The sequence below is a fragment of the Homo sapiens genome, chromosome 8 (genome assembly GCF_000001405.40).
Source record: "Homo sapiens chromosome 8, GRCh38.p14 Primary Assembly".
In the NCBI taxonomy this organism is placed as follows: domain Eukaryota; kingdom Metazoa; phylum Chordata; class Mammalia; order Primates; family Hominidae; genus Homo; species Homo sapiens.
The window spans coordinates 12,714,593-13,868,025 of NC_000008.11; the positions used below are offsets into that span (position 1 = coordinate 12,714,593).

At 38.9% G+C, this 1,153,433-nt stretch overlaps 4 protein-coding genes, 8 long non-coding RNA genes, 3 other non-coding genes and 7 pseudogenes across 53 annotated transcripts, besides 39 other annotated features; 13 read left to right on the forward strand and 9 right to left on the reverse strand.

Moving 5' to 3' along the window:
• Nucleotides 1–4,539: 4,539 nt before the first annotated feature.
• On the forward strand, nucleotides 4,540–4,598 carry MIR5692A2 (microRNA 5692a-2). Its single transcript, NR_049876.1, has one exon. It is a non-coding gene; the product is annotated as a microRNA 5692a-2 (primary transcript).
• A 2,715-nt stretch (nucleotides 4,599–7,313) lies between these two features.
• LONRF1 (LON peptidase N-terminal domain and ring finger 1) lies at nucleotides 7,314–40,934 on the reverse strand. Of its 7 annotated transcripts, none has more exons than NM_001329976.2 (12): nucleotides 40,108–40,934; nucleotides 28,572–28,690; nucleotides 26,282–26,404; nucleotides 23,403–23,552; nucleotides 22,308–22,548; nucleotides 22,109–22,172; nucleotides 20,694–20,808; nucleotides 17,144–17,265; nucleotides 14,582–14,740; nucleotides 14,309–14,471; nucleotides 11,135–11,287; nucleotides 7,314–8,662 (listed from the first exon to the last, which is right to left on the reverse strand). In NM_001329976.2, the coding sequence occupies exons 1-12, from the start codon at nucleotides 40,826–40,828 to the stop codon at nucleotides 8,504–8,506; spliced, it is 2,289 nt and encodes a 762-aa protein (NP_001316905.1). In that variant the 5' UTR covers nucleotides 40,829–40,934; the 3' UTR covers nucleotides 7,314–8,503. The 7 variants fall into 7 exon arrangements, 5 of the variants coding, with proteins under 5 accessions (NP_001316905.1, NP_689484.3, XP_047278370.1 ...); NM_152271.5 differs by having other exon boundaries at nucleotides 22,109–22,205; XM_047422414.1 differs by lacking the exon at nucleotides 40,108–40,934 and adding an exon at nucleotides 39,321–39,856.
• Nucleotides 12,210–12,259: an enhancer, noted in NCBI's record as "active region_27042". NCBI's record gives its function as "activates an Ori minimal core promoter by ATAC-STARR-seq in GM12878 lymphoblastoid cells {active_cell/tissue: GM12878}" and the evidence as "EXISTENCE:reporter gene assay evidence [ECO:0000049][PMID:35858748]".
• On the reverse strand, nucleotides 12,640–12,712 carry MIR3926-1 (microRNA 3926-1). The gene has a single exon (NR_037492.1). It is a non-coding gene; the product is annotated as a microRNA 3926-1 (primary transcript).
• Nucleotides 12,645–12,707, forward strand: MIR3926-2 (microRNA 3926-2). The gene has a single exon (NR_037495.1). It is a non-coding gene; the product is annotated as a microRNA 3926-2 (primary transcript).
• Nucleotides 39,333–39,572: a silencer, noted in NCBI's record as "silent region_18950". NCBI's record gives its function as "represses an Ori minimal core promoter by ATAC-STARR-seq in GM12878 lymphoblastoid cells {active_cell/tissue: GM12878}" and the evidence as "EXISTENCE:reporter gene assay evidence [ECO:0000049][PMID:35858748]".
• Nucleotides 39,583–39,662: a silencer, noted in NCBI's record as "silent region_18951". NCBI's record gives its function as "represses an Ori minimal core promoter by ATAC-STARR-seq in GM12878 lymphoblastoid cells {active_cell/tissue: GM12878}" and the evidence as "EXISTENCE:reporter gene assay evidence [ECO:0000049][PMID:35858748]".
• Nucleotides 39,713–40,252: a silencer, noted in NCBI's record as "silent region_18952". NCBI's record gives its function as "represses an Ori minimal core promoter by ATAC-STARR-seq in GM12878 lymphoblastoid cells {active_cell/tissue: GM12878}" and the evidence as "EXISTENCE:reporter gene assay evidence [ECO:0000049][PMID:35858748]".
• Nucleotides 39,713–40,339: a biological region, named in NCBI's record as "ReSE screen-validated silencer GRCh37_chr8:12612250-12612440".
• Nucleotides 40,149–40,339: a silencer, noted in NCBI's record as "fragment chr8:12612250-12612440 (GRCh37/hg19 assembly coordinates)". NCBI's record gives its function as "represses an EF-1alpha promoter that drives an FKBP-Casp9 reporter gene in an ReSE screen in K562 erythroleukemia cells {active_cell/tissue: K562}" and the evidence as "EXISTENCE:reporter gene assay evidence [ECO:0000049][PMID:32094911]".
• Nucleotides 40,343–40,682: a silencer, noted in NCBI's record as "silent region_18953". NCBI's record gives its function as "represses an Ori minimal core promoter by ATAC-STARR-seq in GM12878 lymphoblastoid cells {active_cell/tissue: GM12878}" and the evidence as "EXISTENCE:reporter gene assay evidence [ECO:0000049][PMID:35858748]".
• Nucleotides 40,343–41,432: a biological region, named in NCBI's record as "H3K27ac hESC enhancer GRCh37_chr8:12612509-12613328".
• Nucleotides 40,408–41,227: an enhancer, noted in NCBI's record as "H3K27ac hESC enhancer chr8:12612509-12613328 (GRCh37/hg19 assembly coordinates)". NCBI's record gives its function as "activates a minimal SCP1, AML or CMV promoter by ChIP-STARR-seq in naive H9 embryonic stem cells {active_cell/tissue: H9 hESC(naive)}" and the evidence as "EXISTENCE:reporter gene assay evidence [ECO:0000049][PMID:30033119]".
• Nucleotides 40,763–41,432: a silencer, noted in NCBI's record as "silent region_18954". NCBI's record gives its function as "represses an Ori minimal core promoter by ATAC-STARR-seq in GM12878 lymphoblastoid cells {active_cell/tissue: GM12878}" and the evidence as "EXISTENCE:reporter gene assay evidence [ECO:0000049][PMID:35858748]".
• Nucleotides 42,881–42,940: an enhancer, noted in NCBI's record as "active region_27043". NCBI's record gives its function as "activates an Ori minimal core promoter by ATAC-STARR-seq in GM12878 lymphoblastoid cells {active_cell/tissue: GM12878}" and the evidence as "EXISTENCE:reporter gene assay evidence [ECO:0000049][PMID:35858748]".
• Nucleotides 50,908–51,077: an enhancer, noted in NCBI's record as "active region_27044". NCBI's record gives its function as "activates an Ori minimal core promoter by ATAC-STARR-seq in GM12878 lymphoblastoid cells {active_cell/tissue: GM12878}" and the evidence as "EXISTENCE:reporter gene assay evidence [ECO:0000049][PMID:35858748]".
• Nucleotides 51,257–96,886, reverse strand: LINC03019 (long intergenic non-protein coding RNA 3019). Of its 2 annotated transcripts, NR_152742.1 has the most exons (5): nucleotides 96,788–96,886; nucleotides 73,740–73,852; nucleotides 63,662–63,764; nucleotides 53,138–53,322; nucleotides 51,257–52,003 (listed from the first exon to the last, which is right to left on the reverse strand). It is a non-coding gene; the product is annotated as a long intergenic non-protein coding RNA 3019 (long non-coding RNA). The 2 variants fall into 2 exon arrangements; NR_015383.2 differs by lacking the exon at nucleotides 53,138–53,322.
• Nucleotides 52,338–52,547: an enhancer, noted in NCBI's record as "active region_27045". NCBI's record gives its function as "activates an Ori minimal core promoter by ATAC-STARR-seq in GM12878 lymphoblastoid cells {active_cell/tissue: GM12878}" and the evidence as "EXISTENCE:reporter gene assay evidence [ECO:0000049][PMID:35858748]".
• Nucleotides 79,415–79,932: an enhancer, noted in NCBI's record as "NANOG hESC enhancer chr8:12651516-12652033 (GRCh37/hg19 assembly coordinates)". NCBI's record gives its function as "activates a minimal SCP1, AML or CMV promoter by ChIP-STARR-seq in naive H9 embryonic stem cells {active_cell/tissue: H9 hESC(naive)}" and the evidence as "EXISTENCE:reporter gene assay evidence [ECO:0000049][PMID:30033119]".
• LINC00681 (long intergenic non-protein coding RNA 681) lies at nucleotides 79,648–103,699 on the forward strand. The gene is made up of 2 exons (NR_102423.2): nucleotides 79,648–79,825; nucleotides 103,371–103,699. It is a non-coding gene; the product is annotated as a long intergenic non-protein coding RNA 681 (long non-coding RNA).
• A 47,174-nt stretch (nucleotides 103,700–150,873) lies between these two features.
• On the forward strand, nucleotides 150,874–176,144 carry LOC105379289 (uncharacterized). The gene is made up of 3 exons (XR_949509.3): nucleotides 150,874–151,404; nucleotides 157,286–157,406; nucleotides 176,107–176,144. It is a non-coding gene; the product is annotated as an uncharacterized LOC105379289 (long non-coding RNA).
• Nucleotides 154,337–154,978: an enhancer, noted in NCBI's record as "NANOG hESC enhancer chr8:12726438-12727079 (GRCh37/hg19 assembly coordinates)". NCBI's record gives its function as "activates a minimal SCP1, AML or CMV promoter by ChIP-STARR-seq in naive H9 embryonic stem cells {active_cell/tissue: H9 hESC(naive)}" and the evidence as "EXISTENCE:reporter gene assay evidence [ECO:0000049][PMID:30033119]".
• Nucleotides 186,135–186,636: an enhancer, noted in NCBI's record as "NANOG hESC enhancer chr8:12758236-12758737 (GRCh37/hg19 assembly coordinates)". NCBI's record gives its function as "activates a minimal SCP1, AML or CMV promoter by ChIP-STARR-seq in primed H9 embryonic stem cells {active_cell/tissue: H9 hESC(primed)}" and the evidence as "EXISTENCE:reporter gene assay evidence [ECO:0000049][PMID:30033119]".
• Nucleotides 227,298–227,837: an enhancer, noted in NCBI's record as "NANOG hESC enhancer chr8:12799399-12799938 (GRCh37/hg19 assembly coordinates)". NCBI's record gives its function as "activates a minimal SCP1, AML or CMV promoter by ChIP-STARR-seq in primed H9 embryonic stem cells {active_cell/tissue: H9 hESC(primed)}" and the evidence as "EXISTENCE:reporter gene assay evidence [ECO:0000049][PMID:30033119]".
• Nucleotides 231,081–315,185, forward strand: TRMT9B (tRNA methyltransferase 9B (putative)). Of its 2 annotated transcripts, NM_020844.3 has the most exons (5): nucleotides 231,081–231,374; nucleotides 276,242–276,439; nucleotides 291,610–291,764; nucleotides 298,092–298,265; nucleotides 306,416–315,185. In NM_020844.3, the coding sequence occupies exons 3-5, from the start codon at nucleotides 291,611–291,613 to the stop codon at nucleotides 307,450–307,452; spliced, it is 1,365 nt and encodes a 454-aa protein (NP_065895.2). In that variant the 5' UTR covers nucleotides 231,081–231,374; nucleotides 276,242–276,439; nucleotide 291,610; the 3' UTR covers nucleotides 307,453–315,185. The 2 variants fall into 2 exon arrangements, with proteins under 2 accessions (NP_065895.2, NP_001093147.1); NM_001099677.1 differs by lacking the exons at nucleotides 231,081–231,374; nucleotides 276,242–276,439; nucleotides 291,610–291,764 and having other exon boundaries at nucleotides 297,672–298,201.
• Nucleotides 236,275–236,775: an enhancer, noted in NCBI's record as "H3K4me1 hESC enhancer chr8:12808376-12808876 (GRCh37/hg19 assembly coordinates)". NCBI's record gives its function as "activates a minimal SCP1, AML or CMV promoter by ChIP-STARR-seq in naive H9 embryonic stem cells {active_cell/tissue: H9 hESC(naive)}" and the evidence as "EXISTENCE:reporter gene assay evidence [ECO:0000049][PMID:30033119]".
• Nucleotides 236,947–237,096: a silencer, noted in NCBI's record as "silent region_18955". NCBI's record gives its function as "represses an Ori minimal core promoter by ATAC-STARR-seq in GM12878 lymphoblastoid cells {active_cell/tissue: GM12878}" and the evidence as "EXISTENCE:reporter gene assay evidence [ECO:0000049][PMID:35858748]".
• Nucleotides 243,815–247,614, forward strand: LOC100422204 (regulator of solute carriers 1 pseudogene; annotated as a pseudogene).
• Nucleotides 257,714–258,233: an enhancer, noted in NCBI's record as "H3K4me1 hESC enhancer chr8:12829815-12830334 (GRCh37/hg19 assembly coordinates)". NCBI's record gives its function as "activates a minimal SCP1, AML or CMV promoter by ChIP-STARR-seq in naive H9 embryonic stem cells {active_cell/tissue: H9 hESC(naive)}" and the evidence as "EXISTENCE:reporter gene assay evidence [ECO:0000049][PMID:30033119]".
• Nucleotides 261,990–262,577: an enhancer, noted in NCBI's record as "OCT4-NANOG-H3K27ac hESC enhancer chr8:12834091-12834678 (GRCh37/hg19 assembly coordinates)". NCBI's record gives its function as "activates a minimal SCP1, AML or CMV promoter by ChIP-STARR-seq in naive H9 embryonic stem cells {active_cell/tissue: H9 hESC(naive)}" and the evidence as "EXISTENCE:reporter gene assay evidence [ECO:0000049][PMID:30033119]".
• LOC124901889 (uncharacterized) lies at nucleotides 270,651–322,404 on the reverse strand. Of its 5 annotated transcripts, none has more exons than XR_007060825.1 (6): nucleotides 322,139–322,404; nucleotides 318,538–318,584; nucleotides 315,432–315,486; nucleotides 299,748–299,870; nucleotides 273,215–273,337; nucleotides 270,651–270,787 (listed from the first exon to the last, which is right to left on the reverse strand). It is a non-coding gene; the product is annotated as an uncharacterized LOC124901889 (long non-coding RNA). The 5 variants fall into 5 exon arrangements; XR_007060829.1 differs by having other exon boundaries at nucleotides 273,165–273,337; XR_007060826.1 differs by having other exon boundaries at nucleotides 315,432–315,489.
• Nucleotides 291,508–291,802: a silencer, noted in NCBI's record as "tiled region #1393; HepG2 Repressive non-DNase unmatched - State 21:Repr". NCBI's record gives its function as "represses a minimal TATA promoter and a strong SV40 promoter by Sharpr-MPRA in HepG2 cells {active_cell/tissue: HepG2}" and the evidence as "EXISTENCE:reporter gene assay evidence [ECO:0000049][PMID:27701403]".
• Nucleotides 326,617–326,825: a silencer, noted in NCBI's record as "fragment chr8:12898718-12898926 (GRCh37/hg19 assembly coordinates)". NCBI's record gives its function as "represses an EF-1alpha promoter that drives an FKBP-Casp9 reporter gene in an ReSE screen in K562 erythroleukemia cells {active_cell/tissue: K562}" and the evidence as "EXISTENCE:reporter gene assay evidence [ECO:0000049][PMID:32094911]".
• RNU6-842P (RNA, U6 small nuclear 842, pseudogene) lies at nucleotides 329,758–329,863 on the forward strand (annotated as a pseudogene).
• LOC124902103 (uncharacterized) lies at nucleotides 331,988–332,061 on the reverse strand (annotated as a pseudogene).
• Nucleotides 343,836–344,336: an enhancer, noted in NCBI's record as "H3K4me1 hESC enhancer chr8:12915937-12916437 (GRCh37/hg19 assembly coordinates)". NCBI's record gives its function as "activates a minimal SCP1, AML or CMV promoter by ChIP-STARR-seq in primed H9 embryonic stem cells {active_cell/tissue: H9 hESC(primed)}" and the evidence as "EXISTENCE:reporter gene assay evidence [ECO:0000049][PMID:30033119]".
• On the reverse strand, nucleotides 368,769–890,028 carry DLC1 (DLC1 Rho GTPase activating protein). 26 transcript variants are annotated; one of them, NM_001348081.2, is made up of 18 exons: nucleotides 889,945–890,028; nucleotides 784,457–785,604; nucleotides 686,878–687,027; nucleotides 678,961–679,101; nucleotides 590,677–590,710; nucleotides 400,994–401,065; nucleotides 396,150–396,231; nucleotides 388,198–388,261; nucleotides 384,755–386,178; nucleotides 383,807–383,983; nucleotides 380,494–380,653; nucleotides 380,167–380,365; nucleotides 378,020–378,233; nucleotides 376,726–376,840; nucleotides 375,660–375,878; nucleotides 373,895–374,112; nucleotides 371,698–371,871; nucleotides 368,769–371,339 (listed from the first exon to the last, which is right to left on the reverse strand). In NM_001348081.2, exons 2-18 carry the CDS (start codon nucleotides 785,477–785,479, stop codon nucleotides 371,219–371,221), a joined length of 4,587 nt encoding a protein of 1,528 aa, NP_001335010.1. In that variant the 5' UTR covers nucleotides 785,480–785,604; nucleotides 889,945–890,028; the 3' UTR covers nucleotides 368,769–371,218. The 26 variants fall into 26 exon arrangements, with proteins under 26 accessions (NP_001335010.1, NP_001400053.1, NP_872584.2 ...); NM_001413124.1 differs by lacking the exon at nucleotides 889,945–890,028 and adding an exon at nucleotides 800,867–801,059; NM_182643.3 differs by lacking the exon at nucleotides 889,945–890,028 and adding an exon at nucleotides 800,010–800,259.
• Nucleotides 375,274–376,473: an enhancer, noted in NCBI's record as "MED14-independent group 3 enhancer chr8:12947375-12948574 (GRCh37/hg19 assembly coordinates)". NCBI's record gives its function as "activates an origin of replication core promoter dependent on BRD2, BRD4, P300/CBP and CDK7 cofactors, and independent of MED14, by STARR-seq in HCT116 cells {active_cell/tissue: HCT116}" and the evidence as "EXISTENCE:reporter gene assay evidence [ECO:0000049][PMID:35650434]".
• Nucleotides 385,543–385,922: a silencer, noted in NCBI's record as "fragment chr8:12957644-12958023 (GRCh37/hg19 assembly coordinates)". NCBI's record gives its function as "represses an EF-1alpha promoter that drives an FKBP-Casp9 reporter gene in an ReSE screen in phorbol 12-myristate 13-acetate-treated (for megakaryocytic differentiation) K562 erythroleukemia cells {active_cell/tissue: K562(+PMA)}" and the evidence as "EXISTENCE:reporter gene assay evidence [ECO:0000049][PMID:32094911]".
• Nucleotides 390,565–391,211: an enhancer, noted in NCBI's record as "H3K4me1 hESC enhancer chr8:12962666-12963312 (GRCh37/hg19 assembly coordinates)". NCBI's record gives its function as "activates a minimal SCP1, AML or CMV promoter by ChIP-STARR-seq in naive H9 embryonic stem cells {active_cell/tissue: H9 hESC(naive)}" and the evidence as "EXISTENCE:reporter gene assay evidence [ECO:0000049][PMID:30033119]".
• Nucleotides 393,280–393,779: an enhancer, noted in NCBI's record as "H3K27ac hESC enhancer chr8:12965381-12965880 (GRCh37/hg19 assembly coordinates)". NCBI's record gives its function as "activates a minimal SCP1, AML or CMV promoter by ChIP-STARR-seq in naive H9 embryonic stem cells {active_cell/tissue: H9 hESC(naive)}" and the evidence as "EXISTENCE:reporter gene assay evidence [ECO:0000049][PMID:30033119]".
• Nucleotides 408,075–408,707: an enhancer, noted in NCBI's record as "OCT4-NANOG-H3K27ac-H3K4me1 hESC enhancer chr8:12980176-12980808 (GRCh37/hg19 assembly coordinates)". NCBI's record gives its function as "activates a minimal SCP1, AML or CMV promoter by ChIP-STARR-seq in primed H9 embryonic stem cells {active_cell/tissue: H9 hESC(primed)}" and the evidence as "EXISTENCE:reporter gene assay evidence [ECO:0000049][PMID:30033119]".
• Nucleotides 408,708–409,340: an enhancer, noted in NCBI's record as "H3K27ac-H3K4me1 hESC enhancer chr8:12980809-12981441 (GRCh37/hg19 assembly coordinates)". NCBI's record gives its function as "activates a minimal SCP1, AML or CMV promoter by ChIP-STARR-seq in primed H9 embryonic stem cells {active_cell/tissue: H9 hESC(primed)}" and the evidence as "EXISTENCE:reporter gene assay evidence [ECO:0000049][PMID:30033119]".
• Nucleotides 410,069–410,569: an enhancer, noted in NCBI's record as "H3K4me1 hESC enhancer chr8:12982170-12982670 (GRCh37/hg19 assembly coordinates)". NCBI's record gives its function as "activates a minimal SCP1, AML or CMV promoter by ChIP-STARR-seq in naive H9 embryonic stem cells {active_cell/tissue: H9 hESC(naive)}" and the evidence as "EXISTENCE:reporter gene assay evidence [ECO:0000049][PMID:30033119]".
• Nucleotides 410,570–411,070: an enhancer, noted in NCBI's record as "H3K4me1 hESC enhancer chr8:12982671-12983171 (GRCh37/hg19 assembly coordinates)". NCBI's record gives its function as "activates a minimal SCP1, AML or CMV promoter by ChIP-STARR-seq in naive H9 embryonic stem cells {active_cell/tissue: H9 hESC(naive)}" and the evidence as "EXISTENCE:reporter gene assay evidence [ECO:0000049][PMID:30033119]".
• Nucleotides 418,597–418,826: a silencer, noted in NCBI's record as "silent region_18956". NCBI's record gives its function as "represses an Ori minimal core promoter by ATAC-STARR-seq in GM12878 lymphoblastoid cells {active_cell/tissue: GM12878}" and the evidence as "EXISTENCE:reporter gene assay evidence [ECO:0000049][PMID:35858748]".
• Nucleotides 418,857–418,926: a silencer, noted in NCBI's record as "silent region_18957". NCBI's record gives its function as "represses an Ori minimal core promoter by ATAC-STARR-seq in GM12878 lymphoblastoid cells {active_cell/tissue: GM12878}" and the evidence as "EXISTENCE:reporter gene assay evidence [ECO:0000049][PMID:35858748]".
• LOC101930149 (uncharacterized) lies at nucleotides 623,746–642,893 on the forward strand. Its single transcript, XR_007060830.1, has 4 exons — nucleotides 623,746–624,161; nucleotides 624,855–624,898; nucleotides 641,896–641,950; nucleotides 642,751–642,893. It is a non-coding gene; the product is annotated as an uncharacterized LOC101930149 (long non-coding RNA).
• MTND4P7 (MT-ND4 pseudogene 7) lies at nucleotides 638,805–639,016 on the reverse strand (annotated as a pseudogene).
• Nucleotides 651,743–652,942: an enhancer, noted in NCBI's record as "BRD4-independent group 4 enhancer chr8:13223844-13225043 (GRCh37/hg19 assembly coordinates)". NCBI's record gives its function as "activates an origin of replication core promoter dependent on BRD2, P300/CBP, MED14 and CDK7 cofactors, and independent of BRD4, by STARR-seq in HCT116 cells {active_cell/tissue: HCT116}" and the evidence as "EXISTENCE:reporter gene assay evidence [ECO:0000049][PMID:35650434]".
• LOC124901890 (uncharacterized) lies at nucleotides 748,047–763,983 on the forward strand. The gene is made up of 3 exons (XR_007060831.1): nucleotides 748,047–748,222; nucleotides 762,256–762,331; nucleotides 762,663–763,983. It is a non-coding gene; the product is annotated as an uncharacterized LOC124901890 (long non-coding RNA).
• On the forward strand, nucleotides 821,437–821,543 carry RNA5SP255 (RNA, 5S ribosomal pseudogene 255; annotated as a pseudogene).
• Nucleotides 844,078–844,247: an enhancer, noted in NCBI's record as "experimental_101206 CRE fragment used in MPRA reporter constructs". NCBI's record gives its function as "activates a minimal promoter by MPRAs in K562 erythroleukemia cells, with activity observed for the non-introgressed 8:13416264 or rs62492131 variant allele {active_cell/tissue: K562}" and the evidence as "EXISTENCE:reporter gene assay evidence [ECO:0000049][PMID:34662402]".
• Nucleotide 844,163: a transcriptional cis regulatory region, noted in NCBI's record as "Neanderthal adaptively introgressed variant 8:13416264 (GRCh37/hg19 assembly coordinates) or rs62492131 in the experimental_101206 CRE". NCBI's record gives its function as "modulates activity of the experimental_101206 enhancer by MPRAs in K562 erythroleukemia cells {active_cell/tissue: K562}" and the evidence as "EXISTENCE:reporter gene assay evidence [ECO:0000049][PMID:34662402]".
• On the forward strand, nucleotides 852,277–853,696 carry C8orf48 (chromosome 8 open reading frame 48). The gene has a single exon (NM_001007090.3). The coding sequence runs from the start codon at nucleotides 852,400–852,402 to the stop codon at nucleotides 853,357–853,359; it is 960 nt and encodes a 319-aa protein (NP_001007091.2). The 5' UTR covers nucleotides 852,277–852,399; the 3' UTR covers nucleotides 853,360–853,696.
• LOC100421023 (nuclear transcription factor Y subunit gamma pseudogene) lies at nucleotides 869,252–869,944 on the reverse strand (annotated as a pseudogene).
• Nucleotides 915,098–917,984, forward strand: LOC102725080 (uncharacterized). Its single transcript, NR_134450.1, has 2 exons — nucleotides 915,098–915,160; nucleotides 917,100–917,984. It is a non-coding gene; the product is annotated as an uncharacterized LOC102725080 (long non-coding RNA).
• LOC100419761 (zinc finger protein 654 pseudogene) lies at nucleotides 1,027,218–1,028,386 on the forward strand (annotated as a pseudogene).
• Nucleotides 1,028,387–1,118,421: 90,035 nt separating this feature from the next.
• LOC105379292 (uncharacterized) lies at nucleotides 1,118,422–1,134,466 on the reverse strand. 2 transcript variants are annotated; one of them, NR_188128.1, is made up of 3 exons: nucleotides 1,134,303–1,134,466; nucleotides 1,119,730–1,119,872; nucleotides 1,118,422–1,118,634 (listed from the first exon to the last, which is right to left on the reverse strand). It is a non-coding gene; the product is annotated as an uncharacterized LOC105379292 (long non-coding RNA). The 2 variants fall into 2 exon arrangements; NR_188129.1 differs by lacking the exons at nucleotides 1,118,422–1,118,634; nucleotides 1,119,730–1,119,872 and adding an exon at nucleotides 1,129,509–1,129,882.
• Nucleotides 1,137,328–1,138,000: an enhancer, noted in NCBI's record as "OCT4-NANOG hESC enhancer chr8:13709429-13710101 (GRCh37/hg19 assembly coordinates)". NCBI's record gives its function as "activates a minimal SCP1, AML or CMV promoter by ChIP-STARR-seq in naive H9 embryonic stem cells {active_cell/tissue: H9 hESC(naive)}" and the evidence as "EXISTENCE:reporter gene assay evidence [ECO:0000049][PMID:30033119]".
• Nucleotides 1,153,401–1,153,433: part of an enhancer, noted in NCBI's record as "experimental_101305 CRE fragment used in MPRA reporter constructs", that runs on past the window's edge. NCBI's record gives its function as "activates a minimal promoter by MPRAs in K562 erythroleukemia cells, with activity observed for the introgressed 8:13725587 variant allele {active_cell/tissue: K562}" and the evidence as "EXISTENCE:reporter gene assay evidence [ECO:0000049][PMID:34662402]".

Sequence of the window (1,153,433 nt, forward strand, 5' to 3'; positions counted from 1 at the left end):
TCTATAATATCCATTTTAATATCAATATTACTTATCGCTATTAATAATATCAATTATTAATTGATACTAATAATTATCAATATTAATAACTGATAATATAATTTTAAAAATCATACCAATAATAATGATAATTAATATTAAATAGTTATACAAATGATAATAAATGATTCATATTAATGATTAATAACGCCTGATATTAATAACTGATATTGATCTTATTCATTAGAAAACAGTAATATTAGCTCCTAATAATTAATATTAATATTAATAACCTGAACACTTTATTAGCAATTATTTATTAATATTAATATTGGTAATTCATATTCATGTGAATAATAAATGAGGAAAGATGAATACGAATCTTACACCTAATATCTCAGTGGGTGTACACCCACCTGTGATATTGTTCCTAATGTCCAGGGAGGGAGAGAGCATGATATTCCGTTCAATATCGCACTAGGTGTACACCCACCCGGTGATATTGATCCGAATATAATCTCCAGGGGGTGGAGTATGACGTTACTTCCAATATAGCACTGGGTGTGCATCCACCCGGTGATTTTGCTCCTAATATTCACGGAAGAAGAGAATGCTATTACTCCCAGTATGGCAGGAAGTGTACACCCCTTCTGTGACATTGTTCCTAATATCCGGAGGGGGAGAGGGTGATATTACTCGCAATATCGCAGGCTGTGTACACCCACCCTCTAATGTTGTTCCTAGTAGCCCGGAAGCGAGAGGACGATATGACTCCCCACACAGCAGGAGGTGTACACCCATCCGGGGATATTATTCCTAATATCCATGGAGAGGAGAGGCTGATATTACTCCCAATATCGCAGGGGGTGTACATCCAGTCTTGATACTGTTCTTAATATTCAAAGGCGGAGAAGTTGATATTACTCCCAATATCACAGAAAGTGTACAAACCCGTGTGATATTGTTTCTACTATCCAGAAGAAGAGAAGATGATATCACCCCCCCCCCCCCATCACAGGAGGTGTACACCCACTCTGTGATATTTTTTCCAATGTGCAGGGCAGGGGAGGATAATATTCTTCTTAATAGCACTGGGTGTGTACAGCCCCACTGTGATATGGTCCTTAATATTCCAAGGCGGAGAGGATGATCTTACTCCCAATACTGCAGAAAGTGTACACCACCCCAGTGATATGGTTCCCATGATCCAGGAGAGAAGAGGATGATATTACTTTCAATATCGCACGGGGTGGACACACCCCCAGTGATATTGTTCCTAATTTCATCGTGGGAGAGGATGATACTACACGGAATGCCCCTAGGGGTAAAAACACTCCTGTGATATTGTTCTTAATATCAAGGGGAAAGAGAATGCTATTACTCCAAAGAGTGCAGAGGATGTGCACCCGTCGGTGACATAGTTGGTAATTTCCAGAGGCGGAGAAGATATTACTGACAATAACGTGAACACGCTGTGTGACCACCGAGGATCCTCATATTCACGGGGGGAGAGGGGGTTGATAGGACTCCCCCCTTTTTCCTGGGATCTTTTGTCTACTGCCCCCCTTGGTTCACACCCTGGAACATTGTTTTCCATATTCTAGCAAGATGCCACTACTAAAGTCACAGGGGATATACACCCTGCGATATTATTCGTCATATTGTAGGGGAATGTTAATCCTGTTGTAACAGGACTCTACACACTGTGATGTTATTCCCAATATCCTATCGGGTCATTAATAATAATGTCACAATGTGTGTACACCTTTTGATGTTATTCTTGTTCTCCTAAGCGGAGGTTACTTTTATTGTCACACGGGATATATTCCCTTTGATAGTATTCACAACATCCTAGAGGGATGTCACTGCTTATGTCACAGGGTTTGTACACCTTGTCAAATTACTCGTATTATCCTTATAAGGTGTCACTCCTCATATCAGAGAGGTGAGATTCTAGGGAATTCTAGGGGATTCTAGAGGTCGTATTCTAGGGAAATGTTACTTTTCATGTCACGGAGGGTGTACACCTTGTGAAACTTTTCGTTATAATTTTGTGGGATGTTACCCCTGATGTCACACGGTGTGTACACAGAGTGATGTTACGTGCGATATTCTATAGAAATGTTACTCGTAATTCACAGGTCCTGTACACTCTTTCACAGTCCTCGTAATAGTCTAGGAAAACATGACTGCTAATGTCACAGGGCAAGTAGACCCTGTCAGAAAATTCATAATATCCTAGCGGGAGTTCACTTCTAATTTCACAATGCGTGTACACCCTTTGGTATTATTCGTGTTTCCTGAAGAGATGTTACTACTGATGTCCCAATGCAGGTACGTTCTCTGATATTATTCGCTATATCCTTGGGGGATGTTACTTCTAATGTCACATGGGGTGTACTCCCTGTGTTCTATTTCGTAATATCCTGGGGCAATTTTACTTTTAATGACACAGGGGATGTACACATTGTGATATTATTCGTGATATTCTAGAAATACGTTATTCCTAATGTCACAGGGGTGTACACCCTTTGATAGTATTCATAATTTCCCAGGGGTCTATACTCCTATTGGCACAGAGGATAACACCCTGTGACATTCTTCATCATGTTCTAGCGAGATGATTCCCCTAATGTCACAGGGGGTGTACCCCCTGTGATATTATTCTTACTATTCTAGGGGGATGTTACTCTTAATGTCACAGGTGTGCTCCTTCTGTGATATTATTGAAAATATGCTAGCAGGATATTATGACTAATGTCACAATGCCTGTACACCTTGTGATATTATTAGTAATATTCAGGGGGGATGTTACTCCTAACGTTACAGGGGTGTACACCGTGTGATATTGTTCCAAGTATTGTAGGGGGATGTTACTCCTAGTGTCACAGGGGGTGTACACCCTTCGATGTTATTTGTAGTCTTATAGAGAGATATTACTTTAAATATCACAGTGGGTGTACACACATGGGGTACACCCACTGGCATATTATTTGTAATATCTTCGAGAGATATCACTCCTAATATCACAGTGGGTGTACCCCATGTGTGTACACCCTGTGATATTATTTGTAATATCCATGGTAAACATTACTTCTAGTAATCCACAGAGGGTACACCCTGTGATAGTTTTCATAATATCATAGGGAGATATTGCTGCTAATAACACAGTGGGTGTACACCATGTGTGTACACTCTGTGACATGAGATAGCTTATATCCTAGGGAGACAGTCCTTCTAATATCAAAGTGAGTTGACACCCTGTGATATCATTCGTAATCTCCTAGAAAGATGTTGCTGCTAATATCACAGAGGGTGTGCCCCCAGTGACATTATTCTTAATATCCCAGGGAGATGTTACTCCTAATGTCACAGGTGGTGTTCACACTGTGATAATATTCGTAATATCCTAAATGGATGTTACTGCTGATGTCACCACACGTGTACATCCTCTGTATTTGTTCGTTATATCCTCGGGCGAGGTTACTCCTACTGTCACATGAGGTGTACTCCCTGTGATATTATTCCTAATATCCTAGGTGGATGTTACTCCTTGTGCCACAGGGGCTGTGCGTTTAGTGATATTATTCACAATATCCTAGAAAGACGTTACTCCTCAGGTCACAGGGGATGCACACCCTGGGATATTATTCGTACTACCCTAGGGGACATTACTCCAAATGTCACAGAAGGTGTACACTCTGTGATATTTCTCATAATGTGTCAGGGAAATGCACTCCTAACGTCACAGGGCATGTGCACCATGTGTGCACAGCCCTTATGATGTTATTTGTAATGATCTCAAGGGATGTTAATCCTAATATTCCATATGCTATTAACCATGTGTGAACACCTTTGTGATATTCTTCCTAACATACTAGAAGGATGTAACTCCTAACATCATATGGGGTATATGCCATATGAGTACACATTCTGTGATATTACTCATAACATCGTAGGGAGATGCTACTCCTAATTTCACAAGGTGCGTACATGATGTGTGTACTCCCCCTCTGATGTTATTCGTAATATTCTAGGGGAATGTTGCTGCTAATGTCACAGGGAGGGTACACCATGTGTATGCAACGCTGGTAATATTATTTCTAACAGCTTGAGGAGATGTTCCTCCTAATGTCACCTGGAGTGTACACAATGTGTGTACACCTTCTGTGATATTATTCGGAAATCACAGAAAAAGATTATGCCTAATGCAACAGGATGTGTACACCGTGTGCGTCAACTGCCTTTGATATTATTCGTAATATACCAGGGGGTGTGACTTTTCATGTCACAAAGGGTGTACAAAATGTCACAGGGTGGGTATGGCTTATGATATCATTCCCAATATCCAGAAGGATGTTACTCCTGCGGTCACAGGGGGTGTACACCCTTCGATAATATTTGTAGTCTTATAGGGAGATATTACTGTAAATCTCACAGTGGGTGTACACTATGTACACTGTGTTTACACTCACTGTGATATTATTTGTAATATCTCAGAGATATTACAGAGTTATAACTCTCTCTGTTATATTAGAGAGTTATATCTCTCTAAGACAGTACAAATAATACCACAGTGGGTGTACCTCATGTGTGTACACCCTGTGATATTATTTGTAATATCCATGGTAAACATGACATCTAATAGCACAGAGTGTGTACTCCCTTTGGTATTTCTCATACTTTCATAGGGAGATATTGCTTCTAATATCACAGTAGGTGTACACCATGCACGTACATTCTGTGATATGATACCTTCTATCCTAGGGAGATATCTCTCCGAATATCACAGTGTGTGTACACCTTGTGATATTATCCATAATGTCCTAGAAGGATGTCACTCCTAATATGACAGAGGGCGTACACCCAGTGGTATTCTTCGTAATATCCTAGGGAGATGTTACTCCTAATGTCACACGGGGTGTACACCCATGATATTCTTCGTAATATTCTAGGGGGATGTTACTTAAAAAGTCACAGGGGGTATACACCCTGTGATGTTGTTTGTAACATCCTAAGATGTTACCCTTAATGTCACATGGGGTGTACACCCTGTGATATTACTCGGAATATCTTATGGGGATGCTACTCCTAATGTCACAGGCTGTGTACACCCTGTGATATTATTCGGAATATCCACAGAGACGTTACTTTTGATGCCACGACTGGGTCCACGCTTTGATATTTTTTGTCATATCTTAGGGAGGTATTACTTCGAATATCAGAGTGGTTGTACACCCACTGTGATGTTATTCGCAATACCCTAGGGAGATATAACTTTTAATATCACCGTAGGTTTACACACTACTACACAGTGGATCCAATAGGGGAGGGAACAGGTGGGAGCCCCACCCCCTACTGAGTTGGCAGGGCAGGAGCCCCACACTCATGGATGCAGTTGCAGCCACCCAGCTATGGCTCCAGACCTGGGCATGCCTGCACTCCTGGAAGCCCCCCCTGGCCCCACAGGCTCAGAAGTGCCTGCTCCTGCTTCTCCCCTCTCCTGACACCTGCTCCAATTCTGGAGCAAAGTTGAGGCTGAACCCGGGTGCTATCTCAACCTGGCTGGATGTGTGCGTGCTAGGGGTGGTGCTGACACACCAGTCCCACCACCTTGACCCCCTTTGAATTTTGGGCACCAACAAGCAGGGGCGGGAGGCCAAGGGGGCCCTGAGGGCGGTTTGGCACAAGCCTGCCGGTGCCTCTTGGTAGGAACAGCCTGGTTGCTGTGGATGGCATGTTGATGGTGGCAGGATGGAAAAGGGTGGGTCCTGGTGAAACCTCACCTTCAAGCCAGGGATGGCCTGAAGCCTGGGGCCTGAGCTGCCAGTTCCAGCTGGAGTCCACTGCCTGGAGTGAGTACATATGGAGCTTTTTCCCCAGCCCACCCATGGCCGCCCATGGACCGATCAGCACACACTTCCCCTCCTGAGCCCATAAAAACCCTAGAGTCAGTAAGACTCAAACAGACCCTCAGGACTACCAGCTGCAGGAAGGAGCTACCCATTGTGAGTCTCCTTGACTCTTCTGGATGACCTGCTTGTGGAAAACAGCTACCCACTTCAGGTCTCTTCTCTGCTGAGAACTGGACACTCTATGGGATGACCTGCCTGTGGAAAAGAGCTACCCACTGAGGGTCTTCTCTCCACTGAAAGCTGGACACTCAAATCAGGAAGACCTGCCTGCAGAAAGGAGCTACCCACTTTGGGTCTCCTGAGAGCTGTTCTATCACTCAGTGAAGCTCCTCTCTGCCTTGCTCACCTTCCAGTTGTCTGTCCACCTCATTCTTCCTGGATGCAGGGAAAGAACTCAGGACTTGCTAAATGGTGAAACTGAAAGAACTATAACACAAACAGGGCTGAAACACATACCCCCCTTGCACCCCAACTCACCACATTGTGGGTGACAAGAAGAGCTACAGCTATTTGGGGAGTCCAGACCTAAAGGGTGCCTAAGCCAGGGCTGTGACACCCTCTTTGGAGCTCTGTGGTTCCTGGCATCTCCAAGCTTCTGGGTGCCACAGTGTTCCCCTTGTCCAGATGTGGGTGCCTGCAGTGGAAGCCACGTGGTGCATCTGGTCCAGCTGCAACCTCGCATGAAGGTGCCCACCCCAACACAGCAGCTGGTGTGCCTGGCTGTGTGCAGTGTCTGGACCCTGCATGCACTTGCCCACACACCCCTCGCTGCTCCGTGCCTGGTTCGCTCTTGGCAGGTGGGGGATCTGGGCTGGTAGCAAAAGCCAAGCACGGCCTGCCAGGCTGAGTGGCCAGAACAAGCCCAGTGGGCATGAGCATTACTCAGGCAGAAGGCACCACCGGCCACAGACATTTCTGGCTGGCAAAGTGCCACCCCAAGGATCCTGTGACAGGAAAATCACTTGAGCCCAGGAGTTTGAGGCTGCAGCAAGTTATGATTGTGCTACTGCATTCCAGCCTTGGCCATAGAGCAAGATCCTGTCTCTAAAAAAAAAAAGATGATTGACTGACATTTGCAAAATCCTAGCTGAGGAACTGGGGGCAGAAACAGTCCAGTCTGTGTAACCAAGAGAAGTCTCAAATGGTGAGGCATCAAAGAAAGAATTTTAGCCTTACCCTAAAGGGACATGGATTTTTAAAAGGTTGAAAAATAGTGCTTTAGGGATGGTTCCGAGGCCTAAACCCTCAATAAATTGCTTTTTTTTTCTCAAAAAATAAAAATGGCCAAAGTTTTTGGAAACCATAGCATATATCTAATGCCACCAAACCATAAGCAAAACTCATCTGTTCTTTAACATATGCAGTTTGGTTCTTCTACTGACTTGTTTTTATAACACTGACCTACAATTTAAGAAAAAGTATTAGGAATTTAGCTTTTATTCAAAATTAAATAAGCAAAAGCAAAAATTTTAAGAAACTTTTACAAATTACTTACATAAAAGAAAGTTAATAAGGACAGTCACAAATTTGCAACAAATAATTACAAAAGTTTCTAGGGCAGCATGAATATAAACCATGTTGCAGCATGGTGATCTAACTGTGATATGAATAAGGCATAACTAACATTTGCACCGAGACCAGAATTAAAAACAAAAACAAACTTTAAAAGCTTAGTTCTATATTAAACTTCTTCTCTTTTCCCAGATCCTTAATGGGTTTATACTATGCATTTTTTTTTAAAACAAACACATCATGTCAAACTATAAATTACACAAATGGGCAGTTAATGTGAAAAGCCCCCTAAAATGTACAAACTAACTGGTACTGAATTGAGTTCTCCCTTTACCTTTATGTACAATTAAATGTAAACCATATTTTCACAGTTTTGAGTGTTTTATGAATAGATGCACAGTACCATGTCAGGTTTACAATTGTTCCTGAAAACTGGCTCTAGGTTCTGCATCCAATGCCTGTCGGCCACTGTGATGCAAGTATTTACATAAATAAGAAACTGTGTCATAGTCAATGGTCAAGACAGTTCAGCAAGAGCAGTGTTTCCAACAAAGAATGATCCTCAACACGATATTTTACATACTTGTGCAAATATAAGCATTAGGACAGATATATCTGAGGCAAATTCAATTTGCAAAAACTTGTATCGCTACTCTTGTAAACTTGGGCAATAAATGACCCTCGGCAAGTTCTGCTCTCTATGGCTTTTTTGTTTGTTTGTTTTAAAATTTTAAAGCCAGAGAAAATACACACACACTACCCAACCCCCACAAGCACACACGCACGCACACACACACACACACTCTCTCACAGACATAAAGAGTTCTTATTTCATTTTAGAGTATGGTACATAGTGCAACTTCACAATGTAGAGGTTCGACACACATTCAATGCGTGTTTTTCTGTGCAAGTTCTTAGTGGTCTAAATCCTAGTTGAAGGTATTCATTTGCAGAACCACATGATTCAGGAGGTCGAAGGAAAAAGAAAAGTTTCATTAAATTTCTGAAACCAGCACTAGATGTGCAAAGGCAGCAGACAATCTGGCCATCAATGCAGCCAGATTAGGGTCACTTTAAAGGGAGATCCAAAGAGTTAGTTACTTAGATTGGTCTCTAGAAAAATAGGTCAGTATATGCTGTATCTTGGTCAACCGTTCTTTCAAAGACTTCATTGACAAAACCGACAGCTGGTATCGTGGGTCTACAGGGAGAACTGCAAGAAGCCACCAACACCATGCAGGTCCATTAGGGGCTGCCTAAAAACAATGGACAGTTTATAGCATTAATAAAACAAGGATTTATGTAACAACAGTAGCAAACCACCAAAAAATTACTATTTATTGAGCACTTGTACTATGTGCCAGGTGCTATCTCCAATGTCCTTAACAATTATGCAAAGTATAAAATGGGAGAAACTGAAGCTCAGCAATGTAATGCAAATTGTCCAAGATCTCTTGGCTCTTATGTGGCAGAGCCGAGATTCAAATCTAGACCTGACTCCCCACAGTCAACACACGCTCTTTCCTCCTATTACACTAGCAAGGCTTCTCGACCTCAGGCTACTGACACTTTGAGCCAGATAATTCTTTGTTGCATGTGGCTGTCCTATGCACTAGAGCACATTCAGCAGCACCTCTGATCTCTATCCACCAGATGCCAGTAGCACCTTCCCATCCAGCTGTGACAGCCAAAAATGTCTCCAGGTAATGCCAAATATCCTGTGGGGGCAACATGCCCCTAGTTGACAGCCACTTTCTTGAGCTATAGATTTAAAGCATTAAGAAATGTTAATTGAGATTTAAAATTTCCTCAAAGTATTATGGAACCCTTGGAAAGACAGAAGAAAAAGGCCCCAGCTTCCAATGTTGTTCAAAAAAGAAACATATCTCCAGTGAAAAGGTCCTGGTAATGCTGTGAGGGCTGACTATTGGCTATTGAAACAACTAGAAATTTCCATAAAAGGACTTGTAAGCCACCTTCACTGAACCTTAAATTGCTATTTATCGGACTTAAAATATAAAGCTTCAGAATGACAAAAGGAGCTACGACATCAGTGCTGATCTCAGTAGGCCCCTCTAGAATCAGATTCGGTTTCTATATTTGTGTATTGTCCGCTGTCAACTAAGCATTGCTACCTCTTCATCTGCATTCCACAGACATTACAAACTGTCTTCTAAAATCCCCTCTGCCATAGGGTTCCAGGTTAGAGTTGGCCGATGAAAGGCACTCTTGTTGGGTGTGGAAGCTGGAAGAGAAGCCATTATCCTCTGAAGATTGTTGCAAAGTGTGGGCAGGAACTTTCCAGAGAGCTCCTGGAAACCCCTTTCTCCACTGCTGTAGACTGAGACAGTGGTGCAGACTTGCTGGGATTCCTAAGAATTATAGCCACTTCCCCACTAGTTCTTCAGAAGCACGCTGTTGGCTGTTTCTGATGCAGGATCTCTGGTGGCAGATTCCCTGACTTCTGTAGGTGACATCCCTGACCTTCACTCCCACAGCTCTCCCAACTACTATACAAAGTCTACATCCTACGTCAAACCCTTCATTCTGGGAAAATGACGGGTGGTTGCTTTTGCTTTCCTGCCCAAATCCTAACTCACACAACACTGCTAACAGAAAGCAGTGATACAGGACAGGATAATAAAAGGCAAGGGTGGTGAAGGTGATGGAAAAGTTATGCTGAATTTTTCTATAAGCTGTTTTGTTATTTAAAATTTCTTATTCAATATTGTTCTTATCAAAGCCCATTTCTGTGATGTTTAATCAGATTCAAGTAATCAGTTAAAACAAATAGATGGCAACTGATAATATGCTAAACAGAATGAATACTAAATTTGGAGATGGCCTAATGTTGGTGTTTCAAGTTCAGGTGAAGGATTCAATTGGGATTCAGACAAATGTAGACCAACCCTTGAAAACGGGAATGAGGCAGTGTGCATTACAATGAGATCTATTATCTCTCCATCTTCACATATTTACTGACAGCCATTCCTTTGTAAAATCTATCACCTTCTGATCAAAAACATTTAGTTCAATTCAAAATGCTACGATGCCTAAAACGTAGTGCTTTAGTAAGTCTATGATCAGATTTTCCAGGAGCCAGACCCTTCTTTTATGCCTCCTGCAGTTTTGCTTGCACAGAAAGTGCCAGATACACATTCATTAGACTAAGCTTAAGTGTAAACCCTAAGTACCTGCAAGACTAAAAGAATAATAGTTTCATGAGAAGCGAGGTATTAAACATGAAGAGACAAAAATGAATTGAAGTGGTTGGGTCAAATGTTGGGAGATACAAAGAAAGGTGAGAAAAGATGTTTCAAATGTATAGAAAATGGTAAGTCTCTCTGCTGTCAAAGAATAACAGCAACAGGCGATGGGCTCAAAGGCATGGTTAGTTGTCCCACAGTCACAGTTTCTAGATAGTAACATCCCGTTTTTAATTCCTTACCCACTCCTAAAAATCCTCTTAAGGACTTGCTCCCTTTCTGGCACTCTCTCCTACAGGCATCTCAGCTGACACGTATTTCCAGCCTCTATCTGTACGGAATGTAGTGGAGACCACTGCTCTAGAGAACTCATGATTGCAAAGATGAGGTGGGGCTGGTGCGGGGGAGGGGACAGTCAAAGAAAAAGTAGTGCAGAAAGGACAATGAGAAAACAAATGTAGAAGTGTGCAAATTTGGGTTTATAAAAAAGTGACTTTTGGAAGAACAGAAAAGCCACCATACCTGAAGGTTTTCCTCCCTCTCGGGCATTGATCCGAAATGCTGAAGAATTTGGCTTCGAAATCTGTCTCTTAAATTCTGAAACCAGCTGCAGGCTTGAGAGTAAACCAAATCATGAAGCTCTCTGAGATTCTTAATCTCATCTTCATTCTCAACCTAGAAATACAATAGTCAGTAAGACTTCTGTGTCTAATCCCCCGTCCATATGCCATATGCCAACCGACACAAATGGAAAAAGGGATCAGAAGAACAGGGCAATACCTGTTTCAGTGCTGACGTCCCAGAGAGTATTATTCCTATGCTTTAATACACATTTCTGTCTCATATAGGGCTGACCAGACTAAAGAAAGACAACAAGGCCTGACCTATGCCTAACCTTGCTGACTTAGCAGTGCAATATTGCAGAACCCTACAACAGCCCTCAAGTGGGAAGAGTAAGATTGAGAGTGAGTTCTGGTTCAGAGGTCTAATTTGGAATTCCATTTGTCTTTATGGATCAATGGTTTTTGAAAGCAGTGGAACAAAAAAGTGGATGATAGTTGCTACAAAAAAAGAAAAGATAAGTAGTTAGGGTGTAGATGACATGACAGAAAGTAGTAACAGGAGGAGTCCAGGCACAGTTACATCTTTTACTAGGGAACTGGGTCAAAACACAAAAACAAACAAAAAGCTACAACAAATAAGTTAGCATATAAAGCCAGTATGTCAGAGAGTCAATTACACAATGATGAGCTTCTGCTGGCAAGGCCCAAGGCTATGGCTACCTCTGGAACCCCTCAGTGTATTCTTTAGACTACTGGGTCACCAAACTGCAAATGTAAAATTAATTGCATCAGGCTTCCAGCCTGAGATAGAAGAGTAGTCTCAGAGAACACAGGTGGGAAGATCTAAGTTTAACTCATCCATCTTATACTGATTTCTTTAATGCACACTTACATCCCACTTGCTACTTGCCAGGTCGTGCTCTGTCTCATATGCACAAACTCATCTGAAAAAATACCAGGCCTGACTCAGCCTTTCATACTTCAAGGATGACTCATTTAAAAACAACAAAGGGACTCTGAAAACATTTCGAAATATAAAAATAAGACTACAGCACACCAGAGACAAAAAAGCAAACTTTTTACTTTTGAAAGATTTGAAATGAAAACTAAAGTTTAAAGAGCATCTGTTTTTTGCATAACAATGTGAATGTACTTAATGCCACTGTGTGCACTCAAAGATGGTTAAAATGGTAAATTCTATGTATATTTTACCACAATAAAAATAAACTTTTAAAAAAGGTAGAGGAGCCACACAATTGAAGAATTTTGGTCCTGAAATGACTATACATGATTCAGGCCCCTGCTAACATACATTGATAGGAGCAAGAAACAAACTTATGCCTTGTTAAATCTTTTTTTTTTTTTTTTTTAAAGCATCTGCTCTGCACCCTCACAAAATTCAAGAAAACAAATGACAGGCTCTGGTAAACAAGGAATGATAACAATTATAAGCGTCAGTGATGAAAAACGGAGCTGGCCAAAAAGCAGGCAGAGACGCTTTTAAAGTCTCTGCCTGCTTTTTGGCCAGCTCCATTTTAAAAGCAAGCTTTTAAAGTCAAGGAACTTTACTGTGATAATTTTAACAGAACTTAAAATTTCATTAGAAGTCACAGAAAACAGAATTATTATAAGAAGAGGAAAATTTGCCATATAAAACAAATTTGAGAAGGTTTTCCAGAATGGACAAGAAAATCATTATATAGATGAAGACATGATGAGAAAAGATTACTAGACATTCCGAGGACCAAAGAGGACTCGTTTATAAATATCATATCTGTAATACTTTTAGAATGTGATTCTATTGCCTACATGTTTGTAAGTATTAATACATATAGTCATGTAATTTAGCCATATACTCAAGTGATTTTGTCATCAAATCCAATAAGTGAAGACATAAATTTACACAAAACTGAAATATGGTTATTAACTTTACAAAGAAGAACCTTTAGCAAGTGATTCCATTAACCAAGTATGCCTAAGGCACAGATTCTATCAATCAACTCAAAATTTCAACTCACACAATACTTTCGGCCAACTGCACAAGACAAAGTACCCCCATAGCATTTTTATAATAAGATAGGACTGCCAACGTCAGACTAATCAGGTTTATCAACAGAGAGCCAAATGGCATAGTGATAAAGCTCAAAGTCTGAGTCAGACAGTTTGCTTTAATCATTTTTGTTACATTATCTATAGGCTCTCAGGCAAATTAATTAACACCTCTGAATTGTACTTTCCTCATCTACTATTTCATAGAGTTGTGAAAATTCTATGAGTTAATGTTTGTGAAAATACCTAATGCCAATATCCAATAAATGCTGACGAAATGAAGGGCCTAAACAGATCAATGAATAAGAGAAGGGATAAGATCTATGTTTTTATAATGCCTTTCCAAAAGAAATTGCCTTCAATTTGGTATTTGTAGCATCATAAGTCACTTTTCCGGTTCCTAAACTAACTGCAGTAGGTAAACTGGGTATTGCAAACATCAAAAGGGCCACATTAACCCTATTCTAGAAAGACATCACAAAAACCCTACCCTGTTAAGATATCACCAACATGTACACTGGCAGTGCTTTCTATGTCTGCCCCAGGGTCTTCACACAGCATTCAACTCTATTTTATCATTAAGGTTATCTTAGGCACAAGAACAATCTTAATATATAAAACAATTCTTATAAGATTTGATGTGTTTACATTTACATCAAATTTCAATCTACTAATTCCATCGGCTTCAACTACTAATACATTCAATAAAACAGGGCAGAAATGTAAACCTTTCAAAACTTAGATGGGTTGGAAGTTCAACTTATTCAACCACTATTGTTAAGTACCTATCACGTGTATACACACATGCACATGTGTACATATACACATACATTCTAGGCACTGGGCTGGTTGTTAAGCCTGCAGAAATAAAGAGAATCTATGTTCTAGTCTTCCAAGTTCTCTTAGAATGTGCAACAGTTTCAGAGCAAGATACGAAAAAGGTAACTTGGAGCACATTCTCATCACAGTGGTAAGGCTGTCTGATAAGAACTGGTTCATGCACCTAGAAAATAGCCTGCATGCCTGTACCAATCCCTGGAACAGGATATACGAAAGTATGCTGGCAAAGCACATTTTAAAATACCTTAACATCTTCCAGATATTCAATGTCGGCAGTGCAATATCCATCTTTCATTCCTCTTTTTAAAACCCTAAACCGCTTTCCTCCAACTGTATCAACCACAGACCTTCCGTCCGGTAAGAAATGCACGTTTCTAATTTGTAACATACAACCATAATCTGCAAAACTAAAAGAAAACCTTGATTAGTAACAAAGTTGAAACATAAACATGCAAGTTCTCATCCATATTGAGAGGTCTAACATAAATACAAATATTTAGGTTCACAAAAAGCATACCTATTTTGTGTATCACTGACACACATGCCAAACTGTTTGGTTCCAGTCTGTATACTTCTTCGAATCATCAATCTGTATCTTGGCTCAAATACATGGAGAGGGCAAGGCACAGTGGGGTAGGCCATAGTGCAAACAAATATTGGAACATTCTTGGTCAAGCTAAGGGAAAAACAGTTTAATTATTAGAATTCATACAAGAAAAATATTACCGAACACATACAAAAAATGAGTGAGGTTTATAACAGTAATGAACTAATGTAAAGCAAAAAAAGAATTAGTTCTAAATAAGGTGGTTTTTATTCTTGGCAAGAACAAGAATCAGCACCCCGTTCACTAAGCTCACACTGATGAAATATTAATACTGAAAATCTGCTGTGATCCTCTTATTTATAAGAGTAAACTGAATTTTAAGACACCAGATTATCTTACAGAGCTAAGTATGTTTATGAATCAAGAGAATTTATTATAAGTAATATTTTATATTAAAATCTGTTTTAAATATTTATAACATGACAATAAATACCTTTTATCCCAAACACTCATAGTTACTCTTAGATAACAAGAAAAAGTGAACTCCCACAACAAAGAGCAAATACTTAAAAATTCTCAGCCATTATTTTCAAACGCAAGGATAAGAAAACATATTTTGATGAGATAACATTTTTTCCAAGTAATTAAAATGATATAACATTTTTCATTGCCAGATTGGTAGAAAGAAAGAGAAGGATAAAGGCAATGCCCAGTTCTGTCTGAGGTATGGGAAAAATGGCAGCATGGGGGCACTCTGAAACAGCACAGGCACGCTAAAGAACATGGCTACAGACAGCAGAAACCTTACGTTGTTGGCAGGAAATGTTCATGTTCTTGGAACCAACCAGCTTATTTTCAGACATAAGCAGGCAAGTGCTATATGAATGTTCACTGTAGCAATGTGGATAGTAACCAAATTGTAGAATCATAAAGAGGAGACTAGTAAGATCAATTATGGTACATCCATAAAACGGAATACTATGTTTCCATTAAAAGATGATGTGTATGAACTGAATTAGAAGAAATGCTTATATTAATGAGAGGAGCAGGTTTTAGATACTGATCATGAATAACATGATCCCATCTTTGTTTAAAGCCTATTTATACATACTACATTCAAGTTTGGAAATATGTATGCCAAAATGCCAATAGTTGATTCCCTTTGAGTTGCAGATTATGGCTTTTTTTAAAAGCTCATTTGTATTTTTGAGTTTTTTTCAAAATGACCATCAATTACTTATATAAACATAAGGTGAAACATGTTTAAAATATGTGTTTTAAGAAACAGCCCCATTAGTAAGCAGCTGGACACCCTGTCGCTTCTCTTCTCTCCAATGCGCAGCTCTCTGTGTGTCTCCCTCCTCTGTCCTTTGAGTCTACCACTCTTCCGTGGGCTGGCTGGTTGTGTCACCATGTTTAAATTTTCAAAAGCAGAAATGCAGTTTTCTTAAATCTAGATGCTTCAGCACTGATCAGAAAGGTTCATAATTGTCATATCATTTTATAAACCACACAATAAAATATCAATTCTGTGAGAAGACAAATCAATATCTATTTCTATAAAGAGTGGAAATCTTTCTTCTGTGGAAGGCACCTGGCTCACTGAAGACATCTGATGGGCACATGTTGATAAAGGAGTCTACAAGCACAGCTTTTCTTAGAAAGTGACATACAAAATGTTCAATTTATATTTTGAAAATCAATGGAAACAAAAAGTTGTTAAATAAAACAGCATATACAAATTATAATTTTGTTTTTTAGTGTGTTCAATTAAAAGAGAGTAAAAGAAATAAAGAAATTAAAAACCCGTTAATAAAATTTAAAGAGACCCAAGTGACTGCACAAGAGGGAAAGACATTTAGGGAAAAGAAAGGGAGAAAAACGGGAAAGAAAAACAGAAAAGGGACAACAAGCAATGCCTGGCCCTGCCTACCCAGCTCCATCAGCTGCTGTGTTCTTTGCAGAGTGGCCTGCCTTACCGAATCCCAAAGTTGCCTCCGAGATTTTCACCCTCCCGACACCAACTCAGTTGTGCTCCCAGTCAGTATCTTCATTAATTGAGGATTTGGCCCTGAACACCCCTCTTCCAATTTCAATCTCAGATCTCAAAGTTTGGAAAGCCCCCTTCCGGGCCTCCATGTGACAGAAAATCCCCTGCTAATCTAGGCTACTGACCCTCAACCTTCCTCTTGCCCTACCACGACACATGAGAGCCGCCATCACCACCAATGTCACTGTCACCAGCGCCCCCTCTCTATTTCCCATTCCACTGCCTGATGGCACTGTAGGAAATTCCTCCCCCGCCCAAAATACTGCTTCAGCCCACAGAGCTGAGTCAATAACTCCCTATAAAACATCCGGATGTTACCAAGTGAACTTTTATAAGATTCTGTCTGTTGAGGACCACGGAAACAGACCAATACTTCTTGACTAGACTGAGATGAACTAAAGACAGGATCCAGCTTGCGGTGAGGTTTTTCCTTACTATTAAAGGGTAGTAGTTCATAATTTTTTTTATGAGAAGAAACTTACTGTGAGAGTTCAGCAGTTTCTTCATCATATATTTTTTTTCTCTCAGACAGTTCATCAGGCAGATACTTCACTATTAATTCTTCCAACAGCTGTGTGACACAGTACCTCCTATCTGCTAGATACTAAAAGACAATATTATTTTACATTCCAGCAGTGGTTTTCCTACAGTATAAAACAGGCAACACAGTTAACTGATATATTAAAGCCTTTATTACATACTTATACCATCAATTCTGGATTAATTAGTGAGGGGAACATTACAATGGATGATGCTAAGCAAAAAAACCTGTCTGAGGCTTTGCACAAGAGCAGTAAAGATAGTTGGCTGCAACCTGAACCAAGCCCTGTACAGAAGAACTGCTTCCTGCTGTGACCACAGCTTCTCTATTAGCCGCAGAGGGCCCTGCCCTGCCGTCTTCCACAACAGAGGCCCTTTTCCACCTGACAGCTCATGGGCACTAAACTATCATTTTAACTGAGATACAAAAACGGGATAAGGAATAAATAAAATAACACATTTGCCTTATTTAAGAAAAGCAAAACATCTGTTTTGTTCCCAATTTCAGACACAGTCTCTAGATAAATTTTCTTTCAGATTTTTCTTCCATTGTCACCCACTATTGAGTAGAGGAGCAGACCTCAACTCTGTCCTTGAGTGACCCAAGGAAGGTGCGTTTCTTGGGACACTATCACTCAGACCCTTATCAAGATATTGCTTTTCCTGTATGATCCATCTACCCCAGCTCTATATAAAATCTTACATTTGCGCTGACCCCTAAATACTCTGAAAAAGTACTATCCTCATGCATTTTTGTGTTATTCTCTATTCCAACTTACAAAAGCCATCTCTCTCACTCCTGCTTATGCAAAACATGTCTATCCTTCAAGGTCTGACTCCAATTTTACCTTTTTCACAAACTCTTCCTTAATTATTTTTTTCTCTCCCAAGAACCCATATTTTACTGTTTTTACCACATAGTAGGCATTGTAGCGTGTAGTATATGTACACAGATATATTACATCTCTGTAGTTAAACTAAAAATTGCTTAGGGTAGGGCCAGGGACATGGTCAGGGTGTATGCACAGAACTTTGTACAAAGAAAATGCCCAATACATATTTATTTCATAAAATTAGTGAGGAAAACCTCCTGGGAAACTATCACAAGATGAAGCCATCCTTGAATCTGCAGTCAGTAAAAGCAAGGGTTTTGTCATTATCCAATGAAGAGTAGATGGGGAAATGCGAGAGGTTGGGAAACTGGTGGTGGTTTTCAAAGTTTAGCATGAATCGCGGCTTGTTAAAATACAGACTACTGAGCCCCACGCCAGAGTCTCTGAGCATCTGGGGTAGGGTCCAAGAATCTATGTTTCTAACAAGTTGTCAGGTGACAGATGCTGCTGGTCAGGGGAGCATGGGGAGAGGTGGCCTTGGGCAGGTAGTATATACACAGATAATAAGTGTTTATCACAAAATTAATCAAATTAGCTGTCATAAAAGCAATTCCATTATCATTTTCTATTAAGTTAATAAAGATGTTTAAACATCTAGGGAAATACAGCCACTCTTACATTACTGATAAAAATCTCAATAAATGTAACATTTCTGGGGATGAGGCAATCCAACAATTGGTTTTAAGGGCTTCATAAATATATGGCTTTTGATCCAATAATTCACCTCCCAAAAATTTAACCTAAGGAAATGGTTATTGCCTTATTTAAGAAAAGCAAAACATCTGTTTTGTTCCCAATTTCAGACACAGTCTGTAGATAATTTTTCTTTCAAGTTTTTCTTCCATTGTCACCCACTACTGAGTAGAGGAGCAGACCTCAACTCTGTCCTTCAGTGACAGATATATAATATCTGTCATAATATCTTCGATTACATAAAGATGCATAAAATCATTCATTTTAAATGATGTTGGCAAAAGCATAGTATATAAAAAAGAGAACAAGAAACCTTATATATCCAACAACAAAGAAATGTTAAATCACTGGACTATTATGCTGCTATAAAAACAATGTATCTAAAATAGATGGAAATGGAAAAATGAGCAAAATAAAATGACAAGTAGGAAAAATGTAAAACTGAACAGCATACCAATCTTTTTTAAAGTATATGTATTTTGAATTTACAAATTATATTACGCAGGGTATCTTCAAAGTTGGAAACAGGATATTGCTAAATAGTATGTTAGTTATACTTTCAAAAAATATGCTTAGTATATATTTTTCAATCTCCAGACATTTTTTAAAGAGGGAATATCCCTAATCAAAGCAATAGATCTAATATTATGCCAAAAACCACAATTACTTTTGCACCAACCTAACAGTTAATCTGGAAAAACAAGCATCATAGTTATCCTGGGGGGGTATTTAAATGAAGTCTGGAAAAATAGCATGTTTACAGTACTTCATCTAAAAACATTGAGCATATTAGCTAAAAATGTAACTAACAAACTCTTTTAAGAATAAATGTATCTGATGTTTCCTGACTTTGAGAAAATTCTAAATATGCTTTTGTTTTACATATCAGCTTGTTATATATGTAAGACACATATCAAATGTAATAACAGACATGCTATTATGACATCCGTACTGAGTTGTTTTCTATACAGGAAATACTGTATGTATATTCATAATGGTTTTATGAATTTTTCAATTCATATTTGGAAGATACTTTTTTTTAAGCAATCCTGTCAATCACCAGAGACAGAATCACTTTCCCCAATCAACGCTACAAACTGCAATTGCCTCTCAGAATCACAGGCTTTAGCCTGACAGTAGGTGATCTGCAGTCACTCAAGCATGATTAAGAGGGTGCTCTCTTCTCATCAATTAGAGAAGACATCCACTGAGATCTAGCTACTTTCCTATCACAGGTTATTAGCACTGATCACTGACTCTACAAGAAGGGGAATAGGAAGCTGTACCTCCCTCTCTTCTTTCCAATCTACCACTTTTCTAGAGCTGCATTGCCCAATGTCGCAGCCATTAGTCACATGTGCCTACTTAAATTTAAGTTAATAAAATGTAAATATAGTTCCTCAGTGACACTAACCATATTTAAAAGCTTAACAGGCAAACATGGCTAATGGCTAATATATCTGACAGCAAAGATATGGAACATTTCCATCAATGCAGAAAATTCTATTGAACAAAGTTGTTCTAGATGTTGAGGAAGCTGAAACAGTCCTCACATCTGGCTTATTATTGAGGGTTGGAGGCAGGGCAATAGGGTTTCCCCAGTATAGTCATCACCAAAATTGAACTTATCCCTGACCAGATAACTAACCATACCCACTTTTGTTTAAAAAAAAAAAATTAAGTACAAGGGGGTTGGTCTTCAGCATCTGTCTTCTTTCTCCCCATCCTCTTCAACCTCACTTTTCTCCAACATTAGCATATGGGTAATAAAACATTATCCTTGTTAGTCACTCAGAATATAGAATGTAATTCTGAACGTGATCATCACTATTTCTATGGCTGAACAGAAATTAAACCATGCTGCCAAACTTAAGACCAACAAACAGACACATATACAAATATTTACCTCTTTTAAGCTTTCTTTGCAAAGAGGACAATATGGTGCATGATCTAAACAACGCTCAAGACAATTCTTACAGAACGAATGTCCGCAAGGGGTTGTTACTGGCTCAAAAAACAACCTGAAATCAACCAAGATACATGTTAGTTTTCACATTAAACTATCCACTGAAAAGCTTGTACTACTTTAGAACCATAACACTAATCTCTATTTAAAGGAGGAAGAAGGAGGGCCCAGCAGGCAGGAGAGGAGAGAAAGGGCAGTGATAAGTGTAACCATACCCTCCAGAATGTTTTAAAATTCTCCATCAACAAAGGCCTCCTGCCAAAGGCCTAGAGCCAAGGGCCTAGAGCTGTCCTGACTAACGCAACAGCCCCTGGACACTATGGCTACTAATCACTTGAAATGTGGCTAGTACAAGCTGATATGTGCACTGAATGTAAAATACATACCAGATTTCAAAGACTTTCTGCAAAATAAATAATGTAAAATACATCATTAAAAATCATTAGTTAGCTTTTGTATAGCCTTTAGATTCCCATTTTAATATCAACTTAAAAATGATTCCTTAATAGGTTTATAAGACCCTTATGATATAAAACTCATAAAAAGAATGACCTAATAAATAATGCAGTTGAATCCTAATGTTAGACTTAATACTAAATGTATTATTCAAACATTACAGAACAACTAGTTTTACTTATTTTCTGAAACATGATAGTTTTGAATTTGCTAGAAATAGATTTAGAGGTACTTTAGGGACTGTTTAGTATAATCCCCTCACTTCACAGATGAAGAAACCAAGGCTCAGAATTAAGACTTGCTCAGGAATGTAACTGCTACCAGCCTAGTGTGACCAGCACTAGGCCTCCTGACCCCGTATGAATCTTTTGATCCTACACAATTCATGTAAATGAGAAATGTTATTTCAAAACATTTAGTCTTTTAGAATTATAGCATTCTGAATAATGGAAATCCTTATCCTTATGTTACTTTAAAAAGACTTTATGGTTAATATACATTAATAAGATAGGATCATATACATAAAATACTAATTAGAATTCATACCCAAATTTAAAACCATGGAGATAGGTAAGTTTCAAAAATAATATCATCTATAACTTTCTTAGTACTTTACAATTTCCCAGATTCCTTTTATACTGAAGCCATGTGATTCTCACAACAATGAGATGTAGGCCATGCAAAGCTTGATCCCACTTTCTAAATTAGGAAACCTGAGGTTCAGAGATTCAGTTATTTGCCCAAGGCATGAAAGGTAAACCCAGGACTAAAATTCATGTCTTTTGATTTTTATTCCAGCATTGTGTTACTTTACATTGTCTATTATTACCTTTATCTACACGGTATTTTATGTATACTAACATAAAATATTCATCTTCTATAAAGTTTTATATGCTTACCTCATGCAGAGAGAACACTCGAAATCTGAGACATCGATTAATTCTTCTGGAATATCACCATAAGCTAAGGAAAACATACAGACTTCATTGGGAGTTTCTATTAAAACAAAGACATGGGGTTTTCTTCCTTAGGAAAAACTTTAAAGACTATTCTGACTAAATAAATTTATTTTATATAAGTGTAGAGCAAAATTTTTACCTCCTTGTTTTTTCAGCTTATTTCTTCCATCTTCATTTACAATCACATCCTGTTCTAAAAGAGACAACTTTCTTTTCAGCAGAACACCTTTTTCTTGAACTGACAGAACAGGTTCTGAGGACACTCTTTTTAAACAGTCCTCTCTGGCAGGCATTTCTGTTGAATTTATAGACTGTGCTGACTGAGCACGGTTTAAGCTTCCTTTGACAGGCTCTGAAGTGACCTCTGGTATTTCTTCACTCTACAAAAATACAATAAACAAAGGTAACTGTATTTCTTTACTATCCTTTATTCCTCTCACCAAGAATCAAACTGAAATGAAATTTCAATGCCTTATAATGCTCATTTTAATGTTCATTTAATAGCACTAACTTGATTCCAACACTGTGACAAGTAAATGATTTTTGCCAGCACAGTTGGCCCTCCGTATCCACAGGCTCTGCATCCGTGGGTTCATCCAACTGGGGATAGAAAATATTCTAAAAAAAAGCCTGAACATATATCGACTTTTTTCTTGTCATTATTCCCTAGACAATACAGTATAACAACTATTTACATAGTATTTACATTGTATTAGGTATTATAAGTAACCTAGAGATGATTTAAGTATACAGGAGGATGTGCATAAGTTATATGCAAATACTGTGCCATTTTATTAATATATCAGGGACTTGAGCATCCTTGGATTTGCTATCTGTGAGAGGTCCTGGAACCAATCTCCCACAGATACAAGGGATGACTGTACTTACACAGCCCTAGAAATCAAGGTGACTTATGTTATAATGAGGTTTAAAAGTAGTTATGCTATAACACAGCTGTTACTACCCTGAGGAAACATAAATGCAATGTTCTATACATATTTTTAAAGAACTAAAAGTTTTCTTTCACGGGACCTAAAATTGTGATTCATTAGCAAATATTTTACATAAAAGATTTTAGTGTAAAGTAAAGGCTATGGAAAAAATTCTACTATGATAACTAACCAGGTTAAAAGTACTTAAGTAGGTGCTAGTACTTGAAACTAGGAAAGTGAAGCTCTTAACTCGTAAAGAAATGGATACGCTAAACTCATGATAACCTTGTCTCACCCCGTACCTGCTTTGGGCTAGGTTCATTGAGAGACTGAGACTCTTCCATCACTGAATGAAAATCAAAAGGTCTGTTTTTAGTACATGGTAATGAACTCCAGGAAGATTCCTTCAGGCCTTCTTTTAAGTTTTCAGGTAATAATAAATCACATAAAATCTGTAAGAGAAATATTAAAAGTAGTAGAAAATATAAAATATTTGGTTAAGGATAATTTTGTATAAATTTACCTAATAAAGAATATGTAGAAAGTTTGTAGCAGACATTTTTTTAATGAGCAGGAGGGGAACAAGGTAAGCAACACTGTAAGTTCAAAAGTCTTGCAAAATTAGGTGTGCCTCATGGGGTCAAATCACCCGCAAACAAATGATTCAAAACTTTGAAAGGAAAGCATGGGAGTAGTAAGACTCAGGATAAAGGCTGATCTTTCAACACAAAGACTATAAAAAGATCTTAAAAGACATATTAAATATTTATCTCTGAATCTTAGTGAGCCCTATGCTATCAAAATAGTTCATGGTTCACCTCAATGTATATTTACGAAGTTGGCCTTGGGGCACTTATGTGAACTACACTTGGACTTCTAACTACAAAACTACAAAATTCCCTGTACTTACACTCAATTTAATTTCTCACTGAATAACTAACCTGTGTGGGCAGTTACTGCTGCCCAATACTTGGTTAGAAGCACCCCATGGCAGCTTCCCTATAATAGCGAGGAAATAAGCTGGGAGACAGCTGGAGAATCAAATTTCTGGGTGCTTACCTCAGGAATATGCCTAAAACTCCAACAGAAACAGGTTAAGATAGGGGAAGAACATGGCTAGAATGAAATGAAAGGGATTCTGATATTTTTGGTGGTCAAACAATCTGTATTTATAGGTATAGCACATATTAAAGTCTAAATTGGAGGTTCGGTTTTTCAGCTGTTATCTTTCAAATACACAAAAATCAAAATAAATCACAAATCATTTATGGAAATATAAACAATGTAGATAAAAGCACGTATCTTTGGTAGGTGCTCAAATACTCCATTTAATAAGCAAACATTTAAAAATCTGTATATACACATTTACATTTCCTCTGTTTTAAAAAATAAATTAAACACACATCCACCCTAGAACCCAGCAATTCCACTGCTAAGTTTTTGCCAAAGGGATGTAAAAACATATGTCCACAAAATGACTTGTACAAGAATACTCATAGCAGCTTAGTTTATATCAGGAAAAAATACTGGAAACAATCCAAATGAAAATCACTACTAACTGAAAACCACAAATTCCATTATGTTCATATAATGGAATACTTTAAAAAACAATAAAAAATGACTAGATGTATCTAAAAAATATGTTCAGCAAAAAAAAAAAAAAAAAACAAACCCAGACACAAAACAGTATATATTGTATGATTCCATTCCAATGAAGTTCTAGAATAAGTAACACTACTCTACAGTGACAAAAATCTGAACAGTAGTTGCCTCTAGGAGCAGGGGATGGAGGATTTACTGGAAAGGAGATGAAGGTACTTTCTAGGGTGATGGAAATATTCTCTGTTTTGATTGGGATGCTGTTACACAGGTACATACATTTTTCAAAACTCACTGACGTGTAAAATCCATGCATTTTATTATATGTAAATTATACCACAACTTAGAAAAAGTATATTGGAGAAAAACAAAATATTCTAAAGCATTATTTGTTTTGCATCTACCTGATCCTATTAACCAGCAAACAAATAGTTACAGAAATAGAAGGATGTCTGGCAGCATGCAAAATGCAGAAACACATGCTCTTAAAATTAAAGTTTGCAGTCTTACCAAGAAGATAACACTAACGAACATGGAACAGTCAGAAAACAGACAATAGTAAACATTTTCTTCTTAAATCAGTGGGCTAGAATGTATATACAAACAAACCTCATAGAGGCTATACCAATGCCAGCTGGATTCTTAAGGCGGCTGAGATCTGAGAACAATCTCAAAGTTCTCATGCTTCAGGGTACAAAAACATCTCCTGGGATGCTTCTTAAATGACTGCTCCAATTTTAGAGATTCTGAATCAAAGACTTGTAGTTGGTGGGCCCAGGACTCTTTAGGTTTAACATGATCCCCACATGATTCTGACAAAAAGCCACACTCTAAGAAACACTGATAAATAACGTGGCATGTTTTGAGTATGTGCAGGAAAGCATCATGACTGGGACCCTGAATTTGTATTAGCATAGATTTTCTCAAAGAATTTTTCGAAGATATTCTGTGAATAAGTCTTGCAAGAGCTGAGTGCTATTTTATTTCATGCTGGCATATCAAAAGCTATGAAACGTTCTGGAGAAACCTAATTAACTTGGCTTAACCCAATGCTTCCCAAAGTCACTTCATCAGACAGCTCCCTTCCTTCCCCCATCTCCTATCTTTAAAAATTAATTACTAACACACCACAAATAGAACAAAGTATGGAAAGTGACATATGGAGTATTGAAAAAACTAAGGCAAAACAAGTGGACTGAGCAATACTATTGGCAATCCTGCGGAGTAAGCAAAGGTTAGACCTGAAGTAAAAGGCAAAAGGCAGGTCAGTAAGGCTTCTGAGCAGGAACATCGTGATAGTAATGCTTAATTAAGGACCATCAGTCTGGCTCAGATTGAACAAACTATTAGAATACTAACCAAAAAAATGCATTGAAATATCTGTGAATGAAATGTTTCGATTTCACTAAGAACTCAATATAATACGTACATGAACCTGAAAACCACTCAAATTATCACATTTGTTCCTAAGTTAGATTTATTTACTACTTATGTTCTTATTCCAACTTTTATTAGCTTTTTTTTTTAAACCTGTCTGCCTCTTAGCCCTACCATGAACTGTAATTGTTGGTAAACTGATTACCTTTTGTACTTGCAGCTTTGCAGGTGCAAAATCTTCATCAAGGGCTAAGCACTGAAGAAAGAGTTGTAAGGCATCACCTAAAAAACCAGCATCGCAGAGTACTTTTCCTTTCCTGAAGTAGACCTTTAATAAAAGCAGATATATAAAACCTTTGTGTTAAGAATTGCTTTTTAAAAAATCATTATCAAGTAAAGAAAAACAATAGTCTGCTCAGCAGTGCCGATTCTGGGCCGGGTGCAGTAGCTCACGCCTGTAATCCCAGCACTTTGGGAGGCTGACAAAGGTGGATCACTTGAGTTCAGGAGTTCGAGACCAGTCTGGTCAACATGGTGAAACCCTGCCTCTACTACAAATGCAAACATTAGCCAGGCACGGGGGCATGCACCTGTAATCCCAGCTAACTGGGAGGCTAAGGCATGAAAATCACTTGAATATGGGAGGTGGAGGTTGCAGTGAGCTGAGATCACACCAATGCACTCCAGCCTGGGTGACGGAGTAAGACTCTGTCTCAAACAAACAAAAAAAGGAAATGCAGATTTTGAAATTCTGAATAATTGAGGCCAAAGCATTTTAAAGGCATACCTACACACCACCCTGGAGAAGCACTAACAGGGGAACTGAGGCCCAGACAATGACTTTTTCACCAAAGTTCCACACCAAGTCAGAGCTGGGCAGGATCAGAAATACCATGTCCCCACAATTTAAGGAAATTACTGATTTAAATATTATTGATTTAATTTGAGGGAAAAGGAAATTATACGTAAAATTATACTGACTAAGAATCCATCAAAATTAAAGAAATATTAAAATGTGAAAAAAATTTTGTCTTAGATTTAGGGCAGTATGGTAAATTTCTTCCAAGTTATTAGGAATGTATAATTGCCCATGAAATTTTTTAAGGAAGTACTTATAGACATGACACTTTTCATAAATCCCTTATTTTGTCTTTCACTTTTCTCCTTCATAATGTGAGTTCAGCAAACTCTATGACAAAAATTAGAGTCCTACTAATTATCACTGATAAACCCAAAATTCAGTCCTGTGGGTTGGTCCACCAACAAAGTATCAACTGGTAAGCTTTAAATGTTCCTTGCTTATGTGATTAGAATGAAACAGATTCTTAGTATTAAATAATATCAGAGGAGCCTAAAGAACGTTCTAGCCAAACAGTTTTTTAGCTACCACTTTAATGGCTGAAGAAAACCTTTCTGATTACATCACTTCTGTGGCAAATCCAAAAGATTCCTTTTCAATAGTTTTAAAGCCATGCACACTGACCACTGCCCTCTTATTCTGAATACATTTACTTTGTACTAACCAGTCATGCCATCATGAGATTTCGTATCATTTCTCTAATTAATTTATACTTTTTAGAGCAGCCTTACTACACTGTCCTCAAAGACACAGTTTTGAATGGAGGGAAAAGGTCACTTAAAAGAGTAACTTATATCTTAAAGAACACATTTGGACTAATTTGCCTTGACAATTTGATAAAAAGGAGAATCTGTAAACTGACTGTATGTTATACACATTCCTAAGTCTTTTTAAAAGCCACATGGGCAAGGCAACTTCCTTTGTCCCTATCTTCTGAATTAAATCACTGCCTAATCATCTAGTTACCATATAATACCTCAAAAAGTTTCCAACTTTAAGAACCTATTCTCTTTCCATTAATAAATCTCATTCAATGAAGTCCAGTTTGTATCCATCTTCACAATATGGCAAGTTGTATTTCTTTGCAGACATTTTGTATAATAAAGTCTTTTTTTTTCCTGTACCATGAATTGTTTGTTCCTTATTTATGAAAGAAAAGTCTCTTATAATTTAAAAAATTGTGAGATGATACTCCTCCACTCAAAATATTGAACCTAGATTTTTTTTGAGACAGGGTCTGACACCAAGGCTGGAATGCAGTGGCACTTCAGTGGCACAACCTCAATCTCCAGGGCTCCAGTGACCTTCCCACTTCAGCCTCTCGAGTAGTTGGGACTACAGGCACAAACAACCATGCCAGGCTCATTTTTGTGTTTTTTGTAGAGATGGGGTTTCAACATGTTGCCCAAGCTGGTCTCAAACTCCTGGGCTCAAGCAATCCGTCCAACTCAGCGTCCCAAATTGCTAGGATTATGGAAATGAGCCATTGCACCTAGGTGAACCTATATTTCTAGAGCACTAGATATTTTATTTGGAGTCAACCATCTACTTTGTTAAAATTCCTAACTGTGAATGAATGCATGTCCCTTATAGTTAAAATTTTACAATTTATGCAAACATAAAACAGTAATTTTACCTCAGGCCAATCTGGAAGTTGAAAAAGAACTGCATTTAAATCTTCTATGGCTGCTTTAAACTCTTGGAGACCAGCATATGATTCCGCTCTGTAAATTTTTACAATCAAGTCACTGGGTTCTGAAATAAATATTTTATAAGGATATGATTATTTTTAAAAGATTATTACATAATCTACAAAATATGATCATACCAGATTAAGAAATGACTTAGTGATTCCAGGGTTAATAATCACCAAACTAAAGTCTATAAGCCAAAGGCAGTATAGGCACAACCCATTTTACGTGTTGAATCTTATCTAGAAGTTGTATCAAATCATTGTAAGTAGATCATTTTAGTGGAGGAAACTGTTTTCCAGAATACTGTAAATACTTTTATAATATGAATAATCACTCCTAAGAAAACTTTTTTTTTAACAAAGGGTAGTCTATAAAGATTTTAAAGACATATTTCTTAGATGTTTAGATTTGCCTTTTTATAGTAAATCTTATATTTTTACCCTACTTTCTAAATCTTCATTTATAAAAATAGCCATACGTGTAACTATTACATATGGAATTCCCACGGTGACAAGGGACTGATAAAGGCTCAATCTTATGAGCATACACAGTAGTCTTGATTCTGGAGGAAATGGGTTAATAAGAGTCAGCTTTTAAGAGATCGAATTTTAATTCCTGCCATTAGCAAAAACAGTATTGGCCCAATTCAAAATATATTTAATTTAAAATACTCCTGAGAAAAAACGCTTTGTGATTCATTTCACTATCATCCACATCTGTACTTAAGAAGCCAAATTATTATCCTATGGCATTCAGAATTTCAGACACTTAGCTGGTTCACTGATATTACTGCAATCAATTACTACAGGTACACAGATTCTAAAACTGATGTCCAAGCAAGACATTAATTTATAATATAGCAACAAATGACATTAACTTGACTCTTATTTTAAAGCTATCTTTGAGATCTTTAAAAGCATAAAGTATTCATTGTAAGATGGGCATAAAGACCTTAATGCCTCTAAATAAAATTTAATAAAATTTATCAATAGCTGCCGGGTTTACTCTAGTTTTTAGATGATTGCTTTTCTATTCAAAACTCTCACTTGAGCAATTAATTTAGGAAGGCCTCTTTCAGTTGCTGGTGCCTGAGAACTGGGATTACAATGTTCTCAGAATTTTATATCAACGAAAACATTTAAAGAATAAAATTAATATTTTATAAAAATGTTTTACTTGTTAAAAAAAGACATGTCTAGAATATTGTGTCTTGTGCTTCTTAAAGCAATGAAAAATTATCTCTGAACAAAATGCATAAGAATTAAAAGTTCAATATGATTAATCAATCAAGAATTAAGAGTTCCTAGCACAAACCTAGACCCTGTAGGTATTCAAAAATGTTTTACATTATTCCTGTTTTTGAGGAGCTTATAATCTAGCTAGAAAATTTTACTGTCAAACAGCATCATGCAATACTGACTTGTCAAGTACAACTGGAGGTGAGAAAACAGAGCAGCGTATGGCAAAATAGTCTAAGAACAAGTAGTAAAAGCATCAGCATCAAAAACTCCAGGCTATAAAAGACTAGGCTCAGAAAGTGCAGTTTTCCACCCACAGCTGGGGTGCTTCCAATAGCATCCTTGAGACAGACTCCGCTCTAGTACCTCCAGCGAGGAGTTCACTACTGCAACAAGCAGCCCATTCTTGGATTTTTATTTTTTTTAACTTCCATTTTTTCTTATACATCAAGTTCTCACTCCTTTATATTTGATGACATGCACGTTCAGAACTGCTGAATATTTCCCCTTTTATCCATGCCTTCACTGCTCAATCACCTTTATACAGTTTCTTTACGGCAGCAGTGAAAGAAGTGACTCAGAAGACCCGTCTTTGAAAAAACAAACTATAAAATGTATCCACTCTGACCAAAGCAAAAAAAGACATATTCCTTCCCCTCTCCACACAGAAAAATTCGGGATATTGAGATCTCCCTAAAGGAGGTCCTAAAAAGTCAGTATATGTTGGGGTAAGAAGAGAAGATGCACGCCCTAAGTAGAGATAAAAAGAGCCAGATTTTAAAACTCTTTGTTCCCTAACTCCTTGTATGTAATGCTCTTATTGAAAATGTTAACCGATTATTTTGAATGATTATTTTTTTGGAAAAAAAAAAAAAAAAAAAAAAAACCAACCCCATCAGGTGAGTTCAAACTTCCAATACTTTTAAAAAAAGATTAGGACCATCACACTGATCTCAAATTCTTAAGCGCCAAGTGCGCTAAATGAGCCCCTTTGAAAAGCATACACAAGGTCTGCCTTCCACGTAAACTTTCAAGAAAGACAACAAAATGGCTATCAGTCCTGACTGTATCATTAACTTAAGTTTGAAAGAGTCAACAAGTATTTACTGTATGCTCTCTACGTGACCTTGAGGACACTACAGACGAGTCACCTCACTGCACACGCCATCAGGGAAGATGCTGGTGCTCACTCCATTACTGCAGGTATCTGTATTGCCCAGCAAGTGCCTGGCATATTATGTATTTTCCATTTTTGAAATCGACAAAATTTCAAAAGTTGTCAAAATTTTGACAACATTGACAAAATCCAAAGACAACATGGTTTGGGTTAATTGTATTGAATATGACTGTGGTACTTAACTCTGTGACCTTATTCTAAATCACTTAATATCTCTGGTCTTGTACCCATATCTACCAGAAGCAGGGACAGATGTGCTAGTTGTCATGATTTAACTCCCTGATCTTTATCTTTAGTCCTGATTTTTCACCCTAACTTCAGATTCATCAAATTTCCAACTGCCTGCCATAATTTTTCTAAACTCAGCATTCTTCACCAAAAAAGCATTTTTCATTGTATTCTCTATTATTGACACCACTAACTTCCCAAATCAGAATCAACTTTGTAAATGTCACCTCCTATGATATTCCTCAAATCTCCCCTTTTCCAATCCTATCTCTAGTAATCCTGGGTTAGGCTCCCCAAATCTCTAATACTATTGCAATAGCTTGCTCACTGATCTCCCTGCCTTCAGTTCTACTCTACCTATATCCTTACCATTCACAAGGTAAAACAGGTATTATTTAGTACAAGTTCCTCCATGCCTGGCTCCTGCCCATCTCTCCAGCCTTAATTATCATTATGAACCTTCCCACTCACTCAAAGTCCCAACCATACCTAACTACCCACACTGCCCCATGTACACCATTCTATTTCATGCCTCATTCCTGTGCTGAGCTCCTCCCTTACCATACCATTCTTTATCTTGATAAGTTTTTATCATCCAGCAAGACAGCTCACCAGTCTCCTCCCAAGATGCTTTGCTTTGGGTCTTCCTCCACAATTTATGATAACCACTAAGAGCATGATCTGGCTCTTCCACCCACTCACTGTGACTTGGGGTAAATTACAAGTAATCTCTGTACTTTAATTTCCTTAGCTTTAATATTCCGGGGCTTTTAAAACATTATTAACACCACTATGTGCTGTTCTAAATGATTTACAATCTTCAGCACAATTCTACATGGATCTAGGATTGTCCACATTTTTATAGAAAACAGTGAAGAGTATATGCAGCTTGCCCATGATCATACAGCTAGTAATTGGTGGATTCGAGATTCTAACTCAGGAAGCCAGCTCCAGAGTTCTAGCTGTTTACCTCCATGCTATTAATATGTTGGTAACAGTCTCTACCCCAAGGCTTACTCTAGAGAGTAAGTTAATCGGTGCATAGTACTTAGAACAGGGCTTGGTACATTGAAAGCATGGCGTGTTTGCTATTATGATTCTGTGCCTTCATCGTATATATACATTATTTATTAAAGTAATTTAATTCAAAGATGTTTGAACTCCCTCCGTTATTTCCTGCCTTTTATCCTCAGATCCTGGCTTTGATAAATGTTTCCTGAATTAGAAAAAATTCATTAAAATTTGATTCCTTAAGCTCAATTCATGTTCCCATTTTCTCCTTTTATACCCAGTATTATTTGTAAGTCATTCAGCAAGGAAAAAGATTTAAATAAGACTCTGCTCCACCATCTGAGGAATCTAGTCTTCGGCTGTCCAAAGCATTTATTTCATGGGTTGAAGAGAGAGTTTTCTATTCTAGAGTCATGGTTTTCTATCTTTGTTCCAATCATTAGAGATCCATGGTTAGTAACAGGTCTTAAAGTTGTTTCTTTAGTTCACCTTCAAGAAAGTTTTTTTCAAATCACAAAAGCTTAAAAAATGTTTACTCATACAATTTGAAAAATATAGAAATAAGAGGTAAAAACTATCTTTTACCCATCACAAAGAAATAGCCAGTGTTGGTGTTAACAAAAGAAAAAATTAGCACAAATTTAAGGTTCGAATTGACTTTTATTTGTGATTCTAGGAATGGGCAACAGCTCATTCTATAAAATGGGTCTTCTAATGAGCTAAGCAGAGGAGGTTAGCCTTCTAGGCAGAAAAGGTTTAAAGAAAGCAGAAATAAGGGACAAAAAGTAGATTGGTTGTTTTAAAGTTGAAAACTTTCTTTACAGGTTAAAACAGAGAGGGCTGTCTTATTTCACTAACTCAGGTTGACTGAAATCTCTCTCTTTTTTTTTTTTTTTTTTAGAAAACTGGCTCATTTCAGTTCAAATTCAAAGTTCAGTTTGATTATGTGGCACTCAGCACAAGGGCCTCCATTCTAATTCTGTCTGGTCTGCTGGTGCCTAGTGCAGGTCAGTCTAAAACAAACGGCCTCCCATACATTTTTGTTCTTTATGTGTAAAGTACATTTTTAACATGTAGTTTTATAAAATATACTATATATGCTGTTTATAATCTGCTTTTTTTCCCATGTAATACTAGTCCACATGATTTTTAATAGTTGCAAAATATCCTACTATATATACAACCTATTTAAAAATTTCCTACTCTGCAATTAAGTTACTTCCAACTTTTGGCAGTATAAAAAGTATAACAAACGTCTATCTTTATGTACCTGCTTGCCTTTTTAGTTATTTGCTATACAGTATGTAGAAAGTTATTTATTGCTTGTACTTTATTTATTTGAGAAAAGATCTAAGATCTCACTCTGTAGCCCAGGCTGGAGTGCAGTGGCATTAACATGGCTCACCGCAGCCTCGACCTCCTATGCTCAATAGATACTCCAGCCTCAGTAGCTGGGACTCCAGGTGCATGCCTCCACACCTGGCTAATTTTTAAATTTTTTTGTACAGATACGGTACCACTATGTTGCCCAGGCTGGTCTCAAACTCTTGGGCTCAAGTGGTCCTCCCTCCTTGGCCTCCCAAAGTTTTGGCATTATATGCATGAGCCACCATGCTGGGCCTAGAAAGTTATAAAGATATACAACATTTCCAACACATTCTGCCAACCCTTCTTTTATAAAGACTTTATTTTATACTCCCACAAGCTGTGTTTCTTCTCTTTGCTAGAAATACATAAATTAAAAATAGCATCGTAATTTTAACAACCTCCATTTCTTCATTAAGTTTGACCTTTAAAACTTTGTGTTTATTCAGTATTTGGGCTGTGTATAAAGTTCTCTATTCATATTCCTTTTCTCATTTTTCTGAGTGTCTTTTTCTGAGATTTATATATCAAGCTATCGAAATTTTCAAAGGCTAACCAGAATATCAATTTTTTTTTTTTGCTTCTATTGCTTCATTATGTTCAGTATAGTATGACTTGGTTACCAGGGTTGAGCTCAAAGCTGCCAAGTGATAAGCTGTTGATCATTGATTAAGAATGTTCAGGAGTAGGAGTTTGGGATAGTAAGATCATTAACACTAGATTCAGAAATTGGGTTCAGATCCCCTTTTGGTAGTTTAACTCTTTGAACTCTCCTGACCTATAATATGCTTACCTCTAAAACACCTACATTTTATAACTGCTGTGAGGATTGAATAAGATAATGCATGTTAAACAGTTAACACCAAACCTAAGACATACATGCTCCATCTATAATAATTGTTGATAACATTCCAAAATATCTCAAAACAAAGTGATGAAGATATTAGATTAACCCTTGATACAAGATACAGAAGAGTATTTTCTACCTTGTCTTTTACCCACATAAATGGTAGCCTAGATAAGAAACATCTTTAGGGATCAGGAGAGCAGACTGGACAACAGACAGCACAAAGGTGGGTCAAGGGGATGGGAAGCAAAAGACCTTACCAAAGGGAAAGAAAAAACCAAACAGAAGCTTCCATCTTGCATTTTAGAGTTCCCTGAAGTCATTCAACTTCAATAATAAAACAATTCCAATTTTGAGAAATACCTTTGGAAAGAGGCAGAACACTATACAAATTCATTTAAAATTTTACTCGAGATTTTCCAAGGCTCTTAGAAATATTCCAACAAACAGAAAAATGATTCTGAATAAACAAAAAGTTAATATATAAATAACTAGAAATCTAAGATAATTCAGTTTTGGTAAATTCTGCATTTGATGAATGAAAAACAGTTAAAAAACAAATTATTCATTTGAAATGGGACACTTGAATCAGTTTTTTTATCATTTATATCAAAAGCCATTACAGTTGATCTTTTTAGTAACCCTGAGGCACTAAGAAAAAAAATCCTTAAAGTACCTTATGAATCAAAGAAAATAATTAGAGATATAGTCTCGGTTAAGTAGAAGCCAATTAAGCAGTAAACCCCATTTTCTAGGGATTTTCAATTTGCTGCAATTACAAAAGAAACAAAAAATACAAACTCTACAAGGACAGGGACTTTATTTTACTCCTTTTTTATATTTCTAGCACCTAAAACAATGCCTGGTATATAGTAGCTACTCAATAAAAATTTGCTGAATAGTAAGAATATTTTAGATTTATGTTTTGCGTGCTAATTTTTAAATCAACTTTGTGTTTTGAATCAATATGCACATATTTGGGTTCTGCTTTCAGTTTTAACTTGGTCACTTACTTCCCTTAAGAAAGTCACCCAAAATTCTTGCAACTTTTCTTACATCTGTGAATTAGGGATATTAATACTTGCCCTCCTATCTCACATGAGTTTGTGTATGGATCAATTACGATAATAGAAATGAAAATAATTGTGAACTATAATCACCATACAGACATCAGTGTTTACTGTTTCAAGTCCTCTGCACAATAAGTAAGGACATAAATAAGTTAGCAAGAGCCTCCCTTTACCCAAGGGGGATACGTTCCAAGACTCCCACGGATGCCTGCAACTTCAGATAGTACCAAGCCCTATATATACTATCATACCTGTGATAAACTTTAATTTATAAATTAGGTGTAGTAAGACATTAGCAACAATAACTGATGATAAAATAGAACAATATAACAATATGCTGTGATAAAACGTACATGAAAGTGGTCTCTCAAAATATTTTATCATACTGTACCATGTGGGTAACTGAAACCACAAATAAGGGGAAACTACTGTATTGTTTAAATTCAAATTTCTTCATTTTAACCTAGTTGAGTTACTAAAGATAATAAAAACCCTCTACATTTTCTTTAAATGTATTCAGTATTTACCTATAATTTGACTGATCTTCTGATAGCTAAAGCTTTTAAGTATCTATAGTTTATTGATGAATGCTAAACTGCTAGTTAACATGTGTAAACTAAAATCGGGATGTAATTGTTACTCTCTACCAAGTGATAGAACAGAACAGGATGTAAAATTGCAAGGTTTAGATTCCACTTTCAGCAAAATCCCCTTCTAGCCGTAACACACTTCTACATTTTAAAAATATTGAATTAATATTTACTGGGCATTTACTCTGTGTCAGGCACTATTTAAAGCACTTAGCATGTTTTGACTCATTTGATTCTCACAACACCCTATGAGGTAGAGACTATTCTCATTTTTCAGATAAGGAAACCAAAACACAGATAGGTTAGGCAACGTGCACAAGGTCGGAGAGAGGCGAGGGCTGCGTCAGGATTGGAACCCAGGTGTCAGCTTCCAGCATGCAGAGCTTTAATCACTAAGCCACACTGCATGTCTATCCATAGATGCCTCAGTTTCCCTCTGAGGATAATATTACAGTACTCCATAGAATTCTCTGTGAAGATCAAATGATATTAATATAAATAATGTAAAAATACTGGGTAACAGTCAAGGATTATATTTTTATTTTTATGTTTTTTTTTTTTTTTTTTTTTTTTGAGACTGAGTCTTGCTCTGTTGCCCAGGCTGGATGGAGTGCAGTGGTGTGGTCTCAGCTAACTGCAACCTCCACTTTCCGGGTTCAAGCAATTCTGCCTCAGCCTCTGGAGTAGCGGGAACTACAGGCATGCACCACCACGCCTGGGTAATTTTTTGTATCTCTAGTAGATACGGGGTTTCACCATGTTGGCCAGGCTGGTCTCGAACTCCTGGCCTCATGCGATCCGCCCGCCTCGGTCTCCCAAAGTGCTGGGATTACAGGTTTGAGCCACCATGCCTGGTCAAGCATTACAGAATTAATATTAAAGACAAAATTTTCCTTACCCAAATATTTTAAAACAAAATATCACCCCCCCACCTTACAACCTTTTTTTTTTTTTTTAACCTGTACAAACTGTAAATTATACTGTTCTGTTGTCTTCCTCTGGGGGAGAGGTGAACACACGAAGGAGATAAGTCAGTGTAAAAAAACATTAAACACAAAAGGCAGGCAGCATGGCTTAGGGGGATCATTTCAGTAGGCTCAAGCACAGAGATTCAGTGCAGGAAAAACTTTACATAATATCCCTGAATACTAAAAAGACAGAAAGTTATGAAACATCTGAGAGTTAATACCAAAAGATCAATGGTTTAAATGTTATCTAAATATATTTCAATTCAACAGAAACTTATGTAATCTAAATGGGAAACTTCTGATTTTGGCAAAGGTTTTCAAGCTTTCTTTTGCTGCTGGCAGAGATAAGTTTGGATGTGTGTGGGCTAACTGCAGACTAGATTTTTTCTAGTTAATAGTATTTACTTGTTTCATTATAAGAATTATACGAAGAAATTATAGTGAAGATCTTTTTTCATTATCAACAATAATGACAAGATCATTAATAACTACAACCGTACAGTTATATAAATACATGTCAAATGCCTAGCTTGCCAATTCCAAAGAAGTTAAAGCCTAAGGATTGTACAAACAGCTTATGACTGTACTAGTTAACATTTTGATTTACACCCATAAATTGTGAGACACTTATAAATCGGCCCTTTACCAACTCTAATTTGTTAGCTCTGAGATTTTTTTCCTGTTAGTTCACATTAAGAATTCAAAAGATTAAAAAACTTATCCTCATTAGTGCCATTCAGACATTTTCAAGCATGGAATTAATGATTCTTGAAAGAACTAAAAATGAGGAAAAAATAAGCTAATGCAGTGAAAGTCAGAAGACTTGGGTTCTATTCCTGCAAAAGTAGAATGAAGTTGCTAAGTGGGCAAAATCCTCATGTGCAATCTATGCAACTTGAAAAAAAGAGAGATTACATCTTTCAGAGCCTTTTCCTGTTAAACATAATATCCTCGATCCAAGAACCAGAATCTCTGTTAACTAAAATATTATTGGTCACAGAATGTTAAGCTAGACCTCAATTATCAAAAGTGCTCACTGTTCTTCCATGGACCAGGACCTGGATTCTTGTGAAACCCCTAATTCAAGGTCAGATCACTAAATCAGCAGTACTGTCCATAAGGTTCAGCCTCAGTGACCAAAAAAACTTCCTTGGATATGTATACTAAACATGTGCTATAAGGCAGGATGAACCCTAGACCAACGTTTAGGAGAAGCGGAAGATACAGCACTGCCTCTCTACCAGTTAACAGTGTGACGGTGTGCAAGTCTTCACTGCCTGGCATCTGCTTCCTCGCTTTAAAAATCACACCATGGTCAGTTACTAGGTGGTCTGTACAACTGAGTCCAGTTTCTCTTCTCTTTATTCACCCAGAGAAGCAGAGTCATGTGTATCAGAATTCTGTATTCCAAATACTTTTTTTTTGTTCTGAGCCTACCTTTCTATTTTATACCTGCCTACTCCTCACGAAGGCACTGAAAGAATACAAAAATCTCCGGGGTTTGTGCTTCGAACTCTAAAGATACTAAACAACACAAGATCTTGACATTAGTTCAATATGACTAAGCACTTGGGACAAAAGATGACCCGAAAGATGATCCTTTCAGTTACACAGTCTATAAATTTACCTGTAATACCTAAAGTCAGTTGCTATTCTAGATGTCTGTTTTCTTGGGGATTATTCCCCTATCATTTCATGCCAATGGATAGACACTAAGATCTTGAAATACGCGTAACACAAGGTTTATCAACAGTGGCACTTGGGGCCTGATAATTCTTTGTTGTGGGAATCCTGCTGTGCCTAGTAGGATGTCTGAGCAGCACCCCAGCCTCTCCCACTAGATGTCGGTACCAGCACCACCCCCACAAGAGGTGGCAACCAAAAATCTCTCCAGATATTGTTCTAAATAATGCCCCCTGAGAGAGGGGAGATAAAATCCCCCTGGTAGAGAACTACTGATTTATATAGAACAACTCTTCCTTTTACGTAAGAGAAGCTTGAAACTGCCCCCTTTCAGCGCCTAAAACCACCTTAAGAAGAAAGTGCTAACCTAGGTTAGGAGGCCGAGGCTGCTTCTTGGAGACTAAGAAATGCACTCAAGACCTATAAGGCCTTTCCCCACAGCCTGATCCTAAGTGGAAAGGCCAGGAGAAGCGTGGCAGAGAACTATGGATCAGGCAGCCCCTCTCATCTTTACCATAAGCTAGGTGCACTGCAAAGTACATAGGAAATAAGCAGGATCTGAAACAGGCCAGCTGAAACTTTCAAGAGGAACCAGTTCAGGCATTTCCAGGTAGCAAGGGACCACCCTGGGCAGCTCCGCCCCAAGCCCCAAGCCCGGCGGCCTGCAGGGCCTCCCGGGGCCGGGCGCCCGCGCGGAGCTCCCGCCACGCCCACCGGACGTCACCCGTTACACAACGCCCCCCGCCCCCAGCTTATGCAATTCTGCCCTCCCGCGGTTCCCAATTGTCCCGGTGACTTTTGTGGGTGAGGAAGGGAGACGCCGCCTGCCCGGCCTAGTTGCCCTCGCGGGGGATTCTCTCCCCGCCCCGGCAGTCGTTTCCCCGCGGCGGGCCCGGCCCGAGAGCCAATTCCCGGAAAGCGCGCGGCAGGAAGCGAGCGGCCGCTCGGGATAGCCCAGCTACCACCCATCCCGCGCCGGGGCGGCCTCGGTCCAGGTCACCCACTCCGCGCCGGGAGCGCGCGCCCGACAGCCAGGCCGCGGCCGAGGGAACCCCGCGCCGAGCGCCCCTCCCCGCGCCGCGTCACAGTCGGCTCCCAGGGCGATCCCCATTATGACCGAAGCACCCCGGGGCGCCGCCCCCTCCCACACCCCCCAGCACCCCGAGACCCGACACGCCAGCGGCCCAGCGGCCCCGGGGAAGCAGAGGAGACTCTCGGGGCGCAGACAAGCTCCGGGTCCCCGGCCCTCGGGGCCAGGAGGGTGCGGTCGGCCCGGCCCCGCCGCATCCCCGCGCGGTCACCTGCTCGCAGCGCCTCGCAGGCGGCGGCCAGGGCCTCCCGGTAGCGCCCCTGGTGCAGTAGCTCCCCGAGCCTGCCGGCCGCCCGGGCCCGCTCGCGCTGGCCCGGAAACCACTTCTCGGCCAGGTGGTTGAGGACGACGCTGGTTCTGAAGTCTGAAGCGGCGATGGCGGCGGCCAGAGGCGGCGGCCGCGGGGCGGTCCCTTCAGCATCAGTGGCACTGGCGGTGGCGGGCGGCAGCCGGTCCCGGCAGAGGCGGCAGCGGGCGCGGAGTTCCCTCCGCAGGCAGCGGCGGCAGTAGCTGTGGCCACAGGGCACGGTCACCGGCTCGCTCAGGAAGCCCCGGCAGCCCAGGCATCTGAGGAGCCCGCCGGCGCCGCCGTCAGCGCCTGCAACCGGGGCCGCGCTCCAGCCCAGCCCGTGGCGGAGCCGGTAGTTGAACACCAGGCAGTCCACCAGGGCGCCCAGGCACTCGGGCCTGGCCGGGGCCCCGCGGCGCAGCGCCGCCGCGAACGCCTCCAGCGCGCCCTTCAGGTGGCCGCCCAGCGCCAGCAGCTCCCCGCGGCGGAGCAGCAGCTCCCAGCGCTCCGACTCCGCGGCCGCGCGCTCCAGCCGATGGCCGCTGCCGCCGCCCACTTCCCAGAACCGGCCTCGGCCCTGCGGCGCTGGGGCCATCTCCCGACTCCCTCCTGGGGAGGTCCTCGCCACCGCCGGAGAGGACATGGCCCGCGGAGGGCTGCGCCGCCGCCGCCCGCCGCCACGGTCCCGGAGCCTCCCGGGCGCGCGGCTCCGCACGCGGCCCGCGAGCAGGGGGGCGTGGCGCGCGGACACGGCGGGGCTGCGCGCGCCCGGGAAGCCCCGAGGGCGGGGCCTGGCGAGGGCGGGGCCGGGCTCGGCGACGGCGCCCGGGACTCCCCCACGCCGCCCGCGGCCGCGCTCCCGAGGAGCCAAGCGCTGGGCCCCGCCCCTTCCGAGCCCCCTCCGGGTGGGGGACGCAGGTCGGATGATTCCTCCGTCGGAGATCTAATTGGCTTCTCCGGAAAGGAGGGCTCGGCTCGTGACGGAACAAAGCCGGAAGGACCCCGGAGCTTCAGTCCCCGCTTGCCTGTCTGCCAACGCCGCCACCTGCGGTGGCCCTCGCCCCTGCCGGGGGTTGGGGGACGCTCCCCTGCCGCGCGGGACTCCGGGTCACCACCCCTCCCCCGACGCCCCCGCCCAGGCCGGACCTGCCCCAACTCCTGGCGGGCGGGGGTCTCCCCGCGTGGCCTCGCGCTTGTGCGGGTCTGCATTTTCATAGCTCTACGCCCATGTTCCAGGTGGGCGCGCCCAAGCAGGGGGCCTGGGAGCGCACCTTCGGCAGATGACTGGGACTCTTCGGTTCTAGAGGACTCAACTTTAAATATGAACAAAAAACCCACGTTCCTGGGGCGACTCCCTCCAGAGGGCAAGGAGTTTTTCCTGGTGCCAGGTGACTGCTTGCCCGTCTTGCTTAAAACTCATCGTGGGCCCACCTCGAGGGAGAAAGCCCACAGCTTCCTCAGGTGTCTCCACACCTCAAGCACTGCCTTACAGCTGGTTAAGGTCTATATTTGGCAGTTTTAAAAGAAAACACCAAGAAACATGTTTCACATGGCGGTCACCGTATTACTACAACCCAAGCTGGCTCTGCAGTTTTGCTGACAGAAGAAAATGATCGGGTTGATATATAATGGGTGCTATTTCCCTTAAACTTCACAGCAGCAAGTTTAAAGCTCTCAGCTGAAAATACAGATTTGATGATAGGGTATTAGATCGCTAATGTTGGAAGTCACTTAGGACTTTTAGTCCTTTTTCAAATGATTGGAAACACAGGGAAAGTTATTTGTCAAAAATCACACAGCTAATACAGATTTTAAGATCACGTCTATTCCACTACTACTACGTTAGACTAATATGTAATATTTAATAAAATATGTAATATTTCATAGAAATATATGAGATTTTCAAAGTAAAAGAAGTTGCTAATTGGAAAGTTCACCTGAGCATGCTATGTATGAAATTGGTAAACGTTTAATATTTCTCTTTATAAGGAACAGGCAATTAAGGCTAAAAAATGTTTTGAGTTCATGTGTTTTCACTACACAATCAACAAGTCGTGTAACGTCAGAAAAGACAGAGTTATATTACCCTAAAGGGAATGAATAAAAAAGAGGTGCCTGAGAAAAAGCCAAGCCTCCTGTTCCAACAGGATGCAGACAGAAACAAGTTCATTTATCACTCACATTGCACCTGAAGCAAATTGCAGCTAGATCCAAGGAGCACCTCCTAAGCATTTGGCATGGGAAGCATTGGGATTAAGTCATGAGCATAACCTTAAATCCAATCCTAACCCCTAAATTACTACCTTAACAAGCAGAACAGTGACTTTCAGCTGATGTCCACATACTCCCTTGAGACTTGAAATCACAAACAAATATCCATGTGTACACGCACATTCATTTTTGTAACGCATCCTTGTTCTTAATGGCATGTTGCAAAATTTACAACAGTAAATATGTAATCAATGTGTTCATGTTTATTACAAGGAGCATAGTAAATTAATAAACACTCATAAACTTCTTTTCAAATATAAAGTCAGGTTCTATTATGGGATTTCTGCCAAAAGTACAATATGTGGTTCAGAAAATAATGTGAAGTATTATTTGTCCTTTGGAGTTCCTTTTCCTAATAAATATGACAACCACATCTGATTCTGATGTGAAATAAAATGGCACAATTATGATAATGTGCGGGAGAAAAAAATGGGACCGTAGGAGGAATCTTACCGTGTTCTCCTTGGCATTTGTGAATGGTTATAATTCATGTTTGCTGGTTTATGCATTTACATAACTTGTTCTCATTTATGTAACTTATTTATGTAAGAGGCTGTACTGCCGCTGTGGCCTTTGTGTGCTGCATAACTTCCCTTTGAATCAGGAAGTCTAGGCAAAGCAGTCACTGGCACTGTCACAGGTCACCCTTCCATCATTCTCTGCCATCCAAAAGTTGCACAATAATGTGACTGCTTGTTTAAATTCAAAGGCGAGAAAAATTAGTGTCCTTCTTCGTTCATTTCCTAAAATTTAGACAGGTCTCTGAGTCACCCAGCAGGCTGTGATGGAGAAGAGGGAATCCTGCTAAGCTGCCCCTGGCTAGGAGAAGTATAATGGAGTGAAGAGCTCTCCTTTTCCTTCCGCATTACTTGCTCGTGTCATTCTTTGCTAACAAAGTAGTAAAATCATGAGATTTGTATTCTGTTTCGGTTTTTGAGTGTTGTCTTCTAAAATAGATCAGTTATGTAAGAGAGTCAGAAGAAAAGCGTATCTGTTTCCTAATTTGGAAAATGCTTATCACCATCATTGCCTGCTTATCCCTGCCTCCCACTGCCACACCATAAGACTTTTCCTGATATAGTTTGGTAAACTCCTATTTAAGAGTAACATAACACAGTGCTTTTCTTATATACAACTCAGCTGAAGATGTGTATTTGAACCTCTTTTTTTTTTTTTTTTTTTTTTTTTTTTGCTGTGGGTGAATTTACCATTTGTTTCTTTACATTCTTATTAAAAAAGAAACTGAATTTGTCAGTCCAAGCAAAATATGTCCCATTCCTGATTCATTTCAGTTGATAATGTTCTATTCAAAGAGAGTAAACTATAACGTTTTATATAAACAGTACCTAGCCAATAGATTTTTTTTTTTTGACACAATCTAACTTTGTCACCCAGGCTGCAGTGCATAGTGAGTATATAGCTCACTGCAGCCTTGACCTCCTGGGCTCAAGCAATCTCCCACCTCAGCCTCTCCGAGTAGCTGGGACTACAGACGCATGCCTCTCTGCTCAGCAATTTTTTTTTTTTTTAACTTGTTGTAGAGGCGGGCCCCATTATGTTGCCCAGGCTGGTCTCAAACTCCGGGCCTCAAGCAATTCCCCTGCCTCAACCTCCTAATGGGCTGGGATTAGAGGCATAAACCACCACGCCTGGTCCCCAATAGCATTTTTGTACAGAATACACAGATGGAGGGGTCTCTAGAGACCACCTTTTCATACCCCTCTCTCTCTCTCTCTCTCTCTCTCTCTCTCTCTCTCTATATATATATATATATATATATATATATATATATATAAGAAAATTGGGATCTGAGAAGCTGCTAGTTTCATAGAAGTCATACCAGCGAGGGAATCCAGACACCTGGTGCTGACTCTATTTATGCCTCTATGCCAGGGAAGAAGTCACCTGGGTTCCCTAGGCCTCATTTGCTATCTGTAGAAAGAGGGAACTGCAACTACCTCTAAGGTGCCTTCTGCCTCTGGAGCCAAGCCCCAGGGCTTGGTTTGAACACAGTAAGAGGAGGCAGAGCATCTCCCAGACTGAGGAACACAGCAATGTGATACCTGCTGAAAATGTAACAGCAGATGAGGGCTGAGAATAGAAGAGAAGGGTATCAAGAACACATTTTGTTGGTACATACTCATCCCTGTTTAGAGAGGGGGAACCAGTTTCTGAGACCTGAACACCTGCAGTCACTGTACAGGGATCCCCTATTGCACTCACACCTCCTTGCCCCTACTGTAAAACTGTGGGAAGCTGAAAGAAAGCCGGGGGTGGGGGGGCCGAGGGAGAGCTGATTATATAACTTGGGCATTTGTGCGAAAGTTTATATAAGATGCTAAAAATACCATATATGATTGCTATAATAGCGTTCCAAATGAAAAGCCCTAATGAGGACAACCTGAGTAGGTTAAATAGAGCTGATACGAAGTGTAAGTCTAAAGCCAATTGCCTGCAAGGACTACCATCTAACCAAGTACCATTTACTGCTCATTCTTTGTTATCCCTACAGGGTGCACAAAGTGCGCAAGGGCCACTACCCTTACAAAGGGTGCTATGCTTCATTCTTCATTTCTAATACTCTGAAGAATCTAGAAATACTAAGTGTGTGACCCATGGCCTATTTTGCTGGTAGTCAAATTGATTAAATGAATACATTTTCCTGTATCAAGCTGTTTAAAAAGTAGACATAGGAATAAACCCCATATATTATTTAACAAATTCTAAGAATTTAATACATATGAATCCCCCTGGTACTTTCCATCCTCCTTCCTTGCTGCCCCCCCACCGCACACCCCCCCACCTTTAGTACTTATCATCTGACGTATTACATACATATTACTTGTCTCCACCCTCCAGAATGTAAGCTCCTTGAGATTTGGGATTTCTGTACATCTTGTTCACTGTCATGTCTCTAGCACCTAGGCACCAAGAAGACACTAGAAAATCATTCTTAAATGAGTCCACCCACAAAGATATCATGTACTATTTTTCATTCTTGTTAGTGATAAAAATCTGGTGGGGCACGGTGGCTTGTGTCTGTAATCCCAGCACTTTAAGAGGCCAAGGTGGGTGGATCACCTGAGGTCAGGAGTTGGAGACCAGCCTGGCCAACATGGTGAAACCCCATCTCTACTAAAAATACACAAAAATTAGCTGGGTGTGATGGCACACTCCTGTAGTCTCAGCTACTCTAGAGGATGAAGCATGAGAGTCACTTGAACCTGGGAGGCAGAGATTGCAGTGAGCCAAAACTGTGCCATTGCACTCCAGCCTGGGTGACAGAGAGTCTGTCTCAAAAACAACAACAAAAATCCACTTACCATTAATACCTTGGGGCAATTTATTTTCTTTATTTCTCCTCTGTTATGGATTGAAGGTTTTTGTCCTCACAAAAATTCATATGTTGAAACCTGATCCCCCGAGTGATGATATTAGAAGGTGGAGCCTGGTTGGAAGTAATCAGGTCATTAAGGTGGAGCCCTCGTGAATGTGATTAGTGCCCTTATAAGAAGAGGCCAGACAGCTAGCTCAGTCTCTTTCCATCAAGTGAGGATACAACAAGAAGTAAGCAGTCTGCAACCCAGAAGAGAGCCCTCGCCAGAATCTTACCATGCTGGCACCCTGATCTCAGATTTCTACCCTTCAGAACTTTGAGGAATACATTTGTTGTTTGTAAGCCACCCAGTCCATGGTATTAGGTTGGTGCAGAAGTAATTGCAGTTTTTGCCATTACTTTTAATCACAACTGCATCAACCTAATACTTTGTCACAGCAGCCCAAGCTGACTAAGACGTCCTGTCTTTCTCTGATACTTCCCATTCGGTGTGTCAGACAGTCCTCTTGACCACTCTTACCCCTTCTCCCCCACCACCACCCTGGCCCAAGACAGCAGTATCTCTTGTTTTATTTATTTATTTTTATTATTATTATTTTTTGAGACAGAGTCTTGCTCTGTCAGCTGGAGTGCAGTGGCACAATCTCAGCTCACTGCAACCTCTGCTTCCTGGGTCCATGCAACTCTCTTGCCTCAGCCTCCCAAGTAGCTGGAATTATAGGTGCCTGCCACCACACCTGGCTAATTTTTGTATTTTTAGTAGAGACGGGGTTTTGCCATGTTGGCCAGGCTGGTCTCGAACTCTTGACTTCAAGTGATCTGCCTGCCTTGGCCTCCCATGTGCTAGGATGACAGGTGTGAGCCACTGTGCCCAGCCCACATCTCTCGTTTTAAAATTAAGACAAGTTTGGGTATTCTTTAGGTTTGACCTGGAAGTCGGCAGTTAAATGTGCCCTCACCCTGCAACCTCACCTCTGGCTGAAAGCCCCAGTCTTCACTAGTGTCCAGGCACGCTGGCCTCTCCTGGGCCTTTGTCTTTTCTGTTCTCCTTGCCTGAAACGCTCTTCTGATACACAGCCCCAAGCCTCCTTCCTTCCTTTAGACTTTTGTGCAATGCCACCCACTCTATGGCGACTTGCCTGGTCTCCCTATCTCCTTTCCTGTCTTTTCATCTTTAGCCTCTATCCCTAATATACTGTATATTTAATTTATACTATATATTTGGTTTTGTACATTTTGTATATTTGATATTATTTATTATTTGTCTTCTCCAAATAATATAAATTTCACAAGGGATTTTAACTTCTTTGTTCACTGCTGAATATTTGATGCTTGGGACACATAATTGATCCTCCATTTAAAAAACGGTTGTATGAACAAATGAGAAAAGGGCTGTGGTGCTACACACAGAAACGTGTTTGTTTTGATGCTCAGCACCTGACTGTAATGGTTGTGGTCACTTGTGCCACAACTAGAAGGGAGAGTGAAGCCCGTGGAATTAAGGATGTGGTCTGGAAGCTCTAACATGGTTTCCTAGGACAGGATCTAACAAAATGTTAATTATTTGTAAGAGAGATAGGTAGAAATAAAGTGGTAATATCCAGCTTCTTGAAAAAAAAATCACTAGCTCTAGTGACCAACACTAAGTGACTTTACTGCTTTGGAAAGTTCCTGAAGATAGTGGCAATCAGGTAAATCCCCCATGCCCGTCAAATATAGAGGAGCCCCTGCCACTGTTCTCCTCCCATGTGGTTTTGTTTTAGACAGTCCTAGGATTATACAGAGGGTTGGGCTGTCACCTAGTTTAGAGGGCGAAGGCATGCAGTGCAACTTTACCTGGTACATTTTCAGCTCCTGTGTTATTTTTAAAACTCTGAGTTATGCCGAGCACAGTGGCTCACACCTATAATCCCAGCACTTTGGGAGGCCATGGTGGGTGGATCACAAGGTCAGGAGTTCGAGATCAGCCTGACCAACACGGTGAAACCCTGTCTCTACTAAAAATACAAAACATAGCCGGGCATGGTGGCATGCGCCTGTAATCCCAGCTACTCAGGAGGCTGAGGCAGGAGAACTGTTTGAACCCGGGAGGCAGAGGTTGCAGGGAGCTGAAATTGTGCCACTGCACTTCCAGCCTGGACGAAAGAGTGAGACTCCGTCTCAAAAAAAAAAAAAAAAAAAAATCTGAGTTGTTAGGTAAATTGTAAAAGGATTCAGGATTGCAGTTCATAAACTAATGAGTGACATGGATAAGATAAATACATCTATCATTTTGTTTAAAAGACTGGAGTAAGTTAATTGGGTGGGGAGGATGTTTGGTGAAGGAAGTCAAGCATGTTAAGTAGAAAAACACCTGTGACTAGGTTAGACTAGATGATCTGTATTCCAATATGGCCTACAAGTTCAGTGCCAAACAAGGAGACATGATGACTTCAGATGATGGAAGAGTTCATGACCAGGGGATGAAATTGTATAGATCACAGTCAAGACCAGGAAGAAATGGCAGAACAACCAACCAGGTTAGCAGCTTATAAAGTCAAGAGAAAAAAAAGGAAAAGCAAGATGTAAAATACATCAAGTCAATGTGCATTACAGATGAGTTTTAGTCAGTGTCTAGTACATGTTTTAGGACAGGTCTTAACTGTCCTAAAACAGTTAAGGCACAGGTCTTGGACTAGAGAAGGACCTTGGATGAAAGAGAAGGACACACATCTCTTTTTCCGATTCTGAAGTAGCTAGAGGAGGGGACGTTATTTTCAAACTTAAGTGAAATTAATTAGGTAGAAAACATGAAGGACTCTTTTCTCTAGCATGGAACACTAATGTCTCTATTTGGATGGCTATGACAAAAATACCCTAGACTGGGTAATTTATAAACAACCAAAATTTATGGCTCACATTTCTGGAGGCTGGGAAGTCCAAGATCAAGTCACCAGTAGATTCTATGTGTGGTGAGGGCCTATTTCCTGTTTATAGAGGGTGCCTGGTTGCTGTATCCCCACATGGAAGAAGGGAATGGGAGGCTCCTTCACATCTCTATAAAAGAGGCATTAATCCCATTCAAGAGGGCTCCACCCTCATGACCTAATCACCTCCCACACCACTACTCTTAATACTGTCACATATGTAGGTGCCAACATATGGGGGACGCCAACATTCAGATCACAGCAAATAAATATCACAAAAGTTAACAAGATATAAAAGGGTTCCAAGGAATAATGGAAACATTAAAATACTACTAAGGGGACGGGTGCGATGGCCACACCTGTAATCACAGAACTTTGGGAATGGGAGGTGGGAGGATCACTTGAGTCCAGGAGTTTGAGGCCAGCCTGGGCAGCATAGTGAGACCCCGTCTCAACACAAAATTAAACAATTAGCTGGGCATGGTGGCTCATGCCCATAATCCCAGCTGCTTGCAAGGCTGAGGCAGGAGGATCAACTGAGCCCGGGGAGTTGAGGCTACAGTGAGCTATGATCACACCACTTCACTCCAGCCTGGGCAACAGAGGAAGACCTTGTCTCAAAAAAACAAAAATCTACTGCTAAGGGAAGTCACGCTCTACTGAAATTCAGGTTAGTCAAGAAAAGCAATGATGTTTTTTCATGATCTATCCTTTGATATTTCTGTCAATAAAAAAATGCCAGGCTGGATGGTCCAGAGGGCTAACACAGTAGGATGGTTCCCACATTCTTGTTTTTAAATAAGTATTTAAAAATTGCATTAGCTTTGGGGGTACAAGTAGTTTTTGGTTACGTGGATGAACTAGAGGGGTGAAGTCTGAGACTTTAGTGCACCTGTCACTGGAGTAGTGTACATTGCAGCCAATATGTAGTTTTTAATCTCTCAACCCCCAATATTCTTCTGTCTCTACCTAGTTAATGCCATCAACTCCCTTATGAAAGCAAATCACAAACATGTGACAACTTGGAAAAAAACGCCTTGCAATCGGAAATATCTTGACCAGACAAGTCTAAGTAAAATGTGGAGCGTAGAAAGATGTTCCAGCACATGTCAGCATATGGTGACTTTTTCCACACCCAGCTGCTATTCATATGAGCCTTCAGAATTCTGATCACCAGTTTAATCTGATGCTGACCCTGGTCTTTGTGAAAATTCCAAACAACTCTTCTAATCCAGCGTGGGGAGAACCAAAGTTCCCCATGGACATGTTATTCCCAGAGTAACCTTGCTACAAGTGCTTTCGGCTTTAGAGGATTTATGAATCCAGTTGCCACCATATCATTGTCCGCAATGACATCAACTCAGGCCTAAAAAAATTCAGGTCTCTCCCATGTAAAGTGGCTTTCCTACATTTAGATCAAACCTTTCTGAGCAGCATGGGGCCATTCTGAAACACCTACTTTTTTTGTTTTCCCTAAATTTGATGATTCTAAATATGAGTAGATAGCTCTAATACAGCCAGCAGTTACTGAGTGTACTCAACTTTCATTTGTATCAACTTACATGAACAGCTTGCTTAAAAGAATGCTTTGGAATTGCTTATATGATAAATCAAGCTTGTTTTGTGTTTTTATGGAAACAAAATAGATCCCCATATGTGCACAGGAAAATTGGCAACTGCCAAGATGGTATTGTTACCTGGAATCCTGCCTTGAGATGGATCCTTTAACCAAGGAGATCCAACAAAGCCGGACCTCTGGACCAGCAGTCTTGGTTCTCGTGATAGTGAGCAAAGAATTGCGAACTAACCCCGAAATGCAAGCTCAAAACAAGGCTTTCTGAAGCACAGTAATGCACTCTCAGAGGGAGAGTGGGGTAACCTCTGCGAAGTGAAATCAGCCCCTCTTTATAGAGCTCAGGGTGCGTTTATGCAGTTTGTGGGGAGGAGTTGAGGCTTGGGCTGTGTTTGAGTGACAGGATTGTGTCATTTGATTAGCAGTTTATGCTTATATCACTGAACTTAAACTGCACGTCTTTACTTACACTTTGTTAAGGAAAGCCCACTCAGAGGGGCAAAACCACATGTAAATTTTATTATAATGACTGTATAATGAGGATGAGGTTACCCGGGTTTATGGCCTAGATGGACTGGGCATGCGCCACGTAAGGGGATTTTTTATCTGTGCCCAGTTCTTCTTTCTCCAGGATGTGCTGGCCACAGACTTTACCACAAGCTGCATCTATCAGGGTGGAGTTAGGGTGGTCTTGGGGGCTGAACTTAGGTGGGCCAGGGCCTGTCTTAGTGATAGCCCTTCTGCCCTCCTCTCTCGCCCCCTCCCAGCTGCTAATGTCTAACTACCTAACATTATGGCTGGGACACTATGTTCCTGCAGTAATGCCAAAAACTGTAGTACCAAAGGGTAAGCCTCCCTGATTCTGCCCAGCCATGGGTGAAATTTCTCCAACTCTATGTAGGAGGAGAGTGTTGTAATAGACCGTTTCTAAAGTCCCTTCCAGTTCAGGGAGACTACAATCTCTGAACAAACACATTCCTGTCATCCAGTGGAAAAGAGGCCTTCAGGGCCCACAGGCGATAACTTTTATTTTGCAACTTAAAAAACCCACCCCTCAGTCGGCCCTCGGAGGAGTGCGCCAGCCCTGCGGAGGCAGTGTCTACACAGGCCTCGCAGCTTCCGCCTAGCACTCCGCAAGGTTTCCGTTGCATTGTGGGGCAGGGACCACCGCGTTGTGGGTGTGGGGAAGGAGATGTGTGGACAAAGGGCGGAGTGATGGGTCACAATGTGCAGAAGGATGGTTTAGGTGGAGACGTCGGAGGAAGGCGAGCAGTGGCGGATTAGGCTCAGGCTGCTGTGAATGGGTGTCAGCCTGGGAGGCCCGGTCCAGTGCGCCCCCACATCTGCCCGCTCTCGATGGGATGCGCACAGTCTCGATCCTGGCACCAGTATCGACCTCAGCTGGCACCAAAGGCCTGAACAGAGGGTAATCGGTGTCCCCATTCCAGCCCAAGCCCCGCCTTCCTGGGTGTTCTGGAGCAAAATGGGGGCCTGCGCAGGAGCCCCGGGTTCCAGGGAGACCTGGCTCAGCAGGGCAGCCTGTGAGATGTGGTGAGAAAGGTGTGGAGCGGCCATCAAGAACTGTCTTAATGAAACATTGCCATGAGCCGTGAATCTATGTAACCATATTACTTTGTGGAAAACAGCCAGCGGAGGGCAAGTTTAACAGCTCCACGGGGAAGCTCCAGGGACAGCTGTGCAAGAGTGTACTGTTTTCAAGTACACATCGTTCTGTTGAAAGAAAAAAAACTTTAGACAAATTAAATTGAACAGAGTTTAATTGTGCAAAGAATGATTCATGAATCAGGCAACACCCAGAACAAGTGGAAGTTCAGAGAGCTCCCTGGGCAGGGATTATTTATAGACAGAAAACTGGAAGTACCCTACAGAAATAGCTTGATTGGTTACAACTCCGGCATCTGCCTTTTTTGGACATGGTCTGATCAGTGGGTAGCCTGTGATTAGCGGAAGTTCGGTTGCTATGACTGGCTGTGACACAGCTATTTGTTACAAAAATATGCTCCTAAATTAGGCTTTCGGTTTGTTTACCTACTGAGTTAGGTTGTGGCTCCTGACACAGAAACTCAAGGTATGGAGGCAGCCTCAGGCCAAAAATAAGTTAATTTAACAGATTTTTGAAAGAGACTTTTTCCAGATAGCAAAAGAAGAGCGATGATCCATCTATACACCACGGGAATGGTGGCTGTGGACCTTGTATCCACCAGCACCAGCCGGGAAATACCTGACGCCATGCTGCTGGGCTGACCAGAAGTAGCTGAGAGGCTGGGCATGGTGGCTCACACCTGTAATACAGGCACTTTGGGAGGCTGAGGCAGGTGGATCACCTGAGGTCAGGAGTCCGAGACCAGCCTGGCCAACATGGTGAAACCCCGTCTCTACTAAAAATACACACACACACAAAAACTAGCTGAGCATGGCAGCAGACACCTGTAATAGCAGCTACTTAGGAGGCTGAGGCAGGAGAATCACTTGAATCCAGGAGGTAGAGGTTGCAGTGAGCCGAGATTACACCACTGCACTCCAGCCTGGGTGACAGAGCGAGACTCCGTCTCAAAAAAAAAAATTAAAAAAAAAAAGTGGCTGGGCTGAGACATCCAGGGTAGAGGCTGTAGGCCTGTAAAGACCTTCGAGGCAACAGGGCTGCCTCCTTGAGGTTTGTAAAGACAGTCATCCACAGTCATGACAACAGTTCCACCTGAAGCTTGCCAATGGCCACTCATTTCACCTGCAGCCGTGCCCCTGCAGATGCAAAAGATCTGGAAAAACCTTGTTTATCCCCTAAGACCACCAATGGAGGCTTAAATCTGTACCCAGGCCATCCCACTGAGGACACAATGGGAATACCTGTGTGGAAGGCAGAGCCCAGCGGCCATGGTGCTCCGTGGAGAAGAGAATCTGCATCAGGCCGGCATTAGGAACTTCCCATGGTCTCTAAGGTGCTTGGGGTCACCTCCTCTGATTATGCTGAGGGGGAAGAAATTCAACACGTCTCCAGCACATGTGTTCATGGAAGGGCACTCTTCTTCATTCTAATTGCAATGCAACCAGTGCTCAATGAAGGGGCAACAGTAGCGGTAACAACAGGCACCAAAGCAAGTGCTATGGACACACAGGCCACCCAGTCTGCAGACTCAGAGCACATTAAAACAGCACCAGCAAGAGCAGCCTTTGTGGATCCAGTAGGACATGGAACCAGCACATCAAGGCAGGTGTGCTCAGAGGATCTTTAGGTAGTTGGAGCAACTGCTTACAAGCACTTCCCTGCGCTCAGAGGCTACGTCCTGCATGCCAGGAGGAGCTTCTGGTCTCTCCCCAGAGAGCAGCCCAAGTGTGGTGGCTGAAGGAGCGGAAATGACTGGCAAGCCTGCTGCAGAAACAGTTAAAGGCCTAATGGCAGGACCCCTCGTCTGGGCCTTGCTGATGAAGGATACGCGAGTGAATGGATGAGATGGAAGCCAGAAAGTCTCCCATCCCAAGACTGAAGCCCAGAGAGAGAGAGAAAGGTAAAGGACAGAACTCCCACAAGACGCCATTGCCATCACCAAAGGACTGGGGCACACAAGTCAACCCTATGAGCATTCATCTTCTGGTCCTGAGCAGAAGATGATCCCTGCAAGGGACCAATAGGGATGAAAAAATGAAAAGGCTAGAGCAGTTCGGGAGGCTGAGGACGTGGCTTCTCCTCTCTATGAAAATGCCAGTCCCGTTCTCCCCACAAAGGAGTCTAGGTTATCTCAAAAACTGCTGGGGAGCACACACCTATACTGGCAGCTACTCAGGAGACTGAGGCGGGAGGATCCCTTGAGCCCAGGAATCCAACACCAGCCTGGGCGACATAACAGTACCTGTCTCAAATAATAATAAGAAGAAGAAGAAGAAGAAGGGAGAGTCAAACTATGACAAGTTTAGGGTCTTAAGCAAAAATAACTCTTTGCGAAGTTCAGAACCTGCTTTACTCACCTGGAAGAGAGTAGAGAGGTGGAATCAAGTTTGAGACAGCAGAAAAGGGCAGCATGGAACACTACACAGTCAGGCAGAGTGTGGCAGGGGCTGGGGATCACTGGGACCATAGCCGAGATGAGGGGGACAGTAACTTTAAAGCCCATCAAAAAAGGAATCAGAGCATGGAGACCAAGGGGTTTCTGATTTAGGTGGCCTTGATTTAAGTAAATAAGTACAAACAAAATACATTCTTAGAATGAAAAAAAAAAAAAACCTGTTAGCTATCATCCAAAGGCACACGTCATTTCATCATGAAACTCACGTATATGCATTGGGAAGAAGCATTGTTTGAGGTAGGAACGGAAGAGTCGCACACCTGAGTGAAAGGGTGACCATGGCTTGTGCTGGTCAGCAGGAGTTTCTTACCTTCCTTCTTTTTCTCCAAAAGGCATACATTTCACTATTGAGCTTTGTGATTCCTAAATTGTAGTGGGTCTAAGAATCATCTGGGGTGCTTTTCTGAAATGCAGATTCATGGCCCTGGACAAACTGAACCAGGATCTCATAGAGTGGGACTATCTTACATGATCCTCATGAGATGATCCAAGGTGTGGACTCAAGGCTAACATTGGTACATGGTCCAATGTAAGAAGTGGCCTTGAGAGTTAACAAGTAGGTTTTCGTGTAAATGTGCCCATCCTTTTGGACTATGCATTGGTTCATTTCAATCACAGCTACTGTCAACATTTATTCATTAGTTAACCAATATTGGAATAAGAGTTTACTATGTGCCAGACACTGTTTTAGCTGCTTTATTAGTTGAACCTTACATTTTTTGAAGGTCTGGTTTTTAGAATGCTACATGCAGATTTGCCTGGTGCTCTTTAGCTGGTGGCTGGCATGTCATTGTATGAGTGAGTGCTATATGACCGACCGTTCCTCCTAAGGGAAAGGGCATGGGAAAGAGAAAAGGGACAATGGCCCTCTTTATCCTTTTCCTTCTGACAATAACCTTTGCAAAGTATAGAACATTCACGGACTTTCCAAGGCTTTATAATGTTTTATTTATTTAGAAATATAAATAAATACACTGTGAAATATGTGATGGGGGAGGTTGTGAAGCAACCTTCACATAATACATAAGAAATTATAAATCTTTCTATTTTGAGACAGTGTCTGCATTGAGAAACAGATAAATCTATCTACCCCTCCTTTTAATCAGTAATCTTATCTCCAATAACACTGGAATGCACTTGCAGTAACACTTGCTAGGCTGGAGAATAGGTTAATGAGTAGAACAGCATACATATTTCAGGAAAAGAAATAGAATGCTTTATTGCCTCGCGATACCAAATAATTGCTTCTTTCTCAGCATTGTCTTGTCTCAGCCTTGTGTAGTATGTAGGAGAAAGAAAAAGTCTTTCATCGAACGATAGTCACCTTTAGAACATCGTTCTGCTCTGGTTTTATAAACCGAGAGAATGAGAGGTCTGCCATCTTGACATGTGTGGTCTAAGGTCTAAAATTAAGGCCGAGTGTTACGTGCTGCCTTGACATCTGTTGAAACTGGGAGGCCTTGAATGTTCTCACTGCAATTTCCCCTCCTTGCTCTGCTCTTGTGGATAAGGTCCCTTGGCTGAACAACTTTCCTTTCAAAGGTAGCAGAGGCAGTTCCTGCTTATCCTGGAGTATCCTGGGGTTTCAACTTCCTGCTACTTTTCCGAATTGTTCAAACAAGCCAATCACTTCCTCCTATGAACCAACAGACACCTCACCCTCTTGATATTACAAAGCCTGCCTCCCGCAGCCCCTGGTTGTCCACTCTGTTCCTGAATACAACCCTACTTGGTCTACGGTGTCGCCCCCACTCCCCGGGCAGTGAGTATATCTGACTAATAAATTGCTGTTAATCTAACCTTTCCGTTGTTGGTAGTAGCATCTTCAGCCATCCTTATAACCCTAGGACAGGAATCCCTCCCTCACCAACTGAATGAATAGGAGGTGATTAAAACATGTTTTATCCACTGAAATAGGATCTTTCTTAAAATAAAATATATATGTGTAATTTTAGAAAGCATTAAAAATTAAGTATTTTTTTCACCAATACTAAGATAACCAGCAAAAGGGCTACTTGGATATTTTCTTTTTACTGTAGCTTGTCCTCTTAATAGTCTGGAAGCAAAAATATGAAAGGCAGGCCAATTGCACGGTGTCTTAAAGGACCACAGGTTATCACAGTCACTAGTGAGCCCAGAAATTAGCCAATACTGGATGAAGGAGGAAATTCTCAGGAAGCTAACTAGGCAAATACAAGAAACAAGGCCTCCCACAAGTTTATTTATATCTGGATTAGGAGTATGATAACACCTATGGGTTGACTCAATAAAAATAAGAGCTCACGTCACAAGGCTCACATAGGACAGCAGGCATCATGGCTCTAGAAGAAAGGTTTGATGGGAAAGAAGGGAAGAGAGTCCCAGGAGGTATTACCATCCAATCACTTCTCTGACTCTACTGTACATGCCAAGCAGGGGCAGAGCAGCCCTTCTTGATTTCTACCCAGGCATGATTTTCATGCCCTAGTGCCAGGTAGCAAGGCCGTGAAGGCCCACGCAGGCTCAGTAAGGATTACGTTTTGTAAAGGATAACCTAGGAGTTGAAGCCAGCAACAGGGAAGAGGGCTTTGACCTACTGAAGGCAGCACTTGGTTTGGTGGTTGCCTTCGCTTGTGTTTGTGACTGCCTTCGGAGTGCAGTGCTGAAGTGAATCATACAAGTTATCTGCACAACATCAAATGCAGCTGGCTTTTCTAGTAACAAAGTTGCTACCATTTATTAGCAACTACATGGGTGCTAATCACACACTGGTTTATTATCTTCTTTAATCCACTTAATTTTTCAAGTTAAGTACTCTTATCTACCTACATCTTGCAAATGAGGAAACGGCATTAAGCAACTTATTCAAAGTTGCATAGCTCTACAAGGAGTAGAGCCTGGACTCAAAGCTAGACCCAGGGTTCAATCTTTTTTTAAAATCAATTTCATTGTATATATTTGAGGTTTACAACATGATGTCATAGGATACATATAGATAGTAAAATGGTTACTATAGTGAAACACATGAACATATCATTTCACAGAGTTACTGCTTTGTGATGAGCAGTGAAAATCTACTTATTTAACAAACATCCTTAATACAATTTTATTAACTATAGTTCCCATGCTGTACATTAGATCTTCAGACTTTTTCATCCTACGTATCTGCTACTTTGACCTACATCTCCCCATCCCACCCCGCTGCCTCTTGACCTTTTTGTTGTTGTTTAGATTCCACATAAAAGTGAGATCATGAAATATTTTTCTTTATATGTCTGGCTTATTTCACTTAATATAATGAAAGTTGTGTGTGCGTATACACGTATATATGTATGTATGTATTATATATAATGTATATATAATGAAATATTATTCAGCCTCAAATTAGAACGAGATTCTGCCATTTGTCACAGCATGAATGGACCTGCAGGATTCATTCTTAATAGCACCCAGGGTGTGTCTGAGAATTTCTGGGGAGAAGGGACTAGAAAAAGAAGGTTACCTAGGACTATCAACTCCAAGTACAATGCTACTAAGAAAATAGGCCATGTCTTTAATACAAGTATAGGCAAGTTTGTTTTTGACAGAAGAAAAAAAAAATCAACCAGGTGTCCCACAAGCATATACCATTAGGACCCATTCACTGTAGACTAAATTATAATAGACTAGTCATATAGAGCTGAATCCTTTAATAGAAAGTGACGTTATAATTAAATAACATGAAACAAACACATATTTACATTGTGTGTTTTCCTGTCACTTCCAAATAGTTTGCAACTTATTGTACAAATTTATTGAAGCAGTATTTTCTGTTCTACAGAAAGCATAATCCAAAACATGGGTGCTCTGAAGGGCACCGTTCTGCACTGGTTATGTGTTTCTCTCTCTTTTCCTTATGTAAGCGTGTTTATATTATATAACATCAATACCCATAGTAGTAGCCAAATGATGTTATGCTAACTGATGGGAACAGAAAAGTACTGCAGAGCTCAGCACCTCACAACAGCCCTTCCTTCTGATGGTATCTGGTAATTAGAAGCTACTCACCTTGAGAACACACCCCTTGTAGATCTGTAATTAGTTCAGTTAGTTTTACTGCTTCTTTGACATTGATCATAGTCTCCTTTGAAGTACCAAAAAAAAAGAAGAATAGGAAAAACTGACCCGGTTCATACCTGGTGACTTTTATCAATGTCTCTTGTATGAATCTATTGTTATGAGGTATTTTAGACATACTGATTTATAATGGCATTTACAGAGCTTAATGTTAGGTCTGAAAGATTCACTTGTAAATTACATAACTTCAGTACATTCATGCTAATTGTGTTGGTTCAGAAAAAATGTTTAAATTGACTTCAAATCACTATGTTTTGGAGACACTGCCTTTCATTAAACCTGCTCATGGTAAAACCAGACTACTTTAGTATCCTTCACTACTTCAGTAGTTATTGTAATTAGTATTTATGTGCACTATTTAAATATATAATTATCTGCACACATATGCTCTATCACCTCTAATTTGCTTTGACTCCATTGTTGGTGCTGTCGTTGTTGTTGTTGTTGAGACAGGATATCTCTCTGTTGCCCGGGCCTGGAATGCACTCAAGTGCAGTGGTGCAATTACAATTAACTGCAGCCTTGACCTCCTGGGCTCAAGCAGTAATTCCTTTTTAGCCTCCCAAGTAGCTAGGACTATAGGCATATACCACCACACCCTGACTCTTCCTTAATACACTGCAAGTTTTATGTTAGGATGGATATATGTCTTCTGCCTCCACAGGCTTCAAAACTCCAAGCAGAATTATCTGAATATTGTGAACACACACACACATACACACACAACAGGATGTTGTTGGACAATAAGAGTTTCAAGTCAATTTCAAGTCAATTAACAATATTGTAGCTTTGTAAGTATCTCACAGGAATCAAACCTAAATGACTTTTCCCAAATACAAGCCCTCTCTTGGGTAGTTTTTATCTTAGAGTAAAACACTTTCAAATTACTTGTTTGTAGTTTATATAATCAAATGGCCGAATGCTTTGCTCCTCTGAGAGCCAACATTAAAAGGAAATTCAACATCTAAGTATTCATTTACAAACCATCTTACTGTATCTAAAGACTAAAGATAGTTTAAATGTATATCCTATTTCTAGGTTATGCCGATTTATCTACTTACCTTTTTCCCAGCTTTTTCATTCAGATCCCATCGGTAATATTTTATTTTCCCAGCCCATATATGCAAGTATTTCTAGATCCATCAGTTACCTTATAGGTGTTCCTTATTTAATAAAGTCATATATATATATGTCCAAACTTCCCCAGTGGTTAAATTGGGAGACATATAATTTTACATTACAAATAATTTTTCACTTTATAAAAAGGAGCTCTCATCCCTTTTTTCTATAAATATCATTGATTATATTTGTAAATGAAGAGTTCTGTGGTTGGATGGTGGTGATGATAGCACAAAAATGTGAATGTATTTAATGCCCCTGAACGGTACACATAAAAATGGTAAAGATGGCAAATTTTATATTATGTGCATTTTATCACAATTATATATACATAATTATTACAATTATATATATATATAATCACAATGATATATATGCATATATATGTGTGTATATTTGTGTGTGTGTATATATGTGTGTGTGTGTGTGTGTGTGTGTGTGTGTGTGTGTATATATATATATATATATAAATAATTGAGGCATCTCTGTGGGCCTGCACCGTGCTGGGTGCTGGGGCCAGGACACTGAGTGAGGCAGAGATCATCACTACCCACACGGAGCCTGCAGTCTAGTGGGACAAACATCTAGTCCACTGACCATGTAATCCAGCAAATGTGGCCTAGTGCTATCAAGGCAGGAGATCAGCAGGACTTGTTTTTGGAACACTGGTCATGACCCCAATCAATCACGACCCCGCTGATTGGAGCAGGATCTGGTCAAAACAGGGTGCAGTGAAGAAGCTGGCCAAAACCAGTAGATGGTGATGAAAGCAACCTCTAGTTCCCCTCACTGTTCATTAGCATAAAGACACTCCCACCAGTGCCATGACAATTTACAAATGCCATGGCAATGAACCACGGCAATGGCCCATAAACAGTTACCTCTTATGGTTGCAGAACATCCCTGCCTCATTTCCAGAAAGTTCTGAATAACCTGCCTCTTAATTAGCATATCATTGAAAGTGGGTATAAACACAGCTGCCAACAGCCCATACATTGCTACTCTGGGCACATTGCCTATGGGTTAGCCCTGCTCTGCAAGGAGCAGTCCTTTGCTCCTGATGTACAATGCTGCTTCAACAAAAGCTGCTGTCTAACACCAGCAGCTCACCCTCCAATTCTTTCCTGGATGAAGCCAAGAACCCACCCCTCTCAGGGAGGTCATGTGAGAGATAGCCTAAGCGTTGTCATCTTACCTAAAAATTTCCAGCCCTTTCTCCAATGTCTCTACATGCCTGCCCAGATTCAGCAATTCTTAGAAAATAACTGAGAAGTAAAGTGTAGACGAAGGAAAGTGTATATTGGTAAAAGCATATTAACTTTTGAAACAAACGAATCCCACCACTGCAGTTAACACAGCACACGTTTTTTTCTGCCTCAGTCATCCAAATGAGAATGTGGTGCTGCCTGCTCCTCAGAGTCATTCAAGAATCCAGGTTGCCATAGCCCTGCCCTCTTAAGTAGTTGGCTTCCAAAATTGTGCTAACCATCAACATCCAGCAAGCAGTTGTTGGAAAGGAATAGATTACATGTGAGAGCTTTCGCTTGCTCAGACCTAGACAAAGTGTCTATCACTTTCACTCACATTCCTCTGGATAGAATTCCACCTGCAAGGGAACTTAGAGATGCAGCCTGGCTGTGTGTCCAGGAAGAAGAGGAAACAAGTTTGATGATCACTTAGCCATCTCAGTCTCATCAAAGACGCTGTGGTTCTCATATACAAAGAGTTATAAAAGTAGGAATGGAGGACAGATGTTGGAAACTGTATTTTATTTACTCCTTTGCTTATAGTTACAGGGATCAGAAATTAGGAGTCAAAAAACAATAATTTATTGTTTTATAATAGAAGAATATGTATCAGAAATTTGGAATAGTTATTAACTTCCCTCAACTAAAGATCTGGAAAAGGAACTTGGTTACAACCTACATTCAGGAAGGGGCTCAATAGTGATTCATATATAATATATGTTGGCAAACATTAAATTAGTCTCTACTTACTACAAGTAAAGATAAGAAATAAATGGAGCCTATAAAAATTTGCTCAGATGAAATGAAATATCATATGGAGACAAATTAAAAATGCACCCCTGAATGTGACTTATTACAGAAATCAGAAGAAAAGCACCCTCAGTAGACTGTAAGACTGCAAAGCCTCCAGGAAATAAAAGGTGTAAGTACAAGCAATGAAAAATCAAGATGAAAGAATGGTCATGTAGAGAAAAGGAAAGGAGAGGGTTATTTATGACATTGGACAGGATCAAAAGGACACTAAAAATACAATGGAATAATTCACTGTTGAAGATGTGTAAGGCACAATTGGAGTGGATGAAAATGAGTTAGGGATATGGAAACAAAGTTGAGTTCTTACAGAATGAAAATAGAGTGGATGGATGTGAAAAGATGAAAGAAGGAAGGTAGCTATGATCAGAGAACTCAGAGCATCGTACGGGTAACTTAGGTTCTAGACAAAAGGTCAGAGAAATACTCTGCAAAAGTGATCATATATACATACACATATATATGTGCATGTATATATATATAGAGAGCGAGAGAGAAAGAGAGAGAGAGAGAGAGAGAGAAGAGTTTAAGAATCATTTAATTCCAGGCAAAAATCAAGTACAAAGAGATACAAAGAGCTACATCCTGGCACTCATTTTGAATTATAAGGATAAAAAATTTAAATCCTATCCAGGCTACAAGACAAGGTACTTAGAAAAAAAGGATAAATGGACTTTGAGATCAGCTGGGTTCTATCTAATACTAAGACAAAATTATTTCAGATCCAGCTCTTCATAGGCAGCCAAATTGTCCTTCAGGTGAAATAAAGATGTGTATATAAATGCCATAGCTTAGAGAAAGTATCATCCATGTACAATTTTTGAAAAACTATTACTTGATTATATGATCACGTTGACTACGAATGAAGCAAAATTATGAGCTCAGGAATAGGGAAATAGTGGCACAAGAGTACTTGGAGTGAGCACCAAAAGCATTTGTATGTAGGTTTAAATCTAATCCATGTGCAAAAGTAAATGATCTGAACTATTTCTTGAAAGAGAAAATATATAATGTAAGATAATAATTTTAAAACAGTAATATTAACCTATATTCTCAAGTTATACTAATAAAAACTGAAAAATCAAAGGGATTGTGATTGTATTTATTTCCTTAGCTTAGCTAGAAGATGACCCAAAGGATTTATTTTGGTTCAGATTATTAGGGAAATAAAAATCGAAGAAGGCTTTTGAATCTTAAAGCAAACCATAAATAGTTTAACATAGAGCTTGTATATCCCAAATCAGTAGAAAAGATAAAAATAAAACCATGTCTGCATTTTTAGCAGTGAGAAACAAAATGGAGTCGCTGTAAAAAAAAAAAAAAAGGCACAAAACAAGATGACATAAGTGAGACCACATGATAAGGCATAAGGAAAGATGTCAGAAAATATGTCAGAAGTTAGACTAACCTTATTAGTTATAACAATAGATGGAAATGTACAAAAAATAAAAGTAACAAAAGCAACATCGAATGGTCAAAATTCCCAATTTAACCTCTACAGATCATTCACGACTTAAGATAGCTGGACTTACGATGTTTTTGACTTTATCATGGGGCAAAAGCAATATGCATTTAGTAAAAGCCGTACTTTGAATTTTAATTTTTTCCCAACTGTAGGTTAATGTCAGTATTCTGAGCACCTTTAAGGCAGGATGGGATAAGGTATGATGTCTGGTAGGCTAGGTGTATTAAATGCATTTTCGACTTACGAGATTTTCAACTTATGAAGGGTTTATGGAGATGATAAGTTTATCACTTATGCAAATGAAGAAGTTTAAAAGAAACGTAAAACAAAACTATGAAAAACAAAATTATAGAATTCATAAAGATAAAAGCAGAAATTCAATAACAGAAATACATTACATCTTAAACATTCTCATAAACCTTATAGATATAACACAAGAAGTTCTTAGATACAAGTTATCTCAGGGAAACAATATTTACCTAACGCCATATAAACCAATGTTATGTTCACTTGTAATGTGTCAATATTTGCTAACAATGACGGATTATGACATTTTCTTGTCAAAATGGCTTACCATCACCTATGTAGGTCTGGAGTGGCTTTTAAAATTCAGATATTCACTAGTGCAGATGTGTGAAAAGACTCACCTATGAGGATACTTCTCATGATTTTTTTCACTGTGAAAAATTGGAAAACATAAAAGGCGGATTTTAATTTAATAAATTATTCTACCCATATGGACTAACACTGTGCAATCAATAAAATGGTACTACAGAAAAATATCAAACAACATTGAAATGCTCCCAATACATTAAGATTCCAAAAAGCAACTCGTAAAATGTAATGCAATCTCGTTTGTTTAAATACACACACGCACAGAGCAGAGAGAAAGGGAACACTAGATACTGTAGATAAAAATTACAGTGGGGAGGGGAGGGAACTTAGAAGACTGGTCAATAGGTGCAGCAAACCACCGTGGCACATGTATACCTACGTAACAAACCTGCATTTTCTACACATGTATCCCAGAACTCAAAGTAAAATAAAATAAAATAAATCTTAAAAAAATTACAGTGGGGTTGCTAGTGATCTCTTTTTCTTTGTGTTTCTCTGAATCTTTCCATTTCTAACATGAATTTATTTTATACTCAGAAAAACAAATCATAAATGTTATATTTTTAAAAATATTAGTGCCTTCCATAATATTTTATGAGAAATTCAAGTAAAGTAATACCAAAATTAGTCTTTTTTTTAACTTAGCACGTATTTATAGAGTGTGTACTAACTGGTAGGCACTGTTTATACACTGGAGATACAACAGTGAACAAAACCAAGTCCCCGCCCTCCTCTCACTATAGACAGAGGGAAAGATAGAAGATAAACAAATATAAGTATATGTAATAACATTTGGTAACAATGTCATGAAGGAAATTATAGCAGCATAAAAAATAAGGAGTAATGAAAGACAGATGTGTTATTTTATAGTATAGTATTGGCTTTGTTTATTTTTTCCTTTTTTGTTTTTGTTTTTGAGATGGAGTCCTGCTCTGTTGCCCAGGTTGGAGAGCAGTGGCTCGATCTCATGTCACTGCAACCTCCACCTCCCAGGTTTAAGTGATTCTCCTGCCTCAGCCTCCTGAGTAGCTGGAATTACAGGCGCCTGCTACCATGCCTGGCTAATTTTTGTATTTTTAGTAGAGATGGGGTTTCGTCATGTTGGCCAGGCTGGTCTCAAACTTCTGACCTCAGGTGATCCACTCGCCTTGATCTCCCAAAGTGCTGGGATTACAGGCGTGAGCCTCTGTGCCTGGCCTATTTTTTCCTTTGATTTTCAGTTGACACACAATTGTACATATTTATGGAATACAGAGTGATATTTTGATACATGTATACAATGTGTAATGATGAAATGTATAAAGATAAAAATAACAAACGCCTCCAACGTTCATCATTTGTTTGTGTTATGGACATTTAAAATCCTGTCTTCTAGCTTTTTGAAAATATGAACTAAATTATTGTTAACCATATTTGCCCAACAGTGCTACAAAATACTAGAACTTTTTTCTCCTATCTAGCAGTACAATGTAACTTTGTATTCATTAACCTCTTTCCCTATCCTCTCCCTCCTCCTATCATTCCCAGCTTCTAATGACTACAATTCTTCTTTCCACTTTTATAAGCTCAGTATTTCTTGGCTCTCGTATATGAGTGAGAACATGTGGTGTTTATTTTTCTGTGCCTGACTTATTTCACTTAACATGATATCCTCCAGGCTCATCCATGTTACTGCGAATAACAAAATTTCATTGTTTTTTACGGCTGAATAGTATTTCATTGTGTATATATTCCACATTTATCCTTTCATCTTTTGACGGACATTTAGGTTGATTCTATATCCTGGCTATAGTGAAGAGCGCTGCAAAAAAACATGGGAATAAAGTTTTCCCTTCGATATAGAGGTTTCCTTTCCTTTAGATTAATTCCCAGCAGTGAGAACACTGGATTCTATGGTCTTCCTATTTTCAGTTTCTTGAAAAACCTCCATACTGTTTTCCATAATGGCTATACTAATTTACATTCCCACCAACAGTGTATGAATTCCCTTTTCTCTGCATCCTTGCCAGTATTTGTTATTTTTTGTCTTTTTGATTATAGCCATTCTAACTGGGGTAAGATGATATATGGGTATGATTTTGATTTGCATTTCCCTGATGATTGGTGTTGTTGAGCATTTTTTTTCACATATTTGTTGGCTGTTTGTATGTCTTCTTTTGAAAAATATTTCGTGCCTACAATCCCAGATACTCCGGAGGCTGAGGCAGTAGAATCGCTTGAACCCAGGAAGCGAAGTTGTGGTAAGTGGAGATTGTACCATTGCACTCCAGCCTGGGCGACAGAGCAAGACTCCATCTCAAAATATATATATATACGTATATATGTATACGTATATATACACATATATATGTATATATATATATATTCATATATTCAGCTCCTTTACCCATTTTTAAATTGGATTATTTGTTTTCTGTGGGGTTTTTTACCTTTTTTTTTTAACTTTTCTTGTACATTCTGGATATTAGTCCCTCGTTAGATGACTAGTTTCTGAATATTTTCTCCCATTCTGTAGGTTGTCTCTTCACTCTACTGATTGTTTCCTCTGCTGTGCAGAAGCTTTTGGGTTTTATATAGTCTCATTTGTCTTCTTTTGTTTGTTTTTGATGCCTGTTTGTTTTAAGTCTTACCCGTAAAATCTTGCAATGTCCTGAAGCATTTCCTTTATGTTTTCTTCTAGTGGTCTTACAGGTTTGGGTCTTCTGCACTAGTCGTTAATCCATTTTGAGTTGATTTTTGTATGTCGTGAGATATAGGGGTCTAGTTTTATTCTTCTGCATATAGATATTCATTTTTTCCAGCACTATGTATTGACAGGGTGTCCTTCATCCAATGTAAGTTCTTGCCACCTTTGATGAAAATGTGTTGGCTGTAACTGCATAGATTTATGTTTATGTTCTCTATTCTATTCCATTGGTCTATGTGTCTGTTTTTTTATACCAATACCATGCTGTTTTGGTTACTATAGTTTTGTATGTATTTTGAAGTCAGACAGTATGATGCCTTCAGCTTTGTTCTTTTTGCAAAGGATTGCTTTGGCTATTTAGGGTTTGTGTGTGTGTGTGTGCACGTGCGTGTGTGTGTGTGATTCCATACAAATTTTAGGATTTTTTTCTATTTTGGTGAAAAATGTCATTAGTGTTTTGATTGGGATTCCATTGAATCTGTAGATTGCTTTGCATAGTATGGTCATTTTAACAGTACTAACTCTTCCAATCCATGATTATGCTATGTCTTTCCATTTTTGTGTATGTATCCTCTTCAATTTCTTTATCAGTGTCTCTAAGTTTTCATTGTAGATGTATTTCACATTTATTCCTAGGTATTTTACTTTTCTCGTCATAAATGAGATTGCTTTCTTAATTTACTTTTCAGCCAGTTCATTCTTAGTGTGTAGAATTGTTGCTATTCTTTGCATGCTGACTTTGCAGCCTGCATCTTTACTAGATTTTTCTAACAGTTCTAAGAGTTTTTTGGTGGTGTCTTAGGTTTTCCTACATATAAGATCATGTTGTCTGCAAAGAAGGACAATTTTACTTCCTCTTTTTCAATCTGGATGCCCTTTATGTACTTTTTTTTTTTTTTTGCCTAAGTGCCGTGGCTAGGACTTACAGTACCATGTTGAATAACAGTAGTGAAAGGCAATTTTGTCTTGCCCTAGTTCTTAGAGGAAAGGCTTTCAGCCTTTCTGTATTGAGTATAGTAGCTGTGAGTTTGTCATATACGGCCTTTATTTTATTGAAGTATGTTCCTTCTATACATAACGTTTGTAGAGTTTTTATCATGAAAGATGTTGAATTTTATCAAATTATTTTTCTGCATTTATTGAGATTATCATACATTTTTTGTCCTTTATTCTGTTGAAGTGTAGAATTACAAGTACTGATTTGCATTTGTTGAACCATCTTCGCATCACTGGGATAAATCCTACTGGGTCATGATGTATAATCTCATTGTGTTGTTAGGTTCAGATTGTCAGTATTTTGTTGAGGATTTTTGCATCTATGTTTTCTTTATTTGTTGTGTCCTGGTCTGGTTTTGTTATCAGGGTAGTGGTGGCCTCATAAAATGAGTTAGGAAGAATTCCCTCTTCTTCAATTTTTTGAAATAGTTTGAAAAGAATTGTTGCTCATTCTTCTTTAAATGTTTGGTAGAATTTAGCAGTAAAGCCATCTGGTCCTGGGCTTTTCTTTGTTAGGAGGCATTTTACTACTGATTCAACCTTGTTACTTTGGTCTGTTATTGGTGTGTTCAGGTTTTCTGTTTCTTCCTAGTTCTATCTTGGTAGGTTATGTCTGTCCAGGAATTTATCAATTTTTTTCTGAAATTTCCTAAATTTGATAGGATTTCTATTTTTTATATTTGTTGAGATTTGTTTTGTGGCATAAAATATGATCTATCCTAGAGAATGTTTCATGTGCTGATGAGAAGAATGCATATTCTATAACTGTTGGATACAATGTTCTGTAGATGTCTGTTTGGTCATTTAGTCTATAGTGCAGCTTAATTCTATGTTTCTTGATCGATTTTCTGCTTACATGACCTGTCCAATGATGAAAGTGGGATATTAAAGTCCCCAACTATTATTGTATTGGTAAGTATCTCTCTTTATCTCTAATAATGTTTGCTTTTAATATGTAGGTGATCCTGTGTTGGGTGCATATTCATTTACAATTGTTATATCCTCTTGCTGAATTGATCCCTTTATCATAACGTAATGATTTTCTTTGTCTCTTTCTATTTATTTTTTTGACTTATAGTCTATTTAGTCTGATATAAGTTTAGGTGCTCCCACACACTTTTGGTTTCCGTTTGTGTGGAATACCTTTTTCTAACCCTTTACTTTCAGTCTGTGTGTGTCTTTACAGGTGAAGTGCATTTCTTGTATATAGGTGGGTCTTCCGTTTTTAAATCCATTCAGTGAGTCTGTATCTCTTAAATAGGAGATTTAAATGGTCTACATTCATGATTGTTATTGATAGGTGAGGACTTACTCCTGTTATTTGGTTAGTTGATTTCTCATTGTCTCATATATCCTTTGTGGCCTTTTTCCTCACTTGTTTATCTTTGCAACTTGGTGGTTTTCTGTAGTGATAACCTTTTATTCCTTTCTCCTTCTCACTTGTGTATCTGTTCTACCAGTGAGTTTTATGCTTTCATGTTTTTTTTTTTTTTTTTTTTTTTTTTGATGGTAGATACCATCTTTTAGCTTCTGTTTGTAGGACTTCCTTAAGCATCTGTTATAGGGCTAGTCTAGTGGTGATAAATTCCCTCACATTTTGCTTCTCTGGCAAAGACTTCATTTGTAGCTTTATTCCTGAATTATGGCTTTGCTCAGTTTGGTGTTCTTGACTAGCAGTTTTCTTCTTTCAGCACTTTGAGTCTATCATCCCATTTTCTCTGGCCTGTAAGGTTTCTGCTGAGAAATCTGATATTAGTCTGATGGGGATTCCCTTATGTGTGACTTGATGCTTTTTTACTTGCTATTTTTAGAATTCTCTCTCTACTTTTTGACGTTTGACAATTTGACAATAATGTGCCTTGGAGATGACATTTTTGGGTTAAATCTATTTGGGAATGTTTAAACTTCCTCTATCTGCATTTCTATAACTCTTCCAAGACTTCAGAAGTTTTCTGCTATTTTTTAATTAAATAGGCTTTTTATGCCTTTTCTCATCTTTTCTACTTCTGGAGCGCTCATAATTTGAATATTTGTTCCCTTGATGTTGTCCTATATGTCACATAGGCTTTCTTTATTCCTTTTTATTCTTTTTGTTTATTTGTTTGACTGGGTTATTTTAAAAGACCTGTCTTCAAGTACAGAAATTCTTTCTTCTGCTTGATCTAGTTTAATACTGAAGCATTCAATTATATTTTTTATTTTATCATCAAATTCTTCAGTTCTAGGATTTCTGTTTGGTTCTTTTTAATAATATCTATCTGATATGGTCTGGATCTGTGTCCTTACCCAAATCTCATGTCAAATTGTAATCCCCCATGCTAGAGGTAGGCCTGGTGGGAGGTGATTGGATCATGGGGACAGTTTCTCATGGTTTAACACCATCCCCTTTGGTACTGTCATGATGAGAGTGGGTTATCACAAGATCTGGTTGTTTAAAAGTGTGTAGTATCTCCCCCTTTCTTCCTCCTGCTCCAGACATGCGAAGTGCTTGCTCCCCCTTTGCCTTCTGCCATATTTGTAAGTTTCCTGAGGCCTCCCCAAAGGCCAAGCAGATGCCACCATTATGTATCCTATACAGCCTGTGGAGCTGTGAGCCAATTAAATTTCTTTTCTTTATCAATTACCCAGTCTCAGGTATTTCTTTGTAGCAGCACAAGAATGGACTAATACACTATCTCTTTGAATTTTTCCATTCCCATTATGAATTCTTTTTTAAAATGTCTTTGTTTTGTTTGTATTCTTATGCCTCACTGTTTCCTTAAGAAAATAATATTTTAATCATTAATATTATCTATCAATTCATTAATAATTATATTTTCATTAACATCAATACTATTTTATTATTAATACAACTATATTAATAATATTTTGAAATCCTTTTTAAGAATTTTATGTTTTTTTTCTTTAGGATCTGTCACTGGATAAGTACTATGTTCCTTTGGTGGTGTCATGTTCCTGGCTTGTTCATGTTTTTTGTGTACATACACTGATATCTACACATCTGGTGTAACAGTCACTTCTTCCAGTTTTATGCAGTAGTTTTCACAGTGAAAGACTTTTTCCTGCAGACATATCTATACTGTCAGTTGGGTAGAGCACATTAGGTTTGGTTGCAGTGGGTGTCATAGTGTAGTTCCTATATGATTTCTTTGACTGTATCATTGTCAGTGGTGTCTGTGAGTTTCTTAGTAGCTTAGGTTACAGTTGTTTATGAAGGCTGTGGTGAGACTTTTCTGGAGCCTGGGGTGCTAGATGGGCTGGTTCTCAGGACCCTGGATTGTGCACATGAGCACAGACTATGGCATCAGTGAGCCCTGGTAAGGATCATTTCCAGGGTCCATTAGCAGCACGTGCAGGTGCCAGTGGTGGATTGGCTTTTGAGTCTCTCGGAGGCACACTCGGGTCTGTGGCAGCCCTGCTGCTGGAGGGGGCAAGGTAATTGGTGGTGGTGGCAGCCCCTGGCAGGTGATTCTCAGGCTTTGGGGAGTACAAGCTTCAGCTCCATAAATCCTAGGGGCAGCCTCCCTAATATGCAAGACCACCTGTTTCCCAGAGTGTAGGGCACTGTGGGGGCTTGGGTCTCTGGCATGCAGTCACACTGCTGGGTCCAGCTGGTGTCATGATGCTGCAGCCCTCTAAGTGGATATGAGGGGAATGTTGGCTGGGCCTCAGGGATGTGGAAATGTAGGAGTTCTTGGACCCCAGGGCAGGATGTAGCCTGGTGTTTGTTCCATTCTTAAAATGGTGTCATGTGGCAGCAGCCTGTGTTCTGTAGGGTGAGTGGAACCCAGTGTGAATTCCCTCTTCAGGACAATGTAATCACATGGACTCAAAGCAGCTCCCTTTACTAAGCACTGGGCTTTTGAGGCCCGAGTGGCTTTCCTGTCACTACGATTGCAGGTGTGTGTTATGGGAATGTGGACTGTTGGAGATCTCTTGCAAAGGGAATCCTCACAATGGGGAACCCCTCCTGGCTCTGGCCAGCTGCTCTGCTGCCCTCTCTAGGCTATCATCTTGAGTTTCCCTCCTCAGAGGGTCCTTGTCACTTCCCTGCTGAATTCTAGTGTTCTCCCTTACATACTCTATTCAGCATACTCTACTCACCATTTTGGTCCTTCTTTGAAGAGGAGATTAGTGCCGGACACCTCTAGTCAACTGTCTTAATCACATAGGGTGGTATTGTTCTGCCTTTTATATTCTTGCAGAAAGTGGTATATGATGCTGGGCTCAGTGGGTCACACCTGTAATCCTAGCAATTTGGGGGGGCCAAGGTGGGAGGATTGCTTGAGCACAGGAGTTCAAGGGCAGCCTGGGCAACATGGTGAAACCCTGTCTCTACAAAAAATACAAAAATTAGCCAGGTATAGGTGGCATGCCCCTGTAGCCCAGCTACTTGGGAGACTAAGGTGGGAGGACGGCTTGAGCCCAGGAGGTAGAGGTTGCAGTGAGTTGAAATTGTGACACTGCACTCCAGCCTGGGCAACAGAGCAAGGCTCTGTCTCAAAAAAAAAAAAGTGGTATAGGGAAGAGAACTATTTGCACCTCTATTAGGCATTCATAGTCTTTTGATTCTTAATAGGAATTGACCATATGACAGAACCTACAAACTCAAAATTAGTTATTGATGCTTATATGGCACCTGTATTTTAATTTTAATACCATGGCTAAAACGAAAGTGAGCAGGAGGGATCCCCAGGTGTAGAAGATAAATCTTGAGTATTTAGAAAAAAATTCTTTTGGGCTTCTTTTGTAGTGATTTTAAACCATTTTTATTTATGTTGGTGCCAAGTCTTACTACCTAGTAAAAAGCAAATTGCCCCACCCAGGCCTATTGAATCAGAACCCTTGTTTCAACAAGGCCTCCAGGTGATTCTGATAAATACTAACATTTGGAAACAATTGCCATAAAGACTAGCACAATAAGTATCCTCAGAGCACTGGTATTATCTTTGGATTCTCACAACAGTGGTCGATTCTGACATTTAAGTATCTTCTGATCAAATAGTTTTAACATTAAGTGTGCCAATATTAAAAAAAAAATCATATCTCTGAAAACAATTTTCTAAATTCAATCAGTTCAAACATAGAAAAAACTTCACAGAACAGACTAAATCATTACATTGTTCTTTAAAGAAAACATGCAAAACGCCAACACAAGAAATGTATGAAAGTGAAGGGTTCTGGTTGAGTGATGGTGGGAGACCTTAAGTCTTACATCTTGACAAACTCTACTCCTGGACCTAAATTTGGACCCTTCTTTGTCTCTGTGACAGCCTCTGGGATGCCTCTCTGGAGGTTCCACAAGATGCACTTTGAAAATCATTAACTCTTGGATTAGTCACCTGACCCTTAATTATATACTGCCTTGGCCTTGTATCTTCTTATAGTTTCGTTCTGTGTTGTTTTATTATTGCCTTTGATTACTTACTTTTTGCATGCTTGTGGTCTGAGCCCCTTCATGTAGGAGACAGGAAAAAAAGCCACAAAGCCCTGAATGTCTTATGAATTGTAAACAGGTACAGATAGCAGTCATATAATCAACCAATATAGCCAGCAAGCTAGACAGGAACTACAGGCAGGGGCTCTGTGTGCAGTACATTTCCTGTATTTTCCATAGTTTCTCAACTATATGGAAGAAGGAATACAACTGGCATTAAGAAGACATACCCCAGAAAGATGATAGAGTTAACAGCTATTTATCTGGTTCTTGACTTCAATAAAAAATCAGTTAGGACCACTATTTTTCTCTTATGGACCCCATATTTAGGAAGATTTTCTCCATGAGAATAACTATAGTATGCTAAGTAATACATTAGTTTTCCCCATTTTACTTAATAGATCATGTATTCTCAGTGGAAGCAAAAATTGGTTCTTCTGGTATGAGTGAATACATCTTACTCTTTTTTTTTTTTCGAGAGTGAGTTTCACTCTTGTTGCCCAGGCTGGACTGCAAAGGCGCGATCTCGGCTCACTGCAATCTTCGCCTCCCGGGTTCAAGCCATTCTCCTGCCTCAGCCTCCCTAGTAGCTGGAATTACAGGTGCCCAACACCAGTCCCAGCTGATTTCTTGGATTTTTAGTAGAGATGGGGTTTCCTTATGTTGGCCAGGCTGGTCTCGAACTCCTGACCTCAGGCGATCCACCTGCCTCGACCTCCCAAAGTGCTGGGATTACATGCGTGAGCCACTGCGCTGGGCCCACCTTACTCTTTTATACATAAAGCACAGTGCATCTATTGTACTAAAATTTCAAGGCAGTCATTAAAAAAAAGTCTAAAAGAATTCTTAGGGGAAAAAGGTAATGATACACTCATATAAATGACTTCCAATTAGAACTTTTGATTTATATGAACTTACCAGTATTCTCACAGTGAGTTGGAATTTCAGTCAAAACAAAATAACATCATATTTCAGTCTGTGGGTAAATGTAATTGTTCATTCATCAGTGAACACTTTGCTTGCCAGTAGTGCTGAAAGCATGGAAGAAAAAAGAACAATTGAAAAACTACTGCAATAGTCCAAGTAAGAAATGGTGGAGACTGGACTAGGATGTTCAGATTTGAGATGTATTTTAAAATATGCCTTCTGAAAAAAATTCAAAACAGCTCAATGCCCTCATAATAAAGGATTCTACGTTGGGAAATACTGTATGATGCCAAAGTTCTAGGCCTTATTTCAGGGGGATCTTTGCCTGTTTGTACACATGTTCCAAAAAAATTCTTCCTGGCATCATCATTCTTTAGGCTGGCAGAGAAAAACAAATCAGCAAATCTCACATTTTCCTTTATGGGAAAATTTTGTTTGTAGTTGGACCTAATTTCTATTCGGGTAAGGAGTGGCTCTTATTCAAAGACAAGCTTTGTATATTTTGTTACACAAATGACCTTTATTTTTGAAGCTGTCAACAACATTTTCATAATTGCAAATGGTCTAGGTTGATTAACCTGCTATATTTTGCAGATTTTACAGTGCATTTGTATTTGCACTGCTAAAAAATTACATAATGAGCATCAATAAGTCTTCCCATGCAATTTTTAGCTCACTCCTGGCATTGATCAACTGTTATGCTTAGTGTGGTGTAAATTTCTTCCTGATAAACCCAACTTCGGCCCTGGGCTCTATTTTTCCAACGGCTATTAATCAACTTTGCCAGCTGCTTTAGATTCTTTTTGGAGATAGGATGTCATAAATAAGTAAAAGTAATCATTGTTTCATCCAGGAAGTAAAGAAGTGCAAGCTAGAATACGTGCAAGACAGCATGGTTGGGTCATATGTGTGCAGATGAGAAAAGACCAATTCTCCTCTGTGGTTACATGGGTCATATTGCCTGTATATCACTCTCTTCTGCAGTCTACCAAGCGTTATAAACAGCATGTGATCCATGGGTCTGCTATCAAAACAAATACATTTCACGAGATGTGAAGCGTCATTTAACTTGAGCAATGACTTGAGATTATTACTTAGGGTTTAGATGGAATGTTTTCTTAATGGGCCAACGTCTTTTGCAAAAAATAGGACTCACAGAGGAACACATAGCAAGACATTTTATTTATTTTTTTGAGATAGGGTGTCTGTTGCCCAGGCTGGAGTGCAGTGGCATGATCACAGGTCACTGCAGCCTCAACCTCCTGAGCTCAAGTGATCCTCCTACCTCAGCCCCCTGAGTAATCCCAGCCTCCTGAGCTGCATTGCCCTATGTTCTCCCCATGTTGCCCAGGCTGGTCTCGAACTCCTAAACTCAAGTGATCCTCCCCGCTCTGCCACTCAAAGTGCTAGGATTACAGGCGTGAACCATCGCACTGGCCCAACAAGTCTTTTTAAACAGAGACTTAAACTGGTTTCCTCATTCCTGAAGTCCAAATAAATTATATTGCTAAGTAATATGTATATAATATATGTTGAGGAAGTATTTGTACTCTATGTTAAAGATATCGTTTGCTATGTCTTTGTGTGAATTCAAATATATTTTAAAATATTTATAAAGGAAGAATAATTTGGCTCATCTTACACCTCAGATAGAAAAATTATCTGGCAGTCCTGAGACTGGGAATGGTTATAAAATGTTTAACAACCTACAGACCAGAAGATAAAAAGCTAAGAGGCAACTTACATTAAAAGTACTGCAGCGAGCACATCATAGGAAAAGAGCCGTGTCTCTCCCATTCTCCCTGGGAGTGTAAGGGACTGGAGATTTAGGGGACGAATTATGCATGTAAGGGTAAACTCACTTGAGCTCATGGTGCTCAAGAGAAAGTCTCCTGAACAGAAGCCAGCAGGGCAGTTTCTTCTTGCACGTAAAGAATTGTGGTGGATGCGATTATGTTTATGATCTTTGGGTAAGGACATGGAGTAAAGAAAGGTACAAGGGAAGATGGGATACTCCAAGATTTTGGTATACTCTTTGTATTAGTCTGTTCTCATGCTGCTGATCAAGACATACCCAAAACTGGGCAATTTACAAAGGAAAGAGTTTGGCTGGGTGAGGTGGCTCACACCTGTAATCCCAGCACTTTGGGAGGCCGAGGCGGGTGGATCACGAGGTCAGGAAATCGAGACCATCCTGGCTAACACGGTGAAACTCTGTTTCTACTAAAAATACAAAAAAATTAGGGCGTGGTGGCGGGTGCCTGTAGTCCCAGCTACTCGGGAGACTGAGGCAGGAAAATGGCGTGAACCCAGGAGGCGGAGCATGCAGTGAGCCGAGATCGCGCCACTGCACTCCAGCCTGGGTGACAGAGCGAGATTCTGCCTCAAAAAAAAAAAAGAGTTTTACTGGACTTACGGTTCCACATGACTGGGGAGGCCTCACAATCATGGCAGAAGGCAAGGAGGAGCAAGTCACATCTTAGGGGGATGGCAGCAGGCAAAGAGAGAGAGCTTGTGCAGAGAAACTCCTGTTTATAAAACCTTCAGATCTCCTGAGACCCATTCACTATCACGAGAACAGTACAGGAAATACCCAACCCCGTGATTCAATCATCTCCCACTGGGTCCCTTCCACAACAAGTGGAAATTATGGGAGCTACAAGATGAGATTTGGGTTGGGACACAGAGCCAAACCATATTACTCCTGTTATGGCAACTAAAAACAGAAGGCAAAATGCTTTCTGGCCACAAAAAGAACAAATCCCTAAATCTTAAGTTTTAACTGCATGTCTAGTACTTAAAATCATGTGAGGGGTTTTACATGGGATAGCCCTAGAATGTGTGGCGTGTAACTATTTTATTTACAAACGAAGTATTTGAATTAGGAAGCAATCACCATAATATTTCACAATAATGTAATATATGCATGGGTTGTAATTTAAGAATTTCAAAAGATATGTTAATAAGTAATCAAACCACCTCATAGTTCAAATTTTAAAATACAGTTTTCAAAAACTAAATAAAATAACCTTTTCTAAAGCAGCATGTGTTGGTAAAAAACAAAATAAAATTGTCATTAAGGTCAAAGGATAAAACAAGCCCAATATTCAGATTTTTTTTTAGACCTCAGAGAGCTAAAGACTTTTTTTGAAGACTTCCAACATCCAGACTTCCAGTGTTTGCAAATCAGCTATTCTGTGCACAGTCCAAGATGTGGCGCCATTTATGATAGCTGAAAACTTAATGTAAGTATTAATTAAACTTGAAGCTCTAAAAATAAAAAAAGTACACTAAAAGCTGTTTTAAAGTCAGCAAGGCCGAGTATTTGCTTAGAGGTCTTCTTTTTTAACTCTTGCTCTTAAGTAAATCTTGATAACTATTTGTGGTTCTCCACATCTTTACATGGAAAAATGCATTTTGCTGGAGAAAAACAAAAATAATGGTCTAGATTTATGACTGATTTCTCTCAACTATCTTCCTCAGTAACACCTTAATCTAAGAATATTTGGTGAAATAATATCCCAGTTCTAGAGAAAGTTGCTAGAATTACAAACATGTCATAGGAAACAGATATTTCAGTTTTAGCATGCATATTGTAACATTTCAGGCTGCCTTCTTTCCATCAAGATCTGAGCACTAAGTTTCTTTCTGAGTGAAGAATCAGATGAAGCAGATGGGAGGTGATGATAATATTATACTATTTATTATCAGATTTGGTGGCTGTTTTATGGTTATATAAAAGAATACTTTGGTTTGGGGAAAGGCTGAAGTATTTGGAGTTAATAAGGTTTCATAACTACAATTTACTCAAATGGTTCAAGGGAAAAAAAGCAACAAAGAAAGAGAGAATGACAAATCAAATGTCATAAAATGTTAACCACTGGGTGAGGAAATGAGGAGTCTTGTATTATATTCACAACATTGCTGTGAGTTTGAAATTTTTTCAAAATAAAAGTAGAACAAATTAAAAAGGACACAGTGAGTTTGAAGGGCCTCCAACTGGCCAAATTTACGACTATTCAAAACAATAATGACTGTAATTGATTGTAATCCAATGAATAAGTAAGAATTCATGAGTCCACATGATACTATAAAAACAAGAAAGAAAAAGAATAGTAGCCAGAGGCTACTATTATGCCAACAACTTACTCTGAAATGTTTTAGTGAAAAAATTAAGCACTTATCCTGTCTTTTTGAGAATAATTATAGTCATTCCCAGTTGTATATTAGTCTGTTCTCACACTGCTATAAAGAAATACCTGAGACTGGGTAATTTATAAAGAAGGGAGGTTTAATTGGCTCATGGTTCTGCAAGCTGTATAGAAAGCATGGTGGTGTCAGCTTCTGGAGTGACCTCAGGAAAGTTACAATCATGATGAAGGTGAAGAAGAAGCAGGCACTTCACATAGCCAGAGCAGGAGGAAGAGAGAGAGATAGGGGAAGGGCTACACACTTTTAAACAACCAGATCTCACAATAACTCACTATCATGAGAAGAGCACCGAGGGGATGGTGCTAATCCATTCAGGAAGGACCCAACCCCATGATCCAGTCACCTCCCACCAGGCCCAACTCCAACATTGGGGATTACATTTCAACATGAGATTTGGGTGGGAACACAGATTCAAACCATATTATTCTGCCTCTGGCCCCTCCCAAATCTCATGTCCTTCTCACATTTCAAAATACAATCATGCCTTTCAAACAGTTGCCTAAAGTCTTAACTCATGCCAGCATTCCCTCAAAAATCCCCTTCAAAGTCTCATCTGAAACAAAGAACATCCCTTCTGCCTATGAGCCTGTAAAATCAAAAACAAGTTAGTTACTTCCAAGACACAATGGGGGTGTTGGCATTGGGTGAACATTCTCATTCCAAAAGGGAGAAATGGGCCAAAAGAAAGGGGCTATAAGCCCCAGGCAAGTCGGAAACCCAGCAGAGCATTCATTAAATCTTAAAGTTCCAAAATAATCTCCTTTGATTCCATGTCCCACATCTGGGGCACACTGGTACAAGGGGTGGGCTCCCAAAACCTTGGGCAGCTTCACCCCTGTGGCTTTCCTGAGTTCATCCCCAGCAGCTGCTCTCACAGACTGGTGTTGAGTCCCTGCGCCTTTTTCAGGCTGAGGGTGCAAGCTGCTGGGGGTCTACCATTCTGGGGTCTAGAGGACGGTGGCCCTCTTCTCACAGCTCCACTATTCAGTGCCCCAATGGGGACTCTGTATGGGGGCTCCAGTCCCACATTTTCCATCTGCACTGCCCTAGTAGAGGTTCTCTAGGCTGAAGGCTCCACCCCCATAGCAGGCTTCTGCCTGAACATCCAGGCTTTTCCATACATCTTCCAAAATCTAGGCAGAGGCTCCTATGCCTCATCTCCTGCATTCTGTGCACCTACAGGCTTAACACCACATGGAAGCCACTAAGGCTTCCAGCTTGCAGCCTCTGAAACAGCTGTCCAAGCTGTACCTGGGCCCCTTGTAGCCATGGCTGGAGCTGGAGTAGGTGGAATGCAGGTAGCAGTGTTCCAAGGCTGCACAGCGTGAGGCTCTGGGCCTGGCACATGAAACCATTTTTTTCTTCCTGGGCCTTCAGGCCTGTAATGGAAGGCGCTACCATGAAGGTCACTGAAATGCCTTTGAGGCCTTTTCCCCATTGTCTTCATTATACAATCATTATAATAAACTTTACATGTGGTTTTGCCCCCCCCCGAGTGGGCTTTCCTTAATGAATTACGAATTATGGGTAAAAACACGCACAGTTTAATTTCAATGATATAACTATAAATGCCAATCAAATAACATCAACTTGTCACTCAAACACAGCCTAAGCTCAACTCCTCCCAACAAACCCCATGAAAGCACTGAGCTCTGTAAAGAAGAGCCAATTTCACTTCACAGAGATCAGCCCGCCCTCCCTCTGAGAGTGTATAACTGTGCTTCAACAAGCTTTGTTTCAAGCTTGCATTTTGGTGTTAGTTTGCATTTCTTTGCTCACTATCACAAGAACCGAGACTGCTGATCTAGAGCTCCAGCTCTGTTGATCTCCTTGGCTGAAGGGTCCATCCCAACTCAAGATCCCAGGTAACAATAATACCTGCTTCTTGATATAAGGATTCAACAATTTTTTAAAGCGCTGAGACCATGCCTGTTACATAGTAGGCACTTAACACACGCTGATTATTTACATCTAAATCTTCACAACCACCCTAAGAAGTACATGTTATTATTCCCATCTTACAATAGAGAAAATAAGCTCAGATTAATTAATTTTCTTGGGTCTTACAGCAAGTAAGTGATGGTACTGGTATCTGTACTTATATTGAATGGTTTGACTGTAAAATTCTTCTTTTCTCTATATCAAATAGTCCCACGAGGAATGTGTGTGTGTGTGTGTGTGTGTGTGTGTGTGTGTGTGTGTATTTTAAATGAGAACCAAGCAAAAGCTTATGGTAGAGACCAGGCTATCTGAGTCATGTATGATCGTCATTACTATTTTGGTCAAAATATCTGGAAATTAGATTTGACAAAAATCACTTTCAGCATATAATGATGAAGATGATGAATTGTGCTCTAAATATTGAGAAGCTATTTTATAAGATGTGGGAAAATCTGTAACACCTATGTGTGGAATGTCGCCTTGGAGTTTAAAGTTTTATCACAAACTGACAACTCGTTACTGTCTCGGTATGAACAAATTTAAATCTCTACCTAATTTCTAAATTACCTACTGCCTATACCATAGTTTTGTTCTTTTAGTTTACATCTACCTATGTGTAGCAAACACTAGAAAACTTAAACTTTTTTTAAAAAAAAAGAAGCAGAGATGCTTTACTTCTCTAAGCAACGAAGCTGTTGAAATGGAAAGAACTGAGCAAGTATCAACAATGTAACATACTTTGCTTTTTTCCCCATGCTGTAGAAAACTGGAATAGTTCAGGCACCACATCTAAGCTCTTACATAAGTCTTACGCAAGAGTTGTGAGCCAGTTTTTTCCTGAATCAGTGTCAGAGCTAATTCAGATATTTAAGGACCTTTGCTTCCTAATATTCTTGGTAAGCATGGCATGCACTTACTTAGTTCACTTCCGTTATTTTTAAATTACTTGGGTAAACACACACACATTTACATTTATAAACATCCTTGCCAACACAATGAAAGCTCACATTGTGTTCCTCCTAGTATGCTTAGCCTGGGTAGTGTAGGGGAAAGGGAGGGAGAGTTTCTCTATCGTGAACGCTATTTTCTGAATCTTTCCTAAAAACATATACATGCACTGGATACACTTTTAAAGCAAGCTATTATTCACCAGGCCTTTTGCAGAGCATAACTCCAGCATAGAAGGCTAACACATCTATTAACTGGCTCAGTGATTTGATTTTTCTTTTTTTTAATGAGGGAATTGAGGCAGCTAAAAGTTAAGCCACTATGCTTCAGGACAAAGAGAAAATTCGAAACAGAGGTTAGGTCTCAAAGATCCTGTTTGGACCACAAACGTGAAGAGTAGCAAAGAGGAAACATAAAAAAAATCAAAAGATACAATTGAAGGAAACTCCTAACCCCTTCATTCTAAGCACAGCCTTCCAGGACAGCCCTCTTATTCTTTGTCTTAGCAGTTTATCTCCACCTTAATGCAGAATTATAAGTGATTATTTTGCTCTCCAGATGGAGATATTGGCTCCTTTTTGCCAGTCTTCTTAGAATATAAATTAGCTCAACACTGACTCGGGCAGCTACTGTACTAAAGGCAGGAGATAGAGCATTAAACAACCTGTCTGGGTTCACGCCTTTATGGAACTTACCAGAATGATATTGAGAGGTGATAGCATGCTGGCAGTCCTCACAGCCCTCGCTCGCTCTCGGACCCTCCTCTGCCTGGGCCCACCGCTGCACTGTGGGAGCCCCTTTCTGGGCTAGCCAAGGCCGGAGCGGGCTCCCTCAGCTTGCAGGGAGGTGTGGAGGGAGAGGCGCGAGCGGGAACCCGGGCTTTGCGCGGCGCTTGCGGGCCAGCTGGAGTTCCGGGTGGGCGTGGGCTTGGTAGGACCCGCACTCGCAGCAGCTGGCCGGCCCTGCCGGCCCCGGGCAATGAGGGGCCTAGCACCTGGGCCAGCGGCTGCGGAGGGTGTACTGGGTCCCCGAGCAGTGCCAGCCTTAGCTGCCTTCCCGCGGGGCAGGGCTTGGGACCTGCAGCCCGCCATGCCTGTGCCTCCCACCTCCTCCGTGGGCTCCTGTGCGGCCCCAGCCTCCCGGAAGGGCGCCGCCCCCTGCTCCACGGCGCCCAGTCCCATCGACCACCCAAGGGCTGAGGAGCGCAGGCACACGGTGCAGGACTGGCAGGCAGCTCCACCTGCAGCCCCGGTGCAGGATCCACTGGGTGAAGACAGCTGGGCTCCTGAGTCTGGTGGGGACGTGGAGAACCTTTAGGTCTAGCTCAGGGATTGTAAATACACCAATCAGCACCCTGTCTCTAGCTCAGGGTTTGTGAATGCACCAATCCACACTCTGTATCTAGCTACTCTGGTGGGGACTTGGAGAACCTTTGTGTGGACACTCTGTATCTAGCTAATCTAGTGGGGAGGTGCAGAACCTTTGTGTCAAGCTCAGGGATTGTAAACGCACCAACCAGCACCCTGTCAAAACAAACCACTGGACTCTAGTCATCTGCAGGATGTGGGTGGGGCCAGATAACAGAATAAAAGCAGGCTGCCCAAGCCAGCAGTGGCAACCCCTCCGGTCCCCTTCCACGCTGTGGAAGCTTTGTTCTTTCGCTCTTTGCAATAAATCTTGCTACTGCTCTCTTTGGATCCACACTGCTTTTATGAGCTGTAACACTCACCACGAAGGTCTGCAGCTTCACTCCTGAAGCCAGCGAGACCATGAGACCACTGGGAGGAAGGAACAACTCCAGACGCGCCGCCTTAAGAGCTGTAACACTCACCGCCAAGGTCTGCAGCTTCACTCCTGAGCCAGCGAGACCACGAGCCCACCAGAAGGAAAAGACTCAGAACACATCCGAACATCAGAAGGAACAAACTCTAGACATGCCACCTTAAGAGCTGTAACACTCACCACGAGGGTCCGCGGCTTCATTCTTGAAGTCAGCGAGACCAAGAACCCACCAATTGCGGACACAATATGGTTTAGCACAGTGATTCTCAACTCTGGCTGCAATTAAAATCAACTGGAAGCTTTTATAAATCTTATATCTGGGTCCCACTCTCCCAGGGATCCTTATTCACTTGGTCTGGGGAAGAGGCAGGGTGCAGCTGTGGTCAAGAACTATTGGTCAGAGAGATACTACTGTGGGGCAGACAGCTGCTATGCAAGGTGTTAGGTGATCATATTCTTTATTTCTTTATTCCAGCTGTTTACCCAGTGTATATTCACATGGGAGTTGAGTTTAAGTAGTTCAAAGATGAACACTTTCTATCCATATAGTTAATATGTTTTATGTGCACTTAAAAATACATAACGGGAATGTCAAACTTATGAATGCACAGATAATTTGCTCAGTACTGAAGGAGAGGCAAAATTGTACTTCTGCCTTCAGGGTTTTTGGCTGGGCTTGAGGATTAAATTGACCAAAGACAGATTAACTGGAGAAATGCATACACATTTATTTAAAATAAGTTTTACATGACACAGAAGCCTTCATAAGACCCAAACAGGCAGTTGGGGTAGAGCACATATATAGAATTGGACAAAGAGGAGTAAATTATGAAAGTGTGACAAATGGAGGGGGCTTGGGCTGAGTCAGTTATGGTGGAAAAGTAACTAGGAAGATAAGGATTAGTTTAACAAGGTTTCTACAGATTGGTCTCAATTCTGACTCCCCGTTTCTAGTGATAAGAATGTTATTTTCTTTGCGGTATATGAAGGACATCTTCCATATGGGGATTTATTTTCTTCCTTTAGGAGGAAAGAGGGAAGATCAGAGGGTCCTTGTCATACCTACTATTTTTTCAAGTGCCTTCAGCTCAAAATAATCCTCATGTCACACTGGCATACTTTGGATTGGCATAGTCTGGCAGTTTTCAGTACAACAGTATGAAAGTTCCCTTTAAAATAATGAATGAAAAATTACGGGTGTGTCAGATTCAAGAAAAATATTAAATACATAATAGTATAGGTTCTATGAGGATATTGCAAAAACCATGAAGTTGGTGTGAGATTGACACTTAGGAAACAGGGTATGGGGAAATCAATGTGCTTGTATGAACAAGTCATGGGTGATCTGTATTATTCTTGGTGATGGCCCATACATCACTTTGAAAATGAGAAAGAAGTGAAACTGACTGTATTCGATTCCCTAAGTCATCATTTAACTAATGGCCATCTCACTGGATCACCCATTTGCTAAAAGCCAGTTCATTGAATAATTGGCTAACCAATCAACCCAAAGAATACTGATAGACAGATATCTTAAACCAGATCTTTTAGTGTTTTGCTTAGAGAAGTGGAAGCAAATGCATGGGAAATAACTGGGATAGGACATAAACTCTCAAAAATAAAGAAGAGAGTAAGTTGCAGTGAAGTTGGGCTCATCCTGTCCCACTGTTACAGGATCCTTGGGGTGTCACTTTGCCAGCTGGAAACCTCTGTGGCCAGTGGTGCCTTTGCCTGAGTTTTGCTTGGGGCCATCTGGGCTCATTCCACCGCTTGGCCTGACAGGCTGCACTCAGCTCATGGTACCAGCCTGGATCCCCCAGGCCTGCCAAGGGTGAGCCAGGTGTGGAGTGGCAAGGGGTGTGTGAGCAAGCATGGGGTCTGGCCACTGCACATAGCCAGGCACACCAGCTGCAGCAGGGCAGGCAGCTCCAGTTGCTAACATGGGCACTGGCTCCCTCTGAGGCTGTGGCTGGACCAGGTGTACCACAAGCAGCTTCCACAGCTGGCACTGGGGAACATGGTGGCACCCAGAAGCTTGGAGACACCAGGAACTGCAGAGCCCCAAAAGGGGTGTCACGGCCCTGGTGTGGGGAGCTCTTAGGTCTGGACTCCCTGAAGGGCCACAGCTCTTCTCTCCTTCTCTCTTCTCTCTTTGTCACCTGCAATGAGCAAGGGGCATGTTTTAGCCCTGTTTGTGTTACAGCTCTTTTAGCCTTGCCATTTGCAGGGTTCCAAGGTCTCGTCCTGCATCCAGGAAGAATGAGGTACGTGAACAAGTGGAGGGTGAGAAAGGTGATGAAGAGCTTTATTGAGTGACAGAACAACTCAAGGAGACCAACACTGGGTAGCTCCTCTCTGCGGCTGGTTGTCCCATCATCTTCCCAAGTCTGGCTGAGTCTGGGGTTTTTATGGTCTTTAGAGGGGAGGAAGTGCGTGCTGATTGGTCTATGGGCAGCCACAGGTGGGCCCGGAAAAAGCACCACAAGTTCCCACTCTGGTCCCTGGGACCAGCAGCCTGGCCCCCAGGCTTCAGGTCTTCCCCAGCTTGAAGGTGGGGCTTCACTGGGGACCCACCTCCTTCTGCCCGGAAGCCTCTCTGCCTCCTGCTACCATTCATGATGCCCAGGCTGTTCATGTCAAGGGGCACCTGCAGGCCAGCCCCAAGCTGCCCTCAGCCCCCCTTAGCCTCCCTCCTGTGCTCGTTGGTGCCCAAAGTCCAGAGGGGGCCGAGGTGGCAGGGGGCTGGCATGTCAGTGCTGCCCTTGGTGTGCACACACCTGGTCAGGCTGCAACAGCAACCAAGCCCGGCCCCAACCTTGCTTCAAAATCAGAGTGGGTGCCAGGAGCAGGGAGAGGCCAGGCAGCGTGAGCAGACACCCCTGAGACTACAGGGCTTGGGGGGCATTCCCAGGCAGAGATGCCCAGGTTTACAGCCAGAGCTTGGGCAGCTGCAGCTGTGCCCAGAAGGCTCCTGCTGGCTCCCTGAAGTGTGCAGCCCTGCCCTGGCAGTGCCTCCCCACTACAGTCAGTGTCATGGCAGTGGCCTCTCTAGATGGGCTGCTACTCCCATCACCATTGTACCTTAAGAGAAGTTTTTTCTAGTGTCTGAAATTTAAAAGCCAACTGAACCACTTGAAATTCACATCCAACTAAGCCGAGTTGAGAAATTCATGATAAGATGACTCTGTGATGCTGAGGAGAAACTAAAACAAAAAGAAAAACCCTCAGTAATGTAACAGTGGATCACAGTGAATTGATTTTTGCTGAAATGGCTTTTTGTGAATTAGCTGCTTAACAAACTAGCTTTCCACAAAATAGATTTGCTTTAGAATAGCAGCTACTGTACTTATAGAAAACTGGAATACTTTTATTTTAGGCAAGTCTTTCTATATAAGTCCCCTTCTCTAGACTGCTAACTTCTGGAAGTGTATCACATCTCTATTCTCCCCAACAGCTTATTCAATGTATTTGCTGGTGAAACAGCAACAAGCCCTATTAAGATATATTTGGGCCGGGCGCGGCGGCTCACGCCTGTAATTCTAGCACTTTGGGAGGCTGAGGCGGGCGGATCATGAGGTCAGGAGATCGAGACCATCCTGGCTAATACGGTAAAACCCCGTCTCTACTAAAAATACAAAAAATTAGCCGGGCGAGGTGTTGGGTGCCTGTAGTCCCACCTACTTGGAAGTCTGAGGCAGGAGAATGGCGTGAACCCGGGAGGCAAAGTTTGCAGTGAGCCAAAATCATGCCCCTGCACTCCAGCCTGCATGACAGAGCAAGACTCTGTCTCAAAAAAAAAAAAAAAAAAAAAAAAAGATATATTTGGTACAATTTGGTACAGTGCCCATTTCCATTACAATTTAGGGCACACAATATCAAATCCAAGTATCAATTCAGTCTAGCCAATCCAAATATCTATCTATAACTAGAAATGATGAATAGGAGATCTATTTATCTCTGAATATGAGATAACTGTTAACTAGAATTTAAAGAAACAAATAATTAATTGAAAAAGACTAATTCACACTGTAGATCATGAGCTATATACATTTAATCATAAAATTCAATTAACAATTTCGTTCGGCCATCTTTAATATACAGTAAGAATTCTGATATTGTTAGGTGGTTAGATATTGTTAGGTGCAGCTGGGAAGGGGTGAGAGAGGATAGCAGAAGGGCTGTCACTAACCCAGGCCCTGACCCACCTATGTTCAGCCCCCACGACCACCCTAACTCTACCTTAATGGATGGAGTTTCTGGTAAAGTCTGTGGCCAGCACATCTTGGAGGAAGAAGAACTGGGCACAGATAAAAATCCCCTACAGTCATGAATGCCCAGTCCATCTAGGCTGTAACCCCAGGTAACTTCGTCCTCACTACACAGTCATTACAATAAAATTTACATGTGTGTTTGCCCCCTTGAGTGAGCTTTCCTAAATGAATTATGGGTAAAAAAAATTATGTGCAGTTTAACGTCAGAGATATAACCTTAAACTGCCAATTAAATAATATCATCCTGTCACTAAAACACAGCCCAAGCCTCGACTCCTCCCCATAAAACCCGTAAAAGCACGCTGAGCTCTGTGAAAAGGGGCTGATTTCACTTCACAGAGATCAGCCCACTGTCCCTCTGAGAGCGCATTACTATGCTTCAATAAACTTTGCTTTGAGCTTGCATTTTGGTGTTAGTTTGCAATTCTTTGCTCACTATCACAAGAACTGAGTTTGCTGATCTAGAGCTCCGGCTCTCTTGACCTCCTTGGTTGAAGGGTCCATCCCAATGCAGTATCACTGGCAACATCACCAATATATAATCCTTCCTTTCCAGTGAATGATGACTTGTTAACTTTCTCCCTTCGGTGTGACAAATAGAATTGTTTCTGTTCTAGTCTGATCAGAACTCTCATATCCAAGTTCTATTGATCTTTTTTATGTGTCTTCTGTGCAATTCTGGTCTCAGGCTGTTTTATACCGAGATTGTCACTCTTATGTATTAAGTGCAGAAAACAGTCTCTTGTGTTATAAATGTTCAAGGTGCTGGTTTTAGATACAGTCTTTGCCAGGGGTATTTATAGGGGTTGATTTCCTCAAAGGATCCCTCTGAAATGCATGCCACACAATGGGAAAATTTCTTCTATTAGGTGACCTTGGATTTCTCTCTCTGACTCAAATGTTTGCCCTATTATGGCAGTAGAAGCATTTAAACTTAGCAACTTCAGTCAGAAAGAGTAATTTCCTGATTAGATCTGAGGAGATTATGACCCTTTACTTCTGTAAGTCAATTAACACTTGATGTTTGACTGACACTCAAGTCAAACATCATTAAATGCTTTGCCAAGCAGCAGAACCTCAAGGTTTTATTGTTTAACCATTCACTACTAGTATATGGACTGAACTAGCATTGTACATGCTGAATAAATAAACAAAAACTCCCCAAACAATATACTACTTTAATATAACTGCCATGTTTGTCTATCTCCAAAAATATGATCCTTCTAAGAAATATTTTGTTTTAACCTAGCCAGTTGCAGTGAGCTGAGATCGCGCCATTGCACTCCAGCCTGGGTGACAGAGGGAGACTCCATCTCAAAAACAAAACAAAACAAAACAAACAAAAACAAAAACAAAACAAAACAAAAAACCCCACAGAACACCTTAGACTGGGTCATTTATAAACAACAGAATTTTACTGCTCATGGGTCTGGAGACTGGGAAGTCCAAGGTCAAGGCACCAGTATATTCACTGTGCAGTGAGGGCCCATTCCACTTGGTTGGTGCCTTCTGTGTGTCCTCACATGGCAGAGGGGGCAGAAAAGCTCCCTCAGGCTTCTTTTATAAGGGCACTAACCCCATTCATGAGGGCAGAGCCCTCATGACTGAATCACCCCCAAAGGGTCTACCTCTTAATACTATCACCTTGGAGTTTAGGTTTCAACATATGAATTTTAGAAGGACACAATCAGTGTGTAGCAATCCTCACCCCCAGTTTTCCCCCTGAAATCCTATAAGGAGAGGCATCTCAGTCATTACTTTGAATTTGAAACTCGGTTATTCCCATAAAAGGTTTTATATTATGCTCACAAAGGCTACCTCAACTGGGCTTAGTGAACAGATACCTTGAAACAAGACAGGTTACTGGCAGATGGCTTAAGAATGGAAAATTTGCCTTGGTGATTTGTAAAATGAGGTAAAGGGGCAGGGACTGGGAAGACAATTGACTTGGTGGGGAAAGGGACCCAGAAATAGGCATGTCTTATTCCCAGCACCCAGAAGGGCTGCCTGATCCTAGACATTTTATGACCTTTATGACATTATTAATAAAGCCTATAAAGAATCTCCAGGTCTAGACCTGCACTGCCCAGCAGAATGATCTGCAATGATGGAAATGACTTCCATCCACTCTATCCAATATGGTAACCACTGGCCACATGTGGCTATTGAGCATATAAACTGTGGCTAGTACAAGTGAGGAAGTGAGTTTTTAATGTAAATGTGTAAATATAAATAACCCCAGGTGGCTAGTGCCCACTGTCAGAGAGTACAGGTCGGGACCATGTTCCCTATGACAGTTTTGCCTATATGTTGCCAAAACCAAACGAAACTCAATTTTTTTTTTTTTTTTTTTTTTTTTTTTTTTTTAGTGACAAGGGTCTCCCTTTGTTGTCCAGGCTGGTCTTGAACTCCTGGGCTCAGGGCTTAAGTAATCCACCCACTTTGGCCTCCCAAAGTGCTGGGATTACAGGTATGAGTCACTGCGCCCGGCCTTATTACTTTTAATTCTAACAACAGACCTTCAAGATAAATATTAATTTTTTTTACACAATGAAGTTGAAGTTCAGAGAGGTCATGAAGATAGTACAGGACAGAGCTGGAATTTAAACCTAGACCTGTCTGACTTTGAAGTCTATATTTTTTCCAATACATCACACCAAAGCTACCAAACATATAAAAATACTTAAAATTTTTTATCTATGTCTGCTTTTGTAGATCAAGCCATACATTTATTATATTTTATTAGCATAAAGAATACAATTTTTTTCTCCATCATTCTCTGTACCTATTTCTCTTTATGTGATACAACAGAAGAGAGTGACTGTTGTCTACAGCAGAGGTAGTTATCTTAGGAAACACAGATAGAATAATAAAAGGTAAGGACTAACTTATGACTAATAGAGGCATCAATTGCTACTAGCATTCTGAGATATAATTATTTTTAAAGTATATTAGGAAGAACAGTTGCATCTTCTCACTGCCTGTTATTTGAGGTAACTATTCACAGCTGAACACTGATATGGATTAATCCCGGTATGACTCAGTTCAAATCCTATGTTCTTATGATAGGCCATTAGCAAATTAAAGAATAAGAATCCTACATAGAGCTCAGTTGTAAGCTAACAACTTATTAGTTCAAGGAAGGTCTCAAGCTTTATCTGCCGGTGTCATTATGAAAAAAAATACCAACTGCTTGAAAATGTAAGACTTATGAAAATCAAACATAAACAAATGTTTATGTATTTGAATAAATTCATGAGAAGCAATGCTAATTTGAGAGAAAGCAGAAGAGTATGATACACTTGATAACACAGTTGTAGACAGAACCCCAATTAATCAGTTTTAAGTGCTCTTTGCAGTTATTGGATTTAGTCTTCTTGAACAAGACTTTAGAGGCTGTAAAACGAGCCAAAGTGAAAAAAGAAAAGACTAAGTATCCAAATAGACCCACAGCATTACGGAAGGCTATGCTTCTGAACAAGCAAGTAGGGTCAAGGGCCAGCTATTTTAGGAACAAATGGTACCCAGAGATATCAGCTTAAAGGGAGCGCTTAGAAACGAAGAGTTAGCCCTCAGAAGAAAACCAGACAATATACAAAGTAAAAGTTCATGGTATCTGGCAAACTAAAAGCGGGCCAGACATTCATAAAGAGCGCTTATGGGTGGGCAGTTGGGCATTGACAGGATAGGAGTCACTGCAAGGAAAGAGGTCAAAAACAGAACAATCCAGCCACGAAGGAGGCTGCAGTGTAGAACAAGAAACACTCTAGGAGAATAGTATAGGAGCCAGGCCACTGAAGAGCTAGGGCGTCAAGAAGGAAGCCAAGGATGGGCTGAGGATGCAGCCGCGAGTGACCTCAATGCATGACCGACTCATCGCTGAGCAAGAGAGCAGCTCCCTCAGAGTCCTTAGAGTTCCCTTAGGAACAATGAGGTGCCAGCTGGTAGGCATGAGGACTCGGACCAAGAAAAAGCTCAGTTCAGCCTTTAAAGAGGGTGAGACCACTTGATGTGCAATCTTAGTAGAAAGAGTGGCCCTTTGGGAATCATCATGAATCATATCTCTCCCTGGGGGCTGCTGAAAAAGATCAGGATGCCAGAGCCCTTACTTGCCATGGATAGATATGGACTTGGGCCATGGTACCTTGGAAGGTAGCAAGGACAGTAACCTAATTCTCTCAAGCTTCTGTTTCTCTACCTAAAGGCATAATCAGAGTTAATCCGAGATTTTCATCACCCCAAATGGCACAGACACACTCTCTGAACCACAGGTGTTCTCTGATAGCAGTGGAAGATGTTCCCCTTTTCCATTTAATATTTTTTATTATTTTCACTCTATTCATTTTTATTTATTTATTTTTTAGAGACAGAGTCTCGCTCTGTCACCCAGGCTAAAGTACAGTGATGCAATCATAGCTCACTGTAATCCCAAACTCCTGGGCTCAAGCAATCCTCCTACAACTAGGACTACAGTCATATACCACCATGCCCAGCTTTTTTTTTTTTTTTTTTTTGAGATGGTGTCTCAGTATGTCACTGAGGCTGGAGTGCAGTGGTGCTCTCTCAGCTCACTGCAACCTCCACTTCCCACGTTCAAGCAATTCTCCTGCCTCAGCCTCCTGAGTAGCTGGGACTACAGGTGTGTGCCACCACGCCTGGCTAATTTTTTTATTTTTAGTAGAGACGGAGTTTCGACATGTCGCCCAGCGTGGCCTCAAACTCCTGGCCTCAAGTAATCTGCCCACCTCGGCCTCTCAAAGTGCTGGGATTACAGGCATGAGCCACTGTGTGCACTCCCAGCTAGTTTTTTGAGAAATTTTTTTGCAGAGATGGGGTCTCACTATGTTGCCCAGGCTGGTGTCAAACACCTGGCCTCAAGTGGTCCGTCTCAGCTTCCCAAACTGCTGGGAGAGCAAGCGTGAGCCACCATGCCAGGCCCTCTTTTCCACTTTAGTGTTTTCTTTCACCCCTGTAAGAACCAGACCCTACTATGTCTTTAGTGCCATCATTTGCACCCAGGAAAACTGCAAGAGTCCCTCTGTATTTGCTCCTCTGATGGGGGGGATTGTAAGTACAAAAGGCCGTACTTTTCCTGCAGCACAGGGTACAATGTCACTGATTATCTCCACCATGCAAACCGGTAAAGGCATGCTTTGGAAAAACTCACATGTCTCGATGCTCTCCCACTAGAATCCATTTACTCCCTTTCTGTATTTACTGTGTTTCCCCACACAGTGTGCAAAAGTCGTGGCAGTTGCACTTCAGTGTTTAGCTTGTTTTCTTTATTTGCTAGGAGATTTGGCTTCTGAGAGGAGTAAAAAAATGGGGAAAAAACGTGTGAACGGGTGTATCTTGAAGTCTACTGTCAAAAACTTTGCAGTATGCCAGCTGTGGTGGCTCATGCCTGTAATCCCAGGAATTTGGTAGGCCAAGGTGGGAGGATTGCTTGAGCCCAGGAGTTTGAGACCACCCCAGGTAACATGGCAAAAACCCACCTCTACTAAAAATACAAAAAATTAGCTGGGCGTGGTGGCGGACGCCTGTAGTCCCAGCTACTCGGGAGGCTGAGGCAGGAGAATGGCATGCACCCGGGAGGCGGAGCTTGCAGTGAGCCGAGATCGTGCCACTGCACTCCAGCCTGGGCGACAGAGCGAGACGAGACTCTGTCTCAAACAAACAAACAAACAAACAAACAAACAAACAAAAAAAACATTAGCCGGGCATGGTGGTGCACTCCTGTGGACCCAGCTACTCGGGAAGCTGAGGTGGGAGGATTGCCTGAGCCCAGGAGGCTGAGGCTGCAGTGAGCCGTGATTGTGCCACTGCACTCCAGCCTGGGTGACAGGAGTGAGACTCTGTCTGAAAACAAAACAAAACAAAAACAAAAAACCAAACTCAGCAGTGAAATCTACAAATCTGCCTTTGCCTTCCCCAAACTTTATTTTCCATAGTCTCGCATATGTGTGACTCTCTCTCAGTTATCCTATCAAAATTCTTTGGTTTTAGTTTCTTCTTGAAACAATTAATTTGGGCTAGAGTCAACAGAACACCAGAGCTACTTGGAAAACAACAAATTAATCTCATAATTACCATAGAAAACATTAAAACCAGAAAAAATATATTAAGAATATGCCTATAGAAGTTTATTTTTTATTATTATTATTATTATTATTATACTTTAAGTTTTAGGGTACATGTGCACAATGTGCAGGTTAGTTACATATGTATACATGTGCCATGCTGGTGTGCTGCACCCATTAACTCGTTATTTAGCATTAGGTATATCTCCTAATGCTATGACAAACCCACAGCCAATATCATACTGAATGGGCAAAAACTGGAAGCATTCCCTTTGAAAACTGGCACAAGACAGGGATGCCCTCTCTCACCACTCCTATTCAACATAGTGTTGGAAGTTCTGGCCAGGGCAATTAGGCAGGAGAAGGAAATAAAGGGTATTCAATTAGGAAAAGAGGAAGTCAAATTGTCCCTGTTTGCAGACGACATGATTGTATATCTAGAAAACCCCATTGTCTCAGCCCAAAATCTCCTTAAGCTGATAAGCAACTTCAGCAAAGTCTCAGGATACAAAATCAATGTACAAAAATCACAAGCATTCTTATACACCAATAACAGACAAACAGAGAACCAAATCATGAGTGAACTCCCATTCACAATTGCTTCAAAGAGAATAAAATACTTAGGAATCCAACTTACAAGGGACGTGAAGGACCTCTTCAAGGAGAACTGCAAACCACTGCTCAATGAAATAAAAGAGGATACGAACAAATGGAAGAACATTCCATGCTCATGGCTAGGAAGAATCAATATCGTGAAAATGGCCATACTGCCCAAGGTAATTTATAGATTCAATGCCATCCCCATCAAGCTACCAATGACTTTCTTCACAGAATTGGAAAAAACTACTTTAAAGTTCATATGGAACCGAAAAAGAGCCCGCATGGCCAAGTCAATCCTAAGCCAAAAGAACAAAGCTGGAGGCATCACGCTACCTGACTTCAAACTACACTACAAGGCTACAGTAACCAAAACAGCATGGTACTGGTACCAAAACAGAGATATAGATCAATGGAACAGAACAGAGCCCTCAGAAATAACACCGCATGTCTACAACTATCTGATCTCTGACAAACCTGAGAAAAACAAGCAATGGGGAAAGGATTCCCTATTTAATAAATGGTGCTGGGAAAACTAGCTAGCCATAAGTAGAAAGCTGAAACTGGATCCCTTCCTTACACCTTATACAAAAATTAATTCAAGATGGATTAAAGACTTAAACGTTAGACCTAAAACCATAAAAACCCTAGAAGAAAACCTAGGCATTACCATTCAGGACATAGGCATGGGCAAGGGCTTCATGTCTAAAACACCAAAAGCAATGGCAACAAAAGCCAAAATTGACAAATGGGACCTAATTAAACTAAAGAGCTTCTGCACAGCAAAAGAAACTACCATCAGAGTGAACAGGCAACCTACACAATGGGAGAAAATTTTTGCAACCTACTCATCTGACAAAGGGCTAATATCCAGAATCTACAATGAACTCAAACAAATTTACAAGAAAAAACAAACAACCCCACCAAAAAGTGGGCAAAGGATATGAACAGACACTTCTCAAAAGAAGACATTTATGCAGCCAAAAGACACATGAAAAAATGCTCACCATCACTGGCCATCAGAGAAATGCAAATCAAAACCACAATGAGATACCATCTCACACCAGTTAGAATGGCGATCATTAAAAAGTAAGGAAACAACAGGTGCTGGAGAGGATGTGGAGAAATAGGAACACTTTTACACTGTTGGTGGGACTGTAAACTAGTTCAACCATTGTGGAACTCAGTGTGGCGATTCCTCAGGGATCTAGAACTAGAAATACCATTTGACCCAGCCATCCCATTACTGGGTATATACCCAAAGGACTATAAATCATGCTGCTATAAAGACACATGCTCACGTATGTTTATTGCGGCACTATTCACAATAGCAAAGACTTGGAACCAAGCCAAATGTCCAACAATGATAGACTGGATTAAGAAAATGTGGCACATATACACCATGGAATACTATGCAGCCATAAACAATGGTGAGTTCATGTCCTTTATAGGGACATGGATGAAATTGGAAATCGTTCTCAGTAAACTATCGCAAGGACAAAAAACCAAACACCAGATGTTCTCACTCATAGATGAGAATTGAACTATGAGAACACATGGGCACAGGAAGGGGAACATCACACTCTGGGGACTGTTGTGGGGTGGGGGGAGGGGGGAGGGATATGCCTGTAGAAGTTTAGAAATATTTTCTGTAATAAAAAGAATGACGTTTATATCCTACGGCATAGTATACCCAGAAGGAGGCAAAAACGCTATTGAACAGTGAGAAAGAACATTGCATATTCTCATTTTCAGCGGGAAAGAAAAGCTTTATCAGAGGCAGGCTGTTTTAAGGATTAATGTTCCCAGATGGAGATAAATCTTAACTATTGAAATAGTGTTTTCTCAGATCTAGTTTAAAAAGTGTTCGCTTCTGGAAATCTCTTACTTGTTCCTTTGTTTATAATTATTTTGAACATTTGCTTTCTGTTATCTGTGAAGAGATTTGAAAAGAGCAGGTCTTTTGGATGGTTGCTTTAGGAGTGACCTCCCTTGGCTTAAACAGGCATTTGTTGGATAACATCTCTGCATGATTTTTAAAAGTTAGCAGAAGTGAGAAGGGTAATTGAAGTTTCCAGAATCAAGAAAAACTACAAAAGAAGCTCATTTTTATAAATGCTATTGTCTTATATAACCCCCTGGAAGACACCCAGTTCTCACTTCTAAGAGCTCTCATGAGTCAGTTTGTCATTTGATATTTTGTAGAGTTTGCAGTAAATTAGAAGACGTGAATTCTTCTGCTTAACTTCAATGACAAACTATTTTGTACTTTAGTTCCTTAAGAAACTAAATAGAGGGAACCTTTTTTATCTCTTTCCTATCTATGTCCAACCTACTCCCAACTTCTAGAACAGTTTCTTGCATGTAGTGAGTGCCCCATAATTGTAGAATTAAATCGAATTTGGGCAATTTTTCCTTCTTTTGAAAATGAAACTAAAAAAATATGAAGCCAGGAAGTTTTACCAGTCTTCCCCACAACCACCCACAGACATCAGGCTCTCAAGCATCTGCCTTTCCTGGGCTGGGGAATGAGTATCCTGTCTTCCCTCCCCTTCCTTCTTCTCCCTTTGCTCTTCCTGCTCCTACCTCCTCCTCTTTCTCCCCTACCCGCTCCTGTTCCTTCCCTTTCTCCTCTTCCATAACCTAGAAGTTTCTAACCAAGAAATCTATACACACAAAGAACAACTGCCAATGGGAAAACAAAATATCACTTCATTAAGAGCTAGGCAAGGACTCAATCATCCCAATGCAACGCTCTCTAGCAAGAGGAATTTGGATAATAAAGTTGAAGTAAGGAAGCCTAAGTCCCTGTGCCTGACTCTAAGATTATCAGGAAGCCCACTTATGCTCCAAAACACATCAAAAACGATATAAGAAGGCCGGGCATGGTGGCTCATGCCTGTAACCCCAGTACTTTGGGAGGCTGAGGTAGGCAGATCACTTGAGATCAGGAGTTTTAGACTAGCCTGGCCAATACAGTGAAACACTGTCTCTACTAAAAATACAAAAATTAGCCGGGCGTGGTGGTGCATGCCTGTAATCCCAGCTACTCAGGAGACTGAGGCATGAGAATTGCTTGACCCCAGAAGGTGGAGGTTGCAGTGATTGTGTCAAGATTGTGCCACTGCAGACTGGCCTGGACAAGACAGTGAGAATCTGCCTCAAAACAAACAAACAAACAAAAAAAAAACATGTAAGAAGATCTTACAGCAAGTCAGCAGGGTCCACCAAGGTCTTTGGCCAGAAGCTGAGAGTTTACCATGTGGACACAGGAAACAGCAGTAGAGTGACTCGGGTGGGTTTGTCCTTAACCACTCAGGAATTTCAGCAATTCCGACCATGGGTAAAACCCAGTGCAGTGACACTCTCATGTTCTCACCGACCAGGAAACCACTTACTCTGCTTTGGGGAGGAGTTAGTGCAGGACTGGGCGTGGGCAGAAGAATGGACACATTTTGCTTCCCTCATGGACCGAGGTGGGAAGTGGGAAGGGGAGACTAAATGTTCCTGGACAGGAAAGCATAAATCCAGAGTTGGAACGTGAGTTTATGATCTTACTCTATTTCTATTTTACAGAGGAAACCAGTCGACAGAGCTGTGATTTGCCCTGTGATTTGCCCTGGGCCTTCCCACAATTCTAGAAACCCATGACTTGACATCATTGCGCGGCCACCTGACTCCCAGCTGGCTTCAGCCTCTCCGTTTCATCTCCCTCTACTCTCACTCTGCTGCTACCAAGTCAGACTTCTTTTCAGGTCCTTAAACAATCTCTGTACTTTTCCATCTCCGTGTCTTTGATGACTTGATTCCCTTTCCTCACTCCATCATTAACATACGTACCCCTCAAGACCCAGCTCAGATGCCACTTCTATGAGACACTCTGTTTCTGTGCCAGAAACAGTTAAGCCTTTATTTGCGTGTCCAAAGTGTGCCCCAGAGCAAGGATCTGGCAATCGGCATTTGAAACCTGGCTCCTTGGCTTCTTAGCTCTGACCTTGAGCAAATTACTTATTTTTTTGTTGTTGTTACTCAGTTTCCTAAAATATCATATAGGGACTTGTCATGTCATGTTAATGGACATAATATAAATTAAATAGTATAATGGCAAGTATCCATCGGTCACCAAAAAGGGAGCCTACTATTACTGCCTGTAGCTATATTTTAGCATTGATGACAAAATATGGTAAATTATATCTATTTGTAGACCTAAGTTATCCCTTCCCATTGATTATTCACTTGCTGAGACTGCAACAATAGCTGCCCATTTTTTTATCTCTTCCATCCCCACCCAGCTGTCTTGCACAATATACAAAGTCAATACATGTCTGATCAACGGAATGGACTTAATCTGCCAAAACAGACCTGACTCTCTATCAGTGATACAGGAGCTAAAAAGAAATTATTTAGGCAGAGAGTGAGAGTAAGGGAGTCCTTGGCAAGGCTTCCCTTTTAACAAAAAGCAGCCCCCAGATAATTTCTTTTCTAACAAAAAGCAGCCTGTAAAATCAAGCTGCAGACATAGATAACCAAGCTGGAAGCTTGCACAGGTGAATGACGGCGGCTGTGCATTGCAATAGGGGAAGCCTACCTGGGGGCCAGGTAGGTTCAACATGGAGGCTCCATCTTCGCTTTTCTTTGTCACCATGTGTACAGTAAAGAAACAGGCAACATGGCGCTGGCCAGGTAGAGAACCAACTGCATAATTAAAGATTAGGGTGGGGTGGCCAGCTATGCAAATGGCACACCTGGTCTCACCAATCTCTCATGCCCTATATAAATCAGACACCGCCTCCTCAAGCTCATCTATAAAATCTTATGCACTTGGCTGTGAACCGGAACACCTGCTGGGGTGCCCCTCTCTCTCTCTGCAGGAGAGAGAACTCTTCCTTTTCTTTCGCCAATTAAACCTCCACTCTTAACCTCACTGTTTGTGTGTCTGCGTCCTTGATTCCCTTGGCGCAAGGCAACAAACGTTGGGTATTACAGACCAATGATGCCGCTTCACCAGCTCATATATGGCAAAAACTGCAATAAGTTTTGCACCAACCCTAATGCTAAATTATTAATTACTACTTACCTAAAAAAGAGAACCATATAAATTAATTAGTATTGTACAACACTACATGTATTTAGTCAAAATACCAGATAACCTAACTTTATATTTATGTATACATCACATGTATTTTTAAAATTAATTCTTCACTTTAGTGAAGTATTATAAACTGTTAATCATTCATCCTAACTTTTGCTTAGCCTTTGAAGTTCAGACCTCTCCAAAATTTTTTCCTCCACCTGGTTAAGAACTATTTTCTTTGGACTTAATCTGGTTTTTCTATTGTAGATCACATCTAATCAAGGTAGTTGAATAGACTCAACAAACCAGTAAGAGGTTGTTGAAGTATCATTCATAACAAAAGGTAACAACAGTTCCTTATAGGCCATATCTCATGCCTTCTGTTTTACTGGTGCAAGTTTGTGCCCCAGGAGGGTTAGGAATGGCATCTAACACCCCCGTGGAGCAGACAGACCCCTTTTGTAAGTGTGTATTTGTTTCAACCACATGCCTTAAGCTCAGTTTAAAAAAATAAAATTAAAAAAAATTTATGTGAGTACAGAAAGTTTGCATCACATTCACTCTACAACATCTTTAAAGGCAGCGATTATTCCAGAACACAGAGGAGACAAACAAGGCCCCTTTGTTCCAGGAGTGCACTCCTTAAAGAGCAGTTCCAAGCCCATCAGTCTGAAGGGCCAGGCAGTTGGCCCCGGGGGAGCCTGCCAAACACCCAGAGATGCTTCCCGGGAATCTTCTGCTGCTGCTGAAGTGTTGACAGGCTCTTGAGCTGAGAGCTCAGGCTGTTGATAGGAATATATAGCTCAGATAGTCAGAAATCAACCTACTCAAATTTCTCAGACCATTCTCTCCTTCGTTTCTGTCTTTTTAACAATCCAAGTACAGATTTTCTTTTAAAAACCTTCTTCCAAAAAAATGTCTACGTTCCTGCTTCCTCCTGGGGGTAACGAAATAAAAGGCTTAAGGTGCTTTAAGGAAAATGGAGTCAGTTCCCCTCCCTTCAGCCCTCAAGTTCTGCTGATTCCAAGGGGTGGGTGGCGAGGGCCAGCAGTTGGCGGCACCCACTCCCTGTCTCCTCTCACTTGGTATCTCCCTGGCCTCACGCTCAATCAGGTCTTCCGTGACCACACAGGGAAATGAAGAATACTGTTCGCTTACGAAGAATCTGGGAATCCCTGCAGTCCATGATTTTCTTTTTTCTATTTTACTTTCTTCTCAAAAGCCTTTTATTTTCTAAAAGCACATACAGTATAAGCCCATTCTGATGATTTTAGGAGCATCCATTCCTCAATGCAAAGATATTAATGCTAGATAATAAAGCTCTGAGTTCATACATTTAAAAGTCGAGAGAGTGAGGAGTGAGGGGAGAGAGAGGGAGCAGAAAACGCTAGCTGCCTTAATACTCATTTTCCTCTTCTACAAACCCTTGATATTTAGCTAATGTACCCTACCTTTCTCAAGGTCCCCAGCAGCTAAGGAAGGCCATGTGACTAATTCTGGCCAATGGGATGTAAGAAATTCAAAGTGCATTTCACAGAGCATGTTAGGAACACGCCCATTCTTCCAGCCCTTCCTCAACCCTGGTGTTCGTACCAGGGACTTGGTGTCAAAGGCAACGTCCCAGAAGAAACCTCATGCAATGCAGTGACAATATCAGTCCTGGAAACCCTATCTCTGGACTCTGGGATAAAAGAGCAATACATTTCTATATTGTTTATACCACCGTTAATTTGAGTTTTAATTTTATTTCATGAACCCAGTCATATTTTAAGCCAAGGTGGATTTCCCACAAAGCTAATGGAGCAGAAGCTTTAGAAACCCTCACTTGCGTCAGGCGTGGTGGCTCACGCCTGTAATCCCAGCACTTTGGGAGGCCGAGGCAGGTGGATCACCGGAGGTCAGGAGTTCAAGATCAGCCTGGCCAACATGGTGAAACCCCGCCTCTACAAAAATACAAAAATTGGGTTGGGCATGTTGGTGTGTGCCTGTAATCCTAGCTACTCGGGAGGCTGAGGCAGGAGAATTGCTTGAACCTGGGAGGCGGAGGTTGCAGTGAGACAAGACCACGCCATTGCACTCCATCCTGGGCAAAAAGAGCGAAACTCTGCCTTAAAAAAAAACAAAAAACAAACAAAAAAAACAAAACCCTCACTTGCCAGGATGACTCCAAAGCCTGAGGAGGAACCCCGACATTGGGGTCACATGGTCATCTTATATTCTTTTCTTTAAAAGGTTCCTCAACTGCATAAGCCTCACACCTCATCCATGATAAGCCAGTGAGTCTTTCCACGTGTGCCTCTTGAGTGGGGCAGCGCCATTCTGGTCAGCCCACCTTACATGTAGCACAGTAAATAGTTCACAGTTTCTCCTGCATCAGATCATCTACTTGGTGAAATTTAGGAATAGCACAGCCCATTGTTTCCCAAAGTACATTCCTAGATATTAATAATTGTTATAAGAGAAAAGAGTAACAGAAAAGTATAATATTAGCTAAGATGTTTTTGTCTATGTTTTTAACTACAATATTTCTCAGAGGAAGCAATGTGGGAATGTGCATAGTGAATATCCCAGCACAAGAGAAGGCTGTATTTCCTAAACGTATTGGACCACCAAACCCCCTTTTTAAGTAGTTGGTGGGTTATATTTTTGTGAAGCATGATTTGAAAGCACTCTCCTGGTCTCAGTAGCAAATATTTGTTGACTATCTCTTTGGGGAAGTTAAGTGTTTTATTTTTGTAGCATTAGTGGAAGAAGGTAATTTTTCTTCCTGATTTTATTGTTTATAATTGCTCCCTGTCTGGAGTTTGCTAATCAGTAAGCATTGATTTCAACAATATTGTCATTTCTGCATTGACACTGATGCATCTCTCAGGTCTCCAACAAAAGCTAAGAGTGACATGTACAAAATGTTAGATCACCTGTGGAGGAAAGGGTGTGAGTTCAAGGGAGTCGGAGTCACACTGAGGTTTCATCTCCTGTGAGGAAGATCTTTGATGGGGGGATACAGAAAGCTACAACCACGATGGAGACGTAGTTCTGCAGAAAGGACCCATTTCTGTGCTTATGTCAGTGCTTGGAGAAATCTCCAGGCTCATTTATGTGAGCCACATTTTCATTACAGGAAAATAATTGACACCATGCTTCTTGGCTTTAACTGAAATTTAAGCATTTACACCTGTATTCATCTTCTAGGGTTTCTACAAAAAAGTATCATAAACTGCATGGCTGCATGTACCCTACCTTTCTCAAGTTCCCCAGCAGCTAAGGAAGGCCATGTGACTGATTTTGGCAGAAATTTATTTTTTCACAGTGCTGGAGACTGGAAGTTCAAAGCCAAGGTGTCAGCAGTCCTTGCCTCCTCCTACCTTCTGGTGGTGGCCATTGATTCTTGGCATTTCTTGGCTTGCAACTGCACCACTTGAGTCTCTGCCTCTTTCCTCACATGGCATTTTCCTCTTACAGGGGTTAGGAATTCAACATACTTTTTGGAGGGGGCACAATTCAATCCATAGTAACACCAAAGACTCCTTAATTTTCTGTAGGGCAACATAATGTCATGATGGACAGAGCTCTGAGTTAGGAGTCCGAAGGCCTTAGTGGGCACTTAGCAAATCTCTAGGCTACATTTCTATATATATAAACAAGGATAACAATACACTCCTTGACTTCCCTGTAAGGGTTGTAACAAAGATATAGAAAAGTGCTCTGTAGCCTTTCAATGATGATAGAAGTGTTATTGTCTTCAAAGAGAAACATGGCTAATGTGGGTAATTGAAATTTGGCATATGATCTCACACCTTACTTTAGACAATGATTTTGACCTCTACCTCCTTCTTCTCTCTACTAGACAAAGACATAATTTTGTTTATATTGCTGCCCTTGCACTCTCTACTAAGTGATGTTAGATGATGAGGAAAGTCCTTGTCAGTGCAGCCAATTCTCAAATTGAATCTGAAGCATCCGGTAATGGGAAAATGTCCATATTGCTTCAATAATCATTCTTTAATAGAGTTTCAACTTGGAGAAAAAGACTGAAAAATGCCAGCAGAAGACTTTTTCTAAAAAAAAAGACCAACTACATATTAATTAATCTAAAATTACTCAGCTTCAGTTGTATGTGCCTTTAACATGATAATAAGGGAATAGTAGGGCCATGGTTTATAAACCAGTGACTTCATCTTTAGAAGAACTGGTGATAGTAATGGGAATTTGCAGGCTAGTTCAGTTTTGCAGAAGTTCCCCATATCATATTTTCATTTACTTAGTGCAGGGTAACTCAAATGTTCATCCTTTTCCTGAGGATAGAATTTACTACATTGTTTATCAATAGTAATACTGGTTATGTCATGTTGGGTAAATGTTCTCTTTGGCAATCATGTATCAATCCAAATAAATAAAAATAAGTTACTTATAACATGCAATTTTTTGATATGCAAAATCTTATAAAGCATGGGGTTAAAGGGAGATTGAGATTTTAAATAGGGATTCTTGATAGTTAAAATATTGAGAAGAGTGGAGTTGAGGATGAATACTGATGATATGATTCCCCTTTAATGAACACTGGAAAAACAAGGCAGGCTTCCAAATACTGTGTTCTATTTGTACTTCAACTAATCACTTGACTTAAATGCCTTTTAACTCTGACCTTCTGGAATTTCCTGTGCAATCTTCCACTATTTAAAATGAAGTCGGCTGATTGATTTCTTTACCATTTCAGAATGTCCTGTATCATTTTAATGACTGGAGTGTGACTTTGTTCTCAGCACAATGAGTAACAAAGCCAAAACACTGGAGAATACGTTTACGTATTCAAGAAAACCTCAGACAAGGAAGAATGCTTTCATAATACAGTACATTAAAATCAGACGAAGCCTCGAAGGGCAGAATCACCGACCCTGAAAAATCAGAGTGTACTACAGAAGAAGACGACAGCGTTTGAGCACATTTGTTGAAGCAGCCTCCTCTCCCTTATGGTACGATAATCCCACACCGTTTTACCATGCTCTCTGGCCTTCCCAGAACATCAATAAAAACTGCATCCCCTGACTTTTCTTGGTGGTTTCTGTTATCTTCCCTAAACTTTAATTTAATGTGATCTTACTTAGGCATTTCTCTTAGAGAGTAGGTCATTATAACGAAGCATTTTTCACCCTCTGGGAAAGAGGTTTCCACATAAGGGCCAGGCCACGTTTTCCCTTTCATCCAGGGATTCTACCATAAGCAGCCTCTCATCTTCACTTTTCCCAAAAATTTTCTTAAAATCAGTGTATTTTTTTGCAGGACCGGATATCACATTACATTCTCTAGTTGGGGGTGGGGGGCGGGATGGGAAGTGAGAACAAAGAACGATAACTCCCGAAGTGATTTTTTAAAATGTAAACTTTCTTATGAAGCATAACATAGACACGTGCCAACATTAAGCGTACAGCTCCATGAAATTTTATGCAGACACTCACTCATGAAACCACAACTAGAACAGGAAATAGGATTTTGCCAGCACTCCTATAAGGCACCTTGCAGTCGCTCCCCTCCCCTACCCCACTCCAGAACATAACAAGCTCATTTTCTGACTTCTATCACTGTAGATTAATTTGCCGCTTTTCCAAACTTCCGTAAATGGAATCGGACAGTACATACTCTTTGGTACCTGGCTCAATATTCTGTTCCTTGAGTGTGCTGAAGCAGTCATTTGTTCAATTTTATTGCTGACTCATATTCTGTGCTATGAAAATGTAACAATTTATTTTTCCATTCTACCACTAATGGGCCTCTAGAGTCTTTCTACTATTTGACCATAATGGAAAATGCTGCAATAAAAATTGTTGTGCACGTCTTTTGAGAGCACATGTACCTATTTCTGTGGATATATACCTAGACGTGTAATATCTGGGTCATAAATAGTCGTGTGCCTATGCAGGCTTGCAGTGCCTCATGAGAGCCTAGTTTTTGCAGTCTAATTGTTAAAAATAGCCATAACTGAAAATTAAGTTATGTAAACTTACCATTAAATAAAATAATTTTTAAACAATAATAAATACTCAAAACTGATTGTTTCCTATTTTACTACATTTGACTAACATCTGTTTGATTAATGAACATTTTATTATTGCTGCTTAATTTATGATTCTACCTAAGATATTTTATTTTTATTTACTTTTTTTTTTTTGAGACAGAGTTTCACTCTGCTTGCCCAGGCTGGAGTGCAGTGGCTCAGTCTAGCCTCACTGCAGCCTCGACCTCCCAGGCTCAGGTGACTCTCCCACTTCAGCCTCCCAAGCAACTGGGACTACAGGCATGTGCTACCATACCCAGCTAACATTTTTGTATTTTTAGTAGAGATGGGGTTTCACCATGTTGCCCAGGCTGGCCTTGAACTCCTGGACTCAAGCAATCTGCCAACCTCGGCATCCTAGAGTGTTGGGATTATAGGCATGAGCCACAACACGCAGCCTGATACTTTAGGATTCCGGCAAATAGAAGATATTAATACAAAACAAAAACAACAAAAGCATTTAATCTAACTTATGGTAGAGACTTCCAATCTCAAGAGTCAGTGCCTCCCTTATTTTAACCAGTCACCATAGAAAACCTGAAAAACAGAGCCTGTAAGAGGCATCTGAGAGGTCTTCAAGAGACTGAAAATACTAACCAGGCCTCGGGAGGACTGAGAAGATCTGCTGTGCTGACCCTCCAGTTTTGACCAACATGTACAAATGGAGTCATGCTTTCATCTCATACCCACAATTCTGCTCGGGACGTAATGTCTTAGTCTGTTTGGGTTGCTATAGCAAAATACCTGAGGTTGGGTAATTTATAAAGAGTAGAGATTTATTCTCTTACAGTTCTGGAATCTGGGAAGTCCAAAATCAAGGTGCCAGTAGATTCCATGTCTGATGAGGGTGCGGTCTCTGCTTCAAAGATGGCAGCTTGATGCTGCATCCTCCCGAGGGAGAAATGCTGGGTCTTCACATGGCAGGAGGAACAGGAGGGCAAAAGGGGGTCAAGTTTTTCCCTCCATCAAGCTTTTTTTTTTTAATGGCATTAATCTGTTCATGAGGATGGAGCTCTTACGATCTAAACACCTCCCAAAACCCCCCACCTCCCAGAACTCTTGCATTGGGGATTAAATTTCCAACACATGAATTTTAGGGGACATGTTGAGCCCATAGCACTTGGTAAGAGAGAGGAAAACAAAAAGCAGTGGGCAGAGGCACAGATGAGATGAGATGATCAGGACCTGTCTGAAAGTTGCATGCTTCCCCACCCCCATTTACTGTGAATCTTTCCTCACTTCCTTCTTTGTCTGGATCATAGAATGATATACGTGCTGCCGAAGCGAGTGGTGGATCGCAGAATGATAAGGGAGAATTTGGTAAATGGGAAGGGTGGTTTTTGTGTCTCCAATGGCCTGATCAGTATAATGATGTGGCTTGAAAAAATAATCCCTTAGGTTACAATCAGTTCAAATTATTGAGTCGGCATTTAATCATTGCAGCACGTATTAGAATCGTGTTCATGACACTTTGAGGTGCATTGATCTTTAATAAGGTAAGAAGAGAATATTGGCTTAATTTTACATATGAAGAAAGTGAACCTTAGAGGGAAAAAGTGACCTTCTTATGAGCCCAAGTGAGTTAGTAGAAGAGTTAACTGGATCTAGAAACTCAAATTCCTAACTCCCAGGCACGTCCTCTTTATCACTCCTGGTGGCTTTTTTTATTATTATTAGTGATACTAGTGATACTGGATCCCAGAAGACACTACAGTGAAGTTCGGAGTTTCCCTTATTCTGCTGTTTATTCTGTTGACTGCAATGCAACCAATGGGCCTTAACACTTGGACCCATAATTAATTTTAGATTACAAGAGAGAATTCAACTCACACTAGATTGAGTAGGGGGAGACAAGGAGCGAAATTTATTGGATGGAGTTGAAACGGGAAAAGTTACCTTGTCCCCCTCACAGGGCATGAGACATGGGGAGTGACTCGCTTCTTCAGTGCCCTGCTGCTCACACCTCTTGGGAAGCATACAGACAGGCAGGCTGTGGGGCTCTGACTCCCTCCCGCACTCTGTAGGGGTGAATGTTTGCAGCTTCTGAAGCCCCAGTGGGCATGTGTTACAGGGTGCTCTGAGTTTGCATGTATAGGCGGCTTTTGTTAACCAGCTCAATTAGACGCTCTACCTCCTTGCAAGGACAGAGGGCTTTTTGTATTCCCGGTTCTTGCCTTGGTCTACTGAAGAACTGGATCACTAGCGGGCTTGGAGAATGAGTGCAAAGTTTTGAGTGGAAATAGCTGTCTGCCAATGGGGAACTATGAGGGAGATGGTTTTCCCTTGGAGTTGGGCCACTGGGCACCCCAGCTCTCTGACTGCCCTGGCCAAACTCTGCCTCGTCCCACCAGCCAGTGGCCTGCGGGCATGCCGCAGTCAGTTGGTGTGCTCTTCTGCCTGCCTGCCGCTTGCCTTGTCTTCTGCTGATGTGCTTCTCTCCATGTCTGGCCACCTGCGTCTCTGCCTTGCTAGGGTCTGGAGTTTTCATAGGCCCAGGGTGGGGGCGTGGCAGGCCAGGGTCGTCTTGGGAAATGCAACATTTGGGCAGGAAGGCAGGAGTGCCTGTCCTCACCTAGGTCCGTGGGGGTGGAGCCCTAGCCAGGGACCACGCCCTCCTCTACCCAGCACTTCCCTTTCCCCTTTCCATATTATTCAAAGGGACCATGCTCTTCCCTTCTCAGCACTTCCGTATCAGAGTGCAGGTGGCCTTGGTAATGATTAGCACAGGGGACTCAAATGTCGTCCACTTTCCTCTTCATTTACTGCCTCTGCTTTGCTCAGCATGATAGCTTGTCTCTTACTTCACCTCTCCTTTCTCCAAGCTGCAGCAGACACAACGGGTGACAGCTCATCAACTCTGAGAGGAAAGGGATCCCCTTTCATGCTCTTTTCTAAAAACAATCTGTAAGGGAAATTTTGATTGTCATGACCTTGGATATAAGTCCACTTCCCTGCAAAAATCAAAACGGCTGGGAAGATACGATATTATGACAGGCCATGTTGAGAAAGGTCTCTGCAGGTAAACAAATAATTGAGGCCAGAAAGGTAAGGTAGCTGTTTTATAAACCACATCAGCAATGGAATGGGGGTGGTAAGGAATAATTCTCTTAAAAACAGGTGGGTACCATGGTCGAGGTGGATACCACTGGGGTTGTGAGAAGCCAGGAAGCCACATCATCTTTTACCAAGAGGATGGCCTCAATATCACACTATTTATTATTTGAGTTACAAGGTTGTAGAGGGAAGCAAATGTCAACTGAACAAAAGCCCTCACGAATGAACTGTCTGTCCACTTAGGGAGATTGTCACTGATTTTCTTTTTAGATTTTGGAAATAAAATTGTTATCACAATGCCGCATAATGGAAAACAATTGACAAGTGAAATCAGCAATCATGCAAAAGTTGACTTGAAAAAACAGATTTCGGGAAACTGCTCAAATCATACACATATCTGTTGATAATGAGGACCTGACAAAGTAACAGCAGTTTACAACTGAGGAAAAGAGAGCCAATGATTGCATGATGTGATTTCAGTATCAGAGAATTAAGAATGGCCCCTGGGAAACAGGTCAAATCCTAGAATGTTTTAGTGAAATAATCCTCTTTACCATCACACTGCATCAATGAGGCACATAAAGGAAAGGTGTGTAAAAGGGCCAACCTACATTTTTAGAAAGACAATGCACCCCAAAACTTTATACATAAACATTTCCTTTATTGTTTGTTCATTTTAAAGAATTAATATATACATGCAATGAAAACCAATATTTTATTAAATATAAGATAAAATAAGCTTATATTTACAATTCCCCTGGTTACTTTTCAAGATTAAATCTTTTTTTTAACTATTTACTATGAAATGTTAGTATTCCTGTAAGGTGATTCTCCACAATTGATGTTTTCTGGTTAGCAATATTCCAAAGTAATCTATCTATAAGTTGCTGTTTCAAAGAGCTCCTCTTACTAAGCTAAATGATTTTGAAATGTGGTTTAGGGCACCTAAAATTGTTTGTTTATTTCTCTCCTTCCTCTAAGTAGTTGTGCCATTTCAGCTTATCCTACAATGGCTTCTTGGAGAGTTCCAGCTGACATATAATCTTTGTACATATCTAGTTGAATGAATTCAATATTATTAATTGCAGTTCAATTTGATTATGATACACTGAATTGCTTCAAAGTGGACAGATATCTTGTATTTGAGCATTGTAGTTTTGGTGATATATTTTTAACTGGTTATTTGACCTCTGGGAAAGGTCAATCTGAAGCTCAATGGCAAGACTAACAACTATTCAGGACAATTGCTTAATATTAAATGATGCAATATACATGATTTCTTGTATATGGAGACAATCAGTGCTAGTTGATATTGACTTTGTTTTCCTATTTACTTATAAGGATGATGCTTACGTTGCAGCTAAAACTGCTCAAGAAGCTTTGGCAGACTCAGGTCTCATAGCCATAAATAGTATTAAATGTAAGACAAAAAACTGTGGTGTCTCTCCGAATAACTGACAACACACTACAACATAATGCAAAACAATTGCCAAGTGAAATCACAAATTGTGAAAAATGCCCCGAAAAAAAAGCATTTGGGAGAACTGCTCAAACAATACATAAGTCCATTACTAACATTTTCAACACTTGTTAGGCCAGAATAAAATATGCCATAATTATTGTTTTAGTGGAAGGATCATGGGAGTCAGATCACAAGAATGTATGCCAACGTGCTCTGAAAACCCTTGTCATTACACTGCACCAGCACATTCCAACCTATCATGAGCTTTATTTCCATGAATCCATTTTCCCAGGACCTAATAGTGTCTTGTTAATCATACTTAAAATTTTGAGCTGACAAAACAAATAGAGCAGAAAGAGCTAAAAGCTACCCTAAGTCTTTCTAAGCCAGCCAATTTGATAATAATACTATTCATGCCCTCTCTTTTTAAGTCATTTTTTGAGATAAAATTCACATAACTTATTTTAAGCATTTTAAAGTGCACAGTTCAATGGTTTTAGTATTATATACTCATAATGTTATGCAAGTATCATCACAATCTGATTCCAGACTATTTCCCCTGCCCTCCAAAAGAAACTCTTCTCTTGAACATACTTCTGGAGGGGCAACACAAAGTCCAGCACTAATATTTATACATTTTCAATTTTTTTAATTCCCAAGGGTAATATAAACTTGAATGCACTAGGGAAAAGAGGTTACTTGAAACAGGAATTCAGAGTTTTAAAGCAAATATTAACAGTTCATTACCTGGAGGGGTAGCTGTGGTAGCCTGCCTTTAAGATGGCTTGCAGTGATCTCTGCCTCCTGTCTGTCACTCTCCGGATAATACCCTCCCAGACGATATCAGGATTGGTCTGGATGATCAGTGGAACACTGCAGAAGTGATGCCATGTGACTCCTTAGGTTAGATTATAAAAGATATTGTGGTTCAGCCTTGCTTTCTCCCTCAGTTCACTCCCTCTGTGGGAAGCCAGCTATCATATCATGAAGACACTCAAACAACCTATAGAGTGCCTAATGGAGCAAGGAACTGAGGCTTTCTGCCACCTGTCAGCAAGGAGCTAAAGCTTTCTTCCAACAGCCATGTGAGTGTGCCATCTTGAAAGCAGAACCTACATACCCAGTCAAGTCATCAGATGAGACTGCAGCCGTGGATTATACCTTGATGACAGCCTCATGAGAGTCCTTGAGCCAGAGCCACTCAGTTAAGCTACACCAGGGTTCCTGACCCTTTGAAACTATGTGTAATAAAGGTCTGTGGTTTTCTACTGCTAAATTTTGAGGTAATTTTTTTACAGAGTAATAGACAACATACAGTGGTATTAGGTTAATAATTCAGCAAACATGGGAATATGAGAAGAGGAAGTATCTCTGCCATTTTGGGCAAAGCACTGAGGCTCATAGATACACAGTCAATGTACAATCCCTTTAACTGTCACTAACTTTGAGCAGATCAGATCAGATTGCAGCTTCCACATATAGTCTTTTCCCTGCCACCAGAATGCACTATTGCAACTTCTTTTTTCAATTAATACAGTCCTTGTTCAAATTAAGTCTATATCATACACAAATCAGTAGAGAGACTTACATAGTATAATTTTTGATGGTCCTGTTCTTGGCTAGATGGAAGACTTTAATCCCCTGAAACTTCACTGGGATGGGCTGAGAGAAGGTTGAAATAAGTACTTTCCAGAAGCGCCTTCCAATTTTTCTCTATGTTTATTTGTACTGGATTTTACTGAAAAAGGTAGAACAAACAAACATAAATTTAAATCAAATGCAAACAAAATGGCAAACCAATTTAAAATAAGTAAAGGATCAAGGAAGAGAGAGTTTGAAAATGTTAAACCAGGTATTAAACCCTTCCCCAACCCTACCCTTCAGGAGAGGCACTAGGTTCTCCTTTCCTGGAGAACCGTCTATTCTTTGAGGTGCTCACACCACTCTACAATGTTTTCTTTTGGCACCAAAATATGTTTATACAATTCAAACCTCCAGTCTGTTCAGATCTTGTTAAAACTTGTTGTGCTTTGCTAACTCCTAATATAAAGTCAGTGCATTTTTGTAGTTTAGGCCATAGACTTAAGCTGCATTTCACTAAATGTTTTCCTGATACCATCAATTTCTGTCACTTAGTCAAGTGACGGGAGGTGCAGTAGATTTTCTTTTTGAAGGAATGTGCACCAAAAATTTGCTTAATAATTCTGGGCATCAGGTTCTTGGACTTGCAGTAGCTCTAAGATGGCAATGGTGAGAATAAGCCAGATGCCATCCACTTACAAACATCAACAGTTGGGAGCCAGGGGAACTCATCTCCTGTTTCATCAAATGAAAACATCACACAGATGCATTTTGTAAATTGGGCATGAGGAACAGACAAAAATCCATGAGTTCATTTGTTTTAAAAATAGGCCCCAAAATAATCAGGATGCTTCTCTGGGACTCTTAGAATCAGGTATAAATACAGAGTGATGATGTCTTCAAGACTGGCTCCTCCCTGTTTTCTCCTCCTCTTCTGTTTCCTCCTCCTCTTCTGTTTCCATAAGTGGGTTTTTGTTGCTGCTTGTGGTGGGTTTTTTGTTTTTGTTTTTGAGACAAAGTGGCCCTCTGTTGCCCAGACTGGAGTGCAGTGGCGCCATCTCGGTTCACTGCAACCTCCACCTCTTGGGTTCACGCAATTCTCATGCCTCAGCCTCTGGAGTAACTGGGATTACAGGCATGTGCCACCACGCCTGGCTATTTTTTTGTATTTTTCGCAGGGTTTTGCTGTGTTGGCCAGGCTGGTCAACACTTTCACAACTTAAAAAAATTAACAACAGAAATTTATTTCTCATAGTTCTGGAGCCTGGAAAGTCCAAGATCACACCACCAGCAGATTTGATTTCTGGTGACAGCCCACTTTCTGATTCACAGAAAGTGCCCTCTAGTTGTGTCATCTCATTATGCTTTCAAGATTTATCTATTTTTGATGCATATAGATTATTCTTTTTTCTTAGTAACATATTCCATTATATTATAATATCATAGTTTTATATTTTCTAAACAATACTGGAGTGAACACACTTGTACTTATCTTGGGACAATTCAAACCTCCAGTTTCACTTCTACGATATGTAGAAGTGAAATTGCTCTCTAAAATGGCTGTATCAATTTTTATTCCCACTTCCAGTGTATGAAAATTCTCATTATCTTAACATTTGGGGACCATTAGATTGTTTAATTTTTGTCAATTTGATGAGTATGAAATTGTAACTCGTTTAAATTTGTATTCTCCTAAATTCTAGTAAAGCTAAGCACCATTTCATAGATTTTGGCTCATTCTGCCTCCTTCTTTGATGAATTGCCTGTTCATTTCCTTTGCCCATTTCCCTATAGGGTAGTTATTATTTTCCTCATTAACTTGTAGGACATGTTTATATATTCTGATTATCAATCTTTCATCAGTTATATGCACCACAAATATCTTAATCCAGTCAGCTCCCCTTAAAACATATGTATTTATGGTGAAGCTTGGTTTTCTCAATTGCAAAATGTGAATTATACCATCTCACTCACAGATAAATCAGATAATATGCATGAAAGTTCCTGCTGCAGTGCCATGCAGAGATTAGGTGTTTGGTAAATGTGAGTTCCCTCCCTTTTCCTTTAAAGAACTTCAGGATCTAGCAATATAGCAGTGGCTGAGATAATAGGCTCTAGAGTTGGACTGGGGACTTACTGAATCCCAGCATATGGTGGCTCTGTGGACTTGGACACTGCTTTAAGCTCTCTGAGCCTCAGTTTGTGCATCTGTAAAACAGATATCGTAATATTTGCTTGACAGAGTTACTGTGAGGAATAAAGCACCAGCTAGGTAGTGCTGGCCCAATAGTAAGCCCTCAAAACAGTGGTAGATGCTATCATTGTTGTTATTATTATTAGAGAAAATAAGAGTTGCATTTGAATAACAAATGTGAACTATGTGAAATATGATCATCTGTCTATAAGAGAAGTACTAGCTAACTGCTATGAGAATGCAAAAGGAAAGAAGAGATTATGTCTAGCCAGGAGTTGACAGAGATCCAGGGAAGACTTCACAGAGGAAATGCCATTTAAATGCTGCTTGGAGGAAGGGTGCATGAGACATAAATAATCAGAATTAGAGGAGAAGCAGATTTTTGCAAATGAAACAAATTATGTGGAAGCATTAAGCAAACACACAAACAAGAAAAAAAAATACGCCCTAGTATTCCAGCTGTGTAACAGTGTGGGATGATGGGAGAGGGAGTTGTAGAAAAGCTGGAAAGAGATGATAAGACCAGATCATAAGCGCTCTTAAACGTCTTCAGACTTTCAAATCAGTGATAAAACAGCATTTAATCTTTGAAGATATCAAAGTACATTTTGCATGAAATGGTATCCCATGCCCTAAAAAGAACCCGCTCTAACTATGGAGTGCTTTTGACCATGGAGTAACATTTGTGACACAGAAGTCAGTGATTGAGTTACCCACAGATGGGAGTGGGAAGGCCTGGGGACTCTGCATATGACTGATGTAATGGAGTCCAGGAGGTGTTTTAGGGTAAACACCAGGGGCTATGTCACTGGCACTACGGAATCCAGCTCGAAGCTGCTTAATTATCTGGTTAATCGAGGGATTATCCTGTACCAGCTAGATGGTTTTTTTCCCCCTTCAGAAGGAATGATATATGATCCTAAATATGATACAGAAAAGGCAAGGGAGTCCACAGGGTTCTCTCGTAGGCATTTTTTAATGGATCCATAAAATTAGATAATAGCTTCAGCCGCACTTTAAAAACTTCAATGAAATATATTCCCTTCAAAAAGTTTTGTTTTGGACAGAATGTGCCTCATTTATTTTCCACCTAAAGCATAGCTACTCCTCTTTGTAGCAGGTAATTTGGCTATGCCAAAATTATTCCATTTGTCTTTATTTCTTGTGTTTTATCTGGGCTTTTTTCTTTGCAGTGTGCTATCACATGATCATTAATTTAAAAGACGCTTTCATCCTGTCTTACAATTTTTTTGTCAACAAAACTTTCCAAATCCTATTTATTTACTCATAAGAGAACTGAATTTCAAAACATAACTGGATATGATTACAGGATCTATGCTTTGAAATTATGAGTCTGAGGTTAGAACTATTCCTCTTTTCCAAGCATGCTCTAGGCTTCAGAATGATAAAATGCTTTTTCTCAAACAGAAAAGGATGAGCAATTCTGTTAGCAAAACCAGAAATGAATCATGTCACAAGAGAGTTTTATCTCCTAACCTCCATTTTGTCCCACTTATTAAAAAAAAAAAAAAAAAGACATTTCTGAAGGAAAAAATGGAAAGCTTTCACTGTAAAGTTACCATATTGCTGTCCTTGGTCCAAAAGGATTCTGCTGGTGTTTACTTGCCAGTGGGCCCAGATAAAGCTGAAATGACCTTTGTGAGACCAGCACTTTTCCCTCATTTTCCATCAGGTGTTTTGTAGCACTTGGCAAGAAGTAAGTAAATAGCAGGTGTGTTCACCGTTGTTTATTATTTCTGAGAACGAAGTCTTAAGTTTTTCAGTCTTTCTGCTTATCTTAATCTAATTGGTAGAGAGCATGAGAAGCTTTTTGAAACAAGGTTGTCATAATATAATTTTCTTTATCTGGGACTTTAAAAACAAAGTAAGTAATTCATCAGAATATTCCTTCTTTGTTTAACCCAGAAAATAAAGAAAAATATGTATGAGATTTGTGAGTTGATAGCTATTTTTTAAGACAATTTGTTGGGGGCAGTTTTAGGCTTATAGCAAAACAGAGGGAAAGGTACAGAGATAAACTGTAGACTCCCAGCCCTAGGACCCACATAACCTCTCCTTGCATTGGCATCCCCCACAAGAGTAGTACAATTGTTACAACTGATGAATCTACATTGACCCAGCATTATCACCTGAAGTCCATAGTTTACATTATGGTTCACCGTTGGTAGTGTTCATTCTATGGATTGTGACATGTATCTGTCATTATAGTATCCTACAGAGTAGTTTTACTGTCCTAAAAATGTGCTCAGCCTGTTCATCCCTCCCTCCCGCCTTGCCCTGGTAACCACACCGCTGATCTTTTTCCTGTCTCTAGTTTTGCCTTGTCCAGAATGTCATGTAGTCGGAATTATACAGTACACAGCCTTTACAGATTGGTTGCTTTTACTTAGTAATAGGCATGCAAGTTTCCTCCATCTCTTTTCATGGCTTGATCACTCATTTCTTTTTAGCACTGAATAATATTCAATTGTCTGGATGTATCACAGTTTACGTATCCATTCACCCACTGAAGGACATTTTGCCTGCTTCCTCATTTTGGTAATTAGGAATAAAGCTGCTATAAATATCTGTGTGCAGGTTTTGTGTGAACACAACTTTTCAACTCCTTAGGGTAAATACCAAGGTGCATAATTGCGGGATCATATGATGAGTATGTTTAGTTTTGTAAGAAGTCTCCAAATTGTCTTCCAAAGGGTCTGAACCATGTTGCATTCTCACCAGCAAAGAGACTTCTTGGTGCTCCACTTCCTCACCAGCATTTGGTGTTGTCAGCGTTCCCGATTTGGGCCATTCTAATAGGTTGTGTGTGTTTTAAATGGGTCTTGGAGAAGTTACTTGACTTTTTTTTGACAAAGTCTTGCTCTTGTCGCCCAGGCTGGAGTGCAATGGCGCAATCTGGGCTCACCACAACCTCTGCCTCCTGGGTTCAAGCAATTGTTCTGCCTCAGCCTCCCAAGTAGCTGGAATTACAGGTATGCACCACCACATCCAGCTAATTTTTGTATTTTTAGTAGAGACAGGGTTTCACTATGTTGGCCCAGCTGGTCTCGAACTCCTTACCTCAGGTGATCCACCTCCCAAAGTGCTGGGATTACAGGCGTGAGCCAAGACTCCCGGCCCTTGAGTTTTAATAGTACATATATGGTGGTGATTCTAATGAGAGACACAAGTCTTGTGGGACTTTAAAACCTATATTTGTCATCTGTCAAATCATGATTCACAAATTACACTTAAAATGCTATTTTTCCTCAAGAGAGCTTTTATTTTTGTTAGTTGAGGCAATTTTTTAATATTTCTATCAATTTATTGTAATTTCCCCTAAGTAACTACTCCAGATGGCACGTTAGAGACTACAACACAGGGTATTAAATGTTTTAGGATCTACTGCCATCTCTAATAATACTTTCTTCAAGATAACGTGGCCAACCTTTTTCTTCTTAATACCATCTAATTAACCAACATGAGAGCTGCCAGTCAGAAAATTCCCATTGTCTCTTCCGAATTAGGAATCTTTTTATACAGACTTTGGCACATGCAAAGCTTGGGCAGACACACAGCTCACACTAGTGAGTCATTTGGCCTTGTTGGTAAATAAAATATAGATATACTTCTAATCAGTTTCATTTAAAATTAAACACAAATTATGTTCCAAGCACATTGAAAACACTGTTTTGGCAGGGCAGCTTCCCAGGCTGAATCACTGATGTTTTATGATACAGTTCCAGGTGGTGCACTTTCCTCTCCTGTTTTGCCTTGTGATTTGTTTTCTTCCTTTAATCCAAGTCTTTAAAATTCACTTGAGCTCAAGGCTCTTTTAAAAATGTAAGTCTAGACCGGGCGCAGTGGCTCACACCTGTAATCCCCATAATTCAGGAGGCCGAGGCCGGTGGATTGCTTGAGTCCAGGAGTTTGAGACCAGCCTGGCCACGTGGTGAAACCCCATCTCTATAAAAAATTTTTTTTAAATAAGCTGGGTATGGTGGCATGTGCTGGCAGTCCCAGATACTCAGGAGGCTAGGGTGGGAGGATCGTTTGAGCCTGGGAGGCGGAGGTTGTAATGAGCCAGACTCTACCACTTCACTCCAGCCTGGGAGACAGAATAAGACCCTCCCCAAAAAATAAATAAATAAAATAAAAATAAATGCATAAACAAAAAAGAATAAAAACCTAAGTCTCTACTCAGATGTGGTATATAGGCTTTTCCCTGTTGTCATCTTCTGGGACACATGGGAATGAGAAATGGCTGATATCGCTGTCCTACCATGGCCAGAGTAGCAGAAAGTCTTAGATTAGCACATGCAAAACTTCCCTAATACTTTCTCTTGTTTTCATGAAATTCAAGGCTCTTAACATCAGGTCCTTAAAAATGGAAAAGAGGTGAATTCACTGGGTATGATCAATAAAGAAGTAAATGGAAGTCACTGGCCCTCCCTGGTCTCCTATCCTTGGCCACTAGTGGCATTCTCACAGTTGGCTGAGAGATCCAGGGACAGATGGGATGTTAATAACCATTCCTGGAACATGACTTGGCTGTGTTCAGGCCCTGTTTTCAGTTTCTTGGCTGTTTATTCTGGTGGAAGTCATTGGGTCTGAGTTGCACCTAAAAGTGTCGTGGGAACAAGTCAGGTACGAACAGCTTTAGTCTTCATAGACTGTGAGACCTTTCTTAGATGTACCTTTCCCCCACTCTCTGGGGGATGAAGCAAAACTTAAATCTTTATTGTGGTTTAAACAGCCCAACCTAAGAAAATCTAATAATACTTTTGGATTTAAAAAATTTAATTTAGATAAAAATTGTAAGAGAACGAAGAAATAAGCTAAGAGCAAAGGGGTCTCTCCAAACACCCCCTCTCTCCCTGCCTGCTCTCAAAGATAGTGCAGTTGGCATAGAAATCGCTGAGAGGAGACCACACAGCCTTTTGGGTTTGGGGTAAAGAGGGACCCTGATCTCGTGCTGGATTTGGGGTGTGATCTGGCAACATCTGCTGGCCGCCAGGTTGATGTTCCTTGATCGACGGCTTCCTACCCTGCTGTTTTGGGCTCATGAAAGCATGAGCCATTTTTCTGGGCAACGCTCTGGGCTGCGCCAGCCACCTCCACAAGCTGACCAGGAGTCTCCTCCTGTCTCACTGCCTGTTGACTCCTGAACTTGCCTTCTCTTCCATGTGGTCACCTGGCCAGATGATGTATCCTCAGCCTTTGCTGTGGATCACTTTGCCTTATCTGAGCAGCCCTGCAGGCCCTGGACTCGGTGTCCTTACCTTGTAGAAAGGAAGAGGAGCTGAGGAGCTCAACTCCAGGCACTTCTCTGCCTGACCATGATGGACGATGTTCTGTTTGGTATGGGGCTGCTTGGGAGGTATCCTCCTTCCTGGGACCTCAATAAGCAACAAGACAAGAGTGCATGAACTCAGCATGTACAATACACTTTGCAGGGAAGAATTGGGCTTGGCTCTCCTTCCATCTAATTCTCCCTTCTCACCCTCTATTCCTTTACATTTTTGTTTCAGGACTGGAAAAGGGCAAGTTGCTTTCCTCTTCTTTCTGCTGTTCGTGCCTTACATAAAACTCTACAGTTTAACCTACAATGCTAACGAAAAAAAAAAAATGAATTCAGCTAATCTTTTTTGAGGGCAGAAGCCTCGCCCAATAGGCTTTTGTTTTGCTCCATTTAAAAGTACACTTCTTATGTTTTTAAACTTCTAAATGTTTTGCCTTTTTCAACTAAACCATAGGGGTTTAATTTTTTTTAATTTTTCAATTGTTATTTAAGATTCATGGGGTACATGTGCAGGTTTGTTACCTGGGTATATTGTATGATGCTGAGGTTTGGGGTGAGATTCATCCTGTCACTCAGGTACTGAGTATAGTACCCAACTGGTAGTTTTTTAACCCTGCCTCCTTTAATCATCCCCAGTGTGTATTGTTGCCATCTTTATGTCCATAAGGACCCAACGCTTAGCTTGCACTTACTTTATTTATTTATTTTTTGAGACCGAGTATCACTCTGTTGCCTGTTGCCAGGAGGGAGTGCAGTGGTGTGATCTCTGCTCACTGCAACCTCCACCTCCTGGGTTCAAGTGATTCTCATGTCTCAGCCTCCTGAGTAGCTGGGACTACAGGCATGTGCCACCACACCTGGCTAATTTGTTTTTTGTACTTTTAGAAGAGACGGGGTTTCACCATGTTGGCCAGGCTGGTCTCGAACTCCTGACCTCAGGTGATCTGCCCACCTCAGCCTCCCAAAGTGCTGGGATTACAAGCGTGAGCTCCCACTTATAAGTGAGAACATGCAGTATTTGGTTTTCTGTGTTGATTCATTCCCTTAGGATAATGGCTTCCACCTGCATCCATGCTGGTGCAAAGGACATGATTTCATTCCTTTTAAGGCTGCATAGTATTCCACGGTGTATATGTACCACATTTTCTTTGTCCAGTCCACCGTTGATGGACACCTGGGTTGATTCCATATCTTTGCTATTGTGAATAGTGCTGTGATGAACATGGTAGTGCCTGTATCTTTTTGATAGAACACAAATCATAGTTTCAATGACAGAAATTGAATATTAGCTGTTGCACTGTTGTTTCTTAATTTTGTTTTGCGTTCCTTTTATAGAAATCATCCCCCTTTCTCAGGCTGATGTGTGCCTTGAATGTACTAGAATCAAGGCCATGTACTTGGAAAGCGGGAAGTAAAAAAGAAAAAAAGCACATACAAAATGGTCAAATTATGTTCCCCATTATATTGATGTTGTCCCAAATCCTCACAGAAATTTAGCAAAATGCGTATAAATTTTGACAGTATTCTACAGATAAGTTAACGAAGCTTCACTTCAACAGATTTCGAACTATATCTGACTGCCTCCAAAACCCACCTTCTTTCCTGCATACAATGCTGCCTCTGGTGAAAAGCTGAAAGTTGAGATGGGGATCAAGGGCTGAGAGTGGAGGCCAGAAAGGCACCATGTCAATGGCATCCTCCACACCATTTAAATTGCCTACAGATTCTTGAAAGTCAGAGAAAAGAGGAGAGACAAATGCAGCGTGCCATCATCATCGTGCCAGGGTGACCCAAATCATTCAAGAAAATACTGGGCAGAGAACTGCTCAATACAGGAGCCATTCAGTGATAAGAGAAGATATGGCACATCTGAAGGCTTGTTTAAGAACAAAAACAAAATCGGCAGATGACTTTGCTAAAATGGAGGAGGCTTTGAGGCACATTCTATGAATTCTTGATATTATCTGGGATGCTGATAAATCATTCCACAATCTTGGGAAGGGAGGAAGAGCAGGTTCTGTCTTTTTGGCTTCAGAATCCCATGCTGTCTACCAAGCCTCCAATACTTCAACAAATGTCATAGGATTGGAGCTCAGAGAATTGAAAGCTTCATGGGTTATCATATTGATAACTCAGTAAGTCAAGCCTGCTGCATTGAAACTTGTAAATACCTTGACGTGTTTTCAGTTGCAGTATTCCCTCCATGTAAATTTCACTTTCCCTGTTATTTTCATCTGATTTTATAACGGTGACAAATAGACAAGCCTTCTGGAAGATGAATGAACTCTCACTCTTGGGCATTGGGAGGAGGAAGTGCATGCATGGATAATGTCCCGAATGGTGTTAGAACTTCAGGAGAGTGGGAAGAATGTCTCCAGAGACAGGTGGCCTGATGTGGGAGTGCTGGAGCCCAGGATGGGGGAGAAGGCATCTGTGCAGGAGGTTAGCCACCTGGGGAGTCAGAGCTCTAAGAAACTCCAGGGGAGTCCATGGAGGGAGGCAGAGATGGCAGCCACATCCTGGAGTATGGGAGCCCAAGTGTGACGAGGAACGACACATTCTTATGGGGGAGTGGGTGGTGGCAGGAATCACAGTGTTGACACACCAGGGAATTGATAAAACAAGTAAATAGACTGAGGGTAACAAGAGACAGATTTCTTACTGTTAGGGAGGGGGAGAAAAGTAAATGAACCCAGTGCTCGTGGATTGGAATGAGCAGTATAAGTGTGAACACTTGGAAAATTTTTTTTTTTTTAGGTGGAGTTTCGCTCTTTCACCCAGGCTGGAGTGCAGTGGCATGATCTTGGCTTATTGCAACCTCCGTCTTCCAGTTTCAAGCGATTCTCCTGCCTCAGCCTCCCGAGTAGCTGGGATTACAGGCGCCCGCCACCACGCCTGGCTAATTTTTGTATTTTTAGTAGAGATGGGGTTACACCATGTTGGTCAGGCTGGTCTCAAACTCCTGACCTCGTGATCTGCCCACCTTGGTCTTCCAAAGTGCTGGGATTACAGGCGTGAGCCACACGTGGATTTTTAATATACACAGAGGTAGATAAAGACATATAAATAGATCTACATATATTCCTGGCTCTGACCACTGCCAGGGTCTGGGTGAAGTGATGCTCCAAAAATAGTGAACAAGACTCCTAGTGAAGCGGCCTCATTGTCTGGGGTGATGCCCAGAGTTCTTGGTCTTACAGCCAAGGAAATCAAGGACAGGGACAGGCCAAGGGTGAGGCTTAGAGCAGAAATTTAATAGGAGAAATAAAGAGAGCAGCCCTCCACTACAGAGAGGGGTCCCGGAAAAAGGGCTGCCGTGCTGAAGTGAAATGCAGGGGTGTTTATAGATGACTTGGTGGGGAGGTGGTATCTGATCTAAATAGGGCACAGAAACCTGTTAGAACCAGGTGTGCCATCTGCATAGGGCATGAATCTCTGACAGCCTTCATCCTAACCTTTTATTATGCAGGCGGGTACTCAGCCTGAGCTACTCCATGTTGCCTGTTTCTTTCTTACTGTGCACGTGCTAAAAAAAGGAGAAGCCCCCATGGTGGACGTGCCTGGCCCCAGGTAGCCCTTTCTATCTGTGCAGCTGCTGGCATCCTCCCAGTGCAAGTTTCCAGCTTCCTTATTTATGTTTGCAGCCTGATCTTCCAGGCTGCTCTTTGTCAGAAAATAAGTGATTTCTTAGGCTGCCTTTTGTTAAAAGGAAGTTCTGCCAAAGACTCTTTCCCCTCACTATCTGCCTAAATAGCTTCCTTCCCCCTTCTGTATCACTAGCACCCAGATCTGGTCATCTCAATACCATTGTCCACCAAAAAAGAACGAGTTTCCTGATAAAACTGGTTTATTTCAGGGTTTGGATAGAGAAAGTGTAAGATGAGACAGAAACTTCTTGTGTCAGAAACTAAAAAGTGCTCAGAGATGCCGGGCGTGGTGGCTCATGTCTATAATCCCAGCTTTTTGGGAGGCAGAGGTGGGTGGATTACCTAAGGTCAGGAGCTCGAGATCAGCCTGGCCAACATGGTGAAACCATCTCTACTAAAAATACAAAAATTAGCCAGGAGTAGTGGGGGAGGTCCCTGTAATCCCAGCTACTCAGGAGGCTGAGGCAGGAGAATCGCTTGAATTCGGGAGGTAGAGGTTGCAGTGAGCTGAGATCACACCACTGCACTCCAGCCTGGGCAACAGTGAGACTCCATCTCAGAAAACAAAATACAGCAAAGAAAGGAAAGTGCTCAGGGAATGATGAGGACATGTCAAAGGGACTGAGGACCAACTTGAGGGGGCTCCTACTGGCCAAATCTGGGACAATTTGCATTTCAAAATAAATAATAATATTAGTGAATTATAACCTACTAAATAAAATAGAAAACTATGAATCCATACTGCTATTAATAATTTGTAAATGTGATAAGCAAGGGGATATTTATTCTCAAAGTACCCCTCCACAAAACGCTTATTATAAAAGAATAACTTTATCTTGGGAAGTCTGGCAGACACTAGATTTAGTCAAATGACCAGAGCAAATATTCCCAGTAAGAGCACATGTTAAAATAGTGTCCTACCAATAGTGGATGATAAGAAGACCACAGCTTCACTTCTGTAACGATCCTGCCAAAGACACTAGCCTAAATCCAATCATGAGGAAACCACAGACAATCTCACATTGAGGCACACTATACCAACTAAACTTCTTGTTATCTTCTCAAGTGCCAAGGTCATAAAAGTCAAGAAAGTCAAAGAGACAGTTCTAGAGTGAAGTAGGACGAGCAGACCTACAATTAAATTCATCTTATGGTTCTAAAGTGGATCCATTAGCTATAAAGGACATTATTGGGACAACTCGTGAGACAGGGTCTGAGGATTAGATAGCAATTATGTATCCACGTTAATTCTCTGATTTTTGTTGGTTGAATTGTGGTTTTGTAGGAAATGTGCACTAAAGTATTCTGCGGTTCTGAGGTAGGATGCATGACTCAACTTCAAAGGTGGGGCTCAGACACCAGACCAGATTGAGGACTAGGTAAAACAGGATTTGGGCGGGCGGGGAGAAGCTTTCCAATCAGACACACCCACCAGTGTGCCATGTCAATTTACCATTGCCATGGCAACACCCCAGCGCTACCACTCCTTTCCATGGCAATGGCCCAATGGCCCAAAAGTTATTACTCTTTCCCTAAAAATTTCTGCATAAACCATAATTTCTGCATAATCCCTTAATCGGCATGCAATTACAAGTGAGTATAAATATGACTGCAAAACTGCCCTGAGCTGCTACTCTCTCCTAGGGGGTTGCCCTGCTCTGCAGGAGCAGTCACGGAGCTGTAACACCACCAGAGGGGGAACACTGACGCTTCAATTAAGCTGTTTCTTCTACTTCCGGTTTGCCTGTGAATTCTTTCCTGGGCAAAGCCAAGAACCCTTGTGGGCTGAGCCTCACTGTGGGGCTCACCTGCCTTGCATCAGTTCTGGGATATCAAAGTTGGTAACTTACATTCCATGATTCAACAAAAGAAGTTCTTCATGCTGTACTGATAATTTTTCTGTGAAAACAATATTTAATAATGTATTAAATAAATATGCAAATCAATTAAAATGAAAGATATTTAACGTAAACTCTGTACACAGACACTGGCATGCTTATGTCTATAGGTATCACAGATGATAAGACAAAGGTGTCCAACCACAGGAGACTCATTTGAAGCAGAAAAATGTAGCTAGTGTGAAGCTCTTGGTCAAGTGGCTCTGAATTATTACCACTATTATTATCCTTATTACTTTTAAATTAAAGTACCTATAAATGCCTCCAAGCTAAGAGTTTTATAGATGCATTAGAAATATGCAATTGGTAATTAATGTGAGACTCACACTATGTATATGATGGTTTATAAGTCATATAAATATATATGCTATATATATTTATGGAATAAATATAAATATATTTATTCTATATAAATATATGGAAAAGCAATGAATATATGGAAAAGTCATAAGAATAGTTCAAAGAACTTCCACATACCTCGAAACTTCACCTAGATTCAACATTCATTAACATTTTCTGTTTGATTTTTCACCCTATCCCTCTCTGTATACCTTTTTTCTGAAACTATTTGATATTAAGTTGCAGACATCATGCCCCTTTCCATTTAAATACTTCTACCGCTGTCTCCTAAGAATAAGAATATTCTTTTCTACGACCACAGTACAAGGATCAAATTCAGGAAATGCAACATTGATATAATACTTTATCTGATATATAGTCCATATTTAAATTTTCTCAATTATCACAATAATTTTTATAGCAATTTTTTCACACTTCAGGATCCAATCCAGGGTCGTACCTCACATTTCCTTGCCATGTCTCCTTAACCTGGTACTGCAACTGTTCCTCAGACTTTCTTTGTCTTTCGTGATATTGACAGTTGTTTTACAAAATGTCCTTCCACTTGAGGATCATGTTTTCCCTAATTATTTTCTTTCATCTTTTCCCCTTTTATTGCCAGTTTTCCTTTATGTTATAGACACCTCTTCTTTTTCTACCTTCTTGAGTTCAACTAAATTCCAGAAACAGACACCTGTTTTGATGGATGGATTGTTTATAAGTTTCTTCTAAATATTTTTTTGTTTTTATTTACTTTGATGGATGCCCTATGGATCAATAGCTAAATAATTTCAATAATGTGGAATTATATAAAGATAACAAGTCAACTTATTGAGAAGAACGAATTCACAGTTTGAAATTAACTATTATTGACAAATCTATGCATCAAAAGACAAATCACAGACATATAAACCGTCATATACATAGTGTGAGTCTCACATTAATTACCAATTGCATCTTTCTAAAGCATCTATAAAACTCTTAGCTTGGAGGCATGGGGGTGTTGTCTCTGTTCTAAGTGGGTCTTCTTTCACTGCGTTGGTTCAAAGTTGAGCTTTCTCACTGATTCCTTCCCTAATAATAGAGCACTGTGGTGTTATAATGAGACTTGTGAGTACATGAAGTGAGAAAGTAGAGAACTAATTGTGAGAGAAAGATGTAACAACCTGAAAGCAAGGGGTTATTAAGAGCACTTAGTGTCAGGGAAGGTGGGGTGAGATGGCAGAGAAACATGGGCTATGCTAAACATAGAAAGAAATCTAAATGAAACACATAGGAACATAAAGTGCTTATTATGTAACAAAACATTCACCTCATGGAACAATAATCTAACCTCAAAATTTTCGGTTACATTATTTTTGTCCCTGCCCATATGGGTAACTGTTAGCTTATAAACTGTGAACATGGTAATGTATGATTTTTCTTTTCCTTCCTTCCTTCCTTCTTTCCCTCTTGCTTTTTTTTTTTTTTTTTGAGGCAGAGTCTCGATCTGTCACCCAGGCTGGAGTTCAGTGGCATGATCTGGGCTCACTGCAACCTCTGCCTCCCAAATTCAAGTATTCTCTTGCTTCAGCCTCCCAGGTAGCTGAGACTACAGGCATACACCACCACGCCCGGCTAACTTTTGTATTTTTAGTAGAGATGGGGTTTCCTCATGTTGGCCAGGCTGGTCTCGAACTCCTGACCTCAGGTGATACACCCGCCTTGGCCTCCCAAAATGTTAGGATTACAGGCGTAAGCCATCGCGCCCAGCCGGTAGTTTAATAATGTTAGAAATATGTGTCCAGTTGGAAGACTGTTGCCCAACTCATATGCATATTTTTGCACTATTTTAATAAATCATGTTATGTAAAAGCTAAGCAATATTAATACACTTAACCTTCTACCAAAACAAACCAAAAAAAAGAAATTTTGTGCTTAGACAAGCATTTAGTGAATTAACATTACTTCTAAATTTTTAAAAGTACTGGCCTAAGGAAATGATGTTTTGTTTTAATATGTTTCAGATGCAAAATATTAATTGACACTAGCTAGGCCTGCTTCACTTTTGTTGCTGGGCACGTGCTGCCCCCTGGTGTTCTCTGAGTGCCTTCCTCTTTCAGGCAAATGAGTTTGGTATTTCCTGCTGCCTGTTGGACATTGCATTGGAAAGTATCTCAGAACTGCAACCTCTTTAAGTCTGACTGCAGACTCCCTATCTTCTCATCCCTAACTTTTCTATTCCTGCTACTATTGCAAGCACTTGGCACAACACCTGACATACACAGTCTCTGACTTATCAATAACAATCAGTTGGTTGAATGAAGAATGCTTGCTACCCAAACAAGAAGGCCTGAAGTCATTTTTAATATTCTTTACACCTCACCAAATAGCCACAGTTCTTTACTTCCTCATTATGAATCTTTATCTCGTCCTGTCTTGACTAGTTTTCATTTAAGTGTATTTCCTCCCAGCTGAAATCTTTCCTCTGCACCCTTTCAGTATCTTCCCTTTCTTGAATGCCTATAGCCCTTGCTTTCTGTCCCAGAGATAAATAGGGTGGTCAAGTGGATAAGGCTTTAGAGTCAGTATATATGGGTCTGGATTCCAGCTTTGTCATTTACCAACTAGATGAATTTGGTACACTAATTTTTTTAAGAGGGGAGAGGAGACAGGAGAGTATAACACCCACCTCCCATGTTTAACCCTTCATGCACATACTCAGAAAGCTCCCCAAATACTGTGGGACATGTTGGCCTTTGCATGTCATGAGGAATAGAGGCTCATGATATTTTATGTCAATATTAAAGGAAACAGACCTACAGCAAGCTGAAGGACTTGGACACACCTGGGTTACATTAGAAAAGCGCTTCAGGCCAGAGGCGGTGGCTCATGCCTGTAATCCCAGCACTTTGAGAGGCCGAGGCAGGTGGATCACCTGAGGTCAGGAGTTCAAGACCAGCCTGGCCAACATGATGAAACCCAGTATCTACTAAAAATACAAAAGTTAGCCGAGTGTGGTGATGTGTACCTGTAATCTCAGCTACTCAGGAGGCTGAGGCAGGACAATCGCTTGAATCCAGGAGGCGGAGTTTGCAGTGAGTTGAGACCATGCCATTGTACTCCAGCCTGGGCAACAGAGTGAGACTCTATCTTCAAAAGGAAAAAAGAAAGAAAGAAAGAAAAGCACTTCATATGATGCCTAGGACAAAGTAAGCACTGAAGAGTCATCAAAATAATAACCAGGTCACTATCAAGCTATTACCACTGCCAGTTAGTCAAGAGTGGATCACGTATGTAGATGTTCTGTGATATCTCTTAAAGTGTTGAAATAGATTTCTGATTCTCTCTAGTGCATGCTACTGGTATTTTACCTTCACATGTATTTCTGTCTAATACAGAGTAAACTCTGTGAGATCAGGGGCCACAGCTAGTTCTTCTGTATATGTCTCAAAGCTCCTAGTATGGTATCTTATACATCGTAAACTCTTAAAACAGTTTTTGATTGAGCTGTGCTGCTATGTGGTGCTGACTCTTCATTTATTCTTTTAGTTGATGAACAGGGATAACTGGATGATTTAGCCTTTAGACATTCTCCAGCTCTCAACCTCCTCCTCTCACCAAACTTTTAAAGGGGTGTTTCCCTCTTTAAAGAGAAAGAGATGATTTTAGATTAAATTCCTTGTCATTCTTTAAAATGCAGACTGTGCCTGGGATTTTAAATGATCTCTCTTATGACTGCCTCCCTGAAGACACAGTAGGCCCAAAGTGAAAACTTTAGTCCAACAGGGCTCTAGGTTGGAGCCCATCCAATGAAGACTGAGCAAAAGGACCTCATCCTACAAGTGGCTCAAGGCAGGGCAGCGATCCTGTAACCTGGGCTCCAGGCTGTCCTGCTAGTGTTAGGCCTTTTGCACTTATTTCTGTGGATGTGGCTGAAATGGCCTCTATTCAATGACTTCTTTTTTGAAATCTGTGCTCAGTGAGAAGATGATTCTTTTAAAAACTAATAATAATTTTTTAAAGAATTTTTTTGAGATGGGGTTTTCACTATGTTGCCGAGACTGATCTCCAATTCCTGGACTCAAGAGAGTCTCCTGCCTCAGCCTCCCTAGTAGTTAGGATTAGAAAATGGTTCTTTGATTTACAGATGGAATCATCACGTGTGACACTGCTTATTTATTTGCCAGCCCTCTCCAAACTTTTGTTGCCAAAGAATGATCACTCGGGGGCCAGAAGCTAGGGAAGGGATGGAGCAAGAAGGTCAGGGTATCTTACCTCTCACCTCTGGAATATCCAAGGGTCACTATTCAACAAAACCTTTCAAGCTACATTTATTTTCTTATAATTGAACAAAAAATTTCATTAAAAAGAGTAATGCTATAAATAAGACTGTGGGAGAACAATTTACCTTATTCAAGTACAGAGAAATATAAGAAAAAATAAAAGAAAAAAACAAGGTTTGTTTTTTGTTACATACATACACGATAAAAGTAAAAAAGAAAAATACATGGAAATGATACGCTCCAACATCAGTAGCATGGTTACCTCTGGGAGGGATGGAATGGAAAAACATGGATTGTTCTCTGACTCTATTTGTCATGTTTTATTTCTCAAAAACAAAATGAATCTGGATAAAACATGAGGCCTTGTTTCCATAACGTTAGTGAAACCAAGAGGGCCTGTTGAGAAGGACAGGTGTCTATGCCCAATTGTATTCGATCATGGGCCAAGTTGTTGTGAGAATTGCCTATGGCATTGTTTTGGCTTATAAATTTATAAAAATTATGTTTGTACATATCCATTAGCAATTTGTCTTTTCTCCTTCCTATCTTACCTTGAGGTGTATCATGTTGATACTTGATTTGTAATTTGTTCAAGTGAATCTTGCATGACACTCCACCTTAAGAATTATGTCTGTTTCTGTTTTATTATTATTATGACAAATAGTGCTGTGATGAACATTTTTGATCATGCTTCTGGGGGAAGATTTCTCAACCTCAGCACTATTGACATTTTGGACTAATTTTTTTTTTTCTTTCAGAAACGATCTCACTCTGCTGCCCAGGCTGGAATGCAGTGGCGTGATCACAACTCACTGCAGCCTCAATCTCCTGGGCTCAGCTCATCCTCCCACCTTGGCCTCCCACGTAGCTGGGACTACAGGTATGTGCCATGATGCCTGGCTAATTTTTTTGTAGATTTGGGGTTTCACCATGTTTTCCAGGCTGGTATTGAACTCCTGGCCTCAAGTGATCCTTCTGCCTTGGCCTCCCAAAGCACTGGGATTACAGGCATGAGCCACTGAGCCTGGCCTGGACTAGATAATTCTCTCTTGTGGGTCTGTCTTGTGCATAGTAGGGTGTTTGGCAACATCCTTGGCCTCTGCCCACTAGATGTGAGTAACATCCTCCACCCCCACAGAGTGATAGTTAAAAACGTCACCATACATTGCCAAATGTTTTCTAGGGGGTAAAATTCACCCCTCTGAGAACCACTGCTCTAGAGTATACACTCAGGAGTGAAATTACTGAAATTCCCAGTGTGTAATCTTCAGTTTATCAGATACTGCCAAGCTATCCCCCAAAGTGGTACCAGTTCAAACTTCTAACGAGTACTAAGGGTTCCTATTCCTAAACATCATTGGCATGACATGTGAACCTACGCGTTACTTTTGGTGACTCTAATTTCCTTACTTACTAGTTTAATTGCTGATTTCTAGTGAAGTTGAATATTTCACGTTTACTAACTATTTGGGTTTCCTTCTCTGAATTTCTACTTATATATTTCGTCCGTGTTTATGTTGTTATTTGACTTTTTCTTACTTATTAGTAGGACTTTAAAAAAACTGCTGAATACAAACATAAATACATATTTTTGTTTAAAAACATATGTGTTGAGAATGTACATGGTCCTGAAACAATTGTAGGGGGCCAGGAATAGAGCAGTAAACCAAACAGACAAATATCTCTACCCTCATGGAGTTCATGTTCTGGTAGGGAGAAAGAAACAATAAATAAAAAAGTAAACTGTATAGCATAGGAAAAAAATAATGCAAGAGGCTGGGTGTGGTGGCTCATGCCTGTAATCCCAGCACTTTGGGAGGCCAAACCGGGCAGATCACAAGGTCAAGAGATCGAGACCATCCAGGCCAACATGGTGAAACTCCCTCTCTACTAAAAATACAAAAATTAGCTGGGCAAGGTGACACAAGTCTGTAGTCCCAGCTACTCAGGAGGCTGAGGCAGGAGAATCACTTGAACTCCGGGAGGTGGAGGTTGCAGTGAACTGAGATCACACCACTGCACTTCAGCCTGGCGACAGGGCGAGACTTCGTCTCAAAATAAATAAATAAATAAATAAATAAATAAATAAACAAACCCAATAATAATAATAATAATAATAATAATGCAAGGAAGGGAGCTAGGAAATAGCAAAGTGAGAAGGTTACAGTTTTAAACAGGGTGGTCAGTTAAGACTTCACTGAGAAGATGGCATTTTAACAAAGCTAAGTAAGGTGATTTACAACCTCTATAATCTATTGTTAGTCATTAGATTGCACAAAGCTTCTCCAAGTTCATGCTTTGACTTTTCACTTTTGAACATCTTTTGTCACCAGAAGTTTAAATTTAAATCTTTTCTTTTATGCTTGGGCTTTTGAGGTCCTTTTTCTTTTTTTCTTTAAACAGGCTTAATTCGCCTTATTTTTTTGGTATGAAAACCCTGTGTGGTAGCCACAGCTGGAGCCTGGGTCCTCTGCACAGAAACTCTGGTGATATTGAGGTCTTAAGGAATCTTTCTACACTCTGATGTCATAAAGTTGTTCTATGTTTTTTGCTGAAAGTTTCACAGTTTTGTTTTTCACGATGATTTTTCAATCTATCTTTGTTTTGTTGATTGGGATACAGTAAGGATCTAATTTAGCTTTCTCCATTTGGCTAGCATCATTTATTCAACGCTGCATCCTTTCCTGGTTGATTCATATAGTATATCCTGTGTCATTACAGACACTTGCAAAGGAGCATTAGAGTTCTGTTTCTCTGCTCTCTTTCAACAGTCTACATGTTCATTCCCATGACAATATCACATGGCTCTAATAAACAAAAACCTTATTTGTTAATCCAGATGTCTGGTAGTGTGAATTTTCTATTCTTCTTACTTTTCTTTAATGTCTTGCTTTTTTATTTTTTATGTGAATTTTTGGATCAGCTCATCAAATTCTACAAAATAAACAAATAAAAGCAATACTGTTCAGATGATGATGGAAACTTCACTGAATTTATTGAGTGTCACTGGGGTTCGTGTAAGGACAGTTGTGATCTATATAATAATAAATCTTCAATTTCATTTATTTTGAGTGTATTTTATGGCATTTAAAAATCTTTATAATTTTCTTTTTTAAAAACATATTTTGTTACATTTATTCTACACTTTAATTTTTGTTCCTATTACAAATTGTAACTCTGTTTTGAGTTATATTTTATAATTGCAAGCTGTTGGTATTTTAGAATGCTATTAATTATTTGTGCATTTATCTTGTTTCTGTCATCACTGATAAACTCATAAATTCCAATACCTTTCAGCATAGTCACTTGGAATTTCTAAGCAGCCAAACATATGCATTTGATAATAATTTTGTTTTTTTCTTTGTGTTTATCCTTTTATTTTTTTCCTTGTCTTATCATGCTAACAAACCAAAATAAAATGTTAACTAAAAACAGAGATGAAGCATCTTGTTTCCTTTAAAGCAAATATTTTAAAAATTTCAGCATTAATTTGGATGTTTGTTGTAGGTTTTTTTTTTTTTAATAGATATGCTTTAGCAAGTTAAGGCAGATTTCTCTATTCTTGGTGTGCTACAGATTGTATCAAAATGGGTGTTGAAGTTCGGCAGAATAATTATTTTGAATCTATTTTTTCTCCAAATTCATTAATACGATGAATTTTATTTCCCTAAAGTTGTTCATAGTGTTTTCTTATGTCTTTTAAAGATAAAGATATATTATGTTGCTTTCCTTAGAAGACATCTACTTGGTTCTGATGGGTTTTAAAATATATATCTACAACAGTTCTATTCTTAGGTTTGTGACATATTTTATTTGTATCTATGTATAAGAGGGAGATTGATTAATAACTTTTCTTTCTTAATGTGCTTGCCTAGTTTGGTATTAAGGTTATTTTGCCTCATAAAAATAGTAGAAAACAAGATCTGATTTTCTATCTGATGTGTAACAGTTTGTAAAATACTGGGATTATAATATTCCTTAAACTTTTTATTAAAGAATTATAATATTCCTTAAGACATTTAAATAAAACATACCTGCGAAGCTGGACTGAGGCTTACTATTTTTTTCTAGAGTTATTTTTGTAAGTCACATCTTTCTAGGAAATAATCCATTTTGTCTACTTTTTAAAATTTATTTTCCCTAAAGTTGTTCATAGTGTTTTCTTATGTCTTTTAAAGATAAAAACTTGCTACAGGATTTAGTTATGCTTCCTTTTTCATTTGGAGTGCTTTTTTTCTGTGTCTTTTTTTTTTTCTTTTTTTTGTGTGTGTGTGTGCTTAATGTTCTTCCTGAAGTGTTTCCTTTAGTGATTTCATCTGGGAAGATGTGGCTGGTAGTTCTCTCTGTGTTTATTTATTTATTTTTTAAAAATTGTGATGGTCAGATCACAAGGTCAGGAGATAGAGACCATTCTGGCTAACATGGTGAAACCCCGTCTTCACTAAAAATACAAAAAATTAGCCAAGCGTGGTGGCACGCACCTGTAGTCCCATCTACTCAGGTGGCTGAGGGAGGAGAATCGCTTGAACCCGGGAGGTGGAGGCTGCAGTGAGCCAAGATCGAGCCACTGCACTCCAGCCTGGGCAACAGAGCAAGACTCTGTCTCAATTAAAAAAAAAAAAAAAAAAAAAGGCCGGGCATGGTGGCTCACACCTGTAATCCCAGGACTTTGGGAGGCCGAGATGGGCGGATCACAAGGTCAGGAGAGCGAGACCATCCTGGCTAACACGGTGAAATCCCATCTCTACTAAAAATACAAAAATTAGCTGGGCATGGTGGCGGGTGCCTGTAGTCTCAGCCACTTGGGTGGCTGAGGGAGGAAAGTCTCGCTTGAACCTGGGAGGCAGAAGATGCAGTGAGCCGAGATCACGCCACTGCACTCCAGCCTGGGCGGCAGAGCGAGACTCCGTCAAAAAAAAAAAAAAAAAAATTGTGACCTCAATGTTGAGTGAGAATTAGGATGGACCCATATCAACCATGGAAGCCTTGTCTTCTGGCTTCCATGGTTGTTACTGAGAAGTCTGTCATTCTGATTTTCATTCCTTTGTAGATGATATTCTTCACTTCCTGCATAAGAATACTATGCATCCATAAAAAAGAACAAGACCGTGTCCCTTACAGGAACATGGATGGAGCTAGAGATTTTGATCCTTAGCAAACTAATGCAGAAACGGAAAACCAAATACCACATGTTCTCACTTAAGAAGTGAGAGCTAAATAATGACAACACATGGACACATAGAGGGGAACAACACACACTGGGGTCTACTTGAGGATGGAGGGTGGTTGGAGAAAGAGGATCAGGAAAAATAACTAGTGGATACTAGGCTTAGTATGTGAGTGACAAAATAATGTATACAACAAACTCCCATGACACAAGTTTGTTTACAGTTTATATAATAAACGTGAACATGTACCCCTGAACTTAAAAGTTAAAAAAAAAAATGTACTCTTTGTCTATGATGAGAATAATTAGTCTTTGTTGCAACACTGTTGTCTAAGCAGAAATTCATTTATTTCTTTGGTCTGAAGAGTCACATGTTTCTTAAATTCTGGAAAGAACCCAGTCATCTTCTTGCATGTTATTTCCTAATTCTCTCTATTATTTCTTCTTAAAATTTATTTGTGTCTCTAATTTTCATTCTCTTAACTGCCATATCTCTTAACCTCTCATATTTCCATGTATTTTTCTCTTTCTGCTGCATTATAGATACTTTCCTCATACTAATCTTCCAGTTCTCTAATTCTTTCATTGCTTATGCCTCATCCCATTTTCCATGTTTTTTTTTTTTTTTGTTTTTCTTTTTTTTTTAACCTTAAATGTCTGTCTTTATTTCTGGGACTTCCGATTGGTTGATTTTACAAATCTGCCTGCCTTGCATCACAGGGTCCTGTTCATTCTTTAAGGGCTTTGTTTGCTTCTCATGTCTTTAATTTTTTATTTTTATTTTTTATTTTATTTTATTTTTTTTTGAGAACACCAAACATACTTTATTAGCACAAAAAAAGCAGCCATAACAAGGCACAGCAAGCAGAAACATACATTAGCAGTCAAAGGGTTAGTGTTGCATACAAATATAGCTTTTCTTTTTTGTAGCCTTGGCAATAGCCATAGGGATGTAAAATAACATTCTGTGGCAGCAGGTAAGGAAACCATGGAGCACTCACCAGTGGTACAAAGCACATTAACAAAAACACACAAGAATGGATTCGGCTACTTTAGTGCAAAATGTCTAGGACAGAACTGTAAATTCAGTTCAGTTACTAAGAAGCAAACACTAGCAGTTGATATAACTTCCAAAAGAGCTCACTCAAGTAGTAGTACATATTATTCTAAGTGACAAAATATCAATCTGAGAACTACTCCTTTAAAAAATTAAAGACATGATTTGTCTTTAATTTTTTAAAGGAGTAGTTCTCAGATTGACATTCCATTAAACTTAGTTATGGGAGCTGTACATTTACTCTTTGTTTCTGTTTACTCTCACTTATTTTGTCATGTCATGTGAGTTACATTGTATAGATATAATGAGCTCATCTTTGTCAGGATTGGTTTTTTGTGAGAATCTTCTATGGTGTGGGTGGTAGGAACATAATTTTAGGGCAGTGTTACATTTGCTACTACTAAAGTTTCTGAATGTTTTTCCAGAAGACTTGGCTGTAGCAATTTCAATTCACAAATTCAGGTGAGGTTCTGCTCTGTGGCTTTGAATCCATAGAGCTGAATTTTTCCTCTACACTGAGATATATAAGCTTCCTTGTTGTCTTTCTGGACAAGTGTGCGAATTTTTTTCTGGTCCAATTTAAGGGGCATGACTCTACAGAGGAGTCTCAGTTACAAATCTCTCCTTGCATGGGCTCAGGGTTTTCTCTCCTACCCAAACCCAATCATTAAAATCAACTCCCCATACTACTGAGCCCGACATTCCAGCAAAGCAATGGTATTAGCTTAATATTTTGTCTTAATGTCTAGACCTGATTCTAGCTCAGCTGTGCATTTTTTTTAAGAGACAAAGTCTCACTCTATTGCCCAGGCTGGATTGCAGTGGTGCAAGCACAGCTCTATGCAGCCTTGAACTCCTGCACTCAAGTGATCCTGCCACCTCAGCCACCTGAGTAGCTGGAACCACAGGTGTACACTACGATACCCTGCTAATTTTTAAAAAAATTTTTGTACAGACCTGATCTTTCTATGTTGCCCAGCCTATGCATTTTTAAAGGTATTTATTTTGATATACACCCACTTGAACCAATACATCATGAGGCCAAGGATTTTATTTGTTCACTGTCATATCCCAAAGCCTAGATAAGTGCCTGGCACAGGGTAAATATTTGCCAAATGAAATAAAAATGTGTGAATGAATCCACCCCCTGCCATATACATGTGTGTATATGTGTATTGGAAGAAAGGCATTTCTACATATTTACAGTGGGACTCTTTTCAGATTGTCTAGTCAGCATTACAGGCACACTATCTGAAAAATGGTGGTGCATTCTATCCCTTTGTTAAATTAAGTTTAACCTAAAGCTGCCTCCTTACATATTTTAAGTTTGGCCTAAAGATTTCTCCATACATACTGAACTGTAACCTAACTGGATGTGTATACAGACTGCAACCTACTCTTGTGCCAGTCACAGGGTTTTGTGCAATCAAAGGCGGCCAAGTGTTCACACCATGCTCAAATAAGGCAAACGTGGGGATGTAACCCATCCGGCTGCTTCTGCACCTCATCTCTGTTTTCTGTTCATCACTTTTCCTTCTCTGTCCATAAGTCCTCTCTGACCACACAGCAGCAGCAAAGTATCCCTGAACCTATTCTGCTTCAGGGAGCTGCCAGATTCATGCATTGTTCTTTATTCAATTAAAGTCTGTTAAATTTAATTTGTCTGAAGTTTTTCTTTTAACACCCTCATCCCTTGGATGGCATACAGTAACATTCTAATCCTATTAGCCCCCAATCCAATGATCCAAATCCAGCCTCCGTCTTTTCCCCCAGCCTGAGCGTCCCGTTTCTAGGCCACTCTTCCTAGCTATAGTCCCTTCCCCCAGCTCCTGCTGGACCCATAACTAGACTCTCATATGCTTCATTCTCCAAATCTACCGACCAGCCACAGACCTTGTCCCCTACTTTCAAACAGAATATTCTACCGAGACTCCACTTGAATCCAAGTATCATCAGGCCAGCAACTTTGTTTTCTCACTGCTCTTTCCCAAAGCCTGGAGGAGTGTCTGGGACAGAATTTATTTCAGTAAATATGTCTTGAATAAAATAAAGGATGAATGAATTTAGCCACTATCCACACTGAAATACCGTATGGTATAAATACACAACAAGCAATTAAAAGCTTCAGCTTTAAAGTAAAACAAAATTAGCAGAAATATGCAGTCTGAAGCCTGTCTCTATAATTTTAAAGTGGCTTTTTAAAAAAAGTTTTCCAATATGTGCTACTGCTTCAAGTTTCCTTGCACAGTTTCCAATATAAAACAAAGTAACAGGCAAAAGCTAAGAAAACTAAAACCCTCTGTTATAAAGAAGAATGAAATTAGAAGCAAAAGATTCTGCTGTAAAATGTAGACATGACTTTAAAAAAGTCATGTTTAAAGCCTCAGCCTCAGTTTCCAGTTATAAAAAACTAACTAACTAAAGTCCAAAAGCAACACATTTTTCTTTACAAAAACCTTCCTCCAAGTTTCTGGGCTTGAAGTAGCGAGTAAAACAAAGGAGGGTCTTTTCAGAAATGTCATTTGTTTAAGGTCCTCTAGTCTCCGTTTTTAAACAATGTTTTCAAATAAAATAAGCCACAAAAATAGCAAGCCAGGCTGGGTTCGGTGGCTCATGCCTGAAATCCCAGCACTTTAGGGAGGTCAAGGTGGGAAAATCACTTAAGGTCAGGAGTTCGAGACCAGCCTGAACAACATAGCAAGACACCATCTCTTAAAAACAGAAAAACAAAACAAAATCCTATGAAGCTCATGCCTGTAATCCTAGCACTTTTGGAGGCCGAGGCGGGCAGATCACTTGAGTTTAGGAGTTTGAGACAGCCTGGCCAACATGATGAAACCCCATCTCTACACAAATACAAAAATTAGCCAGTTGTGGTGGCAGGTGCCTGTAATCCCAGCTACTTGGGAGGCTGAGGCAGGAGAGTCGCTTGAACCTGGGAGGTAGAGGCTGCATTGAGCCGAGATCACACCCATTGCACTCCAGCCAGGGTGACAGAGTGAGACTCTGTCTCATAAAAAAAAAAAAGTTTTCTAACTTGGCTAGGGTGTGCAAGTCAGTCCATTTTACTGTTCTATAGGCTTCTCCAGCAAGAAATGCTCCCAGGAAAAAGAATCTGCGAAACCCACTCCTGGCTCCTAAAACACAGTGAGATATTTTGATTAACTCTATGAGTTTAAGGTTGTGAGAAAAGTAAACTTACAGAAAACCAGGCCTATGTCTAAGTTTGGTGAGGCTTTCTCAATTTCCTGAATTGCATTCCCTGCAATTTTCTGGTGACATTTCAGAGAAGACGGGTGATGGAGTGGCTATGGACACCCACGGAGATCTTTCTGAAATTTTTTCACCAAAAATTTTTGGTTATGTCTGAAAACACACCTGAAGTCTGGCTGAAGGGCCAATAAATAAAAAATAAATAAATAAATAAATGAACAAACACTCTTCAGAGCCTATGTACGTTTCAGCAAAGTGAAGTGCCCTCCGTTTTCACTTTAGTTTTTTTAAAGCACCTGTATGGAACCTTGAAAACATTATGCTAAGTGAAAGAAGTCAGATAAAAGTTCACATATTGTATGATTCCACTTACATGAAAAATTCAGAATAGGTAAATCCATCAAGACAAAAAGCAGATTCGTGGTTGCCATGGCCAAGAAGGGGAATGGCGAGTGACTGGTTCATGGGTATGGGGTCTCTTGTGCCTCAGCCTCCCGAATAGCTGATTTTGAGGGTGATTAGAATGTTTTGGAACTACATGGAGCTGCTGCTTGTACGTTGTCAATGTACTAGGTGTCAATGAATAGTACGCTTTAAAATAGTTCATTTTATGTTATGTGAATTTCACCTTAATACAAATTTAAAGCTTGTATATGAATGTGCACATACATGTACTTGCAAATTTTTCCAAAAATTATTTAAAGAAATGTGCCTTAACATGTTGCTTTTTTCTGTCTGGAATAGGTTCAATTGCCTCAAGACCAATGCCATACAGTGAACGGTTTCAATGCTTCTCGAAAGCCTAAGTTCCTCATATCATTTCAGGGTTATTTGGGAATGGCTACAGGGAGCTGTTCTAGTTTTGATGCATTAGTGGACCAAAAATCACCAGTGCAATGGCTGATTAAATGGCGGCTCATCCCACTCCTGCTTAGCATCAGTGATGGTCATCATGAGAATTTAAAAAATCCATTGAATCTTCCCAAGATTATTCTGTGTACTGACAGTAGTTACATAAGATGAACACAAAATAGGATTGTACCCTGAATCTGCCTTTTGGCTTTGACTTGGATTTGGCTTTTGGAAAACCAAATAGTAGAATGTCTGCTTCAACATCACATTTGGTATCCCTGAACTCCGGTGTTGATCACAGACCCATGATCTGCCAATCATGTAGGTTATCATCCTATCCAAACAGTGTAACACGAGTAATTCAAGCAAGTCATTCTTATCTTCAAACATAGGCAAATATTCTAGATATAACTCGGAGTTTGATATGCATTAGACAGTTGGTGCATAAAGGTGTATTTATCTTGACAAGAGTAAGATGTGGTGAAAGTTAATGAGGAATGTGAAAACTAATATTTTATTCACTAAATTTATTTATGAAAGAACAAATATTTAAAATGTTAAATTGTTAAATAAGGCTATAGATGGACAGCTATTATAAATAGGCAGGGAGAGTGCATTAGCTAGGTACATTTACAAAGAACATTATGTCCTTTTTAAACCAAAAATGCTTTATAAAAATGTAAATGTTAGTACAAAACATAATAATAAGGTTTAGATTACACCATAATTTTAACCTTTGTAGAACTGTTTGGTAATATTAAATACAGTCACCTCTAAGGACTGTATCTAATTTTCTGACTATTTAGACCATAACAATTTTTTCAAGGAATAATCCTATTTACGAATTATTTTGACTTTTTTTTAAAATTCTGGTTTATTGAGGTATAATTCACATACAATGAAACAAACCATCTTATTTACAATTATATAACCACCACAATCAACACATAGAACATTCTGATAATATCTTTTTTTATCAAAAGCCTCAATTTTTCTACCATTGTACAATCTCCAAAAGTCCTATAGATGAAGTTGTTGCACATTTTTTAGGGGTTTGGAATGCATATATTGAAAATAGGTGACATGTAAGAATATCCAAATGAGAGAAGAGAGTTGTAAAAGAGAATGGGCAAATAATATCAAGGAAATATTTATCAATACAGATGTGGTTGCGTCCGGAATTTATTCCTTCCGGTGGGTTCTTGGTCTCACTGACTTCAAGAATGAAGCCACGGACCCTTGCAATGAGTGTTACAGCTCTTAAAGATGGTGTGTCCAGAGTTCTTTCCTTTAGACGTTCAGATGTGTCCAGAGTTTCTTCCTCCCGGTTAAAGAACAAAGCAGTGAGTGTTACAGCTCTTAAAGGTGGTGCATCCGGAGTTGTCCTCCTGGTGGATTTGTGGTCTCCCTGACTTCAAGATTGAAAACGCAGATCTTCACAGTGAGTGTTACAGCTCTTAAAGGTAGTGTGGACCGAGAATAAGCAGCAGCAAGATTTATTGTAAAGAGTGAAAAAACAAAGCTTCCACAGCACAGATGAGGACCTGAGCAGGTCGCCCTGCTGGCTGGTGGCGGGGGGTGGGTGGCTAGCTTTTATTCCCTTATTTGGCCCTGCCCACGTCCTGCTGATTGGTCCATTTTACAGAGTGCTGATTGGTGTGTTTTTACAGAGTGCTGACTGGTGCATTTACAATCCTTTAGCTAGACACAGAGCACTGATTGGTGTATTTTTACAGAGTGCTGATTGGTTCATTTACAATCCTTTAGCTAGACCCAGAGTTCTGATTGGTGCACTTTTACAGAGTGCTGATTGGTGCATTTACAATCCTTTAACTAGACACAGAGCAGTGATTGGTGCATTTACAATCCTCTAACTAGACAGAAAAGCTCTCCAAGTCCCCACTTGACCCAGGATGTCCAGCTGGCTTCACCTCTCATGGTGACAGGTTTCAGAGCCAGTTAAGCAGCTGAAAGATTGTGATAGAAATGTAAAATGTATGGCATGATTAACTCAATCCTCCACACCCAAAGTTCACATAAAATAAATAAATAGAGAAGTTAACCTTTGCTTACAATTAGAGCTTGCATTTTTCTGAAATGTTAAGTTTATTTATTTACTTAAGATGGAGTCTTGCTCTGTCACCCAGGCTGGAGTGCAGTGGTGGGATCTCGGCTCACTGCAACCTCCGCCTTCTGGATTCAAGCGATTCTCCTGTCTCAGCCTCTCAAGTAGCTGGGACTACAGGCATGCGCCACCACACCCAGCTAATTTTTGTATTTTTAGTAGAGACAGGGTTTCACCATGATGGCCAGGTTGGTCTCGAACTCCTGACCTCATGTGATCCACCCCCCCCCACTGCCTTGGCCTTTCAGAGTGCTGGAATTACAGGCGGGAGCCACCATGCCCAGCTGAAATTGTAAGTTTAGATAATACCATATCTCACTTTTTATTAATGGATTTGCTGGAGAAACAGTGGCTGGACAATCCCTTTTATTTACCCTGAGGCAGCCCAAATATCATCTGACCTACCAGGACTCAAGGGATGGTTTCCTGAGGACAGAACATGGAATACTGATCACTGTCTTTTAGACTGGGGCTTAACAGTATGGGTGGCAAAACCCTGGGTTAGATAGGTTAGATTCTTATCCACAAATGACCCATCCTCTGGTCATGATGTCACATTTTTAAGCTGTTTCAACTTACTCAGGGACAAGTTTTGGGGCTCATTAGCTTTCTACAGTGTCAGTTCCCACAGAACAAGACTTCTTGGCTGACAGGATCCCACATGGATAATTGCTAGGGTCCCAGTTAAGTAGCTCAGGCTCAGTCCTCATGAAGAAGAGGTTTCTTCCTCCTTATGCTGCCCTTTCCATGTATATGTGAGATTCCCTGAAGCAAAATCACATAATTCTTTATCATCTCAACATCTTTGAAGTCCAAATGGTGAAAGGCAACTGTCATGCTTGCATCTGATTGCTGAGTCATGGTTGTGATGGTGTTCTATTCAGCAAATTAGGGATGTTCTTCATAGGACTTCCAACAGCCTCTCTGTTTACTTCATTAACAACTGATCAAAAGTCTAATGACTGGAGAAATTGTTTTTCTAAAAAAGGCTCCAGACATTCTTTTTCTGTTTTTTTTTAAACAGAGTTTCACTCCGTCGCCCAGGCTGGAGTGCAGTGGCTTGATCTCAGCTCACTGCAACCTCCGCCTCTCGGGTTCAAGCAATTTTCTGCCTCAGCCCCCTGAGTAGCTGGGATTACAGGCACCCACTTCCACACCCAGATAATTTTTTGTATTTTTAGTAGAGATGGAGTTTCACTAACTTGGCCAGGCTGATCTTGAACTCCTGACCTCATGATCCACCCGCCTCTGCGTCCCAAAGTGCTGTGATTACAGGCATGAGCCACGATGCCTGGCCAACACTCTCTTGGATATCTTAAGGATGACCTTTTCGACACAATGACTCCTATCTCCCTGTGCCTTCTCTTCAATATGGAGATCCATCATTAGGGAGACAGCAGGGTATCACCTTCATTGTGTTGAGAGTGATCTTAGCTATTGCATAAACAAAATCATCAGAAGCACCACACAGGGCGGTTTCCCTTTGTTGGAGATGATTGCAAAGCATTTAGTTTGTTCTGCATGAGCTCACACATGACTGTAGTGTTAGAGGTGTTTTGGCCAATGGGGTCAGCCACAACGTTAGCTTTCTTAGAACTTTCCATAGTTTTCTAAGAACAGAAAAGACCTCTCTGGTATGAAATGAGCAGTTTTTAGGTGGGTTTGGTTAGGTATGGCGGAATTCACATCTACTCACAGGTATTAGGAATGACGTCCCCGCCTGTACAGCCATCTTAGATGGTTTAACTTCCTCTCTGAGCAGTAGTAAAACAAGTTTGTTTATACTCTCAAAACTGAGCTTTTCCCTTTCTCCGGCACCATCTTGTCATCTGTGGTTTTACGGGTGTGTGATTTGGGACAAATATATGCAGTCTTTGAAAAAGGCCCCCCAGGTGGCAGTTTGCTTGTGAATTCTCCTTGGTATTACCAAAAGAAGAAACAAGGTTCCTCTCTTTGTTGCTGCAAACTAGAGTCAATATTAGGTTGATGATCTCTTTATAGTATCTTTAAAGTTCCAAGGGGTCACTGCAGTGACAAAGCTGGTATGAAGGTGCTACGTGTCTTTCTTAGCATTTGAAAGTGTACCTTTAGCATACAGCTTCTATATCGCTGTCCATGAAGTCACAGTACAAACTTCTTGGGAAGGTAAAAGACACAAACAGCTCTGCCTATTCCTCATCAGTGTAGTGCTGGTAACATTGCAAAATTATGCAAATGTACTGTGTAATGAACTCAAAACAGACTTGACCATCTGCTTCCTGGCAGGGTGCAGGCAATTGCACAGGAGTATATTCTGTTGACAGAACTCAATACATTGGGCCTCCTGATTCAGTGTCTTGCCCCAAGTTGGGAGTCTTAGGCTCCTGTCTGTGTTGTAGTTACGGTCTGATACAAAACTTTATAAACTGCTATTTGTCATGTCTTGGCAATCCTTTGCTTTCCATCTGGGGTCCCTGTTAAGGCTGGATTCATATTGTTGCATCTATCATAGGGAGAGTCCACTGATGCTTTCCGCATAGGACCCACCAGAGAAAGGACCTCAACTTACTGTCAAACCCGAATGGCAGGATGGAAAAAACATCCCCCTTGTTTTATACAGCTTTCTTTATTCCATCCAGAAACAGGTTTAAATATAACCAAATCCATTATAAATAATCTCCCAATAGCTGATGAGACAGAGCTTATTCTTGTTAACAGGTACAAGCTTGTGTAGTCATAGAAGTGCTATTTTTTCCCAGGCTGAGACACCTTCAGCAGATATAGCATTTGAACAACTGCCAAAAAGGACATCTCTGGGGGTTACAAGAGTTGGCAGGTCTTTTATTCCCAGAAAGCCTAGAGCTGAGAGTAGCATGAGCTGCCTTTTCCATTCCTCTTCCCAGATAACTTGTACCTCTGGAGACAGTGTCATTGGATCTTGGTTTTATTGCAAAGCTGCTCACAAGTCCCTGACTCAGGTTTTGGCTCCTTCTCATAGTAGCTCATGGGGTAACTGAGGAAAAATTAAAATAAACTCACAGGTGACCTTCATACTGTCAATCATAGCAAGGTTAGTCCCCAAATAGGGGCCCATAGCCTCTCCTCAGTTGGCAGGGTATTGTTCAGACAACCCTTCTTGGCCAGCTATATTGCTCAACCATTGGAAGGGAGGGATGGCATGAGGCCACTGGCAATGACGAAAAATGAACCGGCAGACTCTACGATAAAGACTTGAACCTAGGCCAGGTGTGGTGGCTCATGCCTGTAATCCCAGCATTTTGGGAGGCTGAGGTAGGAGGATCATTTGAGCCCAGGGGCTCAAGACCAGCCTGGGCAACATAGTGAGACCCCCATCTCTATAAAAATTAAAAAAAAAAAAAAAAGCCAGGCATGGTGGCACGCACTTGTAGTCCCAGCTACTCAGGAGGCTGAGGTGGGAGGATTGCTTGAACCTAGGAGTTTAGTTTGTAGTGATCTATGACCACACTATTGCATTCCAGCCAGGGCAAAAGAGAAAAACCTTGTTAAAAAAAAAAAAAGAAGAAGAAGAAAGAAAAGATAAGAGAAAAAGAAAGAAAGAGAAAGAAGATTCAAACTTAGGTATAGCCAGTAGATGGAAACCAGTGTACTGTGTACTGTGCAGGTATGGTTCAATGTTTGACCCACTAACATGATATGGTCACCCTCTTCTTTGAAAACAACCTTTGAGATCATTGTCAAAATCTCTGAGCGGTACAAGTACAACCCGACTTCAAGACATGCTTGACCTGCTTAGAGAAAGGCTGGGACTCTCCCTGGAGATCAAAGTCATTCCGTGTCTCCTCCTTGTACCTTTTGGCTAAGTTACTCCTCTTGCCACGCATCAGGTGATCAGGGCCCTAGTATTCAGATGCAGCACGGGCCTCATGGAATTCTTATCCTGTGCGGTTTGCTTAAATATAAGAAGTATGCTGTTGTTGACTGAATTCTGTCGTCTCCACAAAAAATTCCTGTTTGAAGTCCTTAGAAAGTGACTGTATGTGGAGAGAGGAGCTTTGAAGAGGTAATTAAGGTTAAATGAGGTCCTATGGATGGGTCCTAATCCAATCCAATCTGACTGATGTCTATAAAAAGAGGGGATTGGAACATTGAGAGAGTCACCAGGGGCACATGTGCATATCAGGACCACCAGGTGAAGAGGCAGCAAGAGAAGAGTCATTTGCAAGCACAGGAGAGAGGCCTCAGAAGAACTCAACTCTGCCAGTACCCTGATCTTGGACTTTTAGCCTCCAGAACCAGGAGAAAATCAATTTCTATTTTTGAAGTCACCTAGTCTGGGCACTTTGCTATGGCAGCCTTGGCAAACTAATACGTGCAGCTTACTCTCAGAAAACTCCTGTTGCATTTAAAGGAAACTTAAAGAGGGCACACAGTAGAATTTAAAATTTGGGTACCTATATAAAATAATCAATGTGACAAGAAACAGTAGTCTCACAATGAAATAACTGTCACAACATTTTAAATTATAGGCAATGCACAAGAAGTTCACGATGCAGTGGCTGTGAGAATCCAGATACACTGAAACACATTCTGCGTCATCTAATTCTACCTCAAGACCATTTTGATTAATGATACAGCATCAGTGAAATTTGTGGTATAGAACCTTTTCTTGCATACATTTAAAGTCCTAGACTATTTATTTCTCTGTGGGTCACAATCTATGGGGTCCAGAAATGTCCACCATCTTTCAGGATTCATTCTCAACCTGCCAGAGCACAAATCACCCCATCTGGGTCTTTGAGAGGAGAAATACTTAACAAGTATAATTCTGTTTCCTTCCATGATTTCTAACTTGCCCTTAACTGCCTAGGCTTTGTCGTGAGCAATCGTTTCGTTGACTCACAAACAGTTTTACAACAGGGACATTTGCAAACTGGTAATTTTCAGTTAAAGAAAAAAATATACACAGCCATGTTCCACCACGCCCTTAAATAGCATGATGGTTTTCATACATGTAATTTATACTCCTAAACTCCTTGCATTTCTGTCACTTTGTAATAACATGAAAACAATTTGGGAGTCACATTCATCCACTAGCAGTAAAACTTCCTGTTCCCTTCATGATCTGACTTTATAGTCATCCCCATCAGTTCTCTAAAAACACAACATCTCTCAGTTAAATCTATGCATAAAATCTTAAGAACTCATATTGAAGCTGAGCTCGAGGATATAATAATGTTGCATCAAAACATAGATTCATTTCCTCAAAGTGAAGTTCAGGAGGCGTCACCCAGGAATAAGTTAGATTGTAAACACATGTAACTCACCCTCCAATTTTTTTCTCATTGTTTCTCTTAAACAGTTACTGTAACTCTTCTGAAATGAGAGCTAGGGACTAATCTTCCTTATGTTCACCAATAACGTAGCCTGCTATTTTTAACAGTTCGAAAAATTCTGATGCATATATTCCTACCACTAACCATAGTTGTACGAGATCAGGAGCTATTTTACTTGAATTTCTTCCATGAAATGTTGAATGGCAACTCTCTGGTTCCCAGGATGTGGAGAAAGGAACTCCTTCTGTCGATTTATAAACTGGAATTCAGTATCACCAACAGAGTCTGCAGCCCTGTGAATGGCCTAAGTCCTTCCTAGCTCTTTAGCATACTGAGAAGTTCCCAATTCACGGACAGAAACACCTATAACAGGTTGTCTATATTTTTAGTGTATTCCCATTTTCAAAGGTCCTAGCTGGTGAGTTTTGGGAAATACTGGGCCTTCAAACCCCCAGTGGGTCTTGATGATTTCCATCTTGTCGGACAGATGGACCACTAGTTACCATGGAAGATATAAGAGAAATCACCCATGGCTCAGGAGAATGGAGCTGATATTCCTTGAATTAGCTGTTCATTCACATATTCAGAACGATTTAGCTGTTTTGAATCAAGCTACAAGATGTTTGGTAGATTTATTTTAAACCATTCTCTTCTGGATATAATTTGCCAGGCCTTAACAGCTGCAATTTTTTCTATTTGGTGAACATTTTATTTAGCTTTCTCTTTTAAGGATGAAAATGCTAAATTTAAGCAGTGCTTACTTCTAGCATGAACAAGAAAAGTAGTAGTTGTATTAGTCTGTTTTCACACTGCTGATAAAGACATACCCAAGACTGGGCAATTTATAAGGAAAAAGAGCTTTAATGGACTCACAGTTCCACATGGCTAGGGAGGCCCCACAATCATGGTGGAGGGCAAAAGGCACATCTTACATGGCAGGCAAGAGAGAGAGATATGAGAGCCGAGTGAAAAGGGAAGCCTCCTATAAAACCATCAGCTCTCGTCAGACTTATTCACTACCATGAGAACAGTATGGGGAAACCGCCCCCATGATTTAATTAGCTCCCATCAGGTTCCTTCCATAACACATGGGAAATATGGAAGCTACAATTCGAAATGAGATTTGGGTGGGGACACAGCAAAACTGTATCAGTAGTGTATTTAATAATTGATTATTGAATGTTTCTCCCATCGGTTGCTGTCTCTGTTAGTTACCATATTCTCTCATAGGACCAACCTCAACTTCTGAATTACCCAACAGGGTACAGATAGTGTTCACTAAATCTTCAATAGCCACAATTTCTCAAAGTAGCTAATGGTTTTGACCACTCTCAGAAGCGTCTTTGAAACTCAAGTTGTTTATCACATCTATGTGACATTCACACTTTAATATCATTAAAGAGAATACTGGTCCCAATTTGAGCTAGTACCACCTAGGTGAGTTGTAACGTGCAAATAATCTTTACTCTTGGTATAAATCCATCTTGGGTGTCCCATGATGGACTATTGTAAGTGTGCAGAGGGTTACTTTTATAGCCTGATAAAGATTTCTCCTCATCTCTGATATATTGCATTTTGGTTGCCTCGAATTTGTCTGATGCATGGTGTGAAATTAAAATGTTAGTTGACAGTGTCGTTTTACACATGCACAGATCCTCCATTCCTATTCATTTCTCAGCACAGGTCAGGATTTTCACCTCTTTTGTGAAGGAAAGCTTTTACCTCATGTTTTATAAAGTTATAAATGCTCTGAACATAAATTCTCACACAACCCCTGTGGTTTCCGAGGCAAATCACAAACTTACAGAACAACATTGCTCTGCTTGATCTTGAATAGTAAAATATTTTATAGGAAACATAGAGCTAACTAGGGGAAGTAGTCATTTCTGCTGTAAAGACATGGCTTTATGGTCACAAAGGGATGAATTTTGGAGAGGGTGGTGGCCCTTTCTCACCCCAAGTTGGCATCTGCTTCTCAAAGAGAGGGGGCTGAGGTTATAACCTGAGCAGACAGGAATACTCACTTTGAGCAACTGTCTAGAGCTTTCAGAGCCAGCCATACAAACAGTCAAAATCTGATGCAGAAAGAGTACAAAACCCACAATGTAAAATAATGAGTAATATTTTTTAATACTGTGGTATCTGTTTCTGATTTAGGGTCAATCTTAGTTTACAAACTGAAGCGAGAAGACACGCAGGCTAGGAAACCATGGCACAGAAGATTAAGCGGTTTAACTCTGGTCAAGAAACTAGTAGCTGCTTAAGTAATTATTGTATCCAGTCTCCTTCCTTCTTCACACTGCACACTTGAATAACTGAGCTGCCGCAAGCAACCTGACCTTCAGAAGTAGATGGGTCTGCCTCTATCAAGATTGCATGCATTCAGAGCCAAAGAAAATACAAAACTGTCCAACACTTCAAGAAGGGAGAAGAAACATTAGGAGAAATATCTAATGTAGATAATATGTTGATCGGTGCAGCAAACCACCATGGCACGTGTATACCTATGTAACAAACCTGCACATTCTGCATATGTATCCCAGAACTTAAAGTATTAAAAAAACTATAATTTCTACCTTTTTGACTGTACCATCCCATCATTTTCATCAGCTTAATAAATGTCAAAACAAATTTGATTGTTTTCAAATTTTTAGCCAAACTGGAGGAAAATATTGACTAGTCCCCACCTCGGAACAGAATTATGGACTCTCACTATTTTCTCTTTTATCATCTCTACCAACAATGTAAGCTTATCTAGACCCATGTGCATGATTGAAAGAAGAAGGTACATTTTTATTGTGGTAAAACATACATTAACATGAAATTTACCATGTAAATCATTTTGAAGTGTACAATTCATTGGCATTAACTACATTCACGTTGTTACGCAATCATTATCACCACCCATTTCTAGAACTTTTTCATCATCCCAAACAGAAACTGTACTCATTAAATAATAACTCCTGATTAATCTCTCCCCCCAACCACTGGTAACTTCTATTTTCCATCTCTGTGAATGTATCTATTCTAGGTACCTCATATAGGTGGAATCACACATTATTTGTCCTTTTGTGACCTACTTATTTCACATAATGTAGCACAATGTCTTCAATACTCACCTCTGTTGTAGCATGTGTAGCAGTGCACAAAGCTTCCAAGGTCTCCACATTCTCACCAACATTTATTTTCCATTTTTCGATACTAGCCTTCCTAATGAGTGTGAGAAGAAGGTATTTTATTTATTTATTTATTTATTTTGAGACAGAATTTGACTCTTGTCACCCAGGCTGGAGTGCAATGGCACGATCTCGGCTCACTGCAACCTCCGCCTCCCAGGTTCAAGTGATTCTCCTGTCTCAGCCTCCTGAGTAGCTGGGATTACAGGCACCTGCCACCATGCCTGACTAATTTTTTTTGTATTTAGGAGAGACGGGGTTTCACCATGTTAGTCCGGCTGGTCTCAAACTCCCGACCTCAGGTGATCCACCCGCCTCATCCTCCCAAAGTGCTGGGATTACAGGCATGCACCACCACGCCCTGCCAGAAGAACCCATCTTTTAACCCATTTTTGAGGTGGCCCCAGTGCTGCAAATATATTAATAGCTTAATACATTTTTTGGAGAGCCAAACAAATATGACTTGATGAGAAGTTTGCCATCTCTATCTCTTCATTAAGCCAGAGTAGCCACCCATAAAGTATATTTTGACAGAGGTTCTGGAATAAAGCCATGCCAGGGACAAGGGGTGAGAGGAAGCATCTGGCGGAAAGTCTCGCAAGTCCAAAATCTGTACAGCAAACCATCAGGCTGGAAATTCAGCAAGAGTTGAAGTTGAAGACCTGAATCCAAAATCTGCAGGCTGGACACCCAGGCAGTGTTTCTATATTGAAATCTTGAGGCAGAGTTTCTTCCTCTTTGGGATGCTTCAGTCTTTTCTCCTAAGACCTGATTGAATGAGGCCTACCCATATTATGAAGGGTAGTCTATTTTACTGAAAGTCTACTGATTTAAATGTTAAGTTTATTCTAAAAATACCTTCACAGCTACATCCAGTTTAGTGTTTGACCAAACATCTGGGTACCATAACCTAGTCAATTTGACATATTACATTGACCACAATAGAAGCTTCTACAATAGGAGATTTTACCCTAAGTTTACACTAAAAATGTAAAGAAGCTGAGCACAGTGGCTCACATCTGTTATCCCAGCACTTTGAGAGGCCTAAGTGGAGGTTACTTGAGTCCAGGAGTTCAAGGCCAACCTGGGCAACATAATCAGACCCCATCTCTAAAAAAAAAGAAAAAGAAAAACTAGTTAAGACTTTACATCAAGGACTCAACAGTAAAGACTAAGAACTTTATACTAATGTAAGACTTTATACTAAAAAAAAGCTTGTTTGTTTGTAATGGGGTTTTTAGATGTTACTTTTGTTCTCAATTACTGAAACTTTCAGGCATAAATTTGGGTTTTATAAATATTAGCAATTACCATGGGAGGGTCTTAACAAAATCATTTTTAAATGAATCCTTTACAAATCATTTAAAAACTTTTCTGCGAGGATTCTTGATGCTTCTATTCTTCTTCTTCAAATCAAAAAAACATCTACTGTCACAGACTTCGAACCATGCAGTATTTGCTTTGTGGATTGTTAGATCATAGAGAGTGTTTTCTAGTTTGATCAGAGGGTAGGGGGATTGGATATGCCTGGGGAAACTGAAGTTGAAAATGTGAGCCAGGTTGGGAGTTGAGTAGCAGGGCAAGAGTTTGGACTGGTTTGAAATGGGACGTTTAACTGATAGAACTGGAGATTGTTTGGCCTATAGGATTGGAGGGATAAACTTATTTGACAGCTATCGGCTTGTGGAGGACAGAATTTGAAAATCCTTCCACTAAAAGCACCTAGAAATACTGGCTAAAATATAATATATTTTTATTATCTAATGTAGACACAGTTCAGAAATGAACCTGGAACTAAAACCACAGTGAGAAGCTTTGAGCAGTGATGCTCTGGCTTCCAGAGGACAGGTTGTTAGTCTCAGCAATCTAGGAATCTGCTGATCTTCAGTTACCTGGGGCATCTCTGTTAATACGAAAAAGAAGAGGGGAGATGAATGAAGCCTTGAGTCTTTCTCAAATGGGAAGTTGGAACCAAGGGGCCTACATAAAGTCAGCACTTTCAAAGTACTGCTCCCTATTAAGAGCAAAGACTAGAAACAAATCCACTCCAACAGAAAGACAACAAAGAGACAGGTAAGTCTTGTTCCTTCTGCCATTAGGTCAGAACCAGAGTTCCCAAAGCAATGTGTTCTCTATTATTTGACAATGAATTTCCTTCTCTTGCTTCCTATGCAGAAAACCAAAATCGAGACACAATATTTATCTGATATTAGTGCTCCACATTCCTCCAATATGTATCTCTCATTATGACCAGAATGACTTCCTCATAGCCAGTTAAGCAGACTGCTCTTCCTAGATATAAACTCTCTGGGATTAGAGGACAAGAGTTTGCTCAGTGTGCTAGCCCCCATTTCAGCATCTTTGTGCCTGAACATCTTGTCCTCTGGTGGCTTTGGATAGTCAGCTCACCACTTATTAGAAATATACATTCTGCTGAGGTGATTTATATACATTATCCTTTCTAATTTTTCAATAACCTTGAAAGGTAGGTATTATCAGCTCATTTTAAAGACATTAACACTTAGATTCAAAAAACACATTGCTAAAAGCTAGAAAGCAGTGGAGCTGGATTTAAATGTGGATCTATCAAACTTTTAAGCACATGGTTTTTCTACTATGAGCTATTAGCGCTTACATATTCTTTGCAGAATATAAAATCCAGCTCAAACCTTCTCATCTTCAATCAGAGGTATGCTGGAGCCAGCTTGTGGCAGCAAATGAGCATCTTTCCCAACTCCACTTTCAGTGACTTCACGTTGGTAACTTGTAATGAGCCACTGTAGAATTATTTACACCAGAAAAGTTGGCAAATGCTACAAATCAGGCTTTTCAGAGAGCCCGGTTGTTAAACACTTACCAGCACACCACTTGCTGCCTTTAAACTATACTGATCTCTCGTCTCTCTTAGTTCTTGGTTTGCGCATATTAGAATTAATTATATGATATTCTAAATTTTATATCAATAGATCTTAGTCATTCAGATAATATAGCATAGCAGTTAGCAAATACTTTAATCTCTTAGGTCCAAGACTCTATAAAATAGAATTGGGTTTTAAAAGGCTCTGAGAATTGGAGGCAATAAAGGTGCTAAATGTACCAGCAGGGGGAGCCCAATTTCCAAACATAAGCACTTTGCCTTCTTTTTTTGGAATACAGCAGAGATCAAAATGAAAAATATAGGATAACGTTTGTCAGAAACCCACACATTAGAAATAAATAGAAATGAATAGAATGCTTCAATAAAGTTATACTGGCAGAGCAAATATTACCTGATTCTGCATTGACCATGATACTGGAAATAAGGAAACACCCCGTTTTTTAAAAATTCTAGTAAACCAAAATCTCACAAATCACCACTAAAGAACTTATTCATGTAACCAAACATCCTCTATTCCCCAAAAGTCTATTAAAGTAAAATAAAAATAAATAAAAACTAAATAAATAAATCAGGATGTGTTTCACCAGGGCTAGAAGAAAGAAAAAAATTTGGTAGAAACATAAAATGAAGAACCCAGAACTCTGAAAGATCATACCACTCTTTCTAAAAAGCAAATCAGAAGCAAGTACTGTGCATTTGGTATTCTCTTACAGAGGCCTTTTAAAATATATAAGCTATGCAATTTTCAGAAAGCTGATTCAACATTCAAGATTCCTAAAATTCCCCCAAATAATATATAAATGAAATGCAACTGTAATCTAAAACTCAGTGGGAATTTTTAAAAGCTTGATGAGATTACTCTAAGTTTTATCTGAAAGAGTAAAGGAGCAGGAAGCCATTTAAACACTGAAAAATAAGAATAACTTCTACAAGAGGAAACTTGAACTTTCAGATTTTGCATCACATTACATACCATAATAATTAACACAATATGACATGTGCTAAAATATAACATCAAATAAATTGAATAGATTGTACAGATCTGTGAGTATTTAGAATTTGATTAACACGACATATCAAATTGGTGAAATAATTGTGAATTAGTTAGTAAATGGTGCTGGGATAATTACTCGGGGAGAAAAAGCTAATATTTCTCACCATGCTCTAAAATAAAGTGCAGATGGTCTAAAGATTTAAATGCAATATTGATATTTATATATGTGAAATATATTAAATGCAATATATTTATATGTGCTTGTGTGTGTGTAGTTTTCAGTGTTTTGTTCTATGCATAGAAATATACATTTATTTACAAAAACAAATACACATTTTATGCAAAGGGATTATATGTGATCAGCTTCATTTGTATAATTAAACCACCCCTATGTATCCACCATCCTGTTTCAACACGGACAATCTTGTTTCATCGACCCACACTCTCTTGAATTATTTTTGTTATTTTGATTCAAATATGAGATTTCAAATCATTTTATTCATAAATATTCCAGTATGAACATATAAAGGACAAGGACAATATTATTGGTGAACCCAAAATATTCATTGCAATTGCCTAATGTCATTAAACATCCAGTCAGCATTTCAGTTTCCCCAATTATATTATAAATGCTTTGTTACTATTTATTTGAAGCAGACTCAATTAAGTTCAAGGATATAGTCCCTTTGGCTTGCTCTTACTTATGTGCTCATGCTTGTACAAATCACAGCAACCCATGGGCACCACATACTGTGATTGGCCACACTTGGGTCATGTGCCCACTCCCATCATCATCAGATGGAGCGAATTTTTGTTACAGGAGAAATGGAGTGCTGGGTAAACACAAGCAATGGGCAACATGACCAACACATCCAACCCTACATCGTTATGCAGTGTTGCATTTTCTAATGGACTTCTCAGCCTGCCACTGTAACATAGAGTTAAGCATCTTACGTTGTCTCAAATTGACTGATTGCTAGAAATCAGCCGCCCTCAAAGATTCTCCCAGCTCTTTCTAGAGTTTTCAGGAGCTCTTCTCCTGTGTGTTCCAGAATGAGTTTCTCTGGTTCTCACTCCCCAGCCTCCTAATCTTGACCCCGGTGTTATTGCCTCTTGTGCGGTACCCTCACCTTATACCTATGAAGGTACCACACTATATGTATCTCTGAGAGCAGTCCTCATGGGTGACCACCTTTACCCTCCCACTGCCCTTGGAAACAGACATTGCTCTTTGAAACCGACCAGGCCCTCCCACTGCTAGGAGAAGTAGTGAGTCTTCTAGTCTTGGGTCTACTGCTTACTAGCTGGTGTGTCTGTGTTTCCACACATACTGCGTCATGGTCAACCCACCAGATGTATTTAGTTAATCCCTACTGGTCCCTCCAGTGCGGCCACCATGAATCGAGCTTTCTCTGAATGGGTCTTCTGTCACTGTAATCTCTCTTTCAACCTGTGAGAGCTGTTAAAATAGACCCCCTGCTGAGGGATGAAACGAACTCCCTGTGGCTAAAACAAGGCACTTCAGAGATGAAATCAAGTGGCCGTAGCAGAGAGGGGTTGGCCACAAAACCCTGTATTCCTGTCATAAGGTCTTGTTTCCTATAATTGAGCAGAAGCTAGCCCTTGCCTGCAAAACGCCTCTATGCCCTACAGTTCACCTTTTGATGGTAAAGAGCCCAATTCTGCCTCATTTTAATGTTAAAATTCTACCCTAAAATGAACAGAGAATGTATGTTACATGCATGCACACCCACTGCACATGCATTTGGGGTCTCCCTCATAAATATTTATAGATTTTCTCCAAATCTGCTAAATATGCGCCTAAGGCAGACCCCAAAGAACACAAACACCAGCTTTCCCTTTCCGCTCTTTGGTGTTTTCAGTTTCTCTGGAGGCTACGTTCTTTGATCTGCAGATCTGGTCTCTCAAAGTTTTCTTCTTTCCTTTCTCCATAGATGTCATGGTCCTTTGTTAACAAAGCGGTCTTCTTAGTCTACCTCATTTTACCAAGTGTTTCTATTTCTTCTCGTTTGCTTTCAACAGTCTCTATTGTAACGCAGCCTCAACTCCAGATTGACTTTATTTATGGAATGCTTCCTTTAATATTAATAGATGTAACAATTCACTCATTAAAGAGTCAGTGTTTCCTGAAAATATGGAAAAACTAGCAGGTATAAAATACTGAGTTATTTCATATAGAGTGAAAAAGAAGCTCAACAGCAAATTTCAGCGTTCATTTTAAGAATAAATTGTAATTTAGAATCTGATCAGAACCTAATGCAAACCTGAAAGCCTGCTTTGATTTCGATTTGGCTGCCTGTGTTAGCTGCTTAATAAAAGTCTGTAAATTTATCTTAAAGTTTACATTTCTAACACATTTATCTCTAGAAGAATCTAGTGAGATTTATAATATTCTGAATATTTGTTTCAATTTAACAGTATTTGAAGAGCTCATCATGAACTCTGATTCTCACAAAGGGATTCTGCCTCCTGCATTTTAGTTATTTGGTAAAATTGTTCAGCCTAGCTTTGTAGGGAAGAGAAAAATGTGTCTCTTGGGCCTCATAGCAGATGGCAGGCCACATGAGAAGGCAGATTCATTATTTCATTGGTGAAAAATCTGCCAAGAAAATTCCTTTTATCTCATGAAAGGCTCAACCTTCAGAACTGAGAGCATGCATTTGGAAGGTGTTATAAATACTTTATGTTACTTTGTTTTTGCTGTCAGTACATTTTGAATGCTGCCCTGGGCTCTAGAGTCAAACACTGGCCTAAAGTCTCAGCACCACTTAAAACTGCATGTGCATTAGAGCTCCTTAACATATCAACCTCATATATAAAATAGGACTCCTGATATAAGGGCTGATTGTTCTATTAATTGAGTTCAGTCATGCCAATTAAATAGCACATAGAATCTGGAAGGTGCTCAACAATACTAATTCCCTTCCTATAATCTCCAAGGAGTAGTTAAATCAGCATTCCCCAAAGCATGCTCGCTACCAGTTTTTAATAGTTACGGCAAAGAAACGTTTCTGTGATTAAATATATTTGGGCAAAACTGGCTTATACAAAGATAAATCGATCATAGACTTCCCTTGTGCTTTTGTTACCTACACAAGGGGTGGGCTCAGTCACTTGGTGGATACCAACCCAATGGCCACAACCAAAGAGGCTTTTGCAAAGGGAATGTATTACTTGTAACAAGCAAAGAGAACACCTTGAGGTAGTTTCCAAAGCAGTGTCTTCCTGAGCTGGGGGCTGGGTCACTTCTTATAAGCATAGGGTAATGAGGCATGATCTGACTGGATTTTGCAACAAGATGATTTTGGGAGGCATGATCTGACTGGATCCTGCCATGGGGTGATGCCAGAACTCAATCTGATTGGATCCTGTACCTTGCTATACCGTGTTCCTCCACTTCTTAATTCAGTCCCCTTAATTCAGAGCACTTAGGTTCACCCGGTTGGTGCAGGCTTGGCTCTTCCAGGCATGCTCAGCTTATGTGGCCTAAGGGTCCATGGCAACTGAAAAACAACTCCCAACTTTGTTACATAAAGGCTGAACAAGATTGGCTTGGAGCAGTTACATTTTCCTTTTCCTTTTTTAACTGCAGGGCATCTAGGAAACTTTTATGTGGATTTCTAAAGCACCATTACCCAGTCTTATTTGAATATGGAGTCCTTTCTTCCCGCAAAAGTAACAATCTGCAGGGCACATTTAGGGAAATAGTGGGTTACCCTCCATCGGAGCAATAAATCCTTCAACCATGGCTGCTTTTCTTGTATCTATACCCCACAGTTTTGTGATGGGACTGGTTCTCATATGTTTTAAAGAATTTTAAATGATTTTTAAAAGAAATGTTAATATATTTGAAGGAAAAAGACAATGGTTTGTTATAAACAATAGATATGTTTCTTCTGTTATTAAAACAGAGCCTAGATTTGGTACATAAGTATGTGATGTACTGACACATTTTCAGAGTTTCTAAAAATGTTAAAAACGGAATAATACTAAAAGGCTATTTCGCTTAATCCTTAGCAGGGCACAGCTACTTTCATTAAAATGTTTTCTGGCTCTTTTAGGCTAACAATCTGTGCACTTAGTACTCAGCAAAGTGGTTTACTTTCACCACCAAATCCGCAAAGCTTTCCTTTTTCTCTGACCTTGAAGACATGAGAACTTGGAGAAGAATCTGCTACACAGGTAAGGCATTCACCACTTTCACACTCTTCCAAATGAGCAGGAAAGAAGAAAACTTCAGCCTGTATGAGGAAAAGAGAGGGGAGGGAGACGGGAGAGTAGGGAGCCCGCCTCCATGGGCTGGGACTTGGGCAATTACTCCAAAGGACCTTGGCTTGATTTACGGTTTTGCTGTCACTTATTGAAATTCTGTTTTTTTGTTTGTTTGCTTTGTTTTGTTTTGTTTTTTGTTTTTGACAGAGTCTTGCTCTTTCGCCGAGGCTGGAGTGCAGTGGTGCCGTCTCGGCTCACTGCAACCTCCTCCCAGGTTCAAATGATTTTCCTGCCTCAGCCTCCCGAGTAGCTGGGACTACAGGTGCGTGCCACCACACCCAACTAATTTTTTTTTTAATAGTAGAGATGGGGTTTCGCCTTGTTGGCCAGGCTGGTCTCAAAAACTCCTGACTCAGGTGATCCACCTGCATCAGCCTCCCAAAGTGCTGGGATTACACGTGTGAGTCACCGCACCCAGCCTTGAAATTCTAAATAATTTTTCAACAAATGGTTCCATATTTTTATTTTGCACTGGGCTCCTCAAATTATGTAGCCGGTCCTATAAGGAGGGGGGAAACTTTGAAGAGAGGGCATGGCCTTTTCAGTGTTTGGCAGGTGTGAGTTGACAGCATTTAGCACTGACTGAGGAAGTAAGTGTCTGATCAGAGATCTCAGCCCTAATGCCACAGACAGGAAAAAAAAAATGATAGTGCTAAACTGGCATGGCAGGCGGAGAACAAATTGAAGTGATAAATACATATTTTGTGGCTGAGCCTTTCCAAACTGATAAAATATTTGATTTACTATCCCTCTTCTGAAATCCTAAGTAACTTACAGCATCCAAAAGAACAGCCTGGGGGTGGTTATGCTCCTAACAGAAACCCTCTATTTACACAGCCATCAATTTCCCCTAGGGAGGGTTGCCATGGTGAGGTCTGTCACACCCGACAATCACTTCTACACACCATTCATTTAGAAAGTAAGCAATTAAATTCTACCCTAAAAGGACATACAAAAGAGGGATCATTATAGCCATTTTGGATGACTCATTCATTGGGATTAAAAGGTTGAAAGCCTCTTCAGGTCAAAATCATAGCTCCACCACTTATTTCTCATTAAGAATCTTTTTGGGTACTGCATAATTTAAAACCTTAGGGCCACTGTTGCTACAGAGAAAAATTGCAGAACCTAAAAATATTCATGAATTTGACTTTTTAAAACTAGACTTTACAGGATGGACCCAAGAGAAGGGTATTTGTTTTCCAGTCAGTTTCATAAGAGTGGTGAATAAAAGGGAAGCGCTTTCAGATTGTGTCAAGGCAGAAGGCTGGATGAAGGGGATTGGAAAGCTGCTTCTGGGGAAGTGTGAAGAAAATCAAGAGAAGATCTGGTCATAGTGTTCAAAATAGGAGTGCTTCCCAGATGGAGAGGTCAGCAGTGACAAATGCATCACCTCCCAGCAATGTGGGGCATTGCACATACAGAACATTCCAGGTAGGCAAAGTGCAAAACTCCCAGAGTGAAATAGGGAGACCACAAAATGTTACAGGAAGTTCAAGTCAAGCACTGGAACACTGCAGGGATGGTGTTCCCTGGAGTTGTTCTGCAGTGGCCCTTAAATCAGAGAAATGAGAACTATCCCAGGAGAACGCACAGTGCAAGAAGAACATAGAGCTACTGACTCCGGGGAACAGATACCTTTAAGACAGTAAGAAAGATCTTTGAAGAAAGTCGAGGGATTGCTGGAGAGGTAGGAAAGGCAACCAGGAAAGGGTCTTGCTTAAAGGCCTGTGACTGTATTTAAAGAAGTGCTCAACTCTACTAAATGCTGCAGAACGGTCAAGTCAGAAAACAGCTGAAAGATACCTACCAGATGCACCAATTTAAAAACCGACACTGATGACGTTGGAAAACAAAATTTCAATGGAAGGGCTGGATTATTATAGTGGGTTAAGAAGTGACTGGAAGGTAAAGAAAAGGGGAAAGTGAATGTGGCCCAGCATTTCAAAAATCTGAGTTCTGAATGGGAGAAAAGAAAAAAGACATCATCTCCTAACCCACAGGGGCTGACTGAGCATCCTTAATAGGAGGGAATAGTCCTGAAGATCACAGAAGATGGGAACCCCGACTGCCTTATTCACTGTTACTTCCCCACTGGCGGGTCAGTACCTAGCACAGAAGCACTCACTGGATATTGTGTGAATGGATGACGCTGAGAATGTTTAGATTTTGATACTTTCAGAATGGAGTCTGCATAGAGTTGGCCTTATTACAAGTGGGGAGAAGGGATAGAGAGGGGGAGAAGAGATAAGGGTGGGGAGAGAAAGAGCCCCAGTGTAAACTGCAGTATTCAGCACAATTTGGCCAATACGTATGTGTTCCAAGCTGCTGGATAAGCCAGGGAATCCAGGCTGTTGAGGGAGGGTCAAGAAGTGTCTCAAACAGCAGCAGCACTAGTGGTCATGTGGGCATTAGCAGCACAGCTCTGAAAAGTCATTGGTAGGAACCAAGACAGAATAAAACTCCCGAAGGAATGGGGGATGCAAGATCTCAGCAGGTGACAGGCCACTAACACACTGCTTGAGAAGTAACACAGGACTCTTCTTCCCCGGAGGGTCATTTGGAGACATATGGAAGTTTAAAGTGGGATCCCACATTTAATGGAGCCCTGAGGATATCGTGGCAGGACTAAGCCTGTAGGATCAAAGTCTTTGTGCCTACAGCTGGGGAGCCTGGAGTAGAAACAATCGGTGGTTAGTCCTAGTTAGCTCAATTTAACAAACATTAATTGAATAGTTCCTATGTTACCAGGAGCCATGGAATCTACTGGACATATTAATGTATATAAAATACCATGTCTGTTCTCCAGACACTCAATATCTAGCATAGGAGACAGACTTATATGCAAATAAACACAACAGAAAGAAGTGATACATACAAAATAGAACCATGTTTAAGATAGCTAGAATAGAAGGATGTGAATTCTGACTGGGGGGATTGGAGGAGGCATCAGAGAGAGGGGCTCTTGAGCAGAATTTTTAATAAAAAGAAGTTAAGTTTTCCAGGCAGACAAAGGAGGAGATGTTCAAAGCACAGATGTCGTTATCTTGTGCAAAGGTATGGGAGCTTTGATTGTAATATATTCTACTGGACAAAAGTTGGATAATTAACGTGCTTTCCCAAAGCATATGACACAAAAACAGATCAGATCACTTTTAGCCTTTCAAGCTACCAATTATAAAGCCTTCTTTAGCACTACCTGTTCTGTAGTAGAAAGAAGACGTGGCTAGGGTAAGTGGGATGTCCTTGAACAGCACAGCGAGCTTGTAGCTCTAACAAATCCCTGGATCTCCTTTCTTCACCTATAAATAATAGGTAGGCTAGCTTATTCCTATTTAGTCCTAAATGTTCATATTTCTTCTTCCCCCTTTAAAACATTGTTAAGGACTTTTTAGAAAGGTCATCTCTCTGCTGTGTTCTCACAACTAGACATCCCAATCACTGCATCACTGTTACCAAGCAGCAAGGCCTCTTTCCAGCGATGTTAGCCAGGGGAGGTTCGGCTGATCACCCAGGTCCAGGGCAGCACATTCGTTCCCTACTCTTTTTTTTTTTTTTAATTAGTCCCTGTTTCACTGGTGTCTTCCAGACTTCCTTTTCTCTCCCATTTGCTCGGTTCAGCTTTGTTGTTTCAAATAAATCTCCATGGAAGGAAAAATACAGTGATCCTTTAAATCCACGGACTCTTCTAAGCTGAAAGCCCTCCAGATGGCTCATTCTTGCCTCTCTGCTTAATTTCCCCCATCCATCTGAGAAGATGTCTCTTAATCATTCCTACTGCATCTTGATGTCTCTTTTAATCAATGGCTTTTTAAAAGATAAATTACTTTTCAATAATTGTTACTAGGCACTTTGCAAGTTCCTTCACATTTACAAATTACTTTTCAATAATTGTTAATAGACACTTTGCAAGTTCCTTCACATCTTTAGCTTGGGAGAGAAATTTTCTTAGTGGAGCATTTGGACTAGAACAGCCAAACAAATATAATTTTAACTGGTTTTATGACACGACCCTAGAATAATAAAGGTCACTAAGCTATTAGTGAATTTTCATTTACTTTTTGAATATTGTATTGTTCCTGACAGCCAAAAATTTGCTTTGTATCTGCTATTGATTATATTTTGCTTCCTGAACATGTTATGCATAAGGTTACTTTATTTCTAAGTGTGTATCCTTTTTCTCTACTTACTCATTTAATTTTAACTTAACTTCTTATTTCTGTTCTTAAATACATTCCATTGGTAGACATTATCGTTTGAAAACTCCTTTTGGCAATCTCTTTCAAATGGGAGTCTTTGATATGGTCAGTGCTCTGGCTTTTCAGGGAGGGCTCTGTGAAATGAACCTGCACATCTTTGCAACTTCTGAGATTTTCCCCTCCACTCACTAGCTGATGTTCTGAGCCCTTTCCTGGTTTGGTTGGACTGAAAGGTTCCCATGTGTGGCTTTCAGCCATTCCCTAATGCTATTTGATGTTGGTGAATAGTCCAGGTTATAAAGTATTTTGCAAGCTCTCCTTGCGTGGGCACCCTCCTCCCATTTAATTAGCCAGTGGGAAGAAGAGAGGAAAGTATCTCTGGAGAGCAGTCTCCAGATGCCGAGAGCTAATAAATCACTTTCTGCAACACCACGTTTTCTTCTTTACTCAGAATTATTCTTCAATATGTGATTCCAAGCAAGATTTGATTCCTATTTTGCTTTTGTTCTGTAATGCAACTATAGCTGCTTGTCTTTTAGATTTTTCAGTTGCCTGCCTTTCCTGAATTGTCTTCTTCACATGATACAACCTATGCAATCCAATTTTACTGAAACTATGTAAAATGATTGTGCCTTGAAGAAAAAACTGCATTTCTACTAGAGCATAGCCATCAGGACTTCAGGTTCTGAGACTCACTTAAATGCCTCTCAAGGATACAGGAGTGAGATGCACCAAGAGGCAATTTGCTCCATCCCTCTTAGGTAGGTTTGGTTAGAAAGGGTGAGCAAATTCCGTGGCTGCTTTACTAATCTTGGAAAGACAGTGTTGTAATAGAGGAACATGTCTCAGAGAGACATGTGTATCCATTACCTTTCAGAGCCATGGCAAAATCAACTCAATTTGGAGATAGTGTCTTTTGTGTCCATTTAAAACAATTTTGAAATTCAATTCATTTTAAATTTATGGACCACAATGGAGTTTTTTACTATATCTGTTAAAATATGGAAACTTTAGCTCATTTCGATAGCATATGCTATATATACACAAATGGAATTTAAGAATGCATTTCATTTTGGGGGGGATACATGAGAACTTAAAAGGCAATGCCATTTAAATTGTGCCCCATTTTTCTCTCAAGCATGGGAGTACTGGGCTGTGAAGTTACCTCCCCATATATGGATAGTAAGACGTTTTTCGACAACCTACAGGATGGGAGAAAATTTTTGCAATCTAGCCATCTGACAAAGGTCTAATATTCAGAATCTACAAGGAATTTAAACAAATTTACAAGAAAAATCAAACAACCTCATTCAAAAATGGGGAAAGGACATGCACAGATGCTTCTCAAGACATTCGTGCAGCCAACACACATATGAAAAAAGCTCAGTATCACTGTTCATTAGAGAAATGCAAATCAAAACCACAATGAGATGCCATCTCACACCAATTAGATTGGCTATTACTACAAAGTAAAAAAAACAAAAACAAAAACAAAAAAACCAACACATGCTGGTGAGGTTATGGAGAAAAAAGAAATGTTTTTACAATGTTGCTGGGAGTATAAATTAGTTCAACCATTGTGGAAGACAGTGTGGTGATTTCTTGAAGACCTAGAGGCAGAAATGCCATTTGACCCAGCAATCCCATAACTGAGTATACACCCAAAGGAATAGAAATCATTCTATTATAAAGATACGTGTACACATATGTTCAGTGCAGTACTGTTTACAATAGCAAAATCATGGAATCAACCTAAACGCCTATCAGTGATAGACTGGATAAAGAAAATGTGGTGCATATACACAATGGGTTACTATGCAGGCATAAAAAGGAACAAGACTGGCCGGGAGCAGTGGCTCACACCTGTAATCCCAGCACTTTGGGAGGCCGAGGCGGGTGGATCACTTGAGGTCAGGAGTTCGAGACCAACCTGGTTAACATGGTGAAACCCCGTCTCTACTAAAAATACACAAATTAGCCGGGCATGGTGTTGGGTGCCTGTAATCCCAGCTAGTTGGGAGGCTGAGGCAGGAGAATCGCTTGAACCTGGGAGGCGGGGGTTACAGTGAGCCGAGATTGTGCCACTGCACTCCAGCCTGGGCGACAAGCGTGAGACTCTGTCTCAAAAAATAATAATAATAAATAAATAACAAGGAACAAGATCATGTTCTTTGCAGGAACATGGATGGAGCTGGAAGCCATTATCCTCAGCAAGCTAACACAGGAAAAGAAAACCAAACACTGTATGTTCTCACTTATAAGTGGGAGCTGATTGATGAGAACACATGGACACGTAGAGGTGAACAACACACACTGGACAGCTGTGCAGAGCGTTAGGGGAGGGAGAGAATCAGGAGGAATCGCTAATGGATGCTGGGCTTAATATCTAGGTGATGGGATGATCTGTGCAGTAAACCACCAAGGCACACATTAACCTATGTAACAAACCTGCATATCCTGCACAAGTACCCCTGAACTTAAAATAAAAGTTGAAAAACAGAAAAAAAAAAAACCAAAAGAATGACTGTCTTTCTTTGAGAAGCAGTGTGATGTTGTATAGAGAGCCCAGGCTTTGGGAGTCAGACAGAACTGTCATTGAATCCTGGCTCCAGGCTGGCTGTGTAATCCTGAGCACATTGCTTAGGCTCTCTGAATCTGTTTCTTCATAGTCACATTCCTCATGGTCAGTGTGAGAACTGGTAAAGTTAGTATCTATAAAATGCTGAGCATAGAGCCTGGAGGAGAGAGAACCCTTGGTCCTAATCATGCCATACATCAGACAGAGGGGAGCTTTTAAAACGACACCTCTTCATGTCCCGGGAGTGGAGAGTCTCTGAGAAGTAAAAACCACTCTCTTTCAGATTAATGGGGAGTAATCCACCAAATTAGTGAAAATAGAAATAATCAGTTCATCTTAATTTTATAATTTTCAATTACAGAAACTAATTAGGAAGTATTATCCACCTTTTATTGTGTCTCCATTGACAATTTGTTTGTAGACCTTTTTAGCTTTCACTTCTGTGCATTTCCTCTGTCAGGGGCCCTAACACTAGAACACAGTATTCCTTCTCCAAGGTCTTGAACCAGATGACTTCTGAGCATGGTGAGTGAACCTCTCCGATCTGTATCCTAGCCTTCCAGGGACACTCGGTTGTAAGTCTCACAAAATCAAGAAAGGGCCTGGGGCTCAAGGTAAAAATCTGGAAACACTGGAGGCAAATGAAGCCAGAAAGATGGTGAAGTTTTCCGAAGAGATCATAAAAAGAAAGAAAGAGAACTTGGACATAAACCTGAAAAATGTCAGGCTTTAAGAGGAAAAAAGAATAATAGGAGTCCATAAAGAAGACTGAGATGAAACAGAAAGGTAGGAGGAAGTCGCAATCCCAGAAGTCAAGATAAAAGGAAGCCTCTTTTTTAAAGAAAATTAAAATTGAATGTATATTTCTGCTGAGATGATTATGGCATTTCTGTAAATATATTATGAGGAGAGGGTAATCTTTAAAGTTTTTAATCAGGGTAATAATTAAGATCCAGCAATAATGACTGACGTTTGCAAAATATCAAAAACATGTGCATTTTTGTATATAGTATCTGCTACTCAGAGTAAAAAAGCAATAGACATTTTCACATTTCCTCCAGTTAATATCTTTGAAAACCTGTGAAAGTTTTCTCAAAATGTCAGCAGCCTATGAGTTTCACAATCAACATAACAGAGAGCATTTATTCCAAGATTCTTGTTTCCTTCCAGCACTTTGGCAAAATCAGGAACAATGTATTCCCCATAAAATTGATATCTATCACTTATTCCATCCAATTTGAGACCAGCCTGGCCAACATGATGAAACCCCGTCTCTACTAAAAATACAAAAAATTAGCCGGGTGTGGTGGCGGGTGCCTGTAGTCCCAGCTACTTGGGAGGCTGAGGCAAGAGAATCGCTTGAACCTGGGAGGCGGAAGTTGCAGTGAGCCGAGATTGCGCCACTGAACTCCAGCCTGGGAGACAAAAGCGAAACTCTGTCTCAAAAACACCACCAACAATAAAAAAAGCAAAAATGAAAAGAAACAACTATAGTTGTGCATGTCAGGAAGGCTCTACTGTCTATCAATTGAAGTTTTTTTGCATTTACTGAAGTTAAAATAAACGAGGAGTTTTTAACAAAATACTCAGTGGTATGAGAAGGAAAAGAGCAAAAAGTCAGTTCTCTTTTCTTCCTGCCCTACTTTCTATCAGTCACTCAGTAACTGTTTAACGGTGCTAGGCTGGGAGCAGTGGCTCATGCCTGTAATCCCAGCACCTTGGGAGGCCAAGGTGGGAGGATCACTTGAGGCCAGGAGTAAAGACCAGCCTGGGCAACATAGTGAGATTCCATCTCTATAAAAAATGTTTTAAAATATATTAGCTGGGCATGGTGGCACATGCCTATAATCCCAGCTACTGGGGAGGCTGAGGTGGGAGGATCACTTGAGCCCAGGATTTCCAGGCTGCAGTGACCTATGATTGCACCACTGCACTCCAGCCTGAGGAACAGAGCAAGACTTTGTCCTCAAAAATAGAAAAGAAAATAAAAAGAATGTCCCTTCGTGTCACTCACTGAGCTGGAGATATAAATGAATAAGGTAAGGTATGACTTTCAAGAAGAAGAAGACACGAAGAGAGAAAACCTCCATTTACTGAGGATGTCATGTGTGCCAGGTACCCTCCTAGGCCCTTTACATGCCATAGCAGATCCAGGATTTGGGGAATCAAAAACGTACACAATTTGGGGATCTTCTTTAAGAGAAAGAATATAAAATTTTAAAAAGAAAATTAGGTGCAGGGTCTTAGACAAGCCCTGAATCAGACCACTCTTTTGTGTATAAAACTCGGAAAATCTTCCTTTCACACTTTAAAATCCAAACTCTCTCCCTTGGCTTTGAAAATTCTACATGATTTGGCCTCTTGTAGAAGTCTCTTTGGAGACTCCATATTAAATAAAAGAGTGTATGTTCACCCATTGGAAGTGTCAACCAAATTGATGTTTAACTGACACAGATAGGGAGGCAATCACTAGATCAATGGTTCCCCAAATTCCATTTACCAAAGACTCTTTGGAGTACTCCTTCATCAAAGGAAATCCCAGAACCAGCACCCGTCTCCAGTTACGCTGAATCCAAGCGGCTGTGGGTGTGGCCTCATGAATCTGCATTTTAACTGGGAGCACTGCATGAAAACCTGATGCAGAGAGATAAAGTTTATGATTACAACTCTAAGTCCAGATACAAGATTCAGTGATTTCAAAATCACTAACAGTAGAACTTGGTTTATATTAATTATAAATGGAAAGATGAAACAGTAGACATGGGCCCTAAGACCCTTACCAACTTCAGTCCCAGATTCAGAGGTAACTAAGCTGGGTGTCATTTTTTAAAGTGTCTCAGGTGACACCCAATATACTTCAAGAAGTTTGTGTAGGAAAGAATCCTAACATAAGAACAAGGTCCTCACTATTACCCAGAGTATTATACTGCAGCATCAGTCTCTCAGCAATGAGGCTTGGAGGGTTTTTTGTTTGTTTGTTTTTGGGGGGATGTTTTTTTTTGAGCCGGAGTCTTGCTCTGTCACCCAGGCTGGAGTGCAGTGGCGCGATCTTGGCTCACTGCAACCTCCACCTCCCAGGTTCAAGCAATTCTCCTGCCTCAGTGTCCCGAGTAGCTGGGATTACAGGCACGTGCCACCATGCCCTGCTAATTTTTGTATTTTTAGTGGAGACAGGGTTTCATCATGTTGGCCAGGATGGCCTCAATCTCCTGACCTCGTGATCCACCTGTCTCGGCTTCCCAAATGCTGGGATTACAGGCGTGAGACACCGCTCCAGGCATGGGGGGATTTTTTTGAGACAGAGTCTCACTCTGTTGCCCAGGCTGGAGTGCAGTGGCATGATCATGGCTCACTGCATCCTCAATCTCCCAGGCTCAAGTGATGTTCCCACCTCAGCCTCCTGAGTAACTGGGGCCACAGGCACACACCACCACACCTGGCTATTGCTTGTATTTTTTGTAGAGACAAGGTCTTGCTATGTCACCCGGGCTGGTCTCAAACTCTTGGGCTCAAGTGATCCTCCCAAAGTGCTGGGAATACAGGTGTGAGCCATTGTGAGAAGTCAGGTTTTTGTTTTTCTTATTTCTGCTTTTATTTTAGATTCAGAGAGCATATGTGCAGGATTTTTACCTGAGTATATTACATTAATGCTGAGATTTGGGCTTCTACTGATCCCATCACCCAGATAGTAAACATAGTACCCAACAGGAAGATTTTCAGCCCTTGCTTCCTTCCCTTCTTTTAGAGTCCCCTGTGTTCATTGTTCTCATCTTTATGTGTATGTGTACTTAAGATTTAGCTCCTAATTACAAGTGAGAACATGCTGTATTTGGTTTTCTGTTTCTGTGTTAATTCATTTAGGATAATGGCCTGCAGCTGCATCTGTGTTGCTGCAAGGAACATCATTTCATTCTTTTTTATGGCTGCATAGTATTCCATGGTGTATATGTACCACATTTTCTTTATCCAGTCCACCATTGATGGGCACCTGGGTTGATTCCATGTCTTTGCTATTGTGAATAGCACTGTCATGAACATACAAGTGCATGTGTCATTTTGGTAGGGCTATTTATTTTCCTTTGGGTACCCAGTAATGGGATTTCTGGGTCGAGTGGTAGTTCTATTTTCAGTTCTTTTGCGAAATCTCCAAACTGCTTTTCACAGTGGCTGAACTAATTTACATTCCCACCAACACTGTATAAGTGTTCCTTTTTCTTAGCACCCTCGCCAACATTTGTTAGTTTTTGACTTTTTAATAATAGACTTGGAAGCTTTTAAGTTTCCACTGGACACTGGAAAAGGGTAAGGCAGAGAAACATCTCACTAGAAAGAAGTGGTGAAAAAGAAGTGAAGACAGTATTTTTATTTAGGAGGGGGAGTCTTGTTTCATGCCAACAATTAGACTTTACTCACGTATTCTGTCTGCGCTTCCCACATACACTCAAATGCATCTCAACAAACCCTTCTCTTCAGTAAGTAGAATATTTTTCTCTTATTGAGAATGGCAAGTTCCACTTAAACCAAAACAGACGGCATAAAGAACACCAACACCAAGACAGATGGTTATAAAAAACAATGAAAATATTGGAACAAATATTATCAATTTTTTTAGGTACAGATAAGAGCTTGATGAATCCCACATATATTTATCAGCACCAACAACCACTGTCCAAAGGAAAAGTCTTTTCAGCTCTCCCAACACTCACTCCTGTTACACAGAAGCAAATATAAATATGAGAAAAAACAACTACAATCATCAAACATTTTGGAAAAATCAGTATCATGAAAGAATGGCACCAAACTCAGAAGAGCTGACAACTGTGGAAATAAAGATCATACAGGAAACAGAACCATTAACAAACTCAGCCTTTCAAGAAACTATTATAACCACAGGACAACAATGTCAGCCCCAACAAGGAAAACAATTCAAACCAATACAGAAAATGTTTAAAAGTAGGGAAATGTTTGAGCTTTAAATTTATGAATTAGGTGGTTTTCTACTTCACCTATGTGTGGGTAAAGATGTCTTATCTCTTGTGTTCTATAACAGTTTTAGAGACCTAGTGAATCAGAACAAATGTCAGGAGTTGTACACTAAAATATTAATAAGTATAAGCTCAGTTAAACGTGAGTCTTACCTTTTCCACTCACACTGGGCACCTGAATCTTGACAATTTATCTGTGGAAACATCACAATATCTGCTGGTGAGCTGAGCACAGTGCCTTACACCTGTAATCCCAGCAACTTGGGAGGCTAAGGAAGGAAGATTGGTTGAGGCCAGAAATTCGAGGCCAGCCTGGGCAACCCTGTTTCTACAGAAATTTTTTAAAAAATAAGCTAGGTGTGGTCGTACATGCCTCTATTCCTAGCTACTTGGGAGGCTGAGGCAGGAGGATCACTTAAGCCCAGGAGTTCGAGGTTACAGTGAGTTATGATTGTGCCACCACACTCTAGCCTGGTTGACAGCACAAGACCCTGTCTCTTAAAAGAAAAGAGAAGAAAAAAGATATCTGCTGGTAACAATGTCTACAGAACTGGGATTTTAATTTGGGGGTCTTAAAAGACAACATCAGAAGTTAGGGCAATAGACTTATAGTTGGTAAAGACACGTTTTGAACAAAGTAATTAGAACAAAATTATACAGTTTCCACTTGATCCTGTATGTCTCACGTGGAATCAGGGATTTCAGGCACCAGTATTTATAATAGCTTACTACCCCAGATCTAGGCAGTATTAGACCATAAGAAGATTTGCACTGTTTCAATTCACAATGGAGAAAGGATTGTAATTTCCTTGCAAATGTCTCTTTCTTCCCCCTGTACCATACCCCTGTATCTCTTAAGACAACACACACACACACACACACACACACACACACATTCTCTCCCTCTCTCACTCCCTACTTTTTTCCTTCCCACTGAGAGATTCAAACCTTCAAAAAGTCCCAAATTCCTTCCCATTTAATAAAAATGTCCTCCAAATTTAAAATTACTGAGATATAATCTTGAAATATTTTTTGCTCCAGTGCAACAAATAAATAAGTGTAACATTTTGGGAAAGAATTAAAAAAACAAAAATAAGCTGGGAGGATTGACAAGTCTAGCACATTATGATTGAAAGAATTAGGAGGTTTTTGTCAAATGCATAAGGCACAATTTCTTTGGCTCAGATTGTTCTGTCTATATTTCTTCATTTTTCTTATGTAAATACATATAAATTAGTTTTCAGAATTGCTCTGGTGAGGATGGTGTTCAAGTATTAGTTGTAAAGTTTCAGGAAAAGCAGGAAAAAAAAACCTAGTGGAAACCTAGACCTCCTTGGAATCCAACCCAGCATACACACGCACTTTTTGTGAGCTGAGGGAGAGCAGCTCACCAGCACTCCATTTCATATCCATCCTAATTATTGCACAAAATCTCCTAAGGAGATCTAATTGTTAAAAATATAGCATTAGAATGCTTCTTGCTATTTGAACTTTGGTTCTGCTCCAACTAGAACAGAATGAAATGTACTGAAGAACAGGAGGGAACATTGCAACACAGAATGGATCACTGCAAATCCAACCTTTATTAGAATGCTAAAGCTAAAGCACAGATGATTAAATTTTCTGTACCTTTGCCACCTAAGTCAGGCTTCTAGAGCTTTCCCACAGCTATAAGGTATCTTTCTGGTCTGAGGTCTTCTTGTAAGCATACACCCTCAGCAGTCTCTTAGCTACTTTATTATTCATCAGTGGTCTGTTGACATTGAGCCCAGGGCAGACATGAATTTTGCAAAGCAGACACTAAAGGAAACTGATATGGTTTGGCTGTGTCCCTACCCAAATCTCATCTTGAATTGTAGCTCCCATAATCTCCACCTGTCATAGGTGGGACCTGGTGGGAGGTAATTGAATCATGAGGGTGGATTTTTCTTGTGCTTTTCTCAAGATAGTCAATAAGTCTCATGAGATCTGATGGTTTTATAAAGGGGAGTTCTCCTGCACACGCGCACTTGCCTGCTGCCATGTCAGACATGCCTTTGCTCCTCTTTCATCTTCCACCATGACTGTGAGGCATCCCCAACCATGTGGAACTGTGAGTCCGTTAAACTTCTTTTTCTTTATAAATTACCCAGTCTCAGGTATTTCTTCATGGCAGTATGAAAATGGACTAATACAGAGTCTTCCAGATCACTGCCTTCCACCTCCATATTCTCACAGCTGTGAGAGTATTCCTGTAGAGTTACTCTCTGCTGACTGGTTGGATTGTGCTAGTGATAAGATAGCTAAGAAAACATTTTTGGAAAACAGAACAACAGTGATGAGAACAGGAAAAGAACACAGAGGAAGAGCAGACATGAAGGAGAAGCACTGAGGCTGGTCCTCTTTCGGAAGTGGCTGTATGGCTAGGGAAAGCTTCTGGAGTCACTCTCCATCCTAAGTGGAACGGACCTTCTCAATCTGCAGCTCACTGCTTTCTTTAGCCCCTTCTAGCAAAGCACCTGTAATCCTTTGCTTGCATGTATTGTTCACATGTGAACAAAAATTTTCATAAATAAGGCATTAGAAAATGAATTAACAAGAAGAAAAATGTACTTAATATTCTTGCCCTGAGGGTTTTTCCATAATAATCATGGGAAACTGGAAAAGGTCCACACTCAGAAAATACATATTCTTGGTATTGTGAATTCTCATCACTGGATGTCGAAGGAAGATTCTCAGCTCTAAGATTTTAAATAGAATGTCAACTATTTCACCGATTTTCTCTGACTCTAATGAGGCACATTAACCTTTAGTGTGTTTCTATTTGTAGTTAGAACTTCATTGGAGAGAGAAGTCTTTTGTATGTAATTACAGAGTAAATTCCCATTTATACATAGAAGCCATGTAGAAAGACTAATTTGAATTTTGGGGTGCTACTGAATAAGGGCATGCTACTACCTAAGACCCCAATGTTTATGAACTTTTTAGAGCCTTAAAAATTAGAAAAGTTAGGTTCAGTAATTATGTTTTTTGTTTGTGGGTTTTTTTTTTTTTTTTTTTCTGAGATGGAGTCTCACTCTGTTGCCCAGGCTGGAGTGCAGTGGCATGATCTTGGCTCACTGCAACTTCTGCCTCCCAGGTTTAAGTGATTCTCCCACCTCAGTCTCCCAAGTAGCTGGGATTACAGACACATGCCACCATGCCTAGCTAATGTTTGTATTTTTAGTAGAGACAGGGTTTTGCCATGTTGGCCAGGCTGCTCTCAAACTCCTGACCTCAAGCGATCCGCCTGCCTCAGCGTCCCAAAGTGCTGGGATTACAGGTGTGAGCCACTGCACCTGGCCTAGTAATTATGTTTTAATATGCCTAATCAGTTGAAATCTCATATATATATATATATGTATAGATATGTAATTGTATGATAATCTGATTAATGAGAATGGGAAAATGCAAGCACATTCCTTTGTTTGGAATAATGATTCTCCATGTATTTTTTTATTTTAAAAAATGGGCACGTAATTAATCATTAAAGACAAATTCAACAATAGTTCAGTCATTATAAGCCATCTATTGTGTTTGTGGTCTGTCCAATTAGAGCAAGTTTCAAATGCTCTAACTGAAATATTTCAGTTGTGTGTGTTCTTCCCTTGGGACCAATGCCTTTGTGTGTGTATGTGTGTGTGTGACAGTGTGAGTGTGTTGTGTGGTGATAAAAAGTGGGTCAAGGGGAGAGATCAGTGGTCTCAACTGGGCATCGAGGCAGAGGGAGGAGCAGGGATTTGCTCCAAAGCTTTTAAGTGAATTGATTCCTTATCTTACACTCCTTTGTTTAGAATTTTTTAATATTACTGAACCTTTGAAACACAGTAGAGCATAAACATTTATTTAATATATACTTAACAATATATACATTATATTTATTTAATATACAATTTCTGAGTACTCCTCTAAAGTTAAAACTCCTTGTCAATTGAGTTTAAAATTCAGTACTCCCATGTAGGTATTTTGGTGTTTTGTGGGGAGGAAAGCTATTTATTTACAAGCTATTTATTTACAGATGTTCTATAACAATGTAGTACAGCAATGGCTCTCAAAGTGGGAATTTTTATTTATTTACTTATTTTTTTGACACGTATTCTTCCTCTGTCACCCAGGCTGGAGTGCAGTGGTACAATCTTGGCTCACTGCAACCTCCGCCTCCCAGGTTCTACTGCCTCAGCCTCCTGAGTAGCTGGGGCTACAGGTGTGTGCCACCATGCCCAGTTAATTTTTGTATTTTTAGTAGAGACGACGTTTTATCACGTTGGCCAGGCTGGTCTCAAACTCCTGACCTCAAGTGATCACCTTCCTCGGCCTCCCAGTGTGCTAGGATTACAGTCAAAGTGGGAATTTACATATGTATTTGTGGAAGATTGAAGGTTATATGAGAAATGTTAAAACTTTTGTTTCCATTTCATGATGGTTTTTTGTTTGGGGAGGCAAAAGATTATTTAACAGGACATGGAATGTACTATCTATACAAGAAACTATTGATAAATCTAAACTTCATGAAGGTTAAGAACTTATTTTTAACGACGAAAAGACACCATTCAAAGAGTAAAAAGAGATACTGAAGACTAGGAGAAGATAGTCACAGCATATATACCTGTTAAAAAAACTCATGTTTGGGATAGAAATCCGATAGTTTAATAAGAAAAAGCCAATCCAGGCTGGGCATGGTGGCTCACGCCTGTAATCCCAGCACTTTGGGAGGCCGAGGCAGGTGGATCCCTTGAGGTCAGGAGTTTGAGGCCAGCCTGACCAACATGAAGAAACCCCATCTCTACTAAAAATACAAAAAAAATTAACCGGGCATGGTGGTGCGTGCCGGTAATTCCAGCGACTTGGGAGGCTGAGACTCGAGAATTGCTTGAACCCAGGATGGGGAGGTTGCAGTGAGCTGAGATCATGCCACTGTACTCCAGGCTGGGTGACAGAGTGAGACTGTCAAAAAAAAGAGAAAGAAAGGAAAGAAAGGAAAGAGAGAAAGAGAGAAAGAGACAGAGGGGAAGGGAGGGAGGGAAGGAAGGAAGGAAGGAAGGAAGGAAGGAAGGAAGGAAGGAAGGAAGGAAGGAAGGAAGGAAGGGAGGGACACAATGCAACTTTCAAAAACGGGCAAAAGACTTAAACAGGCCTTAGGCACTTCACTAGAAGATATCCAAATGACCAACAAGCATATGAAAAGAATCTCAACAAAATTAATCATCAGGGAAATGCAAATTTAACCACAATATATTATACACTCTCCAGAATGGCTAAAATGTTCGAAAAGCTGACAATACCCAGTCTCTCATACCTTGCTGGCATGAATTTAAATGGTTACAGTTCAGAAAGCTATTTAGCAAAATATCTATTAAGGTTCCATATAGGCCTATCCTATGCCCCAGCAGTTCCACTCCTATTTATTCTAGAGAAATGAGTGCGTATGTCTACCCAATTAATATGTAAGACTTATTCATAATAGTCTAACACTGGAAATCTGTCCATCCCTAGAAATAAATAAGTTTTGGTATATTCATAAATAGCATCTAATAACACATCTATGAAAAAGAACAAACCATATGCAACATGGTTCCATCTCAGAGACATGGTATTGAGGGAAGACAGCCAGGCCCAAAAGAGTATAACTTATATCATTCCACTTACATAGAGTTCAAAAATAGGCAAAATGAACTGACAGCAATAGAAATCAAAACAGCAGTAACCTCTGCAGGGTTGAGTATGAATTGGGAGAGGGTATGGCGGGTGACTTCTAAGGTTCTACAAATGTATTATATTTTGATCTGAATGTTAGTTATGTCAATATATACATTTGTAAAAACTAATCGAGTAGTGCATTTAAGATTTGTGCAGGTGTGTACATTAAAACTAAATAAAATTGCTTTTTAAAGCAAAGATAGAAAATAAAAGCATCAATTAAATTTGAGAAATTGTTCTATAACAAATACTCTGTCAAAAAAAGAAAGAAAGAAGAAGAAAGAAAGAAAGGAGAGAGAAGGAAGGAAGGAAGGAAAGAAGGAAGGAAGGAAGGACAAAAGAGGACAATCTAACTTTCAAAAATGGGCAAAAGATTTAAACTTAAAGTTAAGTTTGAGAAACTGTAACAAATATGAGACCTATACACTCATGCATAAGAGAAGAAAAGCACTAATATTGAAGATAAAATTATTTCAAAAGAAGAACTAGAAATGCATAACATTAAATATACATCATCTTAAATAGAAAATTAGTTGGTATTATAAATATTCACTATCTGGTAGAATATATTTAACATATTTAAATAACATTCCTTTCTTAGAAGGATAAATTCTCTTACAATTATCAATGCAGTCAGTTGTATTTGCATAACTTGACTTTAGCGCAGAGCCCAATTCCATCACGCTATTTTTACATAAATCTGCATCTCTTCCTGCATCATTTTCACTTAATTAATTAACATCTAATTTATAAGCATCTCAACATTTGAAGCATTCTTATAAATAGGGCAAACTAAAATAGATACAAATGTATTTAAACATCTTGCCCATACTTCTCTGAATAAATGGCCCTTTTCTGTTCTATTTAATAATTTCAAAATCTCTTCCCCTGTGAAGCCTTCTTGAGCTGCTTAATTACAAGTAATCCTTCCATTCTTCATGTTCTTATAACATTTTGTTCTAACATCTACGCTATCACCTGTGTCTCTATAAATAATAATTTCTAAGCTGTGAGTTATTTGGGGACAGAAAACAAATTTTATTGATCTTTGAACACTTTTTGCCTTGTACAGGGTAGGCATTCAGCAGATATTTGTTGAATGACTGAATGCATTAATAGACAATTCTCTTTAGAAACTCTACCCGGGAGGCAGAGGCTGCAGTGAGCCGAGATCATGCCACCGCACTCCAGTCTGGGCGACAGAGCAAGACCAAGAAAGAAAAAAAGAAAGGAAAGAAAGAAAGCAAAGAAAGAAAGAGAGAGAGAGAGAAGAAAGAAAGACAGAGAGAGGAACGAAGGAAGGAAGGAAGGAAGGAAGGAAGGAAGGAAGGAAGGAAGGAAGGAAGGAAGGAAAAAGAGAAACTCTACATCAGAATCTTGGGATGTATTTACCAATTTTGGAATTAATGATTGCACAACCTAGTCATTAGTTCACTAAACTCCATACCCTTGCTCACACTGTCCCTTCTGCCTGGAATGTCTTTATTCTACACATCCCTCCCCACCGACCTTCTTGTGAATAACGTCTCTTCATTCCTTATAATTGAGCACAGGAGTTGAAGCCTTTGATCCCACACCTCATGCTGGATTAGGTATTCCCGGTATGTGCTTCCATAAAACCATGCATCCAACTTTAACCCTGCTCTTACCACACTGAATAGTTTTCTGCTTTAAGCCTCTGTCTCCCCTGTGTGCTGCACCAGACCTCAAAACTTCAGTCCAGGTTTCAGGGCCAGCAAAAGACATAGGATGTTCAGAATAAAGGTACAATTGAGTAAGCAGATGCAGCTCCGTGGTACCTTATTTATTACATGCAAGGTGCACCTGGAATGACACAGACCCTGCACCTCCCAGAGTTGAGAAGCCCTGCAAGCCATAGAGCTCAGAACCACAGGCTTAGTCTAGGTGAGTACTCAAGAGGTTGGGTGCCTCATACCAGGCAAGGCACATGCACCACCACTGTCCCCTCCGTCCTCAGTTTTGGGACCAGAGAGCAAGCCTCTCAGCTATCCTATCATTGGCCAACCACCTCCAGGGGACAACTGCAGGTCCAGTCCTCCTTAGCACAGGCTCATTTTGCAAAGGAGCTTCCCACACCTGCTTCCAGGGAAGAGGGACACACTCTCCTTAGCATCGGATCCTTCTGTTGCTTAGTTGGATGCAGCCTAGATTACATCACCAGGGCCACCTTTGTGCCTGTTGCACTAGCAATAGGCTCAGGCCTCTTTCCAAAGCCAGGGCTCAGTTTGTGACTAACATGCTAAGCACCCCTGCTGTCATGGAAGGCTTTGCATGAGTCTGGGAGCATGTCCTAGGCTCTAGTGCTAGTGGGCAATTCTCACCAGCACTGCATTAGCTGCTGGGTGCCTGCCTAGAAGTACTGCTAGTTCTTGGAGAGGGACGGTCATAACTGTGGGGGTCCCTACCTCGAACATACCCATGGAATGAGGTGGTGGTGAGAGGACCCCTGGGATTTCAGAGAATGGTTGTGACAATGTTCAGGCAGGGGCTGGGTCACTGTTACCACTAGCACCTGGGCTCAGGCTTCTGTCCCCCATGGGACATGAGCCATATTCTCCCCTTTCCAAACTTGCTCCAAATGTATCTGTGTTTTGGTTCTGTTGGGCGCTGGCCTAGTTAGTGCCAGTCTCAGAAAGGAACCTGGTTGTGGCAATAGGTGCACCTCAGATCTCTCCCAAAATATCCATGTGCATTGGGGCACAGAGCCCAGTTGTCACTGATGACCGTGGCACAGCAGGCCTTCACAGTGGCTGAGAGAGCTCACATGCTGTCCACTCTTCCCACTCTCCACCAGGGCACAAGTCATTGTGCCAACCTTCTGACTCCAAATCAACTGCAGCAGGCAATAAACAGCTGGTTCAGCATCATAGACAGGAAAGAATGACAACTAGGATTTAGATTGCTTTTATTGTTGTTTACCTTCAAACCAGTAACGAGGCTGTGCAACAGATATGGTTGTACATAACCATCAATTAAGTGGCTTCACCCCCACTGGCTTGCCAGGTGCTCACAGGAGTGCCCCAATTAGGAGTCTTGGGTGAGCACAAGACGTCACTAGGCATGAACTTCATGGGCGGTTCATGAACTTGCCTTTGAAACGTTAACCGGGCACTCCAGGCTCTACCTACAACCAGAGGAGGCAATTTTGAGTTGTGCTCATCAGACCTACAGAAAGGTTGGCCCTGGCCAGACACGCCTCTCTATCCTTTGAGTTTCTTGGAGGAAGGAGAACCATGTCTTGTGTATCTACATCTGCAGTGCCTGACACTGAAGCAAGCCTATAGGAGGCCCCAGGAAATATCTCTTGATCAATTGGATAGACTGACTGACTTTCAGCTCCACACGCTAGGGTGAGTGAACATTTCTCAGAGACGAAATGTTTGGTCGGATAGTCTGGAGGGGTTTCTTCTTTATTCTAACACTGCCAGTTCTCAGCAATGTAGGGATGGAAGTCTGAGCTTTCTCACAGCTCCAGCAGGGCTGCAGAGAACTGGGAAAGGAACATCTGTGTCCTGAACTGGGGCTACTGCCAGGGCAACAGAGCCAAATAGCAGGAGAGGGACAGCGACAGATGGGCGAGGGGGCTGCAGAAGCCTCATGTAGACTACATGAGAGATAATGAATGCACCAAACTTTGTCCTTCTTTTCACATAACACTGAAATATCAACCAACTAAGTGAGGCCATAAGTCTACGGTATTGGTATAAGATTCACAGAAAATAATAAAAATAAGGATAATGTGACTTTTTTCACCAAGTTAATTATATCCTTTTAAACAAATTACTTAATGTAGGGATATGTATTTTTTAATTTTATCTATTTGGGGGGTATTTTTTATGACATTATGGTGATAGTGGATTTTTCTTCCTTTTTAATGTCTTTAGTTAACAGAAGTTTGCAACTTTTAACCAATTTCTCAATTGTTTGTCTGTTTTAATTTTACTCATCTGCGATTTCTGAAAGTTTGGGAACCACTGACACAACCTTTTTTGTAGATGTTGTTTTAAAATCCCTGTCTTTGTCTTTTGTGTTGCTCTAACAGAATGGCTGAGACTTGATAATTTATGAAGAAATGAGATTTATTTAGCTCATGGTTCTGCAGGCTGGGAAGTTCAACAAGCATGGCATTGGCATCTGCTCGGCTTCTGCTGAGAGCTATTGTTGCTGGGTCAATACATGGCGGGAGGCCAAAGGGGAAGCAAATACATGTGAAGAGGTAACATCTGAGGGGTGCCCTGGCTTTATAACAACCTACTCTTGTAGGAGCATTCCCACAAGAGCTCATCCAGTCTCTTGAAAGTGTGAACTCACTCCCTATTGTGAGAAGGGCATCAAGCCATTCATGAGAAATACTCCCAAGACCCAAACACCTCCCACTGGACCCCACCACCCACCACCACCACAATGGGAGTCCAATTCAACATTAGTTTTGGTAGGGACAAACTGAAACCACAGCAATCCCTAACAATATTTGAAGTTCTTTTGTGAACTTCCGACAAGGTTTTCATCACCAGCTTCAAGGCCTAGTAAGTGCTGAGTATATTTTAACCATATTTCAAGCCCATAAGTTACCTCTGAGCTCATACATGTATGTCTAACTATCTTTCTGACATCCTCAGAGGCACCTCACAATTATAATGTTCCAAACTGAACTCATGACCCCCAGTGCCCCACCGCTTTCTCCCCCAGATTCCATGTATTTGTAAATGAAAATATTGTCACTTGGTTGCACAAGCTGGAAACCTTGGAGTCTTCATTGCTCTGCACATCCAACTCATTGCCAAAATAGATAATTTATATTTTATATAAAATTCTAATTCATATTCTTTATAATTTTAAAATCTAATACTCAATTTTTAGAAAAACACAACAATAATGGCCATATACCAGGGAAAAAAGGGGACATATGGGGACCTCCTCTTTTGGCTTTGGAGTCCCCCTCACTCTGTCTCTGTATGGGGGAGATTTTCCTTCTGTCTTCTCCCTTCCTTCTTGCCTATTATACTCTCCGTTCCTTAAAACAAAACAGAAAAAAAAGGGGGGGACATAACTTTTTAAAATCTTGGCTTTTGATAGGAATAATGATCTCCACTTTTTTGAGTGTGTGTGCTCTTAGGTTAGAAAATCCTGGGGTGTAAAATAAGAAAGCCAGCAAATAACCTTGTTTCAATATTTTTCTCACTACCTAGACTGGAAGAGGCAGAGTACTTCTCCTAAGTTCAAACATCAGGTTAGTGGGGGCCAGTGCTAGAAGCCAGATCTCTGGTTCCCAATCACACCTCTTTTTCAAGCTCCATATTGTATTTCAAATTTGTTATTTATGTAAGATGATTTGCGGTGGGATGAATGAGGTCATAAGAGATTTTAGAGCCCCCTTTCAATACTTGTTTTTCCTTAATAACATGCTTTCCAAAATTCAGCAACTGACATCAATTGACATTCTCTACTCATTCCAATATTTTAAGGTTGGAAATTGGTTTTGCTGTGTCATAACACTTTGAATTTGCTGTGCTGTGCTATCTGCCCTTACTTCACTGAGCTGGATAAAAACACTTCCTGTAGCCTACCAGAAAGCTGAAAGCAATGTCTATGCTTGATATCTCTGACATTCTATTCTTTCCTATAAACAAATGTGTTTTGAAGTTTATAACTAAAAAGCTTCTGGGTGCTGAGAAATTACCAGGAAAAAAATGTTGCAGAACATGTCATTGCTTTCTATACTAAAGACTTTGTTGCAAAAAACTGACAGAAGGAGAAGCAAACATACCTGTCTACCCAAAAGACTAATCAACTAATATGATGATTAATTTAACTGAATCAAATTTATCCAGTAACAAGCAGGGTGCCGGTGACTCACGCCTGTAATCTGAGCACTTTGGTAGGCCGAGGCAGGCAGATCACTTGAGGTCAGGAGTTCAAGACCAACCTGGCCAGCATGGTGAAATCTCATCTCTATTAAAAATACAAAACTTAGCCCTGTGTGGTGGTGCATGCCCTTAGTCCCAGCTACTCAGGAGGCTAAGGCAGAAGAATCGTCTGAACCAAGGAGGCAGAGGTTGCAGCTAGCCAAGATCATGCCACTGTACTCCAGCCTGGGCGACAGAATGAGACTCTGTCTCAAAATAAATAAATAAATAAATAAATAACTAATCCAGTAACAATGTATTGAGTAACCAGTATGTACTACATGCTGAGGAGAAAAAGGAATAAAAGCTGAAATGGGAGAAAAAGGAATGAATGCCAACCCTGCCACTCACTTGCTGGTTATAGACCTTGGGAAAGGCCCCGTCTTTTGGTCCTTAGCTTCCTCATAGTCATCGAACTATAATTTAAAAACTCAGGCTGAGCACAGTGGTTCATGCTTATGGTGCCAGCGCTTTGGGAGGCTGAGGCAAGAGGATCACTTGAGCCCAGGAGTTTGAGGATGCAGTAAGCCGTGATCATGCCACTTCACCCCAGCCTGGGTAACAGAGAGAGACCCTGTCTCAATAAAACAAAACAAAAAAACAAAAATCAATTCTGTCCTAAATAAGATTAAAAATAATCATCAGTAAACACTAACGAACAAAAACTCATTTGCTCCTTTATCCGAAATGACCATCACAAAGACATTGGCAGTGTCACGAGCTCAGGGAAGCCCCCCCTATGTATAGGAAACGAAGAAGGAATGAAGCCTGGCTTTGCCTGGTGGCTCTTGTAGGGCATGGGTTCAGGTGAACCCTGGAGCTCTCTGTGCTGATCTCAAAAGCTACTCTGAACAGTGATGAGTCTGCAGTGCCAGAGCAAAGGGGCTTTATGGGCAGCTCAGTTTCAGGTACACAGTAGTTTCTGGGATTTTAGAAACAAGACATCCGATACCAACCACCAGGCAAGAGGAAGCTTTTTTCTGCTTTCCTCCTCTCAAGCTGACCTGAGAGTGGGATGCATCTGTGACCTGTGAGTCAGAGAACCAGGCTCATTATTTCTGCTCTATAAAAAACCTCCAGAATTCTGATTATTTTCACTGTGCTTTTATACAGTTGACCATAAAATGCCTAAAGAGAACTAAACCCACGCTAATTCTCAGTACTAAGTGGATGTACTTGATGTCTAAAAAGGAGCATTTTTCTGTGCTCCAGGGTATAATGAGCAGTTCAACATCAAGGTGAAGGATCAGTGATTAAAGAATCCCGAAATATGTACATTTAATTAGCATTAACTGCAAACTCACCATATCCTACGTAGCACTGATATTAGACCACAAACCGCAAACAACAGAATAAATAAATCACGAGCAAAGCAACCTGACAACCAACGAACCAATCAACAAAACAGAAAACAAGAAAGGATCAAAACAAAGTTTTAGCAGATTATATTTAGAGCAAATGTACTGTGACTTAATAACATGGTTACAAAATGAAGCTATTTGAAAAATAAAATCGCTGCCTGTAAAAATATTTTTAATATTACAGTTAGGGCTGCCATGGTTACAAATTTAACTAATCTTACAGAAAGTAACATTAGAGTTGCCAAATGAAAGTCAATATGCTTTTGTAATTCTCCTGGGAATTACTTTCTGAGGCTTCTTAGTGTTACCAATGCTGAAGTCTTGCTTAATTGATAATTTCCTAGACAGACCTCAGAGTAACTGATAGATGAATGTGATTTTGTACAGTTGATTTGCTCATTTCTCATATTTTTAAAGAGGGCTCACTAGGCATGAAGCCCTCGGAACCAGAGTCTCAGGCCTGAATTCTGGATCTACTTCCACTAATTTTGATTTTGAGCTAGTCACATCACCTTTCTGAATGTAAATTCCTTCATTTTTTAAGTTATAGAATGATGTTAGAGCATCTTTAGGTAACTTATATTCTCAGATTACCTGATTCCATGCCACACAGAGGTAATTCAATGATTCTCTATAATAGATTGGGCACTACAGAAACTCCATTAACTCTTTCTGGCCACAAGACAACCTTGTTGTAAACTGCAACTACCAAATACAGTTAATTGTGCATGTGAGATTCCCATATCAACACTCAATGATAGAAATTATTTTGTTGAAATGTAGAAACACAACTTATTTGTGAAAAGTAATAATAATAACCCTGGCTATAAAGCTTGTGGTCCTCTTCATTAACATTAAAAATGTAATACAGGGCCCAGCACAGTGGCTCATGCCTGTAATCCCAGCACTTTGGGAGGCCAAGGCGGGCAGATCACTTGAGGCCAGGAGTTCAAGACCAGCTTGGGCAACATGGCGAAACCCCATCTCTACCAAAAATACAAAAATTAGCCAAGCATGGTGGCGCTTGCCTGTAGTGCCAGCTACCTGGGAGGCTGAGGCATGAGAATCGCTTGAATCAGGGAGGTGGAGGTTGCAGTGAGCCGAGATCATGCCACTGCACTCCAGCCTGGACCACAGAGTGAGACCTTGTCTCAAAACAAACAAACAAACAAACAAAAAAAAAACAGTAGCATTATAGAAATATCAGCAAGTTTTCTGTCTAATGAAGTAATAATGGCCTACATGATAGCTGTCAGCTCATTCCAAACTAATTTTTTATGACTCCTAGGTTAAAGATTAATTTTGCTATTCATTGTATGCTCAATGTCTACTCATTGTAAAGTAAAAATCCACCAAATTAGTTTACAAATAGATAATAAAGTCAATTAATATTCTGTCACCTGGTTACTTGTCAGGCTTATCAATAACATAGGTTTGAGAAATTATTTGCGATAGTATGAAAGTAAGTCTCTCTTTACCCTAACTTTTTAAATGTAATAATAAATATTACTCTTACAAATAATATAATATAATTTTATTTTACCTGACAGTGGCTAACTTCTCTTCAGAAAAATTTAGCAAAGGTTTGATAGGTGAGGCGTTTGGCTCCCACCTGTAATCCAAGTACTTTGGGAGGTCGAGGTGGGTGGACTTCTTGAGCCCAGGAGTTCAAGACCAGCCCGGGCAACTGGGCAAAACTCCATCTCTACAAAAAATAAACAAAACTTAGCTAGGTATGGTGGCACACACTTACATGGGAGGATTGCTTGAGCCCAGAAGGTCGAGGCTGCAGTGAGCCAAGATCGTGCCACTGCACTCCAGCCTGGGTGACAGAGTGACCCTGTCTCAAAAAAATCAAAGCAAAGTATTCTAATACCCTATCTAGGAATAATCCCAGAGAAAATCTGCCCATTGATAGGTTCGTGTTCTGTCCAGAAATGACAGGCATTAGCAAGTTGGATGTCATGTCACCCTCTAGACAAAAATCTCAACTTATTTTTAGACAAAAGGACAATAGCTGAGGTTTAGGCATATTTAATATATATTTATATTTCTTTTTTTTTTTTTTTTTTTTTTGAGACGGAGTCTTGCTCTGTTGCCCAGGCTGGAGTGCAGTGGTGCGATCTCGGCTCACTGCAAGCTCCGCCTCCCAGGTTCACACCGTTCTCCTGCCTCAACCTCCCGAGTAGCTGGGGCTACAGGCACCCACCACCACGCCTGGCTAACTTTTTTGTATTTTTTTTTTTAGTAGAGACAGGGTTTCACCGTGTTAGGCAGGATGGTCTCCAACTCCTGACCTTGTGATCTGCCTGCCTCGGCCTCCCAAAGTGCTGGGATTACACGTGTGAGCCACCATGCCCAGCCATTTATATTTCTTTACCTTCGTGTATGTAATAACTTCTGTTGCAGGTTATAATAGAAGGTTATCACAGATTCCATTCTGTGACAGACTTTGTAGCTCTTAGTTAATCACATCCTTCAAATTTTATTTACACACATGATGCCTAAGAACAAAGGACAAAGAGCTAATCTATACCACCTGTATTTATGATAAATTATGAGGAAAAATGTTTATCTGATACTATGCACCAGACACCTCCTAATTCCTTGCTAATTGAACTCTTGCTATCTGAATATGTGTTACATGCTAAAAAGCCTATCAAAATGAAGCAGAAATCCTGCTATAATGAATCCAGGTGCGCATGTCAGTGGAAACATTGAAATTATGTGCAAGATACATGCAGGTACACACATACACATGCACAAACATATATCTGTATGACTGTATATACATACATCAATATCCTGGCTTGGTCTGCTGAGACAGCCTAGAATCAATGAGATCTCAGTAGCAATGAGCTTACACCTAGCACCCAGAAGGTGATTTCTTTTTTTTTTTTTTTTTTTTTTTTTTTTTTCCGAGACGGAGTTTCGCTCTTGTTGCCCAGGCTGGAGTGCAATGGCGCGATCTCAGCACCGCAACCTCCGCCTCCCGGGTTCAAGCGATTCTCCTGCCTCAGCCTCCCGAGTAGCTGGGATTACAGGCATGCGCCACCACGCCCGGCTAATTTTGTGTTTTTAGTAGAGATGGGGTTTCTCCATGTCAGTCAGGCTGGTCTCCAACTCCCGACCTCAGGTGATCAGCCCACCTAGGCCTCCCCAAGCGCTGGGATTACAGGCATGAGCCACCGCACCTGGCTCGGAAGGTGATTTCTTAAAAGCACTGCCTACCCTTTTTTTCTCAAACATCAGGATAAAGACCTGAAATGTATGATTCCATTTCCCCTTTGCTCCGCAGGTAGACAAAGAATAAATGGAGGCTAAGAAATGCAACGAGGATAACGAGCTCGTAAACAGCAGATGTTTGAATGCAGCTCTATCTGACTCCAAAGCTCAGCCTGTTCCACACTAGGCCATGATAACCTCTCATGAGTGGAGCTTCTGTCTTGCTTCAAATCAGCATGGATGAACTAATGTTGCTACATGTGTTCATTATTTGCTTCACAATCAGCGATTCCTCCCAATATTCATGGGCAATCGCATTATCCTAATGATTATAAAGAATGAGAGGAAGCTAGTATAGCAAAAGCTTGTATTTAGAAGTAATTTATATGAGATCTGGCATTTTATTCAGCTTCCAAGATCGCTGAAGCTATTGGATTAAATATGAATCACAAGAAAGAAATTATGAACTTGGGATAAAGCAGGCTCTTTTCAGAAATCCAACACAGTGAGTAGGATTCAAAATCTTCCTTACTTCTTTTTGAAGCAAGCCATAAGTCTCACTTAACCTTTCATGGATTTCACGTGAACAAGAAATAGACTTCTGTTAAGTAACCAGGATTTGGGGGTTATGTGTTGCAGCAGTTATCCCTCCATAATTAATAGAGAAATTTGTGCCTATAAGTGGAGTGCTGCTTTAACAAAAACCTAAAAGCTTGTCTTAGAGTTCAGGCAGTGGGAGGTGAGGACATTGCCATATGAGGATGGAGACCAACAAACTGGAGATCTGTGCTGTGCAGGGCAGAACATTTAATCACTACCTGTGATAACCCAGAAGGCAGCCTGCTAGCCCGCTGAGGCAAAGAGGTTGGAAAATAAGAATGTTAGTGGTGAGCGTTGGTCATTACAGGCTGTGATTAGCATAACAGTAGAGGAAAGAGGTAAATTGGCCAATTTTAAAGCAGAAATAAGAGGGAATACAATTGTGGGTTCCACGTCAGAGGATTCAACCAATGATAGATCAGAAATATTCTTTAAAACCCTCCAAAATAAAAAATAACAGTGTAACAATAAAAAGGGATACAAATAAAAAATGATACAGTATAACAACTACTTACATGGCATTTACATTGTATTAGGTATTATAGGTAATATAGGGATGATATAGAGATTATTTAAAGTATAAAGGAGGATAGGCATAGGTTATATGAAAATACTATACCATTTTATATCAGGGACTTGAGCAACTGAGAATTTTAGTATCCTAGGGGGTCCTGGAACTAATCCCCTCACAGATGGACGACTATAGTCTAGAAATGTAGAGCCTTGCAGAGTTGGAAAAGTTGACTATTTCTAGACCACAAACAGTAACAAGTAAAACTCGAAGGAAAGATTTTGAATGACAAAGGCTCAGTAATTCCAAGTCTCAACCAGCCTTTATATTAGTATTAACATAGAAAATATAGAGAGGTGAATTTCCAAGTAAAAAGTTGTTATTTAGGCATAATATATAAGAAGAAGGATTGAAATCCAGGACATAAATATGGATGGTGGTGGCTTCTAGTATGTCCAGAGAACAAAAGATAAGGTTAAGTTTTTCTTGGGGAAATAGGAGGTGTGTAAATTGTTTGGAAAGAAAGCTTATTGGCATTGGCAAAGTCTTACAAGGGCTGGCGAGTTTTGATTGGCAAATGTTGGAAGTTGCTGGTAGGACCCGTTATCTTATTTAGTTATGGCCTGATAGTCAAATAAATTAGGAATATGCCCTTGAAGTTTTGGATTGGGTTTGTGAGACAGTGTGCCAGGCAAATGTTCTTGTATATGTGCCTAGCTGTGCTCATGTGACTCATGTAGTAAGCTGTGGTTTAGAAAAATTTCCTGTGGCCAGGCCTGGTGGCTCACGCCTGTAATCCCAGCATTTTGGAAGGCCAAGGCGGGCGGATCACTTTAGGTCAGGAGTTCAAGACTAGCTGGGCCAACATGGTGAAAACTCACCTCTACTGAAAATACAAAAATTAGCAGGGTGTGATGGTGCACGCCTGTAATCCCAGCTACTCAGGAGGCTGAGGCACACGAATCGCTTGAACCCAGGAGGCAGAGGCTGCAGTAAGCTGAGATTGTGCCACTGCTTTCCAGCCTGGATAACAGAGCCAGACTCTGTCTTAAAAAAAAAAAAAAAAAAAAAAAAAAAAAAAAAGGTCAGGCGTAGTGGCTCACGCCTGTAATCCCAGCACTTTGGGAGGCTGAGGCAGGTGGATCACGAGGTCAGGAGATCAAGACCATCCTGGCTAACATGGTGAAACCCCGTCTCTACTAAAAAATACGAAAAATTAGCCGGGCGTGGTGGCAGCCGCCTGTAGTCCCAGCTACTTGGGAGGCTGAGGCAGGATAATGGCGTGAACCCGGGAGGCGGAGCTTGCAATGAGCCGAGATCGTGCCACTGCACTCCAGCCTGGGAGACAGAGCGAGACTCTGTCCCCAAAAAAAAAAAAAAAAACCTCCAGCCTGGGGCACAGAGTGAGACTCCATCTTAAAAAAAAAAAAAAAAAAAAGAAAAAAGAAAAAACAAACAAACAAAAACAACAGAAAAACTTCCTGTGATAGTTTCTGTTATCAGGCAAATCATGCATGAGAGTCCTCTCTTGATGGCCTTCTGTAGCTCCAGTTTGAATCTTACAACTTCTGCATTAGAAAAAATAAACTTTTCTTTTGCTAGGCTACCAAGGTTCTCAAGTTTTCTTCTATCAGTAGTTAATGGACCCTTAACTGGTACACATTTATCATATTTAATCTATGGAGCACCCATGCTTCTCAACCAGGAGATGTGTGTCTATAGATATGTTTGAGCGATTCATAGGTAAGCTCTATAAGAATTGTATCTTAGCTGAATACAATCATTTGAATTTTAGTAGTGTTCTTGCTGTTGTGAGTCTTTGTATTAGTAACACTCAGTGGTTAATACTGGAATTGTTTTGATCCCTGATTTTAATATCCAAAATCTTCTGTTCTCTCAATTGCTAAACCTGCTTGCTTTCTCACCAATGACTAAAAAAGTTTAGCTGCTTAGCAATTTAGTATATTCTGTTTTGGTTTAGAAAAAGAAAGAAAAGACATTTCGGTTGACAAAAATCAGAATCTGCTTATAACCATTTTTTTAAGTACAAATTATTTTTTAATGGAGTATAGCATCCTTGTATTTGAAAGTAGAATCTTAATGATTAAAAACAGGTAATAGGACAAGTTCTTTCACCTATTCACAGCTATTCCCAGTTCATTCCATCCAATCCCTGACACAGAGTAGGTGCTTTATAAATAGCAGTTGATGGATAAAGAATTACTGAGAATGTGATAATAAATGTAAGGAAATCTGAAAGCTAGATTTTCTAAAATATGCCCTCCTCTGCTTTTTCTTTTCTGAGCTAGAACTTATTTAATCCCAAAAATCATGTGAAACACCTTGTTCCCTTAGGCATCCAATTTTTTTTTTTTATTATTGTACTTTAAGTTCTGTGGTACATGTGTAGAACATGCGGGTTTGTTACATAGATATACATGTGCCATGGTGGTTTGCTGCACCTATCAAGCTGTCATCCAGGTTTTAAGCCCCGCATGCATTAGGTATTTGTCCTAATGCTCTCCCTCCCCTTGCCCCCAACCCCCGACAGGCCCCAGTGTGTGATGTTCCCCTCCCTGTGTCCATGTGTTCTCATTGTTCAACTCCCACCTATGAGCGAGAACATGCGGTGTTTGGTTTTCTTTTCCATGTTAGTTTGCTGAGAATGATTGCTTCCAGCTTCATTCATGTCCCTGCAAAAGACATGAATTCATTATTTTTTATGTCTGCATAGCATTCCATGGTGTATATGTGCCACATTTTCTTTTTCCAGTCTATCATTAATGAGCATTTGGGTTGGTTCCAAGTGTTTGCTAATGTAAATAGTGCTGCAATAAACATACATGAGCATGTGTCTTTATAGTAGAATGATTTATAATCCTTTGGGTATATACCCAGTAATGAGATTGCTGGTCAAATGGTATTTCTGGTTCTAGATCTTTGAGGAACTGCCACACTATCTTCCACAATGGTTGAACGAATTTACACTCCCACCAACAGTGTAAAAGTGTCCCTATTTCTCCACAGGCTCACCAGCATCTATTGTTTCCTGACTTTTTAATAATTGCCATTCTAACTGGCATAAGATGTGGCTTTGATTTGCATTTCTCTAATGACCAGTGATGAGTGTTTGTTTGTTTGTTTGCTGACTGCATAAATGTTTCCTTTTGAGAAGTGTCTGCTCATATCCTTCACCCACTTTTTGATGGGGTTGGTTTTTTCTTGTAAATTTGTTTAAGTTCCTTGGAGATTCTGGATATTAGACCTTTGTCAGATAGGTAGCTTGCAAAAACTTTCCCCCATTCTGTAGGTTGCCTGTTCACTCTGATGATAGTTTCTTTTGCTGTGCAGAAGCTCTTTAGTTTGATTAGATCCCATTTGTCAATTTTGGCTTTTGTTGCGATTGCTTTTGGTGTTTTAGTCTGAAGTCTTTGCCCATGCCTATTCCTGAATGGTATTGCCTAGGTTTTCTTCTAGGGTTTTTATGTTTTTGGGTTTTACATGTAAGTCTTTAATCCACCTTGAGTTAATTTTTGTATAAGTTGTAAGGAAGGGGTCCAGGTTCTGTTTTCTGGATATGGCTAGCCAGTTTTCCCAGCACCATTTATTAAATAGGGAATCCTTTCCCCATTGCTTCTTTTTGTCAGGTTTGTCAAAAATCAGATGGTTGTAGATAAGTGGTGTTATTTCTGAGGTCTCTGTTCTGTTCCATTGGTCTATATGTCTGTTTTGGTACCAGTACCATGCTGTTTTTGTTACTATACCCTTGTAGTATAGTTTGAGGTCAGGTAGTGTGATACCTCCAGCTTTGTTCTTTGTGCTTAGGATTGTCTTGGCTATATGCACTATTTTTTAGTTCCATATGAAATTTACATTTTTCTAATTCTGCAAAGAAAGTCATTGGTAGCTTAATAGAAATAGCACTGAATCTATAAATTGCTTTGGGCAGTTTGGCCATTTCCACGATATTGATTCTTCTTATCCATGAGCATGGAATGTTTTTACATTTGTTTGTGTCCTCTCTTATTTCCTTGAGCAGTGGTTTGAAGTTCACTTTGAAGAGGTCCTTCATGTCCCTTGTAAGTTGTATTCCTAGGTATTTTATTCTCTTTGTAGTAATTGTGAATGGGAGTTCACTCATGATTTGGCTATCTGCTTGTCTACTGTTGGTGTATAGGAACGCTTGTGGATTTTGCACATTGATTGTGTATCCTGAGAATTTGCTGAAGTTGCTTATCAGTTTAAGGCGTTTTTGGGCTGAGACCATGGGGTTTTGCAAATACACAGTTATGTCATCTGCAAACAGAGACAATTTGACTTCCTCTCTTCCTATTTGAATAGCCCTTATTTCTTTCTCTTGCCTGATTGCCCTGGCCAGAACTTCCAGTACTATGTTGAATAGGAGTGGTGAGAGAGGGCATCCTTGTCTTGTGCCAGTTTTCAAAGGGAATGCTTCCAGCTTTTGCCTATTCAGTATGACATTGGCTATGGGTTTGTCATAAATAGCTCTTATTATTTTGAGATATGTTCCATCAATACCTAGTTTATTGAGAGTTTTTAAGCATGAGGGGATGTTGAATTTTATTGAAGGCTTTTCTGCATCTATTGAGAAAATCATATGGTTTTTGTCAAACACTTGTAAACTATTAGGTTGGTGCAAAAGTAATTGTGGTTTTTCCTGTTACTTTAAATTACTTTTAATGCAAAAGCCACAATTACTTTTGCACCAACCTAATAGATTGGGTAGGCCAGAGGCAAATATGTTAGAAAATAAAATGATAAGAGAACTACAGAATTGAAAAACCATAATTTTTCATTGTAAATTTCATGATTTTGTGGCTCTGGCGTTGTTGATGAGTAAATATTTTAAAGTAAAACATTTCTATAACAGTCGTTTTGTTCTTCAAATAAATAATAAAAAAGGATCTTCACCTTTCTAACTATGGTGGTTTCTAAATAGTATGAGATGGCCAAAGTAGGAGGATTGCTTGAGGCCAGGAGTTTGAGACCAGCCTGGGTGGCAGAGCAAGACCCCGTCTCTACAAAAAAAATATTTTTCTTCTTTTTGAGACATGGTTTCACTCTGTCACCCAGGCTGGAATGCAGTGGTGTGATCATGACTCATTGTAGCCTTGACCTCCTGGGCTCAAGCAGTCCTCCCACCTCAGCCTCCCCATAGCTGGGACTATAGGCATATGTCACCACACCTGGCTAATTTTTGTATTTTTTTAGAGACAAAGTCTTGCCATGTTGCCCAGTCTGGTCTCTCACTCCTGGGCTCAAATTATTCACCCCTCCTTGGCCTCTCAAAGTGCTCAGTGTGGTGGCATGTGTCTCTAGTCCCAGCTATTGGAGTGGCTGAAGCAGGAGGATCACTTGATTCTTCTGCAGTGAGCTATGATCACACTACTTCACTCCAGCCTGGGCGACAGAGCAAGATCCTGTCTCTAAATAAATACATAAGCAAATAAATAGTATGAAATGAAGAAAAAAGTTGACAAATATATGGTGAATATGATCAATATGAATAGTCAAACTGTCCAAAAAATCAATTATGAAGTCTAGGTTGTTCCAGAGTATTTTTTAGATATAGACTATGTCTTCACGTTAATAGGTACATAACTAATTCAGACGCATGAATACAAAAAAATAATAATTTCTGAAATAAAAACTGGTCTTCCTTAGGACAACTGCATTATCAGAATAGTATCAGTTTTTCAGAAGAGCAGGTGGAGGCCAAGGCAGGTGGATCACTTGAGGTCAGGAGTTCAAGACCAGCCTGGACAACATGGCAAAACCCCGTCTCTACTAAAAATACAAAAATTAGCTCAGCATGTTGGCACACACCTGTAATCCCAGCTACTCTGGAGGCTGAAGCAGGAGAATCACTTTAACCTAGGAGGTGGAGGTTGCAGTGAATGGAGATTGTGCCACTGCATTCCAGCCTGGGCGACAGAGCGAGACTCCGTCTCAAAAATAAATAAATAAATAAATAAATAAATAAATAAATAAATAAATAAATAAATATAAATATAAATAAAAAAATTTCAGAAGAGCAAATTCTTACTAAAAACAAGTTGTAAGTAATTTTTTTTTGTTACATTTAGCTTTCAAGATGAGTTTCTTTAACAGTTGTGCAGAACTGACGTATTCTGTCTGGTCTCAATTTTTTAATGTTGAAGCAGGAGGGCAACCATGGGCCTTAGTGATCCTTGCAGGATCTGAGCACTCCCGCACCAGCCTGCGGTTTTGTATTGCTCTGAGCCACCTCATCTCTCCCCTGGAGAATGTCAGCCGCTCGTCAGTTGGTCACCTGGATTCTGTCCTTGCCTTCTATATACTGCAGTCTCCAGAGTGATCCTTTCTGAAAGGAAAGTCAAAAACTTAAAAATAGAACTACTGGCCAAGTCCAGTGGCTCATGCTTAGAATCCCAGCACTTTAGGAGGCCAAGGCAGGAGGACTGCTTGAGGCCAGGAGTTCAAGTCCAGACTGGACAACATAGCAAGACCCCATCTCTAAAAGAAGAATTAACCAGGCATGGCAGCATGTGCCTGTAATCCCAGGAGGCTGAGGCAGGAGGATTACTTAGGCCCAGGAGTTTGAGGCTGCAGTGAGCTGTGATTTTGTCACCACACTCCATCTTCAGCAACATAACAAGACCCTGTCTCAAAAAAAAAAAAAAAAAAAAAAAAGACTACCATATGACCTAGTAATCCTGCTTCTGGGTGATATATCCAAACGAAATAAAATCAACACCTCAAAGAGATCTGTGCTCCCATGTTTACTACAGCATGGGTCAAGATAATGGGAACAACCTAAGGGTCTGTTGATGGATGAATGAAGAAAGAAAATGTAAAAGATCTATGTATGTACCACACATATGTATATACCATACATGTGTATATACCATATTATACAGTATATATATTCTGTACAATGGAATATTATTCAGCCTTAAAAATGGAGAGCTTGCCATTTGCAACAACATAGATGAAGCTGGAAGACATTATGCTGAGACAAGCCAGACACAGAAAGAAAAACACTGCATGAGCTCACTTACATGTGGAATTTTTAAAAGATGAATACATGGAAGAGGAGAGTAGAATGGTGGTTTCCAGGGTCTGGGGAATGGGGGAAATGGGGAGGTGTTGGTCAGAGGGTAGAAATTGCATTTACGTAAGATGAATACATCTAGACAGTTGATGAACAGTGTAATGGCCACAGTTAATAATTCTGAACTGCATACTGGAAATTTGCAAAGAGAATGGATTTCAAACTCTCTCACTACATGCACACAAATGATAGCTATGTAAGGAGATGCTTATGTTAATTTGCTTGACTATAGTAATCATTTCAATATGTATATGTGTATCAAAACCTGTTGTACATCTTAAGTATATATAATGTTTTAAAGTCAGATCACATCATTCGTCTGCTCAAACCCCTTGAAGGTCTCCGAATTTCCCTTGGAGAAAGCCAAAGACACTCCGGGATATGGACTGCACTTCATTGCCGCTCAGATCTTTTCTCCTCTGCCTTCAGTGCTTGCTTTTCCTTTCACTGGGATTACTCCCCCAGGTACCCGCGAGGCTGGCATTTGCCTTCAAATCTTAGCTCCAGTATCGGCTCTGCTGCTTCTGCTGGCTACTGCATTTAAATGCAGCCTAAGCCAGGTGTGGTGGTGCAGGCCTGGAGTCCCAGCTATTTGGGAGGCTGAGAAGGGAGGAGAGCTTGAGCCCAGGAGTTCAAGTCCAGCTTGCGCAACATAGCAAGACCCCATCTCTAGTAAATAAATAAATAAATAAATAAATAAATAAATAAAATGCAATTAGCCCTCACTTCCCACCGCTTCCCCCTTCCGATCTCTTCCAGTCTGCTCTTCTTCTTCCAAAGCGTCTATCACCTTTGGACATCCTATATAACTTATTTATTATTGTTTATTGTGTCTGCCACCCACCACCCTCTACAACATACAGGCCATGAGAGCTGTGATTATTTGTTTTGTTCACTAATGTTCTCCAAGTTTCTAAAAGTGCCTGGCCCGATTGGGCACAGTGGCTCACGCCTATAATCCCAACACTTTGGGAGGCCAAGGGGAGCAGATGGCTTGAGCCCAGGAGTTTGAGATCAGCCTGAACAACATGGTGAAAGCCTGTCTCTACTACAAAAAAAAAGACATAAAAATTAGCTGGACCCAGTGGCACATGCCTGTAGTCCCAGGAACTCAAGAGGCTGAAGTGGAGAATCAATTCAACCCAAGGGATTGAGGGGATGGCGGCCCCAACTCCTGTAGGAGCAGATTGCTGTCCCCTGCCTTGCCAGGGTCAGGGTCTGGGCTGGGAGCCTGACTTGGGTGGGGAGGGCCAGGGCCTTGGGCAGGACAGGGCAGGGTGGCTTGTCACCTGTGTGAAGATGAAGGAGCCCTTATCTGCCTGCACTCTCATCCAGTTTTTTAGGATTAAAGAGTTTGGGACTCTTGTGGGGGAGTGGGTAGCAGGTGGGGGTGGGCTGCTGCAGTGAATCTCTGCCTCTCCAAGGCTGTTCCCCTCCTCCAGGGCCTCCTGGGGGGATCTTTGTACTTTGAGTCAATTAAAAATATGAACTAAAAAGAAAATTTGGGAAGTGATTTCAGAATTAGGAAACTTCTGTTTCCCTGTGCTTTGAATTTTGAGGGGTTTCGTGCAAAGCTGAGACAGAAAGGCTGCTAGTAATGGTTGCTGTCTGGATATGAAATGCAATTTGTACATGAAAATGCAGTTTTATTCAGCTGTGGAAGAAATGCATTACTGAGCTATGATCACGACACTGCACTTCAACCTGGGTGACAGAGCAAGACCCTGTCTCAAAAATTAAAAATAAAAATAAAAAATATTGCCTAGCCCATTGGAGGTACTCAAAATTGTTTGATGAAGGGATGAATAATTAATAAGCAATTTCACTTTTAAAATTAAAATAACGATTTATACAATAAGTGCTTTTCTATGGGAAAGCACCTTTTCCATAGAAGACACTGTTTTTTTTTTCTTTTTCTTTCCTTTTTTTATAATAGGAATATGTTTATTATTGCAAATATTTTTCTCCGTGTCCTCAGTTTTTAAATATACATTATTGGTCATTTCCAAACTCAAGGTCAGCAGATACTGATTTTCCATATACTTGGGTTAATGCAAATATGTGAACTTCGTGTAAGTCACGTTGATAATTTCACCTTTGATTTGATTTCACTCTATCTTCAATTTCTTCACTCTATGATGGCTACTAAGTGTTTATAATAAAATGTTCCTTAAGACTTGAAAAGTTGTTTCTGCCATGCTGGTAAAATAGCCATTTTGAAAATAAATATTCTCACAATGTTAAAGAACTGTATTATAAATAATGTTATTGTTATTGTTTTTGTTTTGTTTTATTAACCTTTGTTTCCCAGGTTTCCCTCTAGTAATTGGTTCTCGTGAAATTTGATGGATTTTAGGACTAAAGTTTACTAAAGTATGAATAATATTCTAGCATTGGTTTCACAGAAAGATTTGGTGTTCATTTGCATTTATTCTCCAGAAGCTAGGTTTTATGTCACGTTCACGCATATTGTTACTTAGCTAAGAAACAAAAACCATGCAACTTAATTTCTTCTGCAAAACAGCATTATTTGGAAATGCAAGGAAGTTGTATTCGGTACGGCTTGACAACATGTTCCACTTTTGCAGGAGGTTTTTGTGTTTTGCAATCAGTGCTAAGAAAAAGAGTAAGGTCCAAAGCAGGTCTGTTATCGTTTTCAACTACCTGTAAAGATTTCTCAAACTGAGGTCTCACAATAGTGAGAAATGTGTAGATAATTAGAAAATATTTATCTTCAATTTATTTTTTCCAATGGGTTTTCCTTCCTGGTTGTGATTGTTACTGACTATTTTCCAAAAAAAAAGATATGTTTACTGGGCTTACACTGATTCAAGGGGAAGTGATTGCAGAATTAGGAAACTTCCATTTCTCTGGGCTTTGAATTTCGAGGGGTTCATGCCAAATTGAGACAGAAAGACTGCTAGTAATGGTTGCTGTCTGGATATGAAATGCAATCTGTACCAGCTTACCAGTCAGAGTGCTTACTGTGTGTTTAGGACACTTCCAGCTGTCTTCTTTACTAAACTTTATGTTCTAGGTTGCATTTACCATAGATTAGCTTCTATGTTCATTTTAATCTAACTCACATAAAATGGCTAGATTCGGAAGAGGAGGTTTTCTATTTTCTCTAAGCATAGATGTGTCCTGGGTAGATAAAAGAGCCTTGCATTAAGAACCAAAAGAACCTAGCAGGTCCTGTTCATAGCAGCACTATTCACAATGGCCAAAATGTGGAGACAGCAGAAATGTTCATCGGCAGACAAGAGATAAACAAATTGTAGTATACACAGAAAATGCAATATTATTCATCTATGGAAAAAATGCAGTACTGATATATGCTACAATGTGAATGAACATCCAAAACATTATACTAAGTGAAAGAAGCTAGACACAAAATACCACGTACTGTGTGATTTCATTTATATGGAAGGTCCAAAATAGATAAATCCATACAGAGACAACACAGATGGGTGGTTGCCAGGGGAAAGGGGGAGAAACTGCTTAGTAGGCAAGAGTTTGACTTTGGAGAGACAAAAATGGTTTTTTTTTTTTTTTTTTTTGAGACGGAGTCTCGCTCTGTCGCCCAGGCTGGAGTGCAGTGGCGGGATCTCGGCTCACTGCAAGCTCCGCCTCCCGGGTTCACGCCATTCTCGACAAAAATGTTTTGAAACTAGACATAGGTGGCGCTTCACAACATTTTGAATGCACTAAATATCAATGAATTGCTCACTAAAAATGATTAATTTTGTTATGTGAATTTTACCTTAATAAATTATTTTTAAATGATACACGTGAAAGAGAAATGGACATTTAAAAATTATTCAACGTATTTAATCAATATCAATGCAAAGGCCAACAATCAGATGCAAATTCTACTTAAAATTTGTTCATATGTTCCAAAATGCCTTTTTCCATCAGCCAGAAGAATTGTGCCAAGAGGAAATGAATTATTTCATTTCAACTGAGCTCTCTTAACACCAGACACTTAAAAAAAAAGGACGTCAACTTATTGGGTTAAGTGGCCAGAGGAGAAAAAGAAGGAAGGTTGGAGAATGAGAGACTTATGCATTCTCCACATATTTTCCTGCTCCCTTCCTGAAGCATGTTATGCTCATGGTCTCAGCAATGTTTCTTCATGGGAATACATGTGCTGAAAATGATTGGGATATCAGGGATCCTTCTTGGATGATAGCGTGACTATAACAAGACTCCATTTTAAGTTGCTTGGTCAACAGAGAAATGCATAGCAGCTGGATCATTTGAACTCACATGAAGCAAATAAACTACATTCTGCTATTGTGGTTAATTTTATGTGTCTACTTGGTTAGAATATGGTGCCCAGTTGTTTGGTCAAACATTAGCCTAGATGTCGCTGTAAAAGTATTTTTTAGACGTGATTAACAATTATCATTAGCTGACTTTAAGTAAAGCAGATTACCCTATACAATGTGAGTGGGTCTCATCCAATTAGTTGAAAGCCTTAAGAACAAAGACTGAGGTTTCTAAGAAAGAAACAGGGAGTTCTCCCTCTAGTCTGCAACATAGAAATTCTGCTCAAATTTCCAGCCTTTGGATTCAAGACTACAATATTGACACTTGCCTCAAATTCTAGGCTGCTAGGCTGACCTACAGATTTTAGACTCACCAGCTCCTCAATCATATGAGCAGGTTGTTTAAAACAAAACTCACAATAGATAGATAGATAGATAGATAGATAGATAGATAGATATCCTATTGGATTCTCTTTCTCTGGAGAGCCCTGGCTGATAACAACAGATTCAAGGCAGGGGAGCACTCAAATTAGAACTTAGCCTTAGGAAGGTTGTTGACTTCTCCCAAGAAAGAATTCAAGGGCAAGCTGGTGGTGACAGAAAGCATCTATTATTGAACCAATGCTGTTCTTCGTAAAGCAGAGTTAACCCATAGGCAGTGCGCGCAGAGTCAGCACCAGTGGGCTGTAGCTTGCTGTATTTATACCTACTTTTGATTACATGCGAATTAAGGGGGGATACTCAGAAATCTCTAGAAAAGGGGTGATAACTTCTGAGTCATTGTCATGGCATTTGTATACTGTCATGTTGCTAGTGGGAGTGTAGCTCATTATGCTAATGAGCAGGGAGGACAACTAGAGGTCACTTTTGTAGCCATCTGCCTTTTTCATTGCACCATGTTTCAACCACAACCTGTTCTGGTCAGCAGGGTCACTGCTGGAAAACAAATCCTGCCGGTCTCCTGCCTCACAACCACTTAAGCATCCTCCACCCACAACCCACCACCTTAAACGGATCTCGGGCACTATTCCTGACTATTAAAAGAGGGCTGCTACCACCTGGTTAATATCCCCCCTAAGTCCACTATATCAGAAACTAAGGGATTAGCCCTCACAGGTTTATTTGCCATTAGACTCACTCCGAGAAACCAGGGCTTAATTTTACTGTTCCCTGATTCATACTCTGTAATGAGACAAGGTTTAACAATTCCAAGAATCACAGACCGCTGGTGTCATCAGGTCTCAAAGATAGAACAAAATTATGGCATGCTGTAAACCAAACTATAGTCAATAGCAAAACAGATTCAATGTAATGTTAATTCCTCAAAGAAAATAAATTACAATAGTCAGAAGGAAGAAACCGATAGCTGTTGTCTTTTCATTATCTTCCAAGATGGGAAAATAACAAACAGAATTTTTGAAATATCCTGTACACAGCCTGGATCAAATGAATTTGGAAATAGCCAGTTTTATTTCATCTTATTCCAGGAAGACGGAATCTATATAACACAGGCATGTCAGGCAAAAGCAAGCATCTGCACTTACGTGTGCTGTGCAGTAACACATGCAGCTTCCTCAAGGCAAATAAACTTCATTTTTCTCTCGGCCTCTTATAAATAATAAATAAAGAGAAAAAATATGGTTCTTGGCCAGGCATAGCAGCTCACACCTGTAATCCCAACACTTTGGGAGGCCGAGGCAGGTGGATCACCAGAGGCCAGGAGTTCAATACCAGCCTGGCCAACATGTGAAACCCCATCTCGACTAAAAATACAAAAATTAGGCTGGTGTGATGGCACGCACCTGTAGTCTCAGCTACTCGGGAGTCTGAGGCAGGAGAATCACTTGAACCCAGGAGATGGAGGTTACAGTGAGCTGAGATCACACCACTGCACTCCAGCCTGGGCAACAGAGTGAGACTCCTTCTAAAAAAAAATAAAAAAGAAAAGAAAAATATGGTTCTCATAGGTCTTATAAGCTATAATTAAGGAGAAAAGTTTTTTTGTTTTTTTTGTTTTGTTTGTTTTTGTTTTATTTATTTTTTTGCCTGAGATGCTCAGTGTTATTAGTAGTTGGGAAAACGTAAATTAGAAAAATTATAAATGATCATGCATCAGATTTGTAAACATTAAAACATTATAACAACCAGTGATAACCAGGATATGGTAAAACTAATAAAATTGACACTTTCAGAACCAGGCATGGTGGCTCCTGCCTATAATCCCAGCACTTTGGGAGGCCAAGGTGGGTAGATCACTTGAAACCAGGAGTTCAACACCAGCCTGAACAATACAGTGAGACCCTGTCTCTAAAAAAAAATTTATTTAATTAGCTGGGCATGATGGCACGTGCCTTTAGTCCCAGCTACTTCAGAGGCCGAAGCAGGAGGATCCTTTGAGCCCATAAGTTGGAGCCTGCAGTGAGCCATGATTGTACCACTGCATTCCAGTTTGGGTGACAGAGCTAGATCCCCTTCTAAAAAATATAAAAAATTTAAAAATTGGCACTTCCACACATTGCTGATCTCAGGTTCAATTGCTAAAACATTCTGGAGAAGAAATCTGTCACGATCTCCTCTATCAATCAACATTTACAATGCATTCTTGATGCAACAATCCCACTGGAAAAGGGAGGCATGAGAATATGAGGATTTATGACCACAGGTATTTATGGAAGCTTATGTGTAATTATTTTTTAAAAGAAACAAACCTGAAAATAGCCTATATGTCTGCAAAGAGACAATGGTTGGATAAATTAGGATATCCACCCTATAAACTATAAGCATCGATTAAAAGTAAAGTTATATCTCCTTGCATCAGTGTTAAGGGCTGTTCATGAAACCAACTCAAGTGAAAAGTAAGAAGCAGAGAGATGTACAGGGTGTGAACTCATTTTTATTTTAAAAACCTATATTTGGGTATAACATGTTTGTGCACCTGTGTTTGCACAGAGCATATGCACAAGAATACACATTCAAGTGCCAACTTAACTTCAGATGAGATGGAATTGCACATGGGCGTTGGGGAGGGTGTGGATAAGATTGTTCATGCTTCATTTTTAGGCTTCTGTATTGTTTGATTTTGTGTTGCTTCTATGCTTTTTTATTTTCAGTATATTAGGATGTGTTGACATCTTAAAAACCTTTCTGGCTGGGGAGACACTGCCCTTCCCAGAGCTAGTCAGTTCTTAGAGACAGCAAAGGTCAGCCAGGAAGAGCACGCCCATATTATTCAAACTAACCAATCCAGAGCCACCACCCTCCTCCATCCAACCCCTCCAGCTCAGGAGGTGGCACTCCTCTGCCTTAATCATCCCAGGAGAAGTACCAGGAAATTAGGACCACCCCTATAACCTATAGCCTAGAGCTGCTGAAATTTTTCCAATTAGCCAGTCGTAAATTGTTTCCCCTCCCTGCCTTGACTTTCCCGCAGAAGTCTAATAAGGCTGTAGCCTCCACGTTCGCCCTGCTCCTGTGTTCTACCTCCTGACCACCCTGAGGCTTCCCCACATGACCCTTCATGACCTGCCATACCTCCTATCTCTTGAGCCTGTGAGTATAATATGTAGTCTTTTGCCAGACACAGTGGCTCACTCCTGTAATCCCAGCCCTTTGCGTCTGGGGTATTTCTGAGATTCCATGATGAAAATCAAACCTATAGGTGTGTCAAAGGAAAGCACGACTCAACATTGAGGAGACAGCTCTGTGGCCCTTCTCTGGGACAGGCAGCACTTCACCATCACACTCCGAATCCCAGGGTAGGACTGCGAAAGGCAAGAATTTGACTTTATCATCCTCATCCTTCATCCTTCCTCCCTCCTGTTCTTTCCATCCTCTCTCTGTCCTCCCTCCCTTGTTTCTAGCATTCCTGTTTAGCTTTCTGTTTCAGGTACCAGTCCAGATGGGTGGAAATCTCCTGTGATGTGTAACTCACAGGCAGTGATACATACATTCTCATCATAGCTTTCAAAAATCATAGGCCAATCTCAGTGGCTCACACTGTAATCCCAGCACTTTAGAAGGCTGAGGCAGGTGGATCATTTGAGGTCAGGAGTTTAAGACCAGCCTGGCCAAAATGGTAAAACCCTCTCTCTGCAAAAATACAAAAATTAGTCAAGCGTGGTGGCGACTGTCTGTAATCCCAGCTAATTGGGAGGCTCAGGCACGAGAATCACTTCAACCCAGGAGGTGGAGGTTGCAGTGAGCCAAGACCATGTCACTGCACTACAGCCCGGTTGACAGAGCAAGACTCCATCTAAGAAAGAAGAAGAAAAGAAAGAAAGAATGAAAGAAAGAAAGAGAGACAGAGAGAGAGAGACAGAGAGAGAGAGAGAAAGAAAGAAAGAAAGAAAGAAAGAAAGAAAGAAAGAAAGAAAGAAAGAAAGGAAGAAAGAATCAAAAACCTTTAACTTTTTTTACCAAAGTAATAAATACGGACATTTCAGGTACCAGATCAAGGAAGGCCAGAGAGAGAAGGAACCAAGGACGAAGTGCATTCCCCATCTCTTTAATCGCAGTGTAGAAAAAGCCGTCTCTGGTGCAAGGCTCTCAAAGGACGAGAGCCAGACAAGGGTTCAGGTCTGAAACTACTATAAGCTGTTCACAAAAGATGGCGAAATGATCAGACTGTGTATGTGAAGAGAGAAACAGAATAAACTGATTCATGAAGGCTTCTCTCAAAGGTGCCCCTACCACCTAACTGTGCCCCTCTCCATTAAGTACTTGATGTATAACACTATTTCATCAGAAGAAGCATGAGATGCTGGTGGAGACGTTTAATTTTAGCCTCTCATTCTTTCCTTTAAGTATGATTCAGCCAATTTGTTTCAGGCTTTTGGCTTCATTTGAGGAAGCAGATGTTTAACCTCCTGTTCCTTGAGCTAGTAATCTCTATAATTAAGAGTTTTGAAAGAATACTGGAAGGGGTACAACCTAGTTCTTGGATAAATTTATATCTGTGCGTGGGAAATCTATTTCCTTCCGATGCTTTAATTGTAATCTGGAGCGTCTACAGCATTTGTTTAGCATTTAAATTTTAACAACAAAGCTTCACTTGAAAAAAAAATTGCAGAGATTCTTGAATGACTTCTTTCCAAGTAATCTTCTATTTTTACTTTTTTTATTTGCAACCAGTGAATTCTTTTGGACAATTTTGAAGTATAAGTGTACATTTACTTCAATGTATAAGTCAGGCTAAGCTCAAAGTGGCTTGGCTCTGCTATATGAATGACAAAACCCTGAAATTTCAGCAGCTTTACTTCTTTAAGAGACAGGGTCTCACTCTGTCACCCAGGCTGGAGTGCAGTGGTGCAACCATAGCTCACTGCAGCCTAGAATTCTTGGACTCAAGTGATCCTCTTGTCTCAGCCTCCCAAGTAGCTGAGACTATAGACACATGCCACCATGCCAGGCTGATTTTAAATTTTTTTTTTTTTTTTTTTTTGTAGAGAAGGGATCTCCCTGTGTTGCCAGGCTTATCTCAAAGTCCTGGCCTCAAGTGAATCCTCCCATCTTAGCCTCCCAAAGCACTGGGATTATAGGTGTGAGCCACCACCCCCTGCCAAATTTTGGTGGTGTTAAATCAGTAATAGCTTTGCACAAAGTCATTTAGATCAGTTGGCTCTCATTTATTTTATTTTTATTTCATTTTATTTTATTTTATTTATTTTTTTGAGTCAGAGTCTCGCTCTGTCACCCAGGCTGGAGTGCAGTGGCATGATCTTGGCTCACTGCAACCTCCACCTCCTGGGCTCAAGCGATTCTTCTGCCTCAGCCTCCCAAGTAGCTGAGATTACAGGCATGTGCCACCACACCCAGCTAATTTTTGTATTTTTGGTAGACACAGGGTTTCACTATGTTGGCCAGGCTGGTCTCGAACTCCTGACTTCAGGAATCTGCCTGCCTTGGACTCCCAAAGTGCTGGGATTACAGGCGTGAGCCACCATGCTCTCTGGAACACAGGGCCTCCAAGGCCACTGTGGCAGGGGAAGAGAGGATAGAAGGAGTGTATGGGATCTCTTATAGACCAAGACTTAAAGCAACTTTCGTTACTTCTCCCCAGATTCTAATGGGCAGACTTATAGCCAGCTTAACTGCAAAGGCAGCCGGGCATGTAGAAAAGTCAAGCGAGGTGTGGTCAGCATCATCAGCTTCTACGTTAGATAGAAGCATTTAAAATAAGTCTTCAAAATCGAAAAACAAGGGAGGAAGAGGATTATTTTAATAGTGCACCCTTTCTGTTTGCTTGACATGGCTTTGACACTGAATATCAGAAAGGCACTGATTCTTACACAGAACATGTGAAACACTCTCAGGTGGCTAAGTGTAGAACAGGCAGTGGGGATGGGCTGAGCCTGAAATACAGTCAAGAGTTATGCATGGCCCCTGTGAAGCGAGAGACAAAAAGAAAACAGGCAGCAAAGTTGGGGTGTGAAAGAGAGAACAATGCTCAAGGGGGACGCACTTCTGAAAGGGACAAGAGTAGTTAGATTTTCAGTTTCAGAAACTCTTTTTCAGGCTGGGTGTGGTGGCTCATGCCTGTAATCCCAGCAGTTTGGGAGGCCTACGCAGGTGGATCAACTGAGGTCAGGAGTTCAAGACCAGCCTGGCTGACATGGAAAAACCTCATCTTACTAAAAATGCAAAAATGAGCTGGGTGCAGTAATGGGTGCCTGTAATCCCAGCTACTCAGGAGGCTGAGGCAAAAGGATCGCTTGAACCCTGAACCCAGAAGGCGGAGGTTGCAGTGAGCCGAGATGGCACCATGGCACTCCAGCCTGGGCAACAGAGCAAAACTCTGTCTCAAAAAAAAAAAAAAAAAAAAAAAGAAACTTTTTCACACGTTGATCTTTCCCTCATTCTTATTCCCTAAGATTGCCTCAATATTCCTCACTCTCCATTTCTCTACTTTACCCACTTCTCCTAGTTGGTCACCACTGGAAAAGAAAAAAAAAAACCTTGAAAATTTAATTCAAGGGGAAAAAAAGAGGTAGATGATTAAAGACAAGTTAATGTTACCTCAATTGTTATAAGAGAAAAAGGAATATATCCAGGGACAGATAATTAAGCCTCATGTCCGTGTCCGTCATGAAGGATGCCGAGATGAGTGCAATAGAGTCTCTTCCCCGAAGGAGCTCACAGTTGGGTAGGAGGAGGTGAACTGTAACTATTATACAACACGACATGAACATAAGGGCTCTATATGCAAAGCATAAGGGAAGCTTTAAAAGCACGGCAAACATTATCCGCCTGGGAGTGTGGGGTACTTATCACAAAAGTGATATTTGAATGTGTCTCAAAAAATGAGATGGGTAAAGTCAGAGAAGTTTCAACTGATACAACTTGGTCTAGAAGGGCGAGCCCAGTTGGATGTGGGAAAATGAGAGGGGCCAAAGCTAGAAATGTAGGCTGGGACTAGACTAGAGTGTGCAGGTCCCCAAAAGCCAAATTAAGATATTTGAATATTATTGGGCAAATGATAGAAAGACATCACAGGTATTAAATTAAGGGAAGGAGAATGATTCTATAGGAAGTTTCCCAAAATGGTGTTTGTAGGACAGTGTCCCTTCCCAGTGCTCTGGTCAGTATGGTTTAGGAAACATGTCATTATGGATTGCCTTCTCGGAAACTCATAAGAACATTAATGAGCATCGATATACGTTTGAGAATTTTTGAAATAAAGAAATGTGTTAAGCTTAACTCAGTATGTACAAAATGTAGTTATTAGTCTTTTATTTGTGTGTAACAAATGACCACGTGTTTAGCGGCTTAAAATAAAGCCTGTGGCTGGGCACGGTGGCTCATGCCTGTAATCCCAGCACTTTGGGAGGTTTAGGCTGGAGGATCACTTGACCCCTGGATTTTGAGACTACCCTGGGCAACATGGTGAAACCTCATCTCTACAAAAAATACAAAAGAGATTTAGCCAAGTGTGGCGGTGCATGCCTGTAGTCCCACCTACTCAGGAGGCTGAGGCTGGAGGATCACTTGACCCCTGGATATTGAGACTAGCCTGGGCAACATGGTGAAACCCCATCTCTACAAAAAATACAAAAAAGATTTAGCCAGGTGTGGTGGTGCATGCCTGTAGTCCCAGCTACTCAGGAGGCTGAGGCTGGAGGATCAATTGAGCCCAGGAGGTCGAGGCTGCAGTGAGCTGTGATTGTACCAATGCACTCCAGCCTGGGTGACAGAGCAAGACTCTGTCAAAAAAAAAAGCTCTCTTAGTAGCTCACAGTTCTGCAGATCAGAAGTCTGCCACAGCATCATGGGTTTCTCAGCTCAGATTCTCACGAAGTTAAAATCAAGGTGTGGGCCAAGGGGAGTTCCTGTTCCGAGGCTCTGGGGGAAAATTCACCACCAAGCCCATTCTCTTTTTTTAATTGTATAAATTTAAGGGGTACAAGTGCAGCTTTGTTACATGATATGTTGCACAGTGGTGAAGTCTGCGATTTTAGTGTAGCCATCATCTGAATAATGTACATTGTACCTACTAGGTAATTTCTCATCCCTCACCCCATCCCACCCTTCCAAGTCTCCAGTCTCTATTCCACACCGGATATCCTTGTGTATACACTGTTTAGCTTCTAAGTGAGAACATTCGGTATTTGACTATCTGTTTTTGAGTTGTTTCACTTAAGATAATATGTATATATGTATATATATATATACTCACACACACACTGTATATATATGTACGTGTGTGTATATATATATATATACCACACTATATATATACTTACATTTTCTTTCTTTTATTTTAGATGACATCACCTTATTATCACTGCTCCCTCTCTCCTCCCTCTAGTAGTCCACAATGTCTATTATTCCAATGCTTATGTCCTTGTGTGCTCAATGTTTAGTTCTCACTTATAAGTAAGAATACATATATATCACTCTTTCCTTTCTTTCTTTCTTTCTTTCTCTCTCTCTCTCTTTCTTTCTTTTTCCTTTTTTTTTTTTTTCTGCAGTTTCACTCTTGTTGCCCAGGCTGGAGTGCAATGGCACTATCTCAGCTCACCACAACCTCTGCCTCCCGGGTTCAAGCGATTCTCCTGCCTCAGCCTCCCAAGTAGCTGGGATTACAGGCATGTGCCACCACGCCTGGCTAATTTTGTATTTTTAGTAGAGACGGAGTTTCTCCATGTTGGTCAGGCTGGTCTCCAACCCCCTCCCTCAGGTGATCTGCCTGCCTCAGCCTCCCAAAGTGCTGGGATTACAGGCGTAAGCCACAGAGCCCGGCTGTATTGTATTTTCTTTATCTATTCACGCCTTGATGGACACTTAGGCAGATGCCAAATCTTTTCTATTGTGAATAGTGCCGGAAATCAGTTATTTGATATTGTAGAACTGAAATCTCGATCTACTTGCTGGCTGTCAGCTGGGGGTTGATTTCACCTCTTAGAGGCCCCTTTCGCAGTATGGAGGTTTACGTTCTGGGCTGACCAGAACATATGTCTCTGTCCTTCCTTCTCTGACCAATGAGGAAAACTTTGCTTGCAAAGCATTCATGTGATTTGGTCAGGTCCACCAGGATAATCTTTCAATCTTAAAGCCAATGGATTTGAGACTTAAATCACATCTGCAAAATCCCTTCACAGCAGTAAGTAGATTAGTATTTGATTGAGAAACCAGGGTTCAGGAATCTTGGAGATCCTTCTTAAAAGTCTGCCTATCTTTTTTTTTTTTTTAATGGAAAAACTTTTAGCATATTTCAAAATTTTTAGAGGTTTTAGAGGTGCCCAGTTTAGCAAAAACTGAGTTGATGTTGTAGAAAGAACATTCTGGAGAGGGCAATGGAGGGTGGAGCCATGGGAACATGGAAATCAATTTAAAATCTACTGTGGCTATCAAAATGAGATAAAATTAGCATCTAAATTACAATTTCTTGGAGATAGAATTGATACAACTTGATGAGCAAATAGGTAAAGTCGGCAATTGAAACAGGTTTTTAGCCTAAAAAATTGGGTCAAAAAAATTTGGTGATACCATAGCAGAAATAAGATCTAGAAGTGGGATTGGCAAAGGGAAGATAATTAGTTTTTCATGTGTTGAGCTTGAGGTCTTGTGTTAGGCCATTCTTACAATGCTATAAAGAAATACCTGAGACCAGGTAATTTATGAGAAAAGAAGTTTAATTTGCTCATGGTTCTGCAGGTTGTAGAGGAAGCATAATGCTGGCATCTGCTTCTGGGGAGGCCTCAGGAAGCTTTTACTCACGGTGGAAGGTGAAGTACGAACAGGCACTTCCCACAGAGAAAGCAGAAAAGACTATATCTGGCCAGGTGCAGTGGGTTACGTCTGTAATTCCAGCACTTTGGGAGGCCAAGGCAGACAGATCACTTGAGGCCAGGAGTTTGAGACCAGCCTGAGCAACATGGTAAAACCGCATCTCTACAATAAATATAAAAATTAGCCAGGACTGATGGTGCACACCTGTAGTCCCAGCTACTGTAGAGGCTGAGGTGGGAGTATCACTTGAACCTGGGAGTTTGAGGCTGCAGTGAGCCATGTACTCCACTGAACTCCAGCTTGGGTGAGAGAGCAAGACCCTGACTCAAAACAAAAACAAAAACAAAAAACAAAAATCCAGATCTCATGAAATCCCTCTCACAAGGGCAGCACCAAGAGGATGGTGCTAAACCATTCAGGAGAAGTCTGCCCCAATGATCTAATCACCTCCCACCAGGCCCCACCACCAACACTGGGGATTTATAATTCAATGTGAGATCAGAGGGAAAACACATTCAAACTCTACCAAGTCTGTAGTACAGATAGGAAGAGAAAAGTTTGAACCTCTGAGGAAATATAGCGGCTGAGGATATATTTCTGGAAATCACAATGGATAAGATTTCCTCAATTTAATGAATAACAGAATGGAATAGGACGAGGATGGAGTGAAAAACAAATTCATTAATATCCAAGCAATGTCAAGTTAAGTCCATATAATCATTTACTTATTAGGGCAGGAGAAGGGTACAGACAAATTTATCTTAATATTAACAAAATATTTCATAGAATATTCCATGATATCCTTACATATAGATGAAAGTGACACAAGGGCTATATTAGTCCACTTTCACACTGCTGATAAAGACATACCCAAGACTGGGCAATTTACCAAAAATAGAGGTTTATTGGACTTAAAGTTTCACATGGCTGGGGAGGCCTCACAATCATGGTGGAAGGCAAAGAGAAGCAAGTCACATCTTTCACAGATGGCAGCAGGCAAAGAGAGAGAGCTCATGCAGGGGAACTCCTCTTTATGAAATGATCAGATCTCGTGAGACTTATTCACTATTACAAAAACAGGGTGGGAAAGACTTTCCCCCATGATTCATTTATCTTCCACCTGGTCCCTCCCACAACTCATGGGAATTATGGGAGCTACAAGATGAGATTTGGGTGGGGATACAGTGCCAAACCATGTCAGGGCTTTGAGAACTACATAAACAACTCTATTCAACAGTGATGATTAATTCTGCATTATCAAAGGAATCAGTGGAAAACAGCCCTGGCCTTGGTGTTGCAGAGTATCTAGGCTTTTCCACCAAAAGGCAGTTCATGTAAGAGATTAAACAAAATACACACACAAGGATTTCTTAATAAATGGATAACTAGTTGTGTGACACTGAACCAGTCAACCCACTTTCTAGGTCTTTGTGTCTCAGCAATATGTATGTTGCATTCAGTGTTCTGAAAAATCCTTTCATTCCAAAAAATTCTAAAGGTTATAAATGACAGGGGGTGGAGTGCCCTCTTGCAAAGCATCACACAGTTCACATCTTTGTTCTGCCTTGTTTAACATTTTTATCTATGATTTAGATAAGTACATCTGTAGCAATTTCATAGTTGAAACAAATCTGAGAGACACAGCTAAGTGACAGATGGCAAAAATCAATATTAAATTGCTGACGGGAATCTGGAAACAAAAACACAAATAGCCAATACTTTGACTAACTAAAGACGGTTGCTAGAACTTAGAATATATTTTTCAATAAATATAACATGAAAGATTATAATATGGGCTGAGTGTGGTGGCTCATGCTTATAATCCCAGTGCTTTGGGAGGGCAAGGAAGTTGAATTTCATGAGGCCAGGAGTATGAGACCAGCCTAGGCAACACAGCCAAACCTCCTATCTACAAAAAATAAAAACAAAATTAAATTTAAAAGATTGTAATATGGTTTTCAGACCAAGCCCCAAAGTCCTATTTGGTCAATTTCGGAGTTGTGGGTTACCCTAGCTCATGTCTGGTGGGACTCCCATTAGGTTGCAGGTGGGAACCTCAACTCCTTTCCTGAGTTGTCAGTTTCCACCTGCCACTGCTCTCTGACTTACTGTTTTCATGCTCCCAAATCACTTCCTATCTCATTTCTCTATGTATCTTGCCCTCAGAGCAAAATTTTCTTCTACAGTGATCTTGACTAGATGCTTTTCTCAAATAATTTATTATTTTTCAAATTTTCAAAATGATCATGCTCATACAATAGAGTTATGCCTTTCATGTTGTGGGTGGAGGGTGGGTTCTAAAGCCAGTGTGTAAAGGTGAAATATCCTATAGTCAAAACTACCATTGAGAACTCTGTAGGAAGCCACCATATTGAAGAGTGACCTATGGTAATTGTGTAATTCCAGCATAGCTGTTCCTCCATGTTGGAACAGGTCATTGTTTCTTCAGCTAAGCACCAGATGAAGTGGTTGGCTTGCATTCAGAGGTCACATTGTACCCCAAAAAGTACACATCTTAAAACCCTAAACTCACACTGAGCACAGCCAGAAGCTCATTCTGTGGGCCACTTAGTTTTCAATTCCCACTTTGTCCTCAGCTTTGAGTAGACAATCATTGAGTAGATCATGACTGGAATGGTTTGAAATCAACATGCGTTTACCCATCTATCTGTCTATTTCAAATGCACCCCTGATGGGATGGCATTGTACCACCAGGAGGTTAGAGAAAGATGGTAGACTGAGCAACCTATCCCTCTAACATAGTTTGGATGTTTCGTCCCCTCCAAATCTCGTGTTGAAATGTGACCGCCAATGTTGGAGGTGGGCCTAGTGGGAAGTGTTTGGGTCATGGGAGCGGACTGCTCAGGAATGGCTTGGTGTGCTCCCCATGGTGGTAATGAGCGAGTTCTTGCTCTATCAGTCACTGCAAGATCTGATTGTTAAAAAGGGCTTGGTAACTCCTCCTCTCTCTCTCTCTCTCTCTCTCTCTCTCTCTCACTCCCCCTCTCACCATGTGATATACCTGCTCTGCATTCACCTTCAACCATGAGTAAAAGCTTCCTGAGGCCTCACAAGAAGCCGAGCAGATGCTGGTGCCGTGCTTTTACAGCCGACAGAATGGTGAGCATCTTTTCTTTATCAATTACCCAGCCTCAAGTACTTCTTTATAGCAATGCAAAATGGACTCATACACCCACTGCATCTAATTCCCTAGAAATAACATTAAGTACGTATTTTTAATATGCCAGTAAATAAGACTGTATGGTCTCAATTGAACAGAAGTTATGGAAAATGCCTAAAAGAGATGAAATGTTTGACTGGCGGATCATAGCCTAAAACATAAGTAACAGAGCACGGGAGTGGGAGTTGGGTTGCAATGCACCTTGAGCTTAGAGGTGGTGATTGGAGAGCAGGAGAGAGAGGGAGGCAACCATAAACATAACAGTTGGGGCACAGCAAAAAGAGCATCTAGGCCAGGTGGCCACTTCCTGTCTCCCCAATTGCACCAACCAATACACTACAGAATCATCAGTCCTCATGTCCAGGAGTCCAGCTACTGGCTTTGAGACCCAGCAGCACAACCCATACTTTCTTAGCAAATTCTGCAGATAAGCTAGGGTTAAAAAAAATACTAAATTCACTAACCAGGCTAAAAAATAATCAATCATCATCAAATATTTAAGGAAAATGTATACAATGAAATATATACAGAACAACATTTTTTTGACCTGAAAAGTGGCAATTTAAAAATTGAAAACATCTTACATTGATGATGTGGAATAAGAACTTTCTTACAGTATTGGTAGGAGTAATGTTATTATAGTCATTTTTTGCTGGTCATTGAGCAGGATTTTAAAAATGTTTAAAGGCACATACCCCTTTAACACAGCAATTCCACTTCTTAACAAGAGTGAACTTTTAAAACTATTTTAAACTAGTTCTTTTGTTTTCATTAAAGTGATACCTGTATGTGACAGAAGGAAAAGGAAATCAAGCCATTTAGAAGCTTCTAAAAGGGAAAGTTTAGAATCTCCTCATCTTGTTCCATTCCCCCGAAGGCAGCACTTTCTCCAGTTTCTATTTGACAGTGTTTTTGGTAGTAAATTGTACAACTTAATATATCCATTTATTGATTTTTTGAATGAAAAATTTAGTATCTACATGAACGATGAGAAACATACAGTTAGACTACCTTCCACTACCTCTCCCTGCCTCGAATGCCCCATCGCATTGAGAAATTAAAGTGATTAGAATAAGTTCCACGGATATAGCAGCGATTACAGACTCCCAAAGCTATCTGCATTTCAAATGTTTCCATGCAAACTAATTTCCAACCGATAGAAAGAGAAAGAGGAGACAAGTCAAGTAGAATTTTTGAACAGGTGGATGTGCAATGGAGAGGCTCTCCCACTCCAGGCCACCTCCCATCCCTGTCAGAGGGCAGCCCTTCCCTTCTTCCTCCAAACCCCATCATCCACCTCAAACACAAGGCCGTCCTTTCTGAAATGTTCCCGCTAGCCTGGATGGTATGGTTATTTATGCAATATTTCTAATTTTTCAGCTGGGAACTCTCTTTATGTCAGCCTATCCATTTGCAGAATGTATGAGGAGAGGGCAGGAAAGATTCTCCCTCTTCCATGATCTCTTTAGTAGTTACCACCAATGAACACCTAAAGGTGCTAACCTGCTTCCACTGCATCTATTTTACTGAAATCAAAGTCTGAAAACACCACTGATATTTCAGCCTTCCTCAGGGGTGGGACCTGCCTAGCACTAAAATCTCCCTGTCAGAGAAGGGTGACTCAAGCCCAGCACTCGTCACTGTAATTAGATTTAAAAATGAGTGATTGCATTAGAGAGAGTACAAATCTTTTCAATTACCTTGATTTAATCTCTTCTATTAACTTAATAGAAATCTTGGTCAGAGGAATCCACCAGGAATACTATGTCATTTGCTCATTAAAAAATTGCATCACAATAACAAGAAGGCTATGATCCGACGAATGCATACGGCTCCCAAGCACGGCATAGTAATAGTTTTATTTGTTTCTTTCTACAGATTTAAAAAGGAAGGAAGGAAGGAGGGAGGGAGGGAGGGAGGGAGGAAGGAAGGAAGGAAGGAAGGAAGGAAGGAAGGAAGGAAGGAAGGAAAGGAAGGAAAGGAAGGGAAGGAAGGGGAAGAGAAACCCAGCTCAGTTAAGAGGATTTCTTAGCCATCATTACTATCAATCCATACAATTAAAGTTACGCCTGGCCTAATCCGACTTTTTAATGACAGTGGATTGCAATATAATATCCTAGATGTCTGTGTCTCTTCACAATTCTGATTCTATGGCTCCTACATTGCTATATCCTGGTGGGCCTGTTTGTGAATGCGGAGTTTGATTTATGGGCTGTAGAACATGTTGACTGGGTTGAGAATTTCCTTACTGAGAAAATACAATCAGACCATGGCCCTTGGTCCAAACTTCTGGACCCTGGACTCAGAGGAGCATGTTATATTTGGTACAGTGATGATTAGGAGGTGGGATAGATAGCCCTAAACACAGGGCCATATTTATAATCTAGTGAAGCATTCTCTGAGGCCACTTTGCTTTCCTATGAGAAGACAGATTTGGGGGGAGGAGTAATCAGGGTATTCTTCCACAAACAGCTTCAGTCGGCTTCCTGGGATGTTGAAACCTAAATGCAAGAATCGTATTCCAAAGTTGCACACAACTTCAGTGGACTACAAATTTTGGATCTCATATTTAATTTCTTCTTTATGCTTAAATATTTGTTGAATTCTTTCTGCCACAGGTAAGGCACGTGCATTATGGCGGCTAGGAAATTGAATAAGGCAGAAGGTCTATCTCGAAAGGGAGTGTGGAAGGCCTGGCACGGTGGCTCATGCCTGTAATCCCAGCATTTTGGGAGGCTGAGGCAGGTGGATCACTTGAGGTCAGGAGTTCGAGACCAGCCTGGCCAACATAGTGAAAACCCGTCTCTACTAGAAATACAAAAATTAGCTGGGTATGGTGGTGTGTGCCTGTAATCCCAGCTACTTGGGAGGCTGAGGCGGGAGAATCGCTTGAACCTGGCAGGCAGAAGTTGCAGTGAGCCAAGATGGCGCCACTGCACTCCAGCCTGGGTGAAACAGGGAGATTCTAAAAACAAACAAACAAACAAACAAACAAACAAAAAAAAAAACAAAGTGAGTGTGGAGACAGATCTGAACTAAAGGAAGGGAGCAATATTTGGGATAATTTGGTGGCTGGCAGACATATGCAGAGTGATGGGTGAATATGATTTAGCAAGGCAAAATTTCCAAATTGGAACTGTAATAGGTAGGTGCAGCTTTAAAATGAAATCTTAGCATTTGATTCTGAAACGAGTGTTTTCCCAGATCTGGGGGCTGAATAGCAGATCCAGTAGTGAGGTTAATTTAAAAATCCATTCCAGTGTCTGAGTTACATGTACCTAGTCCTGCTAAGTACTGCCAATCATTTGAATCAATAGCTAACTTCCATCTCTGTCAGCAAGTAAGTACTTCAAATGTCATAAACTAAGAGCTGGATGATGAGGACTTCAAAAAAGGCTCTGACCGTCTGGCTGCACCCCTCCAATAAACAGCTTCCATTTCAAGATCCTCACAGACAGATGAGATAAAGGCAATTTAATATGTCCTTGCTGGAAATCATTTGACACAAGCATCTCTCTGAAATTCCTGGAACCATAGACCAATAGACTTAAATATTTTACTGCTGTCAGGTTGGAAGGCTCTTGGAACATTGAGTTTAAGCAAGAAAATTAAGTTTAAGCTTTTTAATCTCTTAGTTATTCTGGGGGAACTGGCTGATAAGGACAGTGAGATAGGCATGAAAATACAACAAAGGAGACTTTTAGATCTTTTTGATTGTGCTTTGATACATCAGCATAGTCCCCTGTGTTTGGCTCCCAAGACAACCAATTTAAATAATCACAACTCACTTGCTGGTCCTTGTCAACCAGCATGCACTGAACCCTAATATGTGCCTGTCCATGTGCCGACAGGGCAGGGAACACCAGCAGGAGCCAAACTTTGCTTCCTTGGGAATGATTTCCAATTGTGAATTAGCTGTTTTCCATGATATTAAAACAAAAGAAAGATAAAATCAGAAATCGTAATAAATGAGAACTGAAGGTCAGGAAGAGCAAGAACCGATTTCTGGCCAGGTGCAGTGGATCACGCCTGTAATCCCAGCACTTTGGGAGGCCGAGGAGGGAGGATCACTTGAGGCTAGGAGTTCAAGCACAACCTGGATAACATAGTGAGACCCCATCTCTACAAAAAAATAAAAAAATTAACCAGGTGTAGTGGCACGTACCTGTAGTCCCAGCTACTGGGGAGGTTAAGGTGGGAGTTCAAAGTTGCAGTGAGCTAGGATCACACCACTGCACTCCAGCTTGAGTGACAGAGTAAGACCCTGTCTATATATTTTTTAAAGGCCTGATTTTTATTAATCACATACTATGTGTTAGGCACTAAGCCAGGCAGATCACATTTGATATCTCACTGAATCCTTCAAATATCCATAAAGGTAAATAGTCTTACTAACTTGTTGAATGATATAAGAAAAATGTCTTTGTCCTTTAAAGACCCTCAAATGTTACCTAGGGAGCATAAATTCTGGTCACCTGAGGGTCTGTTTGCTGATCTTGAGATGGGGTGGAACATATTACATATTAGAGATGCTAGAGCTGAACTGCCCTGCTTAAGAAAGGCTGAGGGAAATAGAAAGGATTAGAAGAGTAGAGGCAAATCTGCAGGGGAAGAAGAGGCTGTGTGAGGAATCATGCAGGGAGGAACAACAGGCTGGCCACTGAGAAGAGACATTAGGAGGGGAAGTAAATGTTTACGGAATTTTTAAAATAATACCGGGCATGGTAGTTCATGCCTGTAATCCCAGTACTTTGGGAGGCCAAGGTGGACAGATGACTTGAGGTCAGGTGTTCGAGACCAGCCTGGCCAACATGGCAAAACCCCATCTCTACTGAAAATACAAAAATTAGCTGGGCCTGGTGGCGTGCACCTGTAGTCCCAGCTACTCAGAAAGCTGAGGTGGGAGAACTGACCTTCCTAAATCTCCTGTGAGTGCTTCTGATTGGTGGAACCTACATCCGTCCCATCCAGAACCCCAGCTACACAGGAATCCAGGGCATGTGGTTTTCCCTTTCTGGTCTCTGCAGGACTGCGGAGCACTCTAGAAAGAGGCTGGAAAGGATCCTGAGCGCCAGGCCTCAGGACTCATTCATTGCCCTCCCCTACTTAACCACACAACAGCCAGAGTCACCCTGTTACACACAGTCCTCGCTGGTCACCGCCCTGTTCACGGCCCTCCTCAAACAGCGTGCCATCTTGCTGAGAAAAAGATCTCAAGTCCTTAGCAGACTTGATTGACAGCAGGCTCTGCTTCTACTCTCTTTGCTCTTTTTCAGTGGCCACCGTAGCCTTCTTTCATTTCCTGAAACCTGCTAGAACACGCCTGCTTCTAGAACACTTGCTGTTCACTCTGCCTAGAAAGGTTTCTGCCCCAGTGGTCATGTTGCTTGCTGTCCTACTTAGGTTGGGGGGTCAGGCCGGCGGGAAGCTCGGGCATGGCGGGCTGCAGGTCCCGAGCCCTGCCCCGCAGGGAGGCGGCTGAGGCCGGGCGAGAACTCGAGAGCGGCGCGGGCGGGCCGGCAGTGCTGGGGGACCCGGCGCACCCTCCGCAGCTGCTGGCCCGGGTGCTAAGCCCCTCACTGCCCGGGGCCGGCAGTGCCGGCCGGCCGCTCCGAGTGCGGGACCTGCCGAGCCCGCGCCTACCCGGAACTCGCGCTGGCCCTCGAGCGCCGCGCGCAGCCCCAGTTCCCTCCCGCGCCTCTCCCTCCACACCTCCCCGCAAGCAGGAGCCGGCTCCGGCCTGGGCCAGCCCAAAGTGGGGCCCACACAGCGCAGTGGCGGGCTGAAGGGCTCCTCAAGCGCGGCCAGAGTGGACACCGAGGCCGAGGAGGCGCCGAGAGCGAGTGAGGGCTGCTAGCACGTTGTCACCTCTCAACCTCATCAAAATGTAAGGGTTGCAACTTCGTGTAGTCATACCCAGGACTAAGAACAGGGTTCAGTCCATGGGAGGGGCTCGATATGTATTTTTCAGGAAAAAACATCAAATAAAGTAAAATAGTCAAATCAAAATTCAAGCTTTTCAGCGAAACTTAACATTTTAGATAACTTGAATTTACCTTAGCGAGCTTGTCCGCTTTCCACTGCTTGAAGACCTTTTCTGAATAAATGGATTATTCAGTCCATCATGATAAGCCCCCGGGTGTGAACTATGAAATGGAGAAATCAGTAATGAAGTAAATGTAATTCAGGTCCACCCTTCCTTATTCTCAATTCTGACCTTCAAAAAGCTCTATCAACTTAAAGTTTAAACAAAATTTTTTTTTTCGGGTAATGTATTCTCTTTTTTTTCATGGAATACTGTTTTTACTTGAAAGAACAAATAACAGAAAACTCTTCGCTATTGGGCAGACATTTTCTTTAAAAAAAAGGGAAAGAAGTGGTCGGGCGCGGTGGCTCACACCTGTAATCCCAGTCCTTTGGGAGACCGAGGCGGGTGGATCACGAGGTTAGGAGATGGAGATCATCGTGGCTAACACGGTGAAACCCCGTCTCTACTAAAAATACCAAAAAAAAATAGCCGCGCGTGATGGCGGGCGCCTTGTAGTCCCAGCTACTCGGGAGGCTGAGGCAGGAGAATGCCGCGAACCCGGGAGGCGGAGCTTGCGCTGAGCCAAGATCGCTCCACTGCACTCCAGCCTGGGCGACAGAGCGAGAGTACGTCTCAATAAACAAACAAAAAAAAAAGGGAATGAAGCGGGCCTGTTGCTTCAAAGAAAACAACTGACCGTGTTTATTGCTAATGAGAAGATTTAAACTTTTGTCAGGTGGGGGGGGTCACATCTGTAATCCCAGCTACTCCGGAAGCTGAGGCAGGAGCATCACTTGAGGCCAGGAGTTCAAGACCACCCTGAGTAAAGTAGTGAGATCCCATCTCTAATAATAAAATAATAATAATAATAATAATAATTTAAGCTTTTAAATGAAACTTAAAATTTTGGGTAACTTGGATTTATCATAATGAGCTTGTCAGCTTTTCAATGATTGAAGACTTTTCTAATCAGATCAGTGGTAATATTAATGAATGTGCTATCTTGATTTCGTATAATAAGATGTGTTAATATCTGGAAGATCACCATAACTCAGTGAACCAATGTTTGCCAGATGATCAGTGAATCATGTTACAAAATGCATGAATAAAAGATCTAATTAAAAGAACAAGACAGATCAATGGCTTTTAAAGTATCCAAGTAAAAAAATTTCATTGACAAATTTTCAGATTCAACATTTTAGCTAACCTCTATGAAAATACTACTTATCAAGTTGTGGTGCAGTAGCAAAGAAAAATATCCACACTTATCTGAAATGGCTATTAAAACACTCTTTCCTTTTCCAATTCCATACCTGTGTAAGGCTGATTTTTTCATATACTTCAATCAAAACAACATATCACAGCAGATTGATTGCTGAACCAATATGGGAATCCGGGTCTCTTCTACCAAGCTAAACATTGAAGAGATTTGCAAAAATGTAAAATAATCTTCTCACTAATACTTTTGTTTTGGGAAATATAGTTATTTTCCTAATAAACATACAATACATTTTATCGTTATATTTAGGAGTTAATAAATATTTCTAAATTTTATCAGTTTTAATTTCTGACATGATAAATATTAACTGATATATCCCACATAAGCAAGAGCTCTCTAACGTCTTTATTAATTTTCAAGAATATAAAGGGGTCTTGACACCAAAAGGTTTGAAAACCACAGTTTTAAAGCATCTTACCAAATTAAACTCTACATTTAATGTAAAGGAAATCATAATGTTGATGGTACATTTTATGCAACTCAGCCAAATAATTCTGAAGTTTATTTGGGAAGGAAAATGTTCATGACTAGCTGAAGAAATTCTGAACAAGCAAATCAATGGAAAGAAACATCCCTACTCATAGTAAGCCATCATATAAAACACAAAAAAATAGCAGTTAAAACTGTGTGGAATCGGCCGGGCGCAGTGGCTCACTCCTGTAATCCCAGCACTTTGGGAGGCCGAGGCAGGCAGATCACCTGAGGTTGGGAGTTCGAGACCAGCCTGAGCAACATGGAGAAACCCCATCTGTACTAAAAATACAAAAAAAAAAAAAAAAAAAAATTATCCGAGCATGGTGGCACGCGCCTGTAATCCCAGCTACTCAGGAGGCTGAGGCAGGAGAATCGCTTGAACCTGAGAGGCGGAGGTTGCAGTGAGCCAAGATGGGGCCATTACACTTCAGCCTTGGCAACAAGAGCGAAACTCTGTCTCAAAACAAAACAAAACAAAACAAACCTGTGTGGAATCAGTACAAAAGTAGATAAACACATCAATAAAATACATTAAAATACAGAAATTGATCCTTCAAATATAATTATGAAGACTTATGAAAAGAGGCCTTTAAGTAGGGAAAAGGTTGTACAATAAATGATGTTGAAATAGATTCGGGGCAAAAACGGAATGTCATATGTTGTTTTGGTCAAGGTTCATAGTTTCAAAAAATAAAATTCCTTCAAACTAGTTTAAGGTAAATGGAACATATTAGAGGGTACGTGGAGTACACAATCCTTGCAGGGAATTCGTGAAGAAAAAGATTCCAGTGTTTATTTTAAGGAATGACCAGCAAAACCAAACCACAGAACTAAACAGCCCGAGGAACTGGTGCATATACTACAAAAGGGGAAGCTGCAAAAATCAGACGTTTCTACCACAGCAGTGACCAGAACCACACCACTTCTCAGGAAGATGCCAAAACAGGAATCCATCTGCCTGATGAGAAGCGGCCACCATAGTTGTTGATTTCAGACCTTGCTACTTCCACCATGACCCAAACCTGCAAAGTGAATGCCCCATGCCCTTTCTTTCTCTCAAAATAACTCAGTTCAAATCACAGTCTCTTGTGAGAACCTCTGATTGGTAGAATGAGACTCGCATCCCTAAACCCTGGTTCTATGGAAGTCTGGAAGGTCAGAATGGTCATTGAGACATACTGCATTTATGACATGATCCTTATCTCTCACCACAGCAAAAATAAATAAAGAACAAAGCCATTACACAAAAATATAGGCAAGCGTTTTTATAATCATACGAAGGAGAAAGATTTCAAAAACAAAATATGAACCCCAGAAGTCATTGTATAAAAAAGATTAATAGCCTTGACTCCCTAAAAAGTGAAAACTTTTAGATGACAAAAGAGAAACAAAATTTAGAAGTCTCATAGCTGGGAGAAAATTTAGCAACATTTATAGCAAAAAAAGGAGGGTTTAGAATTAATAAAAAGACCTTACAAATCAGTAAGAAAAAGATATCCAGCTCTATGAAATTGGGGAAGTGAAATGAGCAAGCAACGATATTCGACTGTTCTTGCATTGCTAGAAATACCTGAGACTGGATAATTAACAAAGAAAAGCCTTTAATTGGCTCACAGTTCTGCAGGCTTTACAGAAAGCATGGTGCTGACATCTGCTTGGCTTCTGGGGAGCCCTCAGGAAGCTTTTACTAGTGGCGGAAGGTGAAGCAGGAGCAGGCATGTCACATGGCCAGAGCAGGAGTAAGAGAGAGAGAGTGGGAGATGCCAGATACTTTAAACCAGATCTTGCGTGAACTCACTCATCACTAAGGTGATAAGCCATTCATGAGGGACCCACCCCCATGATCCAGACATCTCCCACTAGTCCCCACCTCCAACACTGGGGATTACATGTCAACATGAGATTTGGAGGGGAACAAATATCCAAAGTATTTCAGTGATATTTAAATAAAAGCTACTTTTTATCCTATTTGTATAAGGATATAGTTGTTTTGCAATTGCACAGAAATCTAGAGGAATAAAACACCCTTAAAAGAGGCTAATTCTGGGAAGGAAAGTGCAAGTGAGGGGAGAAGGAGGTTGTCAAAAGGGCCCTTTCTTTTGTACATCTTCCCTGTTGTTTGAATTTTTACAAAAATATATTTGGGTATTAGCTGTACAGTTAAACTATAAAATCTTATTTTGCTGGCTTTATAATAGTTAGCAATAAACATATATTTTTGCATTTCAGGGTATGGCTGGAGGCCATTTCAGTGCAATAACAACCATGGTGGGCTTTTTCAATGCTTAGATGTATTTTCTGAAATCAGAAGCTTGTGTTTATACTTTGGATAATTACAAATCCTTGATAATTAATTCCATGCAATTTTTACCATTTTGCTCATATGATATACATTTCTTGATTTTATAATTGGGAAATAAATATTTTATTTATTTCATTTTTGAGACCAGGTTTTACTCTGTCACTAGGCTGGAATGCAGTGGTGCTGTCATACCTCACAGCAACCTCGAACTCCTGGGCTAAAGTGATCCTCCCACCTCAGCCTCCTGAGTAGCTGGGGCTACAAGCACAGGCCACCACCCCAGCTAATTTTTAAATTTTTTGGTAGAAGCAGGGTTTCACTATGTTGCCCAGGCTGGATTGAAACTCTTGGCTCAAGTGATCCTCTTTCTTTGGCTCCCAAAGTGCTGGGATTACAAGCATGAGCCACTGTGCCTGGCCTAGTTTGTTTTCTATTTATAGTACTACTTACTGAGCCTTCAGCAATAGAGTAGGCGTCACCAATTGCCATCTCCCTCACTTCTCCCTAAATAATGATATTCAATTTTTCACCTTCATACAAGCATAGATTTGTGACTAATTATAGAAACCATAAGGGAAAAAGAATATACGGAGGGATAAGTGTCCAAAAACCCTGTCTTTCCTGAAATAATTCAGCAGTATTGATTTAGAGCAGTTGAATCATTACCACCCCTTCTGTAAATATATCAGTCAAGACAGAAATAACTTCTGAGAACTGAGCCTCTTCCTACTCAGAAGTGCTGTGACTGAAGGTAACAAAAATCATTAAAAACTTGAAATTGCAACAAAAGGAATTTAGATTAAATTTAATGACAAATTTTCCCGCTGTGAAAGTTATTAAATACTTGAAGAATTATAAAACTGTGAACATTTATATTTAAAAAATGCACCTCTCTCAATCATCATTAATAATACTTTAGCAATTCCACAAACATTTTTTGAGTATCTACTATGTTCCAAGTTCTGTGCTTGTCACTGGGAAGTATAAAGATGAATGAGACATGATCCTACACACAGGGAATGTATCAAACCTGTGAGAGAAATGAAATGCACCAATTCATTCATTTGTTGGATAAATATTGTAAATGCCAACCATTGGGCATTAGGGATATGATGGTGACCAGCACTCGACTATGGATGTGGAATAAGGGAAGAAAATTCTGTGATGGGTTACAGTGGAGCAAGATTATTTTGCCTGTGATATGAAACAAAGCTTTATGTAAGGGGCATTTGAACTCTGTCATAAGTACAGTTTTAATAGATAAAAATATGGAAAGAGGAAATGTCAGGTTGAGAGAACAGTATGAGGGAAAGGAAGAGAATGTGATAGTAGAGGGTGTGTTGGTATGTACCTGAGGCAGAACTGAAACTCAATACATGATAAACACAATAGGATGCTAGAGGCTATCACTAACAACCCCTAAATCTCAATAGCTCACATCACAGTCACATTTAGAATTCAGACTGTGATCTTCTACATGGAGATTCATGAATCTCTTGGGTCTCTCTTCCTTACTAATTCTACCTGTATTCAGCAGACAAAGAGAGACAGAGAATGAAAGAGCAAGAAAGAGAGATCATGACATAGAGGAGGCTGTACAGAGTGAGCACTAGAACTTGCCATGCATCATTTCTGTCCACATTCTATTGGCCAGAACTAAGTCACATGGATGTGGTCCCACTTAAACACAAAGGAGACTGGGCTATGTAGTCTCCTGCGTGCCCAAGAGGTAACTGAGCCTAGTTTGTTGATCACTTAACGTTATCTCTGCCACAGAGACAATATTATCTATAAAGACCAATTTATTTAAGAGGACTATTGTTTAGTGTTTAAGTAATTTGTATTTAGTTACTGATACATGAAACATGAACAACATTATGTACGTTGCAAACAACTTTTTTTTAATTTTCTTTTTTTTTTAAGAGACAGGATCTTGATATGTTGCCCAGGCTGGAGTGCAATGGCGATTGACAGGCACAATCATAGCACAGTATAGCCTCAAACTCCTGACTTCAAGAGATCTTCCCACCTCAGCCACCCAAGTAGCTGGATGGAAGCAAATATTGAATAACTATTTTACAAGATGCACTCGACTCTGAAAATGCAATAAATGATATAATTACTGAAGGTGCTTACAATTTAGACAAGGGAGAGGACACACAGAGTGAGAGAATTACAATATAATATGGCATATGGTAAATGACAATATACAAAGCAACACTTTATATGATTTTAATTTATGATTCATATAATGCTATTCTGAAAAAGAAGCAAAATATATTGTTATTTGGATTTCATTACATAGTTTTAAGGTAGGCTTATCGTATTCTCCAAGCATAGACAAAATATATTGGCCTTTAAAAAATCAGACAAGTGCAAATGAAAACTGAAGACCTTGATAAACAGACAGTATTATTTACTCTCTAAGGAAAGATACAATTCACATAGCTGTCATGGCGATTTAGTCAGTACACCTGAAAAAAGTTACTTGATCTCTTGACAAGTTAAAAAAAAAAGATTTTGACATTTCATTTGAATCATTTACATTTCTCACATAGAGAAAGTTTACCATAATCATTAAGAATATTGGCATTAGAGTTAGATGCAAATCATTTCAAGTCACAGCCCAGCTTTTTGTTGGCTTGGGGCAAGTTCCTTAACCTCCCTTAACCTCGGTTTCCCCCATTTGTGAAACAATAGGGATCATAACAATAATAACACTAATGCTTCCTCAGGATCTCCTGAGGATTACATGAGTTAAAGCTCCATTGTATTTCGTCCACCACAGGGCACATTATAAATACTTTTTAAATGAAAGATTATGAGAGTGTTAAAAATCAATGTTTTGTAGATTATTTAACAACACGATATGTTGCACAAAAAATGCAATTTAAAGTAAAAATGAATACAATGTAATCCCAACTTTGACTGACACAGACAGACAGAAAAGAAATGCACCAAAATATTAACAATGATGTTTGTAGGTGGTACAATTATGGATGTTTTTATATTCCGGGTCATACAATTCTGAATCTTCAGAAGTTTAGGGGTAAACATTTGTTTCTTTTATTTGCATCGTATTATTTCGAAAATCCCTTACATCCCTTAAACTTTGTATGCATACATAACTGCTTTATTAACATGATGTGATTCCATCTGTTATTTTCTCCTAAAGACAAGGCCACCCTGAGGAAACTCTTGACTTTGCTCTTGCCTTAGAATAATTGGCCAGCAACGTTAAAAATTCATCTGCTGAGAAGCAAATAGGTGTTTTGTTTGTTTGTTTCTAGTTTTTTTCTTAGTCAATAGTAAAAACATAACATACCTTTTCAAATCCTCATTTTTTTCCCCTTTTTTGTCTAATATTTCCTGGATCCTGAATGAATACATATTGGAATAATTCCAAATAATTTCTATTGTTAAATTTTACTGACATTTAAACATGACAATTGGAGATATCAAACTCTAGAACCCCAAACCATTGCAGAGTTTCTTTAAAGCTGAAGCTAAGGTATACAGAGTGCATACATTTATTTGGCTTTGTACATTTAGGTATAAATTGCAATCTTGAGAAAAAGTGTTCATTTTTGTTTCCATTTTAAATAGCTTTCTCTTTTGCATGAACATTTCTTTAAACATTTTTTAATTGACAGATAAAATTGTCTGTAGTATATATAGAGTAGAATGACTAAATCTAGCTAATTAACATATGCATTATCTCACGTAGCTATCATTTTTGTGGTGAGAGCACTTAACATGCACTAACTTAGCATTTTGCAACAATACAAGATGTTATTAACTATGGTCATCATATTTACCATAGATCTCTTGAAGGCATTCTTCCTATCTGACATTTTGTGTTCTTTGACCTATATCCCCACCACCAAATTGCAACAAAAGGAATTTAGATTAAATTCCTTTTTTAGATTCCACATATGAGTGAGATCACATGTTTTTTGTCTTTCTGTACCTGGCTTATTTCACTGAACACAATACCCTCCAGGTTCATCCATGTTGTCACAAATGGCAGGATTTTCGTCTTCTTTTTTTGAGACAGGGTCTCCCTCTGTTTCCCAGGCTGAAGTGCAGTGGTATGATCATGGCTCACTGCAGCTTCGACCTCCTAGGCTCAAGCAATCCTCCTGCCTCAGCCTCCTGAGCAGCTGGAACTACAGACACACGACCACACCAGCCTAATTTTGTGTGTACGTGTGTGTGTGTGTGTGTGTGTGTGTGTGTGTGTTTTGGTAGAGGCAGAGTTTCACTATGTTGCCCAGGCTGGTCTTGAACTCCTGGGCTCAAGTGATCTGCCCCACCTCGGCCTCCCGAAGTGCTGGGATTACAGGTGTGAGCCTCTGTGCCTGCCTGCCTTTTTTTTTTTTTTTTTTTTTTGGCTAAACAGTGTGCATGAACATTTCTTGAATCTTGATTACAAAATTACAAGTTAAACTTTGTGTAAACAAAATTTTCTTTTAACATGTATTAAGTTTGAATATAGGAAAATTGTGCTTGACATTTTTCTTAAATTGTGTGCTCCAGGTTATGCTGATCCGATTTGTAATCAGATAGAATTGAGAGAAGTGACCTATGTTACCTTACAGTTGCCTGTATACGTCCTGAATAGTAAATGTAGAAAAGCTTTGCTGTGGGGAAAGAAAAGAGCCACTGTCCAAAATCATGGATGAATTCTCTCCTGCAATTAAGAAAGTGATGGGCCATCGGAGAAATGCAAATCAAAACCACAGTGAGATACCATCTCACACCAGTTAGAATGGCTATCATTAAAACGTCAGGAAACAATAGATGCTGGAGAGGATGTGGAGAAATAGGAACACTTTTACACTGTTGGTGGGACTGTAAACTAGTTCAACCATTGTGGAAGACAGTGTGGTGATTCCTCAAAGATCTAGAACTAGAAATACCATGTGACCCAGCCATCCCATTACTGGGTATATACCAAAAGGATTATAAATCATGTCGCTTTAAAGACACATGAACACGTATATTTATCGCGGCACTATTCACAATAGCAAACACTTGGAACCAACCGAAATGTCCAACAATGATAGACTGGATTAAGAAAATGTGGCATATATACACCATGGAATACTATGCAGCCATAAAAAAACGATGAGTTCATGTCCTTTCTAGGGACATGGATGAAGCTGGAAACCATCATTCTGAGCAAACTATCGCAAGGACAGAAAACCAAACACTGCATGTTCTCACTCATAGGTGGGAATTGAACAATGAGAACACGTGGACACAGGAAGGGGAACATCACACACTGGGGCCTGTCGTGGGGTTGGGGGAGTGGGGAGGGATAGCATTAGGAGATATACCTAATGTAAATGACGAGTTAATGGGTGCAGCACAGCAAGATGGCACATGGATACATATGTAACAAACCTGCACGTTGCGCACATGTACCCTAGAACTTAAAAGTATAATTTAAAAATAAATAAATAAATAAATAAATAAATAAATAAATAAATAAATAAAGGACGAGCCAAGGAAACTTCCCACCCGTCTGGCCCTGAGCAGTGACTTCAACCTCTGTGCTATTTCACCTGCAATCTTCTCCTGCGAATGGCATTTTCTCCCGTTTTGTTGTTTTTGTTTCCTGATGGTAATTTATTTTTCTTTTAGACAAACTACAAGAAAAAAATAACTTCTCTGACCTTTAGTGCCTGTTTTGACTGCTCAGTTGGATTTTTAAAATGCTTCTAGTCATCTTTCTACTGATAATTGTTATTTGTGGCAACCTCATGGAAGAAGCTAAGGCACAAAATATAATTTTAAAGCGTTTACTTGAGCCAAGATGAGGACAGCTGCCTGAAAGACTCAGACCCAAGTAACTTTGGATATGAGCTTCATTCAACCTTTCTTACAAGCAGGTTTTTAAAGGCAACAAGGCAGACAAGTTGTCAGGAATTCCCATTGGTTAACAGAAATGACAATGATTAGTAATTAGCTATATATTTTTGAACTATAGGATATTAGTTATGGTGTCCAGTGCATGGCATTGTTAGGTTAATTTACAGCTACTTGTGGCGACAGTCAGTCTAGAGCAAGCAGATTCAAGAGATGATTAGCTTAGCTCCAGGGGAGAAGTGGGGCCTGACTGCTGCCTCATTCCCTTGCCTCTCTGGGCCTGATCATTTACAGGAGGCTTGCATTCCTCGGATAAAGTTTCTTTTCTTTCTCATTTGCTTATTCTGTTTCCTTTTCTTCTTTCACATTAAATGGGAAGAAGAAAGTACAAATTCCAGTTCAACAGGTATGTGCAGTCTTATGCCGAAACTAGGACGCCATTTTCCTGGATTATCCATGAAAACATTTTTTCATGGTCTCCAAGGCGGATTCCCTGTTCTGGTCTCAGCTGGATCCTTCAAATAAATTGGATGAAACCAATCTTTGCCATCTCTTTCTCGCGTTATTTATACCTTGACTTGACTCCTATTCCAAACATAACCAGTTTCATCACCAGTACAGAAGGTGACACCATCGGAGCAGGAAAGAGAAATAAGAGCTGCAAAGCCTGTGTTGTGAAAATACTAGGCTCATTCTTTGTCCAAACACCTGAAAAGACTGTGTATTCTGCCATTTGCCAAAGTACATTGTCATATCACATCAAAGAACCCCAGCCCAGGAGGGGACATTGAGGTGTCTGACACGACTTCCTGTCTGATGTATGGGTACCCTCTACAAACATCACCAGTAAACGAGCTGCCCTCTTCCTCTGCCGATCCAGAGACAAAGAGTTGTGCCTCTTGCAAAAGCTCTGCTTTTATGCAGTTCAAACTTTAGAAATCTCTTCCTCTAGTTGAGTCTAAATGTTCTTCCCCGTAACTTGCATTCACTGGTCCAAGTCTGCCCTCTGGAGCATCTCAGAATAAGTCTCCTTCCTCTTCCATCTCACAAGTTCTTCCTAAATTTTTCGGATGAATTAAATAGAAGCTTCTACCAACTATTAACTCCATACCCAGCCTTTTGAAATGCAGCTTGGAAAATGGGAAATTTTCCTACTGAACCTTTAGATCATAAATGGATGCAATAAAGAAAGCACCAAATTCCTTCTTTATTTTACAACTCTACAAATCTCTAGGGATGACATGAGCACAGGTGAGTGCACAAGTACACACAATGCACACACACACACACACACACAGAGTGACCCTATTTCTCCATTTTTCCTAGAGCTGACTTTCACACAAACCCAAGATTACCATTACGAATAGGTAGATATAATCAAGACACTTAGCCAGGGAGCCAACATTTGCCTTCACCTAACAAACAGAATGTAAATACAATAGGTAATTTATTTTTGACATAGACATAAAATAGCTTTTTACAATGGAATGATTTTCACTCCAGATCTAAGCAAAAATGCATTTTCTTTTAAGAATCGTGGGTGATCTCAGTGATTATCTGACTCAATGCTCTCTCTTTTTAGATAAGTAATTTAAGGCCCAGAGGTCTTGATTAAGATCAGTGTCACAGAACTCGGGTTATTTGAACTCTGAGAGGAAGGCTGAAGAAGATTAGTATTGTCTTGCTTGCTCTCAGAAGATAAGAGCTGTGCTTTGACAATTGCAAATAGTTTTCGAACAAAATTTTCTTATGGCACAGCTTTCTGAAACTATTTTACAATGCGTTAACTTCTAGTAACATACATTAGGATCTAATCTTAAGTATTAATTTATTTGAAAATATCTCAAAACTTGTATCCCCCAAAAAGTTCAAAATATATCTCCAGAGAAAAATAAAAACCAACTATCTCAAAATTCACCCTTTGTTTTCCCCAGAATCAAATCTCTAGGGATGACACGAGCACAGGTGAGTGCACAAGTGCACATAATGCACACACACACACACACACACACACACAGAGTGACCCTATTTCTCCATTTTTCCTAGAGCTGACTGTCATACAAACCCAAGATTACCATTACTAATAGGTAGATCTCATCAAGACACTTAGCCAGGGAGCCAACATTTGCCTTCACCTAAAAAACAGGATGTAAATACAATAGGTAATTTATTTTTGACATAGACATAAAATAGCTTTTTACGGTGAGAATGATGAGGTCATTGTGACTTCTACACTTGAAACAATTGGACTTTCTCGTACTTTTGCACTTGAGAATTTAAAATAATAATAAAGAGAACGAAAGAGTACTATGTTGGTACTGCTCCTCACATATTTCATTGGTAAGAGCAGTGATGAAATAGCAATAAAATTTATGAGACAAGAGTTGTGGCTATAAATAGGGATATGCTTTGCTCGCAAACTGCATAGAATCCCCTTCCCTTTAAAAAATATATAGAAGAGGCCAGGTGTGGTGGCTCATGCCTGTAATCCCAGCGCTTTGGGGGGCCAAAGTGGGTGGATCACCTGAGGTCAGGAGTTTGAAACCAGCCTGACCAACATGGTGAAACCCTGTCTCTACTAAAAATACAAAAAAATTAACCAGGCCTGGTGGCACGCGCCTGTAATTCCAGCTACTTGGGAGGCTGAGGAAGGAGAATCACTCGAACCTGGGAGTCAGAGATTACAGTGAGCTGAGATTGCACCACTGCACTCCAGCCTGAGGGACAGAGCAAGTCTGCCTCTCTCAAAAAAAAAAGTATATATATATATATATATATATATATGAAAATAAAATTCCATCACCTAGAGAAAATCACTAGTCACATTTTTGTATGGTTGTCCAGCATTTTCCCCTACATATATGTAAATATACTATATAATGTTAAAATATTGGGGTGAAACTGCTTTTTATTTAACACTGCATTGTATCTCCAGGTCATTAAATTGTCTTCAGGATCATGGCTCTGCATTTTTTAACATGTAGTTGCTCCCTTATTTATATAACACATTCTCTGTTGGTGAAATTTATTGTATTTTTTTGCAGTTTTTCTTTTCCTACCATGACAAATAAGCTCATCTTTTCCAGTCCTTGTTCATTCAAAGCTGGAAACAAACAACACACACACCCAAATCAGACCTGAGATTCTATGCACAAAAGTGCTTCTTGAAACAAATTATCTAATAGTATTGTAAAAAGAAAAAAAAAGAGATAAAATAAGCCAAGTGATATGTGTCACTCAGTGTTCCAGCGAAAAGCTGACTCCAAAAATTACGTGATCATAATAGCAGAATGATGAAAGAGTGACAGACAAAAGGTAAGAGCATGAGGATGAAGAGGTAATACTCAAACAGCTTTGGAAATGGAGAGGAAGCTGGCGAATGACACAAAGGACAGCTGGAGGATGAACCAGTTTCCCAAGGGGCAAAAGAAACAATGTTGTTTGACATCTTCAGCAAACATTCCAAACTGTAGGGAAGAGGGATGATGGGTTTGTGTTGGTGATAACAGCAAAGTATTAAAGCATGCCTAAAAACTTTCACCATAAAGCAACAATTATTCTTGGTAATGCTACCAGGATAACAAGTTTCTACATGTTGTCATGCTGGCAAAGAAAATAGGGTGTATTTAGAGATTAGATGCCCCATGGACATGTGGTCATGGAAACAAAAGCAAACAGCTAACGTGGCTATGTGTTGAGGTCAGTATTTGAGGGAACATCCGGTGTGTGTTTTATTCAGTATTGTGTAGTACAGAAAAGATCACACATGTATATGTCAGAAGTAGATGCACATGTTCTTTTGGCTTTTTTTCTTTGTTTTATTCTTTTTTCATTTTTTGTGTTTTTTGTTAGTTTGTTTTGAATTTTTTTTCTTGATGCATATGTTCCTTCAACTTATTCAGTACTTCCATGTGCAGGGCTCTGGACTAGACTTTCAGGATCTAAGGCTGAATCCTACACAGTCCTCCCTCTGGGAAAGTGATGAAACCTGTGAGCTCTCCTAGCAACTCTGCAGTCTTCCTTCAAGGTATGTGTTGCAATTTGGGGTTGCACATTTTAGTTGTGATATTTGTGATTAGTTGATTAATGTTTGTCATCCCACGAGACTATAAGTGCCATGAGGGTAGATATCTTATCTGTTTTGCTCCCCATTGCTTTTCTCACAGACTGCTCAGCAATGAATCTTTGTTGAATAAAATAATACTTTATACAAAGGTTAGTGATAAATGTAAGAAGCATCTAGATCAAGAACTGATACATTCTTAGGACAGAAAGATTAATCTAGACAATAGCTTTTTGTCTGGAATTATCTTTTATGGAAGAGACGGCCTTGGCAATCAGAAGAGCAGATTAAGCAATTAGTGTAATCATCTAGGTGGGAAGTAATGGGACATAAAGAACTAGAATAGAAACAATAAGAAGGGAGCAGAGTTGATAAATAAAAGCAGTACAGATACAAAATTGTCAGACGGTGGTCACCCATGGGCTATGAAGGGCAAGAAGAAGCAGAGTCTAAGAATGTGCCAGGTGACTGGGAGGACGGAGATTGTAGAAGAAAGAAAAGGGCAGCTGCTTTAGGTGCACGGAGGGCGAAGGACCTCAGGTTCGAATGTGTTGATGTCACCCTGGTGGAGATGTCAAGCAAGATGAGAGCATGGGATCTGCAGGTTTATGAGAAGACCAATTCAGAGAAACAGAATTTTGAGAAATCTACACAGCGTTTTTCCTTGCAGTTAGAAAGGTGGATGAGGTTGTCTAGGGAGATTATATAGAGAGAAAAGCAGAGGACCAAGGACAGGTGCTTGAGAAATGATGAGACTTGGCAGGACTACTTTTTTAAAAGTTCAGGAAGAAAGAGAAGAAGTGGCATTTCTCTTTTTGGTGCATAAAACCCTATAAGAGAAGAAACCATCCTATTCCCAATGCCAGGAAGTTCCCTATGTACCTTGAGAAGGTCTTCCAGGTTTCAGAGGTGTGGAAGATATCAGTTCCTTGGATAAAGGCAGCAGCTACACACTTTCTAGCAGCAAAATGGCTGAAGAACTGAAGGGTTTAGGATTTAGGAGATGGCTACTGGGACTCCAGCCCGTGAACATCCCAAAATGACAAAGACAGCTCTTGGTTAGCATGTCTGTCTCTAAATTGTGCTGACTAATAAACAGCTGTGAGCTCTTTGATTCTCAGTCCATTCTGACTGGGTCACTGTGGGGAATCCTTTAAAACCAATGAGGCCATAAAGCTTGAGCTTTGCCTATCCCTGTTGTTGGAATATTTTGTCTCCAGTCTCCTAAAGATCAGTCTGAGAGACTGGAACACACCTCACAATTTCTTCCTGCAATCTGAAGTTAAGCTCACCCGGGTCTACCATTCAGCCTGGTGATGATTCCACTTCCTTATGCATCAAGATGTTATCATGCTAAACTAGCTAAAACCACTAAAAAAATATGGGATGACTTGGAAAGGTGGAGAAAAGTGGGTAAAAATACAGTAATTTTTTTGGTAAGTCTCCATTAAGCTAATAATAGGTAAGCACCCTCAATGGCTAAGAGCCAGTACCTTAGACCACGTCCTTGAATAAAATAGATGGTCAAGGCTGAAGTGAATGAAATGGTGACATAAGCATCATGCAGCACATTTTGAGGCTTATGGCAACACATGCATATTAATGCAAATATGTGCATTGAGTTCTAAGTGCTAAGGACTGTGATAGCCAATGAGGATAAGTAAAATAATGGTCAAAAGCTTTAGGAAAAGAACTTACGTGAATTCCTTACTTAAATGCCATAACTTAAGAGACTTCAGGTGTGCAGTATTTATTACATAAGCTGGAGAAATTTCATGCTTTGCTAGGCAACAGCCTTGTAGTCCACAGGACATGCTAGATAGCTCCTTTGGTTGATTGAATTGGTCACATTTGGAAAGTGTGCAGCCTATGTATAAGGAAGCATTGGGGCTGCCTTGCTCAGAAACAGGCAGTGAGTAAGGCAGGCATTCAAGGAATCATGGCCGGCCATCTGTAGCCTTAAGAGGTGTGTGCCAGACCCAGGGAGTTGACTAATAAAGAAACTGAGTTAACTGAGAAAGGTCATAATAATATTATATAGTACTGTTGCTCCTTGACTTACGATGGGGGTTACATCCTAATAAACCCATTGTAAATGGAAAGTGTTGTAAAATGCATTTAACACACCTAACCTACTGAACATGATAGCTTGGTTTAGCTTAGCCTTAAAATGTGCTCAGAACACTTACATTAACCTGCAATTGGGCAAAACCATCTAAGACAAAGCCTATTTTATAATAAAGTGTTGAATATCTCATGTAATTTATTGAATCCTGTAGTAAAAATGAAAGACAATGGTTGTATGAGTACTAGAAGTATAACTTCTTGTGAATATGCATTGCTTTCAAATCATCATAAAGTTGAAAAATTGTAAATGAACCATCGTAATTCAAGGAACATCTGTATATATAATATATATAATATATTCTGTTATATATAAATATATGTATGTATATAACACATAATACAATAATTTATATTATATAAATATATTAAAATATATAATACATGTGAATATATATTCATATTGCATATATATTTACATTGCATATGAATATATAATATATAAGTATATAAATTATATGCATGATATAATAATAAAATGTAATGATAAAGAAACTTAGTTAACTAAGCAACACACAGTGAAGTTAAGTGTAACATTAGAAAAAAACAGAAGGCCAGGCACGGTGGCTCATGCCTGTAATCCCAGCACTTTGGGAGGCCAAGGCGGGTGGATCACGAGGTCAGGAGATCGAGACCATTCTGGCTAACACGGTGAAACCTCATCTCTACTAAAAATACAAAAACTTAGCCGGGCATGGTGGCAGGCGCCTGTAGTCCCCGCTACTTGGGAGGCTGAGGCAGGAGAATGGCGTGAACCTGGGAGGCGGAGCTTGCAGTGAGCCGAGATCGCACCACTGCACTCCAGCCTGGGTGACAGGGCAAGACTCCGTTTCAAAAACAAACAAACAAAAAACCAGAAAAACACGTGTTCAACGTTTCATAGTTGTCTAATTTCTGTTGAGACTATGGCCAACACACTTTATAATTCTTCCTCAGAGAAAACGTATTGTTTCTACATAGACTCTACTTATTAATAACAATCTTATGTGTGGCATCACTGGCCTGTTTGTATTGTTTTCTTTTTCTTTTCTTTCTTTCTTTTTTTATATACAAAAATCTCCATTCTAAGAACTCAAGTTAGGAAATGCCATAGGATTGGTTATGACTACCGAGAGTAAAAATCCACTGAAATTTTAAAAAACTGAAAAACGTTAAACCTCACAAATAATGAGAAAATAATGCAATAAACCCCCATGTGTACACCCAGCATCAGCAACTGTCAATATTTTGACAGTCATTTTTTATCCTTTCCTCCTTTTTGCTGAGATGTGAAAGTGAAATTCTCTGGTACAAAAATAACATAAATGGCTTAAAAGTCTAGCTATGTTTCTCTGGTGTACAAATTTTCTTTACAGTACATTTTTCTTTCCTTTCCCACAACCATTACCCAAATTCTACTGGTGGTCACTGAAATGCCGCTTATGATGGCCTCAACTAGAAAAATCTCTTTATTTTTCTACCTGCCTCCAAACAAGAAAGAAGTTGGTAACTCATGTCATAGTTCACAAGTCTCTAGGGATTCTACATGTCTGCTTCAAGCCGTCAGTGAACTTTCAGAAAACAAATGCAAATATTTTACATTTGTTTATTATATAAGGGGGTTTCAAAGCTTCTATCAACATTTTCATAGGGGCCTATTACCTACAAAAGGTTAAGAATCTCTGCCTCTATTATGTCTTGAAAGCATATCAAATATACTTTCTCACTTCCACTCCCTAGTTAATTCTATTTATTTATTTACTTATTTTGAGATAGGTTCTCTGTCACCCAGGCTGGAATGCAGTGGTGCAAGCACAGCTCACTGCAACTTCAAGCTTCTGGGCTCAAGTGACCCTCCTGCCTCAACCTCCTGAATGGCTGGGATCATAGGCATGCACCACCACGCCCAGCTAATGTTTTGTATTTCTTTCAGAAATGAGGTTTCACTATGTTGCCCAAGCTGGTCTCAAACTCCTGGCCTCAAGCGATCCTCCCACCTCAGCCTCCCAAACTGCTGGAATAACAGGCATGAGCCACCTCACCTAGTCCTTAGCCAATTTTTTATATCTAAATCAGACATTGGACACCACTTCCAGGATGCCTTCCCTGACAATGTCACCTATAACTGATTTCCCTTATGTTTTCCTACAAAAGTTAAGGTAGGTTACTTTCCTGTTTATCACAGTCTTTCAATCACTGGACGAGTATTTATCAGGTCCTACTATTTGCCAGGCACTATCCTATACTTTAGGTATGCTTTGTCTCCTAATGCACTGTTAGAAGAGGACAAGGAACATCACAGTATCCAATACGTCTTCTGTGTCCGAAGACATATTGTAGTTGTAGCTCCAGTGAATGGAAGCAAGGATGAGCTGCTGCATTTCTGTAGCTGGCATTCAGCTCAAGAATACGTAAAACCAGACTCGTGGTTTTTTCTTTCTTTCTTTCTTTCTTTCTTTTTGAATGTGAGGCCTTTACAGAAAAAGAAAATGTCAGTCTGATTATCCAGGGCATGAGGATAAAGAGAAGCCCAAACAAAGGTTTCCCCCACTCCACCCCACCCAATATACTGTGGCACTAGAAAACGATTCCAGAATCAGAAACTATATGCTGACGTCCATTAGCCCTCTTAGTAGCACCTGAAATAGACCAGCGTCTATGTGAGACCTGTAGTTGTGTCCTCACAAATAACCTGTTATAGACCAGCGTCTATGTGAGACCTGTAGTTGGGTCCCCATAAATAACCTGAACTGGAAACAACAGCTCGACATGAACTCTGCCCCCTACGCTGGGGATCAGGAGCACGAACCTCTATACAAAGGGCGGCAGAGCGGTTACTAAATGTGCTCATTTTTCGTCACTAAGAACGTGCATTTTTAAAGTGCATAGATCCCTGATGATAACGGAGTTGTTTGATAATAGGCGGTTGAAGATACTATTACGTTAGGGACCTGGAAGAAAGTAGTTAACGCTATTGTCATAGAAGCAATGGGGGGAGGAAAGGTTTGTGTCCAGTTTTGGGCAAAAACTTCTAAGTTCCACCCCGCCTTCTGATGGATGCTTTTTTGATGGGGCTCGTTTTGCAAAACTCAGCAGATTAGGCATGTTGTGTAGTGGAATGATTTGGAGCGTCTAAGCCGTGGCACCCTACTTAACCCCCCCATCTCCAGTTATCCCAATGAACCGACCCCGAGGGGGCATTTCCGCTGAAGTCCGGGGCTGTAAAAAATTAAGTGAGAAGAGCCGCGCTAAAGCCAAGCGTCGTCGTCACCCAAGGTACTGCGCTGATGCGCTGCGGGCCGACCAGGTGCTCCCGCCGGGGCGTCTTCTCCTACGCAGGAAGGGCCACGCCGAGAGAGGCAGGCAACAAGGGCACGGCTGGAGGCCGGAAGGTCACCCCGTCCCCGGCGGGGCGGGCGCGGCCCAGCCTCACTTCCCGGGCACGTTCGGGCGGGGCGATTGCAGGGAACGGGGCGGGGAGGCGACAGTCCCCGGCTCCGCCGCGCGCCAGCCCGCCTTCGCTGCCCGGAGGCGCCGCAGGCCTGGGTTCCCGGACAGCTGAGCCCGAGCGCCGCCTCCCGAAAGGTGAAGGCGGCCCGGGGAGGCGGGGACGGTGACGGGGGCGGGGGCCGCGGGCGGTCTCCCGACGGCTGTCGCGGGGCCAGCCCAAAGCCCCCGATCCCCGGTAGCTGCGCTTCCCGCGCGGGGCGCCGGAGTAGGGCGGGCCAAGCTGGCCTGCGGCCGCGGCGGGAAGAAGGGCTAGCGAAGCACCCCCGACCGGGCCCAGGCGCCGGACGCCGGGGGGCGCCTCGCTGCAACTTCTCTTTGGAAGCCCCGACACGAGCCCCGGCCCGCGCGCGCGCTCCCCCACGGCCACGCGCGCACCCTGCCGCCCGCACCCCCGCGCGCCCTCCGTCTATTTTTTCCTCTTCCTTTCATCCTCACACTCTAAAATAGGTCAAGGGGTGGAAGTTACACCTGGTGCAGCCCTCGGCTCTGATGCAAAAGCAGCTTTTGCCCCTGGCTGCGGGACAGCGCTGTGACTACTCGCAACGGGAGAGCTGCTGCCAGTCGCCACACCGTGCGGAAAGCGCCGGCGACCGGAGCACTGACAATGGTCTGCATAGGGGAGCGGAGAGAAGCTTCTGTTGCGCCCTAGATCCGCTGCCTCGGCGCCCGCCCGCAGGGAGGAGGGGGCGCGACAGGTCGTCTAGCGCGTGCCCCGGAGCCCGCGCCCGGGTCTGGCCGCCTGGGTGAGTTCCTGCTCGTCCCCTGCCTTTCCAGTAGCCCGGGGTGGCTGTTTACCTTGCAAACAGCCTTGCAATACGATCAAAACAGGCGAGACAGCCATGCAGTAAGGGATTGCGGGATGTGCTTTGGGTGTGAGATTGGATAAATCAGAATTCAGAGATAAAGGACATGTCTAGTGCCTTAAGGGTTAAAGTGGATTCGTATTTTTTCATGGAGTGCACGTGTATCTTTCCCTGGGGAACTGATTTTTAATTAGTAAGAGGCAAAGAACTAAGATAACTTGAAGCCAGAAAGTTTTCAAAGCTCACGATGAAAATACAGTTTAAGAAGGAATGCCAAAATAGGAAGGTAAGGATTTGTATGATATTACTTGCTATGTGTGGGGTTTTTTTTGTTGTTGTTTGACGGAGTCTCTCTCTGTCACCCAGGCTGGAGTGCAATGGCACGATCTCGGCTCACTGCAACCTCCGCCTCCCGGGTTCAAGCAATTCCCTTGCGTCAGTCTTCTGAGTAGCTGGGATTACAGGCAACCGTCACCATGCCTGGCTAATTTTTGTATTTTTACTAGAGACGGGGTTTCACCATGTTGGTCAGGCTGGTCTGGAACTCCTGACCTCGTGATCCGCCTGCCTCGGCCTCCCAAAGTGCTGGGATTACAGGCGTGAGCCACCGGGCCCGGCTGATTCTTTTTATAGTACTTGGGTTCTTTGTGATAAATGATGTGAGCCCACAATGCTCTATGTAGAAAGAAGATAAGGCTGTAAACGTCTACTTGCAGAGCTTTATGTTAGGTGGTAGGCATGAATTTAAATGTACATTGAAAATTTAGTGTGTAGAAAGAGCTAAAATATATCTATATTGTTTTCAGGTTAAGATTATTGGTAATACAGCTAACCATTGGCATTTCACCCTGTTTCAGCAATTAAAATTGCTATTATTCATGTGACATCAGCAAATGGAAGCCTTTATCTTTCTATTTTTTATTATTTATTTGTTTGTTTGTTTATGTTTGAGATGGAGCCTCACTCTATCGCCTAGGCTGGGGTGCAGTGGTGCGATCTTGGCTCAATACAACTTCCGTCTCCCGAGTTCAACCGATTCTCCTGCCTCAGCCTCCCCAGTAGCTGGGATTACAGGTGCAAACCACCATGCCCAGCTAATTTTTTTGTGTTTTTAGTAGAGAGGGGGATTTCACCTTGTTGGCCAGGCTGGTCTTGAACTCCTGACCTCAAATGATCCACCCACCTTGGAAGCCTTTATCTTTTAGCTAACGAATGGTTAACTTGTTTGAAGTTTGGGGAAGGGAGAGTTAGAACTTTCTCTGTCTTTGATGGCTGGCTGAGAATACAGGGTAAAGAACTGTCCAGTGTTGTGAGTGGTGCCTTAGAGTTGCTCATAGCAAGAAAATCACTTGGGAGGGTGGAAGTGGCTCTCAGATGGTCATTGGTTACCTATAACTTATTTAAAGAAGACCTTGAGAAGTTGGGACATATCTTGTCACTGAGGAAATTGTGCCAAAGAACTGCTGCTTTATTAACGCATTTGATCAGATTTGAAAAGAGAGCTCTGTATACACTCTTTTTCTAACTCCAAAGAAATTTTGTTTCTAGAAAGATTCAATTACCGTAATGATGTTCTTTGGAAATGTGCCTTTTTGCGTGTATATCTTAATATGGATAAAGTTCCAAGGTAGTTCAAAGGTTTTAATAAAATTTTACTTACCAGAGTGATGTGAAATTGGGAATACCCTGTGTGAATGGTTAACTCTACTTTAAATTGGAAGGTCAATGGGAGTGGGGATCTTCCCAGTAAATCTTAAATCTCTGTGTACGTGTATCTCTGACAGCGAAATCTTACTGGAGATTGCAGGGGTTGTAAAGAAGAGACCAGACCTTATAGTATTTCTGATACGCGGATATGTGAATGCTTAAATGCATTTCACTTGTAAAGAATTTATATGCTCCTTTAGAGAACTAGTCTCCAAAATTTGAAACACATTTATGAAGAAGGCTCTATCATTGCTTTGAAGAAGACACAAGCAAGACATATTTGGCACTATACAGGCTCATAATATTGAGAGCAAAATGCAATTAAATGCCTGTTTACTACATGTCACTGTTCTCATTTGTGTTTTTAAACAGGAATTGAGTGAAAGCTCTCATTGCGATTAAGCCCCTGGTATAATGCATTATTGAAATTAGGCTGTCAGCGCTTGTCTGTGCAATCTTATGTTTTTACTCGTAGATAAATTAGGAATTCTTCTGAAAAGAATGGCATGAAAGCATTAAGATAACTGGAGAATTCATTTAAGGACAGACTGAAGAGTGATGCCAAATGGCCATTTAAATGTCCTTCAGCTTTTGTGACTCACTTCTTTTGATGCCATAAAGAAAGTACCTTGCATAGAACTCCTAGCTGAGACATCTTCAAAAAGAGTTAACATCATTCATTTTGGATACTCACTTCTCATCCAGAGAAACTTCTAACCACTCAAAGAAGACATTTTAAGAGTTTGAACTAGATCACCTGGATTAAAAAGCCCAGCTCTGAGCCATTTCCTTGTCTGTGAAATGGAGATAATGACACCTCCCCAGGTGGCTGTGGGGAGCAAATGAATAGGTGTAAATGCTGAGTACACAGTTGGCACATTGTGAGCAGTCATAAAGAGGGGTTTATAATAAGAAGTAGGAGTGTGTTGACTAAATATCATCTCCTGGAGGCTGCAGAGAGGTTGCTGCCTAATAGACTCTAGAACTGAATATTTGGGTCACTGGTTTAATCCCCCATCTGGGTATACTGAATATACTGCTAGTATACTCCTATAGCATAGAGTATAGAATATGCTGTACTCTTAGTAATCAGTGTCCTTTGGGAGCCAGAGGCTGTCACACTTGCATCTTCTCCACCCTAGACAGGCCTTTGACTCAGCTAGGTTAAAGAAGTAACCTGTGGTTGTTTTTAGAGATGATGATGAGGTGGTAGGGGAAGGAGGGCACTTGAGGAGTTTGGTGTATGGTCCTCTTCACACATATGCGTGTTTTTATTCTCTTTGCCTTTCCCCGTTCCCTCCTATCCTCCCTTCTTTTCTCTCTAGGGGTCCCGATCATTATTTCCCAGCCTTTGTTAATATGTCTCGGCATCAACCCTAAGCCGTAAAGGGTTGTTAGTCCTGATTTGGGTAGTCCTGCAAGGTGCAGCCTATGAACTTCTTGTTCTTAAAGGTGTAACTGCGAATGTCAAATAGGCACAACCTTTGCCACTTCCATGGTTCTTCTGGGGTGTTACGTCCCATTTTGCTGTATCGAATGTGCTCATTTCTACCTTCTCTTTCTTCTCTGTTAGGTTGCAGATAATGGAAACTATCCTAACTATTTCGAGCAGGAAGGGGTTGAATATGAGAATTAGATGCTCACAGGAAGGTTGGAATGAAGGTTGCAACTGAAAGTAGGGGAGGGGACCTGGCCTGAGCCTCATGCGTTGGCTCCCGGGCGGCAAGCTTGATGGGCCCCCAGGGTTGCTGCTGTCATTGCCACAGCCTGGGGGCTGGGAATCAGAACCACCGCTAGAACTGCTAACATCAAGGGTGCACCTTTTGGGCTGTGTTCCATTGATCAGAGAGGCTGCTGCAAAATGCCTCTCCACCCTAGGAAGCTGGTGACTGAACATTGCTACCAACAACAAAAACAAGAAAGCAAATGTTTTCCTTAGATGCTCTCCACTTTCCTTCTTACGCTACTCATCTCCCTGCAAGAACACTGTGCCCAGAACCCTAGCTGCAAGGGACTCTGGGAAATGCAGCTTATAGGTTTCTAGCCTCAAAGGTAGAGGGATGCACACTTGAAGGAGATAGGAGTGAATGTTCTGTGACAATCCATCATGCCTAACACATATCTAAAATATATTTCATCCGAGATTTGGCTAGAGTATTTATTTTTAAAATTGGTAGAGATTGACTTTGGAAAGGTAAGAGGATATGTTGTAAAAATTTTTTAAAGGAGCTAGTTGCTAACCAGTTACCTTTTCAAACAGATGGATGTTATCGTTTTGCAGCTGAAATTGCTGGAAAAAGCATCAAGCAAATGAATAACTAAAAATTACCAAGCGCCTGCCTCTGCATACGGTACTAATTGAATGAAAATAATGTTTCTTAGGTTTGATTTCATAATCAAGGTAAAATATTAGGAAAATGATTGTTTAAAAATTATTTTTCCTTCTCAAAGCCGCAGATAGTCTACCCATTTAATGAACCACAATACAAAGGAAGAAAGTAATGTACTGAGAGAGAAATAATAGCACCTGGCTTGTTAGTTCTTTCATTAGATGAATTATCTGTGTTTTTCCCGAATCTTTCTCTCCCCTGTAACTTTCAGCATGCTCATTTTAAGGATTACAGAAATAGACATGACTTGTTTATTGGAGAATAACATAAGAGTATGCTTGAATTCACTTTAATTACTTATTTCATACCCTGGTGCTTGTCAGATTCCTTTTTTTCCAAACTATTGAAGTAGATATGATTGGATCTCTTCTATTTTTAAGCAGTAAATTACCAGTTTATTTGCACTCACAAATTACATTAGCACATCAAGGGATGGTCTTGATTATTGAACAAAATTTTGTTATATTTACCTCTGATATTTGGAGTTGGAAAATGAGAGAAAATATTCGTCCAGGGAGTGGATAACAATAAGGTTATGATAGTATGGTACTTTTATTATAAGTGCAGAACAGTAGCTTACTCGAAGAGAAAGTGGTGTATTCTCTCATGGTGAGGTGGAAGATGGAAATAATTGAAACATGAACATGTTTCTGCTTTCAAAGAATATTTGTTGATATTTTTAATAGCAACAAAAAGGTAGCCAAGAGAGGCAAGAAGTAGCAACTGTCTGGGCCCATGTCTTTGTCTTCTCTGTTCCCTTTAACACAGAGCTAGTGAAGTAGGTGAGCTTGATAAATGTTAGAGAGTTTTAGTGTTTAGAGAAATAATGTGTTTATAAGAAATGAGGACTGCTCTTGGTGCTCTAATCAGTGTTCATGAAGTAATCAGAAGCCATTAAAATTTTATCAGAGCCTATAACATTCCATGGGACATCAAATTTATGATTAGAGTAATTAAAAAAATACAGGTACATTCTCAATGTTAAGACATTTGCATACAAAGATGGTAATTCAATGACTTAATACAATTATGAAATAGATCTAGGGTGATCAGATGACTTATTGTTCAAGCCAGGACACTTTTGAGAGTGAAGAGGGAATGATTACTGATTGCCCTGAATACAGAAGCATAAATGGAGACTACCTCAGCAAACCTAGGGGTGACCAGGACTTAATGGTCACTCAAGATTAAGGTGCTAGTATTATAGCTTGATTGCATTAACTGCAACATTGATTTTAAAAAATTGTAATAAAATATGCATAGAATTTTGTATTTTGCATAGAATGAAGTGTACTATTTTAACTGTTTTTTGAGTGTACAGTTCAGTGACATTTATTTTCACATTGCTGTGCAACCATCGCTGCCATCCATCTCCAGAACGTTTTTATCTTCTCAAAGTGAAACTCCATACCCATTAAACCATAACTCCCCATCCCTCCTCCTCACAGTACCTTTTTGTTGCTGTTAAAAATATCAATAAGGGATTCCACTTATATAGTATATTAGTCCGTTTTCACCCGGCTGATAAAGACATACCCGAGACTGGGTGATTTATAAAGAAAAAGAGGTTTTTTGTCCTTTTGTGATTAATTTATTCCATGTAGTATAATATTTTCAAGGTTCATCCATGTTATAGTGTATATCAGAATCTCCTTTCTTTTTAAGGCTGAATAATATCCCATTGTTTACGCCACATTATGCTTATCCATTCAGCTGCAGTTCGGATACATGGCTTGCCTCCACCTTTTGCCTGTTGTGCATAATGCTGCCGTGAATATGAGTGTACGGATATCTCTTAGAGTCCCTGCTTTCAATTCTTTTAGGTATATACCCAAGTATTGGTTTTTAAATGAAGAAATTAAAAATGGAAGGAAAAGAAAAGCATTCTTTTCTTCTGTAAGATATTTCTGATCCTGTTTCTCCAGCATAGTACTGCATCAGATTGGTGCCCAGCTATGCCTCTGTAGGGTTCATCAGAAGAAGCAGGTAATTGAAAGAAACTACCTGCTGAAAAAAGCACCCAAGATCTTAAATTTCATCTCCATACAAGAAAGGAAGCTAGTTTTTCTGTCACAACTACCATGATGCATTTACCACAGATGTATGTCTCTAAATGAACAAGGCTAGCATCTAGAATGTCAGAATCTGAACAAAGTGAATGATGGCCTTCAGTAGCACAAAGAACCAGCATGAGATTGAACAAAAGAATTCTCCATGTGACATATACACCATGGAATACTATGCAGCCATAAAAAAGGATGAGTTCCTGTCCTTTGTGGGGACATGGATGAAGCTGGAAACCATCATTCTCAGCAAACTTTCACAAAGTCAGAAAACCAGACACCACATGTTCTCATTCATAGGTGGGAATTGAACAATGAGAACACTTGGACACAGGGCGGGGAACATCACACACCGGGGCTTGTCAGGGGTCGGGGGCTGTGGGAGGGATAGCATTAGGAGAAATATCTAATGTAAATGACAAGTTGATGGGTGCAGCAAACCAACATGGCACATGTATACCTATGTAACAAACCTGCATGTTGTGCACATGTACCCTAGAACTTAAAGTATAATAATAATAATAAAAAGAATTCTTCACGTGACCAAGAACATCTTTGTAACACAGGGGACCATGAACTTCCTGGGTGAAAGGGAACAGGTCTAACAACTACACCTTGGGCATCCCTAACCTGAAAATCCAAAATTTGAAATGCTCCAGTATCCAAAAATTTTTGAGCACTAATATGATATGCCAAGTGGAAAAATCCCACACCTGACTTCACTTGACAGATTGCGGTCAAAACGCAGTCCAAACTTTGTTTCATGCGTACAATTATTTCAAAAGATTGTATAAAATTACCTTCAGCTATGTGTATATAAATCATAAATGTATGTTGTCTTTATGTCCATGCAAATATGCCACAACTGGAAACACTTCTGGTCCCAAGCATTTGTATTTTCCTCTCCTCTCCTCTCCTCTCCTTTCCTTTTTCCTTCCTTTTTTTTTTTTTTTTTTTTTTTGACAGAGTCTTGCTCTGTTGCCCAGGCTGGAGTGCAGTGGCACCATCATGGCTCATTGGAACCTCAACCTCCTGGGCTCAAATGATCCTCCTGCCTCAGCCGCCCAAGTAGCCGGGGCTACAGGTTCACGCCACTACACCTAGCTAACTTTGTTTAGTTTTTGTGTATACTAGGTCTCACAAAAAGGCTACTTTGCCCAGGCTGGTCTTGAACTCCTAGGCTCAAGCGATCCTCCCACCTCAGCTTCCCCAAGTGCTGGGATTACAAACGTGAGCCACCATGCCTGGCCTGGTCCCAAAGATTTCAGAAAAGGAATACTTAATCTGCTTCTCTTGATTTGGAAGCTGAGATGAAAGGAGACAGGCTACAGCAGAATAGGGAGCTTCCAGGTACCCAGAAAAGTATTCTTCCTTTGGCTGTGGAAGTAGACACCTGAATGCCAGTGTCAAGAACATACGTGCAGCTGATCTCAATTCAGACAATCCCTTTATGGAAGTGGAGACATCAAATTGCAACTCTTCATTGGAAGTTTTAAGTAACACAATTTCCACTGGAGCTTTACAGTCCTGGAAAGTAATGTCCATGCCTCTGGGACAAATAAGGAGTTGCTGCATTTACTATATGGGAATTGCTCCCCCTGTTTAATTCTCTGAGCCAGTTTTGGCACTCTAAGGAGTCAACAGAGGAAATCTGCTCATTTTTAGTGGCAGCCTTAAGGGAAATAGTTACATTTCAGTCACTAGTAGTAACCAAGCTTAAGAAAATATATCTGCAAAAGCTACCTGACAATCAGAAATGGTAGCTGAGAACCAAACACGTATTAAGGAGCTTTCAGAAAAATGGAGCCCACGGAGTATCTTACGGCAGCCCAGAATGGACAGTGTTCCCAGGCCTGCTCTCCTTGGACTGTACCTGTATGGGTGAAGACTGAAAAATGAACAGGCAACTCCACACAGAACCTGCACACAAATGTCTGTAGCCACTTTGTTCCTAATTGCCAAAAACTGGAAGCAACCAAGATGTCCTTCAATAGGTGAATGGATAAACAAATTGTAGTATATCCTTACAATGGAATATTATTTAGTGATTAAAAAGAAATGATTTTTCAAGTCACAAAAAGACACGGTGGAACCCTAAATGCATATTACTAAGTAAAAGAAGCCAGTCTGAAAAAGCCTAAATGCTGTGTGATTCCAGCTAATTGACATATGCAAAGGCAAAACTCTAGAGACTGTAAAAAGATCAGTGGTTGCCATGGGTCGAGTGTGGGGGTAAGAGAAGAATAGGTTAAACACCAGGGATTTGTAGGGCAATAAAACTGGGCTGGGCGCGGTGGCTCACACCTGTAATCCCAGCACTTTGGGAGGCCAAAGTGGGTGGATCACGAGGTCAAGAGACCTAGACCATCCTGGCCAAAGTAGTGAAACCTTGTCTCTACTAAAAATACAAAAATTAGCTGGGCGTGATGGTGCGTGCCTGTAGTCCCAGCTACTCGGGAGGCTGAGGCAGGAGAATCGCTTGAACCCGGGAAGTGGAGGTTGCAGTGAGCCGAGATTGCACCACTGCACTCCAGCCTGGTGACAGAGTGAGACTCCATCTCAAAACAAACAAACAAACAAAAAACTATTCTGTGTGATATAGTAGTGGTGGATATGTGACATTATGCATTTGGCAAAACACAAAGAACTGTCTAATACAAAGAGTGAATCCTAATACAGCCTACGAATGTTAGTTAATAATAAATATCAATAGTGGTTCATCAGTTGTAACCCAAGTACCACACCAATGCAATATTTTAATTTAAAAAAATCATATTTTTTTTAAAGTTAAGAAATACCTCACTTGATGCTAGCATAGGAGTTGTAGAAAACATTACCTTCGGCCGGGCGCGGTGGCTCACGCCTGTAATCCCAGCACTTTGGGAGGCCGAGGTGGGCGGATCACGAGGTCAGGAGATGGAGACCATCCTGGTTAACACGGTGAAACCCCGTCTCTACTAAAAACACAAAAAATTAGCTGGGCGTGGTGGTGGGCGCCTGTAGTCCCAGCTACCTGAGAGGCTGAGGCAGGAGAATGGCTTGAACCCGGGAGGCGGAGCTTGCAGTGAGCCGAGATCACGCCACAGCACTCCAGCCTGGGTGACAGAGCGAGACTCCATCTCAAAAAAAAAAAAAAAAAAGAAAGAAGAAAACGTTACCTTCAGGGATCCAAGTGATGGCAGGTCAAATGGTAGGCTACATAGCTCCAAGTCAAAAGAATTAACAAAACAGAGCAGCTCTGTTGCCTTAATCCCAGAGGAAACATCTAATCAGCTACACTGCACCTTCAGTGCAGACATTTCACCCAGGCTTTTAGCAGGCGAGGAGAATATATTCAATCAGACTTCTCAGCAGACCACTTCCTTGCCATCCAGTTTCATATTGGTTAAAGACTTGGATCAGAGACCACAGAATCCATTAACAGACACACCTGAAACCACAGAGAATGCCAGCCCTGAAGCTGCAATGCCAACCATCCACAAGTTTCTCCAACCTTCTACCATTAATGTTTTGTCCTACAGACATGGACTGGATTCTCCATGCTAGCTTTCCTCTGCAGGAAGCTCTTGGGGCTATGCATTGAGTTGGCAGAAATGCAGACCTTGATATTCTTGCTTTGCTAGGACACCATCATAACTATGGAAAAATGGGCTTCATCATATGCCATTCCCTTCAAAAGGCTGTGTAGACACACCCATACATATACATTATGTGTAGAAACCTACATGCAGAATGTTGAGTTAGATAATTTTAACGATTTTTGTCAGCCAAAATAATTTATGATCTCTTGTCTGATAGTTTGTCTACTTGTTAAAATGTGGGCCTTTTAAAATGTGTTGGCAGTATGTGCATACAGAAGATTTTCGTTCTCCTTAAGATGATGTGTTCTGGCTTAAATTTTTTTTTTCGTTTGTTTTTTGTTTTTTGTTTTTGATAGGGTTCCCCTCTATCACCCAGGCTGGAGTGCAGTGGTGTGATCTTGGCTCACTGCAACCTCTGCCTCCTGGGTTCAAGCGATCCTCGTACCTCAGCCCCCCAAGTAGCTGGGACTACAGGTGTGTGCCACTACACCCAGCTAATTTTTATATTTTTTGTAGAGACGGGGTCTCGCTATGTTGTCCAGGCTGGTCTGGAACTCCTGAGCTCAAGTGATCTTCCCACCTCGCCCTCCCAAAGTACTGAGATTATAGGCATGAGCCACTGCGCCTGGCCAGATTGATGGTTTTATGTGTAGCATACCACTTTAGAATGAAAGTGAGTCTTTGAAAAGCAGAACCTACTAGAAATCCTACCACTGGCACAGCTAACAGCTGACTGACTTCACGCTGTGGCTGTGTGTTTGTGCTATAGACGAGGTAGGGCTTGTCAACTTAATTGTCAAGTTAAAAACTTGTAGCCACATGATTTGGGGGTTTGATTTCTTCCCAGTCCGCTGAGTATTATGATTTATCCATTAAAGCAGGAAATTCAAGAATAATTGAATAACTAAAAAATGGAGGAAAAATTATGTTATATTTTTACATGGAGCTTTTTATTACAGGTAAATAGTAATCACTAAACCATGTATACTGGCAGCTGGGCATGGTGGCTCACTCCTGTAATCCCAGCACTTTGGGAGGCCAAGGTGGGCGATTCATGAGGTCAGGAGTTTGAGACCAGCTGGCCAATATAGTGAAACACCGTCTCTACTTTAAAAATTCAAAAATTAGCCTGGTGTGGTGGCATGCGTCTGTAATCCCCGCTACTCAGGAGGCTGAGGCAGGAGAATTGCTTGAACCTGGGAGGTAGAGGTTGCAGTGAGCCAAGATTGCACCACTGCACTCCAGCCTGGGAGACAGAGTGAGACTTTGTCACAAAAACAAAACAAAACAGAAAAACACATGTATACTGACAGGACACAGTGGCTCATGCCTGTAATCCTAGTGTTTTGGGAGGCAGAGCTAGGCAGATCGCTTGAGCCCAGGAATTCAAGGCCAGCCTGGGCAACATGGTGAAACCCCGTCTCTACAAAAACAAAAATTAGCCTGGCGGTGGTGGAGTGTGCCTGTAGTTCTAGCTACTCGGGAGGCTTGAGCAGAGAGGATTGCTTGAGCCTTGGAGGTCAATGCTATGATGAGCCGTGATTGCACCACTGCACTCCAGCCTGCGCAGCAGAAGAAGACCCTGTCTCAAACAAAACAAAAATGTATACAAGTTTTTTAAAACCTTGTGCAATGGCTACTTTCATTTAAGCTGTGCCTGAGTAGCTCCTGTTTTCTGTTTATTTAAACTAGGCTGCAGCGTGGCATGATAGATCTGTGGACATGTGGAATCAGCCCATATGGGTTCTAGTCCTTGCTCCTCAAGAAACTAGTGATATTGTTTCCATACTGGTTGATTCCCAAATATTTATAAATGACACCAATCGCATCAGCTTTGGTTTTGTAAACCATTCACTTGTTTTTGACTCTGATCTTCTCGTACATGAACTGTGTAACTTCTCATTTTCTAACAATTTAGGATGCCCTAAAACAGAGGTTTTATGATCAAGGTAGAATATTGGCTTTTCTAAGGAAACTCAAAAAGACTCGTGTCATTATTGTGACATTAGTTTTGTTATTTTAAAGCTATTTTTCAAAAATATTGTATTGCATCTTTTTGAAAAACATTATTTTACATTTCAACATCATTGACATGGGGTACATCCTACAGTTGATAACACATCCTCATCTTTCTTGGCAATAAGTAAAATAGTTGTGTATTTTACAAAATAGATGGCCTCCTAGCTTCTGTGAAATGTGTGATAGCCACTCACCAGAACATTTCCATCCTGCCGCAGGAACTTCATGTCGAATGCTTTGTCTTATTTATTTTGTAATTTTAAATTTGGAGCCAGAGTTCCGTATTCCTGTTTAATTTGTTTTTTACTTTTAAAGCAGTTTATGATAGAACTCCTTGAGGTTAAAAAATAGTATTTGTAGTTTTTAACTCTAAATAATTGCTTTTTGTTTGTTTTTGCTTGTTCGTTTGTTTTTGAGACGGGGTCTCTCTCTGTCACTCAGGCTGGAGTGCAGTGGCACAGTCACAGCTCATTGTAGCCTCAAACTCCCGGGCTCAAGCGATCTTCCCTCCTTATCCTCCTGAGTAACTTGGACTATAAGCATGCCACCACACCAGGCTAATGTTTTTTGTTTGTTTGTTTGTTTGTTTTGTTTGTAAAGATGGGGTGTCACTACGATGCCTAGGCTGGTCTCAAACTCCTGGCCTCAAATGATCCTCCCAGTTCGGCCTCCCAAAGTGCTGGGATTACAGGTGTGAGCCATGTGCTTGGTTCAGAGATAAGACTGTTTTCTTACACACAGGCTTATCTCTGAAAAAGCAAACACAGTCATAAAATGGAATATGAAAACCGAAAAAATTAAACTTTCCAAAATAGTCTGGTTTATTCTGGTCACAGACTTAATAACCCCTCCCACTAGAAGAAGTACAATTTGCTGCCACAGGAAAGCTTAAAATGTCAAACACATTCTTATAGAATACAGTGCAAGCTGCCTGCAAATGAGGCCATTCTTTCAACTGGTGTTATTCCCTGCTTCAGTGCAGTTTTCATAATCGTGGCACTTACTCAGAACCAAAAGCCTCTGTGTGTGATATAAGCATTCAAGCCATATGGCTGAATTGGTTTTTGTAGGTATTAAGCAGGTGTGGATTCGGAGACTCTGGAGGGAACTACAAAATCCAAGCTATTGAGGAGCTCAGTTGGAAAGAAACAGAGCTAGCATCACAGTGAACACAGAGCATAGAGATGGTGGCAGGGAGATTTGGCTAAAAAGCAGAAGGCTGGCAATCAGAAGGCCAACTACTCAAGGGCTTAGCCAGAAGACATGGTGTGGCCAGCCTTCCCCAGCATCCGGATCCCCGTCCAGAACCAAGGTGGCCTGTGAGCTGTCAGTACAGGATGTCACCAAACTCATTAGTCCAAAGCTGACCTGTCTGATGACCCGAAAGTCTTTTTCTTCATATTTTTGATAGGATCCCAAAAGGCTTAGTTGTCTGATTTTTTTTTTTTTTAAGCCCAAGGTAGACTACAAGCAGGAAATTAGAAAGTGGAGGAGCTTGTGGAGACAGGCACAATGAGAGTGAGAAGTGGCAGCCGACAGCAAGGTGGGGCAGGCTGGGGCACAGCAACTCACGCCTGTAATCCCAGCATGTGGGGAGACTGAGGCAGGCAGATTGCATGAGCTCAGTAGTTCAAGACCAGCCTGGGCAACATGGCAAAACCCCATCTCTACTAAATATACAAAAATCAGCCGGGTGTGGTGGCGGGCACCTGTAGTTCCAGCTACTCGGGAGGCTGAGGCAGGAGAACCACTTGAACCTGGGAGGCGGAAGTAGTAGTGAGCCAAGATAGTGCCACCGCACCCCAGCCTGGGTGACAGAGCAAGACTCTGTCTCAAAAAGAAAAAAAAAAAAAGAAGCACTCCATGGCCAGGCATGGTGATGTACACCTATAATCCGAGCACTTTGGGAGACCAAGGTAGAAGGATCACTTGAGCCCAGGAGTTCAAGACCAGCCTGGGCAACATAGTAAGACCCCCCCCATCTCTACAGAAAGTGAAAAAAACAGTAGCCTGGCATGGTGACCCATACCTCTGGTCCCAGCTACTCAGTAGCTACTGCACTCCAGCCTCGGTGACAGAGTGAGACCTTGTCTCTGTGCTCAGGGTGTGGGCGGGGGGAAGAAATACTCCAAACAGATACAACCATGTGCCATTTAGTGTGGATGCAGACACTTTGTTAACCCCGGAAAGCATTGCTACTGTATAATACTTTGTCGTCTTTATTGATAACCCCTATGTTATCAATAAAGATGTGTTGTTTACAAGCTAGACATTGCTGTTCTGTAATACTTTGTCATAATTAGCTCCTATGTTACCAATAAAAAATGTGTTACTTATAGACTATTTAGATAGACATAAAAGCATGTGTTGGAAAGATTTCCATGATAATACAGCTATTTCTATTGTTTAGCCATGTGGCACAGCATTTATTTAAATTGGTCTAAATTTTTAGTTCAGTGCCCATTTATTTAGCCTGGGACTTCTTTGATTAATACAGGAGATGGCAAGCATGAATACCATCCAATGTATGAGAGTAAGAACTGGATGCTGTGGGAACTCACAGAGCACCCTCATTTCTAGCGCATAGGGTTAGGGGAACCATCCTGTTCAAGATGGGACCTGAGCTTCGTAGGGTTTGTTGAGGAGCTGGGTGCAGTGGGGAAGTCTGCAGGCCTTGTTTTCCCAGAGGAGCAAAAAAATCGGCTTTACCACATTCTTACTACCTTGCTTCCATTTTACAGTGTTCCTTTCCATGTTTACATTATGAGATTATAATCCAAAAGCATTTTAGGGCTAGGTAGTACTCTAGTACTCACCTTCCTTACAGACACCGACGGTGAATACTCCCAAGGTGTGGGAAGGATAGGTAATGACATCCTAGGTATTTTTTTAACAGTACACAAAATTCAAATTGAGAAGCAGAAATGTTTTACAAGTTTCATGTCCAAACAAGACATATCTTTAGGATCCTGGGTAAGTCATCTCCTGAATTTGTTCTCTTTCTGAAATGATCATCCAAAGATATGCACAATGTTCAGAAATCTTTGATCAGTTAAGTTAAATACCAGTGGGTTGAACAAAGGCATAGGTAAAAAGTCATGAAAGGTTTTAGGAACAAATGTATTTCATAGGACTAGACAGTGGCACAGCTGAGACTTGACTTTGGGACTATAGGTCTAGAAAAATCCTTTTCTGAACTACTACTACATCCTATAGCTCCCCTACAAAGACTGAACCTCACCAGACCATAACGAAATGGCAGGGATGGTGACAACGATGATTTGTTTACCCCAGAGATTTTTCTTGGGTTAAAGTTGACATTAAAAAGGATGACATTCTCCAGTTACCATTTGACCAACTCAGACCCTCTTCAATTAGATTGTTTTTAGCTTTTCTCCACCAATGAACTAATAATTAAATGCATCCTTTCTAATTAAAGCAGCTCATTAACAATGGCAAAGCCTCCTGAGTTTTCAATTTTTCTTTTTAAGTGAGTAGTCACTTCCATAGTAGAATTACTCATCCACTTAAAATGTCAGGAGAGTATTAAATACATCTTTATGCATATAGTGATGGTCAGTATGAAAGTGATCAGTGGGACAAAGCTTAACAAATGGGTTTTGAAGCATTGTTAACAGTTTAATTTTCCCATGTCTTTGGACAGGCTGAAGGTCCTTATTATACAGCTGCTAAAAAAGAGAACAGTCTTCTAATTTGTTTACTTATTTACTTTCTGAGACAGGCTCTTGCTCTGTTGCCCAGGCTGGAGTGCAGTGGCACGATCTTGGCTCACTGCAACCTCCGCCTACTGGGCTCTCACCTCAGCCTCCTGAGCAGCTGGGACTACAGGCACACACCACCACACCCAGCTAATTCTTGCATTTTTAGTAAAGATGGGATTTCACCATGTTGTCCAGGCTGGTCTCAAACTCCTGGGCTTAAGCAATCCACCCACCTCGATCTCTCTAAGTGCTGGGATTACAGACATGAGCCACCACCTGGCCAAAAGTGCTATTTTAAATGAAATACTGTTCAAGTCACGGAAGACATACATCCCAAGGGACTATAAAGTTCTACAGGAGTATATGACTTTCTGGGCATGTGGCCTGTGTGATGGGGATGAGGTCAAGAAGAGTGAGGAAGTGGGCAGATCTTCCTGGTTTCTGTCCCTTTAATCTAGAAAGCCTCAGGCTTGTTGTTTGGTTGGAATTGCTGTAAAAGGAGACTTTTCCTTTCATAAACAGACATTATCCAGTGACAGACATTTTAGCAATTTCTGGTATATTTGTTGTGAAGAGCTACATAGTTTTAAATAAATTACCAAAATCCCTTAATGCTTTCTAATAGGTGGTCTGCATTTTAATGGAATGCAATCAGGTTAACTGGAATCTTAAGAGAGTGACATTTGGAGGCATGAGCTGTGAGCCGATAGCCACGTGGACTCCAGGTTCAACTCCCTACTCTGGGAGGAGTCAGTCCTCAGGGTGGGAGGGACAGCCTGAGCAGCTGGCAGTCCAGAAGGCCCCTCCCTGAGTCGCGAGAGTGCACCCCTACCTCTCACAGGAGGTGTAGTCCTGTTTGACAAGGTCAGTTACTAGAAGAGGTGCAGTATGGTGGGTAGAGAGCCATGCTGTTCATTATCTACACAGGCCTGGCCTGACTCACCCCATGGAGAAGCAACAGATTTGCAGGACTTCGGCAGTGGTCACATAAGCCTGCTCTTACACATATTTATATAAAACCGAAAAGTGGGCTGGGTGAGGTGGCTCATGCCTGTAATCCCAGCACTTTGGGAGGCCAAGGCAGGTGGATCACCTGAGGTCGGGAGTTCGAGGCTAGCCTGATCAACATGGTGAAACCCCATCTCTACTAATAATAGAAAATATTGGCCGGGCGTGGTAGCATGCACCTGTAATTCTAGCTACTCGGGAGGCTGAGGCAGGAGAATCGCTTGGAAGGTGGAGATTGCAGTGAGCTGAGATTGCGCCACTGCACTCCAGCCTAGGCAAGAGAGTGAAACTGTGTCTAAAAACAAACAAACAAACAAACAAAATACTGAAAGGCCCACCGTCTCTTCATTACACAGGTTTCCATCCATCCTAGTCTCTGGGACAGTGCTAGCTACCTTTGGGCTCACAGAGGCCTGTAAATCTACCTTCCTATGTTTCTGTATTGTGTATATATAAGTAAGTAAACAATTGCACCCAGTCACTCCTTTGCATCCAAAGGGGATTGGTTCCAGGACCCACTCTACCCCCACACCCCTGTACTAAAATTCATGGATGCACAACTCTGTGATACAAAAGGGCATAGTATTTGCATATAACCTGTGTACATTCTCCCATTATTTTAAATCATCTCTAGATTACTTGCAATAACCTAATACAATGTAAGTGCTAAGTAGTTGTAATAATGTATCTCTTATTTGTATTATTTTTTATTTTTTCCTAATATTTTTTCTTTTTTAAAAATTCTCTTTTTATTGTTTCTTTCTTCTTTTTTTAGAGAGTGAGTGTCTCTCTATACCGCAGGCTGGAGTGTAGAGTGCACTGGTACAATCACGGCTCATTGCAGCCTCAAGTGCCTGGGCTCCAGGAATCCTCCCACCTAAGCCTCCCAAGTAGCTAGGACTACAGGCCTGCACCACCACACCCAGCTAATGTTTTAATTTTTTTTTTTTTTTTTTTTTGTAGACACATGGTCTTGCTATGTGGCCCAGGCTGGTCTCAAACTGACCTCAAGCCATCCTCCCACCTCAGCTTCCCAAAATGCTGGAATTACAGGCATGATTCTGATTTTAAATATTTTTGATACACAGTTGGTCAGATTGGTCCGTGTGGAACTCAGAAACAGAAGGCCAACCATGCATAACGAGGCAGAACTTTTGGAGATCCTTGGTGACCTCACTGTTGCTGAATAAACTTTAGCCCCTCACCTGGTGATAACACCAATACCACCTGGTTTTCTTCCAGGTATGTGCAAAGTGTTTCACTTCTGTGAACAAAAATATTTGAAACAAAAAACAAATTTACTTCGTTAGCTTGTAGACATCTGTTGTTATTAAACAGACCAGTGCCTTCCTTCACTGTCCATGAACTTTTGGTCCTGTTTTTTATGTAAGCCTATTTCTCCTCATTTATTCACTCTTATTTTCAAAGTAGCATTTGCCCAACTTTTACGTTGTCATGTATTCAGTATTCTCCATCCCAACCTAACAGTGAAGAGAGCACATTGTGGCAGGTGCCTTCCTCTTCTTATTGCTGCATGATTCCAATCCAATTTCATGGCTTGGTGCAGGGCCTCTTGGTAAACGTGGACTCCGTTGTTCAGATCTAGAGCAGACGCCTTCTGGGCGGTCCTACAGATTTACATCAGTGAAAGAGATGAGCCGGCTGTGCTGACCTTTTTTGAGGCTTGCAATGTATTCAAATGTGTGAGATGGTTAATGCAGCTGTCAATATTAATACTATTCCATGGATTAAGGTCCTAAAAATATCCAGCCAAGTTTAAAAAGTATCACTACAGAAAATCACAATTTTATTTGGAAGTGGAATTAGGAATTGGCACCAAGGCTTTTTATGACACTTTTGGCTTCCTGTCACTCACTTCATGTCTTTCTAGCCTCTTAGTCTGTACAGGGTAACACGTTTGGGAACTGTGATAAGAAGAAATTCAAGTCTGCATATTGGCTGCCAATGCTCGAAAGTTCTGTTGTGATTTGGGGGATGTTAAAACACATTTCTCTATGAAGGCTCAGTCTTAAAAGAGGAGAGGCACTTTAGAAAGTATCTGTATTTCTTCATTTTTTGCATTTTTAAATGATGTATCATAGTTGTACATATTTTGGGGTACATGTGCTATTTTGACACATGTATACAATATGTGATGATTAATCTGAGTAATTTGCATACCGTCACCTCAAACATGTATCTTTGCCTTGGGAACATTGCAGTTCTTGTAGCTATTTTGAAATAGACAATAAAGTTTTGTTAACTGTCGTTTCCCTGCTGTATTATCAAATACTGGTATTTATTTATTTTTCTTTCTTTTTGTTTCCCCTTTTTTCAATTTTTTTCTTTTTTTGTTTTGTTTTTCATTTTGATATTTCTTTATTTCTAAGAGGAAAGAGCATGTACCCAGAGAAGCTAAATATTTTGCTCAAGGTGACTTTGCCAGGGAACGGCGGGCCTGGGCCTGTGACCTCAGGGTTCTCCCGGTACAGCATTTTTTCATAATAATGAAATCCTCTGAGTTCTACTTTTGAAGTTTTCTTTGTGAGGTTTAACATATTGTATTGGTGTTCCGACTTCAAATTGTGTATTAGCTGGATTTAAAATGAACTTGTCATTGCAGCATCTAGTGCGATATCCAGTATACAGTTGACATTAAAAAGTATTTTGCTGGCTGAATGACTATCTTGTGGATAACTTGCCCTAATCTGCAAGAAAAAGATGGAGAAACAGTACTGACAAAAATTAGCAAACAAGAAAATGGGGGGCAGGGAAAGCAGAAAATGGATATTGCTAAAAATTTCAGAAAAAGAGAGTTCAGCTACTTATTTTCCTCCGAATATATTTAGATGTGGTTATCGCTTTTACATATTATAAGCATATTTTCATGACCAAAATTGCTTTTTTAGTGTTTAAATATTTCCTATTTATTTGTCCAACAGATATGATTGGGTGCCTGCTTTGGGCCAGGCCATGTTTAGAATGCAGAACATAGCATCAGTGAACCAAAAAAAACCCTAATTTCATGGAATTTATAAACTCACTGGGAGAGACAAGCCATAAATAACTCTAGCCAAATACTGAAAAGAAACTCTTTATTGTTTTCATGTTTTGCACAATAGCGCAAAAATACAGCAGTGTTAGGTAGAGTCTGGGAGGGAAAACCCCATCAGTTATGTTAACAGAGAAAATTTAATATAAGGAATTGATTAGACAGATATTAGAGGACAAGCAATGCAAAGAGGGAACAAATGAGGCAGGATGGCAAGAACAACAGCAGGAAGCAGCTGCCCCTGTGCTGAGAGGACAAAGAGAAGAAAATGAGCTTCTCAGAACCTAGAAGCTTGGACGAGGGGTCCCCAGAGCTGGGACCCAGACTCCCGTGGAGGCGGGGCTGGCCGGCTGGTGCGGAGACTTTGAGAGCTCAGAGGAGAGTCCCTGAGGAGTTGGGAGGCAGATCTCTTGGGAGGAGACTTGCTTGTGGGCGAGGTGTCTTTTAGGGGTGTGCAAAAGAGCTAGTCCTGGGAAAGTGAAAGAAACTGGAAACTAACCGACTCCTATTGGAAACAAATGCCGCTGCCAGGGTGAAGGGCTGTTGCTGGCCAACTCTGGCAGGAACAGGAAGCAAACAGAGAGGAGCCGGTCCCCTCTCCCACCCTGTCCTTCCAGGCTCCCTATGGTGTCCCCTTGTCAGCAGAGACACTTAGTAAACTAGCAGTGCTGTTTACAGAGTCCCGCCCTCTCCACACAAAGCGGTGTGTAGGAGGGAGTGTTTGGAGGGGAGAGACAATGGCTTGATAACAGGCATGGTCCCAAATACGCTAGGTGACAATGACTCTCATGTTCTGAAGCTAGTTGCTAGACTACCTCAGCAGGACTTGCAGAAGAAATGACTGAAATGTTTTTTATTGTGGTAAAATATGCATAATATAAAAACGACCATTTAACCATTTTTAATTATATAACTCAGGGGCGTTAAATACATTAACAGTCTTGTGCAACCATCACTATGATCCATCGTCAGAACTTTTTCATCTTCCCAAAGTGAACCTCCAGGCCATTTAAACACTAAGCCCCTTTTACCCTGACTCCCCAGGCCCTGGGAGCCACCATTCTGCTTTCTGTCTCTATGTAGCTGACTGTTCCAGGAACCTCACATGAGTGGAGTCATGCAGTGTTTGTCCTTTCATGTCTGGCTTATTTCACTGAGCATAATGTCTTCCGGGTTTATCCGTGTTTGTGGCATGTGTCAGAATTGCATTGCTTTTTAAGGCTGAATAATATGAAATCTGGTTTTGTGACCCTTAGTCCAACGCCCAGTTGGACACTGGGGAGAAGACGTATTTAGGAAGATTTTTTTTGGCATGCTCTGGGTGCCCCTTCCCTTGCCAGCACATGCACAGCATCGTGGGAGAAGAGAAGGTATTTCTCCCCATCCTCAAGTCAAGTGACAGGGGCTTCAGGAGGACCACACAGAAAGCTGGATATGTGCCACTGCAGATGAGATCTCAGACACAGTGGTCTGGACCAAGCTATGCCTGAAAAAATCTAAAGGCTGGTAGAAGCAATCTATGGCAGCAGAGAGTGGGTATTGCTTGGGAAGTAACTGCTACTTTCACTGAAGAGAGAACAAAGGCACTTGTTTTCCTTGGACTAGATGTGGGCCACGAAAGACAGGTGGCATTGGCTAGGATCTCATCTGGAGAGGTGAAGAGATGGCGGGTGAAACATGTTGGAGGTGTAGGGGTGGATGACATGGAACTGTCATAGGCAGCCAGCAGGACGGTGGATTATCCGTTTCAGAAAACTGCTGGTGAAAGGACTTCAGCCATAAGCGTCTGCACAGAGCCAGTGAAAGATTCCATGAGATCCACAAAACACTTCATGAATGAGAACAGCCTTTAGTTCCCACCGTGCCCAGAGATCACTGAACTCAGTTCACGCCAGTGCCAGTCGAAAAGAACATTTTGGCCATATGCGGTGGCTCATACCTGTAATCCTAGTACTTTGGGAGGCTGAGATGGGAGGATCGCTTAAGGCCAGGAGTTTCAGACCAGCCTGAGCATTATAGTGAGATGTCATCTCCAAAAATATATTAAAATTTTTTTTTTAAAAAGCTAGGCATAGTGGCAAGCACTTGTAGTCCCAGCTACTCAGAAGGCTGAGGCGGGAGGATGGCTTGAGCCCAGGAATTCAAGGCTTCAGTGAGCCAAGATCGCACCGATGCTCTCCAGCCTGGGTGACAAGCAAGACCCTGTCCCTTAAAAAAGAAAAGAAAAGGACTTTTCTGGCTCCCTAACCTCTCCTTGCCGGCTCCCTTCACCACCACCGTGACCCTGTCCCATTAACTACTGAGTTGGGAGTGAAGGATGCAACAAGAGAAGAAACCACCTTTCCCACTGCAAGCTTCTTGATAGCAGCAGGTCCAAGCTGGAGATGAGAAGTTTCAAATGGTGATGAAACGTGGAGCCTGGATTTTACACTGGACGGGGAATCAATTTCAGAAGTGAGAACGTTTTGTGACCTGGAGAGCATTTACTTACTATTGAAATTTATGAAAAATCTGTGGGCCTGCCTGAATTTCATTCAAGGGCAATGGAAGAATGAGCCCCAACAGAATAAGTTTCCAGGGATATGAAGTCACCTACAAGTCCTGCCTCGTTCCAGACAACAGGTTGGCCAATAGATGTTTCAAGTGGCGATGAAGGCTGGAAGCAAAACGTGGCAGTCTGGAGTACTGCCTGCGTTGCAGTGAAAGTAATGTTGTGAGGTTGATGAAAAGTAAACGACTGCATTATTTGTAAAATAAAAGCATTTCACTTCTCTTGCATGAAAAGGGACAGGAGGCGGGACAGCAGCAGGCAGGGTTTTGTTTTGTTTTGTTTTTTTAAAGTAGCTCACTTGGTTACACAGCTTGCTAGGTGCAGCTCTTCACGCCTGAGGTTGACAGGTGTTTTATGATCCCCTAAAAGATCATAAAGCTAAAGTTTTCAGATCAAAGGAAAACCAACAAATAGAGGCAGCAGCATTATTTGTGAAAGAACTTTGCCATAAAAGGAAGCAGGGAAGTTAGGGTTGAGACTGGATCATGGTCTGTGGTCATACATAAGCAGTTTTTTTTTTTTTTAGTTGAGATATTGAAGTGTATTTTTACACTAATGGGGAAAATCGATGATTGAGAAGAGAGAGAAGAAAATTACAGGAGAGAAGCTGTTAATTGTCCAGAACATAGGATTCCATGTACGGCTAGGAGGGTTTGTATTATAGAAGTACAGATAGTTCATCCTCATCTCTCTTCCAGGAAGAAAGAGTATATGAGAAGAGATACAAATAGATTAGTAGATTTGCTGGTATAAGCCCATGGGAATCAAAATGGTCCACTCCCCTGAACGATATACTTGATATAGATAACAAATATTTTGTTGATCATGTAATTGTTGAACATATATAGACTGACCCCAGAATAAAATTTAGAACTTATTAATTGCTCCTTTCTTCTAAAAGTAGCAGGAAAGAAAAAAAAAAGCTTTTAAATTGATGTTTCTAGGGGAGGTACAGTAGCTTATGCCTGTAATCCCAGCACTTTGGGAGGCTGAGGCAAGCAGATCACTTGAGGCCAGGAGTTCGAGACCAGCCTGGCCAACATGGCGAAACCGAGTCTCTATTAAAAATACAAAAAATTAGCTGGGTATGGTGGCATGTGTCTGTAATCCCAGCTACTTTGGAAGCTAAGGTCTGAGAATCCTTTGAACCCGTGAGGTGGAGGTAGCAGTGAGCCGAGATGGTGCCACTGCACTCCAGTGTGGGCGACAGAGCAAGACTGTCTCAAAAATAAAAATAAAAATAAAAATAAAAATAAATAAATTGATGCTTCTAGCTATTTGGGGGCATTCATTCCTTCAATTGATGATAATCCACCACCACCATATTTGCCAGATATGGTGACAGACATTACGGATAAAGAGATGAGACACGTATGGTCATTGTCCATAAAGAGTAAAAGTTGGGGGCAATAAACAAGCATCAACAAATGAATACGATAATATTTTCTCAGTTCTATATGAGCCATGGTTGCTGATTACAAGCAACAGAAACTGACTCGTGATCTTTGGACTGATCAGGAATTTATTGAAATATGAAGGACATAGAAAGCCAGAGAACTAGACTTGGAAAATAAATGTGCCCCAGGGAAGCTCCACCATGCCAAGAGTCTTAGGTACAACAGTCAGTCGGACCAGGACCCAGTGCCACTGCTGAGCTCCTGCTGCCACCCTCGGCACCTGCCCTAGTTCTCCTTTGGGAGGTCTATGTATAACAAAGCCACTTTCCCAGCTCCGAAGATTTTCCACATGCAGCTTAACTGAGCCTTTTAGAGACCATTTCACCATCGTAAAAGGCAAGGGATTTTTAGGTGAGGAAGACATGGTAGGATTAGTAATAGGGCATTGTTTATGCTTTACTTTTTTTTTTTTCACTATAAAGTGAATTTCTTGGTCAGCAGCAACGTTGTGTGAGATACTATATATTAGTTACATTAACATAGCATATGGGCCGGGTGCAGTGGCTCGTGCCTATAATCTCAGCACTTTGGGAGGCAGAAGCGGGCGGATCACTTGAGGTCAGGAGTTTGAGACCAGCCTGGGTAATATAGTAAAACCCTGTCTCTACTAAAAATACAAAAAATAAAAAATAAAATAAAAATAACATATCAGTACAGATTTCTGTAAAAAGTGGCATATTCAAAAGATGTTACTGAAGAGAGTTTAGTAAAAGGCCCGTTCACAAAGTGTCAGCAAGGTTAAGAAAACTAACCAGGGATGGCAAAGCATCCTGGGGTTAGCACTGACAGGATTACCATCCTTAGCCTGAAAGGGAAAGCGGAAAGACTGGATTCCAGAACTTGGCATGACTTTAAACCCAGGAAAGAGCTGCCCAGCATCAGCTCTGACCTGCAGGCAAAGGACAAAGCCATTGTTCAACCCAGACCTATCTGGGAGGGAGTTGGGGTAATACATTAACTTGACCTCTGCTCCTGCTGCCTCCTCCCAAATCCTGCCTATGCCTGCTCATGCCCCAGATGGAGGCCTGAGGGCAAAGAAACTTCCTTGGAGAGCCTCCTGGAGGTGCTGCTAGCAGATGGTGTTGCAAATAGAAGCATGGTGGGCAAAGAGAAAATTCAAATGCAGATTAAATGTCTACTCTATTGAATCCCTCTCCAGTTGCTGCCCTCTCCAGGTTGGAAGGTGACCCCAGACAATCAGCCTGCTGTCAGACAGATGGCTGATTCCCTTGAAGCTTTGCATAATGCCATGGGCTCAGGGTTTATTACTAATGCTGGTCGATGGAGCACTCAGCAGTGCCAATCACAAGATCAGCCTGGAGAGGAGAGGAATGTGTTACTGTGCACACAGATAACCGTCAACCTGTTCACGACCCCAGTGGAGCAAGCCCTAGAGTGTCAAGCAAGGAAGTCACCATGACCATCTTATTTTCTTGAGTTAAAAATATTCTTGGCCGGGCGTGGGTGCTCACATCTGTAATCCCAGCACTTTGGGAGGCTGAGGTGGGTGGATCACGAGGTCGAGAAATCGAGACCATCCCGGCCAACATGATGAAACCCCATCTCTACTAAAAATACAAAAATTAGCTGGGCGTGGTGGCACATGCCTATAATCCCAGCTACTTGGGAGGCTGAGGCAGGAGAATCACTTGAACACGGGAGGCAGAGGTTGCAGTGAGCTGAGATCACGCAACTGCATTCCAGCCTTGTGACAGAGCAAGACTCTGTCTCAAAAACAAACAAACAAACAAACTATATTCTTGCAGCTGGGTGCAGTGGCTCATGTCTGTAATCTCAACACTTTGGGAGGCTGGGGCAGGAGGATGGCTTGAGGCCAGGAGTTCGAGACCAGCCTGGGCAATATAGCAAGACCCTATCTCTACAAAAAAAAAAGAAAAAAATACAAAAACATTAGCCAGGTGCCGTGGCATGTGCCTTTAGTCCCATCTACTAGGGAGGCTGAGGTGGGAAGACTGCTTGAGCCTGGGAGGTCAAGGCTGCAGTGAGCTGCGACTGTACCACTGCACTCGAGCCTGCATGACAGAGCGAGACCCTGTCTCCAAAAAAAGTAGATGGATAGTGTGGAGTCTTAATTAGGGAAAAGGAGTCAGGCTGAAAGGACCAGGGGAAAGCGAAGAGAGAAAGCAAATAAGCTATAGATCTGCCTTTCTTCATGGCCCAGGAATATAGGCCTCCTGAGCAAATAATGTGCATAACTCACAAACTTCCTGCTCATCATCAAACACTTCGATTTATCATCAAGCTCCTTGGCTGACAGGAGAATGCAGGTGAGCTCCCTGCTACCTTGGCATTATCGATCAGCCCAAGAACCATTCTATAAAATCTCCAGCAAGCCTTTGTTTCCTGGCAGTCAGCTCCTCTTCTGCTGATTGTGCCCATTGCAACCTGGCAACATATTTTCCAACTTTCTCTAATAAATCTGCTTTTCTTTACCTACAACTGTCTTGGTACATTTGTTTACCCCTGCATCACTGGCCCAGACAGTTGCTGCTAACCCGCGACAGAGAGATAGACAGATGATAGATAGATGATAGATAGATAGATAGATAGATAGATAGATAGATAGATAGATAGATAGATTCTTGCACTATGAGCAATTCTGAGAAGTTCATTTATATGACTCTTCTCCAGATTGTTTCTGTGTCACTAACCAGCCAATATAGTAGCCACTGCAGGGCATGAAACAGGCCTACTTGCTACACCTTAGTTATCTTTAACCAAGACATACACAGCGTCTCAACTCTGGTTAGGCCACCACTGAGTCCAGGTTTTGATTTGACAGATGAGCAAGCTCCTAGAACTGCATTCAGTCGCCCAGGTTGGCACGTGGAGTCCAGACTCCCTGGTAAGCTCACCCATGTTAATAAACTCAATATAGTCTATAATTACATTTCTCTCTCTTTGGCAGTCACCTGCAGAATCTGTATGCGTGGATACTTACCCCAGATCTTTGCCTTCTAAATTCAATGGGCTGTAAATCTTCTGGTGTGTAAACCTTCTGGGTTTGACTTTGTAATATTTTTTCTCTGGAACATGCAGGAAAGTGGCCAGTTACAGACTTGGGGACACTGAGAAGGGGAGGGAACGTGGTGGTGTGGAATGGGCTGAGCTCTCTCCCTCTTACAGGAAACTCCCTCTGGCGGGGGAATGGCAGGCCTATGAGGAAGTAAGCGTTGTCCTTTTCAGGGGAGTGACCTAGTGCTGCATCCAAAAATTCTCATTCCTGTTCTCAGGGCCCAGTTTTGACCCCTGCAGGCAATGCCCTGACTTTCGCATAAAGTATGTGGGGAGGCTGTGAATTCAAGTAATTTGGCAGCCTATAGATTCTCAGTAACCTAGAGTTTATATTTCAGCTGCCTTAGCACTACAGCTTCAAGAGATAAGACAATCAAGCCTGTGTCGAGTTAAGAATTAAATGGGAGGTTGCAGTGAGCCAATATCATGCCACTGCACTCCAGGCTGGGCGACAGGATAAGACTCCATCTCAAAATAAAAAAAAATAAAAAAATAAAGGTTTGTGTTTCTTTTTTCTTAAGCTCATTCAAATGCCTTCCTGCCTTCTTGAATTCCTCATGCCCTTGGTAGCATTCTCCAGTGAGAACGATGTTAACTCCCAAAGCCTTGCCCTACTTGGGTACCTAATTCCTGCAACTACAGGTGATTAGTTAATGAGCTTTCTGCTACCGTACACCATTGGTTGTCAGAGTCCCATTCTGGACTTAATGATGTTTTTCAGAATCTTCATATTTATCTTGGAATGGCCGGAACAATGACCAACACATTTTTTAAAATTTAGTTAAAATTGTGAATTGCAGGCAACAGAAAGGAATTCTGGATATCTTAAGCAGAGAAAACATTTTCTGGAATACAGTAGGGACTGTACAGAATCAAGAGAACCTCGGCTGGAAAATGGGTTTGAACCCTGATCGTCTGAGAAGGACAAGGGCCCCTTTTAGTGAGAGTGATGTGGCCAGGACACTGTCACCCCGCCTGTGCCTTTGAATGACCCGTTTTGCATTCAGAGTCCAGGATGAGAGTTCATGGTTGATTGAATCTAGGTCATAGGGCCAGGCATCTATATTTGTTTCCCGGGGCTGCTGTAATAAATGACCACAAAGTGGGTGGCTGAAAACAACAGAAATGTATTCTCTTGCAGCTCAGGAGGCCAGACGTCCTAAATGAAGTTGTCAGCGGGGCCTGCTCCCTTTGAATTCTCCACAGGAAAATTCCTCCTTGCCTCCTCCAATTCCCGGTGGGCCCAGGCACTCTTTGGCTTGTGCTAGTGTAACTCCAATTTCTGCCTTCTGTCTTCTCTCCTGTCTATTATAAGGACACTTGTCATTGGCATGTAGGGTCCACCCAGATAACCCAGGATGATCTCGCCTTGAAATCTTTAATTACATCTATAAACCCTTTTTTCCAAATAAGGTCATATTCCCAGGTTCCAGAGGTTAGGATGTGGGCATGTCATGGTGTGACTACACCATCTCACGGGACGGGGAGTGGGCAAAGCTCCCTGCTCCCGTGTCTATGGTGAGAGGCAAGGTTCTGCATCCCCCCAGCACTGCACACTACAGAGTTGAGTAGAAAATGCCGTGAGATATTAAAGCCAAAATAAACCAAGATTGCAATCACAGCACTAGTGCCAAAGCCTACCATATAACACAGGAGAGATAAAAGAGAGCACAGGAGACGAATCCTACATGGGACACAAGAAAAGCTTCGTGACACAAGCTGAACCTTCGAAGATACTTGGGTGTGTTAGGTGGTGTAGAGGAGAAAGGAAATTCCAGGCAGAGAGGGAACAGACAAGCAAAAAGCATGAAGGTATCAAATGTCCAAAGCATTCAGGGAATTTCAAGCCCGGATGGAAGAGCAGTGGCACTAGATAAGGAGCTTGTGCTGAAATATAAATCCAGGAAGTCACTATGCGAATTCTTTTTTGTTTGTTTGTTTGTGTTTCTTTGATCACTGCAAGAGTTTCTCCATGATAGAAGCAACACATTGATTTAGATAAGGAGCTTGTGCTGGAATATAAATCCACGAAGTCACTATGCGGATTCCTTTTCTGGTGGTTTTGTTTTTTTGTTTGTTTGTTTCTTTGATCACTGCAAGAGTTTCTCCATAATAGAAGCAACACATTGATTTAGAAAAGGAGCTTGTGCTGGAATATAAATCCACGAAGTCACTCTGCGGATTCCTTTTTCTTTGATTTCTTTGATCACTGCAAGAGTTTCTCTCCATGATAGAAACAACACGTTGATTTACACTCTGGTGCAAAGTCCTCCTCTCGTTGTCACAGAGAAGTCATTGGCTGGCTACTTCAAATGGTGCTGGCAGAGCACAGGGTGTGAATTGGGGGTGGGACATCATGAGCAAAGATGCAGATCAGATTGTGGGGGGCTTTAGGCGACATGCTCAGGTATTTGGACTTTCTCTTTAGAGCTGGAGAGTGATACAATGGTGACACAGAGGGTGACTTTTAGGACTTGAGTGTGACGGCACGGAGCATTGGAGATTGGAGACCATTATATTATCTGTTTCCCCAAACTCAGTTCTTTATTCCAGTATTGGTTTATTTTTGCTTTCCTTTCTTTCTTTTATTTATTTATTTATTTTTTTTTGATAGAAACAGGGTCTCGCTCTATTGCCCAGGCTGGAGTGCAGTGTTGTGATCATACCTCACTGCAGCCTCAACCTCCTGGGCTCAAGTGATCATCCAGCCTCAGTCTCCTGAGTAGCTAGGACTATAGGCATGCACCACCACACCCGGCTATTTTTCAATCTTTTTAGAGACAAGAATCTCATTAAGTTGCCCAGGCTTATCTCAAACATCTGGCCTCAAGTGATCATCCTGCCTCAGCCTCCCAAAGCCAGTGTTGGGAGGTGACAACGTTTTCATCAATCTGTAGTGAAATGAGAAAATTAAACATGATATAGTCAGTTCTTCATAAATTCTGTTCAATTTCAAAGGACTCTCCTTTGGTTTGAGATCATGACCTCCTAAATTTTATGAGGGTAAAATTGTCCATTTGTCTGTGAAATTATGGTAATAGTAAATAGTAGGCTTTACAATATCTGTATCTATCTATTATATCTATCTGTCTACATACCTCTCCATGTCTTTGCCCTCAAGTAAAAAATCAGCTGGTCCCTCTAGTTCTCCAGTTGTCCCTTTGAGATTTTTCTGGACTGTGCAATCTGCAAGAGTGGGAAATCCTGGACCAGGTGAGGACTTAACCCCAGGCAGAGGTGATAGGGAAGGGGCAGGGTTACTCACAAGAGGGATATGATGGAGCTGGAATCCACACCATGAGATCCTTGACAGACCAGATTCTACTATGCTTTGCATACACATGGACTCTGTCTGAAATTCAAATACATAATCAGGGTCAGACACGGTGGCTTATGCCTGTAATCCCAGCAGTTTGGGATGCCGAGGTAGGTGGATCACTTGAGGTCAGGAGTTCAAGACAAGCCTGGACAACATAGTGAAACCCCGTCTCTACTAAAAATACAAAAATTAGCTGGGTGCAGTGGCACATGCTTGTAATCGCAGCTACTCGGGAGGCTGAGATGGGAACATCACTGGAACCCAAGAGGCGGAGGTTGCAGTGAGCCGAGATTGCGCCACTGCACTCCAGCCTGGGCAACAGAGAGAGACTCCATCTCAAAAAAAAAAAAATCATAATCAGAGTTTATTTAGTTTATTTTTTTAGTACAGGTTGGATATTTCTAGTCTGAAATTCCAAATCTGAAATGCTCAAAAATTTGAAACTTTTTGAGTGACCACATGATGCCACAAGTGGAAGTCACGCCTGACTTCATGTGACTGGTTGCAGTCAAAATGCAGCCACAGGACACATGATTTCTTCAGCTTCTCCAAGGGACAAAAGGCCCTTCCACTCCTCTTCGGATGCTATCTATGTTTTCCTCGCATGCCCAGATTTCCCCATGCGAGCACACTAACAAAGTGTAATAAAATGGCATGTGTTCAGGCACCAACCACGGGTTCCCCACGATGCCCCACATGGGGCCAAGAGCTGCGTGCATTACTCAGTGTGGTCTTTTGCTTATTTCCTGCTCTGTGGTGTAAAGATATTGTTGAAAATGTCAAAAAGACCTGCAGATACCCCTATGAGTAACACTGATGAGAAAAAGGAAGCATTTATGTAGTAGTGATGATGAAGATGACATTGTCAACACTGCAGAAAAAGTGCCTGTCGATGGCATGGTGAAAAGGTGCAATGGGCTTATTTAAGGACTAGAGCAGTGTGCAGCCATAACACAAGAAATCATGTCAGTTTATAAAATCAAAGAGAGAGTTCCAAGACAAAAAAAAAATTCTTAATGAGGCAGGTGACTCTGGAGGAAATATTTTTTAAAAGCCATCTAGCAGGCTGGGTACAGTGGCTCATGCCTGTAATCCCAGCACTTTGGGTGGCTGAGGAGGGCAGATTACCTGAGGTCAGGAGTTTGAGACCAGCCTGACCAACACGGTGAAATCCCATCTCTACTAAAATTACAGAAATTAGCTGGGCGTTGTGGCAGGTGCCTGTAATCTCAGCTGCTCAGGAGGCTGAGGCAGGACAATCGCTTGAATCCAGGAGGCGGAGGTAGCAGTGAGCCAAGATGGTGTCACTGCACTCTAGCCTGGGCAACAGAGCAAGACGCCGTCTCAAAATAATAATAATAATAAAACCCTTCTAGCAGAATGTCTCCTCATCCCTAGAGGCCCCTCTTTTTGGTCCCTCAACTGCTTCTGATGTTGCTTCTTGCCTCAAAAAATAAAATACAGGGTACAGTAGCCTTTTAATCAAAACATAGCATTGCAGATGGAGACAGAAAGCGTGCTCTTATTTGTTGCTGTTAACAGCTGACACAGGTATCTCATGTTGTGCTGCTTGGCTACCCTGAACACTTTTTTTAAAAAACTGTATTAATGATATGTCCTATTTTTACTGTTAAGTATTTAAGTGTGAATAAGTATATGAACATGATTGCTTATCAGAAGCATATAAATTTAGAGTCAGGAATGATGGTGAGGTCACACAACCGCAGATTGTCCACATGGGTGGCTGAGATAGTGACGCCTTTTCTTTCTGATGGTTCAGTGTACACAAACTTTGCTTCATGCCCAAAATTATTAAAAATGTGGTATAAAATTACCCTCAGGCTATGTATATAAGGTATTATGAAACAACCATGAATTTTGTGTTTAGACTTGGGTCTCATCTCTAAGAAATGTCATTCTGTCTATGCAAATCTTCTAAAATCCAAAATACGAAACACTTCTGGTCCCAAGCACTTTGGTTAAGGGATACTCAAACTGTAATAACCCCATGAGTGCCTCTTTGGGAGCAATTGTGTTACACTAATATATAATTCATCGTCACGTTTCCCCTTAATTCAGCCTTAGAAAAATCATTAGGTGACTTACAGCTTTATGGTTGAAAACCATGATCTTCATTTAAAAGCTCTTTCTTGAGCAACCTTTTTTCAGTAAAATGACTTTGGGATTACTTGTCCTCCATCCTGCCTAAACCTTCTTTCCTGGGAGAAAAGAGGATGAGTAATACACATTCCACTCCTTCTCTGGAAGTGCCTTTCGTATGTAATAGCAGAGCAGTCTTCTTCCACGGTACTATTTTGGGGGACCTATTGCTTTTATCTCAACAAAACTGACAGCTGTTTTTGTCAAACTGACACCAGCAGCCAATGCCTAGGGGAAGCCGGGCGCTATATTTTCATTTTTCTTCACTCTCGTGTTTGATTTTCTTGTTCATTTCTGACATTCTCTCATCTACAAAACCAAAATGAATTGTAATATAGTTGCAATGAACATGGCCTTGTCATTGTCTGTGGAGGGATGGCCTTTGGTAACTGATCTCATGACCAATATTAAGCTGTGAGCTCTCTTTTCCGAATTTTTGCATTATCCTCTTACAACCACCTCCCTCAACATACACACACACACACACACACACACACACACACACTCTCTCTCTCACACTCCCCACCCAGATGTTATCATGTTCATTTCCCCTATTTCGTTTTGGGGGCTAATATCCTACTCTTAGTGAACAGTTCATTTAGACACATACTCCTTGACATTTTTCGAGGAAAACAAAGTGCTCTCAGGGAGTATTTGATCTCTTTCCGCTAAGATAAACGCCCCTCACGTTGTTCACTTTCTTTCATCATGTTTATCGGGGGTAACTTTCTAGTCCCTGATGGGATTCCAGAGAGGATCGTATTCTCCCGGTGCAACATATTTTGTTGTTTTGAAGCTCTGAATTTGTTCTGCTCATAGGATTTCAAGGAGAGATGCCAGCTGTTCCTTTCCTTAGCATTTCCATTGTAATCTCTCTGGTGTATCATTAAGGAGTTCTGTGTAGAGGAGAAAATATTTATGAAGCTGTTTTACTGGCTCATTATTCAAAGGGAGTTGGAACCAGAGTCAAAGTGTCACCCCAATCTAGAAAAGCTAATATTGCTTGCTGTCTATACTTTTGTATCCACCCGTCATATGCTTACCCCAGGCTGTGCTTATTCAGCTCTTATTCTGTGTTACTCCTGAATTAGTCTGTAGCTTTGAGACAGTACGGACCACCCATCTTTGTTTGTCTTACAGCTACCAAAGCATCTGTAGCCTAGTAGGTGCTTAGTCAACATTTCTCAAATTAAATTTAGTTATAGTAGAGCTCTATCATACATGGCTAGCCTCTCCTCTAATGCTGACATCTATGGGACTTAAGAGTTTGTGATCCTTCCTCCTCTAGTTTCATTTATTTTCTTACTGTGTGTATTCTCTTTTGATTTAATAAACTCTAATGTCCCTAATGGGCTATGTACTAGATTAATGATTTTTTTTTAATTTAATTTTTTTGAGATGGAGTCTCACTCTGTCACCCAGGCTTGAGTGCTGTGGCGTGATCTTGGCTCACTGCAACCTCCGCCTCCCAGGTTCAAATGGATTCTCCTGCCTCAGCCTCCTGAGCAGCTGGGATTACAGGCAGGTGTTACCGCACCTGGCTAATTTTTGTAATTTTAGTAGAGACGGGGTTTCACCATGCTGGACAAGCTGGTCTTAAACTCCTGACCTCAGGTGATCTGCCTATCCCGGCCTCCCAAAGTGCTGGGATTACAGGCATGAGCCACTGTGCCCAGTCAATGATGATGTTTAAATGAAGTTCTCCTGAGATTCATGACCATCTGAGTTTGTTGTCCTTCAGTTACCACAGAGACAATATGCCCAAGTCTAAAACCTACACCTCCTGTCGCATTTCCTCTGATGGTGAACCACTGTACTGTCTTCCCTGGGGCCATCCTTCTTTTCTGTTCTCCACGTGTTTGTACAGTAGACATTCATTGAACATTGTAAAAATACCAAAAAAGATGCAGAGATCATAAGACATATTGTCCCTGTCTAGAAAGTGCTGCCGTCAATTATGGAACATATGTTCACACAGCTCATACTGTAATATAAAATACAAGGCATTGCTGACCATTATGACATTTCAAAATCAGTTACCAGTATCTAGACCTTCTTATATCCTATTTCCCGCAAATGCATACATCTTAAGTAAACTAATTTGGATGTATTCACATGCATTACGAAGGAAGGGTTTATTAGAGTTTATATATGGCCATTACTAAAGTTTCCTTTGCTTTACCTTGTATTCTTTCTTCTTCCTTATTTTAGGATAGTAGTGGTACATTGTACTGTATCAGGCTTATTATCAGAGCGTCATCTTCAGCATGTTCCCTGCCTTAACTCTGCATGAGTCACCAGGTCCTATTAATTTGGTTCTTTCTCCTTAATATCCCTTCATTTCAATCCTTTCTAAGCATTATTAATATCATTCTTTGCTAACATATTTAACCAAGTTCTTTCTCTGCCTTCATTGTGGACCCATCCATGAAGTGCCAGTCTACACTACTGCCAGAGGCAATTTCTAAAACCGAGATCAACTTTTGTCATTCTTCTTGTTGAAATAATTCAGTGGTTCCCCATGATGTTCAGAAGCTGGACTAGGTCCTATATGATCTGACTCCTGCCCTCTCTTCCAGCCTCTTATTTCGCCATTTGCTTCCTTGCCTCCCTTTCTCCTCGCCATCTGTATAGTTAAGAGTGCGAACGCTAGGGTCAAATTATCTGGGTTCAAATCCTGGCTCTGCCACTTACTAGCTATGTAACTTTGGGAAAGTCACTTAGGTCCTCCTTCTTATCTGTAAAATGGGAGAACTAGTAGTTCCTATATTATATAGTTATTGGGAAGAGTCAATGTGTTAAATGCTTACAACACGGCCTGGCCCATAGCAAATAATTAATACAGACACTTCTCCACTTATGATGGGGTTACATCCCAATAAACCCATTATAAGTTGAAAATATTATAAGTCAAAAATGCACTTAGGCCTGGTGCAGTGGCTGACTTCTGTAATCCCAGCATTTCAGGAGGCCAAGGCAGGAGGACTGTTTGAGCCCAGGAGTTTGAGACCAGCCTGGGGAACGTAGGGAGACCCCATTTCTACAAAAATCACAAAATTAGCAGGATATGGTGGTACACGCCTATAGTCCCAGATACTTGGGAGGGGCTGAAGCAGGAGGATCATTTGCACCTGGGAGGTCAAGGCTGCAGTGAGCTACGATGGTGCCACTGCACTCCAGCCTGGGCAACAGAATGAATACCCTGTCTCAAAAAAAAAAATGCATTTAATACAACTAACCTACAGAACATCATAGCTTACCTCCCTAGCCTACCTTAAACGTGCTCAGAACATTTACATTAGCCGACAGCTGGGCAAAATCACCTGGCAAAAAGGAACACTGTCAAATCTCAGTTGTCTACATTCATGATGGTGTGCCAACTGGGAGATGTGGCTCTCTGTGGCTTCCCAGCATTGTGAGAGAGGATCCCACCGCATGTCATTAGCCTGGAAAAAAGATCACAATTCAAAATTCAAAGCACAATTATTACTGAATGTATATCACTTTGACACCATCATAAAGTCAAACCTTCATAAGTCTGGGACCATCTGTATATATTTCTGTGCGTGTGTTGCTGTTATTGCTGTTGTTATTCATTTATTGGCTTTGTGTCTTTCTTTTTGCATATGCTGTTTCATATGCCTGGAATCACCCACTTCTCCTTTTCACCTGGCTGACCCCACTCATCTTTTGAACTTCCGTTTAGGTGTCAGCCCCTTGAGGGAGCCTTCACTCCCCCTTCCCACTCCAGGCTGGATCAGTCGCCTATGTGCTCCTGTAGCACCGGCGCACACCCACATCATAACATTCTTCACACCAGATAAGGGGTATTGACATTGTGATTTTGAACACTGTTTAGATCCATGATAATTAATAATTTGCAATAACACAAAATGATTATTTTATAATGATTGTATGAATATATGATTACAGTATTAGTCCATTCTCAGGCTACTAATAAAGACATACCCGAGACTGTGTAATTTATAAAGGAAAGAGGTTTAATTGACTCACAGTTCAGCATGGCTGGGGAGGCCTCAGGAAACTTACAATCATGAGTGGAAGGGGAAGCAAACATATCCTTCTTCACATGGCGGCAGCAAGGAGAAGTGCCAAGCAAAAGGGAAAAAATTCCCTTATAAAACCATCAGATCTCTTGAGAACTCACTCACTATCATGAGAACAGCATGAGGGTAACCACCCCTATGATTCAATTACCTCCCACCAGTTCCCTCCCACAATACATGGGGATGATGGGAACTACAATTCAAGATGAGATTTGGGTGGGGACACAGCCAAACCATATCAATTCTATTATTTTTTAGATGATTATATCAAATAATCTTGATTCTTGGTATTAAATAAGGCAAGGCATGAGTTTGGGGAATCACATTAGCTCAGGATGTATCCATCCCAGAAGTAAAGTTCTACTGCACTTTAATTTTCTGTTTATTTGTATGCTTCAGATATTAAATTCTGGGGTCCTGAATGGGGTGAGAGCTCTTTTATCTGTATCCCTAGTGCCTTACATCTGCCAGAGATTCAGTTAATATTTGTTGAAAAGATGAATGTGTATTTTTAATTTAATACAGAAATTTTTTTTTTTTCAAAAATCTGGCTTTGCCCCTGAGCCATGGTTTGTGGTGCTGACCCTCTTCCCAGGAAAATACACGCATGGCTTATTTCAGAAGGTTTAAGGTACAGACCTTGCCCTAGAAGATGGCCTCCTGTTTAGTCAAAGAGAAGAGAAGAAGAAATGTGTTTCTTTCAATACTAAATATGACTGATTTAATAAAAAGTCTCAATTGGAATTCAACTCCTTTTAGATATATACGACCCCATTCTATCTTTGCCCAGTAACTTCTTGGAGAAGGTGATATGATTCATGCACTTTAGACAGAGGCAAATTTGGATCCTAATTTAGGAAAAAGAAGCAAAATCAGTCATATTTGTAGGTGTTTTGGGTGCCTGATTTGGGCGTATAGACAAGCCTCCTGCCCAGGTAGCACACATATGCCTCCTACTTCTACACTAGCTACAATTCCTCTTCTCATTGGTACTCTTACTGATGGGGGCGTTGAAGACTTTGCCTTTGGTGGCTTATCTGAGGGGTCTAACACATTTAGGCACAAATGCCTGAAGGAAAGGCGCATAGACAACCACATTGTCTGATGACAGTCGACTGCCCAGGTCAGAGCCTGGCAGGGTAAGTCCGAACAGAGAATCTTTAGCTTTACCCTGTCATAGGGACTCAGTTAGCAAACATCATCTCTCTTATAATTAAGGTAGGCTCTAAAATTGCATGAGGAAAGATAAGATGCTTTGGTAGCTCTTTCAAAATGCTTCTTAAACGCACTTCTAAAAAGTTAGCTTCTGTGGCTCTCAATGGCACAGATCATGTGCCTACATATGAGTGAGATGTAGCTGGGGTTAAAATCTATAGGCAAGTTCTGAAGACTAGAGAGAAGTTTTCCAAAGCACATCCAGATCATTGATTCTTAAATAGGGGCCAGGACTAGGGTTGGGCTGGTGTAGGGGAATGTTGGGGGAAGGCACACGCATCTCTGAGTAGAAAACCCACACGCACCCTGCCATCGTGAGAATCACTGGGTGTAATAAGAAGTACAGTTTGTGGCAGTGTGGTGAACACACAAGTGATAAGGAAACTAGGAAAAATGGTTGCAGGCTGGGACTTAGATTATGGTCCATTCACCCCACTTGCAGACAAGCAATTAGGGTCCAAGGTGTTATAGGATGGGCTTTTCCTATCATATCAGGCATCTCTCGAGATCTCATTGTATATCACAAGACCTCTATATTACAAAGTGGTTTTTGGTGCATTATTTTTTTAATAACTAAAAGCCTTTTGATGGGTTTCATAACAAACTCTTATGAAGAAGAAAAATGTGAACAATGATGAATAACTACGAGTACTTATCAAAGTGACAAGAAAGTAGCTAGTAATATGGAAAATATTGAGCAGTCCAATTGTACTGGAATGATTTAGTACAATTTAGTAATATTGTCTTAGGTAGTATTTATTTAATTAAGCCCCTGGAATCAGAGATGACTCTCAATGTTAGCAATTTTCCCAGGAACAAGATGAAATCATTCAATTTAATTTTAGGAGAAAGTATTGTATGTTTTATAGAAAGCTTAGGAATTGATTTATTGGCCTATTGATTTGAACTGCTCTTATAATTCTGGCACACTCCACATATTAACAATTCTTTCTAATCCCTACTTGGCTGGGTAATTTATGCATAGGTCAGGAAGTCAGCCTGGGCTGTAGCTGGCTCCATATACATACCATGTGAAATGACATTTAGTATTTGTTTTCTTCCTGATAGGGCCTGTGCTTCCTTCAGAGACTCACACAAGAGGTTTATCATGAGAAGGACCGCACTATTTCATTTCACTCCTACAAGTTTTCATTTACGTTACACATTGAGAAAGTTATGAGAAGCAACTGTCACTCTCTGGAGGTGGAGACTGCCGTGATTCACAAAGACAAGAGGTAATTTTCCTGTAATCACAGGATGACTCAGGTTAGTAGCTTTCAGCGCTTCTGCAACTCACATACCATGAGGTGTTTTTAGCAATGTGCATATTTAGTGAACCTAATTCTTCCCAATCCCTATAATTTTAAATTTATGACAATGTGATATAAAGTAAGTTGGAATTTATTTTTGCATGAGGTGGAAAACAGTATTTGAAAGTAGTTGTACAGGGTATGTAAAAATTATAAGAACATATTTAGCATTTTTAGAAAGCAAAATACTTTTGTAGGACTTAAACATATTTTTAAATGAGATTTTTATCACACAAAAGTTTACAATATCATTTGTACTTGGAAATGATATATAGATGTTAAGTGTGAAGTTGCATGTATTAAAAAGTAAAATGAAAAAGCTATGCATTTTGTAATTAGGTCTTTTTTATAATGTAAGTTGTCTTTTAACTGTTCGGACCAACTTGCATTTTCACTTTAGAATTGTAGTTTAAGTGTGTCTTTGAAATTTAAAGCAGAATTTTATGCTCTCTCTTTTTTAATTCTGTGTCTTCTGTGGCATTTATAATAGGAGAGCCATTTCCAATATTTGTATTTCTTTTTAGTTATGAAAAAGTGACCATCGTATGCCTAGATTGTACCTATAATACAGACCTGGCTGGGCGCATTGGCTCATGCCTGTAATTCCAGCACTTTGGGAGGCCGAGGCAGGTGGATCACCTGAGGTCCGGAGTTCAAGACCAGCCTGGCCAACATGGTGACCCCGTCTCTACTAAAAATGCACAACTTAGCCAGGCGTGGTGGTGGGCGCCTGTAATCCCAACTACTCGGGAGGCTGGGTTAGGAGAATTGCTTGAACCCAGGAGGTGGAGGTTGCAGCAAGCCGAGATTGCGCCACTGCACTCCAGGCTGGGCAACAAGAGCAAGACTCTGTCTCAAAAACAACAACAACAACAGACCTCTGGGGCAGCAAATCAGAAAACACAAAATAAAACTGGAAAAGCTCAGTCTTGCTTTCCTCCAAGTGCCCATTGACTCACAGCTGGCTCTTTAGGATTTATAACCAAAGAGTCAAGGACCAGCTTGTACAGAGTAAAGTATTGTTGTTTTGCAGAGGGAGCTAAGAAACAGCTCCTTGATTCATTGGATCTACAATTAATTATTGAGTGATGCTCTGTGTTCTGCACTATCCTAGGCTCTATGATGTACAGATGAGACATAGATAGAGATATATAAAAACATCACATTTCCATCTCTGCCGTCCAAAAACTTATAATCTATTTGGGAACATATACAGAGTTGAGAGTTCATGACAGTATCCGGAAAAATGTCCTAAGAGTGATAGAGATAATAAATTTGCAGTGTATAGAAGTCCTGGGGCCGGGCACAGTGGCTCACACCTGTAATTCTAGCTCTTTGGGAGGCCTGGGTAGACAGTGCAGTGGTTCACCATCAGAGGAAATGTGATAGGAGGTGTAGGTTCTAGACTTGGGCATATTGTCTCTGTGGTATCTGAAGGACAACAAACTTAGATGGTCATGAAGCTCAGGAGAACTTCATTTAAACAGCATCATTGACTGGGCACAGTGGCTCATGCTTGCAATCCCAGCATTTTGAGAGGCCGGGTTAGGCAGATCACCTGAGCTCAGGAGTTTGAGACCAGCCTGGGCAACATGGTGAAAACCCATCTCTACTAAAATACAAAAAAAGAAAAAAAAAAGCCAGGTGTGACGGCATGCACCTGTGGTCTTGTGGTCCCAGCTACTCAGGAGGCTGAGGCAGGAGAATTGCTTGAATCTGGGAGGCAGAGGTTGCAGTGAGCAGAGATCATGCCACTACACTCCAGCCTAGGAGACAGAGCAAGACTCCATCTCCAAAAAGTAAAAACTAAAAATAAGTCCTGGAATGGATGATTTTTATCTGTAGTTACCCATAAATTCTTTATGCAGGAGGAAGAAACTGTGCTAGACTTTGCAGACCAGTAGATTTTGGCAGGAGGAAGTGATAGGAGAGCATTGCCGGTGAGAGAGAATAGACTGCTGGCTTCAGCAAAGACCTGAATAAGGTCCTGAGCAAGTCCCTCTCGGGAAAAAGTGAGTAGATTTGTGTGGATACAGCTGAGAGTCTGAGGTACTGTCGTTGCACGATATAAGACTGCAAAGTGGACTGGACCAGGTCAGGGAGGGTTTTCGTGACAGACTGAGGAGTGCAGGTGCTATCCCGTAGGCAGCAGAGGTCCCCTGAAGGGCTTTCAAGAAGGAGTGAATATTATCCAATGAGGTTGTATAGAAAAATTAACCCTGCACTGCCATGAAATAGAGATTCTAACCAACTTTCCTTGAATTCATAGAAGGAAAATCATGAATTGTAGCCAGCAAACCAGGAATGGCACATGTGCTATGTGGTTTACGCAGTTACCTTTTACTGTAAGAATGTATTGTGTCTCCAGCCAAGTGGACATTAACAGAGAAGGTTGTGTTGCCAACTCCCATCTTTATGAATATATTAGAGGGGATAGATGTGGGGGGTGCAGAGACAGCAAGAGGAACAGACAGACCAGTTAGACTAGCTGAGATACTAGGGGATGGCAGTACAAACAGAAAGACAGAAAGGGGGCAAAGGTGCCAGCACTGTGACAACTTTGATCTTCTAGGCTGGCATTCCAATAGCACATTGCTATCTCAGCAGATTCTTTTGCTCCAGTCAGAGTCCCTTCATCCATTTGTGATGAGTCCTGTTGGCAACCCTAGTGGCCATGGTACATCTCTTTCACTGTGGCCCCCACTGGGGTACATGCTGTGATTGTGAAGAAGCATTCAAGTTTGTAATACTTTAGTCCTTTGGCTATACATGTCAAAATCAACTAAAGCAAGAAGGAGGATTTGTTGGGAGTGCCTAAGTAGCTGGCACAATAAAAGGAACTGCTGCAAACTAAACCTCGGGAAAGTTACAACTTGGGATGAGGCATGAGGATCTTTTCTTCAGGGCTGAGCCATCAGCAGTTCTGCTCCAACCTCTTGTCAATTTCCTGGGCGAGGGAGAATAACTGTCCGAGACTGGATCATGTGCCCACCCCACTGCCACAGTCAATGTGCCTGGCAGGCCCCAGTGACACTTGGAGTCTGAGAGAGGTGCAGTTCCCCAAAGGAACAGAGGATAAACAGAAGCTTTTAAAAGTATTTTAATCTCTAAAACGTCTGCGACTGCAAATAGTGGTCATATGTGTGTGCATGGTCTCAGGCTTGGGAACGGATCAGGTATTCCCCAGAATCTTAGATCTCCAAAATTACTTTTCACTGCTACCTCTGATGGACCCTCTGCTCTTTCAAACTAATGTTTTGAAAAAAATAAAACTTTTTTATTTTTTAAGAAGATACTGATATTGACTAGAAGGTATTGACTAGGCAATACCTTCATGCCTGCATGCCTCTAGCTGCATGGATTAAGTGTCTTTTCTCTTTCTCCCTTTCCTTTCTTCCCTTCGGTAGCGCTCAGCTCTTCAAACACATCAAGTGCCCGGAGGTGACTTAATTTATGCGTCTTAGCTATGTTGGAATTCTCAAGTTTGCTACTTTCCCTGAAAAGCAGGCTAAGAGGACCTTAAAAGCAGAGTGGCTTGTCCACCTTTGGGGAACCCTTGAATTGATTCTTCTTGCAAGTGCAATTTAAACGACAAGAAACGAACATTTTCTTTTTTTTTATTTGAGACGGAGTTTCGCTCCTGTTGCCCCGGCTGGAGTGCAGTGGCACGATCTCAGCTCACTGCAACCTCCGCCTTTCGGGTTCAAGCAATTCTCCTGCCTCAGCCTCCTGAGTACCTAGGATTATAGGCATGCACCACCATGCCCGGCTAATGTTTGTATTTTTAGTAGAGACGGGGTTTCTCCATGTTGGTCAGGCTGGTCTCGAACTCTCGACCTCAGGTGATCCACTCGCCTCGGCCTCCCAAAGTGCTGGAATTACAGGCGTGAGCCCCCGCGCCTGGCTGAAAAGAACATTTTCAAATCTTGCCTACGCTTCCAGGCTGAGTTCCAAGGCGCAGCTCCCGACTTCTCATGCATTCGTTTGAAGATGTGTCAGTTTACACACACAGAGGGCTCACTGAAAATTTCCCTTTTTAATAATTTCCTAATACTGTGGAAATGAACATAATAAACTGCAACACAATACAACTCTAGACTTTCTAGAGCAAGAATTGTTAACCTTTGGCATTATTTTGGGTTTTAGTTTCTTAACACAAAGCTTCAAGCAAGTTTCAGCTGCAGTTAGAAGCAGTCAAAATGTAATTTCCATTAGTGATAAATGTGTAAAAAGTTAAATGAGCAATTGATATTTGATTATATAAATCTAGTTTGAGTGCTAATTGGAGTAGATATAAACAAATTTATACAAAGTTATATATTTTTTACCTTTTCTTCTCTCTGTTCTTTATACATATTAAGTCATAGCTCTTAGCTCTTTGTCTGCTTTCCTTATTCTCCATTTCTGGCTTTCTTTGCACTAACATATATGAACCGCATGATAATCACTCAATACATATATTAATTGCCCGTTTCTTCTCCTTGCACTTCCCCTGGTTTCTTTCTTCTTTTCCTTGTCATTCTGTCTTGATCCTTTTCTTGATTTTTATAAAGAAAACTTTACTGATACACATGTTTGTCTTCTTTGTGTTGTTTTTGTTTTGGGTTTGGTTTTTTGGGAGGGAACACTGATTCATCTATTAGTTGTGTGTGTTTCGGGAGATTAACCATCCAGATACCAATTAGACCCAAGTCATTGTTGTCTTAGGTTCTAAGGCTTTTAAATATTATAACATTTTTCAGAAAGATTTTATTCTCTGCAGACTAAAAAGCTCAGCAGATTTTTCCAATAACTGCACATATAAAGAGCCACATAAACAGTAGACTAAATATCACAGATGATCCACATGAGAGTAATAAATGAGGACACTAGTTTGTCCATACATTTTTCATAAGGTACTGAAATAACTGAAAATTGTCTTAACGAGTAACAGTAACCATGAAACAGCAAGATAATTAGAGAATGAAGGTAAGCAGCAATAGCAACCACCTGCTGCTACAAGCTGAGGATCATGTAGCCTCCTTCCTGGACCTTTACACAATTTATGTTCCCATCTATTTATTGAGATCAGTAATCCTCATACATTATTATAGTTGTGCTACTTGGAAGCTGTGGCTGGCACAATTCATCCTTAATTTCACTTTGAGTTATTGAGTAAAGCTATTCAATGTGTAATAAGATCACAAATATAAGGTAGGTAAAATGAATTTCCTTCCTCTCATCATACTGATGAGTCACTTACCTGGTGCCCTAACTGAAACAACTTCTTTACTGGGAGCAAATGGACTCTATTCTTGGCTGGTTACTGGATAATCTGGCATTAGACATTATCTCATTTAAGTTACTTATTTCTTCAGTTAGATTTCTTCTGAGGCAAAACTCTCTCAGCACTTTCTGTATATACTATGACATAATCTTATTGAATGGGGATACTGCTTTGACATTTCACCTGATCTTTGAACCCAGTGATCTCCAATTTCTAGCTGCCCAGAAGGCACTGACTGGATGGCATTCATCCCTCATGGGAATGGCAGAACACAGATGAGAGAGGATACTCTGCTCAGTTTTAAGTTCTAACATGGTTTAAAGTACATAACAAGGCAACTGCCTCAAAGCAAAAGGGGGTTTTAATTGAAATATACATGGACCAAAGTGCATATATCATAAATGTACAAATAAATGAATGAATTTTTCATAACCTGAGCGCCCTCATGTAACCCGAGCCCAGATCAAGAAACAGAACATTATCAGCACCCCAGGACCACCTCCCAACCCCCAGTGCTCCCTGCCAGCTGCTACCCCAGGCAGCCTCTATCCCACTTCTAATGGCCCACATTTGTTTTATCTGTTTTTGTACCTTCTTTATTTTATTTTATTTTATTTTATTTTATTTTATTTTATTTTATTTTATTTTATTTTATTTTATTTTATTTTTTATTTTCTTTGATCTATCTATGGGCTCATGTTTTTGTACTTTCCATAAACGGAATCCAACAGTGTGTATTCTTTTGTGGACTTCCCTTTTAATATGATATTTGTGGAATGTATATCATTTGGATGTTTGTCCCCTCCAAATCTCATGTTAAAATGTGACCCCCAATGTTGGAGGTGGGGACTATTGGGATGTGTTCGGGTTATGGTGGTGGATCCCTCAGGAATGGCTTGGCATCCTCCTTATGGTAATGGGTGACTTCTTGCTCTATCAGTTCACATGAGAGCTGGTTGTTTAAAGGAGCCTGGCATCTCCTCCCCTCTCTCTTGCTCCCTCTCTGACCTTGTGACACACGTGCTCCTCAGTCACCTTCCACCATGAGTAACAGCTTCCTGAGGCCTCACCAGGATCCAAGCAGATGCTGGTGCCATGCTTGTACAGCCTGTAGAACCATGAACCAAACAAACTGCTTGTCCTTATAAATTACCCAGGCTCAGGAGTTCCTTTACAGCAACACGAAATGGACTAATATAGGGACTGATCCATATTGTTGCATATGGTTGCAAACTTCCATGCTACCCTGGTAGCATTTCATTCTATGAATATACCACAATTTATTTGATCATTTTACTGATGATGGTCACATGTGCAGTTTCCAGATTTGTGCTACTTCGAAGAGTGCTTCTTTGGATATTCTAGCATATGTCTTTTGGTGAATATGGGTGTCCATTTCTTTCGGATATATGTATATACTTTTAAGAGTGGGGTTGCTGGGCCATAGGCTATGCATATGTGTAGCTTTAGTTGTTGCTGTCAGGCGGTTTTCCAAACAGATTGAAACAATTCACATTTCTTCCAGTGGTGTATTAGAACTCACCGATTCCATGTTTTCACCAACACTAGATATTCTTTGTGTTTTCCATTTTACCCATTCTTTTGTATAGGTGGTGGGATCCTATTGTGGCTTAAATTTGCGGTTCCCTGATACTAGTGAAGTTAAGCCCCTTTGTGTGTGTTTCCTGCCCGTCTCCTGACCATTATGAAGTGTCTGTTAAAGTCTCTCGCCCATTTTTCAATTGTGTTGTCTTCTATTACTCTGTGATTTGTAAGAATTGTTTATATTCTGGATACTACTCAATTGTCATCTGTATGTACTACGAATACTTCTTCACACTCTGGGTTGAATTTTCCTTCTCTTCATGGTGTCTTCATTTTAATATAGTCTACTTTATTTTTCCTCTTATGGTTAGCACTTTATATGACCCTTTGTAAGAAATTTTAACTTACTCCAAGGTCATGAGGATGTTCTGTATTTTCCTCTAAAAGCTTTATTGTTCTGTATGATAGAAAGAGGTTTTAATTCATAAATGTATGTCAGTATTTGGAGACAGAACTGTTCTAAAGCCACGTGTGTTTTCCATAGAGCTAAAACATAGAGGACTCACTACAGGCAAAAGTGTGGTACAGAAAGAAACTCAAGATAGAGGTAATAGAAGTTCCCATCACAAACAAATGAGAAATCCCTTCTGATGACAGGGCTAAGTGCTTACAGCCTATTACCCTGGCCTCTGTGCTAACTTCTTAGGAGGAGCAGGTATAAAAAGCACCGTCTTGAGGACATTTAGTTATAGCACCTCCTCCCTGGTGACAAGGAGCCACTCTTGGGGACAAAACAAAGCCTTCTTTCTCAGAGTTCACTAGATTTCTGTGGGTCAAGTACAGAGTGTCATCTCCTTGATGAGACAGTAGAAAAACCTTTTCCCTGGAAGCCTTTTCAGTTCCTCAGAATATTTTTACTATTTGCCTCTGGGTGTGAATATGTGCATAGCTTTCCAGTGATCATTAAGAAGCTGGAAAAACTTGGGAAAAAACCTTTTTACTTTTATTTGTCAACACATCAAATACTCAGAGTTGCCTTTGAAATTGTGGCTGTTGGATATATATGTTAATGTCCACCTCTCTATCCCTGTTTCTTTACCCAGAAACATGGCATTAAGAAAGATTGTTCAGGGGCTGGGCGCAGTGGCTCACGCCTGTAATCCTAGCACTTTGGTAGGCCAAGGCAGGTGGATCATGAGGTCAGATGTTCAAGACCAGCCTAACCAACAGGGTGAAACCCCGTCTCTAGTAAAAATACAAAAATTAGCCAGGCATGGTGGTACGTGCCTATAATTCCAGGTACTCAGGAGGCTGAGGCAGGAGAATCGCTTGAACCTGGGAGGCGGAGGTTGCAGTGAGCCAAGATCATGCCATCGCACTCCAGCCTGGGTGACAGAGGGAGACTCCATCTCAAAAAAAAAAAAAAAAAGAAAAGAAAAAAAAAAAGAAAGATTGTTCAGGGTGGGAGAAGATGGGAGGGGTGATTTATTGGGGGAAGGATATGGTCATTATCTTGAGTGTCTTGATGGTTTCACACATACATACACGCATACGCACACACATATGTATGTAAAAACATCAAATTATATACTTTAAATATATGCAGTTTGTTATATGTCAATTATACCTAAATAAAACTGTTAAAATATGATTTAAAAATTTAAAAGAAATATTGTTGAATTGGCTAGAGTTCCATCATTCATGAATTCACTAAACGTATTTAGACCTATTACATTTAGGGCCAGTGCTAGATATTATGGGCTAACCAAAGATGTGTATGAAATCTTGTTTCTTATTTAGAAGTTCAGAATCTAGTAGAAATACTTAAGCCATTATAATACTTTACAGCACATGACATATTTCAAGTGCTGTGGAATTAGGGAGTGTAGAGGTTATATTTCTTTGAGAAGGTGGAGAAGACTGTAGGTAGAAGTTGCCACTAGGCTCACAATATTAAGTTCAAAAAAGTAGGATGCAAAACTGTCCGGTTTTCTCTCAATTTTATTATAATATATCTCTACGAGAAAGAAAACTTTTAATCTTTATGAAGAAAAAAGGGGGAACTTATATGGTAACAAGTTGTCATCTAATAAAAACTGATGTATACTTTTCACTTTTTCATGATCTAGATATTCTACAGTTCATATGATGAACTGAGCTTTTTATTCCTTTTGGTGGGTGGGATTAGAATACCCATGATATCTCTCCATCAAGAGTTCTGAGGGACCCAGGCTGATGCCTCCAGGACAAGGAACATTTCATTGCAGTGATAAGGGATAGGGAACTTGGAAAGCAACACAGTGGGGTAATCCTGATCTTTTCAGATGACGTTTATGCCATAGCAAGTCACTTAGGGTTTATCTGAATTCAAGTAGGTAGAAAAATGTTAGCCTAATCACATGTCCAGGGAAGGAAAACTAAACATTTGTGACTTCTCAGTAGAACCCTGTTGCTAGTAGCAGGAATTGCCAATGTCCTTCTCTTTGTTTTTCTACCCTTTGGAAACATGCCAGGCCACTAACTCTCCTGTTAGTTTTCTGTCACTTTCTGTCCTCTCTTCCATCCTCCAAGAAATAAATGCTGGAAATAGGCAGAGTTTGTGGGGCAAGGGAAGGAACAAAGATGATTCAATGTCTGGGATCTCCTCTTCTGTGCCTACATCAACTTCCCCCAGCAAAGTTAGTTGTATCTTTGTCTACTCAGTCTCATTTATGTTTTTGTCATCACATTTACGATTTCTTTTGATTGCTAGCATTCAATTTTGGGGGTTTGTTTTAAGGTTACCTCGTAAGCTTTACAAGTTGCTTGAAAAGTAGCAATAAAGGTAAGATATTACAACACTATGTGTCAGCATCCTTGCACGCTAGTTATTTAAAGTGTAAAATAATCATTTCAAAATGTTAATTAAAAAAGCAGTTTCCCTGCCTTGGGAAAGGTGTGGTTGTAAGAAACAGAAGTGAGTTCAAGTGAAGAATATTTCAGGGCTAGAACAGGGTATGGATTTGAGATTCAAGGTTAGGAAATGAAGTACCTCAGGACGCAAGGCTGGTACTGTAAAATGAACAGGTTTCTTGGAGATGAGTGACCCTGAGCCCCTATCTAGAGCCTACATAGGGACTAGAACTAGAATATCATCTACTAGACTTCCCCAATCTTTCTGCCTTTCCCCCCACCATGTTATGAAGCATCACGGATTCTCATCTTGTTTTTCTTTCCCTACAGCTACATTTATTTTGCAGAAAAATATTCTTTTGCTTCATCCATATGTGCATGGCTAAAAATGGACTCCCTAACACAGACTCCAAGTGATCACAACCAACCACTTGTGGTCATCTGACTATTCAGGTCTTTTAGTTCAAATTCTCAAGACTGGGTCAGTCTCACCCATGGACTGGTTCCCTGTAGATCTGGTTTTCAACCTGGGTCCACTCAGTGAGGCGGGGATCCCTGGAAAGAGGAGGCACAAGGCTCAGAAGCAGGTTCTCTTGGATCGACAGTGATGAGCAACTCTGATGCGCATCCTTCTGACTTCCTAGTTAAAACGTTTACCGTCTCATACTTTTAGTCTTTTTATAAACCATCTTAGAAGTTATGATTTGTAGATAACATACTTCACTAAAACTACATGAATGAAAAAGGATGATCAGGAAAAATGCTTTGTTTTGGGGACATTCTTAAATTGGAAAACACTAAATTAACATTTCCACAGTGTCTTCTACAGAATATTATTTCCTAAAAAGACAAGAGGTGTTTAAAGACAGAAAGAGTATTATAGACCCAATAATTCTGAGAAAAAAGCGAGATTTTTGAAACATCAACCGGGACTCTTTTCTCCAAGATTTTTCAAAACTCATAGTGTGCTGGTGTGCATTTTGAATCTCAAAGGAGGGACACAATGTGAGGCTTTAAGTACTGACTTTTTATGTGGATTATTTTATGGGTCTGGAATTTGACAGCACACAGATTAGGAATCCTGGCTAATCCAAACCCTTTATCTCTCGCTTCATCTGGAAACCCGTGCTCTTGTTTTAGTACTAGTCTTATTAGCTTAGTCACACTTTCAAACTCACAAGGAATTTGCTTATATAAATAAAATTCATGTGGAAACTATTATAGGAAATTTAAATCCGCAGCATTTAAAATTTAAATCTGCAGTGTTTATAAAGTTAACTGTAAAATATCAGAAAAACAAAATAGATTTATATTACTTATACACTTAAAAATAACTATCTTTTAGGTTACCCGATGGTAGTAGAGGCCATAGAAAACTTAGGGGAAGATCTTGGGGGTGCTGTTCAGATACTACAAATTCTGAGCTTGAAATTGAAGTCATTTTTAAATTGCAATTTGCAAGGAACCCAGTTTATGTCGGTTACCACTTAACATTTCCAAGTGCAACAAAGAAAAACTTGCTTGTTCTAGTGTTCTCTAAAACGTATTGCTTGATTGATTCCTTGAGAAAGGGGAAACGTAAATAGACTAAAATCTACTGAGATTTTGATTTAAATGAAAAGCACACAGTGTTTCTGTTTTTCTCTTGTGTGGGCAGTTATAGCCAGCCATATGTTTACTTCGTAAATTTCAGTTGAAGGTGCAACATAAGCTGTTTCAATTTGGGTGGAAGTTTAGTCAGACCTCACAAATTAGATTTATACTCAGTTAGGAGTTTGCTAGGATTTTTTGCAGGGGCTGTGGGTAGGTTCATACTGATTAAAGACAACCTATTACGTTTTAAGAGTAAATCCTGAATATCTGTTCCTTGAAACGGAAGGAATGATGGAATTATATTATCATCATTCGGTGATACTTGTAGTAATAATTGGGGCAAGAATCATTGGTAGATGCTAAAACTGGTGGGTGAGCAAATAAGAAACAATATTTGCATAGTCTCAAAGTCTCTCTCCATACAGGGAAGACACCGTCTTACCCAAGTACTTCCCACTTCCCAGGATAGGGGTAGAGGTGCGGGGACAGAGGCTGTCCAGGGACAGTATCTTCTCTCCAGTTACACTCCCATCTGCCAGTTTGCAGGTGTAGTGTCCCCTCCCTTCCCCAGCTCCTCAGGGTGATCACTCCCTCTGCTAACCAAAGCCAATACTACCCTCTGTACTCAGAGCCAGATTCCATTCTCACTATGTGTATTTATTTGATCATTTGCTGGGGGTCTGCTGTGTCCTAAGTGCTGGGGACTCAGTATTAAATAAGACAACTCCTTGTTCTCCAGAGTCTTCCAGCAGACTCTGCCAGAGAAAAATATCTTATCTAAATTCAACAATTACAGGACTATGTGATCCCTGTAGAGGTATGCATGGGATGCAATAGCTGATAGCCATCAGTAGGGCCAAATGAGTTCTTAAATGATTGAAAATACTTTCATACTGATGGGTAAAAGCCACAACCCGAGTCCCTGGCCACTTCCCTGGGATACCACTCACTCACATGCCAAAATAGAATAGAATAATTACAGGGTTAAGCCCAAAACGGGACCTGCTCTTGTGCTTTTCTTACTCCTTCCCTGTTGCCCTTATCCTGCCTGGAAGGTCAGGGAAGTCTTCCTGGAGGAGATGATGCCTTTTCCAAGAATGACTAGAATTTAGCCAGGTAAAGCATAGCATATGTTCAGGCCCCTGGATGAGAGGGAATGTGCCACCGCTGAGAAACAGTGGGTCATTGGGTATTATGGCTAATGCTGAGGAAAGATGGTGAGAAATAACCCTTAAGAGGTCTGGTGAGGCCAGATCGGAAAGAGCCTTATGTGCCCGCCTAAGCCAGCTGAACCCAATGGGACAAGCTATAAAATGCCTCTGAAGAAGTTGAAGGTAAGAACTGAGGGGGATAGTGTGGAGCAAGATGGCTAAATGGAAGGCTCCACTGATGGTGTGTCCCCACTCCGCCACCCTCCCCACAAGGACCAGAGTTAACACACAAAAAAAGCACCTACATAAGAACCAAAAATCAGGAGAGCGCTCACAGTGCCTGGTTTTGACTTCATATCACTAAAGGAAGCACAGAAGAGGGTGAGCAAGACAGTCTTGATATGCCCATGCCATCCCTCCTCCAACTCCCTGGCAGCAGCCATGTGCATGCAGAGAGAATCTGTGCTTAGGGGAGGGAGAATGCTGCGTTTGTGAAACACCGTATCGAACTCAGTGCTGCCCTGTCACAGTAGAAAGCAAAGCCATGTGGCTGAACTCAGCTGACAGCTGCCCACAGAGGGAGCATTTAAACCAGCCCTAGCCAGAGGGGAATTGCTGGTCCCAGCAGTCTGAACTTGAGTTCCGGCAGGCCTCACCACTGTAGGCTAAAGGGCTCTGGGGTACTAAATACACTTGAAAGGCAGTGTAGGCCCCAAGGACTGCAGCTCCTAGGTGAGTCCTCCTGCTGAACTGGCCTCAGAGCCCGTGGACCAGGTGGGGAGGAGGGAACGCCACTACTGAGACACCAGCTAGGGCTGCTAAGGGAGTGCTTGCACCACCCCGCTCCCAACCCAGGCTGCACAGCTCCTGGCTCCAAAAGAGCCCTTCCTTCTGCTTGAGGAGAGGAGAGGGAAGAATAAAGAGGATTTTGTCTTGTATTTTGGATACCAGTTCAGCTGCGGTAGGATAGGGCCCAGGCAGAGTCCTGAGGCCGTCTGTTCAGGCCCTACCCCCCAGATGATATTTCTAGACACACCCTGGGCCAGAAGGCAACCTGCTGTCTTGAAGGGAAGGACCTAGTCCTGTCAGGACCCATCACCTTCTGACTAAAGAGCCCTTTGGCCCTGAATAACCAGCGGTGATACCCAAGTAATACGCTGTGGGCCTTGGGTGAGACTCTGAGTCTTGCTGGCTCCAGATGCGACTTAGCACATTCCCATCTGTGGTGGCTATGGGGCAACACTCCTGCTTAAGAAAAGTGGAGGGACAAGGAAAGGGGACTTTGCCTTGCACATTAGGTACCAGCTCGGCCACAGTGGGGAAGGGGTCTTTGGAAAGGGGAGGGAAGAGTGGGAAGGGCTGCATCTCATGGCTTGAGTGCCAGCTCAGCCACAGTACACTAGAACACCAAGTAGACTTCTAAGGTTTTTGACTGCAGTCCCTGGCTCCCAGACAGCACCTCTAGACCTGCCCACGGCCTGGGGGAACTTGCTACAGAGGTTACACTGAGCCGAGATCATGCCACTGCACTCCAGCCTGGGCGATACAGCGAGACTGCATCTCAAAAAAAAAAAAAAAGAAAAAGAAAAGAAAAGAAATCCTGTCATTCGCAATAACATGGATGGATCTGGAGGTCATTATGTTAGCTGAAATCAGTCAGGCACAGAAAGACAGGCTTCATATGTTCTCACTTATTTGTGGCAGCTAAAAATTAAAATAATTGAACTCATGGTTATAGAGAGTAGAAGGATGGTTACGAGAGGCTGCAAAGCGTAGCGGGGAGGTGGGAGGGAAGTGGAGATTGTTAATGGGTACAAAAAACAGAATAAGACCTAGTATTTGCTAGGACAACAGGGTGACTATAGTAAAAAAAAATTTATTTGTACATTTTTAAATGACTAAAAGAGTATATTGGATTGTTTGTAACATAAAGGATAAGTGCTCGAGGTGATGAACACCCCATTCTCCCTCATGTGATTATTACGCCTTGCATGCCTGTATCAAAACATCTCATGTACTCCGTAAATATATACACCTACTATGTACCCACAAAAATTAAAAATAAATAAATAAGAAGCAACACAACCAGTCCTATATTTTACAAAAATAATTATGACGTAATTGAAATTGGGAAAAGCATTGAATGGCAAGAGAACCGTTTTGCCAGCTGTTGAAGTAATTCAGTAAAGAAATGGGCACCTATACTAAAATAAAAGCAGTACTGATACAGAGACATGGCTGGAACCCAAACACTAAAAAGGGAGAATTAATAGCGCTTTGCTATTGGGTTGAAATGGTGAGCTACCTGTTATGAAATTTTGAAATCTATTTAGCATCAGATACAATGGTCTTATCCAAAGTAAACCATTTGGTAAGAATTTTGGCTATGCTTCCAAAATTAAGAATTCATCTTGTACAGGAACTTATTACACAATAATTAGCTCTTTCTCAAAATTGTTTTCCTTAACATGGCAGGTAAAAACCATGCATTTGCTAGTCTTTTGGCTACTATGGCGAGGTTATAGTGAAGGTATTGTTCTTTGCAGCTTATAAGAAAGTGTGCAAACAGCATGAGTTTGCAGTTGTAGGCTCCAGATTTTAGGAAATCTGCATCCTCCTTCAGCCATCTATGGTGCATAGGCTGACCTGCATGCCTTGGGTTGGTCCTGTTTTCTCCAGGATGGATCATGAAGCCGCCCAGCTGGAGAAGCAGCATGTGCACAATGTGTACGAGAGCACAGCCCCTTACTTCAGCGACCTGCAGAGCAAAGCCTGGCCTCGTGTCCGCCAGTTCCTGCAAGAGCAGAAGCCAGGCAGCCTCATCGCTGACATAGGTAACCAGGCAGCCTCATCGCTGACATAGGTAACCAGGCAGCCTCATCGCTGACATAGGTAACCAGGCAGCCTCATCGCTGACATAGGTAACCAGGCAGCCTCATTGCTGTCATAGGTAACCCAGCACTGGGCCGTGTAGCATGAAATACCTTCCATTGAGCCTTTGCTTTTCACATTGATTTTTCATTTTTGTTCTAATAGGAATCCTGAAATTGCACCCTTGGCATGCCAGTACCTAGAATATTCATTTTACAGCAGAAACTCGAGACAGTCAAGTCAGCAGCAAGTAAAAAACTTTCTCAAACTTTTATTTTATTTTTATTCTTTTGAGATGGAGTTTCACTCTTGTCAACCAGATTGGAGTGCAGTGGTGCAATCTCAGCTTGCTGCAAACTCCGCCTCCCAGGTTCAACTGATTCTCCTGCCTCAGACTCCCAAATAGCTATGATTACAGGCACCCGCCACCACGCCCAGCTAATTTTTGTATTTTTAGTAGAAACGGGGTTTTGCCATGTTGGCCAGACTGGTCTCAAACTCCTGACCTCAGATGATCCATCTGTCTCGGCTTCCCAAAGTGCTGGGATTACAGGCTTGAGCCACCGTGCCTGGCCTCAAACTTTACCTTTAGACAGTGGCTCTTCAGGGCCTTTGTGTACATCCTCCACCAAAACGGACCTGACATTGATTGACTAAATCAGGATGGAAATGATGGCTTGTGAAACTAACCGTTGTAAATTTAAAGATATTCACATTTGCCAAATGTGTTCTCCTCTGGTGGCTCACTTTGAGTGGCTCACATGCCTTCTATAGAATTGTGGGATTATGGAAGAGGTCCAGTAATATCTTATGAATCTCATGGGTCCTTTCCTTTAATTATTCTATAGGTGTTTCATTATAGGAGCGCATCTTTAATTAGACAGTATTTTAATAATAACTTATTTGTCTGGAGGACGTTGGTTCAGTATCTTCGTAAATCAAGAACTGGTAAACCACAGCTTAGTAGATCTAGGACTAAGACTTAAAATGTGGTTGGAATCTCACTCAAGGCCTACCCACCTAAAACTGCGTTCTAGCAATTGCATGCTGACTGCACCTATGAGTCGTAAGTCTGTAGTTGCAAAGTGTGTCTAGTTTGATATTCTTTCTAAATACTGGTAAGAGAAACAGACATACCAGAACTTGTGGCTTGCTGAAGATGGTATGAGTAATGTGGAATCTGGGGAAGGGGTGCATGTCACATGGAAATTGGGAGTCTTTGAAAAATATCTCTATCCTGTAAATTAAAAAATAATAAATCTAGTTTCGGAGTGTGCAGTGAGTTTGGAGCTCTTACCACGTATAATCTAAGTAAGCCACGTACCAGGATCTTAAAATCAGTGGGGGAAAGGAACTATTCAGTAAATGGCTTTGGGATAACGACATATATAATCAGAGAGTTACTTTCTCACACCTTACATCAAAATAAATTCCAAATGAAGCAAAGATTTAAGTATAAGAAAATGAGCTCATTAAAGGACTAAATGACTAGATTGTTATTTAAAATATTCTCAGAGGCAAAATGCCTATATATGATACACATACAAAAAGAAATCGTAAAAGAATATACAGTTGATTGCCATTATTCACAGTACTTACATTTCATATATGTATCATAAACATTGAATTGGCAAATACTGAATCATTGTTTTTAGGGGAAATGTTGGATTAGGCTCCTGTAAGCTTCAGGTCACAACATTTTTGTCAATTTACCAATGTATAAGCTTGTTGCATATGTGTTTCTGTTTAAAGACACCTTCTTTACTATATATCATTATTTCATAAACATTGGGCTCACGGCCAGCACACTATAACTCTTTCGTGAACAAAGCTTATCTAACACATATATTTTGTCCATCAGAGACATCCCAGCCTTCTTATGTTCAGGAACACTAGACGGCATTTCAGCCCCAGGCTTAGGCCATTTGAAAGAGCAAAATCACCAGTAAAAACTGTACAAATGGAGAAATTGTGGCCCTAAATAGATTATGGAAAGGACACTTGATTACGGTATGGGAGCTGAAAAAAGGAGGCTGGGTATGTGGGTCTCAGATGACTCAAATATTTTGCTGCACTGTGAGTATTTAAGTCTAATAATGACAATGCAAGGCTGTAGTATTGACGTTGGGGTTACAAATAAATTTCAGCAGGTACATTAACTGCAAATATGGAAGCTGTAATTTATGAGGATTAACTATATTGACAGATAACTTTGACCCTATAAAAATGGAAAAGTTCCACAAGACAAAAATCTAGACAGACATACAATTCAAGTCAAAAGACCAAAATCAAACTAAGTAAAAATATCTGCAACACATGTCATAGAAATCTAGATAATTTTTTTTTCTTTTTTGAGACGGAGTCTTGCTCTGTTGCCCAGGCTGGAGTGCAGGGGCGCCATCTCGGCTCACTGCAAGCTCCGCCTCCCGGGTTCACGCCATTCTCCTGCCTCAGCCTCCCTAGTAGCTGGGACTACAGTTGCCCGCCACCACGCCCAGCTAATTTTTTGTATTTTTAGTAGAGACGGAGTTTCACCGTGTTAGCCAGGATGGTGTCGATCTCCTGACTTTGTGATCCACCGACCTTCGCCTCCCAAAGTGCTGGGATTACAGGCGTGAGCCACCGCGCCCGGCCGGTAATTTTTTTAATCTACTAAGCATTCTTCAACATCACTGTAAAAAAAGGACCAGCATCCTGTCATTTGCGACAACACGGAGGAACCTGGAAGATATTATGCTAGGTGAAATCAGCCAGGCACAGAAAGACAAATACCCAGTGATCTCACTTATACATGGGATCTAAAACAGTTGGACTCATAGAAGGAGAGATTAAAATGGTGGTTACCTGGGGCTGGGGTGTCGAAGCGGGTGGGGTAGGTGTAGGAAATGGTAAGACGTTGGTTAAAAGGCTCAGAGTATCAAACAGAAGGAATTAAATTCAAAGGAAAAAAAAAGGGAAAACTATCAACAAGTCACAAGAAAAATAGGGAAAGGATGTGAACAAATGGTTCAAAATGTGTAAAAGTATTTTAATAGGTAACCCACTGATACGGTTCGGCAACAAAGTACAAAAGAATGCTTAGTGTAAAATCTTCTCCCATCCCAGTCCCTGGCGCCAAGCAACCCACACCAGAGGCCTCTGACGCTGTTAGCTTCTTGTATGATCTTTTTGAGATGTTTTATGTAAAAATAAGCGTATTTGTGCCTGTGAGAGTGTGATGGGTAATTTCCCTTTTTTGGTTACACTAATGGTAGTATACTATAAAAACAATTATAATTATACACCTAGGTTTTGTTATACTTTTAATATATTGAGGAAATCATTCCATATTTATATTTATTATAGAGCTACCCAGTATTAAAACCTGCCTAGCATTCTATGCTAATAGTGCCATATTAACATTTAATACATGTTGTTTGCTGTATTTTGCCGCTACAAATTACACTACAGATAGGCCAGGCGCGGTATCTCACACGTGTAATCCTAGCACTTTGGGAGGTGTGGCGGGCAGATCTTTTAGCTCAGGAGTTCGAGACCAGCCTGGAAAACATGGTGAAACCCCATCTCTACAAAAAATACAACAACAGTAAAAATAATTAGCTAAGCATGATACACGTGCCTGTAGTCTCAGCTACTTGGGAGGCTGAGGTAGGAGGACAGATTGAGTCTGGGAGGCAGAGGTTGCAGTGAGCCGAGATGGTGCCACTGCATTCTAGCCTGGGTGGCATAGTGAGACCCTATCTGAAAAAAAAAAAAAAAGTCTCACAAATAATATTCTTTAAATACCTCTGTGCAAATCAACAACTACATCTATAGTAAATATCTTTTTGCCAATTTGTATCTTTTGAATTTTGTACTATATACATTTTTTAAACTATTCAATAAATAGGGTCATATTTTCATTGCAAAATGAAAGATGCATTTTAATGAAATTGAAGTTAAAGAAGAAAGAAATGAAAAAGAAAGAAGTTCAAAGGGATGAGGAGAAGAAAAGACAGATGGTAATATGACTGTCCTCTAAAGGAAATGGTTTCTGTTGCTAGGTTTTTCCACTTAGCTAAAGTCATCAGCTGTTTGATGAATAGACAATAGTTTGGATTAAAAAATATTTAAAATTCTTTTATTGTTCACATTCAAGATTTAAACATGAAGGCCATTAGAAATGAATAGGGGCAAATCAAGAGTTCTAGGGCACTGGAAGCATGTCAGGAGAAAAGACCTCTGTTTCCTTCTTATTACAAAATGCTCTCTGAACAGGCCCTCCTCATTCTAAAGATGTATGAGTCTGATTTTATTAATATCATTGAAGTAACTTTCCCTTTCATTTCTCCTAAAGTATCCCTCGAGCCAATGAAAAAGCAAATGAATTGCAAGGTTATTTTTCTTAAAATAGGACCATCGTCTTTTGAAATACACAGGATTTTAATTTTAAAATACTTTGTGAATTATATTTTCCCCATGATTGCCTTCAAACAGAGGGTACTTTTTCTCATAATCATTATTGGGAACAGTGTGGCTACGAGATCAAAGAAATAATATCATAGAAATAATATGGTCACATTTACGTAGAAATAATAATCCTGGAATTGTTTTCTTTTTCTTTTTTGAGACAAAATCTAACTCTGTCATCACCTAGGCTGGAGTGAGGTGATGCTACCCCAGCTCACTGCAACCTCCACCTCCTGAATTTAAGTGATTTTTTTCTGCCTCAGCCTCCTGAGTAACTGGGATTACAGGTACCTGCCACCACACCCAGCTAATTTTTGTATTTTTAGTAGAGAGGGGTTTCATCATGTTGGCCAGACTGGTCTCGAACTCCTGCCCTCAAGTGATCCGCCCACCACAGCCTCCCAAAGTGCTAGGATTATAGGCATGAGCCACCGCGCCAGACCCCAAATTTTATTTTTTATTCATATATTCTCCACTGTCTCAGCTGGCATTAATGAATCTTAAGTTTGCTTTTACTGTATCATAATTTTGAAAGTGCCTAGTAAGGAGGGGTTATTAGTGTCCTGATGTATTTCAGAAGCAGCAAACTAATCATCTTTGAATAGTGGTAGATATCTTTTCAGGTAGAAAAATTTCATCAGTAATGCCAATAAGTACAAATATAGGCTCTAATGATTTCTTTTAATATTTCTGGAAAGTAATTAGATTATATATCTGTGATAGAATATAATACTAAGTATTAGACTGTAGAAGGCTTTGTTTCAAGGTGGTTTATTCATTCATGTTACTACCTACCTCAATCATAACATCAGTAAGACCTCAATGATCTAAATATTTGGGCTTTGTAAATCCTGAATTACTTAGGTCTCTGCTACTGGAAAGTGAATATCAAAAATTGTCTATTTAAGAAAAAAAGTAGTTTTTATAATCTGAGTTGTATACTGGACCCATAGAGATCATTTTAAATGTAGCAATGAATAGAGATTGGATAAAAACAATGTTAAAAATTCTTTTCTAATTCAAGTTCAAATTTTAAAAATTTGAAAGGCATGTTTTAGTGTATAAATAATAGAAAAGTTGTTGACAGTTGTTTGTTTTGCAGTCAGCAAGTGGTAAGAATCTTTGGAGAGACAACAGGAGAATAAAAGCCGAAACATGCGTATATACAAAATGAAATATGAATGTGAGCTTAGAGGCTACACGTGGTCTCTCGGATACTAGAACTATCTTTCTTGCCTTGGACCAGCTAACGTGCCTTGGTTGCGCCAGTGTACTGAGCCCTGTGGACATCACCTCATTAAATATTCAATAAATGTTATTTTTTTCCTATTGCCTTTCTCTCTTCTATATGAGAATCTGTAAGTATTCGCCGAAGGCTTTTCTTTTGCTTTTGTGAATACCTTCACACCATGTTGTATTCTGTCTTGGTTAGTTAAAAAAAAAAAAAAAGTTGGCCAGGCACAGTGGCTTGCACCTGTAATCCCAGCACTTTGGGAGGCCGAGGCAGGCGGATCACCTGAGGTTGGGAGTTCGAGACCAACCTGACCAACATGGAGAAACCCGTCTCTACTAAAAATACAAAATTATCCGGTCATGGTGGCACGCGCCTATGATCCCACCTACTCGGGAGGCTAAGGCAAGAGAATTGCTTGAACCCGTGAGGCAGAGGTTGCAGTGAACCGAGATTGCGCCACTGCACTCCAGCCTGGGTGACTGAGGGAGACTCTGTCTCAAAATAAATAAATAAATAAAAGGTTAATTATATTTCTTGTTATGAGACAAATGAAGTATTTCACATTTTCCATTGAGGATAGCATGTAACGCAGGTTTTTCTCTTATAGGTTGTGGGACTGGAAAATATCTTAAAGTGAACAGCCAGGTACATACCGTGGGCTGTGACTACTGTGGGCCACTGGTAGAGATTGCCCGGAATAGAGGATGTGAAGCCATGGTATGTGACAACCTTAATCTCCCCTTTAGGGATGAGGGCTTCGATGCCATCATCTCCATAGGAGGTAAGGCAGCCAGATCACACATTCACCCTTTGCCATGAGAATAATTGACCCGGTTTAGTCCGTTCTCATGACTCAACATCCGTTCTGTGTAGAAATGTCAATGTAATTTATTTTATCTAATTTAAAAAAATTGTTTCAACTACTTGACTGATTTGACTTAACTCCAAAATGTATTTATGGCACATATGATTGTTTTAACTATTTAAACCTTCAACTTGGTATTGCAGTTTTTTTATGATTCATTCCAATTTCTTTTGAGTAAGAAAGGATTAGAGGAATCTTACTCATTGAAAATAGCACTTCATTATATTTAAATGAAGCCAGATTAATCCAAAGCAAAGTAGATTTTTAGAAGTTATATTACCATTTTTTAGGCCAAAATAGTGGCCTTTGTTAACAGAGAATTCTAGGGCTAACAAACCAAATGTCACCTGGACCAATCTGCCACTCACTGGTACTCAAGTTCATGGAGAAGGTAGGTCCCATCTGGTCTTGGATTGCATTGTTTTTATAATGCCACTCTGCTCATTTGCTGCCAGAGATCGTTCATGAGTCTAGGGAATGTGTTTCTCATATCCTCCCAACAAGTGTGACCAGAAAACACACATGCCAAAAAATGGGGGGAAAAAATCCATGCCTGAAATACATGCAGGTAAGGAATACATGACATCTGCCATATTTAAATATGCAGGGAAACTTGATATTTAATGGAATCCTATGACAAGGTTTTTTTTGTTTGTTTGTTTTGCAATGGAAAAATATTTTGCAAGGCAAATTACTTGTCCCAATACACTCTTAAAAATCAACCTATTTGGCCGGGTGCAGCGGCTCATGCCTGTAATCCCAACCCTTTGGGAGGCCGAAGTGGGTGTATCAGGAGGTCAGGAGATCGAGACCAGCCTGGCCAACATGTGAAACCCCATCTCTACTAAAAATACAAAAATTAGCCGGGCATGGTACAAGCGCCTGTAGTCCCAGCTACTCAGGAGGCTGAGGCAGGAGAATCGCTTGAACCTGGAAGGCGGAGGGTGCAGTGAGCTGAGATCACACCACTGCACTCCAGCCTGGATGACAAGAGTGAGACTCATCTCAAAAAAATAAAAAAAATAAAAACTATTTGATTAATAAGTTTTATCCAAGAAAGATGATCTTTTATAAAATGGAGTTATTCATAACAAAATTGCAGAATAAGATGATTTGCTCTTTTCCTAAAATAGATGAAAGATTGATTTATCCAACATTAGGTGGGGACTATTTCTTCGTATGCTGAGGGGAGGCAGACCTGGAAGCCATAACCTTGGAACTAGTAAGGACTGGCAAGAGATGGTTGCTATGGAAACTTGCTCTCTGATAGTCTCATTTGCAGTTGAAACTGTTAGATCCATTTTGGTTGTAAGCATTAAGAGGATTGTCTTAGCCTTTGCAGCCTGCTATAGCAAAATACCATAGACTTCGCTTAAACAACAGACATTTATTTCTCACCGTTCTGGAGGCTGGACATCTGAGATCAGGGTGCCAGCAGGGTAAGGTTCTGGTAGGGACCCTCCTACCAGGTTGCAGATGGCTTAATTCTTGCTGCATCATCACGTGAAATGCGGCAGGAGACTGGAAGAAGAAGGGGAGAATGAGAGAGATAGAGCAAGCTCTCTGGTCTCTTCTTATAAATAGGCCATTAAGCCCATAATGGGGGCCCCACTCTCACAACTTCATCTAAACCTCCTAAAGTTCTGCCTCCTAATACCTTCATACTGGGGGTTAGGGCTTCGACATGTTGGTCTCAGAGGCCACAAACATTCAGTCTATAACCCGGAGAAAACCTTTTTGAATTAAGCAACACTATACAATGCTTTGAATCTTTAGTGGAAAAAGGTTTTGGCTTGGTCATTCCACTTAACTAGAAATTGGAGAAAGGTCAAAGAAATGGGCCGGGCGCGGTGACTCAGGCCTGTAATCCTAGCACTTTGGGAGGCCAAGGTGGGTGGATCACAAGGTCAGGAGTTCAAGACCAGCCTGGCCAAGAAGGTGAAACCCCGTCTCTACTAAAAATGCAAAAATTAGCCGGGCATGGTGGTGAGCACTTGTAATCCCACTACTTGGGAAGCTGAGGCAGGGAATTGCTTGAACCCAGAAGGAAGAGGTTGCAGTGAGCCAAGATCATGCCACTGCACTCCAGCCTAAGCAACAGAGTGAGACTCCATCTGAAATAAATAAATAAATAAATAAATAAATAAATAAATAAATAAAATAAAAAGTCAAAGAAATCTGTGGACTGCTTGGTCTTCTTTTGTCTACACTCATTTTATTTTTTATTTTTTTAACTAAACCTTCAAATTGTTATTGGATTTTTTTAATGATTCAAGAATTTTTTATTTTTATTTTTTATTTTTCGAAGCAATGTTTTTTTAGATGTCTTGTTACATCTTGATATTTTATCATTTGTTGTCATTTAACTTTTCAAGTGTACATGTCTCGCCTCCCTAACCTTCAGCATTTAGAATCCGCAGGTTTAGCGTAAAGTGAGACCAATTTTTTTATTGGTCTCACTCTTATCACCCTGGTTGGAGTGCAATGGCAGCCTCTACCTCCTGGTCTCAGGTTATCCTCCTGCCTCAGCCTCCCAAGTAGCTGGGACTACAAGCACACATCACCATGCCTGGCTAATTTTTTCTAATTTTTTTTGTAGAGATGGGGTTGCCATATTGTCCAGGCTGGTCCTGAAGTCCAGGGCTCAACCAGTCCACCTGCCTTGGCCTCCCAAAGTGTTGTGATTACAGGCATGAACTACCACGCCCAGGCTAAATTCCTTGTAGTCTGCAAGGCCACCTATATCCAGACCATTCCACTGAGACACTGGTGAAGGAAGGGGATATAGACCACCTTTCCTATGCTTGGGAAACACTCCATGCTTATCTGGCTAAGTCCTCTATTTTCAGTTTACATCTCATGCCTTGCCCTCAGAGAAAATGGAGCACACCTAGTTACCATCTTCGAATTAAAAATGCTTCCTTGAGTGGAAAACAGCACGCGTTTTTATGATCTGTAACTACGAATTAATGTGATGTGGTTATTTTCAGTTCGAGTTCACATTTAGGACTATATTATGGTAGCCAGGCATGGTGACGGGCACCTGAATTCCCAGCTACTTTGGGAGGCTGGGGTGAGAGGATCCTTTGAGTTCAGGAGTTTGAGTCCAGCCTGGGCAACCTAAAGAGAACTTGTCCCTAAAAATCATATGGGTATATATATATGATATATATATATATACATATAACATAAATATAAGGGACCCTGTACCTGAAAATCATATATATAAACATATATAAATATAAATGTGAAATATATATTTATATATATAAAATATAAATGTGAAATATATATTATATATAAAATATAAATGTGAAATATATATTTATATATATAAATATATTTGTGTGTTTATATAACTAGATGAGGCATAAGAGAGATAGTCTATTGAAATTTCTCTTATATGACATATATAAGGACCTATATTATGAGAAATATATATAAATATATAAATATAAATAATATATATAAAAGGAAGTATACTATGAGAAATTTCAATAGACTGTCTCTCTTATGTCCCTATATATTTACTTCTCTATTTAAAGTTCTTATGTTGGCACTTCCTGCTTAACAGGAAGAAATATATAAGTATATATATATTTGCTTTTCCACATCTTTTAATAATAATGTGAGCTTAGCATCATACCTGGTTATGCCTTCATTTTATTGGCATATTAGAAAAAGAAATATTGTTGTACTTACTTTTGGAATAGTCTGATAAACATCCTAGGGAAAAGTGGTGGCGCATTAACATAGGAGCAATCAACAATGCCCTTCAGGCTAGTGCTTCTCAACTGGGGGTTACGTTGCTCCTTCCCCCTTTCCCCAGAGGACATGAGCAATGTCTGGAGACATTTTTAATTGTCACAACTGGATATGTTTATGTATGTACGTGTAATATCATCTAGTATGTGGGCCCCCACAATAAAGAATTATACACTTTGGGAGACTGAGGCAGGCGGATCACAAGGTCAGGAGTTTGAGACCAGCCTGGCCAATATGGTGAAACCCCATCTGTACTAAAAATAGAAACTTGGCCGGGCATAGTAGTGCATGCCTGTAATCTCAGCTACTCAGGAGGCTGAGGTAGAAGAATTGCTTGAACCCAGGAGGCAGAGGTTGCAGTGAACCAGGTCACACCACTGCACTCCAGCCTGGGCGACAGAGCAAGACTGCGTCTCAAAAAAACCCCGAATTATCTAGCCCAAAATGTCAATAGTACTGATGTTTAAAAAAAATCTGCTTTATGCTAAACCTGCAGATTCTGAATGCTGAAGTTTAGAGAGGCGAGGCATGTACACTTGAAAAGTTAAATGTCAACAAATGATGAAATATCAAGATGTAACAAGACATTCAAGGAGATCATGTGTAACTTCTCATCTGAATCTGGAATCCAGTAATTGAATTCAACCTACCTACTGTCTGGGCTCTCAGCAGGAAAATACTGCTTTAGGATGCATATATTGAGTACTACTTTTGCCTTTAAGTTGTGATTATGATTTTTTAAACAAAAGGGACTTTAAAAAATTCAACATAGTTTCCAGACATTGATATTTCGGATAAATATATTCTCACTTCCCATTTTAGATACATTTACAATGTTTCTTAATAGAACATGTATGCGTATGCATGTCTAATACATTTAATATGTAATGAAGTAATCATTTGTAGGCTTTTTTTTTTTTTTTTTGAGACAGTGTCTTACTCTGTCACCCAGGTTGGAGTACAGTGGCATGATCTTGACTCACTTCAACCTCTGCCTCCTGGGCTCTAGAGATTCTCTCACATCAGTTTCCTGAGTAACTTGGACCATAGACACACACCACCACGCCCAGCTAATTTTTTTTATTTTTTATTTTTTTGGTAGAGATGGGGTTTCACTATGTTGCCCAGGCTGGTCTTGAACCCCTGAGCTCAAGTGATCCGCCCACCTCAGCCCCTCAAAGTGCTGGAATTACAGGTGTGAGGCACCATCCGTGGCCAGCTATTTTTTTCTTAAGAACATTTGGCTTAAAGGCTGTTACTTATTACACTTTAAGTATAAATATAAAACATAATATGAACGACTGATATTCCTGGGTGAAATTATGCTGTTACATCTGATAAGAAAGGAATGGTCACTTAAGCATTAATAAATGAATAAATAAGGACTTTCTTAAAAAAAAAAAAAAAAAACTTGGCCAGGCGTGGTGGTTCATGCCTGCAATCCCAGCACTTTGGGAGGCTGAGGCAGGAGGATGGCTTGAGCCCAGGAGTTCGATACCAGCCTGGGCAACATGGCAAAACTCCATCTCTACAAAAAATACAAAAATTAGCTGGGTGTGGTGATATATACCTGTGGTCCCAGCTACTCAGGAGGCTGAGAGAGGAGAATCACCTGAACTCAGAAGGCAGAGGCTGCAGCAAGCTGAGATGGAGCCACTACATCCTGGGTGACAGAGCAAGACCCTGTCTCAAAAAAAAAAAAACGACAACAAAGAAAAAAACCTACTTTGAAGTCCAATCAAATTCTGAATGTTGATGTATGAGTCTACTGAAAAGAGACCATTTTATTAAAATAGTCCCGTTTTAAAGGTTTTTTTGTCTTATACCACCCCCCAAAAAATAGTCAATTATCATTATCTACAGTAGTCATGTTCTATAAAGTCTCTGTGAACACTGAATTAATAAATTCAGTGGAATATAGAATCCCAAGAGGCATACAGCGGTTTCTGTGAGCCTCTGATCACAACATTTTTGTCAGCTGAACAACATATTGTCTTGTTTTATGTGTGTTTCTGTTTAAAGACAGTTTATTTCATTTTAAACTCATACCAACAGCACTGCAACTCATGCCTGAACGAAGTTATCTAACTCGTATTTTCTCCATAAGGTGCATCACAGTCTTCCAAGGCTTAGAAACACTAAATAATACCTCAACACTATGTTTGGAGGCGATTTCAAATAGCAAAATCACCAACAAGAAGCACAAACATGCAGAAAATGTGGCACAAAATAGATCACAAAAAGAACCCTTGATTACAGTATTAGAGTTGAAATAAGAAGAAAGAACATTACTTTGTTTCATCTCAGCTGGGAATATTTGCACTGAGAGGCTCAAGTTGCCCCTCTGCATTCGTCAGTGAATGACCATGAAAGTCTGGAGTATTGATTTGGGGGATTACAATTTGGGGAGTATTGATTTGGGGGCGATTTGTTATCAAGTGGGCAAATTCGCAAATACAGAATCCATGAATAATGAAGATGGATTGTATTTAGAAAATACACCCATAGAAGACGCTCTAAAGTGAATTAGGTGCAAGTTATGGGAGATACATACATATGGGAGATACATTTATATGAGTGTGTATATATAGATACATATATTTGAGACAGCGTCTCACTCTGTTGGCCAGACTGGACTGCAGTGGCATGATCATGGCCCACTGCAAACTCGACCTCCCTGGCTCAAATGATCTTCCCACTTCAGCCTCCTGAGTAGCTGGAACTACAGGCACACACCAATGCACCCAGTTAATTTTTTTATATTTTTTGTAGAGATGGGGTTTTGCCATGTTGCCCAGGCTGGTCTCAAACTCCTGGCCTCAAGAGTTCCGCCCACCTCAGCCTCCCAAAGTGCTGGGATTACTGGCATGAGCCACTGCACACAGCACGGGAGATATTAATGGCCCTTAGTAACCGTGGATAAATGTGAGCATTAGCAGTGGATTGAGTCTTTCTCAGTCCTGACTGCTATACCTCCTTAGCTTAGTAATCAGGACTCTACTTCTAGAAAGGTATGCTTTCAAATGAGCCATATTAAAGGACTCTTCTTTTCGGGAGTGGGTGGCAGCAGTCTGAGGCCAGGAGGGTAGAGTGATTGTTTAAAGATCACAAAACTAGTTACCGAAAGTTCTAGCAGAATGAAATACACTGGTGTGTTGTTCTTCAAACCCATTTCACCCTCACACCTCTGGCTTTCTTACATTACTGCATGGTAGAGATACCAAGGTTTGTGTGCTGTTGATAGGAATGAAAACTTGATTGCTAACGATACAAAATGTATCTGTTGAGTGATATTTCTTTACTAGTTTGATCTGTACACAACCCCATTTTTGATATTTAATATGCCTCTGTGGAAGGTAAACTACAAAGATTAGTTTGCCTAAAATCACCACTAACAGTTGGATTATTTTGACCCTTAGAGCAACCCTCTCAGGCTCTGTCTCTGCCCTCACAGCTCATATCAAAACAAGAATCTTCCAATTTTGCTTGAGATTAATTTCCTCACTGATATATTGGTGCATCTATGTAGGGAAAAATAATTTGAAGTTTTCTCTTGACACAATACCGTGATTATACTCCCTCAAAAACTAACAGACTAGCACTTTTATTGGCAGATAAAATTATGCCTAATAACACACTTATGACTTGATAAAGGCAGTCTTACTTGAAGCTCATTTCGACTTTGCAGGAATTGGAAGTAAAATGATGATGTATACATTGATTTTTTAAATAGACACAACTATTTTATATCTTATTATAAGCAACCAATTGGACTTGGGGTGAGCTGCTGATCTTTGCATTATCTAGACAGAGAAACAATCTTTAACATATTTCTGTACTTCTCAGCTATTACTTTAGAAGTACAAATTGTTCATTAAAACAATGAATTACCTCATAGAATTCAAAGGGAACATTTAATATCTCTTTCAAATTTTAGTAATTCACATTGACCATCCTTCTGGTTAAAAAAAATCCATAGTATTTTGGAACTGGAAGAGACTTTATGGATTTATGGACTCTAGACTTCTTCTTATAGAGGAAGAAACTTAAAATCTGTAGAACTTAAATATCTTGCCCAAGATCAGCCATCTAATATTAAAAGTACAGGAGCCAAAGCTAAAATTTATGTTTCTCCTAAAATCAGTCCTGTGTTATTTCTGTCATCATCGTTGCCATGGAGGAAATAAGAAGGTTTCATTAGATGTCAAAATTTCATCCTTGTTATATGGTAAACACCAGTGTATACGTGTGTGGGTTTATGTGTGTGCATACACACTGAGATCTAGTTTTGTCTTTTTCAGTCATACATCATTTTTCTACAAAACAAAGAAGAATCAGAGCAATAAAAGAAATGGCCAGGGTCTTAGTTCCCGGAGGCCAACTGATGATTTACGTTTGGGCAATGGAACAAAAGAACCGTCACTTTGAGAAGCAAGACGTGCTTGTTCCATGGAACAGGGCTCTGTGTTCCCAGCTCTTCTCAGAGTCCAGCCAGTCTGGGAGGAAGAGGCAGTGTGGATACCCAGAAAGAGGCCATCCCTACCATCCTCCTTGCTCTGAGTGTAGCTGTTCTGTTTGTTTTAAAGAGCAGTGTGGTTCAAAACGGTCCCACAGCGTGGGCTATGAACCTGCTATGGCAAGAACCTGTTTTGCAAATATTTCTAAGGAAGGCGAGGAAGAATATGGATTTTACAGCACATTAGGAAAATCGTTTCGTTCCTGGTTTTTCTCCAGATCTTTGGATGAATCGACTCTGAGGAAGCAAATTGAAAGAGTAAGACCCTTGAAAAACACAGAAGTTTGGGCCAGTAGCACTGTAACAGTCCAGCCTTCCAGACACTCTAGTTTAGACTTTGATCACCAAGAGCCATTTTCAACAAAAGGGCAAAGTTTAGATGAGGAAGTGTTTGTGGAATCTTCTTCTGGAAAACACTTGGAGTGGCTGAGAGCACCAGGCACTCTGAAACATTTAAATGGAGACCATCAAGGGGAAATGAGGAGAAATGGAGGGGGAAATTTTCTGGATAGCACTAATACTGGTGTGAATTGTGTGGATGCAGGCAACATAGAAGATGATAATCCTTCTGCTAGTAAAATATTGAGAAGGATTTCTGCAGTTGATTCCACAGATTTCAACCCAGATGATACAATGTCTGTCGAAGATCCACAGACTGATGTTTTGGACTCCACAGCCTTTATGCGCTACTACCATGTGTTTCGAGAAGGGGAGCTCTGCAGTCTGCTCAAGGAGAATGTGTCAGAGCTCCGTATCCTGAGTTCTGGGAATGATCATGGTAACTGGTGTATCATTGCAGAGAAAAAGAGAGGTTGTGATTGATTGGATCCTTTTAGACAACTCCTCCAAAAGATGAACCACATTCTTTCCTCTTGGTTTGATATGGTTACCTGAATTTGCATTCAGTGTTATTTGTTAATCCATTTACGCTTTGGTCTGCAGAGACTATTAATTATTTGGTTGTTTTGTTTTCATTTTTGAATAAGCACAGATTCTGGCATTGAAAGCACTTGACAAAGGGTATTTGTGCTTAAATGTTAATATACAAGATCTGAAGAAGCAACAGAAAGTACCCTTCAGTACACCTCAGACTTTTTTTTAACCCCAGAGAGATAAAATACATGTATAGTGTTTTTCAGTATTACACATTGATTTAAAAAGATTATGCTGTTAAATAATCTTTTAAAACGGTATTTTTATAAAGTGAGGGGATAATTTCTGGTTCTCAGGTTATAACTGAGAGCAGTGTGCAAGATAATAGGTAAATTTGATCCATTGCACAGATATACTTTGAACCATGTGATGAGTTATCTTGTTGCCAAGGCCTTGCTTCTACTTAAAGTTTTCAGAAAACTGAGTGACAGTGGAGAGAAACAAGAAGTTTTACAAGGACTTTACTAAATTATAAGCAAACTTGCTTCAAAATAAGTTGACATGTGATAATAAGGTTTTCAATGTAGCCCAGGAGGTTTTTAAAGGCACTGTTAGGCTGAGCATGGTGGCTCATGCCTGTAATCCCAGCACTTTGGGAGGCCAAGGCAGAAGGATCACTTGAACCCAGGAGTTCAAGAATAGCCTGGGCAACATAGCAAGACCCCATCTCTATAAAAATTAGCAAGATGTGGTGGTGCATGCCTGTCATCCAAGCTACTCAAGAGACTGAGGCAGGAGGATCACGTGAGCCCAGGAATTCAAGGCTGCAGTGAACTATGATTGCATCACTGCACTGCAGCCTGGGCAACATAGCAAGACTCTGTCTCAAAATAATAATAATAATAATAATAAAGGCGTTGTTAGCTTGTAAGGAGTGGAGTATGTAGGTAGTAGGAGTTATATGCAAGTACCCAAGTGGTATTCTTCCAATCTTATTAGAAGCATGAATATTCAAGATTGATATTACTATTGCTTATTAGCAAGATTGTTATCAATCATGCTTATTAGAAGGATGAATATCCAAGACCAAGATTGACTAATGATGAGTCTGCATCAAGAACTAGGCATTTCTTCTGAGTTGACGGACTCTTTAGGAAAGGAGAATCTAAGTGAAGCACTGATTTTAGCTCTGAGAACAAACAAATTAAGGTACAGCATAGTTAGCCTTGGTAGAGGTATGACTTGGATTTGCTGTATCCTTTAAAATAGTATCTGGGCATTTATTTTATTGAAGGTGACTACATTTTATTAGTTATATTAGGAATTTAGGTAGAATCAACTTCTACTGATTACAGGTTGAATTTCTGTCACTTTGTAGAGAAACGAATAGACTGGACACTGTGTGGTCACTGTTTAGATTTGCCCATGGGTCTCTTTAAATCTATGTCATGGATCCTGAGACACAAATATAATTAAGACAGGTCTAGAGACAGGAGAAGCAGAAATAAGTTGACCCAGGAGTACAGTCTCAAGTAGTTCATTAATGAGAAAATTGACATCTGACAAGAGTCTTTTTACTTTATGCTGGATGAAAATCCAAATCTTGTTTTATTTTTTCCACTAAAAGTGACTAAAATAATAACGAATTTCATTTGTTCTTGGGTTCTTTTTTCCTTTAATGATTGTGCTATAACTTAAAATAATGATGTTACTTTTGAACAAACTTAAAGAAATATTTTTAAAGCGTATCTGAAAACGATTGATGTTTATAACTCTCTTTTGGCTTCAAAATAAGATTGTGTTATCACCATTTTGGTAGATGAGGTTGTCTGGTGAAAATGATGCATATGAGTTGTACTGTTCAGTGTACATCCTGCAGTAGTGGATGATTGAAAACATATATAAGTGGAGTATAAATTAAAAATTAATTTGGTTTCTTCTATTTCTTTTTTTTTTTTTTTTTTTTGAGACAGAGTCTCGCTCTGTCGCCCAGGCTGGAGTGCACTGGCGCGATCTCGGCTCACTGTAAGCTCCGCCTCCCGGGTTCACGCCATCCTCCTGCCTCAGCCTCCCAAGTAGCTGGGACTACTGGCACCCACCACGACGCCCGGCTGTTTTTTTGTATTTTTAGGAGAGACGGGGTTTCACCGTGTTAGCCAGGATGGTCTCGATCTCCTGACGTCGTGATCCACCCGCCTCGGCCCCCCACAGTGCTGGGATTACAGGCGTGAGCCACCGCGCCCGGCCTGTTCCTTTTATTTCTTAATTCAGGACACTAAACCATGACTGCAAGGGATTTCCTTGGTAAAAAGAAAAGATTCTCAGAGTCAAAATGGTCTTACAACTCGGGCTTGACGGCCTTTGAATTATGAATGGATTGTTCCTCTCTCTGAAGCCTATTGTCACATGGGTTTTTAATCCTGGCCTTGCTGCTAGAAATCTGTGCTTGAAGTCCTCTCTTTCTGCTGCTAGCCTACCAGTTAAAAGTCAAGACTTGGTGGAACTCAGTTTACCAGACTCTTTAGCCTTTGAGCTAAACTGTCTGAGCAACCTCTTAGATGTGCACACACCACTTTGTATGAAAGGGTTCTCTAGAACGGTTCTTTGGAGAGAAATATTTTCATGTACGTTTGACAGGGGTGTAAATAAAGCATGCTGACTAATAAGTCTTTTACTCTTCATCTAATGAACATAAGAATCTATGCATCCAGATATTATTTTGTATACAAATATTTAATTTGGTGATTGATAATCTCTCTTTGGGGTAGTCACATGGAAAGCTCTTTTAAATTTAACTTCCGCCTTTGGATTTTTTTTAAAAAGCCATTGAAGAGCAAAACTAATGTAAACGTCTTGATCATTTAAAAAGCTTGCTTGTCCTCGAAAGGAAACACAGGTCATCAGTGAGTATAAACGTAGACAGTTGATTTGTGAATGCTGTCGGCCTCAACTTGCTTGATGATAGATTCTACTGACCTAGCTGGAGTAATCTGATCACTTACTTCCTTATTAATACTAGATCACACAGTGTCTTTCTTATTCCTTCTTCTTTACTTACTGGCATCAGCACAGAGTCCCACTATCTGAAATAGAAGGGAGAGTTTGGGGGTTTATTGGAGGAGTCTTAAAAACTTGGTTGGCAGCTGGGTACGATGACTCACACCTGTACTCCCAGCACTTCAGGAAGCTGAGGTGGGTGGATCAGCTGAGGTCAGGAGTTTGAGACCAGCCTGACCAACATGGTGAAACCCCGTCTTTATTAAATACAAAAAATTAGCCAGGTTGGTGGCGCATGCCTGTAATCCCAGCTACTTGGGAGGCTGAGGCAGGAGAATCGCTTGAACCTGGGAGGCGGAGGTTGCAGTGAGCCGAGATTGTGCCATTGCACTCCAACCTGGGCAACAAGAGTGAAACTCCATCTCCAACAAAACAAAACTTTGCTGGCTTCCTGATGCCTCACTGTCTATTTGAGGAATTCCACAGAATCTTCAAAGGATTTGGGGGAAAGCGCATTAACATGGACAAAGGATGGAATCAAAATAATGTTATAGTGAGAATCATTCAAGCACCTATTTAAATTTTTTCCAATTGCCAGTATAGTGATGATATGACACCAGCATATCAAAGTAACTAACAAACTAGCTACACAAACGTCTTGGAGTTTGGTTTCGTTCTCTTTTCTCATCATAGATCTCCGTGCAGAATAGTGCTAATTCTTATTTCTCGTTTGCCTTTCTATTTCCTTCCAAATTCTACATGCCAGTAATTCCTCTGTCTTTTAAGTGACCATCAATTCAATAGGCAAAAATTTGGAGTAATCCAGAGAAAAAACCATCCAAATATAAACCAGCTAGGAACATGAATGCCCCTGATTATTAATGGCCAAAAAAAAAGCACTGGTGGATTTTAAATTAAATTAATACATATATACGAGTTTGGAGGAGAACAGAAGTTCTAACTCAGTACTTGAACTTGGTGGGGGAGGGCACAGGTTAAATATGAGCTGTGAGCCCCCAGTTTTGGAGGAAGGAGGAAATGGGAACCAACCACCAGACAAGCAGCTGCAGTCTAAGAAAAACAAATTAGGGCAGGCCTCAGCATCTCTTTCCTATTACATAGAAAATCTGAAATGAGAATAGCTGTGAACTTTTCTAAATATGCAACATTCAACTATCGCAAGGACAAAAAACCAAACACCGCATGTTCTCACTCATAGGTGGGAATTGAACAATGAGAACACATGGACACAGTAAGGGGAACATCACACACTGGGACCTGTTGTGACCCCGCTGAGGGAGTTCCTCTTGCCCTCTACCCCCGGGGCTTGTATATAGATTATAAATATATAAGGGGGAAAGGGGTGGGGGGGAGGGGTTGTGCGGCTGGGGCCTCACTTCCCCTCCTTCCCCTTCTCCTGGTCCCCTGTCCCAGGGGCTGTTTGTTAAAAAAGAGTAATAAAGGATTTTTGTTTTTAAAAAAAGCAACGTTCATTAATTTATATGCAGTCCTCACCACAGCCCTCCAAGATAACTATACTTATTGTTCCCATTTTGCAGATGAGGAAAACTGAGGCAGAAAGAAATTAAATTGCTTAAGGTTACACACATAGTAGGTATCACACATTTAGTTAGAGGCAGAGCTGGGATTCAAACCCAGGTCTGGCTCCTAGTCTCTGCTCTTAACCACAACACCATATACTCCCACCCCTGGGCCCAGCTCATGTGCTTGGCGGAGTATTAGAGCCTTTCAAGGTAAGTGTGATTATCCCCTTTCCAAATGAGCTTTGGAAAAGTTTAAGCAAAGATTACACAGCTAGACAATAATTCAATAGTAGTCTCTTACATATTTTCCCTTTTATCTTTTTTTCATTTGTAAATCTGTTTCGATTTGATTTGAATTAAAAAATAGTTCTTGGTTGCAAAATATTCTGGGACCACTTTTCTCCAACTCTTCAACCTTTCAACAATTATATTATTGTTTTCCCATTTTATAAGTAAGGCAACTGAGGACTATTCAGATATTTCATTCACTCCATTTGTTTACTAAGCCCTGCTGTGTGCTGGATACACAGTCTGCTGTGTGCTGGATACATATGATACAAGGTAATGACTATCTGGCATCTTGAAGGTACCCAGAATATTAGAATTAACTGACCCACAGGTGCCAAGCTGAAACATTCTTCGTATTCCCTGTGTGCCTATTACCAAGTTATATTGTTTAGTTTGAGGAAAACAACAAACAACCCTCCCTTAGAGAATCATGATGCATATTAGCATATTTAAGGAGTACCCTAAAGCTTGGACTTAATCTAGCTTACCCTAGACGTATTAACATCCTATAGCGCACGTGTTCTGTGGGATATATTTCAGAAAATAATATGTCTTACAGAATAAATGCAGACTCCTTTGGATGGCATTCAGGCCCTTCATAAAGTAACTCTGAATTATTTTTCAGTCTCATTTCCTGCAGTTGCACCCGATTTTTTCTGTTCTGCAATCTGCTATTTTAGACAAAGCTTTCATAAGAAATTACATAATGACAAGTAATTCCCACATTCCCTAGATATATACTTGGATTTCAAATGCCATAATTGTAATCTTTCTCCAAAGAAAAATGCACGATACAGGCTTCATTCTATCAAGAGGCATATGAGGTAAGCGTTATTATACACCCGTCCAGCAGATGGGAAAACCACGGAAGTGGGAGGGAATCAAGAAGCATTAACAGACCCTCCACCAACCGTAATGCTTAACTCCTCTTGTTCCAATCTTAACTCAAAATTATGATTATTTTGATTATTTAATGATTGTTTTGATAGTATAAACTCCATATCTGCAACCTCAGTTATCTACAACACTGAGGTGCAAACATTTAAAAAGATCTCTCACCAAACAAGGATTGAAATTGTATTGCAAATGAAAGAGCTCAGCATGAGAGCACAATCAGAAACTGAAGAGAGTTGATCAAAGAGAAGATTCTAGCTGAATTGTTCTATTTTTAATTCCCCAGGGATCCTACGGTCTATGACACATTAACAGGGGTGTGAATCATTTCAGTTACATCACATACTCTGTCCTCTTGTGGTGCGGGTCTTCCCCAGTTGATTATACACAGATAATCAATGACTTTATTTGGGAGGGATTGGAGCTATAGAATAATCTATCTTACCAATCTGATGGACCATTTGTAAGAGCTGTTTGTCAAATTGGATCTTCATTTGACAAATAAATACTAGAGCTGCAGAAAGTAAAGTTTACTCCAACCCAATTAATCATTAATACATCCACAGGAAAAATACATTTTCTCCACATGGAATATTGATTTTTCTATGAATATTACCTCCACATTGAAAAACGAGTGAGTCACTGCAGTTAAGCCAGTGTACCTTGATGTTGAATTCCCTGAAGAAGGTACAATTATATTTACATTCCCTTAGCAAGAATTTGGCTAAGTGATAAGCACTTTTCTCTTTTCTTTTCTTTTTTTTTTTTTTTTTTTGAGACAGTGTCTCACTCTGTCACCCAGGCTGGAGGGCAGTAGTGCAGTCTCAGCTCATTGCAACCTCTGCCTCCCAGGTTTAAGCAATTCTCGTGCCTCAGCCTCCTGAATAGCTGGGATTACAGGAACATGCCACCACTCCTGGCTAATTTTTGTATTTTTTTTTAAGTAAAGACAAACTTTCACCATGTTGGCCAGGCTGGTCTTGAACTCCTGACCTCTTACGAGCTAATCATACCACTTCTAACTAGATTTTCTATTAATGTACAAGGAGGGACTCCACTACTAAAGTTTGTTTTACTTCTCTGGTTATTTACACAAAACGCTGGCAATACATTAAGGCTCACTAATGTGGACCTAAGTGAGTATCTGAGAGGCTTTGAATATGTATGTGCAAACTGTCCTATTTTCTTTATATGCTCTCTTAAATATGTATGTCTGTAAATATATATATAACACACATATATATATATTCCTAGACATCTAGTGTTTGCTGTCATTAGTGACCAAGAAAAAGTAGTTCTTTTGTGCACGCGTGAATACATCAAATTAGCAATTACCATAGAAATGTATTTCATTGAATAAATAGCTTTTGTTTGTTTGTTTGTTTGTTTCAGGGAAATTTAGAACAATTATTAGATGTTATAGTGCCTCTTCTCGTGTTGATACGTGTATTTGGGTCAAAAGTGCAAAAACTTTTTTCTACAATGTACAGTTATTTTGACTTTTCCCAGGGGAAGCTAGCAATAGTTTTAAAAGCACAAAGTGATGTAAAATATTTTGACTTTTATAATAATGCGAAGTAGTTTTATTTGCATTAATCAATAATGTTCAGGATCTTTTTGTAGTAAGTATATTTTAAATGGTGTAATTTGTGTGTTTATGATATGTATTCAATTATTTAAGTTAAGTATCAGTGTATTTTTAAAAAGTGTTCCCAGGTGAACAAAAGTTTGCTTTTCTTCACCATTCTGTACAGGACAAGCATTATTCAGTTCACATAGTCAGCTCTCACTACACTTCAACAGAACGGGGCAAGTTCGTATTTGAATTCTGTTATATTTATCTAAGGGAAGCAAAATTAACCTTTTAATAATAGATTATCTTTAATGGTTATTAAAAGAATGTTATTGACCAAAAAGACATATTTTGAGATTAATAAAGATGTATTAGATTATCCAAAAGTGGATGTGTGCAAATGTGGTCCTAATCTAGAAATGATGTCATTTTTGTATGTTGCTTGGGAGGTAGGGAAGTTTGTTCTCTTTCCTGACCTGCTCCATCTGCAGCTTGTCAGCTCATTACCAGCATGGGGGTGTGAAGCAAGGGAGGATTTGTGCCCACCCTGCTGTGGCTCTCATGCCACTCAGAGGGGATGCAATCTTGCAGCAGATGGTGCCCTGGCATGGGGCAGCTTGACGGCTCCTCACCTGTGATGGAAGAAGATACTCCATCTCCCCGAGCATCAGATTGGCCCTCAGGTGGCTGCTTGAAAGACAAAAATGATGACAAATAAAATACACTCTGTGCTGACCTTTTGACAAGAATCAGTGAGACCTCAGTCCTGTGCTTCGTACTCTGCCAGAAACCTCCCAGTTTAAAAACATTGCTAATTATTGTCTTTAGAAGCCATCCCTTCTTCCATCTTCATGCTCCTTTTCTATTTTTGAAATATCTAAGCATAAATTTAGCTTTAAAATGATATACTTAACAGATGTATAGTGGGTTTTACAGTTTTCTCAATGGGTGAAATCAGAAGGAAAGTGTCAACGTCAGAACACTTCACTCCCCACCCCATCCCGGATGCAGGGCACAGAAGATAATCCCCGTGCAAGTGCACGTGTGTGCAAGGAAAAGCAGCAGATGCTTGGGATACCAGAAACCTTGGGAGCCACTGACTCCGAGAAGGAGTGACTTGCAAAGCCAAGAACCAGATCCATATGCTTCTTTCTGCATTCCTCCACACACACCTGTGTTTGCATTCCTCCAGGTAGCTGTCCTATGCATCCATCCAGATCTTTGTCACACTGCAGCCCACTCAGGTCCCATCGTCAAAGAAATGCCCCGATCCCACAGCTCCATGTTGATCTTCTCCTCCTTCACCATACGCCCTTTGCATTTAGGGTGTTTTACAGCACTACTCCTTTTACACCTTTACAATTTAGCAATTAAAAAACCATTCTGCATCATCCACAATTTTTCCCTTATGTGTGTACCAATTTTTTGTTAAGAGAGACAGTTGACTAAGGCCATTCCAGCTCCGGTCACTTTTCCACCTACCACAGTCATCCCTCCACCACCTGGGATCCACCTCTGTAGATTCAAGCAATATTTGAAAAAAGGAGATTATGTCTGGGCTAACACGTACAGACATTTTCTCTTGTCATTATTCCTTAAACAATAGAGTACAACAACCATTTACACTGTGTGATGTATTATAAGGAACCTGAAAATGATATAATGTATAAGGGAGGATGTCTGTCAGTAATATGCAAATGCTATGCATCATTTTCATTTCAGGGACTTGAGCATCCATGGATTTGGTATCCGAGGGCGTCCTGGAACCAACCCCCCACGGATATTGAGGGACCACAGTATTTTTATCCTCCATGTCACCCCATCCCTGACCTCCAGAAACAAACAATCATTTGCCATTTTAAAGGACCTACACTAAATGAGCAACAGAAGAGCTCTCCCACCCACCACCGACTCCATGCCTGTTTTCAGCATTGTAGGGAGGAAGAGTCCCGGCCCTGGCTGATGGCTCTCAGCTCCTGGGATCAGGTGGCAATGGAGGGTCATGTCTCGGCTTCATTGACTTCTTGCATCGTAAGGCTCCTCTTATGAGACAACCTTTCCTCTCAGGCCCTTAGGTCCAAGTCCCCTCTCTCAGCTTTCTCTGAGACCTCAGGTGTGAAGAATATGTTTTTATTTATTTGCTGGATTTTTGTTTGAATACTGATGAAAACTAATCATGTGGGCTTGGTCCTCAGGATTAATCGTCCAAGTGTAAAAACGGAAACCACCACTGAACGATATCTGACCATCAGCTACAAGTTTTTCTTTCTCTTGCAAAGAAACAGCTCATAATGACTGAAAATGAAGGGCATGGTAAGCTGAGATAGAGATATCCCTTGCTTCCCAACACCCCACCCCTGAAAAATCAGGGAAGGCAGGCCTCTGTTAGAGCTGTTTTGCTCCAGAAGAGAACTCACAGCCACTTTGAAGTGAACGCCATCCATCTTTGAGAGGCCAGAGCCCTCAAAGTGTTTGCCCAGGGAGGATGCTGCATTGAGGGGAGGGTGGGAACAGCCCCACTAGCCAGCAACTGTTTGCAGCAGTGAACTTGAGCCCCCCAGACACTGCCCAGGAGTGGAAGAAACCTGACTTGGAATAGCCCCAGATGTGGCGCCGAGCCTGAGCACTGGCCTGCCTGTCTGGGAAGCTTGGCGAAGATTCCTGTGTTCAATGCTTGGCATGGAGTGAGTGGAGCTGCCACCTTCAAACTGCATGGGGGGTCACTTCCACAGACCTGGTTCTTGCTGCTTGGGAGATCACTGTCCCCACCCCAGAGGCAACTAAAAGTTTCTCGTTAAAAGAAATGTAGTTGGACCCCAAAGTTCCATGAAATAGGATGACTCCAGGAGAAGTTGATTGTTAGGGGGTCTAACTCAACCCTATACTCCTTTGTTTGGCTAAGAAGGGAACTTCAGTGTGATGGATAAAGTCACCTGCACACCTCACACAGGAAGAACTCTCCTGCTTCAGGGGGTAAGAAGCTGTCCTGAAGTAACCCTCACCCAGGCCATCTTGTGAGCTCTTGGCCCTCAAAGGAGGCGATCTGTGAAGAACTAAAGTTTTTCACTAACATATCATCTTGGGACTCAAACTATGTAACCAGCCTGAGAAAGGAACAGAAAACACAGAAGAGAAAGAGCTTGCTTCCCTATCGTTTTAAAGACTTCAATTTTAAAAACTGCCATTTCTTTGCATTTTTTGTTCAACAATTTCTGAACAATTCCTACAGGCAAGGGACTTTCCAGGTGCTGTTGGAGATTTTATGGGAAAAAAATTCAGTGTCTGATCTTGGAGAATTTAAAATTGGCAGGACAGATAAGATGGGCACAGTTCTCTCTTTCTAGAATATTATCCCACTCCTCAGTTGGCCTGACTCTCTTTCTAGAATATTATTCCACTCCTCAGTTGGCCTGACTTAATCATGCTTCCATCTCAGCTTCGATGTGCCTTTCCGAGGTAAGCCTTTGTGGCCCCTGCCCCTAATACAGAAGAGACACTAATTTATTTTCCTGCTCTGTGGTCCCAGAGTTATGTGAATTTCCTTTTGAAATTCATCATGCATATTTATTTATTTATTTATTTATTTATTTATTTAAGCATATTTCTCTATCAGAGTATACCTGTCACCATGGCAGGGATTTGTCTGCCTCTTTCTCTTTCACTGAAGTACCCACAGTACCCGGCATAGTGCTGGCGCTGTTCAGGGTGCCCGGTAAACTTGTGTGAATGAATTTTTACCTGGCTCTGAAAGAGGGTGCTCAGAAGTAGCAGTGAACGCTGGGACCCTGGGAAAGGAAGACGGTTATCGTAAAGGAGGTGACACAAGGCTGGACCTCACAAGATGAAATCTCAGTAGGGCAGGAGGGCAGGGAATTTGGACAATGAGAAGAAGCGAAGCTCAGAATAAATTAAGTAAATTGATGATGATGATGACAATGACAGCACCATTTATCATGTAGTCACTTTATGCCAGGAACTCTCATATTCGTAGCATCGTTTATTTATTACACCAACCATGAGGGGTAGGTACCACCGAGCCCCATCTGCTGATAGGAAAACCAGGGTTCATAGAGATAAGTTCCTTGCCACAGTCCTATGGATGGAAAGTAAAGACACTGAGCTTTGCATTTGGACTTAGACCTAGAGTTGTTCAAACCCTAGTTCTGCTCACTCCACGGAAAAGTGGGTTTTCTGAGGGCAGTACAAGTAGAGGAAAGTGGAGAAGCGGATTGCAGTTTGATTCTTAGGGGCCAAGAATGCCACCGGGGGATTTAGACTTCAACCTAATCACACGTATTTATTTCTTCAAAGGCTAGCGAGCCTTTGAACGTTTTTGAGCCCATGCGTTGGAAAAATTCCTCCGGAAAAGAGAGAAGGTGAGGGAGGGGAGGGCAGGGTCTGAGAGTTGAGGAGTCTGCAGCAGGAGGTTGGGAGACACAGTACGGAGCTAGGACAGCAGGTCTAGAAATGAAACTAGGACACGTCCAGACCTCAGGTGGAATTAACTAGAATCTGGTTAGAGAGCCAGAAAGAACAAAGAGAAAAAATACCTCCCAAGTTCCCACCTGGCTGCCCAGGAGGCTGTCATGTGCTTAACAAATAAAGCATGCCCTTTAACAAACACAGGAGCGGGGAGGTGTCTGCAGGGAGGCCTACAGACAAAACGTGGAACGAGGCTGCCCTCTTCTGGAGAATAAAAGCCGGAAGCTGAATCAAAGTCCTCATCTGCCCAGGACAATATATTATTATTATTATTATTATTATTTTCAGAGACAGGGTCTTGCTGTGTTGCCCAGGCTGGCATGCAATGATGAAATCATAGCTCACTGTAACATCGATCTCCTGGGCTCAAGCGATCCTCCTGCCTCAGCCTCCTGAGTAGTTGGGACTACATGTGTGTGCCACTGCACCCAGCTATTTTGTTTGTTTGTAGAGAGGAGTTCTCACAAGGTCACCTAGGCTGGTCTCAAAGTCCTGGCTTCAAGCGATGCTCCCAACTTGGCCTCCCAAAGTGCTGGGATTACAGGTGTAAGCCATCACACCCGGCCATCAGCACGTTTAACTATATATCCTTTTATATATTTAAATATATATCTTGTATATATACATATACCTCCATACAGGACCGACTGATGCTGAGTTGATACTAACTAGTCAACTAACAAACAACTGGTAACTAATAACCAGGTAGGAATTCGGACAAATCTGGTTGTTTGGGGAGAACAAGCGTCTGTCAAACAAGTTGTTACATTTTCTAATGCATCCTATTTCAGACTCAGAAGCAGTTTATATTTTACACAGTCTCTCTCTCTGTAATTCCTACAGACTTATCAAGCACAGGAGAAAACCTAGGTAAAAAATAGATAATAAAACACTCAAGAATATCTCAAATAAAAAAAAGTGTTATAATATCAAATGTTGTTGCAGATGTGGAACAAGATGTGGAAAAACTTGAAACTCCACTAATAGGAGATATCGCAAAGCCTGACAGCAAGGACAGAGAGAGGGAGACAGAGCTGAGCTAAAAGTCCAAAGTAAGACAGTACGCCAAGACCCAGCAATTCCACTGCCAGTGTAGACCACATAAAAAGAGTTCTATGTTACCAAAAGATATGTACATGTATATTCCTAGCAGTACTTTTCATTATAGCCCAAACCTGGAAATTGTCGAATTATCCATCAATAGTAGAATGGACAAGTGTATTTATATAAGTGTATTCATATAACTTAATATAATACAGCTATGGGAATTTACTGCTACTCTGAACAGCAAACGTACATGTCACAAGCATAACTTAAGTGAAAGAAGCCAAACCAAAAATCACATATATCATTCCATTCACAAATTTCAAAAACTGGCAAAATTTTTGTATGGCGATGGAAGGCAGAATACCAGCTCCTCAGGATATGGGCTGGGTAATGTTCTGCTCCCAAATCTAATTGTGGATACGGGGTGGGGGTCACTGTGTGGATACATCATTGTGTCACTGTGTGAATTCAGGAGTACAGACTTTGATATGTGAGCTTTTGTGTTTGTATAATATATATTATATATATATATATATATATATATATTTTTTTTTTTTTTTTTTTAAGAGATGGGGTCTTGCTCTGTCTCCCAGGCTGTAATGCAGCCCAGAACTCCTAGGCTCAAGGGATTCTCCCACCAAAGCCTTCTGAGTAGCTGGAGTAGGTGGGACTATAGGCATACACCACCAAACCTGGTAGTATATTCAACTTTAAATAAGTGAAGTGGCTGGGTGCGGTGGCTCATACTTGTAATCCCAGGACTTTGAAAGGCTGAGGCTGGAGGATTGCTTGAAGCGAAGAGTTCAAGACCAGTCTGGGTAACATAGTGAGACTCCATCTCTAAAAGATTTTTTTTAAATAAAATGTACTTAAAATTTAGCAAAGAATTCACTTGCAAGGGCTAAGTTGAAAAGACAGGAGTAAAAGGGTAATAGACAATTTAGAATATATGGATATATGTCGTTTGATACTTTAATATATATTATTGTTTTTTAATTATTTAATAGTCCATGAAACGATTAAATTCCATGAAGATAAGAACTGCACCTCATTCATCTTTATAGCCTCTGGATGCCCAGTGTACATGATAAAGTAGCTATTCAGAAAATATGTATTTAAAAAAATTTTCAACGTTCTGTTTATAGCACAGTTCTCTAAACTAAATATAGTGACTGAATAAGTAAATTTCTACAATAACAAATTAGACAATAAAGACAAAAGGCATTTCTGGGCTTATATTGGACAAAATAGCAGCAAGAATAGAGGCAAATTACTCTGTTTCTGTTACCTTAGGATGAAAAGAATTTGCTTGGATTTATCCAAAATCTTTTTTCTCATCCAAATGTGAAAATATAATGAGGTAAATTTTCAGCAATGACATTGTATTAGTCCATTTTCATGCTGCTGATAGAGGCATACCCAAGACATGACCATTTACAAAAAAAAAAAAGAGGTTTAATGGACTCACAGTTCTACATGCCTGGGGAGGCCTCACAATCATGACGGTAGGTGAAAGGCACGTCTCACATGGCAGCAGACAAGAGAAGAGAATGAGAACAAAGTGAAAGGGGTTTCTCTTTATAAAACCATCAGATCTTGTGAGACTTATCCACTACCATGAGAACAGTATGGGGGAAACCACCCTATGATTGAATTATCTCCCACTGGGCCCCTCCCACAACATGAAGGAATTATGGGAGCTACCATTCAAGGTGAGATTTGGGTGGGGCCACAGTTAAACCATATCAGACATATTATCTATTGCAACATAACAAATTACCCCCCAAACTTAGGGCTTAAAACCACATACATTTTTTTTTTCTTCAGTTTCTGAGACTTAGGGATCTGGAAGTGACTTAGCGGGGGTTTCTGACTCGGGGTCTCCCAAGATGTTGGCTGGGGCTGCAGTCATCTGAAGGCTTGACTGGGCCTGGAAGATCCACTCTTCAAAAGGGTCACTCACATGGCTGTGGGCTGGAGGCCTACTCACAACTCTCCCCAGAGCAGATCACCCAAGAGAAAGAGTAAGCCGGCAGACACCATCACTTTTATGTCCTACTCTCTGACATCACACACAATCACTTCTACATTCTATCACTACAAACGAGTCACTAAGACCAGCCCAAATTGAGGTGGAGGGGAATTAGGTACCATCTTTTGAAAGGAATGTTAAATAATCTGTGGACGTATTTTAAATCATCACAGTCCACCACCTGGCCACAAATTATTTCTATTTCTCCTACATGTGAAATACTCTCATTCCTCTCAACTCCTCCCAAAAGTCTCAAACTTGTACAAGATGTCCAGGTTTGAAGTCCAGGATGTAATTATTTAAATCAGATCCCAATACAGAGAAGTCTTCTCAGGTGTAGTTCTGCAGTTTTTTTTTTTTTTTTTTTTTTGAGTTGAGACAGTGTCTCACTCTGTAGCCCAGGCTGGAGTGCAGTGGTGCAATCTCAGCTTACTTGTAGCCTTGACCCCTGGACTCAAGCAATCCTCCTGCTTCAGCCTCCCAAGTAGCTGGGACTACAGACACACACCACAATGACTGGCTAATTTAAAAAATTTTTTTTTGTGGTGATGGGGTTTCACCATGTTTCCCAGGTTGTTCTCAAACTTTTGGGCTCAAGCAGTCATCCTGCCTCGGCCTATTAAAGTGTTGGGATTATAGGCATAAGCCACCTTGCCTGACCGGGTGTAGTTCTTTAAGAATCCATCTTCAAGTAGAGTTCCTCTCTGTCTGAAGTCTTGCGGACTAAAAAGACAAGTTATCTGCAATGTCTATCAATTATCTATCACCGTGTAACTAACTACCCCGAAAACTCTGTGGTTTAAAACAACATTTATCTCAGTTTCTGTGGGTCAGGAGTTTGGTGGTTTTGCTGAGTGTGTCTGACTCAGTGTTATTTCACAGTGTTGGAGTCAATGTGGGATGCAGTCATCTGAAGGCCTGATTGGGGCTGGAGGATCTGCTTCTAAAAATCCCTCACCAGCATGGTTGTTGGCTGGTGGTCTCTGATCCTTACCATGTGGACCTCTCCCTGGATTGCTTAAATCTTCTCACAACACACAGTTGGTTTCCTCCAGAGGAAGTGATCCAAGAGGAAGCCAGCAACATGGAAGCCATGATGTAATTTATGACCTAACTTTGTCACATGGCTTCACCTCTGCTGTGTTCTATTGGTTACTCAGAACAACCCTGATATGATACAATAGAGGACTAGGCAAGAGCGTCAATCCAGGAATTTAGGGCTCACGGGCACCATCTTGGAGACAAGCTAGCATACTCGTAAAGCTAGAAGCTGAACCCAGGAGCACCAACAGAAGCTGTAGATTCTGGTGATGTCTCAAACACTTTTCCTGTGATCTTGATACAGTAACAAAATTTCTGGGTACCCTGAAAATGGAAATAATAAGTTTCTACCAGATGAATGATTAGTTGATGATGATCACTTTGAAGTAAGATGAGCCTGGCCATGTAAATCCAGCAACGTGTTCTTGGAAAAAATCACTGCCCTTCTCTAGGCCTTGGTTGCCTCAGCTTCAAAAAGTGTATAGTAATAGCTGCTTTGGGCCAGGCGCAGTGGCTCACGCCTGAATCCCGGCACTTTGGGAGGCCGAGGTGGGCAGATCACAAGGTCAGGAGTTCTAGACCAGCCTGGCCAATATGGTGAAACCCCATCTCTACTAAAAATACAAAAATTTGCCAGCCGTGATGGCGTGCACCTGTAGTCCCAGCTACTCAGGAGGCTGAGGCATAAGAATCACTTGAACCCAGGAGGCAGAAGTTGCCATGAGCTGAGATTGTGCCACTGCACTCCAGCCTGGGCGACAGAGTGAGACTCTGTCTTAAAAATAATAATAATAATAGCTGCTTTGGTCAGTTCTTATAGGGGTTCAAGATTACATATGTAAGATACCTAGCAATTATTAAGCAATTGATAAATGGTAACTATTTTAAAGAATATTGCATATAGGCTGGGCGCGGTGGCTCATGCCTATAATCCCAGCATTTTGGGAGGCAGAGAAGGGCAGATCATGAGGTCAGGAGATCGAGACCATCCTGGCTAACACGGTGAAACCCCATCTCTACTAAAAACACAAAAAATTAGCCAATCATGGTGGCACGCACCTGTAGTCCCAGCTACTTGGGAGGCTGAGGCAGGAGAATGGTGTGAACCCAGGAGGCGGAGCTTGCAGTCAGCCAAGATCCCGCCACTGCACTCCAGCCTGGGCGACAGTGCAAGACTCCATCTCAAAAAAAAAAAAAAAAAAAAAAGACTATTGCATGTTTTGTGATATTGCATGGTAACCATCTGAGTTGATAGATGTATTTCAGTTTTTGGAAAGAAATATTTAAATTAGTAAAAGGGTAAACCTTTCTCATTTAATACCTGGTATACCATATTTCATAAAACTAAGAAAATAGAAAAAAAATCCATTGCCCTACAACTCTAATGTAATGTCATCACCGCCTTTCCTTCCAGCCTTCTTCTCCATGCATTTCCCATAACTGAAGTCAGAGTGTATATAAAAGTTTGCTTTTTGCTTCTTTCTCTTTATATCTTAATATAGAAATGTCTTACAAAGTTTGACACAGACACTTGCCCCAGTGTGTCATGCTCAGAGCAATGACCCACGGGTTCTAATGGGAGGTGAGCATTGGAGAAGGAAGGGAAATTCCATAGGTCAGTAAGGCTGCATCAGGATCAGCTGAATTTCTGACAGCAGATCTCACGGAGAGAATCAAAGGCTAACTAGGGGAAACAGTAGGAGTCACTAAGAGATTCCGGAAGTTGTGTAGGGATGAAAGTTGCTTAACTACTGTCTGACTCAGTTCATCTTCTATACATCAAAGATGTTACATGCCCCTACCTTTATAGGGCTGCTGGGAGGATTCATCAAGTTTCTGCAGGTAAAGTTCCAGGCACAAAGTAAAGATGTTGCTATTAAAATGGTAAGATGTGGCTGGGCGCGGTGGCTCATGCCTGTAATCCCAGCACTTTGGGAAGCCGAGGCGGGTGGATCACGAGGTCAGGAGTTCAAGATAAGCCTGGCTAAGATGGTGACACCCCATCTCTACTAAAAAGACAAAATTAGCCAGGCGTGGTGGCGGGCGCTACTCGGGAGGCTGGGGCAGGAGGGTTGTGTGAGCCCGGGAGGCAGAGGTTGCGGTGAGCTGAGATAATGCCACTGCACTCCAGCCTGGGCAACAGAGTGAGACTCTGTCTCAAAAAACAAAAAACAAAACCAAAAAATGGTAAGATGCAATGCATCCGGGTCTAGGATTTTCTCAAGCGTTTAGCAGCCTAGGAATTCTCAGTAGACTTCTGAAACATATAATTTATGCCCTAAAATTTTGATGACTAATATCTATGATATAGTAAAGCCTGTCTGGATATCAAGTCAGTGTGGGTTTGATCATTTATTTCAACCATTGGAAACAAACCCCAATGCCTCCAGAAGCCAGGTGGGTGACCTAAGGGTGGGATGGCAGGAGGGGTGTACCACCTAGAGAGCACAAGCCCTCCTCAAAAGAGAATCTGTTACTGACTTCGTTATTGCCCTATGTAAGTGTGGACCAGGCTTGCTGTTTGACATCTACAGTGCATTATTTCAACATTCATCAGGTTTAATGCACTATGCCACATAAGCGAGGTGATGCTACTAGGATATTTTTTGGAAATTTACACACACACAAGTCTGCTAAAATAGTTAGGTCTAAGGATTCCTAGCTCTGGGAGAAGGGTTACATTTTCTGCCTTATCTCCAGCTATTGGGGTTATTTGAATTATTTAACCTTGACCTGTTGTATTAGTCCATTCCCACACTACTAATAAAGACATACCTGAGACTGGGTAATTTATAAAGGAAAAAGGTTTAATTGACTCACAGTTCTGCATGGCTGGGGAGGCCTCAGGAAACTTACAATTATGATGGAAGGGGAAGCAAACACATCCTTCTTCACGTGGCAGCAGCAAGGAGAAGAATGAAAGCTGAGAGAACAGGAAAGCCCCTTATAAAACCACCAGATCTCATGAGAACTCACTATCATGAGAATAGCATGGGGTTAACCACCCCCATGGTTCAACTACTTCCCACCGGGTCCCTCCCGATTCACATGGGGATTATGAGAACTACAATTTAAGATGAAATTTAGGTGGGGACACAGCCAAACCATATCACCTGTATTTAATTTATATAATAAAATACATTTAATCTATAAATTATGTTAAAAGTACACATTGAAACCTGAAAGGTTTCAAGAAGTCCTATACTAGAGCAAAGAAACCCATTTAACAGTAATCAGCCCCTTGTTTCTCATAATATTTCACTCAAAATCTTTATTTTCCATATAAAATGTATGAACACCTTACGGAGCACTCTTTGGGAAAGGATGCCCAACTTTTAAAAGGAAGACCCAAACAAACCGGTCAACAGAAACAGAGTGCTGCTGTGGTGCCATGCCCGAGACACCTGCCAATAGTCCTCTGCCACTCGCCATCCTTGCATCAGCATCTGGGACATGGTAATTACACTCGACGGCCTGTCACTCCACCTCTCCTCATTCCTCAGCTCACAGAAAAGAGATCTGTGAAACACCAGCTCTGGTCTCGGCAAATATTTGTTTCCCCCTGGCTCCCTGGAAAATGCATTTTTAAAACTGTTCCTACAATTGCAGTATGGCAGCTGCTTTATCAGTGTGTGAAGACAGAACAATGATGTGGCTTAGATACTTGACATTTTGTATTGTTGGAAAGTGGCAAATTGCACTGAGCTGTAAATGCACTGTAAGTGGTGTTGTGTTGAATTATAAAGACAATTAGCACATTTCTTCCTTGTTTCTCGTTTATCTTTTCGTTTGTAAACATGGAAAGCAGAGTGCGATAAGCTTTACACCCCTTATCTGTAAAATGAGCTCAGTGATACTTATCTTGCAGAGTTTTGTAAACCAGAATTTTAAAAATGTTAAACTACCTAAGAGAATACAAAACACATAGCAGCATCCAATAAATGACAATTTTTACTATTTCTTCCACACCTCCTGTTAACATTAAACTCTTGGAGGGTGGAAGAAAGCATGGACATAAAGCACATACAGTCACTAGAGGAAATCAGAATACTGCAATGTTTGAGGTTCTTTGAAAGTTTTTAAAGCGTTTTAAGGGTCCTTAGACATGATCTTTTACAGATGAGAACAAGATGAAGTGAGATTGATAAAAATTAATCAATTTGCCCATGTTTTGCACAGGAGCATAAATTACCAGCAGACAACATCTGGATTCCATACTAAGAACACAAACATCTCACTACAGAGTTACAAACTGAACATGCCTCATGCCTAAAGTGCACACACCTATCAATCTTAGCTTTGCATGGTCCCAAAGACTCTGTAACTTTCACAGATTTGCATGTTTAATAACAAATTTGAATTTTGGGACTACTAAGTCATCTGCTGCAAATGTCACCAGTCCGTTGTTTAAGTTTCTGCGTGTATTTCACTCAACAGGTTTTCTTCATTAAGCACGGTGTTGTCTGTCCATCAGGCAGCAAAGCATCAGCGCATCCTACCACCAGATGGCACTAGACCCACTTGTGGAGGCTCTGGGGGCGCCATCAGCGTGGGACTAGAAGCTGATGAAAAACGAGAAGTTTCATTTCCCGGTTCCATTTAAACGTTCATACTGGGCCATAAAAGCAGATGAATTAGATATGCCATTATCCTGCATATATACATTTATATTTTATTGTATATATATATAAATATATATATATATATATATATAGAGAGAGAGAGAGAGAGAGAGAGAGAGAGAGAGACGGAGTCTCACTCCGTCACCCAGGCTGGAGTGCACTGGCAGGATCTCAACTCACTGCAACCTCTGCCTCCAGGTTCAATCGATTCTCCTGCCTCAGCCTCCTGAGTGGCTGGGATTACAGGAGCGTGCCACCACACGCGGCTAAATTTTGTATTTTTAGTAGAGACGGGGTTTTACTTTGGTCAGGCTAGTCTCGAACTCCTGACCTTGTGATCCGCCCGCCTTGGCCTCCCAAAGTGCTGGGATTGCATGCGTGAGCCACCGCGCGTAGCCTATCCTGCATATTTAAAGTTAATTGTGTTTAATAAAAATAGAGCAGAGATAGAGAAGTGATTGCCAGCCCAGCAGCTCTGAGCTATCTCATATAAGGCTTAGTAGGGAATCCTGACCCACACTCCAATCTCCAAGCTCTAGACATCTCACCAACAAAACAGGAAGCCAACACATTCTGGATCTTCTTTCCAAGATAAAGTCGACCATTCGTAATATTTTTTTCAGAGACAACGGAAGCTGAAAAATAAGAGCTGAGAAAGGAAGAACTTTTCTATAAGAACTTAAATCCAAAAGGCTATGGGATAGTAATGGAAAGTGGAGGAGAACAAAAAAGGCCTGGAAAGTAAAACCAGGAGGAAAAACAAACGTTTTAGAACAGCCAAGTGTGGGGAGTTGGAAAGTGAAGCTTTGAGTAGAAACCAGAGTTACAAAATTTCAGAGCTGAAAGCGGCCTTATAAGGAAGCAGAATTGGGCCCAAGGCCTAAATATTTGCCAAAAACCACGCAGGCAATTAGTGGCAGACAAGAGAGGACCTTCATTTTTGCTAAACAGGGCTCTTTCCACTGAAACATGTGGCCCTCTCAATATCTAACTAAAAACCTTTCACAAAATCCAAGTAAACACAGAGAAACATCCTCTCTTCTGTCTCCACTGCTTTCTCTGTCCACACGTGCACATGTACACACACAGCCACCATTATAACAATACAGGAAATTGAAGGAAACCATCTGAAACTTCAACGTCGGGCACAGCCGCCACAGATAACATATCAAATGCAAGGCTGGAAATCAGCACTGTTCACATTCACACAGGAAGCCCGACTCAAGCTGTTTGACCGTATTTAGTAATCAGTTCCATACTCACAAAAGAATGCCAGAACAAAAACAGACGGAAAAGAAAAAAAAAATAAATCCAACCATCCTTTTCCTTTGGAGGAGGACTTATACCACGAAGTTTAAAGAGAGGCCCAGCTGGTTTATAGAATTCTGCAGGAAATTTGGGGACCTCTGTAATGCCATTGTCTTCACTGGCCCAGGCAAGTAGCCGTACCAAGGCAGTTATGGGGATATTCAAACAAATCAAAGCCATATTTTACCTCAATTGTGCTTATACTTTAGGTGAAAGTATTCTGGACCTAATTATTTCTAATAATCATCAGATGCATCCTGATCTCATGGGAAGTGCTGAGAAAACCTATGGGGCTATTATCCACTTACTAGCTCTGTAAACTTGGGCAACTTAACTGTTCTGAGCCTCTTCCTTCTTCTATAAAAATGAGATTGATTACTATTGCCTTCCAGAATAGTTCTGAGGTGAAAATGAGAGTCAAGTTCTGTGCTCGCTTCAGCAGCACATACACTAAAATTGGAACGATACAGAGAAGATCAGCATGGCCCCTGTGCAAGAATGACATGCAAATTCATGAAGCGTTCCATATTTTTTTCTTAATAAAGCCTCTTTTCTACATATGAAAAAAAAAAGAGAGTCAATGTTCTATGGCACGAAGACACACCAGTAAATATCAGCCATTTCTTTCAGATATAGATAGATAGATAGATAGATAGATAGATAGATAGATAGATAGATAGATTTTTTTTTCCTGAGACAGGGTCTCCTTCTGTCACCCTGGCTGGAATGCAGTGGCAGAATCATGGCTCACAGGAGCCTCAGTCTCCCTGGGCTCAGGTGGTCCTCCCACCTCAGCCTCCCAAGTAGCTGGGACTACAGGCACGCCACCACACATGGCTAATTTTTGTATTTTTTGTAGAGATGAGGTTTCACCATGTTGCCCAGGCTGATCTTGAACCCCTGGAGTCGAACAATCCATCTGTCTCGGTCTCCCAAAGTGTTGGGATTACAGGCATGAGCCGCCGCGCCCGGCCCCATTTAATTGTTCTATTTTGTTTAATTTGGGCGGACTTGGGCCTCAAAGAGAAAAGTGAGAAGAAAATGCCTCATTTACAGTGGAGCCACTGGTGAGTTCTCTTAGACCTAATCTACATCTGAGGTTCTCAAATATTTTGGTCTCAGAACCCACCTACTTTCTTAAAAATTGAGGATTCCAAATGGCTTTTTAAGTCTGGGTTATTGATATTTACTATATTCACAAATAATACTCAGGGTTGGGCGTGGTAGCTCACGCCTGTAACCCCAGCACTATGGGAAGCCGAGGTGGGCAGATCACTTGAGGTCAGGAGTTCGAGACCAGCCTGGCCAACATGGAGAAACTCTATCTCTACTAAAACTAAAAAAATTAGCTGGGCATGGTGGTACACGTTTGTAATCCCACCTAGTTGGGAGGCTGAGGCAGGAGAATCGCTTAAACCTGGGAGGTGAGGTTGCAGTGAGCTGACATCATGCCACCACACTCTAGCCTGGGTGACAGTGAGACTCCACCTCAAAATAAAATAAATAAAATAACAATACTGAGAAAGTCTTAAATTATTTATTCATATAAAAGTAAAAGTAATGTATTACATGTTAATATAAATAACACAGTTTATGAAAAATGTATTTTCCAAAACAAAACAAAAATGTAGTGAGGAGAGTGATGTCATTTACAGTTTACAGATCTCTTTAATGTTTAGCTTAATAGAAAACAGCTGGATTCTCATATCCACTCTGCTTCTACACTCAGCCTGTTGTAATAACTTGTTTTAGTGGAAGTTTGTGAAGACAAATCAACCTCTGTGTATGGGAGAAATATTTTAATAGCTTTTTCAGGTATTGGTGCTTACGGTGTGATACTGTACCTAAGTTCAGTAAGTACTAGTTTCTTAGAAGTTAATTTCAGGATGGAATCTGCAACCTTAACAATGGAGTTTTCTGCAACCTTAACAATGGAGTTTTTCCTCTGTTATAGGAAATACATTGACTTATTTTGCACTTTGAATACATTTTATATCTGCATGATTTTGTAACATTTGGAAGATATTGGTTCACTGAGTTATACAGATCTTCCAATTTCAGTATATTTTATTATACAACATTAAAATATTTTTAACAATATTACCACCAATCTCATCAGAACAGTCTCTATAAGGAAGCTGTCAAGCTCACTGGGATAGACCTAAGTTTTCTATAGTTCTTATTTTCTCTTAGTTCAAATTTTACCTTTGGCACCAAATACTCTGTTATTTTACTTGAGGTGACAATCTCACTTTATTCATTTTTGAGGAAGCATTTATGAAATATTTAAGTCTAAAATAACCATAGTTTGTCTTACTTAATTTAAAGTAAAAGCAGTGTTCCATGAAAAAAAAAAAAAGTTTAGGTTAACTCACAGTTCAATTACCAAGTGTTTTTTTTCTCAAGAAAACTAATATACAAACTTCACTGTTCAGCAGAACTGCTTTTGTGCCTTTCCCGTGTGGTCACACACAATATTAAATGGGTATGAACATAAAGGTCAAGGCTTAATGAAATTAATTAGTACTGGTGTATCAAGGACATTCGTAAGTGAAACTGCCATTCATTTTACTATAAGTATGTGGTAATAATTTGGTGCCACGCTAAAATGACAGCAGTTTTACCCCTTTTTGCTTTGTAAAATATATATGTTTTTATTTTTTTGGTGCTCTACATGCTCAGAAAACTATATTAATGAACTACAGAAATGACCCCTGAAAGTACAGTCTTTGCTTTTGTGCCATCAGTGGAAATGTAAAGATAGTGAAAAAGGCAAATAGTATCCTAATATTATTATAAAAGTAGTTTTGACCTTACAAACTCCCTGGAATGGCCTCAGGGATACCACCCCACAGTCGTCCGAGGCACACTTTGAGAACCACTGCTCTCAGCTCCTTTTTATACCTTTGCACGTCTGTTTCATCAGCTCTGCAGCTCCTGGTGGCCTCTGTCCACTCTAAGTTCCCCTACTGCAGCATTCAGTAGGGTTGTATTTCTTTAAGTTCTCTGATTTAAAATTTACTATATCCTGGCAGGGTGTGGTGGCTCACGCCTATAATCCGAGCACTTTGGAAGGCAGAGGTGGGAGGATTGCATGAGCTCAGGAGTTAGAGACCAGCCTGGGAAACATAGCAAGCCCTGTCTCTACAAAATAGAAACAAAAATGAGAATTAACCGGGCATGGTAGTGTGAGACTGTAATCCCAGCTACTCTGGTGGGTGAGATGGGAGGATCACCTGAGTCCGGGAGATGGAGGCTGCAGTGAGCCATGAATGCGCCACTGCATTCCAGTCTAGGTGACAGACTGAGATCTTGTCTCAAAAATAAATAAATGAACAAAAAATAAAATAGAATGTACTATATCCTCTATTCACAAAAACAAAAAAATTTATTGAGTACCTAATATGTGCCAAAGACTGTTCAAAGCATTGAAAATACAGAAGTCAACGAGATAAGCACGGTCACTGGTCTTGTGGACTTTCTATTCTAGAGGGAGAAAATAGACAGTAAACTTGTAAGTGAATTAACATACAAGGTAATTGGTAACTTCCAACAATGTTAAGTGCTGTGATAACCATACAAACAAACCGATGCCACTGAGCATGACGGGATGAGCCAGTAGCCAGGCGGCCCCAACCCAATAGGTGTCACGTTTGTGTATCCGGCCGTGCATAACAGTACATCATAAGTGGGATGACTGAAGATTCCAGTGAGAATCTGTCTACCATAGAATTGCAATAGCCCTGGAAAGCTGGGGAAGAGGAAGAGGACAAAAAGCAAGGTTGCTTGTATTTGAAAGGGGTGCTCCTGGCCAGGGGCAGTGGCTCATACCTGTAATCCCAGCACTTTGGGAGGCTGAGGCGGGCGAATCACTTGAGGTCAGGAGTTTGAGGCCAGCCTGGCCAACATGGTGAAATCCTGTCTCTACTAAAAATACAAAAATTAGCCAGGCGTGGTGGTAGGTGCCTGCAATCCCAGCTACTCAGGAGGCTGAGGCAGAAGAATCGCTTGAACCCAAGAGGCAGATGTTGCACTGAGCCGAGATAGTGTCACTGCACTCCAGCCTGGGAGACAGTGTGAGAGATTCCATCTCAAAAAAAAAGAAAAGAAAAGAAAAAAGAAAGGGCTCTGGGTAGAATGAAGCCTGGCCAGTCTCCCAGGGGGAAGAGCAAGTTACTGGGAGGAAATCACTTAAGAAAAGCTGAGTCCAGGACAAGAAGCCACTCTGTCCTGCTGGGGGCCAACGTGGGATGCTGATGCTCCTAGCTGCTACTTGTTCTGCCTGAGGATGGTGGCAGAAGGGGGCAAGGATGGAACTGGGTTGTTTGTAATGTGAAGTTTCCATTATCCTGATGGAAATACCCAACTTCACTGACACTCAGGAGCTGGCTATTATTCCTGCTTTGGGGCATTCCAGAGCTGCTTCTAGGACATACCAATATTTTTCATCTGTACCAGTATTCACCTAACCTGGGTATCTAGGGCAAAACCAGACATAAGACAGTAAAAAATAGGCTGGGCATGGTGGCTCATGCCTGTAATCCCAGCACTTTGGGAGACCAAGACAGGAAGACCGCTTAAGGCCAGGAGTTTGAGACCAGCCTGGGAAACATAGTGAGACCCCATCTCTATTAAAAACATTTTTTAAATTAGCCAGATAAGGCCAGGCGCAGTGGCTCACGCCTGTAATCCCAGCACTTTGGGAGGCCGAGGTGGGCAGATCACTTGAGGTCAGGAGTCAGGACCAGCTTGGTCAACATGGTGAATGAAACCCTGTCTCTAAAAAAAATAAATAAAAATAAAAATAAAAATTAGCCAAGCCTGGTGGCACATACCTGTAGTCTCAGCTACTCAGGAGGCTGATGCAGGAGAATTGCTTGAATCTAGGAGGTGGAGGTTGCAGTGAGGTGAGACTGCGCCACTGTACTCCAGCCTGGGTGACAGAGCGAGACTTCATATCAAAAAATAAAATAAAATAAATAAAAATTAGCCAGGTGTGGGCCAGGCGTGGTGGCTCACACCTGTAATCCCAGCAGTTTGGGAGGCCGAGGAGGGCGGATCACGAGGTCAGGAGATCCAGACCATCCTGGCTAACAAGGTGAAACCCCATCTCTACTAAAAATACAAAAAATTAGCTGGGTGTGGTGGCGGGCGCCTGTAATCCTAGCTACTCGGGAGGCTGAGGCAGGAGAATGGCGTGAATCCGGGAGGCGGAGCTTGCAGTGAGCCGAGATTGCGCCACTGCACTCCAGCCTGGGCGACAGAGAGACTCCATCTCAAAAAAAAAAAAAAGAAAAATTAGCCAGGTGTGGTGGCTAATTTGAAAAGCACTTTGCCATTGAGGAAATAAATATGATGCTACTCACTCGAGAAAGTTTCCCTGGAATTAATTCCTTCCTTGTTTTCCTCTCTCCTTTATCCCAGCAAGATGCTGCTGTTGTTCATGCTGAAGGAATGTGTCTTCTGCAGTAGGGCGGCATCTCCCGGGCAAGCTTCTGGTGTTTTTCTGTGATGCAGCTGCTCTCTCCAGTCCTGGGACATGGGCTATGAGCCTTTCACTCCGCCTTTCCCTGTGATCTTTTCTCTGGGAGTTAATGCTCTTCTCCATGCTTCACTGAGGAGCCACGATCTGGTTTCATGGATTTCACCCTTTTCTCATAAGTATGAATTATTGTAACCCCAACAGAGGCACATTTGATCCCTTTCACAGGTCATTTCTCTCTTAGCCACTTCGTGTTTTCCAGAAGACATGTCCTGGAGTGGCTGCAGGTCTCTGTGCAGAACTGCACTGTAGACAGATCATGTGCACCCTACTTCAAACGTGGAAAAATCTCCCTGCTACAGAAATGCGCACCCAAAGGCATCCATTCAATCCCCTCCATCAATTAGTTAATGACATACTCCCCCTTCTCATTAAATCAGAAAATTCTTGAAGGCAAGCCCATTGTTTCGTCTCGTATCCCTACAGTCCCAGCCTTTGGAGAAGGTTGATGCTTATGTTGCAAGAACATTAGAAAATTTGCTTAGAAAGACTACTGCACAGTAGTGTTATTTGTTTGTTTGTTTGTTTGTTTTAATTTTTATTTTTAGAGACGGGCTCACTCTGTGACCCAGGTTGGAGTGCAGTGGCATGACCACAGCTCACTACATCTCAACCTCCTGGGCTCAAGTGATCCTCCTGCCTCAGCCTCCCAAATAGCTGGGACTACAGGCATGTACCACCACCCCTGGATAATTTGGCTCTGGTGTCCAGGTTGGGACTCAAGCAATCCTCCTGCATCAGCCTCCCAAAGTCCTGAGATTATAGGCAAAAGCCGCTACAGTCAGCCTCTGTGGTCTTCATGTTGTCCCCAGAGAGAGTTGTGAGTGGGTGATAAGGGTGGTGGGAGAATGGATTTTTCTCTAATCTCTATTTCAAGAGCAATAGTACTTCTCTTCTAACCACCCCTCCCCCAGTCACATAATTTATTATATGGTCCCATTTTAGCCTGGCTTCTAAAGTGTTTAAAGCCAAATTTATAATCCCCGCATAGCAGCTGTGGGATCTCATCACAAGTATCTTGGGAATAAAAGCCTGAAGGGCTTCATCATATTTTTCCCAGCTTCAATATCTTTTTGTCCTGTCTTCCACACCTTCATCATTGTTGTTTTGTCTTCGCTCTTCAACTTTTACATGTATCTTGGATACATTTTGTCTCCTAAAAACAGATTCTCTCATAAACTTTAACAGTTGGTCCTGCATCTCTATCACAGGAACATTTTTCACCTTAAAAAAGAAATTACAGGAATCATCTCAAGCCTTCACTTTGGACTCTGGGGAATATCACAAGGGAACAACACAGTTGAATCAGAAAAATGCAAATCAGAATCGCAAGAGAGCCTCTAGGTTTTCACAGCTGCCTAACCTAGTTCTAACACCACCAGCATGCGCTCTAAATAATGCATGAGGAATCAGCCTTGCCAGTCTGCTGATTGAATTAGTATGGTGGCGGGTGGTAGCTAAGGGTGGGGGCACTAGCAGGAAATTACAGAGAAGATAAGGAAAGCAGAATAGTTTTCCTTTGTTCATTCTTCAAAAAGCCCTCTACTCTACAGTAAACGCACGTACCACAAAGTAAAGCTAGGAAAACGAGGGTGCATTCTAGCTGGTGGCTTTATCTGATTCATCCTAAATTCTAGCTTTGTGTCCCAGGTTTTCAATTCCTACTTCCAGTTCTCTTTGCTTTCTGCAAATGTGATTCACCTCTTAGCTACTTGAAACAGAGCTTGCTTTTTGGCTCATCGAGTCTTCTCAACCCCGTAGTTTGAGCATCTCCTTTTATCCTTAGAGAACCCTGTTAAGCCACTGGCTCCATCACCCATGGCTGAACCAGGAGCTAGTGGTCATGATGGAAGAGGGAAAGAGGACTGCAATCAGGAAGATGTAATCAAAAAGCTGTTCTTGTTTAAAGGCAACATGAAGTGAACTCAAAGAAAGTTGTGTGTGTGTCCCAAACCTTAATTGTTCAAATATTTTCCTTCAATGTTTCCTTTTTATTTTGTTTGGTTTCTTAAAATGGAGCTCATGGAGAAGGGAATAAGAGCTGAAATCCTAACCAATATATAATTTCCATTATGTAATATCAGCTCATTTTTTAAGACAAAAAATTTATCATGTTTCGTAGCCATCCACACAGGATCTCCATGGAAGAGACTAAGCACTGATAATATTAGACAGAAAAATGCTGAGATTGCACATTTCAGCTATTTTTCTTTGGCTCTACACAGGCAAAGAACGCATCCAGAGGGCTTTACTGAGAACATTCACTGCACCGACATTGTTTACTAAAGGAAGCTGACTGTAGCAGTTGCTGGTGAGGAAGAGGATACTTTCCTCAGCTTAATTCCCAGAATACAGAGTGTGAGTGTGTGGGAGAAATCCAAGTGAACTTGACGAACACATGGCATTCACACTGTGAGGACAACAGATGGGACGTGTCAGCAATAAACTGCCTAAGTTTGGTGAGGCTATTTCCTAAGAGGAGCAGTGTGGCACAGTGGGAAGAATAGTAAATTCAAAGGGTTTAATTTTGGTTTTGGCTTATGGTGCTTTGAAATTGTCACACCAGAAGCCGAATGTGTCAGGAAAACCGCTCATTCCCAAGCAATGTTATGAATTACATGGCTGTGAACCAAACAATTGCTCTGGTTTAGAGTCTGGTAAGTGGACGTTGAACCCGTCAAAAGGCCTGAAGGCCAGGTCTGAATCACTTGTACTTCCCACGTGGCCCTTTCTACGGTGATTAGTGAAGCCTCCCCACATAAAGAGAGCTAATGAAAGAGATTTATTCGGAAGAATCTGCTCATGCGATTGTGGAGGTTGGCAAGTCCAAAATCTGCAAGGCAGGCCAGCAGAATGGAAATTCCAGAAGAAGCCGCTATCGCAGTCTTGAGTCTGAATGCAGCCTGGAGGCAGAATGCCTTCCTCTTTAGGGGAGCTCAGTTATTTTTCTTACAGCCCTCAAATGATTGAACGAGTCCCACACAGATTATAAAGGGTAATCTGTTTTATTCAAAGCCTACTGGCTTATATGTTAATCATATCTTTTAAAATATCTTTACAGCAACATCTAGACTGATGTTTGACCAAACTACTGGGTGCTATAACCTGGCCACGTTGACACATAAAATTAACCATCACACATAATTAAGTGCTCAAGAAATTGATGTGATTTGATATCCCAAGACAGACATATTTCTGAGACACTATTTCTTCAGCTGAACAATGTAGAGATTAGACTTTATTATTCTAACTCTGACAGTCAAAGGGCAAAATTTAAGTCCTGAGAATATGAGAGACACTGCAACTTCTGGTCTCCTCAGATGAGTTGAAGAGGTTCCTTTTTTAAACAGATTTTCTTAAAATAGTGGTAAAATATGCATAACGTATAATGTAACATTTTAACCATAAAGTTCAGTGACATTAAGTACATTTCCATTGTTGTGCAACCATCACCACAATCTACCTCCAGAACTTTTTCAACAACCCAAGCCAAACCAACTCTGAAATCATTAAACAGTAACTCTCTATCCTCCCTTTCCCTTAGCTTTGGCAACGACCATTCTACTTTCTGACTCTATGAATTTGACTACTAGGTAGCTCATATAAGAAAAATCATACAATATCTGTCATTTTGCATCCTGCATATTTCATTTAACGTAATGCCTTCAAGATTCATCTATGTTGCTGCATGTGTCCGAATTTCACTCATTTCTAAGCCTCAATAATATATCATTGTATGTACATACCACTTTTTTTGTTCATTCATCTGTCAGTGGACACTTGAGTTGTTTTAAATTTAGAATAATTCAATTCAATTCAATTCAATTCAATTCAATTCAATTCAATTCAATTCAATTGGGTTGTTTGGTTACTGAGAATAAAGACATTATAAATATGAGTATACAAATATCTGTTGGAGTCTCTGCTTTCAGTTCTTTGGAGTATATGACCAGAAGTACAACTGCTGGATTATATGGTAACTCTATGTTTAATTTTTTGAGAAACCACCATACTGTTTTCCACAATGGCTGCAACACTTTACATTACCATCAGCAGTACACAAGGGTTCTGATTTCTCCACATCCTCACTAATACTTGTTTCTTTTTTTTTTTTTTAGTTTTTTAGAATGGCCATCCTAATGAGTGTGAAGTTGCATCTCATTGTGGTTTTGATTTGCATTACCTAATAATTAGTTATGTTAAGCGTCTTTTCTTGTGTTTATCACCTATTTGAATATCTTCTTTGGAGGAATGTCTCTGTGTCCTTTGCTTACTTTTAAAGGAATCTTTGAATATTATTTTTATCTTCGGGAATGTCTCTATAAAATATTTTAGCCAGTCCACGTATACTGAATGCCAATAATTTCTACAATAAAAATGCATTTCTAGCAAATCAAACCTACAATGGGATACTACCTCACACCCATTAGGACGGCTACTATCAAAAACCGGAAAATAACAATTGTTGGTGATGATGGGGAGAAACAGGAACCCTTGTACACTTTTTTTTTTTTTTTTTTTGAGACAGAGTCTTGCTCTGTCACCCAAGGCTGGAGTGCAGTGGCGCTATCTCGGCTCACTGCAAGCTCCGCCTCTCGGGTTTGAGCCATTCTCCTGCCTCAGCCTCCCGTGTAGCTGGGACTACAGGCACCTGCCACCACAGCCGGCTAATTTTTTGTATTGTTTTAGTAGAGATGGGGTTTCACCATGTTAGCCAGGATGGTCTCGATCTCCTGACCTCGTGATCCACCCACCTCAGCCTCCCAAAGTGCTGGGATTACAGGTGTGAGCCACCACACCCAGCCCCTTGTGCACTATTGATAGCAATGTAAAACAATGCAGACTTTCTAGAAAACAGGTTGATGGTTACTCAAAAAATTAAAGATAGGCCGTGCATGGTGGCTCACGCCTGTAATCCCAGCACTTTGGGAGGCTGAGGCGGGTGGATCATGAGGTCAAGAGATCGAGACCATCCTGGCCAACATGGTGAAACCCTGTCTTTACTAAAAATACAAAAATTAGCTTGGCGTGATGGCGTGCACCTGTAGTCCCAGTTACTCGGGCAGCTGAGGCAGGAGAATCGCTTGAATCCAGGAAGACAGAGGTTGCAGTGAGCCGCGATTGTGCCACTACACTCCAGCCTGGTGATAGAGCAAGACTACGTCTTAAAAAAAATATTAAAAACAGAATTAACATACCATCCAGCAATTCCACTTTGGGGTATATATCCAAAGAAACTGAAACAAGAGTCTCAAATAGATATTTGTACACCCCTGTTCATAGAAATATTATTCACAGTGGCTAGAAGGAAGAAACAACCTGAATGTCCATTAATGGATGAATGGATAAACACAATGTGGTATATCCATACAATGGAATATGATTCAGTCTTAAAAAGGAAGGAGCTTCAGACACATGATACAACACGAATGAACCTTGAGGACATTATGCTAAGTAAAATGTGCTAGTCACAAAAAGGCAAATATGGCATAATCCTCTTTATATGAGATAGCTAGTGTAGAGTAACTTACAGAGACAAAAGCAGAATAGTGTTCCCCAGATAATTCGGGAGGAAGAAATGGGGAGTTAGTTTTGCAAGATGAAAAGAGTTCTAGAGACTTGTTGCTCAACAGTCTGAATGTACCTAACACTACTGAACTTTGCCCTTAAAAATGATTAAGATGGGCCCAGTGCAGTGGCTCACGCCTGTAATCCCAGCAGTTTGGGAGGCCGAGGCAGGTGGATCATGAGGTCAGGAGATCGAGACCATCCTGGCTAACACAGTGAAAACCCGTCCCTACTAAAAAATACAAAAAGTTAGCCGGTCGTGGTGGCGGTTGCCTATAGTCCCAGCTACTCGGGAGGCTGAGGCAGGAGAATGGCGTGAACCCGAGAGGGAGAGCTTGCAGTGAGCCGAGGTAGTGCCACTGCACTCCAGCCTGCGCAACAGAGCAAGCCTCCGTCCAAAAAAAAAAAAATGATTAAGATGGTAAATTTGATATTATGTGTATTTTACAATTAAAAATAAAATTAAAAATATTTTATATTTTCATTTTGCTTCATCTAATAATATCAAGTGAACACCTTTTCACATCAATGAACATATTTCTACATTATTATTTTAGTGGATACATAATGTTCTATTTCATTATTGCATAACTTATTCAATGAGATTGCAATTTTTGTAAATTTACATTTTCTACAAAGCTAATATCATGAAGAAGCTGTAATTAACATTGCTGCGAGCTACAGCTTTGCCAACTGTGCAACCATTTCCTTAGAATCAATTCCTAGATGGGAAATGCTAGGTCAAATACGTCCAGAATCTGACCACTTTTTATAATCTACCTTGCGATGCCCCTGCCCCCAAATAGCCACACTGCTCTCCCACTTGCTACCTACAGGCTGATACCCATGGTCATGATGGGTGGCCTTCCCTGACCACCCTTTGCAACTGAAATGCTCTCCTCCCACCCAACACACACTCGCTGTCCCCATCTCTGCTTGTTCTCCACAGCACTGATCATTCTATAATAAGCTACCCCCACTTCTTGTTTATCGTGTTTACTGTCTGTCTTCCTCCTCTCCAGGACGTCAGCTCCATGAGGGTCAGGCTTCCTCTTTCGACTCCATCCCCATCCCCCAGCACTCAAGTATTCTTCAAGCATCCCTTAAACATTCCAACAGTAGGACCCAGTTCCTGTTTTGAAGGAATTCATGATCCACTGGGGGAAACCGAACTCAGACAACAGAGTAAATAATGCTATATTCCAGATATGCACAAGGCGCTGGAGAAAGCATCGAGGAAGCAATGACAGAGGAGGTGACATCTGAGCAGAGCCCTGATGGGTCAATCTGGGAACAGGAGAGAGGCAGTAACCCTACAGGGGCACATTTTGATGTGTGTGGATCATGGGCTGGGGTGGAGGGTGGGCAACGGTTGTGGCCAGATTGTAAATAGTGTTGAGTGTTGAGGGGCATCTGAAAGAGTTTTAGCTTTTTTTTTCATTCTTTTTTTTTTTTTTTTTTTTGAGAGAGGCTCTGTCTCTGTCATCCAGGCTGGAATGCAGTGGTGGGATCATAGCTCACTGCAGCCTCAAACTCCTGGAAGAGCCTTAATTTTAACCTGTAACATTCACATTAAATTTCAACCTGTCACAATCAAACTGTCCCCTAGGGCTTCATCACTGCCAGGCCACCTGATGATGGCAAGGTGCACAAGAAGATTAAATTGGGCTCTAATCTCCATTCCAGCACACCCCTGTTTGAGACAGGGCAGCCCAGCATGAGCTGGCTTACACACTGTGCTTCTGATGGGTCCTTCCTTGGAAGGCTGTGCTCAATGGCTGGAATTTTGAAAACCATCTCTGCTGGCAATGAAAGCTGCTGCCTTATAGAATGACCAAGGCCAGCACTTTGGGAGGCTGAGATGGGGGGATGATTTGAAACCAGCAGTTTGAGACCAGCCTGGGCAACATAGAGAGACCTTGTCTCTATAAAATAAACAAACAAAATTAGTCTGGTGTCGTGGCTGGTGTCCATAATCCCAGCTAGTGAGATTGAAGTGGGAGGGTCACTTGATGCCAAGGAGGTCAGGGCTGCAGTGAACCATGATTGCACCCTAAACTCCAGCCTGGGTAACAGAGCAAGAACCTGTCTCAAAATAATAATAATAATTAATAATAATAATAATAACCAAGTGGAATCTTCTCCTTTCTCCTCGCAGGAGGGCAGGGCCCTTTTACAACCTGTAAAAGTGTGTAGGTTTTCTGGAAAAGATTGAATTGCAGTGGGTATAGAAACCAACCTTGGGCTTTGGGGAGGGCTCAAACCTTGTCAAGGCTCGGCAAGAGAGAACACTGCTGCCTTCCACATGATAGCAAGTCACCCTTCCCGGCAGCACACCTGAGATCAGCTCCTGTTGCAATCCCTGTGTCCCAAGAGGTAAAGCAATTCACTAAAAACACACACTCAGTTAGCAGAACAGGTGACGTCAGCTTTCCAACTCTGACGCTTTTGATGGGTTGTTTAAAGTCCTAAAAAACCCACTAAGATGAAAATAGTGGAAGTGAGGCTGAGGTGGGAGGATCATTTGAGCCCAGGAGTTCGAGGTTGTAGTGAGCCATGATCGTGCCACTGCACTCCAACCTGGGCAACAGAGTGAGACGCTGTCTCAAAACAAACAAAAAATGTAGAACTGCAGAAGCAAGGGTACAGAACCTGCAACCTGGGTGGAGGGGTAAAAGGAGAGGGCAGGGAGGGGCATGTGGCAGGGAAGCTCGTGGAGGACTCCTAGACCATTGGATTTTGGCCAAATCTACTTTCTTTTTCTTTTCTTTCTTTTTTTTTTTTTTTTTTTTTTTTTTTTTTTTTTGAGACGCAGTCTCGCTCTGTCGCCCAGGCTGGAGTGCAGTGGCGCGATCTCGGCTCACTGCAAGCTCCGCCTCCCGGGTTCACGCAATTCTCCTGCCTCAGCTTCCTGAGTAGCTGGGATTACAGGCGCCCACCACCACGCCCAGCTAATTTTTCTATTTTTAGTAGAGACAGGGTTTCTCCATGTTAGCCAGGATGGTCTCGATCTCCTGACATTGTGATCCACCCGCCTCGGCCTCCCAAAGTGCTGGGATTACAGGCGTGAGCCACCGCACCCGGCCTGCCAAATCTATTTTCTAATCTGCAAAACAAGAGAGAAACTATGCTCTCTGGGCACCCTGTTACCTCTCACTGTGACATTTCTTTGTCTTTGAAAAGTGTAACGCATACAAGTGTGCCAGATTCCCATTTTCTATCAATTTCTATAAAGTTGCAACTAAGGTTATGAGAAACCTGGGTCACACCTAGGTAATAAAATGCTGACCTCGGGAGTCATGCAGTCCTCAGGTGGAGCAGAACGACCTGGCCTGGCTTGTGGAGACTCGCGGCTACGTGACTGCCCACTCACGATGCCCCTTGCTGTCCTGGGATGTGCCCCTGCTGGGCTGGATTGGCCCAGCCACTGGGCAGCGCGAGTCCCCCGCCTCCAGCGCCCCACAGGCTCCTAAGAGCCTCGGGTTCCCCATCATAGACAAAGGATTTGGATGAGCCCTCTGAGGTCCCCTCCAGCTCTCAGGTCTGAGGCTATGGCTTTATGAATATTGCATTTCACTCTGCAAAAAAAAATTAATGATACCATGTCTGAAAAGTGCCATGAATTCCTTGGGATAGAGGTGATGAGTTAATTTTGTCACCCATGGTTTCTGTAATCCAATAACATGGCAATACTCAGGCTGGGCTTGGTGGCTCATGCCTGTAGTCCCAGTATTTTGGGAGACGGAGGCAGGCAGATTGCTTGAGCTCAGGAGTTCGAGGCTGCAGTGAGCTATGACTGCACCACTGTACTCTAGCCTGGGCAACATAGTGAGACCCCGTCTCTGCAAAAATTTAAAATCTTAGCTGGGCATAGGCCAGGCGCGGTGGCTCACGCCTGTAATCCCAGCACTTTGGGAGGTTGAGGCAGGTGGATCACTGGGTCAGGAGATCGAGACCATCCTGGCTAACATGGTGAAACCCCGTCTCTACTAAAAAACACAAAAAATTAGCCAGGCATGGTGGCAGGCGCCTGTACTCCCAGCTACTCGGGAGGCTGAGGCAGGAGAATGGCATGAACCTAGGAGGCGGAGCTTGCAGTGAGCCGAGATCACGCCACTGCACTCCAGCCTGGGCGACAGAGCGAGACTCCGTCTCAAAAAAAAAAAAAAAAAAAAAAAAAAAAAATTCCTACATAGTTTACAGATCACTTTAAGTGATCGGATAGGCAGGGATCTGAGCCACTGTTTCAATTTTACAGATGAGGAAATTAGCGTTGTTTCTTATAATATGAATCCTCGTTATTACCGCAAGTAATCCATTTTGAATGAAAACACAAATTGCCAGGAAAAAATGGCTGAGACAATCTCTTCTTGGGCAACTTTCAAGGAATGCTCCCGATCTAACCTTAAACAAAAGGAAAGGGCAAACCAATGTTATCTTTTAGGTCAGAAAAATAAACAGACTTTTCTGTTTTCTTCCCTCTTTTGTAAGCAGTGACACTTGAGAAGTTTCTCACCAGCAGGTTTCTGCCCAAGCCTGAGAATTATCTGACTGACATGAGCCTAAACAAGAGTGGGGACAATCTGAGGACGCCTCCCTGGTGCTCTAAACAGCATGTTGTGAGCGGATGGAAATGAAGGCTACAGTTTTTAGGGAAAAATCTTCCTGCTCATTTTTTGATGACATTGCATCGTATCCCTGACCCCTGAAAATGTTGAGAAGAGTAGAAAAGGATGAGATTTGTCGGTATCCGCTTGCTTTCCGCATGACTTGGATGATTTCCAAGGAACCTCAGGGGTCAAATTTCTTAACTGCAAAGGGGTGGGACTGGCGAAGGCGCAATCAGCAGTCCCATCTGCAAAGCCTACTCTTGCTGTGTGGTTTAACCTGCATTATGGCCCTGGGAGATTCACAGGTGTCTTTCTCTGCCTTCTGTAGGAGGCTCAGTAAAGTTGCCTCAAGTCAAACATTTAAGAAGTGATACCTGGCCCTGCAAGGTGCCTCACACCTGTAATCCCAGCACTTTGGAACGCTGAGGTGGGAGGATCACTTGTGGCCGATTCAAGACCAGCCTAGGCAACATAGGGAGAGCCTGTCTCTACCAAAAAAAAAAAAAAAAAAAAAAGTTTACACAGATTAGCCAGGTGTGATCAGTTTGTTTAAACTTAAAAAAATTAGGTGCGCATGTAGTCGCAGCTACTCAGAAAGCTGAGGTGGGAGGATTGATCCCTTGAGCCCAGGAGTTTGAGGCTGTAGTGAGCTATGATCGTGTCACTGCACTCCAGCCTGGGTGACAGAATGAGATCCCTGGCTTTCAAAACCAGCGATCTGGAGTCCAACTTCAGTAGTCTTTCCTTCTGTTAAACAGACCCAAACATCATGAATGTTCTTAGGCCCCATCAGAGTGATGACACTGAGGTGGCAGAGACTTCCAGGGTGTATTAATCTGTTTTCACACTGCTATGAAGAAATACTCAAGACTGGGTAATTTATAAGAGAAAGAGGTTTAATTAACTAACAGTTCCGCACTACTAGATAGGCCTCAGGAAACTTACAATCATGGCAGAAGGCGAAGCAGTCACATCTCACATGGTGGCAGGTGAGAGAAAGGGAAGAGCCCCTTATAAAACCATCAGATCACTGGGTGCGGTGGCTCACGCCTGTAATCCCAGCACTTTGGGAGGCCGAGGCGAGTGGATCACAAGGTCAGCAGATCGAGACCATCCCGGCTAACACGGTGAAACCCCATCTCTACTAAAGATATAAGAAATTAGCCAGGCGTGATGGTGGGTGCCTGTAGTCCCAGCTACTCGGGAGGCTGGGGCAGGAGAGTGGCGTGAACCTGGGAGGTGGAGGTTGCAGTGAGCTGAGATTGCACCACTGCACTCCAGCCTGGGCAGCAGAGCAAGACTCCATCTCAAAAAATAAAATAAAATAAAATAAAATAAAACCATCAGATCTCATGAGAATTCACTCACTGTCATGAGAACAGCATGGGGAAAACCGCACTCATGATCCAATCACCTCACTCAACACATGGGGATTACACTTTGTGATGAGATTTAGGTGGGGAGGCAGAGCCAAACCATATCAGAGGGGAATAAGATTATGGGCCTCCCAAATTGACCATGATCTGGCTCCAAAGCAGTGAGATTCATTGAAAACAAGGTTTTACAGCAGGAGCAGACAAACAGAAGCCCATGGGTCAAATCCAGCCCATCACAAGTTCGTGTATGGCCAGTGGGTTTAAACTAGTTTTATATTTTTAAATGGTTGGGGGAAAGCTCAAAAGAAGCACAGTCTTTTGTTACTTATACAAATTATATGAATTTCAAGTTTGAGAGTCCATAAATAACATTTTATTGGAACATAGGCTCATTGTTTGCATATTGTCTGTGGCTGCTTTGGCACGGCATCTGGGGAACTGAGTACAATCTATTCTTGTTATTGGCAACATTTATGTTACATAAAGTTACCATTAATACTGAATTAGTGAATACTGAACCATTGCTCCTAGGGGAAATATAGGGTTAGTTTGCTGTAGGCCTCCGGTCACATTTTTGTCTACTGATCAATAAGTAATTATATTTTATATGTGCTTCTGTTTAAAGGGACTCTGTTTAATATATAATGCTGGCTTGTGAACATGGAACTCACGGAAACAGCACTAGAACTCAGGCCTGAACGAAGCTCATCCAACACATGGGTTTTCTCCTTGACGCACCTCACAGCTTCTTGTGCTTAGGAACTTTAGGCAGCACCTCAGCACTATACTTGCGAGTCACTGAAATGCAAAATCACTAACCAAAAGCACAAAAGTGCAAAACACATGGGACTAAGTAGATCCTGAACAGGCAACTTATTTACAGTGTGAGAGTTGAAACAAAAAGATAGAACATTGCTCTGTTCAGCATTGGCTGGAAACGTGGGTGTCAGGTGACATATGTTTTTCCAGGAATAAGTGCAAAGGCACCATGAGTATTCATGTTGAGGCTACAAATAAATTTTAGTGAGTAGGTGAATTTGGAAATACAGAATCCACAAATAATGAGGATCGGCTGTAGTTGCAGCAGAGTCTATACAGATCACAAAGTCTAAAGTATATGCGTTGTGCCCCTTAAAAAAAAAAATGTTTGCCAGCCCTTGCTCTCCAGTTTGTTCAACCTTTCCTCCAAGGAGAATGAAACAGGCACTGGAAGTCATGAACAATGTACGAACCAGAGGGAGCTCATAAGGAAAAGCAAAACAACTTCAATTATGGGGTAGAAACTCAAGTAATTAATGTGGAAAGAATTTTCAAGCTCTAGAGCAAAACCGAGTGTCTGATCTTTGCAGATTTTCTGTTGTTCATTCACAAACATGTATCCAATACCCTCTAACTGGCATGACTCTGTGCTGAGAGTTGTAAGTCATTTAGAGTTACTATTTTAAACTGTAACATTGTTACTTGATCAGTGTTATTGAGAACTGAAGTTGTTTAGAGGAAGGATAGTTGGAAGGAAAGAAGACAAAAATGGATTGGCCAATTTATGACTTGGATCATCAGTCTCTCAAACTGATTATTTTAATTAAAAAAAGTTATTATTTGTGCAAATTTATGGAGTACATGAGAGATTTTGTAACATGTATATAATGTGAAATTTATTATTTTAAACAGGTGTTTTGTTAAACATATTTTAAACAATGAGATGATTTGGCTGTGTCCCCACCCAAATATCTTCTTGAATTGTGTTACAGTTTCCATAATCCCCATGTGTCATGGGAGGGACCTCCATGCTGTTCTTCTAGTAGTGAGTAAGTTCTCAGGAGATCTGATGGTTTATAAGGGGCTTCCCCCGGGCCCCCTTTCACTCTGCATTTCTCCTTGCTGCTGTCATGTGAAGAAGGACGTGTTTGCTTCCCCATCTACCATGATTGTTAAGTTTCCTGAGGCCTCCCCAGCTATGCTGAACTGTGAGTCAATTAAACCTCTTTCCTTTATAAATCACCCAATCTTGGGTATGTCTTTATTAGCAGCATGAGAACAGACCATTACAAACACGTTTGCTTGTGATGACTTAATTTTCTTTCTTTCTTTTTTTTTTTTTTTTGAGACGGAGTCTTGCTCTGTCGCCCAGGCTGGAGTGCAGTGGTGCGATCTTGGCTCACTGCAAGCTCCACATCCTGGGTTCATTCCATTCTCCTGCCTCAGCCTCCCGAGTAGCTGGGACCACAGGTGCCCGCCACCACGACCAGCTAATTTTTCTATTTTTAGTAGAGACGGGGTTTCACCATGTTAGCCAGGATGGTCTCGATCTCCTCACTTTGTGATCCGCCCGCCTCGGCCTGCCAAAGTGTTGAGATTACAGGCATGAGCCACTGCGCCCGGCATGATGACTTAATTTTCAAAAAGGACTTGAGACAATTTAAACCAAAGCACATGCAAAACTCAGGAGGGAGGCAAGCAGGATAGACAGCAAGGTCTGAAAAGTAATGTGGCAGAAGCAGGCAGGACACACAAGGGGCCACGGAATTATATTGCATTTCCATTTGGATTCTGAGACTCCCATCTCAAAAAAATCCCAGGGTAGAGGGGAGGGTGGTAGGGTAGGGAAGATAAAATCAGTAATGAGAGTAAACTCAGGGGAGAGAAAGTTTTCTGAAGTCGTTACAAATAAAAGGCTTTTTGGAAGAGAAGTTTTTTTTTTTTTTTTTCTTTTTTGAGACAGGGTCTCACTCTGTCACCCAGGTTGGAGAGCAGTGGTGTGATCTTGGCTCACTGCAACCTCCACCTCCCGGGGTCAAGCCATTCTGCCACCTCAACCTCCCAAGTATCTGGGACCACAGGTGTGCACCACCAAGCCTGGCTAATTTTTTTTTGTATTTTATTTAGAGACATGGTCTCACTATGTTGCCTAGCTTGGTCTCAAATTCCTGGGCTCCAGCGATCCACCCACTTTGACCTCCCAAAGGCCGAGGCATGAGCCACTGCATATGACCTTGGATGTGAGGTTTCTTAGAATAGACGTAGGAGGTACAGGGGCCCCAGCTCCACAACGTAAGCAGGTCCAAATCAAATGCTTCATGCTTTCTGCCCTGTTTTTTGGAGCTTCCCTGGTGAAAATATAAGTCTGTAGTTTTGTTTGGAACCCAAGTATTAAGTACCTAGGAGTTTACTTTACTGATGTCCAGCTGTATCCAAAGAAAAATCCTAAAGTACTAAGAAAAGTGAATGAACTAAATAATTTTTAAATAGTCCTTCCTAGGGAACTTTCTCTCACGCAGCTTTTGGGTAAGAGTTGGAAGGCATCAGTTCAAGGGCTTAGAGAGACGTTATTTTGTGTCCTTATTTGAAGAATGATCTGTAGACTTGAAACCTTATTATGTTGTGATGGAAGGCAGGGAGGACCTGAAGTCAAAGCCAGGAATTTCTCAGGAAACAGTTCGGGGTCCACCCTATCCCATGAACAAGTCAGAGCTTTATTATCCAGAGAGGGCTAGAGGTGATTTCATCCTGGAAGATTTTCAAAGCTCGCGTCCACCACCCCACGAAAAAATCCATCAATGCCCACATTTTTATGGACAAAAAGTCATGTGTCTCCTAAGCCCCTTGTGGAGACTGATGGACCTGAAGCCCTTTTATGCTCACTTGACTCTTAGTCTAGTCTAGGTGACATTTCTCCTTCATATTTCCTGACATGGAGACCGAGTTTCAAATACCTAAAAGCACTAGAATCCAAGAATTCTGATTCCACTTCATTTTTTCTATTAATCATGTCCTGCTACTCCCAACTCCCCATGCTTAGAGATATCAAAAGTGCAGCCATATGTGGAATATTAACTGGGTAACAGCAGTATCACGCTGTTCCCCCTCCACCTTACAAAAAGCACAATCTGCAGAACTGTGAGCTCGGCCTCCACAGAAATGGAAACTCTCAAGCGCTGCCGTGTGGCCATGACAATCCGTGTAGGGGGTCAGAGCTTGGGGTGACCCCAAAGAGCTAAGGTTCCTTCTTAGCCTTTACTCTCACGATGTGGATTTCATCTGAGGAGTGTCATAAAACAAATCACTGAATTGGGTATCTCTACCAAGAAATGCAGTCCTCCCCTATCTCCCTCCCATCCTTACACTCGGCAGAGAGCCTCTGCTGATTTCTAAGCAGCGTGTTATGCCTGCGATCAACCACGTGCTAAAAGATAATGCTGAAAATGACCAGACAGTAGACTGTGAGCACGTCCACGCCCAGGATTCATTTGAAGGGGTTTGTCAAGTCTGGAGGTCTCATCCTGGCTTGGTGGAATCCCAGATTCCCCTGTGGAGCAGACTGGAGAATCCAAGTGTGAAACCACATTTTTGAATCCAGATGCAGCTGCCTCCCTTCACCCTGAAGGTTGACATTTAGAAGCACTTACAAAGCACAAGGAAGTGTGAATAGCAACTGGATTCTGAAAGTAAAACCTCCTGCTTTGAACCTCATTTGCATGCTTTTTTCCCCCAGATTGTTGCAACCAAATTAATTCTCTTCACTGCTCCTAGCTCCTTCTCTCAGAGGTGAGGCATTAGGTGAAGATAAAGGAATGTGAGGAGAGACCCTTTATCGGGGAAGAGAAATGGAGGATGGAAAACAGGGTGGTGATTCAATTACATACAGCACATTTCCTGTTCTTACAGACTGAAGGCTGACAGTTTAAAGAGATCAAAGGTTGCCTTTTGAAATCACCCCCTCAAAGTCTGGATTTCTATTTGTCAGCCATTAGCGCTAGGTGAAATAAATATCTTAAGACTCTGTTACTTGTTATTTTTTAAAGGAGGAGAGCTTGGGTAAGTAAGTAGATAAATGGTTTGAGAAGTCAGTTCTTGCAAATGGTTTGAGAAGTCAGTTCTTGCACCTACCAAGACATACCTACAGCGGAGTCCCCCGGGAAGATTGCCAGAGTCATTTGAAGAAGAGACCTGGAATGCAATTACATACAGTTCTAGTAAAGCCATGGGTGACTGAAACCTTAATTACAATGAAGGAGAAACATACTTTGTGAGCATTTGGAGTTGAATCTTCCTCTTGCCCTTTGCCAATAGGAAGAATAAAAAAAGTAAAAGAAAGGAGAAGAGACAGCAAATACTTCTGTCCACACCTGACCTGATTTAAATTTCCTCCAGGGCTCACTAGACTTAGCTCTGAGACAAATGGGTATTTAGTTCAATTGTCTAAGAGGGTCTAAGTAGATAAGGAGAAGAAAGATACTCAGAGTTCAGCTCCTTCTCCACTTCCTGCATCTCTCATAAAGGAAGAACTTGTTGGGCTCTCAAGATTCACGCTCATGGTATGGCCATAATCAAAAAATCAAAAAATAATAGATGTTGACATGGATGTGGTGAAAGGGGAACACTTTTACACTGCTGGTGGGAATGTAAACTTGTACAACCGCTATGGAAAACAGTGTGGCGGTTCCTTAAAGAACTAAAAGTAGAACTACCATTTGATCCAGCAATCCCACTACTGGTATCTACTCAGAGGAAAAGAAATCATGATACGAAAAAGATAGTGGCATACGCATGTTTATAGTAGCACAATTTGCAATTGCAAAAATGATGGAACCAACCCAAATGGCCATCAGGCAATGAGTGGATAAAGAAAATGTGCTGTATATGTATCATGGAATACTACTCTGCCAAAAAAATAAAAAAATAAAAACACGAAATAATAGCATTCGCAGCAACCTGGATAGAATTGGAGACTATTATTCTGAGTGAAGTAACTCGGGAATGGAAAACCAAACATTATATGTTCCCACTCATAAGTGGGAGCTAAGCTATGAGGATGCAGTCATAAGAATAATATAATGTACTTTGGGAGTCAGGGGAAAGGGTGGGAAGGGGGTGAGGAATAAAAGACTACAGATTGGGCACACTGTACACTGCTTGGGTGATGGGTGCATCAGAATCTCAGAAATCACCACGACACCACCTGTTCCCTCAAAACCTACTGAAATAAAAAAAAAATTTACTCTATGGGTTGCTGGATTTTGTTTTCTAACTAGATGGAGGTTTCAAGTCACCAAAGGCCACATGTCACCCTAGAGCCCTGAAGGTAGTATGTGTCTGTGTTTGCTGGGTGCTGCAGGGATGGTCCTTCAAGGTAGGAAAGAGGTTTTTAATTTTTATTTATTTATTTATTTATTTTCCTTGAGACAGAGTTTCGCTCTTGTTGCCCAGGCTGGAATACAATGGCGCGATCTTGGCTCACTGCAACCTCCGCCTCCCGAGTTCAAGCAATTCTCCTGCCTCAGCCTCCCAAGTAGCTGGGATTACAGGCGCCCGCCGCCATGCCCAGCTAATCTTTTGTATTTTTAGTAGAGACGGGGTTTCCCAATGTTGGCCAGGCTGGTCTTGAACTCCTGACCTCAGGTGATCCACCCGCCTCAGCCTCCCAAAGTGCTGGGATTACAGGCATGAGCCACTGCGCCCGGCCCAGAGGTTTCTTTATTCAGCTGCCCCAGATCATGGGGTGGCCCTCCTTCCCCACTGCTTTCTCTTCATCCTCTTGTCTTCAGAAGCACGTCTGATTGTAAAGCAGATTGTCTTCTGGTCCATATGATTTTGGAGCCCTGGAAATATGCCAGGTACTATGTTAGTGTTCGGGACAGAGAAGGGAAGAAGGCGATGTTTGCCTTCAAAGACGCTATTGTCTAGGAGCAGACCTAGACCCAAACCAAAACAAAGTAACACAAAACAAAAGGCAGACTCAGACAATACAAAATAATGTGGCCAAACAGAGCGAGCCCAGGGGAAGGACACTTAGTCCCTACCCTGGGGGATATCTTAGAGGAACCATCACTTGAAGAGTCCCTTGGAATTAGCTAGGGAGGTTTACAATTTTCCACTCACCTCTTTGACAGAAGTGTTTGGAAGTTTCAGCTGACAGGGCTCTGGCTCACCACAGAGGATGCTGGTGGCGCTGCTGGGGATGCCAACTCACTAACAAGGACAGTGAGTAAGGGCTGAGCACTTGCCGTAAGGTCCCAAACTTGTCACCTCTCTGGATAACATTTTTTTTTTTTTGAGATGAGTCTCGCTGTATCGCCCAGGCTGGAGTGCAGTGGCGCGATATCGGCTCACTGCAAGCTCTGCCTGCCGGGTTCACACCATTCTCCTGCCTCAGCCTCCCGAGTAGCCGGGACTACAGGCGCCCGCCACCACGCCCGGCTAATTTTTTGTATTTTTAGTAAAGACGGGGTTTCACCATGTTAGCCAGTATGGTCTTGATCTCCTGACCTCGTGATCTGCCTGCCTCAGCCTCCCAAAGTGCTGGGATTACAGGCATGAGCCACTGCGCCCGGCCCTCTCTGGATAACATTTAATTTTATTTTATTTTTTAATCTCTAGAAACTTCAGGTTTTCAAAATTTGATGTCTGGCAATTAAAGTGCATTGACTAAACCAACCTAATTTGCTTTCTCAGAGTTTATAAAAAACACATACAACTGCCAAAGCTTTTGATTATTACAGGATACCCAAGGGAGAATGTGATGCCTTATGAAATCAACAAAATGTTCTGATTCCTGCATGCAGCCCTTTTGTGCTGGGACAAGATTTGCACGAGCCTGCGCTTGTCTTTCTTGTTTTTGTTGTTTGTATTTTAAAGATACTGAAGAAAGCAACCAGCTCTTTTATGCTGGTCAACTCTAACTTCACTTATTAGGGACTGTGCCTGAATATTAGATAGCCTAGGATAATTTGTGACTTTTTATTCATGAGCGAGCACACTTACTCCATTTAATTATTTGGTTGACACCAGCCATTCTCTTTTCTCTTGTTTTTCTTTTTCTTCTCCTTTTTGAAGACAGGGGTTCCCTTTGTTGTCTAGGCTGGAGTTCAATGGCATGATCACAGCTCACCGCAGGCTCAAACTCCTGGACTGAAGTGACCCTCCCACCTCAGCCTTCCAAGTAGCTAGGGCTACAGGCATGTACCACCACACCCTGTTAATTTTTAAATTTTCTGTAGAGATAAGGTCTTGCTCTGTTGCCCCAGCTTGTCATAAACTCCTGGGCTCAAGCAGTCCTCCGGCCTTGGCCTCCCAAAGTGCTGGGATTACAAGCGTGAGCCATTCCACTTCTCCACGACACCTCCAGCTTCTTCGTGGAAGAGATCCAAACGGCATTCATCGTCTCCAATATGCTAGGAAATTCAGGAACCTAAAACATCAAGCTAAGAAAAAAACAAGCAAACTTAGGTTCCTGATAATTACGAAGAAACTCATGTCCCTGTCTTGTGACCCTAGAATCTTTCATGAGGTGACTTCCAGGCAGGTAGCTAGCACTCTGATCCCAGGCAGACTGGTACCCACCTCTCTGTTCTCTGCCTAGACCAGGACATCTCTGCATCATCCAGGGCTTCAGCTACTCTTTACTCTTCCAAATCCTTGCCTTGGCCAGTCATCTGCTCCCAGGAACTCTTGTCCCCTGTTTCCATGGGCCGGGCCAGAACTCCATTTAGAACTCCTGCAGAAGTCTCAGTAGACTCCCACTTGAACTCACCACCCTTTTCCTTCATCTCAAACCTGTTTCTCCTCCTGCACTGCTTATCTCAGACAGCAGCATCTCTCTTCACATGGGCAGTGCAGCTATGATCTAGAGTGCAATCCTTATCTCCCATCTCTCATTCTAAAAGGGCTGCCGCTGCGTGCCAAGGATTCTCCCTCCTCATTCTCTCTGTTCCTCCTCGCCTCCTGCTATTTCTTCCCCACAGCACTCTCTCGGTTTGGGCACTTATGATCTTTTGTGGGAATTATGTAAGGCTCTCCTTGACTAAATCCTTTCCAGTGAATCCAGCCTCCACAACCCTTGCAGGCTTTTGTTTGTTTATTTTTATTTTCTTTATTTTTTTGGAGGCAGGATCGTACTCTGCTGCCCAGGTTGGAGTTCAGTGGCATGATCAAACTACTTCCTGCCTCAGCCTCCCAAGTGGCTGGAGCAGCTGGGACTTATAGGCATGTGCCATCATTCCTTGCTAATTTTCTTTATTTTTTTGTAGAGATAGGGTATCACTGTATTGCCCATCCTGATCTTGAACTCCTGGCCTCAAAGAATCTGCATGCCTCAGCCATCCAAAGCTCTGGGATTACAAGTGTGACTCGGCCAGACTTTTCTTTTAAAAAATCAGATCCAATTCTTTGTGGTTGGACTTAAAAAAATAAAAATTTATTCTCACAGTCTAGAGGCTACAGTCCAAAATTAAGATGTCACCTGGGGCTGGGCTGTGGCCTCCAAAAGTGCTGGGATTACAGGAGTGAGCCACTGCACCCGGCCTCAGTGTTTCACACCTGTAATCCCGGCACTTTGGGAGGCCAAGGCAGGCGGATCACTTGAGGCGAGGAGTTGGAGACCAACCTGGCCGACATGGCAAAACCCCGTCTCTACTAAAAATACAAAAATTAGCCAGGCGTGGTGATGGGCACCTGTATTCCCAGCTATCTGGGAAGCTGATGCAAGAGAATTGCTTGAACCCGGGAGGAGGAGGCTGCAGCGAGCCAAGATTGTGCCACTGCCCTGAGCCTGGATGACAGAGCCAGAGCAAGACCCCGTCTCAAAAAAAAAGATGTCACCTGGGCATGCTCCCTCCAAAGGCTCTGGGAGAACCCTTCCTTGCCTCTTGTAGCTTCTGGTGGTTGCTGGCAATTGCGGGCTCTCCTTGGTTTGCAGATGCGTCCTTCCAATCTCTGCTTCCTCATCACATAGACTTCTCCCACGTGCCTATGACTCCATGCGTCTGTGTCACTTCTTAGATGGAGACCAGTGATTGGGTTTAGAGCCTACCCCATCCAGTGTGACCTCATTTTAACTTGAATTTTTTTTTGACTTTTTTTCATTGCAGTTTTTTTTGTTGTTTGTTCATTTGTTTGTTTGTTTGTTTGTTTGAGATGGAGTCTCGCTCTGTCGCCCTGCCTTGAGTGCAGGGGCGCGATTTCAGCTCACTGCAAGCTCCGCCTCCTGGGTTCACGCCATTCTCCTGCCTCAGCCTCCCGAGTAGCTGGAACCACAGGCATCTGCCACCATGCCCGGCTAAATTTTTGTATTTTTAGTAGAGACGGGGTTTCACCATGTTAGCCAGGATGGTCTCGATCTCCTGACCTCGTGATCTACCTGCCTCGGCCTCCCAAAGTGCTGGGATTACAGGCGTGAGCCACTGCGCCCGACCTGTCTGTTTGTATTTTGAGATGGAGTCTCGCTCTGTTGCCCAGGCTGGAGTATAGTGGTGCCACCTTGGCTCACTGCAACCTCCGCCTTCCAGGTTCAACCAATTTTCCTGCCTCAGCCTCTTCAATAGCTGGGATTACAGGCGTGCACCACCACATCCAGCTAATTTTTGTATTTTAGTAGAGAGGGGTTTCACTATGTTGGCCAGGCTAGTCTTGAACTCCTGACCTCAGGTAATCCTCCCGCCTCAGCCTCCCAAAGTGCTGGTATTACAGGAGTGAGCCACTGCACCCGGCCTCTTTGCAGTTTAATTTTAAAATTTTTAATTGTCTTGGGTTCATAATACAGCTCTAACTCTATCTCCATGCTTCCCTCCTTAAAAGCTTCTCAAAGCTTCCCATTTGCCTGGTGCGTGACAATCAAATTCCTTAGAATGTTATATAAAGCTGTTCTCAATCTTCCCATCTCCCCTGCCTCCTTCTGCAGGCGCTTCTCCTGCTGAGCCTCCAGAACAGCCTCCTCCAGGCACGCAGGACCCTCCCTGCTTTGTTGCCAGCCTAGACTTCTTCAGGCTGCCTATGTCCCCAGCTTGCCCCTGCTTGGAATGCCTCCTGCCCCTTCCTCCACCATCCTTCAGCACCTGGTTTAAGTGTCCTCTCTTTTTCTGGGCCACTGGGTAGAGTCTCCACTAAAACACATTGTATTGAAATTATTTCTCTGTCTCCTTGGAAAGACTATCAGCACCTCCAAGTCAGGAGGGTTGACTTACATTTCTGTGGCTTTCCTCTGTTGGTCATAGTGGATACTTGTTTGTTGAATGCCTAACTCAGTAAAAAATCTAGAAATCCAGTGCTGCTAAATTCCAGAGACTCCATAAGGAGAGGAAGCTGTCAGGCCTTTCCCACCTCACCCACAGGGATAGCCACGCAAGCTTGAATGGTAATAACCTTGATTGATATGAATCTTATGGGTGTGTATAGTTTGTTTTAGGCATGTGCTTAAACTAAGAAAGAATAAGAAACACATTTAGAAGTAATAATACATAGCGATCCTTATGTGTTAGTTACTATGAGTACTAATTTCTTTCTTTTTTTTTTTTTTTGAGGTGGAGTCTCACTCTGTCGCCAGGCTGGAGTGCAGTGGTGCAGTGTTGGCTCACTGCAATCTCTGCCTCCCGGGTTCAAGTGATTCTCAGCCTCCCGAGTAGCTGGGACTACAGGCACGCGCCACCACACCCAGCTAATTGTTTGTATTTTAAGTAGAGACAGAGTTTCACCATGTTGGCCAAGATAGTCTCATCTCTTGACCTCGTGATCTGCGCACCTTGGCCTCCCAAAGTGCTGGGATTAGAGGCGTGAGCCGCCGCGCCTGGCTGAGTACTAATTTCTTTATTGTTATTACCTCTGTCTCCTCGAGAGCACATAGCTAGTATAAATGGTGGTTTGACCCCAGAGAATCTGGCTCCAGAGTCCAGGCTCCCACCTGCTACATGACATGGCCTCTAGTACAACCATAAAGATAATACCTAACAGATACCGGGGCTTAGCATGTGCCAGGGGCTGTTCCTAAGGCTTTGTGTGATGAATTTCACAGGGAACCCTGGAGAACTTAGCCTAGCTGTACTTTGCTTTCTCCATTTGTAACATAGAATAATACGACCTCCAATCTCATTGTTTCTTTTGTGGTGAGGGTTAAATAAGATAATGCCTGGAAAAATTAGAACTGTGCAGACCTACCTGCTTAAATGAACATTATTCATGCAACCCAATGGATAGTCATAGCTTTAGGGGAGTAAAAGTAGAGAAAGAGGACACATCGCTGGCTGGTAGGAAGTAGGGCCCTGCGCTAGGAGAATCTGAGTTTTGAATGAAAGTCAGACCCGGGCACCTTGGTGGAGGTAAACCCTGAGAAAAATGACTACAACTGAAACACTCATCTACTATGTTGCTGGGCAGCGGGGAACCAACCTAAAGTTCCTCCAGAATAACTGTTGTCATCCAAACCTGACTTCTAGCCCATTTACTGCTGTCATTTAAAACCTTCGGGCAAGGGTTCTGGGCACGGTGGTTCACGCCTGTAATCCCAGCACTTTGGGAGGCTGAAGCAGGCAGATCACCTGAGGTCAGGAGTTCAAGACCAGCCTGGCCATCATGGCAAAACCCCATCTCTTCTAAAAATACAAAAATTAGCCAGGCGAGGTGTCACCTGCCTGTAATCCCAGGTGACACTCGGGAGGCTGAGGCAGGAGAATCTCTTGAACCTTGCGGGCGGAGGTTGCAGTGAGCTGAGATCGTGCCACTGCACTCCAGCCTGGGCAAGAGAGCGAGACTTCATCTCAAAAAAAAAAAAATCCTTTGGGCAAAGCAGTGTGGTGGCTCCTGTCTGTAGTCTCAGCTACTCTGAAGGCTGTGGTGGGAGGATTGCTTGAGGCTAAGAGCTCTAGGCTGCAGTGTGTTGTGACTGTGCCTATGAACAACCACTGCATTCTAGCCTGGCCAGCATAGCCAGATCCCATCTCTGAAAACAACAAAACAAAACAACAAAAATAAAGAAAATCTTAGCCTCTCTAAGCCTGTTTCCACTTCTAGAAAATTAGGTGCTTAGATTTGGCCATCTTGAAAATGCCATCCAAGTCAACATTCTCTGATTCCGTGGCCCCCAAGTCTCTTGCATAGGAAGATACTTTCTTACCCTGTCTTTCTCTACTGTTCCAAAGGAAGGCATCTTTCGTGACTTTGATGCTCTGTGTATTTCTTTCCTCATGGCGTCTTTGCTATTTCTCTCTCCATTGGCAAATGTCCTTTGTTTTTAAAACTGCATATAGGCCCCTGAACTTAAGAAAATTTTGCCCAAATCTACTTTCTCTAACCACCACCCTATAGCTGTGTCTTCATCTGTCTAATTTATTGAGGCCCATTGGCTCTCTACCTATCACCCAACTGCCTCCTGCCGTATTCCCTCTATAATGACTTTAGATAGCTCTCTCTTCCTAAAGGGGGCAAAGGATAAGGAATTTCTCAGCCTATCTAGCAGAGATAGTCTGAATACTTTTGTTTTATTTTATTTTCATTTCTTTAAAGATGGGATCTTGCTCTGTCACCCAGGCTGAAGTGCAGGGGTGCAATCATAGCTCACTGCAGCCTCAAACTCCTGGGCTCAAGTGATCCGCCTGCCTCAGCCTCCTGAGTAGCTGGGATTACAGCTGCATGCCACCACTCTTGGCTAACTTCTAAAAAATATTTTGTAGAGAAGGGATCTTGCTATGTTGCCCAGAGTGGTCTCCAGCTCCTCTTCTCAAGCAATCCTCCTGTCTCAGTCTCCAAAAGCACTAGGATTACAGATATGAAACATTGCACCCTGCCAGTTCTCCCTTTTTAAAGGGGACAAAAGATAAATAAATCCTCAGCCTATCTAGCAGAGATAGTCTGAGTACTTTTATTTATTTATATATTCATTTATTTTGAGACGAGTCTTGCTCTGTCGCCCAGGCTGGAGTGCAGTGGTGCAATCTCGGCTCACTGCAACCTCCGCCTCCCACGTTCAAGCGATTCGCATTCTTCAGCCTCCCGAGTAGCTGGGACTACAGGTGCTAACCACCAAGTCTGGCTAATTTTTATATTTTTAGTAGAGATGGGGTTTCACCATCTTTATCCAGGCTGGTCTTGAACTCTTGAGCTCAAGTGATCCAACCACACTGGCCTCCCACAGTGCTGGGATTATGAATATTTTTAAATTAATAGAAACATAAGAAACATAATCTTGGCTCACTGCAACTTCTGCCGCCCAGGTTCAAGTGATTTTCGTGACTTGGCCTCCTGAGTAGCTGGGATTACAGGCACATGCCACCACGCCAGACTAATTTTTGTACCTTTAGTAGAGACGGGGTTTCACCATGTTGGCCAGGCTGGTCTCGAGCTCCTGAACTCGGGTGATTTGCCAGCCTTGGCCTCAGCATCCCAGAGTGCTGGGACTACAAGTGTGAGCCACTGCAATCTGCTGAAACTAAAAATCTTTTTTTTTTTTTTTTAAGAGATCATGGGATAGGAAGGGAAGGTGTATGGAGGTGTGAAAGATGAAGAGAGAGAAAAACAAGGAAAGGATGGAGGGAAGACACAGCGAGCAGGGACCACTTGAGGCCCCGGGAGGGCCCTGGAGTCCTAATGTTGGCTTGAAGGAGGCAAGAGAGAAAAAGTCACGGAGAGAGAGAAGGCATTTGGGTGAAGGAACATGGGCCAGATAATGAAAGCCTGAATACCAAGAAGATGAGAAAAGAAGGCCTAGAGTCAGTGTAAGAATTGAAATAAGAAATCGCATTCTCTCAGGCAGCCTAAGAAAGGGAGTCTGGCTCTTTTGGTGTCTCCAAGCACAGAGGTGTGATGTAGACTCAGGAATTTTTGCAAGTCTATTTTGATCATGAGAAACCTTGCCTTGGGCCGTGGACTGTGGCTCAAGCCTGTGATCCCAGCACTTTGGAAGGTCGAGGTGGGTGGATCTCTTTAAGCCCGGGAGTTCGAGATCAGCCTGGCCAACATGGCAATACCTGTCCAAAAAAAAAAAAAAAGAAAGAAAAAGAAAAAGAAACCTTATCCTGGTCCTTCTTTTGTTTGCTTCCTTCAGAGACTGGTTCTTCCTTTTACTGTTGCTTAAATGAGAGTCTGGTTTTATTTGGAGGATGCTGTTTTTTATATTTCCTGATTTTATCTCTATTTGTTCTTTTCTTGGGATTCAATGGGCTTAGAATCAGAGGAAACTAGGAAGTGAATGAAAGCAAACAAAAGGAGTTAGTCTTTGAAATGGTTTTCTTATTCTGTTAGGTCTCCTATGTCATGAAATGACTCTGTTCAAAAATCGCCAAAAAATGCAATTCTGAAATGTAAATGCCCATGGGTCGTCTGAAAGGCAGCTTGACCTTAGGCTGAATGAGCCACTGAAGTCATTCATCCAAAAGGGATGGAACTGTTGGGTCTCTCAGAGTAGAAGGCCACTGGGCTATGGGATATGCCTATGGTGGCAAATATTAATCTGACCCAAAAATGTTTGTGGGATTAAGTTGGCTAAAACAAAATAAAAAGCAATCAAATCCCCCCACCAAACCAAGAGCTTTACCCTCATCCTGCCTTACCAGCCAGGTCTGCTTTCTTCCAGAATTTTAGTATCTTCTTTCCTTTCCATAAGGTAGCTCAGAAACATATTCTATTTTCAGTATTCTGCATCTTGGGGTGAAATATTCTCTAGCTCTTTGAGATATTTCAGCGTTTCCTCCTTGCTTTAATAATCATTACAGACCGTGTGACTAAGAATTTCCTGCTTTCTTGGAATGATATTAATGATCTATTTATATGTTTACGTTTTGAAACACTGCAACAAAATAGAGCTCCGCTTATCTTTGTTATTGAAAAAAAAATACATTCTATCTGCTGGCCCCGGAAGTAAGGAAAACTGTTTTCTCTGGGACAGATGTTAAATCCTCCATTTCCTTGATTAATCACCTCCTGTGCCGAGTGATTAAGAGAGCCAGGAACCTTCACTGGGCTACAGACTTGAGATCGTTGAAGTGAATGGCGTTGGACAGTCTTGAGGTTTTAAAAAAAAGTTTTTAATTTTTAATTTTTCTGAGTACATAGTAGGAGTATATAGATATGGGGTACATGAGATGCTTTGATACAGGCATGCCATGTAAAATAATCACATCATAGTGAATGGGGTGTCCATCCCCTCAAGCATTTATCCTTTGTGTTACAGATAATCCAATTACAATCTTTAGGTTATTTTAAAATGTACAATTATGTTATTATTAATTATAGTTACCCTGTTGTGCTATCAAATAGTAGGTCTTAGTCATTCCTTCTAACTATTTTGTTTTGTACCCATTAACCATATACACTTTTCCCCACTACCCTTCCCAGCCTCTGGTAACAATCCTACTACATCCATGAATTCAATTGTTTTGATTTTAAGATCCCACAGCCTTCAGTTTTAAAAGCCTTAGAAAACTGCTTTTCACTGAGAACGCTCAAATTGTGTGACAATAAAAGTTATTTCACACTTCTTTCTGAGAGGCTTCTAGCCTTGATTAGCAGTTGTAAATAATACGTGTATACGCTGAAAATAAGAAAATGAATACATTACTTCCTCAAACAATTATACTGTGTAATATGAGAAATATTTGAAAACTATGGAAAAGGTGGAGCAGGTTAAGGAATATAACAAAAATCCTTTGGAGGTGAAAGTCTAGAAACCACTGTGGAAGATGCGTCTTTGTCTCAGAATTGTTACTGCTGACTTTTGGGTGCAGACCTCTCTTATCAAACCTGGATCAGGAACTCCTTCCATCAAAGCTGACTCTGGGCTCTGAATGCTGCTGTTGAATGGCCAGTCTTACCAACATGAAAAGAAGCCACGATACCAGAGACAAGCGAACAGACATGCAAAATGACAGGAACAGACCACAAAATGATCTCTGTGGTTGCTGGAACAGCAATGTCTGCGAGGGTCACAGCAAGCTGAGAATAGTCTGAATTACTAGGCATTCTTTTCGGATCAGCTGCGTTTTTATCTCTAGTTTGGAGATGTGTAGATTCCATAGCAGCAAAGAAAAGAGGTCATCCAACTCTGGCTTGAGGAATGTGGAGGCTGGCCATAGGTGGTGGAGATACCGTTTTAGTCTTGTGGCAGGCAGAATGTTGAGTTGATGTTATCTGACCTGAAATATGGCCAGTTAGGTTTTTACAAATTTTTACCGTATTTCTGTTCATTTCTTTTCTTTCTCTCTTTCTCTTCTTTCTCTCTTTCTTTCTCTTTCTTTCCTTCCTTTCTTTTCCTTTCTTTCCTTCCTTCCTTCTCTTTCTTTCTTTCTTTTTCTTTCTCTCCTTCCTTCTTTCCTTCTTTCTCTTTTTTTCTTTCTTTCTCTCTCTCTCTCTTTCTTTCTTTCTTTCTTTCTTTCTTTCTTTCTTTCTTTCTTTCTTTATTCTTTCTTTTTTTCTTTCTTCCCCTCCTCTCCTCTCCTCTCTCTTTCTTTTTTTCTTTTTCTTTTCTTTTTTTTTTTGACATGGGGTCTTACTCTGTTGCCCAGGCCAAAGTGCAGTGGTGGGATCCTAGCTCACCGCAGCCTCAAACTCCTGGGCTCAAGCGATCCTCCCACCTCAGCCTCTCAAGTAGATGGGAGTACAGATCTGAACCACCATGCCCAGCTAATTTTTAATTTTTTTTTCTGTAGAGATGGGGTCTCCCTATGTTGCCCAGGCTGGTCTCGATCTCTTAGGCTCAAGTGATCCTCCCTCCTCCATCTCCCAAAGTGTTGGGATACAGGTGTGAGCTACCGCACCCTTCCTGTTTCTTTCTTAAGAGCATTATTATATAGGCCAAGAGAGTGACAGGGGTTAGATTGCTTGGAAATATTCTTAGATCTTTGAAATAGCATCTGCATTACCCAAATACAGTACCCACTAGCCACATGAGGCTATTTAGGTTTAAATTAATAAAAGATTAAATAAAATGAAGCATTCAACTCCTCAGTTACACAAGCTGCAGCCACATGTGCTAGTGGCTACCATATTAGCCAGGGCAGATAAGGAACATCTCCAGCATGGCAGAATGTTCTAAGTACTGCCCTACAATTTCTTGAGTCCATTTGTAAATATTATGTAGCTACTATATTTCTTTAAGCTTTCCTATCTCTTTAAACTTTTCCATCTGTAAAATGAGGCTAATAAGTTCTCTCCCTCAAAAGGCTGCTATGAAATGTACTTATCTATTATTTTTTGAGACAGGGTCTCACTCTATCACCCAGGCTGGAGTGCAGTGGCATGATCACTGCAGCTTCCACTTCTTGGGCTCCAGCAATCCTCCAACTTCAGCCTCTAGAGTAGCTGGGACTGCAGGAAGGCCACCATGACCAGCTAATTTTTGTACTTTTTGTAGAGACGGGGTTTTGCCATGTTGCCCAGGCTGGTCTCAAACTCCTGGGCTGGAACCATCCACCTGCCTCAGCTTCCCAGAGTGCTGGGATTACAGATTACAGGTGTGAGCCACCACGCCTGGTACTATGAAATTGAAATGAGATATTAACTGTATATAAAGCACATATTCTCTTGCCCGGTGCATTATAATATTATAATAAATGGTAGTTCACAGCATGTCCATTCAGACTTGGGCCGAACACATTTGTATTTTAAAAGTGCCTGTAATCCAAAAAGCTTTTGAAATGACTTCCTTGTAAATCAGACTATTTTTGCAGAAACACATCACTTATCATGTTGGTGAGTGCCATTCTCAGATTCATAAAAAGAGTAAGGTTTTTCCTTTCCACAATATTTTGTAATTTTTTTTTTTTTTTTTTAGACATAGTCTCACTCTATCGCCAGGCTGGAGTGCAGGGCATGATCTTGGGCTCACTGCAACCTCTGCCTTCCCGGGTTCAACTGATTCTACTGCCTCAGCCTGCCGAGCAGCTGGGACTACAGGCGCCCGCCACCACGCCCAGCTAATTTTTGTATTTTTAGTAGAGACGGGGTTTGACCATGTTGGCCAGGATGGTCTCGATCTCTTGACCTCGTGATCTGTCTGCCTCGGCCTCCTGGAGTGCTGGGATTACAGGCGTGAGCCACCACTCCTGGCTGCTGTTTTGTATCTTAATAGGAAAGAGAGGTTGGGCGTGGTGGCTCATGCCTGAAATCCCAGCACTTTGGGATGCTAAGGTGGGCGGATCACTTGAGGTCAAGACTTTGAGACCAGCCTGACCAACATGGTGAAACTTCGTCTTTACTAAAAATACAAAAATTAGCCAGGTATGGTGGTGCATACCTGTAATCCAAGCGACTTGGGAGGTTGAGTCAGAAGAATCTCTTGAACCCAGGAGGAGGAGGTTGCAGTGAGCTGAGATCACGCCACTGCACTCCAGCCTGGATGACAGAGAAAGTGAGACTCCATCTCAAAAAAAAAAAATTAAAAAAAAAAAAAAAACGAGAGAGAAAAGGAAATGAGAAGACCTTATGAGTTGTAACACTTTTAGCCCTGAACTCCCCTCCCCTTTAAAAAAAAAAATCCAGTGGCTGAAAAATGTGTGCAGAAAGGTGTTTATTACTATAGGTGTCAACACAGCCTTGAGTCCGGACAGAGAAGCCAGCTGCTCTCATGGGACCTGTGTATATACAGCAAAGGTAATTACTTTGGGCTACAGCTACTAACATGATTTAGCAAACTCCCTGCCTGCAAAAGTCTCATCATCCCCTAGAGAATGGGCCCAAACTCATTGCAACTGTGCAGACCTACCTGAGCTTTTCCTGCCACAGGCTCTTTGAGATCTGTTATAATTTGCATTCCTTAGGCAAATGGAATTTAAATTCCTTAGGCAAATTTCATCCTGATGGAACACCAAGATGACATGCATGGCATGATCTCATTGTTTGGGATTTCTGCTTTAGAGTCATTAACATATGCTTCAACAGGCAGGGGAGGGAAAGCAGCTGGGCTCAGTTCCACTTTGCTTTCCTGAGTGCTCCCTCACAGCTGAATAACCCTTGCTTTTCAAAGCACCTTCACAAATATCTCTGTGGCGCTTCCTGATATTCTTGTGTGGTGGTGAGGGCATTATGCGGTATTGCAGGAAGAGTTACAAGACTGGTATTCTGGTCCTGGGCTGCAAGTTAAGAAGCCTGTCAGTAGATGTTCCCGTGTACCCACTAAGAAATGCATGATAAGAGAGAATGGGTGTGCTGTGATCAGACCACATGTGTAATTAACTGTTCTGTTCTTGCACAAGGGGAGAATCAGGTCCTATGTGTCACAAGGAGGATAAGCGGAGTCTTTCTACACTTCAAATCATATTTGATTTACGAGACAGACCTACAAAGTCTTTCAACCATCAGCCTGAAATGAAACTTTCTCCTCCTACTTATCTTCACCGATTTAAATTCTCCTGTCATCTTAGTAATAGGGTGACAGAATTTCCTTGGGACGCTGACTCAGGTGGCATAAACCAAAAAGTATCTGAGACAGGTCTCAATCAATGTAGATGTTTATTTTGCCAAGGTTAAGGACAATGCCTGGAAGACAGGTCTGTGAATTTCTGCAAAGATGATTTTGAGGCTTCAGTATTTAAAGGGGAAAGGCTGGTTGGTGGGGGAAAGAGGGAGGGTATTACTAAATCCACAAGTCGCCAGAGAAAAGGAGCAGGTAGGGGGCTGGGCATGGTGGCTCATGCCTGTAATCCCAGCAGTTTGGGAGGTCTAGGCAGGCGGATCACTTGAGGTCAGGAGTTCGAGACCAGCCTGGCCAACATCGTGAAACCCTGTCTCTACTAAAAATACAAAAATTAGCCATAGAATGGTGAGGACATGTAGGCTTCACGGGGTGCATGTGAGGCTTAAGTAAGCATATGAAAAGAGGATAAAAGTGCTGTAAAGACACATGAATGCAGCTGTAAAATCCCCCATACCCCTATAACCTCTCTCTTTCTGCACTCCCCTATCTAGTGATGTTGGAAAGTACCTATATCGGATTATTGTCTTCCTTCATTTTTCTTTAGATCTTACTTTTCAGAAATTTCAGTTGTCTCCACAGCCCTGAAAACAAATCTCTTAAAGAATCATGTAATGTTGTTAGATTTTCCCAACTTATTCCATTAAATTGGTAGATAGGATGCTTGGAGTGTGTAAAACAATTACCTTGAGCTTTGTTAAACCCTTAGCTTCTCCTTCTGAGTGCATAGGAACCTGTCCTAGTGCTCATCACGTGGCACTGACATTTCTATTTTAAAAATCTGTGAGGGCAGATTTTAATTCTGCAAGGGCAGGGTGATACCAGCCTTGCTCACAGCTTGATCTCGTGCCGGATACATAGTTGGTGAAAAACTGACAAAATGTGTTGATTAAGCAAGTAGTAGGTGGTGTGATAAGAGCAATCTAAATCCACACTGGGGGCTTGTGAGGGTGGCTACTCCCTCCTTGGTAACCTTGTAAACTGTTGGGAACCAATGACTCCCGGTCTCTTCAAATAAAGTACTAGGTATTCAGGCCTATGATATTTTGATCTTTATTTTATACAGCTCTGAACAAACCAGGTTTGAAGAGTCAAAAAAAAAAAAAAAAGTCCCTGATGTGTGTGTGTGTGTGTGTCTTTTAAAAAATGATAAGGGGAAGGCTGGGCATGGTGGCTCATGCCTGTAATCCCAGGACTTTGGGAGGCCGAGGTGGGGGATCGCTTGAGTCCAGGAGTTCGAGACCAGCTTCAGCAACATGGTGAAACCCCATTGCTACAAAAAATACAATAATTAGCTGGGTGTGGTGGTATGCGCCTGCAGTCCCAGCTATTTGAGAGGCTGAGTTGGAAGGATCGCTTGAGCCAGGGAGGTCAAGGCTGCAGTGAGCCTTGATCATACCACTGCACTCCAGCCTGGGCAACAGAGTGAGACCCTGTCTCGAAAACAAACAAATCACAAAACAAAAAAAACAAAACAAAACGGATTATAAGGTTAGGGCCCCCCCCCCACCAACCTTTTTCTATGCCCAAAGTAAGTATTTGTTGAAATACAACCTCTTCTAGGATAGACATCACATTGGGAGACATGTGATTTGTTAAAATGCCATCACAAACTGTTTAAAATCAGTAGCCATAGTATCTATATATAGTATCTATGTCACCTTCATCAGTTTAAATTTAAGACTCCAACAGGTTAATTTGTCTTTTTCAGTTTAAAACTTAAGATCCCATGAAGTGGCCGGGCGCGGTGGCTCACGCCTGTAATCCCAGTGCTTTGGGAGGCCGAGGCGGGTGGATCACAAGGTCAGGAGATCGAGACCACTCTGGCTAAGACAGTGAAACCCCATCTCTACTAAAAATACAAAAGTTAGCCGGGCGTGGCCGCGTGCACCTGTAGTCCCAGCTGCTGGGGAGGCTGAGGTGGGAGAATGGCGTTAACCCGGGAGGTGGACCTTGCAGTGAGCCGAGATCGCGCCACTGCACTCCAGCCTCGGCGACAGACAGAGACTCCATCTCAAAAAAAAAAAAAAAAAAAAAAAAAAAAAAAGTCCCATGAAGTTGGAAATTTCCAGTCTCTGTCATCTGAAAATCAGCAGTGAATGAAAAGGAGGCTTTAAGATGATCGGGATCCTAGATGCTCTTCCCTTTGCAGTAACAGAAGCTAATCCAATCAGTTCAGTATAGCAAATAATAAATTTATTAGGTGCCTACAAGTACAAAATACTGAAAGCCGCTGCAGGGGATTATAAAGATGTGTAAGAGACAAGCCCTGCCCTCAAAGAGCTTACAATCTAGGCAATTAGTCACACAAATAAGTTGTGATGGCGCTCTAAGTGACCTCAGCAGAGTTCTTGAAAATGTTCATATCCTTCAAATTCTTCTCTTGTCAAATTAAACAGTGGGAAAGAGAACTTTTGTGGCATTCACTGGTGACCCTGACTCTGCTTGCAAGCATCTTTCTGCTGTTGCACGTTGTCGTCATCCTCTCAGCGTCGTTTCCTAACTGGACCTTTGTTGGAGAGAATCTCCGTGCTTCCTGAACCTTCACCAGGGTTTCCTGTTTGGGAGTGGGTGGCTCAGTTGCAGTTTGGCCTTGGAATGATTTGCAGTCCGATTTTTCCTTCAGCAAATCGCTCTTTTGATTGTAGTTGATGCTAAAATGCTATGCTTTGCAATCTGTGGTTTTAAGGGTGGGAGTGAGATGCAATATTAAGGAAGGCAGCCCAGACTTTTCCCTTACTTTAAACATTTAATAATAGTGCACTTATTGATTATAATCTGTACAGATATAGAGCAAGTTATAAACCTCTTCCTTTTATTTATTTTCTTCACTTAGACTGTATTCACGTAAAGTGTATTTACAATAAGAAGAAAAAAGCCTTGAGGTACAAAACCCAAAAGAATATCTGAGGTATAAATACAAGTATATCTTAAATAATAATCTTTATCATGCTTTATCTATGTTTGAAAGCACAGTGGACATGTTTCTTAATAGAATGGTATATACAACATACAATCTTACAAATCTGGAAGCCATCAAAATTGAATATCCATGTATATCTTCATGAGGAACACTGATATCCAAAATACTCAAATTTTAAAACTCTAATCTGATGCCCTGCCCCAAAATTCTTCAAAGAACCTTTGAAATAACACTGAAAATGGTAACTAAATTATAACAAAATAAAAATCCTTCTTACAGCTCTCATTCATACATTATTCACTTTTGATCCATACACAATAAATTTACTAATACTGTCTCTTGAGTCAATCCTTACCATTACAGTAAAACCTGAATAAAGACCACCCTTCTAAAGGTTCTAAAAAACTTCACTGGTTTGGGTTGGTTTTCTTCTTGTTGCGTTTTACTATGATTACTATTTTTCATTACCACTTAAATATATTTCCAGGGCATTCTAAAGGAAAAAAAAAAAAAAAGAAATGTAGGAAAAATAAAATAAGACAAAAAGTCATAAAACCAGAAAACCTATTTGCTGATAAGAACAAGCCCAATGAATAAACACATGTGGCTTTCAGGAATGCCGTTAACAACCAAAGGCGGGGAAAAAGCCTTTTGTAGGTGAGTTAAATTTACAGGGATTTCCTTGGGACACACATAGTTTCCTATATTCCCAAACATAGTGTCTTAAGGCGTTTCTGTTACAAACACAAAAATGCAAAGAATTCTAACAGGGAAAAAGTGTTGATGCTTGATTTAAGAGTAAGTGTTATCGTGTTCAGTTTTTATATCTCGACTTAAACAAAAAACAAAACAAAACAAAACAAAACCCTGTGGATCAGAGCCAGTAAGGCTAGAGGGAGCAGTTCATCCCTGAACTAATCCATACTGGTTAAAACTACATCACTATTTGCAATCGGGTCTAAAAATAAACTGCATTTGGAATGGGTGTAAGAGCCAACCTATTACAATCAAAGTACAGAAGAGGTTCGTGGAAAAGGAATATGCTTAATAACTTCGAAAAAAAATACCCATAAATGGACAAGGGTGTTGGGCCCCCTTTCTGGGTGGATTCAGGGGTAGTCAGATATTCCAGGTTAAACTGAACCTGATGCATCAATCTCCTTCTTGGAGGTGTCTCAGTGTGCCAGACACTGAATCCACCTTAGACATCTATTGCCATTCAGCCAGCAACAAACACACATTCACACTCCTCTGTGCAAACCTTTCTTTGCTCATCTTGGTGAGAAAACACATCCAAGAGTACCAACTATTCCAGTGGATACACCAGTCCCTCAACACACTGCAAATAAAGCGACACAGGTACGCATACACTGATATCACAAGAGAATGAAGTATCTTCATTATCTTCCATAATGTATTTAAAGAGTTTTGCTTCTCAGAAGCAATTTGAATAAGAATACACATAAATTTTTTTTTTTTTTTTGCACAGTCTTACATATTCCAGTCAAGGTCTATGAATACAGACCCTCAACAAACAGGAAGCAGCTTTAAAAATGTATCAAATTGCTATAGTCAATTCCTACACTCCAGCTTGTAGTTTTCTTTGTTTCAGGATTAGACACAGAACCCATTCTTCAAGGACTGGCAAAAGTTCTAGAAACAAACACCATGGTGGTGGAAGCGGTTGCGTTGCTTCAGTGATCACCTAGATTTGGTGTCTTTGGTTTCAGTGTTCTGGTTACTGAAGGAATCCCGGATCTTTACAACTTCAGCTGCACACAAATGTCCAAAAGATTTTGTGTACCATTCTGGCATGTGGCCCCTATCAGAGAAAAGAAAGAAAAGCTGATGAATTATTTAAGTTAGAAAGCATGGAAATAAAATGAGAAACATCTGTTTGCTAGTTCAAATGCATAAAATCTATCATTTCCCATGCCTTTGAATTCATGGCCGAGCTACCATATTTGCTTTGCTTTAGAACCACATTTTCTAAGGGAACCAAATTACGAAGTGGTCGCTGAAAGACCAACAAACATGAAATGCTACTTTCTAAACACCATTCTTCATGAAGTCACCAAGAAAAAATGACGTGTTTGTTTAAGGCATTCTTTGCATTAGACAAAAAGTCAGAATTTCCTTCATGACCCTCACCATATAAAAAAATCAGAATCAGAACATACCTTAAGTCAACTCTGCACATGTAGGTGAGTTTGGATTTTCCTGGCCCACAGGGTTCAATCAAATACCTGGACAAGAGCACATTAACCCTCACACCCACCACAGGTGCGCGATCGTGATCCACAGAGGTTAGTAAAAGGGCACAGGCTCCTTTGGGTAAATTAGTCCTCCAGGTTCTGTAGAGACAAAACCAGAGGCAGAAATGATGGAATTTCATAGAAGCCAAGTTTAAAATCGTGCTTCACTCTTCACTATTTGCAGTGTGGTGACGGGTCAGGCTCAGTGGCCATGCTGTGTGACCCAGGCCTAGGTAAATGGCATCCTCTAAACTACTTGCTATGGTGTACATGTGTTCCCCAAAAAGCATGTGATGGAAAGTGAATGCCCAATACAACAGTGTTGGGAGGTGGGGCCTAATGGGAGCTGGATTAATGCCAATTATAAAAGAGCTTAAGGCTGGGTTCCATGGCTCACGCCTGTAATCCCAGCACTTTGGGAAGCTGGGGAGGGAGGACTGCTTGAGCTCAGGAGTTCAAGACCAGCCTGGACAACATAGTGATACCTCATCTCTACTAAAAATAAAAAATATTAGCCGGGCATGGTGGTGTGCTCCTGTAGTCTCAGCTACTCCGGGGGCTGAGATGGTAGGATTGCTTAAGCTGTAATCATGCCACTGTACTCAAACTTGGGCAACAAAGTGATACCCCCCCATCTCAAAATAAATAAATATAAAAATAAAAATGGCTTGAGGCTGCACATTTGCTCTTTTGCTCTCCCTTGCCCTCTCTTTGCCCTTCCACTATGGGATGACACAGCAAAAAGACCCTCATTAGGCATGGTGGGTGGCCCATGCCTGTAATCCCGGCGCTTTGGGAGGTTGAGGTAGGAGGATCGCTTGAGCCCAGGAGTTTTGAGACCAGCCTGGACAATATGGTGACACCATGTCTCTACCAGAAACAAAAAAATTAGCCAGGTGTGATGGCACATGCCTGCAGTCCCAACTACTTGGGAGGCTGAGGGGGGAGGATTGCTTGAGCCTGGGAGGTGAAGGCTTCAGCAGCCATGAGTGTGCCACTGCACCCTAGCCTTGGTGACAGAATGAAACCATGTCCCCAAATCAATCAAACAACCAACCAACTAACCAGATGCAACTACTTGATCTTGAACTTCCCAGCCTTTAGAACCATGAGCCAAATAAATATCTGTTCATTATAATTGCCTGGTCTGTGAGATTCTGTTAGAGCAGCATTACATGCACGAAGACACTGTACAAGGACTGCTGAATGAGGAACTCTGTACAGAGCCGTTGTTACAGAGGGTTTATGTGCTCAGACAGTCTCCTCTTTGAAAAAAGAGCCCATTTGAAGTGTAGCTTAAAACCATTTTTCTATTTCACAAATGTCTTGGAACACAGACACCTAAAGGAGCGCTGGCTGTTTGAAAAGGTCTGGACTTCCAATGTGACATTTCCACAAAGATTTTTGGAATTCTTCTTTCAGTAATATCTCCAGAGAATTTATGAATTACACATACATCAGCCTTAACCACATCTCCCTTGGGACTCAAATGTTATTTCCTGGCTTATTCATTCACTAGCTGTTTCTGACAAGAAAATCTATCCTAAAAGGGGCAAAAATCTGCTACGAATGAGCATATTCATTGGAAGGGGCCTCTCTTTCTGAGCTCAGTTACCAAAGAGTTCAGACCATTCTCAGCGAGGAACACACTGCTAGAATAAATGTAGATCTGTTTTCCATATTTGAAGGTGTTCACTACTTTTCTGGAAGCATATGTTTTGTTTTGTTTATTCAGAAATAAGGTCTTGCTCTGTTGCCCAGGCTGCGGTACAGTGGCATGCTCACAGCTCACTGCGGCCTCAAACTCCTGGCTCAAGGGATCCTCCTGCCTCGGCCTCCCGAGTAGCTAGGACTACAGGCATGCACCACAACATCTAGCTGATTTTTAAAATTTTTTTGTAGAGATAGGGTCTTGCTATATTACCCAGGCTGGTCTTGAACTGCTGGCCTCAAGTGATCCTCCCACCTTGGCCTCCCAGAGTGCTGGGATTACAGGTGTGAGCCACCATATGCCCGGCCTCTACTTTAAATAATTATACCATCTTGTAAGATCAGTGACATATAGGCTTGGTTCATATATGGAGTCATCCTTGTCACAAAAAAACAACTGGGAAGCGCTCACCTTAAAACAACGTAGTCTCGAGCAGGATGAGGTGCCATACTGTTTTGGACATACTGGTAAATTTCAGTTTGGCTGTCCAGAATTTCGATCACTTTTGAATCCAACAGGTCTACATCCCAGAGGTGCTGTTCTTTAAGTAGGCGCTTTAAGATTTCCTCTGGCACAGCAGGGACTTCAATGACTGACCTCCAAAGCCTCAGAGGGGGTCCTTCGCTCACCTGGAAAGAGGATGTATTTTTCAGTGCCAAGGCAATCCATACACACCTAGTTTTTGAAGTCGAATTGTTAGTTAGACTAACAATTTTAGTTACATATAATCAACGTTAATTGATTAAATGATATAAATAATACTATATAATCAGTATATAAAGAAATATTGGGGGCTAATAAATCTATGACTTAAATAGGCTGCTGTCCCCAAGCATATTTAAGAGCAAGCCAGAAAGTGAAAAAAAGCTGTTGTCAACTCGAGTCAAAATGATGACATTTGAGCCGGGTGCAGTGGCTCATTCCTGTAATCCCAGCACTTTGGGAAGCCGAGGCGGGTGGATCATCTGAGGTCAGGAGTTCAAGACCAGCCTGGCCAACATGGTGAAACCCTGTCTCTACTAAAAATATGGAAATTAGCCAGGCGTGGTGGCAGGCACCTGTAAGTCCAGCTACTCAGGAGGCTGAGGAAGGAGAATCACTTGAACCTAGGAGGCACTTTGCAGTGAGCTGAGATCACACCACTGCACTCCAGCCTGGGTGATGAGAATGAAACTCCATCTCAAAAGAAAAAAGAAAAAAATGATGACATTTGTTTTTTTTTTTCTGGGACCTATATCAGAGTGCATGCAATAAAGAAATATCAGTCACTGGCAGGGCATGGTGGCTCACGCCTATAATCCCAGCACTTTGGGAGGCCAAGGTGGGCAGTCACAAGGTCAGGAGTTCGAGACCAGCCTGGCCAATATGGTGAAACCCCGTCTCTACTAAAAATACAAAAATTAGCATGGCGTGGTGGTGGGCACCTGTAGCGCCAGCTACTCGGGAGGCTGAGGCAAGAGAATAGCTTGAAACCGGGAGGCAGAGGTTGCAGTGAGCCGAGATCATGCCACTGCACTCCAGCCTGGGTGACAGAGCAAGACTCCATCTCAAAAAATATAAATAAATAAAAACAAAAACATCAGACATTTGCACTCATTTCCAAAGCCGGCAAGGCCACCCAGCCTACTCCCACTGTTTGTTTATTTTCAAGATGGTAGAGGCGGCATCAACATATACCTCCGATGGACCTATCCTGCTGAGCCTTACAAGATGCCTCTGCCCTCAAGAGGTTTACCAGTCCTAACTGGAGTTAATTTCCCCCTAAGGGATCCCCGCTCATTAAAGGGCCAAGAGAACAGTAACTAAGAACAGAGAAGAGTGCAAAGGGATTCTGACCAAATTATGGAAAAATCGAAGCGTGTCATAGGATGTTCCGCATCTCAATGCCATTAGCAAAACATTCTAGGGAAGTCTAGTGTGATTCTGTAGAGCCAAAGGAGTTCATTAGAAATAGTTGAAATCCTCTCCCAAGTGTTACACAGGAAGAAAATTACTCTTGCTTTGCCCGGTTTCCACTCTCACCACGGGGATCTTACTCACCCCGGTGCCCAGCTCTACAAGGGAGGTTGTGGGCTACAGATCCCCAGACAGATTAGTTGGCAAAAGCGTGTTATCTCTGATGGACCCAAGCTTCGACTCCTGGACTCAACTAGCCGACAACAGGGTGAAGCCTTACCTTCTTATAGGACAGCTCAGCCTGCTCCGAAGTGGAGTAGCTGACCCAGCCTTTAAACTTCTCTTTGACTTCTTTAAACAGGCCATCCACACAGTCCTGGAGGAAGTGTTGGTAGTCAGCTGAGTCATCATTACCCAGGTGCCCGAGTGCTTCCAGAGTGAGGGGCTTCAGCTCTTGTTCGGTATAGGAATTACGACATCGGCTCATTTCCTCGGGAACCTGTGCGGAACATGACAGACAGAAAGGAGGTGAGTCCACCTGTACTCAATCTCAATGCCCATCAGTGGAAAAGACTGGGTAGGAACAATGGCCTGGTCCTTAAAGCAGTGCAGGCATCTTCCCGCCGGAGGTGGGCTATCATGCTGACCGCACGTGTTATCACGAGGATATGAACAGATCACCTCCATAAATGTATCTGAAATCTTATTTCCATGTAAGGTCTTTGGAAAGTTAGAGTAGGGGGAGTGAATTACATTGGTCAAAGCAGGTTTCTCAGATACGGAAGTGGATACAGCAGTTTAATTCCAGATAATTTGTTGCTTTTTCTTTCTTTCTTTCTTTTTTTTTTTTTTGAGAGAGAGTTTCATTCTGTTACCTAGTGGAGTGCAGTGGCAAAATATTGGTTCATTGCAACCTCCACATCCCTGGGCTCAGGTGATCCTCCCACCTCAGCCTCCCAAGTAGTTGAGACTACAGGTGTGCACCACCACACCCGGCTAATTTTTAAATTTTTTTTTGTAGAGATGAGGTCTCACCATGTTGCCCGGGTTGGTCTTGAACTCCGGAGCTCAAGTGATCCACCCACCTCAGCCTCCCAAAGTGTTAGAATTACAGGCGTGAGCCACTGCGCCCGGCTGCTTTTCCAAGTAAAGGGACAATTTCATTAAACATGATTAACTCTAGCTGATACATTATAATATATGTAAATAAGACATTCTCAGGCTATTTATACCGTCTCCAGCTGTGGAAAAGGTCTTCAGGTAAGACATGAACAAGGGTCAAGCCTAAGATTTTGTACCTATTCACATTATCCTTAATAAAGGAGCCAAACTTCTCAATTCCTTACCTGGAAAAGCTTCTTGCACTCGGCGATCATATGGGCCAGCCCTTGAGTGGCAGCTAGGTTTTCATTCAAATCTTTCTGATCTGGTTTGCCCAAACTTTGTTTTCTTTGCATTACCCTAGGTAGAAGAAATACAGGAGGGGAACAGTTCAAATATTTATATATTTTTCTTCAAGGTATTATTCAAGGAAACCCAAAGAAGAGAGAAAAAAAAATTTTCACTGGAATCTGTTTATTGTTAAGTGGATTAAGAGTGTTTTTACTTTGGTCACCAGAGTATCTCAGAGTTTTGTCAACAACACACAAAAAAACATTAAAGAGATATGCTTTTGATGAAATCCAGGTGATTCAAACCATTTAATTAAATAGGTTCCTACTGGGAACAGGGCAGCTTGTAGGGGCTGTGTTTGCATGGTGGGGGAGCAACTTCTGAGGAGTGTGGGAAAGGAGTCCCAGGGAGTTGGAGTAAAGGGTGTCATCATCTTTATCTGCCTGAATACACAGGCCCCCTCCCACAGGTGAGGGCTAAGTCCATTGTTTCCTTGACCTTTTGTCTTCATCTTATTTGATCTCTCTCCTCTACTCATCTCTAGCTCTGTATCCCATTGCAGTTGGAATGCCCCAGTCAACTTTAAGAACTATTTAAATGTGGCCGGGCGCAGTGGCTCACGCCTGTAATCCCAGCACTTTGGGAGGCTAAGCCGGGTGGATCATAAGGTCAGGAGCTCGAGACCAGCCTGGCCAACATGGTGAAACCCCGTCTCTACTAAAAATATAAAAATTAGCTGGGCGTGGTGGCAGGCACCTATAGTCCCAGCTACTCGGGAGGCTGAGGCAGGAGAATGGCTTGAACCTGGAAGGCAGAGGTTGCAGTGAGCTGAGATCGTGCCATTGCCCTCCAGCCTGGGCAACAGAGCAAGACTCTGTCTCAAAAGGAACTATTTAAACATACATTTAAACATTATATGACTTTCAGAAGCAACCTAACCTGCACTAGCATAACTAGGCCCCAGGCCTCTAGCTAAGAAATACTTTTCAAGTTCCTTTAGAGCTGAGGAAAAGGATCAGTTCGATGGATTTTGTCTGTGGGGGTTAAGTCCAGTGAGACTATTTTCTCATGCACGCCAACAGACCAGTCTCAGGTATGTCTTTATTAGCGGTGTGAGAATGGACTAATATAGCGGTCTAACCTTCTTGCTTGTTTCAGGAAAGAGTCCCACAAAACCACAGCTACGGAGAGTCCTAGGAAGAATGTAGGCTGCCCCCTGTGTGCATGCACCTCCCATGCAGCCCGTACCTGGGAGAGGAATTCTCTCTCTTCAGGGTGTTGAGATGGAAGAGGGAAGGCGCTAAGCACACGGCCAGGTTGGTTGGGGTCATCTGGTTTTCTTTTACGGCTGCTGTGACATCGCTCAGGAAATAAAGCAGGGTCTGCAGAACCTCCCGGTTCTCGTCAGGCAGCAGCATGATGGCAGCCTTGATGGCCTGCAGGCGCTGGTCCTTGGGCACATCTGCACGACACCAGCACTTTCTCCATCAGCTTGGTGAATTTGCATGGACATTGCAAGGAAATGTCCCAGAGCAAATATCGGCATCAAATACCTCAGCCCAGTACTGAACAAGCACTTGTAGAAAGTGCACTAGAGGTTAATACGGTAAAAGTTATGAATTGCCACCGGCGTCACTATCCTCAAGTATTTCCTGCCTCATGAAGGAGTGAAAAAATTTTTAAACACCCACAATACCCAAACACTCTTAAATCCACCTCAGAGTTCGGCTCTAGAGGATGCCTGCTCTTTTAGTTTACAGAACAGTTTTTTCTTTCCTAAGCATGAAAAAAAAAAATCCCTAATTTATCAATCTCAATTACTGAAAACACTATACACTTTTGTTTAGTGTTGATGAAAAATCTTATCTGAGATATGTACAAGAACGTAAGAACAGAGATCTCTCAGCCTTGAGTACAAAATGTTCAGTATCTCTGGAGATTTGCATGAGTTTAACTGATTTGTTCCTTCTTGAAGTGGGAAAAGCTGCTAAAATATTCAGTTCTGAATTGAACTGAACTGAAAATATTCAGTTCAGTTCAATTAATAAATAAAACACACTGAATTAGTAATTTCTTAAGTTTTAGAAAGCATGCTCGAGAGGCTATAAAAATGCATATGAATATGCAAATATATAAAAATGCAAATAAACCCATAAACAATCTACAGGTAGAAAATGCTGATCCCGATCTTCAGGTCTCCTTGAATACATAACTCTTTAAAAGAGCATGTGGTGGAAAAATCAAGTCACTCAAATGTAGCTCCATAGGACAAACTGATTAAACAGCTCCATGGTTACAGCACATAACAAATACCTCGGTGAGGAAAATGTGACCTGTGTTTTTATAAAATATGAAAGGATGAAACAACCAATGAAATAATCCAGACCAGCTCCATTTCTCATAAAATAAAGTCCACTGTGCCAATCCTAGAGACAATTTGAGCGCTAAGAGAGGCTGCTTTTAAATTACGTTGCTGTAATACCACACTGAGCCAAGAAAAACACAAGGCTGTAAAAGCCATAATCCTGATCTTGATCATTAATTTCGACAACTGTTTTCTTTAAGCTTTACATAAAAGTAAGAAGGGCATGGGTATTGTTCTCCCAAGTATTTCTGGCAGAGACTGAGATGAATAACAGAAAAAGATTATTTATTCATTTTACAGCAAGATAAAACACACAGACACCTGTGAAATTTTAAATCCAACGGCCCTCCAAGAGGGGTGTGAAGCAACTGAAATTTCTGTAGACAAGGTGGAGACAGAAAGAGATCTTCGTACCTGATCTTTATCTGACCAGCTCAGATAACACTGTTCTAGAAACTAATGAAAGTCTAACTTTTCATTTTGCACGTAAAAACGTACAATTGCATCAGTCATTAGAGACTGGGAAATTTATTTTCACATCATTCAATAATTACACAGAAACCTGTTCCACAAACAAGGCGGCAAGGAAGAAGGTGATGACATGGGTTTCCAAGAGGTCACCATGCAGACTCTCTTGTCAAAAGAACGCTATCAAGGCCAGGCGTGGTGGCTCACACCTGTAATCCTAGCACTCTGGGAGGCCGAGGTGGGAGGATCACTTGAGGTCAGGAGTTCGAGACCATCCTGGCCAATATGGTGAAACCCTATCTCTGCTACAAATGCAAAAATTAGCCAGACGTGGTGGCGCCCTCCTGTAGTCCCAGCCACTTGGGAGGCTGAGGTGGGAGAATCGCTTGAACCTGGGAGGCAGAGGTTGCAGTGAGCCGAGGTCACGCCACTGCACTCCAGCCTGGATGACAGAGCGAGACTCCATCTCAAAAAAAAAAAGAATGCTATCAAGGAAGCTACAAGCTTCAGTTGGTCCCATTTTTCCCCAATGCCAACAATCTTAAGATCAAAGGACACTCACATTGGTAGATCTGTAGAAAGGTTTCCGAGAGTTTGTTCGTCATTAGTGGCTCAGGAAGATCTCGAAAATACTGCTTCAGCATGTCTGCCACGTCATAAGCAGACTGTCCTTCGTAGTTGACACAGTCTATGGCACCTTCATTCATCTGGCGCAGAGCCTGAATCCGGGACTTGACCCCCGATTTTCTGAAGAGCCCAACCTGTCGGAAGAGCAACACTAAGTGTGGGGTACATTCACGTGGACGCAGTGTTTACACCACACAACTAGAAGAAGCTGCATGTAATCCGAGCTCCCCTGAGTACGTGGACCCGCAGGCAGCGCTCTCACCTGATCCAAACAATGGTTCCGGAGGTATCGCATGGCCTGCTGGATGCTCTGAGGCAACGGTTGTCCTGTGCGCTGCACGTTGACCGTCAGTGGGACCCCAAACACACTCCGGTCCTTGTAGTCTGGAACCTTGATCCTCTTCATGAACTTGGGCACGGCCCTGTTAAAGAACACAGAGATGGTGGTGTTGGCGGAGACATGCTCACTTGTCTGTCTACACTTGTCCAATTCTGCAGGCAAACCCTGTGGGCTCCAGATCTGTGCTAATACGGTGGCTACTTAAATTTAAATTAAACAAAATGACAAATTCAGTTCCCCAGTGGTACTGGCCACACTTCAGGTGCTCCTTCATCTTTTGTGCTCAGTACCTACTGTATTGGCCTGTGCAGATAAAGAACATTCCTATCATCCAGACAGTTCTCCTGGACAGTGCTGTTCTAGATCTTCTAAGAGTGGGGGTTGACAGGTCCGTTTCCTCAGTTAGGAGCGTCCTTCCACCTTGAACCTGGAGAATTGGGGTCTACAGTCTTAAGGAAGCTGATGGATTTCCTTACAGAATGGCGGTATAGGAAGGAACAAGCAGAAAACAACATGTAATACCCTAATTAGGTGCATCTGATAGAGTGTGAAAAACAAGGTCCCTTTTGTCTTGAAAAAAGGGTAAGAATCACTTCTGAGTTCTTGATGAGATCGAAAGCATTTAGGGTCAAAAGGCGCAGATAACACATGATGGGAAAACAGCAATGAGAGCCTAACACAATGGGAGCCAACTCCAGAGCTCAACAGTGAATGACCTGAAGTCAAAATAAAATCTGCTGCTGATGACCCGGAGAACATTACATCTTTAGGTTTCTAAAGGAAGATGGAAAAGGAACAATGGGGGTTTTGTGAGCCGACCCCAGGCTCCCTGGTGTCCTGAAACCAGGTCCACCCCAGCACTATATGCAACAGCAGGAAACCCATGTCATGCATTTCAGGCTGTCAAGCAGAAATTCCAGCTCTCCAAATGACCTCTCTGAACAGGACCCGAAAGGGCAAGGCCAAACAGGAAAAGAACCTTGTGTAGGATTCCTCCCTGCTCCACAGATCCCACCATGTGAGGCTTTTACAGTTGGTTTTGAGTCACTGGAAACACTGACCAGAACTCAAGAAGTATTATGGACTTTCAGATTCTTGAGGGTTTGGTGGGATGGGGGTGGGCCACTCCGAAATGAGAATCTAAAATATGCAGTTTTAAATAGCCAGCAGGGAAAATATTACTCTAAGCACAGAGGAACTCCAGAGAAGACAGACTGCTTTGCCTTTTGAATGCTCACCAGCAGCCATGGCATGTTACTGTTTATAGCTCCAGGAAAGGTAAAACGAAAGAGCAAAGTTAAGTTTGTATTTCCATACAGTTAAGTGTGTGGTATCATGGCTATAAGTGTGCATAATACTCGCTTTGTCGGGGGAGAAAAGCCCGACGGCGGAATGTGAAAAGAACACATTACGATCCCCACCGAGAATCTGAAGCATGTGAGGATAAACCGGTCAATACTTATTTCTGTCATTCAGAACAAACAACTTCTGTATTTAGCAAGGCTCACATAATAACAGCCTTTGAACGGGAGGTGCTTTGATGCTGAAGTTAAATCTGCTATGAGTCCTAAGGAGAGGAGGAGCTGGAGACAAAAAGAACAGTTTCCTTGCTTTGCCGACTTTCTCAAGCAACTTGGGTTTGCTACAGAGTGCTACTAATGAAATGGGCGGCTTCTCCATTTTTATCAAATATGGTAGTGTGCGACTGGATAATAAACACTCAGATTACTGAAAAGACTTAAGGATTCCCAGATGACACTGAAAAATGCACTGAGATGTCAATCTAGAAACATTTCTCTGCTTGGCACTGATAGCAGAAAAATTAAGATGTACCCAGATTAGGTGATATCCATGACCCATCTAGCCTTACAGCCTACCCCTCACATTCTATATACTAAGGAGCTATATTTTTCAAAGTAATTATGAACAATTTGTACAATGCATTTCATCTCTACATTTGAGTCTATAATATGTTAGAGTAGTGAATTCCTTAAAATAATTATTCACTGTTAGACAGTCTTTGCTAGAAAAAAAGTAACCTGAATTCTTTAGCACAGGTGGATGCTACAAATATTCACATCCAAATTTATTATTATTATTATTATTATTATTTTTTGAGATAGAGTCTTACTCTGTCACCCAGGCTGGAGTGCAGTAGCCTTATCTTGGGGCTCACTGCAACCTCCATCTTCTGGGTTCAAGGGATTCTCATGCCTCAGCTTCCTGAGTAGATGGGATTACAGGTGCATGCCACCACACTCAGCTAATTTTTGTATTTTTAGTAGAGATGGGGTTTCGCCATGTTGGCCAGGCTGGTCTCAAACTCCTGGCGTCATGTGATCCACCTATGTCAGATTCCCAAAATGCTGGGATTACAGGCATGAGCCACCACACCCGCCCCAAAATGATTTCTAAAAACAGGCATGAATACGGTTATAAGACCAGGTACTGTAAATCAAGAATTTCAAAGATGGTCTCATTAAATCTTATTGTTTTCCTTTTCCTCCATCCAAAAATACGATCTGATACTGTGCATACATTTACTTATAGTGGATTATTCTTAATATTGGGAAGGAGGTGCCTATACCACGTGATGCAAGAGTAATGCATTCTCACCCCATCAACTGGCAATCTGTCACTCAAAGAGCTGAAAACTCAATCAACCCACCCACGCTGATAATTTCCTAAGACTCCACTGGCTTCAACAATATCAAATGTGGCCTCAAGAATATAGAGAGTGGCTGGCGTGGTGGCTCACGCCTGTAATTCCAGCAACTTGGGAGGCCGAGGCAGGTGGATCTCTTGAGCCCAGGAATTCCAGACCAGCCTAGTTAACACGGTGAAACCCCATCTCTTCAAAAAGGAAAAAAGAAAAAAAAAAAAAAAAAAAAAAAAGCTAGCCGGGTGTGGTGGAAAGCAACTGTAGTCCCACCTACTCAGGAGTCCAGCCACTCTGGAGCCTCAGGTGGGAGAATCGCTAGAGCCCAGAAGGTCAAGGCTGCAGTGAGCCGAGATCGCACCACTGCACCGCACTCCAGCCTACGTAACAGAGCAAGACCCTGTCTCAAAACAAACAAACAAACAAACAAAAATGCAGAGAGTGATTGCCATAGGATGACAGATGAAATATATTAATAAAGGAGAGAAGTGTCATTTTTTACTGTGGGGACAACCTCAAGGAACTGACCAAAAATATCATTTTCAACGACAGTTGACTGATCATTTAAACTCTTACCAGCTAAAACCATGCTTGTTAGAAGGTGTGTATTTCTCCAGCAGGGCCGTTAGCTTTAGGAGTGAGTATTTCTGCAGCAGGTTCATCTGGGCCACAGACTGGCAGTTAATCTGTAGTGATACAGAGTTGAGGCTTGGCCGATGTGAGCTCTGGAAACTGTGCCATCTCAGTCGGTGCCTGCGAGAGAAGAGGAGAGGAAAATGAGTGTGAAGCCTTTTTATTTGATTTTATTTATTTTATTTTTTCTTGCTCTGTTGCCCAGGCTGGAGTGCAGTGGTGCCATCACAGCTCACTGCAGCCTTGAACTCCTCAGCTCAAGTGATCCTCCTGCCTCAGCCTCCTGAGTAGCCAGGACTGTAGGCCTGTGCCACCACATCTGACTCATTTTTTAATTTTTTGTAGAGATAGAGTCTCCCTATGTTGTCCAGCTTGGTCTCAAACTCTTGGCCTCAAGTGATCCTCCCACCTCGGCCTCCCAAAGTATTGGATTACAAGTGTGAGCCACTGTGCCTGGCCCAAAGGCTTTTTAATAGGTAGAAGCAACATTAGCAATGGGCTGCTTGCTGGCATCTTATCTTAGGAACTGATAGGACTTGATTTCTATCCCATGCTTTAATCCCCATTATGGGAAAATATACACAATATAAAGTGCACCATTTTCACCATTTTTAAATGTGCAGTTGAGTGGCACCAAGTTCATTCTCATTGTGTGACCATCTCTGCCAACCATCTCCAGAACTTTTTTCATCTTCCCCAACCGGAACTCTATACCCATTCAATCCTATCGATTTCTTTGAATTTTGGTGCTTCCTGGTTTGACACCTTCCTTAGGAATGGACATGGCTAAGAATGCCAGACTTAATCCCATTTCTTCCCACAGAACAAGCACAGGCAATGTCTTTCTGACCCCCAGTGCCCCACACCCGGAGGCAGGAGAAAAGTTCTTACCTGTTGGACCTGGTTAGGGAAGCCCCAACCCCAGAATCCCTTCTTTCCGGGATCTCGGAGGGCTCTTCCGGTTCATTCAGGGAGTTGCCTGTGCTGTCCAGGTCGCTGGGTGTGGTTCGGTCGTTGTCCACATCCAGGTGTATCTGTTTTGGAGAGGACGGGCAGGGAGAGACCGAGTCCAGGGCTGAGTCCGAATCTCCCTCATCAGAAAACTTCTCCGACCACTGATTGACTATCCGCTGCATCCCCTTCACGTGGTAGAGGATGTCGTCCAGCTCGGGGAAGATGTCCTCGTTCTCCAGATCCGCCAGGTCCCCTGAACTGGAGTAGAGGATGGAGCCCGGCACGTTGTCGTAGATGCTCAGGCGGCTGCTCATGGAGCTGGAAGAATTGCGTCTCTTCAGTTCCTTGGGGCTGTCGCTACTGTTTTCCCTCCTGAGGCTGATGTGGCCAGGGCCGTGGAAGCTTCCCGTCCTCCAGTTCACAGAGCCGTTATTCCCCGAGGGGGAGAAACTGCCATTGGTGAGAGCTTTGGGGAAAGTGCCAGGCTTGTGATCTTCAGGGATGTAGAACACCGTGTCCTCTGGGTAGCTCTCGCGGTTCTTAAAGTTCTGCTCCACCACGTTGTTAAATGTTGACTGATTGAAAGGATCGAAGCCCTCTAAGTACATGCCCACCCGCTTGTTGCACGCACTGAGGCTCCGGGTCCTCGTAACAGGGCTGGGCGTGCTGACCGCGCTGCTGGTCTCCGACTGGCTGCTGCTGCTGCTGGTCTGCGTGGAGTTGGAAACGCTCCTCTTTCGTACCATGGGGACGTTGATGCGGTTGCCATTGAGGGCGGAGATCTCCACGCAGTTGAGCTGCTTCAGCTTCTCCTCATCCATCCCCTCTTGCAAGATGGGCCCGCTGATGATCAACCCCAGCTTTGAGGGCGCTTTGTGCTTGCTGTGATGGGAGCTCTTGAGCTTCAGGCTCTCCATCCGTTTCAGCAGACTGCGCGTCTTGGACTTGGCAGTTTTTTCGTGGCCTTTCATGCTGAAGCTGAAGCTGGACAGTTCCTTGGGAGAGGGCAGGCTGCCGAAAGAGTCGTCATTGCCTGCCAAGTTGCTGGAGGAGCAAACGCTGATGACGGAGTTAGTCCGGGGGGTGGCAGCATCCTCGCTGGGGGGCGCGTGGCTGGGGAGGCTGCCAGTGCTGCTGAGGCTGCGGACGGAAGACACCTCCTGGCGCTCGCTGAGGTCCATCAGCGTGCCTCCGGGGCTGGGGCCGTCCTTCGGGTGGGAGTCGTCTGGGGACCCAGGGACCAGGTCTTGTTTTGGAGAAAAGACATCAAACTCTTCAAGCCGGGACCACCTCTTGCTGTCCCTTTGGAAAGTCCATTTGCCACTGATGGCACAAGGCTCATCCTCGTCTGAATCGTCACTCTGCAAAGACAGAAAGGAGCCATTCACACACTGGGGCTGGCAGCCAGCAGGGAGCAGGGCATGAGCAGGAGGCTGCTCATAATATGCCAGTAGTATCAATTTCCCCCTTGTACTTCATGATTTTAATTTTAAAGTTTTTTTTTTTTTTTTTTTAAAAATAGGGTCTCACTCTGTTGTACAGGCTGTATTGCCCAGGCTGATTCTGAACTGCTGACCTCAAGTGATCCTCCCACCTGAGCCTCCCAAAGTGCTGCGGTGACAGGGATAAGCTACTGTGCCCAGCCCCACTTACATATTCTTTTTCTTTTTTAAATTTTTTGTAGAGAGCAGTAGTCTTACTATGCTGCCTAGGCTGGTCTCAAACTCCTGGCCTCAAGCGATCCTCCCACGTGGGCTTCCCAAAGTGTTGGGATTACAGGCATGAGCCACAGTGCCCGGTGTTTTGTTTTGTTCTTTAAATAACAAAGATGTATTTAAAGAATTTAACAGGAGAGTGCCTGACCAAATGTTGCAAGTTAAATAAGAACTATTTTATGGAAACTCTGGGATCCATAGGCTGTTCTTTAATTGCTCATAGAGGAAACCTCTGAGATGGTGAAAATTCCAGGCATGCAAAATATTTTGAACTGAAGTCAGCAATGAGCAGGACTGCCTCTGGGCTGCCTTCCATTGTGCTGTCTTTTGTTGGTGTATGTTTATATTCCCTCTTGCAATTAAAAAGGTAGTTTTCAAACACTAAGAAGAGTGGCAACTTAAATCTCTAGACACTAAAAATGTATAAGGTCTCCCACTGGAGTAAAGGGGCCCTGGATCAAGGTGGGTCATCAAGCAGATTCAGTCCACTATCAGTGCTTTGGAGACTCTTACCAGTACCTTTTCTTCCCCTCCCCCACAAGACATGAAGGCTAGCGCTCAGGCCACAGCTGACCTGTGAAGTTTCAACCTCAGTCATGCTCCAGCCAATTGAACAAGGCTTCACAAATACCCAGCCCTGACAGCTCGCGGCATTCATAAACACTAAGGAACGTCTTTGCTGATTATGCCCGATTTATGTACAGGACTCAGGGATAAGCTGTCACACGGACTATTGCATCTTGGCCTTTTCGGCAGGATATCAAAGGGCACAATTCGGTATGATACATGTCTTTTCCACTGGTGTGGAAAATATCCTGTGGCCCAAGTTTCACAGGACAATGAGTGGCAAGCATGGAGCGCTGGCTTCTAGGACTCTTCTGCATAGCTCAGTGGGCGCTGAGGTTCCAGTTCATTTGTTTAAAAGCTTTGACTCCCCAAGAAGGCAACTTTTTGCAGCTCAGGGATTCTGGCATAATTAAAATTTGAACCCGGAAGTCAGAAATATGTTCTTTGACCAGACTCATTCCTGTTTACTCTAATTTGTGACACTTACTCCCAGTACTACACCCACCTCTTCTCCTAAGATCTCATAAAAAGTCTTCACAACTCACACGCAGAAGAAAATACCATCCAGCTCGGTTGTGTACCACCATTTGACTAAACTGTGTGGGATCTCCTGCCTTCTCCTCTTCCTCTTCCAATTCCTTTCCTCCCTCCAAATCTCTTATTATTCTTCAATATTGCACAAATCGGCCTTCGCTTTCATCTCTACAGCTTTGAAGCACAGTTATTGTTATATTTGGGAAGACAGAAGAGTTGGAAATAAACCTCAGTTTATTTCCTCTATGAGCAATGCAAAAATCCACTGGGATTCCTTAAGCATGATCCCTTTATTATGTAATAGGCATTGAGTTAGTAATTAGGCAAAATAATAGCTGATGTGATCAGGTCAAAAACAATAGATAAAATAATGTAATGGACTAGTTGCAACTATTGGCTTCAACTACATAAGGCTATCAAGTCTAGGCGATATCATTCAAGATGTAGATGCTTACGGAACAACAAACTAAGAGTTGGAGAAACAAAACCTATTACAAAACACATCATTCACTTTTTTGTTTGCCCCTTTTCCCCCTCATTCTATTATGCAATTTGTATACTCACTCGTTTCCGATGAGGACTAATTTCTAGCTTCATCACCGCACATTTGTTTAAAGTATTTAGACGCCTATAGAGCAAAGAAATAACGTTAGCAAAGATAGGCAACCACTCTCTAATGAGTGGATAAACACCTGTTTTTAAACAATTCATATATTTAAGGAGTTTCTTGAAACTCAGTAATACCTAATACCTAGAGGAGTATTAGAAACTTATTTAAAAAGTGAGTCATTTAAAAATACCTTGGCCGGGCGTGGTGGCTCACGCCTGTAATCCCAGCACTTTGGGAGGCCTAGGCGGGTGGATCACGAGGTCAGGAGAGCGAGACCATCCTGGCTAACACGGTGAAACCCCGTCTCTACTAAAAATACAAAAAAACAAGCCGGGCCTGGTGGTGGGCGCCTGTAGTCCCAGCTACTCAGGAGGCTGAGGCAGGAGAATGGCGTGAACCCGGGAGGCGGAGATTGCAGTGAGCCAAGATAGCGCCACTGCACTCCAGCCTGGGCGACAGAGTGAGACTCCTTCTCAAAATAAATAAATAAATAAATAAATAAATAAATAAATAAATAAATAAATACCTTTATGTTTTGTAAGTTTTTCACTTTAATTTTTATATTTTAGTGTGAAATGGCACACAGCTATGATACTGTCAAGTCTCTCTGATTCTTCAACTCTCAATGAGTTGTTCTTACTAAGAAAAATCATTCTTCCAATAACTCTTAGGTTGAGCCATTATGGACTGCCGCACATGGAGCCAAGAAAGAAAAGTTTGTGACTCGGCACGGTGGCTCATGCCTGTAATCCCAGCACTTTGGGAGGCCGAGGCAGGCAGATCACCTGAAGTCAGGAGTTTGAGACCAGCCTGTCCAACATGGCGAAACCCCAACTCTACTAAAAATGCAAAAATTAGCTGGGCATGGTCGTGGGTGCCTGTAATGCCAGCTACTCGGGAGGCTGTGGCAGGAAGAATCGCTTGAACCTGGGAGGTGAAGGTTGTAGTGAGCTGAGATTGTGCCACTGCACTCCAGCCTGGGCAAAAGAGCCAGACTCCATCTCAAAAAAAAAAAAAAAAAAAAGAAAGAAAGAAAAGAAAAGTTTGTGATGTCTCCTTTCATAGAAATAGAAACAGCAAAACAGCAACAAAGAACCAAGTAGAGTTTTTGGCAAAATAAACAGTGTCTTGTATTTGAAATCAAAACTCAAATTTAAAAAATTAGTTTTAGTTATCTCCGATGAATCATAATCTTGGACAGCCTGTCTAAAATTTTAGAGTCCTTGCACAGAATGGAAATTGAAGCCCTCTTTAATATCCAATATTTAGAACAGCTTCCTGTTATAGGACAATATAATGTGTGCTATAGTCACGGCAAATGATCATTTAAAGAATTTGCGTACTGTAACTTCAAGGATCCAAATCTTACCGGGTTCAAAATTAAGCACTCAGGTAAGACTCTTTTTGCAACAGCCATCCTATTGTCATTTTGATACCAATACTTTCACCTCTGCCAAACAGCAATATCAATTTAAAATTAGGGAAATTTAGTTTCGTTGAAAATAAAATACTTACAAAAAAAAAAAAAACCCAAAACCTCATGGAGAAATAATGCAACAGTTGAAAAAAGAAACACTTTAAATATGCTGAACTAAACGGTATGTACAACTATGAATGACAGCCCTTCAAGGCCCCAATTTTCCTGCCATCTCCCAGATGATCATCACTTAGTCTTCCTCAAATGAACCTGTAATGTGTCTGTTTGCCATCTGCTATCACCAGTTTTCTAGTTTTTCCTACGAATTGCAATTCTACATTTTCATAAGATCAGATCATTTAATTCACACAAATTCCTGGGAACCGTGAGACCTCCTCAGGGCTTTATCTTCCTGATCCTGTTCTTGCTGTTTGCCTAACAATGTTGATGCAACAGAATAGAAAGCATTTTTGCCTGCCTGATAAGCCCGATTTTGCCTTCATACCTTAGGTGGTAGCCTGTTTATAGAATAAATAAAGATAGCCCAGAGCGCCTAGGTTCAGAAAAGTTCTCTCTGTTGATGGGGAAGAAAAGAAAACAAATAACTAAGAAAAAGTCTGCACACTTTAAAATGAGTGGATATAAGGTCCCTCTATTGGGGGTATCAATTACTTAAATGACTTACACCCACAGTGTTTTAGTTCTCAAATGCTTTCAAGATTTAAAGAATCCGGAATGGTTACAGTTAGTCTTAGGTCTGGGTTCCATTAATCAAACCTGTAATCAAATAGTCACTTGACTTCATTTGGGCTTTAATGGTTGAATGGTGTTTATAACCAAATTTACTAGCCAGAGGCCTATGGGGCTGGAGAGGGGTTTAGCCTCACAAACTCCAGATTTTAGTCAAACTAAAAAGACCCAGGAGGCCAGTTCTATAAAGGTCAACATTACCTTTTTATGTTGGTAGCACCCAGCTAATGGCATTACAGACCTAAAGCCCAGAGTTATACCCTAGGGTTTCTGTGGTTTTCATTTGTCCTGGAGGACCCCCAAAGAATGTACTCTGCTGGGACCTTATTTCCTTACAGAGACAGTACTGATATCAAATCATAGTTCCAGCTACACAAACGAGGCCTACTGCGGGCCAGGCACTATGCTAGGCACTTCCTATATATGACTTCATCTTCCCAACGACCCTATGGTACAGATATTATGATTAACCTAGATTTTACAGATGAGGAAATGGGGCTCAGGGAGGTCACAGATCTTGTCTAAGTCCACACGATTAAAACATGGTGGCTCTCAAACCCAGTAACTTCTAGGTTCCTTTCTTTTTCTTCTTTTTTTTTTTTTTTGGAGACAGTCTTGCTCTATTGCCCAGGCTGGAGTGCAGTGGCTCACTGCAACCTCCGCCTCCCCGTTTCAAGCAATTCTCATGCCTCAGCCTCCTGAGCAGCTGGGACTACAGGTGCCCGCCACCAGGCCCAGCTAATTTTTTGTATTTTTAGTAGAAGTGGGGGTTTGCCATGTTGCCCGGCTGGTCTCGACCTCCTGAGCTCAGGCAATCCGCTCATCTCGGCCTCCCAAAGTGCTAGGATCACAGGCATGAGCCACTGCACCCGGCAATCTGTGTTCCTTTCTAATATAAATATTAATGGTAGTAATAAATGAAAGCAACTTATATCCTAAGGGATTCCTCACACAGTGGCTGATATGCTGGGCGTAACCCATCCGTCCAGAAGCCTGGGCCTTTCCCATCCCCCTAAGGACCCTCCCAGGCTGGGCTCCACAGGAATGTGTCCCTCTTATCTCCTGGGCAACTTCTACCCTGCTCTGAAGAGGGAGGAGTGCAAGGCTGGCCTATCAGAGGTTCAAGAGCTTCTCTGCATGGAGCTGCAGGAACCCAGATAAAAGCACAGCAGGTGGGGACCTGGGCCCCATTGTATTAAAAGTAAAAACAAGCCAAAAACAAAGAAGAGAAGAGGGAGAAGGGGGAAAGATACAATTTTCCAAGTAAGACTCTCACAAATAAAAATGGTTACAATTCTTAAAGATATTTTCTTGGAATCTGTGCAATTGCTTTAAAAAATTACATGCTACTCCCAGCCTTTTCTTTTCTTTTTGAGACAGGGTCACTCAGGTTGGAATGCAATGGTGCTATCATGGCACATTGGAGCCTGGACCTCCTGGGCTCACAGGATCCTCCCGCCTCAGCCTCCCAAGTAGCTGGGACTACAGGTATGCACCATCATGCCTGGCTAATTTTTGTTCTTTATTATAGAAATGGGGTCTTGCCATGTTTCCCAGGATGGTCTCCAACTCCTGGAGGCTCAAGGGATCCTCCCATCTTGGCCTCCCAAATTGTTGAGCCACTGTGCCCGGCTACGTGCTTACCTTTTAACAGACCAGAAATTGTGACAAAGTTAAAATCTGCTCTAAGGTGGGCTGCTTTGCATGGCTCAGGCATCTGATGGACTGCTTTACAACAAAGTGAATACTGCAGGTGACAGTGTGGAAATCTATTTTTCATTATACAACTGTCACTTGATGTACATACTTCTTTGCTGTGTTTATAGAAGGAGTCATTTTTAATTCCAAAGGAAAATAGCAATTTGGAATAGTTTTCAGAAGCTGTAGGAAGGCAAGCAATAGAAAGAACATTTCACAAGAGGTATCCTCGTAGTGAATCACAGTTCACAATACTACGTGCACATGCTTCAAGACAAAGCGAATCACTCCTCCAGGATTACCATTGAGTATAGCTCTCATAATATTGGCCTTATCATTGGAATTGCATTATATAGTAAAGCTAGCAAGATCAGGCCAAAGCCGTTTCTCCAAGGGAACAGACACATGAACCCCTTGCAGTGTGAATGTAAAAATGCTGGTTAGCAATCTAAATCCAAAAAATCTATAGTCCCACACTTGTAACTTTTGGTTATTGCCAAACTTTATATTTAAGACTATGTCATTGTTCTCATAAAACCCACTAACTCTACAAGTCTTCTTGCCCTGAGTAGAAAAAGAAGCTCCTACTTACTTCTTGACCAAAGGAGCTGTAAGATCTGTAAATGTCACAGGTACATGAACACTCTAAACTAAGAATAATGCTAGAGTAAATACGAGATCACTTATAAGATCCCTGCATAAAATATGGTCCAGTACAAGGGGAGGAGGTAGGTGGGAAAGATTTTGTAAAATGTTTAAGCTGAATTTCTGCAACCATATTACCACATGTATTTAAAATCAACTGTTCAGAAAATATCAACAAGGCAAAGACAAAAGTCTATAAAAAGTCTGTCAGTCTAGAGAGAACTTCTAAATCACAGGGCAAAATTTCAAATAATACTGGAGCTTCGTTATTTGCTGGCCCTTGAATTCCATAGGCCAAGAAGGTATTTGGAAGAGGCAGGTCTAGCAAATGAAGTGACTATCACATAATCAGTACAACAACTATCTCAACTACACTATGCAGCTGACAGCTCAGAACTTGTACTACGTTTTAAAGAAAGTTGCTGGCTGGTCGCGGTGGCTCACGCCTGTAATCCCCAGCCCTTTGGGAGCCCAAGGCAGGTGGATCAGGAGTTCAAGACCAGCCTGGCCAGTATGGTGAAACCCCATCTCTACTAAAAAAATACAAAAAATTAGCTGGGCGTGGTGGTGGGTGCCTGTAATCCCAGCTATTCAGGGGGCTGAGGCAGAGAATTGCTTGAACCTGGGAGGCGGAGGTTGCAGTGAGCCGAGATCACGCCACTGTACTCCAGCCTGAGCGACAGAGTGAGACTCCATCTCAAAAAAATAAAAAAATAAAATAAAGGAAGCTGCTTGAAATACACCCGATAGAGGTCCCTTTTCTTCTGAACATTTGTTTAGGCCTCTCGAAAGGGGCATCATTTTCATGAAAAGTCCATTTATGTGGACATGTGGACAAGAGCCCTGGGGTTTTCCATTACAAACCAGTTGATGACTATTACTGTGAACTCTGAAGAATTTCCTTTTTTAAAAAAGAAAATCCAACCCTAGGCCTTTCTGCACATACTCAAATTGGGGCCTGATAATTTAATTTTTAAAGCGCTCTGACATCCATCACTGCATTTCCTATAAGATGTTATTCTATGCAGGAGAGAAAACTGAAGCCCAACTAGCATATGTGGCAGAGTCTGCTTCTTCTAGGCTTTTCTTTTCACCAAAGATCTAGCAGCACAGACTTATTCGCTTCAGAGAAAGGTGGCTTCTCAAAAGGTACTCAGAGCCAGTGTAAATTGCAAAGTACAGAGGATACTTTTTTTCCCAGAAATGGAAAACAACATTTCAAACTGATATTCTGAAAAAGCATTCAAGAATTTAATCATGACCCTTTGGCCTGAAATGCTGCAGTGATATTTTTATGACCCAAGAATTCCTAAGCTATTGCTGCTGTCCAGAGTGCCCACTCTCTAACTGCGTGAAATGATGTAATGCTTAAATATTTCCTAAGATGCATCTCAGAAGTGACCTCATGCATATGCATGATCAGCAGTGATGGATTGAAAACAGATTAATTCTGCTCCACAGCTAAGCATGAAAACATTAAAAAAATGTCTGGAGTAGTTCATATTCCAGATGCAGACTCCTTCCCCTCCCGAAACTGCATCTGGTTTCATTCCCGATGATATAGTAATGATATTACACTCCACAGTGAAGTTCTTGGAATTAGGTTTCTTTCAGAAAATGGGTACACACCCTGTACGTTTCTATCAGTCATTTAATTGGACTACAAAAGTGACAGCGTTTCTGTGGTTAAGAGGACTGTTTGTTTTTTCCTCTCTTAAACCATGAGAACTAGTCTAGTCCATACACTATGCTAAATATCCCATCTATCTGCCCCAAACCACTGCTTACTTTGGCTGCTTCATATAACACTGTATTATATGAGAAAGGCAGAAAACAGAACTACCACTGCTTTCCTTGCCTACAAAGAGGAAAGAAATACTGGGTGTCATTCTACCTTCATGATGTTTTTCCAAGTTGAAAAAAATACTGAGATGGGGTGTGGTGGCTCACTCCTGTAATCCCAGCACTTTGGGAGGCCGAGATGGATGACTGCTTGAGCCCAGGAGTTCAAGACCAGCCTGAGCAACACAGCAAGACCGCATCTCTACAAAAAATACAAAAATTAGCTGGGTATGGTGGTGTGCACCTGCAGTCCCAGCTACTCCAGAGGCTGAAGTGGGAGGATCACCTGTAGCTGGGAGGTCAAGGCTGCAGTGAACCATGATTGTGCCACTGCACTCCAGCCTGAGCGACAGAGTGAGACCTTGTCTTTAAAAATAAAAAAAAATAAAATAAAAAACAGAACAAAAAAAAAACAGGCTGGGTGCGGTGGCTCACGCCTGTAATCCCTGGACTTTGGGAGGCCGAGGTGGGTGGATCACCTGAGGTTAGGAATTTGAGACCATCCTGGCAACATGGTGAAACCCAGTCTCTACTGAAAATACACAAAATTAGCTGGGCGTGATGGTGGGCGCCTGTAATCCTAGCTACTTGGGAGGCTGAGGTAGGAGATTTACTTGAACCTGGGAGGCGGAGGTTGCAGTGAGCCGAGACCACGCCACTGCACTCCAGCCTGGGCAACAAGAGCGAAACTCCTTCTCAAAAAAACAGAAACAAAAACAGAAACAAAAAAAACAAAAACAAAAAAACCCTGAAATTAAAATAATACTTAGTTTCATAATCAAATCAACCTATGTGAGTTTTGTCTGTGTATAATTTTTTTCCCCCAGAATTCAGCTTTTAGGGATTTTAGCTTTTGAGAAAAATTAGAAAGGATGAAAAACTTAAAATGAGTAGACATGTCTTGAAGAGCTTGAAAGGATTATCAGTGTCCCATCATCGACTGCTACAGGTTTTATTACTTCCACCTCACTAAAACCTATAAGCTGCCTCTCAGCTTGAAGACCCAAAACCACAATGATCAAGAATTTCTGACGGTTTTATTCAATTTCTCATCATTTAACTGTCTGTTGCCTATATGTTAAAGACCATGCTGAGTTATTTTATAGCCTTATTTCGTCCTATCATTATTTTATACGAGGGGAAACTGAAGAGGTTGAGAGGAGCGTTCTTGGAATTCAAATGATGCTCCTGTCTTTATATGCCACCCCCCATTTATTCCTCTGAACATGCTTAATTTCCATCGTACCCTTTTAGGAAACCTTAATCCACGTTTCCAAACCACCTGAGAGTTGTTACTTGTTACACCAATTATATCAAATATGGAATGCTATTGTGTGAGTACTTCCTAGGACAGCGTGGATGCTATTTTAATGGCAATACTAAATAACAATATTTTACTTAGTTTTTAATTAAAAGGTCTATGATCACTCTATGGTTTGCCAATAAAAACCTAACACAATTAGCAAGAACAAAAGCAAACAAAGCCTATCTTTGTGAGAAGTACTGTGTTCTTAAAAAATAAAAAAGGAAAACACTCAAAACGTGTCCATTTACCTGCATAGAGCCTCAATGGCATCTCTGTCCAAAAAATCATGCTCTCTCTTGACCAAGGAAATATCGATGGGGAACAGGAAATCTATGAGAAAAATAAACAGATGTATTTGTTGAGCGCCTAAAACCCAATTTGCCAAATAGCCCAGTTTACCAAAGCAGGGATAAAACTCTTCAGCAATATACTAAGCACCTACTGTAGGACACCTCATTCCCCGTCAAGTTCTATGGGACTATAAGGCAATTGAAGCCAATCGGGCATCACTGTCCTAAAGGAGCTTCGGCTTTAATGTGGGGGAAACTCAAAATATTGCTTCTGGTCAAGGAGAAGTGGTTCAGAACATTGTTATATGTTTAAACAAATCAGCAGGCAATGAGTCCCCAGTAGAAATTATAATTTAAGCCACAAAGACTGTCAGAAGAATGCTCCGTTTTAATGTGGCTGGGCTGTGTGTATGTGTGTGTGTCTTTGCTCACGTGTGATCAGGGAAAGGTCACGGAAAGAAAACTGAGCCACAGAAAGATCTAGAGAACAATGAAAAGTGGTAGGAAATGGAATGTAATCCACTCACATGGCATCAAGAGCTAAGGAGAATTCAAGATATGCTTTTTAAAAACAAATATTAGCACTGCAATATGGCCTTGCAGGAATTGATATAACTCCCCTAAAAAGAAAGGGCTAGCTATGAAGTTGCTATAGAACAACAGAATCTCAAATCCTTTAATCTGTAGAAGAGTTCATTCAGTTCTCTCGAGACAATGAAGAAGCTGTATCAGAACTGAAAACCAGAGAGGGGGAAAACAGTCGACTCAATGGAGGAATTCCTTTCTCTGGACTACATAAAAAGATCCCTTGGTAAGTAAATATACCCAAGAAAAGGAGAGCGGAGGTAGCCGCTGTGGAAATTTACAACAGCTCTGAAATTGCCACTGGATAAAGGCAAGTTATCACCCTCTTGGAGTCCCAACTATGAGGGCAAATCATGGGCCTCCTCAGTAGAGTGCTACTACAATACCAGGAAGAGGAGTGTCTCGGTGTAGGGTAACCCTTTGGACCAGACCTGGGTGAAATCAGTCATCACAGCAGGAAACTAGAATCACCACAAGCTAAAAAATTCTCTTTGGCTGGGCACTGTGGCTCACATCTGTAATCCCAGCAGTTTGGGAGGCCCCAAGGACAGAAGATCATTTGAGCTCAGGAGTTTGAGACCAGCCTGAGCAGCATGGCGAGACCTTGTCTCTACAAAAAAAATCTAAAAAAATTTTACTGGGCATGGTGGCATGCGGGCTGTGGTCTCAGCTACATGGGATGCTGAGGTGGAAGATCACCTGAGCCCCAGAGTTTGAGGCTGCAGTGAACTCTGATTATACCATTGCACTTCAGCCTGGATGACAGAGTGAGACCCTATCTGAAAAAAATAAATAAAAAGTAAAAAAATCCCTTTGGCCTTCAAAATGGCTAATGCCACACAGTGGAACAGACATGGCTGTCAGCAGTTTTGGAGACGCAGGTAATTAGTCCTGCTCCAGCTCCTGCGGGTGCACAACTGTTCATTATGTTTTTATTGTTTCTTATGATTACTGGTTTTATGGAATGATATGGAATTTCTTATTCTTAGTAATCTATTTTCTAGAGATAATATATCAGAATGAGTATAAAGTTATAGTCTATCCTTTTTTTTCTGAAGGCTACAGTTGGATTACTGACATTGTTCCCTAAATGATAATATAAGCAGACCAAGGAAGTGGCTATAGTCCAGAGATTTATGAATACATAAAATTTAGTATCACAGAATGACATTTCTTCACTAATTTATAGACCAAGTCTCTCTTAGACAAATGATTCATGGAACCATTATAATGGAAATAGAAAGACTTATAGTCAATGGAAACTGGAGCACTAGTAAATGAGGGAAGACAGGTTGTAACATTGTTTGAAGGTTGTGACACTGTATTTTGCTTTTTTTTGTTTGTTTTCAAATTTTTTAAATAGAGATGCGATCTCACTACGTTGGCCAGGTTGGCCTTGAACTCCTGGCCTCAAGTCATCCTCCCACCTCAGCCTCCCAAAGTCCTGGGATTACAGGCATGAGCCACCATTCCTGGCCAATATTTGACTCTGAATACACACCAAGATGAAATAACAGAGCTGATATTAAGGAATATTTTTTAATATTTACAGAGTATAATATCAGATCTATAAATGTAAATTGAAATTTTCATATGCCTATTACCTATATGTGAGAAAGTAACTATGTTATTTTAGGAATTCTAAGTTAGTATACCCAGAGCCATATTTTAGATTCCTTTTCTAATCCAAATTAACAATTTTTAAAAAATCTGGTAGGTATTAAATGCAAGTGAGGAGTGTAAGAATTAAATCAGTAATTTTCTTTTATTTGCCTGGACTCCTTTCTGAAAGGACTGGCTTTTAAAAGATGATAGTTTACTGATGTATAGAAGATGTTCTCTGAACTCAACTTCCACTGTGGGTTGAAAGGCAGGAAGTATAAATTGCCAAGTACGCAAATCAAGCTTAACAGGGGGACATGTGTGGGTTGGTATGGGGTGTATAGTGTATGTACTCACCCAGCACACAGTGGCAGGAAAAACGGGGGGAGGCAATGGCCCAGAACAATACGCAGTGTACCCCAAAAGTAGTCTTATGCTTCAAAAGACTTGGGAACATGAAGGGACCCCAAATGTAACTTGTGCAAATGCACCCTGCATTTTAGGATTAGGAAAGAGGAGACACAGGGAATGGAATTGGGTCTTAGCAAACATATATATCACAAGAAAGTGCTACCTGGCAGCAAATCAATGCCAAAAACGAGCATAATTGAAGAAAACTTAGTTTCTAAATAGGAGAACAAAAGGACAGCCACTTTGGTGTTACTGCCAATGCAGTTGTCTTTCCTTATCTCCAGTAGAGCTATGAATTGAAAATCCAATAGAATGCTGGTCCCCCTTTCCCCAAAGCCCTTCTAAATGTTAACAGGTTAAAACTTCTCTCTAAAGGAAAGACAAGTAACTCCACCAAAATAAGCATGCAAGTTAATCAAAAGAAATTGGAGATATTCTCTGGAATGAAGAAACAGTAAGATATTTTACACGGTCTAACAATAAAACAATTCAGAATCCATCTTCTTGGAAAAAATATCACAATCAGTCTAGGCTACATAAGGAAGACCGGGTATTCTAACTTGGGAATCACTTTGCTATTCACCCAACCTCTGTTTGAAAGTTACCCATAAAATGGAATGCATTAGTTCATAGCTGTAATTATTTTAAATTGACTTCATATAGAGTATAATGAAACTCCCATTTAAATGAACTGCCTAGGCCAGGCGTGGTTGCTCATGTCTGTAATCCCAGCACTTTGGGAGGCCAAGGTGGGTGGATCACCTGAGGTCGGGAGTTCACGACCAGCTTGGCCAACATGGTAAAACCCCGGCTCTACTAAAAACACAAAAATTGGCCGGGCATGGTGGCACATGCCCATAATCCCAGCTACTCAGGAGGCTGAGGCAGGTGAATCGCTTGAACCCGGGAGGCAGAGGTTGCAGTGAGCCAAAATCACACCACTGAACTCCAGCCAGGGCGACAGAGCGAGACTCCGTCTCAAAACAAATAAATAAATAAATGAACAGCCTATTTATCTTGACATGCAGGGAGCACAAGCACTCCCCAGGGTACGCAGAAGCTGAGAGAATGACCTCAGTATCCAAGCAATCCCCAGGGCACTGATAAGAAAATGAGATGTTAAGAATTCAGCACAGATCCTATTTTTTTTTTTGAACCATTTTTCTCAATTGAAAAACTGAATGCCACAGAAAACATAATATTCATTAAAAGACAACCTAGAGAAAAGTGAAATGCCTAATTACAAATGGTGGGAAAGATATCTGCAACACGTGACCAATGAAAGATTAGTATTTAGAATAAAAAGAGCCCTTATAAATCATTAAGAGAAGCATAATGTGAGCAAACAAATGTGGCCGAGTGACATGAATAAATGCTCATTACCATGAAGGATTAGGGAAATGGCAGTCAAAATCTCTATATCATTTTATATCCATTTGGTTGGCAAAAATTAAAGTCTGACAATATCAAGCGTTGAGGGAATGTGGATACACAGATTGGTAAGAGTGAAAATTGGTACGGGCACTTTCGAAAAGCTTGCATTTTAAAATTGAACATACATATTCTTTATTACCCAGTAATTCTGTTCCTAGGGATAGAAGCAAGATGAATCATTATGCATGTACCACAAAAGATAGATGCAAGAATGTTCACAACAGCACAGCTTATAAAAGCAAAACAGAGAAAGCCAAAATACCCACCAACCAGAGTGTGGATATGAATAAACAGTGGTTTCTTGTGTAATACACAATGGTGTATTACACAGCAGCCAAAGCAAATGCATAACAGGCCCATACAGTATAGAAGAATCTTAACAATACAATATTAAGTGAAAAATAAAAACCCCATGAAATTACATACGACACACTACCCTTTTTATAAACGTAAAAATTACTTTGTAAAAATGTACTTTTCAGGAAATGGAGTAGAATTATACAAAAAGAAAGCAAGAAAATGATAGTCTTCAGCATGCTGATTACTTTGGGTAGGGAGTGGCAGGCAGCAGATGGGGGAGTGGCATGGGCGTGTTACCAAGGTGCTAGCTTTTGTTTTCAGCGGTGGGGGTCTTGCATGCTTACAACATTTTTTTTAAAAATAAAACATTTAAACGATAAAACTGCTGAAAATAAGTCATAGATCAGTAATACTCGCGAACAAGGGATTATGATTATGCCAACTTTTAAAAAGTGGCATTCCCAGCTTACCTTCATAAAGCTGTGCATACTGGGGGAAACCAGTTGCCCGTAGCCAATCACAAGCTTCCTTGGCTTCAATTTCTAGAACAGAACAGAAGAAAGACAAAATTAGCCATGTGTACCTCGCCATGCTTATTTTTCCTGAATAAGCTTTCGTTTTATGATACAAGCAAAACATGACTGCCATAGAAAATACAGATAAGCAAACAGACATACACGCTTAATTCGAATGGTTTACATTTTGTATGCATCGTTTCCAGTTTTTTCACGTGTACATGAGGATGTATTTTCCCTTTACAAAAAATAGAAATGGGGTCCTGAGAGTAAGTTTCTCATTTTGTGCTGCTTCTGAAGTGCTCTGATTACAAACGGTTATGAAAATAAGGCATCATGAGAAAGTTGAAGAGAGATTTAATAACTCATTTGAAGCCTGGCCGGCCTATTGTACTACTTTTCACTTCAACAAAAGGCCACAAAGTACCTCCACCACCACGCTAAAATAGAATTTATCTGAGTAAAGTCACAGGCTTTCTGACACCCAGGGGTTGGGTGTTTCAAAAGCCCCTGACCTTGTGTTGTTTCACTGTTGCGTGATCAGGTACTCATCAGGTATTAATCCAGTAGGAGAGGCCCAGGCTGTCAAGGAACATGGAGGGCACGAAGTCAGTAAATCCCACAATCTTGGCAGGCAGAAATGGCTAATAAAGCTTCTACCTCCCTGTGGTTTCACATCTTGTAGATAGAATCGATAAACAGAAAGGCCAAGAGCAACTGACACACTGTGTTAAAACTCACTGGAGCACATATTTACAATCCCGTTAAAACTGACTCACAGAGGAGGTCCTGGGAACATTAGTTAGTGTCTCTGCTTGCACAAAGAATATTCCTTTCAACTCTTCCTCCCACCTTCCTCAGGCCATGAGAGTACTCAGTTACACAAGTCTGTTCACTCATTTATAAAGGTCTCAACATTGCATAATTTATGCCAGATTCAAATCTTCATTAAGCATCTCTCTCAAGCAAGTGGGAGACTAATAGTTCATATCAGAAGTGTAACACATCTTATTTTTGTCTAGTAACTTTATGTTTTCAAAGCACTTTTTCACCTATTATTTCCTGAGTTCCTTGGCCTTTGAAGAAAGGTAATTAAGCAAATCCAAATTCATTAAAGCAAGTGGGAATTTGATCAATGAACACAGGAAAGAGAAAAAAAATAACCTGCCATCTCCTGATGAGTTCTTAATACCCAAACTAAAAACGATTATGGCAGTAGCCTGGAAATAAATAGCATGGCAAAGTTAACTTCATGAATCTTTTCAGTGCAGCAGTGAAAGTAGCATTATTCAACCCAAGACTTAGGACCGAAATGGGAGCGAATGATAGTGACATCAGTGTGGAAGAACTTCGATGTTTACACTGAATAAAAGTGTAGAATTGTCCAAAGTCAATTATTTGAGCTTACTTTTTTTTCGTATGTGTATATCCACATTTTGTCTCAGCAAGGAAATAAAGATGTTTTAAATAAAATTATAAAATAGACACTTCCTAGAAAACTATATTGCTGGAAAAACATATACAAGCTCAATATTTTATTTTAAAAAACAAGGAAATTAGACTGGGTGTGGTGGCTTGCGCCTATAATCCCTGCATTTGAAAGGCTGAGGTGGGAGGATCATTTGAGCCCAGAAGTTGAAGACCAGCCTGGGCAACATGGCGAAACCCTGTCTCTACCAAAGAAAAAAATTACAAAAATTAGTCAGGTGTGGTGGTGTGCTCCTGTAGTCCCAGCTACTCTGGAGGCTGAGGTGGGAGGATTGCTTCAGCTTGGAAGGCTGAGGCTGCAGTTAACCTCAATGGTACTACCACACACCAGCCTGGGCAACAGAGTAAGACTCTGTAACCGCTAAAAAAAAAAGAGGAACTTACTTTTGCCCTATCTGTGTGCCTGCCCCCTCCCACAAAACATAGATATGGAAAGAAAAAAGGCTGTTTGTCTTTAAAAATATTTTAAAAACTCATTTCATTTGGCTACTTAGAGGTTATTTTCATTGAACAGACTGTTAGACATTGAACAATAGATTGTTAAAAAGTAAATGTGCTTGCTTTCTTAATATTTAACTTAATAAGTGGTGAGTAACCAAAAATTCTCAGTGCCCGCCCTTTTTTGACGATAGTCAGACACGGCAGTAGGTGAGCCCACATACAAAAGCCTTAATTAGATACCAATTCACTAGCCAATCCTGCCAGAGCATGCTCCTGCTTTACTAAGAGAAATAGTTTCATGCCAAGAGGCATGGAAGATGTAAGATACTAGTTTTTTAAGCAATCTTTATATTTTTTATATAATAACTTTACAAAGTATTTATTTAAGGTCCCATGTGATTTCAGCAACACAAAAATGCATATTCCTGTCTTCTTGTTCTCTTTCTTTTTTTTTTTTTTTTTTTTTTTGAGACAGAGTCTTGCTCAGTCACCTAGGCTAAAGGGCAGTGTTATGATCCTAGCTCACTGCAGCATCGACCTTCCGGGCTCAAATGATCCTCCCACCTCCGCCTCCCAAGTAGCTGAGATAGAGGCAGGAGCCACTGTGCCTGGCTGTCTCTCTTATTTTCTAATGGCCCTGTCTAACAAATAAAATGACTCCAAATGATCATAAACTGATCAGAAAAGCTGTGTCAAAATAGTCACTCTTAGGGCCACTTAGTTAGAAAGAATGTAAACAGGCAAAGGTTTGCTTCTTCAGCAGATAATTTAATTAACAGTTTATACAATGGCTAAAACACAGTACTCCCCAAACAGCAGAGATCTAGTCATCTTATCCTTTCTCTTCTTCACCCTAAAAAAAAATGACAATTTGTCTTTCCTTTTGATATGAAACCATGGGAAATAGACAAGCATATGACTATTTTACCAACACAAAGAGTCCACTCTGAAAACTTAGGCTGCATTCAAATGAGACCCTAACCCACTGCTTTGTAGAAATCAGAATTGGAAAACTGTAAAAAGTTGTCACATATTTTTTAGAAAATGGAATACTTGTTGACCTCACGCCTACACTTTCCAATTCATAGGTCAAGAGAAAGTACTAACAATCCAATGTACGTACTGATTTTTAAAAATCAATTATTTTTATTTTTTTAATGTGAAATGAACCTATATCTACATGCGAGTCACACAGTTTCATTCCCCGATTCACACCATTACTTTCTCTCTAATCTAAGTATTAATAAAACTCTGGGTCTGTAAACAACCCTCTCTTAAGAGAATCTGTCCATCAATCCTGGCTCATCAAACTTTCTGAGTTACAGTATTAATCTTCTCTCTCCTTCACAAACTTCGCTGGAGCTCCACGTGTAAAGAATGAGGTCTTAGCTCTGTGCGGTGACTCACGTTTGTAGTCTCAGCACTTTGGGAGGGAGAGTTGGGTGGACTGTTTGAGCCCAGGAGTTCAAGACAAGCCTGAAGAACATAGGGAGACCCCATCTCTACATAAAATACAAAAATTAGCCAGGCATGGTGGCACATGCCTGTTGTCTCAGCTACTTGAGGGGCTGAAGTGGAAGGACCTACTTGAGCCAGAGGTGGAGGCTGCAGTGAGCTGTGACCACACTACTGCATTCCAACGTGAGCAACAGGGCAAGACCCTGTCTAAAAAAAAAAAAAAAAAAAAATAGGTCTAAACACCCTGGCAAGGTTTTCAAGGCTCTCCACTTGGCATCCAACCTAATTGTTCAGCTCCCTGTACCCAAGCACTCTAGCCAAAGTAAATTTGGTGCTCATCTCCACACACACTGCACTTCAGTGAATTATCTGGCCTGAAATGCTGAAGATGAAATTTCACTCATCCTTCAAGATCCCAACTAAATGCCACCTCCTCCATGCAGTCTTCCCATTTACCTCTCAACAGTTCTATATCAATGGGTCACTTTACTGAGTGCTTAATACGCATAAGGCCCTGTCTAAGCGCTAGTGCATATTAGTTCATTTACACCTCACATTGATCCTAAAATGTGGATTACTAATATCTCTGAGATAAACACATGAGGAAACAGATAGAGAAGTAACCACCTCTCCTTAAAAATGAGCTTTCTGAGGCCAAGCGAGGTGGCTCACACCTGTAACCCCAGCATTCTGGGAGGCCTAGGTGGGAGTATCATTTGAGGCCAGGAGTTCAAGACCACTCTGGGCAATAATTGCGAGACTTCATCTCTACAAAAAATATAAAAAGAAAAAAGAGCTTTCTGCCTGTATTCGCAGCTACTCAGGAGGCTGAGGTGGGAGGATTGCTTGGGCCCAGGACTTCAAGACCAGCCTGGGCAATACAGTGAGACTCTATCTAAAAAAAAAAAAAACTTATAAAAAAATTTTTAAAAATGAGATTTCTACATTCAAATGCCATAGTGAGAGAAGGAACAATTACTTACAAAAATGCAAGGTTCTTCCTGCAAGACAGGTTCTTCCCTTTAAAAATACTGTATGTAACAGCTTGGGCATGGTGGCTCACGCCTGTAATACCAGCACTTTAGGAGGCCAAGGAAGGCAGATCATCTGAGCTCAGGAGTTCGAGACCAGCCTGGCCAACACGGTGAAACCCCGTCCCTACTAAAAATACAAAAATTAGCCAGGCGTGGTGGCGGGTGCCTGTAGTCCCAGCTACGCAGGAGGCTGAGGCAGGAGAATGGCGTGAACCGGGGAGGCGGAGGTGGCAGTGAGCTGAGATTGGGTCACTGCACTCCAACCTGGATGACAGAAAGAGACTCCGTCGCAAAAAAAAAAAAAAATATATATATATATAAAATGTATATTATGTAACAAATACATATAATATATTATGTAACAATGAACAAAATCTAAAATATTACTGAAAACCGCATATATATTATATTACTTTGGACACGTTTATCTACCCCATGCTTGTTTTGGGGGGCCTCTAACACAGCTCTGAATGTGTGATTTTCCCTTCAATGTATGTGGGTGGTGATGTGAAAATTACGAGGATGATTTTTTTAAAAAACATTCCCCACTGAACAAAAATGCCACTAGAAACTAAAAATACAATGGAAATACAATGAAACTTTTATACCTGGGTTTTCTCTAAGCAAACAACAGACAAATGCCGTAAGGAGGAAACAGGAAATTTTTATTGGAAACAGCTTTAGTCAAAGTCATTTCACAAAGCAGTTCTGGACATTAGATGGATGAGTCCCGGACACCCTTTTGTGTATGGCTGGGAACCATTAGGCCATATTTGCACATTTCCTGGCATGACGGGATGATCCTGTCTTCCCATCACTCCTCAACAGTAAGCTGAACAAAAACTCCCCACCCCCAGCATCATTCTGTGGAACTCTGTTATCTTAGCTGGTTGAGCAACAGTAATTGGGTCTAAACAAGATATGATTACTTCAATCTACCATTCGCTCTAGCTTCACAGGGGGAACTTTTGGATTTCCTCTCTTCTGTGATAATATGCCACCAAAATCAGGCTTCGATGCAAATGGTACAGTGAATTTTTTTTAAAAATGCAATTTTAAGAAATTAAAGGAATGTAAGAAAATTCAAGCACTTTGCAGATTCCCTGGATTCCCTAAAATTTGATAGACATATGGGCAAAGATTCATGGAAAAGTTGATGCTTTTATTGCTAGAGAACCGTGTCAGCTGTGTGCAGGCAGGTGGTGCTTTTTGATCCAAACCAAGATGCATTCTCCTCCCCGTGGTGACAAAGATTCCTTCAAATGGGAAGGAAGATACTGCTTATCAATTCTGATGACATCAAGGTGACCAATTTGGCAGGAATGTTGTGCAGGTGGATACGATGGTTTTAATTACAACCCATCTTTACCTGATGGGTGGGTTCCAGAGGGCGTTCACTGGGAGAAGCAAATCACGACCACAAATACTTGTAGTAAGGTAAGGAAATCTTGGTGACTCCCAGCCCTGGATGTAGGCAGGCATTGCGCTGGGGAGTTTTCTTTTCTTTTCTTTTTTGAGACAGGGTTTTACTCTGTCACCTAGGCTGGAGTCTAGTGGCATGATCACAGCTCTCTGTAGCCTTGAACTCTTGGGCTCAAGAAACCCTCCTGCCTCAGCCTCCTGAGTAGCTGGGACTACAGGTGTGTACCACCATGCCTGGCTAAGTTTTTATACTATTTTTTATAGAGACAGAGTCTCGCTATGTTGCCCAGGCTGATCTCAAACTCCTGGGCTCAGGCAATCCTCCTGCCTCGGCCTCCCAAAGTGCTGGGATTACAGGCGTGAACCACCCGTGCCTGGCCAGGGAGCTTTTTAAAAACACCGACCATCCCCTCCCCAGGTATTCTGATTCACTCAGTCTAGGTAGGGCCTGGACATTGTATTTCAGAAAAGCTCCCTCAGTTTAAAGGCAGCCAGGATTGAGGACCACTAAGCCAGATAACATTTCTTTGTATTCCTTCGTCCTGGACTTTTTCACCCTTGGATTATCCTAACAGCCTCCTCACGGAACTCTGATAAGCCTCACCCCTCCCTGCCCCCAACAAATCCGTCCTCCTTCAAGGATCCCCGAGCCACTGGGCTGGTTTTATGAAACACATATTTCATTATGTCACTCCCCTGCTTAGAATTCTTTAGTGACTTTCCACCGCCTTTCAAATACAATCCAAACTCCTCAGCAAAGACCACAGCCTTCACAGTTTGGCATCTGCCTATCCACTCAACTCTTGGAAGGCCTCCAAATGTAAGCTTGCTCCAGGCTTTCCAAACTCCTTGGAGTTCTGAGGACGTACCAAGCTCTCATACCTTAAGCCCTGAGTTCTCTCAAATGAATTACCCCTTCTTCACTCCACCAACTTCTCACTTTTTAATTCATTTGTATATCCCGAAAGACAACTTTTTGCACAAAGGAATTACAGAGAGGTTGGTGTGAAGAAGGAAAAGAAAAAAAAAAATCTATTACTATTTTCCTTTCTTTAAAGGCAGACTGAAAACGATGACTTGAATCTCTTACTCTTTGCAATTAAAAAACAACCAACTGTTAAACATACGCAGTTGCCAAAGACTGGTTATCAGGAGTTATCTATGTAAAATAAATTCCTAGTAAGGTTAAGACAGACAGCAGACTTCATATATTAATATTTATTAAACTCTAATGTTATCTAATCACAGTAAAGATTTTCACCAGCAACTGACAGCATTCCTGCCCTCAGGTGCCTAAAAAAATTCCAAACATCTGCTATGCATAGTCTGAAAAAAAAAAAAAAAACAAGAAGCTTCTGGGAGACTGGTCAGTCACTAAGTCAGTTTCTTAGGCTATCTGGCTTAACAATAGCTAACTCAAATCTACTGTTAGGTATATTTTAGTACAGTCCTATGTTTAGCTAAAGCTAATCATCCTACATTTTCCCTTTCACTATTTATTGATCCAACTAGGCGTACTGCCAGCAGCTCTCAGGGAAAATCAAAGACACAAGCTCCTGACTTGAAGCAGGAAGCCAAGTGGAAAGGAAATTCACAGTGGAGTACAGCGCGTATGAGGACCCTCTATCCTCCACTTAGAAACGAACTGGTTTCCTAAGGGCTATTGCAAGGTCCACGTGTTTGTTAAGCCCGAAGTGACCCTGTACACGTCACGTTAGTGAGTGCCCCTTTCATTGGTGAAAGCCAAACTCCTAACAATGTCCCACATGTCCTGGCCCCTGTCAGGACCCTGCCTGCCTCTGACTGATCCAGCCACACCGGCCTCCTCTCATGCCCTGTCCCCCTGCTCCCTGCACCCCCCGCCCCCGCACCTTTTTGGTTGTTGACAAGGAGTCTCAACTCTGTCTCCCAGGCCGGAATGCAGTGGCACAATCTTGGCTCACTGCAACCTCTGTCTCCCAGGTTCAAGCGATTCTCCTGCCTCAGCCTCCTGAGTAGCTGGGGCTACAGGCGCCCGCCACCACAATGAGCTAATTTTTTTTTTTTTTTTTTTAAGTAAACACATGGTTTCACCGTGGTGGTCAGGCTGGTTTCGAATTCCTGACCTCAAGTGATCTGCCTGCCTCGGCCTCCCTCCCAAAGTGTGGGATGACTGGCGTGGGCCGTGGCACCTGGGCCCTCTCTCCCTCTTTTCCTGTTTTATTTTTTCTTCTTCCACAAAACTTATTATGTTTACTTTCTGTCTTTCCTCTTTGTAAGCTCCAAAAGGGCAAGCTTCTTTGTCCATTTTATTCTGTGATATATCCCAAGCACCTACAACAGCACACAGTAGTTGCTCAATAAATATTACATAAAGAAATAAACCACTCATACAATTTTTGTTCTAGTAAGTGGTCTTAATTTTTCTGACCAGGATCCCCAATAGGAAATACATTCTACATTGTAACATGGTACACACATATACATGTATGTACATGTATATATGTGTGTATAAATATAAGTACACATTCATGCATATAAACACGTGTCTGTATATGTAACTATTATAAAAGAAGTTTCAAATAAAACCTACAATAAGTGATACAGTCTTATATTTTTATATATTTTTAAATGCTGTGTTATATACCAATGTGACCAATTTGAAATGCACTATTCTCATGCATAGTTTTTCTTCTAAGCATGAAGAACTTGTGTACAGTAGGAAGAGGAATGTGATATGACATAGGAAAGACATGTGTGACATCAGAGTGGGAGGGGTGTCCCTTCTCGCTAGTGGACAAGTGGGGTCTGCCTGGGCCCAGTCTGTACTCCTTTATTTAAGGAAGCATTATGATCTTGGATATGAAACTGGATTGCAGGAGAGGGGATTCGGTGTAAAGGACCCTGAATGAAGTAAGAGGTAAGCTGGGAAGCAGAAGTGTTGGGAGGAATGCAGTCTGGATTTACTACAATACAGACCAAAAAGCAGGAGTATGAAGCAGAAAGGAAGTTATCTCATGGATCAGATGGAAGCACCTTCTGAGCCTGGTTATACAATGAGCAACCAACATTATTTCCTCAGATGTAAAACAGCTTTGCACCTGGGTGCCCTGGAGTCCTTCTGATACTCTATCACAGAGGACAAAGCATTACTGTAACAAGTCAGGAAAACAACTCCAGGAAAGAATCCACTGCCTAGATAGGTGGCCTTAAGAAAAGAATTTCTCTGGCCCTGTTGCTTCATCTATAAAACCTGCGCTTGCCAGTGGCTTTGTAAATTCCCTAAGTTTTTGACTCTAATATTTCCTTTATGCCCATTTCACCTTCTCTCTAAGACCACCTCTAGAAAGGGTTCCATGCCCGCTGTTAATTTTCCAGATGTCTTATCAATTACATGGAAACATTCTTCTTCCCTCAAAAAACTGGACCACTAGAAACTGCTACAAGAGATCCCCAGTTTTGTAAATTTACGAAAGTTTTAATTACTTTTATTTTAAAAGCTAACATTTCCAATTTGCCTTTCTTTTTTCCTTTTTTTTTTTGAGACAGAGTCTCACTGTGTCACCCACGCTGGAGTGCAGTAGCACAATCTCAACTCACAGCAACCTCTGCCTCCTGGGTTCAAGCCATTCTCCTTCCTCACCCTTCCAAGTAGCTGGGATTACAGGTGCTCACGACCACACCCGGGTAATTTTCGTATTTTTAGTAGAGACGGGGTTTCGCCATGTTGGCCAGGCTGGTCTCAAACTCCTGACCTCAAGTGAGCCATCCGCCTTGGCCTCCCAAAGTGCTGGGATTACAGGCATGAGCCACCAAACCTGGCCTAATTTGCTTTTTAAGAGATCGACTTCTTGATTTGTCCCATGAAGCCTGTATTCATATCATAGACAACACAAAACCAATGACGTTTGCTTCTGTGCGTGTCTATAGCCCTCTAAATTTCAACTTGAGAGGAAGAAAACACTTCAATGCATAGAAGGCTCTTAAGAGTTTTACTTTCCTTATTGATCTTTCATGTTTACAGCAGCATGTTGTCTTCCAAAGAATCCGTGACTTGGGCGCTGAAATACCTCTTGAAGCTTTTCATCTTTTCTCTTTACAAATGAGGAAGCTGGTACAGAATTGAGGTGATTTGCTGAAGGGGCTAAAGCTACCCAGCTCTCATCCCCAGGTTAGGCCCTTCTTGCCTATTTCAACAGTGCCCTCACTTGTAAATCACCATACTGGTTTTCAGTCCTAGTAAGGAATGGAAGCTTTGGGGAGCTTCCTTTTTAAGTTTTGTTCATTTTTTTTTCTCTTATTCTTCTGCTTGAGATTTGGAGACATACATATACAGCTTTCTATTAAAGAACATTCCTAGAAATTATAGAAAGGAGGGGAAAAAGGACCCATTTTCCCTGTGATGTGATGACAACTTAATAAATGGTTTTGCCTTGAAAGGAGGAAACACTGGGAGACAGGCCCTGCAAGCCTATACCTGGGGTGAAGCCCTGCAAGTGACACTTTAGCCATGTAGAATTTAAACCAATTGAAATCCTCTTTGGGGATCATCTAGTACAAGAGTTTGCAAAGTACTCCTTTTAACACATAAACCAGGAAAAGGCAAGCAGCTCACATCAAAATATGTGCTCTTCCCTGGCAAAGGCAACAGCTCTGGATGAATTTGAGCCCATGAGGGACATGGCTCCATCAGGCCCTCTAGGCTTGTGCGGATCCAGTTATTTCCAGGAACAGAAAATATCTCCCAAATAATCAAAAATTGGCACTTATTACCCAGCAAAAAGAGGTCAAACTGAAATCAAAATAAACTAAGAAGGAAATGGATACTGAATCATCACATCTTTCTGTTTCATTTCAACCTGGGGCAGGATAAAAATAAATCGCTGCTACAGGGACACACATATCTCTCTATCCATACACACACACACACACACACACACACACACACGTGTACGTATTTCTAGTATTCCACGTCAAATATTTATGCAGTTCAAACTATGCACTAACAACAGTAATTTGGAATAGCTCATAAAGTACGAAGTCCTTTGAAGATGATAACTGCATAGATTAAGAATTTCAAGAAAGAAAAGTATCTAATTAATACAGTTTTAAAGGTCCTTATTTTTCTGAGTCTCATTTTTTTTTGGTAAAATGAAGCACGTGTTTTAAGATTATATAATCCATTCCCTCTTTAAACTTATTATTCAAGGCAAAATATCTGGTTACAAACCTAGAGTAACCCTGTCTCTATTATTAAAAGTTGGCATACAAATAAACTCTTTCTTTTACATATGTTAGCAAAGCTTATTCTACGAGGGGCATCTCCCGCAACATTGGCTTTTGCTTTATAGTTCTGCGATAGCACAGGAGAAAATAAAATAGTGTGCAAATTGCAACACTGTAAAACCTTAAATTAGAAATAAAGGTGATAGCAGGAACGTCTATTAAAAAAACTGCTCACCCATATTTTCGTCCATTCTAACAGAAAAAAGAAAATGAATGAAATATCAAGTTCCCTTATCAAAGACCAATGACAATGAAAATATGGCAGGTACTTGTTAGGAGTATAAGCCACCTCCAGCCATTTCTATGTCAAACCTCAAAGAGGAAACACTATTCAACTAGACGTTCTCAGTTTTGTGCCAAAAAGTGTGAGAAAAAAGTAAGATTTGCTGTGTTCTAGGTGAGCTAAGGAATTATTTTCACCAGTATTGCTTGGGACACCCAGCCCCCTAAATGAACACTAATGAATGAACAGAAATTAATCTAATGGTCAAATTGTGATTCAGGTTCCTACAAACAACTTAAGACCTTCATTTTGTTTAGACATGTTGACTGGAAGGGGTCTGAGGTTCCAGTCAACTCACATGTGATCTTGGACTGGTCACTGAACCTCTCTGCATCTCAGCCGCCCCTCAGTCGGGAAAAGGCACTGGTTTTCCAGGCTGCCTTTGCCAAGTTCTGGAACTTCCCATGAAAATGACTTTTACAGATGTCCAAGCATTACATAAAATGCCCTTTCTGTGCTATACAATTTGAAAAAGAGAACTGTATGGAGATTGGATCCCTTATGAGTTTATGGTTTCTCCAGAATCAGGAGGTAAAAATCACTTCAGTTTCAGCATCTTCTATTTTGTCACTTGAGTGTGAGGAGGGACACAGCGTGGCTGTGGGGCAGCACCGTGCATGGGCCACAGGCCATTTCACTTCTGAAGTCTCTTCTTCCGTGGCTTCCTAAAGTGCTGCCAGCCTGGGAAATGCTACCACCCCAGGGTGTGGAAAACTTTTGTCCCTTAAACATCCTTTAGAGACTCCTGCGAGGAGAAGGAAGGCGCCTTTCTGACAAGCTTCAGGAAGTGACCTCCAGTCCTCTCCACAGGACACTCAAAGGTGGGGCAGGGCAGAGAACAAAATGTGGATGGGAGGTGCCAAAGGCATCTGAGGACTCAGCTTCACTGACCTCAGCCTTCAATGAGCTTTTGATTTTTCCCCGACGGGGGAAGGGGTAGACACCAAAAGGCACCAAGTAGAGAAATGTATAAAATGAAAATAAGCACACTTTTCACGAGGAAAGTAAGTCTAGTAGAACAAAAAAAAAAACCCCAAAAAAACAACAACCAAAAAACCCCAAGGCTGATGAATGATTAAGAGAAACTGATTTCCACTGTGTCTTGGCTTCACTTTAGAAGGATGTAATAGTTCACTTTTTGGTGCTCAAAACTTTATTTCCTTATAGGCAGGCATTCACATATTTTCAGTCACATTTGGGAGAAAAGTTTCCTTTAGAAATAATATTTGAAAGTACTTTCACTGAAGAAAACATTATTTCGTACAGTCAACGCGGGCCAGAGTTTTAGAAAATGGTATCCCAGAACACTCCCCCAAATGTTAAAGACAGAGCCCCAAGTCTCCTCTCACTAGACTCCCCCCATGGAGGGGACTCACAAAAAATTTGTCATTCCTGCACTCTAACATTACAGCTGCCTACCTACGCACACAAGCCTCCCAGGAAATTACAAAGTAACTATAAGGCTCCGTAAGGGCCACAATAGAGAAGTCTCGTTGCTGCCTGGGAGACACTAAGAAAACATATGGGCTTGCTGGACGCGGTGGCTCACGCCTGTAATCCCAGCACTTTGGGAGGCCGAGGCGGGCGGATCACGAGGTCAGGAGATCCAGACCATCCTGGCTAACACGATGAAACCCTGTTTCTACTAAAAATACCAAAAAATTAGCTGGGCATTGTGGCGGCGCCTACTGTAGTCCCAGCTACTCGGGAGGCTGGGGCAGGAGAATGGCGTGAACCCGGGAGGCGGAGCTTGCAGTGAGCCAAGATTGCGCCACTGCACTCCAGCCTGGGCGACAGAGAGAGACTCCGTCTCAAAAAAAAAAAAGAGAAAAAAGAAAATATATAAGCTTAATGTGAAGGCTTTCTTCCTGTTCTCCATTAATTATGATGGCAAGGCAGAACATTAATTATGATGGCAAGTGAACAAAACGTTAAGACAGAGTAGACCTAATTAGAGGATCCCCAGGAGGACTCCGCAGTTCTTATCACTGATCATGGTAATCCCTAATAACACAAGGTCCCACAGAAGGAAAAGGGCCAGAGGACAGAAGGAGCCCTTCTCAGCTGGGAATCTAAACCCTTTTACATTAACTGGATCTCTAACTAATTTGAAGCTGAAAGAAAACACCGCTGATGGCGCTCATTCAACGCAGTAACTCATTCCTATAAAACATACTTCAACCCTACAGCACTGTCTTCCTTCAAAGAGGAACAGCCTTCACCTCCCTCTGCATTCATCCATATGCAAAGGCCACAGAGTCAGAAATAGAGACAGTTGTGAAAGTGCTCCAGAAAAGCATGTTCCTTCTAATTTCATAGCCATGGAAAAGAGGATCTTGGAATTGTGCTTTCTAGGACACACTGGATATTTACACTCTATGGTTGGGCATTAGTTCACCCAGACTGCAACATGAAGGAACGTATTTTTTAGTGTCTTGAATGACGTACAGATTACTCCTTTGCATTAGAGCCCCACAGCTCCAAACTAAGAATTTCAGGAGCAGATCCTGATAAAATGAGCATTCTGAGAAAAGTCAGAGATACAACTGTCTAGACACTAAAGAAATTAGTTCTCTCCCACTAGATCCCAACTCATGTAATTCAAATCATTGGACTGTGCACACATTACAAATGAAAATCACCTTTCTCCCCAGGTCTGCTTTATAATCTCAAGAACAGGCTTGGCATGATGTGGGTCTGGATGCGAGTCACACCATGGGGCCAGGTTTTGCTATGATGTTGTAAAGCACTGAGAATTCGGTCTTTAATGATTTGGCAATAGCCAGGGAGGAAGGGGAAACATCTGAAGTTATTTTTACTTTTGTAAAAGTCTTCTGGCTATACAGGGTGAATGGTAGGGTGGATCAGGTATTGTCTGGAGTCTTTCAGGGTCTTTTATTTTTGCATGGCCTCATTTCCGTCTTCCTGTTGCTAGGAAGGAGAGTGAAGCATGAGAAACTTGTGTTGACAATACTGGACCATCCTGTCCAGCACAAGGCTCTCTTCCAAAAAGTCCGATCCATTTCACCCACTGTACTCTGGATGCCCCCACTCTTCTGGACCAAATCACCCTTCCCTGAATATTTTCCAATTGCATATTTACCCGCTTAAGTCATAAAAATACCACTCTGATTTAAACATTGCGTCATGGCTTAAAATCTCCATGGGGACACCAAGGGAAACCCAAGTACTTATTGCTGTATTTGAAACCACCTCTTGGAATCTCACCAAGCCTCTGATTGGAAGGCATCTCAACTGTGGCCTCCCATATCCCCTTTAAGTCCCATAATAGTTCTACAAATAAGAGTTTAAGTACTATATACATTTTTAAACTCACTTCACAGTAATAGCTTGTTGAATCACAACATGTCTTTCTACTGGTCTGGTATATTTTCCAGAAGCACCCAAACACCTCTTTTAATGTAGAAATGCTCTAAACTTTGCTTAGTCTTTGCTCTCTCAACTACAGTACAGAACAACAAAAAAACATGCAAACAAGGGCTTTAGGTTGAAGGGTAACCTGCCTTTCACCTTTACTCCAGAGCCCTAAGAAAATCCTTCAATCTTTCCAGTGCATTAAAATTTGAAACACTGCCTTCATAGTTAGCAATAGTTAATTGCTCATCTATTCACTGTTTAAGGAATGAGTGGTGTTTCTCATGAAATCTGCAATTGGGAAGTTATGACATAAGTCACCAAAACCACTTTTCTCACCCACTCCAGGGAAAGATTTAAGTTGGAAACTATTTATCCCCAGTCCCCTTTTTGAACTTCCAGGCTGTTTGGTGTCTGGTGCTACTCTGTGTAAATTAAAATAAAATAAGTATTTGTCAAAAGCAAACTTTTCAAAACAGCCAGGAGAGAAACTCAGTCTGCTGTGCTTCATTTTAAACTCTGAACAGTAGTACTAATGCAAAAAGTATGCATCTGCGCTCAGGCCACGCTGTAAATCTGGCATGCCACAAGAAATGTGAATACATGCAATCGCCAACATTTTCTCAGAAAATGTCTCAAAATAACTTTTGTGCACACATCTGCTAACCATTTGACACTGGTTCCCCAGGACTTTAGTTCTTCGATTAGAGGGGCTGCTGCCTTACAGGGCACCCCTCTGACCATCTGCTGCCGTCTGCAAGCCAAGATGGCAACTCCATTAATTCCACACTTACAGTCTGCAAATTATTTCCACCGAGGACCAGTCTGTAGTCCAGATGGATGGCGAATTAGTCAACCTCTTGGAGCTGCTGATAGATTTACATTCAGAGGGCTGCAGTCTGCTGGACTATTATTTTCCCTCATCCCTTCAGCAAACAGAATTTTGGAGGAAAAAAAAAATGTAATCTGAGACTCAGTATTCTGCCTTCTCCCGAGCTGCAATGTTTTTTCCAAATACATCATCAATGCCACCAGCCTAGGCTGCATTCCTCTATGTCACCAGTAATCGCCGAAACAACCTCTGAATCCTGAGAATGAATCCATTTGCTCATCCATATTGGGTGTAAAAAGACTCACTCAAAACAAGACTGGGGATGGGAAAAGGTGGGGAGTGGGACGAAGCTTTCTTTAAGTGCAGATTAATGACTGCAAGCAGGGGTTTCCTTCTGCGGTGATTAGCACACACTGGGTATTTATTGAACATCGGGAACAGGCAACCTGCTAATCACTTTACTTGCATGAGCTCATTTGATCCTCACAACCTCCCCGCGCGGAGGTAATACAGTTATCACCCCTTTGGTGCAGATGAAGGAGGCACAGCGAGGTCCTGTCACTGCCCAAGTTCGCCCAGCTAGCAGGCTGCTGACCAGGATGAGACCCCACCAGCCTGACCCCGTGTCCCCTCTCACTTTCCTCGCCCCAGGGGCTGTGCGCTGAAGGACGCTCGCGGACGCAGCAAACTACACGCAGCAGGGTGCTGCAGAGAGGAGGGGTGCACCTCCTTCGGAGGGATCAAAGGCTCGCCCCAGGACTCTGGAGGTGGGGACAGCGACATGGAGTGGGGGCAGGCTTCCAAGAAGCTGTCGCCTTGTTACGAAAATAGTCGGGTCGGGAGGCGAGCTTCCTTCCTCTCTCCGGCCCAGGAACTCGCTCCTCGGCCTCCTTGTCCGGGTCAAGGGGGTGGGCATCCCCAAGGGGGCATTTCAGGGACACGATTCAGCGACCCATCTCCGGGAAAAAAACCAAAACTGTGTGTGTGTGTGTGTGTGTGTGTGTGTGTGTGTGTTTCCTAGCAAGAAGCACGTTTGCAAGCCACGGGGCTTGCTAAACTACCCCAACACTCTCCAGGTACCTGCGGCCACCAAACCGAGACTTCCCTGGCCAGGTCTGAGTTAATTCCCAGCGCTTAAAGTATCTTACCCAAAAATGGTTGAAAAGGAAAACAAGTTTTTGGTGAACTTTCAGGCAGTGATGAAAAAAAAAAATTTCCAAGCGCCACTAGGGTCTAAAATGTTCCCAAACAGTAAACTCTCCCGGAGTTCACTTTGATTTTGGACTAAGCTGGTGAATGACAGGAGATCAGTACGAGCGCAGAGCAGTCCCCAGAGGAAAGGAAGGTAGAAGGCGGTGTCGCCGCGCCCCTCGAGCCAGAGCCGCGAGCCCCCGCCCGGCTCAAGGAGGAAAGTGAACCAGGGCTTCCCTTCACGGGTTGCGACCGATCCGGAGCCCGCCTGGTGCGCTGGCCCGCGGTCCCCAGGCAAAAGGTAATCAAGAGTCACTCCTCCAAAATTCAAACTCCCTCCCCAAACTGCGAGTCCTGCTATCCCCACACCACCTCCAAGAAAATCCGGAGACTCTGCAGAAAGCGTTTAAAGAGCACAGAACAGGCACCGACTTGACAAGGCGGGGTGACACTTTCTCGCGGCGGGTCCCCTCCGCAGCCCGCTCCCGCGGCCAGCCCGACGGCAAGACGCAAGTCTAGCTTACGTGTTAGGATCATGGTGTCCGGCTTCTTTCTGCACATCAAGCACGGCAGGCGGCGGCGGAAGCGCTGTGGGGAAGTCGAGGCAGGCGGAGGCGGCTCGGCTTCCGCGTCGGGACCCACGGCGGCACCCGAGACGCGCGCCCTCGCGGTCCTCAACGCATCCTTGCTCGCCGCTCCCTGCCCCTCGTCACGGCCCCAGAAAGAAAGCGGGGTTTTCTAAAGATCGAAACGAGGGAGCGCTCAGGGAGTTGGGCGAGAAGTCCGTGAGCCGGCGCTCCTGATGCGGAGAGGTGCGGCCATGTCCTGGCTGGGAGCGAAGCGCCCTCGCTCGGGCAGTCGGAGCGAACTGTCTCCCGCGCGCTCCGCCAGCCGGGCCCTCCCGCTGGGCCCACCCCCCGAGGGGCGGGGCCAGAGCGGGCGGCACCGCCTCCTCCCCGCTGTCTGGGTCGCAGGCCTTAGCGACGGGCTGTTCTCCGGCCCCGCCCCATTCCCAGGCTCCGCCCCCCGCCCCTCTTCCTCGTGGCCGCAGCCTCAGGCCGCCCTCTAGCCCCGCCCCGCCCAGGCCCCGCCTCTCCTCTGTCCCGCCCCCTCGGTTCCCTCCTCCCCCCCGCCCCGCCCCGCGCCTCCTCCGCCGAAGGCTGGAATGTTTCCCCCACGGGCCTCCACGTTCCCAGCGGGAAGCGCCGAAAAGTCGCCAACTATTGGCCCCGGGTGCAAAGGCAAAGGTCACAAGGCATTTACTTGGCGGAGGTGTCCGGCCTGGACCCTAGTGTGCCTTGAGCGTCCCTTCTTTTTCTTGGTAGCTCTGCGTACTTTTTACCTGTCTTTTATCCTGGCGGGAACCACGTAAATTTGCGGGAACGGAGGGGAAGCGGAGAGGAAGGGATGGTCAGTGTTTCCAGATCTGTAAAAACGAGCGAAGGGTACCTGTCCCTTGGACATTGGTTATTTATTGCTAAAACCCGCATGGGTACGGAGCCAATGTAGGTGATAAATACTGCCTTAGAGGAATTGAGCTTTCACTCGGCACGTGCTGGGGGTCACAGCCCGTGTTTCTCAAACTGGCCCTTGGGCCACAGTCCGAATGCAGCTCCTGGAACTGCCCTTAGCTGGGGTCTGACTGCATAATTCCAATCTTTGATGATGAGAATCTGCAACTTTTACAAGCTCTCAGATGATTCTGATGGCCTGTAGTTTGAGGACCCCTGATGTATTAGGAAGCCTAATGTGAAGGGATCACAGCTAAATATAGTTGCATTAAGAGCCTTTAAAAAATCCAGAACTGGATTCCATGAAAATTTACTTCGGGGTTAATTGATGTTTTTGCCTGCTATCTCTGGGCAAGGAAGACTACTGAACTAAACTCATTCATTCAACAAATACAGAAAGAGCATTTACTATGTGCCAAACACAGCTGTAGACTGGGAGATACAGAAGTGAGCAAAAGAGACAAATATCCCTTCCCTCCTGGAGGTTACTTTCTCGTGGGAAAAATGCATAACAAACAAAATAAATGAGATATATAGAGTATGTCTGATGGAGATACATAAAGCAGGGAGGTAATATTGGAGCTGGGGAAGGGCACAATTTGTTTTTAAATGGGGCAAATACAAATAGGAGAATTTAGTCTCTTAATTATAGTTTAAAACTTATTGGTTTCATAGCGATATCTTAGTTTACATACAGAAGACTCTTCTCCCATTTCCCTCATAAATTTTGATAAAACAAAAATGCTGGGTGAATGCAGTGGCTCACACCTGTAATCCTAGCGCTTTTGGGAACCGAGGTGGGAGGATTGCTTGATCCCGGGAGCTTGAGACCAGGGTTGGCAATATAGCAAGACTCCATCTGTACAAAAATAAATAAATAAATAAGCTAACTTCCACTACTGGCTCCCTAATTTACCCAAAGCAGAATTCAGCTCTAAAGGGTATGGGACTCCTCCGTTCAACAGATGTTTCCAGGCTTTTTACCTACTGGTAACTGCTGAGGGTGCAAAGGCTACAGCCTGGTGGGAGGAAGCAACAGGGTTGTATGAAAAAGCGGTGCTGTGAGGGCCCAGGAAATGGAGATCTGATCTGGCCCAAGATGATGCAGTTGCCCTCATGAGTGTGGGAGCCGGAGGAGCTGCCCAAGAGCCCACCGTCACCAGCAAGGGGGAGTGTGATTCAACGGGAGGCCAGGAAAGTAAAAGCAAGAAGTTTCAGTCCCCTGCGTGACTATGTTAAGGAAAGTCCTTAGGAGTGATAAACAGTGAGAAGCCTTTTTTTTTTTTTTTTTTGAGACAAAGTCTCGCTGTGTCGCCCAGGCTGGAGTGCAGTGACACGATCTCGGGTTCACGCCATTCTCCTGCCTCAGCCTCCCGAGTAGCTGGGACTACAGGTGCCCGCCACCACACCCAGCTAATTTTTTTGTATTTTTAGTAGAGACAGGGTTTCACTGTGTTAGCCAAGATGGTCTCGATCTCCTGACCTCGTGATCCGCCTACCTCAGCCTCCCAAAGTGCTGGGATAACAGGCGTGAGCCACCGCGCCCGGTCGAGAAGCCATTTTAATGGAAGAACGCATCCCGTGATTGGATTTGCATTTTGAAAAGATCGCTCAGGCTGCAGTGTAATATTCAAACTTAAAAAATAAGAGTGCACCTTCGAAACATACTAATTTATCTTATTTATTAAAAATTCAGACTTTAAAAATATATTCTAAATATCTCCCCTCCAAATACACCAATTCTCAGAATAAGTTCTTAATATTTTTTGTTTGCTGGTTAAAGTTGTATTCTAATTTAATTAGGTTCCCAGGAGTCTTTTTATTCCACTTAGCATTCATCTTTCCAGAGTAAAACAGGCAAAACTTCTCTTCTTATTCAAGCCCCATTCCTCTCTCCTTGATTATGGATGCCACTGTCCCTGGATCTTTTCTAATTTCATTACATGTCTCTGGAGATTATGTTATGTAGTTTGCTCATTGTATAATAATACTAATAATAACTCCAAAATCCTTTCTTTTGGTGATGCATTGGTTTGCGTTTGACCTTCCCTGAATCTCATCTTCTTTCAGTCTTTGGTCTATTGACACAGCCTGTGACAAGGGCCAAGCCCCAATTTGTATAGCTTTAATTCCACTCTTCTTAGAAATGGACATGCTACATTTTGAAAGCTGCTACGCTTAAGAGAATGGTGGTTGAAAGCAGGACTTTTAGAGCAGGCCACTTACTAGGTTTATGATTAATATGTTATTTGTTTATGTTATAATTTAAACTTTTATTTTAGATTCAGGGGGTACATGTGCAGATACATTGCATGATGCTGAGGTTTGGGGTACGATTGGTTCAGTCACCCAGGTACTAATCATAGTACCTAACAGTTTTTCAACTCCTTCTCCCCTTCCTCCCTCTCTCCCCACTCTAGTAGTTCCCAGTGTGTCTTGTTGCCATCTTTATGTCCATGAGTACTCAGTGTTTAGCTCCCACTTATAAGTGAGAACATGGAGTATTTGGTTTCCGGTTCCTGTGTTAATATGGTTAACATAATGGCCTCCAGCTGCATTCATGTTGCTGCAAAGGACATCATTTCATTCTTGTTTTTGAGATCATCTCGCCCTGTTGCCGAGGCTGCAGCACAGTGGTGAAATCTCAGATCACTGCAGCCGAATGTCTGTGCATCCCACTGAGGACAAGAGGATCCCAGGCTCAAGCGATCCTCTCACCTTAGCCTCCCAAGTAGCTGGCACTACAGGTGCGTGCCACCACATCTGGCTAATTTTTGTATTTTTTGTAGAGACAGGGTTTTGCCATGTTGCTCAGGCTGCTCTTGAACTCCTGGGCTCAAGTAGTCCGCCAGTCTTGGCCTCCCAAAGTGTTGGGATTACAGGTGTGAGCCACCACACCTGGTCTATTTCATTCTCTTTTTTCATGGCTGTGTAGTTGAATATGTTATTTAGCTTCTCAAAACTTCAGTTTCATCTTTAAAAAAGAAGGTTGTTATAGTGCATACCTCATGAGGGTTTTACGAGGCTTGAATAAAATAATGTACATAAGTGCTTAACACATAATAACCATTTATTAATGTTAGCCACCATTATTAGAACTAAAACATGAAATCCTATTTAAATCATCATCCAAGAGATGATTAAAACAAAATAAGACCTTGGCATTACCCTTTGTGAATCTGAGGAACCTTTACAAGCGGGGGAAGGAAAGTGAAAAAATCATGAAGAGTGTCAACAAACAGTGGCGCTTTACCTCTTAGGGTCCCCAGGCCCCTCAGTGTCCTTCCTCTTCATTTAACCTTCAACTCATCACTCAAGGTTTCATCTGTCTCTGTCATACGTTAGAAGTTAATGTTAGATAACGTTAGATAATGTTAGAAGGGATTTTTTAGCTGAGCTGCATTCAGTGAGATTTTGGTTTGAGATGCTAAACTAAGAGGCAGGAATTACCTGTTCAATGTAGCCTGTTTCAGTGCCAACAGCTTAGGGTCCTCTGAAAATGTTTCAATACATCAAAATGAAAACCTATCATTTTGTTATATGGGGGTGTTGTTACTTATTTGTTCTCCATGGCAGATTTTTAAAACATGATTTGGCAACAAGACCTGTGCTGTTCACTGCCTGTCATGCTCTTTTGCTCTTTCTTCAGCTTGGACATCAGTTTTTGGTTTTGTTTTTTTTTTTTTTTGAGATGGAGTTTCACTCTTGTCACCCAGACTGGAGTGCAGTGGTGGGTTCTCAGCTCCCTACAACCTCCGCCTCTGGTTTAAAGCAATTCTGCCTCAGCCTCCCACATAGCTGGGACTACAGGCACCTGCCACCACGCCTGGCTACCTTTTATATTTTTAGAAGCAATGGGGTTTCACCACATTGGCCAGACTGGTCTCGAACTCCTGATCTCAGCTGATCTGCCCGCCTCAGCCTCCCAAAGTGCTGGGATTACAGGTGTGAGCCACCGCACCTGGCCAGACATCACTTTCTTGGAGACTGTTCACAGGGGTATCCGTGGCCACTGTATTTGGATGTTTTCCCATTCAACTGTGGTATTAGCATGGAAAGAAAGATTACGTAGTTAACTCCTAAACTGCATGACAGAAGCCTGAGTGACTACTGGCTTTGGTTCCTACTCTATTTTAATAATTGATATTAGTTATTATTGATACTGTCCAAGGATACTCACTTGCATTTTTCCCACTGTAATATGTTAAAAAACACTAAAGCACTGACAGGCACTTAGGCAGGCAATGATAGTGAGTAAAGTTGACCCTAGTGGGATGTTGAGAACTGGGGGGTTCAGGACCCCTCTGAGAAGACAGCCATCATTAGGGCTTAGTGGCTTGTTGACCTGTCTTAACAAGAGCTGAAAGATTTTTTCCAGAACCCCTATAATTTTATATTTGTATATGAAATCTCTCAATTTTTAGATGCTGGCAACTAATTTTAAAAAATGGAAATCCATTCCACTTAATTTTAACTTTGGGCTTTACTTAGCCCTAGGGCAACCAGTTTAAACCTCTGCTCTAGTGATATGAGCCAGGCAATCTCTTTGGAAATTGATTTCTCTCCCTGAGGAAATAACAGACTCCTCTGCACTTGGAAAATGTTATAATTTGTGTTCAATGCAGCATTGCAAAATTACAGGGGGGATAATTTTTATTTGTAATGTTCAAAGGACATACGACAAAGAATAGAATGTTTTGAAAATAATTTTAAATGGTATTCAATTAAGGAAAGTAACTAAGTTAGAAATTGAATGGCTGTCCTTAAAACATTCATTTATTGTTAAGCTTTCGTGACCCCAATCTGGGTTCTCCCCCTACCCCCACTCTCTACCCTACCTGGTATTTAGCCTTTTCAGAATTTGTCAAAACCCAAATGCTGGAGTGTAGGATGAAGAAAGAGGAGAATAATAAGGGGCTTAGGCAGCAAAATTAATTCACCACCATTTAATTTTAACTGGAGTGTGTCTCTTCTTCACTCAGACCTTCTATTGATTACAACTTTTGAATAATGCAAGTTCAAAATATAGGGAAGTTTAATTTAGTTGTCCAGTGATATTTTTAAGAGAGAGAAGCTGGGCACAGTAGTTCATGCCTGTAATCCCAGCATTTTGAGAGGCTAAGGTGGGAAAATCACAAGCCCACGAGTTTGAGACCAGCCTGGGCAACACAAGGAGACCCCATCTCTACACAACATTAAAAATAAAAAAACAATTAGCTGGGCATGCTGCTCGCCTGTGTTCCCAGCTACTTGGGAGGCTGAGGAAGGAGGATTGCTTGAGCCGGGTAGTCGAGGCTGGATTAAGCTGAGAATGTGCCACTGCACTCCAGCCTGGGCCACAGAGTGAGACCCTGTCTCAAAAAAAAAAAAAAAAAAAAAAAAAAAAAAAGGAAAAGAAAAAAAATGAGAGTCTGAGATTCTGTTGTGCCTGGGAAAATGTGATCTAATTTTCAGATAATCTTTTAAACCCCAACTATGAACCAGCCCAGCATAGTACTTTCATCATTCAACAAATATTTACTAAACCCTAGAAAAGTCAGGGTATTGGGCAAAACTAAAATAAACATGAAGAGGGCACTTGGTGGAGACAGCTCTGTTAATAGCGCTCTGTAAGGAGCTCCATGGAGGGCTTGGACGTACTGAATTCTTAGTCCTGATTTGATAAATCAACCAGCATGCTTTCCTGAGATACTTACTATATTGACAGTAGGAATTCCTTTTAAAGGCTATTTTATTTAAAGTCATCAGCTCAAGGCCTCCCTGCCAGAAAATGAACCCAAAAGTTCTGGCTTCCAGCCCCAACATCCATTTGGTCTTTACCAAGGACAGCTCTGATTCTTTCGTGTGTCCCCTGACTACACAAAAATCAAACAAGTGGAAAGTAAAACATTGTGATCACTTTTTATTTCATAAAAGCAACTAGGCTACTTTCCCATTGAATTAGCTAATTTAAATGGCATGGTCAAATATACATAATATAAAATTTACCATTTTAACCATTTTTAAATGTCCAGTCTAGTAGCATTAAGTACAGTGCATTCACGTTATTGTGTGACGATCACCGTTATCCATCTCCAGAACTTTTTCATCATCCCCACCTGAAGCTCAACAATAAACTCCTCTTTCTCCCCTTCCCCCAGCCCCTGGTAACCATTATTTCACTTGCTGTCCCTAGGAATTTGACTATTTTAGGTATGTCCTATAGGCAGAATCATACAACAGTTGCCCCTTTGTGTCTGGCTTATAATGGTTAAATATTTTCTTTCTTTCTTTTTCTTAACAAGTTTATATCTATATCTATATCTATCTATATATTTTTCCAGACACGATCTTGCTCTGTTACCCAGGCTAGAGTGCAGTGGTGTGACCATAACTCACTGCAGCCTCAAACTCCTGGGCTCAAGTGATCCTCCCACCTCAGCCTCTGGAGTAACTAGGAGTACAAATGGGCATCATCATGCCTGGCTAACGTTTGTATTATTTGTAGAGATGGAGTGTCGTCATGTTGCCCAGGCTCTTCTTGAACTCCTGGGCTCAAGCGATTCGCCTGCCTCTGCCTTCCAAAGTGCTGGGATTACAGGTTGAGCCACAGTGCCTGGCCAACTTTTTTTTTTTTCAATGAAGCATTTTTGTCTTTGCTTGTTGATCTGTAAGTATTATGTATATTAGGGATATTAACCATGTGCCATTTCTTATACAAATATTTTTACTAGTATGTCATCTGCCTTTCAAGCTTATTAATTTATGATAAAAATTAACAAGCTTCAAACAAAATTTAAAGGTCTTACTTATTTGTTCTTTTCAATTATTAACTAGGAGTTTACTTAAGTAGTTTTTCCTATAGGGCTTGACCCCAGAAAGGCGAAGACACAAATTTAATTTACAAAACAGGTCATTTACTAGATAGGGTTTTTGGCTTTATTTTTAGTTATACATTTTATTATGTACTCAAAAAATATTCTAGCTGTCTTATTTTTCTCTCTCCCCTAGTATCACATATAGATGCCTTGCTTAGAGTGAGGCCTCTATAAAAGCCTGCTGTGGCTGGGTGCGGTGGCTCACGCCTGTAATCCCAGCACTTTGGGAGGCCGAGGCGTGTGGATCACGTGGGGTCGGGAGTTCGAGACCAGCCTGACCAACATGGAGGAATCCCCATCACTACTAAAAATACAAAATTAGCTGGGCATGGTGGCGCATGCCTGTAATTCCAGCTACTCGGGAAGCTGAGGCAGGAGAATCACTTGAATCTGGGAGGTGGAGTTTGCGGTGAGCCGAGATTGCGCCATTGCACTCCAGCCTGGGTGACACAGTGCAAGAGTCTGTCTCAAAAAAAAAAAAAAAAAAAAAAAAAAAAGCCAGCTGCTAAAAAGCTAGCAGAGATCTAAGGGCACCGAGTTTTTAAGAAATGTTTTGACTTACATTTTCTGTAAGTGCAATATATGTATGTGTGCAGATATATATCCATTAATACTAATAAATCAATCCTGGAAAATCTGTGAGGTTTTCAAGAGCTACGTACAATGCTAAGATGGCTATTTTCAGCCTTTCACCTTGTCAGTAAAAAAGAATGGACTCACTCATGAGTTTATTTCCACTAAGGAGACGTTTTGTGCTCATTTGAACTGTATGTTGCTCTTTCTTTCTGGTGGATTGGTCCTAAAATAAGATGCTATGGGGTGGGTTCGGGCAATTGCCTGGAAAATAAAGCACAGTTCCCTTTCTTCGCTGCTAACTACAGCATGATGGCCATTCTAGAGCTATTTCTGGAAACCCCTACACAGCTCCAGATCATTAACTTACTTTAATAGTCAGCAGGAGAATGGAGCTGCCGTCTATCTTCCAAGATTGGCTTTTCATGTGTAACTAACTCAATTATCTCTTATTGATTCAGTTGAATTAAGCTGGACTTTGGGGGAACTGCAAGGCAACGAATTACACATTTTAAAAAATAGACCTAGCAACAAGGCTTATGATATGGTTAGATTTTGTGTCCCCACCCAAATCTCATCTTGAACTGTAATCCCCAGGTATTTAGGGAGGCACCTACTGGGAAATGATTGGATTACGGGGGTGGTTTCTCCATGCTGTTCTCGTGATAGTGAGTGAATTCTCACGAGATCTGATGGTTTTATAAATGGTAGCTTTTTCCCACACTCATACATACACAGTCGCTCCTGCCGCCTTGTGAAGAAGTTACTTGCTTCTGCTTCAGCTTCCGCCATGATTGTAAGTTTCCTGAGCCTTCCCCAGCGGTGGCGAACTGTGAGTCAATTAAACCACTTTCCTTTATAAATTACCCAGTCTTGGGTATTTCTTTATAGCAGTGTGAAGAACGGACTAATACAACTTACTAGTTGTGAAAGACTAATATTTGAGGATTTATCAGTAGAGAAAGGATTAGATCTGATCTCTATTATACAGATTTTCTGTTCCTGAACAAACAGCTATTTCTCTACTGGTTGTCATCTTTTAGACGGTTAACAAAATAAATATATTAAGGCAAAAACAACACAGAGGATTAGAAAAGTCTGCTAAATTTCATAACCGAGTTCTCCAGATATCTGAATCTCTAATAATAAAAATAAAAATCTAGCTATATAGTGCTTACTTAGGCTACATCATAACACTATGATATAAGAAGGTTAAAAGTAAAAGGAAAATTAGGATAACTACATATTTATGAGAAATAAAAGTTTTTAATTCAAAAAAGACTTTAAGTGGTAAAGAGGGTTATTACACAACACTAAAAAGTTTATTTAACTAAAATAGGGAAAGAAAACTATTCTGAACCCATGTACCCCTAACAAAACCTCAAAATATACAGAGTAAAACTGGCATGCCAGGCAAGGTGGCTCACGCCTGTAATCCCAGCACTTTGGGAGGCCGAGGCAGGTGGATCACCTGAGGTTGGGAGTTCGAGGCCAGCCTGACCAACATGGAGAAACTCCATCTGTACTAAAAATACAAAATTAGCTGGGTGTGGTGGCACATTCCTGTAATCCCAGCTACTTTGGAGGCTGAGGCAGGAGAATCACTTGAACACCAGAGGTTGCGGTGAGCCAAGATTGTGCCGTTGCGCTCCAGCCTGGGCAACAAAAGTGAAACTCCGTCTCAAAAAAAAAAAAAAAGGCAGAATTAGAGGGAGAAACTAACCAATATCATATTGGTGGGTGCAAGCCCAATAAAAACGTTTTAATGATCATGTATAGATATCTGTATCCATCAGTTAGAACATACACATTTTCAAAGCTACTGATATTAAGAACAAACAAAAAACAAAAGCACTGACCATATACTAAACCATCAATTAAATCTCAGCAAATTTCAAATAGGTGGTATGATACTGACCGCTGTTGTGCTCTGAAAACATGTGCAGAAAATCTTTGGCAACCCTTTCATCAAAAGGTGGAGTCAATGTCCCCTTCCCCTGAACCCAGGTGATGCTTTTTGACTTTTAATAAACAAAATATGACATATGTGATTTTGTGTTACTTCCTAGGTAGGTTAGAAAAGGTCAGGTAACTTCAGTGAGTTTTTCTTTTTGAGACAGGGTCTCAATCTGTTGCCTAAGCTGAAGTGCAAAGGTGTGATCACGGTTCACTGCAGCCTTGTACTCCTGGGCTCAAGTGATCCTTCCTCCTCCGCCTCCCAAGTAGCTAGAATTACAGGTGTGCACCATCACCCTGGTTGATTTTTTTTTTTTTTTCCTGCTAAATTGGTGTCCTCTCACCTTAGCCTCTTAAAGTGCTGGGATTCCAGGCCTGAGCCACCACACCCAGCATCAGTGACTTTTTCTTGGGATAATCATTCTGGCGTCTTTGGCTACAATGTAAGAAGTTTGGTTGCCCTGAGGCCCTGATGTTGAAAGACCAAATGAAAAGCTGAGAGAGAGAGAGAGAGAGAGAGAGAGAGAGAGAGAGAGACATAGACATGCCAAGGTTTTCCAGCCGTTTCAGCCCAGAGCTGTTTGAGTTTTCCCCGGGCAGGCACATGTGAATGGAGAAGGCTTTAAGAGAGGCTGACCCCAGCTATCATCTGACTGCAGCGGCCGGAGAGACCCTGTGATGGTTAATTTTTGGTGGCAACTTGACTGGGTAAAAAGGGCTGAACAGATAGCTGGCAAAGTATCATTTCTGGGTATCTTTATGAGGGTGGTTCTGAAAGAGACTTAGGACTGAATCAGTGGACTAAGAAAGATCTCTCACCCAATTTGGACAGGCACTGTCCAATCAACTGAGCACCCAGATAGAACACAAGACAGAGGAAAGCAAATTTGTTCTCTTCTGGGGTTGGGTCACCATCTTGTCATGTCCTTGGACATCAGAACTCCAGCTTCTCTGGCCTTCAGACTTGAACCAGTGCCCCTGCAGGATCTTAGGCCTTCAACCTCAGACTGAGAGTTACCACTGTCAGATTCCTTGGTTCTGAGGTTCTGGACTTGAACTGAGCCGTGCTATCAGCTTCCTTGGTTCTCCACCTTGCGGATGGTGTATTATGGGACTTCTCAGCCTCCGTAATCACGTGAGACAATTCCCTTAATAAATTATCTCTCGGGCCCAGCACAGTGGCTCATGCCTGTAATATCAGCACTTTGGGAGGCCGAGGCAGGCAGATCACGAGATCAGGAGATCGAGAACATCCTGGCTAACACAGTGAAATCCCGCTTCTACTAAAAATACAAAAAATTAGCCAGGCGTGGTGGTGGGTGCCTGTAGTCCCAGCTACTCGGGAGGCTGAGGCAGGAGAATGGTGTGAACCAGAGAGGCAGAGCTTGCAGTGAGCCGAGATTGCACCACTGCACTCCAGCCTGGGCAACAGAGCGATACTCTGCCTCATAAACAAATTAAATAAAAATAAATTCTCTCTCATCCATCTATCTATTTATCTGTCCTACTGGTTCTGTTTTTCTGGAGAACCTTGACTAATACAGACCCCTAAGGAAGAACTGCCTAGCCATGTCCAGTAAACACTCAGATCCATGAGCAAAATAACTGATTGCTATTGTTTTAAGCCATTGCCTTGAAGTATTTTGTTATGCAGCAACAGATAATTAGAACGGCCACATTCTCTGACCAAATGCAATAAATTAAAAATCAAAAACAAAAGTATTTATAAATTATAAATACTTTCATTTATAATTTGAAAAAGTACTAAATATCTCATGAACTGAGGAGAAATCATACTGAAAATTTTAAAATTCCAAATGATAGTGAAAGTAGTACCTATTTAAACTTATGAGAGATAGCAGAGCCAGTATCTGATGAAACATATAAGCTTAATTGCTTATATTAGCAAAGAAGAAAGTCTAAAAACTAAGCACCCAGTTCAGAAAAAGCACAAAAGAATAAAAAAGCAAAACAAAGAATTTAAAAATAAAAGAACATAAATAAAATTAGACAAAAGATATAACTGGGCATAGAAAACATACAGTGAATAAACGTATACTAAGTTTATACTTTAAAATGCTAAGTTCTCCATGAGAACTCGTGTATATTTCTCATAGAAAGGTGTGTTACTACAACTTCTTAAGAAAAATTTTACATTCACATTAAAGCTAAACACTAATTATGCTATGATCTAGCAATTCTACTCTAAGGGATGTACTAGGGAAACTGTTTCTTTAGAGAAACTCCAAACAACTAAAAATATCTACAGCAGCATTATATTAGGAAAAACTGGAAATAATCCAAATGTCCATCAACTGAAGAATAGATCTTTAAAAATTGTATATTTTCACAGTGGAATATTACACAGCAGTGAAAATAAATGAGCATAGCTACATGCAACAACGTGGATAAATCTTTGAAACAATGTTGAATGAAATATAAAAGCTAAAAATAAAGAGCTTACATAATTTTCAATTTAATAAAATATGAAGGGAATATAAGATCAATATTCAGGATTATGATTTCCTCTGACGCAAGCCAAGGAAACTGGTTAGGGAAGAGCATGGGGGTAACTTTAACAGGAAAGAATATTCTAGTTCTTCATTGCGTGGTGGGTTAATGGTGTTGTATTATTGTGCCTCATAATGTATATATCATAGTCTCTTAAAATATACTGTAGGGCCGGGCGCAGTGGCTCATACCTGTAATCCCAGCACTTTGGGAGGCTGAGGCGGGTGGATCACAAGGTAGATCGAGACCAGCCTGGCCAACATTGTGAAACATCGTCTCTACCAAAAACACAAAAAAATTAGCCGGACATAGTCGTGTGTGCATGTAGTCCCAGCTACTCGGGAGGCTGAGGCAGGAGAATCACTTGAACCCGGGAGGTGGAGGCCGAAGTGAGACTAGACTGTGCCACTGCACTGCAGCCTGGGCAACAGAGCAAGACTCCATCTCAAAAAAAAAAAAAATACACTGTAATACGTAATAGTTGTAGTAATATCACACTGATATTTTGCTTATGTTTTAAAAGGACTCTTTTTTTTTAATCAGTACTAGTTACCCTCTATTGTAGTGTTATTATTGAAAAGTTCCATAACTAGTGAGCTAGTGATACTAAAAATAATAACTTTTTAATATCTAAATTTGTAAGTTATTAGAAATAATCACCAAATTGGCCCTATTTTCTTCTTTGTATTGTCAAAGCCAAATAATATTAATATTATTAATAATAATAGTAGTCATAGTAATTTGATCTGTAAAGGAATAGCTACTTTCCAATATTAATATCAACTTTATTATTATATGGCATCTTACACAGGGAGCTTCCATATTTATTTCAGTTCTGTGTTTTTAAAAAGTTGACATCATTACTATTGCTTGTGCTATTAGAATGCTTAAAGTTGAGAGGATAAAGTCCAAGATAAGAGTTATGGCAAGGTTTATAATATTCTTCACAGAAAGTCACAAGGAAAAGCAAACCAGGAAATTTAATTTAGAAACCAAAGGACACTTCTGGTTAGTGTTGACTTGACTGGGCCCGAATAGAGCTCTGTTTCTAAATAATGCTTTGACATCTGCATGGCATTTAGGAAGAATGAAGGAATGCTGACTAATGTAGTATAAATTTTAAATCTCTCTGGGATGATCAATCTAAATTTAGGCAAGTGGAAGACAAAAGCTTCTCTAAACCGTGTTGAAAATGAAATCAATCAGCTCACAATGTATATATATTTTTCTTCATTTGCCCTGGTTTGTCTAACTGTACCTAGGAACCATTCATCAGTAACAAAAAAATATTCTTTGTCCTTGCTAGGCCATTATAGAACTGAATCTATCAGCTGTATCATTTAGATTCTTCCTTAGAACCTAGTTTCTAAGTAAGACTGCCAGTCTCCTGGGGGAGCGAGGGATCTCACCCAAAACTCTGACCTAAATAAATCTCCACTACAAAACTGAAGATGAATGATGAATGAAGCACCAGTGAACTTCCCTAAATTAGTATGTGTGGATTTCTTTTTCCCCTTTTCAAGTGAATTGAGTATTTCTCTGTGCTAACAGCATTGGGGTCACATTCTTCTATCCCAGTAGCTTGTGTTCCTTCTCTCACTCATTTCGAATCTGAAAACTGGAAAAGAAAGTTCTTTCATACTGATTTTCAGATCTGTGGCTGATACTGACCATGTGAATCTGCATATTTCACAGTTCTGGAGCGGGCAGGCACTCTTATCTGGAATTTAAGTGTATAATGAAGCAGTTCTACTCCAACCAGGACCAAGGTTCGAACAGTACTGTCCAGCATGCTCTGAGCTTGAGAGTGTGGGATCTCAAGGTACAGCATACTTATTATTATTATTTTTTTTTTGGCTAGCCACAGAAAAGCATTTATTGGCTGGGCATGGTGGCTCACGCTTGTAATCCCAGCACTCTGGGAGGCCTAGGCGGGCGGATCATGAGGTCAAGAGATTGAGACCATCCTGGCCAACATGGTGAAACCCCGTCTCTACTAAAAAGACAAAAATTAGCTGGGCGTGGTGGCAGGCGCCTGTAGTTCCAGCTACTCGGGAGACTGAGGCAGGAGAATGGCTTGAACCCGGGAGGCGGAGGTTGCAGTGGCAGAGATCGCACTACTGCACTCCAGCCTGGGCAACAGAGCAAGACTCCATCTCAAAAAAAGAAGAAAAGCATTTATTACTAACCTGAGATTTGACAACAAACCATTGTTGTATTCTTCCTCTCTATAGAAATGATGTACTGTTTTGTGTTGTGCTGTGTGTTGCATGTGTGTGATAAGATGTTTGATTTTTTTTTTTAATTTTAGGTCTGGGGTACATGTGCAGGTGACATAGGTAAACTTGTTACATAGGTAAACTCATATTCACAGGGGTTTGTTGTACAGATTATTTCATCACCCAGGAATTAAGTCCAGTACCCAATAGTGATCTTTTCTGCTCCTCTCCCTCCTCCTACCTCCACCCTCAAGTAGACCTCAGTGTCTCTTGTTCCCTTCTTTGTGTCCATAAGTTCTCATCATTTAGCTCCCACTTACAAGTGAGAACATGCAGTATTTGGTTTTCTGTTCCTGTTAGTTTGCTGAGGATAATAGCCTCCAGCTCCATCCACATTCCCGCAAAAGACAGGGTTCTGTTCGTTTTTGTGGCTGCATAGTATTCCATGGAGCACACACAATTTTGATTTCGTGGCCACTAACAGCTATGCAGGGCCTGTAAGGAGAAGCTGACCAACTAAATCCTGTGTATGTGTGTGTGTCTTTTACACAAATGGGACACAGGCATGCTGGCATTTCCTCCTTGGTAACATCTGCAGGCTTGAGAGGGTTGTTTTTGTTGTTGTTGTTGTTTTCTGTCTAAAAGCCTAACCTAAAGTTCTTAGGCTCTATGCTCTCCCTTCTCATTCTTCTATGCATTTACTTGACAGCAAACACCTAGCTGGCCAGTAATGAGGTGATAATTTTTTCTTTTTTATTTTTTATGAGATGGAGTCTTGCTCTGTCTCCCAGGCTGGAGTGCAGTGGCGCGATCTTGGCTCACTGCAAGCTCCGCCTCCCAGGTTCACACCATTCTCCAGCCTCAGCCTGCCGAGTAGCTGGGACTACAGCTGCCCGTCACCACGCCCGGCTAATTTTTTGTATTTTTAGTAGAGACAGGGTTTCTCCGTGTTAGCCAGGACGGTCTCGATCTCCTGACCTCGTGATCTGCCCACCTCGGCCTCCCAAAGTGCTGGGATTACAGGTGTGAGCCACTGCGCCCAGCCAATAATATTTTTATGATACTGTTTGGAAATCTCTCAGCAGAATCAATCAAAATACAGAAGGCACAATCTCAATTCTATTATCCTGAGAGAGCTTAACTCAAGTAAACTTTCAAAACTCCTCCATTTGCCCTTCCTAGTTCACATCCCACCCTGGAATCAAGCTCTTTTTCCTAGCTCCTTGTTCATATATGAGCTCTGTTCTTTTCCTTCAATTTCTCTGAAATTTTAAAACGGCAACTCTGGTGCCTCATTGTATTCTGGGCATTAATATTCTTCTCATTTCCTACCCCCAGAACTTGCTCTGAAGCAGTCTGTGTCTTTCCCTCGGACAAACTATTTAACTCAACATCTTTTGTTGCTCCCTAGCCCTGTATTGAGCCAATCCCCTGCTAATTGTCAGGTCATAAAAATATAGTATTTGCCCTCTCTGTGTCTATTCCTCATCTCAGTCTATAAAATCTGATTAGGGTCCTTCTTCCTGGCTCTATCCCGACCCATCTGTACCTTCACTCTTCCTGCCCAAGCATGACCAACATTAATATTTTTCACGTTCTCTTTTATAGTTGATGACATTCCCCCTATCTTCAGAAAGGCAAAGAGAACCTGTGTACTTGGCCAGCCTTAGGAGCAGTTGGAAGAACATCTGTACCTAAGAAAGAATGAGCTATAAACAAACTTTAGTCCCCACTGGTTAAGGCTGGAATAAAACAGGTGATTGTGAGACCAAAGCTCCATGAACAGCTCCTGGGGGCGTCAGGCCTCTTGTTTGCACTGGGTTGGGGAATACTTGCCTAAATGAATTACTCTCAAAATCCAAAACTGAGACTTCATTCTGCTGGTAACCACATACTTTGTTTAAAGAAATCTTCTCAAGGAAATAATAGGCGTTTCTCAAGATCTGTCAGCTCTGGGCCAGTATTACATCAGCCATTTGTCTCTGAAGGGTGTTGTATTGCCCATAAAACCGACACCACTTGAATGTCTTTTGTGGTCTGGGATGCATATATGTGTGTATGTGCGGGTGAATATATGTTTCTCCAGCCCTCTTAGACAGCTTAAAAGAAATGGAGAAGAAAGACAGCACTATGGGTTGCGTCTGGGGAGGCCCTGTGGCTTCTCACATTACATCTATTTGTAATGCCCTTTTTTTATAAGAAAAAAGTTTAATGAGTGTTTTCTTTTAAAATTAAGTATTGCAATGGCTTGCCCAGCAGGCTTCATTATTCCTTTCAAGGTGTATTTTTTTTCTTCAAATTACATTAGACAGTGATTGGGAGATGGTAACTAATAATAAGGGTTTCATTGTCTCTCTTTTTTTTTCTTTGTCGCCAATACTGTAATTACTCACTGTATTGCCCTTAACAAGGAGCTATGGATGAGCCATGGTGTGTAACCCTTATCATGTGACTCCCTGGTACAGACAGGGATTGTGAGACACATGACTGGCAGTAAACACAGAAGCCTGCGATGGCTTTAATATCCTCTTAGACAGAAGCATGACATATTAGTGGGGACTTCCTCCTTTGCAGGAAACCAGGCCTCTGGCTATGGCTTTGTCTTTAACTCAGTCTTAGATCTTCATAAACACTTTCCCCCTGAACTCTAAAGGACCCGTGCTTTTCAGTAACAGTTTAATGTGCATGAAACAAAAACTCAGATAAAGGCTTCAAGCATAAAATCTCACTGAGGGGTCTGATTTCTCAAGATGCTTTCTACAAACAGACTTCACATCCAGAAAAATATTTCAACAGAGAACTTTCTTCCCTGGAGAAAATACTGGCCTTAAAAATGCATGAGCCTTCATAAGTAATAGTGAAGCTCAGATGTTTTAAAGAAATACAACTTGCTACATTCTATTAGGGACAGGTTGTAGTCAAGGCCCTCAGTGAAGTGTCTTGGATAAGAGATGTCTACAGATGGAACAGGGTAGTTGGGAGGTAATAACTAGGAATTACAGGAATTGGAACCATATGATGATGAAATATCTGGGGAAGTTGAATTACAAGAGGAGAATGTGAATCCTTATAAAACACGGGTAAAGATCTGTGGGCAGATGTCTGAAGAAAGTGGACTCGAAAACATAAAACATATGATGTTTACATGGGAAGACTCAGCATTTACAGATGTCAGTCTTCCTCACTCTGTCAATTTAATGAATTACCAGTAAAAACACCAACAGCGAATTTTCAGCATAATGATAATACACATTCAGTACTATGTATGCACTTTTGAAGTGTTTTCAACTATTAGTCCCCACAACAATCTTATGATTATTAATATCACCGTTTTATGGATGAGGAATTTAGGCAGAATTTGAACAACTTGCCTAAGGTCATACAGGTGGTAAACAGTAGAACTGAGACTCCAACCCAGGGATTCAGGCTCTAAAGCCTCTGTGTGTGCTTAAGTGTAATCTGCATTTTCAAATCAATGGAATTAGTCAGTCTAGAAATGGACTGAAAAAGAAAAAAGAATTTAGATTTAATTGACTGTAGCTTTGCATATCAACGGAAGAAAAGAGAAATGATTAATCAGTATCTGAGCTTGAGCTACCTTGATTGCCATCCAGAAACTAAAGAAGTTGACCCCAGCCTACTCTTTGCACCCAAGTATTTTTCAAATGTATCAAAGATTTAAAAGTAGAAAACAAAATGAAAATGATGTGAAGAAAACCTGAGTGTCTGAAGGACAGGGGTTGGGGAAAGACTTTTTATTCCATACTATATTACACCTTTAAAATTTTATACCATTTACATTTATTGTCGGTAAAAGTTATTTTTTTTAAAAAAAGAAAGTGGTAAGGCTGCATAATGTATGTTATGAATAAATGCTGTTGCATTCAGACCCTGTTCCTGCAGGAACAGATCTCTGCGATTTATTCCATCCCAGAAAAATATGGTTGTGTTCTATCTATTGCTGTGTCATATTATGGATTGCCCATTTTTTATAGTTTCATATTAATTGGACAGTATGAACTTCCCCTCCATGTTTACTAAATACAGTCTCAGGGTTGCTTTGAGTGCACAACTGTACTTGTAAGTTTAGGCATGCTTTGTGGGGCACAGGTTGGTTCTTTAGACAAAGTCCAGAGCCTTCAAAAAGTGGCAGCAGTGCCAGGTTTTCCAAAGTCCGTAAGAAGTGTTCTGAAATGACCCAGAAGTTACCATCTAGTCATTGCTAATGGTGGTTAACAACTTTGCATGCTTCTCTTGATAGACACAAATCATTCTTTTTGGTTCACCTGCAAAGATTTTGGATTAAACTCTGTAATTCTGAGTTTATATAACCCAAAAAAATGACTCAATATGTTTGAATAATGTCAATGGTATCTCAATAAAGCTTTAATTAAAGCGTCTTTATTTAGTGGATTATGAATTATTCTTAGTTAATGAAGCAGTGGTTTTAATTTCCATGAAATATTGAGGCAACCTTTCCGAAGGTGTGCTAATGCCATTCAAATATAAGTTTTTAAAAATGAATGTTGTATTTTCTTTATGCTTAACAAATGGAAGCATGGGCAACGTGGAGAAACACCACCTCTACCAATAATAATAATAATAATAAAATTAGCCAGGGACAGTGGCTTGGGCCCATAGTCCCAGCTACTGGGGGTGGGTTGGTAGCTAAGATGGGAACAGCACCAGAGTCTGGGGAGGTCAAGGCTGAAGCAAACCATGATCTTGCCACTGCACTCTAGCCTGGGTGACAGACTGAGACCCTGTCTCTGGGGAAGAAAAAAAAAAAAAAAGCAACCAACCATAACTTGGTCAATTATCTGAAAAGCTGCTGCCATTTTTGCCTTAGAGAATTAGTTGGTTAGAAGAATTTAAGTTTATGACTTAATGAAACTTTGTAACTACTTTGACCATAACAGACTTTAAGGTATATTTTCTTCTTAGCATGTTGCCTCCGCATATTTTCATTTTCGCTTTGTGGAAATACCCTATGCTCTTCCTTAAAATTTTTAACATTCATACTGTGCCTGGAATTGGTGGGTTGTTGGTCTCACTGACTTCAAGAACGAAGCCGCGGACCCGCGCAGTGAGTGTTACAGATCTTAAAGATGGTGTGTCTGGAGTTTGTTCCTTCTGGTGTTCTGACGTGTTCAGGGTTTTTTTCCTTCTGGTGGGTTCGTGGTCTCGCAGGCTTCTGGAGTGAAGCTGCTGATCTTCGCTGTGAGTGTTACAGCCCTTAAGGTGGCGCGTCTGGAGTTGTTCTCTCCTCCCGGCCAGAGCTCTCCATTCCTCTCCGTGAGTTTGCGATCTCACTGGCCTCAGGAGTGAAGCTGCAAACCTTCACAGTGACTGTTACAGCTCATAAACGCAGTGTGGACCCAAAGAGCGAGCAGCAGCAAGATTTAATGCAGAAACTTAAAAACACCAAAGCTTCCACAGTGTGGAAAACGACCCAAACAGGTCGCCACTGCTGGCTCCAGCAGCCTGCTCTTATTCCCTTATGTGGTCCCACCCACATCCTGCTGATTGGTCCATTTTACAGAGAGCTGATTGGTTTGTTTTGACAGGGTGCTGATTGGTGCGTTTACAATCCCTGAGCTAGACACAGAGTGCTGATTGGTGCATTTACCATCCTTTAGCTAGAGGTAAAAGTTCTCCAAGTCCCCACTAGATTAGCTAGACACAAGGCACTGATTGGTGTGTTTACAAACCTAGAGGTAGACACAGAATGCCGATCGGTGCGTTTACAATCCCTGAGCTACACAGAGTGCTGATTGGTGTGTTTACAAACCTTGAGCTAGACACAGAGTGCTGATTGGTGTATTTACAGTCCTTTAGCTAGACATAAAGGTTCTCCAAGTCCCCACTAGATTAGCTAGACAAGAGCACTGATTGGTGTGTTTACAAACCTTGAGCTAGACACAGGGTGGTGATTGGTGTGTTTATAATCCTTTAGCTAGACACAAAGGTTCTCCAAGTCCCCACCAGATTAGCTAGATACAGAGTGCTGATTGGTGCATTTACAAACCCTGAGCTAGACTCAGGGTGGTGATTGGTGTGTTTACAATCCTTTAGCTAGACATAAAGGTTCTCCAAGTCCCCAGCAGACCCAGAAGCCCAGCTGGCTTCCCCTAGTGGATCCCGTGCCAGGGCCGCACCAGGTGCTTGCGCTCCTCAGCCCTCGGGTGGTCACCATGGAGCAGCGGGAGGCACCCATCAGGGAGACTCGGGCCTGCGGGAGCCCGCTGCGGTGGGGGCTCAGGAATGGCCGGCTGCAGGTCGGGAGCCCTGCCCTGCTGGGAGGTGGCTGAGGCCCAGTGAGAATTGGAGCATGGCGCCTGCGGGCCAGCAGTGCTGGGGGACCCGGCGCCCCCTCCGCAGCTGCTGGCCTGCGTGCTAAGCCCCTTACTGCCCAGGGCCGGCGGTGCCGGCCAGCTGCTCCGAGTGCGGGGCCTGCCGAGCCCGAGCCCATCCGGAACTCGTGCTGGCCCACGAGTGCCAGTGCGCAGCCCCGGTTCCTGCTGGCGCCTCTCCCTCCACACCTCCCGGCAAGCAGAGGGAGCTGGCTCTGGTCTCAGCCAGCCCAGAGAGGGGCTCCCACAGTGCAGCAGCGGGCTGAAGGGCTGGTCAAGCGGGGCCAGAGTGGACGCTGAGGCCTGAGGAGGCGCCGAGAGCGAGCGAGGGCTGCTAGCATGTTGTCACCTCTCAATACTTTATTGCACACTCATATTTAATGTAAACAATAGATTATATAGATGATCAAGGAAGAAAAAATAGAAAAACGACTCAATTTTTCACTTAGAAATAAGCGCTATTAAAATTTTGATAGGTAGATAAGGGAATCCTATTATAGCAATCACTGTTTTTTATAAATTTAAAAAACTTATGTTTTTAAAATTCAAATAATATGGAATTGAATAAACTCAAAAGTGAAACTTTCGTATATGAGGTAGTATCATTCAAATCATTTTCTATGCAATTACTGTCATATCCTAGGCATTCTCATTCTGTAACGTATATACTTGTATTTAAACACACCCTTTTTCTTCACTAATTTCTATGCAAACTTTCTACAACTTGCGCTGCTTTTTTTTTTTTTTAAAGCGAATGTCTCCATATCGGTGTATAAATGTACTCAATTTCTTTTAAAGTATGCATAGAATTCTATTATATGGCTATATCCTAATTATTTAACTAGTCTTCTGTTGATGGTCATTTATAATGTATCCAGTTTTTTATTGCTTCAGTAAATATCCTGGTGCCTGTAGGTTTTTTATGGTGAGCACATGACAAAACCACCTCCACCAAAAAGCAAATGAAAAATAAAAGATATGGTTGGACATTAACATTCTTAGTTTTAGAGTCTTAAGTACTGTAATTATAATAAATGTTCTAGTTTATACATTTTTAGGCTAAAACAATAATTTAAATCTATTTTTTTAAAAAAACATGTTCACCAAAGTAGGTATCTTCAGTGCCTCAGGAAGTTAATTAATAAAATATTGAGATACATGCTTTTAGTTAAATAAAACTTAAATATTCTAATATTTGATAAGTTCCCATATATTTTAAAGTAATATTGTTTGCTATATTAAGTTGCAATTTGAGGGTCTTCATTATGACTCTGATAAAAATTTTGCTAATTTAGAATTACCCCCAAATCTGAGGTCTCCTGCTAAATATTACTTATTAATGAAAATGCAATAAAGATCACATTTAATAGTTCACATGAGGAATAAAAGAACTCAGAGCTGTAGGTTGGTAGTAACTTTAACTGAATATATTCGCTATGAGCCGAAAGCTCATAAAGTGAAATGAGAAACCTTCTAACTAGTTTTTATTTTATAAGAGTGAAATATTTTTAAATAAATGCACTGGAAACTCATTCTATCTCATTTTTCATTCTGAGTCTTGATTTTTTAGACATTTGAAAAAAATCTGTTCTTTAAATTTATTCTAGATATATCCCTCATTTGCCAACTTAAAAATTGGAGACAAATGTGACAATTTATTTTCTTGTTGCTTAATCAGCAAGGTACATCAACCCATCAAACCAGCAAAGATGTGGCGACAGTATTCAAGATTAATAATCTTTAAAATAGATTATTATTCTTTTCTTTTGGGAAGTTAGCTTGCTTAATATATTATTAAGCTTACTGTTAACAACTGTTTCAACCCTTACTCCAAGCTGAGTCCTATAGCAACTTTCTGCCATGAATATCATGGCCAAAATGTCATCCCGTAGGATCCAAGTTACATTCACATACAGTATCCTGAGTACATAGTTTTGTTTTGTTCTGAATTTCTTCCTGCTGTGCTAAATAATTACAAGGTTACAAGGTGAGAGTGCGCTGGGTGTACCAGATGCTTTTTATATATTAGCTCTCACTATGCTTTACATTGTTCTGTTGTGTGAGTTGCCCTGATGAAAACTCTTCTTTTCCTTCCCACCAAAGCCTGGCAAAACCTATCAAATATTTTCTCTCGGAAATTCTGACTCTTGAGTCATTGGCGGGCTGCGCATGCACACACTTCCCATCCCTTCCTTCCAGGGCGTAATCATACTGGTTAGGGGGAGGAAAGGGTGGGTGTCCACATTTATAAACTCTAGAATGAAAGGTTATGAAAATTCCAAGTGTCCCTGTATCTGATGTGGCTAAAGAGAATGTTCGCAACTCAAAAAGTCAGGGATTTTAGGTGGAAGGCTAGCTCAGAGCATCCCTCAGTAGGATCCAGCCAGCGCCTAATAACTACTAGATTTATCCAGGGGCAACCCTATGCTTTGCCCCTTTGAAAATGGAAACCTTGTTAAAGTCAATGTATATTTTCCGAGAATACATTCGGGATAGGCAGAATAGCCACTGTCTATTGCCTTTGTGATTTTTTTTTCCGAGTATGAAGGTTAGAGTAAAATTCCAGGATTAACTGCAACGTCTGAAATCTGATTCTCAGACAGGAAGTGTAAACAATTGTGCTGATGGTGTTCACGCAGAACCTTGAGACTGATTTACCGGGGACTTTTTGGAACTTTGTCATGCGTGTCACGCTGACCCTGCAAACTTAATTACCTAAGCCATAAGAGGCAGGATACCTACTTCTCTGCACCATAACTTACAAATGAAAACCGGTTACCCAGTGAAACTATCTTTTTCCCTTTTTTGGTATAAGCAAACAAGTCTGAAATACTCTATGACATTAAGGACTCAAATAATCTTTGACAGTAAAAAGAAAAAAAAGAATACGTGCAATTTGAGTAGGCGGGGTTAGAGAAAGTACAGGAGCAAAAAGTGAAATTGAGCCTTGAAGGAGTTTGGGAACAGACGAAAATTTACCACAGGGAAGAACATGTGTTTTTGTAAGAGAGAGCCTGCTAATGCATAGCTTCAGAGGGGACAATTGGAATAAGCAGGTGAGGAACAAAAAAAGGCAGTGATTAAGGGTAATTTAGCATTTGAAAAATAAGAAATCTTTGGTAATCACCACACACCTACTTTTTATTGGCTCCCAAATCATAGGCTAACTGAACTAATCTAAGCTGACTGAAGAAGGGTCAAGCAGCCTGTTGCCTCACAAAAATAACTATATTGTCGGGGCAGAGGTCTAAAAAGGGATGTCTTCAAAAATGCTATCCTGAGCTCTAGAATTTAAATGCTAACAGGGTGGCTATAATTAAATTCTATCTGAATGTAAATCCTTGGAGATTCTTTCACACTCTGCATGGAAACTTAGCTTTTATAATTTTTATTACACTTGGAATCATAATATTTCTTTTCCTCTTCCACTAGGGCAATTGACGTTTTTTCCTCTCAATTTCTATTTACCACACAACATGCTTTACAACAAAAATAAAGCACATTTTAAAAGGGAAAACTTACTCATTTAGTTTACTCACTAGTTTACAGTAGTAGAATTCTTTGAAGTAGAATTGTTTGAAACGAGATATCATGGGAATATTTCAGGGTTTGGAACTTGTGCATACAAACCAGCTGGGCTTTGTTTAAAGTTTTAAAGCCTTCAGATATTTCAATGAGAGAAACTCAAGACAGCTTTTTTTATATATGTCAAGAGGTCACATTTTTATTGGTTCATCTGTGTGTCATATAAAAGCCCATGTTTTTAACCATAGTGTATCTCTGGGGTCCCCGCCCAATCACCCCATATCATCAAGAGGGGTTAATTGTGTGTCTGACTTTTGTTAAGTGTACACTTATTTATGGGAGCCATATTCAGTGAAACTTGTTCATCTTTCTACATAATAAACAAAAGAAACAGTATTTTACAATGCATTTGCTCTACTTGGAGTAACTACAGTTGATTTTAATTTAGAAACGGTTGTGTTGAAATCATTTGTGTATTTGGGGAAAATTCATGATTATTCAATTGTACCTTGACCCTAACTTTGTGACGCCTATGAAAACAAAGGTGAATCTTGTTAGACAAGGCTGGCGAGAGGTTCTGAGACAGGTAAGAGAAGAGGAAATGCATCCAGTAATATGTGCTTGTTCTTCCTCGGGTCAAACAGTATCTTGTGATATCTGTGAAGCTTTCCCATAGTGAAATCTGGAACATTTTAAAGGGAGGGACAGATACTTCCCTCCAGATCTAGCCCTGCTTTTCTTCCAGTGCTTTTCATTAAGGTTCCTCAGTAATCTTTATTGCTAGAGTTAATGTTCACAACCACCACCCTCCCCCCCCCCCCCCGCCCGCCACACATCTCTCCTCTTTTTTTCCTCTGTCTTATTTTTCTTTGACACCTCTGCATCATAAGACAGGTTAGGTAGTTTGTTTAGCTTCATTTTATGACAGAGAGAAACAAATCCAGGGTCCCCTGGTACACCCAACAGACATACAACTAACACTGGAGTCTGGGTTGCAGCCCAGGGATGAGTGCCCTGAGCCCCTGAACCTTTGCGTTGAGATGGACCACTCTGGGAACCAGCGCTGTATTCATACAAACAGCTGCAGAATGTAGCAAGGAAATTTATGTAATTAGTGAAGCAGGCAGAGATAGGAGTTTTGGCTTCATATTCAAATTCCACTCCATGAGCCCAAGGTGGAGAGTGTTTTGTTATCTACCCACGTGGGACTGATTTCCCTTTTAGGCCTCTAAATCAAATACCAGTACGGTGGCAGGAGCCCAAGAAACTGTAAGAGATTGAGGCCAGAAAATTCTCATGCGTCCACTCCCTAAAGCTTTGGGTTCCCAGTTTCTGCCAAGCTACAGAAGCTCCTAAGTGAGAGTATCACACGGGATGCCAAGCGGGCATTTCGTAAAATTGCCCTTGTTAGGCAGTGGTGCCAGCCACCCCAGAGGCTCAGTACTGGGTCACTCTGAAGGACTCCAGGGCGCTGCACTTTATCAAAGGATCGGGAGACAGCTGCGCATTCTCACGTTCAGGTTTTTCCAAGGGTGGAGAGAGGACTTAGTGGGCTCTCCGGGCTCTGTGCCCTCTCCCTTGCTGAAGGCACCATCTCATTCAACACCTCCTCTTTTGTTTACTATTGTGAAACCTCTAGGTGTATCACCTCAATTATAAACCCAGACTGGGGCTTTCCTCTCCCCATACCCCATCATCTCATAACTTTCCTGGGTGAGCTGGCACAGGTACTACAGAACAGAGCCCACACATGTCCACCGTCTCTCCAGACGGCATCCAGGGCAAAGTCTGTCTCCACCCAGTAGGCCTTGATGGCTTAGTTGGTGCTTGTTCCTGGGGATGTTCTTCCAGGGAGTGTGTGAATCTGAAGGGCAAGTGGCAAGAAGCAAGAAGGTAAGGGATGGATGGAGGCATGGAGTGGAAACCTGGTTTGAAAAAAAAAAAAAAAGGCGAGGCCAGGTGTGGAGGCTCAAGTCTGTAATCCCAGCACTTTGGGAGGCTGAGGCGGGCAGATGACGAGGTCAGGAGTTCGAGACCAGCCTGGACAATATGGTGAAACCCTGTCTATACTAAAAATACAAAAATTAGCCGGGTGTCCTGGCACACGCCTATAATCGCAACTACTCAGGAGGCTGAGGCAGGAGAATCGCTTGAGCCCAAGAGGTGCAGGGTGCAGTGAGCCGAGATTGTGCCGCTGCACTCCAGTGTGGGCAACAGAGTGAGACTCCGTCTTGGAAAAAAGGTGAGTAGGGGGGCTGGTCCAAGTGCAATGGTATCTACAACGAATTGATCACAACCAGTTACAGATTTTTTTGTTCCTTCTCCACGCCCGCTGCTTCACTTGACTAGCCTAAAAAAATAAAAAAATTAAAAGGCGGTGGGGAGACACTAACTTTGTGTTGCTAACTTGAAGCCATAAACATTTGAGTCATAAAGAATGACTCTGATGAGTGGACTGAATGCTGTTTGACTCAGAAAATATTCCAGTACCTGTTCCAGCTTGATTTAAAGACTTGTAATGTTTCTCATCATCCCCACTGGGCTTTCACAGGCTCTGTCCTCTTGGATGTGGTGGCTAGAAGGCTGGGCATTCCCATCTCTGCTTTACTTCACTCCATAAGGCGAGCAAGGGCCTTAGGAATCTCTCCTTACTTTCTTCCTCTTTTCCTCTCTCTCTCTTACCTGGCATAGGTTAAACCACCAGAATGATTTGGCTTCTAAACCGCAGAAAGCTTCATGCATCCTAGCTCTATGTTAAAAGAGAGGGCTTTGATTAGGGACGGCAGGGAGCAGGTAATGATTGATAATATCCTTCAATGTTTTTGTGAAACTACCATATGAAAGAGGGGGTGGGGATCAGGATAGATTTAGGAAGGTGGAGCCGGGCGTGGTGGCTCACGCCTGTAATCCCAGCACTTTGGGAGGCCAAGGCGGGAGGATCACGAGGTCTCAGGAGATTGAGACCATCATGGCGGTGAAACCCCGTCTCTACTAAAAATATAAAAAATTAGCCAGGTGTGGTGGCGGGTACCTGTATTCCCAGCTACTTGGGAGGCGGAGGCAGGAGAATGGCACGAACCCGGGAGGCAGAGCTTGCAGTGAGCCGAGATCGCGCCACTGCTCTCCAGCCTGGGCGACAGAGCGAGACTCCGTCTCAAAAAGATTTAGGGAGGTGGGAGTGGGAGAGGTAGGCCTACAAAAGATTATCCCATAGGTAACCTAATCTAATTAATCTCTTTCCTCACCCAAAATATACCACCTATGTCTACGTGAAGCAGAAATGAAACCTAGATGAAGGCGTGCAGGAACAACAGGAGCATAGTAAGTGCGACCACAGTAAACCTGACGATTCTAAGAGCAGCACTGAATGCAGTGAAAGGGAGGTGATCAGCGTCATTTGTGGGTTTTTTTTGTTTTGTTTTGTTTTGTTTGAGACAGAATTTCACTCTGTTGCTCAGGCTGAGTGTAGTGGCATGATCATAGCTCATTGCAGCCTCTATCAAGAGGATGGCTTGAGCCATCCTCCCACCTCAGCCTCCCGGAGTAGCTGGGACTACAGGCACGCACCACCACACCTGGCTAATTTTTTACTTTTTGGTTGAGACAGGTCTTGCTTTGTTGCCGCTGGTCTTGAATTCTTGGCCTCAAACAACCCTCCTGCTTTAGCCTCCCAAAGTCTTGGGATTACAAGCCCTTGATTCTGATCCTAACTTAAACTACTTTCCCTGTCCCTGCCCCTTCTGGTTTGAGGGTGACTGGTTTATATGTACCTCTGTTCCTTATGGAAATGTCTCACATCCCTTGGAGAGAACGCTTCCTTGTGGATGTCTTTTCTGAGATGCTACAGAACATAGAGAACAATACACTGATTCTTAACCTGTGCAATGCGAACTCATGTTCAGAGCCCTGTGCTTCTTGTTAAAAGGGCCATAAATCAATATTCGTAGTATTTTTAGACATAAGGGACAAAATATCTTACTCAGATATGTACACATTTTATGTTATTAAAATATAGGTAGAGGCTTTTGTGATAAATAAAACACAAAGTAATTTCAAAATGTACCAAATTCATAGCAGCCGTTTGGTATATTTCAATCAACAGAATAAAAGTACAGCTGCACTTCTGTAGGGGTTTATGAAAGTTTTTGACTTTCATAAGAATTTATAGCAGAAAGGTTGGAAACCACTGCTATATAGAGTGGCTGCCTCAATGTATAGCCACTGCTCTTGGAACAGCTTGACTACTTAAGAGAAACATAAGAGGAGATCAGGAAAAGGCAAACAATTCTATGGTCTTGGCAGATGAGCTAAACCATTTTGGAACTTGAAGAATATCGAAATGAAAGCAGTTGTTGTCTTGGCAACTCAATGATGGTAGTCTACAGTTTGTTGTTGTTGTTGTTGTTGTTGTTTTTGAGATGAAGTGTTGCTCTTGGAGCCCAGGCTGGAGAATAATGGCACAATCTCAACTCACTGCGTCCTCCGCCTCCCAGGTTCAAGAGATTTTCCTGCCTCAGCCTTCTGAGTAGCTGGGATTACAGGTGCCTGCCACCAAACCCGGCTAATTTTTATATTTTTAGTAGAGACGGGGTTTCACCATGTTGGCCAGGCTGGTCTTGAGCTCCTGACCTCAGGCGATCTCCCCGCCTCAGCCTCCCAAAGTGCTAGGATTACAGGCGTGAGCCACGGCTCCCAGCCAGTAGGCTACAGTTTTAAACAACTGGGTTTGGCTGGTACAGTGGGTACAGCTCACGAATGTAATCCCAGCACTTTGGGAGGCCAAGGCAGGAGGATCACTTGAGGCCGGGAGTTGGAAACCAGCCTGGGCAGCACAGTGAGACCCCGTCTTTACGCCTCCCCAGCCCCCTCAAAAAAGCCCGGTGTGGTGTCATGCTCCTGTATTCCTAGCAGAGGCAGAAGGATCTCTTGAGCCCAGGAGTATGAGGCTGCAGGATCACACCACTACATTCCAGTCTGAAGACCCTGTTTCTAAAACTAAGAATAAAGTAAACAATGGGGCTTGAGGATTCTTACATACTTATCAAATTGACTGAGGATCTTTCCTAAAGTCATTGCCATTGTCTGTACTTGTTGACACCATGTAGCCTCTCTAAGTAGGGCTTTGAGACACCTGTACAGGCAGGCATACAACCAGCACACATACATGAAGAGGCTGAAAGACAGCTTGGTGGCCCACGATTTTAGCCTCAATGTTAAATATATGTTACTTGGCTCATAGTCAGCAAGAGTCCATTGTGTTATAATATTACCACACTTCTTTAATAAGTTAAAATTGCAATATCATAAAAATATTAATCCACACCTTTAAGACACATTTTTACCTGCACTCAGTACTGGATTGTTTGATTGGTAAATTGCATGCTCAGCTGATCAAAGTTGGGAGAAAGGAACATAATTCATCTAGTGTTCAGTGCAAGACCTTCTGGAAAGCACCTAGGATCATGAAATAATTTTGAAAATGGTTGGGAGGCTCCTGTTCTAGGGTTCCCAGGCATTAAGGTGGAGAATAAGTGGTTCCTCCAAATTTCAATGAAAGGATGAATTTAGGCAGCTCAACGAAGTGCCTGTGACAACACCAGTCACAGGCACTTTTGTGTGTGGGGTGGGATGGGAAGAGAACGAGTAGTGATACATTGTGGTGGCTAAAACAGCAGGAATCAGACTGGGGAAAGGTTCCTACTACTTCCAGAACAAGGTGGCTTAAAATACTCAGGAGGCAGCCTAGGGAGAAGGAGCTAGCTAGATCAAGATCTGGCCAGACGTGGTGGCTCCCACCTGTAATCCCAGCATTTTGGGAGGCTGAGGTGGGAGGATAGCTTGAGACCAGTCTGGGCAACACAGTGAGACCTCTATGTCTACAAACACAAAAGGGAAAAAAAATGCACCAAAACAACAACAGAATAACCCCAAAATTAGCCAAGTATTGTGATGCATGCCCAGTCCGGGCTACTCAGGAGGCTGAAGTGGGAGGATTGCTTGAGCCCAGGGATTCAAGGCTTCAGTGAGCCATGACTGCTATTGCACTCCAGCCTGGATGACAGAGGAGACACTGCCTTAAAAAAAATTCTCAGCCGGGCGTGGTGGCTCACACCTGCAATCCCAGCGCTTTGGGAGGCCGAGGCGGGCGGATCACCTGAGGTCAGGAGTTTGAGACCAGGCTGGCCAACATGATGAAACCCTGTCTCTACTAAAAAATACAAGAATTAGCTGGGTGTGGTGGCAGGCGCCTTAATCCCAGCTACTTGGGAGGCAGAGGCAGGATAATCGTTTAAACCTGGGAGGCGGAGGTTGCAGTGAGCCAAGATCAAGCCATTGCACTCAAACCTGGGGGACAAGAGCGAGACTTCTCTCAAAAAAAAAAAATCTCTATATCTATCTATCTATCTGTCTGTCTGTCTGTCTGTCTCTCTCTCTGTCTGTCTATTTGTGTTTCTGTCTATCTGTGTGTCAAACAAAAAAACCCAAGGTAGTGTTCATGGTCCAATGTAGAATGATCATATTCATCCAGTCAAGGCAGTAGGGCTGGTAGTTGGGTCATATGCCTGATATCTTCCCCTTGTTTTCTCTCATCTTCCTGATGTTCCCTTTGAAGGTCCTCTTGGCATTAATTTTAACGGGATCTTATCTATATGAGCATATCAACATGGAACCATGTTGGCATGGGATGTGGTGTGTGAATTGGTACAAAAACTTCACCCCTCTGGAGGTAGCAAGGCATAGCCAGTGCAGACATTGATACTTTTACATCAGGAGAAAGCTCTTTCCTCTGTCATAATTATATTTTACTTCTGAGACTTCTCCTTCAGAGCTTTCACAAATGCTCTACCCAGACACTGTCAATGGCATTGTACTAAAATTGTTTGTCAGCTCTGGCAATTCAGTGGAATTGCCTTAAACTATATTAGTGAAAATGGAGTTGTGATGGTTATGAAATGGAATCTGAATTAGCAGAGATTGTGAATCTCCATTTTCCATTTTCTGGAGGCTTTTGCTGCATTTTGTGTGTGGGAGTTGAAGTACCTTTGTAGCCCCGGATATCAGTGAAGAAATTGTCATCTGAATATGGTAAGTTGCAGAATGGATATGGATGGCTTTATGACTGGTTTCTGATTGGTTTCTCTTTCTACTAGGGTTGTCAGATAAAATGCATGCTACCTAGTGACATTTTAATTTCAGATAAATAGCAAGTATACCTTTTAGTATAACTGTGTCCTATGCAATATTTGATATATAATGAAAGAATTATCTGAAATTCAAATTTCACTGGGTGTTTTGTGTATTTGTTTGCTAGATCTAGCAATCCCACTTTATACAGTAGTCTTAATGAGATTCTAAGTGTTCAGTTAAAAGAAAGAAGGAGATGAAAGAAAGGTAAGTGGCCTACTTCAGAAAGGGAATAAGTAGGCAAGGAATTTGAAGAGGTTTTCGCGTGACACACGGAAAGGGTAGCTGGTAGGTAAATGACACGTGGACTGAGCAGCAATATTGTTGCATTGCTGGAGACATTCTGAGCTTCACATAAAGTGCTCCAGACCCAAAGTTGCAACAGTCACCTCATGGTCCGTACTTTCACGCTCTGTTCCATCTCTAACACAATGCTGTTAGTGCTGAAGGCAGACACTTGGCCAGGATTTCTGTTTGCTATAGCTCTTTTGGAAAGATTTGGCCAGGATCCCTGAAATCTTAAACAGCTGCTCCTTCAACTACGTTTTCCTGAAGAGTATAGCCAGAGCAGTGGACGCTCCAATCAAAACATCGGCCTCTACACCTTCCTGTATTCCCCTACTCTGGTGAAAAGGGCCGACCACACATGAGTGGCAATGATTCTCTTTCCACTCAGTCTTGTGGCCTTGACTAGCAGTAGGGTGAATGGCTTCCTTGGGTCAGTTTCCTCAAGCACAGACCCATATATTGGCTCTCTGGATCGTGTCACTCAGATGGCTAGATGAGTCTAGAAGGGCAGATCTGGGAAAGTGTTTAATCCAGGGTCACTGATATGATTCCTCCTAGGGGTACAGTAGTCGATACTATGTCACTATTTCCACCACTGGGAGCCAGAGGGACTGGAAAGAGGTTGTATTTCCACATCTTAAAGTATATGGCCACAAAACCTATTCCCAATGAAGCTCACCATCTTTCCTCCTGGTGTTTCCCTAATGACAGGATGCCATCCCCGTTCACAGGCTCAGAACCCTGGCATCTTTTTTGACCACATACTCCTCTGCATGATTCTCTTCCCCTAATGCTGATGATTTCCAAAGCCCAGCACATTTTCTCTCTGCAGTGTGTCTGCCGTTGCTCCTGCCATTACCCTAATTCAGGCCATCATTCCTTTTGATCAGGGCTATGGACCATTAACTAATCACTTCGTGTTTGATTTATTTTTCTTTCTCTCATTTATTTATTTATTTTTTTAGACGGGGTCTGCTCTGTATCCCAGGCTGGAGTACAGCAGCATAATCTCAGCTCATTGCAACCTCTGCCTCCCGGGTTCAAGCTATTCTCCTGCCTCAACCTCCCAAGTAGCTGGGATTACAGGTGTGTGCCACCACACCTGGCTAATTTTTGCATTTTTAGTAGAGATGGGGTTTCACCATGTTGGCCAGGCTGGCCTCGAACTCAAGTGATCCACCCGCTGTGGCCTCCCAAAGTGCTGGAATTAGAGGCATAAGCCGTGGCTCCAGGCCCGATTTCTCTTTAAGCCATCTTATTTAAACTGATTGAATAAGTCAAACTTACCTAAATGGATCAAATAAGCCAACTTATTTAAACTGCTGAATATATTTTTTAGACACACCTCTGATCATGTATCTGGCTATTTGAAATCGTTTAATAATCCCAGTTCATACTAAGTGCAGCTATGGGGGAGAAAGACTGCAGGTGCTGGGACCTAGGTGGGGCCTGAGAGGTGAGTTTAGAGGACGCTGGGAATTGGTGCCCTGTGGCCCTGGAGAAAATACCTTATTTTTTTGGAGGTGGCAGAAAAAGAAGCTTCCTGAGAGACGGACCCATTTCCCTATGATGAAAATGAAGCAAGCGGGGTTAGAAAAATTTTGCCTAGTTCATCTCCTTTCAAAGCAAACAAAACCCAGAAAATGGATTGAATTCTGAATGAACATGAAAAAGGCCCTAGTATATATTGAGCTGAACTACGCAACTAGAGGAAATGACCAAAATACCTTTTCTAGTGGAAACAACCTGTGTACATTCTAGGGTAAACACTCAGCAAGAAGATAATTCAGAAAATGGTTACAAAGGGAGTTAAGGGCGTAAAAGGCACAAATACTAACTAAAGTTGACTCTGCTCAAGTCTCCTTTTGTCTTAACATTTCCTATGTTCTTAAGTCTAACTGCCCTTTCTGAAAGCTTGCAAGGGAACTTAATCTTCATATGAGGGGTTTGGGGACTCTTTAGTAAGCGACTCTGATTACACAGAATTACATATATTATGTGTGTGATCTGGACCATGCCTCCTTTTGGATTTAGCCGAGGTCCTTTCCCTCATTTCCCTGGGGATTATGGATTAAAACTGAATGGCTTCTCAGTGGGGAAACCTCGGTATTTTATCTACCGGGTCTCAAAGCTGCTATTTGTGGCTCTTTGTGGCTTGATGGGTGACGCCTGAAATCAGAGTACAGATCCCGGAAAGAGCACAGCCTTGCTATGTGAAAGGCACCTGCACAGCTACCAAATTTGTTAATTTGCATATTGGATGGATTCTCAAAATGAGAATGAATTTCTAATAACAATTCTCATTGGATCAGTCACTTAATTCTGGGCGGAGTCCCACAAAACAGTATTTATTTGATCCATACAGTCTTGCAAATGGCATTACCTGCATGTATTATTTTAGCCTTAAGTAACTCCAACTGGGAAGTATAACTCACATTTGTTATTTTATTAAACCGCAATTTAAAACAAAAACAAAAACTAAACTTATTTTTAGACCACCCAATCATACAATTGGCCTTCTATGACTGACAATGTACACCAAGTACCATTTATTAATACTTAGTCCCTTTAGAGTGTTCTTAAAAAATAAATCTGCATGTTTTTTTCATTTTCTGTGTTCTTAGGGAAATTAAGCTTTTGCATATAAAGAATCAGGCTAGATGTTGTCTCAGATTGGCCTCTCTAAGCCACAGTGATGTCTCTAATAGTGCAGCCATGCTGTACTTGTTCTCCATTTCTTATCTTTCTTATGAGGCCACTTCTAAGACATAAAACGTCTATCTCTAAGGCTTTGACTGAGTGAAGAAGACAGCACAAATAGCCTTTAGATTAGAATGGCTTCCCGAGAAAGAAGTTTATAAATTTGATTATTGGCTGGATTCTCAAAATTTTAATGAGAGGAAGGACCAATATTTTCCTAAATGAAATTATTCTTCCCAGAGCTCTAGGTCTGTATCTAGATCTCGTTCCAGTTGTACTTCAGTTCCTCATATCATCATGTGTCTGAAAGGAGAGCTTAACACAGTATTTTAAATCTCTTTTACTCTCAGTAGCAACTTGGTGCTATTTCCATTATTCCTGTTATGGAAATAAATGAGACAAGTCCCAGAAATTGATTTTATGCTTAAAATACGTAGATTAATGGTCAGGATATTACTGCCAATCAGGAAAGGGAGTGGAAAGGAACTCAGAGGAAAGGAAAAGACACAGTATCTTTTGTCTTTTGTTCTGAGATGGAAATAAACTGTCTCTAGTCCAGATAAGGCTCCTTTTGATCTTCCCCATGGAATAAGGAGAAACAATTGGCTGTTTTGCATTTGCTGTTTAAAATTCAAAGTGAAGTCCACATCAAACCGATTATCGACAGGCATTAGATCTGTCAAACGGACACACGGGTGACCTTCTCGTTGCTATATCTATCTGTGTTCCTAAAACGGTCAAAATTCCCCACAGCAGTCAGGAAATGAAGTCGGTGATTAGAATTCTGTGTTTCCTGATGGTGACCCTGTGGTTATGACCGTTGGACAGAAGAGTCTAATTTATTATCATAATGTTAGGGGGAGCACATAGTCCTCTTTGCATTGTAGAAAAGGTCATGGGTATAGGAAATATGATTTAGAATTTTCTGTGAAGTTTATTATTCAGCCATAAATAGTACATAGGCATCTATCTTCATCTTCACCTTGTTATGGATCAGAAGGAAATGTGATATATAGTACTTGGAAATTTGGGGGCTTTACTACTATGTAGCTCAAGGTTAGAACTTACTCAACATTACTCATTTTTAACCTTTGATTGGTTTGTTCCTTTCTTACAGATGAATCAACTATGTTCAGTGAAAGATACTATCCTGAATGTAATACTGTGGGGTTTTGTTGTTGTTTTTGCTTTGGAGTTTGGATATTCAGGGATTTAAATCCTGGCTTTCTTGTTGAATTACATATGAGAACGTGGGAAAATTATTTAATCTCTCAAATGTGAATGTTTTTGTAAAATGGGGAAATAATTCCTATCTTGTAAGGTTTTATCATTTGTAACTTTAGAGCTAATATGGATAAAATATCTCAAAATATTGCCTGGCTTAAAGTAGAAATTCACTAAAGAACAGCTTTTTTTCCTAATAAAAACCACTATTGGTCAAGTGAGGGGGTACTTAGGTTTCAGTTCACCCTTGAGCCTTAGAACCTGCTCTGTGGTTTTGGCCAAGTCTTAATCTTTGGAAACTCAGTTTTCCCATCTGAAAAATAAAAGAGGTGGTCTAAATCAGGACTTTGTTTTTTAAAAAGTCTGCAGGTGTTATTGCCTTTTATTACGTTCTGAAAGAGATTAAGAACATGGAAGAGAGCCTGAGCCCAGTGGCTCTAGTCTGTAATCCCAGCATTTTGGGAGGCCAAGGTGGGGGGGTTGTTTAAGGTCAAGGGGTTTGAGAGCAGCATGGGCAACATAGAAATACCTCATCTAAAAAAAAAAAAGCCAGATGCGGTGGCTCATGCCTGTAGTTCCAGTTAGCTACTGTGGAGGCTGAGATGGGAGGATCACTTGAGTCTGGGAGGTCAAGGTGGCGGTGAGCTGTGATCACCCTGTGGCACTCCAGCCTGGCAACAGAGCAAGACCTTGTCTCAAAAAAATAAAAAAATAAAAAAAATTAGAGGAATATTTCATGCTTTAGGTCCCCTGAGCTCGAAAATTCTGTGATTTATGAAATAAAGCTAATTTCAAGTTTATTTAGCATATAATTTTTTGGCTAATTGTTAAGACATGCTATACTAGAAAAGGCCGCTGATGTATACTAAAATTCTTTAGAGATGGAGATGTTATGATGGATACATTTCTATATGTTCTTTAATATTTGAAGAGCCAAAGAGTTCTTGATGCAGTAATTACAATAGAACTCTTATTTAAAATGCAGTCACAATCATTGAGAAGAAAATCCATTAAACACTCTTTCATAGCAACTAGAAATTAATAGTAGTCTTCTGAATTGAACATTAGTAACATATAAATGGCATACATTACTTATCTCAGAAAAGCACTTTGAAAATGTGTTTCCGGGCCGGGCGCGGTGGCTCACGCCTGTAATCCCAGCACTTTGCGGGGCCAAGGTGGGCGGATCATGAGGTCAGGAAATCGAGACCATCCTGGCCAACACGGTGAAACCCCGTCCCTACTAAAAATACAAAAAATTAGCTGGGCATGGTGGCGGGCACCTGTAGTCCCAGCTAGTCGGGAGGCTGAGGCAGGAGAATGGCGTGAACCCGGGAGGCGGAGCTTGCAGTGAGCCGAGATCGCGCCACTGCACTCCAGCCTGGGCGACAGAGCAAGACTCCATCTCAAAAAAAAAAAAAAAAAAAAAGTTTCTGTATAATGTGTGTTGCAGAAAATGTGAGCTAACATTATTTTCCAGACATCTAATGCTAGAAGAATAGAGTCACTTAGGGTGTCTGGTGAGAAGAATGGAAGAGGTGTTCTCAGTCGTGGGCTTTTAACCTGGGTAGTTAGCCTAAAGGTCTAACCTTGCATGATCTTGCTCAAAAGTATTGAAATCCTCAAGAGACCACTTTGCGACTGAGGGTCACCAAAGCTCTGTGATTTAAGAACTATAACTCATGTTATGTTTACTGATTATCAGAAGATGGTATGTGGAGCTATCTCATAAATTGCTGAATCAGGGAGAGAAACTAAATTGCTAAACTGATCAAAGATTTGGTAATCTTAAAGTGCAGGAGAAAAAAAGGGAATACCTCCTCCCCTCTAGTTGCAATTAGAGATTTGGGCAAGAAAGAAAGAAAGAGTTGCTACTGAATTAACGTGTCACGGGTTTTGATTAAGGACTAAGTGCAATTTTCAGGAATGTTATGATGTATGCCATTTAGGCTGTGTCAACCTGTTTGTTCTTATTCTCAACTCATATGATTAAAAAAAATTCTAATAGACACAGAGTCACTAGGGACCGAAATAACTCACTGAGATTCTGTAGGTGCCCTACTTCCTTTTACTTATTTAGTGACAGGGTCTTGCTCTGTCACTCAGACTGGAGTGCTGTCACCCAGACTGGAGTGCATAGCTCACTGCAGCTTCAAACTCCTGGGCTCAAGCAATCCTCCTGTCTCAGCCTCATGAGTAGCTGGGACTACAGGTGCGTGCCACCATGCCCCACTAATTTTTTATTTTCTTTTTTGTAGAGAAACAAGGGTTGTCCAGGCTGGTCTCAAACTCCTGGCCTCAAGCAATCCTCCCTCCTCGACCTCCCAAAGTGCTGGGATTACAGGTGTGAACCACCACGGCCGGCCCACACTTCCTTTTAAAAAGTAGTTTACACAGAGGAGAAAGTGGACTTCTATGTACAGCTGAACATATAACATCTAATCAAGGCCTTGCGGAGGGTATAGCTAGAGTACTTGGAGGCTCAAAACCCTTGGGGACGTCAGTGTTTCCAGTGTAGGCAATGCCCCAGGTGAGGGTCAATTGGAGGGAGAAGGGAAGAGAGGTTTGGTTCTAAAGTGAATTCCAAATGAATCCTACGGCTACGGGTATCTGAATGCTCATCCATGGCAGAGCAGAGCTCAGAATTAGTTAATGGGCTCAGCACCAAGACTAAGAAGATCAGTACATCTACACGCCATCACTACCATTAAAAAGTCGATCATTATAATAACCAAAAAGAGCAATAATTGTGCTTCATCTATATGGCATTATTCTTACGATAACAAAACATTTTATAGATGTCATTTGGGGGGTAGCTATTTTTATAATTAATTGATGGAATCTGAAGTATTAAAGTGGTAATTATTTAAGAGCTATCTGCTAGCCTTGTATGGGTGCTTCTGCAAATACTTCAGTACTATATTTTCAACCTCACTAATGGAGACCCCTGATAGGGTGTGGCCAGCTGGAGCCTCAATACTAAAACCACTGCAAGGGAAACTTCCAAAAAAGAAAAACCAAAGAAAGGAAGCCAACAGGTATTCAGTACCTTGTAGTGCTGGGGATTTTACACTTTGTAGCTCATTTATCCCTCACATTTGATCATTTCCTGTGAGGTAAGTAGTAGGATTTCATTAAGTGTTATTAAATGAATCCATATACATAAACTCAGATCAAGGCTTGGAACATAGCAACCCCTCAATAAATGTTAACCGTTATTATAATTCCCTTTTACTAATGCTGCAATTCAGACTCAGTTTATTTTAGAGACTTCGTCAACTCACACAGTAAGTGGCAGGATGGGGATTTGAACTTGCCAGATTTCAGTTAGGAGCATGTACTGTTTTGAACAAGCTTTGAATATAGATTTGTGTGGTTGTTTCTGTTTCAGTATCAGAAAATGGAAGTTCGATTCCTCAGTAGCTTCGCTGATCTAACAGGGGATTTTAAAGCCCTCTATCAAAAGGAAAGTGGGAATCAGCTCTCAAAATCTTCCAGAGGCTGCAAGATTCATTTATCAAATCCTAGCTTACTCTCATCCCGAGTTCCTTTTCTGCCATTAATTTCTGCTGCGTCTCCATCTTTCTGTAGTTGATGTTGCTGCTTCTCTGATTACAGACCCTTACTGGGTAACCAAAAAGTCATTAGGGTGTATAAAATGTTTTCTTTTCTCTATGTGTAACGATTATTGATACAGCATTTTGTCCTGGCACAGTTAGGATGACTGTTTTGAAATTTCTTGAATCAGAGTGAACACCCATATCTTAAACTTAACATATCTTTGAAAGATGCTTTATGGAATTATCTTGAATAGCTTGAAGTAGACAAACGTTTGAGCCCTATTTTTAAAGTTCCCCATGAGAGGTTTGGCTTCTTGCAAACCAGTGAAGGAAAGTCTCCTCTGGGCAGGATCCAGGTCTCTTCAGAGCTCGCGTGGGGTGGGAATTTAAGCTTTCTATATTTTCTTCATTTCGAGAGCAGTCTAATTATTTAACTTTTGATGCTTCTATGGAAACCAAATAATGCTTCTTTCTTTGTTCTGCCCTCTTTTTTTTTTTTTTTTTTTTTTGAGACGGAGTCTTGCTCTATCTCCAGGCTGGAGCGCAGTGGCGCGATCTCGGCTCACTGCAAACTCCGCCTCCCGTGTTGAAGCGATTCTCCTGCCTCAGCCTCCCGAGTAGCTGGGATTACAGGCATGCACTGCCAAGCGCTGCTAATTTTTGTATTTTTAGCAGATACGGGGTTTCACTTTGGTGGCCAGAATGGCCTCGATCTCCTGACCTCATAATCCGCCCACCTTGGCCTTCCAAAGTGCTGAGATTACAGGCTTGAGCCACCGCGCCCGGCCTGTTCTGCTCCCTTTTTTCCGCTACTAAATTAAGGATAAAGCTATTTAGTTGCTTGAATTAGAACTACATATAAAACTACAGATTTCGAATGGTTTGAGAGTTGGAATGAATTTTTGGATCTTTTACTAATTTACCTGGCCCATGTATCTACCAAATATTAAATCATAATTAGTCCATTTTTTATTTTTTAAATCTCATATTTTATTTTAGATTTGGGAGGTACGTGTGCAGATTTGTTACCTGGGTATATTGCATGATGCTGAGGTTTGGGGTATGAACGATCTCATCACCCAGGTAGTGAACATAGTATCCAATAGGTCATTTCTCAGCCCTTGTTTCCCTCCTTCACTCTTCCCCCTATTATAGTCCCCAGTGTCTGTTTTTCCTTTACGTCCACATGTACCCAATGTTTAGGGCCCACTTATGAGTGGGGACTGTGGTATTTGGTTTTCTGTTCCTGCATTAATTGGCTTAGGATAATGGCCTCCAGCTGCATCATCCATGTTGCTGCAAAGGATGTGATTTCTTTCTTTCTTAAGGCTGCATACTGTTCCATGGTGTATGTGTTCCACATTTTCTTTATCCAACCCACTGTCGATGAGCACCTAGGTTGATTCTATGTCTTTGCTGTTGTGAGCAGTGCTGTTATGAACATACAAGTGCATGTGTTTTTTTGATAGAATGATTTATTTTCCTCTGGGTATATACCCAGTAGTGGGATTGCTGGGTTGAATGGTAGTTCTATTTTTAGTTCTTTGAGAAATCTCCAAACCACTTTCTGCAGTGGCTGAACTAAGGTACATTCCTACCAACATTGTCTAAGGGTTTCCTTTTCTCTGCAGCCTCGCCAGCATCTGTTATCTTTTTGACTTTTTAATGATAGCCATTCTGACTGCTGTGAGATGGTATCTTCTTGTGGTTTTGATTTGCATTTCTCTGATGATTAGTGATGATAAGCATTTTTATATGTTTGTTGGCTGCTTGTATGTCTTCCTTTAAGAAGCATCTGTTCATGTCCTTTGCCCACTTTTTACTGGGGTTGTATGTTTTTTGCTTGCTGACTTAAGTTCCTTATAGATTCTGCATATTAGAACTTTGTCAGATGCAGAGTTCAGGAATATTTTCTCCCATTCTGTAGGTTGTTTACTCCATTGATAATTTTTTTTTGCTGTGCAGAAGTTCTTCTGTTTAATTAGGTCCCACCTGTCAATTTTTGGTTTTGTTGCAATTGATTTTGAGGACTTAGTCATAAATTCTTTGCCAAGGCAAAGAATTGATACTCAGAATGGTATTTCCTAGGTTTTCTTCTAGGATTTTTATAGTTTAAAGTCTTACATTTAAGCCTTTAATCCATCTTCAGTTAATTTTTGAATACAGTGAAAGGTAGGGGTCCATTCTTCTGCATACGGCTAGCCAGTTATCCCAGCACTACTTATTGAACAGAGAGTCCCTATCCCAATTGCTTGCTTTTGTCTACTTTGTTGAAGGTCAGATGGTGTGGGTATGCAGTTTTATTTCTGGGTTCTCTATTATGTTCCATTGGTCTGTGTTTATTTTTGCACCAGTACCATGTGGTTTTGGCTACTGTAGCTTTATAATATAGTTTGAAGTTGGGTAATGTGATGCCTCCAGCTTTTTTTTTTTTTTTGCTTAGGATTATTTTTGCTATTCAGGCTCGTTTTTGGTTTGATATGAAGTTCTGAGTAGTTTTTTTCTAATTTTGTGAAAAATGACATTTGTAGTTTGATAGAAATAGCACTGAATCTGAAAGTTCACCTTTTCTACCTTAAACATTGCAGATAGATGTTTAAGTGCTCATTTTCAACTTTTAACCGTCTGTCTGTGCTCTCATTTCTGTCTTGTTTTTTAAACACATATTTTAAAATTCAACTTAAAAAAATAACTCTATAGACTCACAAAAAGTTGCAAAAGTAGTACACCAATCACTCAACTTCTCTCAATGTGCACTATCAAAACCAAGAAATTGACTGGCATAATACAATTAACTAATAGACCGCAGACTTGAGTCAGATTTTACCAAATTTTGCATGTTCTTCTTTTTTCTTGTCTTGGTAGATAATTCTATGACATGCTTAATACATGTATATATATATTCCTATAGCTGTCATGGCAGCACAATCATGATACAGAACTGTTCTCTCACCAAAGTGGAACTCCCTCCTGCTTTCCTTCCTGGTCACAGCTTCCCTCTCCTTCTCCAGTCCCTGCAAACACTTATCTGTTCTTCATTTCTATAATTTTTTCATTTACAGAATGTTATATAAACAGAGTCATATAGTATGTAGCACATCTTTATTGTAAATGGAGAATAATTTATCTACTTTTTGGCCACAAATTTCAACAAATTTCACTGCCTAGGATCTTTATTAAATTACATTTCTAGGATCATGCTTTGCTTTTCTGGATATAAACTTCTTTTTTTATTTCAGAAACATAAAATATATTATAGTCAGGTCAGGACCTGGTTTGATTTTATGGATTCTAAAGCAAATTTTTATTACATTTTTCATTTCTTCTCCATTTCCTCTAGGGAAAAGAAATGAAATAAGTGATTTAAATTCTTGATAGAGGGATGAAAACTGCCTTCTAATAAAAACTCTCTTTTGTCCGGGTGTGGTGGTTCACTCCTGTAATCCCAGCACTTTGGGAGGCCGAGGTGGGTGGATCACAAGGTCAGGAGATCGAGATTATCCTGGCTAACACCGTGAAACCCCGTCTCTATTAAAAAATACAAAAGATTAGCTGGGAGTGGCAGCAGGTGCCTGTAGTCCCAGCTACTCTGGAGGCTGAGGCAGGAGAATGGTGTGAACCCGGCAGGTGGAGCTTGCAGTGAGCCAAGATTGTGCCACTGCACTCCAGCCTGGGCGACAGAGAGAGACTCCATCTCAAACAAACAAACACACAAAACCCTCTCTTTTTGATTAAAAAAAGGTAGTCGTGGTAGGTAGACTAATGCACACCCACAGCCCCAGCTCCCCAGTGACAATGACCATATCCTAATCCCAGGAGCCTATGGACATGTTATGTTACACGGCAATGAAGAATGAAGGTAGCAGATAGAATTAAATTTGCTAATCTGCTGACCTTCAAATATGGAGATTGTCCTGGATTATCTAGGTGGGCCCAATGTAATCACAAGAGTCCTTACATGTGAACAAATGAGATAGACGACAAGGTCAGAGTAAAGCAATATGAGAAGAACTGGCTGTTGCTGGGTTTGAAGATGGAGGTGAGCTAAGGATGGTGGGCGGCTTCCAGGAGCTGGGAACAGCAAGGAGACAGTTCTCTCCTAGAGCCTCCAGGAAGGGATACAGCCCTGCTGCCATCTTGAATCTAATCTAAACTATCTAATCATAGGTTTCTTATAATAATATAACCAAGTGTTTACATTTCTTAACTCTCCCATAATTTTTAAAATTTTAATTGTTTATAGTTGATTGTCAGAACAGAACCAAATATTATGGGACAATGATATACCAGCCATTGAGTCTACTGTCTCTGAAAGATGAGAGACAAAGTTTTGTTTTAGGAACAATTTTTGGGGGGTTTCTTGGGTCTTGTGAAACTTCATAATGTATTTTATATCTTTTCTATTGTGCTAAAAAGTGTCAATTTTTATAGAAAAAGCTAGATATTAATGATATGTCATTAGTTTTCTATGTCATCTATTTACTTTCAGAAATGAAATTTTTCATTGTTTTTGTAATTCCAGGAACTATAGAGAACTAAAAGAACCCTTATGTTATTTAAATATAGCACTTCTCAGCAAACTGAGTGTATTGTTTATAGAATTTCACAAGTGCATAGTCTTCAATCTTACTTCCCTCACATTCCTGCGTAAGAGATGTGGTAATACACTTGGGTTAAGTGGTTTATTGATATATGCATTACAAAACAACCACTCTATCGAGTGGAATTTGAAGGACATAACATACAGCAATACTGAGGTCTGCAAATGAAATTGTAATCTAGGGCAAAAATGCCTATATTTCTATTCATTTTTGCTTTTTTATATTTCAGATAGTATTCTAATCATGAGTGTAACCAGAAAAAATTTTGGTTCTTGGACAGAGAATCATGTAAAAACCAGTGCTACACCTGGACAGAATGGAAAATGCTGAATCAGGTGGAACTATTCCAATTTAATATTTGGATAATAGATTAATAGTAGTGAAATAAACTTATTTCTTCTCTTATTCTTTCCATATTTGTTGGAAATTTGTGTTAGACCCCAAAAAAAAGGGGACTTGACACTTAAACTAAGATTTCAGATTATAGGAAATATTTAAGATAATAAGATATATTTGATTCTTATTTCAGTAGCTCTAATACATTTTAAATGAATTAAAAATAATTCCCTGTTTCAGTAAAATGGTTCTGGGTCAATCATATATCTGTATAGGGAAAAACAACCTCACATCATTGATTTAAAAAAAATCAATTCAATGAATTGCAGATCTAGAAGTGAAAAGTAAACAATATACCTTTTAGAGGAAAAGTAGAACTCACTCCTGACCTGGGGATGGCCAAAGTCTTCATAGACAACCCAAAAGGCAACCCCCCAAAAAAACTATGATACAAGAAAAATAGGCCGGGCGCGGTGGCTCACGCCTGTAATCCCAGCATTTCGGGAGGCCATGACGGGCGGATCACGAGGTCAGGAGATCAAGACCATCCTGGCCAACACACTGAAACTCCGTCTCTACTAAAAATACAAAAAATTAGCCAGGCGTGGTGGCGGGCGCCTGTAGTTCCTCCTAGTTCCACCTACTCAGGAGGCTGAGGCAGGAGAATGGCGTGAACCCGGGAGGCAGAGCTTGCAATGAGCCGAGATTGCACCACTGGGACTCCAGCCTGGGCGACAGAGTGAGACTCTGCCTCAAAAAAAAAAAAAAAAAAGATTACTGTTCTATATTAACTTCTATACATCCAAAGACACCATTAAGAGAGTGGAAGAAGGTTTTTTTTTTTGCAAAACATATAATCAACAATGGTTTCGTATCCCCAATTTATAAAGAACTCCTAAAAATCAGTAGAAAAAAGACAGATAATCCTCTACATATCCTCCAGAATGGCTAAAATGAAACAGATGGAAAACACCAAGAGTTGGATGTGGAGCAAACGAAACTCTTATAAACTTCTAGTAGGAGTATAAATAAGTACAGTTTGGAAAATTACTTGGAAGTATCAACTGTGATATGGCAATTCTACCAAATATACACCGAATACCAATTTACCAAATAGAAATGTGTCGATTTGTTCACCAAAAGACATGTATTGAAATGCTCATTTCAGCATTATCTATAATAGCTTCAGACTGAAAATGATACAAATGCCCATCAACAATAGAACAGATAAATAAATTGTAGTAGAGCAATGCAATAGAATGCTACAGAATGATGAAAACAGACATGCTTCAACTTTGCAAAATAATTTGAAGAATTTCATGAGTATAACAGTGAGGGAATACAGATGCAAAATAGTGTGCACTGTATGACTGTATTTATGTGAAAGCAGAACGAATCTCTTCTGTTAGAAATCAGGAGCCTTGGTGGGAGGTAGTGGTAGTGACTGGGAGGTGGGGGGTGGGGCAGGAAGGGATCGTCTGCAGAGTTGGTTGGTAATGTTTTGTTTCTTGATGCGGGTTTTAGTTAAAGAGGTATGTTCATTTAACCCTAACCCTAAAAATTTATCGGGCTGTACACTTACACATGCACTGTATATATATTTTTTAATAAAGAATTAATGGCTGATTGCGGAGGCTCACACCTGTAATCCCAGCACTTTAGGAGTCTGAGGCAGACAGATTGCTTGAGCTCAGGAGTTTGAGACCAGCCTGGGTAATGTGGAGAAACCCTGCCTCAACAAAAAATATAGAAATTAGCTGGGCATGGTAGCTCACACCTGTAGTCCCAGCTATTTGGGAGGCTGAGGTAGGAGGATTGCTTGAGCCCAGGAGGTTGCGGCCACAGTGAGCACTGATTATACCACTGCATTCCAGCCTGGGCCACAGTGCAAGACTCAGTCTCAAAAAAACAAAAACACACAGAAAAAACACCCCAGGAAGCTAATTACCAGAGGCAGAGAAAGACACTTAACCAATAAAGAAATAGATATTAAACTATATATTATATAAAAATGGAGATAGTATTTGGGAATAAATCTATGCTGGGGAGATCTGGACTCAGGAGAGAAGGAATGAGGGAAATTAATCAAAATCATCTGGGAATACTTGAGGCATTGCTACCTCTTCAAATAGGCATACTTGGTATGCCTATTTGATTTAATTCTCTTTAAAACGTGAACACATCATTGGCTTTGTGATATCAGTGGTTGCTCTAGACGTAAGCCTTGATCTTGTGGTGGAATCGTATGTAGTATTAGCAATCCAGGTACTTATCCAAGGGAGATGGTGTTTACAGACATTCTTTGACTCCCTTAATTCATATGTCAAGGTTCCCATCAAAGGAAGCAGACTTACTGTCTTTAGTGCAGTCAAACTACTTGTTCCCTGCCTGGCCCTTCCATTGTGTTTCGTCTTTACTGCTGTTAAAGCATTTACTCCATTACTTATGAAGTTTTATTAGTTGTATATGTATCTCTCTTATCCACTTGATCATTAGCCCTTGAAGGGAAGCACCTTTTTTGTGTGTGTCACACAGCACAATGGCTTATTTATCACATCCCAAATATCAAAGAAACATTAGTTAGATTGTCTTTAGTACTCTAAGTTCATAGCCTGCTTAAGCCAGACACTGTGAAAAATCAAAAGGTTAGTTCTTATAAATAAAGGTTAATTATTATAAATCCCAAACTAAGCACTTGAAGAAGCCAATGTACAATAGACCATGGGTAGAAAGAACACAATTTTGGCAATAACTTTCACCGAGAAGCATCATGTTGAATTTAGGAGTTTCTTACAGTGCATCATGTAGAACTGGTCACTAAATCAATGTAATCACATATGAACACCCACTTCAACTTCTTTATTCATTGTACAACTAATCTCAGTCCTTAACATGCCTATATAATCCTATATTCACCATTTTCTCAGTAAGAATTCAATTAAAACCAAAACCATCACATGAAATTAAGTTTCCAAAAATATAACATCTAACTCCTTTAAATATTGAAAATAGAGAGTTGTCTCAAATAGGTAAATCCTAATTTTTACTATCAGACATAAAGTATATATGAGAATCAATTTTTAATTTTTATTTTCTTATTCAGAATTTCTACTTCTTACTCATTGGTTTCACTATTTAGCGCTTGACATATAATGTTCCTTTTTTTTTCTGTTGAAGATATCTATTTTGAAATTTATCAGCAAAAAGTCCTATCTTAATTCAAATATATATGTATCTACCACTGTCCCTTCTGTTACCTTTCTGGCCTTTTCTCCAACTGCCCTTTCCTCATTCTCTCCTATTCCCATGGTGTCCCCCTTGTTGTTTCTTGAAAAGAAACCCAGGAACAAAAGGGACCTGAGATTTGCTCTCACTCCAAAACCTTTGCACTTACTGTTTGCTCTACTTGGAAAGCTCTTCCCCCAGCAAGCACATGGCTGCTGCCTCAGCCTTCACATCTTTACTCAATTGTCACTGTCTCAGGTGGCTGTATTTCTTTTTTTTTTTTCTTTCTTTCTTTTTTTTTTTTTAGTAATACTTTAAGTTCTAGGGTATATGTGCACAACGTGTAGGTTTGATACATAGGTATACATGGGCCATGTTGCTTTGCTGCACCCATCAACTCGTCATTTATATTAGGTATTTCTCCTAATGCTATCCCTCCCCCAGCCCCCCACCCCATGTCCGGTCCCGGTGTGTGATGTTTCCCACCTTGTGTCTAAGTGATCTCATTGTTCAATTCCCACCTATGAGTGAGAACATGTGGTGTTTGGTTTTCTGTCCTTGTGATAGTTTGCTGAGAATGATGGTTTACAGCTTCATCCATGTCCCTGCAAAGGACATGAACTCATCCTTTTTTATGGCTGCGTAGTATTCCATGGTATATATGTGCCACATTTTCTTAATCCAGTCTATCATTGATGGACATTTGGGTTGGTTCCAAGTCTTTGCTATTGTGAATAGTGCTGCAATAAACATACATGTACATGTGTCTTTATAGTAGCATGATTTATAATCCTTTGGGTATATACCCAGTAATGGGATTTTGGGGTCAAATGGTAATTCTAGTTCTAGATCCTCGAGGAATCACCACACCATCTTCCACAATGGTTGAACTAATTTATACTCCCACCAACAGTGTAAAAGTGTTCTTATTTCTCCACGTCTTCTCCAGCACCTGTTGTTTCCTGACTTTTTAATGATTTCCATTCTAACTGGTGTGAGATGGTATCTCATTGTGGTTTTGATTTGCATTTCTCTGATGACCAGGGATGATGAGCATTTTTTCATGTGTCTGTTGGCTGCATAGATGTCTTCTTTTGAGAACTGTCTGTTCATATCCTTTGCCCACTTTTTGATAGGGTTTTTTCTTTTTTTTTCATGTAAATTGGTTTGAGTTCTTTGTAGATTCAGATGGGTAGATTGCAAAAATTTTCTCTTATTCTGTAGGTTGCCTATTCACTCTGATTGTAGTTTCTTTTGCTGTGCAGAAGCTCTTTAGTTTAATTAGATCCCATTTGTCTATTTTGGCTTTTGTTGCCTTTGCTTTTGGTATTTTAGTCATAAAATCCTTGCCCGTGCCTATGTCCTGAATGGTATTGCCTAGGTTTTCATCTAGGGTTTTTATGGTTTTAGGTCTAACATTCAAACTTTTAATTCACCTTGAATTAATTTTTGTACAAGGTGTAAGGAAGGGATCCAGTTTCAGCTTTCTACATATGGCTAGCCAGTTTTCCCAGCACCATTTATTAAATAGGGAATCTTTTCCCCATTTCTTGTTTTTGTCAGGTTTGTCAAAGATCAGATGGTTGTAGATGTGTGGTGTTATTTCTGAGGCCTCTGTTCTGTTCCATTGGTCTATATCTCTGTTTTGGTACCAGTACCATGCTGTTTTGGTTACTGTAGCCTTGTAGTATAGTTTGAAGTCAGGCAGCGTGATGCCTCCAGCTTTGTTCTTTTTGCTTAGGATTGTCTTGGCAATGTGGGCTCTTTTTTGGTTCCATGAACTTTAAAGTAGTTTTTTCCAATTCTGTGAAGAAAGTCATTGGTAGCTTGATGGGGATGCCATTGAATCTGTAAATTAGCTTGGGCAGTATGGCCATTTTCAGGATATTGATTCTTCCTATCCATGAGCATGGAATATTCTTCCATTTGTTTGTGTCCTCTTTTATTTCGTTGAGCAGTGGTTTGTAGTTCTCCTTGAAGAGGTGCTTCGCATCCCTTGTAAGTTGGATTCCTAGGTATTATACTCTCTTTGTAGCAATTGTGAATGAGAGTTTACTAGTGATTTGGCTCTCTGTCTGTTATTGGTGTATAGGAATGCTTGTGATTTTTGTACATTGATTTTGTATCCTGAGACTTTGCTGAAGTTGCTTATTAGCTTAAGGAGATTTGGGGCTGAGATGATGGGGTTTTCTAAATATACAATCATGTCATCTGCAAACAGGGACAATTTGACTTCCTCATTCCCTAATTGAATACCCTTTATTTCTTTCTCTTGCCTGATTGCCCTGGCCAGAACTTCCAACACTAGGTTGAATAGGAGTGGTGAGAGAGGGCATCCTTGCCTTGTGCCAGTTTTCAAAGGGAATGCTTCCAGTTTTTGCCCTTTCAGTATGATATTGGCTGTGGGTTTGTCATAAATACCTCTTACCATTTTGAGATATGTTCCATCAATACCTAGTTTATTGAGGGTTTTTAGCATGAAGGGCTGTTGAATTTTGTTGAAGGCCTTTTCTGCATCTATTGAGATAATCATGTGGTTTTTTTCATTGGTTCTGTTTATGTGATGGATTACGTTTATTGATTTGCGTATGTTGAACCAGCCTTGCATTCCAGGGATGAAGCTGAATTGATCGTGGTGGATAAGCTTTTTGATGTTCTGCTGGATTAGGTTTGCCAGTATTTTACTGAGGATTTTTGCATCGATGTTCATCAGGGATATTGGTCTAAAATTCTCTTTTTTTGTTGTGTCTCTGCCAGGCTTTGCTATCAGGATGATGCTGGCCTCATAAAATGAGTTAGGGAGGATTCCCTCTTTTCTATCGATTGGAATAGTTTCAGAAGGAATGGTACCAACTCCTCCTTCTACTTCTGGTAGAATTTGGCTGTGAATCCATCTGGTCCTGGACTTTTTTTGGAAAGTAGGCTATTAATTATTGCCTCAATTTCAGAGCCTGTTATTGGTCTATTGAGAGATTCAACTTCTTCCCAGTTTAGTCTTTGGAGGGTGTATGTGTCCAGGAATTTATCCATTTCTTCTAGATTTTCTAGTTTATTTGCATAGAGGTGTTAATAGTATTCTCTGATGGTAGTTTTTATTTCTATGGGATTGGTGGTGATATCCCCTTTATCATTTTTTATTGCATCTATTTGATTCTTCTCTCTTTTCTTCTTTATTAGTCTTGCTAGCTGTCTATCAATTTTGTTGATCTTTTCAAAAAACCAGCTTCTGGATTCATTGATTTTTTGAAGGGTTTTTTGTGTCTCTATCTCCTTTAGTTATTTCTTGCTTTCTGCTAGCTTTTGAATGTGTTTGCTCTTGCTTCTCTAGTTCTTTTAATTGTGATGTTACGGTGTCAATTTTAGATCTTTTCTGCTTTCTCTTGTGGGCATTTAGTGCTAGAAATTTCCCTCTACACTCTGCTTTAAATGTGTGCCAGAGATTCTGGTACATTGTGTCTTTGTTCTCATTGGGTTCAAAGAACATCTTTATTTCTGCCTTCATTTCATTATTTACCCAGTAGTCATTCAGGAGCAAGTTGTTCAGTTTCCATGTAGTTGTGTGGTTTTGAGTTAGTTTTGTAATCCTGAGTTCTAATTTGACTGTACTGTGGTCTGAGAGACAGTTTGTTGTGATTTCTGTTCTTTACATTTGCTGAGGAGTGCTTTACTTCCATTTATGTGGTCAATTTTAGAATAAGTGTGATGTGATGCTGAGAAGAATGTATATTCTCTTGATTTGGGGTGGAGAGTTCTGTAGATGTCTATTAGGTCTGCTTGTTGCAGAGCTGAGTTCAAGTCCTGGATATCCTTATTAACCTTCTGACTCACTGATTTGTTTAATATTGACAGAGGGGTGTTAAAGTCTCTCATTGTTTTTGTGTGAGAGTCTAATGCTCTTTGTAGGTCTGTAAGGACTTGCTTTATGAATCTGGGTGCTCCTGTATTGGGTGCATATATATTTAGGATAGTTAGCTCTTCTTGTTGAATTGATCCCTTTACCATTGTGTAATGGCCTTGTCTCTTTTGATCTTTATTGGTTTAAAGTCTGTTTTATCAGAGACTAGGATTGCAACCCCTGCTTTTTTTTTTTTTTTTTTTTGCTTTCTGTTGCTTGGTAGATCTTCCTCCATCCCTTTATTTTGAGCCTATATGTGTCTTTGCATGCGAGATGGGTCTCCTGAATATAGTACACTGATGGGTCTTGACTCTTTATCCAATTTGCCAGTCTGTGTCTTTTCTGTTTTTTTTGTTTGTTTGTTTGTTTGTTTGTTTGTTTGTTTTTGAGATGGAGTCTCACTCTGTAGCCCAGGCTGGAGTGCAGTGGTGCCATCTTGGCTCACTGAAAGCTCCATCTCCTGGGTTCATGCCATTCTCCTGCCTCAGCCTCCCGACTAGCTGGGACTACAGGCGCCCGCCACCACGCCCGGCTAATTTTTTGTATTTTTAGTAGAGACAGGATTTCACTGTGTTAGCCAGGATGATCTCGACCTCCTGACCTTGTGATCTGCTCGCCTTGGCCTCCCAAAGTGCTGGGGTTACAGGTGTGAGCCATGGCGCCCGGCCCAGTCTGTGTCTTTTAATTGGGGCATTTAGCCCATTTACATTTAAGGTTAATATTGTTATGTGTGAACTTGATCCTGTCATTATGATGTTCATTGGTTATTTTGCCCATTAATTAATGTAGTTTCTGCCTAACATTGATGGTCTTTACAATTTGGCATGTTTTTGCAGTGGTTGGTACTGGTTGATCCTTTCCATGTTTAGTGCTTCCTTCAGGAGCTCTTGTAAGGCAGGCCTGGTGGTGACAAAAATCTCTCAGCATTTGCTTGTCTGTAAAGGATTTTATTTCTCCTTCATGTATGAAGCTTAGTTTGGCTGGATATGAAATTCTGGGTTGAAAATTCTTTTCTTTAAGAATGTTGAATATTGACCCCCACTCTCTTCTGGCTTGTAGGGTTTCTGCCAAGAGATCCACTGTTAGTCTGATGGGCTTCCCTTTGTGGGCAACCCGACCTTTCTCTCTGGCTGCCCGTAACGCTTTTTTCTGCATTTCAACCTTGGTGAATCTGACAATTATGTGTCTTGGGGTTGGTCTTCTCGAGAAGTATCTTTGTGGTGTTCTCTGTATTTCCTGAAATTGAATGTTGGCCTGCCTTGCTAGGTTGGGGAAGTTCTCCTGGATAATATCCTGAAGAGTGTTTTCCAATTTGGTTCCATTCTGCCCATCACTTTCGGGTACACCAATCAAACGCAGATTTGGTCTTTTCACATAGTCTCATATTTCTTGGAGGCTTTGTTCATTTATTTTTACTCTTTTTACTTTCACCTTCTCTTCTCACTTTATTTCATTAATTTGATCTTCAATCACTGATACCCTTTCTTCCACTTGATCGAATCCACTATTGAAGCTTGTGCATGTGTCATGAAGTTCTCATGCCATGGTTTTCAGCTCCATCAGGTCATTTAAGGTCTTCTCTACACTGTTTATTCTAGGTAGCCATTCGTCTAATCTTTTTTCAAGGATTTTAGTTTCCTTGCAATGGGTTTGAACATCCTCCTTTAGCTCGGAGAAATTTGTTATTACTGACCTTCTGAAGCCTACTTCTGTCAACTCATCAAAGTCATTCTCCATCCAGCTTTGTTCCGTTGCTGGCAAGGAGCTGCAGTCCTTTGGAGGAGAAGAGGCACTCTGAGTTTTAGAATTTTCAGCTTTTCTGCTCTGGTTTCTTCCCACCTTTGTGGTTTTATCTACCTTTGGACTTTGATGTTGGTGACGTACAGATGGGGTTTTGATGTAGATGAACTTTTTGTTGATGTTGATGCTATTCCTTTCTGTTTGTTAGTTTTCCTTCTAATAGTCAGGTCCCTCAGCTGCAGGTCTGTTGGAGTTTGCTGGAGTTCCACTCTAGACCCTGTTTGCCTGGGTATCACCAGCGGAGGCTACAGAAGAGCAAATATTTCAGAACAGCAAATATTGCTTCCTGATCCTTCCTCTGGAAGCTTCGTGCCAGAGGGGCAGCCACCTATGTGAGGTGTCTGTGGATCAGGTGGCCGTATTTCAAACGTCACTCACATTCCCCTTCTCCTCCCCACCTCTTCCCTGCTTTACTTTTTTTTCCATAGCACTTATTACCTTCCAATGTAAGAATCTATACAGAATGTATAATTTATTTTTTCTCTGTTGTTTGCCTCTCACCTGTAGAATGTAAGGTCTATGATAGCAGACATTTGATCTGCTTTAGTCACTGATGTGTCCCTGGAGCATAAGAAAATAATCGGCATATAATAGGTGCTCAATAGATATTTGTTGAATGAAGGATCTTTAACCTCCCTAATTTTTTCACTAGACTATAGGTCCCATTGGGGCAGAGATTGTGTCATGTTAATTTTTCTGATCTTCAGATTTTAGTATGGTATCTTGAAAATGCTAGGTGGTCATAAATTGTGTTAAAGGAAAACATACTCTGTGATTCTTTGAGGACGGCATCCCAAGATGTGCAGAAAGATGACAGAGGACTATTGATGATATAGAGGAGACGCAGAGAAAGACACTTAGCCAATAAAGAAACAGATATTAGACTATATATTACTTAAAATTGGAGATACTATGTGGGAAGCAATCTATGCTGGGGATATCTGGACTCAGGAGAAAAGGAATGAGGAAATTAATCAAAATCATCCGGGAATACTCGAGGCGTTCAACATTGCTACCTCTGCAGAGGCACCACTAACATTTGTGGGATATTCACTGCATGTTGGACTTTTGGATGGAATTCCCTGTGACTGCTCCCCAGGGATTCCTCGGCTCCCCAACCCTCTAGCACCAGCCTGAATAGTTGTTTCTTTGTATGGTGTCACTTTCTTATATAAGAAGACAGACATATAAGGTAATTTTTTTTTCTCTTGCTCTCCTTCTCTTTTCCTCCTTCTTTTTAATGGAAAAGTACTTGTAAAAATAGAATAGTTGCTTTGGGAGTTTAGGTTGCTATACAGAATCCAGGATATTTATTTTAAGCAGGTCCATACAACAGTGGCAATTTTTTTTTTTTTTTTTTTTGAGACAGAGTCTTGCTCTTGTTGCGCAGGCTGGAGTGCAATGGTGCAATCTCAGCTCACTGCAACCTCTGTCTCCTGTGTTCAAGTGATTCCTGCCTCAGCCTCCAGAGTAGCTGGGGTTACAGGTGCCGGCCACCATGCCCAGCTAATTTTTGTATTGTTAGTAGAGAAGGGGTTTCACCACATTGGCCAGGCTGGTCTCAGCCAGCTTTTAAGATGTCTACTTTGGTAGACATTTAGTTAGTAAATTTCTAACTAAAAGAAAAGTAATGATTGTGCCACTGCACTCCAGCCTGGGTGACAGAGCAAGACTCCGTCTCAAAAAAAAAAAAAAAAAAAAAAGAAAAGTAATGATAAACATGAAATTTAGATTAGCAGTTACTTTTGGGAGTTGAGAGGGACTTTCTATAGTATTGGAGATGTTAGATTTCTTAGGCTGGATGGTGAGTACAAGGAAGTTTATTATTTTTCATATATTCTATATTTCTATACAATGTCTATTACTTTTTTTTTTTTTTTTTTTGAGACAGAGTCTTGCTCTGTAGCCCAGGCTGAAGTGCAGTGGTGTGATCTTGGCTCACTGCAACTTCGTCCAACTGGGTTTCAGTTCAAACAATTCTCTTGCCTGAGCCTCCCAAGTAGCTGGGATTACAGGCATGTGCCACCATGCCCAGCTAATGTGTGTGTGTGTGTGTGTGTGTGTATATATATATATATATATATATATGTATATATATATATATATTTTTTTTTTTTTTTTTTTTTTTTTTTAGTGGAGATGAAGTTTCATCATGTTGGCCAGGCTGGTCTTGAACTCCTGACCTCGTTATCCGCCCGCCTCGGCCTCCCAAAGTGCTGGTATTACAGGCATGAGCTATCACACCCGGCCTTTATTAAATATTTTTAAACAAATAAAAATCCCTATGGACCAAGCCTTTTCTCAAACAATCAAAAGTCTTTAGTATGTGTTAGATTTAGACTCAACAAAGTTACTTCAGTGGCATTAAAAGACATAGTTTTTCATGATAAAATAATTGTAAGTATTTCAACTCTCTCTGCGGAAAGCTTTTATGTAAGGTCATTCAACAATAGAGGCTAAAATAGCCTCTTCCTGTTAAGGTTATATACAGATTCATTTCGTTTGTTTGTTTATGAACCATTTGTTTTAAACTCTAAATATTCTCCTCTTTGCACCAATACAAGTGGAACTCCAGCCAAGAAATAAATTGCGTGCTGGGTGCTGTGGCTCACACCTGTAATCCCAGCACTTTGGAAGGCTGAGGCAGGAGGATCACTTAAGGCTGAGAGTTCAAGGCTGCAGTAAGCTCTGATCATGCCATTGCACTCCACCCAAGCAAACAAAAAGAAAAAGCCTATGGAATTCAAGGTAGTGTAGTGACAATACTCAGGCCCTAACCGCTAAATGCAACTGTAATCAAGTAAAAATGTATTCAGATCCAATTAGGCATGTGATTAGCACGGAGAGAAAAGAAGGCACTCTGGCAGGGCGCTGTGTCTCATGCCTGTAATCCCAGCACTTTGGAAGGCTGAGGCAGGTGGGTCACCTGAGGTTAGGAGTTTGAGACCATCCTGGCAAACATGGAGAAACCTCATCTCTACTAAAAATACAAAATTAGCCAAGTGTGGTGGTACATGCCTGTAGTCCCAGCTACTCGGGAGGCTGAGGCAGGAGAATCGCTTGAAACCGGGAGGCAGAGGTTGCGGTGAGCCAAGATCGCGCCATTGCACTCCAGCTTGGGCAACAAGAGCGAAACTCCATCCCAGAAAAAAAAAAAGAAGCTGCACTCTTGGCCCTGGCTTCCCACAAAGCCAGAGCCTTCAGCCAGGTGAGAGAGAGCCCAGCGCATGGACAGAGGTTTAGAAGGATCCAAAAGACATATGATGAAGCCATCATTGTAATTTAAAATTTTCCAGTAGCCGCTGCAAAAAACATCAAAAGAAACAGATGAAACTAACTCTAATGCAATTTTTTATTTTACTCAATGTATTCCAAATATCATTTTGGCAGGTAAACGATGTAAAGACTAACAAAGTATTTTACATTGTTTATGTCAAGGTGAGTGCTTGACATCTGGTGTGTATTTTACACTTTATCCAAGGTGGTACTGGCCACATTTCCAGTGCTTGGTGGCCACGAGTGGCTGTGGCTACCCTCTTGGCCATTGCAGGCTTTGGAGATATCTATGGGGTGCCTCTGGTGTGAGCTTGCTGGTGAGAGCCAGGGATTGTGGTCCCTGTTTCCCTTTCCACTGTCACCACCCATGGCTGGTGAGGTTTTCCTCTCTTCTCTGGTGTCAATGCCACATAATAAAATCTGTCTGCAGACAGTATTCTCTCTCTCTCTTTCTGGACCTTGGAATTACATTCCCCTTATAGGGTTTATGAAGGGTTTTAGTGATTGCTGAAACAATGAATTATACTGACAGGTCAAGTGTCTTTTGAATGCCTTTGAGAAAGGCAAAAGTCATAAATAGGTAGCAAATAATGAATTTGCAGGTACACAAAAACTAACTTAAGATGCAGTTATGTTTAGAGAAGTACCAGGATTTAGCAGATCAGAAGCTGTGGGCTGTGGGATCAGAAGAAGGTTTCAGATTACTGGTGGAGTGGAGGGAGAGGCGTGGGCCCGAGAGGTGAGTGGAAGGGTGGCACAGGGGACAAGAACCAAGCAGGGTTAGAGTGATGCTGACCTCACCTAGAGATGAAGATGAAGTCGCCAAGTGTGGGGGGAAGTTGAAGGAGTATCCTTGGGCCACTAACTCCGTTTCCACCCTTTCTTCACCAAAATGTTCCCCTAAACATTCATTGGCCTGAGGAAAAATCTGGAAGAGGGATTAAATGATAAGCTTGCTCCACACTGTAGTATGTGTTTGGGGGAGTGCTGGGGGATTATATTGGGGGTGAGATAGATAACGAGGTAGAAAAGTAGAAATGGGTTTCCATCAGCTCCACAAGAAAATTCAAAAGAAAGGTGAGAAAGGAAATTACAAATGACTGGTAATAGCAAAGAAAGTGGAGTTCCTGAGGCCTCTTCGTAGCCACATGATTTATAGGAAGCCAAAGATAAATTGGGGGTTTGCTTACATTGCTATTAAACCCTTATTGGCCAGGCACAGTGGCTCATGCCTGTAATCCCAGCACTTTGGGAGGTGGAGGCGGGTGGATCACCTGAGGTCAGCAGTTCAAGACCAGCCTGGCCAACATGGTGAAACTCCGTCTCTACTAAAAACACAAAAATCAACCAGGCGTGGTGGCCTGGGCCTGTAATCCTAGCTACTTGGGAGGCTGAGGCAGAAGAATCACTTGACCTGGGAGGCTGAGGTTGCAATGAGCTGAGATTGTGCTACTGCACAGAGCAAAACTCTGTCTCAAAAACAACAACAACAACAAACCCTTAACGACCAGAACAGTAAGGAGGAGAAAGTAAAGTATGTGCCTGGTGGCGTGCACTGAAGACAGTATTTAAGATGCCCCGAGAATTTGATCATGGGAGGCTTCCCCATATAAGCCCAGATGATGAATCACAATGTTAAATCAATTTCTGTGCTCCTTAATTTTATAAAGCCTAAATCTATGGGACAAACCACAGGACTGAGGGTCAAAACCTAGGATTCTGTTTTTCCTGGTGTCCAGGCTGTGTGTGACTGTGGCCACAACATTCTCCTTTCTGGATCTCAGTTTCTTCATCTGTGAAATAATAGATTGGGCAGTACTAACTCTGTAGTCCTTTCTGCCTACAGTGCCTATGACTCTGACCTCTCTCGTCTCCTTTTCTATTAAAACTCTGCTTTAAGGGGAGTGGCCTGATTATTATTATTATTATTATTATTATTATTATTTTTATGGAGTCTTGCTCTGTTGCCCAGGCTGGAGTACAGTGGTGTGATCTCGGCTCACTGCAGCCTCTGCCTCCCGGGTTCCAGAGGTTCTCCTGCCTCAGCCTCCCAAGTAGACTAGCTGGGATTACAGGCACATGCCACCGTGCCCGGCTAATTTTTGTATTTTTTTTTAGTAGAGACAGGGTTTTACCATGTTGGCCAGGCTGGTCTCGAACTCCTGACCTCAGGTGATCTGCCGGCCTCGGCCTCCTAAAGTGCTGGGATTACAGGTGTGAGCCACTGTGCCCAGCCAGCCTGATTATTCTTGTATGTCAGGAAGGAGCCGAGTTTGTGAAACTCAATGCTGTGCAATTTTGGGTGATGCCCTTTTTAAAAATGAGATGACAAAATTAGTAATACAAAATTCATGATGAAAGTGAATATTGACTTAGAACGAGAAAAGAAATCACAGGAAGTTACCAGAGTTTTGAAGATTCAAGTCTTTTTTGTGTGGTATCTCTTTTGGCAATTTCCCACACATGCGTACATAGAAATGTTTCCTGTTTCTAACACAGCTTCTCCTCTCCCCCAGCACTGCAAATCCTCACACTCACAGCAACCCATCTAAGTCAGGGTCTCTAGTCTGTAATTTTCATTAATGTTTTGGACAGAATTGTAGCACTCAAAGTTCATATTTTGAAGTCTCAACTCCCAGTAGTCAGAATGTGATTGACTTTGGAGATAAGGTCTTTAAAGAGGTGAGTGGGTTAAAATGATGCTGTTAGGGCAGGATCCTGATCCAATAGGACTGGTCTCATAAGAAGAGGAAGAGACACCAACGGTGCACAAAGGGATGACCCTCTGAGGGCAAAGCAGAGAGAAGGTGGTCGTCGGCAAGCAAAGGAGAGAGGCCTCGGAGGAATCCGACACTGCTGGCGCCTTGATCTTGGACTTCTAGCCTCCAGGACTATGAGGAAATAAATTTCAGTTGTTTGAGCCACCCAGTTTGTGGCGTTTAATATGGCAGCCCAAGCAAACTAATACAGTGACCCTCTTGATGAATCTTCCTCTGCCTAAGGACTTTATTCTTTCATGTCTGTTCCCTTGTCCCAAACCATCCCCCTCCTCTCTGTTCCTATCCAATCCAACTCAGGACTTTTCTTCTTTAAGTCTTCCTTATGGAGAGACCTCTCAATCTTAGAACACACTGACACCTATTGACTGTCACTCATTTGGGAAACAAATAGGAATTTCCTTGCCACAGCTCTTATATTATTATCCTGTTGTGTTAGTTTGACTTTTCAAAAGACCATAACTTTTCTTCCTTATCAGGTCAGTGTTTTGAAGCCTATCAGGGACAACATCTTATTATCAAATGTTAGAAAAAAATTGAGTGTCGCTTTTTGAGTTAGGGGAGAAGAGACCCATTTAGGGCTATGTATGATAAGACCAAAAAAGTCTTAAAAATGTTATTTCTAAAGTAGGACTTAGTAGGAATCCACCACACCTCTAATAGTTTAGTGCCACATCTGTACTAAGTACAGATATAAAGAGCATAACAACTATGGCTGGAATCCCCTACTCCCTCCCACCATTTCCTACTAACTCAGTGGGTTAGAAGCATTTATCTTTATTTCTGTTGTGGCAACCCAATTCTGGTTGTTGCCTTCTGTTTTTCTACTGCTTACACCAGCAACGGAAGTTCATAGGAATATCTTCCAAAAAAGCTCTGGCCAGAACCAAAGGAAGTGAGTACATTCAAGGGTGAAAGGATGATTCAACCTCTTTGAGTGCTTAATTTTTGGTATCCCTTCTGAAATTGCTGAAAAGAATGCCAACAAGTTGTAATTACCATAGCCCTCTCTGGGAGGTGGAAATCTGCCAGTACTCATTGGATTTCAACCAACAATCCATTTCAAAGAAGTCATCAAAGGAAATGAGCACCTATTTTGGTAACTTTTAGGGAATATCTGACGCCGCTAAAAAATCCACATGCATGCTTGATAGAGTTTCATAAAACTGTGCTTCTTTATTAGCATTTTAAATTCAGGCTTATATGTGCACTAAAAATTGTATAGTAATTTATTAGAGAGTCAATGATAGAGAGTGGCTAGGGCTTGGTCTCAGAATAAAAGAAACTTCTCAGTTCACCAAAATCTGCATTCGCTACCCACAGAGAAATGAGCACTTAATCTTCTAGGAAGAAAACATACCTGTGTTCAAATTTTTATCAAATGCCACATTTTTCCAGTAAACTAAGGTCCTCAAGCGGGGACATTCATCACCATCCTCAGGAAACTGAGAGGACTGCTTTTGCAATCAGAACAGCTTCCAAGGCCCTTATGCCAATAGCTATGTGGAACGATTCAACATCAGCCTCGGAAACTTCCTTGGGAGCTGAGTGGGCAGCTATGAATCATCCCCTGCCCTTTACACATATTGTTACTGATCTCCTTGGAATATTATATGAAAATAACAGCTTGCATTTTTGTAAAGAATGCTTTTGCTGATGGCATCAGGCAGTCCTGGAGTAAAAGAAGGCCCTGGTGAACTGTGTATCCTGGAATTGGATATACTCCAAAAATGTTTGCAAATGCTGTTTGGAAGCTGAGTCAACACACCTGATTTGGAAGAAAGCCACGGGCAGAGGCCAGCATTACTGGCAAAAGCACAAGGACTCCATTCTGGGGATTAAAAATAACAGAACTAAGTTTTAACCTTTTCATAGTCAACTTGAAGAAACATTGTAGGCCGCAAGCATTCCATTTTGTTATGGATAAGAAAGCAGGCTGGGCATGGAGGCTCATGCCTATAATCCCAGCACTTTGGGAGGCTGAGGTGGGAGGATTTCTTGATCTCAGAAGTTTGAGACCAGCTTGGGCAACATAGAGAGACCCCCATCTTTACAAAAATATAGGAAAATTAGCTGGGTGTGGTGGCATGCGCCTGTGGTAGTAGCTAGCTGAAAGGCTGAGGCGGGAGGATGGATTGTGCCCAGGAGTTTTAGGTTACAGTGAGCTATGATTGTGCCACTGCACTCCAGTGTGGGTGACAGAGCAAGATCCTGTCTCAAAAACAGCAAAAGAAAGTAAACCTAGAAAAACCAAACTCTCCTTTAAAAAATGCTTCAAATACACTGAGAAAATTACTGAGCATGGTTTTTCCCTTTGATTTGGCTATTTCTCATTTATTTGGCCCAAACCAATACTATATGATATTCCTTCACATGGGAAAGAATAGCTAGAATCTCAAAGCCTTTGGGTTCTAATCCCAAATTTATCACCAATTAGCCCTGTAGCTTCAGAGTTGCATGGATACCTTGGGATATCTGTTGAACTTGACAAATGTATTTTGTCAGCAATTGGAGATGGCAGTCCTTCTGTTGCAAGATCAAAAGCAGATGAGCTGTTTCAATCAATCATGTTCTTACAGGTAGCAACAGCCGCATCGACATTTTGAGCCTTCCTATATAAATAAATAGCTCCTGCCAATGGTGAATGATCAAGTGGAAGCGAGTGTGAGTACAGCTCTTTGCTACTTAGATCCGTATGATATGAGGTATAGTTGATGGAAATGAGGATGCTTAATTTCTAGGAAAGGAGATTCAGAGAAAATTTTGTAGGTTCTTTGTGTGATTGAAGTACTTCTGTGAAGAAGGAGAACTAAATTTGTTTTGGTTTGTGTAACCTCAAAGTATTAAATATTGCCAATAGGTAGAAGCCATACAAAAACAGATTTCAGATCAACTCAGAAGATTATTTTCTAACATAGCTCCTTAGAGATGGTGCCACATTACCAAGTAACATGCCCATCCCTGGAGGTGTTCAAGAAGAGGGTTGATGGCCATGTGGCAGGAACATCGTGGTTGACCTATAGCAGCACTATCCTTCTCTTGGATTTTCGGAATCATTTAAAAAAATGAGCAAGGGGTCATTATAGAAATATAGACTGTCACCTTTTAATTTTGCCAATTTAGGACATTTTAATTGCCACTTATAATTACCACCATTTAACAAAATAAAGGATAATTCAAGAAGAGAAAAGAAATAATGTAAGAATGAAGGATCATTCTAGAATAGTAAGTAAATCCAGCTTTATACAATATATACCATTTATATAAATTAAAACACAACCAATGCTCTACATTCTGTATTGATACACACACACACACACACACACACACACACACACGTGAACTCGAAGAAATATCAACACATGAGAGTGGTTATCTCTGATTAGGGGAAGGAGAATAGGACTGGAGAGGTGTTTAAAAGGGACTTCAACTTTATCCACAATAATTTATTTCTTTATGTAAAAAATGATAATACAAGTATGCTAAAATGTTCTCATTTGTTAATTCTGGATACAAGAAGAAAAAAATATTTTATTATTGTGTATTTTTCTCTATTCAAAGGGATTGCACATTCCTCTCAAACAAAACAAGAAGACACTTTACTACATTGCCTTTATTTTTCTCATTTCAACACATACCCGTGTAAGGTCTATTGCTCATTACTGCACATAGGCCATTATTTGGGAGACAGGAGACTATTCATCTATCAGCTGTCTCTCATAGGCTTACTATGAACCATGAATTATGTTTATGCTTCCTCTAATTCTGTGATTCTGTGGTTCTATGATTCTTAATTTTTCACAGATACTCCTTTTACAGTTTCTTTCAGGTCTTACAGTTCCTCTGAAACTGGAAACAAGTTCTCCAGGGAAACCTTGATCATCTGTGATCATCTGTGCTTATTATCCTTCGGGGCTAAGAGAACATCTCATTTATGTCACGAGAGTCATGACATACAAATGTTGCACACCTCATAACCAAATATCTTTCAGTCCTCCTGTGAAGTCAATTATAATCATGGCTTCAAATGAGATGAAAAGATTTCTAGTGGTAGGGATGTTTGAAATGGAGCTACAGTGGGGTGTGAATTTGATTCTACTACTTCAGAGGGATTAAAATCTATCTTAGAACTTTCTACAGTTTATTTTTTCTTGACTTGGGTCTTTCTTGATGTCTTCTTGAAAGTATGTTTATGCAAGACAAAGTACCTGATCAATGATATGTATCCAGTAGTTGTTTTTCTGATGAATGAATGAATGAGAACCTATATTGCTTCCTGTTTTTGTCTATTTCATACGTTTTGTTTAATCCTGCATATAGTTTCCTACCTGGGGGTCTGAGGATGTCTAGTGGGTAAAGGTAGTATTAATAACATGTCATTGAATGATCTTCAAAATTTCGGAAATGTTCAAGAAATCTTAAAATGTTCAACTTATTTGCTCTTGGCTAGAATTATATCAACATAATTTGTTAATAGTAGCTCTCCTATGCTGATCAGATTCCCTAATTAGTAACTATTTAAGCCCTTGATTTATTTTATTTTTTTTTAATTTTTAATTCAATTTATTTTTTTTGAGATGGGAGTCTTGCTCTGTCGCCCAGGCTGGAGTGCAGTGGCGTGATCTCGGCTCACTGCAAACTCCACCTCCCAGGTTCACGCCATTCTCCTGCCTCAACCTCCTGAGTAGCTGGGACTACAGGCCCGCCAACAAGCCCGGCTAATTTTTTGTATTTTTAGTAGAGATGGGGTTTCACCACGTTAGCCAGGATGGTCTCGATCTCCTGACGTTGTGATCCTCCTGCCTCGGCGTCCCAAAGTGCTGGGATTACAGGTGTGAGCCAGCGTGCCAGGCCGATTTATTTTTTTTTAAAAGAGTAAAAATTATTGCTTAACAAATACATTTTTGTGACTAACATTTCCAGAATATGGACTTTATGGGGGTAAACAAAAAAAGAAGGATTTGGCATAAAAAATGTGTTGGGAACTATAAAAATTTGAATATAATAAGTGCTAAAACTAGTCTGATGAGACTTCAGGAACAGCCAAAATACACCCTATTGGAGAGGTAATGACAAGGACATATTAGTTTAAACTTCTTTTTGCCTGATCTTGGCTTTAGACTGATGATACATCCTTCTAAGAATGAAGTATTTCATTTAAAGTGAAAAGATTGCCTAGGTGCAGTAGCTCACACCTGTAATCCCAGCACTTTGGAAGGCAGAAACCGGCTGATAGGTTGAGCCTAGGAGCTCAAAGTTGCTCAGTCCCGGCAACAGAATGAAACCCTGTCTCAAAAAAAACAAACGAAAAAGGAAAAAAAAAAATTAAGTCAATTTTAGATTGAAGAAATCTCTTGGAAGCTAAGTTCAGTCTTAGAAGAAAGTGACGATCACAAGTGTGATCTGGGCTAATAATTAAATTTTAAAATATGTGATAAGGCAAAATGTGTGTTGATAACAGGACAAAGAGAGGACAGTCATTTCCCAAACTCATATGAGTAATTCTCAGTTTCATAGTTCTTCCATTTGTTTTGAATTGGTACCATTTACAAAGGCAAAGGAGAGATGCTGAGCCGGTTCCAGATATTACCTCTCCCAATTGAACAAAAGCTCTCGATCTTCTCTTTGTATCGTAGAGTCATTTCAGGACAGTTTTCCCGAGTGAAAGAATGTTTGTTTGTTTTCTTCCTAAGTGTCTGGTATACTTTTCTATACAAGTAAAACAAATAAAAAACTTTACAAAAAAGTTATTTCTATATGACTTCAAATTTTTCTTTTAGATTTTGGGTTGGCTTTGAGATTTCTAGGTTTATCATTCTTCAAAATGGAAAATGTTGCTTATTTCTTTACATTTCATAAAGTATGCTTTGTGTAAACAACTTCTCGTTAACCCTCAACCTACAGATAAGGTCACAACTCCTTGGCATGGCTTTTTTTTTTTTTTGAAATGGAGTCTCGCTCTGTCACCCAGGCTGGAGAACAGTGTGCGATCTTGGCTCACTGCAACCCCTACCTCCTGGGTTCAAGCGATTCTCCTGCCTCAGCCTCCCAAGTAGCTGGGATTACAGATGTGCACCACCACACCCAGCTAATTTTTGTATTTTTAGTAGAGACGGGGTTTCATGATGTTGGCCAGACTGGTCCCAAACTCCTGACCTCAGGTGGTGTGCCCGCCTTGGCCTCCCAAGGTGCTGGGATTACAGGTGTGAGCCACCGTGTCCGGCCTAGCATGACATTTTGATCACTGAGTTCCACAAACATTTGCATGTAATAGCAACTTACAGCTTAAAAGAGACTTTGCGTATAATCTCATCTCAATTCACTGATCTCCAAACATGCTTTTAAAAATACCTCTAAACACTAGTAAATGTCTCCTTCTCTTTTTCTTTTTTTTTTTTTTTTTTTTTTTTTGAGACAAGATCTTGCTGTGTTGTCCAAGGTAGAGTACAGTGGTGCAATCATAGCTCACTGTAACCTTGAACTCCTAGGCTCAAGCAGTCCTCCTGCTTAGCCTCTCAAATAGCTGGGAATACAGGCATGCACCACCACACCTGGCTGATTTTTAAATTTTTTTGTAGATGGAGATCTTGCCATGTTTCCCAGGCTGGTCTAGAACTCCAGGCCTCACGCAATCCTCCCGCGTCCTTCCAAGGTGATGGGATTACAGGCTTGAGCCACTGGGCCCCGCGTTCTCATTCTTCAGAACCCTACTGCAACATCATGCCCCCTGGGAAGTTTTCCCACCTGCTCTGTTGTTCTGCACTTAGTGTTCCCTTCTGTCTATTGTATTTTTAATATACTTCAACTCATTTCTTCTTGCTGTATATTAAAAATTCTTATATAAAATAGTTCCTATATTAAAATATTTTTATGAATGGCTTCTTCATAAGATGGTGAGGGGAGGATGTTATTTCTATGTATTTATGGATGATAACATAGAGGTGAGGGAAATGGGTAAAAACAGAGTCAATAAGTTTTAGAGCATGAGTTTGAAACTAGATGTTCCATCTCAAAGTCAGGCTCTGTCTACTCCACAGCATGGCTTTTCATAAGATGCTATGATGCTTGGTTTCACGAAATATTACAAGTATCGCTATTGTTTTGGTTTGTTAAAACAATGGTAATGATAATTTTTGAGACAAATTCTAATGGCCTGCATGTATTAAGTATTTATAGTATGCTAGGCAATGTTCTGAAAGAGTTAGATGTATTAATTCACTTAATCCTCATAACAACCCTATAAGAGAAGTACTATTATTATTATTATTTGAGACTGAATCTCACACTGTTGCCTGGGCTTGAGTGCAATGGCGTGATCTCTGCTCACTGCAACCTCCGCCTCCTGGGTTCAAGCGATTCTCCTGCCTCTGCCTCCTGAGTAGCTGGAATTACAGGTGTATGCTACCACGCCCTGCAAATTTTTTCTATTTTTTGTATATATATATTTTTTTTAGTAGAGGCGGGGTTTCACTATGTTGGCCAGGCTTGTCTCGAACTCCTGACATCATGATCTGCCCGCCTCGGCCTCCCAAAGTGCTGGGATTACAGGCATGAGCCACTGCACCTGGCCGATAATTTACTATTATTATTCTTATTTTACAGGTATGGAAATTGAGGTGTCGAATGATTAAATAACTTGCTTGCCACCCAGATAAAAGTGGCAGAGCTGATTCCTAACCAGACGAATTGGTTTAGGAACCCACATTCTTAATAAAAGTAGACTTAAATACTGATGTTTTCTTTCCTAAATAGAACTTTGTACACGATCACTGTCTACGAGACTGATTACAATTTTTGTTGTTGTTGTTGTGTGTGTGTGTTTTTTTTTAGAGAGGCAGAGTCTCACTCTGTTGCCCAGGCTGGCCTGCAGTAGTACAGTCATAAGTCGCTGCAGCCTTCAACTCCAGGGCTCAAGAGATCCTCCTACCTCAGCCTCCTGAGTAGGTGGGACGACAGGTCCATGCCCAGCTGTTTCAAATTGTTTTTTGTGGAGATGGGGACTCACTATGCTGCCCAGGCTGGTCCGGAACTCCTGGCCTCAAGTGATCCTCCAGACTTGGCCCCCCAAACTATTGGGGATACAAGCATGACCCACTGCACCCAGCCCTTCAGTTTTGATTTTACGCATATTATAGAACCTAGGTTTGGCTCTGAATCTCCATTTATAGCCTCAACTATAATTACAGAACACACACAAAAAATGGAGTTGATTCAGATTACTGAGTACAGTGGGTTTCATGTGGATAGTTATTAGGAAACAAGCAGGGCTTTTATTTTTGGACTTTTGTCTCCTTCTTCCCTTCAAATAATAAAACAAATTGGCAATTGAGAAAACAAGGAAACAAGGAAAAAAAAAAAGCCAACAGCCTGTTTCTGATTTGTTTGGGACTGGATCCAAGGTTTTGGGAATCTTTCAGAGTTGCATTTTCAGTGTTCAAAGCAGGAATTCACTTCTGAAATAACTTAGAGACGAAAAAATGAAATTGTCAAATATATTGTGTCAAACTGCTATTTTAATGATTTTTTGCATGTAATAATAAAAATTAAAATATTCATTACAGTTCACATTGTAAAGATCACTTTGAGTGTAAAACCTACATTAAAAAAGCATAAGAACAAATACAAATATTTTATACCTTCTGATAATACATTATAAGAATTGAGATTATTGAGAAAATAAATTTAAGAAGGCAGTATTGAACAACTACAAGAACTATAAAATATAGCTGAGAATTTGTTAGAGAAGAAAAGCTCTTAATTTCTAATATATTAGAATAAAAGCCACAGTCACCATTCAAGTTATTTAAGTACTATTGCAATTTAATGATTCAGGAGAAAAAGCAATTTGTGTCACTGAGATTTTTGGAGTCTCCAAAATCTCCAAATGTAGATTCTGGACATTCTTCTCTGTGGTTTTATAATACTGAACTCCTCATCTTTGATAGTTTCTCTAAAACGCATCATGAATGTGTACAAAATGTATTTTTAAATTTTTATTTTTTTCAAACATTTATTTATTTTATGTTCAGGGGTATATACATGCCGGTTTGTTATATAGGTAAACTCATGTCACAGGGTTTGTCATACAGATTATTTTCTCCCCCAGGTACTAAGTCTAGTACCCAAAAGGTTTTTTTTTTTTTTTTTTTTTTGGTTGGTTCGTTGTTTGTTTTGAGACAGAGTCTTGCTCTGTCACCAGGCTGGAGTGCAGTGGTGCGATCTCGGCTCACTGCAACCTCTGCCTCCCTGGTTCAAGTGATTCTCCTGCCTCAGCCTACCAAGTAGCTGGGACTACCAGTGCGCGCCAAAACGCCCAGTTAATTTTTGTATTTTTAATAGAGAAGGGGTTTCACCATGTCGGCCAGGATGGTCTTGATCTCTTGACCTCGTGATCCACCGGCCTCGGCCTCCTAAAGTGCTGGGATTACAGGTGTGAGCCGCTGTGCCAGGCCTCAATAGGGTATTTTTAAATTTAAAACGTTTTAATAAGTTTTGTTTTTAATTGACACAATAATTGTACTTATTTACAGGGTACAGTGTGATGTTTTGATACATACGTACATTGTATAATGATTAGATCAGATAATTGACATATCCATCACCTCAAACACTTGCCATTTCTTTGCAATGAGAATGTTATATCAAGTTTGTATTCCTGGATATTTAGGCCAATGAACTGGGTCTTTATTCTCCAGACTTAGTAAAATTGCCGTCTTTCTACCATCTCTGCAGAATTTCTAAGCCTGCCTGTCTTCTTGGCTTCGCTGTGGGCTTTATCTTTTCCCTCCTATTTAATTATTCATTTGATTTCTATTTCACTTCCCACACTGTGACTTTACTTTTATCAAAACTGAAGTTCCCCCCACCTTTAATTTTTTTTTAATTTTTAATTATTTATTTTTGAGATGCGGTCTCACTGTTACCCAGGCTGGAGTGCAGGGGTGCTATTACAGCTCACAGCAAACTTGACTTCCCAGCCCCAGGTGATCCTCCCACCTCTGCCTCCTGAGTAGCTGGGACTACAGGCATGCACCTCTGTGTCTCGCTAATTGTTGTATTTTTTGTAGAGACAGGGTCTCACTATGTTGCCAAGGCTGGTCTTGAACTCCTGGGCCCAAGTAATCCACCCGCCTCAGCCTCCCAAAATGCTAGATTACAGGCATGAGTCACCAAGCTTCCCCCTTGTAACACATCTTATTTCCTTTCTTTATCAAAATTAGCTTGAGATTTCAGCTTTAGTCAGTCTTTCATGAAAACCGAATAGTAGGAAAGTGGGATTCAGTCCTATGCCTCTTCTTCTGAAAACTAACCTTGCACACTTTACCTATCTTTGTCTTGCCTTAAATTTAAGATAGTGTTGACTTCATGGTATCTAGGTTGTGTTCACTTACGTGCTGTTCAATTACTCACTAGTTTCTACATTTTCTATTTTAGGTTGGAAGATGCTGGAGAAAACTCAGCATTAAGTGTCGATAATTACCATGATTTTTTAACAAACGTTTATTTGAATGATTTCTTTTTTCAAACAATACCTGGGCTACTCAGCCAAAATAATGAATAGGGAATTTCAGTGGGAAATTAGTAACAGAAAAGGGAAATAAGACGTAACAGGAAGTGTCTAGATTTCTTCTATGGGTTTTAGAATTCTGTTGGAGATGAGTATTTCTAACCCTGGAAAGTTACCAAAAATGAAATGAAGATTGAATTTCCTATGAATAGGAAGAAGTTGAAGAAAACCTGGAGATTGTGCGCAATCCTGTCTGAACTATGCATCTGGTGACACGTCTGGACAGAAGTGTTTTGATAGACTAGTTTTCCATCCTCTCTTCTTGTCAGTTTTCTTCTACGAATGTCCTCCCCCTCCCTCTGTGGTGTACTCGGTTGTAAACATAGGCTTTTACTTTTTAAGGCAAATATTCCTCAGGATTATTGACAGAAGAGGAAATTCTCTTTAAAATAGCTTTGTGATATGATTCTTGTCTTTTACTTGCAAAAAAACCTTTTGGGAAACAGAACAGAATGGATGGAAAATACCATGATAGGAAAAGAGCTCTCTAGTTTAACCTTAATTTTAGATCTATTCTCTTCCTTGGAAGTGTCATTTATGGTTTTTGCTGACTCATTTCCCTGCCATTGCTATTACCCTGGAGGAGGCACCATGACAAGCCATGCACAGACTTCATAGCATTAGTAACTTCTTGGGTCTTTGATGTGTTTTGTGTCAACAGAATCATTGTAGTACTCACGGTGTGTGTTGTTGGGGTCGGAGGTGACTTTGAAGAAAGTCTTGAAGTTTGGAAGGACAAAAATGCTCAGGGGGAAAAAAGACTGTTCTGTTAAGGAAAATATTACTGTCAAGCCAGAAATATTTCTGAAGTCTTCATTAGGTCTAGTAATCTCCAAGGATTAGGATGACGGGACCCGCGGTTGGATGACCTCTGTTGGATGTGCTAATACATAGAGGCTGAGTGGGCTGGATGGGTGGAAAACAGAGAGACGGAGTGCAAAACCAAACTCTGAAAAGAGCAGCTGTCTTTACAATGCTCATTCACTTTCTGTTACTTGCCGGCCAATGTAATGAGAACCGCTATCATAGGTGAAGGTTAAGTACACTATTTCCCTTAGACTTTAAAGTCCGCTTTAGTATTTTGCTGATGAGTATTAATGAGCAAGGATTAAATTTCAGATTTTAAAAAATCTTTTTATCTAAAAATAATAATAATTACAGATGGAGACAGTTTCAGGGTAATTTCAACTCTTTTACTTCATACACACACACAGTCATAGGTTTTAGAAGCAGTAAAATATTTTATTGAGCTAAAGTCATGGCTATTTCATTTCATTATGAGTAAGATACTTTACAAATAAAATAAATCATTGGCAAATAAAATGCTGTATTTTAATGATCTGAAAACATAACATCTTTTTAAATAGGCACTAGGTATTTTGCAGATTTCACCAATTACTTGTCACACTGTGGCTGGAAATTCTGAACCATTCCATTCATTTATTAACTCAGCCAGAAAACTGTTTTTAAATATTTATGGGAATGCTTGTGGTCAGATTCCTGCATTGCCTTTACATATAACTAAGTGGAAAGAAAGCTTTTCAATCAGTTTCTGGTACAAGCACCTGTCTTACATTTTGCATCATAACTGTAACTATGACACTAATTGGCTTGCTTCTTAACACCTTCTTGATCATACTGCCTGAATTTGGCCAGTCTTGCAACATGGCATTTTGCAATCCCATGTTAAAATGAGGCTATTATAGACCAGATGGCATTATTGGGTGGTCACACTAGGAAAAAAAAAATGCCAAAAAACTACATTGCAAGTTTTCATTTTAGATAGGAAAACAGAGTTCATTTCAGTCTGCAGAACAGACTAATAAATATCATTTGCACCTGTAAGAATAGCTGGACTTACTCTAAGGCAGGGCTTCTGAAAATGGGGTCTGGTACCCCCGGCAATTGTGCAAGATGATCCATTGGAGAAAATATGACTAACTTCTATTTATATCATTTTTTAATTGAAGAATAAATTTAAGCTTTGCAAATATTTAACTTAAGTGGATTAATGCTGATTCCTACTTCATTCCACATGGCATGTGTCACTTATACTCAAAGTCTGTTAAGGGGAGATTGTGGTTCCGCGGCATAAATGAGTTGGCCAAGTCTCTCTCAATCATTCTTTTGCTTTCATCATTTACATAAGGGCGGGGGGCCCAAACTTTTGGTTTCCCTGGGCCACATTGGAAGAAGAAGAATTGTCTTGGGCCAGACATAAAATAGACTAACACTAATGATAGCTGATGAGCTAAAAAAAAAATAGCAAAAAATTCTTCTAATATTTTAAGAAAGCTTGACAAATTTATGTTGGGCTGCATTCAAAGCTGTCTTGGGATGCATGTAGTCCACAGGCCGTGGGTTGGACAAGCTTGATTTAAATGTTTCAAGTCATTTATGGATGAACATAAGTAGACATAAGAGAGTTTAAAGACATATTATCTCATCTGAAAGAAATTTGACTAAAATAATACTAATAAGTCAAGACAAAGTGAAGAGCAAGAGACCATTGACATTTCTCTGAGTCCTATTAGGAACTATTGATGTTTTGACAATCTAATCAGATTTGACAAAATTTCTGCCTCCACCTTCTCCCCCATGGAAGGATCAAGAAGACTATTAAAATATAGATAGCCCCTTACTCTTTTTCAAAGTGAACCTTGACCTAGAGGAAAAATGTGCCTTGAGATGTTAGCTAAGGATAGAGCAAAGTCATCACTGTTAGCAAGACATTTTAAATATATTCTGTGATTTCTCCTGTGATGTTTAGTTATGTAACACCCAATTAATGTTTAATGAAAAACTTCACTGAATAGCCAATGATCTAAAGACTCATTGAGGAAACATGTTCATCTTGCCTTAGTAAAAATGGCTGAAAGAATCCTTGGAAAACAACGTGGTTAGCAGGCTAAAATACATTCCTTTGAATGTATTTCCCAGTAAAAACACAGTCGACATTGCAAAAGATCTGAATAAACAAGTTTTATAACAAATTATGTCATGTAAAAGGTTTGGAATATACAGTAAATGTAAGCACAGATGTTTCTAATACGTCTCGGCTTATAGTATTTGCTAAATTTTGTTTCAGTGATGGAATATGAACGATTACCTTCCCCCTTTCATTATGAGCCACTAAAGGGAAGAAAGACCAATGAGGTGATAGTCTCAACAGTAAATGGCTCGTTTAACAAATATAATATTTCATCTAAAAACTATAAATGTAACCACAGAAAGAATTCTAGGCTAAGTTTATGGAGATAACATTGCAAAATTAATAAACGAGCTATTTTAGCAAAAAGTTAAAGCTAAAAGTGCACAAAATGCTATAGACTGACATTGATATTCTAATGTTTTCATTAAAAAAACCCAAATTAGTAAAAAGTGAGTTCTTTACAATATTTGAAATGAGGTAGGGAGTGGCCACAAACACCATTTGTTACCATACAGAGGTTTGCTGGTTATCTCAGAGCAAAGAACTCGAACAGCACATGACTTACTAATTTTTTTTTTACAAAAATCAAATAACTCAAATTTACTGACATTTCAGTGATGATAAGCAGCTGTCACTATTATGCTACTGAGAATACATTTTTTTAAACATTACATAATTTGTTTCTCCAAGATAAAGATGTCACTTAAACAATGAGTGAGCAAGTAAGTGCTTTATAAAAGAAGTTGTGTTATGTATAAATCATTCTAAAAATATTTTGGAAATGTGTATATTGTTATATGAATTTATTACTGAAAATGATGTGTATTTACTACCTATTAAAACTCATACACAAATTTTAAAAATCTGAATACAGTTTTCCAATCAATTAAAATTTTGACAAATTAATAATTGCACTTGTGGTAATTTCAAATTACGTATTCAAAATATAAAAATGCAATTTCCGATTTGTTTTCAAGACATCAAGGCATATATATTTACTAGTAAAATTTCAGTAGACTCCTTTGGGTTACTGTTAGGCTAGATAAAAATTTTGCATCATGACTTAGTAAAAAAGTTGTATTTTGTCCGTTTGGAGTTACATGTCTTTTTCTACCTTCACGGCTTTTAAAATCAAGTATTAAACTGCAGTTTGAATCGGTGTGCCTCCTTCTTTAGGCTAAGATTTAAAAAGCAACTTCAAGCATATTCTGTCATATTTTTTATCCTAAAAGTTATTCATTATAACATTTATAGAGAAAGAAAGTTTCTTTTGGCCCTATTAAAAAAGAAACTCAACCTTAAAAATAGACATTTTTTCATGGTTGCTTTACACCATATATTAGTGCAGTGTTACATGAACGTTATTTAGAGTAGTGGTTCTCAGTTGGAGTGATCTTTCTCCCTAGGGGACATTTGGCAGTGTCTGGAGAGGTTTTGGCTGTCACACCTGGGGGAGGTACTGCCGACATACAGTTGGTAGAAGCCAGGGGTGCTGCTAACATCCCATGATGTACAGTTCTCCACGACAAAGAATTATCTTGCCCAAAACGTCAATGGTGCCGGGGTTGAGAAACCATGCTTTAGTGATTATGATATACATAGTGTGTACTTGACAGTATTATGTATACCCATTTTAAAACAGTTTGGAGGCCACTGTAAGTTATGACATTTGAGAAGCTGAATTACCAGTTGAGATTCTATTTGGTTCAAAGTGCAAAATGTCTAGTATTTGTTTTAATTCACCATAGTATTTTGATTTAAAATCCATCTTATGTTTAGCTCTGTGAATTTTAAACCATGGGTTGACTAGAAAAGGACTTCTCAGTGAGCAACGTCACATGTATATATCTTTAAGGCTGGCTTCTGTTTTTGTTGTTGGTGTTATTGTTTTTAGGTACTAAACTGTTTAAAACATCAGGATTTCATGAGGTTATATATGTATACTGTCATACAGAATTCAAGAAATTTAATAAAATATGGACATGGAAATAAATTGCATGAAGCTTATTCATATCTTATTACCTATCAGTTTCTAGGCAGAGAAGGACTAAATTTAGAAACACAGCCAAAGATTTTTGTTATCAGGCTCCTTGCCTCTATTTTGGCCAGTCTTCCCAAGAACATTATGAAGAGAAAACAATTTTTATTATTTATCACTTTGTTTACCAGTAGAAACTATTCTATTTTACAAAAATGTAGCAAATTCACAATATCAGTTTTAAAGGCTGCTACAATTAGTCTTCCTTTCTTTGGTGCAGGGTTTTTAGATTAAAAGTTCTTCTTATGTGATATTTTATCGAACTTCTGCTTCCTTTCTGCAATGCCCAGAATTTCAGATCAAGTATGAGTCATGACTTTGGAACCGTGGCTTAAGGATTAAGTTATAAAATTAAAAAGATAATAGACATTTCAATGCAGGACAAGAAACACACACCACACACACACATACACACAGACACACACACACACACACACACACACACACTTCTAATAAATGCTAAGAAGTAAGATAGTTTTACAAGCAATTCCTTAAAACTTGGAAGAGCTGATGATGTGGGAAAAATAAAAAATGTTTCTATCAGAAGAGAAAAATGAATGGCCTAACATCTCTTATTTGCAGCTTAAGTTGTGAAAATATCATTTATAATGTGTGCATTAATTGTATTCCACACATGACTATTTTAGTTGATGTTATAGAATGTGACAAATGTTAAAGAAGATGAAAATAAAACGAATGTTAAGAATAACTTGATGACTTTGATTTTTCTAACTAGATTCTTTCTAAAGCCCGTAGATGCCAGAAAAACAAATACTTCCTTGATAAAAAGATCTTTGGACTGGGGAACTGCTTTTTCACCAAGGCTACAGGAACTGCTAATAATTCCTGTAGCTATTTGATATATATTGATGTATGATGTTTGTCTGTGACTATCAACCTATGTATCCTTATAAATCTATAGATAGATATCTATAAAGACTCATCTCAAGATTTTTGAGAGTCCATGCAATCTTAATTTCCAGTATTGCATATAATTTTCACTATATAAACATAATTCCTTTGGAGAGTTAGTGCAAGTAGAGAACAATAACATCATGATGAGATACGGACATAGGAAAAGTAGCTAAGCTCACTCACTAGTGGATGACTTCTGCTCATCAGTCTGTCTGACAAAATTAAAGCTTATTTGAGATTATAGAATATGGTATTGCTCATAAATAGAAAAAATAGCAAAACCCTGTGATACAGTTTGGATGTTGTCCCTGCCCGAATCTCATGTTGAAATGTAATCCTCAGTGTTGGAGGTGGGACCTGGTGGAGTGTTCGGGTCTTGGGGGTGGATTTCTCATGAATGGTTTAGCACCATCCTCTTGGTACTGTCCTCGTGATAGTCAATGAGTTCTTATGAGATCTGGCCGATTACAGGTGTGTGGCACCTCCCTCCTGTCTCTCTTGCTGCTACTTCCACCATGTGAGATGCCTGCTCCCCCTTCACCTTCTGCCATGATTGTAAGCTTACTGAGGCCTTCTCAGAAGCAGATGCTGGTGTTATGCTTTCTGTACAGCCTGCAGAACCAGGAGCCAATTAAACCTCTTTTTTTGCAAATTACCCAGTTTCAGGTATTTCTTTATAGCAATGCAAGGACAGCCTAACACACCCTGTAAATGTTAAATATGAGAATGGCAAGTCTAGGCAATAAGCTAAAATCAGTTATGACCTTTGAAATATTAAGATTATGGTTGCTAAATTTTGGTGTTTGGTGTGGGGTAGGGAGGTAGAGAGGAAATGTTTTTTTCTTACTCTCAAATTTCTATAGTTAAATGCTACTGGAGCAAGGATAGAAAAAATTGGAAACTTGTTGCCCATGTGTCAATACTGATTTCTTGCTTTTATTTTATTTTTTTAAAATAGCTAACAAAACACAGCATAGTCCAAGAGTTCTATCCTGTTCTTTTGTGCTTAGCAAATGTGGTTTCCCACCTCCGCTCTCAATTCTGGGTATCTTTAAATACTGTTTTTAGAAGACCAGGATATTTATTAAAGGGAGAAGATCAAAGATCACAGCACTGAATGACATCAACAATGTCATTGTCAACAAACTTTTACTGGAGGCATTGTCATTGTCAATGTCAATGTCAACAAACTTTTATTGGAGATGAAAGTTTAGAAGAAAAAAATCGAAGTATGCTAACCCTGCTAATAGGTGTAAAATTGCATCATAAAGTAAACAGAAGCAATAAGATTTGCTCTTCTATAGAGGTCTATCTTTCAAAAACCTTTTTATTGAAAATTCATTTACTACATTAAATCAATTTTAGAAATACTTTCTCTGACTTTTGGAAAGAAGAAAATTGATATTTTGCTATTGTAACACAGTTGGTCCTCATCGGTTATTTGGTACCTGGTAGTTCAATAGAACCGCTTTAGGTTTTCCACTTTCAGTGACTTGATAGTTAAATACATACTTTGACATCTTTTGAGGAAAATGATTTAGCCCTTATTATCTTCAGAATGAAAACCAAATACAGCATTTGCTATTCTTGCCGCTTTTAAGTCTCTTTCCCTGGTCTGAAGTTCTTCTGCCTTAAATAATCTATTAGTTTTAAATCATTTCATCTGTAGGAATAGAATGAACATTTAAAATGAATAGAGTGTCAGCTTTCTCATTCTTCTAGACTTACAACTACTAAACAAATAAATAATGGGGGTGAGGTAGGAGATGAGCAGGACTTGTTTTCAAGACCCTCCTGATCTAAACAGGATGTGGCAAAGAAACTGCCTCAAACCAGCTAGGACTAGGAATTATCACGTATTTGCTTAAGACATGCCCAACAGTGCCACGACAGTTTATAAATGCCGTGGCAACGACCTGGAAGTTACATTATGTGGTTCTGGGAACTCCTTGCCCCATTTCCCAGGAAGTTTGTGAATAATACGCTTCTTACTTAGCATATAGTTAAAAGTGAGCATAAATATAGCTAGCCATCAATGCACAAGGGCTACTCTGTGCTACTTTGCCTAGGGGTAGCCCTGCTCTGTCTATGGAGCACCGTTTTGCTGTACTCTGTGTGCTACTTTGCCTAGGGGTAGCCCTGCTCTGTCTATGGAACACCGTTTTGCTGTACACTGTTGCTCTAATGAACTTGCTTTCTTTCACTGTCAGCTCACACTTGCATTCTCTCCTGAGTGAAGCCAAAAACCCTCTGAGGCTAAGCCCCAACTTTGGGGTTCACTTGCATCAGCTGGGTGTGGGGAAGACAGAGAAGGAGAGCAATATCTTCTGTAGGGAACTTTTGAGGTAAATATTGGTCTCTTTCTAAAACTCCTTGCAAGCCACTATATCAGTTGTCAACAAATGCTAGTCATGTTTCCTCTGTCTATTAGATACAAAACACAATAACACCTTACCAGGATTTGGTAGGTGAAAATGTCAATTTCTTTTGCCTAGTTCCTTGTAATTGAAATGATTTGTTACAGCATGATAACTATAGAGTAGAAATAAAAACTAGGCTGGAATTGAAAAGAAAACAAACCCCCAAATTGAGGAAGAGTAGAGGCTTTTTTGGAAACATACATGAAATCCTGGCAGGTAAAATAACTGTGTATTGTATATGTCAGCATGCTAGAATGAAATTTTAACACAACTCCTATGTCAAATGTTGACAAACTAAAGCTGGTCAACAACGAGGTTAAATAAATCATAACCAGGACATTAACACCCCATGGAAAAGGCATGCATGAAAGCAGCTGGTACTGTCCCTGATAGACAAAACAATGAACATTGACCCAGTTTCAACAAGTTATGTTATAAATATGTAAACATTCCGTAGAGAATTTCTATGTTAAGAAATTTATGTTATGTTATTAAGTTTATATTACAGAGGCTTCCATTCCTCTTAACAACATACATGGCTTTTTAAAAATATCAGGATGACCAACCAGCCACGATGGCCTTCTCAGCTTCCAGAATTCCCTCTGCCCTGTCTATATTCCTGATCTTCCCCTACACTATGTTAGGTCCATGTGTGCGTACACATTTCAATGGCACACTGCTTTTGTTTTGTTTTGTTTTTGGAACAATCAGGAATTACTCTCTGCTCTGCTAGGTTTCATGAGGACAGGGGTTGCCTCTGCATTTATTGCTATGTCTCTAGTGCTTAGCATAGTGCTTGACATGAGTGAATTCTTATTTGTTCATTTCATAAGACCATCTTTTTCTGCTTGTCCTGGTTTATACGGTTTTGGTATTGCTCTGGGCACTCATTATGCAACATAAAATTGATTTTCAAAATGTTAACTATGATGTGATAGTTTAATGTGAGAAAATAGAAGGAAAAGATGAAATGGGTGACAAATGATTGCCCGTTTTTAATGATGGACTGCACAGTATTATTGACGGTGCTTGTGCTTTCTCGAGTGGCTTTCTTAGAATAGTTCCAAGAACTTCAAACATGCCTTTAATCCTTCAGTTATCTCTGTGATATGTAAAGCATTTTCAATATCACCATATAACAGCTTGGGAGGCAGACAGGTCTGAAAAGCAGAAGTCCAGAAATGTTTTCCGTTTGACTAAATGTTTGTTTCTAGCTTAAGCTTTCACTCTTTTCATTTGATCTCATCCAAATTTGCTTTACTGAAGGGCGCCGTTTAAATTTTTTATTTGTATCACTTTCTATTTGCTATGTATAGATTTTTAAATGGCTTAATTTTCTTTTGGAATCCTCACATTTCAAAAAGAGATGTTGAATGTAGTGGGAGTTGAAGACAGATATTAATGGACTGCTCTTCATTTTAGTCTCGCTCAAAGATACAGTGAAAGACTTAATAAAAATTCTGCATGATAATATCAACATTAAATATACACAGATAAGGAATTTATAGGCTCTGAGAAAACAGAATTTTCTTCAGACATTTTTGGCTGTATGTAGCTCAGGAAAGCAAAATGACTACACAGACGTGTACATATACCTGGGCCCACTGTATAGAGGTGCACAGTTGTGCATTATACACCTCTGTGGGCACTATTGTCACCTATAATACACTTTATATCTTTGGAATATATAGAAATAACAACAGAAGCCTCTATATTTCTACATACAGATTAAAGAATAATGTCTTCCCAAGTTAATCAGGACTCATCAGAGTTTCAGAGAACCCATAAATTACAGAATCTTGAAAAGATGTTAGAAAATAATTGGTTTTAAATCCAAAGATATACCATTTGAATATATATGCTACTTTAAAAAACACTAATGAGTTGGCTTTTTGCGTGAATTAAATATGAAACTTGAGAGGCTTTCATTTCCGGCGAAAGAAACCACATAGCAGCTTCCTTTTCCCTGTTTGATGCCTCTTCAATAATGCAGTCTCATCTTTTATGTATCTTAGCCATGTCTGCTGTATGGACCCAACTGTACAATAAAATTTCAAACCAATGCTTAATGAGAATTTGGTAACTTGATGCGTTTCATAAGTGTTTATGTTATGTTTGTTTCCGTTTTTTTTTTTTTGGAGACAGGGTCTCCCTCTGTTGCCCAGCCTGGAGTGCAGTGGCGTGATCTCAGTTCACTGCAACCTCTGCCTTCCGAGTTAAAGCGATTCTCATGCCTCAGCCTCCTGAATAGCTGGGATTACAGGCGACTCCCACCATGCCTGGCTAATTTTTGTATGTTTAGTAGAGATGGGGTTTCTCCATGTTGGCCAGGCCGCTCTCGAACTCCTGATCTCAAGTGATCCGTCCACTTCAGCCTCCCAAAGTGTTGGGTTTACAGGTGTGAGCCACTGGGCCTGGCTGTTTATTTGTTTTCTTTATAAGAAGATATATTCTGAGTACAATATCCCAGGGCTTCTCTTTCTCTTCTAAGTGAAGATTTCAAGTGTGGTACACAACAAATTGCAAGTTGATGCAGAAAGTGAGCAGACATTATGGATGGCTAGGAAATCCTCAGAATGGTTAAAGAGAGTGGAACGTATGCAAAGGAAGTTTCTTCTAACCAGGGAGGGCATCCGTAAATGACCAATTTAGCATCCTTACATTGTTTCCCGGGTTCTTTAGGAAAGTTTCCCTTTTAGCTTTCGGGACCCTGTTGACAGGCTTTGGAGCCCACTCTCCTATTTGCTTGGTCTGAAGGACCTTGCAGCTTTGCACTGTCAAACATGACCTGTGGTCTGTGCTGACTGTTGGTATCTCAGGTTTCTCTTATCATTGGTGAAACTGGCATATTGTCACATCTTACTGAAGAGCTGTCCCCCGGCCCCAACCCCACCTTTTTTTTTTTTTTTTTGTGGCTGCCCGAGGAAATTGGAGTGCAGTGTTCTGCCAGGCACACACCGGCCTAGGTGATGTTTTCTTCTCCAGCAACATGGAAAAGCCTCTTCTGGGGAAAGGTGTAAGGAGACAAACCAATTGCCACTTCCGAGTTGGAAAAATTGGATCCCTTTGTGCTCTTATCTTCATCCACTTCCAACTTTACTGATTTTACCGCTGCTGGGTTCCAGGGGAGGTAAAAAGGAGAGGAGAAAATGATTGATTTGAGTGCTGGTGGCAATCAATGAGTGGCAATAGATGGGTCTCATGACAGGGCTTTTGTAAGCGCCTTGCTCCATGACTGGGAATAAGATATTGTCAAACTCAGCACCACAAAATGCACACAGTGCCCATTTAACCACGTAACCATCCAGGAGGAGTACACACACAATATGTGCCTCTTATTAATTCATTTGTTCATTTATTCATTCGGCAAATAATTATAGAGGCTACCATGTGCTGGGCAGTGTTCTAAGCAAAGGATTATAACCATGAACAAAACAGCCCCAAATCCCTGCCCTTTGGAAGCTTACATGCTAACGGAGCCTACTTTCTACATTCTCTATATCCTTACGATAGAGTAAAACTATTAGATCATTTCCCAAACGTCTTACAAAAAAATAATTTTAACAAAAAAAATTAATAAAAGTAGTTATCTGCCTAGGTACCAGGCTGAAAGACTCTGAATTTAAATATTAAATGTGAAGGCTGGGCACAGTGGCTCACGCCTGTAATCCCAACATTTTGGGAGGCCGAGGTGCGTGGATCACTTGTGGTCAGGAGTTTGAGACCAGCCTGGCCAACATGGTGAAACCCCATCTCTACTAAAAATACAAAAATTAGCTGGGCGTGGTGGGGCACGTCTATAGTCACAGCTACTTGGGAGGCTGAGGCAGCAGGATCACTTGAGCCCAGAAGGCAGAAGTTTCAGTTAGCCAAGATCACGCCACTGCACTCCAGCTTGGGTGACAGAGAAGACCCTATCTCAAAAAACAAAAACAAATATTAAATGTGAAAAAAATTCAAACAAAGAGCTAGAAAGTACATCCTACTAGGGAAGCAAACTTTAAAACATACTACTATTGTAGAACTATTGAAGGTGAGACATATTCAGGGAAACTTCATAATCCATATTTTCTTAAGATTCTGTGTTGATTATTTATAAAATATTAAACACCCAGTCTTAGAAACCACATATATTTTTCACTCGTAATCTTTCGCATTAGATAGGACTAGTGCGCAAGCCCGTGGAGTAATCTACTGATTTTTCTGTCTACCTCTACAAAAGGCTACAACTCGTCTCCCCAGTGTGCCCTGCTGGGAGTGGCTGCTCGAATCCATTTAGTGCCCACCAGATCCCTCTTACCCACTCATGGTGTTTCCCCAGAAAAGTTTCCTAGGTGATTTTTCTAACTCCATTCTCTCGCAGTTCCCATCTTTCCTACACATTGCATCAAAGTGAACCTTCCGAAGAGTCACTGTCCTCTTATTGCTGTCCTGTTCCAGATGGTCTCATCAGACCCAGTTTCCTCTCCTTGCCAGCCTTCCACACTCTGGCACCAACTCAGTTTAGCAACAAACACAACAATAAAGTCAACAATAATACTTTGTATTTTCAGTGATGAATTATTTTACACCAAAGGTCTCATTTGATACTCAAAACTTAGAAAGAGTCAAAGTTGTTACAATTATTTTCATTTGACAGAGGACTATATTGAAGTTGAGAAAACTCACATGATTTGTTCAAAGCCACCCAGCTGCCAGGTAGAAGGATCAGGTTTAAAATCCAGTTCTTCTGAGTTGCAGATCACCTCTCTAGTCACTGCTTCCTTTCATGACACACTCTACTCCAAGGGGCTCAAGTCCATTTCTAGTTCCACTCCTTGCCACACTCCTCCCCAACTGGCAGCACTCTTATTGCCCATTTTACCCCATCCCTCTACCCAGCAGAACGTGCCAAGACTTCATAGTCTGCCTAAGGGTCCTTTCCTTCGTGTCATTTCCCCTGAGAGCTCCAGCATGCAATCACCTCCTCTTTCTCTGAAATACTTCCCTTAGCAATGGTTTAGCCCAGGGTTTCTCAACCTCAGGACTATGTACAGTTTGTGTCAACTGATTCTTTGTTGTGGGGGTCTGTCCTGTGCATTATAGGACATTTAGTGGCATCCCTGGGCCTCTATCTAGTAGACACTAGTAGTACCCCCAGCTGTGATAATCAAAAATATCTCTAGACATTGCCAAATGTTCCATGGGAAACCAAACCAAATTACCTCTGGTTTTGAACCACTGGCTTAACCTGTAATTGTTCTCTAATTGGGTGATGTGGGACAGGTGTGCCTCCCCTGAAACTTGAGGCTGTGGGCAGCATGTTTGTCTTTTGCTTGTGTCCTTGAAGGTGTTCTGTGCACAATAAAGAACTGAATATAGGTTGTGAATCTAAGCCCCACTTCCTAGTTTCAAATTGGAGCCAGCAATCACATCTTAATACTCCTGGTTAATTTTGAGTTGTACAGTACAGTAAATAAAAACCTAAGTTCTAAAATTTAAAGAAATGGATATAAACATCAGTTCTCTTACTATTTGTATAGCTGTGAGATGCTTGCTTTTCCATTTGTCTATGCCAGTGTTATCCAATAGAAATATAATACAAGACACATTAAAAGAGTAAAAAGAACCAAATCACGTTTGTGACTTTATTACTTAATCTAATGTATAAAATATCATTTTACAACGTTATTAATATCAACAATTCATGAAGGATGTGTGTGGCATTCTTCTCTTTGTACTAAGTTGTGCATTTCCTCTTATAACATGTCTCACTAGAATGATCTGCATCTGAGCCACTCAATAGCCATGTTATGTCTAATGGTTACTAAATGCATTGGCTTCCCCCATTAGGCTGTGAACATTTTGAGGGAAGAGACTCTGTCATATTCATTTATAATTAAAAACAACTGGCTGGCATGGTGGCTCACGCCTGAAATCCCAGCACTTTGGGAGGCTGAGGAGGGCGGATTATGAGGTCAGGAGATCGAGACCATCCTGGCTAACATGGTGAAACTCTGTCTCTACTAAAAATACAAAAAAAAAATTAGCCGGGCGTGGTGGTGGGCACCTGTAGTCCCAGCTACTTGGGAGGCTGAGGCAGGAGAATTGCTTGAACCTGGGAGGCAGAGATTGCGGTGAGCCGAGATCACGCCACTGCACGCCGGCCTGAGTGACAGAGTGAGACTCCATTTCAAAAAAAAAACAACAACAAAAAAAAACCAACCAACTAAAAGTTGTTCTTTAAATAAAATACTCTGATTTTCTTGGGTCAAGGGCTTGCGTCCTCTTTGATTCCTTTTTGCTCACTCTGGGAACCATTTTAGCCCTTACATAAAATACCAGAAACATGACAGAAGCCAGTCCCCTCCCTTGAATGGAGTCCTCTCTACTTGTAGAAATAAGACATACATGTATCAAATCACAACAAAAAGCAATATATAATAATTAACTAAAATGCTATCCACTAGAAAGTTTCAAAATCAATGGGTGATGGAAAGAACAGTCTCTTCAACAAATGGTGCTGGGACAACTGACTAGCCACATGCAAATTAATAAACTAGGATCCTTACCTTACACCGTATACAAAAATTAACTAAAAATGGATTGAAGGCCTATGTTTAAGAGCTAAAACTATAAAACTCCTAGAAGAAAGCATAGATGAAAATGTCCATGATACTGAATTTGGCAATGCTGTCTTAGATATGACACCAAAAGCATGAACAACAAAAGAAGGATAAGCTGGACTTCATCAAAATTAAAGGCTTTTGTGCGTCAAAGGAAACTGTTGATAAAGAGACAACCCAAATAATAAGAGAAAAAATTTACAAATCAGTAGACATTTTCCAAAGATGATAATGCCTAACATACATGAAAAGATGCTCAGGGTTACTAGCCATTAGGGAATTGCAAATCAAAACTACAGTGATGTAATGCTTCACACACACTAGGACAGCTATCATAATTTGAGAAAAGGAAAATCACAAGTATTGGTGAGGAGGTAGAGAAACTGGTTCACGCATTGCTAATGGGAATGTAAAAATGATGAAGTCTTTTGAAATAGTTTGGCAGTTTCTTAATAAGTTAAATATATAATTATCATATGACCCACCAATTCTATTCATGTTTATATATTTTATATATAATATAAATATATATCATAATTATATTCATAATTATATGAATATAACTATATATGAATATAATTATATAATTATATATGAATATAATTATATAATTATATATGAATATATATAATTACATACGAATATATAATTATATAATTACGTACGAATATGATTATATAATTATATACGTATATAATTATATACGTATATAACTATATAATTATATACGAATATAATTATATAATTATATACGTATATAATTATGTGAATATAATTATATACGAATATAATTACGTGAATATAATTATATAATTATATGTGAATGTAATTATATAATTATATGTGAATATAATTATATAATTATATGTGAATATAATTATATAATTATATGAATATAACTATATAATTATATGAATATAACTATATAAGAATATAATTATATAATTATAATATGAATATAATTATATAATGATATTCTTGAATATGAATATAACTATATAATTATAATATGAATATAATTATATAGTTATATTCTTAAATATGAATAGTTATATTCATATAATTATAATTATATAAATCATATAGTTATATAATTCATATACTTATATAATTATATTTCATATAATTATACTTATATAATTCATATAATTATACTTATATAATTATAATTTATAAAATATATAAACAGGAATAGAATTGCTGGGTCATATGATAATTATATATTTAACTTACTAAGAAACTGCCAAATTATCTTAAATATATATACATTTATATTTATACATCTAAATTCTGACTCAAATTCAAATTTCCTTCGTGCTCAGAAGCCCACCTTCTTCAAAAAAGCCTTCACTAATTCCTTGGAGATATTTTTGGAGATATCTATATATCTATATCTATATCTCCAAGAATTGTATTGAAAAAATAAAATATGGGTCTTCAAACAAAAACTTGTATAAGAATGTTCATTGCAGCACTATTTATAGCAACCAAAAGTGGAAGCATTCTGAATCGTTATTAATGGGTGGATAAATTAAATGAGGTATGTCCATCCAATGGATTATTATTCAGCTGTAAAAAGGAATGAAGTACTGATACATGCTACACACATGGATGAATTGAGACCATTATAGCAAGTAAAAACAATGCGACACAGAAGGCTACATACTGTCTTAATTCCACTACATGAACTATCGAGAATAGATAAATCCGTAGACACAGAAAGCAGATTAGTGGTTTCTAGGGCCTGGGAAGAGGAGGGGTTGGCGGGAGTGACTGCTCAATGGGTACAGGGGTTTCCTTCTGGGGCGATTAAAATGTTCTGGAAGTAGATAATGGTGATGGTTGTACAACATTGTAAATATACAAAATGCCCTTGGATTGTACATTTTAAAATGATTAAAATGGTGAATTTTATGCTATGTATATTTTACCACAATAACATTGAGTCATTTTGGTCTCTGGGAAGGCAAGGGAAATTGTGAAGCCTTTTTTGAAGAAGGTGGGCTTCTGAGAACAAAGGAAATTTGAATTTGAATCCGAATTTGAATTTGCAGCAAAGGATAAAGGTGCCCCACGTAAAGGTAAAGATAGAAACTTGAGCAGCCTGGCTTGTGTAACAAGTGGGGATCAGGTGGAATTGTTGAGGAATGTCTCTTTAGAGTCTACAAATTTGATCGAAGTAAGGATTAATTTAAAGCACAAAATATATTTTCAGCAGAGACCAAATGTTCCCCAACTATTAAATTTAACTATCAATAAGTAAACACATCAAGTAGAACATTATATTCTTGATATTATTATTAAATACTATTTTCCTGTGCCTTTAAGAAAAGAAGCAGACACTCCTTGGGATCACTCACAGCTCAATTTTTATGGCATTTGTTTTACAAATACTGCGTTACTGTGGAGGAAAGAAGTGGGGACATGCACAGCATATTTATTTTTTCTATATCCAAAGTAAATCCATACATCATTACTTTAGGAACTAAATATGTATAATTTGCCTTGGATTTATTACAGCATCAAAGTGCAACTGGAAATATACGGAGTTTGAAATTAGAATTGTCAACTGTTCACATGGAGATCAATAGCCTTGGAAAGGGTGACTGTGGGCCCTGCCAGGCAAGCTCAGTGACAGCCTCACAGCCAGTCAAGAATGTCAGCAAGACAGGCTGTGGGCAGAGTGATGAAATGCAGCCCCACGTATGAGGGTGTTAGGTGATCACATTTTAAATTTAATGGTGTAGGCTTCTGCCAAGGGGGTACTAGAGGTTACTCCAGTGCACAATAAAATAAAGGGAATATCTTTTGAGTCTTCAGTTTTTAGCCACTTTCAACTCATTGGGTTTTCTCAGCCTTAAACTAAGGTCATTAGCTTTCACAAGTTCTCCCTACAAACAAAACAAATGCTGGGTGTCACCACCGCATTCTTTCCATGGGGGATGTTAGACACCACTGACCCGGATGATTACGCAGACAGCACACCCAAATAGAGACATCTAGATTGGGAAGAGCCCTCAAAAGCTGGCTGACAACCAGGATCCCTGCTCACGGGCCTATTTTACTCAACAGGAAAAATTGCTTCCAAAGGTTTTCTTTTCTTTTTTTTTTTTTTGTTTTGAGACGGAGCCTTGCTCTGTCACCCAGGCTGGAGTGCAGTGGTGCAATCTCAGCTCACTGCACCTTCCAACTCCTGGGTTCAAGCTATTCTCCTGTCTCAGCCTCCTGAGTAGCTGGGACTACAGGCATGCACCACCACGCCCAGCTAACTTTTGTATTTTTAGTAGAGATGAGGTTTCACCATGTTGACCAGGCTGATCTTGAACCCCTGACCTCAAGTGATCTGCCCTCCTTGGCCTCCCAAAGTGCTGGGATTACGGGTGTGAGCCACCATGCCTGGCCCCAAAGATTTTGTGTGTGTGTGTGTGTATATGTGTGTGTATATGTGTGTGTGTGTGTATATATATATATATATATGATAAACCATTATATATAATATTAATATATTAATATAAAACACATCAATATATTAATATAAAATACATATATTATAAAATACATCAAAATATTAATATAAAATATATTAATATATTAATAAAATATATTAATACATTAATATATAATTATATATTAAAATATATATTAGTATATAAAAAGTTATATATAATATATAAATTATCTATATTTTATATAACATATATAATTAATTATATATTATATAATATATAATATTATAAACCATTGCCAAGTGAGAAGTTAAACTTAGCTGTTCTAAGAACAAAGGTTGAAATTCTGACTTCTAAGAAGACCTCTGTATTATTTTCATCAATTCATGTGTATTTGGCAAACTTTGGTGTTCATGTTTCTGTGTAACAGAATATATTACAGAGAGGTATTTCACATCAAGAAATGTAGGGCCACTCCAAAAGCATTATTTATGTAAAATCATTTAATCACTCACTTTTTGCTATCATAAGTGAGAAAAGAGATAGAGAAACCCACATTTTCAATTCCTTCAGATTATGGTAGAAAAATGAAGCCTGTAACAGTGCTGTCAATAGATTATTCTGTATTGGATTTTGAGCTATTCTGCTAAAAGTGTTTGAGACATTACATTCCATGTCAGTATTTCATTGATTATACTGATGTTTTGTTTTATGTAGGTTAGACACATCCTTTAAAAGCTAAGTAACATATTATGTTTTTTTCTTTTGATTTTCCTCTTGGAAACCTTGCTGTGTGATTGCTTCTCTGTCAGAAGTTCTCACATTCTGTTTGCTAAAATTTCAAAACTGTCTCCCAAATCTAAGCATGACCTGGTGATTCCAGCACTCTTGCTTCTCACCACAGTTTTGCTATAGCTTCTGCTGCTTATTTTCATGTGATACTCCATCCTCTTGTCTAGGTACTGAGTCTTTCTTGGTTATAACAAGAGGAGCTCAGGAATGGGATTCAAATACACCTAAATTTTTGAGGGGTGTGTCTGTGGTGGGGGGACAGGGTCTTGCTCTGTCACCCAGGGTGGAGTGCAGCGATGCAATCATAGCTCACTGTAGCCACAACCTCCCAGGCTCAAGCAATCCTCCCACCTCAGCCTCCCCAGTCGCTGGGACTACAGGCACACACCACTATACCCAGCTAGTAATTTTTTTCTTTTTACTTTTTGCAGAGATGGGGTCTTGGTATATTTCCCAGGCTAGTCTTGAACTCCTGGGCTCAAGGGATCCTCCCACCTCAGCCTCCCAAAGTGTTGGGATTATAGGTATGAACCACCATGCTTGGCCAGACCTTTTTTTGAAATTCTAGTTCTATCGGTTATTAGTTATGTGACTTCCTGCAATCTTCTTAAATATTTGTGCCTCAATATTTTCTTTGCCAAACGGAGAGAGTAACACTGTAGGTTTGTTAAATGATAATGTGAAATGCTACATATAAAAATCCTGTCGTAGAGAGCAGTACACATAGTTGGAATTCAATAAAAATTTTTCCTGTGGCCCATCAGACTAGAACAACCCCGCCCCCAGCAACATTTTTCAGTTGGTGGCTAATATCTCGTGCAGCCTCTTCGCACGTAATCTAGCTGTACTTTTCTTTAAAGAATATTAAATGCTCACTTTAAATAATACAATAATCTGTTTGCCTCTGTGAAGCCTTTCTTTTTGTGTTTATTTTGTATCTTTCCCTTGCTCTTACTCTGAAATGGAACAAAGATTAAAAACCCTAGAAGAAAAATTGCCCACCAGTGATATTCATTAAATATGGTAAAAAGAGAACACATAAAACTCACCTTAGTTTAACTTAATGTTCCAAAACAAACTATAAACATTAATTGGTATAAAAACATTCCTTTGTACACATTTTTGTGTAGGAAACTTTAAAAAAGAATTACTTGGTTGGCTAACACCATTGGAATGTCAATTTCCAATAAACAACAAGCACTCCATTTTATTGGTCTGTTAGGAATACATATATATGAAAGTAGAGCATTATAATTTGAACAATTTATTTTAGCTTTAAAGTCTTTAAAACTGGCTTCAACTATTCCTACCTTCATACTGTTTTTAATTTTTCAGTGGTTAATATGTTTCACTAAAAGGTGGAGAGTTTTACATTACACACTAAAACAGAAACAAATCAAAAGATTTCCTAAAAATGTGAAGAATGTCTGAAACCAACTCTAATAAAAAGGCAAATAGAGTATGTGTAAGAAGCTATTTCTTTTTGCAACTATTTTACCTTAAGTTGTCAAGATCGCATTATGTAATTTTTGGAATGATTACAGATTCTGAGGGAGTATGATATCTACACACAAAAACAACTTTTTCCTTTGACAAAAACATCTGGGATCGTTCTTTGTTAAGCAATTAACTGAGATCCAGGTAAACAGAAGAATAACTATTGATTTACCCACATGAGGCTACTGAAATTCTTTTGGGAAAAAAGAATTAAAATTGTTTGCTGTATAAAGCAACCACAAAGCTTTTATAAAAATAGCAATGATATTGGTTGTTTGAGACATGTAAGCTAAAGGGAGTCATTTTCTGGAAGATCCTATTGCTGAGGAGCAGATTTCAGTCCGGTTGGTCAGAAGAACTTGTCCATGATCATCATGAGACCAAACAGCACAGTCTCAACTGTTTATTAAGGGCTTGAGAATCCAAGCAGTATCTGTGGGCTACAAATGCCCGTGTCATTAATTCTGGAAAAATATACATGATTCAACAATGGACAAAGGCAGGCTTAGACAAAGGCACAGGTCTTAACGTGTGTATCACTGTCTGACAGGACTTGGATGTGGGGTAAGGAGCCCTAAGGGGTGGTCAAAGGTTAAAGGTGAAAGGTGAATTCTATTCTGGGAAGGTTCTGCTTTGTTTTTCCTGTACTGGCCACTTCCTTCCTTGAGGAGCTACTTCCTTCTAAACAATACTTCCCCTCTCCTCAGTATTAGCACAGGACAGTGTGCACAGGAAGGGCTAGATATGGACAGTGTCTACAAGAGTGAGCGCCTACAGATTTTTTCTCTTCCTGCTTCTTCACTGTAGTTACTCCTCCCACAAAGGCCAAGTCACTTACCCTATGCTAGTCTTATGCACCACGTTAGTTAACCACCAAGGGCAGAACTAAAAAAATTGTAGAAAGTTGGAAGCTTCTGTAGGAATTTTCTAGGCAATTATGGAAGATGAGCTCTTCACTTAGGGGCTCAGTCATTTTTTTCTTTGCTAGGTTTTCAGTGAGTTTTCCTATCTCTACCAGGAAATGACAGGCCAGCCTGAAGAATTCTTGAAGATCCCAGCCACTTAATTTCAACTCATTAGAGGATGTTTGATAGGGCAGAAATGTCTGTTCCCTCCTTGCCTCAGTGCCATTTTAAATAGAAAGCTGATAGGCTTGTGTAAAAGTGGGTGTGCTGCCTTTTAAAAAAATTATACTTCTTTTTAAAAGTGATTCTTGACAGAGAACAAGTTTCCGTGGGATTGCTGAAGTGGCCCCAAAACACTTTCAAAAGGCTTCATTCTTTAGGCACTCAAAATTGTGTAATCAACACATTTACATTTGAAGATTTCCCAGTTAAGTCAAGAGATTTGTCAGAGTTCAGGAGTGGATGTGAACAACCGGTTGGCACCTACAACCAGGGAGGGCAAATATCTCATTCACCCCCTTCCCCCTGCAAAGGTCTTTCTGACCTCACAGCTGGTTAGAAGGGCATTAAGAACTTTAAGTTAAATATGTAGCACATGGGAGAAGAGGTCCATTTTGGCAAAACAGCAGAGATATGCTTTTCTTACCTCAAGGCTGAAGGATTTTCTTTTACAAAAATTGATTAATCGATTTCTTTTTATTTATTTAATTTTTTTTTTTTTTTTTGAGATGGAGTCTCACTCTGCTGCCAAGGCTGGAGTGCAGAGGCGCGGCCTCGGCTCACTGCAAGCTCCGCCTCCTGGGTTCACACCATTCTCTTGCCTCAGCCTCCTGAGTAGCTGGGACTACAGGCACCCGCCACCACGCCCGGCTAATTTTTTGTATTTTTAGTAGAGATGGGGTTTCACCGTGTTAGTCAGGATGGTTTGGATCTCCTGACCTCGCGATCCGCCTGCCTTGGCCTCCGACTGTGCTGGGATTACAGGCGTGAGCCACCGCGCCTGGCCTATTTTTTTATTTTTTGAGAAGCGGTCTCCCTGTGTTGCCCAAACTGGACTGCAGTGGTGCAATCATGGTTCATTGCAGCCTTGAACTCCAGGGCTCAATTGATCCTCCCACATCAGTCTCCTGAGTAGCTGAGAAAAGAGGCACATGTCGCCACACTTGGCTACTTTTTTTGATTTTTAGTGGAAATGAGATCTTGCTGTGTTGCCCAGGCTAGTCTTGAACTTCTGAGCTCAAACAATCCTCCCACCTTGGCCTTCCAAAGTGCTGGCATAACAGGAATGAGCCACTATGCCCAGCCTGATTAATAAATTTGAATGTAATACTCTTTGGTTAATATAATTTTAGATTTATATTTGGAAATTTCTCTAGAAAATTAGAAATACTTTCAGATATATTTTTATATTCACCTGTGTAATATTCAGGTAGAGACACAGATAAAGTAGTGCTGCATACATGATGAATGACACAAATAACCACATAGCATTTTACAGAGATCTATCCTATTGCTTCATTTAACATTAATAAGTACTGATATATGGGCTAAAATTGACTTAGAAAGCAGTTATCCTTTCCCACAGTTGGTCCTATGGCCAGTTTACAGGGACAGGCTCAAAACTTAAATTCTGGAAATGTGATCTTCTCTTAGCAGGTCACTAGTCTGTCCTTAAGGGGTGTTAATAGCATCACCTGGCAGTTACAAACATATGGCAATTGTAGGACCTGGATTTTCCAGGGTGATCTATGTATGTATGCAATATTCTCTATTGTCAGGAAGTGTGACCTGAATTTTGTTTCAGAAAACATCTTTCTCTGTATAGGAATTAGAGGCTACCCTGACTTGCTGCCACACATCACTGTAAGTTCCATTGACTCAGAGTAGCTTTGGGAGCCTGGAAAATGCTTAGCTTTTGACCTGAGGGAAGATTCTGGTTTAGTAGATTGTCCTGGGTATAGCCTTGATTGGTTCTGAGCTTCCCTCAAGTGGTTCTAAACATGGTTTTGGGTATAGACTATGCTGGAACCACCATGGACTGATACTGTGAGGAGGTTAATCCCCATTTAAAAAACTTCTGCAAAAAACTGGGCACAAATGAGAAATAGTTCATTATTACTCTGTGTATGGTATAGGGGGCGGGGGCAGGGACTGACCACTGAGCTTATTCTGAATTCTGTGCTTGCCCAGGCTGGTCTCGAGCATCTGAGTTCAAGCAATCCTCCCACCACTATTAATATTATTGCTAATGATATTAGTGATTATTAGTGATAATTGTTATTAGTGATAATCTTAATAAAAACAAATTGCCTTCTTCCAAGTGTAGTCTCACCTAGTGACTAGCCCACAAGAACTGTATCGCCATCTCATTATTGCTACTTCTCTCTTATTTAGGTGCCAGGTGCTCATATGTTTTATGTCTCGTACTTTATTTCAGCCCAAATCCAGATCATTTAATGCAGCAGAATCCTATAAACTGGAGAGACTTGGATTGGGAATCTTAGTAGATTCCCTAGATGGTGAAGTATGGGCTGAAAGAGGTTTGTGATTTGCCTAATACCACACAGTACATTAGTGGTAGGGCCGAGGGTACCTGTGCTTCACTGGTAGCTGAAAATTCAAGATATAGGCTATCTCCATGCATTGATGTAGGGTCTATGGTCACACAGTAAATTAGTGGTAGCCTCTGCCAGTGAAACATACATACACTCGACCCCTTCACTAATTTACTGTGTGACCGTAGACCCTATATTAATGCATCTTTTCAGGGGGTTAGACATACGTGTTGCAAGACATGACGAAAGATAAATTAAGTTTCTGGATTCCTGATGTCATGTAATTATAACCATGGCCAGTCTATTGTGACATAGACACTTGTTTTACTTTTCATCTCACATTTGGGCATCACATACAAATGAATAAAGTGTTAAAAAATCAATTCCCATAACTGGCTTGGTGGCTCTTATATTTCATTGAATGAATCTTGGTCTGAATATTTTGACATTTATATAGATGGTATTTAGGCTGAACTTAAGTGTGACAAGATAGTCTACTGAATGTCTTTATCACCTGTCCCACTCTGCCTCCATTTTTTTATTGGTAAATGGGATAATGGTAATATTTCATAGAAATATTAGGAAGCTTACAAGAGACTATGTATATCAGGGTATCCTGTAAACTGTAAATCTGTATATAAATGGGAATAATTATTGTTGGAACAAAACTCAAGTGACCATGATGGCTTTACTAACTAAGCTCTTGTTCTAATATTCTTATTAGGGGATTTTTTGGGGGGATTTTGTATATTTAGCAAACAGATGGTTCTGAAATATGCTTTATTTCCTCTATTGTGACTCATTTCTTTTTAAGGAGTTTCCCATTCATAAAAAAAAAAAAAGGAAATACACACTTAGCAGGGAACATCTAAATAAAAGTAAAAGGAGGGAGAGATTTCACAAACTATATATTTGATAAAGGAATTGTATATGGAATACATAATAAACTCTCATAACTCAATTATAAAAAGACAAACCAGTTGAAAAATGGACAAAGGGTCAGGCGTGATGGCTCACATTTGTAACCCCAACACTTTGGGAGGCTGAGGTGGGAGGATTGGGAGGAGTTTGAGACCAGCTTAAGCAACAAAGCAAGACCCTGTCTCTACAAAAAAAATAAAAATAAAAATAAAAAAATTAGCCCAGCATGGTGGCATGTGGCTGTAGTCCCAGCTACTAGGGAGGCTGAGGCAAGAAGATTGCTTCAGCCCAGGAGGCTGCAGTGAACTATGGTCGTGCTGCTCCACTCCAGCCTGTGCAACAGAGCAAGAGCGAGACTCTGTCTCTTTAAAAACAATGGACAAAGGATCCGGATAGACATTTCTTCCGAGAAAACATCCAAATGGTCGATGAGCATGAAAAGATGCTCAACATCATCAGCCATGCATACAGAATGGGGAATGCAAATCAAAGCTGCAAACAGATGCCACTTGACACCTACCAGGGTGGCTACAATAAAAATGACAGATTATAACAAGTGTTGGTAAGGATGTGGAGGGATTGGAACCCTCATGCGTTGTTGGTGAGAATATAAAATGGTGCAGCTGCCTTGGCACATTGGCAGCTCTTCAAAAGTTAGTAGCATTGCCATGTGACCCAGCAATCCACTTCTAGGTATATACCCAAGAGCAACGAAAATGCATGCTCACACAACAGTCCATACCCAAACGTTCATAGCAGCTTTCTTCATAATAACCAAAAAGAGGCAACAATCCAAATGTCCACCAACTGGACATTTGGATAAATGGATGAAGTGTGGTATATACACACAGCAGAATATCATTTGGCAGTACAAAGAAATACAATATTGATCCACGCTACAACATTACGAACCTTGTAAACACTATGCTAAGTGAAAGAAGCCAGTCACAATGGACCACATATCCTCTGATTCCATTTATATAAAATATCTAGAATAGACTAATCCATAGAGGCAGAAAGAAGATTAGTGGGTGCTTAGGACTCAGTTGGGGGGTAGTTTTGGGGAAAATGGAAAATGATTGCTAATGGGTATATGGTTTCTTTTTAAGGTGATGAAAATGTCCTAAAATTACACAACTCCATGAATGCATTAAAAACTATCAAATTGTGTACTTGAAATAGGTGAACTTTTTAGTATATAAATTATAATTCAGTAAAGCTGGAGGGATAGAGGGAAGGAAGGAGAGAAGAAGGAAGAGAGAGAGAAAGAGAGAGAGAGAGAAGAGAGAGAGAGAGACTTCTTTTTCTTGGATTCTAAATTGTATGTGACATTTCTGCCATGAAAGTGGGTGACTTTACCAAGAGCTAAGAAGTGCTCTACCTCTAGGCTGATGAAGAGAAGCTGGCCCCTAAAATCTAACAATAAATTCTGAAAGTGTTCACTGCGCTCAAATTGGTGACCTGCAGTTATCGGAAACATTTCCATCTTAGACCAGATGCATTTGTAAAAATAAATTTAGTCCCATGTGGACCAAAGAATCTAATGGCCCAAAGCTTTGATGTTGTCAGACTACTAACTAAATAACACGTTGGATAAAAAGAAAACAGATGCACAGACACTACTGATGGAGGCTTTGATCTCTTCTGTGGTAGCTGCAGGCTCATAAAGGACACTGGGAACTTTGTTGCTCTTCCTAATGAGCCTTTGCTACTTTATGAGGTTCACTGATTTCATGCACACCAAACAGGCGAGAAACGGCATTGTCTAAGAAAGGACTTTGATGTTTTCCTAATACTAGCCAATAAACCATTTCTGGTACTTGTAGCCAGTAAATAGTGATTGTAGGATATTTTCATAAATACCTTGTTCAAGATCTGCTGGTGTCAACAGAGAGCAAGTAAAAAGGGTAGCAGCTAAGAGTCCAGAACATCTTGTAAGGTCCAACCAGATTTGCACAGCAATTTGCTTTTGCTAGTTTATTACACCTTTTCCCTCAAAAGTCAGAGTATGTTTGTTTCATGATATTGTTAAATTTAAAAAGCAAACGATAAAGCAAGGTTAGGTGGCATGAATCCAGGAGAGCTAATATCACTCTTCCTCTTTCAGGTTTTGATAACTTGAGGCATTTAGGGGAGAGAGGCTGCCTAAATGGAGTAGATATAAAAGTGGCTTCAATCCAGATAGATATAGATTTTTTCTTTTTTCTTTTTTCTTTTTTTTTTTTTTTTGGAGATGGGGTCTCACTCTGTAGCCCAGGCTGGAGTGTAGTGGTGTGATCTCAGCTCACTGCAACCTCTACCTCCCAGGTTCAAGCAATTCTCCTGCCTCAGCCTCTTGAGTAGCTGGGATTACAAGAGCCCACCACCATGCCCGCCTAATTTTTGTATTTTTAGTAGAGATGGGGTTTCACTATGTTGGCCAGGCTGGTCTCGAACTCCTGACCTCAGGTGATCTGCCCACCTCGGCCTCCCAAAGTGCTGGGGTTATAGGTGTGAGCCACTGCAGCTGGCCCAGATATAGATTTTTGATCGATGGGATTTTCAGGATTGCTTTGAGAAGAAACATCACACCAAAGGGATTTAGGCGTTTGTCACTTTACTTGTGGTGTGGAGAAGGGAATGGCGGGTAACTGTGTCACACACCTGTATGGCTAGCTGGGAAGAGAGGAAAGGGATCTTTGGAATCTGGACCAGTACATACAGCACAGACAAAAGTGGGGCCTGGTCTGTTGCAGGAGTTGCATACATTACAAATAAGTCCCTGGCCTTCAAGTTCTTTAAATTCTTAGTTTTATTTCTAGGCCTCAATGCCTTTTAAATCCTGACAGGAAGATGAAAAAAAAAAAATCAAGTGCGGGATTTTCATTCTTCTTAACTGATGGAAACGATTGCCATTTTATGTTTAATGTTTTCATGTGTCACCAAAGAGCATTAACCTTGGAGTCAAAGGAACTTGGTCAGGCTTCTAGATTTCCCACTGATGACTGTGTGCATTTGGGCAAATTACCAAACCTTATTCTTCTTCTGTGATCTCCTTTGTTAAATGAGATGATTTCTAGAGTTTCTATTCCTGTATATTTTACATTTTAAAAAATGATTCGAATCAGTTATTACTTCCTAATTTACAAAAGGAATACATGCCTCTTGAAGAAAACTTATAGAAGACAGACAAGCAAAGAGTTGAACTTTTCTTTCATTTTGATTGGTCTACAATTCTACATATTCTTGTGCATTGCAAGTCAAAGATTGTTAGAGCAGGGAAGTTCTGCAGTAGTTACCTTGTCCACCTCCATTTAACAGATGAGGAGACTGAGATATTTGTCTAAAGTCACAAGGCATACATTATTGAGCACAGCGATGTGATCAGATTAGTTTTAAAATGTCTTATCCTCTAATTGTTTGTGAATTCCTTTTAAACAATCTTTAAAAGGTCTCTGCAAAAGCATGGACTTAGAACCATCGTTTCTTGTATGTAGATATGCTTAATTATTTTTGAATCTCAGTGAGTATTTTTATAGGCCCCTGTGTCCAGCTGTTGGGGTCGCCAGAAAACATTATTCATGTTTGCTGAAATCCCTGTTTACCTGCCACATCCAGTGAGGCCTACTTTGTTTACTTTTGTTCACTTTAAGACTTTCATGAGCCATCCATGGCTTCTCAGTTCTTTGGTCAGTGTGGTCGCAGTTGTGCTCTGAAATAAGGAGGTGGCTTCATTTCACTTGGCCTTTGGTGTCTGCAGCAGAGACAATTTAGGGTCAGTGGCAAAACAATGTCACGAAGGGAATGATCAGGCTTGAAGCATGGGGGAATAGACAGCTGTCTACCAGTGATGCTGAAGATTGGGTTGGGGATGTGTGGATTCAGGTTTTCTTCCTCCACAGTCGCTCACACACACAGGGTAAATATTGAAGCATTTTGACTTCCTTGCCATTCCAACCTGATGATTCTGCTACAGTCTTTTTTTTTTGAGACAGAATCTTGCCCTGTCACCCAGGCTGGTGTGCAGTGGTGTGATCTTGGCTCACTGCAACCTCTGCCTCCCGGGTTCAAGCGATTCTCCTGCCTCAGCCTCCTGAGTAGCTAGGACTACAGGTTCACACCACCATGCCTGGCTAATTTTTGTATTTTTAATAGAGACGGGGTTTCACATGTTGGCCAGGATGGTCTCGATCTCTTGACCTCATGATCCACTTGCCTCGGCCTCCCAAAGTGCTGGGATTACAGGCATGAGCCACGGTGCCCCGCCTCTGCTACAGTCTTGGCATGACAACAGAGCCCTAGCTAGAAGGATGCTTCTCTGACATTCACATTCATTTCAAGTGACATTAATATTGCCTTGGCAGTTCAAGAGACTGATGTTTACTTCATCAATTCTGGAATTTTAGACTCAAATACAAATCATTTCATCCATGAAAATATCCTATAGTCTCAGATGAGTTCTTAGAAATAGTTATTTTTCTCATGACATTGTTTCTTTTGATAGATTCAACTTTTTTTGTAAAAACACAAAGTAAATAAAGATCTTCTGTTTGTTTGCTTTCCCTGACTAATCAATAACATTTTTGGAATAAATAATGAAATATTGAACAAAAGGAATCATTAAAAATGTTGCATATATTCACATTTGTGGCTGGGTGCAGTGCCTCATGCCTGTAATCCCAGGACTTTGGGAGGCTGAAGTGGATGTATCACTTGAGGCCAGTAGTTTGAGACCAGCCTGGCCAACATGGCAAAATCCCATCTCTACTAAAAATACAAAAATTAGCTGGGTGTGGTGGTACACACCTGTGATCCTAGCTACTCAAGAGGCTGAGGCACCAGAATCCCTTGAACCTGGGAGGTGGAGGTTGCAGTGAGCTGAGATCATGCCACTACACTCCAGCCTGGGCGATAGAATAAGACTCTGTATAAAAAAAAAAAAAAAAAAAAAAAAAAAAAAAAGAGTAGTGTATATTCACACTTGTGACTATTGCAAAATAGATATTTGAAAACTCCGGTTTACAACCCTTGGCCATTTTTACCCTCATTTCATGACAGATACTCTTATTTTTATATGGAAGAGATTTCAATACATTTTAATATGTTTTTTCCCCAACAGTTAAATTTTTTCCTCCAAAAATAAGATATTTTAAGGGCCGAATATTATTTTTAATATTTTATTCCAATCATGGAGTATATTCTACAAAAGAGAATCTGCATAGGATAAGAATGTACTCCAGAGAAATTTCAAATAAAGATGCTATAATATCATAGTCAATATGTACCACATCTTCTATCACATTGCTTCAATTTCAATAGAACATTTAAACACATGAATGAAAGTAAAACAATTTGGCTTGCCACCTGGATATTTTGTCAACACAATGTTTTGATATTTGGATATGCCTAAATTACTCTTTTTCATCAGCTGTTTGGGTATTAAATAAATACAACCTTCATGTATCACAAATCCATAGGGCTAGAGAGTCTTGAACTGGGGATCTGGTTGCAGGGAGATGGATTTTATTTGTTTATCGTCTCTCTGTGTTTCTCTGAGGCTAGTATAACATTAAATGTCTCAAAAGTCTCAACCATTCACGAGCTACAAGAAGCAAGTGTTTTCAATGTTTATCTTTTTTCTTTCTTCTTTATTTTGAAAACAGAGTATGCACAAGTCCATTGAACTATCTAGTGTCTTGTTGACTATGGAGGCTATTCAGTAGGCCAATGACAACAGTAGTCTTTGTTTACATTTATAAAGCAAGATAGTAACAACTAAAAGCTGGGTCTAAAGCTGTTACCTTTTTAAAAATTTAGGAAATACAGGGAAAATGTGGAGGGAATGCATTGCATTCTCAAAGCTTAAGGCCAAGTCAAGATAGATCTTTGGATCATGCTGTAGTTACTTTTCATGTAACTTATTTGTATTAAAAAACAAAACTGATAGCAGCATGCCATTAACTGTAAACTAGATACTGGTTCCTCATCTACTAGTTGAAGACAAATGCAGGTTCAGTAAAAAATGAAATAGGTCTATTTCAAGCCTATTTCCTGTTTACACAAATATCCTAGTTTAATTCTGATTAGCATCCTGAAATCAGCCTTAATTTGTCTTCTGTTTTGGCTATGTAGCTAATTTAAGACAATGCACTTAGCCTATGAAATCTGAAGGAGATATTACAAATGAAGAAAGCTACTTCTTAGCACTTCCATTTTAGAGTGAGGGAATCTAGCCAGGGCAACATCTGTTAAGTGGTAGAATACCTTTACTGGTTCTTTTTTTAAACATCTTGTCTAGGGTTCTACTTGAGATAAAATAATGGTGCATATAAATTACATTTGTCAAATGAACACTGGAGAGTATATGGATTAAAATTTGAAGCCACATTAAATCGGATAAAGCTCATGAATGCTGAAAAGTTAAATTTGGTGGGGATTATTTTTGGTATGGGATCTTGGCAAAGAAAAGAGAGACTTGTCTTAAGAAACAAAACAAAACAGAAAACCAAAACAAAACAACTGATTTACGAATCGTATTATTTTAAAAAGAAACTAAATCAGAAAATATTTTGAGACCCTTAGTAAAAGTATGGAGAGCAAAGACTGATTCTAGGGCCTGTAGCCCTGACTAGCTCTGTCTGTTAAATTTGTTACTATTTTGATTTTCTTTATTACAATCAATTTAGTTATGACAGCTGTTATCTTTTGGTGATTTTTGTATTGTGATAGAGTCTTATCCAATTATTTAATAATAAAAGCACATTTGAATTTGGTTGCATTTTATATCTATTTAGCTGTGAAAAGCTGGGAGGCAATTGAAAGAACAGGTATGATTATCTTTTACTTCTATTTGGCAGGTGAAAATGAACTACCTAGTGTCATATTGACTTTGGAGGCCACTCAGTAGGCCAGTGACAACAGTGGTCTTTGTTTATATTTACATAGTGAGATAGTAACAACTAAAAGCTGTGTTTAAAGCTGGTACCTTCTTAAAATTCAGGAAATACAAGGAAAATGTGGAGGGAATGGATTACATTCTCCTCAAAGCTTATGGCCAGAAGAAAATGTGTATATTCAATATCTCTCTTCGCTTTCTTCAATTTAGCAGAATGACAACTTTCTTCAATGTGTGATATTCTAAACCTCCTTCTAAAAGTAGCTATTCTAGGCAGATTTGGGTCTATTTTCTTGTACAAATGAAAACAGATGAGACATGGAAGAAAGATCCTCCTGAACTGAAATTTAATAATAATTAATCCATGGGTTTAACTCACAGGGTAACTATAGAGCTTTTTTTTTAGGTGAAAGATAATTAAATCTTGCCCCAGAAATCATTCTCTTGGAAGATATTTCCTAAGAAATGGAGCCAGATGGCTCATGTTCACTCACAAGACCACAGTAATAAGTTAATTTGGACAAATTGCCACATACACATTCAGCCATGGTGACCTTTAATTTCTAACAGCTTTAAAAGTGTCCATTAAAGCAAGATGGAAGGGAAAAGACTATAAATAGCTGACATCTATTTTCAGAGAGATTGAAGACTAGAGCTTTTGCTACTTATTATATAAAACACTACTAGTAAGAAGCAGGAAGAAGTAATAGAAGGCAAAGTGAAATTTAAAAAAAAAACTATAATTAAGATATTAACCAAATTTTCTGAAGTTAGTATGGAACCCATTTTTCAAATTCTATACAAATCTAAAATATATTCTGTGAATATAAAACATTTAAAACTACATAGAAACAATCATTAAGGATTAAAAGAATACTGAAGGTAGAATCTATTGTAGTTTTTTGGCAATATAAAATTTTGTAAGATCAAGGAATGTATAAAACTTTCTTTGGATATACTTTCTTTAAGGTTCATTCACTTTTCCAACATTTACTGTTACATATTCTTGATTTTCTATAGACTTTAACGACTATATTTATCAACTTATTTCTTTTAACAATCTTAGTTCAAGTTGATTATCTGACGTCAGTGAATAGCGCTATTGTACTTTAAGTAATGGGAGATGTGATTATGAGATTCTATCTGTTCCTCTTTGTAAATTGGCATTGAAAACAGAATTGAATCTTAAAATCTCTTATTCACTAATTAGCCTATCAACCTTGTCCATATAGTCGTTTTACCCATTCCCACAGGAAATTATGGACAATAATTAGTGTAGTGAACAAAAGAAAAATAGCAATGTATTTGATTGTATTGAACCACAGATTTCTGGGTCCTTTAAAGAACTTACTGAACTCTGACAATATTCCTGTTACAACTCTGAGACAGGTAAATCTTACTGTACTTGCTTTGGAGATGGTCCAAAAAAATAAATTAGGGCCATTTGGGATAAATTGTGTGATACGTAATGATTCCAACTTTTTATTATGAGTTTATTAAAATAAATACAACTTGAGATCAATATTCTGAGTTCATATCCATCTAAAAGGGTGAATTTGCTACTTGCCCATGAGAAGTGTTCAGTGCTAGAAAAACAAAGCTATAGCTAGGTGTTCCTGGCTTCCAGGAATCTGGAGGAAAGAGGAAACATGTTAGATCCTGAAAATAACTTGGTGTCTCTAAAATAAGAAATGAAAAATAAATCACTGAACCTTTTCAGATTACAAATTTCTCTCTGTGACAGGAGAAGATTGATGTTTAGATGGCTTTGAGGTCCCTTCCAACTTTAACTTTTTATGATTATATAAAAATGATTCTCATACAGAAGTGCTTATATCTCTTCTGTTGTTTTGCTTACTCTTTTTCTAAGGACCAGTAATGCAGTGGAAAAAAAATATACACAATGATCCTGGGGAGGATGTGTGTATATATATATATATGTGTGTGTGTGTGTGTGTGTGTGTGTATACATATATATATATACACACACACACACATATATGTGAGTATATAGGTGTATATATATATATAAATATATAAATCATATATACATATATATCAGCTTCTGTGTATATATATATATACACACACACACGTATATACACACACCACACACACAGATATGTATTTGTGATTATGTATGAACTTCAGTTAAATGAGTTCATATATATATTCTTTTTTCCAGTTCAGTTTTATTATGATGATTATTTCTTTATTTCAATAGTTTTTGAGGTACAGGTAGTTTTTGGTTGCATGGATGGCTTCTTTATGGTGAATTCTGAGGTTTTGGTGCACCCATCACCCCAGCAATGTACAGTGTACCCACTGTGTAGACTTTTATCCCTCAGCCCCCTCCCTACCTCCCCACCTGAGTCCCCAAACTCCACTATATCACTGCGCATGTTTCTACATCCTCATAGCTTAGCTCCCACTTATGAGAGGATGCACATATGCTATTCCGGGAGATGGTCAAGCTTTTTCTATTGTTCAGGTTTTCTAGTATGCTGCTGGCTTTTCTGACCACACTGTGGAAATGTTTGTGGTATCTCCAGACCAGAGAATATGAAGCCTCATATCTCTTCCTGGGTTATAACAGATCATTTAAAAATAGTACTTACCTAATACATATATTGAAAGAAAGAAAGAAAAGAAAGAAAGAAGGAAAGAGAGAGAGCAAGAGCAAGAAAGAAAGAAAGAAAAAGAAAGAAAGAAAAGAAGGAAAGAAACGAACAGGTGAAAATGCCATCCTAACATCCTTTGGAGTAAATTAACAAATATTGGTAGCTCTATGTTTTGAAACATTTAGCTTTGCATTTATCCCCATTGTTATCCTAAATCCAGTTCCTCATGTGTGTATGTGGGTGTGTGCATGCACAGGCATGTGTGCATATATGCGTATGTTAACATATGTATTTTGAAGGCATGTATTTCATGATTTTAAGGGAAATTTAAAATATAAATCTCTCCCTCCCTAGACTCTGCAATAATATAAAACTAAAGCCTATTAGCTCTACAAACTAATTTTGGTCATCCTTCCTCTTCAAATGTTCAAGACCAGCCTGGGCAACATGGCTGAAATCCCGTCTCTACAAATAAACACAAAAAATAGCTGGGCATGGTGACGCACACCTGTGGTCCCAGCTACAGGGGGAGGTGAGGCAGGAGAATCATTTGAGCTCAAGAGGTGGAGGCTGCAGTGAGCCACGTTCACGCCACTGCACTCCAGCCTGGGTGACAGAGCAAGACCCTGTCTCAAAAAAAGAAAGAAAGAAAAAAAAAAGTGCTCTCTCAGGAGCCTTTGCCCTGTGGGTGTGTGCCTTAGGGAAGTTATCAGTACCCTTTAACAATTAGAAAAAGGCCTCCCTTCCTTAATCAGCTCCCCTCCAGGACTTGGCGATCTGAGGATCAGCCTAGATTTCAGCTCCCAGGTCTCTCCTAGGCTGGGAGTCACTGAGTGGGGCAGATCCTGCCCAGCTGTGGCCCTGGGTTACACAGTAAGCAACTGGAATTACTCTGATGCCCTGGAAGCTGTAAAAATCATTCCTCTCAAGTGATGTGTATGCTCTCTGACGCGTGCTTCCAGGAGGGGCGTGGGCTTACCTGGGAACAATCAGAAGCTGAGCAAGCATTTGCTGAGCCTACTGTGTGCACTGACTCTGCCAGATGGTGTGGGGGGTGTAGGGGGAAAGTGCACAGTCCCTGGCGTCAGGGCACACAGTCTAGCTGGAAAGCTGAAACAAAACTCGGCAGTGTGATGTGATTTGGAAGTCAGGTTCTGAATATACAATCACTTGGTTTTTGTCTTTCTTGCTTTATATAAAAAGGAGATTGGGTAAGAACAGTTTGAGTGTGCGTATCTGGGGTCATAGGTTTCTTATCTCCAGTCTACGAAGAACAACTGGCAATATGTTATATCTAGTGCTCACTGTGGAGAATCAACAAGAGCAGTTGTTAGGTGCAAATGGCTGGGGAGGCTTCTTAGAGTAAGAGCTTGACTGTATATCACATAGTATTAAATCCTCAGGGAAGAGCGGGGCAAATAATCCAGTACTGGGATGCTGTGTAGGTCAAAACACAAAGATGGGAATTGCTACGAGATATGTGGGGAATAGTGAAAAGTCCAGGATAACTGAAACAGAGTGTTGAGTTGGGTTACAAGGACCAGGCAGGTAGGCAAGCCTGGACTAGGGTTCCTCATTCCATCCTTTAGACTGATCACAGGCACATAATTGCCAAGTGAGTGGTTAGGGGTGAGCTGGATCTGCGGCTGTGATCAGCTTTTTTCACTGTGTAATGTTCAGGGACTGAGTCTAGGATCCAGGCCAATATTATACCATGCTCTAAGCAACCAACGAAAAAATTAACCAGCTCAGATATACACATATGCACACTCATACAGGGGCACAGACCTCAAGAGGGAGATAATCCTGATATGTAATCTCAGGCCTGGGCTATGTTCTCCAACTTCAAAGGAGAATCCAGTGGGGTGATATATTAGAAATGGGGAGTTTTCCAGAAGAAGACTGTCAAAATATTGACTCCGGCAGAATTGTAACCCAGATAGAAATGCACTCCTCAAACAACAAAGCAATTTACAAAGTGGCTTGAAGTCCATCAGGAGGGAAAGCAGAATTTGGGAGGTAAGCCAAGGAGCTTGCATTTCTGTAATGCTTGTTCTGGTGCCAGTGATAAACATTAGTGCACCCTTCAGACCTCTGCCTGCTGGAGAGGTATCTAAGTGTCTACAGTGCTCTCTAAACATAAATAATCTTCATCTTCAAATGCACAGTAGACACGTGGGAACAAGATTAGGGGGACTTTTTTTTTAAGCCCCTCATGGAAACTTCCACAGGAACAAACTTCAGCGTACTGTGGAAGTTACACCTCAAGTAGATGTCTCTGGAGACCTGGGCATATCTCTGTGCAGTTTACCAGGCTGGACTTGCTCTTTTCCCGTAGTAGTGTCCTCCTCTAAACCACAGAAAAAGCTGTAGAAGCAAGAGATTTAGCCCAGATTCAAAGGTGAAGAAAGGGCTGGTAGTTCAAAGGAACATAACAATGAAACGTGACAATAACTTTCATCTGCCTCAAATGTCTTCCTCAAGATCTTTTTAACTTTGGTGGAGAAAAAGAATGCAACCATCACTCGACTAATATACACATATATGTACATTTTCTTTCTGAGACAGGGTCTCTCTCTTGCCCAGGCTGGAGTCCAGTTATATGATCACAGCTCAGCTCACTGCAGCCTCCATCTCCCTGGCTCAAGGGATCCTCCCACATCAGCCTCCCAAGTAGCTGGGACTACAGGCACATGCCACCACGCCCCTCTAATTTTTGTATTTTTTGATTTTTGTAGAGATGAGGCTTCCCTGTGTTGCCCAGGCTGGTCTCAAACTTCTGAACTCAAGCAGTCCTTCCACCTAGACCTCCCAAAGTGCTGGGATTACAGGTGTGAGCCACTGCATCTGGCCTGGCCAATATTTTCTTAAGGTAACTTTCACTGCCTAAGTTGGTGATGGCCAATTTCTATTCAAATGGAAATATATATATTTTCTTTAATTAGAAATATCTTTGCTCCAAATGAGGAAAATATCTAAATGTATAAAACCTGAGCCTTTCCTGGTGCTATGTGTATTAAACTATGAATAGTGTTTGGACACTATTTGGCTCTCTGTTCTAACTAGATTCAGGAGGCTAAGAAGGAGAGAGCAAGGAAGGCCAAAGAAGGGGTTGAGAGAGAAGGGGAATAAATCCTGAAGACAGAAAGGGAGACAGCCAGGGAGAAAAGAAGGGGAGCAGCTGAGCTTTGCTGCAGTCACATAATTCTACACTTAAATTACATTCTTGCATGGACTCAAGGTCTATCTGAAGAATACTGCCCTTCAATAAGGAGGCTTTGGAGGCCAAACTGTGGCTTCATAACATCCCTATATGTACACTTTGATCTTCTACTCACTTGGAATAAAAGTAGATGCTTAGAAAGTATCCAGAGGTGAGAACTGCTTTCAATTAAGCATTAAGAAAAGGCCGTTTAGGGAGATAATATTATGCAAATACATACTGTAAACTCTTTAGTGTGGGCAAATGGGAGGCAACATCACACATGTATAGAAGTTTTCCCATGCTAACATTTCCAACCTGATTTGGGGTACATTTTTTTCCCTCTGGTTTCCTTTTCCTCAGTTTCTGGTTTTCCATCCCCCTTATACCTTTTTTATGTGTTTGGTATTCTAGGTCAGGTTCAAAGGTAGACTATAAAAGGAAGATCTTAAAACTGATATTTCAGTAAGAGTCTCTGAATGTAGCGGAGGAAATGTATGAAAAGCCTTTCCTTTCCTTCTCTGCACCCTGCATCCAAGTCCTCTAAACGGCAAAGTAACACTGTGCAGAAATGTTTTCAGGGCTTTCAACAGGGACAAAGGATGCCGGTTGAGAATGTTGCTTTTATGGTGACCTCCCAGTTGGAGAGGTATTCTTCCATGGAGATCCTGCTGTTCTGTTAGGACACAAGAGGCATTAACACGCTGCTCACTATCTTTCAGGGGCCAATTAGCCAGTTTGGTATATCCAGACCCCGGGGTCCTTTCATTTCCTCTCTTAGCAGCTTGCCTTGTGGTCATTTACCATGCTTCATTAAGAGGGGGCAAAACTCAGATCTGCCCATTTGGCTCACGTTCAGAGCTTGGATGGAAGCTTTCTTGGGGGTGGCAGATGAAGCCATTAAAGGAAAATGTGGGGATTATCCATGGATTAGGATTATCTAACTCAGTGGTTTTTCAGCTCTTTTTAACTAGGAGGATCTCTTTTATAGGTAAAACACTCATGCACTCCAATATTACCATCGTTACACTGCTCGTATCTGTTGAGTAAGGCAGTAATGTCCTCATATAAACAGGTTGTTCATCTTGTCTTCTTAGTCCTCATTCTGTTCCTCTGCCAATTTCTCTAGGGAAGGCATCTTTCCTAGAGCATCAATACTCTGAATTTCTTGTGGTAATGAAGGTTGATAGGAGGAGTCTATATTTATTGTCTGTTGGAAACCATTTCTGACACACATAGATTGTTGAGATGTTTTAGAATAATGAATCCTAAACATCAAAGGAAAAGAAAAAAGAAAATATCTCCCCATCAGTTTTTTTTTTTTTCTCCTTGGAGACAAGGTCTCTCTCTGTTGCCCAGGCTGGAGTGCAGTGGCATGACCACAGCTCACTGCAGCCTTGACCTCCCGGGCTCAATGGATCCTCCCGCCTCAGTTTCCCAAGTAGTTGGGACTACAAGTGCATGCCACTACATCTGTACTTTTTTAATTTTTTGTACAGACAGAGTTTTGCCGTTTGCCCAGGCTGATCTTGAACTCCTGGGCTCAAGCGATTCTCCTACCTTGGCCTGTGAAAGTGCTGCGATTACAGGTGTGAGCCATTGTGCCTGGTCTCCTCAATAGGTTTACACAGGTGTTGCCATTGGAGAAGGCTTATATTTTCTTGCTTAGTGATGATTCAATGTGTGTGTAAATCAGAAGGAATTGAAATCAACTATGAGGGTGCCCAAGGTTATGGAAAATATTACTTTAACATTTTTAGCAATTTTTTTTTTACCAGTTTAGTGAGCAGGACTGATATGGTTTGATGCTGTGTCCCAAATCTCATGTCGAATTGTAATCCCCACATGTTAGAAGAGGGACCTGGTGGGATGTGATTGGATCATGGGGTGGATTTCCCCCTTGTTGTTCTCGTGATGGTGAGTGAGTTCTCATGAGGTCTGGTTGTTTAAAAGTGTGTAGCACTTTGGGAGGCCAAGGTGGGCAGATCGCTTGAGGTCAGGAGTTCAAGACCACCCTGGCCAACATGGCAAAAACCCATCTCTACTAAAAATACAAAAATTAGCCAAGCATGGTGGCACATGCCTGTAATCCCAGCTACTCGGGAGACTGAGGCAGGAAAATCACTTGAACCCAGGAGCTGGAGGTTGCAGTGAGCCAAGATCAAACCATTGCATTCCAGCCTGGGTGACAAGAGTGAGACTCTGTCTCAAAAAAAAAAAAAAAAAAAAAAAAAAGTGTGTAGCATTTCACTCTTTGTCTCTCTCCTGCCACCATGTGAAGATGTGCTTCCCCCTCACCTTCTGCCGTGATTGTGAGTTTCCTGAGGCCTCCCCAGCCATGCCTCCTGTACAGCCTGTGAAACTGAGTCAATTAAACCTCTTTTCTGTATAAATGTCCAGTCTCAGGTAGTTTTGTACAGCCATGTGAGAAAAATTAGAGACCTAGGGTTAGAATTTTAGAGTACAAGGAAAGGGTTTGTTAACAATAGGAACAATGATGAAGACTTGCATGACACTAACAGAGCATATTTTCTTCTTTTTTTCTAGATCTTTGTTTCTCTTTGTCACTGTTGTACTAAAAATTGTCATCAGTATTTGAGTTCCACTTTCTCTCAAGAGATAACTTTGTCTTCCTTATCATCAAGAAAATTGAGGTCATCAGCTGCGAACAACATCAAGTTACTAGCAACATCTGCATTCCAAGGGCCAAAAGAGCTGCTCTCTGTCTTTCCATGTATTCTTGGACAATCTCATTCTCTTCCTATTTGTTGATGACTCCGTAATTGGTATCTTTTGACTGTCCCTCTCTCTTAAGTTTAGACTCATATATGCACCTGTCCTGGGGTTGTGTATCTGTGGAGGTCACAGGCACCTCATACTCACTCTTTTCCTCTGTAACCTGCTTCTCTTAGGAAATTCCTCACCTGGGGGAACCACCATTCCTTCAAGCACCCAAGGTAGGAACCTGGTGTGAAGCTTGACTTCTCCCTTTCCTGTGCTTCACACACTTGAGTAATCCCCAGGCACTAATTATTTTACTTTCTAAATATTTTTCAAACCCATTCCCTACTGTTTAGCTATACTTCCTTCCTTCAGGCTATGATAATCTTTCTCTTAGATACTTACAGTGACTTTTAAGGACCCTCCATTGCCTAAAAATCAGATCTCTGCCTGTCAGTATGATATTCAAGATTTTTCATGATCTTCCCTTTCCAATTTTTTTTTTTTTTTTTTGAGACAGGATCTCACTCTGTTGTTCAGACTGGAGTGCAGTGGTGCGATCATAGTTCACTGCAGCCTCGAACTCTGGGACTCAAGTGATCCTCTCTTCTCAGCCTCCAGAGTGGCTGGGACTACAGGTGTGCAGCACTATGCCTGGCTACCTTTTTAATTGTTTTATAGAGATGGGGTCTTGTTATGTTGCACGGGCTGGTCTCAAACTCCTGGCCTAAAGTGATCCTCCCACTTCAGTCTCCCAAAGTGCTGGGATTACAGGCATGAGCCACCACTCTTGGCCTCCTTTCCACATTTATCTGCCACTCTCCTCCTCCCACTTTACCAAATTGCACACACCAAGAGATTGCTTTTATTCCTTCCACTTAAAAATCTCTTCCCTACGTTTCTTCATCTGATGGACTCTCACCCACCTTTCCTGAATCTCCTGGCCAAGATAAACATGCCCCTCTACTGTGATCCAATTATAGTTTCGACATATTTGTTTCTTATCACCTGTATGTTATAGTATATTGTAATTGTCTGTTAATTCATATTCCCTCTCACACCTCTTCACTCACTTTAACCATTCCAGGCAAGAAGGAAGACGGTTGCTTATACTATGCCAACATTTTGTTGTTCTTGTTTTTGTTTCTAGAACAAATGCTGGAAATTCTTTGACATAACTTCCTTCAAGAGTTGAGCTTTATTTTTTTCCACCCCTTATGTTAAGGCAGGAGTATCACTTGCTTGTAACCAACAGAATGTAGCTGTGTGATTTCTAAGGTTAGGTCAAAGAAGTGATGCCAGTTTTTCTTGTTCCCTGGGACGTTTGTTTTGGGGGCCTTGTTTTAAGAGGTCTGACTGCCCTGAGGTGGCCACACTGTGAGGAAGCCCAGGCTATAGGAAGAGGCCAGGTGTAGGTGCTCCGTTGAGGCCCCACTGGGGTGTCTGCATCAACCAGCAGGCACTAAAGACACCTCTATGTGATTCTGGCCTCTAGCTGTCTTGCAACCCTAGCCTTTGAAACTCTCCTGGCCAATATCCCGGACATTGTGTAGCAGAGGCACTCTGTGCCTATCCCAATTCTGACCCACAGAAGCTGTGAGCACAATAAGTGGTTGTTTTACACCACTAGGTTTTGAGGTGGTTTTGCAGCAATAGTAAAACAATGCACAGCCGCAGCAGAAATCTGCTCATTAACCCTTTATTGGCTCTTCCTCTCACCCTCTCATTCTTCCTTGTGCCTCCTGGGAACACATTCTAAATGAGCTACCTCCACCTGAATCTTTGTCTCAGGGACTTTTCTTTAGGGAAATCCACGTTAAGATACTGTACCACTCCCATCATCAGAAATTGTTTAGATAAATGCAAACTTTTAAAATTTTTTTATTATTTTATTATTTCTTATTTTATTTGTTTTTTGAGACAGAGCTCACTCTGTCACCCAGGCTGGAGTGCAGTGGCATGATCTCAGCTCACTACAACCTCAGCTCCCTGGGTTCAAGCGATTCTCTTGCCTCAGCCTCCCATGTAGCTGGGATTACAGGTGCCCACCACCACTCCCGGCTAATTTTTTGTATTTTTAGTAGAGATGCAGTTTCACCATGTTGGACAGGCTGGTCTTGAACTCCTGACCTCAAGTGATTCACCCGCCTCAACCCCTCAAAGTGCTGGGATTACAGGTGTTAGACACCATGCCCAGCCACAAACTATTTTAAAATGCTTTAAACAAGAACACTTTAAACAAGCTGAAGAAAAGTATAAAACATGAACCAGGGTGGTGGTCCTGAGACAACATAATATTACAGAAGGCAATGGGGCTGACTTAGAGAGTCCAGCAACACTTCCACCTAGAACTGAGAAGAGTTTTAGAGGCTGTTTGCAATAATGGCGAGTTAAAGGCAGGAAGGAATTGAATTAAATACACATTTTTATTTATGGAATATTTTTCATTTGGAGGAAAATTACTTTGATTTTAAAAGTCAGAAAGCACGTCTTTTAAATATCTTACACTTCTTTTATTTTATAAGATTGCCAGGTAACTGTTCAGATGAGATTGATTGGCCCAAAAGAAAATTAGGCATTAAGGTGTCAATGATGATACTATTAGTGTAGTGTGAAGTTATTAATGTTTCAACATATAGAGTGGTTTTCTTTTTTCTGCGTAGATTCACTCATGTGGCATTCTTACGGAGAGAGAAGGAGAGAGTATGACTGTGTGTGTGTATGTGTGATCATCTGAAATAGAATTTGATGCTCAGAAAGCATTTGAAAATGAAGAGTTCACAGCAATTCATATCAATGCAGTTTCTCATCAGGTTCATAATAAAGATACCTACAAAGGTATAGTACGACAAATGCTTTTTTTTTTTTCTACGCGACCACATTCCATCACCTGACACCCACTTGCATGCCATTGCTTCACTAACATCTTTATCACATTTATCTGAGTTCCTATTTAACTATCTGGAGATAGTCTACAGAGTAGGGCTGTCACCCAGGATCTAGCAGAGGATCTGAGACATATTTCTAATATTTGTTGAATGAATAAAGCAGTATCATAAGGCCAATGCACCCCATCATTTAGATCATAAATACTGTTCATGCTTGTTTTGTTGTCAGTAGAGTGCCCCACCTAGAAGTGACCCTGGATTGCAAAACTGTAATGAGCAAAACCCAGACTGAGTGTCTCTCTTAAATACAGGCAGAAACAGACTCCTCTGTTAACAAGAATGCCATCCTGTGCTCTCAACCACATTGTAAGGAGCGTCACCTATTGCCCAGAAAGAAATAAGCTGCTTTTTATAAGTATTTAGTGCATGGCCACTGAAAATATTAGAGACAAAAGGCAAAAATATTGCTGAAATGATGGCAAGAATTCATTGGTTGGATGCCAAGTAAAAGTCAGTTCCAGTTGTTCCATTAGCAGTGAAAACTTCAGACACTGCCAGACATTACTATCTGCTTGTGCAATTTGGCACAGTTGTTACTAGGTCAGAAGTACAATTGCAAAACTAGTACAGCCAACACTTTGCAAAGCAGTATCAACTATAGAAGACACAATACCTTTCAAAGAGTGGCATGCTCTATGCAATTATGGTAGTTGTTAACAATTATTTAGGACTTCCAGTGTGCCAGGCAGCATTCTAAGTGCTTTATTTTTAGTGACTCATTTAATTCTTGCAACAACCTCATGAGACAGATGTATTCATATCCTTTCCATTTTACAGGTGAGGACACCAAAGCCCAGAGAGGTTAAGTATCCTGCCCATAATTCCCTACATTCTAAGCACAGAATGGAGATCTAAATCCCACAGGTTTATCTCCAAGATCCATGCTCTCAATTGTCGCATGATACCGTTTCCCATAACCACTATGCTTAACTGCCCTAACACCATGCAAATGCCTGTCTTTGAAGATATGTGGAAAATATGATCAAACAAGTGCAAAAAATAGAACTGCTTTATCTTCCAGGCTGATTATCATAGACTTGAGGCTCACCATCGTGCTACAAGAATTTCCTAACCAAACCATGTGATATTTTACTAATATTATAGCTGGCCCCATAGTGCTATCCATAACCGCTCAAAGTTAAAAGCATTTTTCAGTTCTATATTCATTTTAATGGGATGTTGTTTACAGTGAGTCTAATAAACAATATGTAAATGATTAGCTGTAGTTTTACAGCTTGAAACCATGCATCGGCTGTCTACAATGTTTAGTTACAAAACACAGTGCAAGTTATTTGGAACTGAAGCTCCAGGAAAGCAGGCACCTGGTTAGTCTCAGTCCTCAGTGTGCTTTTGCACAGGGAAGCTGCCCAGTTGTTAAATGAACCACTTCCTTGTGATGTTGTCCAGCACTCCTTTGCTCCTGTTTCTTTGCTCCCCTTCTCTTCCCAGCCCCTTTCTCTGTACCATTGACATCATATTTAATTGATAACACACTCTCTTATATCCACAGTTTTTGCAGCAGCTTCTGCACCTGTTGGTCCTATTGGAGACTTGGCTTCCCCCTTAGCAAACCTCTTTTCCTGAAGCCTCATTTTGCTTCCATATTCTATTAGGTTAGTTGCAGGAAGAAAGACTCTCTGACTCTGAGAAAGACTCTCTGACTCTGAGCTGTTTCCCAATCCTTATTCTCCCAACTCTTTTGAAGTGAGGCCGTCAAGTTCATGTCAATCCAATCCCCAGTTACTCCCCCTTATTTATTAAAGATTCTAGCCTTTTGTTCATATACTTCCCTTTAACTCCAACCTTGGCAGCCTCACCGTGGGAGGCAAAGTCTCTGCGGACACCCCCCACATGGTGTAACCCTGCAATTCCAGCACCATCACTGAGCAGCAGTCTGGATCTTTTTATCCCCTGGGGTGCTTCCTTCAGAAGTCCTCAACCCTGAAAACGCATTCTGATCTCATCCTTCCATCCCATGTCTCCCTCTCCACAGCTGGGTGGAGCCAGTCTTTTACTCTTGAACACGCATTCTCCATTCCCTGGTATCCTGGCTTCTCAATATCTTCAACCAGGAAAACCTCCACATTGAATTAAAGCTGCAATTCACCTTTTTTTTCCCTCCCTGGGATGACTAATTACCACTGTAGAAACTTCCACAGCTTTGCAGATAGAAATCATTACCAATTGGAACTCCCAAACCTCAGAGGGGCTATTTTACTCATTTACTCCCTAACCTCAGAGGGGTATTTTACTCATTCTTAGACTCCTCACTTTCCATTCCTCAGTGATGCCTCTAAACTTTCCCCACTCATCTCAAACCTTCGTTTTTCTTTTTTTTCCTTTGAGACAAAGTCTCGCTCTTGTTGCCCAGGCTGGAGTGCAATGGCGCGATCTTCGCTCACTGCAACCTCTGCCTCCTGGGTTCAAGCGGTTCTCCTGCCTCAGCCTCCTGAGTAGCTGGGATTACAGGCACCTGCAACCACATCTGACTATTTGTTTTGTATTTTTAGTAGAGACGAGTTTCACCATGTCGGCCAGGCTGGTCTCCAACTCTTGACTTCAGGCAATCCACCCGCCTCAGCCTCTCAAAGTGCTGGGATTACAAGTGTGAGCCACCACGTCCGGCCACCCTGACTCATTTTCAGCAGACTGTATTGTCTCCACTGCATTAAGAGAGTTGAGACTATTGGTATCCTCTATCTCAGCTTCCAGGCACTCCTTGTCATGGTACCCACTGCCACCGTGATCCCATTTCTATCAGTCTCAGGGTGGTTCCTCCTCCTAGCCAAGGCTCTCTTCACTTGTGCCTTTCACACAGTCTTCTGAATTAGTGATTCAACAATTTTCTTATTCCTTTCTCAGACTTCCAACCTATTTCTTCCTTTCTCTCTCTTTCTCTTTCTGTCTTCTCTTTTACAGCAACGTTCCCTCTGCTTAAATACATGCTAAAGTCTCTTCCATCCTGATTAAGAAACAACCCAAACCAAAATCACAAGAACAACAATGAACAGAAAACCACAACATACCATAAACCCATCCTTTCCCATCCTAAATTATCCCCATTGATCCTTCTTTTTCATTCTCAGGAGAATGTCTCCATGTGACAAGTCTCCACCCAGGTTACCACTTCCTTCACACACTTGCCCATATCTTGTCTTTCCACCTGTCATCCACTCTTCCTGAATTGTTTTTGCCTGCCAGAACCCTCCAGGATGGCTTGGGGGGCCTCTCCCTTGAAGTGCTTTGGGACATTGTGGCCACTTCCATCACTGACGTCCCCTTGCTCTATTCCAGTACTGGACAGTGAGACCCTTCAGGGCGTGGAATGGATTGCATTCATTGTTGTGTCCCCATTGCCTGGCACAATCCCTGGAACATGGAATAGGATCAATACGTACTTGTTAAATAAATATTTCCATATAAACTTCTACCAAATGACTCTCCATTCATATTGCCTCTTTATTGCTTTCATATAATTTGATTACTTTTTAACCAACATACTGCTGCTTTCTGATAGAACAATATTGTCCCCATCTGCTCCACTAAGCTTCTGCAAAGACCTTGGAGAGTTCCCTATAGTTCAAAGAGTTCTCCTGGTTGAAGTCAGCTGGCCCACACAGTATCATTTCTTCACTCCCATGCTCTTTTCCAATGACTTCTAGAGTTCTGGATGTCCTAGACTGATAAAATTTATAAACCCTTAAAGGCATAGGATTAGATAGGTAATTATTGTTATGGTAATTCTGGAGTAAAGTACTTACTTTAATCCACATCATCCCAAACTAGCTTGTATTATCACCATAGTTTCATAAGACTGAGGATATTTTAATAATACCAAAGCAATAAAGACTGAATAACGATAAGGCTTTAAGTTGAATAAATTTAATACTATAAGAAAGTTCAGTGCATTGCTGTGTAAGTCTACTGGGGCTCCCATAACAGAATGCCAGGATAGAAGAGATTTAAGCATGTATTTAAGCAGAGTGGAAGTTGCTATTAATGAGAAAAAAAGAAAGAGAGAGAGAGAAAGAAAAAATAAAGTACTTACTTTAGTCCACATCTTCCCAAACAAGCTTCTATTATTACCATAATTTCATAAGAGTGAGGATATTTTAATAATACAAAAGCAAGAAGGATAGAATAATGGATAAGGCTTTAAGATGACTACATTTAATACTAAAAGAAAATTCAGTGCATTGCTGTGTAAGTCTACTGGGGCTGCCATAACAGAATGCCACAGATTCAGTGGTTTTTTCACAGTGCTGGACTTGAAAGTCCAAGATCAAGGTACCCTGAAGGTTGGTATCTGGTGAGGCCTCTCTCCCTGGCTTATAGACAGCCACCTTCTTGTCTTCTCACATGGCCTTTCCTTTCTATGTGCACTCTCCTACTGGCTCTTTCTCTTCTTGTGAGGACACTATTCTTATTGGCTTAGGGCCCCACCCTTATGACCTCATTTAACCTCACTTACCTCCTTATACCTTCCACTTACCCCAATTATCTCCTAACACAGTAACATCGGGGTTAGAGCTTTAACATATAAACTGCAGGCTGATGGGGCAGGGTGGGAAATTACAATTCAGCCCATAGCAATTGCCCTTGTTTTTCTCATTTTGCTGCTGATTATTGGCAATTTCGTACTGGATTGATACCAATCTGGTATCAATTTGGGATTTGGGAAATATAGTCCTAATCATTGTATGGGCCATATATAAAGTCTGTAAAAATTATATATTTTATTTATAATTTTAGTTTTTATTCTGGCAACAACTTTCCACCTCTTTTACATGACAAACTGCATTGAGGCAAGGTCCTTGGATACAGGACCTTTTGGATAAATTTATCCATCTATTCAAAAATATTCATTGAGTACCTGACTATGTGAGTAAAATACAATTGAATCTTGTCAGCTGTGGGGTCATGGAAATAAAAATAACTGAGCTCAAAATCATGAGATCTAAATTCTAGTCACCTCTCTGAACCAAAGTTTCTTCATCTTTAAAATGGGGGATAATCCCATATCTTTCCCTAATCTGTTTGAAAGTATTCCATGAGGGTTATTTATGTTTAAGCACTATACAAATATAAGCTATAATAATTATTATTAGAGACAACATAGTTGGGTCCAAAGTATTGAAACATGAATGAATTAGATGAAAAATAATTTCTTAATAATATACATTTTTATAAAGTTACATAAGGGAAATGGGATACCAGAAAAGCATTTTACTAAGCTTTAGTGATATTCTTTTAGACAGGACAGATGCTGGGACATTGAATAAAGTCATATTTTTGTGGAGCAAGTGACCTTTAAGACTGTTGATTATTGACTGGATATGGATGTGTGCCTGGATAAAATTCTCTAATTTTGTCATTGAACTTGTCCTAAGTAACATTTTGATTAAATTAAATAAAAAGTCCTTGATTAAAAGTCCCAAGTGACATGCTTATAAAATCTATGGGTGTCACAAAACTAAGACAAAGAACAAATATATGAAGAGAGAAGGAATCAGAATTATCTCAGTAGTCTCCAGTGATGGGTAAAGAGAGGAGTATGTAAAATGAGCAGCATTAGATATAACTGCGACAAAGGGCCACTCACGTTTAGGCTTCAGAAAGACCTCCAAACCCTGCTGCACGAGAGGGAAGGTCTAAGAACTCTTGTTCATTGTTAAGAAGCTTAACATGAACCATCAGTGCGGTATAGGTGATACAAAGACAACAGATATGTTGCTGTTATAGGCTGTTAATACGGTCATATGGTTTAGAATAAGGGAAGAAAAAATCTTACTGTATTCTACCTTGCTCAGAGCAGATGTATAGTATCTTATTTACTAAGGGCTATTAAAATACTAGAAAGTATCTAGAAGGGACTGTTTAGAAATCTTTCTCAGTAAGAAAATGTTGCAATAATGGATATATAACCTGGAGTTTAAGAGGATATCTCTCTTGCTTGCTTTCAAATATTTGAAAGATCATCATGTGGAAAAATGAGCAAAAGATTTACGTCATGCTCCAAAGAACTGTTCCATTACACGTGCCCTCTTAAGGTCTCTGACCAAATAGTAATGACACAGGAAAGGGAGGAAGAAGAGTGTCTTGACCTATAGCCACATGTCTATTAAATTGGCTCAGAACTTATTTATAGAAAACATTAAGTTTTATCAAGAACCCAAACAAGAAAGCTAATCCTACCCTTCTGTGTTCACTGTTAAAGTATCATGTACCTTAAAATACATTATAATGAAGCTAGAATAGGTTCACAAACAGTAATCCAGTGGATTAAGGGAAATGAGAAGCCATCGTATGATCAAGTCCCCAAAACTTGCAATAACATACACAGAATTTGGGTTAACTCCTGGACTGGTGTAAGAACTAAAGTTGAGCCATTAATATCAAGTAAGAAAGCTCATATGGAATTCATTAGCATAAGAAGTGAAATCAGTTAAAAATAAGAATAGTCATGCAAATTTTGTAGATAAATTAATAGACATAGATCTAAAATGAGATTTGAAGGAAGAAGCTGTTCTTGGTAATTTTCTTTGCTTCTTGCACAGATGTCAGAGAGTAACAATGCCTTTTTAAAAATTGTCATTGGATGTCCTCGTTCATTGTGAGAGGACTTGCTTTAACATGGCTTCTTGTGTAAGTGGTGGTTCTCCTCTAGAAAAATACATATTATGTGTGTGTGTGTGTGTGTGATTGTATGTGTGGTGTTTAGATATGTGCATAGGTGTATGCACATGGACATATGACACAAAATTCAGATTAAAGGGAAAACAGCTATCAAAAATGTGGAATATTTACAATTGATTTTATTCCTTTTTCTGTTTCCTTACCATATCATACTAAACTGAAAAGACTTAGTAAATCATCTCACCTGTTTTAACCGAAAATAGCAATTGAATGCAAACACCTTAATCTTAGCAAGTCCTGGAGCCTGCTTTCCCCAGGCTGCACATCCTGTGATGGCTGGAGAGTGGGCTTAGGAAGAGGAGGAATTCAGTTAGTCTGAGTCAATGCCATATGCTAATTTCATTTCCCCCTCTTTTTTAATAACCTTCATGTATTAGTAAATTAGAGTCTGGGGAAAAAAACTCAAAGGCAGCAAATGCTTAGGAGTAACAAAAACACTGTTAAGTTATAACATCTGGACTTCATCACCACAGCCCTGACGTCAGGACGCAGCCCAGATGTTAACTAGAGTAACCATCTAACGTTTGGGTGAATGTGGTCTCTTTTAATTGGCAAAATCCTTTTTCCAAAAATCCTTGAAGACATAACAGCTTAGGGATATAAGCAGTCTACCAAATATTTAGGAGACCTGCTTTAGGGTTATAGGTGTATTCATCTTCTCGGAATGTTGTGGTCATCTCCCTGGAAATCCTTCTCCCTCCTTTCCCCCACCCCAACCCGACCCCCTAAATAAAATTAAAAAAAAAAAGAATAAAGAAAAGAACAAAAAGCACTTGAAAAGAATAGCAACGGGGAAAACTGTGACTATAAAAATGAGAAGTAACTAGTCTTGAGCTTTAAGAGATGTAGGGACACAGGCCAGAACACGCCTCCTACCCACTCAGGGGCCGGCTGCCTTTCCCAGTTGTAGCCTGCAAGGATGAACTTCTGGGTTTCTGTTTTCTATGTGTACCCTTTCACATCTCCAGATCGTTGAAGAACAAGAGAAAATTTATTAGAATGCAGATGGAAACAAACTATAACCTATATCTTTCCACTTTTGATCATTATATTGCATGAATACAATTGATGCCATCTAGATCTTCCACAGTTGCATAATAAACCAAGCTAATGCCACAGGGCTTATCTTTGATGACTGAAATAAAAAGGAACAAAATTTCATTATCTCTATCCTAACCCACCCCCACCCCCAGTTGTCAGATATTATTGGAAACTACTGACTAAAGAATGACAGAAAGATCCAAATCACAGTTAAAAAAAGGATATCTGAGAGTAGGGAAAGGGTATAGATTTCTGACTTACTCAATAGATAAAAGTTTCATGCATAGTACATGTTCCATGTGTTGGTGTGTGATATGATTAAAAATCATTTAGCATTTAACAAAATATTTAGTTTAACAAATACTCAGAAGGCACAATAGTGATGGTTAAGGGCACCGATCCTGGAAATTGGGGATCTGGATTTTAATTCTGACTCCTTGAGTTACTATATGATCTTGGAAGAGTTATTTAAAGTACTCTTTTTTTTTCTTTTTTCTTATTTTTTTTGAGATGGAGTCCCACTCTGTTGCCCAGGCTTGAGTGCAGTGGCGCAATCTCGGCTCACTGCAACCTCTGCCTCCTGGGTTCAAGTGATTCTCCTGCCTCAGCCTCCCCAGTAGCTGGGATTACAGGTGCGTGCCACCACGCCCAGCTAACTTTTTAAGTAGAGATGGGTTTCTGCCATGTTTGCCAGGCTGGTCTCGAACTCCTGACCTCAAGTGATCTGCCCACCTAGGCTTCCCAAAGTGCTGGGATTACAGGCATGAGCCACTGAGCCATGCCTAAGGTACTCTTAAGTGTCAATTTTGTTAATTATCAAATGGGGATAGTAAGACCTATACCTCATTGTAATTTGTGCAAATCAGTAATAAATGTATAAAAGCCTATAGCAGTGTCTGCTATATAAAAGGAACTCCATAAATGACATTATTGTCATTTAAAAGGCAGGGATAAGTCTTGCCCATCTCTGTATCCTCATATCCACTAACTTAAGTACTCAGCAAATAGTTTTTGAATATATGAATGAATGAAATGAATGGAATGAAAGAAAAAAATAGTAAATGAACAGATGTGAGGGTTGAAAACTACAGCTTTCTACTTTAGCCAAGCAAGATGACTCTGGATTTGTTGACCTTGCATGGCCAGCTTTCACTGTCTCTGCACCCTGCACCAGGATTCATGCTGTTCCCTTCTCTCCTACTTCTGCCTGAATTTATTAACCCAATCTCACCCCACCTCTGTCATGATCACTTTCCGTCCAATACCAGTATAGCTTCTTTGTAATGCCCACAGCAGTTACTATCCACGCTCGTCTTTGCAGCAATTGGCAGAGTGCCTAACATATAAGAAGTACTCACTTAATATTTGTTAAATGAAAGAATATTGCCCATTGCCCTTTTTATTGTTTAATGTACCAGTCTTGAAAGCAGGGCCTGTATGCTATATCATTTTGCTACAACACAGTATAGTAATGAACAAATATCTAGGCACATAGCATATTTGGGTTTGAAGAAAATTTAGAGATAACATAATTTAACCCCATCTCTACAGATGAGGAACAAAAAGATGATGTAGATTATTACTGAATTTCCCAAGGTCTCAAGAGCTAGTTGAGACCCAGACTAAGGTTTACAAGGTAGACTTCTGGGCTCATGATTTTCAATTGAATGAATGAAATAAATATATGGCCAAAAAAATCCTAAAGGAGGTTGATAAGTTATTAAATGTACAGTAGTTGTTACTACGTAACTCAAGCTTTCAAACTTTCTAGGAACTCAAACAAGGTTTTACATAGACTAAATTATTGCAAGAACAATGACTTTTCTTGTCACTGATTTTTAAAGTGGTTGAACTAGTTATTGACCCAGCAATCCCATTCCTGGGTATATACCCAAAGGATTATAAATCATTCTACTATAAAGACACACGCACACGTATGTTTATTGCAACACTATTCACAATAGCAAAGACTTGGAACCAACTCAAATGTCCATCAGTGATAGACTGGATAAAGAAAATGTGGCACATATACACCATGGAATATACTATGCAGCCATAAAAAGGAATGAGTTCATGTCCTTTGCAGGGACATGAATGAAGCTGGAAACCATCATTCTCAGCAAACTAACACAGGAACAGAAAACCAAACACTGCATATTCTCACTCATAAGTGGGAGTTGAACAATGAGAACACATGGACACAGGGAGGGGAACATCACACACTGGGGCCTGTTGGCGGGTGGGGGCAAGGGAAGGGAGAGCATTAAGACAAATACCTAAGGCATGCAGATCTTAAACCCTAGATGATGGGTTGATGGGTGCAGCAAACCACCATGGCACGTGTATACCTATGTAACAAACCTGTAAGTTCTGCACATGTATCCCAGAACTTAAAAAAAAAAAAAAAAAAAAGGCAGAGGCAGGATCTTGGGAGATACGCAGAACTGCCTTGGAGTAATTGTAACTACCAGTACATACTATTAGTGTGCTGAGTGAAGGCTATTCTTTATATGCATTTTGCAGCCTCTGACCCTCTTTTTTATTTGCAATCTGTGCACTGTCTTGTTTTTATTGGAAGATATGATCGAGACCAAGTTCCACCCTAAACTTCTGTAGCACTGCAATCAGGATGCCACAAATAGTTGTCCATGGTGGTCATGACTTGTGTCACAAAATCATGTTCTTTACTAGAATTTCACACAGTTCCCGGGACTACATATGCTTATCATAAAAAAAAAAGGCATTTGAAACCAACCTGGGCAACATAATGAGACCCTGTCTCTACAAAAAAGTTAAAAAATCAGCTGAGCAAGGTGGTGCATACCTGTAGTCCTAGCTACTCAGGAGGCTGATTTAGGTGGATCACTTGAGCCCCAGGGTTCAAGACTACAGTGAGCCATGATCATACCACTGCACAGTAGCCTGGGTGACAGAGCAATACCCTGTCTCAGGAAAAAAAAAAAAAAAAAAAGCAACAATTCTGACATGTGCATTGAACAAGTGAATATCACTATAGCTATTGGTAGAGATGATCTTGACCAATATAATCTATTTTATACGTGTCAGTCATCATGAGAATGTATGAGCTGATTAAAATGCAGATTCTCGACTAATAAAATGTTTGCTGTATTCAACATTAAAAATTATTTAGTGGAATTTCCTGATTACATCAAGAGTGCTAACTCTACTCAGAATATGATGTTGACTTTGTTTATGTCAACTACGGAAAAGAAGAAAAAAAAAAAAACCATAAACACAATAAAGTCTGTGGGAAACCAGCATGCTGAAGGTAGAATGTTCTAATCCTAACCAGCTGTCCTTGCTGGAGTGCATGGGAACTTCATAGCAATCTCTCTCTCTGTCTCATAACATCTTTAGTCAGGAGCAAGCTTTGTATGCATTTTATCAAAGCAATGAAAAAGCTGTTTTCTAGCTAGAAAAGTGCCTAGGAAATTATAAGCGGGAAGTCATCAAAAGCCAACTTGAAATAAAATACATGTAAGTACCAACAGCGGACTTCTCCAAGGCTATAAAGTAGCAAGGAGCCACAATTAAGTAACTACTTAAACACAGCAAGTTTCAATCCTTGTAGTGTTTTAGAGTGGCTGCTATCTCAACTTGAATCACCCAGCAAATCACAAGTGCAAGGGTAAGAGAAACAAAACATTCCAGTCCCTGAAGATTAACAGTCTAAGCGTCACACTCGGAACTCTTCAGATCTTTCAAATACCCCCTCCTTCACATTCTTCTTTAGGGACTGACAAATTGTAAATCCTCGACTTCACTAAGGAAACTGCGGCTTTACTCTGAATCTCTTGAAGTAATAGATCAACAGAATACAGAGAAGTACAGGAAAGTAATCATATTTTTACTATTTGTTTAAGAATAGGCTCTGAAAAACATAGGAAGATAGGAGAGAATTTAGATTTTTGTTTCTAAAAATAGTTACCCATATATATTCCCATTTACTTATAATATCTGCTTCCTGATTTTCACTTAAACCCTCTAAGGTTACAAGAACACAATGGACTTTGGATTGGGGGGAATTAAGCTCACATCCACATTTAAGTTCTTACTGGTCATGTGACTTTTAACCAGTTACCTATTATTTTGAGCTTGAGTTTTCTCTTTTGTAATTGCGGAAGATGAAATCTGCTGTAAGTTGGTTGTTGCAGTACTTCAAAGTATCAATGGCCTATGTAGCCTGTGGAACATAGTATGTCCTACATGAAGATTAGTTTCTATCTTTCTATTTCATTTCCTGTTTGTACGGGGGTCTGTTATTTCTCATATGGGTGGGAGACTGTCTGGAGCTAGACTCTAGAATACTCAATTTCATTTTCAAGTAAGAAAACAGAGAGAAAATTAGGCCGGGCGCGGTGGCTCACGCCTGTAATCCCAGCACTTTGGGAGGCCGAGGCGGGTGGATCACGAGGTCAGGAGATCGAGACCATCCTGGCTAACACGGTGAAACCCCATCTCTACTAAAAATACAAAAAATTAGCCGTGCGTGGTGGCGGGCGCCTGTACTCCCAGCTACTCTGGAGGCTGAGGCAGGAGAATGGCGTGAACCCGGGAGGCGGAGGTTGCAGTGAGCCGAGATCACACCATTGCACTCCAGCCTGGGCAACGCAGTGAAACTCCGTCTCAAGAAAAAAAAAAAAAAAAAAAAGAGAAAATCAAAAGATTAAAAATTACAATTATGAAATACCCACTCCATCACTCCAGTGGCACCTGACATGAAAAATAAATGCAAAAGGACTTGGCCGCCCCAAGGCCATCCAACACAATAAATTATAAATGCAAAATTTCCCACAGACTATCCAGTGCTGTGAATCATAATGAACCACAGTGATTTGAATTTTAATCACTTAAAATTTTACACGATCTTAATTTTACAGATTTTACAAAAACACCCGGACAGAGTGCTAAGGCTCCCTTAGGGCCTTGGAAGAGTCAATGCAAATGATAGATCCTGAAAGTTCATCAGCTGTATGATAAATCCACCTGTCTATGGGGTGTGAGGAAGAAGAGCTTTATTATTAACATTTTTTTTTACAATAAAGATACTACAGTCTTTTATATTTTCACAGCTTCTCCAAATCTGTCTTATTTCCTTCATTTCTTTTCCACCTGCCCTACTTAAATTGTAGGCTTGGTTCTTCTGAGAAATGTAGACTTGTTTCATCTGAGAAAGCAATAGAAATGTTGGCTTATTTGAACTGGTGTGTGTTATGCAGCCTGAAAAAAAACAACACTGGTAGCTATGAGGGTGCATACCAGCACTATATACAAGTACAACAGATGGGTTTTTTTTTTTCTGTTTAAGTGTATTCCTATCTACTTAGGTGAAGAAGGCTAAAATATGAAATAGCAGCCAAAAATAGAAATAAAAATAAGCATGTAATTACAAACTTAAAAAAATCAGTAAGTGCTATAAGACTTCAGATGAAATGGACATCAGTAAAGGTTGAGATTGTTCTAGACATTACAAGAGCAGGAGAAATGAAAAGCAGAAGGAATTTGGATGAAGGGGATCATGGTACATTTGTTAAAGAAAACACACAAACAGCAGAGGAGGAATGAACACAGTGCTTTAGCGGAACAGCAAGGAGACAGGAATGGCTAAATAGAACCTTTCCAGATAACAGAAAATCTTCCCAAGCAGGTAGAGGTGCTTTGGTTTGATATGCCTGGAAATTGCATGATCTTGATCGTTTCTGAGCAAAAACAGTGAAACAGTGAAGAGGGCAGTGGAATGAATGATGGATTGAAGTGGAAGATGTTAAGGTCATAGAGACAAGCTCAGAAGATCCTAACTTTAGGTAAGAATGATGGCAGTTTGTGCCTTCACAGTGGTTGTAGAACTAAAAAGGAAAGGCAGACGCAGAGACACACAGAAGGTGGACAGGACAGGATTTTGTGATTAACTTCACATGAGGCATGAAGGAGAGGTAAGGCCACCTGTAGAAGATGAATGGATAGGAAAGAATAGATAATGAAGTTAATTGTGGAGATAATGAAGTTAATTCCATTTTAATGTGAAGTTGCATGATACCCATCTACTGGAAAATGTCCAATAGACAGTTGGAAATATAGAAATAGAGTTTAAAGGTGAGGATAGGACAAGATAGGAGGAAAGAAAAAGAAAGGAAGGAAGAAATATCCAACTGATGCTGGAAGGATAAAAGTGTAACTATTATATCATTTATATATATGGTACTTTGAGTTTCAGCAATTAGCAACATAGAAGAAAGAACATAATTTAGAGATAGCTTAAGAAAAAAATGTATGTGATACATAAGGGAGGGGTAACTGATTCAAATAGCTTCTGGGTATTTTGATTGATTCAGAAAAAATGTGAGATAGATGCTTTGCCTCAAATTCCCAATATCTATTTTATCTTTTAGTTGGTTCTCTAGAAGGTGTGCTTGCATAATTTACCATATAATGTTAATATATGTATTCTTGCATTTGGCAATCTGTGTGTATGCCTTTTGGTTTATATACATGTCCGTTGATTAAGTCATTCAACAAAGACTAATGTGTCAGGCACGTTTCTAAGCACTAGGAATATGAAGATGCACAATTACTAAGTTCCTGGCCTCACAGGGGAACTTACATTCTGAAAGGACAGAGAGACACTAAACAAACACATGTAACATGCCAGAAGTGGATCGCAATTGGTTCAGAGGAGAATGCCATTTTAATAGAGTGGTCCTGACTGGCCTCTCAGTAGAGGTAACATTTCAGCAGAGACCTGGACAAAGTAAGGGAGAGAGCCATGTGACTGTCTGGGAAAAGAATTTTTCAAGATGAGGGAACAGCAATTGTCATGAACAGCAAAGAGGCCAGAGTGTATAGAATGGGAAAGGATAGAAGAAGGTGAAGTGGGAAGAGTAGGTAGGCCCCAGGTCAGGCAGAGACTTCTTGGCCATAGAAGGGATTTTATTGTGTGAGGGAAAGATATTGGAGGGTTTTGAGTTGAGGAGTGACAGGATATAGTTTATGTTTATAAATATCACTCTGGTCGTCATGTTTGGAATGAATTACAGGAGGTGGGGCAAGGGTGGAGGTGGGGAGGCCAGTTGAGGAGTGACTGTAAGAACACAGGTGCGAGGCAACCGTGTCTTGGCCCAGGGTGGTGGCAGTGAGGGTGGTGCCAAGTGGTCAGCGTCTAGATGCATTTGCAGGTACAGATGATAGGATTGGCTGATGGAAGAAATGTAGGGTATGAAAGAAGAGAGGAGACAAAACTAACTGCTGTGAATGGAGATGAAAAAGACAAGTTTTGTTGGAAAGACAAAAAGCTCAATTTTTGACATGTTATGTGATTTGGAGCAAGATACTTAAACTTTCAGGACATGTTTCAGCATTTGTAAAACAAGGATGATAACAGAATCTACTTCACAGAGTTATTAAGCATTAAATAATAATTCAGGAAAAGCTCTAAGCATTGAATGTGTCTAATAGGTGTTTAGCTTAGATATGAAGAAGTTGAGGCAAAATGTCAATCTCACCTTCTTTCTGAGTCTCAAAAAAATCAGCTTAAAAACCCTTGTTATATTTTCTTCTTTGACCCCTCTCTTGGGGTAAGAGTGCTACTGTGTAGTAAGGGACAGTGTGAGTTCTAAATGTCACATTATGGTGTGTGCTAAAAATAAAATAATTTCTGTATTGGTTGTGACTGAATATGTAAATGAAGGACACAAATGGGGTAATTATTAGAGAGAAGTTCTAACTGAACTTAGGAGACTTAAAAAAAAGATAGGGGTTTATATTTTGAAGAAGAGAACAATTTTAAAGACTTGCTCAAGGGGAACATATTTCATAAGAAATGATAAAAGCCATTAAAATTAGGAGGAAAATTGATAATCACGTGATCCTAAGGAAAACTCTCAATTTTTTTTTTTTTACGAAGTTTGACTTGTGTCCTTCTGGACTTGACATTCTAAAGCAATGATACATGGACAACTTAGTAAAATGAAAAGAGGTCATTTAACTAAGAAAATCTCAAATTCACCAATATTGCCAGGAAACTATGTGGAGTTGATTGAACCATATTTTTATCTTTTGTTTATTTTTATTTAGAGATGAGGCCTTGTCCTGGCACTCAGGCAGGAGTGCAGTGGCACAATCATAACTCACTTGCAGCCTTGAGCTCCTGGGCTCAAGTGATCTTCCTGCCTCGGCCTCCCAAGGTGCTGGGATTACAGGCATGAGCCACTGCGCCTGGATCATGAACCACCATTTTTAAGATAACATTCAAACATAATGAAGTGTATTGCTCCTAACTTACCAATATGATCAGAAGAAAGACTACTTGATGGATGACGAATGCAAGTACAGAGGTCATCATCTCCACAGGCAGTAGTTTGAACTTCAAAACAGAATAACCATCACTAGTTATGAATCTCTCTTAGTAGATGCTGAGATAGAGACACTGGATTTTAACATGCATATCATTCTAAGACATGATGGTTTGCTTATAGAAGACATTTTAAAAATGAAGTGTTACTAGTGCATTTAATAGAGTAGAATAAAAATATATATTCTATGTTGATTTTGGCAAATTAATGCTTCCTCCACTTGATAATTTATCCAATATTTGGGGAAAGGATTGCTTTTTCAATGACATTCAAGTAGTGGGTCCCTACAGCAGGTTTGTCCACTTGTTCAAGGGAATCTTTGGTCTCCGTGGAAGCCTGCAAGAGTTTTTTGGGAGGGAGGAAATATTGTGTTAGGTATTATTATCAGTGTTACTTAATATAAGTTACTGTGAAGTGGTTATCTCTGAATTACATTTTTTTCTTTTTCTAATTCTCAGATGGTCGCTCTTTCCATTTCCTATCCTCAGCACCTACCTCAGCTGTGTTTATACCCAAGTAATGAACTTTATGTTATTATCATCTTTAAATAGACACTTAGTTACATTTTAGCTTGATCTGTATAAGAAACCACAGTAAGATAAGAGAAATATTACTTATTACTTACTTGTGTTTCATTTCAAACTTTATTCATCAGTCTTTGCTGAATTCAGTTAGTAATTCAAAAACTATTCGTCATATATTTATATATGATATATAATACAAATTTATATCTGTACATATGTGTTTATAAATATATATGTGCATGTATATATAAATTTATATGTATATATAATAGATAAAAATATGTAAACTTGACTTTGTTAATATCTTATTCATACCATTTTTATTTTTATGTTTTTTTAAAGAAAATGTTCTACCACTTTTACAGCATTTGAAAAATTATTTTTTCTATAATGATTAGCATTCTAATATACCATTGGTGGATGTGTAATATATGTTGAACTTTGGCCATATAAGATGTACATATCTTAGACTATGAAATTCCATCTTTAGATGAGTTACTCTACCACAGAAAAATTTCTACCCATGTGCGCACAGAGACATTGACAATAATATTCATAACAGCAAATACTTATGTAAGCACATAGTTGGAAACAACATAGATGCCTTTCAACAGGATAATGAATAAGTAAATTAGGGCATATTTGTATGACAGCAATAAGAATAAGAAGCTTTTTATTTATTTATTTATTTATTTATTTATTTATTGAGACAGAGTCTTGCTCTGTCACCCAGGCTGGAGTGCAGTAGCACCATCTTGGCTCACTGCAACCTCTCCCTCCCGGGTTCAAGCGATTCTGCTACCTCAGCCTCCCGAGTAGATGGGATTACAGGCAGCAGTCACCATACCTGGCTAATTTTTTTTTGTATTTTTAGTAGAGACAGGGTTTCACCATGTTGCCCAGGCTGGTGTCGAACTCCTGACCTCAGGTCATCCACCTACCTCGGCCTCCCACAGTGCTGGGATTACGGGTGTCAGCTACTGTGCCCAGCCCAGAATAAGGAACTTTATGTTCAAACACGAATAATATCAAAAATATAATTCTGAGCAAAGACAGCTGCAGAAAGATATTTGCAGTATGGTGCCACTTAAAACTTTTAAATGTGCAAAATAATATTGTTTGGGGACACTTAAATGTGTAACGAGTATAAAGCCAGTATGAGAGTGATTAAACTCTAAGTTCAGGACTGGAGAACTTCAGGGGGAGCGGGAGAGGAGGGAAGGAGGGAAATATGACCCAGGAGGGGCACACACGGGGCTGTAACAGCAACTGCAATGTTTTATTACTTAAGTTAGTGGTAGATACATGAGAATCTTGGATGTTTAAAATATTTAGTAAAATAATCTTGGTATTAGTTAATTGATAAACCATCTAAAGATATTTTTTGAGAAAAGATTTTTGGGAAGCAAAGATAACAATTCCAAGTGTTAACCAAATGATATTGAAACAAAAAACAATGAGTATGTTATGAAAACAGCAACTTAAGCCACATGAGACACTGGGATTACATGTCCCGGGATACAACTGCATGGCCCATTAACTACAGCAACATCACCTTCACTTTACAAAAGCAATTAGTACATACTTCAGTCTTCAAAGTGAACAGAGATTACCTACTCTTCAAAAGTTATTAAAAGCACTTGGCTTCTGACCTTCAGAGCTCAATTTGTACAAGGGTATGGGTCAGCTTTTTCCTATAGTAATAAAAGTTGTCAAATGCTATTTTCCTAAGCTCCATTTAAACACAGAGACATTACTTAATGTGGTTTAAAAACATAGACTTTATTTTGAGACAAGGGGATAGCTTAAATTATGGTCTTTTATTAATTCACTGAAATATTTTTAAGTTTGAATAGGGAGAGAAATATGGAACAGGGCGAAGAAAGCATTTACACACAAGGACAAATTATACATTATGAGCTGACTACACTCAATATCTTACTTTAAATAAAAAATGGTAAAGAAAAATAGTAGGCAATCACAAAAGAAGTTTGAGAGTGGGAGTATGTGTGGGTAGGTGGTAGAGATTAATGAGCATGGAAGGCCGCGAAGGTTCACTCAGAAAATACTTTATGCAGCAAAGTGGGAGTCATGCTCAGGGTCACAGAAATAAAAACATTTTCTGTGAACTGGCCTCACAAGAATGAGAGCTCGGAATGTGTGTGGTAGTGGCTGAGAAAGTGGGTGTCCAGTTTTGATCCATTTGTCATAGTCTCCAAGACAGCATGAGGCCGTTTACCATCATCTTCCTGCAAATGTCCTTCATAGGCTGTGGGTTTTTTTTCCTTCCCTTCTTCCTTCTCTTCTTCCTTCCTTCCTCTCCTCTCCTCTTCTCTCCCCTCTCCTCCCCTCCCCTTCCCTCCTTTCCTTTCCTCCCTCCCTCATTCCTTCCTTCCTTGTTAAATGTTTTAATTTAAATTAATTTTTCCATCTTCCAGTTTATTAACACTTGGCTATGATATGCTAATCCTTCGGGTATGCACAGGGTGGTTGGTCACAGAATGTTGTTATTGTCTAAAATAGTGCAAAGGGCATTTACAATGGATTTTCAGGCACTGCTTTGACATAATTATTCTGCTGTTTACCCTCTATGTTTATCTTCAGTTGTGCAATGATTATGCGGAGCCAAAGAGCTTTGCTGGAAACATAGTCTTAAGTTCTAAGTCATCAATTTATACACATAATCACTGAAGGACTAAAGGAAACTTTTCTCTGTCTTCCTTTCTTTCTTTAGCAAACAAAAAAAGGAAGAAAAAAAATACTAAGCAGTAACTCTTGTACATAAATTGGAATTAATTGCTGAATGCATATTTTATAAACTTATGATATTCTAATTATAAAATTTCCAGTGTTAGTGCCATGACATAGATGTGTGTTCCATCTACAAGGGAAGCATTCTGGGTTGTGATGTTATCATCCACATTCTCTTACCTGGTACTCATGGCTCTGGGCATGTTTTGTATGTTGTTTGGTTGGAGGGGCTTGGTAGCCCCAACATAAAGAAAAAGGCCTAGTTTCTCCCTTTGTCTCAGGAGCACATTACTCTATCCTGGGAAGTTCTGGCTGTTAAGAAAGCTCTTTGGGTTGGGCGTGGTGGTTCACACCTGTAATTCCAGCACTTTGGGAGGCTGAGGCAGGAGGATCATTTGAGGTCAGGAGTTCGAGACCAGCCTGGCCAACATGGTGAAACCCCATCTCTACTAAAAATACAAAAATAAGCTGGATATGGTGGCAGGTGCCTGTAGTCCCAGCTACTCGGGAGGCTGAGGCACAAGAATCACTTGAATCTGGAAGGCAGAAGTTGCTGTGAGCTGAGATCCTGCCACTGCACTCCAGCCTGGGCAATAGAGAAAGACTTAGTATTAAAAAAACAAAACAAAACAAAACAAAAAAAGAGAAAGCCCTTTGCATGGTTCTAATACAACAAAAAACTGTTAGAAACTGAAATAAAATTTAGAAGGCCTGATAATAACATTAGAAGGCCTGATAACTAATGCCCGTGTGCTTTGGGTTTGGCTTCATCGCCAGTCTTCCTCATCTTCATTGGTTTACCAACCCATTTGTCCAGCCATGAGCTGCACATGAGTTGGTCTTCCTCATCTTCATTGGTTTACCAACTCATTTGTCCAGCCACGAGCTACACATGAGTTGACATGCACGTGCTAATTTCATTTGGCTGGAATTCACTAAATGAAATTCTAGCTTCTTGTAACAGCACAAAAGAAAGATGTTTCCAGTGCAGCCTGAAATTACATGTTCAAACTTGTTTTCGTCAGTGAAACATTAGTGTCCAAAGACGGTCTTATCAGAGCTGAAAAACAATATGCTTGATGGCATACTTTTAGACCTGAAATGGGCTTCATTTTGCAAAAAAGTTATATTTTAAATATAGCATATTCTAAAGGTAGATTAGGAATGTTCTTACTCATCTAGTTTAGCTTTTTTTTTTTTCTGCCAGATGTTTATGTTGGTGAGAAACCAATAACACTGTCTAGACCTCTAGGATATAGTAATCAACCATGAATGAAAAACATTCAGAGGTCACACTTCAATCTGGACCTACAACATCCTGCTATTCAAAACTAGATTAGAGATGATGGATCATGATAAACTGAACCACACTGAATGCTGAGTCAGTAATTTGAGAATTGTCTACAAAAAGCTAAATATGTCACCAAAAATCAACCAGATAAAACAAAGTCTAGACACCATAAAATGTACTGTTCCCCCCACTGCATAGTGTCAACAATCAGATGTTATATTATGACTTTTACACCAGCAACCTATAACTCAGGAATCTTCAATCTTTTATAAAGAAAAGTTCTTTGAAGTCATGTGATTCCTGAGGAGTGTGTGTGTGTGTGTGTGTGTGTGTGTGTGTGTGTGTGTGTGCAATTGCCTAGATGTGCTCATTACCTGAGCACATAAAGAAAGAAAGAACCAAGAGAGAAGGGTTACATTATGGTATCAGGGCTTTCAAAAATCACCAACCAGGATTTCACCAAGCAATAATATGCCATGTCTTTTCACTATGTCTTGGTGATTTTGATTGTCTAGAAGTTGATAATTTGTTTTTATTAAGAGTGTTTCTGTTGTTGGCTGAAATTCTGTGGAATCAACAATGACTTAGGACAATGTGTTTCAGTTCTACAGCCCATATGTGCTAAACTCTGAGGGTAATCTATGTGTAAATTGAAATATTTAAAGTATAACTTCCAATTTTAGTTCATTCTGATTTCTAAATCAGTTGAGATCACTCTATCTTAAATAGTGGCATATTTTAGGCTTTAGTACTTTTAAACTTTGAAAACAAGTCAGTATGTCATTTTAAAAAATATGATTAAAAATACAACCTTATAGCACTTTGGAATGACAAGTCTTTTTGTCTTATAAAGAGGAGAATGGCCAGTTCATTAAGGATGATGCACTAACTTGCCTGACTCTGTTTGTTTTAGAGAGAGGCTCATACTGTTGTCCAGGTTGGAGTGCAGTGGCGCGATCTCGGCTCACTGCAAGCTCCGCCTCCCAGGTTCACGCCATTCTCCTGCCTCAGTCTCCCGAGTAGCTGGGACTACAGGCGCGCAGCCTCAAACACCTGGGCTCAAGTAACCCTCCCACCTCAGCTTCCCGAGTATTTGGGGCTACAGGTGCATGCCACCGTAGCTGCCTAATTTTTAAATTATTTGTAATGACGGAGTCTTGCTATGTTGCCCAGGTGTCTTGAACTCATGGCTTCAAGTGATCCTTCCACCTTGGTCTCCAAAAGTGCTGGGATTACAGGTATAAGCCACCTGGCCCAGCCTTGTTTGCAGAGAGAATTTCCCTTGGCTCTATGGGGGCATCCAGAAATTCTGACTTCTTTTTGTGTGTTTATAGGATACTCTTGGCTCCATGAGGGGAAGTGGGGCCTATAAGTATCTTCAGGTAAATTTAAACCCGTGTTTCTCAACCTTTGTACTCATGTTCTACCCCTCCCATCTGTGCTTCCTTCCTTTTTTTTTTTTTTTTTTTTGAGATGGAGTCTCACTCTGTGGCCCAGGCTAGAGTGCAGTGGCGTGATCTCGGCTCACTGCAAGCTCCGCCTCCCGGGTTCACGCCATTCTCCTGCCTCAGCCTCCGAGTAGCTGGGACTAAAGGCACCCGCCACCACGCCTGGCTAATTTTTTGTATTTTTAGTAGAGACGGGGTTTCACTGTGTTAGCCAGAATGGTCTCAATCTCCTGACCTCGTGATCTGCCCGCCTCAGCCTTCCAAAGTGCTGGGATTACAGGTGTGAGCCACCGCTCCCGGCCTCATTCATATTCTAAGAAAGCACATGCCTTGTCTTTGGCTGTGCCTAAGAAGAGTAAAAGCAGTACTATAGTCGTGAGTTTGACAATTATGGGGCTGAATAACTGTTGTTTTCCATGGCTAGGTCTTCATCAATAACTACAGCTTCAGAAATGTTAGTGGTTGTCCTTGAGCTACAGGGAAGAGCACAGAGGGATCAATGGAAATCCATCATCATCACACACAAACAACTCCAGCACATGCCAACTGAATGGCATTTCCTCTTTCTTCAAGAGTGACAAGCTGGGCACAGTGGCTTGTGCCTGTAGTCCCAGCTGGGAGGATCACTTGAGGACAGCAGTTTGAGACCACCCTGGGTGACAGAGCAAGACCCTACCTCTACAAAAATCAAAAAATTAGCCACAACCCTATAGTCCTGGCTGCTGAGGGGAGGCTGAGGCAGGAAGATTGCTGAGTTCAGGAGTTCAAGGCTGCATTGAGCTATGATGATACTACTGCACTCCAACCTGGGAAACAAAGCAAAACTCTGTCAAAAAAAAAAAAAAAAAAAAAAAAGACACATTATAATTAAAACTAAGTAATTAGAATAAGAAATTTAAAAACATGGCCAGGCGCAGTGGCCCGTGCCTGTAATCCCAGCATTTTGGGAGGCTGAAGCAGGCGGATCACGAGGTCGGGAGATCAAGACCATCCTGGCTAACACGGTGAAACCCCGTCTCTACTAAAAATACAAAAAAAAAAAAAAAATTAGGTGGGCATGGTGGCGGGCGCCTGTAGTCCCAGCTACTCAGGAGGAGAATGGTGTGAACCCGGGAGGTGGAGCTTGCAGTGAGCTAAGATCGTGCCACTGCACTCCAGCCTGGGCGACAGAGAGAGACTCCGTCTCAAAAAAAAAAAAAAAAGAAATTAAAAAACTTTCAAGTTTAACTGCCAACTATACCTAAATAATTCATTTGAAATAGAGAACTTCCAGAGGAATGTTCTTTTAAATCCAGTCTTTGCTTTATGAGATAGCCTCAGATCCTTAAGTAGATGTGTGACAAATTAATATGACCCTCCTACCAGGCCTTCGATTTTGGACATATCTAGGTATTGTAATTACAGTGGCCTTTGGTAAAATGTGCAGACTGTGCATGCACACTACTTTAAATAAAGAAAGTCACAGAAGTCTTGTTGCAGAAAGGGAGGTGTGCGAAACATCCCTTTCAAGTGGCAGCCTTGACATTTAGCATATTTTTTCCCATACCACAGCTGAGCCACGTGCTTGAAAGCCCAGGCCTGCTGGTGCTGCTGCTCTTTTCCATGTTTGGCTCCATCTATACAGCAATTTTCAAAGCAGGTCCCAACGTGCTTAGGAAAACTTTCAGATATCGTATATCTAGCTTGACAAGCTCATATGCAAGAACCGATTCCCTCATCAATGTGTGGAATCAGTTATTCTCCAGTCATTTCCTTTTGGAGTTCACAAAGATCAGCACAAAAGTCACCTCCAGTAGATCCTTCTTTGTTTCTCTCCAGAGATACAGAAATCTATTCCATTTGCCATTGACATTTTACCTTTTCTTTTCTTTTTTTTTGGACTGGTTGAACCACTTTTGCCCAAAAGCCCAAAGCCAATTATAGAGGTGTCATGCTAACAAGGTGAAGGCCCTCAGGAAGTAGGGTATCAAGAACTGAAACTGAAGGAATGCTTAGTATATGTCAATGACTCTCTAAGCACTTTGCAGAGTAGCTCATTTAATCCTTAAAACCATTTCATGACGTAGGTGCTGTTATCCTCTTTGTATTGGCAAGGAATGCTGACTTGCCTAATATTACCCAGTGCAAGAACCAGGACTCAGCCACAGGCAGCCTGAGGTTGCAGGTCAACTCTCTAAGCCACTATATAATATATTCTCTCATCAAAGCCACCCTTGACATCAACATGTTCCTCTTTTTATCAAAACAGTATCATTTAACTTAATCTAGATACATGTTCACATTGCAATATCTCACGAAGCTTCCCTAACGGTTGTCTGTCTTTAAAAATCTCCTCTGGTGTTGCCTATGATTGGAAAAGTGTTTGTTTACTAGAGGAGGCTGCATATTTTGAGGCCTACATCACTCATGGTTAAAAGGCATTACATATGCCCTTACTTGCTTTTCACTGTGAACCAAAGGAGCAGAGAACAGTTCACAGGAGTCAATGTTTTTGGTTGCCCTTCCTTGGAAGTGGGCCAGAATTCCCAATGCCCCACTGAAGTGAGAGCCAATGTACCACAGAGTGTGTCCAGCACTCATTTTGCTAGTGAATTGGAGGACTCATCAGCTGCAATGTAAAAATCTATTTTGCAAAAGACATATGATCCTGAACACTCCGCAAAATACCTCAGGGGATTTCAACTTAATGTAGTTACTTGAAGAATTTATTTTATGTCTGTTGACTCTCACTTGCATAGAGGTTTGCCTAAATTTTCTTGCCCTCTTCATAGGCAATTCAGTTTTTTCTTCTTTCTCTTAAATATTTTTGTTTGTTTTTACTTTCCTTTTTAGAAGATGAGGTCTTGCTATGTCATTCAAGCTGGAGTGCAGTGGCATGATCATAGCTCACTGTAACTTTGAACTCCTGGGCTCAAGTGATTCTCCTGACTCAGCTCCTGGGACTACAGATGGTCACCACCACGCCTGGCTAAATTTTTAAATTTTTTGGAGAGACAAGGTCTTGCTCTGTTACCCAGGCTGGTCTTGGGTTCCAGGCCTCAAGCAGTCCTCCTGCTGGGCTTCCAAATTGTTGGGATTACAGGCGTGAGCCACTGTACCCAGGCTCTTAAATGTTTAGCTATGGGAATAATGTGACGTCACATATCTCAATCAGGTGGAGGCATTTAGACTTTTTCCCTTATATGTCATGTTCTCCAAATTGAGAGAAGAAATCCCTTCTTTTAAAAAGTCAATGTCATTGATACTATTTAGTAGGTCTTACTTTATAAGATGTTGTTAAATAAAGACTAGTATTGGCCAGGCCCAGTGGCTCATGCCTGTAATCTCGGCAATTTGCGAGGCCAAAGTGGGTGGATCATTTGAAGTTAGGAGTTCAAGACCAGCCTGGCCAACATGGTGAAACCCTGCCTCTACTAAAAATACAAAAATTAGCCAGGCGAGGTGGTGGTTGCCTGTAATCCCAGCTACTCGAGAGGCTGGGAATCTCTTGAACCAGGGAGGTGGAGGTTGCAGTGAGCGGAGATCATGCCACTGCACTCCAGCCTGGGCGACAGAGTGAAACTCTGTCTCAGCAAACAAACAAACAAACAAACAAAAAAGACTAGTATTTAATTTCTTTCAGCTTATTTCTTTCAGCACAACTTAACGTTTTTAGTTGAGTTAAATTACAACAGTGTGCACACAATACCTTTAAAAATAGCTTTTAACTGGCTGGGTGCGGTGGCTCATGCCTGTAATCCCAGCACTTTGGGAGGCCGAGGCAGTCGGATCACGAGGTCAAGAGATCGAGACCATCCTGGCTAACACGGTGAAACCCCGTCTCTACTAAAAATACAAAAAATAGAAAAAAAAAATTAGCTGGGCGTGGTGGTGGGCGCCTGTAGTCCCAGCTGCTCGGGAGGCTGAGGCAAGAGAATGGCGTCAACCCAGGAGGCAGAGCTTAAAGTGAGCCGAGATCGCGCCACTGCATTCCAACCTGGGTGACAGAGCGAGACTCCGTCTCAAAACAAAAAACAAAACAAACAAACAAAAATAGCTTTTAACTTATACTCACTTCTCCATATTTTAAAGGCATTATCCTTTTATGTAATTCATTCACGGTATACTAGTACATCATAATTTTATGTTTTGAATACTTTGATAACTGTATTTCACTATCATTGGTTTCCTCTATAATTCTATATATTTTATTTATGCATTTAAAAAGATTATTCTGAGAAGTGATCCATAGGTTTCACAGGAATGATAAAGAGATCCGTGGGCACAAAAGCAGGCTACAAGGCCCTCTATGGAAGGATTAAGAGGCAACTGCCCTTCAGGAATGTGATGTGCTCTGCTGACCAGATGTCCATGAATCAAAGGGGAGGGGGTGAGAGCACAGAGGAGCTTTAAGAAGGAAGCACACTTCATCCAGCACAAAGCTGTCCCCTGCATCACTCAACCACTGTCATCCTCAAAGTTCTAGTTCACTGAAAACTCAATACCATCCTCTGCTTTTAGCAAAGAAGACAGAGTACCTTGGGGTTGGGAATAATGGTTGTAGAAGATAGGATTAACAGAAACTCCTGTGGGATGTAACTGGGCAGAAAAAGGGGATCATATATAAAGGGGAATGCAAGTAAGACAATCTGATCTGTCCTTCCTCACAAACTGAAGGCCTTTTCCTGGCAACAATTCTGTATATTGTTTATAAAAGGCTGCAGATGCTTAAAAATAACAGACAGGCTCCCTGTTTCGTGTAGAAGGGAGTTTAAGACAAGGAGATGTAAATGATGCTTTTTGTACATGATATCATTTGGGATAGCAGAACTGTGCCTGTGTGTGTGTGTGTGTGTGTGTGTGTGTGTGTGTGTGTGTGTAAGGGGGAAGGGGGGAGGGAGGGAGACAGGGAGGGAGGGAGCAAGAGAGAGAGAGAGAATGAATAAGAATATACCTAACAAGGAAACTTAAAATGTTATCCCACGACCAAACCCTTTGATTAGGTGAAAGAAACTAAAATCTCAGATTAGTTTTTGAGAAACCTGATGAAAGTCAGGAAGGCAATAATCATCACCGAAATAACATTCTAGCTACTATTAACAGAAGTATTCTCTTCCAGAGACTTAAAAAACACTTTTTACCTGTTACCTCATTAATTTCACAACATAAAGAAAAGGGTTTGGACTTTCTACTGCCCTCCATTCTGCACACGAAGGCAAGGTGGTAGGACATATAACAAAGATTTTCTCTGGTGTTCAGAGAAGTGACTTTTTGTGGATCATTAGCAGCCATTAGTTCATGTTTGGTGAGTGGAAGGGTTGAGTGCAGAGGAGAAGCTTGAGGGAAAGGGATGGAAGCAAGTGCTCTTGAGGTTTGGCTGTGCACCAAGTCAATCTTCATTTGACTAACTGAGCTTCCAGCCATGAGCCAAGAGTGAGGAGGACACCAAAAGTGTCCAGGTCCCCCAAAATCAAAGTCAGTTGTCATAGCCAAAGTCTTTTCCTTTCAAGCATGGTATCTGGATTCTCTACTGTGTGAGTTACTTCAGAGGTCCATACTGCTCTTAGAAACCCTGGGCAACATAAAGAATTATTTCCCGCAATGGACCTAGAGCAGTAAAAATCCTATTTGCTGCTAGAGTTGTGAAAACATTTGATTTTTCATCACACATAAAAATTAACTGTTTTTCTCTAAGTGTTTTCATTAATTTACACTTGCTGTTATGTTTTGACTCCAAACATAGTATTAATATATAACAGACAAATAAGAAGAAAGAGAACAACTTTCCAGGGATAACATTCTTATTCTTAGAGGATATTATTATTCTCATCAGCTGTCAAAGGCTATGTATGAAAATGTAAGAGGAAATCTCAGAAGCATAAATGTTTGAATTAGTCTTACTTTCAAATTAAAACATTAAACCACAACAAGATATTTTTGCATTATCTTTAGTAAGATATTATTTATAGAATCTTTTCATTTGCGGCATTGTTTATTAAACAAGACAAATATGAAGAAAGTACCTTTTCTTTTAAATTGTCAACCAATTATAGTTTTGAATTTTTTACTCCCAAATCTTACATCTTAAACTTCTTCTGGTTAATTGCAAATGAGATCATACACCTTAAAGAGTTAAATAAAAAATCATATTGGAAAGTCGTATTTCTTTAGGGTGCCACATTTTCCTCTAAACAATAATAAAATGGTTAAATTTAAAATATTTTGCTCCCTTCCCTACCTAATGGTTCGACTTGACATTGTTTACTTTCTCCGTCAGTCCTGGGGAATATTGTTTAGTGCAACAGACAGAAAGATTTTCATGTGCATTCAGAACAAATTAGAGTTTATGAGGGCATGAAACTACCATGTTATCTTCACAATCTGCTTTATCACAATCGCACACTTTAAATTTCCCCTCTTCAAGTCATATCAGGACAATTATGTGAAAATCAAAAGACCTTTTATTAAGAACACAGCACAGAACTCTGTATTGACTCTTAGAGGCCACCTCTAATATTTGTAAATTCAGACCTTCCTTCAGTATACGGAAAACAACTGGATTGACCAAAGAGGTTAAGAAAACATAGTCTTTGACCCATCCATGTAGACGGCATAGGAACACAGACTTAGAGAGCAAACAAGAAGGCACCATAAACGCTATTGGGAAACCCTACCCTAATTCGGAGAGTTTTTTCATATCGTAGTGAGATGCTATTTTATCCCAACGCAAAAATCGGACAGAAGTCCCTATCTCCTCACTGGACCCCTGCAAACACAGTCTACCATTTGGTGGCTGTCACATGAGCCCTAGAGCACTTGAATTGCACCACTGTATTTGCTTTATTATATTTCAAACGCCTGCCTCTGGCATACATGACACCGTCTTGGAACCGAGAGTAGCTCCAGGCTGCCAGAGGAAATACCAGCAGGCTTTCACTGGGCAGCGCCCATCACTCCACTGACACACAGACCTGCCAGGCCCCTCTCCTGCACACACGCCAGGGCACCTCACACCTGATCAGCTTCAGCTCCAAAGCTGACCCGAGACAGCCCCGAGGATCTCAGGGCTTTTGCAGCAGTTGTTCATCACTACCGATTTCCTGACAGTCACAAGGACCTTGCTTCTCTTTTGAAGGTTAAAAAACCCCACAACTCTCATAATTCCTTATCTAGAAATAATCAGACCAGTAACCAGAGCGGCGTTACACAAAACAAACACACAAAAATCTCAACACTCCATCAAGGTTAAATACTAGAGAAAGGGAGACCGAACACACTGCCATGACAAGAATGAAACTTCAACCAGCTGATGAGATCATTCATGAACCAAGCTTATCACTGCGTCTTCGCAGTAAATTGTTTTCTTTTTAATACCCCTCACCCCCGGTCTCCAATCCCCCTCTGCCTCTCACCTGCCAGCCGTCTGTCTCTAGTGTTTTTCCAAATGACATCCAGGGCTCTGGCCGTGGAGTCCCTGATGTGATCGCTAAAGGACCTCCGGAGAGGGGCTCGCAGGGGGCGCGCCATCACGTGGGCCTTGGGGTCCCCCATCCGCTCGCAGACGCCTTCAGCGCAGCCCGGGCGCCGCGACCATGCCTCGGTACTCCGCCCCGCGCTGTGCTCCCGGCCGCAGGCTGTCGCCTGCCTTCAGGAGGCCGGCATTGCGGCTGGCACTGCGGCCCCGGGAAGCGCCAACTGCAGGCGGCCTCCTGGCCCGCGGCCAAGCGCGCGCGGCGGCCACATCTGGAAAGACTTACCCTGCGCCGGCGACACCCTCGCGGGGCGCGCGAGCTGCAGCACAGCTATCCGGAGGCGTCTCGCTTCCTGTGCAACCCAATGACTCACCTGGGTCCGCGCCGGGCTGCTCCTGGGTCACATAGCAGGTCTTCCCTTCAGGGGCAGTCCAGGTGACCTCGCGTTTTCAAAGGGAAACGCAGCGCCGCAGGCAAGCACGCAGGGGAGGTGGGAGGGTGGGGCTGGCAGGTGGCCTTGTCTTTAACTTTCAAGGTTGATTCTCAAGAACGTTTGCATTTTAGTGACTCATTTTTATCTCATTAACTCATGGTTTTAGATTAGGCGGTTGATGAGATAGGAAGTTCAACCTTTAGTTGTGGTTGTGGGAAGGAAGATATGGCTGGAAGGAGCACTTTACAGATCAATCTGGATTCCCTCTAAGAAATGGAGACCTGAGAGGCCAGCACTGTGGCTCACGCCTGTTCCCAGCACCTGGAAAGGCTGAGGCTGGAGGATCACTTGAGGCCAGGAGCTTGAGAACAGCTTGGGCAACAAACAAGACCCCACCCCTACAAGAAATTAGGCGGGTGTGGTGGCATGCACCTGTGGTCCCAGCTGCTTGGGAGGCTGAGAGGGAAAAATCGCTTGAGCCCAGGAGTTCCAGGCTGCAGTGACCTGTGGTCACCCCCACTGCTCTCCAGCCTGGGGGACAGAGCAAGACCCTGTCTCTAAAATAAATAAAATAAGGAAATGGACACCTGAGTTTTAAACAAAATACTGATCAGCTCCTCACATTTTCTCTCTAACCATACTTCTACTTACAGTGGTTTAATCAAGTCACTCTAGGTTTTGCCCCTTAAAAAGTTTCAAATATCCCCTGATTTTATGAATCTTCTAGTTCCAAGTAAGTGAACTTCCTCATTACAATTGCACATCAAAAACTCATCCCCCAAAATGTAAAAAAAGTTCCAAGCACTATGAAATCAAAATATGAGCCAACTGCTTCTTTTACAAGATATGCGCCTTAGTTTCTAAAATGCCAAATAAATCTATTTCTACGCCAATAAATTTGGCAGATTTTTTGCCTTTTAAATGCATTATTAATCCTCTTTTTTTTTCTGTCTAGCAAATCTTACCTTATAATGCACAAGGTTTGGCAGGGAAGCTTAATATTGGCATAAGACATCTAAAGGCCAGTTCATAACCTTTGCAAGATGAGATAATGTTGTAAAAACACTTTGTAAATTTCAAGAAGCCATGCAAATGCTAATTATTACCATAATTATTTTTACACACAAAGTCATTTTCAACCCACACTGATCTCCTGAGTCTTCTAATTTCTACAACACGCATTATTTTCACATATATCTTTAACAACTTAATTATACAAAGGATGATTATGAAAATAGTGAGATTGTGCTCATGAATTATAACTAACATTAGTACCAATGCTTATTAATAACCCGTATGTCCTAAACTGTATTGTTCCCAAACTGTTAAAGCTCATGAATGTCCCCCATTGAGCATGTACTTCATGGTAGATATCCACGTCTTTGCCTTATCATTGGACTGGACACAGATTAGGAGAGAATGCATGCTAACTGCTGATGTAGACAGACCTCCGTGCCTGCACGGGCCAATTCCAAATGAAAATCCTCTATTAAAGATTTTCAGAAAATATGATTGCCTAATGCCTGGTTCCATTCTAAAACAATGTCCCCAGAGTTTGTGTGTGTTTCTCCTTCAAAGAGGTCTGGGCACCTTGAAGCGTGTTGAATCATGTCATCTGGACCTGTTTTGCAGAGGAATGGCATGAAGTACCCATGGCATGGGTAGTGCCCTTCACCAGATGCTGTTTTAGGCCTGCGGAACTTTAGGATGAATAAGACCTCAACTCTGTCTTCGAGGAGGAAATATCACATCGACCAAAAGTGATTCCAAAATAATGTGATAAGTTTCAAGGTAGAAGCATGTTCCAATGTTACAGGAACACAAAGGAAAATGCAGCCTGGATTCCTAACTCCTCCTAGGCACTGATCTCACCTGAGTTTCCAGTCTAGATCTATGATAAAGTTAGGGACACACAGTCACTCCCAGCATGAATATCAACAGCTGATTGTCTGAGTCGTGCAAAGTGACTGACTATAATGGTAGGAAGCTTTTCTACACCTAAACACAGAAAGGAAGGGGAGCAGTAAAGGGAAATAAGCATTCATTAAGTCCCTATAATGTATGATAAAGTCGTCTAGTGTTGTATATAGACTAGCAAGTCATCAGAGATCATGTATAGGTATTATTATCACTTTTTTAGAGATGAGGAAACTTGAAGCTTAGAAAGAAAAAATTCGAAAAGCTTACATAGTAAGTGGCAGATCCAGGATTCATACTCGGAGCCGTCTGCCTCAAAAACTCATTAGCTTCCTAATCAACTTGGTTGGTCTTAAATTAATGACCATAGTAACGACAGTGACCCATTAGTGTTATCTAGGCTCAGTCGATACTAAGCTATGAGCTAATGCTCTTTAATCTTAGCCAAAATAAAATAACGAACAGGACCTAGGGTGTGGCAGAATCCTGAGTCTGCAGATAGATTTGAGGTGATCCCGACTATGGAAATTAAAGGCAATGAGCCAAGAGAACCAAGGTCTGGTTCAACACACACTGTTTAACAGTAGAGCACTCAGGTCTAATCACCAAAGTGTTATAAAACAACCCTCCTCCTCTTAGCAACACACTTTCTCTAGGACAATACTTAACAGTTCTTCAGTGAAGCTCATTTCAGTAGGTGTTAGAAACACCTGCCTATTCCTAGTGCAGGTTGCATTAGGTAGAATGACCCACAGACTTCACCTACTTAAGAGGACTTTATGTTTTGTTTGTCTTTTTCAAAGGAAACCTCATGGCATAAATGTAAATTTTCTTGGCAGAGTATTTCAGGAGGGGAAGTGCAGCTAAGCATTTTTGAGCAAGGCAAACTTTAATTATAGGTTTTACCATAGGCCAACGTAGAGCTGACAATTTGGCCTCTCATTTCTGACAACTCATTAAGTCCAAATTTCACTGTGAGGGTATTTCAACCCCTTATGGATAAATCTCAGCTACATTTTATGGGTATAGTGTAAAGACCATTCTAATACACAACCAGTTTTAAATTATTCTTACATTTTGCTTTCTTTGTAGGCCACTAGAAATGATAGACACAGAAAAGGTGCTGCTTAGAATCTGCCACTTAGACAATAATTTCTCAAGTTGTATTTCCACAAACTTCAAACTATCCCAGTTTTCTATGACTCTGAGAGGTGAGAATAGTTTGTGATAATTAGTGTTGTCTCAGCTTAGCAGGTAGAACAAGTGGAAATATGAGTTCATTGGTTTTTCAAGATCCCACTGGGAATCACAAGAAAAGTGAGAATAGGCTGGGTGCGGTGGCTCACACCTGTAATCCCAGCACTTTGGGAGGCCGAGGTGCATGGATCATGAGGTCGGGAGATCGAGACCATCCTGGCTAACACAGTGAAACCCCCGTCTCTACTAAAAATACAAAAAAAAAAAAAATTAGCCGGGCGTGGTGGCAGGTACCTATAGTCCCAGCTACTCAGGAGGCTGAGGCAGGAGAATGGCATGAACCCAGGAGGCGGAGTTTACAGTGAGCCGAGATCGCACCACTGCACTCCAGCCTGGGCAACGGAGAGAGACTCCATCTCAAAAAAAAAAAAAAAAAAAAAAAGAAAAATGAGAATAATGACATTATGCTTTGATAGGTTTGCAGTTTCTTATTTCTGTGATAAAGGGTTAGTTTCAGCCATTGGTGGAGGTGCTGTTTGACCAGGGAAGCTGTGTAAACTCTTCCAGATCCCTGGAGAACAGAGGTTCTAGTCTGTATCCTAAGCTAGAGATTCTGGTTTAAGTAAGTCCCTAATATTTTCCATATAAGAAAATCATCCTGCTTTGGTAATGTATTATTGATTTAATGTAATTTTGTCTGATTTATACATTTTATCTTACTGCAAACAAAATTTTTAATTTTATAGTGTTTCTAGGTTCCATCTTCTCTGATTTAATGTTAGAGACCTCTTCTTTTCCAAGCCTGTGTAACATAAATCCACTTTGGTCTTATGGCCACTGTTGCTGATGAAAATCATTTAAGACTTCTTTGGACCAATGAGAACATTTAGGACTACCTAAAGTGCTGGAAGATCCTTTCAAAAGAATGTGAATAATGATGGGAAATGAAAAGCTTATTAAGAGTTAATACCGTGTTTGGATCTGGGTCTTTGGCATAGAAAGAAAATGATTATAACCCCATTGGTTAAGTCCTATGAGTGATCCAGCCCCTGAAACGGGATGGCAGGCTTAGTGCATGGCAGTGCCTATCCCAGCATAATATATCTCCCTAAAATGCTGTAACTCCACAGAAGATCTTCTCCACTGTGTAGGTATCCAATAGTCCATGACAAGGAGTATTCGTAGAATGAAGACTCTGTAACTCTGAAGGATGTCTAAATGGTTTCTGTTCATTGTGATAACTGGCATCTAGCGTGTATGTTATATGCCATGGAGGACTGTTTTTGTTTTGAAATGTTTAGTTAATATAATCATCTTTAGTGCATTTGCTCTGGCAACTGGCAATTTTACTTGTTAATCTGCTTCTACATTTGGAACCCTAAGGATCCACTGAATTTGGGTGAGAATCTTCTTTGTGATAAACTCTATGAAATGTTCTTGACCAAAGGGTCAAATCAAGGTGGCTTGCACTATTAGGTGTATATTGATGTTTGATAGACCAAAAAACTACAATGATGATTTTCTTCAAATTGATTAGCTCTGACCTGGGGACAAACAAAATTATTCTTGGAAGGCAGGGAGAAAATCTTGGAATCTATATCTGTATCTACGCATATAGTTCTTTAAATATTTCCATTTTTGTATAATGTACAAAGCACATAAGTACCATGATTTATAGATATAATTTATACATAAATAAATATATACACTGGGGTTCTATGCTTAGAAAGCTTTACTGACAGGCCTGGTGATCAAGGTTCAGAGACTTGCTCTACAACTTCTGATATATACCAAAATCACACTATCTTTCAGAGTAAAATCAACTTGTTGGAGGGCATAGTGTTGAATATATCTATATGGGAAGAGGCTGCAATAAAACAAGAAGTGAATGTTAGGGAAGAGAGAAGGACTTCCTTTTCTTCTTGAGTCATGTAACATTATCTTATTTCCTTTTGACTGCTGAATTTCAGTAACTATTTATGCTTTCTGAAGCTAAGATCTCTACCTGAGCTACAAAAAGTCACCTTGCCTGTGAAAAAGAAGACTTAATTTCAATTCTGCGCCTTGCCAGACAGCTTTGTGATCTTGGGACAGCATTTTGTTTTCTCATTTGCTAATGAGGATATAGACTAGATCATTTATTCTGGTTGAGATTCGAGGGTGGGAGAAGTGGATATCAGAATTACATAGGGTGGGGACTCGTCCCTCCTGTTAGAGTGGACAGAAAAGTTTCAACAACTCTACTGGGCTAGATGGTCTCATTCCACTTCAGAAAAATACCTCACCAGAATTCTAGCTATTAGTATATATAATTGGCCATTTTAATGCTTTCGTCAAGCTATTTTCAAGTTGCTTTGAACATCTCTCTCTGGAGCTGTTTGTTTGGGTTTAATCCTCTCGATCATTTCTTTTCCACTCTCTGCAGTTGACTACAGTTTTTGAGGTGAAAATATTTAGCAGAGAGGTAGGAAATAAAACATACTGGAAAAAGGAAAGAGGATGTAGAGATGCCCTCAGGAACTTTTTTCTATGTCATGATTTCAGGTTTTCTTTTATGTTGTAATTTCAAAAGGTTAAACATTTGCAATTTCTATAGAAAAATCAACAATAATGGTACACCAAAAATAATGTAAAAAATCTATAACTTATATTACCTTAGCAAGAACAGAATATCTAATAGTAAAATAATTTTAGATACAGTTAAAACTTCAGGGGGAAATAATTTCCTTTATTTTGTTCTTCATTTTATTTTATTCCTATTATATTTTAATTCTTTCTTTTATCCTTTCATTTTTCACCATGTAAAATTACAGTGTGTTAGTAAAGAAGCTCAGCATTACAGCATAGAACCAGAGTTACAATTTCTCTGCTCACTCAGATTTAAAGTATATTATGATTACTTGAACTGCTTTAAAATTGTGGTTATTGCAATTCATACTAGCTGTTTTATGTGTCTTTTTGATGAGACTGAAATAAAAATACTAACCCCTTGCTGTTTCTAAATTAGAAGACTTCCTTCTGAGGAAAAACCCAAAAAACTCACATATTGTTTTATGTTCATATACAGTCATTGCCACAAATGTCCATAAAGAATGACAGACATTGTTACTTTTGGATTATAACAATTATCAACCATCTCAAAAAACATACCTACACTAATAATAAAATGAAAAGCAGTTTTAGATAATGGCTGCATAATATACTCAGGCATATACATTCAGTGATGATTTAAAAGTCAGACCAAACAGGAACCCAAATATTTCTCTATGTTAACATAACTTGTTGATTATACTTTTTTGACCATAGTATTAATAAATGTTATATATGATGGTAGGACTCAAAAGATTGCAGTGTCAACTAGCTTGAATGTTTCCGTAAAAAGCTATTTGCAGGTCGACTTCTGTGTACCAAGGGATCCTACTGAAACACACACACACACACACACACACACACACACAGAAAAGAAATCAACTTTTTTTTTCCAGAAAATATACGATACATTGTGAAGTACTGTAATCTCTGAGAGAAGGTTTTAAAAAAATAGATAAGCGTGACCATTGTTCTGATACCAACTCTGCATATGGGCAATTTTGGGGCCACAGAATAGAGAGAGGAAAACCAAATATAACCTGGCAGTTCTTTTTCTTTTTCTTTCTTTCTTTTTTGAGACAAGATCTCACTCTGTTGCCCAGGCAGGAGTGTAGTGGTGCGATCTTGGCTCACTGCAACTTCTGCTCCTGAGCTCAAGCAATCCTCTCACTGCAGCCTCCTGAGTAGCCTGGACTACAGGCGCACACCACTATGCCTGGCTTATTTTTTAATGTTTTGTAGAGATCAGATATCCCTATATTGCCCAGGATGGCCTCAAACTCATGGGCTCAAACGATTCTCCCGCCTCTGCCTCCCAAAGTGTTGGGATTGCAGATATGAGCCACTCAGCGTGGCGTAGCAGTGTTGAGGTGACAGAGATCAGAGTTTAGGGGAATGGAGGCAGCTAGAATTTGTAGGACAGAGTATCAAAGAAGATGGAGCAGAACAAAGAGTGAGATCTGCAGAGGGGTCTTCCCAAGCCTTTGGCTGAACACGGATTGCCACCAGCATGCGAAAGAACTCTCGAAGGCTAGGGAAGAAACCCTGGAAATCAGTGGACTAGAGTCACTTCCAGTCCAGTGGAAGTGCAGTCACTTCCTGGAGTGCACACAAGGCTGGCATTAGTTTGTGTTCTTACCAGTGAGTATGAAGAGACCTCAGGAAATACGGAGCATTAGATATAATCCCCAGAAGAGTCAAATCTCAGTAGTGGGGCTAAATTAGTCCTAGAATAAAGACTGCTTTGGACCTATTAGCAGAAGAAAGAAAAAAATAGTTAAGATAACGGCCTGGCGCGGTGGCTCATGCCTGTAATCCCAACACTTTGGGAGGCCAAGGCGAGTGGATCACCTAACGTCAGGAGTTCGAGACCAGCCTGACCAACATGGTGAAACCCCGTCTCTACTAAAAATAGAAAAATTAGCTGGGCGTGGTGGCGGGCGCCTGTAATCCCAGCTACTCAGAAGGCTGAGGTAGGAGAATTGCTTAAACCCGGGAGGCAGAAGTTGCAGTGCGCTGAGATCGCGCCATTGCACTCCAGCCTGGGTGACAGAGCAAGATTCCGTCTGAAAAAAAAGTGAATAAAAAATAAAAATAAAGATAACAATAGAAAGCCCTGAAATTAAAAACCAACAAACAGTTTAGAAGAACAAAACCTGGTTCTTTGAAGAGATCAATACAATTGCTTAATCTCTAGTCAGATCAACTACAAGTAAAAAGTGAGTTTAGCAAGATCACAGGATTGAAGATTAATATACAAAATCAATTGTATTTTCACATACTAGAAATGAACAGTTCACAGTTAAAACAAGAAAATACCATGCATGATTAAAAATATGAAATACTTAGAGATACATTTAATAAAATATTTGTACAAAAATTTGTACACTGAAAAACTACAAAATATTGCTAAGAGAAATTGAAGAAGATCTAAATAAATGGAGATGTACCATTTATGCATTTGAAGACAATATTGCTAGGTTGTTAATTCTTCCAAACTATAGATTCAACACAAGACCATTAAAAATTCCAGCAGGTTTTTTTGTTTGTCTGTTTGTTTAACTGACAAGTTGATTCTAATGTATATGGAAATACAAAAGACCTAAAGGAGCCAAAACAATTTTGAAAGTGAAGAGTGATGTTGGAGGATTTACACTGCCTGATTCCAAGATTTACTGTAAAAGCGACAGTAATCAAGACAGGGTGGTATTGATTTAACTATAGAAATTAGACTAATGGAACAGAACCAAGATTCCAGAAGTAGATCCATACTATATGGTCAGTTGATTTTTTTTATAATGGTGCTAAAGTTAGCTAATGGAGGGGAGATAATCTACCTGAAATAGGTTATCAACAACTGGGGTGCTGGGGCAGTTGGATAACCATATGGAAAAAAGAAACCTTGAGCTTTACCTCACACCTAAAACAAACATTAACTCTAAATGGAACATAGACCACAGACCTAAATGTAGGAGTAAAACTGTAAGACTTGTAGAAGTTTTCTAATCATCTTCTTCTGACCACATTTTAACAAATGGGCAAAAAGTTTAAACTGATACATCACAAAAGAAGATATATGAATGGCCAATAAGTACATGAAAAGATGCCCAACGTCATAAGTCATTAGGGAAATGCAAATTAAAGACATATGGAGATACCATCACATACTAAAATTAAAAAGACTGACCATACTAAGTGTTGGAGAGAATGTGGAGCAACTGGGATACTTACATATTGCTGGTGGGAATGTAAAATGGTTTAAGCCATTTGGAAACAGTTTGGAAGTTTCTTATAAAGTTAAACGTACCCTACCAATGAATTCCACTCCTAGGAATTACTAAAGATATATAAAAATATATCTTTGTACAAACGCCTTTTTCCACTTAGAGATAATTCTACAAAAGTCAAAGCTGTAGTGGCAGAGATCAGCTCAGTGCTTGCCAGAGGCTGGGAATGGGGTGAATGTGGGATGAGATTAACTACTTGGTACATGAGAGAATTTTTAGATGTGATGATGAAAAGCAAAGTGATAAACCGGGGAAATATTTGCACAATAAATATGCAATACAGTGTTATTATCTGTAATAAATAAAGCACTTCTGTAAATCAAAGAGCAAAATAGAAACAATCCAATTGAAAAATCAATGGATTTATGAATAAGATTTCACAGAACATATAGAAGTGATAGAATTGGGTCAAAGAAGCTCAGTGTTCAAAATCTGATATCAGGAAAAATTCTCTAACCAAAGCAAACCATCAGAATCCTCAATCTCTGAAAATTAGATGTATGACTTCACAGGGAGGTGGAGAGGAGGTGGTTTTTCTACCACCAGAGAAAAAAATTGCTGTTTAAGGAATGATCACTGGCTTGGAGAATATGTATATCGAAATGACATACCCAGTGTTGTGTTAAGTGGATTAAATTTTATTACAATAAATAGGTTTAAATGTCAATGATAAAATGTATTTTAATGGTTTCATGAAAGGGTCACTTTATATGGAATCATTATTAGTATCAGTTCATTCATTATAAAAGTATAAAAACATGTCAACTCAATAATGATGTTTCTATTGTATCACATTATTATATGAGAATATGCTGTTTGTATGGATATATATTCCTTTTCAAGGCACAGAATGCAACCTGAAAAAATACTTATTAAAGTGAACAGGCATTTTGCTAATATTAGCAGCAAAAGAATGTAAATTTTCACAGTCTCTCTGATAGCCAAAAACCTTTTCTTAACTATTTTGAAATAGGAAAAAAAATAGAAAAAAAAAAAAACACATGAAAAAAGTGAAACTCTTACTCTTTTGATTGGCATAAAAATGCTAAAGAAAGACAAGTGAGGAGAAGAAGGAAAAAAAGAAAGCCTTTGATAAAAGGAAAAATAGAATTGTAGGAGATGGAACCTCATGATGTGTTTGCATGACTTGAAACTGTACAGGAGATGACAGTCTGCAAACTTCAAGGGAAAGAGGGGATCTGAGGTGAAGGTTGAGCACTCTAGAGACTGAAGCACAAATGCGGATGGTGAAAGGCCATGGAGATTTTTAGCAAATGCTTCTTTTGTACAGATTCTTTTGTGTGTATATGTGTTGGGAGACTCTCGTTAATAAATTTAAGAAATGTGGTGGGAATCAAAGAAACCTGAGGCCTTCATTGATTTCCTAATCTCTTCAACTAAACAGCTGGGAAACTCTGACTCTAACTTTCCCTCCCACTTCTTACTGGCTTGGGCTTTCTGGCCTCTGAAACTAATCAAAGTGTGGCCAATTCAATGTATGGCTCGTCAGGGTCTAGACAGATGGTCAGAGATGAGGACAGAAATGGAAAGTAAGCAATCAGAAAATTCTTAATTTTATGTTTGTTGAATCTAACGATAAAAAAATCTTTGGCTTCTATTTTGTTTTCTTTTCCAATTTTATTTTTCTAATACTTTATTTTCATTATATTTTAAAACAGTACGGGTTAAAGAAATCAATCACCATAAATAGTTTGGAAAACCCTGCTCTGAAGTATAAGTATAAAGTATAAGAGTAGCTCTAGATGGAGAGAAAAGGCTACTGTTTTGTGAAGTTTAAAAATCAGCCTCTGAATTAAACCCTTGTTGGTATTTGTACATCTCTCATTATTTGTTATATACATGGAAAAGCAGCAGTAGTAAACATCGTTAACATTTCAATTGGAAATTGTAAAATAAACCTCCCAAGGGAACAGAGGTATTTTTGCCTTTGGAATTTTGTGCACATTGAGTGGTTCACATCTGGCACCAAGACTAGATCGCCGATGATGCAAGAATGTCGAAAAGTGAAATATTCAAAGATAAAGAAAGGATACATGGAGAAAGGAAATAAAACAGGCAATTTTGCCAATTAAGTGTAAAATATAATTATTATAAGGTAGATTTTCCTTTTATCTAGCTTTTTTTTTTTAGGAAATAGAATTTCTTAGGAGAATATTTGCTCAGAAATCAGTTGGAAAATTGGAGATCTTTAGAAACAGCTATTTTCTTAGTTCTTTAAATTCATACGTTATCTTTATAAAGATTGTGTCACTTGTTATGTATTATCATGAGCAATGGTTGAATTATAATAAATCAGAGCTCAGTTTTTAGAAGTGTATCAGCAAAACCAAAAGCCTACTTCAAAATATTTTGACTTTTTTTCTAACCTAGCCACTAAATCCCATGAAATGTATACTTATTAAAAGTTTGTTGTCAATAGTGATCACAGTTGTTATCTAAAGAGTTTCTGGTATTATAGTGTATCATTTAAAAATAATTGTTTTTGTTTTCCTTTAATACAGAACTAAGAATAAGGATGTCTAGATCTCTGCAGATGGGGCAATGTAACGGATTAATAAGAATTAGTATTCCTTGTAAAAATTATAATCACTCTTTGAGGGCTGTTGGAGTCTGGACCCATACCATTTTTCCACTCTTCTCTCCTTCTAAACTCAAACTCTAGCCTCCAGCTGGCTGGGCTGCTCAATTGCATCACTGTGCCTCATGCATTTCCCAGTCTTCTAATTTTGCCAACAGTATTTTCCTTGCCTAGAAATGCCTCAGATCTTCCTTTCCAGTATTTCAATGCTTTCTTTCCCTCCTCAGCTAAATGTCCAGAAACTCTTGAGTATCTTACCACTTAGCTGTTACTGCTTATCTTGCTCAGCAGGCTATCAGCATCCTCAAAGGATGTGCCATCAAGGTCTAGAATAAGGAGATCCTGAGACAACTCAACAGGAGAGGCGGCCCCTATCAACGTCACTAGTTCCTGCCCCTTTCCCCCTTTATTGCTGGCCTGCAACTTTCTAGGGGAGGAAAGAAGAAGTAAGAAGTGGGTAGGGAAGAGACTTGTGTGGGCTGACATTTGGGAGGACTTGCATCAACCCAGCTTAGGGATCATAGGTTCCACTTAGGGGAAGCTAAAGGTTGTGGACTTAACCAAAGTTTATATCAGTTTTTATGTGGCAATTTATATATGGCCTTTTATATGGCAGTGATTTTTGCAGTGTTACTTGGGCCATTTTTAGGAATTACAAAATCGCATATTAGGTGCTCTGTGTGTGACACCATTCTCCACTTTCATTCTGTGACCAACTTCACTCCTGTGACCTGTTCCTTTTTCCTAAGGCATTCGGTGCTCATGCCATCTGGCTTCCCAGGGCTACCACTCCACAGTGCTCTATAATTCCTTCACCCCCAAATACCCTCCATCTCATAGAGTTAGAATTCCTTTTATTATTATTATTATTATTTAGAGACATTGTTTTGTTCTGTCACCCAGGCTGGCATGCAGTGGTGTGATCATAGCTCCAACTCCTGAGTTCAAGCTATCTTCCTGCCTCAGCCTCCAGAGTAGCTAGGACTACAGGGGTGTGCCTTTGCACCTGGTTAAATTAATTTTTTTTTCATAGAGTTGGAGTCTCTCTATTTTGCCCAGGCAGGTATAAAACTCATGGCCTCAAGTGATCCTCCTACCTCAGCCACCTGAGTAGCTGGGATTATAGACAGGTGTCACCATGCCCAGCTAATTGTTCAAATTTTTTTTTGTAGAGGCAAGCTCTCACTATGTTGCCCAGGCTGGCTTTGAACTCCTGGCCTCAAGCAATCCTCCTGCCTTGGCCTTCCAAATTGTTGGGATTACAGGCATAAGCCACTGTGACCAGACAAAAATTCCTTTTATGTGGGTGCTTGGTAACACCTGCTAGGCTATTCCAAGATGTGAATAAAATTTAGCCCTGGGGAGGAGAAGGGGGTATACAACGCTAGAGAATTTTGTAAATAAAATAAGAACCTTGTTCCAATAAACATCTACTTATTGAATGTGAGTGGCGTGACACCCAGCTTCTCATTGTACAGCCCCATTCTCTTTTTGTCTCCCTGCCATGTCTGCATATGGAATTATTTTAATTACCTTAAAAGGTTGTTGTCCTTGGGAGACAGGATAATGAGTAGGTTGGCTAATGGCAAATATGTGCAACCATATGACACTTAGGGTATCTTTTAGTATTTTGCTTGTTCAATACACTTTATATTTTTGTGTCTTTTCTTTTACCTTGACTCTAAGTTCTGTACAGGTAGTGTCTTCAATAGTTTTATGAGCTTAGTGCATTTTATGGCAATAATACATATTCAAAAATAGTTTTGGTTATATTTATAATAAAATGTGACTTTTTGGTAGTCATCGAGTGCCATGATAATCTGTCTTAAGCCTTAAGATGTTGTTTTGCCGTACACACTTTGAAGTACCAAATGAAATGAAATGCATGTAGAGGAAGAATAATAGATGTGAAATTTCCACTGATATTAACCAGTGGTCTTCAAACTTAGTGTTCATAACAAGTCCCTGGAGAGTATGTTAATATTTATGGTTACTAAGCCTAGGAGATTTTGGTTCAGCAGGCCTGGAGGCATCCAGGAATCTGAATTTTTGAACAAGTATTCTAGAAAATTATGGGGCACACTTTAGCAAACAGTGCATTAAAGGATATGCCTTTTTTCTTAATTAAAAATGCCATTTCCCTTTCTTTCAATTTCTTAATTTTTGAAAAAAATTATTGAGTGTCCTTTATGTTCAAGAAATGCAAAGATAATTCACATGTGGTTTTTATTATATAGTAGGGGAAAAATGTCTTAATAATAATAATAAAGAGTATAAAAGGATGCCAGCCTTATAAGAAGTTCGGATAGAGTACTGGAGTGTTTGGGGGAAAAGTGCCAATTGCTGAATAGTGGATATCCTGGAAATCTTCAAAGACAAAGTAAATATGGACATCTGGAGATGATATAAAAGGAAATTTCAGGAAAAGGTAACAATATTAGCAGAAACACTGAGGAGGAAAGTGCGGGTTGTGGAGAATGTGAGCATTCCTGTGATGGCACTAGGGGGCAACTGGAATGAGATGCGTAGCTTGGTAGAGTGGCCAGAGCTGGAGACTGTGCAGACATATCTTGTTTTTCTTTGAGATGGAGTTTCATTCTCACTGCCCAGGCTGGAGTGCAATGGCGCGATCTTGGCTCCCTGCAACCTCTGCCTCCCGGGTTCAAGGATTCTCCAGCCTCAGCCTCCCAATTAGCTGCGATTACAAGTATGTGCCACCACGCCTGGCTAATTTTTTGTATTTTTAGTAGAGACAGGGTTTCACCATGTGGGCCAGGCTGGTCTTGAACTCCTGGCCTCAAGTGATCTGCCCGCCTCAGCCTCCCAAAGTGCTGGGATTACAGGCATGAGCCACTGCGCCTGGCCATGTGCAGACATATCTTTAGTTGGGTGAGATTCCCAAGAGAAGGTGTAAAGACAGAGGAAAAGAAAACTGAAATATCAATGCCATGTAACTTACTTAAGGCTTATAATAGAGAATTCAGTGAAATCATGTTTGGATAGTAAATATTTTTTGTTAATTATATATGATTTCAGTGAGTACTGTGATACTAATATGTAAATTTATTTCTGTCTGCTCCATGATATTAACTTCTATTATTTGAGATGAACAAAATAAAACTCTTGAATGGGAAGAGAAAGACCAATATCAGAGCTATTAAAATGAAAATCAAACCCTGTCCACTTAAAGTATTTCTAAAATATAAATTCATAGAAGTGATCAGATATTTATATGCATTATGTCCATGTCACTTATATAGTATAGTAAGTACATACTATAGTGACATGGACAGTAATAAATATAAATAAAGTAAATGTAAGTGACATAGACAGTAATAAATATAAATAAGGTAAATTCTAGAAAATCACAAAAATATTATGTAGTATTCTCTTTCCCTAGAAACCAAACCAACCAAACCAGACCAAGCCTGAAACCCCTAAGGGTTAAATAATTTCACTAAAGAAAACAAAAGCAAGGTAAGCTGAAGTCATGGGAAATAATAGAGACAGAGCAAGAGGCTGAAAAGCTACCATAGACGAAGCAAAGGTTTTCCAGATGTGGAATTCTTTCTACACATTAGTGCTGTTATTTTGCCTCGCTCAGATTCTACCAGGAAACAGACAAACAAAAAATGCAATGTTTTCTTTTTTTTTTTTTTCTATCTTCTGTCTGTAATCTAACGAAACTGACTTTGCTGAAATTTTACATTTTCTTTTCTTCAGGAAAATGTCTTGATATTTGTGATCTGCAGTTTTTTTGTTTTGTTTTGTTTTCTTTTTTTAAAAAGTTGGCTTCCATTATAAATGGGAATGCTGTTGGAATGCCTGAAGGAGTTTGTATGAGTGTTGGAGTATCTCCTTTTGGAAAGACATTTTGAATGTGTCTCCACCCCACAGTCCTCTTGTCCACATCGTAGAAAGTCCAGGCCACTCCCTACATGTGGGGATGAGCGGTCACTGCTCTGTTTATATTCTATTGTCATGGACCATCTGGGAGAACGGCTCCTGATTAGCTGTGGAACGATGAGTACCATCTCAGAGTCAAGGTCACAAGTTAGACCCAGGTCACTCTTTTTTAAGGCCCCAAATTTTGGTGTTCGAAAATATTACAAAATAATGTTTTCTGGATATAATAAGCCAGCTCTCCACTTTCCTAAAGTCATAAAAGAAGAAGGCCTTAATGTCCCCCTTTGGGTAACCTGGCTGATCTTTGTTTTGTATAGATGGACGCTATTGTGTTCATCATTGCAGTTGGGGTGCAGCCATCAGAGGCCTTAGAAATAATACTTTAAAAAAAAACACAGACATGCTCCCCACGTCCTACGTACAAGTGTATTTTTTTAAATAGAAAAATGCTAAGTGATAGAATTCAAGTTAAGTCTAACAGAATTCTGACATTTTTTTCTCTTTAAGAGTCTTCATTTTTAAAAAATGCATCAATTGTGTCACTCATTTTTTTGTTTTTATATGCTTTTTTAAATAAATGTTTATTTAAACATGAGGGGATGTGAATATAGTCTATTGAAAATATCAAATAGTTAGGAGCAGCAGCATGTGATCCAAACAAATTATAATGCAAATTAAAAACCAAATTGCAGGCCAGTCATGGTGTCTTACACCTGTAACCCCAGCACTTTGAGAGGCTGAGGTGGGAGGATCTCTTGGAGCCAGGAGTTTGAGACCAGCCTGGGCAACATGGTGAGATCCTGCCTCTATGTTAAAAAACATTTTTAAAAATTAGTTGGTCATGGTGGTGCATGCGTGTAGTCCCACTTACTGGGGAGGCTGAGGCGGGAAGATTGCTTAAGCCCAGGAGTTCCAGGCTGCCATGAGACATGATTGCACTACTGCATTCCAGCTTGGGCAACAGAGCGTGAACCTGTCTCTAAAACAATAAATTAATTAAAAATGAATTAATAGCCAAATGGCATGTTCAGGATAAATTAAATGGTTATAAAAAGAGATAATTTATTTAGTCAAGAGGAAAAAGAAAACCCATGAATCTTAAAGATGTAAGCTACGATGGCACTGATTTATAAGAGTGAGGCTGAAAGAGACGGGGTGGAAGATGTTCTCTGGTGGAAGAAGGAGAAATTAAAAGTTCATCAAATATTGTGAAAAGTCCTGGACATGGATAGACCTGAGATTAGCTGAATGCCTGTATGAGTTGTTTCATCTGCCAAATAAACAGATTGATTCAAAACTATTTCTTGAGCACCTCCTCTGTGCAAGATATCACATGGCATGCGGGGTGACAAAAAACGAAACGGGAGGTTTCTGCTTTCAAGGAGCTCTTAGCCTGATATAGCATAAAATTCAAGAACAGAAATACATCACAGAAAACATGAAATGCCATAATAAATATACCAACAAAGTGCCACTTTCAGCTGCAGAGACCTGGGAAGACCACTTCAAATGTGGGAGGAAACATTTGAATCAGAACATATTAAAAGAGAAATTGTCATCTACGTGTGTTGCTTAAAATATAATTGAGAGGAAAAGAACTATGTTCTATTGGTTCTGGTAATACAGTAGATTTGTCTCATCTAATTAGCAATAGTAAAAATACCAACGGAATTAGAAAATAATATAGTTCTGTAGCCAAAAAGGGTAATGTTGTGAAAAATTATAATTTTATCGAACACTCAGGATATACCTAGTTCTAGCAAGGTTTTGTGGAGTAGAACCAATACTGTACTATTAATATTATAGTGTCATACTGAATAGTTTCACTATGCGGAAAACCCCCTGTGCTCTGCCCATTCATTCCTCTGTCTCCGCAAACCACTGACCACCAATGATCTTTTGACTGTTTCCATAGTTTGGCTTCATCAGAATATCATACAGTTTGAACTATACTTTCTGGTTAGTTTTGCTGTGAACTTAAAATTGCTCTAAAACTGAAGCCTAATTATTCATGAAATAAGCATCTTTTAGGTGCACCGTACTGTGCTACATCATGTTTTAAAAGATTGTTAAAAGCTGTTGGAAAGCATTGCTGAGATAAATGGAACGCTCAGAAGACAATGACAGTCCATCAATGATCAAGTACAAAAACGACCAGTTCAGACTTGATGTGCTATAGTTATATCATTTCGGAAAGCATGAAATTAATGTGAGCAGGAGTTATCATAGAAGACTTCACCTTCACCGGGAAGCCAGGACACAAATGAGTCATTGGGGGTTAGGGTAGATAATTTCTGGAAGGGAAACAGGAGGAGCAAAGGTCAAGTTATGCAGAAGCAACTTCAGGAGAAAAGTGAGGTTGTTACCATGACTACAGAGGAAGGTGCGTGCTAGAAGAGGATGGAAAATTAGGGTGAAAAGGAAGGGTAAGGCCAGATTACGGAAAAAATTTATTCATCAGCCTGAGAAGTCTTGGCATTTAACCACTACATATAGCATAGCGGCTAAGAGCATGCACCGTTGTCTGCATTGCTGGCTTTGAATCCTGATTTGGCCACAGTGTGACTTTGGGTATCTTAGGGAGCCTCTCTGAGTCTCAGGTTCTTCAACTGTATAATGTAGATAACAATAGCACCTACCTCATAGGGTCGCTAGGGGATTAATTGAGTTTATGTCTATAAAGTGCTTGGAAAAGTGCAGGCACAGAGTAAATTCTTGTTATTATTACCAATTCAGTTATTCATTCCACAAACTTCAACCGAAACATCTGTTAAGAGGCTGGCATTACCAAGGTGCGGGGAAGATGTCTGCCTTTTAGGAAACCACAGCTCAGTGGGGAAAATTTTGAGATAAATATATCCAAGAGGATCACAGACTTAAAGAGAAAGGGGGAATTTTAAAAAGTGATGAACTGTGCTGTTATTTTCCCCACTTATCTATTTCCTTAAATCCATAGAAAAGAACTGATTTAACGTTTACATTAACAAGAAGTTTATAACATTAGCAGGTGTGAGTCACAGAAACGTGGTTGGGAAATTTTAAAAACAAATATAATACCCTACTATGTGTGCATCAGCACTCTTTAGTGAGTATTTTAGTTAAGTAGAAATTTAAGAACTCTGTGAGAACTTTTCTACCTCATTACAGTAGTCAGGACAAAATAGTTTCTTAAATCCATGATCCACACTTCTCCTGCATTAGATTAGATTTCTGCACAGCCTGCAGACAAGAAGATGGGCACCAGCCATTTATTGGGCACTGGTGAATTTGTTATGGTTGTTAATAACTCTTTAAGGTTTCCTACTTTGATAAAACACATCTAAAAAATTATGTCTTAATTCTATAATAGAAATGTCTATGGAATCCATTGAAAGAGATTTTGAACTTCCCTGCAGAAAACAAATCAAAGTGCTTCAAGCCAATGGAGGGTCAATACGAGAAGTATAGTCATGCCAGCAGAATTATAAGTCGTTTTATACTCAGTGAGGTCAAAGTAATAGCTTGTTACATGTAACTTTCCAAAGTAAACATACCTCTCCAAAGAAACTAGGATCAATCAACACTTTTCTTGTGGGTACGTATTTGTGTATATATTCACATTATTAATAAAATTAAACTGCAAACTGTGCACTGGAAACTCAAAAGAGGTAAAAATTTGAAGACATCTAAGAGATGATCAGATAAGATTCTTTGTTTTTTTTTTTTTTTTTTTTTTTTTTTGGAGACAGAGTCTCATTCTATTGCCCAGGCTGGAGTGCAGTAGGGCGATCTTGGCTCACTGCACCCTCCATCACCTCCCAGGTTCAAGCAATTCTCATGCCTCAGCCTCCCGAGTAGCTGGGATCATAGGCATGCACCACCACGCCCAGCTAATTTTTGTATTTTTAGTAGAGACAGAGTTACACCATGTTGGCCAGGCTGGTCTCGAGCTCTTGGCCTCAAGTGATTCGCTCACCTCGGCCTCCCAAAGTGCTGTAATTACAGTCGTGAGCCACCATGCCCAGCCAGATTTTGAACTAAATGGAAGATCTTTAGTGGCTTTCTTGATAAAATGGATACAAAAGGGCCCTTTCATAAATTGTCTTTCTTCTGAGAAGATTGAAAATAACATATTAATTTTTCTACTGATAAGAGGTCAATGGCATTGCAAGCACTGAAATGCAAAGCTGTCTTATTGGCCCATACTGGCAGTTCACAGCCACCTCTTCATGCTGCTGATAGCCATTCTTTCCAAGAAATAATGGGAGGAGCAAAATGTGCATAAGTCATTTTAGAAGGAGAAATAAAAGTCCATCAAATATTATGAAAAGTCCTGGACATGGATAGACCTGAGATTAGCTGAATGTCTGTATGAGTTGTTTCATCTACCAAATAAACAGATTGATTCAAAACTATTTCTTGAGCACCTACTCTGTGCAAGATATCACATGGCATGCGGGGTGACAAAAAACGAAATGGGAGGTTTCTGCTTTCAAGGAGCTCTTAGCCTGATATAGCATAAAATTCAAGAACAGAAATACATCACAGAAAACATGAAATGCCATAATAAATATACCAACAAAGTGCCACTTTCAGCTGCAGAGACCTGGGAAGACCACTTCAAATGTGGGAGGAAACATTTGAATCAGAACATATTAAAAGAGAAATTGTCATCTACGTGTGTTGCTTAAAATATAATTGAGAGGAAAAGAAACTATGTTCTATTGGTTCTGGTAATACAGTAGATTTGTCTCACCTAATTAGCAATAGCAAAAATACCAACAGAAAATGAAGAAATATTTGGAAAATTATCTGTATTTTAAAAATCCTGTGAGTTCAAGATCTTTGGCATTGAAGAATAGATTACTTATATTTTTCATGAATTCCTTGATACCTGAAAGCTAATGTGTTTTCTTTCAACAGCCCAGTCAACCACAGCCAACTTTTCACGGATTAGTTTACATTAAGTTTTAGAAACACTGAGAAGTTATGTGTGGGCATACCCTAAATTCTTTCCTCATAAAGAAGCAGGCAAGCAGAGGCCTTCATACATTAAAAAAAAAAAAAACTGAAGCAAGTATTTATAAGCCATTAGTGTAAAAATAATGAAATTCACTTTCTGAGAATGAAAGAGAATAAATAATTTGGAATGTTGGTCAAGGCCCAGGCTGGCTAGATAAAGAAAATTTTCACGTCTTGCTAAACCCCATAAAACAGCTGGGGGTCTTTGCTGTTACAAGAAGAGCTTCCTTTAGAATAGAAAGATAAGACTCTACATTTGGCTTTGGGAATGTCATGCAAATAGAGCAAAACATTTGCTGATTTTTACAATAATACCAGGCATTGGGAGTACTGCGCTGAATGAAACAAAATTATGTTTTTAAGGTGTTCACAGCCTAGTGGGAGAGACAGCAATAAAACCAATCAGATCCATACTAAAATGAAGACACAAAACAGAGCAGAGTCTTTCCAAAGAGAAGTCTGAAATAGAGCAGTCCTGTTTTAATTTTTTCAGCAAATCTCTTTGGATTTGCATATCTTGGAGCGTGGCTCAGAGTGGATATATCACATTAATCATTCTCTGGATCCAAGCAATGATGATCAGACTGGGAACAGTGGAAGTGTCTTTCCATTTTAGTTTTTTTTTGTTGTTGTTGTTGTTGTTATTCATTTGCATTTCCTTTCTCAGGGATGAAAAGCAGCCAAGAAAATTAATACCAAAATGCATCAAGTCTGGGCTTTGTTATTTAGTATGTTTACAAGGAGCTTGGAATAAAATTATGAAAATTCTGATTTTTCCCTTACGCATTTGTCACAAAGAAGTGTTTCATTTCTATTTTCTGTCTTATGACCACAACACAAAGTTTGGAGAGACCGTGACTCTGGTATATGCTTCTGAAAGCTATCCTTCACAAGAATTTCAGGCTATAATTATTCATTATCTTGATTTTTAACATTTTATGGCCAACCAAATAAGCTCCAGGCAGGAGAATAAACATTCTGAGAAAAATGACCAAGGAAAGCAACCAAAGTCAGGCTCTAAGTCATCTTCTTCAATGGCCCCCTTTACACGTTTCTGTGGCACAGATCCCCAAATAGTACCATTAATTCATGACCTGGCTGACATATTTGGCCGTTGGGTTGAGTAGTAGGAGTAATGGAGAAGGTTAAATAAAAAGCTTTAGAATCGTGTTAACTCTAAGTCAGTAAGATTATAGCCAGAGCATTTTTATAATTACAATTTCTTGATTAACACCTGTTTTACAGAACATCTATATTTTAATAGCTATTTTAATTGCAGGACACACAAAGACAATATTCTTAACCTAGAAAAGTTCATGATCTAGAGAAGACACACAGCTAAGCAAGATAATAAAACTGTAACAGAAAAGACGTAGCTTTTTAGGAGCACAGAATAAGCTCTAAGATTAGTTCTGCCTGGGAAATAAGTCATTAAAGAAGTGATATTATTGTTGGATCCAATGAAGCAAGTAGGATTTTCAAGACAGGGGATAAAAATAACCTGTTAGGCACTATGCTCACTACTTGAGTGACGGGGAAAGCTGGACCCCAAACATCTGCATCAAGCAATATACCCATGCAACAAATCTGCACTTGTACCCCCTGAATAAAAAAAAAGTTGAAACTATTTTTTTAAGCCATTTTTGGCTAATGATAATGCTTTGTTTTGCATGGGCTGCTATGTAGCCTGACAAAATTTGTGAAGTGTTCTTTGATTTAATTTTAGAATGACGGATTTCATGTTACTCCATATTAATAGTTCTCAAATATTCTCAAAGTGATATTTTAGTGACTAAAATGCAGTGTTACTTTTCCAAGAGAGAACACATTATAAGTCATAAGGCTAGTATATTTCTTCTCCATGGGATTAAATGAAACTATTTTCATTTACTTTGAAAAAAAAAAAATGTGGATGGGTGGGGTGGCTCATGCCTGTAATCCCAGCACTTTGGGAGGCCAAGGCGGGTGGATCCCTTGAGGCCAGGTGTTCAAGACCAGCCCAGCCAACATAGTGAAACCCCATCTCTACTAAAAATATAAAAAAAAAATTAGCCAGGTGTGGTGGTGGGTGCCTGTAATCCCAGCTACTTGGGAGGCTGAGGCAGGAGAATTGCATGAACCCAGGAGTTGGAGGTTGCAGTGAGTCGAGACCGTGTCATTGCACTCCAGCCTGGGCAATAAGAGCAAAACTCCTTCCCAAAAAAAGAAAAAAAAAAAAGCTCCTCATCTTTTTTTTTTTTTTTTTTTCTGGTTAAGCCATCTTTCACTTTGCCTCTCTCTATCTCCGCCTATCATCTGGTGCCAGTTGCATGCCACAGACCTAGGCAGAAGATGAAAGCAGAGAGCTACGAGGGATTCTATGGTAGTTAAAGTTTGAGCAACCAACAAACAAAATGAAGAAATAGAAAAAATAGAAAATATCAGAAGTATATCAGTGAGGCTCCTTGCGGGAAACAAATGCACGTTAGGCACATTGAGGGGAGTTTAATAACAGGACCATTTATAATGGGAAACCCCAGGGCCAGAGGAGAGAATTGCTGTCACAATTTGGAAGCTTAGTGCAAATGGCAGCCTAAGTAAGAGAAGTCAACAGTGACTCCCAGAAGCTGGAGAAGACACAGTGGCGATTCCTCAGAGATTTTGAACCAGAAATGCCACTGAGTCAGCAATCGCATTACTGGGTATATATTCAAAGGAGTATAAATCATTCTATTATAAAGATACATGCACACATATGTTCATTGCAGCACTATTCACAATAGCAAAGACATGGAATCAACCCAAATGCCCATCAGTGATAGGCTGGATAAAGAAAATGTGGTACATATACACCATGGAATACAACGCAGCCAAAAAAAGGAAGGAGATCACGTTCTTTGCAGGGACATGGATGAAGCTGAAAGCCATCATCTTCAGCAAACTAAAGCAGGAACAGAAAACCAAACCCCTCATATTCTCACTTATAAGTAGGAGCTGAACAATGAGAACACATGGACACAGGGAGGGAACAACAGTCACTGGGCCTTTTTTGGGGAGGATGGTGTGGGGAGAACATTAGAGAAAAGAGATAATGGATGCTAGGCTTAATACTTAGGTGATGGGTTGATAGGTGCAGCAAACCACCATGACACACGTTTACCTACGTAACAAATTTGCACATCCTGCACATGTATCGCAGAACATCATAAAATAAAGTAAATCTACATTGAACTTAAAAACAAACTCTCCAACCTCATTGTCCCACCATCCCCCTCCCCCAGTCTCCTGCTAGAGCTTCTCGTCCTCTTCGTGGCTGAATGAGGAAGACAGAAAGGAGGGAAGTCCTTTGATTTAGTTCACATTGGTCGGCCTCCCAGGGCACAGAGGCAGGGAGAAGTAGGGCAGAGGGTGGATCTGAGGGGCAACACAGACATGTATCCGGTCCAGTGAATGATACTGCGTCTGAATAACAAATGGCCATGTATGGACAGGTCACTCCTGAATGGACAAATGGCCAGCCAGGACAGTTTAATTTTACTCTGTGGCTAATAGAGAGTCAGATAAAATGTTGGCACAGGAACTGACATGATCAGGTTATATATTTTCAAAGATAACTCTGGTGACAGTGCAGATAATAGACTGGTGTAATGATTGGTTAAGTCAGGGAAACCAGTTCTGGATGCTTTTGTGAAAGTCCAGTGGAAAGTGAAGGCCTGCATGGAAGCAGTGGCCAGAGGAATGGACAAGGGTGATGAGAGGGCGGTGCTGACAGCACGGTGTGTAGAAGGTGGAGGAGCCTGGGAGCGGCAGGAGAACCCAGGCGCCTAGCTGGCTTGCTTGGTAGATAGGATCTGATGACCTCAGGGACTGTGGATACAGGAGGATAATGGAATCACGGGAAAATGGGACACAGCATAAACATTTCTCTGAAACTAATATTTTTTTGAAAATCAAATGTTACCTGTTTCCAAGAGAGAATTTCAGTCTAATAGACAAAAAAAAAAAAATCTCTAAAGGGAGGTTAAAATGTGATCACCTCTGTCTATATTGTGACAATCTTTGAATTAATTCATTGAGAAGAATCATGGAGAAAGTGATCTTTCTTCTTCCACATGGACAGCTGTTCAGCTGTTAGTACCACGAGGAAGCATTTTAGGACTTGTGGAACACACAAGGACATCAGTGATGCAGCGAGTGTCCATTTGTCCTGTAAGCACCAACCAATTATCATAAAAGACAGCTACCATTTTTTGGGACTTAGTTTGTACCAAGCATTGTTGCCTTACATCAACAACATGGCAGATTCTTGATTTGTGTTCTGGAAATGAGGGAGATGAGGAAGTTAAGTGACTTGCTCAAGGCCATACAGATAGGAAGCAGATGTGCTTGAGGGTATTCCAATGGGACGGGTTCACTCTTTAGAGCAGGGATCCCCAACCCCCAAGCCCTGGACCAGTACCGGTCTGTGATCTGTTAGGAACCAGGCTGCACAGCAGGAGATGGGCGGTGGGCAAGCGAACATTACCGTCTGAGCTCTGGCTCTTGTGAGATCAGCGGCAGCATTAGATTCTCAGAGAAGCATGAACCCTGTTGTGAACTGCACATGTGAGGGTTCTAGGCAGTGCACTCCTTATGATGATCTGAGGTCTGAGGTGGAACAATTTCATCCTGAAACCCTCCCCTACCCAACTCCGTGGAAAAATTGTTTTCCATGAAACTGGTTCCTGGTGCCAAAAAGGTTGAGGCATACAGACTCCAGCGACATGATGGAAGTTATATGAAAATGATATTTATTGGATACAATTATACATATCGATACTTGTGTGATCAGTTCTGATTATTTAAAAAAGAAGTTGGTTGGATTCTGTCTCAGATCCTAAGAAGGCACATTCTCATCCAGAGTTTCCTGAAGACAGTACTTTGATTTGATTCCTTGCCTGGGAAGCTTTTTGAATAAGCAGAGTTAAGAAATTCTCAATTGAGAAGAGGAGAAGGAGGGATGCCTGCCTGATGGGATATCCTCCAACTAGAGTTTGAGTTCCTATGGGGCAGAGGCCATGCCTTGTTCATAACTGCTTCCTCAGTAGAACCTAATAGAATGCCTAGAACATGCTGCTGTTCAGTAAGTATTTGTGAAATGACTGAATCCATAAAAGGCTGTTTCAAAGGCTGTTTCAAACTTGCCTCCCTTTGAAGATTTCTGTCATCACAGGGCAGGAGACAAGCAGCAGAAATGATCCCACTGAGCTGTATTATCATAGCAACGTGGATCAGAATAGAAGATAGCTACTTACAGCACACACAGAGCAATCACACAACTGTAATTGAAGGATGATTAATGGAATGTGCCCCAAATGATTTCATTTAGAGCTTCACAAAGCCTGGTAGAGTTGGTTCCAGTTAGCTTGGATGAGAGGTCACACAGATTAAAAATAGACTTTCTTAATAAAGAACAATAGGCTACATTGATTTAGAAAGATACAAAAAAAAAAAAAAAATGACAGGCCTTAGGGGCGGGTATGAAGCTTAATCCTATTTAAGAGCTCAATTAACCCCGAGAAGATTGAGTGGGTCTCCTGCCTTCATGGCCATTCCTCTGTCTAGCGGAAGCTTACAGAGATTCATAAAGACATGAAAGAAACAAGATTTATATTTGTATATAGAACACTCAAAATATTTTTAATGTTTCAAATAATAAAGTTTAGAAATACAAGAATTAGATTGCTTAGACTGTTATGGTACTTAAAACTTTTGAAATAAATCACATTCTCTTTTGAATTGTCATATTTGTTACCGTGATTCATAAAATATTCAGACACGAACATTTGTCTTGACAGGTAAATTCACTGCCTTGAAAAAAAATCCTTTATTTCTTAAATGATCAAATGAAATTACATTTTCTCCTAAATATATCAGCATATCCTCCAGAAATCTAAATAGAAATTCATTCTGGAGTAAATTCCAATCATTCTAATATTTTCATAAAGAGCAGAAGTCAGATTTTGCTCAAATCAGTCCATCCTGAGTTGCTAGGTATCTGAGATGGGGCATCCTGGGGCCTGTGGAGATCACATATGTCATCTTATGGAACCTCTGAAAATTTAATCTCTCGATTCTTTTATGTGTGCCTCAGCCATATAGAAATGACTCAGAAAGATTATGTAAGGAGGGACAGTTGATTTCATTAAAAAAATTGTTGTTCTTAAGGAGGAAAATTTCCAGGATTATGACAAAAAGGTAGTGGTTACATTATATTTATGTTCTCTAATTAGTTCTTTGTTTTAAAAATATTTTCATGCCAGGTGCTCACACCTGTAATCCCAGCACTTTGGGAGGCCGAGGCGGGCGGATCACCTGAGCTCAGGAGTTTGAGACTAGCCTGGCCAACATGGCGAAACCCCATCTCTACTAAAAATACGAAAGTTAGCCTGGTGTGGTGGCGCAGGCATGTAATCCCAGCTACTCAGGAGGCTGAGGCAGGAGAATGGCTTGAATCTGGGAGGTGGAGGTTGCAGTGAGCCAAGATCACACCACTGTGCTCCAGCCTGGGCAACAGAGTGAGACTCCATCTCAAAAAAAAATATTAAAAATAAAAATATTTTCAAAATATTTGAGAAGCTTGACAGAATGAAGTGTTTCTCCCTGCCAAACTTAAGCCATTTAACTGGAAGAGGAGAAAGAGAACTCTCTGCCTTCCTGTCTCCGCCAGCCATGGCATTTCCATTCCTTCTTTCCCCTCCTGACCAGCCAACAACTCACATCCTCATTTTCTTCTTGGGGTGTGAAAAAACTTGCTGACATTCTGGAATAGGATGACAACTTTGTTCTGTTATATACTTTGTTTAAATTGCAGTGAATTATGGGGACAGCTATGTAAGATACTGGAGATTTAAAACTTTAAATCCATTCAATATATGGTAAATATATTGATGCAAAAATAATTGCAGTTTGGCCATTGAAAGTAATGGCCAAAACCACAATTACTTTTGCACCAACCTGATATTAATGCTTATGATATTAGTACATTGTTATGTTGTGTGATTTTTCTCTTGAGCTGACATATGATGCCAGTTCAATATTTTCCTTCTATTCTGAAGAGATACTTTTCAACATTATTAAAGTGAAGAAACGAGATACAGCCTAAACATGAGAGAAAAGTTTAGCTCACAGAAGGACACAAACTAGGAAAATTCTGTGTAAAAACTATCTAGCAGCAAAAATAAGGTCACTGACATAGACAGCAAACACCCCCGCCAGACAAACTCTACTGCTTTAGTGTAAAGGCACTTGAAATTTTAATATTTTCTCTAAGGTGAGACTATAAACTTTTAATATAGCTCTTAAAAATCACAAATGTCTACAAACTAAGTGATGTACTTCAAGTTAGATAATATACCTTTAATCTGTTTTCGTTTTTATTACACAGAACACATAAGATAGTATGATTTTTTAAAAACACATAGATCTACCAATCCATGTCTAATTTTTCATATTTTCATTTCTCATCAGTCCTTGTCCATTTCCCATAATACTGTTAAATAATTATAATTAAAGCACAGAACACAGAAAAATACTATAATTTTTTTCTTCAATACAATTATTCACATTGCTTCATCACTATATTTTTGATAGTATGGCATCAGCTTTAAGCATCAATTACATCTTTTTCTGTGGCTACTAAGTCATTAAGAGTAAAAATAAACCTTGGTAATTATTAATAACTAATTTCCAAATTCATTCCCCAGAACCTTGATCAACATTTAATTCTTTTGCTTAAGAAAAAAAAATTGTGGTTGCAGTTACAAGGAAGACCCCAAGAAACACATATCTTATTCTAACACAATGTCATTATGTCAGAAAACCACGTATATTTTTCTTACATATTGAGCAAAACAAATTTCTTTTACAGAATTTAAACAACATTTTCCCATATATTCATGAGATGTATACATTTTATATATTTAATAAAATGCCTATTTTAAGGTGAAATTTATTCTAAAATAGATTGGCGAGAAAACAGAACCAAAATGTCAACTTACCAGCCTTTTCCTTCTCTGAAATACCTTGAATAGCCTGAAAAAAAAGACACAAAAATTGTGGTATTATTAGGAAGAAACATCAGAAAGCATCATTAGAAATAAAACGAAGTGTAATTAATGACGCAAAAATTAAATAGAGAATGCCAATAGAAAAATTAGCATTTTGGAACTATCAGTAAAATCACTAGAGCTGTCTTTGATAACTGTAAATCATCTTCTAATTCTTTTCTTTTCTGAAGACAGACTCAAATGAATGCACATCCATATTATCTTTAACACTGGCAATAGGCTGGGTGTGGTGGTTCACACCTGTAATCCCAGAACTTTGGGAGGCAGAGACAGGCGGATCGTTGAGCCCAGGAGTTTGAGACCAGCCAGGACAACATGGTGAAACCCCATCTCTACAAAAAATACAAAAATTGGCTGGGCATGGTGGCATGCACCGGTAGTCCCAGCTACTTGGAAGGCTGAGGTAGGAGAATCACCTGAGCCCAGGGAGATCAAAGCTGCAGTGAGCTATGATCGTGCTACAGACTCCAGCCTGGGCAACACAGTCAGACCCCATCGCAAACAAACAAACTAACAACATTGGCAATAAATGAATCTAAAAACACTTTGAATTGGGGTAGAATTTTTGTAGTTAACATTTTCTGGTCCTATTTTTGGGAGAGAGAAGCAAATTCGTTAGTTTCTGGGCATTTCAAATCTCTTCCCTGTTGCTTATTTTTTCTGTGCACACAAGTGAGGTATCTTACCTCTCAAGGCTCAGGTTCCTTCTTTATTAATCGCATCTAGATAATCACATCTACTTCAGAGGATTGCTGAAAGAACTAAAGGAAGCAGCCTCTATAAAGCGTACCAGATCTTCAGGGAAAAGCCACTCTTACTATTTATTAAAATGGGCCTTGGTCCAGTGGGTTAGTTGACTGATGTGAAAGATTTAGAAGCTCAATCCCCAGCATTTATCACTGTTATGATTTTTAAAAATAGGGTTCAGAATGAGATCTTTCCAAGAACTTAAAGCTTAACTGTCTAGTTCTACTGTTTGTGGATACCACTAAACAAATGAAGCAAGTTGACTTTCTGGTTCTCATTCATCTCAGTTACTCACGTATAAAATATAGTTGAGGATGTATTAACTGACCCATTGGGATTTGATGCCTTCCACCCCATAATCACTGACCACAGGATAGATCCAAAGGTGATATTTCTTCATTTCTTCAGGGACAACATCCTCAGAGTTGAAGTAAGAAAAGCACACTCAAATGGGTATTTGTGTGTGTGTGTGTTTGTGTGTGTGTGTGTGTGTGTGTGTGAGAGAGAGAGAGAGAGAGGCCCAAGTGCAGCTCTGTTGTGGATCAGCCCAAGAAAAGAGCATCAATCTTCATTTCGAGAAATAGCAAATATCAAGACGTCTATATCCTTGTGAAATATTGGTTACTGCTGAGATCTTCACCTTTGGGATTTAGGGGATTTTGTGATTGATGCAATAATTCAGCTAAGGTAAAGATTTCCTTATGGATAAAAAGTAGAGGCTGGGCACCGTGGCTCACCCCTGTAATCCCAGCACTTTGGGAGGCCGAGGCGGGTGGATCACCTGAGGTCAGGAGATCGAGACCAGCCTGACTAGCATGGTGAAACCCCGCCTCTACTAAAAATACAAAAATTAGCCGGGCATAGTGGCAGGTGCCCGTAATCCCAGCTACTCAGGAGGCTGAGGCAGGAGAACCTCTTGAACCCGGGAGATAGAAGTTGCAGTGAGCCGAGACCACACCATTGCACTCCATCCAGGGTGACAGAGAGAGACTCTGTCAAAAAAAAAAAAAAAAAAAAAAAAAGGTAGAGATGGGGGGAGTTACTTTGGCAAGATTAATTTGTACTGAAAGCATATTTTGACTCAATCTCAATCTACATTTCGTTGTTCAGCACTGTTCTCTGGGTGTGAACCGTTTCTCCGCATGCTTCCAAAGATGCAGACGTATAGATTAAATGGCAGCTTGGGGGATCAGGCCCAGAGATCAGGGCTTCCAACAAATGGCATAGGCTGCCAGCATTTCCTGGGCATTCTTTCATTTGTTAAGAAGTCATCTGACTTTTCTTCTTCTTCAAGAACTTCTCTGATTCAATACTAGAGGAAAGCAATTTCCTTCTTTTACAAGTGATCCTACAGTTTTGGTAATGTTTGTTTACTTTCTATGTGTCCCTTAAAACATATTTAAAAATAGAATTAAATCCAAACTATGTATTAAATGTTAAGTCTAGCCCCTAAATTTACCCCTGATTGGGGGTTTTAAAATACATTCGCTCTTTTGTGAAAAGTGAACGAACAGAAAAATAAAACAGAAACCTTTCTTTTTTCAACAAGACTGGAAAAGTTGGTGACAGGTAATTAAAGAATGTTCCTGGAGAAAGTTCCTCAGGATAAAAATAGCTAGTGCTTACTGGGTGCTTAGTTTGTGTATGACCCAGTTTTAAGCTTTTGACTGCAGAAATTCACCACATCTTTAGAACACCCTGTAAAATCCTGGAAGGTAAAGTAACTTTTGTGAGGTCATGCTGTCACTAACGGAAGCAAGGCACAATACAGGCATGCTGGCCTGTGAGCCACACTAAACAGACTTATTTTGAAATGAAGGAGGAAAAAAGTTTGGATTGGTCTTATGATAAGACATTTACTTAGAACACAAAATACCTCTATAGGAATATTTTGTATGAGACATTTAGGCATTGTCTAAAGAAGCCCTCTCTTTTCATGGCAAACACATTTAAGTCAAGTTGAAAGCTTTGCCCCAAATCACAAGTTGACCAGTGACAAAAACAAGCCTTTTCTATATTTTATTTGATTTCAAAAGTATATAACCATGCATGTGTAATTAAATATTTAATAAAAATGATAATCAGTGAGTTGGGGTATCAAGCAAAAATACATTTTAGCCTCCTTATGGCCAATGTCCATATTTCATGTAGCCAATGCCAATTACGTTAGAATGTCACCACACTCTGCATGACTTTTAAGCTACCAAAACTCACTTCCATTACATAACTTCAAAGACCATATTACAATGTAGAGAAAGGATAGTCAAAGTGTAGTATTCCTAGAATTTTATAACTTCTTTTTAAGAGTAAAACCACATAGTGATAACAGGTGGATATTCCTCCAATGATTTATCTTTGAATTTGAGGGAGAACTGTCTCTCTAGAAAGTTGTTTATGAATAAATATATTACATTGTTAAATTTCTGAAATTTTCCAGAGATGAATGGCATTAGAAACAATTGAAAAATGCTGACACTTGCTCTACCGTTAGTTAAAGCGGATTGTTAATTCTTAATTACATGCCTCACATTATCCTAGATAAAAAAACTCTTAGCAAAGTTTTCTTCTTTGTGGAATTCACAATGTAATCAAAGAAGTTCCAAAAAAGGCAAAGAATGGATGCTGAACACGAATGATTAGTCACATCACTGGTGTGTCATTAAAAAGAGTGCGAAGAATATAGATCATTAGAACTATCCAAGTAGAAATGGAATGGTTTTCTTGGGCGTGAAACCCTTGGGCAGGAGGCATTGATTGGGGGATTCTTCTCATCCTTGGTTTCTGAGAAGGGACCTGGATAGATTTGGGTCCATGTCCTGAGGTCCCATCATGTCATATCTATTTCTGGGCTCAGAAATAACATTTCACACAAGCTGACTGTATAGTATGGTACAGAGTAGGTGTTCATCAACATTTTTGGAACTAAAACACCGAATGCCTATTTGAATATACAATTTAAATAACATGTATAATTGATGCTTATGAGAAAGCTCCAATAAAAGGCATATTTTTGAATCCATTAGGGGCTTTTGCTAATAGTTGCCATATGTTTCATTTGAACTGCATCCTCAGGAAGTGATTTAACATTTCTTGCAATAAAGCAATTAAATAGGATTTTCCTGCTGGCCATATGGGTTCGCTGTAACTTATATATTTTTTTCTCTTATTTCTCAATGGAACAAAGGAAAGTCTACAAATGACTTCCAAATGAAAGGGGAGAAAAATCATCCATAGTCTTTTGTTTTTCTTCTCTAGGATATTTAAATAATAAGATAGGAACCTTTTCTATGGCTCCCAACCACTCCAACCCTCTATGTTGAGACCCTTTAATAGTTCTCCACATGTAAAGATTTTCATTGAAGTTGGCCAATTAAGGTGTTTTATTAATACAATCGAATTTTTAAAAAGCTATTTAAGAAAGCTTTTTTAGCAAAAGAGAAGTAAACAATTTGCTTTCTTCTAATGAGAGCTTTTAAAGCTATATGTGGGAGCTTAGACTGTGTGCATGCCTGTTTGTGTTTTTGGATGTGAAAGATGGTTGGGGAAATGCTGATTTTGACATGCCACATGGAAATGTTCTAAACATATGTTGATTCTTTTGGTCTGCTGCAGAAATGGCTTTCTGCACTTCCAGGAGAACCTCAGATGGACACCTTTTAGGAACTCACACCAACCGCACAGAAGCTGCTAACGTAAATAGCATCATAAATAATAGACATCATATCTGAATCCATGACAATTGACAATCTGAATGTCTTGTCAATTGAAACATTCTAATTGAACCAATTTCTTCCTGATGACTTAGGAATATGCTTTTTTTCTACTTTCTCTGATTTTAGGAATATGTTTTTCTATTTTAGAAATGAAATGAAATATTTCTATTAATTTTCTTTAATGTGTTATTTTTATTATGCCATTTTCCTCACTTGTATGAAATATTTTCCTCTTAGTTCTTTAGAATCAGGAACATAGAATACTAACATTAAGAAGGACCTTATAGGCCAATCTCTTCAAACAACTGGCAGCTATGATACTATGTAAGTTCTCCTATGTTCCATGAAGCAAATTTATTTTTTTGTCCTGCAGTACACAAACAGAGCACTATCTATTTTGTGCTTTCTCTTTTTATAGTCAGAGCTTTCTTTTACATGATTTCAAATATTCAAGATGTTCACACAGAAGTGTTTGGAGTACTGTTTAAGTGTATAGAAATTTTCTTTATTTGCCTTTTAAAAAGTGGCTTAATTCAGAGAAAAATCAGTGACAGAGTAATTTACTCCTTTCCCTTTAAAACATTCACTTTTCTTCCCACAAAAATTTGTTCCACAAAAAAAAATTGCAGATAAATTCCAAAATAAGTAATTCTGTCCTTAGAAATTGCAAGAAAATATCCTTCAGTGATGGAACAGCCTCTGTCTCAGATGAGAGCACAAGAGCCCATTGTGGGCACATGGGCAACAGGAAGCGTTTTGGGATTCACATTTTTTGGGAAGACATGAAAGACAGCATGAAAGGAAAGAAGGTACATGGGAAAATGAGTTTGTTTTCATCTCTTCTTCATTTAAAGAGTCTTTTGAAATCACGCCATTCTGCAATATTGTTAGCCAGTCAATGATTTCAGTCTGCTTTCATTTGAACAAAGGATTTTATTGAAAAGCTGTGTCTGATTGGCAATCTGATATCATCTATTTTGGTTTACAAAGTAATTCTCTAGCTTTGACAGTCATCATTCTTTCATTAAAAATATAGTCTCTTCTTGATGGAGAGGGATTTAGAGATCATTCATTTGTGTTTCCCAATCTTCAGTTCTTCAAATACCACCTTCAGAATTTTTACTATATCCATGTATCATCTATAAATTATTTACTTAATAATTTAATAAAATCAAATTTAAATACATTTTCTGTTTTTTACTTGTTCTAAATAATAGACATGCATACATTTATGGGTTTGATTTGTGGGTTGTATTACTCATAATACACACTAGGATACATAATTATAAAAATTCAGAATGTTTGCCCCAGTATCAGCTGATATACCATTAGTACTGTATGTAGTATATTTTGCAAAATACTCATTTAGCTCTTTCTCTGTCATTTTGCCTATGAGGACGTTGAGACCCAGACAGGTTAAGTGACTTGCCCATTACTACAGGGCTTTTTGTGGCCAGATGGAAACTAGACCAGAATGTGGCTTTATAACCCTGTGTACTATACCATTCTTCATAAGACTGATGAAGCCAAAGGTCATCATGGCTTCATCCCTCCTAGTGTTCACGATTCCAACTTAACTTAGTTTCTCAACCAGATCAGAGAAGACAATGGAAATTCAGTTTCAGAAAAAAAGAGATGATGTGCTGGTGTAAGGATTGCCTTCAAGGAACAAATATCTATAACTAAAGTGAAATATTAATAAATGCACACACAATTATCTGAGAAACGTCATTGATGCTGTGTATCCTTATCTCCAAAAAAGGACACATCTTATTTAATAAAAGTTATCAGCAATATTGAGATTTATTCCCCCCCTTAAATCACTGACTTTAACAACTGTCTTTCAGTTTTTGTAGACTGAAATTATAGCTTTATTTATACTATATGGTGCAGAAATTTGGGGTCTCAGCTTAAATTGTTTGAACATTTGAACAAAGGCAAAGTTAATTCTTAAGAGATATTTTGGTGCTGCTCACAGGTATGTCTGTAGTTTATCTTTAGCAGAAATGAGATGACCCTCCCCTAAGTAAGAATGAAAGTTGGGATTCTGACCTTGAAAATTTTTTCTTTTCCTCCTCAAAACACTGACATTTAATGTATTTAAAGCTGGTGACTCTGTCTTCAACAAATCCTGCAGAATATTTTACTCCATGCTGTCTTGAGATACCTAAATGTTGAATTTCAGTTTGACAAAGCTCTGGTTGAGGCCACTTTCATTTGGAAATATGGTCTAAAATAAATTCTAATCATTATTCTAAGTTTTTTTAAAAATAATTTCTTTAGGCCGGGCGCGGTGGCTCACGCCTGTAATCCCAGCACTTTGGGAGGCCGAGGCGGGCGGATCACGAGGTCAGGAGATCGAGACCATCCTGGCTAACACGGTGAAACCCCGTCTCTACTAAAAATACAAAAAATTAGCCGGGCGTGGTAGCGGGCGCCTGTAGTCCCAGCTACTCGGGAGGCTGAGGCAGGAGAATGGCGTGAACCCGGGAGGCGGAGCTTGCAGTGAGCCGAGATCGCGCCACTGCACTCCAGCCTGGGCGACAGAGCGAGACTCCGTCTCAAAAAAAAAAAAAAAAAAAAAAAAAAAATAATTTCTTTAGCAAGCTAGATAAACAGAAAGAGCCCCATGACTGGGCCACATTAACTTAACTCTTCTCTGTCTTTATTGAATTTTTAATGATAATATTCTGTATCTCTAAGAAATTTACAATTGATGACTTAGTCATGACATATCCTTCAGATATATTTTCATCTTATAAATCCTTTTCAGAATTTAATAAATCATGTCTTTCTCTATGTTACTATTAAAGTTTATTCCAATTGAACATTGCTAATAGAAAAAATGCCTATTAAAATTAATGAATATATTTAAGTACTGCATATTAATATATTCATTGTGTCTATATTATATATATCTCCTTAAATTTGCAAATTCTTCAGAATTATTATTTTATTGTTCTGTATGATGATTTGCCTGTGGTAGCCACTTAGAAATACTGACTATTCATAACAGTTTTTGTTTTTTAAGTCTGATCTATGAAAGTTCACAATTAAGGAGTAATGTAGACATGTAGGCTGATTTCCAGTGAGGATGATACTCAAGATAATTAACTTATTCAGAGACCAATTGACTCAAAATGGCTGTTTATCCTTCTTTTTGTTGGATGATGTCAACTAGCAATTTATCTCCCCTTCGATGTTACACTCCTCATAATGATTCATTTTGTCCATGAAGTCTGAATAGTAGCTTTTTGCTGGTGTGAAATGCTCCTTCTCACAGGATTTCCTGGGCATTACTAAGGCAACGTCCCTGCTGAAGATTTTTACTTACAGCACTGTTTTCCTTAAAATGCTTTAGTGATTCTCTTTCTTCTTCCTAGTATGCTCATTCTGTACTAATGTGCTCTGAACACGAGGATGAACCTCATCCTCGTGTGCCTAGGTCTAGTTAATCAAGACTCAAGCCAAGTACTCACTACCTACACAGTCTTTTGCTAAGTGCAGTAATTGCAGAAAAGAAATTGAAGGCATGCTGTGAAAAGAAGTAATCTAATTGTGAATCCACGCTGAAGACTGAAACAAAAAATTAGAGGTGAATATGAACACGTACAAGGTTTCTTACTGCCACTAATTGGCATGATGATTTTTGGCACTTTTCTAGAACTCTCTGAGCTCAGTGAGATAGGGGTAGATATAGTATCTACATCCTGGGGCTATTTGTGAGGGTCAAAGGAAATTGCTGCATGGGAAGGGATTATCACACAGCTCCATGATTGTGAACTATTCCTACTGTGGTATTTGTTAATATGAGATTAAAAAGCAACTACTGTATGTATTTATTCGGAAATAATGCAAAACAAATATAGGTTGTCTGTCTCTGAGTCCTCCTCTTCCTCCAGTCCAATTAACTTGTTTCCACATGTTTATTTCTCCTTTATTTATTTTGAACAATTTTAAATTATTTTCTGTGAGATTTTGAAAAACATTTTTGTTTTTTTTCTTATTTTCCCTAAGTTTTATAAAGCTCAGTGTGGAGGATATAATCCTTCTTCCTCACCTTTAATTTGAGGTTTGTCACCCCAAACTAGCTATTACTAGGTGGGCCTATTCTTTGTCCTTTTAGGTAAGCCAGTGATGATATTCTACTTGGGTCTCCAAACAGAGGAGCAGACTCCCATTTCTGTACGTCTTGGAGCAGCAGGACCTGAGGGCATAAGTGGAAGTGATCCCTGTACCAGAAAATGTAGAACATTTATATTCTGCACTCATGTGACCTTTGGGTGACTTCTGAATTGTAGGAGATCCCTGGGACCACCATTTGCATTTAATCAGAACTCTTCACAAGATTTATCACTTACTGAAATTTCATAAATTATTGAAATATATTCATATAATTATACATATAATATATAGACATACATATATTACACATATATTTATAATATACATGTGTATACATATTATATATGTATATTCACATTTAATCAGAATATAATATGTATATATATAATATACATATATATTATAAATATATGTGTAATATACATGTAATATTGTTCAATAGACTTGGATAAAAATAGAGGTAACATATTGGTTTACAGTTTAACAGAATAGCATATAATATCTAGCTAAGAAACAAAACAACATATATTGTCAATCTATTTGTTTTGTGTATTTTCACTTAGTCTCTTAGAAAGCTGAGAGATAAAGCATTTACTCATATCCATCTTGGTCAGGTTAATTACTACCAATTATATTCAAATATAAGCTTAGTTTCATTTTAATAATTCAATGCCTGCATGTTCATCTGTATTACCAAACATTTGCTGATATTCTCACCATTTCATAACATCCAACTTAAAAACTTTTGGTAGATCCAGGCTTCTGGTAGAAGCTCAAAACATAAACCATTAGATCAGAACCACAAAAAGAATACAGATTAAAACTACTTAAATGATATACATAAATCTCTTTATGACAAACCGTAATCTTGTTCACTGAACTGGAATTTATCCTTATCAAATGTGACTTCATAAAGTGGGCTCTTGGCTGGAGCCCAGAAACACTTTTATTACAGGGAGATATTCATTGTAGTGGTAACCACCCACAAATTTGATATATATTATGCGTGGTCTAACCTAAAATGTACACCATGATACCAGGATCAGTAAAATATAGGTTTTATTTTGGCTGAAAGTAAAGGTATTCTAATGTTCTGCAACTCTAATGAAACTCATCACTTCAGGCCTGAGGGTGTGCAGAAATCTACTGTAAGTGATTGGGAACTAAGGAAGAAGTTTATGACACTGAAGACTAACAGAACCTGATGAATGGCCTGGTGCAGTAGCTCATGCTTGGAATCCCAGCGCTTTGGGAGGCTGAGGCAGAAGGATCCCTTGAGCCCAGGCGTTCGAGACCAGCATGAACAAGATGGTGAGACCCTGTCTCCACATACATACATATATACATACATGTTAATAATAAAAAGAAACTGATCAAAAATTTCACAAGAGGTTTTTGGAATCAGGATGATAATCAAATAATAGCCAAACATTTGGTGCTTTCAAAGTGGTAAATTGTGTTAACATTGAGATGTCTATAAACATTCTGCTCTTTGAGGACAAATGCTTGGGCAGAAGAGATGTCCTTGTTGGCACCTCTGAGGTACATGTCTGAATCTATCTATAAAATGTAAGAGGAGTCTGCTCTGTGGTGTCAGAAAGACAGGTTAATTTAGAGATGAACTTGATGTTGGGGCCTTTCAATTGCCTGCGTTTGATAACATGGTAACTATTCTGTGACCTCTCTCCTTAAATCACAGGAGCCCAACTCAATTTCTTCTATTCCATTGATGACCTAAGTCCCCGTATTTTGTTTGTTAATTTCCATTTGCTGCCCATCCCCCTCACCCAGCTTTCCTTTCTATCCCATCCTCTGTGCAGGAATGGTGACCTGGATGGAGACAGGGAGTCATATGCTCAGGTTTGCCTGGGATAATCTTGATTTCACAGATCTCTTGATCAGTTTAACATTTGCCTCAAAATGTTCATTTTTGGTGACAAAGTTATTAATAGTTACATTAAAATTATTCAGAGTGGGTTTGTATTTCCAGCTTCTATAGTATTGTCTAGTATTATATGAGATGCATGTGCAGAGAACGAAGTTCTTGCTTTAATATAGGGTTAAATCTGAAAGACTACTAAGTGATAAACAGCCTCTCCTTCCCTGACCCCTTTCGGATGTAATCTAACCAACACCTCCCTTTCAAGAACAGCACGCAGGTTGCGCACTGGCTTAACAAAGTACACTCAGACACAAGTGGTTAGGGACAGCTAACCCTTTCTGATTTCTGCTGGTGATGGAAGTGTCCAACGATGCCTCCCTACCAGCCACTTGATCTACTAGCTAGTGTGGTCTGGTGCCTGCAGCAGCCTGTAGGACTCACAGAGTCTGACAAGGTGGAAGGGCAATGTGGGTTAGGTGGATGTGAGATATGCAGGACAAACAGGTACAGCAGTTTTGTCCTAGTATATACAGAGTCATAGGTGAGTTTTATACAATACAATTGTATTGTATAAAGCTACAATTATATAGTTAGATAATTGTTGAGTAGCATGTTTCTTTTTTTTTGCAATAATGGTAATTAACTTTAACAACTTTCTTAACCCTCAAAAGTGTCCCAGTCTGGATGATAATTTATATGAGAACGCTTTATATGGATTCCATCAACAGGGTCCTTATTCCTCTTGGCTTCCAGGTAGGTTGGGCCCATGGCAAGCCGTAGAAGGAGACAGAAGGGGAGGAGAGTGAGGTTGGATTATCTAATCCTCTGGATCCCACTCGGCACGATTGCTTGGAACTGGTTGTGACTTTTGCACCTAAGGTCATTGGTTTTCTTAGGGCAGCTGAGTTTGCAGATTTTCTCCTCTCTGGGTTCTTTACTTGCTTCCTTCTCTGGTCATTTGGGCCTTGGGTGATCAGCTCAGCCACTACTAACCCCCAACTGACTGCAGTATCCCTTGTGTTTCTCCTATCATACAACTTTGCAAATAGTCCCTGTATAACTAATCCCTTCTCAAATAATCTTATGTTAAGGGTTTCTTGTATTTTCTATTGGATTCTTAATTGAATCTATTCCTTTTTTTTTCTTCTATGAATGAGCATTGAAATTTCCTTTCTCTCCCCAGTCTCTTCCTATGTGGAGAGTTATGTGAGACATGGACTGTAATAAGTGAAGAAAGTCTTACAAATCATTTATGTACGATTAAAGTCTACCTTGGTTCCAGAAAACTATATTTCAGAATGGGTCAATGAATTCTGAGCTTTCTGTGAGATGCAGTTTGTAGCACTGACATATTTTCAATGTAGACTAATGCTGAAAAGATTCAAATCAAGTATAAGGAAGGTTAAGTAGTAACATTAGCAATAAGCCACATTTTTGTTTGTAAACATAGATGGGAGGATAATTAACTAGGAAGTATGAAAACGTTAGTGTCCAGACTGAATTGCTTCAATACTAATTTTTTCTAGAAAACCCATTAAATAATTTGAACATTCAACATAAAAGCATAGACTTTATAGACATAGCATGGTTAACTGAAATTTACATATAACTTTAGAAGTTAGATGAGATTGCTTTGCTAACTAAACATTTTACAAAACATATCTTCAAAATTATTTATCAAAAGCTGGGTAGAAGATAGGAGATGAAGAGAGAAGGAAATAAATTCGAATTCTAGGAGAAAAGATAGAGACGAAATGGCTATGGTCAGTATTTTTTTGACCAATATCACTGAGGCATAAAGATCGCATCTGTATTGGGCTGTGTCTGGTGTGTGGTGAGGGGAATGAGGGGTAGGGAGGGCCTGAATTAAAGGCACTGGGAGGTGATAAACAGGGAGAAAGTATAGAAGGAAAGGGAGAAGTTCAAATTAGGACCCTTAAGAGGATTGCATTTTCAAGGGCAGGCAGAAGTTGAGAAGAGTGGAAAGAGGATTGAGAAAGCAAAGTCAGAGAAATAAGTTGTAGTCAAGAGTCCAGTTATAGTCCTCAAAGTGGCCAGTATTTTGTGAATAACTAGGAAAAGTGATGGTAAGTTGCTTCTGTGACATGGGGGAATAGGCAACACTTACTTAGTGGTCACTGTAACTCTGTACTTGTTCTATGCCAGGCAGTTTTCTAAGTACTTGGCACTTATTAACTTATTAATAACCTTTTTAAATTAAATTAGGTTTATTTATTTTTAGAGACAGGGTCTTTTTGTGTTACCCAGGATGGAGTGCAGTGGTATGATCATAGCTCACTGTAACCTCAACCTCCTGAGCCCAAGTGATCCTCTTGCCTCAGTCTCCTGAGTAGCTAGGACTAGCATGCACCACTACACTCAGCTAATTAAAATTTTTTTTTTTTTTTTTTCAGAGAAGGAGTCTTGCTATATTTTCCAGGCTGGTCTGAAACTGCTGGCCTCAAGTGATCCTCTTGCCTTGGCTTCCCAAAGTTCTGGGATTACTGGCATGAGCCATTGTGCTTGGCCAACTAATATAATCTTAATAACTACCAAAGGGATAGTGTTACTATATTATTCTATGTATGAGGAAATGAAGTCAAATAGAGACAAGGTCATTTAATTGACCAAGATCTCACCATTAGTAAGTGTCCATGTCAAGTTTTGAACCTAGGGTTTTAACTTAGTTAAGTTCATGTTCTCCCCTTCTCTTCTATCCAGCCTCTTTAGGACTCAAATTTTCTCTTTTCTGCACATATCCTTTACCATAGATAACAGCAGGAAAAAAGGAAGTTAGAAACTAAAGATATTGGTATGGATTTTAATTGCTAGTAACAAACAAACAAAACACCTAGTTGGAACATGGGCTTAAAGAAGTAATTGAACACTGATCATCCTTGAGATGCCTAATGATTAATCTTAAGGGAGCAGGAAACATTAACACAAAGGTAAGCCATGGACACATTTTCCCTTTCTACATGTCAGTCCTTGGCCGGCTGAACCTTCCCTCTCTTCTTTCTGAATACCTTTGCTAGCTAAGAGTGCACTTAACAGAGTAAAGGGAGAAATCATAGTTTTTATGACCACACTAGAAAGTGTTTATACACTTTCACCAGACAGATTGAATGCTCTGTGGTTTAGCCTCATGTAATCTCTCTCCTGCAAAGAAACACAATTGAGTGAGGTTAACTCCAAAGCTGGGTGCTGACAAGGAGCACTTAAAATAGAGCTGGCTTTTGCAGACCTGGAATTCTTCATCAATCAGCAGTGATGCTAACGGGTCTATTTATACCTATAATGGGGATACCTTTCATCAGACTCAAACGTAATTGGTTCAGTAGCTGTGTAGTTTATAAAACTGTTTCTGATTAGAAGCACATCAACAAAATAAAAAATACTCAGAAAAGTGAAAGTAACTTATTGTAAGCATGTAAAAGACACCTGGTCTTAAACAGAAATTTTGCATTATAATTAAGATCCCATTTTCGCCTCCGTTCCCTGCCCCGCCCTCCACTGGCAAAGAACGCTTGCAAACATCATTCTCTCCACAACTTTTCCATTATCATCTGTTTCTTCCCACCCAAGTGATATGGTTTGGATGTGTGTCCCCACCCAAATTTCATCTCGAATTGTAATCCCCAGTGCTGGAGGAGGGGCCTGCTGGCGGGGCGGGGGGGGGGGGTGGATTTCCCCCTTGCTGTTCTCCTGATAGTGAGTGAGTTCTTACAAAATCTGGTTGTTTAAAAGTGTGTAGCACCTTTCCCCTCGCCCTCTTCCTCCAGCGCCAGCCATGTAGGATGCGCCTGTTTCCCCTTTGCCTTCCGACATGATTGTCAGTTTCTTGAGACCTCGCCAGCCATGCTTCCTGTTCAGTGTGTGGAATCGTCAGCCAATTAAACCTCTTTTCTTTATAAATTACCCAGTATCGGGTAGTTCTTTATAACAGTGCAAGAGCGGATTAATACACCAACTTTTTTCAGTATCCTTCTCCAACCATTGTTTAATTCTCTCTCTCTCTTTTTTTTTTTTTTTTTTTGAGATGGAGTCTCGCTCTTTCGCCCAGGCTGCAGTGCACTGGTGTAATCTTGGTTCACTGCACCCTCCACCTCCCAGATTCAAGCAAATGTCCTGTCTCAGCCTCCCAAGTAGCTGGGGTTACAGGTGCACGCCACCACGCCCAGCTAATTTTTTGCATTTTTAATAGAAATGGGGTTTCACCATGCTGGCCAGCCTCCTGACCTCTTGATCCGCCCGCCTTGGCCTCCCAAAGTGCTGGGATTATAGGTGTGGGCCACCATGCCTGGCCCATTATTTAATTCTATAACCTTATTATTAGGGCTGACAAAAGGCTGGTTTGGGTTCTAAGTTATTAAATTGGCACTATGTCAAATGAATTCTAATTTCAAATATGAACACTAGAATAAAATGCTGCTTTATTATCTTAAATTTCTTGCTAATATCCATTTGGGATATTTGGTCTTATGATTTCTGCTCTCTATGAAATGGGTTAAAAACTTGCCTGTTAACTCTTCGTTAAGAGAAGTTCAGCTCCTCTTTGCATAACTCTAACCTTTGTACTGGGTACCACTTCATCTAATTATCTATCTTTTGGAATTAACAAAAGAAAGCGTTTGTAGCATATTTAAAAATAAAAACATGAAAACAATGTCTTTTTTTCTTTTTCAAGGATTATAATAGAGCAGGGTCTCAAAGCCACACAACTGCTATACTCCTGCTATGGTTTGGATGTTGTCCCCTCCAAATCTCATGTGGAAATTTGATCCCCGATGTTGGAGGTGGGGTCTCATGGGAGGTGTTTGGGTCATGGGGTGATCTCTCATGAATAGATTAAGGCTCTCCTTGGGGGTGGGTGGGGTGAGGTCTGGTTCTATTAGTTCCTGTGAGAACGGGTTGTTGAAAAGAACTTAGGCTGGTCATGGTGACACAGGCCTATAATTCCAGAACTTCAGGAGTCCAAGGCAGGAGGATTGCTTGAGGCCAAGAGTTCTAGACCAGCCTGAGTAACAGAGACAGACACCATCTCTACAAACAAATTAATCAATTTTTGAAAAAGAGCCTGGAACCTTTCTCCCCAGCTGTCTTTTGCTTCCTCTCAAGCCATGTGATTGCTGCACACACCAGCTCCCCTTCCCTTCTGCCACCAGTGGAAGAGCCTGAGGCCCTTACCAGATGCAGATGCCAGCACCATGCTTCTTGTACAGCCCGCAGAACCATGAGCCAAATAAACCAATTTTCTGTATAAATTACTCGCCCTCAGGTATTCTTTATAGCGACACAAATGGACTAAGCCGATCCCAATTACTTAAAATACAAAATCTACTACCAGGAAAGAACTTTTAAAAAAATACTTACGTCTATTCACCTATGTGCTAAACAGGGAAGTAGTCTATAGAAAAACTGGAGAGTATTAAGTGATTCAAAAATGAAATACTGGCCCGGCGCAATGGCTCATGCCTGTAATCTCAGCACTTTGCAAGGCTGTAGTGGGCAGGTCACAAGGTCAGGAGATGGAGACCATCCTGGTCAACATGGTGAAACCCCATCTCTACTAAAAATGCAAAAATTAGCCATGTGTGGTGGTGCGTGCCTGTAGTCTCAGCTACTTGGGAGGCTGAGGCAGGAGAATCGCTTGAACCCAGGAGGCAGAAGTTGCAGTGAGCTGAGATCGCACCACTGCACTCCAGCCTAGCGACAGAGAGAGACTCAGTCTCAAAAAAGAAAAAAAAAAAAAAAAAAAAAAAGAAACCTAAACAGTTTAGAGCATTTTAGTGGTAAAGAGAATGTCCCCAATGTAATGAAGCCTTGTCCTCTTTCCAGTTAGCAGCATTCTTTTCTGCAGGAAGTCACCATCATACATACCTTGAATCAGGAGGATAATTCATCCAGTTCTAAGGAAAACTGGTTTTCTCAATTTTCTATCATTTTGTAAAATGAGATCCAAATATACTTGTAAAATTGGCTGTTATTTGCAGGCTGTCTTGATAATAATTCACACCAAATTGACATAGGCCAGATGAGAGAGCTGACCTATTTTCTACGTGTCTGTTATTGGAATTCAGTAAATGTGCTACATTCTGTGTTGTCTATTTTTAATTCCTGCAAATATTTTTTTTAGTATCTGGGTAAAAATTCCATTAACAAATGCTGCATTTTCATAGATCCTCTATTTGGAGAACCCTAAATAATAGAAAATTAAAGATTTATTGAAGTAGACCTGAAAAATATTTCTCTTCAAATGCATTATTTACATTGGTGTTTTACATGTACTTTTAAGAACTGTAATAAATTTTCCTTCATAACAAGAAAAATTTAGAATAGAAAATACTTCAAAATTGCTTTTATTAAATGTGTTAATTTCTTAAAACATTTATAATATTATCTACTGGTTATTTTGATGAGTACCCACTGCTGTTGAATACCTTTGATCATTTTAGCTTTGAAAGAACAATATATCAGTTGCTAAAATAAACAAATAATATCATCTTAATTGTTTTAGTTACTTGTTTGAAAGCTTCTAACTCTATTTAAAGTACAAGTATGTTAGGGGCAAGTATGATAGTATTTATATTTGTTTGTACCCCCATAAACCCTTTTTTATTTTGTTGGACACAAATTATTACATTGAATTTTACTTATAACCTTGGATTTCATATACATCTGACATTATAACATAATTCAACTCAGCTGAGGATTTAAACTGGGTATCTAGAGACCTCAGATCTAGTCCTATAACCTTAAGAAGGTTAAACACTTTAGATCACAGTTTTCTTAGTTATAAAGTTTTAGCTTATCTTTAAAGTTCCAAATTTTAAATAATTTTTAATCTGTGCTGAAATATGCTATGTTTCTTTTGGAAAAGTGTGTCAGTAAAAAGCTGAGTCAAACTAGAATCAGTTCTAAGAAGTAATATTTCTTTACTGCATGGGGATGGCAATTCTCATAGAGCTTGCTATGATGAGTTTTAAATGTGTCCACAAATTCTTTAACACTCCCCCTTTTAAAAAGTGAAGCCTAGTTCCCTTCTTTAATAGACTGGCAGAAGTGATGGTATGCGACTTCTGACTCTATTCCATAAGGCACTGCAGATTCCCTCTTGCACTGTCTTTTGGAAGGTTTGTGCTGGGGAAAGCTAGCAGCCATGTCATGAGGATACTCAAGCAGCTCCCTGTGGGTCACATGGCAAGGAAGCAAGGCCTCCAACAACCAGGTGAGTGAGCCATACTGAAGACAGACACTCCAGGCCTAGTCAAGTCTGTGGAAAACCCTATGACATAGGCTCAGCTAGATCCACTCAACTAAGCTCTGTTCCTGAATTTCTGGCACACGGCAACTGTGTGAGATTATATACGTTCATGATGGTTTCAAGTTGCTAAATTATGGGGAAATTTGCTATGCAGCAAAAAATAACAAATGCATTTGCCTATATATTTAAATGAGGAACTTATGACTATATTTTATATACATCTGTAAAACTATGACTCAACTAAAAGTGCATCTTATTCCCTAGGGAATTAGGTTTTCTTAAAGCTCCTTTAGAAGATGGTTTTGTGTTCAAAGACAATATAAAAATTAAAAATTTCTCCTGCTACAGTTACATTACAGTTTCTTTCATAGTAGACAAAATGGAAATAGGCAGAAAGTGGGCCTCTATTCTTTATTATTATTTTCTTGCATCATTCTTTGCAGTTAAGTATTTTGCTTGGGTTGATGGTCATCCTTTATTAATTTATATTTGTTGAGCTCTCTTGTATATTTTAAGTGAAAGTAGGAACTATATACAGAATAATAAAAATTGATTTCTAACATTAAGGAACTTAGATTTTACAATAAATATTAAGGTGAGCATGCATAGTCAGGCATATGGTATTCGTGCCCTTTTTATATATACATAGAGATAAGGGAATGCAGCAAAATGAATACCTTATTGTTTGGAATATTTACATATTTAATCCTCACAGCAGTCCTATGAGACATAAAGGAGGCATTTTGTTAACTGGTGGTATTATTTCTTTTGAAAATAAATATTTTTCTGATTCTAAAATAAAAGCATTTTAAAGAGTGAGAATTTGGAAAGATGCTCCAGCAAGGAGTTAGTGTAAATCAATTCAGCAAAGTGGTTTACGAATTACGTGAGACAGTTAATGTGTCCCCATGTCCTTAATGCCCTGGCTGAATTACAGCCTTCCAGGAGGTGCCACTGAGCCTGTTGGGGACAGATCTGTTACTTAAGAATAGTTAATACAGTGTCTGACAAATCCGACTGATTTTTTTTGAGTCTTGCATCAGAAAGAGATCTGAAGGTGTTTTTAATTTTTTTGTTGTTGTTGCTGCAGATTTTTTTCAAATGTGCTAACAGAAGAATTTCCAGAAATACCATTAAAAAGCAAACTCAAGGTTTTTAGTAGTTTATATTATTGAGGCATATGTAGTAGACATGTCTCTAGTGTAATTCTTTAAAATCGGCCAGGCGTGGTGGCTCACGCCTCTAATCCCAGCACTTTGGGAGGCCGAGGCGGATGGATCACGAGGTCAGGAGATCGAGACCATCCTGGTTAATACGGTGAAACCCTGTCTCTACTAAAAATACAAAAACTTAGCTGGGCGTGGTGGCGGGCGCCTGTAGTCCCAGCTACTCGGGAGGCTGAGGCAGGAGAATGGCGTGAACCTGGGAGTGGAGCTTGCAGTGAGCCCAGATCGCGCCACTGCACACTCCATCCAGCCTGGGCAAAAGAGCTAGACTCCGTCTCAAAAAAAAAAAAAAAAAGATTTTAAGATCTAACTTTATCAACATGATATAGTTTTATTTTACTTTTTCTTCTTTGTGCTAACCTTCATAAGCTCAGCTTCCAAATTCAATATAAACCATGTACTTTTACTTATGAAATATAAAATTTAAGTTACTTTTTAAGATTAGAGTCTTGTTGCATACCAAGCAGTTGCAGAGTCTTTACTAAACTTGAAAATTTTGGATTTAAGCCAACCAAAATGCAATTGTATTTTCCTTTGAATCTTGAAGGTGTTTCGTGTGTGTGTGTGTGTCTGTCTGTATTTCTAGGGTGACTATTGGAGATTAAATAGACTTTTGACAACACTTTGGTGATACTGTGCAAAAATCATGTATCATAAAATAATCCAAATGGTTAGTTTGTTTGTGTTTTAAAACACTGAATGCTAAAATACGTCCCAAGTTTCTTAAAATTACACACTTTCTGAAATGCATCACATAGAAAACAGATATAACAAAGGTACTGGAGGTAAAGCTCACAACAGAGAGGTTTCTTTTTAGCCTTCTGTAACTTTTGGCAATTTATAAAACAACTAGGTAAAAACAAAAAGAGGAAAAGAGAAATCTCAGAAGTTGGTCAGTGTAGGCTGTTTGCTAGTATGGTTTATTCAGAGCTCTGGAGGCCTGGAAAGGAAGTAGGAGTGAGACTAATGGGCTTTTGGTTTTCAGAACAGAGCCAGTCCCTTGAGGAAACTGTTCGATTATTTCACGGACGGCAAAAAGGGATAATGTGATACGTACAAGAAATTTTTTTCTTGCTTCCCATATTCCTACTAAATTGCACAACACTACAACACTTTCCAAACAGGTAAACATGTTCTGGGACAATAGTTCTGTATACACACACACACACACACACACACACACACAGAAAATCTCACAGAGTCATGTATGCTGGTGTAAAATATAAAAGCTGGTTGATGAGTGGGTAGTTTCTGAAGCCTGATCCTAAGGCAGAGACATAAACAAAGCATGCTGTCCAAGAACAAGTCTCAGTCAACCATGGGTCTTTCATGTAAAGACCAACCTCTGAAAACATGTGGAAAATGCTATAACGATTTAGGAACTTACAGAATAAAGAACGTTCGGCATTATCACTGATTAAGTTCAGGAGAGAATATTCTCTGGGAAAAATGGGCATTAAAAGAAAAGATTGTCTTCTTGCATCACAGGTTAAAACATGTAGCGCTTTATGTTTATTTCCAATTAAAGTAAGAAAATAGCTTTTAATCAGTCATCCAATATGTAATAAAGACTTAGTACAGTCATGCACTGTAACGATGATTTTCTATACATGATGTTGGTCCCATATGATTATAATGGAGCATATATAGAAACCGGATGTATGACACTTGATATTGGCATTGCATAGTAGAGGAAATGATTGACATTCAGTAATGGTGCTGCGCTATTTGGTTTTTCTTATAAAAAAAATAAATAAATAAATACCATATAGGTTTGTGTAAGTTCACTCTATGATGTCTGCACAAGGATGTGCATTGCCTAATGATGCAATTCTCAGACAGCATCCCCGCTGTCAAGTGATGCATGACTATACTGCAAGGCAATGATGAGGATATTAAAAATTATGAAAAATGAGATCTAAGAGACAGAAAACTAATCCACATGCAAATTTCACTAAATATTCAAGAGAGAAACATTTGGCCATAAGAGGATCTAGCTTTTTACTTATGGAAGGGTTGCATTTATAGCATAGACCTATATACCTCAGCTGACCTCTACTTAAGAGTTGGGGACATGTTATAGTAGAACATCCAAAGGCTGACCAAAAAGAATACATATACAACATTACGTATTTATAATTTTTTAAAGAAGAGGACATATAATTGTGCATATAGTCTTGCCACTCATAACCCAAAAGCTGCCTACTACTTTCCCTACCCCAACTGGAGCCAGCTTATTAAGTTGGACACCAACATTGGCTCCAAATTATCTTGTCTCCACCAAGTTTGCCAAAAGAGCCTGACAAATCAGGTATGTCTAAGTTGTAAAACGGTAAACCTGGGACTCCTAGGTATTCCCTTTCCAGGTTAGCTAGCCCAGTGGTTCTCAAACTTCAGCGTGCATTGGAATCATCTACCGGGCCTGCTCTCAAAGTTTTCTGATTCTGTAGGTCATTAGATCAAGGGTGGGGCTGAAGAAGTTATATTTTCTTCAGGTTCTCAGGCAGCACTGCTCCGGCTCTAGGAATCATATTTTGAGAAGTACCGAGCTAGGAGAACATGCTGGTGTGATTGAATGAACTGTTGTGCATATGGCTGCACCCAAGGTGAATTTGTGATCAGTAGAAACAGAGACCACTTGCAGTTTTTGTTGTTGTTGTTGTTTTGTTTTGTTTTTTGAGACAGAATCTCGCTCTGTTGCCCAGGCTGGAGTGCAGTGGCACGATCTTGGCTCACTGCAAGCTCCGCCTCCCAGGTTCATGCCACTCTCCCGCCTCAGCCTCCTGAGTAGCTGGGACTATAGGCGCCCGCCACCACACCCGGCTATTTTTTTTTTTTTTTTTTTTTTTTTTGTATTTTTAGCAGAGACGGGGTTTCCCCATGTTAGTCAGGATGGTCTCGATCTCCTGACCTCATGATCCGCCCGCCTTGGCCTCCCAAAGTGCTGGGATTACAGGCGTGAGCCACTGCGCCCGGCCCCACTTGCAGTTTTAGGTAGTGTGGAGTAGGCATCAAAGAGTGATGCCCCAAATGGGATCTGACCAAGAAAGACTATTTCTAGAATTCAGATAGAAATTGCTGGATTTACAAATAATGCAATTACATTTTGCTAGTGTTTTGTGCCCATACTTATTAAAGCATAAAACATATTTTATTTTTTAATTTTTTATTTCTGGCATTTTTTTTTCTTTGTAGAGTGGGCGGTGGGGGTGGGGGTTTCTCATTATGTTGCCCTGGCTGGTCTTGAACTCCTGGGTTCAAGCAATCCTCCTGTCTCAGGTTCTCATTGTTAGGATTATAGGCTTAAGCCACTGTCCCCAGCTGAAACCTATTTTCTGTTTCCTATATCCACTGCATAGTATCCATCCATCCACTTGACAAAAATGTACTGAGCCTCTACTCTGTATCAGGCACTGTGCCAAGCACTAGCGATATTAGCAGTGAACAAAGGTAGACATTGTCTCTGGCCTTATGAAGCTCACAGCATAGTGGGGGATGTCAATGTTAAACAAATAATTAAATGAATGGCCATTAATTAAACACTGTGGAGAGTGTTACAAAGAAAAGTTCAGAGAGGGTAACTTCATTTAGCTATTCTGAGGAACTAACATTTCATTTGACACCTAAATATGAACAAGGCAAAGTATAGGTGGAAGAGCACTCCTCAGACTGGGAACTACATGTGCAAAAGTTCTAGGTAAGAATCTTGGCAAGAGTTCCAAGCTAGGATCTTAAAATAGAAAAGACTAGCTGGAATCTGGTGAGTGATGGAAAAGGGAGCACAAGATGATGCTGCTGAGGCGGTCACTAGATCATGCAAGCCCTTGTAGTTGATGCTAATAAGCACTGAGCACCTATACGTGGGTTTTAAGTAGATAAATGATGTGATTTGTGGTTTCAAAAGATCTCTGTGGCTCCTATGAGGAGGATATATCTGGAAGAAGGGGATGAGAGTAGAGATGGCATTGACAGGTAAGTGGTAACAGCTCAAGAAAGAACTGACTGCTGATTTGGCTGGGCTGCTAGTGATGAATATGGGGAGAAGTATTCATGCCTCAGTTATATTTTGGAGAGAGAGGTGTATTTTGGTTCTGGGTTGATTGCGGGAGTGTAGAAGACGTCACAGTCGAAGAAGCCTCTCAGATTCTTGCCCTGTGAAGCTGAGAAGATGAAAGTACCATCTATATAGGTAGAGAAGACTGCAGCTGAAGTGGACTAGGTCATCACAGGAGCTGAATTTGTTTTTGGAGAAGCTCAACTAGAGAGAGTTGTGAAACTTTTAAACCACTGGTTTTAGGAGTCTGGAGGTGAGAATAGAGGTCTTGGCTGAAATATAAGTTTGAGGGTATCTGAAGCTGGGGAGATGAGGACCTTATATTTTGAGACTTTGACATGGGAAGGGAGTGGGCTTGAGACTGGATGCAGGTACTCAAGGGCCCAATTCAGGAGGAGCCCGCAGAGTGATGTGATGAGCACCAGCCAGAGGTGAAAGGGGAAGACCAGAAAAGTGTGATGTCACAGAAGCGGAAGGAACAGACTCTTCCAAAATGAGCTGGACAGTCAATAGGCTGGAGTGATCTGGGACTAGGTGAGATGAGAATGCAAATGTGATCATTTCATCCTGCAATGTGGAAGTCACTGAAGAAAATCAGCAAGCGTAGATATGGAAATGTGAAGGGGATGGGAAGCTGGATCAGAGTGAGTTGAAGAGGAAGCTGGAGGGTAGGAAGCAAAGACATTTATTCATTGAATCACTGATCCAGACATTGATTCATCCAATTCATTATTTGAACAAATATCACAGGAGCATCAACTCAGCTCTGGGAAAAAGATGAAGAATCGAGTCCTGCCTTGGAGTGGCTCATCACAGTCTAGATGGGGAGACCAAATGAGTAAATACCTTTTCCTCATCCCCTCTCCCAAATTGATTCTGAAAACAAGTATTACTTTCTGGATTTATGACTATCTGCTGGTCCTATAGAGCTTTCCAATTTTTTCACGTCAAGACATACATTCATAGAAAATGATAATATTGGTCCAGATCATTGGGATGCATAGAAGGGGGGTCAAGGTTGGAGTTGTATCCTAGAATTTACTAGGATATATCCCTGTTGTTGATTCTGGCCTGTGGGATAAATGGAATCTAGTCATCCCCAGACTGGTTTAACCCCAGTCATCACCTAATCTATATATGGTAAATTCTATCAATAGCTACCTCCTTCCCATCACAACTACAGTTCAGGGAAGCTAGAAGAAAGAAATGACTTCTAGAAATATTGACTTTTTTCTACTAAATTTTGGGGTGACTTGGTTTAGGGCTATTTTAAACTCCTCATCTGTTCTATGATTAGGAAATATTTTCACCACTAATGCAGAATTTTTCTGATATACATTATGATTTAAAATCTTTCTGCATATTCTTATATATACATTAGAATGTCATGCCCTGTTTCTCCAGCAAAACTCTTAGGATCCTTAAGAACAGGAGCTGTGTATGTATTTTCTTTCTTTTTGTCCTCTCTATACCAGTGTGGTAACTTTCATGTAGTAAGTAATGGTTATTGATTGATATATACACAAGTGTACAAAGTCCATGTTTAATACTTAGGTTTTATTTGTTGTAGAGTTTGAGAAAAGAACATTGCTTCATTATCCAGTGTTTATTTTTTATTTTTATTTTTACATTTAGAGACAGAATTTTGCTCTGTTACCCAGGCTGGAGTGCAGTGGCATGATCGTAGCTCACTGCAGCCTCTAACTCCTAGGCTTAAGTGACCCTCCCACCTCAACTTCCTCAGTAGCTGGGACTACAGGTGCACACCACAATGTCTGGATAATTTTAAATTTTTTTGTAGAGACAGAATCTTGCTATGTTGCCCAGGATGGTCTTCAACTGATCCCCCTTTCTCGGCCTCCCAAAATGCTGGGATTGCAGGAATAAACCACCGCACCCAGCCTATTATCCAGTGTTTAAAAATAAGACCGATTTTTTGCCTTTGGCTGGTTGACTCATCTGATATCAAAATAACCCAGCACAACCTGGCAGAGGTGGAACGTTAGCAAACTATGTACACACATGTTTTGATTTTTACATATTCAATGGAATCCTCATGAACTTTTGACTGAACACAAAGGTCTACCTTGCTGAGCTAGGTTACAGGTCTGTTGATCTCTGCCTCTTTTTCCATGCCACCCTCCTTTAGCAGAATGTTGTGTATTCTGTGAGCTCTGAGCAAATATTAATTCTAGATAATTATATAGGCCAGCACATTCAAACCAGTCACTAGCTACCTTCCTCTACGTCTTCTTTGCTAATCAAGGGCCTTCCTATCATGAAGCTGTGGTCTCTGCATCATGTTTCAAGGCCCAGGTCACAGGTATAGACAAAAAACACACAGTGAGAGGGGATGAGGTGACCAGGGGTTAGGATTACTACATCTGTCTTTCCTCACTACCTTCCTTTTGAATTTTTTAATCTTGTTTACTTGTTAAACTTTTCTTCAGACTCTCTGTGCCTCTACAAACTGAACATGACTCAAAATACCTTTCCTTACAAGGCTCATTTTCATGAGCGTGGAAACAGGTTAGCCTTATAGGTAGGTGTTCCACCCTCTGCAAAATGTTTACACACTTGAAATTAGGTTAAAATAAACATAATGGATAGACATGAAGAGGAAAAAAAATAAAGCAAAGAATAAATCCAGAAAGCTCACAATGAGCACCAAGGGTATCCAAACCAGGAGGAGAAAAGCTCACTACCTTCTTTATGATTCGCCCAGAGCCAGGTTCCTCTGGTTCCTTTGGGTGGATTCCTGGTCTCTTATTGCAGCCTTCTAGTAAATAAATGGTCACAGTGGTTTTACTGGGACACTATACAGATTGGTGGTTTGTAAACAAGCCCAAACTTTTAATTCAATTTTTAATTTTTGTTATTTTGTAAGCACCACATTGGCTACTCTGGAAAATAATGATTGATAGGAGTAAACCTGGTATTCGTTTGGGTGGCAATTCCAATTGGTAGGATTCTTTTTTGCTCAGAGATCTGAGGCTATGAATCCATGGCTTAAAAGTATAGAGAACAAGTTCTAAGCTGAATAGTATTTTAATAAGTCTGGCTCAATAAAGGCAACACTCCAAAGAAGATTGAGTAAAGAACTTCCAAGTTGAGGACTGGTTATTATGAGGATAAATAGTGTTTTGTTAAAATAGCTATTGCTACAGAGGATCAAAAAAGGGAAAGAATCAGTATGTGTAATTTTGTCACATAGCTGAATTCTGTGCACCATATAATGCTCTCAAATTTAAAATGTCTATGTTCTAATTCAGAAATGATGGAGACAGAAACATCAGAAGAAACCCCCAACTAACCCAAAACCAAAAAATAAAAAAAAAAATCCCCACCAAATCCAAGAAACTTTTCATAAAACCTGAAACTCAATATTTTCTACTTTCTGTTTAAAAGTACAACCTATTTTTTGAAGTTTCTAAAATTTCAGAAGCACAAAAATTTTTGCCTACCAAAAGGAATAAAATATTGATATTGGCACTGAGTCAGTCCTCACTCCTTGTTTTAAGTGGCTTTAATATGATCCTTTCTGTGCCTTCTTTCTTTTTCCTAGACGCTTTCTTGACATAACATGTTGAGAATGTGACCAGGGGACAATGTATGTAACTTCTACACACAAAGACTCAAACCATGTTAGGTTGATGTCAGCTTCCACAAAATGACGAACTATTATTTTTAAACTGATAAATTAGCTTCAGCATTTTTAATGACCTCTAAGTCACATACAGTAAAACCTTGATTGGACATGGAATGTAATTGCTTATTTTTCTTAATGCCCCTTTAAATTAAAAACAAAACACAAAACACCTTATTTCAACCATTTTTGAAAATCATTGTAAAGTGCATTAGCATATTTTCCTGCCTTAGCGAATAAAGCGTAATGAACACAATGCAATCTTTTTATAAAGATTGGTTCCTGCAGTGCCTCCAGCTCCAAATTATCTGAGCTACACTGTTCATTCCCTGGTTTCAAGAAGTATACCTGAGAGTCAGAGAATGACCAGAGCACACATAGCATACCTTGGTAGCTGCTGGAAACACTGAATGTTCACTATTGACTGATTTTCTTTTGTCTTTTTTTTTTTTTTAAGATGGGGTCTCGCTGTTTTGCCCAGACTGGAGTGCAGTGGCACGATCTCGGCTCATTGCAACCTCCACCTCTGGGGTTCAAGCGATTCTCCTGCCGCAGCCTCCTGAGTAGTTGGGATTACAGATGTCCACCACCACGCCCCGCTAATTTTTGTATGTTTAGTAGAGATTGGGTTCCATGTTGGCCTGGCTTGGCTGATCTCGAACTCCTGACCTCAAGTGAAACGCCCGACTTGGCCTCCCAGAGACGTGAGCCACCATGTCTGGCCCACTATTCATGGATTTTCTTGAGTTTGCTTTTTCTTTAACAAGTAAATTATGAGTTACTTGATTAACCCATTAATTAACCTAGGTTAATTGTTATTTTACAGAATTAATATAGTTTATTTGGAACAATATATTAAAATGTGATTTTTTTGTGTATTTGACTGAGTCACTGCTGAAATAGATTCTTAAGAGTGGTTCTCGGATGCCAAAATCTCCTGCCCAAAGGTTTAAAGAAAATAAAATTTATGTTTATCCTCCCTAAAGGCAGAGAAATGGACTAAATTACCTCTCTAGAATTGTGGCAACACTATGATTCTAGAAAAACTAACTGAATTTAATTTAAAAATATATTACAGTTTTTTCATATTGCACTTACTACTTATATAAATTGTTTAAATTATTTTTTCTTTGTCCTTATTGCATGCATGAATACATTTTTGTAAAATATTCCCTACCTATCAATGTTATACAAGATTTTCTTTGAGATACAGAATAAAAATTGTCATCCTTTCTTTTTTCTTTTCTTAGAGACAGGGTCTTCCTTTATTGCCCAGGCTGGAGTGCAGTGGCACAATCATAGCTCACTGCAGCTTGGAACACCTGGGCTCAAGCCATCCTCCCACCTCAGCCTCCCGAGTAGCTGAGACTACACCTGAGCACCACCGTGCCTGGCTGATTTTTGTTTGTTTGTTTGTTTTTTGTTTTTTTTGTTTTAGTGATGAGGGTCTCATTGTTTTGTCCTGGTTGGCCTTGAACTCCTGCACTGAAGTGATCTTCCTGTTTTAGACTCCCAATATGTGGGGATCAACAGGTGTAAACGATCATGGCTGGCAAAAATAAACATTTTCTAAGACTGAAACTGCTTAACGAGGGCATTTCAAGATGCAGTGGGAAATGGCTCTCCTGCTTGTAACAGAACTACCCTTCATGTGTTCTCACCCGCCCCCTTATTTAAAATATAGCTTTATTTACAATGTGTACAACAAAATTTATAGTAACTCAAACTAAATGGGTTCCCTAAATGGTTTCAAATGACACATTCTCCTTCTTTACCTAACATCACTTTGTTAGATATCTACAAACATGTTTATTTTATGAGGCTTCACAATAGAGTAGACAGCTTTAAAAGATCTTAGCAAACACAGAGTTATTCAGACACAGAAAATTTTCAAGTGTCTTCTCTGTGTGCCAGACACCTTATACATACTGGGAAAACAGTGATGAACAGAATTTGAAAAGCCCCTTTGCTCATGAGGCTGACCTTCCAGTGGGGAAGATTGCCTAACGACATGGAAAACAAATAAGTCAATGTCATATTTAGATAACTGTTAGGAAGAAGAGAAAATAAGGCCATATGGTGGAGAGCGAGGGATGCTTGGAGAGGGGGTGAGAAGTGGCTTTAGTCAAGGTTACCAGGGACGTCAGCTCTCATGGTGGTGACATTTGAGTTGCACCATGAATAACCAGGAGATAGCATTGCAAGCAGTGACACAGAGGAGAGAAGCAGGGGGGAGTTGCAGATGCGGAGACCTTGGGAGGGAAAGGAGCTTGGTGTGCTCAAAGGACAGAGACAAGGCTAGTGTCACTGCTAGCACAGTGGAAGATGGGGGAGAAGAGAGGGACAAGAGGTCAGGGAGCAGGGACAGGCCAGATCTGTGAGCCCCCCTGGAGGAGTTTTATGTTGGCAGAAATGGGGAGCAGCTGGAAGTTCTAAGCAAGAAGAGTATCATAAGTGGATTAATAAGCAGAAAGATCACTGTGCACATGGGGTAGACTGCGCAGGCAGGGGAGAAGGCAGGAGACCAGCTAGGAAACAATGGGGACCAAACCAGGTTTGTGGGAGACAGACATCAATTGTCTCTGGGCAAGGACAAGGCAAGAGGAAAACATCAGGAGTTATTTTGTAGATAAAGTGGGCAGGACTTACTAACGCATGGACTGGATGAGTCATTTGAAGAAAAGAGAAGAATCAAAAATTCCTTCTGGGTGTTTGATCTTGGCTGAAAATCTGGTGTATCAGAAGGTACAGAGGGAAAACACCAGTTGTCCTGGTTTTGTCATGTTAAAAATGAGATGCTTGTTAGATGTCCAAAGTAGAGATTTAAGTCATAATCATAGCTATTATTTATCAATGCCTATTATGTGGCAGGCGCTGCTCTAAGCCCTTTTAGGGGCAATAGCTCATTTATGCCTCTTAACTTTATCTGGAAATAGGGACTGCTATTGTGACTGTTAAGGCTGTAATAAATGGCAGAGTCTGAATTAGCCCACAGAAAATCTGGCTCAGGGGCTCTAGCTGGTTGTCACTGTGCTAAGCCAAGGAGGGAGAGACAAGTCTGGACTCAGGAGAGAGGTCCAAGCTGCAGGTATACATTTTAGAATCATCAGCCTCCAAGGTGTTTTTAAGACTATGGGGGCAGGATGAGATCTTCCAAAGAGAAAAGAGACAGGAAGAAAGGATGGCTGGAGAAAATGCCTTGGGGTCTGCCACAATTTAGAAGCCTCTTGGAGGAGGAAGAGCAAAGGAGTGTGAGAAATAGCAGCTAGCAGGATTGAAGGAAATCAGGCAAATGGGTAGAGAACTTGACTAAAGTACAGTAGAGTTCAACTATAAACTACTTTTTTAAATTTTAAGAAAGGGACTTATATTCAGAGGGTATAGAAACCAAGGACATGCTGATCAACACTTTTCTCTACGGAATACTAATATTTGTAGAGAAATCAATGTGAGCACACAAAAAGTCTTTTCTAGATCAGCTCATATTTATCGTCAAGGCACGAGACTTCCTGATGCAGAGTGGAAGACAATTAAGGGAGGGTTCTCTAAACCTCGATTGAAGTTTCTCAAAGCATATATGAAACTAACATCCTCATTTTCCTCATGGTAAAGTCATCCTGTGGGCAAGCTGATGGAAACCCCTGTCCTTCATAAGAGTAGATCTCCAAGAAGTGTAGGATAATGTATATTACATATTATGCCTTATAGAAAATATTGATAACAAACAAAATGCTCAAGCCAAACCTGGATCTATTGTTCCATAGAATCATGGCAGACTTTATATAGCATGGGTATATAAAGTCTGCGATGATTCTCTGCTTGACAATTTAAAAAGCAAAATTAATCAACTATTATTTATTGTACCCACACTAAGTCATGTGTAATCATGACTTGTTAATTTCAAAATATGATTTTTTTGCAAGGAATAAGTTTTCTTTCATAAAAATTGTTTTTACAAATTATAAAACATTAAATTATGTAATATTTTCACTTATGAAGGTACTATTTATTATATATTGTACTGGAATTTTAACTGGGAAAAGATTTGATATTCAGAATCTTTACAAAAACTGGGCAGAAGGCATATTTCTAAAGGCTCATCTTTCTTTTGAAAATATAATTGAATTAATTATTTTCCTTGTAAATCTTCCAATATGAGCTGAAGTTCATTCATCTAAGTCTTTGAAGCATATTCCATTATTTGCTCAAGTCTAGGAAAGTAGAACCCTTAATAAAGTTTTTTTTTCTAACATAAACCCAGTCCTAAGGTGAAAGTGCTTGACCCCAAGACACTGTGGTTGATTATTGAAATCAAAGGTAGAATTACAGTGGTAGAAATTCTAAAGTATCAATATATGTAATAAAATAATATTTGTTACACTATATTAATTTTTCAGACTACGAAAAGTCACAATTCCAGGAGAAAGTTTTTAAACTCTCAAAACAAAGAAGTATTATTTTTCTCAAAGCATGAGATTAGCTTGTTTTTTATTGTTAGGTTTGTAGCTACTGAGACTAAACCAAGATAAAGCCATCATGGTTGAACAACTGTGGTGGCCCACACAGCTCAGCCATGTGTTTTATCATGGCATCTATTGTGTGGTAGAAAAAACTGGAAAGATCAGAAGATGGGGTTTGAATACAAGCTCTGTCATGTACTAGCTACATGCTCCTGCCTTCAACCTCCCCTTCTTTATCTATAAAATGAGTATAAGAACAGTACATGTAGGGTTGTTGTAATGATTAATACAAAATAGTGTTAATTAATCAATTAATAATGTACATAATATATTAATAGTATAATGTATGCCACCCAAATATAAATGGATATTATTGCTATGTGACATTGATGGTAACCCAGGGAAACAAAATTAACACATTAAGACTGATGTCAAATTTGTCATTTTTTTCCTAATATTAAGATATAGAAATAATTAAGAAGTAAATGACTTACTAATAGTTAGCTAAAGCAGATGAAATGAAAAATATAAACCAAGTAAAACAAAATCAATTGTTTCTGGTCAAAGGCAAAAGGAAAAGTATAACTTCCTTCCTGGGGTGAAAATAGAAACAGAAGGAAGATGTGTTCAAATACCTGCTTGACAATGCCTTTAGCATAGACGTAAATTCCAGATGGTTACAAGAGCATTTAATTTCTCTACAGTTTTGCTCTATTAAAATCTTGATCATGCAGCACACAAAAGGTGGCCTATATGAAAAATGTAGAATGTGGATATCATTTCCATAACACACATTAGATTTGGCAGTGTGTTTTCTGAGTTAGTAAAGATATTTCTGATTCAATTACAATTACTTTTAAATGAAATTACTAATTATCTGTCCGATTTCAGAATAATGGATTACCTAATTTGTAATTAAGGATGAATTTACTAATTGCTACAAAAAAATAATTAGTCCAATATTTTCAAAGGTCATGTTGCAGAATGACAACATATTCTAGGAAATTTGTATTTTGTGGTTATTTTTAATGCCCTGATTTGATTTGACAATCACATTAACATCATGAATTGTAAATAGATGGAAAAATTAGGGCACAGATTCTGATGCCTATCCACACTGCTCAATTTTCTGTGTGAATATCAGAGAATTTAGGAGGATAAGACAAAATTGTAGGAAAGACAACTTATAAGAAATCTAAATTTCCAAGATAATGTATATGTAAGAATATGTACATATGTAATTTTACCTACAGAGCATCTTTCCCATCCGTTTTGGTACAATAAAGCTGGAAAATGTACCATTACTGTTGTTTAACAGGGATAGATTCTGAGCAACAAAGAAAAGTATAATACCATATTAACTAAATAATTGAATTAAACAAGAGTGTAAAGAAGTGAGTAGTTCCACTCTTTGTACTGCTAGTGATATAAACTCCATGAAAAAAATCCCCATATAGGAATTGTATATGCAATTTATTACACTTCATTCATTTATTCTTTCTATCAATACTGATCCCCTATCATACGTTGAGTAGTATACTTCAGTGTTCCTAGCCAGATAGTATAGCTAGAGGAACTTAATATGGTAGTTAAATGGAGAGTTTTCCTCTAAGTTGCCATAACATTGCTTTGCAAATAGTTCTGTGCAATTGAAAGAACCTGGACTGGCTGCAATTTTGTCCCCACTTGCTTTTGACCTTAGATGGGACACTTGGTTGTTCTTTCCCTTAGAATCCACCTCTTGGGGACTGGGATGATAATCTCAACCAGTCACAGGTTTGTGGGAAAATCAAGTGAGACAATTTACGTTACAGGTGGTTAAAAATAAATTAGAGTCACAAAGCCATGGTTCGAAAAAAATACTATTTTAGTTTAACTGGAAATAATTGTGGTTGAGGCTGTAGCTGGCACCCTAGCTGAGCTCAAATCCTGAAGTTAAGAGTTGCTGCATTGGGCCCTTGCTTGATTTTTATTAGAAAAGAATAAATCATTCTGCAATTTACTGCTACAAAAAGAGAAACTCTCCTTACTGTAGTGGAACATATTACATATTATAAAAACCAAGTTTAGATACCAATTAAGCAAATAAATATTTAGTGAGCATTTATCCTTTACCAATGACTCTTTTTGTGAAGACACAAAGATGAACAAGCTCTGATCCCTGACTCTGAGAAGTTCAGTTCTGAGAAGTCTATTTCCCATGTCCCCACACCTCATCTGTACGTGAAGATAAGCCAGATGGTCTTGAAGGGCTCACCTCATCCCAAAAACCAGTGGTTCCACACCCAGATCACAGGAGGTGAGCTACCTGCCCAACTAGCGACATGGAATCTTCAGCTTACTCAATTATTGAAATAATTGAGTAACAATAAATAGCCTTTGTCTTTTGCAGGTGGAAATCAAAGAATTTCACAGAAATCAGTAATTGTCAGAAACATCGATAATTTTACTTTTGTACCCTTTAATTATTTTGCACACAAAATATGTGTAGGTTAACCAAGCAATTAAATAAAACACACATACTGATTTGAATTTTTATACCAGAAGCACTTCATATGTAACAATGCGTATATCTGGTAATAAGGAAAGGTAATTTCTATGAATACGGGCTCAGTAAATGTTTGCAGAATGATTGGTAATGAATTAATTAACTGAATCATTCCCTTCCTTGTCAAATAGGAATTATGCAAACCAAACTACTTTTGTCATCAGTTGCCATGAGATTAAAAGACATTGAAATGATGCACGTAAGAAAAAATTTCAAAGTTAAAAACAACTATGCAAGTGATAGAATAATTGGCTTCCAACTCACGGAGGACAAGGCACAATATGTGATTTTTCTGGCTGCCAGCGACAACCTTCTAGGGTATTTGTAATAACAAGAGGAGGCTTGTGAAGCAATTAGCAGGGTGCCAGGCAAATAGCAAGTGCTCAATAAATACAGCATCATCTTTCAATTATCTAGCTTTAAGTTACCATATTTTCCTTTTAGAGACTACATCTCTAGGAATCATCACACCAGGCAACAGATTACAGGTGAGTATTTTAGATATTTTGTTGATACTTGTGTGCTGTTTTAAAATCACATTTGGTCTCTGGTAGGACACAGGGCAGAGATGCCCTGTCATTATGTCGCCTGTTTTGAAATAAGGAGAGTAGGTGGCTTTCATCTTCAGAAAATTTGCTTAACAATCAGAACCTCTAAAATTGCATGCCAAGTTTATTTGTGCATATGTATTTTTTTGTTAAGAAAATAATCCCTAGCTTTCATAAAATACACAAAGAGATTGTGATTCTCTCCAAATTAAAATTACTTGTATAGAAAGCCTATAGCAATTAGATAGTTTACAAAGTTTTTCACTCATGGCTCAAGGACTTGTATTCATTTCTTTCTTCTTTCTTTCATCCACTCACTTAGCAAATATTGATTGAATGTCCGCTATGTGCTAAAAGCAGGGAAAATCCAGCAATAAATAAAACATAAAATTCCTGCCATAATCCTCGGGAGACAGGCAAATAAGCAACTGACTGAAGTAGAAAATCAGGTAGCAGTAAAAGTGAGGAAGGGATATGAAGCAGAAGTGGAGTGGAGCATTCTGAGTGGGGTGGGCTTGGGCGTTAGGGCTTCAGACAGGAGATCAGGGAAGGAGGTCCTGGGGAGGAGGCCGGAATGAAGTCCAGGAGAAAGCCACTCTCATATCTGGGTGAAGGGCATTGCAGGCACTATTTGAGGCTTGGTTTCATTTTTTATTTTTATTTTTTTTGAGATGGAATCTCACTCTGTTGCCCAGGCTGGAGTGCAGGGGAACCATCTTGGCTCAATGCAACCTCTGCCTCCCGGATTCAAGCAATTCTCCTGCCTGAGCCTCCTGAGTTGCTGGGATTACAGGTGCCTGCCACCATGCCCCACTAAGTTTTGTATTTTTAGTAGAGATGGGGTTTCACCATGTTGGCCAGGCTGGTCTTGAACTCCTGACCTCAAGTGATCCACCTGCTTCAGCCTCCCAAAGTGCTGGGATTACAGGCGTGAGCCACTGCACCTGGCCTCATCTTTAATTTTTTAATGCTGACTTTTCTCTTGCATATGGTCTTGCTTACTTTTTGTTGCTACTTAAAAAAACAAAAACAAACTATTTTTCTTTCACAGGCCTAATGGATGTAAATTTCTGCTCCTAATTTCCTTTCCCCTAAACAAGGATGTTTGACTAGCTGATTCTTCAAAACGTTAACATGTGTAGTGGCTATTGTTTTATTGTTGTTATAAACTTCACAGGTTTCAAAGCTCTCCCAAACTCAGTAACAATCTGGCCTATGCCATAAATTCCCTAATTCATCCAACAAATTTTCACAAAAGAGTAAAATATATGCCCTGGCTTTGGAAGAACTTAAAAATCTAACAGATATATAATTCTTGGAAAGTTCAGCCATCCTCTATGGCTGCGCCCAATTGCAAGGGAATTATTCCTATTTCTTAGGGTAGTTTTACCAGCGTCTAACTCGGCTGGCACCCATGTCATGGTGCTGACAAAGGCATATTCACATCGAGCTATGGGGATATTCAGGGTCAATATTGAGACTCATGGTGGGGAGAAACGTGTGTTCAGTAGGATTTGAAGGAAGGATTTAAAATAATGTGCTGAGGATCAGTTTTCAGCAAAAGTACTGTTTTTCACATTGAACTAATTTCTTTAGCTTATAACCACAACACTGAGCAAAAAACACCAATAACAAATGCATAACAAAGACAAAAAGAAGAGAAAAGAAAGACCTCACGAAACTGCAAAGCTTGATGATCCTACCATATATAAAAGAACCACTGGGAATTGTCTAGTCTAGAAATGAAAATCATGATGCAGGAATGCAGCTATGAGTGTCACTTGGAGCTTTGGGAACGGACATGTGCTATGCCTTCAGCTTCGAGCAGTTCTTGAACTCCAGCGTGCGTCAGAATCACAAGGAGGGCCTGTTAAAATGCAAGTTACTGGCCCCCACACATGGTTTCTGATTCACTAGGTTTGGGGCAGGGCCTGGGAATTTTTAATTTCTGACAGTTCCTCGAATACGCTGCTGCTGCTGGAGTCCGTTTTGAGATAGGGTGCCTTTGAGAATTCCCAGGTGGCCCAGATGGGAGAATCGCTGCTGGGCTTCAGAGGATGTCCCAGCAGTTAGAATGTTGTAAGGACACGTCGCAGAAAGCCTTGAAAGCAAAGTGGCCAGGTTGTGACTCTGGTAGGCAAAACAGGCAGGTTCATCCTCCTGGTATGCAGCTACTGAGATGCAAGGTGCTTTTTAAACATTGTGCAGCTCTTAGATTGGTGCCCCAGGGAAGGACAGGCCCCATCAAGGCTAGCCAAGAGCAGATTGATTACATCTGTGGCCAAAGTGTAGGCGATAAAATGTCATCCATCAGATTCTCTAATCACCGGTGAACATGAAATAAGGCAAATCAGCTGAAGAGTCTTTCAGTAAGTAAAAATAATAAAATGCCTAAACTGCTTTCTATTCTACAAGCTAAGTGGTATTTATTTTAGTAATAAAGATGCTCTTTAAATGAAAATGCATCAGATCGAGAGGATACATTTGGCCAGTGTGAATTAAAAGAGTTTATATGCATTCATTCTGTGAATTCCAAAACAAAAACTATTTCTGATCTTGAAGAATCTAACCATGACCAATGAGGTATCATGAAATTAAAGTTCTACATTTTCCTCTGTGTAATAAATATGAACTACATGACAGGTAATAGGAACTACTTTATTTACAAACTATTCAATGCTTACACTGAAAAACAGTCACCTCCTATTTCAGGAAAAAGTGTTTCAAACATGCAGAAAATTTGGAGAAAGCTCTGAAAAAATTATCTATATGATTAGAATAGCAAGAAAAGCAAACCATTTGGACAAGCAAGAGATATATGATGGTTAATTTTATGTGTCAACTTGGCAAGGCTATGGTGCACAGTTGTTTGACCAGTCTAGATATTGCTGTGAAAGTATTTTTCAGATGTGATTAGTATTTGAATCAGTAGGTTCTGTGTAAGGCAGAGTAGGCTTTGTAATGCAGGTGAAACTCATCCAATCAGTTGAAGGCCTTAAGAGGAAAGACTGAGGTTTCCTGAAGAGGAAGGAATTCTGCCCTAAGACCGCAACATAGAAATCCTGCTTGGAAATTCAAGGAATTGGGACTAAAGACTGCAAGATCAACTCTTAGCAGAACTTCCAGGCTGACTGCTTGCTTTATGGATTTTGGACTTGCCAGCCCCACAATTATGTAAGCCAAATTAAAATCTCTCTCTTCCTGTCTCTCTGTTTGCCTCCAACATATCCATCGGTTCTGTTTCTCTCTCTCTCGCTTTGCCTCCAACATATCCATCAGTTGTGCTTCTCTCTCTCTCTCTCTCTCTCTTTGCGTCCAACATATCCATTTGTTTTGTTTCTCTGGAGAATCCTAATACAACATACATCAATGACAAGACGAATTAGCTGCAGTTGTTTGACTTCAGACTGTCTTTTGTGTGACTTGGTGAACCAAACAGTAATTTCTGACTGCTTGAGAGTAATTTAATTTTCCCGTTAACGTTAATCATCTCCACCCTTTACTTATTGAAAAGCAGAGATACTTATTTGCTATATACTGCTGATATTTTTGTGAAACAGGCGCACTTGTGACTTCTATAATTTCTTTGGCTTGGAAGCTACAAAGAAAGGTGAATTTATGATTCTTCAGTGATTTGATTTGTTTGAGTCAGAGATTGGGTCATCCATGAATACCCGGCTTCCTCCAGTTAGTTCATGTTGTTTGCAGCCTTAAGTGTAGATACACCAAGTAATTATTCTGAGCAGAAAGTGATGGCTCATAGTCCTGAGACAGGAACAGCATGTACAGGGGCTGTCATTCTGCATAACTCCTGAGATTGTGCAGTGTGGTGTCCTCAATCAGTTATGATAACTGAATGGAAAAAAGCTTTAAAATTACATGTCTCTTTACACTGGGAGCTAATGTGCTGAAATAAAAGTTACAAGATGGGGAAGAAATGTATTGATTGTCTACTCTGCACAAGAATGTACTATGCTAGGTAATTTGGTTATATAATCTTATATGATTTTTAAACATGTTTGTACAGCAGATATTGTTGTTATCCCCATTTTGTCCATAAGAAAAAGAGGGTCTAGGATATTAAGTGACCTGCCAAAGTCAAGCTGTGAGTAAATGGAGGAATGTGGATTTAAGTCATATTTTATTCCAAAGCCTGTCCTCTTTTCCTACACTGGATCGCCTCTTGGTTAAAGTCAGCACTCTAAAAGCCTAAACATAGTTTTAAGGCCTTTGGTTCAATTGATGGAAATGTGATCCTGATTTTTCACAGTTGGCACCTTTTCTGGCCATTGGTCTGAAAATAAGGCTACAGTAGGTGAATCTAACATTTCTTATCATTTTTACATCTTTAGGGACCCAAATTTGAAATACTTAGTTGCTTAAGTTTCCAGAATCAAGGCATCAGTGGTCCAAGCCATCAAGATACTAGATTAGTATCATTTGCTCTGAGAAACTGGCAAAGATTTCTCAGAATCTTGGGATTTCTTCTGACTTGATATTCTCTGAACCTATGTTACTGTCCTACAAACTATTCATTTATTTGCTCCTTTTTCTTTCATTCAATACATATTCAGTACTTACACCAAAATTCTGTATCTTGAGCTGAAGAAAGTACAAAGATGAATTAGCTATAGTTCCTACCTTTAAAATACTTTCAATCAGCCTGGCCGTGGTGGTTCATACCTGTAATCCCAGCACTTTGGGAGGCTGAGGCAGAGGGATCACCTAAGATCAGGAGTTTGAGACCAGCCTGACCAACATGGTGAAACTTTGTCCCTACTAAAAATACAAAATTAGCCGGGCATGGTGGCACATGCCTGTAATCCCAGCTACTTGGGAGGCTGAGGCAGGAGAATAGCTTGAACCCGGGAGGTGGAGGTTGCAGTGAGCCGAGATCACGCCGTTGCACTCTAGCCTGGGCAACAAGAGTGAAACTCCATCTCAAAAAAACAAAACAAAACAAAATACTTTCAATCTACAGGGAAAGTTCTACTAAATAAGTAGAATACAGAGTACGGAGTGACAAGTGGCTTTTGGTGTTTTGCCACAAAGCAGCACCCGCAAATGAGTTCTCTAAAAAGGCTGGTAGGAATGGTTACTGATGAAGTGGTGCATAAGGCTAGCCACGAGGTCTCTATCACTATTATGATGATGACAGTGATTATAACACAAGATAGACTGAACGATTAGGAAAGCACGTGTGTGTAACAATATTTAGATTTTTTTCCTTGTGGCTCAGAATGAAAGGAAAGAGAGCAATAACGACAGTGGGTTTCACTTTGTAATTAAGTATAATTTGCATGTAGTGTGAAAGGAAAACAAAAACTAATTGTGTGCACACTTTTAACCTAATAAGTTTAGTCAACTTCTAATTGTTTGATTATTTAATCAAATTGGATAATGAGGGGATAAAGGGGAACGATAAAAACAAGTTATTCTGGAAGACTGAAGAGGTGCATAGAATCATATAATTCCAGGATAGTGAAGTAGAAAATGAATTTTAGGGTGAGTCCCTTCCCTGGCCCCGCCACACACATACTTATTTTGCAGACGAGGATTGTAATACTTTGGGTGGAGACTCATTTGTCCACGTGTGATATGGTTGGCTGGTGGAAGAAATTCATATAGAATTGAATTCTATATGAGGAATATAGAGGAAGCTTTAGGGATGGGACTTGTAAAACTGTTTCTCCTTCCCCAACTGTCATGTATTCCACCTAAAATGTCAGGAGTTATTGTAATAACAAGCAACTTGAGAATGAAGAAGAGAGTCGATTCAATTCCCCTATAGTGAAAACAGAGAGTCACCATTGCAGTGAGCGTAAAGAAAATGATTCTCCTTGAATCAATAGATAAAGGTTACCTGGGAGTGGCAATGAGGGAGGGAAGGAGCCAGGAGCCAGTTCATTTGGGGCTGAGGGAGTCCCAGGGATCTCTTGGAAGAGATACTGAGCATATGTGGTTAATCGACGATTATCTGAAATTTTTCACTCACACTTTTTTTTTTTTTTTTTTTTTTTGGAGATGGAGTCTTGCTGTATCACCCAGATTGGAGTGCAGTGGTACCATCTCAGTTCACTGCAACCTCTGTCTGCCTCCCGGCTTCAAGCGGTCCTCCTGCCTCAGCCTCCCGAGTAGCTGGGATTACAGGCACCTGCCACCACGCCTGGCTCATTTTTTATGTTTTTGGTAGAGATGGGGTTTCACCATGTTGGCCAGGCTGGTCTCAAACTCCTGACCTGAAGTGATCCACTCTCTGTGGCCTCTGAAAGTGCTGAGATTACAGGCATCAGCCGCTGCATCTGGCCATTCACGCTTTTGAATGCAAGAACAATTAAGCATAAAAAAGGTAGTTTTTATTTTATCTTAGGGAGGCTCATAAACCTTTGGTAGTTGTGTTTAAGGCATTGTTCATAGAAAAATTAGAAAACTTTGTTACTGGAAGTTTTGTAAGCTACTTTGTGATTTGTAAGTTTTGCACTGTGCATTTGTCGTTTCAGGTTTCATAAGCTAGATACTTGTCAATACATTAGGAAATGACTTTATAAGAATTTCAGATATGAGAAAAGCTCTTCAGAAATTATTACTTACTTGAGTTTTGCACTTTGGGATTAGATAGCCTTAACCTTGGTTAATATTATGTCACCTGTCTCTACAACTTGGTTAAAGTTTGAGTATACACAATTTTTTGATGTAAAGGGATTCACAGTCGTGTCAGAAGAGGCTTTCTCCATTCAGCTAAGGTTATTAACCATATTTCAAGTCTGCTAATTTGGAGGGAAAAACATTTGTTCATAATTGTAGTCTAATATTTTCCAGTTAGCACCAGGAACGAAACGTAGGCTAGTCTGAATTTGCAAACAAGTTGTCGTCCGAATGTTCACTTTCAAATCTGCTCTTTGGAACTCTGAAATCATTTTCTCACAGACGGCAAAAACTACCATGGTAGCTAGATTGCCAAGTCTGTTCACAAAGTCTATTTTAAACCATCACATATGTAAAGTTTAATTGTTCTAGTTCTTTGTAACTTGAGCGGCAGGTGCCACAAGAACTTGATGGCAAAGCAAGCATAGTTCCTCGAATGTAAAGGAACACATCTCATTGTCCAGGCCGGGGATGTGTCCAGAGAAAGTGACAGAGGGCTGGAGTGGGCTTGCCAATGAAAACCCCCCTTTGTCAGTCTCCTTTTTATTTCAAGCCCCTGTTATTGGCTCTCTTGCTTCCCTTTTCCCACTGTAGCAGATATTTCTGACAAGGTTCTATCTCCTCTTGGATCCAAAACAGGAGGATATATATGAAAACCCAGACAACAGCAGTCCCCATTTATCCATGGTTTCACTTTCTCCGGTTTCAGTTACCTGTGGTCAACCGTGGTCTGAAAATAGTGAGTACAGTCAAGATATTCTGAGAGAGAGTCCACATTCCTATAACTTTTATTACAGCATCTTGTTATAATTGTTTTATTATTAGTTACTATTGTTAATCTCTTGCTGTGCCTAATTATAAACTAAACTTTATCATATGATGTATGTATAGGAGGAAACATAGTATACACAGGGTTTGGTACTATCCGTAGTTTCAGGCACCCACTGTGGGTCACGGAATATGTTCCCCTTTGGAAAATGGGGGACTAATGTATACTGTTTTGGGTATTTTCTAATCATTTTGGAAAACAGAGAGAAACAAGTATGTGGCTATGAAATCAATCTTTCTAGTCCATATCTCTATCTTGCTTTTTGAAAAACAAAACCACATTCAGTAATAATGGTGATGAATAAAGTTTTATCTACATTTCTGAGGGCCACCTGACACAGAGAGCCCTAAACATATCATCGCTAGAGCTCAAGGATGTGCAGGTGCTGGAGGACGGGAGCAGCAGGGCTGGACACTCCTTGAGTAGTGGTGTCGGGGATGGGGCATGAGAGAGGGGCAGGCTTGGGAATTTAACCTCTCCTCTGCCACATACAGCCCATTCCATATAATGATCATTCTTCCTGTGTATATTTAAGACTTGAATTAGTTTGAGGGTTAGAGGATAGTCCTAGGCACCAGAAGATGGAGTTGAAAGATAAAGAAAAGTGGCTGTAGTTTTTTTCTGGTCACTTCCAGGATGCCTGGGCCATAAACAAATTGGGAAAGATGGACAGGTCACAGTCTCTCTCCTATATGGGCACAGAAGCATGAATAACTCATTTCAACATATGAAGTAAGTATAGGTAAGGTGCTTTTTATAAGAATACAGAGTAGAGGCCCTTAATCTTCCAGGGAAAGGGCATTAAAACATGCTTCCTGGCTTTGTGAGTCCAAGGCAGGTGGATCACAAGGTCAGGATATCGAGACCATCCTGGCTAACACAGTGAAACCCCATCTCTACTAAAAATATAAAAAATTAGCCGGGCATGGTGGCAGGCACCTGTAGTCCCAGCTACTTGGGAGGTGGAGGCAGGAGAATGGCGTGAACCCGGGAGACATAGCTTGCAGTCAGCCGAGATCACGCCACTGCACTCCAGCCTGGGCGACAGAGCAAGACTCCATCTCAAAAACAAACAAACAAACAAATAAACAAACAAACTTCCTGGAGAAGATACCAGATACCACTTGCAGGGGATTTTATCATCTTGTGTATATGTGGAGGGAGAGAAAAAGGGTATTTGTGCCAGGAGGTGGGATACAGCCTGGCTTCCGTGTGAGTAATATGTGTGTGGTTGAAGGTTGGGCATGAGAAGTTCCATGTTGCTGGAGTTTCAGATATATTATGGGGCAAGCGGTAAAAAACTAAACTAGTGATATAGGCGGTGCCAGCTCATTCAGGGCCATGAGCCACACACAAGGTAAATATTATTCTTTAGAGGATAGGGTCCTACTGAAATTTAAACATGTGACATTGAGAGATTTGCATTTTGGATGGATGATTTGGGAAATGTGTTGGAAGTAGATTTAGGGATGACAAACTGGAAAGGATACCAGTTAGAAGGTTGTTGCTAGAGTCCATAAGAAAGATGATGAACACTTTTTGACGACCATCTTTAGAATATTAATAGGAATGGAGGGCATGGTTTTAAATGTAAAGTGTTTAGGTCCTTCTGGTTAGAAAATCACAGAAGAAGCAGATTCACCTATCTTAAAGCCCTCTCAAAACACATTATAGTGAAGAAGGAAGAAAGAAAGAAAATGAATACATGAGAAAAAAATGGAAGCGAAGGTAACAGGAAGACACAGATGTAATGCAAACCATATCAATAGCATTATTTCTCTGGAAAGTAGGTGGACTGTTGGCAGCTATGCTAAAGGCTGCAGAGAGCTGTATTCTCAACCTTCTTGAGGAGGGCAGTGGGGATGGGAAGTCAGTAAGAGGGAAGCATATTCTTTGAGCTGGAAAACGGAAAGTGCTCAGAAATTGGAGGCAGCAGCCGCTCTGGAAGGTGGTGACAGGCATAGGGAGATGAAAAGAGAAGTGACTTTATATGTAGCACTAAGATTCGTAGATCTCCAACCCCAGGCTGCACAGTCGATTTCCTGTCCGCCAATTCAACAGGAGACAGGAAGTTTACTCTCTGGAGACACTAATCAGATAGGTTGTGGACCCAAGGATGTTGGGCAGAGCTGAGGGCAGGATGAGGTGCAATGGGGGAAATATCAGTGCAATACCATTAAGAAGGTTGTTGCACGAGTCCCTAGGAAAGATGATGAAGACCTTTTGAAGACCATCGTTATATGTTAATAGGAATGGAGGGTATGGCTTTAGATGTAAAAAGTGTTTAGGTCCTTCTGGTTAGAAATCACAGAATAAGCAGATTCACCTATCTTAGAGCCCTCTCAAAACACATTATAGCGAAAATGGAAGAAAGAAAGAAAAAAACGGAATACATAAAGTAAAAAATGGAAGCAAAGGTAACAGGAAGACACAGAAGTAACACAAACCTTTCACTTGCTCTTTCACAGAGCATTTGAGAAACTTCTCAAACAGAGCTGGGTCTCAACCAGATCACCAGCCACCAGGAAACACGTTTTAGAGTGTTCCCTTCCAGCCCCACTTCAACACAAGCATTAGTCAATTTTCAGTGACTTATCTTTACATAGAAACATATAGCCAGAGCTCACCAGGTATATAAGGAAAGTCCCTAACACGAAAGGATTTGTTGCTGATGGTGTTGGGTGAGGTAAGGAGGGTAAACGAAAGCTGAACAAATTCTAGTATAAGTGATCAATCCAAGTGAATTGCTAGATTAGGCAACAGGAAGGAGAATCTAGAAAAGGGGCAAGTATCTTGTGGGGAGACATGAGGAGGAAAAAGAAAGTGAGTTGCACTTTAGATATTATGGGTTTGGAGGTGAATGTAGCCACAGGATGACTGGATCCAGCTGCATATGGACTCTCTCTTTTTCCTCCGACTTCAGTCTCTGAGACCAGCTTTTCCATACAATGGGGGATATGGCTGGAGACATATTGGGAATTAAGTCCTTTAGTCTGTGATCAGAAACTAAAATAGTCTTTCTTGATGAGTCTGAAGAATTTTAGTGACATTAAGATGATCCTGGCCAGATCAAATGACGCCTCTGTGGCCAGAGGCTGGATCTATTACCTGAAGTGCTTAGAGGACAAAAATAATACATGCCACAGCTATTCCTTCTTCTTACAAAATATATTTCCTTCTTTTAAGGCCCACTTTTAAACATACCCTAACGATAGATTTTTATAACTCCCTTATCTCGATATCATTTAGCGTTCTTCCATAACACCTCAGGTTTATCATTTTTTTTTTTGTTCTTTGTCATTTACTGCATGTGGTTGAAGTTTTTCTTGTGTATTTGCTCTATCTCTTTTCCAAGACTATAAGCTCCTTATGTGAAAGTATGAAGTGCTAAGTATAAAGAAAAACACCAGGCCAGGCGTGGTGGCTCACGTCTGTAATCTCAGCACTTTGGAAAGCCGAGGCAGGTGGATCGCTTGAGGTCAGGAGTTTGAAACCAGCCAGGCCAACATGGCCAAATCCTGTCTCTACTAAAAATACAAAAATTAGCCGGGCGTGGTGGTGGCCACCTGTAATGACAGGTACTTGGGTGGTTGAGGCAGGAAAATCGCTTGAACCAGGGAGGCGGAGGTTGCAGTGAGCCTAGATGGCACCACTGCACTCCAGCCTGGGCCATGGAGCAAGACTCGATCTTAAAAAATAAATAAATAAATAAATATAAAGAGAAACACCAGAAGGTTTGTTTCTAAATGGAAATTGTTCATATTAGAATAGTCAGCTTGGAAGGTGGTAGCCTTTAGTGATTCTATTGCTCACACCTTGCATAGAAGCCGCTCTTGAAAATTGTTTTCAAGTATAATACTCATTCTTTTGAGATCTTGTTTTGAAATATTTGTCCTTTTGAATATATTTATATTTTTAAACACTCAAATCTCTGATGAAATTCATGAAGTAGACTTTCTGAAGTAGACTTTTGATACAGATGCTTGGTTTTGATTTGGATTTTTGAAATAGCCTAATTTAGGGACAGTTTTCATGAATAAGGTAGAGGACTCTCATGTAATAAGGTTTTCTTCCATGGTTTGTAAATTGGCTTCAAAATTCTTTCTAAATATTTTCAAATAACGAGGCTATTTATTCAGCAAACATGTGTATAGTATCTGTTCTATACAAGCACAGTCCTAAGTGCTTTATATGAATTGATTCATTTATCCCTACAATAGACCAAGGGGAAAAGGATTATTATCCTCATGTTATAGATGAAGACACTGAAGCACAAAGAATTTAAGTAACTAATGTCACAAACTAGGAAACAGTTGGGATTCAGTCCGAAGTTCATGGACTTCACACTGGTGATATGCTACACTGTCATTGCAATGTTAGTTTTCCTATATAATTACTTAGAAAAGGATTGCAAATATGCCTTCAGCCAAATCTGCCATTTCCCCAGTTTTGATATATCTTGTGAACTACATTTTTTGGATGTTTGGAAAAAAAAAGTGACAGAATATATTGTGACCCATAAAAATCACAGAAAATAGAAATCATAGTGTCCACAAGAACACATAGTGTCCACTGGAACACATCCATGTACATTGGTTTGTTTATGTATTGTTTATGTGACGTCTGCACTACAACAGCAGAATTGAATACGTGGGACAGAGACTGGAGAGCCCACAGACTTAAAATATTCACTATCTGATCCTTTATAGAAAAAGTCTGCCAAGTCCTGATTAAGAAAAATAATAATTCCCTGGATGTCTATGTTCTGACACACTTCTCAAAAGAAATTCCAAAGGAAACCAATTTCAATGGTTTCTATCACAACAATTTGATTTTTTTAAATGAAATTAATTGTCATGAATATAATAACATATCCATTAATGCAGTAACATAGAGACGGTGTTTCACCATGTTGGCCAGGCTGGTCTCGAACTGCTGACCTCAGGTGATCTGCCCGCCTTGGCCTCCCAAAGTGCTGGGATTACAGGCATGAGCCACGGTGCCCAGCCATATGTCTCTATTTAAAATAACATTTATGTCTTGTTTACATTCATTTATTTTTAAAATGTAGCTTTTGGGGGTAGCTTCTGAGTTAAGACAACTGTTTACAAGACACTGTTCAATGAAAGCATCAGTCATTGTGATCCTTGTTGGCAGCCACATGGTGCACGTGGATGCGCTTGTTCCGAACACACGCACGGCCCTCTCGGCCTCACCGTCACATGCACATGCATAGAAAGTCAGCAAAAGCAACAGGAAGTAAAGGGAGAGCCTTTGATCCATTCAGCTTCATAAGTGCATTTGCTTTTATTTTTTAAATTTAAATGTATTATTTTATTTTGTATTTTTTTACGAGATGGGGTCTTTCTTTCTCTTGAGACAGGGTCTTGCTCTGTCACTCAGCTGGACTGCAGTGGGGTGATCACAGCTTACTGTAGCCTTGACCTCCTGGGCTCAAGCAGTCCTCCCACCTCGGCCTCGCAAGTAGCTGGGACTACAGGCATGCACCACCATGCCTGACTCATTTTTTATTTTTTGTAGAGACAGGGCCTCCCTATGTTGCCCAGGCTGGCCTCAAATTCCTAGCTCAAGTGATCTTCCCACCTCAGCTTCCTTAGTAACTGGGACTACAGAGGGGGCTACTTAGACTCCTGAATTTACTTTTAAGGTATAAAAATAATAGATTAACTCAGTCATTATTATGTTAATATGCATAATACACTGTTTTTTTGGAGAGGAAGAATCGTTAAGCAACTGTGAGAACAGTGATTAAGGAAAATATAAATTAAACTAGTGATCAAAACATTTACAATACTGAATGCACACCTACCAGGAACACGAGTATTTTAAAATACCCAAGTAATAACCTCATTCTGTGGAGAGGATAAACAAAATCTGAAATTACAATGTGGAAATACACTAAAAAAAATCCATCTTAGTAAAACACTAACAAGCAAAGCCCTACCATAAATCAATTTTTTATGAATCTTAGCCCTTTTTATTTTAAAATACCATATATATATAGTCCCAGATGATGTTACTCTGCTTCCTTAGTTTTTCTTAGTAACATAATTAACCTGAAAGGTGGCTGAAAGGTGGCTATACGTGGCTTTCCTCTTGTCTGCAAATGAGGCAGGTTAGAGAAGTTAAACCCAGGTGAGGCCTGCCCTGCCCATTTCTTGCAAGACGAACACCCAGGGAGAGGAAATGGAGGTGGACATTTTGATTAAAAGTTTTAGATCATCTAAAGATTTTTTTTTCCCTCAACTACATATGTGGCATTTCCTCTGAGTCAGAAGGAGAAAATGTGTTTGAATTCCTATAATATCTGTAAAAGACTTCACTGTTTGTGTTCTTAAAACAACAACAGGCCAGGCGTTCTGGTTGGTTGCCCCATTGAGTAATGATGACTAGAGTGGGAATGAGTGTGGTTTTGAAGAGAATATAGAATATGATTAGTTCTGTGGCAGTGAATGTTATAATCAAAGAAATTTGTAACCTATAATATCTGTAAAAGACTTCACTGTTTGTGTTCTTAAAACAACAACAGGCCAGGCGCGGGTGGCTCATGTCTGTAATCCCAGCACTTTGGGAGGCAGAGACGGGCGGCTCACCTGAGGTCAGGAATTCAAGACCAGCCTGGCCAACATGGTGAAACCCTGTCTCTAATTAAAATATAAAAGTTAGCCAGGCCTGTTGGCAGGTGCCTGTAAACCCAGCTATTTGGGAGGCTGAGGCAGGAGAATTGCTTGAACCCGGGAGGCAGAGGTTGCAGTGAGCTGAGATTGTGCCACTGCACTCCAGCCTGGGGGACAAGAGTGAGACTTCGTCTGGAAAAAAAAAAAAAAAGATTTTTCTCAAATACTTTGTAACGTGCCACACTATGAGTCAATGGCATAGTTCTTGATTTATTCAGTGATGGTTGAAAGTGAAAGAGGCTGATGGGTTCCTTCTGTGGGTCCACTGACTTTCTTCACATTTCCACTCCTTTGGACTCTGCCATCCAGACATACTGAACTTTTTTTTTTTCTTTTCTGTAATCAGCTGTGGTTTTGCCCTTCAGACCTTCAAACCTAGTGTTTACCCTGCCCCATGTCTTTGCTTGGCTCATTCCTATTGATCAATATTTGTTCATTTCACATAGTTGCTAAGATCTTACATATGCCAACCTTTTTCCAGGCTTTGCTAAAATGACTTTTTCTAGGAAGCCTTTCATGGCCTTCTAACTAGCCAAAACTCCTGCAGAAATTTGTACTTCTGTCTTGGCCTGTAATATACTTTATTGTCTGTGACTTCTAGTTTTATTGTCTTACAGGCTTGACTTTGAGCTTGGTGAAAGCAGGGAATGAGACTATCCTCCTCGCCTTAGTTATTTCCAGGGCCTAACAGTGTGTGTGTGGCAACGACTAGGTGCTGAGAGGATTTATGTAGAGTGAATGACAAAATAATTATAAAATATTTTAGTATGGGCATGGAAATAAATAGAATGTCTTTAGAAGTTAAAAAAATAACTGAACTTGTTTGGTTAAAATGCATTCACGCATCAAGCTCATTAGCACATTTCACTTTTCGGAATGCCACTAATACTTAGCTCATTGGTAAAGTTCAGCTATGTGCAAAAATGAAAATTTTAAATCGGGTCAGGTGTGGTGGCTCACATCTGTAATCCCAGCACTTTGGGAGGCCGAAGTGGGTGGATTGCTTGAGCACAGGAGTTCAAGACCAGCCTGAGCAACATGGTAAAACCCCATCTCTACAAAAAATAAAAAAAAAAATTAGCTGGGCATGGTGGTACATGCCTGTAATCCCAGCTGTTGGGGAAGCTGAGATGGGAGGATTGCTTGAGCCTGGGATACTGATATTGAGGCTGCAGCGGGCCGAGAATACCACTGCACTCCAGCCTGGATGACAGAGTGAGACACTGGCTCAAAAAAAAAAAAAAAAGAAAAAGGAAGAAAAAAGTTTAAATCAATGAATGTTCTCATTTCTAATGAAATAATGAAACATTATTGGGAGAGTTATAGTCATAATCATCTTACTGCACTATCAATTAAAAAATACATCATTTTTTAGAGCACAATATATACCATAAAGAATTAATTATTCAAATAGTCTAAATATTACGATCAAATTTTTAATAGACTTTGTTACTTAAACTAAAACTTATTATCTGTATTAGTCAGCTCAGTTGGGATTCACACCTGTAATCCCAACACCTAGGGGGGCTAAGGCAGGTGGCTCACTTGAGGCCAGGAGTTTGAGACCAGCCTAGCCAATATAACGAAACCCCATTTCTACTAAAAATATAAACAAATTATCCAGGCATGGTGATGTGCGCCTGTAATCTCACACCAGCTCAGGCTGCCATGACAAAATAACAAGCACTACGTGACTAAAACAACAGAAATTTATTTCTCACAGTTCTGGAAACTGGAAGTTTCAGATCAAGGTCTGGCAGGGTTCTGCTTCTCGTGAGGGTTCTCCTCCTGGCTTGCAGGTGGCCCCTCTCTGGTGGCTCTTCTTATAAGGACAAGAATCCTATCAGATCAGGACCCCACCTTCTCAGCTCATTTAATATGAATTACTTCCTTACAGCAAAAACAATTACATCTGGGGTTAGGGCTTCAATATATGAATTTTGCAAGGACCCAGTTCATTCCATTGCACAATCACTGTAGAACAACATTTGAAGTAATTCAACTTGAAGTCCTGGAAAGTATATTTTTTGGCATCTCTAACACAAAGTTGTACTGATTCATTTTCAAAAATCTTATTTTTGGCTCAGCATGGTGGCTCACACCTGTAATCCCAGCACTTTGGGAGGCTAAGGTGGGCAGATCATGAGGTCAGGAGATCGAGACCATCTTGGCTAACATGGTGAAACCCCGTCTCTACTAAAAAAAAAATTCAAAAAAATTAGCCAGGCATAGTGGCGGGCACCTGTAGTCCCAGCTACTCAGGAGGCAGAGGCAGGAGAATGGCATGAACTCAGGAGGCGGAGGTTGCAGTGAGCCGGGATCGCGCCACTGCACTGCAGCCTGAGTGACAGAGCAAGACTCCATCTCAAAAAAAAAAAAAAAAAAAAAAAAATCTTATTTTTTATTTTTAGTTAAGTACTTTTTTGATGATGCAGGGGAGTTTAATTCGAATAATAACCACTGACTTGGCATTATCTTTACAGGAATTGATAGCATTTGGCCAACTTCTATATTTCCTCTTGAACTTTGAATGTAACCTTATTTAGACTTTTAGACCTGGTCATGAACTCAGAAGTCATCCAGTCCAATTCCTTTATTTAAAGATGAGGAAATTTAGTCTTAAATAGCATAAGTTGTCCACATTCCTCAGAAAGATATTCAAAGCCGTTTACAGTTTGCCTCAATTGATACTTTAACAAAATTGTCCTTTATCCTATTCCATGTATTTTTTACCATACGAAATTCCTTGCCAATTATCTTTTCAGGTCCCACCTGAAGCCTATGTAGACATTTCTGCTTCCACACCCACAAAGAGAATTGGTAATTCCTTTCTTTCTGTCTCCTTAGAATTTTTCCAAATGATTGCATAATACTTCTTAAATTGTATCATAATAATCTGTGCTAATTTACATTCTACATTAAATTACGAGCTTCTTGAAGTCAGCAATTGGCCTCCACTGTTGCTAGCCCATGGTCTAGGGCTTTAATAAATGATTTCCAAATTTCATTTCTGAAAGCCATGTGGCTAATAAATTACACATCAATAACAGGAATTGGGGTCTCCGTACTTCCTGATCAATGCTGTTTCTATTCCTGGACCACACTTCACTCTTTTTTTTATTATTTTTTTATTTTTTATTATTTATTTATTTATTATTATTTTTTTACTTCACCCTTAAGATGTTAGTGTTAGGGTTGCAGAAAGTCTTGTAGGGTAGAGGATTTACAAGTACGAGTTCAGAGAAGCCTTAGGAAAGTCCTGCCCTGCTGGCCAGGTGATTCACGCCTGTAATCCCAACACTTAGGGGGGCTGAGGCAGGCGGATCACTTGAGGCCAGGAGTTTGAGACCAGCCTAGCCCATATAACAAAACCCCATTTCTACTAAAAATACAAAAAAATTAGTGGGGCATGGTGATGTGTGCCTGTAATCTCAGCTACTCGTGAGGCCAAGGCCCAGGAATCGCTTGAACCTGGGAGGTAGAGGCTGCAGTGAGCCAAGATTGTACCACTGCACTCCAGCCTGGGCAACAGAGTGAGAGTCTGTCAAACTGAAAGAAAAGTCCTGCCCTGGCTCCAGAGATTACATCCAAATTCACTGTTTGACACCTATGTGTTTCAGATGCACCATGTCAGAGAAAACTGTTTTATATGTCTTTGGACAAATTTACCCCAGTTTGACTTCTGCTGCTAAGACTCCAGCTTGCAGAGCTCTGCCAGGCCTGAGCCCCAGCACGTTGTGAGATGCTTTATATAGAAGAGCACTGATGACCCAAACAGATTAAAGGTCAGTGAAGTTAAGCCTGGGGTAATTGTTCTCTGAACTCTGGCACATTCTTACTGGGTTTCTGCTGTTTTACTGCATGTGACCCTTTGTTTATGGTTTAGCAAGGGTTGTGAAATTCTGAACACAGTTTCAAGAAATTACAAGAAGAGTGGTGAATTCTCTTTTCATGAGTCAAATCCCAATTCTTTTCATCTTCAGGTTTTCTTCCTTGAGAATTACAGTAGTTGAGATATGTTTGCAATAGATATGTTGAACTCTTATGAAAATCCAGATGGATGAAGACACCTATTTTTTTCAATGCTGTGTGAATATCCAGAATTACTAACATATTAGAAATTTTGCAGTTTTCTGAACATGTAAAATTTCTTGGAAGAAATTAGAAGAGAGCCTCTTGATCACAAAAAATATAAATTCTGCCTATGGTACAGATTTTCAAAAATGCCTGTATATATGTATATACATTAGGTATGGTCTTTATTCACTTAATTTAAATTTTAAATTGATAGATAAAACTGTATAAAATTAGGGTATTATCTTCAAAAGAGATGAAAATTTTCTGAAAACCTGCAGACAAAAAGTTGAAAGGCTAATCCTGCTATTCTGTTTTGCTTTATAACAAATATTTTCCTATTCACCGTAAGTTTTTCTGGAAAAAAAATAGCTGTAAGTCAGAGATTCTTACTTAATTAACTAAAACCAATTATATCAGAGCAAGCTTCTTTTCCATCCTACAAACACGCATAAAAATACACATACAAAATGTTTTCACTTATGAATAAGCAACCTGAAGAACCACGAAAGCACTAAATTGGATGTTGATTTCAAAATACTCGTTTTGTCACCCCCAGGTTAGTGAGACTGCCAAGGGTATATGCTCTCTGGGTAGAAGAGTGGAGGATGGCCTTTGACTTGCATTTAGTCCAAAAAAAGTGCTTGATTACTCTGGCTAAGTATTTTCAGTTTTGTGCTGCTTAACTGCATAGGCGATTATTAATTTGCCACCTAGTATTTTTCTAGTCTACAGTAGGGGAAGGAAATGTAAGAAAAGTTTTTTTTTCTTTTAAAAAATATACATTAAAATATTTTCCCATTTTATCTATTAAAGTTTGTCTTTCTTAAATAACCCCATCACGAAAGTTTTCTAGTACCCTCAAAAATATAACATTTCTGCTAAGGAAGGAGCCAAAAAAAAATGCTAACAAAGATAAAGGAAATGGAAAAGAAGAGATGTGTAGAAAAAATTGTCCTGTTACTTGAACCCAAGCACTAGAGATGGCCATTTTCTTTACTTTCTCTTTAGGTATATACTCAGTGACAAAGTTATTAAAAATCAGACTATGTTACATAGCATGTTTGTGAATGCTGGAAGGTATCCCTAGGCAACACTATTTGAAAAGTAATGCCTATTTTATTCTGCAAAAGCAAGACAGTTACAAACTTTTTTTCTTTGAGGTGGAGTCTTGCTCTGTCGCCCACGCTGGAGTGCAGTGGCGCGATCTAGGCTCACTGCAAGCTCCGCGTCCCGGGTTCACGCCATTCTCCTGCCTCAGCCTCCCAGGTAGCTGAGACTACAGGTGCCCGCCACCACGCCCGGCTAATTTTTTCGTATTTTTAGTAGAGATGGGGTTTCACCGTGTTAGCCAGGATGGTCTCGATCTCCTGACCTCGTGATCCAGTGCCTCGGCCTCCCAAATTGCTGGGATTACAGGCGTGAGCCACCGCACCCATCCTACAAACTTTTTTTTCTAAGCAGTGTTCTCTCTCCTCTCTCACAAAACCTGCCTCATAAGCTGATTCGGAATTCCTTATTTGTATCCTTAACCCATCAATTTGGCTTTGTTGGGTAATGTTACGCTCAGGTAATGCTATACAAATCTGGGCAAATGGGTCTTACTTCAAAAGACTTGGGACTCAAATTATAAGTGAAAAGAGTCCAGTTCTGCTAATAATATGCACCTGCGGCTCTGCTTGAGGTTAGTGGGAATCTTGACTATTGGAAGAGGTGGGGTTTACTTTAAGCTGGTTTAGCAAAGTACAGCTCAATCTAAACGATGCATTGGAAAGGAAACTCCACAAATCCAGTGATGTGACATTTGTCTACAACAGCAATCATAAGGGTAGTTTCATGACATCCAAGAATGCTTCCAGTTACTGAAGAAATCTTGCAAAATCATTTAAGGAATTTTCAAAGTATACTTAATTGCTTGTTATATATAATAATGACATAAAATGATATAAAATAAAATGAATAGGAACCATACTATGATTTCACCAGAGAAGTTGGGTGGTGTCATAAAGTTAAGCGATGAGATGTGATTGTAACTTTGAACAGGTTGGAAGTTATTTAAGTTCTCATGCTATTCAGGCCATTATGGAATGAAAATCATAAATGTTCAGGATATTGCAGATGCATTTACACTTGACAGGGTTTGACAGAAATGAGACACTTGTTAATAAGATTTATAAAGAGCTACTCCATCGACATTTTAAAAGTGAGTATGTTGGATTCCGCATTATAGTATTTATAAAGCTTTCCACACAACTGGGTAGAATTCTTTCTTTGCCTATCCCCACAGGAGACAGACAAGCTGGGTTCAAGCAAGCTGAGTTTCCTTGAGACATTAATTTCATGTGTCTGAGTTCTAGTTTCCTCTTCTGTAAAATGAAGATAATACCTGCCTGGTTGTACTATTTTGAGAATTAAATAAGGTAATGTACATAAAACACTCAGTACAGAGCTCTACACAGAACGAACACTCAATAGACCAGCCTGCACATTAGAATCACATGGAGAAATTTAATATCTACCACTGCCAGGGCCTCACTGCAAACCAACTGAAATCAGAAATGTATTAGGGAGCATATATTGGTATTATAAAAGCCCCCCACGAGATTATCACTGTAGCCAGGGTTGCAAACCATTGATCTAAGCTACCCATTTCCTCTACTAGTAGTTCTTAACCATGGCTGCACATTGACATCACCTGGGAAACTTAAAATACTGATGCCTGGGTTTCTGTTTCTGATTTAATTGATACAGCGCTGGGCTTGGGCATTGGGATTGTTATAAATTCTCCAGTTAATCCTAATATGCTGGAGGTTGAGAACCACTGAGAATCAGCAAGGAAAGACTTACTCTGTGTTTTTTGGTTGCATAGTGTGATTTTTTTTTCTTTTATAAATAATGTAATTTTCTGATCATACAAGTAATCCATGTCTTAGAAAATATGAAATGTAGAAAACAATGAAAAAAATAAAAAATAAAATTCATAATCTTACTACCCACATACAAACATTGTCAACAGTTTGGTTTGTTTCCTTCTTTCAATGCTAATTGTTTTGCATGGCTGGGCTCATGTTTTATACACATTATTTTTTTTTTTTCTTTTTCACCTTAATATTAGAAAACAAGTATTTTCCTTTTCTTAAAGAGACAATATTGGCTGGCTGCAGCGGCTCATGCCTGCGATCTCAATACTTGGGGAGGTTGAGGCGGGCAGAATGTTTGAGCTCAGGAGTTCAAGTCCAGCTTGGGCAACATGGCGAAACCCTGTCTCTACAAAAACATACAAAAAGTAGCTGGGTGTGTTGGCATGTGCCTGTAGTACCAGCTGCTCAGGAGGTTGAGGTAGGAGGATCACCTGAGCCAGGGAGGTTGAGGCTGCAGTGAGCCTTAATTATACCACTGCACTCCAGCCTGGGCGACGGAGTGAGACCTTGTCTCAGAAAAACAATACAAAACAAAACGAGAGAGAGAAAGAAACAGGATTTTACCCTGTCGTGCAGGCTGGAGTGAAATGGTGCAAACATCTTAATAGCTCACTGTAGCCTCGAACTCCTGGGCTCAAGCAATCCTCCTGACTCAACCTCCTGAGCAGCTGGGACTACAGGGGCATGCTAACATGCTCTGCTAATTTTTTTTTTAATTTCTTTTTTATCTTTTGAGACAAGTTCCTCTATGTTACTCAGGCTGGTCTTGCATTGCTGTTCTCAAGCTATCCTCCCGCTTCAGCCTTTCAAGTAGCTGGGATTACAGGGGTGAGCCACCACGCCCTGCTCCAGTGTAGGTATTTTCAATGTTACTTAATGGACATTTTAGGTATCATTTTAAATAAGTAGAATGTGTTTAAAAAGTCCCCTTTACATATTATTATTTCCTATATTTCAAAGATAGGTCTGGACAAGATATTTATGAACTTTTAGACAAGTTTTCCCTACCAAAATCTAATGTCCCTTCTGTTAGGGTAAGAAAAAGTAGAATCAAGCTTCTTGCTCAAGGAAGAACTGAAAAGGGCTGACAGTAGGCGTTGCTGCCTAACTTCTTATTTAGTACATATATCAATAATCTTCTATAAGTAAGTCATGACATTAGGTGCTGGGCACTGGGCTAAATAGTGATCTGAATGCTAGGCCAAGCTGAGACAGATTTCCCATATAGTCAAGGCAGGAAGAAGAGGAAGGACAGAATTTCCCAAAACCAAAGAAATAAATTCAAAAGTGGAGTCAAAGAGCAGCCAGACACAATAGATGTCAACCACTAAACTTGAGAAAACAGCAGAACTTTCCAGCCTCAGGCTCTGAAGGAGGAAAGTGGGAGCAGTGGCTTAATTGGAACCATTTTGCAAGGCAGAGAGGAGTTGGCACATACTGGTCTACAGAGTGAGTCTGGGAAGCTGAAGACAACATCTGCAGGGAAGATGACCTCGATGACACTTCATAGGATGTGGAAGCTGAGCAATACAGCTTAGATGACTTACTGGAAGTTCACCAGTAAAACTGGAGAAAGAGCCCAGTGTTTTGGGGACATCATAGAGTCTGGCTTGGAAAAATTTCTTTGACATCTGCCAATGAGGAGGCAGCAAAGCGTGAAATTAGGACATTTGTCTGGTTGCAGTTAGATTCCCGGGCACTCTGTATGGTGGGGATCCAAGTGCCCAATAGTGGAATGATTTTGAGGCAGTGCCTGGAATTAGAGTGAAACTCTTATGTCGGTTAACCTTTCCTGCCTTCATTAGCTCACATCCCTTCCACTCCTGAACGTGGACATCTGTTTCTTGCAATTCATAATTAATGGTCTATTATCTAGTATTGTTGCCTAATTTTTCAATGGATGTTAATCTTGTTACTAAAACAAAACTATAAACAAGGGGGGTGTGGAAGAGGGAAGGGGAACTTGTATTATATTTACAATAAAACTCAAATTTACCATAATCTCTGTCTCTGGTGTCTGCATCAGCCACACTGGCCCCTTCCCGTTCTCTAAGCATTCTACTGTCTTTCCTGTCTCAGGGCCTTTGCCCCGGATATTTCCTGTTTAGAATTCTCTTCTGTTTTGTTTTGTTTTTTTCCAACCACATGGCTGGCTTCTTCTCATCACTTAAGTGTTCCAGCATCCTAGAGAGGCCTTTCCAGACCATCCTACCAATGTTACTCCCCACATCTCTGTTTTCTCGATTACATCTTTCTATTCCCTTATCACAATGCGTGCATTCATTTATTCAGTAATTGTGCATTACCCTTCTACTGTGTGCTAGATATGGGCATACAATATTGGTCTTTGCCATCACAGAGCCTACACTTTGTGGGGGATGTAAACATTAATGAGACAAACATCACACAAATATTTGTAAATTACTAATTCTGTTAATGTCTACACATGAGAGCCCATGGAACTAACCTGAAAGTATTTCTGTATTTTAATTTGGATTTCTTTGTAGTTTGTTATCTTTCTGCCACTTGTATATTTGCTCCCTGAGGGCAGAGTCATTGCTTTCTGTCTGTTTCTGCACTGTGTTCTCAGAGCATGCATATTGTGGAGACTTAGTATATGTCATTGAATACGTGAATGCTAAGCATTTGCAGTGTTTTTTTTTTTTTTTTAAACTTTATGGTGTCCATCAGAACCTAGCATTATGCCTGTTTAATTGATTAACAACATTGAAGCTCAGATAACAAATTGGTCTCAGGTCATAAAGCTGGTGACAGAAGTGGAAACTGAACCTAGCTCTTTTTCCAAAAGTTATTGTTCTGTCTATTACACAGAAGGCATGAGAGAGGTGAAGAGCAAATTATTGTAAATTGTTTTACAATAATATAGAACCTAAAGTCATTGGTTAAGGTATTTTTACATGTTCTCCCCCATAAAATTGAAAACAAACAAAAAAAACCAAAAGGAAAAAAATCACCAGCATGCAAAAATATCCTACAACTTTATTTTCCATTGTAGGTCCAGCAAAATCTAAGGTCGCCAAGCATGCTGAAACATTTCTCAGTATTTGGTGATTGCAAAACTGGATTTCATTTGGATCTTAGATTTGGTACCAAAATGATAACTGGAGCCATCAAGAACAAAAGCTGTATGCTTGTGTGCCATTTGCTTTACTTGGCTAAAGAAAACCAGGTATAAAGGTACACACTCCCTTAACTCTTTCTACGCTCTAAGAAGCTCTTTGAAATGTGAAATTCCTACAGTGGTTTCTTTGTTTGTTATAACTTGAGTGATAGCAGGGAGAGGTAGGGGTGTGTGTGTATGTGTGTGTGTGCGCACGTGCACACGCATGCATGTGACTTCAGCTTTAGAGAAAAGAGGCAGGAGAATGAAAGAGAGAAAGGAGTTCAAGGAAAGCCAGAGAACAACTAAGAAGAAGATTTCTTGTCCAGATTCTTCAGTAACACACTGAACTCTACATAGAATGTCAGCCCATCACCTTCCTCTTCAGATCTGCTTACCTAGTTTGCTCCCTCTTCGTAGTTAAAGCTATTTTTAAGTTTCCAGTTCTCTGGGTAATGAAACTTTTTTTTTTTTTTTTTAGATGGAATCTTGCTCTGTTGCACAGGTTGGAGTGCAGTGGCATGATCTTAGCTCACTACAATCTCCATCTCCCAGGTTCAAGCCAGTCTCCTGCCTCAGCCTCCTGAGTAGCTGAGATTACAGGCATGTGCCACCACGCCAGGCTAATTTTGTATTTTTAGCAGAGACAGATTTCTCCATGTTGCTCAGGCTGGTCTCGAACTCCCAACCTCAGGTGATCCTCCCGCCTTGGCCTTCCAAAGTGCTGGGATTACAGGTGTGAACCACCACAGCAGGCCTGCATAATGATACTTCTATCTCCCCTTTTGTTTACTGACCCTACATACTGGTACATGAACCATGCAAGCACATAAGCTTACATGGATTCCCTTTTTTGGACTAGGAATAGGTGATTTTTAAAATTATCACATGCTATAGACATCTTTGTCAGCCTTTCAAAGACCAATCAAAACCAAACTTTTCCCCTAACTTAGTAAAAACATGTATATTTTAAGGAAAGTCGTCTCATATTTCTAACTCATTTACCCACAAACCATCAAAACAATAAAAATAAATTGCCAACTAAGAAACTCATTTGAGTTTATTAAAATATAATTGCAATGTTTGTTTTCTGTCCTTAAAAGGACCCTCATCTTTTGCCAAGGATTAAATTCTTGGTATGTTTGAGATTGCATGGTAAATCTTTGCCCACAGACTTGCAACACTTTCTTCAACTAGGACACGTGTCTTGCTGTTCTAATACTTCATTTACATTTAATCCAATCTGTATTCCCGTAGTATAGTCCTTAGAAATCAAATTCCATTTTAAATTTCCATGTCACAACCTCTATCCTGTTACTGGACTTTGCACAGGTCGAGAGAATACCCTGTAGGGATTCCTTTGTGGACTTAAATTAGGAGAAAAATACTTTGAGTTAGACTGATTATATCTATCCTTTAGAACAAAAGCATGCTAGGCTATTGAATGCAGTGAGTCAGATGTCCACAGGGCTTACTATTATCTAAGGTGCACGTGGAGCTGATCCACGCCTTTGGTGGTAAGTGACTGCACAGCTCCCCTCCCTTGAAGGAGGAACTACTGGCCTCAATTCACTTGCAGATACTATGATAGTTCCAGGATCTTCTGGAAAGTCAGGTGACCCTGTGCCTTTATCCTACTCTAGATGTGACCAGAGTTCAAACAGAAGACACCTGTGAATGCGTTGGAGGGACAAATGCCAGATGCATGAGATGTTACCAATTTCTCTTTTGAGAATGTTGGAGTCCACCTTGCTTAATGAAGCACTTACAGCACTTTCATTGTGCACCACTGAGCGAGCCGTGGTGAGACGGTGCTCCTTCTGGGTTTCCAGACATGTGTCATTTCCACTGCATATTTAGCAGCACATAACTGCCTGCAGTGGGGAGAGCGGAATGTGAGGCATGTCTCACCGAGGAATAGGGTTGTTATTTAAAAAAATTAAAAAAAATCACTCAACTGCTAATGGAAATGTCAACCTCTCAGCCCTATTCTTAAAAATAAATATATACAAGGAGTTCCCCATATGAGAGGCACCTAAGTGACCCAAGATATTCATTTCCCTGAAGTCACTCACAGCAGGCCTGTCTGGAAAAATGCTTTCATCTTCCGCAAAGAGAGGGGAAAATGTACCAGCCAGAAGGTTTAAAGACTAGGACTTTAGAAGGTGAAGTGGGAAAAGTGATCCTTCAGTCAGGTGAATTTGGACCAAACAAGATTAATTTCTATGCTTTCAGCTCAACAAGTGCTGCATAAAGACCACAGAATTATAGACTCGAAGAGAAGCCTCTACGGCTCGTCCAGCTAGCTGTTTAACACTGGGTTCCTCCTAGTCCTGGAATTCCTATTGGGAGCCCAGGGCTGAAGGGGCAGTGAAAATAGTAGGGCTTCCTATTGTTCCTGCCAGGACAACTCTGCTTTCATCTGCTTTCTGGATTGTAATCTACTTTAATTCATTGAGAAAATGTCTGTTGAGCATCCACTACATGCCTGGCGCTGTCCTAAGTATGATGATATCGTAGTGATTAAGATGGACACTGTCCATGGCCCCATGAAACTTGCAGTCTATGGAAGGTTCTTTGTGGGCACATGGTAGGTGTGTGAATGGGGAGGTTCTATGGTTAACACTATGAGTGATATTCTAGCCTTTGAGGATAAATAAACCCAACAAGTTAAAGCCCCACAGCAAATTAACAGAAAAGCTGGGGAAAGAACCCAGAGGTCTTGACTTATACTTCAGTGTTCTTGTTCCCAAGTTCAGACAAGAAGTTCAAACAACAAAAAATTTAGAAATCTGCTTGGTTAGAGCAGATATAAATTTTGGGCCAGAAACTTCCCCTGACTAGGTCTTCTCTCCATTTCTCTCCTTTCGGATGCCCTCTCAGGACTCAGTGAAGGCTCTATGCTCATCCTCAGACACAGGAAAGATCTTTCCAGACCAAGGTCTCCCTTTCCCCTCTGGGTCGAAGGCCACCCAGCTGTACTTTGTTCCAGAAGCTTTCCCATCAGTCATTCTCCCTTCTGGCCGGGCTCTCCCACACACACTCATCTCTGTGGAATTGCTGGGCTCTTGCATTCCTCGATGTGTTGCATCACTTCCTTCCTTCCTGTCTTGCGTGCATGGGGCACACTTTTCAACCCTCATTCCTGTCTACTCACTCTCCCAACCACGAACTTTGCCTCCTTTCCCTTTCCTCTCCATGTCTCCCTGGAGGCTGTATTCTGTATTTTATAATGCTAAAAATGAGAATAGAGGCCAGATGACACTCAGTGTATTTGTGTCTCTCTCCTTAAAATCCTTTACTCTTTTCTAATTTTGGGTTTCTACTTTAGTCCTGGTCACTCGTTCTGGCTGCTGTCATACCTTGGGTCTTGCAAGGCTAGATCTGATCAGTTTTACAAGGAGAAGGGGACCTGCAGGGTTTATAACTCAGGACGTGAAATGCATCTCACTCAATCCATCCAGATCATGAACTGTGAGGAAACCTAACACAGAGAACTGCTGGCAGTGATTCTACACTGTCCTTAAAGATCCTGTAGTACAGACAGCCTCCTGTTCTTAGGTGCTGCCTACATGTTAGCTTGCATATCTCAATCGTCATTAGGGGGCCCAATAGAAGAAAAGCAAAAAGCAGCCTCCACCTACCAAAGATCTTCCCATGAATTGTTTTTTTGTACAACCTTGTTTCTTGATTACAACAACAACAACAAAACAAAATAAGACAAAGACGTGCTTATTTGTTTTTGTGAAGGGTGTGTTTTCTTTACATAGTCTAGCACACTGAATCTTTCCTGTATCCTTTGAAGTCATCATATCAGGCACTTTGTGATGTTTAGTGAAATACTCTGTAGTAGAAGTGAAGTACTCTGCAGTTTATTCTTCTCTTTTGTGTTTTGTTTCATCTGAAATTGGTCAATTTCAGGATGAATTCTGCAGGTTTGGCCAGTCTGCCAGCACCAGGGCAAGGAAGTGAGACAGGAGAGGTTTCAAGAGATTCTTCAAGTTACATTTGCAAATGAGGATGAGATAGTAAGATTAGGACAAGAGCCTTGAGAAGTTTTTCGGCTTAGACAGGAATTTCACAGAAATAAACATAGACTCTCTTCAAATCCCAATTATGACCAATAATTGTGTGGGGTTTGGAAGAGTGTCTATACCTCTGGAGCTGGGAATGGTTTCTGGAATGGTGAAGTTCTGTGTTTAAAGCAGTGACTACATCTTTGACCCTGGCTTCAAGAGGCCCTTGTGTTCCAAACAGCTGAATTTAATCCAGTAATATGTAAAGTGGAAAAGAAAGTTAGAGCTCTTCTGTTGAAAGACATAATTGGGAATTTTTAAACAGATTAGATTTGACCCCCACTTTAAATTGAGAGATTAATGTCTCAAACTTGATAAAGGGCCCTCAGACACCATGTCTTCTATCTCCTAGGACAGTATATTTTCCATTACCAAACTCAAATTCATACGTTCCTTTCTTCCCTTCCCCCGCTTTCCATCCTTCTTTCTGGAAACTTGGCATCCTCTTCATAGTAAAGATGTCTGTTGTTGATTAAAGCATTGCCTTGCACCTCAGGCAGCAGCACAACAAGAAGGTCAAGTTCTCATTTGCCCCAAGGAAATCATGAAGGACTTGAGGTTGCTACAGTGAGATATTACCCAAGGGAAAACGCAAGCCAAGGCAGTTAAATTTTTTTTTTTTTTTCTGCATAGAAAAAAAAGTTCTTACAGAATGCCAGTGTTCTGTCAGAGAGAATTTTCCATTTGAGCCACAGTTATTTGTACCAAGTTGACATGCATCATTCCTAATAGGTTAACCTTGGCAGCCTGGTGGAAACACAGATACTCTGAGTTGTTAGGTGAAAGAGCCCTCACGGAAGGGAAGGATGTTTATGGTTTCCAGTTTCTAGAATAAACAAGTTTCTTCCAAGTAAGGATAAGTGATATGGATGTTAGTGATGTTCTTCCTGCTCAGTCCATCTCTGATGATGGTTATTTATTTATTTTAAGAGGGAGTCTCACTCTGTTGCCCAGGCTGGAGGGCAGCGGTGTGATCTTGGCTCACTGCCACCTCTGCCTCCTGGTTTCAAGCAATTCCCCTGCCTCAGCCTCCCAAGTAGCTGAGATTACAGGTGCTCACCACCATGCCTGGCTAATTTTTATATTTAGTAGAGACAGGGTTTCACCATGTTGGTCAGGCTGGTCTCAAACTCCTGACCTCAAATGATCTGATTGCCTCAGCCTTTGATGATGTTTAGAGAATAAGAACATTCAGGGCAGTGCTATGATTACACGGTTCACCTTATTTCCATTCATATGTCCATCCTGCATCCTCAATAGTCTGTAAGTGCCTACAGGCCTAGAGAACATGTGCTGTGTCTTAACCTTCTGTCTCTCTCCTGTCATGCCATAGAGTGGAGTTGTTGAATTTGGTTGAACTTCTAATAGATTCATTCTTTCTATTTAACCTATTGATACCTCCTTTCATAGTCTCGCACGTCCAGTATTTTTGGCTGGGTCGAAAAAAAAAAAAAAAAAAGATTACAAATGTTCTCACCAAAGTCATGAGAGGCTGCTTTTTCTTTTGTTGTTAAATCACATGGGCAATTTTCGGTTCTCATCTCCTCGTCTGAATGATTGTTTTCTGCAACAGTACTCTCTCCTAATTTTTTGGGCACTCCAATTCAGTTTCCTTTGATGAGTTCTCTCATTCTTCTAGTAGCTCGGGCAGAAGCCCTGAAGTCATCCCTGGCTTCTTTCTTTCTCTTATGGACAATGTTCAATTCATCAGAACCCCTGTTTTTTTCTCCCTTAAAAATACATCTAGAATAAGAACAATTTTACCAGCACTGCTGCTAGCTACTTCCTTGGTCCAGACACCATCCTCTCTGGCCTGGAGGGTTACACTTGCCTCCTGCCTGGTCTCCTGGATCCCCCTTCTTGTGCCCATAAGCTGTTCTCAACACACAGCCAAAGTGGTCCACTTGAACCCCAAGTCGGCTCTCCGATCGTCTCCTCAGAGCCCTCCCCTGGCTTCTCATCTCACTCAGAATAGAAGTCAAAGTCAGATTTAAAACTTAAAAAAAAAAAAAATGGAAAAAGGAAAAAAAAGTCAAAGTCCCTACAAGGCCTCTGAGGTCTTTGGGACTGGTCACTCCTCCTCGCTCACTTGGCCCCAGAAGAATGACCTCCTGTGGCTTTTCCCAGAACATCTAGTTTGCCCTTCTCCAGGTATGTACATTGTTTGTTTTCTCACTTCCTTCCAAACTTTACTCAAAAACCTAATGTCACCTTCTTAGTAAAGCCTACCTTGATCACTTTGTCTAAAGGCCACAGCTCACCCATTCTTCCTAGAGCATATCATTAGTAAAGGCAATGAATATTTTACTTATATTTTGTTTGTTTTTTCTTCAATATACTATAAGCTCTAACAAAACAGGGATTTAAAAATTATTATTTTTCATAATTAATGTCCATTCTGTTCACGGATCCACTACTTGACATACAGTAGGTGTTTGATGAGCATTTGTTGAGTGACTGACTGACTGAATGTTGGTGCTCCCCGTTGTTTTCTCTCAGTGTTTTATTCTTGCCACTTGTGTGCTCATCTCATGTCTAAAACCACCTGTCTGTGGGTTACACTCCAGGGCAGACTTCTTCTTGGAGCTCCACACAGAGATATTTAAACTGCTTCCCAGGCATTATCCTTGATGTTCCTGTGAGTGAGGGCTGTTCCTCCCATAAAGGGCCTAAGCATATTAACGTGCATAACTGAAAAGTCCAGTTGTAGGGCTGGCTTCAGGTGTGGCTGAAATCAGGGCTCAGCTAATGTCACCAAAACATGCTCCTTTTTGTTCTGTCACTAAGCTCTGCTTTTCTTTTGGCTACGTTCTTAGGTTTTCTTTCTGGGGTGGCAAGATGTGTACAGCATCCCAAGCCTCATATTCTTGTTGCTCTAAATCCAATGCAAGGGAGACAGCCTCTCACGCAGTTTCTGGTGTTCAAACCCTCATTGGACTAGCTTAGGACGAGTGGATCCCTGCCTTCCCTACTCCCCACCACAACACAGCCACACAGTCACACTTACACATGATCCTGGCCAAGGGAACTGCAGTGTTTAATGGCTCTGATGTGGGTGACGTACTCTATTCTTGAGGGTAGCCCTGCCACACCATACGAACTAAGTATTATTGGGGGAAATCCTCAAATGGAAATTTGGGTTGTTTTCAGATCAAGGAAAAATGGATGACAAAGGTAAGCACCATCATTTTCCTAGTTGCTCAATCTTTCTGTGGTCTTGTTTTTTTCCTTGTCTTTACTCTGTTTATCCAATAAGTTACTTTATTATTTCCTTAATGTGTATCTTGAATCCATGTATGCCTCCTCTTCCTCTTTGCTATTACCTCAGTTTCGGCGTCATCATTTTGTCCCTGGATTTCCAGAACAGCCTTCAAAATTGTCTCCCTCCCTAAAGTCATTTTAATGTATTCTGTCCCCATTCAAAAGAGGTTTTCCAAAATGCACATATGTTTTTCTCTTTCTGTTTCTATCTCTCTGTCTCTGTCTCTCTCACTCTCTTCAAGTTCCTCTTTGTCACAGTGTAGGAGATGCTTTTGAATCTGATTCTAACCAGCCTCTGCTCCTCAGCTCTGAACATGTAAGTCCATGTACCTTTGACAATTGGAGCCAACTGCTAGTCCTCAAACATGCGGTGGACTTTTGCACCTTCACGCCTTGGCTCACAATGACTTTTTTTTTTTTTGCTTGGAGAGTTATTTCCTTGGCATTCTACATCAGGAAAGATCCATCTGTCCTTAAATATCCAATAAATATTTTTTGAGCACCCATTGTGTAACACCTTCAGCTAATTCCCTCAGAAAGAATGGTGCTGTCCCACTCCAGGCTTTCCTGAGTTAGAGTTGGCTGTGCATTAGTGTGTTTCCTGTTTAACTGTGAGCTCCTTGAGGAAGCCTATTGTAGCTCCACTATCCAGCACAATGCATGGCACACAGTAGGCACTCACTCAATAATTATTGAATGAGTAAATGTAATGTACAGACCAGAAGGTAATATTGGGCATTTGAAAGGATGTTCACTACTGAGGAAGTATATCATAAAAGGAGAAAATAAAAACTGTGGCTCTATAATGGTACCTTCTCAAGAGCCAGATCCTCTTGAAAATGCATTCACCAAACACATTAAAATAGATCGGGGCATCGTGCATGTGACTTGCAAATTGAGATTTTGCTTATTAGGAAATAGTCACAACTCGTTACCATTTACATTTCACTTGTTATTTCTTCAAAAAAAAGTGTGTGTGTGTGTGTGTGGCTTTGATAGTGGGAAATAGAAAACTAAATGTCTGGAAAAAATGGGGCCAAATAGATATAATTTAGTTTTATATAGAGGTTATTCTAAAAGTCTCAGAAAATCACGAGCCAAAGGTTCAAAATCATGCTTTCCTTACTAATTGCTTATAAGGATCAAACACTTATAGAGAGAATTGCAATCAATAAAAAGGGTCATTTCCATGAGTAGCCTGTTTACAACCATTTTGTACACAAACAGAAGAACCGTTTGAGGATTGGTGGTCAGTTCACTAGCACTCCAAGAAAATGTCCAAACAAATTCTTCTGTGTTGACATGGAAGAACATCAGTTCTTCAGAGACGCCAACACAGTGCAGAAATCCTTCCTTTAAGTGTTTGCATTCATCACTGATGAAACACTGGGGCTGACTTGCTGACATCTGAGTTACTACAGTTATCAGATACAGTTCATGAACTGTCTGTCATATTCTAACTAAGCGCTAAACTATTTCCTCATCTTTGTGAGTAAAAAGGAACACGTCATTGATAGTGGAAAGTTCAAGGCATCCCATTTAAAAAGAAATAGTTATATTAACTCATCTTAATATTTTCTTTAGCACAAGAGTTTTATTTATATAGAAAAGGGCCTATATGGTAAGTTATTTAGAATGCAGGGAAACAAATTTTCCAGAAATATATATCTTTATAATTTATAATAAATGTTCTTTGGAATATTCCTAATAAGGCAACAGATTTGAATGCCATCAAACACCATGCCCAGCATCCACCAGGGGTTGGCTCAGAGAACAGCAGCTAGGAAGTAGCTACAGGAAGCAGCAGACATGGCTGAGCCTAAACCCAAATTACAATTTATTTTTATTTTTTATTTTTGAGACAGGGTCTCATTCTGTTGCTCAGACTAGAGTGCCGTGGTGCGATCACAGCTCACTACAGCTGCAAACTCCTAAGCTCAAGCATTCCTCCGGCCTAGATGTCCCAAAGTGCAGGGATTACAAGGGTGAGCCTGGCCCCAAATGAGAATTTTTAAGATGGGTGCAAACGGGTGACTGAATTATGAATCTTTTTCTTAATCCTTGTCTTCCCAGATAATGACCACATTCATTAGTGTCATTTTGAATACAAAAGTGTGCTGTGGGCTTTTCCCTGATGATAAAAGCCTTCTTCATCTTTTGGTTTTCCCTGAGGTTGAATATTTCAGGCTTTCTGGATACTTGATTATAAATCATTGTTTATCTTATTCTCGGATGTACAGGACAAAGTTGTCCTTTCTGGGCTGATGATCTCCTCATCTTGTTAGTTAAACCCAGTTGTCCTGATCTGTTCCCTTTCTCAATTATATATGTGTCTGTTTAATACACCCTAGTACAGAAAATATCAGAATTTGATTCAGCCCAATAAACAGTTTGCCATAGGATTTACACAACATGCAAATAACATTATTTAAAATTTTATTCAATTCTCCAAAAATAATTGTATGTATTACTTTCAGAAAGTACATCTACTATATAAATTGAGATATAAAAATGATGGTCACTGGGAGAGGGCTCCCTGTGCCTTGAATATTCTGCTAAGAGATTTACTTCCATAACCTCACTGAATCTTCATGAACGTCTTTAAAAGAGGCTAGTTCAATTATTTAATTAAAATGTAAATATTTTAAAGCTGGCTTAGTACAAATAAAAAAGAGAAAAACTTATAAGCTTTGCATTCATATATAAAGCATGTTCTACTTTATAAAATATTCATAATGTTAAAATCCGGTATTATTTCATTTTATGGAAAATTTGGCATAATTTCCAGATTTGCAAAGATGTCATCTAAGTTTGATTGTTTTCCAAAAGCCTTTAATAAAGCAGAAAAAGTGTGAATGAAGGACAAATTATAGGGACTCATAATGTGATATTTTCTGCTTAGGAAATGTGTGGAAATGCTATAAGTGAATGAACTGTATCTGTATTTAATGTATAATTTTTGATTAAACTGAGCCTCTTGAAATAGGTCTCAGAATAAAAATGCAAGGTCAGTGGCTGTGTAGTTTGCTATGGATTCAGATCTGCTACAGTGGAGCTCTCCAAATCCAAGCTTCGACTTATCTTCTGACAAAGGAGGTCAAAGGTCATGCCAAATCCATCTCAAATTCTTTTTTTTTAATGTATTGATAAACAATAGAATTTTACTTAGGTCACATTTCTGAAGGCTAAGCAGTTCAAGATCAAGCATTGCACCTGGTGAGGGCCTTTTTGCTATTTTATAATATGGTGGAAGGCATTACATGGCAAGAGAGTGTATATGAGTGAGGGAAGGGGGCCAAAATTATCTTTTGTAAGAATGTCACCCCAGGCCGGGTACAGTGGCTCATGCCTGTAATCCCAGCACTGTGGGAGGCCGAGGCGGGTGGATCATGAGGTCAGGAGTTTGAGACCCGCGTGGCCAACATGGTGAAACCCCATCTCTGCTAAAAATACAAAAATTAGTCAGGAGTGGTAGTATGCGCCTGTAATCCTTGGTCCTAGGAGGCTGAGGCAGGAGAATCACTTGAGCCCAGAAAGTGAAGCTTGCAGTGAATCAAGGTAGTGCCATTGCACTCCAGTCTGGGTGACAGAGAGAGACTCCGTCTTGGGCAGTATGGCCATTTTCACGATATTGATTCTTCCTATCCATGAGCATGGAATGTTCATTCATTTGTTTGTGTTCTCTTCTATTTTGTTGAGCAGTGGTTTGCAGTTCTCCTTGAAGAGGTCCTTCACATCCCTTGTAAGTAGGATTCCCAGGTATTTTATTCTCTTTGAAGCAATTGTGAATGGGAGTTCACTCATGATTTGGCTCTCTGTTTGTCTGTTATTGGTGTATAAGAATGCTTGTGATTTTTTTTTTTTTTTTTTGAGACGGAGTCTGGCTCTGTCGCCCAGGCTGGAGTGCAGTGGCACAATCTTGGCTCACTGCAAGCTCCGCCTCCCGGCTTCACGCCATTCTCCTGCCTTAGCCTCCTGAGTAGCAGGGACTACAGGCGCCCGCCACTATGCCCGGCTAAATTTTTGTATTTTTAGTAGAGACGGGGTTTCACTGTGTTAGCCAGGATGGTCTCGATCTCCTGACCTCGTGATCCACCCACCTCGGCCTCCCAAAGTGCTGGGATTACAGGCTTGAGCCACCGCGCCCGGCCAAGAATGCTTGTGATTTTTGCACATTGATTTTGTATCCTGAGAATTTTCTGAAGTTGCTTATGAGCTTAAGGAGATTTTGGGTTGAGACGTTGGAGTTTTCTAGATATACAATCATGTCATCTGCAAACAGGGACAATTTGACTTCCTCTTTTCCTAATTGAATATCCTTTATTTCTTTCTCCTGCCTGAATGCCCTGGCTAGAACTTCCAACACTATGTTGAATAGGAGTGGTGAGAGAGGTCATCCCTGTCTTGTGCCATTTTTCAAAGGGAATGCTTCCAGTTTTTGCCCATTCAGTATGATATTGGCTGTGGGTCTGTCATAAATAGCTCTTATTATTTTGAGATACGTATCTTCTATCTAAATTGAATATTTTCAATGATGACTGTTATTTTATTTTATTTTTATTTTTTTGCTGTGAGATGAGAAAGGAATCATTTATATTTGTCAAAGCTTGGCCATCATTTGAATTCAAAGAAGAACATAAACTACAGATGCCACTTTATGGAGTAATATTTGGCAGAGTATTACGCTTTTGTTAAAAGAATACAGGAGGAAAAAATGTATATCTCTCTATATAGTCAACATCGGCTACAAAATATCAAGGAATAAGGAGATCTAGGATACCTGTGAGAGTGACTTGTAGATTTTCAAATTTTCTCCTAATATTTTCACATGCACGAACCGAAAAGAGTTTAAATCATGTTGCTCCAATTACTTTTCCAAGAAAAAGCACCAAAAAGAGGAAAACCTTTTCCCACATCGTCTTCGTGGCATCCGCTAGCTGAAGAAAATGGTTTGGCCATGAGAAACTGATCACATGATTTCTTATGCTTCATGTCTGTGTATTGGCTCCCATTTTCTCTTCCAGAGAAAATGGAAAACATTTTCACATTGTCCAGTAAACACCATACAGCAATGCATGCAGTTATTTACTTGCTTTCTTTGAATAATGGGAAAAACAGCGGGGTGCTGCAAGTGAAATAAGTCCAAACGGGAAGCATTTGCTAATGACAAACATTCTCCTTCCTCTATTCCTCTAAGTAAGCACTCTGGTGACCAAATCTTCTGCGTGACTTGGTGCTATAAGAAACATGGTTGACTCCCGGAATCCCACCCATCTATGAGGTGTAGAACCCCCTCCTCTTCTCCCTGCCTGCAACCTACCCTTTCAATCAGGCAATTTTAAATATGGGAAAGGCAATATGGTTAGAGTAGAACGTGTGATTTTGTTGAATAGAGAGTTAGAAATGTTAAGAAATAAGGCAGGTGGGTAGCTCAGGAAGAGTGATTTGATTTTTTGGATTTATAAGTAGCAAAGGGGGAGTTGAAATTTAGAATTATCAGTATAGTTTGTGTCTTTCTGTAGAATTCTGCTTCAGGTAACATTTCAAAGTTTTGGAAAAGTAAATTCCTGCTTTCACCCACAGAGGAGTTAGAGGTGACTGAAGCAAGATCAGACGGCTCTTTTGAGCCAACATTTAATCCTAGCTCTTGATGAGTGACTCCAGTCTATGGGTTTCACTGGGTCAGGATTCTTCACCTGTTCAAAATTGGTTACTGTGGCTGATTTCATGGCTATATGGTATAGATTATATGTGTCAGCAGATTGTAAATATAAAGAGGAGAAGGAAAAAAAATCTGGTAGAAACCAGTGACAAAAAGCAGTAGCTAATGAATCTTTTGGATGCTTCACACTTTTGCACTGTGATTTACTAGTTCTTGGTTTGGGTAGATTAAAATCTCTTTGGTGGAGTAAGTTGAGAACAGTGTGTTTCAGTGACGATTTCTAGGGCTTGGCTAAAGGTATCCACTCAGTTGTGAATTCTCAAGTCCAAGGGCAGCATCTTATTTCTGTTTGAATTTAGTGGTTAGCATAAAGACTGACACATAAGATTTCCAATGTTTGTTCAATGAATGAGTGAATGAAAAGGAATGAGTGTAGAAGTGTGGAATTTGGAAGTAATCATGCATATGTATATAAAAACTAGCCCTTTAAATTACATATCCTTTGATAAATAATCTAAAGATGGTCACAAATATGAACAATTCTGTGACAAGAAGAAATTTGCCAGCCACAAGTGTCTGCTTTGTTGTAAGGAGGACAGTTATTCAATAACGGCTTTTATAAACTACTATAAACATACTCTTTCAAGGTGAGTAACCTTGAAAATTAAAGTTTGTAGAAATGAAAACAGCAAATATATGTCAAAACTGCTTCCTTATCCTAAGACATCAATTTTTATAGACCTAGAGCAAAGTCAAATATTCCCTTATCTATACTTTCCTGTGCATTTACTGTGCGATACACATTTTCATAACGTTACAAGCCCTGAAACGTCTATATTTTCATAACATTACAAGTCATGAAACGTCTTCTGTGGATTTAACCTCTGAAATTTTTTTTAACAGTACTTTAAAGGTCTCTTGTTTTGGAACATTGGAGGCACAAATCTTGAATAGGTGGCGCCTAATGATAAAAGGGAAATTTGTGTAAATCTATTGGCCTCCTATTTCGAGTCTTGTGTTTGTGAAGTGATATAATTTGACCAGAAGATGGCAGCATTCTGAAAGAAAAAACAAAAACAGGAAAACAAAAAGCAAGGTACTACTACACTTAACATGTTTTTATCAAAGAATAAAAATATGTTAAGTGTAGTAGTACCTTTGAAGTAGTACTCTTTTAAGTGTTAATGATGTTACTATTTTAATTAGCACTGATCTTTTTTTGGACATTATCCTTTTTTTTAAATTTTATTTTATTATTATACTTTAAGTTTTAGGGTACATGTGCACAATGTGCAGGTTTGTTACATATGTATACATGTGCCATGCATATGTAACAAACCTGCACATTGTGCACATGTACCCTAAAACTTAAAGTTCTTTTCAAGGTGTAAGATGTCCTAATTCCAGAAAAAAATCTTAGTAATTGTAAAAGTCTACCTGTCCTATTTCTCATCAGAGAAGAAAGTCCTTTGAAAGGCCCCACAGTTATCTAAATGCGATAGAATTTTAAGTTAGTGATGTATTAATTCTCTGTAGGATTCAAATATAGTGTTTGAAAAGACTACATATGGCAATCAAATTTGTGATCCAAGAAGAGATTAAGTATGTTAGAGTTTTCCCTAAAATATCTGTATTGGGTGAAGGAACATTCTTGTGCACTATAAATTACATGGTATAAAAATGCAATGAAAAAAACCTGAAAAGATTCTTCTACAGATACTATATACATATTTATTGAATTATTTCACTTATTTACAAACCTTTCAAAACCATGTATTTTTATCTTAAAACTATTTTAAATTCAGACACCTTATTACATGTTTTTTTGTTACATGTTCTTTTGTTTGTAACAATATTGAGAGTCTTTCATCAGCCTGAAAGATGAACAGAACTTCCGTTATGTGCCTAACTTATTAAAACTTTGATTTAATTTAGTTCTAGAGATGCAGAAAAGAGCATATAGTTCATGTCCTAGTAATGTCCCTTCCAATTCATACAGCAAATATAATTACGAATAATCCACTCTGACAATATTCTTAAACCAATTAATGGGTTATGTTGTTTACTTGGTGTAACTCAGAGATATGCTAGGAATCAGGATAAATAATAAATATATAATGTTAACAGTAATGAAAGATATTGAAATAATTTTAAGTTTTTGCCTCAAGCTTTTAAATGGCATCAGATATGCAATAAATGTTTTCTGGTTTGATGATAACATTTTAATGAAAGTTTTCACAGGTATTTGGTTAGAAAAATTGCATTTAGTGTTCCAGTATTTCTGAAATGTCAAGAAAAACGGTTCTTTAGTCTAAGTCTGAATAAAAATAGGTATCCTTGGGGCCTGTTTCCTGTGTCCATGCTGCTGAAAAGTCAGAATTTGTTCTTTTTACTTGCCTGGAGTCAGCCTGGCCTAATTGCCTTCACCCATTCCTGATCTGACCGTTTGAGACCCCACAACAGTGCAGATGCTCCTTGACTTACAATGGGGTTATGTTCCAATGAATCCATTGTAAGTTGAAAAAAAATCTTAAGTCAAAAATGCACTTAATACACCTAACCTATTGAGCATCCTAGCTTAGCCTAGCCTGTCTTAAATGTGCTTATAACACTTACATTAACCTACAGTTGGGCAAAGAGATCTAACACAAAGCCTATTTTGTAAGTGTCGAATATCCCGTGTAATTTATTGAATACTCTATTGAAAACATATTGCTTTTGCATCAGGCTCATGTCAAAAAATTCTAAGTCAAATCATTGTAAATTGGGGACCCTCTTTACTTATTGCTGAAATCCATCCTTATTTTATTTTATTTTACTTCAAGTTCTGGGGTACATGTGCAGAACTTGCAGGTTTGTTACATAGGTATAAATGTGCCATGGTGGTTTTCTGTACGCATCAACCCATCATCTAGGTTTTAAGCCCCTCAGGCCTTAGGTATTTGTCCTAACACTTACCATAGAATACTATGCAGCCTCAAAAAAGATTGAGTTCATGGTCTTTGCAGGGACATCGATGAAACTGGAAACCATCATTCTCAGCAAACTAACACAGGAACAGAAAACGAAACACCGCATGTTCTCACTCATATGTGGGAGCTGAACAATGAGAACACATAGACACAGGGAGGGGAAATCCATCCTTCTTAATCCCAGAAAGCTGCTGAAGTTTCTAGATCTCAGCAGCAAACTGAACTTTACAAAACCTTTCTGGCCAGGCACCATTCATTCCTTGTCATTGGATCTCCTCCTCACCACCACTCCCATAAAAGTTTGACTGGGATGGAAGGAAGTTTCATTAGCACTTGCTAGAACTGAGGAAGGAATCAAGCTGCATAATAGAAAATTATGTCATAAAGACCACAAATAAGAAACGAGTTAGAGTCTAGGCAAACTGATAAACACTTATATGTTATTCTCCCCGGAAAACTACTTGGACCCATTTTAAAGCAGAGTCATCATCACTTTTTTATTGTGTTCAAATTTATTTGTATTTGTTTCCATTGTAAGTCAATATTCAAACTATTTTGTAGTGTTTTAACATGTCGTCTGACCATTTCATGTGTTCTAATTTAATGTTTTAAAGAAAACCCATTGTTTAATATTCCCCTTCCTCCACCTTTTTGTGGATATAAACTCTGCTTTTATCAGGACAAATTAAGGAACCAAAGGGTGGTAGTCACCCCACTTTGGGTTGTATGTACCCATCTTTAGTCCCATTTAAATATAGTATTAATGAATGACAAAAAATACCACTATAACCTTGACTCTGTGGTTTTACATTCCTCGAAGTGTTCTTATCTCTCAGATGGCAGCAGAGATGAAATGTGCTCCTGGTATTCATAATCACAGCTCAGGACACAGCTCCCTGTGATCGGATGTTAAAATTAAAATTTTGACCCAAACCCTAAGGGGACAAATTCGATATCAAAGTAAGTAGTGAGATAGACCAAGCTGCAGAGCTTGCAAGAAGTATTTGGAGGAGAATGCATTCAAGACCTCAATTCTCCTGCCTTCTTGGAGGTTATAATAGGATCAAGAATTGAGATTCTTGCACGATTTGGGAAAAAGTGATTTGGGATTTTTGTATGCAGTGAAAACATCCACCTCCAACACACTTTGCCCTCTAGGGAAGGGTTAATATGATGCCTGCCCTCATTTCAAGGCTGATGAAAGGGACTTCAAAGGGACCTTATAGACATGGAGGGCTTGACATGAGTCCCTGTAGTGTGGGAGACACAGGAGCCTGACCTGGCTTGTTGGGGTGTCTAGCTGGTAACAAGCCAGAGGAGGTGTGGCTGTATTAGTATGAGCTAAATTCTTAAATTTGGCTGGAAACTGGCAGTGCTTGTGTTTCTCACAGACCAGAGATGTATCACATGGCATCGTGTAAGGGCCTGTCCCTAGGGTTGACTAGAGATATAAAGAAGCCTCAGCCGGGAGAAGATGAAAGTGTTCACGTATCTCTACAGGTTGTGGAAAAAGTAACTGACCTGCAAAAAAGGAGGTGCAAAGGCCACGTTAAGGAGATCACAGGTGTGGTAGCTAATCTGCAATACATCCTCCAGTGATCTGTGTGTCCTGGTAGATATGTCTGGTAGAGTCCACTGTCACATTGATTAGGATAGGTTCATATGACCAGTAGAATACAAGAGACATCTTGGTGTGTGACTTTGAAAGCTAGGTCATAAAAGGCGTGGCAGTCTCTGTCGTTGTCTCTTAGATTTTTCACTCTGGAGGAACAAAGCTTCTATGACGTAAGAACATTTTGGTTGCTTCACAGAGAGATCCAGATGGAGAGGAGCCAGTTTGTAACCACATGAGTATACTGTTTTGGAAATGAGCCAGTCAACCCCCAACTGCAGCCTCATGAGAGACCCTGTCCTAAAACTGCTTGAACAAAACACTACTGAATTCTCAATACCTGCAAACCATGGGACATAATAGATGATCAGTACTGTTTTCAGCCATTAAATTAAGGGGGATTTGTTATGCAGCAATAGATGGCTGGGATGGATTTTTAGGGCACCATAACAAAAAAACTAAAAACTGACAAAATATGATGGAGACTTTGAGATTGGGAGGCAGGTGGATGCTAGACAGATGGAAACAGAGTAGTATTGAAAGGACATCAAACATACTGTTAGCATAAGCCAGGTAGCTTTTGAGGGGGCTTTCAGTGAAAGGTTAAAGAAAAATAAAGAAAGTGTTATTAGAAAAAGGGAATCCTTCTTATTTAGAGGAAAAAATTTAGCAATATTGTTGTGTGTGGTAATGTAGAAAGTAAAAAATGTACCTAAAGAATATAATGATCTAGATAAGGAGATTTCCAGGCTTGGTTAAAGGTAATTTCTGACTTCTTATTACGTATACTGAAATGAAAGAGGAGGCCGGGCGCGGTGGCTCACGCCTGTAATCCCAGCACTTTGGGAGGCCGAGGCGGGCGGATCACGAGGTCAGGAGATCGAGACCATCCTGGCTAACACGTTGAAACCCCGTCTCTACTAAAAATACAAAAAATTAGCCGGGCGAGGTGGCGGGCGCCTGTAGTCCCAGCTACTCGGGAGGCTGAGGCAGGAGAATGGCGTGAACCCCAGGGGGCGGAGCCTGCAGTGAGCCGAGATTGCGCCACTGCACTCCAGCCTGGGCGACAGCGAGACTCCGTCTCAAAAAAAAAAAAAAAAAAAAAAAAAAAGAAAGAGGAGACAGATAAGCTAAAGGAGTATTAAAATATAAAGGTGCCAGAATTTGTTGGATTCAAAAATAAAACTTTGTTTCTTCACAGCCTTTCTAGACAGCAAATGATACTACAATAAAGAAACAATGAAAAACAAATGTAGATCATACTCAAGAAAATATGGTCTCAAAATAAAATCCTTTGCTAAGACCTCAGAAATACCTGAGATGATACTTCAGAGAACTATTCAGGCAGTTCTAAGTCCTCTAGAATTTTTGAAAGATACTTCACAGATCCCATACATTAAAAAGTAGGGCTTAAAAGGATTATGAAGACAATGTCTTTCAGAAGCCTCAATAGATGTCTGAGGTAGAGAAAGACATATCTTGATGAATTTTGTAACTGTGACTTTTGTGTAATGGAGTGAGCCCTAATAAGATACATAAGAAATACACAAAGTTGAAAGAGATCATATGAGCAGAAACACCTATAGCTTGGCTCAAAAGTTCAGAGATAGTGAAAAATTAAAAGACATCTTTGGACCACCAAAGTATCACAGTCAGAAAACAAGATGAGAAATCATCTCACTTGCAAACACGGGGCATTTCATTAGAAAAAGGAAGAATGACTCAAAGGGCACATCTCACAGGAAGGAACTGGTGGATCAACCCCAGGAAGCGGTATGAATGATTCCAGCCAAAGACCTTCAAATATGTGCCCTGTTGTTTTTCAGGATTTGTATAGACCAGTGACACTTACGTGCCTTCTGTTTCCTCCTTTTATTGAATGAGAGGGTCTACGGTTGTTATTCCATATCTGCCATACCACTGTATGTTGGGTGAGTTTGCATATGTTCAGAGAAAGAGGAACTATACCGGAGGGGCTGTGCTTGAGGAAGTGCACCTGAGACCTGCAGCGTCTCATCTGCACCTGGATCTGATTTATTTAACAAAATCTTGAACTTTGAACAGATGCTATCTTTTGGGGGCCATTTGGAGCAGGCTAGTGCTTTTGCTTGCATTAGAGACATGGCACATTGTCACATTGTGGTAACCAGCCTCCAAGTTGCCACCCAATAATTCTTTTTATAAACATGCCCTTGTTTAGACCTTTTCCAACATTGAACAGGGCTAGTCTGCGTGATCAGTACAGTACAGAAGATAAGACAGTTTGACTTCCTTGATTTCTTTCACTTGCATCGGTGGAAGTCAGGTGCCACCACATGAGAATGCTCAAGCATTCCCATTGAGAAAAATGACATAGAGAAGAGCCAATGTTCGAACACCAATATTTCAGCCACACGAATAAGCCAATTTCGAAGTAGATCTTGTAGCCCTGGTAAAACGTTTAGAGAACTGCATTCCAGCAGACAACTGACTGCAGCCTCACGAAAGACCCATACAACTAAGTTGCTCTAAATTTCTGACATGCGTGGAACTGTGAGATTAGCTGCATAACAACCCCCTCTTAATTTAATGGCTTAAAACAGTACTAATCATCAATTATGTTCCATGGTGTGCATGTATCAGGAATTCAGGAGTGGTTTGTTCAGGCAAGGTCTTTCATGAGGTTGCGTTATTGTTACTTTAAGCCACTAAGTTTATAATTTATTATACAACAACAGATAATCGATATAGCAGGCAAGAGATTAATATCTTGTGGACCTACAGATTGCATATTTTCATCCAGTGAGAACTTTCCTGTTCTTGCAAGGCCTCTGCCCCCCATCACAAAGGTGCTAGCAAGTGATGTATAGAATAAGCTAGAAAGGAAAAGGAAGCAGAACACTCCCACCCCACAATCTTCCCTCGATGCAGGTAGACACCTACCTTGAGCAAGACAAAACTATGTGTGTGAGCGTGCGCGTGTGTGTGTATCATTGGACTTAACACAAAAAGAAAACTACAAATACAAGTGGGAGAATGATCTCACAACTTTGATATATCCACGAAATGCTAAATGTGAAATTAAATATTTGGTTAATATTTGCTTGGGAAATATCTTTAAATGGAAATTCTACTAGTTTTCAATTCTAAACGTTCATCTTCTAAAAAATCATTTAATATTCTGACTTACATCCACAGAAGAAAAAATGTAAAAAATAATGTCCAATGATCTACCTAAAACCCTGTGTTCTAAAGTATTGAATTTGTTCTACATTAAGACCTCAATGATTTGGGCCAGCAGAACCATAGACCCGGGCTAGGTTGAGTTGCTCTAATCTGGTGTCTGCTGTCTTTTACATTTTGTTTTTGTTTCTTATTGTCTGTCCAGTCCAGGGTTCAGAACTCACTGATGAAGAAACCTTAGAAATGAATGCAATGCCTTAGCGACAGGGAAGTACTGGGGGCAACTTCGTGGGGATGCTCTTGGAAATGAAACAGGCTTATCCTAGAGGCTGGACATAAAAAAAAAATTGTCAACATTTTCCTCTTTCTTATAATTTGTTTAGTCTAGAATTTAAATGAAATCTGTGTCATGGATTACTCAAAGAACATCTTATAAAGAAGGCCAATATATAAAAGAGATAAAGCTCAGTCAGCTTGGCTGGGACAGGCAGAGGACGGCAGTTTTGGGGGTGCCCTAGAGTGCATGGTGGGAGCGGCCCTGATTTATTTGGTTATTAGTGCTTGTTTGCATCATTCTCTGCATTTCATATTATAACTAATTTGGTAAATGCTTATCTAGTAAATTACTACAGTCCTGATACAAAGATAGGACCTTCAAAATGAATAAAGAAAACAACAACAGTAACAACAACAACAACACAGATAAAGCAATCTACAGTAAAGAGGAAACAATTAGAGTCAATTTCATAACATCAATGGATTTTCCTTTGAAGGAATCTACTGATTCAGGAGGTCATCTGGATTATACCAGCTGGCTAAAGTAGAAAGACTAGAGAAACGCTAAAACCCAACAATGACAACAAAAATCTAAGGAGTATAGTTGATTGATTTAAAAATAAATGAAGCGAGTACATAAAGTATTCATTAAATAACCAAAACAGTCAAGGATAAAGGAGGTTTTCAAGTGGTGGCATCTTAGGACTTTATGAGGATACAGAGTAAACAATTCCTTTACTTTCAGATTTCTGTTACATGATTCCAAATATTTATATATGTGATTTTCAGACTACTCATATGGTTGGCTTATATTTTTATTGTTTCATTTTGAAATTTGGTATGTGATTGATTCAGCTCAAAACTATAGTCAAGAAGGCCCTCTGTGTAAACTTTGTATATTCACATGAAATCCTTGCTTAAACCTTTCAATGACTTTAACTGTCTTTAAGACATGAGCACAGAGGCCATCAAATGCCTGGGACAGAATTAATTATCAATCTGTTAGCAAGAAGGTAGAAAAATATGGGAAAATATTTAATATGTAATTAGAGCTTGGAGACAACTAGGTTTGAAATGAATAAAGTGAAGACTGTGAAAATGGCTTACCAGTTATTATTACTCCTCAGTGCTATGAATTATACTCTTGGTTGCTATGATGTGGCATGCTGTTGGCTTGCCATTTTTTATTGCCCAGAAGTAACTGGCAGTTGTTATTTCTCTTGGACGAAAATATGAGTTGAATTCAAGAAGTCACATTGGTCCACGGAAAAACTAAATTTTTCTCATTGTAATGATGATAGCATGCAAAGTACTATTCATATGACTAAAGTCTTAGGTTGCAGGAATGATTTTTAAATATTATTTCTTATGCTATTAATCTATTCAATTCTAATCTATCATTCTTATGTGTTCATTTTTTCCCGTATTTCTTTTGGTTTTATGAATTCTGCTCCAGATACTTAATTAACCAGATTACTACAAACTAAACACAAGGGAGAAAAACAAGTTTGCCAGCCCCCAAAATTATTTAAGTATCATGTGTTCAGAGCTAAGTATTATATATATCAAGATACAAGTTATTCTCGACAGAATGAAATTCTAAGATTCAAAGTGGAAAGATGTATATGAGGAGGTGACCGTGAAGATGGAATAACCCATCACAGACAAGACTGTCTTGAGTTAACATGTAAATGGATTGGAAACAGACGTCAGTATCTGAAAACAACAAGAAATTAGAGAATTTTGAATTTATTTTAAATATAAAAGTAAATGGCCGTGGAAATATTTCTGTTTTTCAAAGTCCAAAATTAATGAATTGCACACTTATTTATTATTTCAAAATCCAGACTAGGTGAATGAAATCCTCTGTGCTTTTAAATCACAGAATTCTAGGAAATATCACATTATAATAATCACTGAACAATTTCCTTTTTAGAAATATTTTTTCCAGCTCTCTGGTGACTCAGTTCTTCCTTAAAAAGCTATAAATTTTGCCTATTTTTCTTTCTAATAAACAATGAGGATCTTACCAACAGAAGCAAATCTTTCTTTAAAAATCCACATACTTTAATGTGATTGCTTTGACATGGCAAAATGAAATTGCCATATTCAAAAGCAAGACATCAAAAGACATTCTTTTCTAAGACTATTACATTTGTGTTTAAATGTTTTAATTAAAAACTGTATTAATTCAAATTTTTTGATGTTTCTGAAGAAGTTGTCTAAACTTCCCTTAAAAATTCCATGTATATCGTTTTTTCCTTTAGTATGTTGACTGTTTCTTTCCTCAGGATATGAAAGCTAATAATAACATATGTGACATAAAATACTATTTAAATTCTAGCCAATTTTATATATTACCTTGAATTCTTTCCCCAAGACTTCAGTGAAAATAAACATTTCCAGTTTCTACTTGTAAAAGACAGTACTTTATCCTTCTGTTTTGTTTTAAATATTGAACAGCATTAGGGAAAATCACCAGTCTTCTTAAAAAATTCATCTGATAACCATTTAAGCAAACATATAGTATATGATAACATGGTAAAACAAAATAAAGCTATCACTAAAAATTTGCCTTTAAATTTAATTTTAAATGATACTTTAAAATGATGTGAAAGGTAGAATTTCAAGATTTTTTTTTCAGTTTCATTACCTCTCACTAATATATCACAAGCACAGTGACTTTAGTTTAATGATCATATGTATGGGATATGTGATTGGATTTAGAAATATAAAACCTGGTTTACATTGAAATTACTAAGGGAAAACCTTGGTGGTTTTTCTCTTGTTTTTGGATCAGTTTTATTTTTGCTTATATGTGGTATAGTTGGAACAAATGCAAATGACATTTTATAGTTTCATAGAAGAATCAGTTTTCACATATACCTAAAGTATAGCCTAATTTATTGCAAAGGTAATACCGTGCAATGATCCATTAGGAAATAAACCCAAATGTCAATGTACCTGCAGCATATTTATTATTTGTAGCAAAGACGTTCGCATGTTCAACACTGGGTTCCTTCACTGAATGACTGAACCGTGAAAACTCAAATGTAGCATTTCTTCATGGGGATTTGCACAGTCTTTGAAAGACTGATGGAGTTCTTGACAGTCTTCCCAGAAATGTGTAAATGTATACATTTTAAAATTATATATAAAATATGTAAAACCATGCATACATAAATTATGCATACATAATTTAAAATATAATTTTACAGGTTCAGGAATTTAGTTGATTAATAAATTCCAGAATAAGAATTGTTTTTCCTAATCCCTTGTGGCTAATTCATCATGGATTAATGTCGTACTCCCAATCAGACTGTCTTAGACATCTTTAATAAATAACACTCCACTGAAATAGTATTTTATTGGCATTATAATTTTTATTTTTAAGTAGTGCTACCATTACTTTTTCAGTGGCAATAATGAACAAGTTGATTATTGTTTGTAAAAGGTGCCCATTAACCTTTGTTCTTCTACCTTAGAAGCTTTTCTGTTTTGAAACTATTTCTCAGATCATTCCAGAGCTGAAACTCCTATCCCAGACACAAGCAAAACCACACTATACATTGGTAACAATAAATCTGCATTTGTGGTTTCTGTGTTTATCCTGAGAAAGTTTTATACATAATTAATAAATATAATTTATACTGAAAGATTGTATGACTACATAAGAACTTAATAATTACTAATTTGGTTCCCTTTAAAAATTCTACTGTATAGTTAAGAATTATTCAACACAGGCTTTTTGAAAATAACATCAAAATAACACTTCAGAAAATAATATCACATGTTATTTTTGAAAAATAACATCTGATGTGAATATATGTACACACACAAGGACACAAATATATGCATATATAATCTATTTTATATGTATACATATATATACATTCATTCATACACATACATATATGTAAACATATCTATAAAATCTGTGGTGGATATATGATTTAGAAAATGATGTTAAAAGCCTGTAACCTACACTATGCTTGGAGGAGCCAGCCATTTTTTTTATTGTTCAGTAAAACTCTTCTTGTGCATTGAGCATTCAAATATTAGTGACATTTTGTTTCTGATATAATAACAGCTCAAGCCAATTTATATTAATTCTGAATCCAGGTGCTGAGCCTGTGAATCCCTGTAAAGTATAGCGTTCAGGAGCATTGAGGATCTGGGTGCCATATCCTGTGTACTCTTGATGTTCTTGATTATTCTACACAGTAGAATGCTAGACTCTCCTTGTTCCTTCAGTTACTTATTTTACAAATAGGAAATTTTTCTTGTTTTCTGGGGCTTGGCTCTTTTCTTCATAAATATTTGATTAATAGTGATTTAATGAATATCTGCACTTATAAGTAAATTATCTTTAGGAAAAACAACCACAACAAAACCTCAGAGATTTTAATGTTCAGCTTTAAAACCTTTCGTGAAACAATCCTATATTAATACCAGGAACAACTCAAGCCACTGAAGAGAGTGATATCAGTGTACTGTTGCACAGTGAATCAAAGCACTTTACATAACATGATACAAGGGCTCGCGGGTTGTTTATGGAAGAGTCTAGTACGAAAGGCATTGTGAGATTGTGTCAAAAGAACAAAACAATTTAGGAGAGAAATTGATGAGCTTGGTAACATGACACCATAAGCCTCTTCTTTTTTCTAATGTGTTTTTTGACAGTGGATAACCTACATTTTAACTTTCATTTTTTTATGAAATATACCTCAGAAATCTATATTACTGCTTAATTTTCAGCATGATCTACACATAGAATTAATGAAAAATCTGATGATGACTCATCGGTCCTATTCTAAGAATAAGTTTAAAAGAAAAATAATCTTACTGAAAAATAGGCACTTAGAAACCCAGAGACCTTACACACAAAAGGAAAGCCAAATTTCTGTGGTTGTTACTGTGGTCACTACTATAAATAGATTTCATAGCAGCAAATCAAAGGTAACCTTAATTATGGAATGAAGGTAGTCGTGCTGTAATGATTGTGTCATTACAGAGCAGAGGGTTAGTTCATTATAGTTTGATGTGTTAGGTAGGTGTTCTTAGAATTTCATATTTCTACTTAAAATTAAAACTTTTGTTCATGGTAAAAAGAACAGCTCTGTAGGATATTACAGTTTTCTCTCTCTTCATAAAGTATCTAGACTGTTATTACATATCATTTATTCCTTAAGCTCCAAATTGTGGGAGAAAGTATCTGTTTAATCTCTCATAGACAAAATTCTTCATTCTGATATTCCAACCATAAAATTGATCCATGGCCCAAGAATTACTTTTGAACTGTAGTGAAAAGGGTGTACCTAAAAGAATAACAACACCAATAACAAGAAAAAATAACATGCCCACACACAAATTGAAAGAATGATTCCCCTCAAAACAAAAGTGTAGCTTCATGCATGCCCCTGCAAAGGACATGGTCTCATTCCTTTTTATGGCTGCATAGTATTCCATGGTGTATATGTACCACATTTTCTTTATCCAGTCTATCATTGATGGGCATTCGGGTTGGTTCCATGTCTTTGCTACTGTAAACAGTGCTTTAAGTGCTTTAATAAACATACATGTACATGTGTCTTTATACTAGAATGATTTATACTCCTTTGGATATATACTCAGTAATTGGATTGCTGGGTCAAATCATATTTCTGATTCTAGGTCCTTGAGGAATTAACACACTGTCTTCCACAATGGTTGAACTAATTTTCATTCCCACCTTAAACCTAGATGGCAGGTAGATAGGTGCAGCAAACCACCATGGCACACGTATGCATACCTATGTAACAAACCTGCACGTTCTGCACATGTATCCTGGAACTTTAAGAAAAACAGGCCAGGTGTGGTGGCTCACGCCTGTAATCCCAGCACTTTGGGAGGCCGAGGCGGGTGGATCATGAGGTTAGGAGATCAAGACCATCTTGGCTAACACAGTGAAACCGTCTCTCTACTAAAAATACAAAAAAATTAGCCAGGCGTGGTGGAGGGCACCTGTAGTCCCAGCTACTCGGGAGGCTGAGGCAGAATGCCGTGAACCCAGGAGGCAGAGCTCGCAGTGAGCTGAGATTGCACCACTGCACTCCAGCCTGGGCGACAGAGCGAGACTCCGTCTCAAAAAAAAAAAGAAAAAAAAAAGAAAAAATAGCCTGTTTTTCAAGTTACTCTTATTATTGGCCATTTAAAGAAAAGAAATTTCGTAAAAGTCGATTGTCTTTGATGGTGGAGTATTTCTTTCTGGGTACTCTTCATGGCCTGCTAGAGAACTTTACTAAATTATAGTCCAGTAGCTGGACAGAGCTGCATGTGTATTGTCTAAGTCCACCTGTGCTGCTGGTCAAGATTATTTTGCAGTGTTTGGTGGTGTTGAAGAGGAATACTGTTGTGAAGGCTGAGTCAACTGCATGACAATTCTCATGGCTCACTGGCTGATGAGTTGTGGCATGACTAGAAAGCTCTGCTTGTATTCCCAGATGACAAGTCACACCTGAACAGCTGGATACTACTCGCATCCAATTTGCTTCCAAGTTAACATATTTTCAGAAAATATTTGATTTGGAGTACATACAAATATTTTTCTGTTCAATAATTGATTTAAATATTTCTTAATTGCGATTGTGGGGTGGTCAATTGATGGCAAAACAAAAAAAAATTGAAGAAAGATTCCATCACTCTAACAAATTAAAACACTGTGAAAACTGATGAGTTTATGTTTCTCATAAAAAACTTTTACAAAAAATGGTTACCATAAAAATGTATACGCACTTCTGTGTAACTATATTGACCATATTTATAAACACAGGGGTAACTGAAGAAAGAGTAAGCAACTGCACACATTCTTCAACTCATTGTTATGAATTATGAGACACTCAGTCACTGAAATGTGTATGTTCCAAGAGAGAAAGTGGATACCACCAGTAATTATATCAGGGAGAAAAGAACTGCCCTGCAGGATACTAACAGGTGCTTTACAAAGTGAATTAAATAATAAATACCTTTAAAAAGTGAGCCCCACACCTGTCCCCAATGTTGAAAAAAAAGAAAAAGCCAATGCATCAATGATTTTCAAAACCTTCAAGTCAAAACTGTTGAGAAGGTTTTTTAAGAAAAACATTTTCTTTAATCAGAATATGGTAAAATGAGATCTTCCATTTTCTTATCTTAATTTTGCATCTCAACTTTCCTTACCCATTATGAAAATGAAGAGCACCATTCCATTTCAGTGTACCTGTTGGCACACATTACTGTTGATTTTTCAGTTTACCCCGAAAGATCATTGTGCAGTATCTTTCTAGTTCCTCCTATTCCCAATATATGCAGTATTATCATAGCTTGTACAGCATTTCATTGCGTTTCACTGTTTACATACTTACCTCCTTTTGCTGGAATGTAAGCTGTTTAAAGACAAGGAATATGTTTTATTCCTCCCCAAGTCTTTTTCATGTAGCCTAGTGCATGGCATATAGTAGATGTTCAATAAATATTTATTCCATAAAAATGTTTTAGATATAAATAACACAGGGAACATAATTTCCATGTAAATATTTAAGCCATGCGTATCTGTCATTTAAATGACATATTTTCATTCTTCTTGCAATTGCAGCAAATCTGTCATGTTTTAAAATCAGAGTATTATCTTTTGAGTCCTATTTTAGACTTGACTTTTATTTTAAATGCAGTGAACAAGCAATCCAAACTTGTTTCTTTGTGTTGCATAAAAAATAATACAACACTATGATTTTCACTAAACTAGGAAAGGTTATTTTGGAACTACTGGGATTTTAGATATTTGAAGTAGTAATTACTTCCTTCATAAGTGTTACCTTTTAGAGTCAAATACTATTTTCCTGTTGCAGTTCAACTCTTTCCTTAAAGGAAAATGTCTTTTATTCACAATCTACACATGAAGCATTTCAAACCAAAGCAGTTTCCTCCTTTCGTGGTGTATTATTCCATGTGGAATAAGTTTTAATAGCATTGTAAAGTCTACTAATTATCATAATAATAATGACAGTACCTTACATTTATGCATTACTTATTCTGCACTGATCATTTCACTAAGCACTTTTTATATGTGCTCTTTCATTTAATTCCCACAGAAAATGTTTGATGTGGATGTTTTATATATCTCTGCATATAAACCTATTATCTATCTATGTCTGTCTATATCAATCTAAATATATTTATATAATTATTATCTGTCTATCCATCCATCTACATCTATCTCTATCATCTGTTTCTCCTTATCAATCAATCAGTCTATCTGTCCATCCATCCATCCATCCATCCATCCATCATCATCTGTCGTCTATCATTCATCACATCTTAGAGGAACAATTTTCTAACTGGTAAGCAATACTGTCAAGATAATAGTGTAGGGAAAGGCATCTCCAGATTTTGCATTCTTGGCTCTTTAAAGCTCTGAGTATCCGGCAATGAAATTTAATTAGCACGTTTCGAATAATTCTTGATTCATGACCTGTTTCAGTGAAGTACTTGTGTTATCATTTATAAAACAAAAAACATTTTTCTAGGGTTGTACTTAATTAAATAAATTAAATATCATTAAGTCACTATGGCTAAGATTCCAACAGTATTTCTTCTATATCGAATGAATATCAACTCTTACCTGATGATCATCAACATTTACACGTAGAGACTCTCTGTTATTATTTAGAACTCACCGTAGTCTTGGGTTTGGTTCCAGAATTGGCTACTGGAGTGGAAGATGGGAGGTCCGTGGACTCAGTGTCAGAAGACAAATTTACTCGTGTCTGATTTACTGAAATGGTATCTGCTCCACTTTCAGATCCTGATTCCAGATCCTATTAAAAAACAAATGCACTGGTATGAAGGACATGTGAATGTTCCCAAATGCCCTTCTTCCTACCACCAGAACTTTGTCACTTCTTCTTTCTCCCAGTGCACACTGATACACTAAAGAGTTGCTGACAACTGACAGTGACGTGTCACACATAATCATGCATTATTTGGTAAGAACCATTGTACTCATCAGAGGGTCTGCAAATACTTGAGAAAGAGGTAACATACTATTTGGTAATTTAACAGCTGAGTGTGCATTGGAAAGGCAGGGAGTGTGGCTAGCTAGGGCCCTGCAGAGAAGTTAGAAGGCAGAAGCCCACAGCCACACCTTCCTTACTGTGTGACCTTGAATCACTCACTGACACTCCTCTGACTATACAGCGCTGCCCAGAGTTCCTCACAGGGCCACTGGATTTCAAATACAAAGAGAGTTCTCATTTCTTCTTACCTCAATCTCTTCTATGTTCCTATTCAACCTCTATGGTGACAGCTATTACGGTGGCCTGGAATATTTGAGCTGAAATGTCTATCTAATAAACTGAGGGCAGGAATTATGTCTTGTTATGTGTCATTCAATTCCCTTGTTTGAAAATGGGTATAATGATAGTAGACACTCATGGAGTTTCATAAGCATAAAGCAAAGTGCTGGTAATTGGCTCCTAATAATTTTCATTAAATGCTAGCTACTCCAATAAATATTGTTATTATTATTATGTTTTCTTAGCAACTACTACATAGTGTGAGGTCAAGACATGTCTGTTGAGTGGATAGAATTACCTGGTAACCTCTGCAAAGGCTGCGCATTTAATATATCATATGCTTTCTTTGAGTTATAGGTGGTTTGGTTGCACAGAGGAAAGGTGGGAGGGGGAAATTGCAGAGGGGATGGAGCAAAGGCACGTATCACTCTAGGCTTTTAATCTGAGAAAACTATGATTTAAATATCTCTATGTATCCTCTTTATACATCTCAACTTTGCCGTGGTTCACATGGTCAAATATCATGTCCCGCACCCCAACTCTCCAGTCTTAGCTTTGCCATTCTCTTGTTTCTCAGTCCTACCTCCTCTTGATAATTTCTTTTAATACAGTAAGCTGGTGTCTACAGGAGGGACTAGGCCCTGTGCTCTTTCTTGTCCCTTGTCCCAGTATTTCCCTTTGCTGGCCCCTTCTTGTCACTCTGTTGTCAGCTTGAATCTTACTACCTCAGAGAAGCATCCGTTGACATTTCAAACCAAAGAACTTCACTCCCTTCAACCTCTATAACATATTCTCTATTTTCCAATCCTCTTTGCTTGCTAATCTACTACATATTCTATCTATCTATCTATCTATCTATCTATCATCTATCTATCTATCTATTAGGTACCTATCTACCATCTATAAATTTGTCTACCTTCCTATCCATCTATGCATCCATCTCTCTTTATAATTCTTTTTTTTTTTTTGGAATGGAGTCTCACACCGTCGCCCCGGCTGGAGTGCAATGGCGCAATCTTGGCTCACTGCAGCCTCCACCTCCTGAGTTCATGCAATTCTCCTGCCTCAACCTCCTTGAGTAGCTGGGATTACAGGTGCACACCACCACACCCAGCTAATTTTTTGTATTTTTAGTAGAGACGGGGTTTCACTATGTTGGCCAGACTGGTCTCGAACTCCTCACCTCGTGATCCACCCGCCTTGGCCTCCCAAAAGCTGGGATTGCGCGCATGAGCCACCGCACCCAGCCTCTTTATAATTCTTGTCTGTCTTCCTCTATTAGAATCTATGCATCGCAAGAGTAAGGACTTCACCTGTCTTGTTTACTGATGTGTCCCCAGGTGTTAGAATAGTGCCTGGCAGATAGAACATGATCGTTAAATACAGTTTTATGAAGAAACTACTAGACTGACAAATATTAATACCTTTTCTTCCTTAATTCTCACAATAGAAGTAATTTTATTGTTTCTGCTGTAAAATTATGTGATCAAAAGCATCAAAACTAAATTTTCTCCAGTTGGAAGGGTACAAAAGACATACGCAGCAAAAAGTAATGTTACACTCTTTAAATGTATGTGCATGTGTGTGTGTGCGTGTGCGTGTGTGTAGAAGACATAACTCTGAGCAAATTTCTGATGCCTGGAATGATTTTGGATCAGGGCCATGTCTTCTTCTTCTTCTTCTTTGTTTTTTTGCATAGAAAAGACAAACTACATTTTACCCTAAGAATATGATTCATTAGAATTTCAAATTGGATCAACATCAAGTAGTCTTAAATAGCAGATAATTTATAAACATTGAATGCATAATCATAAGTAGCAGGTAATTTATAAGCCATTTATATTTGACCTTTAGGTATATCAGAAATATTTTGCATTAATTTCTTTTCTTTCTTTTTTTTTTTTTTTGAGACGGAGTCTCACTCTGTTGCCCAGGCTGGAGTGCAGTGGTGCGATCTCTGCTCACTGCAAGCTCCGCCTCCTGGGTTCACACCATTCTCCTGCCTCGGCCTCCCGAGTAGCTGGGATTACAGGCGCCCACCACCACACCCGGCTAAATTTTTGTATTTTTACTAGAGACGGGGTTTCATCGTATTAGCCAGGATGGTCTCAATCTCCTGACCTCGTGATCCGTCCGTCTCAGCCTCCCAAAGTGCTGAGATTACAGACGTGAGCTGCTGCGCCTGGCCTTGCATTAATTTCCTGTTTGTGATTTGATTAGATAAATAACAGAGTAATCTTGTATCTTTTGAACCATGTAATGCTTCCAAGGTGAAATAATAACTTTTAAAAACTACCGTTTATTGCATTTTTACCTTTCACAGACAAGGCTTTACAACCATTATCTGCTTCAATGTTCATCACCTCTACGTGGAAGTTACCATCATCACACGAGAGATGGTGGGTGAAGCCAAGGCTTAAGGTAAATAACTTGACCAAAGTCGTATCCCAAGGTAGAGCTGGCATTAGAGTTCAGGTGTGTCTGACCCCAGAATCCAACTTTTTAAAGTAACCACCATGATATTCTGCAGAGGCCTCAAACACAACTAAATAAGTAATTTTAATAGGACCATCAATGTGTAGTTTAGTACAAATCTTTATTATTTTCTCTTCTGTTCTCTGTTCAATTTGAGAAATTACCCAAAAGCTCTCCCAAAATCTCTCACATCCGCTCCCTCCTTTAATTTTCCACTGCTACCATAAGCAGACCAAGCAGTGAATAAACCCTGGGTACTCATTACAACTGCCACTCATAATTTCCCTGTTACCCGCCCCCCCCAACCCAACTTGCTTTGTGTAATTAATCCTACAGGCCATCTTCCTGCAAGACTCCATCTATCAGTGTTACCCTATGCCTCCAGTTATGCCATTCTTTGGGAATATAGAGCTCTCTGTGGGGTTTTTATCATGGCAGGGACTCCAGTGTGATGTGTGCTAGAAGTGCTTATACCACTCAACTCTGGCCCAGGGAAGGGTGCATCTTGTGATCCATTGGTTGTTCTGATCTGGAGACCACAAGAAAAGGTCTCACTGCTGACCCTCAATATAGAGAAGGGAATGGAAGCTGTGGTGATTCCCAGGGAGAATATTCAAAGCCAGATAAAGGGAGAATTGAGTCTAGAATCTAGATATAAGATTTCAGGGGCAGATATAGGAAGAGGAGCCACTGAAGGGTCTGGAAAGCAACTGTTGAAGAATAGAAGGAAAAATGGAGAGCAGCCAGAAGCCAGGAGAGCAGTGAAAGTCAAGGAAGAGAAGCAGGTAAATCACATCTGATGCTGTGGTGAGAGACTGCACTGGCACTACTGAATTTGTCAGACAAGAGAAGGAGTGAGGAAAAATGATGGCGCAATAACCAATAATTAAATTAAGAAAGAGACTGGGTATGATGACTCATGCCTGTCATCTCAATACATTGGGAGGCCGAGGTGGGAAGACTGCTTGAGGCCAGGAGCTCTAGACCAGCCTGGGCAATGTAGAGAAACCCCATCTCTACAAAAATTAAAAAAAAAAAAAATTAGCCAGGCATGGTAATGTGCGCTTGTATTCTCAGCAACTCAGGAGGCTGAGGCAGGAGGATTGCTTGAGCCCAGGAGTTTGAGGCCACAGTGAGTTATTGTGCCAGTGCACTCCAGCCTGAGCAACACATATTAAGCATGCAAATTAAAAGAACAAGACCTTGGCCAGGTGTGGTGGCTCACGCCTGTAATCCCAGCACTTCTGGAGGCCGAGGTGAGCAGATCACGAGGTGAGGAGATCGAGACCATCCTGGCCAACATGGTGAAACCCTGTCTCTACTGAAAATTCAAAAATTAGCTGGGCATGGTGGTGCATGCTTTTAATCACAGCTACTTGGGAGGCTGAGGCAGGAGAATTGCTTGAACCAGGGAGGCAGAGGTTGCCGTGAGCCTAGATTGCGCCACTGCACTCTAGCCTGGTGACAGAGCGAGAGTCCATCTCAAAAAAAAGAACAAGACCTTGTCTCTAAAAAATAAAAATAAATTATAAATCAAGAAAGAAATTAAGACAAAGAGGAGATTAAAGTTTGGCTTATAAAGGAAGGGATGAGCTAGAGCAATTCCAGAAAGAGAGTCAAGAGGAAAAAGGAACAATTAACTCTTCCCCATCACATCTCTTCTCCCTATCCACTAACAGCAGAGTCAAACTAAGGAAGGATTTATTGAATAGGTAGGTGGTGGAGAAAATACAGAATGTTGTGGTGAGAGACTGCACTGGCACTGCTGGATCTGTCAAATAAGAGAAAGGATGGGGAGAAATGATGGAGCAATAGCCAATAATTAAATCAAGAAAGAGGCTGAGTATGATGGCTCATGCTTATAATCCCAACACATTGGGAGGCCGAGGTGTGAAGATTGCTTGAGGCCAGGAGCCCTAGAACATAGAGCTGGGCAACATAGAGAAACCCCATCTCTACCAAAAAAAAAAAAAAAAAAAATTAGCCAGCCATGGCGATGCATGCCTGTAGTCCCAACTATACTTGCTAAAGAGAAAAAGGGTGAGGACTAGTAGGAACAGAGCAATGGAATTTGAACCTAAGTGAGAGTCTGAATAACTGGTAGAGCAAAGCAGGAGGTGGGAAGGAATGGAGATGAGGATGGAGACAGATCAGTATTAGATGACAGGAGCAACACATCTTTGATTGATGTTGGAGGAGAGAAAGAAGCAAAGAGGCACCTATAGCTATTTGCAGGTGTGATGCCGGGACATCTCTCAATGGTCTCAATTTTCTATGAGAAGAGGAAGGCAAGAGTGTTAAGAGGTAAGGATGCTAAGAGATAAGTGCAAGTAAAATTGTTGAATAGCCACCTTGAAATGTGGGAGAAGATCCAGGGAGACCAAAAGATACTGCAGAACAGCAGGGGAGGCCCAATCAAAGGTGGTACAGTGGTTCTGGCCTGTGTGTGTCTGAACTTCCCTACGGTATCAGTGAAATATCCCAAGAGACCGTCAACTTTCCCTTAATTACACATTGACTAGAAAACTATTCCTAATTCAAACTTCAAAAATATGTCATTATTAGGAAGAACATGCTCTGACTGTCTGACAACCAGGGAATTCTGGTTCTGGAAGTGGTACTTATCTCATTGTAAAGAAAAAACTGGCATGTTGGGAAGGTTTCTAATGTAGCAGAATGAGCATAGGCTTTGGAGTCTGACTAATGTGGATGCAAATCTCACCTGCTGGGTGACCTTTGGTAAATAACTCACCACTCTCCGTCAGTGTGAACACAGGTAAATTACTCATCCTCTCTCTCTGAAGCTCACATTTCTCATGGTAGGACTGTCAAGAGGTTAAATGAAGTAACTTACATAAAGCTTAGCACTCACTAAATACTTAGTCTTGATCTGATCCCCTATCCCCATTCATCCTATGAGATTGGCTATCTCAGCGAGCCCTAAGAGACTGGCACACTCTGAGTGCCTGGGTAAAACCAGGCTTGCAAAGGAGAAAACCACCGGATCCTGGGCTGTGTCAATTCATCAGGCCATAGCCAATCTATAAGGTTTTATCTATGCAGCCTCCTTAAACCTTTATCTCTACCTGTGCTTTAATTTATTTTTATGTTAAAGACATCCTTAAAGACTATATTATTCTTGATAATTTTTATTATATGCAGAACTTCTTCTGGCGTTTTCTCATAAATATTCTCAAACTGGGGTGGGGTAGGGGGGCGGTGAGTGTTTCACTTTGTGTCTTGTTCTTCCTGCTGATCTATAAATTCACAGTGAAGTATGAGGATGGGGCAGAGGCAGTTTGTCCTCTGTATCTGGGTCAGTGCTCCTTGGTAGATGGTCCAGGTCCTAATCCTGCCATTATAATCCTCTTATTCCACTACACAATTATCAGAAGGAGTGGAAAGTTCTGTGGAAAAAAATTTGATGGTGAAAGAATGTTAAAATTAGCTTTAAATTCCAAGGAACATAAATAAAGAACAAGAGGTGACCTAGAATATCATAAAGATCAAAAAGGAGTTTTGAGGGCTTTGGGATATGTCTTATTCATCTCTAGCTCAAGGCCTGGTGTGAGTGAGTCTAGTATAAGGGGAAGGAAGGAGAACTGACCATCACTAAATATGTACTCTGTGCTTGATCCGTGCGGTACTTCTTATATACATTTTTTCATTTATGCCTCCCAACGAGCCATTAGTTAGGAAATAACATCTCCATTTTTCACATGAACCTGCAGTTGAGAAATTAAATAACTTGATGTTCCCAGAAAGTCAGGTATAATGCTGACATTTGAACTCAGACCTTTACACTACAAAGTTCATAATGTTATTCCACTGTATTATTTTGCCTATTCTGAATACATCTCTATTTACAGAGCTAACAATTGTTATATTCTGTGGGCTGATGTGTGCAATATAAAACCCAGTTTACAATTTAAATAAAGGCAGAAGAATTTGTATCAAATAATTTGATATGCAACAGTTATATTTCAGTAGGTGCTCAAATTTATATATATGATTTTCTACTGCTTTGATCTCAGGTAAATACAAATTTCTTGACTTAATATGTTTATTATTGAATAACACAAATAATAGATGAGTTGAAAAGTGATTCATAGCTTAATTATAAGTAAACTCAACCATCCTAGATCTGCACAAACTAAGGCCTTTAATATGATGCTGATAGTAAATATGTAAAGCATATAGTTGATCCTAGAATCTGTCTTCCAAATTTTGAGTGTTGGACTCTTAAGAGAGTGTCTATATTATGTAAAACTGATGCATAATAAAATACAATTCTCAGCTCTGTCTCTTTCACTGTATTTCACTAAGTGAATTTTAGAGTTTTCCCAAGTTAATCTCATCTAAATTGTTTCTTGTAGTGTGTTGGGTTAGTTCAACTGGCATCCATCCATCCATCCATTTACTCATGCAGCAAATCTATAATAAGATTCTTCTATATGCAATACAGATTTGTGGGCCAGTCATAGACATAGTGCTTGCTAACAGAGTCTCTCTCGTATCAGAGAAGACTGACAATTAAGGAAGGTTTGATCACTACAAACCATAATTTCCTAAGGTGACTTTCCTTCCTGTTTAATGATAAACAAGTTCTTTTGTATCACCCATTTCTCTGTGGCCTCTCTGCATAGAATTATGCATAGAATGTATGCATGATGCATAGAAGTATTTTGGTTATCTTTATGGTACTGTACTGGGGTTACATGTTGTTAGATGCCATTAACAAGGATGTTGCCTTTGCAAGAGGGACTGTATAAGGTCAAGAGTTACGACTCCTATGGGAAAAGAAGTAGAAAGTGGAAAGCTCACAGGAACGTGCCGCCGCAGGTTTGTTGGTGTGCCTGATGGAGAGGAGCTGGTGCTGAGGGCATTTTCTATGTCCTGATCAAGCTGGTCCAGTTTCATAATCAGCAGCACCATGGAGTCCAGCCGCGCCCTATCTCGATCTTCTCTTATTTCCTGAGGAACAGAACATTTTGTTACTGAATCTGAAAGGCCATTTCTTAATAAGAATAAAAAGTTCCCTGTTCTTCAATGTGACAAAAAGTACACTGGATAATAGGCAGTCTTTAATTAGAAGAGAAGTTCCATTCTGTATCATCAATGGGCTCTTCATTGGGAAGACACTGACCTAGTGCCAAGAAAGCATTTTACATGAATATTAAATATATATCTTGTAAAGCAAAGTGCAATGAAAAAAGAAGTATAACACCTATGAGTAATGGCATGTATTTACTATTTTCCCACTACCTATTTTTGGGAAAGGTTATATATTTTTCTTCTTTTTTCAGAGTACAAATTGATTATTTAAAAGGTACTAATAATTATTTGTGGCTAGACATTTAGGGATGCATATGAGATTATATTTTTGGAAGACTCTTTTGCAGTATAGTAAAAACACTGGAAAAGAACTAAGCGAGGCAAGTTTTCAGTTTGTGCAGGGGAACAGTTTTCCTAGCACAGGGCCATTTAGCCACTGCTACTTAAAGATATATCCTTACTAAAATCTCTTCTCTTGAGTTTCTTTTATTTTACACACTTATAAAACAGCTCCCACAACAATTTGTATTTTTGTAAATGAGTATGGTTACTTATTCTCAGTTCTCTGTACTACAGACATATGTTGATAGAAATATTTTTAATCATAGGAGTAGCTAAAGCTTCTCATAGAGCATATAGAGTTACTTGGGCATGACTCAACCATTCTGGTGTGTTTAAGTCAAGTCAATTAGTTCTAGGAATCTTCCAGATTCCCTGTGTTGTACAAGGTATTAGGATGGGGTACGGTATTGGCTAAAAAAAAATACTGTAGAAAGCACAGTTAGGTTCTTCAAAAGCAACATCTACAGAGAAATGTCGCACATGCAGTGTTGGCTCTTTTGAGGCAAGTCATCATTTGTGACTTATGTTGCCATCCTCTCCATCTGTCTGATTGTATTGATCTGGGTGAAATCAGCTTTAAAAGGACCACCAGTGGCTGATGTCAGTGGAAAAATACATCTTGACAGAAGCCTGAGGGCTATCAGTACAGTGATTGCAGATTGAGGGTTCACTTTGGTGATGGTTCGTTGTGAGATGAAAATTGATGATGGCCTGAATCACAACTTCATTTTTTTAATTTTTTGCCATTTATTTTAATCCTTCTAAATTCCCCCAGCCACCATTAAAAGGCACCCCCAAAGAACAGGGTCTAGGATAATTTTGTGGGTTAATCTAATTTTATAGAACTCTGTATATCTTAAACAGCAAGAGCAGATTGTTAATATTACACAGGTATTATCTTTCACATGTCGGATAATTGGTTAATCAGATTAAATTTTTCAGACAATCAATTAAGCTAACATTGGATATGTTACTTAAGTAAACCGAACTTGTGCATGGTTTAACAGATTAATGCAAATTGAAACAGCTAGCCCTGTTTTCACAAAGACAGATTAATTTTGAGAATACGTTAAGAATTTTTTGAGGTATGCTAATTCCTTCAGAATACTATGCTGTTGTTATTACTTCAGTCTCCTCCTATTGTCCCTGCTGTTTGAAACAAGACTGTGACAGAAAACTACATTTTTTTGTCATCATAAACTATTCTTATAAAGGGGTCCATGATATTTGCAAACAGACCTGATCTTTTCCATGTATCTTATCCCTCACTGCTACAGAGCTTTGTTACATTCAAAGAAGTGTTATTGATAGTATGATTGTGCTTATAACTTATTTAGGTTAATTCCCTTCTGAATATTCCAGATAATGGAACAATCTGATTAAATAGTAATTAAATCCCAGTAATCACTCTTCCCATGGGCTTCATTATATAATTTCTTTTTCTTTTAAACCAAAGTTGTGTTTGGCAACTTAAAGGTTGCTATAAAGTGGTAAGTTTCATTCTTTGTGTAACGGAGGCCTCTGTCAAGATATAAGCAAAGGAGTGGTTTAGTACATTTTATAAACTTTTGGATTTCTTTCTTTCTCCCTTCCTTCCTTTTTTCCCTTTTTGCAACAAGGTCTCACTCTGTTGCCCAGGCTGTAGTGCAGTGCAGTGGCACGATGTTGGCTCGCTGCAGCCTGGATCTCTCGGGATCCAAGTGATCCTTCTATCTCAGCCTCCCAAGTAGCTGGTACTATAGGCATGTACCACCAGGTCTGGCTGTTTTTTTTTTTTTTTTTTTTTTGGTATTTTTTGTAGAGACAGAATTTTGCCATGTTGCCCAGGCTGGTCTCAAACTCCTGCACTCAGGAGATACTCTCGTCTCGGCTTCCCAAAGTGCTGGGATTACAGGTTTCTTAATGCATATTGTGAATCAAACATTTTTGAAATCTTACAATACTTTCCATCCAGTAATGCCCCATGACTAATGCATGCTCTTTATCCTAAGGTTATTTTTTCTAGTTTTGGTCTTGTTATGCTGAAGTCTAAATTGAACACATATTCAGTGATTGTAAAGAAATACAAGGTTATTTTATTACAAGACCTCATACATTTTAAGATCAAAGTGGAATAGGAAAAGGCACTGTTTGGGGAGCATATTTCTTAGGAGCAGGAAATGGGTGGGCTATGGTATGTTGGTAAGTGTTTAGCAACTGAATCTCCAAATAGAATGAAAGTCCTTATTTGTAGCATTTGTGGATTTCCGTGGTGTAAATACTCCCCTGACCCATTTCAAGCTGCCAAGAAGATGTTACTGACTGCAGGGTTGGAAGAAATGTGCATAATTGGCCCGTTCGAGCTGGTGTGAACCAGTGTCAGCTGGCATATGGTGACTCCGAAACACACTGGGGTAGGGGGCCAGAAGGATAGAGAATTCGTCTTAGAATTTGACTTGAATAGAAACATTGATAGTTACATATATAGTTATAATTATGGTTTAGTCAACATAATAACATACTAAAATAACACATTTTATTTTTTAAATACATTTATTTTCCTTAATATTGGAAGGAATTCCCTGGGCAACAGGGATTAACATTACTAAGGAATTACCTGAGCAACAAGGAATTTACCTTGTTGCCCAGGTAAATTTTAGTATGAATTGTAGATGTCAAGTTTGTGTACTTCTGGGCCAGGCATGGTGGCTCACGCCTATAATCCTAGCATTTTGGGAGGCAGAGGTGGGTGAATCACTTGAGGTGAGGAGTTGGAAACCAGCCTGGCCAACATGGTGAAACCCCATCTCTGCTAAAAATATATTTTTTTAAAAAATAGACAGGCATGGTACTGGGCACCTGTAATCCTAGCTACTTGGGAGTCCTGAGGCAAGAGAGTCGCTTGAACCTGGGAGGCAGAGGCAGCAGTGAGCCAAGATCGTGCCATTGTACTCCAGCATGGGCAATGAGAGTGAAACTCCATCTCAGATAAATAAATAAATAAATTTTGTGTACTTCTGGAGGATTTTTTTTTTTTAGTAGTGGTTCCTTTTGCTCTCGTCCTTGCTCTATTTATTATTTATGTTTGTAAACTTCTTTAAAATTTATTATAATTAACATATTTTTTATTTCAACTTTCAGACTCAGAACTGCATGTGCAGGCTTGTTACATGGGTATGTTGTGTGATGCTGAGGTCTGGGGTATGACTGATCCTGTCACCCAGGTAGTGAGCATAATACCTAAGAGGTAGTTTTTCAACCCTTGCCTCCCTCCCTCCTTCTCCCCTCTGTGGTCCTCAGTGACTATTGTTCCCATCTTTATGTCTTTGAGTGCCCAACAATTAACATATTTTTATATTGACATTTATACTTAAGTCAAAACACAATTCTTTAAGTTACTGATATGTCATTTGGACACTTCACTCAACACCAAATAATTCGGAAATATAAAAGTTCAAGGTTCCAGTGCCTTGATTTTACAGATGAGAAAACTGAACTCCAGGGAGTTTTTAAAATCCACTGGTAAAGTCGAGACTAGAGCCTGGCTCTTCCCACTCCCCTTCCTGTTAGCTTTCGAGTTCTACATGTTGGTTTCCCTCCATGTTAAACATTTTAAATTTTATGCCCACTTGGGTATCATGAATTCTCTCCTCAACTTCTGCATCCTGGTTTTTCTTCCTGTCAATATACAGAAACTGTGTTTTGAAAGACCATCAATTACTACAACATTAATTGCAAGAAACCTGTGAAGTCGTCTTGCCCTCTTTTCTTCTCTTTTTTTCTCTTTTCTCATTCCTTCCTTTCTTCCTTCCCTCCCTCCCTCCCTTTCTGTCTTTCTCTCTTTTCTTTTCTTTTTTCTTTTCTTTTCTTTCTTTCTTTTTCTTTCTTTCTTTTCTTTTCTTTCTTTCTTTCTTTCTTTCTTTCTTTCTTTCTTTCTTTCTTTCTTTCTTTCATCTCTCTCTCTCTCTCTCTTTCTTTATTCTTCTTCTTTTTTTTTTTTTGGGAGATGGAGTCCAGCTCTGTCTCCCAGGCTGGAGTGCAGTGGCACAATCTTGGCTCACTGCAACCTCTGCCTCCCAGGTTCAAGCGATTCTCCTGCCTCAGCCTCCCGAGTAGCTGGGATTATACGCGCCTGCCACCATCCCCAGCTAATTTTTGTGTTTTTTTTTTTTTTTTTCAGTGGAGACAGGGTTTCACTGTGTTGGCCAGGCTGGTCTTGAACTCCTGACCTCGTGATCCGCCCACCTCAGCCTCCTGAAGTGCTGGGATTACAAGTGTGAGCCACTGCGCCTGACCTTGCCCAGTTCTTTAAACTTTTATTTAGCAATCATTTAAGGTATGTTTATTGACCACTATGTGCTGTACACTGTTTCAGAGGAAGCAACCTATTTCATATTTGTGCAGCTATAAATTTTAAAAAAGTTTATAGTGTCAAATTCTGCCTTACTCTAACTTCTCAGCTTGTCCCACAAGAAACAGACAGAAATAGCAGTGTCTTTATTCCATGAAACAGCCTTTCAAATATTTCAAGAATGATGTGGTGCCCATGTTCTTTCATTTTTGGGTGAATCATCCTCAGTTCCTTTAATTATTTCTCATATGACATGTTTTCAAATCCTCGGTAATTATGTTTACTCTTCTCTGGATATGATATAATTCTGTCAATGACTCAATTAACTGTTGGTGCCCAGAATTAAATATATTACTCTATGTGTTCTCTGACTGGGGCAGACTAGGCAAGTGCTTCTGTGTTCTATATACCCTCTTTAAAGCAGACTAAGAATTTAGTGCCTGTTTAGAACATGAACAGGCTATTCTTAATGGAATAGCCACAGTCTGCTTTTTTAATGAGGAAAAAGTATTTAGCTGACTGTGAGCTGAACTTGAGTCAATGCTGTGATGTATGTCTCTTTTTCCCATTATGTGTCTGTGTAGTGCTAAGAACAGAAACATCCTGTTGCTTTGGGACTGCAACCAGCTGCTGTCAAAGTTTAGATAATATATGTAGCTGCTGTGGAAGAAATTTCCACTTGTGTCTCTTTCAGACATAGGTCAATAGATACGAGGCAAATTAGGAGAGAAATTTCAATTCAATTTGATTTACTGTCAGAAACCTAAGATGTCCAAGCCCATGGTGGTAAACTGGAAATCTGAAAGAAGTTCCTAATTTACTTGGAAGAGCTATTTAGTTCCTGGGCAGTGAAGCCTCTTTGATTGCAGTGGTATCTGGGGAAGATGAATAGGGTTTTTAGAGAATCATTCTTTCCTAAAAGTGTCAGATTCTGTGAGGCTTAAACAACAGGAGTCTCCTCTCTGCTTCTTTCCTTCCATCTGGGAAAGATAATCCCAACACCCCTCTTTCTACAAATGCTCTTAACTGAACAGCACAAACACAGCACACACACAAGGCAGTTGGGGAGGAGGTGCAAATTACTGGATATTTTGCAGACTGGAGAAATATAAAGTCCAGAAAAGAGTGTGCCTCTTCTAGAGAGACACAGGCTCTGTTTTCCTAATGCCAGCATTTGGAAGAGAACCAAAAAGTTTAGTAAAATACCCAGATGCTTCCAAATAGTGGACGATTGGTTTGGCATATATAGCATTGCTTGAACGCTTTGCTTGTCAATGAACGGTGGCATCACATAGTCATGATAAATTAAATGCTAAACCGGGAATAGAACTGAAACTTCCTGACACAAGGTTCTGGCCCCTATGCTGTCTTCAATTCCATATGTGTGTTACTGGTTATTCTGGACTGCTAATACTCCTCACTCACCCGTGAAAGAAAGGGACCTTTTAGCAAAAGACTTGGCTCAGTTTCATCCTGAAGTATTTGATCTTTGGCCAGCTGGACTAGTGTAAAAATCTCATATTAGCATTATATGTTTCATTTGACAATAAATTTCTCATTCTAGACTTTCCTTTCTTAAAATAATATCCTGTTTTAAAAACCAGAATGTTATTAAATCTCTTTTTTTAGAGCAGTGAAGATTTTCATGTAAATTGACAGTAAGAAGCTAACGATAATGTAATTATCCTAAGTCAGAATTTCTAGGCAAGTTAAATAAGTCAGTCTTAATTTTTATTCCACTGTGTTTCAATTTGAAACTTATGTAGACTAGCAGGAAAGAAAACAACAACTATTTCCTGTTTGCTAGATATATTCCGTTCAACTCCAAGTTCTAGGCATATTATCTTTTATTAATAATATGTGCCACTATGACTATAATATTAGGTCATGATGATGGATAGATAATATTGTTATTTAAAGTTGCAACAAGCAATCTTTTAACTGACATGTAATCATTAATTAGCGATCATGGCTTTATATTATCTGTTTAAATTTATCTGCTATTAATCTGCTTCTACTTATTAAGACATGTTGAAGAAAATTGGTTTCTCTTTTGCTAGGTTTTTAAACTCCAACTAGGCTTCAAACGGAGCACTGATTAGCCAGAACTTTTGTAACTTCCATACACAGTTTCCTGAGTAGTTTCAAAGGATATTGATACAGCTCGTCCTGAGAAGTGTTCAGAAGTGCAGGTGTGAACCGGCGGGGAGAACTGAGGCCCATTTTGGGGACTGGGATATAATTTCTACCTAAATCATTTCGTAAGTATGCTGGAACCAGTCTTCATTTTAAGTGCTAAAATTAAAGATTGGCACTCAGGTCACTAAATACATTATAGAATATAGGATCAGTCCTGCTGAGCTGATATGTATTCCATACTATCATGCTTATGTGGTATCTGCCAATTCCTGTGACTCTTTTTTATTTTTATTTTTTACAATACTTAGTAACTCTTTGCTTTGGCTCAGGTCTTAAAGCAGACAAGACTTTTCTTGGTTTGAAAACATAAGAAAAATATCTATTTAACACTGAAATTCCATAAATTGTTTTTAGGAATATTATGATGATCCTTCCTTTGCCATGAACAACAAAAAAAGACATAAGTAAACATGTATTCCTTTTTCATAAAAATGTACCCCTTATTTTTTTTTTAAAGTCTTGTATTGACCTGACTTCTGTCTACTTTTCTACCGGCACTGTTGTAACTCTCTGATTCAGCCCACTGGCCTCCGAATGTCAATCATCCTGAGTCCAACAACTATATTTTCCTTAATATTTGTAGTTATTATTTTTACCACTGTATCTTCCTTAATATTTTATAGCTGCATTTTAAATATTGTATATACATGGTATATAATACATAAATAATCTGATATATTTCTAACACATATTAAACTACAAAATTATCAAAATAAAGATTCTTTATGCTATCTGATATACTCTCAATTAAGCCATACTATGTTTTAGGAAATGCTTTACTACAAGTAGAGAGCTTGTTTTGGTCTCTCAAATATGTCATCCTCTCCCTCATTTGCAATTTGAATTTGCAGATTTAGCAAATAAAACGATAGGATGTCTAGTTATATTTGAATTTCAGATAAAAAATAATAAGTTTTTAGTGGAAGTAGTTCCAAATATTGTATAAGACAATATTGCATTGGACCTACTGTGGCTAAACATTTTTATCTGAAATTAAAGTGTAACTGGGTATTTTATGTCTTATCTGGCAACTGTGTTTTCATTCATGTAATAACTTTCTTTTGGCTTAACCCACTTCTTGCTGGGTATATCAGACGAAACCCTTGGCTTCAAGAGCAATGTGACTCCAATAGAGGGGTCTCTCAAAGGCTTGTTTCTTTGAATGAATAAATAGTATTTGTCTCTTTATGTTTAATTTTACAGCTTCAGTGAGTAGTAGTTTTCAATAGCGGCAGATTGTCAGTATACTTGTATAGCTTTGGACACTTCTACGTGCTAAGGTTCATGTAGAATTTGGTACATGATTTAGTAGGCCTACGGGGAGGCTAAGCTATGTGTTTTTAAAAAGTTCCATGGATGTATTCATAGCACAGCTAGGTTTGAGGAACATTTTAGTAGATTGCAGAGAAAACCGTTACATGGTTTCTGATGAAAATTAGGGTGACAGGAATTAGAGTCTCACCTAGGGTAATTCCACAATAAGAATGTCATTAATCTCCTATATTAACAGATTTAAGAAAAAAATACGACAAGTAAATATCAAAAAGGGCATTTATAACATTTCAAACTGATTTGAAATGTTTTGCTAGTGATTACAAACAACAAAATAAATTAAAATTAAAAAAACCTCTTTTAAGTGGCAAGGACTTAGAAGGCAATGCTCTTCACCTGATTATGAGTCTAAGACACTTAAAGCAAGCATTGAGGATAATGAGGAAACACTGGAAATATTTCTATAAAACTAGGAAAAAGTAAGAATGCTTGTTATCACATATTCTACTCAACATTACACTTGAGGTTCTGCCCAATGCAACAGAAACAACAACAACAAAACAGAGATGATTATATTACAAAGGAAGAAAATGTGTACCTCAAAAATCCAAGAGAATAATACGAAAATCTGATAATTTCAACAAATCAAAGAATTTGGCTTAACAAAGAAAAACGCAAGACCACTCTTGTCCTCTCCCGTTAATCATTTAAAAAATGGAATAGGAGGAAAAACCCCTCATATCACAGTGGCAAAAAAGACTATAAAATACCTAGAAGTAACTAAAAAAAGAAATGAGCAAGACCATTATAAAAAAAAAACAAAAATGTCACCAAAGAATGTAAAAGACTGAATAAATGGAAAGATATATACTTGCTCTGGAGAGGAAAGTTCCAACATACTGTACAACTAATTTGTTATGTGTACTCTCTGTTTCCCCACTAGATCGTCAGCCCCACAAGGGTAATCACGGTTTGTTTTGTTCACTGATGCAAACCAAGAATCTGCAGCAGAGGCGCATAATCATCACACAATAAATGCTTGTTGAATGAAAGAATGAATGAAATATTCTGTTTGAATTAATTTAAAAACTCAAAGGAGCCTAAATGAAACCCTCATGGGTTTTATGGGTTTTTAAAAAATGAACCCACCTGCAGAGCTGATTCTTGGAAAACGAAAATGAAGACCAAGAAACATATTATCCAGCAGTCATACCTGTTGGTATTTTTATTCAAATGAGTTGAAAATGTATGTCCCCATAAACACCTGCATACAGATGTTTATAGCAACTTTATTCATACTTGCTGAAGGTTGAACTAACCAAGATACCCTTCAGTAGGTGAATGGATAAACAGTGGTACATTTAGACAAAAAACATTATTCAGCACTAAAAACAAATGAGCTATCACACCATGGAAAGATATGGAGGAAATTTAAATGCATATTACTAAGTGAAAGAAGTCAGTCTGACGAGCTATCTACTGAATAATTCCAATTATATGATATTCTGGAGAGGCAAAACTATGGAGAGGGTAAGAAGGCTACCAAGAAGGAAGGGATGAAAATCCAGACCATAGAGGAGTTTTAGGGCAGTGAAACTATTCTGAATGATTATATATTATTAGACACCTGTCATTATACATTTATCCAAACCCATAGAATGTACAACACCAATAGTAGACACTGATGTAAACTATGAACTTTGAGTGATACTGACATGTCATTGTAGAGTCATTGATTGTTACAAATGTACTACTTTGGTGCTGGATGTTGATGGTGGCTATTGGCAGAGGGCATATAAAACATTCTGTACCTTCCACTCAATTTTGCTGGAAACCTAAAACTGCTTTTTAAAAAGTCCATTAAAAATATGAAACAAAATAAAGAAAATGGAAAGAGACTAGAAAATTTTTAGTGTGGATATCTTTAAATACACACAAAATACAGAAAAATAATAAATTTTGATTTATCTGTCAGATTAAAAATGACCAATATTTTGCTCATTTATCCCTCTTCACATTTTTTTTAGTGTTTTAGGTAAATCCCAGAGACCATATAATTTCATCCACAAATGCTTAGGTAAAAGTTGATTTTAAATTTCATCTGCAAGAGAAAAGGAGTCAAAATTGTAAAATCTTTTTTAAAAATCCAAATGTTCTATGAAACAGCACACTGTATAAAGTGTCCACAAAGAAAAGATTGATAAATGTTAAAATACAATTATAGACTGGGAGAAAATATTTAGATCATATGTACGACAATGAATGAAGCAGTTATAAAAAGACAACCTAATAAAATTGGTCAAAGCATATAAAGAGTCTATTAATAGAAGAATTCCTAATGATTTAAAACCCCAAAGCATCACTGGTAATTAAAACAATACTAATTAATTATGAATGAGAATTAATATTTTTTTCATAAAAAAGAAATCATGACCACACTCAAGTTTGACAATATTTTGGAAATAGAATTTTTTTCCCCTTTGGAGAGTAGCTTGGGAGTCTCTATCGAAATTTAAAGTAGAACACATTCTTCAACCTGGTAATTTAATTTTAGATACCTATCTTAGAAAATTACTTGCACGCATGCAAAGACAGTATAATCAATACTGTCTTCGTTGTGGCATTTTTTGCTAGTAGCCAAAGAACTGGAAATAACTTACTATCAATAGAAAATTTTAACTTAATGAGTTATGGCACCATCATTTCTTGGATCACAATGCAGTAGTTGCATACGATGACGCAGATTCACATGCACTGACAGGGCCATGAGTAACCTACGTAATGCTTCAGTGCAAGTTAGAAAAATGTCCCTTTGTGCGGTGGCTCACACCTGTAATCCCAGCACTTTGGGAGGCCGAGGTGGGCGAATCACGAGGTCAGGAGATAGAGACCTCCTGGCTAACACGGTGAAACCCCGTCTGTACTAAAAATACAAAAAATTAGCCGGGTGTGGTGGTGGGAGCCTGTAGTCCCAGCTACTAGGGAGGCTGAGGCAGGAGAATGGCGTGAACCCAGGAGGCGGAGCTTGCAGTAAGCTGAGATCGTGCCACTGCACTCCAGTCTGGGCGACAGAGCGAGACTCCATCTCAAAAAAAAAAAAAAAAAAAAAAATGCCGGTTTGAATGGATGCACCCATGTGCTAGGGTTCATGTTTAATGAGCAAAACACAGGTTGCCTATCAGCCCCCACTCAGCACTTTAGTCTGGTGTCCTTGTGCGGGGCATAACCTGCCCAACAGTACTTGGGACCCTGCTACTGATAAGGAAAGTGTTCTATAGAGAGTTTGCTAAGTAGGGAAAGAAAGGTAAAGAACACTACACGAAGCTTTTCCAACCCGCAGCCCAGGACAGCTTTGAATATGGCCCAACACAAATTCGTAAACTTTCTTAAAACATTATGAGATTTTTTTGCGATTTTTTTTTTTTTTTTTTTTTAGCTCATCAACTATCGTTAGTGTTAGTGTATTTTATGTGTGGCCCAAGATAATTCTTCTTCTTCCAATGTGGCCCGGGGAAGCCAAAAGATTGAACACCCCTGCTGTACAGCATAAAATCCTTAATATATTTCTCTCTCTCTCTCCTACACACACACATACACGAGCACACATACAGACACATCCAATGCAAAATTATTTCTCTGTGTGTGTGTGTGCACACATATATATATATATACACGTATATGCACAAAATAAATCTGGAAGGATATCTGATATGGTTTGGCTTTGTGCCCCACCCAAATCTCATCTCCCCAGGTGTTGAGGGAGGGACCTGTTGGGAGGTAATTGGATCATGGAGGAGGTTCCCCCATGCTGTTCTCATGATAGTGCTTGACTTCTCACACGATCTGATGGTTTTAAACGTGGTGTTTTCCCCTGCTCTATTGCTGTCTCCTGCCACCTAGTAAAGAAGGTACTTGCTTCTCCTTAGCCTTCCACCATGATCATAAATTTCCTGAGGCCTCCCAGCCATGCGGAACTCTGAGTCAGTTAAAGCCCCTTTCTTTATAAATTACGCAGTCTCAAGTAGTATCTGTATAGCAATGTGAGAACAGACTAATACAACATTCATCCTTGGGAGCTGAATGTGGAACTGGGAGAGGGGCAAAGAAACCTACATGTTACAGTTTGAAATTACTCCAACAAGTACATGATGGTGAATTATATCAGTGATATAAAAATAAACGCTTATTGAAAACAAAAACACAAAAAAATTACAGTCTGTAAAAAGCTGACACCACAAACACGAAAAAGCTCCCCAGGAATTTTATTCCTTAACTGCATAACATACTTTATAATATATTTTTCATATACTATCTTTTTACCTTTGTTGAATTATGAGGAATTAAAAATTTTTTGGTACATTCATATATTGACATATGCTGAAGCCTTTAACATAATGACTGAGTATCCTTATTATTGGTATGAAAAGATGCCCATATATTCAATAAATGTGGTTACTAAAGTATACCTAAGATAATCTCCATCTTTATGTGTATAGACAATTTATCTTTGCCAGTACAACTAATGCACAGCTAATTTTGTTGAGAACTTGGTGATGATCTCCTTTTGTGACCATCACTCTCAATATGTTGAATCCTGGCTTGACCAATTTAATGTGTGATCTGTTCTTCCTATGACTCATCGGGATTGCAGTTTTCTTCTCATAGATTGCACAAATTCCTGAATATTTGCACTGTTTCTTTTAGCTCAAAGATAGAAAAGAATAGCATTATGACCTTGGCTTTCTACCATAAACCCAAACTGACATTTTCTAAGAAGTGACATAATGGGACTCTATATGGAAAAGATAAGATTCAAAGAGACTTCGTAAGTGAGCACATAAAATATAGTTAGAAGATTTTGCAGATGTGAGTTAAAGCAAACATTCAGTGAATTAGCTTATACAATACATGCAATAAACTAAGAAAAATATCCTTATTTGACACGATGTTATCATTTTTTTTGAGGTTTTTGAGGCTGGGGGGCAGGGACAGAGTCTTGTTCTGTCACCCAGGCTGGAGTGCAATGGCTCAATCTCGGCCCACTGCAACCTCCACCTCCCAGGTTCAAGCGATATTCCTGCCTCAGCCTCCTGAGTAGCTGGGATTACAGGCGTGCGCCACCATGCCTGGCTAATTTTTTTGTTATTTATAGTAGAGACATGGTTTCACCATGTTGGTCAGGCTGGTCTCGAACTCCTGACCTTGTGATTTGCCCACCTTGGCCTCCTAAAATGCTGGGATTATGGGCGTGAGCCACTGCGCCTGGCCCACGATGTTATTTTTTTTTAAGTCAGTGGCAACTAGTGCCATACAATGTGATTTGATGTAATTTAAAACACTTTAGTGATTTTATTTAGTGATTTAAGTGATTTACTAGTATTTAAATAAATTAAATAAATCACTATTTGCTAGTGATTTAAGTAAATACATTTTGAAATTTAAAAATATTATTAGTCACTTGTTGTGAAAAACTGTTTCTTTAAGCATAAGCATATAAGGATATGTTTAATTTTCCCCTTCATCTTCTCAGTGATGTTTAAACAGGGTAAAATATTTAATTTTTTTTTTTTTTTTGAGACAGAATCTTGCTCTTTCACCCAGGCTGGAGTGTAGTAGCGCGACCATGGCTCACTGCAAGCTCCACCTCCTGGGTTCATGCCATTCTCCTACCTCAGCCTACCTAGTAGCAGGGAGTACAGGCTCCCGCCACCACACCCGGCTAGTTTTTTGTAGTTTTAGTAGAGATGGGGTTTCACCGTATTAGCCAGGATGGTCTCGATCACCTGACCTCATGATCTGCCTGCCTTGGCCTCTCAAAGTGCTGGGATTACAGGCATGAGCCACTGCAACCGGCTGATTTAATTTTTATCTTATTATTATTTCTTTTTTACCATTAAGAGCCTTTAAATAACTTGAAGAAGAAGTGCTGGATAGTATGTTCATGATTTTTTTTCTCTACATATACACAAACTGATAAATATGGAACTATTGAATGTATACAGGTATAAAGAATATTTCTGAAAAGTAGCATTATGTAATTTCACCCCAAGAAGTCCAACTGATGTTCTTGTATGTCTTCTCGAAATTTCTCCTGGGAAGTTTCAAACAACTATGCCAAAGTTAGGATACAGCTTGGGAGTGGCACACCCTAAAATAAGTTTCTTATTTGTGAAAAGGAAAAAAGCCTTTCAGGATGCTTTCTACCTAGACACTGCTCAGCTGAGGGTCATTTCTTTTTGACTGTTCACATGTTCAGTGACAGGTGTACCCATGTACCCTGATGCTGGCGTCTAGGGGTCCCATGTTATTCTTCTCTGGACTTATCACTTTGGTCCTGTTTCACTGTCTTTCTACATCCTAAGTTTCATGTGTATAAAATTTGCTCATAGAACTTGTTACATATGCAAATATCACTCTATAGCAATTTAAAAAATTGGCCTTGAGTTAAAAGTATCACCAATGAAAACAATCTCCATAACCTAATACTGAAAACAAAAGGAAGTTGCAAAATGATGAATACCATGTGATGTGATTTGATATAAAATTCAAAAAACATATAAAACATGCATATAAAAGATATATATACAAAACATATAAAAGATATATATTTTATTGAGTGCAGACATACAAAATATGGCCACTTTGGATGATTCAGGATGGTGGTTACCTATGAACTTAAGGAGGGAAGTGGAAGCAGAGAGATTCCCACCTATTCTGCACCATCTCTGAAATGTTTCATTTCAGAATCAAATAGAAATAAAACAGACCAAAATAGTATAAACAAAATCTCTAACAAATAGGAAAATGTTCAGATTCATAAACCCAGGTGGTGGGTACATAGGGTTTTGTCATCTTATACTTTGTATATTCTAGTATAGTGAATACCTGATTAGAACAATTAATTACTTAAATGTAGATTCCTGGCTTACACTTGAGAGATTCTGGTTTGACATTTTTTGGCTGGGGCCTGGGAACCTGCCCTTTGTAAATGCCCCAGGTGATTTTGATAAAGGAACTCCATGAAAAACATAGTGAGAAAAAACTTTTTTTTTTCACTACCTCTATCCCTCCTTTATGCCCTCACATATTAAAATCTGTTATGTGCCTTTGTTAAAGTACTCGTATTGTGCTGGTAAGGAATATGATTGATTTCAAATCAGTAAATAAGTCCGAGGATTTCTTGAGAGCAGTCGGGCTAGTTAAAATGACTGATCAGTAAACAACAGAAATGTGTCAACAATTATTTCTAATCAGATGACTTTAAATAGATCAAGCTGTACTAGACTAAAGCAACACGATGGGATTTTTAGGAAGAGAAAAATGAGGGAACAAACTGATGGGCACCTATGAGTACCTACTTTTCTTTATTATTATTATTATTATACTTTAAGTTTTAGGATACATGTGCACAATGTGCAGGTTAGTTACATATGTATACATGTGCCATGCTGGTGTGCTGCACCCATTAACTCGTCATTTAGCATTAGGTATATCTCCTAATGCTATCCCTCCCACCTCCCCCCACCCAACAACAGTCCCCAGAGTGTGATGTTCCCCTTCCTGTGTCCATGTGTTCTCACTGTTCAATTCCCATCTATGAGTGAGAATATGTGGTGTTTGGTTTTTTTGTCCTTGCTATAGTTTACTGAGAATGATGATTTCCAATTTCATCCATGTCCCTACAAAGGACATGAACTCATCCTTTTTTATGGCTGCATAGTATTCCATGGTGTATATGTGCCACATTTTCTTAATCCAGTCTATGATTGTTGGACATTTGTGTTGGTTCCAAGTCTTTGCTATTGTGAATAGTGCCGCAATAAACATACGTCTGCATGTGTCTTTATAGCAGCATGATTTCTAGTCCTTTGGGTTCATACCCAGTAATGGGATGGCTGGGTCAAATGGTATTTCTAGTTCTAGATCCCTGAGGAATCGCCACACTGACTTCCACAATGGTTGAACTAGTTTACAGTCCCACCAACAGTGTAAAAGTGTTCCTATTTCTCCACATCCTCTCCAGCACCTGTTGTTTCCTGACTTTTTAATGATTGCCGTCATTCTAACTCGTGTGAGATGGTATCTCATTGTGGTTTTGATTTGCATTTCTCTGATGGCCAGTGATGATGAGCATTTTTTCATGTGTCTTTTGGCTGCATAAATGTCTTCTTTTGAGAAGTGTCTGTTCATATCGTTTGCCTACTTTTTGATGGGGTGGTTTGTTTTTTTCTTGTAAATTTGTTTGAGTTCATTGTAGATTCTGGATATTAGCCCTTTGTCAGATGAGTAGGCTGCGAAAATTTTCTCCCATTTTGTAAGTTGCCTGTTCACTCTGATGGTAGTTTCTTTTGCTGTGCAGAAGCTCTTTAGTTTAATTAGATCCCATTTGTCAATTTTGTCTTTTGTTGCCATTGCTTTTGGTGTTTTAGACATGAAGTCCTTGCCCATGCCTATGTCCTGAATGGTAATGCCTAGGTTTTCTTCTAGGGTTTTCATCGTTTTAGGTCTAACGTTTCAGTCTTTAATCCATCTTGAATTAATTTTTGTATAAGGTGTAAGGAAGGGATCCAGTTTCAGCTTTCTACATAAGGCTAGCCAGTTTTCCCAGCACCATTTATTAAATAGGGAATCCTTTCCCCATTGCTTGTTTTTGTCACATGTGTCAAAGATCAGATAGTTGTAGATAAGCAGCGTTATTTCTGAGGGCTCTGTTGTGTTCCATTGATCTATATCTCTATTTTGGTACCAGTACCATGCTGTTTTGGTTACTGTAGGCTTGTATATAGTTTGAAGTCAGGTAGTGTGATGCCTCCAGCTTTGTTCTTTTGGCTTAGGATTGACTTGGCGATGCGGGCTCTTTTTTGGTTCCATATGAACTTTAATGTAGTTTTTTCCAATTTTGTGAAGAAAGTCATTGGTAGCTTGATGGGGATGGCATGGAATCTATAAATTACCTTGGGCAGTGTGGCCATTTTCACAATATTGATTCTTCCTACCCATGAGCATGGAATTTTCTTCCATTTCTTTGTATCCTCTTTTATTTCATTGAGCAGTGGTTTGTAGTTCTCCTTGAAGAGGTCCTTCACGTCCCTTGTAAGTTGGATTCCTAAGTATTTTATTCTCTTTGAAGCAATTGTGAATGGGAGTTCACTCATGATTTGGCTCTCTGTTTGTCTGTTATTGGTGTATAAGAATGCTTGTGATTTTTGTACATTGATTTTGTATCCTGAGACTTTGCTGAAGTTGCTTATCAGCTTAAGGAGATTTTGGGCTGATACAATGTGGTTTTCTAGATATACAATCATGTGGTCTGCAAACAGGGACAATTTGACTTCCTGTTTTCCTAATTGAATACCGTTTATTTCCTTCTCCTGCCTAATTGCCCTGGCCAGAACTTCTAACACTATGTTGAATAGGAGTGGTGAGAGAGGGCATCCCTGTCTTGTGCCAGTTTTCAAAGGGAATGCTTCCAGTTTTTGCCCATTCAGTATGATATTGGCTGTGGGTTTGTCATAGATAGCTCTTATTATTTTGAGATACGTCCCATCAGTACCTAATTTATTGAGAGTTTTTAGCATGAAGGTTGTTGAATTTTGTCAAAGGCCTTTTCTGCATATGTTGAGATAATCATGTGGTTTTTGTCTTTGTTTCTGTTTATATGCTGGATTACATTTATTGATTTGCGTATATTGAACCACCTGGCATCCCAGGGATGAAGCCCATTTGATCATGGTGGATAAGCTTTTTGATGTGCTGCTGCATTCTGTTTGCCAGTATTTTATTGAGGATTTTTGCATCAGTGTTCACCAAGGACATTGGTCTAAAATTCTCTTTTTTGGTTGTGTCTCTGCCCAGCTTTGGTATTAGGATGATGCTGGCCTCATAAAATGAGTTAGGGAGGATTCTCTCTTTTTCTATTGATTGGAATAGTTTCAGAAGGAATGGTACCAGTTCCTCCTTGCACCTCTGGTAGAATTCGGCTGTGAATCCATCTGGTCCTGGACTCCTTTTGGTTGGTAAGCTATTGATTATTGCCACAATTTCAGATCCTGTTATTGGTCTATTGAGAGATTCAACTTCTTCCTGCTTTAGTCTTGGGAGAGTGTATGTGTCGAGGAATTTATCCATTTCTTCTAGATTTTCTAGTTTATTTGCGTAGAGGTGTTTGTAGTATTCTCTGATGGTAGTTTGTATTTCTGTGGGATCGGTGGTGATATCCCCTTTATCATTTTTTATTGCGTCTGTTTGATTCTTCTCTCTTTTTTTCTTTATTAGTCTTGCTAGCAGTCTATCAATTTTGTTAATCCTTTCAAAAAACCAGCTCCTGGATTCATTAATTTTTTGAAGGGTTTTTTGTGTCTCTATTTCCTTGAGTTCTGCTCAGAGTACCTACTTTTCTTGTAGGGTCTTTCCATTAATGCTGGAATGTAGTGTGTGTCTCCAAGGATTTTCTTATGTCCTCATAATAGCATGAAAGGAGAAAGTAGGGAGGAAATTGGTAGAGACTTACGCTACAGTAATTAAGTTCAATTATATGAAATTGCCAATAACTGACTATTTTTTTTAAACTTAAGTTCTGGGATACATGTGCAAACTTGCAGGTTTGTTACATAGGTATACATGTGCCATGGTGGTTTGCTGCACCTATCAACCCGTCATTTAGATTTTAAGTCTCGCATGCATTAGGTATTTGTCCTAATGCTCTCCCTTCCCTTAACCCCCTCAACCCCTGACAGGCCCGGGTGTGTGATGTTCCCCTCCTTGTGTTCCCCTCATTGTTCAACTCTCACTTATGAGTGAGAACATGCAGTATTTGGTTTTCTGTTCCTGAGTTAGTTTGCTGAGAATGATGGCTTCCAGCTTCATCCATGTCCCTGCAAATCACATGAACACGTTCTTTTTTATGACTGCATAGTATTCTGTGGTGTATATGTGCCACATTTTCCTGACCATTTTTGACCTTTATAGTGGCTCCATATAATAAATGGAGTGGCAAATACAGACTAACCTGCTTAATTTTAGGCCGTATGTATGACTAGTTTCTATGCAGTAAGCCCCATGTGGCAGAAAGACCACTATATTCTGTTTATAGGAGAAACATCAGTTTGAGCTCTTGGACGCTTTCTCTAAACCCCTTACAGATTATACTGAGAAACTTGTGTGGGTCTCTCCGGTATGGACTGATAACTGCCCATACTTCTGATTAAAAAGTTAAGGGAGTTAGCATCATAGCTGTAATTCCTCGTTAATCTTTTCTTAACCATGAAAAAGACACCATTTTTAAGTTTTCCAAAACTCGATGACAGATCCAGAATACATGTCATTTATTTTTAACATAACTATTTCTTTCATTGAGCTCTTTTTGATGATAAGTAATCAGTATAGCTGCCTTATATTATTAAGCTTTTCTGCATATATTATCTCCTCAAGCAGTTTTTAAAGTCTACCTGAGAAAAGACTGGGCTGATGTGTCTCTGCAACCCCTAAAGTACCCAGTAGCGTCTATGCACAGAGTAGGATTCAAAAATATTTTTAAATTAATTAGCAATTATCTACTAAGTCCTAATCTTTAATAACCATCTGCATATATCTGGCAATCTCTAAAAGTCAAAGTTTGACCTGAGTCCATGGGTGAGATTAAAAAAAGTCAAAGTTCCTACGGAAAAAGCATAAACAGCTATGAGGACATTTTCTGTTTAATGGAAGATAACTTTTCAGGTGCACTGATTAGAAAATGTGTTGGCAGTAGACTGGTTCATTGTTTGTGTCCTTGCAGGAGTTAGTCAAAACTCAAAAACGTCTTTGTGGTATAATATTTCTGAGGGAAAGGGAAATTTGAAAAATAGCCTTTTGCTTCCAAAATATTGAGGTTACTCATCCTCCAATTCCCTGAGATCATTAAGACCTGTTTGTTTGCCTTTTCCTTGTGCATAAGGAAACCAAACAATGGCTTCTTCTTTCCCAATATGGTAATAACTCTTAACCCTAATTTCTGCCTAGGGAATCTCTCTGGCACAGGGAACAGAAATTTTTCTTTATTTACATATGTATCTAACTTGTTCTCCATATGAACTATGTACCCATGAAAGGGACCCATATGTTTCTATGGTTTTTAATTCAAATGGTCATAGTTACTAATATTCGAGTCTTCTGTGGAGTTGACTTGTACCTATTTCCCATCATGAATAGTAATTCTTTGGTTATCAATTGTATAAGTACAAATAAAACTATGACTGATAAATCTTTTGAGTCAGAGAGCTTAAGAAAAATATTAAACAGACTTTTAAAATGAGTTTGGGATTCAGGATTCCTTAAAATATTATGTTTTGAAGGGTATATATAGCATATATATTTAATGAGGTTTAAACTAATACCTCAAAGTAATCTTTCTGTGTTTTCAAAAGATGAGGTTTAAGACAATACAGTATTACTGTTCTCAGAAGCCCATGGTAGATGAAATGGTGTTTAGTGATAAAATTATATTATTTTCGTATGAGAGAACCAGACCACAAAGTAGTAAAAGTAGTATTTCAACACTAGAAAGGAATTCAGAGATTGCTTTTTTTTTTTCTTACCAATGAGTATGTTGTCTACATAATATAGTAATATTAATAAATGATTGGCTTCCTAGGTTTTGACTGCAGGAGTGGGGAGCTGGAGAGAAGGTTAAAACATATCCTAGAAAACTCTGCACGTTTACTGCATACATTAGGTGACAAATGGGTGTTGTGCCAGTGTAAGTCTCTTTGAATGTTTTAGTTAATCTTGGAGCAAATTTGTCACTTCTTTCATTAGTTCTGGTTAAAGGGAGGGTGCTGGGGTTTATTTTCTTTTATTTTTTCTTTCTATATCGAGCAACTATTAGATCAATAATATAGTATACACAAGAGATAAATAAATCCTCTCTTAAGGAGTTGATACTACATCTGGTGGATCAACATGCAAACAACCAGCTAAAAAAAAAAAGGAATGCGTCCAGTGTTTGAGCAAAGTGCTATTAAAGCAAACAAAACAAAAAGATTCTGATTGGGTGATATGGCCCAGGGTCAGCTTCATAGAGAAGACAATTACATTGAGCCTTGAATTTGAGTAAAATGGAAGGAAGGAAGCCATGGAAGCGCATGGTGTGATGGGAAATCACAGGGCATAGACATATTAACAAAATAGGTGTAGAATTCTGAAGGAGTTGGGGGGTGATGTAAGACTCTAGCTCTAGCTCAGTTCTTATTGCAAAGCACAGTGAAAGGCACAACTAAACACAAAAGAGTCGCTGAATTGAATTGATTTTTGCAGGTTTGCCTTGTCTACCAAGTTTGGCATGCATGTCTTTCTATTTTTCTCTTCACTCACCATTTGTCTTTTCCAGGTCTTCATTATTATATTTTTAGAAGGAAATAAATGCATTTTTGTAAAATTATATTGAAAGTGGAAAAATAAAATGAACATTTTCTGCTCTTCCTGTGATCCCTACTACCTCACAGGGCCATCTTTGCAGGAGACATGTACTGGCATAGTATCGCCCTTATTTGTTTCAAGGTGAACCTAAATTTGCCATTTAAGTGATTTGGAGAAGTAGACTTGTTTTATAAGCTGATGGGGAGGGATCTTTGCTAGGATGGTATAGTTTCATCTCTCTGTTATTTGTGGATAATCCTTGATTCTTAGTATTGAAGAAAGAATGAATTATAATACTAATTATAATTATAAGAAGTATTAGTATCTTCAGTACTAAGGAGTATTAATACTATGATTAATTGCTAGGCATTTCCTAAACATTCTGTGACCATTTAAACAGAAATCGGATTTCTGCTCTGATGTGTGCCATTGCTGAATTTGATAAAATTCTTATTTACATTTTATTCAACCACAGATGTTTACTGATGACTAAAAGGGCAAATACATGAGAAAGTATAGATCTTTTAACAGATCCTGTCACCATTAGTAATAAAATAATTCAAAATCCGTGTTCTTCTCTTTAAAACAATTTAAAGAAAAGGCTGAATATTTTTATTCTAAACGTCCTTGTGGACTGAAAGCTCTGATCCATTACAGACTCAGAAGGCCCATCCGAGGGGAAAATAAGAATTATGATCTCATTATTTTTAAGATTCTGTTATTTGCTCAGCAAAACGTAATCCAAATGTGCATTTTACTACAGCTATAAAAATAGAAAGTAAATTAAACAATCCTAAGAAATGTCTTTATTCTATTTAATGGAATTTTAAGGGGGTGTTTCCTTATGCTATTGAAAACAAAAACACAGCAACAGTGTTCTGGCAGACTGTCCTCACAAACTTTGGAAATTAAAGCAAAACAAAATAACTCATTGTCCTACCTGGAAAAAATAGAAATAATGATAAAAATAAAAATCAAGGCCGGGTTCGGTGGCTCACCCCTATAATCCCAGCACTTTGGGAGGCCAATCACCTGAAGTCAGGAGTTCAAGGTCAGCCTGGCCAACATGGTGAAACCCCATCTCTCCTAAAAATACAAAAATTAGCCAGGTATGGTGGTGCACACCTGTAATCCCAGGTACTCTGGAGGCTGAGACAGGAGAATTCCTTGAACCCTGGAGGCAGAGGTTGCAGTGAGCAGAGATCACGCCACTTCACTCCAGCCTGGGCGACAGAGAGAGACTCTGTCTCAAAAAATAATAATAACAATAAAATAAAAGTCAGATCTCCAGTATTTGCCTTAAGATCTTCCTTGTGCTGTTGGTCCAAAATTTGTAATTTTTTTTTCTTTCTGAGATGGAGTCTGGCTCTGTCGTCCAGGCTGGAGTGCAGTGCTGCGATCTTGGCTCACTGCAAGCTTCACCTCCCGGGTTCATGCCACTCTCCTGCCTTAGCCCCCTGAGTAGCTTGGACTACAGGCACCCACCACCTCGCTTGGCTAATTTTTTTGTATTGTTAGTAGAGACGGGGTTTCACCATGTTAGCCAGGATGGTCTTGGTCTCCTGACCTCGAGATCTGCCTGCCTCGGCCTCCCAAAGTGCTGGGATTACAGGCATGACAAAATTAGTAATTTAATAAAATGAAGCTACTTTGAGTATTTATCGCAATCTCTGTGCTTAGTACATAATGTACCAATGCATATGGAATATAAATGGCTATAAATATGATCATATGCATTTATTGCTAAATATTGACAGGAAGTAAGTGCTGAGAATTCTATGACTTTTTTTTCACATGCCATGTGTCCAGGAATATTGTTTTGAAACCCTGCTAAGTATTTAGGATATGCTTCTCTTTCCAAGTTCCTAGAACACAATGTGCAGTAAAAAAAAAAAAGGGTCATTATCTCTCAGGGAAATATGCAAGCTCCATAGATGCACGAGTCAAGCGGCTGTTTCCCACAAACTCTTCGGCTCCTCTTGAGCACAGGATGGGAAGAAAAATCCTCTAGAAAATTAACCACATGTTAGTGTTGAAACGTTGCCAGGAACACAGACAGCCCTGGAGGGTTAGTTGCATATCAATATTGATGGAGCCATGTGGCAGGGCAAGAAAATGGCACATCTTGCTCTCAGAGTTCACAGGACTGAGTATTTTTATTTAGATGAAAAGGAAAACTTGGAAAACAAACAGCAGTGGGAATGATGCTGCTAACACTCACTGTCTGACATCTTCAAGACTAATATATGGTGATAGAATGGTTCGCTTTCTCTATCAGTCTCATTTAAAGAAATCCCTGGGAGGCAGAGAGACTGTATTTGGCAGAAGGGGAGAGGGATGTTATAAAGCCTACCTGATAAGTGAGACTGTTGCATTTTATGGACATTTTTGAAGTATTGAGTCAATATCATTATTATACTGTGTCATAGCAAAAAAAAAATCACATTATCATGGTCAAACTGATTGTAGTTTAATGTATATAAAGCAAAACCAACTTCCTCCTCCCCACTAAAAACTATTTTTCTGTTTTTAAAATGTAAAATTTTTATTTTTGGGGTGATAGGGTCTCACTGTTGCCTGGGCTGTAGTGCAGTGGCACAATCATAGCTCACTGTAGCCTTGACCTCCTGGGCTCAGGCTCAAGTGATTGTCCTCTATTTAGAACAAGTTAAAGAAAGGTCTGAAGGCCTCAGCCTCCTGAGTAGGTGGTACCACAGGCATGCACCACCACATCTGGCTAGTCTTTTTATTTTTTGTAGGGACAGGGTCTGGGTATGTTGCCCAGGCTGCTCTCGAACTCCTAGGTTCAGGCAATCCTCCTGCCTTGCCCTCTCAAAGTGCTGGAATTACAGGTGTGAGCCACCCTGTATGGCAATTATTATTATTATTATTATTTTGGCAAGGAAGAATCTGATTGGATACAAATTGAAAAGATGTCCATGCTTAATATTCCAAATATTGTCTCTTAAATGACAGTTTTCTTTTGATATAGGGAAATTATAGTCATTATGAATATAAACACCTGACATCAAAGTTGGCAAGTGGTAGATACTCCACAAATACTTTTCTTCTCCTTTATTTTCTAAGCCTTAATAGTATTCTCTAAATCACACACTTGTGCTACATAGATGCACATGTTTTTATTACTAGTAGCAGCTACCATTGTACTAGTAATTGAATACCAACATCTTTTAGTTATCTGAATAGTTACCTCTGTATTTTAATAAATACCTTCTTTTTATCTCAGATAAAACCCTTGACACTCTAAATTCAAATGAACCTCAGTTTTAGTCTGTTTGCCTCCTTTCTCACCCTGTGCCATCTTTTCTCAGAAGGTCCCAGAATTTAAAGCTCAAGTGAGAATTGACACCATCAAAAGTGTCCTCGTCTTTAAGCAAATATGACAATTGAGACTTAGTAGGGGCAACATAGATTTAGAAATCAGTCCTTCTTCCTCGCAGATCTGTGTTCTTTCCATTTTTCTATGTTCTTCATATTTCCTCAGGGTTCCTGTGTTTATAGTCCCATTGCCTCGTTCTTATATATATATTTTTCCTTCTCTTCTTTAAAATTGCCTACATTTGTCTCTCATCCTAGGAGATCCTCCAGTTTTTGCTGCAATCATTAGAGCTTACCTCAAGATTGCTTTCAATGATGCTCTACTGGAAAAATTTGTCATATCACGAGTTTTTGTTAATGTTGTCAAGTTTAAGCCTATAACTTGCCGTGCTTAAGTATGAATCCCCCTGGCTTTTGTCTGATGCAGGTGTGGCCCATTTTTCAACCTGTACTTTGGGAGTTCCTGCTGTTTGCTGATTCCACACTCCTTGCCTTGTTTTGTTTTGTCATTTTAGAAATGTGTCTTTTACACATTTGTCTTCATACAAATGTATGTGGGGCTCTTGGCTCTCTCCCTGCCTACTCAATTCCATGCCCCACTGTACGGTTAATGCCCCAGCTTTGCAGTTGTTTTCCCAAACTGTCATTGACTATCAATGCATTGCCCCATGCCTCCAAGATTTTCCCACAGTTCTCTGTCCAACTCGGCTCATGGGGCTCTGTCCCGACACTGGCTCATTCTGTTCTGTCCTCCTGGATGTCTCCAGGACAGCAGCTCCAGTCCTGAGGCTCCCCCTAGTCTCCACCCATTTCTCCTTTCCTTGACCCTGCATCATCATTCTAGTGAGAGCCATATAATTTCACACCAATTCTTTCCCATTGTACAGAATTACATTTTCTTAACATAGATGAAGATTTAAAAGCATCCCTGGATCTGTTTCTGTCTCTGTTAGCTTCAACTCTATGCTGCTTTTCAGCTCAGCAGTCACCTCTTCCTCCTCTACCTCGAAATATTTGATTCATTCTCCATGGGATAATTGGTCCCCCTCTCTCTGTGACTTCTTTCTCAATCCCACTTCCCGTGGAATTACTCAGTCTTTTGTACTGTACCTTGGGCCCCTTGTTCTCATGGCAATTATAGTCATATATGTCTATCTTCACCCCAAAATGTGAGGTCCTTGAGATTAAAAAATGAATCTTAAACCTTTACATTGCATGCTTTTATTCTGAGCCTTCTACAATTTCTGCCTCATTTCTTTATTAGACTGAAGCTCTGGGATGCAGGAATGATGTCTTCTTCTGACTTTGTACCTCTCACAGAACCAAATAAAATGTTAGGCATATAGTGGTCATTCCACACTCTGACTGCTTGACCATCTGGCCAGAAATCCAGTTACGGTGTTCCAGTTTGCTTGCAGAGAGACAACATCCTCTGTGCAGGTGGCTTCGGGGAGCAGGGGAAGGGCTATGATGAAAGTTGAGGGCTTGGGAATGAAAGGCATTTTGTTTTGCTTGGGAGTCTTAATCTCAGTCTTTCCAGGCTTTTGTATGGGCGTGTGTTGTACTAGTGTAAAAAGATAAGGTGGCAAAAGAGAACAGAGGAATGGGAGGTGCAGGTACCTTCACTGGGTCCACAGACATCATGGCATGGCAAGAGACGCTGTGTGCCCTGATACAATCATAAATTCATTTCAAGCATACATGTGGGTTTATATTAATATTTCAAAAATGTTATTGTGAGGATGTTAGTAGAGGATTTTCACTTTAATTTTAATAGGCATGGCTTGAGAGGAATGTTTGAATAATCAAATCAATTTTCAAAAATTCTGTTTTCTACGATTTTTAACTTTTATAAGTTTTTACTGAATCATTATGATATCTGTTAGCAAACTGAAAGCTTTGAGAGCTCCTAAAGAAGAATATTTAGTTTGATTTAACCAATCATTTCTCGAACATATCTGAGCATAAGATCCTTTTATCTATTGTTTTGTTTTTATCTCACAGAACACTAGTTCGGGAAATGGTGACCCAGCTGCTCCAGGGTGACTTGAGTTCAGAAGAAAAGATATGCCTCGGGAGATTGTAGGGTACACTCTTTCCATCTGTTGAGTCTCTGAGAGTTAAAAACCTATGCAAGATGGATTTTTTTTTGCCATTTAACGTGATGGGATATGGTGGAACTACATGCTTGCTGTGACTCCTTTGTGTTTTTCTCAATGTATACCATTTTAGGTGGCCCGAGGGTGTTCTTGAAAACGTAGAACTAATTCTTCAAAGAGTATTTATACAGTAACCCAATTATAGAAGAGACCTAAGTAGACTCTGATCAGGCTACAGGGCAACCTGGTGGGGTGAGAGAAGGCATAATCTCTGCCTAAATAAGTTCCGTAGAATCATTAGAAAACCACTGGATTCAGTGATCTCTAAGGTATTTTATGACTCTAGAGACATTGACCTTAGTTATTAGATAAACTCTGATGGTTTACGATTAAAGGGATGAACAAAACATGACCTAGAAATACAATTATAAGATAAAATCTACATTCCTCAATGGCGTTTAAGGTGTGGTTTATCAAACACCTGTATCAGAAACACTGTGGTTCTTTTTAGCAATACAGATCATAGGTCTTCTCCAAGGCCTACCAAATCATAGTGGAAGAGACCTGGCCATTTGCAGTTTATCAAATCCCTTAGATGATTCTTAAACATATTAAAGTTTGAAAACCAGTGATGTAGAGCAGTGATTTAAAATAGAAGTGCATAGAAGGATAAACTGTTGAGTTTTATGCAATGTAAGTATCTGGCCACTATCCCCATACGGTCTGATTTAATAAATTTGGGATAAAGTCTAGGCATCCATATTAAAAACAAACAAAAAACTTTTTGTAGTGATTTGTAGTCGTTGAAAACCACGGATATAGTGTAGGGAGAAGTAAAATACAAAAAGCTTAGATGTACAGCTACTGTCATCATGCAGCAGCAAGTTTGGCATTGAGCTTCCTAGCAGTGAAAGCAAAAAAGGGAAAGTTTTATCCTATGTATCTTTTGCCATGCCCATGTCAGTGCAGGGAACATAGTGATACTCAGTAAGTATATTTTTATTTATTGGCAGCAACCTTGCATTTCTTGTTAGTATCTATTTGGATAGAATCTCTAGATTTTAAATAATTCTTCTTGCTCAGAAAGACACACAAACAAATTTTCAGCTACGTATAACTTAAAGAATGCCAAAATATTTGTTTGGAAAACATGCTGATATTTAATAATGCATACTTTAATGTAGTTACTGAGTAACAGAAAATTCAAAGGTTAAATCCACATTTGTTTTTGATATCTTTAAGTTATTCATATCATATTTAAATGCTATCTGATATTTGCGTGTGCATATAGGTGGTTCTTAACCATGACTAAACATTAGATTCACCTCGAATCACCTTAAGAAATCCTTTTAAAAAATTATGGTACCTAGGCCACACCCTGGAACAATTATAGTATTCAGAATCTGTGGGAATGGTATATAGGCATCAGTATTTTATAAAATTCTCTAAGTTAGTCCAAAGGAAAGCCAAGGTTCCTGCTTAGATCAATAGTTCTCAAATTGGAGAGCGCATGAGTCTTCTGGGAGTTTGTTGAAAGGCAAATTCCCTTCCTCCCTGCAACTGAGATTCTGATCCAATAGGTTTATCTGAATTTCACATGTGATTGTGCCATTAGTGGCCTTTGAGAAACAAAGGCCTTTGAAAAAAATCAAATAGATCCTAAAAAGAAATCCAAAAGTAAATGGTACGAGAAGTAAATATGTGATCATTATTTCCAATGCTGCTTAATTACCATTTACTAGTAAACATGGTTATTGGAGACCTTTCATCTGTGATGGTTGTCAGGTGATGATTACATATTAGAGTCCAAGAAGCTATTGCCCTCATTTTCATTCTTTTGAAAAAAATGATTTTTAGGTTATATTTTGTGGTGGTGCTCACTGTCTTCCTTTTTTCTGCAGTACTTTTGAAGGTGAAAAGGGAACACACTTTCAACTTGAAAACATAGTTTCTCCATTGAACAAAAAGATTGGAACATTTACCTGAAAAGTGTTGCTTTAGGAAATTTGGTAATTAATTTAAAAATCTAGACAATGGGAAGGCTGAAAAGAATCAACATTTATTTCTTGGTTAAAATTCTAAATCTAAAAGCAAAATGTTTATAAATCACAGAATTTTACAAACTACTAGATTTGTAAATTGCATTTTATTGCTGCTAAATTTCCAATAATAGATTATATTATGCTTGAATAATTACTGAGGCAGAAATATATTCACAATACATTTTGAAGTTTAAAAGAGTTATAACATGGCATGTATGGCTAATTGCTATCCTATGAAGTCGCATGAAACATATTGAAAAATTGAAAACAACAAATGAGAATAATCTATAAAATGCATAAGTGCTTCTTCCATGTCAGTCAACTGAGGGTTTATTAAGCTATGGCATGAGTTTGAGCTCTTTAGGTTGTCCTTCTCAGAAACACTATTCAAAGTAGCTTAAGCAAAAAAGAAAATGTATTGGTGACATAACTGAGAAGTCCAAGAGGATGACTGAGGCACAGATGTGTTCAAGAATCAAGCATTGGCCAGGCACAGTGGCTCACGCCTGTAATCCCAGCACTTTGAGGGCTGAGGCGGGCGGATCACGAGGTCAGGAGATCGAGACCATCTTGGCTAACACGGTGAAACCCCATCTCTACTCAAAATAGAAAAAATTAGCCGGGCGAGGTGACGGGTGCCTGTAGTCCCAGCTACTCGGGAGGCTGAGGCAGGAGAATGGTGTGAACCCGGGAGGCGGAGCTTGCAGTGAGCCAAGATCACGCCACTGCACTCCAGCCTGGGCCACAGAGCGAGACTCCGTCTCAAAAAAAAAAAAAAAAAAAAAAAAAAAAAAAAAGAAAAGAATCAAGCATTGATGTCACAACTCTGTCTCTCTTGTCTCTACCTGTCTTTGTGATGACTTTGTTTCCAGGTAAGATTTCTCAATGCCATGGCAAATATGGCTACCTGAAATTCAAGACATACATCTGCTTTAGAAAGAATGTTCTGAGAAAAAAGAAAAAAAAATCATGTGTAATTGTGGTCAGGGGGATACGGACTGATGGGTTAGAACGGGTGATATGCTTACCTATCTGTAGGGCTTGGGAAAGGGAACGTGGGTGGGGAAGTGGGGTGGCAAGTGGAGGATAGGGGCCATGAAAGTGACAGCCTCCTAAAGCTGAGTAGAGCAGATGGAGACATAAAAAGATTCAGGACAGATAAAAGGTAATAGTTTTCTTGCAGTAATTTATATAGAAAATAAGTCCAAAGAAAGAAATATTTTTCTACCAGATCTTAGAAATTCATATGTGACATTTTATCACAACTCTTGTATTTGTTTATATTCATGCCAGTGGTTTTCTGCTTCTCTATCAAATCTCCTGTTGAAAAGAAGAAAATATCTATTTATTGGAAAGTATTCTTTGGTTGATATTTGAAAATGATGGAGCAAATCAAACAAAATCTAAAATCACACAATTTCAACATCCTCACCAAAATATATCTATTTTCACACAAAGTATCATCATGAACTCAATAATGTATTATATTGAAAATGAGACCTAACTATAGGCAACTTCAGAACAGATATTTATTGCATGTCCTTGACTATGGAAAATACTAATGAAAGATATCCTAAATAAATGGTAGACATGGGAATGGTGATCTAATTTGAGAGCAAAACATGCACCTAAGAAAAATTAAAATGTGAACAGTGATAAAACAATATATCATTAAGCGCTAAATGATACAATACATCTTATATGCACTCATGCTAATGGAGACATTCGAATTCTTATTTTAATCGTACAATATTATAACTCATATACACATAACAGGTTTATTTTCATTTTATCGAACATCATTGGAGAAATATTAAATTCTTTGCACTAAGAAAGGCAATACTCTAAATCAATTTTAAGGTTGATTTTTGCTTTACACCCATGGAGGCTGGAAAATCTCTTCTGCCCATAGGAAGAGGAGTAGGGAACGTGTAAAGTGCCTCAGTGAAAAAGCAGGTGAGAAAAAGACTCAAATGTTATTCAGTTTTGGCAACTAGGAGATGACTAGTGACATTTTTAAGTGTAGTTCCAGTAGAGTGGTGAAGATATAAGACAGAGTCACATGAAGTCTACTCAGGAGGTGAGAAAATGAAGACAGTGACATTAGACTGCGCTGACAAGGAGCTGGCCTGAGAAGGGAAACACTTTCAAGAGTAGCTGCTGTGTGGTGCTCTACTGCTGGGGAATTGTGCTGCTGTCCTGCTGGAGGAGGTTCCTCTCTTCCTTTTTTTTTTTTTTTTTTTTTTTCCTTTTTCAAACATAGGGGAGAGAGAATCTAACTTGTAAGTTGAAGAAAAGAGTCAGTTTGGAAGGAACAGTTATTGATAGCACAGACATTTGGAAAGAACGATGGAGTAAAGCCACTGAAAACTGTAGGATGAGATGAGATGCAAAGTACAGGATGTGTTAGCTATTGAAGAGAACAGGCATTCCTATTCCATGAAGCCTAAGAAGAATTTATGAAAAAATGTGCACATTTGTGAGGAGAGGACAGGGACTTGAAGGAGTTTTTTGACCCATGACTCTAGTTTCTCTTTGATAAAAATGGCGAGGCTCTTACTGAAAATGTGTAAGGGTGTTCTGGGGCTCAGTAAGGCTTAATGGGCAGGATGAAAGAAATCTTTGGAATAGGGTTTGGGGACTGTCACATTTCCACAGTGGAAACTTCTATTAAGGTAGTTACAGATCAAGAAAAAGCATGGATTAACAGCTAAACTTACCTAAACCAATCACAAATGCCTGTCTCATATGTAAAAAGTTAACAACCAAGTTGGCTTTTCCAATTAATGGTCAGTCAAATGTTTAAAAAGTGATAAATCCAACTATAAGTTCCACAAGTCTCTAACTTTCTTCCTCAAAGTGGCAAGAAACTGATTTTTAAAAGAAATTTCTGAAACTCACAGACTGAAATGAGATTATGCAATTATAGGTAGGCTGATATCTTTAATTATGTACAATGTCAGGTGTTTTTGTCCTATAAATTTTGACATGCTCTGTTGACTCAATTATATCTCTCTTTTGGGAACACATACTGAAAAAAATGGCAACAATTTTTTCCAAATACACTGTGTTCATTCCAGAGGAAAAGAAAAAGTGGATGTTCCTAAGGAATCATATTTTTGTTTGTTTGTTTTGGTTTGGTTTTGTTTTTCTTGAGATGGAGTTTCACTCTTGTTGCCCAGGCTGGAGTGCAATGGCACGATCTCGGCTCACTGCAATCTCCGCCTCCTGGGTTCAAGCAATTCTTCTGCCTCAGCCTCCCGAGCAGCTGCGATTACAGGCCTGTGCCACCATGCCCGGCTAATTTTGTTTTGTTTTGTTTTGTTTTTGGTCTTTTTAATTGAGATGGAGTTTCACCATGTTGGACAGGCTTGTCGCGAACTTCTGACCTCAGGTGATCCACCTGCCTCGGCCTCCCAAAGTACTGGGATTACAGGCGTGAGCCACTGCGCCCAGCCACAATCATGGTTTGTTGGCAATAGAACAAACTCCTATTTAATGCCATACTTTTACAAATGAGGATGATGTCATAACTAGCTAACAATAGAGGTGAGATGGAACAGTGAGTTCTAAACCACTGCTCTTTTTATCAGATAACTCTCTATAACCCAAGATGTCACTGCTCTAGATTTTAAACATATGCAGTATGAAGAAAACCAGTAATTTGAGTTTCTCCATTTCAATTCACAAAGTTTATTAGTGTTTTCTTTGGAGCTGTAAAAACGTGCAGGCATGACAGTTAGTATTGAGAATGTGTGTGTGTGTGTGTGTTCATGCACATGTGTGTATGTATATGTTTAAGAGAGAAAGCAAGAGGCACAAAGAAGGATTTGGCTGGGGACCTAGGTTAAGTGTTGGCAAGGTGACTTACAAGGAAATTCACATTGTTTTCATGCCTGCTAACACCACATCCACTGTGCAGCTGATGGTTCAAGAAGTAATTTCCACTTTCAAGTTTTATTATTAGTAGTATTTTTCGAGACAGGGTCTCACTCTGCTGCCCAGGCTGGAGTGCACTTGCAGTCTCGTGGCTTACTGCAGCCTCAAACTCCCAGGCTCAGGCAATCTTCTCACCTCAGCCTCCTGAGTAGCTGGGACTACAGGCCCTGCTCCAACACACCTGGCGAATTTTTGTATTTTCTGTAGAGATGGTGTTTCGTCGTGTTGCTTAGGTTGGTCTTGAACTCCTGAGCTCAAGCGATCCACCCGCCTTGGCCTCCCAAAATGCTGGGATTACAGGCGTGACCCCCCCCGGCTCACCCTCAAGCCTTATTATTTAAGAAATACATTTTGTAAGGCTATAGCTGCCATGGATAGAATTTCTTTGATAGATCTAGGTAAAGTACATTAAGAGCCTTCTGGAAAGAATTCACTATTCTAGATACCACTAAGAGAATTCATGACTCATGGAAGGAGGTAAAAATATCAACATGAACAGGCATTTGGGAGAATTTGATTCCAATCCTCATGGATGACTTTGAGGGGTCCAAGACTTCAGTGGAAAATATCCCCACAACTAGAATTAGAAGTGGGGCTTAAAGATGTGGCTGAATGGCTGCAATCTCATGATAAAACCTGAATGGATGAGGAGTTGTTTTTTCTTTTCTTTTTTGAGACAGAGTTTCACTCTTGTTGCCCAGGCTGGAGTGCAATGGCTCGATCTCGGCTCACTGCAAACTCCACCTCCCGGGTTCAAGCAATTCTCCTGCCTCAGCCTCCCGAGTAGCTGGGATTACAGGCATGCGCCTCCACACCTGACTAATTTTTGTATTTTTAGTAGAGATGGGGTTTCTCCATGTTGGTCAGGCTGGTCTTGAACTCCTGACCTCAGGTGATCCGCCCGCCTCGGCCTCCCAAAGTGCTGGGATTACAAGAGTGAGCCACTGTGCCCAGCGAGGAGTTGTTTCTTGTGGATAAACAAATAAAATGGTTCTTTCAGATGGCATCTACTCCTGATGAAGATACTGTGCACATTGTTAAAATGACAACAAAGAACTTTGAATATTACAAAAATTTAGTTGACAAAGGAGTGGGAGAATTGACTGTAATTCTGAAAGATATGCTACTCTGGGGAAAATGCTGTCAAACAGCACTGCAAGCTACAGAGAAGCGTTTTGTGAAAGGAAGAGTCTATCAATGCAGCAAACTTTATTGTTGACTTATTTTAAGAAATTGCCATGGCCATTCCAACTATTACTCCCATCAGTCAGCTGCATCAATATCAAGGCAAGACCCTCCACCAGCAAAAAGATTGAGCTGCTGAAAGTTCAGATGATTGTTAACATTTTTTAGGAATAAAGTATTTTTAAATTAAGATATGCACTTTTTAAAAGACAGAATGCTGTTGCATACTTGACTACAGTATAGTGTAAACATAACTTTTATATGCACTGGGAAACCAAAATACTTGTGTGAGTCCCTTACTGGGACATTTGCTTTATTGCAGTGGTCTGGAATGGAACCTATAATATCTGCAAAACATGCCTGCATCTTGCTTCACATTCTATCATTATTTTCCTACTGTATGAATGTGCGTAGGAAACACGTTTTGCTGTGTAGAGATAAATTGGTAAAAGAGACTAATTCTACACCTTGGTTTTCCTTTATTATTAGTCCAGCAGGTTTTACACTTTTCTCGAAAATGACATCATATCAAATTTTACTGTCCAGTATTCAATTACCTATCAAGAGTTAATCTCTGAAATGAGAAACCTTGTTAGTGGACCAAAAGGACTGACCCGTTTTCAATCTTCATTATTTTCACTTTTCCAGACTTGTCTATAAAACAGGTTCTTAGATTTTTTTTTAAAATGTCATTGTCCGGACAATTGGGCTTTACCAATTTAAAAGTTCCTGTAGGAGTAACTAAAACAGTTTTTTATTTTTTTAAGCAGCATTTTAACACACAGCAACTGGACAATGCAGAAAACAGACGAACGGAGGAGGAAATTGTATTTTCCCAGAGCTCTGCTCTACTGCCTTGTGTTTTAAGATCTGGTGCCATATAAAAGATACTTGATGCTGTAATGATTCATTTATTTGGCATATTTCCAAAATGCATAGAATTTATTTATTTTTTTTAATCACATAAAGTTAAAATGCAAATATTTGACTACTGGGTGCTCACACATTTCAGGTCTTAAATATGATGCCCTGTCTAATTTGTAGCAATGGAATTTTTCTTCTCTCTGGGACTCCATCAATCTTATTTTTCGTTTCTAAGAGGAATGGGAAAAAATGAATCTATAAATATCTATGCTTATTTAACACCTTTGGTTTTGATATTGTCATGTACCCTAAAACATTAAAATAGTTCTCAGTCATCTCTCAAATAGTTTCTAAAATCTGATGGCCCAATGAACTTCTACTTTCTCCTCAATATTTACGTAGTTCCTACCTCTTTTTGCTGTCTTCCTCTGTCTACGCCATTCCTACTGTTTCTCAAGTTGACAAGTTGAGAAGTGAAGGCTCTAGAAAACAGGCTCAGTTTCCTCTTGAATGAAAACATAAATCAAAGTAAAGTGCAAATAGGGGAAGGAGATGATGGGACAGTGTATTTAAGGCCTGCTGCCTGATTTTCACTAGACATGCTGCTAGCCTTCTTTTAGCCTTCTTTTAGATGTATGTTGATTTCTTCTATTCCTAAGACATGCTGGTGAACACTGTAGTCAATTGAGCATCTTTCGAAAGTCAAAATATGTCTTTTATTTTCCTACAGTCAAAACATAGAGTTCGATCGTATGCATGATGTAAGCCAAGTAAATCATGTTCACATTAAGTAATAAGGTCTCCTTTCTCCTGATTAATTCTATGTTTATGTCTTTCAACATATCACGTCAGCACACATGACCTCATTTAATGGCTATGCCTGAGGCTATGAAGGTCGGTCCACATGCTTACATATGGAGAATAATATTGTTGCATTTCTGTGGAAACTGGCTCCCAGGGACAACTGTGTAGGCAGAGCTGCAGGGGCCTCTGAGCCTATCTTTCAGTCCATGACCTGGCTGCAGATGATGTGTTTAAAACTCCCAACCTATGAAATTCCCTGCCAGCAAACACCATCAGGTCATAAATGGAGTACAAATTGATTCAAATAACAGAATCAAGAGGCTGCTTGAGATCTCTAAAGGCCATTTGATGCTGACACAGCTTCTAAGCAGAGTTGTGGCTGCTTCAGACTAATGGGTCCCTGATTTGATTTTAAAACTGTCCAGGAAACTAAAAAAAAAAATTGAGAAGGTTATAAGGGTCCCCAGGAAGAATGAAATCTTATATAATTCATGTTGTTTATGATCTACCTCTTTTTTTTTTTTTTACAGTACCATACTATCAGTTATATAAAATTAACATGTTTTTCTCTTTCAATACTTTTCTCTAAAGCAATGGTTCTCAATTCCAGTTGCCCATTAGAGAGATTTGGAGAGCTTTTAAACAAACAATCCATCAACCGATGCTCAAGCCTCATCTCAATTAAATTAAATCAGAATCTCTTTGTGGACTCTAGCACGGGTATATTTAAAAATGTGTCCAGGAGATTTTTAATGAGCAGTCAGAGTTGAAATGATTGCTTTGTCTTATGGCCCTTGCTGATGGACAGGTGCTTAATCAATAGTATTTTTGTAAGCTAATGATAGGATAAATATCGTGTTTCTTTTTAAATTTGGAATTGTCGCTTGCATTCTTTTTTGTTTCTCTGCAATCAGTTTTGAAAAAAATAGCCAGAATGATCGCTATAAAACCAGTCAGTTCACGTTACTTCTCTCACTCAGAATAATTCAACGCCTTCCTATCACCCCAAATCCTGATTTACTGTAGCTGAGAAGTTGTTGCGATCTGGCCGTGTCCCTAAGACCTCATCTCCTACCACCCACGCAACACTCACGTCACTTTCCTTACCCTGGATTCACAGCTGTTTTCCAAACTTCCCACATTGAGTCCTTCTGCCGAGGAAACGCCTCCCCTAATCTTCTGATTTTCACAGGCTCACTTCCCCAATTTTTTGAGTTGTCTCTCTTTGCTCAAATGTCATCTCTGTGCAGGAAACTTCGCTGTCCAAAACAGCCGCCTCCTTTCCATGATTACTCTCCATCCACTCTGATTCACTGCACTTATCAAGAGAAACGCAATATCCTTTGCAAACCAGGGGTCGGCAAACTTTTTCCATAAAGGACTGAAGTGTACGTATTTTAGCCTTCGTGTGCCATATGATCTCTGTTGTGACTAGTTAGCTCTGCTGTTACGGTGCAAAAACAGCCATAGACACTATGTATACAAATAATTGTGCCTGTATTCCAATAAATCTTTATTCATAAAAACAGGCAGAGGCCGAGCACAGTGGCTCATGCCTGTAATCCCAACACTTTGGGAGGCCAAGGTGGGTAGATTACAAGGTCAAGAGTTCGAGACCATCCTGGCAAACATGGTGAATTCCGTCTCTACTAAAAATACAAAAATTAGTTGGGCGTGGTGGTGTGCACCTGTGGTCCTAGGTACTTGGTAGGCTGAAGCAGGAGAATCGCTTGAACCCGGGAGGCAGAGGTTGCAGTGAGCAGAGATTGTGCCACTGCACTCCAGTCTGGGCGACAGAGTGAGAGTCCATGTCAAAAAAACAAAAAGAAAAACAAAAACAGGCAGAGGGTCGATTTGGCCCACAGGCAGTAGTTTACTGACCTCTGCCATGTAAGTGAGGTTCTTCCACATATTTAAGTTTGAGCACTCCATTTTCTTTTATTCATACAACTTTCTCTGTTTTTCTTTTCTTTTTTTTTTTAAATCCCTAATGAATAAGGTACCAAGTATAAATTAGCCAATTTCAAATGCAATTAGTATTTGGACCAATCCTTGTATTTTTCCAATCCTAATGGAAACATACACCTGTATTTTCTTTGGTAGTCAACAATCCTTTCATCGATAAAATCTAGACCAGTTATTATTCTCTATTACTTTGGAGATTTAGAGCAAATCTGACATCAAAGGACCACAACTAGTTGGTCGAGACTTCCACAGAGAAGCATTATGTCTCCTTCTGAGCCCTGTGAACTACCAGCTTCCAGAAAACCCTCGCTGCCTATATTTCCTAAACCTGCTCACCATAGGAAAGAATGGCTTCCTTCACTACTCATCTGTGATGAGAAACCTTTTGATAGTTTTAAACACAATCGCCTCACAGAAGTGAAATTTTTTTTTCTGATCGTCATCAGTTTTTTCAGCTTATCCTTAGAGCATCTTCCCAGCAGAAGAATGAAATGACCATAAAAATAGTTAAGTGTTCCTCAAAGCCTATTCACTGAACATTCAATCTGTGAGACGGTAATAGGTATTAGGAGGGGAAAAAGTCTTCTGGTCAAATACATTTGGGAAATACTAGTTTCTTTACTGCAGGATTTTCAGGACATTCATACTTTCTTTATTACGAATTTTCGATAAGGAGATAGAGTACGCATAGGTTTCTCATTTCGATCATAGAAGCCTGTTTTATTTGCGGTGTATCTTGTAGAAATAGGGTTCTATGAAATCCATGTTGAGAGAAACAATGAAATCCTATGCCCTCTAAAAGTGATTTAATGGTCTCTGGAGACTTCATTGGTATTGTATTACCAAGTTTCACAAATGCTACTAATACAAGCTGCTTTTATTATTATTATTTGAAAACATGTTAACAAACATAAATAGACATAGAGTTTGCGTATAAAAATCTCAAATTTCCTGTCCCAGCTCTCCTTTATTAGCTACATGTGTCAATGAAATGTCTAGAAAGAGTGACATTGCTTTTATGTATTTAAAATTTTGGTAAAGATATGAAGATATTTTGCTCTTTTTTTTTTTCTGAGATGAAACATCCAATTCTCTTTCTATGTAACATAGGAATATTTCAGAGTAGGCCATGGTAGTTGATATGGTTTGGCTGTGTCACCACCCAAATCTCAACTTGAATTATTTCTCCCAGAACTCCCATGTATGGAGGGATCTAGGGGGAGGTAATTGAATCATGGCGGACAGTCTTTCCCCTGCTATTCTTGTGAAAGTGAATAAGTCTCACGAGATCTGAAGGGTTTATCAGGGGATTCTGCATTTGCTTCTTCCTCATGTTCTCTTGCTGCTGCCACGTAAGAAGTGCCTTTTGCTTCCCGCCGTGATTCTGAGGCCTCTCCAGCCATGTGGAACTGTAAATCCAATTAAACCTCCTCTTCTTCCCGGTCTCGTGTGTGTCTTTATCAGCAGCATGAAAACGGTGCTATTTTCATGAGCACTGCTTTATTCACACTTTCTTGGATAGCAAACTTTAATAATGATATGTGATTTTAACAGCCAAACAGTTCAAATTTGTAATATAACCTGGGATAATTCTACCAAACTACCACTACGAAGAATTTCATTCATCATCAATACATTTAAAACTGCCCAGATGCAGAAAAGGACTTTGACAAAATTCAACAACCCTTCATGCTAAAAACTCTCAATAAATTAGGTATTGATGGGACGTATCTCAAAATAATAAGAGCTATCTATGACAAACCCACAGCCAATATTATACTGCATGGGCAAAAACTGGAAGCATTCCCTTTGAAAACTGGCACAAGACAGGGATGCCCTCTCTCACCACTCCTGTTCAACATAGTGTTGGAAGTTCTGGCCAGGGCAATCAGGCAGGAGAAGGAAATAAAGGGTATTCAATTAGGAAAAGAGGAAGTCAAACTGTCCCTGTTTGCAGACAACATGATTGTATATCTAGAAAACCGCATCGTCACAGCCCAAAATCTCCTTAAGCGGATAGGCAACTTCAGCAAAGTCTCAGGATACAAAATCAATGTGCAAAAATCACAAGCATTCTTATACACCAATAACAGACAAACAGAGAGCCAAATCATGAGTGAACTCCCATTCACAATTGCTTCAAAGGGAATAAAATACCTAGGAATCCAACTTACAAGGGACGTGAAGGACCTCTTCAAGGAGAACTACAAACCACTGCTCAATGAAATAAAAGAGGATACAAACAAATGGAGGAACATTCCATGCTCATGGGTAGGAGGAATCAATATCGTGAACATGGCCATACTGCCCAAGGTAATTTATAGATTCAATGCCATCCCCATCAAGCTACCAATAACTTTCTTCACAGAATTGGAAAAAACTAAAGTTCATATGGAACCAAAAAAGGGCCTGCATTGCCAAGTCAATCCTAAGCCAAAAGAACAAAGCTGGAGGCATCACACTATTTGACTTCAAACTATACTACAAGGCTACAGTAACCAAAACAGCATGGTACTGGTACCAAAACAAGATACAGACCAATGGAATAGAACAGAGCCCTCAGAAATAATGCTGCATATCTACAACTATCTGATCTTTGACAAACCTGAGAAAAACAAGAAATGGGGAAAGGATTCCCTATTTAATAAATGGTGCTGGGAAAACTGGCTAGCCTTATGTAGAAAGCTGAAACTAGATCCTTTCCTTACACCTTAGACAAAAATTCATTCAAGATGGATTAAAGACTTAAATGTTAGACCTAAAACCCTAAAAACCCTAGAAGAAAACCTGTGCAATACCATTCAGGACATAGGCATGGGCAAGGACTTCATGTCTAAAACACCAAAAGCAATGGCAACAAAAGTCAAAATTGACAAATGGGATCTAATTAAGCTAAGGAGCTTCTGCACAGCAAAAGAAACTACCATCACAGTGAACAGGCAACCTACAGAATGGGAGAAAATTTTTGCAATCTACTCATCTGAAAAAGGGCTAATATCCAGAATCTACACTGAACTCAAACAAGTTTACAAGAAAAAATCAAACAACCCCATCAAAAAGTGGGCAAAGGATGTGAACAGACACTTCTCAAAAGAAGACATTTATGCAGCCAAAAGACACATGAAAAAATGCTCATCATCACTGGCCATCAGAGAAATGCAAATCAAAACCACAATGAGATACCATCTCACACCAGTTAAAATGACAATCATTAAAAAGTCAGGAAACAACAGTGCTGGAGAGGATGTGGAGATATAGGAACACTTTTACACTGTTGGTGGGACTGTAAACTAGTTCAACCATTGTGGAAGTCAGTGTGGTGATTCCTCTGGGATCTAGAACTAGAAATACCATTTGACCCAGCCATCCCATTACTGGGTGTATACCAAAAGGATTATAAATCATGCTGCTGTAAAGACACATGCACGCATATGTTTATTGTGGCAGTATTCACAATAGCAAAGACTTGGAACCAACCCAAATGTCCAACAATGATAGACTGGATTAAGAAAATGTGGCACATATACACCATGGAATACTATGCAGCCATAAAAAAGGATGAGTTCATGTCCTTTGTAGGGACATGGATGAAGCTGGAAACCATCATTCTCAGCAAACTATCTCAAGGACAAAAAACCAAACACTGCATGTTCTGACTCATAGGTGGGAATTGAACAATGAGAACACATGGACACAGGAAGGGAAACATCAGACACTGGGGCCTGTTGTGGGGTGGGGGGAAGGGGGAGGGATAGCATTAGGAGATATACCTAAGGTTAAATGATAGTTAATGGGTGCAGCACACCAACATGGCACATGTATACATATGTAACTAACCTGCACTTTGTGCATATGTACCCTAAAACTTAAAAAAAAAAAAAAAAAAAAAACTGCCCAAATGAGGCCAGGCATGGTGGCTCACGCCTGTAATCCCAGCACTTTGGGAGGCCAAGGCAGGAGGATCATAAGGTCAGGAGATCGAGACCATCCTGGCTAACATGGTGAAACCCCGTCTCTACTAAATATACAAAAAATTAGCCGGGCATGGTGGCGGATGCCTGTAGTCCCAGCTACTTGAGAGGCTGAGGCAGGAGAATGGCATGAACCCAGAGGCGGAGCTTGCAGTGAGCCAAGATCGCGCCACTGCACTCCAGCCTAGGCAACACAGCGAGACTCCGTCTCAAAAAAAAAAAAAAAAAAGAAAAAGAAAAAAACAGAAAGAAAAATAATTAGGGAAGCATTATGCTACACGCAGGCAAATAGATTTCTCTGTTACAATACTTTCCCCAGGCTTTTCATGATAAGTAGCATAATGAATATCCAAAAACACAGAGGTTATATTGAATTTTTATGGCATGTCTTTGCTATTAGGCGGCTGTGTTCCTAAAACAAACGTCACATGTTTGGCGTTTCTCCCTATCCCTATTATCCAGGATTTACTGACATTATTTAGGTACACAGTTAGCCAGCAATATCCTGAAGCTATCTGAAATCCACAAAGCATTGTATGAATCATGGCCATGATGTAAATAAAACAATATCTTAAACTCTAAGTGAAAATATTCTTCTCAAAAAGTAAAGCAAAAATATTTCAGAATCATAAGCTCAGAGGATAAGTTTAGAATTCCTGGTTTGTTTTTTTTGTAAATTTGCTTGAGTTCTTTGTAGGTTCTGTATATTAGCCCTTTGTCAGATGGGTAGATTGCAAAAGTTTTCTCCCATTGACAGACAACCAAATACCTCATGTTCTCACTCATAGGTGGGAGTTGAACAATGAGAACACTTGGACACAGGGTGGGGAACATCACACACTGGGGCCTGACCGGTGGTGCGGGTTGGGGGAGGGATAGCATTAGGAGAAATACCTAATGTAGATGACAAGTTGATGGGTGCAGCAAACCAACATGACACATGTATACCTATGTAACAAACCTGCACATTATGCACATGTACTCTAGAACTTAACGTTTAATAATAAAAAAAAGAATTCCTGGTTTTAAGAAGGTCACATTAAATGAGTGACAAAGAGAAGTTTTCAGTGATCGAAGTGGCAAGTTTAGGTGCATTCTACACTACGAAAGGAACAAAGAACATTAGTATAATTTTAAAAAATCTTTAATTATATTTGAGACCAAAATAATATTGAATTTTTAAATATAGGCTACAGTACTACTCTTTTCCCAAATTTATCTTGACACAGTTATTTTTCATACAAAATATTATCACACTGTGCTGTTTTTTAACATTACAAGAATAGAAGCAAATATCATTCCATGTTAGAAGAGATTCAGGATGATGATTTTTAGTATTTAGTGACTATAATCGTTCAAGGAAATTTTTTATGCAATTTGAAAAATAGTCATTTTGTTTCATTTCACTGACTCCACAAATTACACAAAAAAGTGTAAGTGTTAAAACGTTCATGTATGAAGAAGTCATGTATTCTTCAAAGTTCATTTTTGAATGAATGAAGATGTAGGAAAGAAAGGGAGGGAAGGAGAGAACGAAAAAGGCAGGATGATAGCAGACAAGGGAAAGGTAGGAGAGACAGAGATTGAGAGAAGGGAAGGAGAGAGGGAAGCAGAGAGACACAGCAGGGGAGAGAGAGGGGAAGAGAGTGAGAAAGAGAAAGTGTGTGACAAAGAGGGCGAAAGGAAGAGAGCACAGAGGGAGGAAGGGAGAGAGAAAGAGAAAAAGTTTATGGTTTTATGGTTGGATCTTATTGCATGCTCTTGGTGTCTCAATTTCTGTTCAAAAGTCAGTGGGCAGTTGGCCACAGATGGCTGTTATTCATCACATCTTTAACCAGGGAACAGAAAGCAGAATTGTTTTGGAGGAGATGTGGGAGGATAAACGAATGATCTGAGGAAGGAAGCAGGAAACTCTAGGCACTAACAAACAGAAGTCTGTACTTCAGAGAGAAAAGCACAGATACATAGTTTAAATCCTCACAGGGCTTATAAGTCAGAGAATGGAACAACAGCTTCAGAGCCTGTAGTGTCCAACATTCTACCCTCAACTCAAAGGTATATGCATAGGCACAAGGTAAGGAACCACCAATGATTAAAGCTGTCAATTAGAATAATCAAAAAGAGCAGAGCACTTGGTCAATTCCAGAAAAGCCACAGTAATGAGTGAGGACAAAATTAGTATCTATGACAGACCAGTGACTATAGACTTAACTGAACTTTATTATAGGGAGGCCGAAGTTTTTGAGTGATATCATCCTACCCTGAAGTACAACAGCTGTAGGAGAAAGAAAAACAAAACAAAAGTAACCCAGACATCTCTCTTCTTTCCAGGTTATTAGCTTAAAACCTGAAGAATCTGCATACTTAGCACCTGAAATTTCTCCAAGGAGCCAAAGTTAAGCATATCTATGTGCTATTGAGAGATACAAAGAAATAGACATTTTAGACCCTTGGGCCCAAATCTAGTATACTTCATCTTTAAGGAAAAAACTTCGATAACCCTAAGAAAGGGGCAAGGGAATGGTTTAAGTCCTTACTTGGTCATACAGTTGTTGACTGAAATAGTGATCAGCTCACGGGCAAAATCCTTTCTATACACGGTTGCTACCTGAACAGTGTGGTCAGAGATTTAGTAACATATCAATTACGTTTCAGAAAAATCACATCAAGACAAAGAACTCTCCCCCCCTCTGTGTTCCTTTGTTTAACTAGATCATATAATTTCCAGAAAACAAAGAACTTTTGACTTTGCTCATCAGGCTCTTATGGTATCACTCAGGCAACATCCCTTGGGGATGGAAAGTATATGATATAATGTCTTTTAGCAAAATTGTCGCAAAATTTACCTCGTGTAATATACTACTTTGGGGCATTTAAAGAAGTCTATTCTTGTTCTTTCTCTGCCATTTTCAAATTGTGATAAATGTAAACAACACTCATTTCTTGTTTTCATCTTTTGAGTTCCACAGACCTTTCTCACTGAGCAAGACTGTTATTGCAGACATGGGCCTGGGCTTGTTATTTAGTCATGACTAAGTTTTAAATCATCATACACTGGAGCCAGTGAACTTTGGCTTTGTGTACATAGAAAGAAGGAGAGAAGAAAAGAAAAAAGAAGGAAAGGAAGGAAAAAAGAGAAAGAAACAAGGAAGGAACGGAGGGAAGGGGAGGAGGAGAGGGAAGGGAAGGGAAGAAGAAAAGAAAGGAAATAAGAAAAGGAATGGTGGTTCACGCCTGTAATCTCAGCACTTTCGGAGGCCAAGGTGGGCAGATCACCTGAGGTCAGGAGTTCGAGACCAGCCTGGCCAACATGGTGAAACCCTGTCTCTATTAAAAATACAAAACATTAGCCAGGCGTGGTGGTGGGTGCCTGTAAACCCAGCTACTTGGGAGGCTGAGGCAGAAGAATCGCTTGAACCCGGGAGGCGGAAGTTGCAGTGAGCTGAGATCGCGCCATTGTACTTCAGCCTGGGTAACAAAAGTGAAACTCCATCTCAAAAAAAAAAAGAAGGAAGGAATGAAAGACAACGGAAGAAGGAAGGGAAGAAGGGTGGAAGTAAAGAAGAAAAGAAAGGAAAATCTAGTACTCAATTCTTATGTTTCTTGTGATTTTTAAAAATTTCTCTAAACTTTCCCTGTGTGTAGAGCTCTAAAGCCTTCATTGCATTAGCTAACATGTATGCTATGAGTCTCCATTTATTAACAGCTTGTTTTCCAAATGTTGATTTTTGGAATGAGAATATAGTTAATTTTTCTATGGTTACAAAATGTTTACCTTGGCAGTCTACTCATTTCCCTTACTGAGATTAAAATATATGCTGATTTTTACTAAATATTTTTTGTGTGTTCACTGTTAATATTACATAATTCTTATATTTTCTTATTAAGGCATACGATTTATGACACTAACCTTTTGCGTGACATTGAGTAATACCTATTTGGCATGAACCAGGTTTTGTTCAGGCAAATATGTGGCTGTGGGGACTTGCTTTGCCACACATTATCAAATATTTTATTGTTATTAACCAGATTCACTCAGCTAGTAAGTAAGGAAGATGGGATTTTTGTTCAGCCTCTCTGCCTCTAGAGCTTTGTACTTATCTACATCTCAATACTATTTTAGAAAAGAAAAAAACGTTCATTAGATATTAGGTCTTTAGTTCTTCTAGGTAATAAACGTTATAATAAAATATTTCTGAAAAGATTTTGTCAGCTTGGGTTTACAAAGAGGGTAGGTGAAGATTAAATGTACAAGATCATATAAGAAAACATTTTTCTAATATTTGCTTCTATGCTGGAGTATGAGGTGTTATTAGTGTTGTTCTTTATTTTTATTGTTTGTTCTTTGTGTTTTTTTTCCTACCAGATTAGCTAAATTAGTTTTCCTGAGTTTTTGAGACTGTTTTGCAAACTGTTCTCAAACATAAAAATACCCTGTCTCTAAATTTAACATTTTTAGGAAACAAATATGCCCATTCAATGAGGCTCTGAAAAATTTAGGATGGCGTGTGTGTGAAAATCCTCCTGAAATCTGTCCACAGTACAACAAAATCTCTGAAACACCCAAGGCCTAGAATATTTGGAAGCATGGATAACTAAATGTTAATGACTTTACTATGCTGAAGAGTATAATTTTTGAGTGTACTATAACTCATCTTGGAAACTACTTGTAGTCAAGTTGGGCAACATCGGTGATTATGGCTGGGAAAGCGTCTCTCCAGGTGACTCACTGCCATTTGTTCTGTTCATGGGATGTCCCTGTGCGTATCTGCTTACACTCACATGGAAAAAAGGTTGGGAATGAATCATGAAACCCTGGAATAGAAGTATATATTCGAGCAATAGTCATGGGATTTCCCAGGACTGAAAGAATATCTTCTTTGCTGTATCTTTTAAAATTTCTTCTTCTTCTTCTTCTTCTTCTTTTTTTTTTTTGAGACAGGGTCTCGCTCTGTCACCCAGGCTGGAGTGCAGTGGTGCAATCTTGGCCCACTGCAACCTCCACCTCCTGGTTCAAGTGATCCTCCTGCCTCAACCTCTCAAGTAGCTGGGACTACAGGTGTGCGCCACCACACCCGGCTAATTTTTGTATTTTTAGTAGAGATGAGATTTTGCCATGTTGGCCAGGCTGATCTCAAACTCCTGACCTCAGGTGATCCACCTCAGCTTCCCAAAGTGCTGGGATTACAGGCGTGAGCCACCGCACCCAGCCTCCTAAAATTTCTTTTAAGAATAGTGTCTACATTATCCTTTTTAAAATTAATTCCATGTTTCTCCTTTCTCCATAGTGTTCAGTGCTTAATTTTGCCTTTTAATTTCAGAAAGAATCTTTTAGAACAGTTTTTGCACAGATTAGGTCATTTCTAATATACGGCCACAAATGTGTTATACACTAGCAGATTTCACAGATGTATTATACACTAGCAGATTTCACAGCAAGGAAACACCAGTTTTCGGGATCATTTTCTGGCAGTTTCAGGAGGTTTTGGAGCATCTGTTCTTTCCCGCTATGGGTTTTTTTAGACATTTTTGTTTAGAGAACAGGAGAAACTCTGTCAGCTGATGCCTGTTTTCAGGCATTTCATGGATTACTGAAAAAAACAATTTAATGAGCATATTATATACCTTACAAGCCACAATCATTCCAGAGGTTAACCTTATGAAGCAATTAAGAAAAATCATCCTAGTATTGTGAAACGACCTAGATTCAAAGATCGCTGGGCTTGACAAAGACCCTTTTTATGTAGAAAGCTAAATATATTGTTGGACTTGAGTAAATAATAGTCTTTGGAGATGTGGAGATTGGCACACAGCTCAGCTGCCATAGAGTTGATATAATAGAGAGAAATGGAGGGAACATTTGTCTTTGAAACAAGAAGGAGGCAAGGTCATTTTGGAAAGTGTGGGGCAATATTTCCCAGCGTCAAATGAGGGATAATTACCTCTTTCAAAGAGGAGATTGTGTTATGTTTGTTTTAACCCAGAAAGTGCAATTTGCAAACTTTTATCTATTATGTACTGGCTATAGGATGCATCATTGGCAAACACAAGACAGGATTTAGGAACCTGACACAGGTGGAAAGAATCCTATTTCCCCATCATTCTCAGCAAACTATCGCAAGGACAAAAAACCAAACACTGCATGTTCTCACTCATAGGTGGGAATAGAACAATGAGAACACTTGGACACGGGAAGGGGAATATCACACACTGGGGCCTGTTGTGGGGTGGGGGGATGGGGGAGGGATAGCATTAGGAGATATAACTCATGTAAATGACAAGTTAATGGGTACAGCACACCAACATGGCACATCTGTACATATGTAACTAACCTGCACATTGTGCACATGTACCCTAAAACTTAAAGTATAATAAAAAAAATCCTGTGTTTCCATTTTGCATCTTGGTGGCAGGCTGTGATGCAATGTGAAGAAAAATCAAAATCTGTATCAAGAACACAGCAGTGGGGTTCTTATCTAATTGAGGAAAATTTTCAATTAGGTGATAGCTATAACTTTATAATACTAGATTACAGGCTTCCCCAACTCTGTATTATTGTGGCAGTCAGTTATAGTATGCACCATTAAAATTGCCAGTTTTTAGCTCCTTATTTAGTAAAATAAATCATTTTACTAAAATAAATCAAATTAAGTAAAATAAATCATTATTTAGTAAAATAAATTTATTGAGTAAAATAGATCATAATTATTTTAAAGAACCAAGGAGAGGCCAGGCATGGTGGCCTGGGTGGTAATCACAGCACTTTGGGGGGCTGAGGCAGGTGGATCACCTGAGGTCAGGAGTTCGAGACCAGTCTGGCCAACATGGTGAAACGCTGTCTCTACTAAAAATATAAAAATTAGCTGGGCATGGTGGCGGGTGACTGTAATCCTAGCTACTCAGGAAGCTGAGGCACGAGAATCACTTGAACCCGGAAGGTGGAGGTTTCAGTGAGCCAAGATAGTGCCACTGCACTCCAGCCTGGGCAACAGAGTGAGACTGTCTCAAAAAAAAAAAAAAAAAAAAAAAGGCCGAAGAGAAATTCTGCAGTTACACCTTTTTAAAATTAGGGGTAGTCAAACTTAGAAAGCTTATTTTGAAAACAATATTTGAATTTGAAAACTATATTTTTACTTGAAATTGTATTCTTTATTTTCTCAACTTTTTAATTTTGTTAGAATATAACTTAATGATATTTTGATGACTTCATATTTTAAGAGTGAAAAGTTTTCATGAATAAGTCTTGCAAAATTAACAGCCATCAACATAGTTCTCCAAATCAAATTGTCATCCCAATGAAAATAAAGATAGAGGCCAGGCGCGGTGGCTCATGCCTGTAATCCTAGCACTTCGGGAGGCCGAGGTGGGCGGATCAGGAGGTCAAGATATTGAGACTATCCTGGCCAACATGGTGAAACCCCGTTTCTACTAAAAATACAAAAATTAGCTGGGCATGGTGGCCTGTGCCTGTAGTCCCAGCTACTCTGGAGGCTGAGGCAGGAGAATCACTTGAAACCGGGAGGCAGAGGTTGCAGTGAGCCAAGATCGTGTCACTGCACTCCAGCCTGGTGATAGAGTGAGACTCCGTCTCAAAAAAAAAAAAAAAAAAAAAAAAAAAAAAAGAAAAAAAGAAAAAGGATAGATATAGGTCAAATTTTCTTAAGATAACAACGAAATAAAGTAAGAGTAAATATGTTTGAAAAAACAAAGATGTATAAAGGTCTTTTGCCTGGCTTAGACCACATTAAAGTCATTTATTGACTATTTAAAAAATTTTTTAACTGTTAATTTTTGTGTATACATAGTAGGTGTATATATTTATGAGGTACATGAGATATTTTGGTACAGGCATGCAATGCTTCTTAATCACATACTGGAAAATTGGGCGTCCATTCCCTCACGCATCTACCCTTTGTGTAATAGACAATCCAATTACACTCTTTTAGTTATTTTAAAATGTACAATTAAATTATTATTGACTGTAGTCTCCCTGTTGTGCTATGAAATAGTAGGTCTTATTCATTCTATTTTTTATACTCCTTAACCATCCCCACAGTCCCCCACCCTGATGTTACCCTTCCCAGCCTCTGGTAACCAGCCTCCTACACTCTATGTCCATGAATTCGATGGCTTTGATTTTCAGATCTGACAAATAAGTGAGAACATGTAATGCTTGTCTTTCTGTGCCTGGCTTATTTCACTTAACATAATAGCCTCCAGTTCCATCCATGTTGAAAATGACAGGATCACATTCTTTTTTTAAATGGCTGAATAGTACTCCATTGTGTATATGGGGCACATGTTCTTTATTCATTCATGTGTTGATGGACACTTAGGTTGCTTCCAAATCTTGATCATTGTGAACAGTGCTGCAACAAATATGGGATTGCAGATATCTGTTTGATACATTAATTTCTTTTTTTGGGAGGGTATATACCCAGCAGTAGGATTGCTGGATCATATGGTAGCTCTGTTTTTAGTTTTTTGAGGAACTTCCAAACTGTTCTCCATAGTGGTTGTACTAATTTCCATGAACACCAACAGAGTACGAGGGTTCTATTGGCTATTTTTTTAAATCAGACTTTATTGCCATTAAGTCTGGCTTGTTTTAGCTGCATTTGACATCCAATTTTATTTGAGAGATAGTCTTTTAAAATCTTATATAAAAGATGCAATAAAACTAGCAACATTTGAAGAGTTATCTAATGAAAAATATTTGTTAATTTAATAATTAAAATAAATAAAAATTATTTTATAATTATATATATCTTTATGAATATGCATTAAAATAAACATGTATAAAAACTAACATTTTTAAGAATTGTACTCAATCAGCTTATATCTATACTTGCCTATAGCTCCACTGACCTCAATAGTTACATCTATTGTATAAATTAAACATCACACAGTGAGAGTAAAAAAGTAACTCAATTTATGTTATCCTATCTATGGATAGAGGAGAGACTGAAACAATTTCTACTTTACATCAAAATATTCAGATAGCCTCATGCCCAAATCTATAATGAGATTGCTATAACTAAGAAGGTATTTACTTTTCAACCATTTGCTAAAGTGATAGGTACAAATAACTATCATAGAACTATCAGAAGAAAATAGAGTGGCTAATGGAAAGTATTGCTTTGTTTTCTGACTTGAGCTCCTTCAGTACATTATGATGATCTCAGATGGTCTTAGAATTAAAATATGTTTTTGCTGGTACCTCACATATAGCAAAAATATTAACCAAAACTTGCAATTTTGCTACCCCCCTGATTAATCCAAACCATGCTGATCTCACTTGATGAAATTTTTAGTTTCAGGGTTAGTTTAAGCATACAATCATACACGCTTGGTCATTTTGGGACTGTTGACTTTCCACGAGGGGATACTCTAACATCAAAATATTCTAACATGCCCTTGTTTGCTCAGCTACCTCCACAGCTGTGCTGGCTCTAATTTCCGGATGAGAATGGCCATGATATGAGTAATTGTAATTAAATAACAATAGTAGCTCACAGTTTCTTGTTGTTGTTGTTGTTTTAATCTTTCAGAATGAGTTCATAGTCACAACCTCACTTTTTCCTCACAAAACCCTATCAGGCAATTTAATCCTCATTTTATAGAAGAAATGAGAAATAGGTAAGTGACTGGCCCAAGACAGAATGAGCATCTTCAGCATTTTCATCAGGATCAAAAAAATAAAATATTCTAAAAATATATAATTATTCTAAAAAATTCTAAAAATATATATTTACAAAATTAAAGAAGAATGTAATGTAATGATATATAAGCAAGCATTAAGAAGACTAAAGATTCATTTTATCAAAAAATTAATAAAGCGGCAAGTCATTTATAGATATTCCTTAGGAGGTGTTTTTGGTAATAATTATTAAAATAGAGAAATTCATTAGATGTTTACTAAAAGAATAAGATGGCCCAGGATATATATATATATGTGTATATATATATATATATATGTGTATATATATATGTATATATATACATATATATATGTATATATATACATATATATGTATATATATACATATATATATGTATATATATATACATATATATATATGTATATATATACATATATATATATATATATTTTTTTTTTTTTTTTTTCAGATAGAAATGTTTACTGAGACTAAGTTGAGCAGCCAATTCATTTGTCTGGCTTAAGGAAGCAATCTCTCATTGGAAATCTCATGACTATCCTCAAAAGAATTTATAGAAATGACTTTAGCCTGGCTAGGTTTTCTTTTATTCAACGTCCTGTAATTTGAAACTCAATAGTACTTTGTTATAATTGTAGAACTACTATTTTACAGTTAAATTTCATTATAACGATGTCTTCTTTATGAGTTGCTACTATATGTATTAGGATGTAAATGTTTCTGATTTATGCATATTGTTTAAGTAAATAAATGTATTTGAAGTTGTAAAACAGAAATGCCTTCTTCATGTCCACTCAACTGACAATTAAAATGAGAATATACTGTGAAACCTTCCTCAGAGTGTTAACTTATCTTACTATATGTGCCAAGGCTGTAAATCCTTCTCATGGTTAAATGGCAAAATTCGCATGTTTTAATTGCCACTGTACTGGGATTCCTTGAATATGGCATTAAAAAGAAAAAGAGTGTAGTTAAAAAGGCCAGAATTATTTTTTGGACTACGTGCAATTTGGCTTGTTCATGTAGTTACAAAAAACAAATGTTTGTCCAACAAAATGCTGAGAATCATGTCTCCTGGGAAACTTATACAAGGTCATAGTTTCATGAGCATTAAAAAAAAATCTTGTAAAGAAAACCAGCATGAAATATGAGAAAATGAAGAAGCAGTTGGAAAAAAATTGATTTTCTTGGTTGAAACATCTCTTAGGGGAAAAAAAAAGTTCCTGTCTTCCTAAAATACTATAATTCATATATAAAACATATTCACAAAGTACATTATTTTCTTAAAAGATCATTTCCATGAAGTTCCTAACAAGGCAAAAAGTAATATTTAAATTTCAACAATACTGCAGAGAAAGAAGGAGTTAGACTTGGAACAAATGTGCCTGATGGGTACATAATAAAGAAGGAGGTATACAAGAGTTTCTTGTTTAGTTTTTTCTCTTCAGAGATAGGGTCTTGCTCTGTCATCCAGGCTGGACTGCAGTGGTGTGATCATAGCTTACTGCAACGTCGACCTCTGGGCTCAAGTGATCATCCTGCCTCAGCTGGCCAAGTAGCTGGAACTATAGGTATGAGTCACCATGCCTAGCTAATTTTTTAATTTTTGTAGAGACAGCGTCTCCTTATGTTGCCCAGGCTGGTCTCAAACTCCTGTCCTCAAGTGATCCTCCTGCTTTGGCCTCTCAAAGCACTGGGATTAGGGTGTGAGCCATTGTGCCTGGCCAAGAGTTTTGTAATATTTGTAGAGCATGCAGTATTGGGACCATTTGTTGTGGGGTATATAGGTGGTAAAGATTTTGGAGATAGATAAGCATGTTTGGGACTTCTTTGAAATCTGAGATCTAGTTTTTTTTTGTTGTTCACTGAATCTCCATGTGCCAAGTGCCTGATACACGGTAGACTTGCAACAAATGTTTGTTGAATGATTTAATGAGTAAATAAATTAGTTAGATAAGAGGTGTGAAATGACTCCATTGTTCATAACTCACACTTTTCATATAAATCAAACAAAATGATTCTTTTTTATTTATTAAAGCAAATATTACAAATGAATTGAAAATATTTGCCTTTGATAAAGGGAAAAAGGTAACATCATTTAAGCAGACTCTTACATGTACAGATGCACACAATTGTATATCCATTGCACACAATTGCCTACACAGAAACATCCTTGGCCGGTCTGTTAAAATGCATGTGTTAGATTGTACACTTCCTCTCCTCAAAGCACTCCAAGTGTCCCATGACATTCAGAACAGGAGCCAAAGATTCTCCAAAGCCTAATGTCGCTGCAGCTGGCTCATCTCGTGGCCTTAACTCCTCCAGACTTCATCTACCTCCCTCTGCTCCAGACACACCTGCATCCCCAGCTTCCATCTCAAGCATCTCCTGCAAGCTATTCGGGAAGACTCTACAGCTCCTTCACCCCCATCTGGAAAACTGGCTCTCTCCCTTATCTCTTTCAGTCTTTTCTCCAAAATCACCTTCTCAGTGAATTCTTCTCTGGCCACCCTGTGCCTAAAATTAGTTTTTCTCTTTTCAACAGTTGTCATTTCACTTAATAGTTGTCATTTCAGTCAAGTTGCATCTTATAAAAATTCGAGGATAGGCAAGGTGGCTCATGCATGTAATCCCAGCACTTTGAGAGGCCAAGGCTGGAGGAGCACTTGAACCCAGAGATTGAAGTCTGCAATGAGCTATGACCATGCCACTGCACTCTGGCCTGGGCAACAGCAGAGTAAGACCCTACGTCTCAAAAAATAAATAAATACAAGAAAAATAAATACAAATATGGAACTGAAACAATGTAGATAACAAAGTTCAGTCTGAAAGCCCCAAATTTGTGTTAATTTTGTTGATTCATTCATTTGTTCATTTGCTAATTCAACAAGTGTTGTCTTCCAAAGAGTGTTCTAAAGAATTAAAAAGCTTTGTGTCAAAGGGGAAAAGCATCATTTCTTTTCGAGATTTGCAGCAGAGTTTCCCGTAACAGCAAAATCTTAGATTAGGGCTTCTTACTCTGGGGTCCATGGATCCCTAATAACTTCAGTTTAGTTTCTAAACATTTTGGCCTTTGCATCTATAGATGGTTACTGAATGTTGCATTGCTGTATGATTTCTCTGTATTCTGCCCTTTTTCTTCTCAATTATTTTTGCTTTCACAATCAGCATCACAGAGTGTTGGATACCAGCCAATAGTTTCATATGTGAAAGTTTTTTTGCCTTGCCTATATTGCCCTTGAAAGCAGGAATTATGTGCTACATTTCTTTCTTGTGGGAGTTGACAGGTAGTAGATCTCCAATAACATACTTCTACTTCCTTTTTTATTTTTTTTTTTATTTTTATTTTTTGAGACAGCATCTCACTCTGTCACCCAGAGTGGAGCGCAGGGCTGGATCCCAGCTCCCTGCAACTCCTGCCTCCCAGGCTCAAGCAATTCTCCTGCCTCAGCTTCCTGAGTAGCTGGGATTATAGGCTTGCTCCACTATGCCTGGGTAATTTTTGTATTTTTAGTAGAGATGGGGTTTCACCATGTGGGCCAGGCTGGTTTTGAACTCCTGACTTCAAATGATCCACCTGCCTCAGCTTCCCAAAGTGCTGGGATTACAGGCATGAGCCACCGTGCCCCCCTCCATAATATACTGCTTTGCAGGGCCTTTGGTTTGAATGCTGAGATCAGCTCCAAAGACAAATTCTACTACCATTGACTTAGCTGTGATTATAGTACTCTTTCCAGGTGCTGACAAAGACTGGTGCAGCTGTATATCAAGCTGGAGAAAATCAATTAAATCGGCAGGGTTATCAATGTGGTCAAATGGTGCCCTCTTATTTTGTAGTTGTCATCACTGGAAACGTCCAGTTGTAGAACACAACCTTCATTACCACTTAGATAATCTGTATTACATTGACAAATTGGATTTAAAAATCTTTGTTTTTGATTCAATTCTATTTCCCTGGGTCGGCCTTTTGGTTGCACTTAGTATTTTTCTCAAATGTGTCTGTCTTTGTCAGAATATTGCGAACTTTCCCTAAATCTAGCCCTATACCGTGCTCACAATGAGTGTTTGACAAATGTCTACTGAATGGAAGAATGAAGACAAATTATTTTAAAAGCCACTGTCTATTTTGTTGAATTATATAAAATATGATTCTGTTTAGTAAATGTTACTATATAGTATAAAATATGCTCCTGTCATGCTATGTTATATTATTGGTAATGCCTGGAAAATTCTTAGAAACAAAATCAAAAGAGATAAAGTTAGATGATGTTGCTGGGCACGGTGGCTCATGCCTGTAATCCCAGCACTTTGAGAGGCCGAGGCAGGCAGATCATGAGGTCAAGAAATCAAGACCATCCTGGCCAACATGGTGAAACCCTGTCTCTACCAAAACTACAAAAATTAGCCGGGTGTGGTGATGTGTGCCTGTAGCCCGAGCTACTCGGGAGGCTGAGGCAGGAGAATGATGTGAACCTGGGAGGCGGAGCTTGCAGTGAGCCGAGATCGCGCCACTGCACTCCAGCCTGGGTGACAGAGCAAGACTCCATCTCAAAAAAAAAAAAAAAAAAAAAAAAAGAAATAAAAACAGTACACACAATCCCTTCTTTGGAGTCAGGTGGTTTAGTTCAATGATGCAATTTAGCAGCCCTGATTCCCGATGATCCCTGCCCCACCAAGGTAGCATCAAATTTTTGCTTGCGTAGAAGGAAGAAAAACATGAATTTCTTAAACCTTTACTTTTTGCCTCTGTATTATGGTAGTGTGGGAATAGCTGAAAAGAGAAGTTATTTATCATTGATCCAAATTCCTGTCATTTATTATCTTTTTTGAAATACTTTATTAAAGTATAGAATAGGTTCAAGAAGGACCAACACAGACCACGAAGTTGGACAGTAAATTAATAATTGAAAAACTGAGAGTATGTGAAAATTAAAGGCTCTCAGTGCTAGAATCTAAAGCAATCAGTACGGAATCCATTTTATAAAAGAAAGTAGAAAGAGTCTAGACACTATAGAACACAATGTTTAAGTCATACATGAACTTTAACAGACAAATTATCTGAGATAAAAATTTTTAATTCTAGCCAAAATTTGAGTGTTATGTTTATTACCATTAGTTGTGTAACTTTGATGGAGCAATTTTGGCAAGATCCATAATTTTAGAGTTGGAAGAAACTTTAACCTTGCTCCATAAATAAGAGCACAAAAAATGAGGTGACTTTCCCAGAATTAAACTGAGTAAGAATTAGAGCACAGAATTCTTAACTCCCAGCCCATTGATATTTCTACTAATTGAAGTTTTGATTTTTTTGGAGCCTTGGTAAGATACAGTCAGCAAAATGTTCTAACATAGAGTGAGCTCATTAAGTAATTCCCTTGTTATTTGAAATGCTAAGTTGGCATTTGAAAAAACTCCAAAATAATACTTTGCTCTCTGTTACCACAGAGATCACACTGTGCAATGTCTAAAAACAGTCATCTGATAGTAAGTCACTACTACAATTATGAAATCACAAATGTTGCTGTCACTTCGTATGTCAGTAGGTGAAAATACTTCAAATAACCTTTTGAAATAAGGGCTAAATCCATAATTATGATTTCTTTCCCTCAAAGCAGATTTGGGGACACTGTCACTACTGTCCTACCTCCATATGTGTAATATAAAATAATCTAAAAAACCAAGCCCACAGTCTTTCTTCATTTGGAAAAAAAAAAAGATGCGCTTATGACTATTGTTAAAAATCTTAAAAAGTTTACTTACTCTTGATTTGGAAATTAGTTATGCACAATAGCATATGAAAGATAAATCCTCATGTGATATAAACAGCATTTTTTGTAGATTAAAGTCCAACTCACTAACCAGCTAAAAATTTTGATTCAATTCTATGACCACACATCAATCTATTTCTTGCATCCAGCTAATGAATAATATTTAATAATGAAATATGATTTTTAAATAACCTAATGAACCATAGTTTGATTTTCTAAAAGCAGCACTTCTAAAAATTCTCTTGAACTTTTAGAGAACTGCTAAAAATTAGTTCTCTTGAAAGTTCCTTTTTTTCTTAATCTCTAGAGAATTTCTAAGCTCTGTGAAGTTCTGTGTTTTTCTGATTTCTTCCTTTCCCTCCCCCTCTTTCATTCTGTGTCTTTTTTCTCTTTCTCTGGGACAGGAAGTGGAGGGTGTTGACCTTCTCTGGATCTATCCCAATGTCAGAAGGTGGTCTTTTCAAAAAGATTCCAAGCCATGGCTTTCTTCCTGATTTTATTTTTCAGATAATTGTGTCAATAAATAAGTTGTGAAAGAAAGGTTTTTTCCCTCTCCTTCCTCGTAGCTGTATAATGACCAAGTAACTCTTTTGAGCATAATTACCAGGCTTTTCAGTTTTTCTCTTAGAGAAATAAGTATTGTCTCTCTGTTCATTGGAACTGCGCTGTGTTCCAATGGGGGCAGGGGCTGGGAGTGCACAGTGGTGAGCCCTGGGCCCCAGGACCCCCAGTTCTGCCACTCCAGCATGGTCTATGCTAATTCTCTGGCCAACTTCTCCCGCACAGCCAAGTTCCAGAAGGGCTGCTGTTATGATTTCCCTTTCCCATCCGGTCTAAATAGTGACCCCTTTGATTTTTAGAAAAAAAAGGAAATGTTATGGAAAAACTGCTTCCTGTGAATAAGCATAATAAAACTTGAAGAATACAAATGCCACATAACACACGCTATAAAAAGGTTTCTGTGCACAACTCTTTTTATAATTTTATGAGTAGGAGGGTGGCCTGGTGACACGCCCTCATCTCGCCCAATATCGCTTTGTGTGTATTGTGCCGGGAAGGACCTCCTGGTTCTTCTCTGCCTGTGTCTGAAGCTACCCACCCTTCAGTTCAATTGAATTATTTCATCTTGCCCCCTCTGAAACTTCCCCAAGTGATTCTGCTCACTGCTGCAGGACTGGCATCTAAGGCAGTGTTAGGAACTCAATAAAGCTCTCGATCAAGAATGGTTGAGCACATGAGCACATGAATCCTTACCTGATATGTCTTATCCTGATGTGTATTGTCTGTATCATTTGGGGGATTCTAAAATACACTGCTTGTCCTCATTGGAAAAGGCCCATCTCTCTGATTGCCTCACAGCATTTAAAAGACTATGTTTCTCCTCTGCATACAAATTTTCATCTCCCATGGCTCCTTGCAAAATGTCTTCCTTTTTTATAACAGCTCCATGAACATTGACTGTCTTACTAAAAGACTTCTGTACAGATTCACCGTAAGCTCACTGCACGTGTTCTGGGCGTTCATTCATTCAGTCATCATAAAAGATATTTAGACCTGATTGTGTGTGGGCTTTGCAAAGGCAAATAAAAATCCATCTCCATCCTGGAATATCTCCTAGGGTAGGATCAAAGTAAGGAAGCATTTACAGTCCAAGGCAACAAGTGTCACCCTAAAGGGTATGAGAGTGAAGCTGTGGTAGTAGAGGGTTCCAGGAAAGGACAAGAGAAAAGACAAGGAGATACTCTGGGGGGAAATGATGGTGTGGATCAAAATAAAGGGACGCAGATAGACACTTCTGCTGATCTTTCCTGATGGCAGACTCCTGCCTTTGCAAGGGTAAAAGGAGTTACTACACATGTGGGGCTTACGTCTGATATTACAGCCAGGCATTCTTAGGAATCGCAGTGCATGCAATAAGCGCCTGTGCTCTGTGCGTTGATTCTGGAAACAGTTTTCTTTCCTCTATGGAGTTACAGTGGCTTATTTCACAGTGTGAGGGGAAAAACAGGGTCCTGTGCGTGTAAAAATATATGTAGGGCTGGGTGCCAAGGCTCATCCCTGTAATCCCAGCGTTTTGGGAGGCCAAGGCAGGAGGTTCACTTGAGCCCAGGAATTTGAGATGAGCCTGGGCAACAGAGCAAGACCCTGTCTTTACAAAGAAATAAATTAGCTGGGCATGGTGGTGCACATCTGTGGTCCCAGTTACTCTAGAGGCTGAGGCAAAAGGTTTGCTTGAGCCCAGGAGTTCAAGGCTGCAGTGAGCTATGATGGTGCGAGTGCACCCCAGCCTGGCGGACAGAGCAAGAGCCTGTCTCAACAGCAATGACAGCAAAATATGTGTAGGAATAACATGATAATGAGGGAAGCTACCATGCCAGGGTATTTGTATCCCATACCAATGTGTCTTATGGAGATTTCTCCATTTCTTTACATGAAAATTTGGTATTTCAATCCACACAATATGTCTGAACATTTACAAACATGTACAGGAGCTTCCCTCCACCCCTTTATAAACATTAATGTATTTGCCTCTCCCTGCCTGACCCCTTCTGTCCTTGCCCTGCCAAGGGCAGGCCTCTGCCTTTAGGTGATAAACACTGTGGAGTCTATCAACTTCCATCAGACAAGATTTTTGTTGAGTTTATCTTCTGTAGTTTTTAATAATGATGATGATAGTTTTTGTCCTTTTCTGAGATATAAAATTATTATTGGTTTATTTATTTACTATTGGTTTATTATTATTTATTATTAGTTTCAAATTATGCTTGGTCCCAGGCCATGCCCATCCTCTCCGCAAAGTGTTCCATTCCCTCTGTCTTTTCTACAGGATAGGGAACAGATTCAATGACTTACCCACCCAGGATCTCACAGCTAAGTAGTGGCAGAGGGAGCCTCATCTCTCCTCTCTGATGCCGATGCTCTTCGTTACCCCGTACTATCTTCCTCATTGATAATTAAGTTAATACACACAGTATTTGAGGATGCAGCCTGTGACATGCTGTGTGATGCTTCTGTGGATCTACCAGCAACAATATTAGTGAGGTATTTATCTCTGGTCATATCTTGCTCCTCTCACCTCAGCAGTAGTGGAGAGAAAGCCCCGTTTTACGATCTTTCTTCTTGTTCCTCTCTGTTCCATCTTTGTATTACAAATGGGATGGGCACATTATAGGAATAGTAGGGGCAGAATGAGACTTCCTGTTGCTCACCTCCAGCCTTTTTCTAGGAGGACACAGAATTACCACTGCAAGGCCAGACGCCTCATGGTTCACCAAATATATTTTCAACTTATTTTGTACAAATTCTATCCAAACTCATTCAAGAAAATTTTTATTGAAAATTTACCAATTTTTTATTTGTCATTTTATCCTGTAGTGTCTAATAACATATGCCATATGACCCAAGGATGTCTGAAAACCCCTAAATCCACCTGGGAACTTTTCTTTTGTAACTTGGCTGACAATGTATCCTGAACAAGAGGAATAAAATACCATTACTATTCTTTTTTTTTTTTTTTTTTTGAGACGGAGTCTGGCTGGCTGGCGACAGCCCAGGCTGGAGTGCAGTGGCGCGATCTTGGCTCACTGCAAGCTCCGCCTCCCAGGTTCACGCCATTCTCCTGCCCCAGCCTCCCGAGTAGGTGGGACTACAGGTGTCCGCCACCACGCCCAGCTATTTTTTTTTGTATTTTTCAGTAGAGACAGGGTTTCACTGTGTTAGCCAGGATGGTCTCGATCTCCTGACTTCATGATCTGCCTGCCTCGGTCTCCCAAAGTGCTGGGATTACAGGCGTGAGCCACCGCGCCCGGCCTACTATTCTTATTCTTGGTAAATTGTTCTTATTGCAGATATGTCTGTTCTTTATATCTAAGTTAAACAGCTTTTGGAAAACAGAAGACATTCACCAGATTGGAATCAAGGTAACTACAAGGTAGTGAAGAGCTCACTCTCTTCCAGCAGTGTTTAAAAAAGAACGTTGAACGCATAGTGTATCAGTTGCTATAGCTACCCCTATGGTTTTATTGTTGCTTATGATGATGCATAGGTATCATTAGCACAAAGAATAAAAATAAATCAGAAGTAACTGGCCTTAAAACTTTGGAATCACAGGCAACATGCATCTGGCAATTTCAAACTGAAATATATTGACTATCCAACATAGCCTCTTACATAGTCTTAAAAAACAAACAAAAAACAAGCAAAGGTAGTTTATGAGCTGGTTTTATTTATTTATTTATTTTATTTTTTTATCTGGTTGCCGGCATTTAGGGAACTACACAACAGACTTACCTATCATAGTAACTAGGTGTGACTGAATATCTGTCAGATTTGCAGTTCTTGTGGGAATATGATTACTGAAATTTGTATCTCGATCATGATCAAGTGTTTCAGATTCTATTAGCTGCAAAGGAGAATAATACTTGGGTGATTGTAACCTCTTTGCTGTAAGGTAACAGAGATTAATCATTGAAAGAGAATATTTTAAAAATAAGACCTGTTAGGACATGGAGTACTTTCTTCAGGTCTGATTTAAGGAATAAATATACCTAAAAGTCTGATACATATTCAGACTAACAGAATATTTCCTACGGTGTTTTTCCCATTGATTTCTTATGGATGTTTGTTCATGAAAAGGCTTTACTTGTGTTTACCTTTGAAATAGGCCTGTTGAATGTAGTGAATTTGGTAAAGATTTCTCATAAAATAGACACAAGAATTCTTTTGTGCTTGGTTTGCTCCAAATTGGGGCTAGTCACTTCTGGTCATGGGGAAAGGACGTTGTTCTAATAGCCACTCATAGTTATTATTTTTGGCTTATTATTCTCTGATGAGGAAACAGGAACCTGACTTTTTGCCGGATTCCCAGGACCTATGTCTTTAAAGACTGGGATTATCATCCTTCCCTAGAGAGTTTCTGTTAGGGAAAGAGGACCATCTGGGGAGAGAGTAAAAGTTCTTTTCAAGGGGACACGAAAGAGCTCAGAAAGAGCCAGAAGGAAAAATGGAGCTAACCTATTTCCTTGTCTGTAGCCCCAGGGATGAAATAAGTGAAGGAGATAAACTGAAATAAAAAGAAGAGAGAAAAAGATGAAATTTGAGCACAGTGAAAAGTTTTCCCAGAGTTAGGAAAGACTCAAGATATAGGCAAAATGCAAGAAAAAAATTGCAGGGCACATTGATGTGGGCTGAGGCCGGGGGAAACCAGCAGGGTTGTTGTTGGATTTCTTGGAGGACACAGAGAAACAAAGCTTCTTAAAACCCTGGGCTTTTTAGGCAGATGGATCTTTGTCTTCTTAATCTGGAGGGCTAGATGTGTGGTGAAGAAGGCCAAGTGCCCAGGGTCAGAGGTAATTGAGATTTACACAAAAGCAACAGTAGCTACTCTTTATTTCTTTCACTGACTGAATGCATTCATGTATCCTCTTGACCATGTGTTAGTTAGAATTATAAGTCATTATCCTTGCCTTTGAGCATTTGCAATCTAATTAGGAAACATAAATCTCAAAAATAACAATTTAAAGAACAGCAATAAAAAACTGCCTAAATCTTTATGGTTAAACGCAATCACATTTGTTATCACATTAAATGTTTCTCTTTTTTGCCTTTTAATACATCAGTTGATACACGAAACATATGTCCCATATATGTAAATTATAACCCATAATATTACAATGATCCCCTGTGAATCCACCCCCCGCCACCATGGAAATGGAAAATTACCAATGACTTCCATTTACCTTTGTGCTCCTCTCCTCTCCTGTCCCCACCTCCCTCAATGGAATAACCCTCCACTAATTTTTTTGGTTTTGTTTTTTATTACTTGCTTTTTTAAAAAATATAGAATTTTAAATTATATATATATATATATATTTATATATATATATATATATATATATTTATGCTTAAATAAGGTTTTAGTTAGTGCTGTTTTACAGCTATATAAATGTATAATACTTGGAAACTCACCCCATTACTGCCAGCAACATTACCACCACTACTACTACTATTTATATCAATATTATTTAAAAACAGGGACTCACTATGTTGCTCAGGCTGTTAGTAATCTCCTGGGCTGATCTTCCCACCTCAGCCTCCTGAGTAGCTTGAACTACAGGTGCATGCCACCATGCATAGCTCCCTGCAATGTTACTTTACAAAATTCTAGTGTTGTAGGTTGAATAAGTTAAGTGAGTTCATATCTGTATGATATGCCATTGTATTGATATGCTACAAAGTATTTGTCCATTCTGTTGTCCGTGGTCTTTTGGATTATTTCTAGTATTTAATTATTATGAGCAGTAATGCAATTAATATTCTTGTCCACCTTTCCTGGAGAACAAAATCGAGTGTTTCTAGGACACACTTCTAGGAGTGAAGTTCCTAATTTTTGGAGTATGTGAATGGTTACATTTAAGAGATAATGCCAAATTTTTTTCCTAATATTATTGTATCAGTTATATTGATACCTAGAATGTATAGGGAGTTCCTGTTGATCCTGACTCTGGCACTTGGTGTATTTGACATTTTAATTGTGCCAATCTAGAGAGAGTGAAATGGTACGTCACTATGACTTTAATTTGCATTTCTCTGATTTCAAGAGTTTGATATTCTTTTTATTTATTTATTGTCAATATGGGTTTCCTGTTCTATAAAATATCCATTTTTTTGCCCGTTCTTCTTCTGGGTTATTTGTATTTTTTTATTGTTTTAAAGGACATTCTCATTAGTATTTGAATACTATTCTTTGTTTCTAAATGTTGCTAATTTCTACTGTCATTTTATTTTAAAAAATTATTTCCTTATACTGTGTTTCTCTAAATAGATTTTCTAAATTTTAAGATATTCAAATATATCCATCTTTTCTAAGAAATAACTTTTTAGTATTCTTTCTATGTTATTTATGAACTCCTTACCATATGCCCCTCCAATGCCTCTCATTGGTTCTGTGAGAACCAATGTCCTGGTTCTCATACCAGAACCAGGGTTAGTTAGAATCAGGACTTTGTCACCCTTGACACAGTTTCCAGTTTCTACAACCTTCCATTTCCTCAAGGTGATCAATCCAGATACCTGCCTTTATACAGATTATACAACCACCTCCTGGTGACCTCCTCCCTAGGGGGCAGCTAGATGCAACCTACTTGACTCACCCCACTGATGTCCTCACTGGGCATAGACGGGGCAGATATACTGCAACGACAAGCACACAGCCACAATGTGACTCCACAGAGCTCACACCTGCTTGTTCTAAACCTACCAGTTAGAACCCCCATGGGAATCCTGCTTAGGTAACACCCCGGGCCCCAATAAAGGCCATCATCCACAGGTCACTTCCTCTCTCTCTTGCTACCTACCTGCTCGCTGAGCCTGCGTGTTCTGGACGCAATACCCCCACTTCCTGTTGGCCCTGCAAGGGTGCTGCCCTCTTTCTCTGTGATCTGTGAGTAATAAAACACTTCTGTTGTTTCATGTGTTTTGTTGAGTTGCCTCCTCTGTGTCTCACTTGACACACTCTAACCTAACTCTCCTCCTGGCCAGAGCTCTCCTACAGAGTCGCTATCTTGGTAGAAATAAAGAGAACACACGTTAGACAAGAGCCAGAAGAATATCTGCCAGTATCAACATTTCCTGTGGGAGAGATACCTGGTCACAGGTCAGATACTTAGATACTAGGCCGTCTACCTAATGAAGTATCCCATGGAGGCACCTTGTAAACATCCACAACCATCTTCCCTGGAGCCCCATCAGAGCAGGGCTAGAGTTTATTGCCACTGTACTAAGAGAAACTACGACACAAAATTAGAGGTAAAAAATATATCTCTTTCCTAACTGATCTTCCTGGATACCTTTATCATACACCAAAGTTCTATGTACATTAGATTTTTTCAGGCTTTATTTTTTAATCATTAAAAACTCAAACTTGCTGGAAATTAGAGAAATGCAAATTAAAGTCATAATGAGGTACCGTTTTACACCCTGTAGACTGGCAATAACTGAAAAGTCTAATACATCAAATGTCAGAGTCAGTTAACAGTGGTTGTCTACTATTTCACAAAAAAAAAACCCCTCCACGTTATTGACTCTATATGTGAGTATGACATATCCCTCTACTTATTTTAGATCTTCTTTAATATGTTTCACTCATGTTTCATTGATTTCCTACACCAATGAATAACATGCAAATGTACAACACATAAAGATTTACTCCTTTGTAACTTACAGTTCCTGTTGTTTTTGAAAATGACAATCTTAAAAATGTACATTTTCTAAACTTTCACAGGTTTGCTAAATCCTTTTCTTATTTCCAAATAATTGCCTGATTATTCTTAGAGGGCTTACTTAGTAGACAATCAGCTTCAAAAATTTGATTTTTCACCTGCCCCGTTGGAATGTAGTTCCACTTCAAGTTGAAGAGAGACAATGATAGTATGTTCCCATTTGGAATGCTATTTGTTAGAGTTTTCTCTTCTTCCCCTCCCCTCCTCTCCCCTCCCCTCTCCTTTTTCTGTAGCTATCAATTTGTTAGGTTAAGGTAGTTCTAGTCTCTTCTTATATTCCTTTTTTTTTCTTTTTAATGGATGTTGGACTGGATATAGTGGCTCACACCTGTAATCCTAGCACTTTGGGAGGCCAAAGTGGGAGGATTGCTTGAGTCCATCATAGAGAGACCCTGTCTTTACAAAAAATCAGCCAAGTGTGATGGTACGTGCCTATGGTCCCAGCTACTTGGGAGGTTGAGGTGAGAGGATTGCTTGAGCCCAAGAGGTTGAGGCTGCAATGAGGTATGACTGTGCTACTGCATTCCAGCCTGGGTAACACAGACAGCTCCTGTCCCAAATCAATTAATCAATCAATAGATGTCAACTTTTTCCAAATACTTTTTCTGCATCTCTTCATATGATCATAAATTTTTTTCTCCTTTCATCTGTTAATAAGTATTATACAAATTTTAAAATAACATATATAGATTTTTCTAATAGTAAAATGCCCATTCCATTTATTCCTGGGATAAACCCAATTTGGTTAAGGTGTTTAAGTGGTTTTATGCAGCTGAATCTGTTTAATATTTTGTTTATGTTTTGTTTTTTGCACCTATGTTTATGACTGACATTCGTTCTTTTCTTTCTCTAGAAGAGTTTACAAGAAATCGAAAGAATCTGTTTCTTCAAAGATGGTTAAAATTCACTTGTAAAATCATCTGGACTTGGCATTTTATTTATAGAAGAATTTTAAACACTTTCGGAAAAAGTGTTGGAAAATTATAATTTTCCTCAATTCCATTTAGCTAAGTAATACTTTTCCAGTAATTTGTCCATTTCATTTAAATTTTCAAATTTATTAACTTAAACATTTACATCGTATTCTCTTACCTTCTTAATCTTTACTTCATCGGTAATAATAGTTCTTTTTTCCTTTCTTTTCTCTCTCTTTCCCTTCCCCCCATTCCCCTCCCCTCCCCTCCCCTCCCCTCCCCTCTCCTTTTCTGTCTTGCTCTGAGGCCCAGGCTGGAGTCTGGTATTATGATCCCAGGCCGGAGTATGGTGGTGGGATCATAGGTCACTGTGGCCTTGAACACCTGGTCTCTAACAATCCACCACCTCCCAGATAGCTAGGACTACAGATGTGCACCACCGTGCTTGCCTAATTTAACAAATTTTTTGCAGAGATGGGGTATTACTATGTTGCCCAGGCTGGTCTTAAATCCCTGGCTTCAAGCACTCCTCCCACCTCAGCCTCCCGAAGTGCTAGGGTTACAGAGGTGCATCAGCATGTCAGGCTGCCACTTTTTATTTCTAATATTATTTGTTTCTTCTTTCTTACCTTGATGGAGGTTGACATATTCATTTATCTGTAGAGTTTTCAAATCAAAGGATTGGCTTTTTAGTTGTTGTTGATTCTCCCAATTTTATGTCTGCTTTTTTTTTTTTTTTTTTTTTTTTTTTTAAGATGGAGTCTCGCTCTGTTGCCAGGCTGGAGTGCAGTGGTGCAATCTTGGTTCACTGCAACCTCGGCCTCCCGGGTTCAAGTGATTCTCCTGCCTCAGCCTCCCGAATAGCTGGGACTGCAGGCATGCGCCATCACGCTCAGCTAATTTTTGTAATTTTAGTGGAGATGGGGTTTCACGATGTTGGCCAGGATGGTCTCGAACGCCTGACCTCGTGATCTGCCTGCCTCAGCCTCCCAAAGTGCTGGGATTACAGGCGTGAGCCACCGCGCCCAGCCTGTGTCTGCTTTTTATTCCCAGATTTTTGCTTGTATCTTAATAATTTTCTTTCTTCATTTTAATTGAGTTTATATCATTCCTTTTCTAGCTCACGTTGGATATTTTTCTTATTATAAAGCTCTAAATTTTTCTGTGTTTAAAGACTTAAAAACTGAGATCAATACTGCTTTGAAAAATAAATTCTATATATGCCATTAAGATTGGGTTTTCACATTAGTGACTGTTCCAAAAGTCTGTACCATGGGCAGAATAATGGTCTGTGGAGCTCTGACTCCCTGAGCTCTGAGTCATAGCTGTAACTGAATTGCTCTGTGGCCTGCAAAAGGTTGCTTATTTTTCAGGGCTTCAGTTTTTTCATCAATTTGTACCAGTTTCTACATTGTGGCCATTAAAAGCAAAACTGTTCATAAAGAGTCTAGGCTTGGGGCTGACATATAGTAATTATTCAAATCGCAGGAATTATAGATATTCACAAAGGTAAATGATAGATATGTTGTATAATTTTTCATTCCCTAAAAGTTTTATTGAAATCTGTGTTTGAAGGTTAAGATAAGCATAAAAATGTGCAATAATAAATGATTGAAAGATATTATTGAGATATATAGACTACATAACTTGGTATGATTTTGACCTTCTAATAGTTGTTACAATGCCTTTCTAGAAAAACATATTGTTTTGCTGAAAGTCTATGTGGATATGCAAATGCCCCAAAGATTCTGAGATTTCCTGAAGAGAAAGCACATATTATGAAGAAAATTAAATATATAAGAAATTCTAGTTTCTGCCCTCCAGAATAATGGTATTACAGCTCAATATTGTGGGAAAATAGCCAGGCAGGGCAGCTTATTTTGTATAGAAAGTGGCATTTGGATTTCCCTCAATTTTTATTTCATTTATATAAAGTACCATCTAACAATAAATTCCCTTGTGCTCAGCCACCCATTCAACCTTATTTTTTTCCCCCTTTGGTGAACCATTACTTCCTCTTGTGGAATATTTTAATAAAACTTTTGAATAAAATAATCCTTTGATACAGCTGGAAAGGAAGAAAGCATATTTGTCTTATCTGACTACATAAGTTAAAAGTACTTCAGAAATAAGGTAATTTATTTCTCAAAGGGCTTTTATTTTTATCTTTTAAGCACAATGTACTAGCTAACTATAACAGATTGGGAGAAAATACTTGCAAACCATATATCTTATCCATTAGGAGATTCCTATCTAAACATATAAGGAGTTCATATAACTCAATAAAAATAAAAAACAACCAAACAAACAACAGAAAGCCCCAAAGAGCCAAACCCCTCCTAATAACCTCATTAAAAAATGGACAAAGGACATGAATAGACATTTCTCCAAAGAAGACATAGAAATGGTCAACAGGTATATTAAGAGGTGCTTGCCATCACTAATCATCAAGGAAATACAAATTAAAAGCACAGTGAAATATTACCCCACACCTGTTGGGATGGTTATTAGAATAAGTGTTGGTGAAAGCGTGGAGAAAAGGAAACTTTTGTACACTGTTGGTGGGAATGCAAATTAGTATAGCCATATGGAAAAAAGTATAGCCATATAGCCATATGGAAAACAGTATGGAGGTCCTAAAAAATGGATAATAGAACTGCATGAGCCAGCAATCCCACTACTCTGTATATATACAAAGGAAAGGAAATCAGTACCTTGAAAAGATGTTGGCACCCCATGTTCACTGCAGCTTTATTCACAGTAGCCAAGTGACACCTAAGTGTCCATCAATGAATGAATGGACAAATGGATAAAGATAACTTGATATACATACACACCCATACACGTGCATGCATACAATGGAATATTATTTAGCCAAAAATAGAAGGAAATCCTGACATGCTACAACATGGATGAATCTGGAAAATAGTATGCAAATGAAATAAGCCACACACAGACAGATACTGCATGTTCTCAATTATTTTTAGAGTCTACAATGGTCAAATTCATAGAAATAGTGAGTAGAATGGTGGCTAGAATGGTAGTTGTCAGGGGTTGGGGGGAGGGAGAAATGGGGAGGCACTGATCAAGGGGTACAAAGTTTTAATTAGTCTGGATGGATACTATTCTGGAGACCTAACGTACAGCCGTGTGAAAATAGTTAACGATACTGAATTGTATACTTGAAATTTGCTAAGAGGATAGGTCTTAAATGTTCTCACCAAAAAAAAAAAAGAGAAAATGGTAACTATATAAGGTGATGGATATGTTAATTAGATTGATTGTGGCCATTATTCCACAATGTATTCATAGAGCAAAACACTGTCATACACCCTTGGTATATACAATTTATGTTGTGGAAAAAAGAGTGAGGAAGGAAGGAATGAAGGAAGGAAGGAAGGAAGGGAGGCAGGGAAAGGAGGGAGGGAAAGGAGGGAGGGAGGGAGGGAAGGAGGGAGGGAAAAATAGAAAGAGAAGGAAAAATAGCGAATGGGTACAAGGCTCAATACCTGGGTGATGAAATGATCTGTACAACAAAACCCTATGACACGAGTTTACCTATGTAACAAACCCACGCTTGTACCCCTGAACTTAAAATAAAAGTTAAAAAAAGAGAGAAGGGAGAGAGAAAGGGCAGGATGAAAGGGAGGAAAGGAGAAAGAGAGAAAGAGAAAAAAAGAAAAGCAGCCTTTCAGCAAAGTCCCTGGAATGCTTCCTGGCAAATCCTATCTCACTCCCTTCCACCCCCACGCTGAAGCCACTCCCAAGCTCACTGGGTGACATCAGCCTGGGCTCTTCCCCAGAAGGAGATCTCAAGGCCGAGGAGCAGCCATGGAGCTCTCCCACTCTGGGGACCACAAAAATCCCAAAAGTTTCTGAGCTAACACCCTTCAAAAAATTGAGGCCTGTGCAAAACCTACGCACGGAAAGTCTGTTTCTATTTCAGTTGTGTATCAGTTAAGATGGAAAATTTTTAAAGTCCACACAGATGGTAAATAAATTTCTGCTACATGAGGCAGTTCCTGGAATAAAGCAATTTTCTCAAATAACAAGCGCCAACTTATTTTTTTCAGCAGGACTTATTTTTAACTTTCCCAGGGAATGGTTGAGAGACTGAGAGCAATATCCTTCCCCTTAGGAATCTGAGTCTCCTTCCAGAAGAAAAGATTGCTGTTCTCAGTACAGATTTAAATGCGTGTATACACACATATGTACATTAAATGAAGGGAGTGTTGGTTCATTCATTTTCTTGGGGGAGGGGAATGAGTGAGGGAATGAGAAGGTGGAAATTTTGTAGATATATTTCTGTTTTTATCCAATGTTTAGTTTTCTATAACTTACTCCAAACTGTTTGAAATTGATTCATATTCTTGCGTAGAAATTCATTCCATATCTTGGACAAATGACCATTAATCTTTCGGAATCCTTGACATACTGTGAGAATTGGCCTGTGTCCCCAGAAATCTTTAGTAGTAGTCCCCTAGGACATAGTTGAAACCCCCTCATGCTCTGCTGGTTCATGTTTCATTGGGAAGAACCAGCCTTGGGCCTCAATTGGCAGGGAATGCTAGTGTCTTAAACAAGACTATGCCATTTGCCAAATCAGAGTGATTCAAATGTTCCTCCTAGTAGGAGGGATTCCCCATTCAGAAGAAATGCAGGAATTGACTATCAAATAATTAAACTGTGTTATAACCACTAATCATTTTAATGAGGGTATTACTGCAAGTGCTGTGTAAGTATATAGCCATTATAAATTTATTTTCTTTCTTCTTCCTCTTTATTTTTGGGCAGGGTAAACATTTCACTCAGCACTACAGATAATCTATCAATTAACAAATAAATATTTACTGAGTACCTGAATACTAGTCATAATAAGAGTAAGGAAAAAAAGAAATATCTACCTTTGAACTAAGAAGTTATAGTTGAAGAGACACAGAAGGAATTAGAGAACCACCAAGGGCTAAACTGTTTGTGGTGCTGACTATTATTATGCAGGTCAGGGGGTGATATGCAGACTTGATGTGCAGGAAGAGACACCCAGTGTTCAGGTACTATTTATGAGTATACCATCTGCATGGAAACAGGAAGACAGGTTTTCAGTAGAGAATTCTTGAAGTCCTTCTTTAGTGGCTGATATGATTTGGTTGTGTCCCCACCCAAATCTCATGTTTAATTCCCACATGTTGTGGGAAGGACCTGGTGGGAGGTAATTGAATCATGGGGGCAGGTCTTTCCCATGCTGTTCCCGTGATAGTGAATAAGTCTCACGAGATCTGATGGTTTTAAAAACGGGGGTTTCCCTGCACAGGCTCTCTTGTTTTGCCTGATGCTATCCATCTAAGATGTGACTTGCTTCTTCTTCCTTCTGCCATGATACAGTAAATTGGTACCAGTAGAGCGGGGTGCTGCTGTATATACCCAAAAATGTGGAAACATATTTGGAACTGGGTAACGGGCAGGGGTTAGAACAGTTTGGAAGGCTCAGAAGAAGACAGGAAAATGTGGAAAAGTTCAGAACTTTCTAGAGACTTGTTGAATGGCTTTGCCCAAAATGCTGATAGTAATATGGACAATAAAGTCCAGGCTGAAGTGGTCTCAGATGGAAATGAGGAACTTGTTGGGAACTGGAACAAAGGTGACTCTTGTTATGTTTTAGCAAAGAGACTGGTAGCATTTTTCCCCTTCGCTAGAGATTTTTGGAACTTTGAACTTGAGAGAGATGATTTGTTATCTGGTGGAAGAAATTTCTAAGCAGCAAAGTATTCAAGAGGTGTCTTGGGTGCTGTTAAAGGCATTCAGTTTTATAAAGAAAGCAGAGTATTAAAGTTTGGAATATTTGCAGCCTGACAATGTGATAGAAAAGAAAATCCCATTTTCCGAGGAGAAATTCAAGCCAGCTGCAGAAATTTGCATAAGTAACGAGGAGCCAAATGTTAATCCCCAAGACAGTGGGGAAAATGTCTCCAGGGCATGTCACAGGTCTTCATGGCAGCCCCTCCCATCAATGGCCCAGAGGCCTAGGAGGAAGAAATGGTTTTGTGGGCCAGGCCCAGGGTCCTCATGCTGTGTGCAGTCTGGGGATTTGGTGGCCTGTGTCCCAGCTGCTCCAGCCATGAATAAGAGGAGCCAAGGTACAGCTTGGGCTTCAGAGGGTACAAGACCCAAGTCTTGGCAGCTTCCACATGGTGTTGAGTCTGTGGGTGTGCAGAAGTCAAGAATTGGGGATTGGAAACCTCTGCCTAGATTTCAGAGGATGTATGGAAACACCTGGATGTCCAGGAAGAAGTTTGCTGCAGGGGTGAGGCCCTCCTGGAGAACTTCTGCTAGGGCAGTGCAGAAGGAAAATGTGGGGTCAGAACCCCCAAGTAGAGTCCCTACTGGGGCACTGCCTAGTGGAGCTGTGAGAAAAGGGCCACTGTCCTCCAGACCCCAGAATGGTAGATCCACCCACAACTTGCATCGTGTGCCTGGAGAAGCTGCACTCAACACCAGCCCGTGAAAGCAGCTGGGAGAGGGGCTAAAACCTGCAAAGCCACATGGGCGGAGCCACACGGGTGGAGCCACTCAAGATCATAGGAACACACCTCTTGCACCAGCCTCATCTGGATGTGAGACATACAGTCAAAGAAGATCGCTTTGGAGTTTTAAGATGTGACTGCTCCATTGGATTTCGGACTTGCAAGGGGCCTGTAGCCCCTTTGTTTTGGCCAATTTCTCCCATTTGGAATGGCAGCATTTACCCAATGCCTGAATCCTCATTGTATCTAGGAAGTAACTAACTTGCTTTTGATTTTACAGGCTCATAGGCAGAAGGCACTTGCCTTGTCTCAGATGAGACTTAGGACTGTGGACTTTTCAGTTAATGCTCCACCACGCTTAGCTAATTTTTGCATTTTTGTGGTTGTTGAGAAAGAGTTTCGCCATATTGCCCAGGCTGGTCTTGAACTCCTGGACTCAAGTGATCCATCCACTTCAGCCTCCCTAAGTGCCAGGATTACAGCTGTGAGCCACTGCATCCAGCAAAATGACATTTTTTTTTAATAAGCCAAAGAGATCAGATCATAATTTCAGTTTAAAAAGAAAATAAGTTTCTAAATATTGATTGCTGTTTTTTCTGTCATGCCTCAAACGTTTATATCAGGGTTGAATTTTGTTAAAACAGCCTTTAAAAAAAGGTGTTCCCTACGATATAGCACAGATATCTTAATTATTAAAGTTTATTTCAAAAAAATCTTTACTTTGAAGAAAATATTGATTTTCCATTCTGGTTCAAAAGGACTTTAATCTTCTGATTTTGAGGGCCCAGTAAAAGGCCATCTTTTATATTGGGTTTCTGGCTAAGCACAGTGGTTAAAATAATAAATTTCCTGTTATTCTTAGCGTGTGCCCAGAAGCCATGGAGATTTTTGGACTTACTTAGTGAATTAAACAAAGAAAGTGAATAAAATAACCTATTCTGAATAGCGACCATAGAAAATATAGATTATAAACAGTAGTAGTTTCACAACGAAAAGAAAGACATAACTGTCACCACAAACTCTCTTCCAGAGGAGATTCCTCAGTGTATTCCAGCTTGGAGGTGAACTGGGGAAAATACAAACCCTGAGGCTGGTACTCAAATCCCTAGAAGAACATACTAAGGACTGAGGTACATGAGGCTAAAAGTGAGGCTGCAGTGAGTGGCAAGTGTTGGCTGTGTGGGGTCAAGAACTGAACTTGTGATGGGAAGGAGACTATGCATGCCATCTTGGAAAACTAGAGTGAAATTATGCAGACTCTTAAGACGAGAATGAACCTAAACTGCCTTCACTCCCTTCAATCTGGTATTTTCTGCAGTTCCCACATACTTGGGTCATTATTTCATAACCATTTCTCCACTGAATACTGAACCTGTGAAACTAAACTTCCACAAGATAATGTTTACCATTTCTTAGGGCATAGGAGAAGTAAGTAGGTTGCCTCGTGAAGCAGAAAGAAACTGCAGGGGTTAATTGTGATGAGGAAAATACATCCGGTTGAAAGCAAAAAGCATTTTACACTTTTTGTGCTTTAGATAGAATAAATAAGAAGTGCTTATAATACTGCTTCAGAACCCTGATTAGCATCACTCATTGCTTTATAAAAGTTTTTAATGGCTTTCTGTGAACATCCAATGATAATAGCCTTGTTTCGTGATATTTTAAATCATTATACTAATTATCCCAAGTTTAATCTCTATTAAAAAATCTGGATTGAGGTTTTGAAAGTATTAGGAAGATTGAAAACATAAGCAAGTGTATTTCAGTAATTCGAACATAATTTTCTTATGCCCTTAAGAAGTTTAAAGTTTGAAGAGGAGATGAGACATATTTTCATTTTCACATCCACATACAGTGCAGTGTTTTTTTTTTTAGTATGGCTAATACATAGTCAACCATGTAATTTATCACCTAACTCGGACATTCCAGAGAGGGACGTGGGGAGCTAACCAGGCAGGATGTGGAAACAACAGACTCAGACCAGAGTGGTCCAGACAAACCAGAATGAATAGAAAGGAACATGTGCCATAAGATGTTAGAGTTATGAAAGTTTTTCTTATAAGTTTTTATTCTTAGTTTCTTGAGGAGAATGACAATCATTTATTCAACTTTGAATATCTTGTTCATCTTTGAACACAATGACAAATGTTCAACGGTAAAAAAACCCACTGAATTAATGAATTAGTGATTGAATTAACACATGTACATATTTATGCAAATTATCATAATTTTATTGTAGGATACACCTTTTCATGTAAGTGAAATCAAAGAAGATGATTAAAATATCAGTGCCAAGGACATAAGAAGACAGCACAGTAAGTGAATTTTTTTCTCTTTTTCTGGGTACATAGCAAGGGAAGTTGTGCTTTTCTCCTACATCAACCTTACTGAAAACAGAGAGTTGTATGGTGGATTGTGGCTTAGGGAATATGGACTCACTCCTTTGTGCATCTATTCACCCATCCGTCTGCTAGACAGCTTCCTATTTCTCACTATTCCATGTCAGTTACTGAAGCTATGCAGAGGAAGCACATGCTCTCTGCCTTCAAAGAGCATGTAGTAACCCCAAATCAGGGCCTCAGGTTTATTCTCAAACAAGATGAAAAAAAAAATACTAATCCCCATTCATTTTTCTTCCTTCCTCAGTGAAGATATCTTCAAGAAGACAGCGTGGAAGATGTAGCTTTGGTAATTTAAAGAAAGTGGAAGACACAGAAACAGTTACGCGGTAAGTGCTGGTGTGAGGTAATCAGGTATGTACAGCCACTACTGAGAAGCAGTAAGAGCCCGTGGGAGACCAGGAGCACGGATGTACATTGTATTTCTATAAGACTTTGCTATAGTAGTGAGAGTAGGGCTTCAAATTTTAACAAGGACTAATCGCAGAGGATTTAAAAATGCAGGCTGGGAAATATGATCTACATTTGATAAAAAACCAAGACATAGGTTAGTGCTTTTACAAATGGAAATAATCTGGTGATGATGCTTTCTTAGGAAGATTAAATCTGATTAGACTGTGTAGAATGAGCTTGTATAAGAGAGAATACTGGATCCAGAGAGATGGCAAACAATTTATCATATCACTTCTACATGCTGAGATGAGGATTTGGATGGGATGGAGACGAGAAATGAAGACACATAAATAATATATTCCTACACCAGTCATAGAGAAATCATATCCTAACCACCCAACCAATTTTCTTTAGTCATAACTAGGAAAGATCAACCAAGATCACTAAATCGTTAGAAAAAAAAAATCAATAGTAGAGAAACAGACTGCTACACAAAAAGGAATGATTCAGGTAATACCAATAACATATTAAAAAACCTCTAAGAGAATCCCTGTAATTAGTATTTTCAGAGAGATTTGAGAAAATATTACATTTGTAAAACATGAACATGGTACTAGGGAAAACCAGGCAGAGAACACCGTCCATGTATTAGGTTGTTCTCGCATTGCTATAAAGAAATACCCGAGACTGGGTAATTTATAAAGAAGAGAGGTTTAACTGGCTTATGGTTCTGCAGGTTATACAGGAAGCATGGTATAGGCATCTGCTCAGGGAGGCCTTAGGAAGCTTACAATCATGGTGGAAAGTGAAGGGGGAGCAGGCACATCACATGATGAAAGCAGGAGTGAGTGAGAGAGAGAAGGGGGTAGGTGGAGGTGCCACACACTTTTAAACGATCAGAACTCAGAAGAACTCACTCACTATCACCAAGGCATCACCAAGCCTGAGGGATCCATTCCCATGACCCAGAAACCTCCCACCAGGTCCCAACTCTGGCATTTGAGATTACAATTCGACATGAGATTTGGACAGGGACACATATTCAATCTATGTCAGTGCATATTCTTCACCTTCTCTCCTGTTCAGGGATGAACTCTTAGCTAAAGTCTAGCCCTTCTGTTCAAAGATGAACTCATAGCTAAAAAATGCAAGACATCCCGTTAAGGGATGAACTCTTAGCTAAAGTCTAAGCCCAGTCTTTCCTCCGAGCCCTGGATCCCATCCCTTCTCATCAGTTCAAGGCTATCACCGCTAGAACTGTCTCTCCTCAGGTATCAATAATATTTCCTCTACTGAATCATTTCTATCAGCTTCCAATATAATGTTCAAATATCTCCCAATACAATTATTTTAAAAAAATCCCTCTCTGGCTTTCTTTGTTTTCTTTTATAGCAATTATTGAATTTTTAATACATAACTTTGCTCACTTTCTTCAATTCTCGTTCTCCTTTTTGTTCTTGAACCCACTGAAAATAAGCAGATGCTCCCACAAAAACTTGCCTAAACAAGCTGGCCTGTTGGCCTCCTGTTATCAAATGTCAGTTTTCTTCTGGTCTACTTGGGTCTATGCATAGCATTTGAGACATTTGATCTTACTTTCCTTTCAGAAACAGCTTTTTCACCCAGCTTCTAGGATTCCACTCTGATTCTTTTCTCTTATTAGTTCATTCCACCCCTTAGTTGGTTTACTGTTTTATTTTATGCTTCCCTCCTGTAGAAAGTAGGTCCTTTGGAGAAAAGATGTTATTTTGTATCCCTTCCATCTGGAAGAGTGCTCAGTACATTTTAAGCACTTAATATTTGTTTGTTGACTAGGTAACTGAAGGAAAATAAGAAAGTTAAAAATATGACTGCAACAATAAATGTTTCAAAGGACAGTGAATAATAAAATGGATATATCTGAAGACCAAGCTGCTGATCTGGTCCAGTGAGTCAAGAAGATCTCACAATAAGCAAAGCAAAAATACAAAAAAAGGTCGCATAATGAGTGGAAGTTAAGAGACATAGATACAAGTTATTACAAAAAAATCTAATAGGAATTTTGGGCTGAAACAACAGAAACAATGGGAGGTGGCAACACTCATAAAATATTGGAAGGAATATTTCTGAAGCTGATAAAAGTTATGGCTTCTCAGATTGAAAGATTTTAGTTAACATTAGGTTGCATCCAAAAGAAACAAAGCTGCTCTTTGATAACTTTTATAACTCTAGGGAGGAAAAATATCTTGACTATCTAGAGAATTAAAAACAAGCTACTGGTTGGGCAAGGTGGCTCACACCTGTAATCCCAGCAGTTTGGGAGGCTGAGGCAGGAGGATTGCTTGAGACTTGAGACCAGTCCCAGCAACACAGCAAGAATCTGTCTCAGAAAGAAAGAAAAGAAAAGGAAAAGAAAGAAAGAAAAGAAGAAGAAGAAGAAGAAGAAGAAGAAGAAGAAGAAGAAGAAGAAGAAGAAGAAGAGAAAAAGAAAGAAAGAAAGAAAGAAAGAAAAAGAAAGAAAGAAGAAAAGTATACATATCAGCCTGTGTGGTGGCGTGTGTCTGTAGGCCCAGACACTTCAGAGGCTGACGCATGAGGATCACTTGGGCCCAGGAGGTGGGGGCTGCAGTGAGCTATGTTCTTGCCACTTGCAGTCCGACCTGAGTGACAGAACAAAACCCTGTCTCAAAAACAAACAAAACAACTTATTTACAAAAGACAGACATCAGTGTGACATATAGATCTTCTAATATAAAATACTGGGTCACAGGAGAGTTGAGAAATATCATCCAGTTTCTCAAGGGAAAAAATAGAGCATAGACAGTTAAATATGTTTGATTATTGGTTAAAATATGAGCCAAACAAGGACCCATAAAAGCTTAAAAATATATGCACGACAATGTGATTAAGTTATTCAGGGAGATATGTAAACCAGAAAAATAAGAATATAAGAAAGATAAAGAACATGGACATGGGAAAGATGCATAACATAGAAAACAGGAACAAAATAGAAAGAACGTAAAAGAAAATCTTTTAGAACTTGATGCCTGCCTGGTTGATCTTTTAAAGATAGACTATATCTTCTTCCTTTGGGTCCAATTTTACTGCTTTGTTCTGGAGTGAATATTTATGTATCATAAAGACTGCTATGGTCTTTGAATCTTTATCCTATAGGTGAAGCACAGAATGATAATAGTCATTAGATAGAATACATATGCTAAAATCGTAAAAATGCAAAATTCATACAACCAACAAAAATTAAGATACACAGTAGGAAGGAGAAGAGAGGTGGACCAAGGGGATCACTTGATGTCAGGAGTTTGAGACCAGCCTCGCCAACAGGGTGAAACCCAATTTCTACTAAAAGTATAAAAAATTTGCCAGGCGTGGTAGCATTGCCTGTAGTCCTAGCTACTAGGGAGGCTGAGGCAGGAGAATCGCTTGAGCTTGGGAGGTAGAGGTTGCAGTCAGCTGAGATCACGCCATTGCACTGCAGCCTGGGCAACAGAGCCAGACTCCGTCTCAAAATATATAAATAAATAAATATGTAAGTAAAGATAATCTGAGCTGCAGTGTAGAATATGGATTGAAAGGGGTTAGGACCAAAGGCCAAGAGGCCAGTTAAGAAAATGTAGCAGTAATTGGAGGAAAAGATGGCAGAGAATAAAGGAAATGAGTATGAGAGATCATAATTCTCTACGCTTTTGAAATGGAAAGACAATAAATTTAACTAAAATATTAAAAATGAATAAATCAACAAATAGGCTGGGTGCAGTTGCTCACGCCTGTAATCCCAGTAACTTGGGAGGCCAAGGCAGCTGGATCACTTGAGCTCAAGAGTTTGAGACCAGCCTGGGCAATATGACAAAACCCCATCTCCTCAAAAAAATACAAAATCTTAACCAGGCATGGTGGTGCATGCCTGTAGTTTTAGCTACTTGAGAGACTTAGGTGGGAGAATCACCTGAGTCTGGGAAGTTGAGGCTGCAGTGAGCCATGATTGTGCCAGTCACTGCAGCTTGGGTGATGGGAGTGAGACCTTGTCTCAAAAAGTAAATAAATAAATAAAACAAACAAACAGAAGAATAAGCATTTTAAATAAAATAAATAACTGACATTCATAAAGCTAAATACTGGAAGAAGAAAAAAGACATAAATAATAAACGTCCGTTGTTATGAAGGAGAAGCTTTGAGCAAGTATGAGAATACCAGACTCCATTAGAATGTAAGTTTCTGATAGAAAATTTACAGCCCCGTTGTACTGTTATATGAAACTGTGCTTGGCACAAAACATAAGCACTGGTTATAGGTTGAACTGGACCCCTCTCCCAATTCTTATGTTGAAATGTTATCCCCAGTACCTCACAATGTGACTTTATTTGGAAATAGGGTTTTTGTAGATGTAACTAGTCATGTTGTGATGAGGTCATATTAGAGATGGACAGGCCAGTATTCCAACTCAACTGATGTCCTTAAAAAGGGGGAAATATGGACATAGTCACACACACACACGAAGAAGCCCATGTCAACATAAAGGCCTATAGAAAGATAATATACCTACAAGTCTTCAAGCCAAAGAATGCCAAAGATTAGCAGCAAAGCACCAGAAGCTAGGGGAGTGTAAAGGAACCAATTCTCCTTCAGAGCCAATTGAAGGAGCTAACCCTGCCCACACCTTGATCTGGGACTTCTAGACCACAATTACGATGACTTTCTGTTCTTTTAAGCATGCAATTTAAGGTGCTTTGTTAGGACAGCCCAAGAAAATGAATACAGCAGTCAAAGAATATTTGTTAAATGAACAAAGGAAATACCCCATCTTTCACAGGTGGACATTATAAATTTGAAGTAATATCATTAATTAATATGTATGTATATAAATGGAAGCATGTATTTCTAGTCATATATCTAATGCACAGATTGGAGACAGTTAATCATGGTGTCTACAAGAATGGGACAAGTCAGAGAGAGAGAGTTTAACTTTTCATTTTATAATTTCTTTTGCCATGTGCATGTATCATTTACATATTAAAAAGATAAAAATAGTTGATGAATAGAGCAATGCTGTCTGACTAGAAGTGTCTTTATTCAGGTTAAGCGGTGAAATAATTTAAAGCTTGGAATTGATTCAGGAATCTTGACTTCTTAAAACTATAGCTATAGAAATCATGTTTTCTATCAAGCAAAATAAGGTACATTTAATGTAGAGATGTCCCCATGTAATTAACTATACGTCATAGTTACCTTTTATTAGCATTTCTTGAGAGATATTAGGTAGAACTTAAGATAAGTCAATATAGCCTGACGTGATTACGCGATTTAATTGGAACAGAGAGACAGTGAGAGAATAGGATTAATGATTATTGTGACATAAGATCATGCTTGAAGTGCCGTGCTTGTCTTCACTCAATCACTCATTCAACAGAAATTTAATAAATGCATGCTGTACACTGGGCATATGCTAGCTGCTAAGGAGAGAATGGTGACTAAGTAATGAGTGTGACGGTCCCTGTCTTCAAGGAATTTACAGTTTGAATTGGAGGTTTGTATACCAGTTTCCTGAGGCTGCTCTAACAAATCACTACAAACTTAACTGTTCTAAAACAACAGGAATTTTTTTCACAATTCTAGGGGCCAGAAGTCAAAGTAGGTTGGCAGGGCTGTGCTTTTCTCAGAAGGCTCTAGGGCAGAATCTTTCCTTCCCTCTTCTGGCTTCTAGTGGCTTCAGGCGCTCCTCTACTTATGGCTGCATCGGTCCAATCTCTGCTTCTGTTTTCACATGGCCTTGTCTGTGTGTCCATGTCTGCTCCTCTTCTGTCTCTTGTAAGGACGCTTGTCATTAGATTGAGGGTCCACCTGGGATATCCAGGATGATCTCACCTTGAGATCCTTAACTTGATTACATCTGCAAAGACCCTTTTTCCAAACAAGATCATATTTGCAGGTTCCAGGGGTTACAATGTGCATGTACCTTTTGAGGGGCCACAATTCAATCACTACAGTATGGATAAGTGAATAGATGGTTCCAATCCAGTGTGACAGGTGCTATGCTAGGGCACGTACTTGCAGGATGCACAGAGACACCTAGAAGGTGGCCCCATTTCAGTTTTTGAGGGGTTCAGGGAAGACATTTTAAGTGAAGTATCAGGTAAGAAGAAACTTGAAGAATAACCAAAAACTAGTTAGGCAAGGGCAGGGAGGTGAGCTGGGAGAGCTTTCAGGGAGAGAGAGTGTGTGAGAGGTAACTGGAAAAAGTTTAAGTTTGCTGTAAAGTATGGGATGAGGAGAAGGTGAAGATGAGATGGCATAGGTGAACAGGGCCCAGATTGTGACTGTCCTTGAAAACCATGTCTTCCATATTGGAATTTTGAAGCAATAGAAGGGAGAAGTACAGATTTGCATTGTTTAAAGATAATCTCGGGCGGGGTGTGGTGGCTCACACCTGTAATCCCAGCATTTTGGGAGGCCGAGGCTGCTGGATCACTTGAGGTCAGGAGTTCGAGATCAGCCTGGCCAACAGGGTGAACCCAAATCTCTACTAAAAGTACAGAAAAAAGCCAGGTGTGGTAGCATCGCCTGTAGTCTAGCTACTAGGGAGGCTGAGGCAAGAGAATCGATTGAACCTGGGAGGCAGAGGTTGCAGTGAACCCAGATCATGCCATTGCACTCCAGCCTGGGCAACAGAGTGAGACTCTGTCTCAAAATAAATAAACAAGTAAATAATGAAATAAAGACAATCTGAGCTGCAGTGTGGAATATGAATTGGAAGGGGTTAGGACCAAAGGCCAAGAGGCCAGTTAAGAAAACGTAGCAGTAATTTGAGGAAAAGATGGTAGAGAATAAAGGAAATGGATATGAGAGATCATGAAGATGTAAAATTATTATGTTCATTAGAATTGTTAAATAAGACTAAGCTTACAGATGCATTTTTACAGTGTTTCTAAAGTGAAGATTCATTCTCAATCTCTGTTTTTTAGCTTAACTCTCTCTACCTATGATTAGCCCACAGGTACATATGGACAGATAACAATATGAATCTAGCAGCCGTTCTCAATAAACATTTTTAATTTCTGAAATAAGTCTTGTATGCCTGGACTGATTCTCTTTAGTTTTTGGAGCGATGGATATACTTTAACTTGCTTTGCTTCAAAGTAAATTGGCTTTTAAACTCCTTCCTTAAGGAAAGGATGGAACCGAACACGAGTGATGGCTATTGGTTACAACTCATTCTTGATTCTATGTATCTGTTTAGTTTTCTTGGTTTCATAGTTTCACAACATCCTTGTTAAAATGCAGAAGGGTGTTATCAGAGTGGCAATGAAATTCTGCCCAGAAGGAACTAATGGCAGCAACAGTAGGCAAGGTAAATATGTCACTTTGAACATAAACAGTCCCTGGAGGCCATCTGTCATATATACAGAAAAAGTCCATCTCGTCCTTCTCACCTGGGTACCTACTGACCATGACAGGGATGTGCGCTATGACCAGCAAGCAGAAGAGAGATTACGTGGGACTCACAGTGGTTGGACCAGGAGACTTATGACAAAATATTTGCTTATTTGCTAATAATTCTTCCAGAATTAAGCACTTATGAAGTGGTTGAAATGGTACCCATTCCTTGAAAATGCTATGTCAAGTACAGCTCTCCAGGATTTGAAATATAGAACAACAATAAAAATCCCTAGACAAGGTTATGATTCACCTTAAGTGTGGTGGCTATTTTAAATCTTTGGTACTTTAAACATGGCTTCGTAGCTCCTTTATACTTTCTTTTAATAGCAGGGATTTTGGAATTCTAACACACTTCTACTATTTTCTCCTACATAGAGACTGACTTTTATTTTTCTTTCCCAAGTCCTGATGCAGTATAGAAAACCATAGTGTAGCCATCTTTGTTAGCCACAATACTTGGTTTTATTCACTCATCATAAACAAACAATAGGCTTAAAATGACTTCAATATAGCTTGAAAAGAGACAGTAGCATTGTCCTTGTTTGAACATGCACTTCTTGTTGCTACTTGCCACCCTACCCTATTTTCTGCTGTCTCAAGTGACCTTATGTATACCACATTTTGCTGTGACATTCTGTGCAGTAACTGGAACTCTAGCTTGGCACTGCACAGCCATGTTTTTAAAAGGGAATACTGGAGGTGCAAATCTTGGGCAGCAGTTTGTATGCATCACTCACTGTATCAATGTAGTAACGTATCTGTTGACATCTCCTGAGTAAATCTGGTCCTCTTAAAAATGGAAAGACGTATGTGAAAGTTAGAAATTAAATCTCGTAATCTACAGACTTCACATAACCCACACAACTATTGTTCACTTATTCTCTAACAGAAGATACATTCTCTCAATGGCCAGGCTTGAAGATTTAGGATTCCAATAACTATCGGGTATGAAATGTCAAAAATAGATTTATTTCCATTTTGAGTTGCCCAGGAAAGGCTCATGCACAACTTAGCATGCTTTTTGTTTCTAGTCTAAGCAGAATTTTAAGCATAAAAATTTAGTGCTTTATGTGATCAATGACATGTTTAAAAGAAAAATTTGCATGACGAGTACACAGAAATCCGCTAGCTAACTTCCTTTATCCTCTGCCCTCTTGACAATTGCTCATGGCATGGGACTTGTTTGAAATACTTTTCAGCTTGTTTAAAATTTATCATGCCTCAATCCAAACACTGTGAACATCTGAGAGAAAGCACTTTGTAACTTTTAAGTGGACAGAGATCACATTTATGATAAAAGTCTATGTTGACCATGGGGAAGGAGTACAGAATAACCGAATGAAATGAAAATTCATGCCTTAGGAAAAAGCAAATTTTTATTGCAAAACTAGAAACCAGGAGAAACGTAGAAAAAACAAAGCTCATTTTAGACTCCATTCCATTTTGCTTTAAAAAATCCATTTTATGTTTTTGTCAGCATATACCTGAAATGGCAGTTAAATTCTCAGATGTTTTTTTCCCCCGCACACAAAGTAGACAAATGTCTGAAAGAGGCATAAGACATTTCCTTTCATCATTTAAGAAAACCCTTAATATTAGGTTTGTGTTACATTTCGATGTTGGCCAATTCTTTCTGATTACTTTTAAATTATAGAGTTTCCATAATAATGTTCAACTCAGCATTTTCTCTGTGGGGCAGCAACTTCACACTGGTACCACGACATACCACTATTAACATTCTAAGTTACAGCTCCTTGGTCTTGTCAATACCCACACATTTTATTTTAGTTCAAATGAAATGCAAGGGTATTTAGTTTTTTCCAGCTGAAACATTCCATGAACCTATGAAATGCAAATTCTGGGTGTTTCATCCATATTTGTTTGTAAGATGACACCTAGCATGGTCCACTGAGCAATTACTTGCTTGTTGGATAAATGAACATAGGACAGGATATTCAAGATCTTGTGATTATCCTACAACAAAACGAAGGCAAAATGCAAGGGATGTCCTTGATGAATGGATTGGAAGTTAAAGTCCCAACTACACAACAGCAAATACATAGGGTGAGAAATAATCATTCTGTACACAAGAAATTGGCAGATTGTTTCTTAATGTAGGTACTGGTCAGCTGTGATATTGACTCAAAGTCCCATCTCCCTGTGCTTCTGTGGATGGGGTGAGGCAAATTATCCACCGGCCCTCTGAGGGAAGTCTGCTGCGGTTTCCTTTTGGAAGTCCTTTGGAAATGTGGAATCAGAGCACAATTAGTCGACTTACTAATGTAGTGCCTGCAGTAGTGACCGCTTGGTTCTTTTGTGCTTGTCACCTCTTCTACTCCAGGTTTCAACAAAGAGTATACTTTTGCAAGAAGCAAAATATTGCATTTCCAGTTGTGGATGATTATGACAGATACTGAAAATGAATGGACATCCATAATATTTTTGTTAAGTAAATTTATTTTAATATTCCTGCCATAGGTTTGGGCTATCTACATGTCATAATTCTCTTAAGAAAAAGTTTATGTCATTTGGAAATTCATCAATGAATTTTGTGCCCTAAATTGACATTCAGTCTCAAAATTTATACAATAATGGTAAAAATTAAGACTTAGTACACTGAACCTCAGCACTAATCTTTCCCACTCCAAGTTTGTCCCATAACAAGAGAAGACGAACAGCATAGCTGTTGAACTCACAGGGTCTGCATGCTCCCATTTTCTGTTCTTAGAGTTAGAAAATGTTTTCCTTTTTTTTTTTTTTGAAACGGAGTCTCACTCTGTTGCCCAGGCTGGAGTGCAATGGCGTGAGTTCGGCTCACTGCAACCTCCCCAACCCGGGTTCAAGCAGTTCTCTGCCTCAGCCTCCTGAGTTGCTGGGATGACAGGTGCCCACCACCATGTCCGGCTAATTTTTGTATTTTTAGTAGAGACAGAGTTTCACCATCTTGGCCAGGCTGGTCTTGAACTCCTGACCTTGTGATCCACCCGCCTCAGCCTCCCAAAGTGCTGGGATTACAGGCGTGAGCCACTGCACCAGGCCTGAAAATCTCTTGTTTTACACTTAAAGAAGGCGATCATTGATATTTTACATTTTATCAGATATTTATGAAGTACATTTCTTGCCTGCTTTACACTCTGACTAAAATACCTTTGGGGACCTCTTCAAAGTGATACTACAGAAAATTTCTAATTATGCCTAAGGCCAGTATGTGAGTAGAATATGAAATATGATCAGCATTGAAGTTTTAATGAAAGAGGAATTATTCTCATGCCTTCTTACTTCTCATGCTTTCAGTCAATTATGCTGACCTTGTTATAACTGTTCAAAACTATATAAAACAGTGTATTAAAAACATTCCGTACATGATTCTTATGTATCAGGGAGGGAATTGAGAATTAGTGGGAATGAATACCTAATATCATTATTTCATAGTTGAACCATTTTGTTAATATATCTCCTGCTAATGCCTTAGTCACAAAGCACATTTCCACAATTTTCATTTAGCTTTTTTATTAATTAATCAAATACTAGCTAGGGAGCAAATTAACTATAAATTAGCTATAAAGCCAGCATCATTTTCAGGACTCATTAGTATATTGAAATCTAGATAATTGTTTAAAATATGGTGAGCCCTGAAATTACGTAGCTAAAAAATAGAAGTTTGAAGACAGAAACAGAAAACAGAACAGTTAAAATGCCACAAAGAGATCCCTTTCCCTCATTTATTCCCACAAGTGCAAAATCTAAAATGTATCCTTTAAAGCTCAGCCCAGACACCAGCTGAGCGAAGACTTTTCTGACCTCCCCATCTGGAAAGGGATCCTCCCTTAGCCCAAATTCTGGCGATCTGAATACTTTCTAACTTTAATTATGTTGAAACCTAATTAAGATATAACTTTACTTGTAGTTCAAAACTTACCGAAGTTAATTACGCTTAATATGAAAGTTAGTTATTTGTGTGTTACATTGCCCCTACTAATGTGTAAACACCTTTAGGTAAGAAGGCACATATATGCTTATTCATATTCTACACCACACATAGCAAAGTGCATGGGAAAGAGAAGATAATAAATATTTAGCCAACGAATGCATATTCTAGGCTCAATTTTTTTTATTTTTTATTTTTATTTTTTGAGATGCAGTTTTGCTCTTGTTGCCCAGGCTGGAGTGCAGTGGCGTGATCTTGGCTCACTGCAACCTCTGCCTCCTGGGTTGAAGTGACTCTCCTGTCTCAGTCTCCCGAGCAGCTGGGATTACAGGTGCATGCCACCATGCCTGGCTAATTTTTGTATTTTAATAGAGACAGGGTTTCATCATATTGGTCAGACCGGTGTCGAACTCCTGACATCAGGTGATCTGCCTGCTTTGGCTCCCCAAAGTGCTGGGATTACAGGCGTGAGCCACCGTGCCTGGCCAGTGCTACTATTTAATGATAAAACTTGATGCCTCAGATGTCCATGTGGGTTGACATACTTTCTCAGTTCTCTCTTGAATTTGTCAGTCCCCGCCCCCGGCCCCGAGATTTTTCTAAGAAACTCTCAGATCTATAATTAGGGCAATTTAGTAAAACACACACACCATACACACACACACACACACACACACACACACACACACAAAATGTTGCTACTATTAAGAATAGCTGAAGTCACAAGGTGTTTACTATGTGTACACAGACACTTTTAACTACTTTGTATATATTAACTCATTTAATATTTCTGACAATAGATGGAGAATCCTGTTATACAAATGAAAAAAAAAAACTGTGCCATAGAGAGATTAAGTAACTTACAAGATTAGAAAGATACGTGTGAGGGAAGCAGGACTGAAACCCAGGCAGTTTGGCTTCAGAGGCTGTTGGCTTCTTTAGTTTGTTCTAGGCATAGTGAAGAATCTGTGGACACTTAACCCTGGGCAGTGCAGGAGTCCAGAAATTTCCCACTGAAGAAGCTACTTATGCTGGCTGCTTATATATGCTGTGAATATAGATTCTACTAGAATTTGCATTATTTTCAGATATAATAATTCTGCACTCCAATTATTTGGCTGTCAGATCCTCATCTCGAATTCTGGTTAAAAAATACCATTGTTCTAGGTGCTGTACTATGTGGATGTTTAATGAGATTTTCCATTTTACTTAATGTTCCTAACAATCTTGTAAGGCCGAGACTGTTTTCTCCATTTTCCAGGGGCATGAAAGGCTCACAAAGGTTAAATACACCCCCCACTTTAGGTTGTGCTTTTTTTCCTCATTACAGCTTACTCCCTTGGCTGGAAAATCAAGTTCAGTCCAAGCCATTCATTTTCTAGACCAAATAATGATGCTATTTCAATATTTTCAAAAATCTCTGGGTTAATTTTTAATGTGCATAAAAAGCTGCAAACCCTTTTGAAGTTTCATTGGCTCAAAAAATAGAAGTGAAAAAATTGAAGAGGTTCGTTAATCACTAGTTTTATTCCTATGTCAATACAGAACTAGAACTAAGAAAAAAGTTTATTTCTCCCAGTTACTTATATTTCCTTTGAAATTGGTGAGGTTATCTTTAAAATAGCACTATAATTTTCTTTACGGTTAGAAAATTATCTGTAGAATAGAGATCTTGTTGGCAGCAAGGGATAAGTATATTATTTGTAAGAACATGAGCCAGAAAAACAGATCCTGTTGGCACCACTGTGTCTGGTACCCAGATAAGAGGCAGGACTCTGTTACATAGGTTATGTGATTTATCCCAACTTGTGTGGATATTGGCATTTCTTCGAGGGAGGCAGCCAAAACCTATGGTTGTTTGTTGGTATTAAAAGATTAATAAATTGGTCATGGTTTATAGTAACAGAAATCCATGAGGAACAAGCTAAATCAGTTTCACTATTACGATGGCCTCCAATGCACAATTGGCTCTGAAGTAACCATTCATTATTTAAAATAACATCATAAAAGTGTATTAATTCTTGCTCCAATAAAAGCTGATGTTGGGTTAATGTGAACTCATTAATGATCCTGTTAACAGCTGATGTAAATGTGCGATTTTGGTTCAAATCACTGATTAGATCAGAGGCCCCTCATACATCGTAACTAATTTTTTTTCCCAATAATATCTGGAACAAGGAACGTTCAGGTTTAATTACCCTCATTCAGAATTTATATAAATATATATATACACACACACACATATATATATAAATTCAGAATATATATATATATAAATTTAGAATATATATTCTGAGTGAGGGCAATTAAATCTGAATATATACATATTCAAATTTAATATTTTTTATATATATATTCAGATTTAATATTTTTTTATATATATATAGCCTTAAAGGCATCTGGCAGCAAATCTCCCAACTTTATGTCATTTTCACAATGAAAATTAAAAAAGAATTTGTCAGCATTTGACACTCTCTAAACAAATGCTTCTCAATCTCCCCAATCATTTGTCTTTCAATCTCTTATTCTATTCTTCCTGCCATCTTCTCTCCACTCCACCCCCAACTTCCTCATAGTGACATTACCCAGAAAAGCTATGGAATTTCTAGACCAGTGGCCTCTGACATTTTTGATATGGACTCCCCTGCAAGCATGTGTATGTTACTTACTTATAAACAATAACACATATACTTTTGTGTTAATATGTATGTTATAGAACATACATAAAATTAAATGATAAAATATACGTGAATGGATATTCTAACAGTTTCCTTTTCTACACTCATCCTTGTCCACTCCTCTCTGGATACAACTAAGTATCTTCGGGATAACATTTACTACTCATCGTTTGCTATTGACTAATTAGTTATGATTAGTGAGTTCTTTTGTGGCACAGTGTAATAATGATCTCAGTCTTGAAGGTTTCCTCAGAGATCCAGATTTTACATGATTCCCTTGTCCCTCTTCTTCCCTCATGTCCTGATTTAGCACAGAACTAGCAGGCAGAACAGAGAGGGGATATGTGGCCAATGGTGGTGGTTGTATGACTTAAGTTCTTCTGCATCTTTATAACTTGGGTTCATGACACTTAGCATTATCCTCTGAAAATAAATATCTTACCACAACGAAGACATGCATTCGTTCTAGCATTTATGAACAGGTTCTAAGCACTGCGGACACAAGGTTGAATAATTGTGCTCAGTGAGCTACATTTTAGTTAGCAATGGTGGAATCAATTGGATTCCAATGAATTTGTTTATTATACATTATACATAGGATTACAGTAGGAATATATACATCATGTCAGTAATAAGTCTTCTGTGGGTATAGAGAGAACTGAGCAACTAACTTGACTGAGAAAACTGGGGAAATTAAACACCCCCAAAAAGTAAAACATTTGAGGATCTTGAAATATGAGCTTATCTGAGGGTTCCACCTCTAGCCTGTTGGAGATACAGCCCATAAGGCTGGCTCTGGTCATCACCTGATGTTAAAAAATAGCAATGATTTAGCTCCATCAGCTGTATAATCTCTGGAGTCAAGTTCATGTTCCCTGTCTCTTTGCTAAACTCCTGCTTGTGATAACCACATCATCCTGTTGAAATTGAATCTGATTCCAGCCTGCTACATATTCACTTTTTGTCAAAGACTTGTATTTATTTTTTTCTTTACAAATGACCAGTGCTATTTTTGGTATCCTATTTTAGCCTGTCCTTTTTTTTCTATCACTTACTCTCTCTGTCTCTCTCTCTCTCTCTGTTTTCTCTCTCCCTCCACCTCTCTCACTACTCTCTCCTCTCTCAGTGCCAGCCTTATACGTCATTCAAACAGAAGCCCTGCTTGGAATCTCCAGTGGGATTTCAGTGACTAGATGCTTTGCAATGGAATAAAGTCTGCTAACTGGCTCATGGTGGTGGACCAAGCACATAGGATAGCACCTGGGATATTGAAAATGCTCAATATTTATTGATTGATTTTACCAGACGCTATACCTAGCGTTTTCATTTATCTTACAATTAAATGTTTTTGCATTTCAAGTTGGTTTTAGGAGACTTATATTTATTTGTCATGAGACGATATATTTGAGCCCCAAATATCTGCAAATACATTTTTGGCTTTCTGGTTATTTATAAGGCAAAAACCAGGTTAAATGGCATGAAATTATTTGATAGTTTTCAGTGGCCCAATGAAGCACAAAATAAGCTATTTACAAAGCTATTGGCTTTACCTGGGACACAAAACTCACTAAGAATATGTTGGATAAGAACTGTCACAGGAACTTGTTATGAATTTACACACCAACTAACCACTTGGAAATAAGTTTCATTGCCAGCTCCAGTCTTTAGCCTAGGGAAACAAGTGTCAAAACAAGGGGATTTGGGAAGCACAATCTTCTCAACAGGCCTGTGTCATTAAAACCAGTGCAAGCTTAGTGTAAAATAATACTGTTATTATGAATTTATCTGCAGAGCTATATATACCTACCCTGCTTTACATTCCTTCCCTCCTTGTCGGCTGATACTAAGCTTATTCACAAGCTAATTCCTTCATTGTCCTTGCTTTCATTCCACATATCTTGCTACATTAGTCTGGAGGCTTGGCTTAACTATCTTTTAGGTTTTCATTTCTTGTTTTAATTTATCTTTTTAATTAAAAATTTTTCAGTTGATACATAAACATTGTTTATAATCTTATGGGGCACATAGATGATGTTTTGATACATACAATGTTTAGTGATCAGATCTGGGTAATTAGAAGAGCCATCGTTCCAAACATTGATCATGTCTGAGAACATATGTGCTGAGAACGTTCAATATCCTTCTTCTAGCTATTTGAAACTATGTATTATTGTTAACTATAGTTACAATACTTGTTATACTGTTAAATATAATTACAATATATTCTATACCTCTTTACATTGTAAACTTATTTTCTAGAACTTATTTTCTTTAAATAGTTCCTTTCCTTTTATATTGTCCCAGTCAGCCTCCTACTTTGGTTCATTCCATTTTCTGCACAATTTACTATCTTCTTTATGTCACCCATTGGTCAATGTTATCCTCCCCTTGTTACAAGTCTCCCCCATCAGCATTCAGGGGATAGAAAGGAAAGAGAGTATCATTTCAGGTATGGGAGTCCTTTTACCAAATGTTTGCATATTTTAAATATAGAATAAGGAGAAAATATTTGATTTTTATCAGTCATAGACAATGTATTATGTTTTCCAGAGATGTAAAGTACAGTATGTACAATATAATGTTTTATTCCTGGACAGTTTTTCTATGAGAAATGATATAGCATCTGATAAACATCACTTAATATATCAAATAGTTTCATAATGAGGAAAGGTATTCTGTTGCATGAAATTAAAGCACCTAGTGTTTATACAGAATACCACAGAACATATATGCAGCTTGGTTATTTCTTTCACAACGTGTCATGATATATTGGAATATATTTATGTTAGAGTGTATTCCTCAATATTTATGTTATGAGTTATCTCTCAATATAAATTGTCCCTTACGTCTTTGATAATAGAACTTTTAGCAAACATATGCTTGTCCAGAATGCAGATTCCAATGGTCAGTTCCTTTATTGCTAGATATGCCCATGCAACTAAATTCTAGCCCATGAAATTGCAGTGAAGCCGACGACCTGGGTACTGCCTGTACACAGGGTGCGATCACCCCTGTAGCCTTTTGCCTTCCCACTGACTTGAATGTAGAGGAGGACTCGAGAGCAGAGAGGGTAGATAAAAGGGGTGTGGATTCTGAAGGCATAGAGCCTATATATTAGTTCAGAACTTCTTATCCCTATTTTATGCGTGTGAGAGAAATATGTCATTTGAACCACTATTATGCTTTCTGAGATAGCAGCCAAATCTATAGCCTAATTAATACTGAGATATAGGCCGGGCACAGTGGCTCACACCTGTAATCCCAACACTTTGGGAGGCTGAGGCAGGTGGATCACTTGAGGTCAGGAGTTTGAGACCAGGCTGGCCAACATGGCGAAACCCCATGTCTACTAAAAATATAAAAATTAGCCAGATGTGAGGGTGCACTCCTGTAATCTCAGCTACTAAGGAGGCTGAGGCAGGAGAATTGTTTGAACCCAGGAGGCGGAAGTTGCAATGGGCGGAGATCACACCCCTGCACTCCAGCCTGGGTAAGGAAGCAAGACTCCATCTCAAAGAAATAAACAAACACACACAAACCTGAGGGATAAACTAAGACCCTAACATTCATTTAATTTGTTTTTGGAATATAAGGTTTTTGTTGGAATGTAGAATTAGGTGTCTTCTTAAAGTTCAGATTATCTTTGCATCTTTTTTGGAGTTTATTTTGCTTTGTAATATGGATTATTTCTTGTCTTATGTGAGCAAATAAACATATGTTCAGACATTTATATAATTATTATGGTTATTCAAAAAATTCAGAACTATTTAAGTAGTCTTTACAGAAGACTGAATTTTGTACTCTCTCTAATTAGTAACCCACTTCTTTAAGAAAAAATGTCTAACCTCAAGTCTTTCCCTAAATGTTTTCCATCTTCACATCTCATCTGGTTTAAAGAGACCACTTCTTAGACTGTCTCCCTCCTCCAGACTACTTTGGAATTTGTCTCAGAATTGCTTTTAACCAGCCGCCTCACCCCAGAGACCAGCCAGGCCCTGAGTGCTGGTCATATGTCACCCAACCTTATGGCACATTCACTAACATTTGCTCACAATTTGTTTGGTTTTCCTTTGATATCAGTGGCTTCAATTTCATTATATATTTCATCCTATTTAGAGGAATTATTGGCTTAAAAGGTCAATATTTGTGATCCCCTATATACTACATATATACTAAAAATAAAGGTATATACTTGTACATATACTACAAATGTAATCCCCTCCAATTGAGACTCCTAATAAATATACGTGTGACTAAACCCTGGTAGTCTGAAATATCATCGGAAACTAAGAAAACTAAGCTTTGCAAAACGATGAATGCCTGCTAAGATTTATGGGCTTCAAGGAAGGATAATTTTTATTAAAAGTACAATGATATCTCTAGAGCACTATTTCAATACATTTTGAAGATCCCCCTTATAAGCTCTTTTATTTTTTTCTTCAGGTCTTAGAACTTTGATGTGATCTTGACAAAAGAAATCAATGTGCACAAATTTATTGAAGGATTTGATTCAATCACATGATTATCAGATAATGAGCTGATTACAATTCCATAACTAAAATGATATTAGCCTTAATTGATTTCACTTTTCCAAGTTCTTATCTTACGGGTATTACTATGGCTGACAAACAGTTTTAAATATATAGACAATTAGCAAACTCTTTCTACCACTTGACCATTTGCCACTGCATTCCCTACAGACATGAAAATGTGGCACATGTGTGCCTCCAAAAAACTTATCTCTTCTAAACCAGTTGCACTAGTATTAGACATCAACTAGATTAGAACTCTTGTTAATAGTGTGAAAAACTTTATAAATATTTGTTCATAATTTATAAAAGCAGAATCATAATAATAATGCAGATAAAAGGTTGTTTTGTGCCATGCAGAAAATGCCTCAGCTTATATACTAAATATTATTTTATTTTTGTGTTTCTGTTCAGTGTATGCATTTCATACATAATTCTGTGATCTTTTATAAAGATTATATGGGGTAAAAAGTGAAAACCCCTCCTGTTCTTTTAATTCCACTCATCCAATGTAATTGCTGTTAACAATTTTGTGCCTATTTAGCCAGGATTTCACATATTATTCAGCCATACAGAGAGGTTTATATTACTATCTACATTCATATATATATACACACACACACACACACATACCTACACACACACATTTTGACATTAAGATTTGGCTGTCTATACATATTGGTCTGCTACTGTTGTTTTTCAGTACTATATTATGAGCCTCTTTAAAAGTTAGTGTGCTTGGATCTGACTCCATGTTTTTAATGAAAGCACAGCATTCCATACAATAGATAAATAATTAACAAATTCTTAGACCATTTCCTTTTTTTTTTTTTTTTTTTTTTTTTTTTTTTTGAGATGGAGTTTCGCTGTGTCACCCAGGCTGGAGTGCAGTGGTGCAATCTCGGCTCACTGCAAGCTCCGCCTCCCGGGTTCATGCCATTCTCCTGCCTCAGCCTCCCGAGTAGCTGGGACTATAGGCGCCTGCCACCATGCCTGGCTAATTTTTTGTATTTTTAGTAGAGACAGGGTTTCACCATGTTAGCCGGGATGGTCTCGATCTCCTGACCTCGTGATACGCCTGCCTCGGCCTCCCAAAGTGCTGGGATTACAGGCATGAGACACCGCGCCTGGCCTAAACAAATTCTTTATTGATGCAAATGTAGACTGTTTCATTTTTCTTTCAGTAACATGCAATATAGTGATGAACACCTCTGTACATATCTTTCTATGAATATGCTCTATTGTTTCTTCTGGTAAATTTCTAAAAATGGCGAATTGCCAATTCAATGGTATTTTAACACTCATCCAATAATGCATAAAACAAAAATTCTTACACGTTTTAGTTCTAAGGGCTTCTCACATAATTGTAGTTTTCTAGGATAAATTCCCAACCTAAAAGTTTTCATTTAATCTATTTATTAGAAGGCATCCTAAATGGGTTGTAGAGTTAAAGTAAATATTCCATCAGGCAATGTCACAACACTTTAGAATGACAGAATGCTTAAAATAGAAAATTTAAGTTAGAACTTGTAAATGAGATATAATTATAACTCTCAAAAGGCAACCATGCTATAGTGACATGTCCAAGAGTAAATTCTTTCCAGCATTCTTAGTATTGATATAAATGTTCAAGTGGTGAGTATATGTTTCTGGAATGTTTAATGTTTCCATTGGCAGTTGGGTGGAGTTTGTTTTATTTTAGGGGAGCTATGCCATAGGTCAGTTAATACTGTCTTATGTCATTACAGCATTCCCTCAAACAGATTTGATAGGATATATGAAAGTTTTTGAAAAAGTGATCTAAACAGTTTAATCATAACAACTTTATGGAGCATTAACATTTTCATAAAACTTATGTAAGGAAGTGAGAGTCTGCCAGAAGCACAAAATGCTCTGTTAGCATATAGCTTGTGGACACTGATTTTTGCTGTAAAGTCTTTGACTTCATTTAAACTAACTCACGACACATTACTGATCTAGTTTGTAAGCAAAACCACAGTCTATGAAAACCAGATTTCTTCACTACAAAGAAAGTAGTAGATTTTTTTTTCTCTCTCATGGTAGATAGCCCCAGTTGAACAGAACAAAGAACATTACTTTTGTGTTTAGGAGAATTGCAGTTATGGATGAATGTATCAAGAGAGGGGCAAGGATATATGTTTTAATCAGTGCATACCAGTGTCAAAAATGCAGGGTTTCTTCCATGCCATTGGCCATGTGGGGTTTATAGAAGAAGAAACTGTGCTTGGACTTATATCAGGACTATAACTCACTACAGTTTTTGGAAAAATGTGGGGAAATTCTATAGAAAAGACAGGTTTTGGTCAAGGGTTCACTTGCTAAACCATAATTCAGGTAGCACCATCTTAGCCCTTGCTTCTCTCACTTGAAAGCTTCGCAGGGGAGGATGGCATCTTTAGAATTAGTCAAAGGGGCTGTAGCATAAAACATAATTGTGGTTATTAGCCTTTTCTGGTTGACAGTTAAGTAACAGTTGTGGCAAGAAACAGAGACTATGATATATATATTGATGGTGAGTGTGCCAGGGTATCACTTAAAATGGCACCAGCACATTTTGGGGGTGGGAGTAGTTTAGCCTTTGTATATGTGAGGGGATTATTTTAAATATGTGATTTATACCACCTTTTTTTCTTATGAAAACATAGTCTTTTTGAAGAGAAAAAGAAATATGCCCAAATAAATGCTATAACAGTACCATGACTTTCTTTATAAGAATTAGAAATCACTCTACAGAATGCCTTGAATTGCATGTCTATGAGCTATCTAGTGGCTATTTAATTCCAACTAAAGAAAGGGATACCAATCCTGTTTTCAACACAATTCTGAAATAGAATATTCATAAACCATTATACACATTATTAGTGAAACGGATAGATTATTATTCTTTAATTTTTACATATTTTGATGGTTTGACCAAGTGGGTAGTCGTTGAATTACACATCTGCATAACAGGGCAAAAGAACCATCTTCATATCTTTTTAATCCAAGCAAAATGATAACTGATAAATCCAAGGATATTTACAAAATTTCAAAAGCCAGAGAATCTGTGCATATGTCTTACCTTTCTCTTACGAAGTCTGACTTGGTTATCTGTGGGTTCCTGGGTGGCCAGGGTCTCCTTTAATTGTAAACACTGCATGCCATCTTCTGCCTTGACCTTTGGTGGACTTTTGTTTTGATGTTGTGAAAAACCACTCTTCTCCAGGCCATTTTCAGCTGACATTCCATTGGGGCAGGAAGGAGGCTGCAGAAGGCAGCTTCCAAAATCTGTTTTTAATAATGGCAGTCCTCTGTTTGTGCAAGGAGTATCCAAGAACTCATTTTGTACTACATTGCAGGTGCTTCTTTCATTTTCATCTTTAGGGGGGTCAGGTTTCCTTCGTTGCTGAGCAATTACAGCAGAGTTAAGCAATTGTTTCTCAGGTGCAATATCTTTCACGTTCAAAGTATCCACTGCATTTACTTTGGGTGCATCTTTTATTTCACTTAAGCTTATTTCATTGCAAAGCTCCAGGCTTTTACTTATAGAGTCAGTAACTTTTCTCTCCCCACTTTCTTTTACCAGTGCTAATTCAGTTTCACCAGCTATTCCCCAGGAGTTAGAAGAAACTTGGTTACTTTGTATGATGGGCAGTGCCTTTTCTAAGGAGCCTGCTCCTTGGATCATATGTTGGCCTGATGTTTTCTGCCCTTGGGTATTTAAAACCTGTTTATCATCTGTAAGGCATAAATCAGCATTGTTATCCTCATCAGAAACATGCACTAGTGTTTCTGTGCTGGCTTCCAGAGAAAGAAACTGATCTTCACCTTCATGGCTGTCATTTTCGTCCACATCCTTTGAAAGATGACCCATTGGCCTCCCAGGAAAATCTCTCAGCTCTGATCCATGACAGCAGTCAGGTAGTGAAACACACTTCTCTTTGCGGTCCACATTTAGAGTTGCATCTTTTTCCATACTTGCCTGCAAGCTGTCAGCTACTAGTCCATGATGACATGCTGTGTTACGATCATCAGAATTAAAAGGCTGTCCCATCCAGTGGGTCACATGTTCTTCCCAGCTTCTCTTTCTGATAGCTACAGACATGTCATCGTAGTTTAACAACAGACAGAGAGATATATTCCATATGAGGGTAAAGGAGATGGAACTTGATGAAAGATTATTTCAAAATCACCAATCAAAGAAGCGAATGAGTTCTGTCATTTCACCACCTATTAAAAAATTCAAAAAAATATGTAGTCGCAGATACGTTTCTAAAGTCAAAATATATCTTAGAAAAGAGAAAACTTAATCTATGCTATCAAAGTTAAGAGATTTTATAAAGCTTCTGTTTAGTAGCTTTAATAATGTCATTTCTTTAAGAAGCCTAATACTAGAAGGAAATTTAACATTGAATATTTCTGATAAAAATCATCAGCAATACTTTTAAAGGCATTTAAAGGCAGTTGGATTGGTCCATTAATGAATAAAGATACAAATACTGAACATTTAAAACTCCATTAAGAAAATATGTGAAATGCAATACTTAATAAAAATCACTGGAAGAAACATTGTTCTGGCTTGCATGTTTTCCTGATTTACTTTTGTGAACACAAGTTGTTAAATAAATCTATTCACTGTTTGGTTTGAATCACAGCGAAAGCCACCAGGGAACTGTTCATGCAAAACTTGAGCTATAGAGACAGCATGTGTAATGTATTAGTGTGTGAAGGAGCTAACACCGAACCCAAACGACCAGTATGTAGTTACTCCAGGGAATGACTAAGAAACATGGAATAATCCAGTTTAGCACATATTAACACAGAATGCATGGATTAGAAAGCATAACACATACCATTTACAATTAGGACAGATACATCTGTACATGCATCCTACTACTGCTACTACTAGCTTGCAAGCTGGTATTTTTGAAGCTTAAGGGAAATTAAATAATTTACTAAAGTTATACATGTAGCAAGTGAGCCGAGATTCAAACTTGGTCCTGCTTCTAAGGCCCAGACTGAGATAGTCAACAAACTTCATTGTCTCCATGGAATTATGAGATTCTACCTTCATCCCTTCTTCCCACATAACTTTAGTATGTGTAAACTCTAAATATTTTATGCAAGAATTCAAGTGAACATAAAGGAAGATATGACTATAAGACAATTGGGACTATTCTTCAGAAACTTCAGTCTCATTCTGTTTGGCTTATAAGAAGTTTAGTTTGCATATTTCTGTTAGAATATGGCCATAAAATTTAAGTAAACAAGAAAATCATGCATAAGACAAGCTTAGAATACAAACACATACCAGGTACCCAAATTTTTGCCTTGAATTCTTCAAACCCTTAGTTAAAGGAAAGAAATAATACCAGTGTCAACTCAACGTTATAAAAATGACTAACCCAAATTTTGCCCCACAATGAAACTATATTATTGGACTGTAAAAGAAAAATCCCATTCACAGAGCAGACACTTTTAGTTTTTACTTCACACGAGAACTGTCAGCACACAACATGGGTTGAGTTACTGATTTCTGCTATAAACAAGATTAACTGCTATACTGATTTTCGATCTCTTTAGTCTATTCTATTGTAAAGGGCCTTGACTCCCCAACAAAAATTTCGAGCTGTTCTGACTAAGCACATGCCTGAGAGGTAAATATTTCCAGTCTGTAAAAACTGGCGAAATTGACATGTGCTAGAATTTTAGTATCCCAGCCTGACCAAGTATCTTTCTGGATACTATTTGGTTCCCTCAGAGGTCTGTGGCCATCTTGAAAAGTGGTCAGCCTTCACATTTTCCATGTTGACGTTCACTCTGCACTCAAAAGAAAATATAAAATCTCTGAATTCCATGCATAAGTCATTATAACGTGGGAGGCTACGGAAAGTGGAAAGAACACATAGATGCAAGCCAGAAAATTTCTGCTTTCATGGGCACATTTGGGAGGTAATAGGGTTTTAGATACTTTTCTCTCTTTATTTTTATCCAGTGTAGAAAGAGCCGGCTCACTTAAGAAATACCAAGTGGTATTACGATGTCACTCCTAAGCCACATTTATATTTTAAGTTGAGCCTGAATTCTGGTTTCATTTCTTTTACTAAGAAGAAATATAGTTTTATTAACTTTTTAGGCAAAAAGAATTACACAAAAATTTTGCCTTTAAGACTTGACAATAATATTCATTAATTTCTGTCACTCAACCTTGACAAGTAGGTAAGTATTTCTGTCAAATCAAAGGAAGATAGTTCAACAAGTTCTGAGACAATCTAACTGGAAAGAGAGACTATAAATAAGATAAATCCAATAAAGCATTAACTCTTCTTGCTTTCATTTCTAATCTAGGTGCTTTCAACATTTCCAAATCATTTCTGTAAGTGTACACTTTTATTTTTAAGATATGCAATTTCTCAATTTTCATAACGATCATTATTACATTTGGCATCTTCATTCATTCCATGTCATGTGGTCTGATAGTTTTTTTAAAAAAATGAATGTCTGCAAGCTCTCCTATCCAGTTTCTATTTAAATTTTGATTTGTAAGATTTATAGTTAAATCTGTCTCTATGATTTAAAGACCAGATTATTAATAAATAGGAGCATTAGATTATTGTCAATCACATCTGAGTTTATAGGTCTCATTTCCTAAATCATCTGAATTGATTATAATCTATCCCCTAATAGAGAGAAATCTTTGTAAAAGACTGACTTCTCCTGTGAGCCTCCTCACTGGGCCGCCTTATTTAAAATTACATTTCAAAAAACTGACTACTTATTTTTCAGATTTCTATTACATTTCTTTTGTAATCCTATTCATGCAGTTTCATTCAGAATGAGCTCAGTTGCTGAGGATTTGGATGGAGGATCTGGAAAATTGTAGGTCATTTCAGGATGTTGGTTTTATGAAGTGAATTTCCATGGGGATTTTTCACTTCTTAAATTCATGTGTTCAAGCACCGTGACATTAACATCACAAGAGACTGTATGTACTTCTAATGATGCTATGATTCTGGAAAATACTTTTGAAATTTCCAAATTTGTGATATTCGTGCATGATTTTGAATTCATTGTTTGGGTTAATTTTGTAACACTTACCATGCCTTAACGTAAGAGTTTTATAGCATACAATATATACATTAAAGTTGAACAAAATTACTGGGCATGATGGCTCACGCCTGTAATCCCAGCACTTTGGGAGGCTGAGGTGTGCGGATCACTTGAGCCAGGAGTTTCAGACCAGCCTGGGTAACATAGAGAGATGATGTTTCTACAAAAAATGCAAAAATTAGCCAGGAGTGGTGGCGTGCACCTGTAGACCCAGCAACTTGGGAGGCTGAGGTGGGAGGATTGCTTGAGCCCAGGAGGTCAAGACTGCAGTGAGCCATGATCGCACCACTGCACTCTTGCCTGGGTGATAGAGCAAAAAAAAATAATAATAAATTAAACAAATTAAATGTTACCGTATTTAACAATTGGAGACATTCTAGTTTGAAAATCACTGATCTATATTTGATATCAAATGATCATGCTCTATTTTTGCACTTGTCTCTGAAATAGAAGACCACCTTATAATTTGGCCTGCCAATTGTTCTTAGAAAAGAAGAGCTTGATAATAATTACTACTGCTGATTCTACAGCCTGAGAGAGCAAGGTGCAGATGAAGTACCACTGGCTGAAATCAAGTGTTCAGTCTGTAGAACTGACAGTAGTTAGTTCATAATCACTATTCATCAAGCATTTATTTAGTACCCAGTGAGTGGCAGAAACTTGTCTAAACATTAGGAATATAAACCTGAATTGTATAGTCTACCTTTGCTACTGAAGCTTACCAATTTTGTGGGAGAAACTCCTGTAGACAAGGATAATAGTTACAAAGAAAGTTCTATCATAGATATCTATCTGTGGTAAATATCTATCTATCTGTGGTAAGTTTTCTGCCTCCAGAACGTTCAAGTCAAATGGTATTTGAGGTACAGTTTCCTACTGGATAGAAGAAATCTTCCTTTCTTTCTGGCTTCAGATTTCTACTATTCTAGAATTACCTCTTTGGAAAAGATAGCAGAGGTAACAATAAATTCCAGAGAATTGCTTGCAACTCGAAAACTCACTAGTTACCTTGGAGGGTAACATTTATCAGAAACATTTCAGAGAATTTTTTTTTTTTTTTTTTTTTTAAGACAGAGTTTCACTCTTGTTGCCCAGGCTGGAGTGCAATGGCGCCATCTCAGCTCACTGCAACCTCTGCCTCCTGGGTTCAAGTGATTCTCCTGCCTCAGCCTCCCGAGTAGCTGGGATTACAGGCATGTGCCACAATGCCAGGATAATTTTTTATTTTTCCTAGAGACAGTTTTCTTCATGTTGGTGAGGCTGATCTCAAACTCCTGACCTCAGGTGATCCGCCTGCCTCGGCCTCCCAAACTGTTGGGATCACAGGCGTGAGCCACCGCGCCCGGCCTTCAGAGAACATTAAGAGAAGAAATTTTTCAAAGAAAACAATTTTAGCATGTGTTCCAGAACAAATGATTCAAGTCTTCCGATTGAAGGGAACTCATGAGGATGCAATGGTACCAGAAAGAACAATAGACCACGTAAGAAATGTCGTTGTGAATTTTCAGAACATAGGAGGTAAGCAAATGGTTCTAAATGTAATCGGAGAAAGAGAAAAAGAGATGATATATTAGGAGCTGGGAATCAATGGTATCAGATTTGTCAAAAGTAACAGTGCAGGGAAGACGACAGGCAAATACGACTTCAAAATTTGGATGGGAAATTATGTCTGCCTTAAAATTATATGAAAAGTCTTACTTTTTTTTTAACCTCTTCTCAAAAGCTACTGGAGAGATAGCTAACCCCAAATTAAAAAATAAACACAGTGGGAAAGACATGGCAAAAGGAAGCCAAGAATTCAGCACAAGTGAGGAAGGTATAGAATTTTCAGGATAAAAGTTGTGTAGCAAGTCCAGTGGTCAATCATTTCACATAACTCCTAAAGTTGTCTCTGGGAGATGTCTCTAAAAAAAGGGAAATAATAAATTATATATGACATATTGAGAGGAATTTTATAATAAAGTCAAGCAATTTGGATGGAAGAATTATTAATAGTTATAGAGAACACTAGGGATATCAATTATCAACCACAGGAAAAATAGTTTTACAAGAAGGAAAATATAATTATAGTATACTCCATAAGCTGTGGCTAATTTTTTTCATGTAGTCAAAATAATGCAAATAGTAAACATTAAATTAACCAAAACATATGAAGCAATGATTTTCAGTGCATAGGATTCTGTGAGGAGTGAGATTAGGGAGAGCAGGGAAAATAATTTAAGGGAGATAGTCACTTTCTGTAGCAGGAAGTTAACAGATAATGTTTAAAATAGAAAAAAAAATCATAGTACAATCATATTGTTTAGAAATACAGAGTTAAATATCAGAAGACATAGCTAAAAATAATTTAAAGTATTATGATATTGTGTGCCATTTGCTAAGAAAGTCTTATCTCTGGATTTCAGAATTCATGCTAAAAATAATTTAAATTTTAAAATGTTCTACAGCAGTAATTTTAAGGTTAAGCTGATGCATAAACACGACTGCAGTTCTTCTGCAATATGTCTGGTGGGGCCAAACCATTCTTTTTGCCCCATTCCCCCTCACCACAGCATCCCCTCGCAATTACACAAACACCAGTCTCATGTACGTAGCAAAGAAAAGGTGCCAGTTTGGATATTTATCTTATGTCACCAATGTCAGCACAATTTCTATGAGATTCTTAGGTCAGTTCTTTCAGTTTCCTTTCCTTCCCTAACTCTCCTGGGGAATTCCTGAAATTTGGAACAGGTATTCTTAGGAATTGTCTAAGCCATAGTTTTCCTAAAATGTTATCTGAATAGAAGTTTAAGATACATAAAATAACATATAAATAGCATTACATTAGTACATGCACATAAATGGGGAATTCTCACTCAAATTCCCACTTTTCCTGAATCCCTCACTCACAGTACTTGGAAAGATGGCAACTTTTGTATTCATCCCATCAAATGCAGGTATCTTATTTTGTCCTTTGAGAATACATGTGATACATATATGTGTGTGTGTATATATAAAGCAGTCCTTTGAGAATACATGTGATACATATATGTGTGTGTATACATAAAGCAGTCCTTTGAGAATACATGTGATATATATATGTGTGTATACACACACATATATACACATATGTATACAAATACATGCACACATAAATATGTATATGTAAACACACACATATATATAAATGAACACGCTATTGACTTCTGGGTTGTGAGAGTGTGTGTGTGTGTACACATATATATTGATATAAATAAATGAACACATGATTGACTCTAGGATATTCTATTAAATATCCTGAATATTTAATGGAAGGGAAAATAAAGACATAACAGTACTGCCATTTTACTTTTCTTTTCTTACTTCTTCCTTAGATAGCTAGAATTACTTCTGGTTTCCCTTAGAGTTTTTCATCCTGATTAGCCATCCCATGTTAAATTTCTAGGTCGTGTTCTCCACCTACTGCTTTATACACATACACACACATGGACACACACACACACACACACACATGTGTGTGTGTGTGTATATATATATATATATATATATATATACACATATATATACACACAGAGAGACACATGCACCCAAATATATATGTGTGCATATGTATGTATATAAATATACACACACACTTACATAAAACAGCTATCGCATAGCATGTGCTTAGTCACTGTGGGAAGGAAGAGAAGATGTAAGGGAAATAATCTCATGTTAATTAAACGCAACTTAACAGTTTCTAAAATGCTCTCTCAGCATATGAACGAAGAAGAAGACACCTCTACATTTGGCACATTTTGTTGCTACGTGGTGAGGGTCACCTTAGTAAGATGCATATGTTGGAAACCTGAATATCTGGTAATGATATGAAATCTTACTGTATCTTAGCCTACTCTTGGGGACTCACACTTGTACATCGTATGTGCCCCCAAAACACTTACTGAATTGAATTAGGCAACTAGAAAAGACGATCAACAACCTGGAAACAGACATGATCACAGGAGCACAACTTAATATAGTTCTTCAACTCATGTCAAAGTAAATCTTCATTACAAAGAGCATTTGTGGAAGCCAAAATGAAACCCATTTTCTTAATGATAATGTCAAAGAACAAATTACCTAGCAAACTAAATTGTGTACATTTGGGCGCCTTCCCACTGGCACACAGCTCAGTGATAAATGAAGAGGAATGCTCTTTACGACCAAACTGACTTGACATATGCTTAGAAGCCAGAAAGCCCAGGGAAGATATTATGTTTCTTAATTCCTTTATGTAAATACACAAACAAATAGCAAAAACCGTAAGAGCACATTTCTAAAAAGCATTTCTATGAGTCTAGTCCAGACAGCCAACTTTCAGTAAAAAACAATTAGTGTTTTTCCTTTAAAATATTCATGTTATCTAATCTAAATTAGACAAGACTAGAATTAGACTGTGGGTGGATAAACATTTAATAACATGATGCAAGAATTTACCTCCATATGATTTCATGCAGATTCCCTTTCTTTAGTAGCAATATGTGTCTTAATCCCACACAAAATCATTATTCCTCTACTTTTACATACTTTGTTTAATGCTGGAATGTACTTGTTATACCTCATTACATGTTAGTGGAAAACATGAATCCCTGTTAAAAGTTTTATTGGCAAATTGCTTAATGGAGATTAAAATATTATATATGAAGTAGCTTCCATGTCTTTAGGCTGTCTGGAAAGCATCAAAAACTTTACCAAATTAAAGAATAAGTCATCTATAATGAGCCAAGTAAGGGGAATAAGTAGTGTTTCACTTTTTCCAAAATACACATCCAACGTTCCATCAGGTTTAGTCTTTAGAAGAAAAATGAAGAAATAGGTACCCAGCTGAAAAATATTATTTTATTGTTAACCCATTTTTAGGTATATCTGAGTTTTTACTCAACTTAAAACATTTTTTTTATTCTTAGCCCTCAGTGATTCAGGCAAATTTGAAAGTTAACTCTTTCAATCCACTAGAAGTCAGCTCATGAGAAAAGAGCAGGGTGTTGCAAAACTGCAAGCTATTATTTCAGCGGTGCTCTATTTTTACGTCCAGGTTGCTGCTATTTAATGTCGCTTCCAGTAGTGTCTAATTTTCTTGCAGAGAGGAGAGCAGATACTGGCAGTGTTTGACTTACCACCCACTTTATGGCTCAAGCCAGCCAGATTTGGAGATTCTCTTAACATTTTCTTAAGCAACCCGCATGTAATTTGAGGAAACTGGGAATATTTTATGATATTCTCCTGATATCACTGAGATCTTTCTGGGGATATTGGTTTCTAGGAGATCCCAGAATTAACAGAGCCATGTGGGACAATATTGCTTTATGGATGTAGTAACTTCTTTTTCTTTTTTTTTTTTGAGACGGAGTCTCGCTCTGTCGCCCAGGCTGGAGTGCAGTGGCGCGATCTGGGCTCACTGCAAGCTCTGCCTCCCGAGTTCATGCCATTCCCCTGCTTCAGCCTCCTCAGTAACTGGGACTACAGGTGCCCATCACCAAGCCCGGCTAATTTTTTTGTATTTTTAGTAGAGACAGGGTTTCACTGTGTTAGCCAGGATGGTCTTGATCTCCTGACCTCGTGATCTGCCCACCTCGGCCTCCCAAAGTGCTGGGATTACAGGCGTGAGCCACCACGCCCGGCCAGATGTAGTAATTTCTAAGTATCTATGTTTTATTTGGATCTCCATGTTTTATTTTTTTTTAAGTATGCAATCTTCTTAATAGTACTGTTTGATCCTATGCAGAATAATTTGGGCATTTACAAATACATTGTACCTTAGATTAATTCTGCAAATAAATTCATTAATGAATAATTATCTTCTTTGCCATAATATCTCTTTTCTGTAGAACCTCTTACAATAAAGAGAAGTATTGCCTTTCCTCTGATCTTGTTTCACTTGAAATTTTTCATGTAACAGGAAATAGCCTAGGGTTAAAGTTGATATTAAACGTGTGGCTGACCTTTTTATTATTGATGGCAAAGCAGTATGATTGAAATGTGGTTTGCTGTATTATAAAAAGATATTTTTATTCAACAAGGAACACGGATTATAATGTTTTATCATCATCATGGTGAGATGCGGTTTTGCTTTAAGTGGTCACTTTATTTTTAGCTTTGCTATCATTTCTAAGAACACTCCAACAGTAGACACAGTAATCACTCCGCGTAAATAACAGATATAGCTACATCAACCCAGGTGCTCAGATAGCAAGTTGACAGTAGGGAATTACATTTTTAGTCATTCCATAAGCACAATTTTCACTGAAATCAGGAACAAGATGTCATTAGGAACTTAATTACTTCTGTTAGCTTGGTGTCCTACCTGGGGTCAATGTCTCTGCTATCAACTTTTGTCTTCCATACATCTCTATCATCTCATCTTAATTATGTCATCTACCTATAAATGTTTGAGCTTATTTTTATCACCAAGTGTTTTTCTTAATACCTAAGAAATATTAAGTGCATTAGAAACTTATAATGATAATTATAGTAAAAACATCCTTCAATTAATTAAGCACTTATTATGGGCCAAGTACTGTATTCGGTGTGTTACTTAGAAGCTATCTCCTTTAGCAGTAATACAAATGTTGTATGAAACAAATACCATTATTGCTCTAATTAATTTGATAGGGAAGAATTTTGGCAGGACTGATTAACTAGCTCAGTGTCAAATACATACTGGTGGGCAGGAATTGTCTCCCATTTTTGTGAGGATGTCTGTGAAATAACTTTTTTCCCCCTGGTGATTAGGGTTAGTTACCTAAATTCTATGTACCTCAGTTTTCTCAGTTCTGTAATGGGAATAATGAAAAAACTGTTGAGGGGAAAATGATAATGAGTTAATAACAATGAGATTATAATATATGTAAAACACTTAGTCCATGGCACATTTCAAGCACTCACTAGATGTAAAGTGACTTGATCATGATGATGGTGATGGTGATGGTGATGATGACTCCTTTAGCTTTCAACTGATCTTAGCTGCAGAATCCAGGGCTGAGTATGAGCTGAAACTATCTCTTCTATGTCCATGATATTTCAATATAGATGAGTGATTAGAACAAAATGTGAGTGAAACACAATTATTCTTTATTCTTTTTTTTTTTTTTTTTCCTGAGATGAAGTTTTGCTCTTGTCGCCCAGTCTGGAGTGTGATGGCACAATTTCGGCTCACTGCAACCTTCACCTCCCAGATTCAAGTGATCTCCTGCCTCAGCCTCCTGAGCAGCTGGGATTACAGGTGCCTGCTACCATGCCTGGCTAAAGTTTTTTGTATTTTCAGGAGAGATGGGGTTTCACCATGTTGGTCAGGCTGGTCTCGAATTCTTGACCTCAGGTGATCTGACTGCCTTGGCCTCCCATATTCTTTCTTGATTAATTGACTTATGCCTTTTTAAACAAGGACTTGTTGATTATACTGTATGCAAAACAATTTGCACACATGAAATCTCATCTAATGCCTAACATGACCTGGAAATCCCATACTTTACTAATAAAAAGCAGAAACTCAAAGTAGTTACGGGGCAAACATCAAATCACAGAGCGTCAAGTGGTTAAGAGGAAATCAGAGCCAGTTTTCTAACTTTGTCCATTATTTTTTTCGGTACACCACCCCATTTAAAATGTGGAAAATTCACTAGTGCTCTGTTCTCACTGGCCTCATGTAACTTTTAATTTCAAACCATTTCTGGATGCCTATGCTTCCTTCTGGTGCTTAATGAACTTGAAATGTCATCTAATGAGAGTGTTGTTAACCTCTGGCCCCAGGCTCTGATGACTCTTTCCAACCTCTTATTTTCCTTCCCCTTTAGAAATTATTATTCTATTATTACAGGATGTCTGGAAAATAAGAAAGAAGTCCAACTCCCACACATTACCATTCCTCAACCCTGGTTTTCCTTTCTTTTTTTTTTCCTTCGCTTTTCCTTCCATTCATTTCACAAACATTTATTGACAAATAAGTGTTGATAATTCCTGGCAAGCTAGGTATTTTGCTAATTGCTGGGAATAAAAGAAACACTAATTGAGTATCTAAACCTGCTGTTTGATCTTCCTACTTCTTTTCTATCTCATTTCCATTAACAGGGCTGATTTTCTCTTTGAATTATTTGAATTGCATTGCTAAAACACTTTGTTATTTCAAGCTAATACAGAAACAACCTTTTCACACATGCAATTGTCTTTTCCACCCATTTATCTCAATTAATGAGCAAGTTCATATGCATGCTGTTTACATTATCTTTCACCTTTTTTTTTGGCATTTGAGTCACTGTTTAATCTTTTAAAGTTCATTTATATACTCTAATCCACTGAATCAAAATTAACAATCTTTTTTAACTGGGCCTCAAGGTCCTAGTTTATTCATTATTATTCTGTTTAACTTTCTTAAAAATTAGCCCATTTATTTATCAAAACTCTGTAAACTATCAGTTGAAAGCCAAAACAGAACCATAGAAGTAAACACTGTATTTCTCTATCACACCAAAGTCAATCAAGAGTCATTCTTCTCTGTAACTCTGTTTGGTCTATGTTGTTTATGCAAGGGGCTTATCTTTCGTGTGGGGAAAGCAGGCCCAATATTCACACTACTTCCCTCAAATTTGAAAGTTTTCAGTGTTCCCTTGTCCTCTTCCAATTCTCATGTGCAATTCTTGACATGTCTCTATTTTGATAATAAAATCCCTGATCTAGATCTTGGTCATTTGGAACTTTGCCATACTGTAATAGTTTTTAAAGAGTGATTCTCATTTTATAACACTGACATCACTCATTTTTCAAGAGGAAACAAAAAACAAACAAAAGACAAATTTCAAATGATCAATTTTTGACCTATTTTAAGCCTGTAAGATCTAAAACTCTATGAATAAGATTAAACCATCCCATAAGTATTTGTAGTGAGTTATATGGTATGGGTAGGTATAGACAGAGAGAGAAAAAATTCTTTTTTTTAAATTATAATGTCCTTATGAAGAAAATGAAGTGATGTGCTATCTTTTACTAGGCCTTCTAGGAATCAGGCAGTCAGCTATAAGGGCCACCACTTTACTGCACTTATTTCTCATTCCAATAATGTAGAGTGTGGTGACATTGAAAGGAAGTGTTGAATAGTGTCTCTTTTAAGTAGTAATAACATCAGGAAACTCAATCTGGTCATGAAAATGGAAAAAAAAAGTATCGTGACACATTCTCTCTAAGGAAATGGCAGCTATTAGAAATGGAATGTGTTACATTTATGAGAAAGGGTCTTGTCTGAGAAGGTATACTGCTTCAGCACACACAGCAACAAATATTGTCATATATGAAGTATGATGCAGATGAAATAGCCCACGCTCCCATTTTATACCACGTTGTTCAGACATTTATTTATATACTGTAAAAATTCTGCATTCTACAATTAAATGACTTTGTAGAAGGCTTAGAGCAGACATACAAATCAATTAAGGGATTGCAAACATGCTGGAGAAATGTAAACATATTTTTTATATGTCAACTTAGGCTTTTTATATATTTAGTGAAAAGACCCACATAGAACTTGAAATAAGCTACAGCAACAATGATTTAGGCTAGATAGAAGAAAGGATGCCTGGGGGTGGTGCTGTAAAATTGCCTCTGAAAGTCATTGGTTGGGACAGTTTCATTATGATCATTTGAGTACAAGGATATAAATTAGAAAAGCTGTTTTCTAGCCCTATTTTTAAAGAAACATCAGATTAAAATTAATATAATTATTAGCATATGGATTGATTTTCTTGACATAAACATCAAATATAATAAAATAGTCATAAAGCAAGTTACTACTGTAAAGTGTTTATTGAAGGCATACTGATTTGATTTTTTTTTAAAGTTAGGATTTTTTTCCCCACATAATTAACATTGGTGACAGTTTTACCTTTTTTTTTTTTTTTTTTTAAATTAGAGGAACTGCAAATTTCTGTCTGCAAAGCACCCTTCTACTGGACATGTTCATACTTCATTATGCATAATTATTATGGGAGGGCAGGATGATGGGATAAAAAGGTATCTGAATTATGAATCAGGGCACTGTGGTTCTGCTGTCCTCTCTTCTATTAGCTAGAGGTGTGACCTTGGACAGGTCACTTTTAAATCCCATTTCTCAGCTTCTTGTAGACAACCTCAAGCCATTGTTAGAGGAGACCATCTCTTATGTTCTTTCCTTCTCTGAAATTCCATTTGGAGATTTTAATTAAATCATAATTTAGATAAGTCAGTATTTTATCTTCCACATATATAAAAAGTAGATTCTTTTTCTCATATTTAAGAAGTTTTAACACAAATTGTCAGTGAATAGTTAAAATTTATCAATATAAGTTATTCTAGCATAAAATTTGAGAATAGCTAATATAGCAGATGGTCACCTTGTACTATATAAAAACTTATAATGAAAACAGTTACTTCATTTCTTATGATCCAACTGTCAAAATAGCTCTCCATCTTTCACTTAGTATATTTTGTATTCATCTAATAGATTTGAAAATGTACATGAATATTTCTTCCCTTTATGTACCATTTTATTTCTATAAAATGATGAATTTTATTATAAATATTCAGAAATATAACAGTATCTTATGCATTATAAGTCCACACTTTTTCGGTCATTACTAAACTTCTTTTCTAATATATTGTACATTTAAACATTTAAGATTACCTTGAAGAGACTACAGTCAGGTGGAAATGTAATTTTACGATTACATAAGTAAGGACACAAACAGTTTCCATATGACTGGAGTGATTTCTGGCTGCCTTAAAAGAGTTATAATGAGTGTCAGTGTCATTGAGATTGACTTCAGTTATTCAAAATATTACACAAAATGTGACCGGAGCAAGCAGTGAATCCAGGAAAATTAATATAAACTAAATTCGATTCCGACATTTAAATTTCCAAAACTCAGATTAAATACTATTTAGGACAGAAATAATTCCTGAAATTTCACGTGTTTACTTTTTTTTTTTAAATGAACCTTTTAAGCTGTACAGGAGAAGCTTGACATATGATTGAAACTGGCTTGGGTAAAATAATAAGAAATTCAATCTTCGTAGTTTTAAATGAGACACAAAATACTCTTTGGAGACTGATTATTAAGCACAAGTCACTCGGGTGCTTTCTACTCTCCCTGTTGGCAAAGGAAGGTAGGGGAGGAATTCATTTACACCTCACACTGATGTGTGAGAAAATGTATTTGTTTCACGTTATGCCAAGAAATAGGAAAACTGATCCGACAGCTCAATTAATAAATAAGTTAAACGTAAAAAGGGATAAAAATAAAATCTTACTTTATGGAGGAAAAGAGTTAAATCTATATGGAGCCTGTTTTAGAACTGACAGTTTGCTAAAACGAATTGACTCAGAATTTTCTACTTATCAAACATTTTCCACTTCTGATTTTATGGCTTTGCTCTAAAACCTAGGAAGTCACCAACTCCGTGCAAGATGCTAACATTTATCTCAATCTTTCTGCCTCTTCAAAGACCGCCTCAAAGCATAAAGATAGTCCATAGCGTCTTACCTAGACAACGAGGAGCTGAAACGCCAAGGCATGACACTGCTCAACACTCAGGCTAGGAAAGAAGTCCGTCCCCGTTAGTTTCTCCAAAATCTAAGTTCCCATTTCGTGGTTGAGATCATGGCTCTATTCTGAGCAGTTTCACGCAGTGTGTGAGTCTAACAAAAACACCCTCTGCAGCTGGAGGGAGCCTTAGCTAAGGCAGGATCCTGTCAAGGCATTCCTAGTGACTTCTGTCTACTAAATTCAGACTGAGGTTTTGCAAAAGGGGCCTCCACAACCAGGCCCAGATTGCCTGGAAAGTATTTCCTGCCTCTGAGGAGTGTGCATGCTAGAAAGGCTGTACGAAGAGAGGGGAGGAGGGGAGAGCCCAGCCGCCTGGGCGTTTTAGGAGTTCTGATTTTACACAGAACTCAAGTGAGTTTTGTCAAAGCTCTTGAGGTGATTAGCTGTAGAGTCATAAAGTCCTAGAGCTTTTTCTATCCCACACTGCTTATGAAAAAAGAAAGAAAGAAAGAAAGAAAACGTAGTTTTCTCTCTATCCACAACCTTTCCACTATATTAAATGTATATGCACAGCTTAATCAAAATGCCTGTGCTTGCTCTCATTTCAAAAGATCTTTTAAGAGAGCAAGATGAATTTAGCCTTAATACCATAATTCTTCTAAATGGCAAAACCTTTTTTGAACATGACTTAAAATTGGAAATGCTGCAGCTTTTCATTCTGTCCCTGAGACCATCTGTAAGTAAAATCCCAAGCATCCAGTTAATAGAACGATTTCTTCCAGATCTCTCTGATCACAAGAATCCTTCACAGAATTAAAATAGTTCGTGTTATGGCAAATGCAGCAGCGCATTACCTCTAGTCAGAATCCTCCAGTTACAAAAATCCAGTGCTGGAGCAGAAGACAGGCTCCATCTTGATCGTATTAGAGTCTTGCTGACATTAAACACTTACAACTGCTTCCATCTAGCATGGCAGCGTTCCTGAATCACATCTCTAAAGCCGCTCATGGTATCTGCATCCTTCGTCCGTCACAAATTTTGTGAACTATCATCTGTTTATCTTTTCTGCTTTCTTGTGCCTCCCTTGAATGACTTCCTCCTAGCTGCTCCAGGTTGGGAATTTGGACTACCATTTGGTTTTGATTAAAACCAGACAGGCAACTCTGGAGAATTTAGGGAATAAGCTAATGGAAACTGCAAGTATGGCTTTAATTAGTGCATCAATTAATAATAGATGTTAGCTCGTCTTATAATAAGATATCACAAATACAAACACAGAGGAAGCTGAAGTCGTTTCAGGAAAAAAGTTACACCAATTTTCCTTCCTTTATGACCCAGAATCCTCTTTAGAGAATGTGGAAGGAAAGAAGAGGGAGGTGGTTTTGGGACATCCAGGCTGTGGAGAGGCCAGTAGAGCAGCTTCATTGTTTATACCAGGGAAGCAGGAAACAGCATCTCTGACTTTAATTATCTTGCTTGGTGGAAATGGCTCAGTCATGTCTCCCTTCTACTTTATTTACAATCAATGGATTTCGCTGCTATTTATGACTCAAGCATTTTTTTGGGGGGGGACTGATGATCAGATTAATTATTAGGTCTATCTGCTTCTTGCAAATTTCTAGAAGCTTTCAATAATAGGAAGTGCAAGAATAATTCCAGTTGGATGTGATAAAATGAGTAACATATAAAGAGGTAAAAGACATCTTAAACTTGTTGGCCCTAAGATCTATCCTGTTCTTCTCTGAAATTGTAAGTAGTTTTCATTGTTCACTGTTATTCTCCATCCCTGTATATCACAAGGGCTATCTTGTAGTACTTTTTGATAATATTGGGTAGGTGATAACTCAAAGATGCACAAGGTTCTAACTACTATTTTTTTCCTTATTAGGTAGCTAAAATCTCTCAAAGTTAATGCAAATCATGAACCATATTAGACCCATGTTAGATGGCAAGAATGACTTATACTGTGCATGAGTTTGAAGATGAGAAGTAGTCAAATAAAAACGTTTGGTCAGAAGCAGCTTTAAAAGTTTAGATCAAAGTCTTATTGACTAAAAACATGAGCATTTAGGTTTCTTTAATTTAATCTTCAACCATAGGCCAAGAAAGAAGTCTGTTCTTCCATAAATTCTTTAAAAAGTATTTATATTTATATTCAAAGTGTTTCTACTGACAGTATGCCTATTTAATCTTTCCAACAATTTTGCGTGTATTCATATGTTTTATTTTACAAATAAAGTATTGAGAAGCAATTTTCTCACAGTCAAATGATACAAAGTGCCCAGGTCCACACTGGAACTCAGATATTCTAGCTCCAAGCTTTGTGCTTTAATTTTTTCTCCATAAACTGCCTTCCTTGACTTCCACTTAATTTCTTTATTAAATTGGGAAGACTTCTTAAACTCTAATAGTTTCTCTTTAAAAATAGAGACAATTTCACATAACTTATAGATTGGAAAGCAGGATGAAATTTATATGCAGAAATATTTGTGTATTTATGTTTATTTCCCTAAGAAAAACACTGGAGAAGAAAGGAATGAGAACTGATATTATGTCTTTCCTAATATAACTTGATATCTCTATCTCTGTCACTGCCTTTAGTACTGATATACAGTGGTTACTCAATATTATATCAGCATCATGCTAATTCTTAGCTACATTTTATTCATGAATACTGTACCCCGCGCCATATACTTTAGTTTTGTTTCTATTTCTATTGGCTTGGGAAAACAAGAAAACTCTGTTCACAAATGCCTTTTAGATATCTAGAAACTCTTGTTAGTAAGTTTCTCATAAACATACCCTTTTCTACACAAAAAATACATTATGTTTTCTTCTATTAATAGGATTACTTCCCAAATCTTTAATTACTTATATTTATTTTTCATTGTTGAGTTGCTTGATTCCAAACAAATCTCAGATCTTATAGTCTTATAAAGGCTTTACCAAATATGAGTGTAAAGATAAATAGTGAGAAAACTTCCTAAGTACTTAGTATTGTGTCAGGAACACTGAAGGAGTTCAAAATATTTGTCCCCTTCTTTCTACTTGCAAATCTAAATACCAACTTCCTTAAATGTTTGACTGTTACTCTGTACTGGATCAGCTAATCAAATAAGGGGACAGGGACAGTTAAGAACTTGAAAACAAAGTATCAGGATAGGAGTCTGCTCCAAAACTAACAGCTTTTGTGACCTGTGTGAGTTACCTAACCGGGGTGAGGATGTCTTAGCTTCCATAACTAAGAATTGTCACAATGCAAAAAGCTAGTCCATATAAAGCCATTAGCTAGAATTATTTTTACCACTTAAATTATTGCCTTTTTTAATGTTTACATCTCTCTTTCAGGTATTTTTAGAATCTTTCTCTCTCTTCTATTGAACTCCAAGTTAAATGTATACATGTGAAACCGTTATAGTGGTGGAACAATTATGTACTCTGTGGAAAGAAGAATAGCAGGAGGTGGATTAAATGGTATTTTAAAGATCACCTTTCTTTTTTTTGTTTTTGTTTTTGTTTTTGAGACAGAGTCTGGCTCTGTTGCCCAGGCTGGAGTGCAGTGGTGGTGATCTCGGCTCAAGGCAACCTCCGCCTCCTAGGTTCAAGCAAATCTCCTGCCTCCATCTCCTGACTAGCTGGGATTACAGATGCACTCCACCACACTTGGCTAATTTCTGTATTTTTAGTAGAGACAGGGTTTCATCGTGTTGGCCAGGGTGGTCTTAAACTCCTGACCTCAAGTGATCTGCCTGCCTCGGCCTCCCAAAGTGCTGGGTTTAGAGGCGTGAGCCACTGTGCCTGGCCTAAAGATCTCTTTTCTACTTAGGTACTTTTACCTAAACAATAAACATTAGCTATGATCATTTATCTAGTCATTTCCCAATCATTTTCAGGAAAGTTGAATCTGGACTTCTGTACAGAATTATTCAGTGTCTCTCATGCAGTTCAAGAACATTTTATGTAAAGCAAGATCTATCCTTTGAAAATAGTGTTTTACTCTTTTATGAAATAAGTAGCAACATCATTAATTCAGTCACATTAGACATTTGTGATATTATGCGTGGAAGTCAGCTTTTATGTTTTCCATTTTTGTTAATGAATATGTTTATAATAGCAATGAACTTGAAATTAATATATAAAGAGAATAAATACCTTGAAAGTATTTTGAAATATCTACATGCATACAGTTAGTGTAATAAATGTTAAGAACACTTTGTCCATGAAAATTATTCGTCTAAAAATCTCTAAAAATTTGCTTGTAATTTATTGAAGTTACTGTATTGGAAACAATAAAAGTAGAATTTATCAGATTTTCTAATTTATTTTTTCAGTAAGCTTTACATGTGTTTTCTTTTTTTAAAAATATATTATCAAGAATTTTTTTATTATTTACTTTTTTTATTATACTATAAGTTCTAGGGTACATGTGCACAACATGCAGGTTTGTTACATATGTATACATGTGCCATGTTGGTGTGCTGCCCCCATCAACTCGTTATTTACATTAGGTATATCTCCTAATGCTATCCCTCCCCCCTCCCCAGATGTAGTCTCACTCTGTCGCCCAGGATGGAGTGCAGTGGCGCAATCTCGGCTCACTGCAAGCTCCGCCTCCTAGGTTCACGCCATTCTCCTGCCTCAGCCTCCCAAGTAGCTGGGACTACTGGCACCCGCCACCATGCCCAGCTATTTTTTTTGTATTTTTAGTAGAGACGGGGTTTCACCGTGTTAGCCAGGATGGTCTCGAGCTCCTGGCCCTGTGATCCACCCGCCTTGGCCTCCCAAAGTGCTGGGATTACAGGTGTGAGCTGCCGCTCCTGGCTCATGTGTTTTCTTTAAATAAGTTCACTTTTGTAGACACATCCAGACCAAGAAAAACCATATAATTTGTAGTTTATATTCAATAAGCATCATGCGCATGATTAGTTTTTTGATCAATTTTGTCACAATTTTGACACCCAACTTGGTAACCATATAGTATTTACCTGAAAGCACACATTAAAGGAACACACTTAAGTTTGGTCTTAAATTATCAAAAGTAGCAAAATCATATAAGCTCTCCAAAACCATTGATTCCTGCTTTTTGGACTACTGATGTTCATTATCCCACTTCACTGAAAATTATTACAGTCCAAGAATAGATATGAAAACAAAGTTATCTTGATAAATTTACAAGAAAAAAACAACCCCATCAAATAATGGGCAAAAGATATGAACAGACACTTCTCAAAAGAAGACGTTTATGTAGCAACAGACATATGAAGAAAATGCTCATCATCTCTGGTAATTAGAGAAATGCAAATCAAAACCACAGTGAGATACCATTTCATGCCAGTTAGAATGGCAAACATTAAAACGTCAGGAAACAACAGATGCTGGAGAGGATGTGGAGAAATAGGAACACTTTTACACCGTTGGTGGGAGTGTGAATTAGTTCAATCATTATGTAAGACAGTGTGGCGATTCCTCAAGGATCTACAACTAGAAGTACCATTTGACCCTGCAATCCCATTACTGGGCATATACCCAAAGGATTATAAATCATTCTACGATAAAGACACATGCACACATATGTTTATTGTGGCAATATTCACAATAGAAAAGACTTGGAACCAACCCAAATGTCCATCAGTGATAGACTGGATTAAGAAAATGTGGCACATATACACCATGGAATACTATGCAGCCATAAAAGAGGAAGAGTTCATGCCCTTTGCAGGGACATGGATGAAGCTGGAAACCATCATTCTCAGCAAAGTATCACAAGATCAGAAAACCAAATACCGCATGTTCTCACCCATAAGTGGGAGTTGAACAGTGGGAACTCACGGACACAGGGAGGGGAACATCACACACTGGAGCCTGTAGGGGGTTGGGGGCTAGGGGAGGGATAACATTAGGAGAAATACCTAACGTAGGTGATGGGTTGATGGGTGCAGCAAACCACCATGGCACGTGTATACCTATGTAACAAAACTGCATGTTCTGCAAATGTAACCCAGAACTTAAAGTATAATTAAAAAAAGAAAAAAAGAAACTTAGCAAATAAAAAAAATATTGACACAGACAAGAGGGCACGTATGTCTTAGAAGCGAATGAGTCTGCCTGCCTGTCCTGTAGGGCTAGGGTACCATCAGAAACTCAAAGATTCCCAGCCATGCAAGATTTTGTTTAGAGAGGTCTGTGTGTGCCCTGCCCATAGAGGCTGAGGCTCTTCCTCTGTCAAAGCTTCCTTTTTATGTGAATACTTAAGCTGACATCACCATGTACCACCCTCCAGTCACCACCCTTGTTACATTACACCATAATATTCTCTGAAATCCTCAATTCATGGCCAAAAAAAGGGTCCATATATCTTTAGTATGTTCAAGAAATGTTCCCATCTCTTGCCTGATTGCCCAGCCCATGAGTGATAGACTGGTTAAAGAAAACGTGGTCCATATACACCATGGAATACTTTGCAGCCATAAAAAGGAACAAGATCATGTCCATTGCAGGGACATGGATGGAGCTGGAAGCCATAATCCTCAGCAAACTAACACAGAAACAGGAAACCAAACACTGCATGTTCTTACTCATAAAAGGGAGCTGAACAATGAAAGAACATGGACACAGGGAGGGGAACATCACCCACTGGGGCCTGTTGGAGGGGCTTGGGGAGGGAGAGCATCAGGGTAAATAGCTAATGCACGTGGGGCTTAATACCTAGGTTATGGGTAGATAGGTGTGACAAACCACCGTGGCACACATTTACCTATGTAACAAACCTACACATTCTGCACATGTATCCCAGAACTTAAAATTAAAAAAAAAAAAAGTTCCCTTGCCATGGTTGGCTTAGAGCCCACAGTCTTCAGCTTCTCTTATAAGTCTTTCAAATGGGGCCACGCATTCTCTCCTACACCCTCTGCTCCCCTGGGATAGAAGGTGCAACTGCCTGTCTTCAGTCCCCTCAAAATATGTCCAGATTCCTACTCCTCAGTAAAAGCTCTGCTCTGGTTAAATCTCTGCCTTCTGAGATTCATTCTAACTAGTTCCTCATCCCATACTTCACAATGCAGCACTGTGCAACATTCTCAGCCCACCATTTGGGGGAGTGAAGCAGGTATGAAATGTGACAAAGCCTCGTGTCCTTGAAACAATATTTGTTCCAATTTCTGTTAAAGTACAAATATGCCTGTTCTGTCTTTCCCTTTCAAGTGGAACCATTTGAGAACCTCAGTACACATACCAAGTGAAAATGCTTCATATCCATCCACACATTCAAGTGATATTAACTGTGTATTACTATGTTCATAACACCAGTCTGTGTATTGTCAATGCAGTACCCACATTCAACATGTGTCATATCACAGCTGCACCTTTTTCTTCCCAGGTGAGGCCCTCAAATGGTTCCATTTGAAAGGAAAGACGGAGAAGGGTACATTTGTACTTTAACAGAAATTGGAAGAGATATTTTTTCAAGGTTACGAGCCTTTGTCAGAACTTTATACCTACGACTTCCACCCGCTCCAAAAGGTGGGATGAGAATGTTTCCTGGTACTGCGCAGTGGGGTATGGCATCAGGAGCTGCTGAGAATGAATCTCAAAGGGCAGAGATTTAACCAGAAAAGAGCTTTTACAATGGAGAAGAAATCTGGGATGCCTCGTTAAATACAACCTTACAAACAATGGAACGACTTTGGCCTCATGTAGCTTAAATGGGGGGTACGGAATTGGTAATCAAGAATAAACATAAGTCTGGGAGCGGTGGTTCAGGCCTGTAATCCCAGCACTTTGGGAGGCTGAGGCGGGAAGTTCACCTGAGGTCAGGAGTTCAAGACCAGCCTGGCCAACATGGTGAGACCCTGTGTCTATTAAAAATGCAAAAATTAGCTGGGCATGGTGGTGGGTGCCTGTAATCCCATTTACTCGGGTGGCTGAGGCAGGAGAATCGCTTGAACCCAGGAGACAGAGGTTGAAGTGAGCCAAGATTGTGCCATTGTACTCCAGCCTGGGCGACAAGAGCAAAATTCAGTCTCAAAAATAAATAAATAAACAAATAAATAAATATAAAAATAAATAAAATAAGTAAATTATGTAGTATTATGTAGTATATGGACAATTGCTAGTGAAAACAGAAAATGCAGAGCATGCTAAGGAGGGTGTGGAATGAGGATTGAGGGGCAATCATGTTATATAATTAAATAAGAAACACCAGAGTAAGTCTCACTGCAAAGGTGGCTTATCAGTAATGACTTAAAAAAAGGTGAGAGAGATGACCATATAGATATCTTGGGTCACAGAGTTCCAGGTAGAATGAACAGATAGTGCACAGTCCTAAGGAAGCGTGTGCCTGGCAGTTTCCAGAAATAGCAAGGAATTAATGTGGCTAAAATGGAAGGAGAGAGAGAGGGAGAATATCTCAAGTTGTTAAGGAAAGAAGGTTAGGTAGTGTCTTGTAAGTAAGCAGTTTCAATTTCATTCAGTGAAAGGTAGAGCCCTGGAAAGATTTTGATCAGAGATGTGGCAAGATCTACTTTACATTTTAATAAAATTAGTTGAAAAGAATTTAGAGCCAAAGTAGGGAGACCAGGTCACTGTGGTAATCCAGGTGAGAGATGATGGATAGTGGCTCATGTGAAGGTAATGAGAAATATCAGATTTGAAGCTGTTGTTGTGGTTCATGCTACCAATTTTTTTTAAGAATTAAATTTGCTATATAAGAAGAAAAGAAGAGTCAAAAATGCTTTATGAGCAACTGAAAGATGGAGTCATCATCAATTAAAAAAGGAAATCCTAGAGATAAAGCAAGTCTTGTGAGACAGAGTTCAGAATTTTAGTTTTGGGCATGCTGTGTTTGAGATGTCTATTAGAAATTTCTAGAAGTGTTAAAGAGGCAGTTGGACATATGAATTCAAGTTTGGAAAAGAGATCTGGGCTAGACAAATACATTTGGGAATCTCAAACGTATTTGCAATTTAAAGTACAAAATTAGATGAGATTGACGAGAGGGTGTGTAAATAAAATAAGAAGACAAATACCTAATTGGCTATTAGATTTAAGAAAGCAGAGGTCACTCTTGATATTGAAAGGAACAAGTTCAAAGAATGATATGGAAAAAATTAGCATGGTTTAGAAGAAAATTGAAAGCCAAGATTGGAGACACAAATAAAGGAGAGAAAATACATGGCATGGTAACTATCTGGGACCGTGAGATGCTTTTATTAGGATGGAAGAATAACAGTATATTTGCAAAATTTTGTTCTGTTCTTTTTTTTTTAAATTAATATGGTATGTTCCCAAGGGGGAGGGGAGAAAGTATAGAAATGTTGAAGAGTGAGGAGAGTATAGAAATGTTGAAGTGCATTATTAAGTAGGAGAGAGGGGATGGGATCTAATGCAAAGGGACTGATTTCAGTTGGGAGTGTGACGCATGTGAAAATGTCAGTGGATATTAGATATCATGATTCAGTCACTCAGCTAATCTCAGCTAGCCACCATCACAGTTGTTATCTATTCTATTTATTATTATTATTATTATTATTATTATTATTATTATTATTATTATTGAGTCAGAATCTCACTCTGTTGCCCAGGCTGGAGTGCAGTGGCGCTATCTGGGCTCAATGCAAACTCCGCCTTCAGGGTTCAAGTAATTCTCCTGCCTCAGCCTCCTGAGTAGCTGGGATTACAGGTACCCACCACCATACCAAGCTAATTTTTGTATTTTTAGTAGAGATGGGGTTTTGCCATCTTGGCCAGGCTGATCTCCAGCTCCTGACCTCAAGTGATCTACCTGCCTCAGCCTCCCAAAGTGCTGGTATTACAGGCGTGAGCTATCTATTCTATTAAAACAAATTGTTTTTGTTGTTGCTTTTCGCTATGTATTTTAAAATTTGTACCGTAATAGTCTATTGGTTACATGATATCTATGAAACAAAAAATTGTTTTACAATTTGGCACATAGTCATCTGCATGATTTTTTATCTAATACCAGCTCCTGTATTTCTCTCAATGAAACATGATACATCTGGGTGCAGGAGAACAGTTCCATCTCTTAAAGTTGCAAAGAAAGGCATTGTTTTTGTATACTCTCATTTTCAGGTAGTATATTTCTGTTGTGTTTTTTTTTTCATCTCTGAGCTCTTTTGCCAATTTCTTCTTTTTCATTTTTTCAATTCATCTCTCATTTCTTCCAGACTTCAGTTGCTTTTGGCATTTCTCTTATGTATTTTACCAGGTTTATTGAGAGTTAACTGACACAATAAACTCTACATATTTAAAGTGAACAATTTGATTGCTTTTGACAAATTCATATGCCTGTGATATCATTGCCACAAACAAAATAATGAACATATCCATCACTGTCGAGTTTCCTCCTGCCTCTTTGCCATCTCTCCCTCTTGCTCCTTTCTCCCTTCTTCTGCTCCCAAGGCAACGACTGATCTGCTTTCTGTCACTGCAGATTGGTTTAAATTTTCTAGAAGTTTATGTATATGAAGTCATATGTATGTACCTTTTGTGGCTTCTTCACTTAGCATAATTATTTTGAGATCCATCCATGTTGTTGCATGTATCTGTCCTTTTTACTGTTGATTAGTATTTCATTGGAGGAATATATCACGATTTATTTATCCAGTCATCTGGTGATGGACATTTGGGGCAGTAACATTGGGATATTGTTATTTGGCCATTACAAATCAAGCTGCTATGAATATTCATGTGCAAGTCATTGTATGTATACATTCTTTAATTTCCTTGTGTAAATACCTAGTAGTAAGTGGTAGGACCATTTGGTAGCCATATTTTTACCTTTAACTCTCTAACTGTTTTCTAAGGTGGATATACCATTGTATATTACCACCACCGATTTCTAAGAATTTTTGTTGTTACACATGCATGCCAACAGTTGGTATGATGAGTCTTTTTAGTTTTAGCCATTCTAATAGATGTATGGTCATTTCTCATTGTGGTTTTAACTTTCATTTCCTAACGATTAGTAATGTTGAGAATCTTTTCACATGCGTATTTGTCAGCATATATTTGATCAAGGGTCTCTTCATGTGTTTTGTCCATTTTCCAAAATTGGTTTGTTGGTTTCCTTATGGGAGACCATATATTCTGCATATAAGCTCTTTATCATGTAGGTGATTTGCAAATATTTCTTCTAGTCTAGCTTGTCTTTTAGTTTTCTTTTGAAAATGCCTTTTGAAGAGTAGAAATTTTTAATTTTGATAAATGAAATAACTCTCAAGTGTTTTTTTCTTTTATGGATCATGTTTCTGGTCTCATGGCAAAAAGATCTCTGCCTAATCTAAGATCACAAAGATTTCTCCTACACTATATGCTAGAAGTTTTATAGTATTAGGTTTTACACCTAGGTTCTATGACATATGTAGAGATAATTTTTTATATGGTGAAAGTATGGATCAAAGTTTTTTCTTTTTAAGTATGGACATGCAATTGTTCCAAAACCATTTGTGACAATTCTTTTCCCATGGAATTTTCTTTGCACCTTTAACAAAAATCAATTGACCAACTATGTGTCTTCCTGTTTCTAAATTCTCTATTCCATTCTCTTAATCTATTTTTCTATCGCATACAATACCACACTGCATTAACTATTATAGCTTTACAATAAGTTTTACACCAAGTATTATAAGTATTCAAGTTTGTTATTCCTTTTTAAAGTAGTTTTGGATAATCTAGGGCCATTGTAATTCTGCATGAATTTAAGAATCAGCTTGTCCATTTCTGTAAAAAAGACTGTTGGGATTTTGATCAATTTATTATTTGGATCAATTGCAGGAAAACTGACATCTTGATAATATTGAGTCTTCTATTCCATGAGCATAATGTATTTTCTTTTATTTAGTTTTCTAGTTTCTCAGGAGTGTTTCCTGCTTTTTACTGTAAGAATATTGTATATTCTTTGTCAGAATTATCTCTAGTACTTTATATTTTGAAGACTATTGTAAATGTATTTTTAAAAATTCTATGCAGCCATAAAAAAGGATGAGTTCATGTCCTTTATAGGGACATGGATGAAGCTGGAAAACATCATTCTGAGCAAACTATCGCAAGGACAGAAAGCCAAACACCGCATGTTCTCATTCATAGGTGGGAATTGAACAATAAGAACACATGGACACAGGAAGGGGAACATCACACACCAGGGCCTGCCAGGGGGTTGGGGGACAGGGGAGGGATAGCATTAGGAGATATACCTAATGTAAATGACGAGTTAACGGGTGCAGCACACCAACATGGCACATGTATACATATGTAACAAACCTGCACGTTGTGCACATGTACCTTAGAACTTAAAGTAAAATTTAAAAAAAAGTTTTCATAAAAAAATTCCTGTAAATGTTTATTCTATTGTGTAGAAATATATTTCATTTTGGAACATTGACTAGTATGCTGCTGACTTGCAAAGCTAACTAGTTCCAGCAGCTTCAAAGATTCTTAAGATCTACATAGGTGATCATATTGTACGTGAATAGGCAGTTTTATTTATTTTATAACTTAAAGCTACTGATCGATTGAGTGACTGTTGTTGTTGCTTTACTCCATAGGATACAATCTACATTACAATGTTGAACAACAGCTTTCATAACAAATAATTATCAGACCCAAAATGTAGATGATGTTGAAGTTGAGAAATCCTGCTGTATTCCTAGTATGCTAAGAATTTCTATCGGAAAATATACGAAAATTTGAAAAATGCTTTTCTCAATATGATTTTTCTCTTTTAGTCAGCATGAAGCTTTTTTGTCTTTTCTAGTTTATTAATATGTCAAATTTCATTGATTAATTTTTGAATGTTAGACAAATGTTGCATTCCTGGGATAAACCATCCATTGTTATACTATCTTTTATATATTATTGAATTTAATTTGCGGATATTAAGGAAAACGATGTTATGTTCAAAGGGGATAACTGTCTGTTGTTTTATTCTTCTCTTTGTTATTGATTTCTAATTTACTTCCATTATGGTTGGAGAACCTACTATGGATGATTTGAATTATTTTAAATCTGTTGAGTCTTGCTTTATGGCCAATCATATTGTTATTTTGGTAAATGCACTGGAAAAGAATGAATATTATATTTTCCTGTAATGTTTTTATAGATGAGGTATCTGGTCAAGGTCCAGAGAAATAAAATGTTTTCACCACTATTTTGTCAAATAGGTATGAAACAGCATCTATTATACGTGAACTAGGGGAATTTCTTTAGAGAATCCTTAGCTTTAATGGATGCTCACTAAGCAAACTTATATTTTCTTGGAATAGAGGTCTCCTTGCTTTTGCCACTTTAAGCATTATCCAGTTTTAACGCTATAAACCAGTAGGATAATCATTTATATTTTAAAAGTATTAAGTAGTTATTAGCCACATTTATGACAAGTGAATTCAGCCAATTTTTAAGTGTAAACATGTTGGTTTACACATGGGCATCCAAAAAAATCATTATTGTTAGATAAATAATGATTTATTTTCTCCTCTGTGGAAGTGACATCTTAACCATAAGAATCAAGGAATACAACGATAACTGAAAAAGCATAAACAATGCTTTATCAAACTCTTAAAAAGTTCAGTGTTCTCAGTATTTCACTGAACATATTCACATTTCTACAATATTACTTCTACACCCTGGTCTTAATTATCATCTTGGATAAAACAATACACCAACAGTGTTTTCTTTCATGAATTTCAATGACCAGGTTTTCATTTAGTATAAAAATGAAAATTTAAAAAACTTAAAAATTTAACATTTTGTAAATTTACATATCTGATTGTAAGTTGAAGAAAAATATGTTGGGCAGCAAGTAGCAAAAACGTTGCCAAAATTCAAATGTTAGAAAAATTGTTTGAAAGAGTTTGTAAAACATGTGTTATAAAAGATTTCTTTTATCCTTATGCTGGAAGGTTGAATTTCACTACCAAAATAATCCTATTGCGGAATAAAATATAACAGAATTTCCTCTACTTATATTAGTTTTTTGTGGGCCAAAGTAGAGTGTGGATTATATTTGCCAAGTTCTTATGTAGACAAATGAATCACAGAAACACAGTAGCTATTTTATTTGGGGCCTTGCTGAGCTGCAAGTTTTTTAATGAGTTAAAATAATATTTTGGGTCTTGAGTAGAAGGTGTGAACTATCAAAAACACCACATTTGACTTTAAAGTTTAGGACAAAAACAACTCCACATGCAAAGTCAGTTTGAGCAACAGACCCACTGAACTTGGAGATAGAATCCCCTGGGTGATGGTCTCCATAACTGTTTTCTCTGGGTTGTACAACAGTGAAGCCAATCTGATGAGGCTGAAGTTCTTAAGAGAAGACTGTTCTATCACCACCATGCATGCTTGAACACTGTCCTTAGCTTATGTCTGAATAGCTATGCCAAGACGATTATTTCCTTCTCTTCTAGACGAGGGAAGTAACAACAGTGACATTTATTACTCAACGAGAAGAAGATAGAAACCAAAAAACATACGATGTATAAGCGAACAGAATAAGTGAATTAGAGGAAATGTTTTTCTTAAAATAAAATGGGCCAAATAGTTTTATTACCATTAAGCTACTTGCTGTTCAAATGCTGATTAGAAAAGAAAAAAAACAGAACAATTAAATACAGCAGATGTTTTTGAGCACCTACTATGTGTAAGACAGTGTAATTAGGGAGTTTAAAGATAATTATAACAATTAACTTGTCACCTGATAATTTCTATAATTAGACATGCATTATACCCTACAATAATTTGAGATTGTTTTATTTTCCATTTTAAGTACAAGTCATTTCAACATTTTCCCCCAAACCTTCCTATCCTAAGGTCTAACTCTAATGTCTGCTTTTCTGTAAATTCCTTCCCAGTTGATCCAAAAATTATACTTAATTACTCTCTTTTGTATATCCTCTTAACACTTAATTCGTACCTCTATTCAACATGACTCATATTTAGGAAATATTGTAAAGGAGAATACTTAGAAAATATTGTAGGAGAGAATTTCAACAGTTGTATCTAAAGACTGATCTCTTATATTTAAGAAAGTCATTCCTTGCAACTGAGAGAGAGCCTCCGAATGGAAGAAAGCAAATAGATAAGAAAAAAGGGAGCACCTATCCTTCCAGAAAGATGAGACTACTATGTTCTAGAAATCAATGGGGAAGTCACAGTCAAAATCTTAGTTTTTCCTGTAATACAAATATTTGTTACTCTCCTGCATACTAAGTTGAATAACAATATATTTTTTTTCTATTGTGAGCTCAAGGCCATGTTTATTTCTATTCCTAACACTATACTGTGAAGAGCTAGGGAAAGAAGGGACGAAAGGCTACTAGGAAATTACATGTAAGCATTAGTTTAATTAGATTCTATCCCTATCCTGGAAGGAACCAGAATTTTGAGTAGTGGAGGATGCGAAGAGGGTTGGAGGAAAAACAGAGTCTAATTTAGAGCAAGGGGCACATCTGTGCAAGAGGGTCTGTAATGACTTTTGGGAGTTATGGGAAACTGGAGTGAAACATGATGTCACCTGAGGAATGGAAGGCAAAAGTCAAAAATGAGGGATGCTTTGCAACCTTCTCTGTAGTTGACCAGTGTATTACTTTTCTCTTCCCATATCTATTTAGATGCTTTTTCTCTAAGTCCTCTATGCTTGCCTACCAAATTTCTGGTCTTGCGAATATGTCCATTAGTACAGCCATTTCTTAAGGTAAATAGAATAATGAGATTCAGAAATAAATTTACTGCTGAGTTTTTAAAAATTCCTTGAAATGCAAACCACAAAGGAAATGCCGAGTTGCTTCTCTAAGAGGTGGGGGAAATTTTTAGGAGAAGATACTCAGTTTCTGGTTTTTGCTTTCATTCTCTGAAGACATATCTGTGTTTCTTGGCTTTGCTGTGTGTGTGCATCTGTATGTGTGTTTCCAGATACATGTGTAGTATATCCTTGAGCCAGACCACATGCCTGCGAGTCAAAACTTCAGCCTGCATTTGTCTTAAACCATGAAACTCTGGGTGTAACCTAACAGAACCTGGCAGGTTGTCTGAATAGTTGTTTCACCACTTGACCTAGAGTATAGTAAATCAGATGACATATTGTTCCAATTTTACATTAGTACTCATATTTTAATAAGCAAAGGAAGAGTGTGTTCTGTCAAGATTTTTTTGAATACAAACAAAATCTAGCTACAAATCCAAACTATTACAGCATTTCATTTCGGAGTCATGAAATACAGCTTACGTGGTTAAAAACAAATGAAAAACTCTTTATATACAAATATTTTACCATTTGCTATGAGCTAAATTGTGTTCCCTGCAAACTTCACATGCTGAAGCTTTAATCCCCAATGTGATGGTATTTGGAGATGATGCATTTGGGAGACAATTAGATTGAAATGAGTTAGGAAAGAGTGACTCTCATGATAGGCTTAGTGGCTTCATATGAAGAGGAGGAGATCCCAGAGTTCTCCCTCTGCCAGGTGAAGACATGGGAAGAAGGTGGCAGCCTAGAACTCAGGAAGAGGGTTGTTTCCTGGAACTGAATTGCTCACCATCTTCATCTTGAATTTTCTAGTCTCAGAACTGTGAGAAATAAATGTCTGCCCTGGAAACCACCCAGTCTATAATAATTTGCTATAGCAGCCTGAACAGGCTACTACAGCATTTTACATTGAGTTACATTTACAGCAAAACTTAATGCTAGTCCCAGGCACGGTGGCTCATGCCTGTAATCCCAGCAATTTGGAAGGCCAAGGCGGGCGGATCACCTGAAGTCAGGAGTTCAAGACCAGCCTGGCCAACATGGTGAAACCCCATCTCTACTAAAAACACAAAAATTAGCTGAGCATGGTGATGGGGGCCTATAATCCCAGTTACTCAGGTGGCTGAGGCAGGAGAATCACTTGAACCTGGGAGGTGCAGGTTGCAGTGAGCCAAGATCACACCACTGCATTCCAGGCTGGGCGACAGGGTGAGACTGTCTAAAAACAAACAAACCAAAAAACCCTTAATACTAGCAACTCAATGTTTATGAATAATAGTAATAACATTAATAATAGGTGGAATTTGAGGAATTATTTCTTCTCTCTTGCTAATAAATTTCCTGGGGGAAAGTCAATTAAGATGGGTGCTGAAATCTTATCCTTCCAAATAAATATCAGTGCTATGTTTGATGAAAACACGAGCCATCCTCACCTCAGCTATCTCTAAGCAAGATGAATCAAAACATTTTGCATACTTATTTTTGGAAAGGCTTACCATATATTACAAAAGGAAAAAATAAACCCCCTACTTATTTCTCCCACTTTAAAAATGCATCCACTTACAGAACTTTAACTTGCTTATGTCACTCAGCTAGTTAGGGGCAAGACTCTCCGCTCCCGGCACAAGGAAAGATTTTCTAGTCTCCAGGCAGAAGCCTAAGTCTAGCTTATGATATTTTTCTCCAAAATCTTTTGTGTATACTTTGAATTTATTAAGGCTAGATTAGAGCCAAAAGAGGTTTATTTCAAAAGCCAGAAGAGGCCAGGCTCAGTGGCTCATGCCTGTAATTCCAAGACTTTGGGAGCCTTAGGCAGGGGGATAGCTTGAGCCCAGGACGTTGAGGTTGCAGTGAGCTGTGACCATACCACTGCACTCCAGCCTGGGTGACAGAGTGAGATCCTGTCTAAAAACAACAACAACAACAAAACCCCACAAATGCTAGAAGAGGCTTGCTTTCCCTGATTTCTTTTACCTGTCTCTTCCTAGGAGAAATTAGGCCCTGAATTACATAGCTTCATAAGGTGGGATAAGAATAAGAACATGAATGGCAAAACACAGCAAATGTTGTTGTAAGCCTGGTAAGAATTCTGAGAGGAAAGATCTATTAACATATTCCATGTACAGATAAAGTAACTGAGGCTGAATGCTTAACTCACTTGTCAGAGTCCCCACATGGGAAAGTGTGTCAGACTTCAAAGCACAGGCTCTCTCTCTTTCTCTCTCTCTCTCTCTCTCAGATATGTGAGTGGATTCTCACTCTACCATAAGGCTGGTGTGCAGTGGTGCAATCATTCATTGCTCACTGTGATCTTGAACTCTTGGGCTCAAGTAACCTCCCACTTCGGCCTCCCATAGTGCTGGGACTACAGGTGTGAGCCACCAGGCTAAAGCACAAAGCTCTTAACCACTGCCTTTTGGTATGTTTGTGTAATACTTCTTATTATAATTTCTCACCCTGTAGACCCTCATCCCCCCATCTCTAACCTACTGTACTTGGCCATTTGCAAAATTCTTCATGTTAACCCCAAGTATTCCAATGATATAAGTTAAAAGGCAAAAAAGTGAATAAAAGGAATACGTAGTTTAAATTTTAATTATTTTTTAGTTATATTCAAGTTGTTTTTGATAGCATAACCCAATTAAAAAATTTGGAACTAGCCTGTGGAATAATTGTTAGATAAAATGGGAGTATTATTAGTTGAAACGCTATGTGTCATTAGTAATGCTTACATTAAAATACTAATTAACATATGCTGGAGGCCATAAAACCACCATGAAGTAAAACAAACAGTCAAAAAAATTAATCCATAAAGAGAAACACTGGGTAAATATATCAAAATATAACCACGAACAATGTTATATATTGAGTAGAATAATCGTTGTTTTTTTTTGTGTTTTCTAATTTTGAGTATTTCCTGAATTTTTCATTGTGAGAAGACAATACTCCAAAAATGGAAAGACAAAATATATTTGACATGTAGTATATTCTAAAGTAATTAAGATATTTTGAAGCCCCAGTCAACAACTATATCTGTGGTTTCAGGCAAAATAACTTATTTGGACCCCAGTTTTCTCATCTTAAAATGAGTGGGAGGGACTCAATATGAACTACAACTCATATGTAGCATGTTGTAATTTTCATTTACATTAACTTTTGAAATCTCCATAATCATGAAAAGTAGACAATGTTAGCTCAATTTTTCTGGACGAGGAAGTTGAGTTTCTGAGTCCTTGGGAAACTGACAGGTGCTGAGGACCAAGAATCAAAGTCATTTATTTCCAAACAAGATGCTTAAAACCCGCTCCATCATAATTACTTTATATGCTATGATATGGTTTGACTCTGTGTCCCCACCCAAATCTCATCTTGAATGGTAATCCCCATGTGTGGAGGGAGGGACTTGGTTGGAGGTGATTGGATAGTGGGGTTCTCACTGTAGTGAGCAAGTTCTCACAAGATCTGATAGTTCTATAAGTGGCAGTTTTTCTTGCTCTCTCTCTTTCCCACTGCCTTGTGAGGAAGGTACTTGCATCTCCTTCTCATTCCACCGTGACTGTAAGTTTCCTGAGGCCTCCCCAGCCATGTGGAACTGGCAATCAATCAAACCTCTTTTGTTTATAAATTACCCAGTCTTGGTTATTTCTTTATAGCAGTATGAAAATGGACTAATACATGCTATGTCCAAATAATTCTGATGATCTAAGTCCCCCTTTCTTTATGTCATATTCTTGAATATTATCTCTAATTTCCCTCCAATCTGTTTAGATATCACTCATTTGACAGTTATAAAGTGTCAAATTTATGCCAGCAATTTCCAGACTATTTTACTTATTCCTCCAAAGACTTTTTCTTGAACAACCCAGTTCACTGTACCTCCTCCCCATTTTTGATACCCATGCAGTAGGAATGTTAAAGCTTCACATGTTTGCACTACCTTTTACTTCATTAATAATAAGAACTGTATTTTCTGTTAATATTGTATTTTTCTTTTTTCCACTTAAGTACACACACACCCCTCGCTAACTGTAATTCAATAGAAGGCTCAGAACATTGTAATTTGGGTTTTTCAAGTTATATCAATTTGAGGGATAAAAACTGGAACATACTGTTCTGGAAGTCCCACAGCGTGGTGTGTGTGTCCTGCAGACTCTCAGCTCCCATATGGCAGGGACAATTTTCCTTCTTCTCTGCTTCATAAGAAGCAGAGATATCTCTTTGCTCTGCAGACCCTAAGTGGAAGTTAAGGTACTGATCTCTAGGAAAAGCGCCACTGCTCCTGCTGACCAGGCACTGAAAATTCACCGGGTGCTGTTTGCCTGTCATTCGCGTGGCCAGAGCCAGCTGCTGTCAATTCTGAAGCCACTACCTTCTGAGTAGCTGAATCCACAGGACTGACACCAGCAATATTTTGTTGTTAGGCTTCTATAAAGAGCTTGCTTTACATTTTTTAAAAGTTTTACTCTTGCACCACTTCATGAGTCTTTGAGGAATGGAATGGAAAAAAATCTGAGAGATGTTTTGCTGACCATCACATCTGCCCTTTGCAACACTGGCCCACACTCCTCTAACTGATGTAGTACAGCTGACTCTCACTCACCTTTCTGCTGAGGTATAGGAGAATCCTTATCTCTCGCTAATCACTAATTCAATTTTTCAGCACATATTTGTTGAGAGTTCTTTATACACCAGACACTGACCAACGTTTTGATCACAGATCAAAAATGAGGCAAAGTTCCTTCCCCTTTGCAGTTGATATCTTTATTGTATTAAATTAACAGAAGACATTAAGAAAAAACATATATACTAATTAAGATGATAGTTGCTATAAAGAAAAATAAGTCGGGACAAGGGTCTAAATAGTCATGTGTACATCTCTGTGGGTGCGAGTGTGTGTGCTATTTTTCATAGGTTGTCAGGAAGGAAGGCCTCTATGAGAAAGCAACATTTGAATGTAAGTGTGGGGACAGGAGTGTTACAACCAGAAAGAAGCAATTATAGATCTTGTGAGACAAGCTTATCTAGATCTTCCTGCAACTTACGATTAACACACGTTAGGTACAAATGGAATCTCCTGCTCTACCTTGTTTACTGTAATAGTGTACAAAGAAATTGAATAGATATCTCCAGAAAATGTTGACAAGGGCAAATTTTAACACTTAAAAATTAAACTACATTTCTAAACAATTATTCTCTTCATAAAGTGAGCCTCAGGGACATAACTGTTGGAAAGACCCATCTGTCTTCTGAAACTGCCAAAGTGGATGGTAGCAAGATTTAAGTGAGGGCGTGGGGATCATTGCTCATTAAAAAAAAAAAAAAAGAAAAGAAAACAACAACCCTCCTCCAAATTTTATTCACAGTGATTCAAAAATCAGAGATTATCATCTAAGTCATTATGCTGTATTTTGAAGTATATTAATATTTATAAAATGTCTATTGATATTTATAACTCTGATTATCTACTTAATAGATTTTGACCAATCAGTATCCTATATAGTTCCTTTTCAGTCTGATGGAACCAGCCATGCATTTATTTGTGGGTGGAGGTACAGAATTATGTAAGTGTTAGCAAGAATTTTTTAAGCTCTTAACACATTCAGGATGCTATGTCTGTATTGGATGTTGTACAGAGGTTCATCTTAACACCAAGGAGAACAACAAAGAGTCTACGGCCATACCACCCTGAACGTGCCAGATCTTGGAAGCTAAGCAGGATTGAGCCTGGTTAGTATTTGGATGGGAGAACAGCAAAGAATGGTGAACAGCAGCTCCCCCTTGTATACTGATGACAACAAGCTAAGGATAAGCTGTAGATCATAATGAATGAAGAGTGAGAGGCAAACTTCATATACAACACAAAGTGAAGGAAGGTCTGATCCGATTCCACGGAGAGACAAATAACAGTAGGAGATTACACTATGAAAGGTGACAAGGTAAAGTTGGAGAAAGGGAGTGGGGAAATCTAAGGTTAGATAATCACAAGGTTATAATCATGGAGCTGAATTACAGAGTTCAAAGCATTGGTTTAATGCAGCTCAGAGTGGTAGGTGAAAGATGTGTATATTTTTAGAAGTGGTTACTATGCAGGAGGAATGAAAGTCATAAGAAACAAGCTTCTTCATATTCAGTATTTAATTGGAACCTCTCATTATGCCATTAAGAAGGCAATTGCTCTCATCTCCTATTTTAGAAATGATTAGACTGAGGCTCTGAGAGGTTAAATAATCTTTACCCTGGCAGGGTGTTCATGAGTTACAGGGCAATATTTGAACTGAGTTACTTTCCCCCTGGTCAAAGGCTGCTTCCTGCCCCAAGCAGTCTCCTGATTTCAAAGTAATAGGCCAGCCTTGTACAGGGATCTAGAACCATTAGCCAATGGTGTTTTTTTGAAGAGATATTGCGTATCCACATGACATGTTGAAATAACACATGTATTTAGAGAATCTTCAATCTCCTTCCTTTTAATCCTTTGTAACTATGAAGTACCAGGCCATCTGCACTTTAAAATTTGTCTCAGAGCATCCAGTAATCTGTTCCAAAATTACTATATTTTTGGAAAACATATCACCATTGCATATTGTTAGAGACCAGGGAATTTTATGTTAAAATCTGCAAATCATTAACATATTTCTTGTTAAGTAGCCAATATACTGTTTAGGATCTATAAAAACTGGGATTGATGAAATTAATAAGGTTGTATATTTCTGAATCTTTGTCTTTAAGCACATTAAATATGTAGCAAAAAACCATAACAGTACATTAAAAAAAAACCACTAGTCTGCTATTATATTAGCAGAAATTCATGCTAGAAAAGGTTTTACTTGTTTTCAGATCAAGAAAATAAAATCAAAGAAGATAAAATCTCTGTGTGTCTATTAACAGATCAAGAATCACGTTTTGTAGTTGTGTTCAGGTTCTGCCATTCAGGCCCTCCACAATAAACTGTGATCACGTGGGACATTGCATGTTTGCTAGACTTAATCATTCTAACACATAGCGTATGACTCTCACTGAGTGTTCTTTCATGATTTCTGTAGCATGGTGAAACACTGAAAATGTCTGAAATGCAGCTGAGAATCCCACATAATATATCCAAAAAAGTACAAGTTGTTTTATGCTATGAATCAATCTCAAGTCTTAAGGTTTCAGTGTAAAAGCTGACATGGGCTACGAGACAGACACAGTTAGGTAAAGGATCAGTGCAGAGTGACAGTAACTGTTGATGACAGTGATAATAACTAGGATGATAAGAATACTAATGGTAATAGTAACAACAGCTAACTCTTTTTTTTTTTTTTTTTTTTTTTGAGACGGAGTCTCTCTCTGTCACCCAGGCTAGAATGCAGTGGCGCGATCTCGGCTCACTGCAAGCTCCGCCTCCCGGGTTCACGCCATTCTCCTGCCTCAGCCTCCTGAGTAGCTAGGACTACAGGCGCCCGCCACCATGCCCGCCTAATTTTTTGTATTTTTACTGGAGACAGGGTTTCACTGTGTTAGTCAGGATAGTCTACGATTTCCTGACCTCGTGATCCGCCCACCTCGGCCTCCCAAAGTTCTGGGATTACAGGCGTGAGCCACCGCACCCGGCCAGCAACAGCTAACTCTTGAGAGGTTAATACGTTCCACGCTTTGGGCTAAGCAAATTACATCCATTACTTTATGTAAACCTCACAAAGTCTCACTGAAGTAATAATAAAAATAATTACTAATGCATATTTACTTTGTGTTGAAACTTCACAGCATTATCTCATTTAATTCTTACAAACTATCTGAGGTTCTGTGGAGAAATAGGCCTTCTTAAATACTGGAAAGTGGGAGCAGAGATAATATGACGACCACCTGAGCTTTCATGCTGTTTTTCTCCTCTAGGTGAGCAAGGGGACCCTCTGATATTGAGTGTGGCTCAAGCACTTGGAGAATCCAATGTTTATAAACTTTCGTGTAAATGGGAAAACATTTATTTTGGTTAGTCACTCCCAAAATAGTGGTGCCAGCACTGAGTATAAAAAAAAAAAACAGCATCTCGAATATTTCAGATCTGGTGAGACTGTATTCTTTACAGATGGTGTCAACAACAGCTGTGCGCTCCTCCTAGGGACTTCGAAGACGAGCAGATATGATGCCGAGATAAGCTGTGTCTCCTCTTGTTCTGTGTGGCTCGGTTCTTTGGCTTCAGAATTTTTGTTGTGAGTCTTTACCCAGTTAAGTGAGGAGTTTACTCTATCTGGGTATGTGTGGTGTATCAGTGGGTGTGGCTTCATTTCAGCCAGTAATCCTCCTGAAACACTATAGTAGGGTGGGATGAATATTCCGGTTTTACAGATGGAGAAACAGATGGACTTAATGTCATTATGTATCTTGCCCAAAGTCACTCAGGTAATAAGTGGTAGAAGCAGATTTCAAGCTCAGACTGCTGACTCCAACTCTTCACTTACAATAACCTCACTGTATGTGAGCAAAATATTGCTTGAAGAAATAGTCCTCTCTACTATCCCACAGTTCGGCAGATAGTAATGTCGTAAATATCTTTTTCCTTTTCCCTATAAAAGTTCATCTAATACAATTTTTTCTATCTTTGCATTTTTCTCTCACTCTTAAAATACGTGGCAGATTAAAAACCTGTCATCATTTTTCTATTTAGTCACTTAAATTATTTTGATCTTCATAGATAAGACTGAATCCTTAAATCTTTGTAAAATATTATTATTTTGAATAATTTCACATTCTCCTATCACATTTGGTCATAATCACTTTTTATCTTGATTATTGGCAATATTTAATTCTGCTTTTTTTCAGTAGATCTGCAAATTGTATGTATGTGTGTATGTATGTATGTATGTATGTATTTATTTTGACACAGAGTCTCGCTCTGTTGCCCAGGCTGGAGTGCAGTGGCGCAATCTCAGCTCACTGCAAGCTCTGCCTCCTGAGTTCACACCATTCTCCTGCCTTAGCCTCCTAAGTAACTGGGACTACAGGTGCACGCCACCACACCCAGCTAATTTTTTTGTATTTTTGGTAGAGACGGGGTTTCATCGTGTTAGCCAAGATGGTCTCAATCTCCTGACCTCGTGATCCGTCCACCTCGGCCTCCCAAAGTGCTGGGATTACAGGCGTGAGCCACTGCACCCGCCGCGAATAGTATTTTGGTGAAAGCTTAGAGCAAACCAGCAAGCTGAGAGCTCCTTTAAGAACAGGAGGCGCAGTGCCCTTTTTCCAATCTACCCCTTGAGGCCAGGAGCTTCTGTCCCTCACCAGCAACTGATGTCAGGAGTTGCCCAGGGAAAGTGTTTCTGGTTAAGATTATAACCTGTGCAGGTGGGCATGTTTGTAGCTTTTATTCTGTTTTTGTTCCTGAAGATGAGGCATTAAGAAATGTGTGTGTATGTGTGTGTGTGTGTGTGTGTGTGTGTACATTTTATAGTTTGAATGTTGAGAAAATTTCAATGTTGAGTCAATTATTTCTAAATATTGAGAAGGGTGGGTGTAGGACAGAAGAAACACTCCAGGAAGTGCTGATTCAATTATTTTACTTTTCTTGAGCAATTCTAGAATAAGCTACAAAACCTTTTCAATGCAGCAGTGAAGAGAAGGGAGACGTTATCAAATTGACACACAGGCATATTTTAAAAACTCTGGAGACAGTTCACAGAGATGTGTGCAGCACAAAACAGAAATAAATAGAGCTTTACAAACCTAGTCGCAAAAGACTTTGAATTTCAAGTAATCACATAGATTCTGAGAATGTGCTGATACTCTATCAGTCCTGATGAAAGGAAATTATAATGGGATGGCAAGTATGGGATATTGAAAAACACAGGTATCAGAAATAAGTCAATAAATAGGTGGTCCACAAACCAGCAATGGCTGGTGAAGATCTGGTCAAAATTCATTATGATCATTTCCATGGTCTCAGTTAAGCATTTCACTCCAACTTTAGTAAAATACTGTTATGTTTAAAAATGGGCTTAAATTTAAACTAACCGTTCATATTTTCTATCCCACAGTAAAATTTTAATCCTTCTTAATGGATTATTTTTGTGGTCTTTATGAAATTCCAGTTTTAATGAACCTCTTTAGATATTATTAAGGAGAGGTTATTAACGTCCGATATTAAACAGAAAACCCCCACTCAGAATTCCAGTTCATGAACTGAATAAACCAGACAAGTGCCATCTCTTACAAAATGTGTCTGCGCAGACTGTAGGCTTTGGTTATATCACATGTTTCCTACAAGTATTGTTCAAAAAGCATGCATTCAGATCAATCAATTTCCTATTATCACCAAAATGTTTATTGGATCTGAAGTATGGCACTAATTATTTCTGAGATTAGTAATGAGGCTGTGAAGACAAGAGAAAAACCCCAACCAGTTGGTCACTGAAGCCTTCGACATGGCAATCACTCATCTGGGGATTTGTTCAAGTAGCTATCTACAAGCATGGTTTTGAATGTCAGGATGGACATGGGTCACAGAAGGACACCAGAACAGGAGTTCAGATTGTCCTCTCAAGACTCTAGCAAAATTCGTGCTACTAGTTTTTATATCATAAATGCAGGTTCTTGACTGTTAAGCCATACCACAATTCTCTCTGAGAGACATGTAGCTGATATTCTACACTACTTTGCTATCATAGGAACTATTTAACCAGCTAATTCTATTTCTTCATTAGCTCTATTGAGTTATAATTTACATACAAGAAAATTAACCAATTTTAAGTGTACAATCTGTTTTTGACACCTGTCCAGATCATTGTGCATGGAAGTTGTTCAGACTTTTTATTGCTGAGTAGTATTCCACTGTGAGTCTACCACAACCTGTTTATACACTCACAGGTTGGCGGGCATTTTGATTGTTTCTAGTTTTTGGTTATAACAAATAAAGCTGGTATGAACATTCACATACAAGTCTTTGTGCAAAGATGTGTTTTCTTTCTCTTAAGTAAATACCTAGAAATGGAATTCCCAGGTTATATGATAAGTGCATATTTAATTACGTAAGACACTGCCAAACTGTTCCAATGTGGCTGAACTATTTTTCATACCCAGCAACAACAATCTCTGAGAGATCCACTTGCTCTACATACTGGAAATACTTTTAACTGTAGTCACCCTAGTAAATGTGTAGTGTTATCTAATTGTGGTTTTAATTTTCATTTTTCTAATGATTTTGGGAATCTTTTTATGGATTTATTTATTTATTGAGCCGGGGTCTCACTCTGTCGCCAAGGCTGGTGTGCAGTGGCGCGATCTCGGCTCACTGCAAGCTCCGCCTCCCGGGTTCATGCCATTCTCCAGCCTCAGCCTCCCGAGTAGCTGGGACTACAGGCGCCTGCCACCAAGCCTGGCTAATTTTTTGTATTTTTAGTAGAGATGGGGTTTCACCGTGTTGGCCAGGATGATCTCGATCTCCTGACCACGTGATCCGCCTGCCTCGGCCTCCCAAAGTGCTGGGATTACAGGCATGAACCACCTCACCCAGCTGATTTATTTGAAGTTTATGTATATTCTTTGGTGTAGTGTCAATCAAATATTTTACCCAATTTTCTACTTGGGTTTTGTGTTTTCCCAGTGAGTTCTTACAACTCACTGGATATAAGTGCTTGATCAGTATTTATTTTGCAAATATTTTCTTCCAGTCTGTGGTTTTTCTTTCATTTTCTTAAGAATATCTTTTGAGGGGCAACTGTTTCTAATTATGTTGCAGTCCAGTTTAACATTTTTTATCTTTTTCGGATTGGAATTTTTCTGTGCTGTCTAATAAATGTTTACTTAATTCAAGACCACATTATTTTTTGTTTGTTTCCTTTCAGAAGTTGTATACCTTTAGCTCTTATATTTTGGCCTGTGTTCTATTTAGAGACTGTCTGTGGTATAAAGAGCCAAGATTTTTTTATGCCTATGTATGTACAAATTTTCCAGTAGCAATTGTTGAAAGGACAATTCTTTCTTCATTGGACTGCCTTTGCATTTTGCTGACATTAAATTGACCATATGCGTAGGTCTATTTCTGGGCACACTGTTCTGTACCATTGGTCTATAGATCTGTCTTTTCAAATATACCCACAATGTCTTGACTATTGTAACTGTATATTAAGTCTGATTTTTTTTTTCCAAAAATTGTTTTGGCTAATCTAGGTCCTTTGAATTTCCATATAAATTTCAGAAACTGGTCATCAATTTCTTTGAAAGAAAGTCTTGGATTTTGATCGAGATTGATCAAATGTCACCTCAACACTATTGACCTTCTGATCAATATACATGGGAGAGCTACACATTTATTTAGATCTTTTTAAACATTTAGCAATGTTTTATAGTTTTCAGTTTGTAGGCCTTACATAATTTTTGTTAAATTTATCCATAAACGTTTTATATTTTTGATGCTTTTTCTTGATTTCAAGTGTTTTTGGTTGTATGTAGAAATACGAATTGAGTTTTTTATATTTATATTGTAATTTGAGACATGGTTAAATCAGTTATTGGTTCTAATAACTTTTTTGTTGATTCCCTATGAGTTTTTTACCTAGATAATTACGTAGTCTATTACTGAAGATAGTTTTATTTCAGTATTTTGGCAAATGTTTTTCTGCACCTACTGAAATTATGATATGATTTGTCTTCTTTTTATCACTATTATAAATCACATTGATTTATTTTCTAATTATAAACTAGCTTTGCATATGGACAAACCCTATTTGACAGTGATTTTATAAATTAACTATGAAAAGGGTCAATTTTGCTTGTTCCAGTGATTAGTAAACCTTGCATATTGTTGGTATTTAGCAAATATTTATTTTAGAATAAATATTCAATTTAAAATATTCAGTTTAGTCAAATTCACAAAAATAATGCAAAGTAGGAAATCTTTTTTTGTATTGTTAGCCATAAAAATAATACAACTTTGTAGTCTTTCGTGAAGTAGTGCCTTGTGCTAGAATTGTGATATTTGTATTGTCAGTTTCCTTAAGTTCAGAAGTAGATAGTTTAGACCTAATAGCTAGTGCAGTCATCTGGTAAAGAATTTTAAAATGTGTCTTTTTGATATAATGACTTCTTTTCCTTTGGGTAAATATCCAGTAGGAGGATTGTTGGATCAAATTGTAGATCTATTTTTAGTTCTTTGGAAACCCGCACATGTATGTTTATTTCAACACAATTCACAATTGCAGAGATATGGAACCAACCTAAGTGCCCATCAACCACTGAGTGGATAAAGAAAATGTGATACATATCTATAAATAACACCAAGAAGATGTGTTTTATATTTATATATATACCAGAGAATATTACTCACTCATAAAAAAGAACAAAATAATGTCTTTTGTAGCAACTTGGATGAAGCTGGAGGCCATTATTCTAAGTGAAGTAATTCAGGAATGGAAAATCAAATACTGTATGTTCTCATCTGTAATTGGGAGCTAAGCTATAGGTATGCAAAGGCATACAAAGTGGTATAATGGACTTTGGAGACTCAGAAGAGGGGAGGGCGAGTGGGAAGTGAGGGATGAAACACTGCATATTGGGTACAATGTACACTACTCTGGTGACTGGTGTAGCAAAATCTCAGACTTCACCATTACACAGTTCATCCATGCAACCAACAACCAGTTGTACCCCAAAAGCTATTGAAACAAAAAAATACAAAAATTTAAAAAAATAAAAATGAACAATTTGATTAAAAATAAGCTTAAAATGATAAAAATAATGGTTTTATTATTCATTAGTTTTATATTAGCATTGCATCCCATGTATAATATATATAGTAAACAATGCACATAAAATAATTTTTCTCTCTCTCTCCTCTCTTTGTCATTCTCTCTTACACACACACAAACACACACACACACACACACACACACACAAATAGGAAGTAACTTACTAGATTGGTCACTTAACTGACAAACCCAATAATTTGCAACCCAGAGACCAGAAGGTCTTGGAGCAGCCAAAATAAACATTTTTATCAGTGATTGTTCTCATATCTTATTACCTGTGGTCTTATTACTCTAATTTAAATAATACATACATAGTGTAATTGTTTGGATCAATTTGGTTATGAGGTTAATCTGTACATAGAAGATTAAACACAGTACTTTGGTCTGAGAAAATGAACTTTAGTGAGAGGTGCAGAGATGGGAGGATCTGAGAGCCTACAGCGTGAGGGGAGAGATTACAAAGAACAGACAAAAGAACTGAAAAGTGTAGCAGCTGGGGCTGCTCCATTACATACTGTTGTGCATGATTCATGCTCTTGAGAGTAATCATAGAACTTTAGCACAGTCTAATAGCCTGTGTTCGAGATGAAGAAATGTAGTCATTAAGAATAAGTTAAGTCCGATCGGTATATTCTGTTTAACAAGGCATGAAAATATACAATCCATTTTACACAACTGTCCATTAAAAAAGCTAAAAATATTTTGTAAATTTTGGGAGTAAGCTTCATTTCTTTTGGGAAATTCACTTCCAAAATATGATTCAATGTCTCTTTGTTCTATAATGCTGCTTAAATAAAGAATTTGATCTATCCGTGAACAGTTACCACTTAAGAGCCACAGTGAGTACTCTGCCACCTTCAGGGGGGCACTATTTACATAGACTCCAAGTTTAATAGCACCCCCCCTGGAACTGTGCAGTACTGCAGCCCTGTCCACAGGGGCTGGGTTTTTGTTTATATTTTCGTCGTATCCTCAGTGCTAGAACATAGGCACATAGTAGGCATTTAATAAAATTTTAAAATTAACTATGAATAAATACATATGTAAATAAATTTAAACTGCAACATTTATGAACAAAATATTTGAGTTCACAAAAGAACTAACATTGCATTTAAAATTTTCATTTTTAATATGAACAAAACATGGATATCCTGCTCAAATTAGAGCATAATATTTTATGGAAAGGTAATAGGGAGAGGTCTATAATGTAAAGATCTTATACTATATATATATGCTACTATATATATATATACTTTAAATATAATATAAAGTAAAGAAGAGAACTTGGAAAGCTCCAGCTGCATAAATGTCAGGCAGGAAAACTTAGGTTGTTTCCCCTAAGTCATCTTTGCCGGCCAATATTCACCTTTTCTTTCCTGGCCAAACTGGGCCCCAGAGTAGCTTTTTCCATGTCCAAATTGGATCATGATGCATTGTATGACAAGGTTTACTCTTCTTATTCTCTGCTCAGTCAATTGTAAATTGAATTCGTGGTGTTGTTGAACTCTATTTGTGTAATATACTTTGTCAGTTCTAGTTTAATACCATATAAAGAGAACATTTAGCCAGATGATGATACTAATAATGACAAAGTATTGAATTTGGAATCTGAATATTAGAATTCTACACCTGGCTGAACCATTTGTGCTAAGATAAATGACATAGTTGAAAAAAACAAGACTTTCTATTTTCCTATCTTTTGTTTGTGATGTTTAAAGAAATCTTAGAATTATTATATCATTATGGATAGCAATTAAAGAATTTGGAATCCAATGTTTTCATATTTTATGATGATGCATAAAACGGTAAGAAGCCTATCACGTTAAAAATTAACTATTTTTGCAGCCTTAAACATATTACTATTTTAAAGCCCACTGGGATACCAGCCAAGCAGAATAATTCACAAGTTATTAGATACGTGCGTTGGCTTCCAGGATATGTTAAAGAGAATGGGGAAGTGGATTAAGAAAACAATCTTTTATGCCGTCTTGGAATTCTTATCTATTATAAAGTCAAAAAAAGTTTTTAAAATCTTGTAAGGGATATGCTATTTATAGGGCTCATGGTCAGTTTGCTGGATGTAATGGTTTTCTCATATTGGTCATTAATCTTTGTTTCAGCAATAATCACAGACCACTATAAATTCTAAATACTCATGGAATTTTATGGTCTGAAATTATTCTTCAATTTAATGTCCAAGCATTAAAAATAGACCAAGATTTCGGTAATTTGTTTTCTTTTAATCAGTTGCAATGTCAAATATTTATGAATCGCAATCTTGAAAAACTATTTTAATATGATGAAATATTTTAGAACCCTTTAAAAAGCCATAACAGGATTGGATTGCATCCTTTATATTGAACTTAACAAAGGAAATTTTTCTTTAAAAAAGCACATTTATCTACAAATTTTACAAGATCATATTTTAGGTGCAACTTGAAGTCACCTTCCAGATGTCTTATTTACAGAATATGACTGGTTTATCCATGAATCACCAACATGTCATTCTGCTTCGCATTGAAGTTTTATGTAAATGAAGGAAAAACCAGGGCCCTCTGCTCTCTTGGACCTTTTATTCCAGAATTCACTCAGTCCATAGAGAGTGATGGTGAAAACCAGCGTTAGAGGACAGGCCATGCTTGCAACAAGCTCAATGTCTTAGTAAATGGCTCTAAGCATTCTGGAATATTATATCCCAGATTTAGACTTCTTTCTATTTTCTGTATTTCACTCATCAATCACGGTTTCTGTCATAACTTGGCAAGAGTCTCTAGAATGCTGTATATTGTTAAAACAATCCTACATTTCCTGAAGTAGACATTTTATGTATCCTAGAGTGAAGAAGTCTTTGGAGAAGTTCTTTCTTCTTGAATTAAGTTGTATATATAAAAAACATAGACTTAGTTTAATTACAATCATATGTTAAATGTCTATGATATAAAATTCCTGAAAATATTTTGATAAATCAACTATTTTTATTGCATGCGACTGCTTGATTTAAATGATGTGGAAAATTTCACACTATATGATGGAAAGCTTATGAAATGATGGAAGAATTATCTTGTATGAAGAACAGTTTAATTTATTGGGAAACAATAGTATTTTCAATTTAGAACTCATAATAAACAACTGAACAATTTTTTTATGACCTTCTGAATATTTTTAGTAATTATTACTGAAAAATTATTAATATTTTCATAGCTTTTTGCATAAAACTCAAAGCCTTTAGCATTATATCAAATGACCGTCATATAGACTTGTGTAAGAGGGGTTCTCTTGTAATGGACTCCAAACACAGAGGGCCACTCATATCACGAATCACATTTAATACATGTATTAAAGAAGAAAATGACTGCCTCTGTTACTCACCCAACACAGTCTATAACCAGAAATGTCACTGTCTTAAGGGATACTCTTCAGGCACCAGGATAATGATTCTCTACATTTCTTGTTCTCTGTCCTCAAACAAAAGGTGAGTATATGCTATTGCTCTCAATGTTATAAAGGTGTATGGGTTTTGCCTCTGTCGGCAGCAGAGACAAACACAGTTTATGCATTAAGAAGGCAAATTTGTCAAGGTTAGAAAATACAACATCATTTTATCTAGCTATTTGTTAGCTCGACTAATAACAAAATATTTAACCTCTATCTGCACTCATCTATCAATCCCTAACTTCATATCCCTGCCTACTCTTTCTAATCTCTTCTCCCAACTCCTTTCTCTAGAGACTTTGTTGAATCATTTTGAAATACTTTCTGTTTTCTAAAACACACTTATCTTGCACCCATTTCACGCGTTTCCTTTCTTGGAATCTCTCTTTTTTCTTGTCTTCCGGATGAAATTGCTTCATCTTCAAAATTCTGTTCAAGTTTAACACCTTTAAAAATTATTCTCAACCACCTATAGTTCTACATGCATGAATTTAAAAATAGCACTTAAAATATTGTAATTATCTCTGTATCTATCAGAATCTCTTTTCAAACCCTGAGTTATTTGAATGCAAGAGTTACGTTGTTGAAGGAATATATAGTGCCTAATGCCGAGAACATAGTAAGAATTTAGTATGTTTGTTCTAGCACATAGTAAAAGTTCAATATCTTGTTGTTCCTATTGTTAGTTCTTCAAGTTAAAGTTAACAATCCCACGCCTACCCGACCCTACACCTCACTAGGTTAGCTGAATGTTACATGTTTCTATGGCATTATGTACTTGGATATTGTCCATTTGTAACGCTCACAAACTTGACCGATATTTATCTTTTGGTTTATATCTTGTTCATTGCTGTGTACTACACACCCCAGTATTAAATTGAATTAATGAATTAGTTTCAGGAGGTGAAACAGAGGTGGAATTTGGAGAGATATGCCATGGGTCTGCAATAGTGAAGTAGGTATGCAGATGATAAATAACAATAATAATTTTTAAATAAATGAATAAAGCTACAAGGAATATTTCTATGGTTTGAATGTCTGAAAATTATGCTAAAATTTAATTGCCACTACGTTGTTAAGAGGTGGGACCTTTAATAGACTTTAGGAGACTGTCCTTACCCTGATCAGCTCTCATATGGATTTGGCAATTCTACGGATTTAATTGACATCGTAACTTAAGAGCACACCTCTTTTTGATAACATAGAGATATATCTCTAAGACCACCTGTTAATAAACATCAAGATAGCCAGTAAAGAAACAAAATCAAGCTTATTTGGGTTGGTATTATTGTTGATTAATTTCTTAGCTGAGCCATAGGGAAGATCACTTACATTTCTGACAACAGAATTTCTCTTTTTAGAAAATACTGCTCTGGGCTCCAGAAAAATGTTGGCATGAATTCAGTGGAAGATCAATTATAATCACTGAATTTCAGTGAAAGGATTCTTCTCTCTTTTGTACTTTGTCCCCTCAATTTATAAAATATAAGACATTTATCTTATTTTTAAACATTTTTCCTTCCATTACATTTAGCCATAACTGACCAACTATATTAAAAGTCAGGAAATGAGTCTCCACCTACAGATGACTTATTTTCTTACTCTGGGGCTGGCAAAAATTAGCAGTGAAAACACAGGAAGGAAATAACATCTTAAGTAGAAATTAAATCAGGTTGCTCAAGTCAGTTAGGAGGCAGTATTCACTGCTGAATAATCAGTCTTAGCGAGGTGATACGTCCATGAGTAATAGAAGAAATCAGTGAATGGCAAGTAAAACAATTGTATGAAAAGAAACTTAATACTTTAAAAAAAGTATTTTCTTTAGGAGCTCATTATCCCAAGGAAAACTACAAGCTGTATTAGAAAGCACTTCCATTTGAGTTGAAAAGTATTTCAAAACACTCTATAAAGCTCTAGATAAGGTAAGCAAATTTAACTGCTTCAACCCTCCAATTACATTTTCACCATCTGTGCTTCCACATTTTCATGAAATACCCCAGTGAGATGACACAGAAACATTGCTGTGTAACTAACACACATAACATAACTCATGTATGTGACACAACGAATCCAAAAAAAGCTGATACATTAAAGAGCAGAGGAATTAAATTTTTAAACCCTGTTAAAGGATGTGGTAGAAAAAACATCTGGAAAAGAACAGGTTGATTGAAATAGGCCTGCCTGGCTTCAGAATTGGAAGGTCATGCTAAACTAATCTCCAGAAGAACTCTGAGGGTGTTACTGCCAAAAAAGACAAAAGTGGCTCAGGCATGTCATGCATTTGGATTTTCAAGGATCACATGAAAATTCTAGAGCTTAAAGAGATGGTCTAGCAACATGTTACCCTTTATTTCTATCCTTTCCACTGTTTTCAAAAGTGGCTCTCCGGCTTGTTTACAAACTACACGTGAATAGGCAGAAACAGTTAAATTCATTTAGGAAATATTTGTTGTGCTTATATGTGAAAGGCAGGTACTGAAATTGAAGAAATCAGTGAAGTATCTTCATCCTTGAGACTCCCAGACTCTAGTCTGAGAAACAGGCAACTATCCTTACAATAGGCTAGAGAGACATTGATATGGTTTGGCTCTTTGTCCCCACCCAAATCTCATCTTGAACTGTAATGCTCATTGTCAAGGGAGGAACCTGAGGGGAGGTGATTGGATTATGGGGGGCAGTTCCCCCATGCTGTGCTTGTGATAGGGAGGGAGTCTCGAAAGATCTGATGGTTTTAAAAATGGCAGTTTTTTTCTCTGCTCACACTGTGCTTCTCTCCCCTGCTGCCATGTGAAGAAGGTCCTTGCTTCCCCTTTGTCTTCTGTCATAATTGTAAGTTTCCTGAGGCCTCCCCAGCCATGAGGAACTGTAAGTCAATTGTACTTCTCTTCTTTATGAATTACCCAGTCTTAATAGTATCTTTGTAGCAATGTGAGAAGACTAATACAGAATTTTTGCATGGTCTTCTTGAGCTATATACAGGCAATTCGAATTTTAAAAGTCAAAAGGAAGGTAAGTCTCACTCATACCCCATAGTAAAGAAATATATACGGAGGCATATGGTTTTCTGCAGGAGCATTTTGTATAAGTAGAAAAGAAATAAAATAATAGAATCTTAAAACAAAATATCATTATGTATATTATTTTAGCTCTTTCCAGAGCAGCTTGTGTTATCTTTAATTAAAGCTTAAACACTGCTGAATGGACGAATCATTTAAGAAGACCAGTTACTGCAGTTACTACTGGAATCAAGCTACATGTTCCATATTAAATCACGGAGCTGTATGGCTAGAAAGAGTCTCAGAAAACTCTGGCTCAGATTCTTGAAGTATCTTCCTTAGAACAGTAGCCCTTAATGGTGCTATTAGCTACGATTAAAAAAGAATAATCATGTATGGTCAAATAGCCTAGAAATCAATGGGTTAAATGAAGTTAAATATGTTTTTCTCTTGCAAGAATTCTCAGTGAGTTTACTCTACCAATGTGTATTTTACTTTCCACAAAAAGCACATTTAACAGCACTCCTCAGATTTCTTTAAACACACACACACACACACACACACACACTTTTTTTTTTTTTCCAAAGAACACTTTGTGAGGAATATTCATTTGAAAACTCTTTGGAAAATATTACCTTAGCCAAAATCCCTTACTTTGCAAAACTATAATTAATACTTGGTGAGTTAAATGATTTACACAGAAAAGTCAGTTGTAGTCGGCCAAAACAAAGAATGTAGCTTTTAGATGTTCAATCTAGCATGCATTGTTCTAAATCACAGTCTTCAGTATGTGCACACATATCTCTGGGAGTACATAAAAATTTTCCAGATATATGTGGGTTCAGACAGTTTTAAGGGATCTAGTTCTAGATTTTGAATTTTTATTATGAATTTCCATATCTCTGTTTCCTAAAACTAATTTGCCTAAGAACGAGTCTATGGGTTGATCATGGGTGAAGGATTACTCTCTCTTTCCCTCCAACCTCTTTCACAATAGCATTTTCCCCACTTAACAAATAATCTCTCATTCATCTGCAGTGTTACTAAGGTGCATTGCTCTCAACTATAAAACTTCTGGAGTGCTGCATAAGGCATGTTAAGGTCCTTTGAGAACAAATCAAAGAGAGGTTCAGTATGAAATGATTGAAGGTGAGACATCTTATTTTATCTAGATGAAAAACTTTTGGCAAGGCAAACATATGTATCTATCAAACATATGTAGTTATATCTATCAAACATATGTTTCTATATCAAACATATGTATCTATCAAACATATATGTATCTATATCTAGGTATATATCTAGACAGGTATATATGTGTATGACAGGTATATATATGCACCTCTAGACAAGTGTGTGTATATATATATATATAGACAGGTATATATACATATATATATATATATGTACCTCTAGACAGTATATAGGTATATATATGTACCTCTAGACAGGTGTATATGTATATGTGTGTGTGTGTATATATATGTGTGTGTGTGCATATATATGTGTGTGTATATATATATGTGTGTGTGTATATATATATATACACATATATATATATACCTCTTTCTCTCTATATATATGTATGTACCTGTCTAGAGGTGTATATATATATATATATATATATATATATATCTGTCTAGAGGTACATATATATATCTGTCTAGAGGTGTATATATATACCTGTCTAGAGGTGTATATATATACCTGTCTAGACAGATATATATATATATACCCCCATACCTGTCTACATATATACCTATATACAAGGTAGAACTTGGAAGTGAAATAATTCTAAAGGAAGCATATTAGCATGTTTATTGGATCTGACTGATTGGTTAATAATGAAAATTGGATTTGCCAGTAAATTATTTATGGACAAAGTTTTAATAAATTGAATAAGCTAAATTTTCAGATTCAATATTTTGATGAAAATAAATAAAAATATATATACAATAAAAAACTAGAAATTCTATCATTCCCAACTATTTAATCTTATGATAGAAGTATCAGCTGTAACCTTAAAAACATGAGTGAATATATATTTTTCCAAAGTTCTGTTGGGCAGTTATATAAATGACTAATTAAAGACCACTGTTCTATACTATGTACTAGAAATGTGTTCATAGAGTATTAATTTCTGAGAATATTAACAATGGAATAAGAGAAAAGCAACAACAAAATTACTACAGGAAAATGTTTTTTAAAGGGTTTTGTCATATTTTTTAAATGCAAGAAAATGAGACTGAACTTTGTATTTTTTTATTTTTTGAAAAACTCACATGTATTGTCATATTCTCTTATTAAAAGAAAGTACAAAGTCTAAGTGAAAGAAAATGATCACAGAAAACACATAAACTAAATCTTTTCTAGAGAGCATTAATATGTATTTCACAATGAAGCTTCTTATTTGGTACATTAGAAGAAATTATTTAATTTTATGGAAAAGCAGTATGTTTGGAAGAAATTTAGCTTTCATTGGTTAATCACAGAATTAGGAATAGGAATATTATACTAAAAGCTTGTTACTTCAGCTTACAAAATATTAGTTTCATTAATGCAATAGTTATCAACACACAGAGACTGCAAACACACCTAAACCTTGACAGCATTGGTCACTAGTGTGCTATTGATTGCTAATTATCAATAAAGTAACATTTATAAGTCATTATATTGACAAATACCTGCCAGCTGTCATATATATATATATATATATATATGTATATATATATATATATATATATGTATCACCTTTCTTCTTACTGTTTTAGATGAACTTTCTGTGCTCCTATATAAGGCCAATTTCTCCATGCATGTACTATATCCCTTTCTCTCTCATGTGTTGTAGAGTATCACTTCTGTATTTTTCATCCTGTTTCATCTTCATTTCACTGAGTTTCTCATCAGCATACCAGCATAATGTTTTTTTCTTATATTAACACAATCCTCTCTTGATTACACTTGCTTCTCCAGCTATTTTTCCATTTTCTTCCCGGTTTTTAATTTTTAAATTAAAAATAAACTTGTGGAGACAGAGTCTCACTATGTTGCTCAAGCTGGTCTCAAACTCCTGGGCTCTGACAGTCCTCTCACCTTCAGCCTCCCAAAGTGCTTGGATTGCAGGCATGAGCCACTGCTCTCAGCCTCTCCATTTTTCTGTCCCCCTTCATGGCAAAATTTTTAAAAGAGTTCTCTACATTTATTGTCTTCATTTTCTGTCTTCTGATTCTCTTTAGAACAAATGCCCATCAGTCTTTGATCCCTACACCTTCAAAACGATTCTTGTCAAGGTCACCCAAGTCCTCCGCATTAAAAATTCTAATAGTTAATTCTTAGCCCTTATCTTACTCGAGGACATTTGATATATTTGAACACTTCCTTCTCCTCAAAATATTTTTCTTATGTCTCCCTTGCTACTCTTTGTCTGCGCCCTTTGCTTGATCTTTCTAACATCCCTGCCCCCTTGTCATTAGTATTCGGGACTTCTTGTTTTTCTAATAATCTGTAAACACTTCTCTTGTCATTTCCTCCCATGGCTATATGCTCATCACTTTTTGTTTGCTTGTTTTGTTTTTTTGAGACAGAGTCTCACTCTGTGGCCCAGGTTGGAGTGCAATGGCACAATCTCCACTCACTGCAACCTCTGCCTCCTGAGTTCACGCCATTCTCCTGCCTCAGCCTCCCGAGTAGCTGGAATTACAGAGGCCCGCCAACACACCCTGCTAATTTTTGTACTTTTAGTAGAGATGGGGTTTCGCCCTGTTGGCAGGCTGGTCTTGAACTTCTGACCTCAAGTGATCTGGCTGCCTCAGCCTCCCAAAATGCTGGGATTACGCGCGTGAGCCACTGCATCTGGCTATATGCTTATCACTTTCAAACTCCTATAGTGCCTTCTAGGTTCCTCCCCTTGGTGTCAGACTTATGTACTGAAATACCTGTTTTACATCTCCACTTCGGTGTTTAAAAGCCATCTCAGAGGTAAAATTTCCAAAAGCTACACTTCCAGGTTTTCCCTCCAACTGTTTTTCTTGAATTATTTTCTATTTCCACTCATGGTGACTCAATCCTTTCAGTTTCTCATCCTTAACTTTTCTTTTTCTCACACCTCATTCCCAAACCCTCTAAGAAATCTTTCACCCTGAAACTTCAAAATGTCTCTGAAATATGGTCCTTTCTTACCACCTCTACTGCTACCAGTCTGGTTCAAGAACCTGATCTCTTGCTTGGACTTTTGCTTCTGCCTTTATGCTCTGGTTCTCATTCCACCTCCCCACTCACAATCTGAAGTCTATCACAGCAGCCAGAGATATCTGTTAAGATGTCTGCTCAAATATTCTAATAGTTATTGATTTTATTCAAAGAAAACTCCAAAGATCTTACAACTGCCTGCAAGGCCCTACATGATTGGGTTTTCACTCATTCTCTGCTATTAACCTCCACTTCCATTAATCTGCTCCCACCCACAAAGCATCTTTGCTTTTCTTTAAACATGTTAAGCACGTCTCTTTCTGTTCTCTCAGTCTTGTAACACTTGCTCTTCTCATTGGCTGTTCTCTTAGTCTGTAACACTTTTGCTCGATAACCTCATGATTCATTCCTTTACTTCCTTCACTCCTTTGTTTAAATGTAAACTCTTCAGACACACTTTCCTTGACCACTGAATTTAAAATGACAATGCTCCTCAGAACTCCATTGAACTCTCTGCTGCTTATTTTTCTACATATCACATACCATCTTCTAGTGTAAATTATTTACTCACTGTGCTTGTTATCTGCTGACACACCAGATTATAACCTCCATGAGGACAGCCTTTCTTGTATGTTTTTTTTTTAATAAGGTATTTCAAATGGAAGAAAAATGGTGGAAAAGACAAGATAGCCATAGCAACTTCAGGATAATGGACACGTTTGTGGAGGAACAGAGTGAAATTAGACAGAAATGAATAGGTGGCTTTCATTTTATGTTTGTAGCTTTTTAATTTTTTTAAATTTTTTATTTTTTTGAGACGGAGTCTCACTCTGTTGCCCAGGCTGGAGGGCAGTGGTATGATCTCGGCTCACTGCAATCTCCTCCTCCTGGGTACAAGCGATTCTCCTGCCTCTGCCTCCCAAGTAGCTGAGACTACAGGTGCCCGCCACCATGCCTAGCTATTATTTTTTTTTTTTTGTATTTTTATTAGAGACAGGATTTCACCATGTTGGCCAGGCTGGTCTCAAACTCCTGGCCTCAAGTGATCCTCTCCGCTTGGCCTCCCAAAGTGCTAGGATTACAGGCATGAGACACCGGGCCTGGCCTTGTAGCATTTTTTTTTTTAAATAAGAAAGGACTCAATGATAGTAAGTTTATTTTTGTTACATATTAATGGTGCATACATAGGGTTTCATCACATTTTCCCCTGAACTTTCTAAATGTTTAAAGGTTTTGTAATACTAACAGCACTTTACTAAGAAAGAAAGAGGTTGCATTTCAGGTAATTGGAGTTCTAGATGGCTGGTATATAGAGTGAAGAGACAGGTGGAAGAGAGAAGGACAAAAGAGAAAGAAAATGGCCAGGAGTAAGTTAATGGTGTGATACTGCTCTCTGTGCTAGGGCAGTGCTTCTCACACCTCAACATGCACAGCAATCAATGAGGATTGATTATCAGAATGTATAAGGAGCTCAGACAACTCTACACAAGGGATTTGCTTTATGATGCAAATTCTGATTTCATAGATCTGGGACAGAGCTATGATTTTGCCCTCCTAAAACACTCCCAGCAGATGCCAATGTCCCTGGTCCTGGAGCACTAGTCACAAAATCCTAGAGTGTGGCATCTGTAACTTGGCTACATGCTGGAATCACCTGGCAATCCTAGAAAATATTGATGTCTGCGTCTGACTTCCAAAAATTCTGATTTAAAACTTATTGGGATTCATCTGGCCACTGGGGTTTTGACAAGTGATTCTAATGTATAGCAAAATTTGAATACCCGGCAGGGGGTCCAGACAAGGTGCCTTCCTGGTACACTGCCTCTTCTGAAGACTCCTTCATGATGCCTGCTTCCTGTGGTCTCCTTTTCAAGAGATTCTGGGCAGAGGTCATAAGCATGGACCAAATGATGCTGCTTCTCAGGACAGACAATGTACCAAGTAGTAGGGCCTGATACAGACATAGGCTGGGCGCCTGACAGGACTGCTCTTTTCTGAATGAGACCTAGCTGGTCAATTGCTTTAAGGACCTGCATCACAGTGATACACAGTGCGAAAGTGGGAAAAACATATGCTTATTTCTAAAGTGGATGCTGTCAGAGACGCTGCTGAGTAGCCAGATCTATTGCTAGACTATCAAATGCATTATTTAATTCATTTATTATTTTCACAATTTGCTGACAGTCTGATACTTGCAAGACACATAGCTTAGTGGAGAAGACAGACTTTTTCCAGCCCTGGTGGGGCTGAAAGTCTATCAGTTATGACAGACAGTTAGCAATTTATTATACAACTGTGAATTTATTTATAATGTAGTAATTGTCATATGCATATTCAGGGGTCTGAAGGGTGAGAAGTGAGCGAGGATAACTGAGTATGAGACAGGGGAAAGCTGCTGGGGAACTCTGAATGTTATTCTATTTCTAGGGAATTTCAGTGGCTTAATCAATTTCCTTTCACCTTCTTCCTCAAGTGCTTTTACATAAAACCTTTAAACTGTGTTATCCTGAACATTTCACTTTTTTTTTTATTCGTACTCTGAAAAAGCCAACCCACACTAGTTAATTGTTTCTAACAAGACCAAATGGTGAGATGCAGCAACAGACATGGAACACGTGAGGGCCAGTGTCTCAGCTGTGCTTCATTGGGGTTACAGTCTGGGTAATTATTTGGAAAACAGGTTGAGTGGAAGAAAGGAAGTAAAGGATGTGAGAAGAGTCTGGAGGTTGTGAGGTCAGCCCGAAGGCAGGTGATATGGTTTGGCTCTTTGTCCCTACCCAAATCTCATCTTGAATTGTAATCCCCATGTGTCAAGGGAGGTTCCAGGTGGACGTGATTGGATCATGGGGGTGGTTTTCCCCTTGCTGTTCTTATGATAGTGAGTTCTCAGGAGAGCTGATGGTTTTAAAGTGTGGTACTTCCTTGTTCTCGCACTTACTTCCTCCTGTCACCTTGTGAAGAAGGTGCCTGTTACCCCTTCACCTTCTGCCATGATTATAAGTTTCCTGAGGCCTCCCCAGCCAGGTGGAACTGTGAGTCAATTAAACTTCTTTCCTTTAAAATTACCCAGTCTTGGGTATCTCTTTATAGCAGTCTGAAAACAAGCTAAAATAATAGGTGTGTTAGATCCAGGTGTCTAAGTTAAATGCAATCTAGAGACAAATCTCTAAATTTTATTTGGGAAGCAAGAATTGCAACTCGGGGCATACACACAAACCAGATGATCTTTGTCTAAAGAACAAGGAGAAGGTTGGAGGTTTTCTAAAAGGAAAAATGTTACATATTGTTTTTCCAGAAAGTTCATTGGCACTAGTAAAATTCTGGGGAGCTGGCAAGCTCTGATTCATGAGTGACAGTGGTGGTTAAAACTGGCCTTAGACTCATAGCAGGTTGTTTCAGTAGCTATGAGAGAAAAACTGGTTTCATGTTCCAATGGGCAGTTTCAGCAGCTGGGCTTGTGGAAGATTTAATTCTTGGAGCAGGTGCTATATGTCTTGAGTGCTTTCTCCCTGGTTCTTCTATTCTGTTTTACCTGAATATTACAAGAATGACCCAATTTGTAAAATCAGCTTTCACACAGTGAAAAATGGTGGCTACTGATACCAAGGGCTTGGAGAAGGGATTGAAGAGAAGCCGCCAGTTTGGGGATGTGTAGTTATGGTATTTTGTGACTGATGGGATGTGTTCAATGAGGGAGAGGAAGGAACCATGGAGGACTCCCTGAAGGACTTGATACACCTCAAGTTTGAGAATGTGGTTCATAATTTTTTCATTTAAAAATTTATAAGTTTTGAGGAACTTTTAAATATTTGATATTTGCATTTTGGTTAACCGAAGCCTATATTTCATAGATTGTTATGACAATCACTATGTATTGTTCTTTAGGTCACTTTCTGAAAGCATGCAATGAGACACAAAATCTAACCACAGTCCAGGAAAGGAGGCCCTAATTACATAATACCTTATGATAATAATATGTTTAAATATAACAAATGGGTCACATTGAATATTTCTCAGTTACATCGAGGATTACACAGTGTAATTAATTTTGGTCCATCTGATGCCATTCTTTTCATCCTAAATTAAGTTTCTTCTCAATCTCTGTTCTTAGAATGTTAACTGTATCACTATATTTGACATAGATGAGTGAGTTCAGGAGGGCCGATGACTTTTACTTCAAGCCTTTTATCTCTCAATGGCCTCAAAATTACAAATGATTGGCTTTAGGGGATGCTGCATTGAAAAGGCAGACAAAACAAAACAAAACATTCTTGCAAACATAGCAGAAGCTGGTTTTATGACTTAGACCTACACATATTAGTAAAGGGTCTAACAACTTTGGTGCATGAAATTTAGCTACAGAAAGGACAAGCAACTGCCTCTGCTAGCCAGAACAAAAGCTCACATTGTGAGATTTCAGTGGCATAATATACGGGCTTCAAGTAAGAGTTCTGGTCAGTGCGATATAAAGGAAGTGCTTCATTAGCTATCATAGTGCATACCTCTCAGCCTTGTACCACATGGCAGCATGCAGCAAAAGCATGGGCGCAAAGAATGAGCTATTCACTCAGGATTCATAATCTAGCTCTGTTTCAGCCTCCTGGGTTGACAGCTTTCAAGTTAAGCATGGAAGGCTCTAAAGAAACAGTCTTGCATTCTTCAGTGACATAGTTTGTTTTTGGAAAATGCCTATCTAAAATAAGGAGATAAAATGAGTTTAGCCTGTGAGCTCCATTTATGACATTAGCTCTCTTTTCCAGGGCAGGGTGATATTTTTATGCTTACTTTGAACACTTTAATAACATAGTTTTACTGAAAGATTCATCTCAAATAAAATAATTTGCAATTTCCATGTCATTCAACACTATGTAATTATAATAATATTCATTTTATAGTGAAAGCTAACATTGTAAGTAGAAAAATTACAATAAAATGCTTTGCAAAGATGCTGAGTAGTGGAAAAATAATTCTATGTAGTAGTTTTCAGGAAAATCGTTGTGAATTCCAATTCTGTCATCTGTAATCACAGACCCTTCTACCCAAGGAAAACACAAAAGTATGTAACTCAAATTCAAATTAATGGCACATTTCTGTGTTCGTTTTATACATCATCTGTGCTATGAAAGGAAACACATTATATTTAGAATCTCATTTATATTCATTTCCTAGATTCCAAGGTCAGTGTTCAATAGCACTGCCCAAAGGCTGATGGACTTAACTTTATAAAATTGCATAAAGATGCCCAGAACCATTCTGAAATTGAACTACAATAAAACAAATGTAAATAAGGCAGCTATCTATTGGACTAGCGTCAGAAAACCTAGATATTATGTTATCATACAATTTCCAAGACAAAGTAGCAAAAGAGATGGTACAATTCAAATTCATATTTAACATTATTTGTTGTGAAGTTGCTTTGCTACTCTTAAATATACTGGGCATATTCATTTTGAATATAGCTGAGTAATATAGAACCTACATTTGTTTTGAGTTTTACCGGATACTCAGATCGAATAGTAGGAAATCATTGCCTAATGCTTAAAAACATTAAAAAATCCTGAAATATACCAATCTGAAAAGAACTAAAAAAAAACTTTCACTTATTTTCAAATAAAACTAATACTTTCTTAAAATAATTTCTTACTTAAGTATGAGATGTGAGCAGTCACTCTACAGGCTGGCCAGACAGGTTTGTGATAGGGTCAGAGAATATAACGTGTACTCACAAGGCCCCCACAGATGTTCACCTAAAATAAAGATACTTCTTAATGAACAGGTAGGTTCCTCTATTTAACGATTTTATTTTTCTCACTTAGAAAATCACCAGCAGTTTTCATACTAAAAGTCGACCCCAAAAGCAGATTGTGTAATTAGCCTTTAATCTGGTTTTCATACAAACTACACTTCATGGGTTAAATTGTACTCCTCCTCCCCCACCATTCTTAAGTTGAAGTCCTAACCTCCAGTATCTGAGAATGTGGCCTTATTTGGAGATGGAGTCTTTAAAGAGAAAATCAGGTTGAAATGAAGCCATTTGAATAGGTGTTAATCTAATATGGCTAGTGTCCCTGTGGGGGGGGAGGGAAAAAGGAAATTTGGGCACAGAGACAGGCATGGAGGGAGAACATCATGAGAACGTGAAGACAGCCATCTACCAGTCAAGGAGAGAGGCCTGGAACAGATCCTCCCCTCACAACCCTCAGAAGGAACCAACCCTACTGATGCCTTGATTTCAGTGATAATATCCTTTACAAAAAGGTCACTGAGATTATATATATATTTTTTAATTAAAAAAATTGTTGGTTAAAATGGGGACATTTGGAATGTCTAGGCTCAAACTTTGTGTGCTAGTTCGTATTTCAACAGCTACACGAAAGTCAATTTGTCTAACATTTAGATAAATATTGTATATTTAAAGTGTTTTTCCTTTTTTTTTTTTTGAGACAGAAATATTGCTCTGTCTGTCAACCAGGCTGGAGTGCACTGGTGCAATCATAGCTCACTGCAGCCTCGTACTTCTGACCAGCAATCCTCCTGCCTCAGCCTCCTCAGTAGCTAGGACTAGAGGTGCACACCTGGCTAAGCAACTACAGCCATGCAACTACAGCCACACCTGGTGCAACTGCAGCCACACCTAGCTAAGTTTTTCATTTTGTAGAAACAAGTTTGGGAAGGGGTCTCGCTGTGTTGCCCAGGCTGGTCTTGAACTCCTATTCTTAAAGATCCTCCTGCTTCATCCTCCTAAAGCAGAAATTATTTAAAAATGAAAAGCCACTACACGTGCAGGATTTAATTTTGCTTAAACTTATTTTTTTAATGCAAAACTGGGTAAAGTGAATAATATTCTGGCAATATTGAAGGAACATAGATGGCAAATTTATTTAAAATCTTTAATTGGAAAGTTTGTTCTTTATTAATTTATTTATTTCTTCATCTGTCTATTCATTTACCTGCTTATCTACCTACCAGAGCTTTGCAATAATAGCAGTTTACAGGGAAATTTTATATCATGTAGGTAATTCTGACTGCTTGAATTTTTAAATTCAAAACATTACAGAACTATGATAAATTTTATATATGTTTCATAAATCCAAGACAAAGATAAATATCCAATTTTAAAAATGGGTAAGGTTATTAACTCTACTACTAGTTCAAAATGTGTTGGAGGTATTAGTCAAAGAAATTAGATATCAAAGACAAAGCAATTACTGACATAAAAATTAGAAAGCAAGAGGCTATCTTAACTTATAGATAATATGATTATATATTTGGAAAACACAGGAAAAAAATCAATGGAAAAAGTACTAAAGACAGGAGTTACGGGTAGGTTGAAGGTATGCCAAAAAAGGAGATAGAACAGGGGATTCTGCACCTTGATTTTGGTGGTGGTTACAGAACCCATATATGTGTTAAAATTCACAGAGCTGTACACTAAAAGAAGTAATCGGGTCAATTTAAATAAAAAATAACTAACAAAATAAAATAAAAACTAGTGTAAACAATCCAAGGGCAAGTAGGAAAAAGATTGATACATTTGATATATGAGAGAAAAATCAAACTTTTACATGGCAAAACACAGCATAGACAAATAGACAAACTGAGAAGAGCTATTTGGAACCAAGTCACAGACAAATAAATAATATTTCCAACATATGAAGTGACTCTTGAGAATTGAAAAGAAAAAAACAAAATTTATATAAAAATAGGTAAAAGAATATATGGTACACATAAAAAGAAAAAGAAATGTAAGTGGCCTTTATGCACATGAAATGGTGTTCATTCTTACTGCTAATAAGAAGAATTCAATTTAAAATTACGCTGAGATATCATTTCTTATCCTTTAGATTGGCAAGAATCCATACATTTGAGAACATACCCTGCTGGCCAGGCTTTTGGGAACAGATGCTCCCATACATTGCTGGCAGAAATGTCATATGTGTACTGCCTGTGGAGGGGGATTTGGAAGTAAGTAGAAAACTACATATGTCTTCATCTTTGATATAGTAATCTCATTCCTAAAATTCATCTTGAAAATATATCTCCACAGATACAAAGCAAATTTTGATTTCTTATAATAGCAAAATGCCCGTCAAAATGTGTGAATAAAATACATTACATTTCTACAATGAAATACTATGCAATCTTAGAAATAAATGAGAATGATGTCTATATGCTGTTGTAAAGTGGTATCTAGAATATATTTTTAAGAAAAAAACAAAAAAAAAACGCCATAAAGCAATGTGTAGAGTATGTCAATGTGTTTTTATAACAAGAGAGGAACACATGTATGAGAGACGTATTTATATTTTCAAAACATTTTTGAAAGATAATCGAAAACTCTAAAATTATGATTATCTATAGGGAACGTAATGGCAAGAACAGAGAAGAAAACTAAACTTCTCTTCCTGCTCCTTTTTACTTTTTCATTTATAAAAATTATTTGTACTTCGGAAGTGTTAGGAAGTAAAACCTTTGAGGACTACGTTAGCCAAATGCAGTCAGTGGACCTTGTTTGGATCCTGATTCTAACACTTCAACTTGCAAAAAGGCATTCTTGAGGCAGTCAGATAAATTTGAACACAGAATAATTATTAGATGATATTAAGGATTTATCGTCACTTGCTAGATGTGGTCACAATGTGGCTGTTTTTAAAAAGGCCTAACTTGTAAGAGATATAAAACAAAGTATTTATGGACAAAAGAACATTATATCCTAGAAAAAATGATGTACAGAAACTATAAATTAAAATAATTTTTAAAAAATCATGAGTGATGTAAGATTCTTTCCTCCAGAAAGAATCAGCTCCTCACAGCGAGATTCCTGGCATCTTTAACTTAGTCTCTTAGGAGAAGAGACTTGCTTGATTCACAGAACCTTGCACAGTGACACTTGCAGAATTGGTGTAAAGGGTAGAATATTTTTGAAGGATCTGTCAATTTAATCTATAGAGGAGAAACAGATCTCAAAAGCATTAAAAATGTGCATACATTTTGACCCACGAATTATGATTTCTGGAATTTATCCTAAACATATAGCTAGAAATGTATGTAAAGATTTAGCTAAAGGAATAATTTTTCATAGCAAAAAAACTAGAAATACCTTGCATCTGAATGTATTTGTTAAACGAATCAAATAATGCAAAACCACCTTTAAAATTATGTTGAAAATAATTTTTACAATGAATGGAAAGGTTCATTTTATTACTAACTGGAAAAAATTGTTCATAAAACCAAAATTCAGTATAATCTAGATTTTAATTAAGAAATTCAAGAAAAATATTACAACACTTTATCAATGTTTATAGTAATTATCTTTGGGAAGTCAGAATATAGGTAGCTTTTGCTTAAAATCAGTATTTGTGGCTTATCATTTTCTTTTTTAAAAATCTGCAGTAAACCTATATTATTACTTTTGCAAAAAAATAGCTATTAAAGTAGAAGGCAGCTATTCACAAGGCAATTAATCAATTTCAGAAAAAAGATAATAACACCAAAGATGCAGAAAACAGAATAGAAAGATGGAGATAATTGTGAGGTAAAAACATTTTACAGATAAAGAACAAGTACTGAACCACAAAAAAATTGAACAACTATAAATAAAATCATTTTTCATCTTGAGTGATATACGATTCTTTCCTTCACAAAAATGGCCATTACAGTGAGATTCTTGTCACATTCAACTTAGCCCCCTAGGAGAACAGCTAAACATTTCATCTTGCTGCATCTACAGAACCAAGCACAGCGTTACTTGAGAAGTTGATGTAAAGGGTAGAATATTTTTGAAGGCTCTGTCATCGTAGTCTCTCTTATACTTAAACTAGACTCCCACTTTGTACACTGCACACCACCAGGAAGAGGTACCTGCCAAATGCCAACTCATCATGGAAACGTTTATGATATCTGGGGGGAGAATTGCTTGCCAGAGTGACAGATGCTGAAAGTTTGCTTTTCTCCCTCCATAGGAAAGGAAAGCAAGAGAGAAGGGGAATCATGAATTTGTTTTGACTTCCTCTTTCTGGGGTTGGCCTTATAGCTGCAAAGCATTCTTGATCATTAAGGAAAAAGCTGGGAGAAGACCCTTGGCCCTGCTCTCTGATAGGAACTAGGAAGAAGAGAAAGTAGCTGCAGAACAGTAACAGGAGGGGCATAGCAAGGTTAGGCCAAGAGAGCCTGACTGGACTCTCTTTTCTATTCTTCATATCTCCCAATCCCCACCACAAGCAGCCTTCAGCCACAGCTTGGTCCACAAAGCATTTTGACATTCCCAACAGCCCCTGAGAGATGGCAAGAAGATTGAGATTTCCAAAGGAAAACTATTACTCTTCATATTTGTTTAAAATCAAACTTTGACCTGTGTTTTCATGAATCTTATTTGATAAATATAGTACTGTTGAGAAATTTTCTTCCTTAGATAACACACTTACTAGAATGTAAAACTGTCCACTGGGTCACGCTGAATATTACAAGGAAATTAATTATAGAATTTCCCACCCACATATATCTCCTTCTAGGATAAAGTTATTTTTAAAAATCAAGAGAAATTTAAGACACGATTATAAAAAAGACAGATTACCCCAGACATTTGGCATGTTAGAAGACACAGATAGATTTTATTTTAAGTATAGCTCCCTTGTTCAATGTTATGGATAAGATATAGCTAAAACATGAATAGTGTGTAAATATGAATGTGTAAATATTCAGAGAATGAGGCAGAGATTTGAAATAATAAATAAGGAAAATATTGAGCCCTATTGGAAATTACTTGGAGTTACTCACAAATTACATGCCACCTCTTTTTTAAAGACTACCATTATATGATAAAATAAAATTTGGGTTGAATAAATGAAGTTGGAGTCTCCTTATCTTCAACAGGAAGCTGGCTCATATACTTGAGAGATGCTTTTTGAATATTTGACTTTCACTTTTTGCCAGAATGAACATTTGGGGAATATATCTGGCTAGACCTGAATAATACCCCCCAATCCCCAAGAAACACAGGAAGAAAGAGAGAGAGAGACAAAACTGAGAAAGAAGGGTGTCTAGGCTCTTAAAATTATCCTAGACATTGACTAAGTCCTAGACTCAAGAACTATTATAACCTAGGAAAAGTCCATCTCTAGAGTTAACATTTTATAATTTCTCACGATAATTAATAAAACTCTACTGTGTTTTTTAAATGAATCCATTAATAAAAAATATATCCTGTGTAATAGCCTAAGTTTGGGGATTCAGTTAGAAAAAAGGTTAGAGTTCCCTGAACTTATAGTACTTATTTCTCCAAATCCTCTGGACGTGTGTAAGGTAAGATTTATTTGTTCCATAGCCATTCACTCAACAGAGATTTCTTGAACACCTGCTATGTGTCTGCTGATTGCTGGGCTCATACTAGTCGGCAACACCGACATGATTTCTGCCTTCAGCCTTCATAATCAGATACTCATACAATCACATAGTTGGACACTATTTAAAAAAAAATGCTGGAAAGAGTTTAAGGCAGGGGTGGGTATTAAGCCCTTCCTGAGGAAATGGGACTCGGAGGAGGAGGATAAATTAACGATATTAAGAGTGAGGACGGGCGTGGATATGCTAGCCAGAGGGGACCTGTATGGACAAAAGGCCAGAGAAACTGATTTGGAAAATTAAGGTCCTCCCCCGCCCCTGCTCCCCACCCCCGACCCCGCCCAAACTTCGAGGTCCTCAGAATGCTGGAGCACAGAACACTACTTCTTACAGAATGGTTTCTGTATTTTGACTTTTCCCCAAAGACATGCTCTACAAGGAGGTGTCTCTTGGCTATAAACACTGCAGACAAGTTTTTGCTTGTGCATCTTGTCCAGCGCGTTTTGCTTGATTTTTAAATCTAGATGCATTTAGGCGGGCGTACACGTTCGGATTTGTCACAGGCCACCTAACTCTATTGGTCTCACACACGTGTGCCACCTGTCTGACCCCTGGGAAACAGAGTTTGCAAGGTTTTCCCGTTGACTACTCGACTTTAGCACCAAAGAGAAGCAGGAGTGCAGAAGACAGGGCAAAATCGCCAACCCGGCGCAAGCAGCGCAAGCGCAGTGGGCGCTGGGGAGCGCGGAGGAAAAGGCGGGACGCCGCATGGTGGCCAGTCACTGCGCATGAGCGGCCCGCGTTGCCAAGACAGCTGGGAAGGCGTCTCCCGGAAGACGACCTCCGCAGAGCTGATGGCATTGAGATCCATTCCCGGAGGGGTCAGCTCCTGACGGGTTCCTGAGCCAGTCTTAACCTGGGCAAAGGAGATGAGGAGCCGAGCCTGATGCATTGTGATGGCCATCTGCCCAGAATTGGCCCAAACGGACAAAAGTGCTCTTGCAAACCTTTCTGATGAGACTGAGACTTTGAAGAACTCTACTGATGAGGTACAGACTTCCAGCTCATTCAGCTCCTCTGGAGGACGGCAGTCCTCGCCCCTGACCTCTGGGAGCAAACTGGAGAGGGAAAAGCAGACTCCAAGCTTGGAACAAGGAGACACACAATCTGAGCTTTTGGACTATAAAAATTATGAAAAGAAGTTGAGTAAAAAATGGATCAACTACCTCAAGCTCAAAGACTCTAACTTTGAACGGCACCAACCAGACACCAAACTTCCAACAGAAATCACTCGGGTATCAGATGAAGAATTGAATGCCCTGCAGTCTTATTGCACCATGAAGATAAATTTGATTCATCGTAGAGGGGATTCTAAGAAGAAGACGAGCAGCAGACATAAAAAGCTGCATCTTGGATTGGATGTAGAGGCTTCAGAGAGAGATGCCTTTAGTTGTACTGTACCCGATGAACTTTTGAACAGAATCTACTTTAAAAACATGAGGACAACGCCAAAACAGGAGGCAGCAGCTAAGCAACACATATCTTATCAGTGTCCCTATTGTAACAGGAAAAGAGCGGAGCTGGCCCTGTCTGCCTTTCTGAAACAAAAGAAGACTTTACTGGAGTCATTTCTACTCCAAGAGAGAATAGATGAACATCTTCATACCAAAGACTTTCTCACCCGTATTGGAGAAGCACATCAAGACTTTCCCAGGCTTTCAGATGACCCCAGAATAATCTGGAAAAGACTGACTGAGAAAAGTCATATCAGATACTCTGGTTTTGAAAGATCAGAGACAGAGCAGAAGTTGCAGCGAGATGGAAATAGTGCTTGTCATTTACCATTTTCTCTGCCATTTCTCAAGCGACTTACTCTAATCAAACCAGAGCTGGTGATTGTTAATGATAATGTGTAATGTGGATAGATGTCTTTGTTGTGTATTTGAGTAATTACCATAATTTCTACAGGCACTTGGGAAACTAACTTAAGACTTTACTATGCTTCCTTCACAGATTTGAGGACTAAGAACTTTCACTTTTTTTTTCCTATTATAGAAGGCACTGTTGTAGTTGGAATAGTTATAAAAACTTTTACAAAATTCCAAGAGAACTATGTTGGTAGTTTGGGCCAGGATGTTGATGGTACAGAAGCAAAGTAGTATGGGGATGTAAGAGAAACTTAAAAAGTAATAACTGTCTTTGGCGATCAAATGGCTATGGGGAATTAATAAATAGTAGATGTTTGAAATGTTATTAAGGCTCTGACTTGTGCGCCCGGATGAATGATCATTAATTTCATTAAGACAGGAACACCAGAAGAGGACTATGTTTGATGGAACTGTTGAAGAGTATGATTATTTGGACATATAAGGTGCATTTGGGACATACACATTGACAGTTTGAAGAAACATTTGATTATTTGTTTTTGCGCTTCAGAGGAAAGGTATAGCCTAGAGGTGCAAAATAAATTGGGGTAGGACTGGGGGAAGGGTGGGGATCAATGGCATATAGCTGGAAGTTGAAGCCGTAGATTGTCAAGCGTTTTTGGAAATGAATAAGAAGAGAAGCAGGGTTGATACAAACTCTTGAGAAATGCCAATTAATGGCTAAGTAGAGAAAAATAAACCTGCAGAAAAGATTGTGAAAAAAGTTATCAAGTGGATCAAGGAAATCAGGAATGTATAGTGTCATAGATGCTAAGGAATGAATATTTAAAGAAGGATAGTTGTCTAACCACATCAATCAACAGAGAAGCCATGTAAAGATGATTTAGTCATGTATTGGGCACTGCTGACCTTAGCAAAAGCCATTTCACTTATACAAATGGGGCAGACAAAATAGATTGAGGAAAAATGTAAGTAAATAATGAATGGATATAGGGTACTCCTTGAAATATTTAGCTGTAAGGGGAAGAAGAAGTAAAGCTGGGGTTAGGTGTTGAGTTTTGAGAGAAGAACGCTTAAACAAATTATCTAGATAGCCATTTTGGTCGTGAAGATTTTATGAACCTTCTGTTGTTCATCCAAATTTATGTAATGAGGAAACAGTATTATTCCACAAGGAATACCATGGCATTTTGAAAACACATTTATGGAGAAAAATGTTAGATGGCATTCTGAGAAGCCATTTATTATCTATTTCCTCTATAAAAATATAAAACCATGGAATTAGTGGCATTACCTGGAGATCACTTTTCTACATGTCCAACACCTGAATTATCTCAGTGAAAAAGAAATTTGTTTGCAAAAATCAGCACAGAAGAGTTTTAGTATTGTACTTCAGTATTACTCTTTGCGTTAAGACCTTCATTTATGTATAAAGATACTATTTTTTTCCCCCATAAAATTTAGCATATTTCCCCTTAGTAAGTCATTCTAAATGGAAAATAACCATTACCATTTTCATAATAACCTTTTATTTGAAATCCATATTATGTCATGCTTTATCTTTGACATCTCAATATATTCATGTTTTACATAATCAAAATTCTGAATAATTTTCCCTTTAGAATTCCCCCATTAAAGGGCATGCTCCACCCTTTTAGTCAACCAAGCTAGAAATCTGAGTCATCTTTTGTTCTTCCTTTTTATTTTTCAACTCAACCCCAAGCTATTTTTCAGCAAGACTTTCAGCATACAGTTCCCAAATGTCAGCATACAGTTCTCAGAATTACTATTTTTTAAATTTGTTACTTATTTATTATTGAGACAGGGTCTGGCTCTATCACCCAGGCTGGAATGCAGTGGTGCAATTACTGCTTACTGCAGCCTCAACCTCTAGGATTCAGGTGATCCTCTCACCTCAGCCTCCCCAGCAGCTGGGACTACAGGTGCGTGCCGCCACGCCTGGCTAAATTTCTTTATTTGTATTTTCAGTAGAGAAATTTTGCTATGTTGCCCAGACTGGTCTGGAATTCCTGAGCTCAAGCAATCCTCCTGTCTCAGCCTTCCCAAGTGCTGGGATTGCAGGCACGAGCCACTGTGCCCAGGAGCCCAGAATTATTTTTCTAACACACAAATCTGTTCAAGTAATTCTGTTGATTTAAAACAAAACAAAACTCTAAGTTGTTTATCTCTGATATGGAAATATTTCAAACTAATTAAGGTCACATAGTGGTTCTTTAACATCTGGCCCAACTTTACCTTTCTATTCTCATGTAATCCCTCCCCACTATATTCAAGCGTCTCTACATTACTTCCCTGAGCTCTTTTGTGTCACTATGGTTTCTATGTGCACATTTGTTTCCCCTAAATTCTCTCTTTTTTTTTTTTTATTATACTTTAAGTTTTAGGGTACCTGTGCACATTGTGCAGGTTAGTTACATATGTATACATGTGCCATGCTGGTGCGCTGCACCCACTAACTCGTCATCTAGCATTAGGTATATCTCCCAATGCTATCCCTCCCCCCTCCCCCCACCCCACCACAGTCCCCAGAGTGTGATATTCCCCTTCCTGTGTCCGTGTGATCTCATTGTTCAATTCCCACCTATGAGTGAGAATATGCGGTGTTTGGTTTTTTGTTCTTGCGATAGTTTACTGAGAATGATGGTTTCCAATTTCACCCATGTCCCTACAAAGGACATGAACTCATCATTTTTTATGGCTGCATAGTATTCCATGGTGTATATGTGCCAGATTTTCTTAATCCAGTCTATGATTGTTGGACATTTGCGTTGGTTCTCTTAACTTCCCTTTTCACCTGGCATACTCTCCCGCTTCTTCGTCGTCTTCATTCAGCTCTCAAATTTTATTGTCCTGTCTTTATGACTCAAAAGTTGAAAGAATATTAGAAAGTTTAGTTTGTAGAGTCTCCCCTCTACCCTGTAACTATTCAACCTCATTCTAGACTAACCTACCAGACCCCTGTCCTGCCAGGGTTAACTCTTTACTTGCTGGGCCATGGTGCAGACAGGTATCTTGGGATGAGAGCACAGGAGGAGAGAACTCACGGAATCAGGGAGTGGACATTTACCCACCAGAAGTATTTCTGTACTTTAACCAATACAACTTTATTATTGGGTAGGGGCTGAATATTGATGTTACCTATAAATAACCACTTACTTTAATTTCTTATGTATTATTCCAGTGCTGTTTTATGCAAATACGAACACCAAAGATAGTTTATTATGTGCTCTCTTCAGCACCTTGCTTTTTTTTCCTTTTGTTTTTCTTGGGGTAAAATCTACATAACAGAAATTTGCCACTTGAACTGTTATTAATAGTACCATTCAGTAGCATGACATCCATAATGTTGTGCAACCATCACCACTGTTTTCAGAATTTTTTATCACCTCAAACAGAAACTCAACCCGTTCAGCAATAACTCCCCATTCTCCTCTCCCCCTGGTACCTGGTCACCTCGAATGTACTTTCTATTGCTATAAATTTGCTTATTTGAGATACTTCATATCAGTGCAATCATGCAGTCTTTGTCATTTTGTGTCTGGCTTAGTGTCGAGGTTCATCCAAGTTGTAGCATGTATCAGAACCTCATTTTTATAGCTGAGTAATATTCCATTGTAGGTATATGTAACATGTACGTGTAACGTGTATGTGTATTCATTCATCTGCTGAGGGACACTTGCATTGCTCCCACTTTTTGGCTATTGTGCGTAATGCTGCTATGAACACTGGCATACAAGTATCTGTTTGTGCACCTGCTTTCGATTCTTTTGGGTCCATACTTAGAAGTAGAATTGCTGGATCACGTGGTAATTCTATGTTTAGCTTTTTGAGGAAGTGACACATTATTTCTACAGCAGTTGCAACGTTTTACATTTCCACCAGCAAGCTACAAGGATTCGGATTTTTTCACGTCCTTGCCAACACTTTTTATTTTCCCCTTCAAAAGTTATAGCCATTTTGGTAGTTGTGGAGTGGCATCTCATTGTACTTTGACTTATAATTTCCAAATCCCTAATGATGCTAAACAGTTTTTCATGTGATTAATGTTCATTTGTGTATCTCATTTAGCAAAATGTCTATTCAAATCCTCTGCCCATTTTCAAATTGAGTTGTCTATTTTATTGAGTTTCAGGATTATTATTATTATTATTTATTTTTTTTTTTTGAGATGGAGTCTCACTCTGTCACCCAGGCTGGAATGCAGTGGCACGATCTCGCCTCACTGCAAGCTCCACCTCCCGGGTTCACACCATTCTCCTGCCTCAGCCTCCCAAGCAGCTGGGACTACAGGTGCCTGCCACCACGCCCAGCTAATTTTTTGTATTTTTAGTAGAGACGGGGTTTCACCGTGTTAGCCAGGATGGTCTCGATCTCCTGACCTTGTGATCCACCTGCCTTGGTGTCCCAAAGTGCTGGAGGAATTATTTTTATATTTTGGATAGTAAATTCTTATCAGATATATGATTTGCAAGTATTTTCTCTTGTTCTGTGGGTTTTTCAGTCTCTTGATAGTGTCTTTTTATACACACAAGTTTTTAATTTTCATAAAGTTCAGTTTTTCTATTTCTTCTTTTATTGCCTATGCTTTTGGTGTCATATGTAAGAAATCATCACCAAATCTAAGATCATGCAAGTTTGCCCATATATTTTCTTCTAAGAGTTTTATAGTCACACATCTTATAGTTATGTATTTAATCCATTTTGAGTTAGTCTTTTGTTTATGGTGTAAGGGTCTAATTTCATTCTTTTGTATGTGGTGATACAGTCTTTCCCATATGATTGTTGAAGATTCTGTTCTTTCCCCCATTGAATGGTCTTAGCACCCTTGTGAAAAATCAGTTGGTCATAGAAATAAGAGTTTATTTCTGAACTCTAAATTCTGTTCCATTGGTCTCTGTGTCTGTCCTTACTCCAGTACCATAATATTTTTATTACTGTGCTTTGAGTAAGTTTTGAAATCATGAAACATGGAATCTCTATCCTTTTTGTTCAAGATTGTTTTGGCTATTCATGGTTCCTTGGGATTCCATATGAATTTTAGGATAGGTTTTTCTATTTCTGTAAAAAATGCCATTGGACTTTTGATAGGGATTGCATTTAATCTGTATATATCTTTGGGTAATATTGTCATCACAACAATATTGAGCATTCCAATTCACGCACATTGATGTCTTTACGTCTTTTAAAAATTTATTTTGTCAGTGTTTTGTGATCTTTACCATGTAAGTTTTGTGCCTCCTTTGTTCAATGTATTCGTAAGTGTTTTATTCTTTTGGTTGCCATTGTAAATTAAATTTTTTTAAAAAATTCTTTTTGGATTGTTCATTTCTATTGTATAAACATACAGTTGATTTTTGCATGCTGGTTTTGTATACTGCAACTTTGCTGAACTCATTTATTAGCTCTAACGATGAAAAGAGACAGATTCTTTAGGGTTTTCTAGGTATAAGAGTGTATCTACAACAGAGATAATTTTATGTGTTCCTTTCCAATTTGAATGCCTTTCTATCTTTGCATAATTGCTATGGCTATCACTTCCAGAGCTATATTGAATAGAAGGTGTGAAAGTGGAATCTTTGTTTTGTTCCTGATCTTAGGGAAGAACTTGCAGTCTTTGACCACTGGGAATGATTTTACTTATGGGTTTTCATATATGGCATTTTCATGTTGGGAAAGTTCTCTGTAATTCTTAGTTTATTGAATGTTTGTATCATAAAAGTGTTTCGTATTTTGTCAGTTTTTTCCTGCATCCATTGAAATAATCTTGTAGTTTGGCATATGCTTAAATCCAACATTTGTGCTCATAACCTCACCTTTGCACTCATGATCTTTAAGCACTTACTATTCAGAATTAAAGTCAGTAGTCTGTATGCTCTATGACATTAATATAAAATTTACATATGACGTTAATATAAAAGTTCATTTTATGACACTTGTGGCTTAATTAATATGCTTTTCTCTCTTACTTGTGAGCAACGCAAGTGTAGAGACTCCCTCCATCATTCATCATATCCTTGGTGTTTAGCACAGTGCCTTACACGTGATGGTGCTCAATGAAACTTTCATGGATAACAAAGAAGGGCTTCCAAACAATGAAACTGAATGTATCTTCTCCACCAAAAGAAGAAAATAATCTTCTAGAATTCTGTAATCTGTCAGTGTTCTGAGTAGCTGTTTTCTGTAATTTTACTCTTACCTCTCCAGGGGTTGCATTTCCTTTCAGCATGTATATATACACATTCTTTTCCTCAGTGGCAAATTAGCGTAAAGCTTTTTAATAAGAGATCCTTCCAGGAAGTATGCATTTTTCACTTTAAACAATTAACATAAAAATATATTTCTAGGCAATACACAGTTTCAAGTAGAAAGTTATCTATTATTAATTTTAGACATATTTGATGACTATCTGAAATTTTGAAATGGGATAAAAATTCTTAACGCTCAAACTTAATATATGTTTTTTGCCCTTGAATATATTCAAAGGGGGTTGGATATCTTTTCTCCAAATACTCTATAGTTACACCCATGAGATTCTAATACAGGTGAAATAGAAAGCTCATCAGATGAGGTGCTAAGAAGCCACATATTTTCCTAATTGTTGCCACAACACTAAAAATGTGTCTAGCCACTTAGTACATAATTATACAAATGTATAATTTATATGATTATAATATATACATAATAGAAATATTTATTTCATGTTTTGTACTCTAGGTTTATCATCAAATAGACTAAAATTCTGTGCCTAAAAACAAATCTGTTTATTGAACAGCATTATAGTAATGAAACTCTTGAGATAGAAGTGGTGATGCCAGACTGAGAGAAAAGTCAGCTCAATCCTGAACATCTGAGTCATTCAAATTCCAGCCTCAGAACTGTTTAGGAATGTCTGGGACCCAGCTTAGAATACCTCCAATTTTAAACATGTTAGTTTATTTCATGATGAAGCCTAGTATAATAACTTAGCTCATTCTGCAGCAGCATAGTAAACAGGTTGAAAAGAAGTAGGGATTGGGAGTAGGTGTGAGCTCTCCCTCAATTTTGCCTAAAAGTGACAGATGAGAAATAAATACACAAATAGTCAATTTGAGAAACACAAAATGAAAACATAGTTGAATTTCTGTTCTTAGTTGATAATTACCCTTTGGAATAGAGAATTCAGAAATTTTCCAACTGGCAGTCAACTCAAATTACAGCGAAAATTGCAAACTTACATCAAAGTGTCTTATGCAATCATAAGCCCTGATTTTGATGAGCCCACTGTTTGTCGAGGTATTAAACATTTAGGAGAAAATTTGTTGTAGTCATCCCACTCAAAATTTGCTCTGGATGTCAGGACTAATGGTGCCACATATGCACTGAGAGAGTATGAAGGTTTATTTACTTACGTAATGAGGGTTAGGAGGGGGGTACGAGAGGCAGTCTTTCAAGCAGATCTGAAAATGGCTTGAAGGTGAGGAAAGAGACTAGCATGGCTTTTATTATAATTAGGGGGTGGGGCCGAGGGGAGGATTCCCACATCTGGGCTGGGGCTTGGATATTTTGAATGTCCTGCCACACCAAATAAGGGAGCATATGGGCTTTCTTATCAGCTAGCACAGATATGGGGCAGAAGAGTGGGGCTTGAAAGCCTTCAGCTGTTAAACATAAAAAAAAAATGCAGTCCTAATTTTTATTACAATTTATCCCTGTTGCTTGACTGACGACTGAAATACATCATGTTTCATTTAATTAAATTTTAGCTTCAGTGTACCATAATAGTGCTCTCTCAGGCCTGTCACCTGAAACTGGTAAGGGCAGTGAAAGTTCACTGAACACCTTGTTTGAGAGCCCAGCATTGTGTATTTTGAGAAGTAAAATGAGTGCCTTGGTCATTATGAACAATATCTGGAATTCTGAAGGGTATAAAGGAAGGCTTTGTATTGTGGCTTTAGTATGCACTGAGACATGTGTAACCTTAACATATTTTGAGTATCTGTGTGGCAAGAGAGTCCCACAGTTATTTTCCTCAAAGGAGCAAATCTTGGATAACTAGTTGTTGCTACCATTGGCAGAACTAGAGGGCTAGACCACTGGCAATGGCCTGTAAAAGTGCATAGATGGAGCCAATTGTTGCCCAAATTGAGTGCCTAAAGTTCAGCTAAATATACTGGCCCTTAGATCACACTCTTTATCAGAATGTCTGGATTAAGGGATGAAAAGCAGCACCTCCTCAGTAAGACACATCATGTATAGTTTTAATACTCTACATAAAGTGTAATAACCCGCATTGCTGTTCATTCATTAAATCCCAAGGGATTCCCAGGTAGTTAAGGGGTTTGAAGGTTTGAGAAGAGATTGCTAAAGCCTCTACAGTGAAGGATTTTTCTGGGGCGCGGAGAAGGATCACCAATGGGAGTGCCTATTGTATTGCAATTTGACCAGATTCTAGAGTTCTTTGGTTGAGAGGACACAATTCCAGAAGGAACAATTTGCAACAGCATAAATAGGCATCAGTAAAATTTATAATGAGAATGTAAACATCGAAATATATAAAAAATGTAAACATAGAAATATGTTGCCTCCAGATCCTGAAAAGTTGTAAAAGTTGAGCTTCTTTTAACATTGTGGGTTCTGAGAGAGTCGATTGCTATTTCTTACAGATAGAGAAGTCTTCAGCTTACCCAATAATTTTCACAAATTTAACTGGTGTGCAGGGCCTTGTCCTATGTGCAGAGAAATGCCTATCTTCTTTTTGGGAGCATTTGCGTGTCCTCAGTGAGTGTGTCAAATGAATCTCCCCAGAGTAGGGTATGATCAGTACAATGCTGTGTCTGTGCTGCTGGAGAAAGTTGGACGTGGTTAAAGCCTAGGCTGCAAGGACTGTGTGCAAGGATAGAGTTGTGCAAGTGCCCTACGAGTAGCTTGGTAAAGACATATTGTGTCCCTTTGAAGGTTAAGGCCAAGCGTGGCTGTTGAAAATGGCACTGAACAGAGGAACATATTAGTAATATCTCTGACTGCAAAGTGCTTACCGAGGAACATATTAGTAATATCTCTGACTGTGAAGTGCTTACTGCTTGCTGATTGGACATAATCTACTGACTCTGTGTTGGGCTTAGGGGCCTTCACAGGTGGGACGATGGCGTTAAGGTTGTGGTAATCCACCATGGGGCACCATTAATTCTTTCTACATTTAAGAACAGTCCAAACTGGGCTGTTACTGGAGAAACAGTGGGGATAAACATCTTCCGACATTGGACTTTATAATAGGTTTCACTCCTCAAAGACTGTGCTTTAATTTATATCAATTTGTATTAAGTATTTTAGCTGGACAGTAGGGAGGGAGGTCTATAGAGCTGCAACTTACCAAGCCTATTTTACATGACAAGGACTCCATCTAATTACAGCTTATTATGCGATGGGTCAGTGTCCGTGTCCACAGAACATGTTTTAGAGTAATGGGTTATATGATTATGAAGAATTTAGGTAATGTATTTTTTGCAGTGGTTATGGTGAGGCAGTTCTCTTTTATGTTCAATAATTCTCTTCAGATTTTACGTATATCTTGGTTAAATTTAATGGGATTCTTGAGTATAACTGTAATTTGAATTCGGTATTAATTAGTGTCATAAAATTTTGCCAATTGTTCCATCTCAGTACATGCTAAATTAATTTAGAACCTACATTGTATAGGGGAAAACAAATACTTTTATGTTTTTGTTATATAAATTATACGAATAAATTTTTCATTCCTGATTGAGTCAAATTATGCCCACTGTTTTGGGCTTTTGTTTCCTCCTTGGTATCTAGGATTTATATATGTGTGTATTTGGTTATAGGATATAATTTGTTGGGAGAGAGTTATGTTTTCCCTGCTCATATTTTTAAGCTTCTTCCTGTTGGAGAGTATCAAATTATTATCTTTAAGGTTAGGGGCTTCACCCATGACAATTGTTGCTTTATTGGATTTAAGGAAGCCAGTTGATTAAAATTAAGTCCTTGGATGTGCCACAGGAGGTGGGGACATAAGGGTGGAAGCATGAATGTTTATTCCTGTAACACTGAGGATCAGGTTCTATAGAAATAAAAAAAAAAAAGTGTAATTCCTACTCTCACACACTCAACAATTTGTTTTTTAAAAATTAGGTTGCATTTCTCTGTGCGTCCAGTGAACCAACTCCCTGGGAGTTGGCTCCTTTCCTCAAATTCACTGGTCACTTTGACCTTCAGTAACTCAGCACAGCTGCTGCTCCGTACCAAGGATGACCACATGGCCACCCAGGAATCAATGACTTCTCCTTTCTCTAATCAAAGGCTATCCTTTTTCATCCCCAGCCACATGTTTCAGTGAGTCACAGCCATTCCAGCAAATCTCACTTCACTGACACCAATTCTGAAGGAAAAAACAAACTGTGTTTTCGTACTCTCTTACACAGTCACTCAACATTTATGACACCATATGTGTGGGGTTTTCCCTGCTACACCAAGCAATTCTGCAGTGGATACAAACTGGGTGTCCTAGAATTCATTCAGTTCTGACATATCTACCTGGAGTTTAAGTCAGATCCCACAGGTTAAGAGCTCAGTCCTACAAGGCTGCCCCCACTGCAGATTCCTATAGCAGGTAATATTAACAGGTTGTCATCTACACTTCTGACTGACCTGCTATAAATCCAGGGTTCCCAGGACCCTCTCCTCAGGTTCAATTAATTTGTTAGAGCAGCTCACAGAGCTTAGAGAAACACATTTGCTGGTTTATTATAAAGGATATTACAAAAGAAACAGATGAAGAGATGCACAGGGCAAGGTGTGGGGGAAGGAGTGTGGAGCTTCCATGCCCTCTCCAGGTGTCCCACCCTCCAGGTACCCCCATGTGTTCAACAACCCAGAAGCCCTCCAAACCCTGTCCTTTAGGTTTTCTGTGGAGACTTCATCACGTAGGCATGATTAAGTAAATCTATGGCCATTGCTGACTGACTCAACCTTCCGCCCTACTCCCCTCCCCAGAGGTTGAGGGGGTGGGGCTGAAAGTTCCAACGTTTTATTACAGGTTGGTTCCTCTGGCAACCGGCTCCCATTCCGAGGCTATCCAGAAGCCCACAAGCAATCACTGCACTAGAACAAAAGAGACTCCTATTGCCTAGGACATTTTAAGGGATTTAGGAGCTCTGTGCCAGACTCTCCTATCACTCATTAAATGACAACGGTGTTAGGAGCTTTGTGCCAGAAACCAGGGGTCAAAGAACAAATATTAGAACAAAAGAGTCTCCTAGCACCGCCGCATAAAAGGTGTAAGGAGCTCTAATTGAGGAACAGGGAGCATATATATATATATATATATATATGCACATATCTACCTGGACTTAAAGTCAGATACCACAGGTCTGACTTTATATATATATATATATATATATATATATATATATATATATATATATTTTTATATAATACATATTTATATATTATATATTATATATTTAATATATTATATTTTATATTATATATTTAATACATTATATTTTATATTATATATTTAATACATTATATTTTATATTATATATTTAATATATTATATTTTATATTATATATTTAATATATTATATTTTATATTATATATTTAATATATTATATTTTATATTATATATTTAATATATTATATTTTATATTATATATTTAATATATTATATTTTATATTATATATTTATAATATATTTAATATATTATAAAAAATATATACACATACATATGTATGTATGTATATTTATATATCTTATTATATCACAATATTAGAGATTATTTTGGAGCAATAGCGGCTTAGGTAGCAGCAGCAGCAAAAACATTTTGTAGTGTCCTAGTGAGCCCACTGCTTTTAGAAGTGTGGCCCTCTGCATAGCACATTGTGAGTGCTCCAGGTGAGTACCCAGTGTGCCCATATATTACATGTTGTATCAGTGATTTCCTAAGCACTCTCTAGAATGGTGGCCAGTGCCTGGTTGAGACAAACAACAATGGTGACAGGATAGGAGTTATTCCTCTTAGCCTAGTATCAGTCATGGACTATGCTGGGCTCCAGGCACATGAGTTAATCTCAGACACATGCTCTAGGCTGAGACACATGACCCAGGATCACTTTAAGGAGGGCCCCAATCCCATATTCTCATATGCCAATTATCAGCTTCTAATTTAAGTTGGTTACATTTATTTTTTTATTTTTTTGAGACAGAGTTTTGCTCTGTTGTCCAGGCTGGAGTGCAGTGGCGCAATCTCGGCTCACTGCAGCCTCTGCCTCCCTGGTTCACGCCATTCTCCTGCCTCAGCCTCCCGAGTAGCTGGGCCTACAGGCGACCGCCACCACGCGCGGCTAATTTTTGTATTTTTAGTAGAGACAGGGTTTCGCCGTGTTAGCCAGGATGGCCTCGATCGCCTGACCTCGTGATCTGCCCGCGTCGGACTCCCAAAGTGCTGGGATTACAGGCGTGAGCCACCGCGCCCGGCAGGTTGGTTACATTTTTAACCGAAGCTTACACAAAGCAGCACGGTTGAAAGCACAAGCTTGCCAGAAGGGGGCACAGACAGTTAGCAGGCAAAGCAAGAGCCCTCAGTGGTGGGGGTCATTGCCTGGACTTCCTGCTCACTGTGCCCATCCCTGAAGTCATCTTGCAGAGGTGAGATGGACTCCCATGCAAAATATAGCTGAGATGACAAAACTGACGATTGATGCATATGGAAGACCAGAAAGGATAAATGTCTCTTCTCTAAATAGGTCTTGCATAATGGGTTTCAAACTTTTAAGATCCTATTTTAATTTACATTAGGCAGTATTAACTATTTTAACTGGAGAGTAGAGGTGAAAGCCCCCACACACCAGGAGGGTATGAAAAGGTTTACTATGCTCATAATCAGGCTTTCTGAGAAAAAGCGGGACAGCCTCTAAAAATGGCAAGAGAATGGATTGTTTTCTATTGTGATGAGGGGGTGAGGATGGGTGAGGGCTCCCCAGCATGAACTGAGTCTTGCATGATTTGAGCTTCCCACCAGTACTGAACTAAGGGGTACCCCAGCTTTCTTATCAGCTTTCCCCCATGTAGGGCAGGAGAAGAGAAAGCGGTGAAACCTTAAAGTTGTCAGTAGTCAAACATCAAAAATGGAGTCAGACTCTATTACAAAGTATTTACTAATCTCTCAACTCTTTGCAAGGAATTAAGACATCTGCATGCCTGGGAGATCTCATTCAGTCAGGGTCAAATTTTATGCCTCACTTTCAGTGTTAGCTCATAATTGCTCTCAGCTAACCACACATTTTCTATTTAAATTTCCATTTGTTCAATATCAGTGCACTTTGAATAAACATACATATACAAATGACATCATTCAGAGGAAAAAACGGAACCATTTGCTTCTAAATAGGTACCTTAAAGTTAGTCTGTCCCAAACAAAACTCTTGCTGTTCCCCCAGTCCTGTCTCTGTTCCAGCCTTCCCCATTTCAGTAAATAGAACTAATATCTATCCATTCATTTAGTCAAGGCAACAATCTTGGTACTAAATTTCACTGCTTTTCTTTCTCTGATGTACTATGTCCAATCCAACAGCTAACCCTGTATTTTCTTCATCCAAGATTTATCTAATCCAATCCATTTAAAGGTCTTTATATCCACTGTCACCCACCTTATTTCAGGCTTAAACTATTGAATTACATGTCTAACTGGTTTTCCTGCTTCTGTTCATCACCCTGTAATCCAGTCTACATAATGAAGGTAGGGTAATCTTTCAAAGATGTGCATCAGATTACTGGGCAGAATCTATTCTATCGCTTCCCATAGAATAACACCCAACCTCTTTATCAGGCCATGCAAGGTCCTCCGTGATTTGTCCTCTGCCTTCTTCTCTCTCCCTCGCTTCTCCTCACTCTCTTCATGTTTTCGGTTTTGTTTTCCTATCTAAAAAAGACTTACTGTAGTTCATGCAATCTGAAGTCCACGCATCAAAGGCAGCTAGGAAAAAAAATTTAATGCATTTAAAAAATTTTAGAAAAACTCTGTGTGTGAGTGTGTGTGTGGGTGTGTGAAGAGGGTAGGATGGATACGCAAAGTTCTAGTCCCATGGGGTCTCTGCAAGAGAAGGGATTGGAGAAAAAACAAAGTCCACTCTCCCTAGAGAATAATAAATTCATCTCTTAAATGCATTTTTTTCTATAGCCTCTGGAGGTCATCAAAAAGCGCTTCTAAGCTCTTTTTCCAACGGTTGGGATATGGTAATGCACATCCCTGCAGAGATTTTCTCTTTTAAGGAACTGGCAGTGAGAAAAAACAAAACAAAATGAAACATTTTGCATACACTCTCTTCAAGAAAACACCAGTATACTAATATGGTATAGGTACATGTGATGGTTAATACTAAATGTCAACTTGATTGGATCAAAGGATGCAAAGTATTAATCCTGGGTGTGTCTGTGAGGGTGTTGCCAAAGGAGATTAACATTTGAGTCAGTGGACTGGGGAAGGCAGACCCAAACTTAATCTGAATGGGCACCGTTTAATCAGCTGCCAGCAAATATAAAGCAGGCAGAAAAATGTGAAAAGGTTAGACTGGCCTGGGCTCCCAGCCTATATATTTCTCCCATGCCGGATGCTTCCTACCCTTGAACATCAGACTCAAAGTTCATCAATTTTAGAACTCGAACTGCTTCTCCTTGCTCTTTAGCCTGCAAACGGCCTATTGCGGGATCTTGTGATTGTGTGAGTTAATACTTAATAAACTTCCATATATATATATATTTTTTCCATTCATTCTGTCCCTCTAGAGAACCCTGACTAATACAGTACAGGAACTCACAGATTTTGTGGATTCGGTTCTATAATACTTCAGTAATGCTAATATCTCAATAAAGTGAGTCATACAATTTTTTTTTGCTTCCCAGTGCATATAAAAGTTATGTTTACAATATACTGTGGTCTATATATATATATATATATATATATATATATATATATATATGTGGTGTAATAGCATTATGTCTAAAACGGTACATACCTTAATTAAAAATACTTTATTGCTGAAAATGCTAATGGTCATCTAAGTCTTCAGTGAGTTGTAATCTTTTTGCCGGTGGAGGGTCCTGCCTTGATGTTGATGGCTGCTGACTGATCAGGGTGGTGGTGGCCGAAAGTTGAGGTGTCTGTGACAGTTTTTTAAAATAAGACAATAATGAAATTTGCTGCATCAATAGTTGATTCTTCCTTTTATGAAAGATTTCCCTGCAGCATGAGATGCTGTTTGATAGCATTTTACCCAAAGGGGAACTGTTTTCAAACTTGGAGTCAATTCTCTCAAACTGTGCAGCTGTTTATCAACTAAGTTTATGGAATATTCCAAATCCATTGGTGTCATCACAACAATTTTCACAGCATCTTCATCAGGAGTAGATTTCATCTCAAGAAGCCGCTTTCTTTGCTCATCCATAAGAAGCAACTCTCTGTTGGTTCAGGTTTTCTCACAAGATTGCAGCAAGTCAATCACATCCTCAGATTCCACTTATAATTCTAGTTCTCTTGCTATTTCTATCATATCTGCGACAACTTCCTGTACTGAAGTCTTAAACCCCTCAAAGTAATCCAGGAGGGTTGGAATCAACTTTTTCCAATAGGTAAAAAAATGCAATATAAGTTAGGCACAATAAAGTGAAGCACTATAAAACAAGGTATGCTTTTATTTAATATTTTCATGTCAGAGGATTGACAACAAAGACAAACCTATTAATTCTTTAGCGAAATATCGATTAAAAAAGAAGCAACACTATTGCATCTTTCTGTTAGAGAGTCGGTGTCTCTGAGTTCAATGTCTTTGGAGATGGAGACTGTGCTCAATGCCTGAGGCTGCATGGTGAAAATTGTCTTGAGTGTCCTTGGCTTTTTCAGTACAGGCTCTCAGTAACCACCCACCCGAGGAGCTTGTCCTGGCAAAACTGGCTGGCTTATTGGATAAACATGCACTGGATGACATCCTGGACAGCTATCATGGTCACTCACAGGGTCCAAGAGAGCTGCCGTTCATCTAGGAGCTGGCTGAACGATTGCTGTTCTGGTTGGATTTCTGTCTGTATGTTCTGTTGAGCACTGGTAGAAAGTGTCTGAGTGCCTGATACCAGCAGGGATAAGCAGGTGTCTTGCTTCAGCAGGTTCTTTGCTTTGTTGGTACTGTTCTATTGCATCAGCTGCATGTTCTGTCCTGGGCCATTCTGGGTCTGCTGGATTTGCTCCTGTGGCTGGATCTAGACAGTGCGAACTGCTGAACTTACCCAACCTGCAGCTTCCCTGTTTGGCTCTTCTGAGGCTGCACTGTAAAGATCTGCCTGAGCCGGATGGTGGTCATGGAGCTGGTGGTCTGCTAGTTTTGCTGCTGCCTGTGGGCCTGGACAGGGGTGGGCTACTGAACCAGGGTGAAATAGTACTGGATGGACTCAGTGGGAAGCCCAGATTGGTGCAGCTGCTCCTCATCTATGGCAGTGTTGATCATTTCTTGGAGAGTATCAATGAAAAAGTTATACTGACCACATTTTGTAATTGTCATGATGATATCATTTGACTGTAGAATTTGGCACTTGTTTTCCTCTGAGACATTCTGGGATATGTACCGGGCACAATAAAAACACATTGCAAAACAGCATGGAACAAAGATTTACCCTTCAAGCTGGTAGAAGTCATGCTTTATGGGTGCAAGATTCCTGATGAGAGAACTACAATGATTGCAGGTATATATACCATAGCTTAGCTGGAGTGCAGAGGTAGGCACATTGAGATGTGATGAGGGAATATTCCGAAGGGCAACTTTCGCTCAAAAACTTTTCGCTGGTTCAACAGAAACTTTCTTGGAACTGTGCACACACCCAGGCTCTTCCTACCCAATCCTCCCTTTTCTTTCTCCCGCAATAGGTCTCAAAACCACATTATAATCTGAAACCTTTCCCCACTGTCTATTATTTTCCTCCCCTCTTAATAAATCTCTTACACCTCTAATCCCATTTTAGCTTCTGCATTTTGGTGTACCCAAACTGTGCAGTATACTCTGTAAAATAATTCATTTATTCACTCAATAAAGATTCTTGAGGAACTCCTGGAACTCTAAATACTAGGAATTTAAGTACTAAGATGTGGCACTGCCTTCAATGAACTTAGCATTTTCTTAGATCACAAAAAATTTTTAACAAATATGTGTAATACAATGTGGTCAATATAGTAGCAAAAATATTGTGCATATAATCAGAGATCTTGGCAGGTATAGGAAAATTTATTCAAGACAAGGTGACCCCTGAGCAAAGTCTTCATGGATGTGTTTCTGGAACATAAAGAATGAAGAAATAGGCCTAGCATGGTGGCTTACACCTGTAATCCCAGCACTTTGAGAGGCTGAGGCCAAAGGATTGCTTGATGCTAGAAGATCAAGACCAGACTAGGAAACATAGCAAGACTCTCATCTCTATAAAAAATTTAAAAAAAAAGAATGAAGAAATTAAAAACAGATACATGGCTATAGAACAAACCACAGGGTAGCAGCCCTATAAGCTTAAGTTGTACTTTGTAATTTGTAAAGGTGCATTAGTTTGCTAGGGCTGCTGTAACAAAGTGCCACCAACTGGATGTCAAAACAACATACGTGTATTGTCTCTGAGTTCCGAAGGCTGGAAGTCCGAAATTGAGGTATCACCAGGGTTTGTTCCTTGTGAGGGCTGTGAGGGAGAATCTGTTCCATGCCTCTCTTCTAGTTTCTGGTGGTTTGCTGAAAATTTTTGGTGTTCCTTGGCTTGTAGGAACATCACCCTGATTTCTTCTTTCACATTCATATTTTATTCTACCCATGCTCATATCCCTATCCAAATTTTCCCTCTTCATAGGGACACTGGGTGTATTAAAGAACTTGATTACCATTGTAAACATCTTGTCTCCAAATACAGTCACATTCTGAAGTACTTTTTCAGTGTATTAATTTTGGAGGGATATAATTCAAACTGTAATAGAGAGGGAGGATAAAGCAGAGAAATATAATGCTTAGCCTTTCATTTTTAGTGAAATCATTGTAGAGTTATAGCTGAAAATAGACATTCAAGGGAATGATTCTCAACCATGGCTGCACATTATAATTATCTTGGAAGTTTGAAAATATACTGATGACCAGGCCCTACTCATGGGCTCTCTCTGCTAATTGTCCTAGGATAGAGATCTTGGCAGTATTGTTGTATAAAAGCTTCTCAAGTGATTCTAATATGCAGCTGCATTTATGATGACTGTTTTAAGGTGGTAAGGCTTGAGGCAGGAAGGGCAATTTGGATATGGTTTCATTAACCAAGACAGAGAGAATGAGGCTCTGAAACTTGGCCACCAGTAGTAGGAAAGAAGAAGAGGAGATAGATGATTTCTAGAAACAGGAAGTAAATCAGTAAGACTTGATGACCGATTGAACAGTAGAGGGGAGTAGGGAAGAGTCAAAGATGGCTCATACGTTCTCATTATGTACATGCTGGTGTCATCAGCAGATGTTAAAGATATAAGAAATGTGTTCTCATGGGGGAGAGCATAGTAATTTCTTTTGGTAGATAGGTTAGTAACTGAATGAATTGAGTTTTTTTAATTAGACTTTTTTAAATATTTAGAGAATAATGCAGATGCACATGCACACACACACACACACACACACACACACACACACACCTGCATGTAAAATGAAACATGTAAGAAATAATACAGAGAGACCCAACGGTACCCTTCTCTAGTTTTTTGAAAGGCAACGTCTTTAAAAACTATGTAGTACAATATCACAACCAGAATGTTGACATCAATCCAGTCAAAATACAGAACAGTTCCATCACCACAAGGATATATGAAGTTTGAAGTGCCTATAGATAGTATTCAAGCAAGACTTGTTATAGTGGCATTCTCTAAGGACATGCTCTTTACCTAGTTTTGATCATTCTAAGGTACCAGAAACCTTCAACAACTAAGTAAGACCCACCTGCATCAGGTGCCTCAATATAATAATACATGGACATTGAGGACCTTTTTAAACTTAGGGTTTTATGCAATACATGTCTAGTAGAGAGTTAGAAATATATGTAGGTAGTGATTCCACCTATAAAACAAGCTCCACTTGGGAAAATAGTTTACACACACACACACACACACACACACACATTCATGCATGCGCCTATCCACAGATGGTGGCACATATACACCACAAGCCTGTACATGCACAGATGCACATTTTATTAGAATAGATAAAATTTTGTGAGTGGCCATTAGATGAACCCCTCACATTTGAAGAGAGTGATTATTCTGTCTTTTAAAGGGTGTGCTTTTAGTGTAACCATAGCCAAGAAAAAAAAAAGAGAGAGAAAGAGATTAAAAACAGCTGGAACATATGTCTATTTTCACCTCCTCCATCTGGAACTTTGTTTTAGGATATCACAGACACTTTCCAAACAAAGCTCTGTTGGACCAAATGATAAATATAGAGGAGACATGCATTACATGTACGATTCTCTTTTTGTTTGAAGAGCTTTATAGAATCTGAACCACTGGTGTGTTTTCCAAATGTAAAAATAAAGCTTTGAACAGCACAAATGTGACTATACACACACACACACACACACACACAGAGAGAGAGAAAATATATATATATATACATTGCATATATATATATATATATATATACATTGCCTATATATATATGTATGTTTATATAGGCGATGTTAACTGCAATGTTGGCTCTTTAATCCATAAGTTCTGTTTACCTGGGAAGTAAAAATGAAGTCTTTTATTATATGTTGATATTTTAATACAGCAATCAGAGAACTAAAATAATGTGCTAGTCAATCTTTCAAGTTTCTATCAGTACTCTACTCTCAGATTCACACTTTTCTCTAAATTTCTCCTGTATCATATCATGCCCCAATTACTATAACTTTCTCACCCTTCCCCTCATGGCAGTATGATTTTACAGCAATACATCCAATATGAAAATTATGTTAAACATTTAAAACTTCTTGGATAACATCACTCCTATTGTATATAGATCAAATTCCAAAGTCATTGACCTTTATTATATAGGTCCTACTTCAGCTTACACCAGAGGTTAAGAGCCCAGGTTTTAAAAGTCAGACAGTCTTCAGTTCCAATCCCAGTTCTTCCAAATGGAAGCACAGTCTGCAAGGATTCATGGTTCTAGCTCAACTGATTACTTTTGAAGGCCCGAAATTACATAATGGCAGAGAAAACAGATGAACAATGGAAAAAGAATGGGGTTAAAAAAATAGACAAACCCTGGTGCCCAGTTGATTAGAAGAGAGAAAATGGTAGGAAGCATGATACCTATATTAGCCTACTGGGTGGATTACCGAAGAGAGAGAATCCAGGAAAGGGAGAGGTTTGTCAGAATGAGGAGGAAGTCATTATTTTGAATTTGGTGTATGACATTTAGGTGAATATATTCATTCCACAGTAGTTGAGAGCCAGAGAAAGAGAGCAGAGACCCGATAAAAACTTAGGAGGCAGCAGAATATTATCATTGCCATGCTCATCCAACACTGAATATAAATGAATTCCACTGCAAGAATTATAGCCTGGGGGTACAGCATGTTTAAAACTCCCAATTTTACTGGATAATACAGCAATAAAATTAAAGTATATTCCATAAAAGTGACAGAAAATAGTCTTAAATGAAAGTTCAAATAAAAATCTTGGTACAATTTACCTCTAACTTTTGGCTCAATATAAGACAATTCAGAAATTATGGCTACTTGACTATCTCAGCAGCTGTCTTCTCAAAGACTAAAGATATAGGCTTGGGATGCATGGTTAAGTGATATTTATTAGACTAGGAGAAGCATAGGGGCTGGGAGAGGTCATGGCTACTCTTCTGCTCTATGTTTATGGGAGTTCTTTTGTTTTGTAACAAAGCTCATAGTTTTGGGATAAGTGAGGAGGGAGAAGGTCACCTGTTTAACAAGCTACATTACCCCAAGGCAGTCAAATGGGTGACAGATGGAGTCAGATTGCCCTCACATTCCTATAAGAGAGATATTTTTCACAGTTCTGGACCATATCCATTCAACATAAAACAGAATATGATAATAATTATGGGTTGCTAGTGCACAGTGAGAAGTCAAATACCAAAGCCAGTTCTTGCCAAGTTTTTCTTTGTATTTTAACCACACGATCCATATTCTTCATTAGGCTATCCTTCATCTGTCCAAACAACAGGCTGTCGTCAGTTTATACAACTTAACCATTCTTAGCCCAGAGATGCTTATGTATGCTTTTTTAATGTTATAATAGAACTGAGATCTTTGTATTTTATATAATTGTTGAAAATGCTATTAGAAAAACAAAAAACAAAATAAAGTCTTTCTAAGAATGTTTGCAAAAACTAAAGGAACATTCACTGTTACAACAGCAAGGCACAATGAGTCTCCATTTCTCCTGAGAAAATTCTAGTAGACCTTTCTGACAGCTTTGAGATAGGCACTTTGTGGATAGATCACATGAGCCCTCTGAAAGTGACATTCAGGGGAAAGTTGGCTTGTGTTGAGTTCATTTTGCAACGCAGAATCCACTGAAAATTCAACTATGACATCATAGAGAATCATCTTTAATTTGCAATTATCTTATTTAATGACCTTGAGGATGTTTTTTCATGTTGCTTAGCTATTTACACATTTCTTATTTGGTGAATTGTTATGTTCATCCTTTCTGCCCAGTTCTATATAGAATGCTCTGTTTTTTTTTTTTCACAGATTTAGGAAGCTTTCATACACCAGTGGGAACAGTTATCTTTTTTCCAACAGAGATTGTGTAAATTTTTTTAATTTAAAGAATTTTAAAATATAAATGGTGAAAGGAGATATTTTAATAATCAAGAAAAAAGAAATACATACTCATCTAAATTCTAAAAATATATGTATAAACCTAGTGTTTTGGAAAAAAAAGGCAAAGAAACTGCACCAAATATGTTCACAGCTGCTATCTGTGTATTATAGTATTATTGTTCTTCTTAGTATGTCTTTGTTATTTTCAAAATTTCAACAGCGAACATGCATTATTTTAAAATGTTATGGAAAACTTACTAAAGTTTAGGAGAAACTCAACATGCATATATATATATATACAAACACATGCTTTTATTTTGTTTTATTTTCCCCTGAAGTTTATTTTCCTATGCATATATTTTTCCATATATGTTTGGATTGGCACCAATCCTATATTTACAGTATTAAGGACTTTTTTCATTTGTGGCCTCTCAACATCCTTGAATATCTTTCCAACATTCTGGTGATTTCCCACATTATGAGTCCTCCCTTTCTAAGGTAGAAGCCATAAAACCCACATCCCCAGTTTTTTTTTGCAGCTATTGTACAGATATATCACCTAGGTTTCACCAAGTGGAAACTTTGGAAGGAACATTGTATTTAGAAGTGAGCAGTGTGAGAAGGTGGTCATATATGCAGAAATCAATATTCTCATAATTACAGTCATGAAAACAGCTGGTTCTTTGGACACTTCAATGGTGGATATCCAGTTCTGAGCATCTTGGATGCTGAGAGGAAGACACCAGTGTTTTCTATAGAAAATCCCTCATAATATGCTTGGCCAATGGATTTTGTTGTTCAGCTCCAGAATTTTACTTTTCTAGCCTTCCAAAATACTCTGGGAGCTTCAAAATATTCTTTAGTAATAAAATAATCAGAGTGGGCTCTGTATTTGCATTGTCCAAAAATTTGCAGTTTATATTTGTTTTCTCTATTTCATTGTAGCAGTGATTTTAAATAGCTTCATGCCTAATTATGCCATTATTTAAAAGTTCTATAATTTATTTACTCCATGCAATTCATAGAATATTTAGTTTGTTTTCTATCAATGTAATTAAAAATGCTTCATTTACAACTTAAGCACAAATACAAATATGTTTACCTTTCTTTTTCTAAAAGCGATACTCTCAGAAAAGGAATGACAAAATCAAAATATTTTATATTTTTGCTTTTACAAATTTGGCCAATATTTTCTTCATTATAATTTCCAGGCAGCAATAACATGGAGGTACTTTCAATTGACATTGAACATAAGGAATGAAGGAAATTTATATGACATGAGATTAGAGAAAAAGAAACAGGTCACAGAGTGTGGGGTTTCTAAGTCATCGTGAGGAGGTGAATTTTTCCTCAAAGTGTGATGAGAAATTTTAGGGAGATATTAAAAATAGAATGGAAACAATCTTAAGTACTTTGAAAAATGATTATCACACTCATTTTTTATTGCAAGGAGGGTGATATGGTTTGGCTTTGTGTCCTCACCCAAACCTCATCTTGAATTGTAATCCCATAATCCCCACATATCATGGGAGGGACGCAGTGGGAGGTAATTAAATCATGGGGGCAGTTGCCCTCAAGATGTTCTTGTGATAGTGAGTGAGTTATCACGAGATCTGATGGTTTTACAAGCATCTGGCATTTCCCCTGCTGGCACGCCTTCTCTCTCCTGCCACCTTGTGAAGAAGAACATGTTTGCTTCCCCTTCCAACATGATTGTAAGTTTCCTGAGGCCTCCCTAGCCATGCAGAACCGTGAGTCAATTAAACCTCTTTTCTTCATAAATTACCCAGTCTTGGGTATTTCTTCATAGCAGCATGAGAACAGACTAATACAGGGGGATAAATATTAGGAGTGTTTTTTTTTCTTTAATCTAGGCAAACAATGATGTTGGCTTGGACTTATTGGTAACAGTAAAGTTAGAAATATTGGAAATATTTGGGATATATTTTAGAGGTAGAACTGACAGAATTCATGGATATGTCAGATATGAAATTTGAGAGAAAGTGGATCCACAGTGATAAATAGATTTTGACTTCAACAACTTGGAACAAATTGTATTGAAATACACTGAGATGGAGGAAATTAAACAAAGATTAGATGTAGGGAATGGAGAGAGAAACCTATGGTTTTTTTGACCTTGTCGAGTTCAGTGTACCTTGGATATTCTTGTGGAGTTTTAAAATCAGCACCTGGTTACAAGTATCTGGAGTTTGGAGGTTGCAATCAGATATGGATTCACTGACATGATTAAAGGCTTGGAACTGGGTAAGGTCCTAGGGAAAACCTGTGGATAGAGAAAGAGTTCAAACATAGGGCCCCAGGACAGTCCAGCGTTTAGAATTTAAAGAGAGCAAGGGGCCTGAGCAAGTAGAAGAAGAGCAGCTTTATTGGGCAAATGGTAAAGGTCTTATATTTATCAACTTTTAGAATGTCTTCTAGAAATTTTCGATTCAAGTATTCTGCCTCCTTCCCTTACATTTTCTAGTGAGATATTGGATTTTTTATTGAACTATAAGATCTTACCATACATCAGTGACATACCCTCTGTGTTATATTTAAATTTGTATTTTGTTTGTTTCGTTTATATTTTTATATTTGTCTTTTATTTGTTTTATTTATATTTTTATATTTCTCCCATTTTTTGTAGCAAACATATGGATCTTTTAATGTTCTATATAGCTTATTAACTTACTTTTTGCTTTACGTGTTCTTTTCCATCCAAAACCTAACATTGACCAATATATTTCTATTTTAGAAATTCCTTTTTTAAAAAACTTTAGCTCTTTAATTAATCCAAAACATATTTTGGTGACTGAGCAGCCATTTGTTGAAACTATAGAGTAAGTCTTGGATAGCTAATCTGGGGCCTGCCAAGGTTTCCCCAGTAAGAGGATTTCCAGTGTTTGGTATTATGAGTCCTGCCCTTAAGGAAGGCACTGGGAGCAGTGTTCAGCAGAGGACACTACTGCCCAAGCCAACAGTTTCTTTCTGGTGCAGTTTATAAAGCCCTAGGATTTTGTTTTGTTTTGTTTTGTGGCTAAGCAATGATTTGTCTCTGTTACACACATTTTGCCATGTTAGCGTCCCAATTATTCTATTTGATTCTATTACTTATAATTAATCCCAGAAATCTTACTGAGTCATGCTCTTCAAACAGGGTCACACCCTTATGTCCCTCTTTCCTTTTTTCTTCCAAATATTTCCAAGCCTAAGTGCAATTTCTCTGGTTTCTGTTTAAGGAGTTTAGCTTTGGCGTATGAATAAGATATTACAGTCTGAAGTAGCAAGGCTGTTCAAATTTCTTCTGAAGTTACACTGCAGTACTCCTCACCTCACCCCACCCAATCTATGTTCCAGTTGATAATTTTAATAAGAGCCATCACCCATTTTATTAGCAGCAGGCCAAGAGGTGTTGTGGAGAAGAAATCTAGCATCCCTAATTCCAAATGCATGGATCCTTTGGTTTCTTTATCAGCATACCAATTTTAGAAGTATCAGAGAAATTAACTGCTTCAGTTCTACTGGGAATATGTGCTAGCCATTGGTTTTGTCCAGCAAATATTTCCAGTTCTTCTGGGCACAAAGTAGGATTGCAATTCTTTGCTCCCCAGAAGCTGAGTGTAACCATTCAATTTGCACTGATCGGTGAAATGTTGAGTGGACGTTATATGTGTTACTTCTAGATGAAATCTTAAGATTCAATTCACGCTTCTCCAACTCTGACTCAGCAACCTGCCAGTTCTAGGTAACCTGGATGCCAAAGACAGGCTAATGTGAAAGAGTGAAGAGATGTGTTCCTTGAATAACAAAGAAACCTTTGTTGTATTGAGTCACTTAGCTTAAGAGATTGTTCATTATTAGAGTGCAATGGAACCCCGCCCGATTCATACAGAATTGGTACCTAAAAGTGGGTTACTATGAAAACAACCTTATTTGAAAACTTATTTTGAAGAGGAAAGACATATGGTTATTAGTTATACTCAGAAGTGAAACAATGAAAATTAATCAGGAAATTAGGAAATCAATTTCGCACATCCTTGAGGTGGTGTGGGCAAAGATTTCATCTATGTGGGTGTTCTCATGCTGGATGTATTGTTGAACATCAAGGTAAAATTAGAATACTGTGATAAAGCACAGGCCAAGAAAATGGAAAGAAACTGCTAATGCAAAGATCCTCTGAAGACGAGCCTGGGCAACTTAGTGAGACCCTGTCTCTACAAAAAAATAAAAAGTTATCTGGACATGGTGGTTCATGCCTGTGGTCCTAGCTAGTCAGGGGTCCTGAGGTGGGAGGATCGCTTGAGTCCAGGAAGTTGAGGCTGCAGTGAATCATGATCTTGTAACTGCACTCCAGCCTGGGCAACAGAGCGAGACCTGGTCTCAAAAGAAGGAAAAAAGATCCTCTTTTTATATGATAGTGATAAAACCTGAATAAGAATAAACAAATATAAGACTGTCTGATTCCAACAAACAGAAAACCTCATGACCTTTTGAAGTATAGGCCTTTTTATTGATTTTGCCTGAGACACTGACAGACCTTTCAATGCAGCCTACTTCGCTCTGTATCAGTTCAGAAGAGTTTTCTGTAAATGTTGTTTCTATGGCCATTGTTTTGATTGATTTTTGTGAGGCAACGTAATTCCTTGCTTCTGTTACTACTATCTATCCTCATTTTATTGGATTCTCCCACATTGCTTTCGTCTCTTTTCCTTCCTCTGCATTCTGAGAGAATACCACAAGTCTGGGCTTTGTATCAGTTCTTCGATTTTCTGCGTAAGTCTTCTCCTTCATGTCTGTAACCCTCATTTTAATTTTGCATTTTACATTTCTTTTCCTCCTAAACTTCTTGACTTTACTGTCTTTTCAAGACAATATCCTGAAAACCTTTTTTCTTTTTTAAAGTGAAAGCACATTTATTAGAGAAGTAAAGAAAGAAAAGAATGGCTACTTCACAGACAGCAACTGAACACCTTTAATACCCATATTTACAATATGGAGATTGTTGCAGAGGTTTTTTTTCAAGCAAGTTAGAAGAAATGATCTAATTTCAGGGTGCTTTTATTTTATTTTTAATTTTATGCAAGGCATGTATAAGTTACAATTTATTTCACCGTCCCTTTCAGGTTTTGGAGATTGTGGAAGTTGATGTTCAATGTGACTATTGATTGATTCTTAATCTTTGATTCCTATTTTCTTGTGAATTTCTATATATTTCTGTATAGACTTCTTCAATTGTTGTGAGAAAAAAAAAAGTGGACTAGCCTGGATCACACACCGCAGTTTTCTCTTCAGATCGCCAGAGAATCTGAATGTAATGACCAATGATCACTTGTGAAATTATAATAATTATTGTTTTACTACAGTCACAAGCATTAAGATTACTAAAAATAATGGCACCAATGGCCCTCACTCCTATTCCCAAATGAAAGGCACATTTAATTTTTTTTCCAACAAAAATCACAAGGATTTTTTTTAGAAAGACAGTAGTGTTTCAGATGTCAGGTGACAATTCTTCCCACTGTGGTATTATAAATGTGTTCATTTTCATGAAAATGTGTGAACTGTCTTACCAACATCAGTGAGTGTAGCATCTTTGCATGATGGAAATAATAGTTATGCAAACAGAAATTGTATATCTTTTAGTATTTAAAAGTGATTTTGTGTTCAGAATTTTGAATTAAAAAGAAATTTGACAATGTGCCCCACATGTGTTGCTTTGAATATTCTAGCCATTAATGAGATAAATACCAGATAAATGTTAAAATTTATCTTTAATCTTGAGTTCTTTATGATTAAGGGAAAAAGTGAGGAACATATGCTGAATATGTTGAACAGTTTCGACTCTTATTGAGTCTGGGTGAAAGATATGCTGGTAACTACTAGAGATACATATTTAAACATAAACATTCTCTCAAATAGACAAAGATTACTAATTGTGAAAATATGTATTTTTAACACAATGCCAAAAATTGCCTGGGGTTTATTGCATTGCATTATCTTAAAGAACATCTTTAAATAGAACAGTACATTATTTTTTCTTGTAGACTCACAAATGTTATCAACCTAAATAAAATGTTTCCAATAAATCTTGTAGGCAGCCTATGATAATTGCACGTTACCACATCAGAATTTTCATTTCTAAATATATCACACAAAAGCAATCTATACAAAATAACATATTAGGAAATCTCCTCCTTTCATACATGCAGTCCCCACAAACATATATACATATATCTTCTACACTTTCACATGATGAGTTAAATATTTCTATGAATTAAATAAGTTTTAAACTAAGTTTCAGTTGGATTTGTTCTTTTGAGATGAAAATGATAAGAGTGATGTAGAGAGAGTTAACATGCTAAATATATTAATCTCAATGGTATCACATCTTATAGTCAATTGTTGGGTGCCTGTCTTAGCACCAAATTTTGTTCTTTATAGAAAGATGTTAGGAACCTTTAAAAATGGCTTTCCATTTTATTATTATATTGCCTTCTGGAAGGAATTAATAGGTTGGCGAGGTTGGAGACAGTTTAAGGAGGGAAAAGTAGCTTTTCTTGGCAGAGCCCCTCAGTCCTGTGATTCTAAACATCTTGAAGAAACAGACTTCAGCCTCAAGTGTTTTATTTTAGGTTCTTCCATAGAGGGTCTATGGAACTTTTCCAATCCTGTTTGTGAATTTTGAAAATCAGATTCCTTAGAGGCCTTTCTTAAAGGTAACTGATGATTTCATGGAAAAGCTAGTTCTTTAACTCTTTAAGAAATTAGCAGAGTAACAATACTAGTTTTTTAAAGAGTGCTTGTGCTTTGAATGAGAGCATGTGAGCTTAGAAAGGAGGCAGAAAGGAGAATGGATATGCTTATTGAGATAAATTTGGGAGTCTTTCAAATGAAAGTTCTGTACTTTATAAATTTTCCTAGGAACCTTCAGCCTCCATCTAAAACCCTGGCATATGGGCCTAAAAATGATCACACATAAGACTTCACACAAATCTGGGTTGAGCTAAGAAGTTGGAGCTCAAGAAATTCTTCTTAGCAAAAACACTTGTCATAGTCAATGTCTTAATAATGTAAATTTTGGTAGAGGTAATTATTTTAGAATCATACAATTGTTCTATATTATTAAATGCCTGCGGAGTGTGGATCAGAATGCTTTCAGAACTCTGGAAGTTCTTGTGATGCAGATACACTCTTTTGTTTTTTCTATGTTCGTTTGTTTGAAGGAGAGATTGGCACTCTGACGTCATCCTGTTCCTCATTTAACATAATGCAGCAAGGACAAGTAAATTCATATTTTTCATCTCAATATGTCCACTTGGACTTTGACTGGCCATATATTTAATGCTATTACGTTTGCAGTTTAGGAGCCAAAATTCTTATCAAATTTATTGATATAATTCTAACATTCAGAATCAGAATGCCCACACTTAATTTGTAAAATAAATGAAAGATGGATAGATTTGTCAGCTTATATCTCACATTTTATTGCAACTGACATTGGACAATTTTGAAGCTAGAAGAATGACAGAAGACGTGATTAGGCCTTCCAAAGACGTGAACCGTATTGCTTCTCCCATTTCTTACAACAGTTTGCCATCTAATCTTTGTTCAGACTGCTACTTTGGCCACTTGAGTTAGTTCTAATAGCATGTTAAAATGCATATTAAAAAAATAGCCTGAAATACCATCTCGTTTCCTGAGCTATGTTTGTCAGCATAATAGTAACTCTGGGTGTTTTACCCTTTTGAGTTAAATTAAAGCTAGCAAGTCTTATTTTGTATAATCACAATAAGATAAAGATCATAGTGTGTTTTACATTGTAATGTGTGTGTATATATCATGGAGGATAAATGCTTAAATGGAATTATGGGATGCACACACATGGGAGGCACTGACCATAATAACAGATGACATTATGATACAGAAAATGTGTGTATATTTAATGAAGATGTTTTAATTTAAAGTCAGTATCTCACTATCTTGCTAACCCCTACTCAAAATACATTTCATAACTGCACAGAAGGACTGAGTAACAAACAAACTTATAGAAACATGCTGATCTATTTTTAATTTGAATTGCTACATGGAATATTTGCAATTGTATTATATATACAATAAGGGATCTATGCAACAACTAAATTTAGTCACCGCTTTATGGGATGCAGATGTGAATAATTTATTGGGATTGAAGATGTTTACACCGAAAATAAAATCGGTATCAAGAGTCTGATTACTAATTTTGCTCCGCCACTTGTAGTGGTCTGTCCTGTTTCTAAGTAAACGCCACTAGGCTTCAGTTTTCTCATCCAGCAGAGAAGTTTATTTTCTAGAGATTTTGAATTAATAGTACAAATCTTTACAAACAATTAAAATTATTAAAATGTAAAGTAAAAAAGATTTTTGAAGAGTATAAAAATAAAATGGGATATAAATAAAATTTCATCATCTCTTTCTTAATTTGTCTAATTTTTGTAAATATGTAAGAGTAGCATCTAGTGCTTGCTGCTAGCCAGAGGCTTCTCTAGGGTTGCCCTGTGCTGAGCAGCCTGGGACAGGGAGGAAACACAACAAGGGTGTCTCTACCTGTCTCTGTGGGGACCACTTAGACAAAAGCTGAGGCTTTGTCAGTTTCATTGTTTACACAGCCAACAAACATTTGCTTTGAGGAAAGAGTTTCTTGGTTAAATAGGATATAGGAGTGACTGATAAATGATTCTTTATGTCCCTTTTAGAATAACCTACTATTTTAGTAATCTATTACTCTTATGATCTTGAAAACATGGTAAAATTACCTCAAAAGAGTTACCATCCTTTGAAAGTTTTATTTCAATCCATAAGCTGATGAACACATTTACATTTGCATGCACTATTTTTTCTTACATAACTCAATATAATACTTACTATTATTGCATTACTACTTTTGTAACTTTGCTTTAATAATTAGTATTTAATTAATCAATTTATGCATTGGCCTTAGAATGTGACAAAGCAACTCCAAGTCAACTCCCTAGTACATATTGTTACACCAACTCTGCCTCATTCCATGAATGAACTAAAATTCTGAAAAATAATTTAAAACTTTTTTTTGGCTGTTGAGTCATGTTAAAATGTCAGAACTAATATTTTCATTATTCTAAATAAAAAAATGAAATTGTATATGTAATATACAATTTAAAATAACCTATAGTTATACTCTGAGAAAAATAATGGCATTAATTGTTTCTGTAACTTAAACATTTAACTAAGGTACCAAAGAAGAACGCAAAAGGAAGTAGCAGAAGTAAATTAATAAGATAAAATCTGAAAATTATGAATTATAAAACAAACTAGCATTCTGATTGAAAAAACGTCTGCTTATATGGGAAGACACAGAATAAAAATATACCCCTGACATGTGTGAATAAGACAAAGGGAAGAAAAAAACATGATTTTGGAATTTATAAAGCAAATATATTCACAATTATAGAAGGTACTAAGGAATTATAAAGATCATTATGCCAGCCTCATGTCAATAATGAACATTTGGATAAAATGCATGTGCCATAGAACAATAATAAATTATTAAAAATTATTTTGATAAAGAAAGAAAACCTGTACAAATCAATATCTATGGGACATTTTTAATGAATGATTTGTCATTAAAAAGGATGTTAGGATGAAGTGGTTCTTTCTAACATTTTTGTGTTAGTTAAAATATTCCAGATGAATAAAAAGACAGAGTGCCCTAATTTCTTTTGTAAGTTTATTACCAAATCCCAATGAAGAAGGCATGAACAAAGAACAAACCAAGAACCTAAATATCTAGAAATAAACTACGGAAGTTGAAGAAGTCATTTATGAAGAAAATTGTAAAACAATGAGAGATATTAACAAAGGTCTAAATAAATGGTCACATATACCTTGCATATGGATTGGAAGACTCAATATTGTAATGATGTCAACTCTATCCAAATGTATATATAAACCTCTCATTGGTGTGGAATGGACAAGTTGATTCTCAATAGGGAAATGCAAAGGTCCTTTAGTAGCCACAGCAATTCTTAAGAAAGAAAAAACATAAAAATTTTTATATGATAACTAACTAAAATGTATAGTTGAGAAGGGAAAAAAATCTCAAACTTACTATATATGTATCAGTCTGTATGAGGTATGGACCTATTGAACAGTATCATTCAGGTTTAGCATCTTCACCACCTTCACCATTATCAAATGAGCCTTGCCTGAAATCAGAAGCACTACTTTCTTTCGTTAGTTGGAGAAGTTGACATGAATGGAGGTATCTGAAGAACCCTAAACTGTGTCATTAGAAAGCAATAGGAAACATGGTCCCCTTCTTTTAGGAGTTGTACCAAAAATTCTGAGTATAAGGGGCCCCAAAGTATGTAATTCTCTATTATTTCTTTGTGAATCTTGATTTAAGCTAGTGCACTATGAAGAGACATACCTGTTTCTCAGATAGTCTTTTATTTAACTTATAAATTATCCCAAGGCATGGACTATATAGAATTCAACGATCAAAACTTTAAGTAAGAAGAGACCAGTTAATGAATTTCTGGGGGAAATAAGGACCTGAAGTAATTAAAATTTCTCAGTAAGGCTGTTATTTTAGTTATTTTCATTAAAAGAAATGTATGGTTATTCGTGTTATTTGGACCCCAGAAAATTAGCTACAACCGAAGAGTGTCCAAGGAAACTTTAAAATAATGCAACGTCAAAGACGTTTTGCATTTTCTGTCAGTTACTAGCACGGTTCTCCAGCAGTCATCTTCACCCAAATCACAATGTGGTACAGATGCAGTTGAAAAAAGAAAAAGTGGCAATGTAAAAATAGATCATTGCACTCCTGTACATGACTATTTTCTCTCTAATGAAAAGATTTTATTTTAGTTTGATGCCTTTCAAAATCTTGGTATTTGAAGAATTAATTTTTATTTAAAGTAAATCTTTTTTTTTAGCATTAAGCAATGGGATGTTCATGAACCTTATCTACAGTGAAATTCCTTCTCAGTTTTATTTTCAGAAATATACAAGTGTAGATTTATAAGCAAAACTGATCAGGGCATTTATTTGTATATATTTGCCTATTGGTAATGTACAGTCATTTACTACTTCAAATGGCATATACTTATTTTATATGTAGTATTCATTTTACCAAATCATGAGTATTTTCCCAATTTAATTTATATTTTATTATTTGTTTATTCAGTACTTCTTAACACATGCATATTCATTTATTTTGAGTCTCATAAACTTTTTAAAAATGGTTATCTACTTTGAGCCAATCTCGTAAAGTCATATAAAGCCCTCCTAAAGACACACCTTCGTCCCCATTAATATTATTTTAGGTGTGCAGTGTCAAGCAGTTCTAACATAATACTCAGTCTGCGGTGTCAAGGAGTTCTAATACAATAAGGCTCAGTCAGCTCACCAGTAAGTTAGCTTTTCTCTAGGTCTTGTCTGTGATATTTTAGTTTCCATAATCAGATTTCTGACTAGCTCTTGAGCTCAAATTCCAGTCTTCCAGTAAACAGATGCTATCTTATACTTCAGTGTATAGGGCCCTGTCTGAGAAAATTGTGATTTAAAGTAGTCTACTCATTTAGTCTCATAAATAATAGAACTTCTAAAGAAATGCCAGTGTTTCAGCATGCAAGCCATAGTTCCCGGATTGTTAGAGATGGGCCAAAAAGGATTTTTCAGACTATGTGCCTTATTTTTGATTTCTGGAAACATCATTGCTATCATAACACTACTATTCATTGGAAAGCACTTGTTAGAGTAATTAGACTTACAATATGAAGCTGGGATATGAGATGGTAACTTGGCTAACTTGTCAAAGAGTCCAGTAAAGAGCCAGGATAATAGACAAAAAAAAAACAAAACAAAACAACAACGACAACAAAAAAGGAAAACAGAAGAAAGGGGTTGGGGAACAACTGGAGTGTGCCTTTTCTAAAAAACCTGAGACAATTAATTTTTACTATATATAATTTCAAATTCTAGAAAATGCAATCATATATAACAACAACAACAACAGCAAAACACCCTTCTTTGGTGATTTTGCTGGCTATATAACCCAGATGCAATATTTATATTTCATTTTTGGTCATTTTTCCATAAGTTGTTTTAATGTGTCCACTATTTTTCAGAATTAATTCTATGCTTTCACATTTCCAATTAAAATATATGGCATTGAGCTCCAATGGCTACCAACGTCATAAAAAGGAAAACAACTACATATTAAGTGCCTCCTGATGGATGAACACAAGGCCAGCTATAAAGTACCCAGCCAAACATAAATCATGAATCTGAGCAATTCTCTAGCCTCAAATAGCAGTTTACAAAAACAGGGAAATCAGAGGAACATGTTAAACAATACCATGGTATTGCAATCAGCAAAATCCAGAAAGAAAAAGTGTATAAGACAAAAATTTAGGCTATTTTCAATGATGTGTGAAGGAAAAGAGATAGAAGAAGAACTTTTAGACTAAAAGAATCTCAAACAATCAATCAACTGCCATGTGTAGGCCTTATTTGGATGCTGATTTAAATAAATACCAAAAAAGACACATAGGAAACTGTAAGATGGTTATCCACTTACTATTTTTATGACATTAATGTTATTTATTTTTTAAACTGTGATCATTGCATTCCAGTAATTTAAAGAAGAGAGCTTACCTTTTGGAGATGTATACAATATCGATTTGTAAATACTAAAATATTTACAAATAAAATGACATGATGTCTAGGGTTTACATCAAAATACATGGAAATTAGGACAAGTTGAAGTGGCTGTATATGAAACAAGAATGACTCTATGTGTTAATTGTCAAAACAGTCCTGAGTACCTAGAAGTTCACTATACTGCTCTGTACATTTTTTGTATATGCTCAGAATTTTTATGTATCTTAAAAAGTTATGACAAGATAATTTTTCCCCAGTTGCTAAAACAAAACAAAATAAAACAACATAATTTTTTTCAAAATCATATTTCCCAGAGTTTTGGCTTTTTGTATTTTCCAATACTGTGAAGATTTTAAGGAAAAGAGTTTTTATCCCACGTTACTTAAAAAGAGTTTATTGAGATGAAAGTATCTTCAGATAATACATTTCTATTTGTCATCGGACAGTTTTCAACATGTAGTGATAAAATAATTGAATTTTTAAGGGAAAGGTCTTTGTGCTGGGTTGAAAACTTATTTTGGATGTCAGGTAATAAAATTCTTTAGGGATTTTACGTGGCAATAACTTAGATAACCCAACTGTTGATATGACAAAAATAATCAAGGTATAAATAAATTGTTCACAAACATGCTGTTTTGTTTAATAAAGTTTAGAATATTATCTTTTTCTTAAAATAAAAGAACTCTTAAGTCACACGGAATAATAATGCTGGCTTTTACTGTCATCCATTTCTATGTAGTGTTTCTAACATCGTGATGTTAGACATCATTAACTATGATTAATATCAGTTCATTCTGAGTATATTCTAACATAATATTCATTATGTTAACATCATCATTCATTACGAGTCTTGGTAATATTAAAATGGTAATTCTTACACACAATTCACTGATATAGACAGAGTTTGATTAATGGGAGTCACTGATTTTTTACTTTAATTTTTTTTTAGAATTTCCTAGCTGGTATGGAAACTGAAGTCCTTGAATCAACAGAAATGTAATCATATTAAAATTAGGGTATTGTAAGATTAATTTTGTGCCAATATTACCTTCCTTGCAAACTCTGGTAACATATTCAATATAACAAAAAAGGTGCATGTTAAATTTTAATTACTTTTACTAAAATGTCTTCGCTCTCTACATCATAGTGGCAATTTAAATCTCCCCAGTATAAACGTTCAAGACCCTTGCCCTGTTAGGAACCAACTAACTGAGTAAATGCAAGTGATTTTAAATTAAAGATGACTGTGCAATTACTTTAGGGAAGAAAAAATTAGCTTATCCATTAGTGTTATAGGTTGCTGTAAGGAAAGCCATGGTATCTGTTCATTCAATTAACTCCCAACCTCAAAGGCAACCGATCATTTCATTTGTAACCTTGTTGATTAAGCGGCTCTGAATTTTTAAAAAGCTATGCCTTTGAGAATATAAGCTTGGTAATATATTTCTCTTGGACTGCGTGAGTCTGTTTGGTACATTAGCTAATTGTCAGAAAAGGTAAATGGTGTACTTAATAGGTTTTGATCAAACTCTATGAAAAAGCTTATAAGAAAAATATAAAAATATTTTTTTCTAATCAACATAACTGTAAACATACATAAAATTATTCCAAAGTGCAATGATAATGTTATGATATGCTGAAATTATTCAATAAAATAGTAGAGGTAGAAACAAAAGTAAAATTGAAAACTCCAACACATTATCATCTCCTTTAAATTTAACAAATATTTTCACTTTGAACTATGTAGCAGAAATCATCTCTCCAAAAAATTATGTGACAGAGGATTACAATGATCAATTATTGTTAATATGTCATATTTCCATGAGAAAGCATTACACATTTTTGGATGAATATAGTTTCAATCAATGTCAGACAGTGACACTGAGCATCTCAACTTCTTTTATGTGTATTTAGTCACAGACATTTTTCTTTCCTTCTATAACTTCATTTCATGAATAAAATATGTGACAATATTTTTAGAAAGACTTTAACATGCAAACTACTAACATAATAATGCACATAGTATATTGTTATATATGATACAAAGTATAAAGTAGAAGGAAAAGAGTTTTACCTGGTTAATCACATGTGTTATTCCAAAGCAGAGTAGAGCAGATGAACTCACTGCCAATGTGTTGTCTGATAATCATGAGTGAGCTCAGCAGCAATTTCAAGGGGTGGGACTTGTCCTCAGTAATGAATTCCCAAGGGACTATTTCCAATCAGAGAATGCAATTCCAGACAATGAAACCATTCTCCATTTGTTGACCCCAGTTTTGTGTTTACAATCAGCTGTGGGTGTATTCATGCCTCATGGAAGGAATTGCCATATATTTCACTGAGGTTTATGGTATGAAGAATATTTTGAAACAAGGATTACATGAAAACAAGACTGATCTTTAATTGCTTTGAAGTTTTTCCACAATGTATTTTTTGCCTTTTAATTTTTTCCCCGATTGGGATGAAAATCGGAAAAAGGCTTAACTGTAAGCAGTTCAGTCCCCTACCTCATGAAACAGGGAAGTCTTCTGAAGGAAGATGGATAACGGAGCCTCTGCCTTGGAAATTTGGATGATGGGAGTGGAGCTCACTATTTTGGGAGCCACTTTATTGAACGCGGGACAGACGGTGTTACCTATTAGACATCTCTTTATCTTATGGTTATCCCTGCATTGTATTTTCCCCCAAATTGTATATAAACTCGTATATCTCATCTCTGTATTACAAATCAGTTAGTTTTGTTTGATTATCTGTCTAAAACATACATTTTCCAGAAGGATATTTTTCCTCTAAACACTTCTCCTAACTTGTTTGGACACATTCCTCACTCAATTCTGTCCATCTGTGTTAAGTGTATAACTGGAATACAACAACTTTGCACCACTATGAACACCGCTGCCGTAGCATAACAGATCTGCAGCTCATCCTCCTAATCAACCTCCCGTCCTTTTCACCACTGCCCTGTAGTCCCTACTACATAAGGCAGCCTCGCTGATTCTATGAAAACACGAGTCAACTAATGTCATTCTTCCACTCTTCCAGTAAGATCCATCCTAAGAGTGATCTCAAAAATCCCCTAATAACCTAATGCAGAATTATAATTCCCTACCATAGCCGGCCCCTCACCCCAGCTCTCTAACTTTAATTAACACTTACTTTTCCTCCCTCCTCTTACCTCCACACTCTCTGTACTCCAGGTACATGGGACCTCCTGCCATTCCTCAAGGTTGTCCAGTGCATGCCTCCCTCAGAAAGTGGGACCTGCTGATTACTCTCCTGAAATACTCTTTTGGGAGTAAATTTCTCTGTGTTTAGATCTCCATTCAAATGTCAGTTCAACTGTGAGATCTTCACTGACTACCTGTAGAAATAACAGACGTCCTCTTTACCACACTCTCCTTACTTTGCTTTATGTTGTTACAACATTTATTTATTTAAGTGTTTATTTGCTTACTATTTATCTCACCAATAGTATGGAAACTCCATGAGAAAGGATACTTTATTTGCTGATTTACCTTAACGCCCAGGACAGGGCTTTGTGATGAATAGGTATTCAATAAATATTTTTTAAATTAATGACTAATTAAGCTTAAGCTTTAGTTTTCTTCCCCATTTTATAGACTATTCTAACCAACAGAATCTAATGAAATTGAAGTAACAGTCCATCTGAGGGAAAGAAGTATCAGTCCAATATAATGGAAAAGAAGTATCAGTCCAATCTAATGGAAAAGAAGTGTCCGTCTATCTAATGGATAGAAGTATCAGTCTAACTAATGGATAGAAGTATCTATTAATGGAGTAGAAGTATTAGTCTATCTAATGGAAGGAAGTATCAGACTATCTAATGGAGTAGAATTATCAGTCCAATCTAATGGAAAAGAAGTATCAGTCTATTCTAACAATGTCTTATTGACTGCATTAATTAGCATAATTAATTTTAAATCCTAAAGCTTGAAGACCTCTAACATTCACCATGATTAACTGTCTATTACCATCCTAGAGTGCATTGACCCTATGGACAATTTTTTTCTTGCTCTCCATTTATACCCATTCAATTGGCTTAATTACCCTTATTATAAGAAAATATACTCTGCATAAAAACTGGTTTCTTTCCTCAAATAATCTCTTAGAAGTTTCTGCAAGACTCTGAATAACCCTTAGTTTTCTTCCTTAAAATATGTCTTAATGTATATCTCTTTAACTGTAAAATTTTATCCCCCTATTCATTTTGACAAAACTTCTGCATCTCTATTAAAAGCTTAAGACTTTAAACGGAAGTGTCAGTTTAATGAAATAACATGCAGAAAAAAAAGTATTTGCCTCTGTTGAAAGCAAGACTTCACTTTTCAATTCCATATCTAATTAAAGCCAATGCTTATTTCCAGGTGATGGGATGGAAAATGGTTAAACCAATACATAACTCTCATTTTTCTGAGACCTCTATCGTTTTGTTGTTGTTGTTTGTTTTTTACTTTAAGTTCTGGGATACATGAGCAGAACGTGCAGGTTTGTTACATAGGTATACATTTGTCATGGTACTTTGCTGCACCTATCAACCTGTCATCCAGGTTTTCATTCCTGCATGCATTAGGTATTTGTCCTGATACTCTCCCTCCCCTTGTTCCCCACCCACCGACAGGATCCTGTGTGTGATGTTCCCTCCCTGTGTCCATGCGTTCTCATTGTTCAACTCCCACTTATGAGTGAGAACATGCGGTATTTGGTTTTCTGTTCCTGTGTTAGTTTGCTGAGAATGATGGCTTCCAGCTTCATCCATGTCCCCGCAAAGGACATGAACTCATTATTTTTTATGGCTGCATAGTATTCCATGGTGTATATGTGCCACATTTTCTTTATCCAGTCTATCATTGATGGGTTGATTCGAAGTCTTTGCTATTGTAAGTAGTGCTGCAATAAACATACATGTGCATGTGTCTTTATAGTAGAATGATTTATAATCCTTTGGGTATATACCCAGTAATGGGATGGCTGGGTCAAATGGTATTTCTGGTTCTAGGTCCTTGAGGAATCACCACACTGTCTTCCACAATGGTTGAACTAATTTACACTCCCACCAACAGTGTAAAAGCATTCCTATTTATCCACAGCCTCACCAGCATCTATTGTTTCCTAACTTTTTAATACTCTCCATTCTAACTGGCATCAGGTGGTATGCCATGTGGTTTTGATTTGCGTTTCTCTAATGACCAGTGATTATTAGCTTTTTTTCATATATTTGGTGTGGGCGAAGGATTACCTAAGTGCCGAGGCAAGAGACTGAAGGCACAAACTGTTTCAGTATAATAAAGAAAATAGAATAAGAATAGTCATAATACAAATTAGATATAGAGATGATCATGGAAAATTATCAATTTTAATATTACTCTTTGTTGCATTACTAATATAACCTAGCAATAACCGGCGAGTATAGGGGTCAGGTGCTGAAGGGACATTGTGAGAAGTGACCTAGAAGGCAAGAGGTGAGCCCTCTGTCACGCCCATATGAGGGCCGCTTGAGGTCTCCTTGGTCAAGCGGTAATGCCAGTGTCTGGGAAGGCACCTGTTACTTAGCAGACCGTGAAAGGGAGTCTCCTTTCCTTGGAGGGGTCAGGGAACACTCTGCTCCCCAACTTCTTGTGTGAGGCTGGATATTATCCAGGCCTGCCCGCAGTCATCCGGAGGCCTAAACCTCTCCCTGTGGTGCTGTGCTTCAATGGTCATGTTCCTTGTCCACTTTCATGTTCCTCCCGTACTCCTGTTTCCTCTTTGAAGTTCGTAGTAGATAGCGGTAGAAGGAATAATGAAAGTCTTAAAGTCTTTGATCTTTCTTATAAGTGCATAGAAGAAAACGCTGATGTATGCCGTCTTCCCTCTCTGCTTCGGCTATCTAAAAGGGAAGGGCCCCCTGTCCCACGATTACGTGACTTGCTTGACCTTATCAATCACTTGGATGACTCACCCTCCTTACCCTGCCCCCCTTGTCTTGTATGCAATAAATATCAGGGCGCCCAGCCATTCTGGGCTACTACCGGTCTCCGCGTCTTGGTGGTAGTGGTCCCCCGGGCCAAGCTGTTTTCTCTTTATCCCTTTGTCTTGTGTCTTTATTTCTTACAATCTCTCGTCTCCACACACGGGGACAACACCCGCTAAGCCCCGTAGGGCTGGACCCTACAGTTGGCTGCATAAATGTCTTCTTTTGAGAAGTGTCTGTTCATATCCTTCACCCACTTTTTGACCTCTATCGATTTCTAAAAGTTTTAAAGGTTCTGGGAAGTCATAGGTTTAAGATATGGGAAGCGATATGAGAGCTATTATGTTCAAATGCAGGGGATGTTGTATATGTAGGATTGGGATAGTTTAAGAATGGTTGAAATGTTCAGATGTTTTATTAAGCTGACTTTTTAAAAGTAAACATATATATCTGCAAGTACAGTGAAATAACTATAAACACAGTAATTCAATCAAAGAGTGAACAGTACCAAGGTCCTAATTGTTTGAAAATGGTTCCCATTTGTTTTTGGTTGCATATTATTAGGATTCTAGCAAGATCAGTCTGTTTGTCTCCGTGTTTGTATTTATCCATCCATCCATCTATCCATCGATCCATCCATCCATTCATTCGTCACCCATCCATCTGTCCTACCTCCACTCATATTTTATCATACTTATATAAGCAGAATATTTAACAGCAGGTTTAGTTGGGGAAATAACCAAATTGAATGAATGTTGGCCATAATCCTTTACACAGAGTTCTGGAGCTCTTTACTTTGCCAAGCATTCATTTTATTTGTTGGATTATAGGGAAATGAAGTCACAGGCAGGTGCTAAGCTGCACCAGGGTACTCAGACGGCTTGAGGCAGTAGCTAATGACCAATGGACAGTGAAGTGTTTGGATATTTAACATATCTAACAAGAATTATGGCTGGTTAAATTATTTAAACTCCACATTTATAAATTACACACACATAAATAAATTTCAAAGGTGAAATAAAGCTGAAGCAAAAACTGTAGTGTCCGTATAATATTTTGAGCCAGAACAACTCTTGGAGCAAGGTTGCTTATCAACATTAGTGGATAAAAGCTCATATTTAAAAAAAAAATAAAAACTTTTTGGCTGACTTCTTGTCAGATTTTACTTTGTAATTTGGCTGATGAAGGGGATGTAATAGAAGGGAAATAGTCGACTCTACCAATTTCCTATTCCTGTTTTTGTTTGTGTTATTATTTTTATCATTACAATACATATATAGAAGGTAGTTGACTGCTAAGATCAGTACAGAGAATACAGAAGAATAAAGACATCTACCTATCATCTGGAAATAAATTGCTCTTCTCTGCTCCATTAGAACTTTGCTCATACCACTCTTGAAGCCCTTATTACATTGCATGTGATTATTTCTTGTGATGCTTTCCTGTTTTCGCTACTAGACTGTTCTTTTGGGATAAGGATAGGAAATCGTCATTTTTAACAAGGTCCTGGTGTAACTCTTGTGCTTGGTAAATTTGAAATCCCTAAATCAGATAAAGAACTCCTCACAAAAAGAGCTATTTTATTCATTGCTATATCCCCTAACCTTCAAAAATCTTTGGTTTTAGGTATCTCTTAATGATCATTTCTGGAATAAATTTTTATTGTTCTTTGCCAAGTTTAGTGGGAGCTACTGGTGATGATATTTACAGATATAAATATGCGCTCACCCTCAAAAGATCTTCAGTTCTGTTGGGAAACCTGGAAGAAACTGTCAAATGATAAATATGGTCAAATCAGTTTAAGTAGTGAGTAAGTGGTATAGGTAATACAAACTCCAAAATAGGGTCTGGTTCTTTCACAATTAAGAAAGAGAAATGAAGAAGAAAATTCTAACGTACATTATTAAAGCATTTGGTAGTTTTCAGTTGTCCTTGTAGCTGAATTGTTTTATTAAATATCAGTGCAGGATTATTTGTAAATAGACTTGGAATGCCTTTAAGTTGCCTATGAAGGCATAATAGTCATTAGAATAGTTGTGATCTGATAGTGGCAAACAATAATTTATGGTAAATAAATAAATAAATGTGTGTGTGTGTGTGTCTATTAGGTGAAAACCGAAATATGAGTCTTATTTTTATTTTTCTTTTATCTGTGAAACCTTTCAAAACTAAGGTGTGCACTTGTGAAATACTCAATATTGAAAAAGTTACCAGTATTCAGTACCCACTCATCATATTGAGACAAGGTCTAAATTCCATGAGAAAGTGTTGTCAACGTAAACTTCAAACAAATTGAGATAAATCGCACTATCACATAGAAGGAAGTTCTCTGTACTTAAAATTACCTGAGCACTGGGTTCTATTCCATCTCACTTCCCTGTTGTCAAACATGTATTTCCCTTTTTAAAACAAATGAGCAAATAATCCCCATTCAACTTAGTCATCCACTTCTGTGTATAACTCTAATATCTCTATACCAATGTCAATCACTATCCCCATTCTCTTCCTCCGACTTCAGATCACTGTTTTATGATAGTGAAAGTTATCTGTACTTGTCTTCTTTTCTGATGGACTTCTAACCCAACATGGTAAATCTTCTACTTTGCATTCCTGGAAAGCCCTCTCTTTAGGCCACAAATGACCTCTCAATTGCATATCTTCTCTCAGTAGATAATCCATTCTGCATTGTTTTTCCTTATAATGCTAGTTCTTGGAGAGAGTCATGTAATAAAAATAGGATTTTATTGTCAACAATATTGGGAAATACTGCATACTTCATTTCCTAATATTTGAAAACAAAACTTGAGGACAATCACCATATGTTGACATGAAAACTCTGCAGCATGGGAATTCATGTAATAACATGTAACTCAAGTATGTTTCCAAATTGCTCATTTTTTTCCTTTCTATTCACTTTTCTCACTACCATTTGAGGTTTTGGATCTGAGACTCCTTCCTTTACTATTTATCGGCAAGGACTTTACTTCATATTGATTTTTTTTTTTTTTTTAAGATGGAGTCTCGCTCCGTCACCAGGCTGGAGTGCAGTGGCATGATCTCGGCTCACTGCAACCTCCGCTTCCCGGGTTCAAGCAATTCTCCTGCCTCAGCCTCCTGAGTAGCTGGGATTACATGCACGTGCCACCATGCCCAGCTAATTTTTGTATTTTTTACTAGAGACGGGGTTTCACCATGTTGGTCAGGCTGCTCTCGATCTCGTGACCTCGTGATCTGCCCGACTCGGCCTCCCAAAATGCTGGGATTATAGGCATGAGCCACCGCGCCCAGCCTTCATATTGATTTTATAAGTTGTAAGTCACTGCTAAAACTGAATGGGTTAATTTTCCTTCCTAAATCTGTCTTGTCTTCATTCTCTCCTATTCTTTGTCTGCCCCCACCCCATATCCTCTATGATTTACTCTGCTAAATCAGGCACTCAGCAGTGATGTGGTAAAGATTGATTATTATAGCCTCGCCTCTAATTTTTCACCTCTCAAGTCCATTCTCCACTCAGTAGCTGTAGTTAGATCTTTCTTAAAAGCCAATTCCAATTACCTCACCTTTCTGCTTAGCACTTGGGTGAGTTTACTAGGCCTGCTGGAACAAAGTACCACAAAATGGATGGCTTAAATCATATAAATGTATTGTCTCACAGTTCTGGAGGCTGGAAGACTGACATGAAGGTGTCAGCAGGGTTGCTTCTTTCTGAGGTCTCTGAGGGAGAATTGGTTCCAGGCCTCTCTCTCACCTTCTGCTGCTCTGCTGGGAATCTTTCATGTTCCTCGGCTTCAGGTACATCACCAGTATCTCTGCCCCATCTTCACGTGATGCTCTCCCTGTATCCATGCCTGTCTCCAAATTTTCTCTTTTTGTGAAGACACCAGTCAAAGTGGATTAAAGCTTGCCCTAATGATCTCACTTAAACTTGATTACTTCTGTAAAGGCTCTGTCTCCAAATGGAGTCACATTCTGAGGTATAGGGGCTTAGAACTCCAACATATATTTTTATTTGTGGGGACATAATAATTCAACCCAAATCTTTCTACGTATAAAATGTTTGCTACTTCTAACATGAAAATTCCTTTACGTGTCATACGAGATCCTGAAGTTCTCATTCCTGCCTTCACTAACTTCACCTCTTGCCACTCTCAAAATATCTTGCTCCTCTCAAATTAAGGAGGCAGAGAAAAAAGCTCCTGAAGGAATTTGTATGGTATCACCAATAAAACATAAAGGAAGAATACTGATAATCTTACCTAGGTTTCCTAGATAACTCTTATTCTTTCATTAGGGCTCAACATAAGAGTTACCTATTTGGCAAGCAATCTAATTACTCAAGTTTAGTTGGGTAACTTTTGTGCATTTAGCATTCTTCCATCTTTATTTTACACCTCTTCATAGGTCACTGTGAGCATCCTGAGGGCAAACTCCATCATGTTTATTTCTGTGGCACAATCCAGCTCCTGTTTGAACAATGATTAAATGGATGCACCTTCCAGGGAGCATGTGGGAAGTGGATTTATTCCAAGAGGTGAAAAGTGAACACACTAGGGCAGGACATTAGGGTTATTTAATCTGGGAAAGAATACCAGCAATTACGATGGAGGAAAGAGATGTAAACTTGGTCAAAATAGAGGGGAAGGAAATAAGGCAAAGCATCAAATAAAGATAAAATTATGAGGCTCTTTGTCCACTGCCATAAGATAGCTTCAAACAGTAGAAAGAAAATGTAATTTGCAATTAGACAACAGCATTGTTCAAACTCCAGCTCTGGCACTTACTGTCAGATCATGCATGTGTTGCTTAAATTCCAAAGTTTTATTTCTTAAAGCATAAAATGGTGATAATGTCACCTATTTATGAGGGCTTAATAAGTAACCTTACATTCCTCAATTCCACAATAACCTCAATAAAATAGAGACTCAATGTTTTATATTAACATTGTAATGAAATTGTGAAATATCTTAGCCTTGCTCTCAGGAGAAACTTGCCACCCAACAGACAGATGGATCACATGTTAGGTAGAGTTTTCACAACTGGTGCATGTGCAAATTTAGTTTTACCTCCCAGATGTTAGTATCATACCGTTTTAACTTAAATGTGGATTCATAGTTGTAGCTTCAGTTTTCTTTGAAGGAAAATTATAGGACTCAGCACTGCCGTAAGAAGTTAATGTGCATGCAGAAATGTCCTATCATAGTAGCGAGAAAGGCAGCAGAGACAAACAGTAGAAATCATCAAGTGTATAGAGGAGGAAAATACAACTGTTGGGTAGTAGAGAAGTATCACGTTTTGCTATAAAAATACCTGCATTATTTGAATCATGTATATATGATGACAAGGCACTTATGTTTATGAAATTAAATAATTTAACAATTTTAAAGCAGAAATTGCTGAATCGATTAGAGTACATCATCCTATTTTCCAGAAAACAGAAAAGGTTGGTGTAGCAAACTGAGGCATCCTTATTAACTGTCAAACAAACACTTAATATTTCCATATCAAAAGCTTACTAGTCAATTTACTAATGAAAGTTGTTTAATTTTTGGAGGTCCATAAATTAATTAAAGAAAAAGTAAAACCATGAGTTTAGCCATAGGAAACATTGGAAAATCCCTCAGTAGTCCCCCTTTATTTGCTGAGAATATATTCCAAGACTCCCAGCAAATGCCTGAAACCTGGGATAGTACCAAACTCTCTACATACTATGTTTTTTCCTATATATACACCAATGACAAATGTATGATAAATGTACAAATATGGCATAGTACTCTTGTGCTTTGGGACCATTATGAAGTAAAATAGGGATTATTTGAACACAAGCATTGAGATACTGCAAATGTTGATCTAATAATCAAGATGGCAACTAAGTGACTAAAGGACAGGGAGTGTCTACAGTGTTGACATGCTAGAAAAAGATGATTTATGATTCCAGATGATTTGTAGCAGGGCAGGGAGAGATTTCATCATGCTACTCAGAATGGTGTGCAATTTATAACTGATGAATTGTTTATTTCTGGGATTTTCCATTTAGTATTTTTGGACCACGATTGACCATAAGTAACCAAAACCATGGAAAGTGAAACTGTGGATAAGCAGGGAGCACTGTATGCCCAAGAGGTCAAGATCAAGAGCAAAGCCTATCAATAGAGAAAAATGCAATTTTGCAACCAGGTGTAGCTGCTAAAGAATGAAAGCGATTTGGACAAATCTAGTCTCTCGATATGGAGAAGGCTTGTATGCAAACATTCATTCTGATACTAAAGAATACTTTGAATTAGTAAGATGGATGAAATGCAATTATACGCTATTTTTGATTCTTTAAAACTGGATATATAATATGCTTCTTTTTCTCTTTTAAAGAGCTTATTAAAAATGTATTTTACACTTACTGAATTTGTGTTCCAATTGCAACAATGTGTACTTTTTTTTTTTTTTTTTTTTTGAGACGGAGTCTTGCCTTGTGTCCCAGGCTGGAGTGCCGTGGCGTGATCTCGGCTCACTGCAACCTCTGCCTCCCGGGTTCAAAGGATTTTCCTGCCTCAGCCTCCCAAGTAGCTGGGATTGCAGGCGCCCGCCACCATGCCAAGCTAATTTTTGTAGTTTTAGTAGAGACAGGGTTTCACCATGTTGACCAGGCTGGTCTCATGCTCCTGACCTCGTGATCCACCTGCCTCGGCCTCCCAAAGTACCGGGATTACAGGCGTGAGCCACCACGACCGGCCAATAAATATTTTAAAGAATGTTTTACTTTGGGAGGCCGAGGCGGGTGGATCATGAGGTCAAGAGATCGAGACCATCCTGGCTAACAAGGTGAAACCCCGTCTCTACTAAAAATACAAAAAATTAGCCGGGCGCGGTGGCAGGCGCCTGTAGTCCCAGCTACTCGGGAGGCTGAGGCAGGAGAATGGCGTGAACCCGGGAAGCGGAGCTTGCAGTGAGCCGAGATTGCGCCACTGCAGTCCGCAGTCCGGCCTGGGCGACAGAGCGAGACTCCGTCTCAAAAAAAAAAAATAAAAAAAAAAAAAAAAAAAAAAAAAAAAAGAATGTTTTACTTGCCTCATGATAAGGACTCAATATTGGAATATTTGGGGCTTTGAAGGTCAAATCTTGAATACCTATAAAGCACTCTTAAAACACGCTTAGCTAGAAGTTGACTAGTTTTCTTGTCCATTTTACTGCCCAGCCTACACTGTGGTTGCTGAGTCTTCAGTCCTTTCTGAGTTACAAATGAAGAAACTAGCTGGGGTGCAGAGAAATGACACTTAAAGTGAGAACAGCTCCTTTATAAACAATAGATCTAGAAGGACCTTCGAACATGAACAAAACACCACCAATAACACAAGTTTTATAAATAGATGTATGCGTCTTTTAAAAATCACCTTTGTGAGGACAACACATTTGTTTTCTAAGAAAAGGATTAAATATAAATATGTAATAATATAAAAATGTAAATATATAAAAAGTCTGTTGGGAAACTTCCTATGCTGAGATCTAAAATGTTACTTATAAGGTGTACAGATATTTCATTGAAGAAGTAAAGTTTTAAAAACTTACTTGCTCTTTTTTTTTTTTTTTACTATAAATTTAGAAGTTAAGGAGATGACATTCTAAAGACTTTTAGAATTACTGACAAAGAACTATGTCCCATATTTTTGTTTTGGAAAGTATTTTCAAATAACCTTTGAAGTGGTGTTTATAAGATCACTATATTCCAGGCTTTGGAAATCATTTTCTCAGATCAAATACAAGCTTAAGATAACATTTAACTGTTCTCAGTATGGGAATAAATTTGTTCATTTCTGACTTCTGTGTTGTGCTTTTATTAAATTACTGTCTAACTGGTTTCCATCCACTTTCCAGATTACCTTAATAGAAAATAACATTACTGCCCCAGGTCATTTTTCCTCATATAAATGGATTAGATATATATTTTTTCTCATTGCTCCTTTAGGGAGATTTAATCTGGCAGCAGTATTTTCTGTGCTTTACCCTGGTTAAGCAGCGTGATATCCATTACCATTAGTGGACAAGGTATAGTTAGATGTTAATGAAATTATGTTATTCCATTTCGGAGGTGGATTAAAATAATCCTTTTTCCTTGAAAATGGAAAACCTTTCTGCATGGTTAGCAGCTGTCATTCTAATTTATGATGCAATATGCAGAGTGGTAGGAAAGAAAAGAGTACTTCAGAAACAAAACAGAGTCCCAGAAGAAACCCCTGTCATTTATACACCTAGAAAAAGGCTCACTTTATGTTTGGCAAATGAACATATTCTGGAAGTCTGAAGTCAAGCCCTTTTCTCTGAGCACTATGAAATTAGAAATGGCAATCAGCATTTCGTGTCGTCTTTATTCTAAAGAGCTCCAAATTCATAAACATGTTACTGCGTCTTTGGCTTTTATTAATGAGACAGAACATCAGAGCATTTGCAAATGGTGCTGGGTTTGCTGGAAGCCCTCTATGCCGAAAGGTTGGAATAAAGCCTATTATTCTAGTGGTCTTCTGTGCCCCTTCCAGACTAAGCTGCAGGATTAATGACTTAAAAAAATATTAGATTTAAAGAGTTAACTGCATGTTAAAAGTATTTTTTCTTACCTCAGTTTCTATTCTCTGTGTGTTAAAATTCCTCTCTCTTTACTCACTGTCTACTCATCATTTAATTCTTAATGCTTGTGTGGCCTCCCCAGGTAGAGGGAGCAAAGATGGCTATAGAAGAGAGGGGACAAATGGCAATAGAATGTAGCCATTGTGTGTGAAAACAACCTAAACTCAATTTATCGAGGTCCTGGAGGGACCTATTTGGAAAGCCCCAAGCGAGCAGAATGAATGCAAAATTTTGCTTTTAATCCTAGTATTCTAAAATGGCACAGGAAAATCTTGTTTAATTTTACAGTTTTTTTGTTTGAGGCATTGAAAGAATAATGAAAATTAAACCAATACAAAAAGGACATTTTGTTTAAAATATTGAATGAGTAATGAAAAATAAACCTATAAAATGTGCATTGTGTAACTCTAAATATGCTAGTGTATGTATTTTCTGATTTTATCTTTTAAAGAGTCCTAGGCGTATATGGTGTCTGTACATTTAAGATAATCCGGTATTACAATTTTTTAACCTATTTACTAGAAAACTGGAGCTGAAAAAAATTAAACAAGCAGCTTTAAAAGCTGGTTTTTTAACCCTCTGTGCATACACATTCTTAGCATGGTTTCTTTCATCCTCACACCCATAATAAGACTGGAGCATCTCAAAAAATCACATCTGCATTAGGAAAGCTAAAGGCTTTCTAAAAGCTCCATCCAGAAGACCTGGCTTAGCTCCAACCACTTGTGAAAGGGGAAAGAAGTTGCTAGAATTGGTTTACACTTTTCATGAGTCATCCCCTGGAGGAAGGGTACTGTTCATTTCTATCTCCAAGAATAAAGAATCTCTGCCACAGGTGTTGTGAGCAGGGAAGGAGGGAGGCTATTGTCAAATCAGCAATAGCCAGTGTCGAGGTCTGTCACACTAGATAGGAGTCCTTGCTTAGGATTCTTTCTGCTAAGTGGCGGATTTGTATAGGACTCCTTGCTTAGGATTCTTTCTGCTCAGAGGCAGACTTGTTTTTTTTCTTGCAGTAGTTTAATGCATAATCCTCCCAGAAAACCATAGCTTCCAGCTCCTGAAACAACGATAATAATGGTATTTTTCTTTTCCTCTCGTTTGGAATAGGATCAGTGCATTCACAACAAGTACTTAAATTATGTGTAAAAAAAAGATATAATATGTCATTTATAGTAGAAATCTATCAAATAGGTGGCAAACCAGGCAGTGAGTTTCTGCGGAAAATGCAGCTGCTTTAGAAGCAGTATTTAAATTTGAGTTCTGCCATTAAGTAGCTTTGTTAACTTGGGGGATTTAATCATCCTTTTAGAGACTCCGTTTACGTAAATAAAATAGGATTGAACTCGCAGAATGCTGTGAACATTTAATGAGGTTATGTATAGAAAGTACTTATCACAATTTTTGGCACATACCAACAGCCTAATAAATGGTAGCAAGTATCATAATACAGGCCCTAATATATCCACTTTATTCTAACAAAAACCTATGTTCTTACATGTTTCTAAGAGTGAAAGTGTTACACCTAGGAAATGCATGGATTTTTACAGATGAATCATCACTTACATGAGGTTAACAATCAGGTATATTACTAGGCTAACTGTACCCTGTACTTGTTTGCTACCAAAAGTACTATTTCAAAGCAACTGTCACATGCTCCTTCTTTGCAGGTTTACTTACAAAGTATCACTGGATTAAGTGCTACAGAGATTTATCCTGCTCTGTAAAACAGAGCACAAATTTGGTAGAAAATCATAGCATGTGGTCATGACATTGATAGAAAAGTAAACAGTTTCATTTTGAGTACTCTGGGATGTAACCTGCACCCTCATTTCACCCGGGACTGGAGAAAAGCTCAGGTGTTCCATGTTTACATCAGTAGCTTACTGGACTAAATTACCTTTTTTTTTTTTTTTTTTTTTTTCACAAATATCTTTTTTCTTATTTTTTCTTATTTTCTGTTTTCCTTTTAAAATTTATTTATTTATTTTTAATCATACTTCAAGTTCTAGGGTACATGTGCACAGCGTGCAGGTTTGTTACATAGGTATACATGTGCCACGCTGGCTTCCTGCACCCATCAACTCATCATTTACATTAGGTATTTCTCCTAACGCTATCCCTCCCCCAGTCCCCCATCTCCTGACAGGCTTCCATGGGTGATGTTCCCCATATTTTTCCCAGATCCTGAAATTGTCTTTTTTTCCAATTAGATAAAATTCTAATTACGGGTTGGACATGAGATAACTGTATACATTTTGAAGTGTTTACTTAAAGGTGAAGTTAATTTTTATCTAGCTGTTAAGAAGAAAGTTAACAGTTAATTAGACCAGGTATTTTAAAGTTGATTTTTTACAGTTTTCCTTCACTTTTACAGTAATTTACAGGAAAAAGAGGAACTAACAAATTTTTCATCTAGTGCCTTAAGATAATAAATTATTGAAGACTTAAAAGCATTTTAAGTACCACTTAAAATAATGAAATTGGCTCTTTTTACCACTGTGTTGAACCATAATTTAATTCACTCTATTGATGACTAGTGGGAATGTTAATGCAAATAACTAATTTATTCTCCTAGACAGTCAAACACACTACAAAATACGTCCAACGCCAAACACAGCTTCCTCTGACAAAATGTATATTCATAGCTAAGTGTCTAACTTGAGTAGAGTTCACCAGAAGAATAAAAATTAAAAAGCCAAAATAATATGAAATAAATAATAGAGAACACATCTCCACTATTAAAAGTACTGCATAGAGATATAAAAGCAATCACTAATGAAAACAAATTTTAGAGAATTAAGCTACAAGACGCCTGTTGAAAAGGAGTGCCGGGCCGGGCGCGGTGTCTCACGCCTGTAATCCCAGCACTGTGGGAGGCCAAGGCGGGTGGATCACGAGATCAGGAGATCGAGACCATCCTAGCCAACACGGTGAAACCCTGTGTCTACTAAAAATACCAAAAAAAAAAAAATTAGCTGTGCGTGGCGGCGGGCGCCTGTAGTCCCAGCTATTCGGGAGGCTGAGGCAGGAGAATGGCGTGAACCCCAGAGGCGGAGCTTGCAATGAGCCGAGATCGCGCCACTGCACTCCAGCCTGGGAGATAGAGTGAGACTACATCTCAAAAAAAAAAAAAAAAAGAAAGAAGAAAAAAAAAAAAGAAAAGAAAAGGAGTGCCACTGGATAAGCTGGACAAGGCAACAGATATTATAAACAACTCCCAAATCTCAGTAGATTAATAATTTAAAAAATATACTTTTTGCTCATATCACAGTCTAGAGTGAGTTAGGTAGTGCTCTTCCAACCAACGACACAGAATTCCAGGACATTTCCCTCTTTTGAGCCTGCCATCTTGTAGTTTCAAGATAAACCCTGCCTCACCAAGTTTCTAAAAGCAGAAAGTGAGCAAGGAACCTCACACACTTGGTACATAACTCCTTCAGCCAAGAGGTGGATGTGTATCACTTACACTCATATTCCACTGGCAAGAAATAGACCTATGGTCCCGACTTGCAAGTAAAGGAGAGGGTATTCGGATATGTAGTCCCCAGTTGCTCAAGGCTGAAATGATTATATACTGTGGAAGAGAAACTTGAAACTTTAGTGGTAAACTGCCTCTGCCACCCTAATCAGCCCTCTAAGCATAGTTCTAAACTGTTAGAATGACAGCTGAGAAGGAAGAATGGGAAGGTCAGCATATAGCAGGCAGTAGCAAAGTAGAGAAAATGTCGTCTACGTATGACCTGGAGTCTGGCGATGGTTTTTAAGGATGATTTCTCAGAAAAATACATATAATTATTCTACTTTCTGTTTCAGCTTAATATAATTGAGAGGTTGGCAACTTTTTAAATTAATGTGGGACATTATCTGTATTGACCACAGAGAATCCAGGTCTGCAAGAAGGCACTGTGACTGACTTAATCAGTAGAAGCTGAGTAGAACACATTTTAGACAAATACATGAGGTAAACTTTATCAAATCAATACTGACAGTCAGAAAGAAGGAAATGATGGGTTTCTCCTTTCTGTCTTTTAGTAATAGTTAAACATTTCTCTTATCCATCAGTGGAAGGTATCTTTGTTGTTCTTCAGCTAATCAGTTTGAAGAGGAAGTAAACAAGAAAGGACAGTACATAGTGGGAGATTTTTATTTCTGCAAATGTTAAGAACTGGTAAAGAGAAAAATCCCTCCCAATGTGAGGAAAAACAACATATATGATAAATAAAATAAAAATTTAAAAAGTTAAATGCAAAGCCGATTTCACACAAAAAAAGTAAGACAAATCTCTAAGAGCTATAAAGCGGGTAATGTTTATAAGGCTAAAGGAGGGGGTGCCCTAGAGAAAAGAAATGGAACAGGACTTCTAAATACATACAGAAAACTGAAATAAGAAAACCCAACCAACAGCAAATATGCCAGGAAAGATAAAAGAGATCAGAGAAAAAACCTAGGCCAGAAGTAATGGTAGTATAAATAAATCCAAAAATATCAACAATCTTCATAAATATAAATGGACTAAATTTGTTGGTTATGAGATAGAGATCGTTGAGTTGACTACAAAGGTCCATTACAAGCTCAAGATACATCTAGAACTCAAGGAAGACCGGTTAACAGTAAAAGGATAGTAATAAACCAAGAAAGTACTTAGAAATGAAAACTGGGATGACTGTGTTAGTGCACAAAATGGACTTGAGTACAAAAAAATGGATATTAAAAGGGTTACCGAATAAGGATAAACGGTTTAACCTCCACAAGAAGAAGTAACAATTCTGAACTAGAATATATCTATCATATAACAAATGTTTATGAGCAAAAATCACTGGAACTCTAAGGACAAACTGAAAAATTTCCTCTTTATGAGAGCAGTTTTAAAATCCATCACTCAGTAGTCAATAGACTACAGGTAAAAACTCATAAAGAAGATTTGAACAGCATAATTAATAAGTTTATCTTATCTAGGAAAGAAGGGCACAACCTCTTAAGCAATTTACCAGTAAAATATAATGATGTAACTGTATTTATTTATATAATATTGTTATTAAATAATGATAAAAACGGCACATTAAATATAGTAATACCTAGAAAAATACATTTCCATAAAGTGCAAATATTAAAAAGGAAGTCTGAAAAGTAATGATTTACTTTAAATTAAAATTTTAAGCCAACAAGTTATGAGAAGAAACAAAATAGAACTGAAGACCACAGAGAAAAAGATAGTAGGAAAAAATAAGTGTGAAATATAATAAGAAAAAATAAGTGTGAAATTAATGAAATAAGATACAAAGTTACATATATGTATATGTATATTATATATACATATTATATATAATATAGATATATATATCTTTATTATATATACATAGTATATATGATATAGATTATTATATATTATATATAATTATATATAGTATATAATATTTATAATATATAATATATAATATATTATATAATATATTATATATAATAATATATAATATAATATATAATATATAATATTATATATAATATAGATACATATAATATGTATATATATAATATAGATATATATCTATATTATATATAACATGTATATATAGATATATATCTATATTATATATAATATGTATATATAATATATAATATATATATATATATATCTTGACCAACAGATCTTAGCAAACTAAACTAAAATAAGAAACTTTCTTAACTTCTTAACCTAAGGCCTATTTAGTAAAACCTAATGCAAATATCATGCTTGATGATGAAATATTAAAATCACTTCATTTGAAATCATTTCAACCCAGGATGTCTGCTACTATTGCTCCCATGTAGATTTTATTGAGGATCTTTGTAAGTAAAATACCAAAACAGGATATAAGAATAGATCATGGAAAAGAAGAAATGAACTTATCTGTCCACAGTATTTGTCAGAGAATCTGTAGACATATTACTAGAAATAAAAAGTTCATCAGATTTGTACAAAATCTAAAAATACACTTTGGGAGGCTGAGGTGGGCAGATCACTTGAGGTCAGGTGTTCGAGACCAGCCTGCCTAACGAAACCCCTTTTCTACTGAAAATACAAAAAAATTAGCTGGGCATGGTGGCAGGCGCCTGTAATCCCAGCTACTCAGGAGGCTGAGGCGGGAGAATTGCTTGAACCCGGCAGGTGGGGGTTGCAGTGAGCCGAGATCGCACCACTGCACCCTAGCCAGGGCTACAAGAGCAAAATTCCATCTGAAAAGAAAAAAAAAAATCTAAAAATAATTTAATTTACTATGCCCCAGTAAAAATATTTTGAAAGTATAAACTTCAAAATATACTATTCACAAGAGCAACAAAAATATAAAGTACCTAGGAATAAATCATAAGGTGCAGAGAAAGTATTTGAAAAAAAAGTATATTTTACTAAAAGATATTACAGAAAATTAATTTATAAAAACTTAAAATTAACAGACATGTTTTATGTTCATGCAAAAGAAATATCAATAAAATAATACTGTCAATTTTTAAAATCAAATCTATTCATAAACATAATACAATTTTAATAAAAATCTTGTTAGGGTTTAATCAGCATCTGACAAAAGTCTAAAAATGCACAGAAAAGATCACTAAAGAAGTGAGAAAATTTTGAATAAGAAAAGTCAGGTGGGTGTGCTCATCGTACCAAGTGTTAAGACTTACAAAGCTTTATTTTAAGAAAACGGTATGGAAAAAGAGACAGAAAAATAGAACAACAGTAAAGAAATGAGTCCAAGAATTGACTCACAGACTTACAGAAAGTTAATAAATGACAATGTTGTCTTTTCAGATAAGAAAAGAAAAAAGCATAAAAAAAGTAAAACTTTTAAGTTATTCAGAAAAAAAAGGAGTATTAAGACAGTATTTAAATATTGCAGATAAGAGGAGGAATTTCTTAAACAAGAGAAATAAAGAACAAAGTCTAAAGAAAATGATTAACAAATTTGACTGTGTCCTAACTCCAAATGCCTGTGCAGCAAAAGACTTTAAATGTAAACAAAACAAAAACCCAGGATAGTCTACGGAACAATATTTGGAATGTGAAAAATTGACAAAGTCAGTATTCCAAATAGAGGTTTGAAACTATAAATCAAAAAGAAAAAGAAAAGTCAGTAGAAAAATGGAAAAATATATAAAAAGGCAATTCACAGAATAGGAAATACAAATGGCCAATAAACATATGAAAAAATGTGCAACCTCTCTAGAAGACAGTTAAATGAAAATTAAAGTCCCAGATACAACGTTTCAGTCCTAAAATAGAGAAAAATGTAAACCGTCCAACACTCACAAATGCAGGTGAGGACGTGGAGCAGCAAACAGGACTTCTTGTCACTGTTAAGGAAATATAAATTGTTTTAATCATACTGGAAAACAGTTTGTTAAAATCTGGCATGTATGAGTTGTGTATAATTTTTGTCCCAGCAATTCCAATCCGAAACATATATTATACAGATTAAGAAGGCATGTACAAGAATGATTATGATAGCATTGTGTGTTATAGCAAATAACTGGAAAATGAAATGTTTTCAATAGGAGAATGAGTGGATAAACTGGGGCATATACACCAAAAGTAATACAGATACGAATAAAAAATGAGTCATCAAGCATTGGTATATAGTCTTGGATGAATCTCACAAATCTTATGATTGTCACAAATATTATGAAAAGACCAGCAAATTGTCCATAAATTTTCCAGAATGCCATAATTTAGGGAACATTTAATAGCATGAAAGAGTGTACTACATAAACTTTAAGATACAAACACATGTAGTAAAGGACAATGAAATGCATAGGAATGAGAAAACTAAACTCGTTGTAGGGCAACCCTGATGGAAATTGGGGCATACACTTAAGAAACCTACAAGAGAGGTTTCAACCACATTTGTGACTTTGGGTGCTGAATACGCAATTGTTTATAATACTATTATTTATGCCTTTTTGTATGTCAAAACTACTTCATAGCTTTTATTCTCAGGAAGATACAGACAGTGAAATGAGCGTAGAAAAGTCTAATCTGATGTTTTTGTGTATTTATTTATTTATTTATTTATTGAGCAGTAACCGAGTCCTGGGGAGAGCAACTAATTCAATCAGTGCTATCTAGTTAATGACAGAATTAGGATGAAAAACCATGGATCTGACTCAAACTCCACTGATTTAATATTTCCTATTGCTAAGGAACGTTAAAGGATAAGATCGTTTAGCCCCTTTTGCAGTTAGGAAAATTGATTCTGAAGGGAGTTTAATTGACTGCTTACAATTAAAGCAGAATCAGAATATAGATCAGCTTTTTTTTTTTTTTATCCTGACATAGTCAATAAAAAGATTTGTCAGTAAAAGTGGCTCAAATGGCTGTGATTTTATAAACTTGGGTAAAGGCAAGCATGATATATTCAAGTTCCCAGAAGGAAGTTGCCTGATTGAAAATGGTCACTGGCTGATTCTGATATATTGTTTCCCTTTGCCAGTGGTAGAAAGGATTAGGGGGAAATCTTTTTACCCATGGAAGTAAACAGTTCACGTTCAGTTCAGAAGAGCTGTACAAATATTTTTGTTGTTCATGTGTTACGTACTGGGCATGTATGAATTAGATGACACATATTAGTGAAAACTGTGTCTGTGTTTGCACACACAAATTTTTTTTTAAGTTGATGACAGAAAAGGGCATTAGCTGCAAATATGCAACTTTATGGGACTTAAATATGTTGGCGGGGGGTGTTGGCAAACTGTTTAAGTAAAATCCACCTGTCGAGGCAGAGGTCAAAATTCCAAAGAGGGGACAGTGCGACCCCCAGATAAATGAGAGAATGGTCTCCTGTTATGGATTTGTACCTATCAGGTGGTGTCCATAGTACACCACCTATCATTTTATGTATTAGACAATATCCCGCTGAGAGAATGAAACCTTCAGGAGCAGAAAAATTTCACCAAGATTCTTTTCAGTTAATCACTGAGACAAAATCCAGCTTCTTTCTCATCTCCTTACAAATCCATTAATTCTAAGATTTGTCTTGATATCTGAGGGGTCTCCTTTCTTCCCCCATGTCAGCTGAGCTAATTTACCTTCTTTTGTTTTGGTAACTAGAAATGGAGATAGATGGGTAATAAACACACCTGTTTAGGTGTTCTAAGAAGCTCCCAGGCAAATTTATACGTATAGAGGAAATTATATAGAAATCTTTAGAATTAAAAAAAATTCAAACCCAACAAAATTAGTAAATCTAGCAGGACTTCTGGAATCAACAGAACAAATATAGGAACAACCTAACCGATTTGCCCTCAGGTTCTTACTACTACATGGAGAAAATAGACTATGAGAGGTTTCAACCATATTTTGTAACATGGAGTGTTGCACACAAAATTGTTAATAATGTTATTATTTATGCATTTTTGTACGTTAAAACTATTCATAGCTTTTTATCTCAAAAAGATACAAATAATGAAATGAACCATAGAAATATGTCAGAACTATTTTATAGCTTTTTTCCTCAAAAAGACGCAGGTAGTAAACCATACAAAAGTCTAATCTGATGTTTTTATTTATATTCCTGAGTAGTAACTCAGCAGTAACCGAGCCATGGAGGGAGAAAATAACTTAATCAATGCGTTCTAACTAGTTAACGACACAATTAATACTAAAAATCCACATACCTGGCTTAGTGTGATAGAGAAAAGTATAGAGTGGTGATATACAAAGACCATGTAAGCAGTAGTAGTTGTGGAATCTCCAATAAAAATATGAGTGCAGCTCCACTCAAGGGAGAGTGTCCTGAAACTTTCAGCGGGAACACTGACGATTCTTATGGAACAGGGTGGTATGAATATAAAGAGGAGAGTGGGTAGATGTTCCCTTACTCCACAAGAAGCTTCCTCTTGCCTGGGAACCTGTCAGGGGTCTGTCTAGGACCTTATGGTAGCGTTGATGAAAGTTGTGGGACAGGAACCAAGAACATCCTGTAGGAAGGACACTTTTCATTGATCCCTTAATTTGACAGACACTTAAGAAAAGAGAGAATATCAAGGCCCCAGTTAGTTGCAGCCTCTGAGCCCCTGAGTCCCACCCAGGAAGGAGAGGAAACCATTATTTGTAAAGCAATCTGCTCTATCCATTCCTGACTTACAGCAATTATTCTCTAAGCCACTCTAAAAAGGACAGCCTTTGGATTAAAAAAAAAAAAAAAAAAAAAAAAAAGACAAAGTCCAGTCAAAGCCAGGGAATAAGTTAACCAAAAATAAACTGGAAAAACATTTAATGATTATATTAAGAGGCAGAAGTCCAGATGCACACAGCGGGGCCCCAGCTAAAGTTACAGATGGTTTTATTCAAAACATCAACCAAAAAAACTAACTCTTTAGGCCTACCACTAACATGCAGACTCACTCCAGGGGCCTTGGGATTCTGTAATCAAACCTGACTAATTGTCACATCACTATAGTGTCAACAAAAGAGGGAAATTTAATAAGGCATGGCTCAAAGATACTGATACCCATCTCTGACTTAAAATGAATTACAAGAACTTGCTAATATTCTCAACTAACTGCTAAATGATATTGCCTTACTATACTTACAGATTCTTAAGACTGGGTGTGATGTCCTATCTAGATGATGATAATCTAAACACAGTCAACAATGTTAATGCTTTAATATTACTATTCAAAATCACCTTACATACATTCCTTCCAAAAATTAATAAAACATTTTAAGTATTCAAAAAATGATATAACAGAAATCTGCTTTACCTTTCATTGAGATTAAACAGATGCCAACATGTACTATTTGCAATAGACATCTTTGCATTTTTAAAGAAATATTTTTAAAAATACATTTTTTCCACCTTTTTCCCAAGTAAACATTGTTTGGAAGTTAGTGTTTATCATTCCCACATTTGCTTCATTGATACATGTGCTATAACAATCAATTTTTGAATTTCTCGTAATGGGTATATACATTTCTATTTTGTATATCATAGATATATGTTTTGAGATGCATACAGATTCAAATTTTTCTCATATTCTGGTGAATTATTTATTTCACTATAATGTAGTTACTATTTTTGATAATACCTTTTATTATTTTCATCTTTGATAATTATTATAATATTCTTGATTTATTCTTTTCCTGATCTTTTTTCTTTTACATAGAAGAACTATTATAAAAGCCTCAATGGAAATATATATAATGGTTTTAATAAGATGAAGTATATAGGGGTTATTGGTACTATATCAAAGGACCTTAAATCTGTAATATGAATTTCACTGGCTTCCAAGAATGACATTAGTCTAGAAGCTTGCCTGATGGTATATTAGTAAGACTCAAACAATTACAGATAATGGTCATTAATTCCTGGAAGAGATGTGGCGTGATATGTCTCATGACTGCTATGTCTTAGCTCTGACAAGTTGCTTAACTCTGACAAGCAGTAACATAAGCAAGAAATATACTTACTGCTTTCTCAACTTAAGAAAGCAGTAAGCATATTTCTCTACTCTAGCCTGGGATATTCTTAATTCTGTTTTTATTTTCCTAGTGTATTTATTTGCTTTTTTGTTAGACAGGATGGATGATCTCTTAGGGACCACTGTCACTGTAAAATAATTTACAGTGAGTGGGATTGCCATCTGGGAGAATAGTAACTATTACCAGCTACCATGAAGTACCTCCCAGACCCTGGATATATTCCCCGCTGGCTGTGTAAGTTCTGTGTTATTGGGCAAGTAGAATGCAAACAGTATCCAGTAAGACATTGTAGCAGAGGTAAACACCCCCTACTCAGATATCACTATAATGACTAATACTCTCCATATCTGTTTTCTGACAACTAAGTAGGAGGTAACTTGAGCCTTGATGTGACAAGTGTCGTCCCCGGACTAACAGCATCAGCTTTGCAGCCCCAGCTCTACTAAATCAAAACCTGTATTTTAACAAGATCCCCATTTATAGTTTGAGAATTGACGGCCTGGCACAGTGGCTCATGCCTGTAATCCCAGCATTTTAGGAGGCCGAGGCGGGCAGATCATGAGGTCAGGAGTACATAGTGAAACTATGTCTCTATTAAAAATACAAAAAATTAGCCAGGCATGGTGGCAGGCGCCTGTAATCCCAGCTACTTGGGAGGCTGAGGCAAGGAGAATCACTTTAACCTGGGAGGCAGAGGTTGCAGTGAGCCGAGATTGTGTGACTGCAGTCCAGCCTGGGTGACAGTGAGAGACTCCTTCTCAAAAAAAAAAAAAAAAAAAAAAAAAGAGAGAATTGATGATCTAGAGGGAATACGTGTGACATGTGGATGGAATATGGGGTATGCTAGAGGAGACACACTGGATAAGAGAAATAACACGTTTAAAGACAGGGAAACATACATAAGCATGAACTATTAGGAAAATTTTAGCTGGAAGGCTCTTTTTTCTTTACACATCCTAATAAGTGCCTGAGTGAGTGGTAGCAGTAGCAGCATTAACGATAGGAATAGTGGCAGCAGGAGTCATCATAGTAAGAGAAGCTAGAGACATGGGCAAGAATTCAGTTATGAAGAGTTGAAGGTGATTGTTAAAGTTCTGATGGAATTTAACGGGAGAGTGATGTAATGGAATGTATTTGCAAAGATCATTGTAGCAGCAGAATTCTGATAAGATGGAGGAAAGAAAAGCCAGAGTGAAGCAGACCATTAGCAGATAATTGTCATAATCTTGATACTAAATGGAGACCAGAATTAAGGTAGTTACTGTGGAGATTTAAAGAAAGGGTGATTATTCAGAAGAGAGAATTCACAGGCTGGGTGACCCATTGGAGGAAGGAGATGAGGAAGATGGAGTCATCAAGAATGACCCTAAGTTCTCACTAGCTGAGGTTGGGTCTCCCAGGAAGCAGACACAGCGGCAGAGATTTTTGTGCAGGGAGTTTATGGAGGAGAACTTAGGAATAACACCTGTAAGAGGGTGAGGGAAGAAGTGGAATTGGGCAAAGGGAGATGTGGAAGTGTGATGTAGTGGCACTGGAGGCTACATGGAGCTCTGGAGTTGCAATGGCCCATCACAGTGGCCCCAAGTAGAGACAATGAGGGTGAGCCTTTGTTCTCCATATTTAGTAATCACTGGATGTGGGCTACCCCAGGAAGGGGATACAAGCTTGGGTAAAAGAGATTCCTTTAGCTGAGGGCATTTCCTGGGGAAGTACACATTAATGAGTTGTCAGCATTCCTGTAGCAACTGGGGAAATGCAGGCCTCAGTCTTAGGAGTGAGATTAAGCTGGCACAGCCCACAACACAGTGTTCTTGTCTTGCATGTTCAGGCTGGAGATTTTAACATGCATTAAAATGAAAGAGTTCAGAAGAAGAGACAGATGTGTTAATAAATGGACATGTTTGATTTGATCAACATACTAGAGTTGATAATAAATTTATTAGATATAGGGGCCTTGAATTAACAGAGAGATCTGGAATTATAGATTTAGGAAGCTTCAGCCTGTAAATGGCAGTTGAAGCCATACTTATTGCTGAAATTGCATACAGTCAGAACACTGAATACAGAAACTTGAAGAACAACATCATTTCAGTCAGGAGTACCAAAAAGAGCTTTTAAGAAAACGGAAGCAGAAAATGGCATAGAAGAAGCTGAACCTAAAATATTCAGTGAGTAATAGTCTCCTGTGCTTTGAAGGGCACCAGCAGTGTAAGGAAGGCTATTTGTAAGGGATTTGGCATTGTGCCTGTCAGTGACTTCAGTGAGTGACAGCAGGGTCAGTGGAGTGACAGGTAGTGAGGGCTTGTAGATAAACCAGGTACGTTACTTTTTCAATAAATAAATTGCTCATATTGATTGCTAAAACTAAGAAAGCAGTAATAATTGGGGAGCTAAGGAAGAGATCATTGGAGGAGAGGTGAATGTGTCATTTACGGTCCTGGCAGGGAGGAGATGGCATACTCAAATTGAATAATTAGAGGGAAGTTCAGTAAAAGACAACTTTTAAAGGTATAAATTAGGTGAAAGGTAGGCCATGCAAGGACCCTGTATTAGTCCATTCTCACACTGCTATAAGGACATACCTGAGACTGGGTAATTTATAAAGGAAAGAGGTTTAATTGACTCAAAGTTCCACATGGCTAGGGAGGCCTCACAGTCATGGCAGAAGGCAAATGAGAAGCAAAGACATGTCTTATATGGCGGCAGGCAAGAGAGTGTATACAGGGGAATTCCCCTTTATAAAACCACCAGCTCTCATGAGACTTATTCACCATCATGAGAACAGCACAGGAAAGACCCACCCCCATGATTCAGTTACTTCCCAGAGGGTCACCCCTATGACACATGGGAATTACAGGAGCTACATTTCAAGGTGAGAGTTGGGTGGAGACACAGCCAAACCATATCAGACCCCAAGGCTGTTAAGATTATGGTCATGAGAGAGAGAGAGAGAGATAGAGAAATGGAGGAAGGGGGAGGGAAAGAGGAGGAGAAAGAGATAGAGATTTACTGATTTGTGTTAAGAGGGTGGCCTGACATTAGCTATGACCCCTTTGGTTGAAAGATTTAGTCAATCTATATCCTCCAGGATTCTCCAGATGATCCTCTAGGAAGAGAAAAGGGACATTAAATACCTGATCCCACACTCCTTCCTTCCTTTATTCTTTTTTTGGTATTCTCCATTCAAACTAAGTTGAAGTCAGAAGGCAAAGGATCCTTTGATGTAGTCCATTCAGAGCAGAAGGAGAAGAATGCAGAGTGGATCTGCAGGGACAAATAGAAGATGCAGCGCAATGGAGATACTGTTTAATGCCGCAGGGGACCTGGGCTCTTTTCGTCTCTCCTATGTAAAGAGAATTTCCTCCATCCAAGTAAAACTGATGCGATCGGTCAGCTTTCTAGACAACAGAAATAAATAATTCTCTCTGTGAGGAATGACAAATATTCCTATGACTATGAAAACTATAAATCTACTTTCAATTTATAATCTTAGAAAGATTCAGGGAAATGAACCATCTATGATATAGTAAAATGCACCAGAGACTGCACATTCTTAATAATATGTCGATTATGATAGTAGATTGTAGAAAAAAACACATAGTGTTAGAGTTTTACCTTTACCAATTGCCTCTTTGTTTTGTGGGTTTTTTGTTTTTTGTTTTGTTTTGTTTGTGTTTGGTATGAAGAAATGGAAAGCAGAGAAGCTTGGAGATTTACCAGGACTGAATTTCTTCACAGTCAACAATTGGCTCTTAAACTTGCAAAATATTTGGAGCATGTGTTTTTCTTTGCTTGTTAGTTTTCCCACACTACAGTTTTTCTAGATTTTGCTAATCCAAGTGCCTGGCTCATTTTTCCCTCAGCATCCTTATGCATTTCCTCCCCAGATCAAATTCCCTGCCTAAATTAGTACACATTTTTGTTCTTGAAGAAAGAACCGAATCAGAAAGAGAATCAAAATAGACCATTATTGTCCTGGCATGAAGACAAGCAATTATTGTATTCTTCATTGCAGTTTTTTCACTTAAAATCATCCCAGAGTCGTATAAGAGATTTAATAAAAATCATTTATCATGAATTTGATTTTTAAATTTTTAAAGTTACTTATTTGTTGTTGTTTTAGTGACAGATATATTTGGCTTGGAACTATTTGGGGACAAACTGAAAAAAAGAGAAGAAGCAGGTGAATTCTTTCAAAAGAGGTTTACTGTTTTTTCCTCTTCCAGCCTTGGTTTACTTTGAGAAAAAAAGCCTAGGGTGTATAGAGAGAGGGAAGGTGTGAAAGGGTGGTTTGGAGAGAGCCCTGGGAAGCCTATGGAGCCTTTAGTGGTCTTTAGCGCATTTAACACTAGAAGACAGAGCCCTTCAGGAGGCGCAGGGAAGGACACATGGATTCTGGCCCCTAGGCTGATGAAAGAAGGGCAGAAGTGATCCCCAGAGGGATTTCATTTGCAAGTAACCACTGATGCTGCTGCATGTGCCAATGGATTTTCTGAAGTTCCTAATTGCTCTTTGTGGTATAGTTTGAACTATAAATGAATTTCTAGGAGTGTTGATTCCTGCCCTAATCTGTATATTTGTGAACATTTTCTCTGGGCAGCCTTAGCCCTCAAAATAAGCTTAACATTGCTTTAATGAGGTGATATGGTTTGGCTCTGTGTCCCACGTGTGAAGTGACAGACATGGTAGGAGGTGATTGGATCATGGAGGTGGTTTCCTCCATGCTGTTCTCGTGATAGTGACTGAGTTCTCATGAGATCTAATGATTTAAAAGTAGCACCTCCTGCTTTGCTCTCTGTCTCTCCGGCTGCCTTCCTTCTCCTTTGCCTTCCGCAATGATTGTAAGTTGTGTGAGGCCTCCCCAGCCATGCAGAACTGTGAGTCAATTAAACCTCTTTCCTCTATAAATTACCCAGTCTCAGGCAGTTCTTTATAGCAGTGTGAAAGTGGAATAATACATGAGGTATCAATTGCAGGATATGTTTACACTTAGAAACTTCATTACTCACATCCATGTATGGATTGAGTCGGTAGACAACACTTTAGACAACTTGTTATTTAACAAATAAGATGGCCTTGATTTATCTTCTAATCAATAGTTATGGAAAAAGAATTTGAAAACTTTTTTTGGTAGAATAGGGAGTGAATTAGGTGTAGATATTCACTGTTGTCAAGATTAAATGCAAACTCTGTTGTCAAAAGGTCCTACTATGGGTGTCTTAGATGTTTGTCTCAAACCAATATTTATGCAATCATATCACAATCTAAATGAGAAACTTACCTTTGTAATAGAACTGCCAATTTTTACAAGGAACTTTAAAACTATCTAAAATTTATAATTTACTTATTCAATTTTTAATGGTGCACAACCCATGTGCCAGAAGGGTTTGGGTTCCTGTTTATACAGAAGTGAACAAGCAAATTCCCTGTCTTCATGGAACTTGCCACTTACTGCTTAGTAATACAGCCAGTGGGAAAACACACCCTTTCAGATATACCTCAAGGATATCCAAGGTAAATGGCACATAAGTAGAGATTAGTCGTTTACGGTATGAACAGCAAAAAAGCCTCCTTCTATAGAATCTGCGCTGTTTTATAGTTAGCATTGGATGTAGGAAAAGTTTTTCTTTGTTGTTTTCACCTCTGTCTGATGAGTATGACCACCTCACTTTCTTGGAAGCTTCTCCCTTCCAATCTGGAATCTATCCTGTACCACCATATTAACTTGAGTATGACTGTTACTCATGGAAAACAGCTTAAAGGAGACACTTCTGGAGTTATTATATAATAAAAATAATGTCTCAAAAAAACAATAAAAATGGTAAGCCTTTCAAAGTCACAAGATGTAAAGTAAGATGTCAATTTGACAGGGAGTTTGTGTTGATATTTTTGATATAAGGACTTGCCTTAGTTAATTCATCGTTTAACCCTGCTTAGTTAAATATGAGCAGGGGTCTTCTCACAATGCTTATTTTGCTTTGATGTGACTGAGTCCAAACATCTATCAGCATTTTTTACTGGATCACTGGAAGATGCCTTTGGCATTTTTGGAAGGTTGACAGAAACTCCAGCCAGGTTAACACAAACAACAACAACAACAACAAAAAGAGCAAATAACGCTTCATTTTTATTAACAATGAACACGTTGTTAAAATGAGCGCCTTTATTTTTAAGACCCCACTTCTACCAGCCTTTCTCAAGTTTATTCCTTAGAAACTTCCTTGAATACTAGGATTTAGTAAGGACTTTGGAAAAAAAAAAAAATCCAAGCAGGATGTCTCTGTGGCATTCCAAGTCAAGAGTATTTATCAACAGAAATTTCTATTTTTATAAATGTCTGAGATCATGTGAGTTTAAAAGAAAGAGTGGTCTATTTATTATAGTGAGGCCTTTTATGTTCTCCCATGACAGGAGCAAGCACAAGACGAATAATTTATCTTTTCGCTCTGTATTTACTTTGAGAACAGTAACTCTTCCAGCACTGATTTATGTATGTGCCAAAAATTATTTCTGCTAAATATTTCCATGTTATATATATAGAATCCTCAATTTTCAGAGCACTGTAGTAATTTGTTAAAATAAAGATATATTGGTATTTCTGTAATATAAAACTGCACTGATCTACATTAATTAACAAAAATCAGGATGAATTGAAGATGTGTCAATTTCTGATGCTTGAAGAAAGCCAGTTTTATTACTTCCACATTCATATATATATGTATATATATATGAGTGCGATTGTTACTCATCAAAGTCTTTATATATATTTCATAAATAAGCAAAGATGAGCTACAGTTATATCTATCTGTAACCTTATTATCAATCAAGGAAAGATTCTAAAATTATGTTTTATGAGCATTGCAAATCCTGCTGTGAAAATGTATGTTCTCTCTACCCAAAATTGTGTTTTATCATAGTTATAGCTGTGTTAAGCTTGAGCACACTTTATCTGAGAATATCATGCATTCTGAAATGTGTAATCTTAATCAATAATATTTTCCACATGAGAAGTTATCAGTTTTCGAATGGCACTCATGTGAGTTTGCACGGCAATTTATACATACTTCACTGTGTAGAAGGAGACACAGCACAGGCTTGAAATAAGTATCTTGATAAAATAAAGTATAATGCACTATTCCTATTGGATGTAAATTCTAGAAATGGCCTTGAATCAGCATATTCACAGGCCATATTCCCCCCAATAAAGTTCATTGGGGATACTGCTCACTTTCTGTACTTGCCTTTCAGTACTTTCTAAGGGCTGATTGCAATAATGGCCTTAATTGGTAACCTCTCCTTGTGTCCACACCCTTCACTAGGTTACTTTGCAGTTCCTCCCACTAAAATGGCAGAAAATATTTTTTGAGCTTGTAACTCTGAGTTTGACGATGTGACTTGGCTTTTTCCAATAGAGTTAGATGGAGGTGGCGGCAGGTCTGTTCTGAGCCTAGGCCTCTAGAGACCCAGGCTGTTCCATGTGCTTTTCTGTATTTCTGCCATCATCCTGGGGACATGTCTGAGTGACTCAGCTGAGTCCAGCCTGGAGGAGCAGATCAGCCAACCTACCCCTAGACAGGAAGGCAAACCCAGTCTTTATCTGCAGAGCTGCTTAGCAGACCGCAGTTGATTTCAGCCATGTGATCAACAAATGCTTATTTTTATATGCTACCTAGATTTTTGTTGTCGTATTACCCAGAAAAAGCTAACTGATATAAACAGATAAGAAAACTCATCACATTGAAAGCAGGAAAGTTTGTGTGGTGGTTTCTCAAAACGTAGGCCATCCACCTCCTGTTGTCAGAAAGATTTTATTGTATTTGTTAGAACGTAGAGAGCTAGGTCATATCTGAGACTCACTGAATCAAAGTATTTGGGAAAAGGTTATCTGAAAATGGATATATGGGAGCAAATATTTAATATTCCCGTAATTATTATGTACCTTAAAATTCGAAGATTGATGCTCTATGGACTCAATCTCCTAGGGGAGAAGATATTTCTTCTTCTCCCCTAGGTGATGACAGCAGAAAATTTCCCAAGAGAACTATCAATGGGACATGTTTGGACACTTCCTTAAGCTAGATTCCCACAAGTATAGTAAGCATAAGAGTCATAGAAAAAAACAACCATACACAAATTTTCATGGTCTGTTCATGAATGCATCTATGTCTGTTCTGTAAACAATGTGTTTGAGAGTCATGATGTATCTTTGCACCACAGACAGATTTACTGTCAAAATTACACAAATAAAAAGAGTTAAGTCCTGGGATAAAACTCTCAGTGATCTACGTTTCTCAAACCCTTTATGTAATAAGTAATTTTCAGTCTTTTTCCCCCTACATACAAAATATGTGGGGAGTTCTAGATTGTATAACCATACATATAACCTCAAAAAAAGCAAATTTCCTTTTTTTCTGGTTTTGGAGTTTATAAAAGTCATTTGAAATGGCTGGCACTAAATGTTCATATGGTGGATTTGGACACCATAAAAGTTTACATTTTTGTGACTGTGTGCTATATCATGTCCTGGATTCAATTGCTTAAATAACATACAATATTGCACTTTCATATCTTGAAATATCAGTAAAACTTTGCCATCCCATTAGTTTTATGATTAATAAATTTTGATGTGATTATTAAAATACAAGTTTAAGTAAATGACCATTGTTTTAGCTGTTACATTAGTCAATGTTCTTCACAGAAGCATAACCAAAAGGGGGAAGAGAGATTAATTTACTGTAAGAAATTGGCTCATGCAGTTGTGGAAGCTGAAAAGTCCCAATATCTGTAGTCAGTGAGCTGGAGACCAAAGAAAGCTGATGGCGTAGGTTCCATTCCAAGACCTAGAAGAAGCCCAGTGTCTCAGCTTGAAGACAGTCAGGCAGAGAGAGCAAACTCTCCTTTACTCAACCTTTCTGTTCTAATTAGGCTTTCAAAGAATTGAATGAAGCCCATCCACACTGGGAAGGCAATCTGCTTTGTTCAGTCTACTGATTCAACTGTCAATCTCATCCAGAAACACCTTCCCAGATGCACCAAGAATGTTTAAGCAAATATCTGGGCACCTCGTGGTCCAGTCAATTTGACATATAAAATTAACCATCCGATGGTTCAACATACATGTACCTGTGATGTTTAACCTACAAATAAAGATTGCTAAGAGGTCAATATTTCTGAGAAGGAAAATTGTTCTACATGTATAGTCTTATGGCTTTACGTTACAGTTTGGAAACCTGTTTTCCAAACCTGGCTGCCTGTAAAATAAGTTCTCAGGAGAAGTGAATGGAAAAACAGACAGTGAAGTTTCTTTCTTTTATTTCTATTTCTTAATTCCAAAGTGTTTTGTTTGTTATATAATAATAAGATAAAGGTAAAAGATTAGTCAATATATAGAGGAAACACTGGGATTACAGAGAATGCTCTGAAATAATAACTGTGTAGTCACAGAATGTTTTAAAATGTAATATTAATTAATTATTTTTTGTAATCATAAATTTACTTTCCCTAGTACCTGTAGGAAAATGTACTTTCCATGGTACTAATGCCTAATAGCTTACCAAGCATAAACAAAAATAGATGTCTTAAATTAAGTGTTCTTAATTTTTAGGTGAGATATACATGTTATAAACAAACGTAAAGATAAAACCTACCAGGTTAACCTTACTCTTCCCTTGAAGGTAAATATTAAAATATTTTGATTGTTTATTTATTTATTCATTCATTTATCTTGCAAAGTTTTCCATCCTAGTGCAGAGAGCATAACAATAATATTTGCAAAGATGACCAGGAGAAAAAAATTTAAGAGCCTGAATACTTTTACTCTGTATTAGTTAAGGTGACACTAATTGTTTAGAAATTTGAAAATGTAGAATGTTTCAAAGATGAGAAAAATTTATTTATCTCACATATAAAGTCCCAAATGGTTGTTCCTAATCTGGATAACTCTCCTTCAACTGGGGATGTAGGCGTCCATGTTCCTTCCACGTTATGGTTGTACCTTATTAAATATGTTGCTTACAAGTTCCCTGCAATCATTTTGCAACAAGCTGGTAGAAGGTGAGAATCCCATCAGTGAGAAGGGTTTATGGGCCAGTCTTGAAGGGTTAAGCAGTGCACATCACTTCTCATCACATTTTATTGCCAGAACTCAGTCACATGGCCACACCTAACTAGAAGGAACATTGAGAAATAGTTAAATTGGGTGTGCAAAAACATACAGGTGACATTGCTAATAGCTGGCTGGCTCTGAATGTTTATATGACAGATTTGGATGCCGTAAAAGCTCACACTTTCAATCTAGTTTTGATTTATGGGATCCAGAGATCAGGCAAATGCTTCTTATGGGCTTATAATGGACACATTTGATCACTTTCAGAGTGCACACTTTAATTGGTGGTGCACGGTAGCAGGGTCTGCAATCTTTTGTGTAAAGGGCCAGATAGTAAATACTGTAGACGCTGCAGGTCATAGAGTCTTTTTCTTTACCACTCAACTCTACCATTGTAACACCAAAACAGGCAGTATGAGTGGGTCGGGCTATATTACACAAACACTATTTACAAAAACAGGAGGTGAGCTGGATTTGTTCCATGAGCCGTAGTTTGTTGACTACTGCTGTAGTTGAAATATTCATTTATAGACTGCTTATACTGTCTTTTTCTTACAAGTACTATAGCTTTTTCTCCATTGCTATTGTAATTAGTTGAACATAGTTAAATTAGCACTCATCTTGACATATCCTTACTATGTATATTTTTTGAGAAGGGTGAAAACTATATACAACTATTATGGCCGTCTAGTTGCTTGCCCTTGAAATGTTGTTCCACTGTGAGTCTAGGGCTTGAGAGAAATGGCAGGAGTGTTTGAGAACTCAAAATGTGCCTTAACCACTATCTTTCTATTGTAAATGGGCAGAATCTCAATTTAAAAAATGGTAGAAAGAAAAAAGAGCTTCTATTGGCTCGTATAACTGAAAAGACCAGAAATAGATTTTCAGGCAGAGCGAGATCCAGATGATTAAACAATATTTCTATAAATGTGTCTCTGTCTATCTGTCTGCTATCATTTTCTGAATGTGGTGTCTTAGGTTCAGGCTGAAATAACACAATACCATAGTCTGGGTGGCTTAAATGACAGAAACTTATGGCCGGGCGTGGTGGCTCACGCCTGTAATCCCAGCACTTTGGGAGGCTGAGGTGGGTGGATCATGAGGTCAGGAGATGGAGACCATCCTGGCTAACGCGGTGAAACCCCGTCTCTACTAAAACAATATACACACACACACACAAATTAGCTGGGTGTGGTGGCGGGTGCCTGTAGTCCCAGCTACTCGGGAGGCTGAGGCAGGAGAATGGCGTGAACCCTGGAGGCAGAGCTTGCAGTGAGCCGAGATTGCGCCGCTGCACTCCAGCCTGGGCGACAGAGAGAGACTCTGTTTCAAAAAAAAAAAAAAAAAAAAAAAAAAAAACCAAACCGACAACAACAAAAAACAAACAAAAACAAATGACAGAAACTTATTTCTCACCGTTCTGGAGGCTGGGTTATCTGAGATCAAGATGACAGCGTGGCTTGCTTCTGGTGAGGGCCTTCTTCCTGGCTTATGGATGGCTGCCTTCTTGCTGTGTCCTTACATGGCAGAGAGCACAGAGAGAGGAAGCGAGGTCTCTGATGTCTCTTCTAATAAGGGCACTAATCCTATCATGAGGGCTCCCTCCTCATGATCTCATAAACTCCCAAAGACCTCATGATTTCATAAACTCCCAAAGACGCCATCTCCAAATACCATCACACTGAGGATTAAGATTTCAGCCTATGAATTGTCAGGGGCCGCAAGCATTCAGTTCATAGCATGTAGTCTTTCACTTTTAAGGTAACTATTTTCAAGTGATTTCGAAAATAATCTTCTATACTTTGGGGCTTATATCCTATTTGATCAAGTAAGCTCAGTAAACATATAAGTCTTTTTTTCTCTATTGTTTCAGTAAAAGTGGTGGTAGGGATAACATGCATTGTTCTAACTTAAATCAATGCCATTCTGTGTACCTGATGGCTGAAAGGAAGAGATAAACTCCTTAGTCTGGCAAGCATTACATTCCCATGTTTTGGAGGTATGGAATGTGGAGTAAAAGTGAGACAGATAAAGTTAGCCTAAGGAAAATCAAACTCTCATACCAGAAACTGAGGGAATGCATAGTGGCTGAACAAAAATCATCTACCATAATTTAATACATTTATTTTTCAAAGTTTTCCAAATAGAATTTAGGTGACTGTATTGCAAAATTATTATATATGGATGCTTTGGTTGAGGGGCTAAGGAAAACCAGAAAAACATATTATTAAGGTGACTTCAATCCCTCTCTAGGGATACTTATCCTTACAAAATTTGATTCAGTTAAAAACTGACACAGTCCTCCTCTTCTTAGAACAAATTCTGTCCTATAAGATGCTGAATGTTGAGAATGGTCTAATTGGAATATAAAATTATCCTGATAAAATAATTTGAATTTGTTATATTGATACAAAATATGAGAGTCTGTTCTGCCAAGATATTAATTTTAATGGACATAAAATAAAGATGTTTTTAATAATTAGATTTAAATTTGCTCCAGTGGTTATACATTCCAGATGTTTACATCTATGACTTGCTTGTTAATAAATTTAGATTTAGAATTAACTGACCAATTTGTTATTTGCATTTTCTTCCATATTTATGGCTATCTGTGCCAAATTTGCCTTCCTAAAATACTATGTAATTCTTTTATTCCACAAGGAAATAACATCCACCAGATGGTATAAGTATACACGCATAAAGCCCAGATGTCAATATTTTTAAAACTTCATTTTTAATGAGTAGAGATGAAGGCAAACATGAATTACATAATGGTTAGCATTTCAGACTACTCAAATTCCAGGGAAAAAGTTGAGAATGTTCCCTACTGCTACAAGTTGGTGCCCATTAAAAAAATCATTAAAAAATTGATAGCATAGGATATAGGTAAATTATTTTTGCCTGAAATGTAGTAAGAATCATTGTAATCTTGAATTAAGCTAAAAAATAATCTGCAAAAGTTCAACATGAAGGCAATATTATTTAACAGAAGCATATGTGATAAGATTAAGGAGCCTCAACATGAATCTTCATATGATGCAACTTGAAAAAATACAAGTTAATGTGATGATGAGTAAAATAAACTCAGGAGATGACCGTCTTTTTCCAGCATGCCCCAGTGTAAAAACACCTGGGGAATTCCGTGGCATTCTATGCCATAAGTACTGCATGGAAAACTGACAAACAGAAATTCAACCAGAAAATAACAGCTGCGTCATATGGGGACTGCTTATGACAAGTGGAGACAGTTAAGCTGGAGCAAAGAGGAAGAGATGAAGCGTTGTCACAAACTTGCCATATAGAAGACTCTGTGAAGACAAGAGGACAAATACCCCATTAATATAAAGGAAACATCCTAACATTAATGTTGATTCACAACGGAATGGATTTTCTTGGAGGGTTTTAAGTTTCCTGCATTAGGAACATTCATGGAGATTCAAAATTGTCAAGAATATGATGGAGAGCAAGTGTTCTGTCAATATTTTTGGAATGAATACATGATGATAGGAAAGATAATTGAAATTTATTGAGCATCTACCATGTTTCTCTTCTAGGAAAACAGTCATATCATTTCTTTAAAGAGCCTTGTTCACAGGAAATATTGTAATCTTTATCTTACTGATTAGACCACTGATGGTCAGTAAATGGGGAGCCAGAATTCTTCCAAAGGTCTTTCTGATTTTCTGATTTCAAAACCTATTCATGCTCTGTCTAGATTTTTTTTAGATCAAGATTATGCAATCTGTTGTTTAATATAGATGTTATTGGGGTGAAAGCTGATAAAATACAGATATACAAGCATGTTACAAAATATTATGTGTGTCAATAAAGAAAACCCAACTGATAGAGGCTTTTTTTCTGCTGAAGGGAAACAGAAAACGTAACAAGATTATTTTATTTTGTTTATTTATTTATTCATTTATTTGAGATGGAGTCTCAGTCTGTCACCCAGGTCAGAGTGCAGTGGCATGATTGGGGCTCACTGCAACCTCTGCCTCCTGGGTTCAAGCAATTCTCATGCTTCAGTCTCCCAAGCAGCCGGGACTACAGGTGAGTGCCACCATGCCTGGACAATCTTTGTATTTTAGTAGAGATGGGGTTTCACTTTGTTGACCAGGCTGGACTCCAGCTCCTCACCTCAGGTGATCCATCTGCCTTGGCCTCCCAAAGCACTGGGATTACAGGCATGAGCCACCACACCCAGCCAAGATTATTTTAGATAGTGCTAAGTGCTATATAGAAAATGTAAAAGTAGAGAAGTAAATTGAGATCTTTACATAATGTAGTCATGTTAGGACTTGATATAGTTTGGACATTGTTCCCCCTAAATCTCATGAGGAATTGTAATCCCCAGTGTTGGAGGTGGAGCCTGGTGAGAGGTGACTGGATCGTGGGGGTAGATTTTTCATGAATGGTTTAGCAAGATCTGGCTGTTTAAAAGTGTGTGGCATCTTTCTTCTCTCTCTCTTGCTTCTGCTCTCACCGTGTGATGTGCCTGCTTCTGCTTTGCCCTCTACCATGAGTAAAAGCTCACTGAGGCCTCCTTCAAAACCAAGCAGATGCCCATGCTTATACAGTCTGTGGAACTGTGAGCCAGTTAAACCTCCTTTCTTTATAGGTTACCCAGCTTCAGGTATATCTTTATAGCAAGGCAAAAATGGCTTGATACAGGACCCTTTGGAGAGGTAAAGTATAGATAATACCTAAATGATGAGGAGTCAGGTGGGAGACGGCCAGAGGAAATGAGTTCCAGGCAGAAGTAGCAGAAAGTCTTCAGGAAGGAGGGCAGGGTTGGCACTTTCAAAATTCTGCAAAAACAAAAAAAAATTGTATTATTAAAACTTGATGAATAAGAGACATAATTCATGAAGATGGTCAGGGAGAAAGATAGACAATAGGCCAGGCACGGTGGCTCATGCCTGTAATCCCAGCACTTTGGGAGGCCGAGGCAGGTGGATCACGAGGTCAGGAGATCGAGACCATCCTGGCTAACACAGTGAAACCCCGTCTCTACTAAAAATAGAAAAAAATTAGCCAGGTGTGGTGGCGGGCGCCTGTAGTCCCAGCTACTTGGGAGGCTGAGGTAGGAGAATGGCATGAACCTGGGAGGCGGAGCTTGCAGTGAGCTGAGATCACGCCACTGCACTCCAGCCTGGGTGACAGAGGAAGACTCCGTCTCAAAAAAAAAAAAAAAAAAAAAGACAATTTGACTTCCTCTTTTCCTAATTGAATACCCTTTATTTCCTTCTCCTGCCTAATTGCCCTGGCCAGAAATTCCAACACTATGTTGAATAGGAGTGGTGAGAGAGGGCATCCTGTCCTGTGCCAGTTTTCAAAGGGAATGCTTCCAGTTTTTGCCCATTCAATATGATATTGGCTGTGGGTTTGTCATAGATAGCTCTTATTATTTTGAGATATGTCCCATCAATACCTAATTTATTGAGAGTTTTTAGCATGAAGGGTTGTTGAATTTTGTCAAAGGCCTTTTCTGCATCTATTGAGATAATCATGTGGTTTTTGTCTTTGGTTCTGTTTATATGCTGGATTACATTTATTGATTTGCGTATATTGAACCAGCCTTGCATCCCTGGGATGAAGCCCACTTGATCATGGTGGATAAGCTTTTTGATGTGCTGCTGGATTCTGTTTGCCAGTATTTTATTGAGGATTTTTGCATCAATGTTCATTAAGGATATTGGTCTAAAATTCTCTTTTTTGCTTGTGTCTCTGCCCAGCTTTGGTATCAGATTGATGCTGGCCTCATAAAATGAGTTAGGGAGGATTCCCTCTTTTTCTCTTGATTGGAATAGTTTCAGAAGGAATGGTACCAGTTCCTCCTTGTACCTCTGGTAGAATTCGGCTGTGAATCCATCTGGTCCTGGACTCTTTCTGGTGGGTAAGCTATTGATTATTGCCACAATTTCAGATCCTGTTACTGGTCTATTCAGAGATTCAACTTCTTCCTGGTTTAGTCTTGGGAGAGTGTATGTTTCGAGGAATTTATCCATTTCATCACAAGTCTTTTTATACATCAATAACGGACAAACAGAGAGCCAAATCATGAGTGATCTCCCATTCACAATTGCTTCAAAGAGAATAAAATACTTAGGAATCCAACTTACAAGGGATGTGAAGGACCTCTTCAAGGAGAACTACAAACCACTGCTCAATGAAACAAAAGAGAATACAAACAAATGGAATAACATTCCATACTCATGGGCAGAAGAATCAATATCGTGAAAATGGCCATACTGCCCAAGGTAATTTGTAGATTCAATGCCATCCCCATCAAGCTACCAATGACTTTCTTCACAAAATTGGAAAAAACTACTTTAAAGTTCATATGGAACCAAAAAAGAGCCCACATCGCCAAGTCAATCCTAAGCCAAAGGAACAAAGCTGGAGGCATCATGCTACCTGACTTCAAACTATACTACAAGGCTACAGTAACCAAAACAGCATGGTACTGTTACCAAAACAGAGCTATAGATCAATGGAACAGAACAGAGCCCTCAGAAATAACACCGCATATCTACAACTATCTGATCTTTGACAAACCTGAGAAAAACAAGCAATGGGGAAAGGATTCCCTATTTAATAAATGGTGCTGGGAAAACTGGCTAGCCATATGTAGAAAGCTGAAACTGGATCCTTTCCTTACACTTTATACAAAAATTAATTCAAGATGGATTAAAGACTTAAATGTTAGACCTAAAACCATAAAAACCCTAGAAGAAAACCTAGGCATTACCATTCAGGACATAGGCATGGGCAAGGACTTCATGTCTAAAACACCAAAAGCAATGGCAACAGAAGCCAAAATTGACAAATGGGATGTAATTAAACTAAAGAGCTTCTGCACAGCAAAAGTAACTACCATCAGAGTGAACAGGCAACCTACAAAATGGAGAAAATTTTCGCAACCTACTTATCTGACAAAGGGCTAATATCCAGAATCTACAATGAACTCAAACAAATTTACAAGAAAAAAACAAACAACCCCATCAAAAAGTGGGCAAAGGATATGAACAGACGCTTCTCAAAAGAAGACATTTATGCAGCCAAAAGACACATGAAAAAATGCTCACCATCACTGGCCATCAGAGAAATGCAAATCAAAACCACAATGAGATACCATCTCACAACAGTTAGAATGGCAATCATTAAAAAGTCAGGAAACAACAGGTGCTGGAGAGGATGTGGAGAAATAGGAACACTTTTACACTGTTGGTGGGACTGTAAACTAGTTCACCCATTGTGGAAGTCAGTGTGGCGATTCCTCAGGGATCTAGAACTAGAAATACCATTTGACCCAGCCATCCCATTACTGGGTATATACCCAAAGGACTAGAAATCATGCTCCTATAAAGACACATGCACACGTATGTTTATTGTGGCACTATTCACAATAGCAAAGACTTGGAACCAACCCAAATGTCCAACAATCATAGACTGGATTAAGAAAATGTGGCACATATACACCATGGAATACTATGCAGCCATAAACAATGATGAGTTCATGTCCTTCGTAGGGACATGGATGAAATTGGAAATCATCGTTCTCAGTAAACAATCACAAGGACAAAACACCAAACACCGCATGTTCTCACTCATAGGTGGGAATTGAACAATGAGAACACAGGGACACAGGAAGGGGAACATCATACTCTGGGGACTGTTGTGGGGTGGGGGGAGGGGGGAGGGATAGCATTAGGAGATATACCTAATGCTAAATGATGAGTTAATGGGTGCAGCACACCAGCATGGCACATGTATACATATGTAACTAACCGGCACATTGTGCACATGTACCCTAAAACTTAAAGTATAATAATAAAAAAATAAAAAATAAATTAAAAAAAAAGACACAATAAATAGAACTTCTGCTCTATAGCCGGGTGTGTAGATCTGATTCTTGGGGACGTCTAGTATAATTTGGGTTATGTGTTAAAAGTTGTTCAATACTGGATGAGAGAATAAGTGAAAGATTGATACAGATAGAAGAAAAAGATCAGCAGGAAAAATTTTTCAGAATAAATAGAAAGTGAGAGAGTTTGAAAGTGTAGATGGAGAGATAAATAGATAGTTTCTAGCTATAAAATCAACTTTATTGAGGTATAATTTGCATGCAATAAAGTACAAGCTTTTTAAGTTCCATGTGCTTTGACACATAATGTATCCTTAAGTACTTTTTAGGGAACATAATCAAGGAATAAGAAAGAGCTCATGTATAAAAATATTATAATGTACAAGCTAAGATGATGTCTTGGGAAATAAATGAAGGCAACCTCTCAGAATGTAGGACAAAGAGACATAGAGACTTAGAAATATTGACAGAAAAGATAAAAGATTTATCTTAGCTTGGGCTGCTATAACCAAGTCCGTAGACTGGGTGGTTTAAACATTGATTTCTCATAGTTCTGAAAATGATCCCTTTGTATCTCTTGTTATGAGGGCATAATCCCATTTCTAAGGGCTCCATCTTAATAACCTCCCTAAAGCCCCACCCCCTAATATTATTACATTAAGGATTAGGATTTCAAGGTTGTGAATTTTGGGGGGACACAACATTCAGTCCATATCAGAGATGTAGAGGATCATTCCAATTTCAAACTATGAAAAATATTTTTAAAGTGAAGAACATAGTTACATAAACTGATATTGTATAAAGTTTAGTGGGAGAAAAAGCAGATAACTTTGAAGGGAGCAAGAACCAGGCAATATTAGCCCAACTGCTCATTAGCAACATTGATTATTAAATGTTGATGCAACGGTGCCTTTAAAAATCTGAACAGAAAATTACTTCTAGTCTAGAATTCTTTTTTTTTTTTTTTTTGAGATAGAGTCTCTTTCTGTCACCCAGGCTGGAGGGTATTGGCGCGATCTTGGCTCACTGCAAGCTCCACCTCTCAGGTTGACACCATTCTCCTGCCTCAGCATCCTGAGTAGCTGGGACTACAGGCACCTGCCACCACACCCTCTAGCCTAGAATTCTATACCCAGCCAAACTACTAATCAAGTTTGAGGGTAGAATAAAGTCATTTTCAGAAATTCATAATCTCAGAATGTTTATATTGCACACACTTTGTCTTTGAAGTTTTTTGAGAAAAGCTTTAGGAAACCAAGTAAGAGAAAGACAAGGGATTCAGGAAACAGTGGGTGGATCTAACCCAAAGAGGTAATAATGGGACATCCTAGATAATGTTACGCATAGGCTCAGAGCACCAAAATGAAGAAAGCTGATGGAATCATCTGGAAGCACCTTTCTGGGGGGGAAAAAGATGAAACTTTAGAAAACTTGATTAGAAGATAAAGGTAAATGAAGCTGACCCCAAAAAAAGCTTAATATATGTGGTATTAAGAAGCACACAAGTCTTCTTTTGAGAAGTGTCTGTTCATATCCTATGCCCACTTTTTGATGGGGTGGTTTGTTTTTTTCTTGTAAATTTGTTTGAGTTCATTGTAGATTCTGGATATTAGCCCTTTGTCAGATGAGTAGGTTGTGAAAATTTTCTCCCATTTTGTAGGTTGCCTGTTCACTCTGATGGTAGTTTCTTTTGCTGTGCAGAAGCTCTTTAGTTTAATTAGATCCCATTTGTCAATTACGGCTTTTGTTGCCATTGCTTTTGGTGTTTTAGATATGAAGTCCTTGCCCATGCCTATGTCCTGAATGGTAATGCCTAGGTTTTCTTCTAGGGTTTTTATGGTTTTAGGTCTAACGTTTAAGTCTTTAATCCATCTTGAATTAATTTTTGTATAAAGTGTAAGGAAAGGATCCAGTTTCAGCTTTCTACATAAGGCTAGCCAGTTTTCCCAGCACCATTTATTAAATAGGGAATCCTTTCCCCATTGCTTGTTTTTCTCAGGTTTGTCAAAGATCAGATAGTTGTAGATATGCGGTGTTATTTCTGAGGGCTCTGTTCTGTTCCATTGATCTATAGCTCTGTTTTGGTACCAGTACCATTGCTCCTATAAAGACACATGCACACGTATGTTTATTGCTGCACTATTCACAATAGCAAAGACTTGGAACCAACCCAAATGTCCAACAATGATAGACTGGATTAAGAAAATGTGGCACATATACACTATGGAATACTATGCAGCCATAAAAAATGATGAGTTCATGTCCTTTGTAGGGACATGGATGAAATTGGAAATCATCATTCTCAGTAAACTATCGCAAGAACAAAAAACAAAACACCACATGTTCTCATTCATAGGTGGGAATTGAACAATGAGAACACACGGACACAGGAAGGGGAACATCACACTCTGGGGACTGTTGTGCGGTTGGGGGAGGGGGGAGGGATAGCATTAGGAGATATACCTAATGCTAAATGACGAGTTAATGGGTGCAGCACACCAGCATGGCACGTGTATACATATGTAAGTAACCTGCACATTGTGCACATGTACCCTAAAACTTAAAGTATAATAATAAAAAAAAAGAAAAATAAATATAAGTCATTACACTTTTAAATAAAACTTGTTTGAAACTTTAAAAAAAAAAAAAAGAAGCAGAAAAGTTTTCACATTTGGCCTGTAAAGGAGGAAAGCATTATCAACACACTATATGGCTCCGGAGTGAACATTATCAACAATAATATAATAATTTTAAAATTTTTGAGTCTCTGCAAATCAACACAAAACAGAATATAAATATTACCAAATCTGATGTTATAAAAGTAAATCCATAGATGACATATTATATATGGAAGACGTAGGAGAAAGGAGGAAAGGATGGGATCTCTTTTACTCTTCAGCCAAAAGTAAAAGAGATACTATCACTAAGGAATCAAAAATAGATGGTTTATGTCAGTTAATTAAATTTGTAATGGTAACCAGGGGAGTATCCATAAACAGTGAAATAATCATTGGGAATAAAGAGCAAAAAAATGTAGCTTCAGTGAGGTAAATTCTCTCCTATCATATCTCAAAGTCAATAAGTGATATCTTCATCCAATAAGGCAATAAAAATCAATATAAACACATGATTCAGAATTATGGAGATGACTACTGGAGGAATTCAGAACGGTAAATGCTTTTTGCTTCTGAAAGCAGAAGTGGAGAAAAGTAATGATGTTCTTCAGAAATATTTAATTTTTAAAAGTCATATATGTTTTATGTATCTTGTTGGTAAACCTAAAAAAGTAAAGATCAAATACTATGAACTAGGAATAGAATTTCTTAAATATTAGATGTGTTGGAAATCTTTTAATTATTATGAACTGATTTAATACATACATATTTTTAATACACCTAACTTCTGCTAAGTAATATTAAAAAATATAAATATGATGAAAAGTATACTTGTATCCAAATGTGTAGAAATAGTGCTATTATACCTAGTAATGGGATGGCTGGGTCAAATGGTATTTCTAGTTCTAGATCCTTGAGGAATCGCCACACTGTTTTCCACAATGGTTGAACTAGTTTACAGTCCCACCAACAGTGTAAAAGTGTTCCTATTTCTCCACACCCTCTCCAGCACCTGTTGTTTCCTGACTTTTTAATGCTCACCATTCTAACTTGTGTGAGATGGTATCTCATTGTGGGTATATACCCAAAGGATTATAAATCATGCTGCTATAAAGACACATGCACACGTATATTTATTGTGGCACTATTCACAATAGCAAAGACTTGGAACCAGTCCAAATGTCCATCAATGATAGACTGGATTAAGAAATTGTGGCACATATACACCATGGAATACTATGCAGCCATAAAAAAGGATGAGTTCGTGTCCTTTGTAGGGACATGAATGAAGCTGGAAACCATCATTCTCAGCAAACTATTGCAAGGACAGAAAACCAAACACCGCATGTTCTCATTCATAGGTGGGAACTGAACAATGAGAACACTTGGACACAGGGTGGGGAACATCACACACTGGGGCGTGTCATGGGGTGGGGGGAGTGGGGAGGGATAGCATTAGGAGATATACCTAATGTAAGTGATGAGTTAACGGGTGCAGCACACCAACATGGCACATGTATACTTATGTAACAAACCTGCACGTTGTGCACATGTACCCTATAACTTAAAGTATAATTTAAAAAAATTTAAAAAAAGAAATAGTGCTGTTACCTTTGATTATTAAAAAAAGAGTTTTTTTTAATGGATTTAATGGGTTTAGAATTGATGAAAGGAAAACATTGTGGTAATTTTCTGGAGTGTGCCTCAGTCGATATTTATTTATCTTAGTGGCATGTTCTTTCTCATTGCTAGGCAATAAAGATATTTTTAAAATTATGTCACAAATTTTTATTATTAAGTGCTGGAAACTTTGTTAATAAAATGAGAACTCATCTTGCTCACTAAACTCAATTCAGAACAATTTTAGTTAAACAAAAATTGGAAGAATTATAGACTCAGCCAGCCAAATACTAATAAATATCACATGCACCATAAATTGCACAACATCTGAATATACTGTGTTCTTTGTTAACATTAAATAATTATTCAATATTGTGAGGTTTCAATTCACTTCATTTTGGGAATATTCAGTGGTTTTAAGTGATAAATTACATACCATTATTGTCATTTCTTAATGTCAGATTATCTGTTAACCTCTGAGTAATTTTCATTGAAATAACTTGTAGAAAAGTCAAAGAAATATGATGTTTATTATTCAAGATTATTTGTAGCAATTTGTTCATATTTTTGGCAATCTTTATATTCTAGAACGCTAATACTACGCAAAATGAATTGGCACATTTGTATTGCTTGGCTAATAATAACTTTCACAGCATGTCACTCTAGAGACATGAGCTTGAAAAGAACCCAAGAACTTCTACATCTGTGAGGGACCAAGTGAAGGAACATGCAGACTCTTAGTAGATATATTTACTTTTTCATTAAAAAAAAGTAGATTTGTGTTAAGTTTTGACTTTGAGTTTCTAGGCATTTTAAACATGCCCTTGAATCAAGATATTACATATTGAAATTGATTTTGGTTAACGCGCCGTGGTAAGTCATTATGTAGTCCTGAGTCCCCTCTTGATTTCTTTTATTTGAGTTCCTTGTTTTTCGCTGGTCACACAATTTCCATTTTTGCTCTCTCTATGGAAAACTTTTGCAAATCTCAAATAATTTTCTTAACAGGCAACTATAAAATGCATACCATCCAGTGTTTACTCAAGGGTGCTTTCTGATTCTGATCCTTTTAATTTGCTTTAGCATGTTTAATGTAACTCACTTTTATTACATAGAAGATAATGGTAAATGGCCCCAAATCTGTGAATGTCACATAAACACCAGATGGTTGGAGCATGGGGAAAAATAGGGAGTGCTCTAGGAAGCTAGTCTAGACTAACACTTATTAAGTGCGTTTTTGTGTTTCTTTTAGTTCAGTTGCATCAAATTCCCAATTTTTGTGTGCTATGGAGAAACACAATTTGGAGTAATATAAATGAGAGCCAATTACTGTGGAATTTGTAGCCTTTTCCACATAACTAGGTACTAATAAGAGAAACAAGAGAAAACATTGAGAATTGGTAAAAGAGAAGGAAAGAAGAGAGAAGGAGAGAAGAAAAGACTGTGCTAATGAAGATAATCTGCTTGAATTATTAAATATGGCCCAAACAAACCATCTGAGAGTGCAGTTAGCTTCTGAAATCTGTAGAGAATGTGACAAGAACTTTACTCCTTATTTGAAGATGAAGCTAATTCTTCATAAGATGTTTTCCATGTATGACATCTAGGATTGCAAATTAGAGTTAGAAGGTGCTGGCAGTGTGTGGGTTAATGGTGAGCTGCCCCCAAAGCACCTTAACTCAAAATTATTTTTTAAACTTAGAACCAAATCTATAGAAGATTAAATCATTGCTCATTATGGAGTGTCCATTTGCAGGCACACGCTGAGACAATCAATAAACTTTTCTCGATCCTTATAGGAGAAGGTGCTCCCTGGGATTCTGCCTGGGCCAAGACGGCAGGCAAGCATGTGCCCCTCTCTATAGTAGTGAAGACAGCTGGTGAGAAAGCCTTATATATTAGAGACACTTTATGTATTGAGGGTATCCTATTATGTCTTATTATCCTACTCTTGCAAAATTCTCTTCTGCCTGATAATCCCAATTTTTGAAATTTCCTTGAATACGTTATTTTTTCACACCTTTTAGACACATGAAATTCCTGTAGAACTTCTCCAGTCTCTCCAAGCCACCATTAAATTTTGGCCAAGACGTACTTCAATTTGACCGATTCCATCAAGTAATAGATTTGAATTTCATTCAGGGTGGTTCCGAGGTATAAGAGGTAATTATTATCTCAATCCTTTAAAAAGTGTGACTGCAGATTTTATTTGAACACAGGAATGTAGAGATTATGTTTTTTATTCAGCTAAATAATTGAATCTTATCACCTAAAGCACACAACTTTCATTTGAAAAGTAAAAACACAGAAACAAAAATAAAAATCAATCTGTCCTTTAATCTTCAAAATGCCAGGTAACTGCCATTATCTTTTGTGACTTTTTTTTTTAAACACATTGGTCACATGATTTTTGCTATAGTGGAAAAATAGGGTTTAATAGAGTACGGGGACTTTTTTTTTTTCTTCAGTCGTGGGCAGTTCTTTTCTGTTTCTTAATTGTAAAATGTAAATAACACCATAAAAATTTAATTATCCATAATGCCAGAAATCTAGCAAGGCTATTTCCAATTTTGCATATCCTTTCTGACCTTTGGCAGAAGCATTGAGTGGGCACAGAAACATGGCTTAAATCCTTATTAGCCTGCTATAACAAAGAAAGTTTGAAAAAGGAAATCAAGAAAAAATAACAGAGTAAAAGGTTTACTGTTTTCAGCAGGGCAATCTTCCCAAAAGCAATTCCTTCTGGCCCCAAATCAAAGGGTACTAGATAAGCAGTTCCTCCCATCACCCTGGGAAAAGTGCAGAGCGGATTGATTTTGCAATCTACTCAGAAAGGACTGTGGGAATCATGAGATTGGAAATGTGGTCAAGGTGAGGTCAGTCATGGGTCATTCATTCATTCCTTCTTGCAAACCTTTACCGAGTACAGACTATGTGTCATGCTTTTGCTTCTGGGAAGGCAAAAGTGCATAAAATGCAGTTTGTGACTTTGCAAATTTCATAGCCTATTGGAAGATGCTGATGTGCAGGTAAGTAAAAATACATCAAGGCTGTAATAGAAGGATCAATAGAGTTTGGAGCAAAGGGAATGGACAACTCAAATTGATCCTGAAATTTGGAAAATTCTTCAACAGAAAAACTCTAGGTGGCTCCTGAAGAATATATGTAGACTGCAAAGGAACAGGTGAAATGAAGGAGAGAAGAGAAGAGTATTTCAAGGTATTACGTTAGATTAGTTCTTGGGTGGCAATTTGTCAGGGCTCACACTTAAAATCAGAATGAGATGTCATAGTAGCTGCCATTTAGCTTTGACTGTGTCAGACACTGTGCTTACTGCTTTACTGCATCATCTCATTAATTTCCACCACAACTATTTTGAGTTAGATGTTATTCTCATTTTAATAATGAGGAAACCAAACCTAGAGAGTTTAAGTAATTAGCTTAAGGTTTCACAAATTTGAATCCATATTTGTCTGATGCCCTGTGATCAATGACAACATTCAGTCTAGCTATGCAGTTTTGAGGTTACTAGAAGTTCTAAAACCAGTCTCCAGGCTTACGCCTGTAATCCTAGCACTTTGGGAGCCCGAGGCAGTTGGATTGCCTGAGCTCAGGAGTTCGAGACCAGCCTGGGCAACACTGTGAAACCCCGTCTCGACTGAAAAAAAAAAAACACAAAAAATTAGCCAGGCGTAGTGGCATTTACCTGTAGTTCCAGCTACTCAGGAGGCTGAGGCAGGAAAATTGCCTGAACCCGGGAGGAGGAGGGATGTTGCAGTGAGCCGAGATCGAACTACTGCGCTCCAGCCTGGGCAACACAGCGAGACTCCGTCTCTACAAAAAAAAAAAAAAAAAAAAAAAAAAAAAATTGTGTTTTGCTGCAGAGGGATTTTTTAAATGATCAGAGGTGTTTTTTTTTTTTTAACAGAAATTCATATTTTGCTAATATGAAGGCATAAAACAGTAACATAGAGTGATGTATTAAAAAATCAATTACACTGGGATAATGTTGATATTCGAAATGGCTAGATAATTGGGGAGTGTTAAATGCAACAAAAGTCAATAATCACAAAGTGTTAAGGTTAGAGAAAGATCAGTCAATGGCTAAACAAAATTAACATTTTTATAGGACTATTTCTGATTATTATCGTTTTTGTTTTGTAAATGAGGAATACTGTTAAGAATGGAAAAAAAAAAATAACATGCATGATGCTGAGAATAGACATACAGCTTTCAAGTGAAAAGAACACAAAACTGAAGTTTTCATCCAACTCAGCCGGGTGCGTCCAAGAGTGGTTAAACCAATGACTTTGAGAATTTGTTGAAGGTGTGTAAACCATCAAAGGGGTTCAATGTAGGCTCAAAGGAAGCATTTCATTCTGACTTTGCTGGTTAGGTATATATTTTTTTTTTCAGTCTGCTAAAAGCCAAGTTATATACGCAGTGGTTACTTATCTGGCGCTTTAATTCAATAGGATTCACTTGCTAAGGTACACTGCCAATAAAACCTTAGAGTGCCTTCAGTTATAATTTAAATGAGACATTGCCCTCCAGAGGTCTTCTAAAAGAACTGACCTGGACAAGATCTAGATTTAGGCGAGACAATTAAGTAAATTAAAAACATACTTTAAGAACACCGTTGTACTTAACATAAATCAGTTAAATTGCTTATATGTGTTTCCAATATCCCTTTAAATTTGATATTAGCAAAAGCAGTAAAAATATCTGTAAAATACTCTGGTTTTCCATACATTTTCAAAAATTGTACATAGTTCTTTCTTTTTAAAATATTCACTTTTTGTCTTTTGTTGTTTTTCCCTAAAATAAGTAGAAAATCCATTTAGGCCAATCAATTTTGTGTTTATTAAGCAAACACAAGTCTTTACAGCCATATTTCAATTATGTGGTGATTTGCTATGCTCCAAGAGATTAAGTGATTGTGGGAACATAGTTCTCTTTGAAACACAGCTCTTCTTAATAAGAAGTCATAGGCCAATTTATTTATCACACAATTGTGTTGAAATATTGAGTATTTCTCGTGGAGAAAAAGGAATACAGTAATGATGCATTGATGGTAACGAAAAAAGTAGGGTTGAGAATGTGAGTGTGGGGTAGGCATTGAATTACAAAGAGATTTTTATTTAACATCAAATCTAGTATTTGATTGTTTTTGTCCCAAAACTTCCTTCTTCTTTCTTTCATCTCCTTGAAGATAAAATTAGATTTTTTTTTCTTGCTGTATGTCTTAGTACTCAATTGGTTCACTATATCCTTGGCTCCAGGTGACTTGAAATCTTACTCCACGCACTTTCCTTAATCTCCAGTAATCTTTAGCTTGTCAGTGTTCAACTCTTATTTTTCAACATCACAAGGTGCTCCTCAAATAATCACTCTTAAACGGAGGAGGATGGTGCAGGAAGACAAGTCTTTGAGTGAGGATCATCAGATGAATCTGGATACTTCCATCTTCACTTTTCTGCCTAAAATTCATAACCAGGAAGCTAAATATTTATACTTTGATTTACTAATTCATTCAATCGTCACCCACTCACCCATTTATACACTCACACAACACTCATGCTTTCAGCAGCTATTAGGTGCCAGACACTATGTGAAATCTAATATTAAACCTGGTGGCAGGGATTAATACCCTACACCTGGTATTATTAATCCCTGGTGAGATATTGTCGCTGCCCAATGCCCTTTTAATGTCCTCCTTGCTCCTTCCTGATCTCTTTTTCTTTGAACATGTTAGGCCCTTTGAGATTAGGATAGAAACCGTTCAGTGAGAATATGACAGAAATCTGAGAAATCTTTTAAAAATGGAAGCTGTAACCTAATCTACACTGCCAGCATCTTTATGAGATCTGGACAGTTTCCCTCCACCTGCTCAGTTTGTTGCCAATGCTTGGTTTCTTCAGGAAGTGGCTTTGTTATCTTCCTAAAGTTTCAGCTACTTGTTGCATGTCTTTATTAAATCTCTGACTCAACACTGGCTTTCCTGAATGAGTAGCTCATTCAGCAAGAAGGAGAATGCCCACTTCTGTTTTTGATAGCTTTCAAATTCTTACTACCTGAACTCCTGCCTGAGTTTCAGAGGACATACCCTCGAAAACTTGACCTGTTGTCTCTCGGCCCCACCATCCTCTGCAAGTTGCCAGTCAGATTTAATGACGTGATTGCTGACGAGACCAGGTAGAGCTCCATTGCTAGCAGGAAGAAGACACCCAGGAAGAATGGCTTTTTATTCCTAAGACATACAAAAGCCGTTTAATAAGTAAGAACTGAGTGTGTGGGGGAAAAATCCCTCAGAGAAAATGATCACTACAATTTTCATTCTCCCCCATCTCCAATCCCCCAGTCCCAATTCTCCAGGCAGTAAAGGGAGGCAATGGGTTCTCTGTGGGGAAAGATAGAAAGCAGGAGTCAGGTTTGACAGAGGAGGGTAGTCTTGAGCATGGCACATTGAGGGCAGTAGTTTTCTGGCAGGAACCGAACAGAACTTCATGGAAGAAAAGGACCTGTAAAGAGGGCGTTTCTGTACACCGGGCTGTGTTCTTCTATCCAGCAATTGAAGGAATTGAATAGAACTTCATGGAAGAAAAGGACCTGTAAAGAGGGTGCTTCAGTTTGCCCAGCTGCATTCTTCTAGCCAGCAATTTAGGGAACTGAGTCATTCCATTTTGTAGCTTCCCTGTCCCCTCTGGTTTGAGTAGCTGCATACCATCTATGTATTAATGTTGTATTCCTTATCTTTTCCACTAGATATATTCAGTATTTCAGTATAATTTTAGGACAAGTAAATTGGCCCATGACTTTCTACTAAGAATAGCTGTCTTTCAAAAGAAAAATCTGCTTCCAAAACCACGTAAAATAATTTCTCAAACATAGCCAATCATTGGATAATTGGAAAATGGCCTGTAAATACTTGTACTGCTTAACAAATACAAAATTGATTGGCCTTCCCTTTCCAGTGGAAGAAGGGGAAAAAGAGAGTGGAGGAAACTTGTCAGCATCTTTAAGGCCCTAACCCAAAAGAAACAAACATCACTTCCATTCATGTTCTCTTGTGAGTACTTGTCACATGGCTTTACCTGGATTCAACATGGGCTGGGCCAAGGCCTCCACCTTCTGGAAGGGAAAGCACACATTTTTAGATTTTAGGTATTATCTTTGAGACACAAGAAAATACATATTACTACATGGACATTAGTGCCGTGTGGTCTGATGTGTGTTCCCTTATAAGCAACTGTTAAAATATGATGAAACCACAAGACCAAATGTTTATTCTTCAATGTTCAGAAAGTAAAATGTTTCTAGTTATGAACAAGCTTAGTTTGGGAATTATTAAGCAATATAACTAAGCAATGCATTTCATCATCAATTCATCATTTTTTGTTTATATCATGTTCATGTTTATGAATCCAAAATACACATACAATAGTACAATTAAATCACGCTTCAGTTTAAAACCCCAGAGCTATCTAATCTCAGAATACAATCTAAGCTGCTCATAAGACCTTCAACAGCCTGTATGACCTGGTTCTTACCCACATTTCCAGCTTTTCTCTCTCCACTCTTTGATTGATTCACGACTCTTTCCACATTCAAACTTTCTTTTCTTCCTGTTGTCAGTGAAAGAGAATTGCATTGCCAGGACCTTTGCAGCAACTTGTTCTTCAATTTCTCTTTCTCTTAATTTTAGCAAGGTTGTCATTTTGTCAGCATTGAGATTTTGGTGCAAATATCATCTCTCAGGAAGCCTTCTTGGCTATCCTACACTACTTCACTGCCTGTCACACGACTTCGTCTTCTATTTCCATTTATTGACTACTTCCTGCTAGGCAGATGTTGCTCTCTGTTCACTGTTTGTCTTGAGCACCTGGAATACAGGTGCCTGGCATATAGTAGGCACTCAAAAATTTGGCTAAATATCATGTCGATTTTCATAATATCCTAAATATGATATAGATGTTTTTCTTGGTTTAATAATTTAAAGAAAAGGTTTTCTTTGTTTTATTTTTATTATTTTTTGTTGTTGTTGTTTAGAGATGAGCACTTGCTGTGACACCCAGGCTGGTCTCAAATTCTTGGGTTCAAGCAATCCTTCTACCTCTGCCTCTCAAGCAGCTGGGATTACAGGCATGCACCACCACAGCCAGCTCAAAGAAGTTTTGTGTTAAAAAGCCTTACACAAATTATTGTAAAATATTTATTTCAGATAATATATACAAAATTATAAAGACAAGTTACACAAGTACCAGCATTTTAGGGTATGTGTGCATGAGGGTACAGCTTTCAAAAAACCTATTACGTTCAGTGTTTCTGTACATTATGTAATTTAATGAACAGGGCAATGTGCAACGATGAGGAATGCTCAATGATAATCATTTTCTAGATGAGTTAATTGTGACTCATTAAGTTTAGCATGTTTTCAGTTTATTCAGAGAATAAATTAAAAAAGACGAAACCCAAACCCGAGACTTCTGGCTCCAGAGCCTGTGCTTTGTCTATTGAGATGTTTCTTTAACCAATGTGCTTCATATTCAGAAATGCCTGGTAGCATCATTGTCATGAAACGCATTTATTAAAACTTGTGGTACAATAACTGCTTTAGGTCACTTAAAATGAATCAACTAACCTCACAAAACACCAAGCTAATGCAATTATTGGAGATTAGAATAATATGGTGAAACGTCAGTCTTAGTCTGGAAATCTAACACAATTCAGAATAATTTATTTGTTTTTAAAGAGTCTAACATTAAGAAGGAGTGCCACCTTGTGGCATTTTTTTTATGCCGGAGTGCAACCCAGCCTTCTTTTAAAGGTTTCATAAGTGTCCTAATGAATTTGCATTTTAATCACTGTATATCTTTGAAATTTGTAAATATACAACTTATAATAACATTCTATTAAAGATAGAGAAAACATCTAAAGTCTTGGAATGGTAATTATAACCATAATTACCATTCCATTAAGAATTTCCTTTTTTTTTAAGACGGAGTTTCACTCTTGTTGCCCAGGCTGGAGTGCAATGGTGCAATCTCTGCTCACCTCATCCTCCACCTCCCAGGTTCAAGAGATTCTTTTGCCTCAGCCTCCCGACTAGCTGGGATTACAGGCATGTACCACCATGCCTGGCTAATTTTGTATATTTAGTAGAGACGAGGTTTCTCCATGTTGGTCAGGCTGGTCTGAAACTCCCGACATCAGGTGATCCGGCCGCCTCGGCCTCCCAAAGTGCTGGGATTACAAGCATCAGCCACCTTGTCCCGCCAGAATTTCCTCATATTTTAGAGCAGAAAAAAAAATCTACCATCCTGTAGTTCAGTGTGTGTTCATTAATTTTTTGGTTTAATTTATGGGAAGGTAAAGCAGAGAAGCCCTGTGATTTCTCTTTTGTTTGAAAACATTGGAATCAAAATGAATAAATTTAGGGAGAGGATTGAGATGCAGAAGATAATTGCAATTAAGACAGAGGTTTATCTCTTTTGTTCATTTGTTCTCCATCCCAGGTCAGGGAACATGGCATGACCCTCATATTGAATAGAAATAAGAATCTAATTACAAAGTGACTTTCTCATTTATTGAAGAAAGCTCAAGGATTTTTGTAAAATTCAACCAAATTAGTTATGAGAGATGCCTAGTCCAATCTCCTCTTACAGAAATGTATACTTTGACATCTACCCAGTGATATTCTTTAAAAGGTATCTTTTCTTGTGGAAGAGTTGGAATGATCTAATTATGACACTTGTCAATTATGCTTAAGTAAGACACATCAAGATGTGTGAACATCATTTCCAGGAAGAAATAATGTTGAGGAGGAAATTGGTATAGTTGAAGAATCTCTTTTTTCAAGCTTCTTTGTCTGCAAATTATTCTGCTTTGTTTGGTGGGTATCTAAAGAAAAATCCGGCCTATTTAGTGCCTCAAATTAGTATGTGATTGGATGTCATCTTTTAACCTGCTTTAAGCTGAGAGTAAAGTGGGCAGATGACACCCTGCACCTAAAATTTCTGTTCTAAGAGAGGGTGATAAAAGGGATTAGAAAGCATTTTCACTTTGAAGCTGTCACCTTATTTCCCACACAAAATTCAACTCTTGGATAACTATTCCCTTGACTAAATGAGCCATACTAATTTGCCTAACATAATGTACATCACACAGTTTAGTTGTATATCTGCAATATATTAGTGTCTGTGCTCTGAGCTGTGCACCCAAGGATGGGGGTGAACCGAGAATGATTCCTAACTTCTTGGTGTTTACAGTTTAGCAGGAAGAAGAGGTGTAACAAAAAAATATCCAATCACATAAGAAGAGGTTTAATGAGGAAAAGAGCGAAGTGAAATAAAAAACACACCCACAAAACAAAACAAAACAATAAAAAAACGAAGACTTGGAAGCGTGTTGCTGTTGCTGAAGGAAGAACAGGAAACAGTGTAAGGCTGGAGAAAATACACGAGTCAGATCACACAGGCACAGCTTTTAATTCCGTGGTATACAGGCGTTGGGTACCAGCTGAAATGAAATTAACAATTCTTGTGCACCTCCCATGTGACAATTGTATTTAAGGCTCACAGTAATGCTGCATTTTTAAATTCCCAGTTTTGCAGATGAGAAATAGGATTCAAAACCTGGTAAAGAATGGAGTTCGACATGGCCATTTCGGGGTGACATTAACTTCAAATACTGTAATATGTATCTTTCAAACATTTTACACAGGCACACATCTCATATATTCCCTACGTAAAGACATTCAAGAATTAGAGGAGGTAAAATATTTTTCTGGGCTATGAATAACAAGTTCAATATGTAGAGTGTGTAATCAGTATTTAGCAGTGATTCTAAACCCAACTGAAAGTCTGTCCAAATGTATTTGCATCTCAGTCCTTCCATTTTTCCTGCCTCCTCCATCTTCATTCCCTTTCCTTGTAGTCCCTTCGGATTCTCCTTTATGTCTCCTTTTTTTCTTTCCTTTCCTCTTGTCTCAATTGGGGGAGATTTAATGTGGGTTGGATTGGTTGAATACTGATGTATTACCTCTTCTTAACTTAAACATATTATAGTTTGCATGCACGAGCACGTAAGAAAAATAACCAACAACAAAAGCAACTGTCCACCCAGAAAATAAATCGGTGGATTGAGAACTCAATATTTTGGAGTGAGAAGTCCTGTTCTCTTTCTACATTAAGCCTTTGCAATGCATGAACACTTCAGTTTTCTTATTTGTAACTGACGATAACTTAGACTGACCTCATAAAATCATTTTGAGGATCTCTTGGGATGCTAGGAGAATCTCTTGAACCCGGGAGGCAGAGGTTGCAGTGAGCTGAGATTGCACCACTGCGCTCAAGCCTGGCGACAGAGCGAGACTCGTCTCAAGAAAACAAAAAACAAACAAACAAAAAAATGCTGCTGTTTTCACTACAAGTGCCCAGGTCCTTCCTCTGACCCATTTCCTACGGTGCCTGCTTTTCTGCAAGACTTTTAACTAACACTTCAACTACTGAAGCACATATAAACTTATGTTGTCTGGAATCATATTTAAACCATGAAAAAATGGTCACTTCTGATTTTTTTTTTTCTCTATGGAAAGGAGACAGCCCTGATTACTAATTTTATACATCTTAGCATCTTGTTTGTTACTTTGCATTTCCTGGCATGTTGTTATGTCGCCATCTGCTGGACGATCAGCAGGGTGTCACTGAAAACCGAGAAGCATCGCAAAAATTCTTCTTAGGCAATTGAACATGATTTAAGTCTTCTTAGGTACAAATCACCATAAACTTTGTTTGAAATAATGACTCACTTCTTTCATATATTATGATATATCCATGAAACAAAATACTATGTAGTATTTAAAGCAATGAAATTGTCCTGAAATAAATGTAGTTCCAAGATTTATTAAAACATCTAAGAATCAGGGTGCAGAACGATGTGTATAATTGTGTTATTGTTTTCATTCCAATATCATATGTATGTAGATGCATATATTTACATAATTTTCATAGAAGACATTGTACATGGTGACATTTTAACTCTTAACAGTGTTTACTTTGGAACAAAGTTAGTGAAGGTGAGGGTCTTTTTTTAAATTTATTTCTATCCACATTGTTTGAGTTTCTAATCATGCACATATATTACTTGTATTTGTTTTACCTTATTTTTGAATGTCAGTTGAGATTATTTGTATACTGAGATTTTAGAGCCATTTGTTTTACCTTTACATTTGCCTATGTTTAAAAATTGTTAATAAATGTGCTTTTAAAGTATTATTAACTGCTTTATTCATGCCCCACAACATTTTGTCTATTTTGTATAGTAGTTGTGATAATTTGCTTCTAGTATAGTTACTATATCAATAAACCCCAAGTTTTCCAGAATAAAGCTGGTTTCAAATATTCTGGCCTTTGGTTCCTAATAATTACAGGTCTACATTTTATACTGTGAAGTCTCTTTCTTATAATTATAGTAAGTAGCTCATAGTAAAAGGCTTTACTACTAGCTGTGTGAGCTCTGGAAAATTACTTAACTTCTCTGTGTCTCAGTTTCTTATCTGTATAAGGAAGACAATGTTATCTATCTTTTTTTTTTTTTTGGTCTCCCAGGCTGGAGTGCAGTGGTGAGATCTCAGCTCACTGCATCCTCTACCTCCTAGGTTCAAGCAATCTTCCCACCTCAGCCTCTCTACTATCTGAGACTACAGGCATGCCACGACGACTGGCTAATTTTTTGGTATTTTTAGTAAAGACCAGGTTGGCCAAGCTGGTCTCCAACTCCTGGCCTCAAGTGATCCTCCCTCCTTAGGTGCCCAAAGTGTTGGGACTACGGGTGTGAGCCACTGAGCTTGGCCTATTATCTGTCTTTTAGGGTGGTTATATTTGCCTCGCTCACTTGTTTGAGAGCTCTTGAAGCCTGGAATATATAATAATCATCCTCATAACCTCAAGAGCCAGCAAAATGCTAATAACACTTTTTGAATTAATTTTTAATGACTTGGCAGAGAATTACAAGAACTAAGTACAAGTTCTAAGTATCAAGACACACTAGGATGTAAAAGTGATCCTTTTCAAAATGTGAATTTGGGACCCCAGATATGTTTCTATGTACGAAATATTTCAGCCAATGTTTTAAAATTTTTATTTGTGGTTTTATTTTTTCTAAATAATTGTTATAATCCTTCCAACGGTGTGTATATTACTTTCAGCACCTATGAACACAACAGAGAAGTATATCCAAAAGTAGAGGAAAATTAAACACCAGTTTTAGACGTAATGGTTTAACTAAATGATAACGTCCACAGTAGGGACTGATTTATTCACCTTTACAGCCTAACTTTTAGCAGAGTGATCAGAATTGAAGCATTTCATTTGTGCGTAATTATTAACAACAATGACTTGTGTTTTCAAAGTTTTCTGAAACTCCTCTTTTACTTTCTGCTGATACATTAAGAAATCAAATTAACTTAAAATGAAGGGACATAAAAGAGGTCATGAGAAAATAAAGCAGGAATTGGGTCTAGTTTAGTCTATGAATTAGGGAACAAATCCTAAAAGTACTAAGGAAGGAAAAGCTTCGTATTAAATGCTTATTTAAAATATATAGGTTGGCTATAAGTGGAAATGTATTAACAAATTAAGGTGAGACAACAGTGGCCCTGTGAAATAATGTTGAGTGCAATAAAGAAAAGACGTTGGTCACTATGAGGCTCTCTTTTTTTCTTACTACTTGTTTTAATTCTGGACAGAATCAATTTACTTCCTATTATGAAAGCTAAATTAGTACAGCTACGTGACCTCCTGACTTCCTCCCTCTCTCCACTTTCTAAAATTTGTTATTTGTATTGTTGTAAGTTTTACATGGTTAATGTTTATAAAGCTTATGTGCGGATTATAAAAAAAAGAACAAACAAAATACCCCTTTAAACAGCTGTAATGAGGTAGTTGTATACATCCAAATATATTGTATACTTTGAAGGTATACAATTTGATAAATTTTGACATGAATGTACACTTAATAAATCATCATAATCAAAATGCGGAACACATCTGTCACCCCTGAAGGTTTCCCTGTGCCGTTATTTTATCCTTCTCACACTTTCCCATTGCCCCACCCAATCAACCGGTATGCTTTTTGTAACTGTCGCTTAGCCTGCATTGTCTAGAATTTTATATTTACAGTCATGCGTCCTATAATGACGTTTTAGTCAATGATGAACTGCATATAGGATGGGGGTCCCCTAAGATTACAATGGAGCTGAAAAATTCCTATTGTCTAGTGACGTATGGCCATCCTAACTTTGTAGCAGAATGCATTGCTCATGTGTTTGTGGCGACACTGGTGTAGAAAAACCTGCTGTGCTGCTAGTTTTTTTTTTTTTTTTTTAGATGGAGTCTCCCTCTGTCGCCAAGGCTGGTGTGCACTGGCGCGATCTCGGCTCACTGCAAGCTCCGCCTCCCGGATTCACCCCATTCTCCTGCCTCAGCCTCCCGAATAGCTGCGACTACAGGCACCCGCCACAATGCCTGGCTAATTTTTTGTGTATTTTTAGTAGAGACTGGGTTTCACCGTGTTAGTCAGGATGGTCTCGATCTCATGACCTCGTAATCTGCCCGTCTCGGCCTCCCAAAGTGTTGGGATTACAGGCGTGAGCCACCGCGCCCGGCCGCTGCTAGTCTTATAAAAATCTAGCACATATAAGTATGCACAGTACGTAATATTTGATCATGATAATAAATGAGTATGTTACTGGTTTATGTATTTACTATACTTTTTATTGTTGTTTTACAATATCCTCCTAATTATTAAAAGAAGAAGTTAACTGCGAAACAGCTTCACACAGGTCCTTCAGGAGGCGTTTTGGAAGAAGGCATTTTTATCACAGGAGATGACAGTTTCATGCATGTTATTGCCTCCCAAGGCCTCCCACTGCGACAAAATGTGGAGGTGGAAGGCAGTGATGTTGATGATTTTAACCCTCTGTAGGCCTAGGCTAATGTGTGTGTGTTTGTCTTAGTTTTTAACATCAAAAGTTTAAAAAGTAAACAAAAAAAAAAAAAGAAAAAAGCTTACAGAGTAAGGGTATAGAGAAAGAAAATATTTTGTACGGTTGTACAACGTGGTTATGTTTTAGGCTAAGCCTTACTACAAAAGTGTCAAAGAGATTTTAACATTTAAAGATTTAACATTATAACTTTTAATGAAAAAGTTACAGTAAGCGAAAGTTAATTTATTATTGAAGAAAGAAACATTTTTTAACACATTTAGTGCACCCAAGTGTCCAGTGTTTATGGTTTATTGTAGTGTGCAGTAATGTCCTACTCCTTAACACTCACTCGATACTCACTGACTCACCCAGAATAACTGCTAGTCCTTTAAGCTCCATTTGTGGTAAGTGCCCTATACAGGTAAACCACTTTTGTACCTTTTATACCATATTTTTACTGTAACTTTTCTATGCCTAGATATGTTTAGATACACAAGTACTTACCATTGTAACACAATGGTATTCAGTACAGTGATGTGCTGCACAGGTCTGTAACCTAGAAACAACAGGCTGTACCATACAGCCTAGAGGTGTAGAAAGTTCAGTCATCTAGGTACATGAGTACACTCTATGGTGTTTGCACAGTGATGAAATCGCATAGGGACGCATTTTTCAGAATATGTCCCTGTTGTTAAGTGATGCATGTGTGTATATGGGACCATACAGTATGCATGCTTTATTGGCCTGCCTTCATTCAACACATTTATTTATTATGTATTTATTTATTTATTAATTTTTGTTTTTGAGATGGAGTTTCGCTCTTGCTGCCCAGGCTGGAGTGCAATGGCACGATCTCGGCTCACTGCAACCTCTGCCTCCCGGGTTCAAGCGATTCTCCTGCCTCAGCCTCCCGAGTAGCTAGGATTACAGGCGCCCACCACCACACCTGGCTAATTTTTTGTATTTTTAGTAGAGACAGGGTTTTACTATGTTGGACAGGCTGGTCTCAAACTCTTGACCTCAGGTGATCCACCTGCCTCGGCCTCCCAAAGTGCTGGGATTACAGGTGTCAGCCACTGCGCCCAGGCTCAACACACTTATTTTAAAATCCATGTGTGTTAGTGCAAGTATCGATAGATGATTCCTTTTTATTGCTAACAGTGCATTATGTGAATATATTACATTTTGTTCATCCATTCACTTGTACGTGTTTCCAGTTTTTAACTATGGTATATCAGAACACCCATCTGTGATAGTATTTTGGTATGTCTTTTGCATGCAGGTAACATTTTTTTTGCTCTGAAAGAAACATATTTACAAAATTATTTTAGATTATTCACTTTTAAATGATACCTTATTTTTGGCTCTAAACAAAAGAGTCAGCCTTCCTAATTCATATCGCTACTACCACTGATTAATCATTTAAAAAATTCTACTGATTTGCTTAAAAATCTTTGATGACTCACTACAACCTGGGTGGGATACAATAACCTTTTAAAATGATATGATGTGTTTTCTTCTCTTTGCTCTGTATAATTTTCCTATCACCAATTCCCTCATCCCAAGAAGGTAACTAAAGCTTCTTTCGCCCCCTGCCTTAAAGGATTTTATGTTACAGAGCCCAAATGTGAATTTTCCAGGCAAGCTATACTAATATCTAAGTTTTCAAAGCTTATGCATACTGAGAGGTTTTAGGGAGAATTGTTTCAGAAGGAATGGTTTAGAGGCAGGAGTTATTTGGTTGGGGACCTGAAGTAGCTGGGTCTAGAAATATTTAGAGGTCTTACCTCATGCCTAAAAGTCGGACAAGACACCTATGGATTTTGAAACTATCTAAGTTCAGCTGTCTGCTCCCATGCAGAGCTGTCCCTGATCACACACGGGATGGTGTGTTGAAGAATGTCAGAGAGGGTTGAACGGTAAGACCTGTGGGAGCCATGGCAAAGATTTCAAGGCCAAGTTTGATAGTGAAGCATGGACAGAGGTGTATCATTGGCAGCTACTAAGCAAAGCATGCATGAAGTCCTTTCCTCTAATGTTTGTCACTATTTAAAACAGCAAACGTTTTGCATTATCCTAAAGGTGGAAGTAGGGCATCCCCCAAACATGACTGAAGTAGAATTGTCCACCAGTTAGACGTCTGAGGCATTGAAACATTTACATCCATTTGAAAAACAAAGGAAAAATGGTATTTCTTTCATACTAACGTTATGGATTAAAAGTCACACCATCTATGCTGGGTGCGATGGCTCACACCTGTAATCCCAGCACTTTGGGAAGCCAAGGAGGGAAAAACGCTTGAGCCCAGAGGTTCGAGACCAGCCTAGACAACACAGTGGAGCTCCCAACTCTACAAATAATGAACAAATAAATGGCAAGCCAGGCATGGTGGTGCATGTCTGTGGTCCCAGCTGAATGGGAGGCTGAGGTGGGAGAATCACTTGACTACTGGGAGGCCGAGGCTGCAGTGAGCCATGATCATGTCACTGCACTCCAGCCTAGGTGACAAAGAGAGACCCTGTCTCAAGAAAAAAAAAAAGCCACACTATCTAGATTCATTAGGTATAATTAATAACATGTCTGGCTACAAATAGCAGGAATCTCAACCAACAGCAGTTTAAACAACAAGCATGTATTTTTCTCACATGACAGACATCAAGGTTAGAGATTAGCCGCTGGCACTGGTTCAGCTGATCTGCAATGTCTCCCTCCAACTTAGCATGCTGGCTCTATTCTCCTGTTGAGTTTTTAAGTCTTATGGCCACAAGATGGGCCGTGACAGATAAAGACATTGTATAAAGCTCAGGACAAGAAAAAGGAGCAAAAGGGGGCTGTAACACTTCCATTTGCTCACTTCATAGGAAAGCAAAAGCGTTTCTTGAAACTTCCCAGAGATTCTCACTTGTGTCTCATTTTCAAGAAGTGTTTCACCTGACCACATCTAACTGTGATGCTGGAATAGTCAGTATTTATCTCCTATATAGGCTTTAGTGGAAATAAGACAAGTGAGAAGGGGGTTGAGATTAGGAGTGGTTCAGCTGATCCACAGTATCTTCCATACCCTGAAATTCCAAAGTCGTCCGGCGAGTCTAGAAGTCTCTCCACAGTCTAGCCCTGACTTACCTTTCTAGTTCTGACTTCTGTACTTCTATTTAATATAATAGGGATTCTTTTCTCCAACTGGGGTCCTTCCGATTCTGCATAAGCATCCTTGCCTCTGCTGCACACGTCTTATCCTTTCTTTGATATATTTTCCCACGCATCCTCACTTCTCATCATTTATTCTTCATTACCTGCTTGAAATGATTTGGCTCCGTGTCCCCACCTAAATCTCATATTGAATTGTAATCTGATTTGTAATCCCCAGGTGTCGATGGAGGGACTTGGTGGGAGGTGATGATTGGATCATGGGGGCAGTCTTCCCATGCTGTTCTCGTGATAGTGAGTAAATCTGACGAGATTTGATGGTTTTATAAAGAGTAGTTTCCAATGTGCTTGCTCTTCTCTCGCTCGCCTGCTGCTTTGTGGAGAGTGTTCCTGTTTCTCCTTCGCCTTCCACCACGATTTTAAGTTTCCTGAGGCCTACCCAGCCATGTGGAACTGTGAGTCAGTTGAGCCTTTTTCGTTTATAAATTACCCAGTCTCAGGCATTTCTTTATAGCAGTGTGAAAATGGACTAATAACCTGCTGAAATCTTTCTCACTATTCTACCTTACAGTGATTTGTATGTTTTTAAAAATGAACAAGTGGCGTATCTCACAAAATAATTGATATTTTTGTAGCTTTTAAATTTTAGACTGTAGCTAATACCTACATGTTTTATTAAAAGAAATAAATTTAGAGTTGCTCTGAAATATTTAATCATTTTAAACAGTAAAATCACAGGGCTCTTAAAAGTTTCTGCTTCATATAGGAAGAAGTCATGATTACTTTGACCTTCCCAAGGGACCTACTAGGAAAGTGAATGAAGATTCTAGTATCAAATTTTTATCTTATAAATTGGTGAACTTGATCACAGGCCTAATTAATTTGAAGATTTCTAGACCCAATTCTTAAACTTAATCCAAATAAACCTACGATTTGCATTTTTTATGAGAGTCCCCAGGTTATGTTGATCTAGATGATTTCCTGATCACATTTTAGAAGCCACCATTACGGAGAGAGGGGGATAATTAGAAAAGCCACAGCTACAGCCATTTGGGTGAAAATAAGAGTTGCAGCACCTGTGTGATAGAGGCTAACAAGCAGGAACTGTGTCTACCCGCGATACTTCATCAGGATAGACCAGACCTGATGGGACAAGACCAGTGTTTCAAACTATACACTAAAAGATTTTCTGGCCATTTTGTATAATATATAGCTTTTATTATAGAGATGGATGTTATGCCATTTCTTTCTTTTAATCTTTAGCAAATACATTTACAGAGCTTTAAAAAGTAAATATGGACTTCCATTTCTGCTGGTAGGACAGACTGGATGCCCAGAGACATTTTAGTGTCCCTAAAAATGTTGAATACAAATATTAGAACGATAAATAAGTGCCTAGATGAGAAGAGCAGGAATGTAATGGAATTCCTTATAGGTCAGAAATAAGACATTACAAACTTTAAGATGTTACCAACCATGGAATATAGCTTTAGCCCTGAGAAAATCTGTTAAAACTTCCTTGGTCTGAACAGAGCAAAGGAGACTAAGCATGAGGTACAGTGGAGTGGGAGGAGACATCAGGGACCTGAAAATAAAGCGTGAGTCCCCAAAAGGGAACACGACCATGTGGGTAACTTACAGAAAACCTGCTTTGCAGAGGAAGATCGTGGAGTAGTTGTATGTCTCAGCCTAGTCTCTGAAGGAAGCAGTAAAAAATAAATATATTCATTGAGAATTTCCAACCATATGCATTTTGGGGATCAAATTTCACAACTCTTATATGGGCTAAACACACTCAAGCTAGATTAGTAGGTCTCCCTCCCAAAAAGATTGTCACCTAGGTGAAACAACTGCAAGCGTTATCTAAAAGAAAGCAATTTAAACACAGGCTTCAACAATTCCTACAGTCAGTATTTCAAAAACCACAAGCCCGCAATAAAAATCACAACCACAAGAGAGTCAAAAAAAGCAGAATCACATTCTACAAAGACTTTATATATTGGAACGATCAAAAACAGTATGTAAAGCAATCGTATTTTACATAGTTAAAACATAAAAAAGATAAAGGATTTTAAAAATTGTATAGAACTACAAAAGTAAAACAATAAAAACTGAAATCAGAATCTCAGTGGACATATTTAAAGAATAGTAGCTACAACTCAAGAGAGAACTGATGACCTGGGTGATAAACTAAAAAAATAACATGGAACCCAGCATAAAGACACAAAGATGTAAAATGAGAAGGTACTGAGAGATACTTTCTCTTCTCTTTGTATGCATTTTTGTTCTACTCCACCCATGTGTCTGTCCCAGGCTTCTGACTTATATGAACTTTATCCCATGCCCTACACTTCTGGTTGGGAGCAATTAATAAGAGCTCTGATAGAGGATTGGAGGGAGGAAAAAGAATAAAGTAAGGATAGTTAATCTTCGTACCTCTCTGCAAATTGCCTTAGTCTAGCTTTGTCTTTCCATAGAAGGTCACTGCTTACCTCAATGTGGTCTGCAATACATAACTCTCCTTTTGAGTTCTGGGAACCACTCCATCCCCTCATTCTTTAGGGCCTGGGAATGGTAACAGATTCACCGTTGCTAGACTTGGTTGCTGTATGCGTCATGGTTCCCTTTCATTTGTCCAGCTTTTAATATTTATGCAACCTCTCTTTGAATTTGTCTAATCTGAATATGACAATTATTTGTTTTCTATTAGTATAAAGAGAAATGAAAGGTAGAGTGAGACAGTCTAATATGGGTATCATTGGAATTCTGTGAGAAAATGAGGGGAAAACACAATGAAAAATATACGTAAAAATACAAACACATAAAAACTCATAAATGCCCAGAACTCATAAGAGAGAATAATTCTCAGACATGTGAAGCAAAATGAATACTACACAGTATAAATAAAGATAAATTCAATTTGCATATAACAGGCACTGAACAAAAGAATGAAAAAGGAAAGATCTTAAAAGCTGCCTGAGTGAAAAACAGATTATACATAAATAAAGAGCAGTTAGATATGTTTCTTCTTAATGACAACAAAGGAAGCTAGAAGATTGTAGAATAAAAGAGTGAGAGAAAGTAAGTATCAACTTAAGAGTTGGAGACTTGGGAAAAATATTTCAAGAATTGGAGTGAAATAAAGCCAGATTCCGACAAATAAAAACTGAGAAAATTCATTACTAAACAGACTATACTAAAGGCATTTTTAATGAATGTGGTCAAGGAAAAACAATCCTTGAAAAAAGTTCTGAGAAGCAAGACAAATAGTCCAGAAAATAATAGAACTGTGGCTAAGCCTAGACTAGTATCAGACATAAATTGACAATGATACATCTAATTTGTAGAGTTAAATGGGTAGATTTTTTTTTAAGAGAAAAAAATGTTTATGTGGGAATAGAACATAGCAATGAGAACATAATAAATTAGGTCCACTTTCAGGAAGACAATGGGTTTTGTTTGTTTGTTTTTTAAGAGACAGGTCTTGTTACGTTGTCCAGGCTGCAAGTAGATTTTTAAGTCTTGAACAGCAATGACATATAATTTGGGAGGTATCTATTGCAGTGTACTAAATAAAGCTTCATATATTGTAAGAACTACAGTTGGTGTTTAACAGTTCATGCACATAGGCTAGGCTTGTATTTCCGTAGTAGAAATTTAAGGCAATCATGAGTGGGGTGGTAATTCAGGGGAAAAACAATCACATGAAATTTGTTGAATCCAGGCAAGTACCTTATAATTTGCAGAGTTGTATTATCCTAGCATCCCTAAAGGAAAGTGAAACCCTATAAAGCCCACATGGGCTGAGAGACTGAGGAGTTGCGTTTCCCAGATTATCTGGGAGCTGTCCCAAGAGATGCTTCTTTTCCAAGTTATACATCCTTTCTTTCCATTCCTACGTTGAACAGCAACATGGTGATAACTCAGAATGGAATTATGAACCACAGCAAGGGTTCCCTTACTCCACTTCAGGGCTTTCTTCAATTGAAATCGATTTCTCTCTCTGTTTTATGCCGTTCTGCAGCACAGCAGGCTACATTTTATGGGCAAAAAAGAAAGGTCATGGAATTTACTCATTGATTTGCTATTAGGGCCTATACTGCAAAGTACAATGGATTCTGCTTCTTTGCAATGCTGGCCCATTCCAGCTAGTGAATTTGGTTTCATCGCTTCGTATGGACAGGGTTTGATTTCTTACAATGACCCTCTTGGCACATGCTCAATGACTGGCTGGCTCTTCACTTACCTTGTTATTTTGCAGTGCTCTGTGAAGCCCAGAATTCAAAGCCCAGACTCTTACTTTCTTTTCAACAGAAATAACTGAGTTTGGCCCCTGTGTTTCAAGGGCAATATAAGTAGTTTAATAACTTAGAAAGGTTTTCATCATTTCTTTCACTCAACACTTTATCTTTATCCATGGGATATAAAAAAATAGACTGTTTTCACATTGATTTTCTTTTCTCAGAGCAGTATTCAGTCTTTGGTCTTACTTCAGAGACAAGTCTAGCTCCCGGTGCATCCAATTGCTTTCCTGGAATCCTAGCGGCATTCAGTTCAGGAGCAGCATCAGAGGTGTGTGGCTCTTTTGAGGACTTGGATTCATCTGCTAAGTACAAACTTTCAGGCTGCCTGTATGATGCTTATTAGCACTATGCTCTGACATAAATGGAATTTGGCCTCTAAAAACAATCAATTTGTATTTCTCAAGGGAAGTTTGTTCCACCTAAAAAAAAATACTCATTTGTATTTCTCGAGGGAACTTTACTCCACCTAAGACCTGACTTTTTTTTTTTCAGAAGAGAATTTCCATCATATAATACAAGGTACACACAACGATTTTCCAAGTATAAATTACTAAAACAATGTAGCATTGAAATTGAACTCTCTTAAGTCAACCTCAGTTCATATTAATTCAACCCTTAATTCATATTAAACACATTTCTATAAAGAAGATATGATATAGACCAGGGCATAGATGACTTCCATGCAGCATGGAATTGTTCTCAACTGTTTTGTTGATAAGTAACACTTATACTTAGTTTTTAACCAATGAAATTCAGTTGATAGAGCTCAGTTTTGTGGAGTGACATGGGTTTCTGTATTCCACATAAAGTACTAAAAGAGTTCTATATTTTGTAAACCTGAAATATCTGCCTGCTCAGGTAACAAGAAATCCTCTTCATTTGGTAAAGAGGAAAAAAACATATTTCTTTAAAACGCAAAGTTGTTAAAATGTAAACAAGCTTCCGAGTTTGGAAGTACTTCCCCCCAGGATTTTATTTTATTTTTATTGTGAAAAATAGAAAAATGAGCAGGAATCTAAATGTACAGCTTAATAAATTCTCATAAACTGAACACCTGTGTAGCAAATGTCCCAGTCAAAATAGAATGCTGACTTCATTTAGAAGCACTTCTTGTGACTTCTCCCAAATACTAAGCCCCTCTTTAGTGGTGAATGTAGATACTATCTTGAATTCTAACATAATATTTTATTTTTCCTTGCCTTGGAAATATATTTAATTGGAATCATTATGTGGGTGTGTGTGTATGGATAGATAGATACGCACATTTCTGTTGCTAATTTAGGAGTAGAATTATGGGATCTTTGTCCATGCGCCTGTTCAAATTAGTAGTGAATAAAATTTTTTGTTTTCCAAATAGTTTTGCCTATTTACTGTCCTACGAGGAGTATAACAGTTCCTGTTGCTCCATGTCCTTGACAGCACTTGGTGTACCATTCTTTCCACTTTGGCCCTGCTGGCATATTATGTAGTAACATCTCGTTATAAATTTAACTTGAATTATCCTGATGACTAATGAAGTTTGAATAGAATTTCACTTGTTGATTTCTTCGTAACTCTTGCCCATTTTTCTACTGTGTTGACTCTACATATTCTTATTGATTCATATATTATTTTTTAAGCATTCTGGTTGTGAGGCTTTTCTTGGTTATGTGTTGCATAGGGTATTTTGTGTAGCATATTTTGATAAACAGACATTAATATTTTTAATGTAGTTCTTGTTATTTATCTTTTCCTTTAAGGTTAATGCTTTTTGTATTTGTTTTAAAAAATCTCTCCTTATGGCAAGACAAGGAACTTATTTTCCTGTATTATCATCTGGAAGTTGTATTGTTTTTCTTAGAGCTACAGGTCATCTGGAATGAGCTGCATAATTTAATGGGAAGTTTCATCTTTTTCCAAATGGATATACAGATTACAGAAGTCTCAGTTTCCTCTTAAGCTTCTCATTCATTGATACTACACATCCATCTCTATATTATTTCCCTTGCATTAGAATACAGCAGTCATATTTTATGAGTTTGTATGTAGTTCTCATTTTTTAACTGGTCAGACTTAGCAAAACTTTGCTTTACAGAGTCAAAGGAGATGAGAAAAATGACAGAAGAGTAGCTAAAATTATCTCTCCTCAACACAACTTTCTTCAGAAAAGGCCATAAAGGTGTGTTCTGACTAACAATACCAGTTCTGCACTATATAAGTTATATTGGACTCAGTAAATCCACTTTTGGATGTTGATGACTGTTTAGTTTTTTCCCTCAAAAAACACTTTCTACATCTCCATAAATAATATATATTTTTACATTACTGAATCATACGTTATTTCAATCAAGAACAATTTGACTTATAAGACAACAAATTACTGACATTACCTTTTTAATTAAAATTATTTTACCCGTGAGAATGTTTAGAACCTATAAATATTCTTATAGTCAAATGTGAAAGCTACATATAGAGAACCATACCTTTTTTTAAAAAATAAAAAGTGTTTGTTTTACATGGATAATACAGAATATTTTAATAGGTGGTTCTAGTCATTATTTGATACAAATATTCCAAAAAAATTGCTATAGCTAAACTCATTTCAGTCATTGTTTATTTGGTAAAAGACATGGTACCATGGTTTGAATATAGTTTACTCCCCGAAAACTCATGCTGAAGTGTGGTTGCCAGTGCAGTGGTATTGGAGATGGGGCCTAGTGGGAGGTGTTTGGGTTATGGGGTGGCTCCCTCATGAATAGCTTGTTGCCTTTCTCACAGTAGTGAGTGAGTTCATGCTTGCAACAGAATGGGTTATTTCTCTTGGAAATAGATTATTCCCAAGACAGTGGGTTGTTATAAACAGGTCCTATCGGGGGAACCCACCCCCAATATTTCAATGTAGGTTCTATTTTCCATAAGTGTCAGCTGGCTGAGAAATAGAGACAGTATAAAGAGAGGAATTTTACAGCCGGGCCACCGGGGGTGACATCACATATCAGGAGGACCATGATGCCCATCTGAGCCTCAAACCAGCAAGTTTTTTATTAAGGGTTTCAAAAGGGGAGGGGGTGTAAAAGAGGGAGTAGGTACAAAGATCACATGCTGCAAAAGTCAAAAAGAAGAACTACTAATAAGGGTCCAACAAAGATCACAAGGCAAAGGGCAAAAGCAGAACTAATGACAAGGGTCTATGTTCAGTGGTGCACGTATTGTCTTGATAAACATCAGAAAATGGGGGTCGAGAGCAGAGAACCCATCTGACCACAAATTTACCAGGGCGGAGTTTTTCCCCACCCTAATAAGCCTGAGGGTACTGCAGGAGACCAGGGCATATCTCAGTCCTTATGTAAACGACAAAGGCAGACATTCCCAGGGTGGCCATTTATAGACCCCACAGGAATGCATTCCTTTCCCAGGGTATTAATATTCCTTGCTAGGAAAAGAATTTAGCGATATCTCTCCTACTTACACGTCTGTTTGTAGGCTCTCTGCATGAAGAAAAATACGGCTCTTTTTGTCTGACCCTGCAGGCAGTCAGACCTTATGGTTGTCTTCCCTTGTTCCCTAAAAATCCCTGTTATTCTGTGCTTTTTCAAGGTGCACTAATTTCATATTGTTCAAACACACACGTTTTACAATCAATTTTTACAGTTAACACAATTATCACAGTGGTCCTGAGCTTACATCCTCAGCTTATGAAGATAACAGGAGTAAGAGATTAAAGACAGGCATAAGAAATTATAAAAGTATTATTTGGGAACTGATATGAAATCTTCACAAATTTATGTTCCTCTGCCACGGCTCCAGCCAGTCCCTCCGTTCGGGGTCCCTGACTTCCTGCAACAAGGCCCCTGATTGTTTTGCCTCTTCCCAAGTGTTTGCTTCCCCTTTGGCCATCTCCATTGTGTTTTTACACAGTATGTGGCTCTCATCAGAAGCTGAACAGATGCTGGCACCATGCTCTTTGAACTTCCCAGCTTGCAGAACCATGAGCTAAATAAACTTCTTTTCTTTATAAATTCCCATCCTCAGGTATTCTGTTATAGCAACACAAAATGCAGTAAGTTGCATGGTGAGAGCAAATTTATAGTGCTATCAAAAAATATACTGAGTTGCAATCATATTAAAACCTTTCATCACTTGGTAAAAATCAAAAGTCTTATATTCCCCCTTTGTAATACAACCAAATTTATGTTAATGTATTTTACATGTGTCGTGATATATGACATATGAGGGTATAATTGTGATAAAATGTGGCTAATACTAATATGAAATAACGAATTAAATAATTAGCTTAAATTTAAGGATTGAAAGACTAAGTAAAATTAGGTCGGGCACAGTCATTTTTAAAAAAAAGTGTTAATGGCATCTTTATGGGTTCATTATTTTTTAAAAATATAAACTGAGTAAAATCAAATAATCTGAAAATAGAATATTTTAAAAACATATCGTATTATTTAATATGACGATATTGAAATCTGTCTTTCCAGTCCTATATTCTTCTGTGTCCTGTTGTATGCCTAGTAAACATTTGACTTGATTCTTACATTGAATGTGTAATGTGTTTGAAAGTAGGCATAGAACATTTCCCTCAAAATGGGTGTTTTTTTCCACATTTTTGTTCCTATTTAGTTTGCAAGTTTAGATCTATTTTTGACTTCTCATCTCATTTATCCACCCATTTCCAAAAGGTCACTGAGTTTTATTGATTTGAATACATCATCTTATCTGTCCTAATTATTGTCAACTCATCTGGATCCAGTGCTGATAGCCACATAATTTCTCAGCATTTACTTATCTTTTTCAGTCCATATTATATACCATTGGGAGATGTGTTAAAAATATCTTATAAGGTCATAGTGAGGATAAAATCTTCAAATAACTATATTCTGAACATAAATCCTGAGGTCTTTAAAGTTTACCTCTTCTCCTGTGCATAAAATCCTATGGGGACGTCCTCGTCCTCAGCAATTCTTGACGCGTATGCCTCTTCTTCCACCGCTTTCTCAAGGTAACCCTTTGTCTTACATTCAAGGCCCCATGCTGTAGTCTTCCACTCTCGTCTTTGCCTAGCTCTAAGGCCGGATTTATGGTGGTCAAACTGAAGATGATGAGGGGAGAGACGGAGGGAGAGAGAGAAGGAGAAGAAATTGCAGTCCAAAGCTATCCTCTTCACAATATTGGCCCTGCTTTTTGTACCACATGTATTTAGTCTTGTCACTCACTAAATCTAGGAAGCCTAAATTCATACTCAGAAGAAATATGAAATACCTCTTTCTCTAGCAGGTTGAGCTATGAGTAGCATTCACAACTGTAGTATACATGTTCTATAGGGACCAAGAACTTTCTTAAGGGCTCCAGGCATAGCGTGATCATCCCCATCTGTAATCGAGGAAAGGCTTGTTGTCCTGTCTTCTGGGAAGCGACCCTCTTACTTGGGGCCATACCCTTCCTAGGATTGGCAAGAACTTGATCTCCTGTGTTCCCCACATGGTTGCCTGAGGCTGTTGCCTAATTGACATCACAGCTCTGTGTTTCCCTCTGCCCCATCTGGTGTCTTCCTGTTTCCCCACACTGATTTTGATTACATTTGCTAATAAACTTCTAATACCACAAACTTCATCTCCAAGTTGTTTTTGAGAGAACTCAACCTTGTAATGATAGTCTTATTGGAACTTGATATGCGTATTTTTCTTAAATTGATCTGCCTGAAAGTGCACCTGTGGTTGGGCGGCTATGCTTTTCTTCATTCTCACACGTCTCTCACCCATTTTGATTCTCACTATGGATCATTATTCTAGAGGGTAAGAAACTGTAGGACTTCTTGGCCAGATAACTCTGCCTGATTTCTCAGGTATTATTTATCTGGGAAACATACATAGCACAGGAGCTTAAGAGTGGTATTATCTTCTCGCCTTAATTTCCAGAGATTTTTTCTGTACTGGGAATCCTGGAACATACTATGCTAGGATATTTAAAGCCACATGGTCTGTCTTGTTTTCACTGAATTATTGTGAACACCTAGAATCTTTCTAGGTCCTGGTTTTTCTTGCTTAATCCAGTCTTTATCTCTAACTGCCCCTTATTTTATCAACATGTACTAAGGGCTCTGACAGCCAGCTCAGCTCCTGATCCTTGAGGCGACATCCTTTTTCTCTTTGAACTTCAGTTCTGTCCTTCAATCATGACTAGATGTTTCTTGCCCTCTGCTCTCAGAATTCTCTTGGCTTTTATTCCTTGATCCACTTGCGGTTTTATCACTTTACCCTTGTTACTCATGGCTTCCCGTCAAGCCATGGGTATTAGGTGACAGTGTAATTTATTAGATTCTAGTTTTGCCCAAATACTGGGACTGCTTTAAGAACAATCGAACCATTTCATTATTGGGATAGCCATGGGTACCTTATCAAGCAGATTAAAAGGATATGTTGCCTTTCCTTTAGAAGAGAAAAGCTAAAACCTGGTTGTGGATTATGGATTTAGCATAAAGAAAAACAATCGGGCATACATTAAGAGTAAAAGAGAAGATTAATGGAAATTTCACTTCACATAAGTTAAAACATGGCTGTTTCAATAAACGAAACTGAAGTTTCTCCTGGATCTCAGAATTCAACTTGTATTAATAAATGTATAATGTATTTAGCTACTATTTGGTTTAAATGAACTTGTTGGGCTAGCTTGGTAAACGTTACAATTTTTACTATTTTCTACGGAGAAAATATTTTCTAATTTGAGTTGGAGTTATCTGTGCAGCAGTTTCTCTACAGTTGTACATAGATGTTTTTACTATAAAATGAGCTAATGTGTAAAATACTACTCTATAGTGTAATAAACATAGTACTTTGAGGGGAAAAAAGAGAAACTGTAGGGCTTGAAAAAAGGGCCAATTTGAAATACAGGAGTCATCACTATAATCCTACATAACAGGGCTTTACAAAAGTCCTTTTACATAGGATTATGGTGATGACACATGTAGAGTTTTTGTAATGTCAAATGGTAAATGGTTAGAAGTAAATTAAAAAATTTAAAGTAAAAAGCAAAATTTTGTCTATCATCTGTCCCTCATCTATCAGTTCACGAAATGAGATATTTTGGCTGGGGTATGTGGTAGAGTGGAGTGGACGTCGTAGTAGCAATATTTGGTAACAATATTAATTTAATGAACCATTCTCTTCTATTGTCCACTACTGTAAAGAATGCAGGCTTCCTGAGGAAAAGTTTCATGAGAGTAAAATGGAGAATACCACCAAGAAGTAGTAAAGAGAAGAGAAGCTCCTTGTTTCTACCAGAAAGCAAGCTCATTGGAAGCTGCCATGCATTATCCACATATCTATCCTGGAACACTTAAAATTTAGTAAAGTCATGATGCGAAACACTAATCTTCTACAAAATGTACTGTGCATTTTTATTCTCATAAGGGAGCATTCAGTGAGTCTTAATCTGTATCTTAGTTGTAGACAGCATCATATCAAGAAATAGGGGGGAAATTCCCATGTTATTAACAGATTAGTGTTATTTCTTGAAATAGAAGAAACAAGTAATAGAGGTAAATCAATTTTATTCTTAAAATATATTCAATTTTTGGAAATATTTCTTTATTAATCTTTCTAATAAGTTACTGAAGACATTAAACCCACTTATTTTTTTAGGTGTATGTTTCCTGCTTGCTGTCAAACAAAAACTATTTATGTAGTCATGAACTCCTTCCATGTACTTAATAGATTTGTGTTAACCTTCAGATAATACACATTCTAATATATATACATATATATATAATCTTATTTTTTATTTTTGAGACAGAGTCTCACTCTGTTGCCTGGCTGGGGTGTAGTGGTGTGATCTCAGCTCACTGCAACCTCTGCTTCTCGGGTTCAAGTGATTCTTGTGCCTCAGCCTCCTGAGTAGCTGGGATTTACAGGCACCTGCCACCACACCCGGCTGATTTTTGTATTATTAGTAGAGATGGGGTTTCACCATGTTGACTAGGCTGGTCTTGAACTCCTGACCTCAGGTGATCCACCCACCTCAGCCTTCCACAGTGCTGGGATTATAGGCATAAGCCATCGTGTCCGGCAATATTTAACTAACATATTTAGCACATTGTTAGCCCCTCACCAACTCATGGCCTAAGGCTTTCACTTGTTTTGCTGTTTATTTCAACAAAATAAACTTTATTCATAAAATCAGAACTGCCACTTGTGAACAGATATAGGACAAAATGTCATCCCATACAATTTCAAGCATAATATGCCTGAACTTTAGAAAACTTTTTCACTTAATGGGATTTAATTTTTCTCTTTGAGCTGTTGATGTGGTGTTCTCATTCTGTCAAATGCATAGTTAAAATGAATTTAGTGTCCTATGTATACAGTTTAAAGAAATGCATCAGTTTTAGTTTTAAATGCCAATATTTACCCTATCCATGAAGTTCAGACTTTTGAAGTGATTTAAATTAATAATGAAGAATTGTAAATATTAAGTTGTATGATGGGGTGCAAAGTGCTCCAGAACTCTTTTAGGAGAAAAATAGAGTACATTTGGAAGACCAATGAGCTAAGGAATGCTTGTGCTTGTCTTCTCAAATCTACATGAATATTATCCTTATCTTTTGTGAATTCAGAAACATAGCATTATATGCATTTCATTTCTGCCTTCATAACAAGTAGAAGAATAAAATCTAAGACTTAGTCACTTTCTTTTTTAAGGAGAGCGCGTACTTAAGAGACCTTAAAATCTTGACAGTGAACACTTGTCATTAATTTTATTGTTGCACTTAAAAATTAAGTAACTCACAGTTAAAAAAAATGAAAATCAAAAACCTACCATTATGATCTGCAAAACAATCTTGGAAAACCAGTAAAGGGTCATGAGATTTCATCAGCATTAGGGGTAGGGGAGAGCCAGCAGAAGAAACTTTAAGAACAATCTAAGTCCATAGAAAAGTAAAATAAACTTCATAGAGGCAACAGCTAGAAATAGCTGCTGTGTTAAGAAATGAAGGTAGGAGAAGTCTTCTTGATAACAGATATATAGTTTTTGTAGTATCAAGTAATTTTATGGATAGATGATTAGAAGTAAATAATTTTTAAAGTAAATGATTAGAAGTAAATTAGTGATGGGCAAAAAATGGCTGAACTGCTAGCCAGATAAGTTGAGTTGTAATGTAGACTCTAATTCCTTGGAAAAGTTGGCAAAGTCACTGACCGTCTCTGAGATCTAGTATTCCTGTCTCTCAAAGTGCATTTGATTTCAAGGAAGAACAATATGCTCAGGCTTGACTCAGAGTGTAGAAGAAATGCTAGAGGCTCAAGCACAATTTCAGTGACTTGTGACATGGCAATTTAGACTTCTTCACAACTCATCTTCTCCTTGTTGGCTTCTTTCTCTATTACAACTTCTTCATTTACTACCACATTTGATGATCTCTGTCAACAGGTCTCAGATTCAAAATTCCAAAATTGAATATTGAATTAGTTTGTTAGACACAAAAGAAAACATCAGACGATGATGCCTGCAGCATCAGATAACTCAAGAAATGGGAATTATACAAAAGGATTATTAGTGGCTGATTTAGGTGGTGGGTATCAAAAGATCAAGTTTCAGAGACTTACTTTTTACAAGTCAGTGGACTAAATCTCTTAGCTCTTCTATAGTTCTAAAATTTATATATATTAATGTTTTAGAAAAGTTTTATTGCATTGCTAGATCATACCTGCAATAGTTCTGGTTTTGCCATGATTTAAGGTAAGGCAATTATACTCATATGAAAATCTTACATTTCCAAATATTGCCTACTTATTATGTTATGTGTCCATATATGTAGGTACTATTGTTCAAGATAGGTTGTTAGTTCGACAGCAGAGCCATGGGAGTTATACAAACTATTTCTATACTAAATGTCTTCAAAAAGTCAATGAATGTAAATTTGTTCATCCTTTTAAATACATTCATGATTTTTTTTTTGCTATTTCAAATCTGCTTTGAGTCCTTTGTTGAATTATTTCACTTATTTTGCTTTTTAATTCTATAATTTCCATTTGTTTTTTGGTTATAATCTGAATTTCCATATTAATATTCTCTAGTTATTGAGTCATTGTCATGACACTTTAATTCTTTAGATATAGTTTAAATTTATATAGTTTATAAAGTTTATAATTTATAGATATAGTTTATAATTCTTTAGATATAGTTTCTTTTCTCTATGTACATGTTTGTAATAGCATTTTTGCAGTATTTGTTAACTAAGTTAACCATATAGGGACACTGAGGGACAGTTTTGATTGACTCCTTTTTTCCCTGAATATTGGTTAGACTTGTTTTTTTGCAGTTTTGTTTTGTTTTGTTTTGTTTTTGAGACAGAGTCTTACCTCGTCACTCAGGCTGGAGTGCAGTGGTTGCGATCTTGGCTCACTGCAGCCTCTGACTCCTGGGTTCAAATGATTCTTGTGCCTCAGGCTACCAAGTAGTTGGGATTACAAGTGTGCACCACCATGCCCTGCTAATTTTTGTATTTTTAGTAGAGACGGGTTTCACCACGTAGGCCAGGCTGGTCTCCAACTCCTGACCTCAAGTGATCCACCCGCTTCCGCCTCCCAAAGTGCTGGGATTACAATCGTGAGCCATCACACCCAGCTGGTTTTTTTGCACTCTTGTAGTTATTTTTGTTGAGTACTGAACATATTAAATAATATATTGCAGCAACTTCAGATTCTGAAGGTTTTCTGAGTCGTCGTTGTTTGCTTGTTTATTTAGTAACTTGCGTGGGTTAAATCTCTGATGTCTGTCTTCACCACAGTGTGTGAATACTTATGTTCTTGCTCAATTTAAAATGTTTTATTTATGAGCTTCGATTTCCTGGGATTTCCCGCTTGTCTGCACAACATAATATTCTGCCAAAGATTAGTCAGAGACTGTGTTTAAACACCTCGAACCACTAAGGCTTCCATGCTATTTTGATAGATCAATATTGGCGAGGAACTCAAACTACAGGGCATTTTCAAGTCCTCTTGACTTTTACTTAATGCTGGTATTTCTTTTTCACACACATGGTAGAGATGTACAGAAGGTTTGAGTCCACTCCAGTGTGTGATGATGCTTGCTTGTACAACCCCTGGACAACTGGCAATATACAGAGGGCTTATCAAGTCTCGTGTGGATGTCTTCCCCCAAGATAATTTCTGTTAAATGTCAGGCTAGTCCACCGGTTAGTTTTTTCTTCAAAACTAGATTTTCCTCTTCACTGGTCACTGAGATTGCCACTTCAACAATGACATTCTAAATCAAGTGATCTCTCTGCAGAGGTAGCAAAGCTTTTGGTTTTTGTAACCTTCCCTGTCCTAACAGAACTACTGCTCTGGCAAAAGCTGGGGGGCGGGAGGTTTTGGAGCCCTAGGTCTGCACTGCATTGACTAATGCTGTTCTTACTTGAGGATCAGTAGTTGTCATGAATAAACGCACTATTTTGAAAAGTTTGTTTTTGAAGTGTTAAAAACACTTGTTTGGACACTGTTATCTAGCTTTATAGTTAGATAACATACTAACTATACTTAGTATGTTATTGGGGAGGAGTTTCATTGAACTCAATTCATTATGTCAGAAGTCAGTCCCCTTAATATTTTAAGTCATTAAACAATTTTTAAAATTCTTAATAAGAGAAAATAAACATTTTACTAGAATGTGTATTGTATAATTAATCATATTTTCTATCATTCAAAAGTTAGCATTCAAGTCTGTGAAATACAGTTTGGGAGATGTTAGAATATAGCTAACATTTAAAGCCTTAAAACAGAATACAGTCACTTGGGAATTGAGTATATATAAAAAGAGATTCTAGAATTGAGCCCTGGAACATTTGAACATTCTATGGTTGATGAGTTGATGTGGAAACAGCAAAGAAACCAGATAGAGTGGACAATGATTTATGAAAAGAACAAGGAGAGGTGTCCTATGAACCCAGTGTGGGGAAAAAGTGTTTCAAGAAGGAGGGAATATACAACCAGGTCAAATCTTGCTGTAGTCCAAATAAGGTGAGAACTTAGAATTGTACACTAGATTTGGTCACCTAGTGGTCAGTGGAGATCTTCACAGATGTTATTTCAATGGATTAAGATTGATAGAAGTCTTGCTGGAGTGGATTCAGTAGCAAGGAAAGAAGAAAAATTTGTTTTAGCAAGTATAAGTAAATTGGATGACATTCTTCTATGAGAAGAAAAAAACAATGATAATGGTATAGAAGGAGAATCACATAGGTTCAAGAATGATTTTATTTGATATGAAGCTAGGAAATAAAACATAATTATGTGCTAATTGTAAGATCTAACTGAGAAAGAAAAATTGTGGTCACTGGACAGATGGGGGGCAATTGCTAGTGCAGTGTTTCTCAGACCTTACTGTGCAGCACAATCACCTGGAAGGTTTGTTAAAATACAGATTACTGGGCTTCCTGATAGAAGTTTTGATTCATAGACCTGGTCTAAGGCCTGGGAATTTGCATTCCTATCAAGTTGCTAAGTGCTGTTGGCTGCTGTTGGTCTGTGGTTTGATAACTAGTGTGCTAAAACCATACCCTTGCTCAATTTCTCTCTCTCTCTCCACACACACGCACACACACACATATATATATATATATGTATGTATAAACATTAGAGGACTTCATGCTGGATAAAAAAGAAAATGTAGCAGAAATTCACAGGGGCCCACAGGTTTATAGAGGAAATTGGGAGAATTGGCTTGGAATAGGAGTTCATCCATAGTAATAGAAGAGAAGGCAAGGCATTTGGTCACAGTTAGAGGACTTATTACATGTGACGGTGGGACCTTGTGTAAGTTCCCTTCTGATTGCTTCAATTTTGTAGCTGTAATGGAGTATAAGGTCATTATCTGAGATTGGCGATAGGAGAAGTGGTGTTGGATATTTGAGGAGAGAGCCAGAGCCTAAACAGAGTGGAATATTTGGTTGATTCTCTCAAATAGATAAACTTGTGTTCCTAAAATAAATACATTATTTTTATTCATGTAATACTAAAAGAACAGATTTCAGTGAATCACTAGCTTTTAACTCAAGAATTCTTATTTATTTCAGATAGACTTTAACATGTAGGTTTTATATTTCCCATCCTGAATTATCTCCATCTGCTCAGCAGAGAACAAGGAATAATTATTATTGCTGCATTACATTTTGTACAGTCTAGGTTTCACAGTGGGTTGTAGAAGCCTGTGTGAGTTGTTGTCATAATCATGATGTAAATATTATGTTTCAAAAGTTTAAAGATTTTTGAAATATAGCTTGACAATTCCAGGTTAACCAAGACATTCGAGAATAAAAGAAGTGTTGCCATGTTATTTATGTATCATTTTACTTACTAATATTTACAGCCCACTTATTTCTATTGACGAGTTAAAATCCTATGCCGAAAATAAGACAGTGAAAACCACAGCAGTTCACCAAAAGGAAACAGGGGTAATAGTAAGCAATCAAGTGAGTCGATTGCTGCCAGCGGCCGTGTATACTAATTGTCTATTTCCTGTGCTATGGAAACACTTTCCAGATAGCTATTCTTCTTCTTTGGAAGTGTGTTCATTTTATCTTCTCATAGTGATCATTTAATTCAAAGGCAGCTGATGAGCACGCAGTATATACTGTACAACCTGTTCACTATTATTAGCTTCTGTGTTAACTTAGGAATAATACACTACCACATAAGTAGACATAAAATTATGAATTTGGCAAAAATAAAATGATAATTGTGGTAAAATACAGGCTGGTTATTTGCAGAGTATATCGATTAACTTTGTTAGGTAACACGCCATAAAAATTAGTTTTTAAAACCAACCCTTTATCTCAAAGTTTTGGGGGTGGAATTTTGGGTTGAATTCCTCTGCTTTTGTTCTTGTGGTCTGGGTTGAGCTCATTCACGTGTCTGCAGTTATCTGCTAGTTTGGCTGGTTGCTACCTGGCTGGTTTGTCTCTGCCCCCTGTGGTCTTTGATTCTCCTGTAAACCAGAGGTTGATCACATGACGATGGCAGGGTTCTAAGAGAAAGGACAGGAGTGTGCAACATCTGTTAACACTTACACTAGAGAATGGCGCATGACCACTGGTCAAAGCAAGTCACAAGGACAGCTGACAGTTAACAGGTAAGAAGGAGAAAAAAAAAACTCCCTCTGAATGGGAAGAGCTGAAAAGTCCCATTACAAAGGAGCTTGTTTACAGGAAGATGAATAACTTTAGCTATTGTTGCAAAAATCTACCACACTGAAATATTAATCAGAAGAACAATTATAGTATAATAATTAGAAATGATCAAGAGAAAAGGCAACGGAAATAAGATAGTAGGAGATGTACTGAAGGAAAAAGACTATTTCACTTTTTCAAATACCAGATAATGTAATTTATTGTAGAGAAAAAAACACCCTCGGATTCGGAGTTAGCTTGGTCACTTATGGGGAGTTTAGGGCATAGTGTTTATTTTGTCTTGAGGGATGTGGACCAAATATGACATAGCGTGTGTGATTCTGACCACACTGAGACTTCATTTTTTTCTCCTACTGTTTCTTTGTGCTTTATCCAGCGGTACTAATCTCCTCTTGCTTTTTGATAAATCTCTGGAAGATCCAGTGGCTTTTCTGCTTACTCTTGATTAAGACCTATTGACACTTTAAACAGATGTAGTCTCAATTCAGTCATTAAAATGTCGAGGCAATCAAACTCCAAACTTAATATAAAGCTTCTGTCATCCTTCAGCTGGAGATGAAGGCTATAGTGGGATAGGGGCATCATCCTCTGCTGTCTACTTTTGTCACACTCACCTCCTCTCCTGCTAGCTAGCTGCCCAGGTCTAAGGGGTAACTTGGGAGGACAGGTGTATTCGTGTGCTACGGCTGCCATAACTAATTGCCATAACTGAGGGGCTTAAACAAATAGTTACCTTCTCACAGTTCTGGATACTAGAAGTTCAAGATCAAAGTGTTGGAAGGGTTAATTCCTCCAAAGACCTGCAAGGGAGAGTTTTTCCCATGCAGAGATTTTCTGGCGATCTTTGATTTTCCTTGTCTGGTAGATGTACTACCTAGATCTCTGCATTTATATTCTCATGACATTTCCTTGTGTTCTGTTTGTATCTTCACATGGCATTATTTAATAAGGACATCAGTCATATTGGATACTGGGCCCTCTCTACCCCAGGATGACATTAGCTTAACCAATTATATGTGCGACAACTCTGTTTCCAAAGAAGGTCATGTTCTGAAGTACTGGGAGTTAGGACTGCAACATCTGAATTTTGGGAAGACACAACTGAATCCATGCAATAGGCAGAGGGATTGCATTTTTGATGTCAAGGGGTGAAATCATAAGCTAGCTTCGGCTTCCTGGGCCTAGAAGTTAAAAATTTAAGGCTGGCCTCTTTTTTCAAGCTAAATCTTTCTCGCACAAGCATGCCATTTTTGTGTACTCTTCTACAATCCCCTGCCAGGCCCAGGGTGCCCACTTTTGACATTCATTTTGAGCAGACGAAGGAGCTAAGCAGAAAGAGCAGTTTGAAACATAATTCCAGGCCAAATCTGCTCACTTGACAGCATTCATTGGTTTGAAGGTTGCACACACTCAGACAATGAAGGTACTTTAAAAAATGTCATTTAATTGCCAAGAATCATGTAAGGCTACATCCCACAGAGATGTCTTTTGATATATATATATATATATATATATATATATATATATATATATATATATATATATATCACAAAGAAAATATATATATTTTCACAAAGAGTTTGGTGTAATCTGGCAGTGTATCTGGCTAGGACCCACCATCCTAAAGTTCCCTTTAACCTGGGCAGATACATCTAGGTGGACATTTGTTACTCTTCTCATCCCATGGACAGGTGGAAGTGCATATCCAACCACTCTATTTTAAAGTGTCCTTGCTCTTGCAGATAGCTCTATATTGCTCAGGACACGAGATGACCTCTAACGTTAAGACTCCCACCTTTGCAGTGTAGCTTATGTCTTGTTAAAAACTTGATATCCTCACACATCACCTGTACCAGCATCTTCTGGGAGGGTGGATTGATGCTGAAGCAACACCACACTTCCAGCTTCATCACCAAAGCGCTTCGTCGGGACAGTCCACAGTCAACGTTCCATTTTCACTTGGACATAGTTTGGATGTGTGTCCCCTCTAAATCTCAGGTTGAAATGTGATCCCCAAAGCTGGATGTGGGGCCTGGTGGGAGGTGTTTGGGTCACAGGGATGGATCCCTCATGAATGGTTTGCTGCCCTCTCTGTGGTTAATGAGTTATCACATGGTCTGCTTGTCAAAGAGTCTGGGACCTTCTCCCTCTCTTTTGGTTACTCTCTGTCCATGTGACGTACGTATTCTCTCTTTGCTTTCTATCATGAGTAAAAGCTTCCCGAGGCCTCACCAGAAGCTGAGCAGATGCTGGTGCCATGTTCGTACAGCCTGCAGCACCATGAGCCAAAGACACCACTTTTCTTTAGAAATTACCCAGCCTCACATATTTCTTTATACCAATGCAAAACGGACTAACACTCTCTGAGATATCAAAACACACTAGTTCACTGCATTTTTCAACTTCAAAGTTAACCCCCTAAAGCTTGGAGTTTGGTAACATTTTCTCACTTGTCCTAACAGAGGATCAAGGAGACAGATTGGAAAATGAGTATATGTGTGTAAGGAATATTCATGGCCCCCAGTTTTTCCCAGGGTATCTCTTTAAAACTCTCCTGACAGAAACTTCTGTGAGTCCTCCATTAGGGGTTTGTATTCTTCATCTTACTGAGGTGTCTAAGATACATGGACCTGTTCTCAGGACCATTTTCTTTATAAATCTGCACATGCTTGCATTTTCTTACACTCTCTTTTATGTGCTGTTTTATGTCTTCTTGGCACCTCAATTAAAATTGAGACTGGGAGGATAACATGCCCGTTTAGATTTTGTGTATAAACAGATTTTTTGTTTTTTAATTTTTTTTTTTGTGACGGCGGTAGCTGGGAATGTTTTACAAGATGGCTTCATGAGCCTCAGTTCTGAGGAGCAACTTGGAAAGCTGTATCCATTCTACATAGCCATTTGACCCTTCTCTAGGTTGTTGCTTACCTATTGCTTTTGGAAAGGGCAGAGTATTTAGTGGAACATAATGGTATATTGAACCAGATGCCCTGGATATTAGCTCTCTGGTGTTAACATTGGCTTCATTTTACTTTTCATAAAATTGTGTGGTCTAGCTGAACTATGAAGTTCCTTCCAAGTTTGTTTTGTAACTTCAGATTAAGCTAAGCTATAATTTATTTGGCTCAGAACGTGTTTCTGAGCTAAATTATCCCCTTAAACTAGTTGAGTGATGTTTATGTCATAGTGTATATAGAACACTAAGTTGAAATCTATATGGTAGCTAATGGAGAAAAATTAGTTGTAGAAAAGAGAATAACTTCAGTCTGTCAAATTTCTTTTAATGAAGATTTTTTGAAAAATTTTTCCCGTTTCCTCATTATATAAATAAATGTAACCTTTTATACCGAACTTAGAGTTTAATTGAAAATGTCATAGAAGATAATGCAACCATATTCCTTTGTATAGCAATTATGTAAGCCATATTAGTAGTGATAGGGATATTTCAAAAAATGTAAGGGTATAGGTTTTTAAGAAAAGGTTTTTTAAAACATTTGCAAACTTATGAAGCCGTGAAAAAAAGTCATTTTGTGGCATGAATAGTATGTAGATTAAAGCACCTTATGCTTTATTTTGCTTTGGATTAGAGCTACCAGGAAGTAGGGATTATTCTGAATATCTTAATAAATCTTATTCAGGAGAAGGGAAGAGTAGAAAAACACTACAGTGATAAATGGTAAAGAAACAGCTATCACTCACATTAACCAGTACAGGAGGATGTTTGAGATTTTTATGGTTTGCACAGTGACCTTAGATTGTCCGTGCCTAGATAAATGTATGTATAATTGATTTGATTTATGGTAAATTAATTTGAGGCTCCAGGTCTTAGTGATATTGTTATATTTCCAAAGAAAAATTTTATTGTTCTTTTTTAAACCACTGCTATTTTTCTTGCACAACATATATTTGTTTCATGTACTACCTAGCAATAAGCTTAGTTAAAGCATTTTGAAATTTAATTAAAACTAAGATTTTCAACATTTATAGGAATTAGTTCATTAAATTATGATTGCTTTATATATAGGTTTATACTGTGGTCCTAAAATGAGCTTTTAAGCATTTTACCATGCAGGAGAGTGATTAGTCTGTATCTTCACAGTACACTAAATCAATGCACACTATCACACATAGAATTTCAAGAGTGATCATCCACATTTTCTTTCTTCTTTTTAAGATGGAGTTTTGCTCTTGTTGTCCAGGCTAGAGTACAATGGCATGATCTCAGCTCACTGCAACCTCCACCTCCCAGGTTCAAGCGTGATTCTCCTGCCTCAGCCTCCCAAGTAGCTGGGATTACAGGCATGTGCCACCACACCCAGCTAATTTTTGTATTTTTGGTAGAGAGGGGGTTTCTCCATGTTGGCTAGGCTGGTCTTGAACTCACGACCTCAGGTGATCCACCTGTCTCAGCCTCCCAAACTGTGGGGATTACAGGCATGAGCCACCGTGTCCAGCCCACATTTTCTTAAAAGAAGTCTTTAATGGGAACAAATGATTCACAAGTCCCTTTTCTTCCCAAAATTTCATCAAGTTAGTGAAAATTTAGTCATATCGATCATTTCGAAGTAGTAGAAAAAAAGACTAAAAAAGCCCCTGTAGGTGGCAGTCAAACTCTAAATAATCAATTAAGTTTTCTGCTTGTTAGTTAATTGCTATCCTTGCAACATACGTTGAGTTTTAAAAAGACAAACAACACTTTAAAATTCTTTGCTGCTATTTCCAACACATCTGAGTTTTTAAATTTCTTCTACACATTCATTTATGTAAGAAGTACTATATAAAACTTCCTGAAAGTTAGAAATAAGTATGATATGTAATACGTTAGTACTTCTCCATCAATTGAATTAGAAAAATACGTTTGTTACGTTTTTGTTACGACTTATCAAGTCATTTAAAGTAATTTAATATGTAGAGTACAAAAAGTCAATTTTACCTAACTTTCAAGTAAAAATATATTTTTATATATTTTTCTTTTCATAGCAGTAACCACTTACATTGTTGCTTTAGAAAAGCCACTGACATTAATTTTCATCTTAAAAATCTTACATGCTAGTAAGAATGTGGTTATTGCTTTCAGATACTTAAAGCAATATGACTGTCTTCTAATATGCCTATCTTTTTACAAATCACTACAGTTAAGTTTCACTTTAATGCAACACCTTATATTAGGTTAGGTTAACATCTGCAAACAGATTATTTTCTCTCTTTTCAATTCAAATGCGTTTTTCCCTGTTCTTGCTTAATTTCTCTGCCTAGGACTTTCAGTACTATGTTGAATGACAGTGGCGAAAGTAGGCATCCTTGTCCTGTTCCATTTCTTAGGGAAGAGTTAACAATATGATTTAGTTGTGGATTTGTGTATTTGACCTCTCCTGTGTTAATGCATGTTCTTCTGTACCTAATTTGTTGAGAGTTCTTATGAAGGGAAGGTGAATTATATCAAACGCTTTTTCAGCATCTGTTGAGATGATCATATGATTTTTGTTCTTCATTCTGTTGATGTGACGTATCATATTTATGTATTAATTTTAAACCATCCTTACATCCCTGGAATGAATCCCACCTAATTATGGTGTATTATCTTTTTGAAGTGCTGTTGGAATTGGTTTGTTAGCATTTGGTATAGGAGTTTTGCATCTGTGTACATCAAGGATATAGGCTTGTAGTTTTCTCTTTTTGTTGTGACCTCGTCTGCTTTGGTATTAGGGTGATGCTGGCCTCATAGAATAAGTTAGGGAAAATTTATTCCTTTTCTTTTGGAATAGTCTGAAAATAATTGGTGTTATTTAAAAGTTCGGTAGAATTTAGCAGTAAATCTATACAGTCCTGAGCTTTGCTTTGTCAAGAGTATTTTTGTTACTGGTTCAATCTCCTTAATTATTGTTGGTCAAAGTTTTCTATTTCTTCCTGGTTCATTCTTATAGTTCATACATATTTAAGAATTTATCCACTTCCTCTAGGCTTTCCAAGTGGTTGGTATGTAGTTGCTCATAATAGTCTCTAATGATCTTTTGTTATTTCTATGGTATCAGTTGTAAGTTTCCTTTTTTCATTTTTGATTTTATTTGGGTCTTTCCTCTTTTCTTAGTCTAGGTAATGGTTTGTCAATTTTATCTTTTTAAAAAGCAACTTTTTGCTTTGTTGATCTTTTGTATCTTTTGTCTCTGTTTTTAATTTTGTTCCAATCTTTATTTTCTTCTACTAAATTTGGGTTTGGGTTGTTCTTCCTTTTCTAGTTCCTAGAGGTGCATAATTAGGTTGCATATTTGAAATCATTCTTCTTTCTACTGCATGTTTTTCTTTTCTATGTAGAATCTTTTTCCAGCATTTTACTTTGTTTTGTGGGTCTTTATACATGAAGTGGGTTTCTTGCAGGCAGCATGTAGTTGGGTCTTCTGTTTTTACTTATTTAGTCAGTTTATATCTTTTAATTGAAGAATTTAAACTGTTTACATTCAAGGTTATTGACAGGTGAGGACTTATTTCTGTCATTTTTCTTGATAATTTTTAGGTGGTTTTGTATATCCTTTGTTCATTTCTTTCTCTTATTTTTCCAGTTAGGTAGTTAGTGTTTATAGTAAAAACATTTGATTCCTTTCTCTTTGTCATTTATGTATTTGCTTTACCAGTGAATTTTATATTTTTATATGCTTTCACGATGGCAGGTATCATCCTTCTGCTTTGAGATGTGAAACTCCCTTAGGCGTTTCCTGTAGGGCAGATCTAGTGGTGATAGATTCCCTCAGCTTTTGTTTGTCTGGGAAAGGCTTTATTTATCCTTAATTTCTGAAGGACAGCTTTGCTGTGTACAGTATTCTCAGCAGAAGTTTTTTTGTTTCAGCACTTTGAATATATAATTCCATCTCTCCTGGCCTACAAAGTTACTGCTTAGAAATCTGTTAGTCTGATGAGAATTCCACTATATGTGACGTGATGCTCTTCTCTTGCTGTTATTAGAATTATGTCTTTGACTTTTGACAGTTTGACTATGATATGTCGCAGGAAGGACTTCTTTGGTTTGATTCTATTTGAGCATCTTTGAGCTTACTGTATCTAAATGTGTGTATCTTTCCCAAGATTTAGATAGTTTTCAGCTATTATGTTATTAAATCAGTGTTCTATGCCTTATTCCCATCTCTTCTCCTTCTGGAACTCCGCAAATGTGAACACCTTTTCACTTAATGGCATCCAATATGTTATGCAATCTTTCTTCATTCTTTTTAATTCTTTATTTTTGTCTGGGTTACTTCAAAAGACCTGTCTGAAAGTTCAGAAATTCTTTTCTTCTGTTTGATTTAGTATATTGAAGATCTCGATTGTATTTTTGTATTTCATTAATTGAATTCTTCAGTCTCAACATTTCTAATTGTTTTTAATGATATCTATCTCTATGCTGAATTTCTTATTCAGATCATAGATTGCTTCCCTGGTTTCTTTGAATTGTCTACTTGTGTTCTCCTGTATCTCACTGACTCCCCTTTAGGGCATTTTTTTTTTTTTTTTTGCATTTCTTTTCAGGCATTTCATAGGTTTTCTTCTGTTTAGAGTCTGCTACTGGAAAATTACTGTATTCCTTTGGAGGAGTCATCTTCTAGGTTTTCCCCATTTCTTGTGTCCATACATTCATATCTGTACATCTGGTGTAACAGTCACTTATTCTAATATTGTGGAATAGCTTTCATAAGGAAATACTTTTTTCCCCTGTAGATATATCTATAGTGTTGATTAGGTAGATTTGGCTTTGGTTTTGAGCGGACCTAATAGTCTCCACACAATATCTTTGGCTCTAATCCGTATCACCAGTGTCTGCAAATTTCTTAGTAACTGACGTTGTGGTGGTTTGTGGAGGCTATGCCATGGCTTTACTGTGGAGGGGAATGCCAGGCAGGCTAATCCTTGGGCCACTGGGGGCTGTGTGGGAGCCCCATCACTGAAGGGTCGGGGTTGCTGGTGGTGCTGAAACTCTAGGTGGGTGGCTCTCAGGTTTTGGTGAATGAGTGCCTTAGCTCTCTGTTTTGGGGGCAGCCTCCCTGATATACTGAAGTGCTTATTCTCTGAGGTGTAGGGTGCTATATAGGCTCGGGTGCTAAGGACACTGTTGCACCTCTATGTCCAGCAGATGCCGTGATGCTATAGTCCTATGGGTGGATGTGGAGGGATGCTGGTGGGGCGTCAGTAATGTGGATACGCCGGGCCTATTGGGCCTTAGAGTGCGATACTCTTGTGGCTCTGGTCTCAGAAAGGTTCTATGCTATATTTTGGTTGTGACCACCACAACAAAAAAATTCACTGTTGCACATGGAGATGTACATGGTATTATGTATACTTCTGCATTTTCACACACAAAAAAAATAGGATTAAGGTTAGATCAGTTTGAGTCCTGGGGGAATGACAGGGATTTAGTGTAAATATCCTTTCTGGAATAATGCAGTCACATGCACTCCAGGCAGCTCCTTACAAAAGGTGCATGGCCTGTGAGGAATAAGGGGCTCTCCTGAGATAGAACTGCAGGCACCTGGGGTGGAAATGTGGAGTGCTGAAGGTCTCTCACTTCTTCCCTGTAATGGAGAATCTCACTTGATACTAAGCCAATCCCTCTGGCTGTTTCATTTCTGTTTCTAGGCTGACATTTCAAGTTTCTCTGCCTCAGAGTGTCATTTTGCTGCTGAATTCCAATATTCTCCCTTAGATGCTCTATTTAATGTGTGTGTATCTATCTGTTGTTTTGATTCTTCCTTGTGGAGGAGGCTAGTGTTGGGCATCTCTAGTCAGCCATCTTGATCGAAAGGAGTCAATATTTTTATCTTAAAGAATATGCAGCTTTCTTTAAAAAGCTCATGTTTGTATATGTTATATATTACATAGTGATAGTAGATCAAGGAAGGAAATTATTGAAACTTTTAAAAAATCTGCCTAGTTCGTCAAAAGAAAACCTGATATAGCTATTAGAATTCAAAATATTTAGCAATATCAATGGCATGAACACTGACCAGAGGTAATACAGACTGTAAACAACATGTGTGGGCATACTAGTGCATATTAAATTAAGACTGCCCCAAGCTGGGCACAGTGGCTCATGTCTGTAATCCCAGCACTTTGGGAGGCTGAGGGGGGCAGATCACCTGAGGTCAGGAGTTCGAGACCAGCCTGACCAACATGGAGAAACCCTGTCTCTACTAAAAATACAAAATTAGCTAGACGTGGTGGCATATGCCTGTAATCCCAGTTACTGGGGAGGCTGAGGCAGGAGAATTGCTTGAACCCGGGAGGCGGAGGTTGCAGTGAGCCAAGATTACACCATTGCACTCCAGCCTGGGCCAAAAGAGCGAAACTCAGTCTAAAAAAAAAAATTGCCCCAAATATTTTATCTGTTGGAGATACTAGAAGTAAAGCTCTGAGAATCTAGTGCCTGTTTGCCCAATAACCAATAAAGCTAGAATATAAGCTGATCTAACCCTAATCCTATAGTTGTTCTGTGAAAATTTAGTGACATACACAATAACATGTATGTTTCTGTGAGTAACAGTAAATTTTTTGGTTGTGGTGGTTGCAAAAGTAGAAATGAATTAATTATAAGTATTTATAAACAAATCAAATGACTCCGATTTCTTATGTCCTTAATGCTTCCTTTTAGGTCCATAAAGAGATATCTTTCTAAATCACAGAGCGTTATAACTTAATAGTTAAAGAACCTAGTATGGTTCAACATAGAGTCACTACGTTGGAGTTTGTTCTTGGAGAAAAATTAATAAAATGCAGATGTTTACCATAGTGACTTGGATTATAGTGCAGCAATTGAATAAAAATTATAACATTTCGGATAACAGCGAACTAGATATAATTTCATATGAATAATAAAAATATAAAAGAATGATACAATTTAGGCAGTGATGCTGGTGAAAAAGTACGTTGACTATTCTGTTGTTTTGCAATGAGGTGTGTGTCAGAGAATGCTAGATGCCTATTTAGTATTCATTGTCTTTTTACTTACTAACTGAACTCCATTTTTTGTAGAAATTTTGTGCAGTTATAACACATTTTCAGCATTCCTTGTAGCTAAGTGGGGCCTTTTAACCCTTCAAAATAGGAAATAAATAATCCTGCTTTGCCCTAGACTTCATTTAATATTTACTGAACTTCTGGTATGTGCTAATTATTATCTATATAGAAGATGGTATGCTAGGTCAGATTTTTTAAATGTCAGTAAATTCCCATTGATTTTCAAAAGAATTTCATACTTTCAAGATACAGCTGAGAGGGTAGAAAAATCCGTCTATAGGTATAGTAAATGACACTTTTGAGGTTTGCTCCTCTGCACTTAAGTAATTTATTATAATTACTCTATGCCCTTAATATCTATTCTGGAAAATATAACCACAGTCTGATTTCTATTGAGGTAGCCTCAGTATATATTCAAGGGAAAATAATGATTTAGACTGTGCGTTTTTTTTAGGGTATGCAAAAATATAATATACGTGGCTATGTGTGTGTACTTGCATGAATTGTTCATTTCTTTCAATTAAAATTTCCATAATAGGTAGAGGATGCAAGCCTTTTAGTAAATGCTTCACAGTTATCTGTATTTTCTATTCTGTTGTATTTTTTTTTGATGGTAAAGAGATACTAATTCATCCTCTCTGTGAATTCTTCTATGCAATTGAGGACTGTTTTTCCTTTATCGTTAATAATCTTCTTAGGCTTATCCATCTTAGTATATATTATTTTCTATCGGGGTAAATTCAGCCAGATATCGGGCAAAATTCACCCCCAATATTTCACTTAGCTTCTTTTCTATTTTCCCTAAGTGTTGGCTGGTTTGAGAAATAAAGGGACAGAGTACAAAAGAGAGAAATTTTAAAGCTGGGCGTCCGGGGGAGACATCACACGTCGGTAGGTTCCGTGATGCCCCCCGAGCCGTAAAACCAGCAAGTTTTTATTAGTGATTTTCAAAAGGGGAGGGAGTGTACAAATAGGGTGTGGGTCACAGAGATCACGTGCTTCACGAGGTAATAAACTATCACAAGGTAAATGGAGGCAGGGCGAGATCACAGGACCACAGGCCCGGGAGGAAATTATAATTGCTAATGAAGTTTCGGGCACCATTGTCATTGATAACATCTTATCAGGAGACAGGGTTTGAGAGCAACCGGTCTGACCAAAATTTATTAGGTGGGAATTTCCTTGTCCTAATAAGCCTGGGAGTGCTATGGGAGACTGGGGCTTATTTCATCCCTACAGTATCGACCATAGAAGATGACACACCCAAGGGGGCCATTTCAGAGGCCCACCCTCAGGGGCGCATTCTCTTTCTCAGGGATGTTCCTTGCTGAGAAAAAGAATTCAGTGATATTTCTCCCATTTGCTTTTGAAAGAAGAGAAATATGGCTCTGTTCTGCCCAGCTCACTGGCAGTCAGAGTTTAAGGTTATCTTTCTTATTCCCTGAACATTGCTGTTATCCTGTTCTTTTTTCAAGGAGCCCAGATTTCATATTTTTCAAACACACATGCTTTACAATTTGTGCCGTTAGCGCAATTATCACATGGTCCTGAGGCAACATACATCCTCCTCGGCTTACGAGGTGGCAAGATTAAGAGATTAAAGTAAAGAGAGACATAGGAAATCACAAGGGTATTTACTGGGGATGTGATAAGTGTCCATGAAATCTTCATAATTTATGTTTAGGCACTGCAGTAAAGACAAGCATAAGAAATTATAAAAGTATTAATTTGGGGAACTAATAAATGTCCATGAAATCTTCACAATCCATGTTCCTCTGCCATGGCTTCAGCCGGTCCCTCCATTTGGTGTCCGTGACTTCCCGCAACAATTTTCTGCCATTTAGATTGTTGAATCTTCTTCACAATCTTCATGAGCCTCTTCAATTTTAGCTGTTAGAGATAAACATTTACTATTTGCTCAATTTTTAAAAGATTTTCAAAATGAATCCTTTCTCAGTGAAAATGTTCTGGTACTATCCATAAATGCCAGGTCAAAAAACAAAATGCAGTATTTTTACATTTCTCAATTAGTCTTTTCCAAAGATATATGATCTTTTCTAATCTACAAACACTTTTATAAGCCATCATGAATGTCTAAAAATGGCACTTCAATAATTTTTTCTTTCAATACATAAGGATATATCTACAAAGTAATATACATTTAAATTTAGCCTTTAAATTTTATTATACTTCCTTTTCTGAAACTTGTTTCCACCATTTCAACTGTGTTAACTTTCTTTCCTTAGTTCACTATTCTTTATTCTTTTTTTTTTTTTTTTTTTTTTTAAAATTTGAGATGGAGTCTTGCTCTGTCGCCCAGGCTGGAGTGCAGTGATAGTTCACTATTCTTTCTAAAAATGTAGGTCCAGAAGAATTTAAAATAATGTACTGGGAAAAGTACTCACCTTTCTAAGCTTCAGTTTCTTTATTTGGAAGACCAGGAAGTTGGATTAGATGAGCTCCCAGATTCCTTTTACCTTTAGGTTACAAAGTGTCAAAAATAGAACTAATTTTTCTGGTATATTGAATTTGGTCTTTATAAGTTATACAACATTTCCTTCTTTGTCTTTCTAAGCTTGACTTTTTAGTCCTCCTCACCACTCTTTTCTAGCTTAGAGGAATGCCCATTTCTATTTCAGTTCCTTATGTATTTCTTATATTCATCGTAACCTTGATACCTTATTAAGAACAGGATGACTTTCGGCATGGCCCCAGGGCTATGGTATGAAAAAAATCAGAGGGCCTTACTTGAAAGAATCAGAGTGTTAAATTTTATTTGTGGGAGGCAATGATTTTGCCAGAGGGAAGGAGTCATTCTGCCTTGGTAGTTTTTTTTTTTTTTTTCATTCTTGCTTTTGCATCTTTACCCTTGGACCCTAGTGCCTCAACCTACAAGTCTGCTAAATTCTTCAGTGATTTTTTTTATCTCACTACATACAGCATTCTTTCAAATGCAAGGTCATGGTGTAAATCGCTTTTGATATCATGGTTGTAAAAGGAGAAGTGGCGCTTATTTCAGATAAAACCTATTTTTAGCTTTCCATAAAAGCTTTGTTTTTCCCACATAGTATTTGATTTTTATATCTAAGTAAAAAATAATAAAACTGGAGAAATAGAGTAACAACGCTTGTGACTATTGAAATAACAGAAATGCATGTTGGGATGATACATTAAAAGGGCATTTATTTCACTTCTTCATTGTCAAATAAACTTGCTGTTAAATCAGCCAGGAACACGGGTCTGCAATCTTTCTATATTACTCTGTTGCATCAATATCAACTGCTGCTTTTTCAACATACAACACTGTGAACTTACTAATTTAGGCTTTTAAGTATATCTAAGTCACTGGGCCTTTAGAATACAGGAGTTTTTTTTTAAAAAAAAACAGGAAATATTAGCTGTGCATGACTCATTAACCCATTTAAATTGTAATTTGTGATCTGATGGCAAATGTAGAAGACACTTGCATATTTTCTTTTGAATCATCATCTGTCCCACCCTCACACCATACATAAAGATTAAGATGGATTAAAAACCTAAATGTAAGAGCTAAAATTATAACACTCTTAGAAGAAATATATGTAAACCTTTCATGCTTTTGGATTTGTCAGTGTTTTTTGTATGATCTCAAAAGCACAAAAATAAACAAATTGGATAAATCAGGCTTAATCAAAATACAAAAACCTTTGTGCTTCAAAGAACACTATCAATAAAGTAAAAAGATAGCCACAAAGTGGGGAGAAAAATTTGTAAATCATGTATTTGATAAATGATTTTTATCTAGAATACATGAGTAATGTTTGCAGCTCAACAATAGACAACTAATCCAACTAAAAATGTAACAGGACCTGAAATAGAAATGTCTCCAAAGAACATACACAAATACCCGTAAGCATATGAGAGATGCTAAATGTCATTTGTCATCAGAGAAATGCAAATAATATTACAGTAAGATATACTTCACATCCACTAGGATGGTTACCATAAAAAGGTGGATAATAACCAGTTTGAGTAAAGATACTGGGAAGTCAGAACCCTTATACAATGCTTCTTTTGGGAATGGGAAAGGGTGCAGCCACTTTGGAAAACAGTCTGCTGGTTCCTCAAAAATGTGTCCACTTACCATTTGACTAAACAATTTAATTCTTGCACATTTACTTATAAGAAATGAAAACATATGTTCATATAAAAGGTTGAACATTGCTGTTTATGGCAGTATGATTTCTCATAGCCAAATGGCAGAAACAACCCAAATATCTACTAACAAATGGATAAACAGAGTATTTTATATCCATACAATGGAATATTATTGAGCCATAACAGTAATGAAGTACTGATACATGAAAATATACTAAATGAAATAAGCCAGTTATAAAAGGCCATGTATTGTATATTGTGTGATCCCATTTATATGAAACGTCCAAAATAGGCAAATCTCTAGAAGCAGAGTAGATTACTGTTTGCCAAGACATGGGGAGGGAATACGAATGTTGAAAGGTGACAGCCGAATGTTGCAGGGTTTCTGTTTGAGGTAACTGAAATGTTCTGGAATTAACTCATGGTTTGCACAAGCTAGTGAATATACTAAACACCTGTGAATTGTACCCCTCAAATGGGTATTTGTATTACACTCAATAAGTAGTATTCATATTACATTCAAAAGTAGTATTTGTATTACACTCAATAAAACCATTACCAAAAATAATAAGCATATTTTGCCTTATTTCTGTCAAAGTGAAATTCTGAATATGTTAAAAAATATTCCCATAAAAATATTTAATATGAGATATAGAGATAAATAAAATAGGCTAGAATCAGTTTGCTTAGTTACATGCCACACTGGTATAATATCTTATGCAGGATAATAAAACCATAAAGTTTTGAGTTTATCTTTTTTACCATACTCATATCTATTAGACAAGAATCACTTTTATTCTTTTCTCAATTAAATGTCTAATTGTATAGTCTGAGCTCTAATTTAATGAAATAAAATTAATAGTACATAGAATGATTTTGCTAGAGATGTAGATGACTCTTAAGTGGACTTGCTAAAAGGTGCTCCAGGATCACATAAAAACAGCATGTAGTCATCCTTTTACCTCAATTTTAATAAATTTTTATCAAAGCTCCTATACTGTCCCCTTCAATTTATTGGCATGCAACTTCCTCCAAGAAATGAGTTTACCAGAAGCTTACACTCCTGATGTTAATTACACACACACACACACACACACACACACAGAAACGTATATGCAAATGATAGAAGGGTATGCAGAGTTTCTAGACGAATGCTGGTATTTCCTTATGGCTAGAGAATAACTCAAGTTGTTTGGAAGCACATTGTGCTTGTTATCACTATATTGCTTCTCATGCCTGAACTATCCTTTTCTGCCCTACTTTGTAGTACTGGAGCTGGACCCTGTAAACATTTCTCCTTTAATAGTTAGTATGCTATACTGCTAAGCTTTGTAGTAGAGGGATCTGGAAGAGTTTTTCTCTTTCTGAATCTGGTGTCCTGATTTTCTCTTTTGCTTCAGTGACATGCAGCTGAGCTGTCATTGGTGAGGGTCACCAGTAGTGTGTACCCTAATGAGTGGCTTCTTAGTGAGTTTTGCCAGCACCACAGAGGGAGCTTTCTAGTGAGATTTCTCATCCCAGAAGTAGCTTCCCAGTAAGTTTCAATGTCCCCTAGCTGGTGAGTCTGGTGAAGCTGTTGGTTTCACAGTGAGTGTCATTGGAATTTTGGGGGGCAGGTTCCTGTTTTCCAGGCTTGGTGTGCATCATTTCAGTGGGATTCTCAGACATCCTGTGGGTGACAACTGCACCTTCTCTAACCAGTTCAAAATATCAGCTTTACCAGGGTCGTCTTTTAAGATCATCTCTTCTTTGGATACTTTTCTCTAGCCCTAGAGGTAGTGGCTGCCACTTATATCTGCTAGTTGTATGATTTTTTTTTTTTTGAGATGGAGTCTTGCTCTGTCACCCAGGCTGGAGTGCAATGGTGCAATCTCGGCTCACTGCAACCTCCGCCTCCCAGATTCAAGTGATTCTCCCGCCTCAGCCTCCTAAGTAGCTGGGATTACAGGTGCCCATCACCAAACCCAGCTAATTTTTATATTCTTGGTAGAGATGGTGTTTCACCTTGTTGGTCAGGCTGGTCTCAAACTCCTGACCTCAGGTGATCCACCCGCCTCAGCTATATTTTTTAGATTCCCTTTGCTCTTATTGGCTAATCCCCTGTTGTGAATTCATATTTCCTCATATTCTGTTTTTACACTTTGGATTACTGGTATGGTTTCTGTCTCTTAACTGATCTTGCATTGATACAGATTACATTTTATTAGGCTTTTACCTAAATGAGGAAGGTAAAAGATGTAACTTTTCACATAAAATTATAAAATGCTGCTTCATATTTATATAAATGTTTCATATGTATATAAATATTTACAGTCTCAAGGTTTATTTTATGGTATACCTCATCACGATCATCTACTTTGAAAATGATTTTTTCTGACAACTAAGAATACTCTAAAGACTCAAAATTTGTTACTATGTAATGTCATTTTTCAGACTTCCTTTTTTTTTTTTTTTTTTTGAGATAGTCTCACTCTGTCACCAGGCTGGAATGCAGTGGCACGATCTCAGCTCACTGCAACCTCCGCCTCCCAGGTTCAAGCTATTCTCTGCCTCAGCCTCCCGAGTAGCTGGGATTATAGGCACGCACCACCACGCTCAGCTAATTTTTGTATTTTTTTAGAGATGGGGTTTTACCGTGTTCACCAGGATAGACTTGATCTCTTGACCTTGTGATCCGCCCGCTTTGGCCTCCCAAAGTGTTGGGATTACAGGAGCCACAGCACCTGGCCCAGACTTTTTCACTGAAGAATTCTTTTATCAGAGAAGAAGCAGATAAAATCCAAAGGGAAAGAGAGAGTTGAGGCCAAACTTGAAAGCACCTGCAGTAATATTTGGTGTTTTATCACTATTAAATAGTTCAATATTTTCTTCAAAATTCTTAAAATTTTTGCTCCAGGAAGATATAGATGTTTAGCAGTGATTTTCAACTATGACTTGTTCTACCTCTGAATAAATAGCTATGGTTACCTGGAGGTATACATTCCCATGGTGGTTATATAATGGGTATATTGTTAAAGAGTCTCAACACAGTCTCAAGCTGGTTCAATTTGTTTCTGTAGTCTCACCACCTGCCAACTAGGTCTTAAGTGTACCACTGTGACTCTTCTTGGCTTACAATAATCCTTAATCTTGGAGAGGAAAGGTGCCCACAGGAGGAAATTCAGAGGAGAAGCATGCAGCATTTTGAAACACTTATGGGCGTCACTGTTTCTGGCTGAATGCTGTGCAGTGCTGGCTGTTGCTAAATTACTCTCTTTTGTAGATAATAATAAAGAGAATTATTTGTTCCATGAGCCACAGGAAGGAGCTCACTTGTATAAAGTTTGGGTATTTCATGAGCCCTGTCTCTATTCCTGTGGGACAGCATAGTTCCTGAACAAGATCTCTCCTGGAGGTCATTTGCTGATTGCCTGCCATCCGTGTAATATGGATATCTCACTATTGCTCTGTTTTTGTTTCCATCTTTCTACGTGGGTATCTAATAGCCACTTCTTTTCTGGGCATTCTTGCTGTCTGTGATTTGTGGTCAAATAAATAAGGAAAATTCTCATTTTCAATATTTATTTTAATGAAAATTCACAAACTGGGAGCTGGTAGAGACTCCGGTGTTTAACACCCTTGCTTTCCCCAACCCCACCCCAGGTCCAGGCTTCCCCGGGCCTGGTGAGCCACCTCTCTGTATGCAAACACGTAAAAGCCATGAATGCTGGAATGCAAAACTGATGGAATTTATTTCTTTTTCAGAATAATGAAAATTCTCACTTTCATTATTTATTTATTTGCTTTTTATCCTTTTTGAACACCCCCTTCCCCGACACCACTCCTCCCCACAGAGCTGGAGCTGAAAGAGAAGGAAAGGGAGCTCCACGAGGAGTTTGAGCACCTGAAGCGGGTCCACCAGGAGGGAGAAGTGCAAGGTGGTGGAAAACCACTAGGAACTGGAGGAGGAGACCAATGCTTTCAGCTGACTGAAGGCCGCGGTAGAGGCATTGCAGTCGCAGGCTTTGCAGTTTCACCTTGCAGCAGCCCCTGTGGCAGGCAAGGACAAGAATCAACACATGTGCACTTACATGTCAAGAGTGGACTTTAGACTTTCATGTGTTCAGTTGCTTGAGTTACACCTTGTGACTCTTCTCTCATAACACGGTGTGAGGACAGACTGGGAGCTGGTACAGATTCCAGTGTTTAACAGCCTTGCTTTCCTCTACCCCACCCCAGGTCCAGGTTTCCCTGGGCCTGGCGGGTCACCCCCCTCTATGCAAACACATAAAAGCCATAAATGCTGGAATGCAAAACTGATGAGGTTTCTTCTTCAGAACCAGTGTTTGTTCTCCCATTTACAGTGTCACTAGTGCTTCATGGAGGAGTTAGGTGTGAGTCTAGCAAAGACCCCAGCCCATGATACTCAGCCTAACTCCCCAATGTGGCCACAGCAGCTCATGTGGTGCCATAGGTGCAGCTGCTGGTCTAGTGGACTTGCTGCAAAATGTGTTCATAGTTACTCATTTTAATTTCCCAAACCTACCTAGAGCTCAATTTTAATAACAACTTTAAACTCTGAAACACATCTAAATTTTTATTTAGGCATCAGTGTAAAGAGAAATAATATCCTGTCCTATTATTTTCATAAGTAACACATATTCACTGATTTTTAAAAAGTAAAAAAAATCACTAAACTTTTCTAATGTATAAAGCATCCCTATAATAGAGAGTGAGAGGTGGGTATAAACTTCCCATAATGACAGTGTTTGGATTTTTTTTTCTTTAGATAAGATCTCACTATATGCCCAAGCTGGACTGCAGTGGTGGGATGATGGCTCACTGCAACCTCCACCTCCTGGGCTCAAAGGATCCTCCCATCTCATTCACCTAAGGAGCTGGGAACACAGGCGTGTGCATTTTACATTTCTTTACTGATGGAAGTAGAACATGAACAAACCCATGTCTACTGTTTTTACTATGAATGTAAATAGAATAGCAGCCCTGAAGCAGTCTGTGCCCCAGAGGTGCTACCTGTAAAAAGGGACCAATTCCATGTGTCTATGTTAAGTGCTTGACTCCAATTAAGATGGTATGCCAAGCAGGCTGGGCGCAGTGGCTCACGCCTGTAATCCTGGCACTTTGGGAGGCTAAGGCAGGCGGATCACTTGAGGCCAGGGGTTTCAGACCAGCTTTGCCAACATGGCGAAACCCCCTCTCTAATAGAAATGCATAAATTGGTTGGGTGTGGTGGTGCATGCCTGTAATCCCAGCTCCTCCGGAGACGGAGGCCCAAGAATTGCTTGAACCTGGGAGGTGGAGATTGTAGTGAGCTGAGACTGCGCCACTGCACTCCAGCCTGGGTGACAGAGTGAGACTCTATCGTGGGGAATAGGAAAAAAGAAAAAAACAAAACAAAACAAAAAAAAAACCAAAGACTTCCAAGCCAACCCTGCATATTCCGAATGGAAAGAGCGCTCAGTGCGGAACAGGTTGTTACTGCAAAGTCCTTGCTGCTGCTTTCCTGGCTGGGTCACAGGGTGAAGAGATGAAGGTGTCTGATGTATATGGATGATTTCAGAAAAAATGAGCAGCAAAGGAGCTTTTCCCCTTCAGCTGCACTCTAAAGGGGAACATTTAAGGAAGCACTAGCAGCATTGATCCTCCTATGCTTCTGTTGGTTTATAAGCCTCTGAGAATGTGAACATTGAGAATATTGCCTGGTAAAATGGGGGATTAAAAATGACCAGATGAAAGGAAGGGTATCGTTTAATGTTGATGAAGCACTATGCTGGGCCTTGGAACTACCCATAGTAATGCACCGCACTCCCGTCAAGGGGCTTGCAGTCTAGCATACTGCCTAACAGCATTAGGAAGCTGTGTTAATTGACTGCTAAATAGCTTGCTTTTCATGTCTTCTTTCTTCCTTCCCATTACCACTTCCCCCTTTCTTCCTGGCTGGCTTTATTCATTTCCAGCACCGAGTCCTGGCTTCCTTCTACCTCCCTGAGATGATGTTCTGCTCAGGGAGAGGCAGCTGGGTAAGCTGTTTGTGTCCACTGAGGCACAGCCAGGAAAACTCAGCCTTTACATGTGAGGTCCTCCACATACCAGGAGTAGGGCAGATTCTAGTGACAATTCTCCAAGTGTTTATGCCATGGCCAGGGGTGGATCCAGATTTTGTGGGTGGAAGCCTCAACTGTTTAGAAAGATGTTTTAATAAAAAGAATATGAATATAAAACTAGGTATAGGGTCTTGGAAATGGCCCTGAAGATTAAGCTTCATTAGCTTCACAAAAAGTCCAACTCTGGTTGCATCTGAAAACTGATGCTTCAATGTGGGTATCTACAAAGGAAAACTGGCATATCTAAGGCAAATATAGGCTGCAGGTGGCTCATCTCTAGGGCATGTCTGAAAGTGTATTCAGTTGGGTCAAAGTATGACCTTTAATATGGCCTCTTTCAGCTAATGTATTTCTGAATACGAGCCATGATGACCCAGCAGGTTCACTGGCTGTACAAGAAATAAGAAATCCTGGTTTAGGGGCCAATCTGGGACTCTGCAGTGGGCAGATTTGCCACTTGTCCACTGCAGCCTATGGGTTGCACCCCAGACACACTGGAAGGCCATAAATGTGACTGCTTGCCTGCCTGTGGGCCTAAGCCTTCCCAGCGTCTTTGGAGAGTCTTCACAGACTTGTATTTTCTAGGGTCTGAGCTGCCTTCCCAGGTGCCATTAGCTCTAGCAAGCCTCACCTCTTCCCCTGCTGTTTGTGTTTGGAATTTTGTCATCTTTAGCTGAGGACAAATTAATCCTTGGTGTACAAGGTGAGCTTAAAACTTGCCTTTGTTTAACAAGATACCCTTCATGGAATGTGACCCTGTCTGTAGGATCTCATTTACCCTTTTATTTTCCTTTGTCATTGTTTGTTGGCATTATTAGGGTTGTCTTATAGGCTCATGTGGGCATTTACCATCATGTCTTTCATAAACCATGTTGGTTTGGGGTAGAAATATCACCGTATGTTTTATTGGCTAAACTGGGAGTATTGAGAAAGGGACGCTGTTAGTAATTTCACTAGGTCGACAGGCATAAACCAGAACTGTCTCAGGCAAACCGGAATATATGGTCTCCTTAGTTATGGGTAATCTGGTCTAGGTGGGTTTTATAAATGTGCATACGTACTGCATATATGTTTGTGTATGTATGTATGTGGGCTCCCTGTTAAGTGGGGCTCATATTACTGGATAAGAGGCCTGAGGGAAGTGTCGCTTGCTAATCTGTTATGTTAACATGCTTTTCTAAAATTGCTTCACTTGTTAATTCATTTACTCCTTCATTCATTTATTTGTTTTTGTTCTTCTTCATTCACTATGTACTCACTTTTTTTCATTAAATTTTGCATTAAAATTTTGCATTATCTGCCAGCAGTGTATGGGGTTCCCTTTTCTCCACATCCTCACCAGCATTGCTTGTCTTTTGAATAAAAGCCATTATAACTGGGGTGAAATGATATCTCATTATGTTTTCAATTAGCATTACTCTGATTATCAATGATATTGAGGACATTTTCATATTCCTCTTTGCTACTTACATGTCTTTAAAGAAATGTCTATTCAGATTTTTGTCCATTTCAAATTGGCTTGTTAGGTATTTTCCTATAGAATTGTTTGATCTCCTTATATATCCTGGTTATTAATCGTTTGTCAGATTGGTAGTTTGCAAATATTTTCTCCCATTCTGTGGGTTGCCTGTTAACTTTGTCGATTGTTTCCTTTGCTGTGTAGAAGCTTTATAACTTTATGTGATTCCATTTGTCCATTTTTGATTTGGTTACTTGAGCTTACAGGGTACTAAAGAAATCTTTGCCCAATCTGATGTGCTAGAGAGTTTTCTTAATGTTTTCTTTTAGTATTTTATAGTTGGAAGTCTTAGATTTAAGTCTGATACATTTTGATTTGACTTTTGTATATGGTGAGAGATAGGAGTCTAGTTTCTTTCTTCTGCATATGGATATCCAGTTTTCCCAGCACCATTTATTGTAGAGACTGTCCTTTCCCCAATGTATGTTCTTGGCACCTTGTCAGAAATGAGTTCACTGTAGATGTATGAGTTTGTTTCTGGAGTCTCTATTCCATTGGTCTATGGGTTTTTTATTTTAGTGCCATGCTGTTTGGTTACTATAGCTCTGTAATACAATGTGAGGTCAGGTAACGTGATTCTTCTAGTTTTGTTCTTTTTGCTCAGGATGACTTTGGCTATTCTGGGTCTTTTATGGTACCATACAAATTTTAAGACTTTTTTTTCTCCCGTGAAGACTGTCATTGGTATGGTGATAGAGATTGCATTTAATCTGTACTTCGCTTTAGGTAACAGGGGCATTTTAGCAATATTGATTCTTACAATCCATGAATATAGAATATCTTTCCATTTTTTGTGTCCTCTTCAACTTACTGCATCAGTATTTTATAGTTTTTATTGTAGAAATCTTTCTTGTTTGGCTAATTCATAGATATTTTATTTGTAGCTGTTATAAATGGGATTGCTTTGTTGATTTCTTTTTCAAATGGTTTGCTGTTGTCATAAAGAAGTGTTGCTGATTTTTGTTTGTTGATTTTATATCCTGCAACTTCTCTGAATTTAAGTTCTAAGAGCCTTTTTGGTAGTGTCTTAAGTTTTTCTAAATATAAGATTATTTCACTTGGAAAGAAAGACAATTTGACTTCTTCCTTTCTAACCTAGATGCCCTTTATGTCTTTCTCTTATCTGATTGCTTTAGCTAGGATTTCAGGTCCAATGTTGAATAACAGTGGTGAAAGTGGACATTCTTTCGTGTTCCAGACCTTAGAGGAAAGACTTTCAGTTTTTTCCCATTCAGTATGATATTAGTTGTGGGTCTGTTATATATGGCTTTTATTGTGATGTGGTATGTTTTTTATATACCCAAGTCTTTTAGGGTTTTTAATCACAAAAAAGTGTGGTATTTTTTCAAATGCTTTTCAACATCAATTGAAATGATCATGTTTTTTGTCCTTCTTTCTGTTGATATGATGTGTCACGTTGATTGTGTCTCTTGAACCATCCTTGCATTCCTGGCATAAATCTCACTTGGTCATGATGAATGATGTTTTCAATGTGTTGTTGAAATTTGTTTTGCTAATATTTTAAGTTCTGCATCAGTTTTCATCAGGGATATCGATGCGTAGTTTTCTCATTTATTTATTTTGATGTGTCTTTGCTTGGTTTTGGTATCAGGGTAATATTGGCCCTGTAGGATAAATCTGGAAGCATTCCCTCCTACTCCATATTTCAAAATAGTTTGAATAGAAATGATATTAGTTCTTCTTTAAATGTTGGGTAAAATGTAGCATAGAAGCCATCAGATCCTGGGCTTTTATTTGCTGAAATACTTTTCAATAAGTCTTTAATGTCATTACTTGTTATTGTTCTATTCAGGATTTAGATTTCTTCATGATTCAATCTTGGTATGTTACGTGTTTCTAGGAATTTATGGATTTCTCCTGGGTTTTCCACTTTATTGTTCATTATGATAGCCTCTAATGATCCTTTGAATTTCTGCAGTATGAGTTGTAATGTTTCTTTTTTCATCTCTGATTTTATTCATTTGGATCTTCTCTCTTTTTTCTCAGTCTGGCTAAATGTTTGTTGCTTACATAAATCTTTTTGAAAAACCTACTTTTAGTTTCATTGATCTTTCTTATTTCTTTATTTCAATTTCATCTATTTCTGCTCTGATCTTTTATTTCCTTTCTTCTGCTAATTTAGGATTTCGTTTGGTCTTGTTTTTCTAGTTTTTAAAAATTCATTGGTAGGTTATTTGAGGTTTTTCTATTTTCTTGATGTAGATGCTTATAGCTGTAAGCTTTCCTCTTAGTACTGCTTTCATTGTATTCCATAGGTTTTAGTAAGTTGTGTTTCCATCAGCATTTGTTTCAACAAATTTTTAACATTCCTTAATTTCTTCATTGACCCAGTGGATGTTCAGGAGCATATTTTTTAATTTCCATGTGTTTTAGTTTCCAAAATTCTTCTTGTTATTTATAGTTTTATTCCATTGCGGTTAGAGAAGGCATTTGATATAATTTCAATAATTTTGACTTTTTTAAAGACTTGATTTGTGGCGTAACGTATAGTCTATCCTTGGGAATGAAACATGTGGTCTGGACAAGAATGTGTAGTCTGCAGCCATGGGATGAAATGTTCTGTAAATATGAATGAGGTCCATTTGGTCTATAGTGCAGATTCAGTCCAATGTTACTTTGTTGATTTTCTGTCTTCATGATGTGTCCAGTTCTGAAATTAGGGTGTTGGAGTCATAGTGTTGGAGTTATAGTATTTGAAAGTTTGCCATTAAGCATCCTTTTCAATCTCTGGAAGATATGTACACACTTATACCTCATTAATTCCAAACATTATTTTAGAAACAAGGGGATATAATTCTATATGGGGAGACTTAAAGAATGCTATCCATTCAAATACTTTGCTCTCAACACTTTGTATCAGATGTTGCCATCAGGCCATGCTGGAATCATACGGTTAATTCTCAACTTGTTTCCGTCATGATTTTACTTAGAAACATCTCATGTAATAACTGAGATAGCTATGTAATTGGAAATTCAGACACTTAAGCTTTTTAAATAATAGAGAACTTTATAGTTTTTGAAATAGTGCTTGTAAAAATCATTAGTGTTTTATAACATGAGGAAAAATCACAAACTAGAAACTGCAAGATTCAGTAAAAAAATAAAGCCCTCAAGCTATTCTCATCAAATGGAGTCAAAAATTGTGGAGCTTTCTTGTTTTTATAAAACAATTTTGTTAAATACTAAATTTACCAAAATTTAATATTGTCATTTTACAGATGGATTGAAACAATGAAGTGAAAGTGTTAACACTGCACATTTTTACAGTCCATAATATTTTCTTGTAACTTGAGATTTGCATTTTTACTTTATCATTTCCTGAATCTTGAAACACATCTTGATAATACTACAGATTTCTCAGCTGTGTGACTATTTAAGTGAATATTATGCAGTCCAGTTTTAAGTACAGAGGTGATGCCTTTATTTAGGTAATTTATCCTAAAATTTGCACCTTTAAAGATAAAAAGCAGAAAAAATTGTTAACTATGTACATCAGACTATGCTATCAAACACTGTAATATATTACTCCTATCTAACTGTATTTTTGTGCTTATTAACCAACCTCTCTCCATCCAACCATCCTACTATCCTTGCCAGCCTTGCTAACCGCTATTCTACTCTCTTCCTCCATTATATAACTTAAATAAAAGTATGAAATAATTAAAGCAATGCATGAGATTTAGTAACCTTTTGAATGTGTGCATATGGGTGTCCATTGTATAACATTTTTGTTTGTAATATTTCATAATACAAATACATTTAACTTAAGAAAAAGAAAGGCCTACCCAAGAGATATCAACACTGGCATTCTTATATCTACCTGTTGTATTTCACTGTCTGTAGCTGATGTAGGCTGTCATAGTTAAGCTAGATTCAAAGTTGAGTTCTCATTGGGACAGTTTCTATCGCCGGAAAAGAAAAATATATAGACAACACAAACACTTAGAAATAAAATTTATCATTGATAAGGGAATATGAAAGATAGTCATTGGAATAAAGCTGAATATTTTACAGTGATGTAAATTTATTCACTTTTCTTAAGAAGGACAATAACTTAGTCACCCCACTCAGATTACCTCCAGACTCTATTTGTTTGAAGCACCACGTCTGCCTTGAGGCAATATGAAAAAAAGCATGCATCAAGTTTGTAAATATTTCATAGCTACCGTTCTTCATTTCAGTATCATACAACTTTTTCCAAACTATATATTTTTTCCAAGCTGTTTTAAAAGTCTTTTTTTTTTTGAGGCTGAGGAGTGTTGAAATAAACTTTAAAGACATTTTAGTGACATTCAAGAGTAACTGTTGAAGTACTTCCTTCTAGGCGAAGAAAACATAAAAGCATTTTTAGAATTCCATACATATTGAAGTCACTAGAGCATTTTAATACACATTTCTATTAAAATATAGCTGCCTATAACTGCTCTTTAATCAAATTTAGGAGTTTCTAATATAGAAGACAGCACGAACGTAAGAATCTTATGTATGAACATTTGGATCCTGATTTTGAAAAATCACTAAAATGTAATCTTATATTAATTTTTTAATATTGTCTAGAAAGTACCATTGAAATATTAGAATTATAAGATCAGTAGCTTCATTATTGAGTCACAGTAAGCAGATTAAAATTTGTCAATTGTAAAAGATGATCAGAGGAAATTTCTTGAGTTCTCTGACCAATCCGGGCAAGCACAGATGGGGCAGCCCTGAGCAGACTCCACCCTGTGGAACATCATTCTGACTTACTATGGGTGTGGCTGCTCTAGCTGTACTGGGTCCCATTGGAAGGAACCTGATCTAAAGAGATCTATCCAGGCCAGATTCTCTGTTTTTAATACCCTGTGTTAATAAAGTAAAGCAAATACAATGGTCTCTGGCATGGCTAGCTCTAGGTAAAACTGCAAAGTAGGCAAGCTGTCTTCACCTTCCTTTCTGAAATTTCTGTGCCCTTGAAGTATCCAGGACCTCACTTGGTAGCCTCATCGCCCAGCTCTCCCTTCACTGCCCTCTCCAACTTTTCATTCTTAGAAAATCTCATTGTCCCTTGCATGCCTTCCTAGAGAGCTAAGTATTAACAGGAAAATAAATAAATCAAGGCAAGAGTGGTTATTGTGTTACTCCATTTTGATAAAGAAGGCATTTAGAAATTCTGTATTTCTTTTTTTTTTTTTTGAGACAGAGTATCACTCCTGTTGCCCAGGCTGGAGTGCAATGGTATGATCTCGGCTCACTGCAACCTCTGCCGCCCAGGTTCAAGCGATTCTCCTGCCTCAGCTTCCTGAGTAGCTGGGATTACAGGTGTCCGCCACCACGCGTGGCTAATTTTTGTATTTTTGTGGAGACGGGGTTTCACCATGTTGGCCAAGCTGTCCTCAAACTGCTGACCTCAGGTGATCCGCCTGTCTCGGCCTCCCAAAGTGCTGAGATTACAGGTGTGAGCCACTGCGCCCGGCCTAGAAATTCTATATTTCAAAAAATAAATTACTAATTAAAGTGGAAGAGAACTGGCATTGGTCAGCTGACCAAAGGAAAACATATTTTGAGGGCAGAACTTTTTCTAGCAGCCATCCTGCTCAGGCCCTATATGGATTATACAAAACCTCACACATTACAGTAGTTTGCAAAATCCATTTTAGAAGATTATGGGTTATGAAACCAAGAAGAGGGGAACTGTTTTCTTTGCGTATTCCCTTATCAGTGATAAATTTTTGTCTCTAAATGTTTATGTATTTTATTTTTCTAGTGATAGAAATTGTCCCATTGAGGACTCAGGTTTGAATCTAGTTATAACCATAACAGCCTATATCATTTTCAGACAGTGAGATACTATGGGTAGATATAAGAATGCCATTGTTGATATCTCTTGGGCATTTCTTTTCTAAGTTAAAGATATTTGTATCATGAAACATTACCAGGAGCAAAAGTGTTATTTACTTGCATCACATTTTCCTATAAATTCAGAACTTTATGTACTTAGCATGTTTTCAGATTAGGCTAACTTTTATTGAGGACCTGGATGTATTTTTGTATTATGTCCTAAAGGTATTTTTGGTCTTCACATTATAATATACTGGTAACTAACGAAGTATAATACAAAAGAACTTTGTTTTCATAATGATATTCAATTTCTTCATATCATTTATGGTTTGCTGGAGAAGGTGGGTCTACTATGCCCTTGAAAAAAAATTCCCACATCCTAATTAACATATTTAAATTTGGGAGTTAAAATTTTTTGGCCTAAATTCATTGATCATAATTTCAAATAGTAAGTACAGTTAGTATCATGACACTGAACATTTGAAATACAAAATGTAAGGTTGCTCAAGAATAATTGGGCCCATATATCTTAATATAAAAGATAAAGCCATAAACAGAAGTTTGCTGAAGAAATATTTCTCTTTAAAATGATGAATTGCGGTACTTTCAGTCTCTGCTAATATCCCTAGGTACTTAAAAAACATGTAGAGCTGTTTGCAGGGTTTTATCTTGAGTGATGTGGGAAAACACATCATTGAATATTCATGAATGTACACTGAACACCTAGAACTTTGGTAAGAGAAGAGTTGAGGATCTCTAGTAGGCACGGTAATGGCTCTGAAAGTGTGCACAGTGTAATCCTGAGAACATGTAAATATGTTACCTTGTAGATATTTTAAGGAAAAGGCTTAAAATGAGAGGTTATCCTGGATTATTCAGGTGATTCAGTGTAATCTCAAGCTCATTAAAAGTGAAAGATGCATAAAAGTCAGAGTCTGAGAAGGAGATGTGACGGCAGAAGCAAGGTCACGTGATAGGTGTGAAGGATACTATCTGGTTGTGCTAGCTTTGAAAATGGAGGAAGGGGGAACCCAAGTCAAAGAACGTGGCTGGGTTCTAGAATCTATAAAAGGCCAAGAAATGGGTTCTCTCTTAGAGACTATGGAAAGAAACACAGTACTGTAGATACTGACTTTAGGCCAGTGAGACCTCGTCAGGCTACTGACCTCCATCTCTCTAAGGTAACAAATTTGTGTTGTGGAAATTTGTTATAGGAACAATACAAATCTGATACAAAATCTGAAAGAAATCCACACTCTTAATTTTGAAAGGAATTCAAAATTTAAACTTTTTGAAGGGATTTCCTTTTTGGAGAGCAAAAATAGGCTGGTGTGGTGGCTCATGCTTGTAATCCTAGTGCTTTGGGAGGCTGAGGCGGGAAGAGCAGTTGAGTCCAGGAGTTTGAGTCCAGCCTGGGCAACATAGTGAGACCCTATCTTTAATATTAATAACAATGAGTGAATTAAAAATCGGGGGCAATGACAAATGACACAAGGGGAAGTAGAGGGCTTTTGGAGGTGGAGAGTAGTGATACAAATAAAGACCCCACAGAGAGCAGAAGCATCTCAAAATCGAACAGAATGCAGTGAAATAGCTGTAGCATAAATTAGAGCTAGAAAAGAGTGAGGACCCTGGGAAAATAATCAGGACCTAGATTAAAAGATGCTTTATGAACTACAAAAGGGTTTTGAATTAGCAACATCTTAAACATGAGAGTTACATGATTTTTAAAATACTAGTCTTGCTGTAGTGTGGATAATGAATTGACCTGGAATAGTACTGGAGGCAAAGACACAAGTTAGAAGGCTATGGACATAATTTAGATTTTACCTTAAGGTTGTAGGACAGCAATGGTGAGGATAAAAGTTTGTGGATTTGAGAAATGTGGACTATGCTGGCAAGTGAAGGAAGATGAGAGAGTCAAGTATAATACAAAGGTTTCTTGCTTGAGCAACTAAATGTGTCAGTTACTGAAACATTGCACAAAGAAAGGATGAGTTTTGTGAAAGAAAAGTTCAGTTTTGGAAATGCAGTATTCAACATGTGCTAGAGACATTTAAATGGAGGGAAACATTGGAAACTTGGGTTTAGACCTATAGGGAGTGAGTTTTAGGCTTGTGATATAGATGTGAGAATTCTTAGTACATAGATGATGGTTGAATTTCAGAAAATGAAAAGTTAGCCTGTGTGTATTAACATCTAGAATGCTGTGAAATGACATTTACAGGATGGGTGGAAGAAGATAAAGAGCAGTGTGCTGGTAAACAAAGCTGATTCGTAGATGTGTAACATTTGCTAGTTTGTATGAGATAAACATTCCTATCATGACTTATTTTTGAGCTGCCAGTGTTACATCATAGTGCAGTTGGGAAGAGGCTCACACACTTGGCTCTCTTGAATCAGTGCAAGCTGTTTGCATTATAGAACTAGGGAATTCAGGAGAAAGAGGCATCACCAGTGAGGAATTAAAAACAAAGCGTAAGAAAACCATTAGGGGACTTTGATTATGAAAAGAGGAAAGAGATGGGGAGTGCGTGGTTGCTTTTCTGTTTTGAGTTGGAGGAAGAACTGAATATATTTAAATGCTAATGATAAGTACCGGTAGAGAGGAGAAGGAATAGTTGAAAAATAACCTTTAAGGAGTGATTGATTATGTATAGGGGGAATTGATGGAAATAGGATCACAAGCACAAAATGGAAGGCTTGGAAACAAAAAGGTAAGCTCTTCTAACAGTGGGGAGACAGGAAGAGAAAAATGCAGATGCCGATGGGTTTGTATATTTGTTGCAAGAACTTAAAGAATTTATTCTATGATATTTTGCCTATTTTTCAGCATAATAAGGTAAAATTTGAGACTAAGAGAAGGTGATGAAGATTGGAACTTTAAAAAAGATTCTAAATAGGAAATAAGAGTTGCTGGGAAGTGTTCCTTTTGTGAGGTCAATGGCTATAAACTTATAGAGGCACAAGTCCATCTGATAGTAAAATTTTCTCTAGTTGCTCTTAGATTGCTGAAGTAGACAGAAAACAGGCAGCTAAATTTCAACAGCATTGGCCTCTGTGAAATGGAATGCCAGGTGCCCAGTGGGGCACAGAAGTACAGGCAATTGATCAGAGACAGCTTAAAGAGATGGGTGTGAAATCTGTTGTATAGGGAAAGAAGTAAAGATAAATAAAGGCTGCTAAAGGTAGAGGAAGTAGGTAGACTAAAAGAGGTTGTTAGGTAAATAAAATACCACAACATGGGAATAACTGATTAAGAATACTGGTAGCTCAAGGCTGTAATTCTAGCACTTTGGGAGGCTGAGACAGGCAGATCACTTGAGCTCAGGAGTTTAAAACCAGCCTAGCCAACATGGTGAAACCCTGTCTCCACTAAGAATACAAAAAAAATAGTGGGATGTGGTGGTGGGCGCCTGTAATTCCAGCTACTTGGGAGGCTGAGACAGAAGAATCACTTGAACCTGGGAGGCGGAGGTTTGCAGTGAGCCAAGACCCTAACACTGCACTTCAGCCTGGGTGACAGAGCAAGACTCTGTCTCAAAAAATAAAAATAAAAAAATAAAAGAATACTGGGAAAAACGTAAATTGTGGTCACAGTGGCCCAGGTCTAGATCTCAGAGGTAGAGTTCACTTGCAAGATAAAACTAGTGGGTGACTATGTGAGTAAATCACTGAGTGGAGTACAGTTGAAAATAATAGGCAGTGAAGTAACAGGACTATGAAGTCAGAAATAGATATTGGTCGTTAATTTGTATATGGAAGTCACTGATGATGCTGCTGGAAATTAGCTAAAGAGAAAGACATTAGTTTTCAATGAATGGACCATAGTTCAAGGGAGGATAAAGGATGTTATATGAGTAATATGAGTCTAAAAGTAATAAGCATTGAGCTTGGGTTGAGGGAGGAATAATTCTTTGGAAGTAGCCATCATTCTGTTGTGTGTGGGGAAGGAAAACTCCAAGGCAATTAGTATTTCCATGGTGCGAGTCAGATGCTGGTTAAATCTACAAAGTGAAGGTGATACCTGCAGAAGTAGGAACCTAACTGTTATTGCCTGAAATGTCAATCTTAGAATTTTTAGAATTTTCTTAGAAATTTTCTCCTTGTCTGAAGAGTTATAATTTTAGGTTTGGAACAATCTCAATGGATATATTTTTATAACTTAAAAATGCACTTTAGACTGGGTGTGGTGGCTCACACTTGTAATCCCAGCACTTTGGGAGGCCGAGGCAGGCGGATCACGAGGTCAAGAGATTGAGACCACCCTGGCCAACATGGTGAAACCTTGTCTCTAGTAAAAATACAAAAATTAGCTGGGCGTGGTGGTGCACGCCTGTAGTTCCAGCTACTTGGGTGGCTGAGGCAGGAGAATCGCTTGAAGCCGGGAGGCAGAGGTTGCAGTGAGCTGAGACTGCACCACTGCACTCCAGCCTTGGCAAGAGAGCGAGACTCTGTCTCAAAAAAAAAAAAATGCACTCTATATGGAGGAGGAATACATATTCACTCTGCTGTTTTTGTGGTGCAAGGCTTTGGGAGGAAGAGCAGAGTTCAAAGGTAATTGGCACTTGTGTGGAAAAAGGAGGAATGCTACAGAAGGAGGCATAGGAATTGCTAAAGAACATATTTAGCTATAATACAACTTTACTTTTAAACTCAGACTTCTGGGAATGAGCAGAGACACTCAAGGACTGCATGCTCTCTCTCTGGTTATTTCCAAATGACTAAATGGCCTTCTGTGCCTTGTAGCATTTATTATCTCCACTTTTAGTTGGCTATTAAATGGATACATTGTTTTTATTAAAGCTATAATTTGCTTGTGTCTTCAAAAATATATTTTGCCATTTTGTTATTGCTTATTATCACTGCCCTGCAGAAAACCTGACACGTATATTAACACCAAATAAATTCATAATGAACAAAGCTGTTAGAAAAGTTAGTAAGTTAATAATATTGAGTGCAAAAGGCATTGTCTTAAAAAAGCATTTCTTTGAGAAGATATTCAATGCATTTATTCATCTATTTAAAGTTTACGGGTTCCTTAATTGAATACTTGATATTGGAGAAAAAATGAACTATTAAGTCAAAATAATTATGTAAACAAGCTCTTATCTTCCGCCTGATGAAAATGATTTTCAGAACGCCTTGGATTTTGTGAATGCAGATGGCACTTCAGATCATTCCTACATAAGGTAGTTTATAAGGTGTGCATATCTTGTGTGTTTTATGATAGTTCATAAAATTTCACTAGTAATGGGAATAACCCAGATACATAGGGAAGCATGCCATGTTGCACAGGTATGTAGGATTATGTGTGTGGTGGCGCCCGTTCATAATACCAGGTCTGTTGCTTTGATGACGCCACAAAAGGGGAAAATGTGGAATGTGCTCAGGAAACATGAACTTAAAGAGATATACATTTAAAGCACATTGTTTAAAAATAGATTTATGTTTTATCAATATTAAAAAGCACTAGAAAAAATTATTTACCCCTGAAAAATTATGCTGTCATGGTTTGGGGGCAGTATTTAATCATTAATTGATTTTCATATTTTAGACTTTAAAGCCAGTCCTAAGTTTATAAGAATTTCATAAGTTAAAGCACATACAGTGCTCAGAAGGGTGTCTCATACATAGAAGCAGTCGATTCATGTTAGATGTTGTTGTTATTGTGATTATTTGTACATGAAACAATTCATAGAAACTTTTGCCTCATGGTATCACTGAATGTCGAACAATGGGAAAGTTAATAATAATGTAAAAAATCTTCAGTATTTTCTTATAACGAGAGCAATACTATCATCCTTGCACGTTGGCCTTTGACCTATTGAGTTTTCATTTTCACTTGCCTTCCTAATGCATATGTCTTTCTACCCAAATAACATAGTAAACCCCTTAAAGAAAAAGTATTCTTTATTCCTAGTTCTGAACTCAATATCGTCTTTAAAATACTATATATGTGAAGCTCAAAACACTTAACACTATTATCAATATTTGGTTGGCTAGGGATCCCATATAAAGAGAAATCTACAAGAGGTAAGCCCTGAAGTATTTGCTATCATTTAAAAATACATATTAAGGAAATGTTGTATTTACTTTGATTTTTAGAGGCATAATATTGTAAGTTTTAAGATCTTGTCATTTACTTCCTTTTGTTAGAGCAGTCATCTGTAGAGTGTCTTTTATGCCTTTGAAATATGTTTTAAACCACTCCCTTTGATTATCCTTTCAAATAGATCAGGGTTCTTAGTTGCAAATAACAAAATTTATTCTGACTACATTAAATAGAAAATTTAATGTTAAATATTATTTTCATTAAATGGAAAATAAATTTGTTAAATGCACTTTAGATCCCTCACAGCAGTAGTGTGAGCAGTGGTGTCTTGATATTTTCTCTGGAATGACGCAATTATTTTCAATAAGAATAATGAAATACTAATTTTGGCCTGAAAAATGCATATAGTGAAAACTGTTTTTTGTGTTTTATTTTACTTTAAGTTCTGGGATACATGTGCAGAACGCGCAGGTTTGTTATGTAGGTATACGTGTGCCATGATGGTTTGCTGCACCTATCAACCTGTCATCTAGGTTTTAAGCTGCGCATGCATTACGTATTTGTCCTAATGCTCGCCCTCCCCTTGACCCCCACCCCCCAACAGGCCCCAGTGTGTGATGCTTCCATCCCTGTGTTCATGTGTTCTCATCGTTCAGCTCCCACTTATGAGTGAGAACATGCAGTGTTTGGTTTTCTGTTTCTGTGTTAGTTTGCTGAGAATGATGGTTTCTAGCTTCATCCATGTTCCTGCAAAGGACAGGAACTCATTCTTCTTTATGGCTGCATAGTATTCCATGGTGTATATGTGCCACATTTTCTTTATCGAGTCTATCATTGATGGGCATTTGGTTTGTTTCCAAGTCTTTGCTATTGTAAGTAGTGCTGCAATAAACATAGTTGTGCATGTGTCTTTATAGTAGATTGGTTTATAATCCTTTGTGTATATACCCAGTAATGGGATTGGTGGGTCAAATGGTATTTCTGGTTCTAGATCCTTGAGGAATCACCACGCTGTCTTCCACTCAGAAGCTAAGCAGGTTTGGGCATGGGTAGTACTTGGATGGGAAAAAACTTTGTTTTCTTGTACTTTGAATATATGACCATGCCAGTAAAATTTTTAAAAAATGAAAATTTAAAAATACATATTGCAATACAAAAAGGAAAAAGCTACAGATTGATACTTTTTAAAGACATGAATCATTTCTTTAAATGTTGAAAATTTATACCTGTATATTAATATGTCATAATAATGAATAATGACATTACAATTTCTGTTTTCAGGAATGAACTTTGGAGAACTTGTCAATGACTTCAAAATAGATTTTCCTTGCATATTCATATTTAAAAATGAATATATACATTTAATACATTTAAGTAGCATATCAGATTTGTTAATCTATCATCACTCATAGTTGATTAAAAACACATATTTTATTTTATCACAGATTCGGGGGTAGATGCGCAGGTTGGTTACATGGGTATGTTTAGTAATGTTGGGGTTTACTTCTAGTGAATGCATCACCCAAATAGTGAATATTGTATCCAATAAGTAGTTTTTAGCACTCACCCTACCCCGCTTGACAGTCCTCAATATATATTGTTTCTATCTTTATGTCCATCTGTACTCATTGTTTAGCTCCCACTTATAAGTGGGAACATGTGGCATTTGATTTTATGTTTTTGTGTTATTTCACTTAGGATAATGGCTTCCAGCTGCATCCATGTTGCTGCAAAGGACATGATTTCATTCTTTTTTTATGGCTGCATAATATTCTATGGTGTATATATGCCAAATTTTCTTTTTCCAACCCACGATTGATGGACATGTAGGTTGATTCCGTGACTTTGCTAGTGTGAATAGCGCAACAGTTAACAAGCTATTGTAGGTTAGTGTATGATAAAATGATTTTTTTTCCTTTGGATAGATATCCATTGGTGGGATTGCTAGGTTGAATGGTAGTTCTGTCTTTAGATCTTTGATAAATTTCCATACTGTTGCCCATAGGGATTTTACTAATTATATTCCCACTAGCAGCATATAAGTGCTCCCTTTTCTCTGCATCCTTGCCACTATCTGTTCTGACTTCTTAATAGCCATTCTAATTAGTGTGAGATGGTATCTCATGGTTTTAATTTGCATTTATTGGATTTGTGACGTTGAACATTTTTTCATGTTCGTTGGTTGCTTGTAGGATTTCTTTTGAGGAGTGTGAGTTCGTATTCTTTGCCCAAAGAAGCACTTGCTTTGATCAAGGAGTGATGGGAAGAGATTCTGTTGGGATGTACTGAGGTCTTTGCGTGAGAGGAGGGGAAGGAGGTCCTCTCCTGTGCAGGCTGGAACATGATCCACTTCCTTATTATGTCCTTGTTGCAGGGTTCACAACTTTCAGTTCATATAAACTTGGTCCTATGGTTTCCAGCCACAGTGGTATGGTGGACCACAGATTTGCCCCTTTGGTGGCTTCCATCAAACGGGCTGAATGCAGGGTCTCCTCCAGTTCAGAGCAGACAACTCTGTGTCTTGTCTGTCTTCGATGCTAGGACACAGCTGCTCTGTGTAGAGAGGAGATGCTGAGCCCTGTCCCTCATGCAAGCCCAAGCAGCGTGGGCTCACTTTCAGTGAGGGTGGAGCCACTGTGGAAAGCAGGAAAAACACTTTTTCCAAGTGCATATGCGCCAGCCCCCAATGGTAAGAACTGCTGTTGCGTCTGTAACGGTGGGACGGGGAAGGATGGGATGAGATGACACCCTGTCTGTGATTGTACGTGGCCGTCAGTGCCGCCCCCTTCAGTGATTGGTGCCACGCCCCCGTTTCCTTTGTCCCAAGGAGGGGTTTGGCACACTGTGTTCCATCTCCCTTAGGGCAAAAAGCCTTTTTAATTTTCAGAGTTTCTTTCACATGGAGTGAGAGATACACAAACAATGTGTACATAGTATATATATTTAAGTATGCAGTTTTAGAGCTTTGGGACCTGACATGGTGCAAGCTGCTTAAGATCATTGACCACTTCTGGTATACTGCCCACAATTCAGGTGCTGAATTTTTATAGAGAAAAATAAACCTGGGGTTCATGGACCCAGGGGGGTTTCATGTTTAAATAAGATACATTATTGATAAAACATTCTTTGTAAATTTTATGTTACATTTTTGGTGCTTGAAACAGATTAAACTGTGTCCATTACTGAATGTTAAAATTACTTTATGGTTTAATCTGACAAGGAGGTCAGATGAGGTAGGTTCAAATCCTTTTTGTTGCTTCACATAATTGTTACATAATCAAGGACAAATCACTTGATCCCTGTGAGCCTCTTCTGCAAAACAGGGGTTTTCATGATCGATTGAGCTTTATTGAAAGTACTTAACCCAGTATTGGTGTAGGATGCAGGTAACACAAAGTAAGTAAGAGTTGATTTGCTGGCTTGTTTTACTTGTTTGTATACTTAAGAGCAAAATATTAGAAATTTTGATGCTGATATCATGATCACAGTAAGCAGAAACATTGAAAAGAGAACTCAACATACTACACTAATGCTTAAACATACTAACACACACCCAGAGAAGCTGGAAAGTTCTAGCCTGCACACCTGCATGCTAAGGGGTTGCCTGTGGGTTAACGTATTGATTTACTATGTGATAGGACTCTGTTAAACTGACAGCCTCTTGTCTGTCAGCAGTGTGCTTGAAGTCTCTGGTGCCACTGGAGAACTGTATCCACCCCAGAAGAAAAGCCACTCTATTAGGAGACACATTTGTTACAAACGCCTTCAGATTAGAGCCAAACACAAATTTATAAATGCAACAAACAATCACATATCTTAAAGATTTGCTTGCGTGTTTGGATGATATAAAAATTAATTGATTAAACAAAGGCAAAATGTTTTTAATCATACCTGACCAGCATCTATCTGACTTCAAAAGCATTTGTACGTTATTCTTGCCTTTTGGAATTTTGGACTCTAAAAGAAAGTCAGTGTGCCTATAATGTTAATTTTTGAAATTTAGAAAGCTTGGACTGTCAAACGTGGTTCAGAATATTTTATATCACAATTGTAGGGTAGCAATAATTTGCACATTCCAACTTTATTATTAAGTATGAAATAAAACTTATAGCATAATGCTTTATCCAGTTTTAGACTGCTATGTGAAGGTGGGATGGCTATCTTTCAATTTCCATTTTTAAAAAATTCAGCCAATTTATAGCTGTTCAAGTATAACACTTCTCACAAGAAGCTTTCCTTGGTGAGTGGCTAAATACATAGAAGTGTGAATGACTAATAATGCATATCAAAAAGTATCAAACAAAAAATGTTCCTTCAGTCTTTAATTATTGCTAGATAAAGATACATATTTAGCATTAAACTAAGTATACAATACAGTGTCAGCTTTTTAAAAGCTTTTTTGTTTGAATTTCTGTCCAAGTTTCCCTCTGGGAATGCTAAAGACCCTTGGCCCGTGTTTTGTACCAGATTTCCTTTTTTCTTTTCTTCTTTTTCTTTTCTTTTCTGTTTTCTTTTTATCTTTTTCTTTCCTTTTCTTTTTGAACTTCTGACCTTGTTCTTCCAATAATTATTGGAACTGTGCTGTCAACTGCATTTCCTGGTAAATCTCAGAAAATACACTGATTAACAAATTAAGGACATAAAAACCCAAGGCTTAGCAATGTGACTCCAAAATAAGCCTTAAGGCAGCTTTGAGGGACAAGAGGTAATGCGAGTTAATTTAACAACTGGACCTTTCAACTAGAGCCCCTACCTGTGGTTTCTTCAGTGGATTGAGTTTCTTCACAGCATATCAATATCAGAGTGGTTCCACTATGGTGGCTCATGGGTCCAAGCCTGAGTGCTCCAGTGGGCAGAGCAAAAGCAGTGCTATTTTTAATGATCTAGCTTCTGAAGGCACGCAGTGTCACTTTTGTTCCTTTATGTCTGTTCATTACTACTGAGCCACCAAGGCCAGTTCAGATTCAAAGATCAGAAGGATATGGCAACACCACCTGTTAGTGGGATGAGATGACAAAAAAATAATGGATACATTTTAAAACTGCCACAGGCAAAATGTATATCAGGAAATGGTCATAACACATGGTTAACTTGCATTATCAATATTGGGATTTGAGTAAGAAGATAAACATGGCATTGCAGCATAGATATCCAGGTTGGAATACACGGAGGTAACCTTGCAATTAATTCGTCATTGATCAGATTCTTACAGATGGGAATGCTGCAAGTCAGAAAATAGTTCAAAGAAGAAGATAAGACACCCTGAATATGGATAAATGATTGGATCTATCTGTGAACACAGTTCTGAGGGTTGTTGAGTTTTAAACATGAAACAGAGTTTCACAGACCTTTGAGTAAAATAAGAAAGGTGGAAGAATTGACTCCTTATTCAACCAACGTGGGGTAGACCAGCTGCCTTCCAAAGAAACCTGCCCTAGAACAGTCATGTTTGAGTTACAACGAGCAATTTAGTGACCACCGTGAAATTTCGTTAATGTGAGTCAGTTATGTGGGTTGTGTCAATTTTTGTTTATCATTTTCAGTTTTATAAATGTGTAAGAGCTTAAACTTACCAGGTTTATGTCTATACACTTTAAATTTGTCATTAAAGAGTTGAGGGACCCAGTATGGGCAACAAAGGGAGACCTTCTCTCTACCAATAAACAAACAAACCAGGCATGCTGGTCCATGCCTGTAGTCTCAGCTACTCAGGAGGCTGAGGTGGGAGGATTGCTTGAGCCCAGGAGGTTGAGGCTGCAGTGAGCTGTGATCATGCCATTGCACTCCAGCCTGGGTGACAAAACGAGACCTTGTCTCAGAAGAAGAAGAAGAAAAAAAAAGATTTGAGGATTACCTATACTTAACCTGAATACAAGAGAGATGAGTCATTAAAGCAAACACTGGTACCTGTGTGAAAATATCATTAAGAAAGGAATGACAACTGCCTTCTTTATGCACAAGGAAAAAAGTAAAAAGGTATTAGGTCATAAAATTTTAGCTAGGCTATGTAATAAATGTTTTCTAACTTTAAGGAGGTGTTTATTTAAACCATGCCAACAGAATAAAAGCATTTAAAAAACATCTCCAAAGCAGTAAAATCTCCATTGATACAAATAGTAAACACTATGCATTAATATTTAAAACCCATAATAGAAATGATGTGATCAGAAATTTCATGATAGAGATTTATTTAGATTAATGAGAAAAAGTTCTCTATAATAACTTGGGTTGTTCTTGCTGTTCAACTTCAGTCGCTTTTAAGGTTGCTTTCTATTAAAAATAAGTTAATAGTTCTTATATACACTGTACTGCATATTTCCCTGTAATGTTTCTTACTAAAAATTACCAGATCTGATGGATTTACCCTAAAACACCTGCAGTTTGCCGGGATATTGAAATCAATCTTAAAATCTTAATGAAACACTGTGACTTAATACAGTGCTGAACTTCCTAGGTTTGATATGCACCACAGAAAAGATGGTGATGATGATAAAAAGTGAAATTGTCATGGGTTCTGCAAAGAAGCCCTGTAACCTGGACAGATGTGTAAAGAAATCTGCTTTCTTAAGTCACACATCTAATGCTACTTATTTTTAAAAAATCATTTGGGAAAGTCTTTACATGATAGCAAAAACTACACAGTCTTGAAAAAAATCTCCTGAATCTTTAATTTTAAAATACCCCAAATGTTTTTATAAGCATAAGAATTTTTAATGACTGTCATTTTATAATGTAGAGGTATTTAGTTTTTCAGAATGGAATGGGAGAATATAATTATGTTTAGTTACTATGGCACCTTTGATTGTTAATACAGGTTGTTTGATAATATTTTTTAAAAGACTGTAATTTAAAAAATTGTACACATTTCCTTTAGCGCGTGTTCTGTTATTAGGTCAGTAGCCACTAGAGGGCAGTAAATATACCTTCAATGGGAATTAATAGCTTAAGGTTCCGGGTCTCCAATATTTTTCTATTGTATAGCTTCTGCATGGCTTGCATTTCAAACTGATTTTAAATATTTTATATTATTCAGTAATTGTAAATGGAAATATTAAGGCAAAATTATGGTCAAACATGGGATATTGATAATAAAAATAAGAACTAATATTTACTGAGTACTCCTTCATGGGCTGGTTACTGGGACTAACACTTTCCATATATAATAGCTTCTTTTAAGCCTCACAATACATCTTTAAGATGGAACCATTATTATACCCATATGAGAGTGAAACCGAGGCTTAGTGAGGTTAATAAAAGCCAAATATCTTTAAAACAAGATTTTAGTTGTTTCTTTTGCAGGAAGGAGAGAAGTGTCAGCATAGAATTTGGTTTATTAGATGTTTTGAAGCTGTCTGCTTGAAAAGGTTATCAGAAAATTAAGCCAGCTAATTCTTTCTGAGTTAGTGCAGAAAGTTAAACTTGGAAAAATAAACCTGCTTTATTCTGTAAAGATTACGAGGAACGTAAGATAATGCCTGTGCAAAGGAAAATAAATATAGCACATCCAGTTCAAGGTGGGTTTTTGGGTGATAATTTTTTAAAGTGATAGTGTTCTAAATAGACTAATCAAGATCAGTTACTAATCAAGATTATGATAGCTATTTAGATATAGTCTCCATAAGAAGCAAAAATGATGTCAAGCCTCCTTCCACTGATACATGTCCTACTTCTCAATACTGTCCTACCGTCTAACTACCCAACAAGGTGTACATTTCTCAGTCTTCAAAGTCTAAGCAAGAAAGCAAATTGGATTGATGGAATAATTTAAAAAAAAAAGCAAAAAGAGAAATTATTTACATAAAAAAATCTTGAACCACAGCTGTTTACTCTCGATTTCAGCTGAGGTCTCTTGGCAATTACTGCTGCATTTAAAAACCAAGTACAGAAGCCCTCTGCAGAATTTGCAAAGGAGTTTTCCAAACTGGCTGTGTTATAGCCAGTCATTGATTTATAGCCTGTAACACAGTTTTGAGAAAAGAATAGGGATTTACAGAAGGTTTTGGGGAGCTCTGTCAATATGCTGAGTTCAGGTTCCTTCACCTAAAGCCTAGGGAAGGAATAAAGGCCACTCAGAGTTCGATGTGTGTCCTCTGGATCTAGGTGCAGTAAAGTGATGTCTGACTGATGCTTCCGAAATCTAAGCATCTGCATTTGTCTCTCTGATGACAGAGGGAAAATAATTTCCTGTTAATGTAGAGCTTGTCAGAACAGAGGATGCTTTGGTCTTTCCTATGTATTTGATAATAGATGTGATATATGTGAAATGCATGGAGTGGGCTTGTCTTAATTTCTCTTTAAGAGGGCTATCTTGAGAAGCAAAAGAACCTCTGGGCGGGCGCGGTGGCTCATGCCTGTAATCGCAGCACTTTGGGAGGCCAACGCGGGTGGATCACCTGAAGTCGGGAGTTCGAGACCAGCCTGACCAACATGGAGAAACCCCATCTCTACTAAAAATAACAAAATTAGCCAGGCTTGGTGGTGCATGCCTGTAATCCCAGGTACTTGGGAGGCCGAGGCAGGAGAATCGCTTGAAGTTGGGAGGTAGAGGTTGCTGTGAACTGAGATTGCACCACTGCACTCCAGCCTGGGCAACAAGAGTGAAACTGCATTTCAAAAAAAAAAAAAAAAAAAACCTCAGCAGAAAAAAAATTAGAAGTGCCACACGCGGTGTCCAGGTATGTACAGTGTGGCAGCTGGAATAGCAAGGCAAGTGCCTGGATCAAGGAAACTTCAAATGAGGGATCTCCCATGAGGGGAGTGTCCACTTGGAAGACCTCCAGGCCTGGAGAGCATCAGTGTAGATTAGCGCTAAGTAAGTTACGGCTACCATTTTTGTTGCTTCTGTCTGTTCCTTCTTACCTCTCCTTCCCTGAAGGGTGACGAGCCAAAATTATTAAAAGCTGAGAAAGAAGTGGCGAGGAGAAGTAAGCTGAACATGCCCTCTTTTTCGGCTTCATGAAAAAAAAATATGTTTAAATGAACCTAGAATTGTTATTACATTGGATTGAATATTCTAATTACTGAACTGATTGTTTTGAGACAAAAGTGACAGGAAGAACTTTTATTACCTGAGAATGACCTGGAGAGTCATGGACCTACCCTTGTTTTTATTCACGAAGTGAGAAAATGGAGAACCCTTCTGTATTTTTTTTCTGTCCTTACTCAGTGTAGCAGTTATTGTAATTTGTAATACTTCTGCAAAAATAATCTATAGATATTCCAATTTTAAATTCAGAATTTGCAGACACATACATTGGTTTAACAAAACTGTAATAAGTATTCAGTCTGAAAAATTTGTTTTTCATATAATGCCAACCTTATACTTTATTGCAATATTTGAGGTGTTTATTATCTGAGGGTATTAAATACTAAGGAAATTCTGATTATAGAATACTTTCTTAGGTTTCATTTTGTAAGTGCCTACAGCATATTGAGCTTGAGAGATGAATTGTTCATTTAAAGTTCATTTAAAACTGTCAGACAGTAATTTAACTTTTTTTCCCCACTGTCTGTCAACTGCAACTTGACATCATGCATCAGGCTGAGTGACACAGGTTTCTAGAGACTGCAATTTAGTTTCTGCATGTCCCATCGGCATGAATAACAGCTTTTCAAGAACACTGTTATCCCCAGAGGGTGTCTACAAAAGATTATCTAATTTGACTTGCTTTAAAAAATAGCTTATCACAAAGATTTCTAATTTGTTCTACCTGATCCTTTAGTTACTGATACTATTAGCCATAGCAAATCATAGCTGTTGACTTATCTTATTCATTTCATAATCAGTAATATTGAACATTAATCAGAAGTGATGTTTCATTGTATGGTTGACAACTGCAAAGCTATAGGGCATTTAAAAGTCATAGACAAAGAGATAAAAGTAACAATTTACTTGGAGAAAACCTTGCATATAACAAGTAAAACTAAAATCTCAAGCAGTATTCCAAGTGTGAGTACCCTTTCTAAAAATCTACAATTTATTGGGTCCTTGCTATATATTAGGCTTAAGACTCCTGTTAATTTTATTTTACAAGTGGGAAAAGTGTGGCTAGAGTGGAGGTGTTAAATTAGTCAAAGTAATATATGGGGAGTGAGTTTACAAAACTCAGTTGTAAATTGAATACGTTCAGTTCTAGGGTTGTCTAACAATAAACCTCATTCACTCTGACACAGCACCACATCACCTCTCGAAGTACTGTCTAGTTGCAATGTCAACCTCTATAGGGATGGCTGGACAGAAATTAAAAGATAATAAAAATCATTTACCAGCAATTTTGAAAGTTCTTGAATTCTTGTATTACTTGAATTACAACAAAGATATGGCTGTTGTAACAGAGACTCTAGGTAACAAAGGCTTAAACTAAATTGAACTTAATCATTTTAATTATCTTTCACCTGATTGTCTAGGAGAATGTTGTCCAGGACTTCTTGGTTAACTCTCTAGTACCAGGAGACAAGACGTTTTCAATCTTATTCCTCGTTAGTGAGTTGCTTTTATCTACATATCCAAGACAATTAACTACAATTATGTCCGCATTCTTGCCAGGCAGCTGAAGGAAAGAGAACGAGAGAACACACTTCTTCTTTATAAGATTTGAACATCGCTGGTTGCTATGGTGTGAATGTTTGTGTTTCCCCACCACCTCCAGTTCATATGATGAAACCTTAAACCCCTCAGGGTGAGGTATTATAAGGTGAGGTCATTAGGCCATGAGAGCTGAACCCTTCTGATTGGGATTAGTGCCCTTATAAAAGAGGCAGCAGGGTGCTAGTCGACCCTACCAGCGTGTGAGGACACAGTGAGAAGGTACCATCTATAACTAGGAAATGAGCCCTGAGCAGATACCAAATCTGCTGGTGCCTTGATCTTGGACTTAGCCTCCACAACTGTGAGAAATGAATTTCTGTTGCTTATAAGCTACGTAGAATAAGCTATTTTGTTATAGCATCCTAAATGGATTGACACTGATTTTATTTTGAAAAAAAGAGGTAAAATGTACACAATGTAAAATTCACATTAAGAAATTTCACCGCCTAGTGTTGTGGCTCACTCCTGTAATCCCAGCACTTTGGGAGGTCGAGGCGGGTGGATCACCTGAGGTTGGGAGTTGGAGACCAGCCTGACTAACATGGAGAAACCCTGTCTCTACTAAAAATACAAAATTAGCCGGGTGTGGTGGCGCATGTCTGTAATCTCAGCTACTCGGGAGGCTGAGGCAGGATAATCAGTTGAATCGGGGAGGCGGAGGTTGCAGTGAGCCGAGATCATGCCATTGCACTCCAGCCTGGGCAACAAAACTGAAACTCAGTCTCAAAAAAAATTTCAGAGTGTACCGTTCATTGGTTTTTAGTATATTCACAGAGTTGTGCGGCCATCACTACTAATTCCAGAAAACTTTCACCACCGCAAAAGGAAACCTCCTGCCTTCTTTTCTACCTGTTGGCAATCACTCCCAATTTCCCCTCTCCTCCATCCTGGGCAACCACTAATCTACATTTATTTTCTATGGATTGGACTATTTTGAGTATTTCATATAAATGGAGTCATACAATGTATTACCTTTTGTGACTTGTCTTTACCTTAGCGTGTTTCCAAGGCTCATCTCTGTTGTAACATGTATCAGTACTTTATTCCTTTTAATTGCAAAATAATATTCCATTGTATGGATGTGCCCACATTTTGTTTATCGATTCATTTGATGGACATTTAGACTGCTTCCACTTTTTGGCTATTAAGAATAATGTTACTGTGAGCGATGATATACTAGTTTTGGGATGGGCTTATTTTTTTAATTCCCTTTGGTAGGAATAGAATTTCTGGCTCATATGGTAACCTTAGGTTTAACGTTCTGATAAGTTTATATTACCTATTTCTTCTAGGTCACTGGCCAAGGTGTTGTCATATCATTAGCCTGGGAAGAGTGACAAACTTGAGAATAAAGTCTATATTCTGACAAGTGTGTTCTCAGCTAAATATCAATTAAAATATCTAAGTATTTGTTACTCTCGGACAAGGGAAGAATGGGCATTTGGGAGCAAAGAATTTTCATCATAATATATCTTTTTGGTCACAGAAATGTCAATGCGCTCTCTTCTTCTCAAGTGTAGAAGACGGTTGCTCTTCCCCAAGAAAGACAATCCAAATTTCTGAACCGGGCTCGACTTCAATTACAAGCCCTAGAAATTTGAGAGATGTGCTCCTCCTGTTGAATCACCTTTAAATTAAATGACATGTCACCTTCCTGGGACACACCCAATGCACAATGGTTATGGAATCGTAAAACCATACTGCTAACAAGTATTTGGAAAAGACAAAAATGAGAAACCCCAGAAGGTAGTGATTCATATAAAATATCCTACAATACTGGGCTGGACTAGAGAGTTGTTCTGAACTGTAGCTGAGTAGGATTCTTGCTAAGGCCATCTCCTGGTTGCTCTGGAAGTTATCTTTCTTATCCATTGTCCTCTGTGACCTCAAATGGTGCTGTCTGAAAGATCTGCGCAAGTCATAATTGAAGTGAGCATGTGGTATTTTCTTGGAGAGGACCAGCTTTTCTCAGTTTTCTTCTTGTATATGTTTGGAACTCCAATTTTAGTTTTACTGGCTGCCTAGGAATTTTTAGGACTGGTTTGTAGTTTCTTTAATTATATAATTTAGTCAAAAACGTTGCTGATGGTTAGTTTCTGATTAATTTCATATGTTAACGGTCATAGCAAAGATAACACTTGGATAGGTTTTTAAGCCTAAAAACATTTATTTACTTGTCTCTTCTGCTTTTTCTCTTCCCCTTTCTCCTGATATAATGGTGATTTCCTTGGAGCCATCTGAAAATAGGCTGAGGGAATAAGGCAGTAATTTTAATCTGATTTTCAGTTGTTCAATGAACTCCTATTATCTGGCCTTTAAAGGTGAAGGCTTTCAGGGCACAGATTTATCTGTTCCCCAAACTACCTTTTCAGAATCATTGTAAAAAGTTGCTTAAGTTGTGTTTATCAATATTCCAAGGCCCCAAGTTTCCAGATCCTAGTCACCTTGGGTTTCTGATCGTAGGCTGAGAAAAATCTGTCTAAAAACTGAGTTATTTTCAATTTCAGCATACACATTTATAGCACTGATCTTAGTCACTCAAACTGAACTTTGCTGAAAGTGCCAAGAAACACCCAATACGTACCAATTTTGTCAGTTTTTCTCCATAGTTTCTCTTAGAGTTACAAGCTCTGAGGCACACGGTTTTCCCTATGAGGATTTTGTATAACACCCCAAAATGCTTTCCCACGGCGTAATAAGGGACACTAGTTTGCCTGTAGACACTTTCTGTGTTTCTGCAACTGACTTCTAAGTGATGGCTAGCTATTCTTGATCTTGTTCTGACCAAATTTTTTATTTGTTATCATATATAGGTACTATAAAGAGACCTAAACTTACACTGACCTAGTAAAATAAATATGCGTTATTTCTCTCCTATACGGTCTGGCCAGAAGTAGTATGAAGATGACCTTGTGCCAGGGGCCCAGGTTCATTTTACAACATTGCTGCAGCCCCTCTAAGATGTTGACTTTTACCACGTAGTGCAGGATCGCCCATAACTTTTCTATTCCAGCCAGTGACCTGGTCTGAAACAAAAAGAGTGGGGAACTCTTCCTTTAAATGACATGGCTCAAAGGTTGCACAAATTACTCATGGTCACACCTCCTTGACCAGAAATCAGCCATATGTTCACACCTAGCTGCAAGGTAGTTTGGAAAATGTAGTTTTTATTCTGAGTGAAAATCACTGAGATACAAAGCAATTTTTGTAATGAAAAGGAGGAAATAGATATTGGATGAAACATAGCTATTTCCTACTTTTTTACTTATTGCCATGAAAACTAACAGTAGGAGCAAGCAGTAGCTAGAAAAACTGAGTTTGTAGTGCAAGTTGATTTGTATATTTTCTTTACACTATTTACCTTTGAAACCTGATTAGCCTTTTTTCTTTTCTTTCTTCCTGAGACAGAGTCTTGCTCTATCCCTCAGGCTGGAATGCAGTGGCATAATCTTGGCTCACTTAAAAGCTGATTTTTCTTAATCCATACTAGTTTTATTTGGTCTCTAAGCTTATAGTATCATGTAAATGCAATACCTGGAATAAGGATACTAATTTCAGTGGTAGCATTTAAATTAGACACTGACAATTTATTCTCTATTTTTCTTATTCTTTAAACTTTACTTTCATACTCTAGTTTCTGAAGAGATGCACAAATGTTATACACCTAAGTATTTCAGTCTGACTTAGCATGTTAGAGATGAAGATGTTTAAAAAGTAAAACAAAAAAATAGCTCTTACAGAATTGATTCTAATTTATGTTAATTAATAAAGCAACATTTTAGAGCCAGAAATGAGTAATTCCCACTAAAATCTAAAATGCTATCTTTATGTAACCTTCTTCATTTTAGCCAAGGAAATTTTGTTCCACTCACTGTCCATCCTTTTTGGCTGGTAATATCATTAACTTAAATGCTTTCCCTCTCTTTGGCCATTAGGTTATGAAGTCTAATATTGGAAATGGGATAAGTATATCATTGTGAATTTAGGTCACCTAGATCATAATTTGATTCTATTTGACTCTCATAATTTATAATTGTCAATGTTTTGTTTGGAGATTGAAAGCACTTAAAATACCTTATGGTTACTTTCAGTAGGGTGCTCATTTTACTTAAAGATCTAAATATAACTTTTCAAAATTTTAGTGGAAACAAAGATTGAAATTAGGTGTCGGGTGGTATACATACTTAAAAACCTCATGTCACTCTTACAACAAATTCCAATGAATTATAAAAATCCAACTTGCTTTTATTATCATGATGTTTTACATAACAGTTTACCCAAACCCCACAGAGTTTAAGGCTCCTCAAGGATCCTCATAAGATCAATTTAAAAAGGAAGCAAATTATCTTAACACTTTCTGGCTCGGAATCGGTGTAATTTTGTATTACAGATTAGAATTTAAACCACGACACAAATTGTCCGTTGGCTGCCATGAGCCACAGATGTCTTGAAAATACATTTTGTTTAGCCAGGACAATATTTTAAAAATAAAATGCAATCAGTTGTCAACGTTTAAAAAATTAAATGTTATACATGAAATTTATAGTTGCAGCTTTTCTTTAAATAACAAATGTTGAGGTTTGGCCATGTAGGGTTCCCATTTCACATGTGCTGAGTAGTGACTGTTCTCTTAGACGAGGCACAGGTTTTCTGGCTCAGTTCACTAATATTGGTCCCTTTTTGCTTGTGAGTGCTCTACATCAAGCCAGGTGGAGCGCCACTTGATGGAATCTCAATAGAGTTGTGCTATGGTTTGAATGTGTCCCTCAGTGATCATGTGTTGACAACTTAATCCACATTGCAACAGTATTGGGAGGTGGGGTCCTAATAAGAGGGGATTAGGTCATGGATGGTGTGCCCTCATGAATGGATTAATGTCATTATCAGGAGTAGTTTTCTCGAGAGTGGTGTTCTTATAAAAGTTAGTGTGGCCTCCTCTTACTCTCTTGCCTTTGCTATGGGGTGATGCAGCAAGTAGACCTTCACCAGATGCAGGCCACATGACCTTGGACTTCACAGCCTCCAGAGCTGTAAGAGATAAATCATTGTTCTTTAAAAATGACCTGGTCTATGGTATTCTGTTACAGTAACGTACAATGGATTAAGACCAGTTGGAAGAGGGAGGAGATAGTTGAGGGCAAGCAATCTTAGTAGCTGGGCCAGTTCTTTACTGAGATGTCCAGCAGCGCCCCAGTGCATCTTCCAGTCCATTCTTCTCTGAACTTCTCTCCAGAGCTTCCACTCCGATCACTCTTTCATCCAACATGCCTCCTTTGGGGCATGCTGCTGCCACAGGGGAAAGCCAGGGCCTGTGTCCTTTCAGTACTTTTGGATTCCTGCTACTGCTAGAGTCACCTCCAATGCTTGTTGTCCTATACTTCATTGAAAGAGATAAAATTTGACTTCATTCTTTTTCTTTTTTTTTTTTTTTTTTATTTTTTTTTTTAGTAGAGACGGGGTTTCACCTTGTTAGCCAGGATGGTCTCGATCTCCTGACCTCATGATCCACCCGCCTCGGCCTCCCAAAGTGCTGGGATTACAGGCGTGAGCCACCGCGCCCGGCCGACTTCATTCTTTTTCTTAGCAGAAGTGTCTTTGGCACAGAGATGGGATTAGACATAGAATGGTTATGAGTCCCACGATAAATTGTAAGGGAATTTTGGAGTTACAGAAAGTAGTCAAATCCTGGGGAAGGAATTAAAACTAACTGGTCTAATTAGGTTGAAATGTTAATTCTACTTAACAAATACAAGTACAAAACTAGGGTTTATTACAGTTAGTAGCCATCTTGGTTAAGTGACTGATTGTCATGGTATCAAAGTGCCTGTTTCAAGTAGCCCTTATTTTTGCAAGGTGAGATTTCATCACACTAATCACAGTGGCATGCTACTTAAAACATTTGAATCATTTATTTCTGGAATTTTTCATTTAATATTTTTGGACTATGATTGACCTTGGGTAATTGAAACTGTAAAAAGCAAAGCCACCAATAAGGTGGTACTAGTGTATCTGTGATGTTTGTAAATTAAAAAAGAAAACATGTGAAAGATGATGAAAAAAACATAAAAATGAGATACGATTAAGAAAAAACAGGAAAATAGGAATGCCTAAATTTGGGAGAGCAGGCAGAAAATAAAATCTGGCAAAAATGGAAGAAGGAACTTGTGGAATATGCAACAAGTTACAAAATCATCACCTTTTTTTTTTTTTATTATGCGTCCCAAAGATTAAAGATTGATGCATCAGTGCTACTATTGTCAGGGAGTGATCCGGTCCCCAAATTGTTTTGCATAATGCTCTACCCCTGGATACTTCAAAGTCCCCAGAGTATGCAGATTCTGCTCATCGTGGCTGTGTCTTGCTTGTTATGCTATTTGTAACTCTAGTCTTGTTATTTCATATCTGTTTACACATGCTGAGGTACATGAATCAGTAAATTATTTCCCTGGACTCCAATTTTGTCAAAGTTATTTTGAATTAAGTTCTGTTCCCTTAATTTGTCCCATCCTCCCGGTATGTGATGTGTTTTGTTTATTCACATTTGCAACCTTCATCATTTTTACTGGTTGCTTCCATTCCAGCATTGGAAATACAAAAAATAGTGAATCAAAATGGTCTTCATATTTTAATCCCCATGGAGCCTCACTTGTCACTGATCTTCACCTTCAAATGCTTCCTTTCTCCGAGCCATTTGTCAGCGGACTCACTCTCCTATGTTGCAAATAGTGCTTGTTGATCTTGGAGATTAATCTTTGGTGGGTGATGTATTTTTGAAAACTCACTGAACTTCGGGTACTGTGGTTTATGACTGTGGTTTACTTCAGTTAGATATGAGATATTAGTCCTTCCTAAAAACTTGTCTGTCTGAACAAAATTATTTTTCTATTAAGCCTCTGTTGCTTTTCCATGTTGACTCCATTTTGGTCTACAGCACCTCAGGGCATTTATTATTTCTATTGTTCATTATTTATCCTGGGACAATAAATAGTATCAGATATAATACAAGAAAGAACATCATATATGATACTATTTGTTGCATATATATTATATATATTGCTCTCTATATATGCATATATAGTATTGTATATATAATATATGTAAAATAATAAATATCCAATACTATATATTATATATAGTACATATAAAAATATTTTAATACTATTTATTGGTAATATATGGTAGTACAGTAATATAGTATCGATATATGTGACAAAGTACAATAAATATAAAGTATAGTGAATAAAATATAAAGTACAGTATTGGAGATATATATATGTAAAATGTATGTTACATTCTTTTTTGGTTCAAAATCCTTAAGTTAAAAGGTAAAAAATCTGGATTCTAGTTATTGTTCAATAATTTATTTGTTGTCCAACATTGGGCAAATTCCTTGCCCTCACTCTACCTCTACCTCAGTTTCCTCATCAGTGAAATAGGCATAATATTAACTGCCAATCCTCTTCCATAGTGTTTTTACAAAGAAAATACCAGGTATATGGGAAAAGAATTTGAAAGTTTAAATGGCATATACAAATAATGTCATAGTATTGTCACAGGCTAGTAAAGGAACTAGTACAGATATTAGGCCTAAGTGTTAAATGAATTGCTTATATATTCAAATTACTATTGCTTTTTATAGATTTATACAGTCAAAGGGAATTTTATACTAATGTTATTCCACATGATACTTGCTGGGACTTACATTAGTACAAGTCCCAGTAACGCTCCCATTCCTGATTAGTGACAGATTGGGAGCAGGATTTAAGACTTCACTCCTGACCTGGCTATTTAAAGCATACCTTGTAGACCAGTTCTTTTCATTGGTGTGGATACACTGTGGAATATGTTTAGCTTTACTAACAATCACTGCCAATTTTAATGCTACTCAGTGGGAGAAGCAAAAACTTTTTCGCCCTTACATTGAATCCGGGTCAACAGACTGTGGAGAAAGAAAAATCGCTCTGTTCACCTACCTTGAAATTTTAAAGTTATCAAAATGTTTTCTTGAGGTTTAAGCTTCATTTCTTGGAATATCCAAGCTTCTCCCTTTCCAAATTTCCTCATACCTTCAAGTCCAAAATCCTCCCCCCAATTTTGGCTGATGTTTATTTAGGGTTGAAGTGCAGTTATGTTCTCCTGGCCTTCTCTGCCTCCTGAGCTCTGGCTTCTTGAGGTGGAGCTTTGCTTCTACAAAACCCCAACCTGACACTCATTTACAAAAATAAATCTGTTGCCAAACATTCATCAGGGTGATAGACTTTTCTGGATTTTTTTTTTTTTTTTTTTTTTTTTTTTTTTTTGGTGAGGGGACTACTTAAAGTAAGGGGTTAATTGCATAGCTTGCAGGATTTTGCAATTTTTGCCCTGCAGTTTTTTTTTTAAACCATGTTCCACTTCTTTTATTGTGTATATCTCAGATGATCTCAAGAATTCTGAAAGCTTTTCTCTGTAATTTTCAGGGTCATTTAGTTCTCCCGTAGGAAAACTTGGCAAAACCCAGCAGAGCCACAGTTTTAAAGTACAAAATTGGCTCATTTCATCAAGCCATTTTCAATATGGTTTCTAGGAGAAATTCTGGTGTCACTATTTGTAAGTAACATTTCTACGTTTCAACTCATAAGCCATTGCTTTTCCGTAACTACACTAATGCAAGTTTTCTTAAGCTTTATGGGCCAAGTTGATCACTTTATTCTTTATTTTGTCAGTAACAGAATATGCAGAATGAACTGCATCTGCAGTTCATTTATAATAAAACTGCAAGGCTGATTTAATCGAGTAGCTCACCAATGTCAAAAAATGATACTTTTTCATATGAGTGATCCCTCTTAAAATGGTGGGTGCTGACATTTGCCAAGGCTACATATTTCTTGTCTATACTTAAAGAGTATGTGTCTCCCTCAGGTTTAACATTAACACTGTTAATCTTATGCTGACTAATTTATGCTACGTGCCTGTTTCCGAATCAACTAAGAGCAAGACACACAGATTTTTTTCTTATTATTCAAATTTGTTCAAAAGATAATTGACTTTAAAATAATGTAGCTTGGATGTATTCTACTTCATGACTCCATGCATTCTGTTAAATAGGTATAATTGTTCCTATGTTGAAGTTATTTCAGTTTAAGAAGTATATATTCATGGGTGCTATTTTTTTATTTGATTTAGTTTTAATTGAGCTCTGGAGAAAATCTAGCCAGTACCTATTTCACTGATGTGAACCCTTGCATACTGTAAATTTATTAAGATCACAGCATTTTAAAAATTCCTTAAAATTAAGTTGGTCACTCAAAAATATGTAGCTAAACAGAAAGAAGTATTAAAAAACTAAATGGAGAACCTCAGGAGTATAGCAGATTCCATGGACAAGAAAATGCTGTGGCTCAGTGGTTTGCTTCAGTTTGTGACAGAGAACTTCTGAAATATACACACAAGCAGTGAATGAGGAATCTCACAGACTTCCAGGTAAAAAAAATGTGAAGTCAGACCTTAAAATACCAAATGGATATTTTTTTTTCTCCCAACAGTCTCTGTCCCTACAGGTTTCATCTCATAGTGACTACATTTCATTAATTAGAACAGGAGACAGGAGGGTAAAGAGGGTGTTTTTTTATTTTGTCGTTTGAAAAAATTGTAAAACCTTGCAATCATAATGCTCCTGTGTACGCTGCCTGCTAGGCTTTATTGCCTGATTGCCTTCTGCTACATGCATTAGCAATACCATGCTTGAAATACACACACACACACACACACACACACACACACACACACACACACACACACACAAATATACATCATGGAACTTTTGGTTTAACCACCCAGCCATGGTTTTCACGGTCATAAACCATTTAAGTCAAAAGCAATCACCAGTACCCTAGACACCACCCACATAAGAGCAGAGAACCCCGTGGCCTGGGTCAGAATGTGCGTCTTCCATGCTCCATGGAATCTTGGAAACAGATTTCTATTATTTATTACCCAGTACCTGGAAATGCTGTATTTTAATATCAATTTCAATATCACAGAACCATTTGAGTCAAAGTGCCTTAAGAGATTGTATAGAACAAAAATGGCCTAGAAGGGCCGATTTCACAAAAATTAATACTAAGAAAAGACAAAGCAAGGATTAATTCAGAATGGAAATAATTAGGCATCGATAATGCTTCTGAAGTTATTTTTGAAACAGCAGTAGCTATTTGGAATACTAGTTACAACTTAAGCCTTGAGAACAATTAAAATCCATCTACATTAGCTGGTGATTTACATGTGCGACAGACAGTATTGAAGTGGAACAAAGGAAAATGCAAATTTCGTCAAAGCCAGTTTGAAGATTCTCAACATTTTACAGACCACCTTAATAGACATAGCTATCCAAATGTGTATTTTTGTGCAATGAGTCATTTAAGCTGCCATTCCAGCTTGCCAAGCGTACAAAAAGTCACAGGATATTTCAAGCTGTGTAGTTTTCCAGAATTCCATGAGCTTTTGGAAGATCTTCCTCTGCTATATGAACATGAAGCTCAGCACTGTTTAAAACACCAGAATCATCTGCACAACCCAGTGAGACAATTCTTCGGGATGTTCATACAGACTCCAATCCTAATCATCAGGAAAAGGATTCATCTAGTACTGAGAAACCATTAGTCTGTCAGTTTCTCCTAGCAAATCAAGGAAAGATTCTACAGAACCAAAGACATGTATAGGAAGTATGGAAAAGAAAACAGTTTAGTTCAGAATGGAAATGAACGTTCTGATGACACTGTTTAAAATATAAGCTTGTTAGACCAAAAGATGGCTGACATAGAGCCAAATTCTGAAAATAATTGTAGTAGTCATGATTTAGTTAATGGACACAGTGAAACAGAGCAAACACCTTTAGTTTTATCAGATCCTGCTTTGAAAATTGATATAAACAGAATCAGGACAGAAAATGGTTCCATTTTACCTAGTGTTGTACCACAAGAACACAATACCTTACCAGTATCTCAGGCACCTTCCAAACCAAATCTGACAAATGAACATACTTCGTATGGCTTAATTTTAACAAAACCAGTTACCTTCACGAACAGTATCTTAGTATGCCCAAACATGCATAATTTCTGACTGATACCTGTCCTGATCAAGATAACATGTATAGGAAATTAGTGAAAAGATTAAGATGTGGCAAATGCCTGACCACCTACTGTAATGCAGAAGCACTTGAGGCTCATCTAGACTGATAAAAATGTTTCAGAAAGATGTGTCAATCAAGCAGTAGTGTGAAAAAAGCACTATGAAAACACATCAGTTTGCTATTTCCCTGATGGCCTTAATTTTACAGTGGTCTCGGATTACTAAAGATAAAGACAAAACACGTTTTCTAGAATGAACTACAGAGATGTGGTGGCTTAGACTTTAAAAGGGTTATTATAAAACTCCCAAAGTACCAGTTTTCCAGAAAACCACATTTAAAAAAGTTTAATGATTAATAGCAGCAGCATGTTCAGTTTTGCTTATATGAGAAACATGTTTAGGCAACTAGTCAGAAAACCAGCGATGGCCATACAGAAAGGGCAAAGTTAACCCATTATTAAAAAGTGTGTGTGGGGAGGGGGGCTGGTTTACAGTAATTATCAATTTAAATTATTTTCTACAAATGGGGTTTTCTTCTCATGTGTAATCAGATTACGTCCTCTCCCTTCTAGTCGAACATGGTTTAAGGAACAGCTGCTCTTTGGTTTGTGATATGATTTAGAAACTTATACATTAACTTACCACAATGCTATCAATTAAAGATTGTAACTGATTTCTAGATGATTAATTAGGTTGAAGTTCAATGAATGGCCTGCCAGCATTGAAAATTAAAAAACAAAACAAAAAAACCACAGTGCTTTACTAATAAGCTCTTCATAGAACCTCCCACGAACCACTTTTGTAGTACAAATTAGTTACATTTAAAGGGCAGAAGTGTCAATAAAACAAAAAAAATGATCAGTAACTCTGGGGAGAGATGAAAGGCATCTAAGACCTTTACAGGCTTTGTAGTTAGTTGAAGGAAAACACTGAATTGCAAATTCTTCAATGTGCATAATGGTAAAAGCACACTGGGATATTTCTATTTGTATATGTTAGGACATTGCTTGATGATTCATAGCAAGGTCCTTTAGACATTAATGTGAGTTATCTAAGTACAGTCCTAAAATAATTGGTTTAAAACATCAGCTAAGAATCAGGCTGAGAATTCATGCATTTTATTCTGTTAGGAGAGGTAATTCCAAAATAAGCTATACTCCCGTTTTTTTATTCATTAGTGATGAGTCTGGTCTGAATAGTAATTTTTATATGTAAAAGGAAGTATTTACACAAAAATTCACACAACAAGAACACAATAAGAAGCACATTCACGCATTGTTTTCATTGGTGATAAGTTATTTTCCTAATGAAGATTTTAACTTAATAAATACTTTCTAAAATACCCTCTCAGATGTTTTCTACTTGTCCATTATTAAAAGGAAGATGTGTAAAGACTTCCTTTTACCAAATAGTGTGTAAATCTAAAATGGGGATAAAAAGAACAAAAAGGCAAACTGTTGCAAAATGGATCTCCTAGTGCCCCAATGTCAAATATTCCAGTTATTCTAAATAATAAAATCTTCGTTCAAGGCAGATAATCTCATCAGACCCTATTATATTAGAGCTTCTTGAATGAGGCTACTATGGAAGTGGGGAATTTCTTCCAGGTAGCATCTGTATTTTATTAAATTAGGATTTCCAGGTCATGATAGATCAGATGATTTTTTTTTGATTTCCCAGTTTTATTAGTTTATCATCAGCATTCACTATGCAATGATGATCATAAGTCCATTCCAAATTTAAATTTGTTTTTGTTATGTGCCATACATTAGGCTATGGAATTTACATTTAGGTAACTAAATACAACTCAAAACCAAATTTGAAAATCTTTAAGTTCAGCTAAAAAAAATTCTATTTCTTGATGCTAAAATGTAATGATTTTTATTTCAGTTCATTCTAAAAGTATGGCTTGTAACAAAAAGTCTGTTTGTAAAAAAAAAAGTCTGTCTACATCAGTTGGCAAGCAAACCTATTAATTGAAGGTAATTCTGTAACTGACCCTAAATTGCATGGATTGCCATGATAAGAAACAGAAAGTAATAAAACTAAATGCGTGGCTTTATAAGCTGAAAACTTTGAGACCACAGAAAAGTTAGGAGGAAATCGCCAGGGTTGGTAAAGAAGCCAGGGTATAATAAGACTGGATGAGGTTTTCATTAAAGGCTTAGTGCTGGGACCCTTAGTGTGAGGAAGATCACTGAAAGAAGTCCTCATATTGACCTCATATTCAGAATTAACTACCAGGCCAAACTGCTGACAGGCAAATGCCCAGATTAAATTCCCACTTCTTGTGGATATCCTAGATATGCTAATCCTGAAATTTCATCTTGGCTCTATCCGTGTTGTTACAACAAGCTAGTTTTATATTCTTGCATACTACAAGCACCCAAATTAATCACCCACGTAGGTGTAAGCAATTCCACTCTTAGAAATCAAGAATTCCCTAGTCTTTGTATCATAAAGTTTTTAATGACACACACATTTTGTCCTTTACCTTACAAATATTTCTTTGGGTTTTGTTCTGATCATTATGCAATATACAGAATAGTTTCTCGCCATTACCTTATTAGGGTAGAACCACCTTTGCAACTTTGGACACCATTTAGTAGACGTGAAATGGAATATAGAAAGATAGAATGCTTGAACAAAACTTATCAGTGCTAGCTGCCTTAACTAAGGTCCTTCTCTCAGCTTAGTGCCCCTATGACAGCTTGCAAGACACTCTGACTTTGTTTTATTGTGCTTATGTAGTCAGATTATGAGGCTGATCATTGAGTGTCCATCAGACTATACGTTATTGATTCCTCTGTCAAGTTGCCCCAATATCCTTTGTGGCCAGAGGAAGAGAAGAACATTCAACTAATAAATCCAATTTCTCTTGTGAAAAAGACTCATAGTTCTGATAAAGAGTCATTTCAATACCTGTTTAACCATTTAGAAAACATGTTTCTGTTTGTATAGCACCTCTGGGAACCTAATGCAGTAATATCGCCTTCTTTTCCATTTGTCCCTGATCTAGATGCTATATTTTTTATGCATCCCGCCTGCTGTTAAGTATTTTACAATTACAGATTTACACCCTATCTTTTATTCTGTCCCATCTCACCCTGCTAGCAAATTTTTGTTTTATTTTTTTCATATAAAGCTTCCAGGCTACTTGCATTACAAGGCCAAGTGGAATGTTTTTTATTATCTCAAATTCTCAAAGGGATGTGGATGGTATTGTGTGATTTTAGTTATTCTGTCCTTATGCATATCAGTTAATCTTCCATTATCCTTCTTTCAGAAAAGGATTGTAAACACGATGCCTTCATTTAATTTTTAAAAATCTAGCCCAAAAGAGTCATAAAGAATCTAAAGTAAAACTACGTTTTAAAAATTCCAAGTTTGCTCCTTATGGCACAAAATAGCCTTCATCTTTCAAAGTAAAGTCACAAGCTATTCCAAGTTCAAACATGCAGATAATCCTGGGCATGGATAGCTATTGTTATTGACAGCTCCTGAGACATGCATCATTTGTTAAGCCTCTTTTGCTTGAAATAGGACTATCATTCTAGAACAAGTATCTTGATCATAAGATCTTTCCCCTGGAAGATCAGGCCACATGCTCAAAGGGTTTCTCTGAGACTGTAAGGAACTTTTCATACTAAATTACTTTTTGGACCTCCTAAAAGGTAGTGTGAGGTCACCTAAGGATAGTCTCCTCTAAACTCATAGAAGCCAGAAGATGGCACACAAGAGCAAAGAGGTGAGGTGACAGAAATAGTGAAATATAATTTGTATGCTTCCAATTTTCCAAAGTGGCTCAGTAGTATTACCAGCACAATTTGGCAAGCTCATAATGCAGACAATCTTTCAAGGAAAAAAAAGGCAGGTCACTCTCCACCGTGATTGGATTTTGTAGATACATGCCTTGACTTTATCCAGAAAACATGACTACACTTTCACTACCTACCTCATTCAGAATCTGCTGGGATGCTGGAATGACATGGCGTATTAGTCTGTTTTTATGCTGCTGATAAAGACATACCTGAGGCTGGGAAGAGAAAGAGGCTTAATGGACTTACAATTCCACATGGCTGGGGAGGCCTCCTAATCATGGTGGAAGGCAAGGAGGAGCAAGTCACGTCTTACATGGATGGCAAAGAGCTTGTGTAGGGAAATTCCCATTTTTAAAACCATCAGATCTCGAGAGACTTATTCACTATCGTGAGAATAGCATGGGAAAGAACCGTCCCCATGCTTCAATTACCTCCCACTGGGTTCCTCCCATGACACATGGGAATTGTGGGAGTTACAATTCAAAATGAGATTTGGGTGGGGACACAGCCAAACGGTATCATTTCATCCCTGGCCCCTTCCATATCTCATGTCCTCACATTTTACAACCAATCACGCTTTTCAACACTCTCCCAAAGTCTTAACTCATTGCAGTGTCATCTGAGACAAGGCAAGTCCCTTCTACCTATGAGCCTATAAAATCAAAAGCATGTTAGTTACTTCCTGGATAAAATGGGGGTTCAGGCATTGGATAAGTACACCCCATTCCAAATAGTAGAAATTGGCCTAAACAAAGGGGCTACAGGCCCCATGCACGTCCAAAATCCAGTGGGGTAGTCAAATCTAGAAGTTCCAAAATGACCTCCTTTGACTCTGTGTCTCACATCCAAGTCATGATGATGCAAAAGGTGGGTTCCCATGGTCTTGGGCATGGGAACTGTGGCTTTGCAGGATACAGTCTTCCTCCAGCTGCTTTCACAGGCTGGCATTGAGTGTATCTGGCTTTTCTAGGCACACAGTGCAAGCTGTTGGTGGGTCTACCATTCTGGGTCTGGAGGACAGTAACCCTCTTCTCACAGTTCCACTAGGCAGTGCCCCAGGAGGCGATCTGTGTGGGGGCTCTGACCCCACATTTCCCTTCCACTCTGCCCTATTAGAGGTTCTCCATGAGGGCCCAGCCCCTGCAGCAGATTTCTGCCTGGGCATCCAGGCCTTTCCATACATCCTCTGAAGTCTAGGCAGAGGTTTCCAAACACCAGTCCTTGACATCTGTGCACTGGCAGACTCAACACCATGTGGAAGCTGCCAAGGCTTGGGGCTTGCACCCTCTAAATCCACGGCCAGAGGTCTATTGTGGGCCCCTTTCAGCCATGGATAGAGTAGCTTGGATGTAGGGCACCTGGTCCATAGGCTGCACACAGCATGGGGACCCTGGGCCTGACCCACGAAACCATTTTTTCCACCTAAACCTCCAGGCCTGTGATGGGAGGGTCTGCCACAAAGGTCTCTGATAGGCCCTGAAGACATTTTCCCCATGGTCTTGGGCATTAATGTTAGGATCCTTGCAACTTAAGCAAATTTCTGCAGCTGGCTTGAATTTTGCCTCAGAAAATGGGACTTTATTTTCTATCTCACTGTCAGGCTGCAAATTTTCCAAACTTTTATGCTTTGCTTCCCTTATAAAACTGAATGCCTTGAACAGCACCCAAGGTATTTCTTGAATGCTTTGCTGCTTAAATAATTCTTCCATAAGATACCCTAAATCATCTCTTTCAAGTTCAAAGTTCCACAAATCTCTAGGGCAGGGGTGAAGTGCTACCAGTCTCTTTACTAAAACCTAACAAGAGTCACCTTTGTTCCAATTCCTCTCCTTCATCTCCATCTGAGACCACCTCAGCCTGGAACTTATTGTTCATATCAATATCAGCATTTTTGTCAAAGCCATTCAACAAATCTCTAGGAAGTTTCAAACTTTCCCACATTTTCCTGTCTTCTTCGAGCCCTTCAAACTGTTCCAACCTCTGCCTGTTACCCAGTTCCAAAATTGCTTCCATATTTTCGGGTATCTTTTCAGCAACACCCCACTCTATTGGTACCAATTTACTGTATTAATCAATTTTCAAGCTTCTGATAAAGACATACCACAGACTGGGAAGAAAAAGAAGTTTAATGAAATTACAGTTCGAAGTGGTTGGGGATGCCTCACAGTCATGGCGGAAGGCAAGGAGGAGCAAGTCACATCTTACATGGATGGCGGCAGGCAAAGGGAGAGCTTGTGTAGGGAAACTGCCGTTTTGAAAACCATCAGATCTTGTGAAACTTATTCACTATCACGAGAACAGCATGGGAAAGACCCAGCCCCATGATATAATTGCCTCCAACTGGGTTCCTCCCATGACTTGTGGGAATTGTGGGAGCTACAGTTCAAGATGACATTTGTGTGGGTACACACCAAACCATATCACCTGGTAATTTTTAAAAATTAACTGTTGTGACTTCCTTTGTTTTTTTTTTTTTTTTTTTTTTTTGAGAGACAAGGTCTTCTGTTGCCCAGGCTGCAGTGCTGTGGCATAATCATGGCTCACTGAAGCCTCAACCTCCTGGGTTAGTGGGATTCCTCTCCTCAATCTCCTGAGTAGCTGGGACTGCAGGCTCATGCTGACATGTTGGTTATTGTTTAAATCTTATGTAGAGACAAGATCTCACTGTGTTATCCAGGCTGGTCTCAAAATCCTGGACTCAAGCAGTTTTCCCATCTCAGCCTCCAAAAGCATTGGGATTACAGGCATGAGCCACTGGGCGCAGCCTACGTTCATTTTTAAGAGTGGACAAATAAGTTATGCAGATCAAATGTCGTGCTGAAAACAACAAAATCTTAGGATAAAATACATTTCAAATGCGTCTTTTAAAGAAACTAAGATTTCACAAGCTTAAATAAACTTATTAGATGAAATTGAAGGGAAAATGAAACCTCAGAGCTGTAGGTAAACCAAGAAGCCATATTGCCAAGGGATATCCACTGGTGCTGGCATATTTAAACTTGTTTTCATGATGTATGCACTCTCCATTACCTCTTATTTCATTTCCCACTAGTTTCCCTTACTCTTTCTGTGCTAGGTACACTGGTCTTTGTGAATACTTTGCAATTGTGCTGGTGATAACTATAGCAGAGACAGGATAATAGTGCAAAGAATTAACTTATTCAGAACAAAATAAACTACCAAATATTAAGACTGAGGTCTTCAGTCCATGAAAATAAATGCCCAGCATTAGTGGCTAAATTCTCTGGCATAGAGTGAAGAAACATCCAATCACACTACATTATTTCTTTTCTCACCCTTTGCAGTCGTGTGCTATCCAATGACTTTCATAAGGAGGGAAGGGCTTGTCAACATAAACTAATTAAGATCGATGCTAGGAAATATGATGTACTCATTTTAGTTACTATTAAAATCTTTAGTTCATTCATACCCCCTAAAATCATATGAATCTAATTTTCATGTTGCTATTTCAATTGAATGTTATCATTTGAGCTTTACAGAATGCTTATGGCTGATAGATGCTGATATGGTTTGGCTGTGTCCCCACCCAAAAAATTCATCTTGAATTGTAATCCAAATTGTCATCCCCATGTGTTGTGGGAGGGACCTCCTAGGAAGTGATTAGATCTCAGGGGCTCTTACCCCCATGCTGTTCTTGTGATAGTGAACTCTCACAAGATCTGATGGTTTCATAAGGGGCTTTTCCTCCCTTCACTCTGTACTTCTCTATCTTGCTGCCATGTGAAGAAAGATGTGTTTGGATCCCCTCCCACCATGATTGTAAGTTTCCTGAGGCCACTTTAGCCATGCAGAACTGTGAATTAAACCTCTTTTTATAAATTACCTAGTCTCAGGTATGTCTTCATAGCAGCATAAGAACAGACTAACACAGATGCCCTTTTCCATCAGGAGTTGCCCTCAGCAAGAGAAAGCTGTTTCAACCAAGTTTGCATCCTTTTCCCCAAGACAGTTCACATCCAATGACTAGTAGATGCAGAGGGACAAAAACTTTGCCATTATCCAAAGGGCCATCCCAGACTCAGATTTCCCCATTGAGTCTTCTGTGGTATCGGTTGTAACTGTAACATGGTTCAAATCCTCCCTTTTGCTCATTCAACTATTATTGCTTCCTCACATATGGTCGTCCTAAATGCACTTCTCAATTAACCTCTTGGTGACAAATCTCATGTTAGAATCTCTTTCCAGGAAACCTTATCTAAGATAGGTGGTAGCAGACATTGTCCTGGAAGCAGACATAATAATAAAATTTGGTAAATTGGATCACCCACTGGTTGGATGGCAATAACACCCTTATGGCTTGGTCTTCCTCTGCCATGCTGTAGTGTGAAGTAGTTAATACTATCACTAAATGGGACAGCACTGAAATGGAATGCAATTGCTTTCAGTTGTTTGAGAATTATAGGATAAGTAATAATTTTAAGGACTAAGGAAACAGATGACAGTTGTCGAATAAAATCTGTGCATTCAAAAAAGACAATAAAAAACTAGATATGATTATCACCAGTTTAAGGCAAAGTGTGAAAATCAGAGGACCCTTGGTAGTATATAAAAATAAATAAATAGTAAATAAATCTTCATCTTTTGAAGACAAAGCTGAATATCAGGCCCAGGGCTTGATTTTTTAAAGTAGTTGATCTCTGGAGAAGATTCATTTCTTAACCCCAGCAATCCAAAGCCCTAATGTAGAATCAGAAAACTGAAATGTGGGATTGAGACATCTAGGTCAATGCACTTGAGAACCTTTGTCGTATCAATGGCTAATACTTCTCTCTCCTTGCTTGAAAATGATGCACAAGCCTCTGTCTTGAGAACCATTTTGTTCCCACCCCCAGACTCTGCCCCTATCTTTCCTCCTGGCCACCAGAATGATAATTAAGTTTAAGTCACAGCATAATCCAGCTGAAGAAGTGCTGGACTGGCTAAGGGAAGAAAGTAATTACGTACTAAAAAAGTAGTAGGCCCTAGGCAATATGTATCAGCAGGAATTGGAAGAGGATGCATGGCATTAGAACATGATGACGTCGGATTAAGCAGGCTTCAATAATAAAATTGGATGAGGAAGAGTTTATACACAAAAACACTATTAAAAAAAAAACCAATGACACATAATGCAGTAGAATGTTGAATAAGACATCAAAAACTCCAGAGAAATAGGCAGACTAGAAATGGGCACACTACAGAAGACTGGGAAAACTACCAGTCAACTATATTCTACATAAAGACCCAGGAAAACTGACCAGTACCACAATTGTCATAGTTTTAAATTATTTTCTGGTGAGAGTTGTACCAACATTTGTGAAGAAGCTCAGTGGTGGCTAACTATCATCTTTAGACTAGAACTGAAAGTAGGAGACCAGTTTGCGGAAACTTAATAGATGATGGAATCTGAAAATAATAAAATCTAGCTGGTAATAGAATATAAAATCTTCATTAGGCTAGACAGTGATTTTTACCTGTAAATAATGAAATGAATACAAACATCATATAAATGTGAAAGTCATAATCCAGGAGGCTGTAAAGTCCTGGTAAGATTAGGGGCTCCGGGTCAGGGAGAACTATTGTTCTGAGGGACGACTGAACACAGACCTCCTGCTGGCACAACATCCTGTTCCCAAATACCTCCTTAGGCATGTAGCCCCAGCCGTTCAAACTTCGTCCACACTTAGTCCCTCAAGCACAATCCTATGAAACTTCCCTCCAGCCCCTGACTCTTTACAGACAGCCCCTTCGCTGCTGGGCAGCCCATTGCACTCTTGTAACATATTTTCATACTTTCTCTTATAAATTTGCCTTTCTTTACCTAAGACTGCTTTGGTAAATTCTTTTACGACTGGCAACACTGGCCCCAGCCGTCCAAAGGCTGGACATGCAGAAAGGTTGAGATAGGTTTCAGGTTATGGTGTTTCTAGGAGTAAGAGAGATTGGCAAACATTGAGTTTCTTAATCTGAACAACAACAACAAAAAGAATCAAGGATGAAAAATAAATCAAGTTCAGGAAGCTTAAGGTCATTGCACCAATAAAAAGTCAGAATCCTTCACTTAGTTTCTGGACCTGAACCAATTCTCAGACCCAGAACCATTGCCCTCAGGAAGAACCTTGACACACCATAGCAAATGTACACTGAAGTGATTTCCTCAAGTCATCCCCAAAGGAAATACAACATTAACTTGAGTAACTATATATTGGGAAAAGGAGAACACCCAAACATTTCAAAGACTTCTGGATACAGTGTATGAGTACATTATCCAGGGAAACCAAAGCATTATCCTACCCTTCCCCTACATTAAAGAGAGATTATGGAGACCAGATAATACATGGAATCTTGGTCAAAGTCTGGTTCACAGTGGATTTGTGGGTTCTCTGTGTGAATGAAGTGGCTGTTTCTCTGATCCATGTGTGTAATTGGAGTGAACATGTTGTATCCTTGGTGGAATATAACTGTTTTTTGTCCTATACGGTAAGACTATTGTAGTGTTATGGTAAGTCTGGCCAAACGAATAAAATCTGTATTGTATCACAAGCAGAATGGCAGATACTAGTGTAATGACCTAAATGATGCAGGGACGATGGTCCACTTGTTACATCCTCATGTAATTTGCAGTATCTGGCTCATGGGTTCTGGGTGATAACCGTGGACTAATATAAATCTAAACAAGGAGAAGCCTCATTTGTAGCTACAGTGATAAATGTGGTATTGTTGCCACACTTGCTAACGAAGCCTCGAGTACATAATATGTGACCAATGATCTGGCATAATTTCTTCCAGTACTATCAGGAAGGAAATTAAGAGAGGTTTTCATGCCACAGTGACATTACACATTCAAAGGCTTGCTGTGTACTACATTGATTCTTCTTCTCTGTCATAATATAGTCAGAAAAGACCTGCTCCATCAACACATCCTGTGTAACATCATGAGTCCAGTTTACCAATGACATCCATTATTTTTTATTTATTTATTTTGAGACAGAGTCTCACTCTGTTGTCCAGGCTGGAGTGCAATGGCATAATGTCGGCTCACTGCAACCTTCACCTCCCAGGTTAAAGCATTTCTCCTGCCGCAGCCTCCTGAGTAGCTGGGATTACAAGCACCTGCCACCTCACCTGGTTAATTTTTGTACTTTGAGTAGAGACGGGGTTTCACCATGTTGGCCAGGCTAGTCTCGAACTCCTGACCTCGTGATCTGCCTGCCTCGGCCTCCCAAAGTGCTGGGATTACAGGTGTGAGCCACAGTGCCTGGCCGAAATCCATTAATCTTAAATGAGAAAGATGTGGCAAATATATTGGAGGCTTTGGGTAGATACATGAGCTCACTCCCGAAGCTGGAAAATATGCCCTGTGAAAATGTGAGTGTCCTTCATGTGAACATATTCTGTGGTAGGGCACTCTAATTTTCCTTTAAGGCTTAAGGCAGTCATTCCCAACTAATGAATATCTTGCAATTGTATCATAGTTCAACTTTTCCCTTTGCTCAGTCTTGTTTTCTTTACTGCCTTACAGCTGTTCCTGAGTGCACTTCCAATAAAGTTCCTGCATGAAATCTCTGTCTTAGAAATCTGTTTCCATAGGAGAGAATCCAGATCATTTAAATGTTTCTAAATGGTGCTTACTCTGATGTACTTGAAAGCCTTAGAGATCTCCAGGATACCTGTATTTCTCCTTGGTAGTTCCTAATGAAATAGAACACAACCAGCTTGGCAGAGTTGTGTTTGATCACTTTATGACTATAACTTTTCTAATATAAAAAATGACCCAATTAATTTTAGAAATTAGCTATTTGGCTAACGTTTTAAAGTCAATATTAATACAATCAATACTCTGCTACACATTTTAGTGTAAAGTAACAGAACAATGGTTTTACAGAACTAATTGATTCCCGATTTTATTCTAGATAGGGAATAAAATGTTCTCATGGGAAAAATGCTGCATGTACATTGGAAAAAATGCTACACATACATTCCAGATAATTTAAAATCTAACAAAGTTGTGGTTATTAAAATTAAAAATTCTGAAATACATATGATCATGGATTGGAGCTATAATCATGGCTTGAGAGCACACCAGCACATAAGTGGCTGTAATGCTCATAAGATGCAGCTTAAGCTACATCATTAATAAGATACAAGGAGGCTTATCTCACTAAGAGTCTGGACAAGTAGCCTGTAACATGTACTTGGAAAGATAGTTGAAAAGCGGATCAAAGTAAAATGAAATTACCTTTTAAAGATTACATTCTGAAGAAGGGTGGTGTTGAAAAATCACCCAAGAAGGACTGTGGAACCGGAGAGTATGTCTTCCTTTTGTTAAGACGAGGATACATTAAAATTAAATACACTGTTTTTGTCAAATTCTCCTCAACTACCATTAGAAGAGCAAACAAAAGTTCTGTAGCATAAGAATACATCTTTTTTCGTGAGTCCAAATATTTTACAGCAGATAAACCCTGAAAAGTCTTAGTGTGAGCTATTAAGAAATCTGTGGTTAAACAAAGGAGTTTGCTGAGTTGATTAATCAATTTGAAATAAATTCCTAAGATTAAATCTAATCTCTGCTTTATTACACAAGTGTAAAGTTTTCGTGAATCCTTTCAGAAAAAAAAATGAAGACTCATTTATTTTAATAAGGCTGTCTCAAGCATCTACAAAGTAATCTTTTTTTGCGGTATTTTTTTTTGGCTTTCTATAATATATCTTTCATAATGTGATAGTAATGATATATATAATAGGTATACAGTTTATTCATTTACATAAATTAATATAATACACATTGAAGCAGAACAATGAAATTAACATTTTTGAAACTGCCACTGAGCCTTATCAGCTACAGCTGATGTTCCTTCTGGCTTCTAACAAGGCTGATTTACCCCTTCCTCCCCAAAGGCTGAATTTTGGGGACATGATTTTGCTTGAGTTTATACTTTCCCCTGTGTTAATATATCTTTAAATAAAACACTATTTTATCTATTGAAGTGGTATCATACTCTTCTGCAACTTATTTTCTAAACATCATTTGACATCTTCTAAGACTTATCCATGTTGATATGTTTGGCTGCAATTCAGTCATTTTAATTACTCTGAAATGAATTATGTGTTTATTTTAAGTGACTTTGTTGTAGAATATATAAATCTTTTACCGTCTAACTAAGGAATGACTTTAAATTGGATTGTTTAGACAACATACATTTGGAACACTTGGATATAATTGAGTTTCAATCTCCAGTCATGTTATTTGTTTTGGGTTTGTCCAGTCTGTTTACCCCTTTTTCCTCTTTTCCCATTTTTTGGGACTATTTATATACTCCAACTTTACTTCACTGTTTCCCTTTTATTTAGTTTTTAGAGATTGCTCAAAGATTTCAACTTACTAACTTAGTTGTCTTTAAATAATATTGTTTCTTTAGTTGTAATGCAGGAACCTTATAACATTACACCTTTTCTGTCCTTTTTGCTGTTGCTGTCATACATTTTAAAATAGAGTATGTTAAATATATCACAATATGGTGTCATTGTTTCTGCTTTAAATAGTCAATTTTTAAGGAAATTAAAAACGTGAGAAGATACTCTAATTTAAAAATGCTTTAGCTTACCTGTGTATTGATCATTTCTGGCATTCCTGATTCCTTCGTGCATATGCAAGTTCCCTTTGGGCTTTGTTTTCCTTCTTCCTGAAGAACGCCCTATAAAATGTTTTGTAGATTTGCAAGTTAAACTGACCTCAGAGGTTTTTGAGTTTATTCATTTGCCTGTAATAATCTTTATTGTGTTAATTTTTGAAATATGTTTTAAACCAATTATAGAATTTGAGTTTGACAGTTTTGTTTGTTTCCTTTTCAGCTTTTTAGTGAGATATTATTCTCACTTGCAAATTTTCCAAAGAGAAGTTTCTCATTTTACTTTTTCCTGGATGCAGAATATGCTTCTGCCTCCTTTTTTCTTTTTCTTTTTTTTTTTTTTTTAAAAAAAGCATTATATTTCTGGGGTTTCTTTGTTTGTGGCAATTTGTTTGGCATTCATTTAGCATCTTTGATCAGTAGACTTTCAATTTTCATCAAATTTTGAACTTTGACAGGTCGCTTCTTAGTTTTATTTTTCATACATTCAAATTTTCTTTCTTCATTTTGGATATTTTCTACTACTTTATCTTCAAGTTCATTGATCGTTTCTTATGTAATGTTTTATCTCTTGGTAATCTTGTTCAGTGAAATCTTCATTTTAGAAATTGTATTTTTGATCTGTAGAAGTTTCATTTAAGTTTCCTCTTTTATATCTTCTACTTTTTTTTTTTTTTTTGAGACGGAGTTTTGCTCTTGTTGCCCAGGCTAGAGTGCAATGGCATGATCTTGGCTCAGCACAACCTGTGCCTCCCGGGTTCAAGTAGTTCTCCTGCCTCATCCTCCCGAGCAGCTGGGATTACAGGCATGCGCCACCATTCCCAGCTTATTTTGTATTTTTAGTAGAGAGAGGGTTTCTCCATGTTGGTCCGGCTGGTCTCAAACTTCTGACCTCAGGTGATCCACCCGCCTCGGCCTCCCAAAGTGCTGGGATTACAGGAGTGAGCCTCCACGCCCAGCCTACTTCTCTTACTATATTCATGTTTTTGTTTAAATCTTTGAGCACATTCAGCATATTTATGATAGCTGTTTTAAGTTCTATCATTTATCATCTCTGTCATTTCTGGGTCCATTTCTACTGACTGATTTTTCTTCTGGCTGTGAATCAGATTTTCTGCTTTTTTTTGCCAGTCCAGAGATATTTGAATGAAAGTCAGACTTCACAATTTACTCTAATTGAGTTAGTGATTTTTTTTGTTGTTTTTGTTTTTCTTTTAAAAAGCATTGGATTTTGTCTGGTTGGCAGTTAAGTTACATGTTACTGTGATCTTTCTGAGGCTTGTTTTTAAGCTCTTTGAGAAGTGCATCTAGAATTGCTTGTACCCTCAGGTTAATTTAGTCACATTACTAAAACGTTACTAGTGAACAGCCTATGATTTACGGAGTTTTCTCCATTGTCCTCAGTGTGGACTTGAGTGTTTTCTAGTCTTCTGTGATTTCCAGGAATTATTCAATTTATAGCCCCCCCCATAACTGTTCTTTCACCAGAAACTGTTTTTGCTTTGTGTAGTAGGCATTACACCCATGCATGTGAAGATCAGGATTCAGGCAAAAACTCTAGGGGACCCTATACTGACATCGGAAACTCTTTTGTTTAGCTCCCTTTTCTCTTGCATTATTCCTGCATATTCTCAACTGTCTTCGTCTTTTCATATTTGATCTTTTGTTTACTTTAAGGTGAGATTACTGGGCTCTGTTTGAGTTTTAAGTCCTCGTATCACACTCCAGAAATTGCCTACAGGCCGAAAATCACGGCAGTCCGTCATACTTTTGTCATCTTGTTTATTTTCCTTTTCTGATAAATCACACTTCTATATTGTCTAATCTTTGGAAATCACTTGATAAAGTACATATTGTCAATTTTTCTGGTTGTTTACAGTGGGAGGGTTATTTTAGACATTGTTTATTATGGCTGAAGATGGAAGTCTACTACAATATGATCGTTTCCCTTGTAGGCTAAAGAAAATACTTTGGAAACTGTAAACACACATCATTTAAGAACTTTGAATAAAATGTATGCATACATTATTTGTATATATATATTGAAAATGTCATCATCAATACACTGTTCTGATAACTTAACCTTCCTAAATATTGACTCTGTGTAGACACAAATAACTTTCCCCCAGCAGCTGTCAGTGTTATAGAAAAAAGCGCTTCATTTTGCTTCTGATTTATAGAGAATATGAAACATTGTTTCTTTGATACATCCAGATGTTTAAAATTATTGGATTAAGGGCTATTCTAATACAGCCTATAACTTTTAAACTTTCTTCTGTGGGTTTAGGTATGGCATAGTTTTCATTTTAAATATTGTTTCCTTTTTTCCTCTTGATTAGACTTGAAGTAGGTGTATTAATTTGTTTAGACTTTTCTGAGAGCCAACTTTTAATTTTTTTATAGTCTCTATTTGTTTTTACATTTCAATAATGTCTTACCTTTATTTTTTCTATTTTTGTAGGGGAGAGAGGATGGTATTAGTCTGTTTTTTCCCTTTATTTTGTTCAGTTACATGGCTAGTTTATTAATTAGCAGTATTTCAAATTTAAGTACATTTAAATACATTGTCAATTCCCATGATTTACATAGAGTTAGGTTGGGGCTGTCATTTCTGAGTCTTGGACTGTGAATGAAAAAACACACTACTTCCAATTGGGGCAGTTAAAAGTACATGTGAGCCTTCTGGGCATTCTGCTCTCATATTATGGTAGCCACGGAAACCTCATATTGTATTGTCAGCGTCACAAATGGTCAAAGTTCTGTCAGTCTAGGTCTTCTAAGTGATTAAACAAAGCAGAGATTGCTCCCTCAACCCCTACTTCTATCAACCAGTATATAACTAATGTGTCATAGAATGAGAATAAGCCTTTGTGGTTTTAAACTTTTAAGATTTTGCAATCAATGTGTTGGAGCAGCATCATCTATTTCATTCTGGAAAATACACACAAACTTCCCCCTACCTCAGCTTTTAACAAGAAAGAATGTTCAAAAGTATAGTTGTGGATGTCAGTAAAATGGCTCACCAGAAATTCTCCACACCCCCACAAAAAAATCACACAAGTAAACAACTACATTACAATCAAAATGACAAAAGGAGAGTTCCAGCAAATAGCAAAGAAGCAGCAGAAATCCTATAAAGCACAGAACTACTGGATGGCTGCATAAAGAAGGGAAGGAAACATCTTGCTTCTGTCACCCCATCCCCAACCCTCCCCACCCCTCCCCACCCCTCCCCACCCCTCCCCATCCCCGATGATCAGATCTACTGGGAACCAGTACTGACTCCTTCCTAAAATAAAAAGGTAAGCAAGAAGATCCCAGCAGCCCTGATCACCACCATGAACACCTGCAGTCTTCGCTGCTGAGGCCTGCGGTCATCACAGGCTCTGAGCCCTGCTTAGGGAACTCTACAGAGTCCACATGCTGAGCTACCCCTAAAGGAGGAGTCTGTACTGTGCCTGGCACTGCTGTGGCCCCTGCTGCTACTGTGCTTTGCCATCTTGGAACCAGAGCCACTGCTTAAAGTTCATCTTGCTCCAGGGGCAAGGAGCCATCACATCTCTATCCTAGATGTTTTGCTGTCACAAAATCATGTCCTCCCAGTAACATGCCACCTTGAAACCAAGCTGCTGCTATACCCTAACCCACAGAACCAAGCTATCCTGGAGCTCCTCCATCTCCCATTCTAGTTGCTGCTACACTTACCCCTTGCAGCTGAGCTGAAGTGGCATCTCACTTCAGGGAAATTTCAGGTTTCTGGCAAACTGGAGCAATCTTGCCCCCACTGTACCTTAGCTGATGTAGTATGTCACCCCATAGGGACCTGGAAGCTCTGCATACTCACGTACCTACACTTTCTGAAGCTGAGGAGAAGCAGTACCTCCTGTTCCTGAGAATCAGAGTATTGGCTGAGCTGTGCCACCCTGCCCTACAGGTGGAACAGACACAGTGTCCTGCCTACCTAGAATAGGACTAGCTCTCAGCAATCTGAGATGATCATTACTATGCTGCTTCTCTCTCTTAGGGCACAAGCTGTGGCAGCATCTTGCCATTCCTGGCTCCACATTGCTGCAGCAACTGGCCTCACAGAGCCTGGACTGCTGCTATGTCCTCCACTCCCAGGGTCAGTACTCATTACTGTGTAGTACTTCATCCCCTTTACCCTGATCTGCCACTGTGCCCTGTTGATTCCAGGTCCTGAATTGCAGCTGTGCCTTGGTTCTTGAAACCTAGTCCTCCAGAGCACCCCTTCTTCCTCAGAGCCATGCCAGGACTACATCCTGCCCTCCACAATCAGAACCATGGCTACATCCCAGCACCCTGGGCCTGCGCTGCTGGGGTGTGCCTCAGCAATACACTCCATCATAGTGGAAGAACTACATCTATTCATGCCTTGGAAAGTGAGCCTGTGTCTTTGGTCCCAGTGCTACAGTAGTTTCATAAGACTCCAAGCCCAGGAACACAGCTGCATAGCTGTTGTGAGCACCTGTGCCCTGGATCCCAGTGCCATTATGGCTGATTGTGGGCCATGCCAGATCTGATATCAAGAGATCCTCTCAGCTAAAATCCCCCATTGTGAGAATGATAACAGGAAGATCCCTAAAGCCTTTGCCCTAAAAACCTATGTAGCCACCCTCACTGCCATAAACACTTGCATATGATGACTGAGATGACATGAGGCAATCTCAGTCATTGCTCATGTTGATCACAACTGAATAAGCTACATGGAGACTACACCACTGTCCCCACAAATAGTCAGAATCACTGCACCCTATGTATACAGCATCCTAAATTGTATATACAAGTGATAATATTCTAAGAAAAACCACTCTGTAGAATTTGGAACAGGTGATAACAATGTAGGGACACTAGAAACATGAAAAAAGCAAGAAAATATGACACCACCAAGGGAACACAATAATTTTGTAGTAAATGACCATAAGGAAATGGAAAATTATAAATTTCTTAAAAAGGCATTTAAAGTACTGATTTTAAGGAAATTGAGCAAGACACAAAAGAATGCAAATATAAAATTCAGTAAAATCAGAAAAACAGTTTATGATTTCAATAAGAGATTCAATGAAGAGATATTTAAAAAGAAATGTTGGAGCTGAAGATTCATCAATGAAATGAAAAAATACAACTGAGAGCTTCAACAGCAGACGAGGTCAAGCAGAATAGTCTGTAAACTTGAAAACAGATCTTTTGAAATGACTCAGAGGAAAAGAATGAAAAAGACTGCAGACAGTCTACAGGACTTACGAGATGCTATTAAGCAAGCGAAGATTCACATATGGCTGTTTCAGAAGGAAAAGAGATGTAATAGGACAGAAAGTTTAATAACTGGTATAGAGCTTGTAAGGCTTGAAAAAGATGAGGGCATTCAAATCCGTGAAGCTCAAAAGTCCCAGAGCATATGCAACTCAAAGACGTCCTCTCCAAGGCACATTATAATCAAACTATAAAAAGAGGAAATTTTTAAAGCAGTAAGAAAAAACCATCAAGTCACATATAAGGAAATTCACATTAGACTATCAGCAGATTTATCAACAGAAACCTTAAAGGCCAGGAGAGAAGAGATGATATATATTCAAAGTGCTGAAAGGAAAAGCAAAACAAAAACCCTGCTAGCCAAGAATACTACACATAGCAAAGCTGTCTTTTAGAAATGAAGGAGAAATAAAATCTTTCCTTGGTAGGCAAAAGTTGAAAGAATTCATCACCACTAGACCTGCCCTACAAGAAAAGTTTTTTCAAAAAAAGTGTTTTTCAAAAAGAAATGAAAGGACAATAATTGTCATGAATACATATGAAAGTGCAAAACATACTAGTAGAGATAAATACATAGTCAAACTCAGAATTCTCCTATATTGTAATGGTAACATGTAAATCATACATATATTTAGTTTAAAAGTTAAAAGCAAAAAAGGTCAGAAATAACTACAGGTACAACAAGTTATTAAAGAATGCACAATATAAAAAGATTCAAATTGTGACATAAACATCGTGTGTGGAGGAAAGTGCAGAGTTTTCTCGGTGACAAAAGTTATAAGCTTAACGTAGTTGATTATAACTATAAGATGTTTTATGTAAGCCTTCATGGTAATCACAGAATTAAAAACTACAGCAGATAAATGATAACAAAGGAAACAAAATCTAACAACATAAAATTATCAAATCTGAAATGTAGCTGACAAGAGAGGGAAAAAGCCATAAAAAGCTACGAAAAAGCCAAAAAAAAAATATCAAAATGCTGGTAGTAAGTCCTTACCTATTAACCTATTAATAATTTTGAATGTTAGTGAGTTACATTCTCCAAACAAAACCATAGAGTGGCTGGATGGGTTATAACGAAACAAGATTCAACTGTATGCTACCTATAAGAGACCCTTTTAAGCTCTAAAGACACACATAGGCTGAAAGTGAAGGATGGAAGAGATTATTCCATACAAATGGTAACCAAGAGAGAGCAGGGGTGTCTATACTTAAATGTAACTTCAAGTTAAAAAACCGTTGTTAAGGGACAAAGAAGGTTATCTGATGATAAAGGGATTGATTCATCAAAAGGACATGCTCATTGAAAATATGCATCCAACATAGGAGCACCTGAACACATAAAGCAAATGTTAATTGACATGAAGCAGAAATAGATAGCAATAAAATAATAGTAGGGTACTTTAATACCCATTTTTCAACAATGAATAGATCAATCAGATGTAAATAAGTAAATACTGAACTTGAATTGCACTTTTGATTAATATATCTTTTTGGATAGACATAGAGATCTTTCCATCCAAATCCAGTAGCATACACATTTTTCTATAGTGCACATAGAAAATTCTCCCAGGTAGATCACATGTTAGGTCACAAAACAAGTCTTTACAAAATTAAGTAGACTGAAATAATATCTAGTATCATTTCAGACCACTATAATATGAAAGAGGAAATCAGTAACAGCCAGGTTTTAGGAAAATTCACAAATATATGGAAATTAGACAACATGCTTTCGAACAAGCAGTGTGTAAAGGAGAAATCTAAAGGAAATTTTTGAAATATCTTGAGACAAATGGCAATCCAAATACAACGTTAGCAAAACCTATGGGATGCAGCAAAAACAATTATAAAGGAAAATGTATGGCAAGAAATGTCTACCTTGAAAAAGAAGAACGATCTCAAATAGTCTAACATGATTCCTTAGAGAACTAGAATAAATTATACCCCGAATTAGCAGAAGAGAGGACATAATAAAAATAAGAACAGAGACAAATCAAATAGAGAACAGAAAAACCACAGCAACAATTAAGAGTTCTATTTTTCAAAACATAAACACAATTGACAAATTTTTAGCTAGTCTAAGAAGAAAAAAGATGACTCGAGTAAAATGAAAATGAAGAAATTATAAAAGATATTTAAGAAATTATAAGGATCATGAGAGACTGCTATGAACAATTATGCCACCAAATTGAATAACCTTGAGGAAATAGATAAATTCCTAGAAAAATAATACCTGATACTGAGTCAGGAAGAAATCAAAAGTCCATACACACTGAACAAAGTGATGGAAGCAATAATAAAAAACCTCCCAAAAAAGATCCCTCCCAAGACCAGATGGCTTCACAGTCAAAATCCAGCCCACAGTCAAAGAAGAATTAACACCAATAACTGTTAAACTCTTCCAAAATGCAAATCTAGAGGGAAAACTTCTCAAATACATTTTGTAAGGCCAGCATCATCTTGATCCTAAGCCAGACAAAGACATCACAAGAAAAGGAAACTAGAACTACAAGTCAATATCTCTTATGAACACTGATGCAAACAAAAAATCCTCAATAAAATATTAGTGAACTGAATCCAAAAATACATCAAAATGATTATACATTATGATCCAGTGGAATTTGTTCCTGACATACAAGCCTGGTTTAACATACACAAATGAATCAATATCATACATCACACAAATAGAATGAAAGATTAAAACCACATGATCGTCTCGATGCAGAAAAAACATTTGACATCCTTTCTTATTAAAAATCTTTCAGTAATTTAGGTATGGAAGGGAATTATTTCAACCTAATGAAAACTCTGAAAAAACCCACAGCTAACATCATAATCAATGGGAAACAACAAAGCTTTTCCACTAAGATTAAGTTCAAGGCAAGGATGCCCATTCTTACTGCTTCTACTTAACATAATAGTGGAGGAACTAGTAGGAGCAATCAGACAGCAAAAAGAAATAAAACAAATCCAAATTGGAAAGGAAGAAGTACAATTATCTATATTTGCAGATGGCATGAGCCCATATGTTAAAAAATTCCCAAAGTTTCCACAAAAACATTTATTAGAACTAATAAATTCAATAAAGTTGCAGGATACAAAATCAACACACGAAAATCAGTATTTTTATACACAAATCACAATCTGACTAAAGCGAATCCAAGAAAATCCGTTTGTTAGTATCAAAAATAAAATTACTAGGAATAAATTTAACCAAGGTGCTGAAAGATCTCTACAGTAAGAACTATAAAACATTGATAAAGAAATTTAAGACGACACAAATAAAGATATGCTCATAGATTGAAGAATAAATATTGTTGAAATGTCCATACTACCCAAAGCAATATACATATTCAATGCAATCCCTATCAAAATACAGTGGCATTCTTCAAGGGAATATGGTAAACAATTTCAAAATTGTGTGGAACAATAGACCTCAAACAGTCAAAACAATTCTAAGAAAGAAAAAATTGTAAGTCATCATACTTCCTGATTTCAAGTTATGTTACCAAGCTGTAGTAACAAAAGCAGTAGTGTACTGGCATAAAAACACACAGATGAGTAGAACAAAACAGAGTGTTCAGAAATAAATGCAAACACATACAGTCAACTAATTTTTGACAAGGGCACCAACATAAACAATAGGAACAGGATAGTTTCTTCAAAAAAGGATGCTGTGAAATTGGACTTCCACATGCAAGAGAATAAAATTTGAATCTTATCCTGTGAAAAGGAACTAAAAATGGATAAAATACCTTAGAGCTCAATGCTAGAAAAACAAACTGATTTAAAAACTGAGAAAAACCCAAAATAGATATTTATCAAAGGAAGGCTGACAAAGGCCAGTAGATACATGAAAACGTGCTCAATGTCCTTAATCGTCAGATAAATACAAATCAAAACCACTATGACATACCACTTCACCCTCCTCATTAGGATGGTTATTGTCAAAATGTCAAAAGATTACAAATGTTGGTGAGGGTGTGGAAAAAGGGAATTCTTGTACGCTACTAGTGAGAATGTAGATTGGTACAACCATTTTGGAAAAACAGTATAGAGATTTCCAAATAAATTAAAAATAGACATACCATATGACTCAGCAATCCCTCTTCTGGACAAATACCCAAAGAAATGAAATCACTACCTCTTAAAGATACCTACACTCTCATGTTCATTGTAGCATTATTCAGAATATCCAAGATATGGAAGCATTGATGGCTGAATGGATAAAGACATTGTGTGTGTGTGTGTGTGTGTGTGTGTGCACGTGCGTGTATGATGGAATATTATACAACCTCCAAAAAAAGACATTTCATTTTGCCACAGTGTGCATGATCCTACAGGACATTGTTTTAATTGAAACATCAGACAGAAAAATTTTGCATGATCTCACTTATATGTGAAAGCTAAAAGAAAAGAAAAATAAATTATACAAATAGATCGAGGATAAAAAAGTGGTTATTAGGGATGAGAGTGGGCGGTGGGGATGAAATGAGGAGATATAGGTCAGAGGATACAAGGAAGAAGCTATGTTAGATGACGAAGTCTAGAGATCTAAGGTACAACATAAACAGTATAGGCAATAAAATTTTCTTGTATTAGAGATCATGCCAAATGAATAGATTTTACCTGGTTTTTCCACAAAAACAAGCACAACTACATGAGATGATGAATGTGTTAATCTATTTATAGGAATGCTTTTACTGTCGATAGGTAGTCTATAACACCATGTTATATACCTTAAATATATACAATAAAATTCATTTTTAAAAGTATAATTGTAGTGACTATTTGTTACCAATTTATCCCTAATGTAGCAAACCTCTTTATGTGTTTATACTCTTTATTTTCTTCTAAACATCAAAAATGCAGAGATGAGAAATTTTAGGCAGCTTATATTTAATGGGTTGAGTTTCTCAATAAGGTGATGGTTCCATTGTTAATATTAGAAAGTCCTTGGTTATTCAGGAATTCTATTTTAGTAAGAAAGTCTCAGTTTACACCGTACAGCTTTTCTACCACTCTCTGTGTTCAAGATGGCAAAAACCTTTACTTCCTATATAAGAGACTTATACATTTTCTGTACAAAACTTTACTTTTATGTATAAAATTTCCAACTACAGAGAAAACATTGAAGAGATAAGATGTGTTTTTCAGCAAGAGTCAAGAGTGTGGTTGATTTCAGTTGGAGGGAAATGAAACTGAGGTTTTTGATAGAGGAATGAAGTGTTGAAACAAAAATATGCAGCTATGGAAATTATTACCAAATGTGTTTGAAGTGTGAAAGTAATTATTAAATGTGTGTAAAGACTAGTTTGAGCTAGATGAACACACTTGTTTTTATTTTTATTTTTATTTTTTTTGAGACAGAATTTCACCCTTGTTGCCCAGGCTGGATTGCAATGGTGCGATCTCGGCTCACTGCAACTTCTGCCTTCCAAGTTCAAGTGCTTCTCCTGCCTCAGCCTCCCGAGTAGCTGGGACTACAGGCGTGTGCCACTATGCGCCACCTGCCCAGCTAATTTTTTGTATTTTTTTTTAGTAGAGACGGGGTTTCACCATGTTGGCCAGACTGGTCTCGAGCTCCTGACCTCAGGCGACCCACCTGCCTTGGCCTCCCAAAATGCTGGGGTTATAGGTGTGAGCCACTGCACCTGGCCTTATACACACATTTTTAAAAGACCACAACAATTGTGCCACAGAGGATAGGACAATGGAGAATTAGAGAGAGGTGGGGAGAGACTTTATTTTGGGCTTTGTTAACAATTTAGTTTTATCCCTATCAATTTTGGAATTTCGATAAATGTGCTTCTTTTCTACAACTACCTAACAGTTCAGGGGAAGTTAAAAATTTGAAATAGACTTAAACATTTTTGCAGAAGACAACTACAAACAAACTGACAAAAAATTGTTGAACAACAGTATTGCGGGATCTGGCCAGCAGCCCGCAGTGCAACGGGGCTCTCTCTTTTTTCCCAGGCAGATCGACAGGTCAAGAAATAATAGACACACACAAGATAGTGAAAGCTGGGTCTAGTGGGGTCAACCGCCTTCTGGTCCTGCGATGCCACCAATGTACTGGATATACCAGTATTTAAGTTTAGCGAGGGCAGGGGTAGGTTAGTGAGGGATTTAGGGTCTTTTGATTATGAGGTGAGATGGTCACATGGGGATGAAGTAGTTCTTTAACATAACATCTGTATGCAGCAGTACAGTACATGGATATAAGAATTTACAATATAGTGTGTATATCAGTAATTTCTAACAGAGCCTTAAAACAGAAACACAATCTTTCCATAACCTATGATTAGCAAGATATTAATCAGCAGTAACAGTTGCAGCAAAACCTGGTTACGAGCAATCCATAGAAACAGGACGTGAAGCTAGACAGCCGGTTAGACTAGAAATTCTCAGAAGGGAGTATGCCTTAACCCTAAAGAGGCCTAGAAGAGCCGTGGCAAGATGAGGGCCTTTATAGTCCTATCTTATCCATATGGACAGGCGCCCCTCATGCATTGACTTATAGGCTCTCCACAGGGGTCGCATTCCATTCCCAGAGCTATGAACATCTGCTTTTCTGGGATGGGAATCTTGGTGATGTGAAACCTCCCTGACTGCATGTCCGTTCATAGGCTCTCTGCAGGAGGAAGCACATCACGCGCTATTGGCTCATCCTGGCAGCCCAACCTGGCATTGTCTTTACACAATCCTGCATGCAATTTTGTATTTACAATAATCAGGAGCATTTCATCTTTTATTCCGTAGCAATAGTTTCCAGGGGTCTCCCTACACAACAGAAAGGGTCAGGAAAGTAGAAAGAAATTTTATTGACATCAACTTAAACAATGGTGAGACTTTCCCAAAACTTAATGACAGCAGATAAAGACAATGAAAACTCAAAATTTACTTGGCTGGGTATGCCCTTTGGAATGGAAAGGAGAGTGACTCTGGAGTGTTATTTAGATGGTTATGGAAATGTTCCTGGGTCTTTAAAGGGATGAGTGTCAACAAGAGCCCAAAGTAAGGCAAGGAAGTAGACTAACATGAGAGTGAATGTTAGAGTGTGGAATAAGGATGAGAGAAATGAAATAAGCATGAGAATGAAGGCCAAAGAAGTAGAATGTAAGGTGATTTTGATCACTTCTAGGAGGTGGATGTTCTTTGTAATCACTGGAGGCAAGATCATTACCACATCACTGGGTGGCTGAATAAGATAGAAACAAACATCATATAGAAGAGATTTAGGAATGTGAATTTTGAAGAATCTTTAATGAGGATGATGGCATTCTTTGAGCTGGAAATAGGTAATGGAGAGCGAAAGATCTGGGATGCTAATGATAAAGTCACTAGGAAGTTTTGGGGGATTGCTGGAAGTGTTATCAGCAGTAAGGAAGGCATTTACTCCCTTGGAGAACATTGTGAAAGAAATACAATATTAGGAAAAGAGCTTAGGAAGCTGAAAGAGCGCAGACCAAACCAGCAGAGGATGGGGGGAGCTACAAGTGTAGAGAGAGATACTAGGAATGGACACCTGTGAGTTGAGTATGGATCCAAGGTCTGAACTAAATAGTATCCCGAGCAGTTTACACACAGAGTGACAAGTTAGCAAACAGGGATTGAGGAGGCAGATGGTATGGAATATTTTTCTTTTTTAAGAAGATAAATATGAATGATACTACTTTTGTCAGTATTCTTAATTCATATAAAAATGTTTGTATATTTTAACGGCACATTGTCAGCTAGAAACACCTTTAGTATGTGCCATCATAATGATATATTTTATACAGATGTAACATCATTAGTAAAACTGACTATTCCAATTTAATCTCTCTCAGTGCTACATTTGAAGTTATAGTCACATAACATCTAAACTGTTATTTGAGAAATAAGTCAACAACTGATTTCAGTGATCTTTTCCCTAAATAAATGAACTGAACTTAGGCACAGGGTGTACATTCATCATGATCAACTTAGATTTGAAGAAAATCACTTCTTCTGGTTTTCTAAACTGGGTTTGGAAGAGATTTTAGTGAAATTAATTTGTGGATAGATTCCATACAAAAACTAGATTAAAAAAAAAACAAATTTAATGTGAACTTAGTCAAGTACAGAAGAAAAATCAATAAGCATGTATTAAAAACTAGTATATCTTTCTCCTACAATGTTTAAATGTGACATTATCATGGCATTCAACTCTCAAACAATAGAGGGTCAGTACTGAACTACAAGGTTAAAATATTTATAGTGAAGAGTAAATAGTACAGAACATCTTATTATTTTCCAATTGTGATAATTCTAAAAATTATATAAGAAAGCACTTATATTCTTTTTAAGGAGTTGCACACTTTTGAGATTTTATTCTGCCTCTTGTTTCACCCACTTGCATACATCTTCATTGTAATTAACTTCAGAATTTATCCAATAAAGTGTAGGGGAAGCAATAAAATTTAACATATATCTAAGAATATTATGGAGGTCAGTTGGTCCACATCTTGAATTTTCAACATTAAATTAACAAGTTAATAAATGTTGGCATCTGGCTTTTTCTAGTTAAAATTTGAGTTTTATAGAGAATTCCTTTCCAGCTATGATGATCAATAAAGGACAACTAGGAAAGCCAGATAAAAATCTAAAATACATCTGTTTGGGGACATCAAAGGGCAGTCAAGGTTGCCAGGCATCTAGGGGCAAAGAACCTGAAAAAGAAGGTACTGGAAAAGAGTGACAGCATTTTGCAGGCTCCCTCAGCCTTTGAGGCATTTGCTGATTTTCTGAACATGGAAAGAGGCTGAGAACCCTGGAAGAAGGCTGCTGCTAAGAAGCAGAAATCCCATAAGCACTTTTGGAAATATCTTGTGTCTGGGAAGACAAATATCCAAGTTTGTGATTTTCAAGTAGGATAAGACTTGAAAGAACAACATCATGAAGGCAAGGGTGACACAGAGACATGAACCTCATATTTGAGATTTTGACTCTTTATAAATGTGTTGTATAATTAAACAGCAGTGCAAGAAGACTGAAGCCATTCAGAAAGCCTTTGGAAAGAAGAATGAAGGTTTTGTTACTCTCACTGTACTGAAAAGATCATAATTTAGGATGCACCAATTATGTATAGAGAAAACAAACATATTGACTCTCACATAATACCTCTAGAAGGTAATAATCTCAGAGCAAGGGTCAACCAGAGGTTAACTGACAGAAAATTCCAACACAGTCTAGAGTCAGTTCAGTCCTTTGATTAAGTTAATTAGACACCATTCTAGCTTCATGCCAGAGGATAAGGTGAATAAATTCTGGGGCAAAGAAATGTCATCCATAGCTTTTGAATTTTTTATGCTCAATATCCAAGGATCAACAAAAATCCAAAGAAAGGAAACCAATAGCAACATCAGACAATAGAAAAGACCCACAAGTGATCAAGGTATTGCAGTTGTGAAACACAGACATTTAAATAACTGTGCTTATTATGTTCAAGAGAAAAGATGACAAGGTGGGAAGTCTCAGAGGAATAGGAATATCTCATAAAAGAATTAATGGAAATTCTAAAAAGGAATAATACCTCAACTGCATCTAAATAGAGCATATTGGATACAGGAAAAGAACATGATTAGTGAACTTGATTGTGGTACAGTTTTAAAAAATGGCCAGCAAATGAAGATGAGACATAGTGGCAAGAGTGGAAGAGGTATGAAGTATGCATAATTGCAATCCAAGACAGAAAGCAGGGAATGAAGAAGAAATAAAGCTTGAAGAGAAAATGAGATTTTTCTAAAACAGAAGAAACACCAAACATGGTGCAGAATCACGACGTGATGAGAACTGCAAGTAGGAAGAGTACGTCACAGTAAAAATCTATAAAACAAGAAAAAAATCTTAAATGTGGTTAGGGAAAAGAGGCAGAATGCTATCAATGAGCCACGTTCATAAAGAAGGCTTACTTCTAAAGAACCAAGAGAAAATGGAAAGCTACCTGCAAAATACACGAAAGCCCCATGCAATACCAACTTAGAATTCCATACCTAGAGAAAATTCTTTTCAAAATTGAGGCTATACAAATTGATTTCCAAACAAAAAAGACAACTTAGAGAATTTGTTAGCAGACCTATGGACTAAAACAGAAAATACAGAATTTCTAAGGCAAAAGAATAAACCCAAAGAGAAACAAGAAAACATAGAAATGAAAATCAATGGAAAGAGTGAAAATGTAGTCAAATCAAAATGAGTTATTACTGTCTCAAGCAATTAGGTAAGATCCTATTGGACTTAAGATATGTACATAGAAATAAACACCTAATAATAAAAAGAAGGGAGAAGCAGGTAAATAGAATTGAAGTGTCTAAGATCCTACATTACCCTGGAGGGGGATAAATTTATAAACTTATATGACATTGTAATAAGTCAAATCACCTTAGAGAACCATGTGGAGAACCACTAAAAAGACAAAAAAAGCAACTAACAAGCTAATTGGTACAAACATCTAAAACAGGTTAGTTAGTGCTTTTCTGAAAGTTAAAGATACACCATCTGGTTTAACCATCTCAATCCTAAATATTTACTTAAGTATTATTTTCTATATTATAAATGTATGTGCTTATAATTTTTTGAAAATAAAAGGAATATACCATCTTTATATATCTGTGTCTATACCTATATCAAAAGCTGTACTGAAATGTTCTTTGTTGCTTTAGGTACAATAGCTCCAAACTGGAAACCACCCAAATGTCCATCTATAGGTGAATAAACAGCTGTTCTATATCTGTGCCATGTAATACCAAAAAGTAAAAGAAGAATGATCTACGGATAAATGTTATATTGTAGATAAATCTTTAAATAATTATGCTGTGTGAAAGAAGCCAGACATGAAAGAGTACCTACTATCTGGTGGCTTTTATATGAAAATCAAAAAAGGCATATGAATTTTTAATTGAGCTGTAATGGTCATTATCTACTGATAGGAAAGGGGTGGGAGGGAAGTACAAGAGGGAAGGATTACTTGATTGTGTTATTTTATGGTATATACATATTTCAAAATTTAATTATTTGTACACCTTAATATGTGGACTTTATCATATGTCAATTCTATCAAAATCTTTAAACCTATAGCAAATATCATATTTATTTTTAAAATAATTACCTATTTGCCTTGAAGATAAAGAAGAAAACAATACCTGTTACCAATCTTATTAAATATGTGATGGCAGTTCTTGTTCATCAACACAGTAAGGAAAAAAGAATATGAAGCTTGTAACAAATGACAAAAAGCTGTCACTATTTGTAGACAGTGTAGTTCTGTATATAAAAACTCAAAGAATCTATAAACAGCTATTAACATTTTAAATTAACAAGATAGTGTGGCATGATGTCAATACATAATATCAGTTACATTTCTCATAACAATGCTTAGAAAATGAAAAAAATTAAGGGTGTCATTTTTAATAACATGAAAATATCAGTTACCTAGTTGAGAAAGACCTTTACAGAGGAATAAAGAACAAAACAAAACAAAAATTATTAAAAGACATTATAGAAGGCCTAATTAATAGTGTGATAGCCAATATTTGTGAATAGGAAGAGTTGATCTTTTGTTGATGTCATTCTTGTCTGCATTAATCTAGAGAATCCATGCATTATCAGTAAAAACCCTAGTTGATTTTTTTTTGAAAATTTACAATCTTTTCTAAAAGTTTTAGTAAAGCTTTAGGATAAAAAACAGCAGGAATAGTCAAGGCAATCTTGAAGAATAATAACAAAAATAAAATACTTACGTGACCATATGTTAAGACATATTATACAACTATAAAAGTAAAAAACAGTGTGAAAGTAGTATAAGTAAAAGCAAATAGACCAAAGGAGTCTATCAGGGCATCCACACACATTGCATCACATGACTTATAATAAAGGTGACTCTTCAATTAGAAGATAATGTCCTTTTCAATAAAGTGTTACAGTCAATTGAATATCGATATAAAATATATTTGACCCTTTTTTCACACCATAAGCAAAATAATTCCAGATGGGTTATTATCTAAGTGTGAAAATTAAGATTAACGAAACATGAGAATATACTAATGACATTGCAGAAAGAAATAGTTCTTACACTGGGAAGAAAATGTTTTAGCCATACAGTTAGAAATTGATTAATTGCACTGCATAAAAATACCAACTTGTGTTATCTGTGTCCTTCAAAAGACATCACTGTGAGCCAGAGAAGTCAGAGAAGGTGTTTATAAGTCGTATCTCAAAGATCCTATATATTGAATATATAAAGCACTCCTACAAATAAAAACAAATAAGAAACCGCATAGAAAATGGACAGACTTGAATAGAGCTTCACAAAAGAGGATAAATACCAATTATATATTACATTTCTTAATACCATCAGTCATCAGAAAATTATAACTTAAAAAAGAGGTATCACTATATACACAAATGCAACTAAATGTTTGAACCTTTTTGTTACTATACTTCTTCACTATAGAAAGTATTAAAAAAAATTATATCTGAATTATTCTCCAATTTTTGCTGCAACTTTTGAATATGGCTTTTAACTGTGCTTGTCTCAAAACACAATCAATAGTTTGGTTTTCTGGGAAAATAATCAGAAATTGATAATGGAAGCATTATTATAATTCAAGACATTGTGGGTCACATCACATGGTAAGACGGAAGGAAGTGTGGCCGGGTATAAATTAGTATTACTCCAGATTGCATCAAAGTTGAGATGAGAAAGACCTATGATCATCATCTGCATTTTTCTTCTGTTTTCTTTTCTTTTTCTTTTTTTTTTTTTTTGAGCTGGAGTTTCACTCTTGTTGCCCAGGCTGGAGTGCAGTGGTGTGATCTCTACTCTCTGCAACCTCTGCCTCCTGGGTTCAAGCAATTCTCCTGCCTCAGCCTCCAAGTAGCTGGGATTACAGGCATGTGCCACCACACCTGGCTAATTTTGTACTTTTAGTAGAGACAGGGTTTCTCCATGTTAGTCAGGCTAATCTCAAACTCCCAACCTCAGGTGATCCACCTGCCTCAGCCTCCCAAAGTGCTGGGATTACAGGTGTGAGCCACCATGCCTGGCCATCGTGTCCATTTTTCTAGCTGGCCCATCAGAATTCTCTCATATCTGACAAGGAGAACTACAAATTTGATCTCCTGCTGTCAAAAGCTTTAATAATACCTTTTATTTTCAAATCAGCTACAAATGAGTTTGCTCAATTTCATTATGTAATGTTAATTTTACTGACAAACTTCAAGGGAAAACAACCTGGAGCAATTAAAATGTTTGGATAAAATATCTTTTTAATTTTCACAAATGACCAGCATTTAATTGGACTTAGATGTCTTCTATTTTAGTTCTTCCATTCTCCCTCAACAAAAGATCTTCCAATTATAATTGCTCTTTCACTAGTAACAGTTTAGTTTTGAGACGTATGAATTACTTTTCAGTTAAATTATGGACTCAGCCTAAATGCTAAGCCTAAATAATTCATATCAGTAGAGCCTGACAACTTATTTCTCATAAACTTCTTGTGTATCTACTTTGATGTCTCAAAATTGTAAGCTTCAGAAGTAGGGTATGTAAATATGCATGTCTCAAACTTCTTCAAGATAATTGAAACTAGACATTCTCTGTACAGCACATATTCTAATCACAGGTCCCCAATATTGGCTACATGTTAGACACCCCTGAGTACTTTTAAAACTCCTTTTGACCCCACAATAGACCAATTACATTAAAATATTAGGCCTGGAGCTCAGGCTTTGGTATTTAAAGGTTTTTTTTTTTTTTCATGAGATTTCAGTGTGCAGGTAGGAATATAACCATATTTTTAGAGGATATTAAGAGCAGTTATTTCATCTGGAATAGGGCATGGTGACTTATACTTTAGCAGAAAATAAAATAGAGTTTCAGAAGAAAAATATTTTGGACTCATTTCTGTTTGAAATCTTTCTGCTTTTCTGGAATCGTGAGGGTACCAAACAAGAGAGGGTTCATACTCTGTCTTAGGTAAGCAAAGACCTGCCTCAGAGAGAGCCAGGTTGTGCTCAGGAAAAGCTACAGGTCTCTTTGGTGATTAACAAAGACCTTAATGAGCCTTAGTTATCTGTAGTCTCAGTACTTGTCCTTGAAAGCTGAACAGCTATAGAAAATCATGCTACATGCATGGATGGTTGGTTCCATTATAAATCATGATTATCACCCTGAACCTGATGTGTAACACTTCCAGTCACGATGGAGGTATTTCTCTAGTTAGTTCAATTTCATATTTAACAATGATTATTTAAAAATAATTATTGGAGGCCCTTAACTCCCTCTTACTCTCATCCAATGATCCTACTTCTTACGGAACAGAAAAAATTAATAGATGCCATTATTTTGTTAACTGCCGAGACCAGGTCCGTCGGGGAGACCCTAACCCAGTGGCGCTACAGGAATTAAAGACATACACACAGAAATATAGATGTGTGAAGTGGGAAATCAGGGGTCTCACAGCCTTCAGAGCTGAGAGCCCTGAACAGAGATTTACCCACGTATTTATTAACAGCAAGCCAGTCATTATTAGCATTGTTTCTATGGATGTTAAATTAACTAAAAGTATCCCTTATGGGAAACGAAGTGATGGGCCAAATTAAAGGGATAGGTTGGGCGAGTTAACTGCAGCAGGAGCACGCCCTTAAGACACAGATTGCTCATGCTATTGTTTGTGGCTTAAGAATGCCTTTAAGCTGTTTTCTGCCCTGGGCAGGCGAGGTGTTCCTTGCCGTCATTCCCGTAAACCCACAACCTTCCAGCGTGGCTGTTAGGGCCATTATGAAGATGTTACAGTGCTGCAGAGATTTTGCTTATGGCCAGTCTTGGGGTCAGTTTATGGCCAGATTTTGGGGGGCTTGCTCCCAGCAGTTGACTACCATATCAGCATAACCAGCTGTGGCTACATGTATGTACCTTTTCACGTTCAAAAGAAGTTTTCTGTTTTATCCAGGCCCAATTCTTTCTTACGCATTCTGGGACCCAGCACATCTTACCTTTTTAAGATCATGAGTTGTCACCCTCTCTCTTCTAAATCTCTAATTTCACTCTTATCAACATTTAGAAGAGCTCAGAGAACATTTACCAAATAAGAGTTTGCACAATCAAAGAGCTGAAATGTTATAAGCTGGGCATAGAATGGTATGGATGAGCTTAAATATATGGGAAGGAGATTTATGAATGGACTTAGAGGGCATGGAAAAGAAGCTTAGATGTCATTCTCAATACAGGGGTAATTCACTGGAAGCTTCAAAGGAAGAAAATGATATGACCTGACATAGATCTTGAGAAGATTACTCTGTATTTTAATGCAAGGGAGAAGGAGGGCACAGCCAGAAGGAATACAGCAATTAGAAAATGTTATCATCACTTGAAACAAGAAATGCCTATGCTCTTCCACGATCAGAAGTAGTAGGGGCAGAAGAATTAAACACATATCTGAGATGTATTTTTGTGGAAGAATTAAATGCAATTGCTGATGGATTGCAAATAGGGTGCGATGGAAAACGAACATCTGGAATGTAGAGAAATTTGAAGTGGGACACAAATTTGAGGGCTGCCCTATAATCATAGATCACTGTTTCTGAACCCTGACTGTTCACAAGAAATAGAGAAAAATACAAACAATAATAAGAAAAAAAAACTAAAAAGCAGTATCATCCTCCTCCCCCATAATTGTCATGTGTATGTGTTAGTACTCAAGATTTTCATGCACGTTCTTCTCTGTTCTTGGGACATCCCCTCTACTCTTTTGTGGGATTGTATGTGCCTAGTTAAATTTGAACCTCAGATAAACAGCACATAATTTTCAATATAAGTATGTTCCATTCAATATTTGGGCTGTTTGTATTTCATATAACAACCTTACCCCTTGCCTTACCTAATTCCTTGTCTTTCAAATTTCAGCTGCAATGTTACCTCCTGTCTAATTCAGACTAGTTTCGGTTTCACTTCTTACATGTCCTCCTACTATGCAGTACTGATACTTATTTAATATCTATCTTCCTCTTTAGATAACAGTCTCCAAGTTTTCAAAAACTATTTTTCTTCTCATGTAGCAAATACGTTATTGACAGATGGTAGGAACTCAATATATACTTTTGAGTAAACACGTAGCAAATATTAACAAAGCCTGGGTCTGTCTATAGTATTATGAAGGGCATACAATATATAATTGGGTATTTCTGTACTTGAATTCCAGTTTTAACAGACACCAACTGAGTTTTGTTTGATAAATCTAGGCATCTTCACCAGAAAACTGAGGGGATGATACTTTACATTGCACAACTATTGTGACAAATGTGAGGCTACATAAATTTTCAAAAAAAAAAAGTATTGTGTCCTTTCCTATTCTTGATTTTAGTGAAGAACCATGATGCAACCTCATCATCCTCCATCTTTGTGACTTATCCACAAGTCTCTCTTGAGGCAAATCACTTCACGTTGCAGGATTAAACCTGCTAAGTACATTCACTCTCTTACCCCATTAATTCTGTTAACTCATAGCTTGGGATTCTCATAACTCATAAATGTATTCTATGCTACAGATTTGCAGGAGCAAGCGCATGCAAGACATTGAGGATTTGGGTCCTCTCAGGTCTATATGCATTCCATTGCTTTATATTTTTTGTTTTCATTCTGTTTTTAATCATTCTCTCAGTGTCCAATTGTTGGAAGAGAAGCAGTATGACTGCAGCTTTCCAAAATCTTTCTTCCAGGGCATGGAATAAAATCGACTCTACTCTTGAGTCTTGAAATTTCGAAGATTTTCATTGTGTTCCCTCCTCCTCCCAGGTTTATCCTCTACTCCTGGATAGTGGGCCATAGAGGAATCCTCCTTACAATTCAGTTTTTTCCAGTTTTCTTCCTACTAATGCACAGATTCTTTCTAGTCCAGAGTAAGGTGTGTGGAGCAGGTTAATTTGAAATGAATTCCATTCCTCCACACTTCCTTGTGAATATTCTATGCCTCATATGGAAGTGATTGACTTCAAGAATTGTGTGTCCTTCTTTTTATGGTGCACATGGGTAGTAACAGAGGACAAGAACACAGAATTTGAATTGTTTGATAAATATGAATTCTTCACTAATTTCCTGCCATTATCTCTTTGTTCTCCATTCTATTATTTCCGCTCTTTTTTTTTTAATGTTTTCCTTCTGATTTCCTCTATAGGGCATTGCTTCCTTTCTTTGAATCACTTCATCATTTATTTACTTTGCATTTTCCTTCTTTCTCTCTTCCTCTATCTTCTTTCCTCTTTTCCACTTTCTTCCATATTGTAAGTAAATCTATGGCATTACCTCAGATATATATTGGATTTTCATACAATATCAAATGCAAAATCTGTACATCTGTAGGCCCATCAGATAACTTGAGATCTTCCCAGCATAAATACAGGCTGAGCTCAGGCCTGAAAGTCACAGCAGCCTGCAATTCCATGATCCTTAAGATTATTATACTTGTCTACTTTTTGTCTGTGCTTACATAGTCTGTTATCTGTTACCCAACATTACTATATTTAACATCTTGCCAAGAAATGTAAATAGCTAAGACTAGGTTAATGAAATCTGAAATGTGAGACTGAGAAAAAAGCAAAACAAAAATCTAATTCAGCAATTAGATTTTTTCCTTTCCTAGCAAATGATCTTTTAGTGCACTGTGCATTTTGTTTAAATGATCTTTAATGCACTGTCAAACACATGATAGGGTAGGTGAAAAGTGAACTTGTCTTAAAGGAATCCACTGTGTGTGTGTGTGTGTGTGCATGCGCATGCACACGTAAATAATTATTGTACTGGCTTTGGCTTTAAGCAACTCATGAACTTCCCCACCATGGCAGGTAGAGGCTAGCACTTCATTAATTTACATCTAAAATCTTGCATGGCTGGGGATGAGACATGTATTTTCTATGATTGTAAAAGAAACCTGGGGAGCTACGCTAGTTAGGGTGGCAATTTTCAGGTGCTGTGATATCATCACTCAATGCCCAGTAGTACTGGATAAAGCATCCTGTATGGGAAATAGGCAACAACCTCTATATAAAATATAACGATGCCAGTGATAACCAGGCAGATTCATAAATCGCTTTTACAACAGGAACAAAGGAACACATGAAGGGAGGTCACCATTTGGATGCCCTCAAGATATGCTGAAAATGAGAAAAATGGCAAGTAATTTTGTAGGCTCTTATCATGGAAATCAGATTTGACCAGGGAATGGTTCATATCAGATTGGGGCCATCTAATTTCTTCTTCCTTTACTGCAGTCTTCTGTTTAAACTTCTGTTTTAATGAATAGTATTACTTGGAGAGGTACCTTTTAAAAAATCATTTGAGAGGTTTCCCAGGCTTGTCTTTTGTTTGGAATATGGAAATATAGGTGTTATAAGTGCTGTATTCAGGCAAAAAGAATGAGTCCCCTCCCCCCAACAATGTCTCTTACTAGGGATATTCCCATAGCTTCAGAAGGTTTGTTATTAAAAAAATAGATTTTTTCCTTAGGAACTTAAAAATACAAACCTAAATCAAAAGAGTTCCATTCTGAAAACTGATCCTATTATTTAAGATGTCTCTGTTTTTTTAATAAAGATTCAGTGCAAGGAACAGAAAACATATTAAGATTTTAAACAAGAAGGAATAAACACAGAAGAGTGGATGTTTACAAAGTAGGGAGAAAGACTGAAGGAGGGGGCTCTCAGTAGGACCCATAAAGATGACTCCTAGAACTATCAGGAGAGCCACTACTACTACTGAGGTCACCAAAGAAGCTAAGCCAAAATCAGGAGCCCACTTCCATGGCCACAGAACCACCAAGAATCAAGAGAATCAATATCCATGGCTGCCATCCAGGAACTCACATGATGGATAGAGAAGCCACATAATGGCTTCCCCCATTCTCTCTACACAAGTAAGCTGGAGCAGTGCTGACTAATAGCAATATAATGTGAGACATATATGTAAATTAAAATTTTCTTGTGCCCTCATTAAACAAGGGAGTAAAATAGGTAAAATTAATTTTAAATTTTTTAACAAAAATTAATATGATTATACTTACATAATTATATATAAAATATTTCAATACACAATGCTTATGAAAATTGATTACTTGATTTTTACTTATTTATGTTTTGGGGAATAGTAAGACATGAAAGCCCACTGTGTGTTTTACACTTACAGAACATCTCCATTTGGCCCAGCCACATTGCATATGCTCCGTGGCCACATGACGCTAGTGACTCCATACTGAGGCAGCACAGAGCTAGGAAAAGAGGCTGTTGAAGATTAATTGCTGCAGAGAAATTGTGGTTTCCACCACAGGCTTCCAAGCAGAAGCAGACAAAATGTGACAGGAAGATGGCTTCTACCTCACTTTGGCTTTCCAAATTTCATGCCCGTGCATATGATTGGCAGATCTAATTTGCCTCTAGAACCGTTGCTTCAAAGGAATCTGGAAAACGTGTTCTTTCTGTTTTGTTTTGATTTTGAAATTCCACACTTGAAAGAAAGGTGAAATGCAGGTTGAGTAAACTAATCTATAGCATCCAGTAGTTCTTTCACAAAGAGAGAAAGGGCCATTGCTATGACAATCTGTACATCTCATTTCTATCATCCTATACATATGAGAATATATTGAAATATATATTACTATATATCTATCATATACTATATATTACTGTATAGTATTTAATATATACTATATATAGTACTATATATAACTATATAGTATTTAATATATACTATATATAGTACTATATATACTTTATATTATATACTATACATTAAAATATATATTTTATTAGTACTAATATAGATATCGTATGTATATTAGCATTAATGAAACTTCCATCAGTTAATTTTTTTCTCTATTTTGGAACACTTGTAGGTAACCAAAGCCCCATTTCATAAAGTTTATTGTGGTTTTGTAAGCAGGAACACAAAGGTGTAACTCTAAACTTCTTTTCTGTAACTTAGTCTTAAAATTATCTCCAACATACAATTTCTGAGGTTTTAATCACAACTCCCATCCCTATTAGCTTTTCCTCAATTGTCTCTTAGGATTCCTACATGAAAAGGCATCAGTATGAAAAATCAACACTTTTAAAAATGTTTAGGTTGTTTATCACACGCATCCATTCTTGAAAGTTGCATGGATCTTAATGGGTCGTTCAGTCTGACTTGGAGGCTGGGGTGACTTATATTAATGCAATACAACAATGGAAAAATAAGAAAATAAGATGCAGGCTTCTGGAAAAGAATCATATTATGAGAATAGAGAAGCTTTTAGAGGTTATTTATAACAAAAGTGATGAAACAGTGAAGTTTAGGGCACATTTTCTGAGAGAAACATTGTATTATAGTAAAGGAGCCTGCAGTTTCATCTGTCTAAAATCCAATCTATGAGACATTACACTCTGCGTCTTTCACAGCCACACTCAGTACTTCAATCTGTCACCTCTGTTCATTGCAAGAATGAGCAAGTAGCTGGAAAACCTGGATAATATTTTCCATTTAGATACCTGGAGTGTAATAAGAGCCGAGGCTTGTCTCTAAGGAATAAATAGTAACATTATATCATCTAGCATTGCCTTGTACATTGTAGGTGTCCTATGTATACATATTGAGTAGATACTCAGAATTTTTTATAGTTTTTTAAGGTGATCATATATTGGTTTTAAAAATATGAAGCTGATACATAATGCCAAAAGAATATTGTAAGATATTTGAGAAGAGCACATGCTAGGCTGGTGTTTTCAGAATAGAATTCAACAGAGACTCTTCTCTCCTGTAAAATTGACACCTTCAAGATTTTATTATCCTGTTCATTTGTGGTCCCTGCTGAGTGACCTTTTCCAAGATTATGCTTCAATTAGCTCTTCTAAGCAGGTGGACTCAAAAATCTATGTCTTTAATTTGTTCTCTCTTTTTAAATTCTCTTTTACATCCCAGATCCATATTTCCAAACCCTCTGATTTCAAGAGCATTTTCCAATAGGCAAAAATGTTAAATCCAAATTTTCCTTTTTCTTGTACTCTTGAAATCTTCTCTCTTAGTTCACTTTTTTTTTATGTGTGTTACTGTCACAAGAACTACTTATCCACCTGCCCAGGGTTAAACCTTTGAACATCTTTCGTTTCTTTCTCTCTGTCTCTTAGCTTCTCTTAAACTAAGAGCTTAATCTAGTAAATTCTCTTTAAATTTTAAATGTCTACACATCCATTTTCTATTCCTTGATGAAAGTATTGTAATACATATTTTTAAATAATTTTTGGTTAAAGTATTGTTATACAGTAAACTTTTTTTTCATTTTCTTGTATGATTCTACACATATTAGTGCAAGCAGATATTTATATAAACTGTCCTAAGTGATGGATTCAGAAAAGTTTCATCACCCCAAAAACTCCTTTATGCTCTCTTTATTAGTAGTTACATTTTCCCTGTTTCTAAATGCTGAGAATTAGTGGTCTGTTCTCTGTCCCTATAGTTTTGTCTTTTTTTGAATGCCTTGTAGATGAAATCATACAGCATGTAATTGTTTGAGACCACCTTCTTTGACTGAGAGAAATGTCTTTGAGATTCATCCAATTGTCACATGTATTAGTGGTTTCTTTTTTGTTAGTGCTGAGTGATATTTCACTGCATGGACGTATCACCATTTGCTCTTTTGTCTTCCAAAATACATTAATTTTTTCCCTTCTGTTCACGGGGCTTAAAATATGTCCTCTACCTCAGGCCTAGCTGCTTCTACTCTCTTATTTTTAAAATTCAGTTCAGGAACAATGTATTTAGTTATGTGATTATAATCAATACTTTCCTTTTCCTTTTATTTATGAGGTTTCTTCAAGTTTAAAATTACTTACCTCTAAATTCCCACCTATTAAAATCTTGCCCATTCTTCATCACCATTTTCTTGATTATTTTTATCATTCTCTTGAGTAGTTTTGTCTCTCTCAAAGCTTGATACAGCACTTTAAGTTTATGTTGTTTATCTTATGTTGGCTTATAGCTATGCATGCTTTGTAGATTGGGCAAAGATTGTATGAGATAAATTGTAAAATTAAAAATGATATCTAAGAGCAAATACTGGAAATGAAGACATAGTGGATTATTTAGAAATGTACAAAAATCCCTTAACCGGATTTTCTAAGGGTTTTCACAAAGTGGAATGAATGTAGCTGCAGTGTACATGGCTGAGCTTTCTGCAAACGCAATTTTTGATGTCTTTTTTACAAAAGAAATTCTACTTGAAGTCCCATTGAAATACCATCAGCCCTTTCAATTACTTTTATACTATTTTTTGTCTCAGAGTCAAGTATATGACTACTTGGAGAAATAGATGACTCAACTCAAAGAGCTTACGTCTATTAAAATTTTGTTTCATATATCTATTTACATTTTCCTTTTTCTTTGTTGTGTTAGTTTTCTAGGGCTGTCATAACAAAGCACCATAGAATGAGTAACTTTAACAACAAAAATATGTTTTTCTTAGAGTCCGAGAAACTAGAAGTCCGAGGTGAATGTGGTGAGAGGTTCAGTTCATCTGAAATTTCTCTCCTTGCTTTGTAGATGCCTGCCTTTTGTCTGTGTCCCCATGTAGTCTTTTTTGTGTAGATAGGCATCTCTAGTGTCTCTTTGTGACCAAATATCCTCCTCTTAAAAGGACACTAGACAGATTGGGTTACAACCAACCCTAAAAGACTAATTTAAACTTAATCACCTTTATGAAGCCTATTTTTTTTAAATCTTAAAAGAAATATATTCTGAAAGTACATTTACAGGTTTTTTACATGGATATATCACTTGAAGCTGAGGTTTGGGTTTATATTCTTGTGAACCTAGTACTAAATATGTAGCTTTTCAACCCTTGCCCTCCTCCATCCTTCCCCATTTTTGGAGTCCCCAGTATCTATTTTGTTCGGTTTTTATGTCCACATGTACCTCCCACTTGTAAGTAAGAACATGTGGTATTTGATTTTCTGTGTGTATGCTAATTTTCTTAGGATAATGGCCTCCTGCTCCATCCATGTCCCTGCAAAGGACATGATTTTTTGTGGCTGTGTAGTATTCCATGGTATATATGTACCACATTTTCTTTATCCAGTCTATCCAATCTACCATTGATGGGTTCCTAGGTTGATTGTATGTCTTTGCTATTGTGAATAATGGTGCAGTGGACATATAAATGCATGTGTCTTTTTGGTAGAATGATTTCATTATCCTTGGGTGTATACTCAGTAATGGGATTGCTGAGTCCAATGGTAGTTCTGATTTAATTCTTTGAGCACTATCCAAACTGCTTTCCACAGAAGCTCAACTAATTTACATTCCCACCAACACTGTATATGCATTCCCTTTTTTCTACATCCTTGCAAACATCTCTTATTTTTTGAGTTTTTGCTAATAGCCATTCTGATTAAGATGGTATCTCATTGTGATTTTTTATTTGCATTCCTCTGATGATTAGTGATGTTGAGTACTTTCTGTTAGTTGGCTGCTTGTATGTCTTCTTTTGAGATGTGTCTGTGCATGTCCTTTGCCCACTTTTTAATGAGGTTGTTTTTATCTTGTTGATTTAAGAATAAAACTGGACCCCTAACTCTCACCATATACAAAAATTAACTGAAGAGGGATTACAGACTTAAATGTAAGGCCTCAAACTATAAAAATCCTAAAAGAAAACCTAGGAAATACTCTTCTGGACATTGACCTAGGTAACTAATTTATGATACGATCTCAAAAGCAAACACACATGCACACACACACAAAATTCACACTAGGACCTAATTAAACTAAAGAGCTTCTCAGTAGCAAAAGAAGCCATCAACAGAGTACACATATAACTTACAGAATGGGAGAAAATATTTGTCTGATGGTTAATACTGAATGTCAACTTGATTGGGTTGAAGGATGCAAAGTATTTTTCCTGGGTGTGTTTGTGAGGGTGTTGCCAAAGGAGATTAACATTTTAGTCAATGGACTGGGAGAGGCAGACAGACCCTCAATCTGGGAGGGCGCCATCTAATCAGCTGTCAGTATGGCTAGCATAAAAGCAGCCAGAGGAACAGGGAAGGACTAGATTGGCTGAGTCTTCTGGCCTCCATCTTTCTCCCATGCTTCCTGCCCTCAAACATGGGACGCTAAGTTCTTCAGCTTTTGGACTCTTGGACCTACACCAGTGATTTATAGGTGCTCTCAGGCCTTCAGCCATAGACTTAAGGTTGTGCGCTCTGCTTCCCTACTTTTGAGATTTTGGTACTTGGACTGGCTTCCTTTCTCCTCAACTTGCTTATGGCCTATTACGGGACTTCATCTCATGATCATGTGAGTTAATAGTTCTTAATAACATCCCTTTCATATGTACATCTTACATTTATCCTATTAGTCTTGTCGCTCTAGAGAACCCTGACTAAAACAATTTGCAAACTTTGCATTCAGCAAAAGACTAACATCCAGAATTTATAAGGAACTTAATCTGAATTTTAAAGGTCCTATCTTCAAATACAGTCACATTCTGAGGTACTGAGGGTTATAGCTTCAACATGAAATTTGAGGGGACACAATTCTGTGAATAATACTGGATAACTCGGGAACTTCCTGAAAATGTGTATTCCTATAAAACTTGCTTCTGAGGAGAAATAAATTGGACAGGTTCATTCAGTTAGCAAATAATGGATGATATAATTATCTTGACAAATTAATAAGTTGACCTTCTAGCAAGTATTGTGCGAGCTTTAGTTATACAAATTAGCATCTACTTGACAATCAACTCTGGGACATCAATAAAATAAAAATGTTCAGTTGTTATGCAGATGGCAGACTTAAAACTGTGGGAGAATCTGAAAGATAAATGCCCTTCCTGGGCAACTGTTTTGTAAGGCAGCCCAACATCTCTAGCTTACTCCTTGAAGTGTCACATACAGCGAAAGTTTTCACTCGGGGCTTCTACAGCCTTAGTCCCCCTAGATATTTAACATTGAACAAGTTACTTTGTTTCACTGATAGTAAGACAAACATTTTTCAAATTTTATTGCATTTTTAGTTAGAATTTATAAGATAATGAACAATATTTCATGGTTTAACTGTGGATGTTTTCCCCCTTATTGATGCATAAAATTAATGGTACATCCTAAAATTTATAGCATCTTAAATGTGTTGAAACATAATACCTTTCCTTATTTCTCTAACTCCCTCTCACAATAAGGAACATAAAATAACAACTTCACTGATATACACTCAAGAAATACTTTTACTGTCAGTATAATGTAAATTATTTGAGAGTGTATTATTAACTTTTATTTGTACAAAGCCTCTTATGTAGCTAGTCGATAATAAAAGTTTTATAGAAGAGAAATTAGGATTTGGGGGAAGGGTTGCTGTTCATGACTTTTACTTCAATGACACAGAGACAAGTTTTGCTTATAAAAACTCTTTTCGCTTAACCCATACTGTATTATAGGAATTGGCTTATGCTATTTACAGAAGCTGAAAAGTCTCATGACTTGCTGTCTGCAAGCTGGTAGTGTAACATCCAGTCTCAGTCCAAAGGCCTGAGAAGGCAGCAAGCGTGGCTAAATCTGAAGACTGGAAAACCAGAAGTGCCAATGTTGCAAGAAGGAGAAGAGGGATGCCTCCACTCAAGCTGAGTTAGCAAATTCACCTTTCCTTCACCTATTTGTTCTGTTTGGGACCTCCACAGTTTGGATGATGCTCACCCACATTGGTCAGAGTGATCTTAGTCTACCCATTTAAATGCTAATCTTTCCCACAAACGCCCTCCCAGAAACAACAGAAATAATGATTTACCAGCTATCTGGGCAACCCTTGGCCTAGTTAGGTTGACATAAAATTAACTATCACACAGAGAATGTCAGCCAAAGAGGAGGAAATGAGAATCAGAACTTGGATTAGATCCTTAAAAAAACAACCCCAGGTAGCTACTTAAGTCTGAGTCATGATAAGAATGTGTAGTCCTTTTGAGGTAGGAAAAAAAGGCACTAAAACATAAATTCTATGATAGCTTTTTGGGGCTCAAGCCAGATTCCTTTCAGGACATTTTTCTTGTTTTTAGAAGAAAATAACTAGAATGGATCTGACTATTTTAAAAGCACTTCATCTGTGCTGCTGAATTGAGTTGGGGAGCTACCAAGGTAGAAAGCACTTGGAAAGTTTTTACTGAAGACAGCTGCTATGGGATGTGAGCAAAATGAGCTTTGGGTTCTCACAGCTGAGAAGCTCTCGTATTGGCCTACTAGGGAGATGTTGTGGGTTTGGTTCCAGCTCTACAGCTGAGAAACTCTTATATTGGCCTACTAGGGTGATGTTGTGGGTTTGGTTCCAGACCCCCACAATAAAACAAATATCACAAAGTGACTTACAGAGTGAGTCACCTTTCCTAACCATTTGTGTGATGATGTAGCCTTTCAAAACCTCAGTTTTCACACCTATGAAATGGGTCTAACAATAGTGTCTCATTGTTTTGACATATAAATGCGATAACTTGTGTGAAAGCATTTAGGCATTGCCTGCTCATAGTAAGGATTCATTAAATATTAGCTATCATGGCCTCAAAACAAAACGTACTAAAAAAAACAGAGAACTAAAATCTAACACTGCTATTTATACTTTCTATACAAGCATGCCTCAGAGATTTCAGACTACCTTAGTAAAGGGAATATCACAAAAAATCAAGTCACAGGAATGTTTTGCTTTCCCTGTGCACATAAAAATATCGTAAACTATACTATAAGTGTGCAGTAGTATTATATCTTAAAAAATCTTAATTTAAAAAATGATTTATTGTTAAAGCTTTTTAACCACCATCTGAGTCTTCAGAGTTGTAATCTTTTTGCTGGTAGAGGGTCTTTTCTCTGCTGATGGCTGATGACTGATAAGGATGGTGGTTGCTCAAGTTTGGGTTGGCTGTGGTAATTTCCTAAAAGAAGACAACCATGAAGTTTGTGCTATTGATTGATATTTCCTTTCATGAAAGACTTCTCTGTAGCTTGCGATACTCTTTGATAGCTTTTTACCTGCAGTAGAGCATTCAGAATTGAAGCCAATCCTCTTGAATCCTGATGCTGCTTTACCAACTGAGCTTATGCAATATTCTAAATTCTTTGTTCTCATTTCAACAGTGTTGACAGCGTCTTCACCAGGAGGAGATTCCATCTGAAGAAACCACTTTCTTTGCTCATCCATAATAAGCAGCTCCTCATCCCTTCAAGTTTTAGCATGAGATTGCAGCAATTCAGTCCTATCTTTAGGCTCTGCTACTAGTTCTCTTGCTATTTCCACTTCACTTGCAGTTTCTTCCCACACTAAAGCCTTAAAACCCTCAAAGTCATCCATGAGGATTGAAATCAACTTTGTTCAAACCCTATTCATGTTGCTACTGTGACCTTCTCCTATGAAACATGAATGTTCTTTAAGGGCATCTAGAAGGGTGAATCTTTTTCAGAAGGATTTCAGTTGACTTTACCCAATCTATCTGAGAACTCACTACTTACGCCTACTTAGCTTTATGAGACATATTTATTAACTAATAAGACTTGAAAGTAAAAATTACTCCTTTATCGATGGACTGCACAATGGATATTGTGTTAACAGGCATGAAAATGTCTAATTACTTTATACATCTCCATAAGGCTCTTGGGTGACCAGGGGCATTGTCAGCAAACAGCATGATTTTGAAACTAATCTTTTTATCTGAGCAGTAGGTTTCAACAGTGGACTTAAAATATTTAGTAAACCAAGTTGTATACAGATGTTCTATCATTAAGATTTTATATATATATATATTCTGATTCTATATATGTTCTGTCTTCAAAATTCTGTATATGTTATGTTGTCAAGGTTCTCTCTCTCCATATATATATATATATATATATACACACACACATGTGTAATGTATATGTTTTCTTCTTTATCTGCTGACGTGAGAAAACAAATGTCAAATCATTTTCAGTCATGATGCTAAAGGATCACAAGGATAGCTAGATGACACTGAACTTTCATCTTTGAAATATTTATATGTTCATATATCCCAGGTCTCCCAATTGTCCCAATTCATTAGTTCCCAACAAAAAGTTGGTGAAGATTATTTAGCACTGTTTGGGCTTACCTTAAATGCATAATGTCTGTGTGCTCATAAAATAGGAAACCAGCCATTTTGAGGAAGTAATTTCAGGATTTAGAATTTCATGGCATAATCCCAGATTTAATCAGTATATGAAAACCAAATGGGTATTGTGATTTTACATAGTAATATTAAAGAAACCTGGCTGCTGATCTCAATATTAATAAAATTCTCTCTGGAAGAATTTCATTTGGTAGCTTGTAGATGCAGGCACCATATTTTAAAACGCTGTGATAATTACCTCAGGATGCCTCTGTTTGAGCCACATCCTTCTCCTGATTTCCTGGCCTTCTCAGTGAAGAGGGAAGCGCAGTCATTACTGGCTCTGATGTTCCTGATCAGGTTCTACTAAAAAAAAGTTTTCTTTTTTTCTGTCCCATTGTCTCTTGAACATTACTGTCAGCATTTGCCACAATATGCTCATCAGAAGTGTTGAGAAGCTATAGAAAAATGTGTAGCCCTTTCTCAAAGAAAATCTAGGGACCCATAATCCCAGAGCTAGAACAAATATGTTATTCTGTCTGGGCACGGTGGCTCACGGCTGTAATCCCAGCACTTTGGAAGGCCGAGGGGGGCGGATTATGAGGTCGGGAGATCGAGACAATCCTGGGTAACATGGTGAAACTCCGTCTCTACTAAAAATAAAAAAAAATTAGCCAGGCGTGGTGGTGTGCATCTGTACTCCCAGCTACCTGGGAGGCTGAGGCAGGAGAATGGCGTGAACCCCAGAGGTGAGGGTTGCAGTGAGCCAATATCGTACCTCTGCACTCAAGCCTGTATGACAGAGTGAGACTCCGTCTCAAAACACACAAACAAAAAAAAAGTTACTCTTCCCCAACAGTGTTAGTTTATCTTGTTTTCCTAATAGATATAAATAAAAATTTTGTTATCAGATTTTATTTTTTTCTAGCTAGAAATTTTTACATGGTGAACAATGAAGCTAGAAGAACTTGTCACACTTAATTCTTCTATGTCTTTAGGGTCACTTAAAAATTTTCCATTCCTAAATTCTCCTCCGGCTGCTCCCATCCTGCAGGATACAACAGCCTTCCTTCCATCTGAATTTTGCATTGCAATTAATGAATGGTGATTTTCAGGATTGGTCAGGGTTTCCATTTTAGAATTGTGCTGCACTCTATTCTTGAACTCATCAAAATTAAATTCAAACTATTAGGTACAGATGGTCCTCAATTTATGGTGGTTTGACTTACGAGTTTTTCACTTTACCGTGGTGCAAAAACAATACACATTTGGTTGAAACCATACTTCCAGTTTTGAATTTTGATCTTTACCCAGGTTAGCGACATGCGGTATGACACTCTCTCAGTATGCTGGACAGTGGCACTGAGCCTCAGCCCACGGTCAGCCACACAATCATGAGTGTGAACCACCAATACTCCACAGTGGATTATGGTGCCAGATGATTTTGCCTAACTATAGTTTAATATAAGTGCTCTGAACATGTTTAAGGTCGTTAGGCTAAGCTATAATTTTTTCATAGGTTAGATATATTAAACGTATTTTCAACTTACAATATTTTCACCTTATGAAGGGTTTATTGGGACCTAACACCATTGTAAGTCAAGGAACACCTGTAATTATATGTAAAATACCTGTGTTCCCCATTTTATGGTGAACTCCATGACAGCAGGTACCATAAAGAGGCTAGTTTGTTGTCAAAGGGTAATATTATTTGTTTGACATATTGTATACATTCAATAGATATTTTTTGGAAGAATGAATACAATTAGTAAATAAATGAACTCTACCTACATGAACATGTATTTGAAATATGACCCTAATTTTAAAATATAATAAAATTATGAGAACATTCAGAAATACAGTGAATAGTTCAATTTAAGTATATTTAAAACACTGTTACCTTTGAGGCCTGCCTTTTCTAATCTTTCCTTCAAGGGATGTACAGAAACAAAGCAAAAAATTTCTTTATTCTTTTGTGTCTACGCAATGAATATGAGAAGAGCCTTTGTGTCTTCCCATTTATGAGTGTGGCCTCCCTCAGCCTACCTCCCCTGACTCTTTATAGCCAAGGACATCTGACAGCATCAGTCCTGCCCAGGTTTACTCACTGTAGCTGCTTCCACTGGTAAAGGGGTACCTCCTCCACACAGCATCCTTTTGTCCCCATCATCCAACCATAAGTTGCTCATGAGGGCAAGAAACAAACTTTCTTTCTGATAATGATGTGCCAAGCAGCGATTTAAATTTATTTAATCATAACAAAGATATGTTCACAGCCACTAGCTATTTACACTTTTTTTTAGAAATTTGATTTAGAACTACTATGATAATCTTCAAAATTTTATTCTGGTTAGCATTATAAAAAGACAATTATTATTCTTGAGATTTTATTAACGTTAAACAAAAAGGAATTTTAGATGCCAAATAAGTCATTTATTTGGACATTGTAAAGGATAAATGATATTTGCTTCCCCATCTGAAGTTAATTTTATAATTGACAGATTTTTGCATCTATTTTTATAGTTCTATTAGCATTTTATAGCATGCTTTATATTGGAGAAAACCGCTTTATACTCATTTTAATTAGCTATCTTTCATACATATCAATTAGTTTCAGTAATAGAGTAAAGTCAAAAAGATTTTGAAAAGCAAGATGTCACATATGCATACAAATTAAACTTTAATGACTTCCATCTGGGGACTGTTACCCAGCGTCACAAGTGGTTTTAGAGAAAAACTGTATGAATGACAAATGGATCCTGCTAGTTTCCTCATTCCATCCAGAAGAGGATGAAATGACTTCGTCTTTGAACACTTTTTAGGTTGCTTATGAAAATTGGCATACTGGGTAAGTGGAGAAAAGAAATAAAATGAAGCGATAACACAGCCACATGAGCCACAGCCAATGTGATGATAATGGCAACCAATAGATGCTCAAAAATACTGGCTTATGGAGTCTCTACCCTGGGTTTGGTCTGGGCTTTACTACTTACCAGCATATGACAGAAAGCCACCCAGCTAATATCTTTAAAACTCACTTTTCCCACATGCACAATAACGCTCTCAATGCCCATTTTGTGGGTTGTTTGGAAGTTTAAGTAAACTCACTTCTGTGAAGTAGAAAGCTCAGTATCTGACATGTGGTGCGCTCTACATAATGGTCAGTAGCATTATTTGTATTCATTCTCCAAGGATTATTTTTCTTGTACAATGTCATTGATCACCATTTCTGCCCTTACCTTAAACTTTGATTTTTACCACAACACTATTAAACAGCACTGTTATCAAATAGAAAATGACAGTGTGATTTGATTATTATGGGTTAGAATCTAAAATTATTCAATCTCTGGCTCTTATAAAGAGTGACATATCCCTTTATCTGGAATGAAACTTTTACGATCAGTTTAAACTTTCTTTACCTCCCAAATGGTCCATGTAACCAAACTGGTCCCATCAGGGAGTATAAATATATTTACAAACATAGCTAAATAATATAAATAGGTAAATGGAAAAGCTCCAAAACTTTCCTGATGGCTAAAGTGAGCAGATGCTTCCTCTTATAACAGGTAGTACTCTATGGGATGTGTGGGGGCCATCATCATTTATTACGCAGTTGATGGCATTCTGCTGCCAAATTAAGACAGGTTTCATCTGGATGTCACATAGCCAATTCTTAATGCCTCAAAGTTCTTCTGATTTCAAGATTTTTATAGTTTGAAATGAAACCAGTAATTAAAAAGTGACAAACTAGAAACAGCAAGAACATCATTGTCAAACTGAAGTACATTCCGGGCTGGACAGCATCACCTCAATGTTTATCTCAGTTTTGTTGAATATTTATGTACGCCATCTTTTTTTCCTAGATCTATGATACAGCTGAATTACTTAATGCACATTAATTTTGCCTAGGTAAAACACATATTTTCATCGAGCATCTTAACATATTACAAAGGATTGTATTTTCCTCCATTTAATGTCAGCAATTACCACAGCAACATGTAGAGATACATTAAACTAGACAAGAAAATGTGTTATATGTAATTATTTTTAGGGATGGATATGTGCTTGATTTATATGTTTTTATCCACTTATTTTTCAGCAAGACTTTATATTGCAGAAAACACCCAAAGGTAATACATTAAAGTTGCCATGTGAATTATTGTTGCAATATAAATTGCAGAACTCACTGAAAACAGAAGTAGCATATAGTGAGAATGCAAACATGAATATTAATCTATCTATAGCCAACATTTACTTAATGTACTAACATGTTGGATGTGGTGGAATCTAAAAAAGTAAATTGTGTGCAAAGAGTGTGTCTTTAAAACTGATGAAAATGTGCGCAGAAGCAGGAAACTAGACCTTCTAATTTTCTCCATGATGACTAGTGACCATTCATATGAGTCAGTGTCTCTCAATTACTTTCCAACAGTAGCACTGCCTTATTTTGTAGTTTTGGCTGGTCTTTATATCACATTTGTCCATGAACTTTCAATCTACTTCTCATGACTATGTGCATTAAGTAAGTACTTTTCCATTATTCTTGTATATGGATCTTACTGCCAGGATTGACACATATCACATGAAGCTGATTTTCCTACCTTGCCAAGTCTCTTTTGCTGTCCAATCCCTAGCTGGCCTCTGATTTTGTTGCTCTCGCCTTCAGCTTGACGGTCTTAGTGGTCTCATTCTTTCTTGTGATTCTTGCAATGTCAAACTAGTTTGAAGTGAAGGATTCAAACTGACTTCTATAAACCAATTTACAAAGTATTAATAATGTATAAATAATTGTTAAATTGCATGGCACAAATAATTGTTTTAGGGATTTTAAAGATGCTATGTATGTATGAATGTATGTGTGTTTGCATTTATTCATTTATACAGCCTCTTTGGGCAGCATTTATATACCACAGGCAGGTTTGATAAGTACACACATACACACACACACACACTGCAGCTCTGGCTATATATGATATTATATGGATATATATGTTATGTACCAATGAATATATAGCCAATAAGATTCACTGCTTAAGTACAGTTACGTAAATTATTACTAGGTCAGTGACATGCCTTGGCTGTGTTCCCATGCAAATCTCATCTTGAATTGTAATTCCGATAATCAGCATGTGTGGAGACATCCACTGGGAGGTAATTAAATTATGGGGGTGGTTTCCCCCATGCTGTTCTCCTGACAGTGAGTTCTCACGAGATCTGATAGTTTTATAAGCATCTGGCATTTCCCCTGCTGGCACTCATTCTGTCTCCTGCCACCCTGTGGAGTGGTGCCTTCCGCCATGATTGTAAGTTTTCTGAGGCCTCCCCAGCAATGCAGAACTGTGAGTCTATTAAACCTCTTTGCTTTATAAATTACCCAGTCTCTGGCAGTTCTTCATAGCAGTGTGAGAATAGACTAATATAGTCAGCCACACTTGTTCACATGCTTTTGCCCCCTTATTGCTATATTTTCAAATATGCTCTGAAAAGTTAAGGCTATGAGAGTTGATTTTACATTGTTTCTTTCCCTTTCTCTCTTTATTTTTCTCTTTTTGGTAGATACATTCATAGATTATTCTGTCCCACCCACCTACTCCGGGAGAATAGAAAATGACTGAATGATCTCAAACGTAGTCTGAAAAAAATGATGTGTAGAATTATATAAATCTAATGTCCTTAAGATATTTGAGTGACAGCTTAATAAGGAATCTTCAAGGATACCATCACAGGTGTTGGGAAAATACGTGATTTTCCTGTTAAAAATGGGGGAAATGTAAGCCATCAAATCTTTGAGAAACAGAAGTTTCTTCAAGAGAGAAGTTAGAGGAAACGATGTGATGTGTCCCACTTGAAGAACAGAGAAATATTTCTGCTTAGATTTCTATATATAAAATCTGTCTGGCATAACTCTTTTAGGGGTAGTTCCTAAAAGTTAAGGGCGCAAGAGTTTATACGTTGGTAATCTGTTAGATGAAAACCACTAAGAACTCATAAGATGAAAGTCTATGCACAGTATTGATAAAAAAATCAAATAATTAGGGTTGACAGACAAAATACAGGATGCCTATTTTAACTTAAATTTTAGATAAGCAATAAATTTCCACTACAAGTATGTTCCATGCAATACTTCTATTAGCTAAGTTTTGTAACGCTGCAAGTAAGTAACAGATTTGTAGACCATTACATTGAGGTAATGTCATATATAGGCAAATCATTATAGAAGGAGAGGACTTCCATAGAGTGAAAGAAACATTTATGCATTAAATATTAGTGATGTAGTAAAGCAGGAATTTTCCTGGGAAGTCTTCGAGATAATTTGCCAGAATCACCAACTGAGAAATATTATGGAACAAGAGCACTGTGAATGTGGTAATTATAAAGAAATTTACAAATAGTAATAGTTTATAATTAAGTACAAAAATTAAATGTGGACATGCTTCCATAAATGTTCATAATTAGTGAAGGCATTTCTTCTCAATGAAGGCTTCATAGACGTTATAAATGTTGCCTACGTAACCATATCAAATTAACATGATTACTTGTGTACCAGTTTTGCCCTGAGCTCAAAATGTCATACTCAGCAAAGTTCTTAAAGAGAAAACTTTTTTCATGGGCCTGTAGGATTGTGACCTATAGAAGCTGAGCTGAAGCTGTTGAGTTAGAAACTTATTGACACTGAAGTTTACAAATTTATTACCATATTTCTTCAGACTAGATTTTATTAGCATGCTCATCATCGTTAATCAGGTTGAAAACATATAACTTAAAAATACAAAAAACAATAAACAGTTTTATGGCTTACTCATTAGGAGTATGCTTGAAAACACATATCATGGACATTGGTAGTGGACATGAATATTTTGGTTTTCAGTGAGTATAAGAGGAAAGTATCTTCTTTTTTTTTAGTTTTAATCTTCTAGAATGTGTAGTGCATGGGTTTGTTACTAATCTTCAGTGATGATTTTTTCAAAGCAAAGCTTTAGGGTGCAACTGTCTTAAATTTCTGGAATAAATAACAAATTACCAAAAAAAAAAAAAAAAAAGGAAAGAAAAATTAGAGCCAGGGCAGTTGTAAAGTGAAGGGGAAGCTTGCACTAAGCTTCGGTTAATTCTATTAAATAATTTTAACTACATTCTTGAACCAGGATAATCTGATAAAAATTCTAACTACTTCCTTATAAAATCTTAACTAAATAGAATTTAAAATAATGTTTTATTAGCATCACATTTTATTGCTTGAGTTTGTGGGGGCTAAGTGCTGTTTTCACATTTCAATTTGCAATTGTTAATTCTAGGTCCAAAGGAAAGTTACATGTGCTTATTGCACTTGAACAACATGGGTATTAACTTTTCTTTATCCTGGTTGTTCACTGGTCTTTTCCTTTTCCTGGTGCCATAGTTGCCTTTGGAACTATGAGAAGGATTGTGCCATGCTGTGAGTGAGTGCCAATAAATGGCAACTGGAATTGAGTTGAACTATAGAGTAGGATCCTGTTGGGGTTCTGGGCTTACCCCTCTTCTGCCCTTCTTGTGACATTTCAACTTGAATTCTAGCTCCTGTTTACAAGGTTTTCAGAATCTGTCCTTCAAGTCCTTGTGTTGCCCTCACTCTTCCCACCTGGGCTTTTTACTGGAGTCACATTTCATACTCCTTTTGCACTGTTGGTCTTTACCCTTGCATTTAACTATAGTAAAAGTTGATTGCATCAGTTTGATATTCTTCCATGGCAGCTCTTATAAGCCACTTCAACAGCTCTATGTAATTTCCTCCCAACCCTGCCACATCTATTATCTGTGAATTTAGTTCCACAACAACTGTCACCTTGGAAGGAGCTTTAAGAAGAGTAGATAATGGATAGGTAGAATGTGCCACATGTAACGTAAGATTATCTTTAAGAATAGTTATGGGCCGGGTGCGGTGGCTCACACCTGTAACCCCAGCACACTGGGAGGCCGAGGCGGGTGGATCATGAGGTCAGGAGATGGAGACCATCCTGGCTAACACAGTGGAATCCTGTGTCTACTACACATACAAAAAATTAGTCAGGCGTGGTGGCGGGCGCCTGCAGTCCCAGCTCCTCGGGAGGCTGAGGCAGGAGAATGGCGTGAACCAGCGAGGCGGAGCTTGCAGTGAGCCGAGCTCGCGCCACTGCACTCCAGCCTGGGCGACAGAGCGAGACTCCGTCTCAAGAAAGATGAGCCACGTTTTAGCATCATTCCTTTTTCTGTCTCTCTCTTTTGGAAGTGTTCTAGTTTATGCTTTTCAAGATCAGGGTTGTGTCCTGACCAGCCACGTGCCTAGAACTTGGTGGGTTCCAGAAGCCTGCAAGACCAGAAACTTCTCTTTCTTCTTCCCTGGTTGGTATTTTGTGGCAATATCTGTTGGTTAATTAGATAAAGTAATTGTTCTTAATGTGAGGCAAATAAATGCTTGTCCTTCATTTCATGTCTTACCCTAACTGAAATAAATGTTTTCTCAAAAGGATCACAGGGATTGACTCAAATGGCAGGAAATACAGGGGAGATCAAGGTCCCTCAGGGGGATCTTTGTAGGCAGACAGGTCTTTCATTGCTCTTTACAGCATGCTTTCCAGTCAGATACCTGTGTGGCAAATGTGTGAGCCAGCCTGGGGGAACTCAGGTGAGCCAGCTAGGCAGACAGAACATTCTCCGTTGGCTCCATCACCTTCCTCCACTCTCTCAGAAGATGACCTTTCTTCATACTATGCGAAGTAAATGGAATACTCTAAATAGCAATTGCTCTAATTGCTGTCACCAAATCTGTGAACTGACCTCTATTGATTCATGTTTGTTTTCTCATTTGAGGATAATCAAACAGCTGTTCTCATTTTACATAAAATCAGTCCCTTAGCCCTTCCCACTATGCTGTGTCTCAAATTCTCCCTCCCCCTGGCTCCTTGTCATTTGAACATTCTAAAGTTGATGTAGGCTGGGCGCAGTGGTTCACACCTGTAATCTCAGCAATTTTGGAGGCCAAGGCCAGGTGGATTACTTGAGATCATGAGTTTGAGATCAGCCTAGCCAACATGGCGAAACCTTGTCTCTACTAAAAATACAAAAAACAAACAAACAAACAAACTGGGTGTGGTGGCTTGTGCCTGTAGTCCCGGCTACTCGGGAGGCTGAGGCAGGAGAATCACTTGAACGCAGGAGGCAGAGGTGGCAGTGAGCCGAGATTGCGCCACTGCACTCCAGCCTGGGCGACAGACCCAGACTCCATCTCCAATCAATCAGTCAATCAATACATCTAACTTCACCCTTTCTGAACCTCATATTCCCTACCGGGTTCTAATCATTTCACCAGTCTACGTTAGAAGCAACTTCATGAACAAGTTATCTATAATGATCAGTTTCACTCTTCAGTCTCCTAAAATCTGACATTTTCCCCATAATCCGTCTGTGATCTCCAATATACAGCTACTAGTGACGTGCAATTTATATTAACCAAGTAAAATTTAAAATTAAGTTTTTTAGCATTGCTAGCCACATTTCAAGTGCTCAATAGCCACATGTGGCTATCATATTGAATAGTGCAAATATAAAACATCTGTCATCTGAAAATGTTCTATTGGGCAGTGCTGTTGCATAGAAACTCTTCTAGCCTAAGTCACCCTGTTCTTCTTGTTGCTATGCAAGGGGCGTTTTTTGATTATTTGATCTGTTATCAGGGCTCAGCATTACTGGCTACTCACTGCTTTTAAAAATATATCCTTTTCTTCACTTCCCTGACACCATACCTATATGAACTTTTTTCTATCTCTCAGCAATTTTTCAGGCTCCTTTGACATTTCTCCTTCTCTACACTCAGTTGGTACTTTCTTGGGTTCTAATCCCTTGTATTTAATTTCCATTTGTATGCTGAGAAGTCTCAAATCCATTTTTCTTTTGCCTAGACTCTCCTGTCTTAAACAAACATGTTTAAGCAAACATGTTTAAACCTGAACATTGATTTTTTTTACCCTCTCCCATAAACATACAAATAATCAATCAATCAATCTTCTTATTGTTTAGTCTTTCCTAGGTCCATCAGGATCACCATCATGCATTCAGTTATATGACAAAAAAGCTGGTGTTTACCTTGTCCTTATGCCCACACTGAAGCCATAACTAAGTCATGCCAATCTTAAAATCATTGCAATTACCCATAATTTTCAGGTTCTACTATCAATCTGTTCCAATCTTTCTCCATATTTTTTCCGAAGTTATTTTTTAACAATCGATTTGATCATATCTCTCCTTTGACTTAAGACCTTTCAACGGATTCCCGTGGCTCTTAAAATAAAACTGAAAACCTTAGCATTGCCTTCAAGGACGGTCCACACTTACCTTGCTCACCTTCTTGCAGTTTCTCCCAAGGCCATATTGATTTTAAGCTTCAGGCCTTCACATAGTCTGTTGCCCTGTCTGAAATATTAGCAGCTCTCACCCTACCTACCTCCCACTAACCCTTCAAGTCTCAACTTAAATGACAGTTTCTCAAGGAGACCTTTCCTGACTACTTCCCTGGTTAGATTGGGTCTTGTTCTAAGCTCTCTAAGCTCTGCCAACATATCCCTAAATATCTTTCGTATAATTTCCTTTTAACTTACTCAACCATATGTTAAATATCTGGCCACAATGGCAAATACCAAGTTTATCTTTGAGTGAAAGCATAACTGAAAGTTACCTTAGAGATTTAGCAGGTTATAGCCTTCATTTTCTAAATCAGTCAACTGATTTCCCTGTGGCCATATGCTATTACTTGATAGAGCCATGTAATGACCTTTTTCTGCCCCTGAGGATGGAACTGCAGTCTTGAAGTCCGGTGACTTCTGAAATGACATAATGAGAGAAACAAAGACGCCAGTAGGAGTTCTTGTTCCACTGCCAGACTCTCCAGTGCTCTCTGCTTTCTGTCTTTGTATTCACTTGCCCAATAAATCCTTAGGTTAAACTAAATATTTTTGATGATGATGTCATGACCTCTACACAACTGTTTGTCGGCATCTTATTTTCAATTTGGGTCCATTTCAAGTATTACTAAACTCCATTGATAATTTTTGCTTGAGAGAAGAAATATGGAGAAAATAAAATCTTTATTATACCAGAATGCAAAACAAGCAAATGCAGTTTGTTAAGCCCACTTGGATCACTGTTAAAATACTGGTCACAAAACATACTAAAGAAACAACATTTGGCCAGGTGGGGTGGCTCATGCCTGTAATCTCAGCACTTTGGGAGGCTGAGGCAGGTGGATCGCTTGAGGTCAGGAGTTCAAGACCAGCTTCGCCCATGTGGTGGAACCCCGTCTCTACCAAAAATACAAAAACTAGCCAGGCATAGTGGCGGGCGCCTGTAATCCCAGCTACTCGCGTGGCTGAGGCAGCAGAATGGTGTGAACCCAGGAGGCCGAGGCTGCAGTGAGCCGAGATCCTGCCACTGCACTCCAGGCTGGGCAACAAAGCGAGACTCTATCTCAAAAAAAAAAAAAAAAAAGAAAAGAGAAAAAGAAAAAAGAAACAACATTTAAAGTTAGAGCAATTATCTGTTCTGCCTTTGTCGAGTCCCCATGTGGAATACAGCTATGGAGACTTTAGGTTATATGGACACTGGGTTATATGGATACACTGACCATGGATCTAAAACACAAAGCATGTGGATTAGGGATTATGTAACCTCATCAACAGTAACTATGGAAATAGTATCATTGAAAACAGAGCGCTAAGGCAATGATTTATTTTGTTTTTACTTATTAAATTTCTATAGTTGATGACTATGGTAATTGACTGCTACACAAATACTCATATTTTGATAATCACCTGGGGGGAAGAATTTACATTTATTATCACAAATGCCTTTCTCCTCTGGTGAGTCCTTGTGGTGTTTCCCCTGTGTGCTCATTCTCTGTACTGTTGTGTTGATGCGAAGAACAATCACAGGACAAAACCTCTTTCTTATTAAAGACACGGTCTTATTTCAAACTGAGAAAATAATTAGAAAGCTGACAGGAATACCTTTGGGTACAATAGTTTTTGTAATGAGAAAATTGTACATCATTGAAGTCAGAGGGCCTGGTCTTGGGAGTAAGAAATGCTCAGTTTTTGTCTCAAGGGCTGAACCCAGATGCTTGTCACGGCTCAACCTTAAGCATGTTGTTGCTTTTCCTGCCCAAATATGCCATTCAGTGCCTTTCTGATGTCTTGCTTCAATACTTACTAGGAAAATTCTGAAGTAGTTACCCATTTCATTACGTCTGGAAAAAATCCAGATACAGGTGCATGAATTAAATCACTTACTTGTGTGTCACTTCAAGCATAAAGTTCAAACTCATTGGAAGCCACAAATTATATGCTTGAGAGGCTTCTGCAATTTCAGAAAGAACTGTACTTGACTACTGAAAGAAAGAAAGGACACACAAGTGCTAAGTTCACCTCTGTCTGCTGGCATTTTACTGATAGTTTAGTATCTCAAGAATAATTCCAAAGGTCAGAGGAAAAAACAGAGGAAATGGCTCTGTGACTTATTCCCACGTTCTTATATAAATAATAAGAAAAACTGAAAAAAAAATAGCTTTTCTAATACTATATATATATACATATATATGTATATATACAGTATTAGAAAATATATATATTGTATTAGCTTTTCTCATACAATATATAAAATAATATATACACACACACACGTATATAGGTGTATATATACATATATAGTATATACATAGTATATGTGTGTATACATATATACTAGTATATATGTATACTATATATGCGTGTATAGTGTACACATATACACATATATAGTATATATTTACACATGTGTACACGTGTGTACATACAGTATACACATACACATATGTAGTATATATACACATATTTAGTGTATATATACACATATATGTATACACACATATACTATTTAATATATATTTAATATTTAATATAGTTAATGTATATTCATATACATAAGCTATAAGATTATATACACTAAGATATATATGTATCCACTATTAAGATAGATATAGAGATATAGATATATCTCTCTCTATATATATTTATATAGATATATCTGTGTGTGTGTGTGTGTGTGTGTGTATATATACTAGTAGTCCTAGAACATGCCTGTTATTGGAATGTAGCACAATGAATTCATAAGTAGATAGTACCTTTTAAAAGGCAAGGGTTGCCTTTCATCAATAATCAAATTCATCAAAATATCCAAATTCCCAGGTGTAGCATTAGTCATTCACCAGCATCCAATACCTGCTGATTGATGGAAATAATTGTGAATTCTTAAAGAACAAAATTATTTTAGTAACACTTGTTGGAGTTTGTATCATGAATATTAGAGGCAAAACAAAAATAAGCTTGTCAATGTTGTAGCTCAACGTAATTGAACAACCAGAGGATTTTAAATGTTGCAGCAATCCAGTTTTCTTTCTTCTAGGTCATTTGTTAGGGCAAGAAAAGCTATTATTGAGGAGATACACATGACCTCTATCAGCATATGGCTGATAGAGGTTTCCAGATAGAGTTAGTTAGGAAGTTTTATAGATGAGAAAGGAAGAAAATTTTGTTTGTGTGCTTCTAGCCCTTCCTGTATCTACCCATCCTAAAATAAAATAAATTTTGGCTGCTAAGAGATAATTAAGTTTGTAGCTAGAAACGATACATGGTATCAATACTAAATCTTTCTACCATATTTCTTGTTTGGAATGTCATAACCCCCCTTTGCCTACAGGATGTGTGTAAATCCTGTCATAAAACTAATCACTCAGGGACCTCTCTCCTTGCAGCTGAACATGGTAACGTTAGTGTTTTGCCTAAAATTGCAAGTGACTGAGGCAAAGAGAAAGGTATTCTCCTTGAGCCTTATGTTCTTATCACTTTGTTTCAACTATTGGCCATAGTGAGAGAATCCTGTGATTGGTGAGGTTCACTTATCCTCATGTTTTTTCTTTTCTTCTCCTCCTCCTGCTGTTGCTTTTCTTTGTCCCTCTCTCCCTCTCTCTGTGTGCCTCTGTCTTGGTGTCTCTCTCTCTCTCTCTGATTACTTCTCTCCCTCTCTCTCTGTTCCTCTCTCGATGTTTCTCTATCTCTCCATCGCCCTGTTCTTCTTCTCTTTCTCTTCTCCTTGTCTTTTTCCCTTTTGCTCTCTCTCTCTCTGTGTCTCTGTCTCCATTTCTCTCACACACACATATACCTACACAGACACAGAAATAGGATAGAAGCTGGTGGTATTCAAAAGAATACTAATTAGGAAGAGTCTTGTGGTGTAACCACCCAATGGGTTCACCTTGGCCACTGCCTAGACAGAATCGATTTATCAAGACAGGAGAATTGCAATGGAGAAAGAGTAATTCACACAGAGCCAGCTGTGCAGGGGACTCGAATTTTATTATTACTCAAATCAGTCTCCCCAAGCATTGGGGGATCAGAATTTTTAAAGATAATTTGGCGGGTAAGGGCTTGGGAACTAGGGAGTTATGATGGGGCAGGTTGGAGATGGAATCATAGGGGGTTGAAGTGAGTTTTTCTTGGTGTGTTCTGTTCCTGAGTGGGATGGCAGAACTGGTTGAGCCAGACTACTGGTCTGAATAGTGTCAGCTGATTCCTGGAGTGCAGGGACTGCAAAATATCTCAAGCACTGATGTTAGGTTTTACAGTAGTGATGTTTTCCCCAGGACCAATTTGGGGATGTTCAGATTCTTGGAGCCAGAGGCTGCGGGACCCCTAAACTGTAGTTTCTAAGCTTGTAGCTAATTTGTGAGTCCTGCAAAGGCAGACTGGTTCCCAGGTGAGAAGGGGGACTTTTCGGGAAAGAGGTGTCATGAATTTTGTTTCAGAGTCAAACTATGAACTGTATTCCTTCTCAAAGTTGTATCAGCCTATGCCCAGGAATGAACAAGGCAGCTTAAAGGTTAGAAGCAAGATGGTGTCGGTTAGGTCTGATTTCTTTCACTGTCATAATTTCTTCAGTTAAAATTTTGCAAAGGCAGTTTCAGTAGGAAGCTAGAATTCTTACTCAATGGACTCAGAAGAGAAGACATTTCTGGCACGTGGCATGGACGGAGGGAGAAGATACATGACTTTCAGATGTGTTTTCTCCACTTTTGTCTTTTTTTACGCTCATTAAGCTAGACTGGATACTGAAAGGGGAATGCAGATCATAAATAAATTGTTAAGTATTTGAAAATATTTAGGAAGGTAAGACTTGGACATGATTAATCCTGCACAGTTCAGGAGGAGAAAAAGATTTGGAGATGGGGAAGAAGTATAATTGTGACTTTTTAAACAAGCAATTTCATGTTTAAGTACCTGGAGTCTGACAGTAGAAGATGAAACAGTGACACATGAGGGAAGGTGTTCTCAGTTGTTACAAAAAGGGAAGGTAGAGTTTCGTTGCAGAGGGAAAAAACTTAGAGTTCAAAAAAGCAAAAAAAAAAAAAAAAAAAAAAAAAAAAGAGGATTGAAGGGCTACCAGTTCCCAGGAAGCTGGGATCAATGTTGCAGAAGGAGAGTGGCTGACTCCTACAGTGCTTCCTAAGCCAACATCGCTTTCAGTCCACAACAGTCTAAATTTTATTTTCATATTTTATAATTGGGGTTCTCAAAAGAATTGAGGTGGAAAACAGCTTTTCAATGATAGTAGCTGGGCAGATGCTTATTTAAAAAGAGAAAAAATAAACAAACAATGATCCTTTACATCTAAAGCACTTATTGAGAAGCATTAATTTTTTTTTTTCCAAACAGTTTTTTTAGAGGAGAAAACTGCAAATCTTGTATGGATTACAGTGCATTCTTTAGCAAAATGAAACAAAATGTAGCCATGTTTGGGAAAGAACCTGTATATTTTCTTTCTTTCTTAATTCCGTGAGCTTTGCCAGCCTAGCCTTCCCCTGTGAGAATCGAGTGAAGAAGACAGGATGTGTGTTCCTCGTGTGGAGCCGTGTCATCATTAGGCTTCCATATGTGTTGAACCAAATGTGCAGTGCATTTTCACTCCCCTCCAAAATTCCCCGCAATGGTTTCTGCTCTGCCACTCTATGACAGATGGTCTTAGAAGGTGAGAAGGCTTGTTTGTCCATTTGTCCCTCTGTCCTCCTGTTCTCTCCCTACTACATTTATCCTCGTTGCCACCAAGTGTTGCTTAAGAAATAATAGGGTAGGGGCCAGGCGCGGTGGCTCACGCCTGTAATCCCAGCACTTTGGGCGGCCGAAACGGGCGGATCATGAGGTCAGGAGATCGAGACCATCCTGGCTAACGCAGTGAAACCCCATCTCCACTAAAAATTCGAAAAAAAATTAGCCGGGCATGGTGGTGGGCGCCTGTAGTCCCAGCTACTAAGGAGGCTGAGGCAGGAGAATTGCGTGAAGCCGAGAGGTGGAGCTTGCAGTGAGCCGAGATCGCGCCACTGCACTCCAGCCTGGGTGACAGAGCGAGACTCCATCTCAAAACAAAACAAAACAAAAAAGAAATAACACGGTAGGTGTGGTGGCTTACACCTGGAATCCCAGCACTTTGGGAGGCTAAGTAAGGTGGGAGGATCGCTTGGGGCTCAGGGTTCTAGACTAGCCTGGGCAACATAGTGATACCCCTTCTCTGCAAAATAATGATAATAATAATAAACCATTGTGGTGGCATGTGATTCTAGAACTAGCTACTCAGGAGACTGAGGCAAGAGAATCCCTTGAGCCCAGGAGTTCGAGGCTGTAGTGAACTATTATTGTGTCACTGCACTCGAGCATGAGTGACACAGTGAGAGCCTGTCTCTAAAAAAAAAAATTCTAAAAATGTCCTTTGCCGGGACATGGATGAAGCTGAAAACCATCATTCTCAGCAAACGAACAAAAGAACGGAAAACCAAACACAGCATGTTCTCACTCATAAGTGGGAGTTGGACAATGAGAACACATGGACACAGGGAGGGAAACATCATACACTGGGGACTGTTGGGGGTGGGGGCTATGGGAGGGAGAGTATTAGGAGAAATACCTGATGTAGATGACGGATTGATAGGTGCAGCAAACCACCATGGCACGTGCATACCTGTTAACAAACCTGCATGTTCTGCACATGTATCCCGGAAATTAAAGTGTAATAATAATAAAAAAGAAAATAAAGGAAGTATCGTATATCTAAGTAAATACAGACTAGAAAAGGAAGACATTGCATAACAGTTACTATTTTACATTGGATAACACCCTGAAAGGTATTTCTGGTCACAAAAACAAGATGAACTAAGTTATACAGCCAGTAAAGTGACATCCCAGGATTTCCAACTCATATCTCACTCCCATGCCTCCCTCTCTTTCTTCCTCCCTCCCTCCTTGGCTTCCTCCCTCCCTCCTTTGCTTTCTCCCTCCCTCCTTGGCTTCCTCCCTCCCTCCTTGGCTTCCTCCATCCCTCCTTGGCTTCCTCCCTCCCTCCTTGGCTTCCTCCCTCCCTCCTTGGCTTCCTCCCTCCCTCCTTGGCTTTCTCCCTCCCTCCTTTGCTTCCTCCCTCCCTCATTTGCTTCCTCCCTCTCTCCTTTGCTTCTTCCCTTCTTTTGGTGTTTAGTAAGACAACAAGTTTTAATTTGAAAATACATTTTTTAAAAAATAGCTGCTGAGGGAAGGATAAATATTTATATCTCTGCTTAGGAAAGAATGAATATTTCTTGTGAGGAATTTTAGCACAAAAGATTTATAGTTACCCTTCAGTGATGCAAGAGGGCAAACAGAATTCTAGGTGGTCTAAGGCCCCTAGATATGCCCTAGTTGCTTTTCACTAGAGGCAGAGCCAATACACCTGCGTTACTCACTGCCAAAGTTAACTGTAACCTGAATGCACACACTCCAAATGGTTTTCTTACTTATTTTTTCAAGGCCATATCTGGCATAGGTTTCAATGGCATGACCATGTAAAACTACTATTAAAAAAACCTTAAAGTTCTCATGTTATTCTAATAAAGCCTAAACTAAAAAAAAACAGACTTCAGTTGCAGGCATGTATGCTGGATTTCCATAACTTTTGATGATTTCTAGTTCTAAAATTCTATAATTTAAAATCTCAGTTGCAGACACACAACTGAGATTTTTAAATTATAGACACCGTACTAGTCTTTAAAAAATGGTGAAAAAAAAAAGAAAATGGAAAAATGCTACTCTGGAATGGAACAGAGAAAAATGCCACAATTTTCAAGTGCATAGGCTTATACTGAACAGTGCCAATAGTCAACATGACAGAGGTCAAATTTGGTTGCAATTTCAACTAATGCCTTTGGAAACATTTAAGCACACATTGACGAAATTTGGTTAAAGGGTCCGAGAGCAAGTATTTGAGGTTTATTGAACAGTACTAGATGAAAAAGTATGTGTATGTCTGAAACATCGAGATGAATGTAGCATTTGTCTTACTTGGGTGTTCGAGCTAACATGTTTTGCTTACCTGGCAACTTCAGTAAGGAAGCTAAGCGTAGGGCTATGCGGAGCCCAAAATTTGGAACCACTTCATTCCCGTAGATGTAAATTGATTAGTAGGAGCAAGAGAGGATCAATGATACTAAATAAACTAAACCCTAGGGGGGACTAGTTCAGAAGTATGATGATTTGAGTACCGAGGAATAAAATGAAATACAACTAACATATCACGCTGAAATCTCAGGTTATGTTTGCTTTTCTTATGTAATAAAATAGAGTCTCTTAATAATAATTAGCTTTCAAATAGCATTCATGCACTGATAAGACTAATAAATAAAACTAGAAAAATATCTCCTCTAGACTTTCACCAGGAGCACTGATAAATTGTTACATCGTTTATCAGACAATCATGTGTCTCATTTGTAGATATCTTATTTCTCTGAGACTGCCTGAAATGGGCAGAGTAAAGCAGTTTGTTGATAATTATCAAATAGTATCTTTCTCTCTAGAAAGTTGAAATAATTGAAAGAGAATTAATATCAGCATATTATCTTTACCCTTAATATTTCTTCTTCAGGGGATGAGGTATTCTTAATGTTTATTAAAATCTCCCAATGCTTTTCTTTCAGGAGGACTTCATTTCATTGAAAGAACCAGGCAGGTAGGTCAGTGTTCCGACTGACGTTTACAAATGATAGTTTTCATTTATAAGATAAACATCCCCATCAATTTTGAGGTCTCGATCTAATTATTTCATCATAGTTTTTGAAATATGGAACTTATTTACATTTAAACTTCTCCTCCTCTGATCATGGTTGACTGCAGCCTCAACCTCCCTGGGCTCAAGTGATCCTCCCACCTCAGCCTCCCAAGTAGCTGGGACCACAGGCAGGTGCCACCACACTCGACTAATTTTTGTAGTTTTTGTAGAGATGGGGTTTCACCACATTGCCAGGCTGGTCTTCAACTCCTGGGCTCAAGGGATCATCCTACCTCGGCCTCCCAAAGTTCTGGGATTACAGGTATGAGCCGCTGTGCCCGGACTGAAGATATTTAACAATGTTATGTTGACTCAGAATTGTTTAAAGTCAGAGTTAATGAGATAATTTACATATATAAGTATAAAGTATATTGTATAACATACATAACATAGATTATAACATGTAACATACATTCATACAATAACCCTTTTTAATGTACAGTGCTGTGAGTTATAGCAAATACACAGTCATGTAGCCACGAAAACAGTGAAGATACAGGATGTTCCCATCATCACAAAATGTGCCCCAGGGACACTTTGTAGTAAACCAATCCCTTGATCTGAAGCCCCTGGCTAATGCTGATTTATTTTCTCTAACTATGGTTTTGCCTTTCCCCAAATATCACATAAATGGAATCAGAATTTTCCTTCACTACCCTTAGTTTTGGCTTTTCTGTGTATGTACATGTCAGACTGGCTCTCCCTCTATGTCTTTCTTGCCCCTTCTCATGGGTACCCTATCTTGCTGCTTACTTGATGCTTGCTGGCCTGTTAGAAAGCAAGGAGTTTTCTACTGTCCTGTCTTAGGAAGACCCCCAATCCTTGGCATCTCATTATCAGGGTTTTCTTAGTTAATCTGCCCTCAATGAATCTCAGGAAATCTGTTCTCAATGGTAGCTACAATATGCCTTGCTTATTTGTTGGACTTTGTATGGGACAGAAATTCCTGGCCCATCTACAGTGATTGGAGACCACAACACAGTTTTCTGTTTTGTGTCCAGGAGTAACTATTTTGTTTCTTTTTTACTTCCCCCAGCTGCAATGGGCCTTCATCTGTGCAACAGGGCTTATGGTCCCTCTAGTCGTTAGAGAAGAATCACAGGTCACCTTTCCCACAGGAGTCCCTGCTGTCCTCCTCCAGGCTTACACCATGAGAGGGTGACTCTGATCTCACAGGCTGTCCTAAATTTGAGACGGAGTCTCGGTCTGTTGCCCAGGCTGGAGTGCAGAGGCGCGATCTCAGCTCACTGCAAGCTCCGCCTCCCGGGTTCACGCCATTCTCCTGCCTCAGCCTCCTGAGTAGCTGGGACTAGAGGTGCCCGTCACCACGCCCGGCTAATTTTCATATATTTAGTAGAGACGTGGTTTCACCACGTTGGCCGGATGGTCGCGATCTCCTGACCTCGTGATCCGCCCGCGTCAGCCTCCCAAAATGCTGGGATTGCAGGCGTGAGCCACCGCGCCCGGCCTACACTTTCTTACACCCACTCGGAGTTCGTCTGTGGAGAGCAGCCCCTGAGTGAGTGAACGTCGTTTTGTGTGTATCTCTCAAGAGGTTCTAACTTCTCATGCCATTCCTCTAAACACTGCTTCTTTAGCAACCCATCGAACATTGTTAACGAATTCTTCTTATGTGGTTACAGTACCTGGCTTCCCTTCCTTCTGTGTTCTTCTCAGGTGAACCAATGCGCATGCGTCATCCCCTTAGTGGGTCCTGCTTTTCCATAGAGTTTACACTACTCGTTTGCCTTGAAACTGTAGCCCTCTGAGGGGCTCCAGAAAAGTTAAAATATTTTTAGTTCTTCAGCTGTCTTGTGTTATTGGAGTAGGAAATATTTATTTCCAGCTTTCTGCCTTCTGAAGAAGAATTCTGCCCTGCAACCCTGCAATATTTCAACCCTACAATATTTATTAGTATCTACATTACAACTCTAGAAATAGTAATCATTCCTTCCATCTACCTAAAATAATTAGTTCTAATATTAAAAGATTCTACCAATGGATATAGTGCTGGATTCAATAACTTTTTATCTTTTTTTTCCTACTAAGAGATTGTATAATTTGACTTTGATTCTTGTTGACATTTTTGTTAATAATATGTAATCTACATTTTTCATTCAGAAATTTGTTTCTTGCATGAAAAAGTAAAGTGATTCCATCATCGCTTTTCTCTGTGAATTAAAAAAACACTACATTTTAAGTGATCTTCCATAGTCAGTGGCTATTTAAAATAATGACTTCATTTGCCTCTAGGAGATTTGTGATTAGCATTTTTACTTTGAAATCTTAGACTCAGTAGAAATGTTAGTAATAAGTTCAGTCGTTGGTTCTATTTTATTTTTTTTTATAGGTACCATTTTTGAAACTTGCACTAATACAACAGCCGGTTGCCACATGTAGCGCTTAACTCTAGTTTATGTTGATTAAAATTAAGAAAAAGTAAACATTTAATTCTTCAGTTGCAGTAACCATATTTCAAATTGCTGGACAGATGAATGTGGCAAGTAGCCACTGTACTGGTCAACATAGATTTAGAATATTTCCAACATTCCAGAATTTTTTATTAGTGCTGCTCTAAACTATGTAATGCATATTCTAGTTTGTTCTCCTGGTTTCCATTTTCAGCTTTGACAAGTACTAAATTTTGATGTATATATTTCAGCCAGGTATTATGATAAATATCTAAATAAAAAATAAATGTTTAAAAATTATAATAAAACAAATGGTGGCCTGGTGCGGTGGCTCACACTTGTAATCCCAAGACTCTGGGAGGCCGAGGTATGGGGATCACCTGAGGTCAGGAGTTCAAGACCAGTCTGGCCAACATGACGAAACTCCATCTCTGCTAAAAATGCAAAAATTAGCCTGGCATGGTGGCGCATGTCTGTAGTTGCAGCTATCGGGAGGCTGAGGCAGGAGGATCACTTGAATCCAAGAAGTGAAGGTTGTAGTGAGCTGAGATCACACCACTGCACTCCAGCTTGGGCGAGAGAGCAAGACTCCGTCTTAAAAAAAAAAATAAAAAAAATTTAAAACCCAAGAAATATATTATTTCGTAGTTCTTATGCATTTGTGAATGTATTATTTGATTCTAGCAGTGTAGGAAAGGCAGGGCTCATAATACTAATTCTACAGACGAAGAAGTGAGACATAAAAAGATAAAGTGATGTGTCCAATTCACATAACCACAAGTGGTATAACCTAAATTGAGGCACAGCTCTCTGATGTTAATTCAGTTTCTTTCTATTCTATTAAGTCCTGGTAAGTTGGATCCAATTAACTGAGTTCATTGCCAACTGTCAAGCACACTTTGACTATTACATATTATTTTTCTTTTGTGTCTTTTATACCTCGTATTTCATTTATACCTGGAGTGCGTTTGTAATTTTCACAACCTGTTAAAATCTTTTCCTCTTTGAGAGTCCAGTTAAAAATGTCACCTTCACTCATTTTATATTCGTTTTTAGCTCTATCTCTAACCTTTAGGGAATGTATCATGAGTTGCTTTTTAGTAACTTAGCAACATGTGAATATATCGTATTTTTTCCACTAATTTATAAATCTATTACAGAGAGGGGCAAAGTTATATTCAGTTTTATATCCCTAGAGTATCTCTGATAGTGTTTGGTACTGAATCTACATTAGTTGCAGCAAATAAATGGATACAAAAGGACATTTTAAAGCAGCCCAGGAAACTCTCAGTAAATTTGCAGAGACTGCTTTAGTTTGAACAGAACATTTTAAATGAAGACACGGATCTCCTTATTTGATTACTTTAGTTGTAATGCAGGCAAGTTTATGTCCATTTCCAGTACTTACTGGGAGGAAAATGACAGATGTGAGTTGTAAGCAGAAGAGGAGATGGAGCCACTGCTCATTCTAGATTTCCTAAGAATCATATCCTTATTCATTTAATCTTTGGAAAAAAAGCTATTCTCTCCCCCTATAGACAGCAACTAGGATCTCTGTTTCTCCAGTACAAGAGTAGTAGTTTTCTATTTTAAACTTTGCTCTTGGAAAGTGTCTCACCATGAAATGGCCTTCATTTTCATCTCATACATTTTATTTCTTATAATTTGCCAGAATGAATGACACATATTTTCTCTTCTGATTTTTTTAAATGTTGAGTCATCAAAGACAATTGAGCTCTCATAGAGATAAATGGAAATGAACTGTCTATATGAAAAGAAGCAAGTTGACAGAAAGGAATTAAATGAAGTAAATATTTCTTACGTAAGTGGTACCTATTCAGCACATAGGGCTTTGAATAATTTGCAGAGTCATGCAGACTCACTTTGGAATGCAGAAAGTTTCTAAAATAATTTAAATATGTCCAGTTGACAGTTTCTTGAACACTTTGAGTAAAAGCATGTCACAACTAAGAAAAGTAATAGAAAGAACTCAAGTATTTTAAAAGAAACAGGCTAGTCTTATGAAACAACACAAATTCATATTAAAAAGATCAATTTAATTTAAAAAGTGTGGAGGATAGTGGTTAAAAAGCATTTGAAAGATTTTGAAAGCATCCAGGTTCAATTGCAGAATGAATGGTGTATACCAGCATTGTACTCTGGGATTCATGAATCCCTAGGATTCTGGGATGTTTTCAGGAGGAATTGAGAGGTCTCAACTATTTTCTTCATAAAACAGGATGCTGTTTTCCTTTTTCACTATGCTGATACTTGTGCCAGTGAAACAAAGTGATGATGGGTGAAAGTGCTGGTGCCTTGGCAGAAATCAAGGCAATGACAGCAAAGGGTCCTAGTAATAGTCAGTATATTCTTTACTTCCAGTTCAGCTATTTTGTTGTTGTTGTCATTTTTGTTGTTTGTTTTGTTTGGTCTTTTGGTGTGAGCCACCACACCTAGCAAGGTCTATTCTTGCAGGGAAAAAAAAAAAAAAAAAAAAAAAAAAAAAAGGCCAGGAGCGGTGGCTCATGCCTGTAATCCCAGCACTTTGGAAGGCTGAGGCAGGTGGATCACCTGAGGTCAGGAGTTCAAGACCAGCCTGGCCAACATGGTGAAACCCTGTCTCTACTAAAGATACAAAAATTAGCCAGGTGTGGTGGCAGGCGCCTATAATCCCAGCTACTCGGGAGGCTGAGGCAGGAGAATCCCTTGAACCCAGGAGGCGGAGTTTGCAGTGAGCCGAGGTCAGGCCATCGCACCCCAGCCTGGGGGACAAGAGTAAAACTCCGTCTCCAAAAACAAACAAACAAAAAAACACAAAAAACAGTTGTTACTTAAGAATGTCCCTATAAAGAAGTACAAGTTTTAAATTTCATTAAATCTGGATTCTTTTAAGTATTCTGTGTAACAAAATGTATATATAAAGCAGGACTTTGATTCCTTACCACATAAAGTAGTGGTCTCCAAGGACAGCACTTGTGCAATTCTTTGAGAACTAAAGTAGCCATTTTGTTTTAATGGAACATCATTTAACTTTAAAGAATGTCTGACAGAGTTTAATTCAGATTTGAGTATTTAGGGGGTGTTTTCTCAAAATGAACAAATTGGATCTATCACTTAAAGGAATAAAACCGACAGTATTTATTGCCAGTGATAAAATGTAAGCTTTCAGGTAAAAAAGAGAACTTATAAAAACTTATATATAGCACCATAAGCCTGGTAGGTTCCCAGTACTTAAAGATTTTTCTGATAAGATCAGTGGCATTGTTAACACATGAGAATTTTTAGATATTTTATAGCTCAGTGACTCAATAAGTCTCAAATGACCAATGCATGATGTTACAAAATCATGAATCAGTTAAAAAGTCCCAAATTGCAGATAGACAAATAGTATTTAAGACATCACAGAATAAAAGTTCATTGACAGTGCTTTCATATTCCACACTGAAATTCACCTTGATTTGTAAGATTTGGTGTAGTATCAAAGAAAAATATTAATAATGATCTGAAAAGGTCTATCTTTGTGAGGCCAGTTTCTTTATACACTTTCACCTAAACCATTTATTAATATCATGAATGCAGGAGCAGATAAGAGCAAACAGCTGTGTTATGTTAATCCAGACAGAGTTTTGCAAAAAGATATAATTCTTCTCACTAAATGATTGTTTGGAAATATATTGGCTCTTCATAAAAATATGGTATTTATGTTAACATATGATACATTTATTTAAATATAAAAGTATAAATTATATTTTAACATTTCTTAGTCTTAGTTACTAATATGGCAAATACTGATAGCTATAATCCCTAAAAGCAAAAGCTTGTTGGGTACTCAATAATTTTTTACTTTAGAGGCATCCTGAAACAAAAATGTTTGATAACTGCTAACGTAGATAATAAGTCATATAAATAAATTCTAAGACAAATATGTTATTTTGAGATGAGATGAGATGAGAAGAAAGAATATGTAGAAAAGGAATAATTAGAACTCTATCTTGAGGAATGTTTGATATCACTTTTACCTGTCAGGGACCTGATACTATTAACTGTTACTTTATTCTTTGTCTTTTTTTTTTTAAACATTTACTTGGTTATTTGAAGTGGCACTTATGCATTCTGAATCCTTGTACAGGTTAAAAATTAAGAACAAAACAGATATTTATTCAGTCAACTTGTTTATCCACTTACCGCTCTATCTCTAAAAAAGAAAAGGTATTGATTAACTACCCTACTTGTCCATTTCTTCATATCTATTTCTGTACTAGATGGCTCTAATTACAATGATTTGGCTTATTGTTTAACAAATTCTGTTCTATTTTGTTAAAGAAAAACTGTAAGAAAACTCTCACTACATTTTTCTTGACTTCCATGTCTTAATTCGATGAGTAGTTTTCAAACTAAATTACTTTATCTCTAAGGAAAATATGACAAAAATTATTTTTCTTTTTTGAAATAACGAGTTCCACTTACATTTCACCATATACTTCTGCTTTCTTCCTGTTTGTCTGGCTACTCTAATGAATCTCTGCTTATTCTTGCTTATTTCCCTAACTGTTCAGCATGGAAATTTCCATTCTCCTCTTACTCAATATTTCCCCCATAAGTGATCTCATTTATTACCATGTTTCGAATTTCTCTGTACCAATTATTCCCAGATTTTTATTTGCCATGTAGATTTCTTCTTTGATATGTGGACATGTATCTTAAACTACATTTTTTAATATTTCTTCTGGGCTGTCACAAGTGCACCTCAAATTTAACTTTTAAAAATATCATTTTATAATTTATCTGTAGTAAGCATATTCTTCCAGGTTCTGATGAGTGGAACCACGATCCATTTTATGGCATTGTTAGGGATCATAGGATCCTTCTTTTGATATTTCTCCACAGCTCATTCATAATCATCAATCACTAAGACATGAAGATTTCTCTTCCAAATATTAAAAGATTTTTCATTTCTATTTCTTCTATCCCTCTTAGTAGGTCTGCAGACTACTAACATCTTTTACCCAGAACTTTGAAAAGTCCCGTAACTCGTCTCCTCTACAACTGCTGCTCCCTATCTGAAGTCTGTTTGCTATACTTAATAAAATGCAAATCTGATTTCACAGTTTCACTGTGTTAAATTCCTTCTTGCCTTAATTCTCATTGCTTTTAGGAAAAGACCAAGGCTACGCATAATCTGACACAACTCTTCCCATTCGTCTATGATTTTCAGCCATTACAATTTTTTTTAGTTTCTTCTTCTTCTTCTTCATCATGCGTATTCCTACTATAGGATTTTCCTAGAGCTTTCTTTCTGCCTTTCTCCCTCTCTTTTTCTATTTGACTTCGATTCGCTCAGACTTCAAATCTCAATGAGATCTCATGGTACTTTCTATTCGTGTATAACACTTAACAGAGTTCATAAATACAAATACAGTCAGGCCTTCACATCTGTAGTTTCTGCATTGGCAATTAAACCATCCGTGAATTAAAAATATTCAGAAAACAACAACAACAAAAAATACAGCAATAAAAATAATTCAGATAAAGTGGTATTGTGTAACACTTAATTACACAGTATTTAAATTGTATTAGGCATTTTAAGTCATCTAGAGATGGCTTCAACTACATGGGAAGAATATGCGTAGGTTATATGCAAATGCTATATATGCCGTTTATGTAAGGAATTTGAACATCTGAAGATTTTGATATCCACTGTCAGGAATTCTAGAACTAATCCCCAGTGATACCAAAGAATACCAAAGAATGACTGTACTTATAATTATGTTCTTTTTTTGCTAGGAAACTCTACAGGGCAACTATTCTGTTTATTTTATTTTCGTCTGGTTTTTTTTTTTTTTTTTTTTTTTTTAGCATCTTGGACTAGACCTAGATAATTTTCAATAAATATTTATCTGTATATATGAAAAAATATGTGTTATATGGAAAGAGATTAAAATGAAATACATGTCAAAAGAGAATGATATGGAGGTGGGAAATCAGAAATTCCCTCCATGGGTTCTGATTTCTCAGCTTTTAAATGCGAGGATTCTTCCTGCTATAATATTATGTGCTTTCTGATCAACCATATTTGCTGAATCTTGAAAGCATATATTATTTAGGGGGGTATAATTTACCTCAAAAAATGCTCATATATAAATGGACTGAATGTGCTATATTGCAATAGCAAAACTCAGAATAATATAGGATTCTTAACCTAAGTAGATATGTCTTCCGATTTAAAAAATGTATAAAAATAAATATTTAGGGTACTGAATTTTATTTTTTAACTTGAATAAACATATTTTTAATATTAAAGCTCTTAAAGCATATATCACCTTTAAAACAAAATTATCTTAAAAAAATGAATCCATGTATATGAATTTGTCATTTATTTACATTTGATATGCAGCCCTGGTTACTGCTTATTATCTTTCCATTTTTTTAAGTGAATATGAATATGCATATTAACATATAATTACAATTGTACTAACAATACTTTATATAATATAAAACAAATATATTAAGCTGTCCGCCTCCTAAAACTACTTTTGAAATACAGACAAAAATACGGCTTTAATTCTTGGTTAACAAAATAATTGCCTTTTCACCTGCCAAAATACCTTGTGGCACCAACAACACAGCACAGACTATCCGGACAGGTAGTATCTGTTAAATCCAGGTTAGTTTTCAACAACTACTTAGTGGAGGTTTATGTGGTCTAGCTGAACCTATTATGCCTGGCAGGTTCTAATATCAAGAACCTGAAAGTAGAAAATAACAGCAACACAGAACAATTTGTTCTGGCCATAAATTGTTTCTTATCTCTTGTGTTAGTCCATTTTGCTGTTGCTGTAACAGAATACCTAAGATTGTGTAATATATACAGAAAAGAATTTATTTGGCTGATGATTCTGGAGTCTGGGATGACCAACGTCATGGTGATGGTGTCTGGCAAGGACCTTGTGTTGCTTCACAGCATCACAGAAAAGTGGAAGGGGAAGCAAGCACATGTGAAAAGGAAGGGAAGGGGCCGGGCGCGGTGGTTCACGCCTGTAATCCCAGCAATTTGGGAGGCCGAGGCGGGCGGATCACGAGGTCAGGAGATCGAGACCATCCTGGCTAACACGGTGAAACCCCGTCTCTACTAAAAATACAAAAAATTAGCCGGGCGTGGTAGCGGGCGCCTGTAGTCCCAGCTACTCGGGAGGCTGAGGCAGGAGAATGGCGTGAACCCGGGAGGCGGAGCTTGCAGTGAGCCGAGATCGCGCCACTGCACTCCAGCCTGGGCGACAGAGCGAGACTCCGTCTCAAAAAAAAAAAAAAAAAAAAAAAAAGAAAAGGAAGGGAAGGGAGAAGGGAGGCTGACCTACTTTAAACAACCCACTCTTGTGAAAGCAAATCCATTTTCACAACAATGAGCCCAGTCTCACAAGAAATAAATTAATCCATCTTCCTGACCTAGTTACTTCTTAAAGGCCTCACCCTACAACACCTTTACAGTGGCAATTAAATTTCAACAAGAGTTGTGGTGGGGACAAACCCTAGTATTTTACCCCTGGTCACCTAAAACTCATGTCCTTCTCACATGCAAAATACAATCACTCTATCCCATTAGTTCCAAAGGGCTTAACGCATTCTAGCACCAACTCAGAAGTGCAAAGTCCACAGTTTCATCCGCGAAATAAGGCAAACTCCTTCCGGCTGTGAGCCTGTAAAATTAAAAACAAGTTATCTACTTCCAAAACACAATGACAGAACAGGCATAGGATGAATACTCTCATTCCAAAACAGAGAGATAGGCAGAAAGAAAGGAGTAACTGGCTCAAAGCAAATTTAAAAGTCAGCAGTGCAAACATTTAATCTTAAAATCTCAGAGTAATCTTTCATTCTGTGTACCACCTCATGGACACACTGGGGTGAAGGTTGGGCCCCCAAGGCCTTGGGAAGCCCTGCTCCCATGGCTTTGCTGGGCTCAGTCTAAATGGCTGTTCTCAGAGGTTGCAGTTGCACCCTGGTGCCTCCAGTTTTTCCAGGCTTGTGTTGCACACTGCCAATGACTGTACAGTTCTGAATCCTGAGGGTGGCAGCCTCGCCCCCATAACTCCACTGGGCATTCTAGTGGAGACTCTCTTTGGAGGCCCCATGCCTGCAGTGTGTTTCTGCCTGGGCCCACAGGCCTTCTGCAACATCCTTTGAAATCTACGTGTAGGAAACCATGTCTGCATAGCTCTTGCAATCTGTGTGTCTGCACCCTGTGAACACCAACAAAGCTTGCTGCTTGCACCTTCCAGAGATGCAGCACAAGCTCTATCTGGGCCTATTAAAAGCCATGATGTGGGTGGTGCTGCCGAGGTTTACAGCTTGTAAGCTTTGGAAAGGCACCTAGAAGAACTTGACCCAAAGTTGTAACAGTTGAAGAGTGTTGTGCTGGAATGCATGGAGCTGAGTATTGAGGAAGCCCTGGTCAGTGAGGCTGTGGAGGGCACCCTGGGCCTGTCACACAAAATTATTTTTTTTTCTCCTTGGTCTCTAGGCCTGTGATGGGAGCAGCAACTTAGAAGATGTCTGAAATACATTTGGGGTCTTTTTCCCACTGTCTTGATCAATTGCCTCTGGTTCCCTTATATCAGTATGATTCTCTTTAGTAACTGGTGTCTTGGATACACCCTTGTTTTATTCTTCTCAACATGCTTTTTTGTTCTTAACATGGACAGGCTGCAAATTTTTCACATCTTTATTCTTTGCTTCTCTTTTCTGTCACATTTCACTGTACACAGTTGAAAGTAACCATGCAGCTCCTCCTATATTTTGCTTAGAAGTTTCTTCCACAAAAATAGCCTAGTTCATCACTCTGAAGTTCCACCTTCCACAAAGCCCTGGGGCGTGGACCCAATGGAACCAAGTTCCTTGCAACTGTGTAACAAGGATGGCCTTTACTCTAGTTCTCATTAAGACGTTTCTCATTTCCCTCTGAGACCTCATTAGAATGTCCTTTACTGTCCACAATACTGTCAGCATTCTGGTCATGACCACTTAAGCAGTCTCTGAGAATAGTCACTTTCCCTAATCTTCTTGTCTTCTAAGCCCTCACAAGAATGACCCCTACCATTCCATTTATGGCATTCTAGGCTTTTTCTAGCCTTTATCTCCAAGCTCTTGTAACCTCTACCCATTACCTAGTTCCGAAGCCACTTTCACATTTTAAGGTATTACTAGAGAGGCAACCACACTTCTAGGTACAAATTTTCTCTCTTAGTTTATTTTCTGTTGCTACTCTAAACCAAAAAGTGGCTGAGGCAGATCTCAATCAATGTGGAGGTTTATTTTGCCAAGGTTGAGGACATGCCTGGGGAAAAAAACTACACAAGTTGCAGTAAGATCTGTGTCTTGTGCTATTATTCCAAAGAGAGAACTTATTTAAAAGGGGCAGAGCAAGTGAGAGGGTAAGAAAAAAGGAAAAAACAAAAAGGAGGGAGAGTAAGCAATGGGGCAAGTGGTTACATTCTTGTGAGGCTCTGATGAGTACTCAGTAAATCTACAGTTTACATCTAAAAAGGTGTGTGGAAGTACTGAATTATGCATTGGATTGGAGCTCAGTAAATCTACATTTTTACATACAATAAAGTAAGCATATGAAATTACAGCTATCTGGGAACAAAAGGAAGGCAGTTTTTGCTTGACTCGTTTCCAAGTTTAACTTTTCCCTTGGGCACAGTGAGTTTGTGGTCCCAAGATTGTATTTTGCTTTTATACTATAATGAAATACCTGTGACTGGAAAAGTTGTAAAGAAAAAAAGGTTTATTTAGCTTATGGTACTGGAGGCTGGGATGTTCAAGGTCAGGTAGCTGCCTCTGGTTGGCTTCTGGTGAAGTTCTCATGCTGTGTCATAAATGGCATACATATGGAAAGAGAAATGGGTGTGTGCAGAGAAAGAAAGGAAGGAGACATAGGAGGCTGACCTGTTTTACAACAACTCACTTTCTGAAGATAAATCTGTTCCTGTGAGAACTAAACCAGTATTGTGAGACCTCATCCAGTCTCCTGAGAAAGGCATTCATTCATTTTTAAGGAACCCAAATCACCTATTATAGGCCCTACCTCCCAACACTGTTACACTGGCCATTAAGTTTTAACATGAGTTTTGGTTGGCACAAACCATTTCTAAACCATAGCACCTATAGCCTGTTACGCATGAAACATTTCTTAAAATGACTTTATGGTGTGTTTCTATAAACTAGGACAGATGAAATTGCTATACACAATTTTGGTTTAGAGACAGCAAGATAATGTGTAAAACTTCTTTCACTCATGTCCGTGTGAAGAGATCACCAAACAGGCTTTGGGTGACAATAAAGCTTTTTAATCACCTGGGTACAGGTGGGCTGAGTCAGAAAAGAGAGTCAGCAAAGGGAGATAGGGGTGGAGCCGTTTAATAGGATTTGGGTAGGTAGTAGAAAATTACAGTCAATGGGGGTTGTTCTCTGGCCGGCAGGGGTGGGGGACACAAGATGCTCAGTTGGGGAGGTTTTGAGCCAGGATGAGCCAGAAGGAATTTCACAAGGAAATGTCATCAGTTAAGGCAGGAACAGGCCATTTTCACCTCTTCTGTGATCCTTCAGTTAGGCCATCTGGATGTATACATGTGGGTCACAGGGAATATGATGGCTTGGGCTCAGAGGCCTGACAACTTCAAGTCAAGGATTCTCGAACTAGAAGTAGACTACCACCACAACAGCCTCCCCAAACAAATAAAACTTCCTTGACAAGAGCCTGATGTTAAAAGTCATAGACTAAGGCACATGTTTTAGCTTCCTTGCAGACTTGCTGTTTCACCACAGCCACCTTTCTATTGTACTTAAAATCATCTTCTATTGAAGTTGAGAATTAATACCATTTCTCTCTTTGTAAAAAGATAAATGAAATAAATGTGCTGCAATGTTTTTTCTAAGAAGGTGGTTTTGGAATGCATAATACAAATATCTATTGTGCTAGAGAAAAGCTTTTTGTGATTTGTTTTTTTAGGAATTAAGAAGTTACTGAAGTTTCTTAAGCCTTGTAGTGGTATTTCTTTCATTTGGAATTAATGAATCTCGGTGTAAGACTTTGGCTGAGCTAGAAAGGTATAATCTCTGGAAGATGAGCAAGTGTATTATTAACTCAAGGTAGTTATTAGCTATCAAAGGAAGGCTAAGATACGAAATGCTTCATAATACAATGAAAGATGAAAATATACTTCTAAAGATACTATAACAGGATGAAGGGCTGTTAACATTTGTAAGAAAAAAGATTCTGACAACTCAATACTCTATTTAACTTACGACTATGGCAACATATGTTTCTATCACTCAGTTTATAAGTACCATTTTCTCTTATATCAGAATATGTATTACATTTGGGAGATTTCTTTTTTTTTTACTTAGAACTGGCCATGTTGTTCAACAATTTGAAAATGTCTCTATTAAAAGCTTCAGGACACATTTTTATTTTAAAAATAAGAATTTTTCCCACTATATAATTTCTATAAAGCAAGTCTACGTAGTGGAACCTCATTTACTTCTGAAGTTTTCAGCAAAAAGCAAAGAAAGCAAGTGATTTAAACCATTACAGCAGTAGATTTAAAACACTGCATGTATACTGTGAGGCCACAAGATTTGGATTAGGAGTATTTTTTATTGGTGCTTGCCACTCAAGTTTCCAAAATAATAGTTTTTTTTTGCCCATTTTTCCTTTGGATTTTTTTCTACTTTCTTGTTGAGTCACTGGAATTATTAATGTGTTCTGGCTATTGATCCTGTGTTGTAAATGTCTTCTCCCACTGTGAGTCTTTTCCTTTTGATTTTCAAAATTTGGGACATGTCTATGAAATATATTCCCCCTACTTTCCTTGAAAATGCAATAAAGGTATTGTCCTATATTCTCTCTTTAAAATGTTTAAGGTTTTCTACTCAGTTAAATTCTTGGTCCATTTGGAATTGAATTATTCAGAAACAGGTATCTTTCTTTTTGGTTTTTCAGATGATGCTCAATTGTCCTAGCATAGATACTGAAAATTCTATGCTTGCTTTACTTTTCTGCAATGCCAATTGCACCATATATTGGGATCAATTAATAAATAGTATAATGGATTGTATTCCCTAAGAACGATTTTGGCCTGAGGATTTGGGTGCAAGTAGCTCATTTGGAAAGTGATTCTTAGGGGTCAGGGAGGAGGTGAGGAAACAAGGATGTAAACCAAGGAAGGGAAGTAAGCAACTAAAAGATACATAATCTAGCCAATCATGACTGAGTAATTGGGACCAGTTTCACTAAGAACTCAGGGAGACAATAAAGAACTGGCCTCAGAGGCATCCCAGACTAGGTGGGAGAAAGCTGGCACATTTAACTGCTCACTCCTCTAACATTGACTGAGGTCTGTTTTCAGGCAAACTGACTCCCTGCCCTTTTAACTTGTCCTGAACATGGTCAAGGCATATTTTAATAGCCAAGGAAAAATTTTCTAGGCAGAGAGTCACAGGAGTTCACAGTAATTGCCTTCAGCGTGTAGAGGTGAATGGGATCACACTGAGAGTGTCTTTCAGGGTATTCCTTGCTCTTCTCAGAGCCACCTATGGCCCATAATTATTCCACTATTTCCTAACACTCATTCTTCAAGGTTATGACCAGTCACAATTTCTAAAAATGATTTACAACAGGAAGACTACTAGGATAAGATATAGTCCCACTGCTGGAGTTGTTCTCACAGCCATAATTGATATTATTTCTATATTTTCATACATATCCTAGATTCTCTTCCCCATAAAAGAGCACAACTTCTCATGGTAGTTGCTCACCCAGTGGAGAAAGAATGCCTTTTTCTCTGAGGGATCTGAGACCTTGAATATAGTGTTTTGCCCTTGCTAAGGAGTTTCTTCAGTTGCACATTCCTGGTTATCACCAAGCATGGAGGCAAGTATACACACCCCTGGGGCTTCTCCTTGGTTTCAGATAGTTGACGTTGTACCCGTTGTGGAGTAAGAAGCCTTGTGATACTCATGTTGATGGTAGAATAGAAGTCCTTGTTAGGTCTGTTTATTGGAATAAAGTCTTCCAGATGACCATGAAGCAGCCATGGTTTTAGGTTTAGTGTAACTCTTACTGTGTTGTCTTAATAAGAGCACAGTACACCCCTGGAAATCAGACATCGGTTCCTGCAGAATATTATACTTCAGGGAGAGTTATCTACAGAAGGATAACTAGTAGAGAAATTGGAGTGCTCTTTTTTTTTCCTACTTTTTATTTCCAACACACATGCATTGTACCTATTTAAGAATGCAGGACCATTTAATAGCTTTTTGTGGTATATAAGGCATCTTGAAGGACAGTTACTCTAACCTCAGAATGTCTCATACCCATGATGCAACTTAAAAACTTTATTCTAGAAATTTTATTTTAGACATAGAGTAAATGGGACCAGACATACCACCCCCCTGGGCTTAAATAGAAAAATGGGGAAAAATTTTAGAAAGCGAACAATAGGCAATATGGAACTGTGATCCTTGAAGCAAGGGAAATAAGATGAGTTTTGTGTTCACTCCAGATTTCTGCCTGGAAGAATTTCTGTAATTTAGTGCAGGAAGAGTAAACCTATGCAAAGCACGACAGTCTTACCAAGTTGGAGAGTCAGAAATCAGAGAACCTGGGGGCTATACTGGAGTAGAGGCTGCTAGATAGATAAAGGGGTTCATAGATATGATTGGGGCATTTGAGTCTCTTGCTGAATATGAAGCTGTGCATATATTAGGGTAAAATTTCACAAGACATGGAAAAGTATGTTATGAGGCTGTAGGCTGACCAATTTCCAGAGCTCACATAGGGCTGAGAGGTATTTGAGTTTCAACCCCCAGGGGGGAGAGTCCTCACTGAATTCACAAGGCATGGGGTATAGACTACAGAAATGTCACACCTTACTAGTAGAACTAAACTAGTCCTAAAGTAAAACTACTGTAGATATAATCTAAACAGAGCTGTTTTTTTAAAAAAATCACTTGACATAAAATGCATCTGTAAATAATTTAGCTGCTTTCTGGAATGAAGTTCAATGATTACTAAAGCAAGACAATATTTAGAACTCAACAATGCAGAATTCAGATTCCACCATCCAATCAAAATGTATTAGACACCAGAAGACTCAGGAAGATGTAAACCATAAGTAAAAGAAAAAAAAAATCAGTAGAAATTTACCTGGAAATGACAAAGATGATATAATTAGAACAGACAAGGAATTAAAAAGTTAATTATGAGTATTTTCAGGAATTTAAAGAAAAGCATGAACATGAAGAAGGGAGAAAAGAAACGTATAAACTGGAAACAAAACTTTCAGAGCTTAAAAAATACAGGTGTTAAAAAATTTCCTAGACGGGATTAAAAAACAGATTGAGCCCTGCAGAAGCAATCAGTGAACTCAAACACATAGCAATAAAGACGATCCAAACTGGATTACAAAATGAAAAATACTTTAAAAAGTAAAATCTAAGGCAATAGTGGAAGTTTAAGAGTGTTCATAACTGAAACAGAAAATTTTTGAGAAAAGTAGGTATCTTTTCCAAATTTAGAAAAAATATAAAAGATTCAAGAGTATCTTACACAAGATAACTGTAAAGTCACACAATACGCACTGTAACTAAGTTACTGAATACTAGCAACAAGAAAAAACATTTATAAGCAGCCAAAGAAAAAATAGTATGCATCTCATGGCAACAAAGGTAAGAAATTTTTTTTCTCAGACTTCTCAACACAAAGGATGCAAGCCACAAAAAAAAAAAAAAAAAAAAAAAAAAAAAAATAGGATTACATCTTTAAAGTGTGAAAAGAAAAAAAAACCTATATCCAATGGGAGAAGTACTCAAAAATAAAGGTGGAAAAAAATTCTTCAGAATAATTAATACTGAGAGATTTGTAGTTCTTTAGAAAGAAGGAAAATTAAATCAAATAAAAAAGTGTATTTACACGAAGGACTGGAGAGTGCCAGGAATAGTAAGTATGTGAGTAAACATGAAAGATTTTTCCTATTTTTTGTTTCTGTAATTTAATATATATTTTTGAAGACAAAAATACAGTAAGTTGTATTTTATAATATATGTGCAAGTAAAGTGAATAATAGCAGCACAATGGAGGAAAGGGCAGAAAATGGATGTGTACTATTATACATATACTATTATGCATAGATTTTTCATGATGTATAATATTGGTTAAAGTTAGATTGTGGTAAGTTAAGGATGCATATGGTAAACTTTATAGCAAACAATAAGAATACGTGTTTTTCAGAAGGAAGTATAGTTAATGAGTGGAAATGAATTTAATAGTAAAAATACCATGTTAATCCAAAAGAAAGGAAAATTTATAAAAGAATCACAAAGAAGAAGGAATAAATAGCAAGGTGGTGTATTTAACCCCAACCACATCAATAATTTCATTAAATGTAAAAGGCCATATATGCAAATAAATGGGGGACCTTTCAGACTAAATAAAAAGCAACATTCTACTTTATGGTAATTACAAGAAATAGACTTCAGTTAAAGACATGGACTGGTTAGAAGCAAAGGGATGAAAAAATACACCCCATTTGACAAGTTTTCTTATGATTAATGTTTGCATGGTATACATACTTTTCTCTCCTGTCTGTCTCATTTCTCCATAATTATTTGAGTAGACCCGAAAAAAATTGGTAAGACTATAGAAGTCTTGAACAAATCTAAAAATCCAATTGCTTTAATCAAGAATTGTAGCACAAGCTACAGAATAAAAACGATATAATACTATTGAAGTGTCCAAGGAACATTAACAAACAGAACCAATTTCTGGGCCATAAACCAAGCCTCAGAAATTTTAAACAAAAGAGATAATACAGGATATAGTTTCTGATTAAATCAGAATTAAGTTAGAAATTAATGCAGAAAGATGTCTTTGATAATACTAAATATCTGGCAATTAACAACACTTTTCTAAATAACCTGAGAATCAAAGAAAAAATTAACAAGAACAATTAGAAAATATTTTAAACTAAATGAAAATATAAAACAAAATTCTGTGGCATCTAGTTTTTACTTTTACATTTAGGACCATGATTCATTTTTTAAATGCTTGCCTATTCTGTAAAGTAAGTACCCTCTGCCCCCTACCCCCAACATTGATATTCATTTGTTGCAGCAGCTTTTGCTAAAAGAATACTATTACCCGTGAATCACTTTGGTATCTCTGTTAAAAACCAATTTATGGTATATTTTTTGGTCTACTTCTTAACTTTTTCAGTCTGCTTCATTAACCTATATGTCTATCCTCTGTGAATACCACACTATTTTGATTATTTCTGTAGCTTTATAGTGGAACTTTAAGTCATGAGAATGTTCTTGGGTCCTCTACTTAAAATTTGTTTTGACTATTTTATGTCTCTTTTGCTTCCATGTAACTTTGGGAATAAGCATGGTACTTCCTACAAAAATTGAATTGGGATTTTGAGAGGGATAAAATACCCTGTTTGTCTCTAGTAATATATCTTATCCTAAAGTTTATTATGTCTGACATTTATATAGTCACTCCAGGTTTCTTATGAGTACTCTTTCATTATAAATCTTTTTCTATCCTTTTAACATCCATCTTATCTGTATCTCTATATTTAAATTGCTAAAAGTCTTTTTGAAAGTTTATTTTAAGCAACATATAGATGGGACTTGATTCTTAATCCAGTGGGAGAACTGGGTCACTGAACCCAATACTCAGTCAACATAAATATCTTAAACCATGCCTTCCATCTTATTTTGTTTTCTGTTTATTTTATAGTGTGTTTTCATTTTCTCTTTTTTACTTTTGATGTTTTATCTGTTGCTATTAATTTATGGTTTCTACTTTGTGTGAAGACTTCTAAAAAATTAAGTAAAATGAAGATATCAGCGTTGCCCCTTTACCAATGGGTATTGGTCCCCAGTTGTTTATTGTGATACAAAGTGAGATCTTTAGAATGCATTAAACTCCCCTTCTCCCAACTAACTCTAAGAATTGCGATGATATAAACATTTTAATCCATCTGTAATGCATTTTATTTCAGAATCTTTATTTAGCCCTTACACTAAAAGTTTCAGCCACACCATCATTGTCAATTTAGATTTATCTACTATAAGGTTTATTGCTTAAAAACATTTTGTGTCTTCTTTCTGTTTTAATTTAGAATGTATATTCTTGTCCATTTGAGCTATTATTTTCTCTTGATTTGCAGCCTTCTGATTCAGGTCATAGTGGTAATTATCAATTCATTTTCTATATTTAAAAAAAAAAAAAGTAGCTGGGCATTGTGGTGTATACCTGTAGTCCCAGCTACTTGAGAGCCTGAGGAGGGAGAATCCCTTGAGCCCAGGAGGTCAAGGCTGCAGTGAGCCATGATAACGCCGCTGCACTCCAGTCTGGACAATACATTGAGACGTCGTCTTGAAAAAAAAAGAAAAATTACACCCTCACATTTTACCTTTAAAAAGTGTGTATGAATGTGCATTTGATGTAAGTGAAAGCTCTGTTGTCCAGTAACTGGTTTTCTAGGAACACTTCTTCTGAATGTTTTGTTTCTTTTCCTTATTTGATAGCTTAGTTATCTTAGGTGCTTGCTTTCTCTTTTGCCTACTATGTTAATCAGAGTATAGCCTAGGCTGCATTAGCAAAGAGACCTAACCCAAGTGGCTCAAACGAGGTAGAAAGTATTTTTTTTTTCTGTCATCTAGAACAGTTTTGGGATTCCAAAGGCTATCTTTGCATTTTCCGTAACAATTTTCTCAATTAGTATGTTTTTATGACAGTCCAGGGGAAGAACCTGTGTTTTAAGGAAGTTACCTGAAAGCTGCACATCACTTCTGCTCACATTCCATTATATTATTAGTCACGTGGCTACACTAATCTCAAAAGAGGTCAGGAAATACAAGTGATAGCCATTACACAGATGAATTTTGGGAAATCTTTCATTAAAATAAGCTGAGAAATGGACATTGAGAGACAATTAGAAGTTGTGTTTCTTAGGGCTTTTTTGTTGTTCTTGTCCATCATGGTTCTAGTTCATTTTCTGAGAATGTCGGGGCTATGTTCAGCAAATTCATAAGTAGCAGGTGAGCGGACTCTGTTCCTGTTGGCTGTTAATGTGTCATTAACAAATTGTCAGTTCATAGTTGGGGTGCCAAGAAAGAGATTCTTTGTTTTCTTGTCTCATAAGTTTTGAAGTATAGCCCTTTCTTAACAACCGTGTTGGAAAGTCATCCCATCTCTGTAACTCGCTTGAAATTCACCTAGAGGCAAGGAAACCAGCAGGTTTCCCAGGACTACTCATAAAGGCAGGCATAGGAGTTCTGTAAGCAAAGTTCTATTTCCTGGTCTACTCATGCCTTTGTTCTTTCTGTAACTCATCCTGAGGCCTCTTACCATCCTTCTTGCTCTGCACAACACCTATGCTTAGTCACAGCTCATCACTAAAGTAGCAAATGACAAAAAGAATGGACTTGAATGGCAGGTTTGCCCATGCAGGTGACTGTCCTAACAGCCACTAAAACAAGCAAGCAAGCAAAAAAGGCTTTCAGATCTTAATAGTAATGTGGGAAAAGCTGTGGCAACTAGAAGCTTGGCATGTCTAAAGTCATCAAGTGAAGGATGGTGATTAGCAGGGTAATCCTACTACCTGGTAGGCTCAGGTCTCTGATAAGAGCATTTTTAAAGTCCTGATTGAAGAGCTAGATGAACGAAAAAGTTTTCAGTTTAGACCCATTATACTCTGAAATGTAAATTAAATAAAGTTATTTTAATTCCCTCCCTCCCTCCCTCCCTGCCTTCCTTCCTGCCTTCCTTCCTGCCTTCCTTCCTTTCTGCCTGCCTTCCTGCCTTCCTTCCTGCCTTCCTGCCTGCCTTTCTTCTTTCCTTCCTTCCTTCCTTCCATTTTCTTCTTCATTTTTTTTTAATAGACCATTTCTCACTCTGTTACCCAGGCTGGAGTGCAGTGGTGAGATCATAGCTCACTGCAGCCTCTAACTTCAGGGCTCACATGGTCCTCCCACTTCAGCCTTCTGAGTGGCTGGGACAATAGGTGTGAGCCACTGCACCTGGCACGTATTTTAATTTCAGTAAGAGTTAAAGGAAAGTGCCAACTTCTCTTATTTATTTGCCTCCAAATCTTTTTAGATTATTTATAATTATTTTTATAACATATTCTACCAATCTATGGTGTTCTTTTTGATAAATTGCTATATTTCTATAGAACTGAAAACAAATATATTTACTATGGTGTTAATATTGGCAGTCTAGACCCTTAAGAATACATTACGTATATTTTAGTCAAGGCCCCTAATCTTAACAATGAAAAAGTAAATTTTACAATATTTAAATGATTTTGATGAGTTCAAATGTTAGTTAGAAAGCTGGGATTGGTTTTCAGGTTTACTGGATCCCACTTCTCCACCTTACGTATAACAAATCGTTATTAATTAATTCCTTAATGGAATGATTATAATTGTATAGTCTACAAAACAGAACCCCAAACTGTGATTTTAAATGTGTTGATAGCTGTCATAGGTCACGTAAATCTCAGAGAAAATTGCCAGTTTCTAATTTATTTTATTTTAATACTCAAAGTTATTAAACACATAAAGTTAAGTGCCACAGTATAATAGTAGAATATACAGTACAAATTAATGACAAAGATAAAAATCTGTCATACAATTATTTGTCAAGTAAACTAATAACCTCTAGGCTCATTCATATAATTCAGTTGTCGCCTTAAAATAGCCTAAAGTAAGAAACAAACTATGTGGCAGTATAATTGAAATACTTACAACATCAGAGTTGAAGCTGATGTGGTACCAATAAAATAATTTTTTTTTTTTTTTTTTTTTTTTTTTTGAGATGGAGTCTTGCTCTGTCGCCCAGGCTGGAGTGCAGTAGCGTGATCTCGGCTCATCGCAAGCTCTGCCTCCCGGGTTTACACCATTCTCCTGTCTCAGCCTCCTGAGTAGCTGGGACTACAGGCACCCGCCACCAAGCCAGGCTAATTTTGTTTTTTTTTTTTTGTTTTTTCAGTAGAGACAGGGTTTCACTGTGTTAGCCAGGATGGTCTTGATCTCCTGACCTCGTGATCCACCTGCCTTGGCCTCCCAAAGTGCTGGGATTACAGGCATGAGCCATGGCGCCTGGACCAATAAAATAATTTTTAAAATTCAGTTATGAATAATTTTCTTAAATTGTTTCCCTAATAGCAGATTTTTGGCATAAAATTTATAAACTATATAATTTACCATTTAAGCAAATAAGTCAATGGTTTTTAGCATATTCAGTGTTTTTCAATCATTACCATCTATTTTAGAACATTTCAACATTCCCAGAAGAAATGCTGTATCCATAATGAGTCATACCTTATTGTTCCCCAACCCCTCATCCAGCCCTAAGCAATCCTTCATCTACAGGCTATCTGCATAGATTCTCATGCTTTAGACATTTTACATAGATGATATCATACAATAAGTGATCTTTTGTGTCTGGCTTCTTTCACTTAGTATAATGTTTTCAAGGTTCAGACACATTGTAGCATGAATTACTTTTTGAATGAGTGATATTTCATTATGTGTATATGCTGTATTTTATTTTGTACACTTGCCAGTTGATAGATACTTGTCTCATTTCCACTTTTTGGCAATTATGAATAATACCGGTATAAACATTTATGTATTAAGTTTTTGTTCAGACATACATTTTCAGTTATCTTGGGTATATTACTAGGAATGGAATTGCTGAGTCATGAAAACTTCATGTTTAACACTCTTTTAGGAATTGCCAGACTATTTTCTATAGGAGCTGAGCCATTTTACACTCTCCTTTATATGTGAGGGTTCCAATATTTTTACATTTTCCCCAACACTTGTTATTATGTGTCTTTTTGACAACAGCTATCCTTGTGGGTATGAAGTTGTATCTCATTCTAGTTGGTCTTGATTTGTATTTCTCTGATGACAACTAATGTTGATTATTTGTTCATTTGTTTATTGGCTAGTTTTAGATCATCTTTGCGGAAATGTTGATTGAGAGATTTTGTTCATTTTCAAACTGACTTATTTGTCTTTTTACTGTTCAGTTGTAATGGTTCTTTATACAGTTATTATGCAAGTCCCTTAACAGTTACATGGTTTGTAAATATTTTGTTCAATTCTGTCACTTGTCTTGTGAATTTCTCAGTGATATCCTTTGAAACACATTTTTTCTTTCCTTTTGATGCAGTCAAATTTATTTATTTTTTCTCTTGTTACTTGTCCTTTTGGTGTCATACGTAAAAAGGCTTTGCCCAGTTAAGGGTCACAAATATTTATTCTTAAGTTTACTTTTAAGATAGTTTATGGCTTCACCTCTTAAATGTTGAGTTAATTTTTCTGTGTATGGTGTAAGAAAGGAGCCAAATAAAACTTCATTCTTGAGTGTGTGGATATCTAATTTTTCCAGAACCATTTGCTCAATTATTATTTGCCCATTTAATTGTCTTGGCATCCTTGTCAAAACAAAATTCCTCATAAACATAACGACAAATTTCTAGACTTTGTTTTATACTCTTGATGGACATGTCTAAACTATGTCAATACCGTATACTTACACTAACTTTGTAGTATATTTTGAAATTAAGAAGTGCGAGTGTTCCAACTTTGTCCTTCTTTTCATAATGTTTTGGCTATTTTTGTTCCCTTGTCAGTTTCTATAAGAAGCCAGCTGGGATTCTGAGGGATTTTATTGAAACTGTAGATCAGTTTGAGGAATATTGCCACCTTTACAATCTTAAGTATTTTGATCTTTAAACACGAGATACCTCTCCATTTATGTAGCTCTTCTTTAATTTGTTTAACAATGTTTTGTGTTTTGAGAGCATAAATTTTATACTCTTTTGGTTACATTTATTCCCAAGTGTTTTTATTTTGTTTGATGCTATTTTAAACGAAATTGTTTTCTTCATTTAATTTTTGGTTTATTGCTAATACATAGAAATACAGTTGACTGTTGTACGTTGATTTTTCATGCTGCAACATTGCTGGACTCAGTTATCAGTTCTTATAATATGTGCGTGTACAAGCTGTTCTTGCTCATTCTTGGGCAGAGGATGAGATACCTATGGCAGGAATTTAGTTTAACTTTAAAACAAAGGTGATAACAACACTTACACAAAACTAATTGCCTTCTTATTTAGGGACTAAAACCACCTTTGTAAAACTAACACATTGTCCACAAGGTTAAAATTATGTCTCAGGAGTCATGTAGCCAGAGGCCACAGATTTGTAACCTTCCTGATTGCTCCTATAGATGATATGATGGTAATAAAACCTAGGGTTAGTATTTGAGATATTTTTCAGACACTGCATTATGATGTACCAGCTGGTAACACCTGGATTGGCAACTCATACTAAGAAACTGATAACATGTCTTGTAACCCCTACCGAGGAACTGACTCAGTGCAAGAAGACTGCTTTTACCACCTGTGTTTTCATGCCTGACCCAAACAGGTAGCATTCTCCATTCTCTAACCCACTGACAGCCAAACTGTCATTGAAAATTCCTAGTCTCTGAATTCTTGGGGAGGTGAACTTGAGAATTATCTTCTGTCCTTTTACTTGGTTGGCCCTGTCATTACTAAACTCTTCCTTGGCTGCAAAACTGGTTGCTCTCAGTGCATTGGTTTTGCTATGCAGTAAGCAGGAAGAACCCATTGGCCTGTAATGTAAATAGACTTTCAAAATAGCTTCTATTTTTTTCTATTTACAAGGAAACCTTCCTTTTGACATTTAAGCTTTATATGCTTTCAAACTGACAGACTTATTCATAGGTTATATCAGCTGTTATTTGCCAAACTTTTTATCCGGGGACTTTAAAGATAATTCTCTGCAGATTTTTTACACTCTTAATGAATCAACAGTAGGCTCTGTAAAAGGAAATGAAAATGTGCACACTATATTTGTTGTATCAGTGAAACTCAATATCACAGGATTAGGAACTCAGAGATTCAAATTTTGAATAACTGGAGGTAGTTGTACATGAAATCATTAACAGCAAAAAGTTTTGCCTTTCGAAGAGCCTATTTATAAAAACAATTTCATTTTTTATTACAATAAACTGTCAATTGATTCTTTCTCAAACACCATATGTAAATTAATCATTGTAAATATTGTGAAAATGATATAGTTTGAGTAATCTTAAAAATCAGATATACCGTAAAACTGTTTCTTGTGTTGGCAAAGGAAATGTGAAAACAGCTCCTGATGTCGGGTGTTTAACAAGAGTTTTGTTTTCCACGGATGAAGGAACTTCTCCTCCCTTTCTTGAAGATTTTTTAATTTTAGTCTATAAAACAAACTGACAACAGACAGATTAGTAGGAGAAAAGGCATACGAGTCAATTTGTATGCAAATACACAGCAGCCACACAAAATGTGAGACTCCAGGATGAGCCAGATGACTGAAGATTTTATACTGTACAGAAATGAGTAGGGGTTTTTAGCTCTTGGAGTGAAGTGGTAACAGGTTATTGGAGGCCGAGGAAAAGAACTAAATAATGAGCAAAAGCGGTCTGGTTACGCAGATGAAGTCTCCCGAGCAGCAGTCCTCAGAGAGATGGTGTAGCCTTTAGTAAGTTTGTCTGTCAAACCTTGATAAGTGTCAGACCTTTAGTCTCTTTTTCCTGTGAGTTAATCTTTCCTAGAACCCAAGAAGGCAACCTCAGAAAAAGCCTCTGCCTGCATCCCCTGTTTGTTTTATTAAAGCAGATAGGTGTATATTTCTTTTACAAAAGGATAGCTTCTCAGAGCTCATTTTGTCTGCCCTTTCTCATCACAACTAACCCAAAATATACCAAAGAAGCATATTCTGGGTTAGTTGTGCCAAAGAAGCATATTTTGGGGTGGCATATTTTGGTTTCCCAGTTTCAAAAAATATAAATTAAAATGTTTATTTCTATGGCAGTTTATGGAAAACACACATAGTGCTCTTCCAGGAAAAGTATGGTTATGGTATATTTCTTATGATAGTAATTTGGTTTAGTAGTGCTACATATTTTCATACTCTCTTTGTGAGGTTAGAAGCAAGATGGAGTCAACTATGCCAGATTTATCTCACTGTCATAATTTTTGCAAAGGCACTTTCATTTGTCACTTGAAATCTTTGTTTTAATAATTTTAGAGGACAAAGAAAAAGTTATTTGATTTAGTGGCATTATTATGCATTGGTAGTATCAGTGGTTATTCAAAACTTTTAGCCTTTTCTAGTTAATAATATTTAAAATAAGCCTAGTTATTAAATTCTACCCAGTGTTTGCTTCTATTTCTCCCTGCTTCTGACATTCATTGGTCATTGAAATTATCACATTAAAATGTACCTAGAACTGATTATATTTTCAAATCCAAATAGTTGAAGTGAGAAAATAGGGTTTTCATTCTCTAGATTCACAACAGAACTTTCACACAAGTATTCTACGTCGTATCAAAACTTCCACTCCTTTGAGAATCATATTATCCTATCCTTTCTGCATTTTCTACAGCTTCCTTTGTAGGTTCTACATCTGTTTCAGACTTTGGTACCTGGATCATAGTTGCCAGATTTACACATCTTTGGATTATTTGAATGGTCTTTAACCATCACCTATAAAATTCCAAACAATAGCTTTGTGTCTAATTCCCCGGGCTTTTGCAGCTTCAATGGCCATTTACATTTACAGCAAACATCCTCCCTGCAGGGTCAAATTCTCCAAGTTTTCCTAATCTGGTCTGGTCAAGCTCAGAACCTTATAATATAACTTGCCTGTTCTCTGACCATGATTTCCTGTTTTTCTAACTCTTTTACTTCCTTATTTCCTTCATTTTATTTTACCAAAGATTCCAAGACCTTATTATCTTACTTCTGTTTTAGAATGTATCAGATACTTCCTGATCTCCCTTCCTTCACTGGCTTTCGTGAATTTCATGTCAAAAGTCTGAACAACTTTTTCAGTAGCCTAGATTTCTCAGCACCTGCCATTTTGTCATATTTATCCTTTCAAAGTGAACCCAGAATCACTGCTATGATCTGCGTTATCTTTTCATTTACTTCATTGAATAAGTGCTGTGGAGACAAAAAATACACAGGTGAAAATATCCTCATAAGTAACTTTGATTGTGACTTCGAAACATTTCATTAATACCTTTACTGATCTTGGGTAGCTCTACCTTTGATTCCTCACAATGATTATTCTAAACTTTTATGACTTTCCTATGTCTCCTTCCTCGGTTTCTATTAACCTCATTCTCACTGGACAACCTTATTCTTATTGAGAAGAAACAAAGCAAACAAAACAAGAAATAGATCCTGTGACCATTAGTTGGAATCTCACTTCTATACTCACCTACAAACATATCTATTCCATATTCCCTATTCTTTTCTCTATAAGATGTAAATATGAGTTTTTATGTTCCTTTTGAGTAAATATTTCCATATGTTTCTTTTTTTTGCTCCCTTGAGAGAACTTGGTGAGCGAATAAGCTCTTTTTTTCCCCCATTTTACCTTTAATCTCTTTTATCTTCCTGGGAAACATTCCCTCAATGCCTAGATAGGCTTAAATAGCCTTTTGCTAAACAAACAATATCAACAAACCCCTTTCTTTCTTATCTTTTTTTAAAAATTGTTTTTATACCCTACTTTCAATAATGAATAACCTTCCTGTTTCTTATACTAATATCTCTTAATATTTTTTATCTTCTTCCTATGGAGATTAATCAGTAACAGTCCTCATCATTCTTTGGTTTCTAATCAGTAACAGTCCTCATCATTCTTTGTGTTTCATATACTTCCTAAATCCCTCTAATATGGTTTTTCACTTTCCCCATGACACCAAAGCAATTTTTGTTATGGTCTCCAGTAACTTGTAATTCATACATTCAATTGGCACATTCAATTGATATTTTACAATATTTGTTTTGCTGAAAGGTTATATTACATTCGATGACTGTGGAAGAATTTTTCAAATTGTCTTTCTTAAATCCCACTTCACATTATTATTTGGAAAGACAGGAATGCTAAAATCACTTCACCAGCTGTCTTGCAGCTATAATCTTTGAAGTCAAATGTGTTTCTCCTTTAGAGGCACTCTAGAGAGATCAGGAAAAAGTGGAGTCCAGATCTGTGGCTTGAAGCTAGTGCTTCCAGTAAACAAGATTTGGAAATGAGTGGGTTACTTTCACTTGTGTTCCATTGCCGGGTGTTCAATGTCCTGCTGCCAATAAATGACATTGGCCACAGAGTCCTCATCTGATTTTCTAATTCCTGGCATGACTTTAGCTTTGTGTGCTCATTCTCCAGCATTCCATTTGTGAGAGTTCCTTGGGAAAGCAGCAGAATCTTCTGGTTTTCCTTATAGCTATAGTGATGGCTTTGCAGTATTAACTCTTTTTGAACTGAGTGTCATTCCAGAAGATCTAAATTGGAAACGGTACCTTCAAGATGCCTAACAATTATAGAAAGCTCCACAGAAATCCGCTTTGCAACTATTGTAACAGTGGGAGGAATCTAGCATAAACAAACTCTATCTTGCTTCTAACCTCACAAGCTTACTGCCCTTGCTCATTGCTGAATGTTGGCAAAGCTAAATATGGGAGAAATCTGGCTTACAATTTGATGTTTAATCAAGGAGAATAATAATTCCTTCCCAATACTGACCCTCTCCTTGTTCAGGGACCCAGACCATCTTTGTAAGGCTAATAAAAGGCCACAGCATTAAAATTATGGGAGGGGCCTTAATTCTGCCAAGATGTAGGCATGGTTAAATGATAACTAGCCAGAGTCCTGTAGCCAGAGGTCACAAGATTTGAAACACCACCCCTACCTTGCTCCTGTAGATAACATCACTATTATAAAACCTAAGATTGATCTTTGAGCTATTTTTCAGACTTTTGCATTCTCCTCACCTACTGACTCTACCTGGACTCATGCCACATACCAAGCAACTGACTCAACCAATCATGTGATCCCCACCTGGAAACTGACCCAAGTACACGAAGACAGTTAGACACTCTTAATGTTTCATCCCTAACCCAACCAATCAGTAGCACACATTCCCTAGCCTCATGCCTGCCAAATTATCCTTAAAAATCCTAGCCTCTGAGCTTTCAGAGAAGCAGATTTGAGAAATATTTCCAGTCTTCCCACTTGGCTGCTTTGTGATAATTAAACTCTTGACTGCAACATCCCTGCCATTCTCAGTGTATTGGCTTTTCCAGGTAGTCAGCAAAAAGGAGCCATTAAGCTGTGACACAATTATTAATTTAAATATCTTCATACTTCAAAATCCTATGTTGTATTCTGCTCCTCTGCTGAATGAATTCTGAATGCTAGAACACTTATTCTCCCTCTCTTAATTCCTTTCATTGCCATGACACAGCGCTCCTCCGGTCATTGTCATACCTCTGGTTTTTGCCTTCTTCTTAAACAGCTTCTCTTTCTCCTTTCTGTTTCTATATGTTTGTATTTAGGAACAACTCTTAGAGTCTACACACTGTCCTTGGTGATCTTACACATTCTCCTTTTTTTTTTTTCTTAGGCAGGTATGTTGCCCATGCTGGAATGCAGTGGCACAAACTTGGGTCACTGTAGCCTCAACCTCCTAGGCTCAAGTGGTCCTACTACTTCAGCCTCCTGAGTCGCTGAGACTACTAGCACATGCCACCATGCCTGGCTAATTTTGTTTATTTTTTGTAGAGAGGGGATCTCACTGTGTTGTGCGGCTGGCCTCAAACTCCTTGACTCAAGCAATCCTCCCATCTTGGCCTTACAAAGTGCTGGGATGGTAGACATGAGCCACCACATCCAGCCTGATGATCTTAATAACAAATATATGCCAACTCTTAAATTTGTATGAATAAGTCAGACTTCTTTTTTTTTTTTATTTTATTTTTTTACTGTAGACATAGACTAAGGTACTGTGTATCTCCATATGGTTATTCTACTTGTTCCACAAAAATTAACATGGGGAAAGTGAGCTCACTTTATTTCTCTATCCCCAAATATGGTTCGTTTCTGTACATTTTCATTTGATTTTTTACTAATCATGCATCCTTATTTGTCATTTTTATTCTCATCTTCTTGTATCACATTTCATATTCAGTCAAAAAATCCCTTTCTACAAAGGAAGCTATAGAAAATACAGTTAGGGGCCAGGCACAGTGGCTCACGCCTGTAATCCCAGCATTTTGGGAGGCCGAGGAGGGCAGATCACGAGGTCAGGAGATCGAGACCATCCTGGCTAACGCGTTGAAATCCTGTCTCTACTAAAAATACAAAAAATTAGCCGGGCGTGGTGGCAGGTGCCTGTAGTCCTGACTACTCGGGAGGCTGAGTTAGGAGAATGGCGTGAACCTGGGAGGTGGAGCTTGCAGTGAGCCATGATCGCACCACTGCACTCCAGCCTGGGCGACAGAGTGAGACTCTGTCTCACAAAAAAAGAAAATACAGAAAGGATAGGGTAGAATGATTCTCAAAGGAGTAGAAGTTTTGATGTGAAGTATTGATCTCATCCCCCTTCTTTATCCAACTACCATTTTTAAAAATTTGAGTCTTTGAAGGCCAGGTGTGGTGTCTCATGCCAATAATCTCAGCACTTTGGGAGGCCTAGGTGGGCAGATCACTTGAGGCCAGGAGTTCGAGACCAGCCTGACCAACACAGTAGTGAAAACTTTTCTCTACTAAAAATAGAAAAAATAGCCAAGTATGGTGGTGCATGCCTGTAATCCCAGCTACTTGGGAGGCTGAGGCATGAGAATTGCTTGAACCTTGGAGGCAGAGGTTGTAGTGAGACGAGACAGTGCAGCTGCACTCTAGCCTGGGTGATAGAGTGAGATTCTGTTTCAAAATAAATAAAATAATTAAAATTTAAATAAAATAAAATTGAGTCTTTGTCATCTCCCACGTAGAGCACAGCAAAAGTTTCTTCACTGGGCTGTCTTCCTTAAATTTATTCTCATACACTGCAGTCAGAATACTTTACATAAAACACAGAATACTTGATATAAACCACAACCAAGGCATGTTATTTCTCAGCTTGGTTCCCGTTAGTGGCACTTCATCGTGTAAGACAATGCCTAAATTCCTTCATGGTATTTAACTCCTTCATCAACCTGGCTTCTCTCTATCTTCCTTGTCTCTTTTCTCCTCTTCTGTGGTTGGTCCTGGTATACCTTCTCTCTGTACCTTCTCTCTGTTCCATGGCTGACACACTTACACATATGCAAAAAGATAAACTTTCAAATGAATGAAAAAAGCCACATTTTACTAAAGTTTACATTACAGCAAATAGTAAATTTTAATTTGAAACCTAAGCTATTGCATCTCTCTTCACCTCAGTTACAGAGATATGACCAACAGCATCCTATAGAGAACAATTTTTGTTAGTATTTATGGGGTATTTTCTGCATAGCTGGCAAAACTGTGAGCAATATCTTTAGAACATTTTGTATGTAATTCTGATACAGGTCCAATAAAATTTGTATAGTTTTTTGCAATATTTAATAATTTTTTAAGTTGGTAAGTGGTTAACTCAGGATTGAACCTAGATAGCCCATCTCCAAAGCTGTTTCCTTTACCATACCCTATATTGCTTCTGGTAGATTAAAAAACATCATAAGTTATGGTAGTGATGGCAATAGATTAGTTTCCTAGGGATGTCATAACAAATTACCACAAACTTGGTAGCTTTGAGGCGACAGTAATTATTCTCTCATAGTTCTAGAGACCAGAAGTCCAAAATCAACTTGGTAAGGCTGCTTTCTCTTGGAGTCTCTGAGGTCAAATCTGCTCCATGCCTCTTTCCCAGCTTCCAGAGAAAGCTGGCAATTCTTAGCATAGCTGTCTGCCCTCTGTATCTCTGTAACTTCCTCTTTTCTTATCGGGACACTTGTCCTTATAAGAAATTTAGAGTCCATCCTAAATTCAGGTTATTTTTATTTTGAGATTGTTAATTACATCTTCAAAGACCCTTTTCTCCAAATAATGTCACATTCTCAGATACTGGGTGTTAAGTCTTGGAAATACCTTTATTGATGGATACAGTTCAATCAATTAAAAGGATCGTCAAGGTATCATGGAAATGCTATTGACTATGTAATCTGTGTAGAGTTATAATATGATAAGTGTGCCAAGCAAAAGGCCTCATTTGCCACTGCTTTTAATCCCATGGCTCAATTATAACCAGAAATATTTTAGAAAGGTATTGTAAGAATTCCATGTCTGCCAAACTAGTGGAAAAAATTTCAAATTTCAGGTTGAAGGGAAAAGAGAAAGATTTAATAGAATGCATGTGCATCATTTATCACAATTGCTAACAATGTTTTTATAGAATGAAAAGGAATTTTTTGTCCATAAAACTGATGGAGGAGATAGACATTATTTAGGTAGATAATGAGAGCAAGAGTCCTTTGGCAGAACTTCCCTTCTAACAAAAATCAGCCCAAGAAATCATTTATTTTCTAACAAAGAGCAGCCTAAAAGATCGAGCTGCAAACATAAATAAGGAAGCTGGAAGTGTGCATGGGGGGATGCTGGCAGCTACACCAATAGAACAGGGCTCCCTGGGAGCCACGCATGTCCACCATGGGGCTCGACCTTCCCTTTGTTGTTAGCATGTGTACCGTAACAAATGGACAACATGGAGAAGCTCAGACAGGGAACCCACATGCATAATAAAAGACTGGGGTGGGGGCTGGCAGAGAGTCACACCCTATCCAGATGGCACAACAGGTCCTAACAAGTTTTTCGTGTCCTATGTAAATCAGACACGGCCTTCCCACTACGTCATCTATAAAAACCCCTGCATTTCACCACAGATTGGTAACTCATTTTTCTGGGACCCCTCTCTGTAGCATAGAGCTGTTCTCTTTGTTTCGCCTGTTAAATTTCTGCTCTGTACCTCACCCTTTGTGTGTGTCCATGTTCTTGATCTCTGTGCCTGTGAGACCAAGAACCTCGAGTGTCACCCCAGACAACAAGGCTGCCTCAACACGATTTTACTGATGAGGAGACAAATGATGAGATGTGTAGGTTTCCATTTATTTGAGTTCTGTTGTAGTTTTTCCTACAGTAACCATGCTAGCATGATATATAATATTTTTTATTTTCCGGTGTGTGTATGTTCATAGGCTGCCACTCACTGTCATTTTTACTTTGGGTTTACTTTGGGTAAGCATTTCTCTGACTTACCGAATACTCTTGAAGAAATACGTATGTTTTAATGATTTGCAACTCATAAAGCAGTTTTTTATATCCCAAGTGAGGCTGAATGAGTGATAACTTTAGGCCTGGCCACATTTTGAGAAAATATAACACATGAGTGTTTGGAACATGAATGAAAAGAAATCAAGTCAGTTTTTATTTTTCACTCCACTGACAACATATCACAAGTCAAAAATGATTCCTCCTGAACTTAAATATACAAAACGTCTCACTTTGAAAGCTGGAATTAAATTTTTGGTTCAGTAAAAAAAACAAAACAAAACATTTTCTTGAAATTTTATTCCTTTGTGTTATATAAAATCTTTTAAGTTGATATACTTGCTGTAGAAAAATTTTAAAAGAAAAATGGACAAAACCTGCACAGTGGTGAATTGTCATAAATTACATAATCAAACATAATTTTTCATCAAAATGCTAAATTTGTAGTAGACAGTAAATTGTTAATACTTAGATGCTTATAATTTTTGAGGAAATATCATGTTATAGACACTGTAAAACTAGGATGACAAACTGTATTATATACCCTAGGAGACTGTTTATAAGTTCATGAACAACCCCAAGTAGGAAAGAAGAACAAACCTGGAGATACCACACTATCTGATTTCAAAATACCTTGCCAAACCATAGTAGTCAAAAAAGCATGGAAGTAGCATAAAAACAGACACATTGATCAATAGAATAACATAGAAAGCCAAAACATAAACCCACAAAATTTGTCAATTAATTTTCAACAAAGCTTCCAAGAAGACACAATGGGGTTAGGGCAGTCTTTTCAATAAATGGTGTTGGGAGAACTGGATACTGACATGCAAAATAATGGAATTGAACCCTTACCACATGTCATGTACTAAATCAACTCAAAAGGGAGTAAAGATTTAAAATCTGGAGCTGAAAACTCTTGGCAGAAAACATAGGAGAAAAGCTCTATTACATTGGTGTGGGCAATGATTTCTTAGGTATCATCAAAAGTACAGGGAACAAAAGCAGAAATAGAGAAATGGGATGGCATCAAATAAAAAAGCTTCTGTGTAGCAAAGGAAACAACAGAGTAAAGAGACAATCCACTGATTGGGAGAAAATATTTACAAACCATATATGGGATAAGAGATTAATATATAAAACATGGAAGGAATTTAGCAACATAGTAACAATAAAACAACCGTTAGAAAATGGGCAAAAGATCTGAACAGACATTTCTCAATAGAAGACATACAAATGGCCAACACATATATGAAAAAAAAAATGCTCAGCATCACTATTCATCAGGGAAATGCAAATTAAAACCACAATGGGATGTCACCTCACAACTGTTACATTGGCTGTTATCAAAAAAGATAACACATATTGGTGAGGTTATGGAGAAAAGAGATCCTTTGTAAACTATTGGTGGGAATGTAAATTAGCAAAGTTCCTATTATTTTTAGGCAGCATATTTGCAATTTTGGTAATCTAAGATATATGTGAATATATACTATTTTACTTCTTCCTGCAGACTAAAATGTTTATGTCCCAGCAAAATTGATATGTTTGTATCAGAACCCCCAATATGAACCAGGGAGTGGGCCCTTATCAGATTCAGATGCTGAATTTGTTGGTATTTTGATCTAGTACTTCTCAGCTTCATAAATAAAATTCATGTATACATTTGTGTTGTTTATAAGGCACCCAGGGGATGGTAGTTTGTTATAGCAGCCTGAAAAGACTAAGGTACTCTTCCTTCCTTATTGTATTTCATTCCACCAATCATTTGAAAATCATTTATTGAACATCTGTTTTCTGGGTTTTGGGAATATAACAACAATGCAGATAATATAGCTGCTCTCCTAGGATTACAATTAAACAGAAAAGTACATATATAGTTTGAAAAAATAAATTAATCCTGAATGAAAACTGCATTTTGGTGCTGTACAGAACAAAAGCACAGTACTCTAATGGTATTAAGCTGACGATCCTCTTTTTCAATACAGTGTATAGTCTCAGAATATTTGCTGATTTGCACACTTGTGAGGCATTGGCAGATCTCTGGATTGTTCCTTCCTTACTCAAGACGCAGGCAGCCTGCAGGCCCTCGGTTTTCCTGAGGAATTCCTTTTATTGTTGAATTAATAGCATTGAGTCTAGTAGATGCAGAGTGACATATGTTAACATATTCAAATAGACAGGTCCTTAACATACCTAACTTCCCATATATTAATAAAGAATTATTAGTGTGATAAGTTACAGTAATTAGAAATAAATGTTTCTTGGAATTATGCTGCTGTAAAATTGGGGAAAAAAAAACATCTAGCCACCAGCAGAACAGACTTCCTTTCTCGTCATTTAATATAGACATCTGATAGCCATAGAAAGGGACAATCTAGACACAATTTTGCAATGCAGTTTGCCTTGAAAAGAGTCGGGTTGCACACAGGTGAGAAGCAGAAGTTCTAGTTTATACAGCTTGGGTATGGCTATGTCTGGGATACTATGTAAAATTCCTGGAAGTCACTTGGCCCTAAAACATAAGGGCAAAGATAAACAAAAAGAAATTTAGAGAAGATAGAGAAGTAGATTAAAATATTAAATATGTATAAGTTGGCAAAGGAAAGAAAGAGAGGTCACGTTACTGGTCCTCAGTTGTTTTCAGTGTATAAATCAACAGAGAGGCGAACAGAAGAATGGTTCAGAGACCTCTGAATTGAAGAAAAAGGTTTTGTTTTCCTTCACTCAAAATGGCTAAAGATCAAAAATTCTTCCTAACATATAAGAAGTCATTAAGTGTTCCATGATGGTTTTTTTTTCTCTGCTGAAAGTTTTTCATATCATTAAATAAAAGTTTTCAAATTACTAATGAGAAAGTTGAATTCTAGATGGATTAAGTGTCTTACTATAATAGTAAAAAACAAAAGTGGCTAGAACCGAAATCCCATCTACTGGTTGGCTGATCTGTTTTGTACCTGCATAACTGGGTATCCCTTAACTACTTACAACAGGGTCAAACTCTCTGAAGTCAATGTGGTTTCAAATATATACTCTAATTGTATTTAATAATATTATTTTATCTTTAATATTTTTATTGTTTTTCACAATGCAGAATACAGAAAACCCAGATTAATATTTTTGTGGTTTTAAGATAACACAGATAGTAGTGATTCTTAATGAGGTATATGGTGTCTGCTCTTGAGCTTATTAGATACAATATTCAGAAGGCTTTTATATTCATCAGGAATGTCAGTGGGTTTAAAAAGTTTGGGAATTCACTACTCTAAATAATGCAACTGAAGGATAAAGCCAGAATTTTGCTCAGAAATGATCAAAGTGAGGTTGGAATCTTCATAAAGTCATGGAATGAGAAACCAGAAAAGTGCTTAGTCCCAGTGTTGGGAGGTTCAGCTAGAAAGATCGGGGAAAGGAGCATGGTTCATAAAATACATTACTATACCTACTTTCCTTTCTACAGCTGAACTAATGCGGCAGAAATGAAGACTCAATTTATATCAGCCTACATTGCTGAGGAGTGTGGGAGAGAATATGACAGCCACACACTTCAAAGGTGGAAAATAGAGGGACAAGTGTTAGTTTACTTGCCAGGAGAGGTCTGAAGCCTACTTTGGAATGCAGGGTAAGTTGTGAAGCAAGCATATTAATCATCAATCCCCACCCAGAGGACTTGGGAAGTAGAAGGAGGTGGAATTCCTAAAATTGGGGTTGTAGCTTAGGCCATCCGCAAATAAGAGGGAAGGCTGAAAGTCTGTTTTTACAAATCAGAATCCCAATTTCTTTCTCCGTCCTGTGCATATAAGTAAGTGCCCATCCTGCAACCCAGAATAATTGGGAGATTTGCTCTCTAAAGTAACCAGAAAGATTCTGTACTCAACACATGATATGGTTTGGCTGTGTCCCCACCCAAATCTCATCTTGAGTTGTAGCTCCTACAATTCCCATGTGTTGTAGGAGGAACCTGGTGAGAGGTAATTGAATCATGGGGTTGGGTCTTTCCCATGCTGTTCTCCTGAGAGTGAATAAGTCTCATGAGATCTGATGGTTTTATAAGGGGGAGTTTCCCTGCACAAGGTCTCTTCTCTCATCTGCTGCCATGTGGTTCGTGCCTTTCACCTTCCACCATGATTGTGAGGCCTCCCCAGTCACATGGAACTGTGAGTCCATTAAACCTCTTTGGTAAATTTCCCAATCTCAAATATCTCTTTACTAACAGTGTGAAACCTGACCAATACACCACATTAGACACAGCTGAGAAAAAAATATTATGCAGCTAAAACAAGGGAACTAAGTGAACATACAACCCCAGGTTCATCTTAGTCTACTTGTCCCACAGAATGCTGGCATCTGGGTTTATAGTTCCCAGGTGAGAGAATAAAGGATATGATTCTTCTCTATAAACCAATGACTGATAAAATGCCTACAGAAAATTACAGTTGATTGTTCCTGGTCTGCATCTATCTCAATCTCCCAACTCTAAAACCTACTTTGTAAAAAGTTTTTGCCCATTCAAAGCAATCACAACAAAACAAAAATAAAAACAAAGCAAAATGTATCAGAGAAACATAAATAATAAAAACAGATTATTTAAAAAATACTTTCCTTAGGTAAAATAACATATTTTACTTATTAAATGAAGGGAAATTTGTAGAAAAATATTTATAGAATAAAGGGAACTCTTGTATATTAAAATAATTAATGATGAAAACATCAGCTCAAGTAGCCACTTTGCAAAAGAGTTTGGTGATATCTGTTAAATATGCAACTACAGCAAATCCACCCTTTGATGCATACTTAGAAGAAATGTGGGAAAATATATATTTGGCAATACCAGGCATTGGTATGGGTGTGAACAGTGGGAGCATTTTTATACTGCTGATTCATGTGTAAACTTGTACAACCATTTTGGAAAAATAATTTGGCAATATCTCTTAAATTTGGGCACTGACATACCCTGCAAATCAGCAGTTATTTCATTCTCAGCCAAATACTGTATATAAATTCTTACATTTTCTTAGGAGACACGTAGAAGAATTCTCATAGCAGCTTCGTGCATAGTAAAAAAAACAAAACTCCAGGCCCATCAACAGAAGCATTTGTAAATATTAGATTGGTGCAAAAGTAATTGTGCTTTTTGCCATTGGTTTCAATATATTGTGGTGTGTATTTACATGATGGAATTTCATACCTCAATGAATGTGAAAGTATCACAACTATCAAGTATCAATGTGATATTGAGATAAAAAGCAAATGTCAAAGACTGCTATATAATAAAATTCCATTTTATGAAGCTTAGAGGAAAATTGAAAAAAATATTGTTCCTGAGTTAAAATGTATGATATAAAAATTTTTAAAACCAAGACGATTATAACACAAATGTCAAAAGAATAATTCTCTTCTCTGGGCAGAATTGGAAAAGGACAGGAATGAACCCATTCGAATGATATATGTAAGATTGTATTATTATGTAAAACAGAGAGTTCATGGGAATTTAATTATTTTAGCCATAAAAATATATTTATATATTTTATTAAAAATAAGTAGAATATCACATAACTTAAAATAATTTAAATTATTATACTACATGTGGAAAAGAAAAAGATTAAAGGTCGAAAATATGTCATGTAAACTGACATAGACACATCTCCAAGTAGAATGAATGAAAAGAGAAAGGTATCAAATATTATGGCATATTTGTAATTTGAGAAAAATATGGGAATATAAAACATTAGAGATACGGACGCCCTTTGGAAAGGTACACAAAGAACGAGTATAAGTGGATGGCTGCTTTCTGAAAACTGATTATTTGGGAAAGAGTATGTTGGTGGGAAGATCATTTTTTAATTCTATTACCTACTAAAATAAGAAAAATCAGAGAAGAATAACCAAGAGATAGTCATCTGCAGAGATCCAGTGTCAAGAGAGGAAGAAGGAGAAGGAGAGAGATTAAGTACTATAACGTCCAAGGAAGGACGAAATTAAATGTAGAAAGACATTATACTCCAAGAAAAAAAAGGGAAAGATGGGCTAATTTTTTCTCTCGTATTAGTGGCTAAAACAACAATAACAATAAAACACTGAGAAAAAAAAAGAGAAAAACTGAGTCTTCTGTTATCTGAAGCAAAACGGTATCATTTTTCTGTTGATTTGTGGATCTAATAACATTCTTCCACTGCTTGTAATAATGAACTCTGTGTTATATTGAAAACTTTAGTTTTATCTTCAATAATCAAATGCTTAGCAATGGCCATTTTCATTTCAAGAAAGCAATAGCCAGAATTCAATTATATTTAGCTCCTTCGAAACCCTCATTTCCATAAACATGCTTTTTGTCTTCACTTTTATTGATTTAAGTACACATTTATTTATCTTTTTCTAGAATACCTTGTAAGCATATTGAGAGCTTTTCCTGCCAAGTGTAATTTGTCTATATTACTGAAAAGTGTTAAACTCTAGCTAATGTTCAGTAAGCAATAATGGTTATTTTGTATTTACTCATTATGTTATATGAAAATACATTCAGGCAAGATGAATTTTATTTGGTGGCATAATACTTACTCTTCCTCATTTCTGTGGATGCTTACATTTACTTGGGTGTCTGTGTGAATTTATCACAATCTTCATTAAGTCTTTGTTGTCAAACCCTCAGCAAGTATGTTACTAACTGAAAAGACTTGTTAGTCACATTGAGGGGGGCAGGTGTAAGCTTCAAGGAATAGCCCTTACAAACTTCTGAAATGACATTGACCATGGCAGATACACATTCTATAATTGGGACGCTTTCGGTACAAGGAGAGGCAGTGTGATGTAGCAGAATGGGGCGTGGATTCTAGAACCTGTGTATCTTGGTTCACATTCCATCCTTACGTTTGGCTATGTTGCCTTGGGTGACTTGTTCAACCTCGTTATGCCTCATTTTCCTCATCTGTACAATGATCATAATAAGATTGTTGAAAAGATGGTGTCATTTTATATATAAAGCACTTAGAACAGGAACTGTAATACAGCAAGAAACCATACATCATGATCATGATCATGATCATCATCATCATCATCATCAGTTGCAGAACTTAAAATTTACCATTATCATCATTCCTAAGCAACTATAAGTAAAGCAGCAGAAGTCCTCAGTCTGAAGTTTAAACAAATAGTTTGTCTTGGTCATCTTGGTTATGACACTATAAGAAAAAATTAGACTGAGAATTGTTTAAAAACAATTTCCATTTTACTGTGCTTATGTTATAAGAAAGTATTGCTCATCAATTAATATGCTTTCACTTTATTGATTTTTTTTTTTTTTTTTTTTTTTTTACTATCCACATGTTCTAGTCATGCAGTCACAAGTCAGACCACCTCACACAGTGGTTGGCAGGTGCTGTACCCAATTGAATGCCATAACGCCTCAAGGTTTCAGGGAGACATTCTGTTGGTGACTTTGCTCAGGATGCATTTTTCACTATGTAGAGTTAACCTGCACAGTGATATTTACCTATTCACTGAGTTGTTATTTGATCTCTAGAGGCATTACGATACGGAAATGCTACAAGATATGATGTGAACCATTCTTGTATGCCAGAATGAAGAGAGATGGAAAACATGTTGGTAAATAAGACACCTCTGGTAGTTATATTAAAAAATAGGAGGTGGTATATGATTACATTGTAATGATTGGAAAGTGACAAACATGAGTAAAAGTGCTTTGGGAAGGTTTATGAGGGAATTGGGGATATGGACTGATTTCTGGAGAAAGAAGAAACTGTGGAGACGAGCTGTAGGGTGGACAGTGGGTTTGAGGGAATGAGGCAAGGCATTTTATGTGACTAATGAGTAAATTAGCCTTGGTAGGATTTGCAGTGAGAATCCTAGAAGAATGTTATCAGACTCAAAATAATAGGAGGGATTAAAATGGTTCTGTGATAGAAGTAAATCTGCCAAAATTCCTCCAGTCTTGGTCTCTTCAGTAAAATATCCCTGCATGCTCTTCCCCCTTCTCTCCTGAACCAGAATGAATTTTCTGAAATGTGAATGGAATTATAGTTGAACTACACTTCTCACCATTCTGGACCCTATTCCCACACTTCACCGCTAATCCTAGAGGATGAAGATCAGGGACGTTATTGACTTTGTTGATTTTGTATCCTCTGGGCACATAAGTGTGCCTGGTGCATAGCAGATCCCTGAAGATATTCTTAATGAAGTTGATGAGTAGAGACCAAAGTTTAAGAGAAAGAATTGGACATGGATGTAGCATGCAGCTAATGGGAGATATTTCATACTATAATCAGGATTGTGATGAGGTCAGATGTTCTTTTAACCTAATAAGTTTATGGTTATACAAACAAAAAATAAAAATAAACTACACCCACATAACAGTATGTCATTGACTTGAAGGGGCCATCAATTTATTTCCCTACTGGGAAGGATGCCTAATGTTTGTAGAGAAGGTTGAGAAAAATTGTACTGACACCCAACTGACACCCATAACAGTGGAATCTTCAGAGTTTTACATCCCATCCCAGTTTCCTCATTTGAGATACAAAATGCACTCCTCCCCTCTAAACTGCTACAAATGATTCTGACAGATAATAGTTGCTTGAGTTTGAGATCAGGATGTCAAAAGACAGGATAAAATAGAGCTTTCTGATTTCTGAGGTTAAGATGGCTAGAGAGGAGTAATGGTGATTCCCGCTTGCAGAGCTATTTCCGCTCATCAGGGGTTATTAGAGATACGTTCTCTTGGACTGATGAAAAGGCAGACGATGTATTTAATGGACAAAGTCCATTTTCTTAAACTTATATATTCTCTTTTAAAAAATCGGGCCTGAACACAACAATTAAATTACATACAACAACAGCAACAACATAAAAACACTTAGTCTTATTCCGTTTTAGCTTTTTATACTTCCAGTTTCTCCTGTTGTAAAATATCTGCCAGTACTGTTTATCTGACAATTTTTTTCCCCAGATATATTAATCATTGCTCACTTTTTCTTAAAAGAATGCTTCCAAATAATTAGGTATACAGCTTTTGCTTGGGCACATATCTATTGAGATTAACAATTCAGATTCAGAGCTTGTCTATAAAATTGTGATCAGAAAACATTAGAGAGATATTCAGAGCTCTGCTTCTTAGTAGTGAACTATTGAAATGTGTTTCAGAAAACTGTTCGGAGGCTGGCCACTGTGGCTCACGCCTGTAATCCTAGCACTTTGGGAGGCCGAGGCGGGCAGATCACGAGGCCAGGAGATCGAGACCATCCTGGCTAACACGGTGAAACCCCATCTCTACTAAAAATACAAAAATTTAGCCGGGTATGGTGGCAGGCACCAGTAGTCCCCGCTACTGGGGAGGCTGAGGCAGGAGAATGGCCTGAACCCAGGAGGCAGAGCTTGCAGTGAGCTGAGATCGTACTACTGCACTTCAGCCTGGGTGACAGAGCAAGACTCCGTCTGAAAAAAAAAAAAAAAAAGAAAAAAGAAAAGAAAAGGAAACTGTTCCTGAAATAGATTGTGAAGAAAAATGTCATATGTGTGGTATATAAACACATCCTGTATTGCAGAGAGTCTCTAGCCTTCCTGAGAAGTTCTGACCAGGTTTAGCAAGGTTAGAGTAGGGAAGTTAAACCACTACCTTGAAGACATAAGGAGAAAACAGAGCTGGGTTATCAGGAATGGGCATAAACACAAGAGATGAAGGGTTTAATTGAAAACAGAGCAGTAAATAGTAAGACAACTTAAAATTCTGGGAGATTTGCCAAAGTAGGTTAAGAAAAAAGAATAGGTTAACCTTTGTCCATTTTAATGTCTCTGTCCAAATTCCCTGCCTCTTCCAACAGATTAGAGTGCCAAGTAAAAATTAATGTATTGGGGTAGCTTGATTTACAGCTCATATATTAATTTCCTTTCCTATGGTATCCTTTCCCCTGAGGGAATTTTACTTTACCACCACAATGATGCTTTGTTTTTGCTAGCAGTTTCTTACTGACTCTCTTTTGTTTTTTTAATGAGCTCTACATTGTCCCAGATGGGGGCTGCTCCTTCAGCCTGCACCCCAGAATGACAGTGACAGTGGCTCCAACACAACTAGCAGCAAGCAGGTAGCATATGTAGCAATCACATGTATATTATTGTAAGTCGCTGAAATATTGGTGACCATTATTTCTACTTCATCATTAATGGCTGAACTAATTGTTTATGAGTAATAATGATGATAAAGAAGACATAAAATTGTACTCAGTTAAATATGGGAATAGACCTTTAATCTAAAATACAATTCAGGAACCTCATAATTATCTTTTTTAAAATTACTTGATGCTTATCTTTAGCTACATAGCTAAGAAATGGAATATATACATTTGCATATGAACAAGAAGATATTACACACTTCAGACTGAGTTCTCTGAGTAGATCCACAATTCTTACCTAATTTTTGATTTCTAACCAAATCATAATACATGTAATTTGAGATTTTAATGTTTTATGCTAAAGTGTTTACTTTTTTTGCTTGACCTGGTGGTTCATGCCTATCATCCCAGCATTTGGGGAGGTCGAGGTGGAAGGATTGCTTGAATTCAGGAATTCCAGAACAACCTGGGCAACAAAACTAGGCCCCTCTGCCATATGTATATATAATATATATATAAAAAATATATACATATATATTATAAAATATATATTATATATTATATAATGTATATTATATATATAATTTATATAATGTGTATAATATATATCTATATATAAAGATATATATCTTTATGTATTTTTAAGCTGAGGAAAAAATAAAGTTTTTACATATTTGATTTTTATGAAATCTTATAAAATTTCAGATAAACCTTTAATATTATAAGAGGCATTTTATTATATGTGCTTTAAATCTAATATACTTTGAATTTTAAAAATTGCCTTCTTCAGATTATTTTATGTATAAATTCCCAGAGAAAGTGTGTGTGTGTGAATAATACTTTGTTGACATACATAGCTCTTAGCATACTATCCATCCCGAATAAACAGTAAAGAATGATTAGCAATGCCATGCAAAATTGATTAACGTAAATCGTGCTTCATTCCATCCTATGATAGTGTTGTTTCGAAGGGTATTTTATGTTTACATGTTACTTTAACGCTTATTTATTAGAAAATTAGTACTATGTATCTTAATAATGCTATGTACTTGGGTAGTATGCAGAGGAGAGAACAGGCTGCTAATAATGATAGACCTGCCTTTCTTACCTTTTGGGAATCTAAAATATAACTTATATTATGGCCAAATATACTTCTTCCATGGTTGTATAAGCATGGATTTTTCTTAAGAATCCACAAAATATGGAGATGGAGAAAGTGGTTACTGACAGGGCTCCAAAGGACTCAGAAGCCATCATCTGTATGATAGAAACATATGTGAATCTGATCCAGCTTTAGAAAAAGCTTTGCAAAAAACTGTTATTACCAAAGGAAGGCCTGTACTATCACTAGTGACTTCATTATATGAGATCTTTCTGTCTAGAAAGATAGTGCTATACATATCACAAGTAAATTTCACCAGAGATGTTGGTATTATTGTTCTCTAGGTAGTAATAGAATATTTATCTCTCATTTAATATGAAACTAGCCACATATCTGTGAATAAAAATGCAGAAGTCTTTTTACGACCTTTTTTTTTTAACTGACATACTATAAGTGCATCCATTCCAGATTCACTTTAAAGTGTGTTATGTGTTTTAGGAAGACATCTCATATTAACAACTGTAATCTCAATATTGGAAGGACCATCCATAGTATCATTTCCCTTGTCCTAGATAGCGAAATTAATGCAATATTTAAAAGCAACATTTATTTACTCAACTGGCCTTGTCTGCTCAGTTTTAAAATCATAAGTGGCTCTTGAGCTTTTCTACCCACTGATTTTCAGTTCACCTGTCATTTTAACTGATAATCAAATCCTACATCTTTCCTTTGATGGTATTTATGTAATGGAAATCAACATAAAATAAGTTAAAAACAGCTTAGGAAAAGTAATGGGGCTCAGTGATAACTTATGAGGCAAATCCAACCCTCACTTAGAGGGTAAGGATATCTGGAGGAGATGTTTTCTTGCAATTAAAACACTATCCTCTATTTTCAACTTTGAGGAGAAAGTGGAGGAAAATAATCTTAAGCGGGCTCTCCATCATGCAGCCACTGAGGCAGGGAAGTGCCCTCATTCTTCACACTAAGATGCACTCTCATGAAAGGCTCTGAGTTATAAGTTTCCTGAAGTGTCTGTCTTATATACACCAAACCATTTCCTTGAAAACCTTTACCTCTGCTACTTAACTGAACCCAAGTCTGTCTCTCAGGACTCATCCCCAATTTGGTCAGTTCCCCATCAGTTCTATCATATAGGGTCCTCTTCTTTTATCACCACCATTGCACAGGTGTTTGAAAAGACAGCCAGTATTCTTCTTGCTCCCACTACACTTCCTTTTACACAACATTACCTGATCATCAACTCTACCCTACTTGTAGCCTGGAATTTCACACCCTTTTATTATCCTTTTTGCTATCTTTCAATCGCTAAGATACTCCTTTTCACAACAATGACAAATGCCCAGAATAGGTGCCACTACTTTCTCTTCCCTTTAGTCTCACCGATCACTTTCTTGTTGAGCCTGGCCCCAGCCTTAACATCATTCACCATACTGTGAGCGTTCCCAGCAACCACTATTAATTTTTATGAGTTCACTCCTAAAAATTTTTGGACCTGCTTAATACCGTCGTGATTAATGTCAGCACAAAATCCACAGTCTTCTCACCCTCATCTCTTGTCATCATCTTTGGGAAATTAAATATTTATGTGATGACCTTCTGTCATTCCTGCATACAATCTTTTGAGTTTTAAAAAATCTACTTAGCTTCATGGATTTTCATTTAATTCTATTTTTTTTGTCATCACTGAAATAACTATGGTTTGTATCTGATTATCAATAGGAATTGCTGTCTTTAAGAACCAAATCTCTGAAATATCTCTCTGCCTATGGCTTCTATCCTTTTGCTTTTCTAAATTGTTTTCCCATGGAAATTGCGCCCTTTGTTTTCAATATGCCTTCCCATGCCTGCCTTTCCACATTTCTCACAATCTGTAAGTGTCAGAGGTGTTTGAACCAGAGCAACTCCATCTTGAATAGGGGCTGGGTAAAATAAGGATGAGACCTACTGGGCTGCATTCCCAGGAGGTTAAGGCATTCTTAGTTACTGAATGAGATAGGAGGTCATTACAAGATACAGGTCCCAAAGACCTTGCTGATAAAACAGTTGGCTGTAAAGAAGCCAGCCAAATCCCACCGAAACCAAGATAATGATGAAAGTGACCGCTGGTTATCCTCACTGATCCTTAGTGCTAATTATAATGCGTTAGCATGCTAAAAGACACTCCCACCAGCACCATGACAGTTTATAGATGCCACGGGCAATGTCAGGAAGTTACCAGATATGTTGTAAAGAGAGGAGGAGCCTTCAGTTCTGGGAATTGCCTACCCCTTTCCCAGAAAAGTCATGAGTAATCCATCCCTTGTTTAGCATTTAATCAAGAAATAGCTCTATTCTTAGTTGAGCTGTTGCTCTGCCTATGGAGTAGCTATTCTTTATTCCTTTACTTTCTTAATAAACTTGCTTTCACTTTACTCTATGGATTCTCCTAGAATTTTTTCTTGCTTGAGATCCAAGAACCTTCTCTTGGGGTCTGTATCGGGACCCCTTTCTGGAAGTTAACATAAGCGTCTCCTTTACCTCCCTTGCAATTCTTCTGATTCTGTTTGAATCCTCATGGAAAGCTCAATCCCCTCTTACTGACATTTGGGCATGTTCACCCATCCCTTCCCAATCATGAGTTAACATTTATGTATAGCACTTCGAATCCCAGGCTGCTCAACCTTCAAAGAGAATATCATACAACCTCAGTAATTGCATATCATACAACCTCAGTACAAATTTCAGCTATTCAGCATCTGCTATTTATAAAAGTAGTCTATAATTCTTTCATATCTTTTATAGGCAGTTTTTCATCCTATGTTTCCCTCATAATCACCTTTTCTAAAATGCTGTCTTTCCATATACCAGTATCTTTCTTGACCAGTATCTTGTCAGGGCTTCAATCACTGAGCAGGTAATGTTTCAGAGTGGCCTGAGCATTGGGAAGCAGCCAAGCAGGCAAACATTGGGGGGAAGAGCATTCCAGGCAAAGATAAAAGCAAGATTCATTTATTTATTTATGTATTGAGACAAAGTCTTGCTCTGTCACCCAGGGTGAAGTGCAGTGGCGTGATCTTGGCTCACTGCAACCTCTGCCTCCAGGGTTCAAGCAATTCTTGCACTTCAGCCTCTCAAGAAGCTGGGATTACAGGCCTACACCACCACACCCAGCTAATGTTCCTGTTTTTAGTAGAGGCAGGGTTTTGCCATGTTGCCCAGGCTGGTCTCAAACTCCTGGCCTCAAGCAATCTGCCCACCTCGGCCTCCTGAAGTGCTGAGACTACAGGCATGAGCCACCGTGCCTGAGCTGGAAAGAGTAGGGTTTAAAGGCTGAGATTCGAAAAATCATTTTGTATATTAAACAAACAAACAGATATATGGCTGGAGTATAGCAAGAGGGTTTATACATGGGAGGTGAGATCTGAGAGGCAGACAAGGGTCTTGTAGAGCCCTCTGGTCCATGGTAAGGAGTTTGCATTTTATTTTAGTGAAATTCAGTGTTTCTCAAATTTGGCATTATTGAAATTTAGGGCCAGATAATTGTTGTGGGGCTGTCCTGTGTGTTGTGGGATGTTCAGCAGCCTACTTAGTCTCTTCCCTCTAGATGTCAATAGCAACTGTCCCTTACCCCATTGTGACCAAAAAAAAAAAAAAAAAATCTTCAAACATTGCCAGGTTTCCCCTCAGAGGCAAAATCACTCCACAGGGAAGTCATCGGAGTGTTTCAAGCAGGGGAGAGACTTGATCTGTTGTGTTGTTTACAAATTGTCAGTCTGGCTTCTTTCTGGAGAATGAAGTATTAGAAGGTAAAATTAGAAGAGGAGATGGTTCAGAGGCTATATATTTTCTTTAGTGGTGAGAAGATAGTGGGTTGGACTTCAGGGCTTGTTTAACTTACATGATGTTTGAAAGTATTATAGAGTTTGGTCATACAATTTATGAAAGCGTATATAAGGCATCTAATTATTAATCATGGATGTCAGTAAGAAGTTGCATAGAAACAACTGGAGCTCCAAGTTCAAGATTAAATTTATTAAGACAAAAAAGTTGGTGTCATCAGCATTTGTAATGTAATTGTTGAATTTGCAGAGTACCAGTGAAAAACAACCACTTCTTTCTCTCTCAGGTTGCAAATGAGTAAAATACAAACAGAGGACCTCTTCTGCACACATAGACAAAACTTAACTCACAATGGATGAAAAACCTAAATGTAACAGATTAAACTGTAAAACTCAGTTAAAATATGTGTATGTCCTTATAACCATGGATTAAGCAATGGTTTCTGAGATACGACGTTACAAGTACAAGCAATCAAAAGCAACAAAAAATAGATAAATTACTCTTTATAAAAATACATACTTTTGTGCTTCAAATGACACTATTAAAAAAGTGAAAATACAACATAGAGAATGGGAGAAAATAACGGCAAGCTGTGTATCTGATAAATGTGCAGTATCCAAAATATATAAAATTATTACAGTTCAACAATAAAAAGACAAATAACCCAATTAAGAAAATAGAAAAAGGATTTTAATAGATATGTTTCTGAAAAAGACATACAAATGGCCAAAAAGCACATGAAAAAAAAGTTCAGCATCATTACTCATTGGAGAAATCCTACTCCAAATCAAGATAAAGATACTATTTCATATCTACTAGGTTGGCTAAGATAAAAAAGGGAATAACAAATATTGATGAGGATGTGGAAAAATTAGAACCTTTAAGCATTTCCTCAAAAATATATAATGGCACACGGTCAATATAAAGAATAGTTTTGTGGTTTCTGAAAATGTTGAATATAGAGTTTTAGTGACTTACCAATTTTACTCCTAGATATAGACAGACCCCAGATGATTAAAAATACATTTCTGTGCAAAAAGTTATGCACAAATATAGCAGCATTATTTGTAATAGAAAAACGTGGAAACAAACTAAATATCCATCAACTTTTGAATGGAAAACAAAATGAGTATAAACATGCAATGAAATATTATTCAGCCATAAAAAGTACTGATTCAAGATATACTGATTCATGCTATGATATGGATGAACCTTGAAAACATTATGCTGGGTGAAAGAAGCCAGATCCAAATGGCTGCATATTATTCCATTTATGTAAAATATCCAAAATGAGCAAGTTTATAGCCAGACAGTAGATTAGTAGTTGCCAAGGGGAAGGGAAGAAAGCAGAATGGGAATAACTTCTAATGACTACGCATATGCATCTTGAGGGGAGGGGGGTAGTAAAAATGTTCTGGAATTTGATAATGGTAATACACAATAATTTTGTGAATATACCAGTTGTACACTTTAAAGTGATAAATACAATACTATATGAATTATTAATAAAAGTATGTGTATGTGTAAAACACTCGGGTTTGGTGAGACTCTGTTTGCCTAATCCTCCTTTCCTCTCTCCAAACAAGAAAAATAGAGGAGTGAGTGGAGTTTAAGATACTGGTTATAGATAAGGCTGAATTGAAGTGTGATGATTACACAACATGGATACAATGAAGTTGTGATCTAACCCCTAAAAGAAACAGGTATACCCGTCCAGTCAGACACAGTTTTACTGAAACATCACCTCTCTCAGTGGTGTGTGTAGGAAAACAGGTTGGAGGGCATGCACTCTGCAGGTAGGCAGGGCTAGAAGAGAAGCCCCAGAGAGGCTGAGCCAAGGATGCTAGATTTCTGCTCTGCAGGCAGAGTTGTTACCCTCCCTCAGTCCTCTCACATGAAAACATGAGCCCACGGAAATTGAATCTCTTGTGAACAGATTTGGGAGGGTGATAAGTTCAATTTTGTGCACATTGGGTTTTGTGAGCCTGAAACTTTTTAAGTGGAGGTGTTGATAGAAAGACGAGTCTATGGTTGTGAAGTTTATTACCCCAAGCAGCTCTGGAATCTTTTAAAATCTGCCTTAAAAATGACAGGGAAGGGTCAGAATGAGTATCACAGAGTTGCCTTTTCTAGCCCAACAAGCAGTCATAAAAGTGGTTTAATGGTGTGAAAGGAAAATAAATCTTGGGACCCCAAAACTACTGAGCCAAAAGGAAAAGTCAAGCTGGGAACTGCTTAGGGCAAACCTGCCTCCCATCCTATTCCTTAAAAAAATAGCTACTAAGATTAATAATAATAATAATAGTAAAATTTTGAAAAGCTACATACCTCACTCACAGGAATTTCCTATGGACAAAGTACAGACAGAACTCAAAGTCATCCCACTGTTCACTAATATAAAGGCATAGCTGCTTGCCTCCTCTGGAAAGGCTAATCAGAAACTCAAAAGAATGCCGCTGTTTGTCTCTTACCTACCTAGGAGGTGGAAACCCTTTTCCCTCTTTTGAGTTGTCCTGCCTTTCTGGACTGAACCAATGCACATCTTACATATATTTGTTAATGTCTCATGTCTCCCTAAAATGTTTAAGAGCAAGCTGTGCCCTGACCACTCTGGGCACATGTCATCAGGGCTTTCTGAGATTGTCTCATGGGCGTGCATCTTTACCTTGGGCAACATAAACTTCCTAAACTGATGGAGGCTTGTCTCAGACATTTGGGGTTCGCAATAGAAACTTCAACCCTCTGCTTTAAAGAGATGGGTAAGTTGTGTTCAAAAGTGAAAATTCATATAAATGGATAGTTGCTATAAATTTTAAGTTCTTATTCCATGAAGTTTATTGCCTTCTTAGCATTTACAGTTTTCACCATGGAGAACTTTATTTTTTTCTTTTGTTTTCTTGTTGTTTTTTGGCAATGAGAAGAATCATACTCTATAAACCTATTGTTTGGGGAATGGGAACAAAAAACAAAATTAATTATGCCTGAGAATTTTTTGGCTGAAAATGTCTATTCCTATATTTGTAGATCCTATAGACGGCATTTTATTACTCTAAAAAGGAGAAATACATACAAATTGTTTCTGCCTTTTCTACTGTTTATACTGCATAGACTGTTTTTATTATGATAAGCTAAATAATCCAAAAGCTTCCATACACTGGGAAACTTAATGGTTTGTGAAAGAAAGGTATCCTGGGAGCTGAAGTAAAAACATGGATATAAAAGCAGATAGACACTAGGCTCTCACGTTTGTAAGAGAATTATCCAATTCATTGAATACTGATTGCCATTTTATTATCTGAATCAATACCAGTGCAGTTAATGTGGCATTTAGAAATCATAAAGATGAAGATAGGATAATTGTTCCCCTAAACAGAAGCCTTACATAAATATTTTAAACCTCATATAATGAAATCACATTGGAATATAGAGGAACATGGGCCCACATAAACACTACCAGCGTTAAGCAACTCTTGAGGTTTCCTTCGCTCTTCGATAGACTTCATTTACAATTTAATCAAAATGCTAGCTACTGCCAAGACTAAAGGGATGAAGAGTTAACAAACTATTTTTCCTTCTGGAAAATATTATTTATAATTAAATAAAAACATTAAACATATATTACCGTTTTATATTTTTATTAGGAAATCAAGAATTTTAAAACTATTAGTTTCACACAACAGATTGAAAGAATTTTAGAGGTGAACATAACTAAATAGATGTTCTGTGTATTTATCTCATTTTATGGGTGAAAAGTGCTAATGCCTATAAATGTTGAATAATTAGATGAAAGTTATAGTTCAATTAGAGTTGGAGCCAGGACAGTGATCTAGATCTCCTAATCCTAATTTCAGAATGTCTTTTCTATAACCATGTTGCTTACAACATTTTCTGGCGGATGTTTGAACCAGTCAACAAGTTAAAGTCATCAATGAGCTGTTTGCCTCTTTTAGGTGAGGATGGTGAATATCTGTTTACATCATTCGTTATTGAACTTCCTAAATGCTTCTTTTTAACATTGGAGTTTAAGTACATATTTTGTATGATACATTTCCATATACTGACTACACTTGAGTGAGTGATCTATAACTTGCTCGAGTTTTTCCGTTTCAGAACTTCAGAATCTCTCTTAAACTACCTCTACCACAGGTCAACACTTGCCTCTTTAGAGTGTAGATTGGCCCGACTTATGTTTGGGAAATTTACCCTTTAGTTGTATGTAGTTGTAAAACACTTACTCTTTTTGTTCTATAAAGTTTTATTGTGTCATTATATCATAGTTATCTTTGCTGCTGATGGAGGCATTTGGTTGTTTTCTAGTTTTTGTTTGTTTGTTTTTTATCCAAGGTGGTGTTATAAACCTTCTAGTAAAGTAAATGAGTGTTGGTGAACACAATATACATTTTTTTTGTTGAGAATATCCTCTGGATATACAGTTGATTGGTTGTAGGAGATGCATATGTTCAACTTCTGGTTGGGTTTTCAAAGTGGTTGTATCAATTGACATTACCACCAGTAGTGTATGAGAAATCTGGTTGTTCTACCTCCTTATCAAAAATGGATATCGTGTTCTTTTTCAGTTTAACTATTTTCTTGGGAACAGTGTTATCGCATGCTGCATACAACCCCATATGTGAGTGTTTGTATTCTCTTTTCTCCATTGCATCCTTTTTTAAAAATTAATTGATAACATATGTAATAAAATGCATGTGTTTTTAAGTATGCAGTTTAGAGTTTCAACAAATATAATCACACATGAAACTGTTATCTCAATAACATATGGAAGATTTCCATCATTCAAGACAGTTTCTGTGTTATCTTTTCCAATGCAATCTTCTCTACCACAGAAGGAACCTCTGTTCTCATGTCTATTCCCACAAGTTCATTTTGTTTGTTTTTCAACCACGAATGAAAAGAATCTCTTTTGAATTTGGCTTCTTTTGACAGGCCTTGTCAATTTATGCATGTTGTTTAATATGTCAGTAATTTCTTTTTATTGTTGAGTAGTGTCCCATTGTGTAACTACTGCACAATTTGTGTTTATACACCTATTCAGCATTTCAGGGACACTGGAGTAAGATACTCTGTTTATTTTACTATACTCTCACAACACTCAGTATAGAATATTTCTGTGACCCAAGATGCGTGTGTGTGGGAGTGGTTCCTTATACACCAAGCAAACAATTTTTTTCATGGTCACCAGCTGGGTGTCCTCTAATTTAATATAATTTCAGTACTATCTACCTGGAAATAGCATCAGATGCCACAGGTTGAGGATTCAATTTCACAAGACTGTCCCACAGTTTCCATACCAGACACAAGTCTGGGTCTCCAGAGCTGATCATCTGGCTATAAATTGGGATTCCCATGACCACTTTCTGGGTTCAATTGATTTGTTAAAGCAGCTCACAGAACTCAGAAAAAAAACACTTTATTTGCATTTACCCAATTAAAGGATATTTTAAAGGACACGAATAAACGGCCAGATAAAGGGATGCACAGGGCAAGGTTTCAAAGAGTCTCAAGTGCAGGGGCTTCTGTCCCCTGAGATTTGGAGTCTATCACCCTCTAACCACATGGATATATTCTTATTCACCAACCTGGAAGCTCCCTCACCTCATTCCTTTTGGGCTTTTACGGAGCTCTCATCATTTAGGTATGGTTGATTAAATCATAGGCCATTGGCGTTCAACTCGATCTACAGCTCCTCTCCCCTCTCTGTAGGTGGGGGTAGGGCTGTGAGTCCCAATCCTCTAATCACAGGGTTGTATCCCCTGGCAACCAGCATCCTAGTCTTGTAGTTATTTAGAGATTTTCTAAAAATCACCTCATTAATACTCTGGCTTCTCTCTAGATTGTATAAATATTTTGCTTTTTACAGAAATCACCTCATGAACATAAACACTGGTATGATTGAAAGGGGTTTGTTATAAATAACAAAAATGTCGTTTTTCACCTTTATGGATCTGAAGCTGTTCTGCAGCTCTTTCAGAAATACAAAGCCAAATATTTTCAAAAAGTTGCTTTTATTATTCGAGTCACTTAGGAAATTACAAGGGTTATTGGGGCTGTGAGTCAGGAACCCTGAACAAAAACCAAAATATATATTTCATCACAATTGAGTTTTTTTCTAGTCTGGGGTTATGACAAATAGAGCTATAATGAACATTGTAGGCAAGAACATTAAATATATATAATATGTGTATATATGTAATTTATAATCTCTAATATTCTTTACTCTGTGGCTTACCTTTTCATTTCCGTGTTTTGCCTTTTTATTTATTTCAGGTGCAATTAGATGAGCAGATAATTTAAATTTTGATGAAATCTAATTTGCCAACTTTTCTTTATGGCTAGTGCCTTTTGTGTTTTGTCTAAAAGATATTTGCCTATCACTAAAATGACAAAGATTTTCTTTTATGTTCCCTTTAAAGTTTAGCCTTTATGTTATTAATATGTCATCTACCTTGAATTAATTTGTGTATATGGCATGAAGAAGGGGTCATGGTTCATTTCTTTTTTACATGAATATACGTTTTTTCTGTAGGTTTGTTTTTTGTACACAGTAAGCTTTTTTCATTGAATTTACATGGCACCTTTGACAAAAATATGTTCAGCATTATGTGTATGTTTGTTTTGACAACCTTGGGAGGGTAATAGTCATCTTCCAAATTTATCCTTTTTCAAGATTGTTTTGTCACTGAATCTGAATCTTTTGATTTACATATATAGTTTAGAATAAGCTTGTAAATTTCTATTTATGAAAAATCCTGGTGAACTTTTGATTGGAATTGCAATACATTGTAGATCAATTTGGCAATAATTGAGATCTTAAGAATATTTTATCTTCTGGTAAAGGAACGTGGCATTGATCTCCATTTATTAGATCTTTTCTTAATTTCATTCTTGGAAGTGTTCGTAGTTTTAAATTTTTTAATATAAAGACTTGTATAATTCCTATTAACTTTTTTCCTATGTACTTTATGAATTTAAAAAAAAAAAACTATTGCAAATGTAATTTAAAAATTTTATTTTCCAGTTGTTTACTGGCAATATTTAGGCATACAATTAGTTTTTCTACACTTATTTTGCATCCTACAACCTTGTAAAATTTTCTTGTTTCTTCTGGATGTTTTCTGATGATTTCATAGAATTTTCAAAGTACATAACAGTGTCATCTGGACATAAAGACAGTTTTACTACTTTTCCATCTCGTTGGCTTTTACCTATTCCTCTTACCTGATTTTACTGGCTAGGACTTCCAGAAAAACGTTGACTAGAAGTGATGAAACCAGATGTCCTTGATATTTTTTGATTTAGCATGAAGACAATGTTCCATCATTAAAAATTATATTAGCTGTAGATTTCAGGTAAAGACTTTTTATCAGGTTGAGATTTTCCTTTCTATTACTAATTTGCTGAGAGGGTTTTTTTTTTTTTTTTTTTTTTTTTTTGCACAGATGAGTTTGGATTTTTATGAAGTGTTTCTTTCAGTGTCAACTGGGTTGATTTTGTAATTTTCCCCTTTATTATTTTAATATAGTGAATAACATTTATTTTTTGGAATGTTGAATTAACCTTACCTTCCTAAGAAAAACTTCACTTGGCCATAATAATACATGATTTCATTTATATAATTCCTGGATTTAATTTGCTAATATTTTGTTAGAATTTTTGCATCTATGTTTCTCAGTTTCATTAAATTGGCATTTTCCTGATAACTAACGTAGTTGAGCATGTTTTACTATCTTCCTGTGGACATTTGGATATTTTCTGTTGACAAGTGTTTACATTTTTTATTAATCATTTTAAATTGTTTTATTATTTTTTAATTCTTTAGGTATTTGGTAATGAAGTCATGTGTTAGGTGTGATTACCCCATTTTGAGGTTGCCTTTTCTGATTCCTGATAGCATTTTTTAAAAAAAATAAAAGTTGTTGGTTTTAGTATAGTCCACTTTATTATTTCTTTCCTTCATCAGTAGTAGTTTTGTCTTATGTAAGAAAGCCTTGCTTACATTATTTTTATAAAGATATTTTCCTATGATTCCCACTAAAAGTTATATTAACTTTTTATGTGGAAAATTCCATTACTTCTGAAAAGTGTTTTGCTTTCCCAGTGGACGATACTGTCTCCTTTATCGTAAAATCATGAAACAAATGTCCATAGACGTTCCATAGCGCTTGTTGTCTTCCCATTTATAACACTTAATTTACTTATTTGTAATCGTATAGTATTTTCATTTCCCTTTAGACACCAAGATGTTTCTTGCACAACTTAAATCTCTTTAGTTCACTCTTGGATTATAAACACATAGACTCTGCATATAGTATACACTAAATAAATGTCTGTTAAAAGAATATGTTGACTTATGTATGGATATATATTTATACTCAACTAATAGTTTTATATAATCTGTATATTTTACTTTATACTATAATTTATTTTTCTAGTAAACTAAATATTGATTTTATGATTTCTAAGCAAATATAATTTCATTAGGAATTTTTTAGGAAATGTTACTAATTTTGCACATAGAAAAATTGATATCAACTAGCTGGGCTATTTTGAGAAAATATATTTTATTTGATCCTGAAAATAACCTACAACCAGTTTCATACATTATTATTATTATTATTTTGAGACATAGTTTTGCCGTTGTCACACAGGCTGGAGGGCAGTGGAGTTTTGCTCTTGTTGCCCAGGCTGGAGGGCAGTGACGCGATCTTGGCTCACCGCAACCTCAGCCTCCAGGGTTCAAGCGATTTTCCTATCTCAGCCTCCTGAATAGCTGGGATTACAGGCACCTGCCACCACGCCCGGCTAATTTCTTTGTATTTTTAGTAGAGAAGGGGTTTCGACATGTGGGCAGGCTGATCTTGAACTCCTGACTTCAGGTGATCCTCCCACCCCAGCCTCCCAAAGTACTGGGATTACAGGCATGTGCCAATGTGCCCAGCCCAGTTTCATACGTTATTGTAAAAGACAATTAACAGAGATTTTTTTTTTGTCTCAGGTTGTTAAACTTTCATATTTTTTCTATTTTAAAATTTTAAAAACATTTTCCACCACATATTAACTATTATATTTTGGATGAAAAACAGAAACATTTAATATGATAAAATAATATTTACAACAAAATATATCAGACGCTAAAGCCTCTGCCCTTCCTTTTCTTAAAGATCTACAAATAATAAAGGCAGAAAAGAAGAGAGGGTAAGAAAAGAAGGAAGGTATGGGAACTAGGGTAAAAAGATCGTGACTAGGGAAATTTATATTGAGCAGTTTTTCATATTTAAATTTCTGTATTTAAATATCTATTTTTATATTTAAGTTTCATTTAAATATTTAATTTTTTATATTTATATTTATATTTAAATATTTAATTTTATATTTAAATTTTACATTTAAAAATATTAAATACTGTTTATATTTAAATATTTACATTTATGTTGGGCTGAGATTACTACATTAAATTTTTGCAGTGTACTGATTTAATTTTTCTTCTCCTTTTGTAATTCTAGTTTAGGAAATAACAGATGTGTTTAAAATATATCTCAGCAAAAGGAAAAATATATTTTATAATAATTTTTAGTCACTTGATTATATCTTCTATTTGCATTTTCACCATTAAAAAATTTAAATGCTTAACATCACTCATAGTTCTTTTATTTCTATTATAATAATTTCTTGATGACAAAGACTGTAGATTTTAGGCCCCATCATGATTTACTTAGATTTTAGTAGCCAATTCTTTAGATATATACAACTATAGTTTTTCAAATATTTAAAATTTAGTATTCAATGCCAAAATATTTTCTCAATCATATAATTTTTATTTTATTTTATTTTATTATTTTTATTTTTTTTTTATTTTTTTTTGAGACGGAGTCTCGCTCTGTCTCCCAGGCTGGAGTGCAGTGGCGTGATCTCGGCTCACTGCAAGCTCCGCCTCCCGGGTTCACGCCATTCTCCTGCCTCAGCCTCCCGAGTAGCTGGGACTACAGGCGCCTCCCACCGCGCCCCGCTAATTTTTTGTATTTTTAGTAGAGATGGGGTTTCACTGTGTTAGGCAAGATGGTCTCAATCTCCTGACCTCGTGATCCGCCCGCCTTGGCCTCCCAAAGTGCTGGGATTACAGGCGTGAGCCACAGCGCCCGGCCATCATTTTATTTTAAGATAGTTATTTGTTTTGTCATTTCTTCTAGCTAAAATGTGTGATAAATTATGTGTTTTTTTATGCGTGTGTATGTGAACAAAACTATAAGAAAGTGATAGGTTGAGAAAATGAGTTTACATTTAGGCAAGTAAATAATTAATAAATAGGGCCGAGCGACATGTCTCATGCCTGTAATCCCAGCACTTTGGGAGATCGAGGTGGGTGGTCACGAGGTCAGAAGATTGAGACCATCTTGGCCAAAATGGTGAAACCCCGTCTCTACTAAAAATACAAAAATTAGCCGGGTGTGGTGGTGTGCACCTGTAGTCCAAGCTACTCAGGAGGCTGAGGCAGGAGAATTGCTTGAACTCAGGAGGCAGAGGTTGCAGTGAGCCGAGATTGAGCCACTGCACTCCAACCTGGGCAACAGAGCAAGACTCCATCTCAAAAAGGATAAGAAAATA

Bases quoted from the DNA above. Each gene is read 5' to 3' on its own strand.
- LONRF1 (NM_152271.5), bottom strand. From the start codon at position 40,828: ATGTCCTCTCCGGCGGTGGCGAGGACCTCCCCAGGAGGGAGTCGGGAG. The intron at 23,553-26,281 runs GTAATCAGTTTA...TTTCTCTTACAG, and splicing joins CAAAGCTGCAAGTACAAAAG to ATTTTATGTGATTTATTATT. The intron at 11,288-14,308 runs GTATTTTAAAAT...TTGTATTTCTAG, and splicing joins AATATCTGGAAGATGTTAAG to GTTGAGAATGAAGATGAGAT.
- TRMT9B (NM_020844.3), top strand. From the start codon at position 291,611: ATGGATCATGAAGCCGCCCAGCTGGAGAAGCAGCATGTGCACAATGTG. The intron at 291,765-298,091 runs GTAACCAGGCAG...TTTCTCTTATAG, and splicing joins CAGCCTCATCGCTGACATAG to GTTGTGGGACTGGAAAATAT. The intron at 298,266-306,415 runs GTAAGGCAGCCA...TGTCTTTTTCAG, and splicing joins TGCCATCATCTCCATAGGAG to TCATACATCATTTTTCTACA.
- DLC1 (NM_001348081.2), bottom strand. From the start codon at position 785,479: ATGTCTGTAGCTATCAGAAAGAGAAGCTGGGAAGAACATGTGACCCAC. The intron at 401,066-590,676 runs GTAAGTTGACAT...GTTCTGTTCTAG, and splicing joins TTCAGAGAAGGAAAAGGCTG to AAATTGAAGCCAAGGAAGCT. The intron at 383,984-384,754 runs GTAAGAACTTTT...CTTCTCTCGCAG, and splicing joins TCCCTAACCAGGTCCAACAG to GCACCGACTGAGATGGCACA.
- C8orf48 (NM_001007090.3), top strand. From the start codon at position 852,400: ATGGCCATCTGCCCAGAATTGGCCCAAACGGACAAAAGTGCTCTTGCA.